The sequence below is a fragment of the Takifugu flavidus genome, chromosome 12, assembly GCF_003711565.1.
Source record: "Takifugu flavidus isolate HTHZ2018 chromosome 12, ASM371156v2, whole genome shotgun sequence".
Lineage (NCBI taxonomy): Eukaryota > Metazoa > Chordata > Actinopteri > Tetraodontiformes > Tetraodontidae > Takifugu > Takifugu flavidus.
This window is the reverse complement of record NC_079531.1, coordinates 6,540,664-7,655,463: the sequence shown is the minus strand read 5'-3', so window position 1 is coordinate 7,655,463 and position 1,114,800 is coordinate 6,540,664. Positions and strand designations below refer to the sequence as shown.

General features: G+C 45.6%; 86 protein-coding genes, 15 long non-coding RNA genes, 2 other non-coding genes and 1 pseudogene across 183 annotated transcripts in view; 43 read left to right on the top strand and 61 right to left on the bottom strand.

Annotated features, from left to right (window-relative positions):
- Positions 1-5,706: 5,706 nt before the first annotated feature.
- Positions 5,707-8,423, bottom strand: il10ra (interleukin 10 receptor, alpha). Its single transcript, XM_057049475.1, has 7 exons — positions 8,139-8,423; positions 7,823-7,943; positions 7,516-7,685; positions 7,276-7,421; positions 6,984-7,140; positions 6,754-6,872; positions 5,707-6,659 (listed from the first exon to the last, which is right to left on the bottom strand). The coding sequence occupies exons 1-7, from the start codon at positions 8,224-8,226 to the stop codon at positions 5,787-5,789; spliced, it is 1,674 nt and encodes a 557-aa protein (XP_056905455.1). The 5' UTR covers positions 8,227-8,423; the 3' UTR covers positions 5,707-5,786.
- A 1,499-nt stretch (positions 8,424-9,922) lies between these two features.
- tmprss13a (transmembrane serine protease 13a) lies at positions 9,923-16,247 on the top strand. 2 transcript variants are annotated; one of them, XM_057049477.1, is made up of 13 exons: positions 9,923-10,158; positions 12,091-12,271; positions 12,342-12,452; positions 12,646-12,807; positions 12,904-13,030; positions 13,136-13,231; positions 13,310-13,353; positions 13,533-13,695; positions 13,768-13,946; positions 14,312-14,410; positions 14,709-14,851; positions 14,938-15,090; positions 15,184-16,247. In XM_057049477.1, exons 1-13 carry the CDS (start codon positions 10,141-10,143, stop codon positions 15,196-15,198), a joined length of 1,491 nt encoding a protein of 496 aa, XP_056905457.1. In that variant the 5' UTR covers positions 9,923-10,140; the 3' UTR covers positions 15,199-16,247. The 2 variants fall into 2 exon arrangements, with proteins under 2 accessions (XP_056905457.1, XP_056905456.1); XM_057049476.1 differs by lacking the exon at positions 9,923-10,158 and adding an exon at positions 10,303-10,495.
- A 55-nt stretch (positions 16,248-16,302) lies between these two features.
- On the top strand, positions 16,303-22,966 carry fxyd6 (FXYD domain containing ion transport regulator 6). 4 transcript variants are annotated; one of them, XM_057049478.1, is made up of 8 exons: positions 16,303-16,523; positions 19,926-19,982; positions 20,280-20,306; positions 20,469-20,504; positions 20,615-20,689; positions 20,795-20,831; positions 20,917-20,966; positions 21,733-22,966. In XM_057049478.1, exons 1-8 carry the CDS (start codon positions 16,424-16,426, stop codon positions 21,765-21,767), a joined length of 417 nt encoding a protein of 138 aa, XP_056905458.1. In that variant the 5' UTR covers positions 16,303-16,423; the 3' UTR covers positions 21,768-22,966. The 4 variants fall into 4 exon arrangements, with proteins under 4 accessions (XP_056905458.1, XP_056905459.1, XP_056905460.1 ...); XM_057049479.1 differs by lacking the exon at positions 16,303-16,523 and adding an exon at positions 16,531-16,865; XM_057049480.1 differs by lacking the exon at positions 16,303-16,523 and adding an exon at positions 16,533-16,888.
- An 8,219-nt stretch (positions 22,967-31,185) lies between these two features.
- Positions 31,186-96,991, top strand: LOC130534758 (cell adhesion molecule DSCAML1). Its single transcript, XM_057049283.1, has 35 exons — positions 31,186-31,494; positions 39,887-40,207; positions 45,333-45,479; positions 71,551-71,697; positions 72,160-72,438; positions 72,955-73,230; positions 73,333-73,632; positions 75,577-75,719; positions 76,079-76,208; positions 76,884-77,162; positions 77,420-77,548; positions 77,662-77,841; positions 78,898-79,103; positions 79,901-79,997; positions 80,124-80,252; positions 80,342-80,509; positions 80,619-80,689; positions 80,797-81,037; positions 83,246-83,392; positions 83,520-83,675; positions 85,088-85,227; positions 87,458-87,611; positions 88,329-88,446; positions 88,540-88,703; positions 88,774-88,872; positions 89,749-89,937; positions 90,145-90,273; positions 90,355-90,513; positions 90,616-90,771; positions 90,890-90,920; positions 91,011-91,129; positions 91,233-91,385; positions 91,919-92,113; positions 92,196-92,504; positions 92,614-96,991. The coding sequence occupies exons 1-35, from the start codon at positions 31,452-31,454 to the stop codon at positions 93,198-93,200; spliced, it is 6,291 nt and encodes a 2,096-aa protein (XP_056905263.1). The 5' UTR covers positions 31,186-31,451; the 3' UTR covers positions 93,201-96,991.
- LOC130534761 (uncharacterized) lies at positions 59,580-61,313 on the bottom strand. The gene is made up of 3 exons (XR_008952965.1): positions 61,168-61,313; positions 60,367-60,440; positions 59,580-60,003 (listed from the first exon to the last, which is right to left on the bottom strand). It is a non-coding gene; the product is annotated as an uncharacterized LOC130534761 (long non-coding RNA).
- Positions 96,992-97,599: 608 nt separating the features above from the next.
- On the bottom strand, positions 97,600-99,873 carry LOC130534760 (uncharacterized). Of its 2 annotated transcripts, none has more exons than XM_057049287.1 (4): positions 99,645-99,873; positions 99,269-99,382; positions 98,433-98,475; positions 97,600-98,278 (listed from the first exon to the last, which is right to left on the bottom strand). In XM_057049287.1, exons 1-4 carry the CDS (start codon positions 99,696-99,698, stop codon positions 98,088-98,090), a joined length of 402 nt encoding a protein of 133 aa, XP_056905267.1. In that variant the 5' UTR covers positions 99,699-99,873; the 3' UTR covers positions 97,600-98,087. The 2 variants fall into 2 exon arrangements, with proteins under 2 accessions (XP_056905267.1, XP_056905268.1); XM_057049288.1 differs by having other exon boundaries at positions 97,600-98,221; positions 99,645-99,854.
- Positions 99,874-101,191: 1,318 nt separating this feature from the next.
- On the top strand, positions 101,192-107,247 carry si:dkey-202l22.6 (interferon-induced very large GTPase 1). Of its 2 annotated transcripts, none has more exons than XM_057049285.1 (5): positions 101,192-101,238; positions 101,450-101,567; positions 101,651-101,748; positions 101,998-106,834; positions 107,016-107,247. In XM_057049285.1, exons 3-5 carry the CDS (start codon positions 101,706-101,708, stop codon positions 107,155-107,157), a joined length of 5,022 nt encoding a protein of 1,673 aa, XP_056905265.1. In that variant the 5' UTR covers positions 101,192-101,238; positions 101,450-101,567; positions 101,651-101,705; the 3' UTR covers positions 107,158-107,247. The 2 variants fall into 2 exon arrangements, with proteins under 2 accessions (XP_056905265.1, XP_056905266.1); XM_057049286.1 differs by lacking the exon at positions 101,192-101,238 and adding an exon at positions 101,319-101,343.
- Positions 107,248-116,922: 9,675 nt separating this feature from the next.
- Positions 116,923-124,538, top strand: si:dkey-202l22.3 (7 transmembrane receptor domain-containing protein). The gene is made up of 4 exons (XM_057050567.1): positions 116,923-117,170; positions 121,217-121,704; positions 121,791-122,188; positions 123,061-124,538. The coding sequence occupies exons 2-4, from the start codon at positions 121,245-121,247 to the stop codon at positions 123,280-123,282; spliced, it is 1,080 nt and encodes a 359-aa protein (XP_056906547.1). The 5' UTR covers positions 116,923-117,170; positions 121,217-121,244; the 3' UTR covers positions 123,283-124,538.
- Positions 124,539-127,722: 3,184 nt separating this feature from the next.
- On the bottom strand, positions 127,723-132,098 carry gpr184 (G protein-coupled receptor 184). Its single transcript, XM_057050568.1, has 2 exons — positions 131,774-132,098; positions 127,723-130,512 (listed from the first exon to the last, which is right to left on the bottom strand). Exon 2 carries the CDS (start codon positions 130,472-130,474, stop codon positions 129,434-129,436), a length of 1,041 nt encoding a protein of 346 aa, XP_056906548.1. The 5' UTR covers positions 130,475-130,512; positions 131,774-132,098; the 3' UTR covers positions 127,723-129,433.
- Positions 132,099-134,842: 2,744 nt separating this feature from the next.
- Positions 134,843-157,356, bottom strand: prkd2 (protein kinase D2). The gene is made up of 20 exons (XM_057050561.1): positions 157,207-157,356; positions 156,271-157,056; positions 144,130-144,268; positions 143,867-143,998; positions 143,581-143,780; positions 143,240-143,423; positions 143,094-143,165; positions 142,880-142,897; positions 142,584-142,743; positions 142,383-142,494; positions 141,115-141,192; positions 140,721-141,039; positions 139,821-139,873; positions 139,667-139,739; positions 139,458-139,564; positions 138,250-138,411; positions 138,033-138,131; positions 136,554-136,821; positions 136,373-136,458; positions 134,843-135,937 (listed from the first exon to the last, which is right to left on the bottom strand). The coding sequence occupies exons 2-20, from the start codon at positions 156,595-156,597 to the stop codon at positions 135,716-135,718; spliced, it is 2,811 nt and encodes a 936-aa protein (XP_056906541.1). The 5' UTR covers positions 156,598-157,056; positions 157,207-157,356; the 3' UTR covers positions 134,843-135,715.
- A 1,053-nt stretch (positions 157,357-158,409) lies between these two features.
- Positions 158,410-170,319, bottom strand: strn4 (striatin, calmodulin binding protein 4). The gene is made up of 18 exons (XM_057050562.1): positions 169,808-170,319; positions 165,160-165,263; positions 164,992-165,068; positions 164,804-164,882; positions 164,504-164,689; positions 164,018-164,195; positions 163,782-163,938; positions 163,172-163,267; positions 162,790-162,908; positions 162,527-162,702; positions 162,400-162,447; positions 162,183-162,304; positions 161,935-162,102; positions 161,722-161,862; positions 161,551-161,649; positions 161,387-161,473; positions 161,102-161,290; positions 158,410-160,828 (listed from the first exon to the last, which is right to left on the bottom strand). Exons 1-17 carry the CDS (start codon positions 170,108-170,110, stop codon positions 161,121-161,123), a joined length of 2,310 nt encoding a protein of 769 aa, XP_056906542.1. The 5' UTR covers positions 170,111-170,319; the 3' UTR covers positions 158,410-160,828; positions 161,102-161,120.
- A 152-nt stretch (positions 170,320-170,471) lies between these two features.
- fkrp (fukutin related protein) lies at positions 170,472-173,577 on the top strand. Of its 2 annotated transcripts, none has more exons than XM_057050566.1 (2): positions 170,472-171,236; positions 171,427-173,577. In XM_057050566.1, exon 2 carries the CDS (start codon positions 171,537-171,539, stop codon positions 173,121-173,123), a length of 1,587 nt encoding a protein of 528 aa, XP_056906546.1. In that variant the 5' UTR covers positions 170,472-171,236; positions 171,427-171,536; the 3' UTR covers positions 173,124-173,577. The 2 variants fall into 2 exon arrangements, with proteins under 2 accessions (XP_056906546.1, XP_056906545.1); XM_057050565.1 differs by having other exon boundaries at positions 170,472-171,240.
- Positions 173,578-174,638: 1,061 nt separating this feature from the next.
- Positions 174,639-179,409, bottom strand: LOC130535501 (neutral amino acid transporter B(0)-like). Its single transcript, XM_057050563.1, has 8 exons — positions 178,757-179,409; positions 176,641-176,683; positions 176,482-176,550; positions 176,245-176,411; positions 175,911-176,144; positions 175,646-175,840; positions 175,118-175,252; positions 174,639-175,043 (listed from the first exon to the last, which is right to left on the bottom strand). The coding sequence occupies exons 1-8, from the start codon at positions 179,275-179,277 to the stop codon at positions 174,812-174,814; spliced, it is 1,596 nt and encodes a 531-aa protein (XP_056906543.1). The 5' UTR covers positions 179,278-179,409; the 3' UTR covers positions 174,639-174,811.
- A 2,190-nt stretch (positions 179,410-181,599) lies between these two features.
- On the bottom strand, positions 181,600-186,037 carry LOC130535502 (neutral amino acid transporter B(0)-like). Its single transcript, XM_057050564.1, is given in 9 exon segments — positions 181,600-182,250; positions 182,327-182,461; positions 183,320-183,514; positions 183,619-183,852; positions 183,953-184,119; positions 184,190-184,258; positions 184,348-184,390; positions 185,402-185,792; positions 185,795-186,037. Coding segments are annotated over 9 exon segments (1,584 nt in total). The 5' UTR covers positions 185,922-186,037; the 3' UTR covers positions 181,600-182,027.
- Positions 186,038-196,761: 10,724 nt separating this feature from the next.
- egln2 (egl-9 family hypoxia-inducible factor 2) lies at positions 196,762-205,925 on the bottom strand. 2 transcript variants are annotated; one of them, XM_057049433.1, is made up of 6 exons: positions 205,643-205,925; positions 203,730-205,149; positions 199,011-199,130; positions 198,779-198,915; positions 198,051-198,118; positions 196,762-197,971 (listed from the first exon to the last, which is right to left on the bottom strand). In XM_057049433.1, the coding sequence occupies exons 2-6, from the start codon at positions 204,954-204,956 to the stop codon at positions 197,919-197,921; spliced, it is 1,605 nt and encodes a 534-aa protein (XP_056905413.1). In that variant the 5' UTR covers positions 204,957-205,149; positions 205,643-205,925; the 3' UTR covers positions 196,762-197,918. The 2 variants fall into 2 exon arrangements, with proteins under 2 accessions (XP_056905413.1, XP_056905414.1); XM_057049434.1 differs by having other exon boundaries at positions 205,446-205,922.
- A 1,036-nt stretch (positions 205,926-206,961) lies between these two features.
- On the top strand, positions 206,962-211,142 carry tmem160 (transmembrane protein 160). The gene is made up of 6 exons (XM_057050324.1): positions 206,962-207,040; positions 209,354-209,432; positions 209,499-209,670; positions 209,810-209,834; positions 210,137-210,229; positions 210,444-211,142. The coding sequence occupies exons 1-6, from the start codon at positions 206,962-206,964 to the stop codon at positions 210,743-210,745; spliced, it is 750 nt and encodes a 249-aa protein (XP_056906304.1). The 3' UTR covers positions 210,746-211,142.
- A 2,013-nt stretch (positions 211,143-213,155) lies between these two features.
- Positions 213,156-241,521, bottom strand: npas1 (neuronal PAS domain protein 1). Of its 5 annotated transcripts, XM_057049952.1 has the most exons (13): positions 241,024-241,521; positions 240,259-240,315; positions 233,386-233,541; positions 231,749-231,987; positions 224,938-225,005; positions 223,179-223,268; positions 218,035-218,209; positions 217,786-217,901; positions 217,361-217,557; positions 217,117-217,223; positions 216,804-216,951; positions 215,992-216,104; positions 213,156-215,827 (listed from the first exon to the last, which is right to left on the bottom strand). In XM_057049952.1, exons 3-13 carry the CDS (start codon positions 233,478-233,480, stop codon positions 214,785-214,787), a joined length of 2,391 nt encoding a protein of 796 aa, XP_056905932.1. In that variant the 5' UTR covers positions 233,481-233,541; positions 240,259-240,315; positions 241,024-241,521; the 3' UTR covers positions 213,156-214,784. The 5 variants fall into 5 exon arrangements, with proteins under 5 accessions (XP_056905932.1, XP_056905931.1, XP_056905933.1 ...); XM_057049951.1 differs by lacking the exon at positions 240,259-240,315; XM_057049953.1 differs by lacking the exon at positions 240,259-240,315 and having other exon boundaries at positions 217,786-217,898.
- Positions 241,522-241,787: 266 nt separating this feature from the next.
- Positions 241,788-261,643, bottom strand: LOC130535579 (uncharacterized). The gene is made up of 8 exons (XR_008953168.1): positions 259,738-261,643; positions 259,467-259,604; positions 243,902-244,025; positions 243,712-243,788; positions 243,062-243,339; positions 242,926-242,965; positions 242,592-242,642; positions 241,788-242,257 (listed from the first exon to the last, which is right to left on the bottom strand). It is a non-coding gene; the product is annotated as an uncharacterized LOC130535579 (long non-coding RNA).
- A 2,607-nt stretch (positions 261,644-264,250) lies between these two features.
- arhgap35a (Rho GTPase activating protein 35a) lies at positions 264,251-307,420 on the bottom strand. 3 transcript variants are annotated; one of them, XM_057050706.1, is made up of 8 exons: positions 306,785-307,420; positions 299,530-299,640; positions 277,569-281,415; positions 274,435-274,576; positions 271,395-271,472; positions 269,562-269,693; positions 268,329-268,434; positions 264,251-267,881 (listed from the first exon to the last, which is right to left on the bottom strand). In XM_057050706.1, exons 3-8 carry the CDS (start codon positions 281,304-281,306, stop codon positions 267,395-267,397), a joined length of 4,683 nt encoding a protein of 1,560 aa, XP_056906686.1. In that variant the 5' UTR covers positions 281,307-281,415; positions 299,530-299,640; positions 306,785-307,420; the 3' UTR covers positions 264,251-267,394. The 3 variants fall into 3 exon arrangements, with proteins under 3 accessions (XP_056906686.1, XP_056906685.1, XP_056906687.1); XM_057050705.1 differs by lacking the exon at positions 299,530-299,640 and having other exon boundaries at positions 306,785-307,419; XM_057050707.1 differs by lacking the exons at positions 299,530-299,640; positions 306,785-307,420 and adding an exon at positions 306,417-306,601.
- A 2,419-nt stretch (positions 307,421-309,839) lies between these two features.
- On the top strand, positions 309,840-314,013 carry ap2s1 (adaptor related protein complex 2 subunit sigma 1). Its single transcript, XM_057050710.1, has 5 exons — positions 309,840-309,999; positions 310,467-310,616; positions 310,873-310,986; positions 312,150-312,209; positions 312,688-314,013. Exons 1-5 carry the CDS (start codon positions 309,997-309,999, stop codon positions 312,787-312,789), a joined length of 429 nt encoding a protein of 142 aa, XP_056906690.1. The 5' UTR covers positions 309,840-309,996; the 3' UTR covers positions 312,790-314,013.
- Positions 314,014-314,607: 594 nt separating this feature from the next.
- Positions 314,608-320,031, bottom strand: rab4b (RAB4B, member RAS oncogene family). The gene is made up of 8 exons (XM_057050708.1): positions 319,841-320,031; positions 317,731-317,811; positions 317,371-317,485; positions 317,225-317,287; positions 316,542-316,696; positions 316,378-316,473; positions 316,125-316,285; positions 314,608-316,027 (listed from the first exon to the last, which is right to left on the bottom strand). The coding sequence occupies exons 1-7, from the start codon at positions 319,854-319,856 to the stop codon at positions 316,170-316,172; spliced, it is 642 nt and encodes a 213-aa protein (XP_056906688.1). The 5' UTR covers positions 319,857-320,031; the 3' UTR covers positions 314,608-316,027; positions 316,125-316,169.
- On the bottom strand, positions 319,047-319,834 carry LOC130535580 (uncharacterized). Its single transcript, XR_008953169.1, has 2 exons — positions 319,584-319,834; positions 319,047-319,330 (listed from the first exon to the last, which is right to left on the bottom strand). It is a non-coding gene; the product is annotated as an uncharacterized LOC130535580 (long non-coding RNA).
- A 983-nt stretch (positions 320,032-321,014) lies between the features above and the next one.
- Positions 321,015-325,410, bottom strand: LOC130535518 (uncharacterized). The gene is made up of 3 exons (XR_008953151.1): positions 322,081-325,410; positions 321,772-321,910; positions 321,015-321,111 (listed from the first exon to the last, which is right to left on the bottom strand). It is a non-coding gene; the product is annotated as an uncharacterized LOC130535518 (long non-coding RNA).
- Positions 325,411-341,629: 16,219 nt separating this feature from the next.
- Positions 341,630-346,302, bottom strand: rhoub (ras homolog family member Ub). Its single transcript, XM_057049186.1, has 3 exons — positions 345,915-346,302; positions 344,373-344,431; positions 341,630-343,310 (listed from the first exon to the last, which is right to left on the bottom strand). Exons 1-3 carry the CDS (start codon positions 346,111-346,113, stop codon positions 342,855-342,857), a joined length of 714 nt encoding a protein of 237 aa, XP_056905166.1. The 5' UTR covers positions 346,114-346,302; the 3' UTR covers positions 341,630-342,854.
- Positions 346,303-347,106: 804 nt separating this feature from the next.
- rtn2a (reticulon 2a) lies at positions 347,107-355,098 on the bottom strand. 3 transcript variants are annotated; one of them, XM_057049181.1, is made up of 10 exons: positions 354,987-355,098; positions 354,281-354,334; positions 353,417-353,974; positions 353,068-353,277; positions 350,427-350,634; positions 350,078-350,216; positions 349,228-349,297; positions 349,114-349,160; positions 348,977-349,035; positions 347,107-348,755 (listed from the first exon to the last, which is right to left on the bottom strand). In XM_057049181.1, exons 1-10 carry the CDS (start codon positions 355,015-355,017, stop codon positions 348,680-348,682), a joined length of 1,452 nt encoding a protein of 483 aa, XP_056905161.1. In that variant the 5' UTR covers positions 355,018-355,098; the 3' UTR covers positions 347,107-348,679. The 3 variants fall into 3 exon arrangements, with proteins under 3 accessions (XP_056905161.1, XP_056905162.1, XP_056905163.1); XM_057049182.1 differs by having other exon boundaries at positions 353,068-353,274; XM_057049183.1 differs by lacking the exons at positions 353,068-353,277; positions 353,417-353,974; positions 354,281-354,334; positions 354,987-355,098 and adding an exon at positions 352,377-352,489.
- Positions 355,099-356,756: 1,658 nt separating this feature from the next.
- On the top strand, positions 356,757-361,351 carry ppm1na (protein phosphatase, Mg2+/Mn2+ dependent, 1Na (putative)). Its single transcript, XM_057049184.1, has 6 exons — positions 356,757-357,459; positions 357,896-358,467; positions 359,301-359,418; positions 359,495-359,609; positions 359,679-359,742; positions 359,903-361,351. The coding sequence occupies exons 1-6, from the start codon at positions 357,054-357,056 to the stop codon at positions 359,930-359,932; spliced, it is 1,305 nt and encodes a 434-aa protein (XP_056905164.1). The 5' UTR covers positions 356,757-357,053; the 3' UTR covers positions 359,933-361,351.
- Positions 361,352-361,390: 39 nt separating this feature from the next.
- si:dkey-202g17.3 (4F2 cell-surface antigen heavy chain) lies at positions 361,391-364,257 on the top strand. 3 transcript variants are annotated; one of them, XM_057049179.1, is made up of 10 exons: positions 361,391-361,545; positions 361,625-361,994; positions 362,455-362,619; positions 362,693-362,769; positions 362,860-362,937; positions 363,008-363,060; positions 363,143-363,320; positions 363,413-363,520; positions 363,592-363,645; positions 363,723-364,257. In XM_057049179.1, the coding sequence occupies exons 2-10, from the start codon at positions 361,634-361,636 to the stop codon at positions 364,098-364,100; spliced, it is 1,452 nt and encodes a 483-aa protein (XP_056905159.1). In that variant the 5' UTR covers positions 361,391-361,545; positions 361,625-361,633; the 3' UTR covers positions 364,101-364,257. The 3 variants fall into 3 exon arrangements, with proteins under 3 accessions (XP_056905159.1, XP_056905157.1, XP_056905158.1); XM_057049177.1 differs by having other exon boundaries at positions 363,717-364,257; XM_057049178.1 differs by having other exon boundaries at positions 361,405-361,545; positions 361,629-361,994; positions 363,717-364,257.
- A 1,087-nt stretch (positions 364,258-365,344) lies between these two features.
- Positions 365,345-378,632, bottom strand: ptgir (prostaglandin I2 receptor). The gene is made up of 3 exons (XM_057049185.1): positions 378,453-378,632; positions 377,243-378,272; positions 365,345-366,998 (listed from the first exon to the last, which is right to left on the bottom strand). Exons 2-3 carry the CDS (start codon positions 378,086-378,088, stop codon positions 366,711-366,713), a joined length of 1,134 nt encoding a protein of 377 aa, XP_056905165.1. The 5' UTR covers positions 378,089-378,272; positions 378,453-378,632; the 3' UTR covers positions 365,345-366,710.
- Positions 378,633-383,501: 4,869 nt separating this feature from the next.
- On the bottom strand, positions 383,502-388,395 carry calm3a (calmodulin 3a (phosphorylase kinase, delta)). The gene is made up of 6 exons (XM_057049832.1): positions 388,144-388,395; positions 386,090-386,120; positions 385,719-385,862; positions 385,525-385,631; positions 385,085-385,220; positions 383,502-385,011 (listed from the first exon to the last, which is right to left on the bottom strand). Exons 1-6 carry the CDS (start codon positions 388,144-388,146, stop codon positions 384,983-384,985), a joined length of 450 nt encoding a protein of 149 aa, XP_056905812.1. The 5' UTR covers positions 388,147-388,395; the 3' UTR covers positions 383,502-384,982.
- Positions 388,396-389,750: 1,355 nt separating this feature from the next.
- On the bottom strand, positions 389,751-392,772 carry si:ch211-261a10.5 (potassium channel subfamily K member 13). Its single transcript, XM_057050323.1, has 2 exons — positions 392,433-392,772; positions 389,751-390,475 (listed from the first exon to the last, which is right to left on the bottom strand). The coding sequence occupies exons 1-2, from the start codon at positions 392,770-392,772 to the stop codon at positions 389,751-389,753; spliced, it is 1,065 nt and encodes a 354-aa protein (XP_056906303.1).
- A 1,975-nt stretch (positions 392,773-394,747) lies between these two features.
- si:ch211-195m9.3 (galaxin) lies at positions 394,748-414,112 on the bottom strand. Of its 6 annotated transcripts, XM_057050119.1 has the most exons (16): positions 414,002-414,106; positions 413,897-413,932; positions 412,522-412,561; positions 408,009-408,169; positions 407,689-407,823; positions 407,508-407,555; positions 406,807-406,968; positions 400,798-400,896; positions 400,546-400,707; positions 399,291-399,337; positions 399,145-399,182; positions 397,894-397,988; positions 397,248-397,339; positions 396,822-396,914; positions 395,669-395,720; positions 394,748-395,335 (listed from the first exon to the last, which is right to left on the bottom strand). In XM_057050119.1, the coding sequence occupies exons 1-15, from the start codon at positions 414,027-414,029 to the stop codon at positions 395,691-395,693; spliced, it is 1,266 nt and encodes a 421-aa protein (XP_056906099.1). In that variant the 5' UTR covers positions 414,030-414,106; the 3' UTR covers positions 394,748-395,335; positions 395,669-395,690. The 6 variants fall into 6 exon arrangements, with proteins under 6 accessions (XP_056906099.1, XP_056906098.1, XP_056906097.1 ...); XM_057050118.1 differs by lacking the exon at positions 394,748-395,335 and having other exon boundaries at positions 395,428-395,720; positions 414,002-414,103; XM_057050117.1 differs by lacking the exons at positions 394,748-395,335; positions 395,669-395,720 and having other exon boundaries at positions 396,776-396,914; positions 414,002-414,104.
- Positions 414,113-423,088: 8,976 nt separating this feature from the next.
- On the top strand, positions 423,089-424,090 carry LOC130535311 (uncharacterized). The gene is made up of 2 exons (XR_008953086.1): positions 423,089-423,645; positions 423,864-424,090. It is a non-coding gene; the product is annotated as an uncharacterized LOC130535311 (long non-coding RNA).
- Positions 424,091-424,425: 335 nt separating this feature from the next.
- Positions 424,426-426,114, top strand: gemin7 (gem (nuclear organelle) associated protein 7). Its single transcript, XM_057050303.1, has 2 exons — positions 424,426-424,540; positions 425,081-426,114. The coding sequence occupies exon 2, from the start codon at positions 425,098-425,100 to the stop codon at positions 425,482-425,484; it is 387 nt and encodes a 128-aa protein (XP_056906283.1). The 5' UTR covers positions 424,426-424,540; positions 425,081-425,097; the 3' UTR covers positions 425,485-426,114.
- A 10,987-nt stretch (positions 426,115-437,101) lies between these two features.
- On the bottom strand, positions 437,102-439,747 carry LOC130535076 (uncharacterized). Its single transcript, XR_008953030.1, has 2 exons — positions 439,294-439,747; positions 437,102-438,765 (listed from the first exon to the last, which is right to left on the bottom strand). It is a non-coding gene; the product is annotated as an uncharacterized LOC130535076 (long non-coding RNA).
- An 856-nt stretch (positions 439,748-440,603) lies between these two features.
- On the top strand, positions 440,604-449,003 carry bmp16 (bone morphogenetic protein 16). 2 transcript variants are annotated; one of them, XM_057049805.1, is made up of 4 exons: positions 440,604-440,712; positions 441,795-441,878; positions 445,517-445,890; positions 446,668-449,003. In XM_057049805.1, exons 1-4 carry the CDS (start codon positions 440,690-440,692, stop codon positions 447,735-447,737), a joined length of 1,551 nt encoding a protein of 516 aa, XP_056905785.1. In that variant the 5' UTR covers positions 440,604-440,689; the 3' UTR covers positions 447,738-449,003. The 2 variants fall into 2 exon arrangements, with proteins under 2 accessions (XP_056905785.1, XP_056905786.1); XM_057049806.1 differs by lacking the exon at positions 440,604-440,712 and adding an exon at positions 441,328-441,691.
- Positions 449,004-459,950: 10,947 nt separating this feature from the next.
- LOC130534736 (late histone H2A.2.2-like) lies at positions 459,951-460,989 on the top strand. The gene is made up of 2 exons (XM_057049237.1): positions 459,951-460,041; positions 460,167-460,989. Exon 2 carries the CDS (start codon positions 460,174-460,176, stop codon positions 460,588-460,590), a length of 417 nt encoding a protein of 138 aa, XP_056905217.1. The 5' UTR covers positions 459,951-460,041; positions 460,167-460,173; the 3' UTR covers positions 460,591-460,989.
- Positions 460,990-461,199: 210 nt separating this feature from the next.
- Positions 461,200-477,180, top strand: ppp1r37 (protein phosphatase 1, regulatory subunit 37). Of its 3 annotated transcripts, none has more exons than XM_057049228.1 (14): positions 461,200-461,882; positions 462,033-462,917; positions 466,421-466,518; positions 469,254-469,299; positions 469,386-469,486; positions 471,868-471,987; positions 472,266-472,416; positions 472,566-472,721; positions 472,892-473,004; positions 473,239-473,380; positions 473,485-473,651; positions 473,873-475,418; positions 475,508-475,589; positions 475,740-477,180. In XM_057049228.1, exons 2-13 carry the CDS (start codon positions 462,176-462,178, stop codon positions 475,582-475,584), a joined length of 3,459 nt encoding a protein of 1,152 aa, XP_056905208.1. In that variant the 5' UTR covers positions 461,200-461,882; positions 462,033-462,175; the 3' UTR covers positions 475,585-475,589; positions 475,740-477,180. The 3 variants fall into 3 exon arrangements, with proteins under 3 accessions (XP_056905208.1, XP_056905210.1, XP_056905209.1); XM_057049230.1 differs by having other exon boundaries at positions 461,201-461,489; positions 462,336-462,917; XM_057049229.1 differs by having other exon boundaries at positions 461,201-461,489.
- Positions 477,181-478,552: 1,372 nt separating this feature from the next.
- On the top strand, positions 478,553-482,794 carry LOC130534735 (uncharacterized). 5 transcript variants are annotated; one of them, XM_057049234.1, is made up of 6 exons: positions 478,555-479,472; positions 479,986-480,552; positions 480,938-481,207; positions 481,337-481,602; positions 481,679-481,866; positions 482,057-482,794. In XM_057049234.1, the coding sequence occupies exons 2-6, from the start codon at positions 480,000-480,002 to the stop codon at positions 482,322-482,324; spliced, it is 1,545 nt and encodes a 514-aa protein (XP_056905214.1). In that variant the 5' UTR covers positions 478,555-479,472; positions 479,986-479,999; the 3' UTR covers positions 482,325-482,794. The 5 variants fall into 5 exon arrangements, with proteins under 5 accessions (XP_056905216.1, XP_056905214.1, XP_056905213.1 ...); XM_057049233.1 differs by having other exon boundaries at positions 478,555-479,609; XM_057049236.1 differs by having other exon boundaries at positions 478,553-480,552; positions 481,679-481,800.
- Positions 482,795-483,708: 914 nt separating this feature from the next.
- Positions 483,709-483,795, top strand: trnastop-uca (transfer RNA opal suppressor (anticodon UCA)). The gene has a single exon. It is a non-coding gene; the product is annotated as a tRNA-Sec (tRNA).
- Positions 483,796-484,101: 306 nt separating this feature from the next.
- On the top strand, positions 484,102-486,360 carry mrpl28 (mitochondrial ribosomal protein L28). The gene is made up of 6 exons (XM_057050467.1): positions 484,102-484,253; positions 484,705-485,014; positions 485,184-485,336; positions 485,421-485,555; positions 485,669-485,755; positions 485,937-486,360. Exons 2-6 carry the CDS (start codon positions 484,730-484,732, stop codon positions 486,030-486,032), a joined length of 756 nt encoding a protein of 251 aa, XP_056906447.1. The 5' UTR covers positions 484,102-484,253; positions 484,705-484,729; the 3' UTR covers positions 486,033-486,360.
- Positions 486,361-488,594: 2,234 nt separating this feature from the next.
- relb (v-rel avian reticuloendotheliosis viral oncogene homolog B) lies at positions 488,595-494,487 on the bottom strand. Of its 3 annotated transcripts, XM_057050464.1 has the most exons (11): positions 494,300-494,487; positions 494,124-494,144; positions 493,316-493,494; positions 491,315-491,647; positions 490,720-490,886; positions 490,550-490,641; positions 490,337-490,468; positions 490,160-490,264; positions 489,863-490,078; positions 489,717-489,788; positions 488,595-489,545 (listed from the first exon to the last, which is right to left on the bottom strand). In XM_057050464.1, the coding sequence occupies exons 1-11, from the start codon at positions 494,331-494,333 to the stop codon at positions 489,124-489,126; spliced, it is 1,773 nt and encodes a 590-aa protein (XP_056906444.1). In that variant the 5' UTR covers positions 494,334-494,487; the 3' UTR covers positions 488,595-489,123. The 3 variants fall into 3 exon arrangements, with proteins under 3 accessions (XP_056906444.1, XP_056906445.1, XP_056906446.1); XM_057050465.1 differs by lacking the exon at positions 494,124-494,144; XM_057050466.1 differs by lacking the exons at positions 493,316-493,494; positions 494,124-494,144; positions 494,300-494,487 and adding an exon at positions 492,235-492,644.
- Positions 494,488-494,510: 23 nt separating this feature from the next.
- Positions 494,511-494,837, top strand: LOC130535444 (uncharacterized). The gene is made up of 2 exons (XR_008953115.1): positions 494,511-494,630; positions 494,694-494,837. It is a non-coding gene; the product is annotated as an uncharacterized LOC130535444 (long non-coding RNA).
- A 564-nt stretch (positions 494,838-495,401) lies between these two features.
- On the bottom strand, positions 495,402-502,302 carry clptm1 (CLPTM1 regulator of GABA type A receptor forward trafficking). 6 transcript variants are annotated; one of them, XM_057050459.1, is made up of 15 exons: positions 502,127-502,255; positions 499,921-500,016; positions 499,820-499,890; positions 499,113-499,236; positions 498,845-499,003; positions 498,608-498,725; positions 498,305-498,390; positions 498,104-498,224; positions 497,772-498,016; positions 497,592-497,685; positions 497,330-497,520; positions 497,157-497,252; positions 496,939-497,074; positions 496,583-496,750; positions 495,402-496,482 (listed from the first exon to the last, which is right to left on the bottom strand). In XM_057050459.1, exons 1-15 carry the CDS (start codon positions 502,238-502,240, stop codon positions 496,301-496,303), a joined length of 2,001 nt encoding a protein of 666 aa, XP_056906439.1. In that variant the 5' UTR covers positions 502,241-502,255; the 3' UTR covers positions 495,402-496,300. The 6 variants fall into 6 exon arrangements, with proteins under 6 accessions (XP_056906439.1, XP_056906440.1, XP_056906442.1 ...); XM_057050460.1 differs by having other exon boundaries at positions 499,820-499,887; XM_057050462.1 differs by having other exon boundaries at positions 502,190-502,255.
- A 356-nt stretch (positions 502,303-502,658) lies between these two features.
- Positions 502,659-509,273, bottom strand: tbcb (tubulin folding cofactor B). Its single transcript, XM_057050468.1, has 8 exons — positions 509,016-509,273; positions 507,698-507,903; positions 506,957-507,112; positions 506,693-506,836; positions 505,348-505,444; positions 504,650-504,841; positions 504,393-504,465; positions 502,659-504,284 (listed from the first exon to the last, which is right to left on the bottom strand). The coding sequence occupies exons 3-8, from the start codon at positions 507,074-507,076 to the stop codon at positions 504,170-504,172; spliced, it is 741 nt and encodes a 246-aa protein (XP_056906448.1). The 5' UTR covers positions 507,077-507,112; positions 507,698-507,903; positions 509,016-509,273; the 3' UTR covers positions 502,659-504,169.
- six5 (SIX homeobox 5) lies at positions 508,595-513,971 on the top strand. Of its 2 annotated transcripts, XM_057050457.1 has the most exons (4): positions 508,595-509,320; positions 510,229-510,538; positions 511,415-511,625; positions 511,702-513,971. In XM_057050457.1, exons 1-4 carry the CDS (start codon positions 508,635-508,637, stop codon positions 512,328-512,330), a joined length of 1,836 nt encoding a protein of 611 aa, XP_056906437.1. In that variant the 5' UTR covers positions 508,595-508,634; the 3' UTR covers positions 512,331-513,971. The 2 variants fall into 2 exon arrangements, with proteins under 2 accessions (XP_056906437.1, XP_056906436.1); XM_057050456.1 differs by having other exon boundaries at positions 510,229-511,625.
- Positions 513,972-514,109: 138 nt separating this feature from the next.
- Positions 514,110-515,740, top strand: six9 (SIX homeobox 9). Its single transcript, XM_057050470.1, is given in 4 exon segments — positions 514,110-514,235; positions 514,237-514,390; positions 514,393-514,517; positions 514,584-515,740. Coding segments are annotated over 4 exon segments (687 nt in total). The 5' UTR covers positions 514,110-514,139; the 3' UTR covers positions 514,896-515,740.
- Positions 515,485-550,008, bottom strand: sipa1l3 (signal-induced proliferation-associated 1 like 3). 2 transcript variants are annotated; one of them, XM_057050454.1, is made up of 24 exons: positions 549,851-549,994; positions 541,430-541,520; positions 531,420-532,130; positions 530,346-531,330; positions 528,720-528,850; positions 526,677-526,865; positions 526,123-526,297; positions 525,683-525,786; positions 524,557-524,714; positions 523,887-524,469; positions 523,369-523,467; positions 523,115-523,290; positions 521,433-521,681; positions 520,797-520,979; positions 520,281-520,405; positions 519,915-520,030; positions 519,412-519,836; positions 519,074-519,280; positions 518,708-518,870; positions 518,457-518,628; positions 518,235-518,384; positions 518,027-518,153; positions 517,843-517,924; positions 515,485-517,725 (listed from the first exon to the last, which is right to left on the bottom strand). In XM_057050454.1, the coding sequence occupies exons 3-24, from the start codon at positions 531,909-531,911 to the stop codon at positions 517,531-517,533; spliced, it is 5,286 nt and encodes a 1,761-aa protein (XP_056906434.1). In that variant the 5' UTR covers positions 531,912-532,130; positions 541,430-541,520; positions 549,851-549,994; the 3' UTR covers positions 515,485-517,530. The 2 variants fall into 2 exon arrangements, with proteins under 2 accessions (XP_056906434.1, XP_056906433.1); XM_057050453.1 differs by lacking the exon at positions 541,430-541,520 and having other exon boundaries at positions 549,851-550,008.
- Positions 550,009-551,493: 1,485 nt separating this feature from the next.
- map3k10 (mitogen-activated protein kinase kinase kinase 10) lies at positions 551,494-569,291 on the top strand. Its single transcript, XM_057049731.1, is given in 12 exon segments — positions 551,494-553,337; positions 553,340-554,266; positions 562,982-563,162; positions 563,712-563,860; positions 564,860-565,035; positions 565,256-565,502; positions 565,823-565,945; positions 566,016-566,154; positions 566,301-566,413; positions 566,490-566,716; positions 566,809-567,343; positions 567,483-569,291. Coding segments are annotated over 12 exon segments (3,441 nt in total). The 5' UTR covers positions 551,494-553,093; the 3' UTR covers positions 567,863-569,291.
- On the bottom strand, positions 563,103-565,310 carry LOC130534982 (uncharacterized). The gene is made up of 3 exons (XR_008953011.1): positions 565,167-565,310; positions 564,842-565,076; positions 563,103-563,242 (listed from the first exon to the last, which is right to left on the bottom strand). It is a non-coding gene; the product is annotated as an uncharacterized LOC130534982 (long non-coding RNA).
- A 1,745-nt stretch (positions 569,292-571,036) lies between the features above and the next one.
- Positions 571,037-583,988, bottom strand: ttc9b (tetratricopeptide repeat domain 9B). Its single transcript, XM_057049996.1, has 3 exons — positions 583,156-583,988; positions 574,310-574,492; positions 571,037-574,215 (listed from the first exon to the last, which is right to left on the bottom strand). Exons 1-3 carry the CDS (start codon positions 583,607-583,609, stop codon positions 574,121-574,123), a joined length of 732 nt encoding a protein of 243 aa, XP_056905976.1. The 5' UTR covers positions 583,610-583,988; the 3' UTR covers positions 571,037-574,120.
- Positions 583,989-584,521: 533 nt separating this feature from the next.
- On the bottom strand, positions 584,522-590,705 carry c12h19orf47 (chromosome 12 C19orf47 homolog). 2 transcript variants are annotated; one of them, XM_057049541.1, is made up of 8 exons: positions 590,643-590,705; positions 589,682-589,769; positions 588,107-588,221; positions 587,930-588,011; positions 587,525-587,650; positions 587,240-587,389; positions 586,635-586,705; positions 584,522-586,558 (listed from the first exon to the last, which is right to left on the bottom strand). In XM_057049541.1, the coding sequence occupies exons 1-8, from the start codon at positions 590,659-590,661 to the stop codon at positions 586,028-586,030; spliced, it is 1,182 nt and encodes a 393-aa protein (XP_056905521.1). In that variant the 5' UTR covers positions 590,662-590,705; the 3' UTR covers positions 584,522-586,027. The 2 variants fall into 2 exon arrangements, with proteins under 2 accessions (XP_056905521.1, XP_056905522.1); XM_057049542.1 differs by having other exon boundaries at positions 587,315-587,389.
- On the top strand, positions 586,367-591,669 carry LOC130534898 (uncharacterized). The gene is made up of 2 exons (XR_008952988.1): positions 586,367-587,083; positions 590,614-591,669. It is a non-coding gene; the product is annotated as an uncharacterized LOC130534898 (long non-coding RNA).
- A 520-nt stretch (positions 591,670-592,189) lies between these two features.
- fosb (FBJ murine osteosarcoma viral oncogene homolog B) lies at positions 592,190-598,688 on the bottom strand. Of its 4 annotated transcripts, none has more exons than XM_057049538.1 (6): positions 598,285-598,665; positions 597,775-597,932; positions 596,299-596,682; positions 595,775-595,882; positions 595,203-595,532; positions 592,190-595,030 (listed from the first exon to the last, which is right to left on the bottom strand). In XM_057049538.1, exons 1-6 carry the CDS (start codon positions 598,343-598,345, stop codon positions 594,965-594,967), a joined length of 1,107 nt encoding a protein of 368 aa, XP_056905518.1. In that variant the 5' UTR covers positions 598,346-598,665; the 3' UTR covers positions 592,190-594,964. The 4 variants fall into 4 exon arrangements, with proteins under 4 accessions (XP_056905518.1, XP_056905520.1, XP_056905517.1 ...); XM_057049540.1 differs by having other exon boundaries at positions 592,190-594,217; XM_057049537.1 differs by having other exon boundaries at positions 592,190-595,532; positions 596,329-596,682; positions 598,285-598,688.
- Positions 596,681-599,927, top strand: LOC130534897 (uncharacterized). Its single transcript, XR_008952987.1, has 3 exons — positions 596,681-597,938; positions 599,066-599,216; positions 599,389-599,927. It is a non-coding gene; the product is annotated as an uncharacterized LOC130534897 (long non-coding RNA).
- Positions 599,928-607,856: 7,929 nt separating this feature from the next.
- On the bottom strand, positions 607,857-615,282 carry capn12 (calpain 12). The gene is made up of 21 exons (XM_057050125.1): positions 614,778-615,282; positions 614,340-614,409; positions 614,119-614,237; positions 612,571-612,704; positions 612,257-612,428; positions 612,103-612,186; positions 611,878-611,963; positions 611,727-611,804; positions 611,365-611,552; positions 610,994-611,298; positions 610,743-610,816; positions 610,499-610,621; positions 610,272-610,308; positions 610,123-610,194; positions 609,998-610,043; positions 609,672-609,733; positions 609,442-609,510; positions 609,271-609,349; positions 609,079-609,195; positions 608,936-608,988; positions 607,857-608,857 (listed from the first exon to the last, which is right to left on the bottom strand). Exons 1-21 carry the CDS (start codon positions 614,979-614,981, stop codon positions 608,831-608,833), a joined length of 2,199 nt encoding a protein of 732 aa, XP_056906105.1. The 5' UTR covers positions 614,982-615,282; the 3' UTR covers positions 607,857-608,830.
- Positions 615,283-619,701: 4,419 nt separating this feature from the next.
- Positions 619,702-628,031, bottom strand: znf296 (zinc finger protein 296). Its single transcript, XM_057049333.1, has 3 exons — positions 627,773-628,031; positions 625,820-626,152; positions 619,702-623,013 (listed from the first exon to the last, which is right to left on the bottom strand). Exons 1-3 carry the CDS (start codon positions 627,822-627,824, stop codon positions 621,245-621,247), a joined length of 2,154 nt encoding a protein of 717 aa, XP_056905313.1. The 5' UTR covers positions 627,825-628,031; the 3' UTR covers positions 619,702-621,244.
- Positions 628,032-628,474: 443 nt separating this feature from the next.
- On the bottom strand, positions 628,475-636,402 carry clasrp (CLK4-associating serine/arginine rich protein). 2 transcript variants are annotated; one of them, XM_057049334.1, is made up of 21 exons: positions 636,282-636,402; positions 635,063-635,202; positions 634,891-634,988; positions 634,696-634,797; positions 634,494-634,573; positions 634,289-634,373; positions 634,061-634,197; positions 633,879-633,975; positions 633,697-633,775; positions 633,550-633,623; positions 633,375-633,416; positions 633,085-633,297; positions 632,479-632,775; positions 632,213-632,398; positions 631,922-631,961; positions 630,989-631,049; positions 630,860-630,918; positions 630,707-630,753; positions 630,532-630,617; positions 629,872-629,896; positions 628,475-629,032 (listed from the first exon to the last, which is right to left on the bottom strand). In XM_057049334.1, the coding sequence occupies exons 2-21, from the start codon at positions 635,159-635,161 to the stop codon at positions 628,960-628,962; spliced, it is 1,980 nt and encodes a 659-aa protein (XP_056905314.1). In that variant the 5' UTR covers positions 635,162-635,202; positions 636,282-636,402; the 3' UTR covers positions 628,475-628,959. The 2 variants fall into 2 exon arrangements, 1 of the variants encoding a protein (XP_056905314.1); XR_008952969.1 differs by lacking the exon at positions 628,475-629,032 and having other exon boundaries at positions 631,918-631,961.
- A 1,836-nt stretch (positions 636,403-638,238) lies between these two features.
- LOC130535202 (protein jagged-1b) lies at positions 638,239-659,428 on the bottom strand. 2 transcript variants are annotated; one of them, XM_057050111.1, is made up of 14 exons: positions 658,507-659,425; positions 655,548-655,877; positions 647,335-647,389; positions 644,487-644,735; positions 643,930-643,990; positions 643,474-643,604; positions 642,658-642,777; positions 642,426-642,539; positions 641,387-641,500; positions 640,370-640,483; positions 640,234-640,280; positions 639,960-640,136; positions 639,556-639,706; positions 638,239-639,489 (listed from the first exon to the last, which is right to left on the bottom strand). In XM_057050111.1, the coding sequence occupies exons 1-14, from the start codon at positions 658,663-658,665 to the stop codon at positions 639,056-639,058; spliced, it is 2,256 nt and encodes a 751-aa protein (XP_056906091.1). In that variant the 5' UTR covers positions 658,666-659,425; the 3' UTR covers positions 638,239-639,055. The 2 variants fall into 2 exon arrangements, with proteins under 2 accessions (XP_056906091.1, XP_056906092.1); XM_057050112.1 differs by lacking the exon at positions 642,426-642,539 and having other exon boundaries at positions 658,507-659,428.
- Positions 659,429-661,740: 2,312 nt separating this feature from the next.
- Positions 661,741-663,704, bottom strand: snrpa (small nuclear ribonucleoprotein polypeptide A). Of its 3 annotated transcripts, none has more exons than XM_057050767.1 (7): positions 663,561-663,704; positions 663,279-663,379; positions 663,036-663,208; positions 662,732-662,905; positions 662,460-662,609; positions 662,271-662,359; positions 661,741-662,195 (listed from the first exon to the last, which is right to left on the bottom strand). In XM_057050767.1, exons 2-7 carry the CDS (start codon positions 663,349-663,351, stop codon positions 662,036-662,038), a joined length of 819 nt encoding a protein of 272 aa, XP_056906747.1. In that variant the 5' UTR covers positions 663,352-663,379; positions 663,561-663,704; the 3' UTR covers positions 661,741-662,035. The 3 variants fall into 3 exon arrangements, with proteins under 3 accessions (XP_056906747.1, XP_056906748.1, XP_056906749.1); XM_057050768.1 differs by having other exon boundaries at positions 663,279-663,365; XM_057050769.1 differs by having other exon boundaries at positions 663,279-663,362; positions 663,561-663,703.
- A 196-nt stretch (positions 663,705-663,900) lies between these two features.
- On the top strand, positions 663,901-666,133 carry actmap (actin maturation protease). Its single transcript, XM_057050763.1, has 7 exons — positions 663,901-664,234; positions 664,393-664,608; positions 664,699-664,767; positions 664,914-665,038; positions 665,157-665,286; positions 665,377-665,447; positions 665,735-666,133. The coding sequence occupies exons 2-7, from the start codon at positions 664,418-664,420 to the stop codon at positions 666,070-666,072; spliced, it is 924 nt and encodes a 307-aa protein (XP_056906743.1). The 5' UTR covers positions 663,901-664,234; positions 664,393-664,417; the 3' UTR covers positions 666,073-666,133.
- Positions 666,134-666,320: 187 nt separating this feature from the next.
- On the bottom strand, positions 666,321-676,600 carry itpkcb (inositol-trisphosphate 3-kinase Cb). The gene is made up of 8 exons (XM_057050756.1): positions 676,462-676,600; positions 674,599-675,845; positions 669,510-669,609; positions 669,205-669,418; positions 668,905-669,109; positions 668,346-668,447; positions 668,156-668,227; positions 666,321-668,083 (listed from the first exon to the last, which is right to left on the bottom strand). Exons 2-8 carry the CDS (start codon positions 675,673-675,675, stop codon positions 667,874-667,876), a joined length of 1,980 nt encoding a protein of 659 aa, XP_056906736.1. The 5' UTR covers positions 675,676-675,845; positions 676,462-676,600; the 3' UTR covers positions 666,321-667,873.
- Positions 676,601-676,762: 162 nt separating this feature from the next.
- On the top strand, positions 676,763-684,734 carry gfm1 (G elongation factor, mitochondrial 1). Its single transcript, XM_057050755.1, has 18 exons — positions 676,763-677,464; positions 677,563-677,715; positions 677,904-678,036; positions 678,200-678,404; positions 678,603-678,719; positions 678,960-679,110; positions 679,567-679,721; positions 679,796-679,880; positions 679,967-680,104; positions 680,305-680,406; positions 680,510-680,566; positions 680,653-680,790; positions 680,944-681,026; positions 683,411-683,573; positions 683,670-683,814; positions 683,905-684,065; positions 684,155-684,208; positions 684,357-684,734. The coding sequence occupies exons 1-18, from the start codon at positions 677,390-677,392 to the stop codon at positions 684,486-684,488; spliced, it is 2,247 nt and encodes a 748-aa protein (XP_056906735.1). The 5' UTR covers positions 676,763-677,389; the 3' UTR covers positions 684,489-684,734.
- lxn (latexin) lies at positions 681,023-685,091 on the bottom strand. Of its 2 annotated transcripts, none has more exons than XM_057050764.1 (7): positions 684,823-685,091; positions 682,599-682,772; positions 682,460-682,522; positions 682,132-682,306; positions 681,910-682,046; positions 681,526-681,588; positions 681,023-681,373 (listed from the first exon to the last, which is right to left on the bottom strand). In XM_057050764.1, exons 1-7 carry the CDS (start codon positions 684,979-684,981, stop codon positions 681,257-681,259), a joined length of 888 nt encoding a protein of 295 aa, XP_056906744.1. In that variant the 5' UTR covers positions 684,982-685,091; the 3' UTR covers positions 681,023-681,256. The 2 variants fall into 2 exon arrangements, with proteins under 2 accessions (XP_056906744.1, XP_056906745.1); XM_057050765.1 differs by lacking the exon at positions 684,823-685,091 and adding an exon at positions 683,125-683,205.
- A 194-nt stretch (positions 685,092-685,285) lies between these two features.
- Positions 685,286-688,092, bottom strand: neu4 (sialidase 4). The gene is given in 4 exon segments (XM_057050757.1): positions 685,286-686,681; positions 686,684-686,877; positions 687,397-687,652; positions 687,748-688,092. Coding segments are annotated over 4 exon segments (1,419 nt in total). The 5' UTR covers positions 687,949-688,092; the 3' UTR covers positions 685,286-685,913.
- Positions 688,093-689,349: 1,257 nt separating this feature from the next.
- On the top strand, positions 689,350-691,638 carry wdr53 (WD repeat domain 53). The gene is made up of 3 exons (XM_057050762.1): positions 689,350-689,494; positions 690,078-690,572; positions 690,651-691,638. Exons 2-3 carry the CDS (start codon positions 690,084-690,086, stop codon positions 691,308-691,310), a joined length of 1,149 nt encoding a protein of 382 aa, XP_056906742.1. The 5' UTR covers positions 689,350-689,494; positions 690,078-690,083; the 3' UTR covers positions 691,311-691,638.
- On the bottom strand, positions 691,579-693,871 carry srprb (SRP receptor subunit beta). The gene is made up of 7 exons (XM_057050766.1): positions 693,509-693,871; positions 693,134-693,228; positions 692,981-693,058; positions 692,825-692,907; positions 692,588-692,724; positions 692,463-692,517; positions 691,579-692,350 (listed from the first exon to the last, which is right to left on the bottom strand). Exons 1-7 carry the CDS (start codon positions 693,675-693,677, stop codon positions 692,140-692,142), a joined length of 828 nt encoding a protein of 275 aa, XP_056906746.1. The 5' UTR covers positions 693,678-693,871; the 3' UTR covers positions 691,579-692,139.
- On the top strand, positions 693,835-706,746 carry LOC130535609 (collagen alpha-1(XXVI) chain). 3 transcript variants are annotated; one of them, XM_057050759.1, is made up of 15 exons: positions 693,835-693,975; positions 694,702-694,946; positions 695,032-695,154; positions 695,326-695,429; positions 702,214-702,275; positions 702,365-702,491; positions 702,587-702,682; positions 702,776-702,904; positions 704,181-704,246; positions 704,451-704,494; positions 704,583-704,645; positions 704,931-704,966; positions 705,034-705,078; positions 705,156-705,240; positions 705,924-706,746. In XM_057050759.1, the coding sequence occupies exons 2-15, from the start codon at positions 694,765-694,767 to the stop codon at positions 706,052-706,054; spliced, it is 1,293 nt and encodes a 430-aa protein (XP_056906739.1). In that variant the 5' UTR covers positions 693,835-693,975; positions 694,702-694,764; the 3' UTR covers positions 706,055-706,746. The 3 variants fall into 3 exon arrangements, with proteins under 3 accessions (XP_056906739.1, XP_056906741.1, XP_056906740.1); XM_057050761.1 differs by lacking the exon at positions 693,835-693,975 and having other exon boundaries at positions 694,069-694,946; positions 702,365-702,431; XM_057050760.1 differs by lacking the exon at positions 693,835-693,975 and having other exon boundaries at positions 694,069-694,946; positions 704,931-704,970; positions 705,038-705,078.
- Positions 706,747-709,482: 2,736 nt separating this feature from the next.
- On the bottom strand, positions 709,483-711,787 carry LOC130535388 (4-galactosyl-N-acetylglucosaminide 3-alpha-L-fucosyltransferase 9-like). Of its 4 annotated transcripts, none has more exons than XM_057050385.1 (3): positions 711,551-711,787; positions 710,913-711,141; positions 709,483-710,837 (listed from the first exon to the last, which is right to left on the bottom strand). In XM_057050385.1, exon 3 carries the CDS (start codon positions 710,775-710,777, stop codon positions 709,530-709,532), a length of 1,248 nt encoding a protein of 415 aa, XP_056906365.1. In that variant the 5' UTR covers positions 710,778-710,837; positions 710,913-711,141; positions 711,551-711,787; the 3' UTR covers positions 709,483-709,529. The 4 variants fall into 4 exon arrangements, with proteins under 4 accessions (XP_056906365.1, XP_056906366.1, XP_056906367.1 ...); XM_057050386.1 differs by having other exon boundaries at positions 711,064-711,141; positions 711,551-711,785; XM_057050387.1 differs by lacking the exon at positions 710,913-711,141 and having other exon boundaries at positions 709,483-710,729.
- Positions 711,788-716,348: 4,561 nt separating this feature from the next.
- On the top strand, positions 716,349-769,225 carry cux1b (cut-like homeobox 1b). 7 transcript variants are annotated; one of them, XM_057048612.1, is made up of 23 exons: positions 716,349-716,518; positions 731,289-731,399; positions 735,096-735,143; positions 738,840-738,918; positions 741,050-741,187; positions 742,710-742,833; positions 744,465-744,541; positions 744,856-744,922; positions 749,083-749,131; positions 750,705-750,809; positions 751,729-751,917; positions 752,069-752,127; positions 752,708-752,750; positions 752,872-752,968; positions 754,123-754,926; positions 755,621-755,697; positions 756,182-756,284; positions 756,397-756,956; positions 757,070-757,211; positions 757,817-758,107; positions 758,211-758,399; positions 760,382-760,655; positions 760,777-766,557. In XM_057048612.1, the coding sequence occupies exons 1-23, from the start codon at positions 716,456-716,458 to the stop codon at positions 761,246-761,248; spliced, it is 4,161 nt and encodes a 1,386-aa protein (XP_056904592.1). In that variant the 5' UTR covers positions 716,349-716,455; the 3' UTR covers positions 761,249-766,557. The 7 variants fall into 7 exon arrangements, with proteins under 7 accessions (XP_056904592.1, XP_056904590.1, XP_056904589.1 ...); XM_057048610.1 differs by having other exon boundaries at positions 755,621-755,704; positions 756,183-756,284; positions 757,820-758,107; XM_057048609.1 differs by having other exon boundaries at positions 755,621-755,704; positions 756,183-756,284.
- A 3,889-nt stretch (positions 769,226-773,114) lies between these two features.
- On the top strand, positions 773,115-785,659 carry LOC130535587 (SH2B adapter protein 2). The gene is given in 10 exon segments (XM_057050718.1): positions 773,115-773,320; positions 777,896-778,577; positions 778,580-778,837; positions 781,466-781,567; positions 781,655-781,746; positions 781,994-782,094; positions 782,173-782,334; positions 782,421-782,623; positions 782,906-783,080; positions 783,831-785,659. Coding segments are annotated over 9 exon segments (2,076 nt in total). The 5' UTR covers positions 773,115-773,320; positions 777,896-777,926; the 3' UTR covers positions 784,163-785,659.
- Positions 781,273-782,183, bottom strand: LOC130535595 (uncharacterized). Its single transcript, XR_008953171.1, has 2 exons — positions 781,976-782,183; positions 781,273-781,776 (listed from the first exon to the last, which is right to left on the bottom strand). It is a non-coding gene; the product is annotated as an uncharacterized LOC130535595 (long non-coding RNA).
- A 30-nt stretch (positions 785,660-785,689) lies between the features above and the next one.
- dnajc30b (DnaJ (Hsp40) homolog, subfamily C, member 30b) lies at positions 785,690-791,455 on the bottom strand. The gene is made up of 2 exons (XM_057050723.1): positions 791,322-791,455; positions 785,690-787,287 (listed from the first exon to the last, which is right to left on the bottom strand). The coding sequence occupies exon 2, from the start codon at positions 787,283-787,285 to the stop codon at positions 786,254-786,256; it is 1,032 nt and encodes a 343-aa protein (XP_056906703.1). The 5' UTR covers positions 787,286-787,287; positions 791,322-791,455; the 3' UTR covers positions 785,690-786,253.
- On the top strand, positions 787,694-790,550 carry bud23 (BUD23 rRNA methyltransferase and ribosome maturation factor). The gene is made up of 12 exons (XM_057050728.1): positions 787,694-787,888; positions 788,108-788,145; positions 788,406-788,501; positions 788,679-788,761; positions 788,939-789,035; positions 789,112-789,208; positions 789,293-789,343; positions 789,421-789,506; positions 789,721-789,766; positions 789,847-789,908; positions 790,182-790,265; positions 790,364-790,550. The coding sequence occupies exons 1-12, from the start codon at positions 787,841-787,843 to the stop codon at positions 790,416-790,418; spliced, it is 843 nt and encodes a 280-aa protein (XP_056906708.1). The 5' UTR covers positions 787,694-787,840; the 3' UTR covers positions 790,419-790,550.
- Positions 791,343-820,998, top strand: stx1a (syntaxin 1A (brain)). Of its 2 annotated transcripts, none has more exons than XM_057050724.1 (10): positions 791,343-791,571; positions 799,721-799,798; positions 803,326-803,425; positions 809,775-809,849; positions 811,325-811,398; positions 811,480-811,588; positions 816,741-816,814; positions 816,889-817,023; positions 817,977-818,087; positions 819,808-820,998. In XM_057050724.1, exons 1-10 carry the CDS (start codon positions 791,542-791,544, stop codon positions 819,883-819,885), a joined length of 864 nt encoding a protein of 287 aa, XP_056906704.1. In that variant the 5' UTR covers positions 791,343-791,541; the 3' UTR covers positions 819,886-820,998. The 2 variants fall into 2 exon arrangements, with proteins under 2 accessions (XP_056906704.1, XP_056906705.1); XM_057050725.1 differs by lacking the exons at positions 817,977-818,087; positions 819,808-820,998 and adding exons at positions 817,679-817,789; positions 818,674-819,313.
- trnar-acg (transfer RNA arginine (anticodon ACG)) lies at positions 802,467-802,539 on the top strand. The gene has a single exon. It is a non-coding gene; the product is annotated as a tRNA-Arg (tRNA).
- A 627-nt stretch (positions 820,999-821,625) lies between the features above and the next one.
- On the bottom strand, positions 821,626-825,111 carry LOC130535589 (caspase a-like). The gene is made up of 8 exons (XM_057050721.1): positions 824,972-825,111; positions 823,794-824,078; positions 823,627-823,709; positions 823,360-823,536; positions 823,036-823,276; positions 822,821-822,961; positions 822,462-822,571; positions 821,626-822,378 (listed from the first exon to the last, which is right to left on the bottom strand). Exons 1-8 carry the CDS (start codon positions 824,976-824,978, stop codon positions 822,271-822,273), a joined length of 1,152 nt encoding a protein of 383 aa, XP_056906701.1. The 5' UTR covers positions 824,979-825,111; the 3' UTR covers positions 821,626-822,270.
- A 726-nt stretch (positions 825,112-825,837) lies between these two features.
- Positions 825,838-836,281, top strand: LOC130535596 (uncharacterized). Of its 3 annotated transcripts, none has more exons than XR_008953173.1 (5): positions 825,838-825,920; positions 831,449-833,748; positions 835,363-835,557; positions 835,713-835,794; positions 835,862-836,281. It is a non-coding gene; the product is annotated as an uncharacterized LOC130535596 (long non-coding RNA). The 3 variants fall into 3 exon arrangements; XR_008953174.1 differs by lacking the exons at positions 825,838-825,920; positions 831,449-833,748 and adding an exon at positions 834,106-834,941 and having other exon boundaries at positions 835,862-835,942; positions 836,015-836,281; XR_008953172.1 differs by lacking the exons at positions 825,838-825,920; positions 831,449-833,748 and adding an exon at positions 834,112-834,941.
- Positions 828,942-833,080, bottom strand: LOC130535590 (caspase a-like). The gene is given in 11 exon segments (XM_057050722.1): positions 828,942-829,248; positions 829,732-830,173; positions 830,255-830,364; positions 830,616-830,756; positions 830,831-830,893; positions 830,896-831,070; positions 831,154-831,330; positions 831,420-831,443; positions 831,445-831,503; positions 831,588-831,869; positions 832,927-833,080. Coding segments are annotated over 10 exon segments (1,146 nt in total). The 5' UTR covers positions 832,934-833,080; the 3' UTR covers positions 828,942-829,248; positions 829,732-830,065.
- Positions 836,280-843,256, bottom strand: si:dkeyp-97b10.3 (uncharacterized). 2 transcript variants are annotated; one of them, XM_057050720.1, is made up of 17 exons: positions 842,861-843,256; positions 841,513-841,544; positions 840,358-840,390; positions 840,187-840,258; positions 840,031-840,060; positions 839,919-839,948; positions 839,029-839,070; positions 838,898-838,947; positions 838,775-838,827; positions 838,481-838,707; positions 838,141-838,400; positions 837,934-838,059; positions 837,712-837,847; positions 837,597-837,644; positions 837,468-837,530; positions 837,103-837,393; positions 836,280-837,005 (listed from the first exon to the last, which is right to left on the bottom strand). In XM_057050720.1, the coding sequence occupies exons 1-17, from the start codon at positions 842,905-842,907 to the stop codon at positions 836,977-836,979; spliced, it is 1,569 nt and encodes a 522-aa protein (XP_056906700.1). In that variant the 5' UTR covers positions 842,908-843,256; the 3' UTR covers positions 836,280-836,976. The 2 variants fall into 2 exon arrangements, with proteins under 2 accessions (XP_056906700.1, XP_056906699.1); XM_057050719.1 differs by having other exon boundaries at positions 838,898-838,950; positions 842,861-843,255.
- LOC130535597 (uncharacterized) lies at positions 837,393-840,019 on the top strand. Its single transcript, XR_008953176.1, has 2 exons — positions 837,393-837,546; positions 837,641-840,019. It is a non-coding gene; the product is annotated as an uncharacterized LOC130535597 (long non-coding RNA).
- A 7,602-nt stretch (positions 843,257-850,858) lies between the features above and the next one.
- Positions 850,859-853,233, top strand: LOC130535424 (uncharacterized membrane protein C3orf80). The gene has a single exon (XM_057050436.1). It carries the CDS (start codon positions 851,075-851,077, stop codon positions 851,726-851,728), a length of 654 nt encoding a protein of 217 aa, XP_056906416.1. The 5' UTR covers positions 850,859-851,074; the 3' UTR covers positions 851,729-853,233.
- A 1,098-nt stretch (positions 853,234-854,331) lies between these two features.
- ift80 (intraflagellar transport 80 homolog (Chlamydomonas)) lies at positions 854,332-878,302 on the bottom strand. The gene is made up of 20 exons (XM_057050428.1): positions 878,098-878,302; positions 877,877-877,933; positions 877,367-877,589; positions 875,592-875,702; positions 875,347-875,415; positions 873,354-873,463; positions 872,421-872,510; positions 872,190-872,327; positions 861,143-861,322; positions 859,476-859,594; positions 859,200-859,274; positions 858,664-858,827; positions 858,514-858,578; positions 856,848-856,983; positions 856,629-856,776; positions 856,381-856,552; positions 855,508-855,597; positions 855,256-855,428; positions 854,868-854,991; positions 854,332-854,655 (listed from the first exon to the last, which is right to left on the bottom strand). The coding sequence occupies exons 2-20, from the start codon at positions 877,910-877,912 to the stop codon at positions 854,551-854,553; spliced, it is 2,328 nt and encodes a 775-aa protein (XP_056906408.1). The 5' UTR covers positions 877,913-877,933; positions 878,098-878,302; the 3' UTR covers positions 854,332-854,550.
- Positions 878,303-878,715: 413 nt separating this feature from the next.
- On the top strand, positions 878,716-892,861 carry smc4 (structural maintenance of chromosomes 4). Of its 2 annotated transcripts, XM_057050426.1 has the most exons (24): positions 878,716-878,920; positions 880,168-880,329; positions 881,330-881,517; positions 881,904-882,095; positions 883,053-883,229; positions 884,692-884,856; positions 884,996-885,123; positions 885,281-885,421; positions 886,992-887,142; positions 887,769-887,933; positions 888,038-888,271; positions 888,366-888,551; positions 888,696-888,857; positions 889,509-889,734; positions 889,835-889,914; positions 890,083-890,235; positions 890,337-890,463; positions 890,841-891,030; positions 891,118-891,262; positions 891,347-891,520; positions 891,614-891,796; positions 891,870-892,102; positions 892,177-892,360; positions 892,444-892,861. In XM_057050426.1, exons 2-24 carry the CDS (start codon positions 880,179-880,181, stop codon positions 892,606-892,608), a joined length of 3,900 nt encoding a protein of 1,299 aa, XP_056906406.1. In that variant the 5' UTR covers positions 878,716-878,920; positions 880,168-880,178; the 3' UTR covers positions 892,609-892,861. The 2 variants fall into 2 exon arrangements, with proteins under 2 accessions (XP_056906406.1, XP_056906407.1); XM_057050427.1 differs by lacking the exons at positions 878,716-878,920; positions 880,168-880,329 and adding an exon at positions 880,384-880,581.
- Positions 892,862-893,881: 1,020 nt separating this feature from the next.
- trim59 (tripartite motif containing 59) lies at positions 893,882-897,406 on the bottom strand. Of its 2 annotated transcripts, XM_057050433.1 has the most exons (6): positions 896,691-896,705; positions 895,985-896,097; positions 895,818-895,890; positions 895,504-895,725; positions 895,217-895,426; positions 893,882-895,120 (listed from the first exon to the last, which is right to left on the bottom strand). In XM_057050433.1, exons 3-6 carry the CDS (start codon positions 895,887-895,889, stop codon positions 894,515-894,517), a joined length of 1,110 nt encoding a protein of 369 aa, XP_056906413.1. In that variant the 5' UTR covers position 895,890; positions 895,985-896,097; positions 896,691-896,705; the 3' UTR covers positions 893,882-894,514. The 2 variants fall into 2 exon arrangements, with proteins under 2 accessions (XP_056906413.1, XP_056906412.1); XM_057050432.1 differs by having other exon boundaries at positions 895,818-896,097; positions 896,691-897,406.
- A 172-nt stretch (positions 897,407-897,578) lies between these two features.
- Positions 897,579-906,325, bottom strand: kpna4 (karyopherin alpha 4 (importin alpha 3)). 2 transcript variants are annotated; one of them, XM_057050429.1, is made up of 16 exons: positions 906,035-906,325; positions 904,560-904,604; positions 904,369-904,458; positions 903,710-903,739; positions 903,434-903,486; positions 902,672-902,767; positions 902,512-902,597; positions 902,034-902,120; positions 901,798-901,967; positions 901,558-901,602; positions 901,337-901,468; positions 901,126-901,254; positions 900,426-900,530; positions 900,106-900,340; positions 899,932-900,026; positions 897,579-899,830 (listed from the first exon to the last, which is right to left on the bottom strand). In XM_057050429.1, the coding sequence occupies exons 1-16, from the start codon at positions 906,101-906,103 to the stop codon at positions 899,735-899,737; spliced, it is 1,563 nt and encodes a 520-aa protein (XP_056906409.1). In that variant the 5' UTR covers positions 906,104-906,325; the 3' UTR covers positions 897,579-899,734. The 2 variants fall into 2 exon arrangements, with proteins under 2 accessions (XP_056906409.1, XP_056906411.1); XM_057050431.1 differs by having other exon boundaries at positions 903,710-903,736.
- Positions 906,326-906,597: 272 nt separating this feature from the next.
- Positions 906,598-908,865, bottom strand: LOC130535425 (ADP-ribosylation factor-like protein 14). Its single transcript, XM_057050437.1, has 2 exons — positions 907,853-908,865; positions 906,598-907,499 (listed from the first exon to the last, which is right to left on the bottom strand). The coding sequence occupies exons 1-2, from the start codon at positions 908,165-908,167 to the stop codon at positions 907,191-907,193; spliced, it is 624 nt and encodes a 207-aa protein (XP_056906417.1). The 5' UTR covers positions 908,168-908,865; the 3' UTR covers positions 906,598-907,190.
- A 721-nt stretch (positions 908,866-909,586) lies between these two features.
- Positions 909,587-930,505, bottom strand: ppm1lb (protein phosphatase, Mg2+/Mn2+ dependent, 1Lb). 2 transcript variants are annotated; one of them, XM_057050434.1, is made up of 5 exons: positions 930,031-930,505; positions 929,614-929,947; positions 915,512-915,728; positions 911,896-912,057; positions 909,587-910,989 (listed from the first exon to the last, which is right to left on the bottom strand). In XM_057050434.1, exons 1-5 carry the CDS (start codon positions 930,108-930,110, stop codon positions 910,649-910,651), a joined length of 1,134 nt encoding a protein of 377 aa, XP_056906414.1. In that variant the 5' UTR covers positions 930,111-930,505; the 3' UTR covers positions 909,587-910,648. The 2 variants fall into 2 exon arrangements, with proteins under 2 accessions (XP_056906414.1, XP_056906415.1); XM_057050435.1 differs by having other exon boundaries at positions 929,614-930,504.
- A 916-nt stretch (positions 930,506-931,421) lies between these two features.
- On the top strand, positions 931,422-937,987 carry nmd3 (NMD3 ribosome export adaptor). Its single transcript, XM_057049973.1, has 16 exons — positions 931,422-931,527; positions 931,849-931,938; positions 932,238-932,372; positions 932,505-932,601; positions 932,869-932,949; positions 933,125-933,253; positions 934,159-934,249; positions 934,909-934,987; positions 935,392-935,488; positions 935,583-935,700; positions 936,333-936,478; positions 936,551-936,663; positions 936,750-936,822; positions 936,921-937,027; positions 937,203-937,273; positions 937,594-937,987. Exons 2-16 carry the CDS (start codon positions 931,895-931,897, stop codon positions 937,725-937,727), a joined length of 1,515 nt encoding a protein of 504 aa, XP_056905953.1. The 5' UTR covers positions 931,422-931,527; positions 931,849-931,894; the 3' UTR covers positions 937,728-937,987.
- A 1,755-nt stretch (positions 937,988-939,742) lies between these two features.
- On the top strand, positions 939,743-942,910 carry sptssb (serine palmitoyltransferase, small subunit B). 3 transcript variants are annotated; one of them, XM_057049974.1, is made up of 2 exons: positions 939,743-940,302; positions 941,462-942,910. In XM_057049974.1, the coding sequence occupies exons 1-2, from the start codon at positions 940,188-940,190 to the stop codon at positions 941,749-941,751; spliced, it is 405 nt and encodes a 134-aa protein (XP_056905954.1). In that variant the 5' UTR covers positions 939,743-940,187; the 3' UTR covers positions 941,752-942,910. The 3 variants fall into 3 exon arrangements, with proteins under 3 accessions (XP_056905954.1, XP_056905955.1, XP_056905956.1); XM_057049975.1 differs by lacking the exon at positions 939,743-940,302 and adding an exon at positions 940,315-940,462; XM_057049976.1 differs by lacking the exon at positions 939,743-940,302 and adding an exon at positions 940,825-940,974.
- Positions 942,911-947,972: 5,062 nt separating this feature from the next.
- otol1b (otolin 1b) lies at positions 947,973-951,086 on the top strand. Its single transcript, XM_057050322.1, has 4 exons — positions 947,973-948,372; positions 948,459-948,548; positions 949,548-949,619; positions 949,699-951,086. The coding sequence occupies exons 1-4, from the start codon at positions 947,973-947,975 to the stop codon at positions 950,583-950,585; spliced, it is 1,449 nt and encodes a 482-aa protein (XP_056906302.1). The 3' UTR covers positions 950,586-951,086.
- Positions 951,087-951,221: 135 nt separating this feature from the next.
- Positions 951,222-953,484, bottom strand: LOC130534991 (sialoadhesin-like). Its single transcript, XM_057049743.1, has 6 exons — positions 953,365-953,484; positions 953,257-953,292; positions 952,865-953,155; positions 952,136-952,408; positions 951,792-952,064; positions 951,222-951,686 (listed from the first exon to the last, which is right to left on the bottom strand). Exons 1-6 carry the CDS (start codon positions 953,387-953,389, stop codon positions 951,385-951,387), a joined length of 1,200 nt encoding a protein of 399 aa, XP_056905723.1. The 5' UTR covers positions 953,390-953,484; the 3' UTR covers positions 951,222-951,384.
- A 533-nt stretch (positions 953,485-954,017) lies between these two features.
- rabgef1l (RAB guanine nucleotide exchange factor (GEF) 1, like) lies at positions 954,018-958,771 on the bottom strand. Its single transcript, XM_057049745.1, is given in 10 exon segments — positions 954,018-955,972; positions 956,180-956,436; positions 956,517-956,608; positions 956,685-956,817; positions 956,888-956,969; positions 957,361-957,539; positions 957,792-957,842; positions 957,845-957,954; positions 958,028-958,223; positions 958,633-958,771. Coding segments are annotated over 9 exon segments (1,500 nt in total). The 5' UTR covers positions 958,201-958,223; positions 958,633-958,771; the 3' UTR covers positions 954,018-955,549.
- Positions 958,772-959,080: 309 nt separating this feature from the next.
- On the top strand, positions 959,081-961,972 carry LOC130534928 (caspase a-like). Its single transcript, XM_057049613.1, has 8 exons — positions 959,081-959,215; positions 959,887-960,168; positions 960,253-960,335; positions 960,426-960,602; positions 960,686-960,941; positions 961,007-961,135; positions 961,388-961,497; positions 961,581-961,972. The coding sequence occupies exons 1-8, from the start codon at positions 959,209-959,211 to the stop codon at positions 961,686-961,688; spliced, it is 1,152 nt and encodes a 383-aa protein (XP_056905593.1). The 5' UTR covers positions 959,081-959,208; the 3' UTR covers positions 961,689-961,972.
- A 383-nt stretch (positions 961,973-962,355) lies between these two features.
- Positions 962,356-966,054, bottom strand: LOC130534926 (ribonucleoside-diphosphate reductase large subunit). Its single transcript, XM_057049610.1, has 4 exons — positions 965,862-966,054; positions 963,095-965,076; positions 962,827-963,015; positions 962,356-962,750 (listed from the first exon to the last, which is right to left on the bottom strand). The coding sequence occupies exons 1-4, from the start codon at positions 965,878-965,880 to the stop codon at positions 962,556-962,558; spliced, it is 2,385 nt and encodes a 794-aa protein (XP_056905590.1). The 5' UTR covers positions 965,881-966,054; the 3' UTR covers positions 962,356-962,555.
- Positions 966,055-966,617: 563 nt separating this feature from the next.
- Positions 966,618-970,230, top strand: qpctla (glutaminyl-peptide cyclotransferase-like a). 2 transcript variants are annotated; one of them, XM_057049611.1, is made up of 7 exons: positions 966,618-967,268; positions 967,566-967,712; positions 967,783-968,076; positions 968,359-968,520; positions 969,103-969,202; positions 969,282-969,398; positions 969,486-970,230. In XM_057049611.1, the coding sequence occupies exons 1-7, from the start codon at positions 967,059-967,061 to the stop codon at positions 969,629-969,631; spliced, it is 1,176 nt and encodes a 391-aa protein (XP_056905591.1). In that variant the 5' UTR covers positions 966,618-967,058; the 3' UTR covers positions 969,632-970,230. The 2 variants fall into 2 exon arrangements, with proteins under 2 accessions (XP_056905591.1, XP_056905592.1); XM_057049612.1 differs by having other exon boundaries at positions 966,621-966,719.
- A 109-nt stretch (positions 970,231-970,339) lies between these two features.
- Positions 970,340-971,473, bottom strand: LOC130535329 (homeobox protein six1a-like; annotated as a pseudogene).
- Positions 971,474-974,718: 3,245 nt separating this feature from the next.
- On the bottom strand, positions 974,719-978,114 carry il12a (interleukin 12a). Of its 3 annotated transcripts, XM_057048821.1 has the most exons (7): positions 976,554-978,114; positions 976,315-976,472; positions 976,152-976,241; positions 975,953-975,994; positions 975,376-975,519; positions 975,214-975,252; positions 974,719-975,113 (listed from the first exon to the last, which is right to left on the bottom strand). In XM_057048821.1, the coding sequence occupies exons 1-7, from the start codon at positions 976,570-976,572 to the stop codon at positions 974,973-974,975; spliced, it is 633 nt and encodes a 210-aa protein (XP_056904801.1). In that variant the 5' UTR covers positions 976,573-978,114; the 3' UTR covers positions 974,719-974,972. The 3 variants fall into 3 exon arrangements, with proteins under 3 accessions (XP_056904801.1, XP_056904799.1, XP_056904800.1); XM_057048819.1 differs by having other exon boundaries at positions 974,719-975,252; XM_057048820.1 differs by having other exon boundaries at positions 974,719-975,252; positions 976,315-978,114.
- A 138-nt stretch (positions 978,115-978,252) lies between these two features.
- schip1 (schwannomin interacting protein 1) lies at positions 978,253-1,092,156 on the bottom strand. 2 transcript variants are annotated; one of them, XM_057048814.1, is made up of 15 exons: positions 1,092,017-1,092,156; positions 1,091,732-1,091,819; positions 1,086,562-1,086,629; positions 1,086,136-1,086,222; positions 1,084,756-1,084,894; positions 1,060,405-1,060,469; positions 1,060,224-1,060,295; positions 1,059,995-1,060,133; positions 1,000,704-1,001,486; positions 983,787-983,905; positions 982,983-983,100; positions 982,536-982,733; positions 980,477-980,600; positions 979,884-979,977; positions 978,253-979,103 (listed from the first exon to the last, which is right to left on the bottom strand). In XM_057048814.1, exons 1-15 carry the CDS (start codon positions 1,092,031-1,092,033, stop codon positions 979,052-979,054), a joined length of 2,163 nt encoding a protein of 720 aa, XP_056904794.1. In that variant the 5' UTR covers positions 1,092,034-1,092,156; the 3' UTR covers positions 978,253-979,051. The 2 variants fall into 2 exon arrangements, with proteins under 2 accessions (XP_056904794.1, XP_056904796.1); XM_057048816.1 differs by having other exon boundaries at positions 1,091,732-1,091,816; positions 1,092,017-1,092,048.
- Positions 996,077-998,514, top strand: LOC130534566 (uncharacterized). The gene is made up of 3 exons (XR_008952921.1): positions 996,077-996,938; positions 997,850-998,012; positions 998,117-998,514. It is a non-coding gene; the product is annotated as an uncharacterized LOC130534566 (long non-coding RNA).
- A 541-nt stretch (positions 1,092,157-1,092,697) lies between the features above and the next one.
- Positions 1,092,698-1,099,446, bottom strand: mfsd1 (major facilitator superfamily domain containing 1). 2 transcript variants are annotated; one of them, XM_057048817.1, is made up of 17 exons: positions 1,099,231-1,099,446; positions 1,099,042-1,099,094; positions 1,098,764-1,098,876; positions 1,098,615-1,098,657; positions 1,098,455-1,098,522; positions 1,098,249-1,098,357; positions 1,098,070-1,098,172; positions 1,097,749-1,097,847; positions 1,097,504-1,097,615; positions 1,096,664-1,096,720; positions 1,096,364-1,096,520; positions 1,096,042-1,096,139; positions 1,095,853-1,095,965; positions 1,095,742-1,095,789; positions 1,095,608-1,095,665; positions 1,093,032-1,093,137; positions 1,092,698-1,092,960 (listed from the first exon to the last, which is right to left on the bottom strand). In XM_057048817.1, exons 1-17 carry the CDS (start codon positions 1,099,370-1,099,372, stop codon positions 1,092,901-1,092,903), a joined length of 1,539 nt encoding a protein of 512 aa, XP_056904797.1. In that variant the 5' UTR covers positions 1,099,373-1,099,446; the 3' UTR covers positions 1,092,698-1,092,900. The 2 variants fall into 2 exon arrangements, with proteins under 2 accessions (XP_056904797.1, XP_056904798.1); XM_057048818.1 differs by lacking the exons at positions 1,092,698-1,092,960; positions 1,093,032-1,093,137 and adding an exon at positions 1,093,229-1,095,180.
- A 1,718-nt stretch (positions 1,099,447-1,101,164) lies between these two features.
- Positions 1,101,165-1,104,441, bottom strand: LOC130535236 (P2Y purinoceptor 13-like). 6 transcript variants are annotated; one of them, XM_057050156.1, is made up of 5 exons: positions 1,104,286-1,104,435; positions 1,104,043-1,104,069; positions 1,103,694-1,103,879; positions 1,103,236-1,103,619; positions 1,101,165-1,102,784 (listed from the first exon to the last, which is right to left on the bottom strand). In XM_057050156.1, exons 3-5 carry the CDS (start codon positions 1,103,874-1,103,876, stop codon positions 1,102,305-1,102,307), a joined length of 1,047 nt encoding a protein of 348 aa, XP_056906136.1. In that variant the 5' UTR covers positions 1,103,877-1,103,879; positions 1,104,043-1,104,069; positions 1,104,286-1,104,435; the 3' UTR covers positions 1,101,165-1,102,304. The 6 variants fall into 6 exon arrangements, with proteins under 6 accessions (XP_056906136.1, XP_056906134.1, XP_056906138.1 ...); XM_057050154.1 differs by having other exon boundaries at positions 1,103,694-1,103,884; positions 1,104,286-1,104,434; XM_057050158.1 differs by having other exon boundaries at positions 1,103,697-1,103,884; positions 1,104,043-1,104,441.
- Positions 1,104,442-1,104,758: 317 nt separating this feature from the next.
- LOC130535237 (P2Y purinoceptor 13-like) lies at positions 1,104,759-1,106,302 on the bottom strand. The gene is made up of 2 exons (XM_057050159.1): positions 1,106,199-1,106,302; positions 1,104,759-1,106,045 (listed from the first exon to the last, which is right to left on the bottom strand). The coding sequence occupies exons 1-2, from the start codon at positions 1,106,209-1,106,211 to the stop codon at positions 1,105,036-1,105,038; spliced, it is 1,023 nt and encodes a 340-aa protein (XP_056906139.1). The 5' UTR covers positions 1,106,212-1,106,302; the 3' UTR covers positions 1,104,759-1,105,035.
- A 1,783-nt stretch (positions 1,106,303-1,108,085) lies between these two features.
- On the bottom strand, positions 1,108,086-1,110,889 carry LOC130535192 (P2Y purinoceptor 12-like). Its single transcript, XM_057050103.1, has 3 exons — positions 1,110,679-1,110,889; positions 1,110,333-1,110,593; positions 1,108,086-1,109,420 (listed from the first exon to the last, which is right to left on the bottom strand). The coding sequence occupies exons 2-3, from the start codon at positions 1,110,579-1,110,581 to the stop codon at positions 1,108,584-1,108,586; spliced, it is 1,086 nt and encodes a 361-aa protein (XP_056906083.1). The 5' UTR covers positions 1,110,582-1,110,593; positions 1,110,679-1,110,889; the 3' UTR covers positions 1,108,086-1,108,583.
- Positions 1,110,890-1,113,424: 2,535 nt separating this feature from the next.
- LOC130535193 (uncharacterized) overlaps positions 1,113,425-1,114,800 on the bottom strand; it is a 2,223-nt gene continuing 847 nt past the window's right edge. The window contains exons 1-4 of one of the 2 annotated variants that reach the window (XR_008953051.1): positions 1,114,790-1,114,800; positions 1,114,605-1,114,711; positions 1,114,080-1,114,315; positions 1,113,425-1,113,860 (exon numbers count right to left, since the gene is read on the bottom strand). The exon at positions 1,114,790-1,114,800 is cut by the window's right edge and continues 840 nt beyond it. This is a non-coding gene — a long non-coding RNA (uncharacterized LOC130535193). Of the gene's footprint in view, positions 1,113,861-1,114,079; positions 1,114,712-1,114,789 lie in introns of both variants that reach the window. The other variant, XR_008953050.1, reaches the window with a different exon arrangement.

Below are 1,114,800 nucleotides of genomic sequence, written 5' to 3'. Positions count from 1 at the left end.
GAACAATATTTCACGTTTGTTTGTGGCTTCCCAGTTCCACATAAAGAGACTAGATGGCAGGAGGAAGTCGTTTTCACTACCTACTCAGAAATGTGAAACTTATCTCAGCCGTGAAACATAATCGGACTAAAACACTATGCATCTGACGTAACCGTTTACGGGAAATTGTTGAATGTATATATGTGCATATGCATGTGTGTTGTGAGCAGTGCTGATAATATCCTGCGTGGCCGCAAAACCTGAAGCACTATGTGTCCACGTCTGTTGGATGTGAGCCGATATGAACATTTGAAGGTGATGTGTTTTTTCTGTGTGGGCATGATGATTGATCACTTCACGTCAGTGGACAACGATCTTCAAAAGGTATGATAACCATGGCACTTGACTGACGGGAAACGCGCATCATTTGTAACTGTCCAGGTCACCCGCCTCCTGTATCCTGAAACCCTTTGGCTTCATCAAGATCAACAAGGAAACGTTGTTGGGTTGTGTTCTGATTCTGACATTGAATACATTGAAATGTGATAAGATCTCCTCAGTTACATTATTACAGGAACCCCCCCGCAAAAAAAAAAAAACCCTCAGCGTGTTGCCACCTAAATTATCCAGCGAAAAATGTTGCCCCAAAAGGAGTAGGACAGATTTCCCAGAATTCTTGAGGAGAACTGTATGCTGTAAACTTCATTTGTACACTGGTGTGTTACGGCCGCACTGAAAACAAGCGAAGAAAACAGAGATTTCAAGAATAAAGTTGCAATGTTATGAGAATAGAATTGAAAACTGTGCTTCAAAAAGAGAGAAATGTTTTCTTATGTTACATCATTTTCAGTCTTGTAATAGTTTGACCTTTGAGACTTTACTCCCATATTTCAACTTCTTGTGACAATAATACTGTACAACTTAAAGTCTCTGATTTCTTTAGATTTCTTTCATACAGCAAACACCAAAGCAAAAAGCTGAAGAAACAGAAGCAAGGTTAGTAGAAGCTGAAGGATCAGGAAAGTTGCAGAGGGTCCAACCACTATTCCACATTCCAGAAGTAATGTCCAGTATCCCCAAGTTTCTAAAGTCCAGGCAATAGAATTTCCTGTTATTAGTGGAAAAGAAGCCATTACAAAAACTCTACTAATGATATAATTAAGGCTAACTGGTGGATTTGCTTTTAAATGGATGGAGGTGTAATAACTGCACCTGCCAACAGGGAGTCCCCATGCACTTCCCGACCCAGGGATCGTTGCTAGTCCGCAGTGATTTCATCTACAAAGATGCTCCTGGTGGTCCAGAAGAATCATGGGAAAAATGGACCTTCTTCAGGAGAAACTTAATAAATGAGCAGCCGTACATACACTATACACTATATTGCCAAAAGTATTTGACCACCCATCCAAATGCTCAGATATTTTGCGGTCGACAATTCCTATAAACACACTCCGCAACCTATGATATTTTATACACCTGTGGCCGGGCCAAGTGGCCACAGTTTAGTGGTAGGCCACGTAAACTGACAGAGAGGGGTCAGCGGATGCTGAAGCGCATAGTGCAAAGAGGTCGCCGACTTTCTGTACAGTCAGTTGCTACAGAGTTCCAAACCTCATGTGACCTTCAAATTAGCCCACGTACAGTACGCAGAGAGCTTCATGGAATGGGTTTCCATGGCCGAGCAGCTGCATCTAAGCCATACATGACCAAGTTCAATGCAAAGCGTCGGATGCAGTGGTGTAAAGCACGTCGCCACTGGACTCTAGTGGAGATGCGTTCTCTGGAGTGATGAATAACGCTTGTCCATCTGGCAATCTGATGGACGAGTCTGGGTTTGGAGGTTGCCAGGAGAACGGTACATTTCGGACTGCATTGTGCCGGGTGTGAAATTTGGTGGAGGAGAAATGCATTTTGGACAATTCCATGCTCCGAACCTTGTGGGAACAGTTTGGAGCAGGACCCTTCCTCTTCCAACATGACTGTGCACCAGTGCACAAAGCAAGGTCCATAAAGACATGGATGACAGAGTCTGGTGTGGATGAACTTGACTAGCCTGTACAGAGTCCTGACCTGAACCTGATAGAACACCTTTGGGATGAATTAGAGTGGAGACTGAGAGCCAGGCCTTCTCGACCAACATCAGTGTGTGACCTCACCAATGCGCTTTTGGAAGAATGGTCGACAATTCCTATAAACACACTCCGCAACCTTGTGGACAGCCTTCCCAGAAGAGTTGAAGCTGTAATAGCTGCAAAAGGTGGGCCGACATCATATTGAACCCTATGGGTTAGGAATGGGATGGCAATTAAGTTCATATGTGAGTCAAGGCAGGTGGCCAAATACTTTTGGAAATATAGTGGTCCTCACAACTCATCTTTATCCTTTATTATTAGGGTATTAACAGGGTTAAGGTCATGGATAATAGCTGACTGAAAACAGGAGAGCCTGATATTTTCTGTTGGATCTTGATGAGAAAAACCTTTAAACTGTTAAACTTCACAGCCAGGCTGAGAACGACCCTTTGTCTGATCCCGAGACTGCCGGGAAAGGTGGAGGACAGGCAAGGCAGGCTGAGAAGATGGACTGGTTTGAAAAGAATGACTGGTATGGGGGTGTGGTCAGACACCTGCTGACGGTGTTAGAACGTAGACAACTTTATTTTTGTTCTTCGCTGCCAGGTGGAATGTTGAGAAGTAAGTCAAACAGCTGAACGTGGTCGGGATCAGAGGTTTTTCTGGATGCTTAAAAATGGGCAACGAAGGTAAGCATGACCTTTTGACCTGAAACCTGTCCTTTCACTAATCTTCTATTTAAGATCTGTATTGTTATTATTAATATTTTATTCTTCTTATCTTTAGTATTATGGCACTTTTACTTTGTTGGTCCAGTTCCTGTGGCTGCAAATTAAAAATGACTGCTATCTAAGTGGCTAAGCTCTTGTTGGTTAGCATTAAACTGCATTTGACAAAGTGGAAGTATAAACATCACAATGAAACTAGTTTCACTGTCTTTTCACACTGTTTGGGAAGGCAGCACCATTTCCAGCCACATTTATCTCAACTCAAACTTATTGATGAGCACATTGATCCAAGTGGGCCCAAGCAGCCAGACAGATTTGGATAGAAATCATTTATTTCAGGAATGAAGTAGGTTTAGGTTTTTACTTGACTTCTCTGTCGTTCTTTAAAGTGAAAGTCATTTAAGTGGCGGTCGTGGTCTCGTTGTCTCTATCTCCAGGTAGCAGGGTCAACTCAACAGCAGTGGGGGTTGCCGTGGGCTTCGGGATCCTGGGAATCCTTTTTGCCATCGCCATCATCCAATTCTGCTGCAAGTACAAATGCAAAAAATGCAAAAAATGCAAAAAGTGCTGCAAGAAGAAGAGTGAGTAGATGCCATACGGTTAAGATTGATTCCAGACCATAATAGAACTCCTTTTCTCATGTGGCCACGTCTGATTTTAGCAGCTACTTTGTGTCTTCTCGCACCTCAAACTCAAAGTGATTCTGACAGTGAAACCATCATTTCTGCCACCACAGTGTTTAAACCTTATTTTCTTTTGTGCCTTTTCCACACGTCACTAAGCTACAAATCTTCTCTGCTTCCTCCACAGAGCCGTCACTCAAAGACAAAGTGCTCAGGTATGTGGCTTTTTTAAAAATTTTGATTGAGGATGTATTTCCGTGTTTAACATTGTCGTTGGTCTAAGCCGGAGCGGGTTGTTTTTCTCCGTCTGCAGCAAAGTTGGCGCTCACAAGTCACCGCCTCCATTCTCCGTCAGTGGTGTCATTAAATGAGCGGAGGCCTCTATCTGTGATGGAACCCACGGCCCCCATCTGACATTTTCCTGTACGTGTGTGCACCTCTGTTCCTGTTTGCTGCTCACCCACACTGAAGTTCTAATCTGAACACGAGAGGGATTTCACCGCATCACCTTTACGATACCTTAAAGTTTCGATTTTTTACAGCCAATGCTCACGTTGTTTTTCAGGCCTTCAGAGAAAGTTTTAACTTGTCATGTTCAATAGAAAGTTTTGCTTTCATGATGTTTAATCTGTGTAAAATAAGTATTTAATTATAACTTGAAATAATAATTTCAATTCTGCTTTGTTGTGGGCATTTTCCCAGGCTCTTTCGTACACACACATTTGTACTATCTTTGTGAGGACTCCCTTTGAAATAATGCATCCCCTGCCCTTTGCCTGAACCCTTATGCAAAAATCAAGTTTAACCCTCAACCCTGCCTCGAGCATTTTCAAATCCCAGCAAATCTCTCCTAAGTTTGCTCATAAAAATATGTCCTCCCTATGTAACATGTACAGAGACACAGACACACACACACATGCACACACACACACACACACACACACACACACACATATAGTGAGTAGGAGGGGAATGCAACGGTTGTGCTGCTGATGGGAGCAGCAGTTTGACATGTTAACCACAATAACCAGACACATCAATTTTCTTGTAAGCTGCAGGAAACTTCCTCTGCTGTCTTATCGTACTTTCTATTGTTGGTGCACTTTTCATTTCTTATTAGGTTTCCCTTCATGGCAGTGAATTAAAAGAAAACACATTATATGTCGAAATGGAAACCAGTAGTTTGGTGTCAATAACCTCTTCCATTTCAAGAATTATATCTCAAAAGGAATATCTCAAAAATATGGATTTCAGATTTTGTATTTTACCAGTGTATTGGAGTTTTAAGTATAATAATACATTTCAGAAAATAAATTGAGGGACTAAATGTCTTGAAGGCACTTTTGGCATTATCAAAGGGTGGATGAGTCCTGACTTGCAAATTCAGTTCAAAATTTGGCAATTTAGGCTACATTTTTGCCAAAAAAAATCCCTGGTGAGGGCCTGGTGGCTAAATAGTCTCAGAAGTCTGTTTTGTCCTGATAAACAGTTCGGTTTGGGGGAGAGGCGTCATATCACAGCCTGTAAACCATCACAATTTCAAGAATTATTTTATGTAAACCTGAGAAATCTGAGTGCAACATTAGCTATCATCAGATGGGGAATTTAGAAGAATGTTTTTCCAATAAAAGTGATTATTTTTAAGCTGGGTAGGCTGAAAGCACTGCTTCTGTTTTCTGTCAGTAATTTGCATACAGGCTTCCTTAAACAGTTAGGTTCTATATTTGGTTATGTAGCAGTTTATTAGTTTGGGACTTTTGCTCGTTTCTGTCATCGACACTGAAAGTTGCCGGCTGGAGGAGTGGAATTTATACAAAATTCAAGAGAGACAGCTTCATTTACTGATACGCATATAATAAATAAACAGAAATACATATAAATACTCCATACAAATGAACATCACCTGCAGGGGAACTGAAGCCATTTTTTTTTTAAGTACAGAAACTTTCTGCCCTTTCACAAGGGATAATTGCATTTTTTGTCTTATTTAATGATCAGCGCTCAAAAGTTGAGAAAAAAAGGAAATAACTACCAAAATGGCCAGGGGTTCTTTGCATGTCATCCACACTGGTTTCACTTCTAGTGTGCAGCATTTTAGCTAGTGATAAAGATAGAAGGCAGGGTTAAACAAGGTCTTTGCCGTTATGTTGTTGGTCCCTGGAGCCTCTCGAAAATCAGCTGCTGTTCGTGAGCCATGTGGTCTAACCTCTGTTTCCTCCCTCTGTTAAAAACAACGTGTGACTCACTCTTCACGTTTCACGAGTGCTGCATATACAGCTGAAGGGGTTTTTTAAAAAAAAAAAAAAAAAACCCAAAACTTTAACACATTAGCAACGACATGGGGGAAAAAGGGGTTTTCTTAAAAATGGTGGCATTGCAGAGGATCAGTCAGCTGCCATCTGTACATCACACAGCGAGAGGGAGAAGTTCATATTAATGTCTTGTGATGCTAATGCTGTTAGCATCGGTAAACTCTCCTGACTGATAAAAGCTGAGATATCTTCCACTGCAAAAGAGTCCATATGTGTTTTTTGAGGATAACTTAAAAATGTCATTTCATTGCAAGAGTCCACAGAGTCCTGTTTGCTGCTGTGCAGTCCGTTATCAGTGCACGTAGCTCTGTACTGTCCAATGACCCCCCTTCCGCTGAGGCCCTGTTTGTGGCACCACGTGCACTGGCCTGCTCCAGAGCAGAGGCACACTTGAAGCGGAGCCCTGTAGCCCGACACTACTTCGGCTAAAATGGGGTGACATAGCGTCGATTCGAACACCTTATCACGGACGTCAATCGTCGCAGCCGAAGGGCTCTGGCTGCGATAGTTCCCGAAGATGACCGTGGCCTTTGGCGACGTGCTGTCCTGTACCTCCAGGTTCATCGATGATAAATGGAGCTGGCAGTCCACGTCCACCCTGCTGTCCATTCCCATTCCAGCGTTGCCGTCGCGAGACCTCCACTCGCTCTGATTGGAGGTGGAGCTGTCTGATCCGCTCAAGCTCCCACACCCGCTGTCGTCATGTCTCCCTGGAGAATTTCCTTGGCCGGTCTCCACAGTGCTGGTTCCCATACTGACTCCGCTGTCCAAGCTTGTCCTCCTCTCCTCCACCTCCGTTTCTTTTGGAGTCTCACTGGTGACTGGAAACTCAACAGGGTTTTTCCCTTCTGGCCTGTAGCTGGAGAGGAACCAGGCTTTGTCTGTCACCACCTCCATAGTCCCTTCTCCGACAGACAGCGGGAGCCAGTTGCTCACAGGCAGTTTCTGCAGAGAGGGAAGAAGAAGAAGACCTTAGTTGTACTATCCTGGTGGATCCTACCTCTTTCAGGATAGACAGGATCTCATTAAATGTTCTCACCAGCACAGCGGGAGTTTTCGCAGGACGTCTCAGGTAACACAGGAAGCTGGCTGCAGTAATGGAGGCACAGACGAGCATAGCCACGATAGAGAGGGATGTCCATTTAATTATGTACCATTCTGCCGGAACACAAAAAAGGAGGACGGACGTGAGACACAGCTGGAGATTAGAACCAATATCTGGTCAACTTTTGGGATCCTATTTCAGAAATGTGGCCATGAACTGGTTACCTTGCTCTGGTAGCACCACACATTGTTTGGGGGACACGCGGCTGATGGCTTTCGATGACTTGTCCTCCACTCTGACACTCACGCAGTATTCAGCCTTCCGGCGCAGCGACCCGAAAGTGGCACTGGTCTGATCATCCACTTTCAGCTCGGACTTATTCTGTTGAAAATCCCATATGGGTCGGGGAACAAGTGTCAGCGCCACAAGCTTTGGTGACGAAGGTGAGCAGAAAAATATTACATTTCCACCGGGATCTTCTGCCGTCTCATATGATTGAATTTTATTTATAATCACCTTTTCGTCTTCACCTCTCTGCTCCAGATTAATGGTGTAGATGACCCCGTAAGGAAAGAGTATGCTTAAAATGGGTTTTTTGTGGACATGAACTGTTAGAGAGCTGGATGTAGGGTATAAAGTGAAGGTGGGGGGCCGCAGGTTGCCTGCAAGATAAATGATGGGTAGAAATAAATAATAATAATAACTCAACCAGCCAAAGTGTCATTGCTCTAGGTGCAGACTTTACACTACACCTACTTTTGTTTAGTAGAATTTTTGTCTTTATCCATATTGATGAGCTTTGCCCCGCCACCAGCTGAACTTGGACCTTATAGCCCACGGTGTAGTCATGTATGAGGCCGCTAAGGTCACAGTAGGTGTGCGTGATCCCCGTGCAATTGACCACCTTTTCCCACGGCTTAGAGTAACTGTGGGCAGAAAACACACGAAGCAGAATAAAGGTCAGCAGCTTTTCTTGCATTATGCCAGTAAGAAGTCAAGATTGCAATTAAAGAGGAAGCACTTAAGAGATCGTGGAGAGAGAAAAAACAATACTCTGACATACATTGCCATTTCGACATTGTAGCGGAAGTCTAAGGGAGCGTTTTTGGGACTGATCCAGACGGCTGTCGCCTCCCCATCCCAAATATCCACCTTCAGATTCTCAGGTGACGGTACAATCAGTCCTACCACAGGAAGAAAGGAAGGAGCAAACTAAAATCAGGCCGTGTGATTCAAAATTAATCCTAGTAACATGCTGAACGTGACCAATTGAGTTTTCAACAGTATTTCACATTGATTCATTTGTCTGGTGCGTTTCTGAGACATCTGTAGAAGAGTCCGTGTCTCCCGAATGATTTTAAAAGTATTGATCAGCCTACCTGAAACACGGCTCACACAAATGGTCAGGAAGACAAAAAACGGTGCCGTGATTCTTGCATTCATTTCTAAAATCCCCAAATGAATCATGAGTCCACAGAATCCAACAAAGTTCGCTTATTCCGGCCCTTGAAGCGGTCTCCGAGGCGATCCGGTCATCTCTCAGTTCTACTGAAGCAACAAGTCCATTGCTCGTGTGTTGACTGGCAGGGCTTGCTGAATTCCCCGATGATTACTTGAACGCTGTTCTCCCCAGAAACCTTCCTCTTTTGTTCAACCCTCCCTCTCAGATGATGCGTTTCCTGCCGCAGGCGCACCGCTGACGCGCTGCTGCGTTCACGTCCCCACTACTGTCTTTTCCCACCACTGCTTCTCTTCCTCTTTTCTCACAAGGAAAGGGAAACAGTCAGAAGTTCTCCCTTCCTTTTCTGAAAGAAGAAATCAGAGATCTAAAAAAGTGTTTGTAGCGTGTTATGTATGTATGTATGTATGTATGTATGTATGTATGTATGTATGTATGTATGTATGTATGTATGTATGTATGTATGTATGTATGTATGTATGTAGTGTGGTCAACTGGTGGTCGTGGTCACCATTTTATGTCATTTATTTCATGTGCGTTCATTAATTTACTTCTATGTCCACTAAATAATCAACATAATATAACAGCGATTGATAAATGATACACTGTGGTAGCCAAAAAACAATCGAAGCCATCAAACCTTTTTCTTGTTTGGTGAATTTTAAATGGACCTTTGCCTTCTTCACGGGAAGCTGGAGGAGTTGTACATCGAACTCATGTTTATCAAATGAAAAGAAAAAGTGCTTCTCTCTGAATAACATTGTAATACCCCAGCTGAGTTTCTGATTTTCTGTTTTTGTCTACTTTGACATGTGATAAGGTTTCATTTACTTAGATCATCGTGGACGTGTTGACCTTTGGTTTCTGTCATGAAGGGGAACTTTTCAGAATCACTCTGAGAAGCAGGAATTATCCAGAAACTTCACACAATATCATATATAATGTCCCCACCTAGTTGTAGCACATGGTAAGGCTTTGTTATCATATAAGGCTTTATTATCCACTCTGAGTAAACCCATAATGACAATTTATAGATTAAGACTAAATTGTCAGTTTCATATTTTTGGCTTTGATTGTCTGTTGTGCATCATTTTAAACATCAAAATACAAACTGTCATATATATAATATCTGATCGGGATGAGAAGGAACACAATGGCCAGTAGTGGGCTCATGTCCACACCTAAAATCGGTTTAGAGTCGTGGATTTACCCCCAAAAGTATGCCTTTAAACTGCGAGAACCATGTTGTTGTGATCCCAATCCAATCCTAATCACCATAATAATAGAAGCTGCATTATCTTTAAAATGCACCACTTTGGTTTTCAATCCCTCATTACATTTGGAGTTTCCCCCTATGTAGGGGGGCTGGTTAATTATTAGAGGAAGGAATCACATGCATAGTTTCTGCTCCAGGAGACAGTAAAGATGCCACCAAGTCACAAAGTAAATGGGTAATAGAACACCTACATGTGTGCACATTCATGCCTGACTTCGTGCTTGGATCATAGTGCCTGGGAGCATAAGGTGATGTTACATTTATGCTCAGGTGATTAATTCTGCTCTCCTGACACTGCACTTCAGTTCAGCCAACAGCATATCAATAGAATAGCGAAATAGGCCCTGACCAACTCTGACTGCCATAAAACTGGTCAGACAGGAATTCAAATGTTTCCTGAACACACCCATCTCTCTTGGGTAGAATCTAAAGGTAGAGGCCGGCCATGGGAGGTATCAGGCAGACCTAGCTGTATTTAGATGGAGGTCAGGAAGAAACAAGACGCACTGAGGAAGAAAAAGAGATGGGAGAGGGGAGGTGTTGAACATGGCACCACCGTGCTCGAAGCGCTAAGTAAACTCCTGCTGAAGTAGCTCCGCCCACCTGCTCTCACCTCCACTATCCACTTTCTGCTGGCCTGAGACCAATGGCAAAGCATGACCCAGTAAGTTGTTCTTTTTGTCTTTGTCTAACAAAGGAAAACCCACTCTTTGTGTCCTCTCTGTCTCTCTCTGACTTTAATGAATTCTCTTAGTTTGTGCTTGATCAATACTTCTTTTGTGTTTATCTAATGTTCTGTATAAGTTTCACTGTGTCAGTTTGGTTTCCTCAAACCTGTGTGGCCCCTTTAGAGTTTAGACAAAAACCTAAACATGGGTTGTTTTGTGACACTGCCTTTTTTTGTGGTTTTTTACCTGAAACTGAACGCTGATAATATTATTTTCCCCTGTCTTTGGAGTGGTGGCTGGAGTTTTGGGGGAGTTACTGCTGGAGTTTCAGAGGTAAACAACCTCACAGACAGATCAAGTCCGATGTTCCGTGTCGCTCCTGTGAGAGTGTAACGCAGACTGGTTTGGTGTTGTCAGAATTACACTTAATCTGGGTCTCAACAGCACAAAGTATAGTTTTAATAACATCTCATATAAAGTTGTCTTCTTTTTTTGGCTGAATGGCTGAACTTTCATTTTTGGACATTGAACCTCCCTTTTAAGGTTTAAAAAAACTATTTGCAGTTGAAATTCAGCTTCGCTCCCCTGTCCAGACCCCAGTTCCAGACTTAACAGCTCTATTCCACCACTTCTGAGGCCGAGTTTTGTATGTGTGTTATTTCCTATGGCTGCCTCAAGTAAAATACTGACTTTTTAAATGTTACACAAGTCTTAATCTGGGATTTACGCCTTCTGAGCTTTACCATAATGACGGATCTTTCCCATTGTAATGGTGGCCCATGAAATATGATCCTTTTGTACACTGATGGGAAATATGATGCACATGTCCTCCGCCTATTACAGATTCCATTTTACTTCAATTAAGTCGGGTGTTTGCTGCCTGAAGTGAAACTCAATCAGCTTGCAATAGAAATGGTCTTTTTGTACCAGATCCACCTGTAGCCTTTACAATTCTTCCTTATGGATTTGGTCCTATGGGATTTTTCTATTCTCTTTGACTGAAAATAATAACATTGCTTCTACTTCTGATAGATAATTCTTATTGTCAAAGTGATATTTACTTCGAACTGAAGCACTAAAATCCATCATGTATGTGTAATGACACCAAGTAAAGAAAATGAATTTCCATATAGTTGGATGACACTGCATGTGATCAGGCCAGAAACAAGTCAAGTGACTCCAGCAACTCATCACACTGCATTCCACAACACGACAAGCAATAGAACACATACAGGAAATACAACTATTATCTTATTTTGCAGAGCCAAAAGGGGGTCGGGGTGTCATAATTTGTGCACAAAACAGTTGAATTTGGTGTTTGACTGATTTTTGGTGTGTCTGTTTACATTGTTCCAAAACAAATATACCAATCTGGATCTCGTAACAATAATTCTAGTTTGATCTACGTCATTCTGGTCAACTGTCAAACACCAGCTCTGTTTAGCGGGGAATTTAAATTGTTTGAGCATGATTATCTATTAAGTTAAAGTTTTCCAGACCAAACATAATGTATTACGAGGCAGCCACCATGAGGTCACGCCAGAGCTGAATAAAAGTATTATCAAAAACCTCGGTCACCTGCATTCCCCTCATATTTCCTCAAACTGAAAAGAAAAACTAGATAACATAAAAACACGGTAGATGTACTATAATTTGTGACTGAATCTGTGAATCATAAAGGTCAGAGGAGAAGACAGTGATCAAAAAACAGGAAGTTAATCTTTAGAAAGTGATCGTTTGGACACGGCAGTTAGATTGAATGAGTCTTTGCTCCCCAGGTGTGAATTTTGCAATAGTGAGAGAACGCGTGGAGGACAATGGGCCACGAGCTCAGCCATGACAACCAGCAACACGCAAATACCTGCTAAAAATAACCCCTCTTGTTTCCAAGTGCAATGCATCTACGGCCTTCTCTGTTCTCCATGCAGGACCAGCTCCCTCCTCCCTACTACTCTGTGGCCGTGCACACTCAGCCCCCCCTCAAGCCCTATGAGGAAGTGGTGTACGGCACAGGTTTGGGCTTGGACTTGAACCCTGCCACCCAGCCACGTTACATCCCCCAGTACCCGCCGCCTGTGGCCGCTCCCCATGTGGCACTGTCGAACACACGTGAGTGTCGCCAACGCCCGGTGTGTTTTCCTCAGAATAAAGCTGATTTTAAATGTGTGTTTGTGTCTAGCTCCCAGCAGGAAAAAGAGGGGCTGTGGTAACAGCAACCCCAGGTGTTATGCAGGGACAGGAGGGGTCTTACTGGTGGCCTGTCTTCTGGGATTGGCTATCTGGCTTGGCGGTATGGCGTGTGTCACTGTAAAGATGTCTGTCATCAATGCAGTTTTTGTAGTTAGAAATGGACTGGATTCCTTATATTATTATAAAAATGGTTATGATGGTGCATAACTCAGCTCCATGCCAGGCATCAATGAAAACAGAATAAGGACAGAGGTCAAACCCTAAAGTCGTATTCATCATATTTCCAACAACAGTACAATTTGGCACGCGGCTGGCAGTGGTGTCTCTCCTGGGCGACGACGACAAGCAAGGGTACGAAAACCCTCCCGTATCCATTGACGACAGCTGCTCCAACAACACTGTGCAGTGCGACGCCGTGAAAGATTGCACGCTGGGCTCAGATGAAACCAACTGCGGTGAGTAGGCACATGTAGGCGCAGGCATGTATGGAAATTTTTGAATTTTCAATTGGGGTGATGTAGCTGATTTTAACGGTGACGCTTTCTCCCCAGTGAGGTTCGCAAAGAACAACAGTCTGCAAGTCAGGACATCTGAGGATGGCCGCTTTCTCCCGGTGTGCTACAGCGGGTGGGACCAGAGCTTGGCCAGAGAGACCTGCGTCGCACTGGGATTCAGAAAGTGAGATTTGAGATTTAATCACCGTAATGCCATCCTTTCAGTAAATGATTTTTGCAAGTATACTTTCACATCATGACTCTTCTAAACCCCTCTCTACCCCCTCAGCTTCTACACTGCCAATCCAATTCAGTCCGAGGCTTCTGTTAGTTTAACCATCGACAGCAAGTCCTCCCAGTTCCTCCAGGGCAGGGTGACTGTCAGGTATGCCATTAATCCTGGCCCATAAACCAAACTCCGGTCATAACACTCAGATTTGTATCTTATTGTGGCCATTCACAGCTCTTCCTGTCCAGACCAGCAGACTGTGTCCCTGCAGTGCTTGGGTAAGAAGCCTCCATCTGTTCCTGCACCTACATATCTGTCACAATCTGAAGCCCTTTTTCCTAAACGAGTGTAATTAATTACAGTTATATCCAGACTAGCCACGTAATTACAGCATTACTCACTGTATTTCTGTCACGTCTGCTCTCTTGTTTAATCTCACGTTGTCACCTGGTTCTAGACTGCGGGCTGCAGCGCTCCACATCCCGGATCATCGGGGGCAGCATGGCTCAGCCGGGTCAGTGGCCATGGCAGTTGACACTTCACTTCATGGGGTCCCACGTCTGCGGGGGGATTCTGATCTCCCCCGATTTTGTCCTGACGGCTGCTCACTGCTTCCCAAAGTGCTGACACATTTTATTTATTCTTTCAACAAATGTGCACATTCCACTGAGCTGCCTCTATCTGCATTCCAGAAGCAACATGTTTTCCCTCTTTGCGGAAAACTGGAAGGTGTACAGCGGAGTGGTGTCGCTGGACAAGCTACCAGAGCCCTACAGCGTCGAGCGGATCCTCCTGAGCGAGAGCTATAACAGCCAAACCAACGACCACGACGTCGCTCTGCTCAAACTGGCCTCTCCTGTTGTTTTTGACAGTCAGTCAGAACTTCGTTACTGTCAAATTTCACTCACACATTCCCACTTTTAAAAACCTCAAGAGTCCTGTACAGTTTCAGTTCTTCGACATTTATCAAGTTTCATGTCAAATCAAATTAAGATCCGAGAGGGGCAGGTCGTAAATCGTTCATCAAACGTTTCTTTCCCTTCAGAAATAATTTTTCAGTCAAATACAAATGAAAAGACAACGCTGTGCTGCAGGACCGATGCTGAGCACGATTGAGTTTTTTTCCTGCTGTTGAGCTTCAGCTGTAATCAGATTTAGCCCATGCTGAGTTCACAGTCCTACTTGGGATCTAATTATATCCCCTCTCATCATCGTCTATCTTTTCCTGTTACGCAGACAATGTTCAACCAGCATGTCTGCCAAACTTTGACCAGAGTTTTCCCCCTGGGACTCATTGCTGGACCTCAGGTTTTGGCGTCACAGAAGAACAATCAAGTAAGCCACAATATGGAACCACATACAATAGCATACATTATGTTGTTTATCTTAACCTTTCCTGACTAGGGTCTTCTTTAGATTTAATGCTCAAATCCAGTCCAAGGGCCTCATCCCAGCCGGAATTTCTGTCCTACCAGACAGGAAACGTGTTCACCTAGGATCAAACTGTCCTTGGACAAAATGTTTTCTGCCTGTGGGAGAAAGAAAGAAAACAGAAAACCTGGCTGGACTGGAGAATGAATTTATTTGGTCACCTGCTGCTTTTGGAAGAATAACTTGTTTTTCTTCAAAACAGGTGACACTTCCAGAAGTCTAATGGAGGTGACTGTGGACATCATTGGTGATCGTGTGTGTAACAGCCCGAGCGTGTACAACAATGCCATCACCAAGAACATGCTCTGTGCTGGACACCTGGGCGGAGGAAAGGACTCCTGTCAGGTGAGTGTCCGGAGCCAGTTTAGCGTTGAAGTGGCCACATTGCCATGGTGACATTCTTAACATTAAGTGGGGGGATGTTTTCTCAGGGGGACAGTGGTGGACCTCTGGTGTGTCAGGAAGGCGATCGCTGGTATGTGGTGGGGATTACTAGCTGGGGGTCTGGCTGCGGCCAAGAAAACAAGCCTGGCGTTTACACCCGAGTCAGTAGTGTTTTATCCTGGATTTACAGCAGGATGCAGGTGAGACCCACTGGAGGGAGATATGACAGCATCTTTGACTCTCTGGTGATGTCCGTGGTTTCATCATTGCCTCTCTGTCTGTCCCTTCTACAGCTAGAGAAGCCCTGACGTCCATTTGTCTATTTGCACAGCCTCCTCAGTGGCCTCTGCACTATGAAGTCTTTGCAGGATGCATTTACACCTTAAATATACATATAGAGATGCTGCAGACAGAGACAGAGGAAGGGCTGTGTGACGACTGCAGGCACCACGCCCACTGCCGGGTTTATTTCCTGAAGCGCAAACACACACACACACACACACACACACACACACACACACACACACACACACACCTCAGTCGATGCACTGGTTTTAGTCCGACACGTGATTCTTTTAATCAATGTTTCTTTACACCAGATTTTGCCAAACATGACACGAACCTCACTACCGGTATTTATAAGCTGACAGGGATCATATACGCTGATGGTCAGGTTGTTTTGCTGTGTTTATGGGTACCTCAATGAAATAGCCAATCTCCGGTTCATTAAATTATCTCTAAATTATAATCTAAATTCCTATAATTTCCCCATTTTCACTCTTGGTTACTTCTAGGTGTAAATGTCAGTTTTAGGACAAAGAAAATACAATTTTTTTCCAATGAAGTTTAAGTGGCCATGCCTCTATTGCCTTTAAAAACAAGAGCACAACAAGCACGCTCTCCTCCAGTGAAGGGTCTACTTCGGACATGCTTGGAGGGGCGGAGGCTCGCACTTCTCTGTTCTGTGCCAAACAAACACAGTTTGCTCTGCAAATCCTTGAATAATTATGTTATATTTTAATAGAATTTATAATAGAAGTGTGTTTCCTGCCCCTCCAGGACCTATCTCAGCTTTTTTAAGCTGTTATTAATGGACACTTTATGTTTATATGAAGGTAAAGACAGTGTGTAGTTCTCAACTCTGTTACTAAACTGTCAATAATCCTCTTCTTAATTCTTAATTACTGTGAATTACTGTTTTCTTTGTAGACCACTATGTCTATTTATTGCCGTGCTGACTTACAGTTTTATAAGCGATATATTTGATTACATTACACATTACTATGATGAAGAATGAGCAAAAAACTCTCCTGTCGAAGTGATTTTGAAATCATGAAATAAATCTAGAGGACAAGGATGCTGGTATTCATACTCTGGTGGTGGTGGTGGTGTGTGTGTGTGTGTGTGTGTGTAAGAGAGAGACACAGAGAGAGAGAGGATGAGGGAGGATAGTCAGTGAGTGTTGGTGCACTGGATAGGTAGGAGATTATCCATCACTATTTATATATTTTTTCTCTATAAGTGCGTCACCAAATGTTGATAGATCATTATATTTGGAACAAGAATTGCGTCAAACTGTTAGATTTATTTTCTCATTTATTTTTCTGTGGCTGGATTTTTAAAGCAAGAACAGGTAAGTTTTGCGCGCCGATAAGAGCCGTTTCACTGTCCTTTCCTCAGGCTGGAATATCAAAGAAAGCGCACAAGGCGCGACGCGTGTGGCGTTTACGCTGCTGGAGACTCACGGCGCACCGTGTTTGTGGGGAACAGATTAAGGGTGTGTCTGGTGACGCTCGTCGCATCAAAACGCAGCGCAAACGCTTTAGAAACAACAAATCCTTTACCCTTTATGACAAAACTGGCTCGACTCATTTCGGTAACCGTGAAGGCGAGTGGAAGAGGCGACCGTCGTGTCTGATGTCACTCCTGCGTTACTACCGGCCCCCCGGCTCCGCTCTGTCCACAGGATCCACAGGTTGATGCACGCAGACAGTCGAGGTTGGGCAAACGTTTACGGGCAAACGTGACGCGCTGAAATGGATCGTGACAGTGGTTTACTGAGTGACGTCTCTGGGGCGTTATGAGAGCGCGTGAGAACTCGGATTGTATAAGCAGGACTTCTTTGGCGCCAACGTATTGAAATAAATATCAAAATGTATCCTTAAAACTGATTTAAAACCATTCATTAGCGTCACGCCTATCTTTCCATTTGTCTCTGTTATATCACATCTCCTGACTATTTTGGAGACGTCACCATGGAGATGCGTGGAGACTACACCTCTACAGTGATGTAGTTTTTTTTTCTTCAAAAGGATTAATTAGACGCTATAGGAGGAATACGGTTATCTATTTTGATATTCTGCTCTTTCAGGAAGAAATCAATTGAAATAAATTTGAAAATATAGCACATCTCGAAGAACACTGCATTAAAAATATGAACTTTATTCAAACACACAATCCATTTTCAAGTTAATTTTAAAACACTGAAAACGGATCTGTAGGACACAATTGGCTATTTGACCCGTCTGCTCATATCACCAAAGTGCTTTTTTCCATTAACAGATCTGCAATCAGCTCGTCCTTCCACATGCATCTTCATTATCCAGGTTAAGATCTGATTGCTCTCCAGCTCTTCCCCGATCAGCAGCAGCAGCAGAGGATTTGAAATGTCAGCTCTCGTTTGGTTGTTCAAAGAGGAGGAAATATTTGCCAAATGCTAATGGGACGGTGACAACATAACTACCATATACATTCTTTAGTGTTCTCCTCATCGTGAAGGTGAAGGTGTTTTTCCCAAAGTCAGCTCATAAATGATGAAACTCATTTGTTTTTGGTTTCTGTAAGCAGGTGACACAGTGAATCACTATCACCTCTGCCGGGAAGTGTTTTTGATTGCAGCACTTTCCACTGGAACCGTCACCATTGCGTGGGCCTTTTCTCCTAAGACGGCACACCTTTCCCCTTGCATTCCCTCCAGGGATAATATCTCTGTTTCTTATATCTCATTCTCTCTGCCTCTCTTTGTCCAAAGTGTTTACAGTCACCCTGGCTGCCCTTTTTATTATCTACTGTTAGAGTCAAGCTTGGCACAGGATCGTCATACCACAGAACAATAGTCCTGCTAAGTCAGGGAAGGGTCAAGTGACACCTGTTGCAGGGAGCGAACGGCTTCAATGAAACATATTCTCCAGAAAGAGAGATTTCTAAAGATTAATTTAAGATTGTAAGATACCAAAGTATGGAATATCTTAAGGGGAATTCACCTGGTTTCTGTGTAGAAGGAAGACTCCAAGGATGCATTTAGAGAATCCAACTTAATGCAACCTTGACGACCATCATAAGACATAGATGCAGGTAGGGCAGACAGAGGAAGTTAGCTCATGGGCAAGCCAAAGATGCAGTTCATCATTCGGTTGTTGTTGCCATCGAGCAGCATACGTGCACAAAAGATCAATATAGCACTTCTACTCAATATTCATGTAGAAAAAGACATATGGGATGGGACAGGGTTTGAAATGGCAACCAGTTCCATAAATAGAAAGGCACTCCCTCTAACGGGGCAGCACATTAAACTGATGAATTCCAAAGAAAGTGGCGCTCCCTTTAAAAAAACACATGCCACTGTGTTTGACCCAGTATGTAAAGTCTGGATAATCACTCGGCTTTCAAACCTAATCTTTGACTCCAGAAGCGATGGAGGTCAGCCAAAGTGGCACTTAGCTGCGAATACAAACATACAAACATCACTTCCCTGCCATTAACGTGTCTCTGTAGAGCAACGCAAACCATTAGCCTCACACTGATAGACTACCTGCCAGCAGACTGCGAAGAGTGGGAAATAGTATTTGGACTTTCTGATTGGCTGAGTACAGTTGGCTTGGCTATATTTCCGCTATTAAATTTTTTATTGTTCCATGTTTCAGCCCTCAAAAGTTTGTTGCCACGTGCTCTTCGATCTGGTCAAGTGACGAGTTCAAGAGCGGATTTCCCCATCAAATAAGTGCAGCGAGATTCCTACAGCCACGGAGGAATGATAAAGCAACAGCTGCAGTGCTCTTTAGAGTGTACTGTTTTCACTGTGACTGATGTGGACGCACAACAGACACACATCCAGATGGATAGTTAGTGCGAAGCATAAAAACACAGAGGGATTCTCAGTCTGAGCTGGTAACGACAGGGTTAAACAGAGCTTCTGGACTATTGAAGGCTTGTTAACAGAGTTATACTACAGCTAATGCATTAGTGTCAAATCTGTATCTGCCTGGCCTGAGAGAGCGCTCTAGAATGATGGCGTATTAGCTGTAGCTGTGTCCTGCATTTGCGGCTAGTACGGCTAGATAATGCAAATATGGGAAACTAAATGTCTGTGTAGATTCTCAATCATCCAGGTCATTGTATCCAAGGTAGTTTTCTATGTCAAATGGACTGGGTTTCTTCTCTTGAAGATGTTTCGCCTTCTATCCGGAAGGCTTCTTCAGTTCTTGCATCACATTATGGGAAACTAAAGCACACACAAGCCTTTCATTAGTTTCTGTCGCCAGAGCTGGACCAGGAAGTTGACCTCACTTGCTGCTATTCCTCATGTGTGCAACTAGGACTTTTTAGAGAGCAATACTTGCGTGTACAAATTAGAAGATCAACTAAATTGAAATTATTTAAAATTATAGGCGAAATAAATATAAAATTTAAAAGTCTGAGGCATCAACCTGAACCTCAACCCATTTTGTCAGACACACACTATAGTCGTGTTTGGAAATAGGCAGAGGCAGAGATGCCCGCAGGGAGGAAGGCGTCTGGAAGGGAACCGGATGACGTGAGCGTGCTGCCAGCATGGATGAAATCCATATCTGCAGGCCTTTTGCAGCAGCTCAATTTCACATCGCATTAAACAGATCAACATGTAAACACATCACGGGGCGTTCGCTGTCATTGTTCATGTACAGACACGCGGGGTCATGAGTAGAGGAGCTCAATAACTCAGAACTCATTTGTATTTTGTGGCCTTTCATTCACTTGTTCTACTCTATATCAACAGTTGCCATGGAAACTATTTTTCTCTTCCTCTCATCTGTCCTGATGGTGTGCGTGGCTGGTAAGTGCCCCAATTACTCATGCACGTACACACATGTACACACATGTACACACATGTACACACAGCAATTATTGCTTCCTGGCTGTGTGAGGTTGTTTGTGAGGTCTGTTTGTAGTGTATGTTTGAAAATGAAACACACTCACAACTCCTCACACACCACACTTTGTAGTCTTGGGTCTGGACGGTCACGCTGACGCTCATGTTAGATCAAACGCGGAGACAAAGACGTCTCATCATCATCTCTGTGTTTTTTCCCCGCTCTGACTGGAAACATTTCTCCCGTCCGTCGCCACTCAGCCGTTGCAGACAAGAGTGATCCCCCGGGTGAGTACTGAACACACATCAGGTCCCCCCACTCAACGCTGACGCCACAGACGCCGGATGACATCATCCTCACTGACGATCGTGATCGCAACCCTGAAAAAAAAATTATTTCGAGGCGAAATGTCAATACTTTGGTTCTGACATTGTGTATTTGTTAAACAGATGGCGAAGAGAAAGAGACCAACCCATTTGTTTATGGTGAGTTAACGCGCCCTTTTCACCCACCTTGAGGTGGCTATGGTGCATCGTTACAATCACGAGGTCAATCAAGGTCACGATCCTCCCTCTCTGCTCGCCAACCTCTGCAGATTACGAGACTCTGCGGATCGGGGGTCTGGGCTTTGCCGTGGTGCTCTTCACTCTGGGCATCCTCCTCATCCTCAGTGAGTTCACATGTCTGTGCTCGTATGTGCTGTTATTTTGCTCACCCACATTTATGGTCATCACCTCCGACTGTGACAGTGATGTCTACTTTGTGGTGCTTTAAGGTCGGCGCTGCAGCTGCAGTATCAAGCAGAAGCCCAGGTTCATCAGTGTCTCTCCACTACTGTTAAATATTTCACTTTAATGTTTCTAACATGTGATTTTTAACAGTGTCTTATCTCCTCAGGGCCCCTGTAGACGAGGAGAAAGAAGAAGAGAACATGATTGTCCCCATGGGTGAGACCCAACCCTTGACATACAGCCGTTTTTAGCTTTTTAGCTTGTTTTTGGAGTTCATGCGCACCAGTGCTTTATGAATGGCACTCTTCCAAAGGAGGTCACTGAGAGTGCAAAGGTCAGCTGACATGACTCATTGAGTGCATTGAGTCTTTGCTGTCCTCAAATTTGATAAGAAACACTCGGAGAGGGAGAGTTGTGTCTGTCAACACGGATTCTGCCTCGTCTCACACCGAAAACCACAAAAAAAACCCATAATACTCATGCTGGACTGGAAATGCTTCACTGGTCTGCCATGAATAACACAATAAGCCATTAGAACATGAAACAATTTTGTTTATTTCTTCCAAAAATCTAGAGGGATCATGTTGTTAATGTTTTTAACTCATCTGCTTGGTATGTGTCCTTTTCACAAATGTTATAAAATATCACAGAAAAATAGTTCCCTCATCATCAAACAGCTGCTGAGAAGCTTGAAAAAGCTCATTTCCAGAACGACAGTTAAAGTCGCATCAATGTGATCGTGATAAGGGACATTTCAGGAACATTCGGGGTTGTTTCCATGAATGATTGGCAGCAGTAATGATGACTGAATCTCCCGACATTTTTAACTGGTCACTTGTTCAAATTGGGTACTAAAATGTCTAAAATGGAGACAAAGATCCCCGATTGAGGCTGAGTGAGAAAGAAGTTGTTGGTGTCCCAACAGGCAGCACGTGTTGCATTTGTGAAATCTTTTACTGACCCTCTTCTTGTCTGTCTGCAGCGGAGGTGGTTGCAGAGACTTCCACAGAGAACTGAGGACTCTCTGGATCGAAGTAGCCTGTCACTTCAGTACTACCCGAATTTGATGTTAAACCACTTTAATGGCGATGGAAATGTTACATTACATTACAACAACTGGCTGAACGCACGGGCTCGGGAGGACATGTGCACAAACGGCTAAAATGTACAGAAATCTCGAGTACCTGAAGACGAGCCTGTCGCGCTCCATTGTGGTGCCGGTCTGCCAGTATTCTCCTGGTTTCCTGTGCTGTCTTGTGATTTGTATGTTCTTGTTTTTGATCTAAGCAGCAGAGCTGATATAACACTGTCTTTCAGGTGAAGCCGTTTTGTCGTGAGTTCCAGTGTTTATTGTCTAGCATCTTTTATTCAGGGTTTCCAGTTGCTAATAATGTGTGGATATGTACCATTTAAAAGCCTTTGTTGATGTGTTTTAAAGGTTGGATGTGTTTGGATATTAGAGATTGTGTACACGTGTCATGAACCTTATAGCAGACAATCTCAGTGGCCAGAGGTTGCAGGTATTTGCGAGAGCTCCTCCGCGGCAAGATTTTAGCACGTGGACACGAGCTCCTGCGTCAGCTGTCTCACTGCCTTCCTCTACATGCATCCACTCCACTTCAGCATCACCGGCTCAACATGGATTAACTGTTTTCACACTTGTCTATTGTTAGCTTGCCCAATCTCACAAATGGTAATCTGAGCTCCTTCTTTTCTCTTGGGTTTCTTAGAATTCTAGCACCGCGTTTTAAACCGTCTGATTTCAGAGAAAGGAATGTTTGATTGCCAGAGTTTGAAGGAATGTATTATGTCTGTGCAATGATCATGGAACGTATCAGAAACTGGACAGATTAATTCTAATCATGTAGAAAAAAACGCTGTTCCTTGTTTGTCCACTAGGTGGAGCGTCAGACCAGAGCAAAATTAAATGAATTTGCCCAACTTTGGTGCAAACCCCCCTAAAACAGTCTGCTTTATAACATTTGTAACATTTGTGAGAATGCTGGTGAACACTGGTTTTCTCACTCAAACTCTATCCAATTCTTATATACAGTCTATGTCAAAATTGTCACAGTAATTTTGTGATGCCCCATCACATTAAAATCACCTTGACACACAATCACACAATGTTTATTCTATGCATGAGGCCTTCGTCGTGTAGCAACCTGTTGAGCTTTTGGCTTAAATTAAAATATATATCTGAATATACATAATAACGTCTCCAAGGATTTTATGGTAAGACAAAGACCCTGGAGAACATCAGATTCCTCCATATTTGAACCCAAGTCAATAGGTGCTAATGTGGTGTCAATGTCAGAGAAGGTTAAATGTTGCAGCCTGGAGTTAACTCCGATGATTCATCCAGCACTCCAAAGGTTAGCAGACCTGGTATTTATTGGTACCAAGGGAACAAACTTCCTCTTATGAGATGATAAATGTGTAACTGAGTAGTTAAAGTATGTGGGTGTAAAAGTGTGTGTGTGTGTGTGGGTGGGTGTGTGGTGAGTGTAAATGGGTGGGAATTGGGTTCTTTCGACACGCCCAGAGCATTGACAGGAGCACCTCCGAGACTCACAAACACAGGTACTGAAGTACTGCAGGAGCCTTCAGCAGCTCAGGTGAGTCAGAACTTGCTTTTCTAAAAATGAATAAATTAAAAAAATCACTCTCATCATCAAAAAAAAAGTTTGGCGATGGCAGAAAGTATGAGCGGAAAGTAATGTGCAAGGGAAGAAGGAGAAGTGAAAGTCTGGGATGTATGAGATTGTATGAAACTTGAATTATTAGTGTTCTTGCTTTGAAACGTTCGAGGGCGAAAACTATAATTATTATGCATTTCGAAAAACATATTGTCAATATAACCGTCACCACATAAGAAAATAGTCAGAAAAAAACTTTGAGGTGTTATTATGCAGTGTCAAAAATCGTGTTATTAACCAATTTTCAGTAGAGCTGGTCTTTGGGAGTCCCGTCTATAACCTTGATTAGGCAGCGCAAGGTCCAAGGTTAATGAATATTGGAGCTGTAATGTATTAATGAGTAACTCTCAGGTATGACCTGCTGCTCAGTGGTGCATTAAAAGACACACAGGACATGGAAGGAAGGCAATAAGTGACAAAGAGGGACATTTTTGCTCTCCATTCATGTGCGTGTGAGAGATGATGGTGAAAAGAGAATCAATATGGCCATTAGCCTCGGTGAAGATCATTTCGCTCTCAAGTCTGCAGCAGGGAAGCAAATGGAGCGATTTGTCAGAACGTTTAGAGCTCAGCCTCCACGAAAGTGAATAAGCTGATTTCAGTGACACAATTAAACTGGAGACACTTTTAAAAACAAATCCACACCTCAAACAACACGATGATCCTGGTGGAGCTATTTAAAGATCACTCGCTGTGTCATCACCCACCTGTTTGACTGTCCCTGCAGTTTAGTCAGCCAAGCCCACGCACGTGCAGACGCGGCATCATGTCTTCAAAAGGTGAGCGGATCAGAAAGGTCCAGCTGTTTTCCAACAAAAGCGCCTTTGATTTAACCTCTAATATCTGTTACTGTCTCTGCAGGGGGACCCATCGACTACGATGCAGATTTCGTGTACGGTACGTGAATTTAGACCTGAAGTATCTGCTCATGTGCACGTGAGAAGAGTTGCAGTAGATGAACGCATCACTGTGGTTTTACAGACTACCACACGCTACGTGTTGGAGGCCTTGTGTTTGCTGGGGTTGTTGTGTTCCTCTCCGTCTTATTGCTAGCAGGTGAGACGCTTAAAATGCACTGAGAAGTTTTTGTGCGCTGTTTCCTTCACAGTCCACAGTTTTAGTTTAAAGAAAGACACGATAGCGATTAGCTTTGGAGGTAAAGTAACTGTTTAACTTTCTTTCTTTCTTAAGGCAACAAAATCTTCAATTGTGGCAAGTCCAAGGTAAAGAGAACAGACGTTATAGCCCCACCTGCTGGCCGAAGTGTTTAACAATTAAACTTTTTCTGCTGAACTTTAAATATCAATATTAGACATCATGGCCGATATGTTTGAAATGCTGCTTTTGTCCTCTACAGCCAAGGCCGGTCCAGGAGGAGTGAAGACAGATCCAAGCAGGAACCACCAGACTGTGCTGACATGCTAGCAGCTGTTTTTGTGCAAAATGTGAGGCTTTTGTAATAATATTAATAAAAATAATAATAAAGATTAATGGTCCATACAGTTGTTGCATGTTTGTGTGTTCAGTCCTTTAGACTGATACAAGTAAATTAAAAGTTCAAGAAACCCATCAACTCAATTCTTACGAAATGCTTACTTAAAAGGGAGAGGATGCGTGATTTAACCTTTGACACCGGCGCGTAAAAGTGTTTTACAATAGATCACCACAAGGTGGCGCCAGAACCTCAGCATGATAAGAGAAAGCGTAGAAACAGAAACAACTTCCGACAGAGGCCGAAGCGGAGCCGCCTGCAGAAGAATAGACACAAACTTTGAGAAATTACGTATTGAATGTTCATTTTTAATAATTAATCTCCTGCGCTATACAACCAGTACTTAAAGGGGAAGCTTCAGTCAACGGTCATTTTGTGGTTTCTGAACCCAGTTTAAGACATCGACAACTTTGTTCCCATGCCTGCAGCAGAGGAATAAAATAAAAATAGTGTTTATGTATCCACGAGTAAATAAGTGTTTACAGGCAGACAGACAGGAGTCCTCTCCTCTCCCCTCCTCTCCTCCTCTCCTCTCCTCTCCTCTCCTCTCCTCTCCTCTCTCCTCTCCTCTCCTCTCCTCTCCTCTCCCCTCCCCTCCCCCCTCTAAAAAAAGAGCTTCTTCATTCAGTTTAAGGTCTTCATTATTCACTGGATTTTGACCAGTAACATCAACGGCTTCTAGTTTTACTGACTTGAATATAATCAAGGAGCTGCCTCATTAGGGAACCCCCCCCCCCCCCTAAAAATAGAAACATGCTATTTATTATACACTTTATACACTCATATGATCATCTTTCATGTTTCCTATTTTTGTTGTGTCTTTTCATACATTGAAAGATTCCAAGCATCACTATAAAATCTAGCAGAGCCCATAAACAGCCAGAGCAGGCAGTTTTACCGGTTGGGCCCCTCTACACCCCCCCGGGGGAGTGGAGTCAGCTGCTTTCCATAAGGGCTCCAGTTGAGGTAAGCATGAGAAGCCATTTATCACACAGTTCACTAGAGCTGATAACATCATACACATGCAGGGACAGACGTGCGGCGTGTTGGACAGGTGTGAGAGGGCGAATCCGTTACTGTTCCCATGAGTGCTGAAAGGTGTTTACCCACTGCTGAGACTGAGAGTAGCAGGCCGGCGGAGGGGAATACACTCGTGGGGGGAGTTTTCCCCGCATGGATGAGTTTGACCAAACATTTGTAAAAGAGAGGTGTTGACAACAGGATGGACAACAGGAGTATGCTGCTATTTCATTAAATAAATAACTGGGAAATCCGCTGGTCTGGTTTTAGGCACATTTGGATGAGGATGTAATTTACACCTGTTATTAAAAATGTGTTTTAGTGCTTCAGTGAGTTTGTGTGTTTGTCACGTGAGCACAATCTTTTGCTTGAAGATGCATATTTTTAGATTTAGCTTTGAAAATCCAAGTAGGCGTTGACTTTTTGTGCCACGAAGAAAGGAGTAAAAGGCTTCTGATTGATGTTTAAAATCAACTAAAAAATATATTAAAAAAGCAAATTAGCAGCTAATAATTAGCTAAATCAATGAATTATATGCAGAAAATATAGAATATTTACTGTGTTGAGTTGCACAAATAGGAAGTAAAGCATGTCTTTTAGGCTTAACTTCAGTACTTTGATAAAAACAAATACATGATAATAGCTGTTGTTGTATGCTGATGTCATCCGAGATCACAATCACACATCTTTCTTGTTGAATCAGTGTTTATTGTCACTTTAAAAATAAAATGGTGTTTTACTCATAGTTGAGGAGGAGCAGCATGCTGGTGCAACAGTGACGGGACGGTTCTGTTTCAGGCCGTTTGTTTGGGGTTTTCATATTCTCTCATTAAAAAACAACCTTTGAATACTGAATGCTGAACAGGAGCTCTTTAAGAGACTGTAAAGGCTCTAAAATCATAAACTTATTATGGTGTGACTGTCTTGAATAAGACGGTCACACCGTTTACCTGAGGTCTTCTCAAAACTCAGCTTGATATTTTTGTACTTGAACCATCTGACGAATATAGCCTGAAGCCTGGAGTGAGAACTGTAACAACATGTTGTGTGTGTGTGTGTGTGTATGTGTGTAAGTGTATGTGTATGTGTGTGTATGTGTGTGTGTGTGTGTGTGTGTGTGTGTGGAGAACAGGTTCACCAGTAAGTCGCAGGTACTGGAGTGTTACAGCGCATGAAAGTGATAAGATCAAAGCACACCGGGTCAAAGATGGAAAACGTGCCCTCCCGCTAAACTCTGCAGCATCCCCTCACACCTGCCAACTGTGTCCCTGAGCTGTTGACTCCACCTGATGTAACAGAGCAGAACTGTAAAGATTTGGGTGTAAACAGCAGGTTTATTTCTGTTTATCCTGCATTTACGCTCCTTCCCTTCCACAGCTGCAGCGAGTCACTCACCGTCAGCATCCTCCTCTGGAATCAACGTACAAATACGTGACGGCAGATGTTATTGATCTGCTGACTTTCAAGATCACTATTAGATGCTCTAATGGTAACAGCTTTGATAGTGACCACTGGGTGTCACTAGATATCTCTGATCGATATCTCTGCACGTCACAGCCGTTTTTTTTTTTTTTGTCTGGCTGCATTCAAAATTCATGCGGTGAACGTTGAACCTTTACTGAGCTATTTAAATTTCTCGCGCCTTATTAGCACTTGGGTAGAGTCGGGAGAGGGTCTTCGCGTGTCACCCGTGGCGGGGGAAAGCGCTGCGGGGCTCTGGGTTGGTCCAGCAGAGGACAACCTCCGGCGGCAGCCATCTTGGAAGCGTTGGTATCGCCCTGGCACCGTGTGTTTTTGTCTGCGGGCATTCTGTCTGCTCAAAACTGCACTGTTCCCTCTTACCCCCCCACCCCCCCACCCCCCCACCCCCCCACCCCCCCCTTCCCTCCCCACCCTCGTTCTTTTTTCATCTCCATTGCCTTCTTCCTTCATCTCCATTGCCTTCCTCCTCCTCTGCCATGCAAATGGTCTCATTTGCGAACGTGAAAAAACAAGTGAGGTGGGGGAAAAAAAGGGAGATGGAGAAGGAGATACACACACATACACACACGCATCAGTGAACTAGCCCTGCTCCCCCACTCCTTCCTCTTGTTATTCTCCCTGGCTCATTTGAATAAATTAACACTTGATATCTGTTGTACTTGTGCGTGCGCCGCCATTCAAACGCCACCCGGGTGCAAGCCTGTACAGATGCAACTGCCAGATCAACGCGTGCGCACGCCCAGATTGTCTTGGCTGTGCTTTGCCGCCATGCAGACGCACGCTGGCGCACATCCTCCGATGCGCTGATGCACCTCCGACACGTCTGCCAACACAATCAGACATGTTTGGATGAAGGGAAATGCGCTCAATTGGTTGAGGAGCGTCAGCATGGTGGCGTGTGACTGGTGTTAGCTTGATGCAGAGGTTAGTGGAGAAATGGCCACATTCAGATGTTAGTTAGGCGGCTCTCGCTCAGGAGATATGTTGCTTGGTTCTGACCAGGTTTAAGCTTAACATTCTAGCCTTCAGGACATAAGCTTCTATTTGACAACATCCACCTTCCCTGCCATCCTGCCCATTTTGGCAGCTCTCTACCTGCACCCACCATTTCAGGTGACCTTGTCAGAGCTAACCAGTAGCACCATGTGCCCTCTGTCTCTCCCACTGCTGACCTTGGTGAGGTTTCACCGGGCCGGAGGCAGTGTAATGATCCCGGGTACATTAGTGTTAATATGACCCTAGTATGAAGTTGGACCCTGAGGGAAGGGTTGATTATCTGAGCATTAACACGAGAAGCCACAATAACTCATCTGCCTCATCACTTTCTCTCGTCGCCCCTCACCCACTCCACTTTGCTTTCCCTGATGCCCCGCTCACCCAGTTTTCCTCCTCAGCCGTCAAATGCTCTACCCGGTTCCCCTACTTTCCCATCTCCCTCCCTATCTCCAGGCAACAAAGCAGCAGCGTGATGGAGATGAGTCACATGGTACTCTGGATTCTTTTCCTCTAGCACTGGTGTTGGCAGCCCGTCCTGTTCCTCAGTGACGGTTGCTCGAGTTGTCTGGGAGCTGCTCGCCTTTTCTCCGTTCTGGCCGGCCCCACTCAGCCTGTCAGCTCCCATGATGCTCATCGGCTGACGTACAGCACAACCTGCTTGGTGCCGTCACGCCGCCTCACATCAGCCACTTCACCAGCTTGCAACGGTTCCTCATCGAAGTCATCCCAGAGACTTTGTCTGCCACCATGTTCTGCCTCTGTGTGCCATCTGTCAGGACACATTTGCTATGTTTTTGATGGCATATCTTACCCCGTTAGTGTAGCAGGTCGTTACAGCGACTCTGCGTAACCCTCAGACTGCAACAACAATGGTTGGTATGGAGTTTTGACAGGGTTGCTTGTCACAGTGAGAAATGACCTTTATGAAGGCAACAGGTTGCTGAAGCCACCAGGAGACTGTGGGAAACCTGTCTTCCTGTTCCTGATCTCAAAAGCAAAATGTGTCGAATGCTTGTTTAATCCGTGCAGCAGCATGCAGCAATGGCCATAAATATATCTCCTCTACTCTTCTTCGTCCCCAAAACATAGGTCAGAGGTCCAAGAATAAGGTTTTTTTAATCTCCATATTTGAAATGAGCAAAATTAAAAATGCAATTTTAGTATAGATGAAGATAACATATTCCTACTCCCAACAACACCTTCCTTTGTGACTGGTTTGGACAAACTGGGCCTTCAACCTATTCTTTCTTCCCCAGGATGTCAGATAGTGATCAGAACTGTAAATAAAAAGTGATGCAAAGGCTTCATTTATGTTTAAAAGGGTTAGGATGACAACTTCTACTCACAATAGGGCAGGATGGGGTTAAGGTTATGGTTCGCCTCATAATCCTCATGGCATTAAGAAGTGAGGAAAAGTGTACTTTTACATAATAATGTGCTTTTTGGGTTGAGAATGGGCTCCTGTAGAGTAAATACAGTGGAAATGCTTCTTGTGCGTACTCCAAAAGTGTCATAGCATTATTGCTTTGTGAATGTTGGAAGGGGGGGCTCTGTTTGAGAAAGAAAGAGATGGAGAGGGTGCGTAGGTGTGTGTTTCCACCTGTTACATAACGGAGAGTGGAGGCAGAGAGTGCTGCCTCGCCTGCCACACTACAGCGGCTCTTCAGTGGGAGTGAGAGAGACGGCGCGCCTCGGCGCTCTTCCGCAACTGTGGACACTTTTAGTTCCAATGCTCAGAACGCCATGCTGCGGTGCCAAGGGCTGTCAGATGTCTGATGAGTGGCATGGCAGAACGAACAATGAGTAAAAGCCCCCTTGGGTGGTCCAAAGAGGAGACATTTTGGAGAAACTTACATTTTTGGCAAAAAGGTTGGGTGGGAAAAATGTGACTAAAAACATGTCAAGTGCTTTATTGTGATTGAATGAAACAACATAATGGGAGACATGTGTTGTAGCTGTAGAGTCCAGTGTGTGGAATTGGATGCTTCACTAGTTTTTGGTTTGAAATGACAAAAATCAAAGGGTGCCATGATGTTATATCTATACACCAACTTAAATGTTTCTGTTTTGTTCATTAAAAGATGCTGTGCTGTAACCAGGCATCACTCTTTCAGGCTTTCGCCTTTCGGTTTTGTGCTGAACTTTTTGAATTGATGGAACAGTTGTTTACTCTCACTCATTTCGTCAGTCAATAACAAAGATGACTCACCCGGTGCGCAATTGCGCGCTCCATCTCACCACATTGGCGGGATGATTTGGTGGTGATAAACAGTGGAATGACGGACTGATTTTATTCACCATCACTAGTCCAGTCCACTTTTTTTTAGGTAAGGCTAATTATACCTCTCTCGGTCTGAATGAAACTGATTAGTTAAGTCGATGCGCACTGCGCAGCGTAGACCGTCCACTTCTCTGCGCACGCACTCCAGCACACATTTGCTGGCTGTTCTTTTTCTGACTTTGCAGTCGGACTCTGTTCATATGGACAACTTTGGTTCACTTCTGTTGCGCAATGACAAATGATTTAAGAAAATTCGCTAGCGGATTCCCTGTGAAATACGCACATGCATCCCCCTGACGACTATTTTGGAATGTATTTGTATAAAAACACAATAGTACTTCTTTGAAGGAACGTTATGGACTTAGGAGTTCCGCCATGCTGTCGGAGAAATCGTCCTTTTGGTGCGCGCATCACGGCGGTCTGACTGGTTTCCGTATGGATTAGTGCGCACGGCTCACCTCTCCATCGGGGCGCATCGTTAGGATACCGGGGGTGTGGCGACAGGCGCCTGTCCCGGTAAGGGGAGGAGAGAACAGGCAGCAGAGGCGGTACTTTCTCCGTGGCTCCTTTCTCGGCACTGGAGAGTGCGGGGACCAGGGCTGGAGAGAACGCCGGGGAGCATCAACAAAACCAGTCCAGAACGGAGCCTCGCCTGGCCGACCGCTGCGCCGTGCACTCTTTTCGGGGGGGGCTGCACACCATTCCTGTGAAATATACCTGCTTTTAATGGCATGTGGCTTGTAACTTTACTTCTGCTGTATTCTTTGCAAGAAGGTAGGTTGGAAATGTGTCTTTTAAAGCCCATCTTATCTCATCAGAGCACAAATTGATGTGTCTTAACTCGTGAAATTGATCTGATGTAATCAGCAGCCGAGATGGAATTCTTTGTATTCTAAAACAAGCGTCAGAATTGTGATACCAAACTTTTTGAACATTTCTTTTGGATGAAAACTGGCAACTTTCTCTTTGAAATGACGCCTTTTCCTGATTAGGGTCGGTGCTCGTCTTACACCACAGCGCGGGGTTCTGCTGCTCTGCCAATTGTCTCGCAATGATTAGCTGATAAAGTCATTAAGAAAAGAAAAGCCCAGAAAAGCCTGCGAGCTGAATAAAAATCAGCACGCACTTCAGCCGAATGTGGAAAGGTGTCCACCTCCGTGTCAAAAGGTGCACGGTGCGTTCGTTAGGACAAAAAAGGACATTTGCATTTTTCATGATGAATATGTGAGGGTCTGCTGAATATGGAGGCTGTTGAGTAGATGGAGATGCTGATAAGGATCTGCAGGCGCGCACACGAACAGGAGCGCGACGGCGAGAGCGCTGTAATTGACCGCAGATGTTGACTCGCAAGAGGTCCGAGAGGTCACCGGAGTTTGATGTTTATTCTGACTTTGATTCCTTCAGGTTCCGACGCATTTTGGGTGATGGTGCGTGCGCGTGTGCGCGCGTAAGAATGGAAAGAGGGGAGGGTCCCGGGGGGCATCAGGACATTAGGACATCGTATATTGGTCATTTTTCTGTAAAGAACACTATAATGGGCGCTTATGCGTGTGTTAATGTGTGCGTGCGCGCGCGCGCGCGAGGCAACAAGGGTCAGTGCGTTTTACGCGAGGTGTGAACTGAGGCTGGGGGATATTGAGCGCTGGCCTTTAATTTGTGTATGATGCGCCCCGGTGGTGTCCTTAAAAGATGAGGCCGTGTGTTATTTCCTTTGATAAAGTGCACGACCGCTTGGTGCACACTCAGTTCTTATCATCCTTGGTCTAATTATTCAGCCACCATTTTCTCTACCACCAGATTCTGCTGATTGGCTTCGCTCTAAATGCTGGAAATGGGAGAGAATGGCTCAGTCGTCAATATTATTTTGAATTTCCTTCACTTATTAGGCAAATATATGGTGTCATCTGTTCTCTTTCTAAGGTTCTGGGATTTCACCCTTGAACATGAGTTTAATCCAATTCCCCCCTGTTCTTAATAAGGGAAAACAAGCTCTCCTCTAGAGATCTGGTAATGGATAAGATTTCAGTTCGTTTAGGATTTTGCAGTAGGATTGTGCATGTGTGCGCGTTCTGGTGTCGCTCTCTGGCCCTGGCGATGCCCTCTGTCAGGGTGCAGCCGCAGCGAGGACTTTGCTGTTTTTCTGGTGTATGTAATTGGATTACAGGGTCTATTTCGATTATACACATTGTACATCGGCCTGTCCCGCGACTAAATGAGCTGTGTGTGCGTGCGTGTGCGTGTGTGTGTTGGATGGGGCATTGGAGCGGAAAGAGTGCTTGAGATGGCAGAGATGTAGATAACGCGGTGGAAAACAAACTTCCATTTTCCGTTGTTTTTCACGGCCATGTTGCGGCCATCGGATCAGCTGCGCTCTCGCATTTTATCGGATTTGCAGATGTTAATAAAGTTCCCATTAAAGGGGGAAATGTGGCGCATATGCATCAGTAGTCTACTGCGTATTTTCTTGGCCGCACCTCCTACAATGGCACACTATTCAGGGGTTGTTTTTTGTTCTAAATTTGTATCGGTACGAGGAAAGATTTTTGATCACAGCACTATATTTATATTCCTTTATATATTTCACTCGTCCTACCTTCTAGTGCCAAACAGTCGTTTTCTTTGATTTGGCTGCATATCAGCACACCTGCATCCATCAGCGCGGAGAGGAGGGGGGCGAGGGAAAGGATGAATAGATGGATGAGAAGGAGGGGCGGAGAGGGTACACTAATTCTTCTTTGTCATGATTTGGGAGGTTGCTTGTCATTTTATGAAAATAAAATCGCGACGGTCTCAGCTGACTGGGTCTCCAGAATCCGATTTAAGGCCCGACAGGCCACAGCACGGCCCGAGAAATCTGGGGAAAGTCTCTAGTGATAACAACATCTAATATATTTCAGACTTCTGCTGTTAAATGGCAGTTCTTTTGGTGAGGGCTCATGTGAATTACAGCCATAAAGATATTTAAATTTGAAAACAGAGACGCAAGCCAGCGAGCCAGACAGAGTGAGAGCTTTTGCTATAATTATTTCATCAATTAATGTGATTCCGGTTTTATCCAGTTTCAGGCGGCCTTCTGCAACACATACTCGGCAGCAGATTGAGCATTACGAGGATCCTGCTTCGATTTAAAGTCTATTTTTAGTATTTGAACTTTAGTTTTATCTCGGGCTTCTGCTCGGTTGAACGCATTGATGCTTTTTGTTCTCCATTGTAAGTATCCGTGAGACTTCTGTGTGATCATTTCAAACTCACTCGCGTAAATGAATGTCACAGTTTTCATTATTTCATCAAATAGTCCGAATGCGCACAGCCGTCCTCCCACATATCGTCTGGGTGTGATTTGCTCTGAGATCACCTCTGTTGGATAGTTCAGAGTGTTTTCTCATTCATTTACTCTCGCATTTTCTTGCCTCTAACATCCACGCACCAGAGGCTGTGCGTAAATTTGGAAACAAAACAGACACCGACTGAAAGAAAAGTGCTCGGAGGGGGGAGCCCAGTAATCGCGGTATGAGTCAGACACTGGTGGCTACACCCGCATGATTCAGTTAGCTCCTCTTGGACCACTCAGGCTTCACTGAATGATAAAACAGATTTGACAGCAACTTGTGCGCCTTTTCCCACAGACTATTTTGCTATATTTATCACGATGTTTACACAGCACACGGGCGCTGTATGCCGCAGATGTGTGAATGAACATTCAGCGGAGTGATTCGTACAAAAGTTGGAGCGGATCAACTATATGTGACTGATATTTATATCATTTTTCATTCGTGTCTCGTAGTGCTGAAATCTTTCAACCACAAAAAAACTGAGCCTTTGCGCACCGATTGCGGACAAGCTTTTACGCAAAATCCCGCATTATAACGGCCTGAAAAGGGTCACCGCATGGCTTATTCGGCTGTCCCCGTGTCCCGCTGTGGCAGCATAACCTGGCAGCGTTGTCGGAAGAGAGAAAGAGGAATGAGGGGGAGCTCCACGGTGTATGTCACTCTCAGGTTAACTCGCCTCCGGAGCCAGTTTTTTGGTGGCTTTCTCTGGAACAATGTGGCACCTCGAGTACTCTTACCTATTCAGTTTCATTCAAAGTCACTTCCAACGTGGTTCTCTCCTACAGATACACTGAATCAAACAGCTGAACTTAGAAGCAGTACGTTCGATTTTTCTTAGGACAAACAAGACTTTATAAGTGAGCAGCTGCACTAAAGGACTGGGGTAAGAAGAGATCACATTACAGCTGTCAGCTATCACGCACTGCCGCTTAAAATAATCTCAATTGTTCAAGTGTTTATCAGATGTAGTCCGTGGCAACAATGCTGTTATCTCACAGAGTCCACAGAAAATTGTTCACGCTCACTCAACAGGTTTTTACACACAGCAGCAGCAGTGCCCGGCCTTCTAGACAAAGCCTGACAAAAGAATCCTACAGTCACACTTTAGGGTCCTTTCTCTCTCCCCTGCTCTATCAAACAATTTCCATCTCTTAGAAAACTGAAAGAGGTAAAAAAAAATTGCAAATGTGACACCGTCTCCACCAGCATCCTTTTCAAGTGGAGCAACTTTCAAAAGCTGAGCTAGACAGCCCGATGTTTTACTGACACTGCATAAATTGTGTATAGGGGCTGTTTACTAGCTCTCCCCTCCCCTCCTACTCAATGAAGTGCAGTGTATTCATATTTCTAACATCATATTCCTTTTGTGTCGACTGCTTACGTCTTATTTCAGACTGGAATGACAGTGGGATGGAAACTGTTCCCCTTTTTGACCACAGTTGCACAATACGCAGCACCATTCACCTGCTCGTCTCAATCCAGACTCATTTAAAATGAGCTCCCCTGTCTAAAACACAATGATATCATTTGCCTTTTATGGTCATTTTTTCTCCCAGTGGCATCACAGCCTGGGCATTATTGCCTCTGACTTCTGCGCTTCTGCAGTTATTGTGCCCAAATGTGTTTATCTGTTATCTTTAGTGCTACATGGCTCGCCACATTGGAAATCTGCTCCCTGTTATGAACGAATGCGTGCAATCTCAAATGTATTTATGTGACTTTGTGTGTTTGAAGGAGACAAAGAGTGCTGGAGTGAGAGGGATTAATAGTCCTGTTTCTCTGCGGGTGTGATGGTATGAATCTCGGTGGGTGCTTGCTGGTGCGCACGCTCGTGTGTGTGTTTGAATGAATGTAGATGAGACAAAAAGCTGCATTATGCATAGCAGTTCACCATAGGCAATATCCTTGTTTCTCTGGCATACATATTCATACTCCATTTTCATATTCTACTGTGAGGATACAAGTGTAAATGCATGAGTTTACAGCAGAGATTTGAGTCAGAAGACAGCCTGAATGGGTCATGCAGAAAACTAAAGGTGCAGGGGACAAATAAGGTCCGAAGCTGTCGTCCCAAATCACACAAATTTTGCATCCTGATCTGGAGAAAGAAATGGAAATGAGGTCTGTGATTGGACGAGTGCGGCTCTTTTGTTCTGAAGAAAGGATGGAAAGGGAGCCCGGGGCTATGAAAGGACTCTGACAGCTATGAGAGGTTAGATGTTGCGCAAATAGAGTCAAAGCTGTTATTGTGCTCCATGTTTGCATGTGCAAGTGCTGGTTCGCTTTGGTCATTGTGTTATTCTAATTTAGGAGACTTTCTGAGTTCAAGTTCCACCCTTAATTGCACTAATTATGACAGCTGCTTTTCAGAGGAGTCAAAGCTCCAGTGACAGATCTGAGTGGTTTAGCATTACCCAGCTCCGCTTACATATCAGGTCGCACGTGTCTGCCGCTGTTTTTCCACATTTATCCATCCATCCTCATCCCGTTTTAACGCTTTGACATCATTTTCTAAATCATTACTGCGATAACACACGTGGTTGGCTCAGTCGTGATGGTCTTTTCTGCTGCAGGCCCTAAACTGTGTAGTATGGACCTTGCTTCTGTGTGTACACATTTATTTTTATGCATGCGCTAAAGTGTGTGTATGTGTGTGCACGTGTGTGTGTGTCTGTGAGAACTCAGTGACCTGAATTTGTACTATAGGAAAAAGCAATTAGCCCTCACATCATAAGCAACTACTTTGTAGAGGTTTTTAGCTGCATAAGGTTGTTGTGTCTGAACTCTCTGGATTTTCTTTAAGGAATTTTTTGCTATTGGAAAAATCTTTTTATCTTGTTTGTAAAAAATCAAAGAATGAATGTCGTACATGATGACATAGAACTGTTTTTCAATGGGACTTTTAAGCTAATTTTCCTCCTAACAAAGGGATTATTTTGCATTGACATGGTCCCAATCCTGTTGAAAGAGGAGCCCCAGTCAGTTGTGGCTTGTTTTTTGTTTTTTTTAGCAAACTAGGGAGGTTTTATTGTTGGCAAGGGTTACCTGCAAACGTTTTATGGTTCAGATAATCTTCCAAAAACACAGATTAAGATTATCTGGAATGCAAAACATGTCATCAAATCTGTGATTAAGGATTGTTGCTTTAACCAAGAGCAGGATGCCGATTAAGCTTATTTAAGCAGTAATTTAAGAGGCTTAAAAAAGTGCTTTGAATTTAGAGCTGAAGCCAGGTTTTGTGATAACTGCATCAACTGTTTCAAGGATATCACCAAAAATGCTGGTTTGTAGGTCTTGGTTGAGAGATGACTGACTGCGCAGAAAAATGTTCCATTTCTGTTCCTTTAAAATGTGTTAATATAATGTTTATGCTCATTGTCTGTCCGTCCGTTAGCCCCTCAGTCTTAGAGCATCTGTCATACTGGATTCACTTCTCCAAACTTTTCTATCATTTTGGTAGAAAACCCTTCATTAGCTTTTTTTTCTTTTAAAGCTTCAACTCTTTAAGCTCCTGAAACTCGAGGTGCTCTGTATAAAATGCCTGTAATTGCCTAAATGGTAAACATTTTGCAAAAGCTTGTACATTAAAGCTGAAAACATGTCATATCCATCTTATTATTGTTTGCTTTCAAATCCATGGTTGTGGCACGTTGAGGCAAAGTGATGGAAAAAAAGATTTGTAGATAATAGAAAGAAAGACAAAAAAGCACACAATGAAGCTCGTCCCATCTGTCATTTCAAACCGAGTCCTAAATCCCTATAGCATACAAGCGTCTTGTGAAAAGTGTGAACTTCTGACAACAAACTCACATATAGCAGTAGTCAGACTTTTTTTAAGGGTCTTTGGTAGTTATTGAGGTTTTTTTCTCCCCCTCAAAACACTCTAAAAATACCATCAATCAACAGAAAAAAGCAGGTCACAGGTATCGCGCTCACAGCTTCCTCCCTGTGCAGAAAACACGTCCTAAGCCTGTGGTGCTCTCCATGGTGCTAAAAGTGCAGATCACTCATGTTCTAGCGGGGTGACTGACGTGGATTCGTACAGTGGGACGATTGAACTTGACCTGATTTCAGAGTTTTGAACACAGAGGATGTGCTCCAATTTAGCAGCGCTCCACCTGCTCAGCGCGACGAAACTGGAGATGGTTAGTGTTAGCCTCACCATCCTGTTGATGCCAAAACTTCGGGTCTTTACGCACACACCTCCTTCTGCTGCACACCCACCCACGGATGTGTACCGAGGATGTTGGACACGGGCCACCCACAGCAGTGTGATTACAGATTACAGAGTGGATCGACTGTGTGTGTCTTCAACGTGAGAGGAGATTATGTGGGTTTAAGTCTCTTTAATGCCTATGCGTCTGGCATACAGAGTCAATATTCCATAGCATCGCCAGGAGGCAGCGCAAAAGGGATCAATAAAATATGGCTGATAGAGAAACAGGGACGCAGGGAAAGCCCGGAGAGATGACACCTTGGTTTGATGCTTAATGTTAATGGTGGAGGGAGTTGTAATCACTTTATGTGAGTTAGGGTTTATCCCTAAACCCTACATTTTATATTGGAACATTGCGCATGTTAATCTCATTTATGTCATACGAATTCAGTCATTATGTCATTGCCTTTTCTATTTATAGTGTCAGATAACTTGTTTTTTGGTATCAAATATTCATCTGGCTCACCAGAAACCGGAAGGCTTTTGTCTGTCCATCAATACTCATTAATTATATCCATTGATGTAGAGGATGCTTTAAAATTACAGCATTAATAACATCTGATGGTGCCATCAAATCTCTATTGATGCGTCTTAGCCAACATCCCATTTGCTTTCGGGGCAAAGAGAGTCTAAGAGCCGGCTCTAATCCAGGAATTGTTGACACAATCCGGGTAAAGGGATTAATTACGTGTCATTGTCGGGGAAGAAACTCAGGGTGTAGCGTCTTCTCCTGGCCTACAGCCCAGCTGAGCTCAGCACTTCCCAACATCCATATTATACAGAAACCGCTCACAACAATGCTCTAAAAGGGCATTCTAGAGAGGTCAATCTCCTCTAGCAAAACTGGCAGCAGCTTTTCATATGCGCAGCATTGTTATTGTTTAACAGCAAGGATCAGCGGTACCCAGCCCCCCCAGGCTTCAGTCGCTTCTGATACAACAAAACTGCTAAATCTGACGGATCGGTCTGGGGCCAACAAAACATTGTTTTCCTGAAGGATGCAGGCCGTCTACTGACAGGAAGCTGGTGATCTGGGGACACTTTGGCCCACACAGAGCATAATAAACCTGGAATATTAGCATTATACATATGAGCCGAGACAACAGTGTTACTCAGCGGGAGTAGTGAATCCAGAATTTACAGTGAATTTTTCAAATTTATTGTCATGAGACAAAGTCACATTTATATAAAACATTATGTTGCAGTTTTTTTTCCATCAATCAGTACTGTTCTGCGTCAAAAATACTGTCTTGAGAGGCTCGATTTGTTTCACATCCTGGCTACAGTGGGACTTTATTTTACAATTAGGAAATACTTGTGATATATTGAAATCATAGCATCATTCTAATTGTTAAGACATACCATTTTGCTTAGAGGAAAAGGTTTGCGTTCTACTCTGCTCGACCAAAATTTGTAAAAGAAGTCTCTGAAAAATAAGTATTCAAATATATGAAAGTGTCCCCTGCATTCATATCATTCAACTGCAGTGATTTTCTTGTATTCCTCTTATCTTCTTCTAATCTTCTTAGGTCACTTTATCAGTCATCCCTTCCTGAATTTTGACACTTTGTCTATTTGACCCCCAAACTAATGCCGACTCCCTTTTTCTGTCACCCAGTCAACAGTGAGGATGTTGTCTCTACGCGGCTGTACTTTGTGAACGCCTCCCTGCAGCGGGTGACCTTCTCCAGCTCAGTGGGGGTGTCCCTGCCCTGCCCCGCGGGCGGCGCCCCCCATGCCGTCCTTCGCTGGTACCTGGCCTCCGGAGACGACATTTACGACGTGCCCCACATCCGCCATGTGCACGCCAACGGCACTCTTCAGCTCTACCCCTTCTCCCCCTCTGCCTATAACAGCATTATACACGACAATGAGTACTTCTGCACTGCTGAGAACCAGGCGGGCAAGATTCGTAGCCCCAGCATCCATGTCAAAGCAGGTAAGGGTCAGCAGCATCCATCCATCCATCCATCCATCCATCCATCCATCCATCCATCATCCATCCATCCATCCATCCATCCATCCATCCATCCATCCATATTGACTCTCACTTAAACATTGCCAGAGACACACACACTATTCCCTCACACACTCACACCTGGGGGGAGTCTCCAATCAAGCTAATGTGCATGTTTTTGGACTGTGCTAAATGACTGCTTTACCAAAAATATCAAAAGTACATCATGGTTGGGCTTTTATGATAAAAGACTAAACGTACCAGAGGTTTAGACTAAATTAAAAAAATTCCTCACTTTGCTGGCAATATTCATATTTTGCTACTCAGTATGTAGCAAGTACAAGAACATAAAAACACACAAATAGACAGTTGTCGTGGTAACCTCTCTGCACTTTTTGGCAAGGTCAAAGCTGGCTGGAGGGATTGGCTACATGGGAGTAAGGTGTAACTTTTCACAGACACACGCACGTACACGCACACATGCACACACACACACACACACACGCGCGCACACACACACACACACACACACACACACACACACACCTACATAAACATCTTGAGCGCACGCCTGTGTCCCTGCATTTAACAGACTTTGACTAATGTCTATTCACATGCACATGCATGAATCCACTCAGAATCCACCATACCTACTTGCACACCAGCCTGTGTGTAGCTCATGCCAGCAAGCCTCCTGTCTCCCAGTCTCTCCATCTGTCCATGGACTGGAAAGTCCCTGAACCACTCACACATACTCACTCACACACACACACACACACACACACACACACAGTAATTTTCTTTTTACAGGCTGTCTCTTGGTCTGTTATTGCCAGTTCTTTGTAAATGTGTTTAGGAAAAGAATTTTGGAGAATCAGCTACACAGAGAGATGTGAGCAGAGAAAGTGAATTTTGAATCTTGTAATAACCAGACAGACTGAAGATCCATCCGGCATGAAGGACTGTTCACAGTTGCCTACTCTGCATATGCAGCAAACCAATTTATTTACCAGTATAATACACACTGTATACTATAATACACACACACACACACACACACACACACACACACACACACACACACACACACACACACACACACACACACACACACACACCTAGCTGAGGACAATCTCTCCAGTGTGAGTGACCTTCTAAACAGCCTCAGTGCCAGGATGACCTTCCCGCCCAAATAATTACAACAATTAATCAATTAAATGCTGAGGCAACCACAACTCCATAACCCAGGCTCACATGTCAGTGTTGGCACCTGATTACTTGCCCCCATTGCCCCCCCCACCCCTTCCCACATACACACACACACACACACACACACACACACACACACACACACACACACACACACCAGAGCCATACGCCATCCTGCAGTTGCCATGGGTGACAGAGGCGTGAGCATTAGGGTGTGGCACGTCCTGTCTCGGGTAGTGCCAGAGAATGATGGCAGCTGACAGCGCGCAGTGTGACACCTTCCCCAAAAGTTGTCCCCCCCCAGCATCCGCCTGATTCCCTCTGTCCCTCTGTTCACATCTTCACATCCATAACTCTGCCTCCCCCGTGCACACTCATCCAGGTCCAATAATAGCTTCAGCACCTGTCTGGATGGCTCTACATTTATGAAAATTACAACGTGGGCTTTTAAAAAAAAGAAAAGAAATTAGTGCTTTTTGTTTTAACTCTGCCTCCCATTGTGCCTCATTAAATCCTGCTTATATATGTTTTTATTTTTTTCTTCATTTTGATGGAATCTTCTTCTTCCAGTCAGCGGCAATGCATTGTAGGTGTAATATGTAATACTATACAAGCTTGCGGAAAACATGACGATTTAAGGAATTAGGCAGTGTCATAAATGCTAATCTGGGGGGGTTCAGGTGCAGCTTTTGTCACAGATGAAGCATCTTAAAGGGTCAACAGCACACATCGTTTTGCTGCTCTACAATGTATGAGACCTGTTCATATAAAAGCCATCTTGGTCAATCTCCATTGTTCATCAGTTTTATCATAATGAAGCCAAAATTCATACTGGTTGACTTTAAAAGACACCTTACTTCTCTGTTTGGGCCCATTTGTCACGATTTCTAAAACAAAATGGTAAAAGCTGTCACCAAGACAACCGGAAACTCAGCCAAATTTCTCTACTCCTACTATAATAGCCTGACCTTGAGTCTAATCAGCCACAGTGATCCAGGAAACACACATTAATCCAAAACAATATGAAGCAAAACCACTCTTATAAGCATGTTTCTGCAAATATGATTTACATCTGCTCGCCACTCCTGTGGTTGAGGTGGTTCAGGGGTCATTATTAGTTCAATCGCAGGTTCCTGCAGCCTAACTGTCAAAGTGACCTTGAGGAAAGTACTGACGCCTCAGTTGCCTCCCGAGCTGCATGTTCAGCATTTAAACCTGCTATTTGTCCAGATGAGCAGGCCACCAGTTTGTAGGTGTGGGTGCCAACTGGTAAAGTATCTTTAAGTTTAATGCACTAAAAGATATGTGATTTTCTATTAGGGAGGCCTTTAAATCATGCTGTGTGCCAGATGACTTCCGCCGGAGCCCAAATGTCTCGGCTTCTGTGATGCCAGCACCTCCAACACAATAGAAGCAAGGGACACCTGCTCTATGAGCTCACCTCCCGGCTCTTTGTCCTGACTTAATCATGCAGAGCTATGTTGGCTCAGGCCAGGGGTCAGGATCCCTTCTCTGCCCTGTTCATCTTTTTCCTCACGCACAAGTCCTCAGGAATACTGTAATGTCCCTGAACCTGACACAGAGGACCTGCTTCCTCTGTTTTTAAAATATAAAACTGATCCATTCAGTTATGAGACACATTCATTTCTCCTGCATTTCATTATTCCCTCCTCGTCTATCTCTCTGCTTCTCTGTGTTTTGCTGCTTGCTTTATGAATAAGTAAATGCAGTATTTGGTTTCCCCCATCGTTAATTATTGAAGCGACAGTGATACAAGACTTGCCTCCCAGTGCGCCCAGCGTACCAGACCCGTGTTTTTGCTCGTTCCTAGGCAACCAGGCTGCTTATAGTCAGGCATCAGTAACATCCTAATGATTCTGCTGCGCATGCGATGAGTGGGAGTGCAATTTACACACAAATCAGCCAGGCTATCCATTTGCATCCTGTCACAAGGCTTAAAAGAATGAATATGTAATTTCTTTTCCCCTCTGTGTCTTTCATATCTTGGGGGAGGAACGTGTGTTAAATGACAATGCTATCACGGTAGATGGCTCTTATTGGAGCTGGTTACGTGGTTGTGTACACGGGCAGGTTGCTGTTCTGGGGTGATTTAGTTGAATTTAATGGGGCAGGGGAGTGGGGCAAACAGTATTTTCTTCAAGGTTAACGTGTACAGGACACAACAGGGTCAGAAGAGAGACATTACAAACCTGAGGTGACGCTCGCTGGTCTCAAGTGTCATCACAGCAAACATTTACAAGCCTTCAAGCGGGCTTCTAATGCTGTGCGCAGGACACTGTGGACCTTGGGGATTTTGCCCAATATTGACCAGAGACAGGAGGGTCACTCAGAGAGTAAATAAAAGATTGAAAGAATTGGCTCGGCCACAACAGCTGAGGCTACTCAGTCGATGTCAGGTATTGATCTGTAGGTAGATAGCATCAATAAGCAGCAGGCGCTGTTTGAGTGAGTGAATTAAAATAAAGTCTTGACTTGGAATTATGTGTCCTTTACAGTTGCTTACCTTGGGTTCATGTTAGCTAATGTCTGTCAGGTGACTAAAGCGACAACTGATTTGTTCCACAGAAGATAGCTTAGAAAGAATGCAGCAATTGTCACACTAAAACTGTCAAAGGAAATCCAATATCAATAAACCTCAGCTGAGTTTTTCCACTCGATCAGATTGATTTATTAGAAATAAAGAGAAAATAAAGCTCATTATGAAAATGTAAACCTGGGCTGAAGCTTAGGATGGATGTCGGAAGTTAATCCTCAGTATTAAGGGGGAAATGCTCCCCCCTCCCCATTTTGAACAAGGGCATCTGCTTTGATTCCACTGGGCCCCAGTGACAGTGGAGGCTGGCATAAAGGATTATTAATGACCAAGGCAACTGGCCTTCAGGCAAGGCGTTAATTATATCACTGGAGAGCAGTGGGAGAGCGTGAACACGAGCAAGGGCGGGGCCACTCCTGTTCTATGTGTGTGTTTTCCATTGTTTAGCCATTACCGTCCTAATTGAGTGAATATCAATGATGAATACATCTCAACTCTGGCTGATTTCTAGTATTTAACTGTACTGGTGGAAATTAATGCGGTGCCTGGGGTTCAATCTGCACAGTTTGGTGTATTTGGGATTAGTAAACACAGTTCAGTGTCCAAGCAGAGAAGCCGGCGTGCCCTTGAACTACCTGTCTCTCCACCTCACCAGACTAATCCATTAATTCAATGTCACTTCCTGAATTTGTTTAATGAACATTTGTGCTCTGATTCAGCACTTCACATTTCTCGCTAATCTGATGGTGACGGAGTTAACTGGAGAGATAATTCGGTTAGCTTCAGGCTGTTGATTTTTTTCGTCAGGCCAGTCCTAATCGCAGCCATCCTTCGCACAGATTCACAAGCTTTTGCTCTACACGCCATGTGCAGGGGCAATGCTTCTGATGCCCGGCGCCTGTATGTGACAGCTGCATCGGCCATGAGGGAACCTCCAGTCCTCGCCGTCTCCCGGCATCTGTGGCTTTGTGTTTTTAAAAGGCCAAAGGGCCACTTGCCGTGCGGACCCTTCAATGCAGCTCCACGTCAGCCCTCCTTGTGTTTATAGTTTGCCTTCAAATGTGCTGCTCAGGACAGGAAAAAAACTGGGTTAATGTGGTTAAACAGAACACTAGACTGGATTAATTGGTAGGCCTTACCCTGCTATTGCTCTGGGTTAAACGGAACTGAATGATACCAGTTGTAGTGTCCTTGTGTGTAGTAATATGTCATATTAATGCAGCACTAAATTTCTTTCTGAAATGATTATTCTCTCAATCTCAGAGCTCTCACTGGTCCATAGTACTTTACCCTCCAACATCCTCCTTCCACTGATTAAAAACCATTCTTTTCTTTCCATGCCAGTGTTCAGGGAGCCTTACACAGTCCGTGTGGCTGACCAGCGCTCCATGCGGGGTAATGTCGCCATCTTCAAGTGCCTCATCCCCTCGGTCGTCCAGGAGTACGTCAGCGTGGTGTCCTGGGAGAAAGACACCGTTTCCATTGTCCCAGGTAAGAAAAGAACATCCCAAAAGCTCCGGTGAGCACCTGCAGGGACAATTAGCCAAAAGTCCATTCAATATGACCTTGCCGGATCTGTTTCTCTGGCTGGTGTTTGACCATGTGAGGCCCATTTGGGCGTTTGTACTCGCAGTGTTTGATCAGATGGTGGAAAATAATGGAAAGCAAATAATCCAGTTTCATCAATAATCCAGTTTTTTTTAAATTTAGTGACTCAGAGCTTTCCCCTGTTATTTTTAGACAGGATCATTTAATGTGTGTGAGTTTGTGTGTGTGTATGTTTTATTTGGTTGCAGTTTCTTAATTTTTCCATATTTCTGCACCCTGCACTAATCATTTTAATTGTCCATCACTTGCTTCCCCACTGAAGGATTTTCAGAAAAAAAACCTTGTGATTAAAAAAAGTGATTAAAAAACACCGCCTCCTCCCGGGTGCTCACACAGGACCTGATGATGCTGTGGTTAATAGTTGCTTTGCAAGGATGGATAAATCCATCATTATTGGGCCTGTGCTGCTTGTGTGTGAGTGTGTGTGCGTGTGTGTGGGCTCAGGGGATCTAATTTGATGAGTGATAGATCTGTTTAGCTGTTCATCACTGTCACCCAAAAGAGAGCGGCCACACCTCCAGGGTGTCTTCTCTGTCGAATTCCTCAGACGTTTAACCAAATGAGGAAAAAGAGGATCACTTTTACAACTCCTGCCTGCTGCATTCGCGTGCACGGGCGCAGGCACAACAGGCCCGTGCGGTGTAGCGTTAACAATGCGCAGCCGTGGCAAATTGCAAGGTGTCAGATGAGACTGTTTAGGTCAGTTGATACGTATCGCTCCCTCTGCCCTTTATTCGGTGCCCTGATGCCGAGCACCCTTTAATCTCCCTCAGTAGTGTGCGTCTGGGTGGAGTGTGAGTGTGTGTGTTTGCATGGCTCTGTCCTTCACTTGGGAGCGCACATTGATCCAGCTCAGCTGTTATGTGTGTATGTGTGTGGCCTGAGGGGGGTTTCCAGTCTGGATCGATAGCGCTTTCTGTTGGATTCCCCTTTCGCTTGTCACAGATCGCTCAGATTGAGAGTAGGAGAGTCTGTTTGAGGGGGAAACATTTACATATCAGCACAAACAAACACATGCACGTGCACAAACACACCATAAAACATGTATTTTGGTTCACCAAAGTTAGTTTTATAAAAAAAAAAAGTGTGATTCTATCCTGACATTTTAGTTTCACCACACAGGAAGTGACCATCATATATAACTGTTTAATGGCATCTAAAAAATATAGAAGACTTTTTTTCAGTTTAATTGTTGTTGATCAATTGTAATTAATTGCATGTTCAGGTCGATCTTCATTGGTCTCAGTGCACCATTTTTAGGTGCAACGATCATTACAATTAGCGATATAATATTTAATTGTTTAAAGAAATGCCTGTAAGAAAATGCCCCTTTTAAACTAAATAACTATATAGATAGATGTAGATATAGATAGATTTTTTGCCATTTAGGGAACCTTTTCACAGTATCGCATGAGACTGTGTATACGCACTTTTTAATAGTGTCTACTGCATATTTAAAGTTATTCATTAATAAAAATCATCACTATAGCTCTGCTTGCAAGGCTTGCTGGTCTTTGTATCTGTCTCTGTTTCTGTCTCTCTCTCTCTTCTCTCTCTCTTTCCCCCTCTCTCACTCATGAATAGGGCCTATTAGAAACACAGTACTCTTCTTCTTCCCTCATTGGCTCATAGCCTCTTCTCTGCCTTCCTGGTACAGACTGGTGGCCTCTGTCAACATGAGGAACATGCGCGTACACACACACACACACACACACACACACACACACACACACAACACACACACACACACACACACACACACACACACAGAGTAATCCACTCCATCATCCATCCATGAATTACGTTATTCCTGTGCCATTTATTAGCGATAGTCTGCACGGAGGGTACTTGACAGGATGACACATGCCACGCAGACGGCCATGTTGGTCAATAAAGCAGAGTTTGAATGGGTTTTGATAAAGAGGCAGGAGGGTGTTTGCTGACAGCTGGCTTCACTGTGAGACGACCCTGCCGCGGTGTCATGTCACTAGTTGACAGCCAAATCTGCGCCGAGGCCTGTTCGTGTATCGGAGGAGGAGGGAGTTGACAGGCAGACAGTAAAACAGAGGAGGGCTTTGTGTGTTGACTGGTTGTGATGCTGTTTTACTCCCCTGTCACACCTCCCTTTCTCCCACAATCTCTCCATCTCACCACATCTCTCCCTCTAATTGATGGTTTGCCAACGTCGCCGCAAAAAGTAACATTTAATCTTTCACAAATGAGAGAGGACGCCGGCGGATGTGTATGGTGGAACTTCACCCGTGTGCGTGTGTACACGTGTGAGCGTGTATGTGTGTCACCCAGCTCATATCTGTCTTCTCCATTTGGAGCTTAAAACAGTGTGAGTTTTATCTGTCACCATGGTAACGGGTGCAAAACGGCAGGCGGGATGAAGAAGGTGTGAGGATGCATCGCTGCCTGATTTTTATTAGTGCATCCGCACGGCTCCACTTCACTACACACACACACACGCACACACACACACACACATACACACACGGTGCACCTGTTCACACCAGCATATACATGAATACACATGTATACATATGCTGTATTAAACTATACTTCAGTGACCAGGAGTAAATCATAATAGTCTGTCTGTCTGCCTGCCTGCCTGCCTGCCTGCCTGCCTGTCTGTCTGTCTGTCTGTCTGTCTGTCTGTCTGTCTGTCTGTCTGTCTGTCTGTCTGTCTGTCTGTCTGTGTTTATCTAATTTGCAGAATTGGAAATTACATTATTACTGACAACAATGTAATAAATGTAATTTAATAATCTAAAACAAAATGAACAACAAACCATTTGTGAGATGTGGTAGTAAGTTTAACCACCCCACTAGGCCATATTTATGTCCTGTCACAACTTGTTACGAATCATCATCTAATTTTAATCCGTTTTTATTCAAAAGCATTTCACAAATTTCTGGCAAGTAATTACTGTGAAACGTTTTAGCTGCTGCGTATGAGAAATACTGTTTTAATGATCTGAGAAGAGATGGCATGGAGATTCTCTCTCTCCCTCTCTCTCTTGTCCCAGTCTCCATTTTGTGGCCACTCTGTTGAAGACCTTTACCTTTTTATGCACTCCTCTCTTAACTCCTCTCCCTGATTCATCCTTTAGCAGAGCCACTTTGGGGCGCGTTAAAGTGACAAAGCATCGTGCGCTTTTTCCACTCCATCAAACCCGCAAGTGAAAAATAATATGTGGAAAAAGGGCAGAATAGGCAAAAAAGGAAAGACAAAGTGGCGAAGAAGTGTGCCATACTGAATTATGCAGATGGGAAAGTGGGCATAGGATGGAGGTAAGACTGCAGATGTATGAGGACACATGAGAGGGTGGGACAGTGACAAGTTAATGTGTGTGTGTTTGTGTGTGTTATATTCTTGCTGTCCCCAGCACCCAAGGGAGGACAAGGGAGCAGAAGCCCTATAATGCCACTGTGTCCCACCATTAAAGATGCATCTGAGTACTAAATGCCCCCACACACACATGCACACGAAACCACATCTCTTCCATCTTCCACGATCCCTTTATTCATTCCTTCTCTGACCATTAAATATCGCACACACACAGGCACACACACACACACACGGACATCACACACACACAATGTGCATGAATCTGTGTTTGTCTTTAGGACAGCAGTTTGAGGTGGGACGGTGGCATAGTAGATGTGAGGGGGAAATAGGTAGCGTTTATTTATTCATGTGTGTCTATGGGCTTAGGTGTGTGTGTGTGTGTGTGTGTGCGTGTGTGTGTGTGTGCGTGTGTGTTTGTGTGTGTCAGAGTGAACCTGGCAGTGGTTTGTTTTAGGTTATTTATTCAGCACTTGTGTTTGGATGTTTTACAGAGAGAACAGGTGCAGAGCGACTCTGAGCCTGCTCTGTTTGAGCTGTGTGTGTGTGTGTGTGTGTGTGTGTGTGTGTGTGTGTGCGTGTGTGCGTGTGTATGTGTGTGTGTGCGCGTATGTGCGTGTGTATGTGTGACAGAGCAGAGACACAGGGGCATTGAGTGCTGCCCAGACATTGATGGGATGGATGGATGGATGGATGGATGGATGGATGGATGGATGGATGGATGGATGGATGGATGGATGGATGGATGGATGGATAGATAGATAGATAGATAGATAGATAGATAGATAGATAGATAGATAGATAGATAGATAGATAGATAGATAGATAGATAGATAGATAGATAGATGCTCTGTGTAGAGATTGAAATGGAGGAAGATTGAAGGAGGGAGGGAGGTAAGTGAGAGAAGACTGTGCATGAGGAGAATTTTAATGGCACTCCAATCATGCAGGCAGTCTCGTTAGCCAAGGGAACATTTGCATAGCACTTCGATGAATTCATTTGGCCTTACTGAGAGAAGATGGCTCCCTTTCCTCTCTGCTAGTTGGTTATTCATTAAAAACACGCAACCAAGGTGCATGGCTGCATGTGAATTTATCTGAAGATTTCTTTTTATCTCTGACCTGCAGGCCAATGTGTTTTTTTAATTTAATGCGGCTTCGCCGTCCTTCATTTGGATCCAGGCTCGTCGTGTTTACAGCCAGGCGCTGGAAACAGGCAGTAAATAGAGACGACAAAATTACTTTCAGGGTTGGGTTTTTTAAAGATGCAGAATTGACATCATCACATTACTCATTACGCCCCCCTGTGATGTTTTTTGCTCAAGCAGTGATGCTGAGCCTCACCTTAGCTCCCTTCTCCTCTTCCTCCTTTTCTTCCTCTTCACCCTTAGCTGGAACTAATGCATGATGTGGGTTCAAAGTATCAGATCTACACTTAAGGCCATGGCTGTTGGTGATTGCATCACATATAGCAGGGAAAGGAATGGGCATGTGTGTGCAAAGGTTGGGGGGTTGGGGAAAAGGGGAGTGTGTGCAGGGGGGTGTCAGGGAGCAGCCATCAACAGTAAGTGAAGATGACACCTATAATGAAGAATACAGTTGATATGTTATTCTAATTATCCCGTTGACACCACCTTGAAATCTAATGTTGTTTGACAGTCCAAAGCAATGGTGGTTCGTGTGTGCTCGTGCGCGTGTGTGTTTGAAGTTGCAAGCAAGCATGTCCTACAGTCTGACAGTGTGTGTGACATCTGGCTGGAGTCGAAATTTGAATATGTTCAATGTGACCTTTTCCAATAACATGTCCTCTTAGCTAGTTTAAACAAAAAAAAAAATGAAGCCCCACTTTTGGCCAGTTCACAACTAACTGCACCACCTGGAAGTTTTGAATGCAATACAATTCACAAATATGACAATTTTAACACACCGAGGAAATAAAATCCAAAACCATGTTTGCATTTTGGTCATGGCTAGGAAATGCATGTATGCATGTGTTTGTGTTTGAGTATCATGAAGGGAGCTGGGAAAATATGAGAGATCTCCTCTTCATGCAGAGCCCCTCTGGAGCCGACTTAATGACCCGTGACCTGAAGATGTACATGCTAGGGAAAGAGAGATGGTGGGAGGGGGGCAAGTAGAGGAGCGGAGCGGAGCAGGAGGTGGAAAAGCACTGGGCCGAATGACTCGCAGAAAAAATGGATAGAAACTGCAGCAAAAAGAAACGGATGCAAACGCGGCCTGTCTGACAAATCTGATTCTTCATCACCGAGATGTGTCCTGACATGACCACGGTTGTGTGTGTGTGTGTGTGGGGGGGGGGTGAGAATAGCAGAGGGAGTGGACACGACAGGTGCATCTGACGAAAACAGGCTTTTTCTGTTTATTCTTTAAGCTTCTTATTCCCCTGATCTTCTATTCAACTCTGCAGCTGCGTTTGCTTGTGCGTGTGTGCATGAGTGTGTGCGTGAGAGCCTTCGCTGACCTCCCCTGTGAGCAATGGCATCTCTATGCTTTATTAATAGCTAATCAATGGGCTCTCTGGGATGTATGGGATGCTCTAAAGGCTCCCACTAGGCATATACTGGTGTGTCAGCACATGCATGAACATTAACCCCACACACACATCAATACCTGCTCTACGTCAGCAGCTGCGCCTCTTTTTCTGCAGGTAGCTTAGAAAAGTTTTATTTAACCGCTGCACCTAAACGCCGCCTCAGAGGTCCCGTATTGGTTCTCCGTGTCACCTCATTTGTCTTGTTTGCATCTTTAACCACCCCCCTCCTCCTGCTGAGCTTCTTTCCCAGCCTGACCTGACATTTATGCCTCTCAAACACTGGTCAGACCCACCTGACCGCTGCTTGTTTTGCATCATTATTTTTCCTTCTTTTTTTTATTTGCTATTTTCAGCTCGCCTGCCCTCTTCAGATTCTTCCCTCACCTGCTTATTTTCTCCTCGGCGCTCCAGCTTTCTCTGCCACTTCTTTGGTATTTTAAAAAGTGCTCTTTTTGGCCCGTGTAGTCAATGTTGTACAACACTGTGGGCGCAGTGAGTTTTCTCTTCCTCCCGCTGGAGAAAAGACAGATGTGTTTCCAATGTCTCTTGCGAGAACTCCCTGAACATGTTTCCTTGTCTCCTTCTCTCTCAACCTTCCCTGAGCTACTGATTTGCTTCCTGTTGTGACATGTTTATTTTGTCTCTCTCTCTCTCACACACACACTCACACACACGCACACACACACACACTCACAGATATCTAATTATCTACACATCAAATCTATTGAAACTACCCAAAACACCTAATACCTAAAAAATTGTCTTATGCAATGTCTATAAATGTATCTAGATATTAAATCTACAATAATAATAGTAGTAGGTGTTATGAAAAGACCAGACAAAATAGCATAAAACAAATCAGAATTTGGATAGAAATCACCTTAGAAAATTGTTCCAGTAAATATAATTGTTTTTTGGCCTTTTTTTTCTTTCCTTACTGTACCTACAATATATTTTAGTATAAAGCTATTTCCATAAATCAGAAGGGTTGGATTTTTTTTTGACAAGTCATTAGCGCTTTTGATATGAGCTCAAAATAAATGGTAGTGTCTGTGTTCACTGAACGTGATAATCAGTTTTAATGGTCTGACTTACAGGGTGCTCAAGTCCTGAGGAGTTATTTGAGATTTCAGTCAGAAACCGGCTGTTGGCGTCCAAAAAGCCATGTAAAACCGCCAGTTGGTTTATTCTTATACTTGACTTTTATGACATTTTCACTTTTGCCACTCTTGGTTCACTTTTATTGAACATAAGCAGGCTGGATGATTCAAGTTTTTATGTTAAATTAGCCTAGCTAGCCTCTGATAAGTAATACGACTGAGAATAGCTGACTATGGCTCCCTCAGGACAGAGAAGCAACACAAGAGTGTTTTCATGGATAAAGGTTCTGTTTAATAAATAACAACAGATCGACTGTGGTGTGCTTGTGCTGCAGCTTTTTGACTACATTTAAGCTGCCAAGTTTTAAAATGGTAACATGCCTCTCGTGTCTGCAACATTAAAAAAAACCTGATATTGTCTTGATATTTTAGGTGGGAGTCACAGTAGTGGAAGAATGGGCTGGGTCAGGTTAGGGATCAGTTACCTTTTTGTTACTGAAATGTAGCGGAAATAATTAGTTACAATGTTGACTTCAACGATGGAAAGATGATGGATGGAACATTTAGGAGATGATCCTACATCTCCAGCATGTGAAAGTCAAGCTAACCTTTTGCTCATGAAACAGCCTGAACCATCCTGGGACTCTCCGTTTCCACTGCCTGAAGCTTCTACTGAAGTTTCATCCAGCTGATTTGTGACTTTTAAAGCAGTTTTTTTCTTACAAATTAAAATCCTGAATTTGCAAGTTTGGCAATACCTAAAGAAGCTAATTTAATTTACTCCAACTCAGCAAATAAACAGCAAGTTTTTGCTTTTGGAGTTGGTGGGTTAAAATGCAGAGTTGCATAGTTGTTCTGATATACAATATTTAACATACCGGTAACATTAACTCAAAACCAAAAATGACAAAATCTCCCCTCAGATGATTGAGGAAACCCACATTTTCATTTGTGAAATGTGGACAAAACCAAACTATGGACTTGTTTATATATTGTGGTGAAAGTGTCAGTTATAGCAATAAAGAAAATCATGTTTCTGCAAAACAGAGACAGTCTTGGGTTACACACACTTCCCTTGGTTAATGTTGCAGCACACTGGTCTGTTGCTCTGCTAAAATTGCTAAATTTAATAGTATTTTTACTGTTTGAAGTTAGTTATCTTTCTTAAAATGATGAAAGATTGTCGTCCAGTTTCTGTAGGTCACGGGAATGTGCAGAGAGGACTAAAACAAAGTGTCCAGGATTTTCTGTTTGAGAAAGGGCAGGTCTTTTATTTCTGTTTCACAAGTGTCCCTGGGACCTCATTTGCATCTCGGAAGCCTCACTTTCCATTTTTGATCTTCCTCCACCAAAAGGAAGCGACCTCATTTTTCAATGAGATAAATTCCTCGGGTGTTGTGGTGATCATTAAAGTCCCACTCGCAGATGTCACCTTAGAGTTTCACTCACGTGACAGTGCGGTGCTCAGCCGGGGTGGCAGGTGGAGGGGTGGGTAATTGTTGATAACCAGTGGATGTGACTGGAGGTTTTCCCTCTCCATAACTCAACAGCGCGTAGCAGCGTTCCACTAATAGGGAGAGCGGCTTTGCATATACGCAATGTGTTGCTGTGCAGGAGAGAAGCACCCGAGCGCCATCAGAGCCCGTGCATATGATCTTTACTGTCCCTGCATTTCAGTTTGTGCATTTCTGGTTGCACGAGCATGGTTTCGTGCTCACCCGTGCGTGCTTGTCTATTGGGTTTGCGTGTGGCTCGTTTGTGTGACGATTATGCGGCGGGGGGTTGACAGGTAGAAGGTACTGTAAGCAAGACAGATGCATGTAAAGAGCAGAAGAGATGGCAGGGATGGAGGGAGGAAAAATCCAGTGGAAAGATAAGAAAGAACAATTGCCGAGGAGGAAAGAGATGGTAGTCTCCAGAGAGATGCACATGTGGAGCGGAGACACATTCTGCCACCATAAGCATGTTTAAAATTTGAACAGGCACTTAAGAGGGACAGCACAGAAATGCATATGGCTGGAAGAGGCTTGGAGACTCCTGTAGGATAAAAAAACACTGATTTTGTGTGTTTGAGGGAGAAAGAGAAGTGTTTAAAAAGAGAGATAGAACTGCAGAGGAAGGAATGGAGGGGAAAGGAGAGATATAGGCTTCCTTAATGGAGGTGTTTTTGCTTCACTAATTTTAGGGCCCATTTAACAGAGTGTGCTCCTCTCTCTCTTTCTCCCTCTTTATTTCTCGCTCTCTCACGCCATTTTCTGTCGTTCTCTCCCCTCCCTCTGCTCACCAATCTCCGATCTCAACGCTGTGTCCCCATCCCTACATCTCCAGTTAATTTAATGAAGGGTTGCCCGATTGCTTTTAGCATTAATATTCCAATACCAAGTGATGTAAATAATTAACGCACCCTCACTTCATTCTCCTCCTCCCTCCCTCTCTCCCTCCCTCTCTGGATGATGTTGAGCCCCATCTGTTGTCTCTGTGGTGGCACAGATCACTCCCTTAGGACCAGAGGGAAGAGTGGGATAAGAGGGCACAGAGAGAGGGAGAGAAGGTGTGTTTGAAGCCATTAGGCATGTTTTGGTTTGGTGTCGGCGCTGGGATTCTGTGGTTGTCGCGTTAAATCCGTCTGAGCGAACTGCTCAGATTTAACTTTCTGCATCTCGTCAGAGTATATACGGCAGGAGGAAGATTGCACTGTAGCTTTTAAAGGTGCATCACCAACCCGACAACCAAACTTGTCAAAATGTCCAGCAGTTCAGGCTTAAAATGGGTCCACGTTCATTAGCACTGTTGTTAGCATCTGACGACCATCCACACCCACTAGAATGTCACTGGCAGAAAGACGCAACGCTGTTCATTAGAGGGTAAAGCATGACCAGAACAATCGAGAATCTCTGGTCTGGTTGCTATGATAAATGCAGAGTAAACAAATGGGCCATATTGGATAAATGCACCTATTGTTCGATACTGTTTTAGTAGACAGAATGCCATTTCCCAACCATTTAACACACTCTTTTCATTTAAATTCATGCACATCCATTTTTTGCCATCATTCACACTCTTAGCTTGTCCATCAGCAGCATTTTTTTTTCTTCTGCAAGTGTGATTTGTCACAGTTGCTCCTCTGCTGTCTTGAGGTGATGTAACCAATTTATACATACAGTAGAGAGTCTCATTTTTCTTGCCATTAAACCCTGCCATGAATACTAAATATATCGTTCCCTTTCCTCTTAAACAAGCTGACTAAAAAGAAAATACATTAGGATGCATAAAAGACTGAAGATGACCAGCTTTGGGTGTCATGGAAAGAGTCTTTTTTGATGTGATGCATCATTTCAGTACATTTGATCAGTGGCCCCAAGCCATCAATAATAAGCCCGCAGACATCAGCACACAGTCCGAGTGGCTGTGTTTTTGTGCCTACCCCTCGGACTGAACTGCAGTTCTGTCTTGTCTCTTTTGGCAAATCTCTGCTCATTAATGAGAACCTCTCAGAATACCATTTGTCAAACCTGAAGTTTTGCTCAAGTTGAAAATACTCTTTAACTTTGGATGTAGCATCCTGATAGATCTGCTGGTGTGTGTTTGGCATATGTGAAGGCCGCTGGATCTTGTCTCCATTCTACACAATGATTTTTGGTTAGCCCATAGAAAAACAGTCAGTTAGAGCAGTTGGCCAGTGAGTCAAGACTCTAGACGACAACATGGCAGCCATCGAAGGACTTTGTCTTCCCACTTGCCTCCAACTTTCTCTTTACTTTGCAGTGAAGTGTCATCTCTCCTGCAGCGCTCATGGTTAGCCTAATCTTGAGCTTGCAGCAGCCCCTGAGGTGAAGTTGCCAGTTTATTAAATTTCACAACCTCAAGGTGGTCGTGTCGCCTTGTAAAAAAGACAAATAGAGAGTTTGTGGATGTTTGTGTTTGTTCTTTCCAGGTTTGTGTTGAAGGACAGGACGAGGCAAATTGAGTAATGGCGGGAAAGGGTGTCCGTGTTAATGGCTGCCTTTTGTCTGCGGCTTTGCTCACTTTTGTAAACACCACTCAGGCATCACGTTGTGACCTCACCCTCCACCTCCTATTCGCAACCAGCACCCACTTACCGTAAATGTCCCCTTTCTTACCATAGTGCCACACAGAAGCCACACACAGCCACTCCGGCGTTTTTGCAACCAAAGCCATTTTTTCAGTTTCCTTGAGTACTTGAGAGGGAAAAAACACATTAAAGTTTAACTGCAGGAGTGGAGAAAGGATGAAAAAATAAAAATAAAAGGGACTTCACTGCACTGGCGCTCACGCTACTATCCCAGCACAGCTCTCGCTCCAGTGTCTGTGCTTTGTTTCACTTCTTGGCCAAATGAAAAGGTCACAGGATGCATAGGGACATGCAAGGCTCTGGAGAAATTAAATTAACAGGGTAGACAATCAGGTATTGGAGAGAATATTGATATTCAATAAGTCCATCACAGCCGTGAAGAGTCATTCTATCACACGTTTCACACCACCGAGTCGGGAGAGCAAGTGACGCTGTATTAATAGGTTATGTCATCGCCTGCTGCAAAGCCTCCTATCAAAGTCAGAAGTCAAAAATTACGATCGTTTATGCGTCCAAACCTTCAGAAGGCGCAGAGACAAAACCGTAAAAAATGAGAAGAGGGAAGAAAGAGAAACACACGCAGAGTCGGGGACAGATGGGGGAGCTGGCACGCACATGGCACACTTTGCATGTGAGTGCGTGCATGTGTGCGACACACAATAGTGGTAATTATCTTAGCCGTTGAGTGCACGCGGAGCTTGGCAGTATAGAGGGTAGAGGGGTGTGCGTCGGGGAGGGGGGGGGGCAGTCAAACAGTAATATAATCATAGTCCTTTGTGTAAGCAAGAGCAGAGGGCAGCTCAGTGTCAGCTGTTATTGAGTGCTTATCCCCTAACGGCCTCCCCTACACAAAATCACTCACACACACGCAGACACTCACAATGTATAGCTGCTTCTATATAAACCGAGCAGATCTCACTTTCAAGCCTCAGATACACCTGAGTTCACCACAAATCTATCAGCTCCGTACCGACAATGCAAATTATTCAAGCCGAACCTCGTGTCTTATTTGATGTGCAGTGGAGTGTTCAGGTGACAGTTTGACCCTGTAACACAATGCCGAATCACTATAGTAACACATCGCAAGGTAACCTAGTCTATGCAATACAAAGCAGTCCTTTGTGGAGAAGCAAGTGTTGCTAGAAATACATGAATACTTGTACTGAGGACAATATGAGGACTTGTTACTGACTTCATAAGGAGAGTAAATATATCGATGCAATAGATGTTATTATTCAATAATGAGATGCCTGAAGTATTACATCTGTTTACAATACCAATATCATTTTTAGGAAGACAAAAGTGATGAAAAACTTTACTGTGTCATTTTTATTGTTACACCCAAAATCAAGACAGAGAAGGTGAAAATGGAAGGAATGGACCTAATCCTGGAATATTAGTTACCGTAATTTCCGGACTATAGAGCGCACCTGATTATAATCCGCATAATCTAATTTTAGAAAGAAAATCAATTTTGTACTTATACAAGCCGCACCGGATTATAAAACGCAGGTATCCCACGTAGTAATATGAAAAATTAGATTGAAAACATTCAGTACCGGTAGATGTTTTTATTACCGTATGAGACGAGTCACTGACGAGTGACACACAGACAGGTAAGAAACAACAGCCACTCTTTTCACTTGTATGTTTATACAGAGACCTTAAATCCAATTTTTATCACGTCAGGATTTTTTAACTTTTCTTTTAATTTAATCCGCTTAGCAACATAAACAAATATATTCTACCGGGAAATGCTTTTTTTTCTAACGGTGTCTGTAGTGCAGCTACCTTGAAATATACGTTTGTATCAGCTACACATAAATTACGTTGTTTATGCTTTTTTACTCAAACAATGAACAATCTAAAACTCCCCGATGGCCCACCTCTAAAATCTTCTATTTTCATTGCGGTGGCGATTGCTTTTGCCTTCCGTCTGATTTGTACAGCGGAAACACCGTGGCCGCCTGCTCTCCGTGTGTTGACCCAGTCTTCCAGAACGTTTTCAAGCTCGGGCCACCTGCGATGTTTACGTCTAAAAGCTTTTGTTGTCTTTTTGCTTTGGATCAGTTCTTCAGGCGGGCGTCTCCACCTTCTCACCATTGATTACCGTAATGCCAAGATTACGTGCGGCAGCTCGATTTCCTTCTTCATCTGCCAGAGCGATCGCTTTTAACTTAAAAGTCGCATCATATGCTTTTCTTCTAGTATTTTCCACATTGATGAGGGTCAGTAAAAATGACTGATTCACAATAGTTGTGATAGTGCGCCACGAAAAAAAAAAACATAAATAAACCGCACCGTAGAATAAGCCGCAGTGTTTAAAGTGTAGGAAAAAAGTAGCGGCTTACAGTCCAGAAATTACGGTAGTCTTCCTGATCCTTTAGCCCGGAGGAAAGTCCACAGCTGACCAGAGAAGACACACATCTTAAACTTGACCTGTGACTGTAAACACACACCCACACGTTCAAGCACACACAAAACTGCCTGCAAGTCTCCTTAGATATAATTCTTTCAACATGGTCTATTGACCCTCACTCGCTTTCTTCCCCTCTGTCAGCTCTGCGGGGATGGGCTTACCATCCACACATTCTTGATGATAAATAAATCGCTTTGTCTCCTTATCAATAATGGATTCTTCTTTGAAGACCAGCTTTGTGGTGGTGGTGGTGTTGTTTTCCATTCTCTGTCTTTACCCCTCCATTGCGCCCTCTTAATTTCTTTTCCATCTGATTCAAGAAAGGAGTCAGTCAGGGAAAACACAGAAAAGCACTCAGAATCTCCTTCAATCTGTTCAGAGCCCACCTGTTGCTCTGGAAATAGAGCAACAGGAAATAGAAAGAATAACCCCAACACCATCGCACATTTGTTTTTATAAATTTTATTGCTGATAAAATTGGGCTTCTTTTGCTGAATATTCAGCCACACAGTGTAAATATTTCAGAAAACACAATGTTATTTGACTTTGACCTGGATGCACATCAGTCCTGATCACATTGAATTAATCAGAGAACAAAGATTAAGGTCACCTATTAAACAAATGTTTATCATTCAGTAATGGGTTATATCAGGCACAATGACATAATGAATAGAGAAGGTGGAAACAGCCATATTTATAGCACCTTCAGTGCATCAGGGATGAAACCAGGTTTTCAGGCTGCACAGATCAGCTACAAATTTCCTTTATACATTTTATTCTGTGCTGCAATCACAAGAAGAGTGTTGTTCCCGGGCTTCTTCAGTGGGTGTGCTCAGTCTTCACACGCAGGTGAGTAATACATCTCAAGGTGAAGGCTGCCCATTCAGGCCTTTATCACAGAAGAAGAAAAAGTTTAAAAAGTACAAGCAGCCCTGGCTGCACGTAAGCCCAAATGTTTTATTTTAATATTACTCGTGTGGGGCCATTTTGTTTTGGTGCTTTCAAGAGTCTGCTTTATTTTATTTTTTTAAAAACAGCCTATATTGTTATCCGTTAAACATTTTATGACGTGTTCTACAGGTTGAAGCTAGAGAGGCACCGCCTGGGCAGCGTCGTCGTCCACTGCCCTGCATCTGATGTGATGTGCAGTGTATGTTGTATGTCAGGGCCAAACAGCTGCTCCTGACACAGAGCCGTTGGGCACCTGTGTGTGTGTGTGTGCCTGTGTGTGCTCTATATCACTGTCACTTACAGAGACGGAGAAAGACACCGATGTTGTTCCAGGCTGACACTTATCTGACGCCACTGTCCTCAGCTCTCACGGTCCTGTAGGCAGATATACATGCTCTCGTGTGTCGTACAGTCACATCACATCAAACCGTGGCTCCTAGATTCTGGCCCAAAGCCCGTACATGTCTTTCCCCAACCCCATCACCCTCTCTCTCTCTCTCCTGTCTCCTTCCTCTGACTTGTCCCTATCTCTTTGCTCTAATTGATTTTTACGTCGCTGCACAGCGACTGTTTGTCTCCTTTGCTACCCATTTCTACAAATATCAATTGTTACTCTGCGAGTAAGTGTCACTGCACAGAACAGACGGACCAGTGTGAGAAGAAACGCTCAACAATTACTGAAGAACACAGCATGTGCTAATTGGTTGAAACCAGACATAGTGCCAACAGTGAATATGGCGGCCAAGAAACTTCTAAGTTCAGCACCAAAGTTAGAGACTTTGACCCGACCCCCCCGCCCCCCCCCAAGTCTAACCAGTCATGTGTGTTCTGGTCATACTTGACATGGGTTGGGTGTGTTTTAGTCCCATTCCTAAATATCTGCCTAAGCCTCAGCACAAGACCGCAGCCCTGCTCCACTTTGCCTTGTGCTCGCTCTAATTACGCTTGAAAGTTATAAAAATAGACCCAAACTTCGTCTGACCTGTTGCGAGAGACAGTTTTAGTGATTCTTGTTCTATATAAAGGACTAGTCTCCTGCCCTCCTGGTCCACTTCCACAATGTTATCCTCAACAGAGTCAAATGGGGGGTTTTGATGTTTACCTGGAGTCGGCGCTGCCGTGCAAGCGTGTTCTTTATTTCCTGCTCCAGTTCTGTAACTGAACAATGTCTCTGATGTCGTTTTGCTCTGAATTCACGTGAGGGCGAGGTCACGGCGCACACACCAACGCACGTGCACGCACCCAGTCGGCAGTCATGTTCTGCCAACACTCCTTGTAATCCCTCTGACAAATTACATCGTCTTCTCCTCCTCCTTTCTGCTCCTCCAACCCCCCTCCCCTCTGCCCTCCCTCTTTCCAGCTGAAATTGGATTTGGATAAAGACGGCTTTTCTTTTTTCTTCTCTATTCTTTGCGGCTTTGGATGAAGAGGGATTTGCTTATGGAGATTACATGCAAACACGTAATATGCATGCTCGCAGACTGCAGCATGGATACGTCACATTTGAGGAAAAACATCTTCACTCATAAACAAGCCCCTTCCTCCCCGATTCACCACTTCTCTTTTCCCCCTGCCTGGACTATAGTGACAGGCTCCATCGCCAGGGGTCAAAAGGCTCTCACTTTCTTTCCCCCTCTCTCATTTGTTTGCCTCCTCTTCTCTCCCACATGCTCACCCTCTAGAGCTCTTCCCCACCACTTTATCTCTCTGTCCCCTCTGTCATCCTTGTTCACTCCCCAGTGCTGTCTCCATTATTCCTCCTCCCCTCTCCTCTCCTCGTTCGTCTTCTCATTATTGTCCTCTCTGCTTCAGCTCAGGTCAGAGGAGCTGGCAGCAGCACAGTGTGATGTTGACTCCAAGGCCTCCTGCGGAGTACAGCTTTCTCAGAAAACATGGTTTGACCTCCTGCCACTTCTTTCTGAGCAGTTAAGCTCGCGTAATGGACGGGCGCTGCGCGTGCTTGAGCATGTGTGTGTGTAGCTTTGAAGCAAAATCATGCAATATCATCAGAGTAAAAGATAACTCGGTCATTTTGCATATCACATTTTGGCGCAAGGTTATTATAAAACACTGGCTTTTGGAATGCACATGCGTGTGTGTGTGTGTATGTGTGTGTGTCAGAATGGAGTAAGTTGTTGGTGGTATGACTGACTGAATAATTGAAATGTGGTGGGAGCTGAAGGTGTTTAACCTTGAACTCCAGACAAGACAATAATCAATATTTAAGCAGAGCAGAAATGATACACAGCAAAAAACATACACATGTGCACACGCATACACTTGGACATAAGCGTACACTCTCATTTTATACATTCTTTCATTTTTAAATGGAAATTTTAAGTGTGGAATTGGGATTGAACAGTGTATTTCTAAACACTGGTACTTTGGATTCTATTGAGTTCTACTGAGAAGAGCATGCGCGTCTCATGTTTTGCATTTCACAGACAGTTGGTAAGAAGACAGTACCCACTGTCTTCCTCCCCCTCCCTCCCTGGACCACCAGTAGTGATAATGGGGAGGGACCTGTCAGCTCACTTAATGCAGTTAATGTTTTTCTCTGCCTGGGGACGCAAGCAAGCAAGCACAAACACACACACACACACACACACACACACACACACACACACATTCATGAAGTCTTGAAATACACCGTCCTCTCCTCTCTCCGTCTGTCACTATCTCTGCTTCATTCCTTCTCTTCTGCATTTCTCGCCAGTCTCCTCACACTCCTTTCTTCCTCCTCTTGCTGCCTCCTCAGTTTCCTGTCAGTTGCACAACGCGCTGCACCAGCCCTCTAAAATATCGCAGATCACAAAAAATGATGTTCAATTTTGGCTCCAATTTCCACACAAGGTTAAAGTTGAATATAACAATATCAACACCATTATTATTCATGCCTCATATCAACGTCAGAGTCAGATCATTTCCTTCACCGTACTGGAACCATCTATGCATTTTATGAATCTATCTATAGGTATACTTCTCTAACAGCACCTACACAAGCGCAGTGCATGAAACAACTAAACAGACAGGTACACCTAATAAAAATAAAAGGCTTATCGACACAAAAAACCGCATGCCTTTCTTCCTCTACACCCCCCCCCCCCCACCATCCTCTTTCTCTGTCCCTCCCTCTTACGCTCTGTTGCTCTGATGACTATTACCCAAGCAAACCAGAGTTGTGGAGGAATCTTCTATTTCTTGCCGCTCTTCGCTGTCTCCTTATCTTTCCCTTCCTCTCCACCCCTTGTGTTTTCACAGCTCCACAATCGCTCTTCTTACTCTCTCTCTCTTTCTGTTCAATTTTTTCTACCTTATCTTCCTTCCCCTTACATATGTGGATCTCATTCTCTCTCATTATAATGATTTTAGGTTCAGCTTTGCTTGCCGGCCATTAAAGCCAGGCAGCAGCAGCAGCAATGCTCCTTCCTTTTAGTTTAAGCAGCCTCACAAGATGGCCTCAATTTTGCAAAGCACGTCATGCATTGAAATACTAAAACAGCTCCTCTGTTGCTTCTGTCCAAATTTAACAAGTAGGAATTCTGTCGTGCAGCAGAGATGCTAGCACGGACATGCTGAATGACCTTGGCAGATGCCACCTCTAGCCAAACTGCCATAATCTCTGTGCCAGCCCTTGATGAGACCTCCCGTTCATCAGGGATCGCTGTTAAGGCCTGTTACAGTTGACAGATGGACAGGATGGTGAAGATGAAGGGGAGGGGGGGTTGTGGTGAAATGTGAGTGTTGGGAGGCGCAGGTAGAGGCCGGGAGGTTACTGTGTCCCTGTTTGAATATGCCCAGAGAATTAATTTTAGTCTTTTAAGGCTTGCAAAACTGGAGGATGCTTAAGAAAGAAAAGGAATTTAAAGTGTTCCATACATAAGACTTCTGGGACTTCTATATGTTGGGTAAGGATCTATGAAGCCTCCAGACAGGTTGATAGTTGATGCTGGGAGATTGATTTTTCTTGTTGTGTGATGAATGAACATAGCTTTTCTCACCAGTCGACCTGTTGTGATCAGAAATAAAATCCACAACTTTGCTTACACCTAGTAAATTGATATATCAGCCTTCTTGTGAAAAATGTGAAAATAAATATCATGGATTTTGCTCGCCACCTTACAGGTCAATCTGGGAGCCCCTTTGTGCAGATCCAGTAAACTGTATGTTTCCAGTCAGGACTTCCTCCTGCGTAGCTCTGCAGTTGCTCCCACTCCTCTGCACCATTAGTGTCCTGAACAATCTTATTCTCTGGAATCTAGTTTACACTCCTTTGTTGAAGTCCAAATGTTGCCATCCTTTCTCCCCCTTCCTCCTCTCTGTTGACTTTCCTCTCCTCCTTTTCCCTTTCTTTTTTATCCCCTCCCCCTTGGTTCGGCAGTGACATTGGGCTAAAGTGGGACAGAGTGCAGGGGGGCAGTGAGGCAGAAGCGACAGAGAGACAGCCAGGCAGGGAGGCAGCGAGAGCTCCTACTTTGTTGTGGCAGCCCCACCCCCCCACCCCAACCTCCCAGCACGTACCTCTGGCACTCCTGGCCCCTCGGGCGCCCTGCGACGTCTGGGGGACCCGCTTTTAGCTTGTCACCACTACTCTGCTGCACTCTGCAACATCTGTCTCCACAGTTCTCTGCCTTTCCTGTCGTCCCTCATTTCTTTAACTCCTCCTTCCTCCTCTTTTGGGTTTCTGTCGCCAAGATGCCCAGCAACAGCGGCAAGGGCGCATCATCACAGCGGCGCAAGCTGTGGTAGGAATGCGTAGGAGATGAATGAGAGTTCCTCCCCCCGATGGCCCACCCTTTCCCTGCTCCGAACATGGGACTGCCACAAAAGGTGCACTCGGCTGCACACAGGCCTCGCTCCCCTGCGACCCCCTCCTCCCCTGATCCTTAAGACTCGGAGTGTATCGCAATGCTGTTTCTTACATGCTGTGACACCGTCGTAGTCTCACAGAGGAAAACATAGATTTACAAAGGCCAAAGTTTTATTGATTTGTGTGAGAGTTTATCACACGGCACTCACTCTCTGTCTCAGCCTCCCTCGGGCTCTCTCTTGTTCGCAGTAGCAAATGTGCACGTATCTGTGTGCGCATGTGTGTTTGTCAACCCCCGTGCTCTCAGAAGACCCGTTATCGGTATTTTCCCTCTCCGCCACATCTTCCTTTTCATAATAGATGACAATCACACAAAATTTTTATTTGGGTTGTTGTAAATCTGTTCACACATTGTTGTTTCTGTGTTCTCCAGCACAGAAATAAGGCCACGCTTTAGTAGACTTCACTCTGGTCGTGTATGTGTGTGTGTCTGTGCGTGTGTTTGCGTGTTTAAAAGGAATTAGCTATGTCCCGTTAGCCTCCTCATGACTGGTGAGCATGTATGTATTTATTATCTATGAGACTGAATAATTCAGGACCAGAGCGGCACAATGCACCACATGTTGACAAATCTCGTGTATGTTTTTGCATGTACGCATCATTGTCTCTGACCGAATGGGATCCGGAATAAATTTAATCGCGGGTTCTTTTGTGCAGAGCATCATAACAACCATGAGAGACGTGCGCATGCTCTTTGTGTTTATTTTCTTAAATTTTTCTAACCATCCAGTGCATCTTCCATTAGGGCTGCTTGCATATTTACTGTTATTCCAAATAAACCAAACCATTATTAGGGGAAGCAGGGATGAAGACGTGGGGAGTGGGCCGCCGATAAAAACAGGACCGGTCATCAGGTTCCATTTCCGTTGGTTTGGATGAGCGCTTTTTCCATTTGCTCTATCTGTTTTTTCCTGCCTCCTCCTTCCTCAGTCTCCAGTATGACTTGTTTATAGCATAAAATGCGTGCGTGGGCATGAGGGGTCCCACCTTCGAACTGATGTAGAAAGAGAGAGCGAGAGACAGGTGGAGACTACAGAAAGCAGTGCAGCAGATAGAAATCTGAACAGGAAATGCAAAGAAAAGAGGAGACATAGCATGGAGGGGAAGGTTTCCACGCGTGCAGATGGACGTGAAGGTCGACGGCTGGAGCTTAAAATCTAAAACCGTTGTGGGGAGATGATATGTAAAATCTGCCCCCGCTCCGCTCCATTAACCTTCTGTTATTTTGACATAACCTTATCCTAGTACCCACACACTTCTCAGCTCTGCCCGAGTCAAGGTGCCGAGACACTGTCCTTGTGGTAGGACTAACTATTATAGACTCCTTTGAACATGACGAGAGAAGAGATAGGAACGAGTGTTGTTCATTTTCCACTCAAGAAAGAGGGGGTGGGGGTGGAGGAGAACCTCTTGTCGTCTGGTGTAGATTTCCCTTTGTCAAACACATGTCAATTCTTCAGTCTCAGCAGAGGAGAGGAGGATGGGAAAATTATAGCTGCAAAGAAAAGGATGAAGGGGGAGAGGGTGGGTGGGACGGAAGAGGGGAGGAGAAGGAGGGGGGTATTGATTTGACACTCGGGGAATCACACCACAGCTCTGTTCATTTTCATTCATCTGGCCTTGTAATGGGGGTGTTAATATGGCAGGTCGGAGGGAGAGGGCAGGAAGGGGATTTAGGAGGATGAGGGTATTTTATTAGAATCCAATCGCTATTATCCTTCACCTCGCACACATCCATCCGTCACATGCACAGCCACAGACGCACGCACACACCGTCGCCTCGCATACACCGTCGCTCAACACACACGGGGGCATGCGAACACACTCGTACCTCTATAAGAGTGAAGGTGGGGGGGGTTTAATTATCTACCAGACTTAAATAGGCTCGTGGGCTGTTTTAGACACGTGTGTGCGTGCGTGTGCATATGCACGCGGTGAGGAGGGCATTTACACACAGCATGAGCAGCTCAAATGAAATAGCTTTTAGTCAGTGCCTCCTTGAAATCATCTATAATGGGCCCTCAGTAATTATCAAATAAATTACATGGGAAAGAGTGGAAGGGGAGAAATCACAACAGTTCCTTTCATTCTCTCTTTGGCAAACATCACCACTTCAATACGCAATAGGTGGCGACGCACAAAAATACAGTGTGAAAAGATTACAAATGTGTTTTTGTGTATGAAATATGTGGTATCACTCAGAGCAACACGAGTACCTCAATGTACATTTTAAAAAGCGGCCTTTTGTCATATTAAAACAAAACCTATGGATACTTCTGGACAGAGGACTGCCTGTGGGGGCCTGTTTAAGTGGAGCTCTCCATGGTACTGAGATGCTGTGGGTCGGTCTTCCAACAGTTCAGTATGGTTATGTTTTAAGCAGTCTTCACCTATTTCTATCATTTAAAATGTTTGCTTTTAATCAAATTGGTGTGTGCACTCATCCATAGTCAACATCTGATACCTCACATAAGCTTGTTGGAGACCACCATCAGTGTTAATGTGAGTGAGCACAAAACTCTAAGTTTTAGGGATCCATACAATAGTCTGGATTTGCGCTGTTTCATAATTACCGGTATGGAGAAAACCTCATTGCATGAGGTATTTTGTAGAGGATTCCATACATCAAATGTGTTGAAGTGTTGAAGAAAAACAAGCCCATGATTTGATATGAACACAGAACACAATAAAACAAGCTTTACAGTTCTTTTTGGGATTGAACAGTAGTACATCTGTGCTCTTCTCCAGTTATATGTTTCAAAATATGATTCCATTTAATACTTTTTCTTCTGATTTCAGGGTCTGAACTAACCAGACATCACAACAATAAATGTGATTTAATCAAATGAGCCATAAAGAACTGGAGGCAATTCTGAGTCAATAATCACGCTAATGAGAAACAGTGGAGAGAACAGAAGTGAAGAAAGAAGAATAATAAGAAGACACATAAGAAACGTGCGCTTGATTGTCATTTTGACATCACAGAGTGACAAAGAGCTGCATACAGATATATGCGTCACCCTACAGTCTCAAACTGTCTCCTAAATCTATGTTTGCAAGTGTGTGTGTGTATGTGGTTGCCTGTATGTGTTGTACTAAAAAGCCTGCGGTCCATTTAGCCTAAAATCTGAAAAGCAAACCTTGACAATAATGTTCCTTTCGCTCCTCAGCACATTTTTGTGAAAAGAGCCCTTGGTAAAAGAATAAAGTGAGAGAGATGTGTTGTGGTCCTCTGTGGCCCATAACCCAGGTCTGTGAATCAATTACACATCCATTCAGCACTTTCTCACCTCTCCTCTGATCAATCGCCATCATTTAAATGGCTGATTCCATTTTTGCCTCTGATGAAGGAGGCACGCACGCAACAAACAGGCGTACACAGGCACTCCTGCGCACGGCGCTGCGTGCCACTGCAGCGCCCCCTACCCAGCTGCTGTCACGTGAGCGCACGGGCCCTAGCAACAGCAAGCAAGCGAGCGAGTGTTCAGGAAAGAGAATCCTAGTGAGAGCAGGGGAGAGATGAATGGGTAAAGAGATGGGAAAGGAGGGGGGAGCATTAATAAGTGATGAGTCCACCAGTGTGAACTGCTGTTAGTTAGCATTGCTGCAGCACCGCCTTCATTTGCATGGCAGAGCAAAGAACAAACCCCCTCTCCTTACCTTCCTATATCTTTTCTTTCGCTCTGATTTCACGTTACTGCGTTTTCCCACAGCGTTTCATTTATTTCTGCTTTAAACATGTCAACACACGCACACAGTCCATTGCCTCTGATCTCCTTATCCAGCTAACTCTGAGCATCATATCCAAACCTGCCCCCCATTCTTCTCGCACCAGTTTTATCAACCCTCAAGTTGCTATTTGTAGCGTTTGATGGTGTCTTGTCTTGCAAAACATGTCAGTTACCTGAGCAACGTTCTTTTTTTACGCCTCCATCTTAACCTCTTCTTGCACCTTACACCTGAAAGTGGGGTGTCCATTCTCAAGGGGGAACTTTGGAGAAAACATTGATGCTTCAGGCTCCCTAATCCGTTTTCATTGTGTGTGTGTGTGTGTGTGTGTGTTGTGTGTGTGTGTGTGTGTGTGTGCGTGTGTGTGTGTGTGTGTGTGTGTGTGTGTGTGTGTGTGTGTGTGTGTGTGTGTGTGTGTAATTGTGTACCAGAAATCCCACAGACAGACACAAACATGCAAATAATGAGACAGAGAGATGGAGAGGGGCGGGAGGAGGACACACACACACACATACACAGATCAAGCAAGAGCTTCACTGTACTTGGCTTGACTTCCCGCCTCAGGCTGATCAGCAGAACTATTACTTACAGACCTCCTTGCAAGAGAAGAGAAAGAAAACGAGTGCAAAGGGAGAAGGGAAACGACAGAAACGGCGAAAGGTAGAGAATGCAGAACAGATGTCATTGCGATGGGAAGCCAAGAGAATGGGGAGAAAGCATTTGGAGGCTTCTTCCCCACCGTTCCTGAACATGGGATAGTCTCATCCTGCCTCCCACAGCAAAAAGCCAGACAGCGAAGTGGAGTGAGCATACAACACCGACAATAACAAACTCCTGGAGGCGTTGACAGACTAGACGAGAATTGATCTCCTCTCCCACGAGCAGAGGTTTCACAAGGGGAAAAACATAGAGGGAGAGGAAGAGAGATGGAGGAACATCTTGAGGGATCATTTTTTACCCTCTCAGGCCTGGAGGCCTCTCATCCCTCTCACTCTCACCCCCTCTTCCGTCACTCCCAACGGCGTGTTTCTCTTTATCTCCCAATCTCTCCCTCCATCAATCTCCATCTGCCGTCCTTCTCCCCGCAGGATCCACCTCTTCCTCTCTCCACCGCTGCCTCTCTTCTTCTTGTCCTCCCTGATCTTCTGGGTGTTGCAAGTTCAGAGTAAAGGGGCAAAGGATCCGCTTTCAAGGAGAGACGAGGTAGAAGAGAGCAGTAGTGAGAAATTAACTCGGGAATATTTCGAGGCACATGCTTCTCATTCATCCTCGATTTTTCATACGTTGTTACAGTCAGCTGTTATTTTCAGGGTTATCTTAGTGTCAGCATCATCTCATGTCAATGGCTGACATACTTCCAGTTCATGAAAGTAGAGCAGAGATAATAGTCCCCAAAAAGCTAAAATTATAAGCAATTAGCATTTTTCAGCTTAAAGTTAACAATTTAAGCGGCTTCTCATTAAACCTTTGTGCAGCGCCGCTCTCTTTTCCCTCCATTCTTAACCTCCTCAGAAATTTACACTCCCACCCAAGCCTTCACTACTCCTTCCATCTTCCTCTCTGCAGGCATGTTGTGACAGGGTGTAGCACTATGTTATACTAGGCTCCACTCGCCAAGTGCATATTATCCTGTAAGGCTTAATACCCAGGTTGAAGCAAAAGGGAACGCTCGCAAATTACAGCTTACGTCTCGTGGTGCTCAACACAACAGTCTGACTCGCATAAAAACACATGCGCACGCGCAGGCTTCTCAAATAACGCATTTAAGTAAAAATGATAATATATTCAAAGAAAATTAATAAAAACATGATACTCTGTAATAAATAGCATGTAGGCTTGTATAGTCAGAGATATATGTGATATTTATTATTTAGTTCCTGTATTTGTCAGTTTTACAGTATTCTCTCATTGTAAAATCAAATATAGAGATATATAGAGATTTTGTGTGTGTGTGTGTGTGTGTGTGTGTGTGTTGGTGAGAGAGGGAGCGAGGTTTTGGGTTTTCTGTATTCAACCGTATAAAGCACCTGTGTGACTCGGAAGTTTTCTTGTCTCCATTACAACAACACGGAAACACCATGTACAGCAACAAACAGCCAGCATGTTAACAGACATACACACACATACACAGACGCACACACATACACACACACGGACACATGCATCCAGTGACTGCATTCACATTACTAAACAATCCTCAGCATATGACAAACTTTGAAGTGCTCGCCGTGGAAAATAACCCTTTGGGGAAAGTGAATACAAAAAGATTCAGAGAAGTGGAAAGAATCAAACAGTGAAATGCACTCTCCTCCCTCTATCCTTCCCTCTCATCCTCCCTCTCTCTTTCTCTCTCTCTCTCACACACACACACACACACACACCACTGTGAAGATAAATCAGAGAAGAAATGAAAATGACTCTAATCTGCTGTTACCATAACACCCAAAAAAGCATCAATAATTAACACTTACAATAACTCTGAGCTTCTCTCTTCCTCCTGATCTGTCTTTCTGTTGTGTATATCTTATGAGATGGATCGGACGGGGTATGTTAAAAGCTCCCATGTGACCTCCTAAGTGCTCTGCATGGACCTTTTGACAGAATAATCCACTCCTGTGGTTCTTTTTATTCTGAAAGTCAGTGATTTTGTGAGAAATGACCACCCCCTTTATTTGTGTTACTTTGTAATAATAATTTCGAACATTTATAAAACAAAAAAGAAATTAAAAAGTCGATTTTACATCTGTGTCGCAAAACAAGCTCTTTTGTAAATGCATCCAGATGGTGGCAGTGTGATACACCCAACATCTGAATCTCTGCTAGTTTGTTACATCATTTACTAATTATCACCTCTGTTTCTTCATCCCTCCCCTGTATTTCTGCCAGGTAACCGTTTCTTCCTGACCTCTTTTGGCACCTTGTATATCTCAGAAGTGCAGAAGGAAGACGCTCTGTCCACCTACCGCTGCATCACAAAGCACAAGTACAGTGGAGAGACTCGCCAGAGCAATGGAGCAAGACTCTCTGTTATGGGTAAGCACCAAGCAAGTGAGTTTACTTCATGTAAAAGTTGTCCAAAGACAAGAAAATCAACAGAGCCATAAGCGAGATAGCTTGACGGTGAGGTGGATGCTGAACACCTTCAAAGGACACGAATGATTGAAGTGTATTTTTTTGTTTCATTTGTACCCACACCAAAGTGTAAAAACAACACATTGCAGATTTGGTGCCAAGCTACGTCCTCGCCACTTCCTGCGCTTGTTTTGTCGCTGCGAGGTTTGCCAGACAACCAGCAAAGTCAGGAATTTGTAACACATGGCAAAGGAAATGTGCTGCAAATTACCCGCTGTCATCTTACACTTTTTTTTTTCTGTGAGCTGACATTTTAGTTGCTCCAGTGCTGTTAGCCATAAAGAGCCGGGCTAGCAATCCCCTCTTCCTGTTTATTAGATACAATAAAATAATTTAAAAAACCTGTAACTGGTGTCACTCCAGACCCTACGGAGTCCACACCATCAGTGCTGGACAGTTTCCAGTCCGGCGAGGTGCAGTTGGGGCACAGTGTTGAGCTGCCCTGCATTGCGTCCGGATACCCAAACCCAACCATCAGATGGCTGAAGGACGGTCGGCCGTTGCCTTCGGATTCCCGCTGGACGCGGCGTATCACCGGCCTCACAATCGCCGACCTGAGAGTTGAGGACAGCGGAAACTACATCTGCGAGGTCACCAACAGCTTTGGATCCAAAGAAGTAACAGGTCATCTCAATGTCATAGGTGGGTTAAAAAAAAAGAAAAGAAATCTGATGGTGTCGGTCAGAGAGGTGATGGACTTGTGGGAGAAATGGAGGGCAAAATGGTGAATGAAGTGGACACTGGGCATTTTATCCAGGGGGCACATCACTGCACGGGCCACAGTCCTCGATGACACAGCATAGATGGTGGCAAACACAACACATGATGCTTTTTTTCCAACTTTCCCCTGCTGGCTGTGAACAATCAAACACATACACACAGCAGCCTCCAGCATTTAACACCAGCTGCCTTATTGCTCACTGACATTTTCTCTCCATTTTGCATTTCCGTCGCTGTTTCCCACACAGCTCGACACACACACACCACACACACACACACACACACACACACACACACACACACACGCCCGAGTTGATGACAAATACCGAATCTCTGGGCATCTTGGTTCAGATTGTTTATGCTCAGAACTAAGACACCAACCTGCCACTGTTGCCTTATATATCACATGCTCCTCTTTGATTATCCTTCCACCTCCAGAGCCACTGCGGGTCACCTTGTCCCCCAAAAACCTAAAGACAGGGATCAGCAGCACAGTCATCCTGTCCTGTGCTGTCCAGGGCTCCCCCCACTTTACCGTCTCCTGGTATCGTAACACTGAACCTATCCTGCCCGACCAGCACTTTTCCATCCAGGGGGCTCACAATGAGACGTTGTTCATTTCAGCTGCACAAAAAAGACACTCTGGAGCTTACCAATGTTTTGCCACCCGCAAGGGCCAGACTGCTCAAGACTTCTCCATAATACTCTTAGAAGGTGAGGTACTATATATTTGAACAAAATATCTTAAGATGGTGCTGATTACGATCCACCGTAAGGATAACTAAAGCAACTGTGTTCCATCCAACCCTACCACAGATGGTACTCCCCGCATTGTTGCCTCCTTCAGCGAGCGAGTCGTGATTCCAGGTGAACCCTTTTCTCTGAAGTGCACCGCCAAAGGAGCGCCGCCTCCTACCATCACCTGGAATCTGGATGACGAGCCGGTGGCCCGGGACCTGTCTCGCGTCAGAACCAGCCAGTACACTCTGTCTGATGGCACCACCGTGAGCCACGTCAACGTCAGCAGCCCCCAGATCCGGGACGGAGGCGTGTATCGGTGCACCGCACGGAATTCGGCCGGAAGTTCCGAGTACCAAGCGCGCATAAACGTAAGAGGTGCCTGTCTTCTTTTCAATATCAGTCATACAGAGGCTTCTACAGCCTGAACCCCAACCCTACCCTGACCCATTTCCTATCCTATATCCTTCTATTTCTCTGCTTCTATCTCTGAACGTAGTCAGACTCTTCAAGTAGATTCTCTGTTGCCCTGACTGTCAGTTTAACATGTTTTTAGATTAATTATCTACAATCCATTAGTGTTCAGTCATGGGTTATACAGTCAAGCACATTCCATATGTCAGCTTATAATACTGACCTGCGGTGAAGATCCACTCGCTCAGTCAGTGTATTGTTGTCAGCATTATGGAGCGAGGGCTGAGGTGAAAAGGTTTAAGATTTAAGATATCATGAAAATGGAGTTGAGAGTAGATTAAATGGGAGAAGCGGGGTGCAAGCTGAGGCTGGACACTGGTGACAGGTTTGTCCTCGCAGACTACAAGGCTAGAAGAGTGACACAAATGGAAAACTCTCTCTCTCTCTTGCTCCCTTTATCTCTCTCTCTCTCTGTGCCCTTTGGTGAGCTCTGTAGATGTGACATGCGTGTCTGCTGGAAGCAGATGTGCCAGAATGATTATTAGACAGAGAATGAGCTCCACTGCCAAAGAGCCTCAATCGCGCACGCTTCTCAAACTGACATCAATCTCACTGATAAAAAAAAAAAAAAAATCCGTCATCCACCAGTATTCTTACCAACTCTGTGAAATGTGAGCCACCCAACTTATCTCCTTCTGCGAGGATCCGGCAGCAGACGGCAAGGCCACACAGACGCAGGCGCGCGCGTCCCGATAACGGGTCTGTGTGTGCGGAGCAACGCGCTCCTGAATAATACATCTTTCACTCGACAGAACTTCAAAGCTCAGCACATGCAGAGGAAGCGGAGATGGTAGGGATGGGAAGAGGTGGGAGCTCGGAGGGCTCGGAGCAGAGACAAAAACAAACGCACACGATGAACAATGGAGGTCAGACGCAGATGGCTGAGTGATGGTTCGCACTCTGTTACGGTGATGGCCAATATGTTTGTTTTTATCTGTCTGCCTGCTCGCAGCTTTCAGTCTGTGTCTTTGGGCAATGACACGTGACCCACATGCTGAAGCCATCAAGCTCTGTTTGCGTCGTGTTTTCTCTGTGTTTTTGTAACTATTGCTTCACCTCGTTCACTCTCCCAGTTGTACGCCATTTAGCACGACCTTCACGGGCTTCTCATCCCAAACATTGATCTCATCATTAGGTGTAGCAAAAAAAACCCTACTTTTACCTTGTGGAGAGGATTACAGTTGCGGCAAAGGAAATGTTGGTGTTGTGTCAGAGTAGAGGTGCTGAGGAGGTTTTCAGACCTGTTCTTAGTTTCTTTTAAAAGATTTGAATCATCAAGGGTGTGTTGAAGGTTTTTTCTTGCCATTGTTGCTTGTAGGGAAATAGCAGAATTCCATCTGGATTGACTCCATCATGAGGAGATTTTTGTTATGAACTGACTTTATGTAGATCAAATTGTGTTGGATTCAATCTTAATTGAACGCTGTTCAGTTGTTAAGGCACCTGAACACACTGACCTCTGACTTCTAACATAAAATCAGAAATGCAATCAGTTCATTTCTGAGTCTGCATCTATGGGTGCATCGAATCCTTCAAGGCATTCACAATGATAAAACATTGGAATCTAAAATTAGAACGGCTATTTTAAACACCTTTAACTAGATCATGTTGAAGCAGGATGAAAATTTGTGCTGAAATTGTGCTACAGCTCATGATAGTGTGCATGAGTGCTCAGTTGCTCCTCTGTAACTGTTTTGGAGGTTCAGACATCCTAGCTTCTTTCTCTTCCTACACTTCTTTCCTTCCCTTCCTCTCCACCCCTCCCCTTGATTCCTAAAATTCCATGTCCCGCTCCTCACAAAGTCGACTGACTTTCGTCTTCTTTTTCTTTCTCCGTCTGCCCACCAGGTCCTCCGAGGATTCGGCCTATGAAGAACGTCACCGCGGTGGCTGGAAGGAACACTTTCATTAACTGCCGAGTGATTGGGTACCCGTATTACTCAATCAACTGGTACAAAGAGGGGCTTCTGCTTCCTGACAACCATCGTCAGGTGAAGTTCATTTTATTCACCTAACTGAAATAGCTGGCTGCACAAACGAGTGCCAAAGTGCCCTCCAAACCCCGAACTTCAACAGCAACCATGTGTAAACTAATAAAAGAAAAGACTGCTACAACTGTGCAACCTTCACAAAAATAAAGTAATATGAAGTTCAGCCAGTTTTCACTTTTTACATTTTGTGTGTCCCACTCCTGAAATTTATGCCGAATTGATATCAAACTTGCAGTGCAGCAGCCTTAGACTGTCCCCCACAGTAGATGTTTTTATCTCTCCTACGGTCTCAGCTACAGTAAATAAAAGAGAAGAAGAAGGTGTTATATTCTTGTCTAATGGTGCTGTCGTCTGTGCAGGTGGTGTTTGAGAACGGAACGCTGAAGCTCAGCGATGTTCAGAAGGGGATGGACGAGGGGGCGTACGTCTGCAGCGTGCTGATCCAGCCGCAGCTCTTCATCACGCAGACCATCTACGTCACTGTCAAAGGTCAGTTTTGAGTGACTGGTGTGAGAGAAACTGGCAAACTGTGCAGGATCTATCTCCGCCCCTCACCTGGTGACCGCTGGGATTGATTCCAGTGAGTGGAAGTAATCGGAGAGTCAGAAAGACAGACACATCATGTACATGTTTAGCAACAGATGTCTGCAAATTCCTGCTTTCTGCTGTGCATGTACATGCGTGGGCATTTTCAATGTGTGGGGGTGTAGGTAGAATATGGGCTAGCATGAATATATGCAAATGTGGACTGGCCAGTACTGGCTGAGCTGGGGAGGTTCTGTGAGCTCCCAGTAGTCTTTTTTTCAAGCTCCTCCAACATCTTTATTGCTAAATTCTCTCTCCTTTTACTGAAACACCTCCATGTCCTTTCTGTGCCCCTGAATGGTAATCTCTGTTTGTCTTCACATCTGAATTCCTCTGTTGTTTTTCTCATTTATGTCTGCTTCAAATACGCATCTTTACCTCTTCCTCACCCTGCACATTTCATAACTCCTCCTTCAAGTGTATTTTTCCCCTTTATTACACTCCCTCTTTGCCTTTTTCTACCTTTTGCTTCTGTGCTTGTTATTTCACTGTTGTATGTCTTTCATATCCACTATTTCCGCTGTTTTGTTAATGTTATTTGAACTCACACACACACTTTCATTCCTTCCCTTGTCACAGTTCCCCCGCTGATCCAGCCATTTGACTTTCCCCCGACTTCCATTGGCAAATTGATGTACATCGCCTGCGTGGTGGCGTCCGGAGACATGCCCATACGCATCACGTGGCGCAAGGATGGCCAGGAGATCGTGCCCTCCTCAGGCATCACCATTGACACGAAGGAGTTCATGAGCTCACTTCAGATATCCAAAGTGTCGCTGAAGCACAATGGCAACTACACCTGCATCGCCAGCAACGATGCCGCCACTGTCAGCACGGAGAGGCAACTCACGGTGACAGGTAAGACCTGTCACAGAATAAGAAATCTGGGTTCTTGATTTATGCTAAAGGCAACTGGCTTTCATATCAAATGAAGTTTGACCCTGTGTTGAAGATTAAGCTATAAATAAAGTCAGACAATTTCCTCTTGGACAGAAGAGAAGCTATAACACTTGAGACTGACGTCAACAGCAGCGACTGAGACGCAGACCTCAACCGTCTCACCTGAGGAATTCACTATTGTATAAAAAGAACGCTCACTTTTCCTCCCTATCTAGTGCCTCCTCGGTTCGTAGTGCAGCCCAACAATCAGGACGGGATCTACGGGAAGGCGGGAATCTTGAACTGTTCCGTTGATGGATATCCTCCCCCTAAGGTTATGTGGAAGCATGCCAAAGGTACACTAGGTATGGGACACACCTTTCATCCTTTAGCTGTGCACACCTCCCTGTCACGGGTCTGATTAACGTGCAGAAATCACCACAACCACAAGATTCATCAATATCTCCTTTTCATCCAGCGGGCATCGGGAATCCGCAGCAGTACCACCCTGTGCCTCTGACGGGCCGCATCCAGCTCATGAGTAATGGCTCCCTTCTTATACGACACGTCCTGGAAGAAGACCGAGGCTTTTACCTCTGCCAGGCCTCCAACGGCGTGGGCTCAGACATCAGCAAGAGCATGGTCCTCACTGTTAAGAGTAAGCTGACACTCCTATCCAAGTGTGACTTATTTCATGGCGTAGACACACCAATGAGACATCACACACTGCTTTCTCTGTCCTCTGTGTATGTGGACATCCACGCAGAGGTGTAAAATGGCAAAATTAGCAAAGGTGAATGTGGACAGAAAAAGAAAGAAGCAAGGGAGACAGAGTCAGCTGAATCACGCGTGGTGCCTGTGCATTGAACAGGCAGTGAGAAAGTGAGCACCTGACCAATTGATCCTGCCACCCTCGGGATCTGTCCAGAGACTATCAAAACACTTTGAGGGCAATCATTGCCTGCTATCAATCTCTTTATCCTAACCTCGTGTCTGCGACAGCGTGTGTGGTGGATATGAAAATACACACAGACTGGAGCCGGGCATGACCTCGCAGGGCACCTCGAACCACTTCGTTTCATGCCGCTCTTCCAGCATGGACGCATCGAAGCGGCTAAATAAAATCACCAGTTTGACCATATTCTGCTATTAGAGAATTGCCCTCCACCTCCTGTTCTGCTGTTAGTGTTATTGATTCAACCGTTCCTCTTCTCTGCCTCCTTCAATTCTGTCTGTTTTGCTCAGTGGAGAGGGAGGTATAAAGAAAAAGAAGAAAAGGGAGAAGGAGGTGAATAAACAATGGAAACCAAGCAGCGGCGCTCTCCTTATATTGGTATTGCGTGTGAAAGTGTTGGCCAGAGAAGATTAAGTGTCTGAGCAGTGACGAGTGTATCGTTTTCACCTCTTCGTTTGCCCAATCCTGGTGTTAACTATTAGATAATCAAAGCAGAGCTTTATTGATTTTACTTCATTGATCATAGTTCTTCAATTACACTACTGCAATGGAACTTGGCTCCCCTGAACTCTACCTTTTCCACTCCCCTCTTCCACTTAAACCCCAATTATTATCTGCTCGCTCTCTCTTTCCCTTCCTTTTCTTCCTCCATTGATCTCTCCACTGATATCTCTGCACTCTCGCCATTTCCTCCTGCTCCAATTTGCTCCCACTATCTCCCTCTATCGTTCTCACGCATCGTTTCTTTTCCCCTTTCAGTCCCAGCGATGATCACCAGTCACCCCAACACCACCATGGCCAAGAAGGGTCACACGAAAGAGCTTAACTGTACAGCCAGGGGAGAATGGCCCATCATCATCCGCTGGGAGAGAGGGGACACTGTCATCGACCCTGACCGTAATCCCCGCTACTCCATTACCACAAGTCCTAATGAGAAGACAGATGAGGTGTTGTCCACGCTCAAGGTAGGTGGTAACAATTAGAATTTTGGTTTTTATGATGCGAAGCCTGCAGAGAGAGTTCAGGCGGGGAAAAAAGTGGTGCAAATTCTGGCCAGCTGACACATCGCATGCTCTCTTCAGTGGGACTGATTAAACCCCCAAATTTAACTGATTGTTCTCAATTTGCTATGTGCTGCCACTGCTGTTTGGAGTATCACCCTCTCTTGGTGCTCTGCACTAATTTATTGCTGAATTATTGCAGCTCTGCCACTTTTATTGATTAAAGTTATTAAATCTAATCCGGAGTTGTCTGACTGAACTCCTTTTCTGTGATGGACTTTATCCAAGTTTCTGCCACCCCCATAAACCTTGTAAAGGAAACCTCCTGCAACAATCCTCTGACCAGGTTTTTGGTTAATGTACAGCCGCAGAGACACTGCAGATACTGTAGAAGGCTCCTCCATGGCTCCGCATGAAATGAAAGTTGAAAAGCGTTCTGTTGTTTCTCAGTTCACTGACTGATGTCTTTCCATCAGAAAGTCCCATGTAATTACAGGAGGGGTGGAAGCTGTAACTTTGAATAAAATAATCATGCAAACATGTCCTTTTCTTGACAACTGTGCTTGCTTCACAACACAGCTGTCCCGGCACACTGTGCCAAAAGTCAGTTGAACACCACCCGGGCAAGGTGGAGGACAGTCTCATTAAGCTGTCTCTTTATGTCTCTTTATGACAAAGCTGTGTTCCGCAGCGTTGGCTTGCACAAAGACAAGGTTCTTCATCTCCTTCATGTTTGACGTTCTTCCCTCTCCACAACACAGCTGAAGCCAGCAGAGCGTGAGGACTCCGTTTTCTTTTCCTGTCACGCCATCAACTCATACGGAGAAGGACGAGGCCTCATCCAGCTCACTGTTCAAGGTAACCGCGCCCATTTACATTTATAAGGTGCCAGCTCCTCCATATATTGACATAAGCGGCTGCATTTCCAGATTCTCTTCTTCATTGTCACACCCTCTCCTCTGTTTGCTCCCTTTGAATCCTCAGAGCCCCCTGACCCTCCTGAGTTGGAAGTACGAGAGGTGAAAGATCGGAGTATGAATCTTCGCTGGACACAGAGATTCGATGGAAACAGTGCCATCACCTCCTACGACATTGAGTACAAGAACAAGACAGGTAAGATTATTTATTACATTACTTTTTTTTCAGAAGTTGACAAAATCTAAATGAAATCATTCTAATTTTACGGTCCACTCTTTCATCAGATACTTGGGAGCTGAAACACGCGACTCGCAACATCTCCCCCACCAACAACCAGGCCAACATAGTGGACCTCCATCCTGCCTCTGTCTACAGCATCCGTATGTTCTCCTACAATTCCATAGGGAAGAGCGAGGCCAGTAAAGAACTTACCATCAGCACAGAGGAAGCACGTACGTCTCATAGGGCCATTTTTGTCTGGAAATAAAACCTCAACTTGGAACGGTTGAAGAGATTTACTGGAACCCACAGAGCTGCTTTAACTCTTGGATCTCTCTGCAGAGCCTGATGGTCCTCCTATGGATGTGATCCTGCAGCCGGTCACTTCTCAGAGTATAAGGGTCACCTGGAAGGTGAGGTTCCAACAGGCCTAAAATGCAATAACCAAAATATCTATTCTTGATCTTACGTATCTCTATGATTGAAAGGGCTGTAATGAGTTATGGTTTATGCGTTTAAGGCTCCCAGGAAGGAGCTTCAGAATGGCGTTATCAGGGGTTACCAGATCGGTTATCGAGAAAACGGCCCAGGCAGTAACGGCCAGTACAGCATTGTGGAGATGAAGGCCACCGGCGATAGCGAAGTCTACACCCTGGACAACCTGAAGAAATTTGCCCAGTACGGTGTGGTCGTCCAGGCATTCAACAGAGCCGGCACAGGGCCCTCGAGCTCCGAGATCAATGCTACAACACTGGAAGATGGTGAGGATGACAATAAAACGCCCATTCCGCACATCATGAAAAGGGATGCATCGCATTGAGTTGACAAGTTAACTGCCAAATACGACTCTCCGCCCACTTCGGCTGTGTCGCACAGTCACTACGCTTCCCCACTCTCCATTGTTCTTTTGGCTTTCTCGTCATCGGATCCGTGTCAAATCACGGCATGCTTTGTAACACAAAAATGAGTACTTTTGTTTGAGTCTTTCACCACAAATGAATGTTGGCTGCTGGAATAAAAATGCTTCGTAGATATCAAGGGCACCCGTGGTCTTGTACACACAACACAGCATTCAGCAGCATTTCAGAGGGTGACTGAAGCAATGTGGAAATGCAGTCATGATCCTGATGGCTACCAAATATAAAGATAAAACCCGTATTATATAATAATAATGTATATCTAACAGTACTCAAATAAAAAAAAAATCTAGTAAATCAACCAAACGGAAGAATATGTGTTGGGAGAACATTTTTTCCCAGTTTCGATTGAAACAGTGTCAGCATTTTTGTTGGCTGCTATGAAATAAAAGAACGAAAACAAATAAATTATTCTTTCAAATAAAAATTGCACCAGGATTTATACATTTACCAACCATCCCTCTGTCTTCACTGTGCACTGCACACACACACACACACACACGCACACACACACACACACACACACACACACACACACACACACACAGAGTTGAACAGTTGGCTGAGTCCAATTGGTCCAGAGCAGTCTCAGAGCCCTCCAGCTTTTCTCTGTGGCTGTCACCGTGGTGACAGTGATATTGATGGCCATTATGATAATAGTGGTAACAACAAGCATACTAAAAATAATTATAATTAGCTTGTCTCTCTGTCTGTCTCTCTCTAGATCCTTCTGCTAGCTTCCTGCTGTAATTATCCACAGCTGAGTGCATTGTCTCACTCTCTCTCTCTCTTTTCATCTTTCTGCCCTTCCCTTGCTCCCCTTTCTTTTAGCTCTTCCTCTGCCCCTCATCCTCCATTTCCTCTCTCGCTGCAGCTCTAGTCCAAAACTCCCTTTGCTTATGCTACAGCCTTGCTAACCTTCCATTTTCTCTCACACACTTAAGTCAAACCTAGAAAGATTTCTGCCTCTTCAGTCTTTGGACTTGGAGCCTAAAGGTTTATTCATGCAAAACCCCTTTTCTTGTGTGTTCCAATCCCCCTTGCTCTCCCTTCCTCTGTCCTCCTCGCCTCCCCTCTTCACCAGCTGCAGAGAAATTCCCTGGTGTTACTTGGCCCAGCCACTCTCTTTCAGGCGACTCTCTTCCTCTCTTCCTGTCTGTCGTTTTCTCACAGGCTGACCTCTGTTCATTATCAACAGTGTGCATTATTCAAAACGTGAAAGGCTAGTGGTCAGCGGTAGCCAATAGAAGAGACACCTGGTGGGACAGGGACAGAAGAGGGCTTGTGGAGAGAGAGATGGTGTTTGTGGGGACGGTCCCATGCATCAACCTGGAAGCTTCAGATCTATGGACAGCCTGTTTATTCACTGAAGTTTGAAGAGTGGGTATTAATTAGCTAGCTAAGGAAAGCTCATTTGAGATGATGGTTTTTGCTCGAAAGAGCAGGTTTACTACTTTTTATCAGCATGGTCTGTCATAGGGGTGACAACAGAGATGTGGGAAAATTGTGGCACGAGTGTCGTTTTACAGCATTTATAAACATCTTTGGTATGCAGCCATTCCTTGCTATGGCAACAACAGGAATCATCATTAGAGCAAGAATATACATTCACCTGTGATATCCATCAACTTATATTCCAGACTTCAATCAGAATAAGGCAAGATATTTCTCGAAGTCTTTGTCTCAGACCGGGTTTTTATTTTGTAGGTTGGTTTATTTGTTTTAAATTTAGCCAGACTGATGACATCAAATTGGTTATACAGCAGCAGTAGATGTGAAAGATCTGCGGGTGTTTGATTTCATACAGCTGCTGGTGTGATCACCTTCAGCTCAAGCTTTCAAACACATAATCTCATTGACCGGCGCGCATGCATCGCATAATTAATCCAATTAATAGTTGGCCCTGGCATCTGTACACCTCCTGAATTCAATTTTCTCTTTTAGCCAATGAAAACTCACAGATTCTAATCATCTCCAGATCTCACCATCTCTTCTCCTGTTGCCCCCTCAGCTCTGTTCAAAGTTCACTTTTCTGGCTGTGTTTATTTTCAGTGCCCAGTCAACCTCCTCAGAACGTCCGAGCCATTTCGGTGACGTCGGATGAGGCAGCAATCACATGGGCTGAACCCCCGAGGATGACGCTCCACGGCGTGCTGAAGGGATATCGTGTGGTGTTCTGGGCTGTCTTCCCAGATGGAGGTAATGTGGACATTTCAAAGGGCAAAGGTCCAGTGTGTAAGCTTTACAAGTCACTGAGTAGAAGCACAACATCGTAAAAATCCACAAACTAGATTTCAACAGGTCCATCTGTCCATTTGCTTCTCAGAATGGGGCGAGATGCAAAACATCACCACCACCAAAGAGCAGGTGGCCCTCAAAGGTTTGGAGAAGTTCACCAACTACAGCATCCAGGTCCTGGCCTACACCCAGGCGGGGGACGGTGTCCGTAGCAACGTCCTGTACATCCAAACCCGCGAAGACTGTGAGTTCTTAGCTCATTTTCTTTCTTTCTTTTTTAGCTCCCTCTACACATCAAGTCCTCACCAAGAACAACGGGTATTTGGTTTGCACATCTTAGGTGGAGTCCAAAGGGTTTTTGTTTCAGGCTGCCGGAGGAAGGAGGAGGAGTTCTTTGTAAGGCTGAGGTTGCTGATTAAAACCTCTTTGTGCTCTAAAGTGCTATTACCAGTACTAATGAGTATTAAGAAGCCAAAAAGCCTGTGTCTGTGTGTGTCAGGGGGGAGAAGGAGCCGGAGGGTGCGCATCCATGCGCGTGAGTCCACGCGGCTGTCTTTGCATCGGTGTGCGGGCGCACACGTGTGTTCGCTGCGTTATTGTTTGTGTGCAAGTCTAGCTCAGCACCCAGGACAAGGAGAGGGATTAATTCTTTGTGGCTTAAAGAGAATTAATTTTGTGCTTACACTGGCGGGTTGTGGATTACATCCGTATCCGCCTCTCTTCTCTGTCCCTGGGGCCAAGCAGAGGAGGAGGAAGGCGTCTAGAGATGGAGAATATGAGGGAGAGAGGTACCACACAAGAAAGAGACAGAGGGAGGGAGGGGGGCACTGTTTCTAAGAAGTGTCATTTTAGAAAAAGGGCTTTTATTCTCTCTTCCTCTCTACATTTTATGAGCCGGCGTTGGTGCAAGGGCTCTTCAAATATGTGTGTTATGTCAGTCTTTGAGTACGCGCGTGTGACTGAGCGCGTCTGTATGTGTGTTTATCAGGGCCGAGCCGATTGCAGCTTTATTTCCTCTCGGGCGGGTTAACACTGTGTTCAAGGGCAGCCTCTTCACACACGTTCGGCGTCCTCTGCCTCCCTCTCTGTTCCAGGCTTCCCTCTGCCCTGGGTTCTGTCTGCAGCATATGGAAAAAGTGTTTAGTTGAATTGTATTGAATTGTGCAAACAGGCAGTTTTCAGCCTGCTCTCCTCCTGCCTCCCTCTCATCAGCACAAAGGCAGCGGACATTAAGTGCAGACGGGAGACAAAACACATCATGTCTCTACTTTATGCTTTTACCAAGAGCCTCCCTTTCAACGTGTGCGTGTGTTCGTCCATAGATGCCTCACCATTGTGTATGTTTTGTATTGTACAACTGTCTCAGGATTTACCTCAAACACACACTTGAACACTGAGCTGATGAACACGACGCTGGAAATAGTCACGACAAGAAGAAATTCAGCTATGAGGTGCAAAGGGACAAGAGGTTCTTTAACAGCTTGAGAACCAATGACATTGCAAATGAAAAATCACCGTCACCAGGCCTTCGAGGTCCAGAAATATATGAATACATGGTCTTATTGTGTAATCTTGGTCACAGAAAACAGAAAATAGCTCAAATGTCATCTGGGCAGAATTAAAATGAGGCTGTCTTTTCCTTCATTTCCATTTTAGACCCTGGACCTCCAGCTGGCATCAAAGCTGTGCCCTCCTCTGCCAGCAGCGTGGTGGTGTCATGGTTACCCCCTCATAAACCGAATGGAATCATCCGCAAGTACACCATCTACTGCTCCAGCCCCGGGTCAGGCCAACCGGTGAGTTATCCTGGGGGTGCAGAGTGTGTGTGTGTGTGTGTGTGTGGGGGGGGGGGGGGTATTCAAATACGACTGGTCATGAAGAGATATCACATTTTCTTTCATATTTCTGGAATGATGAACTTGTATCCAAAGTGAATGCGTGCATGTGTATATGTGTCTATGGTGGGTGAGGGGGGTGTAATGCTGCAGTCTCAGCAGTGTGTGTGCGTGTGCATGTGTGAGAGAGAGCAAACTGAGCTCTCTTTATACCGCAGTGCGTGTTCGTGCAAGCTCACACTCCATCCTCATTTGCATATCTGCGTCTCATCATGTTGCCAGGACAACCTGATCTGTTCATCAACGAGGGCAGAAAACAAACCAATAGCGAAACACACATCACACACACACACACATGCACAACACACACAGAATGTGTCCTGTCTGTCTGTCTGTCTGTCTATCTATCTATCTCTAGAGTTCAGGATGATTACTATGTAAATGATTGTGACTGGAGAGAAAGAAGGAGGGATGGGGAATAAACTCACCACATGAGGAGGACTTTTGTTCCTTTTTTCATTATCTCACTTTCACAATCATTCCCCCATCTCTTCTGTGTCTTAATACCCATTAAATCTACATTGTGGCCCATTCCTTCCTTCCTTCCTTCCTTCCTTCCTTCCTTCCTTCCTTCCTTCCTTCCTTCCTTCCTTCCTTCCTTCCTTCCTTCCTGCCAATATCCATTCATCCACGCAGTCATTTTTGAAACAAATATGGATAGTGGAGGCAATAACACTGATGTGCATGAAAGTGAGGAGGGACGGCAGAGAGGATGTAAAAAAGGGGGGGGGGTCTCACTCGTTAAATGGGAGGAAGACTGCAATCTGTTCACCTTGAATAAACCAGTCTGCAGCAATCACGCTGGGCCATGAGGTCAGAACCATCACTGAGCCTCTGCAGGTTTTTACAAACACAAAATGCTATTTTGTGTGTGTGTGTGTGTGTGTGTGTGTGTGTGTGTGTGTGTGTGTGTGTGTGTGTGTGTGTTGTGTGTGTGTGTGTGTGCGTGCGTGCGTGTATTAACTGGTCTGTTCGTGTAATGTGACTGGCAAGCGGTTAAAACAAAAAAAGAGGCTCTGCTGTGTGTGTGTCCGTGTGTCTGTGTGTCTGTCCGCATGCCAAGGGGACAGTGATGTGTATATGTCTAGACAGCAGACACATGGCTGGGTTAAACACACTGCAATTACACACGCACCTCCAGGTCATGTGTGTCACTTGGCACGTGCGCGTGTGCTTGCACGCGTGCGTGCATCAGTGCTGCTCCCCCCTCCTCTTTGGCCCTCCCCATCACTGCTGATGCCTGCAGTAGATAAGCCTCATTAGTGTATGACTGTTTGTGATATCTGACTCATTCATTTGTCTGTTCCCTCATTGTCTTCCTCCATCTCATATCTCTTTTTCTCCTCCCTGCGGAGGGGAGAGAAGAAGAGGGGAAGGACTCCTCCGTGCTTCTCCTATCCTCCCCCTCCAGCTCATTTATCTGCCCAACTGTTTCAACATATCGTCTTTACAGTACGCCCCAGCATGTCTGCCGCTTCTTTCCTGTCCTATTGTTCCTGTTTTCCTGCCTCGTTCATATTAGAGTGATGTTCAGTCAGTCCCTCACATCATTTCGGACTCTGCGATAGGATAAAAACATGACCTTGGTCTGTCAATTTGACCAGAAAACAACAATCAGGAATTGGGATGTAAAGAATTGGAGGGACAAATACACAGCAGTGGATTTTAAGGGGTAAATTTGTTTTTCTCGAACATTTAATCATCCCTCGTGTTCTTGACCTTGTTAACATTTATGTATGATGTCATGGCTGATATAAGGAATCAATAAAATGGCTGAATAAGTCTGAATTCTGCTACACGCCAGTAACATTCTTGATAAGATGAAGTCAGCCAGCCAGTGACCTTTACGTGAAATTCAATTAACGGTGCAGTTGGTGGAGTGAAAAGTAAGATTGACATTAAATATTCTGGTTTATTCAGTTCTTTTAAGTAGCTTTTACTCATCTTATCAAGCTCTGTAGATCTGCTGAGTCGTAATGACTTTGACGTTGAAAGGCCTAATTAGCATCTTCCAACATAACCACAAACAAAGTTGAGTTGCGGGATTATTAAGAAGCTGCATTTAGGCTGCATAGAAGAAAACCCCAATAAAAATGCATTTTCACTCTTCCTACTTTGTGGTTCTCCTTAGCTCCCCAGCGAGTATGAAGCCAATCCAGAGTTGCTGTTCTACCGAATCACACACCTCAACCACCGGCAGCAGTACCTGATCTGGGCTGCAGCTGTTACCACTGCGGGTAAGGGGAATTTCAGCGACAAGGTCACCGTGGAGCCGGCGGCCAAGGGTGAGTCCCTGAGTATAAAATTAAACTTGCCTATGAGAATCTTTGCATCATATAGCAGCAGGAAGATCAGCAGGAAATAAAGCAGCATTGTAGAACCCACCCTGCTTTGGGAGTTTGGACAGATTACTTGGCCCGAGTCAGAGAAATGTGGACAAAGGAGGCAAAAGATAGGGGGACGGCAGGAGGAGAGCTAATTATTACTTAACAATAGCAGAGCAGAATCTTTAAGAAAATGAAGAAGGGAGCTCAATCAATAGGCTTCAAACTAAGAGACAGGAGGAATAAGTTCACTCTTCCATCGCATTATCCTCTCCTGTATCTATTTGTTCCTTTGACAGCTGCCTGCCAAGGTTTGCCAATGCAGCGTGCACGCGTGTGTATAGATTAGTGCAGCAGCTGATCGCCAGCTGTAGAAGGCAGTGTCCTCAGGCCTGCTCAGTCGATACCTTATTCAACCTTAGCATAAGTGCACTAGAGAAAGCATTAAAATGCTAAGCTTGAAAAAAAAAGTGAGCAGAAGAGGGGTGGTCAGTAAAAGCACCATAAGCCTACATAGATTCTCTACTCTCTACTAGTTTTATGTTATTGCTTGTCCTATTTCTAAAGTGCGCATTTTGAATTATATTGATTCATTATTGTGATTTTATTATTATTGTAATTGTATTTTTGCAGAAAATATTAATATATTTCTTACATTTTCCTACCTTCTATCACCAGCTCCAGCTAAGATTCTTTCATTTGGGGGCACAGTGACCACCCCCTGGATGAAGGAGGTGCGACTACCCTGTAGCTCAGTAGGAGAACCTACACCTACTATAAAGTGGACAAAAGACAGGTAAGAATAACTCAGATCGCCCACTCAAACTTGTTTTGTATGTTTTAAATAGTGAATATATGTAAGACATTCTCCAATTTCTGTTATTGTTAGTGAGAATACAGCCATCCCAGTGTCACAAGATGGGCAACGTCTTATTCTGACCAATGGAACCCTGGTGCTGCGCTCTGTCAAAGCTGAGGATTCTGGTTACTACACCTGTACAGCCACCAACACGCTGGGCTTTGACACCATCATAGTCAACCTTTTAGTGCAAGGTATAAAAGGACTCTTTATGGCGTCTGTTATAAACAATCTGAGTTTTACTGAATACTCTGTGTTCCTCAGTCCCACCAGACCAGCCACGCCTGACCGTCTCCACCACCTCCACCTCCTCCATCACTCTCACATGGATCCCAGGAGACAATGGCGGCAGCTCCATCAGAGGTGAGCAAACACACACCCGATAGTGTCCAGTACACTCACACACCTCTGTTGGAGACTAACATAACTTCACTTGTGGTTTACCCGCCATTATTCTGACAACATATTTGTAATTTTTCTCTCACTCTTTTCAAACATGCGGCTCTCTAACGGATTATTATCTGTCTCCTGAACTGTTGGTGGACAGTTATTACTGGTCTCACAAATAAAAAGCCAATGATGGAAATTTCAATCTATCTACTTTTCTTTTCTAGATTTGAACAATTTATGTCACTAAGAATTGGTAATTGTATACACCAGGTCATGAAACGATGTCTAATCTTTTTTCCTATGCAAAAATGAGGGGGAAAAAACAATCCATCACTGATATTCTCATAGGTATCAGCCAATAAGGTAGTCATCGGTAAGCAGAAGTTACACATTTTGGGGAGGTCAAAGGGTGAGCAGGTTGCACCTTCATATCTTAATAAAGAACAGCAGCATTTCGAATGCATCGCCTATTGTCTCAAACATTCTGACAAGCTCTGACACGTTAAGCAGACATGTCTCGTTCAGCCCATAAATTGCAGAAATAGGAGGATGAAGAGTCTCTTAGGAAGAGGGAGTTGTCTCTGCAAGACAGCTGATTATAAAAACAGTCACCACATTGCATATCTTCATTTACATACATGCCTAGTCAGCGCCTTGCCAGTCTGGGGGGGGGGGGGGGGGGGGGGGGTTGTGTTTAACTAATGGCGGCAGAGACGCCGAGAAACAACCATTCGGGAACGGAGTAGCCAAGCCTGGGCAGAGCAGCCTAACACCGCCATCTACTGGCCAAAGGCGATACTACGCTGAATCTGAGCGCTGAATCTGAACTGTGCGTCTATGTCCGTGCAGGTTTTGTGCTTCAGTACTCTGTAGACAACACAGAGGAGTGGAAAGATGTTTTTATCAGCGCCAGTGATCGATCCTTCAAACTGGACAACCTGCGCTGTGGAACCTGGTACAAGGTCAAGCTTGCTGCCAAGAACAGCGTTGGAGCCGGACGCATCAGTGAGATCATCGAGGCAAAGACTCATGGGCGAGGTGAGGGGCTGAGAGGGGAGCACGTCAAACGTTACACAACAAGCGTGAACAGCATCTATAAAATAACATATTCTGGGGTCTTTTTACCAGTTTATTCAGAAGATGTCCTTAATTTGCAAATTGCTTTAAATCAGTTAGAGACATTTATGCCTTACAGGTTTGACATTCCAGAGTGTTGATATATGCAAGTGTTTGCTCTGTTGACAGAGCCCCAGTTCAACAAGGATCAGCCGGTCTTCACCCACATCAACTCCAGCCACGCACGCCTCAATCTGCAGGGCTGGGCCAACGGAGGATGTCCAATCAGCGCAGTCACACTGGAGTTCAGGCCGAAAGGTCAGTCCGTCATCGTTAGATCCACACTAACTGGCCTCGCTGGGAAAAATAAGAGCAGCCACTCATTAATACCTGTTACAGGAACGTGGTCATGGCAGAACGTGCGCACCAACGTGAGTGCGGATGTGTTCCTGGCAGAGCTGCGTGAGGCCACCTGGTACGAGCTGAAGATGAAGGCTTGTAACAGCGCCGGCTGCGGCAACCAGAGCTCCCAGTTTGCCACACTAGACTATGATGGCAGTGAGTCGTTACATGTATCACACGAAAACCATCATTGTTAATATTTAATATGCATAGAAATAAATAGGAAGGAACTAATCTCTCCCCGTAATTCCCCTGCAGGTACCATCCCACCGATCAAATCCCCCCTGGAAAAGAACGACGATGTCAAGAAACTCTTCTCCATCGGCTCCCCTGTGATTTTGGTCACCGTGGGAGTCGCGTTGCTCTTCATCATCCGCAAGAAGCGCAAAGAGAAGCGGCTGAAACGGCTCAGAGGTGAGGGCGGGAGCGAGGGAAGGGCGCGGTGGAACAAGAGAGCAGACGTCAGCGGGAACATCTGTTGGAAATGATTGATTTGTGTGTCAGTAAAAAATTTGCTCTCCCCCCTCTCCAGATGCCAAAAGCCTGGCAGAGATGCTCATAAGGTAAGACTGCATCTCAAACTTCGATCCCTAAATCCAAATTTTTGCTGCCTGGCTTTAAAAACAAAACATTCTTTTGTGCGTCTGTTGCAGCAAAAACAACCGCAGCTTTGACACCCCAGTGAAGGGACCTCCACAGGGCCCACGGCTGCACATCGACATCCCGAGAGTGCAACTGCTGATCGAGGACAAAGAAGGCATCAAGCAAATTGGTGAGAGGAGGAGAAAGTGACACAAACGGCGGTTGTTTGGTCACAGGTGAACATTGGGAGCTACTGCAACATTTGCCCTTCATACTCGCCCTGTCTGTTACAGGTGAAGACAAAGCCACCCTCCCTGTGACGGACACGGAATTCAACCAAACGGGGAACCCTCAGAGCTTCTGTACAGGCGTGTCCGTCCATCATCAAGCCCTCATCCAGAACACCGGACCTTTGATTGACATGTCCGACATCAGACCAGGAACCAGTGAGTACAGAACCATACATTTAGGAGACATTTTCTGGGATTTGCGCATCATTTCCTAAACCAAGACGAGGTCTTAGCTGCATCCCCGCTTGAAATGATATCATTTCAAAAACAGTTTTTCCACATGGAATGAAAAACTCAAAACTATCTTCACATCCATCCTTGAGATTTCCTTCAAATCTCTGACACTTTTAACAGTATGAGTCACTGTAGATATAATAAGAATGATTTGCTGCAGTAAGTTATGAAACACATTCATTTTATGTCACCTAACAATTGAAATCTTTCCTTTCCTGTAGCAATAAATGACATTAAATCTTTCTTTTGTTTTGATTTTTAAATCATGGCCAGTTTAATTTGCTATGCTCCCTTCATGATAAAAGCTGGTTGCATCAAATGATAAATGAAAATATCATTTTCCAAAAACAAGATCTACCTATTCAACACATTATCTTTGTGACATTGTGTGTTTTTAAACAGAGTTGTTCATTTGCTCTGTTTACAACATTACTTCTTCATCTACTCCCCAACAGACCCGGTGTCGAGGAAAAGTGTCAAGTCAGCCCACAGCATCAGGAACCGTTACTCCAGTCAGTGGACGCTGACGAAGTGTCAGGCCTCCACGCCGTCCCGAACTCTCACCTCAGACTGGCGCACAGTTGGCTCCCAGCACGGCATCACGGTGACCGAGAGTGACAGCTACAGTGCCAGCCTGTCGCAGGACACAGGTCGGTCAGAGCAACGCGACACTTACAGTCACTGGCGCACTCTTTTAAGACACTAACAAATGTGCTTCTTTTGTTTCCAAAGACAAGGGGCGCAACAGCATGGTTTCAACGGAGAGCGCCTCATCCACCTACGAGGAACTGGCGAGGGCGTACGAACACGCCAAGCTGGAGGAGCACCTGCAGCACGCCAAGTTTGAAATTACCGAGTGTTTCATCTCCGATAGCTCTTCCGATCAGATGACCACAGGCACCAACGACAACGCGGACAGCATGACGTCCATGAGCACGCCCTCGGAACCTGGTATCTGCCGCTTCACCGCCTCGCCGCCCAAACCCCAGGATTACAACCGTGGCAAGAATGTAGCCGTGCCCATTCCACACCGCGCCAAAAGTGAGTCTTTGCCAGTTTCTGGGAAAAGGCCAAGCCTATGACTTATTGAGAAAACAGTCCGTTTCATGGTGATATTAGAAATATGTGTTATTTCACTTCCCTCCGCCAGGTGACTACTGCAACCTTCCCCTCTACATGAAGTCAGATCCCTTCTTCCGGAAGCAGTCAGAGCACCACGACCCGTGCCCAGTGGTTCCACCACGCGAGGCCTCCATCCGCGGTCTCGCCCAGCGGTCCTACCACAGCCAGGGCCGTCACGTGACTGTGGACTCTGCAAAGCAGCAGGCCCTAAGCATGGCCCACTCAGGCCTGTCCAATCTCCCCTCCTCTGGGGCTTCGTCCGGAGGGGCCGGAGGCGGCGGTGGAAGCAGCGGGAGTGGAGGGGTTTCTTCTAGCTCCAGCAGCTCCACGCTTCCCCAGAGGACTCTCACCATGCCTGGCTCCTCAGCTGCTGTGGCCCAGGGTGCGGCGGCAGCTTCCGCCGCCACAGCTGCGGCTCCCCCGGCATCCTCCTCTGGTGGCGCAGGCGTAGCAGGGGCCACGGGAGGGACTCCAGGAGGTGCCTCCTCATCCTCCTCCAAGATGGGAGGATCCAGAGACTCTCTCCTGGAGAGCAGCTCCTCAGGCTTAGGCAGACTGCAGAAGCAGAGGGATGGAGGGGCAGGGGCCTACTCCAAGTCATACACACTGGTGTAGCCTCCCATCACTGCAGCCGTCACTATAACTGTTGCCGTAACGCTGGTCCAACCAGCACCGGCCTGGAGCCTCCACGGAAACGAGTGGTGAAGAACATGCACAGCTGCTCGGGTTCCCCAGTGACACTACTGCATTAAGGGGTCAATGTTGGGTCTCCACAGCACAGGGGTTTGCCTTTCTTTCTGCCTGATTGCTTTCTATCATCATTGCGAATCATCTCTCTCTTGATCCATCACCCGCCCAAACATCACTAAATCCAGTCACTTTGCATTCTGTTCCTGGTCAGGACTCGGTACTTATGCACAAATGCTTTTCACCTGTTTCCCAGATGGAGACGGTTGTAAAATGAACCAGGTTTCTTGAGATTTTTAGGTTTTTAAACGTTCCTTGCCTGGTTTGTGATGGGAAAGAGGTCATATCACGGCATCGGGCCACGGCAGGATGCCTTTACTGTATGCATAAACCCGACAACTCTGGTGTTACACCGGCTCTGAGAAGCTCCCCGTCTGTGGGTTCATCCCAGAGTCGGTGGGAGGACTGTCGCCTCAATCCCAGTCTGGAGACGTGGGATATTCCGAAACATGCAAAGAGAGAAACGGCGTGGTGTTCACGGCTGTAGAAAGAGACTGAAACTGGACAAACAAAAGAAGAATCGAACCTTTATTTCCAGTATAATTTTCTTTATTTTCCAGTGATGGAAGTTTATTCTCGTGCACTACGTAAATTGGATTCAAGTAAGAGAAACATCACAAGCCTGAGTTTGTGTGTGTGTGTGTGTGTGTGTGTGTGTGTGTGTGTGTGTGTGTGTGTGTGTGTGTGTGCGTGCGTGCGTGCGTGCGTGCGTGTATGTGTGTGTGTGCGTGTTTGTGTGCGAGAGAGAGAAAGAGGGAGTGTGGGTGTATATGTGTAAATAGATATATGTATTAATGTGGCAGGCACACAACAACACAGTGGACCTTTTTAAAATCAATCTGTATGCTGACCTCTGGGGCAGAAGTTCCGTGTCCAAACTGGATCCCTGCGTTCCTCCCCATTTATTTTGTAAGCGCAAAGAGGGATTCAGGGCCTAACAGATACTGATGATGTAACGCTATAATCTGTTCCAGCATTTAACCCCTCGCTTTAAGTGCAAAAGACAGAATCAGCTTAAAGTGAATGATAAGGGGAAAAAAGGGTTTCAGGTTTTTGGCTCAGAAAACAAGGGGATGGGCCTTTTCTTAAATTCATCATGGTGCCACAGTGGTTATTTCTTAACCTGTACCCATTTTGCCCCTTTCTGTCCTATCGCCCCATCGCTCTGACCCCCCCTTCCCCCTTCATGTCCGTATGGTGTCACTGTGACACACCACTACACAAGCTAATGAAACAGACTGAGAGAAGAGGTCCCACAAAGGCATGTCCAAGAACAGTCTGATTTGTATCAAACGATCCTGGATTTATGAACACGAGTGGGGAGTTGCTGAGAGAGAGGTCAAAGGTTGCAGTGTCAGGAAGGGGTGCACATTTTCAGGAATCAAGCAGTCTTCAAACATGAGAAAAATGTTGCTTTCAAGCCTCTCAGCCTTGCTTAAACTTCTTTTAGCTTTATGCATGGTACTGTATCTGTTAAAGTTTATCTCACCCTCATTTCTTCTTCTAAATCCCCCAACAAAGATTTTTCACCCAAAAAAAGAGAGTTACTTCAAACGTTTTGCAAAGGTACAACCTAACATCAGGGCTCTCACCATAAAAAAGAGAAAAAAAGATATGATTATATGTTTGTTTTCAAAAGTATGTACATATATATTTCTATTCAAATATATAGCAAATATATGGATATTGAAAAAAAGCAGAGAACTATAGTCGTTTGAATTGAAAATATATATACAAGATCACAAGACAATCTTGCTTGAGAGGGGAAAATTGAAAGAAATAAGGAAAATAAAAAGCATAATGGAGAGCTTAAACGGGTAGCACAACCATGGACGGGAGAGATGAACAGAAGCGGAGTGAAAGAAAGTCAAAGCGGAAGTTGGACGAGTGATACAGTGACCACAGTGATTAAGTTTATTATCTTTCTTTTAATTTAATGGGCTGCAGAAATGGAAACTGTATATCTGTGGTCCTCTCCGTGCAGAAAGAGTGGTGTTGTTCAGAAAAATAACCAAGGAAAGCTGATATGTTGTATTGTACTTTTCAAAGCTGCGTTCAAAAGCTCAAGGCCACAACAATAGAAGGAACGACCGCCAGGTCTTTTTGTCCGTGCTCGAGTCCACTTGGGGAGCGGGTATCACACAGATAACTGCTCATTCATGTGTTCATGCCCCAGTCTACAGTACAGTATATTCAACAAGAGGAATCCACTTTTCTTTTCTTTATCGATGATTGTGTTTCATTTCATTAATAAAAGATTTTTATCAAATGAAATCAGGCTTCTTTACTCCAGTTGTCTGGATGCTGGACGGAGTCGTAGGATAAAAATTCACGTCAACACGTCTAAAACAAAGACCTCCTGCCAAGAGCAGGATAAGAACTAAGTCAAGCACCTGTGTCAAGTTACAGTTTCACTCAGACTTCAGGTTTGGCAGAAACGGTCAGAAAATCCTTCTTTTGAATGTATCCAAGGTTTTGTTCTTCAGTTGTTTTCAGCCACACATATAAATCATTTTGCTTACACACACACACACAAAGTCTTGTAATTATGTCTTTGTGAGGAGTTTTGTAGACATAATACATTAGCCAACTCCTCATCCTATCACAACCAACCCCGACCCTACCCAAAACCCAATTGTATACTAAACCTTATAACCACATCCTAACCTTCAAACAGCCTGTTGAGGACCAGCAAAAATGTCCTCACTTCCCAAAAATGTCCTCACTCTACTAGTAGAATGAGGATTGTACAGAACACAAAAAACAACACAAGTGCTTCGGTGAGGCCTTCAAATCTAGCTGCTCTTCGTGCTTTTGAGGCCAATGCGGTTTTCAACAGAGGTCCTCAAGCGCTAACAGAAAATTGCTAACAGCAGCTTCACCACAGCTTTTGAGATTCAGTCTCCTCCAAATTCAGGAGCTTCATTTTCAGGCTCCATCTCATTTTCTAGCTCGTCGTTCATGGTACCCTCCCCTCAAAACCTTCCCATGGTTTCTCCACAACCCCTGGCCCCCACTCTCACGCCCCCCTCCCCCACATAGGACATAATTTCTACTCCATAGAGGACTCGTGTACATAGGAACGTTTTTTTGTAAAAAAGTACTATTTTCAACATTGTCACTAGAAACGAGGGCACAATGTAAACTTTTATGTGAGTTTATTGTAATGAAGAAGAGTTAATTTAAAAAAAAAATAGAATAAAACACTGATTTATCTTCATTTATGAGCCATCCAGGTGGTGTTGGCGTGAACCATTCATTTTTACCATATGGGATTTCTTTTTGGCACATATTTGTGTTGCATTTTCTTTTCATTTTTTAATTTATTTGGGTTTGGTCTCTCTTTTTTAACCCCGTGACAAGGTTGTTTAGTACTTTTCTTTCGATGACATTCTTTTCGAGGCAGAGGACCGCGACCCTGTATGTTCCTAAGTTTTTGCTCGGTAATAAACGAAGAAAAAATGGTGGACTGGGGTTGGTCACTGGAAACCGCTTAAACATGCAGAGGTTGTTCCTTAAACTTTATGGAGAATTGTTGTTTCGATTTGCAATTGCTTGTGTTTAACTCTACATTTTTCCTTTTTTTAACGAAAGAGGAAAAACAACAAAAAAGTAACAGTACTCAACACCTTGTGCAATAAAGCTATCTTTTTATGAAATGTGATTCATTTGCTTTTCTTGAGGTCAAAGTTGTCCTGTAATCTTCAGTTTCAGATGAAACCTGGTGAAGGGAGCGGACATCTGATTCAAAGAATAAAACAGCTGTGCACCAGTAAAGGGAAGGTGATTCCCGTAGATTAAACAAAAATTACAGATTTCACAATCGCTAACTGAGGTCATCTTTGTGGCTGAGCTCACATTTTCCATATCAGCTGGTTTTGATTCTGCAAAGCGGTTTCAACAATTTGACATTTTGAATATGAAAGTGCAACCATATGCTTGAAACAGTTTTTTTAAAAACAAACAAAATCACTCATATGAGGTAGAATTTACTGTATTTTAGCTGTGCTGATTTTGAGGTTGCAGCAAAAGGAAGTAGCTTTTCACTTAAAGCCCCCGTGCAGACAGACCCTGTGCATCAACAAGGCCTTGGTATCTCCTTAATGACAACAACCTCAACTACTGAGTCTCTGCTGCCAGTTTACATGTCTGGATCTCTCCTTCCCCATCTGCATTTGTGCCACAAGCAGTACCAGGAGGCCCCCGTGGACAAGGAGAGAGGAGCCAAGTGGCTCAGTAGTGCAATAAGAATGAATTGAATAAAACATTTACTGTTGGTCAAATGACCTTTAATAGCAATATTTAATACATTATCCATCATGTTCGGCACCGTTTTAAAATGTTTTACCACATTCAGAACCTAATTTGAACAGTAGAGAGCGCTATACTGCAATAAAATGATGTCTGCTTAATGTTTTTTCGAGAAATTAAGAATAATTTATTAACACGTTCCTTATACTTAAAGAACTGGCCATACATAAATTACACTTATTTAATTTACCATACGTATATGTCATAGATATATCAATATGCAATTCAGACATGCACTCACATAAAGATACATAAATTCACAACACATGAAGCACAAATATAGAAAGGTTAATACAAATACCTATTTGGGTGTATTACAGTGTGTCATAGTTTATACTGCGTCACTAACACAGGAGTTTTATAATTAATAATAATAATGATGCCTTCTTATTGAATGTTTTGTGTTTTAGAGTTTGTGCACCTCCCTGTGGTCTCCTCCTCCATCTACTTTCCATTCTTCTGCTTCTTCTGCTGGAACTTCCTGAAGTGGGACTGGATGGTGCTGGCAGCCTTCTCCACTTCAACGGGGCTGAGAGGAGGAACGGGCGAGGCACATGTCCCGTTGCAGGCGTTGGATTCTGAGCAGGACAGGAAACAGGGGATAGCCAGAGAGGCAACAGCCGTGGAGGTAAGGTCTGCAGCAACGATTAAGGTTCAAACACACGCCAAACACTGAAGCTTTTGTTGTTGTTGTCTGTTTTGATCAATTTCAGAGTTGGATTCTACACTCGATGTGATTCAAACCATTTCAGAAACATCATCTGCAGTCACATGGATGAGCATACTTACGCTTTCTGTACACTCCTATGCTGTTCCTCCTTAGGCCATCAAACTGAAAAGGAAGCACAAGAACTGAAATAAACCCACTGGCACTGCAGATTTGGTCACAACTGGTATCTGAATCACCCCAGTTACAGTTTTATCTGGAGTCAATCGCATGCCTGCGGAGGCACAGGAGTCACACAGATGATCAGACAAGCCTTCACCTCTACTGAAACATCCAGTTCTCATCCTCATGCGTGTGTGTGTGTGTGTGTGTGGGTGTGTGTTGTATGCAGTGATGACCTCAAGCACAAATCCTCTTGACTGGGATTACAGCAGCAGGGCCGGAGGACTGGACCAGTTTAGGCAGCTTACATACCAGTTTGGCTGCAGCGAAGCTCCAAACTTGACCGTGACCTCGGCCACAGGCTGATTATTAGGAGGCAAAATGGGAATATAGATATTTATGGCTGCTGCCTTTGTAGGTTGTCAGTGTTTTTTTGTGAAATCAAAATAAATGTGGGTACCTGGAATCAGCATCAGCAGTATTGAATGGACTGAATGGTCATGGAGAGTGAGGGTCCCCTTACATTGTTTACTGATTTAAAGTTATTTATTGCTTCAATTACAGCATTCTGGGAAATATTTTATATTTGTATATTAGGTTCTTCTGCCTCTTATAAAAGTGGGTGTTTAATGTGATACTATAAGAAATTATTTAAAGGTCTTTTTCCTGTTTTTGAAAGATTAATTGAAAATCAGCCACAAGGGGTTCCCCCGTGGAGCTAATCACTTTCCAGAGCATCTATACTAATTAAGCTCCACACTGGCACTGGTGGGATGTGCACGTTGTGAGCACTGACCTCCTCTGCTTTGCTGCTCTTCCGACTGTGTGACACTGAATGAACCTGCCAAGGCAAAGGCTGGGAGACCATGTAAGGCACCGTGTCCTCCTCTCGGGCGAACCGAACCCCTATCTGAAGAACAAAAAAGGCCGGATTTAAATCAGCTTTTGCGCACAGATCAGTAAATACAGAATAGATCTGCAGTATTTTGTGGCGCTGGCGAGACAACCTTCAAGTTGCTCCTTACAATGTTGAACTATCTAAATATGGTAAATATGGTATCGAGCTCAACCTTAAAGTGGTCAAAATGGTCAATAAATGTTGAAAAAAGTGTGCCCCACACAAAAAAGCAGCTTCAGTAACTGATTTTCTATTTCTACTCATGTCTACTTACCGATTCTACAACTTTGACCATCACATACATGGCTGTTAGCATGGTGATCAACATCCTGACCACTCGTCCCTCACGGTCACGACTGATCCTCAGCGTTTCCCTGGAGATTCCAGTTATGCTGCAGGGAAGCTGAAGCCACCCACGGACAGATCTGAGCAATCAGGCACAGGCCGTTTGGGCAGAGGATCATTGAGTGTGCACACACACTTTTCAGAGGTGCGCATGCTCACCAGACGTGCACCTCATTCTCACGGCCTGGGAGACACATGCGCAGGTAAAACTGCTAAAGGGCTTTGCAGGACAGAAATAGCGGAGCAGTAATCTTTTCCTCTGCACAACACTTATCCCTCAGGTGTGTGGCCTTTTTCCTGCCTCTGATATAGATCACCTGCAACTCAGATATGGAAGATTCAAACAGCAGCTGAAGTTTGAAGAGAACTCGATTTATTCTGTGGTGATTTAATGTCCACGTGGATGCGCTTGAGAGGTTGCTGAAGAGATTCAGATTCAATCATTTTATCGAATCATGAAGGAGAACTCAAACGCGATGATCACGGTGAAGTGAACGGGTCAAACCTCTTAATATTCTTCTAAATGCAAAATATGAATCAGGTTTATGAATCAGGCATTCCCAAACATTGATTCGTGTTACTCAATAGTTTATCCGCATCCATTGAATTTAATTTATTTTGCAGACCTTTTAATTATCCACTTCCATTATTGTCAGTTACATGACCGTGTCAGCAGGCCATAATTTCATAACAGTATAAATCTAATCTAACCACCTACACACTGAAATGAATTAGCATTAGCCTGGAATGGACCTCCAATCCAAAGAAAGGAGTACATTTCTCCAGTTAGTGTCTATAATCTAACATTAAATAATACTACATCAAAAAAAGGTGCCTAATCATTCATTTCATTGGATGGTTGTCAATATCAAATGCTGTAAAACTTTGTTGAATTAGCAGCTGTTCTGCCCATTCTTTCATCTTCTGTGCATCTGTTTGATTCAGATTGAATTAATCTTCAAACTGAAATCTTTCTTTCACGTGCCGCATTTTTCTTTTCTCGCTTGGCCTGTGAGCCTGACCTGAACACAGTTCCACGCCTGCATAGCTTTTCAACGATTGCATCATTTTCTAGGAAAGGAGTCCAGACGTGAGGCGGACGGGAGGCTGTGTCGGTATTTATTTCCTAGTAATCAGATAGATCTTTATCTGCTGGATCACTGTAACAAAAGGTTGCTCTGCGTCATTGTCTGGAGCTTCACTCCTCACCCCGATAATCCTTTAGTCTGTGTGTGTGTGTGTGTGTGTGTGTGTGTGTGTGTGTGTGTGTGTGTGTGTGTGTGTGTGTGTGTGTCACACTGATAGACAGACACTACCTGCCATTATCTCTGCAAATGCCCCAAACACACGCAAGCACAAATGTCACATGTTCATTCAGGTGTCCTAATGTGTGCGTAATTGATCCCTAAAGCTATTAGACAGAATCTCAGGAATGTATCTTATCATGAACATGCTGCTATAAGAGCTCTTGTGACAGAGCCGCACATGTGCTAAACTGGAGCCGTTTGTCCAGAGGAAGGCAGGTAAGAATGAAGAAAGCTCTGGTTTCTAAGAGAGCTGTAAAGGCAGAGAGATACTGTTGTGTAAAACTATTATTTCTGTGTCGTCTGCAAGAAATGTCATGAAATGTAGGCTTTTTCTTTAAAAAAGAAAGAAAAATTGTTCTTACTTGCAAATATCTAATTAATGAAGTCACAATAAGGAATTTCTCAATTACTGTGGTTTTCTGTTCAGTATTCCTGACAGGTTAACCGCCACCCGGGGTGGAGCTGCTGTTGGACATTCCTCCTGTCATGTGATCAGAACGGGGGCCATATCTCATGCTCTTTAAGTCCAGGGTTCTCATCTAGCTGTGAGTAGAACAGGAAACTTCACATTTGTGGTGTTGCTTTATCTGCTGCTTTAGTTTTTAAAGTCACAATTGTTTTCTGCAAGGTTCCACCTGTTCCAGCAGTTGGCAGTGTGAGGAGGGGGGAACTGGAGCATCAGCATGTCAATCAAACTTCCGAAAAGGCTGAGCAGCAAAAGAAAAAGTAGGATTCTTTATCTTCCTCATTCTTTATTTACAAATGTTATGGAATTCTCCCATTCTAACATTTGGCAAATGTGGAAATGTTGCTAAATAAATCTCAATATTGTGCTGTAGTTTCATGATTCTTCACATTTATTTCAAGTTTTGCCTCACTAGAACTTTTATTGATGCGGTACTGAAGCATAATCAACTTTGAAAAGTAGATCAGATATGACCCACTGGTGCTAATCCACAACCTGTTTCAACCCAGAGCATCCAGTCAACAATGCCCAGGCAGAGCTTCTACATTCACTGGGTCTGGACACTCTTGGGTCAACACCACTGGATCCAGCTTCTATGTTGAACATCAGCACTTGGACTCTGGAAAACAAAACTCCTCGAAGGGTCAAAGACCTACCAAATGCTTTCCTCCAGCGCCTCTGGCTGCTCAGCCCCACAGCTCGGAGCCCTTGTTGCACACCCGAGCAAGAAGATCCCAGAGATGTGAGTGAATTACAGGAGGACCTGAGTGATGGTGCTGCAGACAACCACTATGGCGTTAACCCCCTGGATCTAGTGACTGCAGTCTTCATGTCTGCCACCCCTTTCCTTCAACAGGAGATGATTACGCACATGCTGAAGTGTCACTTTGCCGTGCCACTTGTGATTCCAAACGTATGTCAGGATGAACCCAGTAATTTCCTACTTTGGCCACAAAGGGGCGCTGTGAGTCGCTGGAGGTCTAACTTTCCAAAGCAAAGCAAAAAGATCTATGAGGGGAATTTAGCGAGCACAAACATGCCGATGGTTTCATGTATGAAGCTTGGCCACTGCAATGTCTCCAAGTCACAGGTGCTAAATAGTGTCATAAGATCAACCGCTGATACCTTCCTCCACAGCGGCTTGGACGGAGGAGAGCTACCCAGGAGACTCTCTAATGGTCTGGTAGAGATTTCATGGTGTCTCCCAACTGGAGACCCCTCCACCGATACGTTCCCCGTCCCTGTGGTCATATCTAACCTGCGGGGTGATGCCGGCTCACATGAAAAATGTGTTAACCTTCTCTGCCAAGCGTCATCAGCTATGGTTGTGTTCTGTGGGGATCTTAAAGAGAAACAGATGGAAATTCTTGCCTCTTGCAAAGCTAAGACAAGCAATTTAATAATCATTGATTTGTCAAATGAAAACCCATTCACAGGGGGTTTTGATCAAAACATTAATCGTGTAATTCAAAGGGGAGATCTGAGCGAGGTGGAGTTAGCTGACAGGCTACGCCAAACCCTGAAAGAACTCTTACCAGATAAAGTGAAATGTGTTACACTGGAGGCTGTAGCAAAGGTAGCAGAGGGATTAGCCTTTCATGTAGATGAGACAACAGTCTGTAAAAAGGCAATGGCCACAGCACAGGATGTTCTCAACGGTTTGGAAGAGGGATCTAGGCAGTATAAGGAGAAACAGCTTCCTTTGCAGGGTCACTTGTGGAGTAAGTTGGCCGAAATTGAAAGGAAGGAGCGAAAACACACCAAAGAGGGAAAAGAAACAGATCCCCATAACAAACGAAAGGATGAAATCTTAGCTGAGTTGAACGGCTACAAAATGACCCAAGCAATGAAGACTTTCAGCCATGCACTTTTAACAGCAGATAAAATGGAGAGAACCTTCTTCCTTCACTGGATGAAGCTGAGGCTTCAGGAGATTCAAAGTGAAAAGAAGACCTTCCCTCAAACCTCGGTCATAAACACTGAAATAGGAACCAATGGTGATGTGAATGAGAATCATCTGGTGGTTGAAAATGGAGAGAATTTTGAACTGGAGGACAGTGACAGTTTCTGCACTGATTCAACAATTGAAGAGGAAGAAACAGAAGAGAAGCTCAGGAATATGGAGCTGGAGGTTCCTGAGAGATCAGCTGAGATAAGCCAAGAGGTCATCTCTACAGAATGGACAGCAGATGATGAGTCTACCTCACACCAGGAGGAGTCCATGTGTGGTCCATGTTTGGTGGAGGAGCTTCACGTTGCCTCAGAGGTTTGCTGTGAGGACGGTACTGACGAAAAAGAGGATTTTGGAGAACAAATGTCAGATCCACAGGAGAATGAAGATTTGAGCTTTGAGAGGGAGCAAGTAGATGAGCAACAGGTACATTCAAATTCTTCAGTCCAGCAAGTTTCATGTCCACAGCCGTGGGAACTTGGTTCTTACTCCATATCCCTTGAGCACTTTCTGTGTGAAATGGGCCTAATTTTTGAGCTAGCGGATGTTAGTCGTGGCAGAAGCAGAGATATTTCGCGTTTCCCAGGTGTAGCTGCAGAACTTCTTCTCTATGGTGTTCCACTTCAACTAATGGATGGAGATACCTCAACCATTCCCATCCGCTGGCTGGGAAGCGTCTTTGCAGAGCTCAAACACCGCCTCCCTCAGGAGAACTGCAGAATGCGAGTTTTGACAAACCTCGGAGCACATCACGCTCGGAATGCTGCGGTCCTCTCTGCCTTATTTGCAGTGACGTTTCCAGGAGGAACATCCACTAAGGGGATCTACATGCTCATCCTGAGTGTGCCCAATAACCTTAAAGAAGACATAGGGTGTGATTTTCTGTTGTTAATAGATGTAGAAGGCCTCTCCTCAGATCAAAACAGAAATATAAGCGACCATGGGCTTGCGACAGTTGCAGCTGGCTTGAGTGATATTTTATTGCTTAACATTTCTCCTCATGCCAGCGATGAGTTAGAAAGTAACGTAGCCCTCATTGTCAATGCTCTTCTGTGCGCCAAAGAATGTGGTTCCATGCCCTTTTGCCAATTTCTGCTCCAGGGTGAAGGGATACACAGTGTCCTACAAGCATCGCAGCTAAAACACGTGTCCGACATCCTTCAGCATAAAACTCTCGACAAAGGCCCTAGTCTTGCTAGTGGCCTTTGTGTGCCAGGCATAAGTGGTGTCCCAGTGGTCAAAGGGCCATGGCACAGTATGTCCCTCTCTGAGGAAGTTGATCTGCATTACAGTAGGGATGTGTTAAAGCTCAAACAGCACCTTTTCGGTGCACTGGGGAAGTGTGCAGCAACAACTGCCGTGACTAGTCCGTCTGAGTTTATGGGTCGTTTGTGTGCGATTTGGGATGCAGTGAGAGCAGAGTCGTTCACTACTCATTTGCAAAACAGAGTAATCGCTTTAGCATTTGCGTCATTGTGCACAGAGTTCTCTCAGTGGCAGGAGAGTTTCCTAGAGCACATGGAAAGTTGGCTCAGTCGAACAAGACAGAAAATATTTGCCACAAAAGCAAACAATGCAATCCACAGTGGCTTTGTAGATGAGGCTGAAGAGGAAGTCAAAACAGAGGCAGAAAAGCTCAAGTCAAAAGTAGAGGTTTATTTCATGAATCAGGACCTTCTCAAAAACACGTCCTTCAAGCCCTTCCTCCTGAGGAATGTTGAACACCTACAAGAACAAGTGACCATAAACCTGAAGGAGAAGTTGATGGCCATCAATGAAAACCACTGTTCTGCCACTCAGCTGCAAACTTTTGAGGCCCTCCTCGAAAAAGAACAGCAATCAAAGCTACAGGCGATGATCGAGAACAGTAAGTCCAACCAGGCTCTGCTACAAGATGCACAACTAGAAAAGGAGTTTGAGGCTATGTGGAGTCACATCCTGTCAAACTTTGACTTCAGGCCTTCTGAAACTGAGGACATTACTGCGAGAGTGAGAAATGTCCTGAGAGAGAATCTGATGAGCCGCGGGCTACAGAAACACCTGAAAAAACTTGATGACATCGGCCAAAACCAGACACCAGACAACCATAACCAGAAGTTCTACATTCACGATGAGCACTTTGGCTACCGAAGCCGACTGAAGCACATGTTCGAGGATAACAACAGACTGCAGAAGCTGGAGGCCCAACAGCTCGCATGTCATATCATCGAACAATGCGAGCAATTCGTTAAGGAAAAGTCTTCGTCCCACGCAGACTTCTCTGACAGCTACATCAAAGACCTGCTGGAAAATGTAGAAAGAGGTCTGAACGACAAATCTATAGAAATCAAGTCTGTGTTTGAAGTCGACCTGAAGATTTTTCTATGCCATGCCGCGTGCCAGGATTTTCAAAAACTGCATGATCGCTATGCCAAGGACAGAGAGCTCCTCCAGCACATTTCTGCAAACAAGAGAGTGTACTTAGCGGAATTCATGTATCAGTATAGGAAGATGGACCAGTGTCACCACACAGCACGAGCTTTCACCTCAACGGTCTTAAGACCTACAGTCTTGAGCTACGTGCATAGAAACTTGGCAATGCTCATTGCAGATGAGGTCAGAGGTCAGGCTCCACAGTATAAGTCCCAGCATGCCTTTCACCAAAGCCTGCTAGAAGAGCTCATAAGTGAAGACGCTTTTGAAAACCTTGTTGATTACCTGCATTCGTTTGATGACTTCAGATTGAGGAGACTCCAGGAGAAGGTGGTGGCCCACCTTTCCCAGTCAAACAACTTGATTACGTGGAGACAACAGCGACTGGGAGAAATCGTTGGGTTAATCGCAACGGCGGTCAGCGAAGCAGCAGAAGGTACAGCTGGAGTACTGAGTGACGCAAAGCCACTGCTGGAGAGGGTGTGCCTCACCTTAGAGCGTGATGGAGATGTGGAGGTCGCCAGGGCTGCTATGGACGGACCCCTCTTTAGCATCACAGTAAAATGGGATTACTTTGTCACGTGTTTACTGGAGCTACTGGCAGCAATGCGACTGGAGCTAGCGCAGGAGTTTACAGAAAATAAAGATGCTGCTCAGTTTCTCCAGAACCTGCCAGTTCAGCCACATGAGTATCTTCTCGAGAGAGTAAAAGGTTGCGAGAAGCGATGTCCGATTTGCGGGACCCCCTGTGAGGTGGAAGAATCGGGACACAGGGTTCACAGGGCCACGCTCCACAGGCCCATCAGCATGTTGCCAAATAAAACCCATCCTCTGTCCAACAAAAGTTCCCCTGAAAGCAGAACCAACCTGGATGCGAGCAATGAGACAGATGGTGCCTCTCTGGCATGTAGTGGTCTACATTACCCTGAGTGGATCCCCTGCTCCGAGGACCCAAACTTACAATTTCCCAGTGCTTACTGGAGGTACTGTTTTCCATCTTCATGCTTTTAATCCTGCTTAAATAGTTAATTGCAATATTTAATTGCAATTCCATGATAATACTGGCTAGTTAATGACTGCAAATTTCTTTATTTAAGAATGGTTGAATTGCTGTAGATTATCATTTTTACATATTTATGATGCTAAATTGACATTTATTTACAGGTATGTCCTGGTGAGGTTCAATGACAGATTTGCCAAAGAATACCAGCAGGATCCAACCAAAATCCCTGAGGAATGGACAAAGATCACTGGGAATGAGGCCTTGGACAGCCTGAAAGAGAGCTTCTCCACTGCCCTCTGCTAAAGGCTATTTACTTTTTCAGAATTAGGGTCGTTTTTTTTAACCTTAAGTATACTTGACAGTCAACACAAATAAATGTTTTCAAATAACAAATGGCTTAATGTTTTATTTCTGTAATTTGTGATGTAAAACTACGGTGGCCGGGAGGTGCAAAACACAAACACAAAGCTTGGCCACCATATAAAACCCTCTAATTGACAACTCTGTGCTAATTCCAACATAAAACACAGGTCTTTTTTCAGTCTCAATTAAACAACAATAGTAATACCGTACTACTACGACTACGACTACGACTACTACTACTACTACTACTAATAATAATAATAATAATAATAATAATAATAAAAATAATGAATGCATGAATAAAACAGATAATTGTATATTTTATAGGATAAAGATTGCAAAATACATTCTAGTTTCCTCTTGTGACTCAATATCCATAGAACCAAACTCGAATTTTCATTAATAACAAAAATAAAATATTTGTGGATTCAGATCCGTCTGGGATGTTGAACAGGTGAAAGTTGTATGTGAATATTCATCTTTGAATACGCGTTTTTTGACAGTCCTATACTGTCAACGTAAAGTAACACTGCCCCCTGTTGGCCACAGCCTCACCTGTCACATTTCTGGTGCAAATTTGCTTTGGTCTTTTGAAATCTTAACCAGAAATAGTATTATTTTCCTGTTCTCAGACTGAATTTGAGGAAGTCGCTCCAGCACTCAGATCTACATGATTTTCCTGTAGAGTTGGGAAACATCGTGGATGCAACTTTTCAAGTTTTGGCCCTCTGCACTTTTAACAAATATGTAAAAATGGAGCTTCAGCGGCTCTCATTTGTCATCTTGACAGCCTAATTGTGGTGTTGTGAGCTGACCGTGCTCCACACGGACCAGTTGGTCTCTGTCCAGAAAAAGGAAGGAACCTCTATAATGGACAGAAAGTGTGGAGGCTTTGTCAGACTAACACACTGTCTGGGCAGTTCTATCAGCAACCAGACGGGCAGTTCTGCATTCTGCTGGAATCACGTCAATGCCAACGGAGGAGTGACAAAGCTGGTTACGCAAGACTAACAAGCATGAAAATCTGATCCGGCTGTTGAAGAATTTCACAATCACCAGGATACAAATGTGTATTTCACCTCACATCTTTTATATTATTAAGATGTACTTTATTCATCCCCGTAGGGAAATTGAATTGTAGTAGCAACCTATACAAAGTACAGAAACAGAATAAATAAATACAGATAAGATTAGAACGTTATAAGCATATATACAGCATATATTATAAGCATATACAGTATATATATATAATATAGACAAAATATAATATATACATATTATAAGCATTATAAGCATATATACATAAATATAGAATAAAATAGAAATAAAATTACAACATAAACATTACACAATTATTGTTATTGGCTGGGTTTGGATGAGTTATACACTTTGATGGCAGACGGCAGGAAGGACTTCCTGTACCGTTCCTTAGAGCAGCGAGGCTGCTGGAGTCTGCTGCTGAAGCTGCTTCTCGGTTTGTCCACTGTGTTATGGAGGGGGTGGGAGGGACTGTCTATGAATGTCAGCAGTTTCAACACCATCCTGACCGTCTAAATTTGCAAGTCTACAGCCAACAACAGACCCTGCCTTTTTAATGGGTTTGTTGAGTCTGTTGGCATCCTTTGCTTTAATGCCTGCTCCCCAGCACACTGCAGCAAAGAAGATGGTACTAGCCATGACAGACTGGTAGAACATGTGGAGCATCCTGCTGCAAACACGGAAGGACCTGAGTATCCTGAGGAAGTAGATTCTGCTCATGGCCTTCTTGTAAACAGCATCGGTGTTTGTGGACCACTCCAGTTTATTGTCCAGCTGAACACCCAGGAACCTGTAAAATGAGACTATTTCCACATCTTTCCCACTAATGCAGACTGGGGAGGGTGGGGACTTGCTTTTACTGAAATCCACCACCATCTCCTTCGTCTTGGTTATTATCATCATTGTACTTCTACCTTTGTGGGACAGATTTTGTGGTTGTTGAGGACCAGAACTAAATGTCCTCACAAAAAAATCCTCACTCTGCTGGTAAAACATAAATTTTTAGCACCTCAATAAGCATCATATATAACAACCACTCACACACACACACACACACACACACACACACAGACACACACACACATACATGCATACATACATACATACGCAGCCCTTTAAGAGTAGACATATGGTAAGCAAAAAGAACAACAAGCCAATGAAATAAAAGGAAGAAGAAAAAATAAAGAAATAAGTAATCCATCGACATGAGAGAATCGAGTATAACGGAGGGATTGGTGTTACCGCCACACCTCTGAGTTGTGTTAGAGAGAGGTCAGGTGGGGGAGGCTAAACCAACCATTACTAATAAGAAACCCATTCCATTCGAGATCAAAGCTATTCTACACTAAAGGTGCTCCAGAGCAGCCAATTTTACGAAAGTGTTATGCCACAAGGAGACTGAGGCCATCGAAGGGGATTTCCACTGAGAAGTGATCATTTTACGTCCCAGCATTAAAGCGGACTGCACACATCTGAGGAGATGAGGGGTGGCCTCGGATAGAATAGCGCCTGATTGAAGCATATGTTGAGCTTTACAGTCTATCGATGTATCCCCCGACCCAAAAAAAACCCCTGAATTCCAGGGCATGTTGGGGAATGTACCCTCTCCCCTGCCACATCTCCAGCAATTTGCAGACTTTGTAAGTTTTGCCCTATATAATTTATAAGGTGTCCAATAAAGGTAGTTAGAATTTTGAAGTGAATAAGTATTGTCTTAAGAATTTTTTTTTGTATTTTGCATAATTCTGACGCACTGAGAGTCTGTAAAGTACAGAGTGGTCAGTCTCCTAGGCTGTTTTTAGGATTGGAGGCCCCTTTTCAGAGCTCTTCAGGAGCATTGAGTAGAAGGTAGAAGCCCTTCAACCTTTTCCAGGGACCTCCAATGCACGAGTAGACCAATCTACATCATGGGGAGCTGAGGCGGGAGATCCAAAGGTACTATTCAGTACATATCATTATTTAATTCCTTTCATTAAACTCTCCTGTCACACCCTAATCTGAGATCTTCCTTCCGTGGTCCCTGCAGGTCACTTCCTCCACTCAGGTCTGTTCTGATAAATGATCGCAGCGGTTGGTCACTCAGCCTTTGCAGCCAGATGAACAAAACAGGCTTTTTCACAGCGGCACATCGCGAGCTGCAGATTAGAAGATGCGCACGAGAGGAAATGTATTCCGTTGTGTCTGCCTGCTGGGATGATCTGATTAGATGATCGAGGACATAAATAAACATATGCATTTACTGAGAGGTTTCTTGGCAATTGGTAATCTTTTAAAGGGCATTACGCAACACTGACCTCCAGAGTTCTGAAGGCAGAAGGTAATTCTGGAGCAACCTGTTAGCCAGCGGAGGATGTGACTAAAATTTTGTGTGAATGGCACAAGCTGGAGACATACATAAGGGAAGAAAGCATAAATCCCACTGTTTAGAATTTAGAATGATGTTACAGCCCAATATTCAGCCCTTCCAGGAATCTCATTTCCATTGTTGTGTTTAAAAATTTCTGCCTGTATTAAAAATCTGGGGTCCATCCAGCTGCTCCTCTGGTATGACTGGTAACAGTTGCTGCAAGGCCCCAGCTCTAGTGAACATCTCCAATGTGTGTTGCCGTGGTAACCCGGGAGCACAATGTCCTGGAATATGAAAGAGATCATAATTTTGTAGAAATTATAGCAAAGTGCCAACACAGCCATGATAAATAAGTTATGACTAATTAACCGTAGCTGTGGCTACACGCTATTTGTCTTCTTTGCATCATTACACTATACTGCATGTTTAAAGAAATGAAGAAGTCATTTTAAAATATTTCTCTTTGTAGCCGCAGCATGCAGCGATTTGATAAGCTGTCATGACCACTTACACACTGGCAATTAATGGTGAGCAGGTGGGAAATCAACAGGTGCTCTGTGTGCGTTGCAACCTTGTCAGTAAAAGCAGAAGTTTGGGGTGTCGTGTTACTGACATTTCACTGCCTCGATGGTTCGGTCAAGTTATTTTATCAAGTTAATTTATTTGGCGCTGCTCCATTATTTATTTATTTACAGGGATTCCAGCGAATCTCCATGGACAGATTGGCTAATCTCATTTAGCAGGTGGTGCCGTTGATTATCTGCCATTAACATTCTTGATTTTGACAAACACACATTAACTTTTGCAGCCACAGAAATACAGCTGGTCCAAGGAGGATGCAGAGAAAGATGATATTTGAATCCAAGAGATATGAAACAAAGTTCTGCTGCTATAGCGATTATCCATTTATTGTGACAGTTTTTATAATGCGTAATACTGGCAGCTGAGGGGCAGCGTGTGTTACTTTCTAAAAGCCCCATGTCAGAGGCTTTTATAGGGACAGAGGCCGTCTTAACACATTCCCAATGTGTGCCATTTGTGCCATTTTCAGCTCCTAGTGCTCCAACATTGCATCAGAATATTAATTTTTAATGTAGCAGAAAAAAATGGTGATAATTCAGCTCCACAGGTGCACGCTGTGGCTGCAACGGTGGCTGCCTCACTACCCCTCAGTCGTCAAACTGTTTCATGTAAAGGCCCGTCGCCATCCTTTTTTAGAATTAGTGATTACTGACTATAACAACAGTGATTATGAAACCCCCCTCTATTACTGGAGCTCACACAGCGCAGTCAGGAATCAAGGAATGTAGGAATGTACAAAGGCTACACAAAGCCAGCAAGTTTGACTTGATGAGACCTTGGTTTGGTGTGAAAATTAAACTAATATTTTTTAAAGATTAAGTATGGATTAAACATTATGTGCTGCATTACTGCCAATAAAATATACTTTTAACTTTTGAACTTTTATCCCATAAACAAAGCTCATCTTGTGTTACTCTGTGCTGGGTCAAGGTTGAAATGGAGAATTTTTCCATCAGGGTTTTCTAAAGGCCAGATAATCTTTAGAAAGTGTAGCTATTATCTGCTGCTTTCATAATTTCCACATAGAAGGTTCTGGCACTGTACTCCGTGAGCAGCAGAATCTAAAGAAGTTGATGCGGCAACATCGATTTTGGCACCAAATTCTCCAAGGGTGTCAAGATCAGACACATTTTCACTCTCTGAGAGTGTCATAAATATAGCCAGCAGCTGTCACCTCAGGTCATTGGTGCGCCACAGCTTCAACCTTTTCTAATGCGGAGTCAAGGGGGAAAGTGATGAGTGGAAGGTTCCACATCTATATTCAGCAGGTCCTCTTCATCAGCGTGACATGATGGAAATAAGGAAAACCCTTGACTTTTTTGTGTGGGGTTGTGTTAAAGTAACACATGAGGCTCATGCCCCACATAGCCTGTGCAGCAGTTTAACCCTGGTGTCATTCAGCAGGTTGAAATTTAAAAGCATTAAAGTTTGCATCTCTGAACAGCTGAATGAAACAGGTGGAAAGCGTCTCTGATAGGCTACAGATTCAAGAATTCAATTAGAAGATTTTTCATCATGGAGGTTTTACTTTAACTGGTACTTCTTCCCCGGCTTGGTGTGATTGTTACTTTCTGAGAGAGTGACTCTTGCAAACATATGACAGACAAAGTGACTCTTTGTGGCAACATATGGAGGTCATAGGCCAGATGGGAATCCAAGCTGAACTATGATGACTGTGGCTAAAGGTGTCCTTAGGGGCCGCTGAATCAAATTTAGACAGACGATGATGCTTAACGAGGCAGACGCGGTGTGGCGCTGCACACTGCTAACATCAGAGGTCAGTGGTAGGCACGATGAAACGTCCCCCGTGCATCTTTTGTTCTGCAACAGCAAAGATGTCAGTTTATTTAGCGGCTCACGCAGACCGCGCATGAGGGTTGTTGCTGGGATTTGCCGTTGCCAGATTTTAGCGTGTAGCCTAGCATCTAACAGAGCCTAACATGCACCGCGCTCATCTCTGTATGTTCTTGTGGAGACTGTCACCTCCCTTCACGTCAGCTCCTCCCTCACTACTAATTCTATGTGTCTCTGTCTCTGTCTGTCATAATTAAATACTGACTGTTGATCTCAAGAAGCAGGAGGGAGGATTTTGTCTGTTGTTATTTGTTGTTTCTGATGTTTCAAGGTCTAAATGTAAAACATGCTACACGACCTGGTGATGGCGATTTTTAATAGATGCAGATAAAAAATTCAGCCCGGCTGCATGGCTACATTTACAGATATTTTTATTCGGTCGAGTATAAATCACACACAACCACTGTTTTATTACCCGGTGGTTCAATCACAGACCCTTACATTACACAAGTGCCCTTGAGCACGGTGCTGAACCCCAAGTAGGTCCTTAAGCTGCACCTTCCATGCACGGATGACCTGGATTGGTTACTTCTCATAATGAGTGGGTATCATTGTGTGGATGTATGAATGCAGATTTGTAATGTAGAGGGGTCAAAGATGACTAGAAAAACACGTTCACAGCTTCCTCATCGTTCATGAATTAATGCTGCTCTTTAATATTCATCAGAAGATCCTTCTTCAGGTTTCGTTTGCATAACTCAAAAACAGGGTACTACTAGTCGGCTAATGCTACCAGTGCCCTGTTCTGCTTGTGCATATTTTTCGTGTTGTTACATGCTAGACTTGAATCAAGTCCATGACTGGCATCAATAATGTTCATTTTGGTTTGAAATTAAAACCCAATTGATTTTGTCCCACTGTAAATTATAAATATCCACATTAGTCATCAGGAGCAATGTGAGCGTAATGCGCAGATAGCAGTAGCATAACTTTATTGTCCCCGAACTACCCTACCCACAATTCCTGCAACCCACAGCAACATCTATAATTGCTAAAGCCCTGACTGGAGTTTGAACCATTTAATACTGCAGGAAGATTATAGTTATAGTAAAAATGAGATTGATATATCCAATAATGGCTTCTTCACGCTCAGGCTGCTCGTGCTAATTCTACACTGAAGAGAGACACAACCCAAGAGGAGAAGTGACACACCGATCACAAGGTCAGGTCAGTGTTGACTCTGTGCTCAGCAGCAGCAGAAGCATAAAAAAAGATGATGAACAATTGTAATTCAGTCCAAGAGGCAAATACAGAGGAACATTTTGTGTCATGGTCAACAAAGACAAAGATCATAAGCTCGCTGATATTTTACAACTGCAGTTGATCTCGTGAGTGTCATATTAAGGATTAGAGATTAGACACATTTATCAAAAATTTGACTTCAAACAACAGAAAATTAGATTCTTCCTGTTCAAGTTTAGCAAAACTTTCCAAATCAGGCTTGATTTAAATCAGTTATTAGACAGGACATCTCTAAAACATGACAACCACAGTGACAGCAGTGTCACAAACAATTTAAATGCCCTTAACTTGGCCTTATATCTGTCCTTTAACTCACACTTTAAAATAGTCTCTAGAAGTGCCTTTTTTCACCTGAGAAACATCGCAAAATCAGGAAACTACTGATGCAGCATGATGCTAAAGAGTTAGTCCATGCATTTGTTACTTCCAGGCTGGACTATTGTAATTCTTTATTATCAGGGTGGCCAAACAATCAATCAATCTTTATTTATAGTGTTTGCTACAATCAAAATTGTTTCTAGGCGCTTTACAGAATTCCAGGGCCTGAGCCCCAACAAGCAACAGTGGCAAAGAAAAACTCCCCTTTAACAGGAAGAAAGCTTGAGCAGGACCAGGCTCATGTGGGGGGACCCTCCTGCTGATGGGGGTGCTGGGTAGAGAGAGAGGAGAAGGGGGAGGAGAAGGGGGGAGGTCAGGTAGAGGAGAGAATAGGCAGAGATCATGGAAATACATTAATAATACAAGCTGCTGTTATAAGAGTAGAGTGGATCAGCAGGGTCGGAGGTCGGCAGGACAGCATATACAGCTATAAAGGCGGCTATACCTGTAGATGGATACGTGGGGAAGCAGAGAAACTACACAAGAAATAACATCATCAATGATCTACTCAGAGAGGAGAGGAGAGGAGAGGAGAGGAGAGGAGAGGAGAGGAGAGGAGAGGAGAGGAGAGGAGAGGAGAGGAGAGGCAGCCATGACCCAGCAGAGTGACAGAGGCCTGTCATGTTTCTGAGCCCCGGCAGCTTCGGCCTATAACAGCATGACAGATATTAACTTAGTATAATAGTGTAATAGACGACCCTCAAAATATGATAATTATGTCTATGATATTAACTGCAACTACAGAATTACTGACAATAAGCTCAAACAACTCCCCTCCTCTCCTCTCCTCTCTCCTCTCCTCTCTCTCCTCTCCTCTCCTCTCCTCTCCTCTCCTCTCCTCTACCTGTCCTCCCCCCTCTCCTCTCTCTACCCAGCACCCCCATCAGCAGGAGGGTCTCCCCACATGAGCCTGGTCCTGCTCAAGGTTTCTTCCTGTTAAAGGGGAGTTTTTCCTTGCCACTGTTGCTTGTCTGGGGTCAGGCCCTGGGATTCTGGAAAGTGCCTAGAAACAATTTTGATTGTAAAAGATGCTACATAAATAAAGATTGATTGATTGATTGATTGATTGATTGATTGATTGATTGATTGATTGATTGATTGATTGATTGATTGATTGATTGATTGATTGATTGATTGATAAGAAGCCTCCAGCTGATCCAAAATGCTGCAGCCAGAGTTCTGACAGGTATTGACAAAAGAGATCACATCACTCCTGTACTGGCGTCTCTTCATTGGCTGCCCGTTAAATTTAGAATCATTTTTAAAATTCTGCTTCTGACCTATAAGGTCCTCAGAGGCTAACCTCCATCCTACCTGGAGGTGACACCTTATCATCCCAATAGACTCTCAGAATGCTGGTTTACTTGTGATCCACAGAGTTTCTAAAAGTAGAATGGTGGGCTGAACATTTAGCCACCAGGCCCCCCTGCTGTGCAACCAGCTCCCTGTCCAGATACGGGAGGCTGACTCCATCTCTACTTTTAAGATTAGACTTAAAACCTTCATCTTTGAAAAAGCTTATTGTCACTAATTCTGTATTTCCAGTTACTATCTTCGACATAATTATCATATTTCGAGCGTCGTCTATTATTAGGTCACTTTTGGGTTCAGTTCAGAGTCTCAAATTACATTACAGTGATAAAGGCAATAAATAATTGAGAAAATAATTTAAGGCTCCTAATATTCTTTTAATTATGAGCCCATGCAAACATCTAAACTGCATTGTCACAGTATTTATGTTTGTCCTGAAGCTCTAAGTCCTCAGTCTGAAAATCATTTTCAAAGTGCTCTGCTGTGTTCTGCGAATCAGTCAAATGTTCTGCCTCATTCAAGAGCAATACATGACTAGCCATGTGCAATTTTTCTGAAAGATATAGCGATCAATACGCAAGCCTTTCTACTGGCTTTGCTAGGCTTCTTTTGTCAGATGGTTTCACTTGGCTGCTATTGAGCGGTCTGCTGCGAAATTGTGGGCCAGAACCCCGGGGAGCCGATATCGGGGGTCAAGTGTCGGACTGTCATCACACATCCAAGGATACTGTACAGAGAAGCCTTTAGCAGTGAGATGTCAAAAACTGCCCAGAGGAGAGCCCAAAACTTAAGCTAATTCAAATGGGGACTGATGGCTGCTGTCAGGAGAGGTTCCTCTGAGAGGGCATTAGTCACACCAGTCACAGTGACAAATGCATGTGTGTGTGTGTGTGTACGAGAGAGAGAGAGAGAGAACAAGATTAGGGGAGAATAGGTGGGAGGGGGCGCAATTTGCAAGGATTTGAGGGAGTTACTTGATGTGGGAGCCCCGTTTGTCTCCCCTCCCTCACACTCAGCGGCAAGTGTGGCGACAGCATCTCTCCTCTGTGTAGGCTTCAAGAGAAGCTGCAGGAGCGCTTATATAAGTGGGGAGAAAAGAGAGGAAGGAGTGGAAAAGGAGAGGAAGGTAATAATTAGAGGCTGAACAGAAGACTGGCGGCTTGGGTATTCTCATTGTTTCTTGTTTTCAACATCTGCACAGGTAAGAGAATCTTGTGTCCTGACCTCTTTTTTTTTAAATTAAATGCATTTAAAAGCATTTGGATGTGTGCAGTTATGCACACAAATTTTGCACATGTATAATCTGTTTTCTTTAGACATTTAATTAAGAAGCGTAGATATAAAAATGGTGCAACTTAAAATTTTGTTAGTTTAACATTGAGACACATTAGTCAGTTTATTCTAAAGTCACTAGATAGCAAATCCTAAATGAAAAGGAAAGGGAAAGAAAAGAAAAATGAATAAGCACTTTATTTTTCAAAAAAGGACTGAACTGGTGCATTTGGCTGAAGATCAACATGTGGTTCTGGGCTGTTGGAGCAGCTGCTCAGCATGCGGTAAAATGCATCACAGAGTGAAGCTGTGCTCCATCACATGCAGCCACTTTAGACAAAGCACACAGAATGCTGCTCTTTATGGTGCTTTGTATACTTTGGCTTTCTGTCTATATCGACACAATGCATCTGCATTATGCAAAATACAGACACACTTGCAGCTCCAGATAGAACCAGTTTAATTTGGGCTATTCGAGTCTGCACTACAAACGCTACTAATCCTATAAGAATAAGAATAGTCATTTGCAGCCACTATGAGTCTAAAACATAAGAGCAAATGCAAAAAAAAATAAAATAAAGACAATTAATGTGTACATGATTCATTCCATCAACAAAATATCTGCAAATCAGAGAAGATGAAGGCATCATTTATAAGAACGCCACAGAGATCGAAAGATCCCCTCCTTCTTGGGGTAAACCGCTCCACAGGTTATTAAAGCTGCAGCAGGAAACTGCATCTGGGTCCATCTTTGTAGTGGGTTTGACGTGGTCCAGCAGGGCTTTTTGGCTGGCTGAACGTTTCTTCCTGTTAAAAGGGATATTTTCTGCCACTGTTGCTTGTTGGGGATCAGACTCAGGGCTTCTGGAAAGCACCTGGAGATAAATTTAATTGTATTATACAGTATAAATTTGGAAGAGGTCTGTTTTTTTAAGACCTTACAGAGGCCAAAGTGTCTCTTATTTACACTGAATGATGACCATGAGTCATAAAAGAGCTGCTATAAACACAGTCAGAACGTATAAGACGCTAATAGTTGCTCGGCTCTACCACCTCTGCCTGGTGCTTGTGGTGTTGGTATGAGATGGCTCCTCTCTCGACACTATCTGGCCTCTCTGTCCAGAATGTGCACATCGGCATTGAAAAAACAAAGAAAACCCTCCTCCTGGGGGGGGGGTTGTTTAGTCTGAGCTCTCAAATCCATCAGACAGACACTGTTCAACTCATGTTTGATCATCTTATTATGGGGACGAGCCACTTTAAGGGTGTTGTTTAGTCTAAAGTACAGAGCAACATGGGCAACTTTTAAACTGTATGGGTGAAAGATCAAGTGAGATGAGCGTCATTTAAATGAGTATCTTTCTGATTTAAGTTGTGTTAAATCTACACTCAGTTTACATTTTAGAGCCTCTTTCATGATCAGGATTGTGTCAGACGAAGCAAAGAAAAGCTTTCTGCGTGCAAGGATGCAGCAGTCGAGACCAGCTCCGCGATATCCCACAAAAAAGCGGAATAAATGGCTGTAGCAATAAAAGCTCTAAAGAAAATAGAATTCTGCCACTAAACAAGAAAAAAAAACTGAGGAAAAAGTCTGGTGAGCTAATAAATCAACAAGCAGCACAGCAGCAGCACTTTATGGAGATATTTAATTGGGTTGGCAAAAATGCACTTTTATTTAAAATGGTTTCATTATTTGTGATTAATGATTGTGTTTTAGTATTTTATTTTCACTATTCATTACCTGTAGAGGGGATCAGCTTTACACAATTTAAAACTTTCTCTAAAGTGATTAAATGGTGCAGAGCAGCCTCTGACAGTCCTGGTCGCTTATGTGCCCCCCTGGTAAAGGTAATTGCCCACCTTTGCCCTAAATGAAACATATTTCCTTTATTCATTTAACTTAATGAGATCTGATCAAACAAGTAGTAATGGTGAATATATATCCAGAATAATCTCCACAAAGGCATAATAAATAAATCATGACCTGTGTGAAGGTGTGTTTAAGTTATGTTTCTGTGAAATGATGTAAATCTTGTTTGATGTTTCTGACATTTACCGGTTAATCACAACACAAAAACAGCTTAAAGCCTTTGCTGTTTTCATTTTGGTATTTCCCTCAGTGGTGTCTTTTCAGCCGGTTTTAACTAACTCCATCTAAAACTTCAACAGTTAATTATTCTGCATTCTTTTCTTTTTTTATTCTTCAAATCACAAGCTATTGACCTGGGCTCAAAAAGCTCCAGCATATGCTTATGAACATTAAGACCCCCACAGATCAAACATGGTAATAAGAGTCTAATTAAATGAATGAGCTATGTCATCAAGTCACCTCATTAGAATTGCACATTGTCATCTTTAACCTCCTACATGGGTTTTACTTGTGGCCGTATTTGACTTCTATTTCCCTCGGAATGTAGGGAGCAGTCTGGAGAATCCGACACATGGTGAGAACATCTCCTTCCTGTTTTGCATTTTGAGGGTTCTCAGTTCTCATCACGCTTCGGAATTTAACTGTGGGGTCTGATGGTTGCGGTAAAGACCATGGCAACAGTGTTACTAAGCAAGGATGAGTGTCATCCAGGCCACAAAAGCATGAGAATGATGGAATCGGCTGACCCAGATGTCCTGTTGAACTTCATCAGATGTTTTCCCGTATCAGATGTTTACCGCATAATCGTTGTTAATTGAGCAAGACTTACAAACATTTCATCATATTTTCCGTATTGAACCATGGGGAGAATCGTGCTTGTGGAGTGTTTATCGAATAATACCTGCTGCATTTTTCCATAGCATTAATAACATTAGCCTGTTAGATGGCGGCAGCTTGTAACCAAAAGAATCACTTTCAAACGAATGTTTACGCCCTCAGGCCCAACCTGACCAGCATGAAAACAGCTCTTTCATTTTCTTATGAGATCAGTTGATATGCAAACTAGGCGACAGCGTGTTGGTCTTATTGCACAGAATACTCGCATGCCAAATATTTTTGATTATATCTCCTCCAAAACATGTGCTTGGGCACAAAAAGATTGCACTGAATTGTTGGACGGCTCAAGCTGTCTTTTACAGCTCTGCCAGGTGAGCTCTGTGCTGATGCTGCCACCTTTTTCAGCTTTCTTTGTGTGGCGGCAGAATATAATTTTGGTTTATGAGGCAATCGTTAAAAACTTGTGTATGGATTTGTGATGATCTCAGGTGTTGAAACACCCACCGTCATATTTCACAAATATACAGAAGCAGTCCACTCCCACAACATCTGCTTTCATGAGACACCTTCTCTCTTTCATCTTAAAACAAACCTTATAGTCTTTTTCATCCACAACTGATTTGAAGAAGGTGAGGCGCTTTTATTTTTGCGTTTATTTCCCCCCTGGTGGTGCACAATTCCACCGCCTGGAGCTTAACAGATATAACCACGTCAATCCCGCACAGGTTTATCTGCAAGGGCTGCTAATCCCATTTTATATCGATTTTGAAAGGTGTTTAAAACATCAGTTGGAAAACAAAGGTGACTAAGCCTTTGGTGTCCATATCCCCAGACTATGAAACTCTCTCACTTTTAACTTCAAACAGGCTTTTATTGTTGCTATTTATCTTTATTTAACCAGGAGATCCCATTGAGATCAGGCACAACTAGACACAGAGCATAATTAATATATAACTGAACATTAAAAGAGTTCATGAAGTGGCCGCACAAGAAAAACAATGGCTTTACAATCATAAAAGGAAATAAATGGTTTTAGTTTAAGGTGTTTTGCAGATTATTCCATGACTGTGATGCATATTAGGGAAACACTACTTGGCCAGTCTTGAAAAAATTGAGGGCAAAGACCCGAGCAGAGAGGAGGGTGCTGAGATGGCTTGGGACATTTACCTAGCGAGGCTTTACAGAAAGAATGCAGTGATGAGTGAGGGATTTTGCTTTTAAATGGTTGTTATTGTTGGGTATTAACATACATTCCTGCTCAATTCAAGCTCTCCCTCAAGTTTGACCAGGGGAAGAATGGATATCGTGGGTGAGAATTTCACTCTGACCAGCAACACCACTGAAGAAATGGGACTGGAAAAACTAGAGCACCTCAAAACCCAAGGAGTCAACCGGAGCGACCCCCTGGACACGTTTGTCGGCATGGAGCTGCTCCTGCGTTTCAAATCGGTCTTCTTGCCTCTCTACTGCCTCATAGTGGTGGTGGCTGGCGTGGGGAACTCCTTCTTGTTGGTTTGCATTCTGGCGGAAAAAAAACTCCACAATGCCACCAACTTTTTCATCGGTAACTTAGCCGCTGGGGACCTGCTGATGTGTTTGAGTTGTGTTCCACTGACGGTGTCTTATGCGTTCGACAGCCATGGCTGGGCTTTTGGGAAGACCATGTGTCACATGGTGCCCCTGCTACAGTGTGCCACGGTGTTTGCCTCAGTGCTTTCACTCACAGCCATTGCCGTGGACCGCTATGTGGTTGTAGGTAGGATATTCAGATGAGAGACTTTTAAACATTTGATGCTAAATAGAATGTGTTTAAAGTAGTCAAATATTTTCTTTCTGTTTCAGCTCACCCTGTGCGGAAAAGAATCACTGCATGGGGTTGTGGCACCGTCGCCCTAGGTATCTGGCTCTTATCTCTTGCCCTGGCTGCACCACCATCCTTTTACACTGTCTACGTGGACCTGAGACCCAGTGGAATTGATCTGGTGGTGTGTGAGGAATTCTGGCCAAAAAACAGCAATTTGAGGCTGCTTTATTCCTGCTTCATACTCATAGCCTCCTACATGGTCCCGCTGTTATCAGCCAGCATATCCTACTGCGCCATTACCATCAGCCTGAAACGCTACTCAGTGCCTGGGGAGCCCTCCAGGAACCAGCAGCAGTGGAGCCAAAAGAGAAAGAGAACCTTCTCTCTGCTAGTTGCCTCCGTGCTGGCGTTTGCCCTTTGCTGGTTACCTCTGCAGGTGAGTCATTTCAGACCAAACTGAAACAAAACGGGCATACAGTATTTTAGCGGAGTTTTACCTGGTTTTCTCTGAACACAGGCAACCACAACATGTTGGCTGTGATGCATCATTATCAGCAGAATCAATTTTTTCCCCCCCTGGCAAAATCAACATTACATCCACAATGAGCCGTGCAAAAGTCTGATAGATGAGGATTTCAGCGCACTCTTAATGGATGTGATAAAGAGCTACATAAAATTAGATATAAATGTCTTCTTGGACACCCTGTGGAAAATAGATTCTGTCTCCAGAGGCCTATTAACCAAGAAAATTGTATGAAGGACAGCATAAAACCAGGTTTTTTTTTGGCAAACACACCACTTGCTTCGCTACTGCAAATTCACTTATCGGCAAATTCAGGAGAGACAGCCGTCAGTGTTGATTTTCTTTCTAATTATATATTACAAAGTAGGCCAATATCACACAGAGGCGTATAATCTTACCATTATTCTTATACATTATTAAACGTAAAGGTCACCAAACCTTGAAAATGCCAGTGCTAAATTACACCATTCATAACCCACTTAAAGAAAATATACCTTAATGAGCACTTTAACTGGGAAAAACATAATTTATGGAGCACTTTTCTGGCAACTCCAAAAGCTTTTGCATGAACATTAGCTGATGTACATTTGATCAAAACGTGTGTGTTTTGAGGAATTCAAGATGTGAATATCCCAGGAGCTTGACATACTTGACTCAGCAGTATGAAGGTTAATAACGAGGATCCAGTTCAGCACATCAAACTCTTGATTGACATAGGATAAGACAAATCAACAAAATAAAAACATTCCGGCGTGTGATGGAGGGTTTTCCATGTTGCCGTGCAGGTGCTGAACCTGTTGCTGGACTTGGACCCAGACTTCCATATGATCGGGAAGCGGTACATCAATGTCCTGCAGGTCTGCTGTCATCTCGTGGCCATGAGCTCGGCATGTTACAACCCCTTCATCTACGCCTCGTTGCACAGCAAGGTGCGCATCCACCTGAAAGGCTACTTCTGTCCCATCTACCGGAGGGCAGTGGTGGACAGAGCATCATCTAGGAGCTAATCTGCAGAACAATGATAATAATGTCCAAAAAGAAAATGACAACTGCACAATAGTTTCCTGTTTATACAATATTTTGTCACTTTAAAGCATTCATTTACTTTACTTTGGTGTTTAGAAGAGTTTTCTGTAGGTTTCTGTTAATCTGCCATATCTGGATTAGAGGCTAAACAGACCGTGATGCTTCAGAACTTGCCCAGAGCAAATAAACTGGACAACACAGAGATTCATACAAGATAGATGGGAATGGGAATGTTAGTTTGAGTTGGGTTGCCAAAATAGAAAGGACATGTGTGTCAGATTTATATTTGGATTGAAATTTTATTTTATTGCATTCTAAAATAAATAAAAAACGACTGGGATTCACCAGCTTCACCAGTGTGAGTCAACTGACAGACTGATGCTGTTATTAAAATCCAGATAGTAGAGGGCTGATGGCACAAACTGGTCTTTTTAGCAACTGCTGTCATGCGTTTATTGGTGTAATCCCATTAGTCTATGATAGATTTTGTAAAGACAATAATTTTACAGTCCATTTTACACTTCCTTCTGTAATAGTATTGTATTTTTTAAGTGTAAAGTTGAGTCTGGATGGTTGATTCCTTAAGAAAAGACAAACACTTCATGCCAGTGCCTTGCCTTTGTGGTTGTAATGATTGTCTTTGAAATGTCAAATTTTAAATGGATGTCAAAAGTTAATTCATAGCCTTGTCACCAACAGCTCTTCGCTAAAACAACATCTGGGCCCTCTGCTTTTCTGTCAGTTGGTTTTGGGAATTTCAAATCCACGGCTTCCATTATGAAAATCGGTGCTGATGTTTTCTGGTCCTCATATAAACAGATCTATGGCCAACTTCATGTGAGAGCCAACATTGGCTCAGGCTATCCTTCCCTTGAGTTCAGGTTGACCAGGTAAATGGCGCCTGTGTCGCAGGCTGGAAGGAAAATCTGATTAAACTTTAGTAACCAATGACTCCAGGAAGATGAACATGAGACCAGCATTCCCAGAAACAGGCAAGAGAGGAGGACGTGCTAAAGACACAGTTTTAAATGTCTGTGTAAAGGACACTATTTATTTTTAGCATACTTCTGTTCCCAGTGTTGTGCAGTGTTCCCTCTCCACACTAAATAACTGTCATCTGTGCAGGAGGATTAATGTGTCTTGTTTCTGTGTAACGTGTACAGTTAATCTGGAACTTCTGTGTCAACATAATCCTCATGAAATAATAAAAAAGAATTAATGCTGAGAATAAAACTCATTAACTCTCAAAAGTTATTTCAAAAGTAAAAAGAATTAATGTTGAGTGTCTCTAAGTTGGTCTAATAGCTCGACCGCAGCGGAGCGTTGGCGCCAACGACGGTCGCCACGTCACGTTTTAAATGTGTCATCTGTGAAGACTCAGCAGAGATAAAGCATAATTTAAGCATGTCATCTGTAAGTGCTGTACAGTGCTGCAGTTGATTCAATTAATAACAAGCCTTCAACGGCCAGTCAACTCAGGAATCAAATATTTCAGAGTAACTTCAGTCCAAACTGATGAGTGCAGGCTCCTGAGGCCCAAATATCACGTTCAACAATCAGATTATTTTGCCTGTTGCTCAGCAACCTGCCCCGATGACTCTCTGTCAGTGAATCTTGAGGCTTCATTCAGCTCGACTGGGTGTTTGCCTTGATTTTGCCCTCAGAAAAGAGTTAAAGTTTCATTTAAACTGATGATGCGGCTTCCTGCACACTCGCTAAAAGGTTCTTCATTTTCCTTCCGTCATACTCAAATCGACGTTCTCTGGTATTTTATCACCAGGCAAATCTAAGTTCAAATTCAGTCGATGAGAAAATAAATAATGATTGCTGCACCCGATTGGTGCAATTTCGCCGAGTGAAATTTCAGACATTCAGCTCCCTGTACTCACTTGAATGTAATTGCAGTGGGTCTCACAGCATGTGTACATTATTATTTCTCTCCTGCTGCAGGTTGCTGCGCCAGCTCTCCTTAGCATTTCATACAATGAAATGTTTTCTTGCATTTTAAAGCTACTAAATGATGTAAACTGAGGTTTGTGCATCAGGAAACTGCATAAACAGGAAATCCTCCATTGGTGAAAAAAGCCACAGTACAGATGTGTTTTCCTGGATCCGATCGCTGTTGAGGGGAACGTCTCAGATTTGATGCAGCCTGATTGTCAGTTGCTTCTCCAATTTGTCCCAAAGGGCAGAAATCCCAAAATGCCTTTGAGTGAATAGATAGTGAAGGATTGATAGTTGGATTTGTTAAATGCTGAGTTAATTATCTTGAGTTAAACCCTCGGTGGAAACTTGGTTTTGACACAAATGTCGAAGGTTGTGTTTTGAGTCTTCCTATGGGCAGCTCTAAATGGAGTTTGTTTGTTCTGTCTGGGGGGGGGGGGGGGGGGGTGGGCAGGAGGAAGTTTGTCTCCTGCAAATGTCTGTTTTCTTCTTCTTCCCCTAGATGTGCTGAACTCATGGAAACTGATTTTATGAGTCAGGCATCTCAGAATGATTTGTGACAGTTTGCAAACCATCGCTGGGGCATTTAGCAGACGCAGACAAGTGTGGTGAGGAATCTTACCGCTTCCACAGGCCAGGACTGTTTGTTTATACAGAACATAATACAGCGTTCCATTAGCCAACAAGGGAGAGAGGGAGAGAAGCTAATTTCTTAAAAAATGGACTGTTTCAAATGTGGAGCCAAAACAAATTATCAGGCAAGACAGTTGTGGCAAGCTTTGACTGCTCAGAGTGCTGGATAATGTGGAGAAAATCCTAAGGGACAAAAGATTCTGCAGAGTGGATCACCTTGAAAGGCTGCCGTCAATCACCAGTTTCTATTTGTCGTTTTGCTGCTTCAGAAGTTCACTGTGTAAATTAATATTTTATTGGTTTCATTAAGACACAAAGAACACAGCGTAATATTTAAACCCTGACAAGAGTGTACATATATTTAGTTTATGATGCATAATTAATTAAAAACAGTAGTTTTTTTAGTATCGTATCTGCTTAATATTATTGTGTTTTGCTGCAACCACCTCAACTTTTTTTTAAAAAGGTAGTTAAAGGAGCCATATGTACACAATGTATTCAAAGTAATGATAGAATGGCCCTGATATGTCACCAGACATTAAGGAATCATGTTAATTTCATATCAACAATAACCCAGGCAGAATATTTTTCATTTTAAAAGCAAAGTGTCAGCCCATAGATTGCGTTGATGCCATTTTGTGTTTTGGCCTGTTGCTCCCCCTCCTCCAATCGATGAAGTCTGTATTGTCCAGGTTTCCAGATACCACTGAGCTTCTACTACAAACATGTTTGGATTAAAAGTGTCGTTGAAGCATCTTGAACGCACTGTGGTACTGCCATTGCAGTACCACTTTTGGCCACAGACATACATATAGAACCTTTAAGCTAAATTTCATATACAATTATTTGTATCCCCTGTATCTTCTCTTGTGTGGTTACACTAAATAAACTAAAACTATTTTAACCCTTTCAGGGGAATGCACAACACATTTATGTGCAAATGCATAGAAGTGTCTTTTTATATGTTGGACCAAGCGACCCTGCTAACCAAACAAATGTGAACAACAGTAACTAAGCGCTTGACAAAGGGTGTCTGGCAAGCGTTGGCTTCTTGAGCTAAATGCATTCACCAGATTTGCAAATCCGATGAAACATATCTACAACATTTGAGTGATGTCTTAATTTCTTTCTTCCCAAAACCGAAAATGCAACATGGAGAAATGACGAATATGGACTATTCAGCACGGAAGATGTCACTTGCAGCTGAATCCACGTTTGCTCCGAGGTTTAATGGTAATGCTAATGAGCATGCAATCCTTATCTACAAGTCAAGCAGATTAATTAAAAGTTACTAATGTTTTAATATCAAGTTAGCATGATAGGTACAACTTCATGCTAAAAAAAATAAAAAAAAAATAAACTACAGTATTTATTCAATGTATTGCTCAAACTGATGGCATGGAAATAATATTGGTACATGATATTTTAGCTCGTCATCCATGTTTAATTGGTCTCCCCGATCTCTTGTCTGCCTGTATTAGCAGATTGTCATTTACTGGACATCTGAGATCTATTTGAGGGCTTCAACTTGGTCAGAATAGCTGTAGCTGTGGAGTATTTGGTAGATGTGCCATGAAGGAAGTCTGGCGTTGCTCGGGTGCCTGGTTTGTATCCTCTTCTATTGATTTAGACAGAGCAGAGAGCCTCACCAAACCAGGCTGAATGTCAGATTATTCTGTTAGCCGTGTGATGCTCCTGCACCCAATTTCTGCACTCCATAGCATTGTTAGTCTGAGCTGTTGGGCGAGATGTCAACCTTCTCTGGCCTAAAACTACAGTTCCTCACTTGACCGCTAGGGAGAGACAAACAAAGACTTTTAAATTGCCCAAAATGACTAAAAAAATTTTTTTAGCGTAAACAATAACTATTTTATTATTTTGTAACATACAGTTTCCATTCCTACACGAATACAGAGATCAAAAACATGAATGTAAGTTTATGCAGTTACCCAATGAAAAGTCATTATTGGGGCAGTTTTAGCGTGGGCCGGGGCTCGGGATTCAGTTCTCTGATGGCTCTTAATGGTTTTCCAGATTGCAGGAGTGCAAAACTGTTAAAAGGGTTCAAAAATGACTTCAGAAATATGTTAATTTTCTTCTACATTTTGTATAATTTGAATGAAAAGTGGACTGATTTGTAATTCTTTACGCTTTAAACTCGAACTCTGCCACTACATGTTTTATGTAACGTGTAAGTCAAAATATACTCAGAGTACATGTTATTTAGAGCTGCACTGATGACAGTTTAATAGTTTGCGGGCTGAGCGATGAAGAGCCAGCTGGCTGAGGCTGTGAAAGCTGCTTGAATACATTTAGAAGTGTGTGTTCAGAGGCAGACTTTGCAATTGCAGCAGTCCTCTATATGCTTGTGCATCTTTAAAGACACGTCACCACAGGTTGCCCACATTTTCTGTTCTTCGAACAACAACTCTCTTGCAGGAGTTTTGTATTCCAGATTCATTCACTCATTCAGAAGCAGCAACCGTCAGAACATTAAATTAAATTCCACATTGAGAAAAAAGTAAAAACAGACACAACATAAACATAAGCTCCAAAAGAGAGAGGAAGTCATACACCTACGTACTTTTTCGCTGCAGAACAAGATACTGAATATCTATTTTAACAACATGCATTTGCTGTTGCTGCTGTTTGCACGCCTTTTTCTTGTTTGTCTCTTCGGTGTAGAGTGTCACCGCTGTCTGTTTATTCATCACACGCTCTGATGTCTTGATGAGATACCATGTCACGTCTCTAATTTTTATGTGCTGGAGGAGGCGAAGATGAATTTCACTTCGGGTTGACAATAAAGTCAGTCTAATTTGCATGCTGCTGAAGAGAAGGGTACACATCTTGGGTCCAGAATCGAGTGTGTTTACACAGATTTGTCAACATCACTTGGGTCCCGCCTCAGGTTTGGATGGTTGGCATGTTTATTACCAGGGTGCGTCTTCCAGGAAATGAATACACACGGTCTAGCTGGAGAGGTTTAACACATACTGGCGTGCAACACTGCACTCATTTATGAAGATTCCTTTTCTATTGTTGGATGTTGGATCTTATCAATTCCCTAATCTTATCCTCCCTATAAACCTACTGTACATCTACTGCCAACTACTAAAAAAAACTGACCATAGTCATTTCTCCATAAATATCCTCATCATGTGGTCAAAACATTACTGTATTTAGATTTACTGACCCTGTCACAATGACAGCGCAGTCATGCTAATGTCATCTTATTTTCATGGCATGCTTTAGAATGATGCACATCAAACCGTACCAAGCTCATACAGCCGCGCATGTGAAGTCTTTGCTTACATTGGCGGGGCGGGAGTGAAAGGGCTTTTCAAGTCTGTCGTACAAAACTCCAACCCAGAAGAGACCACTGGAGGACTGAAGAGTGTGTTTCAATTACAGAATGCCTTCCAGATGCATGTTAAAGAGCCACCCCCTCTATACTGTGCAGGGTGTGCAGGGGGTAATTATTGTCTGTATGTAGAGGGTTAGGGTCGTGTGTGTGTGTCTGTGCACAAGTCCAAACTCAGCCTCTTCATTCACTTAAATAACATTTGCATTTGCTTTTCCTCTTTTAGACACAGTTAAAGTACACTCGGTGTGTGTCTTTGTACTTCTGGGCCACCTGAAAAACTGCTTCACTTCGTCTTGGACGCCATTGCTGACCAACACATACAGGACAGGGTCCACCATGCAGTTCAGACTGGACAGGGCCAGAGTGAATGAGAAGAAAAAGTGTATTTTTTGTTCAAACTGGCAGTAACTTCCATTATGAGACAGGTCATCGCTGTAATAGTAGAAGAAGAGTGAGCGAATGAGGAGGAGGATGTGATACGGCGCGAAGCAAAACGAGAAGATTCCAATTACTCCATAGGACAGCAGACGGACCTTCCTCTTTGTCTGGCTGTTTAGGCCCGGACTCTGGTCCACCGTTGCCAGCACCCTCCAGTAGCTCACGGCCAACACCAGCAGGGGCAGAAAGAAGCCGATGCCCACTCTGACCATGTTGAACAAGGCGATGGGTCTCTTCATCGGGTAGGTCTCGTAACAGCGGTCGTTGTTGTTGAGGTCATCGTGGGCGTCTTTGAGGTTGTCATTGGCCAGCACTAAGATGTGTAGCACCACCACCACAACGTAAACAGCTGAACACTGTATCCAGGTGCAGCGTGTGGAGCGATGGGTCTTCGGGCGGAGCGGGTAGCTGACCACGATGCAGCGGTCCACAGAGATGCAACACAGCAGGTAGATGCTGATGTACATGTTGGAGTAGTAGAAGAAGCCTGCTATGCTACAGGAAAGGACCCCGAGCTGCCACTGGTGGTTCTGAAAGTAGTAGTTGATCCACAGGGGTATGGTGAAGATGAAGAGCATGTCGGAGATGGACAGGTTCAGGAGGAAGATGCCCAGGATGTTCTGCCGCCGCATCTGCTGCCAAATAGGGCCAAGGGTCAGGATGTTGAAAATCAAGCCGAGGACGAAGGCAATGGCGTATACAGAGATCAAGAGGTCGCTGATTGCGCTGTCCCCAATTTGAACACACACAGAAGTGAGGTTGACAGTTGTGGTTGGCAGAGTGACGTTCATGTTTCCGTCTTGTTTTGCGTCAGTATCTGTGCTGAAACCTGTGAGTAAAAGCATCAATGTCAGAGGAAAATAAGCATCATTGGAAACATAAAATACTGAGGGAGCCTGATGTTATTACTAATGTATACCATCGTATTTTCAGAGGCACCCTTCACTGATAAGCCAGATTTAAGTGGTCCCTGAGGAACAGTGAGCGATATGACCTCCATACCTCTAAATGAATTAAACATTTTCATTCCTTCCCTTGTTGCAGTCATGAAAGCCTTTGTCACACAGACAAAACATGTTTGCCATTTTTCAGTTTAAAACATCAGGCGCCTTCTTTTCACTGAAAGTTTCCTTTTGAGTGCTCTGAGTTCTCTGTAAAAAGAAGGAAATCATCCTCTCTGAGCAGATTTTCATTTTTGTTCCCATGTTTTCTTTAATCACTCAGCCCTGGTCCTGGTGTGTTTATGGGCACAGGAAGCAGCTAATGCCATTAGGGTCTGGAGAGCGATTTGTTGTCCCATCCAAACCCAATAATGGAGAAGCCATTTGGAGATCATCTTTGGCGAGGCGTAATGTGTTGCCTTCACTGCTGCCTCTGATTTTACGGGCATCATTTCATGGATTATTGATAAACCATTTCAAGGAATTTTGGTTGGGAAAACACACTAACCGATTTCCCAGAAATCATAAATCAGATTTTTTTTTTTATTATTCATCACCTTCTACTTGATCTCTGTGACCTTCTCTGACCAAATCCGACCAATATTCCCCTCCCTCCTTTTTATAGGTTCCTGTTTTCCACCTGGAATGTAATTAATTCTCTTGCATAACCCCTGATGCAAGCTTCCACAGCTGCTCCAAGTATCTGTCCTGCAGTTCTGAGCCAACTATTAGTTTGACATTATACGCTCAGCTAAGCCCAGCTGTCAGCACAGGCTCGGAGAGAGGGGCGCCGTGTGTAATGTATGTATGATTTCATGTTTGAGCTCCCCATCTTTTCTAAAACTCTTTAGTCCATATTCCCCTTCGTGTTCACATTCCCACTGCTGTTGCTGTGCTCGCCACTTTGAGAAAACACTCAAATCTGGACATAATCAGCACGTCTCTCCTGTTGTTCTGGTAAGGTTGAGTCACACATTTTCTGACTGGTCTTTACTTAAACCATATGCTAGCGGATCACTTCAGTTTAGACTGTGGAGTTAAATAAAGACCCTAAAATAATGTCTTGTTTTTACTTTTACTTATAAATGAGTTACAAATATAAACAAATTGTCCTTTTGTTGATCTATAGCACGGTCATGGTGGCCTCACCTCTGTTGAAGCGTCCTTTGATGTCAAATGTGAACGGTCCGGTGTCCAAAGACTTTCTGACACATTCCAAAGCTGCCAAACATTTGGCAGAGTTCAGTCCGTTAGGCACTCCTCTGAATTGCTGTCATGAGGTGAAGTGACGGCCAAACATGACACCTTCCACGACGAGAGACGATCAGCCGGCGACGTAAGCCCACGGTGCAAAGGTTGTAATGTGTGACTCTTTTTTCCCCCCCCTCTACTTCCCAGCTCAGACAGTTCCCGTCTGGACGGCTGCAGCTGAAATGTCAATAAGGAGTGCGTGAGGACAGGGTGAGGTTAAGTATTACAAGGGGAAGGCACGTGTAGGAGGAGGGAGGTTTGGTTTTTGCACACGGGCACGGAGGAAGTAGGCTTCAGGGGTGGGGAGAGACACTTGAATGTTCATACATGGTTGCTTCAGCAGCTAAGAAATGACATCATGTACTGGACGATCACTTGGATCCTGGCTCAATAAATTTAGGATAAGAGACCTGAGACAGATTTACAATCAATCTGCTTTAACTGCAGTATTTTACTCAGTCTGATATCCTTGACTGTACAGGCTGCGTGATTGATGGTCAGGGCCAATCTGTTAATGTGCTGAGTAAAGGTATGCTTCAGCTGCCCGGGTCGTTTATGGAGGGAGGGTGAATAAATGAGGTCGGTGGCGTCGGATGGAAGGAAGATTGAAAAATGAGACGGTCAATACTTTTCCTTGGGGAGAAGACAATTTACGGCTGGCTCTTTAAGCATTTCAGACATTGACACTCCTAATCAATAATCACATCAAGAAAAAGGTTACAACCAACCAACCATATGAAACATGCAAACTCCCCCTGCGATGAATCAAACGGGGAGTTTCCCAGAGATAAATGGAGCTCAGCTTTTACTTTCAGTATAGGTGTGTGCACACATCCCACAACCTGTATCGCATTTTACAGTGGAGAATAAAAAGCAATAAAAGGTCTTTACCCTCACAGATATTTTCCACTTTTTTGCTTGTGTAAAGTGAGTTAACCTTTTACCCTCCACGTCATCCACTGGACCGGAAAAGATTACAGGAATAAGACACAGGTACATCTGCTTAAAATACCATCCTCACTGACTGGTTGCAGCATCAATCTAGACCAATGCTTCAATGGATGTATTCACATATGATTATACATCTGAATAAATGATATAAGTTAATATGAATTCCCCATGGAGGGGGGACATATCTGGGCATGTGGCGTGTGCTGTTGTAATTCATGTGGCGATCTGCACATCTGGTTTCTAGCCATTTCCAGACACTTATCATCAGATGATTGCTTTTGCTACCCCAGAAGAGCCAGATCTCTTGGTGGTTTGTTCCTTGGTTAATACTGTTGTGTTTGTTTGTAAATATGTTTATAGAGATAGTTATCAGAACTGTTTTAGTTGTGTTCAGATATTAGAGAGAGCCTATATAAAACCTGGTCTTGTTTTGTCAATAATAGTAACAGAACAAATTAAACTCCTGCTTACAGGAAGCTGCATGTTCCTCAACAATCATCTGCCAATTATCACTTTTTACACATGAAATGAAAACCGACAATGAAATCGAGAACTAGGTTGTGATACATGGAACGACTGAATTTTCCCCACAGTCAAATATTTTCTGGAAATAAGATGAATCAAACGTGGACTTTCCCAGAAACACAGGTGAGAGGAAATAACCGAGATTGATATTAAACGCTTTTGTTCTCAGTAATAGCATGTGACACAAACTGTAATGGAGATGTCTCTCCCCCACCCTGTTAACCACATTTTACAGGGGAGATTTGCAACCTTTAGTTCCCAAATGAAAAGAGTAAGACCAACGTCAACAATATCAAACCCAGCCCACCCCAGTAGTTGCTCTAGGTTATTCCATATGTACACCAATTTGTAGTTTTCATATAGTTCCTACTTCTTTTTCAGTGCCAATCCCAGCATGTCCTCACTTCTAACTGTATAAGACGCAATATAAATAAAGATTGATTGATTGATTTGCTGTTTTTATTGGCCGCGAAAGTACAACAAACTAATCTTTATCTAATTAATTGCATAGAGAATGACCGTGCATCATTATATGTTACTTTTGTGTCATTTGGACAAATATAAAGTGTCGGCGGAAGCTTTTCACTGTCTCACATGAGGGTCAGTGCTTTTAGACACCGGGAAGACCAAGAAAGCTGCAGAAAGTGAATACTGCTCCAGAGATGAGTGATGTGAACTCATACATTGGTATTCTGGAAACCCTTAGGTTTAGATTAGCCTGGGAGGCTGCTGCTTAGAGATTATTGGAGTTTATTTACAATGATGCAAACACAAGAATCCTTGACTTTTTGATCACATGAGTTAATGTGATTCAATATATCAAGCGAAAAAGCAGATGATTCAGAAGAGTTTCTAGTCCTACCAAGCCACGTTTTTGAAATCATCAGCAAAGGCCTGCTGCTGTGCCCCCTCCACAGGATCAGCCTGGATAACTCCCTGCTTGACAAAATGATAAATTAGATTTTACTTCCCACTAAGCTATAAATAAAGACTGCGAATCTCTCTGAAGTTTGGCCTATCCCTCATTGCTCCCACACCCTCTTGCTGTGGTGAAGACAGTATGCAGGCCAGCAAAGAGCACCTGATGGAATAGTGACAAAGCTGCCTGCTCTCCAGAGACATAAAAGCTGCCCGAAAGAGCAAATGTAACAACTCTCATTGTTTTCCAGCGATGATGGATGTTATCCAGCAGGACTGAGGATGTACTCTGAGCTGAGTAGCTGGCTTAAGGGCACTTCTCACAGAATGGAACCGTTCTCTCACTTTGCCTCCATAGCCACAGGATCCTCTTGAATACCACTTAGCACAATGAAATAAAGGTCTCTTTTCCTCTGATAATTGAGAATATTTGCTTTTGTGTGAGCACATTATAACACATGTTGCATTAATCAAATATAACTGTCTTGAATTAAAAAAGCATAAAGGGAGAATTTCAGAGGGGTCCATGAATGCATCAGTTACACATTAATAGAAGAAACTTTCAACACAAAATTATTGTTCAAGTTCTGTATTATCTCCTTTACAATGCTAAAGCCATGCTTCGGTTGGCAATTAAAATCTCTACACATATATGACAACTACATAAAGTTTGGATTACATGTATATATTGGACCTTTATACTACAGTATGTTTGACGTCATATCTCCATATACCTACTTCACAGAAACATGCAACATATAAAGTGATCAATAATCAAGCTACCGTACATACAATCTCTGCCCCCACAAAGCGAATCTTTTAGTTGCACATGTGGTACTTCGGACCTCCTGACAGCAGAGATCTGTACTTCTTTCACAACAACGAACGTGGAGTTGTGTAAAATCCTTGAGCAGTAACGACGAAATAAAAACATCATGAATTTTTTAATACTCTCTGGACAGTCCTGCTTTCATTTAAAACCGCAATACATGGCGTTAAGTGCGTGAGTTGTTTTTTTTCTGAGAACCCTTCCGGTGGCTTCGGATGAGTGGCGGATTAGCTGTCACCGCATAAATGCTTTCCCGTACTTCGGTATTCCTTATATCCAACAGAACTGCATTTACAGAAAAGAGTAAGTGCCCGCTGATGGTTTTGACCCCACGCTGACAAATATGATTACCAGCACAAACCTACAGTACACCAGGTTTTCAGGCTGATCACTGGTGCAGTCATGCTATTTCCTGTTTGGCTTGAGAGCAGAAGGACATCTGGAGCAGAGAACTGTAATTTATTGATGGAAAATGAAGTCCTGCCACATTGACCGTGTGCTGTGAAAGTCGCATCATTAGCTTCAGACCCATCCGAGCCCTCCTTCCTTCCATTCCTCAAGCCGAAGCATCACCTGCTTTGTCTCCACATTTCTAAATGCGTCCTGCGGACCTCTGGTCAGAGGATGCTGACTCTCTCCGTGAGGCACTGCACGTCTGCATCCTCCCCTCCCTCATCATCGGAGGCCGGCGCGGGGGGAGGAGGCACCAAGTGGGCGGGGTAAGGCAGCGTGTGCTCCTGGGCGAAGGCCTGCCAGCGGCTGTCGTCGCTCTCGTGGGTGATGTAACGCTCTCCCAGTTTGGTCTCCAGCTCTCGCAGATCCAGCCATGCCTGATAGTCCTGAGCAGTGAGAAGAGGGGATGAAGTTACAGCCGCAGGCGCTTCAGATCATGGCAAATGGGCTTTTATTGCATTTAGAGGGCATCATTCGATATTCAGCTTTTCCGTATATACCGGGAAGAACTTGAACGACCCTTTACTGCTCTACATGTTTCACCCAAATTAGGGAAGCTGCGAGATGGGACACCTGTTTAAAGTTGCAGCGAATCATAAATAATCTGCAATCAGCAGCTCATTTATTTCCAAAAACATATGCCTTTGGAGGCTGCTGGCTTACATCTGTTTAGTACTTACTTTGCTATTTACATTTTCAAGTAACACCACACTCCAAAAGGTTGCCATATTTGGATAGAACATCAGCAAAGATAAACTTTAAACAATGTTCCTGGCGACAGTGCAGGTTTCTGTGAATGTGGCTGGAGTTCGATGCCCCACCTGTAAGTAGACGTGGCTGAGACTCTTGTCCACGCTGTAGCGCTTCCTCATCTTGACCTGCAGCAGGTTGTTGATCAAGTCAATGGCTGAAGGAGATGGAGAGAGATCAGCCATTGATGATGAGTCATACAGATCAACCGTTGATGATAAGTCAAATACATAAATTACTCCCAACTCTTACCATCACTTGAGATCTGTTTCCATGGGTTGGGAGGGTACATGAAGGCAGCATTGTGGATCTGGTCGTTGATGTCTTCATCCTCGTTAAATGGAAATGTCCCGCTCAGGCTGACGTACATGATGACACCAACCGACCACATGTCCAGTGAGCGGTTGTAGCCCTGGTTGAGCAGAACCTCCGGTGCCAGGTAAGCTGGGGTCCCGACCACAGAGCGACGGAAGGACTTTTCGCCGATGATGCGTGCAAATCCGAAGTCACACAGCTTGACCTGGAAAAAAAAGAAGGGAGAATTCATACTTACAAAATAGAGGCTATTTTTACACATCAACTTGGTGGCACAAAAAAATAAGAATTCTATGATTTCCATCACAGGAGCGCTGCCGTTGCTGGCAAAGTTGGGCTCAGCTGTCAATTTCTCCATGTTATTATAACATTAAACACATCATTAAAACCTAATTAGGAAGATGAATAAATAATTTAACATTTATCAGCTTGATGAGAACTACCTAAATAGACCCCCGTTAACCATCACTAATTCCTGATCAAAGTCACAAGTGATGCTTGAGTTCATCCCTGGAGACGTGGGGAGACAGACAGGAATAGAGAGCCCATTAGGCAGGTCGCTAGTGTTTTTCAGAGCACTCAGTTGATTCACTCATGCCAATTTGGAGTTTTTAATTACTGTTGTGGTAATTTCTTTGGATTGTGGGGAGAATGTTCCAAAGAAAAGGCCTAGAAAGACCAATATAATAATAATAATTACTATGAGCATCATTGGGTTCAGTGTTTTGTGGTGTGTTTGCTAGGTATATGCTACTTTTCCATCAGACTAAATGCGTCCTGCAGACTAAGTGACCTCCATCATGCAGTTAGCAATGCAATCTAAGGCAATAAAAGCTCAGAATACTGTGGTGAGCAGATACCATCACCGATACATCATAGCTGATAGTACTGTGATAAAATCCTTCACAGCCTCGTTCGTTATGTTCTTTTATACATGATTTCCTGACTCAGATTAAATTCATAAAATAAGAGTTGTCCAATTTACTCTTTTTGTGAACCTCATCTCATTACCACAAGAAAATGCATCGCTATGATAGGATATCTTGCAAAAATCGCACTGTGTTATGGAATAATAAATTCAAGCCATGTTTATTAATTTGTTTCAAATGATAATTATGTCATATTGTGGAGTGACTAAAAACAATGAAGGGCTTTTAACTGAAACAAATTTGAGAAACTTTACCAGTCTTCAAGGCAAAATCTTGACTACTGGTAACTGCAGGTCCACCCAGACTTGTGGTCCAGACATACGATGGCATGTGGTGAACTGACGAAGGAGGAAGTTTTGGTCCTAAAACTATGTGTAAAATGTCACTGAGCCCCCGCAGCTCAGTGATCTCACTCTAAAGTGTGATGTATGTCAGTATAAGGGTTATGTGGAGCAGAACAAGTGTCAAAACCTTTGCATGTGTGTACCTGTGGGAAGGGATCCGCAGAGGCGAGCAGCACGTTTTCTGGTTTCAGGTCACAGTGAACAATGTTCTTAAAGTGCAGGTGCCTCAATGCTACGAGAATCTAGCCGTGAAAGTACAAAAACAGGATATGAAAGTTTTAAAAAAAAAACATTCAAAAGTGGAGTGGTGACGTGTGGAAACCCAAAGTCTGTTGGCATCTACAAAAACCACCAGCGCACCTGTGTGATGAGGAACTTGGTGAGCCTCTCGGGGAGTCTGCCTTTTTCACTGGAGAGGATCATCTCCAGCATGTCGCCATGGAGCTTCTCCATCACAACAAACACTTTCTCCGGGGTCTCAAACATGCACTCCAGGTTCACGATGCCTAAGTGACGTAAACCCTGGCGGGGGGTTGTGAGGGGGAAAAGAAGAGGGCAGGTCATGTCAAATGTTTGAAAAATGGGGTGAATGAATTTGGTGTGAAAGAAAATACCGCAGAGACATTTAACACAGGGGAAGGATGTCGTGTCAGAGCCATAAAATGTGTTTGGACCGCATCCAAGAGTAAGTGTCTCCACCTGCTGGTCAACTACACTGATTTCTGTTCTCATTAATGCAGCAGTTGTCTTCATTTTGGTCGCACAGTAAAAATGAATAATACTATTAAAGATAATAATAGCAAAAAATGAAGTGAAATAACTCTGATGTAAATGTTGTCCTCTAAAACTATTGGTTCAGTGGCAGCACAGTGGATGTAAGGAAAGTTGCAGATAAAGTAGGAGCATACATGATCATTTAAGCTTTTTTATCTGCCAAACAGGCAGGTGATCATGTTCAAACCAGTTGTTAAACGATAAACAGCAAGCAAAGATTTATAAAACCATTTTGTTGCGAAATAATAGCAATAAATTGAGTGTTGCAACCATTGTTTTCCAGTTTAAAATTCAACTTTCATAAATGCCGTACTGACAGATGATATAAGGCGGGGGGGGGGGGTTAAAAGCAGGAGAGATCCCGTTGGGATGCACCTTAAGACGATCCTTTAATTAAACAGACAGCAAGTTTGCTCTGGTTTTCCTCACCAGAAATATGAAACATACACATGCCCTAATTTTTATTAATCCCATCTATTACATTGGAAGGGTGACCCACATGGCACCATGATGCCTGGTACCACAATAAAAATTTGTCAGGGTTTCATTCAGCGTTATGATTGAGGGAATTACTCTTCTCCACAAAAGGCAAAGGGATTTCTCAGACGCTTAATGAAATAGTTTTCTAGAGAAAAAGTCTCTTACACTTCCTTGGAAAATTGCTTAGTTGATGGTTGTGGTTGTCTGGCATCATGACTCATGTCTACCAACATCACATGTGTCATCATCATTATGTTACAAAATATCTGCTGCTCAGGGCCACCGGCAAACCTGCACTGATGGTGTGTTTTTACCTGCAGTATGGCCACTTCGTTCCTCAGCTGGCTCTCCTGCTTGGTGGGGAAGCGAAGCTTGTCAATGACTTTGACGGCTACATCCCTGCCCGTCATCCTGTGCTTTCCTAATGGACAGTAGAAGTTTGGGTGTTTAATGCACGTGAGATATTTTAATGAAGCTAACATAATGCAGCTAGTATTAGCTCAGACAGCGTCATTACACTTACCTCCATAAACCACTCCAAATTGGCCAGATCCCAGGACTTCATCAGCAAAGATCTGGTAGACTGTACCAATGTCCTATAAGAGAGCGTTCAGAACTCAATCTAATGGATTTTTGAAGCTTGTGAGGAGTTCCAAAGATGAACAAAAAGGTCGTACCACGTTCTCCTGTATTTGACTGTTGGACACAGATATGCTGATGGAAGCTTGTCCTGAAAAATAAATGAGATTGGTTTTACAGTTGCTACCTTTAAAGTGTACAGTAAGTCATTATGTTCTCTAAAGATGTTCCACAAACCTTATGATCAGGTAAAACAAAAGACCAGAAAGTATACCTCCAAAAACTAAAACAGATGGGAGGTGGCCAAAAAACTGCATTTTCACATCTTATTGTTCATCAGGAATTATATAAAAGCCAATATGAATGTAGTTCAAATGTCAGTAATAGTTTATTCAGTGGTGGGCTGTCAGGGCATTCGAGGCCTTCTCTGCTGGCCTAAAAAGTATGCTAATCACATTAATTATATTTTCTTATACTTAAAAAATAATTCAAAATGGTCTGTCTAGTTCTATTTCCTTTTATTGTGTTTCCGATGGTGATGCTGCTTCTGGACATGTATTTTCATATTGGATCATTTAACCAATCACATTTCCGCTATCCTTTGTTGCCAGGCTGGGTCAAAGTCAAAGGCCTTCACTATCCGTTCTGCAGGCCCTCTAAAGTGAAATCAATGTTGTTGCAGAACGAGACTTTGTTTGTTTGTTTATTCAGTTGAGGCGTTTATTGTGGCTACAGAAATGTTCAATATGCAACATAAGGCTCATTTATGCATAATAAACTGGGGTTGTTTTGTCACAAAATGGTTAATGAGGAGTTGAGTGATTCAGACGGAGCACTACTGAAGGCCTAGGTGTGAAATGCACGGTTCGCCACTGAGTTTATTAGTGTTAAAATGTTTACACGGTCCTTCAGTGTAACACTGTTATTTTTTACAATTTTGGTGTGTTTTTGTCCTTGTAAAGTACTTTTATGTTTCTCAACCTTGCAGATTTACTCACTATGAGTTGTGTTTCCTGCAGCCGGCGGCGCATCCTGAAAGCTGACAGGCATGAGGGCTTGGTGGATGGCACTGGCCCACGCCTTGGCCACCTCCCGGCCCACGCCGCTGTTGGGAGCGACCTGGCTCGGGGAGGGAGGGGTCGGGGGCAGAGTCTGTGAGTTGCTGGGGGGCAGAGGAGGGAGGGTGTTGGGGTCCTCCCCGACAAAGTAGCACATGGTGCCAGTAATGAGCTCGAAGCAGTGAGGGTTCGTGCCCGCCGGGACCAGAGCAAAGTTTCTGGCAGGACGCACCTCCAGGATCTCTGACAAAGGAATCTCCTATGGGAGGGATGTAGAGGGTGATGTAGCGGACAGTCGGACAAGTGAAGCAGGCGTGATCATAGCTGTTTTTACCTTGTAGTACTTGTTGGAGTTGTTGTTCTGGAAAAGTATGATGCATTTACAGTCCAGACGCCAGTAGTGCCTCTTTCTCTGTTGAAGTTGGACAAGGACGGGATGAGGACGGGAACTGAAGCTATGGCAGCGCATTTAGAGTTTGCAGAAAGAGGAGGAGAGCGGTGATGTTCAGGGATCACCGAGAAGGCAAAGACGAGGAGGACGAGCAGGAGCTGCAGGTGAGGAGGAGATGGTGGAAACAAAGAAAGGATGGACAAAAGCAGAAGAAAAGACAGCTGTTAGTGAAGCCAGAAAGGACAGATGAGCAGAGAGAGACAGTGGAACGTTTTCTGAGGTCAGACAAGTTAGGAGCCAGAACAGACTTTGGCTGGGTTTCTTTCAGTGCGCAGGAGAGCGCCGTCGCCGATAAATTCAGACTTTCTTTGACAGACGTACACTCACATGTGAAACCAAATCAATTTAGCTGCAAAGCACAGAAAGAACAAGGCAGAAAGGCGGCTGAGGACCTCAAGGCCATTTCTGTATCTACTGCAGCCTCAGAAAACAAACAACAAGCATCAGAATTCTCTATGGCGGCGTTTTATCTTTAAGTGGGATTATTACAACGTTTAGCAAAATGTGGAAGCAAAACAATAATGGGGGAGAATGGCACTGCGGCAGATTTACCACACCAGGATAAAGATTTGTGCATAAGATCTGATGATATGCTGCCAGTTTGTTCCAACTGGAGGAGTTCAAGAGTGACTCATTTGTTCTACAACAATAAATAATGAAATCTGCCCCATAAAACCATGTGTTTGCAGATTACAATGGGCGTTTCTATGCTCCGCTACTAATGAAACCAATTGAAACACACTGGGAAGAAAAGTCCCACTTTTGTTCACTGGAAAGTTCCTAATTATAATGAATGCTCATTGTGATGAAAAATAAACATAAAGCTGATTTTTAAACAGCAAGACTGATTATTGTATGTCCTTTATTGAATATGTGAGATTGACGCTACAAAGATTATTTGTGGTGCCCTCTAGTGGTCACCGTTTAACAGTTCCCCAATAGGCGGGAACAGATTACAGGGTTTAGAATGGGCACAATATTTTGCCCAAAGTGGGCAAATGTACTCTTTTTTTCTTAACCATGCCAAGGAGTCGTCAGCACCACTTTAAATTATGACTAAAATTCACTTCTTGCAGAAATATTCACTTCATTTTCTACATTGACTTTGTCAGAGATTAGAATGCGAATCAACCCAGTGTGAAAGATCTTACCAGTGTGTCTTTATCGCTGTAGTGAACCATCCATCCTTCCTTGATGGCCGTGCTGGACCGGCGTGTTGTCTGTCTCACCGACTGCACCACCCTCATTAGTGGAATGTAAACACTGGGGGGGGAGAACAGACCTCAGGCGATCAGTGGGGGAAACAACCATCCTTGGCTTCCAGGTTTATCTGAAAAGCCAAAACGTCCTACTTTTGATCGCCGCTGACTCCATTCTGGCTGTTGTCAGGAGAGAAGGACCCAGGGATGCTGCAGGCCTCATCAGAATCATCAATCGAAGACTTGTCCGAGGCATCATACTCGGTGCTGTAGTCCATGGGGACCTCAGGGTCTGCACTGGGACTCAACATGTCTGGGGCACATAAACCAGGACAGCAATTATGCACATCGACGTGTAAAATCTGGTGGAAAACGACGCCCTATAATCGCCATGGTGATGACTCAGGTGACCTTCACACGCATGGCTGCTAAGTACAGAGGATACTCACCAGTGTTACTTCTGTTTTCTGAGAAGATAAAAAGATCGAGTTTCAGTCATGTTATATATATAGTCATGATAGTGTTATAATGGTTAAGAAACTAGCTAAATGCACTTTGCATTAAGGAAACATGCATATGAGGAAACAACATTGTTACAATCCATGCAGGGCTAACACGCACTCGCTATCACAATGGAAAAATTGTATCTTTATTATCCCTCACCTCCGATGGTTTCCCCAAGGCAGTCATTGGGAACTTTGTACGCACAGCGTTTATGGCAGTTGAACTTGCAGTCTAATAAAACAAAGCACTTACTATAATTGTGTGACATATGACTGATTAGGTGTCACATTGATATTCTTTGGCACCTTTGCACTGAAGGCCCTGCCGGAACAGCCCCCGCAGGAGCCGCTTGCAGTACTGGCACACGGTCGGGCGTGTGTACGAGTGGACCGCGAACGTGTGGGGCACCTTCACCTTGCTCATCAGGATTTTGTCCAAATGGACGGGCCGACCTGTGTAGAAGCGCCGCGCCTCACTGGGGGTCCGCGGCTAGCAGAGAGAGGCCATGTTGATTATTATAAAGATCAAAAAAATATCAGACCTTTTGTGTATTTACTCTTGCTTTCCACCTGAAAACCTGATAAATTCAGGGACAAACGTAGATTGATGTGATGGCCTGTACAACAATAAATGAATGGATTAGTACCATTTGTGTGTGTGAGCGGATGAGGCTGCTGTCCTCGGTGCAGGTGGAAGTCGTCCCCACACTGTACCCCGAGTCGGTGATGGAGAGACGCAGGGACTGGCTGCTGCCCAGGGAGGTGGTGGACAGGCGCCGCTTGCGAGCTCCACTGCAGTTGTTCGGGATGCTGAATGCACAGCGCTTGTGGTAGTTCAGGCCGCAACCTGCAGGGGGCGGCATGTATCATAGTACGGGCAAGATGGATTCGTCAAAGTCAGAGTTCTTGTTTCACAGTCTTTGGAAGCCTCACCATCACATTTGAGCCCTTGTCTGACGAGTCCAAACAGCATCTCTCCACAGTGGTCACAGAAGGCCGGAGCTCGGTACGAGTGCACGTTGAGTGCATGAGGACGAATCTGGAAATCTTCAAAGGTGGCTGCAGCTGAAAGGAGTTGCAAAGGACGAATGAGGTCACAGTGGGTGGTACAATACAATATACTGGCACAAGGGATTAAAATGATAAATAGTCTTCTACAGGGGTGTGACACACACTGAGAGCAGCAGCTTGCTTACCAGAGAGCACCACCTCCACCAGATCTCCCTCCTGGATATCACCGGCACTTTTGACAAGTTGCAGGATGTTGTTGGTGGATGTGTCGTGTTTGAACAACAAAATCTTGTCATAGATGCCGTAAAAGCCGCACTCAGGAAACTATGAAGACAGAAAAAGAGAAAACTGACAAGTGAGGAGGGTCAACTGACAGATGTTGCACAATCACAAAAGTTTTATACGAGAGAAGTCAGCCAATTCAGTCTGATCGAGAAGTGTTTCAGTTCCCGATGTGACCCCTGTAAACATCAGGAAGTTCAAACGTTGATTACTGAATTTTACACAGTAAAAAGTATTACCGAGAATATGAGGATTTTTGGTGTTATTCAGCAGCAAGCACAACAAAACAGGCAGTAATAGGGAAACTCTGCACTCCTGAATAGTTAACACACACACACACACACACACACACACACACACCTATGGAAAAGCAACTCATCTATCCACTGTTCCTTGTTGTTGTTTTTCTTTTGGAGGATACAAGATTTAGACCAGATTCTAAGAATTTACAGGAAAGGAACCTTGGTCTTCATCTTGGAAACTCACACACACACCTCCTCTTCACAACAGACACACCCAGGAGAATACAACCACGCTCCCCATTTCCTTTCATTTCCGCATGGGTGCGCACACACACACACACACACTCTCCACATTGCCTTTTTCAGAGTCCAGGCCTGGTCTCAGCGCTTGCCAGGCGACACAGTACCATCCGCGCCTCCCAAATGGGCCCCTGAACGCACCATCAACACACACAAAGTGGCCTTTATTCTTTATAACCTGCTAAAGCTTCTCATATGATTTCACAAACATCGAGGACCGGGAGAATTACAAGCTCAGTTAAAAGATCAACCCATTGCAGCATTTCCATATACTGTAAACATGATTCATGCATGATAAAAAAAGGTACAATAATTATTTAGAGAAGTCAGGAGGTTACAAAGGTAACTAAGAGGAACTGTGAATTTGGACTGGTCGGACTTCTGCACGGTTTATGACCTCTGCAACCACACTGACTTATATTTTGATACCAGACTTTAAAACTTTTATCAGATCGATTCTTAGTTCCTGATGTACAGCATTTCTCTTTAAATAAATCAGGGACAGCAAAGCACATGTTAGCCTTGAAAGGATTTTCATCCTCGGGAATGTAAGAATAGGCTGTTTGAGATGCACCCAGCATCTCTTTTAACATGAATAATCCATCAAGTTCAGCATTTAATATTAACAGTTTTGAAAACATCTCCCGTGAACTGAGGCAGCAAGAGAGGATAATATCTAATGAGGAAGTCAAATTCAAATCAAAATGACTATCCCTTCGAATGGCTACCTCAAGTAAGAAAAGTGTGTTCGCTTGTAGGGATTTCTTTCAATTTCTAGCTTGCGAACAAGCTTTTAAACCCACCAGACGCCAACACAAATGTCAGTAAATTAGACAACGCAGACGCTAATGAGAGGAGTCTCCAAGCGTCTCCCAAGTCCAGACTGAAAACCCACAGCTACCATTGCATAATAAGTGCACGCATGGCGGCCCTGCCTCTAACTGCAAACACCATCAAAGCTGGGATCAGCGGCGCACCCCGCCCAGCTCGGGAACGACCCCTCGGCATCGCGCTGGTATTGGTAGACCTCGCTCTTTCCTGGGCATTTCAAAAACAAATGTTATTATCTTGCGTCTCCACAGCAGACCACAAGCGCAGCTGCCACATCTGTGCTGCCCACGAGCCTCCGCAGCTCGGCCCAAAAGCAAAATATGCGCGAAAACTTGTTTGACCTCAGGGAAAATGACCTTTTTTTCCTCCCCGTCTTTCTGTTTTGCAGTGGCAGTGCAGGGTGGGGTGGATGCACGGGTCTTAATGTTCCTGCTGGAAGGAGTGAAAAATGGCACAATTGGCGCCGTGATTTCATCGTCACCTGTGCACGTTCGCTGTAGACGTGGGGAGATGCTTGGAGAGCTGCAAGGGCTGCACAGTGCAGAACCACGTGCGGTTTGCCTGGAGACAGGCCTGTCACAGGCCACTTTCTTTGGTTTACCACAAAACAAGTTGCTCCACATTGGCTGCACTATTCTTGCAGCTCGGTGCAGCCATGATGAATTACAGACTAAACACTTTTCACCCCTCCCTCAACATCCCCTGGTTGTTTTTATCCTTCCCTGCTGTTTTCTTTCAGACGTCAACCTTGGAGATACAGTTTGTTTTATGGCCATGTGAGGAAGAGCACAAAGAGAGAGAGACACAAGAGAGAAAAGTATTCTGTGTAGTTTCTTGAGCTATATTTTCAAAGGTAGCTCATGAAAGGATGAAAGGTGGAAGGTCAGTAAATCCGTGGCCATAATTACATCATGAACAAAGGTGTGATTCAAGGTATTCTGTGTCCTCCCAAACACGTGCATATTAAGTTGAGCTGAGACTCCCAGCTGATGGCGAAACATCTCCTGTTCGTCTTCCTGTTGCTTTCCTGGTGGCTACTGGGAGACACTCCAACATCCCCATTATGGGAACCTGGCCTGTCTCAGTTTATCTTTCATTTTGACCATATTTGGTATTTCCAGTACTTTTTAACATACCAACATTATTGAAAAGATTGCACCTTTTCATGTTTCCAGTTAAATATAATCTGTAGATCTATTCATGTCACTAAATTACCTAAATGAACCAATACTACTAACAAGGGGAGAACTTAATTTACTCCACGTTAGCGAACTACAGCAGCAGAGAAAGATGCAGAAGCCAACTGGCAGGTTTCATATTTATGTAGTTTTGTGCGTGCAAAATTCATGTGTGAAATTCCAACAGTGATATAGAGCTGTGTTATTGACCAGGAGTTTAACACAATAATACTTACCTAATAGAGTAAAACATATCATATTATTTCTAAAAATCTATACAAACACTGCATTATATAAACAAGTGAATGATCCCTACAGTACTGTATCAGAATACTGTATTACCCAGTAATTTGTATATAAAATGAAAATGTATTTTGGGGCCGTTTAAAAATGCATGCATGAAGACTTTTATGTCCTGCAGAGACATACTCTTGCTTCTGCTTTTCATCTTCCCCATCACTTCCCCTGCTCTCTCACAAACACACACGCACACACACACACACACACACCACACACACACACACACACACACACACACAAAATGCTTCGCTGCAATAAGCACAGGCAATAACGGCCTGATTCTTGAGATGTAACCTACGCTCCACCTGCTCTTCTAGCTGTTTTATGACATCATGGCTTTATTGTTTATCCTCACATAAATGAGGGGAAACTCCACAAGTTCTCCAAAACAAAGGAGACATGTTCCCAAGCGCCCTGGGCCACGAGGCCTTCGTTCTCACAACACGGCTGGACTTCTGCATCCTTAAACAGTGTTGACCACAAACCCTTATCTTTGTTTTTCACGTTGAGTTATTACCAATAACCATGTTGCCACAACGACATAGGAAACGGCAACCTGATGCTATAAATGCAGTCTGTGTCTTTTCTAAGAAGTGTGAAGTCACGTGTAAAAACATAAAAGCATAGGTCTGAGGGGAAAGGGCTAAAAAAGGATGCAGAAGACACACATGCATGAACACAGAGGGGAATTCTCTGCATCAAAGTAATACAATTTCTGGTAGCAACAGGAGGAGTGTGAGGATTTACAGGGCGACAGGACCTGGATTCATGTTTACACAGTGGAGGAGGTTATAGAAACACTGCAGGCCTGCTGCAGTTCTTCTGCGTCCAGAACAGGAGGACGTAGCGCGTGATCAGCAGGCGAGAGGCATCATGCGACGCGTGAGACGACTCTGTGACCTCCATAGCCTTACATGGTCGTCCACGCCGAGGTGCATCTGAACAGCACAAGGAACCTAATCCATCCATTTCACACGTCACGTGCCTTTAAACTATAGACGCATGAAAGCATGGTGCACGCCAATCGGCCCCATCTCGACAGAAGGCTCGGGAAGAGCCGAGCACCCTTCTCTGCAAGCGAAGAAGTGTTTAATGAGGGGTTACCTTGGAAACAGGTATGCAAAGACGTCAACACTCTGCCCTCATTAGATCCTGACAACAGCTTTAGGCAACGCAGGAATTTTTTTCCCCCTTCTAGCGCCGACGGTTGGAGATGGAACAAAAGAATTTCCATCCTGACACTATTTTTAACCCCAGTGAGGTCACACGCTGACAACAAGGCGGAACAGATGACAAAAACTGACACCTAAACACCTGTAGAATCTTTGCTACAGGCCATGAGAGGGGAAAAAGAAACACTTTTGTTGTTAAAAGATGAACGTGACGCAGTCGAATGCAGGGGAGACTGACAGCTCTGTGGCAGCGATTAAGAAAAGAGAGCACTTCCGTGACATCATGCGTGAGCTGGGTTTGGCTGCAGGCGGAGGACAACAAGGAGACAGAGTGTATACGCAGGGATGGCCTGAAGAATGAAGTGACGTCAAAGCCAGGTTTTGTAGATCTGAATCATTGATTTGTTGAATCTTTTTAGTCCTGTTAATCTTTCACACATAGACTGACAAAGCACACACAAACACATACACACACACACACACACACACAGGTGGGAAACTAGGTGACTGCACAAAGGTCAGAACTTCTTAATGGTCTGACATACTGACTGAGGAGGAATCACTCTGTGTTCCACTTTGTGCTAATGAGCTAAATTTGTAGCATCTTTTCATTTGTACTTTCATTTTGTGAAAATATGAATCAATACAGATTGATTCAATATTGACCTTTGCGCACTCGGACGTTGTGAAATATTGTAGTCTCATACTTTCATGTTTTCCGTGTGTGAGTGTTTGTGTGCGGGTGTGAGTGAGAGACAGATATATACACAGATATTTAACCCCTCACCTCCTCCAGTCTCACAGGTTTCATGCAATTGTAGCATCTCTGGTATGTTGACAACAAGCAGGTCAGGAATTTAAAGCTTTCTCTCTCTCTATTTTTCTCTCCCTCTCTCTCTCACAAACTTCCCTCCTCTGTCTCTCTCTCCCTCTCTCTCTCTGTCACACGCACACACACAAAGACGCGTGTCCCATCTGTGTAAAAACAGATAAAATCTCCCTGTAACTATTAACAGTATCCACACAGAGCAGTGGAGGGAGCGATTGCAGCTCTGATGCTGGCATTGATTGTTAAACTTTTTTTCCAAGATGATATCACCAGTTTTCAAATTCCTTGCGGTGGATGAAGATGACAAGGTGGAAAATTGGCACACACTCGGTTTTCTAGTCACTCTAAATGTGAATTCACAGGCCTGAAAAAACTGAACGCAATATGTGCAAAATTGTGGTTGTCTAATAGGAAAAATAATCATTCCGACGCTCCAAAGGAATCTGGAACTTTATAGGTGTGTGATGGGATTGAGTGAAAACACACACTCAACCATCCACAACTGATTCTGTGATCTGAATGGTCAAAATAAGAGTAAAGGCTACTTTTTATTTGGGAAATCACAACACTTGAGAACGCTGGGTGGATAAAGTATATAAGTATGTCAAAAAAGTGTCGGTCGTCATGACTTTTGACGACTTTGTGGTTAAAATCAAAGAAAAATAAATCATTTGTATGCGTGTTTATGCACGAACACGGTGGATGACACATGAAATTAGATCAGACCCGTGTGTGTGTGCGTGCGTGTGTGCGTGCGTGTGTGCGTGCAAGCGTGTGTGTGTATTCGAGAGCAGGAGCAGAGAGACAAAGCCTTTCATTCTGCTTGAAGCTTGGAGGAGGAAAGGGAGGTAACACGAGCGCCGTGACCAGGCAGAAGAGAGGGGTTTGGGGATAAAGGAGACATACGCTGCTATTCTAGAGCCAGGCTTTGTTAGTAGACAGACCCCCTCCTCATCTTCCTCCTCCCACTCCTCCTCCCCTCTTTTGGCTTGGTTCTGAGTAGGTAAGTTGATAGGAAACCTTGGACTGGGTCCACTTTGCAAAACGAACAAGCCAGTGATTCGTAACAGGAGAGCGAGACAGAGCACAGGCTTCGTTCGAGAGAGCAGAACTCACGTCCGTACACAAGCAGAACATTCTTTACTAATTACAGAATAAAATAATTTAAATTCGGCATCGTTCTTCTGTTGAACGGTTAAAGGTTTAAGATTTGTTTGCGCTTTTATTTTGAAGAAAACAGAAGCGTTTGTATTCACCTGTGCATTATATTCTATGTTTACAGGAGTTCTATATGTTTATGACTGCGTGTCAATGGTGCGTTTGAGGTTAAGGTGGCTTCTGTACAGGGTTTTGTGTTTGGGGACCTCAAGGCATCCAATAAAATTTGATATTTTCCTGATTATCATTCTGCATATTATACTCAAACAGCCACATTTCTATGAGATGGCACACAAATATCCATAGTTTCAATATGTGTGCGACTACTCTAAGATTTTTATGTGATGGTGGAGCGAAACAGCTGCACAAAAACCAGAAATGTTCAGAAAAGGGAAATAAATGCCATGTTTTTATTTCTTGATTAGAAAAGACTTCCCTTTGTGGTAATATGGCAACATAGTAATAGATCGAGTCATATTTCACTTCTTTCAGACCATTTATCTGACACGCTGCCTGTTGCCTGAGGACAGAAATGACTGTTTTTCATCCTCTGTGGCCTCATGTTGATCCACAGATTCCGTCATTTCATCATATTGCTGCTTCGGACTGAGACACATTAATAACTGCTCAATCTTCTGCTTTAATAGAAAAGATTAAAACTATTATTAGTGTGAACCTACAAAATCACCTAAAGGACATTTCTTTGTTTCACAATTTAAAATATTTGTACATCATTAAGCAAATAAATCTGCATGTTGAGACACACACACACACACACACACACACACACACACACACACACACACACACAGTGGGCACATTGCTGCGCTCTGAGTCATTCCCTCTCTTGTGGACCCCCATTTCTCCCCTGATGTCCTCTTTTCAAATTCAATTCTAACAGAGAACAAACGCTAGAGGCTGAGCTCCAGTCATATGACAAACACGTGGCCGCGTCTGTTTGAAATCCTTTCAAACAGGACTCTTTTATATTGAACAATCTACTCGACTGTGATTTATTGTGTTTTGCTCCATGCAAACACTCCATCCAAACATACAGAGGACACCTGTTTTTCTGTAGTCTGCAGCCGGCTTAGACAAAAAACTGCCGATATGACTTCAAAGTGAAGTGATCTGAGAAGGTGAATTGATCCACTTTAGGAATTTAATGTTAATGTTCTGCAGCTTGGTACATTTAGCCTCACTTACCATCGAATGTTAACATAATAAAATTTTGCTTCATCATTCTAGATAAAGAATGGGGTGGGAGAGGTGTGCAGGTCTGCTGGCATGTTGTTCTGGAGCCTCACGCATGTTTACAACATGCAAACACATTCAGGCTCAAAAGAAAATCCTACAAGAGTTCTTCAAAGCTGTTTTTTGGTTTTTGAAATGTCACTAAACCAAAGTGTAGAGAGGTGATTTCAAGGAAGCAAATGTCCGAACAAGGAGAGCTATGCAATCTGAGTAAATATATAGTCTGTGCGTGTCAGCGTTTGTGATCATCCATTTGCTGCATCTCCCCACTCTCAAAGAGCTCTTTTGTTGGGCCGTTTCTGACATAACCAATCTTTAGCCAACTGGTACAAAGTCTCCACGTGGATACTTCCCACAAATGCTGCTCGCTTGCCACTACTCCGGGCTCTTAGCAGGATTACGGCACAGAACCGTTCGGACCGTCGCTAATCTCCAGATTATGTTATCATGAGGTCTCTTTGCACCGATGCTGGAACCCTAAAAGCACGTGAACTTTGCCAATCAAGCATCTTACAGCAAGTGATTAGCACGCATTTAAATCAAAACACTGCAGACCTACATATTTTTTGGATTATTTTTCTGTCAATACAAACCTTTGGGAACAGTTAAATGGGGGGGGGGGTGGTTAATTAGTATCATTGAATGCAGTATTAGCCTACATATTTAAATCCAGTCTATCCTTCCATCTTTTCTTCCCTCACGCACACACACCTGGCGCTGGGTAGCGTTGTGTTATTTGACTGATCAGGTATCTCTGCGTGCACCCAGCTTCCCAAACAATACAAAGCCAGCGGACAGAAGACACCAGGCATGGTCGATCATGCAAAGCTGTTCAGCTAGCATGCAAATGCACCAGAGGCACACACACACGTACACACCCACACACACACACACACACACACACACACACACAAAGGGCACGGTACATGAAAACTGACACCATTTCCTTTATAGCATTAATATTGTCGCGTGTATTTTCCAACTGAAACCCCACCTGCTAGCGTCTGCCAAATCCAACGGTAAATACTAAATCAAAAGGCTCAGGACAGTGAAAGGACCGTCTTTGAATGGCTGTTGAATGGCTTTTTGATTAATTGATTGATTTTTTTTTTTTAGACATCAGGAATCTCACCGTCTGACTGAAATACAGGGGAATGGAATCAGCATCCACCGCCACCACAGGTTTCACACAAACAATAAAGATACTGGGCCTTTATCTGGAAAGTCAGGGCCAGCTATCGTTTTACAAGGTGTGTATGTGCACATATGTGCACGTACATGGAATTAAAGTGCAAGAGAGTGAGGTAAACAGGAGGTGATGTGTATGATCCCATTCCCAAGGTCAAAGTGCTCCTCTAGGGAAAGAGATAAAGAAAAGGGCCCTTCCAAAACGGAGGTGGAAACAATGGCCAAGGGTGTGTGTGTGTGTGCATGTGCATGTGTGATATTCCTTTGTGTTTCTGTGAACTAATTTGAAAAACCACCTGTTTGACTTGGCTGAAATGCAGTTTTACAGTAAAGCTCAGATGTTTAAACATGTGCCACAGGTTTCAGTATGCTCTCAGGATGTGTGTTTTTTTTCTTTTAGAAAGTCCAGCACCTCCAAAAAGAAGCGGGATGGACTATATTTTACCCTGTGGTGGTTTCATGGGTGACCAGTTCCCAACAGACCAAAAAAGATGTTTGTGTTGGACCCTGCGGGTTCGCTACCGGTGCCAGGAGGTCACTGCAACTTTAAAATAAATAAATAAATACACCTTTCCTACCCTGTTTCTTAGTTCAGCCTACGGGTTGACCGAGGACCTCAAGTGTATTTATACATTCCTGTATAAAAAAATGTGTATTTAAGAGCTTTTTATTCTGTAAGAATGTTCCACGTTGCCCAAATGTGGCACTTTTCTGTCAGTGATGCGAGTTTCTACCCAGGTATTAACTGTTATCATGTAGTTTCCATCCTGGAATCCGACAGCGTTTCGAAAGGATTTTCCGTTCGATTCGCAGCCGTGAGGCTCAGCCGCCCTTTTTAACGCATCCTCCGGACGACACGCGTTTCTCCACAGTCGGGGGTAGGACTGTCAGCCTCACTGGAGCCCATCGAAATGTTAAATATTGCCACAGTTAAACACAAACTGCTCCGGCAAAACCTGCATTCCCACCCACGCCGGCCCAGACTCCCTGATGTTTAGCAGATAGGTACAGCATTAAGATCAGAGCAGGGCTTTAATCTAATCCAAGAATTTCCCACTTTTCTCCTAACTTAGAATTATATTTCAATTCGCAACCAGTGACACATTTTCATGGGTCTGAGCAAGAATTCGATCGCATATTCGGCCATGACAAACGCCGCCGCTGCTACTGAAGCATGACGCCGCTCACGGTCCATTAGATGTGTCGTCAAACCACAGAAATGTTTCCAGTAACGTGACTCGGGCTCGCACCAACGCAGCTCGACAAGTCCGTGCTTGCGTTCGCACATAGGCTGCAACACACCCACTAACGTCACGCCAACAGCCGCCCGTCAACGGTGACTTCAAGTGGCACATTGTCGGAAAAATAGGACTCATTAGACTGACACACCTTCGGGAGTTGGAGCAGAAGACAAAGTAAACGCACCCAAACCTGAGTGTGCTGTTCTGTAAGGTCTGAATTCACTGAGGGAAAGTGGGGATGAACTGGTGGCGGAATGAGAAGGAAGCTGGAGCTCCATTGGCAGGGAGCGGAAGTAAAGAGGCGATAGTAGGTAAAGAGGGAGGGGCAGGACAGGAAGTAGAGGAGGGGGCAGTTTTCCCAATGAGGGTCAGAGGAATCAGATCAAAATTGAAAAGAAAGATAATATTGGGACTGATAGCGACATCCAAATGAGCAGAGGAAGTAGCGACTGTAATGAAGATGTGAGCGGGGCCTAAGCAGCGGGTCGCAGGGAGATGGACCTCTGGTTCTAGGCTAGATTCTGGGATGGGTCATGGCGCAGAGAATGGCCATGTGGACAAAAGGTGCTCCTCAGGGATTTGAAAGGTGGGAGTCAACGCCGAGATCCCAATTCTGCTGAAAATATAAGTCTGGGAGCTGCTCGCTGGCTGAGAATCGGATGGAAAAACGTGTCAGTGGAACACAAGGAGCCCGTGAATAAACAGCAGCGGTGACTCACCCTTTCTGGGACGGGAGGTGACTGGGCGGGGGCGGTGGGGTTCCCAAACGGCTTTCACAGCCCCTCTAAATACACCAATGAAAGCAGTCATGCATGTGCACAGGGTCCAGTTCATGTGTCACATGCAGTCAGCGGGACGGGGACAAGCTGTCTATTGTTCAGTTGTCATACCTAGAAGTTGGACCTCCTCGCTCAGCAGGAGTTCAGCATGGAGGAGATTTGGGGGGAGTTGCGTAGCTTCCTCAATACCCATGAACAGGCCATCAGACTTGGAGCAAACTTTTCTGTCTGGCTCTGGGAGTCTTTATCTTTATGTACAGCAGATGCCGCCGAACACGGCCTGCTAATTTGTGCCGAATGTTTACAAAATAAATACAGAAGACGTTGAGTCTTGATTGGACAGGACATCCATAATAGAGCTGTGACATTGCTTGTTTAGTACTTTCACTCTGCATGTCGAACTGACCTTTCGACTTTCTGCTACCTACCGGCTTCTTTTCCAACATGCTAGCATGTAATAAGAACTACATACGAAACTCTCACGCATGTGAAAAACAGTTTATCTGGGATTATTGGCATAACGACCCTTAGAAACCAACTAAAACTAAAAACGATTTGCTTTCATCTTCAAAAATAAAACTTGGCTACATTAAAATCCATTAATCCCTAAAGTTGGATTCAGCCGGAGTTTGTTTGAGTTCAGCGCGTTTGTCTTTAATCAATCACTGAATATTGTCCAAGCAACAAAGGCCACAGACAAGCTGGCCAAGGGCAGGCGACCAATCATATGAGAGGGACAAACAAAGCCCACGTCAGGGCGAATTAGTAGGGCAGCTAAAGTGGCTGCTGAGGGCGCCGAACGTTTCCCGGATGTGTTGGCGCTGGACAGTTTACCAAAAACCACTCTGAGAATGAAAACTGGTGGCCCATCTCCCATGATGCCATTACTTCCTGTTTTAAAAAGGACATTATCACTTAACTGGTTGATAATGAAGTTCTGTTATAGGTATAAAAAGCATGCACACCAGGGAGTAAAACTGAAATCTTCTGACATAAATGGTTATTCAAATTGGACAGAAGGAATCGCTGGAGCGTAAAAGGCCAAATTCGCCCAGATGTGCGCTTGCGATAAATATGCAAAACAGCCTAAACATCTTGATTTGCAGAGGAGTCACAACCTTCATCTGCATGGCCGACTCCCACCGCACCCATGCCCTGCGTGTCAACTCCCCATAGTGCTGAAATCACCCTGATGCCTTTAAAAACATTTAGCTGCATATCTTTTTGATATTTTTAACCAAATAGAAAAATAAACAACACCAGTGAGGGAAGTCGTGCCACAGGACGATGACTTTGTTGACGTTGGTGTGAGCTGACAACATCCCTATCCTGCTCCGCGCTGCTAGATGTGGCATGACAAAACCAACTGAGCTGCCGTTCTCTGCCCACTGTGTGAATGGGAATAACTAATTGCTGTAATTACAACCAAAAAATGTGGTTTTCATGCGCTTGAGTGCCGCAGCTACTAGGTTCGCTTTTCCTGCTTCGGAGACTAAAACGCTTCCATTCACCTGTAAACAAACGATTTTGTGCCCACTTCCTTTGACACCCAGACCCACACGCACTTTCTACCTTGGTGTCGACGATGGAGCAGGCAATCTGTTTCACATAGGCCAGGTCAGCAGTCAGGGGCATCAGGACCGATTCTCTGGTCAGGCCGATCTGGATGATGAAGGAGACGCCGGCTGGAGTGGGAGGTAAAGATGGCATCACGACGCCGCCGGGACCCTGCCCGGACGACAGGTCCATAGCTGGGAAAGTGCCCTGCACGGGCATAGGAGCCACGGGTATGGGTGTTCCTTGCTGCATCACAGATGAAACGGGCGGCGAGGAGCCCCCGGGAGGAAAGAAGACCTGGGTCATGGCCCCTGAGGACATACAGGGGCTCACGTTAGCCATTCAGAGTCCTGTCTGCAGCTCAACGCGCTCACAAAGACATGCCAGGGTGTAGTCTGGTCACAGTCATTCAAACTGTCTTAGTGGAGCCAGAAACACACAATGACACATGGAAACACACACACACACACAAACAGACACGCTGAGGAACTGGCTGGGGGCTCTTGCGCGTCCTGTGTCCACAAAGAAAGTCTTTTCCTGTACGCTGTGTGAATCCTTTCGAGCTGCTTCTCTTGACTCTTCGGTCCAGTTGCTCCTGTTATTGCAGAGGCATCTCAAGCATGAGCAGCGCGTGAAGGTTCCTGAAGAGACGGATAGTGAGTCTGTGGCGGGGAGGAGGCTCTACCAACCTCCCACCTTCTGCCTTCTCTTGGCTCTCGTGTTCCAAAATGAAAGTTGCCCAGCAGAGGAGAAAGTCCAAAGTTGAAACTCGCCCGGCGAAGGAAGGAGGGGGGAGGGGGGCTGGGGAGAGAGAGAGAGGGAGGGGGTGTTAGCACAAACCAAAACAAACTTAGCTGTGCCTCCAAGCAGAGTTACAAAATGGCTTCCTTAAACAGGAAACAGTAAGAATGAAGGAGAGCAAGAGTGCTGCTCTGCTTTTACAAGACTTACCCTTTTTCAGTTTCAACCCTAGTTCAATGGGGGTTTTTTTATGAAAAAAGAAAAAAGCTCAGAGAGGGCACCTCCCTCTTCCTCCTCCTCCTCCTCTCCGGTGTGCTTTTAGCCAAGGAGGAAGTGAAGCGACCGCCGCAGCCTGAAGCCAATAGGTTCTGATAAAGTCCCTCTGTTTGAGTCCTTTACTACCAGCCTTCTTCCTCCCTCCCCTCATTTCCTCCCTTCCTTGAGTTTTGTTTGCTCTCTCCCTGAGTTGAAGCCATCAAAAGATCCCCTTACACTGCCTGAGGGGCCATTCCAATCCACACACAGGGGAAAAAAGTACTACCTGTCCATCCCTTCCTTATCATCCCATCCTCTTTTTCCTCTTTAACACATTTTCTCTTTGTGTATTTAAGTGGACATGTCTGTGGCAGACTGCAGGCCAAAATCACCCTGTTGGAGCTGGTAGGAACAGAAACAAATCTGGCATATTTATTTACCCACGCAGCAAGATATATAGCATGTTTAACAGGCAAAGCTGAGAATCGGAGATATCATCACCCTGTAATGGAGCCGCTGAAGTTTCAGGTCATTCCCTGAAACAATAAACCCGAGAGGAATAGGGAAATGTTGCCACTAGAGGGAGCTGTTTACAGATTTTGGTTACATGTTTATCAACGACAAATGTACAGAGAGGAAAGGGAAAATGCAGCCTGTGTGTTTGACAAAATCGTAAGAGATCTGCAGTATTTCCTCAAAAAAAGAACCGCACTAAGCTCTACGGTCATCTTATCCAGTGTAAAGGACTTTTTTTAATCAGGGTTTGCCTGACAAGATGGGTTATTCATCAGCCACCTGGAGGCAATGTATTGGCACTGCAATTGCATTTTTAAGCAATTAAGCATTTTAAAGATTTTTTGTCATATTTAAGGAATTTGAGATTCTAATTTCTTCTTTATAGATGTAAATTGTTGTCAAGAAACTAAAGTTGAAGTAATCTCAGACCCTTAGATCATCTGGGCTGTCACCAATATTATTAGAACTTTTATTACAAGGAAAGAAAAGACTCCAATGCCTTGAGTATCATGGTTTAAGGTTTGAATGACTTTCGGTAGAAGTGGTCAAAGACTGCACTGTTCCATTAGGGAATGTGTTTAAATTGCAAGAGATATAGTTTTGTATCCCTTGTTGGGCTGTAAAAAGACTACACACACATCATTCTCCTGTACAAAATCTTTTTTTTCCGTTTCATCCTTAATGACATACAACAGGACCCGTAAACAAAAACAGTCATTTGATACAAGCTAGAATGCAGTTCAAAAATAGATAATAAAACAAAAGTAATAAAAGCAGGTCTCTCATCCCTTGTAGATGCAGGAAATTGTTTGAATACAGCTTAATATGATGTACAAAGTATCACACAGTGATAAATTGCTAATAAAAAAATAAAAACAAAGAAATGAGTCCTTTACCTTGGCCTCTGACTGGTAACATTTTTTTTTAACTTTTCTGATTATTTTTACAAGCTATACATTGCCATTATCAATCACAAGCAAGTTCTATGCCTAAGCAAGGAAGAATGATTCACTTATGATACTACAGCATTCTTACATCTTATTAATCATATTCAAAATTTAAAAAAAAAAAAAAAAAGCAAAAAAAAAATAATTGATGGACACTGACAGCACATAATGGCATCTCTAGTCATCATTTACAAACTGTTTTCTTTTTTTTCCCTCCTTTGCGTCACACTGATTTGTCTTGATCCTTGCAGAGAATGAAGAGCAGCCCAGAGTTTAAGGAGTGCGACAGCTCGGCCGTCTGCAGCTCTGGACAGAATGTTCCCAGAAGGTTCCGTCCTTTTAGGATCGACTACAGGTTGTAGAAGAAATACCTGCAAATGGTTATTTCTGCACCCTGTCTGCAACCGCTCGCCGCTCCTTGTGAGGTGTAGTGCAAAGTGAAGCCAAAACAACATTTAAATGAGATAGCAGGGTGTTACAGCTAGCAGCAGTACAGCGCTCGTGCACTTAACGATGTAGTTGTTCGTTTCAGTTGACCCTGTTTTAGTGGAAACATGAAGGCTAACGACGAGGAACTAAAACAGTGTTTTCTTCTACGCTACTTAGTAGTAAGATCTGACCTCTGACCTCCCACCCTGACCCTGTAAGGAGGGAAACACGGCTTAAATCATCCAACACCAAATTTCCGACAAAGTCATTTGAACTTCAGCCCTCTAAAATGAAATGATCCCACACAACAGACATGAGTGAACACTGTTTTGACTTCAGTCGGGTTGAGAACAGCAGAACCAGAATTGAGCAGTTCAAATCAATCTTTCCTGTTTTCCACCTGGGAGCAGCCTCTTCACAAGAGGTCCCTCCCATCATACGGTGTGACCATGCAACTGATGCACGGCAACGGGCCGCGACACACAACCTGAATAAATAAAAAACGACACGTAACACACACGTATCCAACCCTCCCGACATGATCAGAGCTGTTCTCATCTGGTCACCATCAGACCACCGCGTCTCGCAATTTCACTTTTAAATGTGACCACAATCGAAATGAATCATTGATGAAATGTTGGTATAACTCACGCAGAACTGGTCCCTGATTCTGATGAGGTCTTTCATAGCACCGTGTTTTAACTAGTGCATAAATGCACGCACTCCCTCCTGTACAATAAAAAGCACTAAATGACGGCGCCGTCATTTGCCGAGCGTCGCGCACCTCCGCGGCCTTTAGTGTCTATCTTTAGTCGGTTAATGTGGCGTGAGAGCATTGGTCCACAGACCGGCGCATCTGGAAAAATGGGCCCGTGACGACGTGGGTTCACCCGCCTCGCGTGGAAAGAGAGGACGATTATTGTTACGCTGACAAAACAGGGACGGATTAAAACGCGCACACGCACACACGCCATGAGACCGTAAATTTAAAATTAAAGCTTTTTGTTCCAACACTGGTTAGTGGCTGTCTGGCGCTTCACCACGTCACACATCCCTATGTTCAACATCCTCCAACTGAAAATATAAAACACACGCACACACACACGCTACCCGGAGTCCTTGGAATGTAATACTTTGATTTCCAAGAACGGGAGGTCAGCCGACTGGTGCCAACACTTTCTGGTAAAGGCCACATCAAATCCTGCTGCCTACACATGTATGTCATCCAAACGCAATTAGTTAGTGACTCAAAATATCTGCACGCCGCTGAAAGGACTGGGGTGCGCTATGCAATCCGAGGTTATACTTGGTGAAATGTGAGCAGTGTATCAGCAAGCTCAAGCGCACGAACACACGCGCGGCGCCAAGTTATATTCGGTACACTGAAATTTAAAAAAAAGGTAGAACAGAGAATTGTAGTGTAGGAAAGTGTTGATTCAAAGACGATTATCTGAAAGCAGAGCCACCAGGACTAGAAAAGTTATAAAAAAGCAACATGATTAGTATTACAAGAAGTCACTGAGGCGTCAGACCAGTGAGGGAGAGTGGGGGCAGTTGACGTCCCGCAGCGATGACCCAGCCAGTGGGGCGCAGGACAAATGTGTGCAAGTGCATGTGAAAGCTGGGGATGTTTGTCTGGGGTGGTTCTCTTCAGTCTCTTTTGGCCCAGCTTCTTTTGTAGGACTCTAGAAGCAGAAAGTGACAGTAGAGGCAGAGAATTTAAATAAAACCCAAGGCTTTTGAGGTCAATGTCATGTCTCCATTTTATCAAGAAGCCCTGACAGCCTAACAGTGTCTCATTAATAAATGTAACGCCACTCTTTCAAGTCGGGCTGCTTTGGAAAGATTTAAAAAATGAATTATCAAAATCTGAAGTTCTCAGAGTGCAACTCAAGTTTTAGAAACTCTACAGCACATATTTCTGTCGGCATCTCCTCGTGTGGGTTGCAAGTAATCACCAGAATGACGGGAGCAGTGTCAGACAAAGATTTTGGCGAGTGCATCTGCACCAGCACTGGCGATGAAGGGCTGGGACGGGTGGAACGCCACGTCGTGAATGGCCTCGTCGTGTTTCTTCCGGTGGGCTGTGATCTCCTGCACACAGGTCCTGTTATCCAGCATCCACAGACGCACTGAGCAATCGTGGCCTGCAGGTGGCAGAGTGGGCACAAAAAAAGCTGACTTGAAGCACACTGGGGGGTTTAAATTAGGATCCTAAAGTACAGAGGCTGAGTGCTACTTACTGCCAGAGATGAGGTAAGTGCCTTTAGGGTCGGTGGTGAGACAGGTGACGGCGTCCAGATGAGCCACCATCGAGTGGACAACTTTTCCTGTTTCGATGCGCAACACGAACTTATTTAGCTGCATTCAGTCACCCTGTGCAGATATTTAACCCTGCTGTACACACCTGACTTGTTGTCTAGGAAGCGAATGGTGCGGTTCTCGTGTGCAGTGATGGAGACGGGCTCAGTCGGGTGACTGACCACACGGTTGATCAGCTCGCTGCCTGTAGAGGCAACAGGGAATTCGCTGAACGTCTGATATTATTCGGCTGCCGCAGATTTGGACAGGAACGTACCATCCTTGGTCTGCGTCTCTAGCGCTGTGGCGCTCTGCTCTGTGGTGAGGTCATACAGCACCGTCTCGCCGCCGTCAAAAGACACCACGACCTGATTGGGGTCGGTAGCCACGAAGGCCACCGAAGTGGGCGTGCCGTGCTCTGCGAGAAACAGAAAGTGGTGAAGTGGTAAAAGTTAAAGACGCAAACGTGACCCAGTCACAGATGGTCTACCTCTCTCCTTGTTGAAGACAGAAAGGCAGGGCTCCGAGTTCTGCGGGTCCCAGATGCGAACGGTGCCGTCAGCCGAGCAGGAGGCCAGACGGTGGTGAAACGGCGAGTAAGTCAGACCCCACACGCTGTCCTCGTGACCTGCGAGCACGCTGCTCTCGATGCCGGGATCTGGTTGGAGCGACAGACAGGTTAAGTCACGACTGACAGACGACTTTGAAGGCTAAACTGCGGCGGGAGGGACGGCTAACCGTAGTTATCGTAAGGATCCACGTTGAGATCCGGCATCTTCCAACACCTGACGGACCCATCAAGACCTCCACTGTAGCAGGAGTCTCCGTTTTCACCCATCGTCAGTGACAGAACGGCTCCGCTAAAAACCACATGCAGATTTTAATGGGATTTCTCGCCGAGTTGCTGCTTTTTTTGCACCATGAGGACAAAACAACAAAAAGGTGTGCAACGTACCTGTGTGCTCTAAAAGTGTAAATGGGCTCAACATCCAAAGCAGCATTCCTGAGGAGGGACAGGGATATTTTAAATGCTCTTTGTGGGACTGAAACTTTTCAAGGCTCCCTAAATGATCCCTTCTTACTTCTTAGAGTGCATGGCCTTGTTCAGATTCCAGAGTTTTAGCGTTCCGTCCTCAGAGGCTGTCAGCAACACCGCCTGGCCCGGGTGAAAGGTCAGCGCGCGGATGGCGTCGAAGTGGCTGCGTAGCGTAAAACGGGGGTTCCACGTCTTCTTGAACTCCTCCCTGTTGTCTTGCATCTGATGGGACAAACAAGGTTCACGCATCTGTCAGACTGTGGGATGGAACACATCCTATGCATTATTCCAGAACAGAGGTGTAATTACATCCATGGAGAGGTCGTTGTCATTGGCAACAGTCAGGTCTGCCAGTTCGCCCAGGTTCATATCCCCTCCTCCAACAGCATCCATAATGAAGACTTCAGAGGAGAAACCTAGGGCGCCACCTGCACGTCAGGGAAGGAAACGCAAGAGTTATTGAGGCATCCTGACAAAATACCACACCACCAAAAGAAGCCGAGACCAGTGGAAAAAAATATCCATGACCGTGCGACCTCTCCCGTTTCATTACTCCCACACTGTGTTCCAGAGATTATATTTATAGGCACAGAAACAACTTCACCCCTACGCAGGTTTCATCAGGGAAAACTTGTGATAGCTGGTAAATCTGGGATGCAAGTCTGAATTACAGTCAGTGGAGAAGTCTTACCTTCCCCTGAGCGAGACTGTGCTGATACAGAGGGAGGTTTGGCAGGTTTAGAGGGAAAGTCCGACATCATGCCCTGTAACTTGTTCCTGTGGTTCTCTGAACCCGACAAGGGAGACACAAAACATCCAGTAATGCAGAGATGTAAAGAAGAAAGGGTGAGGCAGGTGACACACAGGGAGGTGACAGACAGGCTTCATTGTTTGGATACAGTACGCTCGGTTTTGGAAAGGCTCTTTGTGGACGGGTAGGAAATCAAAGCAAAGGCACACATGGTAAAGATGATTGGCTATGTAATGTGGACGCTTTGAAAAGAAGGTGGTGGCATGCATGTTGGCAGCGCTGTCACATGACCTTGGGTACACATCACGAGAACATTCACAAGACAGAGATGACGCTACAAAACTGCAGAGATTCACAGAACGACAGCTTGTGAAACAGAACAGAGAGACGGGTGGTTGGGAAAAGACTTTGGTTTTATTCACAGAAGGAGACACAATGAGAAGTAACAGATAAGGTGAGCAGAGGGGAAAGCAAAAAAAACAAAAAACAGATACACTTGTGGCAGTGATTCTAGCAAGGGCTTATGGGTGTCACTATGGCAACAGCGTACCTAGCTCCCGTCCATCCCCTGAGATCCGGGCCTCTCCCGCCCCCTCCCCATCCTCCCCCGAGCCTAGGAAGTCAAACTCTCCGAGGGCGTCCTCGGAGTCGTCTTCGTCTTCCTCGTCTTCGGGGTCCAGGTCTGTGGTCATGGGTTCTGAAGCCATCTGCAAACAAAGCGCGGAATCTGGCATCAGCTAACCCAGCCGCTGGACGCGAGCGCGGCTTAGATTAAACTCTCCCGACCTTTACACGAGACTTCTTGTTTTTACGCGGTCCGTCAATGCAGTCGGTGGCCATGCCCTGGAAGTCGTCTTCTTCATCGCTGTCGTCTTCATCGTCATCCTCACAGCCGTGCAGAAAGGGGATCTTATCGAGCACCGAGCCCCCCAGACGCTCTTTGGTGCTCTCCTTACCCGCGTTCCTACAAATGCAATGCAATGTTATGTGGAATTATTATAAATGTGAACACGCAGCGATCGGTCGGTGGAGGTTTGATAACCCGGATACCCTGTATGTGTAAACAAAGATATTCCTGCCGGCGTGTTTGAATATAGCCGAGCACACAGAGTGTGCAGAGTGCTCTGTTGGCTGTGCATGAGTGGAAAAACACAAATACCCGAGGCTGCAAAAGAGAGAGATATTTACACTATGATAACAAAAGACTTTTTCATCTCGATAGATGAAAAGCTCCCTGAGCTGCAGCGCACACCGATACGTCACCAGCCTCACCTCTTGATTTGCTCCTCTATCTGTCTCACTAACAAAGACTCTCCGCCTGCGTGGGGCTCGGGCTCTTGACACGTTTCTGCGGGTGGTGGGCCGTTGGACTCGGGGCTACTCCTTCCAAGCAGGGACCTGACGCGTTTGGAACGCATGTCCAGGATGGTGTCTGAATAACCGACTTCCTCCAGATATCTACATTGGCAAAAAACAAAATGCTCAGAAATGTAAATTTAGAAAGGGATTGATTCACTCTGACAACCCGCAGAGCATAAAAAAAGAAGAAGCCGATGGCCAAGGGGGTCTTACTTGCGTAATAGCTGGCGTCCCTCCTTCCAGGACATCTGATTGGCTGGTTCGGAGTCTGGCTCGGCTGGTCCATTGGGAACTACAGTAAAACAGATTTATTGATAACAGTGCAACAGAAAACACACTAAATATGTGTTGTATTGAGGAACGCGGCCACCAACGTTCCTCAATACAGTGTTTGAATTTACTTTGGTCCGACTCGGCCTCTGTCTTTTTGTCTCCGGGACTCTGGTCACTTCCTGTCTTGAGCTTCTGGTGCTTGGCCCTGCAACCACGGAAACGACCACAAGAGGGCAGAATGTCAAAGGAACAGAAGAGCGAGGCAGCGAACTGGGTACCAGAGGAGGCGATCTTACCTCTCCTGTTTGAGGGCATATTCTAGCATTTTGATCCGCCTGACCAGGTCCTGTTTCATACTCTCCTGGCCTTTCCTCTCACCCTGCAGGAACGCCACTTGAGCCTGCAAACACACACAGAAGGCTAAGGAACCCAAGTAGAGCAGTTATGGGATGATGACGAGCCGCCATAGCACAACAGTCACAACATAAAGGCCAGAATAAGAGCAGGGTTGTGAAAACTTGGTTCATATTTTTAACTTCTCAGTGAAGTAATAACGCAGGCTGGTCGAATTCAAAAACCCTCTTTGAAAGGCACATCCTTCCTTTGTGTGCTTCCTCTCTACATTTCCAGCAGTTTCCTTCCTCACTTTGCTGATGAAATGACTCTACCTCAAAGAGAGATGCTCATTGCTTATTAGTCCTTGCAATTAAATTTGTTTTGTACGGGGAAAAAAAGTGTTAACGGGGGCGAAATCACAGGTTTTACATCAGGTTATATTCAGACAGCCAGATTTTTGTACCAATTCATTCTTTTTGCATCTCAAAAAACATGGCTGAAGGGATAGAAAAAAATTATCAAACGTGTTTTTAACATATAAAGTTACACCGTAATTCAACCACCAGTTTGTTTCTGGATAGTGTAGATTAAAAACAATCTTTAAAGGTGTAATTGTGGGAACAATGTTTCTCTCTCTTCTCTTCTCGCTCATTTTCTTTCTGGGCTGAAAGGTACTGGAGCATTAATGCTGATTGTTTTCCAGTCCATTTCTCCTCTGCGAATCCCAGTCTGTGTCTGGGAGTCTGCTCCCACACACATACGCCTATACGTCAAACTAGCACAGTCTAAAAACGCTACCTCACGGGGCAGGCGCTTGAACTATGAGAGAAGAGTCACTCATCCAGGAAACTGCACCACATGCACAGAAACATTCATCTAACAAGCTAGGATGGCTAATAGGAATAAACAAATATGATGAGGCTTGCTGTGCTGAATAAACCTGATTAATTAAATGCTTTTGTTAGCGATTATCTGAGATAAACTGGAAGCAGATAGCAGGCTTGAGCTGGCAGCGTGCATTATACATAAAACCTAATTTGCTTTACACATGATGTCAATAGGAGGAGCAATAGTAAAGCTAGCTCAAATAGTAAAATATAACATATTAACTGTTGTTGTGGCTGACACTGCATCTATTTAACAAGCAAGCAGATTTGTAAACCGAAATAAAAGTTCTAACCCTTGTTAAAACCTACTATCAGCAGCAGAGAACAGCTGATTTTATGGCAACAGAACACTGTTTGTTTCTCTTGTTCTCATATTCATATATTATAAAGTTATTTGATTGTGGTGTTGGGAGCTGATGTAACATTTTCTCAATTAAAAAGGAAACAAACCATCCACAATTAACACCAGACAACACTGGTTTAATTAGAGTGAGAAATGCAAATGTATTCCAAATACATTCCTCTCAAGATGCCAACTCATTAGCATCACTGGTGATATTCAGCCCTGCTGCGGCTCCATTTCTATGTAAAAACTCAATGTGTTGGCAGGTAGAGACGTAGCTGTGATCACTGGCTGATGCATAACCGAGCCGGTGTTTATGAATTCTTAAAAAGAATCAAAGTGGTTTATTCGTTTCCTCCTCATCATTCTTCAGGGGTGGGGCACAGATTTCTCCATCTATTCATGTACGGACGAGCTATAACCTGCTCAAACACGCAGATGATATCACATCCTTGTGCTACAGTGTAACACCGTGTCAATACTTCAAAATCCATCTAATTCTATTGCGCCGCTTTGTTAGCAGAGAACAAAACGTGTTTAGACACCTCTAAAGGCTAAAATATAAAGCCCCTAATAGCCATTATGTAACACAAGATTATATGATAGATATGCAATTGTCATTAAACAGGAGAAATTTTAAAAATCTGTATGAATAGAACCCCTAACGACAAGAACAGCCAAAATGGAAGAGTGGGACCAAAAATCATTAGAATATTTCTATTATCATCAAGTGAAATCGAAATTTCCTTCCACGAGGTAAACAAATCTAAGTTTATGGTGTCGTTCTACAACAAAAATGCTGAGGCTATTTTACCAGTTAGGCTGGTAAATTATGAAAACAAGAAGCATCGGTGCGTCTGATCACAGCCTACCGCTCCCAGCCAACCGCTCCCAACCTCTTTGAGCCTGATGGAGAACGGACACGTTTGGACTCTTCTGTCAGCAGCTCTGCGTTTGCTGAAGCATGTATAAGACGAAGAAAAATACACCCGAACACATGACAACATTAGCAGCACTATTTGTTAGATGGAATCTTGGATGGCATTTTAAAAACCATTGTAAGCACACACAACAACAATAAGGCAGTGCAGATGGATGCCACATTTATGGGGATGCATTAATCAGAGCAGGGTAACCAGGGACCACATACTGTACAAGGATGATGTCACGCAGCTCAACGGCGGCCTAGTCTGTCCGACTGTGGATTAACCAAACCTGAAATATTTGAAAATGAGTATAAACCAGTTGGAGATGTGGGTAAAGTCTGCCTCTTAATCATGTTACTGACCTGGCTGTGTATCTTCTACACACTCTGTTTTATTCAAATCTGATGAAGATCTGGCAAAAGATGACTTAACTCCTTTGGTCGTGTTTAGACACACTCCAGGAGCAGTGTTAGGTTTTGTTTGGTTTTTAACAGACTTGGAACTAGTTTAATATGTGTAAGAGCAGGAGGAATAAAGCATGGGACATATTGTGTCTTGTCCACTGGTTGCACTAAGACGTCCCACCTATTCTGGCCCTGTCACTGTGGACATACAACCACAGGTGTCCTTTCATGCTGACATGGAGACAGCACATGTTTCACAGGGTACACACACACACACACACACACACACACACCACACACACACACACACACACACACACACACACACACACACACACACACACACACACACACACACAATTCCCCACTGTCTGGCACAGCGTCGTAACATTTTAGCATTAATTTCTGTGAAGCTTTTCGTGCAACCTTCTGACTCACCTTATGGAGGTGATAAAGGCGTAAACTGCCTCGCGTGGGAGAGGTGAGAGCAGGAAATAACTGCCAACTTTGTTGGACAAGACCAGGAGGAGGACATGCTGACTGGCACGTCGAGAGCCCTGCGAGCAAGCTGGCAACAAAAGCCAGGGCTCTGTGTGGCCCGTGGGTGTGAAAATGTAAGCTAGGTCATTTTTTTCCCAGCCTGACAATCCACTGATCCTTACTTTCACTAAGCACAGGCCGCGGCGCTAATTGTACCCATGAAACTAGATCGTGTCAAACGAAGCACACATGCAAGGCTTCCATAGCGAGGGCTAATGGCATATCGGACGCTGCGGTGCCCTGCTTCTGACTTCCGCTCCCGCTCTTCCCCACATACGACAATAAGCGGGAGGTACGGCGCGTTTGTTGTTGTTCATCCATATTTTATCAGGCTCCTATTTATAACTACATAGGTTTGAGTACTGCAGGAAAAGTGGCGAGCTGGTGTGAAGCTTGTAAACGGTCCACTGTAGTTCAACATAGATGGATCAGAACGTGTAGGAAAGGAGGGAAAACCTGTGAATTTAGGAATGAAATGATTGACTCTTAACTTCAAAAAAGGATTCAAATGTGTTTGTGTCGCAGTGCAACCTCTTATTTAGGTTCTTCTCTGAAGAAATGCAATTATTGGAGGAAGTGGGACTGTCTCAAAGGCATTCCTACAACAGAGCCAGACTTTTCAGGAAGTCAAATGAATGACCTTTAAAAACACACGCCTGCGCCTCCAACACAAAACACTGATTTATACGCTTGCTTGGATATGGGACAGAAATAAATAGCTCAAAATCGACCACAGCGTTCCAGAGACGAGCCGGCCATGTTTTCCCACCACATCCCTGACTCATCAGACTCTGTGACAGGTCACAACATTTCTGTAATTCCCAAATTCCACTCCGACGCTTACAAACATGCATCCAGTAACGCTACACAAGAAAAACTAGCCTTAGATGTAAAAATTGCTTCTGGTTTGACCACGTCTGTCGGGATTATTTTAACATTAGGAAAGTAGTGGAAGAGGTTTGGTAAGAGTCCCATACAGCAGGCATTGCTGCTAAATACAATGATGTCAAAAGGAGATCACGCTTGTCTGCACGGTTGTTGTTTTTTAAAGAACTGCATTGCAAACACGGATCATTTCGATGTATTTCCGAGAACATGAAAACTCTACTACAGCAATGTCTGACATTTATATTCCCACTGGTGTCAAATAGTGGCAGCAAGGTAGCCACACCTAATCCTTGTTTACCTATTTCTTTGTAGGTTAACTTCTTTACTTATAGAATGTCCCCTATATCCCCGCGTGTGTACATTTGATCTCAGTTTATCCTGTTTGCATGAGCATTTGAGGGGCAAAATACCTGTTCTGAGTCAGTGCCGACGGGTCATGATAGAACCTGGTCAAAGGAACGTGATGGAATAATGTTAGCCCCGTTAGCACCGTGTCACCCAGATTTCTTTTTACGGCCAGGGTGCTGCAAAGCTACGCTGAAGCAGCTTCGGTGGTACCCACTCCAGTCTTTATTCAATAGTAACGGTGGAAAACCAGACTAGAATGTGGTCAGATTTACCCTGAGTTCGTCTCTCTCCGCCTCCCAGCGGTATTTCTCGGCCTGGAAGCGTCCCCACTCGTACTGGATGAAGTGCAGGATCCCAGGAAGCGTCATGCCCGAGTCCCCGTCTTGAAGTTCCCGAGTGTGGGACGTTCCGGGCATGGCCCCTGCTGCCGCTGCTGCTGCCATCGGTCCGGTCGCGGTAGCTGATGTCGCCTGGCCCGGTGCTGCTTTGGGCCCGTTAGCGTTGCGCCCTGCTCCGCTGTTACCGCCGCCTCCGGGGTTCGTATTCGGTCCTCCGCCGGATCTGTCCGCCTCCATTTTAGTCGTTTAACCTTTCGCCAGGATAGTGAGGTGGAAACCGGCGATAAGCGAAGGATAATAACAAAAAAGTAGCCCGTGCCCTCCTTTCAATACCGCAGCACTTCAATCCCAGCGACCCTCTTTTCTTCTTTTTCTTACACGATTGGAGCAAAACCCCTATTCAGCTGGTAAAACACTTTACTTCCGCTTTCAAGCTTTCAAGATAAAACGCGGTCTAATGACATCTTTGTGCCGTCGCGGCTTGTTTATTGACTAATAATTTAGGTTACCTACTAAAATTTACATTGATGCGCTCAACGAGGATCGTTATAATTAAAATTAGTACGTGCACGTCACAGTTTTGTTACCCCAAATACGATTTTTTTTCGTTTGCCTCTTATTCTTTACGCCAACGGAAGTGTAATCTTCTCTTGTGTTTGCCTTTAAAGTACAAACTGTGGGTGGCAAATAGAGCGTCGTGTTTTCTGTAATACATATTACCTGTGTCAATAAAAGACTTCATTTCCTGCCATATAATGAGCAAGACTCCTTGAATCCATCGAAGTTGCGATCTTTTTCAATATTTTGCTTCCGGTTTGACGGCTAATGTTTTTTAGGTAGTGTTTTGCGACGAACATCAATGGCGCTAAAATTTACGGAGGACCCTGAGCATATGTAAAAGTTACTACCACTGTAAATATGTAAGTCCTAACTACTATATTCAGGTATGAATTTAATCTCAACAAACCAGACGCTGGATCTTTTATTCTGAAGGACCCAAAGCCGGAAGCTATTTACAACAGAGTACAGTGTCAGCATGTTAGCCAAATGGTACATTTGTGTTGTTGGTTTTCGTGGTCAGTTGTGTTGCAAAGCATTATTGCGCGGGCTGGTATTTTTGAATTTAAATATGCGTAGATGAAGACTGAATATTAAGTCCTGCCTCAAAAAAAAGCGCGGCTCACAACGCAGATGGTTTGTTTTCGTGCGCTTGCTGCAGCGCTACAACAGCTGTCCCGAATGGGGCATGAAAGCAGTACAATGCATGCTTAATTATTTTTGTTAAAGATCCTTTTAACGCACAGTGTGTTGAAATGCACGCTACGATGTGATGGGCGACGATCAAAAGCTGACACATCCAAATGTCGGTGAGTTTGTGTGTTTGCATTGATTTATGTTGCAGCTAACTATTGTCTGTGCATGATAGGAAGCCTTTTTAAAGATAAGACTGCCTCTAGATTTGATGTTAGGTTTTCTGTATTGAAATCGCCTCTTAAAGACCTAATATGCACCCGTTATTTATGCAGCAAAAATCCTGTGATCTCTCTGTGCAGGTCCCTTATAGGTCCTGTTCCCCTGCAGCACCACCGATGGGAACATAAAACCCATCCCTTTTCAACGACAAAGTCTCCCAAGAGCCACAGGAAAGTACCATTTAGCTGCCATGCGGATCAGTCTCTGCCAGGGCCTGTTAACCGGTGCCATCGTCCTTAACCTTCTCATTCTCTACTACGTGTCCCGGGCCCAGCAGCAGATGATGGAGAAGAGGAAAGAACTAGGCAGGGGCACACGGAGGGCTGCACTTCCAGTTCCAGGTCTGGGAGTATTTATTGGAGCTGGAGGTGGTCCTGGAATGGCTGGAGTCGAGGGACATAATCGTGGGCCACGCGTAACTGTTGTCCTCCGGGAATTTGAAACCTTTGAGAATTACGTTAGGGACGTGGCGAATTCCTTCCTGCACCAAAGACCAGAGCTTCCCTTCCTTGCCGTGGCTGACACCACTCCGTATCCTCCACTGGTGCTGCCGGATGGTGCAAGGCTTCTTGTTCTCTCTCCTGCCCCGGACCAACCACCCCAAGCTCACAGGCCCGAGTTCCACATCCAGACAGAATTTGTGCTTTTGGTGCCTGACGGTGTGGAGCTGGAACAACCTCGTTCTATAGAGAGGCTGATTAAGGAATTAGAAGGTGAGGGTGGAGGGCCTGTGAGAGTAGTTGCAGCGCCCGTGTGGGCCCGATCTTCAGTGCAGTGTCTCCACCTACGGGTGAACCTAAAGGAGTGGACAGCCACTTATTCCCCAGCTGCATCTGGAAGTAGTGGAAGTGTGTGTACGGCCTTACAAGGGGACGCAGTTATCCTCATACGCACCGAAGACCTTTTTAATCTCTCAGTTCCTCTGGGACGGCCCCTGTTCTCCTCACTGTTTGTCCAGACATCTTTGAGAGGGTGGAAGGTCAAGCTCCTGGAGAGTCCTTGTTTCGCTGCAGTCCACCGGCCTCTTTTCAGCTCTGCTCATAACCAGTGGAAAGCTGACATGTGCCTAAAGGACACCACGGGGAAGCTCATGAAAAGCTTTGGTCTTAAGCGCCTCCTGCTACCTGATGGGAAGGAACAGTGGTACGGGTGCAGCAAAGAGACACCTCGCTGCTTTGGTACTGTGCAGGATGACACTCCTGATTACTTGTATCTTGACCGCTGGACACCTCCCTGCTGTTTGCGAGCTCTCAGAGAAACCACCAAGTATGTCATCAACATCCTAGAAACTTCAGGTGTGCGCTACTGGCTAGAAGGTGGGACTCTGTTGGGCGCCGTCCGCCATCAGGACATCATCCCATGGGATTACGATGTCGACCTAGGTATTTACTTGGAGGACATACCGAACTGTGATCACTTGAAGAACCTGGACTCAGGCTCCCTTGTGGATGCTAACGGCTATGTGTGGGAACGGGCAGTGGAAGGAGACTTCTACAGAGTCCAGTACAGCGAAGCCAACCACCTGCACGTGGACCTGTGGCCGTTCTATCCACGGAACGGGGTCATGACCAAAGACACATGGACGGAGCACAAACAAGACGTGGAATTCCCTGAGCACTTCCTACAGCCACTAGTGCCCCTGTCCTTTGCTGGCATGACAGCTTATGGACCCAACAACCCCAGAGCGTTCTTGGAGCTTAAGTTTGGAGAGGGCGTTGTTGAGAACCCCCAGTATCCCAACCCTGTAAAGAAGAGGCTGGATCGAAGCAAACTGTAGAAGAAATGTGCAAAATTAATTAGTGGCATGCTGTGTTTTAGAACAAATTGTGCCAGCTGTTAATTTTTTTAAGGAAATGTATAACTTCACATCAAGTGTATTCAACACAACTATTGAGCCAATGGTTGGTTTTCTGTTTATCAAAGCAGAATATTTTCATATAAGCTGCAGCGTTCGTGATGAGTGGTCACAATTATTTAAAAAAAAATGTGGAATGCACGTGTGGTGAATGAGAAATGCCAGTCATTTATCCTGTCTGTGGTGGAATGTACATTTCAAATGCGTATTAATGTGTTACTACTGAACAACAATCAGATTATTTCATATACAAGCAATGTTTTCTAAGAAGTTGCACATAGAATCCATTGCCCATGTGTGTATTGATGTGTTACTTGTGTGTAAATATTGCCTCTCATTTAACTTCATGAGAAGTTTGAATAAAGTTTTTGTCACGTTTTTTTGTTCTAGCAAAGTTCTATGTGGACACTAGGTGGCGCAGCAGTTCTTCATAAATAGGTTTTAAAGGGGAAGATGACGGACTTGTCAGCCTCTCGTCTGCATCACAGAAAGTTGAACACGGGGTCGGTTTAGTTTTTCAAAAAAAGCTTTATTTAAAAAAAAAAATACAGTAAATAACAAACTGCAGAATTTCCTTTGCAGCCTCGCTAACAAAAAAACACACTCATCAAGAAAACAAACAGAACTGGGAGTTTGGAACCTGAACCTGAGGCACTCCAGGCTATGAACAGTACGTAGTAGAGATTGATAAAGTATTGTTTATACATTTTGTATTTAACATGCACTGTTAAAATATTGCCACCATTTGGTAAAGCTTTAAGTAGTTATGACTTCACGCTTGTGTGTTGTTGATGAAAATACATCACTACAGACTTATCCATGGAATGTCTATTCATCAATTGTACACTGCAAAACTAAAAAACACCCATCTGACAACACTTCCTACATGTATGTGTAGATCCTCTCTCATAAAGTATTAAGAGTAATATGACACTAAAAAGAATTGACAACCATTTTTAAAAACCAGCAAGAACAGTCACTAAAATGATAAATAACAGTATTCTTTGTATTGTCTAGGAAAATATATGACATTTGTGTAATATGTGCTGCCACCGTCACATCGTCCAGTTTAGATTATTTAAATCAAACAACATAGATACAAGTAAAAAATAACAGTTACAGGGTCTTAGACGGATTAATGCTATGAACAGTAAGTGGAACAGCGTCACGTTTTCAAAAAGTGAGGTCATTTGGTGTAGTATAACCATCCCATAATGGAGAGAAAAGGTAACAGTCTTAAAGCCTTTGTAAAACCTGAGTTGATGTTCCACTTTCCCAGAATGAATAATTACTTTGAAGTATTTCTAAATTAGAAATGTGCTTTGTGCAACCTGGCAAAAGAAATAAAATTCTATACAACTAATGCTCCTTTCAAAGAGGAAAGCAATCTGTGCTTATCATAGATCTGTAGTTTCCTCATTGTTTTGCATCAGCCCAGAAGACGACTGAGATCTTGGTCTTGAATTGTTTTTGCATTCTATTAACGGATAAATATTTTTTTCTATGTTCCTGTCTTCATGCCAGGGGCAGAAAAGTGGGGCTCAAATGTCAGCTGTCAGTTGTCATGAGAGTCACGTCTGCATAGAAGATCTTTGACAGCAGCAGCTCTATCACATGGCCGACTCGGACAGGTCCACCTTTGCATCATCCGCACCGCTCCGGTCTCTCAAACCCCGTTTTTCTATGAGCGGCGAGCATTCAGGGACGGGTAAGGAATGGTCCGATTTGACGTCTCTCAGCTCGGATGCTTGCTCTTTTTCAGCCGTGCGGTCCACAAAGAACTGCAGGAGGCCGGCCCCAAAGGCGTCTCCCTCTACATTCAGCACCGTGCAGGTGCGGTCACTGAAGAGAGGATGATTTTTACATTAAAAACTGAGCACATTCTGAAATCCTTCAGACAGATTTTCTTTACTTACACAAGCCAGTCAACAGCCAGGACGAGAGAAATGTCGTTGGTGGGCAGGCCCACCGCCTCCAGGATGATGGCGAGAGTCAGAATCCCACCAGCTGGTATCCCCGCTGCTCCAACGCTGGACGCTGTGGCCGTCACACTGACAGAGAAGAATCAAAGTTAGTAAAACTCTTACAACTTTTTACAACAAATGTTGCATCTTTTATCAAAGCGGGCACTGTCCTGCACGGTCCATTAACGTGCTGTCCAGACAGCCTACAGGCCCTCACTCTCTCAATAAGAAAAAAGAAATTTGTTTTCACACTCAAGAGGACAACTTGTTAATTGATATACATATACGAGAGAACAGTAAACAATTTGTTGTTATTGCTCCTGTTGTTGTGACAGAAGGTTTATTTTTATTTTTTGCTAAACTTACTGCTACCTTAGCATGAGATGTTTAGCAACTGTTACTGTTCAGACATAAATGTGAACAGTCTAATGTATAATGTCACTGGACTGTTGCCAGGCAGGTAAATGGGAGGGGACTCACAGGATAGTGATGATCTGGATGAAGTTGAGAGGAAAGTCGTTGAGCTGAGCGATAAAAACTGTGGCCACACACTGGAAAAGAGCCGCGCCGTCCATGTTGACCGTCGCCCCAATGGGCAGGATGAAGCGGCTGATTTGCTTGGAGACGCCGTTCTTTTCCTCCACGCACTTCATCATCAAGGGGAGCGTGGCAGAGCTGAGAAATAATGAGCAGGGCGTGAGTCAGGGTATCCATCACAGCCGAGAACAAACAAGCGTTGGGTTACCTGGAGCTTGTTCCAAACGCGGTTGCGAGAGCCGTGAATATTCCCCAGAGGAAGGTGTACGGGTTCTTCCTCGTAATAACGAAATAAATGGCAGGCAGCACCAGTAAACCATGGATGGCATGACCAATGATGCAGCAGGCTATGTATTTTCCCAGACTGGCGAAGAGCGCACCCACATTTTCCATCTCCACGATCTTGCCAGCAACTAGGAACATGATACCGAGAGGTGCGTACCTGCAAACAAACAGAAGGGATGCGGGTTTATTAAGGCTCTGAATGAAAGGACGTGGTGCCGTGTTTCTAACTGACCCACAGATATGGAGGCCGCTCTTACCACATGATCCAGGACACCAGCACCATGGTGGCTTCATTGAAGCTGTTGAAGAACTTGATGAGTATTTCACCATCCTCCCCCAGCTTCCGTAAAGCTATACCAAACACGATGGCAAACACAACCAGGCCCAGAATGTTCATGCCGTCTTGGTCTGTTCCGACCGGGACCTTCCAGATTTGTCCGTCAGTAACCACAAATATACACTCCTTTATGTTCTGGATGCTTTTGAATGCTCACCTTCTCCTGTGTGATGTTGAAGCTCCCATCAGTGGCATTCCTGAGAATCGTCTTGTAGCTAGTTGCATACTGGACGGAGAAATGGACGCAAACATTTAGCAAAACTACTAAAAATATTAAAATAATACCCTTTTAACTGAAATGAGACACAATACTCACTGACTGAAAGGCAGCAGACACCAGGTTTGATGGGAAAACGTTTCTGTAGGCCAGCGAAGGAAAAGAAGGAAAAGAATTACCATACATCCACTTCCAGGAACAATCAATAACATGTGGAGGGTTGTTATCAATTTATCTCTTGTAAAACCAATCTAAGCTATGTGGAAGAGCACAACTAATTGGCTTAAAACACCACACATAAAATGGGCTAAAGGGAGCACATGGTTGATGTCACATGGTTGATCACATGAGATTAGTTGAGAGAGTTCAACTAATAATCTTCCCTCATTCCATCGACAAACACGCATATAGAATAACTCCAGTTATCTGCACCAATGTGCCGTTTTGTTCAAAATCAGAATATGAACTGTCCACACTACCCCGACCTACTGAGCCCTTCCATTAGACACGGCGTGAATCTAGTTTCATGTGATGCCCCGGCGGCGCTGCGGGCCGCATTCATCCAGATCCGGTGCCTGCGGTCCAAAATAATACTCGTCTTTGGTTTGTTATTTGGCTTAGTTTGATATTTGGTTATCCTGACAGAGTCGGCCAAGCTCAACAAAACTCGTGCACGTGTGCAACGTCAGAGTGACAGTGATGTTCTGGGCGTGGAGATAATAGACTGGAAAAAGAATAGATGCAACGCGTCCAGATATTTACAACCCTGAATCATCAATGAAATGCAAGCAAACCCAGAGCGTACGTAATCCAGCACCGGTCCGGCTTGCTTTCACGGGTGATGTGGCAAAAAATAAACAGAAGATAGAACTATGACAAAGCTCAACAAGGATTTACTGAACCGCCTCCTGTCCGAGTAAGATTCCTATCATTTTTTCTTCAAATAGCGCGTCATCGCTGAACAATGAAAGGGCCACTTTCACACCCTAATGAGCCGCCCTTCAGTGGAATAAAAACATCACGCTGACTTTGTTGTCAAAACTAACTGGGACACCAGCCGAGAGGCCTCGGTCTAATAATGGACTCATGGCCACAACGTGTGTGAGCGCGGCACTGGCTCCAGTCCTGCACGAATTAATCCCCCCCTCTCATATTTTGTTTGCTCATCAAGCCTTTGTGTTTGTAGCTTTTAGAAACTGTTATGTAACATATCAGAGAGAAGCCCCAGAAAATTCCATCTATGGAGTAGGTTGATATACATGTGTCTGTGTGTGTCTGTGTTTGATTCCAGTTTCCAAGCAATGTTAACAGGGCTGGATCCAACTGCTGCTGGCAGAGGAACAAAGTGGGCTGAGGTTTAACCCCCACGTATTAATAATGCACAATTACGCAATTATTCAGAGTTGAACCAATGAATCCCAAACTTTGGGAGCACTGCTCTGCACATACCTGCAGATCACACAAATGCTAACGGTGTAATAACAGCATAGTTAGCAGTGTAGCGGCTGGCAAAAATCAGCGACAACAGAACGAGCTGCCACATGTGCGCAAAGTGCTCAAAGCAGAGCGGGAAACCGGGAAACCAGGAAATGCGTGCGACCAAAACTCGGTAGGCTGCGTCTCGGAAACCAAAACTCGTCTCGGAAGGATGTCATGCCTCCCAACCAAAACTCCCTTCCCACAACTTCTCAAAATACACGAAACTTCCACCTCTATATACTTCCTCAGGGGACCACATTTGGCTTCCCTGGTGCGCTGTTGCACGGCGGAAGTACTGCGCACAAGCTTCCTTTGTACCATAAGCACGTTGGAAGGGTCCATGCGCCCCCCTAAATTACTCTCTCTCCCCAAGCTGCCCACAACGGGGCAGTTGTTACGCAATACGTGTCTTCGCACGGGAACCCGAGGCGCGCCGAATTCGCAAACATTTCAACATTAGTGAGCAGCGGAAGTGGAGTCAAACGCAATATATATACACTGAAGTCTATGCTCTCGGGCGATCCTTGACGGTGGTGCTCGGAAGTGGCGCCAGGCTGAGCTGATGCAACCGGTCCTGCTGGTTACAGCACGCGTAAACGTATAGGACATAATCGGCCTTAGTTTCCGTGAGGGGCTGGCGGGGCTGGATGGAAAATCTTGTGTCAACTGATTTGTGTAAAGAATAAAACTGCCGGTATGTGTACGTTTCAAGCAGCTCGTCAGAGCTGCGACTCACCTGATCAGATCTAAAAACGAGTCGATCACTTCTTTGGGAGCAGGGACGTCGTCATCCAGGCCTTCCACCTTGGGGGTGCTCAGTGACCCCGACCCCGGGGTTAATATGTAGGCCATCACAACTCCGATGGAGGACGCGATTAAGGTGGTCACCAGAAAGAAGAGCATGGCCCAGCCACCAAGTTTGCCCAGGGCTTTAGGGTCGAGGCTGGCGGCGCCGGAGACGAGGCTGCACACCACCAGAGGAATGATGATCATCTTCAGCAGGCGGATCAGCAGCTCACCCGGGAAGGCGATGTAGATGACCTGGGTTCTGGTGAGCGACACGTTGCGGACGCCGAGTCCGATGAAGACCCCGACGATGACTCCGGCCACAGTCAGAATCACCAGCAGGTTGGACATCACGACCCTCTTGACCCGGCGAGACAGCGGCTCCGGTGCGCTCTTTGGGCTGCTCAGTCCATTAGGAAGAGGGTCTCCGTTGGATCCCGTCACTGCCTCCATGTCGATCTTCTCGGCCATTGTGCAGCTTTAAAAGTTACTAAAGATCTACCCTGAAAAAGTATTTAAAAAGCAAAACGACAGTGAAAACGGATGTTACCTATCAGCAGCTACCATGACGCGCCGGCTCTCCTCTGCTACTGCTGCATAATCCTGTTTATCTAGCTCCCACGGCGGTGACGTAGGCAAATTGGGCGTGGTCAGGGCTGTACGTGTATTTTGAACTTTACGTTGCCGCATCGGTTTATATGCGTAAAGCATTGATTAGGATTAGGATTGAAGGTCCTGTTCATAAAGAAAATCTAAAAAATCTGTTTAAATACAGCATTCCTATTCTAACTCTTTTGCTTATACAGAAATAAACGAGCCGGACGCTTTAGTTCCTTGATGTTTTCTTTTTAAGATCAAGATTAAGATGTACTTTATTCATCCCCGTAGGGAAATTCAATTGGAGTAGCAACCTATACAAAGTATAGAAACAGAATAGATAAATACAAATAAGATTTTATATATATATACCGGTATATATTATAAGCATTATAAGCATACATACATAAATATAGAATAAAATAGAAATAGAATTACAGCATGACCTGTCAGGTCGACCACAGGTCAGGTTTTCAAGGTTATACAGGGTATGTTAGTAAAAAACATGGTATGTCTGTAATTGTAATTTTTTTTTTTAATTCTATTTTATCTTATACCGCCTAAAATGTGTCTGCAGGAAGTGGGTAAAAACACCGTGGTTTGCAAAACGAGGATTCAATATGCTGTGTCAGAATTACGCAGGAGCCTGAGCTGCCTAAAGTCCCATAAAGAGAGATACTGTATGAGCTCCCAAAGGCAGTAAAATCATACATCTGTGGAGGTATTTTTACATTTTTCAATGTAATGAGTATTATTTATCTTAATGTGAGCAACAGAAAATAAAGATGTTTGCACCCACTCTGTCACGCGTTCGCGACACTTTAGGCTGCACTTCAGCAGCAAACCATCACGGGGTGCAGTAGAAAATTGCACGTAAACTATGACCACTGGGAGGACGTCCTGGACCTCTCTGTTGCTAAATCACAAAACACCAAGACTAAAAGAAAAAATGAAGTCCAATATTTAAAAACAGAAACATAAAAGAAATGTGCAAAATCTAAAAAATGCAAACACGTTTTAAAGGTTTATGGTCATTGGTCGCCCCCCACATCCCACTGCAACTTGTTTTTAAAAACCTATGTTTGTGGGTCTTTTCTGGGCTGAATTAGGTTCCAGAAGAAACTAAAGGACTCCTATTTGAGTCATCAGTCCAGAGCAACTGCTGCCATTTTTCTGCACCCCAGTTTGGACGTTTTCATGCATATTTTATTAGCAACTCTTCGCTGATGACCACTTCTGACCAGACTTCCCAGGACAGTTGATGGGTCTACCTGGGTCCCACTGGTTTCTACAAGTTCTGAAATGATGGCCTAGCTGGACAACTTCCAATTTTCAAAGGGAAACAAGCTTGATGCATTCTTCTTGGCTGACCACGGCATCTCAACGGTGCCCCTTTTTCAAAAGAGCTTAAACAGCACATTGTAAAACGCCAGCTGGCTTTGAAATGTTTGTCCAATGTTACCTTGTGTCTTGGTGCCATGCTCGTTTCTTTCTTTCCTTTTTCATCCCTGCTTTATTCTATTCGGGGGAGTCATCGGGAGGATACTGGAGACTATCCAGCTGCATATGGGTACATCCCTGAATGAGTCGCCAGCTCACTACACTGCCCCATGTGAGCATTAAGGGTTTGGCCACCTTGCTTAAGGGTACCTCAGCAGCTTTCTGACGGTGTCCTGGCACCGCCCCCCTTCAACAAGAATGCCTCCCAAGTTTTGTTCACTTTTCAGCCCAGTTCTGGGACATGACACTGTTCCACAGCATTAACACACCTGCCTACAACGTTTGTACGGTACTGATACATTGACCGACTGTCGGGCCCCTCTGGGCTCAGGGCCCTAGGCAATTGGGTCGCCTGCTTCATTGCAGCAGCTCTGGACAGCAGAGATCAGAACCATGGACAGCGCAGTTTGGGCGTTGGGATGATGTGTGTCTGTCCTCATACACCAAAACCCTTCAAACCATTTTCACATGATTAGCATTACAAATAGATGCCAGTATTGTTTTACCTCTGTGTTGATATTAACCTTTGACTTGTGTCTGTTACACACTCGTGCACACAGTTGGGATGGACTGCTACCCTGATCTTGAACTTTGACCCTTTTGACCTATTTCTACCTGAGCAGAGGATTATGGGTAAGAACAATAGCCTGCCAGGTTCGTACACTAGAAATACATTTTTTTCACCCATCTGCTTTATGAAAATTACCAATCTGTCTGACACAAATTTTAGAAAGTAAATCTATTGAAAAACAGACATAGTTGGAATAAGATGTATATCAATATAGGGATTCAATCTATGGAATATTTTACAAATGGAAATGAAAATATGTAGCACACAATAAATGTCAAAACTTTAAAAAAAAACAAGTACTGGATTATGAACAACCTGGTGTATATTATTATACACCAGGATTTACAGTATATTATAATGTTTTTCATTAGTTGGTTTTATTGGTGTGTAACCTTGACCTAAATCAACCCACTGAATTAAAAAAACTACAAACAATTTAGGGCAGAAAGGTTAGGAAGAGCTTAAAAAGAAGAGCTTGAATGTCAGATATCAGTTGCCAGGAGGGTTACGCCTGCAGAGGGCATCTTGAACGTCAACGCCTCGATCACGTGACCTACTCAGACAGGTCCACGTTTGAGTCATCCGCAGCGCTCTGGTCAGTCAAACCTTGTTTTTCTCCAAGCGACGAACACTCGGGGGCAGGGATTAAACCGTCCGTTTTGACGTCTCTCAGCTCGGATGCTCGCTCTTTTTCAGCCGTGCGGTCCACAAAGAACTGCAGGAGGCCGGCCCCAAAGGCGTCTCCCTCTACATTCAGCACCGTGTTGATGCGGTCACTGAAGAGAGAGTGAATACAGTATATATTCAAATGTGAGCAATTACGTCATTAATTTTCAGATTTGTCTTACTTACATAAGCCAGTCAACAGCCAGGATAAGAGAAATGTCGTTGGTGGGCAGGCCCACCGCCTCCAGGACGATGGCCAGAGTCAAAATCCCACCAGCTGGTATCCCCGCTGCTCCAACGCTGGATGCTGTTGCCGCCACACTAACAAACAAAAAGGAAAAAGATTATTAATAACCACTGAGTCACTCAGCTAAAGTTTATACTATAGATTAATTCACAGAGACCGATATATTTGAGGCGTTAGTTTGATTGAATTTTGATGATTTAGGCTTACCCCAAATTCATTGTCTCTGAAAATCAGAATTTTCCTCGGCTAAGTAAAGAATTTTATTGAAGAAATGTATAAGTTTGTACATGTTTCATTCATTCTTGGCACTGCTGACGCATTAGCTCATGTTACTATTATGGGGGCCCTCAGCTCTTGTGCATTGTTGGGTTTGATGTCGTCCTCTACAAAACACTCCGTAGAAGCTCTTTCATGTTTAGGTCAGGTGAGTTTGCTGGCCAAGGGTCCCTAAATCAGGTATAGTTTAGGCAGGGTGGTCCTGTCTCTGGTGCTTTTGTAAGTTTTTTATCACGCATTTACTTCTTTTCAACTTCCCACGATGGTGCTGGGAGCCCTCGGAGAACAGCCAGCTTCTTTAACACTGACCTCATGTTGCTCTCCTTATGCAGTGTCAAAACTCCCAGGTCAGGATTCTTCCCCATGATTGTGGAGCCAACTGAAACAGCCTGAGCCTGAATTTCTGTATTTAATTAGCTCTGAGCCATAACCATCAAAATTCAAACAAGCACTTGAAAATTGTCAGTCTGTGTATGTAGTGATTCTACATAATATACAGCTTTTTTAACTTAACTACTAAATTAAATCAGCTTTTTCTTATGGTCGCAAGAAATAACTGCCCTTTAGCAGGAGGAAACCTTGTGCAGGACCATGGTCATGTGGCAACACCCTCCTGGTATACTGTCGAGACTGCAAGTAAATGGGTGGGGACTCACAGGATAGTGATGATCTGGATGAAGTTGAGAGGAAAGTCGTTGAGCTGAGCGATAAAAACTGTAGCCACACACTGGAAAAGAGCCGCGCCGTCCATGTTGACCGTCGCCCCGATGGGCAGGATGAAGCGGCTGATTTGCTTGGAGACGCCGTTCTTTTCCTCCACACATTTCATCATCAAGGGGAGCGTGGCAGAGCTGAGAATTGCAGAAGGCAGAGTTGAGTATGTGTATAATTGATGCGATTCTTTTTGCCTGTTCATATATTTTATCACTGGAGAGAACAAACAAGTGTGTGTAACCTGGAGCCTGTTCCAAATGCAGTTGCAAGAGCCGTGAATATCCCCCAGAGGAAGGGATAAGGGTTCTTCCTTGTAAAAATGAAGTAAATGCCAGGCAGCACCAGTAAACCATGGATGGCATGACCAATGATGCAGCAGGCTATGTATTTTCCCAGACTGGCGAAGAGCGCACCCACATTTTTCATCTCAATGATCTTTCCGGCGACTAGGAACATGATACCGAGAGGTGCATACCTGCAAACAAACAGAAGGGATGCGGGTTTATTAAGGCTCTGAATGAAAGGACGTGGTGCCGTGTTTCTAACTGACCCACAGATATGGAGGCCGCTCTTACCACATGATCCAGGACACCAGCACCATGGTGGCTTCATTGAAGCTGTTGAAGAACTTGATGAGTATTTCACCATCCTCCCCCAGCTTCCGTAAAGCTATACCAAACACGATGGCAAACACGACCAGGCCCAGAATGTTCATGCCTTCTTGGTCTGTTCCGATCGGGACCTTACAGATTTGTCCGTAAGTAACCAAAAGTATACACTCCTTTATGTTCTGGATGCTTTTGAATGCTCACCTTCTCCTGTGTGATGTTGAAGCTCTCATCATTGGCATTCCTGAGAATCGTCTTGTAGCTAGTTGCATACTGGACGGAGAAATGGACGCAAACATTTAGCAAAGCTCATCAAAATATTGACAAATAGGTTTTTAATAGGACTGAGACGCAATACTCACTGACTGAAAGGCAGCAGACACCAAGTTTGATGGAAAAATGTTTCTGTAGGCCAGAGAGAAAGAAAATGAACCAACAGATGACTCTTTGCATATCTAGATTTAAATGTATGTAAAATGACGTTGGCTGCTCTACTTTGGAGTTGTTTCTTTTTTCACTTTTCTGCTGTTATAAAAAAGCGCCTTAAAAAAAAAACTAGCTATAAAAATGTTCCAAAGAAGTTTGTTGTGGTGTGGTTACATTTACACTTCTAAGGGATACAATTAAAAAATTTTAGGTTAGAGGAGTCCTATGTATGAAATGTCTTTTTAGTAATCATTAGATGGCCGGTATGTCAGCAGACATTAAGGAATAACGTTCATTTCAAATACTCATATCACTGACAACAGTAGTCCAGCCAGAAGAGTCTAGTGGCAGCCAAGTAAAAATTGATGTCATTTCATTTTTTGTGTTTCCTGCATGTTGCGCCACCCTCCAGGTTGCCAGTCACCACTGCGCTTCTGCTACAACCCTTTTAAGTCACAAATATCAGGCGTTACTAAACCTAAAAGGCCTCGCTCTGAGTCTTTACACAGCAAATTTCCCCCAGGGCAGATAAGCTTTAGCTAAGTTGAGCTAATTTCATTGTACTTAATGTTGGCAAATTTTAAATTTTCTAGAGACGAATAACATCATGCTCGTTCATTCATAGTACCCTAGCACAATGCTAGTGGGTCAGCGACGTTCTTGATGGATCCTGCAAAGTGACTGGTAATGTTTTCTCTGGGGGATGGGGAGGGATACACTGCAGTACCAGTTTGGTCACATACTTACGTACAACCCCATTAAAAAACTCTCAGTGATATAAGACTCAAAGCTAAAGAGCCAGGAGTGACTCTATGTTGACTGTTGCCATTATGTCCAAAAGCTAAAAAATCTAAGAATTTTGGATGATAATTGGAATTTTATGGTTGTGTAGCATCAGCTTATGATGTCTGGGTACAGAGTGAAAAAAAAACTTGACGTGATCTGGCTCCAAGCCTGTGCAGAGAGGGAAACATCGGAGCTGCGACTCACCTGATAAGATCTAAAAACGAGTCGATCACTTCTTTGGGAGCAGGGACGTCGTCATCCAGGCCTTCCACCTTGGGGGTGCTCAGTGACCCCGACCCCGGGTTTATTATGTAGGCCATCACAACCCCGATGGAAGACGCGATCAAGGTGGTCACCAGAAAGAAGAGCATGGCCCAGCCACCAAGTTTGCCCAGGGCTTTAGGGTCGAGGCTGGCGGCGCCGGAGACGAGGCTGCACACCACCAGAGGAATGATGATCATCTTCAGCAGGCGGATCAGCAGCTCACCCGGGAAGCCGATGTAGATGACCTGGGTCGCCGTGAGAGGCACATTGCGGATACCGAGTCCGATGAAGACCCCGACGATGACTCCGGCCACAGTCAGAATCACCAAGGGTTCGCCATCAATACCTTCTTGACTTTGCCAGACAGCGACTCTGCAGTGCTATCTCGGCTTCTCGATCCATTAGGAAGAGGGTCGCCATTGGCTCCCATCGCTGATTTCATCTCGATCTTCTCGACCATTGTGTGCTTTTAAAGTTTCTGCAGTTATACCCTGGAAACAAGTATTTTAGAGAATCCGTTATCAGCAGCTATCATAATGGGTTGTCGCTCCTCTGCCACTGCTGTCTCTGACACATCCTACTTATCCATCCCCATGGCTCTGTTGCAATCGACTGGGTGTCATTTTGAGTTAGGAATTACTGCATAAGCACATTACAGGCTGAAGTTTTTGTACTGTCTGCTCATGTCAATTATGTTCAAATACATTTTTCTTTGTGTCTCTTCATTTTTTTGACTACTGAGTAAAAGTAAATACTAAAATCTTTGCAAAAATTTACTGATATATTTCGCTCATTTGAAGGAAAAATCTCAAGGGCCAAAATTCAACAGGGTTTTCTGATATACCAGCGAGACAAATCTCACCTGGGTTTCCACAGCCCAGGGGTTTAATTACCGAGGTGTCTTCTTCTTAAAGGAAAATGGAGGGAAACAAACAGGAAAATTACATTTGGGCTGTAAATACTTGAGTTTGTGAGATCAATATTGCCTCAAACAGCAAATTCCATCTCTACCTCTACTGTATAGAGAAGGTTTCACCATGGATTAATTTAATAGAAATGAACCTGATGGTGCCCGATGGTGTTTCTGTCCCGTTTCGTTTACCTGAACCCTCGTGTTGTGCAAAGTTCTTACCACCATGTGATGGAAATGTTTTAAAATCATCTAGAGTTGAACTGCAATGAAATGGCTGATCATCCTAGCAAGTTTAACAAGACACAACTGCAAGTGAATTAATTTGACCCTAAATTTGCAAACAAGAATTATTTTAAAAAATGCAGATACAAGAAAAATAACTGGGGGGACATTGGATGTGACCTCCTTTCTGTCATTCTGGTGAGGATAAAATAACAGGAAAAGAAAAATATACCCTGTTGTTCTTTCATTAAATTACAAAATCGGTTGAGCAAAAAAAAAAAATGAGCAATAAAGAAACTGCGATTCTAATTTTACAAAAACCATTTTTAAGTTCCTTTTTCTATAGGATGTTCACTTGAATCAGGAAGGAGGTCGTGTTGGTTTGTGTTTCCAAGCACTGTCTTTGTTCCCCCCACTGGGTCAATGATTTCAGGGCTTGCAGTTATTCCACGAAACACTGCCTCCCCCTGTGAGAGAGGGCAAGATCAATGGGTGAACCTACGAGTGCAGAAAGTCTGGAGTTTATCTAGAGAAGCCCCACCTATGAAAACACAGACACATGTGCGCCACAGATGCCCCGAAACTAGTCCCAGTGGTTTACTGAACGGCAGTGGGTTTTCAGCTTAATTAGTTCCTCCTTAAATTGTTAAACTAATGTCTTGTCTGTTCTTCAGTCCAGTTAATTTATTGTTATACAGGTTTTGTCCGGCAGACCCTAACTATTATATCTATATACGTCAAATTAGGGCCTATATAAGGATTTTGAACTGGTCTTCAAACTAAAGAAGTTTTTTAAAAACAGGAAGAAAATGTGGACTGGCTGATGAGGTGTTGGGTGGTGGATAACATAACATGAATAATGTTAAGCTGTTTGTTGGATATACTCGCACGGCTGACTTTTCATAGCCATGACAAGGTGGAGGAGGAAGCTGGGTGGAACATGGGAGTCTAGCATAGTAGCCACAACACATTCCGTGCGAAGCAACAACGCAAAGAGAGAGTGAATAGTGCTCAGACTGTAGATCTAACAAAATCTGATTGGACGGTTGTATGAGGTCGTCTCAGGTGTCGTGAGAACAACCAGATGAGAGAAGCCTCGACAAAGAAAGTTGGACAGAGAGAGGAAAGATAATACAGCGCTGCTGTGTGCCAGGGCCTCTACAATCATTACAGTTGTGCTGCTAATTCACAAGATTATAAAGGTGGAAAAAACAGCTTGTCTGATGACTGCATAACAGCCCTGCACACACACACACACACACACACACACACACACACACACACACACACAGACTGCATTTCAGTCTTATGTATTAAAACTTTTTTTTGAAAAAAGCTCTGCTAATATGTCACTACATGTGGTGTGAAACCACCGTGGGTCTACTAAAATGATTGACAGCATAACAGTAAAGCTCACAATCTGTCCCCACCACCATCCATTACTGGTTCAATCCAGCATTTCTTGTACAGAGTTCACCGATCAGTGATTGGGGTGAAATCTAATCACCAACATTGCTTTTATTGTGCAACCTTTAATATTGCATGGTTCAGAACGTGCTGTTCACCAGGAGGAGCTTCCATTACCCTCGCCTCTCCTCTAAGATGCGTTATTACGACACTTGCATGCTGATGACTTCCCTCTTAACTTCCCTCTTATCTGTCACAGCCGAGCTGGGAATTTTTAGATTTAGCAAGTGGTCGTTTAAAGAGAGATGGGTCATGGTGTCATGGTGGCCTCAGTGCGGTGCTTTTCTGATTGTGAGGGCAAAAAAGCAGGCACCGAGTTGAGAGTCGACACGTGTAGTTCATGTCCTGCAGGAATCCAAAATTATGTAACAACCTAAAGATTACTTGGTTTTTGTATGAAAGTCAGAGTGACACATTTACACACTTGCCCTCCTCCCTCTGAGACCTTTGCAGCACCTGGCAACACAACGAAGAGCCCCATGTGTCGGACAGCTGCTTTTGGGCCCCATATTGGGGATGCAGCACAGCGTTTCCTGCACCCGCTGATGTGTGAACAAAATCTTTAAATCCAGACAGGCTTTTCAACATTTCTGCTTGTTTAGTATAATTGTTAATCCATTTTGCCTTTATCTCCATGTCAAATAGTCCCTTCTTTCCTTTTAAACAGCATGTTCCAAATATCTTAGAAAATAATTCCTAAATATTGATTAAAAAATGCGTTAATCTCCTACAGCCTCATAACTCTCTCATTACTGTGCGTCCTCGCCACCTATTCGTGGATTTGGTATCCTTCCTCCTTTTATCAAGGGCTGTAAATGTCAGTGGAATAATGTCACCAGTGTGTGAGAGAATGGAAGAATCCACAGAACAATCACCAGACTATGACAAGGAAAGTTCAGGTCCAAGGGAACCTAATCCCGACTGAGGGAGAGAGTGTTCTTATTGGCTGGGAGAAATAGTCCCTTCTGGTTAAGTCCCACCCCTCCTTTACTTACAGTCCCACTGTGTCATATGATCTAAAGCAGATAAAATCAGAATCTTCTGTTACCCAGCCCACCCCACTACATTCTTCCGACCCTCTTTAATTGGCACAAAGAACGCCAAGATCTGAGGAAAACCTGCAAAATCTCCTTCTGCTGCTGCATTTTATGGCTCCTCTGAAGTCTGAAACTTTAGAAATGGCACAAGTTTCTCGGTCTGAGCGAATCTTAATCAGTTTAGGAGGAACAGTCACTCAGTGCTGGAAGGATTGTGATGAGGACACTTTAACTGTGAGCTGTATTTACAGTGTAAACAGTGTGTGCGTCAAACTGTACACACACTTGCCCTCCGAAGATCCTTCTATGTTTCCTCTTTGAGGGCTGAAGGAAAATGAACAACCAAATAGAATAGTCTGTATCAGGTGGACGCACTCAATGAGATTGTATCATAAGACATAGCTTCCTTTTAATACATGCGTTATATATGTGTGACCATGCAGATGTTGCGATCACAGACGTGCAGCTTTACCAAAAACACATCATACCTATCGGTATTTACCTAAGACTGAGCCGATTGTTGCTCGACCTATAGAGGCAAAGTCTTTCACATCCGCCACCTATGAGTGTTTGAGCTAGATAAGCAGCGCTGAAGGTGTGACCGTCCTGCTGCGTTGTCCTTCGCACAGCCTTGACAACAACATGGTCCCATTAAAGCGATTCGCACAGAGGTGGAAGCCCGTAGAGGATCTTTGTGCAGAAGAAAATCCCATAATCGCCCTGACTGTAACTATTGTGTCAGCTTATCTAAAGGATTCTGCAATAAATGTAATCACGCAGTTGGGGGGGGTCTGTATCCTAAAGTTGCAGGTAATAAACTGTTAATACCTCATTGCCGTGGGAACCCAGTGTTGTGCAGAGACAGGGAGAGCCTGTTCAAATTAAAAACATATCTCTTAATGTCTCATTGCTCAAACTCCAGATTAACCTGCTCATTCCCTGCATTTTTCACATCATCCCCCCCCCCATTCCCCTTCCTTCCCTCCCTCAATCAGCAAATAAACCATTCTAGCTGCTTAATCCTCTCCTGCAGCTGCTAATGCCTGTCGGCTCTGGCTTTTGGCTGCAGTAGTAGATTAAAGTGAGCAGGGTGCAGCCTGCTCTTCTCAGACTGGCCCAGTTCCCTGATCTCAGAAGCCACCGGGAAAGATGTTCACTCCACATATTTGCTGTCAAATTCGACAAATTTGACTCATTTTAGAGCTGACTTTCTGAAGATTTCGTAGCATCCTGTGTGTAAACGTGACCTGGTATTACAATAAATGTTCCTTGAGTCCTTAAAGGGGTTGAACAGAAGCAAATGTTTCATAATCACTACAGCAACATGACATCCCACCAACTGTAGCCACACATGAAAATTGAATTCTGTTAAATTTTGAGGAAGGCTACTAAAAACAAAGAAACACGATCTACAAACAGGAAAATTATGACCGGCCTCCCTCCAGCTTTGTTTGCATGACATTTCGTTACACAACACTGCTACTTTTATTATTCTATTAGCATTTCTATCACATTAACTGATGATTTAGACAGGCCTGGGCTTTTGTCTTGTACAGTGCCCATTTGGCACAGTTTAAGAAGTGGCAAACATAATTTAGCATTCCCTCCTGCTTTATTAAAAAACAAATTTGGACTAATCCAGGAGTCAGGGGGGCTTTAACAGGCACCAGCAAGTGGGGCCCAGTGGAGGGACCCGGCAGAGGTCAGACGGGGGGAGCATTGAGCTGATCTAAGCCTGAGCTGTGTTGGAGATGCCTCTGGGAAAGGTGCTCAAACAGGTCCCATGAGAACCACCACAATGTGAACTCAGGGACGCGGCACGCGTTGGTGTATGAGCGGGACTCAGCCGACCATCCAGGTCTGTCATTTCACTGTCAAAATGGACATTAAAAGCACATGCAGAAAGCGTGACTGTTCACGTGTCCGTGACATGTATGTGACGTCCTTGTGTCTTCATGTACACATGAATACTACCTCACTAGATACTAACGTGAGCAGAAGCCTATTGATTTTTACAGGCTAAACCTGGCCCTTCTATCTATAATAAATCAATTATTCTGACGTATATCATGGGGAAGATCAATTGCCGTGGCAACACCAGGTGTCACCTTCAAGTAGGGGACACGAAGCATGAAGCGTTAAATAAATGATTACATTTTCAAAATCAGAGCAGCATCTCATCATTCCAATGGTTTAAAAACACCTAAAGCACCTCATGTTCAGGGTCTGACGCGGCACCTGACAGGTGGAAGTGTTAGCTTTGTGGTAATTTTCAATTTATATGCTAACTCCATGGACAGTTTAGAGCTTTTTCAGGCTAAACCTTCATTTCTGGTGTCTCCTCCTCTGCAGTCACATCACAGGTTGGTAATTGACAAAGGAAGGCTTTGACCGTCCCACACCTAGTCCCAGGAATCAATCTCATGTGAGGTGTGCCAAGTACCGACTCAATCGCCATGGCAACTAGGTGTGACATGGGACTAGAGGAGAGAGTAGAGGTCATTCTTGCAGATCAGAATGTGATGCACGCCTGGACGAGACAGCAAATCCTCACAGCTACACTGTAACACTGTGCAGGATCCAAAAACCATTGAGTAAAAACTCATCTTTGAGCCATAAAGTTGTCTACAAATAGTGGTTGATTGAAAATACCTGTTGTTGAACAGAAAGATTAAAGATTACTGAAAACAAATAGGGAAGGCACAACAGTAAATTGATATTTCAATGTGCTATTTGGAAGACGTAAAGCAAAAATAAAGTTAGTATTCACAGGAAACAGGAACAAAAACTCCACGTTAATTTTGTTTTATGCTATAACAGCCGAGGGTAGTTGGGTTAACGTGACAAGCTCGTGCCAAGTTTCACTGATGTCTCAACCAGAAACGCTTATAGCCTAAGATATTTTGGATGGTTAGAAATATGGAAGTGTGCGGTTTTGAAGGGAAGCAAAAGTCCAAATCGAAAACTGACCCTGCAAAGACTCAGGTCTGCAGCCTGTTATGAACAAATTCCCCCTTTAATTCGGAGAGAGAGAGAGCATATAAACTACACCTGTGGAGTAGAACAGCCATTCAGTGTCGAGCAAGAGTTTAAAGGATTGCATCATCGCAACCTGAGATCAGTCAAACCCTAAACTGGGTGACCAGGCAACAGAACACCAAACAGGTAGAGACTGTTTCCGTTTCGTAGATGAGGAAGAGTTTAGGTATTTATTAGTATTTATAGCTCTTCTTTTTCGTCAACTCCCCAACTCGTGTGTAATACTCATTAATGATTACTTGATTAATTGATTGGTTGGTAGCATTTCATTACAGTGAGTGGACTGCAAATAATAATTTATAAGACAAAAACAACACTGAAAACACAACACAACAAGGCCGTCATGTCAAATATCCAAACTCGAGTTAAAGCGACTGGGCCGGTGTTGGGTTTCTGCACATACTTTTCTCTGACTGCACCTGCTAATATCACATGCATTGCATTTGTGTGTATGTGTGTGTAGGGGGAGGGGAGGTCTCACCACCCTTTACAGTCCCTCACATGCACATGCGCAAGTGTAAAGAACAACTTGTCTGCATAGTTCCGCAATGGGGCCATTAAAAGTGACACGTGAGTAGTTTTGCTCAGAGCCAACTCCCCATTAAGGAAATACCCTATTGGCTGTCAAACAAAGTCGCTACAAGTGAAGAAGAGTGACTCAGGGGACTCAAAATGTGAGCAAAAAATACCTTAAATATTTTCTGAAGTGCAAAAAGACATCTTATGTGTTGATTCTGTTTGGTGTTTTTCTATTTGACCATTGAAATGGCTCAACTTGACCATTAAAACTTCATATGAGTACATTTTAATTTTTCCTTTTTAACTGAATGATAAATTGATTAAAAAGACTGTGGGGGTGAAATTGCAGATGTTACACACCCAACCATCTCCTTTATCTTGCCTCCCCCACATAGCCAAAACATATATTTGTTCAGGAGCCCTCCAGACATACAGAAGGAGCAAAAACAATTAATAAATATACATTGCTTGCCCTTCGTCCCTGTATTTTAGTAGAGGATAGAACAAGATTATACAAGTTATTTTCACTCAAGTCTTACGATACCTTCCTGTATTCTGAATTTCCGTGGTTACTGACTGTGGTTACCAGCTACCAGTAGATGCCAGTAGTATGAGCAGTGTATTTTTCCTTTGATTAGTGTAGATGTATGACAATGCATAATAGACAAGGATAATAGATGCCATTGGAACTAAATAGTACGTATTATAACGTGGCATATGTCAGAAGCTGACATAAAAACGCCTTCGATCTTTAGACTGTGTTACCTTCAAAATGTTAAACATGATTTATGATTCATGGCTGAGCGGCGGTGTTGCGCATGCGCGGTGCTGGATGCTTCTCCACCCAGACCACGGACTCCTGCGGGAGGCTGCTAGGAGCCTGGAGCCCGGAAGTGCTTTGAAACGGACGAGGAGCTGACTGCAGCACTCGCTGACAGCAACTAACAGCGGAACTATACGTGCTTTTACGTCAGTCTCCAAAAGAGCAGAAAAGTGTCAAACGACACCAGAGAAATTCGCCAGATAAAATTAAGTCACAAAGGCGATTTGTAAGAATCTTAGGTGTCGGCACAAGACGTTCTGGCTTCTACTGCCATCTAGCGGCTAGTCCTAGCACTACAGGAGCAGCCAGGACTCGTGTGCTGTGACCCAAAAGAACAAAATCCTGGGTCTTCACGTTGACTCTCCTGAAAAGAGACCAACCCTAACTTAATTTTGGCAAGGGTACGTCGGTCTCTACAGAGGTTGAGGGATCTCTTAATATACTCGACCCTCCACAGAAAAACACAACTCAAATTTTACTTTAGTATGAATTTTGAACCATATAATCTGTTCAATTACACACATTTTAATCAAATGGGACTATGGATGCCTGTTCAGCGTGACCTCTCCGTCCCTCCTTGTAAAGGAGGTTCAGCATGACCTTTACCACGTCACATTGTTGTCCAGGTTAGTCGATTTGCAGATGACATTTGATTTGTTTTTCCTGATGCACATCATCTGAACCCGACGTCTGACCCGGGGTCAGTGTGTTCTGACATCGCTGTGATAAGATTGATTCCTGGAGCAGGATGATAATGAATATGTTAGGCTGCATTAAATAAAGATTTTAGCATTAAAATATAATATACTGTATATATATATATATATATATGCAGTCGTATATATGCGTCAATGGAGTGCAGCTGACTCCAAACACCAGCTACTGGTCGACAGGGCAATCGCCCAGGACTGTAGGATGCAGCACACCAACCTGTGCACTGCCTGGATTGATTACAAGAAAGCCTATGATTCAATGCCGCACACATGGATACTAGAGTGCCTAAAGCTGTATAACATCAACAGGACACTAAGAGAGTTCATCCAGAACTCCATGAAGCTGTGGAACACGACTCTGGAGGCCAACTCAAAGCCAATTGCGCAGGTGAGCATCGGATGTGGCATATATCAATGCTCTGTCCCATAGGCCTAAACCCCCTCAGCCAGATCATCACCAAGAGTGGTTATGGGTACCAGTTCCGAAGTGGAACAACCGTCAGCCACCTCCTCTACATGGACGACATCAAGCTGTATGCCAAGAACGAGCGTGACATCGACTCCCTGATCCACCTCACTAGGATCTACAGCAAAGACATCGGGATGTCATTCGGGCTAGACAAATGTGGGCGGATGATATCTAGAAGGGGAAAGGTGATCGCAACTGACGGGGTTGAACTACCTGAAGGGAACATCACAGATGTGCAGGACAGCTACAAATACCTGGGGATCCCGCAGGCAAATGGTAACCATGAGGAGGCAGCTAGGAGGTCAGCCACAGCCAAATACCTGCAGAGGTTAAGACAGGTCCTGAAAAGTCAGCTGAATGGTAAGCACAAGATCCAGGCCATAAACACCTACGCCCTGCCAGTAATCAGATACCCTGCTGGCATAATACCCTGGCCACTGGAAGAGATACAAGCCACTGACATAAAGACAAGGAAGCTCCTCACCATGCACGGAGGGTTTCACCGTAAGTCCAGTGTCCTGAGGCTGTACACAAAGCGAAAGGAAGGGGGCCGAGGACTAGTAAGTGTCCGAACTACTGTCCAGGAGGAAACAACAAGCCTCCAAGAATACATCTAGAAGATGGCCCCCACTGACGCACTGCTGAGTGAATGCCTCAGGCAACAAAAGCCCACCAAGGAGGAGGAACCTGAGGGGCTATCATGGAAGGACAAGCCCATGCATGGAATGTACCACCGACAAATTGAGGAAGTGGCTGATATCGAGGAAACATACCAGTGGCTGACAAAGGCCGGGCTGAAAGACAGCACAGAGGCACTAATCATGGCTGCACAAGAACAGGCCCTGAGCACCAGAGCAATAGAGGCCAGGGTCTACCATACCAGACAAGACCCCAGGTGCAGACTGTGGAGATGCCCCTGAGACAGTCCAGCACATCACAGCAGGGTGCAAGATGCTGGCAGGCAAGGCATACATGGAGCGGCATAACCAGGTGGCTGGCATAGTGTACAGGAACATCTGCACTGAGTATGGGCTGGAGGTCCCAGGGACCAGGTGGGAGACACCCCCGAAAGTGGTGGAGAACGAGCAGGCCAAGATCCTGTGGGACTTCCAGATCCAGACTGACAAGATGGTGGTGGCCAACCAGCCTGACATAGTGGTGGTGGATAAACACCAGAAGACAGTGGTGGTGATAGATGTAGCAATCCTGAGTGATAGCAACATCAGGAAGAAGGAACACGAGAAGCTGGAGAAGTACCAAGGGCTGAAGGAGGAGATGGAGAGAATGTGGGGCATGAAGGCAACAGTGGTCCCAGTGGTGATCGGGACACTAGGGGCAGTAACACCCAACCTGAGTAGATGGCTCCAACAGATACCAGGAACCACACCAGAGATCTCTGTCCAGAAGAGCGCAGTCCTAGGAACAGCTAAGATCCTGCACAGAACCCTCAGACTCCCAGGCTTCTGGTAGAGGACCCGAGTCTGAAGGAAGGAGGCACCGCCCAGGAGGGCGAGGAAGAGATATTATATATATATATATATATATATATATATATATATATATATATAAATAAAGGTCACACACACACATATATATATATATATATATATATTACAATAGAGTATTTCAAAGATTAACAACATCATGCCACTTGTGTTTTTGTTTATGTGAAATTAGGGTATTTATATAAATAATCAATACAGGAAGCTTTTGGATATGATCGCTGATATTACTGATCAACTATAATCTAGTAGATTTGTAATATCTAAAACAAAATAGTCTGAATCCTAAATACACTATAAGGTTTTCAGCTCCTGCAATCTATATTCGTGCCACTAGATGGCACTACGTGTTTCTCATTGAGCAGGAATTGAGCGATAACCCGAGACACTAAAAAGTCTCCAGTGACACTTTTTCCGGACAGTAATACTGATTATGTATACTTTGGTATACAGAAGGACCAGGACATCCTGCTAGGCTGCTGCTAAAGGCTTTAAATATTTACCTTAGTTAATGATTAAATGGCTTAAGTTTCTGATTTCATGTTACTACTGAGCCCACAACCCTGCCCCCACCCCCAAAATAAATCAAATGCAAGTTTTGAATGTACAAAACCGATTTTAATTAAATAATCCAAACAAAAAAGAAATAAGGCAGACAATTTTTCATTTGTTCATTGTTTTAGGTTCCGTTTGGGCGACCGTATTATCCACAGTTGAAAAGCAATAATCTACATTTTCACTTAGTTAAACTCTGATTCACACATCACTTCCTAACAATAAAGTGCTTTGCTTCAATGTTCCAAAAAAAAAAACTTCTATTCAATCATATATGCTGGCGAAACATCCGCAGCCCTCGATGAGACGGTGGAAATAGTCACACACAAGCGGCCTACATCGAGTGTGTGTGCTTCATGCTGTAAAGTCCTGCGTGTTTCCATTTCAGACTATTAATCACACACAAGGACACACTCATTTAATCAAACCCTGTGTTGCCGTACAAAGAGGAACCACTTGATGATTTATCTCTGCAGGGGCGGCTCGAAAAAGTTGATTCTCTCACAGAAAAGGACGCCCACGCTGGAACACCTTGTGTTTTCGTTTCCAAGGCCAGACTTCCTGAACTCTGCTGTGTGCTGGACAGACTGAAACCACAGCGTTCCGTTGTCCTAGTGCATGTGTCTAATGACTCCGCGTCCCCGTGAGATTTAGCGCTGGACTGGATTCATACAGAAGCAGCAGCAGCCGTGACGCTTGCTCCGTTTTGATGTCTTTGTCAGTGCGTCCACATGGTGTTAAGATGATAACGAGGACTTCCTGTGAAGATGCATTTGATTTCGGCTCCTCGCGCTTTTCATTTTTTCCCCCTCTTCTCTTGGCGTTGAAATAGAAACCCGAACAGATTTCAGCGTTTTGTAAGCACGCCAACCGACACACAAAAAATCTCCACTCAGATGAAATAAAACTAAATTTGTCTCTTTTTTTTTTCCCAGTTTGACATCTTTTCTAAGCGGGACGTCAGTGTCACTTTCGTTGTGAAGTGTGATCTCAGCGCCGCCGCACATTGTGCTCCATTGTGCTCTTTATGTGCGAAGCTTTGATCACATGGCGGCAAACGCTGCATCGCAAACCCGTGAGATGGATCCAAGATGGACGCCGACAGCTCGCTGGAGTCTCCTACACGCTCCCGACGCTCCTTCACAGCGGAGGAAGGCACTTTATTATTTCTAGGTGTTCTCCAGTCGCTTAATGGGATTTACGTCCTGCTGCTTTGAGTGACAGGCACTTGAACACCTTTCTGCCCTGTTGCTATGGACGAGAGAGAAAATGTCACCATCCTTTAATAAAATATCTGAGACTGATGCACAAATGATTGCGGAGAACTTACCCAGTTTGTACTTCTCCTTAGCTTCAGCTCTCTCTTTGGCATCAAAGTACCAGACGGTGATAGCGTATCTGCAAGACCAGACAAAAACATCTAAATAACTCGCAGATTACAGATAATCTCTGTGGTCAATCATTGAATATTTGCAATGGTGCTATAGGAGAGAAAATTATCCAACGATATATAAGGCTTCAAAATAATAATTAAATACTAATAATTTTCCACTTAAGTCACTGAGCTAGCCTGACAGTTCACCTCTAAAGTCTTGTGCTAACGGCTTACAAATAAAGCTGGATCAAAAATATATATTTGATAAAGTTCAAGTCTGGACTGACCCAGTGATAGAGGTCAGCTGACCTCTATCAACTTTTAGTGGAGAGTTAACTTCCCCTGTTCTGGACGCTCCTGTGGGGCTGCGTTGTTTATTCCTGTCTGCCGTGTCTGCACTTCTCCAGCACGAGTCTTGCAATTGAACCCCCCCCCCTCCCTCCTGCAGAAGCCCTCAGGAAACACATACTTCCTGCTCACGGCTCCACCTCACCCGTGAGCAACGACACGGACGGGAGGAGAGGAAATGCTCTCTGACTTGTCTCATGCATCATCAAGCGATGTAAACCAGCATGGGGGCAAGTGTTCAAGTCAGCGTCACCTCCATGAGTCTTGTATTTCTTTTGACTGAACCTGTTTGTGCGTGTGTGTGATACAGAGTGCGTTCACAAACGCTCGCTCACCGGGTGGCGAAGGCTGGCTTCACTTCATGGGGGTTCCTGCGATCGGACCAGAAGATGAGCAGCCGATCAAACAGAGGCTCGATGCTGGCCACCACATTTTTGCCTTCGGGGTAGATCTGCAACATCCCTCCTTGTGTCTGTGCACATACAGGCGGAGCAAAGAATGTACCAAGTACGGCACGAACGACTGAAGCTTGTGGGGCCGGTTGTCCTCACCGTCTTCTCAACCTACCTTAACATCCCAGTTCTTGTTGAGATAGTAGATACACGTGATGAAGCGTCCGTCGCCGTTAGGGTTATCGACATGCCGCACGTACCCTGCCCCGTTACCCGGGTAACAAGCAACCATAGCCTACCGAAAGACAAAGAATGAGACCTTTAGTGGTGCAAAAATTGACATTGTGATGGTATATGTTGTAGTTTTATGCATTTTTAAAGTAATGACATTAGTTTACGCACTAATTGTTGTTTAATTGTAAAAAAAAAAAGGGTTGGGAATATGTCAGGTCTGCGTTCGGGCAGGTGCACTTGTCACAAAGGCATAGGCTGGCATTTCCTGTGCTCCACATCTAAACGTTGGTGTGAAAGCGGAGACGCTCCCGGGGATTGTGGGAGAGCCCAGGCCTGCTCAGGGCAGCCAGACTGTGCATTTCAATCCAGAACAACAGCAGCAGCACCTGACTACAATCACGCTACGAAACACAGAAATGTGCTCACGTTTTAGCGACAGACGTGACATCAGGCCGCGCTAGCAGAGGATTCTGGGTGAAAGCCAGCGGATATTAAGCTGTAGATCAGCAGTGGGATCGTTCGTGACTAACAGCTGCAGCATCGAAGCGCCCGACGTCGAAGCTCCGTGTGAACATTTCCATCTTGAGGAACTCAAACAGCGCTCGCCTCCGCTCCTAGCAGGATGGCACCTGTTCTCAGGATCCTTCTCATGGAGCCTTTAGAACAAAGCAGCTAATTGTTGTCCTCATTCCTTCCTTGTTCGCGGCCAAGTGTGTGTTGGCTGTGTGTTAGAGGCCAAGCTGTCATCTGTCATTACTGAGCGACGCTCACAGTCGGAACTCATTAACCTTCACCTTTAGCGGCGTGTTCCATCTAACAGGCAGAGCTTCTGCTTCAGGATGAAGAGATGAGACGCACACAGGCACAGTCATGCAGACAGAATCTTCAGAAATACTTTTGAAAACATTTCATTGTCTAAGAGTTGCAAAATATAAATAAAGCAAGCGTTCACTGATATCTAGGATGTATCATGAAGGTGCGGTAGCCCAAGAGCTACATCACGGGCTACCGCTTGACACACTCCTCTAAAATAACAAATTGTGTGTGTGTGTGTGTGCGTGTGTGTGTGTATCAATAACTTAGAGTGGGTAACAGAAAGATCAATATTCAACACTTTATTATTATTAATCTCAGCAATTGTTCAGATGATCACTAGACCCTCTCAACCATAAGAAACTAAACCATTTTAACAATTCATAAACTATGTTGAACCATGTTTTAAAAAGTTATGCAACATTTAAAAAAAATAACTTTCATATTGAATAAATCTTAACTGAACAAATCTACTGCAATTCTGCTCAAAATCTGTTCCATTTTATAAAGACACTTTTTAGCTCCTGGGCCTTCTCTGACTGTAGAATGCTTCCCGGTGGGTCGTTAGCATTAGCATTGTAGCTTTCATGACGCGTAGTGAAGCGTCGCTCCACATTGTGCCGCTTCGCCGTCATCACAGTCGCCCCACAAATGCAACATACACACCTTCCTTTCACAGTAGTAAAAAATTACTCTTCCTCCCATTCACTTTGAAAATGATAAATTTACTGTCTTCTTTTTGCCATGTTTTTGGGGTAGAAAATTGCACTCCACCCACCATCTTCACTTCCCGCTAGTTTATTCTCCACAAGCGCAACGGTTCTTTCATGCGCACAATACTGACATTTGAACTAGGTCAGAGTTCACCTTCACTTTATTTAGATTTTTATTTATTTTTAAGACATTGTCATTTTAAAATCTATGTAAATGCAGGTGTGATTTTAAAAAAAATACCAGGAGAAAAGATTTTCTTAGACGCACCTCACTTGCGAGTTTTGCTATTTTTAGAACAGGCTTGTGGGCGACTCATGTGGTCATTGCGGGCGACTTGGTGCCCACGGGCACTGTGTTGGTGACCCCTGCTTTATACGCAGCAACAAATGTGATTATGGGTGTGTGTTCCAGCTTTCCCCAGCAGCCTAGTATGGCTACGTTTTTTTCGTATTCAACTTTCAAGCAGCCCCAGCAACTGTAATTAACCACATGCCATAGGCCACAGCAGACAGCTCAGCCCTCGCCTGCAACATAAACATCTAAAATACATGCACAAGGATTTTGAGAAAAACAAAGAACATCAGAAGAGAAACATTTACTATGCCGTTGGATCCAAGTTGTAAAACCAACTGCAATAACTTAGCAGTCATTAGCCGTGTGTGAACCACATCCACGAGCTTTCAGGACACCTCTGTCTGTCTTACACTCGCGCACAAAGCATTCAGGCGCACGGCCAGATCCAGGCTGTCGTCTCTGCCGTCCTGGCTCCTCCATCCTTGCCAGAATCGGTAATGTGGTGGGTTAACTTCAGGTGCCTGAGGGGCCTCCACATTAGCAATACTGGGATAGAGTTGACGGCCAGACGGGCAAAAAAAGACCAAACCCTGATCTGGACACAGATCCAAATAAACTCAACTGCTGCAGAGCAACTACAGATAAATTCAAATGTGCAATGTAATCACAGCCTCCTAAAATATACTTTCACTTTGCTAAAATCAAAAAATGTGAAGCTATTGCGACAAAGTACCCGCTGTAATAAAGCCTGAACGTGGTCCAAACAGCTGAGGACAGCATAAGGTCACTGGATGAACCAGGACCGAACCCTAACGTGCACAAACATTAACCGTACGGATGAGCAAAACCAGCTTCTAAATTTGTAACGTGACGTTCCCGAGGCTGCCACCGGTACAGAAACCTGCAATGAAGAGTGAGTCACTGCGGAGGAGTGCGCGGGGGGGGGGACAGGCCCGGGATCCTGCTCGTGGCTCAGCACAACCCTGGAAGGTACAGCAGGGCGACGCATTCAGGCTGAATGTCAAGAACAGTGATCCAACACGTTGGCAGGAACGCGGGCTCAAATATCAGCCCTGCTATGACGACAATGGCCCATATTATGTGTGACTCAGCACAAACACAGCGAGCCGCACGGGCGTGCTTACGTACGTAGGGCTGCGTTTATCAACCCTGTGTCGCAAACGCCGACTCTGACACCTGACAACGCAAATCCAAAGTACAAACAGGGTGGATCACGTTACGTTTCAGGGGACAGTTTGATCAAGCTGCCCGAGTGACTCGTGAAGTCTCGGACGTGTCCGAGGACACAATTGTGCTGCTGGACACACTCTAAAGTCATGTGCTGCTCCGTCCTCCCACCTCCCACCGAATGTCGGCCTCTTCCAGTCAGTTCCCTCCCTCCCATCCTCTTGTAAGTTTCCCTGCACCAAGACAGTTCCCAGTAATAAAAGACGTTACTCCCAGCCATCCCATAATGCCGTTCTGCCGGTAATATGCTAACCTTTCCAGATAAAGTTTAAAAGGAAGTCCGGCCCAGATTCCCTGAATAATCTTTTTTTTTTTCAAATATGTCGTTCTGTTCCTCTGGCTATCATACACCGTTGTTAGCTTTGTATCTGGCCAGTTACCATGGTAACAGCTTTAAACTACTTCCTCTGTGTCATATTAGGCTTCTGGTCAGGTGAAGAAGAGTGTGCGAAAGACAGAAAATTACAAAAAGTCAGTCACAATCGCTTTAGTAGTTTTAAAGGCAAATGAAAATAAGGATAAATAAATAAGGATAACTTTCATTAAAAGAAAGACTGAAGCAAAGTAGTGTCCTTGGACATGTGCCCTTCCTGAGGCCTCCTCTCCACACACCCAGTTGGTAACCTGCCACGATCTTTCATAATGCAGGATTAAACAATATTTATTACCCGGAAGGACAAGATCAGCTACCAAAATGTCATGTGTGTTGCTAATAAAGTGAGCTTGATCTGACTGGAAAAGTAACATTAATTCAGCCACGCTGTCAAGGCAACCAGAGTGGAGACACGTCAGCATAAAGGAAGCAGCTTCCACCTCCTGGATCCACTGGGATAGATCAGTGGAATCACATCGGCTTCCTAAACAGTCCCTCTAGTCCCTCTCTTTATAGATCCAGGCAGCACATCATGTGTCCGCCTGACCGCTGAAACGCTGAGGACCTGTTGGGTAAAAGTCCGCACGCAAATGTAACAGCCGACTCACAGCTGATAGAGCGAGGGACGGCCACGTCGATTCCCTCCGTTCCTCTTGTTTTCTGCACTTTTCATTCATTCAGTCTGAACCGAACATGCGCACAGAGGAAAAATTGCAAGTGCTGAGCCACGACAGGGAACAGAAGGAGGGTTCCACCTTATTCACCACATTGGGGAAAAAACTATAAACGCGAGGAGACGCCGGATGACGTACGGACTAAAAACCTATGTGAGGAACGGCTGAAAGGAAATAAACAAGAGAAGACGTCAATCAATAAGGTTTGCAATATGGTTTGAAAAGCAGGTCTGCATCAAACGTTGCCAATAGGGTTTTTTTTCCAAAGCCAGAGATAAAGCGATGGCAGAGGAGATAGAAGCCGAAATGGGATTTTTTTTCTTCTTCACAAGGAGTAAGAGGTGGTATCAAGCACGGGGCAGGTCTGAACACAGACGGTAAGCCAGTTCAGGAGGACAGCTCAGCCCCTCTTACCGCTCTTCTAAAAACTAGAAACGACTCCTGACTCTGCTGCTTCCTCATGTGTGTGAAGGAGTTCAAGAGACCGATCGCCTTTAACGGACGGAAAACGCGATCCCGGCACCACCTTAAACCCCCCTCTTACCTTGGTGCGCCCGTTGATGACGCAGTCCCCGAGCTGCCCGTTGGCGGCGCTGTACATGACGGCTTCGTCGATGTGAGCCATCAGGGTACCGATGCTCTCGCATCCGGGCTCTCGTCCCTCCACCCAGGCGATCTGGTCCCCGCGGATGTTCCGAGAAGGGATGCTCTTCTGGCTCACCAGCTGCCCGCCCCGGAACTTCCCCGTTTGGTTTAGGACCTCCACCTCCTGCAGGACCCTGTCGCCCAGCTGAGGGCCAAGAAAGCTGTCCTTCACGCAGATGCCGTAGTATTTCATGCAGGGGACGATGTACTGCTGGGCGATGCGCTCCGCCGACCAGCCGGACCCCGCCTGGGGGATGCGGGCGGGGATCATGTCCGCTTCGTCTGAAAATGTCTGGCTGGGGGCCGGTGGCAGGCCCGGCGGTCCCGCTGGATGTCTGTGGTACTGATCACTCAGAGGTGCGGCGGAGGTGAGGGGCGACTGGGAGGTGGCGTAGTGCACGTCATTGATAATCTTCTGAGAATTGTTGAAGGTGACTGAAAGAGGGGCCACTGCTCGATTCATTCTGGCAGCGCTTCCATCAGCCAATCTTCTCCTTTTGGCGTCCAAGCCTCCTGAAGGGAAAACAAGGTCCACAGAATTCACCAACCCTGACATGAGGCCATTAAACTGACCCGAGTCCAGGTCCTGATTCTCTCCATTTCTCCGTTTCTGTGGCTGGACCTGGCGGGCTTTCAGGTCACCGTTGGTCCTCCTCACTACAAAAGGGCACTTCTCGTGCGTTGTCCAGTCCCCGTTCTGCACCAGCCAGCCTCTGCTGGTGAGAGGGTACACGGGATCGACTGTTACACCAGCCATCCCCTTCATTTGTGCTGGATAAGCGTTCGGCGTGTGCGCCAAAACCCCCATTTGACTTCCTTCCACGGTGGCGGACGGAGACACCACACCACCGTTGTAGAGAGGCAAGCCGGTTTTGGACAGCTTTGTCGGCGTGCTGATAGCCGGGGAGTCGGTCTGAGAGGCCAGACCCCCGAGGAGCTCCTCGGCTGTCGGACTCCCGACAGGCGCGGCGCGGAACCCGTTCAGCCCCATGTCGTCCCGGCTAATGTCGGCGGCTCCGGGGGGGAACTGCTGTCCCCCCGTCCCTCCGTCCCACTGAGCTCTGGCGGCCGCGGATCGACGGGATGAGCTTGGGTTTAAAAGGTCCGTGCGTCCCAAGCTCTCCATTTCATATCGTCATCGGCTGGATGCGCACGTAGCTCACGTCCTCGCTTCATTTTCTAGCCGAACCGCTGCTTCCTTTAAAGAAGAGGATTTTTGACAGAACTTTCATCTCCAAGTCTTCTTTTTAGCCGGCCTGTCCACAATCGATGCTTTCATTTGTTTGTTAGGATCCTTCTTTAAAACATGTTGAGGAGATCTGCGAAGGGTAAACGGCACACTTTAGGCCTATTTATAGCACAGTGCAGATCAGTTGTCATGGTTATCCCAAGTTATTACATTTATGCGCTATAAACAAACACATAACGTGTAAAAAAAATGCGGCTAGGGGCAAAACGGTCGACAAATGATAATAAAAAACCCTGAATGAACACATCGTTTAGTCCCCCCCCCCCCCCCACTCAGTCGTTTACAACATTTTAAAACCAAGCTGAAATTCTTACTTAAATGCAACATTTGCCCATTTCTGCATGTTAAAACACTTTAACCCCTCACCTTTATCCGCGATTGATAAGCAACTAAACAGCCTTCACAGGGTCGACTCCCTCAAACATCAAACGCGCGTAATATCAATATTCGTTGGGTTAGAACGTCTATCGGGAAACCAGTCAGCCGTGTGCATGGTAAGATGACATAAACCACTGTTACAAAAGCCACAAAACGCCCTTGAGCGCAGCGCAGCTCCCTCTTACCTCCAGCCCACAGCGGGGTAAATCCACACCGAGCCTACGTGACCGGCTGAGAGTACGCATGTTATTTCCGGGATTGTCTCGCTCGTGCGCGCTCGCGGCGACCCGTCCAATTTTTCTTAGCGGTTATAAATAAAATCCGAAGCCGCCCTCAGCGGGAAGGGGGGGCGTCGGGCACCCATACAAGGCACCTCCAGTCACCCGAAAAAGAGTCCTGCGTCGGGTCGGAGAGCCTCCACGTTCTCCGTGAGTCTGTTTCTCGGCGATGTGCCCCCTCTCCTCCCCCTCCCCCGCTTTTTCCTGTCATTTACATGCACACCGATCACGTGACCAGCTGCTCCGAGACATCGCCAGAAAAGCGTCGTTTATAATAATAAAAATATTATTTTATTATTATTATTATTAGTAGTAGTAGTAGTAGTAGTAGTAGAAGTAGTAGTAGTAGTAGTAGTAGTAGTAGTAGTGTTCTTTGTCCAAATCTTGTGGAACAACCCCCCCACACACACACACACAAACACACACACATAAATTCTATATATTCTAAGACTTCCACACCGACTTTTCCTTCCCACCAATCAGCCAAGGCCCACTTAACTCTTTACATTAGAGCCCAACAACATATTTCTATAGCAGGAGGAAGTGAGATAATGTGCTGTTTTAAAGCCAAGCCAGGGGTTACTGTGTTGGATTAAAGACTCATCCTGGGGGATTAGGGACAGGGTCTATCAACAGAACATTGACATACCACATCCATCAGTGCTGCAGTGCGGGCCACATATAGGCTGAGGCGAACCCACAGAGCAGTGACAAGGGTCCCATTCTAGTATGCTGGCTATGTAAATACAGACCCAGTACAATTACAGGACATGACTAGCATCCAGGGGTCATCATATTTTGCACATGTAAATAACCACAAGGTTACAGACCCCAGGAGACTATGAATATGTCATTCGGAGCTAGGAAACCCTCCAGGCAGAAGACAAAGACATCAGTATGTATTTATTTTATTAATTAGGAAGAGCATTGGGGAGCACAGAGTGAGCTTGCACAGGAAAAAACAGGTTGGAAAAAAGTGTGATACACAGATTACACAGTATAACTGGAAAAACCAACCAAAGTGCAAACTTTGACCTGACGAGCAGGGTCACAGTCTAAGCAGCAGAGTCGGTTCCTCAGCCTCAGGCAGAATGGAAAAGTTCTCAAAGAAGTGAGACCCTCAGGCTGTGGGCCTGGGGGGGCACAGCAGAGTCCCTCAGGTGGGGTCTGAGCATGATGCAGAATGCAGAACTCAAATAGGGATGTAGTCGGGGTATGCTGCAAGGATGGAGATCCCTGAGGGTCTGGACAAGAACTATAAATGCTGCGGAAGTGTCTGCAGCAACAGTTCTGGAGGACAAAGAGGTACAGACTGGAAGGTGATTATACAGAGTGGTAAAAAGGTTGATCACTGGAGGAGCGTAAGGGGGGAAAACACACTTCTCACTGTGTTATTGACCACTTTGTGGACCTTAAACTGTAGACATTGTTTCAGTGAGTTTACCTTTCCTGCCAAAGTGGAATTATTTCAATCCATCTTGGTTTTCAGATGTCAATCAGCCAGAGAATAAGTCATTGTTTGGCATTCACTGTAAAGAATCTGCACCTTGTTCCTGAATCATCAACTATGATGTTGAGCTTGACTTACTTGCATTTTTATGCTTCCAGAGCCCTCCTGTCATAATAAGCACTGAACAGGCAACCTTAACCTTGAATTTGACTTGACAGGCTGAAGATGCAGAAGAAGAAGAAGAAAAAGAAAGAGAAGAAGAGGAGCACCGATGGAAACCTGAACACAATGCACAGTTTGAATTTCAGTGTCAGTGAAAAACATACTTACAGTGTCTGGCATTGTTTTTTTTTATGAGATATTGACATTTAAAAAAATGTAACCATGGCTACAATCCAAGTGCAGATTGAAGAAATTGAGATCCAGATGAATTTACTATATTTTTGTTCGTGTTTTGGGTGAATAAGTTATCAGACACTTTCACAATTCCAAACCTCAAAAAGTGAATCTAAAATATAAAGAACATAATAGGTATTGTGACGCCCAGGCAGACTCCATAGTGATTTAATTAGCAAACTGAAAAGAAAAGGAGATAAATATTTAAATCTCCTAAATGTAGTTGAGTAGAAGCCTGATAAAGGATGTCATACATCGGACGTGGCTCTGTGGAAGCAGTTTTATCGGTGTTTTTCTTCCGATCAGCGGAGGTAAATCATCAATCTGCTGACACGTCTGTCCAACACTTGTTTGTCTGCGAGGCTTAAAAACAGCAAACTTTCTGCCAAGGTCAGTGCTCCCAACACAGCTGGCTGGAATCCCCCAGACTCTGAGCAGAAAAGTGCTGCTCTGCACGTATACAGGCCCCCCCTCTATCCTCTATCTCTCCCTCTCTTTCCTCTTTTCTGAAGAAACACAGATAAAACAACAAAGAGTTAACAGATGTGTGTGTGTGTGTGTGTGAGTGGGTGTGTGTGTGTGTGTGTGTGTGTGTGTGTGTGTGTGTGTTATTACAATAATCACTGAAATTCTCGAGTCACTGAAATGTCTACTTGAATTTGATCATTCCTTATTGTTTACGATATTTACTTGTCGTTATAGAACAAACAGACTTCTCATTACCCACCATTCAATAGACGTTGCTAAGTATAACATTAACAATCTAAAGCCAATTATAATAAAATAATTACATTTAGAAGTGTTTTGTAAAGGCAATTGAATAAGATTAATAATTATTTTGAGCGTGTGTGTGTGTGTGTGTGTGTTTAGATGAGTGTACACTCAAACATCAGCCTCCCATTGTGTTAGGGACAGTAGCGTGAGAGTGACCGCAGGATCAGCTGCATATCACATCAAAGATTTGGCTGTGTGTAAAACACACACACACACACGCACGCTTACGCACACGCACACACACACACACACACACACACACACTCCCTGTAGATGTTTTTGCACTTCTTGATGCTCCTCACACCGAACAATCAGGTATGACAGGTGTGGTCATTTGGAGACCCAGCGGAAAGAACCAGACAAAAGGTCTCAATTCCAGTCCTACACACACACACACACACACACACACTCACACACACACGCACGCACGCACACACACAGAGACAAGCAGAAAGAGAAAAATCAAAAAGCACATTCTGGGTTTACATTTACATGAATTTGCATAAAAAATCTGATACCAGAATGCAGTAGGTATAGGATTTCGGACCCATTTGAGAAGCAACAAATAAAATACATACATTCTTTTTATGCTGCTTTCAATTATTGTCGGTAATGAATCTCATTCTGTTTTCTTTCATTATAGTATTATGATTATTTAAGATGGAGATTTAAGTTTAAAATGATTATTTCCGAGTACTTAGTTGAATTTGGAAAATGAAACGCTTGGATGCCTGACAACATTGTAATATGTCTCCATCTGGTGGACATAAGGAGACAGTGCATGCATTTGCCTGATTTTACAGGAAATAAACGCCGCTAAAAGAAAAGATGGATGAAGTTTGATTACAGGTCCGAGTCACCTGTAACCTTTTTACAACACCCCACAATTAGCTGAATCTAAAGAAACGGATAAATTCAACAAAAATAAGTTGGCTGAGCTGTTTGCTCTTCTTTGCCGCATGATGGCGCTGTGTAAACTGGGCTTTCTTTTTCCGCAGCGTCTTTGAGGGAAGGGCTTCCGGGTTTTCGTCGACCAGGTGAGAGTTCACAGGTCACACAGACAGCCACAAGCCATAGGTATTACTATTAATGTCTCTGGCCACGAGCCCGGGGACTGATGGCTTTCCTTGGTTTCTGTTTTAGGCGACAGCATTTGGTCCCGATAATCAAGTTGTTTCGGCAGGCGTTTCCCGAACCTCCGCTGAGGCGGCTGCACGGCTCTTGGCCGCTCCGGGTCGGGAAGGGACCCTGGGCGAAGAACCATGGTCCGGAAAAGCAGCGTGAGCACCCCGAACTGGACAAGGCGGAAGCTTTGGTAGGTTGAACCCCTTTACGCCAAAAAAATGGTTTCACTTTCACTTCACCATTAGATTAAAGTAGCTTGACAAATTTATACCAGATATTTATAAAGTTGTTGTTGGCCTTTAAAACAGTCTTATTTCTAATTTCTACAGATGCTGAGAAAGTCCCATGAAACAGGTAAACCGATGGAGATGACTGCAGTAAAAGTTATCAGGAACCTTTTGAAAAAACGTTCCACCTTGTCCAACTTTATGTGTTTAATATAAAAAATTGGACATCTTTACGTTTTGTTCGCATGTCAAAGAAAATATTTTCTCAGGCCCAATCCAATTGAAGAGATAGAACATTTTAATGTGATCGATATAGTCAGCCTCTTTGGCTCTGGCTGCTGTTGCTGATTCACATCAGTGAGGTGGAATCTTTCTCTTCTGCAACTTCTTTAGCTGTTTCTCAGCTGACGACTAAACTCTTCCTCACAGGATTCCTCTCGTGGTTCAGAAACGGTCTGCTGGCGACGGGGATCGGAGTCATCTCGTTCGTGCAGAATGATGCGGGACGAGAGGCGGCGTATGGTAGGAACCCTTTCGTATTTACCCAGCACACTGGGAGTTTAAGCTCTGAAGCGGAGCCTTAAGGCATCATAGGTGCCATCTTGACATCCGAATATAAGACAATCAACTAAGTTGATATCTTCTTTTTCCACTTTATGAGTAAAAGTGCGCCGTACTTTGTTTTATTTGTGTCGCTGAGCTCCAGAGTGATGCCAAGGTTCTCTTTTTCTTCCAGCCTTCTTCGTCCTGGGGGGTATTTGCGTGTCGTTTGGCGGGGCTTCATACCTTGGCAGCCTCTTGTCCCTGCGGAGGTTGATGTTGCTGCCTGTGCCCTCTTTGCTGCTCAATTACACCATAGTGGGAAGCGTGGTCAGCTTCTGGCTCTGTGCGGTGTCCCTCTACATCGGCAAGATGGAGGTGGAGATCATACACGAGGAGGAGGAGGACGAGGACCAGTGTCGGGAGTGCAGAAACAGGCGCGAGCAGCAGGCTTTCCGCATCTCCAGCGACGGCAACAGTAAGGGCCCGAGCAAGTAGATGAGTGACAGCGTGTGTGTGTTTGATCGGAGACCTTGGGAAGACTGGATGGTAAATGGAGAAATCAAAACTTCCCTTTTTATAAGATTTTCTATAATTCAACTATTTCAGAGCTGCTAAATCTTCAAAAGGTAAACTCATCTTTGCTGTAGGAGTGAAAGCTCATTTTTTGGTGCACTGGACTGTGTTGGGCTATTTTTTTTAAAATATACTTTTTGGGGGATGTGTTTTCTCAGTGATATTTTATTTTGTTATACAAGATTAGCTTTATTGAAGTTTTGAAATAAAGTTGTGATGTACACACACAGAGTAGACAAACAGATTTATTCTGCTTGTGTGTCTGTTCCTGTCACGTGTAAATAAATCTGGAGTTGTAATAAATGAAGACACGTCCGAATCCATCTGTGTCTTTATTTACAGTCAGCTTTAAACATGACTGATACCTATCAAGCCAATTTTCTTCTGGAGCTCTGGCGCCCTCTAGTGGCCGCTACTGCGAACGTTCTGTTGAGAGAACTTGAAAAGTAGCCTATTACCAAATTATTTTGATTTTCGACTTTCAATCTGAAGCATTTGGAATTTGAAAAAAAAAGAACCTGTGTAGCGATGACCCCTCCAATGTTTTTTTTAAATAGATGATAACGTGACAAAATACAACCAGCATATTTGAAAGACTAAAACATTAGTGCGAGGAATGAAAATGAGATGACAGTTCTGAGATTTTTGAGAGAGATTATTGGCAGGAACAGGTTCTGCTTCTTCTGCGTTATTTGGAGGCATCAAGTCCCATTTTAAGAACTGAAACTCGGGAAAAGAAATAACAGCCTGCTGCATAATTCCAGCACGCGCGGCCCCTTCAGTCCAAATATGAGGAGAGTAAAACTCCCTTAAATGAAGCTGGGTTATGCAAACAAGTCTGGATTTAATGTCAACGCTGTCGGAGCTGGTTCAAAGTCTGAATCCAAAGATGCTCAAGCTGTCCGCACCCGCGGCTACACGGGAATAATTTTTATAATGAGCTCCTCATGTGTGAGCAAGGACCTGCGCCGCGCGCGTGTGTGTGTGTGTGTGCGTGTGGTGATGAGGGGGCTCTGTGATAACTATCACTGTGTGGTTCAGGGCTTAGGTCTGTGGTATCTCCCAGCCATCGACACGTGGGGCTGCTGTCGAGGCTCACCTCAGTCTCCCACTTCCTCACCCCTCCACCTCCACCTCTCCCCCCCCCCCCCCCCCCCCCCCCCGCAGGGTGTGTCTCCGGATGGCTGCTGCTGTGTGAAAAGTCCTCCCTCAGATCCGCGTCCACCCTTCTGCCCTCCAGTCTCTTTCTTTCAGGCGCCCCCCCCCCTCCCCTCCCCTCCCAGCTCTCCTCCTGACTGCACAGGTCTGCTTGACATGCAGGGGGGCTCCTGAGGCCTGGCGCGTCTAAAGGGCAGGGTGCCCAGAGGCAGCGGACGCGCCCGCACTGACAAACACCAGCAGCCGCAGCTCTGGGGTCCGGGTCCGGCCTGAGCGGCGGGACCGCGTCACCCCCCGGATTATTTTGAGGGCTCCTCCGCTCTCATGTGTTAAATACCACACGTATGGATCAAAGGATCTGCTTTTGGGAAGCGCATACAGACTGGCCTTCGGGGGGGGGGGGGGGGGGGGGCAGGTGGGGACGGGGGAGCAGGTGCAAGTGGTCTGCGCCCCTCACATATTATCACTTATATGGTAGGGGGGGGACTATTGCCAAATACGAGAGAGTGGAGATCAGTGTGCAACACACGCAAACACACACACGCGCGCAGAATTTGCGTTTTTTTCCACGCACAATGACGTTTTCTCCCCAACAACTGCTCTTGTTTAGTATGCGCTTCCTTTGGTCCTGAGGAGGAATGATCCTCACTCTAATGAACTCGGGCCTGCCACTTGAATGTAAAACAGGATTTAACCCGTCTTCAATGTCAGAGCCCCTCCCCTGGGCTGCTTCAGACACGGCGCACACTCCAATTCAAAGACGCGCACACCCAGGCGCGCACGGACGCACGCCTGCTTTGTCTACGCTCTTAAATCAGACACGCGTGGCGCTAATGACGGGATCTTCCAAGTCCTGGCGTCGGACAAAGAGGCGCACCCTCGGAACCCAGTCCTGGAGGTTCGAAATCCAGCCGCGTTTTCTGACCCACCAGGTAGAAACTCGTTCACCTAAATTCGTGCCTGGGAAGAGAGAAAACCTGGCAGGATTACGGCCCTCTAGGACTGAGATCTGACGTTAGATGGCTCCCGTCCGATGAAATCTCGCACACCTGAGCAACATCTGGCGCCCCCCATCGCTCATTAACCCTAACCCATTAAAAAATAATCCTACAACAGTCCATCACCGCGGTTGTAGTTCTGGAACAGATCCTGGAGTAAAATGACACAAAGCCTCTCAAACAATATTGTTTATTTGACATCTGATGCAGTGTTAGCATTTTTCCCTTGAACTGTTGATCTCATGTACAGTGAAGGTTCCCGCCCGTCTGGCACGTGCCTGCACCAAAAGTCAACGCCATAATAAAGAAACAAACACAACTTTGAGTTGTGCTCCCCTATTGGGATGTTTTATTATTACTGTATCACAGTTTCTTCTTCTTTACACTTGTTTGTTGTATGTGATGAGCGGGTGGGGCATTCACAAAGATGGGGGTGGGGGTTAGCTTCACAGTGATGGGCAGGCGGTTAGCTTAAGTCAACCAAAGTCTAAAGAGAAAATAAAAAAGAGCAAACACACGCAAGAGACACAGCCGCTCACACACACACATAAAATCATATGCAATTAAACACCCAAGACACACACATACACACGTGTGAGGGTGTGAAGTGCACGTTTTAATCTCCATTTCTGATCAGTTTTGCATCTTTAAGATAACCCTCGAATTTTATTATTTTTAAAGTTTCCATTTCGGAACAGTCAGCGGTCAGGTGGTTCAATGGGGCTGAAACCGCCATAATTTGAGCGCTGACATTATTTTAACAACCATACGTCGGTTCGTTTGGTTCCTGGTCTCTTTAGTTGTGACCTTGTTTCCCCATTTCACAGGAAGGCAGTCGGCCTTAAACGACTTCATTTAAGTGCTGGAGAAAATCTAAATGATAAACTTCTTCACTGGTGTTGGGCTCCCCTTCTGGAACATTTCCTCTTTAAAAAAAATGAACAGTAAAAATGTTTTAAGATGATATTGTACATCCAATAAAATATTGTTATTCTGTCTTTTTCCCCCCCATCTCATTCCATCTTCCTTCCTAATCAATAAAACCTTTTAAAAAGAACAAAAATATGGCTTTTATACACAGACACCACTGCAGCATCATAGACTATAATTAATACTCGGTTAAACAAAAGATCTTCTTTTGATCAAACAATTGCATTTTCTTCCCTTATACATAATGGAATGTCTGGGACTGAGTTATTCACATTGTGTCCCAACAGTGTGCTTTAAGAATGACTGAAGAATCATTTTTAAATTATTGTTATTACTATTATTATTAGGAACCTCAATACAAAACAGCAGAAGCTCGTCTTCTCTCCCTTGCAGAATTCTGAAATACCATTATTTGTCCCAAAGCCACGGCGATTTGTATACAGACACGTCTCTCTCTACTGGTCTGGGGGTTAAGTGGAGGATGTGCGCTGAGGATCTTTATGGTTTCGTTTCTATGTACAATAATATGGCTTCTCTCAGTGGAAGAGACACGGAAATCACAGTCGTGTAGAGAAAGACGCAGGCTTCATTATTGTTATGGAGATGAAAGTCTCGAGCGACAAGCAGTCACAAGTTTCCACGTCCCGTTTTCTGAGCGCCGCTGTCACTTGTCCGTGGTCGGCCGACGGGATAATCCCTCATGGCGCCGGCTTGTCACATGTTTTAGATTGCAGTTATTCAACTCATCGTCCAATTAGTACATCCTTGGAGGCTTAATGTCCTGCCACTTCTGTCTCTGCTGCCCTTTTCAATGTCTCTTTCTGGTGTGTCACTCTGCCTTGTCGCCCCCTCTCCCCCCCCCCCTGCCCTCAGTCTCAGTCCTCTTCCGAGCCTGCGGCCCCCCTCAGTCCGTTCATACAGAAGGGCAGGCTGGAGGAGAAAGGGCTGTCGGATGGGGAGAAACCGCTGAAGGGTGGCAGGCCAGCCAAGCGCTGTAGGTGAGGGAAGAAGGCTGGGGGGGGGCCCTTGTGGTGGTCCGAGCGTAGCTGCAGGCCGTCGCTGTGTCCTGCGCTGTGGTGGTGGGAGGGGGGCAGCTCAGGTGGAGCGTAGCGGATAGTGCTGGGGGCGTAGAGGCTCTGAGGACCTTGGGGGCTGAGGGCCAGGGGGTGGAAGAGGACCCTCCCCGCTGCGCTGCCGGCAGCCAGTCTCTGGAGGAGTTCAAAGTCGGGCCCGCTACCTGCGCCGCCGCCGCCGCGACTGACCACCCCCGACACGGCCCGCTCGTCACGGGGGAGCGGGGACGACACGGACATGGCGGGAGACAAAGCCGGAGAGGGGGGAGTGAACAGGACTTTCGGGGGCGCCTCATTAGTGGAGTCGGGGATGGGCGTGGTGGGGCTGTCGCCGTTCAGGCTGCTGGAGGGCGTGTGCGCGTGCGAGGGCTGGGGTTGAGAGGTCTGTGTGTGTGGCGCCCAGCGCCCGCTGGTGAGGGCGTCATGCTCAGTCTTAATGCCGGGACTCCCCGGCAGGGCGGAGGGCGCGACCACGCTCTTCAGGTGCTGAATCACAGCCCGGCCATTATGCGCCCTGCCCACTCGATCCCCTCGAGTCGGGGCGTCCGCCGCCCTGCTCAGTTTCCCTCCGGCGCCTCCGTCCTCTTGTTTCATCCTGTCGCCGCTGCCCCCCTGCTCCCACTCCGTTTCCTCCTCCTCCTCCCCCTCGCTGTCACTGGCCTGGTCAGAGGACACCGACACGCTCTCCTCCGTGTGGCGGATGTCCTCCAGACGGCGGCGCGTTTCAGCGGGCGCGCCTTCAGGATCGGACCTCAGCTGGCGCTTCCTCCGGTCCTCCGATTGGACGGCGGCGGAGAGGAATTTGTCCCTGCTTTTAACATCGGTGTCACTCTTCCCCCCCGAGCCTGAGGAGAAAGGTTTGATGAAACGTTCAAATTTTACGGTACCAGAACAAATAAAGTTACACTGAAAACCACCAGAAATGTGTCAAAAAGTATCGCAATAGTGGACCAGCAGGTCCTTATTTTCTGTTTATCGGACTGACTGAACGCCATCTGTGGCGTCCTACCTTTGGTCTGCGGGGAGCTACTGGTGGGTGACGAGCTACTCCGCAGCCTCTCTGCCCTGATGCTCTCTGGCAGCTGCAGCAGATCCAGAGGAGTGTCGGCCATTTCGTTTCGACTGCACAGACGGAGGCAAAGACGGATGTGAAAAAGGTAAAAGGCAGCGAGAAAAAGTGGATGTAAACACAAATGGTTGTGCACTTAAAAGCACTTTCACTTTCAAGGAAAAAAAAGAGCACTGCGTTGATTTGCGTGAATACTAAGAGTTGGAAACAACATATAATCAACCTCCTCACAACCTCTAATATTCAAACTGCCTCACACCTTTCTAACCTCTATCAAACACACACGCTCTTTTCCCTTATTGCACCACCTTCTCTCTCTCTCACACACACACACACACGCGCTTTAAGCTGCACTTAGCAGCCCACCTATGCACAGTAAAGCTCCGACAAGGAGGAGGCTGTTGGAGAAGTTAATGAGCTCTTGTAATTACAGCTCTAATTAACTAAAACACCATTCAGCACCAAAATTCTGACATCCATTTGATGTAATTATATAGCTTCAGTCCAATTAGCGCTGTAATCCAGTCTACTCCTCTTGCTTTTGTCTCATCTGTGCACAAATGGTTGGACTGTGTATGTGTGTAAGGAGTATTTAAACTGGCATCTGGGGAGAAAGGTGTGTGTGTGTGTGTACAAGGGAATTATGAGAAATACTCCATTGAGATTCCTGGTGCTGAGTTGCTGAACTGGTAAGTAAAACTAGTTTTGCATTTGCAAGTAAGGTTGCGAAGTAAAACAGTGTTTGTGCTGACCTCAACACATAGTTCACCCAAATGACGTTGCGTTCATGCGGCGCTTTGTGGTTTATGGAGACAGTGGCGGTAGACTGGATCCACAGGTAGCCCCCCCTTCTCTGAAGCCAACGATAGTATCCGGTCACAACTTGACCTTTCCTCAGTACTGAGTGGAAGAGGGAGGAAAGGAATCGAGAACACAGCACAGGAAACGATTGTGTAATTAGGTGTGCAGTTCACAGCCTCGTCAGCAGAGGGCGCCGATCGCAGGAAAGAAGTCGCGTCAGTGACTAAATAGTCACACATGCACGCGCGTATGTCTGCGACTCACAGTCCTCGTGGCTCTGGCGCAGGTTTTCCAGGTCTTCTACATGGATGAAGTGGTAACATGTATGTCCAATGACCTCAGCTGGGGTGAGATCCATATACTCTGAGATCCTGTAGCCATACGTTTACACACAAACGCACACACACACACACACACACACACACTTAAAATGTGATCTTCTCAAGACTCATTAAAAAAACATGAAGGAGAAGCATTTCAGAAGTGAGATAAATAAAAAAAGTGTTACCTGTTCTCACAATATATGACCTGTAGGTCCATGTTCACTCTGAAAACAAACATATGGCTCTCCATGCGGACCTCATTAAGTGTGGATGGCGGGAGCGTGTGTGCCAGCGCAACTAAACCCATCGGTCGGCGCACGGAGCGTGTGGACCCCGGGACGAGAGCAGGGCGGCAGCGGATCCGTCCTGTCACGTGGATCACCTGACCGTCAGAAGACAGGCACGTACGCGATGATTCATAGGTGGCAAACCAGTTTATACAAAAAGACACAAACAAGATTAAATATTGAAACAAAATCTGAAGTGAAGGAAGCAGTAGTGGTGTTGCAGCAGTTATTGCAGAACCCCTTAGCATGAAATAAGATACAGATGTCCCGTCCAACGTGATTACCATAGTGCTGACTGATAAATAGTGGGGGTGCGGCTGTACCTTGTATCCGGACGACTTCACATGCAGGCCTCTTTTAGTGAGTGTGGACTTCATCCGGATGAAGAAGCCACGATCAGGACAATCATCAGTGGTGGAATGAGGACTAGAGGGAGCTGCTGTGAATGAGGACGGATCATAAATGCCATTGTTTTTTTTCTTTGTTTCTCTGTTTTAACTATTCGACGATTCGGTTCGATTTATATAACAGCACTTCTGTACGATGCGTCATGTGTATATTTTAATCAAGACCTGGTTCAGGAGTACCAGACAGGGAGGAGGTGGAAGCCGAACTGGAGGCGCTTTCAGGGGCCGTGTGGCAGCCGGCCTCGGCCCTCAAGTGAGGCCTGATTCCCAGTCGCTCTGCCATTTCCACGTGATCCGCCGGGTGGATGTAGTCGAACACGCTGCTGCCGGTCAGCTCCACCTGAAGCGAAACGCGCGCGCTGATCAACAACAGGGGCTCAGGCATGGAAAAAAAAACTCAAGCAGATGAGACACTTGCAGCCAGCCACACACAGGAAAAATCAATATGTGCTCTGACACAAAAATGAAAGCACTGCTCTGGGTTACAACTCAGTGACGGGTGTGAAGGTTGTAAGACAACCCCCCCCCCCCACACACACACACACACACGCATGTAAATGAATCCTCGGAGGACCGAGAGACTTCAGCCAAACGCAAATAAAACTCAGGGAGATTAAAATCAATTGTATTTGCTGATTAAAAACAGGTGAACTCCAAGTATCTCTAAAGGTCACATTACTATTCTTCTTATTCCCCGTCTTCCTACCTGCTCCTTCATTTAGTTACAGTCTTTCCCAGAAGGCATAAGGAGCGCGACAGCTCATACAGCTCTATACCATCCCATCATCATAATGCATCAAAGCTGCATTTCTAATCATTTAAAGGTAATAGTGGCGCTGCTCCTGCATGGCATCCATAAAAGCTGCACAATTGGAGCTGTGATTCAATCTGAAGCTGTGTAAATGAGCATGTGCGGGCGCGTGTGTGTAGGTATGCTTATCCGCACGCATTCAGCCTCTATTTCATTTGTGAATGAGTGTGCGCATCTGTGCGTGTGTGTGCCAATACCATTCCATCTGATAAAGCCGTGGCTGCAGCAGCCTCACACCCTTGTCTGTAGGACACAGCCATTTATTACCGGATTAGAGCCATTTACTGCAGGCTTTATGGGAGCTTCGGCAAGCCCTCAAGGACATCACAGCCGGGGGAAAGAGGAAGAAGTGGGAATGGGGAAGGAGGGGGGCCAAAGCATGGACGACAAGTGAACAGAGAACAGGGATGATAAGAGGAGAGACTGAGGTTCTCAGCCCCAGAAAGGGGGGATTCTCATAGGGTGCCCTTTTTTTGGTAGCTGTAACCTGTTGTAAAACACACAAACACCTATAAGCCCCGACACTCACCAAATGAAGGAATTCCTCCATACTTTCGTTGATGTATTTTTAGAATCAATAAAATATATGATCAGAAGGCGAAAAATTATGAAGAATTTTTCACTGGCCCTGATTAACTCGATGCTTCCAATCAGAATGTGTAAACTTGTAATTAAGGTCCTGTCCTTTAATGCCCATCGTTGTTAATTTGTATTATACCACCATACGTCCGACCATGGAGTCAGATTAGCCATTACTACTCAATTTAGCATCGCCTTGAAAGAAAAAATGATCAATTTTTTAAGTAGAATTGTATAAAAATTCAGGTTAAACTGGTGAGGAGGCAGCATCTCCCAGCTTTCAGTGATTCTAAAAACTAAAAACAGTCGCTTTTTTGCAGGTAGAACCGCAATAAGCTGTGTAAATGACTTTTAATTTGATATATGTTTGCTTTTAAATGGATGTGTTACAACATTAACTGTATACTGACTATGGAGAGATTTTTTTAAAAAGGACTATATACAGCGTGTAAAAGAATTCTTCTTTTCTCCCTTTAAAGCCTAGACCCACCTCTGTTCATTAAAGACGGATGACAGTGTGAGAGAGACAAAAAAGCAATAGGGGGCTACTGGTCTCAAAACTTATTGGAATTGTATCGTTCCATCAAGAGCAGGAGAGAGATTTTTTTTAAAAAAAAATGAGACGGGAATGATGAGATGAGAAAGAGACGGAACAATTACGGGGATGAGTCGGGCTCAGGCGTGGAAAACAGAAACAGACAGTTGTGTGACCGCAGACGTCATCATTCAAAACCTGGGCCCGGTCGTGCGCGTGTGTGCACGCGAGCGGGCGGCAGATCAGGTGCACCTTTGTTTCTATGCGTATGTGACTAGACTGACTGTTTTTGTGTCGCTGCGTGTCATTGTGTGTCACCGTTTGTGTGAGCGCTTGTCTGTCAGTGCAGCTGTGCAAACCTGCGCGTGCGTGTAGACATACGTGTACACGTGCGTAGGGCTGGGGGGGGGGTGCTGGGGGGGCAGCAGGCGGAGGAGGGAGAGACATGATATAAATAATAGCAGGGGCTTTAATATGTATGAGGCATCCGGGCAGTGGTCCACAACACACTCTCAGCCTCAGCCCTTACTGAGTGATGGGAGAGAGCAGAGGGGGAGGGGGGGGAGGAAGGGGAGCGGGGACTGCATACTAACCGTTCCCAGATCAATTCTCTCTTTCCTTAATCTACCATCCTTCCTCCTCACTCTTTACCCCATTTATCCCCTTTCTTTCCCTCCCCGCTCTTCACTTTTTCCCAATGTCCTCCTCTGCTCTGTTCATCCTTCCACTTCCTGCTATGTGCCCCCCCCCCTCCCGTCACCCCATCTGACACATTCCCTGGTTTATCCCCCTGCTACCAGGCTGGAAACCCAGTGGGAAGGAAAATGATACCTGAAGGCTCCAGGGGAGTGGGCGGCAGGCTGTGCCCTTGGTCAAGGTGTCTGACCTTTGCTAAGCCGGCTAAGCACCTCTCCCCAACCCCTGTCAGGGGAGAGGTCCGGGGTGTGGGCCAGGAAAGAGGGGTCAGACGAGGGGGACAGACGACGGCAGGGTGGGGGCGGTCCGCAGGGGCAACGTGTCCTCAAAAAACAAACCACCGCTTACACGTTTTCACTCCGAATATCATTTGTTTGTCTGTCCTTCCCTTCTCCTCAGTGGCCGTCCTCCCTTTTTCTATGTTTTCACAGCATGCGTCCATGAACACACTATATATTCCCTCTCACACTTCCCCTTCAACTCCTCACTCCATTTGCCCTTTTGGGTTGCCTCTCTTCCTCATCATAAAGCCCCTCTGGCCCCCTGCTCCCTCTCATCTTGTGGGGTAGGTAAACGCTCTGTTGTATGTTGAAGGTTTTGAATGTAATCTTCGATCATAAATAATTTCATTAGAATGCTGATGGCTTAGGCCGTGTTTGAGTTGATGTGATGGGTTAGGCCATCTGCTCAGCTGATAAGAACAGCTCTGTTTTATTAGCATCTCCACCAAAGCCTCAACTGTCTTGTTTACTGAGGCGATCCCAAGGCGAATTTCATTCCTACTGCACATTTAAACTCTATTTACACACTCAGACTCTCCTCCTCTTTACCACTCTCTCCTTTCCTCTCCTCTGTACCTCTCCTTTGTTTTCTTTTTTTCCTCATGTAATTGTCTGTCTACTTCTGTACATTTTTTCTCCCGCTCACGTTCTCACCCCTCTGGCCTCCACTATTTATACTTATAGCTATCTATATTTGCCTTTTTATACCTGCAAGTATTTGTCCTATTTTTGCTCCGTGTCTTTGTCTGGCATTGACTCCCTGACCTCCATATTTGAGTCAGTTTTCTGTGGCTACAAAGTAACATGCTGATGTTACAATAATATTCCAGGCTTTGCCTTTTCTCCACATGTTGTTGCAGGTAGCTAAACCTTCCACTCTGGTTTTTCCTGTTTAATCCTTCACCATATTCGATTTATCTGTACCGGTAGGTCAAATCTTATTCCAGTGGTGGGTTGGTTAACATTAGCAACAGTATTTAAAGAAAATAATAAATGAGTGCGAAATTTGTGTTAAGAAACTAAAATCCAAGTAACAGTACCTAGAGTGGTTCTGGAACCCCTTTTAATGCTGTGGCCGGTCTGCTTGGTCTCTATGTAAATTTTAGAGTGTGAATGAACAATGTGAAAGATTTAAAAAAATATATATATTATTAAAAATAAAGACTGAAATGCACTTACAGTGGGATGCATTTGAGATTCAAATTTAGAGGAGTCCAGAGCCTCATAGTGAGCCACAGCTTATGACGACCCACTTCAAAGAAGTCCTCACCACAAGTGTAAGTAGTCATCATTAGTTTTCTAAAGCCCAGTGACATTTATTAAAAGTGGATTGAAGTATTCAAGCAAGTTGTTTTCCATTCCTCTGTGTGCCAGGATCTACTCTCTTATTTTTAATGGCAACATCCTGGACTCTGCACACAGCTCCAGAAACAGCTTTTATATACGACGTGGTCACGTCAAGCAGTCAGGGCAGGTGTGCAGGCGCACTGTAAATCTAGATGTACACACATGGTCGTCAGGACACGGGCTAACAATCAGGCTTGAAGAGAACAATAATCTCCAGCAAGTAAAGCATGTAAACTCCTTTTTGTCCCCCTGTCTGTCACGCGGCAGCTGCTGCTTCAGTGGCCGGGAAAATCATAAAAAAGTTTACACTGACCAATGACTCTGAATGTAAATACAGCACAAGTGCTCTGGATGGAGCAGAAACTCATCCAGAACCTATTGAGTGTCATCAAGGGTAACCGCTCAATCAGCAGAGCCAGTTTTGTTATTGCAGCACTGACTTCTCTCTTTTTCTCCCCCTGTCTTGCTGTACCGATTGTGCGTACTTGCAAACATCTCTCTTATCACACCTCTCCTCCTTCTCTCCCCCGCTCTTTCTCTTGCCGGCTGTCTCTATCTATCTTCCCATCCCCCTTGGTGTTTTTTTCCCCTCCCTACAATCAATGTGGCTTTTAAGATGCCTATCGATTTGTTCCCCTAGACAGGCCCAGTGCGCTGGGGCGACACTTTGATTGCTGGGCCAGTAATTACTGTTATTATTTATGCATCTGGGCAAAATGGCAGGACTTAACATTCACAGTACAAGAGGCCACAGGCAATCAACAGAGGTGAGCACCTGAAGAGGGGGAGAGAGCTGAGAGAGACGCATTGTCCCCCTGAGAGTTACACTCCAGGGATCTGCGCAAAGAGAGCAGTCAGATATTCACACACACACGGAAAGAGGGAGAGAGAAGAGACACTCAGGTAGGGATTTGAAAGTGTGAGCAGAAGAAGATGGGTTCATGTGGGAAAATGCACTTGTATACAAAGAATACTCAGGCGCGCGGGTATGCGTGCGTGCATGCGTGTGTGTGTGTGTGTCTTTGTGTGATTGTGAGTGCGTGCTTGTGTGTAGTGTTACCTGTGAGAGGCCCAAGTAGATTGAAACTGTCTCTGAGATGTAGAGGAACCGTCCCTCGTGACTGACCACGAACACAAAGCCATCTAGAGACTGTGTGCATGTGCACAGACACATGTGCGCACGTGGACACACGCACACAAAAGGCAAACAGAAACAAGACAGACAAATTAGAGCAATTAGTGGGTATCGAACAAATTACAATGAGCTGGTGAGCAAACAGCCCATCACCCGTTGGCTTCTTCTTTAAATTTCTCACACTCTCCCTCTCTTGCTCACATGCACAGACACATGCACCTTTACAAGTGGGTAGACATGAAAGGACTCCCACAGATCCAAGCTGCATCTACAAACAACTGTCAACAAGAACTGCATCCATAAACAGACAGGAAGCAGCAGCTGATATAAAATATTGCCCACAGACAGACCAGAGCGATGTGACAAAATAGACTGGAGTCGAATCAATCAACTGTAATAAACTCAGAACCGCAGCTTTGTCCTGGATCTCCGTCCGTGTGTGCGCACACTTGCTCACGCACCTACGCAAACACATGTGAGACAGACGGATCCGCAGTCATTACGACCTCCTGTGATTCTAATGAGAAGTGAAAGGTGTACAGATAGACCATTAGAGAGGACTACTTCAGAGAATAATACTAATCGTCATAACAAGCATCCAGGAGTGAGCCGACGGTGCCTCTCACACGCACACACACACACACACACCTGGACCACTTTGCTCTGCAAGAATGATTGCTATTTTGGCAGGCCAGCGCTTAAAGTGGCGGCGGTAATTTATGCAACTGACACATCCAGTATGCAAATGTCTGGCCAGGGTGTGGGGCGTCATGTGTCGTCGTGAGAAACCAGCCGCCTGAATGTCGGGGAACTAAAGTGCAATTATCAGGCTATTATGGCAGGAGGACGGCTGGGAGTGAAGAATCATACAGTTTTTCTGGAACGTTAATTTGATTTCTATCAGCGGCGCTCCCTGAGCATCCGTTCCTCTTTAAAACGCTGGTGGAGAGCTGAGACGTATGTAACCTCTCTTTGTTTCAGCACAACACTTTCACTACCAAGCTCTCAACCTCTTTACTCTCATTCTTTTCTTCACTGCCACATCAACAAGGTGTTTACTTAAATATATATGGCGCCTTTCAACTTCGCAACACATAAAAGCATTTTTCCTCATCCCATTCTACTACAAACTGTCTCCCCTTCCTCCTCCGGTCTAAAGTACAATCTGCAGTGTTACCTTCTTCCTCAGCCTTTGTCTCTACATCCTGCATTTCATTATCCCCGCAGCCCTCCTGCCCCAGAATCCCCCTCAGGCTCCATGCATCTGTCATTGAGAATGGAGGCATTCTCTGGCAGCCGTTGACGCTGTCCATGCATCCGAGGATTCACGCGCAGGCGTCCGTGTGTGAAAAAGTGAGAGCATGTGTTTGGAGTCTGCACTGAAATGTAACTTTAAGAGACAGAGGGCTGGAAATTTTAAACCTGCATAACCAAAACGACCACCTAGGAGATAAAAACGCTTGCTAGTTTGAGGTTTTATGTGCTTTAAGCGGCTTCACTACTGGGATTCTCCTTCAGTCTATCTAGTTATTATTTATTTGACTAAAAATATTACAAATCTGAGCTTGAGAAAAAGGTTTGGAGGCCTTTTTCAACACGCTGGTGACACAGTGTAAATGCTGTTACACAAGATCCCTTTCATCTGGAGAATAAAGGAAGACAGAAAGGTTGCTGTGGCCGTTACCTGCAGGAGATGTGCCCCCAGGTGCTGCTCAAACATGTCAGTCGCCAGCGAATGAGATGATCGTCTTACTGCATAGAGAAAAAAGAGACAGGTCAGTATATTTACCTGTGCTAGATACGTTTATCCAGACGTGATGGGCGAAAGCTGGATCCCACAGTCATTTCTACTTCTCATACATACAATTTCAATGTTTTATACTGTAATACAGACAAAATCCACTTAAAGAATAATGCAAGAAGAAAAACGTATTTATTTAAATTGTAAATGTATGTTAGTCTCAGCTAAATACCCCCAAACGTTCTGCCTGGTTTAATTTTGATTTGAAAAGTGAAAAGTAGAAAAGCGAAAACAAAAAGGCAGCATAAGGATGGAGCTGCCATGTGACGTGCGCTGCCTGGCTGCTGCCAGACACACAAACAAACAAGCATGCTGGCGCACAGACATTCAGTGTCTGCATCGCCACTCTTAATGCATCCCAAACACAAGCTATCAGAGCTGCTTCAGTGCCAAATGGTGCTGTTTACCAAGGCAATTACAATACAAATAGAGTTGGAGGTGGTTAGGAAGGGGAGGGGAGGGGGGGCGAAGATAGGTAGGAAAGGAGTAGAGGGGGTACGGCCTCGAAAATGAGAAAACACTGAGGAAGATGAGAGTGATCTCTTTCCTCCAAGCAAGCCGGGACGTAGGGGACTGCGGTGACGTGGAAGATTAATTCAGCAATCAGCAGTATTTACTGTTTTATGTCAAAACGAGTACGTGAGTATGTGTGTGTGTGTGTGTGTTTGTGTGTACCTGTAAGTGTGTGATGGCAAGAGCAGAGTCCATACCTGAGAACTAATCTCAGTCCAACAGGACTGCCTTTGAACACAGTGTTCCTTATCCGACAGAGACAAACTATGTGTGTGTGTGTGTTTGTGTGCATGAGTATATGAATACGTGTGTGTGCGTGTGTGTGTGTCACTGCAAGGCTGAGGGAAATCAATAAATGTTATGACAGGAAAATGAAAGCACTGCTCTGGGTTACAACTGAACACAGAGGGAGGTTTGGAACACACACACAACAACACACACACACACACACACACACACACCACACACACACACACGCACACACACTGCCCAGTTGCCTGCTTGTGATGTGGGTTGGTGAATAGAGGAGGGAGGCATTCCATTAGAGCTATAGACACACATACAGACACACACTTCAGGAATACACACAGCAATGAATTCTCATGCCCAGACTACATAGGGGTAGCATGCCCTCCGATTAAACAACGCAAATACCCGGGGACGAGCGCAAACACACACACACACAAACACACACATAAATTTAAGTTGCTGGACAAAGCCACAGTGGCATTGTGAGATTGGGGTCCCCCCCGTGTGACAGAGTGTGAATATAAATAAGCAAGTCCATTCAGAGCTGTGAAAAGGGGGTCTGATGCTGGGACCCTTCAGCCCAGCCAGTTGCTGCCTGGAGGGGGATGGGGAACCCATCTCGATCTCTGCTTGGCTCTCAGGCTCCCTTGTGGGGCTGCAACGGTGCTGCCGAACTGGGGGAGTCTGGAGGAAGCAACCCCCATCGAGATAATAAGAGAACGAACCAGAAAGGATACGCGCATGCTGCGATGATAGTCCGAATGATTCACGAATCGAAGGGAAAGATTCGCCGTGTGTGAAGGTGTGTGTGTCGGGTTTCTTGTCACAGAACCCCGGAGGAGTGAAGGTGGCGGTGGGTGATCAGTAGTGCTGAGCTGTGTCAGTGGGGAGGAAACGCTGGATGTGACATGAGGCCAGGAGGGCTGACGGATGAGTCCACACACTCACACACACACGCGCACACACACACACAAATGCACAGAGGGCCATTTATTAAAGGGTAGCAGGGTACAATAGGGCAGCCGGGAAACCAAAACACCGGACCTGGTATGTGTGTGTGTGTTTGTGTATGCACGCGTGCATGTTGGGATGTGCGGGAAAGAGTGCACATGTGAACATTGTGGGTCTTAGTGGTGTTAATACCAAGACCTGAGAACAAAGATCCTTCTGTAATGGTGTTGTGAAACCCTACTTTTGTGTGTCAGAGAGAGAGAGGGGCAGAAAAAAAGAGGAAAAAACCAAAAACAAAGTTGCCCACCTGATAAATAACACAACTAGCCTGGCAATATCAAATACTGAAGACAATTTACCGGTATGCAAAATTCTTCATTCCTCGTAAAAGTGAAGAACAGCAAAAGGCACGAGGTGGAAAAGGGAAGATTGTGAGAAGAGCTGTCAATAACTTGACATATAGGCCATTTGTGGCTGTAGAATGAAGTCAATCAGAAAACAGTTTTAGTGTCCAGCTAAAAATGATGGCCCACCATATAACACTGACTTCTGAACGGCTTTGGCTTAACGGCACGTCCACTTGAAAGACTGTCAGAAGCAGAAAGTGTATTAATGTCAATAAGTCACAGGAGCTGAGCTGATCTTCTTTCTACTGATAAAACATATTAAACATCCAAACTCGGGTAACTAATAGCTGGATTTTGGCTGCTACCATGACTTGTAATGAGAATAAACACCTTTCCAAACATTCCTGTTTATATCAGCATCTTTAAATGACCACTTTAATGGACAAAAAGCTAATAAAACCATTTTGGTTGGTGCTTTTCAGTTTGTCTTCAATAAACCGATGTACCTACGCAGGTGTAGTTCTATGTCTGAGATCTGTGATCAACACTTTCTGTCACACGCGCGTTTCATTAGCTTCCCAGCACGTTACAGAGGCCCCATTCTACTGTGGGAATAAGAGACAGAATGGGAGCGGGTAACATCGGGCGCGTTAATTATGGTCTGACTCGTAGGTCAATTCTCGGGGTCTCCCAAGAGCTCCGCGAGGGGAAAAGATGGGGAATCCATTTGAATGACATTCATTCTAACTGTGACTGATACATAATTCAGTCTCAGATAAGTCCAGGGGTAATCACTCCTACACCCATACAGCACATGGCTTGTCCCTTTCACGCCTACAGGGTGGATCACTGAAGCCAGATTAAGATGGTAGCCAGTCAGGTAGTGGATATAATGGACCCCTCATTCTTCTAATCAATCTGCATCTCTGTTATCTGCTCCTCAAGCCTCGCTCACTTGCTGTGGTTTTACCCTTTTGAATCCTGAGCGCGATCACATGCCAAGCTGTTTACAACAATCCAAATGTGACGGTCAGGCTGTTCAACAGACGGAGGGAGAAAGAGCGAGCCTAATCGTAGCCTCCCTCCCCGGTGCAATTATCTTCTCTCTCTGACATCTATCCCTCCTGCCATCCCTCTCCGTCTCTTCCTCACTTCTTTTGCGGTCGAACATAATTTGAGCGCAATTAACTTCCCTCAAATGCCCAAGCTGCTTTAAACGTCGTGAATTAGAGGCCAGGCAGATGCGGGGACAGCACGAAAGAGTGGGGGAGTGGGGAGGATGAAAGTCAATGTCACTAGTGTTCAGAAGCAGAGAGGTGTGTTTGACCTCACTAACAGACATACTAAAACACTTCAGACCCCGTGGCTGCCGACTGCCATTGTACTGTACCCGATAAAGACTCTTGGGGCTTTTCCAGCAGTGAAGCGGCTGTGATTTAGGCTACAGCTTTTCAGAAAGAACTCAGGCCTCGAGGTGATAGGTGATGGAGACACCTTTGCCTCATAGTGTTCTTACAAAAGCTTCTATGTTCGTTTATGTATTCATTTTCATAACTCATCCCAGGTAAATGCATGAGTAACCATCGCAACTATAGTGGATCATTAAGCAAGTGACTGTATGAACCAGACACTGAAGCATCACTTTATGAGACAGTGTCAGCAGCTTAAGATGGAATCCCCTCTATCCCAGAATTCAGTGCTTTCTTTACAACCTGCAAAAGATAGGTCTTAGCTGATTGCAGCAACTAGTATTGATTAATTCTGTGTGTCCCTGTATTTTCCCAACATGTAAGGGATGCTTCTGAATCTTTCTTCTTTTCATGCCTGGTTTATGATAAACATCTTTCTTTGCTTCATATTGCAACAAAAAAAAAAGATTATTCTGGCCATTGTTGTTATTAAAACATGCTTTAAATGGATTAAAAATGTCGCTGGCTGCAGCACTCGGGAGAAACATTAAAAACGGTAAAATGTTATATAGGATAATATTGAAATAGAACCCAATTCAACAATCTGAACCAGTAGTGAGAATAATAGATAAGAAAAGGACAAAAAAAAACCATTAACTGTGACCATGTGTACTTTTGTATATTTTATCATTTTGCACAGATAAGAGTTTCATCCAAACACAGATATTTAATACTCTTTACACTTCACAGACTCTCAGATTAATGTTTGAGCTACTCAGGTTATACAAGTGTCCTGTCTAATGAGGTGTTTTATCTGTTCACTTTTGGTTTTACAACAATTAAAATACTTTTACCATTCAGACTAAACAATCCATCACACCTTCTGACCACGATAAGACTGATTAATAGCAAACATTTAATTAGTGCCAAAGGAACAATTTCCACCGGGAAAGTTGAATTGTACTTTAATGTCCTTGCGGGTAAACAGGAACACACAAAACTGGGCCTGGGTGTGAAAAAGTGATGGTGATGTGAGGTGTGTTAATAACTATCAGAGGATTTAGAGGAAAAGATTTAATTGTCACCGAGCTGCACAATTAAGAGGAACAAACATTCTTGGTCATTTTACTTCCTCTCCATTGCTTTTTGTTCCTTCCTTTCACGATCTGTTCCTCTCCTTTTTCACCCCCCCCCCCTTCTGCTCTCTCAATCTCTCTTTCTCTCTGTGAAGGTCATGCAATTGATTTTCCTCTGTCTATTCATTTTTCAAGACTGGCTTTGAAACGTGGGAAGCAGACAAAAGCCACACCAGCCCCTCCTTTCCATCCGTCTCCTCCACCCTCCGTTCTTTCCTCTCCTTACTCTTGGCGCTCACCATTTCCCAAAACCCGGTAAACAAGACCCAATGCGGAGGAATGCCACCCCCAAACTCTTTCGCCAGCACTGCCGTCACCCAACACTCCGTGTCCTTCCTCTACACTTCTGTCTCTATTCCTTCTTCATTTGTTCCTTCCCCCCTTCTCTCACCCTCCTCTCCCTTTAAGTTGGCTATCTGACCACATTCCACTAACAGAATTAAAGTCATGCATCACACTTAAAACCCCGCCGATGCATTGTGGGTAGGCTTGTTCATCCAAATTAGCATTTGCAGCCTCCCTTAAACTGCTTGACCTTCTTGTATCAGGAAGGGGGGGCTCAAATTCTAATAATAATACAAATAGTCCCAACAGGTTGATATAATGCTTAGAGTATCAGAATGATGCCCAGAGTTCACATTGAGAATTCCTTGTAATTGATAACTGCACTGAAAATATAGTGCAGTTATCAATTACAAGGAATAACTTGATACATTTATGCACTTACACCTCACACTGCTGTGCAAAGTGCTTCTTATTAAACAACTACTCACTTCCGTCTTTCAACAACTCTTCTTAGCTTTAATGCTGTGAGGCTACAACTGGGTGCAATCATGTTAGCATACGGGTATTGACCAGACATTGTGATGCTGATGGAACCGATGCAATTACAACCCTGTGTACTTTGCTTTTGCCGACATGTGTTCAGAAATTTATTATTAATTTCAGTGCAACTTGGAATGATAATGATTAGATTCATGCTTTGCATACGGTTAACTACTGGCCAGAGTCCAATTAGTACACAAAGGAAATCAATTAACCAATCAATGCGAAGAATGTGTACATGCAACAATAGACGTCAGTGGGCCTTTTACAGCAGAACAGGCTCATTGACATGGAGAGGAAGCACATGTTTAACAAACACAATTAGTGCTGGCAAATTTCCATTGGGTTGTTGGAGTGTTTTAAGTCCTGTTTTTGTACAGTTATAAGTAGTTATTATGAGCAGCATCTGCACTTTCCTGTATCGAAAGGTTAAATGTCAGATGTTAAAAAGGCTCTTGAATCTGAAGAGCCATTTAATTTTCAGAGTGACGGAGGCACAGCTAAAGTTGGAAATGTAATAAAAGTTTTGTTTTTAAATCAATGTGAATTTTAACTAAAAATAGGACATAAATGTCCTTCTTAAGTTACACATATTCTGTGAATCTGGATTTTACATGCAGTGTTCTTAAATGTCTTTATGTGCAAACATTACATGTAGAAGCTGGGGACGCACACAAAAAGTGGGAGCTGTAATTGTACTATACTAATAGTAGCAATTACACAGGCTTCATAATTACACTGTCCTTGCCATTTAGTTAATTTCTCTAATTACAAATCACACCACTCCTCCCCCGTGTATCATCTACTTTGCGTTTCAGTCATGGCAGCACATCAGTTTGTCTTAAATTAATTTATTCTCACTGTACATACATGTGTATCTACACTGGCTTGTCAATGAACATGTGTTCAAGGAAGGAACGAGTAATTACATTTGTGGATGAAGCGCTAAAAAATTGTCCCAAGTGTTTATGGTGTGTATAGAAGGTGTAGGTGTGGAGAAAGGGATACCTGGGGGCAGAGTCTTGCTCTGAGTTCTGTGTGGATTTGAATGCACATAGTTTACTTTTCTGGACAAGAATTCCTTTAAAAATCTCAAAATATTTTTAGCATTTGTGTTGCAGAATATTTATATTTGAGGAGTAATTCTGCAAGACAACTTTTCTCTTGAAGTGATTGTAAGAATTGCAAGAAAATGATATGGTGCTATATTAAAAATGCTAAAAATAAAAAGTATTTAAGAGACTGAGGTGTCACTCGTGCTCACCTTTGCTGCAGTTGCTGTCTCCCTCCATCAGTGGGCTCCAGGGTGGGTCTCCCTGGCTGGCGAAAGTGCGCATGTGCAGGTAGCTGATGGTCAGCCGGATGACTGAGGCCTTGTCCAACTGGCTGGTGATGGCCCCGGGCAGAGGTAACATCTTGGCCAACTCAAAGAACTCGAAATTTTCTTTGCCTCGCCTTGAACGTGCTGCATTTCGTGACTTCTCTTTACGAAGGTTCTGCAGACTGACAGTTGAACATTGAGAAGGCGTAAGACAAGCTGTGGGAGCTTGGCGAGGGAAGAAGACACATTAACGAGAGAAAAATAAACCAAAAACCTGATGAGAAAAATCACGGTGAATGAGTTCTATGTAGGGCCGGAGACACAGGTCATGGGTGTCTCATTCACTGACAACCTGTTGATTGATTCGAGCTCTATAGACAACCTGAGAATCAATCCTGAGAACTCATTTCATAAATATATATGTGGGTAATGGCTCCTGCAACTCAAGAGAAACAATCTCCATTCTTACCCTTTAGAGATTGGCCTGGTAATTACGGACAAACTCCCTCCTTCAGTCTGCCACAGTCCGAAAAATGCCATTTGCTCCAAAATCCATATGTGAACACACATTCGCCTGCTCTTTCTGCCTATCCCTTGCTTTGCACCCTCCCTCTCTCTCATCTGGTCCCGGGCTACTGAGCTGAAGCCGTGATTGAGGGATCAATAGGAGAGGGAGGGGCAGAGTGACAGAGGGAGGCCGGGGGGGGCCCAGGTAGCCTGTCTCTCTGATTGGGTATTGACTCTCCTCAATGGGGGCTGAGTGGTGGAATTATGTTGTCACAGCCACTTCACAATTTGTGTTGGTCGGTGTTGGAATAAAGTAGTGTGTGTGTGTGTGTGTGTGTGTGTGTGTGTTGTGTGTGTGTGTGTGTGTGTGTGTGTGGTGTGTGTGTGTGTGTGTGTGTGTGTGTGCGCGATAGAAGAGAGAACCTGATCTCTGTTGCTGATTCTAAATCCAATAAATAAGTGAGAAAGAGAAAGAGAGAGAGAGAGAGAGAGAAAAGGGACGACAAAAGAAAATAATGAGAAAGAAAGAGAATGTTTTTAAATCATGTGTTTATGTCTTAAGCAGCTGATACAGTTGTATTTAGCCTTTTTGTTCTTCAGTAAGTGCACACTCGTGTGAAAAGTGTGTGTGTGTGTGTGTGTGTGTGTGTGTGTGTGTGTGTGTGTGTGTGTGTGTGTTGCGGACTGCCAACCTCTATAACATCTCATTATTATACTGACTCGACCCCAGCCACCGAGAACAATCGATACACACACATTGATCCTGCTTAGTTTTTATATCCGCCTGTAAATGACTGCCCATTAATAATTCTGGCCAAATTTACTTAATCTCCCACTAAGGGGAGGGGATTCACCACTGACAGGATTGGCAGGAGGGCAACAATGGAAGGGGTCTGTAGCACTGAGGATCACGCTTATACTGTCTGGATTGTGTTTCATTGATAGGAAATTCTTCTTCGGGCTGTCAGTGTGTGCAAGGGTGTTAATGTATAGATTTCACCTTGCTGAGATTAATTCAGGGGCATGCACGTAGGCTTATGTGATTCGTGTGTGTGTGTGTGAATGTGTCTTACCAGGGCAAGGTGGGAGGCTTGGCCAGGAGTCCTTGTAGGAAATCCCACTCCACACTCACGCACTTCCCCTCACCCACAAACGGCATGGTGGCCATCCTACCAATCACACGCCGTTAACGAAGGCTCTGATTGGCTGCGGATGTATCGCACTCAGATCTGGAAGTTCAGAAGCAAAAAACAAAAAGGAAAGAAAGTCTTTTTTAGACAACAATACGCATTTTGTTTCATCACCCTGATGTGGTAATTGTTCTAAAACAGTTGCCCTCCCTGCTGTTTTTCTTAAACCGGCCGAGTTAAGAGCAGGCATCTGTAATTAGACCTCAGTGGCACAAATGGGCATTTATTGTAGGGATTGCACATACTTCTCACATAGTTTTGGTAGGTTTAAAGAGAGTTTCAGGCAGACACCAACAGAAGATGATGCTATACTGTTCTCCAGTGGACATGATGGAGAAGCCAATATTCTTCCTCAAAGAAAGTCCTGCTCCTTACCCATGGCCCCCCCCCCATGCTGTGTTGACATTTAAAGGGCTAGCGTGGCCCCGAGCACCACAGTGTCATGCCCTTGGGCCTGAGCTACCCTCTCCCTCTTTAACTCCATGTCTTTAGCACAGTTTGGTCAGAACAATAATCTCAGAAGAGCTTTACCCTGGCAACTGGAAAATGGATTATGTCTCCAGTTTGAATGTGGCTACGCTGACCTCGGCTAAGAGGGGTCAGCACAAGCCGGGCAGGTTTTGGCAGATATCATTTTACAAATCTTCCCTAAATCAGCCAACATTACATGCGTGCATGCATGCAAACTTCCACAACCAATTTCAGAGGCAGCACAGTTGATGAGGAATAGCTAATGAGAGGGGAGATGGGGTCAGGTACTTATGTTCAGTAGTTTAGATTTATGATTTCTACCGCTAACAGGGTCTCAGGTCAGTGTTAAAGAGGTTGACCTCAGTGGATATTAGAGGACAGGACCATTTTGTCTCACTATATCTCCATCCACAGTGACACGATCAGAGTGGACACATCTGTTTACCAAATTAACGTACAAACCAATTTACTTTGATTTAAATAATTGGTTGTAATGTTTGTTCAAGATGGCAATGACAATCCTGTGATTTATGCATTCACTTACAGAACTGGAGGGTGAGTAATACTCTTTTAATTACTACTTGTCTGGATAAAGTTGTCTGAAATTTGGTCTGGTGCTCACGGATGTGGGGTATCTGTTGTACTGTGGAGCAGAAATAAATAATTATTTATTACGGGTGAAGGGAAAAATGCTGCAAAATACATTTTCTTAAGTAATGCTGATGAAATAGCAGATGACTGTGCATAAAATCCTACCACCATCCTCAGTGTAAACAGACTTTCCCTCGTCGCTCTCAAACCCGAGACCTTGAGGGGTGAAACATCTTCAAGAACCTAAAATAAATTAAGTCCAGTTGTCTTCCAGCACTCAAGACTAGAGACACTCTTCCACCTCAGTATGTTTGTTCTCTGTTGCACATGCCAACACAGTGTGGTCTGAGTTTAGAGTATAGTGTTCTGACAGTCGTACTTTCCCCCCCTGCTGAATCCTGTTGTTCATCATTTTACTGAATACGTCTGAACCTTTGTCCACCCAGTTAAAGCTAAAACAGCCAGATGTTTGTACGGCTGGATGGCTGGAGGGTTAAATGCTGCTGCTGCTGCCTACGTTCCCAGAACATTTTGCCTTGTGGAATTTTAACACTGACAGCAGTCTTTTCTAAGAGTGTGATGAAGAGGAGACGGGGTCGGAGCGAGGGCACTGCACCTCTGTCTAACAACTTAACCTTTGTCACCTTCTCTAGATCACCTCGATAAATGTGCTGCATGCCAAATGATGCTGTATACAGTAGGACAAATAGAGCAGAAAGAAGACCTGGGCGGGAAACAATTTGCTGCCATATTTTCACCTCCTCACAGTCACATGCAGACAGCCCTTGTCCCCCCTCCATACCTGTATGTTTATCTCTTAATTGACCCTATCGGAGCTTATCTAATCTCACCCTCCATCTTTCTGTCTCAAGCTATCTCTCCATCTCTCTCTATCTGGGCGGACACAGGCGTAATGGACAGGGGCCTCCACAGTAATTATTCAATCAGCCTCATAACCTTGTCGCAGGTTGGGCGGCCCATTAATGCACTCATCCAAATGGACCCCCGCCACTTTGACTGCTAATGCTCCGCCTTGCTACCAACACAACAAGCTGAATGTCAGAAGTGTCATCTAGACAGAGAACGTGAAACAATCCACTCAACAGAGCTGAGTCAACACATCCTCTAATGTGGGAAAAATGAAAAAGTGTGACTTCCGATGGTGCGGCAACATACAGTGCACACGCAGTTGTGGCTATTGGCTTGTATCAAATGTGGTCGTAAGAGTTCATAATGTGTTGCTGCAGTGCTGCATATTCATAAATGTGGGCTAACCGTGTATGTGTGTGTTGGAGACCCATGCCCTATAGACCAGGGCTCTCTTGGCACAGTCTCAACAGCAGCAGAGAAGAGAACCGCGGCGAGCATTCTCATCATTTACCGTGTTTTTCTCACTCGCTGCCCATTTTGGCTACTGCTCTGTTTATTTTCAGCGGGGACGTTTAATTAGGGCTTCCAGCTGTCAGAGGTTCGTTAGCATGCCCCTCCTCTCACAGAGCTGCCCCCTCCCTGTAGGGAGCCAGGGGCATCAGGCAAATGAACACATTTAAGTCAAACAGCACGCAGACAAACAATAGCCCCTCTGCCACGCCACCAGCTCCCCTAGGTAGAGACATGGTTGTTTTATGCCTCATCTCCCCGGCCCCTGGGGCCCGATACACAGGCTGGCCAAGGAGGTGGATGTGGAAGCGAGGAGGGCTCATGGCCCACCAGAGACGGTGTGCATGAGTTGATTGTGTGGAGGTGGGGGAAAGGACCCTGCCTAGGTAATGTAGAGAAAGAGAAGTTCAAGCTCTAAAGGTCAAATCTGATCAATTTTCCTATTTTTAAAAAAAAAAAAACAAGAATTCATCTCCATCTATTTTCTGAACCCAGTTGATTAACAGAGATGCATTAAAGAGCTGACATTAGCATTCACTCGACATGCGACCTGTCCAAATCGCATATTTTGGGTTAATTAGTTTTCAGACCTTGTCTGTAGGTGTGAACATGAATGTGTGATGTTGTTTGTCTCTATCTGTCAGCCCTGTGATGGACAGACAACTTGACCACCTTCACCTAATGAATCGGGGATGGGCACTCCTTTGTAAGGAAGCAGTGGTAGAAAAGGCATGATAGATGGCTCGAATGTGTTGATACGCCTGTGTTTTTGGACATTTTCTTGACACGCCCTTACAGCTAATAGTTTTTAGACAGCTCCCTCCCAGCTCTCCAGCCCACCACCATCTTTAATTATCTCCAACACCACATTCAACAGTGATGAATGATTTTTTTCTCTCAATCATATTTTATCAAATAGAGCACCCTTGATATCAGGAAAGATGCAGAAAACATGGTTGGAAATAACACGAACAGAATATTTGATGTAACTAGTTTTCTATCTAGCCTTTCATGTTGTTGAGTAGTTGTAAATGAGTGTCTGGAGTGTCTGGGGAGATGAAGTTTGGTATTCTGGTTGGAGGGCTAAAAACTACTTATCATGCATTACAGCCCTGGTTGGACCTCCGGATTTGGAAGTCAAAAGACTTTTTAATGTACAATTTTTCAAACGCTGATCAATCGACAGCTGCTGGTCATGAAGACCCCCCCCCCCAAACCCATCTCTATATCAGTATTCCATATTCTGACTCGTTCGGCATTCTGCTTCCATATCACAACTCTGGCTGTGGTTGACCTTGACAACTCCTGCTTATTCCCAAGCCAAGGTTCTCTTCAACTCTCAAGGGCCTCTGTGTACCGCTCTCTCCATCCCCACCATCCCCTTTTGGCTTTCCCATCATGCTCAACCCCCACATGTCTCCTAACCCTCTCTTTGCTCCTCCCTTGGCCCCTGCTTGGGTCATTAATTATCTAATGGAATCAATATGGTGTAAGATTGGACCAGAGTGACCCTACCCGCCCCCAGGTAGTTCTGCAGCGATGAGGAGGCAGAGGAGGGCTCAAAAAAGGGTGTAAAGGAATGATGATTACAGCCTGCAAGCGTGAACCAGCAACCCACAGTTGCAGCATTGGCCAAACCTAAACTGCGTGAATACATAATAAAGAGATCAGTGATAAATAAATTATTAGAGGGGGTGGATGGAGTCAGGGATATAGGCAGGGGAAAAGAGGCAAATTAGAGATCAAGTGGGCAAAAAAGGAGTGAAAATGATAGACAGGTAAATAAATGCATTAAAAAGGAGAAAGAAAGAGATTTGCTAATGTTCACCCTCACTAATCAATATCTCTCTCCTCCTCTTTTATTACACAGGGCTCTAGCAAGCGTGCTTTGATGTCCACTCCTCACAGACGTGCAGCCGGGCAAAATCCAATCCATGCCCGTCACACTTAGCGTCAGCTTCAACGTACAAAGACATAGTCATTTTTAGCCTGAACTGTATTAAATTAATGGTGAGGTTTAGAGGTTTTACGTGTACTCGTAATTTTGGGGAAAAAAAATAAAAACATATATTTTTTTAAATTTAAAAACATTAAATAAATACATATGGGAATAGAATTAGCTTTAATTGTAATTGTGGTCCTCTTGGCTGCTGTAAGATAGCGGCCCTGGGGCAAACAGTGTGGGGTTAAAAGATGCCACAACCTAAAGAAATCCAGTTATACAAGAATTTGAGATTACTCTCTAGTAAAGGGAACATTTCCAAACTGTTCCCTATAAAACAGTAGAAAGACAACATAAACTTTTCCCTCTGACTGTGAAATCCTCAGCTAAGTTGATGCAGGTCCTTATAAGGCTGAAGATGATAAATCCACTCCAGCAGGCGGAGACCACATCACCACTGACCTCCAAATAACCAGAGGCCAAAGCACCGCGCACAGGGTCACACTGGCCAACGTGCATGTCTACAGCGTGTATGTTTGTGTGGACTTCAAAGCGCACCGTTTTCCTGCACCACCAGCAGAGATGTGCACATGCTAATTCAAAAAAAACAAAACATCAATTAGCATGGTGCAAATGTCAGAGTTCAGAACGGTGTCAAACTCTTGATAAGAGTTGCACAAGTTGTGTAGGTGTCTTGCAGCACACAGGGGAAACCAGGATACCCGCTGGCTTCTTACTATATTCCCACACACCGCTCATAGCTCAGCGCTTTGTTTCACCATTTAAAGATTTAGTACTGTTAATTTCTGGAGTTTCTGCGGTGCCACACATTGCGGTAAGACAACAAGGCAGAGGGAGAGGGGGAAAAAACTGACAGTGAATGTGACGAAGAGACCGCACTTGATCTGACGTCCAATTCAAAGGAAAAGTGAAAATGAATATACTGTAGATGCCTATACATCTTGTCCACGTCACTGAGTAAGTGCATGTGTGTGGGTGAAGCAGATCCCTTCAGGCCGATGTGTGAATGACAGCAGGGGTTATGTAAGGAGCCACAGTGGGGCCGAAGTGGACAGTCTGACCGGAGATCAGGTCAACAGAGTGTGACACTAAACACATCTCCCTGACACCACGCTGACACCCTCTGTCACAGACCCACACGCTGTCTGTCAATGCTCTTCACACGCACGCACCATGAGAGCAAGGCGCATGTGAGGGGCTGTCTGTCAGGAAGACGCTGACCACTTCAATGTGTGTGTGCGTGTGTGTGTGTGTGTGTGTGTGTGTGTGTGTGTGTGTGAGTGAATGAGTGGGAGTCCATCTTTGGGTAAAATGATACAGAAAATGAAAATAAAAAGTAGATTGTTGACCTCAAAGAGTTTTCAGAAACGTATACAAGCGGATCAAATTTGGATATAAAAGCGCAGCTCTTCTGCCAGCGTTTCAAGGAGCGACGCCAGATACTTTTTATTAAAATCGTTTCAAATTTTTCTGCTGTCTTCCAGCTGCTGACTTTTTTCTCAAGCAATCCAAGTTAGCGTCTGTGACACAGTTGCCTGTTGGCATGAAGCGGAGCTCCTAAAATCCAAAAGCCAAAGGATAAAACCTGGGTCTGCATCAAATCAAAACGGGCCTAGCAGAGGGTCACGACCAGAACGCTCCGCACACGCGAGAAAGTGAAACGGCTGGAGAAGCTTAGTGGCTCACTGGGTTAAGGTATAAACTGAGATGGCATGGTTTCACCCTGCCCCTGTCAGTGTTGCTCTTACTGCTGTGACATGGCTTATTTTCTGAGTGCAAAGCAAAAACATTCCTTTCATTAAACATGGTGAAAATTACCGACGACAACTGACGGCTCCAGTGTGACCTAAGATAAAATTAAATATGAAATTGTTTGATGGATCTGATATATCTGTAGATGTCAGTTTAACTTCTCAGCACCACAGAATGGCAAAAGCACACCACAGATTTGTCTTTTGCTCATTGCATTATAATTGTCCTCACTGACAAGCCTGACATTACATGTCCAAAATCCAATTATACCCCTTAAAAACAGAACACATCCTCAGGTGGAACGTGTCAGTGACACACACTGAGAGACAGAGCTGCACAAAGACAATTAGAACCATATAAATTAAAATTTTCTCTATTAAAAGATAGTTTCCTGATTTTAAAAAGCCTGAGAAAATGGGACAGAATTATAGGATAAACACCAGAGCCAAAAAACCTCAAAATATTCTCATGCTCCACTGACTTCGGGGACTGTAATCCTCCTCTGTAGAATTCTTTTTTGCCTGAGTGAAGCTGCTTTTTTTTGACCTAACGCATCAGTGCAATGTGATGTTAAATTAGGCAAAAATGACAATACCCACCTGTTTGACTATCAGGCCAATGTCGCACTTTGTTTATCGCAAATTTCTGCCAACCGGCTGCAAACAACGTAAAGGTGCCAAGTGTTACCAAACCAGTAAACTGTGACCAATTCTGCATCTGCAGGTGGAGACGGACACAAAGCCGCTGGCTCTCTGCTTCTATATGTAAAACTTTGGCGCGCACACAAGTGTGCACACACAGACACACAGAAAGTGTTTGCTATTAGTGCTATAACTGAGGCTATTCATTGTTGCACATAAACACACACATAAAAGCTTTCAATATTTGCAGCTTGAAAGTCTGAATCAAATAAAGTCGGATACCAAAAGAAACTAAGGAAGAAACCTTTGGTACATTTACCAAATCCTATCAAACTTTCCATTTAAAGGCAATAAAAATATGTGCTTAAATGTGTGTATTTATCTCTGTTATATAAATTGGAGATCAACCATGTTACACTATAAAAAGACTATTCAAAAATAACATAATTCATTCACATTTTAAACCCTGATCTGATCTCAACTAATCACTGGTACAGTTGTGAAATATTTGTTCTGTTGCTTATAGAATAAGAAAAAGTTCCAACTGCGTAGATAGAAAGTAACTTTAAAATAAAATGAAGCAAGTAACAATGAAGCATATTCTCTAAATAATATCATATCAATCAAAACCAAAAAATATATATGACCACAGGTGTAACCAAAATTAACCCGATTGAGAAAGTGTGTGTGATAAAGTTGTCAAGTCTGTTATTTTCCACTTACCTGACAGGCATTTCCAGTTCTCACTCTATCGCTGTGCATCTCATCCACTTTGTCCTCTTTTTCTTCTCTTCCTATTCTCCCGAACTCCTTGTTTCGTCCTGGCGGTGCCCCGCCGCCACCGCCTCCTCCGCCGGCACCTCGGGCTCAAACACAGCAGACAAACACCGTGTGTGTGTGACCAGCGCGGGCTGGAACGGCATCAATCTCCGTCACTTTCAGAAAAGCCTTGACCGTGCAGCTGGACACATTGTGGACTCCTGTTGAGACTCTGCGCGTGTGTGCGCGCCTGTGTGTGTGTGTGTGTGCGCGCGTGTTGGAGAGAGCAGGAGTGTGTGTGTTTATGTGAATGCAACTAGGTGATGCAGCTCTCCCTGACTCTCACACTCACTTCACCAACACTGCTCGGCTGCTTCTCGGAGATGGACTCGGATTAGGACACAGTCACTGTGAGAATCTCTTCCTCCCTCTCCCTCTCTCTCCTGCCGGCATGCTCCCTCCCTCCCTCCCTCCCTTCCTCTCACTCATTCACTCTCTCCGCTGAGCTTCTTTCTTTTCATTTCCTCTTGGGAAAGCCGTGCACACCAGTTGTCTCTGCCTTCAGCTGCTCCCTCTCTCTCGCTCTCTCAGTCACTAGTAAATATAAAAGGCATGCTTGTACAGCCCCTCGCTTCAGTCTCTGGCTCTCCCTCCCTCGCTTGCTCGTTGTGTCTCATGCGTTCGTTTACCCCCACCTCCCTGTGCCCCCCCTCCCTCACTTTCTTTCTCAGTGTCAAAGCTGCCTTTCAAATGCTGATTAGCAGCCAGAGTAAAAGAGAGACGGCAAGAGGAGGGATGACTGAAACAAGTGGGAGATTCCATCACATGCACACATATTGTAAAGTGTGACTCCTGTCCTGTACAAACACACAGCTGCAGAAGAAGACAGCCCCTTCAACATTTTTTCCACAAGTGTATTCACTATTGTCTATAAAATATCGGCATTTTTCAAACTCTACAATCTTACAGCAGATGCACAAAATTAATTCATTCATTTACAAGGTTTAATCAACCAAGACAATCGTGTTCCGTCAGGGCTTTTTTGGACATTACATCGTCCACACAATTTAAATTTTTTCTAATTAAAAACAAAAACCCAAACAAACCAAAAGCAAAATAACTAATAAGGGAACGTGACCTCTTAAAGCCTGATCCACAGGTATCTGATCCACAGGTATCTGATCCGCAGGTGGCAGGACTGGTTGTGAAGAGGTGATTGTTTGGAAATATGGTTAATGCAACAGAAAACGTCATTTTACCTACACTCAAGCCATACACCCCAGAGCACTTACTATGTCTACCCACAAAGTGAAGAAGCAACAATCCAGAGGAATACATTTGACTTCAGCATATGTTCTCTAATCATGGAGGTATTTTAAGAACATAATCTTAGAGAAGGGCAGAGAAGTGGCTGGTGTTTCTGTTCTCAGCCAGCACATTTATTCCTTTTAAACACTAACTTTCTGACATTATCTGAGGGGAATCAATCGATCCATTTAAACCGAGTCAAATGAAATTGGAGCGCAGCTTACCATCTTTCTAACTGCATGATGTCATCAGGAAGGCAGTCTCAGGAATTGATTCTAGAAGCAAGTACATAAACTATAGCGGTATTCCATTAGGTCAATAATCAGAAAACATCCTGGGGACCTTTCCGTCATTACACTGATCAACACAGAGTGCTATGACCTCTTACAGGTCAGCGGTCGGAATGGTCGAAGGTTTAGCCTTTCTTCTACATTACAGCACTTTATCTAGTGCCATTTTATTTATTTCTCAGCACCCAGGATCACCCCTGTGAGGAAAAAATACACTGCTGAATAAGACAAACTGAAACGCTTGCCCCCTGTGCTTATGCATGCTTACCCCACACCAGCGGCTGCTCCTGTCCTGTTGTGCAGAATCACTGCAAAATGACCCCAGAAAAATAAAAAAAACACCGTTGGCAAAAAGCAGCAGATGTAAATTAGTTATTTGCTTGTTTCGACAATTTCTCCCAAACCCGTATTTAAATGGAGCATTTCGTTAAACTCGCTCTCTTCCTGCAGCAGCACTGCTGTGGTGGCTCGGGTTTTGCTCCTCAGCTCTTGCCGTTTTCGGGTTTGAAGAAAGGTGGTTTATGCACTGTGGCAGCTGTATGTTTTTGATTTTGTTGGGTAGTCTGAACACAATAAGTCAGCCGGAGTTTGAGTAGTTGTGTGTTCTACAGGACCATCCCCTAGATGCCATCTGTGGAGTGGTCTGACAGCTGTACCAGGATACCACTGCCTGTTGCTAACACTAAATAATAAAAATAAACACCAGATGTGAATGTAAATGATTATCCAAATATATTTGCTGAGAAACATTTGAAAACAAAACACTAAATCAGCTTCCAAAAAATTACTGTCGCTATGCATGAAGACCCGCAACCACATAAAGAAAAGCAAACAAAACATATGATCACAGATGTGCATGCACACACACATGCTGGTGAGCATATACGTGTACAAATAATCAGTCAAAGACTCACTCAAGTACTCTCTCCCACCAGCCCCCCCCTCCTCCCCACATTCTCCCTCTCCTCTGTTCGTTCCCCTTGCCCTCAAACACTACTCAGAATATTGATACATCACCCCCTCCTTTCTCTCTCTCTCCCTCTCCATCACTCACTTTCTCTACTGAATACTGATAGGCTGTCTACTCCGTGGTCTGAGTTTCAAATCTCTTCTCCTTCAGTCGCTGAACCCCTACAAAAAAACAGCAACATAAAGGAGGAAACTGCAGAAGTTAATTCACTGGGGTAGACATAAATTCACTTAAGGACCATTTCAGATTATGTCAAGCTAAAAATGGGCTTAACATAGTGGGAAAAGGAGGGGGACAGGACGGGGGTGACGGGGGAGGAAAAAGTGGCTGCTTTGGTTGGTTGTCTTGCCAGCGGAAGCTGGCCGGGCCGATCAAAAACACTGTAGTGAAGGAGCAGGCTGCAACAAAAGGGAAAAGACGTGTGAAAAGTTCAGGCAAATGAAGATGCATTCAGAGGTTTCGGTCCCGCTCCCACCCTCCAGTCTCATTGTTGGGCATGTCGACTGTGTCCAGGCCGAAGGCAGTAGCGGGGGGGGGGGGGGGGGATGAATGAGGTCGTCAAAGAGTCCCACTGAGCCTTTTCCACTTCTCACACACGGACACGCACTGAACAGTCTGAAACAGCTGAGAGCAGCAGAGGGCGGCAATAAGCGAAACAATGCAGACAGAAAAAAGTCCCGCTTCTCTCATATGGATGGGAAGGTAGAAGAGCCTTTCAGACTGTTGTGTGTTTAAGCGTGTGCGTGCAAGTGTGTGTCTGGAGGGGAGAGAGTTTGTGTGTGCTGAGTATCTTTGGAGGAGGCTTTCTGTCTGCATTAGAAGAGCAGCGCGTCTGAGACACTGGGAGTGAGTGTGTGATTTTGTCCTCCAAGTCTTCCAGAGTCGTCCTTGAAGGAGACTGGCAGGGAATATGTGACTGTAGTGTGTGCGTGTGTGTATGTGCGTGTGTGTGTGTGTAGGCATGTGTGCACAAACTTAACAGGCTATAGTTCCAGAGGCACAGGTGTTCCTCTTCTAAGACAGGGTGTTTTTTGGGAGGAAAATCAGCTGAAGAATAAGAATAATCAAATTGAGTGGGTTAATAAAAGAGATCCTCACACCTGTATGTGTGTGTCTGTGTGTCTCCGCATTTGAAATAGTGTGTGATAGAGTAAGACAGTCACACCCTCCTCTAGCCTTGTTTCGCAGCCCGTCTACACATGCTCTCAGCTGTGGTCCAGAAGTCCCAACCCCACTGACAGGAAATTTGTTTTTGTCCAAATAGCCGGCGACGGAAAAGAAGTCCAGTCTTCAGAAATCCCCTAAAAGTATTGCTCCGCGTTCAGAAATTCAGTTTTTATGTCTAAAATAAACCAAGCATGCTGAGAATATGGAAAAGTAATGAAGAAATAATTATTCTGTTCAAAAGCACAGTTTGTTCTTGACAGTAAAATAAACTCAAATAGTCACTAAAGAAAACCATCTGCTGACACTTTGAGTCCCACTTTGAACCGTGTGTTCATTCAATCATCTGCAAATGATTTCTGGTTGTGGTCGGGCGCAGTCAGCTCAGCAACATTTCCATTTAAATTCTTGATTAGAGAATTGTCGGAAATATTTACAGTACCACCACAACAATACTGGGGCGCAGTGCACAATATTTTCTTCATTATGACCTCAGCCATTCAGGGCGGGTGATACATTTAAAATGGGTGTTTAACGATAACAGCAGTATAGAGTAAGATAATTTTCCAAATCTATCAGGCAATAATTCTTTGAGGTCATGTAGCCATTAAGAAGCCATTTTTCCTTTTGTTGAGTATGCTCCTCCATATTTCATTGAGATTCATATCTGCCTTTCACACTGTCTGCCTACTCCGCTATTCTCTATTCAACAGTGACCCATTGCTCTCTGCCATACAATCCTTCACCTTTCTGGGCTTAAAAGTAATTACCACTTTAATTTGCTGTCTGCTTTTGTGCATGCCTGAGTGTATCTGCAGCTGACTGAAGTGCTTAGACTGATTGTGTGTGTGTGTGTGTGTGTGTGTGGTGTGTGTGTGTGTGTGTGTGTGTGTGTGTGTGTGTGTGCGCTCATATACACCTGAGCTGAAGTGAAACAATGACTCCAACGTGAGAAGTAACTGATGAAAATCTACTTTTAATTTATCGAGCCACCGTCGTTGCAGTTGTAATTGTAATCATTTGCTTATGTGATCACATGAATTAATCCACTTTACATTGTCAATCAGGTGAAACAGTTAATGTTAAGCAAAACAGTATTTTCTGCCTTTGTCCTACACACATTTTAGAACATTATTGTAAAATGAAACAAATATAATTAGGCAGTTAATGTTTTTTGTATTTACCAGCCATGCGTGTGAAAACATGTAGGAAAATGCACACTTATATAAACATTCTGGTTAAATGTTGAATTTTATGTATGCTCCTCACATCAGTGCATATAAATGTATGCATGTGTCTATTAAAAAGTACATATGACCACGCCAGTGTCTGATTTTTTAATGTGATGTGCGTGTTTGTCTAGCCTCCCATTGGCCCAATTACTCCAGAAACAAACCCCCTCTGCTTCACTGCATCCCCCTAAAATCCCTCACCCCTTTCACCTTCAGGTCCCAGCAGTGGAACCCCTGGACACCCCACCTGCCTTCCCCACCACCCCACAGCTCTTTACAGCCAGAATGTCCATCACAATATACCCCAACCCCACCGTGGGCCTCCACCACCTCCACTGTACCTTCTGCTCCCATTTGCCTGCTGAACTCGCCCCCTAATTCCACCCCTCTCCCCCCACCTCACCTCACTTCTGCATTCTTCCCCCTCTGCCCTCCCCTGTCCCAGGTGAGCTGACGACACAAGGAGAGCAGAAACACTGGGCGAATATTAATGGTTTGATCTGAATATTAATAAAGCATGCATCTTAATGATTAAAAAAGGAAACAAAGAGGCAGAATGAAGCTGGGAAATGTGCACAAAAAGGTCCATGCAATCACACACACACACACAGCTGAACTATCTGTCCTGCACAGTGCAGATTAGTTAAAACAGGGCCTTATCCTCCAACCTGCTGTTTAAATGCTGAGCACCACGTTCAAGACAAATGTGTTGTCTTTTTTCCCTCCCAGTAAATGAAGATACTTCTCCTTTCCCACGTCCTTCTCCTCTATCTCCTCCTGTTGCTCTCCTCATTTTCTTTTTATCTCCTCTTACTCTTTAGCTCTGGAAGGCCGGGCCCCTCCCTTTTCGCCGTTGCCCCATTTCACCCCCCCCTTTCCCGCTTTTACCTACAACCTCCCCATTCTCTCTCCTTCCGACTATCTCACCCTTTCTTGCTAGATCACCCCCGTCTCTCCCCTCTCTCCCACCCTCACCTACTCGATATTCCAACCTTGTTCTCCTGCAGTCTCCAGCACAACTTTCTGACCCACTTCCTCTCCTCTCCCTGGCCCCCTGATCAAAGCCTGCAGGACGGCATTGCCTTGGGCGCAGGAGAGGGAGAGCACGAGATGGGGGGATGAAGGGATCGGAGCTTGAGAGAAGAGAGGAAGAGACAGATAGAGAAGGGATAGAGAGGCACGAGAGAGAGGAAACAGAGAGATCACAAGGACGGGAAGAGGAGCCAGGTGCCCTCTCAGCCCAAGGACAAAAGCTTTTCCTGGATGATCACACTCACACACACACTCACACACTGGCGTGCAGAAAGTGAGTCCTGTCAGCCCCGTCACTGCTGGTCATGTACGTCATGTGCAGACACAGCGCTGACATTAATGTGTTATGATACCAAAACATCACTCTTTTCAACACCTCAAAACAGGCCATCTTTACAAGTGATGGCCATTAAAATTCAACAGGATGTTTAATAAATTACACTTTCAGATTGCATGTTGTCCTAGCTTGTTATTCTGTTTTACATTCAGGCGTTGCACCGGTGAGCATGCTGACAATATGTATCCGTGTCTCAGCAGGTGTCAGTCAGGATGTAAACTCGCCTTAATGCTAAGCTTTTGTCTTGGCTGGATTCTTTCCAAACAAACCCTGAGTGGAGAAAGTTTTTGCGCGCAGGTGTGATTTTGCATGATCAGTTGCAGTGTTCCACTTCCTTTTCAAATACACAATTTAGGCTGTATCACCCAATTTGCACTAAACTGATCAGGAAAATATAAACCTGCACGTACCCAGACATGAGACGGTTAGATGCACTGCAGCGGGCAGGCGCCTTTAGTCTGAATTTTAAGACGCCGTTTGTGTTTGGAAGCTCTGTCCACCCCTGTGGCCACGTCAGTGGGAAGCCGGTGCGTGAAACAGCAGCCCATTTGTACCCAGAGTGAGGTGGCATGTACTTTAACATTCCCCTCGCATCCTTACAAAGAGCACTAATTATAAATAAATTAGGGACACGACACGGTGTGCCACAAGGGGACCAGCCAGAGCATTCGCGGAATAGAGAGACTGATAGAAAAGAGGAGAGCAACAGAGAGAGGGAGGAGAAGACAGGAAAGATTTGGCGATGATATAGAGGAGTAAGTAGGAGACGAATGGAGATAAGAAAATGGAGGAACCGAGCGCAGGGAGGCCTGTGGATTGAGCGAGCGGAGGATGTGTACATGGCTTGAATCAACAAAATAGTGTGAACATAAATCCAAAAAAAAAAAACAACAACTTACTGACAAGACTGAGGTGAGGCAATATGTTCAAAGAGAGATAAAGACGGGCAAATTAACAACTAAAAAGAATCAGGGGACAGCAGACGTGGGACGGAAGTCCAAGGGAAGACAAAATCATTTGCTGCGTGCATGTCAGAAAGTCACTGCTGTTATTTTAGAAGTAAATAATGTATACTTTAATCATACGGTGCCAATATCTACCAGAGTATACTACACACACGGGTAGTCATCACTCTGTACCTGTCACTCAAGCTTATCTGAGATGACTTGTCAACCAAGCAAGTGCATGTCAAGAGACTGTCCCGTGAGTGTGTGTGTGTATGTGTGCGCGTGCCATCTGTTTCTTTGCATCCAGGTTTGTGTGCATGCACGCGTGCTGATGTCTATGTTTGTTTGTTGTTGGTGTGTGTTTTTATCGGATGTGTGCGAGCGGAGAACTTCGCCGTTATCTAAATGGATCACTTCGGAACGTGCTGCCGTTTTTCCGGAGCTGCCATCTCCCAGACAGCCAGCCAGCCAGCCAGCCAGCCAGTCAGCCAGCCTGCCAGACTGACTGACTGTCTGTCTGGGCGGTGACAGTGGTGGGGGGTGCTGAGGGGAACTCAAGGTTATGTGTTGCCTGAAGTTGAGGAGTGATGACCGTCGCCACAGCAAGAAAATGCGCCTGTGTCCAAGAGGAAAAATAACCATTGTCTTTACTCGGGGGCATTCCTGTCTGTGTGATGTGTTGTGAGTGTCTGAAATGATGGAAGTTAACAACCTGCACGGACGATAAAGCCGGGAGACATAAATAGTCCCTAGAACAACTGCTTTGTGTCTCTCTTCTGGGGTGGGGGGGTCAGAGGTCAGCCAAATGCGACACAGACAGAGAAAGGTCGATTGACTGGCCTGCGCTTGGCCCCCTGACATGGAGACCCACCCCCAGCTGACACCGCGGTAGCCATGGCTACTGAGCTCCAGACAAACACAGTTAGTTGGTATAAGGCATGATGTGGGGGTTGAGGTCACACACAACGACTCATCACGGTTCCCCCAAACACACGATACAACTGATCTCCCATCAAAAATCACTATTTTAACATGAGACGGTGCAACATTTTGGAATATTCAACAAATGGTGGCAAAGACTCAAGGGTCTCCATTATCAAAGTCTATGCTTGTGTCTATATAGTCTCTAAACTTTCTGCACAGAGGAGAGCGAAAGAAGAAAGGTAAAGAAGGGAGGGAAGACAAGAGAGGAGCAGCTTGTTGCATTAGCATTCCGGCAGCAGAGAGGCTGTCTGTTTGCCTCTGGCAGCAGCCGAGAGAGGGGGACACTCTCTGCATCCTCATACAGCTCGTCTGTCTCTCCCTCTGTCACTGTCTATCTCTCGCCCTGCCTGTCTCTCTCGCTCTGCCAGCCTGTCTGATACATTTCCTCCCGCACCTCGCTGCTGTCTCGCGCTCTTTTCTCCGCTCCCGATGATTTTCTTTGTGGGTTTTGTCTATGTCTTTATCACAGTGTTGGGTAATTATTATAATCTATCAACTATTTTTCTAAATGCTCACTACTGCTCACGGCTCAAGGCCTTAGAAAGAATCCCAATGCTAGCGGGGTGTTACATGCCCATTCATCTGAAATTATTAAATAAATGTATGAAAGATAGAGCTCATTTCCCAGACAAACATGTTGCAGATAAACAGTCACTCAGGTACGACCCTGAGATGCTAGCTGAGTACAAACACCTCCTTTGTTGCCATGGAGATTTTAACAAACACAAGTTCTGACCATTCCAGACATGCTAAAACATAAAATAATTCCTGTTAAATAGAATCGTGTTCATTTTCAATTATTCATTGGATGTATTAAAGATTGTATTTTGCATTACTGATTTAATGCTGAAATTCCGTCTTTAAATTACAAGAGAAAAAGAAGTTAGTAGCCAAAACCAAAATTTATGTCCTCTTTCCTCATGCAGGGAAGGGTTAGGGTCAACAACACATGTTGCATAAAAGAGCCCTGTTTTTAAAAAAAACCAGGCCCTGTGGGGCTAATGCTAACACCTTGGGTCAACCAAAGACCTGCTGCAAATAAATGACAAAACACCCACATTAAAATGTAAAAGCAAAACCTTGAACAGCTAAAAAAAGTGTCTCTATCTAGATACTTGTGGACTGTGCTGTTTGTGCACTTGTTTGAGTGAAAGTGTCTGAAAGTGACTTTGACTTGTCAAAACGCCTCCTGTATTCTCTGCAGTCAAAGAACAAACATTGAGAGAATTTCAACTTTTGTCAGCGGATTTCGCTTGTGTGCACGTGCGGAAGGGCGCTCCGTTGCGACTGTTTACCGTCTTTCTCTTCCTGAAAGCATCAAGCATCAGCTTTGCCCTGAACCGTGCTCGAGGAGAGAGGCGACTGAGCGCCGTACTCTGACACAAACGCGGGGGAAAAAGATCTTTTAATGAAAGTATTTAATCATATCAGTGTGAGTGCTTGCTATAATCCTGGGATGATTACTCTGCTTTATCAAATTTAATTAGATTATAAGGGATTAGCCTCCAAATAAGCGTGAGTAAGCGTCCAGGATGCTGAACTACACCCGGTCTGACTCTGCAGCCACAGACACAAAACAGATTTGAACAAATTAATAGTCCATTAAATAAAAGAAAAACTCTGCTAGCCTCCCTTAAAAGCATATTAGCATAAGACTGGGATAGTGGCTCATTTGTCTGGGAGCAGAGTGAGAAACCAGCAGCCTTGTGACTCTTTCTTTACATGTGACATCTTGTGGAGGACTTTATCCCTACTGTGCTGTGAGCGATGCTCTAACCTGCCCCCCGCATAATCAATTCTCTATTTTTTCCCCCTTTTCTTTCCTTTTCCTCTGTTGTCACTGAAACTCATTCTTCTCATTTAAAAGCTACTGTATCTGCCTTGTCTCAATTAATCTCACTCGTTCACTCCACTTGCCTTTCCGCTTTTCCAATCCCCCGCATCCTTGCATCCATCTTGTTGCCCTCCCCCCAACCAATACCATCACCAGCAACACCGCCGCTGCCGCCCCTGCCCCCCAGGCCCAGCCACCACTCTGGTATTCCCAAAGTCATCTGCAATCAGACATCTTCAATGGATTAATTACACTGTCCTCGCACGGCTTGATTGAGCATCTAACATCTGCACCCCACCCTGCCAGACCCCCGGCGCTCCCTCTTCACCTCCACCCACTTACAGACCTTAAATGCCTAATGCTTTCTTCTCATCTTTCCTCCCTTCCAGAGCCTCTTGCTCCCTCCATTTTCTCATCTCGCCTCCGCTAAAGCTCTGCCTTCAACTCCGGACCCCACCCTGACCTCCTGTTTGCCAGGATGACCACAGCGGTCGTCCCCTCGTTCTCTCAGCAACGGAGCTTCACTAATTGGACATCGATTGGCAGGATGCTCTCCATGATCTCTCCTGAATATCGGGATCACTCTAATTGAAGAATTAACTTAAATGCAACTTGGGCCCGGAGAAGGGGAAGACAGACAAAATGCTTCAGCTTAGAGAAATACAATACCGTCCGCAAAGGAGTTGCATTAAATCAGGAAAATACTGTGTGAATGAATGAGTATAGACATTTTGCCACATGCTAGGATTCATACATTAATCATTAATATCTGATTTAGAGTCACCAAGCAGTTAAGATCCCATTAAATCCCTTAATATAGCAAGGAATGAGCAAGAGGGAAATTAAACAAAGTTCCCCGTAGGAAGAGTTTGATTCCAATCTTTATTTGTGCACGTAAACGCGCCTCTTCCTCGCTGCTCTCTTCAACAAACGCATGCACCTCGCATCAATCACGGATCCCAGACCATAACCCCAAAAGCAGAGTGCTGCTTTTGACTCATTCTAAAATCGTGATGGATGACATCTTCCTCAAGCAATCCCTCTGCGTGCCAGCACCATTTAACTAAAGGCATCAACCTGGCCCAGCCAATACCACTTTTCCCCGGCCTGAGAGCGCAGGACCCACCGCTCTTTAAAAGAGGGGGAAAAAAGACGGTCCTGAGGAGACATATGAAGGCTGGCATGGAAAAGAATGAGCTTCGCCCAAGTTTCTGATTGTGAATCTGTGTCCCCCCCCCACCCGACTCCTCTGCAAGCGGCGCAGATGATGAGAGACAAGATTGTGAGGAGGTTAAGTCGACCTCGGGCTCGCGCTCTGGAGATGCCTACCCTGCAGTGCGAGATGACAAAACATTTAGGCCGATCTCGCTTGCAGCTCGCTGACAGGCTGAAACAAAAGAACGGCCTCGGAGGAATTTAAAATCATTGAATGAATGTCAATTAATTTCACAGGACAGAGTTGAATTGATTAGAATATAAAACAATCTTTCTTGAAAGCAGAGGGGAATTGATGTCCGAGGCCTTCAAACAATCAGACTGAGGAGACGAAAAAAGAGAAAAAGGAAGGAAGATGGAGGTTTTTGTGTTTAGCGGCAGGTGTGTGTGTGTGTGTGTGTGTGGTGTGTGTGTGTGTGTGTGTGTGTGTGTGTGTGTGTGTGTGAGCTCAGCAGTTGTGTTGCATGCTTGGCTGGCAGGGTGTGTGTAAAGTAATTAACATGATAGCCTTCCTCTCAGCCTGATAGCCCGTTCCCTGCAGCGAGGTCGTTCCACAGACACCAACCGACACCTGAGCTGCATCTCAGACACGAGCCTCTAACGCAAACAGAAACGCACATGCACAACCACCTTCATGATACCAACAAGTAATACAAACCAGAAAAAAAAAGCAACGCATTTCACAGAATAAATCAGTGGCACGGTCGTGTTTACTAATTTACCTTCGTCCAAATAATTAAATAATACCAAACTAAATTATATTTTGATAACTTCCTTTTTTAAATATTCAGCAAAAGACATTTCTAATTAAAACATACCAGAGATGATGTGAGGAAACGGTGACGCGATGTTATTTGTGATGCTACAAAGACTTCTTATTAAATTTGTGTTTTAGGTTTCCTGCTCATTGTTTTGCTCTTCGGCTCGCAGAAGCAAAAGAGACATATTTCCCTAAAGGGTTGATTATGAATAAAACACAGCTACAAATCTGAGTGTGTCCAGACACACAACTGAAAGGAATAACAATTTGGCTCCGATCAAGCCCATCTACACAGTTTCCCCAGGATCTGTAACCTTGAGGAAAAGTGCTCCTTGTTTTGTACCCACACCACACGCCAGCTGTTTTATTTGTAAAATACGAGCTACAGCAACTATCAAAAATATTTTCAGCCTTGCGGTTGCTCCTATCAGCTTTAAGATGTCTCAAAGTGCTAGTTCAGATTAGCATACTTTTAGCAAATCATACGGTCATATCAACCTGTCACTGAGACTTTGATGTGTGTATGTAGATAATCATCCATTCTTAGGAGGTAATGTCTCAAACTTAAATTAAAATTGGGCAAAACAAGGTGAGTTTTGTCAGGTAACTCTGGTTTTGTTCAACACAAAGACAGATTTAAGCAGAAATAAATAAGACGAAGGTAACAAGACATTTGTCAGCGATCACTTTTGGTCGACTAAACTGCTGACAATATCCTTCCTTTTTCTTTCGGTCCAATCTTTTCTTTACCCCCCTTCTTCATCTTTTATATCCCCGAGACCTTCGATCTGGTCCTCTAATCCTAAGACACTGGCCTGCTGCAGACCCCCAAACGACCCCCTTCAACACTGCACAAGTCTCATTTGCTGAAGGATTAGAGAGAGGGCATAGAGGTCAAAGCAGGGCCACCACCAGAGAGCCTCCATGAGGAGAAATGCAGGTGCGTGCGCACACACACAAAAACCCAGGCACGCACACAGAAAACAGTATTATGTATTCACATATTGTAGGTGTGCAGGACACTCAACTGTGGAAGCACAGAGACACATTTGCATGAGTATATGCAACAAAATAAGTTGACCTTAACTCTCTGAGATTCCTATTTGCACAACTACTGGGGGGAGCTACTGATAAATCACAGCAGCTGAAAAATGCCATGAACACATCGAAAGAAGTCTGAGAGACGATGATGGGAGGGAGAGTCAGCGAAAGAAGAAAAGTGATTGTCAGGGAGAGAAGAAACATCACTCTGAAAACTTCTAAAGGCCTGATCTGGGTTTTAAATGCTCTCCTCCCTCGATCACTCCCTCTCTCTTCGCATTTTCCTCTCATCCCTTTCATGAATTAAAAGCACAGCCAGTCTGTGGGGAAAGGCATAGTTAATTCTGATCAGATCTCCCCCTCCCCTTCTGCTCTCCTCCCAGGGCGATGGTTTCCATGCAGTCTGACAGACGGAGATGGGATCTGACGGTAAACAGGCGTGTGGATGCCCAGTGTGTGATTGACACGTAGGCAGGTTGGCGGGGGCCCGCCCCCCTCCTAATCCTGCCCTGTCAGCTCTAATTGGGGAGGTGGGGCTCAGTGTCACCAAGGTGACTGATTGACAGGACCCCAGCTTTGCATAGATATGGGGGAAAGGTGGGGAGGTTCACGCATGGGATAACACTGTTAACACTATTATACTGCTAATAGAGGTGTGTTGTGTGTGTGTGTGTGTATGTTTGTGTGTGTGTGTGTGTGTGTACATTCGCAAATGCCCAAATGCATGTGAACACAGTCGTGAACATGACCAAGCACACAAATAAACCAACAACAAAACTGACACGCATACCCAATGACTGAACAAAAGCATAACAATAACACGCACGCGCGCGCGCGCTCAGGCGCGCACGGGCACGGCGCCATGACGTGCTGTGATGAGGAGCAGAGGTTGGTGCGCGCTGAGATACGGGAGTCAAAGAGGAGCAATGGGGAGGGCGCCATCACATCGAGGTCAGCGGGTAGCATGGCAGAGGTTAGACAACCTGCAGACGCAAGGATGTTGGGTCTGTGCTAACATGTTAACTAGAACTGTCTTTGTGAACACATGTGATCTTGAGGGTCAGGAACGGTGAGTTCGGAAGCAACAAAAAGAACCTTCACATCTATGAGTGAGGACCAACCACCGCGTGGACCAGCCTCGAGTAAAGAATGAGAACAAACTTTGCAGACCGATTAATTGGTCCATTCATCCAACTTCAACCGGTTTATCCTAACGGGGTGGAGATGGGGGGGCTGGAGCCAATTCCTCTGCCTTCAGGTGAGAGACAGGTACATCCTGAACAAGTTGGCAGCTCATCACAGAGCTGCCATTTAGAACAAACAACCATTAATACTCACATTCACACCTAAGGTCACTTAGCGTAGCCAGCCTGTTCATCCCCCAATGTGTGTCTTTGGACTGTGGGAGGAACCTGGAGTACCGGGACAGAACCCACACAGGGAAGGGAAGAACAGGCAAACTCCACAAAGAAAAGCCCCGGGCCCACAGGGAGATTGAAACCTGTGACCTTCTGGCTTCACTTCACTGTAAATCAGTTCAGCGCGTAAAATCTTTAATCTCTTCAAATAACGCAAACAAATGAAGCTCCTCGACATCTCTGCAATAAATTTCTGCTTTTAGATGGCCGCTAATGTCCTAGAAAGGTGTTATCCCAAAATTGACTCAGTTGCGGATGCTAAACCAAATTAGGTATTGTTTATCTGCATTTCGAGAGAAATAATTATTACTTTTCTCCTGTGAACTTCTGGTCATTTTAATTAAATCCAAACGTCATGCTGTGCGGTGCAGAATTCTAATAGCCGCCAAAATAAGTAGGATATAAAAATATACTGTTATAACAGGATAGAAAGAAGCACTCTGCCAGCAAGCACTTTATTCTGTCTTCCTAATTATAAAGTGTTAATTGTAAGAGAGCACAGCTCTGAATTATGAGTATGAATTTATTTTAGTATTACAGTAGTGTATGTGAATGCCTGTGCAGTTGTTTTGATTGACAGCTGCCACTGACCTGTGCCAGTCAGAGTGCCATGCTGCGGGGCGGTGGGGTCGATCGCTACAGAGATGACCTTCGCCCTCATCTGCATCCTGCCTTCATTAGCAGAGCCAGGCAAGGAGAATAACAACCCAATAAATTAATAAAGAGAAAAGGGGAGCGAGGACAGGAGGAGCGAGGGAGGAAGCGAACAAGAGGGGAGCGAGGGTAAAACGGGAGGAAAAAGGGAGGGAAGGAAGGAAGCAGGAGGGAGGAAAGGGCAGGGAGGGAGAGGTATGAGAGGAAAGAGCAATGCACTCAAGTATAGAGAGCAGGGATATGGAAAATAGTGTGTGTGTGTGTGTGTGTGTGTGTGTGTGTGTGTGTGTGTGTGTGTGTGTTGTGTGTGTGTGTGTGTGTGAGTGAGTGAGAGAGAGAGGTTAACTCAGCTAGAAAAAAGCTAATAAATGAGGAAAAAGGCGAGGAAGATGGGTTGAAGAAGTGAAGGCTCCATAACTACAGTTTATCCTAAGAACTAACATCCAAATGCAAAACAAACAGCCCAAAAACAGATGGATCTGCATTTTATCGTGACACAATGAACAGAATTAATCATTTTCAGGCACTGGACTAAATCGGTGGTTAAAAATACTGAGACATTAGTGTCTGCTGGTTCTTAAACACCAGTTAAGCACAGATATGCTAACTGGTGCGGGGAAGAACTCTAAGGTCTGACCATCGACCGCTATAATTCATGTCTGACGTGCTCTCTGCAGTGAATAAAGCTTCAGGTTTACTCATCCGCTATTATATCAAACACTTTTTCTCACTGGTTCGGGTTCCTGAGCAGACAGATATTGAGGAATACCTCCCGAATACTCCCATATGTTCAGTAATGCACAGCAAAGTCCAGCAGAAAATGTATTATGAATAAATAATGGACGACTATGATGCGTACGGTAGACCGCCGGTTGGGAGCGATCTCAGGAGGATTCTAATGATGCTTTCTCATTCTCCAGCAGAGTTGCACAGCATACACACCCTTCCATATCTCCATCTTCCTCAGTGGGATGGATGGAAATATGACCTCTTTTCAAGCCAGGAGAACTACAGTTTTGGAAGAAAGTCTCTTTGAACTTCCTCTATCTCATCCTCCTAGTTTCCTTCTCACGGCGAGTCTAACCGCTGCACCACCATCTAGCAAAGGTGAAAATGACCATTTTAACCAAACACAAGCCTGTGTTTAACACCTCTTTACAGCTCTCCACTCAAATATGGCTGTTCTGCAAAGTACCAGAGCGATTGCACCACGAGGCCTGTCGATGACACGGCCGTCTGATTCAGACTCCATGAGGACGGCTCTCTCAACACCTCGCCTCTCCATTGGAGGAGAAGCGGTTGAGCTGGAGATCACCACTAAACGCGTCTGTTTGAGAAGGCTCACCAGTGCCTGTAGGAAGCTAACGCCGGCCAGCCTGGGTGCTGCTGACATATTTATGGGTTTCTAGTAGACAGCGACCTTTTCTGTAACTGTCTGGTGCGGCAACCGCTCTGGAGCTAACACACAAATCTTGCTAGGAGTGCTTTAAAAAAAAAAAAAGTTAAAGTACAGTAGAAATATAGCACAACCAGAGCAAAGAAAATGATGGACCCCAACTAGCCAACCAGACCAATTTTCCACCCTCCTCCCCTCAGGCTGAAGGCTGCACAGCATCAGAACTCTGACAATAAGGTTGAGGTGCAACCTCTTCCCCGAGGCTCATGAACTCTCTCTCTCCACCTTTACTTCTTTGTCGCCGAATGTGCGAAAGATGATTAATGTAGGAATACCTGGCTTCGGGATATGATGCAGTTTACTTAACTGTGTATGTATTCTGGAGATGTAAATAGGTAACATAACAACACAGCTATTTTATGCAACACAAATGTCAGAGACTGTCAGAAGATCTGTTTCAGGGTTACCCACACAGAGAAATCCAAGGAATAGAGGACAACCGAATGGAGAATATTAAAAAAATGCTAATGTTCTAAGACGAGAGACAACAAAGGACTTTTATTGGTTAACACCATGTTTGGCTGGTGAGCCCTGATCATATTGCTGGACAAAAAAGAAAGAAAAACTTCCAAAAACAAAGGGGAACCGGTGCTTTAGAACCCAATAGGAGCAACCAAAGAGCGGAGAGAAGGTCAGAGATCTGGAAATCTGTCCAAGCAATAAAATAAAGACACAAGTTTGAGCACCACAAATTTGAAGTAAGACTGAGGTTTATACAGCAGAATCATTTTAGGGAGGAAAAAGAACACAATCGGTCCTAGTTAGAAATAACTTGGCCTTAAATTCATTTTGAAAAACAACTCTGTTGATGGACTGCAGGAGTGAAAACAGGTAGGCAAACAAATTTGACATTCCAACAAGTTGGAGTTTGTGTCTGGAGAATGTGCAAATAAGAATGCAATAGTTTGGCTCGCACAGCCCAGTCTGGCTCTAAATGGTGTCCCCTGGACAAAGCTGTAGTTTGCCAGGAATATCCAGGACTAGGAGTCTGTCCCATCAATCAGCCACGAAGTTGAAACCACAGACATGAACACCCACCAAAACGTTACTGCACATTAATACAACTCATGAATTCAATACCAATCTTCTGGGTCCGTCTGCCGAGGAGCATGACAAAATGAAACCTGGGGCATTGATCTTACTTTGGAACTCAGAGGCCCCCAATTCTATTAATCTGAAACACGGACAGAAGTGAGCCTCAACCCCCACCCATCCCACTCCACCCTAATATCCACTGCTATGGTCCTGGATGCAGGTATCAGAGGGCATGCCCAGAGGTCACCTATCTATTTCCTTACAGGTGAAGGACTGATGCAATAGGGGAAACCATCAAGCACAGTTCTAGACCAGCAACCTGTATTCTATCAACATGTCAAAAGCAAGCTTAATGCAGTTTATAAAGTTTAGGTGAGGTAAAAGCCGCAATGTTGCCTCTCTCATCAGCATCTGCCTCCTGCAAAGATTTAATTGCACACATCCCACCAACGAGACCCATCTAGAGAAGACAGGTAATTTGCCTGACCCTATCGTTTCTGTCTAAGTGAGAAGAGCCAGCTCTTCAGGGTCATGGAGTGTGTGTGCTCAGGAACCCGCTGTGCCGGTGAGGAAATTCTCAGGGCGATCGATGAGGAGGATTAGGGCTGGCTTTGGGGCTCAGAGGCCGGGATCTGAGCGGTATTCTCAGTGGGGCCCCTGGGAGAGCTGAAGAGGAAAGTTAGGGGAAAGAGGAGAGGAGGGCCAGGGAAGAGAGGGGTTGAACGCTAACCTGGAACTGTCAGGAGGCTGACAGGGGGCTGCCCAGGCTGGGAATAGCAGGCCAGCCATGGTCCCACTTCACATTATGGCTGATGTTGTAACTCTGCCTCAGACACAACGGTCACTTGGATTGGCCGGAGCTGCGGCTCTAATATAACAAGAAAAAAAAACACAGCTGAAGCCGATCATGTTTGTTTCCTCACACACGTCTTTTAATTTTCTTTAGGCCAAATGGGAAGTTGTCTTGTAAGTCGATGAGTGCAGCGCAACAAAAGGCTCACTTCGTTTGTGCGTCTGCCTCTGAAGCTCGTGATTGGTCAGCCCGTCCGCCAGCTTGCCGCTCTCCCCCGGGTAAAGACGGTTGGATCCATGATTCATTTTGCAATGAAGGGGGGGAAAAAAAAGAAGAGCGCATGTGAGAGAAGAAACACCCCGGACCACTGGGAAATTATACGGTGGAACGGCGTGGTGGATGTGGAATTAAACGGCATAATTAATCAAGCAAAAAAACAAGCACGTTGCTCATACATTTATTATTTGCATGTTTTCCACTTCAAGAGATGTAATAAGCAGATATACGTAGGGGCCGCTGATCTGTGTTACAGGCACCTGGAGGCCGGGATCCCATTTCTGACCACTGACCCAAAAAGCGCCAAGTGGGATCAGACCTGCTCAGCGCTTTTTTCTCTCCCGCACCGACTATCATCTCTGCACAATGCTCTCTGCCTCCAAAGTAATCTACACAACAAGCAGAACAAGTCCCACAGAATCACGTTGTTTTCTGCCCGTCCTTTAAATTAGGGTCTCGGCAAAATTGGGTTCACGACTCATCGTCTCTCTGTGGAACTGATCCGCATTACGGACCGCGTGCACTCGCCCTGATTAGGAAGGACTTGGCCATTTTCAGAAATTCAGTCTGGAAATATGCACAAAAAAATTAGGATGGGAAACAAACATATGAATGTATATTTTAGACTCTTATACAAAGATCTTCGCTGTAACAAAGCAACCACTCTGCACTTCCTTTTTTAATCACGAGATAATATCCAGGCATCGCAATGCTGCTCCGCATCCTGCCAATGCAAACAAGTGCAGCCCCGGAGTCAGCTGAGATGTCCTCAAATGTGTCACTGGCAACAGCACTTTGTAAACAATGCAATAACATGAGAATAAAAACCAATTACATAAAGTGGATGCTCCCAAAACACGGTTTGTCTCTACAGTTTGTGAAGGTTGGCAACAGTGATTCCTCTCGGGGTTTGCTGATAAATGCTAAATGCTGCTCCCAACCTCTCAGCAACAGTAACAGACCAATATTGCCTGTACAGGCTGCCTCCTGGCAATTTTTGTTGTGATCAAAATACCATAACCTTTATATTTTCATCAATAGTTGGTAAAGGGAAGGCTGGAATCTACCCACTGTTGCTATGTATGGTCTGCCATTTGCACCTAAAGTCTTGCTCCATAGTAAAAAGGCTTTCTGACGTGCCCATATGGGGTTTTATGTGTACTACATATATCGCAGCCATAATGAGGACACAGCATTCCGGCTAAAAAAATGTCATCTTCTTTCTGAAATGCAACAACGGCGTCAGATGGTGAGGTCAAACAGCCACCACTGATGGTGTCCAGTATACGTGAGGTCACTGACGCCTCGTCGTGTACAATTAGCTCTACTTTATAGCTGTAAGGTCAAATCTAGACATGCGATAGCACATAAAGGAGTCAAAAATAGATCTACAAAAAGTGCAACAGTTCTCAATATTACTATTTGATATGACAAAAAGCATTTAAAAAAAGCATTAAAATTTGTTTTGTTTTCTTTGTTGTACAATTAGAGCATCTTCCCTGTTCTCGTACACTGAATTACATCTTAGTCCAGTCTCAACCCCTTCTTACAGAGTAGCCTCACACATTGGTGTGCAATAATTCTTGATGAAACTAAAGACATCAAGAATGTATACATAGGTTTTTTGTTCTTATATAAAATCGCCTTTGTCCTTGCCCTCCACCTAAAAATGTGGTTTTCTTAAATAAAATGCAACAAATGACTGTTGAATTAAAACAAGCACATCCTCTTCTCGATAGCTTTTTAGACTTGTTTACTCTCATACGGATGCTAAACTTGGTCAAAAGCACACACCCTTGATATTCTTTAAACAAACTGGATTTGATCTCTTATTCTGTGTGTGCATTACCTTGTTCATCATCTCATAATCCCTCTGAATTAAACTGCAGGGGTCTTCTTCAGGGGCCCAATTTTGGCAATGAGCTTAAAGCTGCAAAAATAATGACGTTTATCAGTTAATATTAAAGGACTTGTCAAAATTCATGCGGATAGTCTTGGAATATGCGTCGACTAAAAACAGGGCACATAAAATGCCATCACACCTCTCCTGTCTTTACTGTTGACTGGAATACATTGCTGGCCCAATACAACACGTCCTAACAGGATATTTCATGAGTTTTCCCCACACGAATCAGAGCATAAGCTCCATCTTTCGCCGACACCACATGTACCTAAATCATCCTTTCCCCTTAAACAGAACCCCTTAAAAACATGGGCCTCTCACTAGCTGGTCAATGCGACTTGTTCCTGCAGCGCCGTCATCAATCGAGGTATCAATATGGAAATACCACCATGACCCAGACATTAATCAATTGGCTCCTCGGGGAGGGGAATGGAGGGCAGGGGGGCCCTAAAATCATCAATGAGACGGATCAGCACGTACTCTGACTCGGACAGTCCGTATTGATAAGAGCATTTCCACCTGTGGCGGCCGGAACTGAGAGACGGGCCGCATCTAAATTCAATACCCGCCACCGCAGCTGCGAGCTCGAAGCCAAGAAAGACACGCTTGAGCGGAGATACGTGCCTCGACTCATCATAAGAGCAGCCTCCTTGTCTCCATAGGCTATATATGTCCCCCTCCTCCTTTGTCTGTGCACAACTTATTTTTTCCCAGTTCCCCCAGTAAAGACACAGAGCGACAACGACTTCCAATTAACTTCTTTGTCTTCGTTCCGCGGCTTAATAGCACTTTCCCGCCTTATTCTCCCCCTCTCAGGACTTTATGAGCTCTTTTCCTCCTCTAACTTGGGTGGAGGAGAGGCTCCTGAGTGAGAAAGGCTATCGGATGCGTCTCTCACGCATTCATTTCACACTGAGTGCGGGATTAACGCGTCGGCTCACACGCTTCCAATCAATTCCGTCCGCGCGCTGCGCCGCTCTTCTTCGGCGGAAGGCCAGAATGGGACACGCCCGCCGCCTAGTGGTGAGCCGCGACATGTGCAAGGGAAGCCTGCCGTGTGGCTGCACGGCCCAAGTGTGAAGCTGAAAACACAACAAACACTGGAACTAAGATGTTGAGTAAATATTTAATGCCACAAAAAATAACCAGTTTGTGTTCACATCGATTTTACGGTTGACTCACAAGGATTTGTTTGATTATCATGGCTTGACTTTTAATGTATTTGAGTCTTCATGATTGCTCTACTTTTAATTGAGCTAAAACGTGTAATTCTAAAACTTTTCTGTTCACCTAATAAATATCCTGTATAATGGAAGGGGTATTTTTATATGGATCTGTCCACATACTGAAATTATGTCCTGTCCATGAGACATGTATACCTCCTAGACAGTTTTATTTAAAAAGCATTTTCAGAAATAAACTATTTAATTTTGAATTCATGAAGCAATCTGCAGTCTTCTTTTAATGTTCTCTGAGGTATGAAAACAGATTAAAAAACCAAAACCGTTTTTCATTTGCTGTATTTTTGAAAAAGAGTAATTATTTAAATTTTCGACTTTACACTCTCACCGTGAACAGAAAAAGTAATGGCAAACTTAATTTTAACACGGTAGTAAGTAAACGCACAAGACAGGACCACAAATCTTTAAAAGCAACTATAAATGGAGGCATAGATGGCTCTGTTTTGTTTACTTGGCAACATATTCCCATCATCAGCATATTTATGTAAACCAAGCTTCTTTGACAGTATTGACCATGCCTGAACGCGTCCTCCAATCAAATCCCACAGCATCTCTCCCTCATGACATACTGTAAAGGTTAGAGTTCAAGGGTCACGTGTCCTGTGTGCACACCGCTGTGCCCTTTTCATTCCCAATCCCACTTTTTTTTTCTTACTGTGCCAGAATGGAGAGAAGCACCACAAAGGTCATGGACATGGATTTCCTTTGGTTTGACTCCATGAAAAGGTCAGAGGAGGGCACCATGAAATGGCAGTGAGGCCTTCACGTCGCCCTCACAGGGACCGCAGTTGTTACACCAACCCTGAAATGGCAGGGGCTGAAAACATTCCAGGGACACACTCACCAGAACCAGGAAGGTTCCCCTGAGCTTCATGTGACCTCATCTTGTCCCTAATTGGCCTAAATGCCTGTTCAAAAGCGTGCACAGAGTACAGCAACAGTCTGGGCTAAATCACCATGTTTAAGGGAAAAGTTACTGCTCATTCCCCTCCTCCACCCTCAAATTAAATTACTCATAAATCACAAGGTTTGTCAAGATCTCATTCTTTCTGATGAATGTACCATAGCACAATAAAGTGCTCAGCAGTCTATAGAAAACATCTGGAACATCCAACCATGATGTAATGCCTCTCTTAAGGAACCTTGTGAGTTTAAGCGATTATGGAAAAACACAAACGTCTCCATTGTTTTACCTTTGTTATTGTGTTTTCACTTATAACCCTTTACTGTACAACATTCCTACTTTCACCCTGCGGCTTGAACACATGATAAAAGTTTAAAAAAAGACAAGAACAAGACCATTTACAAGATTTGATTTATTAACTATGATACAGATCACATAAGGCCTTGCTGTACGCACCGTTCCCGTTGAGACAAATTTCCATACATACATAGTTACACTAATGACTTTTTTTTCTTTTTTCTAGTATACAGTACTTCATTTTATTTTAATGTTTTCTCCCCATTGTTATTTTTTTTTATCTCTTAAATAGTGAGAGTGGTGGAGCCCCCTTCCTTGCTCAGGAAGAAATCATGCACTATACTGGGCGAGTCTCTCAATCGTTCACAAAGAAACTGGTTTTTAAAAAAAGCTTTGCATTTTTTTTTTTTTAATTAAAATAAAACATTAAAAAGAAACATTTTTCTATCACCACTGACTAAAGGGCAAAGTGTTAGACCCCCAACATACCAATAAACAACCATTTTTAATATAGTTTTGCTTGTATTTCACTTTAACTTAAACATTTGTCACCATTTTGGAGAAAAAGAAAAGAAAAAAGCAATGCAGCCACTTATTTTTAATAAACCAGTCACATTTTGAAGTCAATGTTCTTCTGTTCTGTCACTTTGCTTTTTTATTTCTCTCTCAACTGTTTTCCAGTCTTTGGCTGCCTCACAGTCAGCTTAGTATTAACACATTGATATACACAGAGAACGCCGCTGGCTGGCGTCCACACACAAGTACCAGTGGTCCTTCCTCCCTCCGTCTCCCAAATAAAGATCCCATTCACCCACTTCTGTCCATCTTCCCCAGCCTCTCCCCATCTGTCTCACACTTTCTGGAAGGTCAGTGTGTGTAATCCGGATGAACTAACAGGGTTGCACAGCGGGAACATAACTGCCAGGAGAACCACATTCCTCTCCTTCACGTCTGTTTGGATCACGTTGTCTGGCTGCCTGCCAATCACAGCCCGCTAGCACGTTAGCTCCAAACCGTCCATCCACCCGAACACACAATTAATTCCTGTATCCACCCAGTCATGGTAAATAGGTAGCCTAGGCTGACAAAAGCTCTTTTAAGGGTTCAGTGATTAGTAAAAATGACCATTTTTCTATCTTGTGGCCAGTCTGGACAGATGTGCGCAGTCAAACAGAAGTGAACCTCAGTGAGCATCTGCTTAAGCTTAACACGCATAAGTTCACTCATGATTGATAAAACTCATGCATTCATGTGTGCACAGACACGCGTCAAAAGCTGCTTATGTCGATGCTCAGTGGTTCTGCTCAGGCCCGGTCTCGCTGGGTTCTAAGGTAACAGCAGGGTGAGCTGAGGAATTCTGTGATGCTTCTCTCCAGTCATGCAGACTGATGAATGAACTGTCTGTTCAGGCTGCCGTCTCTCTCAGATCCAATCATCCCTCTTGGACAGGGAATGAGGGGGACTGGTGTTATGGCACCGGCAGCAGGGGGAGACTGGTATAGTGTTTACACTCTTCTGAAAAATACAGCGAGTGCCGTGGTCTCGAGCAGTGGCAACTACTTATTTCAGATGATAGAAAAGCATCCCGACCGTCAGATCTTACCAATTCTCGGCCTTGAGAGGCTACACGTGATGGCCTAAAGTTGCCCAAATCAAAAAATGTAGTATCCAAAAGTTAGGCTGTACTAATATCGGAAGATTTGAGAGCTCTAACAAAAATATAAACTAAGACAGAATTACTGCATGTCTGATCTACTGCGACGTAACCATTTCCTGGTTGCTCTGAAACAATGTAATCTCAATTTGTACCAGATTAAAAGCAGCTATTGGTCTCAGTTAATTTGAACTGGCACGATATTTTAAAAATAAAATAAACTTGACGGATCACCTCTGAGTGTTTGTGACATAGCAGAACAAAACAAGGAAAATGGTGCTACGCCCATGCAGTAAAGCAGGAAGCTATGGCCGCAATACACATTTCTTCCTCCAGATGTCAGTGGTGTGCTCCCAGTGGAGAGAGAAAGAGCGAGAGATACAAATAAAGTGAACTGTAGCTGTCATGTCGTGGCAGCACCGATTTTAAATGTGCCTCAAAGTGCTCAGGAAAGTGCTTTTTGAAAAAGGTCCTTACTGAGGAAAAACGCAAAGCCAACCCGCTTGTAAAACCACCAAAGCAGGAAACAAGTTACATGACAGGTGAGGGCCCAACCCTGGAGGAGCTGCACACACCGTCTATCCCAGGAAACCTTAGGTAACAGCAAAAAGGCTATGGATACATGCGCATACAGTCGTGCAAACACTCTTCTAATGATAGGTCTGGCTTGGTCTGAGCTTTTAGACTTTGTAGGATGAAAACTGGAGTTTAAAAATAACCATGAGGACACAGTAAATGTAGAAACAAGATTTGGGAGCAATAAAAATATAAATTTAAAGATGATGTATCGCTTAAAAAAAAAAAAATGGGTGAGACTGGGTGAACCCTGCCCAGAATACCAAGGGTGTGAGAGTTAGGCAATTATTAGCTCCATTTTGCAGCCTAGCTAATCCAGTCAGTTGAGTTTCTTTCCCATGGTTGGCATACTCCCCGGACTAAACCAAAATTAGTCTGCATCTCTGTGATGAGTTGACAGATAGGAATGTCTTCATTGGGAAGAACAGAACATCCTCTCAGGTAAGTAGTTTTAGCGCGCAGGTGAGCTAATCAAACGTGATCAGGACACATTGAACTCCTGTCTCGGAGAAGATCTCCGGGACAGGGTTGGTGGATCGGCCACCACACTGCCCAGCAGCCAGTGACACTCCCAACACTGTGAATCTTTTTCACGTCGTGTGTCTGTGTTTTAAGCAACCTCACAAAACAGAGTTTGTGTCCCCTAGACTGAGTCCCTCGCTGTCCCCAGACCGAGTCCCTTGCTGTCTTCACTGTGTGGAGATTCTCCATAAGGCAAGGAGGATGTGTCTAGCTGAAGTGAGACTAAAAGTTAAAGTGGCCATGAAGGAGAAATATCTTAATAATTCACAGGCTCTTCGATGTTTTCCATCCGTGGGTCCATTTTTCCAAAAGCAAAGCGGACTAAAATGTCCCCTTCTCTCCCAAAGATGTCAGTTTCTCCCTGTAGAAACTGCATCCCAAAGACTTGTCGACGTACTGTACTTATTTCATCTTTCATTTTCTCCAGACTTCTTCTTAAATCTCTCATTAATTGGTAGTCTTCTTTATTCCCTGTTTCCCTTGATGTCGTGTTCACAGTGTATGCTGTTCTGCAGGGGGGTGATGAGGGTGCAGGGAAGGTGGAAGCAGGACCGGGATGGGTGACTGAGGAAGGGGAGGTGGCGAGCGGGGTGGGGACTGGTGATGATGATGATGGTGCTGATGGTGTTGATGGTGAATGGGAGGCCCGTAATGTGGGATGACGGGAGGGGTGGCGGGGAGGACATAGGGAGCTGGGGACGGAGCTGGTGAGGACGAGTAGCCCCCGGTCATGCATGAGTAGGCGGAGGTTCCTCCACTGGAGAAGGTGGAGGTGGGCGAGCCAGGGAGGCCGTCGGCCAGAGGCTGATTGTAGAAGAAGTACATGCACTGGTGGATGAAGCTCTCGATGATTGTCTGGTATGTGCGGGTGGCGGTCAGGGCGTCCATGGTGGTGAAGTCTGGTCTCATCAGCGTTGGCCAGAAGCAGATTGACAGATTCTCGCTGGTCATCAGGTTTAACTTGTTGTTCTGACTCACCCTGAAGAACAAAACATAAGTGCATTTTTTTCCTACTGAAATGTACAGTAAAAATCTTCAAGGTATGTCTGGTTTTCTCAAAGTCTACCGATAAAATGTTGGTGCACACCTGTAACCAAGGTCAAGTTGTGAATACAAGATTAAAAGGGAGGGAGTTATATTGCATTGAAAAGGCAACCTTATCTCCTTATTGCCTTTCCTTAAGGTGTTACAAATAATGATTTGTAGACTGACTCATCATTCTTTGCATATGTCACCGTCATGTGAATATATTAAATGTTTTTCATTACACACAGGGGGAAAAAAGAGTTTCAATAAAAGCAACCCAACCATGACTCAGCCTGAGGAACACTGTCCTGTCACTCTTTTTGGTGACGTTACTGGCAGATCTCTGGACGACCCTGTGGTGTCGTCAGCATAGATGTCGCAGGCCGTCTCAATCACTCACTTGTTCAAGTGGCTGATGACATATTTGAAGACCTCGTAGTTGTCCTTAGGGAAGCGCCGTAGGATGTCCTTCATCGTCTGGAAGCGCTGTTCCCTATCGTTGATCTCTGAATGGAGGTGAGGGAAGAAAGGAGAATAGAGGAAAGAGTAAGGCAGCTGAAATGGGCCTGGGAGCAGAGAGAGTACAGGATTCAACAAAACAAGGATATGGTTTCAGTGACGGAAGACTTTAGCAGACGGAGACCGCACACATTCACATAAACCCATCATCCCGACCCACAACGCGCGCACACGTACACAGACGCACACACACTGGTTGTGCGAACCCCCAACGGCAGCAGCGAGTGAGTCACAAATGCTGACGTCACTGCCCGACTCGGTCCTGCCTGTGAATGTGAGCGAGCAGCCCTGAGAGCAGCAGATGTTCTCGACCACTAAACATGATTTACAGTCAATCGAAGTATCGTTTCACCTAAGTTGGGTCAGCGTGGATCAAAACCAGGCTTGGGGCAAAGACTAGCCATGGATTAAAACGCAGCTAACGCTAACGAAAGCTTCTCCGACGGGACGCCGCCGTCCTCTGAATATTTCCTCAACCTCCTTTCCCCTTTTTCGCCACCTCCCAGTTACAGAAATGTCAGCTGAATTGAATCGCTCTTCACACTTTTTCCTCTATTGTTGTGCAGACTGCTGGAGCGCTATCAGGTCTCTGTCATGGCTGAAGGCTCTCGCTGGGCCGTAAAAACGCAGCCTCGCACACATGCGGCGTTAGATGAGTGACAGCAGCCCCGCAGCCCTGCGAGCAAATCTCTCTGGCGCGATACTAAACTAAGCCATGTCTTAAATCTCTATTCTGGCAGATTACAGAAGACAAAGAGAAAGAGAGGGGCTGTAGGAAGCATGGGAGCACTCTCCTAGATCTAAAATATGGCTGTTTTCTCAGGACTTTACCCCAGCCTTGCTATGCTTAGTGCTGCTGCATCCCTCCATCATGTGCAATCATCCCCACATCCTCTTCCTGAGGCTTTACATATTCTCTCCTCTGTCCACATTTCCTCTTCTCCCTGGCTCATGGCCAAGGACGGCAAATCCAATTTTCCCCATGGATTTGGACTGCTTGAGTTTTGCATGGTTAAAGAAAAGTTACAATAAAAGGAAATGGGATTTCAGGCAAAATCCAGCACATCCCCTCCCCTCTACCCCCGGACACCCTCAGACAACAGCGGGGACTTACTGAAAGCCTCCACCAGCTCTCCCTGCATGTTGTATGGCACCAAAGGCTCGGGTAGCTCGGAGAAGAAGGCCTTCATGGCTCCAGCCACTGTGTTCATGGTAAAGTCCTTCTCCACCAGGTCCAAATTGTGATCTGTTGAAAACATGTTCAGGCAAAGAGAAGGCTGTTAAAGACTGAAATCAAGAACGATGCAAGGGCACATTCTACCTGGGGGATTCATTACTGAAGACATGTTCTCTTGTATTTTTGCACCATGTTGATTTTTCTGGATAAATAAACCGACAAAAACGAGGAGAAAGTTCACGTAGCGCAACAGTGACACTGTCTTCAAAGCAGCAACGGGCTCCAGGGACAACCGTTTTATAACTTTCACCTGCTGTTGGGTCCAAAACTAAAAAAAATAGGCCAGAAATCACCAAACAGCAAACCTGTCATCAAGGACAAGCTGCTGAAATTTAGGTCAGGATCCACAGTTCAGCAGATTTTCTTAAATCATCAGGCTCCAAGAGGCTGCTGGCCAAGCAGAAAATTCCTGATCCAGATGCAGACACTTAAAGTTCTTCGGTTGGGTGTTCCTCTGGGCACTGATCTTAATTGAGTTACTGAAAATTAAAGGCCAAAAAAGTCCTGATCAGAAACTTATGTGAACTGAAAAAAACCAGCAGATTTACGTTTATTATTATTACTTAAAATTGGCCGTGTAATGGGATAATCACCTTCAGAACCGGGTTGTTTTTAAAGACAGTGCATTTACAATTTTGTTATTGCAAAATTAAACCAAATCATTGGCTAATTTGGTAAAAGCAGAACAGACACACTGAAAGTTCATTTAAATAAACAGTTCAGGCACCAAAACTGCTGAAATGTAGCTTTTATATCCGAGAAGCTTGATATTAAAAAAGAAAGAGGCCATCGTGCCAGACTCGTGACTTTTTAATTGAAAAACTTGGGGAAAAATGAGTTGAAAGGATCCGGATCTTTCATTTTAACTTTTCAACTGAGATGATCCTCTTGATGCTGTCCTTTCCTAGAAGGAGCGAGTGGAATCTGTAGTGAGCTGATTAAATGTCATCCTCAGTATGGCTGTGAGACATCCGTGCTGTAGTTTGGAGTGTAATTGTCTTGTCCCATCGGCCTCGGGCTCTGAATGATTCAATGTGGGTTTCAACTCTGATTACCTGTGTTGGATTTTAACCTCAACCAGGCGTTGATGCCCACGCGCACACACACACACTCACAGTCCATCTTGCTCCACTATCCATCTTGGCAGCGACATGCTTCATTAACCAAACCAATCTCGAGGTAATTAACTGCCTACACCAAAGACACACGCGTGGCGACATACATCGAACGCGCTCCTGCGGTACGTGCACAAGTGTGCAGGAGCAGGTAGAAGATTGAGGAGGTAGCTCTGCAGTCTAAAAAGAAGCCAAGGGTAAGTCCTGCATTAGAATTAATGCCCCCAGGTTAATTAAGTGGACCCAGATTTATTATAAATAGAGCCCAACATGCACACAAATAGGGCCGGCTGAAGGTACTGAACTCATGTAGGAATAACAGAGGAATCGGTCACAGAAATGTGAAGGTGAGGTGTTTTCCCCTAAAAACAGGTGTGCCTTGCCAGCACTTTCTTAGAATTAAGAAATATTGGGTGAAGGCTGCAGAGCTTGATTGTTGCTGATTTCCCAAACACACTCAGCAGCTGCAGTTTCTGGTTTGTGATTGGAGACTCTTTGTTCCCAAGGCGATTCTGATTCTTGGCAGATAAGTTCCAGGGACTAAAGTTAAAGATACTGGTGGGGAAAACAGCTGAAGCTCAAAAAGAGAGGCAACCTTGTTCAAACTGCCGCTGCATGCTCTCCATCTCTGCCTTGTTTCCGCTGACCCTGTAGATTCCCTCTGTGTTCAACCCTGTTGGTGAGGGAGGCAAAAGGAACATCATTAGCTCAGCGTTATTTCTATGGGTTTTATTTGTTAGCAGTATTTACATTAGCTAGTGAATAACCTCAATGTATCCCCACTGTGTAACATCTTGTGGTCCAGATGCACTCAAAAGCACCAAAAGGCTGAAAACCATCTAATGGCTTCTCCCAGTGTCCCACTGCATCTCAACACACTATTAGCACTATTTATTAAACTCATAAAGCACTCCTACAGGCCCACTTACAGCCCACTGGTGCATTGTGACAGTCCAAGCACCACACACTTTGAAATGAATCAGAGAACAGCAAATTACTTTTTTCCCCCCACATAACTTCAGGATATGTATTTAAGGATTTGCAACTTTTTTAAGGTCAGTCAAATTTAACCCCTGGACAGATTAAACATTATTTTTAACTACAATAATTAAAAAAAGAAATATATGTTTTGCAAATGTGAAAGCAAAACTTCTGGTAATAATGAATAATCCAAATGGGGAACTTTTTGTTTGGTTGCCATATTTGCTCACACAATTCATCTGAACTTTATGTGATTTAATTTCATCTAAACACAAACAGATAAGGTTCTGACCCCCACCCTCTCAGCCCATCCACACTTTGGTGGTGAGATGGGAAGACGGAGATCAATCCAGGGGGAGTGAGGGAGATAGGGAGTGGCAGAAAAATAAGGCGAGATTAGAGAGAGTGAGGGAGGAAATGAGAGCGCTCTCAGTCTAGGCATAGCCCGCATTGATCGCCTCCTACCAATCAATTATCCACAAAAGCTTTTCTCGCCAGATGCTAGCAACACAGGGATGGTGCAGCGATAGGGAGAAGGCACCGGTGCGGGAGTGGTGGGGAGAGATGGTGAGAGAGGGTGTGTGAGATAGGGGCAAAATAGGACAATCATCCAAGTATGAGGGAAAATAGAGGAAAGGAAAGCAACGACACACTGGTGAAAGTGAAAAGAAGAGAGTGACTAAGATAAGGAAGGTTATCTAGAACAGGAGGTCTGATTGGAAAAAAAACCCCACAAAAGATGGAAGCAACATATAAAGAATGGAGTAAGAGCCCAATAACACATAAGACATAGACAGCATTTAAGAAATGGAATTGCTTTAAAAATTACCAAGCCTAAGCTAATAAAAATAGGTTAGAATAAAAAATTAAGTTATGTGTATTTTAAGTATCTATATGGGACATATATTGAATACTAAAAATCATTCACAGTTGCCTCCTCTTCCATAAGTGCAACCGCCACATTGAGAGGAGATATCACACATCATTGTGGATTGACTGATTATGTGGATTGAAAGTTTTTTACAACAAAAAACTGGAAATAACCATGTCCAGCAACATAATTACAGTCCAAAACACAGAAGCATGCGGTGACTGTAATGTGGAGTTGTACTACATAAAATAGGGTTTTCAGAATGAATTCTCACAGTATAGCTCATGCTAAATCTGATTTGTTATGAAAAATGGAAAAGAGAAGGATGTAGGTCAGATCTTCAGGTCAGCCTCACAATGTCAGTCATTATCAGCTCAGACAGTGATCAACATAACGCTGGCATTGTTCCGCAATTTCCTGTAAGTGCTTTTACAGAAAGAGATTCTCGCCAGCGATAGAGATTGAGGGAGGCCTGACTTACAGCAACTAAAATCAAACCTCAATGACACATTGTGAACCATTTCCGCTTCCATCCATGCTGACTTTCTGCTGGCCTCCGCTACACGTGTTCATATAATAAACTGTTCCTTATAAGAGCATTTGCACCCAAAACAAAAAAAAGCTACATTAATTTGATATTGATTGGACAAAGAAAGTAATGGAGTGAATATTAGCCGTTGTGACCAAACCCCCCTCCCTCAACAGGAAGAGCAAATGTAAACACAGGGAGAGAAAAGGAAGAATGCGTAGCATGAGGGGGAAGAGTGAGAGGGCAACGACAGGAACGGGAGAGGTAGAAATATAGGTGACCAAGAAGAAAGACAGGAATGAAACCTGACAAGTGAAGGTAGAGAGGCTAAATGCATCCCTACACTGGCACAGAAGAGGACAAACCGAAGATCTCAGGTGGGAAACACTCAGCATCTATGTGCGCTATACCGTTTTTCTCATTCGTGTAGAAGCAACAATAAATACGGCAGGCGATGTCTGAGCGGAGAGGCGCTGTATCTAGCATGGTGTTTGTTGTCCACAGCTCTCCCCTATCCTCCAACAGGGAGGAAAACACTCGGTGTCTTGTGTTTGCCGTCATCCTCAGAGTCAGAGAGATTACAGTGGAATGATCGGGCATGTTGGGAAGAAAGCGATAAGCTCACACACTACCGAGGACCTGCTCAACAAAGTATGTCAGGAATGTGTTTATTGAATATTAAATGACTTTATAAACCTTCCTAAGAGAGAATTCCTATTCAACCTATTCAATAAATATTCAAGGTAGAAATAACACTTTCTGTGACATTCTATTTCACTACATATTAAACAGCCAGTCTGCTGGTGACAAAGTAAAAAAAAAAGGTGGAGGGAAAGAATGGTGTGTGGCTCACATGATGTGCCAAACCTGTGCAATAAACACACTGTGTGGCATAAAATAATGTCATTTTGTTTTGGAAGGTGTTGCTGGAGCTCAACCAGACACTACCGTTTATCACACACAGCGCAAGAGGCACAATAGAAAGCAAAACCGGACAGAAGACACAAAAGCTGTGATTTCAGGACCAGAGAACAGCCTTGGTGGCAAAAGACCAGAGTATGCAATGATTCCGCCGAGGAAGAGGATTAAGATAATGGAGAAATGCAAGGAAAAAGGAGAGATTAAAGCAGGTAGGTAGAGGCTGAATGGATCCACTGAAGTCACTTTAAAACTAAGTTAACCCTTGAATGACTGAAGTCCGTCTGTGCTGCTCCACACTTTGCAGCACAAAGCGGCGGTCACGTAGCTTCTTACCTGTTGTTTCAATGAAACGGATGCACTTCTCAATAAAGACTGGGATGGGCCTCTCAGGAGAAACCACCGATGACAGCGGCATGCCAAAGTAGTTGCTTTCAATTGGCTTGGAGATGGAATGCCTGGGTTTGGAGCGTGGTTTCTAGGAAACAAATATTGATTGTTGAAAACCCTGCTCATGTTGGAACTCTCAAGGCATAATTCTCGAAAACACTTAACATAGTAGGATAATACCAAACATACAGATCATGTTTCTGCATAGACAGATACAGTAGAAAACTCAAAAAACACCCACCCGGACATTCCTTCAAACCTCGAACTGATAGTCATTCATTCCTGCCTTTATTTACCGGCAACTCTATTCCGTGCAAAGCCAGATACACATCAGCTCTTTTGTCACTCCAGCCTTGTCATGTCTTTCTTTGTAATCTGCAGTTCTTCTTTCTCTACGAGACTCCAGCTCTCAAACAAATCAAACTCTATTACACGTAGTTTAATTACACTCCCTCTCCTTCTTCTCTTTTAAACAGATCTATAACGCACTCCGGCACTGCTCCTTGCATGGCAGAGGTAGCGAGAGTAATTGTACGGCACTTTAATAGCGTTCATCGGGGCTGCTGTGAATGGCCCCCGAGGCCTGGATCTCGAGTAAGGCGTCGAGACCCCCCCCGAGGCTCTTCCCTGGCAGGCGGGGTGGTGAAGCAGGGATGTATGGTTGGCTGGGCACATACACCACAGCCCTGACAGACAGACGCAAGGAAGCAGCAGAGGATGCTCATTAGAGAGGAGCCCGGCGAGGCCTCTGCTCCAGATATCGGGCTCGCTGCACTTCAAACATTTTCAATACCACAAATACACACTTACTCACAGGGGCACACTGAAACACTAATTAAGAGAAGATCAGCAAAGAATCACCTGGACCTTTTCTGCACCACCTGCCATTTGAACAGTTAGTGAATTGAATCAAGTGTTCTTCTACACTGAGTTTAATTTGACTCAAAAGGTCTTAAGTGGGTTTTTTTTTGTTGAATATGATCAATATATCTGCAGGCTGCCATTTAGCCTTTACAGATGAAAAGACTACGGTCATGCAAGAAAGGAGGAAACTGCACAATTTTTCTTAAACTGTATTTTAAACTGCTCATGACCCATATCTAAAGACAATTTTCATTCAATGTCTAAATATCTTATGACCTATTCCCGAGTCTAATCTATTAAAAGGCTTTTTAAATACAGACATAGCTGTTGACATAGATTAGCCATCATTCAAGCTCTTCTGTCGAGGGTGTTTTCAAAATAAACTCCGTCTGTCAACTCAACTGTCAGGAAAATAAAATGTCAAAGATAACTCCACAATGTTGACTGGCATACTGGGGAAACTGTCTCAGGCGAACAGGCTACTTTAAATCATTTCCCTACCAGGTCAGTAACTTTTGCCCGCTTATCTGTAACATAAGCCAAGTCCTAACTGGAATTCCTTAACTTATCACTGCCTCCTACGCTCTCCCCTGTAATGTTCCGCAATGAGGAACTAAACCTGGGGTTATTTTGCACATAAACAGAAAGTGTGTATTCAGGCATTAGCATGTGTACACAAGAGCCACGACAAGCCAAACTGAACAAAGGGAGAAATAATAAACAGTCACTGTTGTAGCAGAGACATGGTGCGTCATGACTCAATGTCAGACTGGGCTTTGCAGATTCCAGCTGCACATCATAATTTATGTCCAAGCACAGGGACTGCTGTCGCGTCTGTGCCCTATCGTAGCATTGCAGACAACAACATGGAGCACTTTTCACTTGTTTCTCATCCCGCAGTTTTGCCTCCTGGCCAGCCCTTTAATTGTTACGCGAGTGGGGATATGGGGCCAGCCCTGAGAAGATAAGTGACCTCTGCTAATAAAGAGGAACAAAACATCTTTAACAACAACATACACCATGGGGAGCATTTACATGCTGAAAATGGCATAACGCAAAGCCAAACACACACACACACAAAAAAAATTAGTCTATTGTCGTCTTATTTCTCTTTGGCTCATTTTCTTTCTGCGGCTGAGTGGAATTAGAAGCACATTCTTCTTGAGGGTAGAAAAAAGCTTTGGCGAGGAGAAGGGAAATGTTTCGGGCTGAGGGATGGTTGGCTGGGCAGAGACGCAGTTGATCGCTGCCTGGGGTAAGGTGTGTAGTAAAAAAAAAGAGATAAGAGCCTGGTCTCAATTATTTTTACTTATTACATGACTCAAATTTGTATAATGGCCCCTGAGGCTCCAACAAGGGAAAAAGGTGTTTACGCTGCAGATATCCACACCTTCGTCCTAAACTTAAGTGGAATTCTGAGGTTGTATTAACCCTGACGAGCCTGTAACAGAAGCATATCCCGATGCTACATCATTAAGTGAGCACATAAAGACAAACACTCAATAAGCAGTTTGACTGCTTGGTTCATTACAAATCTGTGTGATTCAAAACCTCTTGTAGGAGTTACTGAAGCAGGCATACTTGCTACCCCCCCTTAAATTTGCAAATCATCCCAACAGCTGGTGCCTCATTCCAAACTTTGTAAAGGACAAATGGCAAGGAGCATATTGACATGATGAGACAACAGACTTTACAGATAAATAAATCTAAGTGTGGAAGGTCAAAAATATCGTCATAACATCTGAGACATAACAGAAATGAACAGATTGGGGGGGAGGGGGGAGCTGAGGAAGGAAATGTAGAATGTGTTTTAAAAACTTGAATTACTACCTTGTGTTTAACCACACTTGTGTCATTCTGGACGTGAGGGTAATGCTACAGCGTGACTGTTGCACATCACGTCATTCAAAGAGCTTTTTTAAACATAGTACACATTAAAATAGAGTTTACAGTGTCATGCATACACATTAATGTTCCTGGCATCTTTGTACACAGAGCAGAGGATCTAATAACCCAGCCCTTCCAAAATTAGTGCTAATTTGTGTTTAAATTTGAAGTTACAATGCAAAATTGAGATCTGCATAACAGGAATGGAGGAAAATAATCACCATCAAAGGATTGCTAGTATTTGGTTATGCTGGTTTTTCTATTTATAAAGCATTCAGCTATACCTGTGACATCACTCATATTAAAAAAACAAAACAAAAAAAACTCACCTTTGTATTTCTCCGCAGGCTCTTAAGGATATTTCTCCTTTTGGGGTCCTCATTTTCCTCGATTGAACTGTCCTTTTGGGCTCCTCCCTCATCCTGGCTGGCTTTTGGTGGGCCTCCCATTTCATCATCGCTGCCGATGGAGAAGCTCGTCCTAAAGCTGCTGAACTTCCCGAGCCGTTTGGATCGGTCTCTGTAAAGTTTAGGCTTCACCCCAATGGCAGACAACTTTCTCCTCCGTTCCAGTGAGCTGCTGTCAGCCTCACTGTCTGAACCATTTCCTCCCGCGCTCCCATTGGCGTGACCTTTGCTTGCATTACGAATGGTGATTATCTTGCCCTGTGTGCTGTCATGAGGGACAGAGTAGATATTTTCCTCTTCAGTAAGTCGAGGTTTGCTCACAGCATCCATGGGCTCTGCGTAGTCTGAGGGGTCATAGCCACCATCACTACCTGGTGCCCAAGTGACAGCTTGCGGCAAAGAGCGGCGGTTGGTGCCACCCTGCTGGTCCATATAGGTGTTAAGGTGTACCTTCAGAACAGGCTTGGGCTTCACTTGTGGTGGAACCTTATTGTTCAACTTGCTTTCAAAGGTACTAAGCTCAGAAATGACAGACAAGGTGTCACTTGAATCCAGGTCTTGTGGCTTAAAGGTTACCAGGGGACTACTCAGACTGCTGTCCTCTCTGTAACTATGGTAAGGTGGTGATGGGTCTATATCATCCTCTGAGTCCAAACAAATGTTGACTGGACTTGGAGAGCCACAGCGAGAGCTGATGCTCTCATTATTACACGCCTCTGCAACATTGTCATACATGTGCGTCGCTTCAACAATTGTGCGCTTCTCTACCACCTCTTTGAGAAAAGGCTGGAAAAGGTCCATTTTGTGAAGCCCACCTACGACCCCACCATGTCCACATATGACTGTGTTAAATCTGGCCTCTATTTCATGTGCCAGATCTTCTCCCTGACTAAGCTGCTCCTTAGCTGAATCCGAGTCTGACAGTTCCATCTGACTTTCCCCCACTGCTACCAACTGGATTGGGATAATGTCTTGGACCTCACAAAGAAAAGCACATAATGTCTCCATAGAGGCTTTTCGACGAGCAGAATACACCAGAATGAAGCCATGGACCAGTTTGGTCTTGCGGAGGGCGAAGGAAGAATGGAATGACAGCACTGAAAGGTCAATATTTTGCTTCTGGCCTCCTATTGTTAGATCTAAGAAAACAGATGTGCCACTGCTGAGGCTGGACGCAGGGCGGCAATATTGGGGTAGCAGAAAAGGAGCAAGAAGCTGGTCTAAATCATATGTGTCTCCACACATTAGGCACATGACAATCCTTAGGTCTGCCTCTAGAATTTGCTGGGATTGAGAGTCTCTGAAGGCGGAGGAAGTAGAGTGCAAGGGAGGAGAGCTGGTCCCTATGCTTCTCTTCGACTCCAAGAGGCCCTTTAGCATGGCATTGATCTGCTTTTCATTCACATTGCGCCCATAACCCATACCTGGAGATGCAGGGTCTAAGTAAACACACTGCAGCTTTGCAGCCACCTGCAGCCCTTGTTGGATAAGAGTCTGAGCCGTCTCTCCCCCAATATCACCTATGGACCCCACACCCCTCTTAGTGACCAATAGTAGAGACAATGGGAGTTGGGCTAAGCTGCTTTCCCTTTCCCTCCTGCTAATTGTTGATTCCCTGAGCTTCTCTAAACTCTCAACAACGTAGGAGAGGGATTCTTTTGAGTTGTACAGACATAAGCAACCATGAGGTGCAAAGGTTGGTGTCTGGAAAGAATTGACTGGCAGACGCACATTTCCCTCTATTGGGCGTAGAGCTAACTCATATATTTTGCCGTCCAACACGTATCGGTCATCACTAGAACACAAGGCTCTTATCTCATTTGCCATCTCTCTCGCAAGCCCATCTTTTCCTAAAATGACAATATTTATCCGCTCAGCCCTCCCACCTTCTGTTCGCGAGCTTTCTGACGATGAATAGCGTGTAGGGAATCTCGAAGCCAGTATCTGTTCAATCTTGCTGTCAACACAGTGGGGGCTGTTGGGACAGGTGTCCTTTGTAGGGTGGTAAACAAAGTGGATATGTTTGAGTACTAGAGCATCCCTCTCTGCCTGCAGCTTCTGAAGGGCTTTAAACCTTTGCTCCTCACCCAACAACTCCTGAATGGCTCCCATTTTCTCTTTGCTTGGTTTTGCATCTACTTCTAGTTCATAGAAGAGTTCAGAGTATTCAAGAAGCAGCTCCTGAAAGTCTTCTTTGGCTCGGTCAATGATTTCTTTCTGGTGTTTGTTGTAGATATCCAAATACTCTGCCTCTTCCAGCCACTGGTAGAACTCTTCATTCATGATGAAGCTTCGGGCCTCTTCCCAAGGCTTCCCAGGGGTGATGAAAGGTGAGACACTTAGCTTTTCCTTGAGTTCCCACCTCATCTCAGCCCGTTTGCGGTCATTCCTCAACTGTTCTAGGTGTGTCTCGTAGATCATCTCAGCTGGGGGTGTCTCCAAGAGGTCCTGGGGGATTCGATCATCTTCCATGTTATCGATGTGCGGTGTGATCTCCCAAGGGGTGTCATCGAGCACTACAAACCACTGACAGAAATCTCTTTTTGTCTCCAAGACTTTCTGAACTCCAGACCAGCTGAGGTGGTCAATCTCATCTAATTCAGGTAAAAGTACAGACAGAACCTGTGGCAGTTTACTTAGATAGGCCTTCCTACGTTTTTCTATATGCTCTTGTTTTAGTCTATGCACATGCTGCTGGAAGAGCTTCTTGGCTTTAGGCGTCCCCTCGAGGAAGACATAGCCCTTGTATTCAGGGGCAGACTTCATTCTGTGACTGACAGCGGGCCATGTCTCATTGTGGTTCTTCACAATTCTGTTAACTAGCCATTCGTAACGATCTTTGGCTGTGGCAATCTGCTGACTCTGCTGTTTCAGCGCCTCAAAGTACGGGATGATTTTGGGCTTTCCCCTACTCTTGTCTATTAGCTGAACCAATGTAAGAAAAGCTAGTTCAACATTGACATTGGAGCGTGCCGATGTCTCTACCACCTGTAGATTCTTCTTTGTTAGGGCAAAGGTGTGCGAGTCTTTTATATAGCGCTCAACTCCTTCATCGCATTTGCTGAGAACCACCACCACGGGTTTCTTCGTTTTAGCTAACTGGTTGTACAGGTTGGTAACAAACTTCATTTGATCCTCAAAGCTACGGTTCATGCCCCTGCTTACATCTATACACAGTAAGAAGCCATCAACCATTAACTTCCCCTCAGGCATCTGTTTCTGCTCAAAGTCCTGTTCGAGTCCCAGTTGATCCGTGCAAAAGTACATGAGCTTCTCGGCCGAAGCCAACTTGGTGGAAGCTGCCCTCTTGATGTAAGGCTGCAATGCCGTGCTTCGATGTGGTTGGAATGTCTGATCATCAATAAATTCAGTCTGTTCCACCACATTTATACGGCATTCCTGCCCCTCCTCTGTGGTCCGCCCAGCCTCGCCCCAGAAGAGAAAGTGGTCATTGTTCACCACACGGCCTCCAAAGTCACTAGTACTAAGAACAGAGGTGTGGTCAAGGTAGAAGTCGTCCGCGCTTGGTCGGACAAAGCGGTTACACAGGCAGGACTTGCCCACACCACACTGGCCTTTTTCCTTCTCTGTGCCGGACAGCCCAACCACGACCAGGTTGTAGGTGGGCGCCCGGACATCTTGCTTTTTGGCCATCATCATCGCTGGCGGAGCATCATTCTGCCTTGTTGGCTGCTTGCTCTATGGAGAGAATATTCCCAAGGAAGAAGGGCTTCTGCACAAGAGGAGCTCACTGTGCTGGGGTCTTGCACTGCGGAAGAGAGGGTAAGGGATAGAGGGCATTAGTAATGCAGAGGTATAACAGCTTCCCGCTAACAGGCTTATGATTTAAGAATATCATTATGCTTCTAATCTAAATCTAAACTGTTAATGATGTTTAATCTAATCTGTGATCCTATTTCTCTGCTTAGTGTTTCCTGAAACGATTGAGGTCAATGGAAAAGCTGCTGAAATGTGTACAGTATTTAACCCAGCTATGGTTCAGTTAACTGTATCTTTTTTCCCTCCAAAGAATTGAATACATTAATGTTTTATACTAATGGGGAGCGCTAAGAGTGGTGTCTGCCTTTAGCATCTATCCCAATGGCCACTGTGGTACGGTATAATGCATGTTTCCGATTGTGGTGGGTTAGCTCACTGCCGGCAGCGTTGGAAGCACGACGTGCGTGATTTTGTTACTGCAAAAACAGACATGGAGCTATGCCCGCTGCACTTTGAACTAAAGACAAACATACCGAGATAAAAAAGAAAGTTTTCCCAGAGTTAAGTTACTAATTGGCCAACTAGGGAAAGCCATTCGCATTTTAAAGGGCTGCAGTGACTGTTGGCTCACCAGTGCTGATTAAATAAAACATGTTCCTTGCCCAGCTTGGTGCAAGTAGATCAAAGATAACTGATCCATTATGAGTTATTTGTCAACATATCTAATTCAGTGAATGCAAGAAATGTGCAGAGTAGTGTCTAGGTGGTATATCTAAAATACCTCAACTAACCATAACGACTAATATGACTTGATCATAGGAACATCAGATTTTAAAATGAGCAAACAAGGAAAAAAATATGTCTTCTCAGACAGGCAGAACACACACTTGGAGTGTCTTCAACCCCCTCAATGCTACAACTGAGATAATAATGCAGTAAAACAGTCATTAAATCCTCAATTAAATGAGTGGCTGTTTGATAAGGCGCACACTGCTCTTGACTCGGGTTTGTCAGAGAGCATAGCCTGTGAATAAACACAAAGTTGAATTTTAAAGACCGGCAGTTCCGCACCAGAGGGGAAAGCCATAAAAAGGAAGGAGGAAGAGAAGGAAACACACTTCTAAGGAAAACAGCGAAGATGTAAAGAAGCCTCACACCTGCAGCTGCTAGTCTGACTTCTATTTCAGAGTTTTATTAAAAAAGCAGTGGCTATTATTCCAAGTGAAGTCCTACAGTTAAGACAAACCTTTAAAACAAAGCAATTCACCTGGTATATTAACCTTAGCAAACTAAACAAGGTCTCCTGATTTGATTTTGGAGTGGAATAAAAGATCCGAGGATGGATGTAACAAACAAAATATCTATTTGTTTTTTGGGTAAGTTACTCCTATTCACAGCAAACGCATGCAGGCACGACTTTGTGGGTTGAAATGAAACTGGAAATTGAAGAAAAACTATTGGTATATACTAAAGAGACAGTAAGTTATGTGCATTTCTAATGGTATCACATTCACAGTGCAATGCGGGTACCTTCAGCTGGATAACACATCACCTGCTACTTCTCAATATGACCCGCTGGCAAGTATTGAGCATAGTAATGCCCATTTTATACTGTATTTTATTTCCACATGATTATTTTAATTGTCCTTTTTTGTGACCGGCCAATTACAGCGAGAACAAGTTAAACAGTTATCAGAGTACAGCTGCTAACAAATACTTCAATTTTAAATGTTTGTGCCTGCTATTTTTATGAAAGGTAAAAACCTCATGTTCAAGCAAAATCATATTTAGTTGTGAGTGCGCATGAAAGCTTGTGGTTTCTTACACTACATGACATCATACTTGTGGTTCCATGTGTGAAATGGGAGGTGTTTGTGAGTGCTTGTTTTGTAGGGGTGTCTGGATTAAAAAAGGCAACCACTCCTAAGGATTCTATAGACCTGGAGGCTATCCAGACTCGATGCATACAGATGCACTTGCCAACATCTGCTTTACTGACCCCACCTTCCCCCGAATGTAGTATAGTTTCTCAGCTAGTTACTTGAATCTTTTGTTCACACAATAAAAAAAATTATAGGATTTTTTTTTTTTTTAATGGATCCTAAATGGGAGGAAAAGAAAGGGAGAAAGAAGTAGAAGATAACCTATTACCTTGAGGTGATAAGTTTGCACGGGTGGAGAGGATGAGAACAGACAAGAATGAGCTGGGGGAAGGGGAAAGAGGTCAGCGGACCGGGTCATGTGAGCTGCACACTGGAATCCTCCAGTGCAGAGGGGCTAGGGTGTGGCATGGATTGGATGAGTTAAGTCATGGTCTGAACATGAACACAGCCATCTCTGAAACATTATCCTCCCAATCTATTGTAATTGGACTATTTGCCAGCACTGAAAACATTCACGGGGCAAAAAAATGATCATTAATGTTAAAAGCAGTACACATCTACAATTGTTGAGTGTAATGAAGCACATGCATCAAAGTCGAGTATGAGGAGAGATCGTGTAGACTCCTCGGGGTGGATACATTCTTTTCGTTGCAAGTTTGGCTAAGCAGCATCACCGAGGGTGAAGTAATTGTTAGTCAGGCAAGTTTCAGTGCAAAAAAGGATGAGATTAGATGAATTCCATTCAGATGAAGATGAAGATTAGATGAATTCCATTCATCTAATCTCCATTTCGATTTCTAATCGTTCTGCAAGACCGAGTTAAACTGTTGGATTTTTCTTGAATTCAATGTGGCTTATATGTCCAACAGGAAAAGAAAGAGAAAGGAGACGGTGCGCTTGTATGGTTTCCCAGCAAGCCCTCCGGTTGTACAGTATTACACACTCAGGAAGGCTGGGAGCAGACCGAAACAAAGGTCATGAAATAGTCATGAGGCAGTGCGATGGCAGCGATTATGATGACAAAGATGCAGCAGGGAAACCGTCGTCCTCTCTTTTATTCGCCGAAAAGTGAGAATGACGGACCAATCCAATCCTCTCTTTGACCAACACCTTCTTTTATTTTCTTTGTCTGCACGATTAAGACTTGTGCTTCTATCCAGCTCCGCCTTTATTTTCGGTCTGGTGTTCTCAGCGCCGACATTATCCACATCGTACAGATATTCTCCCTCAGATTTGAACTCTTCTGTCTCCATCGCTCTCTCCGTCAAACGCTTCCCCTCCCTTCTCTGGAGACTTGTCGTCCATTAGAAAGAAAGTAGGGTTGTGGACAGAGAATGGGGCTGTAGGAGGGTGGGGCACTACTTAGGCTGTTAACAGTGCTCAGACAGGCTAATACATACGACGACCAAAAGGCAGACGGCTCAAATGTACAGCGCACTATCGTCGTTGCACAGCCTCGAAAGTTAAATAATTACTCCCAAATGTAAATGTAGGATAATCTGCCTCGACATGCTACATTTAACACAGTTCAGTACAAATTGTTCCATGGTGCAACACTCTCAGTGTCATTTATCTCTCTCCATACATGCGATGCATCCATCTATCATTTACAAAAGAGCGGGAAAGGTAGATGGAAGAGTGGGGAAATGTGTGCACACGCCAACCAAAAGCACAAACACTCGCAATCACATTCCCGCTAATGCATTTCACATCTGGTCACATGGACGCACAGAGCAAACCGCAGCAGAAAATCCAACAGCAACACGTTATTCCGACCAGAAAGCACTTACGTTTACCCGCAAATGTCTGCACATCCTGAATCTACTGAGTGGTCTTATGAACATATTACACTGCAACATAAACATTTCATCCCAAAGGCTCATGTCATATTCAGGTCCTGATCCTGGAGAACTGCAGGGATTATGGGTAGTGGATTAGCTGCGGCTATTTTCATCTTTCCATTTGTAGGATCACAAGCCATGTCATGATTAGAGTAGGGCGATATAACCGCATCTGAGGACTAAACATACAGATAAACATATAAATGTGCATGGAATTATGCAGAAACTTATCTGACCTCAGGTCAGTTGTGTACTAGAATCTTGAGCAAGTTTAACTGCAGCAAATACATTATGTAGGCAGACTAGAAGCTATACGTTGGCTTCGACTTCCTCTCTGTGCCTGGCATTGCAGAGATAGAGCAGTCAGACACCCTGAGGACAGCGGTGGACAGGGGGAGGAAGGATGCAGGATAAGAGCAGAAAAAAAGAGAAGAAGAGGAAGACTATAAGCAAACACGTTATCAACAGTTAAGAATGCAGGGTGGCAGGGAATGAGACAGGAGCGAGAGGGCAGGAAATGATATACGCAGATTCTGTTCTAACAGTCAAAATTATAAATTCTAAAGGCGGAGATGGAGAAAAGTTCAACCCAGATAAAGAAAGGCGCGTGAAACAGGGATGACTTATTTAGAATGTGGAAGAAGACTGTGTTACACCAAGGTCTGACCTCTTCAACCGCATCAGGAAGATTTGCTGATAGATTAGTGGAATAAAATGTGCTGGAAACAAACAAAGTGCCATAAATCTCAGGGGCTGGTAGAAACACAGATTCTGGCATAAATAAAAACACACACGCTAGGCTTTGGCATGTCTGCTATGCAGCTACATTCAGGGTGATCTTTAAGTAAAATAAATGTTGATTAACATCATTTGTCTCAATAAATGATGTACATTTCCCATGAAATGCCAGAACAGTGATGAATTTTGAACCTTTCATAGTTTTTTCCCTGTGTACGGGCTTAGACCCAATGAAAAAACACTGGCTGAAGCCTATCAAATATTTAAAATGCACTTTTATAGAGAGAAAGGTTTCAGAGGAAGGGAAACAGGGAAAAGATACTAACCAAAAATGTCAACAACCACTGCTTTAAATGCATGATCAGAGAGACAACTAAGCCTGTGATTCACTTAAGGACAAAAGCTCCTCTGTGAGACTCCAATTTCCTCCTGCCAGGCAGGAACTGCCTTGCTCTTCATTCCTGTCCGTGTATTATTGTATTCCACATATTCTCTCTGCTCTTCCTCTCGTCAGCTGCGTCTTATCCAGCACTACGACCTAACGTGTCCATGTCTGACTAGTGGACGTGCGTTATTATCATAGATCTGATCCCTGCTTCTCAGCCTCACTACAACTGGACATCCAATATAGGTGCCGACTCATCTTAGAGAAACTCACCGCACCAGCGCAAACAAACCATGGCAGCACCACACGGTAAATACGTCCAATACACTCGTCAGGAGACAGAATTCGCTCAGATAAACAGCTATGTTATGTCTGTTTCAGTCAGTGTTCTGTCCATACCACAGAGCCAAGAAATGATCTAATCTTTTCCCCGATGAGCCTTTAGTTTGGACAGCTAGTCTAATTATGGTGGTGTTGTTGTTTTTGTTTGGTTTTACAAATAAGTACAAACTGCACCTTTCATTTTCAGGGATCTATCTATCTATCTGACTTTGTGTTGCCATTTTATAGATCTTTAATTACTAACAGAGAAGGTTGCATTCCACGTGGTGACTCAAACAAAAATGAGCGATCGGGGCAACGTTGCCGCCCCGACACTTTTAATACCGCCAATTTCAACAGATTTGGAATAAATACTTGTTTCGCCTTGTTCATAAAACCATTTTGAATTGTGCAACAGATGCCTTTTATTTACCCGAGACATATCTAATAAAGATCCACAATAAACCAGTGCTTGCTAAAAGCCATTAGCCCAGTTGCATTATAGCATTTATAGCTACATTCAAGCTACTGGATAATAATAATTTGCTTCTGATTATTACTGACAATACAAGAATAATGTTGTTAAATCCTTTCCATCTGGACATGCAACCTGCAGGCTTTGAATATAATCAGGTCTTATGATCCCTTCAGGGAGATCTTACATCATCCAGAGATCACCCAAACTGTTTCTAAGTGACAGATGGTCATCTCACACACACAGTAATCCTACACCTACACCATATGCTCCAACATAGATACGGCACGTTCTCCATTCACAGTGAACAACTGTCCTTTATGTTGCTTCCTTTCTCTGGTGTTTTTTAGACATATAAACAGCTAGTTTTGTTTTTTTTAATGTTCTGCTTTCAGCTGAAATGTTGCGGCGATACTAAATGGCGGCACCAATTAAAGTTGAAAAAGGGACAAGGAGACCGTGAGGCAAATGACAGAAGATTCAACATACCAATTTACAATCTGCAGGAACTCTGACAAAAGGTGATGCTGGTTGTGAATGTGTTACGCTTAGTTACAGCGCATCAACATAAACTAGGATGTCAAAGCCTCGCCATATGAGATCTGTTCCTGTCATGTTCTCACGTGTGGAGCCAAGGTGCTAATGGGCTGGCATATACAACAGAGCTGTTGCAGCATCTTCACAACCTGTCAGTGGCACGAGATAAATAAGTCAATAGATGCACTTCCACCCACACGGCCAGTCAATCCTCTCAATCCTCCTCTATACAGCCGAATGTAGCAATAAAAAAAACATTACAGTAGCTGCACGGCCATCTGGTTCGAACAAACTTAAGGCAAACAAAGAAAAACCCACATATTCAAACAAAAGCTGCAGACATTTTTGGTGGATGAACAGTGAAATGTGTGAAGTCATAAAAATGATTAGGAGAAAGCAAAAATAGTTAAAGTGACTTTCAGGGGAGGAACAGCACTGGTTAAAACTGAAAGCAAACACTGCAGCTCACAATAACAGCTAAACTTTCCAGCCTCGCCGTGACACGCTTCAACATGCAGAGTCAATAAATAGACCACTACTTTCCCCACTTTTTTTGTCTTCTGTTCTCCTGGCAGTTATTTCCCAAACGCTCCCATTGATTTCACCAAAGTAATTCCCATCATTCTTGGCTCGTCCAATTTCTTCCATCAACAGTGCATCTAAAAGCACTGTGGAAACGTGCTACATGACCTGGGGACAGGATTAACTCACAAGTACCTCAGACACGCTTGTACAAAAGCATGCACAAGCAGTGAGGCGCCCAACAGACGGCAGATATGAACACGGCCGCAGAGACATGAAGGGTTAAAAAAACAACTCAAGAAGCCAAGGATGAAGTGGAAGATGGCTGCCAAATATGGATGAGTCACCTCGGAGAGAAAAACAGCAATTGACATAGTTGAAAACACCTGAACCTGCCTCAGCGTAAATTGAAGCTAATGACTTTTTACCGGTTGCCACAGTAACCTACTGTTGGCGCAAAGGCACATGGTTAGACAAGCTTTTTTCCACATGATTCACCAATCTCTTCTCCTCTTCTTCTGTCAATTTCAGCCCCCCAGAGAGCTTCAGTCTCTTTCTAGCATAAACTCTGCCAAAGTGCAGCTCATGCGGAATTAATTGCAAACAGTTTAAATGGCCCTCAATTTTAGACTGAGCGTTTGTTTGGTGTTTCTGTAAGATTAAACCTACTTTTCCATCCTTAAAGTCATTAAAATACAAAATGAAATGTAATGCATAGGCTGTAAAACAGTATGAATATTAAAAAGACATTTTTAAGGCGGATTGTCTCGAGTTCATAAGGGTCATTCGGTGCCTTCAATTAAAAATCTGCCTCTAGACACTTGTTGGAGCACCGTTACAGCTCACGACCCAGCTGCTTTGCTGCCTACAGCAAAATTATTGTGCAAAAACAGATCTGCTGACTGTTGCTCCCTTACTGGCCAGAAACAGACAGACAGAAGATCAACAGGTCAGCAGAGTTTTTTTATAGATGTGTATAATTAAGAGGAAGATGTTCGCATAATTAAAAAAATGTAGTGTCAGGGATATCAATCGTGACCCATGGTGACCTCTTCCACCTACTTCCTTCAAGTCAAATGTCTAACATGTAATTTTCCCCCAAAGGTGTTTGTTTCTCTGTATCCTCCTTTTCTAGGCCAAGAGGAAGAGAAGTGTGTCAGGAAACACAGAGCAGGGAATTAAACCATTTGCCGAAACAGAAAAGGAATCGGGTTGGATTTTAAAGCAGCTCTATTGGCTCTAATCCCAGCCTTAACCCCCACCCCATGTGCACACACTATTAAATTCCTCTAGTCACTAGTGATGCCAAGACTCCTTTCCTTTTTCCCTCCCTTCCCCTCCACCCATCCCTCGTTTCACCTCTGACTGGCACTGTTGCTGCGAATCCCATGGGCCTCATATGAAGCCACTTCAGAGCAGATAAGTGCAGTCTTTGCTGTGGTTAGTGTTCTTTAACCGCCCCAAAAAATAATATCTACATCAAATTACATGTCAATACAATATGGTTTTCTGCATAAACACAGCATGACTGCTGGACGTATACTCTGGATTCTACAGTCTGATGTTTGGACACCTTCAACCAACCAAAAAGTGCGAAAATGAAAAGCCTTTAACCATTTTAATGTAGGAGGAACTTTCTCTTTGAGTACTTGGGCGATGTAGTCATAATAACCTCACAAAAACATTTGCAGCTAGAGGTACCATCTTTGTCTTTATAATCCTTGATTTCAGACAAAAGGGAGGGGTCTGAAAGGGTGGTGCATGCCCCTCCCACCCCCCCTGTAAAAAATACAGAGGTCCATCCATGGAGGATGCTCGCGAAGGTCGTTGCTATCCTGAGAAGGTAAGGAGGGATTACTGTGCCGGTGACCAGGCGACACACATAAGGGCTTACGGTTCTCTGCCTTGTCTCTTATCTCTCTCTCTAGCTTCCTCTGAACATCTCTCCGGCTTGCTTTGTTTTTGTTCTCTCCTATCTCCTTGAGGATTTGAACTGAAAGCGAGGGAGGGGGCGTGAGTCAGCCAGTGTCTCATCCACCCCCCCCCCCACACAACAATGATGAGATAAAGAAGCTATGCGTGACCCGGGCTGTGAGTGCAAGGCCTCGACACACTGACCAAATGACCTTGGAGAGGCTCATTCAGAGCGCTTTAACACCCTGCAGCAGGGCACAATCACAAATACGAACACAACAGGACCCACTGAGGGAGGAAGGATATGAAAAACAAATGACTTAAGCCAGATAAAGCCCGGGTCCCCTCGCTCTGACTTGCTGCCACGGTGGAAAAGAAAGTGAGAGACTTTAAAAGGTAGTGTAATAAAAGAAGGGAGGAAAGCTGAGTCATCCTCTGAAATATGCCCCTGCAGTTATTACAGAGGGGATTCGTTTACAAACGCCTTAACACAAACCAGTAAAAAACAACTTTTTACTTCATAATTGGCGTAAGCAATCTACCGACAGTACATGACAGGAATTAATACCCTTTTGGTGACTGTGGCGGCTCCTGGCTTCTATCCCATAATCCATTCTGACATTTCAGTCCTCAAGTGAGGCTTCTGTTTCAGCAGCAATGCTCAATCAAAGTCTTGGCACAGTAAAGGCATAACGAACAAGTAGAATTGAAGAAGACACATTTAAAGACAAACCACACTGGGAAAGAAAAGCAAGGATAATTTAAAGGCAATCTAATACTGCCCCGATGGGTAAATATTGTCCCGTTTAACACAGGCAGGTCTTTCTCCACCGCCTATTAAACCCTATCCCATCATCTCCCCATTAACTGGCCTGTCAGGTTTGCTGTTTGCTGGGCTGCTCAACACGGTGACATGTTTACCTCCAGTCAGATTCCCATTTAGATCGCTGAAGAAACGCAGAGAGGCGTCTGTGTGGTGGTGTCCAAGAGTCACGCGGCTCGCTGAGATTTGGTTATTGTTGCCTTTGTCACCATAAACGCTTTGAAAAATAAACAGCGCAGCCAGATTAGTCTGGGGGAAAAGCTCAGCAGCTATTTATTACTAATTAGCAGATGCATTTAAAATCAAGCGCATTAAGCTTCAAACTGGTAGGTCAGTACCCTGCATTAACACACATTAATAGCTTGGATTCTAAAAATAAAATATGCACATATGTATATATATCATCTATAATGTCAAAGAGTACTGGACTGGGCAGGAAAACTGGATTGCTACTTAAGGAGCGTTTAGTTTGGCCACTTTTTGTCTAGCAGCATGACGGAAAGTGATTGTTTTTGCAGAAAGTATGTGGGGGAATGGGAATTTTACTCCCAGACCAGAAACCCAAACCTGTAGCATTGTAAAGTTTCATGATATTCTTGGGCTCTCCTTCAAACTAGAATGCATTAGCACAACAGTGGGTAACACACTGCCACCGGTAAATGTAAGCTGCTGAAGAGCTTCAAAGAAAAGACAGCGAGTTGTGTTTTATACATCTGTCATCCGATTCGGAATGATTTGGCTTCAGTGCCGTCATGTTACTGCAGGAATACAGAAACATAATAAGCCGGGATGATGCTGTCAGAGACCCCATCATCCCAGTCATATCCACCTCAACGTGCACTTGGAGCTGTACCAGTTTGCCTTTAAAACTGCCTGACAAATGGCAACAAACCAAAAATGATATAAAACAGTGGGTTTGTTTCAGACTCTGCTTGAGACTACAGGATAAGGCATGAGCAGACTTACAATCATCACAAAGACACAATTACTTTGTCTCTGTTTGTGTTATGCAGCGCACAATTACAATCTTTACGGCACAAATGGAAATACAGGAAACTGCTGTTGTGACTAGGATTACAGAGAAAAACCAGAAAATGAACAGAAAGCAAGGATGACACAAAAAGTGGGGAAAAATACAATGCCCCTCTGCTCCTGCTGCAATTAATGTACAGCCCTGTGCAAGCAGCTGCAGCTCTGATTTACAGACACATTTAAGTCCACTACAGGGCTATTAGCCTTTTTAAAACAATCCCCGGCAGCACAAAAGGCTCTAATTTGTAGCCTCTAGCATAAAATAGTCAGTCTATCCTGTTCGCCTCATGATTAGGAGTGATTAATAAAACTTACTTTTTGCCACTACATGCTGCGATAGCATCTAGTTTGTCTGTAATTATGGGCCACATCAGATACACACTCATGATGAAGTAAAATGTATATAATACAATTGGAACATTAATTTGGAAGGTTTTAGCTTATCTCACTGTATGATTAATCTATTCAACTAATGTGGAACAAAGTTAATCCTGCCAACAATCTGTATGGGATGCGGGTTGCTATCTAAATCCCCAAGGACCTGAATATTTTTATCTTGACCACCAGCTCTTCCCTGCAGTAGGTGTAAGACCGAGGGACCACTCATCTCATGAGTTTTTTTCTACTCGTGTGTAAATTGGAGGGGGAGGGGGGCATCCATGACTGTTACATGTGCAAACAGTGATTATACACGTGTAACCTGTGAACATCTCGTGTCGCCCAACAGTTTTATTTCACGCAGACTTGCATGACGCACTGTCACACCAAGAGTTCTTGCTGTAAAGACAATGCAGCTGGACCAGAGTGGTGACAACACTGCCATTCATCACTGTGCCCCCGAGACTCTGTGTCCTTCCACAGTGACAGCGAGGCATGCAAGCTCACACAAACACACAGAGTTGTGGTACAGAGAGTACAGATGTGCAGTAGAGGAACCCATGAGAGCGTTGCTATCAAATGGTTACTTGTCCGTGTTGGGGCTAAAGGATTTATTGCATCTGCAATAGTGTTGTAATGTCTTAAAACCGAGGCTTTCAAACGAACTGCCAAGGCTGCAATTACACTTAGGGCACGTGATATACAAGTGAGAGTAAAGCAGTCGGTTCGACGCTGCAGTCTATAATTACTGGTATCTAAAACGAGAACACAAAGGTATATATTTGTTTTGAGTGTTAACTCATTCTCATGAAATCGTAGTAAAAAAGCAACTTACACAGTCACAAGAAGCACACCTCAATACAATATTTCCCAAATCACTGAGCCTTGGTGTCTGTGTTCATGGTTGTATTCATATATTATTCATGTGCATGCAAGTGCAGGAATAAAGCGACTCTGCTATTAGAGATAAGGGGCTCCTTTATTTTGGTCTTGTGTGTCAGTGAAAGCGTGCAAGTGCGAGTTCCTCCAAATTGTCTATCAAACAAACTGTTTGTTACAGGCGAAGGACACGTGCAGTTTCCAGTAAAAAGAAATAATGAAAGAGGGTTTCTAAAATGAGGAAAAATAGAGCTGTAGGAAGCTCTGCTTTCAGAACTCGATAATAAAAGCTATTAAACATGCATGAATTATTATGGTGCAGTGCAGACATCCCGGGATTTGTTGTTTCAGCGTCGAGTCCAGGACTGCTGTGGCCTGCGACAAAAATGGTACGCTAATAATGTGCGTGTTGTTACACACGTGCGTGTCGACAGGCGGGAGGCGCGCGCGAAAGCCCACAATGGAAAAGTCGGTCAATGAATGGGAGGGGGCTGACCGAGTAGCAGGTGCTGTGGTGGCGGAAGATATGGCTTCTGTCCACCTCAGCATTTCTAAACACTCACAGTTATCTTCCCTCTTCACTGGAGGAGAGGTCAATCCATTTTTCTTTTCTCCTCCTGCTCCCCTTCCTCTTTCCCTCTCTCTGCCCCAGCTGCTTCTCCAGACTCATTTATCTAGTTGCCACCTCTCCTTTTATACTTCCCTCTCTCATTTTGCAGTTTTTTTTCCCAGGAGTCTCTGGTGTGTTTTTTCCCTTCCACTCTACCCTTCGCCTCACTATCCCCTCCTTCCTCTTTTACTCTCAATGGAACAGCGCATTCAGCAACAAAACAAAGCTGCCTGGAGCATCACACGCCGGCTAATCAAGCAGGGCCAGAATTCAGCAGCCTTCAGAACCACTCTAACATCAGGATACCAGGCAGAGCTGGAGTGGAGCGGTGGAGGAGAGTCACCAGAGGAAAGAAGGAAGGATAAAAATACAAGGAGCAATGATGTCTATTAAAGACGATGCAGGTGATGACCAGCAAGTGTTTTAATTTCAATTGCTCTATCTGTGTCTCCATTTGGGGTGTTTAAAAATGGATGCGTTCGCACAGGAGGGAGAACGAGTCTGCCACTGTATAGCCGAGTGCTTTATTCTTTGAGATGCCATCGCCCAAAAGGAGGTGCAGGTATGATCATGAGGAAACCCAACGACAGTCAGCTGCAATGTCCTCCCAGGCAGAGGAAGAACATCTACAGTTTAGGTTTGCCAAACACTCCTGTTCAGTTGGGGGAAAAAACAACACCGTTCGGCTTCAGGGAGAATTCAAAACAACAAAAGACGCTGGTCCTGAAAGATGCAGAGATAGGAAGAATATGTAAACATGCCAGAGCAACAACTGGAGGGCTGCTTCAGAAATCCTGCATGAACAATGAATTTCAGCAGCAAACCTGAGCTGGGAACAGAAATTTGTGTTGCAAAAACACGAGGAAGTCGGGCCCCTTTCACTCCAGAAGGAATCTGCAGGTATAGACGCTATCCCCAAAGTTCCAACACTCGTGCTGTACACCTTCTTTAAATGTAATTATAGTAACAGACATGTTTTTCAAACCACAGAAGACCCTCATTGTGCTCCATACATGCCTCGCTCTGAAGGAAATCTGCCATATAAACTCTACGTGTACATGATTCCCCCTCTTACTGACATAGAGTAACAATGGAGACCAAAAACGGATGGAACCGGGCTTTTCCTCTGTGTTGGCCTCTGCTTATACATCTATAGAGCTGTGTAAATATCCTGGAATCTTTTAGGTCAAAGTGACTCACCAGATGATCAGCGGGGCGTCCAGGAAGTCACTATACCAAGTCACGCTATACAGGCTGTGGGAGTATTTGTGCCTCAAAACTAACCCACATTCAAACGTTCAAATCTTCCCACATCTTATTAACCGCGTCGCTTTTCCCGGGCATAATTTAGCATTCGCGCTACAGGATACAGAGGTAAACTGGTAGTCTTAGAACATTTTATGTTGTGCACAGCAATGTCTCAGAGTGTGGCTGGGCCAGAAACACTAATGATGTTAATAGAAAAGCAGGAATGGTGTATGTACGGGTAATGGTGGCAGGCAACAGAGGGGAGAGCAGTGATGAAACTGAGCGGCGCAAGTGATGGTGTGGGGGAAGAGGGTGTGATGGTAGGATGGGATTTGAGTCTTTTAACTTCATTAGTTCCGCCTCAGTCTGGGGTCTGTAGATTATGTCTAATTAAGCAGCTTAACATGGCTTAAAAAGCACCACACAGAAAGCACAAGCGCTTTATCTGTCAACCTGCTCAAATGATTCCTCGCTTCTCCTTTTATTCCTGTGGCAGGCTAACAGAAATTCCCTTTGCATGGCCTTTATGCTCAGGAGATTAGAGGCTCCGACATTGTAGCATGAGCCGGATAGCTAGCAGCTGTGGCGATAGCGGTGTGGGCTGCATGGAGAGAAGGGTAGACGGCATGTGTGGCGAGTAGGGAAAGGCAGAAGGGGAGCCAGATGCTTCCTCGGCTGCAGGGGACAGAGACCATAAAGAAGGGTGGGGCCCACCTAACTCGATTTCTCCAGCCATTCCAATCAGAATTGGCAGACCAACCGGAATCAGTCACGATGGTCTGCTCACCGTCACAGGGTATTAACTCCATTACCAACCAAGTAATAGCATAACCACACAGAGCAGGGGCAAATTTCAAATTATGGCATCGTCAGTAAGATAAACATTTTTAAAAAAAACCCTCCAATGGAAGAGATTAGTAAATAATAATACTATTGAAAGGAAAATTTCAGCTTGGATTTGAGAAACCTCTCAGGACTAATTTTCAAGGCCAGACAATTCTATAAAGTCACATCGCTCAAAGAAATTATTTTAATCTTTCAAAAAAGTGCTAACCTTCAGTCCTTCCACTTCTTCCTTTAGAGGTTTTGGTGGTTTCATAGCCACAGCCACAGCATTAGTAACAGCAGTAAAATTAGTAGTAGTATGTGTTTTTACTGTTTATTTTACCACTTAACATTACTTTAATTTTCCATTTTAAAGTGTTCAAATAAAAGATTTTAGAAAAGCAGCAACCATATATTTACATGCTCAAAGTTACTATCATAACACTTTTATGCATCCGACTGATGTAATGACCACTATATCGCCAAATTTTACTGAAGAAATGCTACAATTAAATGCATATTTAATTGCCTAAAACTAATATATAGTAAGGTTAGGGGGATATAATTAACTTTTTAAACGTTTCTCAGCTCTTTTATGAGACATTAATGCTAAAAGCAGTGCAATAAAAAAAGAAAATGCTGACTTCCTGTGTATCACTGGCATATCGCAGCCTTGTTGAGCAACATATGTCAAAAACGTGATCCACTGAGGTCAGCTCTCATACACACGTGCACACAACCTTGATAACATAAAAACTCTGCACCTCAAGCTCGATAACCTGGTTTGGAAAAGAGCTCAGTGTGGATGATCTGTCAACAGTAGACATCTCTGAGGAGTCCAGCTTATATCAGCTTGCAAAATTAGAAGATTTTTCAGTATCGCTCTGGTTGTGTCATTTGCGACTGGCCCAATTTCTGCACCCAAAACTGGTACAGACTGTTAAAATACACACACATACTCGCAGTCGTAAACAGATTGTAATGGGCTAATGCGTCATAAACTTGTGTCATCCATTCTAGGAGCAATGGCTCTTAGCGGAGAGAGCCGGGTTTATTGCACACAGAAAAACTCTGAATTGGAAATTAAAGGAGAGACAACAAAAGTTGCAAAGCAGCAACTAATACAGCACTGAGGGGAGGAGAGGAGAGGAGAGGAGAGGAGAGGAGGGAGAGGAGAGGAGAGGAGAGGAGAGGAGAGGAGAGGAGAGGAGAGAGAGGAGAGGAGAGGGGAGGGGAGGGGAGAGGAGAGGAGAGGAGAGGGAGGGGAGGGGAGGGGAGGGGAGGGCTAGGTAGCCATAAGATAATAATTCAAAGCTGGAGAGAAAAAGTGGAGGGCTAACAATAGAGGGACATGAAGACTGAGCTGCAATCTGATAGAAGGGATTTGTCCATCCCTGGAAGAGTAATTTACTAAAGCCATTCTACAGAGGCCCATCATGGCGATCTGCTGGCAGATTAGGAGACAAAACCTCATCCCTCGCTTTCTCCCAGCCAATCAACACCCGTCAAACAGCCCAGTGCAGAGGATGGAGGGAGGACGGTGAGGGGAGGAGCAAATTTCCTGTCTCCGTCAACTAAATTTGGGGAGCTCCATAGACACAAGCAGTCAAGCACAAGTGTGAAAAATGCATACATAGGAGAAGATTGGACTGGAGTGGGAGCCGTTTCTGTTGCATTTCCCCACCCTCAGGATACGGCAGAACAGGCTGCTTTGATGCGAGAGCTGTCGTTCTGTCATTGGGAACGCATTAACGGCTTGTTTCCTCCACACTTGCTTGTCCTCTTTTTAACAGTTTGTGTCCTGCCCCGGAGCCCTCGCTACATTCCTCTGTTGTGTCAGCCCCTTTTCCCCCCCCTCTGCCGCCTACCCGGCTCATTTCTGCATGCGCTGCAGAGGCAAGTGTTTCCCAGCTGTGCAGGCAGCAAGACATATTTACCACGATGCATCGTTAGGCAGCCTCAGGAGCGCCGCCAACATTACCATCAAGCCCTAGCAACCTTCATCATACCGCTTCAAAAGAACTCAATGGGTCAGCGTAAGAGCCGTGACCGAGTTATATCAATAATTTATGTTGATGTCACCCAAAATAACCCTGTAATTGTTTTGGGACTACTGACCAACCTCACAACAACCCCAAGGACGCCCAGATCCCCCAAGGATTATGGCCAACACCATCCACCCATATCTCCTGTCAACTTTGACCTCTGGGTGGAGAAAAAAGGAGAAGTGAAAGTATGGCGCGACGGTCAATCATTTAGAGACCACACTCAGCCAAAAATAGTGTGGATTCCCACCTTGTGTGGTGGTTACAGGACAGGTTAAACTCCTCCCAAAGACCAGTTTGCTTGTATTAAGGAGAAAGAAGCGAGTTCACTACAGTCAACACAGCATGTCACAAATTAGCCCACATGTTTACAGCAACACCTACTCCGACAGCTCCGACACAGACCTACTTTCCCATCATTTCCTTTGCCATTCTTTTGTTTGTCTCGGTGACTGTTGAAAACCCTGTCACACATACACATGTTTTACACAGTATGCACAGCAGGAGGTAAAAATAATGAAAGCATCAACTTCTCTTTCTGGCAGGAACTCCAAATAAGCAAAGTAATTGCCAATTACTGGTATCGTGGTGACTTTTATCCCTGTTCATTTTTCCAGGGGTGTATGACACGTTTCAAACATTTCCATGACATGACAGAGCTGCGACTTCATCTGAAAACAATATCTTAAAACCCTTCATATGCTGCACAACTGGGGGTCTCATTCATTACCCGCGACACAAGAAAGATGTCACTCAGTCAACATGTGCGTTTCAATCGTGTCAGAATACAAAAAAGAAAAACTGACACATACCAGAACACTTTTGATTTAATGGAAAGCAAAAACATATTTATGATTGTAAAGAAAACATCAAATCAAACAAAGCAAACATGGGATCTAACGTTCTTAAAAAAAAATCCAAAAATTTGCATGGTGGGAAATAACAGCTGGCATGAAGGATTACCAAAACAGTAGCCGTTTCTTGGAATAACTCCCTCCTCGACTGATTTAAAGCTGTGAATGTATGAACATTTTATCACCATGGTGAAAAATAGCGCCAACATGGGCAGTACCCACAGTGCCCTTTGACACCGCTAAGCCCGCTAACATCCTTCTACCCAGCAGCTGTTTCCTATACACAACACAATTTTCCCTCCGAGTTGCACAACTGCATACCGAGCATCTGCACTTCCCTGAAAATGGGTTTCTCTCTGGCGATGCCAAGACTGGGAGAACACTTGCTATCTGCTAGCTGCATTATTATTCTGCTGTGCTGACACAGTGAGCCAGCTGCTTAGCCTGGGTGCTAAGCTAACTAAATGGGGTCATTGAATGGGAAGTTGAAGAAGGCCAAAAGCCAATATCTTCGGCTGCTGTTCAGTCTGGTCTGGAGCTCACACTTGCGTTAAATTATGAAAATTGACAAAGTTTCTGTACTTAAGTCATTGCATTTTACAAGATCCATGGATTATGGAAGAGATCAAATTTCAGCTGGGGGGGAGTAACCCTTGTGGTGCATGTTGTGATTGCCTGTTTCTAAATAAGTGTGTTTCATTGTGAGGAAAGGAGGAATATAAGTTTCAACTAAAAATTGAAATTATGCCTGTTGAGCAACCATTTGGATTTGAGGTTAGCCTTAAAAGAACAGCCAGGACAACCTGTAAACACTGCCAGGCATGAAATAAATAAAACCCAAACTGCCCCTCACCTGCCAGAGGATCTGGGTGGGGCCTATTGTTACACAGGTGGCAGCCACAATGAAAGGGTCACGTCCGAGAGGTGGAAAGACCGGCGAGAAGGACCAAGTGCTTTAACACAACTGGAAAAGAAAAAACCTTTTTATCAGGGGTTTTCCCTCTAAAACTGATGTAATCGAGTTACGTCATGTATGAGGAATGGAGTAGGTTCTGATCTCAGTGCCGTTACCGTCAGTTATGACGGACGCATCGTCATGCATTACTGGGATTCCTGAAAATAATTAAAGCAGAGTGAAGGTGTGTTAGCAGACCAGTGTCACCGACTGCACATCTCATCCTGCTCAAAGCTCAGCTTGTGAGGACCAATGGAACAAATCCTCCCATCCTGGATTAATAGTTCTGCCCCTTTTTATTACCAGTGTCTAACTGGTAGAATGGATTAAATGATTGTCTTAAACCAGTGCTAACCAACACTGCTTAAAGTTTGATGTTACAAATATCATAAAAATATGATAAAATGTTAATGATTCTATCCAGGCTTGCAGATTTCAGCACTCACAAATGCGCACACACAGACACACACACGCGCACACACACAGATTAACTGGTGGTTGAGAGAAGATGAATGATAACTTACATAAAATTGAATTAACAAGTCATGGGGGGACGAGACAGCCGGTAAAAACAGTTGAGGTTTTCTGTGGCTTGTGTGGCATTTTGTCAAGTCTGACACAATAATTGAAGCGGGCTTGGACACAGCTGCATTGTGGGCAATGTAAGATCAACTGTTTTGGGAGTTTGACCTATACTGGGAACAAAAACCTCAGTGGCTCTCCTCAGCAGATTTTGAGCAGTGGCCTCTCGCAGCTCCTTGAGGTTTACGGGAAAAAGGGATGTGAATCATTTCTTGACTGGTTGGCAGAGGAGATATTTGACGCTTCATTTTCAAAGATCACATCTACCTATACAAATGGCAAATCTGAAATGGTAATCCCAAAGTAAAGAGACAAAGCATGGTTCCCCAACTTGGATCCTCCGCTCCTCCGGCAGGTCACAGAAATGATCCCAGTCCGGCTTATCGGTGAAAATATAAAACCAATCATAGCTTACGCCAATTAAAAAAAACCTCAAACATGTTGACAAAAAAGCCAACGAGAATGTTCAGTGGCAGTTATGATATTTATGTCCAGTCGAGGTTTACCTTTCTCATCGTTATGCTCCATCTAGTCATGTAGATTTAAGCCATGACAGGTCTGGCTCGCCCTGACCTGACAAACTGCATTCCCAACGACCTTTTCTCTCATTGGGCAAAAAGTTCTGCACTCCTCTTCCCTCCAATGACTGTGACTAATGCAAGCCGTGGTGCAGCGAGGCTGTCCGCTCTCTGAACAACCGAAAACAACTCCAAGAACTGTTTACATTCCTCGCCCGTGTTTCCCTTACTTTTATCTTAAAACATACTACATGTATAGCAGGAGTCTTGGCAACGCAACAGAATGAAGGATTCAGGTCTACGATTTCTGATTGTTCATAACCAATATGTGGGTGTTTCAAGTATTGTTATAAATGAAAACTTTATTTCCCTCACATGCTGTAAATTGCGACACATTTCCACAGTCCATAACGGGAATTTAACAAAATGGTGGATCCTCAGGAGCCGAGCGCTACAACAGGAAATGAACTCTGACTTAAGAGCTGTGGACCTCGGGGCCCCCGCTGCATCCTGGGAAATTACTGAACTAAGAGAAATGACCCATGTCACCCCCAAGAAAACACAAATAGGAGCAAAATTCATTTACGAAAAACTAATGGACAAGAGTGATATTTGCATCCATACAAGCATGTGCCTCTAAACAAGCCTTCCGGCGCAGTTATCGAGTGTTTATTTAGTAGAGCAGACAACAACAACTGCCAGTAACAAGGTCAAAGCCTTGCCGATCCAGAAACTCGCTGCTCTGTTTTCTGTCATGCAGATGGACAAACAACTAAGACATCTAACATGCAGGAAGGCAACGCGGCAGAGACAGTATGGTGGCGGTCATAAAAAGAATGCTGGCAGATGGCGGGACGCTCCACCAACTGGCCTCCTGTGCGGAGGGGAAACATCTTTACTTCAGATGCCACAGCAAGATTCTGCTTTCTGCCTGATGACCGTGTTCCAGCCATGAAACAATAATGTGGATATCATTAGCTAAGTGGTGGCTGGATGACAGGCGACCGATCGATAATGGCAGGTCCAGGCGTCCGCAAGCCAAGCCTATGCTTACTCATCCCCCGTGGGGCTGGACGCAGCCGGGCCTGGGCCGGGAAGCCGGGACGAGACCAGATAAGTGAAGCGCAGGTGTCAGAGGCTTGCTGCCTGCGATACATATGGCAATGAAGGCCCACTTTATCCTCTCACCTTAAAGAGAATGTGATGGCAGCTGTCAAAAAGCTGCCAAATGACCAAAACTGCCCCGGCGCTGATGTTATGAGGACAGGGAGAGGCCAGCCATTAGCTCCCTTTACCAGCATGCTCTCCACCGCACGGCCAAATTCTGATTTCAGAGAATAGGAGTTTTACAATTAAAAAGTGGCAAAACAGAAAAGGGCAATAGCAACAAAGTTAATTACAAGCAGTGCTGTGAAAGCAAACGATAGAGTGATATCATATCGTATGTTCACAATGCGTTTTGCATACCAGCGTTTCCAGCTGTTGCCCTCTGAGCGGGTTGCTTACAGCTCTTAGCTGCTTTCAAATCTCCCTGTTGTATGTCAGACTCAATAAAACATCAGCGCCTTGTCAAGTCATTCTGGGACACCAGATTACCAATTCAAACAGCTGGCCACTTCGCCGCTGTTACTACAGTGCTGTATCAAGCATGAAATCACTTGGAAGCACCCCAATTATGCTCCTGATGTCAACACGCAGAATCAAGGTACGGCAGAGATTTAACAGGCCCGTTGCACGTTGTAAAACGTTCCATCGCTCTTTCTTTTCTTTGTCTTTCTGCGCGTGGATGAGGCGTGGACACATGTTCGCCAGGGCGATGCCAAAGGCCACCACGGTGCAGACCAGATCTCCCTGAAGTGCCATCTGAAACAAACATCTAGTGACAAGGTGATGCCTTTTCTGTGTCCTTCACCCTTGCTGAAAATAACACTGTGCTGTGGAGCAAAGGCGGACGTGAAGACTGACAGCACGCCTATGTGAAGCAGGCACGATAATGAAGACTGCAAACCGGAGCGGAGGCAAGAGGAACGAACTGGAGGCCGCTGTCTGGGCCTGCAGGTCATGCAGGAAACGTGTGCAACAAATACTAACCCAGCAGGTATTAAACAGGAGTGCCGACTTCCATGTTTCATGAAGCACATACTGAAGCCAACTGACAGATAAATGCCTAGCATAGCTGCTAACTGTTTTCACTCGCTTTTTCACTAATTTTCCAAACCCAGCTCTTCGTCTCTAGGCACGTGCACGAGGAAAAGCAGTAGGACTTCCTCAAGGAAACACGGGGGCGCCGCAAGGGAGAATCTCCAAAGACAAACAATGTCACACAGGGACTTCATCCCGATTTAGGCAATGAAGTGTGGAAATTTTCAAATGGGACGTTTGGAGGTCGGCGAGACAGGTTACGGACGTGTATGGGTGGGAAATGTGCGAGCGCGTGATGTCCACAGACTACAAATATGCCCACAGTTATCCTTTAATATGTGTGTGGGTGGATTTCAGGGCAGTCTCGCCTTGTTTCTGTCTAAATCCTGAGTAGAGTCAGCATAAACAGTGACTCACTCAGAAACAGCCAGAGCCTATTGAACACTTAAGTTAGAAATGTAACAGGATACAGCAACCATCGTTCTGCGGCCTTTTCCTAGAAGAAATCTGTAAAACTTGAGCATTTAAAACAACTCTTGACACTGTTTGGAGGTGGCTTAAACTTTCGGTGCACAAGTCCAACCTATTGAACTCCAGGCAGTGGCCTCATTTTGCTGGCAGCGACTCAATCATAACATCTTATCGGTGGACACGCTGAGTCATGGAATTTGGCTGTGACCAACAGCTAAGCAGCAGGGTTACTTATGGCTGTCATTGATTGGTTGATCCCCAAGCACAAAGCTGAAAGGGCACATACCAGTAACACAGCCTGAAGCGAAAACGGCCAGCAGTATGTTTGTGCTTAGCTTCACACTCACCCGTTTCTTGGAGACTATTTTTTTTTCCTCACCTAGTTTTGTGGTGTCCTTTCCAACTGCTGCTCCTGTTCCTGTACAGACCTTTTTAAATTGACCATTGCCCCCCTGACCCTTGTCCCTCTGTTGTGTAATTCTATCCGAAAAGCAAAGCCAGGCTGCTCGTGTCCAGGGGTCACCATTCCACTGTTGCTTACATCCTGGTTCTGTGTCTCCATGGCAATAGTCTTTTTTTTTTCTTAAAATCAATCATCGAGGGCGAGCCACAATCATAGCGAAAAACCCTTCTCCGTATAGCTCATTTGTATTGGAAATGCAATGTGAACATCTGACGCAGCACAAATCCATTCTTTATTACTGATGGCTTTCATTAAACATCAACTTTTAAGGTTCAGGATGAACTATTTGTAGACAAATGCTGACTGTGTTTGTCATTCTGGTAAGAAAAAGGCCACCCAGGATTACTGGTTCCATGTCATGTCCTCTAATAACTCATACATAATTTGTCCATTTAGGTTACATATTGAAAGTGGCTGGGAAACAGAGCGGGGGCACACTACACAGGGCTTTAGATCAAGGCATGCCCATCTGTGAAATCTGTAATGAGCACAGGAGCTAGAGCCATTGGGAGAGAAGAGACCCTCAGTTCAACCGAAGCAGGCACACTTTCTAATGGAAATTCAGATACAATCATCCCAGAATGCACTTCTCTCTGCCTAATAAATCGGCCACTAGAACAAGGCTGCCATTGAGAGAGGAGTGACTGTAATCTGGCCCACCGAACTCCAAAGCTGCCCGGTCGGCTATAATTAGCTCCTTTCTCCATCAAACACTGCCTGACAAGCAAACTGCTCCTGTAATACAAGAGACAGGAGGAGATTTAGCCAAATCTTCAGAGGAGCTGATGTAAATTTCCCATCTGTGGTGCAGGACTTACCCTGCTCTGACAGGTCCACCGCCTGTGAAATCTGAAGGCCACCGTTTCGCTAAATAATGCAGAGGTTGGCGAAAATAAACACCCGAGTTGACATGATGTAAAAACCTTGTTATGCAGCATGATTCCAAGCTTAATGTTGTTGTAGACACTGATTCTTCACAACAGCTGGGCTTACTGCTTAAGAGCATATTTCACACAAAAACAGTCATTTTACCAGTTAACATCTTCTTTTTTTAGAAATCCCTTAGTCTTGAGAAACCAAAGGTTGATGACAGCAACTTTTTCCACCAACACAAACTTTCACTCTTGAATTTCCAGAGGACTAAAGTTCAGCAAATTGTGCAAATCAGGGAGACAAGGTTGTTCGTCATCGGACCTGGAATTCTTTTTTTTACAATTTCGCTACCTCGGATTTCCCTACACTTGTTTCCAAGTAGGCCGAGTGTTCTGCTCAGCCAGCTGTGCCGATATCCTAGATTAGAGTCAGTCACCTTGAGACATCGTCCACCATCTATAATCTTATCGGCGCCATAACCGCACGCTCAGTCTACCACAGCTTTTTAAACCATCTCACAGAAAAACCATTGCCAATCCATGGGTAATAATAATGCCCAATTTCCTAGACCCAGGTTGGAAAAGTACAGATTTCTGCTGAAAGTTCTAGCAATTGTCCATTGGAGACATTCCTAAATGCAGCAGCAATGTGTGTTAAACGCCGTTTTGTATTTGTTAGCATTAAGTGGGATGTGAGACTGAATCCCTCTGCCATGCCGCCTTCAACAAAGGATGAATCTGCATTTCTGGCCTGCATCCTGGCGAACAAAGCCTTCACTCCTCTAATCCCAGGAACACGTTCTAGCCGAGGGAATCACAACGCGATCCGGGGCCCACAGGCGAGCTGGGCTAAAGCTGGTAACTGCCCTTCTGTCAGGACAAGCGGTACAAGCTATCATAGGGAGAAGGGACTTCCAAATTCAGACTGGCACCACTGCCATGAGCCCAACCCAGCAGAAAACAGAAGTTCTGACAGCTGCTCGTGCATTTACCTGAACACAAATGGAGCAACCTCATCAAAGAACATCCGTTTGGGCTTATATGGAATATATGGTGGCGTTCCAAGTCAACTAGTCCCTCTCTTTCAGCACCACCCCTGGAAAAGCCCAGAATCACCCCAGCATTAAGGCACTCTTTCAGTCATCTAACATTCACCCACAAATCACACATCCTACCCAGAATCACAACCGATAAAGCAGAGACAAGTCATTTTAAAAAGGAAAGGAGCCATTAAAAAGGTCCCTGTGAAAAGGGGAGCGGCATTAACCACTTAGCTAAGGCAAAGACACACCATTGACTAATTCTAGCACACAAATATGCTGATGGATCAGGTATTGGGGGTCAATCAAATCAGACCATCTGTCCTTACCTACAACAGACAGAGGCACATTAAATATCACCACCTGAGAGACTGAAGTGGTGGAAAAATAACTCACTTAAAACCTGTGAAGTTACAGTTCCTGGCAGGGTGTGCAGACCTCAGCTAAGCAGGGCACCGAGATGCCCTTGGACAGGCAGTGTTGGAGTTTACAAAAGTTACTGGAGAATTTAATATGAAGGGGAAACTAATTACTGGGCAGAAAGCCTTTTCCTGTCATATCAAGACCCAGATCTGATGTGCAAGACAGATAAAACTTCCACATCCTTTAACTACATCTCTTCACTTATACCACGCAGGCCAATAATTAATAAAGGCGGTTTGACAGTCGCTGTAGATAAAGCCAACATTACTATTACCTTTCTATTCAAATCCAAGACAAGTTATCCAGGCCTGACAAGCCCCAATGCGTTCCAGGTGTCGAGTGTTTAAATCCGAGATTCCATTTTAACGCTCTTCCCTCTCGCCTCTCTAAACTTCCCATTCACGCACGCCGAGGCTTTAATCTCTGAGATTCTGATTATTTCTTCGGATCACTGCTAAATGAAGGGTTTCAAACCACACCAACCCTCGGGGGGGGACCGAGGTTCACTCCCAGTTTTGGCTTCTTCGCAGCACTTCGAGTGTCGCTACGGCGTAAAGAAGTAAACGCCTCAAATGGGCTTTTTTTTAACAAACCAAAAACGCGATGCAAGGTATTTTTGACGATTTAATTTGATGTACTTACCATAACATTCCTCCTCTCCGGCTCCTGTCTTCCTCTGCGACTCACTGCCGGTGTTAGACTTTTGAAAATGAGACAAAAACACTGTGAACGCTCACGACGATGGTCTCTTTTCTGTCCGCTGCTCCCATTAAGAGCTGGCTTCGGCCAGTCTGAAGTTTTCAGAAAGACACCATGATCTCTTTCTTTCCCCCTCCTGACCGGAGGAGAGGAACGAAACAACTAAAGGACGAAAAAGAAAACGTTGTTGAAACTCCGGTCTTCTCACTACGACTGGAAACGGAAAGTGGGAGGCGTTGGAGAGCACTGTTTTCGGTGTGAGTGTGTGCGTTTTCTCCTCCGTGCTCCAGCCACCACGTTGTTTTTGACCAATTATTATTTCCTTTGTTGTGTCATTAAAAAAAATAAGAGTCCGCAGAAAACGCGAGTTGAAGCCGCGTCACTGTGACGGGGGGAAAAAACGACGCTTTTGGGGGACAAACGGCTCGACCCCGGGCGCTGTGTTGCCTGCTAATGTTAAGTTCCGTACATGCTAAATGTGTGACGGTGTGTTTAAGTCTGGTTTTTTCAGCTTCCCCAATAATGGCGGACCTTCTCTCGAATCCAGCATCAACCCTCCTGTTGGGAGAGAGAGAGAGAGTCCCAGGGAGAGAGAGAGACTCACCCAGTGGCTCGTGGATACAATTGCAACACACACTATTGATAAATTTAGAGAATATTACCGTCCTCCCTGTCTGCGCTCCCATTATAAAGCAAACATGCTACAGCGGATGCAAAAGTTGTGCAATTATAGGTTTTGTTTTCAGTGGTAAATTGGTTCATTAGGTTTGTAGCTGCGCTGTGCGAACCATAAGAGAGCCATACCAAAGTGCGGTGTTCCTAAACGCACCACGGACAACAACACAAAGAGCATATGGCAAATCGAGTCACATTTTTGTTTGTATGTTTGTTATTTGTATTCTATGAGAGGGAATAGTAGTTTTAAGAGCTACTACATTTTGGTTACAAGTCTTCACATTTTGGTATTTTTTAGGTGTAGTGAAATAAAGAGATTTAGAGCTAATTTCCCATTTGTTTACTTCACTCTTCTGCTTTATGTCATTTTGTGAGGAAACATTTTCTGTATGATCTGTTTTGATGTTTTCTAATGTAGATTCATTTGGTAGGTCACAAGATTAAAACCAGGTACACTTAAACATCATATTTCTCTGTATCATCTTTAATCTTAAAGCGCTATTGTGGTGACCTGAAAATACACCTGAAATATTTTTCACGATCGAATACTAAATAGGATGAGATACGTGCATTGCTGTGATGATGACATGCTGTCTAGACATTTTTACTTTAAAGTGCTCTGTATGTGATATAAAAAAAAACATTCTTGTTGCAACTATACGTATTCACAAGCGAAGGGGAAGCAAGAACTATTTGGTCTCACCTCCAGCAGATCTGAAAGCTCTATGACATAATACATACAGTAGGTGATTTCACCTACTGATTCCTTCTTTAAGCCTTAGACAGCAAAGCAGAAGGAAGCTAATGATCACAAAGGTTAGTCCTTGTGCTCTGAGCAGTTGCCGTCCTTTGAAGACTGTAGTAAATTACACTAAATGAAAGAATTACATAAACTTTAAAGTAGATTTCTAACTTTTATGAATCCAGCAATGTAACATTGACATTCTAGGAACTGTCTGTAATATGTAATGCAAATGTAATACAAGACTACAGTTGCACAAACAACCCAAACATATGTTTAGTGTAGTCTACAGCAACTGAAATTCTGCTCTCTCCCTCTTGTTCTTCCCTGAAACCTAAAACATGCATTCCCAATCTTGCAGTATTTTCTATTTGGGGTATTGCATTAGTAGAGGTAGTAGATTATTCTTTTTTTAAAATTAAATAAATAAAAATGCAATACTGTAGGTATAGCAAAAACTACATTCTCTATAAAGAAAAAACACTGTTCTCTTGAGGTTGAACTGTTCTATTATTGCGAGTTATAATATAGTACAACGCTTCAAAAACTGCTAAAAAAAATTGTGACCCACTGTCAGCTACGGTTGTCCCGAGGTGCATCGACCCCATGATTACAGATGGTTATTTGTGCATGTAAATTCTTATATATATTTTGGTTACTGTAAGCCCTATACAGGGTGGAAAAACACCCTTTATTGTATAATTTCATCTTCTTCATGGCTCCATCCTACCAAAAGCTTTATTTGTAGCTGAAATGTTTCTGGGTCCTAGGGGTAAGCACATTCCTCTACTAGCAATTGTGCAATTTCTGACAATTGCACTTTCCCCATCCCCCCTCTGACTCCCTAAATGCTCCGAACACTCGCTGAGGCAAGCTGTCCAGGCTGTCTATGCAATGTTCTTTAGTGAACTGGTGGCCCATTCAAATTGGATTGAACAGTAAACAAACTGTGGCCTGGCACTGCAAGAGACCACCACATGATGTAACCTCAAGAATCTACCATATATTGCAATTTATTGTTTAGCCTGGAAACATTCCAGTATATTCAGTCCATTGTAAGGATACGCAACGAAACATCTTCCAAAAAACGACAACAAAAAGATTCTTCAAACTACAATTAAACTTTTTGCCATTAAACTGCATAAAGATATTTTTTCTTATGCTTTGTCACTATTATATATGTTTATGTTTAATAAATTACTGAAAGGTGCAACCTTAACAAATCCTATTGAACACAGAACAAGTATGTGATCAGGGGTTAACGATATTATTAATTTTAAAACAGTGATAAAATAACATCAAACTAAAGACTGCTCGGCGCATGTTACACACAATACACAAAATTAGTAGTAGTATATTAGTACCATCAGTATATAGCATATAATATACATTAGTACATTGTAACATGGAAAATGTTTTGCATTATTATACATCTTGAAGAATATACATACTGAAGAATACAATTAGTCGTCAACGTTTCCGTACGCGTTCTCATGTGACTCGAAGAACAAGAATTCGCAGAGGGACGCTGGTTCTTGTAGTGCATAAGAATATTTTTCTGTGTTCAGAATATGAGCAGGACTACATTACCCAGCAGTCGTGTGCACTTCCGATTAGCTCTAAAAAGATAGCGGACGGACGATTCAAGATCCTACTGATGTATCTATGAAAACCATACAATAACATAGTAGCAACGTTAAATTCTGGAGCCCCCGACGTCCCTACTTATCCGAAGACAATGGTAATTTTATCGCAAATGGGCAGTTTTAATTTTCGCTTGTAATAGCAGCGTTTTACCTTAAAGTTGTTAGCATTGGGGCTTCGCTAGGGGTAACCTTTTCATTCAGCCAGTAGGCAACGTTAGCTGGATACCTAATTCATCGTCTACATTTGACATGTTTAACACAACACCAGCTAGACCTTAATTAAACTCGTCGTTTGACGATGACTTGAACTTTGTTAATAATTTTACACAATGCAGATGTCAAAGTATTGGGTGGGGTTCAATCAACGTTATCATAGCAATGAGCTAAAGCTAATGCTACCCTTTTTTTTAAAAAAAAATCACAGTTTTATATTGGCAGGTATATTTGAATATAATTGACGGTAACTTTCAAGAATATCCACGTTTAAATATGATGCACATTTCTGACAGTTTCCGCAATATTGATTTCGGATTCATCGCGATGTAATTTTTTCTTTACGTAGATCCGCTTCATTCTCATCCAAAACCGAGCCGGGAAAACACGACTGGCCAAATGGTACATGCAGTTTGATGATGATGAAAAGCAGAAGTTGATCGAGGAAGTTCATGCAGTAGTAACAGTCAGAGATGCCAAACACACCAACTTTGTGGAGGTATGAGTGAGTAATATACAGTGTAATTATTGCATGTCCACTGTACCATTTGAGACAATGCATATTTGTATTAAAGGTGTCTTTAAAGAATGTTTAAACCCATGTGACGCAATAATTGGAATAATCAAAATGCACGTGGATAAATAACAATAATGTTGATGTTTTACATTGAGCTGAGCTAAATTCCAGATTGTGAGTTGTTGATGTCTAACTATGAAACTCAGTGGTTAAAAGACTGTGTATGTTGTTTCCACAGTTCAGGAACTTTAAGATCATCTACCGGCGTTATGCTGGTCTGTACTTCTGCATTTGTGTGGACGTGACTGATAACAATTTGGCATACCTCGAGGGAATCCACAACTTTGTAGAGGTAACGGACACGAGCAGCACATGACATAAGCCAAGGACTTACATCTCGTGGTCTGATTTGTTTTCAGGAATGTCAGGAAGAAAATTGCTTCTGCGCTTGAAGATTAATTTCAAACTAGCATTTTTGTTGATGTATGGTCTTTCAAATGACCTTGTAATATTCTAAACTTCACTGCAGTTCTGCAAGATTTACACAAAAATAATTTTATTAGTGAAATGGAATTATATAGGATGCCTATGTTTATTCTTTGACCTGTACGTAATATACTAAGAATCTTTAGTCATTGGTATTGGTCCAAATTTAAAATCCTAGACTTGCACTTTAGTCAGTTTTCCAGGTGAGCAACGCACTAGGTTTCCACGTTAATCACATATTTCCAGGTGGATAATGGATGACTTTGGTTACAATGTTAAATTATGCCACTAAAGTCCTCTGGAAATGAGCCTCATCTGTGAATTTACAATTTAATTGCATCTACTGATGGCTGCCTGCACGGACAAGTGACTAAAATAATGCAACAAACTTTGACAGAGAACAATTTGATTGACTTTAAAATACCTCATTTTTTGTCGTTTATCTGGAGGCAATAGAGTCAACACCATTCATTTAGTTTATGTAAATTTCTGTTGGGTAACTTTTTATGTGTCCTCATTTGGTTTTATTATTTATATGATCCTCTGAACAGCAGGCGTAAAGTACAATTTAATGTTTGTTTTTGGCAAAGACAAACAGAATATGTTCCGTTCAGAGCTCTCAGGAGTGAAGGTCATTTCAGCTAATGCTTTACTACAATGGAATGTGCGTAAGTGCCTTTTGAATCCACAGTTGTGATTTGGACAATAAGAAAAAGCATTGAAAATCCCGAATGTTGACGTGCATCCCGGAAAATCAATTCTGTCGCTGCAAATAAGATTTTCTGTGCTTGAAAATAGGTTCTGATGAACATCACTCAGGAGAAGTTTATAAATATTAATTTGTCATGGTTTGAAAAGAGGTCTTTATAGTGGAAATCACATAATTACTCACCAGTGTAACCTTGCCATTTTATTTCTGCAGTGATGCATCACTTCAAGATGTAATTACCAGCGTCTATTCAGAGAAAGAGTGCAGTTTTCTCCCTGACAGTATCAGAGTGAACTCCAATTTCTTTTGTTCTACTTCAGGTGCTGAATGAGTACTTCCACAACGTGTGTGAATTGGATCTGGTGTTTAACTTCTACAAGGTAAGATTATTTTTCCCAAAATATTCAAGGCTTTGGTTTTTGATCGTCCTAGATGACCAGCACAGTTCTGAAGCCCGCCTCTGAAGTGCTGCTTGATTCTTGGACCAAAATTATTCAGACACTAGTTTTCCACATGGACGAAGGCACAAATCTCGTTGCTGTGTGGCTAAGAAAACATTCCATCATGGATGTCCCGCAGATGAATGTGGTAACATTAGCTCTTATATTGAGTCAGTCACTGGATATTTTTAGATTGCAATGACCTAGAGGTGGGGTTGAGTAACCACAGGCTGGATGATGATGCCATTGTGTTGGGACAATTTTCCAGGAAATGCAATCCTTTCAGCCTCCTGCACATAAGAGAAAACAATGCTGGTGTATGTTCTACCATGCTACTCTTTTTCTTGTTTTAACTCTTGACCTGGTTTAATCCTCTCATTTCCTGCCTCGCATGTGCTTCCCGCATCTGCAATTAAAGGTGTACACGGTGGTGGATGAGATGTTCCTGGCAGGGGAGATCAGGGAGACCAGTCAGACCAAGGTCCTCAAGCAGCTCCTCATGCTCCAGTCGCTCGAGTAGACAGCGGTGATCTATCCTTCCCAGCTGCCCCTTAATCCGCCCTGGCACCCAAACCAAACCCCAGCTGAAAAGACCCTGGAATCATTTGCCCACATCTGCAGAAAAAGACTCCTCACAGAACTTGATTTTTCTTTTTTTTTAAAAAATGGAAATCACACTATTGTTTACCTTTATGCATATATATGGAATATGTTAGCTTAATCAGTTGGTCAGCAGCTAATAAAGTCAGACAGAAAGGTGAACATTTCAAACCAAGTAAAGTGCTCATATACTATTTGCTTTACTCAAAGCCAGTGGCTGTAGAACATCAGTTATTTAATATAATGTAACTATTTGGTATCTACATTTTATCTCTGCAGTGTGGAACCACTGAAGTGGATTCTGGCCTTCCTCTTTATTCCCTTCTTACTTCCCTCAACATTCAATCAGTGGCACTACTGTAACTAACAAGCACCACACACATACACACACCCACAGAGCGTCTGTAATGAAAATGGAGCACTTACACCAGCGTCATTGCCGGTTCTATAAATCCACATAAAGGTCGCGCCTGTGAAGTGGCTGCGGACCGGTCACGCCTTCTGCTCTGAACAGCAGCGCAAGCAGAATACCAGAGTTCTTCAGAGCTATTGAACCACTTTGGCAGGTTCCTTAATGAGGAGCGTGATTTTGACAATGTATCGGCAGCCTGCGCCGTGCCTGACGTCCTCGTGGCTCAGTAGATAAACACGTCGGCTCAGACGTCGGCTCGGCTGGATAATGGCTATGTGACGTACGTGTACGATGGTGCTTGTTGGTCACACCTAAACTATGTGAGGCAGAAAAATTCCTGGATGTTTTACAGAAAGCAGTACTGTGACGTTTTTCGTGTGTAGTGTGTACATACGGTGTCTTGCGTGTTGAGTATTGTGAAATTAACGCATTCATTCCAGAGGGGGGGTTATGGTGCTTTGTGGTCTGACCAGTGTTTGCTTAAATTCTTTGGCATTCTATAAAACAAAATGGCTTTTGCAGTCGAAACAAGCCTTGTGCATTGGAGTGGGGGAAATACTCCTCACAAAAGGATCAAACTCTAATTGTGATTAATGAGAGTCATCAAAAGTGGATTGAAAGGTTATTTTTTTAAATAAGGCCATTTAAATGTACTGAAGTTGTCCACCTGTTTATTTCTGTCTCCTCACATATAAACATCATATATATGTAAATAAACAAAATAACTCACCAGATCTGTTTTACTGTTGTTTAATAGTTTGTAAAACGATACTTGGGTTCTTCGTGACATCTGGAATTAAATACTCCTGGTCGTTTCTACGCCCAACGAGCGGAGTCGTGTACTTTAGCACCATCTAGTGGTAAAACACCGTCACTTTTTATGAGGTCATTCTGGCTCACTGAAGGATCGATAAATCAGTCAATATATCCACTTCGGCTCTATTAAAGTTCTCTAGCGCAGCTCCATTGAGCAGAGAACATTAATCGAGGCGATAGAACAGAGAGGGCGTGTGCCCTCCCCTCTGATATCCTAACCCCATCTTGGCTGCCTTTAAGAGAAATGATGTGACTGAAAAATGGACGAAACAGCTAATAAATCCTGTACATGGGTTTGGCCGTTAGAGTTTCAGGGTCTGTTGAGCCTATAAACCTGATGTGACGCCTGTTGCTTACAAGGAGAAAAAAACCCTCTGCTCTATAGCATGGAAAGGAGAGCACATGCACACGATGCCCAGAAGATCAACTAAAAAAAAAAGCCTTTTAGTGGGAATTGCATAATCATTACAATCAATGAGCACCAGGGACTCTCACCTGACAACAGGCAACTCTGATTTACAGCAAAACTTTATTTAACGTCAGTTACTAAGCAACAACTGAGTTGGATTGCACCAGCGCGATTGAATCTGGAAACATATGGCTTTAATATTTATTATGGACTTAACTCAGACACGTTCAGCTGAATAGGAGGTACGACAGCTTGTTGACGGGGGTTGGGTCAGCCGCTGGAGTCGTGGCACCAGTGCGCAACAAAGGGGTCAACGCTCGCTTCAAGACAGTAAGTTAGAAATCAACTTCAGAAGCTCAGTTGTTATTTAGTAAGAAACGACGGCCACTACAGTTCATTATTACACTCTGCTACTCAAGATAAATACTTACATCTGCAGCATATTTACAAAAAACATGAATATTCTAAAGTAAAAGTGCACTTGCAAAAGGAGACAAACTGTCACATGATGTCCGCATTTTTATTTTTTTTCTTTTACCCATCTGACATCCTACATAACCTCCCCACCCCCTCCCTCGAGTGTGCTCACAGGAGGACATTTGTTTGAGCGGATGAAAGAAATCACGTCTGGAGGCAGTTTGTCTGGATCTTCTCCTGCCAGGGTCGGAACAACCAGCAATCCGAGGTGGGTTGTTTACCTTGTTGACAGCTCAGACCGTGATACTCGCCACAAAACCCCCGCGGCTCTGAGGTTACGCACGGAGAGGCGGGAAAACTACCTGAATAAAGAGAAGTCGGATTTTTACGGGCACACCGACACGCTTGACCGTAAAGTGCGTCTTTGAGGGGAAAATGAAAGGGTTGCGTGAAAGCCTCCCAGTGTTGCGAAAGCCTTTGCGGTCGGTATAACCTACAATGGGAATTATCAGAGAAAAACTTTGTGCTTTTAACCCAGAAATGCTGGGAAAGACTCTTTGTCGGCGCCAGGTGACTCACAGGAAAAGAACAAGGCTCCAACCTCCGCCAGAAACCATCAACAAGCTCCTTTCCTTCGACGTATTTACAGGTTTACACTCTTTCCATTTGGTTAATTGAGACCACTTCGGATAACAGATAAAACAGACGTGATTATGAACATTAAAAAGCCAAAAACACTAACCAACAATGATGAATCACGTTCTGACAGCTTCACTGAGTATGCACGAAACAGCATACCGATAATCACTCGAAGGAACCATGTGCAAATATAGAATAACGTAATAAACAGAGCACGTAGAAGGAAAACAGGTGCACGACAGCCCGTACACACGACCCTTGAGTCGTCCCCGTGTGTCAAGGACCCGAGAAACCACTTCTGGTATTTTCCTCTTCTCTGATCCCAGCGTGATCACGCCGAGGGTTCCAGTGCCCGTATGGAAAGCTAAAGGGGTTGCGGTGAGCTCCGCGACTGCTCTTCCAGGTGGTCAGAGGTGTGTGAGACTGCAGCGAAGACGGTTCACGCACACCAAAAAACACCTGGAGCTGAGATGTGGGGTGACAAAGGAGACAGCGGGGACGACCGCTTTCAGTATGCTGCGTTCGCTGATGTAGGTTGTGTTGTGTCATACCAGTGACTTACCTGTAGGGGGCGTCCTGTCCTGTCTGGATTAGAGCGAGTCGGTCCCTAGCAACTGCACTGCTGTTTATTCTGTGCGGTGGAGCCTCTCGGCTGTCGTAGCTGCCTCAATGATGCGTCTCCATACTGAATCCCAGAGCCCATCCTCTCTGGGTCCAACTCACCTGTCAAACACAACCCAAATCAGAACATCCCACACCAGGGAGCTGACTCGCACGCACAGGCGGGCTGCTGGTACTGAATAAACCATGTTCACCGGAGTCTATCTTGTTGAGGATGGTGCGAGCGCATTTCAGGAACCCTTCCTCGACGTTTTCCCCAGTCAGAGCGCTGGTCTCCAGGAACATTAGCTCTGCAACAGAGGAGACATAAGCGTGGAGGGGGGCAGGCAAGCAGGACAAAGCCTCGAAGAGGACTTACCGTTCTCCTGAGCAAAGCGCGACGCCTCCAGGAAGGTCACCTCTCTGTCGGCATCCAGGTCTTTCTTGTTGCCACAGAGGATAATGACAATATTGGGGCTGGCCAAGGTCCTCGCGTCTGTCAGCCAGTTCGTGAGGGCGTTATACGTCTCCCGACTGTGATAGAAAACAAACTAAATCCTTTGCTGTTAAACGCAACTACTCATGTAATGTCAAACTTTTGCTGCTCAGCCTACTCAATTATTATGAAGACACGTCCTTTAGTCAATAAAAATGTTAATATGCGAGAAGATAGGGAGGCTGGCCTTTGTGTCCATGGTAACAGGAGGGAGTTGGGGAAGAGTAAAATGGTTAACAGCTGCTTCCAGGAACAGCCGAAGGATGACATCACTGTTGAGTCATGGCTGTGATTTGCACCGCCCGGCGCACTAACCTGCACTCCTGTTTCACTCTCAGTCTTAATTTAAATAAACAAGTTAGTTCTGCTTTCACGTGTTGTGGGGACTTTCACTACCTGTTAGCAAACCACTCTGCTACAATCCAGAACACCAGTAAAATATGCACTCTGATGAGCGCATGTGTGTCTTTGAGGGCAGAAATATTGGTGATAATAATCAATCAATCGGTACATTTACCTTTAAACTACAACGCGAAGCTGGGGGAGATCTTAAATGAGTGTTTTACCTGGTGATGTCATAGACGAGGAGCGCTCCAGCGGCTCCTCTGTAGTAGCTGCGTGTTACAGATCTGTGGAGAAAAGGCAGGATTTCAAGGTCTCCACAGCCTCCACGTACGACAGTAATAATTGTTGAAATCGGGGAGGTTCTTACCGAAACCGTTCCTGGCCGGCGGTGTCCCAGATCTGCAGTTTGACCGTCTTCCCACCTACGTTGACCACTCGGGAGCCGAACTCCACGCCGATGGTGTGGTTGGAGTCTTGTTTGACTGTGTGGCGGTGAGAGAGACCTTACCAACGGTTTCATCGCGGATATTGTGATTAACAGGACGAGCAAATGTCTCTGGCACTCATCCGAGTGGTAGAGAAAGAAAAGATAAGAAAAGATTTTGTGACTGATGATTCAGCAGCAGGTTGAAGTGAAGAAAACAATGACTGGAAATGCTTCACGGTCTCGTTCATGACAAAACTGCTTTCCTTGTGAGGCCAACAGGACATCGAGGGGAAAACTTACACTTGTTTTCGATAAACTGGTGCAGGAGGCAAGATTTCCCCGTCCCGGCGCTGCCGATCACCAGAAACTTGAACAGGAAGTCTGAAAGAAAAGGAGAGGGAGCGAGAATGAAGCTACTGCAGGGTAGACGTTCCCGGGACAACACTCAGATCACCCTTAATCCTGTTTACCTCCTACTTTATATAACCTGCCACTGTGATTCTAATTCTGCCTCGCTGGATGTGGCAGGAAGGACACCAGCATTTATGCACCATATGTCATTAATGACATTTGGGGTCACTGAATGAGGGTCAGGCCAAGCGGGCCAAGGATTGGACAAGGCTTGGATATCCGTTGACATCTGGGTGTGCAGATGTTGTCTGAACAGTACAATGCCGCCTGTTCTGGGGAGGACAAAGGTAAACAAGGCAGGGACGAGCATCGTCCACAGAGATGACCCTTTCGTGGTTAAAAACAGCAACTGCGATCACAGACGAGGGGACGGTCGACGGATACTAAACTCGATCCTCTCCAGCGCCGTCTCGCTTAGCTGAAATATGACACCGTGACAATTTTAGCGTGCGCGCCGTCCAACATGCTGGTACAACAAACGATTGGCGACTTGTGTCGAGACGAACAGCTTGGTGACCAGGCGGTGTTTGTTCGGCGCCACGCGAGCTCAACGGAAACGGGTTTGGCAACGCAGCGCAGATTCATACGGTCACCGTGTGACTTGTAAAGTTATTAGACGATCTCTCCGAGCCGTCTCCGTCGGATGTCACGCCACATTACACCTTTGTTTGTCGAGGCGGGTGTTGTTGGATGAGACCGGTTAGAGGTCAGCTTCACGGTATCATCAAAGCAAACAGGTAGTTGAGCTAACATTTTTCTTTAGGCACACTAGATCCGTCACAGACTGGATCACCGAGAGCTGTGATGACGGTATCAGAAGCCGCTGGCTCCTGTTTGAGAGCCTGCCTCAGCGTTTCAACAGCTTCCCAGACGACCCTTCCCAGAGAAGGGCAGCGCAACATCACTACAACAGCATCTCAGGCTGTAATATCATCACACATCAATATTAAATAACCCCAGGGAGCAAACCACTGTTATCTGAATTCTCATACAGCGCGGAGACCCTTAACACAAATCCAGGGATACCCAAGGTTAAAGTCTGCACAGGTGTTTGCACTGTGAGAGAAAATTGCTTTTTTCCACATACAGATGGAGGCATCCTGGGAAAAAAAACACCCGGAGAGATTACCGGTAGATATGGTGATGCATTATAATATCTGTGACCAATCGACTGAAATGGAACACATCTAAGTCAAACACACATGTGCTTCTTGTGTTCTGAATTCATTTAGCCAGTTTTGCTGCTGCAGAGAAGAATTAAGACAAATCAATGAAAGGTTCTTACAGCGGCCATTAGACCTGGTGCTTGTGCATCGAAACTGGCTGCTGGGATACGGTTACATACAAGAAATGGAGAAATCTGGGTGAGCAGTGAACAGGATATGATGATGGTGTCTCATTTCAAAGAGCTGGATCGAAGGTCAGGGTCACTGTGCATTCTTATGTTAAACAGGGACTCGTGCGAAGTTGAATTCTCATGCAAGTTCATCTGAAATACAGATGGGGACGATTGAAAGAGCTGTTCTTCAAGTAACCAGTGAGTTACAAGCTGTTTGAACTCCCTCCTTACAGGCCTGGTGGATGAAGGACTCACCAACACCATACACCAACACCCCACACGTAATATACTGCAGGAAATGCAACTTTAACTGTTCAGCAGGGCACATTTGACATGTAAAACCACGCCATCGTGCATCTGCATCCCCAGGTTGAGGCAACTATAACCAGGAAATAAAACCTACCTGTTTGCCTAGGTTCATATTGACGTAAAGCTAAGGCTTTAATCGCGGTAACACAAGCATCGCAGTGGGCAGAAGATGCAAATCTTCTAAATGCGTTCCTCCGAATAGGATACGAGCATTCAGCGACAGATAATCAACAGTAGAAGCCCACAGGGAGGCGGCAGCTAAACTAAGCTAACGATGCTAGCGACGCTGCTAAGAGTCACATCACAGCAGTCTGTAACGAGTTTAAAGCGTGTCCCTCGACGGGATCATACCGTATGTCTCAGACATGTTGACCCTCGCTGCGTGAAGGGCTCAGTCTGACGTTTATTCACTGTTCTTTGGGTGTTGTCACAGCTGTAGGGTCGCGTTGTTCACACCTCTTTTGGGTGTTTATCTTCAATGCTAGCGGTTTCCTGATCCTTCCGAGCATTCGCACCGACCGCAACCAAACGCGGCAGCTGCGCGTTACGTCAATGCGTCATCGTGTGGTGCGTTCAGGTGACAAGGGAAAAGTATGAATTTTAAACGCTTGGCAGCCGTTGATATTTTATTGTGGTATTAATTTATTTTAAACTACAAACGGTGTTTTATTCCTTCAAATGGTTTCAGTTTTGCATGGAATGTCCAATTTTTATAGAGGAGGAAGATTATCACAGTGAGGGTCATCAGAAAAGCCACACTTGGAAAATTTCGGAAATTAATGTAAAACACAGAGTGATATGATGACGTGATTATCTATAAAATTGATTGTTTTGTCATATCTGAGATGCAGCCTCGATAAAATATATTAAAATAATTAGGAGACAGTGAACCAGCATCGGATCAATAGTCTTGTGTCTTTGACCTAAAATTGAGCAGTGTTCAACAGCCAGCCGCAAGGGGGCAACCAAAGACAAAGTAACGCAGTAACGACCTCGCCAACGTTCTGGTGAGGTCGTCTATGTATTGAAGCCTTAACATGAGAGGATATCGCAATCTTATTTCCAGTCTTAGGGTTTGCCGTGCTAAGCTGATTTAATAGAGTGAATATAGAATATGAAATGATACTTGTCATGATCACTGCTGAGGAATAGAATGTAGAAATTCTCTGCAGAATATGTAATGAAACATCTGTTCTCTTCTATTATAATAAACTTGCCCATACAGACATGAGGCCATTCTGTAGACTGCAGGGCTACTCAAGGGCAACAGGTGCGTCTTACAGCACCTTCCACCCTCCAACTATCCCCTCCAGGCCTTTGTATGGCTTTGGCAGATCCTCTCATCCTCCCTCTTCTTGTTAACAGCCCTTTTCACTAAGATTAAAGACAGAAGGAAACACAGGGCTCAGCGTCGTGTGGGGGCACGGATGTTTTCCTAAGGTGGGCTGCAAGAAAGACCTCAAAGGTGTGCAGCAGGCGTAAAGAAAAGACTGATGTTTCTGCTTCCGTTGGGCGCTCTGCTTACCTTTAAGGGCGTCCCTGTGCTCATTGTGTCTTTGTCCTCATTCCTGCCCTCTCATCCATTGCCGGTGTCCTCAACACAGGATATATTTGTGTGGACCCTAAGTAGACAAAGTGCACATGTGTATCTGTGTGAGGGTTAACCAAGAGATCAAGATCAAGAGATTTGACTGTGGATTCTCCTGTTATTAATGGTTAGGACAAACGTTCAAGGCACATGCATTTAGCATCAGCAAATCAAGCACAAAATGGCGAAAACAATGAAAGGAGGATGGCAGGAATTACATCAGACCGGCTCGATCTGAGATCAAAACCAATGTGTTCATCATTAGCATGCCAGGGAAGTCCCCCATAAAACCTTAGCAACACGCCGATGTTCAGGACAAACTGAGTCATTTTGCAGAGTGCAGTTTATGTGAATCATATCTTGAGTCAGCCAAGCTGAGCTGTTGCCTGGCATCACCCGGGAGGATTGTACATCGTTTGTCCTCCAATGAAAACAAAGGGATGCGTAACAACGTGCAATTCAAGGAGCACAACGGCGTTCCGTGAAGGCCTGGTGGGTGTGACTGAAAACATGAGCCCATTAATGAGCCTCACAAACAATCTCACAGTCTTTCACTCCAGTTGATCGACGCTGGGAATAAAAGCTGAAAACTTCAGTTGAAAACTGAAAGAGTCTTTGGTGTTTAGGTGCGTTGGAATGGGGAGAGAACAGTGCGGCTCTGATTCAGAGCGAGGGGGCGTATTTATGTACATACCTCTGCGCAGCAACAATTGTACGACTGTTTGTTTGCACACCACGCGTCCTCTCCACTTCAGCGCAGCACTGGAGCCTGCGAGGCATGAATCAGTCCGGCTCAGTGGGCCACCTCATGTCAGAGCGGAAAACGCACGTTCCTGAGGGTAAGAGAGGATAAATGCAGGCTGAGATATGAGATAGAATCTCTTAGGAGTGTCATGGACAATAAGAGCGGTTTGTTTCATCACCGTTATGGTGTAAAGATACTAAGTTCATGATGACATTATTTAGATTTTGCGATGAACTGACCCAGATTGGAAGCGCTCACCTGTTGAAAAGACTGTAGAACTGGATCTGGATTGTGCTCGAAGAAGACGCCATTTCCCTCTAAAGTTACAGGCCCAAGGCCAAAGGAGACGGGGGTTGGAATGGAGAGATGGTCTAAAATAGACTGAAGGCATCGCAGACTACCAAGACACGCGCCAACATGTGCTCATTTCTGCTCCCTTATTATTGCAACTCCAAAAAACACAAATTCATATCATATGGTGAGAGTTTAAACAAACAAACCAGCAAACTTTGAGATGAAATCAGGACATGGACAGATGTTGAGTGCTGAGAGTGAAGAATGGACCGACTGTCAGGCTGTCCGGCCAACTGATCGCTATCTAAAGGAGCCTTCTTCTCTGTAAATCTTCCTCATCTTCAGGTCACAGTTCTGCCCTAGATCCACCTTTCACGCTGTCATCACAACACAGCCTGGAGGAGGAAAAAGGAGGGCGGCCAAAGGTTGAACTTTGGTGTGGCAGCGCTTAGCTCCACGGCTACTTTTTCCATTTTAAAAGAAAAGGGAAATCAATGACCGGCAACTGAAGTCCCCACCATACTCCTCTCTAAATGCAGCACTGTCCTCCCCCGGGTCCTTTTTGGTAGAAGCTCCCTGATGTTCAGGTGCTTCATTCAGATTTTATTCAACGCCTAATTGTTATTTTCCAATGTTGAAAGCTCTGTTGCGTAAAAGGTACGAACCCATCAGTCATCGCTGTTTGATACTTGGATCAAACATGCCCTGATGCGTGCCTCGTCTTCTCGCCGGTCCCATTCCCCTGTGTCGTAATCGACATGTGGAAGGTCTTATCGCCCGCTTTCCCTTCACGCTGGATGTAGCTTGTTTAGGAATCTTTGTGTGATGTCATTCGCTCTGCTTGGAATTCAAGAAATATCTGCTGCAAAGCTCATTTCCTCCATTCCCCTCCTGGGGTTTAAAAAAGAGAGGGTGGGGGGGAGTGGTAGCCAGCCAGAGGCGCGATATCTCCCTCCTTCTGTCAGTGTCGGTTTCGACTTTTGAGCCTCAGAAGTGCAAATAACATAAACTTATATTTCATTATTTGGTAGCATTCTGCCACTGTGATTGTCAGCTCTTTCATCGGGCGCTTAACTGAAAAAATCCCCTCCAGAAAGCATCAAGAATCACGCCAGGCTGCACCTACACAAAAGGTGATGTTTGCTGCAAGTAAAGCCTCTTTGCTTCCCATTGTGTCTCTTTGTATGCATGTGCGTCGATATGAGGGAGGGAAAAATTCCTGCTGCCCACAAAAGCCTCAAGACCTACAATCTGTCTCTCATGAACGCATAAATGGTATCTATACATACAAAGAAGACATCATAGCCTAATTATTAGTTCTTCTATCCGTAATCTGCCTTTGATTTCCTCCGCTGAATCGCTTTCTTTGTTGCCGATTCCTGCTCAGAGGTTATCTCATCTTCTCATATGTCTCCCTCAGGTGCGCGCTTGTAAAGTTTCCCACTGGAAACTTTTCAGGACAGCTTGAATCAGTCTTTCCATGATCTTCTGCATGATTTTGAAGTCACATCATCAGGTTGCTTCCTAAATATGCCTGAAACAGCCTCCCTTTTTTATTTAAATGTGCAGCTTTTTTTTAAGACCAGTAAAATAAATCAAAAGTCTATATTTGAAGAGGAGCCCATGTATGAAGAGGAGCACTCATGCAAGTTCAGGCGAGTGTCAGTGAAACACAACAGTCGTCCCCTAAGGAGGATGTCAGGGGCCATGATGGATGACATCATTGACCAGAACGCCCATGTAAATCACAGGGAGGCCCGTGCACATCCTCTTTGTGTCTCCAAGAGTGGGATAATTGCGCCTGGATCAGGCAGCCTTGATTCAGCTCCAGCTTCTCTTTTTCAGCGTCATTCTAAACCGCAGCGTAAATTAAGCAGAACTGTGATTCTTTAATCAACCAGATAAACCAAACATATAAATGAAAGTTTGATTAACTTCATATGAAAAGCATCTGGATGTGTCTGGTTGTTTTCTTCATTTAATCCAGATTGTGTTTGCTTTTCTCTAGAGAAATCAATCAAATCCTGCCTTGCTTTCTGCTCCTCTGTGAACTTTAAAGACCTACTGTCCAAACTTTGAACCCGCTAATGTGTCCTAATTCCACCCCACAAAACCCAGTTTGTTTGTAACAGAAGAGACGGCCACTGACCCCAGTCAGGCAGGCTAACGTCTGCCTAATGTGGACCCCCAGGGCCCAGGTGTGCAACACCTGTGCTGGCGCAGGTGTGTGTCATCCCCTGACCCCCCCCCCCCTCAGTCTCCTCTAATTTGTGTTTGTTGTCTCACATCCCCTCCATAAGCTCCAAAAACAGTCTGGGCCCGGCGGGGCGCTTCAGTTCCAATCGTTCTGTGATTAACTGACTCTAAACATCGCTCATTTTAGCTAGTTATGCAAAAAAGCCTTCATGGGTGTACATTATTGACGCGTTTTCTGGATGTCCACAACAGTTCAAAGTGTTCGATTGTGTCTTCAAAGGGCCTCGGAAGATAAGAACCTCTCATTGTGGCGAGGCGGTTGCGAGTCCAGCTGCAGTTCTGCCCACACGTCCTCTCACTTTTACCACAAATGATGAGGCGTTCACAAACAAAGCCGCCTCTCATTTCCAGCCGCAGTGCACCTCTGTCGGCTTCTCCTCTCTGACCACCTTCTCATTATCTCTCTCACAGCCTCGTGCCCTCTCTACAAACACTGACATTATTACAGACTTGTCATCTTGTCTTAATTTAGCACCCCCCCAACCGTCTTTAGCCACAATGTCACAATTTCCTTGGGTAATTTCATCATTTCCTTGAGGGGTCAGGCTTGACTTGACTACCTCAAAGGGTTCTCTGTTAATAAAGTTAAATCCTGGCCCACCTCTAGGCCTTTAGAAGCCTGGGGTTAGATTAGCTGGCCTCTCCGCTCTGAGTGGCTCACCCCTGAGGTCCTGAATAGAGGCTGAGCAGGACACAATGGTGCTCAGGGATTAGCTTTTGTGGAAGTGACAAGTTCTGTGGCTGAGTTAGAGGGTCAGGAGTCCTTTTGAGTTCACATGGGAAAGTGGTAATTTAACCTTAGCTTTATCCACACACACACACACACACACACACACACACACACACACACACACACACACGTACAGTGTAAGCACATTATAGTGCACTCTATTTTATCACTGTGCCTCCTTCATCTGCTCTGACTTCCGAGTTCCTTCATTTTTGATTGACCTGCACCTCCTTTGAAACAAAAGTAGACCTTTATGCCACATCAGCCTGTCTGCAGTCCCCTTCCCACGCACACACACACACACCACACACACACACACACACACACACTTCACCCCTCTTTTCTTCAAGACAGAAAACAAATAACCTCCCTGGAGATTTCTCAGTAGGAGTCTTCCGCGGTGCAGAGCTCCTGATCATGTTCCCGTGTCCAGCAGCTACAGAGATGAATACCTCTTTTGGGGTGTGTGTTTCTCTGCTTTAAGCTTTAACTTTATCTGCCGTCAACATTTTTGAGAACATGTGGGCAGCATGTGAGCGTGAGAGTACCTGACAGAGGACTCGCCTCCTTCGCCTAGAGTGTAAATTTTAAAAGAAAAAGTCCTTTTTTTCACGTTTAAGGTTCGTCTTTGATGAGATGCCAAGAAAAAAAATATTGCCTCCTTGATGGGATTGCAGGGGGGAAAAACTAGGTGTTTATCTCTAATGGTTTCCTAGGTAACTAATAGCAACCAGGTACACCCGTGCATATGCATTTATCCTGAATGAAGCGGGGGACGCCTGATGTAAATGGTGGCCACATGGATGTAGGAGAAGGTTTATTTGGTTGGTTTTTCTTCAGTTCTTGAGTCAGAGCTTCTCATTCATCCTCTATGACCTCACTTCTGGACACAGGGAGTCGCCCGGCCCGACTTTACACTGTGAGAGCCATGCATACATTCAAGGGCTGGAGCAGAAATTGCTTCTGCGGATGCATGTGTGCGCTAAGCTTTTTCATTTCCCCGATAATCTCTTAATCACACAGCCTACCTGGGGGTGGGGGTGGGGGGTGCAGGTTTCCATGATGTCACTTCCCCACCACATAACCAGTTCTCAACACTGACTGCATATAGAAGCTTAAAAGTCAAAAGCTCAGCATCTGGCTGACATACTTACAGATATTAAATAGAGGAAAGTCATTTGTCGGATGAAAGTCATTAATTTATCCATTTAATGTAATCCTATTTCATGCATATGTTTTAATTTTCCTCAAATGGAATTATTGATAAATCTCCTAAACCTGATGGATCTTCCTGTTCGGAAGACGTGACGGCATGTGTGTGCATGTGTGTGTAAATAAAAGCACAAATCTGTCAGCGCACTGGGGTTTTTTTTGACTTCATGCAGGTGTTTTCCAAGACTAATTATATGTTTTGGCATTTAGAGATGATGAGACTCACAGTAGGAACATTATTGTCCGGTTTAATACTAGTATAATAAAAACACATGGGAGCTCCTGTGCTGTGAGCACGATGCCTGAAAATAACTCCAAAGCAATTTAAACGCTGCTGAAAGCACGGTGGAGCTGAATAGAGCTGTAATTTTTGTTTGGATAAAAGGTTCATGTAGTTTATATATGAAATTTTACTGCATTTACATCATAAGTAATTACATCACACTTGTATGCTTACGGAATTCATAGTTTCAGTCTGTGTCTCTCTTATAAGCATATTTTAGTCTCATATCATTGGTCGAGCTGTCTGACGCCGTTATTAAAAGCGCCTCCCAGCCACGCTGGTCATTTTACCTGTGTCTAAAAGATACAGGTAAAATAACCTTCTCCCACTGGCCATTCAAATAAATCGCTGTAAGTCCTCCTGACATAGCAACGGCTAGACAGTCCCTAATAAATGCCTGAAGTTAAGACACACTCGGCTGAGGATCCTTCCCGGCACATATACAGACATCAGACATATTTATGCACGTGTGAGTGCGAGTACACACGCAATCTTTTGCCGTCATCCTGCTCGGCGTCTCTCTTGATCCCCCCCATCCTGAGCTAGTCTGCTGCGCCTCCCCTCAACCCAAACAAGCTCTAGTTTGGAGAAGAAATTGGTCCAATAAATCACAACTGTAGGCAACGCCAGCAGTGTGACGGCGTTCCTCTGACCTTCCGGAACGCCTTCCTCCCTCGCCCGCTCGGTTTAGTGAAGCAGCTCAGCGCAGCACGTTTCCCACACACTGTCTGGGTTGACCTCTGACATTTCACCCTGCTGGAGAGGGGGGAGGACCACCCAGTTGGAGTCTTAGGGGGGCCCCCCGGGGATGGGACAGCCGAGGGGTGTGGGGCTAAGCTCTGCGGGGACATCATTATGGTAGGTTAAAGAGGGGGAAGATCAGAAAAGGTATATTTTGTGAGGATGGGGAAAACAGAGGAGGGGTTAAAAGGGCTTTAAACTTTGTGAATGGGTGTTGAGGTCACTAAGTGCCTCTCTAAAAGGAGCAGGAAACACAGCGACATCCCGGAAAACTCCTCTTCGGAAAGTTGTCACCCTCTTGCCTCACCTGAGACTGTCCTGCTCTGCTTCTAAGACAAACACAGAGCGAAGTCGCTGCAGGGCGAAGCGATAACTCCAGAGCTGGAGAGGAGCGATCGAGTGAAGATAGACTGATTCTGTCACGGCGTTGTAAATCTTTCTTTATCACCAACAAATAACCACAGGGCATTCGCTCAGGCAGGAAGCCCCCCTCCCCAATAAAGCTGCCACTTTGTCTGAACACATCATCGGGCTGGTTACTGTAGCTGCGGCCATTCACGCCTGACTTTTAAGGTGTGAAACATATGTTTGTTTTTCTTTTCGTGGGATCAGACAATAGAATTAATACTTTTCAGTATAAGTATATCAGTTTATAAGTTTATGACTCTCCACCAGATAGTCTACAACTTATCATCCATGGAAAGATGGAACTAAACATCCAAATTGTTGTGTGGTGCAGACAAACCAGTGACACAAACAAACAACCATCTAAACTCATTAGTGCCTATATCAAGAACTTCTGTAGTTATCTTTGACCAATCAGGGCACATTAAAAGTGTGTATCCACCCACCCACTCTCTCACACACACACACACACGCACACAAAGCTTCAGAAGTTATTATGAGGTTCAGTGTCTTGATCCAGAACACTCTGACATATATGCAGCGTTCCAGGATTGAACCAATGACCTTTCAATCAAAGAAACTGACACTGGAATCAAAGAAACAAAGCATCAGAACACAGAGATTTGACAGAACAGCAGCAAGAATGTGCTGGTAGGTAGCGCAGGGGCCCATGCAGGAGGCCAACATGGGAAAATATGGAGGTGTGCGCACGTGGTGTGTGTGTGTCAGTTGTTGAAGGTGTGGTGCAGCAGGAGCAGATCAGTTTACCTGCTCGGCGCGTCTCTCACACCAGCATTGGGGGCCCCAAAGGTAAACGCATCAATGGTTGCCATTCACATCAGTGCACAAACGTGCGTGTTTGTGCATGTCCGCGACAGACGCGAGCGGCTGATTAATTGACGCAGAGATAAAGCGGGAAGGAAATCTTCCAGACTTTTGTCACCGTGTTAAATAAATACTGATGTTTGAATTATACCCCTGTGGTTTTCTTTCATCTTCGTAGTTTGGCCAAAAAATTAAAAAAAAGGGGGGGGGGGATTTCTCTTCTGCTGCTCTGTAATTATACTAAGTAATACTGGGTATTAACACAAAACAAAGATCAACGCGGCTGTACGCACAGTAGAACTATTTTAGATAATAACAACAGCGATGATTTACTGACACAATTATCATAAATAAAAATTTGATTTACAGGCTGGAAAGATGGGAGGGGGGTGAGCTTGGTGTGGGGTTTCCTGACAAGAAAATAAATTTAAAAAGCCTTATGTTGTTATAAACACTTTATCCCTTGTGAAGGTCGAGTCTCATTTATTATGGAAACTGGTCTGTTCAGTACTGGGTGCTTTCCTGTTTAATAACTAGCTAATACAGAGATAAGTATGAATACATTAGTACTAAATGAATTGTAAAAGAAATATCAGGTTCTTGGTTTCTGTGCCATCTGGGGTAACATTTACTTTTAGAGACATATAATTGGAAATATTTTGTTCATTTGTACCAAAAAGGATGCCAAAATGTAAAAACTAGCATGAACGCTTCCTATTACAAACGCATCATTTTGCTTTTTGCAACAGTCATGAAATGTAGTTCAGTAACAAATCAGAACTATAATAACTACTTTATTACACTGCCTTTACTCCACTATAGAGAGAGCGAGAGAGGGAGGGGAGGTGAGTCGAGTCTGGCAGATGTTGGCCTGTAACACAATCCGAGCTGTGGTTTTCTCCAGGACGACATGGGTCACACTGACAAACACAAGTGGGCCGATACGGCAGCTGTGAGTTTGTGTGTGCTGTTCCACGTACATGCGCATGTTATGTAGGTTGCTTGGACGCGGGACACATGATAGCGGCCGGGCCAGATGCCTGAGTCAGAGATAGCCAGTTGTCAGGAGATTCCCAGGCTAAATCTGCGAATCAAGAACAAGAACCCCTCTAACAAATAATCCACATAATCATAAAGGAAGAATAAACCGCTTTTTGTTTTTGTAAGACTTAAAGACTCGGCTGTTTGTTGGACTCGACAATTAGCCACAGATTAGAAACAAAAACATTGTTTTAGTCGGAAAGTTAAACAAAACCATGTGTAGCTTTTGGGTTGTTGTGCGACTGAGTTTTTCTCTGTTGACTCAGTTAAGTATCGTTATTGTCAACTTGTAGGAGTTTATTACTCATCACTATTATTATTTCACTCATGTCTACGCATGTCCTGGATTAATTTCCTGTCCGTGAACAGCTTTCCACATTCAGCAATAAGTTAGCTAAGGCTAGCAACTGTTTTAGCGACGGCAGGTGTGTTCTCAGGTATCAAAGTTTGTTGGATTTTATCTGTTTGATTTCGGAAAATGTTGTTTTGTATTTGGAGTTTGGAAATCACAAACTGCACAAGCCTCCTACAGGGTGTCACTTGTGGCCCGTTCTGTGATGGCAGTAACCAAAAAAAGAGGGTCGATGATGTAAAGTAATTACCTGATGTGGAGGAGGTGGTCGCCGAGCTCAGACGACAAAGCTGAGTCAGGAGAGCACCTTTTGACTACAAACATGAAATTACACGGCAGCGTCTTGTCCGTGTGCTCATACATCCTCCAGGAGAGGTCGAGGCGCAGACGGAGAGATGCTGACGACATCTTTGTTTTCTAAACACAGGAAGCAATGCAGCTTTTTTGACGACAGAGGTGGGGAAGAGACGAGAAACCAAATAAGCGTGGCCATTGATTCTGGAAAACATGAGTGGCATCATAAATGATGGGTCAAACCAATTTTGGGTGGTTCTACAAACTGATTTCGATGAACTCAGGCTGTAACTGAACAGAACTGTTTGTTTGCTTTAGCTCTATCAGACATGCGTAAGTGTTTATCAGAAACACCCAGACTCAAGGCCATGTAGGACAGGTTATCGTGCTATTCATTTTTAAAAAAAAGAAAAATAAGAGCGTTCTCCACTTTGGGATCATATTAATCTGGATTATGTGACATCTTGCAAAAACTGTGTGTTCAGTAATAGAGCATGTTTGTCCTACATTGAATTAAATCGGACTTTTGGCGTCGAGACCAATCAGTGGTTTTTAAAGCCCTGAGCTGTGGGATAAAACCCTGATATCGGGCTTAAAGGGTCTCTGCTCTCAGCAGCGTTACATGCCCTTTGTTCGGCCTTACTGCCCTGGCAGGGGTTTATAATCTCCCGCGGTCCCCAAACCCACCCCCCCCGGGGGCCCAGGAACAAATGCGAAAGAGTGATCTTTATAAGGTTTTGCATGGAAGCCTAAATCCAGAGTGGATGGTCACACTCCAAACCCAAACATTATCCCTGTGGTGTTTTCATGGCAGAAAGCTCCGACAGGCTCTGAGGATGAACTTTGAAAATCAACAGTTTGGGCCAGAGGCAAAGTTCAGAAGACTTTAACATCCAACCCGTAAAGTTATCATTACAAATAAACACCAGGATCAGGAGGCACAACAGCCTCTTTGTGTTTCAGCCGTGATATAATTGGCCTAAATTACTCAGATTACTTATTTATTATCCTGACAGGAGACAACTGATAAACAGTTTGACCTTTGTTCTCCCCAAAACAGCAAAAAAAAAGCAGAACTCGGCTCAAGATTCATGCAAATTTACATCAAATATTTCCTATTTCACCACCGTTGTTTTACTGCGATATATTTTTAATGCTGTTGTGTCCGTTTATAACAGGAACAAAAGCACATATGCACTGTTCAAGAGTGTGAACACACATCACAGCACACCAGCTCTGCTTTTAGTCCTCACTCACATGACGTGACTGACGAAAGCCACTTTGTTCTTATCTGCTCAGAGGGGCTCCCACTGTTCTCGCGGGGAACAAAGTCCACCAGTTTCACTATAACCACCCATTAAAGTGCGTGTGTGTGTGCGTGTGTGCATGTGTGACGGAGTGAGAGAGGGAGAGATTGTGTTTGACTTTCAGTAAATGCCCTTGCAGACATTTGCTGCGGCCGTCGGGGTAAGCAGGTGCGCTTTGTTAAGGCCTAATCCTCACAAACCTGCTTCCAAACTGACCTGATGTTTACTTTTCTCCCCCCCGGCTGAGCCTCTCTGACGTCAGCGCTGCTGAGGAACTGACAGGCCTGAAGTGTGGGGACATTTTATAACCAGTATCTTTCACTGAGGACAGAGGATTTATTACAACCAGCTCTGCGCCGCTTGACTCCACTCATTTTTCAAAATAAAACAAGAAAGAAAAAAAAACACACCTCTCTCCTCCCACCTCCTGATCCATCTGCTTCCCTCCCCTGTGTTCCCCTTATCTGTCCTCCTTTTTTTCCCTGGAGCTCAGGTTGTGTTGCCTGAAGTTGCACCGGTGTGTCCATCATTTATTTTTCCTACCCCCCCCCCCCTTTTGTCATACACTATGTATGTTGACCCCTCGAACCAATAGAACCACTTCCCATCAAACCAGTGCTGCTGTGGTTCCCAATAGGCCTTGCACCTCTGATCCCAGCGAGGTGACCGTTCTAACCAGCGTGTCCCAAATGGGCCTTTATGTAACACAGCAGAGTCATCCAGCAGGTTGTCAGGCCTGTTTATCTTGTCGTATTTATGTTCCGCTGCGCTTCTGCAGACCGATTTGCTCAGCGGTTTGTGGGGTCAGGCGGCAGCTGCGAGCGCCTTTATTAGATAAATGTTTGTGGAATCATGCGCTCACGCCGCCTGGGAGTCTGCAGGAGGTTGCGTCCCCGACTTCCCGCCTCGTGTTTATCATAAAAGTGTGTCAAGATTGTGTGAGTCCACCTCTGATATTCAGGGTGGGTCGTATGATGGCGGGAGGAGGGGGGGAACTGTGTCACCCAAGAGGTCGGACACACGCCGTGCTCCGACACGTCGCGATACAAGAATGCCTTGTCTTGTTTATCCGTGTCTATGTGCCGCCACTAATCAAATCGAGCTCGCACACGGCGGTGCTGATAAACCGTCATCCGTCAGCTCGGTGTCGAGGACAACCAGCTGACCTAAAAACTCCCTGACAGCCTCCTCTGAGCAGCTTTTTTATAAACTAAACAGACCCAAAGTGCCTTTTTCAGGCCTTTACAATACAGTGGGGTAGGGTCCTAGAGGAGGGGGTGTTATTTTGTTGATGTTTTTTTGGGTGGGGGGACACGCCTTGTCAGATTTTCAGCTATGAGATCATGCAACAAAAATGGTAAATAGTAATTACAAACAAGACTAGATGTCAGCGTTGTGCCGCTGTTGTTTTCCTGTGTATAAAAAAGCACGGCAGGTACATTCGAGGGTCTGTAATTACCAAATTAAAAACACGCACAAACATATTTTTCTACGCTCATTATCTCCACCCAATGGATAAGAGTTTGCAGGGGTGGGACAGCACACCTCCAACCCCGACACCGACAAAAACAGATGTCGGCTGTCACCTGGAGTCAGATTTTCCACCGTCGGCTCCCCTGTAACTCGCTCACAGCCGGCATGATACTGATGACGTCAACCAGATTAGCGCATTCGTGCTGCGTAGCTCTGAGCTGGTGCAGTTGTTTCGTGCGTGTTTGAGTGTTATTATAACCGGGACTCCTTCGGGGACTTGTTCCATTCACCAGCTGGCAGCTCGTGAAGGCAGTTTTTCTTACTGAGAGAGGAGGCGGGGGGGGGGGGTGTCTGGACTCAGTCCTACAGTATGATGCACCATCACGTCCCTACACACAGTTAAAACTACAGGGCAGCTTTGACAGAGGACAGCTCTCTCACTAATCCCTGTAAAACAGCGTACACAGGCAGAGGTTGTTGCTATAAACTCACCCCAGATAAACCTGTAATGATGGAACCTAGCACGATAAAAAGTGAATATAAGAACGAGGATGTAATAGAATTAGAGAGCAGTTGTTTATCCCAAGCCGAGGAGGTTGCGTAAGAGCTGCGAAGTGGCCGGAGGGACGTTTGTCTTACTCTTCCACAGCTATCAACACTCATTGTGTGCGACGGCAGAGAGGAGAAAAACATCCTGACTGTGTCCGCATCCAGAAACTGGGTGAAGGATACAAACTGCTGCGGCTGGCTGTCCGATCCAGCGGCAGCATGGAAGCGGACATACTGTGTCCCTGCAGATTTGCATTGGATGCGAACAAACCTCGGACGCACAACCCTCCCCAGCACACACACAGACACAAACTCTGAGCGTGCCCTGACCGACAGAGAGAGCGCTTGTTCCTCCAAGTTCAGTCGGCAGCTTTAAGAAGCCGTGGTTCTATATTTCAAAGGCCAAGGTCACAGCGGCCCGCATTCACCAGGAAGTTACACTGTAATGAGACCAATTAGGAGGCTGCTGCAAGGAGGTATTCAATCGCTTTCTCTGTCTCCAGCCATCTTTCCCAAATCCCACCAGGAATAAAAGCCTCGCTTTGTCCTCAAAAACATTTTTTTTACCCAAACCTTGAAAAGAAGGAGAAGAGAAAAAAAATCCCCATGCTTAAATTGACTGACTCTTTTCCCACAGCGCGCGCTGCTTTCGCTTCGCCATCTCGTTTCCACTCAGATCACACTCCCCCGCTGTCCTCTGTCCTCCATCCTTACCTCCCTCTGTCTCTCCCAGACCATCTCTATCTCATTTCGCCCTCCCTGCATGTCTCTGCGCAGCTCACTCCCGTTAGCCCAGTGGCCCAAGTGAGATCACACACACACACACACACACATACACACACAGACACACACATTCCCACAGTGTTCATTAACGATCTGTTCAACCTTGACTGAGACAATGAACCACTGTGGTCTCATTTGGTGAGAAAAGTGGAACAAAATATTCTGTGAAAAATATTCTTATCATAGTCATCATGCGTTTGTCATGTATTGCAACATTAGTATATTAATTCCGGTAAAGTTTTCAGTTTGGCTCTACTTATCTGATCAGGGCGACAAAAAAAGACATCTGCGGCTGCTCCACAGTTATTAGATCATTCTAATATAGTATAGTTGAAGCCCACATAACAGGCCAAATCTGTTAATTCAATGGTTTCCCCTCCCCAAAGGCACAGAGGTCATGGGTCAAAGGTCAGACAGGGGTCAAAATAAGATAAAGAAATTCCCAAACTAAAAAGAAACACAAAAAAATAAAAAATCCAAAGAAACAATGTTGCAAATGTCAGTTTTGAGACCGGGAACTTGTGAGCAGAGCACACACACACCTGCGGGTGGAGTAGCAGGTGTGTCACCGTGGACACAAAACAGGAAAATGAGGAATCAAAAGAGGAGAAAAACAGGACAGAGCTGAATGTACAGATGCAAATCTATTCAAACAAATGACATATGGAATGAGAAGTGCAATTTTGTTTGCCCTTTTTTTAAACTGTCAATAGCAAAATCGTCAAGGCTGCACTAATGTGATCTTTTCTATACTTATGAGGACAATAATAACCACAGCCATCGTGGCAGCAGAGAAAACTATGCAGGATATTGAGAAGCTTTCACAACGTTGCAGTAACCTGGTAACTGGAAGCGCTTAAAGATTCAGTAAGTTCCCATGGCCGGTCTTTGGTCGCATTCCTGTAGCGGTGAAAGCGGCTTTGCTGCTGACACACACCAGACATCACGTCCCCGTCTCGACATCTCCGACCCTGTTTGTAACCGTTCAGCTCCTCCTGACGATTTGCTGGTTGACACTCCTCAGATCAACAATGACAACAACAGTGACGACGACAGGAAGTATCTACAGTCCAAACTTAAAGGAATTAAAGACACAAAATGCATGAAAGCATCAAAGCAGAATAGAAACGTTTAGACAGCAGTTTCACTACCTTTCATGGAGCATTCAAGGAAAAGCCCTCTGTAAATACTGCCAGAAAGGCGAACGGATGTGCTTTCTAAGACTGAATAAGACAAACAACATGCTGAACAAACAAGTCTTAAGTATAAACTCTTAAAACAACAGTTCCATAAAAGTGAATACTCAACTTTATATGACTTCAATGCTTGACGTCAGTAATTTAGCATCATCAGTGTGATGTTAAGCATATTGTACTGTTCACAAACACCCCTTTGAAGATCCCAAAGTAAAATGAAACAAAACCTGCAAAAGGTTGTGACGGAGGGAGAATAAAACATTTCATCTAACACGAGATGTTCTTGTGTCTTGTCAGTTTTGTCCAGATCAGGTTTATCCAGACAGTTAGTCTGGACAGTGTCTGGGGTCACGGCCCTCCTGTGGAGCTCCTCTCATGGGTCACATCCTGTCCGATGGGGGAGAAAGAGGGGGCTGCTTATGCCGTGGGAGGTGAGAGGCTGGAGGTTAAGGGGTCGGGAGCGCTTTCTCAGGTTTCAAAGCTTGCTGGAGGCTGAGGTCGCGGGGGTCACAGCGGGTGGTTCGGCTCTAGCTGAGGCTGCCGTGCTGTTGTGGATGGCAGTAATGGCTTCCGCAATTAAACACTAAAAATGGAAGCATTTATATCCTCTGGTGAAGGGGGGAGATTCACCAGGGGGACTCCTGTTTCAGCCAATGGTGTGATCCTTCCCTGGGAGCCAGATACCAGTTGGGCGGTGGAGCCCACCCCAAAACTGTGATTTCAGTGAGCGCTGTTAGCATTTCTTAGCCATCAATCATTGATGACGGGCCAGCGTTTGACCCCGCTGGACAAACACAGGCTCAGCATGAGCTCTCAGGCACAAATAATAAAGACTAATAGCTGATTCAGTCACTTGCATGTTTATGTGAGCGCATGCGTGTGTTTGTGGTTTTGGAGGACACTGTGTGTAGTTTATGGACCCCAGATGTTCTCAGAGTAAAACAGCCGGAGGGGAAATGACGTCTGTTTAAAGACGATCCATCTATCCGTACATCCATCCTAATTAGGCTCACTGGGGTGCTGGAGCCTCTCCCAGCAGTCAGGAAGAGGCAGGAATACACCCTGGACAGGACACCAGTCCATCACAACAAACCTAGAGGCAAATAAGAGCTCCAGTTGCCCCGATGTGCTGGAAAACCTGAGCAACACTCACATGGAGAGGATCCAAACTCCACACAAAAGTGCTTCAAGATGTAATCAAACCATCCAGCTCTGAGGCGACGGCGTTGTCCTACTCAGGAGCGACTCTTCATTGGACAGGGGACGGGGTCACCAAGGTCCCCCTGCAGCGTCAAGCCTCCAGGTTCAGTTCCAGTCTCCGCGCCTTTTCCTGTCTAAATGCGTCCTTTCAAATCTAAACGGAGATGGCGAGAGTTCAAACTGTAACACTGACGCTCGAGGACGAGCACACTCTGTTTTAATTTAAGCGTTACACAATGTCCCAGTTTCTTGGAACCACTGTGGCAGAAAAATTTAACTGTCACCATGAAATTTACTTAGAGCAGAAAATGGAGGGTGGGGGTTAATTTCATCCCCCAGGCCAAACTCGCCACGGTGGAATAAAACAGAGGGGAGTGCAAAGAAGGTAAAGGTCATTCTGATGGAGAACAATTCGAAGTAACAGCAAAAGTGTTTGCAGACACTCAGATAGGGATTAGAGAGCTGAGAGGGCAGCAGAGAGGGGAAATGGGAGGAAGTACGTGTTCGGTCTGAAAAGTGTGAGCTGAAGAGCTTTGAAGAGGATCTACATGAGCAGACACCAGAGGAACCTGCAACAAAGCCAAGAAAAAGAAGCAAAGAAGAACTACAGAAGTACGTGTCACGCCCAGATGTTTGCCAGCCGGCTCTAAAGCTGCTCTTTTGCACGGGGAACAGGGAAGTGGAGCGTTTCTGCAGGTGTTATCTCCGTTACTGATAAGGAGCTTTACATGCAACATGGCGTGAGGCAATGAGCTGGGATTCACAGGCGGAGAGGGACACGTTATGTAACCGGCCCTGTAACTACCAGCAGCTGGCTCCTCAGTGGCTTTCAGAGTTCAAACCTCCCTGGGTCCTTTTCCAGATCTCATGTTTGTACCGGCCAGTACTTAAGAGCCCAGCAGAGCTCTCAGTAGAACAGATGTATTGGTGTGTGCCAGGAGCTGGTCCAGCAGAGACTTTAGCGCAGTGATCCACTTCTTTTCTGCTTCACACCAAAAGAAATGGCCAGAGGAAGTGACTGGTTCTTCAGGAGAAGGTGGATATCTTCAGTGGGCAGGAAGCTAATGGCAAGAAGAGACCAAGGATCCCTTTAGATATCTAATAAAATCCGTTCAAACGGGCTTGAATCTGCAACATCTCACTTCCTTCATGAGCTCGTCCAAGTGGATCATGTTTGAGCCACAGTCAAAGACTAATTTAGCTCCCCTCATGTTAGCAACTAGCTAACTTTGTAAAAGCTTACATGCAAACAAGTTTGGGTTGGCCCAGCGGTAGGGCGGTCCTGCTTTGCTCTCTTGTTAGTAAGACTTTCTTTGAATGTCTCTGTGAAAGTGAAAAAAAAAGCCCGTTTGCTTCTATGAGGAGGAACCCTTCGGTCCGTCGGTCCTGCTCAGCTGGTCAGGCCACCAATGAGTCACAGGGTTGGTCAATAATCAGCCATCACCTTGGACATTATCAGTTACCATGAAAGTTGGGGAGAGGGGGGCTTTTTGTAAACATATCGATGCGTTAGCGTAGAAACTGATCCGAAACTGGCTTCTCTCTCAGGTGTCTCGCAGCAGTGAAAACAGCGGTAAGCCACAAGGTGACATCAAGGGAAAACCTTTAGTCATATAGGGGTGTGTGTATATAGCAACATGCACACACAAACACACACACATGCCCTTATCTGTGCCGCACGATCAAAGCAACTTAAGCTGTCACTAATCAAACAGAGAATGATGGAATGCCGAGAAAATAGACTGATAATAAAAGAGCTGGCACAAAGGGAGCGAGGAAGCAGAAGGTTAGCGGCTCCAGACAACGCAGAGGGACAGAGACACCTATGTGTCCTTGCTACCTGGTGATGTGTCTCAAGTGTTTGAGCAGCTCGAGATACTCCACACGCAACAGATGCTGACCGGGTGGTGGGGCGCCCGGCGTCTGCTAAAGGTCTCAGATATGAACCGTAAGTAGTCACAGCTGAAACTCGCAGGCAATATGTAACATTCTGACACAAGTCGAGTCAGTTATTAACTCCAGATCTCTGCTGAGGCGACCTTCTATTGTGCCTCTCAGCTGCAGATAAGGAGCAGGAATGGAAACGCTGTCATCGCCGCGTCGGGCAGGTTAATTATCTTTTCAGCTGCGCTTCGACATGAAGGTGAATTGCCCAACGTTCCTGCAAACAATAAATGCCCAGACATGCGATAGGGGCCTGTGTGTTCACTGGTTGCTACGAGAACTGGTGGCTAATGCTAATGCTGGACGAAAAAGAACATCAATGTGAACCATGAATGCATTTTCTGACTTCCTAGGTATGAGGAATGTGCTACAGGGACTGTGACAAGATGGATTTAATCTCCCTTTTTTTAAGGTTCTTCTGTGTAGCTCAAACCTAGTTGAGCTGCGATCTTCCCTTGAAAAGTTGTGAAACATTGGTTTGCCAAAATGGATTTGATGGAGAATGCTTCACAATTGCAACCTCCTGAGACAAGGTTGTATATTCTCTCCAGAAATAATTGAAATTGTTGAAAAGTTGTATCACTTTAATGTGCGCTGAGTACAATTTAGCACGACAAAACTCAATAACCTAACAGTGTTTCTCTGCCAAAAAGAGTGCAAGTGCAAAAAGACAAACATGTGAACATCCAAACAAAGTGCTTGAGGAAACACAGATGCTCTGAAAACCCACAGGACAGATGTTTCTGGAGGGAGAGAAACGGGCCTCTTTCAGGGCAAAACACCGAGTTGTTCAAAGAGGCCCAGACGACCTCAGGACAGAGTGACTCAATTAGCTTCCCATAATGAGCCCACAAGGTGGGGGGGATGTTTATATAAGCTTATTAAACATAATCCTGCTAGCAATGCCATAGTGTAGCATGGCAGAGGGCGGCGCGGCTGCTTTGTTAGTTAGCAGCAGGTCGGTGACTGCAGAGGGCCACTTGTTCTACCTTTGAAGGGACAAAACAAGGCTTAATCCTTCTGAAATGTTTTGAATTACAGTGTTGAAAGATATTGGAAGCTGCTTTTTTGGACTCGTCATGTTCCCCATAGGCGTAAACACAGCAGAGTCGGACTTACCTGCAGGTCCGGCTGACGTGTGGGCCAAGTTTTGCCTGTTTGTGAGCCAGCCAGACGCAGCTTTTTATTCGCTCTTAATTTGAGCTTGGGTCTAAGCCGCTTTAACACGGCCCGTTCAGCGAGAGCCAGTCGCGCCTCAGTTGTCTCTCAACGGTCTGCATAAACAATATGAAGGCGTGATTAAGGCCAGTGCTGATCCATGTCAGACCAGAATCAGCGATGTAGGGTCAACAAACACAGACCTTTGAGGCTAGTGACCTCAGTCCGTCATCATTTTTTATGCTAACGATTAACGATAACGAGTAGGACGTAGCGAGACACGCTCCGAGTTTAGCATAAAGCTCGTTGTATGTCTCTGACCTTCCTTCTATCCCTCAACTGACAGGATTATTGTCTGAGTTTGATTTCCATAAGTTTAGAACAGAGTAGGCAGTCAAAAATGGACGACCCGCCTCTGCACCACCTACAGTTGATTTAGCATGTCAGGCATTACCCAGTATAGGGCATGATGATGGGGGATAAAATATGGCAGAAATGCATTCAGATCAAGTTCTATGTTTCGTTTTCAGTAATAAAAGACACTTTGTTTGGTACGAGTGTGTAGGAGTCTCTTAATCGTGACCCAGACGTATTGCATCACATTACCAGAGCTTGGGAAACAGTTAATCCTGAAGACAATGTACAAAGTGGACCAGACTAAGAGCTGGATCTCCTCCCACCATATAGACCCGATCAACATTGTTCATGTAGCTCGGTAATCCCGAGGAGGGGGGAGGGAGGGGGCATCATGCTGGCAATTATCCATGAGCAGTGAGGGTGGGATTTAGGGTTAAGAGTGTAGTTGGTGGGTGGAAAGAGAAGGAAAAAAAGTGCCTCCATCCAAACTGAAGCCATCAAAACTGATTTTAGAGCTGCTCTTTCAGGAGGAGTCAAAAGTTCAGCTGTTACCTAAAAGATTCGGAAGTTATGCAAGAAGGTGCGTTTGCACGACTGAAAAGTTGAGTGGGTCACCCAGTTTGGGCCATTAGCTCAGCCAGTACAAAAACCCTTTGAGCATCATTTCTGGAAATTTGAGCACTACTATAATGTAGAGTTCACACACATGCACAAGCTACACCCTAGTTAGTTATTATAAACTTAAACTAGCTTTACTTTAACATTTTCAGGAGAAAGAGTTGTCCAAAACAGTAGAAACTGTGATATTACCTCAGAATAATATGGTTTTACCTCGTTTACAACGACTTACGCTAAGCTGGATGTTGTCTCTCCGTTTCTGATGTGTCCAATTCAAGTTTTTGAGTATTTTCTCAATTTTTAAAAGTGAAAAGCTTAAATGTACATACAGAGATATTTTGACATCTGTGTTGATTTTTATATGGCTTGATTGAGACCTCAGGACTCAACTAAAAACCACCTTTTATCAGACAGGCATTATCCTCAGACGAGCCGCGAGGCTTAATCACAGGGCATTTTGCAAGATTGCTGCCTTGTAAGGGCACACCAGTGCGTCCTCCAGCCAAAACACTGGTAGAAAATGGAACCAGTTAGAACACGTGGCGTCCGTTCACTCAGTCTGTACAGCTCAGACTGCCAGACAAACTCTGTTTTAGCTTCTCCCTCCTTTAATTAGCAGTTCTAAACCAGCTAACTGTTGCTGTGGCGCAGACGTGTAGCTTCGAATAGAGGTTAAAACTATTTCGGGAGGTTGTAATCAGCTCAAAATGGAAGCGTGGACAAAACGGTGGTACACTTTTAGACCATTTCAACATTTGAGTTCAGGAATCAGACAGATCCACAACCAGAAATGGTGAAAGATTTCACATTTTATTTGTGCTCCGCTACGACAGCCCAACAAACTGATCTCAGGCACAAACTCAAACACCTCGCGCACCATTCGGAGCCGCGCAGCGCTCACAGGGTTGCCCCCGGCGACGCGGCACGGTTCATAAACCGTGACTGCGCACCACGCGTAGAGACAGACGGTAATCTTTGATCAGTGTTTGGCCCAGAAGCAACAGATAAACGCACAGAGCTGCAGGCTTCTGAAAAATAAGAAGCAACAATAGAATCAGTCTCTTGCTTGATTTCACCTCATTTTACTCACAAAAGTGTATTTAAGGCCTCGGCAACAACGACCACGAGAGACCGTGCGATTATCCGAGCGGGCAGCGCGTAAACTCGCACCCTGACCGATTCGGCTTCGGCGACACGAACACTATATTTAATTCCGGTCCTCGGTCAAAAGGCCGTCGCGTTGCAACGTGTGGCGATTGTGCGTGATAAGTGCAACAACCAGCGACACCACCAAACGCGTTCTTTCTGGCGCAGCGAAGCTCTCCGCTCGGCCAGTTTAGCGGATTCACTCGGGGTTTGGCACATTTCGCTGTTGGATGCGTCCTGTAAGGAGCTTAGAGAGCTCTGAATGCAAACTGTCGCCACCATCGGTACCAACAGTCAGTCCCATCTGAGGCTGGAGAACGAGCATTACAGTCTTATTGTTGTTAATGGTCCAACGTGACTAAATCTGCTGCGTATTTATGTGATTGCATGTTTGATTGGGCTTCTGCCTCTACCTTTAGTGGCATTAAAAGGACGGTTTTGGTGCGTTTGGTGCTAAAATACAGTGTACAACATCATATATTTGTGACAGAAAGGGAAAATCGGACTCTTTTACCACACAGCGTCGCCACATTCCCTCTCAGTTATCTCACATTTTATTTGGATAATCCAGTATAATGTGCTGCCTATGTGGCATTAATCTAAGTAGCTCCGTGTGTTTTTGGTTAAATGCTGTTCACAGTCATTTTTAACAGTTCAGAAAGGGCGGGCAGCGGCTGCACCCCCCCCCCCGCTCTTATTTTGGCAGCAACAAGAGGATCTCTTCAGGTGAAAGCAAAGGAAAAAAAAAATCCTGGCCGACGATGAGTCACTCTGGGCACCGCGTCTTACGTAATCCAGGGAAATATGCAAAAAAAACCCGCTGGCGTCCTGTTCTCTGCCAATCAGCACTTCTGGTTTTATCAGCAGTCTACTGCGCGCACACGTACTTCTTCCACCAGGACTTGGAGAGCATTTTCATCTTATCAGCGGTGCTGCGGACCTTCCTCTCCCTCCTCGCCCGTCTGTCAGAGTGCCTCAGCCCCACGGCGATGGCGGCGTCGAACACCTCCTTCAGGTTCTTCTGCGTCAGCGCCGAGCACTCCATGTACATCACCGCGCCCACTTTTTCCGACAGCGCCCTGGCGTCCTCCTCCGGCACCGGCCTCTCCCGCCGCCGGGCCAGCTCGATCAGCACCTTGACGTCCTGCCGCAGGTCGCACTGCGTGCCCACCAGGAGGATGGGGGTCAGGGGGCAGCGGCGGCGGATTTCGGGGACCCACTTCTCCCAGACGTTCTGGAAGGAGGCGGGGCTGACCACGCTGAAGCAGAGCAGCAAGGCGTCGGCTCGGCTGTAGCAGAAGTGGCGAAGTTTGTCGAACTCGTCCTGGTGGAAACACCAGAAACAGACACGATTCAGAACAAACAAATCATGGTTGAAACTCCACTGCTGCTGCTTCTGACCTTTCAAATTAAAAGCATAATTACTGTTCATGCCAGGCTAATGCAAAGTACGTACAAAGAAGCCCCGCCCTCTCATTACGTAATCTACCTCTCTGATTAATCCGCTGGAGCCATTCGAAAAAAGCCTCCCTCCTTTTAACGGTTTCTCACACACGACCTCTGACCCCACCTCCTTTAAAATGCTCTGCTGAGCTAAAAAACCCAAAAAACTTTATCTGCGGTCATTACTCTTCTGACTGTCTTCTTCTTTCCCCCCTCCACCTATATTAAATTGCATAAGTGAACAAGCTGACTCTTCTTGCGCCCTCGCGTTGCTCCCGCAGGGCTTGAGTGTCCGCGTGCTGCTTCCTGCCCTGCGTTTCGTGATGCGTGTTCCGAAATTCCCGAAGCGACGTGGCCGCCGAGTCGATTCCGCTCGGCACTTTGTGGGTGTCAGAGCGTGCACGCACGCGGCTCCCGGGGCAGAGCTCCATTAAGCTGCATTACGAAACAACGGCGCTCGTTCCAAAGGGGGGGAAAAAAGCCTCTTTCACAACTGTTCCTTTCAGTGCCAAATTATTAACTGGTCCATAACATTTGCAACCATTTACCACACATGTGGTGAGCAGCAGAGAAGGAATGACTTTTCAGGGTAGCCTGGCGCCTCACCCACAGACCCTCTCTTCTCTGTCAACACCCTGTTACAACGCGCTGTCTCACATGGAACGACGTCCTTATCATTTTTGATCAAACCTGACAGGTAGCTGAGAGCAGCATTATGTAATCCCTATACAGAGGAGCCGGTGGAAGCCTGCAGGAAGGATATCAGGCAGAAAACCAACTAAGTCTATCTGTTAATTTCGCCTAAATGCTTAACGTGAATCTGAAGCCAAATAGGCCTGACCTTTTGTGTCTGAAATAACCTCATCCGAGGGTCCATGTGATTCAACGGAATCGTGCTGATTTGGAGGGCGGTTTGGTGTTTTTCGGCGCGAAGGAGACTCACCTGTCCGGCCGTGTCGCACAGCTGTAACCTGACCGGGCTTCCGTCCACCTGAACCACGGCTGCAGACACAGAAAAGGAGAAAATAATGCAGCTGTCAACATTACACTCTGAAGTCTCCCCCCCACACACAAAAAAGCAGCTAGTTAAGGAGCACAAAGACCCCCAGAAGCAGCTTTTCCTCCGCCCACCCACTGGGCCGGTTACTGTCCCAGGTTAGATTTTACTGAGCCCATCCTGAAACCCAGAACAAGCTGTTTATTCTCTCGTTTGCGCCCTGTCATTTTACAGCCGGGTTATTGTATCGTCTTTTACTTTTTTTATATATGAGCGAACACAATGAAGAGCAGCGGGCGCATGGAAACATTTATAACCGTGTGTGGTCGCCTGTACCACCTGATCAAAGGCCCGACTGGATCCATTCTAAGAAGAGGACAGGCATCATGGTGGAGCAAAGGAGATGGAGCTGCCATTGTGTAATCATTTCCTAATCCCTGACATATGACCCTCCTTTTGATTCCCACCCCCAGTACCAAAACTCTCCCTAATAGTCCCCACGGCCTCACGCTCCCCTGCGTCGCCGCCACCTGTGGCCATTGCGTAACCGCCAGGCCTCGGAGAGCGAGGGAGTCTCGGCAACAGAGGGATGACATCACCGTCAAGGGCCCCCGACTGCACAATCGCTCTCTGTCAGGCGGCGGCGAAAGACAATCTCTGCTGTGAGACGCTGCAACAGATGTGACGGAGGAGAGGGCTTGTGGGTCAGGGCCCACAACAATAGGCAGAGTTGTGCAACCCAAAACCCCTGAAGCGCTCTGCGCCGCGCTCACAGAAGTGCCGTGATTTTTCAGTGTCCATGGGGCATTTGTTTGTACTTTGTACTGTTTGTACTTTAACTGCTGGATGGTAAAACAGTTGAAATTTATAATGAAGTCACTTAAGTTCAAAGAGAACAATGTAGGAGGTTGGTTGTTTAACCCTAAAGAAGCAGAGATCCGTGTTCCGTTGCATTTGAGCCGCAGGTGTTAAGATTTCCCTGAAGAGAAGCTGTAAACTACAGATGTCTGACATATTTACTTTTTTAATCCCACACTTTACAACATGTTCCTCCTGGATGGATCCTGCACTCGCTGCTTATTTTGCGGTAAACAACGCCTGCTGGGACTTGGTAAGACGGTTCGGAAAGAGGAACTGTGCCAAATGGAAAAAGGGCATGTGCTTTAGTGCTGATGAAAGACAGATAAGAGGGGGGAAACATACACATCAATCAGAACAATGGAACAGCAGGTCAAAACATGCAAAGGTGAAGGAGAACACAGTGGAAATTACAGGAGAAAGTCTTCCAGTGAAGCCATCATAAAGCCTGATTTGGGTCAGCAACTGATAACACACTAAACCAGAGTGGAAGAGTTAAACATGGATACAAGCGTTCAGAATCTCTGATTTTACTATGAAGGTTTGAAACTTTTCCGTTTTCTTGCGTTAAATCAATGAAACCCCATCATCATCATCATCATCATGTTTGATCTAGTTGTCTTTGCTCACCAGAAAAGTCATCAAAAGCGGTGGGGACGTATTTGGTGGGGTATCCATTCGTCGTGTAGCTGACAACCAGGCTGGTTTTACCCACCGCTCCGTCCCCGAGAAGGATGCACTTCAGAAGTCGCTCCTGCGGCTGCCCCGGCCCCGCGGCCACGGGATTGTGTGGGGGCACCGGGGGGGCCGTGGTGCGTCCGTAATCCATGGTGGGGGGGCAGTTCAGTCTAACTAGATGAAGGAGCTCGCATGGGAACGGGGGTCCGTCCGACTGCGACGATCGCGGCTGCCACTGGTGCGTAAAACAACTACCGTCCTGCGCTTTACGCGCTGCCAGATCCAATGTGACCCACCGATCCAACTACTCACACTACGACCCTGCAGTTCAGAAGGCGAGGGCGGGGCCAACGCGCCTTTATATCGCCGAGTGATTTGCATAACCCCGCCTACTTCACCTCGGAAGACTGACCAGTCTCAGGTCTGCAGCTTTTACTGCAAAACCCTCAGTATTATGAAGATTCCTGTTAGGAATAAAAGATAATATTAAATATAATCATAGCTGTCGTTAGAATTTGAGCCAGTGAAACCGGCTCTGTAGGCCTCTTAGTGTGACTGACTGGTGACTTTTAGCCTGCAGGGGCACGTCTAAACTTGTCCTCATGCACCAAAAAAGTAATCGCCAATATCCATTTTGGACGTGACACAGAAGAAATGATATTTCAGGCTCACCCAGGCACCAGTGGTCAGACGCAGAGACCAGTTACGTCAGCCCGAGGCCAACCAGTGGCCCCAGAGCTCCTGAGAAATGGAGCTCAAAATGAAGCGCAGGATTTAAACAGACGTGGATGGAAAACGAGGGGTTCACTGCTGACTGCTCCCAAACTTGGGTGATATTCTTTCACCAAACTTTGAAGGGAGTCAAAACTAAAACAGTGTCGCCCCCTTGTGGAAAAAATTAATTTCGAGCGCCACAACCTTCAACTGTAAGTGTGATAAAATCAGAAATAAAGGTTGCATGCAGAATTGATTCAAATATATTTACGGTTAAAGTACGCCATAGAGTGACAAAGCTAACATCCTGTAACATTAACTTGAGGTTGGGGTCATTTTCATGAAGACACCAATACAATTTCCTAAAAGTCACAGCTTGGCCGCAGAACGTTAAATGAAAGAGAAGATGGATCTGAAGAACATCCAGAGCTAATTTTTGTCCAGCATTTTTATTTTTTCAAGAGTTAAAATCCTAGATCCGATACAAAATTATCCGTGTACTACCATAACGAAACTAACAACTAGCTCTGTTCATTAACACAGCAAATTTAAAAGCCTCAGCGGTGCCGCGTACATTTTCTAGTACAGTTCATTTTATACATGAAATGAGATTAAGGTTTATTCCCCCCTTGCTGCTAATGCAGAGGTCCTTGGTTGCAGGGATACAACAAAAATAAGAGGCAGCAGTAAAGATAAACTGCTACAGAAGGACAGAGTGCAACAGTCTTAAAACTGAAACCATCGGGGACGTCTGGAATAAGCAGCACGAACATGCATTCGAGGCTGACTGCAAAATAATCGCAAAATGGAGTCAGGAGACTCTCATCTACTGCAGCAGTAATGCAGAATTGACTGAAAATGGCCTAAGATTAGTTCATGTGATTTCAACATAATGGGGACACGTCATAATGCATATATTATTACATATCGTAATAGATCCTCCAAAATCCCACATGTGAAGTTTAGCAACGGCACTAGCAGTTTCACGGCAGCACACGAAGCCAATTATGCTGCGATAAGGCAAAGAAATGGACAGGTTTTGGTGAAAGCTTTAAATGTAAATGGTGAAGATGGTCATCAAAACCGGTCCAGACTAATTCTAATTCATTGGTGGGTTTTTTTTTGTCAGATGAACTTCAGTCACCAGCGATCTGCAGAAGGTCGTGGCTGGGGACAGCTAGAGACGTGGGACATGGTGAGGTCATGCTCTATTTTAAAGGCACCTGCTATAAAATTTCACGCCCCCCCTCCCAGCTCCGAGAGATTCCCCGTCCGATTCATGATGAAGCCTTGTGACATTTCGCCTGATCCGTTTCAGCGAGACGTGAAGAGCAGCAGCACATGATGAGGATACTTTCAGAAATTTGAACAACTCAGGCCAAGAACAAAGGCGATCTGCCTGGTGAAGAAGTGGCAGAACATTTTGGACACTTTAATTGCTTTTACATTTTCCAGCATGATTGTATGTCAGGAATCACACACACACACACAGATTCACACACACTCGCTCTTCTCTACACACAGGTAAACACATGCATCCATCACTGCCTGCTTTATCCTGCCATGGATAATGATGTCACAACCCCCACCCCCCCCCCACCCCCACCCCACCCCTTTACATATGTCATTTGAGCAGCTGCTGGTGTGGGCACTTCCTGTTCCTGGTCTTGGTGACCTTATTTGGACTGCAGCTCCAACCCGTCGCCGTTTCTCTGTTACACATTACAAAAAGTGCACGATTCCAAGGATGCTCTGTGACGTCGGCAGCATCATATTGGTTGCGGTTGACTTCCACCCCCCCAAACTATTTTCCATCCCATAACTTAGATACAGTTAGAGTATAAAGTACCATGCGTGATTCCTCATTATTGTCCTTTGTGAGAACCTCCCTTCTATCCTCCAGCCTCCGGAGCTCCGGTTCTCTGGAGCACAGGCTGCAGGCTAAGACGTCTGAGTGTCGGCTTTGAACTCTGTGAGCTCTGCTGCTTCACGTCCAACGGGGTTTACTGATTTTTGGGTTTGGCGCCACCGGGAGTTGAGTCTGGAGGGGGGCCACCTCCCTGGGCAAGTCTCTGAAAGCTGCGAATGAAAAATAGGAGTTAGTAGTCATGCAATCGAAGCAACAAGAGATGTTAAAGTCAAGACCCCACAAATAACGTTCCTTATTCAAACACCAGAACAGACTTCTTATGAGAACTGTTTGAGAAATCTAAAAATGCTAAATGTTCTCCTATGAGCTGTGATTACTTCTGTTCAGGAAACCGATATTTTAATGTGCCAGTAGATGGCGCCACACTTACATGTCCTTAATGTTGTCAACATGGGCCTGGATCTTTGCAAAAAAGCCATCCACCTTCTCCTGTGAAATCAAAAAATGGGAATGTTTATGCAGGAATCTCATAAATTCACAGCATAACCAGCTGAAGAGGGCCGTTACCTGATGGCGCTTGTAGAAAAGTGGCAGGGAAAACACAGCGATCACACCTGGAGCAGAAACAAACGTTCATCTGCTAGAAAAGCCAGGCGCTGTGTGTTTTTTTTTCTGTCTTACCAATGATGAGCACAGTCAGACCATTGCAAAGGCGTCCCAGGTACGTCACCAGGTACATCAGAACCAGTAACTGAGAGCAGGAGAAGAACATCAGAAACTGGGCAGGTACAATTTTTTCTTCAATAAGCAAAAAAAGGAGCCAAAATCCTAATAAGGGTTTCGGGGTTTCCCCTTTCCTCTTATTGGACACAGCGGAGCCTTGACACGGGACACCCCCAACTGACCCATTAGGAAAGGAATCGGAGAGTCCCGGCGTACCTCATCCCGTGTGTCATGTCACATACCAGCAAGGTCAGGGTTGACACTGTGCGGTCTATAGGTTTGAGGGACAAACTGCCTGTTAATCAATGCACATTTCATGGCACCTGTCTTTTCATGGCAGTGACAGACTTATCAAAATAGATACATTTAATGATTTACCTGATTTATTTCTCCTTGTACAACATTATTTACATTTTATACATTACTATAAATGCCCTAAAGTAATTATGTTTTATGTGGATTACTGTATTATATCACTTTATTTTTACTTTTTTAAAGAAAAGATTTAAAGATTGTATAGCAGGATTCCAAATAATAACACTGAGGCTCTTTTTATTTAGGTTGGCAGCGACTGCCACGAGTTTCTAAAGAGACTTTTAGCTTGATTAGCTCAAATATGTCACTGCAGCTGACAGCTGCCTTACTGAAGAGCCCTGATTTAGCAGCCGAGCCTTCAGCCCAATTACCATAATGACAGAGATGGCAGCCGCGCACGGAGCCGGGGCGATGGGGCTGGAGGATGTTAGTGATGATGGAGGGGGTGAGGAAGAGGAGGTCGCACAAGAACCAACGCTTGGAAGTGACTCACCTTGAGCGATTCAAACAGGCTTTTGACAAAGAAGAGCCCTTTCAGACTGTCGATGGCTGACAGGAACATGACGATGGCTTTCTGCGTGCAGCGCTCGGCTTCCTCTCCGCTGAAGGAGATGTCCAGGTCCAAGTACGTCCTGGGGGCCAGTTAAATAAGACATGAAGTGCAAAAAAAATAAAAAAAATTCAAAGGTCCAGAAACTATTTTTGTTCTATAAAACCACCTCTCAGCACCAGGTGCTCAGATATTTGAAAAACCGACGTGCACCAGCCCTGACAGGTGCTTCCTGCTGGATCCCAAAGCCAAAGTGATTTCACCTAAGAAATGTCATTTACTTCCTACTTACTTAAAAGGGTGCTCTCCGTCGCCCCACTTGAGAGCGTGGATGAGGCCATAGTAGATCCGCACGGAGATGGTGCAGCAGACGATAGCCAGGGAGACTGTGGAGACCACGGTGATGATGCTCAGCTGGAACAGGGACAGCAGGCCCACCACCAGCCCCGTCAGCACCATGCCTGTTCGCTCCGTGTCCTTCCAGTAGATCAGGTCCACCACTGGAGAAGAGGAAAAAGTGAGAGAGAAACCGTTGATATAGTTATAATAGTTTGAACAAATGCCGAGCAGTCCCAGAGAGCCAGCTGTAAAAATCCGAAATAGCTTTAATCCCCCACGATCTCCAGTTGAGGAGAGAGAAGACCGACAGGAAGAGAGCATTTCTGACGCGGTTCCGCAGGAAGAGGATCTGAGGTCAGATGAAGTGAGGGATGGGCAGGGGGATATCCAGCCTCAGGATGACAGGACGCGTAAAGCAGCTATGGGGACACATCGGCCCCCCAGCTCGGCTAAGTTTAGCCCTCGGATGAAAAAGGGAGGCCAGCAGTGCAGCCGAATTCAATCAGCAGCTGTTAACAGGCGTCAGGCTGTCAGAGGAGCTTTCCACAGCCTGTCGGAGTCCCTCGGTGTCACCCAGCAACAGCTGCTGTGGAGACTGAAGCATCCATGGAGTCCTGGATTAATACAAAACAATGTGACATTCTTTTATGGCGCGGACGACCCATCCTCGTCCAACAAACGTAGCAGCAGTGGTGCTACTGCGCCCTGCTGGTTCAGATGCGTGAAATGATGCAGAACAGTTCGTTTTTCCTGCTCCATCACAAAAAAACAGCTGGTTGACAGCAGGTGAGTGAATGTCACTGCGCACAGCAACCCAGGATGAGCACGCAGGTGTGTGTGTGTGATGTAAGGATGCACGTAAGGATGCACCTGAAGTGTGCGTGCAGACAGGACAACTTCCTGGTGTCTTCGCTGGCGGTCACATCATATTAGAACTTCAGAAAGCTCACAATACAAAGATGATGATGAAGAAGCACTAAGGATTCAGTCAAAAATATCATTGTGTGTGTGTGTGTGTGTGGGGGGTCCCAGTATAAATACACGCAGCCACAAAGGTTGCATGTTATTAGTGTTTGTTACTATGACAATGCTGCAATATATATACCTCCCATCATGCCAAAATAAGACTGGACCGGACTGTTTTAGTGCCAATATTATTATGCCTGCTTCAATAAAATAACTCCTTCAGTGTAGGCTGCTATGGAGACGAGTCATGGATGCCACAAGTCTAATGTATGAATTACAAAACATGGTTGTAATATGTACATTTTACCTCACTACAACCTCCAAGTGCTTTCACCCCCACGATGTAAACATTTCACCTACTGCTGCAATAATGCATATTCATTATTGATTAGAACATAGCGTAAAGTCCCTTTCTTTAGCCCTCATGTCCCCTGTGCATCACAACCCTCTGCTGATAACAACAAGCAAGCAATATGCAAATATCACCCAAGTGAGATCAGTCTACAGAGAGATGATGAGGTTATTCTGCAATCAACTCAAGCGACTTCAGTCCACGTCGGCCTCATCCCGTGAGGCAGCAGCAGCAGTCTGGCATGACAGACCAGCAGAAACTTGATCGAACCCAACTGGCGGAGTTATTTCACACTGTATCGTCACCACATCGGGACAGTTTAGACCCGTTTCAGGGGCTGATGGTATCTGAACACTCGTCGACTGCTCGGAACAGTTGATCTTTGCTGAGATGCAATAATTTCGGTGCCATGACAACGCGACACCAAAGTAACGGAGTAAAACATGTAGCACAGAACATGAGATGAACCTCGTCACGCTCGACTGTAAACTTCTCTGCACTCATTTTTCTCACTTGGATAAAACACAACGCAGCCTAAACTTGATTAATGCGAATAAAAGATCCCTGTTTTGTTGAAACTCTCACCTTTACTGGCCATTTTAGTTGCTTCTCCGGTGTTTCCCCCCTCAGGCTCTGTCCTGCTGTGCTCCCCTCACCCCTCTGAGGCTGTTTTTGGCCACCCCCCCCCCCCCCCCCTGCTCGCTCAGCAGTCCAACAACCCGATGGCCCAAAATAATCTTTTTGGCGGCGCCGCCCCCTCGGATTGAAAAAGAGCAACTCAATCACACTTCAAATGAAGAGATCTCCTTCCTCAGGAGTCTTTTGAGACAGTGTGATACTTTTTTTTATTTTTTTGGTTGCAGATTTCCTAAACAGGATCACCAAAACTTTGACCAGAATAATACTGTAATATGAACGTAAGTTGACCCCATAATTCTCCAGCCATCACACCCAATAAACTTGTGGAAAATACGATGCTCTGAGAGATCCGAGTGTGCTATTTATTCAGGACACCCTAAACTCTGTCGTCGGCCCGGAGCAGCCATTCATCAGCGGTCCGAGGCTTCAGTCTGTCCACTAAAATAGGACGGAGCTCCAGCCTGACTGAGGGTCCACTTAAAATGCCACCGTGTTGGACAACAGGCAGTTATCTGCGCTTTTGGTGTGTGTGAGACAGAAAAATACACTCTGAGCGGCTCTGGTGACACAGTTGATTAAATGGTCCATTTCTGAAGAGAAATCTGATATTTCCCTTTGGTATTGAGTGGGCCGGTACCTGCTACGAGTTTGCGTGCCATGGGGTCCTCTGACAGGTTCGGCGCCGAACACCAGTGACCTCCAGCCGCCTGTTCCTGAGAATGTGGGCCGACGGCGGCGGCCAGTGAAGACGTCGCGCTTTTGGGTGGCACGGATGTGAGCAGCTTGACCGAGTTGGTTTCCCTGGAGACGGGGGCATCCAACACGGGGGCTGGTGAGGACTCTGCTGCTGGAAGACAGAAGATGATGTCATGATCTGGGTGATGTCAGCACCGACTCAGTCGGCTTGTGTCCGGCTGAGTCGGTGCTGGTTTGTGGTTAATCGGCCATCACAAACCTCCATTTCAAAGTAAACTGCTTCCTCTCACCTTGATGTGCGTGCGAGGTGCTCTGAGTCTGCGAGGACGTGGATGGAGGGGGAGCCTGGATAGTCCTTCCACTCACCAACTCCTCTCTTTGGACCCCTGCGTCCCTCTGACTGTCTGGGGTTGGACTCTGGGGAGACGGCTGAACGGTAACAGTCTCGCTGTCTTTGTGCTCCCCACTCGTCTCCTCTGCGCTCACGCCGCTGGCCTCCGCACACCCCCACGCTACCTCCTCTTCCTCCTGGGCAAGGAAAGAATTAGGGTCCCACTCCACGTCGGGGGAATCCAGCAGCGGTTCCATGGTGTCGGTGCAGATCACGGAGGCGCGGCTTCCCCGGGAGCCGGCCCTGCCGCGCCGGTCGCGGTGCTGCCTGGCAGCCCCCGTCGCTTCGGCAATGGCGATGTAAGAGAAGGTCTGCTCGAAGGAATTCTGACGTGGCGTGCCCCAGATGGAAGGAGAAGACGCCAGCCCGTCGTCTTCATCTGGACCTGCGCCGTCCTCATCGTCAGACCATTCCCTGGCTGTCTGAAGCTCACACAATTCAGACTCCTCATTTCCTCCTGAGTGCAAACAAAAGAGAATCACAGGTGGCCTCCCCAAGAACACCTAAAACACTTAGCAACAGTCCAATTACAGAGGCTGTTGCTAGGGTACGAGTGTGTGAGCGGAACCATTTAGCTTTGAAACAACTCTGCCAGATGAAGCAGCCGGGATATGCGACTGAAGTCCGAGCAAAACAAGGCTGAAGGAAATCCTCTTTGATACGCAGAAGAAAAAGCTTCGGCGGCATTTTAGAAGACACGTTACAACGTTTGGCTCAGAATCAGGCTTTCAAATGAGAGGATTTCACGGCGGTGTTGCTTTACCGTCAGTGCAGGGAGGCGTCGAGTCTGGAGTGGACACCACGGAGCCATATTCCTCTGGAAGAAGACAACATTTCAGTCAAAACGTAAACACTCGCCGACTCAACCGACGGGTGTCAGAATTACAAATGTCCTGAGTCATTCCCCTCATAATCTCACGTGAGCTTCCAAATACTTTCTCTGACGCCGGCACTCATGTGAAATGATTACAGTGACAGCATGAAAAGCAACGGTCCCCACCGCGGTGACTTGTTGTGAGTCATTCTTCAGCCCTAAAACACCAATTAGCAAATATCAACCTTAATAGTAAATGTCAATATGAATATTCTGTAAGACTATGAAGAGAGATGTGCAGCAGCAATGGCCTCCATTACATTAGAGCGCTAATAACCCTGCAAATCATATATATATATACATATATATACATATAAAAGTGGAAATATGACATATGATAATAACATTTGGACGTGTTTTCTTCAAAACCACGTCAAACATCTGCAAATCTGTAAGAGGCCAACGGGATCTGATTCCTCTCTGCGCTGCATCGTCCACTCAGACGCGTGTTTGTTAAAGGTGGGAGCAGAGGAGAGCCACGAAGAGTAGACAGGGAGTGGGGGGGGGGAGCTGGAACATGACCACGGCCTACAGAGATCCACACACGTAAACCTCCCACGTCAAAGTGGAAAAGATAGAATAGAAACAGACTCACGGCAGTGAGAGAATCCTAAAACCTGGCCCATGCTCCATCAAGGCATCGCTGGGAACCATCCAGTCTGAAAGACCCCCTCCCTCCCACCCGCCAGCACTCACGCCCAGTGGGTATCCTCCTTCACACCGTCCCTCTGCCTCTGCTTCTTGGTTGAGCCACTGGGTTGTTCTCCTGCTGCCACTGGTACTCAGCAGCCCCGCCCTGCCAGCATCAGTCCACCCTCCATCCTCCCTCCTCTCCTCATCTCCGCTTGCATCCGGGCTGCAGTGGAGCTAGCATGCACTTTCACAGCCTCGTGTCGTCTCTTTTTCAGGGCCAATCCGTCTCTTTCTTCCCTGTCATGTGACCTTGTCTCAGCCATATATAGGGGCATCCTGTAAGAGGAGTAGCAAGCTATTAATAATTAAACAAGCACCAAGGAGAAGGTGTTGAAAGGTGGTAAGAAATTCAGGGTCATAACAATATGTTAGGTTTGTAAGCTTTACGTTTTAATTTTATGTATTTATTTATTTTACAGTGAGGTGAAGGTCGTGCAATGGACAGCAGGGGGCAGTGTTGTAAAATATATAAAGTAATTATACATGATTTTAAATAAGCCTCAAGCGCAAAACACATATTTGCAGGTGAAATTTGATAAATAAAACATTTTCAGGGGTGATTAAATTCTGGAATTAGATGCTGGAACCTTTCAGCATGCTTTCCCTCAAGGTTGTTGTTTTTTAGTCATTTCCTGATTGACTTTCGTACCCTCTCTACTCATGTTCCACTTCCTGTTTCAGATTAGAGGATATCTAGTCATCCAATATATGTTGTACAGATAGTACAAATAGATGTAAGTAAAATGAACAATAGATAGGGTGAAAAATATTCAACATTCATCATCTATTTAATACACTGTACTATGGGATTTAAAATAAATTGCGGATATTTTAGGTCATATCTGCCAGCAGTTTTGTTACATAAATGTCCAATATTGAATACAAAAGTTTTGTGGAGGTTGTCAGTGCAATTATGTCTCTGTTTTATTATATTTTATTATCTCATAGCATAGAAGGTGAAACCATCCTTCTTAGGGCTTATATGAACTCACCGCATGGTTGTAAATACGCATTGTACATGTATCCGATGAAAGGTTTAATCCCATTTGTAGCTGGAGAATGGCACATGCAGAACTTCTACAGAGGTTTGTTTAATTCATAAAAACCTCAAGAGTTCAGTGGTGTAAACCGGACCAAGAGATTCAAGTAGTAAATGTGATTTACAGTGTTGGTAACGGTTTGGGTTTTTGTTAATCTACAGAATGTTTGAGATTACATCTACTCTTATGATACCTAATCTAAATCAAAATTAAATAAAACCTGCCCTTTTTTAGGTTTGATCTTTAAGATTTAAGCCTACAATTATATATTTAATTTCAGTCTAAGTTGACTTTTTACTGTACAAATTTTCTATACAAATAATACAGAGATCAGACTGGACCTGTGTAGTGGTGTGTTTTATTTCAAAGTGGGCCTTCCTATCACTGTTTTTGCTACTCTATAAGAGTAGCATGTTAATTTTAACACCAAAAAAATGTACAAAAGTGTCAACATTTCGCTTTTTGTTATACCGTAACACTATATGTGAGACTGTAAATACAGTTGAACACACTGATAAAGGTCATGCACATAATCCTTATGTGTAGAGGCAGTCCAGGTGATTAACTGGCTGTGTTACAGGGATGGAACAGAGAGGCAGCAGGTAGGACGGAGGGATAAATGACAGAAATAGACTGTCCAATGGACGCCCGGGGTGGATGCAGGGGGGCTAAACAGGAGCAGGAAGAGTCAGAAACAGAGCCAGTGAAGAGGACAGGAGATGAATCCTTTCGTTCATGCAAAGTGATGGAAAGATTTTTAGGGGAAACAGATTTGAATTGAAATTAGAGAGAATAACTGACTATTCACCTTCTTGTTGGGCCACAGCTGAACTGCTGCCCTGGACCTGCTGAGGAAAACGAAGGGCCGCAATAGGGGCACCAGGAGGAGACGGTCAAGCAGGAAACTAGAACGCAGACTCCAGAAGGTGATGAGGACAGCTCGACGCGCCAGTAATGTGGAGGTGCCGTCCTTCCTCCGTCATCTGGTGAAAGAGACGGAGAAGATGGTCACCTTCTTCTTTAAGGGAGGCACCAGGGAGGCAACTCCTGGGGAGGAGGACAACTCGGACGAGGATGACTTGATGCCGAGCCCCTACCTGGAGCATCCCATTTTGGAGAAGCGTGTGTCAGAGGGCGGTTCTGAGTTGGGAGTGAGCTACGCTGTGGCGAGCATGCAAGGTTGGAGGGCTCAGATGGAGGATGCCCACGCCTGCATTCCCCAGCTGAAGGGAGAGCTGAAAGAGTGGGGTTACTACGCTGTGTTTGATGGACATGCAGGCACCACAGTAGCACAGTACTGCTCTAAAAACCTGCTGGATCATATCCTTGCAACAGGTAATCTGGAAATATATTCACTTTACAATAGAAAGAAGTTGTGTTTCATGCTACTAATTTATAATCTGATCCTAAAAATTACATTTTTTTCATACCTTCTGCAAACTCCTGACTCAGCAGTCTCACAGAATTAGAGATAAAGCAGAGATTCTCGTGGAATAAACATCACCGGGAAATTATAAATTAGCCAAAAAAATAATAGGGATGGGTATTATTGCACTCTAAATGTGTTGTTTCTAAAAGTTTAACATTTTTTCCTGCAGATGCTAGTAAACAACAGCATTTGTGAGATTATATGGGAACGAAATTCCCTTTGAACATAATATTGCTCTCTGCAACCTCAAGAACAGAGTCAACCTTTCAACCGGTCATAATTCAGCAGAGAACAGTTCATTGGGGATCAATATTGAATATCTCCTCTCACATTTCAAAACAGGTGGAATTCAAATAAATGATGATCCCAATCAGGTGAAACAGGGAGTCCGCGAAGGCTTCCTGGACATCGATCGCCACATGCACAAAATGGCTCGCCAGGATAACTGGGATCGCAGTGGCTCCACGGCTGCAGCGGTGATGATTTCACCCCGTTACATTTATTTCATCAACTGTGGGGACTCCCGCACCCTGCTCTGCCACGACGGCCAGGTGGCCTTCTACACGGAGGACCACAAGCCGTTTAACCCCAGAGAAAAGGAGCGGATCCAGAACGCTGGTGGCTCTGTGACCCTGCAGCGGGTCAACGGCTCGCTGGCCGTCTCGAGAGCACTGGGGGACTTTGACTTTAAGGAGGTGGACTGGAGGCCTCAGACAGAGCAGCTGGTGTCACCGGAGCCAGAGGTGTACGAGCTGGAGCGAACGCCGGAGGACGAGTTCCTCATCCTGGCGTGTGACGGTGTGTGGGATGCCATAGGTAACGAAGAACTTTGTGCCTTTGTGAGAAGCCGTCTGAAGGTGTGCAACGACCTGAGAGAAATCTGCGCCCAGGTCATCGACCTCTGTCTCTACAAGGTGAGCAGTTAATGATTCTTTGCAAGGCCTGCTAAAACCGTCTCAAAGGAATTTTAAAAAGATGTCTACAGAGCCTGTAGTAGACCCCACTCTAGTGAGTCCCATCAACTTTCAAAATAAAACACCTTGAATAAAACCGTCATTAAAAACCCACAAAAACATTGAGAGGTGATAAAAAAAACAAATTATTAAATAAACAAACATTAAAGTGCTGCCGGTACATAAAGGCAGCCTGTGTAATGGCACAAATCTGCTGCGCACGTGTGACGTCTCAAAGCTGCATCTGATTCCACTTCAGGGCGGCTTAACGCCAACTTAGATAGTGAGAGATGACTAAAGTTGCAAGATGCAACCCCAAATAATATGAATGGAACCCGGCTATAAACTGTACAACCCACAGCTGGTGTATTTATGAATGGAAGAGTTTACAGTAAGGCTGTTGCCCAGGTAACCGGCTGCACCCAGGGTCCATCTGTCATTGATAATTAAGCTGACTTTGTTATGCAAGTAGATTTCTCCTGCAGGTCTTCTTAATACTTGAATGGAACACTGACCAGCATTAGCCCGTCCTATAAATAACTGCATTAAGGTGACAAACGGGCTACACATGGCTCAGATTAAGTTTGAGTGTGAGTCTGTTGGCCAGCAGCTCAGAGGTTTTATCCTGATGAGGCAGGGACGCTATTTATTTCAGCTAAAAAGACTTACTGTACTGTAAAAAGACTCTGGTATGACACAAATGGATTAATCTGGGTGGCTTATGATAAAAGACAGAGAGCAACACGTCAGAGGAAGCTAATTTCAACCTGATTCCAAAGCGTCTCTCTCTACAGGGTAGTTTGGACAACATCAGCGTCATTATCATCTGCTTCGCTGGCGCCCCCGAGCTGTCGCAGGAGGCACTGCAGGAGGAGGCAGAGCTGGAGCAGCGGATTGATTTGAAAGTGGAAGGTGACATTTTCTTCCTTAACAAACTGAAGGACCGACAGCCCCGCTATTTCTAACCAAGCCGGATGCAATTTGACAGAGATCATTCAAATGATGAGGTCAAGAGAGGAGGATCCAGACCTGTTGTACGTGATCAAGTTTCTGGCTGCGGAGGAGTTGCCTGGCCTTCCTCCAGGAGGGGGCATCACCAGCAAGTGGGTAACATCCACTCGCTCGCTTTGCTTTTAAAACAGTCCGTAACACAACTGTTTATGTCTTCTCAGGCGGGACTGCATCATGTCTTCATACCAGAAACATGTTATGAATCTCAGATCTCAGGAGCCAATGGTAGGACGGACCCCAAGGTCATGTGACGCTGAAATTAGATTTAAGTTAAACCTAACATTTCCCGTAATATACATATTAGAAAACAACAACTAATTCCACTGCCCATGACAATCCAGTTACATTTTCTTGCCAATAATTCAGTTGTGTTTTGATGTTTCAGGATATCGAAGGATCTGAAGAGTCAAACTAGACCTTCATCATCCTCATCATCCTCACAGAGAACAGTTTCACTGAGTTTTAGATCCAAAAAATCCAAGAGGACAACAAAAACACCCTGTCTCACATCTTCTGCTTATGTTTTTATGGTGAAAAGTGAATTTTGACTCCATATCCACCGAGTCAACAAACTGCCCGCGTGTAAACACAAGACTAATTCTCCTTATGAGCCCCCCCCCCCCGTGACCTCTGGGGGCACGTGCGTGTCAGTGAGTCTCATGAGGAAGGTGACAAATCAGCATGCACAGTGAGGGCAGGTTACAAACACTGATGCTAAACAGTTGAGGGGGCTGAAGGTGGGATGTTCCAGGACATCACATACTGTACATCACATCCCTCGGTGAACACGAGCCTCGTTTGGGAGCTTTAGAGCAGACGTGTCACTGCAATACCTCCCAGAGTGGTTTAGCATTTTAGGAAATACATTTTAAACTATAATTCATTGTGAAATGATTTTACATTCTAGAGATTTCAGCGCTTGTTTGACCAACGTCCACTGTTGATGCATTTTCTCAGGTATTAGCTAAAAGATCAAATGTTTTAAGCCCAGACATGATATTGTTGACTGAGGGTCTTCAGGGGCACTTTTCTGTCACCATGGTGTGGAGGCTTAACACCTCTGTATTAATTGACTGGGTCCTGCTTTTATTGGATGGCATGTCCTTCTCGCCTGCTCATTCCTGATGAGTTCAGGCTCCCAAGGACTCAGCCAAAAGCTCACCTGGGAACACTTTTGGATAGAGACAAAAGACGTGGAAGGAAAAGAACCCAGAACGAAGGGAGGGAACACTGCACAGGAGCGAGTGAGTGATTTTAATCAGTCTGCAAGCGGCCGATGACGACACGGTGGTTAAAGTTTGCCATCCTGGAATTGAAGCTGAAAAACCATCAAACGCTGCCAGGTGCTGCTTCGTATTATTAGTTTAAAAAAAACAAACAACATCAGTGTGTTTGTTGTGTCATTAAAGCTTTTATAATTTAGAATTTAAAGCTGCATACTTGCATTAAATACATAAAAACCCATCACAAATGAATGTAATTATGGCGTATATCCCATGATGTCTTGATATGATATGAAATACGTGACCTATGATAACCTGTATTATATAACATAGATTTTGACAAGAGGTCACTGTAAAAACTGTAATTATATACAATCTGAGCACTGCACTATTCATTTGGTTAAATGAACATGAACGTTAATATATATATATATTGTATAACGTAATAAGTTTATGTTTTCTCAGACCAAAAATCTGCCCTGTTTGATTCATCGGTGACGTTTATCTTTCTGACTTTATTTAACGGATCTTTCTCTCGCGCACTCGTGCCGCTTTGATTATTGGCTGTTAAATCAAGTTTATTATTAAAGTGATAATAACTATTTATGGAACTCGAACTATTTTTCCTCCACAAAAGCCTTTTCCTGGCTCGCACAGTCTTCACGGGTGCGCGTGACTGATTAATTGACACACCTGGGTGAAACCGGAAGAGGGGTCGTGGTAAAAGTTTGTCTCTGCTCGTCTTACCCGAGCACCACCTGGGGGGCTTAAGCGTCACCTCTGGGTTAATCTCTCTTCGCAAACGGTATGAAAATGCTCGGTCAAACATTGTTTGCTTATGTTAAAATCGGTTTAATTAACCTGTTTGGGTGGCCGCCCCTCAGACAGGCAGGATGCCGCTTAACGCGGGAGACGGAGGGTATGGTGCCGCACCGGGGGCCAGGTTAGTGGCCGGTGAGGATTCGGAGTCGGCCCCACTGCTCGTCGCCCGAGACCCTTACCAATGGAAGCCCCTGACCTCGGAGGAGCTGGAGGTCGCCGCTGGGGGTCCGGGCTGGAAGAAGATGCGCTGTTACCTGATAGCAGTGTTCTGGTTTGTCTGGTTGGCCATGCTTGCCGGGTCCGTGACCGTCGTGGTGATGACCCCCCGTCCGGTGGTGACCTCGCTGACCTGGTGGCAGAAGTCGCTGTTCTACCAGGTGCAGCCCAGCCGCTTCATGGTGAAGGATGCTGATGAGTCCAGCGGCTTCAGAGGTGAGTGAAAGTCTTATGTCTCCTATAAATTAAATTTGTATTTTTTTCCCCCAGCCCCGCTTCCTAAAAAAGTTTTCTCTTGGATTTAAAAGAACAGTGCCTGCCACCTAGCGGTGTCTTGGAAGTACGACACGGATAAATGAGCGTGCCTTGGCAGATTACACGAAAAAATGGGAAATAAAAATGTGATTTTGTTTATTCTGTCAATTAACATCAAATTGATCCTTTCAACTTTGCACGATAGCCAGTATGAATTCACCTATTCAGAATGTGTTTTTTAATACAATATTCACGCTATATTCTGTTGCTAGAAAACAAATCGGTGCACAATCGCACAATATTAACGTGCGTGTCATGAGAGTCTTGTCTTAAATGCACATTATCTTCATCAGCGTTGCACTAATCTGGAGAGCAGATCGGCGTAGCTGCAGGATATTGAATTTATTCCCTTGTTCTCGAGCTTTGTGTGAGCAGCTAGCCGACTTTAAGGCCCTGAGTGCGGGGGCTCTGATCCTGCAGGGTGTGTTTGGTGACACGCTCTCTCCTTTCCGCCCCACCCCGACCGATAAGTTCCGGGCCAGCGTCGCTCAGATCCAGCATCTGCTCACAGATAGCAACAAGTTGGGTGAGTGAGGGAAGACCGACGCAGATTCCCTGCAAGGTTCTTCCAAATAAGCAGATTTATTTTGTTCCTGCAGGTCTAAAAGTGGTCTTGGACATCTGTGACGTGAATGTAACAGGAGATGCAGATGAGCCGTACAACCGCTCCACCTCGGTACACACATTTCTCTGTTCTCTGTGGTAGGTCACGTTTAAATCGCCACCTGGTCCAGAGTTTCTCAAGCATGCAAACATTTTTCAACAGCACGCTCTCCAGTTCTGGCTGGAGCAGGGCGTCGCTGGCTTCGCCATCTGCGACACAGATGCAGCGTATTCAGAGGAGGTGAAATGTTGCCCGCTAATTTGTATCCTAACACTCTTCACAACCTCCTCACAAGGTGTGTCCTTCACAGACCCTGTTGGAGTGGAGAAGCCTCTTAAAGAAGTTCAGTGATGAGGAGGAGAGGTGGCGTTCGCTTTCAGAGACACTTTGATTCTTCAAGTGAAACAGGAGGGCAGTTATTTAAAAGAAATCCATCTGATTTTAGGATCCTGGTGGTGCGGCAGACGGGCCGGATTCGGTCTCCGCTCAACGCCACCCTCGTGGATGTGGTCATGAGGTCGATTCTGCCTTCTTCCCCTCAACACCTGTCTGCCTCTGATGTCAGGGATGCCATAGAGACACATCTGCAGACGAGAGAAGAGGACATCTGGATCGGATGGACAGTAAGAACTAATTGAAGAATATTCCAGAAGTTGTGTTTAGGTTCAACTGCTCAGGTGAGTTTAAATGTTATAAATGTGGACGATGTCGGCAGGCTGGACGTAAAGTACCCCAGGAGTTGGAAAAGCTTCTCCTGGTGTTGATGATGACTCTTCCCGGCTCTCCTGCCGTCCAGTATAATGGAGACATCGATCAAACACAGGTGACCGTCATCTCCTTTCAAGACAGTTTTTAAGTTCGGGTCGTGCCAACCAGAAATCATTTCCCCTCCAGAGCATCGACATCAGTTCATCATCACATGGAATGAATGAAACGGGCTCTCCTCCGGTGAGTAATCGGCCAAGATCTTCAGAAATGGGTGGTAAGGTTTTAACGTGCTGGTCGTCTCTCTCTCTCAGGGGAAGGCGAGAAGATCATCTCTGGCACTCTTGACATCTCTCAGTAACTCCAGGTCCAGAGAAGAGGCTCTCCTGTTTGGAAGTTTCTTTTCCCTTTCCTTCAGTTCTTTGTCTAACTCCTCGTTCAACTCTTCTTCTTCTCCTCCTCCTCCTCCTCCCATCTTGGCCTTCCTGCGCTCTTGGAGCTGCGTCCAATTCGCTGTCCTGCTGAACGTTGGACCAGAGCTTCGTGCCGTGGACCCTGCTTGGGCCTCCAGCTTACCAGATACAGGCATGTTTGTGGCCAGCACAGAGATGGACCGTCTGGGTTCCACCACGCTGAACGAGCTGCACCTTCGGCCCTACGAAGCCGTCATCATCAAGCTGTTGGAGACGAGAAGCTAGAGAATCAGTGTTTTTTGCTATTGTACCACCCCCCCGCCCCCCTTTTTACTGTAGATTCTCTACATGTTTGATGAAATGAGTCCAGTTTTACAAGTTCTTTTCAGTGATTCTTTTCATTAACATTGACAAAAGATTAATAAACTTGATAGACAAATGATTTGGTTTAAGGAATAAATCCCAGAGTGAACTGGGGGGAAAAAAGTACATGGTATTGTGCCGAAGAGGTTCTTAAATTCTAGTTTTCACGCTGCTTCAGAAGATAATTTTTTATTGTAAATTAAAAGGATTCATTCAATGGATTTTTGTAATGGCTGTTCCAACTTCCTCCTTAACATGGAGGCTGTGTTGTGAACACGGTGAAACGTTTGTAGCAATGTTGCAATTAAATGAAACCGCACTGAGCCTCGATTTAAATTACTGTTGCTCAACCGCAAACCACGAGCGCCAACTAGTGCTGAGGAGCTGTTCAGCATGTGGCCACACGGTGGTGCTGTAGGACTTCTGCTAGTGTAAAATTGGGAAATGCAATATTTATTCAAAAATTGCAGATTTTATTGACTTTTTATATTGAGGATTTGACTCGTTATACTGCTTAAATTATGTAGTTAAATTAGCTCCCAGTGAATAAAATATTCCAGTGGGAAAAAAAATTAAAGGGTGATGGGAACCACAAAAGTCAAGCCACAGTGGACTGGATTCTGAATCAAAGGGTAAGATCAAATCAGAAGTTGCTCCAAATTCTCTGAAAATTACCCTTTTTACAGTGTGGAGTGATGTGGCAGTGGTGAATTCAGCAATACACAGAGGTGCTCGATAATGGTGTATCAGACAATAACTGCGATGCCTTTGTCATACGGGAAGTTTTCCAGCCACATGAAGCAGGACATCATCATGCACAAAAATGAACCCAGGGCCCACCGCTGGTGAGGGTCAAGTTGAAAGTTTTAAGCATATCACATCTATCTATGTGCCTCTGCTTTTCGGCTCTCCGGCGTTTCCATTTAATCAGTGTTGATGTTACTGTTAAAACAAGATTAAGAGCAAAGGATTATTTAAATTTATACACAATCATCTTCTGTTTATCTTGCCAGTGTCTACGTTACGTCTACTGTGACCGCATAGAAGTTGCAGAGACGTCTCTGAAATGCAGACCAGCGAGCTTTTGCACTGCAGAAAGAATGTTAAACACATAAAACCAGTAAAAGGCAAACAAAACAAAAGGCGACGCAGTAACATACACAAGGTTGTTTTTTTGTTTTTTTAATTAATACTAAATTTCACATAAACAACATACCGTTTAACCTTTTAAAACTAAAATCTAGTCTTTCAAGTAGTCGTATCCTCAATGTTCTGGTGATAATGTGACTGATCATGCATGGCTGGGGGACAGTAAAAGCCAACAGTGGATGTACAACACAACAACAGGGAGGAAAAACAAAAGAAAAGCCCTGAAATCATCAATCACAGTGCAAACCAAGCTGCCATTATTGTACAGATACTCAACAACAGAGTCGCGCTTGGAGTCTGAGCAGTCAGAGGCATATCTGAGAGAATTAAAGATGCAGCAGCAGCAGGAAACGCTGTCTCACAGTTTTCCTCCCCAACCGCTCAGGAACAATCACAATAGGTAGCTTAGAGATTAGTGAGGGAGACAGACGAGTAAAACCAAGCGCTCCTGACAAACCGCCGAGGATTTAAGACAAAACCAACACCAAAGTGGCTTTTAGAGGCCAACCTGACTGGTTTGTCCTAGGGGGGAGTCATTTCTCAGCAGAAGGGAGAACAGTTTCAGAGTGCAGGGAAATCAAAATAAACACTGTTTTCTTTGTTTTGCTGCGTTTGCTGAACACACCAGTGACAGGAATTGTCACTCCCGCTGCATTCACGTTCTGGTTTCTATTGTGTGAATCCCCCGTTGTACAACAGACATAATGTCTGAGTTATGGCAAATAAACCAAAAAATCCCAAACATGCAGTCAATTGCAAAAATGTTGCTAACGATACTCAACTAAATAGATGCAACCAAACATGAGAGGGGTGAAGGCAGGGAAGGGGTTAGGCTGCAAGAATTTGCCTGCCGGGACATTGTTTGACAGTTAATCATGACACCACAATAGTCAACAGCTCCACCGAATTGTCCTTTGCTAGTTTTGGACTCAGCGTGGTCTTTTCACCGGAACAGCAGGAGTGACCTCGTCTAGAGGCCTGATGTCTCGTTCAATATATATATTGGTACAGATTTTCCAATACTTCTCATCAGCTGTAAACTGCATCTAAGGGGGATGGGAGCAGACAAAAAAGACATTCATGCAAGTATAACTATACTGGAGTGCATATATGGTGATTTTTTTAAAGATATGAGTTCATAGACATGGGATGCTCGGACCCATGCCCTAATGCTACATTACAGTGCCGTCTGTTTATGGCACCAGCTTAAAACTGTTCCCATCAGACAATTAGTGCGTTTTTGTAGATCACATGGAAAGAATCGGTTTCCATGGCGACGTGCCTTGAAATGATCGGCATTAAGTCCCAGATGAACGTGGTCCAAAAATCCCCCAAGTCAGTGCTGAGCCGCCCCGACTGGGAGAAGGGAGCGCATCTGCAGGGTCAAGGAGGTAAATTGGGATACAAGCTGGTCTGCTGGACCGTCCCGTTGGGAGGGCTGGACTGTGCTTGGATGTCCAGAGGCAAAGACAGGGCGCAGTGTGCCGTGTTCTTCACCGCCCGTCTGCTGAAGTGGCAGCTGAGCAGGGAGCGGAAGTGCTGGAGGACCGACTTGCGGCAGATGATGAAGACCCAAGGGTCCACGATGGGGTTGAGGGCGTAGAAGCGGAAGGCCGTCAGGTTCTCCTTGTCGCCGCAGAAGGGGCGGACAGAGTTGATAAAGCCAGCAATCTAAGAAAAGGAGGAGTAAACGTTCAATAAGAGTCAGACTCTTCAACTCGTCTGCATTAACAGCTTATTTGGCAGCAGGCTGAAGATGAATCTGGCAGCTCAGCAGATGACTTTAATTTGCACTGACACGCAGACTGCTGGGACTCTGAATTAGAGACTGGAGGAGGATGGTTGCGGTTTCACTGAGTAGTTGCTTTTCGACATTAAATCTGTCACGAAAAAATTCAAAGTTTGGCTTTGGGACTCCCGGCTCACGCAGAAAAATAAACAAACGGTTATTTTTTGTGGTTCTTCAATAATAAAACATATTTCAAGTTGGCAATAACAGTTTCCTTCATGTTTCACAGACCTGGAGCAAGAGCAACTAGAATAAAGCACATAAATAATTTCCAAACCCAATAAGATGCTATTCTGTGAAAAAGAGCCTGGATTATTTGAATCAAATCACACAGGTCATCCATGCTTTATTTTAAAATGGCAAATAATTAAATTGTGGATTAATAAACATTCAGTCAAAGCAGACTGTGTCTCCTCCAACAGCACACAACAACCTGTCAACGCCGCCGTGAAAACCCGGAGAGAATGTGATTGTGTTTAGCATCAGCGCCTGTGGTCCATCTTGCTATGAAACCTTTTAACAACAAACATCAACCACGCATCTCCTGGTACCCATAAAACACACGCCTGGAGCGGGTCTCTCCATTTCTGAGAATGCAGACGGGGAAAATTTTTAAAAAGTCCGATCGTTTATAGACATTTCTGATAGGTGGCACTCAGGCGGCCGGAAGAGCTGCTCATTGGTCGTGGCAGCAGCTGGTCTGTGAGGCTCGTGCGTCACCCCCATTTCCTCGATTAAATATTGGACGAACAGCGGAATAATTAAATGATTGTGGTGACTGAGTGTTTCGGTGCCATAAATGTGTTCCTGTTGACAGAATGGAGACAAACTGATGTCCCGGATGGATGACTGGGACGCTAGAAGCTCACACAGATGTGGCTTCTGACATAGTGATGTACAAATATGCTAGGGAAGAGGCTACTGATGTTCCAGCCAAAAACACCAGCAATTATCTGGCAGGGCTACCAGTAGAGCCGACCCAGCAGGAACAGTGCTGTCACCATCCACGTGTCAGATGCGGTCCAACCCAAAATGGAGCAAAACAACGCCCACATGCTCTAGATTTTTTAAAGTATTTGAGGTTTGTGGAAGTTCTCGGATTGCAAAACTGGTGTTGCCTGAATTAGCCCCCGGTTTCACTGATTTTCCCTCACGCATAGCAGGATTTGCGAGTACCGTTGCATGGTTTTTCTACGAGTTCTCGGCATTTTATCCTTTGTTTCCCCCCATTGTTGACACAAGCTCGTGTCACATTCAGGACATTTTTGAATTCTAATGATGCCAAACCCTGTCAGCTCATCCACGCTGTCCTTTTTCTGTGACCTCTAGCTTGACCTCTCAAGTGTAGTTCTATTACCTGTACTGGCTCAGGTACACGTGTACACACCCACTCAAAGTTTGGACAAAGTGCATCCGGCAGATCAAAATCCAGGTTTTTTTTATTTGTGATAACAGCAAATGCAGCTGTTAAAAGCCTTGGTGGTGATGGGGCCTGCTTATCTTTTACCTCTAAAATGTCCATTTCAGTTGAATCAATACGATGCATAAAAGGGAAGATTTGGGCAAAACACACACAGGGAAATCTCTGCACCAGTATCATCACCCTCACCCACGTCGTGTCAGCATTATCACCGAAGCGCTGCTTCGGTTCAAGGATGCCACCCTGCCTCTTATGGTACTCTCAGAGGGCCTTGAACGCAGCACAGAAGGGCATACAAATCATGCGCTGTCTGCCCCCGGCGCTCCAAGCTGTGGGGCCAAAGACGAGGAGGTGTCACGCTCTCCTTAAGCTCCTCCAGGAGCGTATTAATGTATCGCTCTGTGGATGAAGAGCAGGCCGGGGAGTGATCGCAGTCGGCCAAGAGCCGGAGGAATATTTAGGAGAGCGGAGAGTCACGAGAACGTACTGTTAGCGGAGCCTATCGATATATCAGTCTGGCAAAATTGTTCACGCGAACAACATAAACAGATGTTGAACACTGACATGCTGCTGCTCAGGCACGATGGCATTTATCACCCACAACATTAAAACCGTCAGCAAGTAAGGTAAATGTTAGCATTGATGTAGCAACAATGCAGCACTCTCTGTGGAAACTTCAGATCCTGGAATGCTAAGCTAAGCACATCCTGCCCATGACCCCCAGGCGCCCTGACCAAGCATGTTGTCCTTGAGCAGCATGTGCAAATACACGACATTGTGTCATCACGACTCGGCAGAGTCCGCACATCCAATATCTGTCATTTCAATGATCCGGAAACGTTTTGGCTCCTGATCGGCGGATTGATCGGCCGCTGAGGTTCTTTGTCTGGACGCTCTGATGATGGCGCGTCTACCTGGACGCTGCTCTAAGTGAGCACATCCTGTCTCAGACACATAAGATGCTATTTGGGGACGATGTCCACGGCCTCTTTCAGGAAACAGACCGCATAATGGATGTCTATGTCGTCACGGCCCATTATTTTCCATCTTGCCGGTCCTGGAGGAGTCTTTACTGCTTCTTCTTCCTAATCCATGCTGGCTACAGAACCATTATGCGGGAAGGGAGGGAAGGAGCAGCGTGGACATTATGGGCCTTTTACAGAGGAGTGTTTATAACAGAGGAGCAAGGAGATGGAGAGAAATGCTGCAGCGGTACATAAATCCCCGAAGGAGCAGCCTGACATGTGTATAAATATACTTAACTGCTCCTCCAACAAGAGTAATGATAATGATATATTGTTTTTGTCTGTTTGTTGGCAAACAGCTGATTGTTTACACGTCATGAGGATGAGTGATGTATCGATACTGACTCGGCTTTGACACGTTTTGTCCTATCCGGGGGGGGGAAACTGACATATTCTCTTCAGAGCGTCAGTGGAAACAAAGCAGACTTCAAAAAGCGCCGCAGATTCTTCTCCTGCCCCTCGCTGCCTTTCACACAGGGAGATCTTCACAGGCTGAATTTAACTGCCTTCTGTCTGGATTTCCGAGGCCAATTAACAATTACTGTGGGTAATGATATCAGCCTAATGATGTCTGCAGACCAGAGAACTCCAGGTCTTGGGAGAGCTGACCAAAGCCTTCCTGCGTGTTCATTGTAGTTATTTTCTACGTGCTCCTCTAAACAATTTCACCAGCCAAAGTTTCAGGTGCAGCCTTGTTATCGATCAAACATCCACTCGCGTCGATTTCATTTTCAACCACAGGGGATAACGTTTCCCCTGTTTCGATACAGAAAACACAGGTCTGTTTGTCAGGTGTGTAAACAACGCTTCCATTCAGAGGCCGTCTAAAAGTAAATGTGTTCCAGGAGCAACAACATGAGACAATGACGTCAGCATGTTTATCTTAAGACGAGTTACTTCAGGGAATATCCACTGTCTGTAGGTCCATTAGTGAGCCTCCTCTTGTAAGAGGTGCTTAAAGCCAGTTACCTGGAGCCATTAGCGCCTCTCAAGCCGACCGTTGTGCATAAAAAAGGGGGCAAAAATGAAAATTCTCAGAGCATTGCTCACACTGACTCATTCACCCGAGTGCGGAGGGAGAAGTAACCACAAAAAAGCTAGAAGCGCTATTTTCCATATGTAAACACAATCTGGCTGCTACAAATGAGGCGTTTATCCTCTTCCCATGGTGATGGGAAGTTGGAAGTTTAACAGCAAAGCAAAAAACAGGCTTTTTGAAACCAAATTTAGGACAACGTGTAGAAAACTACCTCCTCTGTCTTCCGCATGTGTGATGAGAGTAGGTTTGAGTTTCTGTCAGGCTGGCAACAGGAAACATACACACATCTATATTAATACTCTATCGTAAAGAAATAATCCCCAAATCATGTTGCAACAGGCAGATTTAGCTTCAGTTCCTCAGGTTTGAGCCTGTTATTGCTTGGCAACGTCATTGAGGTGCGATGGTGCGTGGCATCGGCAATGCAAGGGTGAAAAGAAGGACGGAAAAAAGGCGTCTACACTGCAAACGAGCTCAGGTGAACCCGGGTTTACTCAGAGTTAGTCTCACCAAACATAGTCTGATTATTCTCTTCCCCCTTTGTTTAAGAAGAACAAATGGTATAAACTAAAGAGTGACGTTTCCCTCTGGGTAAAAGGACAGTAAACACTTTAAGAGGTCAAAATGAACTCAGAAGAAAACCTCTGGCCATTGTTTCGGATTAATCCCCAACATAATTTCAGTAGTTGGTTCTGTGAAAAAGTTCAACCCTCCAAACTCAGCCTACAGCCTCGCAGCCTTGGTGGTCTGGTTGCAATCACACGGTCTGTTTGGTCCCCTGCATTCCTGGATCAGGATCTGTTTAAAGGCAGCACCTAAATTCACTAGAAAATTATTTTGGGAAGTTGACTTTTAAAGTTTCATGGATACATCTAAACAAATAAAAAAAATCACCAAACATCACGATCTTTGCTGCATTCAAACGCACTAAAACAGCGCAGATGTTTTCAACAGCCAACAGCTCACTGCATCACAGCTCAAAGAAAACAAGTGCAACTTTAAGAAGGAACCGAACTATTGGAAAGAGCACACAGAGCAACGGTGGCAGTTGTGGCCCTCAGGCCTCAACTAAAGTACATACATTGTCCTATTACGAGATCGGCCATATACATTTCAGCATAGACCAGCTGTTTCCCTTTTTTTTAAAACATGTCAGTCGGCAGATGATCGTCGCTTGACTTTATTTGTCGTGAGGGTGTTTCATTTCTATGCCGCCGCTCACTTTTATTGGATTATAAAACACCTGAGAAGCATCTCTGTCAGTTTATTATGTCACCAGGGACGAGTTCGTACAACTCTTTGAACCTACTTCCCATTCTGGAAAACATCCGGATTTGCTCAGCTCGCTCAATTCATTGAGGACTCAAACACATCTTCTATGTTTGCACAGAACAATACCAGAACTACAGAGGACAAACAAATCAATAAGCCAATTAAACCAGATATACAGACAATGCTAAGTAAACAAGCTTGCATACAGATGGCCTATACAGTATTCCAATTTGATCAGGTTACAAACAGAATTTCTCTGTTCTCCAGGTTTTAGTAGTTTTCTATAGAATTTAATCTAAATGTGAAATAATGACTACATGAAGGGATTAAATAAAACAAAGATAAAAAAAGAAATAACACATTCTTCAGAATTCTGACAGCTTCTCGTCTTCCTGTCCTCCTGCCCTCATTTCAGCTCTCTCAAGGTTCCACCAGCGAGGTGTCGTGCCATGATCGCTGCCATCGCTGTCCGGAGGAAGCGCACCTCAAACTAAACTACTACTACTACTTCCTGTGATGAGCAGTGTCTCGTCACCCGCTCTGACTGCTAAGACAAGCTGCGACGTGTCGGCCAGGTGATCCACTTAAGATGAACCCAGACAGGAAAAACTGACTCAACTTTACACACAACTATAAACGGTTTTCTGTGCATGTGTGCGTCTATATTAAAAGTCCACAGGCAATGCTTTATGTTATACAAGAAGCTGAATTCTTTGGATAGACAGAAAATGGTTTGATTTTTTATTTGTGTTCAGATTGAGAGCACAGTGCTGCTCTAAAACGGCTCCCTTCGTGCTGCAATGTTAAAATGTTACTTTAAAAATAGATTTTTGCTCCTAGAGACTGCTACAAAAGGGCAGCATATCCACCATAAAAGCACCAATAAATAAACAAAAAGTCTGAAGGCACTTATTTACCAGGGAAGTGGTCCCTTCTCTCTCCATCCATAAAATCTCCTAATACCCTCTGTGGAAATCAATGTGAGCGATCATGATTTTGTCACTGAGCCGCCTGAGTGCCACCTATCCATAGCTCCAAAGCTACCTGCTGACTCTTAAACCTCCAGGAGCAATTGAGTCAAAGCAGGTCTAGGGTGGTTCTTCTGGCAAAGCTGTGGCAAAATATCTGAGTTTAAACTGTATAAAAGTTGATTGTTTTGTGATTGCATTGAACTGTGCGAGCATGGTTTCCGGCTGCGCTCATTCATGCACTCTCTTTGCCCAGTGGTGTCGGGACATAAAGATTAAAGAGCTCACTATCGTCTGCGGACTCATTCGTCATCCTGCCACCATATAGACATTCTCGAGATCGTTCTGATGTGACCTTTGATCTCCATCTAACCTTTTATATTCGCAAAGGTATAGAATACGTGCAGGGTTTAGTTCTACCACCATTTCAAGCCACAGGAAGACCACAGGCTGGCTAACAGGAACTCATTTATGTAAAAACAATCTTAAAGTGAAACTATCGCGCTATGAGACCATTAAAAGGTTGGGGAGAGTGTGATTTTAATGTGCAAATATTAAGGAAATGCTTCTAGTGTTCAATTCATAACACAGCCGAGATGATCTACACATAACAGTCTGGGACAGCAGACGCCACCACTTTATCTGCTCTCTCTATCTTCTCTGCCCGGCCACTTTACTGCGAGTCAACCATCCAAAAACTCCCTGTCACTCGCCAACCTCATTTCTTTCCACTCATGCCTGAAGCCTGACGGTAGCCAACACACCCAACAGTCACTCCAGCGGTTTAGAAGCATCGATGCTGCCAATGCTCATCATCCCCATGTTGCTCAAATCTGGTTACCTGCAGCAAAGCCACACAAAACAAGAGCAACAGGTATAGCTAATCCCCAATGTCTGCACATGCTTTGAAGGCAGGATAAACTGTCTATTAAAAATGTAGCACAACCCTCATTGTGTCCCTGACAAAGCTGTGAAGCGATTGCGGAGCATCACCTTTCCTGACTGCAGATCATCCCGCTGGACACAAAGCAGCATCTTTTATTCCGTCACCATTGTGAAACACAATGGGGGAGGCAGGTTTCCATGCTGAGGGTAGAGTAACCGTTCCACACTGGCATGACCAACATCTCAATCTCACACCAACATCAGACAGACGTCATCTGGAATATCAGGAGCCTCCTCCTCTTCCTTCTCCTTTGCCGTTTCCTCATCAGTTTGAGTTTGTGAGCCTCAGAGTATCATCCTGTCTTTGAACATGTTTGCAATGGAATCTGAGTCTGGGATTTGCCCAGACCTGTCAGGACACCTACAGTTAGAGCTTCTGGTTATTTTTGTAAAAGATTTCTGTTGTTTATTTAGCCGTATGCACAAGGTAAAAACCCGCAGGTTGTCAACTAAACACATTTATCCTAATGTTTTGAAACAGGAGCTAGAATTTGTCTAGACCTGAAAAGTCTTGGAGTCCCTGCCCAAATTATTAAAATTGTTTTATTTTCAGCCGCTTTGTTTAATTCACAGTGGCTCCCCATTCAGACTGATTTAAAACCAGACCTACAACATTATTAACTGCATTGACTCATGATTGCCTGAAGCCTTGCAGCATTCTCAAATGTGTCAGAGTGGTTGTTCTTAACAGTTATGGTTTCATGATGACTTCCATCTTTAATCAGACCACAGAATGTGCTCTGCTCTCGCGAAAGCCCCCCCCTCCCCTCCGTCCCTTGGGGACATTAAAGACAATTCAATTCATTTTAATTCAGCTCAATCCTTTGGCAAATGGAGAAGAAACAGATGAAAAGCAAGGGGATTTACACAACACAGGTTTCCATTGTACTGAAAAGCAAAGTGGCCAAAGCCAGCTTGATATGTACTGTAGTTTAACTGACATGTGATCCGCCCACAAAGGTCACAACTCTGTGATCGTAATCTGTTTCAGGCGGCTGTGCGGTTCACGTTTGCAGTTTTTATCTAAAGCAAAATCTCCCTTGCTGCTCTTGAAAGTTTCCCTCTGTGTCTCCTGATCACATTACTGATTCTGCCCATAATGTGTCATATTTTGAGCTTCATATGGCAATCTTTAATGCATTAATTGATCTTTAATGCGCACATTGATCGGGGTCATGACCGAAAACGCGGGAGCTCCCGTGTGACTTCTGTGATACGCGGCGGTTGAGCACTGGAGATTGATTCATCAGTTAGTGCCGATAGTGAAAATAGTTTGTAGTACTTGAGAAAGACGGGCTGGTGAAGAAAGACAGGCTGGTGGCCAAGTTCCCTTTATAAGAGAAAAAAAAAACATCAACTGAAAGGGGAAGTCCATTTGCTGGCCTCACATGCATTCACCATTATGGGAGAATAACTTAAAAAAACAACAATTATTCACCTTTTTTTCATGTAGCAGGTCCCCAATCACATATTCCATAATTAAAGATTGATTAAAGCCGCACACAAAAAACTGACAGGGGGGCCATCGGGAGGTCAAACCCAGGTTTGACTGCAAGTATATTAATGTCCAGAAAATAGCAGGAACTTTATGATCTGTTTCCGTTGATTGGAGGACAGACCCCAGATCAGCACGCCATCCAGTAATACCAAAAAATGCTGAAAATCGGATAAAGAATGAATAAGGGACCGAATAAGAGCCAGAGCTCATAATCACTGACATAATCATTCTCACCTAAGCAGCGGCGTCCACAGAGGTGCTATATTTTGTTATGCCTTTAAGCAATGGTGACCTCATCCTGCCTCCTAAGAGTCGATTCTAAGTGGGTTGAGTATATTTGAGTGCAGATTATGTATGTTAGCCTATCAATTTTAAAAGATTTACCCAGCATTAAGCTTTGTACATCATGTGTCTCTTGCCTGGTTCACGCCACATCAAACAAATCAAACGTTCTTACGGAGAACAGCTGTGGCGAAATCGTTCATCACACCACTACAATTTAATGACCCCCCTTATCGTCTCCAACCGCCTCCTGTTGGGCTAACGCGACCAGAGGTGATATATAACATGTGCAGAAGCTGGTGAAGTTCTCATAAGATAAACATTCGCAAACAAAGGCTTAGTCATGCTTGTCACCACACACACTCACACACAAACACACACTCATTGCTCCAAAAGAGGAATCAAAATTTCTGAGAAATTGTGAGCACAACTTTCCCCACTTTTCTGATGACAAAACACAATCACAGGGATTCTTTTTAAAAGCCAGAGGTCACTGAAAAACTCTGTTTTCACATCTGGAAACCAACTGCTTTCCGTTTCATCACCCAGAAAGACCGTGGCGAACGGGGAGGTGCTGATGATAGTTCTTCACAGCTTTGAAAGCATCATCCTCTGAGGTATATTCAGTTACATGAAAGCACTTTCGGTAATTTAGGAGTAACTGGATACTTATGTTGGTGCTGTTACGCCTGGTTTGTTGGCACATTGTCTACATGTGAGAACGAGGACGGCTCGCTGTGTGGGCGAGGGCCTGAGCTGCCGGAGCCAACTAATACAGGAAAACACTCTTCATAAAGGGCACAAGGCATTTAGGTATCCGGCAGAAAAACCCCCCAAACAGTCTGGAAAATAGGCAAGCAGAATTTCAAAATGACACAACTGTATCTGCTGTTTGCAGATCTGACTGGTGCAGGCATGGCGGGGGTTTCAGCTTCCTGAGGTCTGATGTCAAACGCTCTCTTGTCTAGCCTCGGCGCAAAAACTGCTGCGTGCGCCATTATGTTGCAACCGTCAGGCCTCATGCTGCCACAAATCACTCAGATGCAGACAACAGGTGAGCACAATGCAGCATCCTGTAAACAACTGATCTAAGAACTTTCTCATAAAAAGCTGATTTGGGGGGAATAAACATTCATTGCAGACTAAAGAAGGGTTTCACTTCCTAAATCTTCCCCAGGACATATTATATCAACGTTTGTCCCAGAACTTCTGCTTATGAAGCCCGTGCACCATAGATTCCCAACAGGGTGCTTTCAACTGTGGGAACGGCAGAAGCAGTCCAGTCCTCCGGGGTTGTAAAGGCTTGGCACACGCCTCTCAAACACTACAGATATGGAGCGAAATGAAAAGGCTAAATCCAAGTGCAATTATACACAGAGTGACAGCAAGTCTTGCGTGGCAAAGGCCACCATCAGGCACGCCTTTTATTAGAGGAACCAGTAGAGCAAAGTAGGATAGTTGAGGAGAATCCAAGATGCTGAACCAACACAAACAAACACCACGGCAACAAAACTTCCAACTGTCCGTTTCATTAGATTAGCAGAAAACTGAAAGTTTCCACAGATTAAATTGCCTATTTACATGCCTGCAGAAGGGGGGCAGAGGGGACAGTTATGCTCCAAATAAATACCAAATTCTCTCCGTCAAACACACGCGCTCAAACGCACGAGTACTTACAGTGAGCGGCAAAGAACAGACGGCAAAGATGACAGTGATGAGCGCCAGCAGCACCAGGTGGTCCATCTCCTCTTCTCCCTGTCCGAAAAAGGCCAGGCTCATCCTCCTCCTCCTGCCCGTCGACACGACGGAACCGCGGCGCACCACCTGGCTCCGGTGCATCTGACACAGGCTGACGATCACCGAACCGTTGCACACGAATACAGCCAGGATCAGCAGGGCCATAAGCGATGAGTAGGACAGGGAGAAAGCGCGTACCAAGTTGGCGCGCTCATCCCCCGTCGCATCCATGTCAATAAAGCACCACGTCCCAGGACAGTACTGCCGAAACTGACCGTATCCGGCGAACGGCAGGAGGCAGAAGCCCAGAGAAAAGAGATAAATCAAGAAAAGGGCTATTTTGGCGAAGCTGCGACGGATGTGCACGGAGTAGAAATAAGGGTGGCTGATGGCCAGACATCTCTCCACGGCCATGGCGCACAGGATGAGCATGGGCGCGAGTCCGAAGAAACTCATGGCGAAGCCAAAGAGTTTGCACAGTCTCTCCCCACCCAGGGTGATCAGGGAAACGTTTCTAGCGTAGCAGGTAAACACGGTCGGGCTGAGGATGCAGGTGCCCAGCAGGTCGGTGAGCGCCAGGCCGGTCACAAGGATGCAGAAGACCGAAGACCTGGAGCGGTGTTCTTTCTGATGGACCCCGAGGATGAAGAGGGCTAGGAGGTTCCCCACCACACCGGCCAGAAACATGATGATGCTGGGCGCGGGTTTGCTCTGCCCGTTGACGGTGAGGGTGTCGTTGCAGGCGCTGTCGGTGCAGGACGCGTTCAACAGCATGTTTCTGTTCATGTTTGGCGCGACAAAGACGTGGAATCAGTGTGGAATTGATGAAAAATCCCCCGAAATCTGAAGGAAGTCCTCACTTCTCGACTCGATCATTTGGTAACACAGAAGGCAGCACTCACGACACATACTGGTGCGCCCCATGTGCGTGTCTCCGGCTCCTTCGCAAACACCTTAAATCATGTCGTCGCTGTGAAAAGGGGATCAAAATACAAACATCAGCGCCGCATCCTGTCGCAGTTATTATTTGTTAGATGTGCGTGAAAGTTTTCGTCTGTAAAATGATCGAACGCTCTTTAGGAGCGTTCGATCATTTTACTCTTTATCATTTACTCTTTATCATTTTTTCTCTTTAATAAACTCCACGCACCTTATCTGCCAACTTGATTGTTTAAGTTCCCTCGTTTGCTGATAGTTGTTCTTCATCCACACATGGTAAAAACATGTAGTGAGCAGAATCTCATGCGGGGGTTTTAACAGTTCACGGACGCGGACGGTGCACGACTGAAACGCTTTCTGTCTGTCTGTCTGTCTTATTTTTCTCCTCCCACTGTCAATTTCCAGTCTATAGATTCGCCCCTCCCACCTCCTCTCCTGAGGAACGTTGCAATTTTAAAAAGCTACAAGGCGATGTTTCCATTATTGGTAATCGATGGTTTAAAGATTTACACCAAAAATCTCATATCATTTGTGTCTACCTGTGTATGGAAAGTATTTTCAGAATAGGTGGAGCTTTGTTGTTCCGCCAGTTTGTACAAATCTTTAAAACCGGCTGCGCGCAGAATTCGGTTGATGAGATTTGGCTGAACTCGGTTAATTGATATTTGTGTTTGTATTTTAGGCTTGGCAGCGACTGCTGTTGGTTTTTAAAGAGGTGTTTGGAGAACCTCAATCTCATACGATAAAGCCCTGGCTCGGTTTGGTATGGTTTGGTTGGAGGAGCTCTGCGCGCAGGTGGAAGCGCAGACGAGCTGCAGGCAGAATACAATTAGCGCTCATTCAAAACTAAACAAATGACATTAAAATCCCGACCTGGACAACAAGCTCTCCAAATAAAGTTGTCTTGGCAACAGAGCAATATTCTAAATCTCGTTTTCCAGCATCACTGGCAGCACCGGCAGCCTTCTAATGCGATTCGGGAAATTGGATGCAGCCGATTCTGTGGTCAGTGGCACGGACCAGTGGTTGGTACCCCTACGGGTGATAAACACACCGTGGGTTTGAGTTGGATTTGGGATTTGGATTTCCGTGTTTATTCAACTGTTGCTGCGACCTGTCGGTGTGTTGTCAGGCTAAAGTGTGTGACCCAGGATTCACCCTGCACCGAAGTCTTAATTAGTGACAGTGACTTAGCAGCCCCCCGCCCCCTTCCCTTCAGTGTCCAAGCTGACTCTGAACGCTCGATAAATGTCTTTAAAGTAATTCACTGTGAAACTCAAGGAGAGTGAAAAAAGAGCACTGCTTTTCTGGTTGAACAGGAATTCGATTTGATTAATCATTAAAGCTCATTCATAAATCTTGTTTGCAAACTCAAAATTAAGTTATAACTTTATTTTGTCCAATTCCCCTCGTAAAACACCCTTATCTCAACTGTTAAATCACCCCTAAATCTGGTTGAAAACATTGACGGGTTGGAGGGGTTAATCAGCATAATGTTGCACACTACAAATTAGCATATAGCCATTGACCTCAATCAAAATGGTCAGATTAGTTAAAAATGTCATCCGCGCATCTAAAACGTCATTTCCTGTTTCAGTCTTATCACAACACTTGACATGACATTTGTTAGATTTCTCACATGTTTAAGCAGCCAGTTAGTCATGACTGGTCTGTTACTGGTCTGTTTGAAGGTGTTGGACAAATGGAAAGTTTTTTGGAAAATCTGTTTGTTTTTTCTTGCAACTTCACTGGGAGGTGGGGGTGTAATAGTCATAACAGCAGTGCATCCTTATAATGTTGTGAAAAAGGACCACCAACATCATCCCAGGTGGGGAAATAGTGATGCAGATCCCCTGCACTTCCTGGTGCTGTGTCTTTAATTGACGCAGCATCATCACGATAAGAGCTGAGTGTTTAATTGTAGATGCTGTAATGGAGATTATGGAGGGTTTCTTCCTGTTTCATGCACAGCTGATGATTTCCCAACACTGTGACACCGTTGAGCCCAAAAACAAACAGCCATTGCTTTTGTCCTTCCCGTCACCTCTACAGGATCAAAAACAACATGGATTATATTATTTACCGACTGCCGCAAAACTCTGCTGTGTTTGGGAGGGGATTTTTACAGTTGTAGTGCTAATAAAACAAACCAGGCAGGCACCTTTATATAAACATATGTTAAAATGAATGCCAGATGTATTTGGCCACTTTCTGTAAACCAGCGGATGAGTTTGTGTACATAGCAACTGAGATGAGATTATGACAGCCAGTTGTTGACAACAAGAGTGATCCAAGACTACAGGATGGATGGATCCAGTTTAGTGGCTGAAAACAACAGGACTTTTCCAGATTGACCTCTGACATAGGACATTTGTTGTTTTCTAAATCGTCCTGGGTGTCTGATTACACCTTCCTGTAATTCGCAACATGTGTTTTCTGGCTGAAGTGCACAAGGAACATCTACGTTCTGGGTTAATATCATTTCCAGACCAGAACTGGCGCCTATTCGATGACTGAGGCGCCATCTGCATCTGCATGTGCGAGCGGTGAGCAAGGGACGATGAAAGGCTGACCAGAAATATGTGGAGTCCCGGGAATTCGGTTTGTGACTCATTCATTCTCTTAAAAGCAGGCCGTCACAATCAAAAGGCAATTAAAGCAAATTTATGGTCAAAGATTGTGTTGAAGCCAACATTTGTATTTGTGTGTGAAAAATGAGCATATGTTTACAGTTTCTCTCATTTATACAGACTACTAATTTAACCCTTCGTTCTCTGGTATGTTAATTCCTTATATTGCCATCAAAATTTGATTTCCCTCTGTGAGTTTGGTTTTACCAGAAACAAACAGAATGGTTTCGAGACGTACCAATGTCCCCTAACCCACAATGATGTGAAATAGAGGCAGTGAGACAGAAACCCACAACACCTGATTCACACTTTATATAGTATAAATGAAATTTCTATAGTTGTGGGGACAGAAAACAGAGCTTTTCAGGAAACACTAATAGAAGTTGGGCTTCCCCAGGCCTGCAGACAGGAAGCTGGCACCAGCAATACAGAAAGAAGAGCCCAGGCTGCTAATGCACCTTCGTCCTTTACGGCATAATGGAGTTTAAATGATGCTATTTATTCTCACCCGCAACAGACCTCCGCTGGATGTCAGCTAACATTATGATTACATCTGTTTCCAAATGAATCTGCCAACATCTTTCAGCAATACACAAATTAGGGATTTTGTCCCCCGAGCATGTAATTTGTATTTAAATTTTGTGCTGTAAATATAAGTGCCCTGCTATCTGTTAACATGAGCACTTTAGATGGTAAATGTTGCCAGAACTTTTCTTTTGAGGGATCAAAACCGTAAAAACTGCAGAAAACTCCCGGATTCTGAATAGAGGCTTCACACAACGAAACGCAGAACACAAGGGAAACCATCGCTCCACTTCTCCTCCGTCAGCAGGAAATCAAAAGTCACAGTAATTCAAGTTCTCTTTTCTGTTTGCGCCTAAAATAATCTTCCTCTTCGTCTTTCTTGTCTGATTCTGTACGACCATAATAGCTGAACTTCAAAGAGTTGCAGTCATCTGTTCTCAGTCACTCTTGTCACTCACGGGGAAAGACCATCTAACAGCTTAACATGGTTATCATACACTATAGAAAGTGTATCTATGTAGTTCTGGGATTCTTTAAACGTTTAGGAGACCTTTACCTGTGATATTATGCTATCCTTGCCCTTTTTGATTTATTCTACCACAGTTAGATATTAATTAGGATATGAAGCATCATAATTTATTTATGAGTCATTCTTTCAGGAATGTACTTCCTCACGTTGATGTATTTCCAAGATGGACAATTTCCTTCTTTGTAATTAGGTTTAAACCTCCTTTGCATCCACGTTTTGTTGTTTATGCAAGCTCCTGTTCATTTACGAATGAGCACTAATCTGATTTTCAATGCCATCTCCATCTCAACAGAGGCCTCCACCGTTTTAATAATCCATACTGATTGCACTTGTGAAAATTGATTGAGAATGTTTATTAGTCAAGCACAAGAGAACATACATGCAATCATCAACTTATTCATAGAAAGAATTTAAAATGTTTTAAGCCTAAATAACAGACAACGATGTGCAAATATGCTTTCTGTGGACTCAAAATAATAAACTGGCAAAATTCTTTTGTGGTCATAATGGACTGTGCACATAAATAATTCTAAAAATAGTTGCATTGTTGAGGAGCCTGGGTGGTTTACTTTCGTCCCCCCGGATGTAATGAAGGACTCCGCAAACATTTGGTGAGGCAACAATACAAAGTGTACACAATAAAGTGAAGGAAATGAGGGCGTGGTGCAGCAGAGCAAACCGTAAAATGGAAGATCAGATCGAATTTCCTCTTTTTAAAGCTCGACAGCTGCACAGCAAGCTCTTCTTTCTAGTGACATTTCCGTAAAACACAGAAAAGTCTGGCTCCCTGAGCGAGTTTCATTTTTTCCATCCACTTCCTTACTATGGGCGCGCGCCACTTGACCTATTTTTGCCGGAGGTATATTTAAGCGCAGCGCCACCGAGTGTTAGGACGGAGTCATTACAACATAAAATGATTATTTAATCAAGTAATTATTTAAGATCCACAAATGTGATAGTAGTTTGGAGTCCACCCTTGGCATGAGCAAATGTTTGTTATTTTTTAAAATTTCTATAGATGTATATACATCACAAAAATTTTGAATAAATCCTTTTACTTACTGCTGGCTTGTGTGGGAATTCTGTTATAATCCAACAGTGGAAACTGCAGCACTGAGCCTCTATCCAACCGCAGAGATAATCACACCTTCCTGTCCAGCACTTATTGTGCTGCAGTTTCCTAATTCTTTTAGCTGCAGAATTTAGTATCTGTACAATGCACCTGTCCCAGATTACTGCTCGCCTCATTGGCTATTACATTTTTCCTGCCAAGAGATTGGAGCTTCTTTAGTATATGAGGGCAAGAGGTCGTGACCTGTGCTGACCTGGATTACCACAGGCTCCCGGAATGATCTCAGGAGGCTCTAAATATAGCCTGTGCCTGGTATCGCTTCTCCACCAATGGAGGACTGGATACAACCTAATCTGAGAACGTCTCGGTTAATTCTCCTTTTTGGCAGAGGGACGGCGAGGAAAAAATAGTGCAACATGAGCGTTGTCTGTAGGTGTGTGAAAGGCAGCACAGCACCGTGGGCAGCAGAGGTTTAGTCAGACAAAACACGCACGGACGTTCAGGTGAAATAAAGCTCAGTCAATTTAATGATGTATGGAAAATAAGTCACAACTTTTCAGTTCTCAAATCCTTTTTGGTTGTCAACAGTCTGAATTATCGTCTCCTTCCAACGTCTGGTTCAAAACAATTAAAACCTTAAGCAGCAAAGTATTTACAGTTCATAGTTGTAGGAGAGCGGGCGAATCCTCAACTGGCCTTCGTAAACTACTCAAAAACCTGAACCCCATCTCATGAGCTGAGTGGAATCTCTCATCTCCGAGCCCTGCTGTAAAAGTCCAAATAAAACAAATCACACCCGCAGTGTATGTGAATGTAAAGTAAATGTAATCCTCTACAATAAAGCAACAAAGGGAGATTCGGATCACCGGGCTACAGGCAGACGAGACAAGAGATGAGCAGAACGTAGGAACTGTTGTAGCAGCAACAGGTGACATTTAATAACGGTAATATCCACGTTGTTTATATCAAAGTGCAACTATGGTCAGATGCATGTTCATATGAATCTATTATGCACGTTTCGTTGAGTCTAATGACCTACGCCTCATGCAAGAGGCATGTTTAGAGTATTATGGCACATTTAAAAAGCCAAGAGAATACATGTCACAGGTTACTACAACAAAATGCAAAGTTTACGACACTAATAGATATATATTTTCTTGATATATTTGGTGACTTGGGTTTTGTTGTCAACACATGAATATCTGAGAACACATTTATAAAGCATTACATCAATGTTATATTAAGATAACATTTTGCGGAGCGAAAGTATCAAACGCAGTCCTCGTGGGTTTGTACAATACTCGACATGACTCCTCAGCGTCTTCACTCTGGTTTGCAGCAACTTACAGCCAGCAAAACGACCATCGGCACGTTTGAGTCTCTCTTTCTTGTCCAAACTCTCCTGGTATAAGAATGCTCACCTGGAACTGAGCACCAATGGACACCCGACACTGGAACTATTTCAAAAGTGACACAGATTTTACAGATATATAGCTATATGGTTATGTATATACCTCCAATGTGTACACGGTTTGACCACTACTGCTGACAGGATCAGAGCCTCCTTGTCGTGACAAGACTACCACACAGGTGGTACATGCAGGAAGGGTTGGTTACATTTTTTTGGTGCTTAAACTTTGGAACTAATTTAAGAGCCAACATCTGTAAATTAGCACGAGATCCTCCTGATCTTTCAGTGTTGCTCTTGTCTCGGAACCAATCGTGATCTGGGTGGCTCAGCAGAACCTGGGTCAGCGGTAGGGGGCTTAGGCCCCCTTAAAATTTGGTCCGCAACTGCTCTAGGGGCGATTCTGTTGGCGTTCGCTACAGATACCTCAGAAATACTTGGATATAACAAAGCACTGGTTGCAAATTAATATTTAAAGGGGAATTTCGTTGATCATCAGATAACCGTTGTTTTTGGTTCTGAAAGACAATGATCTTAGGAGGACAAGCAACATCAACTTCAATATTCAGTGTTTTCTTCACTTGGCAGTCATCATCTGGACAAACTCTGCGGAAACAGAAAACGAGGCTTCAAAAGGTGAAGAGTGCAACATTAGCAAGCGTGCTACGCAGCTTCTTACCCTCGTAGTTGACCTGACCGTCACCATCGATGTCGGCTTCACGGATCATTTCATCCACTTCCTCGTCAGTCAGCTTCTCCCCTAAATTTGTCATGACGTGCCGGAGCTCCGCCGCGCTGATGTAGCCGTTGCCGTCCTGCGCACCACAGCACAATCACCCTTTCTAATCATTGACTGAATGGGATTTGGACAGTTTCTTTCCTGTGTTTCTTTCATTTGGTTTGAAAAGTCCTGTTCAAATTATGTTGAGCTGAACTGATTCATAGTCGTGCGTCCTTCAGCAACTGTAACGTCGCCTGTCAAATTTTGAAGAGATTTTGTGGGAGGTGACAACATGTTGGCGAGTCTCGTCGAGGCCCAAGCGCACAAACGCACACAGCGAGTAGCAGCTACGCACCAAATATTTTGTTAGCCAGCTCTGAAGACTGAGCAGAAGGTACCTTGTCGAAGACTCTGAAAGCCTCTCTGATCTCCTCCTCGCTGTCGGTGTCTTTCATCTTCCTGGCCATCATGGTCAGGAACTCAGGAAAGTCGATGGTTCCATTGCCTTTGTGGACACGCAATCAGAAACTTGTCACTTCCAAAAAAAGAACTGCGCTCCTGTTTAGAATCTCCCTTCGATTCGGATTCTCACCGTCGGCGTCGACCTCGTTGATCATGTCCTGAAGTTCGGCCTCGGTGGGATTCTGGCCCAGGGAGCGCATCACGGTCCCGAGCTCTTTGGTAGTAATGGTGCCATCGCCGTCTTTATCAAACAGCGAGAATGCCTCCTTGAACTCTGCAAAGCGAAGAATTCAAGGAACATTCCCTCAAACACGTGCTTACAGACACGTAAGAAAATATAAAACTGTGAGATTTAAAATAGGGTTCCACAGATGCGCCATACGCTCGGACTGGGAAGGCCGTATGTAACCTGTAATTAGCTCAATCCTTAACTAGACCAGGATCTGTAACCACTCTCATTCAATTGTTGCAAAACTAAACAGGATTAAAGCAACAACTCACCAGCAATCTGCTCCTCGGTCAGCTGATCAGCCTGTGCAAGCAGGGAAAGACATCGTCCATTACACCTCATCTCATTACAAATTTGGCCAGGATGCACCAAAGTCAGGGCTCGGTGTGTTTTTCACTTTGAAATACTTTTAAAAAATCAGCTCACTCATCAATTATTGTGAATCCGCCTTTAATTTCAACCATGAAACAGAATTTAACCAAGATCTTAATGTTTTTAGTTCCCCCCCCCCCTTCTTTTGAAAGTCAAATATTCCTTTTGAAACTGATACATAAGAGAATTCTATTAGGTTCTTTAAATCACCTTTAATTTATCCGACTGTGATCAGTGGATGCGCTCATCTGAGTGTACCTTAACCAAACAGTGAACCGTTTCAACCTTTCTATGCAATCATTTAGAAAAAAAGAAAATAACTCGAAGGTGCAGGACACTTTAGGGGTAACGTTAATGTTCCTTATGAGTATTAAGACAGATTAACTTTCCACCTGTCGGTGGACCAGCCGCACCACAGGCGTCAGTCACTCCACTCAGTTTAAACTGAGAAAGTAATGAGGGACGGGTATAAATACCTGGCAGCCCAAAATACACACGCCTGCTATAATTAGTGAGGCACGAACAGGGTCGCCGATGTAGCACACTGCTCATCCCGGTAACGGACCACCTGTGTATCGCCTTACCAGAGTAGAAAACTGATGAATTATCACATAACACCTCTGACAACTGTTGCCCACCGGCGCTATAGCCGCCGTGTGCCGTCCATCACGTCTAATCACTGATAACTAACTAATAATGCATCATTTGTGGGAAATTAACCATTAATTACATGTAATCGCTGGGCTGCTAATGCATGATGCAACACTTCTCTCCTTTGTTTAACACATGCAGACTAATGAATAATAATACCTCGTTTCCTAATGAGGAAGAGAATAAATCTAAGGAGATTATCTTTCCTTTTGCTGCTAGACCACAAACCAATAAAGTACTGGAAGATTTGCACTGTCACTTAAAACCAACCCACCCAGCAGTGACATAGTGAATGCAAAAGCCTCCAGAGGCTGCAGATGAGTGTTCAAGCACACTCTAAAGACACTACAATTTCCTCCCTGACAATGTTGCATGATTCAAGGTTGGAACTAAATGATCTGTCACAGCCCGCACGGCCTTTCCCCGCACGCCGAGGTCAAATAGACGTCAGGTGACGCACCAAACCGGGGCTCCTTTGGATGCTTTCGGTGCTGAAATTATAGGGTGCACTGCGGGTCCCGAAAGCCTACTGCACCAAGCAGAGTTTGGTTCAATGCGGGAGGAAGAGAGGGGGGGTGAGGGAGGTGGATCACTCCACAAGAGCAGGCTCCGGTTCAGCGTTGTGGCGCAATACGTTGCAGGATGTCAGCTGGATCATATAGCACAAAATGGTCGGGGTGTTATGCAACAAATCCAACCATTGCTGGCATCATTCGGCAACAGGCCCGTGGGCTTTAATTCATTTAATCCAAGTTTCATACGCGCTTGTTGCGCACGTCAGATCACATTCAACGCGTACCACCGTGCTGCAGCAACTTCTGCGGCGTCCCAAAAGGCAGTTAGTAGCGCAGTCGGTAGACTTTTGCTACCCATCTTGGAAGATTAGCAGGGTTGCTTTCAAGATCACGTCGGCACCGAAGGGTCTATTTTTACGCAGCTCCCACCACCACCGCTACGCCCACTATCGGCTCAAAACGAAGGAAGGAGCTTCTGGGCTGGAGCAGAACGGGGGGTGGGGGGTAGAAACCTTTTCACCAAGCAAATTAACCACAGACACAATATTAAAGCAGGAAAGATGCCGCATATACACCGACGTGTAGCGTCGGGTTGCGTAACTTTAGCCACACTCGCCAATAACGTAAATTCATATTGCGGGACATTAATATGTGAAAAGCACCGGCCTATATTGTTGGGGTAATCGACCAACGTTATTTTTGAACACCGCGGAAAACAGGAGTACAAAAGATTTCGACCTGGCACTGATGGATTGATTGGAAGACGCCGAGAACCATAAGATGCTCACCATCGTCCCCTCGACTTTTAACGCTCCGTGAGGATGACAAAGCAACCCGGTTGAAGTGATGTGTTCGGGATGCAATTATTCCAGTTCACTTATAGCCTTCCAAAACGTTGCCGAGGAAGCTAAGCCTGGAAAACCTGTGCACACCAACCCCCGCTGGACCGTCATTGACCGGTGTCGCAGCAGAGTTGCCCGGAAACTCAACGCGTGCGTGATACGCCTGCTGGTATCCCTCCGCCAGCCTTAAACCATGCGTGGCTGTGCAGAGGCGTAGAAACGTCTGGGCCCCCTTGGTGACACCCCCAACGGTGTAAGCAATATTCCTGCATCCGTTTGGTTTTGTACAATTTTAGAGTGAAAAGAGACCAGATTCTCAGACCTTAAGCAGCCTGGGTCACGGCTTGTTTAAGAAAGGCTGCAATAGGCAACGGTTTGTTTGGAGAACAAAGGTCACAGCGGAAATGGAAAACATCGATGCATAGACCCGAAAAGAACAGTATGTATGCCATGGACCAGGAATCAGGTCTTCATGGCACTAAATGAAAGTAACGGTCAATTCTACAGTAGAATTTAAAGAGATGTCATTTTTATTAACAGTAGACTCTTATTCAATCCCTCAAACAAGAAGGGGAAAACAGCTGAATGGCTGCCAAAACTGTTTACGAGCTGTTAAAACCTACTCAGTGCCTATAAATGATGCTAAGTACTAAGTGTGCAAGGTGCCCAAACCACTGCGGTCGGCTCTTTAAAAAAAAAAGTGTTTCGAATTATAAAGGAATTGTGAGACCTGTAACTTTATTCATTTCAACTTCAACTTTCTTAATGATACACATCTGGTTTTGGCTACGCGAAGACAGCAAAAACCCTAATTATTAGACGGTCACGTAAGGACATCGCAACAGAGCGTGCGATAAATGTATGAAACACGTATTAAACATTCCAAATAATTAAACCACTCTGTTACTTCAGCGTTCAGCAACATTTGACCCGTCCGAAAATAAAAGATGAGTTGTAGGAAAATGTGAGTTAACTCGTCCAGCAGAGGGAGTCGTTGCTCCAGTTATCACTTCAAACGTTGAACTCGCCCAGATGATCAAAAAATTCACCACGATCAGCAGATTCTTTTCTGTGTGGAATGTTGAGTTACTTCCAAACCTCTAGGGCCTGTGTTTTGACACTGGTTCATGTCTTGACATTAATCTACAGCTTATTGTTGGTATTAATAGCTTCATTCAAAAACAAACCAAAAAAGACAGGAAAATAATGATTTTGTTCTTTGAGGACATACTTTTTTGGGAAGGCTCCCCCAAATCTCCAAGGTAGTTTTCTCTGTCAACTGGACTGGGTTTCTTCTCTTGAAGACGTTTCGCCTTCTATCCAGAAGGCTTCTTCAGTTCTCTTCAGAACAGTTGACAGAGAAAACTACCTTGGATACAATGACCTGGATGACTGAGAATTTACACAGACACCTCCCCCAAATCCTTGAAGACTGCATTGAAATTATTGTTGTATTAGCTGAAATCGTGAATTCTGTTTTATCTGGAATAAACAATTACAACACCGTATTTTATGGCTGCTAATCTTGAAGGTCTAAAGTGTTTTGTTGGCATTCACGTCATGTTTCGGTTGCTAATGGTCACTATATGAGCTTTACCATATGTGCCATGGTCAGAACTGTAGACAGCAATTGTGTGCTTCTTATTAGGGCTTTTGTCATCACAGTAACATGTGTTTGACTCGGGGATACAGAATTTAAACAGTGGTCGGAGCTGCCGCCTGCAGTCGCCTATGGTGTTGTATAAGCGCTCCAGAGTCCCCAGCAACCAGCTCAGGGCTTGTTTTATGATCACAGCGATGGAGTTGAAGAGCGAATACATGCAACACACACCCAGGAGCATCAGGAGACAGTTTGCCACCTGGTAAGCCCGGGTTTCCCCGTGCTGCGCTCTCTGCCCGCTCACCAAGTCTCCAAATCCAACAGTGCTGAATGCCACAAAACAAAAATAAAGGGATTCTAGGTAGGTCCATCCTTCCATGGCTGAGTACAGAGAAGCAGCCGCACATGCAACCAGCATGACTACCACAAAGAGGATGAGCGACAGTTGATAAATAGATGGTTTCAGTGGTTTGTTTCCCTCAGCTGGGCCGTCTCTCTTCTCCTGAACCTGGGCCGCAGGTCCATTTCTGCGGCACCGCAGCAGGATGTTTGTGAGCAAGGTTATCACTCTTTCCAAAAAGAGGTTGAAGAAGAGTATGGAGGCAGAGCAGCCAAGCAAGCCGTAGAAAACCAGCAGGATCTTCCCCGCAACTGTCGATGGCGCCGACACTCCAAATCCTGTAAAGGAGGCCACCTGTTAAAGATCAGGTTTGGATAGTGATGTCGCCTCACCATGTAAGGCCAAAAGAGCTTTTACAGAAGTGGTTCCTGAAATAATGCATAATAACTCAGACAAACACAGTCTGGTTTCAATTGGGCATGTTCTTAATGATTTAAGAGTTGGTCCAGGCCTTTGAGATTCCCTGTTCAAGGTCTAGCCACAGATTTTTTTAAATCAGGAAACTGATCATGAAAAAACCTTGATTGATGTTCTCCATCACAGATTTTTGAGGTGTGTTCAGGCTGATTAATTGTTTGTAGAAGGCATCATCTTTTCATGTTGAGTTGAGCCCAAACTACTGCAGATAAACATCAAGTTTAAACTTGTCTCCCGGCATTCTCTGGCTAACGTGGCGCCCGTCCAGCAACTGTTCGGGAGAGAGAGACAGAGACAGAGACAGAGACAGAGACAGAGACAGAGGAGCGGCGAGTGCTCAGACAGGTCAGCACAGCAGCCCAGTGACAGAACATCTGTGAGAATATTTATCCAAGTGTTTTGGGAAGCAACACATCAAAGTGCCCATCGGGCGCCTGGATTTAGACCAACCCATATACCAAAGACATGGATCATGGCTGCTATAGCATGGGGATGATTCACTCAAGAAATTAACCCTTGGTTGTTTACTTTCTTGCATCTGGATTAATCATTTCCTGAGAAACTTCACACAAAACGGATCTTGGTTCACCACACATCCACACTGATGGTTGAGTCATCTCTGCTTGACCTCTCAGGGACTGAGAACATGCTTTTCCTTCCACAGGGTGTTTAAACGGCAATCGGTTACCTGGGGTGAAAAAGTGCTCCTTCACGTTTGGCTTTTGCTGCAGAAAGTTTGATGACCTACTGAATTACAGACGGGACAACTCGGACAACAAACCCCCAAAAAGCAAACCAAAAAACGCGACCAAAAGACCAAATGTCCAGCGTTTTGACTCAAGTTGATCCAATTGGAACAGAATCAGAAAAACACTAAAACTCTCACCGACTACGAATGACAAACATCCCTTTCCCGGAGGTCTTGGCTTCCCTCCTGTCTCTTTCAATGCTTCACTATTAATATAGAAGGACTTTTTAAAATTAGAGATTGAACTTTGACCTTCCACATAATGGCTGTGAGGATGTTGGGTGACTCACATGGATAAAGAACGGCAGAGCACACAGATGCCCCACGGCGATGTACAGTATGTGCACATCTGCAGATACGTTGTTCGTAGAGCAGCAATAAATGTTCTAAATCAATTTCTCTGTCTCTGTTACACTCCGAGGGATGTCTGGCCATTACTCATCCTTTAGATTAGCCCTATGGTTTCTACTGTATGTTTAAGACCGTCGACTAACTGGCCATAAAAATCATTTAATCAATTCCCATAATGCTTTGCTGTTTGGGTGTGTGTGTTGACAGAGCGCCAGTATATCTGACCATCAGGCATGCTAGCATTTAACCAGGATGATAGAATCATCCATTCCAACTAAAACATCAACACAGAACAGGTGGAGACGTCATTTTATTTGTTGTGTCTGGATGTGACTTTTTTGTGGCGCAGCATCTGGAGAGCAGACCCAGACCTGCACATGATTTATTTTAAGGTCATCAACTAATGCATCTGCAAATAAACAACAAGCTTGGACAAGTTAAGCCAAAAATCACAATGAAAGGAAGTCATTCCTTAAGAGGAAAAACCGAGTTTGAAACAATGTGCATAACATTTAATGATGTAGATGATGCTGAGAAACCTGTTGCTGAGAAACATCACAAGGCAAACCGCAAACACAGAGGTTGTTGTAAAAACTGAAACAGATTAGGCAGCGCCATTAAAATCACTGAAGGAGAGACTTGAAAATGATAAGGTTAAATTTTAACAACAGCAGACACGTTTAATAACGAGAAGCCCAAGCACGGTGTCCTCAACTTACCAATGGTGGATACCACCGTCCCCACAAAGTAGAAGGCACCCGGGAGGTCCCACAACGCTCTGCCTTGTTCTGTGCGCACCCCAGAAATTCTGGCTTCTTCATAGTGGCGCAGCAGAGACTTCAGCTCTCCCAAACTGATTCCATGTTTGTGAGCAAAGTCCTCAGACCTCTTTTCCCACAGCCGATGGGCCTGCAGCTCTGCCGGTCTCTCCAGGGAAGAAAAGACCAGCGCGCCGACCAGCATGTAAAGGGCAATAAGCAGAAACAGCAGGTAGAACTGAGCAGTGTTTCTGCTTGGCTTTAGGGACGGGCAGCGGCAGCAGGGGCCACTTTTCTTCATGGTCTCTCATGCAGTAAACAGGGCGTACTGTTGATGAGCTGCTGGTGGCGTTAACACAGATTTTAATGATCTGTGTACGGACGCTGCTTATCTCCAGCTCAATAATCCATCTTTGCCTTCCATTTATGAGCCTTGAACATTGTGGCTGTGTCTTGTGTGACAGGGTTTTATCAAAAATGAAGACTGCGGGGAGCATATGTTTGAGCAGGTTTAAGTCTTTTTCTGTTACACAGAGCCTAAAGTCCATTACAGTTATTAAGTAGTGTCCATGTCCTGTTGTTATTGCAGACCAAATCTGCAAGGATGTTAGTCATCCAGTGTTTTACTCTTTATTCCTTCCTTGCCGTAATACATTTAATGTGTTCTTTATCCTGTGTGTGGCCAGAATGCAACAGTGGAAGACTCAGCAGACAGGAGCCAGTGAGGCAACGAGCCAAATACAGTTGCAGCTTACCGGTCTGCAAAGGCCTAAAATGAGCAAGTCTTGAGGGATCTGAGTGTAGAAGACTGGGCTGAGAAGTGGAAGGTTCTGGGTTCAAGAACAAAACATGGTAAAATTATGGAAGGTGTCCCGGTAGTAGGCGGAGGTGCCAGGACACCTATAGAGCTCATGGTACCCTCGAGCACAGTATGAAACCCCCAAATGTTCAGGTGGAGGCCTGCAATGAGCTGGCAACTCATTCCGCCTTTCCACCTGGGCTCCCTCAGGCGGAAAGGGAAATGTAAATAAAGCTTGTTTGACCATTTTACCACTGTGTCCTGGCCTGCGTTCGGGTCCTGATCACCCCGTCCGTGACAGATGGTCCAGTTGTTGGGATGGCCTGGTTAGCTTTTTCTCTGATAGCTAGAACTTTATCAGTGAAGAAGCTCATGAAGTCTTCACCACTAAGGGAAGAAGGGATACGTGGATCTAAAACACTGTGACTCTTGGTTAATTTGGCCACAGTGCTGAAAAGAAACCTGGGGGGGGTTCTTGTTTTCTTCAGTTAAAGAAGAAAAATAAGCTGTTCTAGCCTTACGAAGGGCCTTTTTGTAAACTGCTAGACAGTCTTTCCAGGCTACATGATAGCTGTCTATTTTACAGGAATACCACTTTCTTTCTACTCTTCGCACTTTCTGCTTGAGGGTCCTAATATGTGAATTATACCAGGGGGCACACCTCCTCTGATTTACTATTTTCTTTTTCAGGGGGGCAACAGAATCAAGCGTGATTCTCAGTGAGGTTGCTGCACCTTCAGCAATAGAGTCAACCTCAGCAGGGCTAAGATTATAATGATTGATCCCTGGGGAAACGCACAGTGGTCCTGGGATTAGCACAGGGATCGCTTCTTTAAACTTAGCTACAGCATTATCTGAAAGACATCTGCTATAGTAAGACGGTGCTCTGAGCTTAAAAGAATCCTTAAGCATAAATGTAAAAGTGATCAAGGAATGATCTGACAGGATGGGGGAGTTCTATCAACAGAATCAGAAGCAGATTTATTGCCATTGTTCATGTAATACACAGTATTACACAAACTAGTAATTTGTCTTGGTGAGACGCTGCGACATTCAACATAAACACAGACATCTCACCATCATTCCTGGGGTAAGAAAGTCCTCAGAAGCAGCAGTTGAAGATTGTGAGTTTGGCCAAAATATTTTGCACCAATAGCCAAACCCACAATCTTCGACAGCTCACACCCTTCTGAAGACTTTCCATGTGTGAGTGAGTCAGACTGACGCAAGTCATGTCTCTGCAGTGGTGGAAAGTCATGTCTCTCAAATGTTCAACAGGCCTGTTTGGCAAAGGCTTAATTTGCAAATCGCTGCACCGTGCATTTTGGATACAAAATTACCAAATGTCTTCAGTTTTATTTATTGAACCACCCCCCCAGCCCAATTAAAATAATTACAGACAGAAGCCTGCATTTCTTTATGCAAGCTTGGGGGAGGACAAAACAACCACAAAACAGCTTTTTACATGTACAAACTTTAATTCAAGCTCTTTGGATAGTTTACAGCATCTTATTATATATCTATCTACACACATAGATAGATATATAGATACACACATATAGATATATATAAATAAAAAACAGCTTAAAATACACAGACTTGACCTGGTGTGAGCTAAGAAAGCACACAAAAAATACTGACATGTAAAGTACAAATGGACCCCTCCATTCCATAATGACTCTATATCAAGATCAGTTTATGTTCTACTCGTTTTTTTCCTTAGCTGGTTAAAAAGATGGTAGTTATTAAATATCAACAAATGTTATGTAAATTGGATAAATATATTACTTAATACAGTGCATATAAGATATTAGTTTCATCCTCATCAGAGTATGAGGAAAGGTATCATTGCTGGTGATTAGCGGAGATGTTTCCTGAGCTTCTTCATCTAAAAGCACCAAAAGAATTTTTGACATGCAGAAACATACAGTAACTATCGATAAGAATGATAATAACACTCAAAACATGAAGGTTACCAACATACAGTTATTGTTAGAGAACAACAGTCTTGATTGAAATTAGTGTCAGAAGAATGTTGGGCTTCTTTGTTCTTTGGTTATGAATTCTGTAAAAACAACACACATACCATTTTTATTGAATTGTAACCACTGTATGTAAAGAGTATGTAGAACCCATGTCACCAATTAACAGCTAGGGTCAAGAGAGAGTGCTGGGCTTTTACTGAGAGAATTAGAAAGACAAATGGTCATTTCTAGTTTTGTCCTTGTTATTTCTGGATGTGAACTTCCTGCCATATATTGATAGTTGTAAGTTATTATGGCCTTGAGTATGGCCTTGTCCTGTCTGTTGGGGTCATTGGGTCAGTGCCCTTTGACCTAGTTAAAACTGGTAAAAGAAAAAAAAATAGTTTGAAATCATCACACGTAGTGGTCCACACCATGTCCAAGTATGTCAAGTTTTCACACTGTCCCTTGGCGCCGCTGGATTATCTGTGAAGAAATATCGATGGTAATGATAAAGAGACAGAAACTGTTAACAACATCTCATTCTCAGTCTTTATTTTTAATTCATTTAACATGTACTGTCCCTCTGATGACACGCTTTCCTGATCTTTCCCACCCTGTCCCGCCCAAAGCGAACCTCAACATTTTTATCTGTGTCTCCTTTCTTCTCTTCAATGCTACTTCTGTTACTCCTCACACCCTTTTTCACCCATTTCAACCTGCGTGCACTTCTTCATCTCTTGTCCACATCCACTATTTCCCTGGACCATTGAATCCTCCACCTTCTCCATCTCCCTATCAACAGCCTCCAATCCAGTACTTTCTACCTCGACTACTGCAAGAGCCTCTCCTGTGCTCTGCCTTTAAAACTTTACTGCTAAATGCCCCTCCATCCTCCAGAACCTCAACTATCAATTTCCAGATCCTTCTTCTCACACCTTAAAAACCTTCTCCCTCACTAGGGCCCTCTTCCACCTTCCAACCATCTTCCTCACTTTGACTTAGAACTAAGCACCAAACATGTGAGTAAAGACTTTTTACATTGGAGAGACTAAAAAAACCTAATCAAGTACAAGTGCATGACTCAACACTTCTTGACTGCAGAAGCTTGAAAACATCTCATTTCACAACACCCCGTCCTTCATAGGTCCCGATCTATCAGTCGCACTGTTCACTGCACAGTTTCAAAATCCTCCATCTCACACACAAAATCCTCCACATCTTGGTGCCTTCCTATCTCAGAGACATTACCAGGGCCCCGCCTGCAGCCTCCAGAAACACAGCTTGCCACATGTTCATGAAAAATGATCAATTCAGCAATCCAACCAATCGCAGAGAAGAACATAGTCGTACAAAACAGACAAGCCGAGTGAGACACAGTCTGAACATTCTGCTACAGTTGGAAAAAACCGAAGAGCTAGACACCATGAACTAGATTTACGCAACGCTCCTGTCTGGAGCTGCACATACTTTCCTGTAACTCCTGTAATTTCCTAAAGCAAACCCCCCTCCCCCCAAACACAAATGCACCCAACAGAGAATGAAAGAATTGCATTAGTCCTTTAATGAAATTGTGTAAAAACGCACTGAGGTAGCATCACCGCTTCCAGTGCAGCAGATCTCAGGTTGGGACTGATATACATCTTCCCCACAGCAGATTGTTCCAAGTGAGCCAAAAATCTGAAAAAGAGAAAAACAAAAACAGCAAAGAGGCCGTCTTCATCATGTCATTGAGCTTATCTGTATCACCGAAGCAGTTTGTTTAGCCAAGCAAAAAAAAGAAAGAACGGCAGCACAGGAGCAGACACTTCAGAAATAGACCTTTGTTTAACAGACTTGCTTAAAATCTTTTAAAATCTAACTCTTTTTTCTCAATTTCCTACTTTTTGCACATTTGCAAGTTTTTATGGGTTTCTGAAAGAAAAAGGAAAACCCAAAAAACTAACTAGCCTGATATATAAACTGTACTATAAGCTGAGCAGATAGCAGCAGAAAAGGCCATAAATTATTTACTGGATTCTTTCCAGGCCTCCGTTTAGATAGACGGCCATCGCAGCAGGTGTGTGTTTTTGGATTGTAGACAGTGGGAACAATGTCGCTCCGGCCTAAAGACAGCAAAATAAAGGGGAAATTAAGGGTTGGGAGAGAATGGGATGGGGAGAGGCAGCTATGAAAAAAGAAATCAGCGTTAGGAAAAAAAAATGCTTTAGTTTTATTGCAACCACATTAAATAATTGATGGGTTTACACCTACTGAGAATCTTTATCTCGTGCAAGAACTAAAAACACTTTCAGAGCGTAGAATTTTCTGTCAAACCATAGGTAGCCTCTGTAATTTCCCAGGGGTAGATCCAAAATGTGTCAGTGCAAACTGGTCATGGAGGTTCTCATTTGTCCAGGTCAAAGTAATCTATTAAGGTCTAGTGGAGAGACCAAACATCTTCCAGTTAAACGAATCCATTGATTTTTAATTTTTTACTAAGACCAGAAGGAATGAGAACCCATATGGACAATCCCGCAGACATTTCTCACTGTTACTACCAGTGCTAGTTAAACTGGGATTTACTTGGTGTTCGTGGTTTTAAGTATTTGTTAATATGATTTACTGGCTCACAGATTGAAAACAATATTGAATTCTAAATATTTCTAGAGGAACAAACCTCTGGTACCTGTGTTTGTTTGTGTTCCCTCACAACAGCAGAACAGACGAGGGTCGTAACACGTTGGTCCACAAAGGCTTCTTTCTGTCTCAGAGCTGAGGAAGAGTAAAGTGAAAATAAGCACTGAGTGAGCCCATGACCACATAAAAAATACTCCGCATATCTAAACAGGAGGCATGGCTGGTTTCTTGTTGGGATTTCTGGTTTGTGTCTGTCTTTGGCCTGCAGGGTGTGGTGTTGAGCACAATTGGGTGCAGCTGGCACTGCAGGTGGGCGCACCTGTAGGCAATTTACATCTTGCTGCCTATTTAAGCAGGTTGTGCCTGCCTGTCAGTGCCGGGGTGTCTGTTCGTTTAGGGAGTGTGTTTGTTGGTCTAGTGTGGGAGCTTGGTTGGGTTCCTTGGTGTTGGCTCCTGTTCCTGTTGCCCTGGAGGGCCGCTCCTATTCCCGTGCTCCCAGTTTTCCTGGAGGGCCGTTCCTGTTCTGTGTCTCCTGGAGGACCGCTCCTGCTCCCCTTGCAGTCTAGGAGGACTGCCTCTGCCCTCAGTGTCTCGGGGCACGTTCGTGTTGCGCCGGACTCCCGAGTCCTCGCCGGTCCAGGAGGACTGCAGCGTGTTGAGGACTCACCGGTGTTCCGAGTTCCCGGCAGTCCAGGGGGACTGCGTCTGGTTTGGAGACTCGCCAATGGACCTGGGACGGGCGGACGCTGCCTCCCGATCCCCATACGGTCCAGGAGGACTGTTTCTGTTAATGTGTGCTCCCCTTCCCTGTAAATAAAGCCTTTGACCTCCCCACCACTGTGTCCTGGCCTGCGTTCGGGTCCGTTACCACCATGTATCGTAACATTTCTTCTCCTAAATAGTGGCAGAATTAACAGTAAGTGGGTGGAAGTCAATGATTTCCTGTGGGAAGCAACAAGCCCTGGGGAGTACTATAATTATCATACAATTGCGTGGACCTTTGGATTTAATGACTGGTTGACTCCTCCTTTGGCAGCAATAACCTGAGGCAACATTTCCTGTAGTTGCACTTCAGACGTGCACAGCATGACCTCAAGAGAGCAATTTTGATTAAGGCAAAAATCTTCAATTTTCTTCAAACATATTTAGCATTCAATATCCTACACAATTCAAAAATCCTACACAAAAATGTGTAGGATTAGTTTAAGCAGACTGTTTGTCTGTTGCTGTGACTAGAGGATGCATTTTGTGACCAAAAGTTCACGTAATTTTTCTTACAACTGTCACTCACCAAATGATTTGCAGTTTGTTGAGGGTTGGAAGGGATCCCTTAAAGAAAAGAAAATAGTAAATAAATACAAGAACACTTAAACTGGAAATAAACTGCAAACTAAAAATGCACAAAGGAATAAATCATGAAAATTTTAAAAAAGGAACCTGCGTTAGGTGGTTGTAAATAATGTCAGTGGAGGTTTTTGGCAAACCTGTCAACAAAAGACACAAAATATGTAAGGTGCACGCACAAGAACAGGAAATTCCCAAAAAATATCAACCAGCCAATGCAGAGGAATGCAGAATTAGGAGCATTGTTATTAAAATTAGGTGGTTTACTGGGCGTGACTTTGTTTTGGAGTAATTTTCAACTGACAATCGTAACTCATCAGCATGTACTGTCTGTAATTGAAATTGTTGAGACCTGAGATGTTATACTGACCTCAAGTTGCTTTTGTTCACCACAAAAGTCAGAAAATTCACACAGTTTATGGTTACTGTGTGGTTCAAATGCTCACTATGTTCCTATTACACAGTTAATACACAGCTCAACTTCTCTGTGAAAGTTTACTCTGAGGTGCATTAATGAACTGGAGCAGCAGGTGTTACGGAACGGTTAAGGAGGCCAGGACCCAGACGCAGAGTGCAAACAAAAGGTTCTTTATTAACGAAGTATCCAAGGCCATCGAACAAAGTAACAACAAAACTCCGAGAAAGTAACAACTGAAAGGGCGAACAAAAAATCACCTTAAAAAATGGGAAAAACTGACGGGAAAAGAAACAACAGAAAGAAGTGACGAAGCACTAAAGAAACTCACTCAGCGAAGGAATAAACGATGCGAAGGGCTAGCAATCACGGGGAGCTGGAGCTTGGTTCAAAAGACACTAACAACAATCCGGCACCGGCTGCTAGGAGGGGCGGCCTTAAGTATGTTCTTGTTAATGCGTAACAACAGCGCTCTTTAGAGATCGGCCTGCCCCTGGATGCCGTCCAGAAACCGAACCACAACAGCAGGGGCTGAATTATGCTTTGTTTTATCCTACTGTTGTGACACTGACAACTCCAGGATAGCAAAACAGTATTTCTCCAAAACCGGTTGCTACGGTAACAGTATCAGGGCCTCCCGTTAGGAAAAAAATGAGAGGAGCTAGATTTTTCCATCATGCACTTTGAGAAAAAGTCAAAATTAACCAGAATAAAGTCAAAATATGAGAGGGGGGGGGGGTATTTAAATGTTCCTTTCATGATTTCAACATGTCGACTTTATTCTCAACGTTATATTTTGACTTTATTCTTGGAGCGCATGGTTAAAGAAAAGCGTTCTCCTCATTTTTTTTCATGGGTTGCCCAATACTCTTCTTCAAGTTGCTGCAACCTGTAAGAGTTCAGACTCACGCGACTCATTCAAACTGCACCTACCTGATATCTTAGCTGATATCTCAAGACTGCCATTAATCTCATCACATGTGTGAGTCTGATTGTTGTACTGCTTATGTCCACAGCAGAGGTGATGACTGGAGGTTCTGTTCAGGATGGTGCTGTTGGGACCACAACACAGCTGCAGGTCTGCATCAATGGCCTCTGAGGGAAAGAGAGGTGCTTAATATGAGACAAGAATCATTTTCAGCCTTCAATTAACCTTCAATGTTGAGTTGCCTTTGTCTGACTCACTGTTGCCGCAGCATTTAGCCCTCGCTGGAGGCTTGGCCACAACAGTCGACTGACAGCAGAGTTGACTGTGTGTGTTGTAGGTCTTTGTTCCACAGCGAGCTGTTGTGAGAAGGATTATTGTTGTTGTTATTAGTATTATCTTTAAATGCTATTGTATGTAGACTTTGAGTGTTTGAGGAATGTTGATAGGAAAAGAAGAACATGAGAGTGTCGTAAAAGTGCTGAAGCTGCTTACAATCAAGCTCAGCAACCAGATGTATCCTGTTGGTCAAGATTAGAGAAGTTTGTAAAGATGTCAGAAGACAATGAATTACGAGATCCTGTTTAGACACTCATTCTGTTTGCACCAATAAAAGAGGTGAGCGAGCAGCAGACGAACGGAGTTGACAGAGGAAGCTTGAACTGCTACTCGACTCTCCCTTGCAAGGCACTCTTGTTGTTTGCGTGGTTACTCTGAGTCTAGTGAACGAACAGCGCGGGTGATCAAAACTTCATCCTCACAAAATTTGGTCCTTCGAGCCGGATCCCAAGACCTGGAGAGGAGCGCCGTGGGACGACCGAACGCCGAAGTCTGTGCACAGCCGGAGTCAAAAGACGTCCGAATCGAAAGACCTTTCATCACGAGTTGACGGAAGGCCGGTCTTCGTCCCTCCCAGGGCGACCATCTCCAGTGATGGGAAGAAGGCACCAAAACAACTCAGAGAGAAACCATAGAAGCAACGGAGTGAGTATAAGACACGAAAAGCGCTACACGGAAAATACCGCGGTATTACCTGCCTGGTCATCAGGAGAGAAGCAGAGGCAAGATACACCCGCCTCCTCGGAGGTAGAAACTTGGTGTATACTCTCCTGATTAAAAAAGAGGGGTTATAAGGCCACGGCAGGGGGGCTGAACTAGATATCCTGTAGGGATTGAGGGTTGTTCAGTCGGGAGATCAGGCGTCTCCACCCAAATACATAAAAACTGATAAATAAAGTGCAAACATGGGCAACCAACATTCCACAAAAGGTGCTAAATTCGAAATTCCAGCATCATGTAAACACATGGAAGACAAATATCCAGGTTCATGCCCATATGTTCAGCTGTGGATGACTAAGTTCGATTGGGATGGTAACTTAGACAAGCCAGGCAATATTATAAAATTAAAAGAAGTTACCATACTAACGGTACTGAAACCCAGCAAGTCCTCATGTGTGTTAATGGAAAAAAAAAATGGGGCACTGTTAGAGGAGATTGGGTCCCAGTGGATCCAGCCACTCAACAACCATGGCAGCCTGGCAGCCAAGAACTAAATGACAGACTTGACAGACTGTACGAGCACATGCGAACTACTTTTACCAGACGAGCTGACTACAGCGCCATTACGGCCACAAGACAAAAGACTGACGAAAGTTTTGAAGACTATAGTATGAGAATGAAAGATGTGTTCCGGAAAAATAGTGGAATTCCGTATGCGGAAGAACCAGAAGGTCCCTACCAACAGCAGTTAAAGCAAGCTATACATGGGGGATCGAAATCAGAGATAAAAACCTGGGTAGAGAGACAGTTAGTTGATTTCGGAACTTGTAACCTAGGCCGCTATGAACAACATGCTATGCATGCTGAAAGACAATGCCAAAAAAGTAAGAATCAGTTAACAGGCATGTTTTTCAATGCCAATCCTTTCCCAAGCCGAGGCCGAGGGCGTGGGCGAGGCCGAGGCGGAAGGGGAGGAGGAGGCAATTCCCGTGAAAATGATCAGTGTCATTATTGTAAAAATTATGGACACTGGGAACGTGACTGCAGAAAGAAACAACGTGACCAGAGATATAATAGAGGACAGCAGCAAGGTTCTAATACACCTCAACAATGACTAGAACTGGAGAAAGATGTCACAAAAATTAAAACAAATCAGGGCACAAAATTTGATCAATTTGAAAAAGAAGACTTAGAAGATGTTTTAGACTTAGAAACCATCTTCCTGTTTGCTGAAGGCAAACCAGAAATACAACTGACCGTGTTAGGCAATTCTTTAACATTCTTAGTAGATACGGGTGCAGGTAAATCAGTAATTAGAGATCCAATAGCCCTAAAGCCAACTTCTACACAGATTTTTGTGAGATCAGCAAATGGTCTCGTAACTAAAGAAAGAATGTCAGTTCCTGTAGATGTTTGTGACCCTGTGAGTGGAATCACAATTAAAGCTCCTTTTGTGATCTCCACCACATGTCCCGTAAATCTGTTAGGAAGAGATCTTATCCCTCAGCTTCAGTTGATGATTCGCACCACAGCCGAAGGGATGTGTCTATAGATAGAATGGTTAATCTGTGGGTAAGAGAAGGAGGGACGTGCAGTAAATACTGGTCACTCAGCATTCCTGAAAAACAGCCCCCTCCATTCTCTGACCCAATCACTATGTTATATGGTAAAGCTTTGTCATACTTACAGCCCGAAGCCCAGCTCCACAATCAAGCTGACTTGCATGTAACCATGCCCGTGGAGCGCACTAGTGAGATCTGTAAATCAGACTCACACGGCACATCAAGCTATGCAGAGCAGTTTACTAAACTTAAAGATCCACAAATGATTGTAATTATGCACCTATATGTGTGTGGTCAGACAGCTGTCTGCACGGCAGGAAGTTTTTCCGCCGAAGCAGCAGCGCTATTCAAAGTGTCAGGTTCTGTACCACATGTTTCTATTGCTAAACCGCTTAAGAAAAGATGGCAAGACTTGGGATGTGACGTAAAACACTGGAGCAGCCTTCCCTACAGGCCTAAGGGTGAGGTTGATTTTAATGATCAGTTCCAGGTGTGGCGCATTCCCCTTAAAACATGGTTGCTGACACATCCAGCAACGCATCTCACAGACCAGAGTTCATGAGAAGAAAACATCTTCCTCACGCAGGAGGAAGAGGAGAAGCTGAAAGAGCTTCCCCCTGAATTATGGTCGGAAGGACCTGCAGATGTAGGTCTTATAAAAGGAGCAGAACCTGTAAAAATAATCCCTAAATCAGATTATAGACCATTTCAGAGGCAATATCCCCTTAAGACTGATGCACAGGAGGGTATTGTTCCGATATTTAACTCACTGCTTAAAGCAGGAGTCATCAGAGAGTGTCCTGAGTCTCCTGTAAATACACCCCTATTTCCAGTAAGGAAGTCACCACCATCTACCGGCTGGCGGATGGTGCAAGACCTGCAAGCTGTAAACGCTGCAGTGGTCCCTAGGTCTCCTTTAGTCGCAGATCCATACACTCTGCTGAATGACTTAAACCCTGAACATCAGTGGTACACGGTGATCGATGTTTCCAATGCATCTTTCTCTGTACCAGTACATCCAGACAGCCAGTTTTGGTTTGCATTTACGTTTCAAGGACGGAGGTACACCTGGACAAGGTTACTTCAGGGCTACTGTGAGAGTCCCACAATCTTCTCTCAAGTAATGATGTCATCATTAGCTAAGTTTAAACCTCCGTGTGGAAGTCAAATCCTCGTCTACGTGGATGACATCCTCATGGCGTCAAAAACAGAGGGAGATTGTTGGTCAGACACGCTAGCATTGCTACACTGGCTAGCCTCTCAAGGCCATAAATTAAGCAAAAGCAAACTGCAACTGGTGAAGCAGAAAGTGATTTATCTGGGACATGTTTTGACACATAATGGAAGAGCTATTCTTGAGTCGAGGAAAACAGCAGTACTTGATGCTCCAAAACCAAAAACAAAGAAGCAGATGATGTCATTCTTAGGACTAGTGAATTTTTGCAGATCATGGATCTTAGATTATGCGAAAATAACTGCCCCTTTACAAGCATTGATGTATGATAATCCCTTAGCAATGACTGATGTGTTAACATGGACCCCTGAAGCTGAAGAAGCATTTATGTACATAAAACAGGCCCTTGTAAGTGCTGGAGTGTTAAAGCTGCCAGACTATCAGAAGCCTTTTGAGCAGGTCATGGATTGCAAGGGTGACTTTATGACTTCAGTTTTGTTGCAAAAGCACGGAGATAAGAGGCAGCCAGTGGCCTACTACTCCCACAAGCTAGATCCCGTAGTTTGTGCACTCCCGCCATGCGTTAAAGCAGTGGTGGCAGCGTCTGAGGCAGTAAAAGCCTCCGCAGGAGTGGTGCTATATCATGAGCTAACTTTGCTAGTTCCACATGCAGTGTCAATACTGCTGCTACAAAGTAAGATAGCATTCCTGTCGCCCGCACGTCATCTTTCCTGTATGGCAGTGGTGCTGTCTCAGCCGAATCTGACGATTCGTTGCTGCACGACCTTAAACCCAGCAACGCTGCTACCCACCGCAGAAGAGGGACACCAGCACAACTGCCTGGATGAGGTCTCCATTACGGTCCTGCCGCGACCAGATCTTAGTGATGTTGCGTTGACTACAGGACAGACACTCTTTGTGGATGGATCATCGAGAAAGGATGACTGTGGACGCACTAGAACCGCATATGCAGTAGTTACAGCAACTGAGGTGGTGGAGGCGAAACCACTTCCCTCCTCCTATTCTGCTCAAGCAGCAGAACTCGTCGCACTCACACGTGCTTGTGAATTAAGCAAAGGACAAGATGTTACCATTTACACAGATAGTCAATATGCATTTTCCACGCTGTTTGTGTTTGCTCAACAATGGAATTTGAGAGGGATGAAAACTTCGACGGGCAAACCAGTCATGCATGCAGAACTGTTAAAAAAGTTATTGGCAGCAGTACAGCAGCCACGTAAAATAGCTGTATGTAAATGCGCTGCACACACTAACAACACAGACGCAGTCTCACAAGGCAATGCCTTTGCTGACAGAGCCGCAAAGGCTGCAGCAAATAACAACACACTTCTTGATAATGATGAGGAATCATTTAGCCCAGAACCTGCAGGTAATGATATTCTAAAAGAAATGCAACAAAGTGCTCCAGAAAAGGAAAAGGCCACGTGGAAGAAGCGAGGAGCCAAACTGGATGATAAAGGACTATTAACCATAGGAAACAAGCCAATCCTTCCCCGGAATATGCATAAATGGGCAGCATTAGTGAGCCATGGGCCATGCCATGTCTCAACAGGAGGGATGGTACAGATGGTTAATGAACATTATTACACTATAGGACTTCATACATACTTAAAAAAAATTTGTTCACGATGTGCTATCTGTGTAAAACACAGCCCACAGGGAGCCCTTAAGGCCCCTGCAGGCACTACACCATTGCCAAATCATCCATTTCACACAGTTTTTCTAGATTTTATTCAGCTAACACCATGTGAAGGTAAACAACAGCGCGGGTGATCAAAACTTCATCCTCACACTGTCAAGTGTCAACGTACAGTCATCAAGCACAAAATCAGCACAGTTGTGTTAGTTTTTGCTCACATGTTCACAAGCAGTCACAGTTTCACAGTTGATGGTCAACAGCACTTACATATTTATGAATGTGGAAGCTTTACACACGATTACACTCTACCTACTGTGTGGTTCCTGTTTCAACACTGCAGACTAATAACTGTTCAATAGTGAATGCTCACTGTGTTCCTATTACACAGGTATTACACAGGTATTACACAGCTCAGCCTCTCTGGGAAAGTTTACTCTGAGGTGCATTAATGAACTGGAGCAGCAGGGGCTGTATTATGCTTTGTTTTATCCTACTGTTGTGACACTGACAACTCCAGGAAAGCCAAACAGTATTTCTCCAAAACCGGTTGCTACGGTAACAGTATCAGGGCCTCCCATTAGGAAAAAAATGAGAGGAGCTAGATTTTTCCATCATGCACTTTGAGAAAAAGTCAAAATTAACCAGAATAAAGTCAAAATATGAGGGGGGGGGGGGGGTTATTTAAATGTTCCTTTCATGATTTCAACATGTCGACTTTATTCTCAACGTTATATTTTGACTTTCTTCTTGGAGCGCATGGTTAAAGAAAAGCGTTCTCCTCATTGTTTTCTTCATGGGTTGCCCAATACTCTTCTTCAAGTTGCTGCAACCTGTAAGAGTTCAGACTCACGCGACTCATTCAAACTGCACCTACCTGATATCTTAGCTGATATCTCAAGACTGCCATTAATCTCATCACATGTGTGAGTCTGATTGTTGTACTGCTTATGTCCACAGCAGAGGTGATGACTGGAGGTTCTGTTCAGGATGGTGCTGTTGGGACCACAACACAGCTGCAGGTCTGCATCAATGGCCTCTGAGGGAAAGAGAGGTGCTTAATATGAGACAAGAATCATTTTCAGCCTTCAATTAACTTTCAATGTTGAGTTGCCTTTGTCTGACTCACTGTTGCCGCAGCATTTAGCCCTCGCTGAAGGCTTGGCCACAACAGTCGACTGACAGCAGAGTTGACTGTGCATTATCATCACATTTTGCATAGCAGATAAAAGCTCTTAGCAAATGCTATTTTCCCCAACTTCAAACTTGAAGAATATTGCAATTACTTCCATAAGGTTGCTGCAAACTGGGTATTATATGAGAAAATGAAAGTGGTCATGATTCCATTCCAAACAGTTGTGTTAGTTTTTGCTCACATGTTCACAAGCAGTCACAGTTTCACAGTTGATGGTCAACAGCATTTACATATTTATGAATGTGGAAGCTTTACACACGATTCCACTCTACCTACTGTGTGGTTCCTGTTTCAACACTGCAGACTAATAACTGTTCAATAGTGAATGCTCACTGTGTTCCTATTACACAGTTTATATGCTGACTCATCCAAACTGCACCTACCTGATATCTTGAAGAATATTGAAATTACTTCCATAAGGTTGCTGCAAACTGGGTATTATATGGGAAAATGAAAGTGGTCATGATTCCATTCCAAACTGCAAAGGGAAGTTCTTCTAGTCTGATTTAATCTAATGTAATCTAATGTAATCTAATCTAATCAATGACATCAAGACCTACTAACCTTTGCCACAACATCTGGCTTTCATGGCAGGTTTGGTTACAACAGTTCCCTCACAGCAGATTTCACTGAGAGTGTGATAGGCCTGTAAACCACAGCAAGATGATGTGATCTGGCTGAGACCTTCCGTCAGATTTGCTGTCAAACAAAAAAGACATAGACCAGGGAAGACTTTAGAAGAGTAGATGTAACTTCTCAAAATCCATTCGCTCAGCGGAGGTGATTATCACAAATCAACCATAAATCAGTAGTCAGTGATTTGGTCTTTTGCTTTCTTCCCCTTTTCATTTCCTTTAGGAAACCTTGAAAACAAATCCTGGTACCTCTAACGTCGTTCCCAAGGTCCACTTTACAACAGGTGGCAGCTGTAGGATCGAAAGCTCGCAGTCCACAACATGACAGCTCTGCCCCACCATGAAGACCATCCTCACAGCACACAAGCGCTCCATGGTCAGACTGTGACTGTATACACGTCTCCAGCCTGCAGGGAGTCAGATAATCCAGTTATGCCTATTGCATACAGAATCTACTCAATATGGTAGTTCTACAGATACAGTACATACACAAGAAGCATGTCAAATTTGCAAAATGGCGCTGTCTCAGGCGGCAGCCAGTAGTAGCAGCTCCCTAAACTTAATTGTTCTTCTTTAAACTTTCGTAGTGTTTTCTATACTTGTTTACATTCTTTTCTATTTGGATTTTCTTTCTTTCTTTCCATTTTCAACTGGAGTATTCAGACACCATGTTCTGGAGGCTCGAATACTTTTTTCTCTGTTTTGCGGTGCTTGGGTTATTCGCGGCCCCCATCAGCTGTGCCGGGAAGCGGAGCGGTATTGTTTACACACGAGACCAGCTGATGGCTCTAAGACCACCATCCTTCGTGGTCGGAGAGAAGCCCCAAATCCCTAAGGAGGTGAGGAGGAAACAACGAGGGAGTAAGGCTGGAGTTAAACAGAGGATGAAGAGGCGACGTTTTAAACCCTGCGTCCCCGCGGTCATAACGGGGAATGTCAGGTCCCTGGCGAATAAGATGGACGAGCTGGAGGCGCTCACACGGACCCAGCGGGAGTCCAGAGAGGCCAGTATCATGTGTTTCACGGAGACATGGCTCCATGGACTGATACCGGACTCTAATGTGACGATCGCTGGTTTCACCACCGTGCGAGCGGACCGAGACACCACCGCGGCCGGTAAGAAGAAAGGAGGGGGACTGGCCCTGTTCGTTAGCAACAGGTGGTGCAACCCGGAGCATATTCACGTCAAGGAGCGCGTGCGCAGTCCCGACGTGGAACTTGTTGCTATCGGACTCCGTCCATACTATTTGCCACGGGAGTTTACTAACGTCATCGCCATCACCGTTTATATTCCTCCGACCGGTAAAGCGGACACGGCCTGTGACGTCATTCACTCTGTCACGGCTGACCTGCAGACTAAACATCCCGGAGCCTTTATCCTCATCACAGGTGACTTCAATCATGCCTCCCTTAAGTCCACTCTCCCCACATTCCACCAGTATGTCCAGTGCAGCACGAGAGACAGGAAGACTTTGGATTTACTGTATGCTAATATCACCAATGCATACACTTCCACTGCACTCCCTCCGCTAGGCAAGTCTGATCATAATCTCGTGCTGCTCTCCCCATCATACACACCTGTGGTTCAGCAGCAATCGGTCACTGTGAGGACTGTTATGAAATGGTCTGATGGTGCCATGGACTGTCTGCGGGATGCCCTGGAGACCACCAACTGGTCTGCTCTCTGTGAACCACATGGTGAGGACCTGGATGGACTGACAGACTGTGTTTCCGACTACATCAAGTTCTGCACTGAGAACTCCGTCCCCATGAAGAAGGTACCCTGTTACCCAAACAACAAACCATGGGTGACAAGTGACCTGAAGGCCCTTTTGAATAAGAAGAAGAGGGCCTTCACTGCTGGGGACCCGGCTGAGCTCAGGAGTGTTCAGAAGGAACTGAAATGCAGTCTGAAGGAGAGCAAGGACGCCTACAGGAAGAAGCTGGAGGAGAGACTGGAGAGGAACCAGACCAGGGATGTTTGGAGTGGGATGAGAACAATCACTGGCTTCCAGAAGAAAGGAATACGCTCAGCTGATGGGAACGTGGACCAAGCTAATGAGTTGAACCAGTTTTTCAACAGGTTTGATTCTAGCTCCCCCCCCCCAGCTGTCCCAATATTCCTCTGGATAACAATGGGTCCCCTTCACACCTCCCAGAGCCCCTAACACCTCTGCCAACTTCTTCCCCCTCCCCCCTGCTGACACCCTACATGGATCCCAGCATGTCACCCATCCCCCCGACAGGACTATCCTTCACGTCTGGCCAGGTGAGGAGAGAGCTGGAGAGGCTCAACCAGAGGAAGGCTGCCGGACCGGACGGCATCAGCCCACGAGTGCTGAGGAACTGCTCCAGGCAGCTGTGTGGAATACTGCAGCACCTGTTTAACCAGAGCCTTCATCTTCAGAGGATCCCAGTGCTTTGGAAGACATCCTGCCTGGTCCCGGTGCCAAAGAAGACCCACCCTGTGGCACCGAGTGATTACAGGCCAATAGCACTGACCTCCCGCATTATGAAGGTCATGGAGCGGCTGGTGCTGTCACACCTCAGACCTCTGGTGAGCCCCTTTCAGGACCCTCTGCAGTTTGCCTATCAGCCCAAGGTGGGGGTTGATGACGCAGTGATATACCTGCTGCAGAGGGCTTACTCCTCCTTGGACAGACTAAACACCACAGTGCGGGTCATGTTCTTCGACTTCTCTTCTGCCTTCAACACCATTCAGCCAAGACTGCTGAGGGCGAAGTTGGAGAAGATGCAGATGGATGCTCCCCTTGTTTCTTGGATCGAGGACTACCTGACAGGTCGGCCACAGTTTGTGAGACTGCGGAGCTGTGTGTCCGACCCCCTGATGAGCAACACAGGAGCTCCTCAAGGAACTGTGCTCTCCCCATTCCTGTTCACCACCTACACAGCTGACTTCCAGTACCACTCTGAGACATGTCATCTCCAGAAGTACTCGGATGACACAGTCATAGTCGGGTGTGTGGAGAATGGACAGGAGGATGAATACAGGGACCTTGTGGAGAGTTTTGTCAGGTGGAGCAGGGAGAACCTTCTGCAGCTCAACGTGACCAAGACGAAGGAGATGGTGGTGGACTTCAGAAAAAGCAAGTCCCCACCCTCCCCAGTCTGCATTAGTGGGAAAGATGTGGAAATAGTCCCATCTTACAGGTTCCTGGGTGTCCAGCTGGACAATAAACTGGAGTGGTCCACAAACACCGATGCTGTTTACAAGAAGGCCATGAGCAGACTCTATTTCCTCAGGAGACTCAGGTCCTTCCGTGTTTGCAGCAGGATGCTCCACATGTTCTACCAGTCTGTCATGGCTAGCACCATCTTCTTTGCTGCAGTGTGCTGGGGTGCAGGCATTAAAGCAAAGGATGCTAACAGACTCAACAAACCCATTAGAAAGGCAGGGTCTGTTGTTGGCTGTAGACTTGATAACTTGGACGAGGTGGTGAGGGACAGGATGGTGTTGAAACTGCTGACAATCATGGACAGTCCCTCCCACCCCCTCCATAACACAGTGGACAAACTGAGAAGCAGCTTCAGCAGCAGACTCCTGCAGCCTCGCTGCTCTAAGGAACGGTACAGGAAGTCATTCCTGCCGTCTGCCATCAAACTGTATAACTCATCCAAACCCAGCCAATAACAATAACTGTGTAATGTTCGTGTTGTAATTTTATTTCTAATGTATTCTATATTTATGTATATATGCTTATAATGCCTATAATATGTATATATTATATTATGTATATATTATATATATATATGCTTATAATATATGCTGTATATATGCTTATAACATTCTAATCTTATCTGTATTTATTTATTTTTCTGTCTCTTTACTCTGCATACGCTGCTACTATAATTCAATTTCCCCACGGGGATGAATAAAGTTCATCTTAAGCTTAATCTTAATGACTTATCTTTTGCAATACTGCCCTCTGATGGACTTTATCCACTCTTGAACTTAAGCGAGACAAGGTTTGACACAAAGATCAAAAGGTACTGTACAGTACATGTTTTAAACATTTTGTACGTTTTTTGTTAAAAAAAAGTCTCCCATATATTTAAATCACTGGCCTTCTGTATGCTTGAGCTGAGCATGTTCAACACATTTTTGGTTTGTCACAGATACAGGTAATGTGTAAACTGCGACAAGTCATATCGTCTTTGGCACAAAATGTTTGATAGGAGAAAATCCTAAAACAGTGACCTGTTTTTAGATCCAAACAATCACGCTCATTTACACCAAAGGTCTTGAATATTGGAGGAAACTAGAATAGCCTGCAGTCCCCAGGGACTAAAAGGTATGTAGGCATAATCAGCTGCGGGACAGCAGATGTGACACATGAAGGTTTCCCTTAACGATGAGAATGATCCGTGCACTTACACAAACTCAATCACACTGAATCATTCACACACACACATCACAGGCTGCGCAAAAAGGCCCTGATGCAATCCAGCACAGGAGAATGTAATATGAAAGTGAGTAAAGTTGGCCTGGTTACAACAAAGCAGCTGACATAGTCTTTAGGAACATCTTTGATAAGTTTGGAGACTGAGGTCAAAGTGGAAAGTGGAAAAACTGTCCTAAGACCCTGTAGGACTTCCAGACAGACAGTATGTGTGTGGGTGTGTTAATACTATATATACAAATCCACACATGCACATATGTAGATAAAAGGAAAATTCCTTCTTTCCTGAGTGATGCATCAGCAGCCATTAAAAAATGAAAGTTTGAAGTGTTACTCATCTGTGTTGTGATCCAGTATGCACGCTTCTGCCCTGGGCCGGCACTGCAAACATGACAGATGGGAGTACTGACCAAAAAGACCAAACATGGAGAAGGAGACATATAATTGACGAGTAGTAGAATAGATCGACCTTATTGTCCCGCTGGGAAATTAGTCTTTGACTTTAGTATCAGTTTATAAATATGTCAAACATTTAAAAAACAAGCAAGCAAGCAAACAAACAAAAACCTTCAGTGATATGATTCTCAACCGTCTGTCATTAACCTATCATTAAAATTAAAAAGCAGTCTTTATTGAAGTTTTTTTTTTAAAGCTATGCCGAATAAACGTCCATCCTAGGCGGCCTATTTTGGACAACATTATAACTGGTTGTGTGAGTTCAGTGGAATTCTGAAACGTCTGCCTGGGACAGGAGACAACATTCAAGGTGGAGTCTATGAGTCAGATCATTTTTTTGTGTTTATCTACTTGCAGTTTACTGGAAAGTATGGAAATGGGGCGACCAAGATTTTTACGAGTTGGTTGATTTGGGCCTTAGACTGGACTCTCCATGTTTCCATCTCCACGTCCGCTCTCCACACCATGCAGCCAGAGCACTGATATGAGTGATTGAACAGACACCTCGTTCTACCTACAGTGCAAGAGGAACTGTGGCCTCTGCGACACTTTGGGACAGATTGCTCCTACCTTGTTTTCCACATCAGCTTATTATCCAGATGTATGCTCAGATATTTGTAGGAGCTGTGCTACGGTCTGGTGATGGCAATATCACCATTTAGTCACACCAAACCATCATACAAAGAAGCCATTTGTAGACTAGATGGACAGGCGGGCAGGCAGGCAGGCAGGCAGGCAGCAGGCAGGCAGGCAGGCAGGCAGGCGGGCGGGCGGGCGGCGGGCGGGCGGGCAGGCGGGCAGGCGGGCGGGCGGGCGGGCGGGCGGGCAGGCAGGCAGGCAGCAGACAGACAGGCAGCAGACAGACAGGCAGGCAGGCAGGCGGGCAGGCAGGCAGGCAGGCAGCAGACAGACAGGCAGCAGACAGACAGGCAGGCAGGCAGGCGGGCAGGCAGGCAGCAGGCAGGCAGGCGGGCGGGCGGCGGGCAGGCAGGCAGCAGACAGACGGGCGGGTGGGCGGGTGGCAGGCGGGCGGGCGGGCGGGCAGGCAGCAGACAGACAGGCAGGCGGGCAGGCGGGCGGGCGGGCAGGCGGGCGGGCAGGCGGGCAGGCAGGCGGCGGGCGGGCGGGCGGGCGGGCAGCAGACAGATAAGCAGGCGGGCGGGCAGGCGGGCGGGCGGGCGGGCGGGCAGGCGGGCAGCAGACAGACGGGCAGGCAGGCGGGCGGGCAGGCAGCAGACAGACAGATTAAAACCTACTTACCAGATAGTGCACCCAGTAGTGTGGAAACCAGCCCAACTAAAAATACAATGAAATTATCATGGTGTCATCAATAAAGTAATTCCAATCAATCCATCCATCCCGTACCGAATCCCAGCGCGCACCGTGCAGACATCAGAGCAACTTCTCGCTTCAGTCAAGATGAGACTTCTATTTCAAGGGAAAAAAATCCAGCGTTTTACACCCGCCCCATCTCTCTCCTCTCTCCCCATTCCCCGGAATAAAAGATCATCCTTGTGGTCGCGCCGGGGCGCTGTGGTGACATGTATTATCTCATATCGGGCGAACGAAAACCCTTTTGAACTTTTTTAGTGAATAAAATAAGATGTTCTGCATGGGGTAGGGTTAACCCTATTAACGCTGTACATGGAGGGAAAAGCAAACAAAAGTATCTTTCCGCATTGTGTTTACCACTGTGTTGAAGAAGCGAAATCCAGCAGACAGACGTGCTTTAAAGATGTCACGGTGCTTAATATTGAACACATACCAGGTCGGAGACAGAGCTATAGCAAGATACATATTATGACACGTTTAGAAAAACGAATCTGCTTCATTTATTGTTCATAAAAGTTCTCTGTCATTCCAATATGAAAGGAATTTCGGTTAACCAGAACTATTCTTTCAGCCAGATGTCTGAACACCCTGATTAGTTGGGTAAGAGTATTCGTCAGAGGTGTTTATGACCCCAAAGTTCTGAATGAGCTGCACAGATCCTGTGTGGGGGTGGTGACTTTATGTCGGTTTGGGCCAATGGGGGATCATCTTCAGGGAAATACAGGAAGAGGCTGCATAGAGAAGCTCCCATCCTGGTAGTCTTAGTCACAGTTTATTTATAATATATATTCTTGATGCTTGCAAATCTGCACAGAAATTAGTCTTTTCATTGCAATATCAGCGTAGTTTTTCTTATTTAGCTCACTTTATTCTTTATGCTGTGTAGTTAATCTCTGCTGATACTTATAGTAATAGTACACTCTTCACATTTCATTTCAGTTATTCCAGGCTCCCGTTTAAGCTCCCAGATTCCTGGACAAGTGGTGGAGAGAGCTGGCCCTGAGAGCACAAAAAGGATGCCTCTGACATCATAGCAGCTGCTCTCGGGAGCAAGATTCACACCCTCGTGTTCATTACTCACCTGCAGGGAGAAAAACAATCCCAGCATTTCTGCAGCTCAAAAGTCTATTACACCGTTTCACCAGAAGCTCTGCATCGTGTTGGTGAAGGGAGGTTTGGAAATGGCCAAGGAAACCAGTTCTACAGCTCTCTACAGAGTTTTCTGGAACTAACATGAGGGTCACGTGAATTTTGGAGGTGTGTAGCAATCGACCCTGCAGGGTTTTGGCACCCTCTGTGGAACAGGCAACTCAGCATCTGCTGACAGCAAACAGTTGACTGTGGAAGATTTAGTAGCGAGGATATTTCACACCTGGACTTATTGCAACCTTATTGTACTTATTCCTATGGCAGTACCTCCCTTTAATTCACAGTCCGGAAAATAACCTGGGTTTAACGGCTTGTTTTGTCATAACAGAGCAGCACGGAATGGGAAATTTCTGGTTGTGTGACCGTTAATGCATTGTCACAGCTGTCAGGGAGTCCCTGTAGATTCTTAATCACCCACGTCATCGTTATCCAAGGTAGTTTTCTCTGTTAACTGGACTGTGTTTCTTCTCTTAAAGACGTTTCGCCTTCTATCCAGAAGGCTTCTTCTGTTCTGGGGACCGAGCTTGAAAATATAGCCCTATATGCCAATGGTCCACAAGGGCTATATTTTCAAGCTCGGTCCCCAGTGTCACAGCTCCATTTCCCCAGTTCCCTCCTGTCCCTCTGCCTCAGTAATTTTCCACTCTCCCCTGCCTCTGCTTCACTCTACCTGCCAGCCACTCCCACCCTGTCAGCCCAACTCCACGCACCTGCAAGCACAGCTGCAGCCGATTCCCAATCAGCCCTGCTTATAAGCCTCCCCTGCACTCTCACTATTTGCCAGATTGTTCTTCTGTGTTTCCATGCAAGACTCACCAGCACTTCTTACCTGCCTGACCTCCTGTTGCTGAACCTGTTTGCCTCTGACCTGCCTGTCCCCCGGTAAACTCACCAGCCTTCTGTCCCTGACCACAACTTCTGCCTCAGTGTTTCTGGTTCCCGTCTGCTCACCTGGTCCTGACCTGGCTACTGCTCATCCCCAGTCTGCTCTGCTGCATTGTCGGCCTCATCTCCTGCAAGCCCCTTTCTGTCACTCCTGCCTGTTGTGACTCCTACTCTGGCCCCACCTCCTCCTGGGCAATCAGCTCAACCACCACCACCTGGGCCCTCTCCTTCAGCTGCACCCAATCCGTCCAAACGACTCTGCACTCATAAAAGGCCCCTATGCACTCAGGCCAGTGCTTGATCTTACTGATGTTTTTTGGCAACTCTTCCCGTCGACCCAGCATCTCTCCAGGCTCCCCAGCGCCTCCCTGTGTCTCCCTGCATCTTCCAGCGACTCCCTGCGACTCCCAGCGTTCTCCAGCGTCTCCCCCGGCTCCTCTGCAACCTTCCTAGCCCCTCTTCCTCTGACCTCTTCCCCTTCCTCGGACGGATTTCTCCTGGCCTCTGGACACTTGGACTCCCCCACGGACTCTCGCCCCTGGATCTCGGACTTGGTTCGTCTGCCGCATCACGCACCTATAGTTTGTCTCGGCCTCTCTCCTCATTTAGTTTCTTCCCTCCTGTTTTTTTGCTTCATTAAACCGTCTGGGTTTACTTTTAATTCCTGTGTCTGTCTGCCTTCTTTGGGGTTCCGCCACACTTGACCGCCAGTCCTCTCGAGCTTAACAGAAAGATCAAGCCAAGATGAGTCAAGGTGGAACCCCGGGGCAGCCGGGCGGCCCTAGGACCCCCACGTTACCCTCCCCCCTCGAATGAAGAGTGGAGGCCCACTCTGCCCAGCTCTCCTCCCTTCAGTCGGAGCTAACCAAGGCCTTCCCCACAATCCAAGGGGAGATTTCCGAGCTCCTCCCAGACCACCTCCAGTACCCTTTCCGCCCTCTCCAACCAGATGTCCGCCATGGCAACCGTTTTGGCTTCCATTCTGCAGAAGCTAGGCAGCGACCCCGGCGGGGCGGGGCTGCCATCAGAACCATCTCTCCCGCTTTCTCCCCGAGCCGAGCCCAACCTTGCCTGCCCCCGTGTGTTCGGCGGGGATTCCGACCTGGGCAAGGGGTTCCTCCACCAATGTGAGCTGCTCTTCCGCCATCAGCCCTCCAGATTTGTTTCCGACGAGGCCAAGGTTGGATTTATAACCTCCCTCCTGGCCGACAAGGCATTGAGCTGGGCCATAGCTGCCGTCGACCTGGACCCCCGCCTCTCCTCAGACTACAGCGCCTTTCGATGGGAGTTCAAGGCCGTGTTCGAGCACCCCACCTACGGTGAAGACGCCGCAAGTCGTCTGCTCGCTCTCCAGCAGGGGTCACGGTCAGTTGCGGAGTACACCCTTGAGTTCCGCATCCTGGCTGCAGAGAGCCGCTGGGGCGAGACCGCGCTCCGTAGCGCCTATCGACGGGGCCTGAGTGAGGCAATCAAGGACCTGATTGTGAGGGACCGCCCCTCGTCACTCAACGAGCTGATCACCCTCTCGCTCCAGATGGATGAACGACTACGGGAGCGCCGCCAGGAGCGCGCCCAATGTGCGGGCGGTTCTACCTGCCAACTCTCCCACCGCACTTCCTCTGCCCCTGACTTCTCCCCTACCAGCACTGCCGCCCCACCTCCTCACATCCCCTTGCAATCCCCAGCTCACTCCTCCCCCAGAGCCGGAGAGGAACCCATGCAGATCGGCCGGTCCCGTCTCTCACGGCAGGAGCGGGAGCAAAGACTCCGAGACCAGTTGTGCCTGTACTGCGGAAACAACGGCCACTTCATCCAAGCCTGCCCCGTCCGACCAAAAGGGCCTGCTCACCAGTAGGGGGAGTACTGGTGAGCCGAGCTGTGATTCCCCAACCCACCGAGCAACACAACCGCCTCTTCCCCGCAACCCTCTCCTGGGATAAGGAGTCTATTCCGGTGAGTGTTCTCATTGACTCTGGGGCTGATGAGTCCCTGATGGACTTTTCTCTCGCGCGTCAAGCTGGCATTCCCCTGGTTCCTCTCGATCGCTCCCTGTCCCCCCAGGTGATCGATGGCCGCTCTCTGGGTAACATCACGCATCGCACCATCCCACTCACCCTAACACTCTCGGGTAATCACATAGAGAGTACACGTTTCCTGGTTTTGCATGCCCCCACCGCTCCACTCGTGTTAGGAAGACCGTGGTTGGAAAGGCACGACCCCCACATCTCATGGGCTTCGGGTCGGATCCTGGGGTGGAGCGTGGCCTGTCACGCCAACTGCCTTCGCTCCGCCCCCTCTCCATCCAGTAATCCCAGGCCCGCGCTCACTCCCCCGGATCTCACTGGTGTTCCCCCTATCTACCATGATTTAGCCCCAGTGTTCAGTAAGGACAATGCTCTGTCCCTTCCCCCTCACCGGCCCTATGATTGCCCCATCGACCTCCTCCCCGGGGCTCCCTACCCCACGGGTCGACTTTACAATCTCTCCATCCCAGAGAAGGAGGTGATGCGCAATTACATCACAGAATCCCTTGCCTCTGGTATCATAAGACCATCTTCATCCCCCTTAGCAGCAGGTTTCTTCTTTGTAGCCAAGAAGGATGGCGGCCTGAGGCCCTGCATCGACTTCCGCAAACTTAACAACATCACCGTTAAGAATAAGTACCCTCTTCCCCTGAGTTCCACGTTCGAGCCTCTCACTCATGCCGGGTGTTCACCAAGTTAGACCTCCGCAACGCTTACCACTTGGTGCGGATCAGGAAAGGGGACGAATGGAAGACCGCCTTCAACACTCACCTCGGGCACTTTGAATACCTGGTCATGCCCTTCGGCCTCTCCAACGCCCCCGCCGTCTTCCAGGAGTTGGTCAACGATGTGCTCCGAGACATGATCAACGTCTTTGTGGTGGTCTACTTGGACGACATCTTGATCTTCTCCCGCACCATGGAGGAGCACCACCAGCATGTTCGCCTGGTCCTCCAACGGCTTTTGGAGAACCGACTCTTCATCAAAGCCGAGAAGTGCGTCTTCCACTCCGCCTCAGTGGGGTACCTCGGCTACATCGTGGAGGAGGGGCGGGTGCGCGCAGATCCGGCCAAGATCCAGGCTGTGGTGGAGTGGCCACGCCCCACCGACCGCACTCAGCTTCGCCGTTCCTTGGGTTCGCCGGGTTCATCCGGCGGTTCATCAAAGGATTCAGCCAAGTGGCTGCCCCTCTCTCCGCTCTCACCTCCACCTCGCGCCCTTTCACCTGGACACCAGAGGCTGAGACCGCCTTCTCGGCCCTCAAGGACAGGTTCACGACGGCTCCGGTGCTCGCCCATCCAGACCCCACTCGGCAGTTCATTGTCGAGGTCGATGCTTCGGACGCGGGCATCGGGGCAGTCCTCTCCCAGCGGTCCGAGGCAGACCAGAAGATTCACCCATGTGCCTACTTTTCCCGCCGTTTTGATCCGGCTGAACGAAATTACGATGTGGGCAACAGGGAACTTCTGGCGGTCTATGGAGCCTTGGTGGAGTGGCGACACTGGCTGGAGGGAGCAAGACACCCGTTCCTTGTGTGGTCGGACCATAAGAACTTGACTTATGTGAGAACGGCCAAGAGACTCAATCCCAGACAGGGCCGCTGGGCTCTCTTCAGTCGGTTTGACTTCACCCTCACTTTCCGTCCAGGTTCCAAGAATATCCGGGCTGATGCCCTCTCCCGCCAGTTTCCGGAGGAATCCCCGGCGCCCCCAGGGACCCTGACACCATCGTTCCCCCGGCCGGGTCATAGGGGTCATCTCCTGGCCGATCGAGACGGCCGTCGAGCAAGCCCAGAGAGACGAGCCAGATCCTGGGAACGGGCCTCAGGACCGAATGTTCGTGCCTTCCTCCGTCCGGCCGCAGGTGCTAGAGTGGGGCCACTCCAGTTGTTTCGCCTGCCATCCTGGCGTGCGTCGGACGGTGGAGTTTGTGCAGCGGCGCTTCTGGTGCCCAACCTCCAAGAGGATGTTCGGGAGTTTGTGGCCGCCTGCACGGTCTGTGCCCGCAGCAAGGCCTCCATCGCTCGCCAGCAGGCCTTCTGCACCCCCTTCCCGTCCCCAGTCGACCCTGGTCTCACATAGCCCTGGATTTTGTGACGGGCCTCCCCGTCTCGCAGGGGAACGACACCATCCTGACCATTGTGGACCGCTTCTCCAAGGGGGTCCACTTTGTCGCTCTCCCCAAACTCCCTTCTGCTGCAGAAACTGCTGAACTCCTGGTCTCCCACGTCGTACGTCTCCACGGGATCCCCCTTGACGTGGTCTCTGACCGTGGCCCCCAATTCACTTCTAGGGTGTGGCAGGCCTTCTGCAAGGGGATTGGGGCCACGGTCAGCCTGTCCTCTGGGTACCACCCCCAGTCCAACGGACAAGCCGAACGGGCCAACCAGGCTTTGGAGGCGGCCCTGCGCTGCGTGACCACCAGCAATCCTGCCTCCTGGTCCAAGTTCCTGCCGTGGGTGGAATACTCCCTCAACGCCATGGAGAGCTCTGCTACTGGTATGTCCCCCTTTCAATGTTTCCTGGGCTACCAACCCCCTCTGTTCCCCCAGCAGGAGCTGGAGATCGCAGTGCCGTCTACCAGGGCCCATCTCCGCCGATGTCGGCGCATCTGGAAGACTGCCCGCAAAGCCATCTTGCGGGCCACTGAGCAGTCCCGGCGTTCGGCCAACCGGCGAAGGAGGCCGGCCCCTGCTTACCGGCCTGGCCAGAAGGTCTGGCTGTTGGCCCGGGACCTCCCCCTCCAGACCTCGCAGACTTCCTCCAGAAAACTGAACCCCCGCTACATCGGTCCCTACACCATCTGCAGCATCATCAACCCCTCTGCAGTCCGTTTGGATCTCCCTGCCGCCCTCAAGGTTCACCCGGTCTTCCACGTCTCGCTCATTAAACCCTTCTCCACCAGCCCCCTGTCCCCTCCTGCTCCGACTCCACCTCCCCCACAGGTCCTGTCGGACGGAGAGCCGGTGTGGAGCGTTAACAAGCTGCTGGCGGTCCGCCGACGGGGAAGGGGCTTCCAGTACCTGGTGGATTGGGTGGGTTACGGCCCTGAAGACCGGAGCTGGGTGCCCCCATCCTATCTCGCTGACCCCTCCCTCCTCGAAGACTTCTACCGAGACCACCCGGATGCTCCTGGGCGGTCGTCCGGTGCCTCCCGTAAGGGGGGGGGGGGTACTGTTGTGACTCCTACTCTGGCCCCACCTCCTCCTGGGCAATCAGCTCAACCACCACCACCTGGGCCCTCTCCTTCAGCTGCACCCAATCCGTCCAAACGACTCTGCACTCATAAAAGGCTCCTATGCACTCAGGCCAGTGCTTGATCTTACTGATGTTTTTTGGCAACACTTCCCGTCGACCCAGCATCTCTCCAGGCTCCCCAGCGACCCCCAGCGCCTCCCTGTGTCTTCCAGCGTTCTCCAGCGTCTCCCCCGGCTCCTCTGCAACCTTCCTAGCCCCTCTTCCTCTTCCCCCTTCCTCGGACGGATTTCTCCTGGCCTCTGGACACTTGGACTCCCCCACGGACTCTCGCCCCTGGATCTCGGACTTGGTTCGTCTGCCGCATCACGCACCTATAGTTTGTCTCGGCCTCTCTCCTCATTTAGTTTCTTCCCTCCTGTTTTTTTGCTTCATTAAACCGTCTGAGTTTACTTGTAATTCCCGTGTCTGTCTGCCTTCTTTGGGGTTCTGCCACACTTGACCGCCAGTCCTCTCGAGCTTAACACTGCCCGCTGTAAACGGAACTGTACGGTTCCGAGGGTTCACGTCCTCCCCCTTGGTTCTGCATTCTGGCTCTGCTCAACCCAATCCCCGAGTCTGAAACCCATAGACTTTTTTTGGGCCCGGAGCCTGAAGAATAAACTGTTTCCTTGTCTGCCTGAGTTCCTGTTTGCCCATGCACTAATAAAGGTCACTACCAACGGTCCCAGCTTTCCAGAGTGCTGCTTTTGGGTCCAAATTGTACCCAACACACCCAGCGGGCTCAGAACTGAAGAAGCCTTCTGGATAGAAGGCAAAACGTCTTCAATAGAAGAAACACTGTCCAGTTGACAAAGAAAACTACCTTGGATGGCTATGAGGGGGAACCCAAAAGTTTCACTCATGCTTAGTTGGCCCAACTCCTGCATTGGCCTTAAAAGGATCTGACCAGATGGGATTTGGTATTTTACAAGGGTGGGTGGATTTTTTTCCTCATTCTTTAGTTGTGTGACACTTTACAACACACACACAGAGAAAGAAAAATAGACAGTGGCACAGGGAGAGGATGAAAAAGTTCCTTTTTTGGTTTTAGCCAGTTCCGGTCTTTTAGACTTTTCTCAGCCTGCTGTTTGTCATTTAAATTCACATGTGCGTCCATAAGAAGGTTAGTTGAATCAGACAGACATTCAGCACGGCATATTTGCTGTTACAGTGTGGTATTAAGATCAGTGTGTGTTGTGCCATTGAAGTTATTTAGTTATATATTATCAATTGTTGCAAATCCGCACAGAAATGAGTCTTTCTATTGAAATACCAGCCTGGTTTTTCTTATTTACCTCAGTTTATCCTTTATGCTGTGTAGTTCTCTGCTGATAGTCATTTTATGTTATTCGTACATTTAATTTCTGTTGTTTCCACTGCTGAAACTACACACGTGTCATAAATAAGTGAGACCTTCATGACATTTCAATTTTGTTAACTGTGGCCTCAAATATGGGGCGTGTAATGTTTGACATCAATGTCCCAGTTCATTGTAGATCTGTCACAATTGATGCCTTTTTTTTTGCATTTTAATAGTTTTTGCATTTTCAATATTTTTTTAACTGTAAATATTAGTATTTTAACTCAACAGCTCCCAAATCCAGTGGTCAATTGAGTCAAAATCAGTGTTGGATGATAGTGATCTGTGCACAAGTTACACCTCCTCTTTTTCCATTTTACTTTTTTTTTTTTTTTTTGTTGCATTTTTAACATTTTTTTGTTTTGAGTAAATGTAACTGGTGGAACTCTGCGTGAACTCTTGGTGAACTCTTGAAAAAAAAGATGACCCACTGACGATCAAAAACAGTACAGTTCACTCCATGGAGAATCCCGTGACAGTACACAGTTGGCGCAGCCAGAGTCCGGACGGGTCGAACGGCACCAAGTGTAACTGGTGGAACTCTGCGTTGTGTTTTAATGAGACTCTCGTGTCCAGGATTCTCTTTTTATTCTGGCAGCAACAAATAAAAATACGAACAAACAGTTAACAGCCCGCTTCCGTTCCTCTCCCATGAGAGTATATTGCAAAAGGGGAGAGGCGGAAGGATCACCATCACTTTTATAGGGGACACCACAGAAGAATAAATGCAGGACACCGGAAATTCTGTATAGACCATATTTTGTGTAATTAAACGCCCCATAACATATTATGACACAAAGGCCCTGTTACATAAATATTAGCAGTTTAGCTCAATATCTCCCTTGGTCAAGCGTATTCCAGCCGTCTGTAATGTTTGCAATACGGGAGTTCTTATAAAGTTCTCTAAATGAGTTGCACTCTACCGAGAGCGAAGGAGAGGTCTACCCGGAGACATACACGGAGACAATATCTGTCTCTTCACCGCGGTGGACATTTTTCCCTCTTCTCATAACTACGTGGAAGGTATTTTTGGATTTCATTTTTTAAATACGTGGAATATATGGAAATGACTTCACCGTATCACTACATTTTAATCAGCCTTTATGTTCATTACAATTTTTACCTGTGTTTTCATGTTTTTGTGTTGTATATTTATGTGTTAATTTATATTTTACAACTCTGGAAGCAAATGCAAATACATTTGTTTCCAAATTTCATTGTCTTTAATATCATTGTGCAAGGACAATAAAAGAAGTCCAAGTCTACTCCTAAGGTGGTACGCGTTAAGGCGAGAGATGCCACCTGTCATGAGGGCTGCCAGGAATTGCTGATAACCGAATGAGAACCACCACCCGAGCAAATACGAGACGACAGCACTGACACTCTCAACAAATTTCATTTGTTACTTTGAGGAGTTCTGTTGGCAAACTAGATTGGAATATGAAAATTAAAAAAGTATGAGGAAGTATTCATCCCTGAATTTTTGCTTCTACCATCCAACAACACAGCATTCACTTTTATCTGCATTTAATTTTTCAGATCATAAAATGAGTTTTCACCATGGACAAAAGAATTTGGCAAAGATTTATCTGAGATCTTGCAGGCCTCTTGCAGGAGTTGTTACATTTGAAATGTATATGGCATCTGTTTAACTCATTTTACTCTTTTAATAATATAAATTCTAAATCTTCATATATTTATTTTTTTACAGCGCGCAGTGAGTTCTTTACTGTATCAAAGCTTGTATTTCTCGAATTCGAATTCAGAATGAAGTTGACCCCCACATTTCATGTTACACTCCAGTCCACAGGGGGCGATATTGTGTGCATCAGTCCACCAATTATATCCAGCGAAGAAGAAGAGGAAGACCTTACTGCTAACTGCTGTTGTACACTGGAGGGAAACGTTGGTAAAATCGGTCAGTATATAAAAAAATATATATATTATTCTTATTTTTACAAATGGCAGTTATTTTTAAATGAATAGATCTTGCTGAGTTGTAAAACATGGATATAGTGTGTTATTGCTAACACGCACACAGTGCTCAACGATTAGAGGAATGAGTGTAGCTTCATCAATTTTTTTATTTATCATTTAATGTTGCGTTTTATTAAAAAGCATCACTGATTTCCAATCGTATCACTATCATTTAATGAGTTGGAAAAAATCATTGTCGCAATCTTTTGGTACTCACGCTAAAACATTCTAAACCCCTGAAACAACAATGCTAAATTGGAACCAAGTTTTTTTTTTTTTAACGATTATTGAATTATAAGTCCTTCATTTAACAATTGTTTGTTTCAAATGACCTGTATATTCATCTCATGCAGCTATTTAGTATGAAATTAACATCTTTTCACATCTTAAAAAGTGATAGCATGCATTCAAATTTGTCATGCTTAACATCTTGAATGTTTCAATAATGCATTAATTGATGCTTTTGAAAAAACTCTTTCAGAAATATAAAACTTCAGCATGGCAGTGCCAGTGTCGGTGATCCGCCTCCCAAAAGGTCCCGACCCCAACAGTCGTGGATTTGACCCCAACTCGCCCCGCTTCATCGCTCTGTGCCGCACCAGCATCCCCACTTCCATCCCTTCAGATGCTGACGCCGAGCAGCTGCAGAGAGAACAAAAAGCCCGTTCACAGCTGAGGGAGAATTTCCTCCGATGTCTCCTCTCCATGACCGGCAAGAAGGTTGAGTTTGACATGCATGAGAACGTAAAAGTGGAAGCCACGTTTGGAGCATCGGACATTGATGTGCTGAACTTCCAGGTTTCAGACCTGCACACTCCAATCGGGGTGCAAAAAGAGGCCTTGATAAGATGCCAGGATGTGATTTCATACACGTTTGAAATTTGAGTGTCACTGCTCTCAAGCAGAAAGTTTCTAAAAGTTATTTTTGAACTTTGTGACTACCCAATTCTTGGCCTTCAGCACAAGAGGGCGTTGTTTCACCACTAAATCTGCCCTGACAAAGTCTTCTGAAGAACAAATTATATTATGATTTTTTTCTAAAGATTGCCAGTATTTTCAGAAGATGAGTACCAACAGCAACATTTATTGAAATCATTTTCTAATGCAACAGTAATTTGGTCAGAAGTTATTGCAGATTTGATAGACTGGTGTAGGCCACAATAGATATCGATACATTGTCTGTTTCTTTTGTAATATCAGTTAGGTGAAAAGTTGCACTTTGTAGTCTTTTCTTTTTTTCTGTTTTTGTATCTGCACAACCAATTTGGGTTTTATTTGCGGAGGGAATATAAAAAAAAGAAAGAAAGATCTTTACTGTTGTGGTGTTGCTTTGTAATTTAACCTAACCAAAAATGGGGATTTAGAATATTTTAAGGTTATTCAAGGAAAAATCATTTGTTTGGTAGCTCTGGTCCTGGAGATCCAGAACAATCTTCTCTGAGTGAGTACGTGACAAAAACTACCAGTGTGACTTGACTAAGAATGGAAAATAAATTCTGACTGATTCACCTCCAATTTCTCTGTAATGCTCCCACCCCCAAGACTGAGCCCCGATCTGGCAGAGACACATGTTTGGTTCTTCGTCATGGTTGTAACGGTCGGAAGCGGGACTGGTCATCGATTAGCACCGGCCTCTCAGGAAGAAGGGGGAGGACAAAGCATCAATAATATTTAATCTTACTAAAAGGTGTATTTTGCGAGTTCTCAATAAGTCATTTTATTTGAGTGCCATTAGACGGTCGCTCGGTGCCCGTGTCTGGTTTTGTACCTGAATTATCTGACCACTCAGTGGAGGCACTCATCAGTGACTCATCCAGCTCCCTCCTCTCCCCGTCACTCCAGATCGCCCTCCCTAATCCAAAACATGACTTAAAGATCGCGTGACGTCACCGAGCCTTTGTGATTTAATCAGGAAGCCCTCAAGGACGAGCAATGATAATTTCATATACACGGCGGGGTTGTGCAAGCAGCTGCTCGCTCACTTCTCGCCCCTGCGATGATCCTCTGTCACATCGGTTTGAGCTTTCTCTCTACGTCTTCTCGCAGACGTATATTCTTCGCCGCACTGACGTGGAATTGTCAGCATCATCATCATCAACAACTAGGCTTTGGATTTGTGTTGAGCTGCTTTATATATGATAGGATGTTGTTTTCATGCATTTTCTTTAGGAATGATTTATTTATTTATTTTAAATTAAGACCACTCACTGTTGACTGATTTAAAGGTAAAAGAGGACTTTGTCCTAACTCGTGTTGTCCTTGGCAGCTTCTGACTCCTCATGATCTTCGTGTTTGCTGCCTTTATTGTTGATTTTGTATGGATGATCTGGGGCTTGTGTCCCGGTGAATGAGTCTAGAATTCTGTCATATGTTCAGAATGCACCGGTGAAGGAAACAAAGCGTTCCCCTCGAGACCACAAGATCCTTTGAAAGCTGGATTTGGATTAATGCGTTGTCGTCAGGAGAACACACTGTCATAATGTTATCTACTCTTATGGCTTTTGTCTTTCCTGACAGTCTGCTGCTGCAAGATTCCAGTGGAAAAACATTCCTGCCACTCACCGTGTGTGTGTGAGAGACTTGTAGGAATCTGCCCAGTATAACACTGCTGGCCAACAGGAAGCACATTCTGCTACTTCCTGTTTGTGGCCCTGTCGCACTTCCTGGTAGGTGTCTGATAACTTAGAAAACCACTTAATCACCCCCGAACCTTTGCCAGTAGACAAAAATAATCGGACAATGACCTAATGGTTGTGTATTTTTAGGAGGAGCAGACGATCCCAATGACATTTGAGCAAATTGCGCGTCTGCTCAGGTAGCCGCGGGAAGGGGAGGGTCCTGAAGGGAACACCAGAGGTGTCGTGACTGCGCTAATGAACACTCATTAAGGGAGAGTACCGGTAAATGTTGGGAGCGGCAGCATTGCCTGCACTGCATTAGCAAAACACTTCTGAGCTCAGGACTTCAGGCATCTGCCAGAACTCTCACACGATGGATGTGGCACTGCCGTATGAACCCGGGCCTGAACACAACTCCCTTGGCTTATTTATCACGGCGGATGGTTGTCTTATTGAGCTGCGACGAATGGTCGTCATTGAGTCATTAACCCCTGGACTGCTGTGGTTAACCAGTGTTGCTGGGGCAACCTTGTGACCTCTGACCCAGCCACCCTGCAGTCTTGAGTCTAAATCTGTAGGACATAATTGTGTGTCGAAGGCATTCGTGTTTTTGACGTATGTGTCTGTTCTCCTCTTCCTGCCCTGCCTCATCCCGTCTTGTCCTCCTTTACCCGGCTACTCCTCCACAGGAGGGTCCCCCATATGAGCCCGGCCCAGTTCACAGTTTCTCCCTGCTAAAAGGTCGTTTTTCCTGCCACGGCTGCTTGCTCGGTGTTTCTCGAAAGCACTTCTAGAGTCAATCTTGACTGAATTATCGAACACATTCATTTATTGTCCCAGCACAAATGTCCGGGTGACTAGTGTATAAGTGCAGGACTCTGGATTCCAGCAGGCAGCTAACATTGCTGTTGAAATTCCACTTCCTTTCATTTGTGCAAATACCAGTCCCGGACAGCCTCAACAGCCGGTCAACATTGCTGCTGTTTAGGACGTTTCTATGGCAACCCAACGTGTTGCTGCGGCGATTATTGGTGATGTTTTCCTCCAAACATCAGCCAGACGGGCTCCCACTGTCTGAGTCACCTTCGTTTCCCAGGTTTGCCTTAATTTCTGCTGCTGGAGGGTGCTGGAGGAGCTCCAGTGATTGTTCAGGTGGCAGCCTCACTTCCCCAACTCGAAAGGACAAAGAGATAAAGCAGGCTGGCCCGGCAGCATGGCAGAACCAACATCAGCCCCCCGCACAAACATACCACAGAACCTGCCAGAATTTTCTATTATTTATGTACGTATTTACTGCACATCTGCAACAGTATGGCCCATGTTCCCGCAAAGGCTGTGAAAGGTGCAAATATTCGATAAATTGGGGGGGCACAGTGGTGTTTAGGATGCCACATGTTTGCGAGGACACACATGCAGAACTGGAGTCTAGACAGGAAGACATAGGAGAAGGTGGGAGGAAAGGGAAGTGCTCATTAGAATGAAGATTAAAGTTATCTGCATTTATCTATAGAAGCTTGTAAATGCTAGCATGGCCCACTCCCTGTCCCACAGGAGTAAACACAGGAAGATGCTGCTAATTAGTGTCTGCGATGGCAAAGCCCCGCCGAAATCAGTCATGCCATCATCTGCTCGGCACGGGCGGCCTGTGGAGCTCGCTGTGAGAAAATGGAGCTTTGAGATTTAGCTGAAGGACTTTTTGCCCATGATTTGATGTCACAACTGCCTCTATTTATCCCCCCTCCGAAAATACTGCTTAGTACTGTATATACAAAAAAGTCGTTTTTCAAAAAGAAAAACTGCTTCACACGCACGTGATTCCCATTATATTTTAAGTTTTGAAGTACTTTTTAAGGCAAATATTTACCCTGATACCATGTTTATAATCCTTGGGAATAGACCTCCTGCCAGTCATTACCTATACATGTTGTCCCATTCTTTTAATTAAGTCTAATTCGATGTTAGAGTAATTGTGCTTACCTATAGTGTCAGATTCAATGAAATATTAAAGCATAAATCCTGCCAACGCAATAATTCCTCAACAATTCCATCCCCAGTGAAGCCGCTGAGCCAAAAGTCTTTATCCAAACTGTCCCTGCAGTTTGGAGACATTATGACTCAAACCATCTCTGGGTAAAATTTATTTGACGCTCGCTTTGAGACTTAATTCTGTTCCATCTGATGACATTGAGAAATGGGATTTATGGCCTGTAGTCCAGCCTGCCACCAGAGGGCTAATTGAGATGTTCTGGCTTCAATTTAGGCTAGCTCTGATGTCATTTGACTTTAAATTCCACGCATGTCCTGAGCGGCTGTCTTTATTCTCCTTCTATCACTACTTTTGAAACATCAGAGGACAACTTGATTGATTGATTGTTTTATCAATAGCCTTGTTGACGTGCAGACTTACAGGCTTCTGACATTTTTATATTGATATTTAAAGGACTGTGACTAAAAGACAGCAAGCAGATTTTAGCAACCGGACGTTCTCAGGAAAAGATGGAGAAATAATCATATATAGGCCAGCTAAACTTCAAAATGCTAGCATTGAACTTTTTCTCAGGGTTACTGACACAAGGGTGCATCATTTGTATGTTTACTCCTTGTGATTATTTATGGATTCAATTTATATTTAGCCTCAAACGCACGTGGATTTGTCTGAGCGTAGCTACTGGTCAGTAGCCACACACAGACACCGTAGTTGGTATCATGTCCGACTGTTATCGGGCTCATTTTAACCTCATCCTTCAAAGGCTGCGCAAATTGCTGGTTTCCCCCCAGAGTGGTCAGCCCCACGCTGTTGAAGCAGTTTCCATTTCAGTGCTACAATCCTTTAATTAGACTAAAATAGGAAGTGGTGTCCCGTTAGAGCTGTCCACATGCCCAGTCCCAGTCCTGACTTCCACTGGCTGTGCCCACTCTTGCAGCAAATCATTACTATCCACATCTTTGGTGGGGGAAAGATGTGCTGCTGTGTGCAGAGAGTATTGCATTAAAAGATATGCATGTTTGGGAGGAGAGACGGCTGCATTTAGTGGGGAAGCTGCCCCAGAGTGTTTGGGACGGGGGGAGGTGAGGGATGCAGTCTGCAATCCAATCTGGAAGAATATCGCATTCTTGTGAAAGTTTATCTTCCTGTGGCCATTAGGTGAGTCTGCAGGGTAGAACAACGTTAGCTGGTGCCGACAGCGAGGCAGGTTTAGGACCAGCAGTATGGAATGTACCAGTTTTTGAGTTTATTCCGCCATTGTTACCAAACAGAAATTATTACCTCAGGGATGGCGGCGTTAAGGGCCTGAGTCTTGTTTTGCTCTTGGTTGGGTCCAGAGAAGGTGTGACTGGAGACAACGAATAAATTCAAGGACCAGTTTAGGTGTCCCGGGCCCTTGGGAAGGGCTCTTAGCGATCACCTGGGGACCAGACATTAATCCAAGATGTGGATGTGGGTATGTCCACTAAAGTCTCAGAGCAGTCCCCCCTCCCCAACTCCCATCACCTGCTTCCCACTGTGGACACAACCCGGCCCACAAACACTTTAAACTTCCATCCAGTAGTGGCTGGAACTACCGCTTTATTTATTATTTTCATAAATTCAAACCAACTCCCCACATATACAGATGTCAATCTGCGCCTTGCTTATTTCCTTCTGTCCTCCTCTTCCTTCCTTTTATTCTCCGTCAGCAGAGATGATTTACTAGAATCAGGGACAAGGACATCTGCCTATTAGCAAGTACCACTGACGTAGGCATTACCATCCCCACCTCCTTATTATCCCTCCTTCCTCATCCGCCTTCTCCTCCTCCTGCCTTACTCAAATTGGGGTCGTCACCCTTTCATCGCGCAGGCTGGTGAATCATCACTGGGACTCGCGCTGCCTAGGATGCTTCCGTCCTCCATCCCAAATTACCAGGGTAACCCGACATTGTCTGCTCTCTACTGTCACATCACTCTGTCTCACAAAGAGAGGAGCGAAGGAATTAGAGGTGTGTGTGGGGGGGTGGAGGAAGACAGAAGTGTTGCTTGATGGCCTCCACTAACGTCGCCGCTCCGTGCCTCCTCTGTGCTTCATCAAACAGCCATTCTAGTGTTATAATCTCCTCACCTCACCCCTGCTCCTCACTTGTCTGCATTAAGAGGAGGGACAGGAAGTGGAGGAAAATGTGTGAATTCCTGGAGGCCTGGATGACGTCTAATTTCTTTACTGCTGTTGACCTCAAAGGAGCTGCTGACACTGAGACGGGCTATTTTAGCTCTAATCAAAGTAAAATAAAAATACAGATGCGGGCAGAAGATCGACATGCTGATCTAGTGTACCTCTGCTGAGAGAGGGCTGGATCAACTGGTCAGCATGTGTGAATACAGATAAGGCTCCAATCCACATACATCAACTCTGGAGGGACATATGCAAGTGGGGGTGATATTGGGAAGAAATGATCAAATTTACAGTATAAGGACCAAAAGGATGACACACACACGTCAGAGTCAACAGAGGTTAACCAGCGGTCGGTTTATGTCATGACCGGCTTGATAGGAGCCTAAAAAATAGGTGATTTTCATGCCTTCTCTGCTACCTACACCACATAAGCTCTAAAATTCCATGTTGTTGCTACATGTTTCAAGTTATTGACCTACTAAGCTTTTTTCATAACTTTGGGCAAGAAACTGGCCTGCAGCCCTTTTTGTTGAAATATTGTCCTCACCTGTGCAAACACAGAAAACTGTTCCAGTTTAAGGATTTACTGGTCAAAGGCAAACACACACAGGCGCTCAGGCAGATGAGGGCCGTACTCAAAACCACCTTATCCATCCAAAATAGGCCAGTGCACATATCCAAGGGTACAGGAGGCAGAAACTCTAGATCGAAAGAGCAGGACGTGTTGAGTAAACAAGTTTTATAGCAACATTCGGAAAGACACAGCAATGCGCTGGGCCTCGCAAGACTAGAAAAGCCAACACAGGAGACTGAATTATACAGAACCACCTTTTGAAATCAGGTGTTCCGGCTTCACATGTATTTCTGCAAAGATAAACCTTCTCAAAATCTGATTACCAGAATTAAAACTGTAGCGGCAACGTTTATGTTTCTTGCCTGTACTAGCCTGACTGAGAACCCCCCCTTGTGTTTGACCCCAGGGCGGTCGGTGGTGCTTACAGAAGGACAGAACGGAGGGAACAGCGGGATTGTATTTGTGTATATTACGTGTCTGCGTGTGTGTTCGCAGATGCAAAAGATAGGTTGCAGCTCGGTCCCTCCTCACTTTGCTTATTTACTGATCGTGTCTTGATTGATAGCGAGATCTTCGGTGTCTATATCTGTTCAGCCACTCAAACCTCTATAAAGAGGAGACCCTCCTCATCTCTTCTCCTCTGCCAATAGTTTTAAAATGAAGACTCTTCAGTTAATTTTTCCATTTCTTTTCCCTCCCCTGGTGCCAGAGAATGTAAGGCTCGTGTGCCCTTTTCCTGATGTAAACTTGCCAGTTCTGTGTCCTGAAAGTGAAGTCTTGTTCGCTCTCCTCAAGATATCAACGGACACAGCTGCTCTTTCTGGAAAGATAGCTGCATCCTGCCAGAGATAGCGACACTGAGATAAATCACCCGATTCCTCTCTTTGAACCCGCGTTTTTCACATCATACGACCGACTGGCGGCGTCCTCCATCTTCAACCGAGGCGCTAACTCGCGCTTGTGCACGTAAACAAAATAAATGATGGCGCAAAATCCCCTAACAGGCCTGCAGACAGAGCAAACCAATAAACTACGACTGGAGCTGGAAACGCGATGCCCGCAAATGTACTCTAACCATTAGGGAGGCTAAAGAAACATTCCTCCTCCAACCAACCACCCGTAGGAAAAAGAAACACGCAAAAGGATGAGTGGAACATCCTATTTAGCATGAATTTTGTGGTCACGGCTGGGGGAAATGTTACTGAAATAGTAGCGAAAATGAAACATATCCTTGCGATGCTCCAGCTTGTACAGTAAGTTAGGAAAATATGGGAAAATATTACATCCAACGTCAGGTCACACTGGATTGTTTCTGAAACTAAATAACAAATCAAAACATGTGACTTTATAAACAGAAATCAGCTTTAGGGGTCAGGACTGTTTCAGTGGACAAGCACATGGCAGAGCTGTTCATGCAGCTGCTGATGGGGAAAAAACCTTCAAAACTATGTTTTTTTCCACATTTTGTTCCTCCCAAACATCCAGAGTATGTGGAAATGTGTTTGACCAGATGACCTGCTTCGGGATCCAAGGAGGTTCTGAGCGGCGTGCGTGCACTGCAGGCTGCACCTGGACACATCTGGATCGGGGAGTATAGCCCCGCGCTGACCCCGGCACATCTGGAGCCTTCACGCGGGAAGATGAGCGGCTACTTCTTCAACGCACAGGCCAGCAGAGAGAAGCAAGCGCACCGCGCAACTGTACATTTGTTATTTATGTGTATTTAAATGCCGGGTTTGTTGTGAAGGTCGGACCCCTTTTATCGAGCCGCCGCGGGTAGAAATACGATCAGGTGCAGCTGTTCGCGGTACATTTTATCCCCGCTGAAGAATCCACCGGCGGTGCCAAATGAGACGTCTCCACAGCGAAGCCGGAGCCTTGCACACACTCGTGTACCGGCGTTTGCAGATGTTTTCTGAGGCTGGTTCCCTCCTCCTACAGCTGAACTCAATCCCGTCCACCTGACCCGGTTTAGGCTCCCACAGCCGAGCCAGAGGTCCCTCACAGACACACGCTCGCTCCCCCCGGGAGACGATCAACCTCGGATCCATGTTTATGGACTGCGTAGGTCCAAGCCCGGACCTTATTTGCCCTCTTTCACTCTTCCCCCACCAGAACATGTCAAGAATTGTCCTCCTGATGTGTGTAATAACTTCTTGCACCCATTTTGAGTCATTGTTCCGCGGCTCCACTGTCCAACTAGATGGAAACTCAAACCCATTCAGTCACTCCTCTCCTTTAATCTGCCATCAGTCCTCACCCATTGTGATTATACACCTACCTCCCGTGTCCTCCGGTGTAATCGCTCCCCTTCGCCGCTGCTCCTCAAGGAGCCTCGTGGCATCTGTGAGATATTTCCCGCCCGCCTTACAGTAAACTGTTTGCACGCATTGTAATTGTCGGCCATGATGAGAGGGCGAGCTGCAGGTGTTCCTGTTTGGGTTCGAGCACCCGGCGTGTCTTATTTTTGGGAGAAGTCGTGCAGATCGTGGGACGTGTGGGCTCAATCGCTTGCTTGTTTATTTATTTCACGTGGCCAATCACCAGAGCAGGTTAGTGTCAACATGCACGGCCTTCTTCCTGTTATGACTGACCACACACATATATGCATACACAAGCCTGTAACGTACAGATCTGCATGTACGGCAGTGGCGTTGGGTAAACATCAAGGCTGTCACTTTGCTTTGTGTCATCAATGTAGTGTTGGACGCAGAGCAGCCATTTCAGAGCAGCAGTCTTAACCAACAAGGTTGTTTTTGTCTCTTGTCATCATAGACAGATAATCGTGTTAGTCTGCCTGTGTGCGCGTGACAGAGAGAGTGTGTGTGCGCGTGTGATGGCGTGTCCATTCATCAACTCACTCAAGGACATTTAAACAGGGATGGACCTGTCTTTCATTCAGCCTCCCACCCACACACTCCACAAACCACTCCAGCTGCTGAACAAATTCATTCAGTGATTCAGCGACCGCAGGGAGCACACACACATGCACACACACGAACATGCACTCACCATCTGCCAATATGATATAACTGCGTGTGTGTATTGGATGTTTTAATTTTCAGCCTTTTTTTGGTTTATATGTATGTCTGTTTATGCATACATATACCTGTATGTGTGTGTGTGTGTGTGTGTGTGTGGGGGGGGGGTCTGTTCTCAAAGATCTTTCTACATTTTCATCATTCGGCAGCTGCGCGTGTCCATGTGGTCCCAGCGTGCGTTGAACCCCCTCATCAGGAATGGGACATCTTTATTTTAGTGGGCAATTAGGAGTCCTGAAGTGAAATAAATGATCACTCTGCAGAGACCACCGGCGAGTCTCGGCTCGCCAAGCCAAAGAGCTTCCATCCTCTCTGCTTCCACGTGTCAAGGAATCTCCCGCGTCCTCTGTTTATCCCCGACCGCCATCTGCTCCGGCCCATCCTTGCTGTGATGTATTTATTTCTACACCCGGGAAGTTTGAGTCCGGGCCCAAAGGCTTCTTCCCTATTACAGTATCTGAGTAGTAGCTGGCTAGGTGCATAATATAAACTGTCAGAAATAGCTTTTATGATGGGGTTTCTCTCTGCTAAAGCGTCTTTCCCAGCTGCCGCTGGTCTCCCGTTACTGCGGATCTTCTTACAGGCTTTCCCCCTCTGTCTGGAGGTAACACCACTGTTCTAACCATCTGACCACATTTCCATGCTGCGCTTGTCATTATTCTCCCCGAGTTGCCATCAGGCATTGGACCTGTCTTTTTTCTTTTTTTTTAGGCTGTGTTTTTATTCTCCATGACATCCGCACCTGTTCCTGTCCACAGGCCACATGTTCTCCTTCCAGCTCCAGCAGCTACAGTGCATCTCGGCTTGCAGGCGTCTGCCATCCATCCTCCCAGAGGTCACACTTAGCCGGAATGGAAAACACTCCCAAGTCCTCCATCAGGGTCCCTTTGAGGTTTTGCTCGCTCCTTTTCTCTTCAGATCAGAGATGATGAAAGACAGAGATGTTTCCATCAGGGGGCTGGTGGTGTGCAGCTTGGAGGAAGTGTGTTATTTCCTTTTTTTGATTTTCTGATTCAGTTGGCTTTTTTAACACTGGTCCGACACTGCGGGGCCAAGGCACAGGACACAGATGGTAATTTCATGTCAAATGGATACAGCCAGGGAGAGATTTGCTACATAAAAACAGGATTAAAAAGAAGGTCGTTGGAATACATAAATACGCTTTATTCCTGGTGGATAGGGAACCTAATTACCTTAGGAACCTTGATTTAGGCATTCATCTAAAGTGGCAAAGCACTTTCCCTGTCCCGGTCTGGACGTGCACAAATATTCTCCAAAAACAGTGACATCAGGGTGAAGGAATGAAATCTTATCGCTGGAAAAGCTGTCTGAAATTCCTGACTGGTGAATGAGAAAACGACCAACTTTGTTTGTGTTAGTGTCTCTCGGCTGTGTGTGTTTGCCTTTCTACAGAGATCACACACACACACACACACACACACACACACACACACACACACACACACACAGGGTCTATAGTAAACTGTCTTTACAGGCGGAAGGCAGAAGTTCGGAAGGCGGAAGTTGCTTGTGGTTTAAGGTCGGTTAGCTTTTTTTGCTGCATGTGAGCTGAGCAGGTGCATGTGTGCATTTAATTCATGCACTCAGTAGCAGCAGAATAAGCAGAAGCAAATGTAAAGTTTGCAGCCACCTGGTGGTCTTTCTAATGCTTGGTGACGAGCCATCACATGTCAGCTCTTTCTGATGATGTCAGGCGTGTTGTTGCCGTTAACGTGTGTGCAGCCTTTTAGCTGGACGCCTCATCATGAACATTCACCCTCCTCTCATCAGTCTGTCATCGCTTTGTCCTTCTCTCCATACAGCATGCCTTCATTTCTGTTTCTCCCAATTTTCTGCCTTGTCATTCCCTTTGAAAGCCAAGTCTGTCTCTACAAGAAGAAACAGAGTGACTCATTTATTATCAAATTTAGCCACTGATAAAAATCCTTTTTACGGAGGAGATGGAGGAATCCCCCCCCCCCCCTTCACACACACACCCCCCAAAAAAAAGCTTTTAAATCTCTACGGGCTGCTAAATCTCTACGGGCTGCTTCTAAATGTCAAAAACTGGGGTTGCATTGGACATGGATGCAGGGGCCGAGAGAACCCGTCCGATCGATTTGGTTAGCAAGAGGATTTATTTAGGTAATCCTCAGCAGATGGATCAATAGAGTTTGACAGACTCGGCTAATATATGATGCAAAATTCAAAATAGAATTAATGTCTGTAACGTTCCTCAAAGACAGACGTCACGGCCACAACAATGTAATTTCATTATCCGCTCATTGAAGGTAAGCGTAAGGGCATCGCATTAATAACTCCACAGCTCTCCGTGTTTGTCATTCAGGATGTTTCCCAATGAGGCATCCTCCGCGTTCATCGCCTCCACATCAATCTTCCCGGTCGTGCTCTCTTGTCCGGAGGCGACGCTTCACCGCCGTGACTCACGCTGAGGCCCGACACGCTCTTCCCGAGAAAATTTGATTCTGGAAGAAGATGGCAGACATCCAGAGTCGTTAAGCCTCATTGTTTCCATAAATTCCAGAACATTCCAAACGATGTTGAGGTTTGGCTGATCACTCTGCTGCTTCTACCCTATTAACGGACGTCTTCCCCGTTCTCCATCTTGTTTGACAGAAGTTGCAGTTTGGACTCACTTGCAGCGTTGACTCCTACGGTAAACCGGTGTCCCTTGATCGTCATCCCCTCCAGGTTTAACAGAGATTTGGGGCTTCAGGCCCAGTTTACGTTAAATGATTTAATGTTGATTACTTGCTGGATTTACAGCAAGTCCCCGCTGCAGTAAATATGGCCTCATTCATTTAAACTGTTTTAAACCTTTTATACTTCGGTTGCGCAGAGGGAAATATATGCTGGGTTTCAAGGTTGCAGGCCAATTTTCATGCCAGTGCGAATTCATATTGTCCAGCCACTCTTCTCTTTGGAGGACAAACTCACTTGCCAAGTTTCCATCAGCCTATTTTTATGTGTATTTATCAAGTATCAGACTAGACCAAGTTGACGGAACCCCTTTTCCTGAACAAATTGAAGAGAGGCAATGCTTTAATGTAGGACATAAGTGTTTATTATTCCAGAATATTGGATGATTCCTATTGTTGTCCTTGTTGCTGCCTTTCTTCCTGGTCTTCTGTCTTCAGATGAGTCAATTGTCAATTCAAATTTCTTTTATTATTTTCCATCATTGTGTGATGTGAATTTTTGAATGTTTGGGCTGCTTGGTTGCACTCAGAGGGATAAACGTTCCAAAAATGAATTGAAATAATCTTAAATAATCAATATCAGGGCATGTAAATGACTTTTTAGCATCTGTTTAGCATGAACTTGTTTACTTGGAGATTAATTCTGAAGAACATGGCTGAAATGGTCCTTGTAACACCAAGGATGTGCAGCACCACAGACGTACTCTGTATAATGCATTAATAACTGAAGTACTGTGAGACGCACTGGCGGCCAAGTTTAAAACTTATTACACGTGATGTGCGTTTGGCAAAATGTTTCATTCTAATTTAATCGATTTAATTGTTTAAGTGCGTATTTTGAAATATGAGATGAAAATCCTTAGATAGCCCATTGAATTAAAAATGACCTTTGACCTCCAAACTTAAAATTCATACTGGAGTTCAAGGTGATGTCTGTACCAAATTCAGCGAAACTAAGTTTCAATCTAAAACTGTGGGCAGTGACCTTTGACCGAGGACCTACAGGCAAAACAATTTTGACCTGTGGAGTTTTCAGATGGGCTCAGCGATCCAAACCTTTGACCTAAACGCAAAAAGAGAATAAAAGTCTAAATTAGGAGATTAAAGCAACCATTCAATAAGTTTCACAAATGAGGTTATCAGAACCATTAAGGGGACTGTCCTTGTGAAGGAGCCTGAAAATTACGAGTCACGATAATTGGGATAATTACTAGTTTAAAGTACGAAGGCAAGGAGTTGGAACGACCTCTAAAGTAGACATTTGTGTAAAAGTTTGAGGAAAAACAACCAGAAGCCTTTTTTGTGGTATCGAGTTGACCACAACGGCGGACTGACGGACAACCCTGAAACACGTCGGCCCTGACTGCCGCTGGCAGGGAGGCGCAGAATTCCTGGCACTGGTTTAGCACTTACATAGATAATGTAGCCTGTTGGGCCATTTATTGAAGGGATAAAGAGCCTCATAAATCCCCATATTATCACCTTGGTGATATTTACTTCACATACAAACACACGCTTCTGCAGACACGCTGCTGATCTTACGAGAAGGATAATTTACTTTGTTAATCAAATTTACAGCCTTCCGTCTCACCAGCATCCCGATGACTTATGGCCATGTTGATCAGCGAGAGACGAGATCCTGGAAGAGGGAAGAGAAAACTAAAGTGGAATAAGGAATGCACTCTCCTCCATCTTCTCCTCGCGTGTCCGCATCTGCGCCTGTGACAGATGGAGCGGTGTACGGAGGTGGGAACTCTGAGACGCTGGATGGATGGATGACTTGTTAAGAGGGCGGGTGAGGTATTACTTTAAAAGTTTCTCTCCGCCCCCGTCGGAAGTCAGCGGGACAGGCGGCCGAAGGCTTTTCCAGAGGATGGGAAACCTGGAGGCTGGAATTACTGCTCATTTAAAGCAGCCGCTTGACAAAACCAGAGCCCGAGCCATAAGGTTTTAACCCTAAAACCTCACAGGCCTTTTGTCCTGTAACACACATACGCACCTTATTCTGAAGGAATTTTAAGAATAAGGTAGTTTATTTTGAAGGATAAAGCTCGTAAGTCCACCCTGCATTAACAATGCTGATAAGAATGAACATACCACACATTTAAAATAAAGGGACCCATACTGGATTTACATATCCTGCACACCTGCAGAGGGGTGTGTGTGTGTGTGTGTGTGGGGGGGGGGGGGGCGTTTCCAATTCCAAAATAATCCACATTTTATTGGCTCAAAGGGAGCTGTTTCAGCTCATTCTACAGGAACAACTAATTTAAGTTAAACATTACAATAGCAGCACTTATTCCACCTTCAGTCGGGGTTAATTAAGTGTGCGAAAAGCAAATGGAGGGGGAGAGAATTAAATTTATTATTTTATTGTTACGCGTGTGGAAAAACCAGGTTCATTTTTTTGTCTCTGGGGGAAAAAAAGTGCAGATTTTACAAGCACAGCCGGTTTGTGTGTAGAGTCGTCCCTTACTCGGGATGAATGAGGCCTGTGAATGAAGGCGTTTGCACGCGCGTGCGTGCGCTTTTGGTACGACGGTGGACGTGAAGAGCAAGTGGAGGGGACAGGGAGGAGGAGCTGGTGTGGGGGGGGGGGACGTGAGCAAGTGATTTTCCAGATGAGATCCAATATGTGAGACGATGCATTCTAAAGAGACATTTTCTCATGGGCCCACCACATGAATACAAATTCCCCCCACCGCCCCTCTCTGAGCTGGAAGGACGGACGCACCTTGCTTCAACCCATTGTGGAGAAGTACAGAGATTTCTCTTTTTTTATCACAACATTTATTTCCATCCAATCACAGAAAAGAAGTGAGGTGACTTCACGGCAGCGCCTTATGAGTCATCCATTCATACCTTTGTTTAGTAGCTGGATCTTTAATTTTGCTCAGTGTGTGTGTGTGTGCACGGGCGCGTGTGTGTCATGGACTATTCCATTTATAATAAGCGAGTTTCTGTGAGCATGTTGGTCAAAACTTTACATGGCGGCGGCGAAAAGCAGCAGGTGAGTTTGTTGAAGGAGGACCCGTGAAAAATTAGCATTCTGCTTTTGTGTGCTGACCTCGAGGTTATCTAGGACAAGGTTGCGCTTGTGTTCTACCTGTTGACCTCACAGTCACCGAGTCGGGATAGATTTTGGGAGTGCGGCCGGTCCGATTGAGGTGTAAAGTCTTTTACTTATGTACTGGGAATGAGGTCAGGCTAAGGTCAGAGTTGGCCCGGAAACGGTTGCGTTAAGGCTGAAGGTGTTAGCTGTTGACAATGAATTGAAATCAGTTCAATGTTGTAATAAAGATATCTGCAAACCTGGGTGTATATCTGCGTGTGTGTGTGTGTGTGTGTGTGTGAGAGAGAGAGAGAGAGAGAGAGAGAGCGAGAGAGATAACAGACTGTGTTAAAGGACTAAGGCTGGCTGCAGTGACATCACTGCTTGGGAGGATCTGAATGGTGAGGAAAGTCAATTAGAGTTAAACTGAGTTTACCAACTGGACTCTTAGTGTTAAAAAAAGTGTGTGTGTGTGTGTGTGTGTGAGAGAGAGAGAGAGAGAGAGAGAGAGAGAGAGGGAGAGAGACCATAAAGGGAGGGAGGAAATGGGGAGGAGATACAAAAGGGAGGACCAGGGTAGAGAGGAAAAGAAAGGAGAAGCACAGCCGGGAGGTTTAGGAGCAACGGGGACTTGCTGGTCGTGTTACAGTAGAGCCAGACAAACACATGCGGTTGAACGTCCTCCTGCATCTTCCATGCTCACTGGGGTTTTAAACAACCGGGTTGGAAGTACAGGCGGCAGCGAGCAGGCGGGCGGGAGGGAGGGAGGTGCCTTCTTGAGGAGGTCAGGCAGGCTGGCAGGCAGGAGAGGGGAAGCCGGTGGATGTTTTTAAGAGTTTTGCTTATCTGACGCTGACAACAGGATGACAAGTTGAGAGAGGGGGCAGAGAGGGGTGAAAAACCATGGAGAGAGAAGCAACACATACAGTCCATCCACGTAAGAGACACAGATGGGGAAAACACCGGTTGCCTTAATGTTAGAGAAGTAAAAATACCCCAAAAAACAGAGGTAGAGTTCATTTTGTCCGTTTTGTCACAAGGAGAGGGAGCAAGAGCCGAGGGATCGTAACGCTGGAGCTCAAGGATAAACCATGGACTCTTCGTACATCTCACCACACCTGGACGTAAGTATGACGCCCCTCCAGCGTGCACACACTCACACACACTCTCACACACAGGGATACGCACACATACGCATCTGTCTGTCTGTCAAGCATGAGCAGTGGGCCACAGGAACTGTGCTGCTGAAACCATTAGTCACTCCTGGGAACGCCACACACGCACGCCACACACTTTCACACATGCCGACGCCACTGGCAACTTGTTGAGTAGCTCAGTCAGAATCACGTCCGGTGGGCAAACTTCTTTCAGAACAACGGGCCCATTACGAGTTCAAAGAGCGCGGCAGGATTCGGCGCCGCTGCAGCGAATGAATCGGCCCTCAGTGTTTGACAGCTTTAATGTCAAAAGCAGAGGTGTGTTTTTGTCCTGTGTTTCACATCTGCTGGGCTGTCGGGCTCACGACCAGGGCAGCCTCCGAGCTTCTCGGCGGTCCCTCTCGGATTTGTCAGTCCTTCCGCGGATGCCCGCTTGCATCAGGTGGGCCTCCTGCGAGACGGAGACCGCCGAGCGTCCCGAGACGAGACGCGTGAGGATACCTGATATCCTGAGGACGAAAACAGAGGGAAGATACAGGCTGGAGAGACCTGGCAACCTGCCCAGAGCCACCCGCCAGCGAACCGCCGAATCGCACGCGTTCCTGCGCGGACGTTTGCACAACTGTGTACAGATGTGCGTGTGCATGTGTGTCACATGTCATTAGCTGCCTAATCAGGCCAGCTGTTTTGGGTTAGAGAGCTGGTCCAATAGAAGGCAATAAACGCAGTCAGCAGCCTACCTGGAGGAATCCTCTCATGAGTTCCTCTGTTATTAAGTCTGCAAGAGCAGAACCGCGGCTGCACCGGCGGACTTTTTGGGTCATTTTTCAACTTTCTCCTTGTCTTTATTATACAGTTCAGTTATATATAAACTCAGAGGCAGGCATTAATGACTAGTTCAGCATGTGGCAGTATTGTGAAGTCATAACCTCACGGTTAATTATATAGCTGATGGCGCGCTTGGTTTATGAACAGAGCTGCTCCAGAATTTTTTAAATAAATAAATGAAGCAGCAGTGATTGCAGATGTATCCTCTGAAGTTTTTTCAGGTGCACACATGTTCTGTGTATTGCGTTGCAGCTCATGGGGCCGCGCTAAATGACATGTTTTCAAGTGTTCCAGCCAGCTCGGAGCGAGGAAACGCCGGGGCATGTATCGTGTTCTGAAGAATGCCTGGATAGAAAAATGAGAATCGAAGGGAGAGGGGACGAGGGAGAACCGGAGGAGGAATTTGGGAACAGAAACACGGGAAGAACAACAGGAAGGGAAAGTTGAGGGACCAGGCGTAACATGAAGACAGTGGCGGTGGATAAATCAGCCAGCTGAGGTGACACTCCAGCCCTCTGGCCCGGCAACGGTCCGCTACACTCTTCCGCAAAAACACCATTCATTCAGGGGGAAAAGAGCAACGACGCTGGGAGAGAAGGGAAGCCAGAGCTGGAGGTTAGGGAACGGCGAGGTGCTGTAGACGCCTGAAAAAAAGAGTGAGGAAAACTGGAATAGGATTAATGATAAAGGGATTGGGTGAAAGGAGGGAGAAAACTGATAACATTCATTACGAACAGAGAAACCACAGAGCAAAAACAAAACGTCCGAGGAATGCAAAGAGGAAAGAGGAAGGGGAAGGAGAGCGGGGCTTGAAATAAACAGATAAAGAGAAGGGCAGAGAGAGAAACGGCGGGGAGGCAGACATCGGAGGTCAGAGGTTTTAATCAACGGGTTCAAGAAGGCACGGGCTTACGCCGGCACGTGCCGGGGTCATGCTGTGTGGAGGAGGGGGGTCGGGTCAACTCTAATACATCTAACAGGCTGAGGCACACGTACCCACACTGGGAAAACAGACAGACTGCAGAGGTCTGAACTGTTCACTCACCCAGTCCAAGGCCCATCAATCACAACCTCTCCGCCTGCAGTCCCTGGGGAATATGTACATACCAGAGAACGTGTAAAATGTGTTTGGGGAAGTGAGCAGAGACGTACGAGACTGGGTTTAATTTAATCAAAAAGGGAGTCCAGATTTAAAGCGCAGGGTGGCACCCTGACGCCTGTGACATGGTGCTAAATCAGACACAGAGCTTTTAAACACAACACAGAGGCTGTTTGTGTGTCAGGGTAAAGTGGGGCCACGCTGGCTTCTGCTCACAAAACCTCCAACTTTCCTCGCCTCGCACAGATTGCAACACACCCTCTTGAGAGACAGCCCAACCTTTGAACCTCGGAGTCACCTGGCTGGTTTTTGTAGGTGAGGAAAGTACAGTCAAACACTAGCGGTGTTGTCCTCAATCAGCTTTACAAGCCTCAGAAGCGCGTGGGAGAGGCTGTCCAGTGTGGGTGTCTAATCTGTAACTGTCCCCTGCTGCAAGGCCCCAGGTGGAACGGTCCTGGGTGGGGCCGCAAAAACTTAATGTATAGCTAGCAACTATCCCCTTTAGATCTGGGTTTTGGGTTTTTTTCCCAAGGCTTGCCCTTTGACATGTCAGTTGAACGCCACACACAAACACTCATGAAAATAAATGCAAACCTGTGCCCTCTTTTTCAGCATTTTTTTCTGAGAGTCGTGAGATTAGCAGTCATTATAGTGTCATTATGTGTTTGCACAGCCATAAACACCTCTGTTATCTCACCATAATCAATTCTCTGACCCTTGGAGAGACGAGATAAAGACAGAGGAGAGCTGGGTGCGAGCTCAGACGAGGAATTGGGCACAGCCTCTTTCCCCATAACCTCTTTTCTTTTAATTTTCACTGTTTTATTTCATTTAATCTGCCTCATACATTGTCACGTCCAACAGGTTTTGCTGTTCCGACCCTTTTCCCACCTCGTTTCAACTCCTGCAGGGTCATTACTTTCAAGTTTCTAATTAGTAGCCCTGTTATTAACACCTGTGGCCCTGCGGTGGTCCCGTGACCCCCAGCTCTGGTCACGTTCCCGTACTCCAACAGCTCATTTAAGTTTAACTAAAACTTCATGAATTTAGTTGAACTTTTCCTCAGGCCAGAATTCATTCATGCCTGTTTTTAGAATTCTGAATGAAACTGTTGCTGACGTATTCATGCAGACTTGATGTCTCCAGAATGATTAATGGAGTGATCAAAAACAAATAGTTAGCTAAAGAAAATGCCATATCTGTTACTCTAGTAGTTAATGTGATTAATGTGAAATCCTTATCATAAATTGCACTGTGATTTCCCTCACAATCAAACATGCAGCATGATTTAATTGCAGATAAAGTATGTTTAATTACTCTGACTTAGTTGTCTGTGCAGATATATGGGCCTCAAGGCCACAGCGCAGATCACCATAAATTAACAGGAGCTGTTTTCACAGCACTGATATGTTAACTGTAAATTTTTGGAATGCACAGATATGTGACGGCTGCAGGCTAATGAGAAACTAGAGTGTCCAGGAAGAGGAAGACAGACGTATGATAAGCATTATAATAATATAATATAATATCTGCTGTAATATAATATATAAAATATTATTTTGAACGTGCCTCTGAAACATGCTGTCCCACCTGTGGACATAAGATTGTCTCCTCATGTTTAGGCTTCTTCTCTTTTATTTCACTTTTTTCCTTCCACCATCATGTCCCCCTCCCCCAGGTCCACCATGCTCCCTGCTAACCTCCTGCTCCTCATGGTCCTGCTGCTACCTCAAGTCTCGTCTGGTCATCAGGGTGGAGACGCCAGCCAAACTGACCATGGCAGAGTGTCCCCCGTGCCACCGTCCCTTCTGACTCCATCAGCCGCTCCCCAACTGAAACCCAGCCTGGCCGAGACCATCCAGAGTCTCCTCCTGAGCCGCCTGGGCCTGCAGGCGCAGTCAGACCCTCGGCCCGGAGTACCGGTGCCACAGTACCTCCTGGACTTGTACAGATTCCATCAGCAGCAGTACCACCTAGTGGAGGACCCTTTATTTAACTTCCCCAGGCAGCACATCCAGCAGGCCAACACCGTGCGCAGCTTTCACCACAACGGTGAGCTCAGTCCCTTATGACACGGCAATATGTATTACTGATTAAATTCATTATTTTCATTAGATTATTGGATAATGACAAGTCACAGAGGCTATTTTTGCAATGTTGTTACATAGATTAGCTTTGCATAAGTGTAAAGATCCCCTTTATGGCTGACGGCTCACCATTTGCTAATCTTCGGGCTGTAAAGAGATTTATCTCTGCACACTTAGATAAGACGTACAGTCACAACTGGAAGGCTTCCTTCAAATAACATGTCTGACAGTATGTTTGCATACTGTAAATCCTGCACTGACGTTCCAACTCCTGACGCCCACCCATGCCAAATGTGAAGTTGATTATGGGATAACAATCTGTTTTCTAATTTGCGACAAATAAGTCAATGGACGTGCTATATTAAAACTCTTCTGAGGCAGAATTCCTCAAGCTTACTTTGAACCACTGAAGGTTTGAGGCTAACGTCCCCAAACTGGACATTTCCTACACCTTTGGGGGGGCTTGTATGACATTCTTGTAACTGTGCAAACTGAATTTTAAAATGTTTACTTGAATTTGAGACATTAGACCAGTCAGAAAAGATCTGACAGCAAATTTAAAACACATTTAACCTTGATGTATTAAGCAATTTGTTTTGTTTTATCTATGGAAGGCACATTTTTGGTGGCATTAAACCAGTCAAAAGTGTTTTCTTATCACTTTACCCCATGCTATTGTAGCTGTACCATGCTCATGTGTTTAGCTAAAAAAAAAGTTTTCCCTTTTGCTTCTGTCTGGCAGAGCGTCCTGATGACAGTTCCTTAACTGGTGATTCTCAGAGGTTGCACATCTCCTTTAACATCTCATCTATCCCTGAAGACGAGAGGGTTCTCTCCGCTGAGCTTCGGCTCCTGCGAAGCAGCAGAGCCTTTTTGGGCCCCGGGGTCCACAGACTGAACATTTACCTTGTTGACCATCACGAAGACCCTGAGCCCACCCTGCTGGAGACACGATTATTCACCACTAGCGTTGACACTGATGAGTCGAGAAGTCTCTGGGAGGCTTTTCCCCTAAATTCAGACACCCTCCATAAAGTTCTTGATGCATCTGGAACCTTGGGCTTCCTGCTGGAGATCAGACCTGAGAACAGCTCTTCCTCAGGCCTGGACCACAACATCAGTTCTGCAGCAGGTAATGAGGACACTGAGACAGAGGGACACCTGAGGGTACGTAGGTCTGTGGGTCAGGATGAGCACAGCTGGACCCAGGAGAGACCTCTCTTGGTGACCTATAGCCATGATGGGCGTGGAGAACCTTTAGTCAACCACGGCAGGAGGACCCCCACCGGGGGTCAGAGGATTAGGGGGAGAAAAAAGACTAAAGACAGAGAAGCCAGGAACAACAAGAAAAGCCACAGTAGAGATCAAAGCAGAAGGAAGGACAAAAAAGGATATTCTGTATCTGGATGGGGTCGCGATAAAGGAGAGCTCATTTGGAAGGAGAACGGAAGGGTGAAAAGAAACGGCGGCCGTGCCGCAAAACTAAAACGCCTCTCCCGTAACAGATGCCGCCGCCATCCCCTGTATGTAGACTTCAATGACGTGGGCTGGCACAAGTGGATCATTGCGCCCAGCGGCTACGATGCCTTCTTCTGCCTGGGAGAGTGCCGCTTTCCCCTGGCTGACCACATGAACTCCTCCAGCCATGCCATGGTGCAGACTCTGGTCAACTCTGTCAACCGAGCGGTTCCACGGGCTTGCTGCGTCCCGACCTCCCTCAGCCCCATCGCCCTGCTCTACCTGGACCCGCAAGACAGAGTAGTGCTGAAGAACTACGCGGACATGGTGGTGGAGGGATGTGGCTGCCGGTAGTGGGCCACAGAATGTCTGAGAGAATTAGATGTGGATGGAGGACAGGGGAAGGTCAGGCGGTGTGAAGGAGGGACAGTGGAGGTTAGTTAACCTGGACCTGACCCCGGAACTGTGGTAGCAGCTTGTCCAGGGTGGACGGAAAGCTAAATCTTCATTATCAAAGGTTTAGAGGGAGAAGCAGCGAGAGGAAAACAGGCACGATCTGCTACAAGACTTGAATGAGAAGCAATATAAATATGGTCAGCAGATGTCAAGTGTTAGCGGTCGCTTCTCATTTTTTCCCCTTTTAGCAGTAACGCAGCCACGTGTTCTCATGACACGTCCGCGCTTAGGGTCTCCTCTCCGTCCCGCTGTCGGTTTTACATTTCGCCGCCACTGCAATCGGCTTTAAAGCAGGCAGCCGCGGATCTCGGCCGACGATTAGCAATATGACAAGGACAACAACACGGTATGTGCGCCAAGCTTGAGTGTTGTTTCTGCAGTAGTTGACCAAAAAGCCAGGATTAACCTGCGTTAGACATTATTTGTGGTCATGTACGTCCCCCTGCATCACAGGCTACACGGATGACTCTGAGGATCAATCAAGCTCTTGTTTAAATGTGCTAGTATCACTATTATTATTTAATAAAACGGAGACCTTCTTTGTAAGTGTTTTTTTGCAGGATTTTTAAAAAAAAATATATAATTTTTGCCTTGTGATTATACATACTTTCACTGAATTCTAACTTAAGAGACACATTATGTATTTAAATGGCAGCAATATGGTGTATTTAATCTTGAAGATATTTAAGATCCCTGCACTCAGCAGAGCAAACTGTCAGCCTGTTGTCCACATTGAGTAAGTTATGGTAGCTTTTTTGGGGGGGGCGGGTTAATCGTGAAAATGTCCAGTGTCTTGAATTAACAACCGTGTTCCCCCTTAATGTCATTTCCTCACACTTTTGGGTGTCCAACACGCGACGGCAGGCATAACCGGCGTCGCCTCCGGCTCAACTAACAAGTCCAAGAGCTCTGTGTAACGTAGCGACTGACATGTGTAACAACAGGTAACTTTGCTATTTGTGTCTGCATGTGTCAAGAATTTAAAAAAAAAAAAAAAAAGAAAAGAAAACTGGGACTTCAGTGCCTTCAAAAGTGTTCTCTGCCAAGCTTAATAACTGTTTTTCAGTGTTGCATTTTTCTCTCTGAATGGAAATATTTAAGCAACAGCTTGTAAAACATTTGTCAATATACCTCTATTAAATAAAGACAAAAAGCAAACGGTCATTTTTTTTCCTGTTTCCTTTCCCCCCCTCTGCCTCATGTTTACATTTGTTCTCAGTTTTAGAAAAGAAAATAGAGGGTCTCACGCAGACGTGTGTTTGATACTGTCGCTAAGGAAACAGCTGCAATTTATGATGTAAGGTTCAAATGCAGGGCAAAGGTCAAACCTCCACCCCACATCCTTGCCTCAAAAATGTGGTGCCTCACATGTGGTGAGCGTGCACATGTGCTTCAGCCCCGGGTGGGTGACTCCCCACAGCTGGGGTGCAACGCAAAATATTATATTGACCTAATAAGCAAAAATCCCAGTCTTAAGAGGCCATCTTTAATATAAATACTGCAGATATTTGACCTTTGGGAATCAAATGAAATGATCCACAGGAACACTTTCAGAATAAAAGGATTGGAAGCTCGCTCTCATTTGTTTTATGTCATGTATCTGGACCCTGACACTTTTCGAACGCTTCCTTCCAAAGGTGTGAGAAGACAGATGAAGGAAAAAAGACCAGAAGAAGATAAAGTTGTGAGCATGTGCTGCCTCTTTAGATAACACGGTGTTTTAGGGTCTTGTCTGCTTCACAAAACGGCCTGAATTGCATCATATCAGTCCATTCAGCAGAGAAACCGATAACCTTTGGCCCATTTTACTCCCTGACCCCAAACTCAACTGCAGTCCATTAGACGTCTCTTCCATCCTGCAGCATCCACTTTTCAAATCTCAGCGTCTTTATCTGGGCAGTTTGTCAAGGACCTACCATTCTGGCACATGGCTTTGGCTCCCAATCATCTTTTAGCTTCTCCCACAGACACCCCCTTTGCTCTGATCGTAATGATGTCGTAAACGCCTATCTCTCGTGGAACAAGGTTTAAAATCTGACATTAAATCCACTGCAACACTTTGACCTTCTGTCCATCAGTATCTAAGACAAACACTCTTGCTCTCACTTCTTCACTGGCGATTCCTCTGCAGCAAGCGCACAAAGACGAGATCTGTCTGGCTTTGTCGGACAGGTGTGGAGGTCGTTTGGGGCCCGGCTACAACAGCCTTGACCCAGTTAGCCCTGAAGTGTGAACAGTCCACTTCAGTCTGCTTAATTACACTGCGATCTACGGAGGAGCTGCGAACGAAGCCTCATGTTCTTAGGTTATCTGTGATTTATGCCAGATAAGCAAGGGGAGAGCAGGAGGGAGTACAAATACCTGACATTACAGAGAACTCTTCACACCAGGATTTTGTGTGATTACAACCAGAAAACAGCGGTGTTGTTGAGACAGCAGAGCCAGAGCTGGATGTTCGGGTCATCTCGTAGGTTTCTGACCTGTGTAAATGCTCTGAAGTCTCTAATGAATCCAAATGAATAAGTCTCTTCCGCTATTTTTATTTGTTGGCTGTGTCGAAGATACCCGTAATCATAATTAATCACAGAGGGCTCGGCGCTGTGCCTCTGTAGCACATCCAAATGTTGGAAGTGGCTTTTTCCTTCACCAGCTGGTGGATAAAACTCCCTTCGTGTCCTTTACTGACATGAAACATTGGACACTCAAGCAACAGTTTGGGTTTCATTAAAAGTTTAAAGTAATGTTTAAAGTCGAAGCCAAAGGACACAGAACGGCCACATACCCAATATGCTGCGTTGTTAATCCCTTTTCTTCCTTCCAAATGAGGGTTATTTAAATGGTAAAAAATGTTAAACTTATCTCCTGGAACAGAGAAATCGTTTTATTTCTTTATTCACAACTTTATTATTGATCTGGTTTTTTCCGCCGCTCTTTGCCTTGCAGCACGAAGGTCAAGGGTTTGACTCTCGACCTTTCTTTGGCAACGACTGGACTTCCGCGTGTCAGAGGCCACGCAGGTCTGGTTAATTTGTTACTTTACATTAACCAGGCGTGAATATGAGGATGTGGGCTGAAGAAGTGCACTCCAATTGTGCTTTATGAGACAATGACTATGTTGCCTGTGTATATTTCTACTTACGAAGCATGACTTAGCAGGAAATGTGTGACTGATTAGGTCATGTGATGCAGACCTATAAATAGTTCTGTGAACAGTGTGGAATGGTAGGATAGGATACAATAGTTTTGGGTTTATACATAACTGACCGACTTTCTTTACACATCTTCATAGAGGAAAACGAACTTATCAATTTAGATTCTGGTAGTTGAATCATAGCAACTGGACTGTCTGAGTTCCATGAAGACGTTTCACCTCTTATCCAAGATCAATTTAGAGATTATCTCTCGTTTGTAAAAGTCCTGATGTGTATAAAAAAAAGAAACTGGAAAAGTGATGAAAAACAACAGAGGCAGCAGCAGCAGAACTGGACTCTGCAGTTTCAGACTCTGCAGACCAAAAAAAGGACATCAGAAGCGATTTTCAATCACGCCCTTAAAGTGCACTAAACTGCTGTTTGATACAACCGGCTTGTCAAACAATAATATCATAACATCCCAAATCACTGGAGCAGATGTGGCTGTATCCCCCTGTTGCTAGCTGCTGCTGCCGCTGCTGCTGACTCTGGCGTTTCAGTCTGGAACTCACACATAAGACAGCAAAGATTCCCGATTCCTGAGCTTAAACTGCAGGCGCGGGGGAGCAGAACTGGATGTCTGGGGGGCCGAGTGATGCAGGTGCAGCACGTCTAAACACGTGCCAATTGGAAGCGCGGAACGTCATGAGCCGGAACCCTGACCGCTGAGGTCACAGTGGAGTGCTGTGTGCGTGCGTGTGTGTGTGTATGTGTGGTCTCCAGCTCCGCGTGTGTAGCAATACCGAGGTTACATAACAAACAGCTGCTCTCTTATATTCAGCTGCCTGACAACACATAATCTATTAACAGACGTGTTTTTACTGAAAATGATGTCAGTTTGAGTGAGCTGACACACACACATCTCGCTCCTTAGTGTTTACATTTGGTCAGAAACAAAAACGTGCAGAATGAAATCACCCAGAAATCAAATCGTGACTAGAGAAATGGTTTCACTACAGTTGAATCTCAGCTACCTGAGGACGTAACCTACATATAAAATAAGCTGCAAAACCGAAGTAAAAACAGTTTCTGTTTCACTCAGATTAGCCATCCTCATTTTTAGTCACGTTTTATCCCATCACCATGTCACCAGCAGCAGTGGATTAGAGCCAATAATGACGCCTATCCTCTATATAGTCAACTAATTAGGGTGTAAACCATTTTCTGGTGTTTTTGAAATGTTAAGTGAGGATCGTCGTTCCCTATTTGATGCACTCAATGTATCAATATGCTTTGTGAAAAGTAGTGTGCAACCAATGGTTCATGACCTGTGCGACAGAAAGCATCCTAACAAACTGTGTGACAGTCCGGTATGGAAGCTGCACTATGGCTGAGCATGAGGCTCTGCAGCGGGTGGTGAAAACTGCCCAAGGCATCACAGCGACTCCACTACCAGCCATCGAGGCTGTCCAGAAGAAGCACGCAGCATCCGTAAGGACTCCTCCCACCCCGCCCATAGTCTGTTCTGCCTTCAGAACCCTCAAGACAAGGACCAGCAGACTGAGGAACAGCTTCTTCCCCAGAGCTGACCCCCCCATACACCACTTCACATCTCACTGCACTACATTTACACAATGCACTAATATCCTACATAGTCTAAATTTATTTATGCAAATGTATGCACCTTAGTTTAACTTATCATCTGTACATTCCTAATTTATCATTTGCACATTTCTTCTAGCTTTATGTAAATAGTCTCTGCACTTATAGTCTAAGACATTTAATGCACATACCCATCTGTGAAATATGTTCATACGACATTATTATATCTGCACTTGCTGCTCTTTTTGCACTTCTGTTTAAACTGTATTTTGTTGCTTTGTACTGTATATGTGCAATACCAATAAAGTTGAATCTAATCTAATCAAGCAATATATCCCATCATCCTTTGCAGTCACACATGAGAAGCTAGATATGATACTGCTTTTGCTACTTTAACTAAGCAGATAGTGGGCTTTTGTTGTAATGAGTTATTATGACTTAATTGTGTAATGTGTATGTTTATTGATGAAGACTGAATTGGTCTGGATGAAGAAGAACAGCAAACATGATGTCGCAAATGTTAAATTAGCTTCAGTTATTAGATTAAAATGGGATTTTCACAGGAAAATTATTTTAAAAAAATAACCAAAATATACTGTGACTCTTGCAATCATACAGCGAGAGTGTACGTTTATCATCAAAAGTCTATTTCACATTAAATGTAGCAGGATGTGTGTGGTCAGCGTATTTTTCTAAATGATATTTTTGCTTTTCTTTATTAGTTTTGGGCACTTACTGCAGCAGCGGTGGAGCAAAATGATACAGAGGAAACGAGTGATGAAGAGAGAGATGGAGATGGAAATGGCAGTATCTGGTGGACAGCTGTTGCTCTGTTTACTTTGAGGGGAACTCTTCTCCAGATGTTCAGAGGCAAAGCCGGGAAGGGCTGGAGGAGAATAGGGCAGAAGGATGTGAGTGACTGGAGGTTTGGTGGTTTGTTACCAGGCCTTCGTTTGGATTTTGATGAGTTGCACACGTCAGATGTGTTCGGCAGCAGGACGGCCATATCGTAGGACACAATGGGGAGACACCTGATGTGGTGTCTGATGTGGACCCGAACGCTCGATGGCCTCAGGTTGTGAAAAAAAACAATAGATAGTGGAAACTACAGCCTGCATATGTGATTATCTGATGCTGATTATGTCCTCATGCGTAAAAATGATTCAGTGTTAACTTTCACACATTTCCACATGCACTGTCAACCTCTGCTTATATTTCCAGGTGTGATGACCTGGGGGACTTCCTTAGCTGGACCCCTTCTTGTTTCTTTTCTCACCCGTGAGGAGGAAGAGGAGGAGGATGATGAGGAAGGGGAGGAGGCTGGTTAAATCGCAGGATTTGGGTTTGCTGCTACTTTCTGAGTGGTTAAATTAACTTCTCGAAAGACCTATTAACCACATTCCGACACAAGGGACAATGAGGATGAGGATGGATGAGTGGGTTGGAAAACTGGAGGAGACGTTACCTGAGGCAGAGAGTTTTTTTTATAATAAATCGCCTAGATTTCAGTGATGAGGTGAAAAATGGCTCAAATTCCACAGCTGTGCGCATGTCCCCTCTGCAGCATTTTCTTGTCCACGTTATCTTCTGGAAGGGTTGAGGCAACTTCTGTCGACAGCCTGTGTTGCCAAGACACATTGAGCTGCTTTTTCAAAATAGCAACAACTCGCGTTGAGCTCCTGTGCTGCCGCCAGCACAAACACAAACCAGAGCCTATGCTGGGAATAACAGGTAATGTCGGTGGACCAACAAAGTGTCAGAGGAGGTGATTGAATCTGATGAATAATCTCCATGGGTGATATTCTTTACCACGCTGTCATCCATTGGCAGATGTTTGTCGTCGCCTGTTTACATTTCAGGACAACGTTGCGGCTTCACAAACATCTGACGAAGATCACCCTGAAGCGGCGGCACATGCCCCCGAGGCGTGGTGGCCTTTCCAAGCCCCTTCGAAAACAGCTCGAGGAGAAGGGAAAAACGAGACATGGAGAGTGGAGGGAGAAGGCCTGGCATAGAGATTAGCGCATTAAAACATCTGTGATCTCCTCCAGCCACAGCTACTGACTCCCTCAACATTTCCGCCAGGTCTCGCTTTTTCGTTCCTCCACCTCACCTTCCTCTGCTCTTCAACCCCACCTTTCTACTTTCTCTCTCCGTGTTTTGCTCTACTGGTTCTTTCAGCTTCAATCAGAAGCTTCTTTTGTACCATCTGAGCAGTTTATCATCTATGTGAACGTTTATAATGATGAAAGAAGCTCTTGGCCGACCGAGGAAAAGTAGTGTTTAATGCTATAACACCTCAGTTTGAGGGCTGAGGAGTTGGGACTGAGGCAGGAGGCAGAGTTTAGTCATCTGAAAGAACATGCTAAAGATGCCAGACACGTGCCACTTTCATAACAATTGCTATTTGCTCAGCTGTCACTGTGCTTCATCATCAAACCACAACGAGATCTTCATGATAATATTTAATGGGCTCAAGGTTTAATGTGAGGTGAGCTCCCTTGTTTAAGTTGTAAATATCTCACCTGAACCCTTATAAAGTAGAATTGTAACCATGCTGCAATAAACCTACATTCCCAAATAGAAGTTTCCACTCTCTGCTTTTTTGGGACGACAGTTCTCATAACTGAGTTCACAAAATTGAGCCATTTTTACTGATTATGAAAGAGGAAAATAAATGGTTTCCTTCATTCCTTTCCCCTTTAAGTACGAGTTTGATTCCAACGGCTCTGAGCTGTGACTCCAAAGAAAGGAAGGGTGGGATCAGTATGAGGACAAAGCGATGGAAAGAGTGATAATGCAGTTTGCCCTCTAATCTGCACTGGTGGAGGCTGAAACGAAGAGGATGAGCAGAGCCTCCTGAGGGAGTGGAAGAATGCCAGAAATGTGGGCTAAATGCTGTCCATGCTCTTAAATAAACAGCACCAGCTCTGGCCATTAATGATCATTTCCACTAAATAAACTGCTAAGTAACTTTCCTTTTCAATCTAAAGGGTTGTAAGAATCAAACAGCATAAAAGTGAAAGCAAATTCAATTTCTCCATTATGTTTTTCAATCAAATCTCTAAGTTTAGCTTATCGTGTTATAGTCAGCATTAACTGTAAAATCTAAAAAGCGTGAGCGAAAGCTACGGGTCCTGTGATCAACTCCTGCTCTGGCTTGAGTGTCTTAGCTTTTGAACAGTAAGAGGATATAGATAATATTTGAATTTCTTTAACTTTGGTATTCCTTCTCAGTTTTTCAGTCCTCAGAGGACAAACCCAAAATATCCAGCTCTTATAAACAATTTAATCATCAAGCAGATGTCCAGTAGCTTACTGGAAACACTCTTTCACAAATACCAACAAGCTGCCACATGATCGTGCAGATTGTGTGTGTGTGTGTGTGTGTGTGCGCGCGCTTGCACACCAACTCTGTGTTTGGCAGATTATGACAGCAGCTATTAGGAAGGAAGAGAGGGGAGGCCAACATGAGCCCATGGAGTATTTATCTCCGGGTACTTGCAGGACATCAGCAGACTGTTGGAATAACAATGAGTGCTATAGCAGGTGTCCTTGTAATACTGGCTTTGAAGATGTCTGGAAGAGGGAGAAAAAAACATCTTATATGGAACACAGCAACATCCTGACAACACTAAACACTGACTCAGCAGATTTGTGTTTACAGTGCAGCGCAGACATACTGACACACTGTGCACAAATGATAGCAACAAAACATGAAAAAGGCTGTCAGACAAGAGTGAATGTCTGTAAAGCATTTGACCTCCCTGATTTCACTTCTCTACAGTTTCCGTTCTTGCCATGTTTCTTTTTATTTATCCGGTAATAGTGGAGACCGATCACAACAGCGTTTGGCACTAACTCCCATTTCAAAAGTTTCTCTCCATCTGCATCTCACAGCCGATGTCCTGACATTGAAGCATCATTGGAACCTCTTTCCCTCGTCCCTCTCAAGGTCCTGTTTGATCAGAATGAAGCAGCATTTTCAAAAAAAGGTCTCTGCCAAAACTCTGCACCACGGCAACCGCTTTTATTTACTCTCGTCTCTGGAAGCGGAAGGAGTTGGAGACAGTAATGACACAGGAAATTATAATGGTACTGGCGTTTGCGACCAGGCTAACAAATGTTTTCTCTTTGGATCGGCCCAGTGCAACCTCAGACCTGGGAAACAGGGGCTGAGTGTGAGTTCAGGATAAAGGACCCTCAGTCCGCATCGCAGCGCAGGCGCTTTGCAGTGAGATGATCCCCGCAAACGCTCAAACAAACGTCTGCAGCACCGTTTTAATGCCACCACCTGAGACAAGTTCAACAAGAAGACTGGAACTAGAAAACAAACAGCTGCCAAATCCCAACATTTATAAAAACTATTGGCCAAAGTTTTTGCCTCTTCCAGCAAAAATCTTGAGCTCTAAGACATTTCATATATAAGTGAAGATGATTCAGCGCAATAATCCAGTAACACGAGCTTGTTTTGCTGAGACGCAGATGCTTTTCACAGCGTTGCTCTCTTGTGTGGTCGAGCTGTAAAACCCAGTTGGATCAGTCACGAACTCCTGCTGTTCCCGCTCTTCTCTGACCTCACGGTGGGACATTGTCTGCTCCGCGTCACCATCACGTGATCTAGAAAATTAATAGCAACCAAACTTTTTTCTTCAAAAACAGAACAAATATTTTCCAGCCTGCGAGTTTTGCCTGTTTATTTTGGGGAAAACACGCTGTACCGTGACTTCATAAGTGACGCATGGGAATCATTTCTGTCAAAAGAATTAGAGGGAAAGCTCCAGCTGTGAAATAGAGTAATATGCTTACTTTATTAGCATGCAGGGCTGTGCGGGCTGACCAGGAAAGACAGTAATTTTGCCTGGAAAAAAGTTTTTTTCGCAACAACACTTTTTGTAACAGAAACCAGTCACGTTTCATGGTCGGGAACCTCTGTGGCAAGGCGCCACTGGCCTTTCTCAGTACCTTTTTTTTTTGCTCTTTCCACCTCTGCAGATTGGAGGTTGGGTTGGACCCAGCTTTGGTGTTGGGGAGGGGGCTCTTACGAGGTGCAGATATGTCAGTTCTCAGAGAAGTAAGAAGGCGGAGAAGAGGAAGTGTCCCACACCATGATGCAGATAACCGGAAAGTGAATGTTTAAAGATGTATGTGGGTGCTTACATATGCGTGCGTGTAAAGAAGGTAGGAAGTGAGTAAAGAAAAATTCAAATGAGAGCCAAAAACAAGTTGAAAGAGAAGGACAGAAAGAGAGAAAAAACAGATGGAGGAATCAAAAAATGGGGAGGGAGGTTATGCACAGGTGGGACAGATGGACGGATGAGGACGGGGTGGACGGTGGAAAACAGCCCTTTCTTCTTCCCCCTCCTCCTAAGGACGTGGCATTGACCGGAGCACTTGTCTTTGTCTGGCTCACACACAGGTGCTCGGGGGCCAAATTGAATTCTGTCCTGGTTCAATGCCTGACGAGTTCCACCCCGTGTTTTTACAACATTAAAAAAAACAAAAAAAAAACAGGATGTGTTTCTTTCCACATGTGCTGTGGACATATGGTAGCTATCACAGCACATTCAGGTCGCGGGGAGGATAAAAGATGCATCAGATGATGTCAAAGATGATGTCTTGTGCTTGACCATAGCAGCAGATCTTCGCATCATTTGGCGAAGCAGTTCTTTTAATACTACTTAATACATGGAGTTTTCATTAAATACAAGAAGTGGCTCAGTATTATAAAGGAATTTATGAATGAAGGGAAGGTTGCTACCCATCAGGACAGGGACAATTATGACCTTTGACCCCTAGTTTGCTTCATGCGGATGATAAAATATTAAAGATTCAAAAGAAGGAGAAGGGAAGCAAAAGGCACAGTGTGAGGCCGAGTTACACCGCTTCATGCGCTCCCGTCTGTCTTGACAGACGTCGGTGTTCGTAGCTACTGTTGCTAATAAATACAGAAACCTGACTTCAGCCGACGGCTCCTATGAGAACGGAGCAGGAACAAGTGGTTGGCTTCAATAAGGAAACCACAGAAGTGCAGCTCACAGCCTCATTCATCGGCTTGTTGAGCGGAGATAAATTGTCTTCGGGATCGCTTCGGCGTGTTTACACTCTAAATATGTGAAATTCATGACTACGGAAACATGTATCCAGCACTCACTTGCTTTGAGAAACCTTTTGAGTCCTGTCCTGTCCTCTGTTTGAGGTATAATCACATCCAGCCTCCCCAAGGACGACCTGCTGGGACGGTCTGGGCTTAATATGTCTTCCCTCTGCTTTGCAATTGGCCCGTTGCCACGGTGTAAAGTGAATAGGAGCTGTCAAAATGTCCCCGCATCTCTTTTATCTCTCGCTGGTGCACGTTGGGAAAAAGGATTGCCTTCAAATTTGGAAATTAAAATGCCCGAAGAAGAAGAGCCACGGGTGATTACATTAAAGCTAGAGAGGGTAGAAGCGGAAGAAACTTGGATACTTGAAAGGGAGAAGTCATCTTCGTCCATTTTGTTCCATTCACGTGCACCACTGACGGTTTATATTTGATTTTGCTACCGTGGAAACTGAGCTACGATGTCCTGACAGCTGCAACAGTGCCTTTAGATGGGAAATGCTATACACGCTGCGGGCCGCAAGACATTCGATTTTGTATTGCGCAAATTAATCTAAAATGTATTGTCAAAGAAAGGAATCTGGATTTATGTCTCGCCTAATCAATTTCAACCACAACAAAATGTCATGTACGATCCAAAAATGGTGCAATGCTTTGTTTTGGGTTTTAAAAAAATGGACAACCAAGTTTGTCATTGACTACTTTTGAAACTTTTAAAGATTAGACATGGGTCATTGCTCTCCCAGGAAGTTAACTACATCAGGAACCCAAGGAGACAGACAGTTAATCATCTGACTATAATGAAAGGGGTCAAGACATCAAGTGTGTTTTTTTAAGTGCACTGTCAGGTGCAGTAACTTATTTTTGTGTTAAAAGGAAAAAAGAACATTGAAAGAAAATTCAAAAGAAAGCTACGGAACGTACAAATCCTGTTTCAGGCATGTGCTGCCATCTACTGTTGGCGACGGTTAACGCATTTGGCCCGTGATTATTAAAAAAAACAATGAACAATTTTTACCGGAATAAACGATTAAAGTGCGCATCTTTTTTTAAATGGACACATCTTACTTTATTCCTTTTTAGGTACTTTTAACCTAGAAATTAACACAGTGGCTGTTTTGATCTTCACTATCATTGAGTCTTCTAAAATACTTACTAAAACCAAGAGGGCAATGCTTTTGTATGAACTTTAGCAGCCAAACGTATGCTCACAGTGCTGCCTGGGTCAATGCAAATGAGAGGATCTACCTAGCTGAATGGCTAAAGGTGAGGATCAGTCAGGTGTGAACAATCAACAGGTCAGCTGCTATAAAAGCTGAAGCCTGAGGGGGAGTGTTTAGCTGCCCCTGAAGTGACCTACAGAATATTGGTGAGTGTCTAGTGTGACATGTTTAAATCTGGATGACCTTGACAGTTGTAAGTTTAAGAGTGTTTTAGTTGATTTAATGCCCTCCTTCTTGTAATCTGTATTAACTTTTTCCCCCCCACCAATAGACTGAAAATGTCTGGCCGTGGAAAAAAAGATGTTCCCAAGCCAAAATCCGCACAGTCCCGGTCTTCGAGAGCAGGGATAACCTTCCCCGTGGGCCGCATCCACAGGCTGCTGAGGAAAGGCCACTATGCTGACAGGATTGGCAACGGCTCTGCGGTGTACCTGTCTGCTGTCCTGGAGTACCTCTGCGCTGAAATCCTGGAACTCGCCGGAAACGCCAGCCGCGACAACAAGAAAATGCGCATCTCTCCCCGCCACATCCTGCTGGCTGTGAAGAATGATGAAGAGCTTAACAAACTACTGGCAGGGGTCACCATTTCAGATGGTGGTGTCATCCCAAATATCCAGGCGAGCCTCCTCCCAAAGAGAACCAAAATGCCGAGGGACGACAGTTTGGCTAAAGATGTCGAGTCTCAAGAGTTTTAAGTGAATTTTAAATTTTGCAATTGTATTAAATTTCTTTTTTAAATTAAGTGTTTTACTGCCCAATGCACCCCGCGCTCTTCTCTTTTTGGGAAACTGCTACAGCGTTAAACTTTCTTACCAGTATTGGGGCAAAGATGTGCTGGTCTGGGGAAACTGTCAAATGGGGAAGGTTGTCCTCATCCCTTTTCCAGAGTAGGACAACATGTTTGTTTATATTGTGTGCTGTCTTGGCTGGTCAAGCTGGTTAAAGAACTGATCATGTGCTAATGCATGTTGACTATAAAACCTGTACAGCCAAGAAACACTGTTGGACCTCTGCAGTAGCCAAACTAGTATTTTTGGGTTTCTGGCTTAAAAACACTTGGTTCTTAACTTGTGACTGTTGCCACTTAAATTTTTCAACGAAACTTGAAATATCTCCATTGTTTTGTGCTACATGTACTTGCACCCCTAGTGGGGGGAAGGGGGGGGGGGGGACTAACTTGAAGTGCAACATGTTTTATTAAAATAAATGTAGGTCTATTTCGCGTCGAACCGATCAAGCGCTTGCAACGTTTTGCAACGCTGTATTTGTTGAACGCGCCCCTGTGCGCAACGACGTGCTGACGTCAGACGCGTGAACAACAAACAGTTGTTGGACTTCAACAAGCTAGCGAAGGGTAACCCCGGACAAAAACAGCGGACCTGTCCTCGGCGAGGGACACCCCTTTCAAAACGGCACGGTCGGGATACCGTCCCAATCTCACGTTCACGGCTTTTTACGCCGAAAGGTTCGTCTGCGGAGCGGTTCCGTGAGCTGTTAACCAGTGGGACGCGCTGAGTCGCGGTTCGTGTGACGCCTGTTTTTTGTGGCTGCCGCTGGTCGAGGGCTGCGATGTGAAGCAGCAGCACCATAGTGGGTAAGACGAGCGTCACAGCCGGGAAATCGTTTTTTGGCGGAGGAGAATGAACTTTGCTGGGAAGAAAGAGACAGACGCGCTGAAAGAAGGCATGCGACCGTACGCTGGCCTCCACGTCATTGTTGGGCAACAACTTTAGCACGCTAGCTAGTATTAGCTAAATGAATCGCTTTGATGTCAGGCTGTAAACTCACGGACTCAAACGTAATGGAGGCACCCTGAGTCACTTTACTTTGCCTCCTCAGTGCTCCAGGGCTTCTTTTTTTTTGCAATGTACTGACGACCAGAGAGCCTTGTTCGCTCCTCTAATTCCGATTTTTGCTCGCATTTTGTAGACATTTAGTACCGGTTGGCTGCCTGATCAAAGGTGGCTACAGTCTCCGTTTGTTACAGGTGACGCACATTTCATGCATTGATATTTATACACAGTTGCACTTTAATTGCTCGTGGTTAAGGTTAGGCCAAAGTCACCTGTGGTGGGTTAAATATCATACATTTAATAGCCATAATACAGGTGTAACTGTCTCCTTTCCATTCATACAGGACCAGGATAGGTGCGTAACTACTTATCTTAGGAAAGAGGAGCTCCACAAGCTGACCCGTGTATATTGGGTTCTGGTTACTGTTTAACTTAATATCTAGGCTGTGTGGAACGGTTAGAGGCCGAGTTTCATTGAAATGAAAACATGAATATTGAGGAGCCCGGCCTAGATCTGTGTCATGTCAAAACCAAGAACAATGTGAATGTTGACCAGAACCCCACCAGCAATACAGAAGCCGTCACCCCCAGGATCCCGGTTTTGATGATGGACACTAACAGTGACAAACAACACCTTGTTCCCATAGAGGCCTCTGAAACCTACCTGATGCCTGAGCTCACTGACAACCTTCAGGTGGCCGAGGAGGCAAACCACCAGGAGCCAAATACACTGGAAATTGATGAGCTCAATGGAAATCAAAAAGGCGACATCCAAGCCTCCTCTGAGGTGGTAAAATCTACTGATTTGATCATCTCTAATGATGAGCAGCACAAGGATAATATTGTAATCGAGAAAATAAAGGATGACACTGAACCTGCTGTGGACGAGGGAGAAGACGGCGGGGATATGGACATAGGTGTGGATCTGAGCCTGGACGAGAGCGGAGTGTTGGAGACCGAATCCACAAACGTCACGACCTCGGCGTCGGGCGACGATTTGACCCAGGAGCCCACGTCTCGGGACGCCCCTTCGGCCGCCGTGACTGATCAGCTTCCAGACCCGAGCCCGGCGGGCAGCACGGAAGCTTCTGCCCCAGACCAGGCTGGTCTGTACCCCGTGGTGGAGGAGAGCGGGGACAAACACAAACCAAGTGGCAAAAGGGTGACGTTCCCTTCTGATGAGGATATTGTCTCTGGGGCAGTGGAGCCCAAGGACCCCTGGAGACACGGTAATATGTGTGTTTGTCTCGTCATGTCCTATCATGGCAGTCAGTCGTCTTCTCTCCCGAGTGGCCTGTATGGGCATGTCTCGTATCAGAAAGATTCGCCATTTGGTCATCGCTTGCATAATCTACGCATTAGAATGTATCCCACTCAAATATTTTCCTCTTTCTTAATTCTTGTCATCCGATAACTGTCGTTCCCTCTGAACTTTACCACCATGAGAGCGTGCATGTGTGTCTGTGAGGGTGCTCAAACCTATGCTATATGCCACAATGTGAGTGGATCCCAATACCACTCCTTAAGGTGTGCCATTTTACTGTTGGGTTCCTGTTTGTTCAGCGACAACACGTGTAAAGGAAGCTCAAGCAGGATAGGGTGTGCTGATCTGAGGAGCCCGGTCTTTAACGTTGCACCAAAATGAGAAATCGCTTTTTCCCTGGCAGTAAATAGCGTGTAACGCGTTCACTCGGCAGCAGAGGTGAACGTCTTCAATTCGAGATGTCCGGCTCTATTTGAAAGGGAATCTTCCTCGCTTGCTCTCGTATGCAGCCTGCTTTGAAATGTCCTGTACGCTGCTGATGCTATAGTCTCAGTTTCTCTGACCTGTGGGGCTTTAAGGGTAAGCCAGCTATAGGCTTATTTTTTTTCTTAATGTATAACACTGTAAATGTAGGTCAGGGTCATTAATGCCAAATGCCTGGAAAGGGGGAGGGGGGTTAAAAAATGCATTAATAACCTCTGAAATAGTTTAGAAAGTCACTTTCCGAAGCTTGCGCACACTCCTCCCTGCTCGTCAACGCCAAAGAGTAAATTGATTTTAAATATCGCAGGTTCAAAGTTCACAGGAGCCCAGTTAGGCAAGAACCACAGCAGCAGAAGGACCTTATGAAACACCAAGCTCTGGAAACAGTGTGGGTAGTGATTATTCATCACGGCAGATCTAGTTAAGGTCCTTTTGTGGGCCATGAGATCCAAGAGATTAACTGTAGGCAATGTAAATTAACCTGAGGGAAATAACCTGTTTATTGGCAATTTTGTTTTCATTTTGCCCCAAACAACAACAGCAAACTGCAGTCGATGCGTAGGGAAACGGGGGTTATATTTTTCAGTGGGCAGAGTCTTGGATTCCCCTTTTTCAAACACAAACATTCACAGAAAAAAGAATGCTGTTAATTTATTAAGAACCAGCGTAAATGTTTTACAGGTGACAGGAAGTATATCCTTGCTGTGATTGGTCCACCCCTTTCCTGTTGGCCTTCCCTGTTAAGGTTGAATCCATTATTCCACCTCAATATCCAGCTTTAGTAATTAAATGAGATACCTGTAGCTTTCCACGGACTATTCTGGGCCTTTTTCTGGTGGTTTATCGCCACTGGTAGGAACTGAAAATAAATATTAATGTGAACAGGTCCCCCTGAATGACATCACAACTATATTTAATTATGAGCCGCATTTACGCCATTAGTGAAATTACTGTGGAAAGCTAGTCAATGTGAGGATGGTGGATGTTCAGTTGAACGCGCCTCTTCACGCCCTCAATGTTGCATAAAATCCACAATCTAACCCAGGCCTTTATTTAATGAACTAGCGTCATGTTTCTGATGGATGATCCTGGATAGTTTAGGGTCCTTACGCAGGTATGGGAGCAATGTCTGGTTTAAGTCTTGACAGAAATAATCAAATGTTGCAGATACAGTTGTGGAGATGCAAACTTCACCATTCGGAGTAAACCCTGGAGGGAACAAGGACAATAGAAGGCAGCCGGGGTGTCGCGTTTCCCTTTCTTCAGTGGCCGTCTCAGTTTTCTACTCCAGAAGCTGACCAGTTTAGTCGTATCACCTATCATACAATGTGGTGCCACCAACAAAAGCCATTACCTTCATTATTTATAATGAATTAACTTGGTTTGAGCCCACAGAGTCACTGATTTACCTATTCTGCTTTTGAATTTTTCGCCACAGACTTGCTTTTAAAACAGATGCCCAATCCATTATAAAAAGATTAATAATGGATCGATCATCCTTCTATAACTACTAGCAGACTTTTTCAAACATGCTAACATTTCCAGCTGGCCCGGGCCTGAGAGTAAATCTAGTCAGAGACATTTCTTACAATAATAACAAAGTGATTAAAGAAATAATTTGGCACCCATATGGGCGGAAACATCTTACAGCAGTGTTCCTGCTGACCATCCCGGCAGCCAGTTGTCATGTGTGAATGACTCTGCTGTCACCACCCGCAGCACCGCAGTGTGAAATGGCGAGTGGAGGGGGGCATGGGGGGGATGACGTTTATTTTGAACAGTGGCACTTGCATGTTAGGTTGGAACCAGCAGTTTTTCCTTGGCGATCGCCGTCCTCTGCACCCGTTTCTGTGCGCTCCCCTTGGTTATGACATTTCCTCCATCCAGTCTGTTATTCCACACCAGCCGCCACAATGAATGTAACACGTCCTGATTATTGCGTCTCCACCAGCAGGATGGAGCAAATAAAGCCACGCTCGTTCGCGTATGAGACGGCGTAACCTGATCTTCCCTGACTCTTATGCTAATGCCAGTGTGGCAATAATTGTCACACAGCATAAATGGAGCTGAGTTTGTTTTTGTGTGCAGGCCGTTGATAAATAAAAATGGCCAGACTGGGCTATTTTGGATCATAGTCCAGCCTTGTGGATAGTGGCGTGTCACATGGTTAGTTGGGAATCCTGTGGCGCCTTTGCAGATCACCACTTCTCTGCTTTCTTAACCTGAAATTATGGTCTATGCACTCTACGCGGAGACCGATGTCGTGCTGCTCATTTATTAATGCGTCGAGTATTTGTAGTCATTTTCTGCCACTGTTTATTCCTAAAGCAGTAGGAATTGCATAGCAAGCATGGGACCATCAACACCTACAGCACCCACCCGAGAACCCCACCTTTCCCTCAGGAAGTGTTTACACGCACTCACGCCACCAGTGACTACACAGTATCGCTGTTCCAGGAACACAGTGTTCGCTTTAATGTCTGAACTGTTCCATTTGACCTCACACGTTTGGGGACAGTAGGATTAGGATTTCCCAATGAGCTGCATCCACCAATACACTGGTCATTCCATACTGTCTACCGGACCTTTACTGGGTTTCCGTCATTTTGAATCTGTTCCTTAATCTGTCTTTTCTTTGCCTGCCTCACCTTCTCACACTCTCTCAACCAGAAAGCTTGATCCTGAATGCTGCCCAGTCATCTGACTGGAGTTAGTCCCCAATAACAATCTTTGAAGGCAGCAGCCTGACCCGCACATGCCAGGAACAATACCTCCTTTTTGCAGCAATAAACATTGCCTTTTTTTTTCCAAGCAACTTTTAGATTGTGTCCTGTATAGAAATAGGACTGATTAAACTTTCCTGTTGTTTTTTCTTCATGTTTGCAGACAGAGCCCATCTCTCATTTGTTGTCATATTTGTGTGTGAACATGTAACGATGTGCTCAGCGAAATCACTTTATTTAACTTCTCCTTTTTATTTTGTAGCTCACAATGTGACCATAGAGGAGATCCTCTCTTCCTACAAACAGGCCTGTCAGAAACTCAACTGTAAACCCATCCCTAAAGTGCTCAAACAGATACAGGTGAGCTTCACTTACACACAGATTCACTCAACATGGCAGATCTGAAACTGGAATATATGTGGAAGCATAACATTTGAAGCTGCAATAAGTAAATGAAAGGGACTTTTCTTAACTTGGTTCATCAGAATAACAAAGTGCAGGTTCCAAATGATTGTGGGGCTGAATGTACTTCCAGTCCCTCACCTCACGGACCACTGTACCACAGTCCTTAAATCACTTGACAGGGTGGGAAGCCATCAAAACCACAGCTCTGCTGCCTTTCATCCCTTTTCTCTCCAATATGCGACTGTGGTTGCCTGGGAGAGGTTTGAATGTCCTCCTTGAGCGGCTGAAAGAGTTCTTTCAAAGTTCCTCTAGAGCACCTTGTGCATACTTTGAAGACATCTTTATTTTATTTTTTGCTTCCAACAGAATCTTTTTTGCTAGCAGCACCGTCATGTGTCCTGTAATCTCTCTGCATAAGCAGTTCCTCAAATCCAGCGAGAGAAGCCAGGCGAATTTTTTTTAGTAAACTTGTGCTCTGGCACGTGAATTGGTGCACATGCTTGATCTGCGGCATTTTACAGTGGGATAATGTGTCGAAATAGACCCGAATGATTTAATTCCAGATCAAATTTTGCCCAGTCAAAGATGATTATCCAGACGGCACAAAAATGTGATATAGTCCTTATATTTGTAGTGTATGGCTCATTGTTCTAGAATGCTGTGGGGGTTGGGAGCAGTGTAGATCAGTCACAGACCATCAGTCATCACTCAAGGGTGACTTACAGATTGTGTTTTCACACACAATCAGTTTGTACTGTGCACACAAGAGTTCAGCCTGATGGGTGATCACAGAGGTTAATGTATGTGTATAATCCACCACACGGAGCCGCTTCATGAATCAGAGACTTGTTCTTAAGTGTCAGTGTCTTTATTTCATGGCTGTATTATCACTGAAGCGCCGTTTGGCACAAAGCGAGTCATTTGCATTATAATAAGCTCATCAAAAGCCATGAATAAGGGCTCCTGCTTGCTCTTCATCCCCTCTGTGGTTGGATTGATTTGCCATTGATTGCTGATCAGTGGCCTGACCACCGCCTCCTCCCCAGTGCGGTCGTCGGTCGGTGATATCCCGGGCATCCCAGATGAATGACTTGAGATAATTTAACTGCTACCTGTGAAAATGCGCATCTGTGTCCCAGTCTGCTGCTGTGATCTCATCGCTCTGTGTTAATTTTTATCATGACTCAGCACAAAGCTACCAGGCCGCCGCAAACACCATCTGTAAAGTCTTCTGCGCATAATTAAAATGGGCGAGAGCAAGTACTTGATTAATGAAAGGCAGGTTTGCAGGTAGATTTTGGCCGTTGCTGTTTTTTCCTTTGCCCTAAATGATCTCTTTATTCAGCTGAACTGTACATGTGGCAGCGTTCCAGAGGCGCTGCAGTTGTTTATTTGCGCCATGTTGTCTGTTCCCTTGTGTTTATAAGGCTCACTATTTAGCAGCTGCGTGTTGAATGCCTGCTCTAAGTCCCACCGAACTCTCAAGACTTGGACACTCGGGGAGGTTTGGGCCGTATTTTTGCTGCCGTGTCCTGAGGGTCAAATGGTTTTATATCACACATTAACTCACATGCAGACAGAGAGCTCACAAGATGCTTTCATATCTTAAGAATATCGAGTGTTTTTTTTTTCTTTTCTTTTTTTTTAGAGGAAAAGGGAATCGGTGCCTTGGTGTAGTCCACCCACAGCACACACGCCCATAACAGTCAAGCGAAGGCACCTCAGGCACTATTTTTGCTTCTGGCAGCTCTCTCACAAGTTGAATTTCGACTGATATTCATCCTCACTCGCATACGACTATTTATGTGTTTAAAATTCCAGTTGTCTTGTAAAACAGTTGCGCAAGTATTTATGCGCTTTAACTTTCTGTCAGTGAAAACGGCTTGTCATCTTTTGATCGTAATTGAGGCATAGCGTGTTGAGGCATTTACAGGCCTGCAAAACCTAAATAAAAGTGGAGAAGCATAACTGGTTTTAAACAGGCCAACTGATACCGGTGTTGTATGGGGCAGAGGTTATCCAGTTCATGCTGACTGGGACAAGCAATCAAATAGAGTGAGGGATTTGCTGCTACATAGTTTTAAGGCAGCGCTGTTTTTGTTTTGGGGATTGTAGGTTGTTTCTCTGGAGCTGGAGGTGAAATACCCTTTCCACAGTCTGTTTAGTGGTCGTGTGGTATCAGGTTACCTGACAGGACAGATGACAACACGGGCTATGTTTTCCATAAACGTATCCTGCTCTAAAGGTGCTGTGCCTACGTGACCTAAACACGCGGCGCTACAGCACGTATGGTTGTCGTGCTGACCTAAAAAGAGACGTTACTTCTGATGTTGACCAAATATTTCCTGCTGCTCCCTTGTTTCCCACCAGCAGCCAAGAGCTTTTTATAATGGAGCAACTGTAGGGAACGTGAGAAAACTTTCAGTGTTGGGTTTGATGCAAGGACTATTTCATATTCAGTCACGTGGTCCGCCTGAATAATGCAAAGAAACCTCTACAGGAAACACAGAAACAGATGCCTGTTTAAAGATAAATAACCTGCACCCACCAGGACTAAAGGAGGTTAATTTAATGTCAAGGATTCATTATTAATGTATTTATCTTAGGGCCAGGATTTGAAGAGTAAAGTTTGCCATGATTCATAAAACAAGATAAGCTTATTATAAAACCATTTCTTTTTGGTTGTTTAGGATCTGAACGACCTCACACAGCGAAACGAATGCTTAGATCTGAAGGGTAAGAGCCACACAGCAGCACAATGGTAACTGGTGGAAACGAAGCGGCCTGCTGACTGATAGTATCATTTCTGTGATTTTCTGCAGGTGAAAAGCTGGATTACAAAGCATGCGAGTCTCTGGAAGAGATCCTGAAGAGGGTCCAGTTTAAAGTGATCGACCTGGAGCAGACCAATCTGGATGAAGATGTAAGATACCTCTTGTCCATTTTGTCACCCACTTAATCTTGCGTTCTCCTCTCAGGTACACCATTACCCTCTTTGGCACTGGTGTGATGTGTGCTGCTAACTGGGTTTGTTGATTACACCAGATGTCTGCTTGTGTAAACACAGTTTTGGACTCGGGCTGCAAGAATGCACAGATAGATGATGTTACAGTGTGCAGCAGAGGGGACTTGGGCTTTGGCCACTTCCTGTTGCTAAGAACTTAAAATAGACTCCCCAACACATAATTTACAAATGTATATATGGTGACTGAGGATGGATAAATTACTACTTTTCTCGTCATCTTATTTAAGGATTTCCTAATTCAGAATACAGACCTTCTGGTTTTAAGGTGTTTGTGGTGTTGACAATTATTTTGTGTATATGATGCTGAAATAAAGGATAAGGATCTTGGTAAAAGGCAGGTCCAAGAACCCAAGGGTCACTCTGGTTGAGCTCCAGTAATCCTGTGTGGAGATGGGAGAAACATGTTTGTTGGGGGTTCAGCTACTGGGGCAGGGAGCCAGGTCAGGGTTGAGGGATTGATGAACAGAGCAAAGTCCTTAATGAAAACCTGATCCAGAGCCTTCAGGACCTCAGACTGGGCTGAAAGTTTACTTTCCAACAAGACGGTAATCCTCAACACACAGCTAAGACATCAGCTTATGGACAACTCTGTGGATGTCCTGGAGTGGCCCAGCAGCCTGAACCCAACCCTTGACTCAACCCTAATTAAACATCTCTGTAAAGACCTGAGAATGTCTGACCTTCAACAGTCCCCACCCAGCCAGAGCTTGGCAGGATCTGCAGAAAGGAACATCCCCAAATCTGTGTGTGCAAAGCTTCTGGCGTCTTACCCAAGAGAAGTGAAATACATGAAAATTAAAAAGTAATAAGTCTAAAAGTTTTGAAAGGGTGTGATAGATGGTCTAATAGATGGAACAGATGAAGCTCTGGGAAATTACAATGTCACTTACTAGCTGTAAAAATCTCTTTCTATTTCTTACCTGAGCAGTTTTGTTCATGCTTGTCATATTTTAAGCTCATGCTCAGGATACAAACACAGAGGCTCACAGAAGCCAGAGCTTGACTCAATCCAAACAAATTCAAAGCGTCATTCCTTCTTTCCTCACCCAGAATATAATACTTAAAACTAACCAAGCCGTGTAATTGGCCGAGTCACCAGAGAGCATCATGAGTCTGAGTCAAACTTTCGAGGAAAGTGAGACGGTGATGGAAAAATACTGAGGCAGTTTGTATAACAACGGAAACTCACAAAAGGACTGTGAGCATCGCTGTTGAAGGCTGGCGCCAGGTTGTAGGTTTACAAGATGGTTCATAGAGGTTCTGTTCTGTGTTCATTGGAAAACTTGGGAGGATGAAAGGAGGAAAAAGGTGTTTTGGGGGAATGTGGAACTGTAATGTAGAATGTTTTTTTTGGACCTGATGTGACTCATCCTGCCTACCCTGTAGATAAACACACTTGTATGCTCAGTAGCATCTCCCTTTATACACCCAGAGAGAAAAGGCTTGAGAGACTCTATAATCAACTGTCTGACTCATTTGGCACCATTTGTTTTGTTAAATATGCGTACGAGTTATTTGTAAAAGATATCAAGCCCTTCTGTCTCCTCCTACGAGACCGTTTCAGGCCGATCCTGAAATTTTGGCCCAGTAAAGGCTCTAGTCCTGAATAAATACCAGAGAATGATATGACAGACATTCCACCTGCTCTTTGATGGGTCGTCCAGATTCAGGCGTATCAGCGACTGATGAAAGAGATGCGCCCAGAGAGCACCCACGAAGCCAAAAGGAGATTAAAGGCTCTGATCACATGATTGCACTATATCCTTGGCCTGCATCATGTGACACATTATTACAGTCATGTGATTGGTATAAAACAAAGCCTGTTTTTGAATTTTCTTTCCTCTTAGTTTTCCTTATTTGTTTGTTTTACCTAGACGTATAAGTTATAATTGACTTTTAACATTATGAATATGGCCTGACAATCGTTTCTCTTTGGCATCAACGCTGTTTTTAGCTAAAATTCAGTAGTATAATTTACGATCCTCATCGTGGTTTTCGCTAACTCCTGTCACAGTTTAAAAGATCTGTGGGACGTTTTTGGACGTCTTTGCAACAACAATTACAGGTGTAGGAATGTGCCGTCAGACATGTCATCAGTGGTATTGTTGTATTGAATTTTTAGGTGAATGTCTCTGTCACTGCAGACAGGTTCCTCCTGAATTACAGCTCTGACAGGTTTTGACACCATGAAATGTATATTTATTTTTGAAACAGTTTTAATTGCTCACTCCTCAACGGTTGTCCTCACACTCTCCTTTGTCTGGTTCTGTGTTACTCAGGGTGCATCTGCTCTGTTTGACATGATTGAGTATTATGAGTCGGCCACGCATCTCAACATCTCCTTCAATAAGCACATCGGCGCGCGAGGATGGCAGGCCGCCGCTCATATGATGAGGAAGGTGAGAATATCAAATGCCTTCAACTGCTATTGTGTTTTTCAAATTTTTTATATATATATATCTGAGTATAAAAAAGGAATCAGTCTGAGTGCATGATTTAAACCAGTGTCCAGTCATTTATAAAGATTTATAAACATCATTGTAGTTTACCACAGCAGCTGTAATCATGAATAATTAAAGGTTACTCAGTGGAGAACAATGACAGGAACAGCTTAAAGGCATATGTGACTCAATAAGAGAATTGCTTAACATTTGTATTTCTGCTTTATCCCCTGTAGACGAGCTCTCTGCAGTGTCTCGATGCACGGAACACTCCCTTGTTGGACCACTCGGCACCTTTTGTAGCACGAGCGCTCAGGATCAGTGGCAGCCTGGCAGTCCTCCATCTGGAGAATGCTGGTCTTTCTGGCAGACCGCTCATGCTACTGGGTAAGATTGGCAGAGCGCCATGGGAATTAGCAGGGATAGTGGTACTAAAGGAGCGTTCTCTGCAGAATTAACGGGTTCTTGGTGACTCTGACCTCTACGGTTTAGCAGTTGTCTCCCTAAGTTGCAACCCCCAATTCTGCCATTTACAGCCACAGCTCTGAAGATGAATATGAACCTGCGAGAGCTGTACCTGGCAGACAACAAGCTCAACGGTCTGCAGGACTCGGCCCAACTCGGCAACTTGCTGAAGTTCAACTACAACATTCAGACCCTCGACCTGCGCAACAATCATATCCTCGACTCTGGTATGCCGCAGCGATACAGCAACAGTTTGCAGTCTTACGGACACAGTCTTAATTCTGTGATTTCTCAATGGTCTTTGTAAGCCAGCTTTTTCCCCAAAGACTCGCACAAGTCTTTTGATTTCTTAGAAATGTTATCGATTGAATATTACAAATGTTATTTTTCTCCACAGGGCTGGCGTATGTGTGTGAGGGCTTAAAGGAGCAGAGGAAAGGCCTGGTTACTCTGGTGCTCTGGAACAACCAGCTCACGCACAACGGCATGGGCTCTCTTGCTGCTGCACTGGTATGAAGGCGCCATGCATTTCAAATGTGCATTCTCGATAGAGAAACTTAGAACAACGGCTAACATGGTCATCTCGGATATGTTCATAGCTGCTTTTGCACCGAGCTAGTTTACAAGTAGGTAATGAACAGCCGTAGTAGAGCGAAAACACAAAATAGAGAGGTGACTATGCTTAGTATAGATTAGTTAGTATAGGTTTTCGTGATTGAATCTTTTTCTTATCCTGTGACCCAGCCATGCACCCAGAGCTTGGAGACTCTGAACCTCGGACATAACTCAGTGGGCAATGAAGGAGTCCATAAACTGAAAGATGGACTCATTTCCAATCGCTCTGTTCTCAGACTGGGACTCGCCTCAACTAAACTGTCCTGTGAAGGTAGGCAAGGCGTCTGCGTGCCGCTGCTTATTTTTCATGTTGTGAAATTACCCTGCCTTTTTTTTTAAGCCTTTCATTTATGCACTCTGTCATCGGTGCTGCAGGAGCTGTGGCTGTGGCCGAATTTATTGCTGACAGTCCCAGACTGCTGCGTCTTGACCTTCGAGAGAACGAGATCAAGACAGGAGGGCTGATGGCTCTGTCGCTGGCCCTGAAAGTCAACACATCTCTGCTGCGTCTTGACCTGGACAGAGAGCCCAAGAAAGAAACAGTGAGCATGGGAAAAAGAGATTCAAAATGTCTATATAAGCCTCTTTAATTATAGCCTCAATCAGAGCTGCAAATGAAGAAAATATATAAAAAGTGAATGCGTCATGTAATTGTTTATGGACAAGAAAATGAAGGTCGTCTGTGGCTCTAAACAAAGTTCAGGGGTCATGTTGAGTGAATTTGTAGTGATACTGTGGATTTTGAGATTCTCCTATCTCTTAGGTAAAGAGCTTCATTGAGACACAGCGCACCCTGCTGACTGAAATTCAGAATGGCTGTAAGAGGAATTTCATCCTGGCTAAAGAGAAAGAGGAAACTGAGCAGAAGATGAGACTGTCGGCTTCTATGGCTGAAATTGCTACAGAAGACGGTACCAGAGAAGAGGAGGAAGAGCCGGTAGCAGAGGAGAACAAGGAGAACAAACAGGAAGAGGATGAAGGACAGTCAACCTGTAAGTCAGAATCAAGTGAAGAAACGAGCGTAAGTCCAACAAACCTAGAGTCGGACTCAGACACCGAGGAAGAGGAGGAGGAGGTGGTAACAAATTCCTCTGCCCCAGCCAGTGCATCTGCTGACTTGAAACAGACACCTCCAGAAATTCAGAAAGGGGTTACGCAGCCCCTCCTTAGTGCCTCACACACATCCTCATCCCCGTCCGTCTTATCAGCCAAGGGACTGACCGTCATTCCTGGGATCACCGTGACTGAAACCACACCTCCTCCCGGAACTCCTCCATCTCCCGGTCGCTGTATATCCGTCTCCAGTCCAGGACGGGGTCGTAAGATCTTCATGGTAACTCGGGTGGAGAGCCCGCCGGAGCAGCAGCAGCTACAGCAGCAGGCGAGTGTGTCTGCGCCTCCCAGTCAGACCACAGAGGATTCAAAGACACCTGTGGAGGTGAAGACACCCACAACACAGCAGACAGAGTCAGAACACTTGTCTCAAACCCCCACCCAAGCGCAACAGATACAGGAGGGCGTGATGGAGAACTCGCCTGCCCCCTCATCAGACTCTCAAGCAAGGGCACACGGTCCTTCACGCACCCACACACTACAGCCGCAGTCAGCAGATCAACCCATGGTGGACGTGGAAACCAGCACTTTAGACCCAAACGAGCCAAATCCAAGCCAACAAGCACCAAGCCAGCCTTCAGATTCTTCACCAACGCAGCTCACTGAGGAGGCGACAGAGCGCGAGGAGAATCTCAAAGATACCGAACAGATATCTGCAGATGGCACAGAAGGAGCCGAAATACTGAGTCAGGACCAGGGTCATATCCACGATGTAGAGGCGCAGCAGCAGCCATTCAGATCTGCTCATGAAGGGCTGCAAAGTGAGCTAGTACCTACTGCAGAGGAGATCCTGACAGCAAACCAGACAGAGGAAGAGACAGAGGTGCAGGGGGGGGCACAGGACAGGCTCTCAGAAACTGCACAATGCCGTTTAATAAAAACCAGTCAGGAGAAAATCTGTCAAAATCAGCAGAATGGGATAAATAAAGAAGCAGTAGGTGCAGTTATGACTCAGCAGCAAACATCGCCCACAGCTCCCAGCACGGCCCAGGAGTCCAATCCTTCAGAGGGAGAGGACTCAACGATGGCGGATCTGGAGGATTCTCCTTCCAGCTCCGCTGATGAGTGCGAGTGTTCATCCGAGGCGTTGGAGGGCGTCATCGGATCTCCTCTGCCTAACGGGCTGAAGGCCGAGTTTTCTCTCCATCTTCTGGAAACCGAGAGCCCCAAGTCTGGCAGCTGCGTGATGGATCACGGTGAGTTGGTGCCTCCGCCGTGCTCTCACCATTAAAGTTCAGCTGGCTTTTGGTGGCCCCTGAAGTGTGGCTTCCTGTCGCCTGTGCAGTGAGCGTCAGCTGCGGCCAGGACTTGGAGGAGCTGCTGCTGGATGCCAGTTTGGAGATGGGGAAAGATGCACCCTGAAGCAGGTACAACTTCTTTAACTTTGACTTCACGATGAAGAAGAATTTGGGTGAAAGAAAAGTAATTTTGCTCATTTAAAGATCAAAATTTGCCTCAGATAACCAGGATATTTTGCTGCAGATGTCCAACAAACTGATTTACTTTATTTCTCACAGGAACTTTGAGGACAGGAACCAAACCTGGAATACTTTGTCTCCCTGACTGGTTGACCTCTAATTTCTTCTTGTTTTTTTGGCCACCACTACAACTGCTCTACGACAGACCGAGGACCTTACGGCCGAATCTCTTCAGTGAAATAACAAATGAAAAGAACTTTATCAAGCTATCTCTCTCCATCCACACTACATCGACAGATGAAACGCGCGCACACAGTACACGTGCACTTTGATCATGAGAACGGAAGCGGGGCGGAACATCGGCATCGCTATGTTTGCGGCGTTGACCGATGGCAGCCTGCTGCCGCGAGGACAGACAAAGGAGACGGACTGAAACACTAACCAAAGACAAACACTGGCTGTTTTCATGCTAACACTCTGGTGTGTAGACTCCAACTGTAGCTGGGGGAACATGTGACGGCGTCGTGTGACGGCGACGGAGGAGCAACGCGGATTCTGGATGAATGACTTGAAGGCACCTGCTGGCTCTGAACACTGACTTAGACCCAAGGAGGCTGAGGCCTGTGTGTTTTGTGCGTGTCCCCGCTGTCACAGCCACTCTATCTTCCTCGTGTGTTTGGTTTTTTTTCCCCAGCGTCACTCGGATGTGGAGGTGCCGCGGCCCTCGGCCCTTGCCTGCCCCCCCCCCCTCCCCCAGAGTCACAGGTCTGCTTCACTGAATGTCAAAGAGCAAAACATCTGTTTCAGTTGTGATTTACAGTCAAACCTGTCATCGTTGACGCTCCGCAGCTTCGTTTGGGCCATCATGTCAGACTCTCTGTCGTTGTGTCCCTCTTCATCCTCCCCCACCTTCAGTCTTCCACTGGTACCACTGGTACTTTGTGCCATCTCATCTGTCACTACAGCTTCTTATTTTTTTTCCAGCTGCTTCAAAAACAATTCTGTCATTCTGTATTTATTTCATAGACACATGACCCGGTTGTCCCCCACTCCCTCCTTTTATCGCTTCTTTTCCTTTCATGGTTTCTTTTAAGATTATCTCAGAATTTTTATGTATATTTCAGATTCAAACTACAGATATTATTTAGCTTTTTTTGTTTTGTTTTTTGGGGGGGGTAACCACGATTGAAGGGTTAACAATGACAGCAGTCCGGGGTGCAGTAACCACAGCAAACCCAAATAAAGCGTAACCATAGCAGCCCTGGCCAGAATCTGCCAGGTGGTGCAGCGGCTCACCTGATGGGCGGCGCCATCAACTCTTAATGTGCAAAGAAGGAAACCTTCTGCTTTTCATCCTTCTCCCAACACAGCAGCAATCTGGGTCCTGCCCACCCAACAGAGGACCTGCCCCCACTGTTTGTTATGCTTTCATTTTTAGACATTTTTAATAATTTGTTAACTTAATTGGAATGTGCTGGTAATCACAAAGATATGTATGGCAAAATTTGTTCCTCTGAAATAAATGCATGTAATAACTAAAGCTGTGGAGAGTTTCTGCCTGTGCTCCAGCTGCTTGTGGAAATTCTGCACCTGGAACTGACCCCGGGACACTCGCGTTGAAGCAAGGTTGCAGCTTTCCTGCGCGTCCATTCCCTCAAGACATGCGTTATGCACAATCTCTGTCATTAAAAAGCCATTTAGTACACACGTTCTATAAAATCCACCCAATTTTTGCGCCACTTTTTCCTGCAGCAATCAGCAAACCACTCATTTTTTTATTGGGAAGAATTGTGCCACTGGGACCGATGGAGCAATAAGACATAACACTTTTTTTGATGATACTTGGATGAAAATCGCTCCCAAATGGCTGAAACCCAAATGAGCCGAGCCACTTTCTGTTCCCTCTGCTCAGTTGAGATCAGGGCCGTTTCTATCTTTGTGGGGGCCCTCGGCAAACTGCTGTTTGGGGGCCTCTGGTTTGTCAAACTGAAGAGATTCCTAACCCTTTAGATGGTCTACGAAGATGCCACAATCTATTACACTTCATGAGCGAAACAGGCTACAGGCAAAATTAAACATCTTAAGTTGAGCCACTCAGGCAAGTTAAACTAAAAAGCACCCGTATTATAATCCTCTATGTGTCACTAAATCCAACAGATTGAGTATTTATTAAAAATGGGTAGGTGTCCATGAGCTTTGGCTTTGAGAAGCTCGTCCACTTGCAGGCAGAGCACAGACTGGGATGCAGTTCCTGCTTTTTGTGGATGAAAGTGAGGAGCTGACGAGCAGGCATGTCATCATAAGTCAAGCTTGGCAAGTCTTTGACCTCCACAGCCAGCTCCTTTCCATCAATGTCACTTTCATCTCATGTCCTGTAGGTGTTGTCACAATTCCTGATCATCCTGTTTTGGGAAATTGAGCAGCACTCTGAGGCTTCATAGGCAAAGTGCTTTTTTGTGCTTCTTAGCCTTTTCCCTTTGATTACAGCCTCCTTATTTATTTCCTCATATACTCACTAAGCTTAGTCAATTAATCCTAAGTAAGGCTAAAATAACATTAATTGTCAAATACACAACTTCCACTAAACAATGACAACACCAAGATGCCCTCCTCTCCTCTGAAGAGGCTGAACAACTTTGAGGCCCCCTGATGGCTTGGGACACGTCCACAGCTTCCTGTCAACTGACTGCGGGAAGAAAGCCATTCCATCCAAAAGGCCTGTCTGTCAGATGCAGGTGTATCCCTGATGCATCCCTTCAGGTAGAGGAGGCAGCAAAGCTCACACCTGTATCCGAAGAATCAGGTAAAATGAGAATGCTTAATGCGTGACATATTTGCTGCATACAATCTGCCCAAAGCACCAAAATCCAAGTGACATTTTCGTTCAAGCAGGTGGCCCCGTAGGATCTCTATCAGACACAGGTGTCCATCCTCTCAACAGGAGAGAGAAGCTCCTTGGGAAGGAACGCTTGGATTACATTCTTTAAAACCAAGTCTTGGCCCTTTCCACGCCTGACCAGTGTTAGTCTGCGACAGAAATCCGCATTAACAAGCTATTAGATGTGCAGAAGATTGTGCTTTTTAAATGCTAAAGACTCATCTGAGCTGATCAAATGCTTCCTCACCAGGTCTTTACCCGGGCTTAGCTGAGCCTCTGGAATATTCCGGGTATGCTGGAAGAACAGAGGGGATTTATCCACTGTGTCAGTCCCTATCTGGGATGTTGGTTTGCACTCCACTGGACTGCAACGAGCTCTGGACTATGTTCACAAACGAGCAGCGGCGGATGGGGCCACACAGGCGGGGAAGGGGCCAGAGGGGCTGCACAACCTGGATATCTCCATATCATCCTGGGAAAAGCAACCTGGGGTTCCACTGCTCTGTGCAACATATGTATCTTTATTATCTCGTGTACATTCCAAATGTACTGTATATAATAATACACTTGTCTTCTGTGTTAGAAAGGGGCAGGGCCTCATATCCAAATAAGATGTCTAGACCAGTTCTCTGAATTAGTCCGGTGAATTAGAGGGTCGGATCCATCCCAAATCTAAATGCCTTTAAACAGTATTGTGCTATGATTAACATTTTTGATAAATAACTGAATGACAACCTGCTGCTTGGAGTCCGTGTGATGGGAAAGGCCTGTGTGGAAGGACAGACCACCCCCATCCCTGCTCACATGACAGGCATTAGAGCAGAGGAGGAGGGTGTTAGGACAGAGGAGTAAACTTGATTTTCCTAAAAAATAAAAAGGATCGGAGCACCAGTTTCATTTTTGAGCCCAGCGTCACCTCTGATTGAGTCAAAGGTTTTTTTTCCACTTTTTGAGGTAGGAGAGTTGCAGGTCTGACTTCCTGCAGATGTGTCTTCTATTTGAATCTAAAGCGAGCTGGACAGAGCAGCGCCGGGAGCGATCGCAACTGGAGTTTAAACACTGAAAACTTGCGTACTTAGGAGGAACTCCTGGTTAAGTTTTTATTTTATTTTATTTTTTAAGTTTTATTAAAACGACTAAATTATGATTTGTGGGGAATCATAGTTGTGAATGAGTTGCAAGTTAAAGTTAAAGAAAAGTGGTGGTGCTTGGTCATTAGATTTTATTGCTTTGTGTTTTATTAAAAGCAGGTTCCCACTAACATATGTTGCATTATAAGCAACAGATGTTCTTCAGTATATTTCTTTTTCATTTAATCAATTTTTATTTCCCGTTTTTAAATGTTTTCGGAGTCAAAAATCCAAAGCTTGCCTCTAGAGCTTAATAAAAGAAATGCAAAATAATAGCTTCACAATCTTCCCCTTTTAACTGTCAATAAAATTTGATGCCGATATTTCGGAAAAACAGCTGTTTGTGCAGGGATGAAGGTGCTGAAGTGGTCCTTGACGGGGGCCACCATGCTGCTGCTGGTCTGCCAGGTCGCCATCAGCCAGCTGTGCAAGTCCAACACCGTCCTGATGGATGGCTTCCACACACTCTTCCTTCTCATCAGCATCGCTCTGACTGCTGACACCAGGAGCAGAACCCCTCCGGACTCCCCTCTGGAGTTCTTTGCATCACCAATACACAATTCTAACCTCTCTGCTGAGTCCCCCGTCGAACCCCACCTTGGCACCCGGCCATTCCCTCCTGGGAAGAACCTAAGGCAGATCTCACCGCCGGCTCTCGGGTGTGGTCTGAATTACAAACAGTGCAGGATTCCCATCGTGAGGAGCTTCATCTCCGCTCTGGTCTTGGCCTCTCTGTCTCTGTCTTCCACCATTGACATCATTGGCCTCTTCTTGGAGCCCAAACTGGTCTGGCTTCCTCTGCTGCTCGTGGTAATCAGCTCTTGCAGCGTCCTCCTGAAGATGCTGTTTCTCTGGTTTTACTGGGATCGGTTCTCAGACGCTTCCCTGCACCTGAGCAGAGGCGGTACGGTACCGGAATGGACCACACCTTCTTACATAAATTCCTATGTTACTTCTTATCAGAGCATACCGAAGGCATGTGTTGGCCGCACTGAATAAAATTGTCAGTGTGTAAATATCCAAGGTCTGACACGCAAGGACATTGAGGAAACAAACGGTATAAAACGGCACCGATGAGGCGTTTTAATCATGTTTTAGTTAGCTTCTGTGGTCCACATTTGAAGTCATTGCGGCAGCTAAAGGTGTTTGATGTAATCACTCTGTAGAAAGACACAGGTAATGATCCAATCCTGTCAAATTTCACTTTGACGTGGCTACAAAAGTGTGTATTCAGCTGCGAGGGATTAAACATGTGTGTTTGTTTTTTCATTTTTCTGTGACTTCTGAAGAAAGAGCCAAAGGCCGAGCTGAGCCAGGGCGAGTCCTGTGTGATGTTAGCCGGCTCCAATCCGCCGCTGATGACTCCCTCCTCAATGGGGCCCTAGTCCTCTGTAACCCGGCAACCTCTGGCCCCTCAGACAGCGACGCCCGAAACCCCGGCCCACAGGGAGGGCACCACCTGCCAGCTGCAGCTCCACAGCAGTGCGGGGACGAAGACCAGAGCCACTCAAAGGGAGTCACCTCGCAGATGTCGGAAGAATGTTGCACTGCAAATGTTGGTGAGACAGTTTACATTTTAGCTGTGGAAATCCATGGAGTGTTTTGGGACATGCGATGTTTTCCCATCATTGAATGCGGACAGCAGTCAATCTGGTCACGTGTCACCTTTGACTGTTTGTATCTCTCAGGTCCAACCAGTTCAGACGATTCCCCGAGCAGCAATTCCCCACACCACATGGAGGAAGCTCTCCAGACGCCGCTCTGCCTCCTGCTGTCTGTCTGTGGCATTCAGGTTCTCGGAGCGGCCGTCCTGGCTCTGATCCACAGCTTGGCCCTGCTGGTGCACAACCCACAGTGCCTGCGTGGCTCTGGGACCTGCAGCCCCCTGGTTTACCTGGATCCTTGCTTCTCTCTACTGGCCATGGTTATATTGTTTGCCATATGCATTCCACAGGTGAGGTCTCCTGCATCCATTACTGATGTGAGCTCTGGCTGCATTTTACCTGCTTTGACCCGATGGTGCTCTCCAGGTGTCCAGACATGGAATGTTGCTGCTGGAAGCCACACCTCTAGGCATATCCGTTTCGGACCTCCAGCAGAAGATTGAGAGCGTCCCCGGCGTGCAGTCCGCGCACGATCTACATATCTGGGAGTTAAGCGAATTGTTCCTGGTGGCTTCTGTTCACGTGCACTGCCATTCTGACTTTAAGACAGACAGGTGATGAGTTTTTAACATGGCATACCATGGAAACTAGGTGGTTAATTCTATTAGTGTTATTAGCTTTATTATTTCCGTCTTGTAATTTGACTCCCTTTCTCTTTCCTTCTCGTTTCACATCAGTCAAAAATATGTCGATCATTTAGATTTTACAGGTAATTCTGACTCTAATCTACATTTTTCTCCACAGGTGTGCTGATCTGTTGTCCGAGGTCTTAAAGGTGCTGCAGAGTGTTGGAGTGAGTTGCTGTACAATTCAGCCGGAGTTTGCCTCCTGCTCTGGCCCCTCCATCACCCAGAGCGAGGACGTGTCCCGTCCACACCGCCCGACCTGCAGCCTGGCCTGCGCAGAGGCCTGCGCCGCCAGCATTTGCTGTTCGCCATCAGAAGTGGAGACAATTCCACCACCAGCTGCAGCAGCACTTCAGGAATCTCAGCTGACTGACTTGGGCAACTGAGGGGTGGCCTCAGATTGTGTGTCATATGAAGCCTCACCAAAGATTTTACATCAACCTCATTATTACAACTGCAGTAGAAGCACTTATGAAAATTAGGCTCTAATAGACTGATGGACCTTCTGCTGATTGACCTCAAGTAGGAAGCGTTAGAGATTTTCCCACTGTAATTAAAGTTATACTTGAATTACTGGAATGTTTTAGCATCTCTGTGCAAGTTTTTGAACTTTGGAGAGCCTCACATCCAGAGGAGGTTTTTACAGTACTTGCTTTGACCATGGACATTTGACTTTAATTGTTTTGAATTTTAACACCTGGATTTACTGGTTTGTTCTTGTCTCTTCAGCACAGAAGTGTGACATGGAAACTTGAAGCCGCTTATGCACAATTGCTGATCAATCTGTCACTAATGTCAAACTAGATGAAGCCTAAAATGTATTATTACTTGGTGAATAAATACAGGATGTTTGTCACATGATTGTGCTTAGTTATATTATATAACATTATTATTAGGATTAAACGGTGTCATATATAATTTAGATATGACATTTTGGTACCCTAAAAAAGTTTTATTAGTCCTGTCCTAATTTTCAAGAATGTCTACATTTGTCTACATGATATATTTCTTGGAGAGATAAATTTTTTGTCTCATATTTGTGTCTACATTAAATAAAGAAGAAAGATTACTTTTGGAATAGGATAAACCTGATCGTTGTTGACCAAAAAACTACTCTGGATATTTTTTTTCTCTGGTAAGATCCAGTGTTATGCACAATATGGTTTTGCAGAGGCATTGAACCAGTCTGTAAAAGTGATAAATTAAAGAGACTTTTATCTTCAGTATAAACCACTGCAAACCTGCAAATACTACAGCATTGCAGCAATAACAAAATGCACGTTCAGGCTAAAGAAATGTAGTTTGGGAAATACAATTTAACAAAACCTGGGAAATTTAATTTGTATGGTAGTTGTGTTCGGGTTACAATAAAACAAAGTGATATCATATTGGGACCAGTAAGTATATGTGGTGCATTAGAGTAAATAGGATATAGTCTTTATCAAATGCATCCGTTTTTTAACCGACGTTGCCCGAGAAAGATTTTTTTATAAACACAAAATGTGACGACACATATCCAAAGTTTAGTTTCTTAGGAGCCAATCACATTCTCGGTGCCTTGCATAATACAGCCCGAACTTCAAACTGTGTTGTTGTATTGGGTTTATTTTACAAAAACACATTGTTCAATGGCGAACCCTGGAATTTAATTTGTCATTTCTCTACAGTGACCTAAATAAATAATCAGCTGAAATCATTGAAGTGATACCATGACCAAAATAGTTGTTGGTAAAATGCTCTTTATATACTGACTTCCTCCTCAGAGAAAGTGCCCGGATGAGCCTCGGTGGTCCGGGGTGCAGGCTTCAAACCTGTAGCTGCTTAGCGGCAGAGTGGTTCAATTCCACCTTTCGGGCGATGACCTTCGCCATCTTTTAAAATGTGGGTTTAAATTATTTGGGTATTCTGTTAATTTATATCGATATATGGTTTCTCATAAACGAAAGAAAGTCAGTTTAAATGTCTTATAATATTAACTCTTATGAGTGTTTATTTAAAACGACTTATAAATAATACTAGCTGATTAATGTTTTAACAACAACAACAGAATTTTTTTGAGACTGAAAGAAAAAGGAAAAAGTGAGAGGAAACGTTTATTCGATTGATTGACAGCCCATGAAACCCAATCCAACGTAACTTCCGGTTAGTGGTCCAATTACCTCCTTTAGTTGTGTAGGCGGGTCTTTTAATGCGGAAGTAGGTCCGAGCATCCGTTCGGTGGGTGCGTGATGTCCTTGCCTGCTAAAATCGATTGGATCGTGTATTAAATAAAACAAAGGTTTACTATTTTGAAAAGATCGCTGTGAATATAAAAGGTAAGATTATTGTATTAAGTCGTCACAGAGCTCAGAGGCTGTTTACTTTCATTCACGCAAGGAACGTTCGGTCTGACGCGTTATCCGAATTACATTATAAAGGTCTTCTCTAAATCTCAATCACTAACATAACGATATATTGAAATAAAAAGTCATATTGTGTTGAAGGCTGTTCTGTACTTGCGCCATGTTAATAACGTTACTTTGTGAGTATAATATCAGAATGGAGTGATAAATAAGAATATAACTATTCTATACGTGCTATGGCCCGCAACACATACACACACGTTTTTTTCCCTTTATCATTAGTTTATCACTAGTTTATCACTACCTTTTTAGCAGTAGACACATATGTTCTTCAGTTTAAAAATCTTTTTTGTATGTGAAGGAAAGTTCCATGTAGTATTTGTTCTATTTGTAATCTCCACATTTACCATATTCTTATTTTCAGGTTTGTGTTGTAAACACACTTCGTTATGCCTCTTCACAAGTTCCCCCCCAAACTATGGGATGCCTTGAAACTGAAGCAAGGCATCTATAGCCGTCTGCCGCGGCACTACCTCAAGTCCCTTGAGTATAAAGAGCCCACCCCGGTCCATTGGAGGCCTCTGGGGGTTCAGCACCGAGTCAACAAAGACACGGGGCAGAAGGAACGGGTGCAGGATGTCCCCGTTCCAATCTACTACCCTCCAGAATCCCAGGATGGTCTGTGGGGAGGAGAAGGTTGGATAAGTGGCTACCGATATGCCAACAATGACAAAGTGAGTCACTGTCTAGTGAAGTTACGACAAGAGTGTTCTCTCTATTTGAAACCAAATAATCTAAAATGACTTGAATGATACATTTGATATATATATTTTTTAAATATGTTAAAAGGTAAAATGAGCTGCATCATCTTATGATGATCCTCTGGCTCACTTGATTTTGTAGATGTCCAACCGTCTGCCGAAGACCTGGAAGCCACAGTTGTTCAAGAGGGAGTTGTACAGCGAGATCCTGGACCACAAGTTCACCATCACGGTCTCGGCCCGGGCACTGGACCTCATCGATGCTGCCTACGGATTTGATTTTTACATTCTCAAAGTAAGAAAGAGCCACCTTCGCTGTGACCAAATGGACCTCTTCACAGCGCCGCCATTTCTCTACATTTGACTCTTATTTTCCCAGACACCAAAAGAAGACTTGAACTCCAAGTTAGGTATGGACCTAAAGAGAGCCATGTTACTTCGCCTGTCCCGCAGGAACACAGAGCTTTACCCCGATGACCCTGTCAAGAGGGAGAAGGTCTACAACAAATATAAGGTGGGAGGAATGTGCTCGCTGAGCAGATTTATTGGGACAGGCCTTCCTCATTTTTGCTTATTTATATTTCCCAATGGATGTGTTTCTTTTTCTTTTTCTGTCCGCTTGAGCAGCAGTTTGAGATTCCAGAGGAGGAGGCAGAATGGGTGGGACTGAATCTGGAGGAAGCTGTAGAGAAACAAAGACAGCTGGAACACAAGGTCACACACACGTGCACACGCAAGCAGTCTTAAAGGCTTAAAGCTGCACAGCTGTAAAAAGAAATAATAAAGAATAAATTAAGAAATCATATATTTCTTTAGAATATTTGGGAGAGATGTAAATAACTGTGCTGACTAAATGTCCATCTTAATGTCAAGATGTTTGTCCTCCCCACTGCAGGAGCCGGATCCTCTGTTCAAGGTCTACGTGGACAAGCTGGTGGAGGAGCTGCGCCTCCAAAAACTCTCAGAGCCGCATGTGATAGAGAGGAAATGAGCAGGAGGCAGAATCTGGCTGATTGATGAAGTAGGTGCAGCCCTCACGCTTCACCAGAAGGTGGCGTAAGTCTGCAGTTCCTGAAGCGCATCTGAACATTGAGAGCCTCCTCATGCTGCTCGACCTTGGAAGTTTTTTGCTGGAACAATGAGATTGTGGAGCAGACATGAATAACAGTCACAGTAAAGGTATTTATTGTTCCATGTGTTTGGGATCCATAACACAGGCCAGGAATGAGGGGAAGACTCCCAGCAATGTCAAGACTCCCTGAGAAGTTGTGATATTGGTCCCAAAGCTTGTATACAAGAATAAAGTTAATTTTTCTGAAGCTTGTTTGCTTTGTTGAAAGGAGCAATTTGGCACCACATGGGTGTCTTGGGATGGGGGAGATGCTGAGTTGGCTTTCCCTGGCTTGTTGTGGGGCAGTGTGTGGGCATTTGTGGGTGCCTCCAGGGCACCTTGGCCCCTTCCCCTGCAGCCATGGAGCCATCTTTATCATTAATATGAAGCTTCATTCCTCCTGCTTTAGGCTCCACAGCTTAATTAAATCGAAGGTTTTACCTTCTGTTTATTTTATACTGAGTTCAACCTCCACATGATAATCCCATAATAAACATTGATTTATAGGGTCAACAGAATTCATATAGCTTTGAGCCACGCCAGGAAACGTGCTTCTGTTGTCTACTTCCCCAACAGATTGAGCCACAATGTTCAACATTGAAATCCTCACAGCAGAACCTCTTGATTTGAGAATTACATTTACTGTAAAATCAGCACTATTAATAATATCACCTATTTTAAAAAAACGAGTCTGATTGCATTTAAAGGTTTAGCTGTGATGATAACACAGTTTAAATAATTGAAACACATTCTTGTTGTCCGATTTTGCTTTCACTTTGTCTTCCTGCTCTGTGACAGTTGAATTAATGTGGTCGGGCTTTGTGGTTGAGCATTCTATTATGGAAATATGGGGAGTACCAATGTGCTGGGGGGACTCCCGTGGGTGTGTTAAAATGGTAACGGAAAAATTGAACAGTTATGAAAAAACCTCATCAGTGCAATGAGGGTTTTTTATGTTATTCACTCTTTACGGCAAATGTGTAGCAGAAATAACTCTTCCTTTTTTCTCCTTCCATTTTTCCATTGTGACACCTTCATTACCTGATCCAAAACCAGATCTGAGGTGCATTTGACCAACGTTGCACCCGTGTCCCTGATCCATCTTGGGCTTGTTATAACGTGGGAACTTCTAACAGTCGCCAGAGCAGCAGTTAAGTGGTGTAAATCAGTCCTGGTGAAGTTTCCACCTGTTCCCTGCAGCCAGACGGTGAAGTGAAAGCAGGTGAACTCTGTCTCTAATATCTTTATATTTCTTTGCCTCCGACACGGATGAAACCGTCGATGATCCCTGGAGGCCTCATAAAGCATCACACAATGATGCAAACGGCAGAGCTGAAACTTCAGCCTGAAACTAGGATGTGTTTTGCTAAGAAAAAAAAATCCCCGTTTCGAATTTGATCTCTGATCTAGGACTGTGGGATCCTGAGGTTTCTGCCTTTGGACAGTCCATAACCAGCCCGGTGTGCGAACAGATAAAGAAATTGTTGCTTTCTAAGCTGTTAGTAACTTCAAGAGATGTGACCGACTTGAAAATAACTTTTTTTAAATTTTTAAAACCCGCACAATTGTTATGCTTTAGAAAGGGCATCGTGTAAAACAAAGAATCCCATTCTCCTTTAAGACTCAGAACCCAGCATGTGTGAAGTCTCCAAAACATCTGGGGCACTTTAAGGTTACACAGTAAATGAATAACAAACCTGTGTTTGCTCGTTTGGCCGCTGTCACCGGTGTTTCACCGGTCGACCCTGAATGCACCTCCTGCCAAGAGAAGCTGCTGAATTCACCTGAAACCTGTGAAGCAGCGAGAATGACCACGAAAAACTATGGAGACGTGTCCGGACACGTCCAATGAGCAGGAACTCGCAGGTATTAAGGTGCATTGGACCCGTCTCCAAGTCAGACCACGGAAATCAGCCCAGTCTGGAGTTACCCAGCAGCTGTGGTTCATGTGTGTATCTAACACCGAGGACACCTGCTAGAACGACACGTTTGATCGATGACGTGCACAGAATGCTAACAGATGACGCATCTGCTGCTGTGTTTACTTTGGGGATGGCTTTGTTTGAGATGTGCCCGGGACAATGGACGGCAGAGGAGGGAGGAGCAGCCATTTGAAGGGCAAAAATCATTAGGTTTTAAAAGCTTCTGCTGTGCGGTCACATGACTTTGGCTTCATCAGGACTCATAAATCAGGAGGTTCGTCTTCCGCCCTGGCTCCACATGCAGCCATGTTGCAGTCACATGACTCTGCCGTCGCTCATGCACGCACGAATGAATCCGTGTCTGCAGCCGTCGCTTATTCATCGTTCCTGTGAGCAAGCAGGTCAGGAATGTGTGTGGGCAGGCGGCTCCGAGCGCTGGAAAACTTTTTTGTTCTCACATCACCAAACTGGATCCTTGTTCTTTGGGACTGAGGGTGCGCGACAAAAGGGACCGACACAGTTTATGTGGACGGTTGGTTTCTATTGCAGTTTAGTAGATCAAACATTAAACAAAGCCAGGAAGCGCAGCAAGAGTGTCACAGCAACGGTGATAACAGATGACAAGAGCAGATCAGAGGCTACGCTGAGATTTGAGTTATAAATCAATCACGGACTTTGGTCACTGCGATTTAATTACGATAAAGGCGACCGCAGGAGCGTCACAAAGACACTCGTACAACCATTTATTGCAGTCGATGACAATTCGTGGAGGCTCCAAGTTAAATATGTTGTTGTTGTGAGAATAATCTTGTCATTCATGCTAGCAGCATTTCATATTTAGGAGGCCAAAACTGGTTGCTGTGCCTCGACCAGCGAGGCTTTGGAACGGGGGTCAAAGTTCATCACCGGGGGGAATATGCTTAGTCGCTACTCTAACATGCAAGCTATGAATTGGAAGGTAGCAGCTGAGTGGTAAGACTGGAAATGACTTCAAAAGGGCTAAACGTTGGTCCCAAAAGGCATGATTGGGTGGTGAAGGACCTGACCCATCACTGCTCCTCCTCTGTCTTCACCTGAACGGCTCCGCCGGAGAGGCCGTCCTGCGCCTCCGGCTGCGGGGTGTGGTTCTCGTTGACCAGCATGTTGAACTGCAGGTCGTTGTAATGGGCAAAGTCCTGAGTGTAGGCGCCGAAGTTGTGGTTCGTGTCCATGTTGACGAAGGAGGCATTGGCGTCCGGCCCCTGCTCGAAGCCCAAGGGCACAGGGGTGGCGAGGTTTTGCTCGGAAATCATTTCCCAGATTCCGGGAATTTCTAGCAAACGGTTCAAGATAGCTGCGTCCTCCGTGTTGCTGTTTGAGTCCACGAGCTCGCCGTAGCCGACCTCTGGCAGAGCGGGGGCCGCGGGCTGAGTGGAGTGAAGCCTTTCGTCTGGGAAATGGAAGGGCTGCTCTACCGGAGGCGCGCTGTCTGCTGCAAGGAAACAAAACAAACCGAGTCATTGAAATGAATAACGCCGTGTCATGCTAACAGGGAAGAAAAGATCAAAGCTCCTGCCCCATTTGTGTTTGATTAATTATACGACAATTAGTACCAAAGTGGATTTCCCACCTCTATTGTTTTTAAGTGGCAGTCACATCTTACCCGTCACGCAAGGTTTTTCCCTGAAGCCAACGTCTGACTTTATTTTCCTCTTCCGCTTCACTTCGTACGGGTCTAAGGTGAGGACAGACACACGCATGTTAGTCTTCCGTAACAGCGCCGCCGTTCAGTGGGCTTTCCGCACTCACCCGGGTTGTGCGGCAGGTACGTGAATTTGATGGGTTCGCTCTCCATCTGGTCCGAGATGCGGCGCAGGAGGACGCTGACTTCCACCTCCTCCGTGATGTCCTGGTCCTGGTAGGGCGGGGTCTTGAAGACAATGGCGATCTGCCGGTGCACATCCGTCTGGGCGAACTCGCCGTTTGCCTTCCAGGAATCTTGCCGGAAGATGATCTCTATGTCATCTGCAGAGCAGCGGGAAAAAGACGGCCACGTTGGTCATCGGGTGACATTACAAAAAACTGGCGTGCGGGGGCACGAATGACCTTTCTGCACTTTGTCACACAGCATGTAGATCTCCGTCTTCCCAGCGCAGGAACCTCTGTACTGGTTCAAGCAAGTGATCTTCAGCTGTGACGTCGTGGTGGCTTCTAATGAGTGAACGAGAAGAATAATTAAGGGTGTTTAATGTGAGACTAGTCCAGGCTGATGCTTTGTCTCACTCTTGTCGTAGATGGGACTGGACACCACGGGACTGAGAGAGTCATTCCTGCCATCGTCCCACTCCAGCTCACACTGGAAACACAGACGCACGGCATTCATGTCCATGTCCTCGATGCCCCTCGAGTCGCCGGCTGAGGAGGAAGACACGAAAAGAGGTTGGTGATCCGGTAGATCTGCGGCTCTCGAGACAGTTGGAGTGTTTATTCACTCACTCTGAAAGGGGTCGATGTTTTGGCTTCGCCTCTTTTGCAGGGACATGTCCAGTTCTTTCCTCCGCACGCACTGAATTCCAAGATTGTTGAAGCTGCAGAGACAGAAAACGGACGAGTGTGAAACGGCGTCCGACATCAGCCGGAGCCTCGTGGAAGACATCGGACAGCACCTGTGGCGACGGTTGCTGTGAGGGTTGATGATGACCAGGCAGATTCCTGAGCCTTCGGGACAGTCTTTACCCACAAGGCAGTGGGGGTGAGGCCTGTGCGGCGGGTCTTTGGTCACCAAGGACACGGTAATGGTGACCTTCTTCAAATGGTCAATGGGGCCTTGGATCTGAGAGACAAGACAGGAGAAGGCAAGATCCTGACAGGTTAACTGATTTGTCAGGTGGTTTCAGCGTGAAAAAGGCAAATGAATCCTGAGAAAGGTGCTAAAAACCATTGTTGTTTGGGGGGAAAGTGTGAGCTGGCTCATCTGTGGTTCTGACTGTGGTCGGGTGTTGTTTATGAGCTGTAGGAGTGTTGGTGTCGAGCAACCGTTGGACAAAAGCACCCGCGTTTGACATGGCCTTACCAAGGGCTTACGGGTACTTTCTAATTCACTCACCCCAACCGACCCACATGCTTCACCACCCCCGCCTCGAGAGTGCAACCTTGTACACTGGGCGTGAAAACAACTGTGGTTAGAAGCTCTGTAGGGGGTAAACCCCCCCCCCCCCCATCCCCGGTAAAGCTCGGTATTAAAAACGGTGTGAAGTCTACCTCCACCGCAGGCTGCGTCTTGTTGGTTTCGGTGCTGGAGGCCCCCAGGATGCTGCCGGCTGAGCGCCCCTCGCACTCGTAGCGGAACCTCATGCCTCTCTCCTTGGGCTCCTCCACCACCACCAGTTTGGGCTTCTGAAGAATCCGCTCTAGCATCTCGGTGTCGGCGCCCCGGCTCTGCGAGGGGACGCCGCGCGGGCTTCGACCTGGGAAAACATGGAGCTCCTTGATGGCAGTGTGAGGAGTTGAGTGGAGAGCCGGCTCCCCGGAGGGACGGGCCATTTGTCTCAATGTGGACGAGTGAGGAGCGAGCTGGGGGAAGGTGCAGGTTGGCTGTGGGGGGGGGAGAAATTATTCGGTTAATTACAAAGGAGCCAGGAGACGGAGTTAAAGATAATAACTGCAAGATGTAACACTTATTAACAAACAGTAACACTAGTAAGAGAACTACTCCAGACACAGGGGCCAGTTTATTCACTATTTGCCCTTTATTACACGTCTTTTGGCTTTTCAGAAACAAACACTGACAGCGAAACCTCCACGCATGTGCGTTCCATCAGCAGGCCGGGTTAACTGGGCCGGGCTGACTCCTCCTCTCCGGCTTTAATGTCTTTTTAAAATGAGCCCAGCTTCTTCTGAACACACTCAAACCTGTCCTCGCTCTCTCTTTTGTTTGATTGCTCTGTATCATAAAAGACGACGCGCAGCCAAAACGAAAGACAGACCTGCTTTGAGATCACGCTGAAAAATCAACCCTGGGGTAAACACGGGAGTTACAATGTTGCAGCGGTGATTCATACGCTTGTTAAACTGTGTCTGAGGAGGCGAGGATGAATCCTCCATGATTAACGCTACTAAACCACATATGTGTGTGTGTGTGTGTGTGTGTGTGTGTGTGTGTGTGCGAGTGAGCGTCATACCTCTGAAAACAGCAGATTTAAACAAAAGCTCGGTTGACTGAGCCAAACAACAAGAAACAGGAAGTGCCCTTAACCTGCCGCGGACCCGAGAACTGGAGAAGCACCCCCTGGTCGAAGAATGTGACCTATAACCCCTCTACCCGCCGTGCACTTGGCTAGCAAACAGAAAAGACCTCAAACTGAAGCCCGGAGTCGGGTTACAGTTCCTCTCCTCCTCCTCCTTCCTCTGTCGCAGCCTCCTCCCACAGGAAAACGTGCTGGGGAGGCGTGTCACCCTCCGACACCCGCCGCAAAAAAGTCATCTACAACCAAACGGTTTATAAAAGTCGCACGTCAAAGTCTCCCGATGTCGCGCGGAGCACTTTCTACTTCCCCACGGCTCCGTTGCTGCGCAGGCTACAAAGTCACCACCTCCTCTGAGGTTGCGCCGTTTCTAATCTGCTGGCTGGAAACCACGTGCTTTCTAGCAACAGCACCCGCCCGCCTTCCTACCTGCACAACAGCGCTACCGATGCGGTAACAGTCAGAGATTGTGCCCCGCCCACACTGTTTAGACTCAGGACGATGAGGTAACTTCTATAGCCTGACTGTTGCCGGGTGGAAGGAGGCAACGCCGCGGCAGCTTCACATGCAGCAATAAATCCGATACAGCCACAATATCCTCCCTTGTTTCTAAATTACTGATTAATCACAGGTTGAACAACACGATGTCATCACGAACATCTGACAGTCTCTGAGAAAAACTACTATGTCTCCGTTATTATTCCTCATCTTTGTCCCCGGCCAGCGTCGCTTTCAGATTTAAACTGCAAGTAGAAACCCTGTCTGATATTAAGGCCGGAGAGGTAAGAGGGAACCGGACAGACCTTGACCTTCGACCTCCCGCTAGGGTGAATATCTGTGCGAAATACATTCTGTCGAAGGGGCCCTGAAAGCTATTGTGACTGTTGTATTTTGATACTACACAATTACATTATTAGTCTGTAATAAACAGAAAATGTCGATGATGAACGTGCTGATTAGAAACGCTGCCGGTAAACATCCGCCACAATCATCATCGTCGTCACGGCGTCACACCCACCTGACACGCGGTGCCCCTGGCCACCAGCAGCGGCTGGGATGGCGGCGAGGAGTTCTGCCTGGGCCTCCTGTGGCTCCCATCGCCCGACTCGCAGAGAAGCTCAGCGGGAGGGGGCGGGGGCCTGGGGAGGGGGGCGGCCGACCGCTGCTCATCCTCCTCGATGAGCTCCTCGATGAGGTCTGTGGGCGAACGTCCCGTCAACATGGCGGGAAAACCAAACTTGTCATCATCCACAGAGGATTTGTTGCTATGGCTACCAGTCATTTACCACAAACTTTCAAAATTTTATATACTAGGTCGATCAACCGCATTTGGGAAACCAAAGCACCTATTCTGGCCTCTTACAGGTAAAAATAATTCGATTGTCATAAATACTGATTGTCTAGTAGAAAGTCTAGAGTATAAACTCGTGTGCACATTCAAAATTCTTTCGGCTGACATTTTATTATTGTATCAACTGTGAAGCAGTATTTTAATATGACACGGGGTGTGTTATTTCAGTTTCACTATTTACATATTTGATATCTTCAGCTTAATCTTTCTTCCTTTTGGAGGGTTCAAGAAGTAGTCGTTTGATGTGAGACCTGTGCTCAATTTGTATTTTATTTTTTTTAATTAAGGGAGAAACAAGCAATTTACCCTCACTGACGGGCGACCTTAGAATAAATATAAACACGCGTCATTTAGAAATGCTCTTAAACCTATCCAATATTTTGACTATGAGGAAGTGAAAACAGGTTTGAGGTCAATCCAGGTCTGTCTCTCCTGCACGCGCACGGGCACAGTACAAGAATAAACCCATACTCACCAAAATCATTGTGGCCTCGCTCTGCAGGAAACACACAGAATTACAGAAAACTTCAGTAAACCCGGAGTTTATGTTGGTGGCTGCTGACTCCTAAATCACGTGCTTTTACACACACACACACGCACGCACGCACACGCACGCACACACACACACGAAGACGAAGTGTTGTGACGCACCACATGTCCCCCTGAAGATGTCCATGTCTTTCATGGCGCTCCTTAACTGTCCGAGAGGGAGAATTTCCGGAGTCGGTTCACTTCGCCAAAATCTGTCCTTTCCTCTCAACAAACCCAGCCGGGGGGGATCCTCAGTCTCCCGACCTGTTCATGCCGCCGGGGCCACTCGGACCGAAATGCGCCGCGTCGAACGCTGTTTGGCGTTGACGCTCCGGGCTACGTCAACACGCGTTTCCGCAACAGGTTCGCTCTGATTGGCTGCATCGAGGTCTGGAAATCCCCGCAGCGTCGCGTCACCTCTCGGACGGGAAAGCACCCTCTTTGACGAAAGGTACGGCAGCCTCATTTAAAAACAAATATGATAATTAACTTATTTAAATATTCGTCACCACAGACCGATGGCGCACAGCGACTTAACATGGACAGCTCCCCCCCGCCCCAGTTTGTGACAGTATTTCCCATTTGAAAAAGCTTTGCTGATGTTATTAATGCTGATTAAAGCTGTAATAAAGCCTGCGGACATCTGTAACAAACCCGATACTGCTTTACACGTTTAAACCCGTTTGCTGCTGTGGGGTATTGGCGACACCGTGTGGACAGAAGAGGAAAAACAGCTTGAATGAAATGGAAAATGGAAGTTGAGCCATTTAAAGGAAATAGCTCTCATCCCAACAACAAGAGTTAAGAGAAACAAACTACTAGAGGGAAATGCAACAACGCCTTTCAAAGGTATATACGCCCAGTGTATTTTGCACATCAAAATGACTGCAGCTTGGTTTTTAGATCTGTTATTGCAACCGCTTCGCAAAGACACACCTACAATCATTGTAAACAATGCTATTTGGGGGCCCAGACTCATTTTGTTAGACTTCACCATATCAAAATCTTCAAGGGTCTTGAAGAGACGTGATCAAGAACCCAGCAGGAATTCAGGCTGAGCTCCAGAGATCGTGTCTGCAGACAGGAGGCAACGCTCCACCAATCTGACCTTGAAGGCAGAGAAAGAAATGTGGAGAATGTGAAAGAGACTAAAAACTTTTGAGTGCACAGTACTTCGACATGGAAGTGTTGAAGACTTCATATAGAAAATAGAACATGGCCATTTTTAGTCACAATGAGGTTTTACTATAAACATGAATCAACCAAATTTAATATTCACCAACATGGAGCCTCTTCCTTATACAGCACTTAAAATAAAATCGGATGAGGTCATTCATTTGTCACGCACTCTCCCTTTGGAGGCGAAACCATCAGAAAACCAAACATCTTGGCAGGGGGGCAGATTAAAATTAGATGCAAATTAGCAAATTAAATCCAAGACAGCATTGACATCAGGAGCGTAACAAGATGAGAGTTTAGTTTGACAACATACAACTGAAAAACAATTTATTAAATATTAATACCAACAAGGCTGTTAATATTTTAATTCTCAAGTTCAGAAGGTCATTTATTTAAAATTGGGCGCAGTGGTCGATGTCAGGCGGGCAATGTTTTGCAGGGATGTCACCATCTCTCAGTCACTCCTGTCTTTTCCAGTTTCCTCCAGTATAACTCACCAGTTTCAGAGTGACGAGAAACAGGATGCACACACGGAATGAAGAAAAAAATCATATGCACACAGAATCTTTACAAAGAACAAAAGTTGCATTTGGCCTCTTTCTTCCCTGTGTAATAATAATAATAAAAAATGTAATTGCAACACGTTCCCCTCTCAACCTCTCCTACCATCCCAGAATTAGAGAATACAGTACATCACATTTGTTTTACTTCACTTGAACTGCAAAAAACGAGAGGGGGGACAGAAATTTGAATTTACCAAGTCTACACTGAGAGAACAGTTAAACTGTCGTTTGTTTTTTTTCCTTTCTTTTTTTGTATTGGCGTCCACCTAAACTTCCTTCCCAGCTTATTTTCACAAGTCCTCGTGCCCTCAGTGGTGAGGTCAGGGGTGTGGGTGGGGTGGGGGGGGGGGGATGGTCGGAGATGAAAGCCGGCTCTCGCTTAATCATTCTTCTTCTCCCCTTCTGGTTTGTCTGTGATGCTGGCGGCTGTGCTGGGGGCAGCGGTGACTGCCGCTGTGCCGTCCTGCATCTGGTCCACGCCACTGGTGCCGTACTCGTTGACCCTGTTGGGATCGACCCGGTAGATCCAGCGCTGGTAAAGGTAGATGAAGAACACCACATCTGGAGCGCAGGGGAAAAAAAAAAAAAAGTTTCAGATGGTCATCGGCTTACCAACCAACGAGCATGTCAGGTGACACGCTTGTTGCCATAGGAGACGCACCATCTCTGAGACAGCCTATTCTGTACATCATGGGCATCTTGATGACGAAGGCAAACAGGTCATCGATAAACGTGTTGAGAGCTTTGTAGGTGAGCATCCTCCAGGGCAGGTGGGCCACAGACTTCAGTTTATAGTTGATGAACAGCTGCGGCGTCATAGTGATGAAACCTAAACCCCCCGGAAAGAAGGAAAAAAACAAAAAAAACAAAAAAAAAGGTGATGCAAAATGTCATTTCTCCATGCAGGAATTTAACGAGGTAAGAACATTATCAGAGATCTACATGTTACAGGTCTGGCATGTAAATACGAGACGGGACATCTCCAAACATCAACAGGAACCAAAGCTAGGGACTCACCGAAGGTTAACAAGAACCCGTAGAGCATGCTGAGGACCCACGAGTACCAGCCTTTGTGCTCCACGTACAACAAGCTGTAGACAGCGTAGCAGCCTAACAAAGGGTAGAGCAGCCACGACAGGTACTTGAAGGCCATCTGTCAGGAAGCAGAAGACAGAAGGTCAAAAGCCATCTCTGCTGCAGGGTCGGCGACACCATCACGTATCCGTCTCGCTTACGTCGTCATAGACTTTAGTTGAAGACTGCACATATGTGGACTTGTCTTTGAATACCAGTCTTGGAATTATTCCTGCAATTTTGTTTTCTCTGTCCAACTGCAGACACAAAAATGTGTTAGATTTGACTTTTTTTTTTTTAAAAAGAACCCAACAAGGAACCTGCAGGCACTTACTTTGACATCCATGACCTTGGTGATCTTCCACAAGTCAATGAGAAGTCCGATGAAGACGCTGACTTGAACTACAAAGTTGGTCTCGTTGTCCAGAATGTAGAGCAGCACCACCAACGACTGGAACACTCCAAATATGATGGAGCGCACGGACAGGCCTTCTAAAGACTGCCTGCTGTTCCAGAACTGGATGTCTGAGGGAGAGACGGCGGTGAGCCGAGGGAACGGCGTCCTTCTGACGTGAAACGTGGCGCTGCGTTCTTACCGTTCTTGAAGGCCAGGAACTCAAAGATGCTGTGCACGATGGAGACGACGATTGTGAGACCCAACAGGTAGGGGTTGGTTTCCAAAAGGGCCACCTGGCAAAGAAGCATTTCAGGCAACAGCGCGATTAACTGCCTGGCTCAGTCCAAGAAGATCCAGCAAACGGCGCGCGTCCTCTCACCTTGACAGAGTCCTGGTCTTCGTCAGACTGCTCATACGTGTCGTCGGGTAGGAAATTCCACGGCGAGCGAGCGTTCTGGGCGGCATAGAGCTGCCACCTCCACAAGGAAATTGGACAGTAAGAGAGGCGGAGCGGGAGTGTCGTCAGCGTGTCATTGATAGGATAATAGTCCTTCTGCAGGTTCCAATAATCATTGAAGTACACAATAGGATAGTAATCGCCACTTACAGCATCAAACTTAACATCTGAGGGGAGACAGGAGGACAGAAATGTCACAACCCATTCGGCTGTAGCACAGATGTAAAGAAAATGTACTGAAACGGGTAGCATACGCTGATCAAGAGGAGGGGGGACAGAGCCCTTGACCCAGGCAGTGTGGTCGTCCACCATGTTGATGGTGAGGTTAGGGTGCCAGTGAGAGATGATCTCCACTGGACCGTGGCTCTCCGCGCGCTGTGAGGACATTTAAGCCGTTAGAACACCACAACAGCAGCAGCACGGAAACATCCAGAATATAAGACAGTTGTAACGACCTTGATTATTTCAGGATCTGCTTCCGTCTCTCCGGTGAGCAGGTTCTTTGTCTTCTGAAACTTTCTCCGCTTAAATTTATTCAACACTGTAAATGGAAAACACGTGAAGGTTAATGGAGCAAGGGTTTTTTATAGATAGATTTCAGAAATGACAAATAAAACTGCCATTTTCTCGTTAGCTTTCAAAAGTCTCCCTCCAAAATAAAGACAATTCTGATAATAGACATCCTCTCCTGGTTATTTTTGAGCCCCCACCCCATTAAATGGGACACACGTTGGGATGCCTGAAGGTCTCCGACTTACTTCGCGTGGCGTGGACTGTCGCCAGTCTGCGATACTGCCCCTTGCGCTTGGGGTCGGGGTGAAATCCACTTTTAGTGAAATAGATGTGCATGTAAAGGGAACCGTTCTGCTGCACCTTCTGTAAGCACATAAATCAAAGAGCAAATAGTTTAACACAGGTGTCATCTACCAAACCCCATCCCAGGCCTGTTTTCATGTTCACCCCCCCCCCCCCCCAACATCCCAAGTAATGCACACCTCTGGGATCTCCATTTCTTGATAGTGCTCATAACAGCCATCCACGTTCTCCCCAGTGGTCCAGTCTCCATAAACCAGGTCCCTGTGAAACCAGAACAGGGCTTCTGTGTTGTTGAAGTCAGAGAAGACCTCCTCCTGGGACACGTACACGTAAAGGTCCTGATGGAGCCATGAAAAAACAAAGGATGACCACGTTTAAGAAAGTGTTAAGGAATTAATGATATTTAAAAAAGTAATGACTAAAAGGAGGGGAGGTGCGTTACGTTACCATGAGGGTGTCTTTGGGGAACAGGTTTCTGCTTGGCACTCTGGGGGCCCCAGCTGGCGTGCTTGGGTCAGGCGTAGAGGGCCCTCGGCGGAACCAGCTGCTGATAGCCCAAATTATGAAGATTCTGAAATGATGAAAGAAGAAGAGATTATAGATAATAATGAAAGCAGCTCCAAGGTTAAGAAATATGACACCTAACTTAGTGGTGACCGTTAAAGGGGAGTTTTTTCCTGTTAAAGGGGAGTTTTTCCTTGCCACTGTTGCTTGTCTGGGGTCAGGCCCTGGGATTCTGGAAAGCGCCTTGAAACAATTTTGATTGTATAAGACGCTATATAAATAAAGATTGATTTGATGACAGAACCCCATGCTGGGAAAATAAAAGGCCTGGCTAATAAAGAGTGACACTATCATTAGGCTTTTCAATCGATAATTAGCTTTTAGGTTAGCCGCCATAGAAAAATTAATAAACTGCTGAGGCGGTTGCCTGAATTTTAAGGGACTGGGACGATGGATCGGTTCATCCTTCCGGGGATGCTTTAACATTCGTCTGAACCTCTTTCTCAGCCTCTGCTTTCGCTGGTGTGATCGATGGATGCTGACAATTACGGAAGTGCCTTGCACGATGAGGACGGTTTGTGCTGGACTGCGACGCTGACGATTCCAACTGTTTCCTTGTTTCTTTTGTGCCACAGAAAGAAAAAACGAACCTGAAGAGGACGCCTTTAATGACCTGCCACGCATTGGGTGCCTGCTGCTGCTGCTGCTGCTGCTGCTGCTGCTGCTGCTGCTGCTGCTGCTGCTGCTGCTGAGGGTCCTGGGCGTCCCCGGCCGTCTGCACAGACTGGCTGTCTGCCGTCTGCACAGACTGGCTGTCTGCCGTGGCCGCAGTCCCATTGCTGCTCACCTACGACCAGAGAGGAACGAGATCAACCACAGAACAGACAGCTGGGGGCAAACTGCTGATCTGACACACTCCAAAGGCCCCATACGCAGCAAGGTTGTAGAATTACCATTTAAAATTAGGCGCTAGTTGCTTGCGGGTGATTATGGATTATGATTCTGTTAGTGAACAAAGGTGCTTGGAGAAAGAGGCCCCAGCTCGCCTGATTCACAGGATCCAGGGGGGGACGTCAGACTGGATGCAACAAGCCAATGGGTGTGTGTTTTATTCCCAACTCTGAGTTGGGCAGGAAGCTTAACGTTGCGATTACAGGATATTCAGGAGATAATGGTCTGAAGGTCAAGCTGTAGTACAATACAACAATACAGTAGCAACCCAAGGTTACACAGTATGATGGGCTGCAGCTTCTCTGATCGTCAGGTCGCCTTTGGTCGCATCGCTGCAGGGACCTGGCTTGTTCAGGCGGTGTTGTCTGTCAACCGTAGGGCTTTCTCACACCAGCGTCTTTGCGCGTTTAGACACGAAAAGGTCGCCAATTTCCTGGCGTGTCCAGCAAGAGTCCGTAAAAATAAAAGCCATTTCAGTGCACAGCAGCACTACTTACAGAGAATCTGTCTATTTTAGGCGCACAATAGAACAAGCACAGGCCAAGTCACGAGACATTATCTAAACGTCTCATCTAAATCTATTGTCACCAACACAAAGACCAGAGCGGTGGCTTCTAGACCCACATTATGACCAGTACAGGGACAAGAAATAAAGCTTTGTCATGCCCTGCTCCATTAAAACCCAGGCTTTTTGGAGACATCTTATCATTAACATCTATAATATCTGACATTATAAGGAACAGAGACTCAGTCATTTAGAGGATTATTGTGAGATGAACATGGATCTCAGTCTCCAGAAGAAATCAGTGACAAAGGAGATGAATCCCAAATGTATGAACCAAAGGAAGCAGCTTATTTATTGAAGCAAGGTAATAATTTACAATTGACACACCTAACAAGCTTAACAATTAACCACCTGTAGTAAGCACACACACACACACACACACACACACACACACACACACACACACACAGCACCAGGAGATCTAACACCTGACAGTCAAACATTAATACTAAGGGTTATGAGGCAGTTTTCATTATCAAGGCATGAATGGCTCTCATCAGGCCTTCATCGATACAGCTGAGGTTTCTTAAGTAGCACATGTGAAGGTTATCCTTAAATAAAGGTCAAAAAGGTCAGATTATAACCTTGTTAAGGCTGCTAGAAGAATCAAATGGCCTTTTATCCCCGCTATTCTATAAGAACATGAGATATGCTTGACATTCCAATCTTTAATCTCTCATTTTACTACTTCAAAAAGCATCTGTGTACATTTTAATCAGAGTATTGTACAGAAAAACTATAATTTCATAATTTAAAGATGGATTTTCACATCTCGAAAATTGGTGTGGAAAAACTCTGGGATGGCCAAAAACTATAAGGTTGGGATTTGAGTGCTGGTCTGTGCTGGTCTTTGCACTGGGTGGCCTTTTCAAGGTTCTGATTAAACATGAGGAGGCTCCTGGATCGTTTAGATCCACTCTGACCTCCAGTAACTTGTGACTATTACTGGCTGCCTGCTCGCTGCCTTGGTAACCAGAAATATGACGTTCCAAATTTGAAGACAGCGTCGCCCGAGTACAGTTCAAGGACTAAAACTGCTTCATTTAAGGAAACCAGTGAAAGTTAGACTGTCAGGATCCGTAAACGAAATTAACCCTTCATTCATGGCGGTTTAACCTGACGTGGGAGCTGCTGCCGGCCTCAGCGAGCTGCGCCGCTCAGGTTCAGGCCTTTACCGGCCAGACAAACTGACAAGCTCCGCTAGTCAAAGTGGCGAACGCGGTTACAACTGCCATTAAATTCTATGGTTTTAGTCATACGTCCTGTGACGGTGCGGAGGTATGTCCTCGCTGCTAGCTGGCAGTGATCGTTTCCCAGCACACCGTGGACGGCAGAAGGGGGTCGTTTTAAACCCAGCCGGCACTGACAACGTCACTGGAGCTCGTGTAACGATCGGTAACATGTCTCAACCGTCAGTGTCCCACACCCCACCCAGAAATACCCAAGGATTTGGCTTCCCTTTGTCTTGACGTGTACACCAGAGTGTCGGTCGCGGTTGTTTTACCTCGCCGTTGCTCAGGGTAGCTTTAGTTGCTTCGCTCTCCTGCGTCGCCATCTTTCCTTGTCTCTATCGCTCACACGCCACACCACAGCGACGGCGATCGCGCTCCCTCTCGCGAGAAGTAGCGCGAATGTCGTCAATCAAGTGACGTAGTTGGGGCGTTTTGCATAAAAACGATATATTTCGACGACGCTCTGTCAGGATTAGACACTTATTTAAATACTTTAATTAACCTATTTAAACGTTTTGGATTTTTATCAAATGTCATTGATAAAAACTTTGGATTACAGTCATTTTATGGTTGGCGGTGTATGAAATCTTTAGTTACTAATTACAAAGATAAACTATCTTCATCAAACTTTTATCCCTAAATAGGAAAAAAAACGTCAGGACAACCTAAAATTTAGCATGTCGATCTAAATGTTTCCGGAAGAACCAATGAATACTAATATAAATAAGAAATAAATACTACTTCAGCATGTGGAATAACATTTAATTGACAGAGAAAAGCAGAAATACATTCAATATTTATACCCATGTTAACAGAGCAAAAACATCGTTCTTTGCACTACTGTAATTAAAAACAAGAGCAAATGAAAGCACCTATATTGATTTCAACTCAGCAGAATAGCGCCATAAGAAAAGAAACCCTCTTGTTTACAGAACAGAGCTGGACTATGACCCCAAAGGAAAGATGATAGAAACAGGGAAGAAATTATCAGCCAAAGATGCTGACAGTTAATTTAAGTCATGTGTTGCAAATCACAAATTAATCTTTACATCCTTGAATGTAATTTAACAGTTTGTAAAAGTCATTCTGATTTATATCTCCCATTTATTGTAATGTCAAATAATAATAACTCTTGAATCGATGGTTCATTTCTCGATGTCAAGACATTTATTTTTATTTCAAAGTCAACTTTATGTGTACTTTTACAGGTAGCAGCTATCTTACATTACAATTGGGGGAGGCAACAAGCAGAACATACTGTCCAAACCTAATTTTCAGAACAGCACCTGTGAGTGCCGGAGGAGTCCCCATCCAGCAGTGAACAGTCCAGAATATCAAGCACAGCTTCATTTGTTTTGTGTGGATGAATTCATGCCTTAAGCTTTAACCCCCCCCATTCTGATGTAATTGGCAGAGAGGTGAAGACAGACAGGTTTGAGCAGGCATCACTTCCTGGAGAACATTTACTAAAATCAAAACAATGTTGGTTTGTTTGCACGGAAATACCAAAGCTATCGTATGTCTGGCCTTAAAATAATAATTTGTAATGTTTAAATACAACAATTATTCCCATCTAGCAACACTGGCCCACTGGCATAGTGTCCCACACTACTCAGGCAAGTGAAAGGGAGATCTTAATTAGGCTGCAAAAATAGGGTGATGACAAAGTGTGAACCAATGCAGCTGTTTATGGTAACGATGGTGAAAACAAATGCACGGCTGTTTTCATCTTCTATAAAGGGAGTCTTAGGTTTTCAGAAAACAACTGCTTTATTCCCAACAATTACAGTATAAAAGATAGCATGCACAAGAAATTGAACTATATTTCATTGACGAGAAGTGCACAATGTTCAGGACGATGTTTTCACATTCATTATGATGCCAATGAATCAGTTTAATTAGCTTCCTGTGTGTGGTCATACCAGTGGATGAAGAGATGTTAGAGAAAACAGGTTCAGACAGGAAGTAAAAGCAGTCCACACTCTTTTACAAACTTTTCCCATCCATTGCTGCTGTCTCTTTTTCTTACAGTTTCTCCAAGATAATCATTCAGGACAGAAATATGACATGCTATTGATCTTCTGTCTGAATCTGCTTGACGATTCTTATGGTAATGCCTCCCACACAGAAACAATCAAACAAAATATCTCTTTTTCTAGCATTAAGTTACTTTTTATCTATCTCTGGTTAGTGACAAGCTTGAAGAGCACTCATGTTTTTGGGGAGAAACACACTATCCCATTATTAAACTCCTACATCTCATCTAAACCGTAATCTTCTTCAGGAAAGTCCCCGACAGTCACATTCAGAGGCTTCACAAATGCACCGTACTTATTCTCACACTCAAAGTACTGCTTCCCATCAACACTGTGAAGACAAAATATGTGATGAAATGGAATTACCAGTAAATACACCCTCAAACCAAGATTACAAATGTGCACAAATTAAAGGAAAAAAGACACGTTACGAACTTACGTTCCATTGTTCTTCCCCAGGGGCTCATCGTACTTTACACCAACCCAGTAGCCTGGCTTGAAAAGTGTCGTACCTACAAAGAACACCAATGCACTGGTCTTTATAGGAAGATTTATAAAGCTCCAACAACAACAAAGCTAAAACAACATTTATTTTCTTTCATAAACCTGTATCTAGGGCAACAAGTGATAAAATGAGCTACAACTCCAGCACATACGCCTTCACCCAAGCCAAAAGAGGTGAGTTTTTCCACTTACCGACATACATGACCGTGCCGAGCTTTGAGGGCTGTCCCACGACCTGCACTTTACATCTGCTGCCAACCGAAATGGCATCAGCAGCAGCTTTCTGCTCTTCTGTCTGAGCAGCGAGCTCGGCCTTCTTCTTGGCCATGTCTTCCTCATTAAAATGACCCAGTTTGTGTGTCTTCATGAACGATCTTGCCGAATCTGTATGATGTTGGATTATAGGAGCAAAATAATCACAAGGACAATAAAACTGCTCAGCATTTAAGAGATAAGTTTGAATAATATATAGGGAATGTTTAGTAAAAGTAAACAATATATTTTTTATGGAAATTCCACCAGAAGTGAGACATCGATCCATCTTCTACCTCTCTATCACCTGAGCCTATCCCAGCTCAGATGCAAGACATGATGTATATATAAATACCTTTACTATTTCCCCCAGTATTTTTGTGAAAAAGAAAAAAATAATATTTTGATAATTGACTGAAATAGTAAACTACACAACCACTCCCAGTCTACATCTAGTAGGCACAAGGGTTTTACTGCATGGAATAAAAAACATTAAAACTTATTACACATTTGTAGCGATATTAATTATTAAGAGTGCCACACCTCTCGCCTGAAGGCTGGTGAGGCATCAGCTAGGAGTGAACACAGTGGTAGGAAACGGATGGACAGACATATTCTTTGAGGATATCAGGCTCTACCTGTTCTCTTCTCATATGCGTCATCTGATATTTCAACCTTCTGAACTTTGGAAACATCATTGTACTCGTCCACCTGCTGTCCACTTGTGTCAGTGACCTGAAAATCAGAACGACAGATTTAACAAACTACACCGGCATTTATGTTTGTTAGCAATTTCAGCCAATAAGTGTTCTGTTCATCAAGTGTATCTTCACATTACAGACTACCGTAATTTCCGGACTATAAGCTACTACTTTTTTTCTACACTTTAAACACTGCGGCTTATTCTACGGTGCGGCTTATTTATGTTTTTTTCGTGGCGCACTATCACAACTATTGTGAATCAGTCCTTTTTACTAACTCTCATCAACGTGGAAAATACTAGAAGAAAAGCATATGATGTGACTTTTAAGTTAAAAGCGATCACTCTGGCGGTTGAAGAAGGAAATCGAGCTGCCGCGTGTAATCTTGGCATTACGGTAATCAATGGCGAGAAGGTGGAGACGCCCGCCTGAAGAACTGATCGAAAGCAAAAAGACGACAAAAGCTCTTAGACGTAAACATCGCAGGTGGCCCGAGCTTCAGAACGTTCTGGAAGACTGGGTCAACACACAGAGAGCAGGCGGCCACGGTGTTTCCGCTGTACAAATCAGACGGAAGGCAAAAGCAATCGCCACCGCGACGAAAATAGAAGATTTTAGAGGTGGGCCATCGGGGAGTTTTAGATTGTTCATTGTTTGAGTAAAAAAGCATAAACAACATAATTTGTGTGTAGCTGATACAAACGTATATTTCAAGGTAGCTGCATTACAGACACCGTTAGAAAAAAAAGCATTTACCAGTAGAATATATTTGTTTATGTTGCTAAGCGGATTAAATTAAATGAAAAGTTAAAAAATCCTGATGTGATAAAAATTGGATTTAAGGTCTCTGTATAAACATACAAGTGAAAAGAGTGGCTGTTGTTTCTTACCTGTCTGTCACTCGTCAGTGACTCGTCTCATACGGTAATAAAAACATATACCGGTACTGAATGTTTTCGATCTAATTTTTCATATTACTACGTGGGATACCTGCGGCTTATAATCCGGTGTGGCTTGTATAAGTACAAAATTGATTTTCTTTCTAAAATTAGATAATGCGGCTTATAATCAGGTGCGCTCTATAGTCCGGAAATTACGGTACTACACCTGCTCAAACTATAAAAAGTGAACATAAATGCCCATTTTACTCCCGATTTGTACACATTTTTAGCCATCATCCTTAACAGCATAAATCAACTTTTCACACATATATATATAGAGCTCGGGCCGACAACAATTTGACAATAATGTTAACTGTGCTTGGAAGGGACCAAATACTTACATGTATTTTGCAATAATTGTCTACATGATAAGATCCCAACAAAGCGTCGTTGTCATCCATTTTCTGTAGGAACTTGTCATCGGTACTAAACAACTCCAGGTTCATGCAGGAGGCAGGCGAGCCCACGATTATCTCCAGCTTCCCCTGATCACAATGTACAAAAATAAAATATTAACAAGTATTTTTTTTAAATACGAGACGTGATGAGGCCATGGCCAGTTTGTGCATTCTGTCAGACATGGGATAGATGATGAGTAGGCTCACCTTAAACTCTGCTATAGTGATGCTTCTCATAAATCTCTTCTCTGTTTCAAAGGGGGAGATGGTGCTTGTTATTCTTAGAGTAACAACAGGATCACTAACTACTGTTAATCCGCTGTCCATTGTGCTGACGGTTTCGATGCAACCTAAATAGGAATCCTGAAACGAAATAAAACAAGACATTTTGAGGACAGTCCCTATATCAGTGATCCATCCATCGTACCATATATATAAACAAGCAGGACGATCCCCCCACATGTTCTGACTTATATGTCTAGAATAGTATGTGAATATTCAGGAATTATTACAAGTTCACATTACAAAGTTGGTTGCTTTTCAAAGCCAAGGGGCTTTGACCTTTGGAAGATCATATATCCTTCAGCAAATGTAATCATCTATTCCTAAATTGGCCCATTATCAACGTTTCCTGAAAATGTAATCAAAATCCGTTTAAAACGCTGACTCATTTAGCTAGGAACCAAACAAACGTTGACTGTCACATGACCTCCTTGGCGGAAGTAAAAAGAATATGTGCCAAATCAGAGCAAATACGTCCATTGTTAATGTATCAGCTTTGTCTTAGCTGGTTTCTGCGTTAAAGCTAATACGTTAGCTAGTCGATTCAGCTACCATGACAACACATTGTAATGAGTTTAGTTTCGAAATCAGGCTTACAAATAATTATTCACAAATGCGTATGTGATATGTGAATGTTTGATACGAGGTATTGGCAGCAGCACCCACCTTTTAAAATAACAATGTGTTGGGATGTTCCGAAGAGGTGTGTTCCAACAACTACCGTGGCGCAACACGAATTTGACTTCCTGATACGCCCAGCTATGGGCCATTGTCCCCACCCCCAAACTGGAAATCCACCAGTCACGAAGCAAAGCGCTTTGCCTGAGCCAATGGCGTGCGGGTGTAGAGGAGAGGCGGCTGCGATTGGTCGACTGTGGAAATGATTGGCAGGAAAACGAACCAATCAGTACCCCCAAACCGAGCTCTTTAGATAACCACAGAAATGCTACGGTCAGGCATATTTTTTTAAAATACAATTCGGGCATCTGGAAAATCCATTAGAAAATCTCGGCAAGAAATATTTTACGCTGCCATGTGCAGTATATATTTGCACATAGTAAATATTTGTTTAATTAGTTAAAAGTCTAGGTTGCTTGTAACGTATTATCCTTTTCAAAGACTTCGACCCGAACCTAAGTGTAAAACACAAAGTTGTCTTGTGTGCAGTGTGGATGCAATAGCCAGTGAATGTGTCTGGCAGTGTTTGCATAAGAAATCCACCTCAAACACGGAACAGTCATAGCAAATACTGAAATAATATGGCAATTACACATATTAGATAAAGACGTAGCTAAAAAAATAAATAAAGGCGAATATTCAAGACAACGCATTCAATACAGCAACAATAACAAGGTTACTACTACTACTACTACTACCACCACTAATAATAACAACAACAATAATGTTAATAATAGGAGAGGGACCGAAAACAAAAGCATATTAGGTCATTCTTATGCTATGGAGGGGGCGTGGTCACCGGTGCCATACAGTCACATACATCGACGGTCTGGTCGACGTCGGGAAGTGGGAGAGAGCAGAGGGAGGGAGAGAGCAGAGGGAGGGAGGGAGGAGGAACCACTGGAGGAAAAAAGTTTAAGTAAAAATGGCTTCCTTGTCTTTGGAGTCTACGGAACAATCCAAAAACAGCCCAGAGGAGCCAGCGGGAACGGACTGCAAAAAGGAGAAGGATCCGCTCGAAATTTCGAAACAGCTGCTTCAAAGTTTCCAAAAGTCGGCTCTGACTTTCTCCACTGACCAAATATCATGTCTGTGCGAGGCCCTCCTGCAGGCGGGCAATGTGGAGCGCCTGTGGAGATTTCTCTCCACCATACCTCTGTCGTCCGAGCTGCTACGTGGCAACGAGACCCTGCTGAAGGCCCAGGCTCTGGTGGCTTTCCACCGGGAGGAATTCAAAGAGTTGTACGCCATCCTGGAGAGCTACGCGTTTCACCCGTCTAACCATGGGTTCCTGCAGGACCTTTACCTGAAAGCCCGCTACAAGGAGGCGGAGAGGTCGCGGGGCCGCAGCTTAGGCGCAGTGGACAAGTACCGGCTCCGGAAGAAGTTCCCCTTACCCAAGACCATCTGGGACGGGGAGGAGACCGTGTACTGCTTCAAGGAGAAGTCCCGGAACGCACTGAAGGAGTGTTATAAGAGAAACAGGTACCCCACTCCCGACGAGAAGAAAAACCTGACCAAAGTCACCGGACTGTCCCTCACTCAGGTCAGCAACTGGTTCAAGAACCGCAGGCAGAGGGACCGAACTCCGTCCGGAACCCACAGCAAAAGGCAAGAGCCCCGCACCAACACCCTGACCACTCCGCGCTCGTGGATCCGGTTTACATTTAGACGAAGTCTGTCCTCAACTTTTCTTTGTTTGCTTGTGCGCGAGTGGTTTCAGTCTTTTCTCGGTCTCTCTCTCACACACGCACACGCGCGCGCACCGTGCGTCAAACTTCCAAACCCTAACGCAAAACAAAGGCGCCGGCGAGAAAGATACAAAACTAACCAAAAAGAGAGCAATAAACCCGGTGCGTGGGACGGGACACGGTCGACGGACACGGAAGGTTCGGTTTGACAGCGGCGAAGTCCCGCAGGTCCGAGAGCAGGAGCATGTTGCTTTGTTATGAAATGTGAGATCCAGGCGCCCACCGGGGCTCACGTTTCCCGAAAACCCTGCACTGCTGCCCAAGGCCTGCAGGGCGACTGGAGCCGGAGTGGGGAAAAGCAAAAACGAGTAATCTAATAAGGGTTGTGGGGGTGGGGAACACGCAGGAGGGAAGAACATCAAAGCAGTTGCTTTGAAGCCCAGAGGGCCGGAGATTTACAGCCAGCGGTTACCAGGCAGCAGAGGAGATAAGGAGAAGAATGGCAGATTTATCTTATCAGACCTGAGGTCTGTGGTTATCCAGGCCGCTGACACACATTAACCTGCACAGACTGAAGGCATCGGCGCCAATAAGAGCCAAATAACCAACAAAGGGATGGTTTATATTACACGCCCATGCGGATCGAGCAGAAAATCTGGGCAAACCACAGGAAAAAACCACCGTCCTTCAATATTCATCCACTCCTCTGCTAAAAAAAGTGGCTTGAATCTGGTTTTAAAAATTCTTTAGTGTATTTTTGAGCTCTTGGAAATTTCACCTTTTTTTTAACTGTCTAAGTTTTAAAAAGCCGTTTGTTTTCTGTCCCAGCGAGTCTGATGGGAACCACAGCACCGAGGACGAGGCCAGCCCCATGGACGACGTCCCCGACAAAGCGGAGGGGCCCGCCGGGCTGAGCGCGCCCATCATCTCGCTGACCACGGGGGCCGGCGGTCACCTCATCCTCAACGAGTCCGGGAATCTTCTCGCCGGCGCCCAGTCCCTGCTCCTCAACGGAAACTCCCTCATCTCCAACGCGGGCGCCGGCGTCATCATCAACGGGCTCAGCATGGCGGACTGCCAGACGGTCACGCTGAATCCGGTGGCGACCAACTCGCCTTTGATACTGAACGGCGCTCAGGTGATCACCAAACCTAGCATCAACGCGCAGCCGCATGCGGTCCCCGCGCCGCAGGGAGAGGGAGCGTCCATGGAGGACAAGTCCAGTCGTCTTCCGGCGGTGGTTCTGAGCACCGACCCCACGCCGGCGTCCGCCGCTTCGTCTAAGGCGGAGAGTAGCGTGGAGATGGAGTTCATCCGCGTCCCCGATTCTGAAAGCAGCAGCCAGACGCTATCGTCCTCGTCCTTGTCTCTGTCCCCCCCGTCGCCGGCTCTGGCCTCCCCGCTCGCTCTCCCTCGCTCTGCCGGCGTGGTGATGTCCACGTCTTCCGTGTCCTTCGCCAGTCAGCCGGTTGAGTACGTCGTCTTCGCCACCGCCGGCTCCCAGTTAAACCATAGCAGCTCCGTGGTCACCTCCACCACCTCCATCCCTCAGGTCTTTTCCCTCCCCCAGGTTGTCCCTTCCATTCAGGGGGTGCCAGTATCCCAACCGGTCCAGCAGCCTTCAGGAGCCCAGCTGTCCCAGTGTCCCCAGCTGGTCCCAGTAGCCCCCCTCACCTCCACAGCTTCTCAGTTCCAGAATCAGACATTGAACATAATTAAAAAACCGGTGCAGCAGCAGCAGAACGCCCCCCCCAGTCTGCCCACGGGCACCACCACCATCGTCTCTGTCTCCCAGCTGGGTAATATTCAACTCCCCCAGCAGAGGGATCCGACCAGCGTGTCCGCCCGTAGCAAAATCCAGGTCCCGCAGGTTATTTCGATCTCCCCCCCGACGCAAGTCGTCCCAGCCCCCCAACCCAAAGCCGCCGTGTCCCCGCAGATTGTCCCCGTCTCCATGCCGCAGCTGGTGCCCGTCTCCCCTCTTCAGACCTCTTCAAGCATCTCTTTCCCGCAGGTCGTCCCCGCCAGCCCGTCTCTGTCCATCCCGTCCGCCGGGGTGCCTCTGCAGATCCTGACGTCGGCTCCGGCGGCGCGACCGGCCGCGCCGGCCCCTCTGAAGATAAACCCGCTCAGGCCCCATCAGAGCGTGGGCTCGCCGAGCGGCGTGGCCCCTGGGGTGCAGCTCCTGAACTCTGGGATCATCCAGCTGCCCTCCACTCCTCCAGGTACGCTGAGATCACGACTGTTGTCTTTTTCCTTTAGCCTGAGCCCTGTTTTTACCGTTTCCTGTGTCTCGGGCAGGTAACCTTCTCCTCAGCGGGAGCCCCTACCTGAGCGTCCAGCAGGGGAAGCTGATCTTGACCATCCCGGCAGGTATTCAGCTCACCAGTCTGCCCCTGAAACCCGCCCCCGAGGCCCCGCCCGCCTCTAACGGAGCGAGTCTGGCTCTCACCCCGTCCGCCCCCGTCGTGACCTCTTGCCCGAGCGGCCTCGCGTCGCCTCCACTGAACTTCATCAGTCAGTCTCCCCCCTACGGCACCCCAGAGACCGGCGCCATCCCGTCCCCCCACACGCTGGACCATTCCGTGGGTCCTGCCACGCCCACTGCGCTGACCCCGGAGAGCATGCTCACCCTCAGTCCCATGTACAGCGGCGTGACCTCCAACACCCAGTCGCCGCAGCCGGTCTGGAGCCCCCTGCCGCTCTCCTCTTCGGCCGGTCTGACTTTGTTTGACGTCCGGGGGAAGGCGGACCTGCCCGTGGACCCTGGTTTGTTGGGCCTGCCTGGGGGGGAGTCGCTGCTGCTGGGGAGCCCCTCGCCGGAGCAGGACACCAGCTCGGCTTTAGACAACCCAGAGGAGATGGACGGGGACGCCAAGATTCTCACTCAGCTCCAGTCCGTCCCTGTGGACGACGAGCTGGGCTTGTAGCGAAAGGTTCAGCACAGACGTTCCTGTCGACCTGAACAACTTAGGGAGGACTTTTTTTTTTTAAAAAGGCTTCTTTTCGGACCACCTCCCTCTCCCTCTGGGCTGGAAAAGGCAGGATGGTCCCCGTCATATTCCAGGATTCCCCCTTTACAAATGTAGCGACTCCTGCCGTCGGTGCCTTTCTTGATTTTTCACAAATCCAGGAAAGCGGAAATCATCAGCTTGGCCACGATAGAGTTCCTAAAAAGGAAAGGAAACACAACATAAGCTCTTTTTTTTTTTTTTGCAGCGTCTCTGAATCTCAAAAAATCTCGAGGTGACTCTTTACACCGCTTCACTACAACAAAAACACTCCGGGAACAGTCGGGATTGGATTTTCTACTGACGCAACTCTTCACGACACAGTTTCTCCTTCAGGTATTCCCGTGTCGGTGATTTCTCCAGGCACGTAAAACAGTATTTCATGACACGTTACTGAGGTCTGGCGCCGGGCTTCACGTCTGTCGGTGAACTGCGTTGGAACGTGGCGGCCGCCCTCAAAGATGGGGGACAAGGGTTCGTGCTCTATGCAACGTGCGTCGGCCCGTTTCCGGGCACCGAGTGGTGCATTTAGAGGAGAAGCGCATTTAAATGAAATTCTTTTATGTTTGTCTGAGATGCCGAGCGTTGAAATCGTGTGTCGGTTTCAAGATGATCACTAATGAGTGCCTTATTTGAATGATTGATGTTTTTGGACTGTTGTTATCACGTTTTGGGACGCACGTGTCCGTGCTCGTGTGTCGGTGTGAAACATCGTCGCACCTCCAGTCTCTGTATATTTTGCACCTTTGTCTCTCATGATGTTTACGCTGCGTCGCTACGACGACGGTCCTCTGTTGCTGTAGTGGGAACCTGGAAGACCTGGTGGAGCATCTGTAAAGTAAACCAGAGAATCCTGGGCTCAAACTTCAGGAAAAGCTCCTTTATTTTGGGGGGGCTGATGTTCCCTCCACCAGCAGAGCTCACTGCTGTCGTTAGCAGTCAAACTTTGGCCATTTTGGTACATAAACACACACTTCAGTGTCCGATTTAGGAAAAAAAAACCTATACGTGTTTGTATGTCCTTTTTTTGTGCATCTATTTAAAGCATGTATCAATCTGTTTGTAGTTTGTACTTGAAAGATGTTTTGGAGAAAAGAAAACCCATAGGAAATGAGTTTTCGTTTTAATTTGAAAGGTCACGCTGAGGTTTTGGAGGGCTTTCGGACGGCGGGAAGGTCAACACGCTAGGTCCCCCGTGATGTCAGAAGGGATTCCAGTGGCGTTCGGGGTGATAAAAAACGTCTTGTTTTGGTTCAGATTAGAATCAGGGTTGAAAGGGAAACGTCCTGTATGTAAAACAAGAGCCTTTTTTTTTTAACCAAAGTAAGTAGAGATTAAAGCCTCTGTGGGCTTCTGCACATTACTAGCATGTTTTCACTCTCCTACCTGACATATAAACTTCAGATGTAACCAAAGATAATGTATTTTGAATTGTTTTTAATAGTTTTATAAGGGATGATGTGCCTGTCCTGTTGTTGGTTGTTGTTTTTTCTGTTTTATATCCAAATGCATTCTATTTTTTATATTATGTGACATTGTAATAAACATTTACAGAAAGGTCTGAGGTTTCTTTTTCCAGACGCCAGGATTTGTTTTGTGCGTTTTCTGTATTTGCCTACTGCTTTGATTCCTGATTTGTTAAGAAAAACCTATTCAAATGTGATTTTTGTGTGTGTGTGTGTGTGCGTTTACAGATGAGCGGCCGTGCTCCTCAGACGATGTGCAGCCATGATCTTCACAGCAGAGCAGGTTGTCTGCGTGTGTGAGGTCCTCCTGCAGAACCAGCATCTCATGGGCTTCCTCCACAGCCTCCCCCTTCTTTCCCCCCTCCTGCGCTCACCCCAGGGAGCTGGAGAGTGGGTTGAAGGCCAAGGCCTCCATCGCCTTCCACCAGGGCCGCTTCGCTGACCTGTACGCGCTGCTGGGGTGCTTCCCCTCCTCCCCCCACAGCCGGCCGCTCCCGCAGCAACTGTGGCTCAGAGCTACACGGAGGCTGAGAGGCAGAGGGGTCGGCCCCTGGGAGCTGTGGGGAAGTACCATGTGAGGAGGAAGTTCCCTCTTCCAGGAACTATCAGGGACGGCAAGGAGACCAGCTACTGTCCCAAGGTTTCAGCAGCACTATCGATCCATTGGTTTGTTTACATTTTTGTTACATTGTTTCTTTTTAATTAGGAAAAGTCGCGGAGTATTCTCCAGGAGTGGTACCAGACTAAACCATAGCCGTCCACCCGGGACAAGCAGGAGCTCACAGCAGCTTTCAGCCTCACAACCGCACAGGTCAGCAACTATTTCAAGAAACACCAGCAGAGGCAGAAGGGCCAGACCACAGAGGTCAGTGTGCGGCCCTCAGCACAGCCAGCAGGGCCCAGATCCTCAGTTTTATCTAACTTTTTAAAATATCTGTGCAATGTTCGTCTTCATCAAAAACTAGACGAAAATGTAAAAAAAAAGAAAAGGTTCTTATATTTTGTATTAAAAAGCTGAGATAATATTTAATTTGTCAAATTTGCAATTTTTAAAAGCATTTTTGAGTGCAGACATAATTAAAATGGTTAAACTGGGATTAATCGTTTCGTCCAAGGTTCGTTTGTGCAGCGACAGCGCCCTCTTGCGGCCACATTTACACACTACACAAAATCAACCCGGTTAAATCTGTTGGCTGCTTCTTCTGGACAGATCTTCTCTTCACCATCACTTTGACCCTCCACCTCTTCATCACATCCTCTGATTGTCTGTTTTACAATTTCTCTGTTTTTCTTTCACTTGGAGTTCTGCTGTGGAAATTATTACATTATTTGTAACATTAACAGGCGATTTATCCCGACTCCTTGACTATGAGACCCTGCCCTCTTGCTCCTCAGAATCTTGTATGGCACGCCTTTGACAGCTCACCCCACCTATGTAAAGCCCAGTGTCAACGGAGGAAGGAGGACGAGTCCCTCCTTGGGTGCTTGGACGATGCTTTTAGGGAGACAAAGGACAACAGAGGCAGAAGGCAAAAGACACAATCTGCCTGTGGCTTTTCCCTTGAAAGGCCCATCTAGAATACAGCAGCACGACGCTGGCAACGCACTTGTATAATTACTTTTTTATTTTTTATAAAATAATGAAAACATAATTTACACTTTTAAAATGTACAAGTTATTACAACCCAAAGGAAACACTGAAAAGTAAACTTGCAGAGCACAGATGGCCAGAAAATCAAAGAGCTTTTGTACAGAGATCAGGAATAAACAAAACAACGGTACCCTCTCATCTTCACCTTTGTCCTCAACAGTGGGAATGCGTTAAAAAATAAATTATCAACATATTTATCAACTAAAAACAAACCTACTTGTACAAGTTTACTGTTAATTATAATGCGTTATTGATTTGTTCAACAGGAAGCTGTTTTTAATGTTATAAATACCTTACAATTATACAAAAAAATGATATAAAGAATCACAAATATGTAAGCAAAACAGACAGAAATGACAGCATGTGTGAAGCTGCATGAGAGGTTTCTGATCTTGAATAAGGAGTGTTGCCGGAGTCTCAACTCAACACCAGATTGATCCAGAACAATGTGATTGGCGTCAGAAGTGACGTTTCAAAAACTGCTTCAAATTATTTTTTCTGTATGTGGGTGAGAACGATCAGGGCTGAGGAACAGTGTGAGCAGACAAGGTGCCTTCAACAGTGAGAGCGGCCCATTCAGAACAACCCAACATCTGGGATGTGAGGTGTTTAGGAATATTAAAGGGACCTGCAAAGCTCTAAAGCAGTTCAATGCCCTCAACAGCATCTGGGGGAGGGGGGGGACCTGAGCGAGTTGGGTATTAAAGTTTAACAGTTCCAGTCAGACCAGGAAGAAGGTTTACAAAGAGGACCAGAGATGATATTGGTCAGATTAACTAGTTCAGCCGTATCACAAGCATCTCCACTGATGCAGGAAGATAAGACTCATCTGAGCAGCACCAGCCTCCAGAAGACATCGGTTTTGTACGAAAAATAGATATCGTAGGCAAGGTAGTAGCATAAATAGTCTGTCGAGTTCGTTTAGGCCGTCGCAAAACACAGATGACAATTGATATGATAGAGTTTCAGTGTTGTACCGTTACTGTTTTTGGATGAGGTCAAATGCAGCCTGTAATCATCCATCCAGCGCCTCCACACCCTTTCAGTTCTCACTTAAATCAGAATTTAGTTTTCTTTAACTAGTTTCGCCCCAAATCTGGAACTGCTGAAGATGGAATGTCTCATCTTTCGCAATTAGCTTGTGTTAGCTTGTGGCTGCGAGTGTTAAATTGGTGTCTCACTCTGCCGTCACACATCATTTAGGAATGTCCACATACGAAAACAGTAACGTGGCGTGGAAGGTCAGTTCTGAGATGATGGCGCACTGCTCAAGCAAAACATATGGATTCCATTCCATACTTTTATATCGCTGAGCTTCAGACAGGCGTACGGTCAGCTCGCTGATGGCTTGTTTTACAGGGCAGCTCATCCAGGTAAAGGATTCAAAAGTTTCACGATACAGTAAACTAGTTTGTTCATCTCACACACGCACACACACACGCACGATCACACACTCTTTAGTACAACAATATCAGTACAGTAAAGATATCGATACATGAGAATTGTACCTCAGGCTTCTATAGTACCATGTCTGTAGAGCCTCGCTTACTTGTAGCGCATTATGGGATGTGCAGTCTGTGATGACTTTTTGGCTGACTGGCTGCAGGAACAGTATTAGGCCTCTCGGGGTGATGTCCTGTTTCTCTGAAACAGTCGGGTCTCCTCTGGTTTTAGCATAGTAGCGCGTGTGTTTTAGATAGGACAGGTATATAAGACATTTGGATCGGCGTTTATAAAAATAAACAGGCTCAGAGAACACCAAGGGAAGGTCTCTTCTCCGTCTCAACACACCACGTTGTGAAGATTTCCTGGGAGTGCTGCATTGTTTGGAAAAATAAATGGCATCTTTTGTTGTCCTCTAGAGTTTAAGGCAGTCCAGTGGACGTCGAGTGAGACAATGTCATCTGCCACCCTGTGTGTGCAAAGAATCATGGGTACTGAGCTCATTCCCCTCGCAGTAGCCCTCCCTCCGGGGCCCCGATGGTGCGCTTTTCTTGCATGATCACTCCCTCTTTGAGTCAGCTCCGTGCGTGAGGGAGTGGGCCTCGTGGTTGCTCTCCGCCTTGTCGAGGTTGGAAAAGAGTCTGCTGAACTTGCGCAGCTGCTCGGTGGTGGTCAGACTCTCCTCCTGCAGGCGCTGGTTGTTCTGTCTCAGGTTGGCCATCTCTGCCAGCAGAACCACTTTATCCTGCTTCTCCTGGGAGACCGGAGACAAAGGAGAGCAAGCGTGGGCATAGGGACGTTTGAAATACACCCACCTTTCCCTAAAACCTTTAAAAAACAGCAGAAAAGCGGGAAAAACCATCGTCCTCACCCTCTCTAAATCGGTGTTGAGCTGCTGCAACATCACCTCCAGGTGGTGAAGCCGAGAAGACAGTTCGTTGGGCACCTCGTCCCTGCAAACCACAGCAGAAGAGACACGTTGGAGACGCGTTTGACTTGGATGAGATCACAGAACCTGCGACTCGCTCGTCCGTGCCACAGCGAAGGCGTCGCACCCGCTGAATGTCGGTGTGGTCCGAGGCGTCTGAGGGGTGTGAAACTGGACCGGACTGGTGACCGGTCTCACGTCTGCAGCTCCGGTCTGCGGCTCCGTCAGCGAGAAGAGAGAAACGGCTCTTTGTGCTGCGGCAGGAGCACAGTCACAGGGAATTACAGCAGCAGAAGATCTGAGGACTTTCTTTCCTGGCTTCAGAACAGCCTTACCTTCATAGGCTTTAGCGGCGCTGACCAGGCTGGACCACTCCAGTCCGCCGGCTGTGTCAGGGAGCGGCATCAGCCCGGGATCCAGCCTCCTCAGTGGGGGGACTTTATCTCGGACTTCGGCGAGAGACAGCTCGGAGGCTGAGAGAGGCACTGAGAGGAAAAGGGCTGCGATCAAACACCTACAGATATAAAGAATCGGTCACGTCTCGCGGGTCAACTCACTCTTTTTGGCTTGAATCTGGTTGGAGACGCCGTGTCTGCGTGTGGGCAGCGTGGACGTGAAGAGGACGTCATTGGGGGCTCCCTGGTCATCAGAGTTGGCGAAGCTGGCCTCTCGGCGCCCGCTGCACAGAGACTCGTCAGAAAAGGTGCGCTGCAGCGGTCGCCGTGGAGACTAGAAAGAGAGGAGTGAAGAAAATGGGTTCATGGTGGCCAAACTGGCAACGCCCGGGTTTGCCTGACAGGTTCCTCACTGGATCTCTTTGTGGCGTCTCTCCCGGACTGTCCATAATGATCAGTTTCTTGAGGTCGTCTTCAATCGTGCTCTTGTACGTCCGGCGTGGGGAACGCAGGTCCCTCAGCGACGCCCGTAGACGAGGCTGCCCAAAAACGTTCTTGGAATTTGTGTCCACGTGCCTGCAGGCGGCAGAAACAGAAAGTTTTGGCGGCTTGGATTTTTTTAAATTAACATCTTAATTAACATCTTCAAACATCATGTGTTGTTTACGGTGTTTTGTCCTGAAGAAAGAATCATTAATACCGATTAAAACTTTGAACTTGTCGGTCCTAATTAAAGTATTTGTGTTGGCCGTGGGCTCTCGGATCAGCTGCCAACATACTTCTTGTCTTTTTTGTCAGAACCTTTGGCGGCACTCAAAGGCGACGAGCCGACGTCGTCAGTGAGCCACGTGGTCTGCCTGCTCTTCCCGTACAAGGCCTTGGGAGCGGAGCTGCTGAGCTGAGCCGAGGTGGGCGTCGTCGTAGCGGCACGGACGGGCCGCGCTTTCTCAGCGGAGGGGGTCTTGTATCCCTGTGGCGTGTACGCTCTTGACAGGACAAGATAAACATTGGTACGCGTGCTTTTCCATCAAGCTAGGTGCTAAAATGCAAGATTCATGAAAGTAGCGCAGCCACCTCTTTACCGAGCTGCCGTCCCATTGGCGCCGATGTCGCTTACCGAGGTTTGAATGCATCCATTTTATCAGCGCTGGAGCCAGGAGGAGGGAACGTCCTCGTCCGGTAGCCTTTATTCTGATTGGTTGCTGCTGCTACGATGGGCGAGGACTCTCTTCTCCTTGGGTCTCCCCCGCCGCTGCTGCGTCCCACCGACAGCTCCTGCACGCCGCTATAGCCAGCAAAGCAGTGCATGGTCTTGTTGGGCATGTTCCCGTGGCGAGCGTTGTTATAAGGTGCGGAGGCATCGATGCCGCTGTCGTTTGAGCCCCCCTTGTTGAGGGGGTCGGGGTCGGGGTCAGCCGAGTCCCCCGCGCAACCCCCGGCCCCTCGCTCTCCTCCGTCAAACCAGCGCTCGTCGCTGTGGTTGCTGGAAGCGTTGCTGGATAGCGTGTTGCTGCTGGAGTGGCTGGAGTACTGAGTCTCCCCCTGATGAGGACAAAAACGGACCATTCAGGCCTGGAAATGAAGAAGCAAGAGGTTGAGCAATCTGATGACGATTCTGACCTTCGAGTGTCTGACTGGGGACTCCTTCCCGGGGACGTCCTGTCTGGGTATTCTCCTCTGCCCCCCTCCACCAACTGGCCCCCTAGACGACGAGACTGGGACGTGCCAGAGAGGTTCTAGACAGAAAACAGACACTCGCAGGATTAAAGCCAATAATACTCAACCTCCTTCATGGAAAAGGAGATGAACTACTTTTGACACATTTGAACACTGACCTCCTCCCACACAAAAATACACAATCTGTCATCTCTGAATCACACCAGAAATATCTACTGGTCCTGGAATGTGGAGGTTTGACCAAAATCCACCCTTATATGCAGAGAAAAATGGAGCTACTGCGTACAGTGATGCAGAAAGGGGGGGTACCTGTTTTGCAGCGCTCCATGGTGCTGTCCTGACTGGTGAAGCCCGAGGAAGATTCACCACTGGAGGTCATGTCCACACCAAGATGGGGTTCATTTGGCAGCAGGGGGCGCTGACCTGTTCCATACCTTCACAAGCAGAACACAGGGCAGAAAGTATATTTGCTTAGTTCACATATTCATGCAAATGTCATTTTTGTTTAAAACAACCATCTATGAATAAAGTTGCTAACAAACGCAGAGGAAAAAGAATGTGTGGAGAAATTTGGGTTTTTCGTTTGACAGTTTGTTGGTGATTAAAAAAAATTCTGGCAGGGAGAGATGTGATCAAGCACCATGCTGTGGGGAAGAGCCACCCACACAACAGATCTTCCCTCTGGAAGACAGTGTGTTCCTTCAGGCCCGACGGCAGATCTGAACACACCACATTATTGAGCCTGATTAAAGAGCGGCGTTCAGACGCCAGCACGAAAATCATTCAGGGGAAAACGGACTAACACACACAGCCCCAACAACACACCTGTCAGGTGAGGGTTTGTAGCGAATAAATGGGCCCGGTGTGACTCCAGGTGGCCCCATTGGGGAGAGGCTGATCAAGCCCGGGGAAGGTGAAGAGAAGCTGGCTGAGGGGTTTCTGTAGGGTAGCATTCTGTCGCCCCCTGCAGGAGACAGAGTGAAGTGGTTCTCCGGGTAACTCACAGGCCTGAAGGAGACAGAGAGGATAATGTTTAGGTGAAATAAACCAATAAAACACCATAAAAAACATCTACTTATGCTCAGCCTGTTATATTATTGCTTCTTATTTTCAAAAGCACACATGTGTTATGCTTTTCACCATGTAAAACAATCTAAATATGAAGAAATTGAATAATCTTGAAGGTTGACAGGTAGGAAAAGAAAACAGAAAAAAAAATGCCAAAAATGTCTTTGCTAAGCCTAAGCTATCTGTCAAAGGATAATTCCACTGAAAATCATCCTTAAAAGAAGGCTCCGTCCTTAAGAGTTACATAATCAAACCTTTTTTGAGGTGAAAACATCAAATCTTATCTGGTTTATGGAGTGACAGTATACCGTCTAATAACAGTGGTATAAATATCCCAGTCTGTTCTTTTCTCTATTCTGATGCGAGTGACTTCACTGACGCTCAGAATCTCACCTCTTGTTGACGTGCTGGGGCTCCCTGTAAGGAACCGGCACCAGGGTTTTGTGTGAGCGCGGCAGCTGAGGAGGGGGGGGCCCCATGGGTGTCCAGCGCTGGGGGGTGGGAGCACTGTGGAGCCCTGCAGGGATGGGTGGGCTGTCCCACCGCCATGGAGGGCGAGACGAGGCTCGGTAAGTGGCTGCCAAAGGCTCCGGCTCCGGTTTGTGCTCCATAGTCTTCATCTCATACTCCTCCGTGCAGCCCCTGATGAGATGCAGAAGGATGAGAAATGATCATTATACCTCTGCCTTCCCAAGAAAAACAGCTAAACTAATGATCATTTTCAGTGAGCCTGGGAAATGACCGAACAAGAGAACATGTGTGCTGCAGCACACATCAGTTACATCATCAACAAGAGACGGACGATAGAAGAGAAAGTTGATATTTTGAAAATGCTATGAGAATATAAACATTACACTCATAAATACCAATGCAGTGGCAGCATATTTAGCAAGACCTAGCAAGAAATACAATAACAGCAAACAAACATGGTACATAAATAAAAGGAGTACATCAAACTTGAGTTGTATCCCTATCGTTGCATAAGAACAAACCTCAGGGAACGAAGACATGTTGAAATGCAAAGTTGTCTTCATCAGTGTCAGGTGAGACAGCTGGAGTTCCACGTCAAACACAAACGCACCACAGCAGCATTTTTCCTCTGCTGCATGTGTACGCCAGTCAGAGCAGCGAAACGGGATCACTTCCCTCTCCCTCTCTCTCCTCCACCCACTTCTCTCATCTCACTGGTGCTGAAAAATGTCCTCTTCTCCCAACGCCTCTCCAGTTCCGTACGCTCGGTCCTGCCTCTCTCTCTTTCTCCCTTCATCCCTCCCTCCTCCTGTCCTTTTCATTTAAACGGGACAGCTTTCAGTTTCAATCAACCATTGCAACCAAATTCATTATTCTGCGGCCTCCTTTTGTTCTCGTCGTATTTCTGGTCATAATCTCACGCAATCTGTTTGCTTGGCACACGAGTGAAAAACGGAGAGAGTGAAATCAAGACTAATTACCAGGGAGGGGGAGGGGGAGAGAGCGCGTCTGTGTGCATGTTAAAGGGATGTAACTTGGTGCAATTAAACTGCCTCTGTGCTGACTGCAATAGTATCGCACAGTCAGCCACAATTACTGTATTTAAGAGATGATTTTAGCTTCCTGGTTATTTGTTCGTGTTTGCAACGGCGAGAGCCCTCCATTAACATCTCCCCGGTGTTTAGTGCTCTCTCAAGGCTTTGAGCGTAGATGAAAGGTTGAAAAATATGGCAAGAGGGGAAAAAAAGGGAGTGTGGGAGGAGGGGAAACAAAAATGACAGTATGCTGAGTGAGTTCTCAGGATGTGAAGGACAGAGAAACAGATACGGTCAATTCACATTTGAACTAATTATTTCCCTTTAGGCATCTCTTCCTCAGCCAAATGCAGTTCTGCCTCTTCCCTTGCTTCATATTTTCACCAACTCCCACACAAAATCCTTTCGGCACATTGGAGTCCAGCCACAACCTCACTTGGGCTTGGACGGTTATCTGTGATCCACTACAGCCTGCAAACGTCCTCCTGTCTAATGTCTCAACACACATTCTGTGTTTACCGCCGCTGCCGTTAGCCTATAAAAATAGACAGCATACAGATATTAACACACCTGCGAGGTCCGCCTTCTTCATATGGTGGAATGATGACCACTTTGACGGTGACCGACGTCCTCAGCAGGTCGATCATCTGCTCGTGGGTCAGTGTCACAGCCGCCACCTTGCAAATCTCCACTAATCGACTCCCCTGTCTGAGACCTGCCTGCCAAGCGAAGCCGTACTCTTCCACCTGAAACGGCCGGAAAAAATAAGGGTTTGGAACAACCGCGTTTGTGACCAAGATCTTGGATGGGCCATCTGACAGTACCTCAGCCACAGTGCCGTCCAGCCGAACATGGAAGCCCAGCTGTCCCAGTCCGTTTCTCCTTAGAGTCATATCGACAGTCTCACAGCCCATGGTCAGTGACTGGCAGGAAGGGCACGATAGAGAAACAAAAATATTTACTGTGTAGCAACATATTGCTACTATCAATGCAGGATCGATTCCTTAAGAAGCTTTTAGCTTTAACATCCAGTGTTTTTATTTGGAAAAATTATCCCATTTATAAACTATATCTACTTTTTCCAGGAGGTTATTGTATTTTCCACAGATTATCGTGACATAAACACAGTCCTTCTAGCATTTAGCATAATTCAAAATAACATCACCATGACAGCAAATTCGCATAATTACATCTGCAACCCACTGCTTGGTTTTGAATCTAAAGAGGGAGGAAAATCTGGAATACAAAGCATTCTCTCAAGATGCTCGGCCCCCGCCTTTACAGAACAATTTTAAAATATCCCAAAACTCTGAATGTGAGCTTCCACCTGCCACTCTCTTACCTTTAACCTCTGCACCATCTCCCTGATGTCCTGAGCGCAGCCCTCTGGTACTCGCACGGCGATGTGATCTCCTCTGCCATAGAAGATCTTTAGTGCCAGCCGCTCGGGTGTCCAGCCAATCACGTCGGCACAGAAACAGTTAAACACCACCTCTTTTGTGGAACAGTCTATCAGGAGGATAAACTCCGCTGAAACGCCCAAAGCACAGGGGAGCTCTGTTCCACCACCACTGAAGTCCTGGGCCTGGACCCTCCAGGCCACGGCCCCCGAGGCTCCCAGCTCCGCTCCCTCCCTCGCCTTGCAGCGCTCGCGCTTTTTGGAAGCCAGGGAGATGAGGTTGTTGAGCTTGCCGGCCGAATCGAGCGGCGTGCTGCTGACGTAGTTCTCGGCGAGGTCGCGTAGGTATTCCTGTCTTGTACGAGTTGCCATGGTGTGGAACTTCTCCGACTTGTGCGCTGCGTTTTCTGCGTTGATGACTTTGGCTAGGAGGAAGTTACGAAAAGTCTCTGGGTCACGAAAGGTAACGCCATTGGGGATGAGCGGGCCGAAGGGGGGCACGTCTTTCATCCTCGTTACAGCAACGCTAAAGGACAAGACGAGAGAGGAAGGACTTAAAATGTGACAGTCATTTCTATGATTGTTATGTGCTGGTTCTGCGCTCAATATTTACCTGTAACAGGTATTTTCAGAGCAAGGGTTGTGCACGCGGACAATAACGAACACGTGCTGGAAGTGCGAGCGTATATTTTGTGGGGTGAAAGGCAACGCTCCCGGCTCCTGAAAGATAATGGTGACGATGTCGTTCCCGATGTGTCTCTTTCTCAAGAGCTGAGGGAAGAGAAGGGAAGCAAATATATATTGAACTGCGCATAGCTCTCATTGTTACAACTGAATTAAGTCAAAGACAGGAAAATAGAAATGAATCCAGAATCACAGTTCTCTGTGCCGTTTGATATTATCGCGCTCTTTTGTTACACACCAATACTCTCATTGTCTTGAGACGTTGGAAAATAACCCTGATGGTTGAAAACTCGGATTATATACGAAGGAAAAATTAATAAACTCATTTTAGCAAATTTCCCACCGTAATAAACACAACCGAGCTGTGTTCAGACACTGAAGGAACTGCTGCTGCTCTTTGCAGTTATTTATTTATCTTATTTTTTACTAGTGCCTGTCGCCACCTATAGGCTAATCTGAGCAGTGCATCTACAAACATAGAACTACTTCAGCCTCTCATCCTCTGGATGGAGTTATTGTGCCATTTATACAATGAAACGGACGTTGAGGGTTAATACTGTTGAACAAACTTCTCGTTTTACTCGTCAATAAAGCTGGGTGTAATAATGACGGTACAAGTCTACATGTAAAGAAAAATAATTTGGTGAGGATGAAGAAAAATGTCTATTATACTGTAGATATTCTACTTGAATGTTCACATCTGGAAGTCTCACACATAAATACTTCAAGAAACTTAAATATACACACATTGCAAATGCGATCTTAGACAAAGGTCAACAATCAAGGGTTATAAACATGCTGTAAACACACAATAACAAGAGAAACTCTAGGAAGTCAACAAGGGAAGGGCTGAAGAAGCAGCAAGAGAGACACGACCCAGAATAACTGACTGATCTAAGTCAGATCCAGTCTCTTTACCATTTCCTGGAACAAACAACCGCAACTAATCGAAGATCATTTCACCAATCATGTGTACAGTATTTCAATTTTAAATGCATAAACACAGAGACCTCCAGTTCTAGGCGACAGTGCTGGTTAGGTTTTAAAGCTCTCACCTGCTGAGGGTTGCTGGGCATGTACGGCAGCATGGTGGAGACGTGGAACATGACCTCGTAGCCTTGGTAGGTGGTGTACAGGGAGTGGGTGCCTGTAGAATCGGCTAGAGAACAGAGGTAATGGATTTAAATTCACAACAGTTACAAAGACTAAACACTGGTGGCTTTTCTAAATCCCAAAGGGGATTTTTGTATTTGAGCATGACTGGTTTGAGGCTTTCTGTCTATTCACTCCTTTATTCTTTGACCTTTCTGATGATATTCACTGGCTCGTCTGCTTTATCTAAATTATTCCGATACAGCAACCTGGATGATTTTCAGAAGTGAGGTAACAACGGTGCTTTGCAACCAGCTTGGGTGACATTTCCAACTTCCAACAACCGTAAAAGCAACATAAAAGAGAAAAAAAGATTTATGTGTATGTTCTTAGCATGACTCACTCTTCGTGTCGAGCTGTGCAGCATATTTGGTGAATCCTTTCAGCAGCACCTGCTCCCCCAGCAGCTCCAGGAAGGCAGAGAAGGCAGGCGACGCCTCCTCATTGTTGTACATCTCCTCCTCTGTGCTCTGGCCTGCACGGCAGAGCAGAACACCCACCTTGTGCTTCTGACTCAACTGTAAAGAAGCAGTGATAACAGTATTTCACAGTTAATAAGCCACTTCAAAACCCATAAAATATTCTGTAACACATTGGAAACCGTTCTTTCTGTGCAAACAACCCAGCCAAGGATGGGGTCGCTGAGGTACGCATTAAACAAATAACAAGGCTAAACATTAAAACTTTTACAGTTCAAAAGCACCACGCCCCGCTCAAATGGCCTTTCCCTGAATGGACTGAATCACACATTACACAGATTCTGGCATGTTTGTACAAACTATCTGGGGAGCCGCATCTGTTCAAATTCGTAGACAGATGAAACCACAATGAAGGCTCTGTCGCTACAGCGATAAACATCTGAATTTCAGAGCTATAAAATACAAATGCAGAACTCACCCCCTGTTCATCCAGTTTGAGGAGCTGTTCAGTGACTTTGGGTGTGCTGAGCGCCAGCCTCAAACAGGAGATGCTGAGCTCAGGGACGACTTGTTCTAGAACCTCCTTGAGTGGAAGACCCCGCACGGTGCCGTGCCTTCCTGTGGACGCCACTGCATCCTCTAAAATAGTGCCTCGCAGTGTCACGAGCTAAAGGTGGGCAGGAGCATATGTGTGATATCAGAACACAGAGGAAAGCAGTAATAGGCCAGGTTTGGATTAAGAACACTTTGCAACACATGCACACATTAGTATCTTTCTGAGGACACCCACGGACATTCCCGTCATAACTAAATTCATAACCACACCCACAAGTTGCTTGCTAAAAAAACACTGTCAACCATAAAATAAAGAACCACTGGGTTTCCATACATTCGTTTATTTGTGTCAAGCCTCCGGGATGTAAACAATGTCTACCATAAATTAATTTTTCAATTTGGAGCTGTTAGTCTGGCTCCACAAGTCTATTATACCATAATATATGTATTCCCTAAGGCAGAGTGTTCCAGAAATAGCAGATAAGTACAGTGTGTTTTTCTTCTCAGTCGAGTCTGTGTTGTTTGGTTTCAGCAGCATCCAGGAGGATTTATCACCATTATTTGTCTATTCATTTGGAAGTGTTTATTGCATCTTCAATTATTTGGAGTCCTTCAAAGACCTCCCAACAGGAACAGAAAAATACTCAGGTCAAGTCAAAACATGCATCTAACAGCATCAAAATTTATGTGCAGAGGCTTTTAACTCATCCTGTCTTGTGACATAAATCTACTATAGTTCCAACAACAGTAAAGCGCATATCTGTTTCTGACTAATGCTCCAGGCTGAGTGGACACCGACCCCTGAGGAGTGGGGTGCTTTTTCCCACTCAACACATCTACAGACACCGATGTGATTCATTAAAAATGCATGCCAAAAACTCTGGAGCCGGCAGGAGGTAGACAGACATTCCAACCTCAGAAACACCGCTTAGAAATAAAAACCTGACTGACACAATATAGCTGTTTCAGAGGTGTCACCACGGTGTGTGCGCCACAGCGAGCGATGCTTAGCAGCCCTGCCAGAGGGCCGAATTTATAAATGTGTGATGGAGGAGGCAGAGGAAGTCTTCCTCACCTTGCTTTGTCAGCGCTGCAACAGAATTAAATGGCAGACTTTATGGTGAAGGATATTTGAGAGCAGCTGAGGGTTGAGTGGGAGAGAATAATGGCTGCAATCAATCTCGGGTTTTTTTTTTTTTTCTTTCTGTGTGGGAACAGGTCTGAGTGCGCTGGTTGTGTTTGTTAGCCGAGTTCTGTGTGTTTAGATGGTGGAGAGGTTCTTTTGTTGAAACAGCTAAGGTGATGAGGCCAGGCAGCCATGTAATCCGGCTAAAAACAACAGATAGAGGCAGCGCACAAAAACTGATCAGAAGAAAATGCTGCGGTTTAAAGAGCTTAACAAGCTTCTATCGAGATTGAAAGACCACTTTAATTCAGCTCATCAGGGGCTGAAATGGAGAAAATTATTCTGCTTTGTTTCCAGAAAAACAAGTAATTGTGTCTAATTATATTCTAGTTTCATGTGAATTGTAGCCCAAATGATTATTGGACCCCCTGTAAAGAATCTCTTAACTTGATGTAAAGTAGACATTACTGGATCAAAGTCACACCCTTCGATCAATCCCCATCCTGTCACTAAACGCATTACAAGTGTTTAACTCATCCATCAGTGCACAGACGTGGTTGGGTGCGCTACCTCTGAGAGGGGGCCAGAACAGAATGATGTTTGGTTTGGCTTTATGCTGAGGATGGGCAGGTGGAATTTTCCTCTCGCAAAACGGAGAAAGTGGGGCGAAGGGGGTAGGAGGGGTGGTGTAAACCAACAGAAAGGCTGAGGAGGATCACCAGTAGGAGCCTAACTGGATGGCTTCATTAGAGTAATGTAGATTAGGGATTAAGTTAAACCTGCACACACGTGTCATTACTCATTGTCAAGGAAACCCACCATCGGCAGATCAGTGCATACCTCTCTTGTTCTGACAATGAGGCGGTACTGGTACTGGTCTTTTAGGTCTTTGGTGTCTTCCAGTTTCTCTCTGCGGATGCTCACCGCCACGGCGCCAAGTTTATCGTCAGTCCCAAAGTAGTTGGAGTGCTCTGGTGGTAGACGAAGAAAAAAATGCTTTCGTATGAGATGCACATACCTAAAGTTTACGTTTTTTTTATAAGTCCAAATCAAGAAATAAAAGTCAAAAATTACAATTTCTTTGCATCAGTTTCTTAAGCCTATCAGACAAACGAGTACCGTAATACGTTATGATATATAAACTTCAAGATCTTCTGATAAGACCGATAAGAGGTGGCTGACAACATGACTGATGGGACTGACTAAGATAGTCAGTAGTCTTTAAAGGGGACATTAAGTCAAGGACATGACTCAGATAATGACATGTTATCTAGTAATCAATACCCCTGTGATTAAAAAAATAAAATAATCAATTTAACTAACACAGAGCATTACTCAAAGGATAAATGGAGGGAGTAAGATAAAGAGTTTTCTTCTGTTTTATAAACATGGCGAATGACCAAATATGCTTTCATACGTCTCCAATGAATCCAAAAAAATTAACCGTGAAGCCATCAACGCGGTTGAGGAGCCTTTGCAATATTCTCCTCTCAAAGCTCTGTGGCTAAGCTGTGGTAATGCCAACACCACAGGCCGTTTGGAGTGAAAAGACAAATTCCTCAGACACACAAGGAGGACTCGGGCTTTAGAAGGACTCCTCCTCCATCCCCCCCCCGACTGCAAAGAACCGGGACAACATTCATGTTAGGAGACTCGGGCTGGCTAAGCCTGCATGCCATGTCCTGTGGTGAGAATGTCAGGCCTTAGATGAGGCTTTCTGACGCGTCATGTCACAGCTCACGCACACATACAATCACAGTTGCATTCTGGGGGAGGAACGTAGAAGGAAATGAGTCAGCAGATGGACATATTTTTGGAATGATAACCTTTATCTGTGTGGCTGCAGGCCTCTCTCCATCTCATGCGCATATTGACACGCTTGCTTGCACACATGTGCTCCTAACAGAATCTGTCACTAATTAGGGTGCAGCCAGATGATGCTAGCCGAGGGGAAGTTTCACATGCAGCTCTGAAGGCGTGAGACCAGCAATGTCTAACTCAAACACATGCGCTGAAATCAGATTTAAAACAGAGTTAAATTAAATGATTGTGTAGAAGATGACCCAGTGACGCTTCTATGCATAATATTAGTAGTTGAGCTTGATTCCCCAAACAGCTGGTAGGGGAATTACAATTTACTAATTGCTTTGTTTACAAAATACCTAAAGACGTAACATGTTTTTAAAATTAGACCATTGGTTTGGGATTAAGACTATCTATCCTATTATCCTATCTATCTATTCTTTTCTCTGAACAGTCGCAATCACAATCACACTGCTAATCCAGATCACGGGGTTGGATCCTATCCAACAGGTGAGATGCAAGAATCCACCCTGGATGGGTCACCATTAGTGGGTATTCACCTCCGCCTAGGGGCAATGTGGCCTCTCTACTAACGTCAACATCCAGAAGCAATTACGATTTAACATGTGAATCTAAAGTAATGCAAATGTATCTCAAAAGTACCTTTGCTGAGAAAGTAGTCCCTGTAGTACCTGGCCCCAAGGTCTACATGCTCTATGCTGTAGAGCTTTAGCTTCTCGAGTCTTGAAAATTGCTGCTGTTCAGTCGGCACCTCTAGCACAGACAGACTAGAATTGCTTTTCCTCAACCAGCTCCTGGTTCCGTCTCCTCCTCTATCTCCTCCTCTCTCTGCTGAAGAGCTGAGAAAGCTGATATTGCGCTCCCCATCTCCACCCGTCTCGTTGAGGAAGTGGGGACAGCAGAGGAGCAGTGGGTTTTGGTTATGTGTTCCATTAGGCCGATCCAGGGGGTCCATGCTCATAGAGGGGTTTGAGGAGCTCGTCTCAGGGTTCAGGGTCAGATCCTCTATGCTGGAGTAAACTGGCTCATTCACACTGGCGGCTGAGGATCTGGAGATGGTCAGGGACACTGAGGCTGCTGAAGCCCCGGTGGCAGTGTTCCTCCTCTGTGCTGCGTATGCCCGCTGCGCTGCTGCCTCATGGAGGTCAAACAGGATGCTCTGAGCATCAAAGTGGACGAAGCTTTTGGAGCACACCCACGGTTTATAGGCGTCTCCAGAATTCCGCCCTATTCCATCATCGGCCTCTCCTTTTCCTCCATCAAGTTCAGTGCGACTAGCGCTTCTCAGTTTCCGGAACAAAGAGGACGTGCCCAGCGACGACTCCGTCCCTCCGCTTTTCTTCCTCACCCTCTCGGCTCCATCCTTCTTTCCTGCCCCCCTGTCATCTCCACCTGTGTGACCAGGTGAGAGAGCAGAAGGAAGGGACGCGCTCGGTGTGGAGCCGGGGGCGCGCAGTAGTTCCCCGAGGTGCACGGGGGCCGAGCTGCGCTGATCGGGCCTCTCCTGGTGGAACTGACTGAGCATGTCGAAGAAGCTCTGCTCAGGGATGCCCTGGATGTCAATGGAGGAGGTGCTGCCATACTCTCTGAACAGGTTGCCCATTCCTCCAACGCCACGACTCTCCACCTTGGAGCAGAGAGGGACAGGATATAAAATTTAAAGTTGTATTCAAACCATTTGGGACTTTGGGACTACACACCCAAACGAGAACTTACCTCATTTTCATCCTGTTCGCTCAGCGTCATTTCACTGTTTGAGCGCTGTCTTAATGGCGGGAGCACTCTCAGACTCAAAGGCGAACCTCTATCCCCTCCGAACCCTGCTGCACGGAACTCCACATCCTTAGACCGCCGACGTGGCAACCTGGCGACTCCGCCTCTCACCAATCCGGTATCAGACGATAGAAGAGTTGAGGAAACCGATGTGGAGCAGTCGTCCCCATAGTGGCTGCTGCCATTGCCGATCTGCCCGTTTTCAAGCAGGGACTCCCTGGACTGAGCACGGCGTGGGGGCCATTCTGCAATCCGTGCCCGGACGCCCATTTTTGGACGCACAGAAACACGTGAAGGGGTGCCCTGATCTGGGAGCCCAGAAGCAGGGTGCCCATTCGCAGTGTGGTGAAACTGACCGTGCTGGGGCAAACCTCCTCCTCCATCCAGGAGGTCTGAGGAAGTGCATGTGACCCCTCTGTCTCTGTAGCTACTCATGGCACCCCAGGAGAGCTCAGGACAGGGAGGTAGAAGACTGGCAGCCCATGTCAGGAGGGGTGATGGCACAGAGGGTCAGGACAGGCCCTCTACACTCTCAGGTGATGATAACAGCGCCTCTAACTCTCAGAAGCATTGGTCCATTTCACCTCCCTTTGAGGACCAGCTTGACGCAGGACCAGTCCCTTCTTCTGAACTCTGGACAAGTCAAAGGCAGACCTGTAGAGGAAGGAACCAAAGATCAATAACACAAACCAACACTTGATAAGCAGCAGAAAATCAGATCAATGGGATGGTGCTTCACTGCTGCTGAATATCTACCTGCTCTTGACATATCTATGTTAAAGAAACACCCAATGTTCCAAAGACCATTATTTTTTTTTAAAGCCATAATTAGCACAACTCTTGAGTTTTTAATAAAAAGGCAAGTGAATGTTTCTGATGCATTTGGAAAGAACGACTGATGTTTCGTGAAAATGAAATGAACAGAACATTCAATAAGATTGGTTTCAGTATATTAGTCCAGCAGAAGACAACGTCATTGAAACCATAAATGCTGCACAATTACACAATGAATAACACATTAGCAACACCTAAATATTCACACAAGCTCATATTCCTACATCATGACTCTAGATCATGCACCCATTTCTCTGCACTACATTGTACGTTTAGCATGCATTATGATAAATCATGACGTTTACTCAGATAACCCTTCTTTGCTCCTCAAATAAGAGCCTCAACAAAGAGAATGATAGGAAACAGAAACACACCATTAACCCAAACAAGCTTGATAAAGTCTCTACAGCTTCCTCAGTGGTGAAGTATGGTTTCTCATTGTTGTTAAAGCAGCTCTGGGTGTTGTGTAAAGACCCCCCCCCCTTTATTAGTCCTTGCTGAATTCGATTCTGGCCCTGAGATTACATTACTGATTCACTTTTCCAGTACAAGACAACAGAGGCCATGAATAGAACTCATTCATGGCGAACACAAACTGTCTTTAGTTCTACAACCGCACAAATGTATCATTTCTTCATTTCAGGAGAACCACGGGCAGCTTCGGCCAAAGTCTCCGGCTCGGATTGTGCTTCCTGACAGAGTCCCTCTTCATTCAGATAACCGTCATGTGATCGGGCTCCATCTGAGATTATCCAACCCAGCTGCAGGAGCTGCAGAATGGCTTCATTATACATCTGACGGGCCCGATGAGAGAGTCAATGGAAAGTGTGTGTACAGATCTTTACGAGCGAGTTCGTTCAGACTCTGTAGCCGGTAGACTACAAATGCTTAACAGAAGTCCACACCGCCAATGGGAATCTGGACCCAATTTTGTCTGATCGTGTAAATCCATTATGTTACGCTGTCTGGGTGTAAAACAAAAGACTAAACTCAATGTCTGACCTGGTGTATGTGGAAGGTCAGCGGATGGTGACCCCTCGGATAATCGTGTGTGACAAAAATGTCACAAGGTTTTGCTCACTAAAACAGAACTGACACTTAAAAATGGAAAAGAGGCTGTTAAAATATCCAATACACATTTTTTACTAGACTTCAAAGAACAGAATTTAATTCCTCTTAATTACAGATCAATCGTAATCGTTTTTTGGCACGAACCTCCCTCTTTTTACTTTCCCATCTCTCCCAACCATGCTCTCCCTCTCCCTACACACCCATTTTGAGTCGATGGCTTGGCTCTGGCACCGCAAACACACACCAAGACTGGTAATTACACTATTTAGATGTAGTAATGACAGAGTTAGCAGAGGAACATGGCTTCCAGAGGAATGAGCGCTCCCTGTGTGGAGGAGCTGCAGCAGTGTGAGAAAAGAGGTCGGCAGACTGCTCAAGTCATAACAAGGATGATGCTGTGCAAATAAAGGTTTTTTAAGTAGGCACAAGCAAATTAGTCCGAAACTGCTGAAAGGGAAACACCAGTTTTTACCGTTGAGGATTCATATTCTTTAGAAATTAACATGTGATCTTGAAGAGATTAAATACCATAATTTTATTACCAATATTAACATTGACATGACATGACTATTTTATCTTGGATTGAGGCTAAATGTTGGTTTCAGTTGATTAAAGTTCCCCTTGATCATCAAAACAATCCCAATCCCTTCAGGCAAATGACTTGAGACGCACGATCTCAAACGCAGCAGCATAAAATATCAGTCTTAGTTAATGTAATTCTTTCCATCAAGTAAACAACGCAGCAGCGTTGGCTAGATTATAGGCTGTATGGGGAACAGATGGCAGTACATATGACTGGCAGATGGCAGAGATGTGATAAAAAGAAGCGTGGCGCTGTGTTAAAACCCAATCCAGCACAGGCGAGAGCGGCATATCCAGCGTTCGTGCCCCCACAGCTGAAATAGCTCAGACTCCAGAAGGGGCTGAGAGATCTGGGATGACCTTGACTTCAACCTGGGTGACCTATCCATAAGAAAAGTGTTGAGGCCATTTAAAACAGGTTTTAGAAAAGCATTTTAGTACCTAATGGCTTCAAATCTCTCTTCAAAACAAAATTGAACAGTCTGACGTGGTGAAAGACTGACAAGCCAATGGAGCTGTAGAGCACTGATGATATATGAAATGCTTAAATATTGAATGCTAACCACAGCTAGTCCACAAGGATCCCGTCTCCCACATTCAAAATTGGGCTTGTTTGTCTTATCTGGAGGCCAGGTCTCTCCTCCTCAGCTTTACCAACAGCAGCACTCTCCTTGTCACATCCTTTCCTTTCTACTCACTCTCCCCAAGTCACCCTTGACCCCGCCGTCACTGTCTCCGCTGATTCCCATCTATCCGGCTGAATCCCACTAATGTCACCGATGTCACTTCGATCTCCCCGTCTGCCCAGCATGAAATAAGACCTCTGGTGAGGAAGTTAGACTAAGGTTGCGTTTGACCATGATTATCAACATAAACATTTTTATGAGCATTTCAAATTCAGTTAAGGGAGCAAAAAGTGCCCAGTGAAAAACTGTGTCATGACTTTTACACCCCCGGGTTGCCTATTTTTGTAACAAACTGCAGCTTTGCCTAATCCAGGAAGTGAGACACAGAAATAGCAAAGAAAAAGCCAATTTTTTAAAACATTCTGTGCAGATTCCAGATCCCCAGATATGACGCTGCAAGAGATGGAATTCAAAATCTGACGGAGTAAATAATTATTACAACGGCCGTTTTGGTGAATGACATATTCATAATTTCTTGTTTTGAGTCCTTATTTGTTGTGGCTTTCCAACAGTAACGGTACTGGCCACACACACACACACACTCTTTAACGGTCTGTTCTGCATTAATTGAGGTTATGTTTGCGTGTTTCCACGGAGCAGCTGTAATCAGTTCCACGCTCCTCATCAGGTCATCCGTACAGACGTGTCTATTGTTCGAGGGGTCTGGGCAGAAAATGCCCTCGGCAGTGTCTCCGTGTTGAATCTATACTGTTAATACCTTAGCACGGGCAAAGGCTAGCTTAGATATCAAGAGGAATAAACACCACTGAATTTTTTTGTTCTTTTAGTCAGATTTTATGATATTCTGCAGTGCTGGAACAGCCCAACCTTATTACAATTAAGCAAACTTTCCTGAAAATTCACCGTTCCTCAATATTATGGACTGCACGCAACCTCATCTTCTTTAATCCTCACACAATATTTTAAAATAATGTTTCAAATATTATTCATAAAGGAGCATAAAGAAGGAGTGAGGGGCACAGAGATAGAGGCACACATGTTAGAGTTCATGAGCACAAAGGCAGAGGACTGTAAGTACAACTGGGACATGAAGAAAAAGGGCTGAATGGGGCCAGGGAGGGGCCGCAGACATATTGTCCTGAGGGGGGTGGGGGGCGTTACACTCAGATTCACCCCTAAGCATTACTGATCAATCAGGATCAGCTCAGTACGGTGGAGTGAGCATAAAAACACTATCATTAGCAAGAGAAACACGCTGCGCTGCTGTAGAAGTGAGAGCTAATCGAATTAGCATTTGGCCTGTCTGTGCAGTTAAGTAGCAATTAATAGAACTTAATATAGACCTCGGTTCTCAGTGTGGAAATGCAAACAGAAAACTGCATTTCAGGACAGTTTTTCCCGCTTCTGTAATATGTATAGGTAACAGCATCAATGTGTTGGGCTTTGTTTCAACATTTAAAACTCACGCTTAAGATGATTTAAGATAAAAAAGATAGATGTCGATAGAGATAGCTAGGGTGACGGTAAAAATAGTGAGCGTTCCTTTCACTCAAACCCACTCAGATATCCATTTGATTGCTGGTGCTGGTTGCCATAGGAACTTAAGTGCACCAGCCAAAAGATGGATGATGTAGGCAGCAGGCCTGAGGCTACCAGGACCGGGCCTGAGCCAGCAGAACTGCAAATAACACATAAAGCAGTAATTGACGCAACACGAGCAACTTAGCGAAGCAACCCCCCCTCCCCAAAAGACAGAATTCTTTGTATTTGGCATAAAAATTGAGCGATCTTTGCCATTTTGTGGTGCTGTAATTGCCCTTCAAGGCTCTCAGCTGAAGTCTTACTCCAGCCTTACCTGTCTGACCACATGCCGCGCAGCCATCGGTGCACGTTCAGTAGGTTCTAAACTCTTAAAACACAGAATGCTTGTGGTTGACAAAGTATGCTAATCAACAGACCTGTCAGCGTCTGTTGCCTGTTGTTGGCACAGCTGGCAAATTCCATACATTTTCTAAATCTGGTCAATCTAGACTCCATCTCCGATTACATAAAATGTCATAAAAAGGGAGCCGCATTAGACCCAAACAGAACGAAAAGCAAAGTCATTTCTTCAACGCGCAGCTATTCATCGGGTGCATTTGGGCATATCTGCTGGCGTCAGGTGGCTGTCGGGGGGGGCGATTATCATCTACATTTTGCGGGGCGCCAGATTCACGTTTTATCTGCCCAACTGTGGGACACATTCCAGTGCAGCGATGTGCAGGTCAGACTACGCCAATTGATTTCTTTCTGTCTGTTGAATACGAACACACGGGAATCCCGGATCTTTGATGTAAACGCGGGCCAGAAGAGCACATTCCAGATGAAAACACGCATATTTGGCCACTGTAAAAGCAAGGGACCACATGCTTAACGCGAGGGTCGAACCCAAGTGAAATCCAGTTATACTAATTGTTCATTACCGTCTGACCTTTGGGATGTTGAAGCATTTCGGGACAGAGCTGCTCCACAACAATGAATTAACATCAGGAGAGCTGCATGTTTACGACTGCACTCAGGATATTACAGCTTAATGTTAAAATTCAATCAATAATTCAGCAGCACTTCCTGGGAATTCTTTGTGAGGTTTTAACACATCTTTTTTTCTTAAATTATTCACCATCAAAATACATAATTAATTAGCTCATCGCATTGTTTGGCGGGCTCGTCGGCCAGTATGTAATATTGTTTTTCAATTGGTTTTTCCTGGAATAAACACAAATTCAAAATCTTTGTGTGCCTCCTGTCTAATGATATTAAATAGTTCCGTTACGTATCCTAAAACCTCACATGACTATGATTAGAACAGACCATTACACTAACAAACACTGCAGAAAGTCGAGTGTCCTAACGTGCAGTTGCTCCACATGCTGAGCTCGCGCTCGCAGCGTCGGTGACAGGTGGTTTACAATCGGGAATATGTTTGCTCACTCAAGAGCTAACAGCTCGCCGGACAGATTGTAAGAGGAACTCAGCTACAGCAAATACATCTGTCAAATTCAGTTTGTTTAGCACAACGGCCATTAACTGCCGCCTCGCGTGTGAGTGAAGCTCGGCAGAGCTGCCGAACGACTCCACGCTTTGGCAGCAGTGGCGGGTGAGCCATTGCCGCTTCGGCGTCTCCGGGCTCAAACGTGGGTTAACGGGCCGTGTGGGGGGACCTGGAAAGTGGCGTGTTTACAGATTGTCACTTCTTTTGGCTTGACTTGGTTGGTGAAGATCTGCTTTCAGTCAAGAGGCTTGTTCAACTTGCTCTCCAAGTCTTACCACCATTATTTTGGACATCGGGAGCGATACTGGCCTTGCAGTGTGGTCAAAAGGGAGACTTCCGACTCAAAACCAAACTCAAGGTATTGCGTGGGCGACCAGTTAGTGACTTCAGACAGGAAGCAGGCTGAAAGTATATCCTGTGTGTACATCTGTATAAGAGGATATTTCCCGGTTCCTCCTGCTACTGAATCGCAGCAGTGACAGAATAATTAGACCTAATGATGACGAGCAGTCGGGACAGACGCGGCAGGAAGCAGAGAAGTGTCAAACAAGTGGGAGAGATTCAAGGCAGGTTCTCCGGAAGCTCGTGCTTTCAAAAATAATGCCATAGAAACAAAAGAGTCTCATCATTAGCGATTTGCACTGGACCCCACAGACGAGTCCGGTAGAGAGCGCGTAAAGGTCACATAAATCATTTGTACTCTTAATGATCCTCATCCTCAAATGAAAGTTCAAAGGTCAGGGTTAACAGCTCCTACTCACGTTCTTCAATAGCACTCCGGTTTCCGAGTGTGCTAATGTTCTCTACTCCATTTAGTAGCCTGTGCTCCTGCAGCCTCCTGACCATAAACAGATGTGCGCTCTCTCTCAGCAGCAGTCTGACCGGACAGCCAGCCAAGCAACAGACTTAAAGAGTTCCTCTCGCCACTTCCAGTGACCGGATCAGGGAGGTTCACACATGGGGTGAACCTCAATCCAAAAATTCCTAAAGTACATTCCTCAATGCACTTGACTGAAACAGATTATTTAATCACTGAAGGCACAAAAATGCCAAATGAGGGTCTTTTTTTAAACAACAGATTTTAAACCTTGGATGTAGCAACATTTGCTGGAAAAGAAAATGGGGGGAAAAAAACTTCTTGCTTTTTAAGAACAGAGTTGTCTAATAGAAGATCTGGACTCTTAAATATTATAATAGCTTCATTCTCATGATCCTCGTCCCCCCTCCCGGTATTTGATTACCCCCTAAATGATGCTACTGAAGAAAAGACAGTTGGAAGCTCATTGAAGGAGGACAATGGGAGCGCCCACAGGAACCAACGCCACAAAAGGATGATGGGTCGATCCCCAAAGAGAGATTCAATGCTGCCCTCAATGGTGTCATTAATGTCTTTACCCCGACTTTGGGCGTTGGGTAAAAAACATGGCATCCAGCTCCATTAAGGAGGAGTTTAGCTACGGGTCGCGTAGACCCTCTCAGCTGGTCCAGCCAGCGTGGCTCAGAGATATCGGCAGAGGTGGATAAGAGGTGCCAGTAGTTTCTCGGATGAAACGATGGGCTCATTTGGGGTTTTCTACAGACGGTTTTCATTAAAACTGGCTTTGTATCAGAGTGGCCCATTAGGCTGAGCCAAAGTTTGGGAAAAGCCTGGTAGTCGTAGTCGGCGTGGGTGGAAGGGTGCAAAATCAAGTTACTCTCAGAATAAGAGAGCATCAAATGTGGAAAAGGTTATCAAGTGTTAGAAAAGAAGCACCAGGTTCCAGGTCTAAGATCAGAGAATACGCTTGAAAATGGATGTGATTCAGCATTTGTATTCCTCGTAAAGCCATTCTTGAACAGCGGAATAAATCCAGCGATAACACGGCAAACTCAACCAATCCAAACCGATTGCACACAAGTGCGGACAAGTTCTTTATTCAGTTGGGACTTCAAAAATGGCGGGATCCTACGACAAATACCTCCAGGCAGAAAAATGTTAGAGGCCCCGCCTATCACACCGTTATAGGGATGACGCCACATTCATTAAGCCATATTTGATTTTACTCTTCAGTGAAATGGTGTTAGGTTTTTAATAATACACGATTATGATGTGTATTGCCCTCTTGGAAGTAATACAAAGAAAACATCACTGACATCACTTTCATGTTCACCCCCCCACCCAAGATAAACTGTTTTTTATAACCTTTTATTTCTGTCTCTGTTCCTATCGCTTTCACAGAAGAGTAAACACGTTCAAACAGCCCAAAACCCACAACCCCCAAAACAAAGCAGCCATTTGCTGAAGCTCCTGGCATAACAGGAAATACAACTTCATGGCAGCAGCGCGCAGACGGGATGACTTGGAGAAAACCAGGCCATCGGGTTTCGCTCCACCGTGAGTCACTCGCACGCCTTCGTGCCAGTGTGACTTCACTGGAACACGGGACAAACCCAAACTGAAGAGGGACTTTTGCTTTAGTCTCGTTCAAGGCAGAACGCTGCAGATCAGTATTGATTTGTTTCAGCGTGATTAATGTGCCGGTACGAGACGACAGCTTCCTGTATGTTCCAGTTATTATGTATAATTGTAGTTTAATGAAGTTAAACATCTGGAGTGGTGTGGCTCCTTCTGAAGCTTCCGACAAAGGTGTGGGTAATGGCTCAAGCTGGCTGTTTTATGTGCCACGTGTGTTTACCAGACACACACACACACACACACCACACACACACACAGGTTTTATCCTTACTGTCACACTGTTATTCGTTTTTTGCTAACAGTCATGTACCGGTGTGGAAATACTTCTATTCCAGCCTGTGGTGGGAGCACCAAGTAAGTGACAAACAAAAGAACATCCATTTCTGCCCAAGTGGCCTTTGTCCACCGTGTTTTCAGCAACAGCTCTCAGTGCAAATATAAAGCCAAATAAAGTGCTGGAGTAGCGTGCACACAGAGACATACTCGTGTATAATGAACCTTCTGCTGTAGCCACCCACTAATCACTTAGTGCTGTGGTTCGTCTCTGGTGCTTTTTATAAACACAGACCTGGAGAACATGGGGAACAGGTGTCGCACATATTCGGTGGCAGCTGTAGGAGGTTTAACATTGGAGCTTAAAGGCCCGCCACTTAAAGAGACTCATGCTCCCCAGCCCTTTGTTTGTCCTACAGCCAGTGCCCGGGCACTTGCTGAGGCAAATATTGACCATGGGCTGCCCAAGCACCGGTTCCCTACCACATTACCTTGGCCTGAAGTTCAGACTGCGGCAGTTTATGGCCAAAGCCGCACGGCCCACTTCACTCTGCAACCCACTCTGCAGACTGCAACCATTATGTTACGTTTTTGGACACCGTGTGTAAAATTAAACTGCACAAGCTACTAAATTCTATAATTAGAGGCGCCATGTGCACATGCAAATATAACCCAACTTTTCTGTTATACAGGAGACACCGGAGAGTTCAGAGCAGATCGCCGTCCCTCTCTGGATGTACAATAGTACATCGCAAAAGCTCTAATTACAATGTGGTCTTTTGGGGGCAAAGATATTTCATGAAATGGTAATGAGTTTCCATGGCTGCCTGAGCTCATCAGAGCACTACGCACAGCACCGCCAGACAACATACCACAGTGCTGCTTGCTTCTAAAATGGACTTCTGCCATGAGTTAGGAGCCTGTGCCCGGCCAACACGAACATTTTTGGTTTTTTAAGAAAAATCAGCACAATGTATTATGTCACAACACTCATTGTGATTTGCCACGCCGATTTATTTTATGTTATGCATAAAAGCCCCAATTTGTTCTCCATCGTTACCTTCCGCTTCTCTCCGCGTGGTCTTCAGGCAGCTCTCTTTTCAGGCACTGAAGCAGCCTTTGTTGAGTTTAAATCTGGCCAGGCCGTTCCCCTAACAAGCATAAAGCAGGGAATTACCCAGAGAGTACGTGTTAGACGAAGTACGAGAGCTTTGCGGAGAAGAGGTGAGCGTGAAGGAAGAGGTTGGTTGACAGGGGACTCGGAGAATGGTGAGACTGATTTTTTTTTCCCGGGAAGTGGAGATGAAGCAAGGAGTGACTGGCCGCTGATGAAGCGTAGCTGACCCCGATTTTGCCATGACGCGCAGGGAGGATGAGACGAAAACCTACACTGACAGTGGTGCTGTAGCATCTCCAGCCACCCCCACCTCTGAATCGGGATCTCTTCTCACCCCTGCACCGTCTCCTCACATCATTAAGCTCCACCTAAAATACTCTTCAAATGTAATACGCTGTGATCTATAATGTGACTATGAGGGGGACTCTGCAACATTTCCACACATGTGTGAAAAGGAAGACCGCGCACAAAGAATGCAAGGAATGTGACATTATGAGCCCTTTTTATTAAGAGGGAGACCCAAGCACAGCACAAGAAAAGCTGGTGTTTGATGGCAGCACTGAACTGAGAGGAGGTGAATGATCTAGTCGGCAGTTTGACCCCCCGAGGCAGAGACCATCCCAGAACAAACCAGTGCACTGGGGGGAAAATAAACATGCCCGCCTCTCTGACTGAGGGAGCTGAAAAGGAGGCCCACGTCAAACCACAGCCAGAATATTTAGTTGGCTGGAGTGTTTTTTTACCTGGACACTGACAAAACACGCAAACACACACCCCTGTGTGCCAGGATCAAACCTTACTGTAAAAACTTAAGATATACAAACAATTAAAAATGAAGGAAAGGATAAAAAAGAATCAAGAGAGCAGCTGCAGGCAACAAACTATCAGCTCCATCTGGAAAGAGGATTAAAAGCACTAAGCTCACCGTTTTGGCAGGAGACCTTGAGATGGTGTGGTAAGTGGGTTAAAGCACACCCCTAGTCTCATAATCACCCCCACCCCACACACACTTCTTCATCATCCCCTCTGTCTGCCAAACCAGACAGTAAGTCCCGCCGAACAGGGAGCCAAGGTCGACAGAGTTCAAATTAATAACGCGCGCAACAAAATCTTAGCGCGCATCAGGCAAACTCGCACCTTGAAACGTGGGTGATTTGTGGTTGACGCGTGCGTGCCCTGCGTGATGATCGACGCCGAACACTCAGACCCACGGATCTCGCACAAAGGCCTCAACCAGACACCGCGGTAACATGAGTCAAGTGAAACTGTAGTGTTCAAACGGGCCGGGCCTGGGTTCGCTGCAGCGCGATCCAAAACCCCCACAGAGACGAGTCGGCGTTTGCCTGTAGGACTCGGACTGGTGAGAGCAAACAAAAGTACAGGGAGTCCATTAAGTGTGGGCTGCAGAAACTACCGTGCACGCTGAGGAGGTAAAAATAGAGGCACAGAATGCAGTCGGTGAAGAAGTATCGCCGACTTAAATCTCTGGCACCCAAATGCTCGCCACTAATAAAAACAACCGCAACCATATAATGATCTTCATTTTGCAGGCAGAATTTCTAAACACCTCAATTTCAAAGTCATTATAACACATATCCTCTTACACTCCTGATACACTGGCACGGCTCGCGTTGCTTCAAACAAGGCCACACACCAAATTCCAGTGGATAATTGATGCGATACAAGTTATAATCTCTCTCGCAGCCGTTCGCCACAAACGCTGGACAAAAACAAACATGGAGAAACGCGCACTTCTGCAAAAGAGAAGCAGGTGGGGAGCGCAGGTAGTCTATTCAGAAGACTTCATAAAGAAGGGTCTGTCTCGACTAGAAAAGGATTAGAGGAGAAAGGTGTGGCTTCTTTCAACTCACACCAGCACTGGGTGTGTGTGTGTGTGGTGTGTGTGTGTGTGTGTGTGTGTGTGTGTGTGTGGCAGGATCCCAAACATATGCTTGGTTATGGACAGTTGTAGAGCCAAAATCAGAATTTTCCACATTGATTGAGATCTCAAACCTCAGACATCAGAACCTTTAAGTGGATTCTCTGCCAGAAATAACAGCCTAATTGAAGGTAATTCTGTTACAGCCAGGCACAAATTAAACTCCGGCAGATGGACTGTTGCACTGCATCATCGTCACTTTATTACTCCGACTTTTGCTTGGCAACGGGAGCGAGAATAGCTTGAAGGACTGCGCGCTTGACACTTTGCTCGTTTTCACCCTGCGAGCCACAGGCTTCTCAGCCCCGGTTAACTAGTTCAGAGCATTGTCGCAACAGGCTAAATCCCTCTACAAATCTGCCCTCTTTCTTTCTCTGTTTTCCTAAAAGCATGGTGTGAGCCCAGGGTGTGGTTCTGCCATGTGTGCGCTCACGCCGAAGATCACACGGTGCTTCTTGTTTTCCAGGCCAAGAGCAGCCAAAGTGAGAAATGAAAATATATGACGATATGTACATTTCTATATATCCAAGGCTTCTATATATCCTTCGTCATTTAGATATCTAGCTTCAGCAAAGACGACAGCTTGAATGGATGGATTGAAGGGACCCATACGTGGGTTCTTCACACACATGAAAAGATCTACACAATTACAATGGTGAAATAGCCATGTGAGATAGGTCACTTGAATCTTGACCTTTGCTACCCAGAAGCGTAGCGGTTCAGGAGTAACAGCCTGAGCCGAGGCAACGTGAACAGACAGATCGAGGTGAAACAAAATGGGTGAGGTGAGTTCTACAACTGCTGCTTCAAAGCAGACAAGAGCATATTCGCGGAAGCGGGGCGTGTTCTGCGTTCTGGGCACCACTGAAGAGAAGAAGTGGGTCAATTGAGTTCCTCTCAGGGTGTGGTGACGAATGCAATGACCTTCAGCACGTTCCCACACACCTGTAGCTGCAGCACGACAACAAACCGCTCGGCCTCGTTTATGGTGTCTCACAGAGAGATTCTCTTCAGCGACGTGCACACAACAGACCACTTCTGCCCATTCACACCTCCTACATCAGCTCTCTGGGGGGAAACTGAAGAGTCACATTGTCTTTCATTGTGACTTCCTTTGTGGTTTTTTGGACGGTCTTTTCTCGTTTCCCCCTCGGGTGGAGTCTCACCTGCCACTGTTATCTCGGACCTCTGCCGCGTGGGTCGTGGGGAAGTCGGACAAGAAATACCGGGACAAATCGAGGCCGTGAAAGTGGAGACGAAGGGCATTGCCTCAGCTTTATCTGCGTAACAAGCGACTCTTTTACTCGCTCCTACAAACGTCCTTCTATCCCTTCTCCCATGTGAAGGCGAATCACTCCCCGAAACATTATCAGCTCATCCGTCCCCTCCTCTCCCACGATGATAACAGGCTTTACAGCTGAGCGGAGAAACACCCAAACCTCTGTGGCTTCCATGGGACGCCTCACAAGGCTCTCCCTGCTGCATATGCATTCTTGGCATTAAGGGGCGGGAAACCCAGCACTGGCGCCGATGTCGTTCGGCTCAAATATTCACCAAAAACAAATGTTGGCTGTAATCATTCCCAGCCAGGCAGAGCGTCATCTGCAAGCACCAAAGTTCAGGCCACATGCGGAGAGTGGAAAACATTAACCAGAGATTTCAAACAATCAAAGACACGGTCATAACATCACTGTTGAGATTGTACAAGCGGCGCAAACACCGAGAACAAATTACATTACTGGGCTGAAATGATCCAAAGCGGATTTTCTTTACCCTGAAATGACAAATTTGATTTTATTGCCTTGTTAAACACACACATTTATGTATGGATCCGAGACACTTACATAGTTGGACCTAGCTTGGGTATTTCTTACAATCACGCGACAACAGAGAACCTGAACCGGGATTTTTGGGCACTGATGTCATCCTTTTTCTGGACCGCATCACAAGCAAGAGCAGAATCTCAAGCGTATCTTCTCTAAAATCTCATTCCATGTCAACTGTTCCCACGAGGATGCTGGGAACAAAGAAAATGGGAATGCCCGGGTTTGCGCAAGTTTTGCATGAAACACGTTGAATATTAAAATAAGCTCCTTGGCGGTTTTAACGATGCGCGGTGATCGACACCAGCTAAATGTTGTCCTCCTCACACTGCAGAGGTGAAGGACGGGTATAATTTGCCAGAAAAGAGCAAAAGAAGATCTATATTTGAGAGGAATTACTCCACAAGCTGCAAGTGTTTAAACAGTAAGATGAAAACAGTGGGGCAAGAAGCATTTGTAGGATGGTCACAGCATGCAATTATGGACAAAGCCATGGTTTTTCGGTAAGATTTGTCGTCAGCGTGTTCTCTAACGATGAGCAACCGGAGCGGGACAGACGTGTCTACGTGCAAGCATGGCTACACAGGAAATAGGCAAAGCAGATGCTGAGTTTTGATGTCGTTTCCCAAAACATCCAACAATGAGACACAAGAATTGAAAACAACCGAAAGCTCTCCCAAACCCACCCATTACCGAGACCGCACATGCATGAGAAAGTGTGTGTTTAGCTGTTTGTGAATTAAAAGGGACAAACGGGCTGCAAAAAGCACAACATCCTGAAAGATAAGGGAAGCGGGGAACCATTTAAATCCATCTATGCTTCCCAAAGGTTCCCAATGCACACGTGGGTAGAAATAGTTCCTAGATGCAGACAACAATGAGACAACTCTGAAGTATTCCCGAACAAGCTGTGTGAAGTGGTCATTTCACAGGAAGTGACTCGATGTCCCCTCAAAAATGTGAGACTCATATGTGAGACTGCTCATAAACGTGGAACATTTTTGTCAGCGCTTGGTAATAACCCAACAAGTCCAAACTATTCAAGCGTGTCCCTGATCTCATAAGTTTTTATAAAGTGGATTTAATGAGGGTTAAAATCAAATTCAATAAGGCAATAACTACAGTTACCTTCACGTGTTTTCTAAGCTCAAATGGAATAAGTGAGAGGATTTGTATGGTGGTGTGTACAGATGGAGGCACAGTGATATCAGGCAGGCATGACTGCTTCAGGAGGCCTGGAAGGATTCCAGGATGGGGGCCTGGAAGGAAAATGTATTAAAACCACAGTTTCAACGATTTATCTCCAGGAAATTCTGTTTTTTTGTTGTGTACTTACTATTCTACTTGGTCATTTATTTTATTTTGTTCACATTACTAGAGCCAAGAGTCCATTAATGAGTCTGATGTGCCTTTTCAAAACAGTTCCAGTGATCATTTCAGGCCATTTTCTCTGATTAGGACCGCTGTGGATGAGCTTATGACCACAAACCAGAGAAAATCTCTTCTTTTTTTCACGTTTTGCAGGTTGCATAGCTCTGAAACGGCACTAACAAAAATGTCAGGGTCAAAACCAGATCCTGCAGCAGGTAAGGAGACCCCAGCAGGGTTCAGTTAGGGGTCGGGGTTATGGGTTTAATTTCAACAGGAACGGGTGGGTGTTGGTATCCAAAGCTGGACCCAGCACTCAGAGTTAATTTACTCATCTTCACTGCATAAAACACAAGAATGGGAAGTGTTTCCCGGGCCAGCTATGCAGGATTTCCTCTTTCCTGACCATTACTGCTGTGTGTGTGTTTCAGTGTCTTGGATTCATAGCGCTCACACAGACACACACACACACACCAAGGGCACACCTGTGCATAAAGCTTCAGCTGTGACATGCATGAAGCAGGTGTAGCGACATGCTTCTTCCCGCTTCAAAAAGCAGGCAAACTCAATCCCCGGGACAGGAAAAATAAAGGGAAAAAAGAGACATTTATGAAGTGAATGTTGGCTGCTGCTCTCCCTCTCATCCGTTTAAACAATTCACATTAACACATGTGTCTGAAGAACAAAGAAGACAGCAGAGAACCACCGTTTAATATGAATCTCTTTGGAAAGAGGCATATAGGTGGGAGGGACGCCTTTCAAAGGAGCCAGTTACCAGATAAGTGCTTAATGTTATGAAAATGATTATATTCAGTAGAGCTCAGGAATGAAGCAGGCCTTAGGCCAGTTATCGCAGCAATTTCCTCTCCCTCGTGGCCTTGTTCTCCGTGTGAGAACCGAGAAATAACCCAAACAGTTAAGTCTGGCTTTCTCAAAGTCCCGGCTCTGTAAATCCTTAGGTCTGTGCTTGGGGAGTTTGGCCCATACACCATTGCAACTCTCTCCCTCGTGCACCAGCATTAACCACGAGGAGGACGCAGGCAAACATGTGGCAAAAAAATAAAAAAATAAAAAAAACCCTCTGCAACATCTGTGTTTATGCTCAAGTTAAAACCAACAAGCTATATTTACCCCAGTCAAATATGTCCAGCAGAGAGGCAGGAGCAGCAAAATGCTGTCTGGGACCGCGATGACCCAGGAGAGGAACTCTCTTCCACCTAAACCGATAAGCTTGTAGCCGCTGTCAAAGGTGCAGCTGCACGGCGTCCACCCGCCTGCAGGTTTTAAACATTTGTGCACAGGGGTGTTTCTGACTCACGCTCTTCCCTCAGCAGACACAGATTGGTAAACAACACCTTGAGGCAATCTGACTGATGAGGAAGAGGGGAGCGGGGGGGGGGAGATGGCTCAAGAGCCTCCCTTGCAAATGTTTTATGGCTGCACAGTAGGCAATAAAGCAAAGAGTCGTTTTAAGAAACATGCTGGGCTTCCCTTTCAGTAAATCTCTGAGCTCCTGACACAGTCATATATGCTGATTTATCAGCGTGATCCTCAAAGGATGGCCTTAAAATAGAGCGGTCTGGGGGTCTCGCATTCCTGCTGGTGGTCTAATATATTTCATTTTCATTTGCAGCCTCAATTATATCAATAATTGTCCCCCACGGGACACACCAAAGTGTTTACTGCCACATGGATATTAGGAATAATTGGGTTGAATTCTGGTGTCTGCCTGTAATCAACACTCATCTTCAGAAACATCCATTGTCTTTGTAAATGAGCTGTTTGACGTGAATGAGTGTTGGTACTGATCATGTTTTGTTGCACTCTGAAATACCCGTTGGTCCAGTTCCCCATTGACACACGTCACAAAAAACAAAAACAGGACTAAGTAAGCAATTACAGTAAAAGTACTCAGCGAGCAAATACCTCCGCTGACTTTTGTCCTGCTTTCTTTATAAAGAACACAGACACTGATTTAAGTTGATGACCCAAACGGCATTACTGTCTAAAGATTACTGCGGCTTGGCAACATCCAAATGTTAAAATATTCCCTCTGGAGTTCAGTGCAGTAGCAACAGCATGTGAATAAAAGCTGCAGGTGCCATTGCCTGTAGCCAGGTTTGACCTTATGTATGACCTGAGCACGAAACCACATCTCAAGAGTCAGTGCACGATTAACACCGCAGATTGGGAAACACACAGTGTCAGGGTTTGTTTTTAATGCAATGGCGATGCAGATCGGTGCATAAAAGATGGGTTGTGCGTGAACGATGCTATGATCGTGCACTACTTTGCTGCGCTTCTCCTGCGCGACAGATCCAGCATCCCGATACGCGACGTGTCGTTTCCTGGGGAAGACGAAGGCAACACGGGGGGACACCTTCATAAATGGAGGCGACCCGCAGAGGCGTCATCACCTCTGCAAACATAGCTGACATTTTGGCTTCGCGCACGAATACCGCACACGCGTGCACACGCATCTCAACGGCAAGCGGGGGAGAACCCCCAATTTACTCCTGTAAATGCTGCAATTATAAGAACGTGTTGCGCGATCAATCAAACTGTTGCTATGCGCAAATGCGGAGACCCCCCCCCCCCCCCATCCGAAAGAGCAGCAAACTAATACCCCCCCCCCCCCCAACCGAAAGAGCAGCAAACTAATTCCCCCCCACTGCAGCTCATTCAAAACCCCTCTCTGGCCACGGCAACTTCCGATATGCAACACAAACTACTCAAAATTCAAAGCTCGTACTGGCTAACTGACTGGCTAGCGCCGCTCCTAAACAAAGCTCCCATTGTCTGGAACTTGTAGTCTTGGTAGTTTTCTCTTTAGCCCCGCAACTGTGATTAACTCAGGTACGAAAAACTACAAGCCCAAAGTCTACGCATCGCTGCGCGCATGCGCAGTAGGACCACTACGACCGAGACGGTTGTAGATTTTGAAGCTAGTAATTTTATCGGATGTCGGCGTTTTTACGGCCATGTGCCTATTCTGATAAATGGTCGGTGGTCGAGGTGAACAGCCGAGTCGCTACTCGACGTTTGAGACCGCGCTCAAAGCAAATACCGAGCCGTAGTAAGGAGCCCGCTACCCACATTCACTGAAGTTAGTCGGCTCGGGTGTCTCTCGCTGTTTCCCAGCCTTCCCAGAGCTTAGTTCAGTTTTTGCGCTCCCGCACTATCTATCCCCAAAACTCTTGTGAAAATCAACGGAAAAACGCGCACACGCCTCACCTCGCTCTGCTCCCGTGGTCCCGCTGGGCGCGTATTCCGTTAAAACAACTCTCCGGGCATAGTGGGGAGGTCGGGGACAGACGGCCGCCTGTTCGCGGAGTGAGACGTTTGGAAGAATGCTCCACCGAAACCACGGCGGAGCTGCGCCCGCACGCTCGGCGCGCATGCGCAGACGCGGCTGGCGCAGCCTAATGATAGCAACAAACTGGGTGGAAACGCCGCTGCTACTGGGAGAATGCTCATGGCCTCAACTGGTATATTTTCTCTCCATATAGCACACCAAATCTGAGCCCGACTATAAACCCCAGGAAGGCATTTTTTTTAGAATTGTGTGGTGTTTCTTTACATTCCAGTATGATCCAATTTCGATGTTCCACGCTCAGAGCAGCCGACAGCGCCGCCCTGTGGCCAAAAACACTCGAAGGCGCGTATTGAGTGTGCACTGTATAGATTGCATGCACGATACTGCACGTATAAGTGTTTTTAAGGGCTGACCTTGATTGACTCGCCTTAATAAGTCCTTAAGATACGTTTATTCATTATCTCTATGGTTCAATAATGTTTGCGTGTGGAGTTGTCACACATTAAAAAACCTTTGTAGTGAAAGAGCAGATTCTGATGGAAAATTCAGAAGCAATAAAGCAGTGATATTTTTAAACTGAAAATGAAAATGTCCTTCCCCCCATAGGTCATCAATTTACTTTATATTGCATGTGCTAACATGTTTTTAAAGGATTTTAAATTCCAATGCTGTTCCAAAACCTTAGTAACCAACTTTAACAAATTTCTCCCCTGGTTTAATAAAGGAAAGTTAGGAAAATCTGAGAATGAGAGTCAGGGTCTTTGAATGTAATACAGTGTTCTTGTATTCTAGACTACGTATATATAAACTACTACTCAGTGCTAATGCTGTTTATCACTGCAGTAAATGGCAGCTATACAATCTGTTTATGAACTGTGTGTTGTATGGAATGAATGGGATGATCCTGTGGGACGACAGTAAAATTATCTTTTAGCAGAAAGTGTAAATACTGAAAGAAGTCAATTAAAGGTTATGACGAAATCCACAACACAAAATAAGTTTCACTTCATGAACACTAGATGTCAGTATAGGTCAATACTTTATGTGCGTTGAACGTAAATATTGTAATATTTTACCGTAAAAATAAAGGAAAGTGATTCGAATAAACGTGTGTTTAAAGGATACCCTTTTAAATCAAAATGATACCCAGAGCATTCAAGCAAAACGCTTAAATCCTCAACGAGTTTATGTCCCGATATTCTATTTTCTAGTGATATGCATTAAAACATAAATGTTTTCGTTTTAAATGGTTACTGCTAGTCTTTATTAGATTTTTTTTAAGTTTAACCAGTGAATGTAAACCTAAATGGGGAATCTGCCCTTCAAAACACCCTGCATCTCTCTTTTATTCAATATGTGATTGGATTATTGGTATTATAATTGCTAGACTACCGGATGCTGTCTAGATTCACTGTCTTGAGGTTCCCTCAATAACCTTGTTGTCGCGATACTGCTAATTAAAGAATATGAGCTGTCACGAAGATGTAGGTCAGCTGGAGATTTTCCCTTAAACTCCATTGCCCATAATGCAACAGCGTGTCCTCGCCACCAGCATAGTCTGCCTTGTTCCAACAGACCGAAGCGTCCTCCTCTCCGCCCTGCGGGATGAGCTGCGCCCCGATCTGCACACATGTGAGGCGGCGTGTGCACACAGGAAGCGCGCACGGCTCCGCCATCCCCATGTTCTGTGGATCAGCGACAGAGGAAACGGGCGTTTGGGAGCGACACCCCGGTGTGTTTGGATGCGAAGTCAGCGCAGCTCTGCGCTCCAAATGTCGCGTCGTTTTGGAAACGGAGCCCGTTTGAGCGCAACACGGCGTCGGACAGCTGGATGAGCGGAACCGAAATTTGGGTTATTGACCTGGATGTTTCCTCTTGCTCGGATGCAACTACACGCCCATGCATCGCTAGATGTTGCTGCTGTCGGTCTCTGGTTTATGTTACAGTAAACGCTAATTATTTACGCGTTGAAACAAAGCTCAGTGAGGCGGAAGACGCAAGCCTGGACTAGGAGGATTTTCCGCACATAATTTAATATAATAATTATTATAATTATTTCCGTTATTATTATCATTGCTAATGCGCCTTGTCCTTATATAGGCGAAAGAACCATGGAGCCGAAAAGGATATATTTATTGCTCTATTTAATCTGTAACGCTACGAGCGCAGACCTTTGTTGATTATTGTTCCCAGGATGTTGTTACCGTGTGGAGGCTGTTTTCCATAAAGAATTTTGGACATTTTAAAGAGGACCGACGATTGATGTGGAGCTGCTACTCCCGGATGATGAGAATTACAGACACCCCTTCACTATTTAACTATTCCCTCCACTATAAAAAGAGTGTCTTTACCGGAAGAGGACTCGAACCCATCACGGATGGAGACGAACCGAGCCCACTGACCCAGACCGCTGCACCGAGACGGAGGCGAGTTCGTTACGCGCAGACGCGCGTGGATGCTGATCATGGTGTCTATGTTGCAGACCCACCGACCGTGTTTGTGATCGCTCACCTGTCCTAAAATGGACGGGATGTTTGTAATAAAGGCTGGTGTGATCGTGCGTGTGGGAGCGCGCTCGGGCCGGCCTGTGCGGCTGTAGGGCGAGCAGGGGAGCAGAGATAACACGGAGATGGCTGCCGGGGGAAGTGCGTCTAAACTGAGCTGGATGAGAAATAACGAGGAGCGAGGCTCAGCGGAGTTCACGCATGTCTCATACAGACGGTCGTTTTTGATTGACCACCAAAACAATCGATATTAGACATTGATCCGTTGTGTTTTGACCCATGAGAGTCCCCCAGCTACACGGGACCAGACGCTACTCGTAAATGGGCTGATATCACCTCACCTCTCAAGAGATATTTATCAAGGTAGAATTTTCGGAATCCTGACAATGGAATAAACTCTATATGAGGTCGTAGTTAAGAGATATTAATTGTTTTTATTTGTTGTAGCAGAGGTGGAGAGAAACAATGTCTAGGTTGAAGCTCCAAACAGAGTCCGACTGTTGGCTGGTTCTATATAATACATAAATATGTCTTCTGGTCTCTTGTGGGACTGTGTGGCAGCTTTCTAGAAGGCACAGTTGTGTTTTTATTTTGCCCCCCCCCCCCCCTTCGTCTGTGGAAGCTTTCCCTTTCTGACCTGGTCGACGTCATCCCTCGATGAACTTGCCTTTGGGACTTGATGTAACCTGCACAGTCCATAGCAACAACGCAGCAACCGGGGACAGAGCTTGGCACGGATCAGCAGGGAGACGTGGTGATGGGGCAGAACAGTCGCAGCTCCCTCATTTGCTGATCCCCCCCCCCCCCCCCACCGCCGGTGGTGGAGGGCACCTCGTCTCCGTCGATGGGCCCCGTATGGATTTTGCGCCTGAGTTGACGGAGGGCAGACCTACAGCGTCACACCCATGAACCCGTACGGCAGAGCAAGCAGCACGGCGCCCCCCCTGTCCTGCACCAGCTGTGGGGGCTGCTGCTCGCCGCCTCCCCCTTGCTTAATCCCACCAGGGCCCCCATCTACTACCTCCTCTTCCTCAATGCCACCGAATATTACCCCTCCGCCGCCGATGTTCCCGGCCCCCGTGGTGCAGGTGGAGAACGGCAGCAGCTGGAACTCTTCGTCCGGTTCCCCGGACTCCCACCCAGGTCGCCGCTGTGGGGTCACCAACCCCAACCCTTACTGGACAGCAGTGTTTGACTATGAGGCCACAGCGGACGAGGAGTTAACCCTGCGGCGCGGGGACCTCCTGGAGGTCCTCTCCAAAGACTCAAAGGTGTCCGGGGATGAGGGTTGGTGGACAGGCAAGATCCAGGACAAGGTGGGCATCTTCCCCAGCAACTATGTGACCAAGGGGGACGCGGCCAACTACAAGCAGCTCGCTGCTGGAGGTCTGGTGGCGGGCGGGCTAGGCGAGTGTCCTCTGGAGATAGACTTCCTAGAACTGTACCTGGAAGAGGTGATCGGAGCGGGCGGGTTTGGGAAAGTGTACAAAGGAATGTGGAGGAACGAAGAGGTAGCGGTGAAGGCCGCCAGGCAAGACCCCGACGAGGACATCAGCGCCACGGCGGAGAGCGTGCGCCAGGAGGCCAGGCTGTTCTGGATGCTCCAACATCGCAACATAATCGCCCTGCGCGGGGTGTGCCTGCGCGAGCCCAACCTGTGCTTGGTGATGGAGTACGCCAGAGGGGGGGCGCTGAACCGAGCACTCGCTGGAAAGAAGGTGCCCCCAAAGGTTCTGGTGAACTGGGCGGTCCAGATCGCTGCGGGGATGGACTACCTGCACAACCAGGCGTTCGTGCCCATCATTCACAGGGACCTCAAGTCCAGCAATAGTAAGTAGTGAGACCACAATCGATCGGTAACTGTTGCCATGGAAATATTGACCACCACAACAAACTCATAAACACAAACCAACACTAGACTGGTTGTTTTACAGTGCTGCTGTGGCGCTAAAATACAGTCAAATGTAGACGGAAGCGAGCTAAAGCATCATTTGTTGGGACCTTTGTATGTTTTACATTAATTCTGGGATGTATCCTAACTGTTAGTCACGGCCAACATTGGACCTTGAGCCTTATTTATCGTTGTATTATCTAAACTGCAGCACGGAGCCTCAGTAAAGAGAGGCGGCGGCAGGTAGACGTCAAGTCTTTATGAGGGGAAATGCAACAAGCTACAGACTTAAGTAGGTTACACAGCGTTATTACAAGTGACGTGTTATTACAGTTGTAGTAGGACCCCACAGTGAGCCTTTGGTGGGCCTACTACAACTGCATTAAAGCTCTTCCTGAAAGGTATCTGGTACTTGTACTTGGTGCTCCAAGAGTGTTAAAAACTGAACGCATAGCTGAGTAGATAGATGAGTTGGTTTAATTCGGTTTTCTATACTAAATGCAGCTGATTTATATGGCTCGATGTGCTAACGCGAGGTGTTAGCATGCTAATCCGAACACGAACGTCTGTTTTTACAAAACGATAATTAGGTCAGTGTGGAAATAGTGAGATAAAGACACAGTTTTAAGGTCCAAACAGTCCCAATCATTTCACAGTGGTGCAGACACGATCCTCTCAATGGGAAGGCCTGGCGTCCTGGAGCGCCGGTTAGCGCTTGGCCATCTTCTCCCTGTCATCGCGGCCTGCACCTCCTCCTGCTCTTCATCCTCTTCCTCTGTCTCTGCAAGGAGAGCAGTTCTGCTCCGCAACCCACTGTGCTATTTTTGGTTCTTTGTGCTACTTACAGTTTAAAGACGCAGTTGTAGTTTGTCGGTGCATCAAAGAAAAAGCATGCAACGACCATCTAAGTGCATCTGTGTGTGTGTGTGTGTGTGTGTGTTTATCCCAACTGACTTGGGAGTGGGGGTGTACAAATATGGGTGGAGTGTGCTGGATGCTGACTAAAGGTCTTTAAAGGAGCGAGACAACAGAAGTAGCCCAGCTCCTCTGATCCTCTGTAATGTTCTTTGATCTTCCATCGCTGCTTAACTCTCCCACTTCTTTGCGACATGTCGCTTTTAAACACGCGCCCACCTCGAGCTGCAGGAGGTGCTCATTGGACAACAGAGCCCTGGCAACAACGCCACGACGCCGCCTTCACCATGGCGACACGGGCGCCGCTGCCTCTGCGCGTCTGAGTCATGTGCTGGCTGCACAAAACGTCAAGTCAGAGTAGGCCGCCATCCACGTGGAATTAGTAAGACCTGAATGCGTGAAGGCATCGTGGGGCTCAATCCGTTCTGGATTATTGTTCTTGCTGAAACTGCGTGGTTGCTGACTCACCGCAACGGCGGTCAGGATCTCGCCGAAGCGCTTACCTATTAGCATGCATGCGTCTCGTAAGAAAAAGGAGGTCATCAGTTACTGAAGCGACTTGATATTTTGCTTTTAATGATCAAACAGAGCGTTACTGTAGGACTGTGGGAGAGGAGACGGAGGGAAAAGAGATGGAGAGCGAGGGATAAACAGCGCCGCTCAGTTTAGGGTTACACCTCCACTCATTGTCCAGGGGCGCTGATCTCAGGTGTCCCCTTCAAACACGGCATCGCGGGGGTTGCAGAGCGGAGCGGAGCGGGCGCCCTGGGCCCCCGCCTCTGTCGGCAACATCCTCAAACTCCTCCACAGAAGAAGAATACGGCGAGACAGAACCCGATGAGCGCGTTTGAAGCATTTCAAACAACCGCGGTAGCTTTATTTTTAGCTAGTTTCCTCTAATTTTAACCCAGAATGGTTTTCAAAGGCGTCCGGCTGCACGCGTGCACGTGCCCGTGGTGCGTTTTAACCTGCGTCGTCGAGGCAGCCGAGGCCGCGGGGATAATCTGATTACCGTGACCTCCTTAGAGTGCACGGCGGTTTGTTGGCAGGTCATCCTCTCCAACGGTCAGGTTTAACCTGTGGGTCTGATCCGAGTTCAGCCTCCAGTTTCATGCCGGGCCTCCGCTCCTCGGGGACCGGTGCGATCGCCAGATTAAAGTGGAAACAATGAAAGTGCTCAGTGTTTTCAGCTCTCAGCTTGGTCCCTCATCCTGCCAGCTTTCTGTGTAACTCATCTGGTGTAATCTGGTTACCAAAGCAACCAGGAATGAAAGATAGATATTGAAAACCCCAGAGTGAATCACCCAACCCTCACGGCCCGTAATCACTTTAGTAACGCAATGAACATTTCATTTAATACATATATAACATGTAAAACTACATAACAGGCTGTGTGGCATGCGCACCTTTAAGAACCACTTTGGGAGGAGATTGTGAAGCTTCTGTAGGGAAGACGGCATATGCTGGTCGCACCTGAAGAGAAACTGAACCTGCACCTGCAGCCACACGGTGCCTACAGGCGACCTTGAACCTCCTCCAGCTAATATTTGTGCGCCTCGTCCGTACCTGTACCTTCGATGACGCTTCATTGTTCGACTTGTACCAAGGAGACACAAGCGAAAGAGCGCTGTTGACATTAGCTTGCTGTTTTGAGTACCGTAGCGTCCAACGGCAAAGGTGTTTGCACGGTAAACAATCGTCTGAGCGTGTGTCGCGCCACCATTTTCCCCCTCAGCGTGGGAGTAGGTTATTAGCAGCGGACATCAACCAGGGCGCAACGATCCATCAGCCAGTGGAGGGATTAGTTGGGTGAGATGTGGCAGAAGTGTTTCAAATGTCTGGCTGGGTATATGCGACAATTTAAGAGCGGTTCTGCTAAGGAAAGGATTAGACTGGTGGCCAGTCCCGGCTGCTAATCCAACAGAGACAGAACGGTGGCGGCCCAGACTGTGACTCACTGGAGTGTCAGTTTGCAATATGGCTGCAGCACAAAACAGAGAGGAACGGGGCCGCCGTCATATGTCTGTCAGCGCGAGGCGTGCGAGGCCGCGTGGCGGAGGACTGAACTGGCGTTGTACACAGGGTGATGCAGAGGCTCCGCCTCCTTGAACCTGATGACGGCGCCCGGCTGTCAATGATTGATTCTGATGTCACGGGCCGATTTCAAGCGTTTAAAAAGAAGCGAGAGGCTCGACGAGAACGGCGACAGGCAACAGATGCAACAAGAGGAGGCGTGGATGCAGGGAAGGGATGTGACCCATAACCGGGCTGAATAATTTAGAGCTACAATCCACCAGGTTCTGCTGAAGACAGGAAGCAAAACACGCCCGCGGTCTCACATTTATTCACATTTTCGTATTCGCAGCCCTTCACGCCTCACTATTCCTGAGCTCTGCATGTTATAGCATCATCATGTTATAGCATCATCATGTTATAGCATCATCATGTTATAGCATCATCATGTTATAGCATCATCAAAAACTGGAGTCACTGACTCAAGTCCTTCCCAGTATATCCTGATACGCTCAAGTGGACGTGCACAGTTCCGGCTGCAGCCACCTCAGCTTCATAGAAGCTCCGGTTCCACCACGTTCAAGGACCTGGGGACAGGCACGGAGTCATGGTTTGACTTTGCACGGTGGATGTGTAATTTACAGCCTTTTGGGGTTTAAACCTGCGTCACGGAATGGGGGGGGGGGGGGATCTTGTGGCGGTGGGATCGCGCTGGACACGGTGGCGCTAGGGCAGAGCGCCCACCCTCCATCTACGGACACACAGGCCCGTGTACGCGCCGCAAAGGCCAACAATGACCCCATTGTCCCACCGCGACCCAAGACGGAGCGAGAGCGAGGCCGACAATGACAGGAGTCTCTGTTGGGGGGGGGGGGGGTAGTGAGGCAGCGAGGGACAACCGTAGGCCGTGAATAGCAGAAAGGAGAGATGGATAAGGGGGTGGGGGGGCAGAGCGGCGTTGCAGTGGCTGTAGGAAGCCCCTGGAGGCTTGGTGGAGAATGGGACTAGAGCAGGATGGGGGAGGGACAGGGATGCGAGTGTGGGGGGGGGAGTGCAAGGCTGCTGAGAGGAGGTCGACCATCTCCCCCCTCCCAGAAAGCTGCAGATTAGTGAGCAACGTGCTGTCGGTGTCCACAGATGTCGGCCTGAGCACGAGTGCACGTCTCAGACTTTATAGTGAGTCGGGACCGGCTGCACCTCCTCCCAGCTCTGCTTCGGAATTTAGACTCATTCCAATCATCAACAAAACGAGCCGAACCCTAAAATCCGTCTTCTCCGATATTGTTGACGTCCTCCACTGCAGCCAGATCTTTCCCCGTTTCCGTCCCTGCGTGACTGACAGAGTTCCGGTGACACAGTTAAACCCAGCCAGCGACCTTTCACCCCGCTCGTGCCTGAACGCTCACAAATGTTTTTCTCCACTGATCGATGTGGAGTCGATGAGAAGCTGGTTGACAGCGGCGACTCCCCGATGCTCCGTTTTCACTGCCTGCATGATGGGTTTGGCCCCGTGTGACACATTTAAACCTCCTCCTGAACCAGGACAAAGGCTGACGGGACGGTTTAAAGGTCACGCCTAAAGTGTGTCCGAGTTTAACCAGGAGGGGGGAAAAGTTGAAGTGTGGCGGGGTGAGGCGTCGCTCCTGGGGTCAAGTGGACAAGCCTTCGGTCGTGGTTCAGAGCGTTTGCACGACCCCTCCGAGGGTTTTTTTGCTCGTTTCTTTTTTTAGCTCCACTTTTCCGAAAACTAAGGAGAAGAAAAGAACATGCAAATGAACAACCAAGTTACGCTGCATGAACTGGAACAAGGAGCGCTACGCTATCCCACACAACATAGCTTTAGCAGAACTCCTTAACCTCCGCCCCCCATGTGTGGATTCCAGAGAACGCCAACTCGTTTACCAGCTCGCCCTTTTCCGGGAGACAGAGGAGCTCCGGTCGCGCGCATCCGGCAGCTCCAGATGGAAGCCGGGGACGAGGAAGTGTCCTGGCACTCGCAGGAGGGACGAGAGGATGGGGAAAAGTTTAAAAAATCCCAAATGTGGGAATCTGCCAGGTCGGTTATTTGCGTTTTAGACGTGATGTGAAACGGAGAGCTCCTGAGTCACAAAGACCTCTGGTATGTGCTGCCAGGAGACTGACAAAGACTCCCCCTCCAGTCATCTCTCTTTACCTCCACTAGCCTGCATCTTTTTCATGCTTTTCTTTATTCTATCTATCTTGCCCCCCCTCCTCCATCTCTGTTTCTATTACTTTCTCTGCTCCGCTGCCTCTCCTGATCCCTTTTCAGCTGCCTCTGCCCGATTCCTCCTCCCCTGGCCTCGTTTCCTCTCCTCCTCTCCTCCCTCCTGTCATTTTTCGTCTCTTTTGCCCCTCGTCTCGTCCTCTGCTCCCCCTCCCCCGCTCCTCATCGGCTGACCTCCGCCGCGCCTTCGTCTCCTTACCTCTCCAAACCAATGCCGATGCTGGGCGGCCGCTCAGGCCAGGCCCCGTCGTGCTCGTACAGTTCGCTTTAATTCAATCATTTTACGTTTCTGTTTCTTCCCTCGAGACTCGCTGACCTGTTTGAGGGAACCGCCCAGGCTAGCTGTCATTAAAAGTGCTGCCAGAGAGCCACAAACGAGGGCAAATAACTATCCACACACATTGTTTGCTCATCATCGAGCTCACAAAGTAAATGCAGAGTGAGACCTCCCCAGCGGACGAGCATAGCGCTGATTCACTGCCATAAAAATCAGTGTGAGAGAGAAGGGGGGGGGGGTGAATGAGAAGTCATAGAGTAGAGAAACACCCTTTTATAAACGCTGTCTGTTGTGCGTGTTCAAAAAAGTGAGATAGAGTCAGTGGACAAAAGGACAACATGAGTATAACCAAAGAACAGGAGCAGTAGCCTGTCGTTAGCTCCCACATCAGGACAGCTCATGCTAACAGGAAGTGGTGCTATGCTCAACAACAGAAGGCCAGATAGTTTAAAAACTACCAGGAAGTTCGAGATGGACTACGTACTCTGACAGAAATCCAATAAATGGACTGTAAATGTGTTGAAATGACATGATTGATAGAATCCATCTCTCAGGCGCTCACAGGGGGAAGGGTAAACAAACGCACCTCATAGGGGCATGAGGGCCGCCTCATCTTTCCCACCCTAGCAATCACACTCTGTGACCTCTGCTCTTGTTGCTATAGTAACAAGTTAATGACAGCAACGCGCTGAAACATCACAAAATAATGACCCCCCCCGTCATCTTTTATGGCTTCTTCTCTGGTCTTTGATTTGTAAACTTCCGTCTGCTTCTGTTGCGCCGAGCTTCCCCTGAAAGCTGGAAACACCACAACAGCTGCCAGCAGCATCTGGCCCGACAGGTCGCCCCACCTGCGGATCAGCTGATCGGGAGTCGGAACGGCGTCAGCTGACTGAAGGCTCCCGTTTATTGAAGGCGAGGCCGCGCAGGGAGCCCGTGCTCAGAGTCCTTCTGTGCTTTAACAAGCCTTGAAGAGTAAACAGAGGCTTCTGGGATTTCACATATTCCAAATATGCCTCTCCGCTCGCGGCGGTGCGGATGTTGGGTGTGTGGCCGTCTTTCAGTTGTCACCGTTGTCACGTAAACCTGTCGCCAACGCGTTTCCGAGCGAGCACACGTCCGGCCTGTTGCGCTGCTTGTTCTTGCGCTCGGATCTTGGCTGCCAGCGACTGACGGGAATGCCATCGCTCGCAAAGGCCTCGGATCACATTCCTGGGTGGTTAGATAGCCACTGTGGGCTAATGTGTCACCTGTGCGCTGAGTAAATACCTCAGACCGTAAAGCCAGGCCCTATCAGTGTTTGGTTAGCTCGTAGGTGGGATTTCTCAACGCTCTTATCCAGGGCCAGGGTCCAAGGATGGACGGGAGAACAGCTGGGGTTCAAAGGTCAAATTGTCCTTCTGGAGAGACCGCCGTTGTGATGCCGTTTGCTGGCTGGGAATATCTGCACGTAGCAGGTGTTCTTGACAGCTGATCACTAATCAATGACTCCGATACAGCATTCCTGGCTGTAGCGATGGCGCCAAGTCCACAGTTGATAATGAACCCTTTGATAGGGCATTAGAACAAAGTTTGGCTCTGTTCCTTATTATTTTTTTTGTTGTAACAACCCGTCGGGTTTCTAGCTCAGATTACAGCGCGGTCGCTAGCACACATAGCAAACAACAATCCTGCCAAACGAGATCCCTGTAGCTTAATCAGCATGAGGATTGTTTTAACTTTTGCTCCGCACCGTAAAAAGAAAAAAAACAACCTGAGGTGAGAGCGTTAGCAGCCTCGCGGAGCTGCTGCTGTGACTCACGCCGGTTATTGATTAGCTTCCTCTAGATTAGGAGGTTGTTGATTAACCTAAATTTCACGGTGAAAATGTTTCTTTCAACAGAGAAGATGTATTCTCCTGAATAAATGAAGCTTTCTTCCCAACAGAGCTTTGCCAGAGCGTCTCTTGTATTCGTAGCGTGCGATTGTGTGCTTCACGCTATTTTGGGTTCACATTTCTGCCAGTGTCGGTGCGGCAGCGTGTAAAAAGTCACATTGTCCTTAAGGCCTTGTTTACGTCAGCGTGATGAAATGCGCCGTGATGTTTTGACGGCCTCGCGGCTGCCGGTTGGTGCACGTTGGGCCCACGAATCGATGAAATACAGATGACTTAAAAGGTGCAGGTGAAAGAGCTCCTGAGCTTCCTGGTGCCTTTATTTCCCACCGTCCCACCTCCCTGCAGGCCTCCTGTCCCCCGTCCTCTGGCCCTCCAGGTTGTCTCTCTGAGTCTGTCCTGACTCCATCTGCTCTTCAGAGACAGAAGATGGTCCTCGAGGAGACAGCTGTCTCTCACAGAGGCGGCAGCATCAAAATAGAAGAGACACCCAGAGCTTTTTCTCTTTTTTTTCTTTTTTTTTTTAATTCAGTCTCTTCTGCATTGTCATTTTTACTCTCAGCTATTTGACAACTTGTGTGCGTTGGGAATGCTTAAAGTGGATAATTGCAATTAGCATTTAATTGTTTTGTTTGAATGCCTTTTGGGCATCAATGGTTATTCATTGAATAACCTCCTGTTGTCGCCGTGGAAACTCTGGGGACAGAGAGGAGCAGACACACCTTTATTGCACAATAACAAAGTCACTGCTGTGCCTGTGTGTGTGTGTGCGGCTGCTCCCTCTCTTTGCATACACCTGTAGATCAGTGAGAGGGAGAAAGCAGTCTCCACCTGGCTCCTGCTGACTGAACTGTGTACACTCCAAATATTTCCATAGCAGCCTTCACACGGAAACAGAGGAGGAAGCAGAGAGAGAGAGAGAGAGAGAGAATGAGAGAGAGACTGAGAGAATGAGAGAGAGACTGAGAGAATGAGAGAGCGGATGTAAACACGGACATTAATGAAGGCGTTCCAATTAAAATGGCTGCTGCTGCGTGATAAATTGCCAGTTTCCTCACGCTGAAGGAAGTGAGGTGTTAACCACACCTCTACTGTAAACGTGCTCGTCTTTGGGGGGGGGGGGGGGGGGGGGAGTCTTTTCCTGACCCGGTCTCACAGCTTTCACAGCAAATCATGATAAATCCGCTTATTATCACCTCTGTGCATCCAGCCCTCAACAACGACTGACACAGTGTCCGTATTCCCATGGAAAAATGCAACATTAAATGATTAAATGTGTTTTTGGGGTCTAACAGTTTTTGTCTCCGCTTCTTCTCCCTCCTCTTCATCAGTTCTCATCCTGGAGCCTCTGGAGAGGCTCAGCTTGGGCAGTAAAACCTTGAAGATCACAGACTTCGGTCTGGCCAGGGAGTGGCATCAGACCACCAAGATGAGCGCGGCGGGGACGTACGCCTGGATGGCCCCCGAGGTCATCAAACTGTCCCTCTTCTCCAAAAGCAGCGACGTGTGGAGGTGCGTCGCTCGTCCCGCCAAAATCGGAATTTCATTTGAACTCTTGAGCTTCTTCCAGGGCGTTTTCTCCTGTTTTAAACCTTCCAAATGTTAAATGTTAGCCTTCAAATGTACTGGTTTAAAACTGCTGATGAGATAAACATGGAAAAAGACATGACTGTTCAGTGTTGGGTGGAATAAGGTGACATTGTTATCATTTGCATGTTCGCCTTGATAAACAGCGCTACGTGTTTAGTAAAGCAGCATTTAGCCATTTTCATCCACAAGTAGGATAAAACTGTCACCCACAGCTCTGAAATCTTACCTATTATGGAGATACCATGAAGGTTTTCAGCATTGTCTGTCACTAAGATTGGCTATAGGTGGCGTTTTTATTTGATTAGCACGAGACAGGTCATCAAAAAGATACAACTGTTGATTTTTAGGATACACTGTTGCAATTTTAACATTTACTTGATTAGTTTGTGTATTGTATCATTAAAACGGATGATGTGGTAGAAGCACCTGAGGTTTGGATCAAAAGGTTCCTTGTCTTTTATGTCTGCGCAGTTTTGGGGTGCTACTGTGGGAGCTGCTGACCGGCGAGGTCCCCTACCGAGAGATCGACGCTCTGGCGGTAGCATACGGCGTCGCCATGAACAAACTAACCCTCCCCATCCCGTCAACGTGCCCCGAGCCCTTCGCTCAGCTGCTGGAAGGTGAGAAGCTGCAGGGGCCACGTTTTTAGTAGCCAACCCAGACCAGATTTTGTGAAGAGTAACGATGCGTTAACCAGCTCTGTATTCACTGTTAATCATTGCTGTTTAAATATGATGCTTTGGTTCATCCGAAATTCCCCAAAGCGCTTGTGTTTCCATGGCTGGGTGAGCCGCAGGCCAGGTTTTATGTCAAGTAATTAAAAATTAAAAGGTTTTCTGAAACACCGAGCCCACGAACCTCCCCGACTCCTCCTCGCCGTATCCATATTCATCCGTTAATCTCTCCTCTTTTATCCCTCGCCACTCAGTGCACGCTTTAGCCCCCTCATTGTCTCGCTTTCATCGCCCTCCCCACCCCATTTCCCCACCTCCACTCTTTAGGTTAGCCTCTTAAGTGGATTCTATCGCCTCTAAACAGATTTTTGGATGCTAAAACACCAACTCTTGTTGATGCTTCGCTCAGCACGTTTCGATTATTGGAGGTGTGTTTCTGCAGCGCTGTCAGTCAGGGTTTGGCTCACCATGGCTGCCATATGCTGCACCATCTTGCTCAGTTTCACTACTCGTATTGTAAAAAAAATAGCCAAACAAACCATAAACTACACTATTTTGATAACCTGGGATCATGTTTTTCTTTATAGAAAGTTGTATCATAAAATCACATGAAAAATATCATGAAGGAAAGAGAAATTTCCAATGTTTGTGCCTGTCCAAGCCTCATAGTTTCCTGATTTTTTTCTGTATTCGTTTTTGTAGAATTTGCCAGAACTGTTCAAATACGTATCAATCCGCCACAGAAAATAGTTCCAAGAAAGCTGAATATTTTCAAGCAGAAATTAAAGAGGGTTTTAGACAAATATAGATTGTTTTTGTTGTGAAAGACTTAAAAATTCACGTTTGTGTAACCCTTGATGCAAGCGTGCCCATTGTGTCACCGTGAATTAAAACAATGTGTTAAATGGATTTAAAGTAATTACTCACTTGTGCTTTCGTGGTCAGAGTGTTGGAGCCCAAACCCCCACAGCAGACCCTCCTTCACCAGCATCCTGAGGCAGCTGTTGGCCATCGAGCAGTCGGCCATGTTTCAGATGCCTCTGGAGTCGTTCCACTCTTTACAAGAGGACTGGAGGCTGGAGATCCAGCAGATGTTTGATGAACTCAGGGCCAAAGAGAAGGTGACATTCCAGCTCCCCACCAAACCATGCCGCTGTCGGTCCTTTTTTAATGCATATATGCTGTGAATTAGTTTCACACTAAAGCCGGTATTTCACTTTGCTTTGAGAGTGATTCTGCGAGTTAATGTTACCGTAGCAACAAGCATTTCAGAAGAAGTGTTAGAAGAGAGGCTGCTGGGTTAATCTCATCCTGTCATCATCCCCCTCATCCCTTCTGCAGGAACTAAGATCATGGGAGGAGGCGCTGGCAAGGGCGGCCGAGGAGCAGCGGGAGCAGGAGGAGCAGCTGCGGAGGCGGGAGCAGGAGCTGGCGGAGAGGGAGATCGATATCGTGGAACGAGAGCTGAACATCATCATCCACCAGGTGTACCAGGAGAAACCCAGCGTGAAGAAAAGGAAAGGCCACTTTAAAAAGAGCAGACTGCTGAAGCTGGGCCGCGACAGCAACTGCATCAGTCTGCCATCTGGTGGGTGGAAGGCGCAACTGCAGCCTGCGGGGGGACTCACTTTTTAATGTATGTTTTGCAAGGAAAAAAGGGATATCCTGCAAGCGTTTGGCAGCTTCATGTGTTTGCAGTCTTGAAGACATGAAGGCGTTTATATAAGAATTTAATGCACGTATTGAGGTCTTTTTTTAAAGAATCTGGGGGGGAGGCGAGAGGCAGGAGAGCTCTGACAAGATAGGAAGCTTTTCTCTAATACAATTCTCTTCCTAGTTTTGTGCCTCACCTGTTTGAATGTCAAATGAATTAAAACTAACTGTCATGTAAAACACACTTTTCTCTAGGCTTCGAGCATAAGATCACCGTCCAGGCATCTCCCAAGGTGGACAAGAGGAAGCCTCAGGGCAGCGAGAGCACCACCCCACCCGCCAGTCCAGGGGTCATTCCCCGATTGAGAGCCATCAGATGTAAGCGCAAACATTTAGCACGATCACCATCTGCAGTGATATGCAGCTCATGGGGCTTTTTGCCCCCCAGTGACGCCGACCGACGGCAGCAAGACGTGGGGGCGCAGCGCCGTGTGCAAGAAGGAGGACCTGTCGAGCAGCAAGAAGAAAGGACGCACCTGGGGGCCCAGCTCCACGCACCAGAAAGAAAGAGTTGGTGGAGAAGACAAGTATGTGTGCACCCTACATACAGATGTGCTGCAGATGTGACCAGAAATCTGATTTAAAGGAACTGAAGGGGGCAGCGTGATCAATTACCTGTGTGTGTGAAGGCGGTCCTCACTTGTGTTTCCCTCCCGTTCCCTCATCCCTGCAGGCTGAAGTCTCTGGGCGAGGGATGCAAAGTGTGGTCGTCCAGTGCTCCAAATCTGGGCAAGTCCCCCAAACATGCCCCCATGACCGCCGGCTTCTCCAGCCTTAACGAAATGGGTGAGTTCCTCCATCCATGTCTGACAGGCCAGAATCCTCTCTCCCAGTTCTCACCCTCTTTCCTTCCTCTCCTCAGAGGAGTGCTGTGACCCGGAGGAGTCACCCGGCTCCCTGCAGCCGTCGGAGACCAGCAGCAACGGCGCTGTGGACGATTCGGGGTGTCAGGGATCGGGGGCGAACTACCAGGAGTCTGCGCGGCGCTGCAGCCAGAGGAAGAAAAGCGACATGTTGCTGCTGGGGTGTGCCTCTCTGCTGGCCTCCGTCGCCCTGGGACAGGACCTCCTGCAGCTGGGAAAACTACAGGTGAGGCCAGAGGGAAAGTGGGAATCATCATCTCAGCACTAAATGGTGTGGATCGAATATCTGAGCTGATTAATGTGGCCTGATGTGGGCAGGTCCTTCAGGATGAGCAGGACCTCAGAGACGAGCAGCGTAAGAAGAAAGACGGCCTTTTCCAGAGGGCGGGGCGCTTCCGCCGGAGCACCTCCCCGCCCAGCCGGAACCTCTCCCTCTCCCTCTCCCGACACCATGAGTCCATGCTCCCCAGCACGGACCCCTCGCCCTCTGTCACCCTCCTCTCCTTGTCCTCTCTGTCTGACTGCAACTCCACCAAGTCCCTCCTTCCCTCTGACCCGGAGGAGTACCCCCTGACCCCCATGATGGGGGCGAAAACCCCAGCGGCCCCGCCGGCTCACGCCCTCAACCCTCTGCTGGACCTGCGGGCAGAGAGCTTTAAGAAGGAGCCCAACCAGTCTCTGACACCCACCCACGTGTCTGCAGCCATGGCCATGAACAGAGGGCACAGACGCACCCCCTCAGACGGGGCCATACGGCCCCGGGCTCAGACTCTGGGACATCGCAGGACTCCGTCAGACGGAAGCATGCCCATGCCCCCCCCACCTGGAGGACTGAACAAACCTGCAAACAAAGGTAAACGTCTAACACCAACATTCTACATCAATTTTGCCGCATGTTAAAAAAATTCAGATCCACTGGGGGGATAAATGTAGATGTTGAGTTTGTCTCCCCCTACTGGTGGTACATAAAAACAACCTTCTCTTGTATTCAGGGACCTCCGTCTTCCCCGTCCCCCACCGACGCAAAGCTCCCGCCCCGCCGGTCCCCAACCCCGACGCCTTCTGCCTCATCAGCCCCCTGGAGAGGCCTAAAACGCTGGAATTCGCACCCCGGCCTCGGCCCACGCCGGCCCGCGTGAGGCCGTCCGACGCCTGGAAGCTGAGCTCGCTGTCGCGCACCCTCAGCTCGTCCCCGGGCAGCAGCTGTGACAGCCCCCAGGGTTTAGGGGACGGCGGGGACGGCGGGGACGGCGCTAGTGCGGCGGCGCAGCAAAACCTGATGGACATGGACGTGGAGGGTCAGAGCTTAGACCAGACGGTCCCTCTGTGTGGACAGCAGCACCCCACTGCGCTCTGTGGACAACAACTGTAGTGAACTCTTGGTTTTTTTTGTTTTTTTACCGCTTTCAGGTTTGTTTAAGGACACCGTCATGGACGCCTACTTACCTCTGAGCCAAGCAAAGTGCACTCACTGGACGTTTGACTCCAAACCTTTCGTCACGTTTCGGGCACTTACTGGATACGGTTCCTCCTGTGTGTCCTTTCAGTGTCCTAATAAGGTGTAAAGTCCTCACTGCAGCCTCCTGCTAGTGCTCTCTACCCTGCATGACACTGTAGCTCCCGGAGGGCTTTGAAAAGCTCCCCCACCTGCTCCACCCAGCACTTCTACTCCACCTGCTTATAAAAGCCACGTGAAAAGGTTAAAAAGTCCTGAGAAGACTCATCAAAAGCCATCCAGACACTTAATAAAAGCCACTTTTCTAAACTTCACTCTCGACCCGTCTGCGTTTTCACATCTAGTCTGTCTACAAAGCCTGGAAGACACAAAAAAAGGATTAGAAATCCTTAAAAGCGTCTTTGTCTCAATTGCACGTCGCTTCGTCTGCTAGTGCTCAGATGTCCTCACGCGTCCCGTCTGCATGGGGGTCTCCGTCACCTCATCCCTCTGACGCCGAGACAGGAAGACAGTTGCACTGGTGGACACCTCATTCCTGTCATGTACAACTAAAAAAAGAGTTTATTTTCTCAGTGCATCCCTACAGGAATCTTGCGACAACGTTTTTTTCTATTGGTCTGGCAGACGTGTTTAAGTGTCTCGCTGTGGAAGAACAAAATTCCGTCCTGAGTGCTGGTGCTTTTTATTTTTATTTTTATTTTTTTTAAACCGCATGTTATCTGGCGTGCGTGAATGGCTGCCTCTCTTCCGAGTCTGATCACCAGCCGACGCGTCCTTGTGCTCCTCACACATCTTGGTCTTGGCTAGCAGGCGGTAGCGCCCCCGCGTGGCTGGAGGAGGAAGCGCTTCATGTTTCTGCTCAGCTGTGATTGAACATCTTTAGGAGACAGGCTGGACAACTCCACCGTCTCCAGCTTGAGTCTCGGCTGACAATTCAAATTTATTTGTGGACAGGTGGTATTGACTCGACACTGCAGATTTTTTTTGCCAGTGTGAACGTTGAGCTGTGTGTGTGTGTGTGTGTGTGTGTGGTGTGTGATTTGTATGGAGTATCAGTAAACCCACTGATAGAAGAGTGAGACTCATCAGCTTGTGTGATGAACAGCGAGTATTTATTATTAAATTTATTGTTATTATTGCAATTGATCATTGTTATTACTACAATTCTCTTCCTGGGATATCTGTAAATATTTGTTATTATGCAGGAAAAAAAAAAATCAAGGAAACCCTGGAAAAGGCTTACTGAAACTGTTGTCTCCTGTCTCAACCTGTGACATTTCTGGGTTTACTAAGGACATATTGTGAAATGTGATGAATGACAGATGAATTAAATATATAAAAAATATGTTTGCGTCACTTCTACATCATTTGTCATGTAACATATGGCTTATGAATTATTCAGTATTGTATATTTTATTGGTGTATTGCCATACGATATTGACTCTAAATAATCATAAATGGTTTAATAAAACCATTTAAAATGTTTTCAAGAACATTCATTGGGGTTTGTATTCTGTATGTTTACTTCAAAATTCACTTTATTAAGAGACTTGTTTGGTTAAGCAAGAGTAAATTAATAGGAAAACTAAAAAAAATCCCAAAAATTTACAAGATCAAAGTATAAAACAAGATCTTTTTTAAGATCAAAGTATAAAACAAGATTTTTTTAAGCTCAAAGAATAAAACAAAATCTTTTTTACAAGATCAAAGTATAAAATAAGATCTTTTAAGATCAAAGAATAAAACAAGATCTTTTTTAGATCAAAGTATAAAACAAGATCTTTTTTAAGATTAAAGTATAAAACAAGATTCTTTTTAGATCAATGTGTAAAACAAGATCTTTTTACAAGATCAAAGTATAAAACAAGATCTTATTTAGACCATAGTATAAAACAAGATCTTTTTAGATCAACATATAAAAACAAGATCTTTTAAGATCAAAGTATAAAACAAGATCTTTCTTAGATTAAAGTATAAAACAAGATCTTTTTTAGATTAAAGTATAAAACAAGATCTTTCTTAGATCAACATATAAAGCAAGATATTTTTTAAGATCAACGAATAAGATCTTATTTACATCTATGACGCCAGTTTCATCCAGTAAATGCTGTCGACAGTGAATCCGTGCTGTTTACCTGCACTCCGGCAGACAAAGGCGGCTGCAGTAACGCGCCCGGTCCTCTAGGTGTCGCCGCGGTGCCCTATGATGTCATATAAGAGACGTCTGCTGTTTTTCTCCATGTGATGAATTCCTGCTGTCTCTCCACGACTCTGCCGCAGCCGTGAGAAACAGTTGAGGGTTCAATCACACCTTCAGAGAACAGACGTATGCTTTCAAACGTCAGAATTCTTGAAAACGTCAAACGAAATGTGCAATTTCGTCGCTGAAATCCGTTACTTGTGAAGAGGCTTGCATGTGCACGATAAACAACAGCAAAACAACAACATGCTAATACGCTCAGCTATTGTGTCTGTCAGCGTGACCGCCGATTAAACACCTTTCCAGACGCCAGCCAGTTACCTAGCAACCCTTCTTCACCTCATGGCGCCGCTATTAAAAGCAGTAACAGTCCAAAAAAGGTAAAAATGGATGATTTTTAGCAGCCACTAGAAACATTTACAACTCGCACATATGTCGTGCTCGCCTTTACTTTAATAAAGATTCATATCTGCCCTTAATTTCCCCTAATTTGTGTCTTTTTTCTTTGACTCAACAAATATGTTATAGAGTAAACTGGCCCGAGTGTGTGCGTGGTTAATATCCATCCGTCATTTATCTTTTTATTCCTCTGAGGTGTCACGGGAGGGTAATACTAAATCCTTGAGTTTAATTATACATCACTTAGTTCCGACCAAGTAATTTGATTAGACGAGACATTCCATGAGCACTAATATATATATAGAGAGAGAGCGCTGGAACGTTTTACAGACGATATCACTCCGCTGTACAGGTGTTCTAATTAAGTAACTGATTAGCAACAGCCTGTCTCCCTTCCAATTGTGGAACTATTTGTGTCGGCAGAGCCAAATAAATGATTGTTCCTTAGTAAGTAAATTGTTCTTTAAAGGAAAACATCAACTGCAATGAAGCCAGAGATAATCTGCTTTTATTCAAGCGTTTCTTTTTAAATGTTGTGCCTACATTACCCACAATGCAAGGTTGACTGCTCATATTCAGATGTTTTATGCAAGTAAGTGACATCATTTTCCTTTTGATGCAACAAGACTTTTTTTTTTCTTTCTGAGCAATGACATCATCATTCCTTTGTTCGAAAATGGATTCCCAACCTTCCGGAGGATTTCTCAGGCGATCAGTCCAGTAAAACCAGTGATGGAGGACTGTGATGTTGGGATTTCAAATGCAAAAGAAAGGCCTCTTGGGAGCGAGGTGAGACGAAAAACTGTTTCAGTTACTCAACCTCAGCTCCATTTTTCCCCCCCTCAGTCTTCAGCTCCACATAAGCACATTTGTTGACGGTGAACCGGCTGGAAGGAGCAGCTCCGGGTCCTCGGAGTTTCTCTGCGTTGCTGATGGTCTTACAGTGCAGTTGAGTCAGGAGAGAGGTCACCCAGAGAGGGGCCCCCAGTCTGAACCGGCTCCGTGTGACACACGTCAACAGAAGTACCAACAAATACAGACACAGGCACAAAGCCGCTGTGTCGCTCTATAATAAAATTCTCTCCTTGATCGCTTGCTTGTCTTTCCCTTCCATAAATTAACTCAGTAAAGCTTTTCACAACCATAAAACTTTTCATTTTTCTCTTTTTTTTGTACATTTGTATCATATATTCACAAAAAAGTACTCTGACATTTGACAAACATTTACTTCAAATGACATCGAAGCGGAAATAAAAGCAAAAACAACACGGCCACTGTCTTTTTTTTCTTGTGCTTTTGCTGTTTGTTTTCAGAGCTACGCTAACACAGAGATCGGATAACTCTCCCTGCACAGACAGTGTTGTCAGCTTCTGCTTCCAGTAACAGTGACTCGGCTTCGCCGGTAATCACCTCCTGATTGGGCAGAGATGAACCGCCTTTGTGTGCAGCCGGCTAGCGTCGAGATGGCGGCAGTGCACGTCGAGTTAGCACAGAAAGACAAAAACAAGGTGGCAGATCGGCGCCATGGGGAGAGGACCATGGGAGGAGACCGTTCCCTGAGGGGCTCGTGGGTGAGCAGGCTCAGCCTAGGCAGCCATGGAGACGAAGCCTTCAGGTACCTTCTCCCTGTTGTTGTTTACGGCAACTTGTTTCCCCCGGGACCCCAGTAGGAAGCATTTAGAGAAGGGCAGCAGGAGCCCAGCAAGAGTGAGGATGAAATGATCTGAAGGGTTAGCATTCTGAGATAGCAACATTAGCAGGTCATAGGTGGAAAGCACCAAGTGGAGGGTGGAATAATAGGTAACAGCGAGAGATATTTCACATCTAGCTCAGAGTATAGCCAAATATATGTGAACTTGTTTTGCTCATTTTATGTGATTACTGCTTGTCAACCTTTATCTTTTGCTTTCTGGAGGACTGACATTCCGTCCACTGCAGCTTCTCTGAATCTTGCCGGTCTCCTCGGCTCAGGGGGTCCGTCTCCCCAGAGCTCCTCTGACACATTTACAACAAGTCCTCAAAACCTGCAAAAACTGCAGGAACCCCCCCTCCCTATTTGCAATAATAGTATAGCCTGCTGCTGCCGTACATTCTGTCACAAGCTCCTGTGTTCTCAAGCAGAAGGTAGAAGATGGAGGTATGAGCAACGGTGTGGCAGCTCACCATGGCAGTAAGCAACGGGGCAGATAAAACCCCCCTTCCGTGTATCTGGAGTAACTCCGCAGTAGCGCGACACGACTAAGAGGTTACACTAGCACACAGGCAGGGAGTTTTAAGGAATCGGAGCGAGCCTGGGGTGTCTAAGAGAGGCAGAGACCCTCCGTCTAGGCCACGTCTGGCTCATGCTAACGCTAATGACATCTGTTTGGTACACTTCTCAAAACTGAAATAGAACCAAATCCCAACTGGCACGCTCCTCTGGAAGCGCCCTATTAACAGATGTGGGTGACTCTTTTCCCTGCATTAAAGCGGCGTCTCCCCAGCATGTTAACAATGGCCGGGGACGCCTCTGCACCAGGGAGACACACATATATGTATATATTCTATACTTCTTTTTATTGTTTCTTACTATCAAACCTTGGGTTATACCTCCATCCAGCCATTGATGATTGAAGGGACTCCCGATCCTTATTTCACTGGCTATTTTGCACAGTGACATCATTAACAGGAGACTGGAGAGGGGTTTTGACAGTTTAAACACCAACACGTGACCCAAGGAGGTTTGGGGAGGGGGGGTCCTCACAATAGATCCAAACGACAGCAGTTACCACGACAACTCACCTGTAAAATCTGATCTGTTTGATGCACACACGGACGCTACTAAATCCACAGGTGATTATGATGGACACCAGAAGCAAATTAAAACCAGAGAACGGATTACAAACGTTTGAATTAGCCCTTGCTTTTAAAGTGAAGTCCAGAAACTGATACAAAGTCCAGAAACCGATTCAAAGTCCAGAAACCGATACAAAGTCCAGGAACCGATTCAAAGTCCAGAAACCGATACATGGCATCTAAGACAGGAATGTGAGACGCATGAGTGATGGATTCCTTCTTTATGTCTCCTCGGGTTAAATAATTTCTCGTTAGTAGTCTGTTGGGGCAGGAAGTACAATCGACTGCGCCCCTCACAGAAATCCTTCCTCTAACCGGTCCTCCTCCTGGAGGGGGAAGTCCTCTCTCAACGCCCCATGTTCTCCTCAATGTTCCAAAATTAACAAAGACAAAGAGGGCAGGAAGAAAAAGAGAGAGCAAGATGCATCTTAAAATGTGCCTTCACCTGTGTTTTTAAGCTCTTTTCATTCCGCCTGTTTCTGATGAGTATAATACAGCGTCTTTGCTCAACTGCTTCTGGGGGGGGGGCACCACAGCACCTGAGGGAGAAAAATGATGAAGAAACAGGGGAGGAGTAGGAAAATGGGTCAGGTTGCAGACAGCGTTTGATATGTGTCCCTCGTGACTGGGTCTGTCTCTGTCTGGGGGCTGCGCTGCTGTCAGGAGTCGGCATGGGGACGGTGGATGCACGGGGCAGTTTCCGGGGTTAAAGGTCGAGGCGTAGGGTGAAGGGTGGAAGGTTAGCCCTGGGTCTCTTTGCCGCTCTCCCGTTCCCGCTGGCTGCTCTTGCTCATCTTCATTTCTGTCAGCTGGATGTACCGCAGGACATTTGTGTCTGAGACAAAGTGGACAGGCGGCGAAAGGGCTCGTTACTCCGGCCAATGACGACTTACAGCAGCGTTTGTTAGAAACACGGGGGTGAGCCTCACCTGTGGGCTCGCGGTTCTTGGCGTCGCGCAGGTAGCGCAGGGCACATTCGTAGTCGCCCAGGTGATAGAAGGCGATGCCTGCTCGGTACATGGCCTTGAAGTGGTCCCTCTGGTGGCTCAGCACCTTCAGACAGTACTCCTTCACTCGCTCGTAGTTGACCAGCTCCGACTGCAGCAGGCACGCTGGAACGATAAGATTTTCTCAGATTGAATACAAAAACAAGACGAGCGTTTACCAGAGATGAGGAGATTCTCATCTGTTTTTATAGCGTGGGTAAATCTGGTCGCCACAGAGCCTCCTCAGGACGGCTGTGAGCTGACTATAAATAGCTAATAATGGCTCACAGCGAGAAGACTCAAAACATGGCGCGAGCGGTTTAAGCTCCGGGGCGAGAGCGTAAATGTCTCATTTCCAGTTTGTCATGGCAAACAGCAAAATGGGAGATAATTCTGCAGGCGGAAGCCGGATGCTGTTGTGTGTAACTCGACTCGGCCGACATCTTGTGCCTTTTTAAGTGGGAGCAAACCAGAAAACTTACTCTTTTCTCGTGAAATGCGCTAATTTATTCCCACAATGGTGTCCTTAAGCGGCACTATGAGATCTACGGTCACAGCTATGGTCACAATAACTTTGTTAGTAGCGACTTGCGCACAAACGCCTGAGCTTTTAGCGCGGCGAAGCTTTTAGAGGCCTGCTGATGCTCTGATATCTGATCGCTCAAACACTATTCCTCTGCTGATCACAAGCACTCCACTTTAATTCCTCCTATGAACGCATCAGAAATCCGTCCCATTGACCTCTCTGTTGTTTCAATGTCACCCCTCCATCAGTGTCTCCGTCCCTGCGCCCTGCGTCCGCCCTTGACGGCTCGCTCTGCGCATGGCATGAGTCAGGCGCCATTAGCTGGGAGGCAGGGTGAGTCAGGACTGAGAGACAGAGCGGAGGGAGAGGCAGGCGTGACGGACAGTAGGGGGCGTGTAGAGAAGAGTGGCGGAGCTGAGACCCCCGGGAGACAACAGGGAAAGTGTGTGTTAAAAGCTGCCAGTGATCGTCTCCCTGTCTCCCCCCGGGGACGCCGCGGAGGGGTGCGGCCTCGCCCGTCAGCAAGTGCAAAACACTAAATAATTCACCGTGGACATCGGGGGGACGGACAATCGATGTGTTTTGGTATTTCATGGTTAAAGTTGAGGCGTTGGGTTGCTGCTCGCAGCCTGGCGGCCACAAACATCGGCCCCGCCGCGTGACACGCGTTGCCGCATGGTTTTTGTCGTACATCTTATCAACCTTGTCTATCAGCGCTCATTCTAAAACCCCGGTGTGCATGTGAACATACTCAGAGGTGTGAAAAAAACTCTACCAGGGTTAAAAAAGCGTGACCGTATAACCGGATTTGCCTCCCCGTCCACTCGGGGATGGATTTTTAGATCGACGGCCCCGGCTTGTCAATCGGATGCTCCTGGCTGTTCTTGGAACGGACGGAGGCTGTTTTCATTTCTACGCCAACAAAGTCCAGCTTTGATGGCGTCCTCCACAATCGAGTTTGAAAATCGTGTTTTTTCTCCACAATTCAGATGGAGCAACGGCCGTTCAGCTGCCGGGTCAGAGCGGTGAAACTGAAGCTGCTTCCCATGGTCTGGAGGACAGGTCACCGTGGCCCAGTAGGGCTCGCCTCAGATGGCCTCTGTCCGTCTGCACGCCGCTCTCAAGATTCCACTCCTCCGCTTGTTTGGAGCATTTTCACCATGAATACGCACCCATCCATCAACATCCTCCAGCAGTGGATGAGGGCGAAGCCTGCCGAGGATTCGGTTACAGTCCATAATGGACTAATGGCCGAAGCAGTAGGAGAATTCACTGCCGCGCACGCACGAGCGTGCTCGGGTTGCACGTAGACACACGCAAACACGAATCTGCCCCGATGACAGGTATACGTCAAACAGATGAGGCGATTAAGTGTTGTCCTGGTTGGAAATATTGCTGATAGGTGAATACACGAATAGACACAAACACACGCATAAAAGCAGAGTGCACGAGTGATGACTGGCCGGCCGCACCCTTCTGGCCCATTAAGCAAATGGATGCCGGCGCAACGACGGAGTGTGGTGAGATGCATTAGGGGTGCGATAACGACGGGATGATTAGAGCCGCACGGGGACACAGAAAGAGTCCCCATAAAACTCATAAACCACCATTACTAGAGCCAGGCAGCCACAGCAGGGCCAGGGACGGGGGGTGGGTCCAACAAGCCCCCGGAAGACAGGAGTCCGTCCCAGGGTTTGTACCGTAACGTGATGCCAGAGGAGAACAACAGAAGACAAAGACGAACTTAATCTGACCGGGATAAACATCACCCCGGATCTAGAGGGGGTGGATCACTTACTCTATAGTGGCACAAGAGTTCCTTCAGCTAACATTGACAAACTCGTCTTTTTAATTAATGTTACAATGCTGAATGCGTGCTTTTCTAATTTGGGAATTTTGTAAAATAACGACAAGTGACAGCTGGTTGCTTACTTAGTGTCAAAGATCTGACAATCTGGAACCCATAGATATGCCAGAAGAGCGGTCCCCTCTCTCTCTCTTGCTCTCTACCTCTCTCTCTCGCTGTGATTAGACTGAATAGTAAATGAGAGATGCCTTGAGCGGAAGTGGTTAACACATGCTCAGCAGCCCCGCTGCTTTGCCTGAAGCGTGTCTGGAAAAGAAAAACAAGATCCGGCACAGAAAGATTACGTTCCGGAGCTGAAAAAGTACCAAGTGTAGAGGATGGATGGAGAGAGAGAGAGGGAGAGAGAGAGAGAGGAGACGCGATGAAGGACGGGAACGCAGCTGAGGGAAAATGACCACAGACTTTGTGTCCAAACAGCACAGAGAGCCAGGGGGGGCTTCTTTTGCCTAACTGTCAATTTCATTTATCCTCCTCCTCTCTCCTTCACCTCCATCTCTCCCCCTCCTTCCTCTCCCTCCTGTCCATCTCCATCACTCCAGATGCGACACCGCCGTCCGGCTAATTTAAAGCCACTAGTGGCCCCGGTGATTAGTCTGCTGTCCATCACCTGGTAATTAGTTCTGCAGGAAGATAATGGCAGCTGGAGAGGGCCATCACTCTCGCTCCATCCCTGACCTTTGAGATTCACTCCTTCACACTTCCTCTGCTTCTCCTTTAGATTCTGGAAAAGAGCCTCTTTACATTTACAAATATGTGAAACCTTCTGTGATTGGGCGTCGCTGCCTCAAAGCAGCTCCTCATTACTCCGGCTAATTTCTGTTTCTCTGATGTGGGCTTTTAGATCAGGCCGACTCACTACTTTCAAAGAACGGAGGTTGAGGACTGGTTGTAGCTGTGGTTCTGAATGAAATAAAGCAAAAATCGCATCCACATACAGCACATTGCCCCTTTACCCTAAGCTCTAACGCTAAGCTAATTAGCATCATAGATTGAGGGTGGGATCTCGGTCATAACTTCAATGTTTTGTTCAAAAGAGGTGAAATATCCCTTTAAAAGCTAAAGAATATTTTCCATTCATCTTTGCGACGCTAGCCCACCAATGTTTTCTTTGCATATTCCTCTTAGCATTGACCCCACCGTGCATGGAACCTGCTGGTGATTCAAAATTAGCCAGGATTAGCTGTATTGATCCATTACCTTCCGCTATCGAGGTGCCTCGCTCTAACTTCTCTCCTCACTCCTACATTGTTCTGTTCTCCTAAAATAGTGGCTGAGTCAGGATTAATGCTCATCTGATTAAATATTTATCTCAGGAGGAAGCTATCTATTCATGCATTCATCTAAGATGAAATCATTTAAAGGTCTCTCCAGAGCACTTCGTGGCTCACAGAACTGGAGTGGTGCTGCGACTACGAGAGCATAAAAAGTTCTAGAAGTCGTGGTTTTTATTTCATTACCGATGCCGTACTTTTTATGAGGAAAGACGGAGAAGTTTCTATTACTCTCCCGAGTAAAAACAGACACCGAACAGCGGATAAGTGAAGTTTAATAAAGCATAAAAAGAGCTTTATTGAGGCTCTGACTGCAGTTAAACTGCCTGGCATTATTCTGTGGCCCTTAGCAACGCTATAATCTGATTGATGATGTCATCCGTGGACACTGGCCAGACTCTTTGCCGTCAGCATTGCAGATTATGGATGTGGCTGCTGTCAGACTTTATGTTTCCATCAAATTTAACTGCTCTCGAGTACATTTGTTTCTTCGGAGACAGAAACTCAAAGGTCGGCAGGAGATTCAAACTTGTGAAAATGACCATTAAGCACCCGGAGTAGAGGGCGACTGAATAAGATCAAAGAGAGGATCTTATAATTGGGTGATTGATCTTTGGTGTCTACTGTTTAAGGTCCAACTCGCTCTGTTTGATCCATTCAAATGTCAGTTTTCAAAAGCTTTGCTCTCCCTCTTCATCCAGACTTCCCGGCACTGACCTCCAGCTTTGGATGTACTGACGTGTCCAGTGTCAGGCAGAGCAGACCACGCACGGCAACCTCAGATACCGCCCAGCAGGTCTGAGGATAAATCTAAATAGCCCTTTGGTTTACTCTGCAGTGATATGTGCAAAGAGCTACAGCAAGCTCTCATTACTGACGGCTTACAGGCAGATCTCCTCTATCTTGTGGCTGCACTCGCGCTCTCCCAGGGTGTTAGAAAAGGCCATCGTTCTCAGCCTCCTCCCAGCCGCTGCCACCACTTCTAACCGTTGGCCCAAAATAGGTCTGATGGACACTTTCAATTTATTCAGTTCTTCTCGCAGATGTCACAACTGTCGCTCACGAGAAAATAACGCAACAATCACATGTACACCGTGTTTTAAAATAGACCCCTGAGCAGCATCGGTTCTGACAGGAGCTGTTTAAATACAAATATCTGTCCTTCAGCCCCTGGATGGATGGATGGATGATGGATGAGTGGAGGGATGGATGGATGGATGGATGAGTGGATGAGTGGAGGGATGGATGGATGGATGGATGAGTGGATGAGTGGAGGGATGGATGGATGGATGGATGGGCGAGTGGATGGATGGATGGATAGATGGATGGATGGACGAGTGGATGGATGGATGGATGGATGGATGAGTGGCTGGATGGACGAGTGGATGGATAGATGGATGGATGAAGGATGGGTGGATGGATGGATGATGGATGAGTGGATGGATGAGTGGATGGATGCATGGATGGATGAGTGGATGGATGAGTGGAGGGATGAGTGGATGGATGGATGGATGGATGGATGGATGGATGAGTGGATGGATGAGTGGATGGATGAGTGGATGGATGGATGGATGGATGAATGAGTGGATGGATGGATGGATGGATGGATGAGTGGATGGATGGATGAGTGGATGGATGGATGGATGGATGAGTGGATAGATGAGTGGATGGATGGATGAGTGAATGATGGATTGATGGATGGATGAGTGGATGGATGAGTGGATGGATGAGTGGATGGATGGATGGATGGATGGATGGATGGATGGATCCATCAGTGTCTCTCCCTTTAAATTCCCCATACCAGTCGTAATTCATTCCCATGCAATTTCTCTTCCTAATAACGATTATCTATTGTAATCAGAATGTTTTCAACCACCCGACCGAACTGACGCCCCCCCCACACACACACACATGCACACACACACATACACACACACATACACACCCACTCCTCGTGACCAAGCCGTCATTCATAATTTAACATATAGACAGTGATAAAGCTCTGATGTCACACAACAATTAACTCCGACCCTCCGTGCTAGCGCTAATGCTAAACCTCTAAGGCCCCCCCTCGGCCGTTCCCCGCCTCCCCGCTCTTTTCTCCGCTTTCTGACAGATGGCTGAAGCTTCCTTTCGACAGGGCTCGTCGGGAACAGCCGGAGCTCGGAGACCCATCGCTTGGGTCGGGGTTGGGTTTCTCAGAACGGTTCTGCTGCCTCCCCCGTTCCCCCCAGTCTCCCCGTTTCTCCCGCTCTCCATGGCTCTGCCTTCATTCGGAGCGCGGTACAGTACAGAGAAGGTACAGTGAGTGCTACAGTAGGGAAGGCGCCAGTCGCACCCGTGACAAAAACGCCATCTGCAGCCCTGGCACGCGCACGCCGCAGCTCAGTCCGTCCCACTGATGGCGGGCGGACAGGAAAAACACCGCCTCAACAGCCCTCTTCACTCCCCCCCTCGCCCTCTCTTTCACTCCTACACCCTCCTTCAAGCACATTTCATTTCCAACCTCTTGCTTCCACAGCCCCGCTCTCTCCCCATCTCAACCTTGCTCCAACCTTTCCTTCCCCTCTTCTCACCTCATCCTCCCTTCCTCCTCCTTTATCTCGCAGTGCCACGTCTCCCCGGCGACAGAACCGGCTCCAGGTGGAGTTCTCTGCTCTTTTCTGCTTCTGTGAGCGCCCACGGCGACGGGCGAGGTGGACAGGTAGACTCCATTAAACTATAACACGCGCTTCAAAGACGGGCGGCAAACGTGCCGACGACCGCCTCTAATTGCGGGTCAAAGGTCAACGCTGAACAAGATTAGGCAAATTTCAGGCGGGACAGCTGAGCTCTGGCATCAAAGCTGCTTCCAACCCCCCCACCCCTCCTACAACAGTTGCTGGGTGGAATCCGTCGGCTCATGTTGCTCGTGTCGCACAAAAAGGTGGCCGGTGTTTGTGAATCACACCGTTGCGCCCATCACCTCCCGATGGCGCCGACTTATCTCTCATTCACAGATTGAGGCCAGCCGAGAGGAACAAAGGAGATTTCTGTCAGAGATCAGAGGAAGTTAATGAAGAGTCAGACTGACGGATCAGGACTGTCTCCGTGTTTTATGTCCCCTCCGGGACCGAAGGGAGGCGAGAAAGTTACGCATATCCGAGTTATGGAGCCGTGTGATGCTATGCTATGCTATTTAGCTATATCATATCTACACAGTCAGCACAATACAAACGTAACCTCTGTTGCTGTGTTGCTACGCGAAGGCAGAGACTGACCAATCAACTGGCAGCTCCCCACAGTAACCGGCGCCTGTGCTAACTGGACAGGACCGCAGGAATACACCCCCATCACTGCTGGATAATGAGGATTGATTCTGCTGCTCGGCAGCTCTTTTCTACCTTTGCCCTTTAAAAAAAAGGGGGCTCCGGGTCCACTTTTCCTCATTTTGACATGGACAGTGGGTCAGATGATGGAAGTCTCCCCTTCTCCTGTTAAACCAGAGCGAGACAGCAGAACCATGACGTGTTACCGTTGATTGTGTTTTCAGTTTTGATGTGAGGAAACTCAAAAGTCCTGGCGACTGATCCCATCACGTCCAGCGTGACACGGCACACTGATCCAGAGAATCATGGGACTTGTTGGGACAATGTCTCCAGTCCGCAAAGCATGCTGGAAACTATGCTGTTGCAACAATAGGGAAAAGGCCCAGCTATGGTTGCCATGGCAAAGTTGGCCCCCTGCTGTGATCTAGCACCCCCTGCCCCCCAGCTCTCTCTACAATCCATTTCCACGTCTCTCCTTTACCGCTCTGTCTTTCTGTCCGTCCATCTGTCTCTCCACGCACGGGCCACTGCGTCTCCTTTCCCAATTTTTTTTGTCACGTTTCCTGCCTCCTCTTATTCTTCCCTCCCCCATCTCTCCTTCATGCCACAGTGGCCTCCCCACAGGCTACAGACACGGCCTGAACGCCACGCGACCTTCCAAGCATCATGGCAGGATGACTGGGCAGAGGCTGGGGGCACCAGGAGACTCATCGTCACCACCCAACATCCTGACATACATGTAAAGCATAGTTTGCACCATTGGTCACACACTGCTGGATGTTAATAAATAGGTGTATAACTGACAGAAATCAATGAATAGCTAATCCTAAAGTCAATGCGTCCCCCTGCTATATAAAACAATGATGGAAGCTTGAGTCATCAGCGCTACACTAATGACTGTAGCAGCGCTACAACCTGCTATAATCACAATAAAGGCACAATCGTGACTTATAGAGCTCATTTAGTACGTTTGAAGCTGCATTTTTACATCGAGCCCTAACGTCGGATGTTCATTTCATTTGGTAAAATTGGACAAAAACATATTAAAGTGAATTTTTTTCTTATTGACGGGATGTTTGGTTTTGGATTCTTACAGTTCCACATTGTTTGACTGGAATATTAGCGGGATGCTAGAAGACAATCATATCCGCTTATGTAGGAAAATAGATGTTATTTCCCAGCACTTTTACATTTTAACAGCCAGATGTCTCATTAAAATAACAATAAATCAAACTAATTGGATATGTTTTGTGCTGCTTAGATGCAGCTCTAATGAAAGGTCTGTTCGCACATGAGCACAAAGTGGCTGTAATTACTACAATAATATAACAGTGGGCTCTAATGAGTTCATGTTTTCCGGCCTCCAGGAGCTCCGTTAACCCCTTAATGAAGTCACTGCTGCCATGAGACCAAGCTTTAGATCTTCTCACCGTCAGACCCACCTGGTGAAACGTTACAGCAGCTTGATGAGCTTATCTCAGCCACACAAAGAGAAGCTCATGTGACATCATGTAATACCTGTTTTTTGGGTTTTTTTGTTTTAAAAAAAATAGAAATACTGAAATTGGCACATAAACGATAATGACGGCAGCAGTAGATGGTTTAATTATGATGCTGGGATGCATTTGCCATATTTTTCCTTGGCATCTCCAGCAGATGTATCCATTTTCCTTGTTATTAGAAGCAGCATTGTTTCGCCTGCCTCAGCACTAAAACCCAGGGGTTGCAGAATTGGATTACTATAGTGTTAACCCGATGAACTGGAACCAACCCTGTGGCTGTGCAGTGGGGGGGTGCATCCTGCCGGCGCGGCTCACCTGTCAGGCTGTCGTAGCACTCGATCTCGGTGCTCTCCACCGCCCTCCGCTGCTCTTCTGTCAGCTTGGACGCGGCTTGGTTCAGCAGGTTGACCTCCGAGCCCGTCGTCCCGTCGACAACTTGCATCCCTTTGAGCTGCAGCAGCGCCCGATGGTACTTGCCGATCGCCTCCCGGAATTTCTTCTCCTTATAACATCGGTGGCCTTCCGCCTTGAAGTCGATGGCTTTCTGGATTTTCGCCTCCATCTCCATTTCAGCCGAGCCGGCCCGATACCCGCAGCTGTCAGTTCCGGTGGCCGTTGTGAGGCTCCGTCCAACAGTCTCCGGGTAGCTTTTGAGACTCTTCAGCTGCTTGGCTTCCATGTCTCTCAATGAAAGCGGCTGAAGCGGGCCATGGTGCTCGGACACGAAGGTGTGTTTTGTCGGGGAGGACTGGAGCAGCGTGCTGTGCATAAAGAATGCGGGATGGAGAGCGAGGAAGGCTGGATAGGCGGCGGCGAGACTTCTCGATAAACAACCCAGAAAAACTGGTCCGGACTCGTCACCAGAGGCTACAAATGCTTTCAATCGAAATTCAAAGGACGCGTTCAGTTACGAAGAAGAAAATAAAGCTTAAAACCACAGACACACACGTTCTAAATAAAAGGTGCAAATCGAAAAAGAAAAAAACCCCATAAACAAAACCGTTCTTTTCCTCGCGGACGGAAGGATTTCTATAGCAGCCTCCGATGCACGCGCAGCATCAGCACCACGAACAGCGCACGCGACAGCGTCCTGCCGCACAGCATTGTGGGAGAAAAAAAGCGAAGTCGTGAGGCGTTGCAGCAGTCCATCTTTTTACATGACAAATGAAGGAAGACGCGAAATATCGATTATTTGTCGCGACCTGTTATGTAGAAGCCAAACTTACAAACTAACTCTGAGTACATTGACTCGTGTTTTTCATCTCAACAGATACAAGTCCGCCGCATTTATTTGCACTGTCAGTCACCCCGAGTTTGGTGATATTTAAGTATCTCGGCCCGAAGGACTTGCCGATGACGTCACTCTTATTGTTAGGAATTGGGTGGGTGGATGTCACAAATTAAAATTTGATTGAAGTCGATAATTAGGCTCTTACTTCCAATTGATTTCCTTCAATAAACATTAGATTGTGGCCAAAGTGAGATGGTTCGATGGGTTCGGCTGATAAGGTTTTCAGGGAGGTGAAGACGGACAATAGGAAGCTTCAGGCGCAATGATGACAGTGACCCCCAGTGGCCGCGGTGTGAATTGAAGCAATCTTTAGAGAGGTTAAAGCAGGTTTCTGGAATCTTATTAACGACCTTCAGCGAAAATTCTTGTTATGGATGGATCACAAACATCTTATTTGTGTGAGGGTGTTTTTTTTTATTATTATTTTCATTTTAAAGTGGCCAGAATCACTGCAGTACATGCATATTTATTATATGAGGGAGCAGGTTTACAAGACTAAAAATGTAAACTTTGGCCGAATGGAAACCTTCAACACCAATACAAAAGTTTTCAAAATCCTAAAGGCAAATACAATTATTATTTAAATGAACAACCTGCAATAAATATCTCTGCACTCTTTATAAACAGTTCCACTTCATGACAATATCAAAATCTGTGCTGCCTTGGCTTGAGTCATTTCAAATGTCCAATAGTGCCAAGAAATACCAAAAAATGAGTTTTCCAGTTACAAAAATCAGATGCAGCCTGTAGATCAGCCCGCAAATGATTCAGAATTGTGGCAGTCACATAATTCCCTCATTAGTAATTAAATTGAATAAGTCAGTGATGTCCGAAGCAAATAGAGTAAACAGGAGCAGCATTAGCAGAGGTCATTATGCAACAGCAGGCCCACAATGAGGAGGGGGAGTTTAACTGGTTTATTGATGAATGATCAGCTAAATCTGCTCAAGGGAATAAAAAATATTGACTGAAAGTGTTTGACATGCACAGTAAATGTCTCTAAGCGGAGTTCAACTAGCCCCCGCCGTGACATTTCATTTTCTCTGGTCTAAACAGTTTTGCAAGCGTGGGTTAAAAACCTTTGATATATTTACAGTGTAACAAAGTCATGGCATTAATCTGTGATGGCTACCCACAGGTCCTCTGACACCAGGTTTAATGGGCATCTACATAGAAAAATATACGAGTGCAGGTACCTTTGTCATGGAGTGAAACACATCTACACATCACTTTTCAAAATAAAAAAGAATCCTCATCCATCCTTCAAGTAGGTGGTTATAAAAAAGGATCATGATAGAAAGGTTGGTGTTCAGTGGTGCAAACGTCTACGCCACAGAGTGTATATATAGATGAGGTGCACTGGTTTTGATTGATTCAAGTGTTCAAAGAGGTGGTTCTGTTTTTCCTTTTGAATTTACTTTATACATATTTACAACCGGAAACGGGACTTTAGGATTCTGGTAATAAAAGCAGAAAAATGTTAACATTTCTTTTAAACTTCAATTTCCTAAGTGGTGATTTGTGAATCATGTTGAGTGACATTAAAATAAAACTGTCATTAACTGAATAGTAGCCACTAAATTATAAAAAAAAACATCTTCATGGTGATCATGCTCATGCAAATAAAGCTGATGCACATATTTCTTTAAGAATAAGAAATCCTATAATAAATAGATAATTCCTGTATAAAATCATCCTGTGTTAAAAGCTGAAACATTAAAGATGACTTAATGGTAATGTGACCTAAAGAATCTAAAGCTACAACAGCAAAAATGATCTGCACAAACCGAAAGGTTGAAAATCAGTCACTTCAATCTTGGATGAAGGTAAAAACACGTTACAAAGATTCATATTCTTCATACACAAAAGGTTCATTTTTAGGATTTACAGTATCCATTAGGGCTTCTTGCTGCCCAATCTGTTAAAAACACTGACAGCTTTCACATCCATGCGGGCACCGGCAGGTTCTCCAGCACCTCCTGCCCCGGTGCTGCTGCTGACCTTGGGGCTGGCTATGGCCAGTCTCTGCTGAGCCCTGGGCTTGGTGCTGGTGGTCACCCTGTTGTCTTGCGTGTCGGCGGGGGTGGGCGACGCTCCTTTGACTGGCTTGGAGGCAGGGATCTTGCCCAATCTCTGGAGCACGCTGCGCTTGGCAGGGACGACGCCGTTGGAGGAAGAGGAGGTAGGAGTGTCGGGAGGAGGTAATTTAAACTTTCCCCCCAGCCGCCGCAGGGTGGTGGGGGCTGGTTTTCTGGCTGACTCTTTCTTCTGAGAGGGAGGTGGTCTCTTGAGAACGCCCGCATATTGGAGGACCGAGCCGTCTTCGTCGCTGTCGTCATCTACATCCACGGTTCCGGAGATTTTGCCTGAGGTCTGTTTGATTTCCCCTTTCAACTCTCTGTCCAGACGACTGAACACACCGGTGGGCTGTAGAAAAACAACATTCCAATTATCAACTAACATTTTATAGAGAGCAAATAGGACCACAAGATACTGATCTTACCTCAGCGCTGTTTGCTGCATCTGCCTTTGATTCAGCCCCAAGCCTTTCAAACACTGACGTGCGTTTTAAACCTTTTTTTCAAAAGCACAACAAAGACAAAGAGGGGAAGATGATCAGTGACTGACGCACCGCTACGCTGAACACTCACTCGCTCACACACATTCACAGCCCAAGCCAAGGGTTCGTTTTCACACTTCAGACTTCGACTCTAGCAGGATTTAGTCCTGCTGGTCCCGGAGTGCCAACTCCACGTGAGCCTCGTGTGCGAGGACAGCAGGAGAGCCTCTGGAGCAGCAGGCAGAGCAGCGAGGGGGCATGTTAAAAATACAAATACCCAGGAGTGAAGATCCGCTACACAGGGACAAGATCTCTTCCTGCTATTGAGATTAAAGGATCCATTGATTGACTGATCCTTCAGACCCTGGGAGAATTGTTGTGTCAAGTGAAAGGTACGTGGTTCAAATATGCATGAAAGGAGGTTAGATAGGGGTTCTTTGTTAGAGGGCAGAAAAATCTGGTGTTAGCTGTAGTGTCATGAAATCATTAGTGGTGTTAAGAGCTTTAGTCGAGCGGGTTGCCGGTCGAGGCCACTGGGTCAGGCCTACCTTTCTTGGCCTGCTGGGCCAGGATGCGGCGTGTGCGAGGGGTGGTGCCTTTGGGCATGTTGACGATGTACTTGCCTTCCATTTCAGCTGTCACCCGTCGCCGCTTCACTGTTGCCATGCCAGTTCCTTCATCAGCTGGCTGACTCACAACTGACAAACAAGGCGGGAAGACCAAGAGGGTCAAACAAGGGTTCCAGAAAAAGGGAAGACACACACGTGTTACTACAGAGGGAAAGGGAAACGGGATCGGTGGGAGTGTGAAATGAAAGTTTCCGATATGTTTACCTGTTTTGCCACTGGGTTTTCCTTGCGTGTTGGACACTGTGATTGACAGGCGGTTGTCAGATCGGCGGGCAGGGGTGGATGGAGGGGAGTCGTGGCTCAGAGCATTGGCAATCATACGAGTGGCGGCTGAGACACAGAGATAAAAAAGGAGAGTTGGTAGATGTAGATTTAGTGTGACTCATTTCTCCTCTTGTTCCTCTGAATGGATGAGAGTATTTGGGAAAAGTCAGCTTCTCTGAAACTGAAAAGATGTAGAAACATCTTGAAAAGATGATGCGTCACAACTGAACAAAACGCTATGTCATACAAGTATTCAAAGAGATTATCTTCAGCTTTAGTTGATTTGAGCATAAATAGGCCTATGAACTTGACAGCCAATCAAAAGACAGAAGCGTAAACACTCACGAGTGTTGGCAGTTCTTCTAAGCTCGGCTTTAACGCTGGTCTGTCCTGAGGAAATGGCTTCCGTTGCCATTTTGCACATGTCCTACAAAAACAAAGGTCATGACCAATTAAAATCAGCCATTCAGAATTAGAAATAAATATATGCACATAAAGACTTATAAGAATAGCTGATCCCACCTGCCTGTAGACCTGCTTGGCATGCCGAAGAATTGCAATGATGTCCCCTATGACGGTAATGCCAAGGTCCATCATGATGTCTTTACTGAGGTCCATCAGCATGTTCTTGTGAATTCTGTTATACAGATATATACATATACATATAAATGTCAGGGTATTTCTAGCAACTTTTAAAGTCTGTAAATTAAGCTCCAGAATTGAACAACTTTGAAAATGCTGAAGAGATTTGTGCTGAATTTGCTGCAGGGGTGAGACGAACATATTAAGGTGGGGCTGCAACCCTTCCTCGAGTAACACGATATGAGAAGATGATATGAAGCGATGTAAATTCAACATAAAATGTCAATTTGGTCCAAAGAACATTTTTGTTATTAATTATGACTAAGATTAAGCAGTGATGGGAAGTAACCAAGTACACCTAAGTACAATTTTAGGTATGTTTACTTGAGTATTTCCAATTTTTAATACTACTCCACTCCATCTCAGAGGCCAATATTGTGCTTTTACTGCACCACAATTATTTGATAACTTACCAGTTACTTAAGCTCACAATGGAAAATATTACACGTTGTGAGCATGGAAACCTGCTATTAACAGCGTAACCTTACCACATGTTTATTAACTTTAGTTTTCAGAATAGTGGGTGTGTAAAGCTTATTGTGGGATTAACATTTAGCTTTTAAAATACCTATTAAGTAATTATTCTTACGGACAAGTTTCTGCCAAAAGCACCAGTCTGCAGTGCTACACAAGCAGCTGTACTGAGAAACAGCAGTCTAAATATGCTGGTCACAGATATGCGCCTGCTGAGCATGGTGGAGGACGGAGGCTTTGAGGCGATGATTTCCACTTTCCATCCCAATTACGAACTTCCATCAAGGACCTTCTTCACGAAAAAAGTTGTACAAAAAGTAGGAAGACATCAAAGAGGAGATGCAGAAAGCCCTGCAAGAGACTGACAGCATGGTGCTCACAATAGAGGCTTATATGGGGGTGATGTGGCGCCATCTGAATTATTGGAAAATGGTGTCCCGCTGCCTGACAACAATGCTCTTGGAAGAGAGACACATAGCTGCAAATATTGCAGAATGGATTGAGGTAATTGCCAAATTCAACATTCCACCGCAGAAACTCAAGGCCATCGCCCACAACAATGGCGCTAATGTTGTAGCAGCAGTGAAGATTTTGCATGAAAAGTATGGATGGGCATCTGTGAAATGAGCAGGACACACCCTCAAACTTGGCTGTGCAAAACTCTGAGAATCCAATTGGCTATCCCCAAGTGTGTGGCTGCTGCGAGAACCCTTGTTGAACACTTCAAGAAGAGGGACGTGGCATGCAAAAAGTTGGGGGTCAAAAAGAAGCAAATGGGAACCAAGGAGAACATACTGGTGCAAGATGTTTTCTATTTTTATAATTGGGCTTTAATTAAGCAAAAGTATGTTTTATCCGATTACTCAATCAACTGAATATTTGATATAATACTTGATTACTAAGCTGGAGGCCGAATTGAAAGGCTCTATGGGATTCGGGGGGACACAAAACCACAGTATAGAGTCCAAGAATCTTAATTACCTGTTGTCCACGAAGGAGACTGCATAATTGACCGCAAGGCCAGCTGGGATCCCCGCATCTTTAAAAAACTGGATCCACTCTGAAGTGGCTAAAGACAAGAACACGTGATTAGAGCCTCCTTCAAAAACCATCCCGTTCACTTAATTCCAAGGTTATTGAAGCCATAGTAACACGCAACTAACTGATTAATGGGTTGCAAACACACAACGGAATAAAGGGATACTGGGAAGTTCTCTGACTGGGAGCACAGCCAGGCCGAACCGCTAGTGGGAGTCAAACAAGAGTGGACGGCAGAAAACTAAGATCTAACGCCTGCTGACCACAGCCAGCTGGAGGATATTTATATCCTCAATTATAAACGTCCTGTGGCTGCAGTAACACACACAGGGTGATCGGTGCACAACAGCTGCCTCGACAATTAGCCCATCCGGGCTGCGGTGCTATTATTATAGAGCCATACAGGCGAAGCTAGCACAGTGAACAAAAATCAGCTTTTTCACCATCAAATGCTACTGTAAACGACGGCTGAACGTTTAGTAGTGGCATTACGTCATGGTGTACAATGAAACAACACCGGAAGTTAACTTTACTGCAATTTCTTAAAATCAAAATCAAAGCAGATTAGCTTGAGACCAAGAAAAGTGGACAGATAGCTTAAAGGCCTGTAACAGCACAGTCTGATGTCTGGTTTAGATTGATATAAATACATAGGACATCGTTGTGACTGAAGCTAGTGTTTTAATAAAACAGCTCTGGTGATTTTTCGCCATTGTATTAGCAAAAGCGGCCATTCAAAAGGCGGTAACAAACGCCGGCGACATCCGAGAGAGAACCTGCTAAAAAAATCAAGCTCGCAGTAAACGTTCCATCCTAGCGTACTAGGTGTCTGCTTTTCTCAGAAAGCCCTTAACTATTTTAATTTCTGATCTCAGGTCGCTTCAGCGGGCCTTGCCGCTCTCACCTGTCGCGTCAGACGCCATGTTGACGACAGATTCCGGGGACGTAATTTACGCAGGACACTGACGTCACTTCCGCCACTACCCATCAACCCAACGGAAACCGAACACATACTTGCTGACGCTAGAGAGCAGCATAGACCGTGAAGACGATTTCTCTGCGGCATCAATGCATGTTGTGACTTTTATACGTATTTTAGATTTTCTTTTGTCATTTCAAGCTTTTGCTACAGTGTGTTCAGCCTTTGATATACGAGACAATTAATCACACTGCATAGAGGAAAATGTTTGTTAACCACCTCTGTAGGTGACACTGAAAAGAGAAACGGGTTTTAAGATATATACTTTATTTATTTCTGTATTTCTTCACAAAATCGGAGTGGACTTTTGTCAAAAAAATGAACAAAATGAACATACTAAAACAACATCAAAAAAAGAGTGGAATGCAGTCAAATAAATTCAACAAATGTAACACACAGCGGTCCCCTTCCAAAATAAAAGCAAATCAATCTAAAAATGAGTAAACAGTACTTTTTAGATGTGCAGAAAGCATATCAGAGCACCTTCTTGAGCTAGTCCTTCATTATCTACCGTCTATTGATTAAAACTTGGACTGTCACATCCAAAATGAAGTCTCTTTGGGTTTTTGGGATTGATTTACCTCAAAATGTGATAAACTGCTTCATGTTGTTTGTGATCCTGATATTTGTACATGCAAAAAAAATAGAAATGGAGGCTTGTTTTGTTTTTTCATAAACGACAAACAGGATGCATTAGAAAAACATTGTTCGTAATGAAGGGTACCCAAGTGAAAAGTGAATAGGTTTTAGGCATGACGTCACACATTCAAACAATGTACAGTACGTAATAAAGATACATTTTAATAAGAAGCAAATATTGATAATAAAAGCAATACATTCACACTTGACATAGTAGCGGTCAGTTTAAACACTGCAGGTTTTGCTACATGATGTCTTTTCCAGAGGATGTGTATTGCAGTTCAACATGATGAAATGTGGGAAATAAGAAAAATCAAGATTTTCCTTAATATAAAAAAATAGGATATCTCTTGTTCATTTAATGCTTACGTATTCACCGTACAGTAGAGGTGGGAGTAGACTTATATTGGTGTCAGATCTTCTTTTTACACTGCTTTTTTCCAAACCATTACTAATCCCTCTGCAAACACATGTGGAACCTTACTCAACACACTTATTGAATGCACATCAGATAAAAAAGAACTCTGAATCTGACCAGGGCCGTAAGCTGAGAGTGCGGGTACAGTACAAGGGCCCTGTGAGATTTCCCTCCAAATCACACTTTAATATCCATCGTGCTGCTAAAGCATGATGTGAATAAAGATTTCTGAGTACTGCAAGCTTCAACTGCTGGAAATTCACTGTGCTAATGGCTTCCATAAATGCAAACTCCCCACCAGACAGGACGCACATCCGTCTGGCTGGAGCCCCCAGCAACTGCAACACGTCACCCTCCACCATTCACTGTAAACTGCTTTGTCATTATAATATAAGTAGCACCACAAAAACGTATGTACATGAGAACTATTGAATATGTTTTATGCTCATTCTGATATATTCTCATCACATTTGCATTTTTTGAGACAAAAAAAAGAAAAGGCATCTCCAACATCTGTACAAAAATTAAAAACCATGAGGTCTGCCCATTCTCTAAACACCCAGAGCCATAGTTGCAGCAACCAAACCATTGCTTTGAATAGACGTGTTTATTTAATGAAAATAAAGCTTCTCATCCAGCAAATACAATCACATTTTTTTTACACCAATCGATCAACATGTTGGCTTGAGTAAAAGAATAGATTTTGTCATTGATATATTGTTATTGTCTCAGTGGAGAGCAAAATGTTCTATGTGATATGTTTGTAATACTTTCTTCTTCTTTTTTTCTTTTCTCCCGGACAATACAGTTAAGTCATGATGTTGCAGTCTAAACACTTTAATACGTGTACTGACAGTCAACCACACTCTTTTTTTTTCCCTAAATATTTTGTGGATTTGCATCTGTTGAAGATCAAGAGGCATTAAGGTGTCAGTAGCATTGGGACAGACCTCACATAGAAAAGAACAAACGGAACAAAGGCGTCACCACAGCCTTTAAACATCAGCATTAGAAACATACATACAATGTAGCTTGAATAGTGCTTTTATATTGTTTATAAAACATAAATACTTATTAACAGAGGCAATGACATCGTGCTTCATGTTTTAAGGGTAGGGCGTTAAATTTGTTATAAGGTCTTTTTTTCCCATTTAGAAAAATATGATATTTAAAACTAAACCTCAGTAACATTTCATCTTCATTGACAAAAATATCCCATTTATATCTGCAGACATTCATACTTCAAATCTTGGTAAACGTTTATACATACATGTTGCCTGTATATATGTCAATGCATATAGACGTGTGTCGGTTTTTTTTAAGTGCACAACATGCCTCCACAGTTGCCAAATGAAAATACAGTAAAAGAACGATACGATTGTTATGATGCCTTAATAACAATAACAACTGTAAGAAATGTCAAGATTAAAAAAAAACAGCAAAATAACATACAAAAACCAGAAAAGGCAACATTACGAATGAAAGCAGAGGCCAACGAAAACAAATACACAAATGGACATTAAAATATATCACAATTCTCACTCAAACAGAACAGGAGAAACAAATTGTACAAATTCACAGGCAAAGAAATGGCGCCCGTACTGCGGCGCCACCCTACACGTCCTCCAATTTTGCTTCCGGGTCTTTGCTTTTGTGCTCCGTCGCCACGTCAACCTCAATAAAGAAAGAAATAAATGGGCCAGGTGCCTCTGAGTGGACACATCGCGGTAAATGCACCGCCGCCTCGTCTCGGCTAAGAGAAGTGCGCAAAGAGGCCGCTGGACCCAGCATTTAGAGGTTGTCTGAATCCCTACAAATCCTTTCCTCTAAATAAAGGCATCACTTTACATGATTGGTTCGAGATGCTGGTGCTCAAAAAACATCTGCATCTTCTTTTCAGAGGCTCCAAAGCGGCGCTTGATGTGGGCCACGGATGGTATGATGGCAGTGGACAAGAGCTGGACAAGAACGAGATGGCCTTTTTTTTCTTCTCTCCTTGTTTATTTTTTCATCACTTTGCTCTTTCTTTGTTTTTAACATGTGGTTCAAAAACAAATGAATGGTTAGGATGGGAGTAATCCTCCTTTTCTCCACCATGACTGCATTTGAGCTGAGTAGAACTTCCTGTCCAAACCGAACCTCTCTTTCCTCGCAACAATGGACGCGTCACGTTGTTACTCAAACACGGGGAAAATGGCTCAGCAGAAGAGGGACAGATCCGCCTCACGTATAAAGTAAAAGGCGTGTGCGAAAGTATATAGCTGCTGTTCACTCTAAGGGTGCTTTTTTTTCTGAGCAAAGTGCTCCACGACAAATGTTCTTCACTATGAAGGTTGCGTCCATGTCCTTGTGTGAGGGGGGTGTAAAAGGGTGTTAGTTGGGCCATCATTCACTCAAGGTCCCAAGGGCTGCTGGGGGTCTTCGGGCTCTCAGGGGTCGAAGACTTCAGAGAGAGGGAGAAACAGAAGAGGAGAAACAGAGATGGGCAGAGATAGGTTGCACGGCAGGTGGGCAGGCGGAAGAAGGAAAAAAATGAGAAGGAAAAAAAACAAGAGAACAAATCACAAGGGTTTAGTCTAAGTTGTGACACGCATCCCAAAAGTCCAAGCAGCGAAAATGAAGAAGCCGATGATGAAGAGTTAGAGGTGAGCAAGAACGCCAGCTGACTCCCGCAAGAGAAGGCCAATGAACATCGTGTCCTTCGTCCCTATTTCACATTTGAACAAATACATTCAGCGAGAGAAGGTAGAGGATGGAAGAGGATGAGAGCAAGAGCACTGGAAAAGGGGGGCAACCGACAGAGGGAACAAGTTGGGGACACTTGTGCTTTTTAAGTGCAGCGCTTGTAAGTGACACCTCATACTGGGTGCCAATGACTTCAAAATTCTTTTACACTGTCGTCGTCCTGCTGCAGATGTTCCGATAATGCAAACCCAGACAGGAATTGGCGTTTTAATCGTAAACCTGATCGGGTGTAATTCTCGCACAATTGTTCCGACTTTACCGACGAAAAGCCAATCTGAAAATAACGGATTAATCGATTCTCGTTTCTCCTAATCGAACGGTGAGACTGGAAGGGACTGTGCTTGTACTTGCCTCAGCCTCTAACTCCAGCGAGTGTAATATGTTTCTGTGTTATGTGTGCACGTTTGTCTGTCGGTCAGTCAGAGTGCCAGCAGTGAAGGCGAGTTCAGGGAATCGGACGACTGCTCGCTACTGCTGTTCCGCTGGTTGGCACTGACCCCGCAGGCTCCCTCTGGGTAGGTGAACACAAATGAAGATGTGTATGAGGTGTTGTAGCTGCCAATGACTGCACCGTCATTGATACCACCACCACCACCACCACCACCACCACTGTCGCTGGCCATGAGGCAAGGCCCGCCCGGCGCCGGCTCGCTCGAGCCATAGAAAGAACGAGAAAACTCTACCTCCTGCACAATCCCTGGCTGAGGCTGCTGCGGCGGGACCGGGGGCTGAGCCTGTGCAGAAGCTGGATGGGCTGTGTAGGCAGGTGGCAGATAGAAAGTGTCCTCCTTCACAGCCAAGCCCACGCCGGAGACCGGTTGCAAGGTCTGGGGAGGGAGCTGGGACTGGACTGGAAGGAGCTGCGAGGTGCCCTGCTGGGGCTGGTCCTGGTAGGGGATCTTGCAGTTCGGCTGGTGGGCCACCAAAACGAACTCCAGGCGCTCCTTCTCCTTGTGAAGCTCGGAGATCTCAGCTTCAAGCTCCGCCTTCTCCTCCTCCAGTATGTCCGTCTCCTGTGGGCAGGGGAGCAAGACAAAGGTTGAATGTTGTTCAGAACTACTGGTGTGTGTTCAGTTATGTAAAGCAGCCTTAACTCATCCTCTTGAAACAGATTGGAAACAGGTATTAAGAATCATAAAGCCCACAATTATCTCCGCTTATTATCTCAGCTCAGAGCTGTAATCATCCTAATTACGCACACATTTACTACAAGGTAATGTTAACCGCGACTCAGCTGATTACGGGCCACACTCACCGTCTGCAGCCTGTCTGTCAGCTCTCGCCGGCGGTTTCTACATTTGGCTGCAGCCAGTTTGTTCCGCTCCCGTCGAACGCGACGCTTCTCCTCCTCTTCCGGTGTTAGCTGGGATGAAGATTAGAACGCCAATTAGTACAAGGAAAGACTGACATGTCTTATAATGTGTATCATGCAGCAGGAATGGGAATGTCTGGAAGCCAGGGGAAGCGATGCCTTAGAGGACATCGTTTTCTTCATTTTAAAAATAACATCCATGTCATGGGTCAAGAACCCCTTTGTTGACATGATCTGCTCCTCTCTCTGCTCTGTTTGGTAGGTTTATTGTAACAAATGTACAGTATATATTTTGGGGCCCCTTGTTATTGTTTACCCCGGCCTCTAACTCATTTTATGTACACCACTGCCTAACAGTAGAGTCTAATACGACTGTTATGGTACTAACATTAACACTATACCATACCTGCACTGGTTATGTAAAATGCAAGGGTCAACAAGCACACTGTTCAAGCACACACACTTACTAACACACCAACATCTCCATCTTCACTCACAGACTCTTCTCGTGTACGACGACTACGATTCCTGGAGTGGCGGATAGGGCCCAGTGCTGGACCTTGGGGATCTGAGCTCGGAGGAGTGAATCCAGAGCCAGAGGAATAACTGGGGCCTGGCATGTCATAAGGGTCAACTAGTGACACCGGCTGGGTCATGGTCGTGGTGCCAGTGGACCCACTCTGTCCAGAGGCCTGAGAGGAGACGAGGGTCGGTTGTACCATCCACTGCAGGTCCTGACTGGTCGTGATGGCGGTGACAGTTGGCACAAATGAACCGGGCATCTCCCCTCCAGCACTGGCCCCAGGCCCACTATCCACAATGGCCAATCCAGCTCCCACTGACACACACTCCTTCGAAGGAGAAAGTAACAAGCAACGTTTTACAATTTAAGTGTAAACTTAGTCAGCTCATTTTAAATTAGAAAAAATAGGGCGATGTACAATCTTTTTAGGAGCTTCTAAAGGACACTTGAAGATTGATATATAAATTGTCTTCATCACAAGGAGAAGGAAGAAAAATTACTGTGGCTCTTGAAAAAATCATTCAGAATAACAGCTGGTATGAAAAACTTATCTTTATGAACTAATATTGAAAGCAGCACACAGAAATTGGACTCACATAAACAGTATTATATCTCCAGGCATGTGAATAAATAGGGAGGCTGGTATTAAAGACAATAGATGAACAGTTATTTGGTCAAACAAAGTAAATATTTGACGTTTTTTGTAAACATATGCGGGTTAATAAGACGTAACAAGTTCAAAACGATGTATTATTCTACTTCAGAACTTGTGTGATATTCACTCTGAAGCGTCTGAAAGAGCGAAACCGGCGGCTCTCGAATGGACCAATCATATCCCTCGGAGGCAGCTCTCCGCCTCTTTCCTCATTATAGTCACGCCCCCGGTGTTCCCCCTAGCAACGCAACGTCGAGGACCAAAATAGAACAAGCATGCGTGTGTTGGGAGCGTAGCGCGTGGAAGGAGAAAAGTTGAGCCGGGGCGGAGCTTCCGTGCTGACGTAGCAGATTTCCAGGATTGTGTCATCCGCTCTGCAGCGTGCTGTACGCCGAGGACGTACTCGCAAAGTACAGCGAGAAGGTAAATCTAGGCATATTTGTCCTTCTACATCATAAATATCTCATATCCGGGGGCCGTAACAAAACGCCAATGTGTCGTTTTATGTACATCTTACGGAATTAATAACTAACACCTGATTTGGTACTCAATAAAGAACGTTGGCTAAATTAACAGCCTGCTTTGAAAATATGTAGATTATGTATAACTCATTTTTGTAATTAATTCACTTTGGTCATGTATATAACTCCTTTTTTTGGTACTTCGAACACTTCTCTCGGCGTTTCCTATTTGATGTAGTTTGATTTTGGAGATGCGTCTTGTGTTCTTCCAACATGCGATACATAGCTCATCACTTTGGCCTACCTGCGGAGCACTAGTGGTCGGCGGGCTCCCGAAGGAGTCCACGGAGGAAAGGTACTGGGACTCTATGGATGGAGACGAGCTTCCACGTGATCCGTTGTCTGGATCACCGGGGAACCCTTGGTACATTTCCCCGGAGGGATCGAAATATAAGTTGACACCTACAGGTACCAAAGAGAACGCGGGGTCATCTGCAGTGAAGGGGAGCGAATGAAGAGACTATCCTGGAGGGGGAAACTTGCTTATGTTGTGATCATGCTAACCGGCTAATCCTTTGAAACAAAGTCCTGGACCAAACAGAACTCGTGGCGCCAATATGAGTAATTCTGCATGCGTGTAGTTTACTTGATCTTTAACGATAACATTATCAGCTGTGGTTTACACAACAGCGCAGTCTGTGTTTTCAGGATTTAAAGTAATCGGAAGAGAAAACGGTGCATGGGATTCCGAGCTCCTCTCATCTGAGCGATCTTAAAGAAAACCTGTATGGGGAAAACATCTAAATTCACTTACAGTTGTTGATCTTGTTGTTAATGGGCGAGATGCTCTTGGTTTGTTTCCAAAAAAGTTGCATGAAGAACCGTAATCCAGCTCCCCGCGGAGGGGAAAGTGTTCCAATTCGAATGAAAAAAAGAAGGAAGTCCGCTGTTTGATATTAAATCCTCTCCGACCTGGCCGTCATCCTGGTAAAATATGCGACCGTAAACACATAAAGTCCGCTCGCGAAACACTTTATAGCTTGTTTTAGAACTGCACGGTAGCAGATCTTGTCTTTTGAATGAACCCATCCTCATCGGCTACAACCGAGGCATCTCTGGACCCGCCCCGGAGTTCCGATGACGTACATGCCCATATTTGTCCTTGTTGTGTTTGGTATCCTTGGTGACGTTGAGGGAATCCCTCTCCCACTGAAACGGACCAGAGGCTCACCTCGCCGGCGGATAATAATAGCACGATCATTAAAAAAAACCCAAAAACACTGAAGTCACACGATTTTCTCACCGTCTGATAATTCGAGAGGAAGTTTATAACCGAGAGTCATAAACAAAAAATGTGTATGTTTTCGAGAGAGAATTCTTAAGTCGTGATTTCATACTAGGATGACCAGCGCGGTTATCACCCGCGCGTCTCTACACATCTAACTCACGACTATAGCTTTTATTTATGTGACATAAAGCAACAGATCAACACGGACAGTCTAAAAACATCATTTTGAAAGGAGGATTGGGAACAGCCTATAAAGTGTGTTGTAACAGCGAATGTTTCTGTGTCACTGTCGCGGAATCCCGAGAAGCTACGCATGGGAAATCCTCCAGGAAACTTTCTCTAGACACGCCCTGGGGTGTCCTCCAAAGTCTCGACGACTCATCAGAAAGCTCCCTGAACCTGAACCCACGCACGGTGCTGATGGATGAGGATGAACGACAGGTCCATACAGATCCTCGGTAAGACACACCCTGACAATCCATAAGTACACGTCTTGAGCTTTGATTAATGCCTATTTGTGTGCGTCGTTTGAGATACCAGCTTATTTTAACGTTATGTATTTATTATATTTTAACAAAAAACGTGAGAAAAAAATCGTCTAAACCAGCCGTGTAATTTTATCTTCGACAGTGGGCAGCATGCAGTGACGGAATTGAGCGCCTGTCATCGCCAACATCACCCGATCGAACAGAAAGTGATTCATTATTACAGCCAGCATGAGGACACCAGTGGGAACGTTGCTGGTGGGAGGATGGATCGGGTTGGGAGGGGAGAGAGGGGTGTAGCTGGAGGCAGGAGACCGTGTGACAAAGGACGAGTGAGAATCAAAAGTGGATTTAAATGAGGAAGGGTGAAAAAAACAGCTTTTTTTTCTTTCCTAAGTCAAACAATGCTACTGGGCGTGTGTGCTCCTGTGCGAGCCCCTGTTTGTGTGAAAAAGGCGTGAGCAAGAAGAGACTTAGGGATAACAAGTTGGCCTATTAGTCAGCGCTCCAACGTCAGAGGCGAGGATGCGCGGAGGATGTTGTGTCCCATCCGGGCTGCCGTAACTGCTGCTGACTAACTCTGTCAACGAGACCTTAAAATCCTCGGACAGCCGCGGCGTTTTTTATTAGAGTCCTCTCAGGGAACAGCGGAGAAATCAATCTGATTAAATGTCACTAAATTTTCTCTTTTTATGTTCTTTCTTCTCAAAGTTCACCAACCAACATATTAAATCACACAAACGAGCCTGTAAATGCTAAAACAAGGGGCCATGTGCGACCCACGGGTTCGCTACACGTGTGTATATGTGTGTAGCGTTCTGTCGCTATAGATACGCCGTTGCCGGTGACGTAAGGACGTTTGTTATGCTGCCTAGCAACCGGTTTCCTTGGTAACCGGCTCCCGTTGAAGACAATATGGCTTCCGGATTCTTTGTGCGTAGAGAGAGTGGCAGAGAAACGACACTCCTCAGCGAGTTGTCGTTTCAGCGCTTCGCCGTCGGTCGACAGGTGTTGACAACCGTCAGGTTGTCACGTCAGGCGTCGAGCGCGATCGTTTGTTTAACGTGGCCGCCGTTTGCAATGCGCGCGAACTTGTTTGTTCAAGCGTTTCGCCTGTGTGTTTTGACTTTCCACTTAGCTGTAGGCTAAAAACGCGGTCACATGGCTCGGTCGGGCCACAAGTCCACTGCGCGATCTATTAATAATTGTTTCGAAAGGATGCTGTTAGCGGCCTAAAAAAGATCGCGTTGCCATGTTTTCTATCAACAAGTTAGCGTTGGGTTTAATCCAAGTGTCAGTCAACGCCGTGACCATTTAATCCTAGTGGTTCCGCTTGGGTTGTTTTTATTTTGCAAGTTTTGGGGTTTTTATTTTTTATTATTATTATTATTATTATTATTATTTTTAGCTGAATTTGATTTAACCCAATTTCGAGATTTTATTCTGATTCCCTACAGCCATTAAAGCAAGCCCTTAAAATTGATTTCATACAAAGAATAACACTTTTAAACATCAAACTGCTGTAAGGTGACAGTGATCTCAAGGTGACAGTAAAGCTGTTATATTGCACCATCACTATAAAAAATACACCTTAATATATATTTTTTTATAATATTCCATAACTCTCTGAGTGTATGTAACCTGTAAATGCTGTATTTCTTTGACATCCAGTTACTCAAATGGCTGTCTTGGTTTTAGATTTCGTGTTTTTGAGCCTTTGTTTACTACTCAAGGACCTCCAGACTCTAGACAAAAAAATGAAAGAAAGAAAAAAGCAGCTCTGTCTGGGGGCTGTAATGTGCTTTGTTTTGATTTTCCCTGTCTCTTAGCATATTTTCGGGAAGCCACTAACATTTTGCCCATGCTCACATGGCCAAACCCTGTATTTCCTGTCTCGGTGCCCAAAATATTTATTACCAGGCAACGACAAGGCCTGTCCCACTTCAGAGCAGTTGTGTTTACACCCCTTCTGGCTGTGTGTCCACACAACATTGCATAACTCTCCCCACCTCACTGAAATATGATCCCTCTTTCTCGCTCTTGGGCCAACCAGAATGGCTCATAACCTCAGCTTTTTCCCTAACCACCCAAGAATGTCCTCCACTTTTCACTGTCTTCAACAGGAGCCTTGTGTGAGAGACAAACTCAAGCTGCACTTGCTTGGACTGGTTGTGTGTTTCGGAATTCTTGTGACTTTATGCAACTTTTGGCTGGAATCCTTAACTGTGTTATCTATTGCTTCTTCATCCACGTGACTGTTTAATAACACAACTTCTCGTCTAAACCCAGTAATTCCACTTTTGGCAGAGCTGCCCTACATGTGTGGACTGTGGACTTCATAATGAAACTGAGGTGAATTTAAAGCAAAAACTGGGCTCTCCGTCCAGATCGACCCTAGCCTTGAACTCAGGACACCCCCTTTACTTAGTTACAAGTCACACAGAGGGCCTCGTGACTCGCCACATTGATTGATGGCATCTGCACTTAATCTGGTTGACAAATCAAGAACTTTATTCGCCCCACGTGGAAGGTTGCTGGTGCCAGGCGTGGAAAGGAGATGTAGCCAGATGTAGCGCTCAGCAACACTAATTAATAAGGCGTGAGAAGACAATAACAGAATAAAAGAAAAGTTCAACTCAGCAGTTGGAGGCCACATGGGGAATCCCAGCACATCTGGCCACGTGCACGTTTTCAAGCCTGTATCTGTCTGTATTTATGTAACGCTTGGTGATGATAGAACAGAAACAGAGGGCAGCGGGTCCAATTTTTCTTTTTCTTTTCTTGCGGGTTGGGGGCTAAAAAAGAACTCCTTTGAAAGAAGAGCCAGGGAAGTAAACAGTCAGGATACAAACCTCATCCATTTTTCTCTGTGAAGCTTTGTCCTGACAGGATGGTGGAGTTACAGCTCAGGTGTGTAAATGTCATTATCAGTCCGTCCTGATGTAACGGATCACCTCCTCACGTTGTCCCGGCGGAGGAGCCAAGGAACCTCATCGTCTCACCCCCGCAGTTTCTAAGAATCTATCTCATGAGCCATTAATCAACATGGTCTTGGCCAAGGAAACGTTGCATGGAAGCCAGAGAAGTGTGTGGTAATGCAGTCTACATACAAGCCACAAACTCGCAAGAGGTTCCTGCCTGCAGGGGGCGCCTGTTCAAAAGATGATGCATCTCCTTGATCCAAGAAATCCAAGCGTGAACATAATTCACATCTAGTCAAGTTATATCAGCACATTTGAATCTACCCAGTGTTTAAGTAGTTACGTTGTAATAATTGTCAAATGGAAGTAAAGGGGTTGAGTTATAAATGCCTCTTGGGTCATCAATGAGCTTTAAACTGAACTGGTTAAAAGAATGCAATCACCTGAACTGTGTGCCAAAAAGAATTCAAAGAATGACGCCGCATATTCTTCCTTTTAGTGGCTACTCAGATGCTGTGACCATATAGTTCTGACCATATTTCGTGTCAGCCTCACACAACGACCGCACAAAACATTTCCTGGAAGGATTAGATGGCCTGGATGCTCCGAGTCCTACTTCAAGACATTCCAGTTTTCTTGTTCCTTGATTCCACATGCTTTTTCTCTTGTTTATTCTAATGCTCTCATGTTTATGTGGTAGAATTCTTGTGGCACTCCAGTTGAATAGCAAGCTTGTGTTTAGACAGGAGCGCTCTCTCTCTCTCTCTGAATCACAACACACACACACACACACACACACACACACACGCAAACACAAAGATAAGAATTTACTGTGAAGAAGGAAACCCATTCATGCATGCACATTCAAATGTGCATGCGTCACGGCATCAGTTGTGAGCTTTTGTGAAACTAAAAAAAAATCCTCTCACGTCATCCGGTTTCAGAACGGAGCTGCATCAGGCCTCTTACACTAATTCCATCTGGAGTTAAGTGAGGCTACGGTTGACCGTGACATACCTGACCCATTGCAAATGAGCTATTATGGCATTAAAGTGCAAACTGTGTAGACCAGTTTGTGTGGCAGAGGTGCGTGGTGCTGGTTTGAAACTGCAATTAGGGATAATCTAATTTACATTTTTGGGCTCTTACACAGCATGTGGCCAACTTTGCTTGTCCCTAAATAACCGTGTTGGCGCTCACTCACAGCTCCGGGAGCATCCGCCTTTATTTCTGTTGCAAGCGCAGCCATAAACGTCAGCATCGGGGTGCAGAGAGCCCTTTTGTATCATGCACTGCATGGGAGTCGGATGCCTAAAGTTAAATGGAATCAGTGGGTTTGGTTGCTCCACAGCTCACCGTGACTCAGTCACAAGCAGCGCGTCAAACCTAGCCTACTTTTAACAGGCTCCCTGCCAGTCACAGAGGCAAGGTGCCAGAAAGAGGAAGAGGCTGAGGGCGAGGAAGATGAGGGGCTCTTTAGTTACAGGCGGTTATGAAACAAGAGTTTGAAGCACCGACTGATTCTCTGAACTCCAACATTTCCTCCCCACGCTCACAGACTTTAATTAGGTATTGACGGCATGAACAGATGCCATGTGCCGTACATCCTTTCAGTGATGAACATGCACAACCAACCAAAAACCCAGTCTTTAAAGGCTGGAATCCATCTGGGTTTTCTGTCCTACCGGGTAGATAACACGTTCACCTGAGACCCCTCTTCCATTGGTAAGTGGTTTCTGCCTGGTAGGAAGGAAACCCGGTTGGAGCAGCGCCATTGAGGACTGGGTTTGGACATGTTAGCGGCCCCTGAAAGTGTTGACAGAATCGATACATCGGTAAAGGTCACAATACAAAAGGGTTTTTTACTGATTTGTGACATATCATCTTATATAATATTAAAGGAATAAAGAAAGGATTAAATAACGTGGGGAAAAAGTCCAAATTAAGGTGAAAATAAAAGGACGTACTCACGAAATCTGAGGTCGAAGAGTTCGGTAGCCGTGGCCAGTCATGATCCCACATGTTGGAACAACGCAGAAGTAACATCAATCGTGCAGAAGTGTAATGATCAAACAAAGACATGAACAGCTTCATTTTTAAATATATGTGTTTTTAAAACGTACGGTCACTTGCACCTGTTTTCCTGCCGGTAGTAGGTGGTGTGGAAGTGGAGCTGCTTCAACCCTCCTTCAACTCAGGCGGATCTTGAAGTCGCTCCTGGTTGATGTGACGCTTGTTCCCATAAACCCATTTTATGAAGCTCTCAAGACATAACGCCTGAGCTATTGCTGCTCCCGAACTACTTACGTCTCGCGATAATTGCATTGTACTCGGCTGTTGAGTTCATCGGGAAACATTTACGCCGGTAATTCTCAGTTGGTCTGGCCTTTAGACTTAAAATGCCTTTCAAGGGTTTGTGTTCCTCAATCGCTGCAGACTTGTATGTCCACAACATGATGAACAAACATTTTTGAGTTAGAAATGCATAAATGTCTTGTGACAGTTGGAGCATAGAACTGCTACAGTCTGTAAAATGTAAAATATTATTGAGAAATGGCTGCACTATTTATCTACTTAGTCATCTTCCACCTGGACGAGGAGAGCCTGCCAACTTCATTATTCCCCCACTCGTTCCTCACCCTCCGCTTCTCTCTGGGAGGCTTTGTTTCAGCTTCTTTTCCTCGGCACCCCCCCGACCCCCCCTCCTCTCTTCCTTACATAAAGGCTGTCCTATTTTTCAGGGACCAGCAAGTAAGAGGAATAAAGGGAGTGAGTGGGCTTGGAAAAGGGGACTGATGGAGGGTTGGAGCCAATGAAGAGAAAGGGAGAAACAAAAAAATGGATGAGCAGGTAGAGGGCTATGAGTGTGCATCCCCGTCATCACCCCCCCCCCCCCCACACACACACACACACCTTGCAGACCTTATGTGCCCACACAACAATCTCAAGCCCTCGCTCTCTCGTCACACCGTCCACCTGTGCACGGCCGCGGCCATGTGCGCTTCTGTGCGACTCTTTGATGTCATTTCCTCTGAGGTTCGGCCGTCTGATCTCGCTGCTCTCCGACACTCCCTCAATGATGAGAGCATCTTTCTGAGCCTTCAGGGACGCTCCTTGCTTTATCCCAGATCATGCTCGCGCGCTAATCCCCATCCTCCCTCTCTGTGTTGATCAACGGTTGGGATATCTCAACATTAACACACCCTGGCGACGGTCTGGTGGATTCTGACGTACTTGGCGTTGCACAGCCGCTCGGCTCCTTGAAGGATAAGAAGGGATTTTGTGATCATTTCTGACTGGGGAAAAAAAGGAAAACTAGAATATTACACTGAGAAGTATTCAGCCCAATAGACACTTGGAGCCTTTGACATGTCTCTAGACCTTGATTGTCCCTTTGTGGTCATGGTCTGGACAGATACTCTCTCACTGGTCAAAAAGACGGCCTCCACCAAGGCAGGTTGGCATTGCGGCCTGGGGGAGAAGGTCTGGGTAAAAAAATGTGACCAAGAACCCTGTGGTCACCAAGGCTGAGCTCCAGAGGTCATAAGTGTTTTAGAAGGTCAAACGTCAGCACATCACCAGTCTGAGATTTATTTTTAGCAAGTCTCAACACAAAATTCAGCCACTTGCAGGTTTATAGTGACCCCCCATCAGCTCTGGAATATGGTTTCGTCAGTCTTTGAATCAAACGATGTTTTTGGGTTTTGTTTACGTACAATATATTCTGTCGCTTGCAGCCACATATTATGTTAAAAGTGAAAAATAAAACGAACCACACTGCGAGGTAACTGCTGCCTGACTCATGAGTAGGACACTGGTGCTCGGGGCAGTCGAGTTACCACCACCACCGTCTGACGGCATCGGTTTGACGTTCGCGCTTGCTCAGGTTCCCGCGGGATTTGCGCCACTTATTAGCTGGACTAATGGCGAGCGCGTTTTGGTGCGCAAAGGTCGTTTTTACGAGTTTATAATGTGTTTATATATACGAGTTTATATTTTTAACGACTTGATGGTTCAGGTGGCCTTCTGAGGTCTCGACCAGCTCTCCTGCCTGACCGGGTGCAACCGGAAAGAATTTTTGCATTGTTAAAGCGTGTTTTGCCGCCTCCAGCCATACGCACGCAATGAGTTTATTTAGAGAAAAGCAACAGTGGTGTCACATTAAACTAAAGTGCATTTTTTATGTTAGAGTATGAGACACACTGACAGTTACAGTCGGGGGTGTCAGTGAGGTGACACTGTCCTTCACCTCGCCACAACAGAGCTGTTGTTTTTTTTAATAGCCCCCACGGTGCTGCACCGATGATTAAATGGGAGAAATTTAACACCGATCTAAATCCTGCTGCTTCCCTGTCAAATCATCCACCGTCAGTCAGGACGTGTTAATAAATAAGCACAATAAATACACCCCACGTCCCACGACAACGCACACTCCCATCTTTAAATATCCCAGCTCTGACGACTGAGACGGCGCTGCTCATCAAATTTATGCGTGAGCAAGCCCGGGCTAAATCTGCAGGCAGAGCGCTGACTTACGCAACCCTCCTGGTCCCCTTCTGTCTGCACAATGGCTTCAAATCTCACTGATCTCCAACCAGCCCAGCCCTCCCCAGATCTCCCACTCCCACACTAAATACTACAACTCCGCTGCTATTCTTGGACCAGCCCCCGCCTCTGTGCCACTGAAATACCAGCACCTCCAAGAACAGACGCCGAGCTGTCAGAGCATCATCGCGTCCCACCGGACAGCTGGGGAGGGGCTGGGGGGAAGGGGGGTGCAGCAGGAGGATGGATGAGCAGAGCCTCTGTGGACGACAGAGACAGAAGAGAGTCATGGACCAAAGTTCCTGGATCAGTTACAAAGCGCTTTCCTTGCCTCTTATCTGATGGTGTTTGTTGACGTGTGCTGTTGATCCACACCTTTTACGCAACGACAGATTTAATCCGCTTTATTTATGAAGCTATAAAAAAAATCACACCGTTGTCGTGAATATGAGGCTTTCCAAAAGAGCAGGAAACCTGTAAAAAGGAAAGAACTGCCATTTAAAGATAAGCAGGTCAGGTGTCGGGTCAGGTCTCTCCTGCATTGAATGTAACAGATATACGAATGGTGAACAGCTGCCCCATTTGTGTGCCTTCAGAAATGATTTCAAACCAAAATTAGGTGGATTTTTATCTTATTTGCTCTTTCCCTCTTGGTCTTTCAGAAGGGTCAATATTTTCTACTTTATTAGAACGTTTGTTCAACGCAACCACACGGATCATGATTGTTCCACTGCTAATGATTTAAACCCAAAGGATAGAAAAAAGATTTTATCCGACCCAATATTCCTTAAACATGTTTTTCCTCCTAAAGTGACTCCAAATTATTTAATATTCCGACCTTCAGGATCATGCTGTTCGCCCTCTAGCGGCGTGTAGCAGTAACACATTTCCCCCCTCAACCTTTGATGCTCCTTTAGACTTGGGACAAATTATACTGGGATATTTCATTTAAAATTGTTATTGATGTTTTACTTCATATATGCTGCTATGTTTCTTTCAGGGACAGTTTTAAAATTACAGCAGGTAAGATTTTTAATAGTTTAGATGAGGCAGTGTCCACAGACGGTGTCGTATTTCCATCATTACCCTTTGCTTTCATTCACATCAGAAGTTCATTTATCTTTATATTGAGAACACACCAATATGATTCAAGATGGAAAGTAACATGCATTTTATTGTGAATGTGACACTAGGTGAGCATCCAATTACACCAGTGTCCAGTGAGACACAGACATTAAATGATAGATGATGATGATGATGATGATGATGATGATGATGAGAGCTGAGAGGAAGATGAGGGCCATCTCTTCACTGTCCCTCCTCTTCACTCTATCACAATATAGATCTAACCAGTTGCCGGGGACAACCTGTGTGTAGCCTACTCACCTAACACCGGAGGAAGTGCTATTATTAGTCCCATGTGTACAAAGGGTGCGTGTGTGCACATGTGTGTCTATGCATGTGTGTGCATGCACGGGTGCCAAGCATACAAGCATCTGTGTGCAGCCTTAGTGCAATAAAAAGGAGGTGGATGCAGATTGGGAGACTTTTTCTGGAGAGAACAAGGAGGGGGAGTCAGAGAGAGGGATGGAGGGATGGAGGGAACGTAGTGGTGGAGGGGGCGAGCGAGTTGACGCTGCGCATGGCGTCACTGCGATAAGAATAGAGATGGTACATGTAGCGATGCTGAGACATCAGCCTCACACCCTCAGTGGGGCAGGCAGCACTCACTCTGTGTGTGTGTGTGTGTGCATTTGTGTGTGTATTTGTGTGTGTTCCAATATTACACATGGTCTGCCGTATGATGAAATTTCAATACCTTAAAAAGAAATTCTGAGAAATTAAATGAAGTTTGAGCATATAGAATCCCTTTGAGAAGGTGAGTAAGTAAAATAAACTTTGACCTTTCAGTAAAAACACATTTAAACTATCACACATTGCATTATGTGGTCATCATTTATAGGATTCTATATATAATGAGAGTGTGTCAGAATTCATAAGGGGCACTTTGCAGCCACAGAGCATTAAAATGTTAATGCAGCCCAAAGATAAAAGACTAAAACAAAGAGGAACTGGTGCGGACAGTTTACATTTCCAGCAGCAGAAAGTCAGGAAGCATCTTCACACTGTGAGGAACTGATGCAGCCACTGGACAGAGACAGAAAAAGAAGGAAAGAGTCAAAAACCTGACACCACGAAGTGAGTGAGTGAGTGAGTGGAACTTACAAAGTTGATCCCTCTGTCTTTCACCTCCCGACTGGTCTCTGATTCATACAGAGCTAGAGTGCAGAGGTGAGAAAATGACTACAAAAGTTGCAGATAGCTTTAGATTTTAATCATTCTAAGGAGCGCAGCAGTGCGCAGGTTACCAAAGAGTCTGCGCAGCCGGGTGACACATGAGACAAAGCTGTGGAAGGGCGCGTGCAGGGCTCCAGAAGCAAAGCGCTCAGACAACAGCTCAACTATCTTCCTGTCGCACTGCATCCCTGGACAGGCAGAAGGACAGATGGAGGTCAGAGGTCAACCGGGCAGCAGGTAACCCGTGCAGGACGCGTGCGTACCGACGGCTTCAAGGGCTGCGCTGAGCTCAAAGGGGCTCATGGTGCCCGACGAGTCCTCGTCAAACTGGAAGAAAATGGCCTGGGAAAGGACGATATGTTAGAATAAGACAGTGAAAGGTGAACTTTAATTTCATGTTGATCCAAATCATTTCCCCCGCTGCCTTCTCCTACCTGCAGTTGGCGCAGGGTGGTCAGCAAGGTTTCTGCTTGTTTACGGCTCAGACTGGCGCGTCCTTTCGTCTGCCAGCACAAGTTAAGGAATTCCAAAGAACAGGATAAAACATGTATCTCCACCTCTGCCAGTTAAATTAACTCGACTCATGTGACTCTAGAACTTTAAATCAAAACAAGTCAATCAATTTTAAAAAAAAAAAAGAAAAAAAAAGAGGACAAATGGATACATCCTCGCCAAAGATGAGCTGTCGGCAGGTCTCCAGTGGCAGATGGTAATCTTTGTCCAGAGCTGTGATGACACATACAGTGACATGCTGATGCAAAGATCTCTCGAGACATTTAAGTTGAGGGCAAAGACAAAGATTAGACGTTTTTATTAAAACAGCAGAAGAGTCTCTGACTGTTGACCTCTTGGCTCCTCCGTTCCAACCTTTCAGGCTCTAAGTTTGCTCTGCTTCCCCCTAGTGGTAAATGTGGTTACCGCAAGCTAGAGTTGACTGGATGATTCTTCTTTTATTTCCACATAAAATATGAAATGTTTAATGAAAAGAACCTGAGTTGAACAGCTCCATGAGCTCCTTAGCATTCACTCTATCATCCTGCGAGGGAAGCAAAAGACATTTTGTTTCAATTCAGACTTCAAATATACACTTTTAGGAGAAGATGAGAAATTCTTACCGGACCGGCCGCCTCATCAAACGTCTTTTGAACTCTCATTTGATCATCAGGTGAGACAGGAGCTGCCATAACCTATTTGACACCCAAACCAATATGGTTTTTAATTGCTCCTGGGGTCATTAAAAAAAACATTTCTGAACTGAACTCACTGGCAGGAAGTCAAAGGAGCAGCTAAAGTCATTTTTCCTGAAACACAAAGCTCACATTATATCTGAAATGATAGAGTTTAAGTCCTAAACATGCATCTCAAACATGTGAATCTGAAGGAAGGGCATGATGTGGGGAGATTCTACACTTAAACTTTAGACATAATCGCTCATCCATCGGGGGTAAAATTGTTCACTCTCACTCCCGGGCCTTGGAAAAAGACTCTTACCCCAAAGTGTTTCCAGTCTTGGAAAAAATGCGGACAAAGAATTCCCCGGACTGATTGGGTCTGTAGGTGGAGGCCACCACGATGTATCTCCCTGGGTCCAGAAGCAGCTTCCGCCAAACACCTCTGAGAATTAGATCATTCGTCATCAAATTTATAAACATTCAAAATCAGTTTTATCCTTCCCAAAATAAAAATTCTGCAGAAAATTCATTGAAAAAGCACATGAGTGTAAAATGCCTTTTACCTCTGAGCTCTATACTTCCCAGATCGGCCCACGGGACTATTTTTCATGAAGAAGCTGCGAGTCAGACACGCACTCTGGAACTGAACGCACGGCAACATGGTCCAAATTTAAGAAATGCGCTTTCTATAACATAAAAGGTAGGAAGCTGCTGATGAGCTGACACTCACGTCAGAAGGAACCTGTAAAAAAGGGGTGACACAAGTGTACAGTAGGTGAGAGTCTGTTCGGAACCAAAGTGATCTTGTTCTGACAGCGAGGGGGGGCGGAGCGGCGACCTTGTAGACGTGGAAGGCTATGTAGAGGAAGTGGACCTTGTCCCTCTGCCGGCGGTTCTTCTGCAGCAGCTCCACCAGCACGGTGCAGCGTTTGGACTTCTGCTTCCGTTTCTCGGCTCTCTCCTCCTTTGCAGTCTCCTCGTCGCTGTCGTCTCCGTCGACCTCCTCGTCCTCCTCGTCCTCCTCGTCCTCCTCGTCCTCCTCGTCTTCTTCATCGCCGTCATCCGGTTGGTCCCCCTCTCTGAGCACCAGCTGGAACTGGGGGTTCTTCCAAAATGACCCTAAAGCAAAGGAGAGAGTGAGGCACAGGTCGAGCTTGAATGCGGAGTAGAGAGTCTGAAACGCACGTTTGTATTTGCGGCTGCCGCCGGCGGAGCTCCCCGGGACCCAGAATCCTTCATGTTCGCTGATAGTCCAGGTGGAGGAGGGGGGAGGGACGGGAGAGGCCGGCGGATTTTCCTCTGTCAGAGTGTCGGGATTCACGCTGCAGAGCTCCACCACGTCAAAGAGCCTGGAGAGATCCTCAACGCTGATCCTAGCAGAGACAGCAGGGGCCAGAAAGCCCACACAGGTGATCTGCTGTCAGTGCAGATGTGGGAGAAGCTTTGGAGCACCACCAAAACAACCAAATTATAAGAACTGGCATTTGTTTCCTTTAATTGCATGTCGTGTACAACATAGCAACCAGATGAAATGAAGGCTCTCTCACCAGAACTCTCCATCTTCTTTCTTTATTAGTTCAATCTTTTCCTTCTCGGCTTCGTCCACATCGTCCCACTCTTTGGCTCTGCGCGCACACACCCACATCTTCGTCAGTCAGCTTGTTCTTACAGCGTTGCATTAGCAACAGGCTTCCTCACTTGTCGCTCCATGGTCCTCTGTACTCCACAAAGCCCCAGGGGTTCCTCAGCCTCAGCAGCAAAGTCTCAACCGAAGCGTTCAGCACCTGAAATGCAAAGACGGCAAAAACGATGGCAAAATCCTGCGCCTGCGAATCACCACCAGAATTAAACCCTTTCATGGGAGAGACAACGGCTGCCGAGTTGAAATCATCTGGTCGCCGTTTGCTGCGCTATAGCACTGACCTTTACGGTGTCGGTGATGGCGTAAGCGTGGCCCTTTATCAGACCCTCTCCTGTCACTTTACCCACCTCCTGGTAGCTGCCAGCCTGTGACGACAGAGAAACATGGCAATCAACCTCTACTGGCATCTGTGTGTGTGTGTGTGTGTGTTTGTACCTCTATGAAACAGCTCAGCAGGCTGCCTCGAGTCAGGGCGGCTGTCAGAGACCTCCACAGGACCCGTGGCGTGCGAGAAGACACCCTGGTGGAGTAGGCGATGCCTCCTGTGAAATCCTCCATCCCCTCCGATATGTTCCCTCCCTTCAGGCTGCCGTAGCATCCGATTAACCTACATAGGAGCGCTGCAGTAAATCCTCTCCCGTAACGGTGGATTATTCGCGACATCCATGTAAATGCGCACGGCCGTAAGAAAGCAGTGGGCGTCCTCAGACATTACAACCTAGAAACATATGCTAATAGTGGCGACTGACTTGGCATAGGCCTTCTCCACCAGGGCGCTCCAGTACTCGTTGCAAGTGTGAGAGTAGCTGAAGAGCAGACGTCCTCCGCGTACTGGCAGCCTGTCATCGACAACCACCTCCACCCACTCACCATACTGCCAGAACTGTACAGACGACACCCAGGGAGAGAGAGACAAAGATGGACAGAGAGAGAGAGGAAGAAACATACCACAGAGGAAGAGATAAAGCACTTCACCTAACCAGGGAAATCTAAAATTCACTTTATCCTGACTGTGAGCCCAAATATATGTTTCTTAAGGTCATGAGGTCATCACATGCACATACATCCTCTTGCAGAATGAAGGTTGAATACTTTATATGCTCTATTTAGTTCAGTCCATGTTTTCTGTAATGTTTTTATTTCCTCTAGCGACCTTCTTGAAAAGAGCTCAGGAAACATTACAATGTTTAAGCCAGAATTGGCGAGTGTTGCACAAACCGCTGCGCTTGCCGAGGCTACAGTCCCGTTAGTTATGTAGAGTCGCTAACAGAGGCACTGAAACAAAGTCGAAGGTGCTGGAACAACAATATTAACAAGTACAAAGAGAAAATATAGAAGCTCACATTAGCATGAATGCTATCGCCATAGCGATCAAATCCCTCCTCATCTCCACTTAAATCATTTAAAAGAACAAATAAAGAGTGGATTTGTTTATTAAGTGCATTAATACATTCAAATGAAAGTACAAATAGCCACAGGTCTACATTTATGAATTTAAATCGACAGTCAGGTGATTTAAAACGGGATTTTTCTGAGGCGACAAGCAGCTGTTTAAATACATTACTACATTGCAGAAAGCCTACAGCTAGTGGCCAAGAACAGGCCAGAACTGGCCTTTCATACCAGCACCGTGTGCCTGTTGAGGTTTGTCCCAGTGGGAGTCACTACCTGCGTGTCTGGGCCGCTCTCCCATGCTAACATCAGCCTGACGGAGCAGCATCAGCTGCCTCTCGTCCGCCCCGCCTGCCGACTCCTGTCACAGCTCGCAAGAGGTCAAATCCCACGGGTGGAAAAAAAATTAATTACAGTCGTGTAAAATGACCTCCGTGTCCGCTTCAACCTGGTTTATGTGCGCACTAATCCATCGATCCGGGTGTCAGAGGTAAAGAAACAGGCTCACGTTGACACCGAAGAGAAAGACCACCTGATGTTGCGAGTGGAAATACAATATCCTCTGGGCCTAAAGTAGCTTATACTGTAATAAAAATGAATAAAAATTAATAAAAGCAACTTGTTTTCTCCCGCCTTCCCCCTGTCTGCGGTTTCAAATTATTGACAATTCCAATAAACATGGTGGCCTGTAATGAGTACAGGACGTGACCCGACTGCTTGGCCCACCCTAAAGCGCAGGGCAAGAATCAGAATCCTCCCCTAGGAGAGGTATCCTGACTGAGGTTAGTTTTAGGGCCTTTGCACGAATCGGCTCCGGCTGGAGGCTTCTTGATCAGTTCTTGTGGTCCCAAACCTGCTGCAGCAACGCCTTCAATAAGGAACCCATCTCAGCCACAGAGACTCACCCGAAAATAAAAGATGCCAGCATACGACTGGGACAGGCTCTGGCCCGGCGGCACCACCTTCACAAACAGGGTGGGGTGCATGGTCAGGCAGGACAGGGCGGCCAGCAGCCAACAGTTGCCTGACCGAGACACAAAAAGCCAATATGGTTCGAGTTTATTGAGGAATGTAGCTGGTTGCCAAGCCGGATAAAGGGGGGGGGGGGGGGGGGGGGGGGACTCACCCAGTTGGCCCTGGCAGATGTCAGTGGTTCCAGTGGTTCCCTCCACGAACACAGCGTTCTTACCGATTTCCTGCAGAAACGGGACAAGACATACATAATGCTTTTTATTGATTTAATGCCAAAGAAAAATGACCAAAAGAAACCAAAAGATCACAGTGGGATCCTTTTGAAATTTGAGTCACATGCAGGTGACCTTAAAGGAGGGATTAGACAACACATTGTTCCTGATCTGGGGATGTGGCCCTCAGTCCAGCTCCTCAGGTGAGCCACACCTGCGTGAATCACCGTCAAACCCGCAGAGTTGTCAGAAAACATCGCACCTTTGTCACGTTGTTTCCAAAGTCAAACCGGAAGTGACTCATCTCACCTTAAACGACGCCGCCTGGTCCACATGACAAACTTTTCTCGACAGTTCTAAGTGCATGATGGGGAACCAACCTTGGGGCGCAGCCACTTTATGGCGTTCTTTGGATCCGGATCCTCCGGCATGCCGATGGACTTCTGCTCAGCTGGAAAAGCCGGATCATCGAACAGCTCTCCTGACTTCACACACGCTTCCAGGAGCTTCTTGAAGTCCTGATCTTTAAACCTGACAGGGTTCTCGATGGAACCCAGTCCAGGGGTCTCCTCGCCGGTCCCCATTGCGTCGATGGGCGAATGTCTCACCCCAGACAACAACGTGCGCACAGCCGATGCTTAAATAGGCTAATACACGCACACACCCACCCCGTTTGGCAGTAGCCCCGCAGGGAGCGCCTCCCCGGTTCTGCAGCCCGAAAAAGGCGTGTGGAGCGCCGGGAGGGCCACGCAGAACCGGAGTTCAACTAATGACACGGTGCCACCAGCAACTTTGATCTTGACATATTTACTGCCCATTAAACGCCATAATCGCGCAGAAAAAGGTCATGAAGTGATGATAATTGGCCATTTCTGCAGCCATGGCCGCAAACACTGCAGCAAATTTTAGGTCAGCTTCCGTCTTTTAAGTCTGTTTGAAATATGAGCTCGTGTAACCATCTGATCAATGGCTAAACACATTTTGTGTTGTCTGATGCCCCATCATGTCCAGACACAAACAGCAAACATATTTGCAAACTTCGTGATCAATTGAACAGATTTGGTGAGCGTGTAGAAGAGGGGGTGTAATTCACCAAATTGGGCACTAGGGGGTATCACAACTTCACAGTGCGCGCACCAGTGCAGGTGGCCCAACTGGATCTGGAACCGCCAGTTCTATTAATATTTGCCAGCAGAGCTATAAAATGTCTGATCTGGTGTTTTATGATATTTATTACTGTAACAATCCAGCCTTTATAATAGGTCAAAGTTAGTACAAACATGGCAATCAAAAAAGTTAAAGTGTAATGGTCAACTATATCAGTGTTTTGCGTTGAACATGAGCCCCCCCAATTAAAGACCAACAAATGGGACGTTACTGGAGGTGTATTAATAGTGCAATAAACAGTTTAACTGCAACATGTCTCCAGCTTGGAGATGTCCTGCAGTCCACAGCCTCAGGTTTCCTCAAGAGATGATTTATTAACAATTACTCCTTAATAAAAATTTGGAGCAAGATCCACAACCGGATTTAACAGCTGCAAAAATACTTATCTTGAAATTAAATTCCTAAAAAAAATTCAGTTGAAGCTCAGCAGAAATTAATTTTCCCGAGATCCGACTAAAAAAACCAAAAAACATAAAAAATACAGGGAAAAGTACTAAGTGTCCAAAAAAGTTCCTTCAGATCTTTTTTTTTTTTTTTTAAATCTTTGCCTCGCATTTATAAATGTTTTAAATGAAAGTGAAAGTCTTAACTAGCCCTATAGAAGCTACTTTTACCAATATAAGGTGCTATTAGAGGTTATTCATGACTGAACTCTCTTAAAGTTGGCCTCCTTCTATGTCAACATCGTGTGAACCCAATAATTTGAAGTGGACACCCAATTACTGTCCCCTTCCTCTGCCTGAGTCTGCTCCCTTATGTCAGGCCCTTCATTCAATGGAGCTGGATATCCATCTCCAGTGTACGGTTGCCCCGCTGTGCTCACTCCAGGCCTCTTCAGGCGTCTCCAGCCTTACCTCCATCACACGCCTGATTACACTGAAAATGTGAGCCTGACCGGGACTAAACAAACAAGAAGAATAGCGACACAGATCCACCTAATGGTCACCATTTAATTCCATTCAGGCACTCTCTATTATGCCCGTATGGTCTTTGAGGAGTGGATTAGAGGAAGCCTCAATGACAAAGGTCAGAGGGCCGAGCAGACACTCCCACACCTCGGTGACCTGCTCTGATCCCACGACCCCGCCATCAGCCGCCCCTGGCTCCGCTCTCGCTCTCCCCGCTGGTTAACTGGCTTTGTCCCGGCTCGTTTTCTGCCGCATCACTCAGACCCACGTCGGCCAGGAGAGCAGAAGCCCAGGGGGTGATCCAGATATGACACCTTTAATAAAAAATAACAAGCTTTACAGCTTAAAAAGATGAGTGCTGTTGTAAAACTCCACAGGAACTAAGGTATTCAGGTTAATATCAAAATTACTGGTCTCACATGGTCTTTAAGCTTGTTTGTATTTTAAATAAATTAAATCATATATTTCAGCATTACCGACAGCACCAACAGGCTCAGTAAGCATTGTGATTATTATGATTATTATTTTGATCATTAGGATTATTAGGATTGCTATGATTATTAGGATTGTGGTTATTATTGTAAATTATTTAAATCAGGCCATGTTAACAAAACATACAGCAACTATTTTTTCACATTTTCTGATGATTTTTCTGCATCTTACTTCAACCTGATCAACAGATCAGATTCTTTTAAAAAAACAGTTGTAATAAACTCTAGCCATCCATCCATCCATCCATCCATCCATCATCCATCCATCCATCCATCCATCTGAATGTGTTAGCATTCATTAGCTTAGCACTTAAATAACGTGATGAGATGAGAAACAACCGGGCGTCGCTGCACACAGAAGAGGGGATTTTAAACCAGACGGCCTCCAATCTGATCCGTGAGGCTCGGTGATTTCACACGGGCCCTCCTGGTTTGGATTTTACATCTTTGTATTGTCCAAAGGTGTTGAATGACAAACGCAGACACGGCATTGATGCATGGCCGTACGCCCCCCCCCCCATCCTCTCACACTCACACTATTGGAGGGGGGGTCGAAGTATAATTCCAGAGTTCAGGTTTCACTCTGCGGTCATTGCGGGAGGAGGGAAGGGCGAGGGAAGGTGGGGATTGTGGGAACCGTGTGAGGATAAAGAGCAGAGAGGGAATCCTGTGGTTTAGCCCTGATCACTCCCAAATGCATCTTTCTCTTTCTTGTTATCCCGTGTCTGTCTGCCCTGCTCTGACGGTTTAATCCGCCGCCTCCTCCTCGACGATCCTGGTACAGGGAGAAAGCCAGCAGGACGGGGACGGCGGATGATTGGAGGCTCAGCGCCCTACACCGGCAGAAATGTAATTAAAAACTCACGGCTAATTGGCTTTTTCCATGATAAAGCACAATCTTCTCATACATAAGTGAGAGTCCCTCGTTGCCACGGGCCTGCCCCACAGGAAAGCAAACATAGGAGCTCACGCATTCCCTTTGTTGTGCGCGTTTTGGGGAGCTAATCATCTTAAGTTTAATCTGAATTCGCAACTGTGCCATTGTTGCCAGGATGGCCGCACTTCAGTCTTTGAGGACAGCCAATGAGGCTCGAGCCGCCGACAAATAGAGTATTTTTGGCTTTTTTGGTTGTTTTTTTGGCACCATATGGGTTCTTGTTCCATTGTGGCGTTCCCCAAAGCCCTGACATATCACTTCATTAGTTTGCCAGTTTTCCTATGTTACTTCAATGCTGCTATAGGTTGGCCCACCTGTGCTAACAGCGACGGAGGATCAATCTTAATTCGCCAACCTTTCCTGCTTCTATTGATTGGACCTGCGTAGCCTAGATTCTCTATTCTCTGGACAGAAGTGGAGGGAACTTGGAAAAGGTCACTCGAGCGGAGTGAGATCCTCTGTTGTCTGACGGGTGTGTCTCCGTGGTGACCTCTCCCAGCTACCAACAAAAGTCCCTGCTCGCAGCTCAGACGTCACCATTAGAGCTCAAAGTCCACATTACTGCCCTCGGGCGCAATCACTGGCCAGACAGCTCACTGGCCTGCACACAAAGCGCCGGCCGCGCCCTCGTGGCGGCAGACGTCCGGCGCTGGGATTGGTCGACCCGGTCGCCGACGGTGGCCTGCGCCGGGTCTGACAGCAGAGAGGTGTGGACTTCAACAGAGACAAAGGGCACTCTGGGACGTGGAACAGATATCCAGCCGCTGGAGGGACTACAGCGCAGTGTTCTGCCATGTATCACCTTACCTTGTATAATTGGGCCCATACGAGCACCAAATGGCGCTTGCTGCGGCGCCAAAGGCAGAGTTTGCTGGGACGGGAGGGGGTGGGGGGGGACGTTGCTCGTCACCTGTACCGTCGTTCTTTTTGTTTGGACTCTCTCTGGAGTAAAACGGACAAACCGACTCATCTGTGCTGGAGCGGCTTCTGTCTTCACTTCCTCCTTATTGCCTGTAACACAATGGTAATTGGTCGGGGTGGGCGTATGTGCATCTGGCGCTACACCCCTCCACCGTAGCCACCACCCCCCGCTCCACCTCTTCATCTCCCCAGCCCCCCACCCTGTTGAAAGCTCATTAAAAGACCTGCTGTTAATGAGCTAGAGGGATCACGGAGCATCGTTGTCATTGGGGGGGGCAAAGATGCTGTTGCAGAGGTTTGAGGCCCTTAAAATGGAGTCAGCAATTATCCCACCCCCTCGACACTCCCACCCCTGCCTCGAAACATGCCCGCCAACAACAACCAAACCGCCACTCCCCCCAAATTTGTATCCTGAGAAACTTTTTGCATCCCGCGTCCCATCATGGTAGACGGGACTGGTGTGACAACAGGCTGGATGAGCTGGAGCTACACTCGGAATGCACACACACACACACACACACACACACACACACACACACACACACACACACACACACACACACACACACACACACACACACACACACACACACACACACACTCTGCTGGAATGGCGCACAGCGGGTAACATCACAAGGATGTAAACAAGGAGCGAGGGTCCCTCATCCAAACGCTGGCATTAAATATTAATAACTTGGCACCGATTGTGGTCCTCAGAGGAACGACCCGTGAGGAACGTCCTCCTGGTGAGAACGGGTACTGAAAATAGTTCCCAAAGCTTTGTTGTGCCTTTGAAAAAGAAGAAACAAAACATGCACGGAGAAGCGGCTGCAGCCAGGAAGTGCACAGGGGGGGAGGGAATGAACACGCCACACAGAAACAATTTCACCTCACTTGTTTATTGAGGCACCTCAATTACAAAACGGTGTCATGTTTACAAAGACGGCAAAGCGGTACAGCTCCACGATAGCCAGTGTTCAGCGCCAAGGAGACAATGCTACAGAAACCAAAGGCAGTTCATATCAACAACAACGACGACAACAACAACAAGCAGAGCAACAGCCAGAATGTCAATGTACAGATTATTATTATCCCTGAACGGTCAGACGGCGCTCGTTCCTCACACACGTGGAAATTTCCCTGACAAAGTAGAAAACTTAGAGCGACACAGAGTTGGAGCTTCACCCGACACCTCGATCCCACCGGGAGACAAAATAACGGACTTTTTAAAAACAAAACAAAAAAATCCTAACGCAATGGCCTGCTTTATGATGCACAAATTGAGGGTCAAAAGGTTGGGAGTGGTGGGGGGACCTGAGCGCGCTCACGCCAGAAACTCACCCAAGTGCTTGTTTCCGATGGCTAGCTACAGCAGCGGAACGGCATTTTTTTCCTTTTTTTTCTGTTTTACAGCCACCGACATGCAGCATTCATAAATTAGAATAATTCAAATATAGTCGAGGAAAAACAACAAAAGGAGCGGCTGCATAAAACATGCATGAGCTCGGAGCAGTCGGCTACTTTACAAATGTAAACAGTGAAAGAGAAGAATCACCATCACAATAGATACAAATAGAGAACATATTCATATACACCCGTTTCACGTAAGGTAAAACCGCCGTTTTATGCATAGAAAAAAAACAGAACTGAAGCAGAACCTGAAAGTCTTATTCACAATAATTAAAAACAAAATAATTAAAAAAAAACCCACGTCCATACATACATACTGTCACAAAGTCAGGAGCACAACCTGGGCTGGCCACGTGAGCCTTGTAAACATTATTGTTAAGTGACAAGTGTTGTGAAAACCAAGCGCCCTTAAAACGAGGAGTCTGAGAAACTGCAGACGGACAATGTTTGGAATGGTTTCACCCTCGTGTCTTTAGTCTTTAAAAGGTCTTCTGGGAAAGAAAACCGGCAACGGCTCCTCAGGACGGGGACTTTTGTCCGTCTGCCGAGGCTGAAAATACAACAACACTCTTCTCCTCTGAGGCTTTTTTTCGGGGTGGGGGTAATCCTCTCTTTATGCTGCCTGACAGTTAGTGCCTGCCTCCACCTGGCCGCCGGGTCACCAGAGCGATAAATCACTCGTCTTTCGCACTCTGCAGCACGGTGATCGGTTTCCTATGTCGGCTGTGGACTGTGGCAGTTCACTTCCTGTTCACGAGCTCTGGTAATCTCCCTGCTGAATGTCACGGCCTTGTTTTGCTCTGCGGTGTGACGAAAAAAAAAAAAAAAAAAAAAAACCTGTAGGAACTTAGTTTCAGCCGGTGGCTTTTGCAGGCGACCAGCCAACGGCTGCTTCAGCAAACTAAATTCCAGTTTAACTTGACTGTCAGTTTGTGCGAAGGGGCAAGTTGGTGAATTTGAAAAGGGCTATATGGATCCTACAGCGCCACCATACGACGAGCCTCTCGGGTCGTTCACGGCGCAGTCGTCAAAGTTGAGGCCGGCTCGCCGCCGCTCGCCTCTGCAACGTCCCCCGCCGTCGCCGACCCCGGAGGCTCCCCCGCAGCCTGGCTTCGGCTGCCCTCCACCTCCAGGGTCTTCACCGCGTCGCTCTGCATTTGGTTTCCCATCCCCGTCTGGCCCAAACCGGCCTCGTCCTCCTCCATTTTCACCACCACGGCTGCCGCTTCCTCCTCGGCTTTGACGGCGGCCAGGGCGGCGACGGCGCCGGTCTGCACGTACGTGCCGATGCTGGCGTGGCTCAAGCTGTGAACCTTTTTGAGGTGCTTCTCCAGAGTGGCGTAGACGGTGAAGGGCACCGCGCACAGCTGGCACAGGAAGGAGGCCTTCCCTCCCTGGGCGCCGTGGGTCTTCATGTGGCGAGTCAGCTTTGAGCTCTGCGCGCAGGCGTAGTTGCAGAGCCCGCAGCGGTACGGCCTCTCGCCCGTGTGACTGCGGCGGTGCACCGTCAGGTTGCTGCTGTTGCGGAACTGCTTGCCGCAGAACTCGCAAGCTTCGTCTTTCTTCTTTTTCCCGGTCGACCCGGTGGCGGGCACGGCGAGCCCCGCACTCCCTCCCGCGCTCCTCCTCTCGTTCTCTCGCTGCCACTCCTGCACGGCCTCGCTGAGCGTGGCGGAGCTCCACTCCGTTTCCCTCTCCATCATCTCGCCCCTGTCGTTCTCCCACTCTCCCGCTCCTCTCGCCCTGTCGCCCATCTCCGGACGCTTGGGGGTGCAGTTGCCGCTGGCGATGCCGCTCTCGCCGGTCTCGCCGCTTTCCAGCGAGCCCTCCGAAGGGCTGGCACAGGGCGAGGTGTGCTGCGGGTCCCCGTGCCCCTCCGTCTCCTCCTCCCCCCCACCCTCTCTCTGCCGCTGGAACATCCTCAGCAGCTCCTGGTCTGACAGTCTAACCTGGGGAGTCCGCAGCATCAGGCCTGAAGCGATGGACGGGTGTTTGGGGAGGCTCAGGTCCAGCTCAGGAGGGCCCTGGCCTCTCACTTCCACCTCACCCATTTCCTTCCCCACCATCCCAAGTGGCTGCATTTGAAGCCGTCCTCTCATCCCCTGTCTCACATTGTCCTCCACTGCCAACGTCTCCATCACCTCGTAGCCATCTCCTCCCCCTCCTGGGACTTTATGATGGCCCCGTATGTGACGGGCCAGCTGGCCGCTTTGGGCGAAGGCCTGCCCGCACACGCCGCAGTGATAGGGCCTATCGCAGGTGTGAGTCCGGCGGTGGGCGGACAAGGCGCGCAAGGACTGAAAGGTCTGGTCGCACAGCTCGCAGTGGAAGTTGGCCGGGACCGCGGTGGCCTGAGGGAACGTCAGGGCTGCGGGTGGAGACGAGGATGGGGACGGCATTACGCCTCCGGGGGAGCTTCCCGTTTGGCTGCCGCTGCCCTCGGCCAGCTCCCTGAGCCGCAGGGAAAAGTTTAACGCCTGCATGGAGGAGGAGGAGGAGGAGGAGGCCGTGGTAGTGGTCTGTGATTGTCGGGATCGACCGGGGTGCAGGGGAGAGGGCTGAAAGGCTGAGGCAAGAGCTTGGCTCAGGTGGCGAGGGTCCAGAATGGCGGCGGCGGGCTTCTGCCCCTTAAGTCCTCCTCTCCTACCTCTCCTGTCGACCCCGGCATCCTCTTGGTAGATGCTGAGCTCGTGAGCATGCTGCGCGTGCTGCAAGAGCACCCAGGCAGAGGGAAACACGGCTTCGCACTGTTGGCAGGCGAAATGGGAGGGCTCCCTGGTGGCTGGAAGACAAGACGGACAAAAGTGAGCAGTTCCGATCAAAACAGATGCCGATAAAAAGTATCTTCACAGAGTCAGGTGATGCGTCCGCGAGCAACTTTGGTCAATTCCCGTGTTGCCATCTGTCAAGACTTTGTCTTCGTTAAGTGCTAAATATGCCCAACAAACCTCAATCTTTACCTCGAATGGAGCGTTTGGAGCAGAATAAAAAAAAAATCAAAAACTCAGAGGTTTAAAGCAAATGTTTGTTTGTTTTTTACTCTGAAGGCCGATGAACATCCCATCATGGATGCAGGATGAGACGGAGACGTAACGAAAAACAAAACATGTAAAGTGCACCGAAAAGTGTGGTGCAAAGCAGGACAGTGTAGGGGGGGGGTTGGGGGTGTCGTGTCATAAAGTACATCTGGAGATATTTTTATACCAGGATAGCTTTGTCTCCTAACCGAGAGCCGCTCTCCAATTAAGCTGCAAATTGCTAATTAGCAGAACGTAGAAAATGAACACTTTATGCAAATGAGGCTCTGACTCAGCCTGCTTGACAAATGAGGCCTTTCTGCATAAATCAAAATTGGAGAGAAGATCCCCAAATTGAGGGTGAAAACAGTTCTTTTTCAGAGAGGTTCAAAGCCCACTGCTATAAGCCTCTTTCATGTTTCCTCAAGTCAAATCCTTCTGTATTTTACTTTTGGGGGGGGGGGGGGTTGAAGATGAAAACGAGAGCAACTGTTACTCTCTCTCCCTCCCCGACTATCTCCGTCTGGAGAGGAGCTGCAGCGTTCCGTCCTTTAACCTAGCCTGAGGAAAAACCCGGGAGAAGTTGAGACACTCCTTTATTTTTGGTTTTTGTTTTAAAAAGTGGGCGACAAGCGTGGGGGTGGGAGAGAGAGAATGTGTGGGTGAGAAGAGATAGGTAGGTCACAGCTCAGGAGATAAAAGGAAAGCGAGATACGAAGATTATAATGTAGAACGATTGGCGGGGGGGGGAGCAAATATGTGTCGCCCCTTTGGATTTGTACTTGAGACCCATCCTCCAACCTCGACTCTCACCCCCAAAAAAGACCTTCCAAATCTTTCCCTGAGGGGGGGTGGATGAGTCGAGAGGGCTGGGGTGGGGGGGCTTTGTCTCAGGGTCCTGGAGTGAAACACAATACCCAGCCGGTTTCTCTTTCCTCCCCTCTCTCTCTCCCTGCTTTTTTTTTGTGTGTGTGTGTGTGTGTGTGTGCAAGGATTCCCATTTGGCCTGGGGTAGCACTTGAATATTAAGCAGAAGCAATAACTACTAATTAAAAATGCAGATTGGCTGGGAGCACTAACGAGCAGCAGGCAGAATCTCTTTTCCCTTGGGAGGCAGAGGGAGGGGAGAAGAGAGGAGAAGGAGGCTGTGCGTGGTGGTGGGGGGGGGATTGAAAGAGGGCAAAGTGAAAGTGTGTTGAAGATGGGGGAAGAAAGAGGGGGCTGGTGGGGGGGGCTGTAGATGAGGAGAAAAAAAACAAACAAGGAGAATAAATAAAAAGGAATGAGACAGATGCACGCGGCACTTCAGTAATCCATCCCGCTCCCCTTCCTACCCCCATTTTCATGCCGCTTCTCTCCCCAATAGAGAGCAGAGGCGGAGGGCCTTTCTGTTGTGGGATAACTGCTCTCTCACTTTCAGTCATCTCAGAAGCTCCAACCCCCCCCCTGAAAATCACCACTCAAGTAAAACAGGACTTCCTTTTGCTCGCACGGCTGCAGGGTGTCCAATTAAAACTGGCCCCTTTTTTTGCTTCTTTAACAACGAACTATGTCAGAAACGACCAAACCTGGGCAGACGACCGACCCTGGTGCAGCAATAAAAATACACCCCATCCAAGCCTTTCTTTGTAACCCTTTAAATTCAGCGCATATGCTCGCGCCTTTGGCTTATCGACAACACAGTAAAAAGAGACCGACGAGCGGGTGTGCGGACGAACGGAAATGGCTCGCGCGCGTCTCCCCCTCCTTCGCGAGCGTTACCAGAGGAAGGAACTGCTAAAGTGTGAGGGAGAGTTTCTAGAGGTGCAAAAAAATGAAACGCTGGTGGCGCTTTGAGTGTGAGCGGAGATGCTCGAGATCTAAAAACGGATAGAAATAACCCTCCTGCTGTTCAGCTTGGGTGTCCTGTAGGCAGGCTGACAAACAGGAGGATGTTGGAGACAGAAAATATGAATGTGTGGGGAATAAGCCGCCACAGCAAGAGAGTCCCGGGAGCTGGGACAGACTGGCCCTGGGCAGAACAGTGGGAGACGGCGGAGGAGCCGCGCATGATGCAACGTCCTCCTTCGCAGCGCCATGGCAGCGAGATGCATAAACACGGCTCCTCAGACCGTTTCACGCCGCCTGGTTTCGACCAGCCCCGCCCACCCCTTGGAAAAGGCCGTCGCTGTATCTCCCGCCCTGGGTTTTAGAAATCTCCATTGTCCAGGCCTGGGTGGGTGACGGAAGGGAGAAACATGTTTACTGGCCCCTTCCACCTCTGAGACTGACAGGCAGGGAGGGCAGAAGCAGCTCTGGAGCTCAGTTGCTCGGCGGGGGCCCTCGGGGACCCCCCGGTGCCCTCCAAATGCTCCTGACACCTATCCTTTCCACACAATTAACCTGTGCGTCACTAACTCGCGCAGGTCTGCTAATGGCAACGGCTAGCTAATGAGCAGCACTCAGGGGTGGGGAAGGGGGGAAAGTGTGGGGGGTTGTTAAATTAAGACGATGGTGGTTGAAAAAAAAAATAAAAACAAAAAACAGAGTCACTAATTAGCAACCTGCCCTCTTTATTCTCTCTCTGCTCACCTGTTCGACAGAGCTCTGCCTTCGTGCCGGGCTCCTCCCCCCATCCCCCCCTCCTCAGCTCGATGAAGCCCGGCACCGGCTCGGCGTCGGGGACACCCTCGGCGTGGTTGGCAGGTGAGGGCGGGGTGGCACTGGCGTGGCGGGCTCGGTTGTGAGCGCGGCAGTCGCCTTGTTTGTGCTGGATGAAAGCCAGGATGTGGGCAAGGGGGAAGGACTGGCTGCACTGCCCGCAGGTCAGAAGGTCGCGGTCCTCGCCGAGCGCCGGGACCGGCGGCGGAGCCGGGGGAAGAGGAGGAGGAGCAGGAGGGAGAAGAGTCTGGTCATCTTCGGTGCCTGGTGAAAGGAAAATGGAGCGTCACACACAAGATCATATCTGAAGATATTAATCACTTTGAAAACACTAAGGTCAACAGGTTGTGGAAATAAAAGGCCAAAAAGGAGTGCAGCCGAAACGGATACAACTTTAATGGCACAGATGGGTCACATCTCCCTCAAACACGTCAACGCCCGCTCACAGGATGAGCGAAGTGACCTCAGATCTGCTCGAGGCGTTAAACAGGACAGTCAGACAGAAAAAAACGTTGCACCTCCGACAGCACAACAGCCAGACGCGGAGTCAAAGTGTCAGTTTCGCTTGTGCGTTCTAATGATGCCAAACGACTCAGTCAAAACTGACCACTTCCTTTACCCAACCCAGATACAACCTGCCACGCTCTGCTGGAGAGGGGGGGGGGGCAAACGCCGACGCTCCGACTGGAGTGCCTTCATCTGCAGTTACAAATTGCCGTAGAAGCCACAAGTTTCTCAACAGGAAGTGGATTGCAAGAAAAAAAGAAGAGAGAAAGCTAAAGGTGTCTGAGATAAGAGCAGGGTATTGTGAGTGTTTACAGGAAGCCTCGTCCGATGGTAACTTGACAGGTCCTCGGTGGCTGCTGAAAGAGGTGGACAGCACGACCCGGCCTATTTTTCTAATGGAACTTTCCTCAGGTATAAAAAGAAGGGAGGGAGGGGGGAGGAGGGTCACTGGGTTGTTGCTCAACGCGGTCACAGGCACACCTTGATGCCTGTACATGATCCACCTGCCCAGACTAGGCCGGCTACCATACAGGACAGGTAGAGACAACAACAGTCTGAAGTCGGATCGCACCAGTTGTTTCTGGGAAAAAAAAAATGCCACCTTTCCTGTTTCAGGCTGCGTAATTTGTGCAGACTTGCAAGGCGCGGTCGGACACACACGCGCGCACACACACACACACACACACAAAGATTGACTCAAGGCCTGTGGTCACAGGGGCAGACACGCACTACTGGTCCCACGATGAGAACTTCAACAAAACAAGCTCAATTGTCTTATTTTAGTTCCTTTTTCACACTGTCCCTATTCTGTTTTAAATTTCACCTCCATCTGCTGCAATTTGCTCTTACTCAACTGACCATGACAATTAAAAACATTCACTCCCTCCCCCCACCACCATACGCAGCGGACCCCTGTCGTGGCACCCCCATCCCAGACGCACAGGTAAACCGTCCCATAGAAACCACTGAGGAACTTTAGTGTTAAGCTGGAAACCTTAATCATCGTGTTCGGACCTGTAGCCTCCGAGCACAGCGTGCCAGTAAACCGGTCCTTCACCACTGTAGTTAAGAGCACACATCAGGACAAACATGACAGGGAAACGATGATCCCTTTTATAAATATTTGCCTTTGCATTAGGCAGAAAGGAATTTAAAAGAGCATCCCTGTGAGCGGGGTCAGCGAGTCTAAAAAAGGACTCGTCGCTGTGTTACGCTTTACGCGCGCTTGTAAATAAGAAGAATCGTCATACACGATCGGACAATTAGCGCCGGTGCGCCTCCAGTCCATGGGAGGACCGGGTACAGCAACTGAGCTGCGACTTTCACACAATCACGGCCGTCAGTTAAGACAGAAGTCTCCCGCACATCGCGCCTTACCTTGAATTGCACTCAGGTGCTGCGGTCTGCTTCCAAGTTTGCGCCTGGACATCGCGCTTGGCACCGTCCTCGGTCCCAAACAGCTTTCAGGAAACCTTTGGATGCAAACGTGGGCCCAGCTGCTCCTTCTCCACTAAGTTGACTGACGCGAGCGGACTAGGAAGACTGGCAGCAGGCCCCTTGCCTGGACTCGCACTGACGGCTGCGTTCAAGTTCACGCTTCTTCCCCCGCAGAGGGCAGAACGGGGCATGGACGTCTATAGGCGCCGCCCGCCCCTCTCCCGCGACCCTGACCCCGCCCTCAGAACGTTACACGCTCTAGTCACACATTTATCATTAAAAACATGTTCAGAAAGCTTTAAACCCGTTTCGACCAATAATATCATTAACCACAAATCAATTACCGCGGTCCTCCCGCTGCTCGGGAGCGCAGTGCAGCTAAGGTTTATTTTCCATGGCGAGCCTTGAAAACCACGCGGCAGCTGACAAAGATTATGATTCTCCAGTGCTGACTCATATAGCCACAAAGAGACAACGAAACAAAGAAAATAATAAACTTAATTAAGAGCAAAGTTCTCCGACGCGCCAGCTGACCACTCCTTTGTCGCCACCTGCTGTTGGAAACTGAGAACTGCACCGACGACCAACAGGGGCGATTCAGATTTAGTAAAGGCGCCATAAAATCAAGACCGCGAGAAAACATATTTTCAAATTTCGTTTTATTTGGTTTGCATTTGATCATTCACATTAACGAGAACAAAAATGTTGGCAGAGTACGGTACAAAAGAGTCAGTCTATACAATTAATGTGCTGTTAGCTTCCCAAAAGCCACAAGGATGCGAGTAAATGAGCTGTCCATAACGGATGATTTCGAGACAGACTGTGATAACAGGTGAGTTTTGATGTTATTCGCTCCAGATTTTAGTGACGACTTCATGCACAGGAAACCGGAGACTTATTTACAGTTCCTTTGCGTGATAAAGCAGAAATGAAAACGGCAGATCAAACGCTCCTGGGCTGAATCAATCAGCTGTGTAGTTAGTCAAACTAGTATCTGTCAGAAGATGCTATTCTGCTGAGAATGAGGGGAAAAAAGAAAACCAGATGTGTTTCAGACAGCCAGTCACTTCATACACCCACAGAACCTTTAGTACTGCGGCGAGGAACACGTCCAGGTCTTCTGCAGCTCAGTACCGAGAGTACGGACTCCGTGACCGCGATCGAGATCGAGATCGAGACCGAGATCTAGATCGAGATCTCCTGCAAAATAGGGAAAATACATTAGGACGCGAGCACAGATCAGAGAATCGAGTGTCCATTTCTTCCCGAAACTTCAGTTTTCTAAAAGCAACGTTTCACTTCAGGTTTAAACTTCTGTATTTAAAGACATCGTGTGCAGCCAGTCCACACTTAGAATATCCAACTTCTCTTCAAACAAGAGGCTCGTTGAGTCGCCTATGGCGCCTCCAAAGCAAATAACCCCATCTGCTGCTGTTCTTGATTAAACCGAGCGATCAAATAGGTTTGAGTGAGTTTATTTCAAAATCCTGGTGACAAACTACTGAAGTTAAGGGCTGCAGCTGTTGTGCTCCCAAAGCTCTGCAGCTGTAACCATATCGCTGGTGTTGTAACCAAATAGGCCGACTGACGACGTCCTGCTCTGCTCCTCCAGGCTGAAGGCGCCTAATTAACCAACGGTCAGATCCAACCGGTTAGCAAAATGACAGCAATATATTTAAATCGCCATCAAACAATCCAAAGTTGACAAATGGCTGCCCTCACTGGTACCAGTGCCTTTAGGCCGACTCTTAACTGATTGGCAACGGCAGCTAATTAAGTTTATTTGGGCCTCAGGCGTTCTTTGTCTTGTCCATGTTCCTCCAACAAGAGAGTCCTCTGACGCTACCTAAACCAGCCGGGCTGGTTCACTTTTACTTAACTCAACTGTCGCATCTTCAATCAATAAAGAGTCTCAAAAGAAATGTGATTTATCTCTGTACGATTTCCCAGGAACGTATCGACAGCAGCAGATGTGTGTTGCGCCTGGTGTTAGAAGGTGCGCTCGTGTGTCGGGGCTGCGTGGATTCTCTCTCACGTACCTCCGGGAAGAGCTGCGTTCTCGGCCTGAGGGATGGAGAGCAGAGGAGCGAGTCAACAGCGTGTCAGGACACCTCAAACTGCTACAGCACCAACTGAAGCCGGTAACTGACGGAGGGGCCTCCGATCCCAGTCCTCCAGGGCCCATTCCAGCCGGGTTTTCCATCCTACTGGGCAGAAAACCGTTTCCCCCCGAGGACAGCGGCCTACGCTCACCCAGGAGGAGAGAAACCTGGCTGGATCCGGCCCTCGGGGACTGGGTTCGGACACCCCTACAGTAAACGAACGCCGCGTTTCCACGGGTACCAACTCCAGCACAAATCGACAGAGGCTCTCCACAAAGGGGCACCGAGCCGGCACCGTTATGCTAATGTTGGTCGGTTAATGGTCCGATTGGCCAGGGGATCGACAGCAAACTAGCTTAAAAGGATGTTTTTGCCTCTCTTTTGTGCCGTGTGTGTACTTGAGTGTGTGTTTCCAGTAAAGGCAGCTTGGATTTTGCACGTTGTAAAGAATCTGCATTTGACCTGTGTGAGAGTTTCAGGCCTCTGTCGCCGCGGTGTCATGGAAGACCCACTGTGTTGAGGCAAACCGATACTATACAGTGGAAAGGCGCCTCTAACGAGAAACCGATGAGTCGTTTTATGATCGTAAAGATTTACCGTATTTGGAAGGAGAAGGTGAAGAACTCTGGCGGCCATATTGTCTTTCCCATTCGTCTCTCTCTTTTTCACGTCTCTCACGCTCCCTAAACAAAGTTTGTGGGTGAAATGATGGGACAATGGTTGACGTGGCGTGCCCACACACACACACACACACACACACACAGATTCTTACTTCATGCGCATTTTGCGTGCCATGGCCCGTAGCTCTCCTTCGCGCTCCTGTAAAATAAATACAGTTTTGAGAGGAAATAGGGCCCCAGAGGTAACATTTCTATCTGGACAAAACATCGGGGAGGGGGGGGGGGGGGCTACACTACAATCACACCTGTCGTTTGTGTTCCTGTTGTTGGATCTTTGCCTGGGCTGCCTTTTTATCCGCCTTGCCTGCAAAATAAAGGCTTATTCAGAGATCCGTATTCTGCTAAGGCCAAAACGAGGTTTCATTATAACTCACACTGCTTGTTGAGCGCCTTCTGCATTCGTAACTTGAGCCGCTCCTGTGGGGTCATCTTGGACTGCAGGCGACACATTTGAATTAGCGCATACTTTCGCTGAATGCCAAGCATGTGTGTGTGCGAGTGCGTGTGCGTGTGTGTGTAAAGGAAGAGAAAAAGGCTGAAAACGAGGAACAAAAAAAGTCTGTGTTGCTGTATATTCTGTCAACCTCACCCTTACATCAAGTTAGCTAAAGAAAGAAAGATTAGGTGTGTGATGTCGCGGTGGGATCAGGGCTGTCAAAAACAGGAGGAGACTGAAATAAGGACAAGTTCAGGTCCGGTTAGTTTAGAAAGAGCCCAGGGCTTTTTGTGACTGACACGCCCCATCGCTGGGCCGTTTAAACCTGGTCAGGCAAGAAAAACTGCAGGTCACAACACTGAAGGCAGTTTTAACAGAAGATAACAAAATCTTCGCCATTTGCCTACTAGGACACATGCAAATCCTCCCTAGTTTATGTCAGCCATTTGCTGAAAATATGGTCTGGTTTAAAACAGCAACGAGCCTGAAATACCATACACGGGCCATCTCAGGTTTCTGTCTCTAAAAACAAAACATTTATGGAAATGTGTCATCAATACGACACGGACGTAACCGACAAAAACGAAGCCCAGTTATTGTAACCGTCGACCTACAAAAGAAAATCCCCAAATGTCCAGCATGTCTGTGCATATGTAGAGATACAAGCACGACCCGAACACAAGGCCTCTAAATGTCCACAGATTCGTTCGTCGTAAGTCCAGTTTTATCCGTTTTTTCCCTTAAACGCTTCAGAACTCAAAACAACAATGGCTTCTACATCCCAGCGTGTTGGACAACGCTGTCAGCCTGTCAGGGATGAGGGAGGCGTAGACTTTAGCAAGAAACCCAGCGAGAACAAATTCTTACTGACTTTGGCAGCTCCCGTCTCTTTACCACCCGCAGTTTCAGGCCTGGATCAAAGAAAAAGGAAAGGTGATTAGTTCTGTCACAAATTACACCGGAAGACAAAAGGTCACTATTTCCTTCATTTGGTTGCAACACCGCTGTAAGGATGCTAGCATTAGCAACACAGTGATCCGTGTGTAGTTTACACTGCAGGCCTGCTAAATACTTTGGAATTGTGAGGACTAAAAATCTCAAGAGCTAAAAAAGAAAAACAGAATTATCTATCGGGTTATTCTGTCCCACGCGGGCGTCGTACTTTCTCAGCTTGTCACAGACGGTGATGGCAGAGGGCTGGGCTCCTCTGTGAGGAGGGGAGGGACTGTGGTTAGCACGATTCAGGGACTGTGGGGGGCTGCGGCTGCGGCTGTCGCTGTCTCCGCGCCTGTGGCTTCCACTGCTTCGACCCCTTCGCCGTGTCCCCTGTCGTGAGCTGGAACGTGATCTGCCAGTGAAAAAAATAAAGAGTCTAAAAAGTATAAATAAGGAAAAAAAAAACCTCCCAACAGAGGCTGAAGAGTAAACCTTGTTCTCCGGTGTGATGAGTATCGTCTCCTGTCTCGGTCCCGGTCTCTGGTCCTGCCTCGGTCGCTGGACCGGGACCGAGACCGTGTCCGGTCACGTCTCCTCCGCGATGCAGCCCCGCCCCTTCCACCAGAGTAAGACCTGGAGCGTCGCCTCGACCGCGAGCGCGTCCTCGACCGCCGGCCGTCCCTCCCTCCACGTCCGTGTCGGTTATGGCGGGACCGCGAGGACAAGCGAGAAGAGGACCGAGATGAGGAACTGGAGGAGGAGGAACGGCTGGAGGACGACCTCCGTCTCCTGGAGAAACCAGAACAAGCACATTTAGTAACGAGGCTAACCCAGCTCCTATCCTGCCTTTATACCCTGTTTTCAGGACTCTCACGCCACATTTATTAAGAGATAAGGTTATTATTTATCAATTCACATTGTGTTTATGTACATGAGGAGTGTGAAATCCCTCAGAACCACCTAGATTATAAAACGTAGGTCACCTCACCCACCAGAACAGTCTGAATTCATCAGTATTCTTCCTGCCTGCCACTGACATCAAACTGACTAAGAGAAAAGCAACTAACAGAAAAGCCAGAAAGATGGAAAGTTACCGACCGGGAGCCCCTGCTATGACCTGCAGAGTGCTGCAAGGTGGAGGAGGTGTGGCCAGAGTGAGCAGCAGAGGTTTGCGCCACCGCGGCCGCCGCCGCCGCCGCCGCCGCTGCAGCTTCATCATCGCTGCCTCCGAAACTGGTGATGAAGGTGATCTTCTCTGGACCGGGAGACCGAGACCGCGACCTTGAATCAGAGCTGGACTCCGACTCCGGGCTGAAAGAAACCAGGAAGACAGAATTGTAGTGCGGACACAGACGCAACATAACCGGACTGTGACGTGATCAGCTCACCGCTTGTAGGGATCGTACGTTGGGCTGTCTCTCCTCGCATAGCTGAAATATAAAGAGGCCATCATGAGTTGGAGTTACCCCAGTAACGGCAGCAAAAAGAGTCGTTTGATTCCTGGAAGAGAAGCTTGTGCAGCGAGGAACACGCGGTGGTCGTAGCAGAAAAGTGACGTCTCACCTCGGCGGGCTGATCTGTCTCCCTTTTAACCGCTTCTCTCGGAATTCTCTCCGTTGTCGGCGAGAGCGCCGGCCCTGCGGACATCAGACCTCAGTAAACACGCTCAGGACAGCGACGCCACACACTGATGGAGGGATGTGCCCTTACAGAATACATGGCCTTCTCTGCCTCCAGAGCCTTGGCGTGCTTGATGGCCTCCACCTCCTCCTTGTCTTTCCTCAGCATCCTGATCAACAAGAACTTTGCCATCATATTCTTACAAACTTGAATGCGACTTTATTTTAAAATACACCTCTAAGACCGGGAAAACCACTCAAACACAGTTTTACCTCACAAAATCTCCTTCGGCCATCCCGTATGAGGTTGCCATTTTGTTCACATCCAAGACCTGTTCCTGGTTCAGCTCATCCACATCCACCTCCACATCTGGGCATAAAACCAACATTGAACCGTCTACACGGCCCAGTTGTTGACCGAGGTCGACAATGTCCGGACAAAAGCACATTCTCACCGATATCTGGGATGCCCTCGTCCTCTTCGGACTCGCTGTTCTCCGAGTTGTCTTCATCTTTGTCTGACTGAGGTTCGGGTTCAGGCACAATCCCGTCTTCATAAGTGTAACCAATAGCGGCTCTTTTTTCAGCCAGTCTGCAGAGAAACAAGAAATAAGATGAACCAAAAACAAACCAGCGGAACCTTGTTGTGCGGGGAGGACAACAAAACAAGAAGGAAGGCGTACTTTTTCTTTTCTTCCTCGTTGGGCTTCTGAAGGCCACCGTAAAGTTCATCCAGGTAGATCTGGTATAAGCACTGCTCCTCCGAGACTGTGGAGGGACAACAGGGAGGAATATGGGAACAGTGCATTGATTCAAGCATAAACTGCTGCTGCGGATCCCGACAGATGTTTGTGTGAAATCGGCACCAGCGACAGCTGTCGTACTCACTGTTGGCAAAGTCATTCTGCACGAGGCCCCTGTAGCGCTCGTAATTGCACTTCCTCTCCTCCATGTCCTGCTCTGGGTTGCTGCATATGACAAAGCGTTGTTTAGGATTCACGAGAGCTCTTCCCATTGTTCTGAGCAAGTTCAAACACACAATCGCCCGCACAAGCTCTCCGATGTGGAATTAGCCAGATTTAGGACTCACGGCGTGTTGAGCAGCGGGGGCGTGTAGGTAGGGATGTAGTCCAGATGAGCCCTCACGTCGAACCTGTCAATCATGTTGTTGACATCTCCCTGCCACGGCATCCTTTTTGACAAAATAAAAAGCTCCAGTCTAACCAGCGCGCTCCCACAAACTCAGCTGTGTGTTAATACGTGCGTGTGCGTGTTCCCCCCTCACATGTTAATGGGGCTCTCTGCAGCCAGCGCCACAGCGGGGTCCAGATGTATTTTATAGGCTCGCCCATGAACCTGGAGGAACTGAGCAGGATCTTTTTTCTATTGGAAACAAAGAAAAAACAAAGGGATCAATGGGAACATCTACATTATATAGTTGAACCAGGGTCTCTTACAATCTTTTCGTAGTACTCCCGCCGACGCTCGCCTCGACGTTTGTAGTCTACCATCATGCCACGGAGCTTGCGCTCGTGTTTGCGGGCCTCCTGCCACATGACGGCTCCGCTTGGGGTGGGCGCACGGCGAGGCACGGCTGCTGTAAGCAGAAAAGGAGACAAGATCTTAATCAGAAAGAATCAAATGTAAGCACATGATGAAGATCTAACAGGCAACAGCTATAAAAAGGAGAGTCTGCAGTGTCTTTGTTCTACCCTTAACACATAGAATATCAGCAATTTTCTTTTCAGGCATGACTCTAAAAAGCCTTTTAACTAAAAGAAAACACAATAAAGCTGGCAAACTACTAACAGATCACAGACCAAGAGTATTTTTGATCAGATCTCAGTGACCAAAAAGAATATCAGGAGAACAGATATCAAGTTACAAAAAATATCTCTTGCTAGTACCAAAGCCTGTATGTTGTTGCAATGATTTACTCCTGATTTTAAATAGCATTAATTCCTTTTAGCATCACTTTCACCATTTTCATTAAGGTGCTACACAGCAGGAACCAGTCAGCGCACAGAAAGGGCGCTTTAACTATATTTGAATTGAATTGTTAAGAACGAACACTGACGCCTTGTCTTATTGTGTAAACACCTTGAAAATATAATTAAAAGAGGGTAATAAACTGGCAATTAATGGCATTGCTGCTCTGGTCACATGCACTTGTGTTTGATTACATGCTAACAAGTTGGAATAAAAAAAAATCGATTCTGTTTACTTTTGATGACCCGACACGCACGTTTGCCGTCGTGTCTTATGCCATCATGCTTCTTGTCATTTTAAATACCTAATAACGACATTATTAAGTTATTTGACATGACTCCAGCAAGTAATGGGGCTGCTGCGAGAGCTACGTTAGCATTGCTAATGCTAATCAACCGTTATCGCCAATTTCAACACTTTATCAAAATTAAAATTAGTGACCCGAGTTGTTTTCTTAGGAATAAGAATACTTTGTCAATTGTCGTGCAAAATAAATAATGCAGAAGTTACAAATGAGTTTCTTGCGGTTAGGTCTGGTAGCGCCTGCCCCACAGGCCTGCTGTTAGCCTGTTAGCGGACATTAGCTTGGTTGGGACAGAAACACGTACATGCCGCAGCCTTATAAACACCCACAAGTTAATGGGGCTGCACAAATGTTTTAACGCCAAGAACATTTCTCTACTATACCTGTTTTATTGTCACTCCACACACACTTGAGTTGGTTTTTGAACGACGTTACCGTCACACACCTCCTACCCGGTGTACATGTGTCGGTGCAACACCGGTCTCGACCTGCGGTGGCGCCATAGAGCTTCCCTGGTCTCACACACGCACGCTTACGCGCACACACGATCAAGTCGATCGCAAAGTCTGTCTGACTGAGTGACTGGCGGACAGCAAAACAACCTGTAAAGGTGTGAAGAGATTTTTCATGAAATGTCGAGCAATGTTGATCACGGGCAAATGAAGAGGTGATCCAATTTGGGTGATTCCGAAGGGCCTTCGACCCTTGATATTTGATCACTGATCATAACAGACCAATTTGTCATATAGCCCTGTTACTTTGTCACGCTGATTTCTGCGTTTGACATTTTTCATCATAATGTTATTCTTAAATCAACTCGGGATTTGTAATAAGGATGATGTGTAGCAATTTGGCCACAAGGTGTCGCTGTTTACTGTCCGAACACATTCGAGCATCTTGGAGTCCTGACACGCCTCATCCACAGCAATAGCAATCTTTAGAATGGTAATTATATCCTTATATCTGTGCTGCGTGTATTATGCATGTGGTAACATGATTACATATGAGTTATGTTCAGCATGAAGATTGAGTGGAGTGCAAACAGGCTGGAGAAGAGGCTGTGGATGACTCCTGTGGGGTATTTAAGGAGTCTGAAGGTGACAGCGAGCAGTGCGGCTGCCTGAGGCCGGTCCTGAGGCTGCTGCTCGGCTGTCCACACACCTGTGGAGGGGTGGGAGCTGTGGTCCCAGGTCACTGGGTGGAACACTCTCACAACTAGTCTTTCTTCTCTTTGAAGACGTTTCGCCTCCAGAAGGCTTCTTCAGTTCTGAACTCGCTGGGGGCAGAGGGTCCGTGTTTAGGAGGATCCTCCAGAAACACGACATACCAGTTCAGTTTAAACCCAAACTCTCAGACAGAGGCTGTTACACCTGAAGGACAAGACACCAAGACAAAGTAATGTTGTTTATGCTGTAAAGTGCCAGGAGGAATGCAAGGAACTGTACATTGGTGAAGCCAAACAACCTCTCCACAGAAGAACGGCACAACACAGACGCGCCACCTCTTCAGGTCAGGACTCAGCAGTCCACCTTCACTTATAGGAGAGCGGGCACTCCTCAGCCAAGTACGGGTACTGGCCAGAGACCGCTGGTTTGAGAGGGCTGTCAAGGAAGCCATCCTTAAACAGAGGTGGTGGGCTGAGGCACTTCCTATCGCCCACGTACAATGCAGTCCTCCACTCCCTCTAATAACAAACCGAACATTCACACCATTCCAGGAGACCCAGTGACTCACCACCATGTGAGCCAGCAGACAAAGGGGAGACACCTCAACCGAAACTAGGTGAACGACCCGACCAACGACCCTGCCAACGACTCTCAGGTGACCCCCCCGGATCATTAGCGTGCTAATTGTCCCCAGCGAGTTCAGAACTGAAGAAGCCTTCTGGATCGAAGGCGAAACGTCTTCAAAGAGAAGAAATACAGTCCAGTTGACAAAGAAAACTACCTTGGACATTTCTTTGAAGACAATCAGTGGCAATGCTTTCATCGCTGGAGATGCAACATTTAAATTCCATTGCAGCAAATGATCATTCAAGGGTTAAGCTTTTTTAAATTTTTAATCAGGCAGGTGTGCAAAAGCCCCGTAAATATGACGTCATGGGTGTTTGTGTGTCTGTGTTTCTACCATCTATTTCCTACATTTCCTTTTGACCAGGGTGGTGACAGGAAGCCAGTGTTCATTTCCAGGCTGTGGCTGATTGTACGGGCCAAAGGTCACATTTTCCACATCATCTGGCCCATTAACCGCTACCGCTGTGACCCCGCCATCGTGGTCCGTCGCCCCTACGCGCACGGCCCGTCCCAACAACGCGTGTTTCATCATAGTTTACATTCGCTGTTTTCGGATATCAAATGTTTATTTGTTTTCAAATTTCTTTCTGTGACATCAGACACATTTCTTGCTGAAAACGTCACACCGAACAATCGTTTGGGTGCAGATTCCACACGACGGAGCTGCTAATTCAACCTTTGAATCCCACATTCATGTCACAAATAAGTTAGCAAACGTCTCTTTAAATTAATACAGTAGAGCCGGGATATGCTTTTTTATTACCGTGCACACGTACTGGTCGCTCCACACGGAGAGGAAAGCGAGACAAACACAGCAAAGCGATGCGAAGTGATGCACTCTCAGACCAAAGCACGGTACAAAAGAGCAATATGTACAATATACAGTGTAACCATGTACAAAAGCTATTTTACACACAGGTATTAAAAAAATGTACAGCTTTGACAAAATGACAGGCAACGGTGTAGAGTTCTCCAAAAAGTATTCATGTAGACTCATAAAACACAGTCTTTATTTCCAATCCCGACACACGCACACACACACACACGCACACCGTTAAACACAGCGTCCATTCAACGATCTGCAGGAGTCTCATCTAAAGTTGGAATTCCGTTCCGATGGGTAGTCAAGAGCGACGCCTGCGGATGATCGGTGGACAAACATTCCAGGCACACGAGATGAATTTGCTGTGGACAAAAGAAACGTCTCCGTGCCTCAGGTGTCTGCCGAGAGCACATAAGGGTCAAAGGTCATTTACACAACTGCAGCATTGACACCGTGCAAGACAGTGGAAACTGGTGCCAGTGGTCAAGAAAGTGCTAAGAACTCAAAGTTTCACCCCAGAGGCCCGAAAAAAGTTCCCAGCTCAGGCCTCCACTTCCTGGTTCTCTGTGTAGTGGAAGCGGTTCAGTTTCTCCCGCTCCTGGTTCGAAATGTCCAGTTTGGGCGCGTGGGCTGTTTTCAGCGCTGGAGAGGGGTGCGAAGGCGCCGGAGACGGCGGGAGGGTCAGCTCGATCTCCTCGTAGCAGCGCGCAGGGGCAGGGGCGGCGGGGTGAGCGAGCGGGGCGGCGTTCGGCAGGAGGGGCGCGGGACGGTCCACGTTTCGGATGAGGTTGACAAATTCCCTTTGGTTGTTGATGCCCTCCTCCTGCGGGACGGCCTGCTGCTTTTTCCGCTTCCGATGGAGGTGGGAGAGGATGAAGGCGCAGGCAGCGCAACCACAGACCGTCACCAAAGCCAGGACGCCCACGAGGATAATGTAGAAGCTGAGCGTCCCGTGTTTGGTGTCTGACACGGCACCTGCAGACATTAGAGGTCAGAGGTTGGACGACACGCCAACGTGGCTGTTAAACACTCATTTCCTACCTGAACAGTGCTGACCAGTGCAGGGGGTTTTCAGGCTTATGCACTCGTTACTGTAGTAACCGTCAGGACAGACGCACACATATCTGCCCTCTGTGCTGTGGCACGTCGCCCCCTGCTGGCACGGGTTGGGATTGCACATATCCAAGGCTTGCTGGAGAGACGTAAAGAACAAACCCTAAAGATGGTTAATAAATGATTGCACTATTTCAAACATCTTCCAGCCTATTAGTTTTTATTTATTACACCTACTTGTGATTGAGGCTAAAAGTTCCCCTAGGACAATCAATATGCACACTATACATACACATTTCATTTTTTACAAATGATTTAAGCCCATTAAAGTTAAAGATAATAACAAGATTTTATTGATATTTCAACATTAACATATATGAAAAGTTTCCAACCTCACATAAGTTTCCCGAATATCCAGTGGGGCAGATGCAGGAGATGGTCCTCCCATCCGTCTCCACACACTGTCCTCCATGCAGACAGGGGGCGCTATCACAAGGACTGCGGGTATTTTGGCAATACGTCCCAGAGAAACCAGGGGGACACATGCATCTGGATCCTGACACCAGGTCCTTCAGGAAAAGGTAGAAAACAGAAAGAGAGGGAGCTAAAATCCTCTAAAATGGACAAAATGAGGGTTATATCAACGCAATAGATGCTTACAATTACCTCACATTGTCCATTGTTCTGACACAGATCCTGACAGCTGCTGTTCCCTAAACAACGTAAAGCACAGACGTTCTGTCTTTAAAAAGATGGAGATGTAAAGGAGAAAGTCAGTAATAGAAGTTCCTTAGCTACTCACTGATGTCACAGTTCGGTCCCACCCATCCAGGAAGGCAGTCGCACAGGTATCCACCGATCAGGTTGTGACAGGAGCGAGCGTGGACGCAAATGTTCATTTCACACTCATTGGTGTCTACAGGAAAGTCAAAGTGTCACACTGACAGTCTGAACCCACGGGATTGATCAATTTGATCTACTATCTAGTTTAAGCGTATTAGTTTAGCTCTGATCTGATGCTTTTATGCCACAGTAAATGAATGTGTGCAGAAAATGCCCCAGGACTGATCTGTTATGGGATAAAAAATGGGTCCAGAGGTCATTGAATGAAAGAGTGAAACTGATAGAAACTGTAATTGCTTTTCAGAGACTAAGCTGCCGCTGACGCCGTGCCTGTCGGCTCAGAGATGAAGACCTTCATCACTTATCCTGAGACAGCGCAAACCTGCGTTCTACACGGGGCCAGCGACCGATGAGGTAGAACTGGGGGGGGATTATCAAGTGTCAGGGTGACGTATCATAGTAGCAGAGAGGAGCAGGAGAGGCTGTCATGCTGAAATATCTCTCCGTTTCTGTTCCATCACCCTTTAGCTCTCCGTATTTGTCCCTGTGTTTGTGTACAACCCAATCCATACAGTCTCGCCTCTGCTCAGCTATAAAACACATGGACCCTCCAGCAGAAGTTGTCTTAAAGAGTGAGTGGTGGGCAGAGCAGTGTGTCATGCACATGGACAATGCTACTTCGCACTTATGCTAAGATGACAATCCTCTAAAGTTGCACATCAGGTCTTTTGTCTCATAAATGTGCATTGGATACGTATATTTTAATACCAGAGCCTGATATAATGTTGGTCACCAAAGCTTCAAAAAGGAAATGAAAGATATAACCAAATATCTCCATCTAAGATTTAACTATCAATCATTTAATTAGATTTTTGTCGGCACGAGGAGGTCAGAGCCAACTTGGGCTGGTGGGTTTATTGTTAAGAGTCATCTGTCATTTTGAATTCTTAAATTTGAACTGTTGGTTCCCACTGACCCAGTTGGCAGGTCCTGCCGGTCCATCCGGGTGGGCAGAGGCATCGGAAACCTCCTGGAATCTCCTGACACGTCGCTCCATGTCCACAAGGTCTCCGATCGCACTGTCTCACGGCTGAATGACACAGAAAATCCACATGAGCTATTGTTCTGTGAAATAGGAATGTGTGTGTGTCTGTATGTGTGTGTCTGTGTGTGTGTGTGTGTGTGTGCGCATATGCCATGGTGTCTGCGAGATGCCACCAAATGGATGATCTGAACCGCAGCATTGGTATGCAGCAATGAAGCTCAGGCAGCTCGTGTTTTCACTCTCTTTTCTACTGCTCCTGTTTCTGTGCAAACAGTGATAAAATATAATCATCTGCAGCGCGACGGACACCCCAGCTCCCTACCAGAGAGGAGGGACGGAGGAGCGATTGAAATGAAGGACGACAAGAGGTGAAAAAGGAGAAATGTGGAGCAGCTACACAGTAATGCTCAAAAAAGGATTAATTTTGGATAAAGAATCATGCAGGAGTGAACAAAGACACACATAAACACGAGCGTTTAATGCTCTTTCTTGCTCTCCCTTCCTCTTGCTGGAGCTCCATTTCCGCCTCGTCCAGACTCTGAATTCATCTCTGCGAAACAACAACCCAGGCGAAGCAAAAGGAACTCCCAGAACTAAACAAAGAGCCCACCACGGCGAGGCTTTTAATTAATATCAGTTAGTCTGTGTGGTTTAAGGCAGATCTGTGTTGCCTGTGTATTCCTCAGGGACCCCCCCCCCCAGTACAGACAGAGACAGCCCCCCCCCCCCCCCCCCACCCACTGCCTCTTCATCAAGCAGCAACAAACACAGCAGTGAAAATAAACCTTTCCTGCTTCCTCCAACGAGCCTCCCTTTTCTCTCGCTCTGCTTACATGCCAGCGGGATGAGGAACGCCGCCTGCTGACGCGCGTCAACCCGGAACGATCCCATCGCACCCGCAACACGTCCTGTTTTGTCTCGCCTCAAAACTGACCGATCAAACGGAGCAAAAGTCTGGGATTACTGTCACCATCGGTGCAGGAGGGTCCGGTCCAGCCGCTGCCGCAGATGCAGGTGAAGCCCGCCGGGTTTTCCACACAGGTGGCTCCATTCATACACGGGGACGACAAACACGCATGTTCCACTGATGAGGGGGACACAGAATGTGGGAGAGATGACACCGACGCACAGGGATGGAGGTCCAGCTGAGGACAGTTGGAGAGGGAGCGGGACGTCATCGACAAACGCGGGTCAGAACTCACCGATGTCGCAGTTGCGCCCTCTGAAACCGTCCTGACACTCGCACTGGTACTCGTTTGGCTCGGTGTTGGTACAGGTGCCACCGTTCTTACAGGGTTGGTGGTTGCCACAGTAATTCAGATCTGCAGGTATTAAAAAAAAATCAGATTGAGAGATTCCAGATGGATTGTGGGTATTTTCACTGGTAAATGAGGCGGACACATTCACAGGTGCCGCACGCCGGCTGAAGTGTGTCCAGGTCGGCGCGCGGTGCTGAGTGTGCAGGCCGTCCGCTGCAGGCCCTGTTGTCTCCAGCGTTAAGGCTGATTAAAGCTCTGCTTTCTCTAATGATCTCTGTGCTCACAAGCTCTTTGTGCGATTGCAGCCCTTTGCAGAGCTTTTCTGAATACACAGACAAACGCTCAGGACCCCACCTAGCTAGGAGAGCCCGGCCCGACCCGGCTCACGTTCGCTGTACCCAAGGCTATCACCTTTCCTTTGCACAAAGCCGGATCCCGTGGGCGTGTGTTTGACTCCCAGATCCCAGCGTTGGGAAAAGCAGGATGTCGCACACTAGAATGGTAAAGGAAGTTTGAGGCGTGCGGTGGGAAAAGTTAAGGAGGCAGAAGCCCCGAGGGAGCTGTGTCGACTCTCACACAGATCTGGATGCTGCCCGGCACCTGGGGAGATGTGTAGGTGCCACACCTGATGCCATTGTTTCCCCCTGGAAGAGCAGCACCAGTGGAACTACTTGAATATCCTGCTCTCTACTGATGAGGAAGAGCCAAAGGGTTGATGCATGGCTTAATGTGGGCCCGGGTGTGTTCTTCATGTCTGACCTTTGTCACACAGCAGGCCTCCCCAGTTGACATCGCACACACACTTCCAGGGCTCGGCGCAGCTTCCGTACACACACCCAGGGAACGTCACACACTGATCACAGAGGGGGCCCGTCCACCCGTAATGGCACCTAATAGGGAACAGTTTAAATCACACCACCCAGATGCTCTTGTGCTTTTATGTGCAAACTATATAGAACATTATTAGCGTTAATAGACCTAATGGAGGCTTTTATGTGACTGAATATCACTGAATCTGCTTTAGAGACGATCCCCACCCCCCCTTGTTGCACTAATTGTATCTAACTCTGGAGAGTTCCGTTAGAGTTGGACTATGGAATCATACATCAGTGCAGAGAAACTTCCTACTAAAAAAACCCCAGTAAATTCTTGATTTAATCCTACATCCTTGGAGTTGATAGGGAATAAATTGTGCCCACGTGTGTTTTGACTCACTTGCACTCTCCAGGCTCGGAGCAGAAGCCGTGGCTCTGATGACACCCCTGCTTGCAAACAGCTGGAAAAACACACACACAAACAGGAGACAAACAGTGGGTAAATACTCTGAGTTAAAGTCTGCGATCTGGTGGTCACCGAAGGAACGCTGGCTAAGTTTCAGACCTCCTGCTCCTCATGGGTCCAATCAACACACCGGGGAGGAAGTGGGAAGAAGCCCGGATGTCCAAAACCTAGCCGTGCGTCCTTCACCTACGGTTTCCATTCTAGTTTCCTGCGTTCACTTCTAACCACCAGAACACGCTGGCAGATCACACAGTGAGGTCATCCAGCTGAGTCACCCACAGACCAGGAGTAATCCAGCAGCGAGCACAGACCCACAATAACCACCGGAGCAGCTTACGTTAGAATGGTTAGAATTTACAATGCTACACTCGTCAGGCTAATTATTGATCAAATGTGTGTTATATGGATCATATTGAAAGCTCGGGAAACGGTGGATCACAGAAGACCTCAGGTCTGAGGTCTCACATGGCAAAAACTTTGAATTGTTCTACCTTCTTTGCACTCCGGTCCGGTCCAGCCCTCCATGCAGACCTTGGACCCACTCGAGTCACAGTTGAAATGGCCAAAGAAGTCATCCCGGCCCCTGCAGAACTTGTTGCACAAGGGTCCGTAGTAGTTCGAATCACAACGGAAGCGAAGCCGGTATTCCAGACTCAGGGGTCGTCCGTGGTGACGGTACGTCTGCCACTGTTCTCCGGGGTTCAACATGGAGGAGAGGAGGACCCGCTCGATCAACTGACCTGGGGGAGAACGCAAGGGGACCAGTCAAACCTGAAGGGTCATTTCAAAGAACCATGTGTAGGAGGACGCCTGAACACCAGAGAGGGCGAAAAAAATAAAAAAATAAAATATCAGGCAACATCCAGAGAAGCAGCCCTAGAGGGGGAACCCCCAGAGGCTTCTTCGCACCCCCAGCTTTTAATCTCCTCTGACAGGATATTACCCCCCCCCCCAACACACACACCGAGCACGGATCTGTCAGCGTGTACCGAAGACCATCAAGGACGAAGAGAAAGTTAAGAGATAGTAATGGTGGTTATGAACATCAGTGATAGTCTGAGTGTGTGTGTGTGTGTGTGTGTGTGTGTGTGAGGGAGAGAGAGAATAAGAGAAAGAGAGCTGGACAGGCAGAGATGAGCGGAGCCAAGAGGAAGGGTGGCAGCTACAGCATGCGCTCATGCACGTTGCCAAAAGGCTGATGAGATCACCACGGGTTGACACAAAGGAATGAAAACAGGAACACACACTCGCCAGTGTGTGTGTTTAAGAGAGTAAATGCTCCCCGTCGGGTCGGCTGTTGCCCCGCTTCACCACCAGACTCCATTAGTAGGCAAATAACGGGTCTGAACACTCATTTAACCTTTGGCACTGGTGTTTTTGGAGTTATTACACCCTTAATAAGGGGGTTACGCGGACAAAACAGGGACGGCAATAAAAAGGGAGACACTTATTGTCTCTGGACAGACTCAGGACACAAAAATGTTTACTCTGCTCCTCTGGCTTCATGTGATTGTGTGATACACAGCTGAGAAAAGCTGTGCTGCAGAGATATGGAATATATGGAAATCATGAGATTAGCTGGATGGTGCTTCTGTAATCACTGTTGACACGTATATCCCTTATAAAAACATCATCTGCACAAGTCTTCCAGGATACACAAGCCGTGCCGTGTGGGTGTTGTTTGCTAGTACTTACATTGCTAGCTTGACATGTAGCATTTTGTTCTTTGGTGTATTTCCTGTGAAGTTGCTGTCTAGCAGCCAAAATCGGGATGCAGATTTAAGAGTCACTGGGATGGGAACAAAATAAAAACTCTTCCTCTATTTTTAGCTAATACTTGTTCATAATAACACACTTGATTTTTAAGTCTAAAATGAATTAGACCAAATCGGTCTTCAATAACCAGAATTAAGGATTTTGTTGTGAGACGTTGAAAGGCCTCTCATATGAACAGGAATGTTTTAAAACAATATTACTAAGCAGCATGGCGGGAAGAATATTGCATCCATTTTTGGCTTAGATTTATCATCTTCCCCATCACGCTTGGCAAAAGGTTGGACCTGAGCTATGGGAATAAGACCCATGTCAGAATAAATTGGATTAAATAGAGCAATAAAATAACCCTCATTATAATTTATTTCCAAAGAGCAAAATGAAGGTCAGACTGAGGAAAGGACTTCATCTTTTCAGACTATGTTCTGGGACTGTTTCACAAGGTACAGTCGCGCTGGGTAAATCCTGCCTGATTAGCAGCGGGGCCCAGTAAGTCCATTCAGACCACTACAGAGCGAATGTGTTTGGGCTCCGCTAAGCCATCAGCCTACAGACGGGCTTTAGACCCGATGTGAGTGCTGTCAGGAGCTCGGACGAAAATGACACATGATGCAAACAAGATGTAAAAGCAGCGCTGGAGGGCAGGCGGAGGAGAGGTAAAGGAAGAGACGACGGATGAAGGTTTCCAGTTTCTCATTACTGCTGTCATCTTCTGGATACAGCAGGGGGTTAGCGAGAGGAAGAGGATGACCCGGGAATGACGGGAATGAATCGGGCGAAGGAACGCCTGTCTTCACCCCCGTACGCACTTTTTATAGCTGGAACTCCCCGACGTGGGGCTTTACCTGATTACACGGAGAAACAGCAGGTGGACAAACAGGAAATTAAACGCTCTGGATAAAAGACTTTTTAGCCCAGCCTGATTAGGCCCGTAAGGAGCACGATGAAAGGCACATGCTCATGAGCAGCCGTCTGTGTTTGGTTGTTGCTGACAGCGTCATACAATCGGGATAATGTTGGCTTTTTAATAATACTGACAGTTTGGGACAGTCTGAGCTTTGTGACATTTAAATGATACTTGATTTGTACCAGATATTCCAAGTAAAATACCATGCCCCCGACCATTATACCAGTAAGAGCACCATCCTGACAAAGACAGAGGTTTTTCCTGTATTCTCTTATCCTATTTTGAGGAGCCGGCGTACAATTTAGGATCCATTTATTGTATCTAGCTGACTGCAGTGTCACCAGGTGCGCTCTGCTACTGCTGGAAGATCATAAATATCCTGCTGTCATTGTTTGGAACAGGGATGCAACACTCAATGGCTATTTTCTCTTTTTCTTCCATCAAGCCTGGAGATGGTGGTGGATAGAAACCCCAGCATGTCAACATTTCGTGAATGTTTCTGGATCAAACCATCCAGATCCAACAAGCAGGCACATTCAAAGACAGCCAACCAGCCGTCATGACACAAAGATGTCTGGTTACGACTAAACGTTGTTAAGGAAGTACAATATTCTGGTATAAATCCTCATTTTTATTGTTTAGAAGCTGCTTTTTTTTACCTGTTTCTGATGAGTTATCGTGATCCAGAGCTTCCAGCACCAGAGAGAAGGATTTCTGTGGAAAAACACACAAAAAAAACCAGCCCAGTGAAGCGTTTCCATAAACATCCTGGCTGTTTTTCACCATTCAGACGTGAAATGAGACGAAGACAGAAGTGGATGAATGTCGGTGAATTCTTTTTTGTTTTAACCATTTCATGTCATTTCAGAGCCAGACAGATCTCATATTACGGTATATAAAAGAAAATATGAAGAAAAGAGATTTTAAAATGAGCTACAACCACAGTCTTATTATTATTTACAGTTTGTATCACACAGCAGATCCTGAGACTAATGTAACTATAATTTTGTTATATATTTCCGATGATGGTCCACAGGGAGAATAGGAATTCCTCCCTAACGTGCAGATTAACATAAGTGGATTCAAATTAGAGACCTTTCCCTGAAACGGTGATGTCAATCCCGGTAAAATATTCAACCGCAAGTCAAAATTATTCACCAAAATACGAATATGTGCATTTAAAAAAAGGCTCCTGATTCTAAGTTGTGCCGTTCGGGGGATGAGGATATAATGCCTGAGCGGATTTATGTCATGACGCTAAAACAGATTTTCATATTTAAATGCCAGGAGTTGAAGGAGAAATCCTGCAAATGCACCGACTGGGCGTGAGAGTCGAGGAGCAAAATAAAGGAAGCGGAGAAGAATCAAGCAGCGCCGAATGGAAACACATCAAAAACTGACATCAAAACTGTCCTTAAGTAACAGCAGTCACCAGTGTGTGTGCCTGTGTGTGTGTGTGTGCGTTTGAGAACACTGCATCCAAACTGCATCATGAATAATTCAAACATTCTCTCCCATGTCTCTCACTGTCTATCATCCGTCCCCCCTGCTGTGATGTGACACAAGCAAGCAGGAGAGGAGGAGGGTGATGAAGAAGATGAAGGGTCGCGGGGAAAATTGGTGTGGATGAAAAACGCTGAGTCGGGCAGAGACACGCGCAGTTGGTGCATGGGGGGTAAAGCAGAGGAGGAAGAAAGGAAAAAGGAAAGGATGGTTCCTTAAAAGGATGGGAAGAGAAAAAGAGGCACACGGGACGGAGGGCGGAGGGAGGTGAGACCAAGGAGCGAGATGGTGAGGGGATGCGATTTGAAAATAGAACCCTGGCAGCAGTCAGGAGTCGGCGTTAATGAGACGGGCTGGGTCACAAAGGCTCCGAGTCAGTTCATTAACCAGAGCAGACCAGCGGGTCGCCAGCAGCCGGAACAGCCGGAGCAGGTTTAGGACGGGGAGATTCGGTTTTTAAACCACACCAATGCCACATTTCCAGTACAGCAGCTCTGTACGGAAGCTGTGAGGCTGGATCTTATTCCACATTCTTTTGATCTTATCGTTGTATCGTTCTCTTCCATTAAGGGGTTGAAACCCGGGCGAGGTCCCCTCTATTTCCGTTAGTTTTCCGCAGCCATGTGTTCACAGCATCAAGGTAAGTTGGGATGTCGTGATCGATACAGGAAGGGAGTAAAGGTGGCGACCCCGTGGGGTCGGGGTTCCTGTCGTCATGGTAACCGTGGTCCCGGGGGCAAAAACACATCGACTGATAAGATTCAGGACACGGTCCTAAAAACACAACAAAAAAGTACCTGCAATAACTTCCTGGTGCCCTTTCTGACGCACACGCGCACACATGCAAACGCACACCAGAGTGATTTGTTTTAGCCGCTGTAACATCAGGAGATAGCGGAGGTCAGGCCTCATCACGGGTTAGAAACACAAACATGACACGCAGACAGAAGAACAATAACGCCAAATTCGAAGTTTAGGCCCCAGAAGATCAGACCTAATCATGGAAGGATATTTTTACCCTTTCTTAAGAGTTCCTCTGCAATTTTGTGTAAATAATGGAAGAAGTGATGACAGCCAGGAAATGACATAATGGGAGAGAGGTGTGTGTGAGTGTCTGTGCGAGTGTGTGTAGGGAGGGAAACTGAAGAAGAAGCATTAACAGCCAGTGTACTTAGCACAAAAAGGCACGTTGGAGGTTCCAACAATTAATGGATTTTGTATTAGCGAGACGCAGTAACATGTTTTCCTTTTACATTTTGGATCCACGTCCATTTATCAAATGTTGTGGGCGACAACGCTGGTTCAGTTTGCCTTCAAACTCACTCGACAAGTGAGAAAACGCATTTTCCAGTCGATGGGACGCTTCCCAGGACCGCACGTCTCCATCTAAACGCTCCGATTTGGAGCAAATTCTCTGGAACGTGAGACACGGAAAACCAAAGACATTAATCCTGACGATCAAGCCTTCCCGCTCCGTCTGGTTGTCTGGCTCCGTCCCTTCGCCCCCAGCATCATGCAGAAAACGACTCTAATTGAAACAGAAATTTGTCAGCGAGAACATCCTCCTTTCTCTGTCTCAGCCCGATCCCTGATTCCCAGTCCCCGTATCGATGCCCCCACCGTCACCCCGGCTGTCTCTCCCTCACCAGCCCTCTCTCAGACATGGGCCGGGTAGGATATCCCGACAAAGCCGGGCTGTACAAACACAGCTCTACGACAGGAAGAGCCTACAGCCCTGAGAGAGGAATTTCCCCTCAGAGCTAACACATTAATGCATACATACTCACACACTAAACACACAGCCAGACATCACACACTCACACACACACACTGATGCACAGAAGGCTCAGTTTTAACCAGGTCTTTATTATTTCTATGTATACAATGCTTCCATTCACCCTTGAAAACATTTGTCTAAAGGCCACAATGGAGAGTGCAGGGCGGACAAACTGTGTCATTAATCATATCAGACAACAGGAATCGATGCTTTAATCATGGGACAATGAAGTCCACTTACGAGGGCCTGAAAACCTTCACACTAATCTATTTTATGGAACTTCAGTTTCCTCACTGTTGGCAAAAACTGGGGAAAAAAACCTTGAACCTCCAATGAAACAGACCAGCACTGAAACACGTCCCGTGGTGGCGAAAATCAGCGCCTATAAACATCTGTCACGTCAGATGAGCGTGACCGTGGGTGCAGCCGGGGCCACGGTGGATTTCAGATGGTCTCAATCAGCACGTGCCCGTGAAGGTGCATCTGGAACGCGTCCACAAGCTGCTACAGTAATGGCCTTCGTGACATGAGCAGCTGTGCTGGAGTCAGAGTGGACGGAGCGCTGCCCGTGATTCGTCGTGGAGGTAACCACAGTAACGATGGCATTATTATTCCAGCGGTGAAGCGTCTGATGTTTTGAGTGCTTATATTGTAAATGTGGAAGCGGAACGGTGCTGGAGAAGCGGCTCGACTCCATTTTCACCGCGTCGCCGTAGCAGATATCGCTTTTGTGTAACGTGGAAATAGAAATGGATGCAGGCCCTGCAGAAACGCTCCATGGAACCGTTTTCTTCGACATATTTCATCACAGTGACCCTTCAGTGACATGAGCAGGGAGATAAAAGGCGCTCCTAGCAGCATCATAATAGCCTTTAAGGAACTTTAAGGAATTTATGGTTAATCCTAACCCTCAACTTCAGTTGTCTTGGTGGATAATTTAAGACATTTTATAGCCGCTGTGCACATTATTACTACACACACTCACCCACACACTCACACACACCTCATCTGGCAGTGATGACCCCATCCACATAATTAAAAATCTCCGCTCTTGCATTTATGTTCCCTCTTCTGGTCCCACACTCCTGCTATAATTAACATCAGAATTCATCTTTCCTTCTCCCTTCTCACTCCATCCTCTCCGCCTTCCTCTGCTGATGCTGTTAAAGGAAACGTCCATTCCTTTACTAGTTATAGCCCCCACTCTCTAATGCTCTGCCCATCCTTACCACCCCTCTGCTCATATCTCCTGTGCAACAATTACCCCAGATGGGGTGAATAAGCCACCGAGACACAAGTATTCCCCACTCAGAGTACCGGTGCTCCACACTGACATCATCCCCAGAATGCCTCGAACCCTCCCTCACCTCATCAAAACATATTCTACCTCTCTGCTGCACTTCAATCCACTTTACCCTCTTGCCCCTCCCCACCCACACCAACTATCGCACCACCAGCAGCACCCCCACAGTCTTCCGCAGGAAATTACCTCGTCTAGCCACTGGACACATCCACAGCGCTCAGATGGAGGCATTAGTGGTGAGAAAACCCCTGAATGGGTGTGTGTGTTTGTGTGTGTGTGTGTGTGTGTGTGAGAATGTGTGTGTGTGTGTGTCTGTGTGTGTGTGTGTGTGTGTATGTGTGTGTGTGTGTTCTGGAAAGTTCTCCACAGCCTCAAACATTGACTGTTGTAAAAAAAAAACACTCTTGCTACACTTTTATTTTTTTTAAATCCTTAACAAATGGCAACGCTGCATGAGCACAGCAAATAAAGGGATCACTTCAGACGGCGGTTTTGACATGAAACACATCAGCTGTCGTCTGCCAAGTTTGGAAAAAAACAACAGAACAACATGATGACAGCTGCTTTTTGTTTTGCCGTTAGCTACCAGACAATTTTCTCTCTCTCCCTAGTTTATAAGCTGTGTTGTGCATCCATCCATTATGTCGTTCGCCGCTGTGGAGCTGCCAACCGGCGCTAGCTTCTTTAAATTTAGAATTACCCCATTATGTCTTTGCGACGGTGAAAAATGAGAGGTGATAAAGGGGTAATATTCCCATCTTCAAGTGGATATTCTCAAGCCACAATGCTGAATTTCTGAGCCAGCACCGCATTAGTATGACCCAGTAAACCACAGTGTTGACAGGCCATGCATTCTCATGTGTTTTAGATGTACTGCATTTTCTGAGTAGATCAGAATGAAGAGGTTTAGTTGTATGAAATTCTAGTGGAACAAGGAAGCAGCTGAAGAGGTTTTCAACAACAGCTGGCAGTGTGGCGGACATTATGGCAGGTAGGCAGGTGTTAGGGTGGCGTCTGGAGCGGAGAGGAAGGAAAGAAGTGGTAGAGTCAGTCCAATGTTTGCTGTAATTTCAGTTCTCTGTCTCTCTCTCACACACACACACACACACCCACACCCACACCTACACACACACAGACCCAGAGTCTATAATTTCAGTGATCGCGTAAATGCCTCTTTTCTCTTGCACTATAGCGACTCCCTCTCTCCATCCAATTTGCACACAAATGAAATCATTAAAACACGCTTCCCTTGAGATGTTTACCCCCCTCGAGTCGTCAACTTATCTCTAAAAAACACAAGCTTCAGATCCTGATGGAATTAACCGCTTCTTTTGGGTGCAGCTCTCGCAACAGAAACGTGTGTGCGCTGTCATCGTGCTGGCGAGCCGGATTAAATGTAAATGGCGCGCACAACAGTATCAGCGTACACGGCAGGTATGCAAGGCCGCAACCGAGAGTCAATTAGGGGACAAAAGAGTGCGGCGGACAAAGAATCGGGATCGAGTGAAAGGGAGACTGAGGAGAGAAGAGAAAGCTCCCTCTGACTGTGCTCCTCGCTGTTCGTTTCTCTTCGCTGACCAGCTCCCACGCTGAGTGAACACACTGGGTGTGTGTGTGTGTGGTGTGTGTGTGTGTGTGTGTGTGTGCCTAAGTTTACAGTTGTAGGCTCATAGGAGTGCAGACACGTTCACATACTGTATGTAGCAGCAGGTATTTATAGGAACTCTGCTGCTTCCCATCTTTGCCACTGGGGTCGTCGGGAGAGAACGCGCCACAAGAAGGTTATAAAAAATGGTCCAGCAGAACAAGAAAGGTACCTAGAGGATTAATTTGTCGTTTATAAATCAATATTGGTTTCAACTGGATTGTTTGCACTGCAGATGCTTTTTTTAAATGTAGCTAGGGGTCATTAACTTGGCAATTAAATGCCTTGTAACTCCTATTTTGGCTCATTACAGTACATGAAATGTTAAAACTGCTTCCATTGCAGCCATATACTCATATATATGTTGGCATGTGGTGATTCTCTGGTATCTACAGTCCAGTAGAGAGAAACTGGCAATGCAATATCTCCACCTTTAAATATTTGCATGGAATGCTCTTTGCATATTAAACTCTTTTCCAAACTGTCGTTCGAGGAAGGAGCGTTTGGGTCAATGCAAGTAGAATCAAAAAATGGCAATATTTAAGATGTTTTGCGGTAAAAATGTACAAAATATTTTTGTTAATCTTTATCACCAGCTCTACGTGAATTATGGCCTCGCTGGAATTCTCTTGTTCAGAGTTCTTTTCAAAATAAAAATGGGATCCATATCTAATCTAGGGGGCACAATGTATGTATGTACCAGGAAAAGATAAGGTGACAGAACAAAGATGGCGTGAGCTGAAACAGTCTAACACACACATTTGCACGTATGCGTTGGGCTCAGTGTGAGTTTTTTCCCAGGAGCAGCCAGCGATGGCCTCAGGTAGGGAACCTGACCGTGACATTAGTGTTATAACCCCCCCATTCTCTCCACAGGGAGCGTTCCTATAGAGCACAATCACAGCATCATTTGTCACAGGTCATTTTTGAGCTCGGTGTCAGGAAATATAGGGGATTTAGGACATACATAGGGATATAGGACAATACGCTGATTAGATGAGAACCTAAAAATGAGAGAGCAAACTGTCTTCATCCAGCTGTTAGTGCTGGACTCCTTTCTTTATTCATTTATTTTTACATTTTCCAGCAAGAGACACAAACGGCTCCCAACTCTGAATCACTTTGTGTTTATTAAGGGCGCTACTTCCAACGTGCACATTTATTAATCCGCTGGAGGTGTTTGTGAAGTTTGGGAATCCACAAAACACTTCTGGGCTCAGAGGCAAACAACCCTGCGGCTAAATCCAAGAGAGCTCCTGACACTCGAACACGGCTCAGAACAGTTGACATTTGAAAAGTCAACGGGGAAAGAGGGCAGGGCTGAACAACACTGCCTGTAAACACACACACACACACACACACACACACACACACACACACACACACACACACACACATTTCTTCTTTCTTCTGTGAAGCAGGGCAAAGGCAGAGCTCACCTTTCCTCATTATGACATGCTCACCTGTTCACCGCCTCACCCGCGGCAGGGGAATCAACCCCCCTCCCACCCGTTCCTCTGCCCCCCCCCCCCCCCCTCCAATTCCACGAGCTGGCCAGATAAACCCAGCTACTGTATCCCACCCTTCTTTTTTTTCCCTCCTCGCCGTCCTGAAACCGATCCAGCCGTCCTCACCGAGACATTTCTCACACCCCCGCATCGAACAGGGGGGAGGGTGATGATTCCCCTGCCGGGGGTGGCGGGGGGGAGAGGACCAAACGTGGCGCTGGCGTGCATAAAGCACAAAGGGCCCACAAAAACCAACTATAGTCAGATAAGGGGAGATAATTGGCTCTGGGACTGAGAGTCTCACAGGTAAATGATTCGATACTAATGAAAAGGATGGAATCCAAGTGGGCGCTGCTGCGTTTGTTTGGAGCTCCAACGGGGGTTTATGTCACATTAGAAACAAAGTGATAACACAGTATTAATAGAATCGTAGTCACAAGGTCAGTTTTTGCTCATTCTGAAATGTTTTCCTTACGAGCCGGCCTATGCTGGGAAAGTAAAACTGCAAAATAAAATAAAAATAAACAAAGGAAGTTAAGACCAAAGCTTTTCTGCCCCCCCTTAGCAAAAAAGAAAAATAACCGTAAACTGTGAGAGCTGACAAAACAGGATTTTTTTCCTCCGTGTCCTGGCCAAATCCTTTACTCCTAAGATTTACGGTCTCCAATTCAAAGGCTTTAAAGGCCCCATGTGTTGGATTTAAGGGAGGGTTTAAGGGAAGACACGGAACATTGTATTAAAAATACATATAATCACCTAAAGATGAAAATAATTGTGCTTCAGCTAATATGGAATTTGCTCATCAAGTTTGCTCAAATTCCGAGAACCCTCCAGGGTTTACACAAGGATGTCATTTACCAAATACCAAATAGAATAAATATTCTCTGTTTGGCCACGTTTGTGGTGCAGAAGCATGTTGCAGAAATCCTGACAGAAATTATTAAATTTGGGACGAGGATTTTAAAAAAAATACATTTAGAAGATTTATCTACAAGTATATTCAGAGAGAATGTGTGAAGAAACCAGCGGGTGTGGACCATCATTGTTATTCTAACATTTGCATGAATTGTTGTAAATGAAGCTTAGCCTGTTACCTTGGTAACTACCGGTACATAGATAACCAGCATTCTACTTACTGGCCAGGCGTATTTGAAGGGAATGACAATGTGTCCATTGGTCCCTTCCTCTCCTCCTCCCCCTTCATTGTGTCCTCGGTGGCGGAGCGACAAGGAGTTCCCACCTAGGATTCCGGTGGTCCCCGAGCCGAAGGTGCAGGCTCCTCTCGGAACGACTCGGGCCTGGTACTCCTTGAGACAGGCGTGAAAGAAGGTGTCACATTGGTCTCTGGCCGAACAGTGCTGCCCTCCACTGGCCTGGAGGTCGCAGCAGTCTCCGGACTCCAGCAGTCCGTGAGGGTTCTGGAAGTGCCGGATCTGGAGCTCGAACATGCCGACAGCACAAACAGCCTGAGGAAGAGAGGATGGGGGGGCGACATTACATTGTTATTACTTATAAACTTTATCGGTGGAGGACAGATGCATTCTCATCAGCATGAAGTGATGCAATAACACTGAAGAGTCGAGGTGGCCTCTCTAACATGTCCCTCTGGGAGAAATTCCTGTTTCTATCCACTTCCCCCCCTTCCCCCCCAGTGGATGATGAGGTGGTGTGATCCCACCTCTTCGCTGTCCTTTTTTCCCCCTGATCTGTAACACTCCCGCCAGCTCGGTGGCCATAAGCATCTCTTTGTGTTGTTGCCATTCTCTCTTACATCTGCTGCTTTTTCACACCCTCTGTGCTGCCTCCTTGTTTCGAAAGATGGGTGGAGAACACACACCCAAACCGCCACACACATACTAGAATTAACAAGACCCCCTGAGAGTCTTGGAGCAGCGGGGTCAGCTATGTTCGTGAGTGCACGCGCATGCATCACTGTAGCAGGAAAAGAAGCCACTATTATCTCTATTTGCTCCTCTGATGAACACGTCAGAATAATTGCAGCTTTGTTGCTTCTAGGAACTTAATGATCACTCATTAAGTCAAAAAATCAGATTAATGTATTCCCGCCGGTGTCGCAGGCTCGCGCGTGACCAGAAATCATCATCGCCCCCCTGCGCGAGCTGACGCGCGCCAAAGCCAGAATCAGTCCCCCCATTGTGTTTGACGGCGTGTCCCTCCGCTGCCCCTGTACCCAGGAGGAGGTAAGGAGGGAGGGGTCGGGGAGGATAAAGAGGGAGGGCGGGGGGGTGAACTTGTCCACTTCAAAAGGTTTGTGGAGATACAGTGGCGCTCATCACTCTGCATCCTCCTTTCTTCCTGTCCTCCTCTCACTGCCTGAGCCATTCCCTGCATACCTGCATGTCAGCGCTCTGACCGGGGAGAGACAGAGACAGAGACAGAGACAGAGACAGAGACAGAGACAGAGACAGAGACAGAGACACAGAAGACAGTGACAGAGACACAGACAGAGACAGTGACAGAGACAGAGACAGAGACAGAGACACAGACAGTGACAGAGACACAGACAGAGACAGAGACAGAGACAGAGACACAGACAGTGACAGAGACAGACAGAGACAGAGACAGAGACAGAGACACAGACACAGACAGAGACACAGACAGTGACAGAGACAGAGACAGAGACACAGACACAGACAGAGACACAGACAGAGACACAGACACAGACAGAGACAGAGACAGAGACAGAGACACAGACACAGACAGAGACACAGACAGAGACACAGACAGAGACACAGACACAGACAGAGACACAGAGAAAGAGACAGAACGAGAATGTCTCCCGGAGAGGCGTCACCCAATATTCAATGGGATGCACAACAAACTGTCTCCATCTCCGGACTTCAGGACATTTGGGAGTCACTTCCTGACCTTTACTGGGGGCAGATGAGACACGACTGAGCCAGTCCAGCTGTTTAAACAGTAAACTATTGAAGCTTCTTAAAATCATCTGTTTTGCTGACAGACAGATATGAATGAGCACTCTGCCTGTAGTCAGCCAGTCAAACTTCATGGATGGTAAGTAGTAACCAAAGGAAACAGTTGTCTCCGAATGTCCTGGTCTCCTGTACTGGAAGAGGATGCTATACTGTAGGTGCACGTTTCCCACTGCAGCGGCGTGCGGCAGAATGGAGGGTGTGGAGCGTGTTGTTCTTCAGCTGCGAACCGAGGCACAGAGGTGCCCCCGTGTTCAGCATTCACACGCCCCGGAGTTTAAACAGAGACGGGCCCGTCCACACACACCCTAACACAGATGCTGGATGTGAGTTCAAGTTCACATCCAGAGGATTCGCACACCCACATGCACACACACACACACAGCACCCATTGTTGCTATTACACATCCTGATTGGTCAAATCTGCCTACATCCTCCAAGGACAAAGAGGCTGATTTAATTTGAGCTTCATTTTTATGGAAAATCCAAACTCTCCCATCTACCGAAAGAGTGACAACACTATGGTAACACCTTGTCTACACCATTAATGCCAGTTCCTCTGATCTCTCATGTAGAACTACCAAAATAAAGGTCTAACATAACAGCAAGCTTGATTTTTTTCTAAAAAATTAGATCCAATTCTGAAAAACCAGTGGGTGTGTGCTGCAATGTCAAGAACATTACATTCATAACAAAAGAATACATCAGTTTGTCTCTCGAACCCCCCCCCCCCCACACACACACACACACACACACAAATGGTAGCATCAATGTTCATTATGCTTAATGAGCCAAAGTTTACTTTGAAAAAAAAATGTGTGACTTAATTTTAATGCCTTATAATTCAACGTTCCAATGGTGGTTTTTGCGGTGATGTTTGCATTCCACGCGTCTAAAACGGGATTAGAGCAGTTCTGCGTTGTGCGGGATAAAAGGGAGCAGTGGGCTGAAACAACAGGTGGGCGCAGCGCCATACATGCACGAGCAGAAGAGAGCACAGCGGCGAGGGGAGAGACGGTGCCCGCCGGCTTCTTTAGGGGTCTTTTGGCACAGACGAGGAACAAACAAACGCAAACATCACAGATAAAGTGGTTGTTTTAAAGCGCATGCCGCCGGAAATAGAACTTAATCGGTGGCTTACCTGCGGTTGTATCGTGAGCGCCACCAGAAAAATCACAGCTCGCTGCAGGTGGAGGTGTCCCCGGTGGCGTGCACTCATCGCGCCCGCGTTTCCACTGATCCGCAAGCGTCCGTTTGCCTGACAGAGCCGAGCTGCCCCGTCCGCTCTTGGGCTCTCCATCCCTGGCTCCGGGGACTGGGGGCCGTTCGGTGCGCTTTGGAGGTGACGGTGATGTCCCCCTCCCCTCCCCCTCTCTCCGCGCGTTCCTCCCAGCTCTTCTCTCGGTTTCAAATCCTAAAAGTCTTGCAGAACCTCTTCATCGCGTCCAGATAAGAAGAAACATAACTACCTCTGCCTCGGCATGGATTTGATCCCCACCTACCGACGCACCTGATAAAACCCTCGGCGTGGTGTCCAGGGTGGATTTCCACTGAGAGTGATCAACACACGCACACATAAACACACTGCCTTTGTGCTGTATTCCTCTGACGTTAAGAGGCTTTAAATGTCCAGTCTGCCAGCTCACTTGACTTGAACTCTCATCCCAATTAGCGGAGACTCTCTCTTCTCCTCCCTCACTTCAAGGTTGACGCACGCACAAAACTGTGTCGCAAAAATATTCCAAATATCACTTCTAATTCGGGATACGCGCGTCAACGGAGGGGTTCGTCGAAGTTGCTTTTCTTTTCCGGGATTATTTGCCTTTGCTTTGCGCTCTTCTGGGCAGTTGGTTGTTAACCCGATACGAAGCCCGGCGGCGAGTCGACACAGTCAGTGTGGGAAACAATGAGAGACAGATGGGGGGAGAGGGAGAGCGTGGAGGGTGTGTCCTGGGGCAGGGAATATCCGTCTATCAGCTCTTGTCCGGAGGGCTCCTAGCGCGCAGCAGTGTTCCCATCTCGTTTCTCTTTCTTTCGCGCTTTGTAGAAGTTTCTCATTTTCGGAAGTCACATTTACGCACGGAACCACCCTGGATGTGTCCGCCCTGTTTTGTTCAAGTAACATCTCGCACGGTTCAACCACAGTTTCAGACCTGGAATCAAAGCGCCGCTCCGACAATGAAATTAATATTTAAAAAAAAAAAAAATCAAAGTGGCTTCTGAATTGGACTGTGTTTTTTTTATTTTTATTTAAAGCTGCATGTTGCCTTGAGTAAAATGCCAGAATTTCTACGTATAGACTACAGTCTATAATGCGGGGATGCAGGCAGAGGGCCATTTCTGGTGCCATTTCTGTGCGCACTGCTGGCAAAGACGCAGCTGGTGGGCCCTACTGGCATCAGACGTGTTCGGACAGCTGATGGCTTCTATACTGTGCACATATACATCATTGGTTGCAAATACTGACCCGCGGAGTGCATTAATAAAGAGATTTGTGGGTCAGAGTGCGCGGGCACCCTTCATATTTTCCACATCTGTCTTTCCGGGCTCGTCTTGTTGGTTCCAAGCCCCCCACACAATGCGCTGTCTTCATCCTCCAGGCCGTTTAATTAGATGCAGCATCCCTCCTCCTCATATTAAAGTCGAACGCTGGCTGGAGAGCTTCCCTGACAACCACTGGTGTTTCCGCGGCCCGGCGCTCGGCGGTGACCCGGGATCAGAACAGAGAGCTCTTGAGGAGAAGGGACTGGATTTGCATAAGGGAGCAGTGACCCCCCTCACACGGGCTGAATTCTAACCAACCACACATGGAGCCTGGCATCTCTACACCGAGGATCAGTTGAACAAGTCGCCAAACACGGGCAGGTCGTGCCAGAATTGTATTTGGCACCATCTGATGGTCACATGCATGTCTGACGTGCCCAAATTATCGCCTGGAAAAACCAAAATCACCAGCGTGTTCACCCCAACAGGAAAACACCTTTGAGTCTCGACTAGCATCCACACAGGTGTGGCATTATTTTATGGGCAAAAGTCGCATGTACTCTTACTTGTGTAACGGGAAATTTAAGGCGGTCTCTTTGCAGTTAATTTACGGTAAATTAATTTGCATTCACACGAGCAACCCATGTGGAGCCGTCAGATATTCACACAGCTGATGTTGTCTTCGGGTCGACTGTTGATTTGACAGATGAACTCCCACGCCTCGCCCACTGGAGCTGCCTTTCAGTGGCTGCAACTGAAAGATCACTGTGCTGGTGAATGGGGAAGGCGCAAGGCATGTTGCCAAGAGCACCCCCCCCCCCCCCCCCCCCCCCCACACACACACACACACACACACACACACACACACACTTCTCTCTTCCACATGGCGCCCTGGCGGCTAAGGTCAGTGCTTTCTCAAGGCAAAATAAGGGAGTGTGGAAAGGCTTGGGAAACTACAGAGGAATGCGCATTTCTGTGTACACTGTTGAACTGACCTGAAGACAATTATGGAGGGCACCGTTTAAGTCCACAACAGGGAGGCCCCTGTGTGCGCCGGGCACAGTTGATAGCGCAAAGTCCAAATTGAGCTTTTGAGGGCGAATTCACACATCAGCCCACGGTTGGCTCACGAAGCCAGGCTGTTAGAGGCCGACGCGGTCTTTGTTGGCATGTAATTATTCCGCAGCTCATGTGAGGGTCTGGAAGGGACTCTGGGGGAACCGCTGCCAAATACACAGCGTAGGCATTTACTAATTGGCAAAGCTGAGACAATTGTCAACATGCGAGATATTTTCCAAGCAGCATTCATTAAAACATCATTGTGGCCGAAAGCAATTGTTCCCAGAGGTTAACAAATCACTATTTACAGTTTCATGCCAAGTTATATATTTACTTGACAGGGTTTGCACTTGTTTTTAAACTAGCATTCATTTACAAACACATTTGTGTGAACTGCCGTTGCACAAATAGGAACTAATACTTTGAATATCAAATTTGGGCATTTTTCTTATTTACAGTCAAATTATACATTCTAGGACTTAAAATTATTGGCATGGCTATATTTCTTGAATTAGAAAAACCCCAGTCTTCATATGAATGAATGGATTTAAAGCTTGAGATGATAAATGTCTAATATAAGACTAGTATTTCCAGCTTGGTCCCTCCACAACACTGCTGGGGAATTTAAAAAGAGCAACACTGACTAAATTATTTAAAAATAAATTCTGATTAAGGTTGATGTAGTCAACTTTACTATCCCAAACTAAACTAAACTCCCACCTTTCTGTGATTTCTATGAATTATCCTTCAACCACAACGTAAACACCTCGAAAGTGGCTTTATAGCACCACCTATCGGTCACACATTGTATTACAATATAATACACTAAGAATTGTTTTCAAATAACGTTTTAATATAAAGAGAAAAAGCTCCAGGTACAATGTCTGGCAAACCAGATTCTGGGTGCAATGCTTTGTGACTAACAGTGAAAAATAAATGCATAAAAATTGGCCATTCTGTAAATTTACCTGAGGTGGTTGACAGAATGACCAGTCACCTGCTTGGAGAAAATGTATACTTACAGGTAATTCTGGGAGGCTTCATTGAGCAAATAGTCTTCATATTTAAAAAAAGTAAATGAACACATGTCACAGCTGCACTCAAAAGATCCTGGATCTGATTTGGTCTTATTTCTTAGCAAACGAGATCTTCATTGCATTTGACTGTGTGATTTTGAAGCCCTGTAGAGCGTCTCGTGCAGCGCCAGCCTGCACCTCGTTGTCAAACTCCACGAAGGCGATGTCGTGGCGACCAGGAACCAGACGCACCTCCTTGAAACCAGGGAACCTGAATGCGACACTGCGATTAGACTCTGTCTCGACAAACAAAAAAACTCCAATGAACTTTAGAGCAGTTACTGACTGGTTGAACAGCATGGACAGCATGAGCTCGTTTGTCTCTTCTGGGAGATTGGTGAGGAAGAGGATGTGATTGGGGGGATTTTCTGAAACCTGTGAAGATAAAGACCAAATTAATACAAAACACCAATCAGGCCTTCAATGCCAGTTCCTTAGATTTTGTTTTTCCAATGACAACAAGAAGACAACACACCTGCTGAGGCATTTGCCCAGGCATCATGGCACCAGGAGGCATCTGACCAGGCGCCATGCCCGGGGGCGGCATCATACCAGGCGGGGGCATATAAGGTGGCTGACCTGGCATGTGCATCATACGAGGGGCCTGGCTCATAGGAGGCATTCCCTAGGAGGTGAAAGACATCATAAATGTTTGGCCTCTATTTTAATGCTAACAATGAGGCCTTTGTACAGTTGCCACTACTTCAAACGACCCATATCCAACACAGTGTCTACAGCTCAACTTACAGCCATACCACCAGGGACCCCAGCAACCATGGATGCGGCTGCTTGTGCATTCTTCTTGCTCCCTGAGGAGTCAGGGGCCTTGACCTTCTTCTTCTCCTTTTTACGGTCCCGTTCCACATAAGTTCCCTTCATTTTGGCTATAATGTCCGAGTCTTGCTTAGCATACTGGATACGCTATAGGGCGATAAATAAATAAGAAACAAGTATTCAGCAATCATTGCATTTATGCAGTTTAACATTTGGTTTTTACACACAAAGGCAGAAGCGTTTCATTATGAGGTTAGATGTTCGTGGAGGAATTTACCATGGGTTTGTCGTAAAAAGGAAATCCCTGCATGGATCTCAAGGCATTGGAGGCACTATTAACCTCTTTAAAAATAACAAAGGCCTGTCCCTTCATCTTCATGGTCCGTGCAACCAAAATGTCCAGAATCTGTCCGAATTGGGAGAATATAGCGTACAGCGACTTCTTCAGCTCTGTTGAAACATCAAACCAGTCAAGACATGGATCTGCAAGCTATGCTAACAAGAGCGGAGGCATATTTACCATCTTTTTTGATTTTCTCATTCAAGTTGTTGATGTATATTGTATGATTTAGACGAACCTCGGGAGTGGTCATCTTCTACAAAGCTGCTAAGGGGAAAAAACTTCAAAAAATAATTAAACTAAAAACAGAGCTAAAGGCTAACACGGGCAAACAATTATCCACCGAAAATAACATGAGGCGTACGATTGCCTAACTGCTAACCCGCGTTAGCAGTCAAAATACTTAGCTTATTGAATGTATTTACTGACTCCAACATCATTTAAGAGAATAACCATACATACCAATGTCCAGAGAGGATTATAAACTGTCTTGGAAGCAACAAAAATGACCCAATTGTTGAGCAAAATGTAGCACGCTCACTGTTCGATGAATGAAACCCCGCTGTTTGGTAATCTCGTGCAGTTCTCGCGATAACCGGAAACCGTTTCCGGGTTAAATTCAGGACAAATTATTTCGCTTTTTATTGGACGTCTTTCATAATGTGTTTGATTAATGGAATCAGTGTTCATCTGTTCGATCCATGCCAATATTCTAGCTGTACTGTTAATATTAAAGTGATTCAAGCCCTTTAAATACTTTCAATTATCAATCGCGTCCTTTACGGAGGGAAAAATGGAATTTCACACTGAAGTGCCTGTAAACCTCCACAGCTAATCTGACAGTGCAAGCAGGAATCTTTTATTTTAACACGACTATGTCGACTTTCTTTATGGGGGACACCTCTGAGCAATACCCATATTAACCACTGCGAGGAAGACAAGTTGCAGTGAGGGATCCGGGCCGCCAATAAACGGCAAGGGAAGAAGAACAGCCTAAATATGGCTCTTTAGAAAGTTGGAGCTTTCGGCTGTTAGGCTGGAAAACGCTCTGGATCATTTGGAGGACCACGTAATAAAGAATATTTGTTCTATGATTGGGATGATCATTAACAGACAGAAGACTGTGGCATATCAGAGTAAGCAGAAGGTTTAACGTGTTGAAATGACAACTAAAATCACCAGTAGAGTGAAGCTAGCTAGCTAGCTAGCTAACTAGTGAAAAGTAGAAATGCTTGTTTGTACAGGTTTTTTTTTTAATGTACAGAGTAATAACTGCCACTTATGCTTATTACAGTCTATACAACCGGGGCTGGGCAAAGATGTCAGCGGAGTCTGGTGACTTATGCAGCCCCACAGTTCCACCACCTCCACCTCCACCTGTTTTAGGGGCCCCGGGCCTCTCGGCTTCGGAGTCTAAAAAGAAGCTGTATCAAACCATCGCCAGCAGCAGGAGTGCTGTGGAGGGGGACCACACAGAAGCCTGCTTGCTACTCAGGCAGAGAGAAAGCAGGTGAATCTAACAATCAAACCCAGCAGATTTTCAACATTTCATCCCCAAATATGCTAGAATTCTTTCCTTGTGTGGGATTTCCACCTTCAGCTTTAGAAAGGACCTGCAGTGGGTGCTAGTAAATGCTTACGTGCCTTCCCTCATCCAAGATGGTCCCCAGTAAGTTCAGAAGCTGCACGCTGATGTTTTCATTCGCACCTTCATGCACATTTGAACAAAAAACAGCCTACACAGCAGATCACCTTTAAGTCATTGGCCATCATATTTCTATCCCAATTTAAATCTGTTCTTCTTTTGACTGCCAGATGCGGTTTGGTGGCCCTGTGGATGTCCGCTCACCTCCGGCAGCCGCAGCTCAGCATTGAAATGGAAACCATTGTTCAGACGGCGGTCACCAGGGGCTACACAGCACAGGGTGAAATGTTCTCAGGTAACATCAGTGGGACAGTTTGGAGAATTTGGACATTGTTCAATGTGAAGGGTTTCTTTCTCGGTGTAGAGAAAGCAGAGCTACTCTGAGGCTTTAAATTGTGTTTTCTTTTCTTCAGCTGGAGACATGGCCCTACTAGCAGAGGAGGTTTGTGACTGTAGAGTCCAGCTTCTGTCAGGAGGTCTGAGTGGCAACAACGCTGCTGCCATTGTCACACACCTGTGGCACAAACAGCCTGTTCTCATCCCGAATCCTCCATGGCAAAAAAAAGAATCTCAGCGTTGTTTTTAATCATCTCGGGATTTGAGGACGATAGAGTTCCTTAATGGCACGTACAGATATGATGAAGACTTCAACCATGAGCCGTGCCGGCGTGGGGGTCACAGGGCGCACTGGGCGGTGGCTTCAGGTGAGTCGTGCTCATTTATTCACCAGAGGTTTGTTATGAGTGGTACCTCAGCTCTGAATGTCTCAAATGAGTGCTCATGTGACTGGTCAGTCATAAATGATGACAAACCTGAAACCAGAGAAACATCAGATTACGGGTGTATTCAGGTTTGGACAGTGATTTATTTTTTTTTTTTTTACAGTCCTCCGTTCGCCATTATAATGGATCTGGGGAAAACAGTCAAAATAAAATGTTTTTGGTGAAGAATAATACAGAAACCTCACTGTCATAATGTGCTCCCTGTTCAGGTGTCCTTCTTGGTCTGGAGAAAGGTAGCCTAAGCGACGAGCGCACTCTACCTGACCCCACTCTACCCTGGCTCTCCTCAGTCGCCGACGGTAACCGTGCTTGTCCCATTGATGGCGCCGCGGTTAAAGAGATCTACATCCTGGCGAAGCAGGGTAAAAGCCTTCGCTACCAGCTGTGGACTCTGGACAGCATCATTGAGAGCAACGAGCAGCTAAAGACAATGGATCCACAGAGGGCTCACGATGGGAGCCGGTACGTGGTCCCCGAGGGAGGGGTGGAAGCCGGACTGGCCGGACAGGCAGTGCTGGTCCACACAAGGACACAAAAGCAGAAATGAGTGTACTCGCACTCTTGGGTTTAGCTGTTTCAGAAAAACATTTATAAAATGGTTTCTTGCATTGCTGTTGTGTCTGTTTTTGTGTTTTGTTAAGTTAGAGGTGTACAGCAACATTCTTCTTCCACAATATCACTTAGAACCACACACCCAAGGAGCACTTCTCTGTTCAGTGTCAACGTCTGAGTTTCCCCTGGTGATGGACAACAGCAAGGACAGCAAAGCTTATGATGACATGGTCCAGACCCAAGTTGTAACATAGTTTGAATTTATTGAGTTTGCAGGAAATAAAAGAACAGCCCCTTATAACTCTTACCAGTTTATTACAATCCATGACTAACAAAGCAGTAATCAATATTCCATTTCATTCTGTTTGTCATTCTAATAGAAAACCTAAACTTTAATTAAGAATACAAAAAGGAATCCAGTTTTCTTACTTATAAAACAATAGTATGAAAACCTATTTGTCCCCCCCACCCAGAGGATCGGTGGGTTAAGGTACATAATGCTTTGTAAACATTTTTTTTCTCCCAGTATGTCTTAATTTCCTTTTCTAAATGAATGCTTGAAACACGTGTCAACAGAACTCGTGTAAAAGAAAAAAAAAAAAAAGTAACCACGCACGTGCCTCAACAGTGGTGCTCGACACCGTTCAAAGATGCCTGGAAGATTCAAGGTGGCGTTCAAGCCGATGGAAATCTGGTTATAACGACTAATAAACTAAGGCAGGATTTTTCTTTTTTGCAAACTGCTCTTTGGAAAAAAACAAACCAAAACTGTAGATCAGGGGGAGACTGTCTATCCACGTGATTCTTGCGTGTGACTACTTGCATAAAACACATTAAAAACTTCCAGTTTTGATACAATTGCAGGAAAGTGACACCCCAGAAAAGCCTTAACAGACTGATTTCAGAAGGTAACTCCAGTTTCCTTTAAGCCACAGTGTCGATCATAAAAAAAAATTCAGGTATAAATTCAGAGGAAGATCTCAGACATCTGCATCTGTAAACCTGCAGTTTCCACCCTTTACATACTCCCAGGATCCTCTTCTTTTGTTCAGCGGCTGAGTGAGGACCAGTAGTGCAATAAATTTAAGAAAACATGGCTGCCAAAGCTGCGAACCCTATAGTAAAAATGAAAAAAAATAACAGTAATAATTGCATTATGATACAAAAAAAACCCAATTTGGAATACTTTGTATTACACTTTGGAATTAGGGTGGAACTTTACACTTGGATGGATTCTTTGGAAGAAAAATCAGAAGTCCACTAGGGTGGAATGATTAAACTCTTTAAATAGGCGAGGCACACACTGTAGACCGGGTGAGGCCAAAACAAATAAGCTGAATCAGATAACACCGAGTCTAACGATTGTTTTAGTGTTGTTGAACATTAAAGCTTTAAAGCTTTAAAATTGATAATAACCTCCAAACAATATCTCCCATTACCTAATGCTCCTTTCAGGCTCTATAAAAGGCTTTCAAACCTGTGACTCCAGTTTATCACGGTAAGCATGCTGTGTGCAAGTCTCACCAACAGAGGGAGACATTGCTGAGGAACACGAACGAGGTTAGAGGTCACGGCATGCAGATCCATCGGACCAGACCAGCGGCGATTGTCCATGCGTAACTGCTGTGCACTCAGTTCTCCTTCTCTCCGTCACAACCCCAGCATTGTTCCTTTACAGAACTCCAGTCTCGTTCTGCAAAGTGATTGTTTTCTTCCTGAACAGACACAAGGTCGTCACCAGAAGTCTACAAATGTGTCAGTTTCAGCTCATCTCCCAGCCAGGTTGAGTCTGCCCCTCAAGGCGTCTTTGGGAGCATGCTGCTGAAGATGTCTATGAGGTTGTCCAGTCCCCACAGGTAGCCGTCCTCCCTGTTGCCTTCCACCCAGGCTGTCCTGTGGTCCAAAGTCTGAGGCTCTGGCAGCGGGACCGTCTTCCCAAAGTCGATCATCCACACTCTGGCCTTCCCGGAGGCGTCGTGCACGAAGAGCAAGGAGCTGCCCACGACCTGCGGCGAATGGCATCAACCTTCAGCTCGGCAAGCGGATTTCTTCAGAAATGCTCAAAAACTGCGTCTCACCTCGTGCGTTCTGAAGAACTGTGACTGCTCCAGAACCAAGCGAATTTCCTCAAGCCGCTGCAGGTAGAGTTTCTAAAAAAGACGTTAAAAGTTTCCAGTGGGTAAATACACAGAATATAAATATCTATCTATATCTAACACGGCAAAAATACTTCCTTTTTCCAGTTTCGAAAAATGACCTGAAACTCACCAGAATCTGAGTGTTGCCGCCTACGAAATCTTCCAAAGCCTGCATCACCTGTTCCCTGTTCTTGGTCTTTTTAAAGTTGGTGTTACAAGTTCCATCAGCCTTCTGTAGGAAAGAACAAAATGTCTTACGCTAGTTTAGTTTTCACAGCTCCCTGGAGACAATTATGTCTTTTCCATGGAGGCAGCAGCTGCAGGACGGTCCCTGCTGCTTTCAGCTACATAGAAGTGTATATCAGCTAAATAGCTAATGTGCTATCGCAGCGCGAGTGACCCTCATTCTGCTAAAATAACTGCAGCTGCTTTAAATGTTTCCAGGGCACCATCAGATTTTTCCGGCCATGACTGACGAGCATGCAAATGTGCAGCTCCTGGCAGGAGCTGACCGCCACGCTTGTTTTCATTCCTTAAAAGAACAAACAGTCTCCATTTTGGCTGCACATCTGGATGAAGATTTAAACCGTCTTTAGCGTTTGCACTCCGCTGTTTGGTCTCTCCAGTGGTGGGCAGATAAATATTTACTCGGCGTCGCACGGCGACGGAAAACAGACGCGCCCCCTGACCTTGATGCCTTCGATGCGGAAGCCCAGGGTGGCCGTGGAGCTGAGCGTCTCCCTCCACTGCATGTATCTGGGCTTGAGGATTCCCTGCTGGGCCCGTTCCTCCTCCGTGGGGGCTCCGGGGTCCACCGCCACCATCTTGTCATACATGTCCTTACGCAAGCGTGGACGCTCTCGGGCTTTTTTCAGTTCCTCCTCCAAGTATGTCCTGGAAGTTACGGGCGGAGAGTTTTACATCACTGAACATGGATTTAGTTTCTTTAAACTTGTAATGTCGTTGCATTTCTTAAAACACATGTCTACCTGCTTCCCATCTTGCAGTCCATGATCGAAGGCGAGTCAAACTCGGCCAGCAGGTCATCCATCAGATTATAATCCTGCTCGTCTCTCTGCACGACGCCATAGTAACCGGGCACATAGGGACGCAGCATGTCCTTCATCAGCTTCTCCAGACACTGCTGCTCGCTCTCGCAGTATCGCTTCAGCAGGCGTCCGTACTCGCCGGCCTGGAAGTTGCCTTGAATACCAGGACATGAGACAACATTCACGACGTTAGAACAATGAAACAACCCCGTGAAGATTTTCCGTAACTGTTGTTCACTGCGTACCGGCATGGCCCGCTAGCTGCACCCACGGATAACGCTTCTTGAAGGACACGACAAAGGGGGAGAAGTGGACCATCGTCTTCAACTTGTGCCAGGATTTATTCTGGGAAAGGCACAAAGGCAGAGGAGTCGGCACACAATCGGCACCACAATCATGTGTCTTTTTTAAACCGCTGGGCTTTAATGCAGTCACCATTTGTCAGAATAACACATCCATTAATGTGCACACGTGGACACATACGCACACAAGTGCACACACACCTCAGTAGGCATTGAAGCAAAGCCAGGTGCTCAATGTACATGACAGAAAGCCCATTCATAAAACATTTACCAACCCAGTGGCACGGTGTTAGAATGCAGAACGTGTGTGTGTGTGTGTGATAGTTATCTCTATTGGGAAACACCTGTGCAAGGACAGTGTGAACAGGGACTTTGACGCAAGCATTCTGAGAGGAACACAACATCTATTGATCTATTTGATTTGAACTCTGTGTGGGTGTGTCTCTGTGTGTGACCGTGTGGTTATCACATTGTTGCATCACAGAAAACAGGGTCATGGAAAAATAAAATGTACATTACGATCGAGCAACCCTTTAAAAAAGTGTTCAAATCAGTGTTCAACAGTAACAAAAAGATACAAACAGGAAAAATGGGAGCAATAAAATGTACAAGGACAAGAGGCTATAACAATAAAACTAATCTTTTTATAAGCCGGCGCTGTTTGCCTGCGCTACAGTACCTGGGCCCTGTTTACATGCAGGACTATTATCGGTTCTCTCATCACAGGCATTCTTTCCACAGCTGCTCTGGTGAAACTCTGTCACAATAAAACAGTCTCCGTGAGCGCGCACACGCACACACACGCGCGCGTGTGCGTAACACACCTCTAACGGAAACTGTGGGTTTGTGTTTAACTTGGAAGATAAAAACATGATGTATTTGAGTTTAAGGGGCGCTGCTTTGTTGAAGATAATCTTTGCGACTGTCTTTGTGGGCAAAGGGTCGAGGTGCGAATACACGAGGTAGAATGCAACACTATTTGCACTAACATGAACAATGCATCTTTTTTTCCATCCATTTTTTTTAGCCAGGACACCACCACTGGACAGCAACAGTCCTGCTGCGCCTGCTCTCAAATAACACCAATTCAAAGCAGGAAAAACAGGAAATTTGTCTAGATCTTGCATTAGAACATGTTCGCACCGCTGAGCTGCGATGGGGTTTTAGGATTCCTATTAACAGCTCCGGGGAACAAAGAAATCCCAACTTTCTTAAGCTCCCCCGAGACTTGTGCCACTTTCATGACCCTGACGCGACCTCTGTTTCAGAACAGCGAACAATTACGGAAAAAAGATGGGCAGCATGTCCACAGACTTACAACAGGACTCAGCAACTTGCAACGTGAGACAATTTCCTGTTACGCAGCTTCTGGTTGCAGATGTTGAACCCTCTGCACAATCGGCCACTTCAGACCTTTCTTCTTTTCCAACTATTGGCTGTGAATCGGCTTTAAACATCCCGCCTCCGCCCTCCAATATCCTTATTCATGCACACTTGCATACCTTCTCAGTCATCTGCACCTCTTTAAATCATCCTCATGAGAGATAACCGTCCCCTTTTAGAACGGCTGTCAAAGTGCAGCAGTAAAGGCTAAGAGTCTGAAGTTCAACACAGATAAGACCGTATGAAACACCGGTTAGGACCCAGCATCAGCTTTTAATTTTATTCTATGCAAATGAGCTGTTTTTCCACAATCAGACAACAGAATTGGACACCCCATGTCCTGTCCTCATGGCTCCGGGCCCTCTCTCACCTGAATAAAGTGTCCTGTCACAGCCAGAGGTTCTGCTAGATGTGAATCAGGAAACGCAGAGAACCACCTATGTTAAAACAGCCATTTCATCGTCTCTCCGCGGCCCACGCGCCGAGGATTCACCTCTGACAGCCTTCGCCTTCAGCCTCGCTGCTGCCTTTTAAATAACTCTTATACAGCAACCAGAACGGGTCCGCTGGGTTTTCCCAGTTTAGTTTCAGCCTCTACATTCTAATCCTGCCAATGTTGACGGCTCCACTGTTCTCCGAATCAAACATGGGTGGTTTCTGCATCCCACCAATGAAAGAGACCATGTGAGCGATGTAAATCTGGATAATCAAGTACGCCAGTCTTATTAAATACTTTCTCTAAAACAGTGAAAGCAGTTTATTGGTGGTGCAGCGTCGCTGCCTTTCACCGAGCAAACTTATTTAACTCCACATCTTACCTGGTGAACTGAGCCACGGCGGAAGAGGAGGGAGGTGCGAATAAGAGCACTGGAAACTAGCGGGACCACCCGGTACCATCAGTGTGGGAGACCCTCTGTTGGACGTGCGTGTCCCTCTGTAGATCATACCTCCATAATCATCTATTCACTTCCTCAACAGACTCCACTGTTAGCTCTTAGCTTCGCTCTGTCAACTGGGATTTGTGTTGCTTGGTAAATAATCCCCTCCGGTCATAAGCTCATACCGTTTTCTACGGGGAAGGGAAGGGGGGGTGCTCTGACCCATATCCATCATTCCAATTGTTAATAAAGTCATCGTGCACCAGGTGACCCCGCTTGAACCAACTCCCTTGTGGCTTCATCACCTAAAAGTCGCCTCCTCTACCCCCCACCCCCACTTCAAGCCTTCATACTTCTCCATCTCTCATCCATCTAATTCTCAAAAGGCCAATCCACAGCTCCAAAAACAAGCCAATCTGCTTCCAGACTGGAAGCGTGGGGTTGGGATGACAGGGCTTCCCGTAGCATATGAGTACTCCCCTTTTGTCTGCATGATAAATTCCTCATAGCTTCCAAAGGTGTGTGTGTGTGTGTGTGTGTGTGTGTGAGTGAGTGAGAGAGAAAGTGAACCTGTTGGACGACTATCTACAGGATAAGCTACAGGAGTGACTACACGCTGTATTTGCACATTAAAATGCAGATGTTTTATCATATTTGTAGGAAAGCCTTCGTAATTGGTGGCCTTTTTGGGTTTGTTCCACGTTGGATTGTCAAAAACCAGCAATCTATGTCAAAGGTGATCTCTGTGCATACACGCCACTTAACATTGAAACAGCTGACACTGTAGGTTTACATTGTATTTTGATTTAAAAACTCCAGCGGTGAGGAATAAGAGAGAAGTGCGCGGCTAAAGAAGCGAGCGTGCAACGTGGGAGGGATGTGTGGGCCTCTGTGTAACCGTTGCCACAGATGACAAGTGAGCAGCTGGGGCACGCGTGGCGCCTACATTTGCTCTGAGAAGCGACAGTAATGGTCACAATTTGGCTTCACGTTTAAAGCCGCCGACGCCTCGCCCCCTCGGGCAAAATCTCTTCTCTGCCCTTCGAGGCTGCTGGCTGAGCTCAATTTATAAGATGTTGTACGAGGTATTTTTTGGAGACATTCCACAGCAGCCAAAAATTTAATTTAAAAAACTTCATTTATATAATGCACGACTGGGGAAAGAGAACAAGACGAGGAAGAAGAAGAAGAGAAAAAAAAGGCACCATATATGGCAAAGAAGTCGCCTAGCAACTGGCTCTGCCCGCAGCCCAATTTTCCATGACACACTCAGAGCTGCGTATGCAAGGTGGCATAGCAAGCGCGTGTGTGTGAGACTGTAAGTATGCATGTTTGAGCAAGTATCTGCTCACGTCACAGTGCACAAATTGTACCTGGACTGACTGGGAGCGGAGAGTACAGCCACAACAGAGCCAGCGAGAAACAAACACACCCTGGAGCTTATGACTGAAATGTTTTCACAGCGAGGAGAAAGAACGCTCATTAGACACATTTCATATCAGAGAGCACACAACAGGTTCTCACACACACACAAAACAGCAGCAAGTGCAACTCAAGTTGCTTTTTGCACATGAAAGCCTGGAAATTGCAATATCCAATAGAAGACACGATAATGGGATGAGTGAGTGTATATTTTCAGCGTTGAAGCGCCAACTACATCAGAAGTAACTAATTTTTATCTACAAAGGCAACTGCTACTATAGAAACACTACACGTGTCCACCCGAGACAAAAAAGTTGCTAATTTATGCATTTATCGAGTGTAACTTGGCTTTTACTGTACTGAGTTAGGTAAACACAGAACTGGCTAATGCTAAATTAGCTCATAATGAAGCAAAAGACTGCTGAAAAGCTGTATTATGAAATTATCCTTACAAATCATTATTAGTTTCACTTCTGTTCCAAAAATTGTTTATAATAAGCACCAAATAAGATGATGATAAGGGTTGATTGGGAGGATCGATGTCGAAACGCAGGCCTCAAGGGCTGCGATCCATCTGGGTTTTTGACCCACCAGGTTGACAACATTCACCTGGGATCCCAGTTGCTGGGGTAAAAAGCCACTGGGGGGGGGCGGAAAAACCAGCACACCCGTTTTTGACCAGCTCCATGTCCAGCGGAGACATCCTGTTTTTAAGACGTGTCATTCCAGGCGTTTACAGGGGGGAGGACGGTGCCTCAAAGCCTCCTGACTGGAGGGGAGGACGCTTCCTCCATGGAAACTAATACTGGAGAGGAAAAATTGACATCCTAGGGGTGGAAACAGACCTTCTGCGACGTCTTCAGCACAGGAACTTTACACAGCCGGAGCTGTAAATGTAATGGGATGACGAATATTTCAACCATTTGTTTGAAATGCGTGTACATTGGGCTACGTGGGGCCACGTGATCATGAGTCACGGCGCTAAAAAGCAAAGATTGAGGGAGGGGAGGGAAACAAAAAGCTCTATTGTTTCCTAATTATTGTTCATTGTATTTTAGTGGTGTCAACCTTGAAGGCTTTCAACACTAATATCCATTTCCAAATGAGCCCACTTTGTAAGCCTTTATAATGCACCATTTTGGCAATGAACTGGCTTTATCATTTCCACGTTTCTAACTAATGTTACCAGTTGCTCAAACTCTGCCGCCAGACTGGGTGATGTGGACTGGTGTGTTATTTTCATGATTTTTCATTTACTTTGCATGTCAGTGTGATGTCCTAATGTGTCCCCAACAGGATTAACCAAAACAACATTTCAACCGTGATGTTGTGAAATTAAATGCACTCACCCCTGACCCTTCGTCCGGGCTACACAGGGACCTGGCCGGGGACAGGCTGGACTCGATGTCGCTCCCGGTGAAGTCGTCTTCGGATTCCTCGAAGGACGATGCGGAGGACAGGCCGATGGAGGAGGAGTTGGACAGCTTCCTCGGGGAGCGCATCAGCGCCGGGGACCCCCCGCAGCCGCTGTCCGAACACGGGGACTCGTCATCCCCGTGAGAGTCCAGGCACGACCCGGTGGTGAGCTCCGTTCGGGCGCCCAGCAGAATCGGAGGCTCCTGGGAGGGGGTCGGGCTTGGATCCCGAGTTATGATGAGTTTCGGGATAGTTCCGGGGAAACTTTGACCCGTTGCGGGTCCGCCACCGGCCTGATCGGTGCGCTCCGGTCCCTCGCAGGAGTCGTCCGGGGAGAGGGAAACGCCGCCGCCGCACTCGATCTTTGTCATTTTAGCTTCGGCTCGACCATCCGCCAACAAGTTTTCGCTGTTGTCCTGATCCGGGGCCGAGCTAGCCGAACTCGGGGCAGTCCCTGTTACTCCTCCAGAGTCAGGCACAACAGGATCCCGGCTGTCCCCCCCCAGTGGCTGGTCTTCCATGGCAGGAGGGTCCGATGCATTGTCCTCTCTCGCGTGTCCGGGCTCCTCACAGCCCGCAGCGCTGACTTCAGCGGTCAGTGTCTCCAAACCGGCCGCATCGGACGGACCGGCCGCGGTCCGTGGGCTCACAGTGGGACCGATCTCTTCGGTTTCGGGCTCGGGCGGTACCTCCGAACGGACCGCCGATACCGCGAACGTCGATACAACCTCGTCCCTCGGCAACTTTCCTGTTCTGGGGTCGCGGGGCGTCGTTGGACCGCCGGCGTCGCTCTCACAACCCGCTTCTGCGCCACTCGACTCTCGCTTTCTTCGTCCCAAACACGACAGCACGTTGTTTTTCATCGGATTCCTTTTCCTATCCTGGCCGCGACGTTTCTCTTTGCTCCCGCGTCTGCCGATGCGGAGCCTCTTAGCTCTCTCGCCCGCTTTCCATTTCGCTCTGACGGAGGCGTCGGCGGTGTGCGACAGCTCCGATGGAGATTGGCCCATCCCGCATTCCGTAGTAGTAAACCTTCGTCTACCAGTGACCCAGACACACCCTCAAATACTGCTTTTGAAACAGCATTTACTGTGACTTACAGTGTACAGTAAGGCATTAATCACGCATCCTCCACTTCTGGGAAATCATTCGTTTGTCCATTTTTATCCCACGTCGGAATCTGCGAGAACAAACACTCCCGTCAACAATGGTGCCAGATCACACGCGTAAAGCACCTACAGTTTCACTAACGGGGCCACTTTAAGGGCCAACGCGAGTTTACGAGGCCATGCAAGTCATTAGAGGAATTGATTCAATCAAGCCGAGGCGAAATTCAGGTGCAATGAAACGAATTCACGTGAAAGAAAGAAAAAGAAGGTATTTGACTGGTTTTAGGTAGTTTGTCAATGTAATACTGCCCCTCTGTGGCTGGACGGTAAGCACACTCTTGCCCCATTTAAACAGCGGTCTCCACATTCATTCGGTTCAGAACAAACACAAAAATATACATATAAACAGACCACACTTTTGTGTAACTCAATAAGTCCAACTGATGCTCTAGAAGACCAGATTTCAATCAGAGTTTCTTATTAAGGAATCTGATTATTTTACAAGTCATTTAGCGTTGATTTTAGAACTAAAATTAAAGCAAGACAAAATTAAAAGTAAAATCCGGTCGGAATAAAATCATAAATGGAAAAGCTGATAAATTCAAAGGTTATTTGTGAACAAAATCAAGCCCAGTGCAAGGCATGCAAATAGCCACCATTTCAATGTCAAATAAATAAGTTTCCTACCATAAATGGGCTTTTGAACCATGGGCTTATGAACAAGATGTTCAGGCGCATTCCTGTCGCTTTTGTTCTCTAAACTGAGTGTCTTCACTGTCGCAGCGCCCAGTCATCGTGCTGCAATGAAAGAAGTGCTCACATTGAGGAAACGAGACAGGAAGGACAACAATGGAAAAAAACAGCTAACACCGCACCAGACACATCATACTCCGTTTCATGCTTGAGTAAATAAAACCATCAGTAGTCATTAATTATGACTCATAACGGGGTAAAATATTGACAATCGACTGCCGAAATGGGTAACTTTAAACACCTGCACAGTTTGTGACACGTGCTTAATGGAAATGTGTCGAATGTTTTGCATTTGCATTCTCCATTTAGAAACGGTCCGTTTTCGCTAAAATTTGTCCATATAAACAGAGCAGGTGCTGACGAAGCTGCTGATGAAAGTAATAAGCAAAGAGAACTTTTAAATTTGAAATATTCCAGTCAAAAAGGATGAGTGCCTTCACATGTGCGCGGAAACTTAACGTCACGAATTGTTTGACTACTGAAAGTAGACCACACAATTCTTCCTTTATTTGACATTTTATTCTACTTGACATTTATTCAATTATTTCTCTTATGACAGCCATAAAATGACGCTTTTAAAACGTGTAATCCTTGTCCCATTGGAATTTCAGTGGTAAATTAAAAAAAATGCAAATAAGGATGCAATGAGACATCATAAATAGTGTTTTTTTTCTCTCTGTGTTTAAATATTGTAGCACTTTACGAAACGCGCTCAGTATTAATTTTGGAACAGCTGGCTCTCCGTAGATACGGAAGTACCGCTAATGAACGACCAAGGACCGGCGTGACATTCAGCGGGTTGTCAGTGGTTGGGTAAAAGGAGTATCTTGACCACCCTGTTTCCTACGCAACCATCGTCAAAATGAGAGTGCTGAAAACCGGCTTGTCTTTAGCAAAAATACCTCTTTTGTCAACACGGAGCGTCACGAGTAAAAAGGTAATGTGAGGTAACATGAAGGGTCTGTGGTATTGCACAATCGGTAAACAAGAGCAATATTAATGAGAAGATCGTTTCTCTCCCGTTGAATCTGACAGGTGCTCATCAACAGTTGCCGGACATGCTCCTCTGGCATCGTCCCTAATGAGAGGATCCGCAACATCGGGATTTCAGCCCACATCGACTCGGGGAAGACCACCCTGACCGAGCGCATCCTCTACTACACCGGCAGAATAGCACAGATTCACGAGGTGACCCTTCTGATCATGCCTGCTTCATCTGGGTTCTCGAAACCGTTGCACATGAAGTCCAAATCCTTTAACTTCTAGCTCTTCAGACGGCTGTGATCTGACTGAATGAGAGCCTGCACAGACAACTTGCAGTCAAGTTTGCACAGTTGTGCAAGCATTCATGGGCCGTTGTGCTCTGTGACTTGTAGGTGAAAGGAAAGGATGGTGTTGGAGCCACTATGGACTCCATGGAGCTGGAGAGACAGAGAGGCATCACCATCCAGTCGGCTGCTACCTACACCATGTGGAAAAATCACAATATCAACATCATTGACACACCAGGTACCAAACCTTGTTCTCAACATTGAGCTGTTGGGAACCATAAGGTCCTTGATTATGGTTTGTGTTCTTTTAGGTCAGAAAATGAATGGATCTATAATGAAAATGAAACCATGACATTAAAATATCCGCTTTTGTTGTCCTAATGTTTACCTTTGGCGTACAGGTCACGTGGACTTCACCATCGAGGTGGAGCGAGCGCTGCGCGTCTTGGACGGGGCTGTGCTGGTTCTGTGCGCGGTGGGAGGAGTCCAGTGTCAGACCATGACGGTGAACAGGCAGATGAAGCGCTACAATGTCCCGTTCCTCACCTTCATCAACAAGCTGGACCGCATGGGTTCCAACCCCAATCGAGCCTTGCAACAGATGAGGTTTGGCACCCTGACAGCAGACGACATTCTATAGATTGACACTGACGGCACTCTTTACTTGAACCTCACACTCTGAAATTTCTGTGCAGTACGAGAACAGCTTTTAATACCTTCAGAAATTTGGATTTTGAAGTGCATTTTCTGACTATTGCCGCTGCAGAATGAAGTTTTCTCCTTCCTATATTTTGTTCACTTCAGAACTAAACTGAACCACAACGCAGCGTTTGTGAGCATCCCCATGGGCCTGGAGTCAAAAATGCGCGGCATCATTGACCTTGTAGAGGAGCGGAGCTTGTACTTTGAAGGGACCTTTGGGTAAGGATTCTTATATGGAGCAAAATCACAGTGACAAACCCACTTTCTGACATCGTGAAAGTGAGTTACTGTCTTCACTTGCCATCCTAATAGATTTGAATTCCTGTGTATTTAATGCGGTCATTCTTAAGCAGCAACAAGAGAGAAATATCACTGAAGTCATCAAATTAAACAAACAGCCATTTTAAAAAAAAATAAAAAAAATGTGTCACTAGTTCAAAGACATCTTCCTCTCCTCAGTCAGAATCTCCGCTATGATGAGATCCCGGCAGATTTCCGTGCCGAGGCTGCAGACCGGAGGCAGGAGTTGGTGGAGTGTGTGGCTAATGCTGATGAAGCCCTGGGAGAGATGTTCTTGGAGGAAAAGGTTCCAACTATTGCCGACTTAAAGGTTTGTTTCTTCAATACACAATATGTGGGTGAGCCGTCCTATCAAAATTCAATTGAAGTGTCACCCAGCTTGGATTTACAATACCACTGGTTCGTAATAACGTTACATCACAAGCTAACTAAAGCTCACGCAGCCACTATCAGCGTCTGTATCTACGCATCAGTCATAAACTACAGTAAAGTACAATTAATGCAGGATTGGAAGATGCTGATCTGTGCTTCAGTGTTCAGGTAATCTTCAACATAATTGAAGCTTTGTTACCTTCTCTCCTCCCTTTGTTGTGTTTTCATCCACATTCTGAGCTTGGATGGAGGTGAAATGCCCACTGTGTGGGTGGGACATAGACAGGATGCTTGATATTCCTAAAAGTTTGACTATCAAGCCTTAAATTCAAACAGACGTGTGTGTTTCTGAAGAACATGATCAGCTTCTCACCTACACCCGCCCTGTTGCCAGGCTGCCATTCGTCGGGCTACAGTACAGAGGCTCTTCACGCCAGTGTTGGTGGGCACGGCGCTGAAGAACAAAGGGGTGCAGCCTCTCTTGGACGCTGCCCTGGATTATCTGCCGAATCCCACGGAAGTCAAAAACTACGCTATACTCAACAAAGTGTGAGTGTGAAATTCCGTTTTGGACTTAATCCACAGACAGTAGTGGGATGTAAACGTCTCTGTAACTGTGACAGTGAGGACAAAGAAAGCTCAAAGATTTTAATGGATCCTACACGGGACGCTACGAACCCCTTTGTTGGCCTTGCCTTCAAGCTGGAGGTAATGTTCTTTTACATTTTGCAATGTTCCTTGCCAGGGTGATAGATTAGTCATGCTGCACTGTTTCCTGTGGCTTTTTTTAACAGGCTGGGCGTTTTGGCCAGTTGACGTACGTGCGGGTCTACCAGGGGTGTCTAAAGAAAGGAGAATACATCTACAACACACGCACAAGCAAGAAAGTGCGCATTCAGAGGCTCGTGCGTCTCCACGCCGACCAGATGGAGGTGAGAATAAACTGACAAAGACATCAGAGCTCACAAGTTGTCATCTTTGGTTTGCAGCTCAAATGTCAGATGACGGAGCCAAATGAGGTTTTAAAGTTCCTGTTTAGAACCGGTCAAGTGTAAAAAGCCACACCACATCCTCTGTGAAAGCAGAATAGTTATGCTTCCAATCAAAAACATGAAACTTTTTTCCATTTTAGGATGTAGAAGAGGTTTATTCAGGAGATATTTGCGCTCTTTTTGGGGTCGACTGCGCGAGCGGAGACACTTTTACATCCAAGACCAACTCCGACCTCTCCATGGTGAGCAGATAGTCAGGAATCATGCTCATTTCAACATGTTTTGGAATCATTTGTCCACATCTCTGAGAGGGAAGAATAATCCTGCCGTATATTCATCCAACAGGAGTCAATTCATGTCCCCGAGCCTGTCATTTCCATGGCGATCAAACCTTCCAACAAGGTTCTAACATACTTCAGTTTATACCGTAGATAAAAAGCCGACCTTCCTCTACTAAGTCCAAGATTTATTACTTTGCCTCTTGCCAGAATGATCAAGATAAATTCTCCAAAGGAATTAACCGATTCACCAAAGAAGATCCGACCTTTAGAGTGCACTTTGACACAGAGAGCAGAGAAACCATCATCTCGGGCATGGGCGAACTCCACCTGGAAATCTACTCTCAGGTGAGTCGCTTCAGCACGAGCTCGTCACTTCCTGTTGTTTGAACCAGAGCCTCTTCTCTTTGACATGGCTGGCCAGCTATAAACGTCTCGGATATGATCTAACGGGCATGTCCTGTTTTTTTTCTGCCCCCTGCATGTTTTGTGTCATCTCAGAGGATGGAGAGAGAATACAACTGTCCTTGTGAGATGGGGAAGCCGAAAGTGGCGTTCAGAGAGACGATCACCAGTCCTGTACCGTAAGTGTTGATGTTTACACCTTTTATTTTAGCTTAAACACACAATGTGTTACAAAAGAAGCATAGAGTCATATATTAGTGCATTTATAAACACGTTTCCATTATATGAGTTTGGTTTCTGGTGAATAATAGCCCGTCGGATCATTGCCGTGAAGATATATTGGTCCTCCTGGAACTGAACATAAGTTGTGAGAATCACAACATTGTTTTGTGACGGACGGCAGCGGGTTTTAGTCTGTTTTCAGAGGTTTTTCACACTCGTGACAGTGTGGCAGCTGCTCCATCTGCAGCACTTTAACTCCCTCTGAAGGAGACCAGGTGAAGAGCAGCTTCCAGCGAGGGATTTCCTGTCAGAAAAACTGCGTCACACTTACTGGATTTAGAGTTAATCGTAATGTACAGCTGCAATTCTTGTAAGGCGTATGAGAAGATCAGTGATTTTAATTATTTAGGGTGAAAATAAGGCTCTGTTTTCAAGTAGAATTTAAAAACTGGTTACCTGGGACACCATGTCGTGCAGCAGGACGAGACTTTCAAACTTGATAACATCGTCGTCACTCTGCTGCAGGAGGGGAAAAGCAAAGAAGGAAATTAGAATCTCTTTTATCAGGCTGTAAATATTTCTTTTTTTAATCCATCAGTGCGACATAAAGTGAATAAATCAAGTAAAGCATTCGCCAGCACTATTATTATACTAGCATAATCAGTACTGCAAACATCTGTTCTACAGTTTTAGAGCTCATTTTGAGGATTTTTTGGGGGGGTCTGGATGAAATTGAAAGAAGTGATTTTTCTGTTTTTCGTGTGAAAACTGTGCACTTGACTGGATTGAAAAGCATTTATTTGGTTACCGTGCCCCTGCTATTGAGCGCAGGTGACCTACCAGCTGTGTGATATTAGCCACTTGAGCCATGTTGTACAGTGTGTCTTCTGTGGATTCGTTCAGCATGACGAAGCTGGAGGCCACAATGCCCAGGTGCCACAGTGGCTTCGTGTCAGGCTCCATGTGACCGTATCGATCTGTCAGCGTGTTATAGGGGGTTTTATCCATCGCCGTCACATTGTTTAGATAAAAACAGCACAGACGCGTTTTAATCCCACCTACCAGGCAGGTCGTGGGCCGACAGCAGGCTTTGGTTTGTCTTGTACTGCTGAAAAAGGGCCTCCTCTTGGTCTAGAGTGTTGTTTTTGATCAGCTCCTTGCAGGATACCTCAACCTGGGCCGGTGTACGTTCCTCTCCTTTAGCAAAGAATACCTCTGCAGAACAGTTCTCTGTGGCCTGTGTTGGGTACACAGAGCAAAGGTGTTTCTTTTTTATTTGGATAAAGGTCCTCAGACCTGTTCGGCCTTAACCAGAAACTATTCATCTACATGAGTGAAATGTGTGTTTGAAAGCTGCTTTTGTTCCTTGATGTGAGCCTTTTTTTCTTACGTTGCTGATCAGCTCGTGTACCAAGAGCTCCAGCTGGTATTTTCTCCCAGAGTCAGCTGTATCCTTAAAAAAAAGAAAATTATTAAATGCCAATAATGTTTAATAATTTCTTTGCCTGGAATGGGACAAAATAACAGACCTGTGCATTGCCACTGAAGACCTTCTGCAGCCCAAACAGCCTGTAGGGGGAGCCGTAGTGGGCAGTGAGGTAGTGTTGGACCACTTTGGCTGCCCTCTGTGCAGGGTAGTGATTAGGATTCAGCTCGCCGGATGCCATCAGATGCTCTTCCGCCTCTTCTTCCTTTAAGACTTTCTGGCACACCAGACACAAGAGCAGGAATGGTGAAAAGAACGGGACTAACCGTCGCGAACAGGGATTGGTTCAACCTAAAAGCTCCTGGAGGACTTTGAACCACAGGTGTCTGCAGTGTGGGGCGGTTTCTCAACCGGAACGACTTGGTTTATCTGGAAAAGTGCGACCTTTCCACTTACATGCTTCCCTTCCCACTTTTGTCAAGTTGATTTTTTTCTTCCTGTTTAAACAAACGCTTTGGAGGTTGTGCAAACCCCGACATTGATGGGTCATTAGCTAATCTGCTCTTGCTGGTAACCCGAAACCTCAAACACCCCCCACCCACCCACCACCCACCCAGGTAGAAACTGACCTGACGTTCAGTCTCGGCTCCACTTCATGCAACAGGCAGATTACTTCCCTCTTCCTCTGACAACTCTGCTCTTTGAGGACTGCCCCTTTTACTCTTAAAGACACAGAACTCTCTTCTGTGAATTCCCACCCCAGTGTTTGAGTCCGCTTTCCAAAAACAGCTGTTCAGGTGTCAGATATGCTGTTATTCTTCATCTGACAGCGCTGGAATTTGTCTCTTGTATCCCTCATTCCAACATGTTTAAATAAAAAATGGGACTGTTACTTATTTTTATTTATTTTTTTAGGTTTAACTTCACTCATAAGAAACAGACAGGTGGCTCTGGCCAGTACGGGAAGGTCATCGGAGTTCTTGAGCCTCTTGATGCGGAGCATTGCACCAAGCTGGAGTTTGAAGACCAGACCGTTGGAACAAACATCCCCAAGCAGTTCATACCAGCTATTGAAAAGGTTTGTTTTCCCAACCCCGGAAAAACAACATTATAATGCTCTGTGCAGACTACTAGACTGTCTTTCTTCATTTTATTTCTTCCCATCATGCCGCAGGGTTTCTTGGAGGCCTGTGAGAAAGGACCCCTTTGTGGCCACAGGATCTCAGGGGTCAGATTCCTCCTGGAAGACGGAGCCCACCACATGGTGGATTCCAATGAAATCGCCTTCGTCCGTGCGGGGGAAGGTGCCGTCAAACAAGGTGTGGTGGTCTCTACCATCCCTGACCGCTGGTGGCTTCACTTTATATTTGCGACGGATTTATTTAATTTCTGGCGCTCTGTGTTCTCAGCCATGGAAAAGGCCAGCAGCATCATCCTGGAGCCAATTATGTCCGTGGAGATTGTGGCTCCTCAGGAATTTCAGGGGACGGTGATCGCTGGCGTGAACCGCCGACACGGCATCATCACAGGACAAGATGGTGCGGAGGGATACTTCACGCTGTACGCTGATGTGAGTCCAGCTGCCGCTTTGATGGAGCTCATGAACGCACTCTTCTGGGTTGCGTCATTTCTCACTCTTCATCTTCGTTTGTTTGGCAGATTCCACTAAATGACATGTTCGGCTACTCCACAGAGCTGCGCTCCTGTACTGAGGTAACGTTCATTTGGATCAAATTGTGCAACGATCGGATGATTTCAGCTTTTTTTTTGCTGAGCATCTGTTTCTTACGTCAGGAAGAGGGACTTAAAGTTCTGCTGGAAAGTGTTCTGATCTCCATCTCTTCTGGCACTCTGTTTTCAGGGAAAGGGGGAGTACACCATGGAATACAGCAGGTATCAGCCCTGCCTGCCAGCCACGCAGGAGGAACTCATCCACAAGTATTTGGAAGCTACAGGTCAGCTGCCCGCAAAGAAGAACAAGTGGAAGAGCTGAGGAGTTTCACCATCCCTTCGCCCTTTTATGTTGTCAACTGGATTAATCTGTGGAGCTGTTACCGAAGTTCAATACTGACTTTTATCATAGCCCATCTGAAATATATTTATTACCTTAATTTTATCACAATTTGACCTTTTGGTGTTTCAGCTAAACTGCGGCCGGTGTGGAAAGCTCAGATTTACTTGAGCTTGAGCTTTTGTACTATGTACAGATCAGAAATAATGATTGCAACCAAGACCCACATTTTAGAAGCAGGCTCTTTTTTTCAATTTTTTTCAGTCAACTCTACTGTTCGTCAACCGGTAGAATCACTTGCAAAACCCATTCTTACCTCTCCAGACACATGCGTTTTCTCTGCACTTCCAAGGAGACTGTCGGGCTGAGACGGCCCGTCCGCCGCATCGGTCGGGGTGGTGGTGGTCACATTATTGTCCCCAGTTACCCCACTGATCACAACCAGAGCAAAGATGATCCTTAGACTCATCGTCATGTGCTTTAAAACTCCGATGTCAGTCAAATAAAAGAAGAGCGTTGTGCCAAAGAGCACATGGAGGGTAATGGCCTTCCTGCCTGCAGTTACGTAAGAGAGAGGGGAGGAGAAGCAGATAGGAGAGAATGTCCAGATCCCGTCTTCCTGTTTACTTTTGGTCCTTTTATCTAAACAAACTGATTAGTTTTATCTGGCTCTGCTTTTTGTAAGAGATCGCGCCACCTGTCAGCGCCTGAATATTTGCAGTGGTTCTCGAAGTAGTTCGTGTTTGTGAAGTGGCTAAAGAAAGGGGAGTAAATCAGTGTTCAGGATTCAGAGGCAGCACACGGATCCTCGGATCCTGGTTAAGACCTCGGGTATGTTTATTGTTGGTTGTGTCACAGAGGTTTTTCCATGATTACGTGAGAATTACAATTTTCCAAGTTGACATAAACATCCACAGTAAAACATCCAGTGATTTCCTGTTAGACGGTTTATTCCTAATCAGGGAGGTTCTGGCGTTGAACCTGTCATCAGGACTATAACCTGGACAGGTCACTGGTCCATATGGAAACAGCCAAGAAGTGGAAAGAAGCCTGAACGCACCAAGAAAACCCATGAAGATGATTTCCTCAACTATCATTTCCTTGTTAAAGACAGTCTGACGGAAGGGAGAGAGATTTAAAAATACACACAGAAGTGAAATGTACAAGTAACAAATCTCTTAACGACGTGTGTTTTTCTGAACTACACAATCTCGTCAACAGTTGTGCAACCTCAACAATTGTCTCTCAAACTCTCCAACGTTGAATATCTCTAGATTTGATGACGTAAATTGTTAATGGGAAAGGTGTGGCTACAGATTAGGTCTCCAAAACAGTCTGGGGAAAATACCAGCTCAATGGAGGTTATGGGCCTTCGAAACTCCCCTTTAAAACAAGTAAAAACTACATTTAACACACAGAGCACCTCTCACGCAGCTTGCTCTTCTTTTTCACCCGACGACCAACTGATGCCCTTTGAGCATCTCTGCTTCCTGAGCTCCGGCTCTGGCTTGTCCTGGCACCGTCGCAGTTTCTCTGCTGCCCATTTTGCGGCAGGTTGTCGATCAGTTCGTACAGGGTGAAAATGCAGAAGCAGATTTCGTCGTAGGCTGTTTTCGGGCCGCACTCGAACAGGCAGGCGAAAGCCACGACTGGCGGGGAGCCGGTGGAGGTCGGCAGCTCGAGGTAGGCCAGGTCAGAATAGGCACTGGGGCCCTCGTATATCACCCACGGGCCGCGCCAACTGTCAGGATCACGTGGAAATAGGCTGAGAAAAACACCCAGATCCATGCGTGAGGCACTCCATGTCGGGTGAGAGTATACCACCCATGTAGGGGTGAGGAAGTCTGGAGAGACCCTGTGATTGGTTGAAACGGTGCTTGAGTATGTAGGAAAGTCGGGGTGATTCAAAGTTAAGAAGGAAGTCCAGTGTCTGCACTGAGGTGCCCCTTCTGGATTCTGCAGCAGATGTACCGGGGCAGGAAATCCAATAATGCTACCATGGCAACCATTTCTGGGCTCCACCAGCCGCTGCACCAATTGCCCCTCCTGAAAGACCGCTCCATCGTCCAGGCTGAGGGCCTGCACCCTGTATCCAAGAGGGCTGCGGGCGTTGCAGTACAACACATTGGTCCCATCTTCTTCATCCACAGACACCACCTGGCACTCCACGCTCTCCGGCCCGGCACCGCCTCCCCGAAACGCCAGGTGCGCCCGTGGTTGTCACTGTGAAAGCAGAAAGCGTGGGGCGTGGTCAGGCAGAGCTGGCCGAAACACTCTCTGCAGTCGATGTGGTAGGAGTAGGCTGGAATCAAGAGGCGTCCGGACTTGAGCTGGATGCCGTGACCTGGTCCGAGCGCAAAGGTGGCCCATTCTGCACGGACGAGAGGGAAAAGTATTAGAATTTAGAGGGTTGAAATATCTCTTATATTTGAGCAGCAGCAAACAGAACAGACCCCTTTTAACTGCACACGAGTCCAGATAAAAGCATGTAGGATTCAAGCTAGAGATCTCAATTACCAATAGCATTTCTACACAAAACAATAACAAAAAAACGTTTTGACCTCAAAACTGCTACAGATGAACCAGGGGATTGAACCACAAGCATTATTCCTGAATAAAACTGGACATGGCTGCCAATAATGGCTACATTCTGCAACGCTTTGCTTTGCGTCACAGAGCCTTATGAGGAAGCTCCATCATTCGTCTCTATTTGTGTGACGAGCTCAGGGCGACACTACTACCACCTGCATTAAACATGAACCCCGAGTAAATGTAAGACGCTTTCCTTTAGAAATGCTAAAACCAAGAACCTCAGTGTGTGGACAACCACACATGAGTGTTTGGTCCGTCAGTAGCTCAACTGTACGCTATAGAATTGAGTCCAACACACCTTTGATGGTGTCACCTATGACCTTCTTAGTGAGGTCTGTGACTGGACTCCAGGTTTCTCCCTCGTCAGTGCTGCAGATGAAGCAAAGATGGCTCAGATTCTTCCCTGTTCTCAGCTGGTATGACTCTGAGGTGTGGCCCAGAATGGCGATGAAGAACAGGAACAGAGTACCTGTGAACTCGTCGTACACCGGGCATGGGTTCATGGACCGGTGACCCGGCAGGAGGGCAGTGCTCAGAACACGCACGTCGCCCCACTGCAGCACCAGCATTAATGACAGAAAAGTGGAGGATCAAACATGGAAAATTTGAAATTGAGGTTTCCAAAGATCCACGTGAAGAGTTCACCAACCTCAACATAGTTCCTGTAGAACGTGCCTTTCCTCATAACCAGCAGGTGAGCCTGAGAGTCCGAGGGGCTGAGTCTCTGCTCACAGAAAGCCAGGAAGCATCTGGACCGGGACAAGTAGAGCAGCGCTGGGACCCTGTAGGTCACTCCATTGGGCTCCTTGTGGAAAAGCACAGTCCTCGCGGGGAAGTATGGCGACCGCATGATCTCAGCTACGTCCAACCAGGATTAGCTGCTGTAACCACGGTCACAATAGACAAAGATGTCGATATTCAGGAGTGGGACTCGAGGGTTATGGACTATGATTCCGGTCAGAGAAGCAAGGACGTTCTGAAGGAAGGTACGGATGGATCCGGCTGGGTTTTATATATTTTATTTGGAGTTGATATATCGGGTAGGAAGCTTCTGCGTTACAGATTACAGAGATGGTGAATTCATAGCTGCTAAGGTTGCTTACATACAGATATGCACAGAAGTTAGAGTCGCATGCTAGCTGAGACTAAGGTAAGATACAGTCAGAAACAGTAGTTAAACAAAGGGAAGATGTGGCTTGGGGATCAAAGGCTCCCTTTCTCCCTCTCTTTGTTCCCTTTCATTCCCCCCCTTTTGTACAGATGCAAAATGATCATTGATGAGAATTATTATTACTTAGATATGATTGTTGTTTCACTAATATGTGATATTCATTGAAAGGAATGTTACAAAATATCTGAGTTCCTAACTCCATGTTGTGAAAATAATATCACAAAATGTGTAAATATACATTATATGGTGCATCTGCCTCATGTGTCCTGTTTATTCCATTTGCAGTTTCAAAGATTTTACATGTTTAGTATTACTGCTAAATACTGCATAAAGTCAAACAACTGTTGAAGCATTTGATGTATACTTAAAAGTATACAGACTATCCTGTATACATGGCAACATACATACCTTAGATTACACTTTCCAGGCAATTCAATGACCTTCAAAATGAAGAAAATAATCACCGACCTTCTCAGGCTGCAGTCCGACTGAGAAAATAAGTTCAAACACTTCCCTCTGTTAACTGAAACGCATCCGTTTTGCCACATTAGAGTGGAAGTAACACGTTTCACAAGTCGTGTTTAAAACACTGCAGAGTACTACTCACCCAAAACTGCTGCTTCGTTGTGAGGATGCATAGTTTGTGTCAGCATTTCAAAGCTGTATTGACCCTGTTTGTGTGTTTGTTGGGTAAGGATGCGAAAGCTGTGGCCTCTCCTCTCTGAGCCCTATTCAGAGCAGCGGTATGATGTTCACTGACCCAGAAATGGACCACACTCATCACATCTACTACGGCTTTGGATGAATCAGCACAGAGCAGCTATTGTGGAAAAGGAGTCCAGGTCTCGCAGAACAACGATTTAATGATCTACCACCTCATTTATTTTTCCTCTTCCTCTTTCTGCAGATTGTACATTTTTGTAACGTAATGCCTTTGCAAAGTTAAACTTTATCCACAATATACCTGGAGTGATGTTCACAATCTGTCCATGCAACAGTAGCCTACACATTATTTAAATGCAAAGTAAAATGTAATCTATAGGAAAACAATACATTTTGTGTAGTGACACTGTAAAAACATACTCTCGCTCCAATGTGTAGAAAATGCAAATAAATAAATAACTACATCCAAAGACATTTAAAAATATGTACATCTTGGTGATGTCATCAAAAAGCGACCAAGGTCCGCATGGCAACCCGCTGAAGTTTCACGGCCCTTGCTAAGGTACTGTTTTCTGTTAATTAAGGACTCTGATGTCGTGCCGCTTAATAAGAGAGCTACTTGAAAGAACAGTTTAACAGGATCATTTTTATTGTCAAAGCCACGCTGTCAGCTAAACTGGAAGTTAGCCACAGTAGCCTGTATGCGACCACATTAGCGGAGCTAACGTTAGCTTCTGACTAGTTCAGATTCGACGCTGTCAATTGTTCTGGTTTGGAAATTTAATTCTGGCGTTAAAGTACCACCAAAATCTCTCTCCCTCCCTCTTCTTTTTAGAGTGATCCAAATAAAGTGTAAAATCCAGAAAAAAACAACTGATTAACGTCAATCAATATACTGTGGATCTGGTTAATAATCAGTACGACTGTTCACTGCTACTTACAAACCTAAATTTTTATACAAATTATTCTTTTTTTTTCTAGCTTGCATGATGTGGCTCTATTATGCACTACATGCATTGTGTTCATGAGGGTTTGAATGTTTAATCTATCCATTAGGAAGAATGAGAAGTTGCTTTGAAATTCCAAGATCCCATTTAATTTAATTTTATCTGTTTTTTGTCATTTGCTTGTGATATCTTACGTAGGTCAGTATGGCCAGGCAGTGGTCTGAAGGCCACTCTACATCAATCCTGTGCATCGGGGCTTCTCCTGGATCCGATGGTCTCCTCGCTTCAGGTTCCGAGGGTGGAGAGGTCGCAGTGTGGAGCCAAGATGGGACCATCATCGGCCGCCTCGTTCTCCCAGGGGAAGAGGACAGCACGAGCGTTGTCTTTTCCCCTGCTGCTCCAGGCCACTTCTACGTATCCCATGGAGACAAAGTGAGCCTTCTCGATCCCCGAAATCTGAAGAGCCCCGTCGAGGAGTTTGGGGGAGCAGCAGAGGAAGAGATCAACGCTTTGGCGCTGAACGAGACGGGTTCTGCTCTGGCCGTGGCTGATGACTCTGGGGCAGTCCGGGTGCTGGAGCTCCCAGGTGGGAAGGTGTGCAGGACTCTACGTAGACACACCAACATCTGCTCCTCGGTGGCTTTCCGGCCCCACAGACCCAATAACCTGCTGTCTGCTGGACTTGATATGCAGGTAAGATTAGTAGACTTTGTCGTCCGTCCGTACGTGTCGCCTCACGGGGGGGCAAAAATGAATGTGTTTTTCCTGTAGGTGATGCTCTGGGGGCTGCAGAAGACGCGTCCCCTTTGGATCGTCAACCTCCAGGACGCAGCAGACGAAGAGGACAGCCATCAGCGGCATCCCGGGCAGCTCTTCAATCCACCGCTGGTGCACTGTGTTTCAGTGGCGAGCTGTGGAAACATCCTGGGTTGCGCGGCAGAAGATGGGCGGGTCCATCTGATGCGGATCGGCAGCGGATCTAAACTGGAGCAGCAGGGATCAGTCAAGGCTCACAGTCAGGGGGCCTCACAGGCCAGCTTTCTCAGGTCTCTGTCGCACCCGTATTGGCTCGTGACAGGAGGAAACGATGGTCAGGTGACCCTGTGGGACCTCAGCAGGCACCCAGTGGTGTCTCCAGAGACAAAGTCCAAACCTCAAGGAGGAGGTAGGAGAGGTAAGATCAAGGCTAAAAGAAAAGTCCAGGATGCTTCCAAAAACCCCTCAGAGGCAGGAGCAGAGAGAGGAGAAGCTGAGGAGGAAGGAAGACCGACGGAGGAGGAAGAGGAGCAGCAGCAGCTGCCGGGGCCAAAACTGAGCATCAGTCATGGGGACAAGATAAACTGGTTGTGTCCTGCTGTGCTGAGTGGAGAACCCAGTGTGGTTGTGGCAGACCAGAGCTCCAGTCTGACCATCTACCCACTGACGCTGTGATCGCAGCTGTTCTGATCCGAACCACAACCAGTAAACCGTTGATCTCACCCCAGTTTCTAACAGGCCCAGTTTGATCATGTGACAGTGTATTGATTCATAATCAAGCCTTAATTATTTTCTGTTCAAACTGTGTTGACGTCTTTTTGAACGCAGCATTCATGCACCCCAATATATTATTTTAATATCTATATGGGTTTTGTATATGAATTGATAGTGTGAAGAGAAATTAGATGTTTGAGTTAAACAAAGTGCAGAGTGGGTTGCTTGTTTGTTTTTTTATTATAGATGCACTTAAATTAAAACCAGAAGCTAAAAAGGAAAAAAAAAATTGTCTAGCTTTTTTTTCGTCCACCAGCATCAAACACTTGAGACAACTACAAACATAAAAATCCATACATTCAATGCAGATGGTCTGAATTCAGAAAACCATTTTAATTACTCTAATTCTTAAACATTCACACACACACAAAAAAAAATGGCACACGACTGAGTGGGGGAGGAGTTGTCAGCCTGTCTAAATTGAGAGGGGGGCACTAAATTCTTTCAAATAAGTTCCAAACCAGACAAAACGCTTCAATGCAGAAGTTCACAGTAAGATTTACACTCAGGCACATGGATTTTCCAGCAGACGCAACGCTACGTCAGTCTTTACGGCGTGTTTGGGTCGAGCTCCTCAGAAACGTTCATCCACCTCTGGTGTCGGTTGGCGGCAACAGTGCAGAAATGTGACCCCCACCAGCTCAAATCCTCCAGAACCGCCTCTGTGGTGACCCGAGCTCCGCACCGCCGCCGCTGCAGGTCCTGCGGCGACACCGTCCGGTCGGAGGTGCTACAGCTTGGCCAGGCTCCTCTCCAGGTTTCCTATGTCGGCGTCGCCGTCGTCGCCCCCGGTGCCGCGGGCGCTGCACTCCAGGAACTCCACCTTCATCTGCAGCTGGCTGAACTCAAAGTCCCTGCCCTTCTTCCCCAGGTACACGCTGCCGCCCACGGAACCGTCCTGCGAGCTGAGGGCCGCCGAGCGGGTCACCCGCAGGGTGTTTCTAAGAGAGGACGCAAAACGCTGATTTCAAGACAGATACGGAACGTTTCTCGGCCTCCACATAGAGAAATCTGATGTTTCGGTACTGAAATAAAAGGGGAAATATCACTCACAATTCCTTTTCCAGCTGCTGCTGAATCAGTTTTGCCGATTTTGCCATTGTGACATCTGCAGGGCAAACACACCTGTGAATAATGATGGCCGCCGGCACGTAGGGCAGGTAAAGGGGCAGGGTTACCTTGTTTGTTGCACGCCACAATGAGAGCCGGAGCATTCCTGGCGATCACGGCGTCGGTCAACAGCACGTACAGGAATTCTGCCACGTCCCGCACTTCCTTCTGGAAGATGGCGCTGTCCACCACAAACACGATCCCTCTGGAGCAACAGAGAAAGGAGAGATGGATCATTCTCACCCTTGTGATCACAGTAGTCACAGTAGCGAAAGGGACCCTCCAACAGGTGGTCTGGGTCTCACCTGGCAGCAGATTTGAACTTCTCCAGGTACTGGTGACGGAGGCTGTCGTGTCCTGGCAGATCTATCAGAGTCCAGGTGTTGCTCTGAACACACAGGAAGGTACACTAAAACATGCCCACGCTGAGGGGGGGACTAGAAAACAGGAGGTAGACCTACCCGGTCATTCTTCACTTTATATGGAGCACTGCTGTCAGTGATGGAGGTCTGTGTGCGCTTGAACTTCCCCGACAACAGCTGCATCAAACGCATCACATCAGGTCAGCGGAGGTCGCATTCGGTCCGTTTACACCGTGATAAACGTCTACTCACCCGGCTAAACAGGAGGGTTTTCCCAGAGTCACACAGCCCGACCAGAAGTACGGCGCTTCTGACAGTTTTGCTGGTGAGGAAGTACTTCAGAAACACTGAAAAAGAGACGCAGTTCTTAACATCTGCTGCAGCTGATGACGTTAGCCACAGCTTTGAGTACACCTAGCTTCTCGGCTAGCTTAATTCGTTGAGTATTCCTGAATGGTAACTTTCCAAATCACGCCAAACTTAGACTGCACTGTAACATTAAGTGTCCTGCCGACATGAACCCCTTTCAAAACCCTTTTTGTAACTTATCTGTGCAGAGCTGGGCGCCAGGCCTTAGCGGGCTAAGCTAACTGTTAGCATGCTAACCCGAACAACGGCAAATCTTACCACAGGTGATTACAACAACAGCTAAAGCGACGACGACTCCGATCACAAAGACGGGATCTTGGTCTTCCAGTTGCTTGCGCAGAAATTCGATGTAAGGTTCGAACGCGTTCTCCTGCATTTCCACGTTGGTCTTTTCCTCCATGTTGCCGCCGGTGCTGCCTGCGAGCATCAGACCAGATGTCTGTGAGGGACACGTCTCCGTTCGTCCACGTCCTTAACCGAGCTTTAAATGTCAGCAGGGGCCGCTGCAGACCGCAGCAAGAGCCAGATATTAGCACCCACAGTCCTCAAATACAGCAGAAAACAAGACAAGATGCATGTCATTTGTTGTCTATTAATGCGACATTTTCTGTTCATCCGTCTTTGTGTCAATACTTTTATCTTTAGCTTATTGTCTTTAACACAAATAGCCACGATTACACATTAGCACAAAGAGAGCTGTCAAATCCCAACTAATACGCACGGAGGTAAGTTTTCACTGGGTTTTCCCCGATTTTACATTAAAAAGCAAGTCGATAAATCCATTTTGAGGCAAACTAGGCTGATTTGTAACTCCATGAGTCTCATAACTCTGAGGGGGGGCAGCATTAAGTGCACGCTGACGTCCACATTTCTTTTTCGAGCCTACCTTAAAAAGTAATGTTTGCATTTTGCAGTCTGCCTCGTATTTTACGAGTATTTCGCTCTCTTAGATTTATGACGTGTGTCAGTGGCATTTAATTAAAAAAAAGAAAGCTGCAACTTGATGTCAAAGACCGCAGTAGAGGTCCCGCACAGGCTTATGTTGTTAAAGAACTCAGAGAACACGATTTAAAAAGGGAAAAAAACAACTTAACGCTTATTGCATTAAAGTTAATTGAGTGTGAATTCACCCCCCGTCACATTCACATCACTGGATCCTTTTGAGATGTGGAGGCTCATGGTTTTTCGATCAGGACCAGATGCGCTTTTACGCATTCCGTCTGCAGCCCGCATACGCGGCGCGCCTTTACGCACGCTGTACATTCGACTCCTCAGCGTCGATGTCAAACGTCAGGAAAACCACAATATTCTATAGGAAGGAGAGGGAGTGAGCCTTTTGTCTTGAGCTCCCGGGGAGGATAGATCGTTTCTCGTCGCGGGACGACGACATGTCCAACTCAGCGAAGGTCTCGGTGGGGTTTGTTTAGATTTATTTCGCCATTCCGTCGCAGACGCTGCAGCTCTGACAAAGGCGATTTAAGCATATTCGGGATAGAAATTCCAGGACAAATCCAATGGAGATGGGGAGTCTATCGCTGCTGTGCGCCGTGTGCATGTGGCTGAGCTTGGTCTGCCCCTCGCGTGGAACCGGCTTCGTTTATCACTTCCCGGGAATCACCGTGCAGCGGCAGCGCATCAAATCGGAGCAGAGCGGCAGCGCAGGTCCGCCAGGTACCGGCTCACATTCCCAACTCAGGTGAGCACTTGCGCACAAGCCACGCTTTTATTTTGCGTTCCACCACTCCTGACGCCTCTATTTTTGATTTCTACCTGCAATTCAGGAACTGGTGTCAGTATACTGTCACCAAAACAGTGTCTTGTCATGTGCAAAACGGAACAGAGACCACGGTGCAACGAGTTTTGCAGGGCTGCCGATGGCCCGGACCCTGTCCCAAAGTCATCAGGTACTCAAGCAGCCCCCATTCCCCCCCAAAATGAGGGCTGAATGTGGGTCTGTGCCGTTTGCTGTCATTTGTCTCATACACGTGTTTACACTGACTCTGGAAAACCTCTGAGACAATGGGGGGAAATGTGGTTTTCGCTCACTAATCAGTAGATTGTGCTGGTTTTGACAGTTACCGGACCCTGATGAGACCCTCTTTCAAGGTGGCGTACAAACTGGTCACTGCACTGGAATGGAGATGCTGCCCAGGATTTACAGGACAAGAGTGTCGTCAAGGTGAGCTCCGCGCCGTGTGACCTTCCCGACCCGCGGTTGTGTCGCTGAAGTGGGGGTTTGTCCACATATGTGCCTTTTTAGCAGTTTCAACCACATCTGGGCCTTTTTTATGTGCAGGGCGTGTGTGCAATTTGTTCTTCTTTGCAGGAGTTTGCCTTTGAAATCACTGTAAACTCTTTGAATTTGCCTGGTTCGGATCATTTTAAGCAACTCAGACTGGGGTAGAACGGCACTTGAAAGGGATCATGTGGTCTGCGGTTGTGTACCTTTTTCTTTAAAGTGTATCATTCAAGGCTCTGCATCTCTTTGATCTTTTTTCTTTGTAATATGATTTGGGCCACTTCTTCGAAAAAGCTTTTACGTTCAGCGCGTCTCCAAACCCCCTCCTGAATGACAAATGAATGAAAACGCTCAGAGGGAACGTGATTCCGAGCTTCTTGTAAAGTGGGAGGTAGTCTTGCTAATGCTGGAGACCACAAACCGCAGACACTGGGCCCCGGGGGGACCAAACCGGGCAACCCACCACAGCTGTCCTGGCAAAGAAATGGAAAGGGAGGACGGACAGAGGGCCACTATCAGATTACTGGAACTGTACTGTTACGATTTAATTCTGCCCACCGAGCCGTTGGCGGCGAAGGTCAGAGCTGCTGAGCCGTCTGTCGGGGACGCTCGGTTTTCAGTGGAACCCTAAACGCATCGCGAGGAAAGTTCCCATCTTCACTCCACCTCTCCCAGGTGGGCGTCTCAACACCAATGAGCCACCTGTGCGTCAGTGACTGGGATCCTCTCGTCTCGCCCTGACTGTGCCGACTAACTTCCCCTGACCTTCCCAGATCTGGGTCTCCACTCTTGCCGAGCCTGGCGGGCTCCGCCAAGCATCGCCGCAGCTGTCTTTCCCCCGCATAGCTCGGTTGTCTTCCCATGTTGAGAGTCTCGACCTCCAGCTGTGATAGTAGTTTCCATTTGTTGACGTTTCCGGCGTAGGGCAGGCCGCCCAACACCCGGGCGGTGGGGGGGTGGGGGGGGTGGGGGTTCTTCCTTGAGCCTCTCAAGCCTCTCAGCTGCACAATACAGCCGCACGTGCAGCAGCTACAGCTTCAATTGTGTGCAATTTTTAAAAAACCCAGCAGTTTCCCCTCACGTCCAAGATACACAGTTACTTCAACAAGTGTGTTTTGCTAACGGCACCTTGTTCCATTTTGCAAAATTATTCACTGTTGCACTTGGAGGGTCGGGATTTACCGCAAAGTTAGGAAAGCACTCATTAATATGAGATGGAATAAACACAGACATTAGTACAAAGCCTTTGGAAACCGTTCTTGGTCCAGCCACGGCTGTTATTCCACAGGTTAGCACGTAGCCGTATCCCCTCCTCCTGCAGCGCCAGAGGTGACGCTGCGCTTGAGAGCAAAGCGGTTAAAGGAGTGTAAAGACATAATCGCCCTGTTTATTTAACTTTTGCTGAAATGTATTTGCAAATTCGAGTGGGAAATGGTCTCCATATGCAGGCGACGGGGCTGGTTTAGGAGGCCTGACGGAGAGAGGCTGATGTCATGGTCGATGGCGTGGAGAGGAGCGGGTCTGGGTTCAGCTCCTGAGGGAACGTGGCCTCACCGACACCGATTTTACAGATCAGCTATATTTTGATATGTTTTCCTTCTGAATTCCAAGCGACCTTTAGTGGAAGCTTTGTATTTACACATGTGGTATAGATCTTCACACCTGCCTCTCACCAGGAGAGGAAAATGGGCCAACTTCCTAAAAATATCAAAGCATCCCTTTAAGTGCAGACAGCTTTGGTTGGTAACACCGTGGTTGTGTGTTTAAGTCGCTGCACTTTTATCAACCTGGAGAAAAGATGACATCACCCGGGTCATCTGGCTCCACTTCAGAGGCCTCCGGAGCCTCCGGAGCTGGAGACGGAGGTAGGGAAAGAGCGTTAGAGCGGTGCGTTCCCCACTTTTGTAGCCTGTCACCGATTCTGTCACCACAACATTAACCATCAGCAGTTGATATTTGGACCTGTGATCCGGCCAAACTAGGACAAGAGGAGTTCTGCTCGGAGCCGTTAAACCTTTCAGTCGTTTCAAATGCACAGCGACAGCCAGAATTCCCAGTTTGAGGGCCCCAGCTGGTGGAAAACACTGAATTTTTAATTCATTAAATATTTTATCCAGGGTTTTTTTTTTTCAGAGTCTGGTTGTGCTGGCTGTTCTGTTTCAGAAGGGCTGGGCTAACACGTGACAGTGTGGAACACATTAGGAAAAAAGTCTGTAAGTAATTTAGCCTTTTAACCCCCCCACCGGTCTGCCCTCAGCGCCCCGGCACCTACAGTATCGGCAACCATCATATTACCAGTGAGCCTTATCTTAAAAACAAAAAGGACCCAAGAACCCCTCCCTGATGAGCACCGTTCTCTTTAATCTCCCACGAAAGCTGCGAAACACAAGGTAACAGGGTTCAGTACCCAGCGCGGGATTTATTCCGGTGAACTTTGGGGGGAATTTAATTAAAGCAGAAGTGTTAAGGTGATTGAAAGCTCCGGGTGCCGAACGTGTTGAAATGTTCGCGCTGCAGCAGCCATACAGTCACTTTTTCCCCCTCTGCAGCTGTGTAAAGAGGGGAAGAGGAGGGCCGGCGCCTTCACACCCTTTGTTGGGGGATTATCTACAACGGCAGCTATAATATATCATTCGACAATACCTTTCCTCCATCTTTCCACATTGTCTCTGGGTTTTCTTTGCCGCCGCAGTTCCTCTTTATCTTCCATAGGCTCGGCTTCTTTCCGTTAAGTGGCTGCCCGCGTTCTTTACATCTGACCCGCCGCTCTCCTCGCAGGAAAGTTGAAAAGCAGATCCATATTCCGGCGTGTACATATGAGCGATATCTGTGGAACATCCCCAGCCGGGCCCTAATGTGGCTCAGCTGCCACCTTTTGACCTGCCAAGAGCTGGGCCTGGTCTGCCTGATGGCTGATGATCCAACCGGCTTCTTCTTAATTTCTTTCATCAGCTTATCTCCCCGCCCCCCCACCCCCCCACCACCTTTGTTCCTCGCCGTCTGCAACTCAATATGTCTGTTTTGTGCAGCGTTAAGAGAGTTTAGTTCCTGAGTTCCTAAAGAGGCTGGAAAGGTTTCTGGTGTTGATAAGAACCACGTGTGTTCAAAGCGGATGCTGTCCGTTTTTCGGTGTCACGGGGGTCGCGTGATGACGTGCGCGGGGAAGGGGGTGTCGCCTTTTATCTGTTGCCGAGGTCGTGTTGCGTCCCTGGGCCAGTTGTTTGGCACCAATAATCATCCACAGTAGATTTTAAGGTTTCCATTATCATTAATAAAGCTGGAACGGTTCGCTGTAGCCTGCTGGGGTATTTATTTTTGGAAATAATGAATATTGAGCTGTATCTGGAGGCCTAACTGGAACTGGTAACTGAGTTTAACACTCACATCACCTCCTAGCATGAGGATGAACAGTGGCAATCGGAATATTTCAGCACCGGTGGATCCTTTTGACCAAAAGTTGCAGTTTAGAGGTCCGTTTTAACGATAAGTGCCATTAAATTTGGTGGATTTAATGCAAAACATCAGTTTAACCCCAGAACACTAAAGTCCCAGTCAGCAGGTCCATCAGCACCACAGGCCCGTGGATGTAAATCACCCGACGTTAGCGTTCCTGGGCTGAATAAAGAGCATGTGTGGCTTTGTCGCTGGCATCATGGGGAAAATGCTTAATGGCCTCTTTGTGGGCTTCTAGACATCTCGTTTTTTTCCAAAAAGTCTCCGCTAACTGTCCTCTGCTGTCTCATTTACTTACTCAGGATTCTCAAGAGCGCATGTGTGTGTGCGTGTGTGTGTGCGTGTGTGTGTGTGTGCGTGTGTGCGCGCGTGTGTGTGTGTGTGTACGTGTGTGTGTTCAGTGCCAGCTGTTGGCCACGCCAGCAATAGCCGACCACTTGCTGGGCAAGGACTGAAACACAGCAAGTTCCTGGGACAGATCCAGCTCTTGGAGACTGACACACACACACACACACACACACACACACACACACACAGGGGATGCATTTGTTGTCATTCTGTCCTGCTCACGGACACACAGCAAGTATTTAGAAGCAATAAAAATGGCTCTTGGTGCCATGTGTGTCAGTTTGTTCTGTGGTTTGCCTTGTCTGCGTGTGTGTGTCAGTAAAAGGAAAAAGGAAAAGATGAGGATCCCTTTGATCCCTATTCAAGTCTAATACAGGAAGCGTAAATGTCTCCACCGACGTCACTCCCAGTCACACTTAGCATGTTGCCAAAACAGCAGGTTGTCTTTGACTTCAGATCCTCCCAATAAAGGATGTGATGATTTATTCAACTTCTGCTGTTTCTGTAGTGGGATGCGCTGCGGACAGATTCCTCTGAGGGGTTTGATAAAGATCTGTCGGCTGAAAACGTCTTATTTACAGTCTTTGCTCCTGGCCCCGGAGGGAGCTGGATCCAAGGAGTGAAGCTGCTTTAGTCTGTCACTTGTCATCACAGCCGTTGGCACAAAGCACCGCTCTCATCATTTTGTCTCTTTCAGGCTATTTTTTGAACGTTAATTGTATTTTAGACACTAACGGTGATATGTTGTCACACCAGACCTGTTTTGTTGGCAGCGTTTTTATGGAATCAATAGGAAATTATAGATCATCTGAGAAAGCGCTCACACAGTGGAGGAGAAACTCGCGTCTCATCTCTTTGGAGCAGAAAATGTCCTCCTCTTTTGTTTGTTTGGCTCCCACTAAAAGCAACACTATTCTGATTCTTTCCCATAAACTGAGCCTCAGCCAAGAAAAATAACCCTGTCCGACGTTGCCATGGTGTAATTACGGATCCAAACAGACTCGATAGCTGCGGTGCGGTTCTAAACTTCGGCCCTAGCGCGGCTGAAGTTTGGTTTTCCTAACCCGACATAATTAAATTCCAAATGCAGGAGCGGAAATCCCGCCCAGCGCCTTTGGAAAAAAATAAAACGAGGAAGGAGAAAAGCAGGCGTTTCGCTCTGGTTAACGTTTATGACATTTAGCCCCTTCTGGTGTTTTCCTGTGGTGGGTTTTTATGGCACAATGAGATGGGGGGAGGGGTTGTATCTGACTGTTTCAGGACAATGGCTGAGGTCTGAGTCGAGCTGAACTCACCACACTGTAATCTGAGGAACAAAATCCAACCTTCGGAACTTCTCGCCGCTAACATGCTGGGACGAGAAGACGTGTCACAAGTCGACGCGTCAGAAAGTCTCACTTTGACTTCGAGCTCGGCCAACAGGAATCATCTCCCTGATGCTGTCAGGATTCTTGGGATTGCGTAGGAGATCCGCACGTTTTCCTCTTCCAAAGCAGGAATAAATGGGATAACAATCTCCAACAGGGTCACACACAACGTTTGTGATGTGTATGGGGGGTGTCTGGGTACTGAACAACTCTGGGTTGATGAACCCTGAGGAATTTGTTTTGGCTGAGCTGCTGCTTGTCTCCATCTCTGGCCGCGCTCCAGCGCGAGATCCGAGATTTGGAAATGGAGCATTGAGGGACCCCACCCGTGCTGTCCACCGCACCGCCAGCCCGGACAGGCTGGAAGCGCCGGCGGTACCGGCGTTGACCCTGTTCTGATCCGAGCAGAGGCACTAACCTCTCTGCTGTGACCGCGCCGCGCGATGCCGCCAAAGACAGCCATCCGGGCCAAGTGATGTTATCCGTTTTCCTTATTTTGTTATTTATGAGCACCAGTTGTTCCCGGTTCTAAGCATCCCGGCTATGACCACAATGTGGGTGGGTTCCGTCTGTGGGACTGACAGCTGACATTCCAGACTTCTCATGAGCCGTAGACCAGATCCCGGCTCGCATTTAGAACAAACATTGGGTTTTGCTCTGCTGCTTTTTTGCGTTCTGTGTTACAGCTCATGTAAAGCTTCCAAAATTACGCTATGAGGAATGTTATCTGTGGTCTCGGGCAGCTGGGCTGGTCTGACTTCGTGTTCATGTTCAAAACAGATCGAAGCAGAAAGCAGAAACTCTGGCGAAGAAACCAAAGAAGGCAAATGCAGAGAAATATATGTGGAGGACTTCTTGTTCTTTAGGAAAAAACAAACCAAAACTTGATATTCTACCTGCACAATATCAAACCACACCCAGATGGAGCGACACACCACCTGCTGACACAAAAACACTGGCAGGGATCTATTTTCTGGGGCCAAACAACGGTCAGAGGTCGTTCTTAGATATAGTGCACAGCCAGAAGCACAGCAGCTTAACACTGCAAGAGAACGTGTCAGTGACATAACTGGATTCCCTGACCCACCCTAACCAACCCTGACCCGCCCCGACCCGCCCTGACCCAAACGTCACGCCAAAACACCCAACACTCACTTAATCCTGACATTAACAGTAACCAGGTCTAACCTGAACTTTTGGTCTTTAGCCTCAAACTACTTTTTAAAGATGAAATAGGTATTTTGGTTTTCAATATTGGATTAGCAAGAACCCCCCCCCCCTCTCTCTCTCACACACACACACACACACACACACACAGTTAATGGTTTTGGTATCTGGAGCAGGATATGGGAATGTAGGTGGAAAACATGCAGTCAGGAAGTAAACTCCTGTGTGTGTGTGTGTGTGTGTGTGTGTGTGTGTGTGATTTGATCGACGGCGTTCTCCTACATCTCGGTTTGACCTGCTGAACACAGAAAACAGTCAGATGAAAATAGAAGAAAGGTGCATTTTCCCTGATGTAGTACCAAACTAAACTTGGATTTTTCTCTCCTCAGAGTGTCTGAACTGCACCAGCTTCACTGACATGAGCAGCAGAATAGATGCCGTCGAATCGAAGGTAAAGATCCTGGTCTCCATCAGGCCCAAAAACTTAAAAAAAAAAAAACAAAGAAAAAACTCTGACCCCCTCATTTTTCCTCCTTTCAGATCAAACTTTTGGAAGAAAGACGTGTGTCCCCGCCAGCAGTCGGCAGCTTCCCGCAGAGCTCCACAGGTAATGAGGTGGACGTGGTCCGGCCCACTCCTGCTGCACCTCGCTCACACCAGCCTGCAGGTGCCAGCACACGGCAACGCTCACCACTCATGCTAACTTCTCATGCGGAGCTGCTCCTTTAATCAGGAAGTCCTTGAAATCTGCTTTTTGTGCAGGCAGGGGTCCTCCAGGGCCCACGGGGTCACCGGGACTCCCCGGTTCTGCTGGACCCCCTGGTCCGGTTGGAAGAGAAGGACAGCCCGGACCAGTTGGTAAAACATAACGAGGAGAACTTCTAATCTCCTCTGACGATGCTTTAAAGACAGTTGACAAGATGCTTATTTACCCCATTTTGATCTGTTTAGGACCAAAGGGCGACAGAGGTGAGCCGGGAAACACAGGTCTGCCTGGCCCACCGGGCCTGCCGGGCCCTCCGGGGCCGGGCTCTTCCCTGAACCAACGGCGGGGTGACGTTTTTCTTGTGGACAATCAGGGTGAGGGGACAAACTTAGCTTCAACTCAAACTGTGCTGTCAACAAAGGCTTTAAACAACTACTGTGGAAACTTTATGGTCCCCGTTCACACACCTGCCTCCTTCCTTCTCCTCCTCCGGTTCAGCCTCAGAGGAGCAATTTTAACAGCAATGAGCCAAAAACCCAAATCCCAAAGTTGATCCGGACTGTTTCAGAGAGGCTTCCTCCAACGGTCTAAATAAAATAATACTGAGGTCTGCAAAAAAGAGTCACTCTGCTATTTTCTCCTTTAAAAAACCCATCAGACATAAATGTGCCAGGGTTCAGACCCAGCTTCCACCACAGGGAGGCAGCAAACGTCCACCTTCGAGGCAGCGCCCCATGACGCCCAGGCTGCTGGCTCTGATTAGGCTTTTGGCTGCGTCTGCTGTTCTGAACCCAGGACTGTGTCTGCGGGTCTCAAGCTATGCAGATTTAGGTCTGTGGGACCATGTAAGCTGAGGGGGTCCAGCTGGCTGTAAATCAGGCCTAATTTGTTAGCTGTCAGCACAACAGTCTGTGTTTGGAGGAACAGGCTGAGGCCCGGAGCCAAAATCTGGCCCCGCTACAAACGGAGGGAGGGAGGGAGATAGACTGCCACTCATGTGGAGTTTCTTAGAGAGTCAAGCCAGAGTGAAGGAGACTGTAACATTAGAAAATGAGTTCCAGAGGGAAATCTGCTCCTTCTACAGCCGTTCTGTGGAGCGGAGCCATCGTCTAGCGGTGCTGGCTGAAGCGTATGCTACAGCAGAGGAAGCAGAAGTGTGGCTGCAAACAAAATCCATACTTCCAGGTGCACTTTGAAATCTCCGACATGCTGAGAACAAGGGCGACTTCCACCTCCCGAGCGGATCCGCCAAGAAAGATCATGTGTGAGCATTTACTGGCCCATTAAACGAGACCTCTTTTACATGGAGCAGCTGTTGTCGGCGGTCACACCGTATTTAATCCTGCTGCTGACGGACGATGAAACGCTGCATCCCGACGGTTGAAGCCCTAAATCTTCTCCCATGCAGGAAAAAGGAAACAACCCCCCGAAGTTCAGGGTGTTTGGGAGCCCCGGGTAGTTTTTCAATACTGGGAAATTCACAGAGGCCGAGATGTGAAAAACACAGCCCCGAACTCAGGATGCTCCTCCGTGTTTAGCTTGTGCGTAGCTCCAACACGAGAAAAGGTCTTTTCTGTCCTCGTATCCCCTGTCACCGCAACCAGACGAACCTTTTGTTTGTTTTGATGTGTTATTTTTTTGTTTTCCCAGAGGAGACACCGGAGCACAAAGTCCAGGTGGGGCCTCCTGGTCCAGCTGGTCCGACCGGCTCCTCCGGTAAAACATTTGTTGTTGTGATTGACGCTCAGACGAAGTGTAGTCAAAATATATAATGGAGCTCCGTGATTACACACATCTGTAGTTTAGCGATATGCTTTATACACTTTATGACAACAACTTGTTATTTTGAAATATTCTGCTGTATAATGCATCTGAGGCCGTCTTTAAAGACTTTTATGTATGTGTCTTCCATGATTCCAGGTCCTCCAGGGCCTCCAGGTACTCCAGGCCTTCCAGGGCTGGACGTGAGTATCTGTCGATGTCTAAAAAGAAACACATTACTGAGTCCACCGAGCCTGAAATCACAACTATCCTTTCCTCTGCTGATATAAGGGCACGGACGGACTCCCGGGCAAGCCGGGGGAAGCTGGAGCCAAAGGAGACGCAGGAGAAAGGGTGAGGGATCGTAAATCTATTCTGAACTTATTCTCTGGTTTTAACTGTCGTGCAAAGCAAAGTGAGCCAACTGTTCTTCAAAAGCCACGACTAATCCCCCCCTCCCGCGTATCTCTCACTAATCTCGTTCCCCTCGTTTGTTCTGACTCTCTCCAGCGGGCCTCTGTCTTTAAACCTGATCTCTTTCCGTTGTGGAAGTGATTTCCAATTTGAGATCCGGTGAGGAGTCACATTAGCACAGAGGCTAAAGTATGTGCGTCTCTCTCCTTTTCTTCCTTCTACCAGGGGCTTCCAGGTCTGAGAGGAGAGCAGGGCCTACCTGTAAGTATGATAATGGTGCTGCTGCATGAAAAATGTACCCAGGATGTCACCTTAACTGTTTTCACAGGGAGCACCGGGTCCAAAAGGAGAGCCAGGAGAGGGATTGAACGAGGTAATAGGCGTCTTCGATCTGATTTTTTTCGGAATATTTGAAAGACAGCCTGAATTCCTCCTGTTTGTGGTGTGCAGGGGGAAGCCGTGCAGCAGCTCCGGGAGGCCTTGAAGATCCTGGCTGAGAGGGTCTTGATCCTTGAGCACATGATTGGCATTCACGGTAGGAACAAAAACAGAGGCGGTGGAAATCGCTTTTCCAGGCCCTCCGGAACGTAAAAGAGGAAAGTTGACATTTTGGGGATGTGCGCTCGACGGCCCTTCAGGGGGCAGTTAGATGACTGACACAGCTTTTAAATTTAAAGCAGCAGCTGCAGCTAGCTTAGCCAGGATACATCCTGGATGGCCTTCAAGGACCTGCGACCCAAATTCAAGGTTTGTTGGCAAAACAGCCCAGTTGTTGACGGGCTGAATTAGGAAAAATGGGACAGTGAAGTTTTCACTACAACAGCAGGTGTGCGCTGGCCAGGCCAAACCCTCTACTGAGTGTTGTGATGTAATTGTGATGTTAAAAATCATGTTTGTGGCCTCCTGCGTGTTTAAATAAAGATGGGGAACCAGCTCGGGCTCACCTCAAAGGCTGCAAATAGACACTGGGCCATCCTGGTGCTGATGATATCCACCACTGTTGAACCTGTGCAACAGCAATTTGGTCTTTTATAACTCTTTTATGACAGAATATGAGGAGATATGAGGCGTTAATTGTGCTAAGACGCGCTTGTGTCCACAGCTTCCCGCCTCTTTGCTCCACATCACAACTTTGTGGTTTTATTCATCTATCGTAGACGCAGTAAATGTCCGAATACATGAAGCTGTGTATAAAAAGACATCTTTTCCATCTGACAGACAACTCCGAGGGATCTGGATTCGGCGGCGTTTCAGACATCACGCCCTTTTCCACTGCCAAGATCAAACGCCTTCTTCCGGTTCAGAACAGCCCATTAAGACACGAGAGAGAAAGACGTTCTCTCCTTTAAGGGAATGGCATCTTTTTGAGTTGTATGTGTATAATTGTGACGGATGTGGTAGATTTGTGTTCATACCTTGCTTTTATGGTTATACTTCTTTTATTATTGACCTTTATTTGCCAAGAACGAGATGTAAATGTAGCTCTTTGCAGATGTGAGATGTTGAGCATTTCATGGAGAGGACCTTAAATAACCTCAGCAGCAGCAGCAGCAGCAGCAGCAGCCGGGCTGAAATATAATCTCATAAAGTGTTATGTTAAAGCTCCGGGCATCCTTCTCCGCTCCGATAGAGGGCCGATTCCTAAAGACATCAGTTTCTCCGGCTGACGCCTCAGAGCACCCGGGGATGCGGCGCGAACCAAAATATTCTGTTTATTGTCAAACGCAAAACAATGACCTTGGGGTTCATCTTGTGTTATTCTGCCTCTGCTTGTCTCTTCTTCCTCCCTCGTTACTCTGCCTTGTTAAAAAAATGAGGTAAGACACATAAAGGCTGCCAAGATGAGCTGCTTAAAATAAAGTCAGATGGAAAGGAACATCTGGAGACCACACAAATCACAGACGCTAACCCTGGCGGGATCCCGCTGACTTCTCCACAAATCGCCCCTGAGATCTTTCCAAACCAATATGATCGTTACGTAATGAGTCTCTGAGAGACGATGCTTTTTGGGTGTCTGAATAAAGCTTCAGCGTGTCTGGTCCCATTTTTGTTTTCTCGATTTGTCCGACGGTCGAAACGGCGTTGGGGATTGACTCTTTGAACGTCCACAGGGTTTGATGACAACGTTAAACACCGGAGCCAGCAGCTCCGTTTAGCACAAGGAAACTGCTGAAATGGTTTTTTAGTGAGTGGGGGGAGATTTGTTGGCACTGAAAACTAGCTTTCACCACACCACCTTTGATTAGAGCCTTAAACAGTCTATTTTAAAACAAACAGCCAATTTCTTTTAAATCATGTGTTTGGATTCTTGACAAAACACACGAAGCTAATATGCTAACCGGAGAGATAACAGGCGGTAACAGCCCTTCCAATCCAAAACCCTGCCGAGCAGCCAGGCTCATTTTCACTGTGGCTTTTCCTCATTAAAAAACAAACAAACGTGTCATAATGTCGAGTGTGTCTTTATCTGTAAAACCTCACAGAGGGTTGGGTCTTCTGATGTAGGCTGGCGTTTAAAATGCAGCTGTTTTGTTGCTCTTCCGTCCTTTATTACACCGCTCAGGTATGCTTTGTTGTATCAGCCAGACGTTACCCTCGGCAGGATGTCAGGGTTAATTATTGACGCGTAGCAGTAAAGTCGCACCAACAAAGGCAGCCATTTTGGAATATTTCATTCCAAAGGCAAGAATTCGGAGCGGTGTGCCTCTTTTTTTGGGTCTGTTCCTCCAGTCAAAGTTACCAGCGACATCCAGCGGGGGAGTTTTCACATATCTGATTAACCCGCAACCAAACACTTTTGTATCCTGTGTTGTTGTCGTCGCTGTTTAATCCGCAGTGGTGAAAGCTGTCAGGATCACACGACTGCACGTGCCGCTACATCGGCGAGGAGACGCCGCGCTGACTCCTGCCAGACAATTAGCTCATCAGAACAGGCAGCTAATCGTGTTTTTTTAAAATATTTTTTGTATCCTTGTCATGTGTTCCACACTGGCCTCTTTGTGCACTCTTTCATCTACACTTCGTCTGCCTGTTTCTGTGTTCCTCCTGATGCACCCCCCATCCCTCCCCGTCCCCCTCCCCCGCCGCCTGTTTCTCCCCTCTTGTTTTTCCTGTCTACTGAACAGAGACGTGTTGATATGAGGCCTCCTCGCACAGGCCACAAGGGAACGAGTCTCTGGTGCTTTTGATCAGCTGCAGGATCAGACGTGTCCGCCGCTCCCCCGTGCACACTCCAGTGACTGATCATGCAGCATAATGGGCAGGCACAGACAGCCAAAGATGCACACCCACGCATGTTCTCTCTGTAGATCATATAAGCATGAGCACACGCAAATGCAGACACACACACACAACGCGGAGGGACTGAGGTCTGTGTGTTGGCACGACACAGTGGGGTGGCTTGTTTGTTGGACACGAGGGAGTGGGAGAGAGAGAGATGGCGTGCGTGATTTCCCCTTCCTTGCCCTTTTTTTTGCCTCTGACAGTAAGATGGATGATTGCAATCACAGGAACCATCAGTGAGACAAAATGGAGGTCTATGGGGCAGCGAGACACAGCCATGGGAATCCACCCGTCAGATTACTGCGCCGCACTGCCATGGGAACGCCGCGCTGCTTATTTGTCTGGGGGTTTTGTTGTTTCATATGCATTTTCCTTTTCTCTTCCATCCCTGCCAACATAAAAGCGTCCTCGTGGAAAGGAAAAAACAGCGCAGACTGTGTGAAAGGGACGTAGAAGGCCAGTGTTTATGTCTCGCAGCATGGCGAGCTTACTGTAAGTCAACCCGCCTCCAGAAGAACCCGTCCAAATGTGACAGACCCAGACCGGCCGCTCTGATCCCCTGAGAGAAGAAGCGGGAGATTTTTCGCTCCCCAGTCGACGGATGTTTTTAAGAGAAACATCTGTTGCTGCACAAATGAGATTACTGTGTCTCTCGCCAGGAGCCACGGAGGTTATGAATGGCACCGTTGAGCGCGTCTGGACGAGGCCTGAGAAGGATCTTTGTAATAAGCTGCAACTGCTTGTTAACGGGCTTAAATCACATTAAACTGCCTTTGATTTGGGGCATTCATCAGAAATCACCTTCCACTTCTCCTACGTTACCCCCTACATCTTGGAGTGCCATATCTTATAGTGATACAGCAAATATTTCAGCCCGTTGCCAAGCAACAACTCCCCCAGCCCTCTGCAAACTTGGCAGCCTTTGACATAAGGTGATATTTTATCTTGCAGGGGAAAACGGGGTGACATAATTACTATTTTCGTCTCTTTGACCGATAAAACTCCGATTTAACAACATTCATGACTTGCAGGGCCGACTACTATTACTTTTCCATTCTAAGACCTTTTTAGCGCTGGACATCAGCTTCAGTGTCCTGCACAGAGGTGTAAATTTACCTTTTCCACACTGCAGCCTCTCCTAAAGGCTATTTTCAAAATATGCTACACGTTTCTTTCCGCTTCAGCCAAGAATCTACTCGGTATTTGACCCAAGGGAATGTAAGAATGTAAGGAAAATGGGCATGCTGAGTAAACATAAACACAGGAGGATGTGTTAGGACTAGTTCTGATATCCAACACCTTTAGGGTCAAACAGGCAGTGATGCCGGCATGCGTGAGACACCCTTAGAGAGCAAAGGCCACATCACGTGCAGGTGCACTTTGAGGGTCGCCTTCCTTACTTCACAGAAGCTTGTAACGTGTTACCGTGTTGATTATATGAGGGTATTTTAGCGTGTTTCAAATGTCTTCAAATGACAGGAGCGGAGTCAATCACTTCTAAAAATTCAGTGGTTTATTTTAATGTTATGCGTTTATTTGATTTCACGATTTAAACCAGTGTGCCAAGTCTTTGACCACATTAGTTCTGCCTCTGGTCCTCCTCACCACCTCGCAGGCCTTGCAGTAGTGCTCAGTCCAGAAGGTGGGCCGGTGTGTCCGGTAGCCTCCTCTCCAGCTGAGATGAGACATGAGCAGGTCCGGCCTGTGCCAGAGCCTCAGCAGGTACTGCGCCAGCTCACGCACTGTCGCAAAGTCATCCACGTGGATGAAGGCCTCTGGGGGCAGTAAGCGCTCGTAGTTCTCCCTGGATGGACCCAGGACCACTGGAATTGCCCCGGCCTCGATGGAGCTCCAGAGCTTTTCTGTTATGTAGTCGGTGTGCTGAGAGTTTTCCAGCGCAAGGTAGAACTGGTAGTCGCGGACCAGGTCCACCACGTCCCCAAAGAACGCTTGTCCAGCGCGCCCATACACATCCACCCTGAGGAACCGCTGGAGCTGCTTGTAGAAGACCACCCGGGCGTGGGACTCACTCCAGTTGCTGACGACCCAGGCCAGGAGGCGCGGTCGGATCAGTTCATGGGGCGCAGGCGTCCTCAGATACTGATCAGAGTTATAGGGGATGCTTCTGAGCGTATTGGGTATCAGAAAACCGTACGGCAGGAATATATCGGAACCCCTCCGGTAGGTCAGGGTGAGATTAAAAATACCCTCAAAAAGCTCCAAACCCGGTGAGTGGGTGGGGGATTCATAATTCATCCAAATCCACTTTTGCGCAGCTGGTCGGAGTTCCTGTGGAAGGGCGGTGCCCGTGATGATGTCCCGGTGGTGGATGATCACAGCATCTGCCTCTCCGTACGCACGCCTGTCATCGGTGATCCTGCACCCTCTAATCTGATAGCGCTCCAGGCAGTCCCCGAATTTGCTGTAGCGTCCGAACGGGTGGGACCAGAGGAGTATTGTCACCACGCTGTTGTCCTCGGGGATCTGGCTGCGGGAGGTGAGGTCAATCGGTCCCTCCATGTCGAGGAGGGACATAGCAACGAAGCCCATGACGCAGAGGACAGCCAGGGAGGGAAAGATGTACCTCTGCCTGGGATGGAAGCATGGAAATGTTCTCCGCACTCTGTATCTGACCCAGGAACAGTGATGGATGGAAAAACCCATCAATGTCGCCAAAGACTCAAACGTTGGACTAGTGATGAACGTCCTGGCTGTGGACAATCCAGGACACGCCAGATGCAGCTGTGGATGATTCACAACAATGAGCCGGTCGGCAGCAAAATTAAACATCCGGGCCCGGTGCTAGTTTTCCTTTATTGTCACATCATGTCATGCATGTCACAGTTGAATCTGAAAACAAAACACAAGGTTAAAAATTCACTTCCTTTCCAGCACATGAGCTCATACGCGAAAGGTTTCTACCACCTCATCCTGCTGGAACATATGACTCATCGTTTATCAGGTATTAAAAGACTTTTAATCATTATGGGTCAGACACTGTCATGGACGGGAATTTAAGCCCTGCAGAGGAGGCCGGCAGCCATTGTCATCTACGGTAACCGCAGTGGCGAGAGACCTGAAGGATGTGTAGAGGGGAAACGATGGCCGCTCACTTCCTGTTAGACGTTTAGTTTCAGTAATTGAGGGATGCGCTCTGTTGGGATGACATTGCAATTACAGGTTATATTTTGTAAACAGCAACACCATCAGTCAACATCAGCACCTCCGAGCTCCGAGTGCAGATCCTTTCCTCTCTCATCACATGTTTGTGCATATGTATGATTATTATAAACAACGTTTTCAAGACACCAAATGTAACATTTCCAAGTCCTGCTTACTTTGACAGCAGAGCCTGCCATATTAATTTAAAATGAGGTTTACCAGAAGGGCCTTTTCATCCCTTAATGCCTTATGCATTTTTCAGTCTAATGACTCTTTTAGGCTTTTGGAGGTCAAAAGAGACCTTTTTTTAAAAGGAGAAAAAAACTGATTTTTGATTGTTATTTAATGAGATATTCGTTCTAAAGTCCGATGGAACATTTTGTTTTTTCCCAGGAACTCACCGTGAACTTTGGCGCCTCGATCATGTGTTCGGATCAATTAATAAGTGACAGCGTAAAACTGATCCCAGCTGGTGTCTCCTCCACGGTGGCGTGGAATCACGACGTCCTGTTCATCCAGACGCGCGGAAAAGAGAGCTTTCTGCAGCTGCACCGCTCAGATCTATATTTTTATGCGTGTGAGGTGAAAGGAGCTGTTGTGAGGCCCTTCGGCTTCTCAGGCACTTTCAGCTTGAGTAAACACCTATATATTGGACGCGGTGTTCTTCAAGCCGGGGCGAGGCAGAGGTAACGTAGAGAAACCAAACTGGTTTTGTCAGCTTGAGCCTGTGTAAATACATTTCTTCATATAGTAGAGGAGCTGGGCGTGAATTAAATACTGGAATAATGTCGCTTTTTTGCAGATTGACATTAAAACTGATGCCCTACAAGTTTCCAAACTCCAAAACAAATTACGCTCTCCTACGTGTCAAGATGATAAAGACTGCATTGTAGCCTCTGTTTACCTCAGCCGAAAAGGGTTACACTTCCTTCACCACTGGGTGTCTCTCTACACAAACACAAACCCGGTTAGTGTGACGCGTTCAGGGCCCTGCAAATAGAGTGACGCGGGGCTTTTTCTCCAGACATGCATGTTTAATTTGGCCACTGAATAAACATTTCACTTGGAAATTAGTCAAGCAGAAGCCGGCCTTTAAAAAGGTTTGTCTCAAATGTTTTATTTATTAAACATGACCCAGCATTTCCACACTCTTAATATGAGTCATTGCTTTGATTTGGTGATCTAACAGTGACAGATTGCTCTTTGTGTAGTTGTGTCAGCCATCTTTTGTTATTATTATTACTTTTATAATCAAATCCAGATAAACAAACTTGAGATGGGAAATCACCCAATCTTTCGTGGGCAGGGCAAAACAAGGCAAGACTGGGAAAACATCATTCCTCCTCACAGACACGGATGCGTCATGAATGTAAGCAGGTAAAAAAAAAGGAGACTATGAAGAGTGGGAGGAGACGAAGCAACCAGCGTGCGCATCTGTGTTGGATCCTCCTTTTCTTGGTGACACACAATGACTTTTATACACCGTGGTACCAAAAAAAAGAAGAAGAAAGAAATCTAAGTGTGTGTGTGTACATGTGTGTGTATGTGTGCGACTAGTTATCCCCATAAGAGGTTGTGTATTCTTTCTGCATTATTTATCCTCCCTTTCATCTCAACAGTTCTATTTTCAGACCATTATTTAATGTCCTGCCTGAGGTTATCTCCAGTTAGGAAGATGAGCACAGCAAACTCATAAGTTATAGATGCCTGGTGTGGCTGGGCTCTATAAACACATATATGTCTTTTCTGCAGAAGCAGAGGCAACTGGGGTCAGGATATGACACACAACTGGGGTTTGTTTATCTTTGTCAGAGCTGTTTTATTTATTTGAACCTGGGCAGCAATAACCTTGTATGTGTTGTTGTTATGTGTTGAGAGCCGGCGATGCTGCATTTAGCTCGAGTTACAGTCTGGAAGATGCTCCATGCGTTGTAACTACGTTGGTCTCATTTGCCCTCTTCTCTGCGACAGCATCTGACATCTTACCCTGCTTAAAATTGTTCCGAGAAGCCTCCAAACACGTCTCACTTAGTGGCTCAACCGTCTCCATTTGTAAGCGATCTGGTCTGAGAGAAGCATTTACTTTTTGGATGGGACTCAGGGATCTTCCCTATTGATTTCCTTGTTTCCTTTTTCACACACCGAGGAGAAGGGATGACTCAATTGGGCCCGAATGGTGAAGATGAGTATGCGGGACAGACAGACACAGAGATGATGAGGAAAATAAAAGAATGGGGGGAAAAAACAGGGTAAAATACAGATTAGATGAGGAAGTGGCAGGAGGGGCTGCATGCGCTGGCTGATCAGAGGGGCCCTCCCTGACCCCTGACCTTGATAATGACCTCAGAGGGCACCGATCAGGTCAGAGGTTGTGTGAAAGTGCCAGTGCGGCGATTCACTCCACTGTTGGGTGATGATGATCTTATGCAGCCTCCCCAGACTGTCTGACATGATCAGTGTTGGTCTCTGCCTGTAGCTCCCAAAGGGCCACGCATCTATCTCCACCACGGCACCACAAGGCCCACTAAAAGCACCTTGCAGGCACAGTCAATGAGGAGGAAAAGGGACACAAACAGAGAAGAGCTGGAACGCTGAAGGACAGAGAGGCCGCTTCAAGTTTGTTCCTCTACCACTGTTAAAACTTTTAATTTCACCATTGACGGCAATAAAAAGGCAAGCAAGGACACGCTTGAACCTACAGGTGCAAGGAGCACAGTCGTCTGTGCGAATGGATCAGTGGCTTCCTCCGCTCTGACTAGCACTGTACCACCTCTCCTGCTTCACATGAGCGACCACTGAAACCCATTTTGCCATATGGTGTACAGCGGAAAGTCCCTGGAAGAACCAATACCGTTAAAAACAATCATGCAGCAATACTCCCAGGGTTAGGATGCAGTCACTCATTGGCAAAGCCTGATGTGAGACAAAGTTCATACGACGTCAAACACCCCCGCGAGCGGTTACGGGCCAGCCTTAAGAAGAGAGTTATGTGTTTAAAGTTAAAGCTAAAATTGTCAATGTTTTATTAAGCACGGATGTGCCGGTAAAAATGCAATACAGTTTATCAAGTAGAGCAGAAGGATAAGTGAGGCCAACGTCATTCATCCAGCGATGTAATGGTTTTTCTTGATACAAAATTCATGTCCAGAATTGCAACAGCAATATCATTTTGACATCCTTTGGTGTTGCTATTTGTATAGTAATGACATATAAAGAGCACACGACAAATATAATTAAGGTCACATCACAGTAGCAGCATAGTGTTATTATTCAGTTACTGAAATAAAACTTGTTTATTTGATAAAAACGAGTGTTATATGATAGTGCAGGGTTATATTGTGTCATTTTCTGGTGAGAGCAAATGAAAGAAATTAGGCAGCCTGGACACCAGGGTCAGTAGTGACCTACAACACAGATCGAACGAGACCTGTATTTCTGGTTTACCTCGGAGACAAGTTAAACAAGTCATCGATGATCCTGGAACAAAAGAAGAGGTTTGAATTTAGGATTCATCACTACATGTGCAGCCTCACAAGCAGTCATTGTGCCTCACAGTGCCGACCATTTGCTGTTTTTACAGACCATAAGAATTAATTGACACTGGCAGGAACAGAATTCATGCTGATTTTATCACGGCAAATCTCATGAATCAGCTCCTCTGTTGCATATTGTGTGTGACTTTAGAAACAGCATGCGAGTGGGTCTTATGGTCAAATGAATGAATCAGCCTTTAATTTACGGCATTGGCGCCCAGTTGTATGAGTGATTGTCTATCCTTGGAGTACAAAATAAAGCAAAGCTTCTCAGGACAAATATCAGTTGATGACTATGAGCACTATTCATAGCCTGCAGGGGTGCAGTCCCAAAATGGATTCAAATCAAGTACTGACCAGAAAGTTAAGCTAATTGCAAGCTTTAAAATGGTCACCTTTGTATCACACCACGACAGTGAAAGAGGTGTCATTATTTATGGCAAATTTCTGGGTTATTTTTACTAACTGCAATGAAAGTGCAGAGGCTGTAAAGAAATCCGCATTACTGGGGAGGAAAAAAATGACTAACAAATATTATTGTTAGAAGCTTTTATAACCTTCAAAATGTGAATATGGGCCACATGACACCAAATTATATAGAGGAAGTGATGAAAGAAAAGGAAAAGAAAACGACATATAAAACATGAAGGGCATATGCAATAGAGTAAATGGAAGGCACATTCTGAGTCTGGATGAGAATAATTAGAGCTTATTTACACATTTTCAAGCTTGGATTGGGGGGGGGGGTCATAGGCAGACGGTCAGTTGCCCTGCTGCCTCAGCAGTGGCGCTCAAGGTCACAGCAACCACAGTTAAACTTGGCCATATACCTGCAGATCAGTGGGGGTGGGCTGGCACAAGCACACTTGGTCTAGGAGTTTTTTCAGTTTTATAGATTTTACAATAATTAATGCAGAGATCTTTTTTTTTTAAATTAAATCGTTGTAAATAACTCCCCCCCCCCATTTGAAAAAGCTATTTAGAGATGTCCAAATGACTTGCAAAATATTTCGTTGTTTGATGTTGATTTTGTTTGTATATATCAAGTTATTTTCCACAATGGAAAACAATGAGCGAAAGCTCAGCACACACAAAAATATCATCTTCACAAATTCAAGATTGTAAAATAAGTTTAATTTAAAAAAACACCATCTTGAGCCCAGAAAACAAGTAAATGGAAAATTAAAAATGAAATACACATACTCTGGATATTTTTTGTATTTATGGCGGGGGGACTCCCTAAATTTCACTGTTATATTAGAGAATCACTGATTATTGATCCGCATTGAATGAAACATTCGAAGATGTGAATTGCTGTCACGTCTCAGAGGACACATTGGGGCTAAATGCTCCTGGCGGAGTTGTTGTTGTTGTTGTTTAGCTATGGCTTCCAAGTAACCTCCTGCTATTATTTTGGTGTGATCTTTAGACTCCAAAACATAACGACCATCCAAACCACGGCATAACGCAGAGGCTTGTTCGGCGCACAGGAATGCGTTTATTTTTTACCGAATTTAAAGAAACAGCAATTTGACGAGGGCTCGGTTATTTACCTGTAATATTTGTATGTTGATAAAAGGCTATTTAAGCAATTATAATGGCGTTATTAAGGCGACACTCCTTTACAGTGAATCCGTTCCGTATATCAGTGGTTGCCAGGGTGAGCGGCGCGAGCCATCCAGTCCGGGTATTCCGGCCAGCCGGTCCTCTCCACTGAACTCCAACCCTCGCGCTCTCTATCAGCATCTCATTCCCGTCTCAATATGTCTCAAGATGGCGGCCAATGCAGGATCGATGTTTCAATATTGGAAGCGCTTTGACTTACAACAACTACAGGTCAGTTCTCCCTCCGTCCCTTTCCACCGGCCCCCGCTCGCTTTCGCCGCGTCTCGCCCGTCGGCGGCGATGTTTTGTGTTTTTCGGCGGCCGCCTCGTAGGTGTTTGGGAAGAGAATTCAAGACCTCTTCCTCACATTGATGAAAGTGGCTCTCTCGCTGATCAGAAATTGATCCTCTTTGTTCAATTCAGCATCGATCGGACACCGCAACTGGGCAAGCCGGGGCGACGCCGCGGGGATGCGCCCGCATAAAAACAGAATAGCCGTGCTTTAGCGGAAAGCTTTAGCTTAGCTATCTTTATTGCGTGTTGAAGAACTTTTACCGGAGCGAGTAGCCGTAGTTAGCCCGACGCTTTAGCCGCTGTAAGGTTGGATAATTTGGGGGAGAGGAAGAAAAAAAAAATAAGTGCGACTCATTATACGGTGGCGCTGTGGTGACACCGACCGTTGAGACGAGCAGCTCGGCCAGACAACAGCTCTTTGCTCGCGTCTTTATGCTTTTTTAAGTGTCACATCGGGAAGTTTTATTCCTATATAAAAACACGTTAGCAACACGGTCGGCTAGCGGTTTTGGTGCAGTTTTTGAAGTCCGCTCGGTGAATGGTGTTTGATCAACTCGGTCGGGTTTCCTATTTTGTTTTATTTATTTTTTAATTCACCCCCCCCCCCCCCCCCCGACGGCAGTGAAAAAGGGTTTTCACCGAGGTTGCGACGCCTGGGTGAAGTGGATGTGACGGGACGTTGTTTGCTGACGCGATTCATTAAAACGGACTGGAAGCACGGAATACCTTTTCGATCGCGACCAACTCCAGAAACGTGTCCGTCTCACGCACGCCTCGGATCGTCGGCGTGCGCCGGGAGAGATCCACCGGAGAGGTGGCGAACAAAAATATTGGGGCCTGTTCAGTGTAAGAAGGAGGGTTGTGGATGTCGGAGCGTGTTTGACCCGTCACAAGACGCGCAGACAATGGCTCTGTTGTGTTTCCCCCTGGCATTTAACGCGCATTTCTGCATTTCAAATCGCAATTTATGAATATTGGCAGCCCGCTCGTCCTTGGTGATTAACATAAGATCGCAGGCTATGTAGGCTAGCCTAATTGCTCATACATGTTGTAAACTGCACAGGCTCGGGATTTAAACTTTTATTTAGGTCACTGTAGCCCCTGAAAGGCGAAGACAAAAGGACAGTGAGCAAGTCTTCCCAGCTGGCTTTGTCTTACTTATGCCACATCATCAAGGCTTCACTTCTTCTATTTATTTGATCATGTTTGGTCCTCCTCCTCATGCCCTCTTGTTCATGCATTATGTAAAAAAAATTGAAACTGTTTCTCCCCCCCTACACACACACACACACACACACACACTATCTATCACTCCCTCCTTCCTACTTCCCCTCATCCATCTCTCCCTCACCTCCCCCCCAAATGCGCTTTTAATTTTTTTTCCTCCCCTTTCTCTCCCTTGGCCCTTCACCCTGCTTTTACCCATTTCACCCTGTTAAAGTGTGTGTGTGTGAGAGAGAGAGAGAGGAAGGAGAGAATTTGTCTGAGTTCTGTCTTTTTCATGGATTGACTGCCAGCACGGACAGTGAAGGCACTGCCAGCAGCCAGGACATGAAAAATGCATCGCATAAGTTTGTGATAAGGCCCTGGGTAATTATGGCAAAGGCCCCTATCACAAGCGATTAGTCAGGACAGTGAATCTGAGCGTGTGCAAAAAGCCTGGCGGTTGGCAGGCCTGTCTGCAGGATAGGAAGCGTGTGTGCGTGTGTGTGTGCACGCAGGACTGCTCAGAACATTCACTGTCTATTATTGATGACATCTTATTTACTCTGCCTCCCACTGAGAGGCTCCTAGAGGAGAGCCTTCAGAGAGGAACCTTTTTTTTTTTGTCCTGCGCACGTTTTGATAATCGTGTGGGGTTTGTTTGATATCACGGTCCGCATGCGGCCTTGTCAACCAATTTGGTTCTCCTTTGCTTGGTTCTCGCAGTTGATCGGACCGCGCGTCCTTAGTTTTGTAGTTTTGAGACGCATCTGTAAGGAAATGTGTTTTTTTTTAAATGTTCTTTTGATGAAAATCTAACCAAACCTAGACGTCGGTAGCTTTAAGCCGTCGTAGCATCTATTCCTCAGGCTCTAGCTGCTGATGTTCATTAAAATCCTGTTTGATCAGCGTGTCCCTTTCCTGTGTGGGAAACCAGCGAGCTAGGTGGTTGTTACAGGACAGAGAGTGCTTTGAAACGGCACGGCAAGCTGTTAACTTGTCTTCTCTGCATGCCCCCCCCGCCGCCGCCGCCAATACGAGCACAAATGGGTGCAACAGTGATGCTTTTAGCAAGGTCTCGCACACTTGCAAAATGGATCAGTGATTCAGAGATGATGGCTGGGTGACAGTGAATTACAGATGGAGGAGGGTTTTAACGTCTGTAATCCCCGTCCGTCCATTACAGAGTTGAGTTTCTTTAGAGGGGATCATCACTCTTGTCTCCTGTTGTTGGGTTTTTCTGTTTTCTCCCTTTTTTTAGACCCATTCTAGCAGTTTGCCGGGAACATCGTGTTTCTGCTTGAGAGCGGCGAGAGGTGGCGCTTCATTATGAAACCATAAACAGCCAAAAAGCAACTAAACCTATAGTTTCTATTTGCTGTGTAAGCTGTGTAAATGAAGAACAGACCTTCTCCACTGGATGCTGCTCTATATTTGGGCATAATTGCCCGCTTCTCACCTCATAACCCTCTGGAACTCTGTGCCCAACAGCCATTTTGAAAAATAGTTTGGAATGTTGGTCTACTGCTTAGGAAAATTGATCTGTAGCTTGTCCCTGTTCCTTGCCGCCTAATGGGTAAATTTAGGAAAAGAGTTTGGTAAGTTGATCCCACTGCTATGGTCACGGGCAACCTGAGTGGTTTAAATCTCTCAGCGACCGGCCTGCTGTTGTCTGTCGGAGTTTTAGTGTTAATTTATGAGCGGCTTGTCTAAACTCACTGGTGGGATATTTTTACCCCTCTGTTGCTGCACAGGCTGGGGGAGCGCAGAGGAAGGGGCATCACGTCATGCTTTTACTCCAGCCAACCGCTTCTCTGCCCAGTGACAAAACCTGGCGTTGGGACTGAGGTCTCACTGTGTGGCGGTGGGCGGTGGGCGGCGAGCAGCTCGGCGTGACTCGCAGCGAGGGGCGAGTGCACGTCAGGACTTTGGGCTGCCCTCCGTTACTTCGTCCGGACTGTGTCATCATGTCGTCTGAGAGCTCATAGCACAGCCTTAGGAACACGACACCACGTAGGCCTGAGAAGAATGTGCAGTTCTTGGAAAATTGGGGGAGAAAAAAAAAACTGCAGGTCCTTCTTATCAGTAGCTGATTCTCAGCAGAGGCCCATACTCCCCAAATCATAAGTTATTTAGTGTACGTCGAACTCAAGGTCTGCTTTCTTTCCTTTCGTCTTCTTCAGTAGTTCACTTGTTTAGCGAAGACTCGGCCTACAAGTCAATAATTGATCATTGAGAGCGGAATTTTGACTGAAAGATTTAAAGCAGACAATACCCGTCTGTAAACGGCAAATAAAATGAAATCAGGTTGGTTTTTAGGGGAGCTTTATGCAAACGTGTGTGAAAATTGCATTTGTTAATATAATCATTTCTGATAACCATCCTAATATTCAAAAGTTTTAATGACAAGAAATACCTGTTTTGGCCGTGATGATAATGATAGCAGGAGGTTACTTGGTAAATTATACATCCAGCATGCATATTATAATTCACCCAAATTATTGAGATGAGGAACGAAGAAAATGGGTCAAGTCTGTTCGCTCAAGTCTTGCCTTTTGTTGCGCTAACCTTTATGCATTCTTGCACTTTGACTTAAAGCACCGCTGATTACATAAAGGATTAAGTTGCATTAAAGGTCTGGAACTAAATGGAGCCCCTATAATAAGATCAGTTAATTAATCGGTATTGTTTGGGTGTTTTAACTCGACGTTTTTAAAATGTAGCTTCAAAGGTGGCTCATTCAGACTCATGATCATCAACCATTGGGAGAAACTCACACCCCTAATATGTTTGGTCACTATTAGACTTTCTCTATTTTGTGTTGAATAATTACTTTGAGATTTATACATAATTAATTTGGCCAATTTATTTTCTGACGTCAAAAAGAGCGCTACCAAAATAGCATCCATTTTCATAATTTAAATGGCTTTTACGATTCTGTGGCCTCTTCATTTACGTTAGGTTAACTCAAGGGAGGTTCCAGGAAAACTCTAAACTGAATGGATCTTGCAGATTCAGCCAAAAGCTGCCCAATGTTACACAGTGAGGATAGAATTACGAAGGAAAACATATTGGAAAAGTATCCTCGGCGTTTCTACACGCAGGGAGGTGGACTTTTTAAAGGCCGGGCCGGTCACCTGATCCCGACCTGGAGAAGCAGCTTTACAGTCGCTGGAGAAAAATAAAGGTGGAATTTGGGGATATTCTTGGGCTCCAGACCATGGTCATTACTTTCAAATAGCTTTCATCCAAGCTAATAAAACCTCCTATTAATTAACACTTTTCTTTGTCCAAATGGACAGAATCCATCCTCATAAAGTGAAGCTAAATGTCTCCACCTTATTTCCACCACGTTTGTGCTACTTTATATCTAGTGTGGTGCAGGTAACGCCAAAATATAAAACTTTAAAACTTGGTTTCCCGCCTCTTTGGCTGCACCAGGGCAGCATCGAGTGTCTGGTGTCGTTGCATCGAACGGTACGAACCAACCGCTCAGCTATAGTCATCACCGACCAAACTTTAGATGTGATACGAAACCTCTGTCAAAACGCTTTGTCGCTAACCAGGCCGAGGTTTCCTGCCAACGACCACGAAGCACAGCGAACACTTCGGTGAGACCTGCTTTCAAGTGGGAGGCATTATTTACAGACCCACTCGGAGTCTCTCACCTACAGCACCACAGAGGTTCGCCATATCTCATGACAGAAGGCTCCATTATTCCGCTGCTCTGTATTCCAGTAACGGGAGCTCAGTCTTCAGAGCTGAGTCTCCCGGAGCTCGCTTTGGAAGTTTTATTTGCAGTTTTCATTAGCTTAATTAAGTGCTTATTAAAAAAAAAGAAGAAATTCAGCTGTGAAAAAGCAAAGGAGAATGTGTGTTTTTCCCCCTGCAGACCAGCAGCAGGATAAAATGTCTGAAATATGGTTTTATACTGATTTATGTGTTCACCAAATCTTTTCCATGGAAGTGGTCTAATTAGGGCATTGCACATATCGACACGTCATCTTACTGAGAATTTATCTACACGATGCACCGAGTATCTCGTGCAGCGAATAAAGCTTTTCTGAATCTCCTAGACTTAAAGAGAAGCAGCTGAGAGAATCAAAAGTTCCTCCATTTGTTGATTTTCTGATGAAGCAGCAGGCCAAGCATGGGTAAGAGTCCCAGCAGTTTGACTTTAGGTTTGAAGATGTTAGCCTGGAACTATAAACAGAGGCAACCGACCAAAAAATATGTGGTCTCATTTCCACACGTTACCACAAGGTCATCATTTAGACCAACTGAATAAGGTTGCAGGTTTGGAGCCAGCATTTCTGACAAAGTTGGCTAACGACAGCGCCGTGGTTGTTAATCAGTGTGTTTTTCGCCATAAAACCTGGTAACGTGGGGTTTTTTTTCCCCATCACATGAACTGTTGCTGTAAATGATTTATATAACCGAGGTATTCAGCGAACACCTCACCCTACCTAATTTTAGGGTTGTTTATCTCAGTTATTAAAGACTCTGCTCTAAATAAGGCAGGAGCCTCTTTATGCACCCGATCCCATGTCAACCCATGACTCCAGTATCGGTGTCTTTTTTAGATCATTGATCATTCGGTATTGAATTTTAATGTCTGTTGGTGTGTCCTAATGCTTTAGGTATTGAATTATGATATTGGCATGGGCTGGTGGCCTCAGGATGGAATTATGATATTGGTGCACTGCGGGCTAATGGTTCTGAGTATTGAATTATGATATTGGTGCAATTTGATGGCAGGGGGATTGAATTATGATACGGCTTGCTATCTGCTAATAGCTCGCTCTGTGTAATTTCTCTGTCCATCAAAGCGCTGGATCCATAGCTGGCCGAACAGTCACGTCAGATGAGAGCAGCCTTCAAAAATCGAGCCTCTCTCATTTGTGTTGTGCATTTATTGAAGGTGCCAACAGAATTGAACGAATGGAGATTTTTGCTAATGCTATTGTAGTGCAGCTAGCTCACTTGGCAACCCCCCCGTGTTACTTTAAAGAAAAAAGGGGTGGATCAAAGCTCGCCTGTAGGATGATGATACGTGTAATGGCTTCATCGCGCGGGCTCGGAATTGACGTGTTTACAAAGATGTTAAAGTTAAGTAATGGAATTGAATTAGCTGTCAATCTGAGCTAACTCCATTGCTGTCAGGGTCCACACCTTTGCGGTGTTTATGTCAACTTAGCTTATTCCCATTTTGGTAATTTAAAGAAACCAGAGCCGCGATGGTCGCTCTGCCAACTCGCAGAGTAAATGGACGACCTGCTTCTGTGTCAGCCCTCTAAAAATAACACAGACTGCCGGCTGGGCTCAGCAGAAAACTACCAGCGATTATGATGATTCAACTACCCTGTATTTGCAGGTGGGTGTGTGTTGGATAGAAAGGTCGGAGAGTTTTTTTCTGGATAAATTGCTGCTGCTTGTGCCACTATACAGTCGTTACCCATTTGATGAATTATGAACGGGAGACGGGTCTATTTGTGATGATTCACGTGCGGTATATTATACCTGCACTCAAACTCTGAAAATTTATAATCCCTGGCCATCCTCAAATGGAATTACGACCTGTCGGTGGTATTTTGACCCGAGCAGCTGTCAGGCTGGAGCCAAAGTTCAGAGGTGGTCTGACCCCTGAGTTGACTCTGTGACCCGTCCTTTCTGAATGGCCAAACAGATGATGACTTTACCATCTGTCTTGCCTTACATGGCGCCAGACTCCTTGAACTTGAACTTGTTGTGTGCAAAATACTCTCCATAATTAAAGGTATTCTCCTCTGCTCATGCACTGCAGCAAAATGTCAGTACGAAGCCTCCAGTTTACTGTACCTTACTCAGCCCAGCAGCCGGCCAGCTCGTCTTTAAAAGCGAGAGTTGTTCTCCTGAGAAAGGGGGAAGGGGGCTTGTGTTTAGTAGACACTGGCTCATCCGCTGACTGCTGTCTGACCCTGAGTTCAGCAGCACGGTTATTAATAGGCCCAGAGGCCTCCACTCGTAGGAGGCCCTCTGATCAGATCCAGATGTGCGGGATGAGAGAGGACAATTCAAAGTTGGACTGTCTGCGTTTCACACGAAGGGGAAGGTGGGGCGACGGCGTTTGTGGCGACCGATAAAGGGTGGAGGAGGGGTCGGGGAGGGACGAGAGACTTTTCCCCAGCAGGAGTGTGTGTGTTTTGTGAGCCTTTGTCTTCTTGTCTGTGTGGTTTTTTCCCCCCCTTTTATTGCACCCTCTGCCCTAAGAACAAAATACCATTAAAACGTATGGCATCACCATGGCGACCGTAATAACTACCTATAAAACAGCGTGTAAACTGTGAAATAAGACAAACAGAGCAGAACAACCCTGGCTGGCCGGCTGGCTGGCTGGCTGAATGACTGCCTTCCGCCATAAAACTATTTGAGAGCAGACTGAAGGAATGCCTCGGAGGCTGCTGTGGCTGTCACGACACATGAAAGGATTAGGCTCTGTGTTTTATCTCCTCTTTATCTGATGGTAATGGATAAGCTGAGTGTAGCCTATCATCTGACGCTTGGGCTGGGGGGTTTTGATGTTTTAGTAGGGTGACGGTTTGTTGAGTTGACCGCTTTGGTCTATTGATTGCTGTTTGATGGTTTTGATATGTAGGCTGTGTGGAACAGGTCAAGTCTTTTATGCAGTGAAGGCTCCAAATAGCTTTTAGCTGTCCTTCACTCCCCTCCATTACTCAAGTGGTTCGTTTGATGTTTGTATGAATCAATAGACAGAGCCTGAGCTTTTACACATGCCCTATCCTACTTTTCACAAAACTCGCCTCTTCCTTCATCGTGTTGGCTTTATATAATATTCTCTCAGTGCAGAATAAACGATATAATTACCCTCCATTACATAGCCTACTGCCAGCTAATTATTCAGTCATTACTGTAAGGATTAGCTATGCCCATTCTCTCTCCCGCTGTTTGTCTTTTCCTCTTTTAAAGTGGCGTAAGCAGAGCAGAAAACTCGTTCCCATAAAGGCTGAGTAAGACTTGGCCACAGGACACGCTACGTTGACAACCACAAGTGTCAGAATCGGACAGAAAGCGAGGGCGCGCTGGATGACGACGACAGTATAAAATGGAAATATTAATTTCCAGATTATGTTAATGTAATTGGGCACTTGGATGCTTGGCTTTGATTCCGAGGTCAAACAAACATGTTACTTTAATCTTCCAGATGTGTCATGTCGAGAAAATGACCAAATGTGATGCGAAGGGAAAAGAGCGGCGAAAAAAATCATTCTACGTTACAGGGCCTGAAAGTCGTGCATTTACCGTAGCGTGACGGGGAGGACGGTGGAATGTAGGTGTCTGCAGCGGAGCAGTATTAGAGCCTAGCAGAACATGAGATCCTGTCACTAGCAATGATGCTACCTGTATGTTCAGTCATGTAAGCTAGCGATGTTTAGCATTACCGGGGTCTTTGGGATCCAGTCTTGTAATGCCTGGAGATCCCCACTCTCCTCTTAGACTTGATTAATCCCTATCACCCCTCTCCGCGACCACAGTTTCCATTTTTTAGTCCATATCTGCGCCCTCATCCCCCCCCAATCTCCTCTTTCTGGCACAGAATGGCTTCCTTGCAGAATGGAGGCATTAATTCAGGGATGAGAGGTGTGATATTCTCTCTCTCATTCTCTCTATCGGTGCTCTGTTTGTAATGCGTGGCCTTTATCGTAGCTGAAACAGCTCACTACCCTCTGATCCTATCTCGGATCTCAATATCCGAGCCGTTCCACCCTGTAAACGCAGGGATGAAAAATCTTGCCCTTTCACCACTGCGTTGCACCCTAGCATATCGCCATACTGCTTTCCTCCTATTGCAGCCTCCTCACCATCGCTGTGCGACACAGGCCTGCAGCTAAATTCTAACTCTGCCAAGCAATACCAAGCGAGTGTCACCTCTTTTATGCCCGAAACCATCTTAGGCTCATTAAATGTGTGTTTAGGCTCAGCCTTGGCCTCTCTGGCCCCTTATCCAACCTGAAGTTGGCTTGAAAGGGGGAAAAAAATAATGACGAGCTCTTCAGTAAGCTTCAAGAGAGTTCAGGCGCGGATGTTGGGGAGATAAAACAACAGCCGGTCTCTCAGTAGAGAAACGAGGATCAATACAAACGAGGCTGTGGTGTAAAAAGGCTGTTTTTGATCCAGGATTGCGTCAGCCTTACTGAGGTGAGTCTTGACAGCTCCTGTGCTGTTGGTAGATATGGATCTGTGTTTAAAAAAAGGAGCAAAATGCTCAGGGACCACAAGCGTCTTGTTAGACTTTAGAGGGTTGTAGGCTTACCCCCTGCCCCTCAACTGTTGTGCACACAAACACAGATGTACACAGTTGCATAACACCCCCCCCACCACCACCCCACACATTCACACACGCGCTTTGGTTGTCAGTTAAACTATTGAGCTCGATAGCGGTTAAGTAAATTTGGAGGATAAGCAAAAACAGAGATTCGGGAGGAAGTAACTCGTGTGCTCAAACTGTATGTGGCTTTAGAGCGCGGGTTGTGCTGGCACGTTGAAAGTTGTGCGCTGTGCTATGTCGGCGTAGGAAGGTAGACGGGCAGCCTGCGTCGTAGTCTCTTATCTGTGCTGCTGTTGTGTTTTGAGGGGGCGTGCCTGTGATCTGCCATCGTGTACTCTGTTGGTGGAGCGAGCGCGGCTGTCGCTTCCCAACTGAGCTGCCACCCCATGACGCCGACCCCGCACCGTAGGTCTGGCACGCCGAACACTCGGGCGCACAGCACGCTAGAGACTGCAAAGGGATGCGAGGGTGGAGTTTTTAAACCGTGGCTCTCGCTTCCCGACTGAGCTGCCACCCCACGACGCCAAAACCCCCCACATGGTAGGTTTGGCACGCCGAACACTCGGGTGCGTAGAGTTTCAAAACCTGTATGGGGATGTGAGGGCGGAGTTTGCTGATTTTAGATAAGACGTCTACCCAGACACCTTTACTGTTTACTATTATATCCGTATAGCGTATTTAAATATGTCAGCAGGATGAAAGCAAAGACATTGTCTATGTCAGTGTAAGGAAATACAGCCTAGCTTTAGCCCATTTTCATTTTATGGTGCCTGCTTGACAAGGTGGATACAATTTTGTGTTTTTCTACAGCCTTGTTAGCTTAATACGCAGGTAGTGGCTGGGCTAAAGTGTGTGTCACAATTGAGCTAGCGAGCGTGCTATTTGAAGTAAATCCCGCCCGTTGTTCGCTGCTCCTCCTCTCCCGATCACCGTGGCGGCGCAGACGGCAGCTGCAGCCGGATTGACTTCATAGTGTGTACATAACAATAACTTTGTTGTCATTCCAGCAGCCTATCTGTCTCGGCATCGTCGGAGCGTGAGGGCATTAGGAATTCCATGAAGTTTTGATACCTCAATTAAAGTGCGTCTGTCTCCTGTTATCTCATTTAGCCGGTAGTCGATATGATTGGCGTAATCAGACATGCCTGATTGGAGCCTCCCATTTAATTAATCAGCCTCACTGTATCATCACCTGTGGCTCATTAGAGTAATTAGAGTGAATTAGCCAGATAGAAGGCTCTCTCTGCCTGCAAATGAATGGAAGGAATTTCATTAAGAGAGAGAGAAACACACACACACACCTTGGGTCAGATGACCAGTTGTAATAGGATTTGTTTATCCGTGACCGTCATCTGTGAATAGTGTTATTTCCACAGGAGCAGGATGGAGTGAGTCTTAGCTCCTAGCTGCAAACATCGCTCGGCCTGCCAAAATCCGCCGGGCAAACTCGTTACCCGACTTTTTCTTTTGAAAGCAGGCTCAGAAGTCTTGCGGAAAGCTCAGGCTCCCCGAGATACTTCAGCAGTGCCCACGTGCATTCATGTGAGAGCGCACGCATGCGGAGCCGTGTGCGGGAGGCTTCTTGGCCAAGTCGGTGTTGAAGTCTCTCTAGGGAGTGTTGGCAATCTGTTCCAATCGTCTTTACAGCTGACCAGACGACCGAATGAACCGGGACAGGGGCCGCTGCTGTGGGCCCATCCAGCCAAGCCAAGCAAGGCTGTTGGAGCAATCACACAGACATTACGGCTCACTTAATGCTTCCCTGCACTCACCATATTCTCTCGGCCGCTAACAGCGCACAGCTAACCAGCCTTAGCCGAGCGTAACAGTGCCGCTGAAGTTAATGTGAACGGTTTAATAAATTAACCTACCGGTAGATTTGGCTTTTTGGAAAGCCCACCATACCAAACTCAGGCCAGGTCGTGCTGTTCATGTCAGAAACCTGAAAGAGAGGACTCGAACTTACATACTCACCCATGTGGTTTAGGCTTCTGCAGGCAAACATCAAGACAAGAACTGACGCGCTTTCTGTGCCGTCACTTATATTTCTTTGATTACATTTAATGAGTCTTTTACTGGAAAGTTACATTAGTTTGCTTTAAAGACTTTGACAGACATTTTAAACTGATTGGTTTATGACGACAGTCAGTGATGTTACACATGCCAGATGGTCCATTTCCCTGCAGATTAGTCTTTCTTAATTTAATGTTTCGAGCGTTCATCTCTGTCTTTTAATGTAATGAAGCTGGTAACGTGGTTGCGTTTGTTTGATTCTTTTCGAGACTTTGAAAATCAAATGGTTGCAGATGAGTATTTTTCAAACAGTTAGCATATTGCTAATTTTGTTGTCCCACAACACATCCAGAAACGACGCAGTTCAGTCTAGTTTATGTCACTTTTGGGGCTTAAATATGTCAACTGTGTGTGGCTGACGTGCACTTCTTAGGTAACGGGTAGAAGTGGTCTTTGGTGGCCTGTAAGGTTTGATGCGTGTGAACAAACGGTCGCCAGCAGGGATTGTGGATTTGCGGTTGCTACGCTCCATCAGCACGATGGGCACAGAGGCCAACCCCAGCGTCTGCTGACGGGGGCAAAGGGTACGGTCCATTGTCCAAAACCGACTGTGTCATTTTGGGGACACTGCCCACAATTAATTACCCATTTGGCGTCCGATCAGTCATCTCCCGTTGTGGTGTTCATTTAGTTTTGGAGTATTTTTTGGAGAAAGAGATTGGGCAGGATCTAGTGGCCGGGGATCTATAGGGTATGTTTGGAGACGCCTATTTAATATGCAAGACTATTATGTCCTCAGAATCTGTCCATGTCGTTGTCTGCTCTTCATTTAAAGGGAGCCATATGTCCTCTACTTTGATGATGATTTTGGAAAGAAGCTTAAAAATACCCCTGATTTTTAGTCTTTAAAAGATTGTGCAAAGTAAGCCTTAAGGCAGACTGTATTTAGATTAAAATCTGCCAGCGACTAATATATGTTGTTAATATCATTAAACGGCTCGGCCTTCAATTCTTGTTCCTGTATCTAATCTCTACCAATATAATAATTACACCTCTGTTCGTGATCTAGAGCATTCATCTCGACAATTAATTTAACCTGATTAAAATGTATTAGGTTGGTTCTTTCATCAAGCGGTGCACAAGCCTCTGCACACGCTCGAATTGACTAACAGATAGTGCAGCTGCTCCATGGCCACGGGCAGACCCTGCTGCCACATTAACTGCTCCACGGCCAGACAGCGCCAGCAAATCAGCTTTACTTATTTAGTTTTACATTTTAGAGTCCTGAGCTACTGCAGAAAAATCCATAACAGAGGACAGTTAGCCATCTTTAATGGTTTATGTTTAAAAGAAGATCTTGGCTGGCCGGGGAATTCAACTAAACAGTGTTTGGGGTGCCTCCTAATTAGTACTCGATCACATTGTGTCTGTAGAGGGTTGCGTTGGGTGTGTTGGGGGGGGGGGGGCGATTTAGGTTGGTGGGCTGCTGTGTGCGTGAGTGTGTTTTGGGACCTTGTCAGCAGCCTGAGCCACAAGGGCCCCCGTGGAAATGTGTGTATTAAATGATTAGTGTGTTAGTTAGCATAACGGCCCTTCAGCAGCGTTTAATCACTCTCGGGGGTGGGCGGCCTCACAGGAGGTGGATGGGGCGGGTGGCGCCGGAGTAAGGGGAAAAGAGATTTAAATGGTGGTGAAGTGCTGCTGGATGGATGTGTCCGTAGACGATCCGCGCTAGCACGGCGGGGAAAAGGATGGTACGGAAAGGAGGGGGGGGGGGGGCGAGTGTGACAGAAGGCAAGAATCCAACAGAAACATAATTCAGCAGCACTTAGCAATGAGCAATGAGAGATAGTATCTGAACAAGGTGTGAACAACTGGTTAAAGTCAGCGTCTGGCCCATCACCATAAATAAATGAGCTATTAATACGAATGCAGCATAAAGTCGGCCCAGGCTGAGCCAACAACGCCGCTGCTGTTGATAATTGTGCTGCCGTTTGTCCTGAGCATTGTGAATGTGCTTCTCCCGTCTCCTCGTGCTGCTGCTGCACACTGGCAATGTTAATGTTTAACTTTCAGTAAAAATTTAGTAATTATCTCCTCACCGCTGTGCCACTGTATGGGGGCCTGGAATGTTTGAGTGTTGCAAGTCTCCTAGCCCAGAACCACTTTTCTATTCTCCAAACCTTTTGATGACTGCACACATCTGCATGCTGATATTGCAAGTTCCTGATCTCGTACAAATGTGAACTCTGCACAATGAGAAAAGCCCACATTTTGACAAAAAAAATTTATACATAAGAAATAACAAAACTGCACGATAAGGATTTTTCCCCCTTGCTGCCACTATAAACGGGTAATTAGTTGCTCCAGGTGGTTGAGACTGATAAGATTTGCCTTTTACTCGCACGTTGGATCCGGGATCATAATCAAAACTTTGACAAACCTTCACTGCGTGTCATAATAAAGATTTTAAGGGGACGTAAGACATTAACTGCACTGAAACCTCAGGTCTTATCACCGCGCTCTGAACAGTTTGGGCCCATGGTTTTTAAAGAGGGTTTAGCCACTTTGACTCCCTTTGCGGTTTGCAAGATGTGTCTTCCTGGTGTCTTGGCTAAATAAATGAAAGCTATTATGGGATAAAATTGTGTTATCATGCATCCCTTAAGAAACAAACTTGAATATGGTGCTCAAGGGCACCACAGGAGCGGTATGGATTTTTAAACATTCAAATGGTTGACCTTCATTTACTTGTGTAGAACTGCACGGAGTGGCTAAAAGCTCTGCTCCTCAGCGTTGGGACTGGGTCCCACCTGATAGGCATGTTTACTCTTTAAATACAGACTAAATATTCACATATTTAGGTCAGATTACTCCATTTATCAACAGATGCTCCTCTCTGACTTAACATCATTTAATGTAATATCTTTATTCTTATTTTCTTGCATTCCTTTCTTCCCCTGTTTTTGTTTTTGTAGTCACTGTCTGTGACTAAGATTATTATGACATTTAGCTGTGACAGTGATCAGGTTCAGTGTTTATTGTTTATTGAGCTGAGTAACTGTACTATACATTTTTTGCTGAGCATCTGAAATAAAGTGTGGTCTAATGATCAAACATGCTGAACTTTTCTGAGCAGGTTACAACTGTCTGTTTGTGTTGTAGAAAGAACTCGATGCCACCGCCACACAGCTTGCCAACAGACAGGACGAGAGCGAACAGACCAGGAAGAAGCTAATTGACCTGAGCCGCGAATTCAAGAAAAACACACCAGAGGTGAGGAAATAAGATTTCTGTGGGCACATAAGAGCGAAAAGCCACGCGCATGTTGTAATCCTTTTGACAGCCGAACCGCGCCTGTGACTTCTCCACGCATCTCTTCATAAATGTAGCAGTGATTATTTACTGAGAAAGCAGGGGAGTAGACAACGCACAGATGCACGCTTGGCTCCCAAAATAGTCCCTCCATTAGTTTCCCTGAAATCCTAAAGAGACAAAACAGAAACCCCCTCAGGAGTTTGTATTATCTGACCTAGTTTTTTTTATGCGTGCAAAAAAGTGTGGTCTGTGAATGTGTGTGAGAGAGAGAAGGAGAGAGAAAGAGGGAGAGTGAGCAGGAGGGGAAAAAAAGAGTGTGATAACACTACTAAGTGGGATCAGGAGGGAATTCTGTCCTGTTCCTGTGTTCCCATCACTTCTCCTGGGAATGTTTGTTTCATCTCTGTTACCAAGGCAACACTTCTTAAACCACACAGTGAAAACAAAGTATTGTTGTTATTATTGGTAATGTCACCACAGTGAATTATTGATGGCGGTATGAATTATTTATGAACGGTGTAGACAGTGGGTAGAAAATCGTCAACTCTCGGCGGAGTCGACGGTGGGTCTGTTATAGTTACCACAGGATGAGAACTGTGACTGTTGACTTAAGCGTGCACGTGAAGGGGAATATATAACGGAGGGAACAACCTGCATACAAAAGACGCTGATTTCACACTCGTCTTTCATTTCATCGTCAAGTAAAATGACAAAGCCGGCAGAACGCATACGGAATCAAAGACATTCTCCCAAATAAAGCGTGCAGAAGTGTGCAGCCAGCAGAGGAAGACAGGCTAGATCACAGAGCGGGACACACATTCATCAGTGTAACAAGGCTGTGATTTAGGAAGGCTCCTCTGGCGTCTGTGTGGCCCCTGGCATCTCCCTGGTATGTGGAGGAGGAATCTGAGCCAGACCAAGTGAGCGACAGGATTCATTACAAGGTTATAACACACTGAATAGGAGTCGGCTCTTAAACATTTACATTTTCTATGCATCAGGGCAGCGTAACAAACAAGGTGGTTCCTTATGATCACCTTGTTCACCTTAGCAGATCTTTTTTTTTCTGTCTTGTGTGTTGGTGTGTGAGGGCGAACATGCATGTGGCATCGGTGTGTAAGGCAGCGCTGTCAGGTCTCTGTGGTCTGCACCAGTCAGTGGAGATCACAGTCACATCAGATCAGGCTGCATTAGGCTGAGCCGGAGTCCTTCTCTGATCCATTATTCAGCAACCGGGAGACTGGCCCACGTTGACTGAGTCTAGTCTGCTGTGCTGTACTCGGCATGAACTGCACTCACGGGCTGCATAATCACACACACGCGCACGCACACATTCAGGCTTTTGTAGCATTTTGAAAATAGCGCAAAGAAATGCAGCGTGAAAACAAAGTTTTCATAATTCATTTGGACTGACACACTGAGTTCCTTTTGAGACTACATTTTGCCGTCCTTCCTAAAGTTGTGTGAATTATTCATCCACTTCTTAATTTCTTTTTAGTCAGTCAAGTCTTTTCCACCATGCTGTGATAAAGATGAGGGTGGGAATGGTTGTAAAATGCCCCAAAGATTGCTAGCCAGAGGCTGTGGTAGTAAACTAACTTTTGTGTGTGTGTGTGTGAGCATGCGCGTGCGTGCGCGCTCGTGCACTTCCACATATATATACACGGTTTTGGCTGCAGGGCAGACAGACAGCGAATGGGAGTTCCATACTCCCTGGAGGATTCCTCTGGCTGGTCTGTCTGCTGTCTGCCGGCAGCTCACACACCAGTCATCCATCTCCCGCTGCCTGGCCCCCTCCGCTTCTCTCACTACACACATAGGCACGCACGTACACACACACACACGTACACAAATGGACCACGGTGTCTGTGTGCATTGTTTTGTTATGTGGTCATAAATCTTTGGGAGTTGAAAGGGCGGGGGAGTGGGGTCATCAGAGAGTTGACCAGTGGGGGTAAATGCTCAGGTTTTCAGTGAAAAGTAGTGAATTTTTGGTTTGTGCTTGTTGTTGCAGCATGCACGCGCACACGTCCATGCTTATCAAGTTACACCTGCAAAAGTTACAACTAGACAGCGTACTTGAACTCAATAACAATTTTTTAAAAAAGATGGCTGTGTGTGTGGGGGGGGGGGGGGGGTTCTTGCACGTGTGGTTTCCACCATTGCTAAACAGGGTGATTTAAAGGTAGCCTTGACTGCAGTCCTGTTTGTCTATACTGAAGTAAGTTATACTTCCTGGCTCACGGTGGATACTTCAATGTTTACATGCAGTTTCAGCTCTGCTACTTGAACACATTGAGGAAAACAGGGACCTAATATCCAGATTATGATAAAAACTAAAAATCCTCTATTACAAAGAAGAATGTATGGAGGTCCTCTGTCCATGAATGAAAATTGATCACTAATTAGAAAATGTATAGAAGAATATAGTCAAAATCAATTGCAAGGCACAGAAGTGGCTCTTAATTTGCATTTACAAAAAAGTAGAGGATTTCATTCCAGAATTGTAAACCCTGATTCGGCTTGGACTTTGGATCAGTCGCCCTCCCTTCCTCGCTACAAGATTGCCAAAAATTGGAATGGCACAAATCTGTTTGCTGCTTTTGACAATGGAAATGCTAATAGCTGCACACTCTGTCATCCTGAATTGATCACTGCGGCTTGCAGGAAACTCTGAATGGGGGGGTTGGAGCAGGGAGAGAATCAGGGGAGCATGACTGGAGCAGAGGTCATCATCCCCACCAGGAGAATATTGAAACGGCCCAGACAAACGGCAACAATGACCCTTGATGAGGTAACAACGGGGAAGGGTCACCGGGGTCATGACTTGTCCTCGACCCCAGTCAAGCAGGCTGTCTCGCTCCACTTGGGATTAGCCCAGTCCCAGACACTGGTCCCAGGTCAAATAGGGACACAGTCTCCTGAGCCTGCTAGCACGGGTCAAAGCTTTTACGTGCAGGTTTGTAAATGGCCGAGCCTCTGGAGCACTCGCATCTGTTGTTGCCCTACTTCACCTCTTCATCGGGCAGTTTTGTGAGTGTGCGGCTGCAAACTGCGCATTGAAACGTTGCTGTACAGAATGTCCTATTCTGCTGTGCTTTTTACTGTACGCTCCAGTTCAGTTTGTCAGGATGTAGGCTCAGCTAACAGCATGGTGATTTGCATGTTCCCCAGATACATACTCGACTGGCTATCTAATCTGAAACCGCTGAGTCGTACTGGAAAGTCATGCAATGGGACTTGTGGGAGGAAAAGTATTTGCTTTATAGTAAAAATTTGGTGTGCAGAGCCCATTTGCATTAACGGTAGGCTTTCTCTGTGACTTGTGCGCTCTTTGTCTCGCATGCACTAGTGCCTCTGGCTGGCCCAGGTGGTGCTGCACCTGTTCTGATGAGACATGCAGTCCACCAGAACACTTCAGTGTGCAAACGTGGCATCCTCCCTAATGTCGGGTTCATCGTTCACTGGCAAATGAGTCATTATTTATTGAGTTCAGCAAGGGTCGATTGCAATTCGATCGCAAGTAATTGCAAATAATTATGAAGTCATCTGTGTGGATTTAAACAATGTAGGCCTGTGCGGCAATAGGACGACACAAGAGTGCGTTGCAGTAATTTAACTTTGGTCTTTATTTTTTACATTTTTATTTTTCAGGAGTTGCGGAAACAGGTTGCCCCTTTGCTCAAGAGCTTCCAAGGAGAGGTGAGTAATGATAAAATACATGCAAACACCTGATATTGTAACAATGTAATAATATATCATATAATCAATAATCTGACGCTCTCAAGCATGACATTTTAACAATGTACGTTGCTAAGCCAATTCAACATTCGTTCAGATTCTTGCTCCCTCTGTTGTTTTCCTTTTCCATTTTCTCCTTAAATCATCTATTCTCACTTCCCCCATCTCCTTTTCTTTCTCTCGCCACTATCTCATTTCCCCTTGTTCCCCTCTCCCTCTTTTCTTCGCTCAGCTCTGCTCTTGATTTTCTGTCCTACTCATGAAGTCCTGTAGCCTAAGGGTGTGTTTAAATTGCATCCTGCAAAAAAAAGAGGCACCACACAACCTCTGCTCCAGCCAGTCACAACTCAGCGAATGCCATTTCCTCAGACTTTTATTTGCATGATTTTGCACTGTTATTTATTTATTTCCCTTATCTACGAACATTTTTGTTCAGTACGCTTTATTTATTTCCAGCGTAATGTTGCATCCCAGAGTTTTGTGTAATCTAACCTATATGAGGTAAATTTTGCGTTTGCTCTATATCACACTCCCACCGTTCCCTGTTATCTCCTCCTCCATCATTTTGGCCTATTTCCATCATGACTCCTCCTTTCTGGCGGCCAAGCATTTCCAGTTCACTCCCATATGTGAAAGTCGGAGGGGAGGAGTGTGGGCGGTTGGTTTTGACTGGAGCATTATTTGGGGTTGCAGTGGGTGGACATTCAGTCCAACAGTATCTTTTTTCAAACACACACATGCGAATAAATTGCACACAAACACAAACAAAATCATCTCAATGGGTAGTGACAGTGCTGCTATGCTACTGGCCATAAAACATTACAGTTTAACACTGGGTAACTTTCCATATTCTTGTGTTAGAGCAGTGACCACAGCCAGTGGTTATGTAAAAATGCTGTAATTTAAAGTGGTTTCACCATGTTTTGCTGATGAGCTGCAGTCTATTTTAAAGAATAAAAAGAGGGCAATATAATTAAGGCTTTGTCAGCTGTTTTCCACCACCCTTATGTTGACACACCTCAGTAGCTTGCACACCAGAATGCACCAAGGCTTAGTGGGTGGTCGTAGAACTGAGAAAGGCATTATCTTATGATTATTGAGATAATACTATACAACCACGCCAGCCTTACAGCAGGCCATCAATCAGTTGACTATTCAACTCTTGTGCATGCCACGACATGAGTAGATCTTAGAATGTGTAATTTTAGCCTGGCTTTGTTTGCTTACCCCCTGAGTCCTTTGATCAAGGCCAAGACACCAGCAGAAACCAGTGGGTTTTCCTTTTGGAAGTCTTACAGTAATCTATGCTCAAGTCCTTCACCTAGGAGCCCAAATCTTTACTAACTGAATGTTGGTCTTGGAACAATAAAAACTTTTAGCCCTGGAACTTCAAGGTCCTGATACTCTGCTTAATCTTTGTCATTGAAAGGTGGCTGCCCGTGGGTCATAATTATTACCAATAACAGTACTATTTCTACAAGGCCTTCATTTGGTAAACAGGGTTTGTGCGTGCGTGCGTGTGTGTGTGTTGCATACTCACTGTTTCTTGTTGGTCCATCGATCAGATAAGCTTTTCCATTATCCAAGGCTTCAGTCTCTGCTTCCCATAGCCTGCCCTTATCAGCCTCCACTGGGGCCATACATGCACGCACACACGTGCACACATATTCACAGGTCAACTTGATGCCCTTCACACACTGTGGGTTAGATAGGGGATTGAGGCGGTGCTGAGTGATGGTGGCACAAGTTGCTGACGTACGTACATAAGTGTTTGTCTGTATGGACGTGTCCAGGATACCTTTTGCGATTGCAAGCACTTTTCATCAGTAACCCACTGATAGTGGTGAGGTATCATTTGTGTCACTTCATTTATTTTGCTCGCTCTTTGTGTGTAGTGTGTGTGTGTGTGTGTGGGATTGGGGGAGGGGAGCATGTAAGAACAGATGTCAATGGGATTGGTTGAAAGAGCCTCAGTTTGGAAACAGCAGGGTTGTACAGTATTTGCAAATCCTGGGTGGTCTTCTAATGGCTCTGGTCCTGCAGTTAACCTGCCTCTAACTGTAGGGTGTGTCCTACATTAAATGTCTATTTCCTGCCTCCCATGTTGAGCTATATAAAGCTGCTGTACCACTGACCTTGGCCTAGTCATCATACAGTCCCAGTGTCCTCCTACAGCATCAACAGATGATTTCTATACATTAGGTTCTGAACAATTCTTTTTATGAATTCAGGTTGGGATCTACTGAGGCTCTGATCTCATTAATAAATGCATATACACTACATTTTAACACTGAACAGGTTTGACGCTAGTGTGCGAGAGGCATTAGTGGGCAGCATCTGTAATTTCCCATTAGTGGTCTTACGTTTGATGATCCTGATACCTCGATACACAACACATGAAACAGGTATTGGATGATGGCGGAATGATGTGAGAATGCGATTATCTGTGGTGTAAGAGGGGGAGAGAGAGAGAGCCACCGACATACAGTTACACACAACTGGATGACACACAAAACGTGAGAAAGACTGACACTGGAAAACATTGGGGGTGAAGGGGAAAAGAATGACTCACTGTACATTTAGAGAAACTCAAAGTAGAACTTCATAGGAGAGAGAGAGACAGAGAAATAAAGGGGGTAAAGAGGGAGGGGTGCTGGCACCAGCCTACACAGGGCCAGATGTTTTGCGGCTAAAAAACTAGAGATGAATCAAAGCCATGTGAGGAGATTTATTAGGTTCCCATAGGAGCCCAGGCAGTATTACATGTAGCCTGCTCTGTTTACAGTGGCAAGAACCCTTAAACCACCCATCAACTACACTACTGGCTTGGCTGGGAATGTGAAGACTTTATATTTGGACTTATATAGGCCTTTGTCTTTATTCCCTTTTCTCTGAGTGTGGTGGAGGAGCTGGAAGGGAAACACACGGCTGTTTAGTCTGAGTGTGTGATCCAGAGTAGTCAGCTGTAGCTCTGCCCAGTACAGTAGCACCCTCAGAATGTCTTTATTTAGCTTGTGTTTCCCTTGATTTAGACTTGAATTCAGATGGGTTTCACCCACTCTGTCTGCTTCTCATATTGCCCTGTGATATACTAGAGCGCGCTGCCTCCATTTCAGCATTGACTGCAGTGCAAAAGTCATCCTCTGGAATGATTTTGGAATTAATCTCTTATGGATCTGTTTTAATGCCGTCCATTTCAATAATATCAGTGATGGAATGCACGCCGTGTCCTCTCGCGTTAATGGCTGCGTCGGTAATGGATCCACACTGTATTGCTGCTAAGAGCTGACTGAATAATCTTCCCCCGCTGTGGCTGGAAAGACTGAGCCAGCTGTTTAATGATGTCAGCATGCTAGAGGGGAGAGGAACACACAGATTCACACACACACGTACGATTGACAGACTTAGACCCGCTCTCTTAAGGACAGGCTGACGAGGACACGCACGAGCACGCGGCAAACGAAACGCGTCCGTCATCAGTCGAACAGCTGAAGTGACTCCACAGGAAGGAAACACCAACACGCCACTGTCAAAACAAACGTGATTGCATGCAACATGCTGATGTCTAGTGAGGATTGACTGTAACTGTATGTTGACTAGTTCTGTATTTTGTCATGGGACTGTCGGTTAATCATTATTTTCCAACTTTTCTTGCAGATTGATGCATTGAGTAAGAGAAGTAAAGAAGCAGAGAATGCTTTTTTGAATGTGTACAAGAAAATCATCGATGTACCAGGTAAGTCCGTGCTCCATGCAGTGGTCTGTGCCACAGCTTAAATGTATGTTTTGTACTCTTTCTGATTCCGAAGCGTCACAACCAGTTGAGACTCATTTCATCACGGAAACAGTACCCCCAGCGGAGGTTGAAGGAGCATAACACAATGTCTCTGTTGCTGTGTAACTGTGCATTCAGGCCTGTGCAATGCCTTAATATGTCCCCACAAGATTACATCCCACTGGTGAAACCTTCAGAGGGTTTTAACAGAAGACACATCCTGATATGGATGACAAGTACGCTCACAATTGTACGCCTTAAGAAAACACACAGGAGCAGCGAGTCGGGCCACATACAGCCCAGAGAATTAGACAACAAAGACCAAGTGTGAGAGCTACCGATTGGATATTTTCAGCTGTATGGGAACCCTGCAGGGGCTGTGCATGTAGAAATAAGAGAGGAGTTGAGTTCATCTATAGCGTAAGGAGGTCATTGTATTCCCACATGGATAGACCTACAGTAATATCTTTGGATTGTACTGTTCCCAATAAGTCAGCGCCAGCTCTGACGGGGCTATTCTTAACTTGCTGCGAGACAATGATGTAATGCCTGATGCACACATGCACATAGACATAGACCAGCCTGACTAATGCTGCAGACTTGAAAGAGGAAGCAGTGTGTTTTGTTCTGTCTTCTATCAGCTGAAAGCCTGGTTACTCAGTCCAGTGTGTTCTGCTTTAGATTAAAAGTGTCTGGCAGGAACGCTCAGCACCAGTGTCCCACAAGTCAAACAGCTATTAACAGTCTGTGTACTATATTTTAAGTTGGAAGAGGCAGGCAATTAGAAGGACCTCGTATGATAAGAGTGAGGGAAAGCTGATACTTCAAGGTTGGGATGACACGTAAGAGCAGAAGGACTAACGTTGGGTCCAGTTTGTTCGTACTTGTGTGTATTTGTGTGCAGCTGGTCAAGAGCAGACTGCATGCGTGTCAGACTTAAGAACTGCTCAGCGTGTCACCTTGGCAGTGCAGAATCAGCATGAAATTCCACAATTGTTCTCTGCCGATCTCTCATTAGCATTGTTAAGATATCCAAGTACGACAGAAATGACACACAAACAGACAGGCACACACACAGCCCTCACCCCCTACCCCCAGCTGTAAGCTGTCAGTTCCTCTTATCTGTACAGCGCACACAAACACGCATACACACAAGCTGCTCTTTTAGCTGGCATGCTGATGAGCGTCGCCTGCGTCTCTTGGCTGCCTGTCACCAGTCTGCCACCCATGAGCACCAATCAGATGTGATTGCCTTGACTGACAGGGCTCTCTTCATCACGCTGACAGTTAACCCTGCTGTGTGTTGACAAAGATGTTGGTAAAATGCCTCCAGAAAGTTGTCTTTCCCCTTTCCTGTGATCCTTTAATCTTTCATTTACCTTTTGCATTGTCTGTTTAGCATTTCCACTTTGTCCATCTGTCTGCTCCCATTTTGTTTTGTTTTTTTGTTGTTTTCAAGATAGAAAAATATAATTGTAACCCAGTAATTTCTGGTGTTAATTTGTCTCATCTCCGTGTCTCAGTATGATCTTCCGTATCTAGCTCTTTGTCAGCGGTAAATTTTTAAACGTGTTCCTGCAGTTTTTCCAGCTATACTTTTATATAGTATGGGTATCCTATCATTGCAATATGAACTGCAGTCAGGTCTGTCAACCATCCACCTGGTTGATTAGGCTACAGTTTGTTTTTAAGGATGTTTTTAGACCATTTATTAATAACTATCTTTTTAATTCATTATCCCTGTACCTTTGTTTAATTTCTGTCAATATAGTCAAGCTCTGATCACTGTGAACGCATGCATGGAACACACTGTATAACCGATAATATCCTTTGCAATTTGTTTTAATTTTTTGTCCTTGCATGCACTAATAATTCACTAAAGGGAATACGGAGGTCAGGGTCAACTCCGGGACAGTTTTCCTGGAGCTGTTAAAGATTCATTGCCTTGCTGAAGGACACTCCAGCAGGGCAAACTCTTGCCTCCCATGGGGCCTTGATTGTAGTTATTCGTGGCTCCTGATGCCATCTTACTGCCCTTGTTTGTGTACTGTACTTTGCATTGCGTAAACTTGGAATTTGTTGTCTCTGCCAGATCCTGTACCTGTGTTGGAGCTGGCTCAGCAGCTACAGCTGAAGCTCCAGAGGATGCATGACATTGAGACAGAGAACGCCAAACTTCGAGAGACACTGGAGGACTACAACAAAGAGTTTGCAGAGGTCAAAAATCAAGGTTAGACACACCACGCACGCAGAGGCCATTTTCTAACAGAAGGGGCACAGGTGTAGGCTGCAAAAATATCCAAACCTAGTCATGAATGAAAGAATCTGTCCGAGTGCCTGACAAAGATCTAACGGTCAAAAATCACATTCATCAATGGTCATTGTCAGCTGTGACCAAAAAGAAATAGGTACTTAAAAGCAAACAAAAAAAAGTTGTTTGTTTCATGAAAGAAAATAAATTCAAATCTGAACGAGGCAAATATCGGGTCAAAGAAGTCATTTCTCGAGCAAAAAGCCATATTTCAACATATTTTAATGCCTCATAAAATTTTTAGTGATGCTTAAAAAATTGTACAAGGTTTTACAATTTGAAGTAGGTTTTCAGGGAGGAAAAACACGAGGCGCCGTTTCATGAATAAGAAAAGGACAGGCTACCTCAGGGTAAAGAAAGATGGACAAACTGACAAAGGAAGAGAGATGAGTGAGGAGCAGTAATAAAAGCCGTGTAATTTCAGTCAAAAAGGGGGAGTGAGTGAGCAGGCAGGGAATGTTTTGGAATCCCCCTTTCCTCAGCGAGAGTTAATTGGAACAGCTCGATAACGGCAGGGTTCCATTCTGGCATTGATTTTTCTGTTCCCTCATCCTTTATCCCTCCTTCCCGCCTCAATAGATGGGGGATATTTAAACCCCAAAACACACTGTGGAACTCCCACCCCTGTTAAACACGCACGGACCTGCCGGTGCACTTTTACATGCATGTACACACACAAGCGGGTACTAAGAGTGCTGGGGCCATTGATCCCTGCAACCTAAATGTTTAAAGTTCAGTTAAGCAGTTAAGGGGTAAGAGGGCTCTGAGGGGACTCTCCTCTATTGATTATGTGTCAGAGTGGTGAGACTGGAGTTTAAATCACACACACGTACACATGCACACACAGTGCTAAGAGCCTTCAGTCAAAGGCAGCATCAGCAATGCTCTTTATCATTGTCTCACTCACTTATATCTTTGTCTCACAAACACGCACACATACACAAACACGCACGCTCCTATTTATTACCCCAGTTATGTGCTAGATTTATTTCAGGCTGGCCCATACAAAACCCAGCCGTCAGCAGGTTATGGGGTTTCAGCACTAATGCAGCCCTAATGAATACAGCATATCTCCTGTTAGTGAATGTTGAATATATTATACCATTCATGGATGTAAAGATTAGTCCGGAGTCGTAGGGGTCACGTAGGGGTGGTGACAGAGAAAAATGCAGGATATGAAACTCTGTTCTTTAAGCACAGATACCAGCCCTCCACTCCCCAATTCAAAAGCTGTGCTGTCATCACCGCCATTTGTCACAATTAGCTCACCATTGTTGTTTAGTGTAAAAAGGTTGTAAAATGTTTCCACTGATAGTGGGCTGGTCTCCTCCCCGCTCTTCTTGAATATTTACTTGTGACACCGTTGTAAAATGTATTTTTGTGTGTTCTCAAATGATATAAATAAGTTTCTGACAATATTCTGCTTTATCTCCTTTTCCAGAGGTGACAATTAAGGCCTTGAAAGAAAAGATCCGCGAGTACGAGCAGTCTCTGAAGAATCAAGCTGAAAACCTGGCCCAAGAAAAGCAACTCCAGCTACACAACGACTATGCAGAGAAAGAGAGGTGTGTGGGTGTGTGTGTGTGTGTGTGTGTGTGCGTGCGTGTGCGTGTGTGAGAGAGCATGCTTGCATGCCAGTCTTACATTAGCTGTGCCCTAAGTAGAAGCCTCTGCTCTACTTTTCCATTAAACTCCTTCAGGTCATGGTGCCCTCAGACAGAGCTGCTATGATTCAGATATTTGTGTGATAGTTAAAGATATCTGACCTTGTTTAGCCAATCTATTTTGGACATAATTTCTTTAAGCTTGGGCCTTTTAAATTGCAAGTTTAATCGACAATTTGTTGCTTATTGCTTCCTGGCATTACCTTCCTATTGCAGCTAAATACTGGAAAAGAAATAACCTACTAAAGAATGCTACCGATACGGTAGCTACGTGGTACTTGCATTCTTGTGGTTTTTACAGTCACAAATGCATTTTTTTTCTTAATTACCAAACATTTGTCGAGAATGATTGTGGCCAAAGCTTTTGAGTGCGCCTGAAAATACATTTGAACACTAAATAATTATACTGGGAAGTCTAGAGCGTTACTCTTTCAAAATGTCACAAAGGTTTTTATTGTAATTTAATAGTTCATGTAATAGTTTCCTGCTGTTAAAGTGCGTAATAGTCAGATACCAAAGAAAACTTTAAATTTGACTCAAAAAACTTGATTTAATCACTCTTGTTTTTTCAATAAAGCGGTACTTTCGTATGGTCATTTAATGTAATTAAAAAGAACACAGACACTAGCCAGTTAATTTGATCATATGAAGATACTTTCTATTTTTTTTTAAATACTAGTCTCAGTGTTATTTTCTTAAGGAAATAGTTACTTTAATTTTATTGATTACATACAGAAACGTGGGGAAAATGACCAATCATGTTATTAGCTGTCAGGGTTTTGAGGCTTAAAGAGAAAATGCACTTTTATCACATTTTATTTAGTCTGTGACTAGATTCATATTTTATTTAGTCTGTGACTAGATTCTGACCTAATGCCGTCCCGTCATGTCAGTCATGTTTGCTATGAAACTGTGCAAAGGTTACTCTACCGATGTTGAGTATAAGATCAATTGTCCAACTGTATTTCCTCTACGTCAGTGTTTTATAGGCCCCTTCCTGTCTGCAGAGAGCTGACTTCCTGTGTCTGAGAGGGGTAGTAAATGGATGGCACCTCTGATGCACTTTATCCTCCAAGAAATGAGGGATGAAGAGAAAGAAACAGATGAAAGAATAAAGGAAGGAAAATAGAAATGACAGGAGAGACAGATTGGTCGAGAATGAGGGTCATCGGGGGGGTGTAAAGACTGTCTTTGAGTTTGATCATTAATGTTTTCACACAGTTACAGATTTCAGCAGAGGCCAACTTCTTACAGTACTGTATACATAAAGAATGAATCTATTTTATCCTTGTGGTTTATGTTGCACCCTCCCCCTCCCAACTCAACCCCCCACCCTTGTTGCCCCAGTGGCCAGACATTCCTGCCTAATAGGTCTGCTTAATGAGGAGTGGGTTATATTTGGAGGATTTTGGTGGTGAAAACACTTCAGATATGGTGGGAAAATAGAGAATAGTTTACCACAACGTGTGAACCAATTTACTGACTCAGTATCTCTGTCCCTGACTTTCTGCTCTTTGTTTTTGTCTCTGTAGAAAACTCCAGGAAAATCAGGAATCTATGACCTCAAGGTTGGAGGAGGCTGAACACAAGGCCAAGTCCCTACAGACAGGTACCAGCCAATTCAGGCTTTTGTATTGAATGTCAAATGAAATGTGATGAGGCTTGTATATGCATAGAAAACATGTTGATTTTTATCTCTTTACCATTGTATGTTTTTTTTTCCAAGCATACTTGATGTAATATTGCACAGTGAAAAATTGCTTCACAGGTTACCTCAGACCAGCAAGCAAAGCATAAGCAATTAACAACTGAACTTGTTAAAATGAGGATTCATTTTTTGGTTCAAACACTTTTGTGGCTGTGTAAGAAAATGCAATTCTTCTGTTTTAATAAATAGACTGAGAATTGACTCTGTCTTTACAGCACTTGAAAAAACTCAGGCTGAGCTCTTTGATTTGAAGACCAAGTATGACGAGGAATCCACAGCAAAGTATGTGTCTATTTCTGGGTGACTTCTTCCTTCCGGCCGTCCTATATTCTGTTGTCTGACATAGTCATTCTGTTTACTGCATCTTTCTGCCTGGAACCTCCCTTTCTATCTTTCCCAACCGCTGGATTGTGTCAGAATACTCCGCAGTCCCTGAGCACTTCCCTCAGTCTAAGTACTGGCAGAATGCACTCCGATGCTGGAACGTTAAGGACTGAAAAATGATTTTTGTGTAGGTGTCACGAAAGAGAGGCAGGGCTGACAGGGGTCACTTCAAAACGTAGTGGTGCACATGTCTATAGCAGTACCGTAACATGCTAACATTGCTTACTATATTTGTCGGCATCTAACAAGTCTAACTGAATAGTGATGGTTGGGATCAGGACTGGTAGAGGTAACCAGAAAGAACTGTACAGAAGTTTAGAATTTGAATCTTTAAATTTAAGTCTTTGTAACAGATTTCTTTGAAAGATACAGATATGAAAAAAGATCAAATGCATCCAGGATCTAAAAACCATCAGTATCAACAAAAAAAGCAGCATATTAACTTAACTTGAGGTTTCCCCCATATGCCATTTATTCTGTCCCAAACTCACCGTGTCTCTCCATTAACAGAGTTGTTAAATTGATTGGCTGTTAAAAACAGATCGATCTCTCCTCTCCCTTGCTCACGACAGTTTTCTCTGTCTCTACCTCCCTCACTCCAAGGCTTTCCCTTGTATCTTTTATACAGTATTCTGTACATTAAGTGTTTGGTGACGGGCTGCAGGACCATAGTACGTCAGTAATCATTAGGTTTCATAGTCAATGTCTGTCCTATTTTATTTATTCTGTTTTATAAGATGCGCCATATGTTTGTTCATTTACTTATGAAAGCTAATAAACACATGCTGGACCACATCCGCACACAGACTCACAGACACACAAAGTCGTGCACACTTATTCGTGAGCCTGAGGCAGTCCGGGTCCTTGACTATGTGGCGTGCTGTGATCTGAAATTTTAATGCAACGCTTTAAAGCACACACAAACCCTCTCTAACCCTGCACCCTCCCAGTCCTTGGAGTCCTTCCTCCGTTTACTGCTTGGCTGAGCAAATCACCAGTGTTTGGCTGAACACAACTTTTAACCCTTTGACTGCATATTTTAGGCAATGTAAAAGACAAATATTATACATATCATGCACATCTTTCCACACATACACAGAAATGTACATTCACACACATTGAACTTTCCTCTAAAGAGGACATTACGTGACAAATCCCCCAGCTTCTTGCTGCATTCGGGTAATCTTCCTCTTAAAACGCACACCAACACACACAGATGTACGCACACTCTCTTAAAATGTGGTCAATGTTGCAGTGCCCAGAGTGTGAGGCTTCAGCAGGAGGTGGGCTTGCAAATGTAGCATAGCCTGCCCTCTCTGTTAGCACTGTGAGGGTCTAACTAGCCCCGTTTTACCCATTTAGCCCCTGTTAAAGATTAATGATATATTGATTCCAAGCCTCACAGGATTGTGTGTGTGTGTGTGTGTGTGTGTGTGTGTGTGAGAATGTTAGTCTTCTCCTCTGCTTCTATCTTTCTCTTGGTCCAAATGTTGGCTAGTATATTTGAGTAAACCTTTAATTAAATTTTGGGTGATCCAGTAGTACTTTATTGGGTTTTACAATGTCCAGCTGAAGCCCTCAATGATACAGACACTTTTACACAGCTAGTGTCATTTTAAGCCTCCTTGAAATCCCCAATGTAACACTCGGTAAAAATCCAATGTGGGTAAATACGGCGAGAAATGTGATGGAGTGATGAAAGCTAGAGGGCAAAAAGTAAGATGGGCTTCAGGCTATACTGAGGAAGAGTGGATAAGACCAAGATAGAGGGGGGGAAATGAAAATCTAAATCAGGGGAATATCCTGCTGGCACAGAGGACAGAGGCCTCGAAAGAGAGGGCCAAAGATGAGAGAGGAGGTGGAAGGGGAGTGAAAGATGAAAGGAGAAAGAGTGGAGGGCAATGGGGAAGAGAAGAGGGTTGAGGGGGAAGGATGGAGGCAGAAAAGGGGCTTGTTTAGCGAGGAGCAAGAGAGGAAAGATAAGAGATGAAAAGGCCTGTCTGGGATGGAGGAAGTACAGTAGAGGCTTAGAGGCTCAAGGCCCGTCTCAGAAGTCCTGCAGTACTCACTGATGTCACTGGGTGCACCCATTGGCTTTCATGCTACAAAAGAGTGTGTGAATGTGTGTTCTGTCTACGTGTTTTAAAGCGCAGCTGCTCTACAGCTCCCCCCCGTGGCTGCTACTTGGAGCTTTTAGATAAGTTTTTTTGTTCACTGTTACATGAATTAATTCCACTGGGTGCATTGACTGGTCATGGACAGCTCCCTGCCCAGCCCAGCAACTGACTGTATCAGGATATGCAGAAAATCCCTTCCCTGTGATCTGCTTTGGCTCTCAGCCTCTAGCTTTGCCTTTATAATTCCCAAATACAGCCAAATCCAAAGGTTATTTAAGAAGACTTTGTGCATCTGTACTTTGATTAAACGATCACATTTGGAGCAGGAATGGTGCTGTATTTGGGTTGCATTACTACCCATAAACGCTCTCCATTACAAGCTTTTCTGGCTTGTTGGCTCTCTGACCTGACATTTGTGTGTGTGTGTGTGTGTGTGGCGCGATTGAGCTCGCACATGAGTCCTGGTCACTATAGCTTAAGACTGGATAAAAGCTGGTGAGGTAGTGTACTATTATATTGCTTAAATGCGTACTGGATCCTTTTAACTGTTAGGAAAATAATAAAAGCTGAGAGTGAAAAGCTCTCCCACCCACATGTGATTCTTTTTGCTGCATTGCCTGTGGCACAATGTTGACCTAATATCAACTGTGTCTGTTTTGTTAAACACATTCAAATCAGTAGTACTCAAGCCTATGGGACATAACGCAGTTTCTCATACTGTGACACACAAATACAAAAGCTCCATGGGTTGTTAGGTTCACTATCAAAAGATTGCTTTGAAATCACAAGGTCTTAATGCACGCAGCAATTCACGTTCACTCCAACCACATTGCATTGAACGTGGACCGAGTATTATCTCAGCAAGTCGTGTCTGGAAACACCCAGGCAGAAATCTCTTTATTACTTCTCTGCGGTAAACATGCTTAAGATTTTATTCAATCTTTTTTTTCAGAATTCATGTTTGAAAATCTTGAAATATGTGTGAGGTTTCATGGCCGTCTCGTATAGGGTAGACCCCCTGTGAATGGCTGTGTCATTTAAGGTCATGCATCAGGGCAGAGCAAATTCATTCATACCGTGGAACAAAGTTTGTTGTTCTGCCATCTTAGCCACCAGAGGATGGTGGTCCTTAGTGTTTGAGAGGAAGACAAGTGTAGCTTTTTGCCTAAGTGCCTGCTAGTCTCCATCTTTCAGAAATGGACATTTGGAGACACAAGGAACCATAAGAGAGAAGGATTTTTTGAAATTCAGAAACCAATTTAATGGAAGTGATTGAATCTTAGAGCAAGAACCCACCTTCTCATTCTCATACTGAGTGCACTTGGTCCTCCCCCCCCAACAGAACACAAAATTCAACACAACATAAAATTCTTCTTTCATGATTGGTACTGGTGTTTCCAAATCATCTGTTGAAGAAATTAAAGATTAAACATCATTTAGACACATCAAGCAATATCCTCTCTCCAGCCGTATTGGTAGTTTAATGAGTACTTGCTAAAGTATTTCTCCCAATTCCATGATGGGACTGTATTCCTGCTTTTTGACCTCTAGCATGAGTGAACTGATCCATGGGTCCTAACCAGACCATTAGTCAGACACAATCACACAGCTTCATAGCAGATTAGTCTGCTGTATTAAGATTTAGAACTCTATTAATGTAATCCCTCTGTTTTAGTGTGCCTGGGTTTAGGGGCTTACATGTGCACGCCCACACACAAACACATGCACTTAATACATGTATGCACGCACACATACAAGCTGTTTGGGTTATGGAGTTCACAATCAATGGATTAAGGTGACATTTAGACAGTAGCTTAATGGTCATGTTGTGTATGTGCATACACACGTACATCACACCTGTTTACGTGTGTTGATGAAGCATTTATTTTTGTCTTATTTCTCTTATCTTCGACCATTGGTGATGATTATTATCTTCCTTAGGGCTGACGAGATTGAGATGGTAATGACGGATCTGGAGAGAGCCAATCAGGTAAGGCGCTTTTAATCCGATGGCACATTCTTACTCAAAGTTATCCGAAATTGGCCGTCACAGCAACAGAGAGAGACAAAAATGTATTATTTATTTGTTTATTTTAATTTGAAATGGCTTTGGTGGGTGTAAGCTGTAGGTAGGCAACAATAGTAATGAATAGGTAAAAAATAAAATATTGGAAAAAGCACTCACAAATTGAAGGAATTATTAATTTATTTGTCATAAAAGCACATTTGATTCAGTAGATCTGAGTTGACCATCTTTTTTTAGAGGTGATGCTGGATGTAGTGCTAAAGTGGGCGGATGATGCAACACCTTTTGTGTATCAGTAGTATTGTTGTGGGCGGGAGATTTATTAAAATGCATATTTTTGAATGAAATAACCTTAGTAACATAATGTCACAAGCTGAATATAAAAGATTATTGCCAAGTAAAAGTTGTTGCATATTTGTTGGATCAGTTGCAGCCCTAACCATCAGACTGACCTAGGTAGATAATAGCTACCGATGCATCAAAAATGTGGCAGTTATTGCACTGTATTTGTATTAATAAAGACATTTTATGCTTTACTCTTGGATTAGGTGATCCTAATGGAGAGCGTTGAAAAATAGGATACATCATCTCCAGAATCGCCCCTGAAATCTGTGCAGAATCTACCAAAAGTTGCATTAACGCACCTTGACTTGCCGCTGCAGAGGCTGCTGTTTGTTTTACATGTTAATTATACACCTACAAATCCAGCTGAAATCAGCCCTCCAGCCTCCCCTCTGCCCTTGTGATACAAATATTCCTGTGGTATCTGTTAATGTCATTGTTGTTAACTTTCATTACTAGCCCAGGAGTATGATCTGTGGCTAAAGGGGAAGCATAGGCATGTAATGTTAATATTAGCCCGAAGCCGAGCACTTAGACTATAATGCCACAAATAAACACACATGTGCATGCACTCTATTCACACTTCTGATGTGAGCTTTATAGATGATGACAGCATGGCTTCCAGCTCAGTCACAGACTTTTAATACGCATTTATAAGGAGAAAATGGAAAACAGAATTTTACTTTTGCAGCTAACGGTTCAACTCCCACCCAGTCAATAACAGCCTTCAGTATGTTTGCAATTAGGGGTGGTGTAGAACAGGCTCCCTGTTACTTCTAATGATGCAAGTTTGGAGCCAGTTGTATGTGGCTCCTAACCAGAGCATGGCAGCTTATCCATAAATCTTATACTCAGTATAATCGTAGTTCTCTGGAATCATTCAAGACTTTCAGTTAAGGGAAATCTGGCTCTTGCCATCATTTAATACCCCCCCCCCCTTAACATCCACCCTAATATATTGGATATACATTGTGCAGGAAGGAAGTGGCCATTCTGTCTTTCCTGACATGCAGTTAGCTTGTCAAAGAGGACGGTAAATGGGTCTTTGTACATTTTAAAAGCGCTGACACTCTTAACTCACGAACAGAAAGAACTTTTGCTTTCCTGTTCTAAGTATTTCTGTAGTGAACAGTGACCAATGTGTGAATTTTAAAATCCAAACCAGTACAACCTTGAACATTTTGTCTCTTTTCAGAGAGCAGAATCAGCGCAGAGAGAGGCGGAGTCACTGAGAGAGCGGCTGTCCTCGAGTAACCAGTCGCAGCCACTCGGCAGCCCAACCAAGGCTGACCCTGATACGGTATCAAATTTCTCCCTCATTCACTTGACGACTGACAGAGGTATTGATAGGCTAAATAGTTGTCTGACTTCTTATTCTGGAGGCAGTCAGGCGATTCACGTTTCAGTTTATGAAGGTGAGACTGGATTTAATGGATTGATATGCAGCTGCTGTATTGATTAACCAAGGCCTGCTAAACAGACTGTTGAAATGACTTTTTCTGAACTTTGGTTAGTTTAGACCTTTCCAAAATTAAATCAATAATGGAAATGGAAGGTAATGTGTTGTTTTTATCAGCCACAGTGCTGTTTTCAGCAGTCATTTTCTTAGTGTTACAAACCTCTTCACTACGTGTTGGACCAGGTTTCTCCTGGTCGTCCCATCAGGTTTAGGCAGATCTCAGTCGTCAGTTAGGCTGTGTACCTTTTCACAGTATTTTCCCTGTTTTATATTGTTTCTGTGTTCACAGTTCTGCCTTATATTGTTTTTGTAACCTTTTCCTGACTGATGTTTCAACACTGAGATCAGTCATTTGCTATTCAAGTTGAATATTATCAAGATGATGTTAGAAAAATCCCCTATGAACAACAATACCTAATTTGGAGTGAATCTTTTTATTTGATATCGTGTTTACACAAAGTAGCATGCAGTGTTTTGGACTTTAAAGGTGGTTGGTTGGTTGATTCTGAGCCCTGCCAAGGATTTTACACGAATAGTTATTTATATTTTTCCCGAAGATGATTTTTTATTTTCTAAAATCAATTTCTCACCACCTTCTCTTCGTCCTAAGGGTTCTGAGACAACGTGCCTTAGTTTTATAATTGCAAAATCATTTACAGGGGTCGATTCACGGTATTTTCCAAGCAGGACAGGCTTGCATTTTCTTGTATACATTTTTGTTGAGATTTAGATTAATCTGGAATTTAATTTTGGTTTCTAGGAACAACTGGTAGGGGAGACTTCTCCGTCCAATTTAGAGGCGGAGCTCAGGGCCAAAGAAAGAGAGACTGCCCAGCTGGTGGAGGATGTCCAGAGACTGCAGGCCAGCCTGTCCAAACTCCGTGAGACTACCAGCTCCCAGATCACACAGTTAGAGGAGCAGCTCAGCACCAAAACAGCCACTCTCAAGGTAGTGATACACACAGAGGTACCATTATTATATCAGTATATACACATACCTTTGTGGCCTGTTACCTACAGAGTAAGAATATCTGAAAATAAATGTGCAAAGATTTGGGTTTTGTCTTGATATACAGTCATTATTTATATCAACTACACAGGAACTGGAGGAGAAACTGCAGAAGCAGGCTGACTATGAGGAGTTGAAGAAGGAATTGAGGTACGAAAGGTCTTAGATGTGTGTGTTGAACCTTGCATTTGATCTCTTTAATACCCGTGTCCTCGTTTAAGACGTGAGGACTATCTGAGTCGAGTGCCCATTTGCTGTGTGTTCACCTGTAGGTTAATGTGCTTCTATGGACGTAGAAATGATCCATCAAGGCAACAACCCCCCCCCCTTCCCTTTTTATACTTGTAGTTCCTTCCCAATGAGCTTGCTGACAGTGACATTGTGTAAATGTGACCTACAGCAACATCAGCCAGTAGAAAAATGTCATGACTGGGGTTCATTTTTGTTTGGTTTTGTTGTGATACCTCCATAAACTGTCATCGTGGTATAAAGAATTAAGTCCTGGTACTTAATGCAACATGTTTAGCCAATTATACATATACCACTTATATAGTCCTGGTAGTCCTTTTTGTAGTTTTTAGACCAGAAATTGGAGTTCATTTTTCACCAAAAAAATAAGTTTAGGTACAATTTTTTTTAGTAATGCAAAGTGAGTCCTAGTGACAAGAAACGGTGACCTGGATTGTTCTTCCATGGTATTGAAGTTTTAATCTTGTGTTTCTTACTCTAGTATACTCAAATCTATGGAATTTGGAGCATCTGACTCTGTGCAGGTAAAATAGTATCACACTTGCATATCCAAATATTATGATAACAGTAGTTGTAAGGATACAGTTTCAGTTAATATATTTATTATTTAAAAATGTCTTATTTTTACTTGGTTCTCTTGGTCAGGACTCCTCCAAACCGTTGGAGGTGCTGTTGTTGGAGAGAAATCGTAGTCTTCAGTCTGAAAGTGCGGCTCTACGCATCGCTAACAATGAGCTCAGTGGTAAGTTTGGCCCAATTTTTAAACTTTTAAAATTAAATTAAACTATTTTTACAAACCCTTCACCACAAAAAGTAGAATAAATTATGCTAGTAAGAAGCGCACGGTTTAAGGTACGCAATCTTTTTCTCTGAGAATACTTATTTATTAGTCCTTAATTATTTCTGTTTTTCCACATTTGATGCAGAAATATTTCTGCTCTTGTTATAAAGAAAATCTGCAACTGGTGTCTTTAAATATTGTGACAAGAGGTCAGATTTAACAGAAATAAACTTGCACCACACAAATGAGGACACGTACTATCTTCCTACATCAGGACTTGCCCTCTACAACAGTGTTTGTGGTTTTGAAATGTCATGGCTTTAGGCTTGAATAGTTGAATAGCTTTGAATTGATTAACATTCGCAGTAAGGGGAGCTTACTGTCTTACTCGATCATGTTAAGTTTCAATGGTTGTGCATTAGAATAATGTGACTTCCAGCATTCATAATCAAGAAGGATTTATAGTTACACGTCTGAAAATGTTGCTTATTTCGCTCTGTGTTTAGGTTGTGAAAAATTATCATCTTACCTATAAAGGCAAAAGTAAATATGTCGGCCGAGCTATGCAGTCTTGCTTTTGTTGTTTGTGCATCTCTTTCCTGTTCAGTCATGAAAAAAACTTTCTCCAAAGATTTCATTTGCTCCATTATTTTTATGGATGAACTGTAAAAGACTTTGACACTCCCTCTGCACAGAATGGATTTTACCAGTGTTTAAAATTGCATTGATGTAGCCTGGAAAAGGACGTGCATGGCGTATCGGCTATCTAAGGACATCTTTTTACCCTGTCCTGTTATTTCCACTTTGCCTGCAAGAGATACAGGGAGAACACGACTGAGCCCGGGCCAAGCTAATCTGCCTAAGTGGCACAGTGTAAATTGTTTTGTTTGTCCTTTTTTCTTCCAGGCTGTGGCTTACAAGAAAGGTTGAAATCACAAATGCATGGGCACTTTGTCTGGGGGCTTGGCAAAAAAGGAAAATAAAGTTCACTAATTTGAACAAAAATAAACCCCTTGAAATAACTCCACTTTTTGTTAATAATTTTCTCTCTCTTTTTGGACCCCCTTTTTTGTTGACTCCCCCATAATGCATGGTGTGTTTGACCTTTCTTGTAGGGTCAGCCGGGCGAAAAGGGACAGAAGAGTCCACACCGAAGGAGGAGACCATGCCCAGCGATCCCTCTTCTTCTACCCCTCCTTCCCCACCTTCTCTTCCATCGTCCTCACAACTTTCCCTCTCTCGCACTCACACGGAAACCCTCAACACTGCCACCAGCAGCAGCAGCAGCAGTGAAACACACCCTTTTGCTCCTACCGGCATTGGACAGGACTTCTACTCCCCTGTGTTCCCTCTGGTGGGCAGTAAGCTGGCTTTGAATCCTCTGATTCAACGACAGCTCCTCCAGACCTTCTACTCCAAAGCTTTGCATGAATCATCTGGAATCCCCAGTGGGGCTTTACTGTTCACTCCCTTCACCCCGACCCTCAGCTCCATTCCTACCTCCAACCCTGGTTCTGGATCTGCTGCAGTCCCATTAGCTGCCAGCAGCCCACAGCCACCTCCAGCCAGCCCAGACATGGCTCCTGTAAATGGAAGCAGCACAGCTGGCAGCGCCCCATCCCCGTCACCCAGCCACTCTGATGCCACCACAGGAAGTATTTTGGATGGGGAGGACATGGACACGGCAGAGATTGCCCGTCAGGTTAAAGAGCAGCTGATCAAACACAATATCGGTCAGCGCGTATTTGGCCACTATGTGCTGGGACTGTCCCAAGGTTCAGTCAGCGAGATCCTGGCCCGACCAAAGCCGTGGAACAAGCTCACCATTCGGGGGAAGGAGCCCTTCCATAAGATGAGGCAGTTCCTCGCTGATGAGCAAAACATCCTTGCACTGCGCAGCATCCAGGGACGACAGCGAGGTGAGTTTTTGTGTCTTTCGAATTTCAGCACTTGCGTGTTGTTTTGTGTTTAGGCGTCTTGTGTGTATGTGTGTATGTATATTGTGTAGCCCTGCACAGTGGTATTGATTAGGTTGTCGATATGGACTTTCCCCCCCCTCTCTCTCTCGCTTTTCAAACTCTTGTCATGTGCCACACCTGTGTGTTTTGAATGAGTTCCCAGTCACGCACTGATCCCAAGAGCCTCTTCCTGCTATTGCAGTCAATAAGGAAACCTTTCACACATCAATATTATAGAACGGCAGGAACTAGGAGGAAAGCAGAGGTACTGTTAACTACGGCTAGTTTCGATTGGTTTGGACTTGCTTTTGTTAATGCATCAGGAAATCTCTGATTGAAGGTGGTTTTAGTGGTAAAAAACAGAACAAGTCTTGCCTCCTAGTTCTAGATATTGTGAAGTTTTGAACAAAAACAAGGCTCATTTTATGCCGCGTTTCATACTATCAAACGTCAAATCCATCCTCAATGTGCTTTTGAGCTTGAGGTGCAGTTCTTTCATAGACAAAGCTTGGATATGTACCATGGCCACAGATAGGGAAATTCAAGATGTTCATTGGATTGGTGTCTACAGCTCTTGGAGCTCATATAGTCTAGCAGTAAAAGAAGGAAAACACACAGTTTTGTAACATAGTGTGTGGTATATTGTTTTTAACAGAGGGCTCTGGCCAGCCCCAGCTTAGCCGAGTGTTTCAGGATGTTCCGAAGCGGAGAACCATCTCCAATACAGCTTCACACACAGGTCTGTCCCCTTCACACACAGAGATTGTAGCACGTTTCTGTCTGTGTGGCATGTTTGTGGTGGCGTGAACGTTTTCTATTGCGTGCGTGTGAGAGATTTTGTTTATTAATTTATGGGCAGGCCCACTTCTATACTCTGTCTCGAAGATAATCACACAGTTGAAGTTACTTGCGTCAAAGGAAAAGCCAGTATGTGAATTTAGGGATTTTTTCGGTTGTTGTTATTCTGAGGGGAGCATTTATTGTATGATCTCAGTGGCACGCGTGCATGTGTGTGCTTCCAGAGGGGCTAAAGAATCATGACAGTCCCTCCAGTGTAGTTGCCTTGTAGCTCAGTGGTGGGAATGTTGTCCTTTGTGCTGTGCCATGGTGAAATTTGGTGTCCTCATAAGCTCTATTGTTGGTTTTCTCTGCTTTTTTACTGTGATTTTTTTTCTTAATCTTTTTCCATTTCATCTTTTTTTTTCTCCCCCATCTAGGTAATATCACTGCCCGTGTTCGCACTCCAGAAGCAGGTTCAGATGAGGCCATCAAGTCGATTCTGGAGCAGGCCAAAAGAGAGCTGCAGGTGCAGAAAGCAGGTGAGAATCTTCTTTTTCTCTTAAATCTCCACAGGATACAAACATTAGAATAGTAGCTTGTGGCTTTGAATGTTGGTGTCAGTTGTAAAAGCCCTTTGTCTTCTCCCAACAGACTTGTCCCATGCTCAGCCTTCCTATGCAGGACTGAAAGGAGGTGGTGGAGGTGGTACAGGAGGAGGAGGAGGGGGGAGCGGATCAGATGAGGCTATTCGCTCCATTTTAGAGCAGGCTCGCAGAGAGATGGAGGCCCAGCAGGCTGCACTGGAGCCCATCCTCAAAGCCTCATCTTCCTGTTCCTCCTCTACAGCATCGCTATCTCAGAGGGACCTCATGAGCTCCCCGCTTACTGCCCCCCTACCTCCTTACAACCCTTTGGCACTGTCACTCAAGAAGACCCCCATCTCCCTCTTGTCATCCCCATCATCACCCTCAACCATCCTGGACTTTAGCTCTAGTGTGAAGAGGGAGGGCAGGAGTTCTACAGGGATTGACTTGTCACTCGATGGAGCTCTCAGGTTGGGTCGGAGCTCAGAAGGATCAGGCCGCTCTGGAAGTTCTGGAGGATTGGGTTATTGGAGAGAGCAGTGGTGGAGCAACATGCCTACAGACCATCGCAGGGTGTTGTCCACACAGACTGGAGAGGATAACCACCACCAAGAGGACTCTAAAGAGGTAAAGGGAGGCAAAAACGGGAGCGATTAGCATTTGTGTCAGTCAGTCTGTCTGTCTGTCTGTCTGTCTGTGTTAGACGCACGTCTAATCCAACCTCTGATCGTATTTTTCAGGGAATACTGAGTGACGGCCAGTCTAGACTCAAACCATGGAACAAGCTGAACCAGAAGAGCAGGGACCCATACCTCCGCATGCAGTCGTGGCTCAATGGAGACCAGGGACAAAACGCACACATCCAGCAAGCTCAAAACCAAGGTAAACAGGTCCCATGTACATACCAGTGCATATGTGTATGGATTCACACAACCCGGCTCCTTAGGCTAGCACATTACTCATAAAGCCTGATTAGACCTAGTGGCTAGTTGTTGCTGTCAGCCTGTCAGTCACCCCCCATCCTCCCTCCTTCTCCTCCTCCCACCATCCCCCCATCTTCAGTGCTGTGGCAGTGTCAGCCAGCAAGCTGCTGGTTTGTCATGTCATAGACAAGTTAGTGTTGCAGCGCCAGATGGCAGCTCTGTATGTGTGTGTGTGTGTGTCTCTTTCTCTCTGGGGGTGTAAACAGCAGCTAATGTACACTGACAGCTCCTCATGACTGCTCTCTTCCAGCCTGCTGAGCTGCACAGCAGTACTACAGAGACAGAGACGGGGAGATGAAGGAATAGGATGAGGAAGCCAAAAAGCTTCAAACTGAAAACTTAAGCACCTTTTGCTGTTTGTTCAACAGGAATTAAATTAACTGATCTAGTGTGACTGAAGTTTCTCCCAGACCCAGCTGGGGAAGGCGATGAAAGTCTTGTTCCTATGTTGTTGCATGTCTTCTAACTTGCGTGATCTCTCTCTCCCTGTCTGGTCTGTTCAAGCAGAGGGTACTCCCAAAACGTCTGCCAGCTGCAGCCCCGCTCCAGAGTCACCCCTCAGTTCTGCTGAGGAGTCCGTCAACGGCCTGGCAGGGGATGCGATGGCCTCGCAGTTGTCTGGTATGAAACCTTTGTCTGAGGACCCTTCAGCTGCCGAATCTGCGCTAAGCACTTCTCTGCCCGTACCTGGCCATTCGGGCCTCAGCATCCAGGAAATGGTTGCAATGTCCCCTGAGCTTGATACGTACGCCATCACCAAGAAGGTTAAGGAGGTGCTCACTGACAATAACCTCGGTAAGAGTTGGCTCCGTTCATCCCTTTCGTCTACGTTGATGAATCATCGTGCTTTTGGATTGGTTCATTGAAATGTCGCTTCCGCTCTCTGTTGCCTAACCAGGTCAGCGTCTGTTTGGCGAAACTATCCTAGGTCTGACTCAGGGTTCTGTCTCAGACCTGCTAGCTAGACCCAAACCGTGGCACAAGCTCAGTCTGAAGGGCAGGGAGCCCTTCGTCCGAATGCAGCTCTGGCTCCAGGATCCACACAGCGTGGAGAAACTGATGGACATGAAACGATTGGAAAAGAAAGGTTTGTATTAATAGGCTTAGATAATGGAAGAAAAACCAACTGTTTTCTCTATACTGCATCATGACATCTGAAAAATACACAGCATTTTTGTTCTGTGCTTTACTTACTCATACCTTTTAAAATAACTTTGCCAGAAACATGTAATAGCCTTTGAATTATTTGTGCACATCTGCACAATATCTTTTGTGCAGGACAGCAGCGCATGTTGTGCAGATCATAGTCATCTTGGTGTGATGTCAGTACCAATCAGCACTGCAGACATCACATACTGTATTAGATATGACAGCTAAGGGACTGCCAGGGGCCTGCTTACCCACAGTCATCGGCACTCCTCTTCATCATTGTCATCATTATAAAAATCATCAGTGTCCATACGCTTATATTTTTATCATTCAATAGTCCATAGCCGGTTCTGTCAGTTGATCTTTTCTTTTTTTTTTTTTTAATTCCCTTGTGTTAAGAATGTGTTCAAGAAATGATCAGGGCCAAGAAGCTTCATCTTCCTAGCTGCCTCACACCGACCTCTGACACCGACCTCTGACACACCAGGCTACCTATTAACGCAAACATTTATTCATCATTTTAACCTCCTTTTCAAATTACACACAATTGCAAAATAAAGGCCTTATACCAGCGTGTTTGAAGCTGCACTGTGTAAGGTTACCATGAATTCCACTTTGTTTGAGGTTATTGACCCCAAAATAAAAGAGCATCCAGAAAGCATTGGGGGGAACGTCCTGCCTGTCAGCACAGCCCGGGGAAAAGACATGGCCCGACCCTAATGTAACTGCATTTGACCTCTCACCCTTTTGATACAAGCCTGTAAGGCAGCACCAAACTTTCTGAGTGGTCTAACCTTGCTTTGAGGGTTTCTCTATTGTGGTGCTATCACAGCCACTATAAAAAGCATTCATCTTTCATTAGCTGTCAATGTTTGAGGCCCTTTAAATCCATTTGGATTTTATTTAATTTTTTTGCCATTGTTGGATTAACATTTTGAGGAATTGAGTGTGTCATATTATTTTCTGCAGTTTCGCGACATGCTTTTCAAAACTACTCAGTCTCCTTCAATTTTTTTGAGTCCACCAACAAATTATCTGAGTCATTTCACCTTTTTGCCTGTGAATTTGTGTCTTTCCTATGGATGCTTCAGATCATTCTATTTAACTCAATGATCTCCAAAGTTGCAGCTCAATGCTGTGTTCATTTTTAAACAACCCCCCATCCCGCGTCTCCACAGCGTGATGTTGCCAGCACCAGCATGGATCACAATCAGCAGGATGTGTTTGTGTTTGTAACCTGGAAGATTTGGTGCCCCTGAAACACAGCATCCAGCCTTGTTGCCAAAAAAGCTCCAGTTTGGTCTCATTAGATTATAAAGCCTCTTCTGGTTAACCATGTAGAATCCCAGGTGGGCCTGGGTCATTGTTAGTGTCTCTTGTTTTACAATATATTACAAATAATTAATTCAATGCAGACTCCTGAGCCAGTTCATAGCAACCAAAATATTATTCCCACACTTGATTATGTTGCGTCACCGCTGCAAATCTGTCAGTTCTGAAAGTGAACATCATGAAACGCTGCCATGAACTGTTCATTTTCACCTGCCAGTGCCCGAAGTACATGATGCTGCGTCTTTGCTATAAAATGGATGCAACTCTTCATTATTTTTTTTTGCATTCCTGTGAAAATAGCTCCACCTAGTGGAATATAAAGACGATGGCACATTATTACAATGGCTTTGAACATTTTCCTCATCATTTAACAACGTAGTCTTGAAAGATTCACTACTTGGAGTCTGCTGGGATCTTAAAGTCCATGACAGAATCTTTTCTGCAGTCCCACAAGATCCCTCATTTTGACCCAAGCAATAGATATCCTAATATATGAAATTTGTTTTTAGTATATTTTAACTAATCTGAATGTACAGTTTTCTAGTGACTAACATGAGTCTCTTCTAATCTTTTTGTGCTGTCATTTAGCTTACATGAAGAGGCGACTGAGTTCCTTAAGTGACGGGCATTCTGGGCATTCTGTGGATGGAGCACTCGTGGGGCCAGATTACATCCAGGGTTCCCAGAGCCCAGGACAACAGCAACTGAAGAAGCCCAGGGTGGTGCTGGGGCCTGAGGAGAAGGAAGCCCTGAAAAAGGCCTACCAGCAGAAACCCTACCCCTCCCCTAAAACCATTGAAGAGCTGGCCACCCAGCTCAACCTCAAGACCAGTACTGTCATCAACTGGTTCCATAATTACAGGTCAGCTCAGAAAAGAGTCTAAATATTCTGTCCTCTTTCTCTCAAACCTTCTATTACCATTGCTCTTAGCTGTTGTTTTGTAGCAAACCTGATTTGTAAGCCTTTCATGTGTCTTTACTAGGTCACGTATCAGACGAGAACTCTTCATAGAGGAGATTCAAGCAGCCGGAGGAGTAGGGCCTGGAAATGAGGGGGGCTCCCCTTCCCTCCATGGGTCCAAATCAGGAGAAGGGGACAGCTGTGATGGGACAGAGTCTGAGGGCACAGTGGAGACACGCCCGGGGCTTGGAATGGGCCTAGAGGATCACAGAGGAGCATGCAAAGACCAAGACATGGAGGCCGAGTCTGAGGCAGGGGGCTCCAATAACTCTCCTGCTGAATTAGACTTAGCCGGGCCAGGATCCAGCTGTGGTCTGGGGCTCTTCAGCCTCACAGAAGCGTCCTCTTGTAGTTCAGCTTCTAGTACTAATATCCCAGCCAGAAACCCCAGGGACAACAATCTGCGCAAGAAGAAAGCAGCCAATCTCAATAATATCATCCACAGGCTAGAGAAGGCTGCCAGCAAAGAGGATCCCTCGGAGTGGGAGTTCTAGCTCCCCCTGACCATCTTTCACCCCTCTTGTCTTATAACCTCACGACCTCTAACCTTGGACCCCTCCTGCTCTGTTCCAGTTGGAGAGTGGACACAGCCAAAGTCAAGCTCAGCAGCCATTTTATCACACAAAAGCTTTCCCGAAAAGAGGAAAGAAACAAAGAGTGGTTGGCAAAACCCGTAAAAAATAAGATTTAATGAACACCTAGAAGAACAAAAATAAGAGACGGCGTGTGTCTCTCGTTTTTTTTTGTTTTTTTTTTGTTTTTTAAACTGAGTTTTGTTTTTGTACTGACAAAAGCACTTAGCCGTCCTGCTGGCCTCTGGCCCTGCTGTACCTCCCCCTATCACCAGCCAGTGGTGCACCAGACTGGTTAGTCCTGAGCTGGGGTCTGACCCACAGCTGTGGTCCAAACCTGGACTAAATGAAACAGGCAAGGCCTGACACAGCAGCTGTCACAGTGATAGACACTGATAGTTGATAGATAGAGACAGGAACTCTCTTACAACAGCTCTCACTTTCGTAAAGGAGATTTTTTTCCTCTCTTCTTCTCACCTCCCAAGTGTCCACAAACCTCCCCTCACTCAGTGAGATGCCTCATTTTTCACACTGTAGAGTGACTGTTACAAACCCTTTGCCTTTTTCACTCACTGCGTGCGTGCGTGCGCGTGTTTGTGTGTTGTATGTAGGGATTGTGTCAGTGCGTGTGTCTGTTTATGTTTATACACACCAAAAAAAAAGAAGGTGTGCATGTGTGTGTGTTTTCTCTCAATGGCAGCATGTTTTCTTTTTTATGTCACTCCTACACTCTTAAGAGGGTAGTGGAAAGCCTGCCGGCTGAGCTGCCATGGTTACTGATGTAAGAAAGATGAACTTTGAACTGTTGTGTCCCATATCCGATCCTACTGACAGCCATGTGATGGCCAGAAGGATTTCTTAATTCCTCACAAACTCACGCACTCATCAGAAGAGGAAGAAAGGAAGGAACTCTCTTTTCGCCTCCTTAAACCTTTCTCCTAATGATGAGGGATGATCTCTTTTTTTAAATATTGCAATTTGGTTGCCAATAAGAGATTGCACAGTCTATTGACTCTAAAGAGTACAAAATAGGGAATTTTAGGAGACATTTTTTTAATTAGTACAAAAAAAAACCAAACAAAATAAAGTAACAAGCTACCGTTTTTTAACAAAAAGAAGAAAAAACAATTAGAATGGAATAATGTTGCGTTGTTGATATACAATACGATGAATTTAAGTAGTACTGTAGCTGTCTGACATGGTGATACTTTACGTGTCTTGTTGTTTTTAGGTTTTGCACGTCACAGCTTTACCCAGCACTGGACCTGTTGGGTATTTGTGTGTCTGTGTCTGCACCATGTACAAAAAAAAATTTCTCTTTTCACAAACACACACCTTTTTATAGGCCAAATCAGGAAGAGCGTATGCGTGCGGGTGTGCGTGTGAGCCCTGTGTGCATTTGTATTTGCCTGCATGATGTAAGTCGGGGTCGAGGTCAATTCACTTCAGTCGAAATGTGAGAAGTATCTTATCAATATGGGGAAGAATGACTGAATAAGAAAAAGGATTTTAGTGAATAAATTTCAATGTACAGTCGGGATCGATCTGTATTTTTGGCAGGTTGGCCTTTCAGTGAATTAACCCCAACCCTGGTGTGAGTAGTTACACTCTCCTCCAGTCTATCCTGTATCCAGGGATGTAAGTCTTTTGCATTGAATTCTACTGTAAACACTATAAATTATAAGGCATATCACCTCTTCCCTGTCCCACACAAGCCCTCAGTGCCTGTCAGCCTACTGCCTCCCCTTTGTGTGTGTGAGTGTGTGTGTGTGTGTGTGTGTGGGGTGTGAGAACACACACCTAGCGTGTGCACTTATGTGTGCATGACTGAGGAGCGTACATTGTTTCCAATGGGTTGGGTCATATTTCGTATTTACTTGCACACACTACTAGTGCACAACTGACACCCTTCTTTAAGCTGTTTGATGCATTACCATTACATTAATCTTTTCACAAAGTAGTGTAATACTATGATTTACTGTAGCTTGGTTTTATTGCTATTTTTGCATTTATAGTTTGGTTTTTATTCTGCTTATTTATAGGTGCTGTATTTTTCATTTAATGTCTTATCATTTGAGTTGTTTATTTTTTAAGGGATTATACTGTTCCTGAGGGCAAATAACATTTTTATTAGACGTATAGACTGCCGGCAGTATTGGTTAATATTTACAAAGATGTACTAGTTCTCATTTGTTTGTATATTCCTGAATCCTAAAGTTTAGTGTCATTTTATTAGCTTTGAAAAAATGTGTTTCCTACAGTTCATGCTCCCATAAGCATAAGGCTTTCACCACATTTACGCTCTTAAATTGCTAGCTAGCATGTCTAAAAACATATCAAGATCAACGGGGGGGAAAAGATTATGACGGCATATCCCGTTACCAGATTTCTATTCTCTGGTTTTTTTAACTCTTCCCATCTCCTGCAAGCCCAACACTAATGCGCAGCAGGGCACGCAGCCTCTTCAGATGGACATCAGCCAATCATTAATACCATTAAAATACACCCCCACATGTTCACGCTTTGTCTAATAGGCAAAGAGAAAACCTTGAGAACATGTGGTACCTGAAAGGTCGTCATATCTGCCAAATTGAGATTAGAGAATTCTACCAGCTCGTAGGTGTGCTAGGCCAGATTGAACAGGTAGCCAGCTCGTGATTATGCAGAATTTCTATTGCAGTCTGAAACAAAGCACTTATTGGGATCTTACCTTGGACAGGGTCTGTTAACACTACAGCAGAGTACGATCCCAGGATCCTGGGAAGTGTATGCCTTTTCTTTCTTTTAAAAAAAAAAACAAAAAACAAAACAAAATGGTTTCCAACCAAGCACAGGCTCCATATCCGAACACTAAAACGACAATAAAAACATATCTGCGCCCGAGGTTTCCTCACCGGAGAGACGGAGAGTAGCCCCCAAATTCAAACTAGCGGTGCATTTTTGGCATTAGGGTCGTCGTCCTGTACAGTTGTAGATATCAAGTTGGTTTCTGTCCCGATCCTCTTCAGTTTCTCCTTCGGTCCGTCCCCCTCCCCTCCTCTAAATGTATGTCCACTTACATTCTCAGTCTCTTAGTAGACAGATAACCTTGTTGCACTGCATTAAGCTGCGTTGGCTCAAATTGGATTTTGTAAAGTATCTAATAATTGTAAAGGTGTCCAACCATTGGCTCTTCCTGTCGACGACCGATGTGAAACATCCGTCGGGGCTCGTTGCCTTCTGAGCGGGCCGCTCGGGCCGGGCAACCGCTGTGGTTTATGGTGATGAAAAGCTACTGTAAAGAAGAAGCACTTAACCCGTTCACCATTTTTCTAGCTCCATGTGTCCGACTTCCACCCGCGTGAGATCATCAGATTTGTGCCTTCAACTGCCAAGCAGGGCACCAAACTTGTGATGTCATCAGACGACTTCATCTTCTCATCTGTCCTGCGTCTCCATCCCAGTTTATTTCGTATCGGTACTCTAAAGTCGGCCCGATCCCAGCCCTCGGGAGGGTCGCGTGTGATAGCGTTAAGAGAAGTTTTCTCCTGACTGACACCCCCCCCCCCCCCATCTCCCGGGACACATTTCAGTCCAGCTCTCATTTCCGACAGTCGTTCTCCCACAATCCTTTTCTTACGTTGTACATAATCTAAGTAGTTACAGGCCAGAGGATTGAATGAAGGAGGAAGCATGCAGAACAGCGTACACTGTAATAACACTGAATTTCTTCATAGGGCATTTTGTATTTTTTCTGTTTGTGTCAGGTTTGCTGTGACCTTAATAATGGCACTACAGGTATTCCTAACGACGTGTGCCAATCCTAGCGGTTATTTGGAAGAGACGTGTAAATACAGTCGCTCAAGTAGCTGTTGGTTCACTATTGTCACGGTTTGCTTTTGTTCGAAGGCAGAAGGAGAGAAGGGACGATTCAGGACTTTTCCATGATCCACAGATATTTTTCTACAAATTTTAATCAGATGATTCTATACACTGTTGAATAACATTGTAAAGGTGTAACAGATGCTGTATATCCTATCATGTTTTCTGAAGTTGTAAAGCTTTACTGTATGATCTGTTGAAGTAGTGGTTATTCATTGACATGTTAGTTGTAATGGAAGCCTGAACAGCAGCACTGGTCACCATTATTCAGGAAGAGGGAAAAAAAACCATGAAAGAAAGAAAAAAAAATGAAAACCCAACCTCAGATGTTTTTTGTAATATTTTAGAATATATGGTATGAAGTGGGCTTTTGTAAGGAAACACTTTCTGAATCAGCGGTGCTGTGTAAAGAGCACACTCAGTAATACATACACACGTAATGCAGCACAACACACTCATCCTCTCAACTCCTCCCCCACTCCTGTGCTTATCTGTGTGTTGCGCTTCTTTCTTTCTTTCTTTTTCTTTTTTTTTTTAAGTGTCCTAGGCGCTCGCGTCGGCTCCGGCTCCTCTCCAGTCGCGCCGCATTTCCTCTCGGCTGCTTCGACGCACAGCTTTAGCACTCGGACGCAAAACGTTTCAGCAAACGCTCGCAGCACTTGAGCGAGGAGCCGAGCAGCTTTTCGCCTCTGTTAAAAAAAGTTACTGACAGTTTTCTTTCCCCTAAATGTCGCCATCGTTCGCCGTCGCTGGAGTTCATCCGTAGTTTAAATCGCAGTGTAGTCTGACAACCAAATGACCCGGGGACAGCTTCACCCCCCCCACCCCCCCTTATGGAAAGCTTTAAGATGCTTGTCGAGGCTTTAGGGAGTCAAGAGTGTTTTTAAAAGATGACCTGTCCCTCCTGTCGCCAACAACATGGAAGTGATACTTCTCCTAACTTATCCCACTGCTGTTTTCATGTTTGACTTTTATTTGAGATTTCCGAGCGTCTGCGTGCGTGTACGTGTGTGTTGTAGTACAAACGGCTGCATGACTGTAAAGGGATGGTTAAGATGTTTTTTCGAAAGTGGTTTCCTAGCACTTCTGTCACTCCTGAGATGCTTTCTTTTCTCCTTAAGGGGTCTTCCCCCTCAGTCCCTTTGTTTTTCCTTATGTATCATCGTTTCTTTATCTATTTACTAAACGTATCATGTTGTTCGTTCTCAGCACTGTAAAACAGTCCCTTCTACAACATTGAAAAGCAATATCACTGTATGAAACGTTCACAATGTATTTGTTATGATTGACATTTGATTCATCATCATTATTATTCACATGCACCCTAGGTGTGATAATTGAAGTAAATCTCTTTTATACAAATACTAAAAGTGTGCTGTTGTAGTTTGTTCTTTATGGAAATGGTGTAATAAGTATTCTCAGAGAAAAACAGGGAAATATGAGGCAGTGTGAAGGGTCACTGGGGTTTCATGAGCACACAGCTACCGCAGGTGAGTCCATTTTCCACCAAGATGGCAACAAAAGTGAGAATAAATCCGCCCTCATCACTTTTTTCTTCCACCCCGCTCTGCTCAGGTCGTTACGGCGAGCTGCAGTCGGAGTTCGCCTCCGCCGTCCAGACCAGCGTGGAGCAGAAGGCGCTCATCCTGAAGCTGGAGCACGACCTGGGCACCATCCAGGCCATGTCCTCCCTGCCGCGCCCCGATGCAGAAGGGTCAGAGGTCGGCACCATGGACATCCCGGAGCCCATCAAGGAGGCCACCGCCATGTTTGCAGGTGTGACGGCGAGAAATCGGACCAGAGAACGCCACAACACAATATTTAGTGTGGCGTTTGTGTGGTTTCTTAAAGCGGCTGTGCGCGTGTGTTCTTGGCAGGTCACAGCACCGAGCTCCCGCAGGGCCAGATGGACTCGCTGCTCTCAATCATCTCCAGCCAACGGGAGAGATTCCGCTCTCGCAACCAGGAGCTGGAAGTGGTGAGTGGCCCCCTGGGTCTGGTTCCTCCGCCTGGTCTCTGCGGTGACGTGAACCCTCGGCTGTTTGTTTGCTCCGTCTCCACCTGCAGGAGAATCGCTCCATGCAGCAGACGATGCAGGCCCTGCAGAATGAGCTGGACAGCCTGCGGGCGGACAACATCAAGCTGTACGAGAAGATCAAGTTCCTGCAGAGCTACCCCGGCCGAGTACGTCGGTTGTTGAGTTCCACTCATTATCGCAGACGCTGATTCAAACAAGGGCTTCTGTGTGCCGTAGGCTGGAGGCAGTGACGACACGGTGATGCGCTACTCTTCCCAGTATGAGGAGAGATTGGACCCATTTACCTCCTTCAGCAGGAAGGTAAAGAACACATCAACCCAGTCCCGCGTGGATGGTAATCCAGCCGGGTTTTCTTTCCTACCAGGTAGAAAACTGCTTTCAAAGAAAAGAGGGATCCCAGGTGAAGGGTAGGGCAGAAAACCCGGCTGGATCACAGAACTTGTAGGACTGGGTTGCTGACCAGTTTGTTATATACTGTAATGGTATAAATTTAGGATTTTAAGGGTCTTCTAAGTCACATCTTTATCCTATAGATACAAAGTGGCGCAGGTGTGTGTTGACAAAATGAAAGCTAATCGATTTTCCTGTAAACATGTGAAATTCCCCCCTAAAAACAGCCGGTGGGAGTGATGTAGGCTTGAATTCTCCTCGCTGTATATTTTGACTGCAGGGTGACTCAAAAGGTTGCGGTTCCTATTGATGTCACGCTGCAGTGACTCATTTTGGAGCAACTTGGGCTGACGTCATTCTGGGAAATGTTGACTTTAATTAGGCTTGGCAGCCCTAAACTGTTGCATGTCATTACTCAAAATAACCTAAATACTTCAACAAGAGTGCAGTGTTTTTGCCGCTGAAGGCCGATGTGTTTTCGCAGGAGCGCCAGCGCCGTTACCTGAGCCTCAGCCCCTGGGATAAAGCAACTCTCAGCCTTGTGCGTCTCAAACTCACATTCCTCTGTCTGCTCCACCCGCACCGCCGTCGTGCCTCATCTTCCTGTTTATGTCTCTCAGGGTCGTGTGATTCTCTCCAACAAGATGGCGAGGACTGTTGCGTTCTTCTACACCCTGTTCCTGCACTGCTTGGTGTTCCTGGTACGTGGGCAGGAGTCTGCTGCTGTATCGTCTCTAGTCCACAATCTCACCTGTGGTCTGGTTTCAGGTGTTATACAAGACTGCGTGGAGCGAGAGCATCGGCAGAGACTGCACCGCTTTCTGTGCTAAAAAGTGAGACCCTCTATCCTCGGGCTCTGTTCGGCTCTTTCTGCAGACTCGGCAAGTTTCCCATTCTCCGTGGTTTCTGTTCCCACCAGGTACGCCGACCACCTCCACCAGTTCCACGAGAACGACCCGAACCTCTAAGCCAGTCAGCCCACCCTGGTGAGCAGAGGCTGGTCTGGATGCTTGCATGTCCTGCAGAAGAGATTTAGAAGAGTTGACGCCTATGCTCCATGTCCTTGCAGTAACATTTATCCCCGCTAGGTGGCGGTTTATTGCTATAAATCATTGCCAGATTGATTCAAATGTTTCCGTCTCTGAAATATAATAATTTAGATTCCAATCAGAGCTAAATAACACAATCTACTCTTAAATTACCCAATTTAGCTTTTATGATTCTGTAGCACACCAAAGGGACCATAATAGTTATTTTAAGGTTAAGTTTTTTGGGGGAGGGTTATGCTGGGAGTTATTAAGATTAACATGAAGATTAAATCGACATAACAGAATAATAGAGTTAGCATGATAATTATGACTGACTGGGAGGTTAACTGTATTTAATTGGGTAAAAGAGCTACTATGATGGTGGGGGTAGTTGATTAACAGGTTCACTCCTGTTTTCATATTTTGATGTTTGATCTAAGCTAACTATGTGTGAGAGTTCACGTGTTCCTCAGCCGATAGATGACAGCAGTTAGCCCGCTAATAGTTGAGGTAGATTGTTAAGAAATCCAGATTTTCCTGTTTTCCTTTTCTGCTTTGTTCCAAATAAAGTCTATGCATCCATTTCTTTTTGTTGCGTCATTCCCAGGAAATCTTTCGGATGTTTGACATTCTGAAGTCATTTGCCGGTCAGACGGGTGTCTGCCGTCTTTACAAATCCAACTTTGGATGTTTACGTCTTCTGTGATGCTTTTAGGCTGCATTTTCTTTGGATATAAGATGTCTAAGAGTTAAATCTGTGGCTCCCATGGCGAGCACTTAGTGAGGAAGGCCCTGTTAAACAGCTGAACCAACAGGGAGGTGGGGGCTCTCTAATGTCTGGGATGCGGGAGGAATAATTGGGCTGATCAGTGATTAGCCCTCGACAGCCTCACTGATGGCCGCCTGACTGAATAATGGTGCATTATTCATGAAAGGTCTCTTAAAAAGCACCCAGCAAGCAGCCATTAATGACTAACGAGACTGGCAGAAGCAGTCAGACGTCGGCTTTCTCATCTTTTTTTTCCTAATGCCCCATCTTAAACCTCCCCCTTTGCTTATCAGCCGTAGCAGACTGACCTCGGCTCACCTTTAACCCTGTCACACACGTCTCGGCTCTGCTTCTCATCGAAGGCCTATTAATATTTACAACCTTCAGCTGCAGGATAACAAAAATCTCAAGTTGCCTTTAATGCCCCTGAGGTAATATTTTTGTTTGTTTTTGGCGTTTTACAGGTGTGATTTTTACATGGACTCTGATGTCGGCACACTGATGGGTCAGCAGTTTAGAATCTGCTCAGTCTGTTTATTTTAAGGCTGTTTGAGGGAGAAAATGTCACCCTGCAGCGACTGAAATAAGCTGCTCCGCGGGGGGTTTAAAGAGCAGAGATTGGATTGTCTTCACCGTCTTCCAGCCGCTGGATATCACACTTCCACCAAGCTGCCAGCAGAGGGCAGTGAAGTCCCAATTTACCCGCCCGGCCTTGCTTTCTAAATCTTTTCTTCCTTTTCTTTAACAGTCTTGAGGTAGCTGTCTAATAGTGCCCCCTGTCGTCTTTCTTATTTATTCAACCACATTAATGTATAGGCAATTAATTATCCAGTGGGTATAGTGGAGTGCACCTTCCTCTAAGATCTCCAACAGTCGCGTCTCCGTCATTCACTTATTCATTCATCTATTCAATCATTCACTGAGTTGACTCACAAGGTGTCTATTTTTTAGACTGTAGAGTGCGGAGGATGGTTGCATGGACACTAAGTGTGTCTGTGTGTCATTAATTTTTATTATGCGTAAATCATTCAGAGACACATTTTGTTCTCCTAATGCCCTTTTGGAAATCTCTCCATTCCTCCTCCTCTATCCCATTCCTGTGTGAGTGTAGTCAGTTTACCCCCACTACCCTCTGCTGTTGCTATGGAAACAGGCCTCTGTCAGGTGGCTCCTCAAGCCCTCTGATTTACTCTGACATCGTCTGGCTGATTCACTCGACCACGTGATCCAGGATCAGCAAGTCTGGGTGCTAGAGGCAGATCAGGCCCCTCACTCTCCTATGCCCCCTTCTCTCTCTCTCTTACACACACACACACACAAAAACCCTATAAGGATCCTCTTGCCTTCTCTCACTTCATCTGGGGGAAGCAAAGGAGACAATAGGTCATTTCAGATCGTGTCATACAGCAACCTGTGGAGTTGTTTTGCACCACTGAGGGCATTTTAGTGTTCCCGTCATGTTATTGGAATATTGTAGTGCCTTGATAATCTAAATGTGTTATAAGATTCCAGGTATATAAAATACAGTATGGATGTTGTACAAAGCCTCTAATTAGGTGTCACGTGTGTCTCGTCCTCCCTTGACGCTCCCTAATTGTTTAAGGTGTCGCTGATGGTGTGGGCGACGCTGCTCCCAAGAGGCTCCGATGACATCATCACACCACACACACGTGCGCGCGCACACCTTTCAGCAGCAGCAGGGTGTTTGTGAATAATTACTGAAACGCCTCATTATTCAGCTCATATTTCATTTAGTCCTTTTATAATAAGCTACAGGCTTTTCCCATTAAGGCTACTTAGTATAAATATTATTAGTAGGAGCCTTTTAGCCTTCCTGGCTTTATTAAACCTACAGTATGGATGGATGGGGGTCTCTGGCTGACTCTGGAAACCGCCCGGAGAACAGGGAGTAAAGTTTTGTGCATCACTGGCGTGTTTTCCTGGTCAGGAAATGGCGAGGGGCACTTTCTTATTACAGCTCGCTGACACATTGATCCTCAAACGGCCTCAGGAGGCCAATCTCCATCTGAGCCACTTCAGATGCTTTCACAGGAAATCAGCTCAAAAGCCTCCTCTCCCCAACACACAAACACACGCAGACACACACACACAACCTCACCCTCCCGGAAGCCTAAACTAGGTATATATTTGAGCTTTGGATCGATGGCCACCGAGGGGGCCGTCTGTTGTGTGTTGTGGCCGTCCTAGTGAGCACAGAGGAGAGGCTCTTCTGAAGGGCTGAAAACGATGACCTTTATGTCTGGATGGGCAGAATGAGGGCGGGGGGAGGCGCGACACACTGGTGGGAAAACTGCTGCAGGAGCGACGGTGACGGGTCTGTGAGGAGGTTGACGTGGCTCCCCAGAGGCTCCCCGTCAATTCATCCTTCCGGCAGGAAGTGAGCGACGATCAATAAGGCGCTCGGGTCTCCGGAGAGACAGTGGACGTAAAGAGAGACCTCACAACACTTTATCTTTATCTTTGCCGTTCACCTTAATCACTCCGTCTACTAACACATAACTTTGTTCATCTGTGCAGAGGTTTATTCCTCTTTTTTTGTTTTAGGCTTTGGAGTTTTTGGTAAAGAGGAAGAGGCTGTTTTCTGAGATGTTGGTGAGTATGGACGGTTTAATGACATCAGCCAGTTTCACAATTACACATGTGACCTGGTGACAATAATGAGGAAAATAGGTCTAATTCTGTCTGATTTCAGAATTCTGACTTAAAACACTGGAAGAGAGAAATATAATAATCATGTTGGTCTAAATTGTTCAAAAAATTTATGTATATGTTATATTTATAGTGTTTTTACTGTTGAACTATCAGAATAACAATATGCTATAGTTGACTTATTTTGTAACAAAAAATAAATGGATGCATGGATGATCTAGTATTCCAAACTGGAAATTTCTGTCACAATAAAAGACAGAATTTGAAATATTTTAATTAAAAACAAAAAAATGGAGTTTGAATTATTAGAGTTGGGAAATACTGTAAAATATATGAAACTAGTGGAGTAATAAACATGTGCAGGAATGTGTGAATGTTCAAAAAAGTGATGTGTGAAATAAATCTGAAACGAAAGTTAAAGACAAGCACATTTCGTACACGCACGCACACGAACACACGCTGGACCAGTGACGAGTCATGCAACAATAAAAGGGCGTGGCTCCTTTAAGGGCATCAATGGTCGTTAAATAAAACACACGCATGCACGTACACACATGTACACGCACAAACGCCCCCAATAAAGGAACCTGCAGTCAGTTCATTCAGAGAGACACCGGAAAACACCATGTTTGCGCCTGCCTTCAAAGTAAAAGTATCGAACATTTCGAAAGGACGTCTGGGCAGATGTAAATATTGTGAAGTTTTCTTTATTCGCCTTGTTGTCTACTCTTGTGTTGGTCCTTGGTAGTTTTAATGCTGTACGTCTTGGAAATGAGCTTTTCTAAATCAGCAACCTCATTCTTTTACTTCATACATGTTAAAGATGTAAAGGATCAAATCCAAAATTGAACACAACAATATGCTCAATGTTTACAAAAAAAAGACAGCTTGTAGTCTCAGTTTTCGCTATCTTATTTTCTACACATTCACCCCAAAATTAACAATTTAAAAACTTCCTCCGCGCCTCGCGTGGCCTTGTTCTGAAAGTGCTTTCCGGAAGTGGCCACGTCTCGCGACTGACTGTGACTTTGCGGTGCTGTTTGGAGAGTCGGAGTCAAAGGTACGGCAACACAGTGCGGAGAGATGGACGCAGAGCGGGCCAGCTGTGAGCGCGTTTAAAGCGGCCAGAGAAAGACCTGACAGAAGGAGAACAACGATGTTTGATCCGGAATAGCTCACATCTCCCGCGCTCCACCGCACGCGCGCGACCAGCGTCATGACACCGGTCCTGCATTGAGGTGAGACCCGATGGTGATGCGTTTAATGTCTCATTCTGCGCGTCTGGAACATCCCGACGCGTCTGATTAGATATCTTGCGGAGGGGGGGGGGCGAGAATCTGGAAAAGAAACAGCGATCCTTCAGTTGCTGAGGAGGGGGGAGGATGAGGATGGTGTGTTTTGGTGTAAAATCGTGATTCATCCTTGTTGGCCGTAAAGAATGGGGGGGGTTGACGGAAGAGGGGTGCGATCAGCTGATGATATCTGCTCGTTATGATTTTTTTTTTCCTTTGGGAGGTGTCGTGGTGTAAAATTGGCTTTAAGGATAATCTGCCCTGCAGCCAGGGTCTGATACGCAGGCCTGTTGGAGCGGATCCAGAACCAGCCGCTCATTCATGCGATCCGTCCTGGAGTCGGAGCTGTCAGCCATTCAGCTGCCGAGTCCCATTCATGAAGTCCATTAGGCTGCAGCGGTCCGGCGCGGCTCTGCGGGCCCGCACCAGGCCCGCTCCGTTCCTGCTATCGACTTTCTCTCATGTGTCGCCCAGTTCTTATGAGCACGATCAGTTTTACAGGATCATGTCGCCGAAATAAACCTTCATTTAGGTAAAGTTATTGCAACGTGCTGGTGCCTTCAACGCACCGAGAGGGTCGTTATTTACAAAAGAAATCTTCCATTTTTGCTTCTGCCTGATGCGTTTGCCCCGTTTCTGTAGAGTAGTATTCCTCTTTTTGTTGCTGTTTTTAATACATAGCTCAGGTTATGAGCTCGGAACTCAAGTTTTTAGTTTTTATTGATCTTTAGTTTCATTTAAAGTGTATTATCTTTAATGAACTGCACAAAATCCGCTGAAATGTCATGTTTCGGGTCACTGACCTCAAAGAAACTGCTGCTGTCCACCTCAAACCGACGGTTCCTGGTCCGTTCCAGGGCCCGACCCACGTGACGCTCCTCAGCAAGAGGCCTCTGGTCATCTGTGAAATTAGTTAGAGCGGGCGGGTTGAGAAACAGGAAATGAAAGTCAGTGGCAGACTGTGCGTCTCCCACGCGCCGCGTCCTTTATCACCGGCCGCCACTCGGACGCCCGCGCCACACGTGGAAATCCCTCATTTCGTGGTGTTTACAGAACCTCTGGATGGTGCTCCTCACATCTGAGGGGGAGGTGGTTATCAGGGGTCAGATGTCACCGATCTGGGCCGACCCTGACTCCTGCTCGCCATCCCGCCTGGCGTCTCACCACCTCGACAGCCATTTTTGTGAAATCACTCGTCCGCGTGTCTTCTGCTTCCACTTCCTGCACGAGCTCGCCGCACGCTGTCACCTGAGGAACTTCACATTTCTCGGCGTGCCATGTCGCCCACGTGGGGGCCGGCGGGCGCCATCCCGACCCACGTCTCGAGATCCCGGAAACTCGCTGGTGTGAGAAATAATGGAAACAAAGACAGAAGGGAAACCACTTTCACGTTCCTCCAGAATGGGCAACACACGACTGTTGTTGGTTCTTATACGATTAAAGTCGTACGGCAGGCAGCAGGAATGGGGGGGGGACTAAAATAGACCACCACATGAAGCAGAGGTGTAGAATTACCTCTGTGCCATTTTAAGGTTAAGTATAATTCATGAAGTGGGCTGTGTTGTCTGGCCCGAAGCAAACTGGGCTGTCCACGCTTCGATGAAGGGTGGGACCAGTTGTGGACCCCCGTGGTCCCACGGCGGCGTGCCTGGGGGGCCTCGCCGGGCTACAACCAGTGCCTGAGGTGCATCCACGAGGTTCCGAGACGAAACACAATCTAATCAAAGTAAGCTCTCACTGGATCCAATCAATGAGCTGAGCTTTAATGATGCGTTACCAAGGCAACTGCTCCGTTTTAGACCCTGAAATTACTCATAATCACTCAAAAGGAGTAAATATTAAGTTTTACATTGAGTTTTGCTTTATTTAGACTGGTGAAAGTCAGAAATGCTGTATTTATTTAGGATCAGGGAGGAAATTGACCCAGCATCTGTTTTATGGAACCCTCAAATGTCTCCCGCGGGATTTCCATCTTATATAAGGGCGACATCAGTAATGAATTCACGTATTGAAGACGGCGTGTACTCGCCGGACGGGCTGTGCTGCGAGCTGTGTGCTGTGCTGTGGAGCGGGCTAATCTTAGAAAACATGGCCCCAACTCCCCGGGGTGGGAGCACAGCATCAACAATCATCTTCGTCAGCCAATCACTGAGGGTGGTGCTGCCGGCACGAAGCTCCACACACACACACACACACACACACACACACACACACACACACACACACACACACACACACACACGGGTTGTTCACGTGCGTGCTGTATATATAGTGTTTATCTGTGTAAATACACGCAGGCATGTGTACACACAGCTCTAAAAACATAAATCCCTACATCCGTTATACTTGGCGAGGGCGTTACTTCCTCTGCAGCGTGATCGGGGCACATGTAGCGGCGTCCTGAGCGGAGCCCCGCCAGGAGCGTCTCCTGCAGGATGCGTTCCGCAGGCCTGCAACGCCTCCGCCCCCCCCCCCCCCCCACCGGTCAGTTTACTGTTACAGAATGGACTCCCAACCATCTGACAGAGATATCAACCCTGCTCCCCTGGGCAAACAAACAGCGGGAGGAAGGGGGGGGGCATGGGCGGTGGGAGATCCTGACAACAGATAGATGGAGGGGTTGTAAGAGGGGTGGTGCTGGGGGGGGGGAGCAGATCTTTTCAGATTCCTCTCCACTCCCTTCAGGAGTGCGTGTTCCTCCCTCCTCCAAGGGGAGCCACAGGGGTGTGAAGACTCCCCCCCCCCCCCCCGCTCCTGCACTGTGTCTCCTGTACTTTATGCTCCCCCGTCACCTCCACCTCCACACTCTCCTGATTGTTTTAGCAGCTGTCCGCTGGAGTCAAACGTGACCCCCTCCAGTGGGTGAGGAAGTACTCCGGTTGTACTTTAACAGTGGATGTATATTTTATTACAAGTTAATGTTTTAACAGCACAAGATTTTTCTTTTTTTTCTTTTTTTTTTTGGAAGGGGGGGTAAAAGGTTTCGAAGCCCACCAAGGAAATCCTGAAACACTGAGGTCCTCTGACCTCTGACCTTTGACCACCTCCAGCATCCAGAGGTGATCAGACTTGTGCAAAAACTTGCGTTTTGTTTTAAAATGTGGGGGAATTTCAGCACTTTTCGGCTTCAAAAATGTAACAGAGGAGAAGGAATGACGAGAAGGTGCAGCTGCCAATAGTGACCGCTCGTTATCCTCCTGTTTTTATTAAATTGACCTCTTTGGTAATTTCGCTTTTGCTGAAATGTAATCTTTGCACGGCTGCTGATCCTTAGAAATACTGTCCACTTCCTCTGGTGTGGCTTCAGTTTCATGCTGACTGTGGGTGTGGGCGAGTGTGTGTGTGCTCCATAGCTCCATCCTTATCTTTGCACTAAAGGAGAAGTTTTCTAAAATGCTTCCCACTGCATTTTGTTATTTTCTGCTGAATTAGTGGAAAGTGCAGGTTTTAAATAGCTGAATGGGCGTTGACCCTCACACTCTCCTCTCTCTCTCTCTCTCCGACACACACACACACACACACACACACAAATTATTTATTTACTTCAGTTCTGCACCAGTAAAAATAAAACACAGTTAGAGAGATGGTTAATACTGTAGAGCCTATTAGGTATTAATAATTAATTACTGGATCATACAAAGTCTCGGTGGCCTTTATATGAGAGCAAGAGAAGATCTTTGATATCTGGAGTTGCGACTGTCTCCTAGCAAACTTGCTTATCTGGTTTCAGAGGGTCTTCCTGGATGTTAACTACCATCTCCGCTGAATAGGGTGACACTTGAATCGAGATAACTGGATCATGTGACCTTTTTTCCGGCATTTTGAAGCCTTTGTTAGACAAACCCCAGTATTGATGTTTCTGATCCGTTTGGGACAGTCTGGAGGATGAGGGAGACATTTGTTTAGTCTAATCAGCGTCGTCTGTGCTGTCAAATGTCTTATCTGACACTAGGTTGCAGGATCCCAGGGTTCTCCTCTGTTAGCCAGACAGATCAGAGATGCCCTCCTCTGCTCTCTTATCATATCTTCCCTCTCATCTGGCATTTTTGGTTGTTTCAGGGAAGGGTTTGTTGTGGAGTCTGTTCCACTTCCAGCACATTTTTAGTTGATGGGGGGAGCCAGCGTCTGTGTTCTGAGAAGGAGTTACTGCTTCTGTCACCCATTTGAGCGGAGTCATAATTAACAATGATTAAAGCAACACGTGCGAGTGTGTGACGCCGTTGAGTGATGCTGCCTTTAGTCACGCATGTGGTGGTGAAGGGAGGGTGTGTGTGTGTGTGTGTGTGTGTTGGGGGGCATGAAGAACAGGCCTGGAATGTTGGTTCTGACAGTGAATTGATGCTGCGACTTGTGTTGGATCCTCAGAAGGGATGTGATGTGGTTTGGTACTGCTGCAGACTGAGTCTCTCTCTCTCACACACACACACACACACACACACACACATGCAGAGGGTGGTGTATAGACATGTCAGGAATGCTGCACATTAACATCCAGGCTAACGCTCCGCTCCTCTCCCCCAGCCTCTCCGTGGTGGGTTGGCATGGCCCAGTGATGAACGGAGCCGCGGTGCCCGGTAGCCCGGAGCTCTCCTCCTCATGTCCGCTGCCTGACTGGCGAGAGTTCTGCGAGCTCCACGCTCGAGCCTCCGCTGCCGACTTCGCCGACAAGTTCCAGCGCTTCCTGTCGGAGAACCCCTGCTACGACTTCCCTGGTGCCGACGTGAGCTTCTCGCAGCACTTTGCCCATCACTTCCTGGAGTGTTTCACCTCAGCTCTGACCCAGGCCAGGGACAACCGGGCCTCCTCGCCAGGGGAGGACGGACTCAACATAGCGCCGAAGTACAGCATCGTTCCTTTCCTGGGAATCCAGGGCTGCCCGCTCTCCTACAGCCACGACCTCTACCAGAGGCGCAAGGACGCTGGGGCGTCGAGTGAATCCTTGGACAGCATGGACAGCGGGGGGGGGGGCATCGATGGGGGAGGCAGCACCCCCAGAGGTCCCCAGCCGGCGCATAAGGTGTCCGCTCTGGGACAGTCCCGCAGCTCGGAGGACGTGTCCGTCAGTCACCCGAAGGCTCGTTTCAAGAAGGGCTTCTCCCTGCGGAACATGAGCCTGTGTGTGGTGGACGGGGTGAAGGAGATGTGGCATCGACGGGCCTCCCCCGAGCCCGACGGCCCCTCTGGAGCCAGGAAGACCAACGGGGGGGGGGAGGAGCGGCCGGCGTAGGAGATGCTGTGGGGGGAGAAAAGTGGTCCCAAAAACTTCGGCTTCCGAGGAGTTCCCAGAGCCACAAGGCGGAGATGCTGGAAATCCAGAGGGAGGGGGCACTAAGATACATGGTGGCAGACGACACAAACTGTATGGGGGCTGCACAGTGGCAGAAGTGTCGGCTGCTGCTGAGGAAGACGAAGAAGGATGAAGGCGGAGAGAGGTTCCTGCTGGAGTTCTTCGTTCCACCCAAGGTACACACACACACACACACACATCTATCTTTGTGAGGACTTTCGTAGACATAATGCATTCCCCAGCTCCTAAACCCCAACATCCCAAATAACCCCCGCACCCTTACCCCGACTGTAACTGTAACCTAAACCCATCATCTTTAAAACCGTCCATCAGATTACTGAGGTCCAGACAAAATGTCCTGTCTTATCAAAAATGTCCTCACTTTGCTAGGAGAATGAGTATTTTGGTACTCAGGAAGTAGGAAGTACAAACACACACACACACACACACACGCACACACACAGAGTAAATAGATTCATTTTATTTATGGATGATTTTTTTTTAAGTTTCCAGCACACTGCATGAAACATGACACTCTTTCATGCCCCCCCCCCACACACACACACATCACAACAGCCAAATATCAAAAACATACCCAGATGTGAGAAAGTCACTTGTGCAACTGTTTGAAAGGCCGTTAGAGTTTTTCAAAGCAGATTAGGAGATCAATTGATTTTAAAACTAAAAAAAAAAACCAAACAGAAACGAATGCCTCAATAATTCACAGCATTAATCTTCCATTGGGGCCCTTTAGTGACCCAGTTAGAACTTCAGCTCCTGTGTGAAGCTGAAAAACACAGCCGCGTACGCGCGCACGTGCACGCGCGCACGCGCGCTCCAGTGCGAGGCTTGCGGGTCGCTGCCTCTGACCTTAAGAAGGCTGCGAGGCTCTGCAGCTGAGCGTGTGTAAATCTGCCACTGTCCTTTCATCTCGGCTGGTGGGAATGCGGGGGTGAGGACGACGGGGGCAAGGACAGGTGGGAGGCAGGGACGGGAGCTGTGGAGGCACTGGGAGAGACGGCCGGAGCCAGAGAGGAAGCTGTTGCATTGATTTCTCTAAGCTGCTGCAGATCGCAAAGATTCCCTTTCATCTGCAAAGAAATAAACATCGACCGCCTCTTGTTCTTTGACAAACGGCTGGGAAAATAAAGAGAATCAGAACAGGAACCCGACGTTGAGTCGTTAAAAAGCCACATGGAAAATAAATAAAGCGAATTCTAATAATAGCGCTCAGCTTCATGTCTCGGCCTTTCTGATGAACATCCCCAACACGGCAGATGGTCGTCAGCTGCGGAGGTTAATTAAACAACCCTAACCCGGACTCTGTTTTTATGTACATTTTACCACCACAGTGCTGATGGGATGTTGACAAATTCATAAAAACATCTGGCGGCTTTTGGCGCCAGACCGTGTTCGGAGCATTGTTCTGGTCTGCTGCTGGATGGGGCAGAGGAGGCATGCTAACGGCTAACAGCTAGGACACAGCGGCTGGTCCTAATAGAGCTGCTAAAAGGCTGGTTAAAGATAATGAGTGATTATCAGAGCAAATACTTAGAATAATTATCTCTGCTCTGCAAACTCTTGCTGGCTGTGAAGCGGGAGCTTAAAATGAGGATTCAGTTTCGGATCTGTTTGATCTCATGTTTCCACAAGGACAAAGATAGCCGGCAATGTCGCCGTTTCCTCATATCTACCTTAAAAGCAGTGAAGCCCTGATTCTGGCGCCTGCATCTTTGATGCTAACATGATTTGCAGCCCGTGTCTCTGCGGTGGCGGCTAGGAAACGAAGGGCTGGTGTTGAAGACTGCCCTGGAAGAGGCAGAAACGAAACTGATCCCAGCAGTCGGCAGCCGTGCTGGGGTACAGGAAACGTACAAATACAGGAAGTGGTCAAATAGTTGACTACAGGAAGCTGATGCTTGACATCTGATCCAGAGAAAGGAATTGTGGGTGTGGATGGCTGCCAGCTGCACAGGCAGATAAAGATGAGAGGAGTGTTGCTCCAGACAGATCAGCTGATAAGCCTCCGCCAGACCATCAGTCAGCCTGCGTCGCCCAGACGCATCCACCCGCACACCTACACACACACGTGAAACACTCCCGCAACACGCTCGCAGGATCTGTCAAGATTAGCAGAGGGTGAAAAAAAGCCCAGGACGTCTCTGTGTTCACAGTCTTGTCACATCTCCGTTTCATGTTTGCAGCTGGAATATCAGCAGAGGAATGAATAAAAGATTAAACGCTTTTTTTATTTTCAGTGTTTGCTTTTCAGTTGATATCAGGTGTTCCTGGTTGCTCGGGAACCGTTGAATAACGCATCATGAGCATGTTGAGATGGGTGTATGTCACAGTAGAGGCGGCGGGTGGGAGCGGCCCTGTTTACCGTCAACATATACCGCTAATTTAAAGCTAAGTGCAGTTCAGCTGCCACTTTAAGGACATAATGAAGGGCTTAATTGCACGTTTCGCCGCTCGTGCAGCATGTGGTGTCTGTTGGGTCGGTGCCGGTGAGAACCACCCAGGCAGCAGGAAAGAAAATTATGACGCTTTCATGTTTTAACGTCTTAATTCAACGCGGGCATTCATTTAAATAAAAACAAAATTACTCGCATTTTAGGAGGAATAAACAAGTTTTTCTTGAAATTCCAGGCGCAGAGCGTTCCAAATTTAATTTTTTTTGCTGGATTGCACTGCTACTGTCCCTATATTTTTAAGTAAATAGGATAAAACTGGTGCTGATGCAGAGGTGTTTACTGGACCAGGATATTCAAATGTACCAAGCAGTTGTGATTTTATCGCTTCAGTCCTCAAAGGCCAAAGTGAGCATCCCTCTGTCAGCCATCGTGGAGGTTCGGACCACCATGCCGCTGGAGATGCCCGACAAGGACAACACGTTTGTGCTCAAGGTAGGAAACCGACGCCGGCTCCGTGCCTCCACACGGTGCTTTGTGCAGACCTCAGTGCGCATTCTGAGTGCTCGGCTGCTCCTGCAGGTGGAGAACGGGGGCGAGTACATCCTGGAAACCATCGACTCGCTGCAGAAGAACTCCTGGGTTGCCGACATCCAGGACTGCATAGACCCGGGGTGAGCTGCCAGATAAATGTTTGCCGCTGCCTGACGATGGAGGGGTAGAAGGGATGGGGGGGGGGGCATTAGACATGTATGAATGTAGGTGCTCACATCGCCTGCTCATGTTAGCGGATGTGTGCACGCGGCTCAGGACATAAACAGAAAGATTATTAGTCTTTGTGTTTGTTGGACATGTGTGTGTGTGTGTGTGTATGTGTGTGTGTGTTCCTGTGACTGTCCTGACCTGCCGCCTTGTGTACAGCGACAGCGGGGACGACATCGAGCTGGCGTCGTGTCCTCACGGCCAGGCCTCCAAAGACTGCTCCGTGGTGGCGCCGTGCAGCTGCGAGCTGCTATCCGAGGGTGAGAGGAAACGCGCCGCTCCGCTCTGGCGAATATTTTGGGAGAAATTCAAAACATTTAAAGATCCCACATGTTTAGGTGCGTACCGCGCCCCGGAGAGGCCGTGTCCGACCGCGGCGGAGCATTACAGCACCCCCTCGGTCCGCTGCAGGGAACCTCCGTTCACCCAGCACCCATCCCACATGCCTTTAGAGCGCTTCCTCCAGTCCCCCGAGGCGCAAAGCTCCGCCTCCTCCGCAGGTGACGCCAACATTTGATTCCCCCCACAGACGCCTGAACGTGCCAGAACAGCCAGAGATCACCGATACGATCTTGTTTTGACTCAGGTGGCGGCGAAGGGGCGAAGGAGTCCGAGGGCGATGCCAGCCTGGCGGGTTACCCATGGTTCCACGGGACACTGTCACGTGTGCGTGCGGCTCAGCTGGTGCTCGCGGGCGGGGCCAGGAGCCACGGGCTCTTTGTGATCCGTCAAAGTGAGACCAGACCTGGGGAATACGTGCTGACCTTCAACTTTCAAGGCAAAGCCAAGGTGAGACGTTCAAGAGGAGAATGTTGAGCATAATAACACACACACACACACACACACACACGTGTTGGACAGCAGTTCTTCACGTCCTGGAAATGATTACACAACATTATTCCTGCACATCACGTCCTGCCAGTGTTGAGGAAAACTCCGCCCCCGCCATTTCCTCTGGTTCCAGTCTTTGCCGTCATGTCCCTCACCCCCCCGAACTGTCCCGTCAGTTTCAGGTGTCTTCCTTCTCGCCCCGCCCTGACCCTTGCCCTCTGTCTCCCCCCCCCCTCGCAGCATTTACGATTATCAGTGAACGAGAACGGGCAGTGCCACGTCCACCACCTGTGGTTTCACACCGTGTCGGACATGTTGAGGCACTTCCACGCTCACCCGATCCCCCTGGAGTCTGGAGGCTCCGCTGACATCACGCTGCGCTCCTACGTACAGGTGCAGCGCAGCGCCGCCGCAGGTACAAACACGCGCACCTCAACACCTTTCTAAGGTTCAGACGTGTTTTCTGTCTCTTTTGATTGCGCAATTTTATGTTGAAACATTCTAAAACCCTGTCAAACCTTTTAAAAAGGTCCTGGATTCAAATATAAACCTCTAATGTGGATCCAGGAGTCCATTTTTTTTAAACGTCTTTATTCAATTCGGCGTAAATCGGCCTAAGAATGAGCAGCCATGTGCGGTACGATTAAATCCGTAATTCGTTCGGTCCGAACCGTTAAACACTAAGAGAGTTGAAACTCGCCCACCTTCCTCCTCATCATCGCACCAGCCCCGCCCTCCGCTCCCCTGGCGTGGGATGAATGCCCTCCTGTACGGTAGAGTGAGGGGGCGATTATGCTGCGGCGGTTTTGTATGCAGGCCGCGACTCGAGGCTCCAGACCGCCCTGTTGGTTCACAAAGAGGCCCTCTGTTTCCTTTAAAGGCAGGACCCACACACACTCTCCTGCCCTCGCTCCCACACACACTCCTGCATAGAACGAGGGTTTGATTCGGGGTGTAAAAGGCCTCACTGATACGAGCGCCGTGGCGCCTGAGGCACCAGCGCTGAAGAAAGGGCGATAAAAGAGGCTCACAACGCCTGCGTTTACTCGCCGCCCTGTGAACGAGCCTTTTGCAACCCGCTTTCTGCCCCGACGACGCAGAATCCTCGATCTCCTAATCCCGCGCTCAAATGATTAATTTCATAATCCCCCCCCCCACCCCGCAGATGCGGCCATGTCGCCGGTCCTCACCCAAACCAGGGACGCGGGCTGCCGGACGGAGGCGGCCCCGCCAGCCCTCCACCCTCAGGGTGCGGCGGCGAGTGCGGCGCCCCCTCCAGACGCCCAGCACTCCTCCAGCACCTCGTCCTCACCCACCGCCCTTCCCTCGCTGTCCCGCAGTGACCCAGGTACGGGTGGGGGAGGAGGGGGGTTACAGAGCCGGAGCAACAGCTCGGAGCGCCTGCTGGAGGCCACCAGTGGAACGTCGGAGGACTATCACGACGCCGATGGGACTCGGAGGGCCCGCGCCGTGGAGAACCAGTACTCCTTCTACTGAGGGACCCGGTGTTCGGCGGTGTGTTTTTATGGGGAAAACTTGATCACATGTTTGTTTTTTTAAGATCAGGTCAAGGCCAAATCACGTGGGAGATCGGTACTGTTAAAATTGTTGTATCCATTTGGGTCATTCGGCTTCGATTCCTGTTCTCTGGCCTCTTCCTCCTTTGATCCTTTGATCCTTTGGTCCCAGAGATCCCCGTGAGCAGACCCTGGAGACAACCCCCAGAGACCCACTTCCACTTTGTCCAGGACTCCCTCGCCGTCCCCCACAGCGCCAACATCTGTACAGCGATCACCGCGGCATTAGCACGCGTTAGGTGTGCAGCCCAAAGGTTCTCAGTGCCCGACACCTCCCGGGACACAAGCGGAGCGCTGGGACGGGGGCGTCAGTGCACTGAAGGTGTTGCAGTGTCAATTTCACGGCGAGGGACGCACACGTTGTGTTTCCAATAGCACCACGGCTGAAGCTTTTGCTGCCGTAGCAGATTATTTCTATGGGTTTGTGTCCAGCCTCCGTGTTTCTATAAAAGCAACGTTGTTACCGGAGCTGGTTCTGTAATGGCCTAGATTAGATATGCTGTTCATGTATGGTTACAGGATGAAACAACGGCTTTACGATGCTGCACCCTCCGTTTGGCCGGGGGCTTGAACTAAGAGAACAAAGTACTGCTGCTTTCAGTCATGCAGGGTAACGAGTTTGTGCTTTTTTTTGGCGAGCCAATCCAATAGAAGCTAAATTTTGTAAAATATTTGCTAAGATACAATTTACATGACTCCGAGGAGCCATCATATTCCTGCCACATCTGCAAAACTGCCAGAGGAGGCGAGACAGGCAGAAAATCCCACTTTAGCCCGACTAAAAACAGCTCAGGGAAGCAGCCGTGCGTTGCTCACAAATGCCGGCGTCACCTGTACGAAGCTAAAGGAAGCTCCCAGGCTGATTCTGACCACCTGTTAACCCCCCTCCCCGTCATGAGGACCCACAATGCAGCGCTCGGTTGCTGAGGGTGTGTTTTGGTACTTGAGGAGTGAGATGTTCCCATTTTCATTGCTGCTAATGGTAGCCTGGTGTTTCCCTCCCCTAAAGGTTTGGATCTCCCAAACCATTAAACAGACACCTTTCCAGGACAGGCAACCGTTCAGTTCAGCTAGACTTTTTTGATCAAGGAGGGTCAGGAAGTTTAAAAAAGAGCGAATCTTGAGTTGAGAGAGCGGGCGTTACTGTTCACGTGCCAATTTGAATCCTATTTTTGAAGCATACTTATTCCTCGGTCACTGTAAAATACACTTTTCCTATTGAGACTTATTAATGTCTTTCTCCATTTCAAGAGCCCCGTCTCACATATCACAGAGCGCTCGCGCCTCCCGGTTATTTTCTTATCACAGCTGGATGGTTCCCTTGTCTGGCTGAGTTTGGAAGAGTCTGTGCAATTTTGTACAAAGTGATGTTCTTGACATACTACTTTATATTTCTGTGAATAAAATGTGAACAAATCGTCGTGTTTCCTGTTTTCCTGTTGACCAATAACACGATATTTCACACAGATTCCCAAATGAGAGAATCTTGTGCCGTTTATTAAAACAATTCATCTGTGTCCCATATTTAGGTGCAGAGATGAAGGTACCACAACATTCATTGTTTTAATTATTAGATCTGTTTTCAGATTGTTTTTAGAGGTCAGCCAGGCTGAGCTTTCCATATATCATTTACATAAACCATCTCATTTGTACAATAGATACAAATTTACAGACATTTACAGACATGTTTTGATTTCCGTGCTAAAAGAGAGGATAAGCTGTGCGTTGTTTTGGGCTTCACGCAGCTAAATAGCAAAATAAAATAGTAGCTTTGAGAGTCTTTATGCAGGTGCTTCACAAAGGACTTTTTTGAGAGTTGTTGGATGATTCCGACGTAACCGAAACAGTGTTAAATGATGAGTGCTTTACAGTGTTCAACGTGTTTAACCTGTTTGTAATTTTTAAAGGAAACAGTTTAAACTGTTCTATCGATTTCTGTGACCAAAAATCGTAATGAAAGTGCAACACTTGAGTCAGACCTTCCCTTTCAGACCTTCCCTTTCAGTCTACTTCAGGGCTTACTGACACTGACAAAAAGGAGGCCAGCCGTGGTTAACAACAAGGCAGCCGCAATCTCCATCATTTTGTCCTTCTTCCAACTCAGGCGGGCCTTGTCCTGCTGCTCCTGCATCTGCTTCCTCCTGGCTCTCAGGGCCTTCTCCCGCTGCAGCTGTTCTCCGTAGTGAGCCTGATAGAACGCGTCAAAGTCAAAGTGGACCTTCCCCCTAGTCTGGGAGAACTGCTGCGCTCTGTGCTGCTGTTTGAAGCCTGGTGATCCCACTGTGGACTCCTTGGAGAAGGGCCTCCCAGGGCTCTGGAGGTCCGACGGGCCCAGAATCCCACGGTCATACTTCCTCCTCAGGGTGACGTTGCCCAGCACCGCGTAGGCTTCGCTGACCTCAGAGAAGCGCTGCACGGCGGCCTTGTTGCCGGGGTTTTTGTCAGGATGGTAAATGAAGGACTGTTTGTAGTAGGCAGTTTTGATCTGGGACTGTGTGGCCCCGGGGGACACTCTGAGGATGTCGTAATAGGATGTCCTGCTTCTGTACAGCGGACCAGCATCATTATTCTTTCCACTGTAGCTTCTACAAGGTGCAAACAATGCACGGTGCCTTCTCAGTATATGTGACCCCTGATCTGTCAGAAGAAATATAACCGTGCTGAAGAGTCTGTCCTGGTGAGGGTACCTGAAGGCGTCAAGGTTGACCGACACTGCCCTTCTGGACCACAAAGTCTTCCTCCTAGCAAGCAGCTGCTGGTGGAGGAGAAGCTGTTGTCCTGCTGATTCGTGCACGACACAACACAAACCCGCCAGCCAGTGTTCACTTTGAGTTCTGTCTCTCCAAAGTGTCGTTGTTTTGTTTTGTGTTGCTCGTCTGTCAGTCACCGACAGAGATTCACGTCTTTCCGGGGTTGTTTCCTCTCTTACCCGAAGGTCGGAAGAACCGGGGCTGTCGCCGCTGCACGCCGGTAAAGCATGGCTGTTTCTGACAGCGGTGAATCGGTATGCTCCACTCAGCAGCCGGTGTCCGACCTCTGCCATTTCTACCATGAATGGGTCGGGGTTAGGGATGACAACACCGGAAGACAACACGCCGCATCCGGCAACGTCACACGAAAAGGCGCCAATAAGAGTCGATGTTTACGGAAAGAAAATGTAGTTCTCGGTCATTTGGATCGAAATAAGATTAATACAATAACACAATTCGATGCTTTGATTTTTTTTAAATTTTATAATAGGTTTCTTTTTCCTGTTAAAATAAAAAATAAAATCAATATCATTGGAAAATGACAATTGTACCCAAATATGAGTAAAATTATATCGTGTTTTTACAGACTGTTTCGTATTATGCAAGCGTTTTTAGGTCTGTAGATGGTGGCAAAATGTTGCACCAAATGTAGTTTATTGTTTTACAGTAGATGGCGGTATTATGGCGTGTATAAACCTACTTTTATTAAATGGAACGAAGAAGTCGTTCTGCGTCGCTTGTTTGTGACGTCTTCGCTTCACATGTGGGACCTCTGTTGTTAAACTTAATTTGCAGATATATTATAGATTTCTTACTGGACACCGGATAAATGTGTAGATAAAACAAATATGGCTTCTAGTTGTCGACGTCCTGAACACTCAGCTCCTCCAGAAGTGGTCAGTACCTAAGCTTGTTAAAAGTTGAATCTGCTAACCGATGCTAAAGCTAATGTTGTATGTTTTTTCGGTGTAAAATGGCCTTTAAAACCATTTTTCGAGATATGCCACCGGTGTTTCTGAAGTATTTACAGTCAAATTAATCAACTTCAACCTGATGGTGGCAAGCAATTTTGTTGTGTTTGCTTTATTTGATCATATATGTTCTCGTCTCCACAGTTCTACAATGAACAGGAGGCTAAGAAATATTCTCAGAAGTGAGTTATTTTCTTATAAAGTCAGTTTCAGTGTTGAATGTTATGACAATGAAATCTTTTTCTGCATAGTTATTTGGATCTTTGTTCCTTTTAGATCTACTACCAGCTGCTTTGTGCAAGCTCCTAATGTTTAGCTCTTTAGTTATTTGGAATAATGTGGCTCTAATTTGCTTTCAATTCAATATTCAGTTTAATCTGAGTTCGTGTCCGTGTGTGTCTTTGCAATAATTCAAATTTCTGTGCTTCGTGATATTTCTCAGCTCTCGAATGATTGAGATTCAGACCCAGATGTCAGAGAGAGCTGTAGAGCTGTTAAACCTGCCAGAGGGGCAGTCATGCTACCTGTTAGACGTTGGGTGAGTGTATTTCTAAATGTAACAACACATTCTGAACCTCCTCTCACCAATATTGGCAGCTCTACTTTAATCAAATACAATGGTTTGATTTTGAATTGTATAAACAGGATTCTGTATTGTTTTATCATCCAAGTCATTTCAGTATACTGTAAACACTATTTTATTGTGCTCCGTCAGCTGTGGGTCTGGTCTCAGTGGAGACTACCTGTCAGAGGAGGGACATTACTGGGTCGGGATGGACATAAGCACCGCAATGCTGGGTTAGTTTGACAATTAAATGTTGCTTTTTTTTCCCAATAACTGAGCAAAAATGAACCGTGGGGGAATAAGTGGGTTTGTTTTTGTTTGGTTTGGTTTTTCTTTTGTAAAATCAGGCATTGTTTAACATGAAATTAAATGAAATATCTTCCCCTTGTTTAACTATTGTTCTGTGTCAGATGTTGCATTGGACAGAGAGGTAGAGGGGGGCCTTTTATTGGGGGACATGGGACAAGGTGTTCCTTTTCGACCTGGTACTTTTGACGGCTGCGTCAGGTGAAGAACATAGTCCCTCTTGATTTTTGTTCCATTCTACCTCATTTTAACTAAAGATTTCTTTCACCTCCTGCAGTATTTCTGCCCTGCAGTGGCTCTGTAATGCTGACAAGAGGACACACAGTCCTCCAAAGAGACTCTACAGATTCTTCAGTACTCTGTATTCATCTCTGGTGATCACATTTTACTCTGCTAGACCACAAACATCAATATGTGTTATTAAATAATATAGCAACTTCTTTTTTTTTGTCTTTCAGTCAAGAGGCTCACGTGCTGTTTTTCAGCTCTATCCAGAGAACTCAGAACAGGTGACACACCTGCGATAATAAAAGCACATTTTAATTAATATTCTTTTACTTACAGTCACTTTTCCTCCCCTCTCAAGTTGGAGCTGATCACAACACAGGCCATGAAAGCGGGCTTCAGCGGAGGCATGGTGGTAGATTACCCCAACAGCAGTAAGGCGAAAAAGTCAGTGGCCACTGGAAGCTTTTACCATCCCACCTTTATCTGTACATAACTGCAATTGATTGCATCCTAATTGACTGTGAAATCGGCACCAGTGTGGCTGAAAGCTGCCTAATTAGAACAAGATGACATTCATATCGACTCAAGTGTCGCGGTAGCTGTGATAAATCATCGCACCTTGAAATGGATGTTCACACGCCCTGATTGTTTCTTTTAGGTTCTTCTTGTGTCTGTTTGCTGGAGTAACAGGAGTCCTTCCTAAAGTAAGAAGCAAACACCAGATTTCGCTGGATTCTCCTTTTTCCCCATTTGATAATTTCTTGAATTTCTTTACAAATTCCAGGGGTTAGGATCCGAAACGTCAGAGAGAACAGTTCAAAACCAAGTCCAGTTTTCAGGACAAAGGTAACAATAGTTTGATGCTTTTGTTGCTGTTCATTTGGTCTGGGCCTTGATTGATGCAGGTTGAGGCATACCTGCCTTAATGACGCCAGACGACCAACAGGAAACGAGAGGTTGTCGTGTTGTCTGACTTGAAATCTTGTCAGACAGCTTTTCCTGCCTTCGACAAATTCATGTTGTTCCTCCTTAATAATGTCGGACACGTAAACTGGAGTTCTCTAACAACGGCCATTTTAAGCATGTTAATAAACCATATTTTTAATTTTACACATCCAGATTCAGAAACATGAAGGGGAAATCGGCCAAGAAAGGTAAAGATTGGATCTTGGAGAAGAAGGAGCGGAGGAGGCGACAAGGACGGTACGAACATGATTGTGTGGAAATATTAAGACTTCATTTTGAATATTGGCTGTGTTGCGTAATGTGCTGACACCTGCTCTCTGTCTGTTGGCCTGCAGGAACGTTCGACCCGACACAAAATATACTGGACGTCAGAGGAGACCTCATTTTTAGCTATGACTCGTGCAGCTGTAGCCACATTGACATGCACAGGGTCACCCCTGAAACTTCAAACTGGAGTTTAATTTGCATCTCTTTGCTGCCCAAAGATGAGATTAAATTAAAACATCGTGGAAGACAGTTGCATTACTATCTGGGTGTGGCAATTTGTTTCTAAAGTGAAGGTCACAGTCTTCATATATTTGGCTGGTAGACAGATGGTCTGCAAAGAAGCTAGATTTTAAATCACCAGCATTGTCAGAAATAAACTAAGAAATTAATAAGGGGAGCTGGTTATTATATAATCTGCAGCATTTACACAAATACACATATGCAGAGATCAGTTTGTTGTTTGTTGTTTATGCAGGACACAGAATCAACCTTGCAAAATAATACAATCCATTTTAGCCCATAACGTCTTAAAATGTTTAGATTTTGTGTGTTTTGTTCTCAAATGGGCGACTCAATAGCCAAATTAAACAGGACGATAAGAAAGTCTAAACTAAGCATAAAACCTTAGCCATTAATATATTTATATTTAATATATTTAAGCTCCAGGCGGGCTTGTATGAGAATACACAAATATAAAAATTCGTTTAATTGACGCAATTTGATGATAATTGCTTTTTAGTCTGAGGTCGTTAACGCTTAAATTGGTTCAATGCCACATTTGACCACAAGGGGTCACTGCACGGCGCTTTGCGAGCCACCTGGGCGTTATCCCCGAACCTGCTCGATCGATTCTCAAATTCTAAAGTGTTTTTATAGTGGCAAAACAAGTCGTTATCCCGTCGAGCTGACCGGACTCAAACAAAATAAGACCTATCGATGGAGAACAGTTTCAAACCAAAAAGATCCGTTGGTTGAGAAGGAAGTCGTCGGCGTGTAATGGGTTAACGGCGGAAGGCCTCGCCTCACCTTTGGTGCGCGTCACTCGGCTCCGTCAAAAGTGGTTCCACCATCCGAGCGTCTGAAGAGGGGGGAGTGGGGGAGAGAAAAAACAATCACCGCCGATCAGCGCGCATCCTCTCCCCGCTCGCTCTCACTCCATCGCGTCGGCCTCCGCCCCGCTCCATCACCACCTCTCCCATCCACGAGACGAGGAGGACGGCAGGGAACAGCAGGGATTTCCGCAGCCATGAAGGACCGCATGCAAGAACTTCGACATGTAAGTTGGTGTTTGATTGTTGCCGCCACCTGTTCGGAGGGATTCGGGCTCTCCAAAAGCCCCAGAAAAGCAAAGCAGAGCTCAGTTTTGCTGCTGGAGCAACAGTTGTGGTTTCTGAGCGACGCGGTCCGCGTCAGCGCTCCGTGCGCGTCAGTCGGCACCAAATCCCGCCGCTGATTAATGACCGCACATCTGTAATCCCGGCTAAAACCCTTTTATTCTCTCTGGCAGCGAGGGAAATCACTTTAATCCTCGTCTTCAGCGTTTTCTCGCACTGGTCCCACGTCTCGTCTGAGAGAGAGTTTGAAAGGTGAAAGAAAGGAAAATCATTTTTGTTTTTGCTTCATTCACTTTAAAAGCCACCGTCTGTACTTGAGCAATTTAAAGGGATATAGACCTGTTACGGGGCGACAGGTGTTGAGATCTACATGTGATTGGTTTGATCGATTAGGCCATCTATGGGCGCGTGACTCCGATATAAATTGGTCCCAGTGAGCCAATGTTTAGTTGTTAAATGTCCTCCAGCCGCACAGGTGTCTTCTAAATACCGAGGTGTGTGGGTTTTAGGAGTTTAGTCCACATCTGTGATCATTTTGTTCCTATTTGCAAGAAAATCTTCAAGTTTGAGCAGCCTTTTGGGTCAGAACAATTACTATATATGAAAATCATCCTTCCTGGAGACTGATGCTTGTGCGCGTGTGTTTGCGCGCGCGCGCGCGCGCGTGGTTAAGTGTCCATTGTCAGAGCTCCGTAGTGGGTAGCTAGGCTGAAAAGATAGGCAAACAATTTACAGCTCCTCAGATGTCAGGAAAGATCTTGCCATCAATTGGCCTCGAGGAAAAAACGACCCAGCCATTGTGTGTGTGTGTGTGTGTGTGTGTGTGTGTGTGTGTGTGTGTGACAAAGACAGGGAGGGGTGGAGAGATGAAAAATGAGCCAGACTGGCTGGTCAGGCTGTTGGTGGGTTATCAGAATGGTCATTGCTGACAGATTTATTGTCCTGGTTCATTCTTGATCGCGTCTCTGATTCCGGCTGGGACATTTCCAGTAGAACCGATTTCCAGCGTTCTGGTCCAGATCTAAAGACAACGGATGGATTTTCCCTTCTAGCAACAGATAATTGTAAAGGATGCCGCACATTATTGCATAAAAGCTCCAAATTAATGATGACTAATAGTGATGAGTTATTTATGGCTATTTAATGACTATTGATCAGTTTATTGGACTGTTGCCTGGAATACAGAAGGAGGAATCTATTATTACAAAAAAGTCATTCGAGTTCTTACACTTGAGTGCTTTGAGCGTTGTTTGTTTCTATAAATCAAAGATGGGGCTCAAATTGGATCTTAATTTGCAGCCAGCTGATCTCAATAGGAGGTTTTTGAGGTTACTCCAGGATCGATCTCCGTGTCCTTCCGGGCGTATTTTAAGGTGAACTCTGGCGGTGGGACTCACAGGCGCGGCAGCAAAGAATAAAAGTAGCTTTTCTTTCCGGAATCTTGTCAGTGTCAACATAATCTTCTTTCCTCACGGCCACGGGCAGATGTGTAACATTCCTCTTGTGCCCGAGGCAGCAGAACAGCATCGTGTTCCGCCGCTGTGGGAACGTGTTCCCAAACAGCTCTGCTGAAATCCCATCAGACCAGAGACCAGACTGGAAGTCTTGCTCTGGGAATAATGGTGATGTTCCAGAGAGGATTGAGTTCAGAGTCATCCTTTTGAAGTCCGGTCCCAAAGAGGCCGCTGCAGTCCACACACACACACACACACACACACAACACACACACACACACACACACACACACACACACACACACACACACACACATCAAAGGACATGACAGTGGTGTTCATTCGCAGTGGTCCAGGTGTAGACCCTAATGTGACCACAGCCATGTTTGTAGTCCTGTGAAAGGGGAGAAGCAGCTGGGTGGAGTGATACCAAAGACTGTGTTGACTACAACACCCAGCTGGGGGCTTGTTTCTTTTAATGGTTTATAGAGCTAAGCGGCAAACCTCAATCTCATCTCTAAAAGTATACGACTAACTCTTAGAACTTTCTTTAAACTTTTACGAGTATTGCAAATACTGGACAGTTTATGAAATGAATGTGTCATAAGCTCATTCATCTTAGCCCATTATTGGATTTGCTCAGTTTAATATGATTTTGGGAGCTTTGTCTTCTGTAGTGTAAACAAATGTATAATATACTTTTATTCTAGCTGCTTCAGTGCTTATAAATCAGACAGTCCTTAAAGTACTCGTTGGAACCTGTGAATATAACGCAGGCAAAAGGGAGGAGTTGTGTGGATCCTGTAGCTTCTGTGTGTGTGTTTTTGTTGAGTCACACTGAGTTTGCTCTTCCATGTGCGTGTTTGTCATTTTGGCAGGAAATTGCATTTCGCTCATATGTGCTTGAGGCCCACAACTCTGACGGCTTCAACGTCTCTTTTATGCACATAAAGGTGCTTTATGAGCCCAACACCTGCCTGAACGCCGGCTCCTCCATTAGCGCGTTAGCCGCTCTCCCAAAAAAGAAAACCCCAGACAGACTCGGCAACCGAGGCGGCCAGACAGCCTGTCCCGCTCACCTGGTCCCATCGCTCCCAGTTGGCCGAGTGTTTTAGTGACAGATGGCGCAGATAAGCTTTGTTTATCGGCCCTCGTCGCGCTCTGAAATCTACAGGGAGAAAATATGCTGATGAAGTTATTAGGGATTTTTATTTACTCTCCACTGAGAGTCCGTTCAATGAGTCAGTCCCCTGATTCTTCTTTTCTGATGTGTCTCAGCTCTTTATTATGACCGTATCTTGACCCCCCCCCCCCCCACCCCCCCCCCCACCCCCAGTCTCTCCTTAATGACGGCCTTTTCCTTGTGCGCATCCTCTCGGTAATGATAAGATCCTGCCATTATTGTGCTTTGCTCGTTCCTGATCAGCGATATATCACGAAGACTTCCTGTCCTCTTTTTTATCTTCTTTTCTCTCCTCCTGTCTGCTCAGTGCAGCCATGTTCAGACAGCTGTGTGAGTGTGTGTGTATTTGCGTGTTTGGCTTTAGAGTGACACATTAACTAATGGCATGGATGTGGGGCTCTGACACGGGCCGTGCGTCGTTGACTCTTTTGTTTCTTTTGATTACCGCCCCCCCCCCAGGAAATGCTAACATCTAACCCCTCCCTTTCACCCTTTCTAAGTCTATTTCCTCTCGTGTCTTGTCCTGATCCTCACGTATATGACGAGAGTGGAGGTCAAAGGCTTTGATTTGTTCTGCCTCAGATCTTTGAAAGCATCAGGAGGCGGCGGCGGCGGCGGCGCTCACAGCCACAAACAAGCCTTCGTCCTCCACAATCAGCGCCGGCACGTGAGAGAAATGAGGAAGGGCTGCACGCTGAAGCTCCCCATTCAGCTCATGTCTTTCTGGTGCCGCTCTAATCTTCAGCTCAAACATTGGGAGACCTCCCAGGCCGATGGAGAAATTAAAGCAATAATCACGAACATTAAAACACACACATACACACAGACACGTTGTGTTGTACCAGGACTCCTGATATCCTACAGATGGATGACTGGTGATAAGTGTTCTGAAAGGAAATAATGGCTTATCCATGTACAAAATGGATCTTTATTAGGGAAATACAGATATGATATGTTAAAATGTTTGAATTATGTAGTGTGGTTTAATAGAACATTAATAAGACCTCAAAGTCACCAGAGCCTCTGCTGCCCTCTGGTAGCCGGATGCAGTAAAACAATAAGTCCCTCCTCCGGTCTTATTTAGATGAGTGGCGTCCAGCTCTCAAAGAATCTTTAAATGATGCCGAGGTCCTGTTTTGGGCATTTGAGACGTAGAGGACCGGCTCGTCCTATATGTAATGCCGGTTGACTGTAAACCTGCAGCTACCTCTTTCTTTTTCGATGTTGTCACTGCTTAGCATGAGGCGTACTCGACACCCTCAAAAACACATTATTCGTCAGCACAGAGAGGCTGAATAATTGCATTAATGAGCCACGAAATGAGTATGACTGGTCTGGCATTTCACCAGGAACATATCTGTCTTTGCAAATGAGATCGGGGTCACAGCGGTCCGATGTCTGCCGGCTGCTAATGCCGCAGGTAGTTTCAGTATCAATGGCCCGATGTTGAGCAGTGCTGCTGGAACACACCAAAATTGAATAGGATTTCTTTATTTCAGCTGTTTTGAGCTGTTTGAACTGCGCGTCTGGCAGTTATGGAAGCATCTTTTAAATCTAGATTTTGAAAAAATAAAACTATTGGCTGCTTTGGTGCAGAAGAATTCGACAGCAGGTGCGACAGAGTGACCAGCACACGACAACCTCCTACAAAAGGGTCGCCTTCTGTTCTTCCTGACTCACTGGTGTCCAGTTTTGTTTGGTGCCATCAGGTATCTTGGCTCCTCTTGATGGTTGACCGTGTATCTCCAGATGTTGCTTTCTCCCCCCCCCCCCCCCCCACAATTCCTCGTGGTCAGGAAGTTGCAGGCTGAGGCCTCTAAGAAGACCGCTGTGGTGTAAGAACATATTACTTCTGTTTTCCCTGCCTGCGATCAAATCCAGGCTCTTCTCTTCTCGTTCCTGCAATGCCAAAAGGCACGTCGACAGCCCACGCTTCCGTACGTGCACGCCATTGACGGGGTCCCCGGCACAGATGGGAGTAAGCAACCACTGTCGTGCACGAAAGGTCACTCATCTCGTCTGCGTCTCCTTGGCAGAAATAAGTTGCCTCTATGAGAATCGGCAGACATTTAAATAGCTTGAAATGGATTTTTATTGATTTTTCTGGATCCCATTTAGAGGTTATTATGTCGCCGGGTTATTTATAAATGCCTTCAGATCCATTTTAATGGCACATCTTCTGTGATAACGCTCCGAAAAGTTACGAAGTTGTGAGCGAGGCAGAAGGATGAAAGAAAATGGAGATTAACCGGAAGAGATAGGAAGTAAACCGTTTATCGGCTAAATGAATGTTCGCACGCCTCTGACTAAGAATAAAAAGAGATATAAAAGAAAAGATGAAGGCGTGAGGGAGGGAGCCGGAGATGAAGGTAGCAGTGATGTGTGGGCCAGCTGCTGCTCCGAAGCTGAAGTCTGGAGGAAGGAGAGCGTGAGAGAAGGAGGTGATAGATGGCAGGCAGGGAGGGAGAGGGAGAAAGGAAGACGTCGAAAAGGGGGAGGACATTGAAGAGGATTGTTCGGAAATTGTTGGACTGTGTGGTGGCGCCGCTGTGCCTGTGCTTCATCTCCTCTCCCACCCACATTCTTCTTCTGCCGCACGCATATGCTGAACTCGCTTGTGTTAACCTGGCTCTGGTTTTTAAAAGCACCGTCTTTACAAATGTCGGCAACGTGGCCTGACCAGATAACTGCTGCAAACAAAATGCATGTGTTGAATTCAAGTCTGTTGGCTTTTGTCATTTAAATTTATGGGAATGACACTGTGATGGATGGATGTCTTTTGGACAAGGAGCTGTAATTAAAACAATGTGCATTTGACCTTTAACAATGGCAGGTGTTGCTTTGTGCCTTCGGCTAGTAAACATACACTTATGTCATGGTTAATTCCTGTTATTTTAGAGGTAGGAGTTTAATTATCCCTCCAAAACTGTTCTTAAAACTACAGTTTCTACATATTAACACTCCAGGAAGATGGGTTTTTTTTGGGTTTTTTTGCAAAATAGAACAGCAGAACAGTTTGTTGTGTCACTTCCTGTGAACTCCCAGTTTGAGTTGCCCGTCTTATTAAAGGACATCAAATGATCAGATAGATCGATCTGAGTCTGGTCCTTGATGCTGGTTTCAAGTGCAGTTTGAGTGAGGCTCTCTGGCAGTAAGTGCTGGTGGATCGGTCCCTCTTGTGAAGTTTCATCAGAGCCTTCGACAATAAGCATCTGCAGATGGCAATGGTGAGAGTGTCAATAGCGGCATCTGGATCTGATCGTGTGCCTCGAGTGCAGCGCACGCCTGAAAGCGCTAACCTTGGATGGGCCCTTAAAGCATCGGCAGCCAATGCTAAGCTAATACCTTCCCTCTTCAAAGCACACGCACCCAAAGTCAAAGGAAGCACGTTAATGACTCCTCCCATCTATGCAACAGGAACAAACACCAATATTACCACTGACCAGCGTGATCAATGAAATCGCCGTGCAAACAACGTCACAACAGAAAGGGGCGTGTAACAGAGCCAGTTGGTCGCTGCGCAGCTGCAACGGTACTGAGGAGAGCTTTCCACAAAAACGAGGGACGCATCATCCTTTGTCGGCTAAAGTGCTCCCCGTCACAGGCGGAAGCATTAGAAAAGTTAATGGTTCATTGATCATTTAATATCACATTTGTCCGTTCTAAAAAGCACAGAAGCTGTCATAAAAACGTGTGCGGGCGACCGTTGTAGATGTTACCAGGCTGCGTGGTATGATAATGAACCTGGTTATATGTTCAGTATTGCTCTGTGCAGTTGACACAGATTTTTATGAGTCATTTCTGATGGGACCGCAGGAAACCGCTCGGAAACTCGTCTGCTTTAATATTAAAAACACAAAAGCACAATAATAAAGTGCCGCTCCGCCGTCTCCCTCCATGCTTGACCTGAATGTCGGTGTAATTTTTTTATGACGCTTCCCGTGTTCAGCATAATCGGTCCAAAAGAAAGAAGGAACTGAGCGGAAAGGTTAGACATCAGCAATATGAAAGCGCGTAGCAGAGGCTCAGACGCCCTCAGCAGCCTGGCAACGCTGCTATGAATTAGATCTAAAGAAAATGACATTCCAATAAAACGTCCAATGCTTCTATCTTGATGGATACTTTCTGCCGTCAGTGGAGTCCAGAGAACATGAATTGTGGTTCAGACCGTTTATTTCTTATGTGGACTCGATCAAGGGGTCAAAGAGAATCATGAGTCACAGGTTTAACACAAGAGCAGCTGGATTTTCACAGCTTTCAGTAGCCGTCCCTCTGCCCCTCTTATTCTGCCGTGCACGACAGTAGATGTTGCTCCCATCCTCATCATCCTCATGCTCCTCCTCCTCTTCCTGCTGCTTCTCCTCTCGCTCCTCTTCCTCCTCCTGCTCTTCTCCAGATGTGCAGGCACCACCTTTCATTTTCACGTGCTCACAACAACTCTCAAATCTAATAAGCCGTATAATAAGGCCGGCACTCCTGCTCGGGTGTCTCGCTCCAGAGGCGGGGACGCTCAGAGGTCGCGGCCTCAGATGGGCTTTTTTCCAGGTCTTCTTTCTCCTGTGTGTTAAACGTCCACTCTGTGTTGGTGTGTTTCTGGCTCAGAGGAAGTCTGAGCAAGCCTCTCAGCCTCCCTGTTGCCAGCGGGGGGGGGCTACATGCTGGGGGGGGCTACATGCTGGAGAGGGCTGCGGGTTCAGCCTTCTCCCCTACTGACCACTCGAACCGAGTCCCCTCCTCTCTGCTGGAGACACTGCATCCCTCTGAGGAGGCAGAACACAGCACCAGTGCTTTCAGAGATCATTCTGACTCCCCGCCTGCCCTCTTCCTCCTCCTCCTCCTCCTCCTCTGCCTCCTGCTGCCACAACTTCTTCTCTCAGCTTCTTTTTCCTTATAGTTTCACCAGCCACCATTGTCAAATGTTTCTAAAGGCCACGATGCGAACACTCGTCCTCCGAAAGAATCCCCGAGGACATCTGTCAGGACACGTTAGCTATCGTGTTGTAAATTGGATTATATCTTATTTTATCAGATAGCCCGAGCGTGTTTAGATGAACGGAAGGCCATCCCATCTTTCTCTGCACATTTCACACTTTACATGGGTGGATGTGTTTTTTCTCAGGGTTCTATTGTCAAGCAGAGGCACTAAATTGTCCCTCAGGTCTTTGTAAAAAGAAGTATCTGAAGACAACTGATACAATATTGGTAGATATTTTTTATGTTATAGATTATAGAGTATTTTCACCGACTTCCAGCTGGGTTGTATAAAAATGAAGGTTTCCACCTCCTCCCCCCCCCCTCCCCCCCTCAGTCAATACATTTCTGTTTCTTCCAGTTGCTTTGAGTGTTAGTAAGATTTTAGAGAAGAAACAGGAATTTTTTTTTACCAAATGTGGATCTTATGTGTTGCTGCTCTCACTTGTGTCTTGATTCCCATTTGTGTCTGTTTTCCTCAAGGGGAAGGAGATGGCAGAGGAGGAGGATGAAGTCGCCGTGGGGATGGAGAAAGGTTTTATGGACGAGTTCTTTGAACAGGTGGGTTCCTTCAACGCTCCTGGCCCGTCCATCCATCAACGGGCTGATGGAATTTACTCATCACATGTCAAAATAAAACCCCACGTGTATGTGTTTTATTTCCGACCACTTTCATTGAGTAAAATGACGCCGCCGATGGCGTCACCATCACGGCTTTACTGTCCCTGTGAAGGGTGACGTATAGGTCTGGCAAAAGCTGCATTAATGCATGCATTTTTGAGTGTGTTTCCCTGTTGGTGCCGTTCAAATATGCTGGGAACACAAAGCGAGCGAGGTTGCAGCTGTCAGCGGGGCTGCTCTGCTCCTCTCCCACTGCGATTGAGTTAGTTTTTAAAATGCTGAATAATTCAGCTGCGAGCGGATGAAGAATGTGGGAGGTGCCGTCCATATGGAACGGTTTTTCAGATTTTTGCCTCAGTGCTGCATTTACGGCAGGTCGTAACACTTTACTTCTGTTTTTTTGCTTTCTTTAAATGCAAGCGGGGGAATTAACTTTGAAGTCCCGGCATCACCATTGCAAATGCTGCTGTGGAGACGGAGCAGCTGCGCTTGAACGCATCACCAGTCCAGCTATGAAAGAGCTCTGACTGTCCGCGCTTTGATGTCATTTTTCAAAGCAACACGAGACGACCGCTTAAATAATCTGTGTCCGAGCTGTCGCCGCACCGTGCGCTGATAAGCAATCACGATTAAAAAAAAAAAAATAAACGCCTGTGACGCGCAGCAACGTTCCCGTAGTAACTAAGCAACAGAGGTGATTGTCGCTGCGAAATGACTCCACAGGCCTGTTGAGACGTTTTGGTTTTTTTAAAATCTACCTATAGGCAGCATGTCAGTGTGTCTGAGCTCACAGTTGTGACGTGATGAATAGACGCAGGGCTCCTTTATTCTATCACCTCCTGCTCTTCTGCCCGTGTTTGGACAGCTCTGCAGTCCCGAGTAGCTTTGCCAGAACCCGCTCTGCTCTTCCCACAGCCTAAAAGTCCATGTCTGTCAGGTATCACCACCTCAGCCCAGGGGAAATTTGGCCGCAGCTCCCAGCATTTGTGACAGAGGTTTTCAAGGAAGTTCATCCAGATTTGAGATGGAAACCAAAAAATACTTGGATGCTAATTAAACAGCTTTAATCCACTTTCTCTAGTTTGTATGAAAATCCTTCCTACATCTTTTGGACTTTCTGTTCCGTCAGCGCTCGTCAGGATCTGTCAGAGACTATCAGACACTGTCTCTTTTGTCCAGAACATGACATGTTCACATTTGTCTGAAATGAGAAAGCGAGGAAAGGGATGGCTATAAATGCAGACGCAGGCTGATAGCACGTGACAGAAGGACGCGGGGAAGGTAATTGCACTCTCGCCCCAACTGGGCGCGTTAATTAAGCTTTCATCAGTGAACTGGACAGATAGCAGGTGGTGGAGACAGACGGCCGCTGCCTTGGACCCTCACAGCAGAGGCACCAGTCTGGGTGCGGATTCTGAATTCAGGGATTTTCTTTGTGTCTATTTACTGTTGCAATTTCTAGAAAAATTCAAGTATTTCTCCTGGTTGAATAATGTACTGAGTGCGTTGCGATGTAAAAAGTTTAGATTAGAGTGTAGATTAGATAGATGTAGCTTGTTGGTCCTTGTTTACCATATCAATTAGTGGCGGATCGCACAGAATCTTTTGTCAGGATTCTGAGCGATCTTCTCTTTTTGTGGTGCGGATTCTTCACCATATGATGAGAAATGAAGGCAAGAGGGCTCACCACTGCCTCTAGCCTTTCTTATCTTTACCAAGAGGATCCCGTCCAGAAATGCTCGGCAGGTCGCGCGCAGAAATATGTTCCTGCGAGTGTGTATGCAAATGTCAGGTTCACAAAGAAATGCCTCTGTTTCTGCATCGTTGCTGGAATTGGTTTATCTGCCACAGCAATAAGATTTTCCTGATGTTTTATGAGACCTGAGAGACACGCTGTGACTCACTAACATGGTTTCTAAGTGATTTCATCTCTTGCTCACTTACCTTCCTCACTTTCTCCCCTCTTTCTTTTCCTGCTCACTCCTGATTAATAACTTTTCCATCCCTCTAAACCCAAGTGGGGATTTATTTCAGCCTACCTCGGTGTGCCCGGACTCTCCCTGGTGGATTTTCAGAGCTAATTATTTTGTTTTTTCCCCAGTAAAACAGATACCCAATTAAAGTGATAACGACAGAGTAATAAGCAAAGAGTTGGAAAAGAAAGTAGGGGAGCCAGGAAGACGGGAGCGCAGAGGTGGTAGAGGTGAAAGGTGAGTGGGAAATGTCAAAACCAAGAGGGAGCGCCCGCAGACAGATGTGTGGCAGTGCAGGCGGAGAGGAGGGGAGGGTGACCAGGAATGGATGACAGTCTGGTGAAGTCGACGACAGCTGTGACCTGCTGTTATCCAGCTGCTGACTGAATCAGAGGAGGAGGAGAGACCTCGGTCAGAATGTCAGACCCAAAGCAGGTGACAGGTGATGATGTGAAGCGCACATCCGGGGTCAGTTTCCTGTGATGTGTTTAGGATTCGTGAAAGAACAGTTCATGCTTTTGGTGAAAGCTGCTCACAGCCTGTAGGAACCTGAAGTGAGTGGGTTTAAAGGAGCGACAGGCCTGAAATCAGCTAGAATCTACTCATATTTAGAGGTGCAGTTGCATTGATTTTGTGGGCCAGTGGCGCAATGGATAACGCGTCTGACTACGGATCAGAAGATTCTAGGTTCGACTCCTGGCTGGCTCGTAACATTTTAATCATTAGGAGCAGCAATGACACATGTTCTTTGTATGCATCCTCTTGTTTTTTACATAATGGGATTGGAACATATCACAGCTGTCTTTGAGCAGGAGGCACGGTCTCCTTTCCTGGGGTTAAAGATTCTTCTGTTGCACATTCAGCTGAGGGTCCAGCTGAGCTTTATTTATTTTAACTCCTGACTCCATTATCCGGGTGGGGAATTTGATCTGGCACTTTTTTGTCGGACCACTGCTGTGGTGCACAGAAGCTAACCGACCTGCCCCGACCATCATAAAACACCACTGATATCAACCAGAACCCGAGTCATCATCCTTGATTTCACTACTGCTGCTATGGGAGCAAATCTTTACAGGTCTGAACTGCTAATGGAGACGTTTCCAGGAAGCGCTCAGGCTGTTAACATAGCGGCATAATGCCTAGATGCTTTTGTAATCAGATCTTCTACCATTAGATGTAGATATAACGTTTGAACCACTTATATCACATGTGCCGGGATAAAGTTTTTCTCCTCTCAGTCCTGGTTAAATGCTAATTTACACATTCACACCTTGGATGCATAACAGGGAGCGAAGAGTCAAGTGAGGCTCCCTGTCGAGACTGAAATACTTAAAAAAAGGGATACAGCTAAAGCACCTCTTATCTATTTTCAGTAGGTAATGTGCAGTAAAAAATGGTGTTTTTCTTCCATTTTTAACGTGATAATGATACAAATTTCTATTTCTTGATTGAAAGTGATCTCGCTTTCACCTCTCGCTCTCCTTCTTTACAAAGGTGGAGGAGATTCGGGGGTTTATCGAGTCTCTGGCGGAAAAAGTGGAGGAAGTGAAGAGGAAGCACAGCGCCATCCTCGCCTCGCCCAATCCTGATGAGAGTAAGGCCATCTCTTATCTTCTTGTCTCAGGATCGTCGCACCTCTCAGTGTTCCCAAAAGCAGGTGGTGATTTCAGCGCCACAGCTTTAGCTGACAAGTCTTAAGTGAAAGAGATTCGGAATAAATCATTAAATAACCCAATATCGTGGCAAATGCAACTAGAAATGGTACATTTTGTTTTGAGCCTGTCACATTGCTGGCAAGCTGCATAATTTATCTCAGGAAAGAGGGCAAGTTGCACAAAATGGTGGCTAAAAGCATGTTTTTCCTGCCAGTAATGAGTACATAGATCTTTTTTTGTAATTCTGGTGTCACAATTACCCCCTAACCAGCTGAAATCTTTAGCACTATTCCTCAGAATGATGCAGTTCTTCATGGTTTTGTTTATTGAATTTGACCAGGCCAGCAGTTGCTCTCTCACGCACGCACTTTAATGACTGCATTAATATATAATCATCTGTAACAGTGACACAGACAAAATCCAGTTGGGCGGAAGGGGGAAAAAAAAGGTTCAGGGCGGCAGATTTTATGTCTTCTCATACGACGTGAGCAAAGAAGAAAATCAGATAGATAAACTGGCCCAATTTCCTGAAAGTAATCAACTATGACCTGTAAAGGACCATTTCTGAAAGAGCGACAAAGCCAGACTGCTAATGGAGGATATGGCGAGCCCTTCCACCGGTCACTCCCCACTGTACCGCCGCAGTGCTTCAGCTCTCACTCTTTAGCTCGAGACTATTTTTCTCCACTTTTCTGCTCTTTCTCACTCGCGCTCCACGTCTTGGCCTGCTTTTAAACCACCTGCCGCGTTTCTTGTGCCCGTTTCAGCCACTTTTCTCTGTACTTCAGTTCAGCTGGTGCAGGAATCGGCTGAGTTTCCCACTCCTACGTCTCTCCCGCCTCGTCCTCTCTCATGTATACCGCTTCATCGATCTGGACCCTTGCCCTCGAGTCCGAACCCGCCCTCCTCAGCCGTTTCCCTGTCTCCCACAGACTCACTGTGACGTCAGATGAGCTCCCACTTTAATATGAAACGTGTGCATCCGTCAGCGCACAGATGTGTTTGTCCTTGATAACTGCACATCAGTCAGACGCTGCCGTAAAGGTCAGGGTCATCCATCACAGGAGGGGCTGCTGGTGTGAGAACGAGCTGCCCAGCACCAGCAACACCTACAGGGCAAATACAGATGACGTCCTTGTTGGTATTCTGGTGGTTTTCATGCTCCAGTTTGCTAATTTTCAGGAAAGCCTTCACTTGTTGTGGAGGATTTTCTTTTAGTTCTCTGTAACCTTCGTCCGATTCTCGTCAGAATGAGTCAACACCATTTTTCCTCTCCTGGCATCAGGTGCCGATCGTTTCCCGTCTCTTCCCTTCGTCTCTCCCTGTCATTAAAACAGATATCACGCCCCCCTCCTCTCCACAGAGCCGGCTTCTCCGGGTTTTAAGGCTGCATTGTTGAAGCAGATGATTACAATCTTCCTTTGCGTATTTCATTCCCTCTTCTGCTGCTTCACTCAGGACAATGTGTGACGTTAAACGCTCCTCTGCCGTCACCGTGGATCAGTTTGCTAATTGCATCGCATCGAAACGGCCCCAGCCAACACCCACCATCATGACCTCTCGCCCCCCTCTGCTCCTCTGCTTCCTTCCTGTGCAGGGGGAGCGCTAATGTTCGATGACTGCTCCGCTTCTGGAGCCTCTTAACACGCAAACACACACGCACACACAGCCTTTGTGTTGTTACCTTTAGCCCTGCATTACACATTATCCCAGTTTACCCTCTCAGCACAGCAGATGTACACCGGGGACGTGCATTATGCGGCGTGCATACGTGTGAGCCTGGGTGGTGTTTATGCTTGTGCGTGGGCTCTACACTCCTGCGTTCGATAACCCTGATGGATTATGACATCAGGTCCTAGCAGACATCGAACCTGCGTTTCCTCCTGAGCGCCTCCCTCTAACGCTGGAAGGAACCACCCAGAGGCATTTTATATTTAGAAGCATAATCGAATCTACACCGTCCCTTAAATGATTGCATTATTTGTTCTGTTGGCCGGGGTTGTTTGTTAACTCTGCATCGCCTGGACTTCCGGAACACGAAGTCAGAAGTCACAGAGGACCTTCGAGGGGTCAACCATCTCCGCACGTCTTCGGATATCTGGGAGCGCTGCAAACTCCGAGACTGCCTGTCTGATAGCTGAACTGTCGGTTTATGGCCTTACATAATCTGATTTATTATGCATTTATCCTCTTAATGACCTGACCAGCAGGGGGTTCGTGCATCTTGTGAATCTGCAACCACGAACGGGGGAAAATAAAAGAATGCTGCGAAAGGTTTTTAGATTCATTGACATAATAACGAGCTACCTCTGTGGGAAACGCGGTGATAGCGCGTGGAATGTTTAATTTGTACACTGTGATTGCCCACATATGGCTGCAATTATGCCGTAGCACGATTAGATCAGCCTCAGGTGAACTCTGTTATCAATGCGAGTGTCATAAACCCGACGGAGGGTTGGTGAAAACGAGGAAACCTTTTTGATTCAGTCGAACAGTTTTCAGCTCTGCAGTTTTTACACACAAGCTGTTTAACCAGGAAAGAGTCACAGCCGATAAAATCTCTGAGGAGGAGAGGGTGTGTAAACCAGACCACCGGCTGCTCCTGGGGGGAGGGGAGGGGGTCGGGGTTAGATTTGTGTTTTCTCTCAGATTTGGATCAATTGAAGCAGCAAAGTTCAACTGCTGCCAGAGAATAGATTTTAAAAAAAAGAAAAAAAAAGAGCTGGTTGTATGTCTGCTAGCAAATCTGTGCTGCCAGTGATGAGCCACCATAAAGTTTAGCGTAAATCTTGTGCTGAACATCCAACAGATTTTGAAGGGGCTCGCTCTTTGCCCCCTCCAAATAACCCAGCCTCCAGGTTTCTTTGCTGAGCGTGGTCCTGCTGACTCCTGAAAGTCCTCACGCTGCAGCCCTTGAGATGCTTGTTTTAATTACAGCCTGTTAGCGCTGCTATTTCTGTGTCAGGTTTTGGCTGAGTGTGCTCCGTCCCTCATTGTGCTCTTCTCCAGAGCTCGTCCACCCTCAGACAAATTTTAAAAGTCTTATGTAAGGACCTCCCTCTATTCTCTTGTCTTCTCCCTCTGCCCTTTCTTCCCTTCTGCCATTTTCTTCTAAATTCACATCATGACATCCAGGCAAATTTAGCACTTCAGTAATGGAAGACATTGATGTCGTTATCCTGTGTAGTAATAACACTCCTATTGAAGTGACGGGGAGAGGTCACCATGGTCTGCATGAGCAAAGTCAAAGCTGAGGACGCACATAATGAGGTCAGACCGGCGAGACAACTATTCCTGTATCCATAAATCGGTGTAACCGCTGTCTGTCCCCTTCCGCGTTGAACCGGTGGCCACTCAGAGGCGTGCACAGCGGCGTTATGTCATCCACAGTTTGACACTAAATGCCGGAGGAGGCACAGCAACAGCAGCCGCCTGGGCGCTGCAGTCAGGAGAGGCTGCTTTAGATCTGCATGTGATTTGAGGTGTCCTGTAATCGGTGTCTGATGTTAAGGTTCCCTAAATTCTCTGCTTTTTACTCTCCGCAAAGACTCTATTTATTCATGGATTTGTTTGACTTGTTCCCGCGGTGTCTCCAAACTCTTTAATTTTTCATTTCCCGCCATGCTCGGCAAATATTAGTGAATTTGGAGGAATGAGGCCAGGCTTTGTTTTCGCGAAACGTCCAACAACTCCGGACTCTAGACGATCGATGAACCGCGTGAACACACAAAGGACTGGTAACACATTTACAGAGCGAGCGGAGCCAAACAGAGCGGTTCTGTGTAGCTGTAGAGGGGAAAATGAAAAGAAAAGATAAACGGCCAAGAGTCAGATACCAGCAGTTGACCCCATGTTAAGGCAGAGGAAACTGATTAGGCCCGATATCTGGTCGGTGTGGCCCTGGCCTGATATCTGGGTATCGTTATCTGTGCCAGAGATGGCCTGCAGAGGAAGAACCTGGATGGCATTCCCATGTGTGGGCACGTGCCCCTGCGGATTATTCAGATTCCTTATGTGGTTTCATTAATGTGTAACAGTCTTTGGCCAATTTATCTGCTGCTCTTGGCTGCCAGCTGAAGATTATTGCCCCATTATGCTCTAATGGGAGCTGGGCCGGTAATTAAAGGCTGGCAGTAACCCACCAGGGTCCTGTTGATGTGACTTCATCAATACTTCTGCTGACACTTTCATGAGTGATCCAAGCATGTAGGATCTGTTTGTTGCTCCAAAATTGAATTTATTTCCCAATTATGGGAATTAAGATGTTTGGCATGGCTTGAGGATTTGATGGCCGACATCAAGAAGCTGGCCAACAAAATACGCTCCATAAGAAGGGGGAGCCCACAGAGGCATCAGTTAGTCCCAGCTTCTAATTCCTCCTTCCTCCCATCATCTCGCGCTCTTCTTCCCGTTTTGTTTCTCTCTGTCACTTTGAAACTATCCGAAGCTGGTGAGAGGACCAACTGCACACATTGCCATAGCAACCCAGTCTTAATGATGGCAACAAGCGTGACCTGGAGATTCGATTGGAGAGTGTCTGGGAGAGGGATGGGGTGTGAAGCCACAGCTCAATTGACTTCTCAGTTTTGCCCTCTAATTTGCTTCCCTCTCACTTCTCCCTCGACTTATTCATCAGCGTCTGCACTCTTCCTCTTCTCAGGCAGCCAATAATGAGGCTGAAGACACTTGATCAAGCCAGTTGGCCCCACTGTTTGGTAACCACAAGGGGAAATACTGAGTCCATCTCACACACACGCTCTCCTAAAAGTAAAGGCGGTTTTATGTTGTCATCCCTGTGATGGTTTTCCAGATCAGCTCCTTTTTTTCCTTGAGCTGGTCACGCTAGCTAGAGCTGCTGTTCTTACGGTCCTCCAGAAAACCTCCACGCAGCTCCTGTTTGGACTTAATCAGTCAATACAGTTACAGCTAAGCTCTGTTATTATCTTCAGTGAAGGTGGATGACTGGATTTTACTGGTCTGATCCCAGTACGCCAGCAGAGGAGCTGCTTTACAGGTTGTGCACACAGGTTGTGACCTTCCACCTCATATTTGCTCACATGTACAGCATTTCAAATCTTAACTTCTGTTCTTTTCTACGGTGGCTCAGAAGAGACACGCTAAATTAGATTGTCATCAGAAAGTAGATATATTTAAAATCTTCAGCGTTTGATGGAAATAAGCTAACTTTTTTCATCTGTTCTGGATAATTCCCCATGAGTTTTTATAAAATAGACAGCTTCTGTTTATTAACATAATTGGTTGTTTATTTTCTGCATCATACATGGTTGTTGTCGCCTGTTTTGCGCTGATGTGATGACACTGATTGCTGTAATATTTGGCTCGTCGCTGATTGTAATGACCGATTAATTCCACGAGGGATGCTCACGTAAAGGAGCCGTCCAAAAAAGTGCCGCTCTGGTTCATTCATTGGTGCCATTTAAACATTAAAGCTTCACGTTATAAACCTTCTGTCTGGTATCAGCGCTCCGCTTGTTCAGCTCCGGCCGGCTCAGCACAGGCTGAATTTCACTGATTTGTCCCTTCGGGCAGATTAAACCTCTGTAATACGTTTCTGTGAGCTGTTAGACGTCACATAATCACACGGGGTGTTTAGAGAACTCAACCCAGCGAGTCTGTTAGCCTGATTAGCTAATGTTAGTGTAATCTGTGCAAATATTTTCTAAACTGTTTCACACAATGTGGACTTGCACGTTGCTAAGTTTTTTTCTCCGATAAAGTCAGATAAGGTGTAAAAATGTTGCATACGGACTTGAGCTAGGATCCGAGCTGCTCCCCTGCCCTGCTTGAGCGTGGAAACTTATGCAGATTTGTCGCGGCATGTTGGTGATAAACAGCGACTTCTTTTTATTGGAGTCTGCTAAAAATGGACTCTGCTAAAGCTAAAACTCCAGGGTAAAGCATGTGAACGCCACGCCGTTTTTTTCCTCTGTTTCTCTTTATGGAACAAACTAAATATGGTGCCTCTCTGAGATGAATAGATGCTGCAATAACACTGTTTTTAAACTGTAACACACAACTGTATGTCTGTAGATATTAGAAGCTAAAGAACTAAGGAGCGCTTTTTATCTAATTAAGAGGAAGAGTCAACGGTTAGTCTTTGTAGTGAAGCTGATAAAATGTTTGTTGCTGTCGTAGATGACACCTGCAATCATTTGGAGTGTGTGTGTATTGATCCCGTCTCTGACGCTTGCCGGGTTTGTGGAAACGGGAGATTAACTGCAGCGCACAAACCTGGACCCTCTAATCTTCTCTCTCCTCTTCTGCCAGAAACGAAGGCCGAGCTTGAGGATTTGATGGCCGACATCAAGAAGCTGGCCAACAAAATACGCTCCAAGTTAAAGAGTGAGTACGCGTCCTCGTTCGCTTTCAGCTCAGGTTGAGCATAAAATCAGAACTCAGTTGCGGATGCAGGAGATGTGATGCACCTTGTTCAAATATCAGCTATCTAAAAATGTCGACTTGTGACGGTGCTTCGATGATCATTTCTTAATTTTGGACTCAGAGTTGAGAAACAAAACTGAAAATGGCAAATTGAGATCTTACGTGGCAGCAAGTGACATTTCAATAAGTAAAATCTGTCGTTAGCCGTGGCTGGAATATTTTAGCATTACCAGCATATCTAGGATCAGCGTGTAGAGCTGTTTATCTCTTATAAGCTGGGACTGGTGCTTTTCTCCAGTGGATCAAACAGATGGTGAACTTTGCAACCTGTGGCAGCTAAGGGACACTCGTAGGTTCTGCACTGTGGTGCAAAGATTAGCGCCATTCCAGTCGTCCCTGAGGCAATTTTATCAGCGTTACATACAAACTGGACTGAAATGTTCCATCAGTACCGTGTGCAGCTATAAACCGGCTGTGCATGTGTCATCTTTCATATAATCCGCACCCTCCCGTCCGCGGCACTTTTCCTGCCCCTCCACAGGACTCAGGCGATGATAAAATATCTGTTTACAGTATCCTGCACTAAAGTGGAGCACAGATTCAGTGCAGAGAGCTCCAAGATAATAGCCCCCATCCCTCATCCTCCAGGCAGCATGAGCTTTGTGCACGTGCCACGTTAGGAGCTCGTGCGTGCTCGGCAATACGCACGCACGACACAAATGCTATCAGGCTGAACAGGCTTTGGATCACAGAATCTCTCTGTGTCCAACTGGTTCACATCAGTTGTTCCTTGTGGGTTTGTGTGTGTGTGTGTTTTCTTGTACAAAGAAAGTACCCAAACCTGCAGTTTACTAGGAAAGTGAGGACCCAAAAAGTCCCCAAAAAGATAGAACCACCAGACTGTGAACTTGTGTCTTTGCCTGTAAAGATTTATAACGAGGGGTATTATTGATGTTTGAAATGTTTTTCTTACTTTTATTATTGTTCACAATAATATTTTCCATAAGTGGAAGCAGCTGCAGATGCAAATTTTATAAATGTGTGTGCTTCTCTTCTGTTTTGGTGGTGGAAGACTTTCTGTGTCATTTCTGTGCAATTCCATAAATGTTTCTACCTCATTTGGTCTCACATTTAATTCAGATTTGTGCTCTTACAGTTGCCGTTTGGGGTATCTTCTCTTCATTTTATATCTAAAGTACAATTCAAGTGAATTTATACATGTCCTTGTAGAAGAAATATGATTATTATTTTTCTCCCTGTGTTGGTTGGGTGCAAATTATTCTTGACAGTTGCCACAGATGTCCTTGATTTTACTGTGAATATTCATGGCCACCAAATTGTGAGGGTTGTGACCATATGTCCAGGTTCTATTGAACAGAGTTTGGTATTTTAATGCATTTTGGAGCAAAAACTCTTTCTTTTTAAACCCTCGGTAGGTATTCAAAACACCATCGAGCAAGAGGAGGGACAGAACCGGTCATCAGCTGACCTGAGGATACGCAAGACGCAGGTACGGCTCAAAGATGTGATTAGCTGAACAATCATCTGTTGTCGGCGCTGACCTCTTCGCTTGCTGTCTGTTTCCCTCCAGCACTCCACGCTGTCGCGCAAATTCGTGGAGGTGATGTCGGAATACAACACCACCCAGTCGGACTACAGGGAGCGCTGCAAGGGCCGCATCCAGAGGCAGCTGGAAATTAGTGAGTGCGGCTGAATCCCCCGCTCGTCAATGCTCGCGTGGTGAACCACAATACGCCCATCGCGCTGGCAGTGCGTGGTTAAACACCGGCCACGCGCTTCAGGACCAGGCGGATGTCTGTGCACACGCTGCCACAGGGTTCCCACTTCCTCTTTGGGTTATGTGTCAAAGTAAAACGCAACTAAACCATCACCTCTCCCCAGGAAAACAAATGTGTCAATGGAAATGTAATGTATTTTTCCATTGACATGCTAACGCAATTAGCACCGCGGCTAGGAAAAAGAAATAATTTGACCTTGCTTTGTGGACTGAAGATGACAGTATGTCTTTAGTGTGGATGTATATTTAAGATGCTTCTTACTAGTGACTGATTTGGGCAATCTGTTGCTACTGCTGAGCACCTACAGCAGCCTCAGGGAGTCAAAATACCCCCCAAACACCAGATTTGATCAGTACTCATATGTACAACGACCAATTCCCGACGATTTAATCCCAGTTCTTTAATTTCAGCCATTGTGATTTGACGATAGTCTTCTGTTTACCCCATCAGCGCTTTTGTTTTGAATCCCTCTGGAATATTGTACCCAAACAACCACGTTCACACGTTCAAAAACACATGCATCACCCACACGTACAACACCTACATGCTCGATGATGCGTGACGCTGCTCATGTCTGATGTGGCTGACATGATGTGTCAGGTATTAGCTGCAGGCACCTGGGGCTCCTGGTTAAACGCGCCTTATTCACACACGGCAACGCCATGCATACACACAGAATAGGTGTACACCTGTAGCAGGTTTGTGCGTCTGAATGCCCCCCAGAATGTGTTCCTGTGAAAGGAACAATTGACACAGCACAAGCTGCTCAGCTAATCCAGGTATGAAAACAAACAGACGCACACACGTCACACATGAGTCATCTTTTCCACGCGGTCCAGACCCGCTTGGATTTGAAGTTGTCAGCCGGTGAAGTCATGGGAGGCCATCGCTGATATCACCTGTTGTCAAGGAAGGGATTAGACATGGAGAATGAGCAGGAAGGAGGAATAAGGAAGAGAAAGGAGGCAAAATTACAATCTTCTGTCAATAAAAGCTGTCCTGAGTTTCCTTTTTCAGAACGTCACCGTCGCAGCAAGCACTCAGTTCCCAAGATTGCACAGCAGCATTTGTTTAGAAAGGTGTGTTGTTAAAAAGGTGATTTTTAAATAAGCAACAGTGGCTTGAACTGATATTCAGTTGCACCTTAAAGGCCTTCGCAGTTTAAGAAGAACAATACTTACAAAAAAATATTACATTCTCATTTGCAGTAGGTTATATTTGGCTGCATGGCTGTGTTGACTAAGCCCACATGCTGGAAGAGGGTGAGCAGCCACAGTGAGACCCCCTGGGGGGCAGAGCAGAGTGGATAGAGAGAGTATTGACACAGCATTAAACCCAGGAGCCAGCGGAGGGTTAAAGCCTGAGGACCTGAGAGAGAGCAGTCAGAGCAACAGCCCTGTCCATCCCTCCATCCCTCCATCCATCCATCCCTCCATCCCTCCATCCATCCATCCATCCCTCCATCCATCCATCCATCCATCCATCATCCATCCATCCATCCATCCACACATCCATCCATCCATCCATCCATCCCTCCATCCCTCCATCCATCCATCCCTCCATCCCTCCATCCATCCATCCATCCATCCTCCATCCATCATCCATCATCCATCCATCCCCATCCATCCATCCATCCATCCATCCATCCATGCATCCATCCATCCATGCATCCATGCATGCATCCATCCATCCATCCATCCATCCATCCCTCCATCCATGCATGCATGCATGCATCCATCCATCCATCCCCCATCCATCCATCCCTCCATCCATCCATCCATCCACTCATCCATCCATCCATCCATCCACCCATCCATCCATCCATCCACCCATCCATCCATCCATCCCTCCATCCATGCATCCATCCATCCATCCATCCCTCCATCCATCCATCCATCCACACATCCATCCATCCATCCATCCACTCATCCATCCACACATCCATCCATCCATCCACACATCCATCCATCCATCCTTCCACCCACCCATCCACTCATCCATCCATCCATCCATGCATCCATCCATGCATCCATCCATCCCTCCATCCATCCATCCATCCCTCCATCCATCCATCCATCCATCCGTCCATCCATCCATCCATCCATCCACCCATCATCCATCCATCCCCATCCATCCATCCATCCATCCATCCCTCCATCCATCCATCCATCCATCCATCTATCCCTCCATCCATCTATCCCTCCACCCATCCATCCATCCATCATCCATCCATCCATCCATCCATCCACACATCCATCCATCCACCCATCCATCCATCCATCCATCCATCCATCCATCTATCCCTCCATCCATCTATCCCTCCACCCATCCATCCATCCACTCATCCATCCATCCATCCATCCATCCACACATCCATCCATCCACCCATCCATCCATCCACACATCCATCCATCCATCCCTCCACCCATCCATCCATCCACTCATCCATCCATCCCTCCATCCATCCATCCACCCATCCATCCATCCATCCATCATCCATCCCTCCATCCATCCATCCCTCCATCCATCCATCCATCCATCCATCCATCCATCCATCCATCCATCCACACATCCATCCATCCCCCATCCATCCATCCACTCATCCATCCATCCCTCCATCCATCATCCACCCATCCATCCATCCATCCATCCATCCATCCATCATCATCCATCCATCCATCCATCCATCCATCCTCCATCCATCCACCCATCCATCATCCATCCACCCATCCATCCATCCATCCATCCACTCATCCATCCCTCCATCCATCCATCCATCCATCCATCCATCCCTCCATCCATCCATCCACCCATCCATCCATCCATCCACTCATCCATCCCTCCATCCATCCATCCATCCATCCACCCTGCCAGTACAGCTGCTGGTAACCATCATTTTGTCTATATTATGCATATACATCAGTGCGTCTGAGAATGGAAACAGCATCTTATTGAAAGCTGTTGCTCTGATAATTGCAGCTACCTGCAGTCATTTCACATCAGGGAACACGGCTGTGTTTTATGTAGCATTTTTCAGGCCTGTCCCAGATTGAGGCTGCAGAACATACGGCATCTTCTGGGGGGGTGGTCTATAAGTAGACAGGCAAGCCTGGGCGGGGTGCTCATTTTTGTTGCAGGCCCTGTTTGATTGTGATATTTCCCTCTGGACGCGCACAATGCCCGAGAAAGAAATATGGCAATGTACGCCAACGCATTCTTTTAACAACAAAAAACCACCACAGACCGACGTATAGAATGTGCAGAGAAGGTGTTTTGTGCATGTCTTTGTTTTCATCTCCCTGCTTTGAGACAGAAGTGAGCAGCTTAAAAGAAATCCCTCAAGTTGCACATATGTGTCGTACCTTTCGACTCCTTCCCATGGAGGTCTGCCTTCTTTTGTGTTGCATAACAGCGGAGATGAAATAACATTGTTAGCGGTAGCGCTAGCAATGTAGTATGAATGATTTAATAGTCCATCAATGCTAGAGGCAAAGTGAGACTTCTTGGATTCATATTAGGCTTCTCAGGGTTTGGGTCTCCATGGTAACAAATAAGAGCCTCCCTAGGAGCCTGTCAGGGCTGAGGAGTGTGTGTGTGTGTGTGTGTGTGTGTGTGTGTGTAGGAAGTGAGAAAAACAGGGTAAGGGAGAACAGCGTGCCTTCACTTTTTTTTCTTCACAATTATCCATGACTCATTGTTTCTCTGTTATGTCCCTCAACTTTAAACTCTAGAAAAAAAGAATATCTATTGGAAGAGTAGCCTGTAGAATATCGGGAAAATGCGTACCATGATAGCGTGGCCTCTCGTCTTCCTCTGGCTGGATTTATAGGCAAATATCAGCAGAACCTGGTGAGAAGTAAATGAAATTCAGATTGTATTGCTGCTCTGAGGTGACTGTGACTTTTGGGTGATATTTGTTTTGAAACAAGGGCCAAAAAAAGGTCTAAAAATGCCCCGTTGCCCCAGCAGCCTCATCAGTATTCATCCCATGAAGGCAATCATTGGCTCTGACTCTCGACCATCGTTACTCACCATCAACCTGCCTGCACTGCCGCTGGTGCTCGTGCACCGACCATCAGTCTCCATCACACATACAAACACCACTCACACAATACTCTGATCACGGATAAAGGTTTAAATCTCCCAGGACTCTCCACGGTGCTAACAGTTGATCCTGCGGGGGTTCGTATTCGTGGCAGCAAATACTTCGTGGCATTTTAGGAAGAGGCTGAAATGCACCATTTAAAACACACCTTTCATGCATCACACACACACATCTTCTGACTGTGGGAAGTGTAAACAGTCAGATGCTGCGTTGACAGGCCCTGAACTCAACAATGCCGTTTGAGATGTTCTCTGCTTCTGGAGAGTGTTCCTGTGAATCCTTGCTGCAGATAATCTGATCACGTTAACGACATTTTAAAGCCTTCCTCGCGTGCTGGAGTAGGACAGGTTACTGCAGAATTTAGCCACATCATAAAAGCAAAACAATGAGGTTGCCTTCAGTTGCTATGGGCACAACTGAGCACCAACAGAGATTTTGTTCTCGCCCACTTGTGAAACGTCACCTGTCGCCGCCCAACAACTGCTCCAAATCCAAGTTCCCAGCCTGCCTGTTTTCCTGCTCTGCCCACTTTAGTAGATTTTTGCCCATCTTTCACTTACCTAAAGTTTGTGTAGCGGGACTTGTATTGCTTTAACTGGTGGTAGATTTTAGTCTGCAGAGCAAAAACCTGATGGTGCTGAATGTGACTTTAAGCCCAGAAAGAGCAGCTCTGTAGACCCAGTCAGCACTCGGAGGGTGCACAGCGTAATAATATTAATAAAGTTTGGGAGGAGCTTGAAGTAGGTCAATTCTGCTGGGGAACATAAAGACAGATGCACTGTAAGCAGGATGAGGCACTGGGATACGTGGTCAGTGGAAACTTGAGTTTGATATTTAAACTTTAGAAGAGAGTGAAGAACACTTTTCAGATTAAAAGGCAGTGCTTGTTCAATATTCATGCCGTTCACAGGACAAAAGTTACAAATATGATCTACTGTTGACTTTTAGCTGGGAGAAACACGACAAACGAGGAGCTGGAGAGCATGCTGGAGAGTGACAACCCGGCCATCTTCACCTCGGGGGTAAGTGACGGCGGCTCCACCGTTCTGCCTGCGAGGTCCGTCTCACGACTCCCCTTTTTGCTGCGTACCGCCAGATCATCATGGACAACATCACCGAGCAGGCCATGAACGAGATCGAAACGCGGCACAACGAGATCATCAAGCTGGAAAACAGCATCAGAGAGCTTCACGACATGTTCATGGACATGGCCATGCTGGTGGAGAGCCAGGTGAAAACACAGAGACACAAAGACAGATGCTGAGCTGAGGCAGCCTGACATAACGCACGGAGCTTCTCACCTTCACCTCTGGGCTTCTCGGCCCAGTTTTGGGCTTCAGATCAATCCTGCCTGAAAGTACATGTAGGCTGAGCCAAAATATTCAATCCTACTGAGCACATTCCTGCTGGTAGGGAGATGAAGTTCAACATGTGAGTGACGCGAATCACAAATAGAGCGCCGTGCAGCAGCAGGCCGCCCCTCAGATGCTTTTGGCATGATAACGCAATGTCAAATAATTCAGTTGTACTGGTTAGTGCGTTTCTCCTAATGTATGATTCAGTTAATTGCTCTCAGTGTGAACTTATTTAATTGACTAACCCTCGCTTCATGAAATTACAGCCTCTGCACAGGAGTCTTTTAATATTGCTTTTCTCAGCGTTGCTCTCCTCTCGCTCTCCTTTCTTTCCCGCAACACAATGCTGTCGCCGCCACAATGACTCTAAGCTCTAGAGAACAGAGAACGGCGCCCCAGCAAGGTAATTTGCCTGTGACTAAAATGACATCGCAGACAAGGCACCAAAGCCTGTCTTTCACTCTTTTGGTTTTTGGCTTCTTTTTTTTTTTAAAACATCACAGCAGAATGAGTCTTTTCGCATTCTTGCAGGGGGGACTGGTGAACAACATAGAGCACAGGGTGCAGGAGGCTCAGGAGTATGTGGAGCAGGCGAAGGAGAGCGTCCCCAAATGCAAAAAGTTCAAAAAGACCAGCAAACGGGTGAGAGATGAGATGCACACCTTCCTCGGACTGACCTGTTATCTCTTTTCCCCCCCTCTCTTCCTTTTCTTCTCCCCTACTTCCCACTCTGCAACCCCCCCCCCCACACACACACACACACACACCCCACCCCGTCCCACCCACCATGCCCCACTCCCTCTCCTCCCCTGCAACTGGCCTCTCCTAGGGGGAGATGATAGACCGTATAGAGTATAATGTGGAGCACTCGGTAGACTATGTGGAGAGGGCGGTGTCTGATACCAAGAAGGCCGTTAAATACCAGAGTAAAGCCAGAAGGGTGAGTCCCATGCGTGGGGAAAACGATGCATGTGTGCCGCCGTGCTCGCACGTGAACCTCCAGGAGCTCCGCATGTAAGCTGCAGCCCTGTCTCAGCGGGGCCTGTGCATGCTCGTGGGTCGGTGTCGTGACAACACGTAGTACAGTGTGTGAGTAACGTGTGTGTGCAGACAGGACAGTCGCTGCTGCTGAGGGAGAGTTTGTGGAATCTGCTGAAGTAGCGTATTGATATATGACAGATATCCTTATTTATATCTTCATTTAAAAAATTACATGTGTGGGTTTTTTTTTTTTTTAAATAAATTTTATCTAATGGCATTGCTATTTTGAAGTGCTGAGAAAGTTTTAGATACCACTTTTTGGAGCTTTGGATGACCTGAGGGGAAAAAAAGAACCTTCACCACCCTGGAGCAACTGCGCCACCTCCTGGTGAGCGTCAACAAAAGCGCACTAATGCAGGAATGGCACACGAGTGCATAATTCTTCTCCTTCCCCTGATTCTCGCCCTTCTTTCCGACTCTCTCTTATTTTCGCCACATCCATTGAGTACTGTCTAACATACGTCCCTCCTTCCTCCCCCATCCAGAAGGTGATCCTTATAGGAGCCTGTGTTGCAGTGTCTCTGCTCGTCCTGGTTGTTTGCCTTACGGTTGGACTTAACTGAGATGAGCAGATGGACTTAAACATATCAGCAGCAGAAGACCTGGTTTCTGTGCTGCATTACATATTCTTGTCGTGTGCACGTCAGGCTGTATTTTGAGGAGCTTTGGATATTTTTCGTACTGTGCTGTTGTGACTGTGATCAGTGTTGTGTTTGTGCAGCTTCTCATATCCATGGCAGACGTATCGACCATTGAAAACCCTGATTTTTAAGCAGACATTTGTGGTTTTATTGAGGCCGTATTCACTAAATTATGGAATTCTTCTACTACTCTCAGCTGTTCTCCTCGCCTCCTTTCCAAACTTTATGTTCCCTTTCTCAACCTCCATAAATCTCCACTTTGGTCTTCTTCATTTCTGACCTCTTCACTTTGGTCTTCCGCTCTTCACTGGTCTCCTCTAAAGGGATTATTGGTCATTTATTCCAAAGTCTTGTCTATCTATTCCTTAAATATTTACAGGGCTTCAGTGCTGGATATTGACCTGTCATGTGGAGAACTTAAATTGCTTTCATTTAGAGTCACAATGTTGGTTTTTATAATAAAATGAAAAGATCTTTAAATCCAGATGCAGCCCAAATGCTCATCAAGCTTTTCTGCATGATTGGTCTTCCTCAACATGGCAAATATTTATGGGAGAACACATGACAGAAGCCGGGTGTGCCTTCCACACCTCCGTTTTCAAACATCCTAAAAATAAAACAGGCATCATTTCGTGCCAAGGATTTATAATTATAATTAATCATGTAAGAATTCTCCCACTGTACCTTCTTTGGCTCTGCAAACAGGCTTAAATTAATCGTTTTCCCATTCGCACACACATGCTTTGAACTTTAAGTGATTTGTCTGCATTTGCATGCGTGAGCAGCAAAATGCAGCAGCGGGAGACTCCAAATGGTTCCCCCCAGAACCAGTAAAACCGTTTCAGTCGTTCCCAGCTGTATTTTGCGCTGATCGCTTCAAGCGCACAAACAAAGCCGGACTCATTGCTCTAATGTGTTTTCCTCTGTTCCTCTGCTGCGTCGGACGACCGTCTGCCCCTCGTGGTAAACACTCCACAGAAGAAGATAATGATCATAATATGCTGCGTGATTCTGGGTGTTGTAATCGCTTCCATCGTTGGGGGGACGCTGTCCTGAACCTCCGCCATGGTCACATGGGAACGGGGGAGAAAAAGAGAAAAAAAAAGAAAAAAGAAGTCACCGTTTCCGGTTTTCTTGAATGCAGTGATTCCATGTTTAGCGCCCAGCTGCGTTACGCACTGTACGAAACGTTCTACGTGGGGCTGGGGGTGGGGGGATAGACGGAGGTGTTTTTAGCATGAGTTGCTCTTCTGTGAATGTGTGGTACTGCAAAAAATGAGTGTCGTCGATGAAATGATATTTCCAAAAGTGAATGAAAACATTCCCACATGACCTGTAAAAACCCGCCCTGCTCCATTCCAGCTTCCAGTTAGAACATTATCCTGCTGTAATGTCCATTTTGTGCTGTACAGGCAGATCTCTAGTGTTTTTAAACCCATTTATTTAACTTCTCTCTGGAACAATCTCTCCGCTGTGTCTCCCATCCCCCCGGCCTCCTTCCCAAAGCCCTGCATGACTTATTGTCTGTAAAGAATTGTTTGTTTCCTTTTGGGAGGTCTGAAGGAGACGCGCAGAGTCCTCATTCCCTCTCCAGTGCTGCTCATTTGGCCTGATGGCGAGATACCTGATTCTGGCCGCGTGCCGTGGCGCGTGCATGCCTACATACATGTTTGTAGCTACTGTACACGACCGAATGTGTCAAGCGCCAGTCAGCGGGTGGGAATGTGAGTGCTCGTCTGTTGTGTTTTGTATAAAGTGTAAACTGATATAAAGCTCTCTAACACTGCCAGTATGTTCAAATAAGCTGTTAAACTGGAGTCCAGTCTGGTGGGATTGGTAATTCTGCTCTGTAAGTGACACGTTACTGTTGTTTTATGTCTTCTTTTTTTTTTACATATATATAATCTCTTGAGCTTTAAAATGGATCATTTCCTTTTGACGAGCGAGTTACAGTATCAGCATGAACTCGAAACGCCTGGGAGACCATCGGAGCTGCTGTCTGACGTGCACAGACTGCAACCATGTCACGGTGTTGCCTCAACTTGTCTTTGTGTTGTACTGTAGTTTTACGGGGACTTTTTTCTTTGTGTAATTGGAGGAGATTTTTTTGGGGGGGGGAGGAGGTGGGGTTGGTTTTTAAGTAAAGTTTGTCTGACAAAAACAGAAAAACACTGTGCATGTCTGTTTCTTTGTTAGGCAGCTCTCCTGTAATGACTCTGCCACTCATAAAGGCTCATTTCTTGTTGCACAACTTTGCAGAATCTTACATTTAAGAACGTCATTGTCCTTGTTGACATTTTAATTTCCCCTTTTTCAGACTCAAACTCTGCCTCCTCCAGTCTCGCGGCTCGCTTCTGACCCCGATTCTGTCCTGACAAACTTATCAGGACATCTCAGTCTAATTTCTAAAAGCCAGATTAAAGTTTTGAAATTAATTAAAAGCAAATTTGAAGCCCCCTGTGTAGCGAGGGTCGAGCAGCGCTCCTGCGGCACCTGGCTGCAGTCTGGAGGGATCAGAGCCAGCAGTTTCCAGGCCTCGAGGGCACATATCTCAATTATCCGACACTGGTAAGGCCCCTAATTGAATAACTGTCTGGTCATGTAGTAATTTCCACAAATTAATTAGCTGAGGAGGCCTCCCACATCCATTCATTTACTCTGGACTTATTGATTAGTTTCTCCAGTTTGCAGCACCAGAGAACATGATGTAGCTTATTAAAGGTTTGGGTTGACCCAAACCTCAAAAACTAGACATTCCTACCATCAGTGCAAAAGAAAAAGAATGAAGAGACATCGTCCTCCACAGCAGACAGCATTTATTTCATCACAGTCCAATAAAATCTGTCATCTTTATAGCTAATTTTAATTTTACTTTTTCTCTGCATTTTGTTTATCTTTCTGAGGCGTTGACTCAAATGTTGATGACGTCAGTCAGGAAAAGATGATTTGGACAGTTCGCTAAAGTGTATATAGACTAATGCATCATATATCTGATTGTTTTGACTTGTTAATATCCATTTAAAACACTCAGGACTAACTCCTGTATTTCTGTGTCAGCAAATTATTGACGTCATCACACAATCTCCTCAAACAGCAGCGACACCGTTCTGGTGTTTAGCTGAAACTTGTTGAGAAGTTTGAGCTGAAACCAACAAATGCAGTCACCAGCATTTTAAATGTCATCAAGGCATTTCTGTAAAAATGGCTCACGGTTTACTCTCTACTTTACTCATCTTTCAGGGAACGTTTGCAGCACTAAATGTGACAGTTTCCTGTTTGTTTCTGCCTTTTTCACCACAACCATAAAGATTTCTCGGGTTCAGCTGTCGGCTACGGACAAGGGACCAAAAAATGTAAAATAATTCAGAGCAGTCAAGCTACTGTGGGCATGTGAAACATGTTATTTCCTTTAAAATGATTCCCGGTGATACAGTCCTGACATCAGATGAGGCCTGGGTAGAAGTAGAAGCGCTTGGTCAGGGTGCACCTGTCCCTGGTCGGCATCTGCCTCCTGTTGCCAATGGGAAAGTCTTCGAAGCGATGCTGCACCTGCATTTGGGTCAGACGGTCCACAAAGCAAAAATATGAGCGTCGTTTCATCGGCACGGCCGACATTCAGCTGGGAAACATACTTTTCTGAACAGCTCTTCCAGGTCGTCTCTTTCCGCCGAGGCGTTAAACACGTCCACGAGGAACTGGACCAGAAGCGACCCTTTGGTGGGAGATCGATGCGAAACGGTATCTGGACGGAGACGTTAGCAGAGAATGTCCAAAAATAATAAACAGTTAATATTTTGAGTTGTTCTTTACTAACCGACACACCCTAAAATAATTGAATATTAACGTTTATTTTTGCTTCAGTTTATTGCTGTGAAACTTTTCTAACTTCAGTATTTGGCGCCATTGATGATGAAGAGCTCCTTTATCGGCCTTTTTAATGATTTATATACTTTTACTTCCACCTGTACTGATGTCCTTCACACTAACTCACCTGGAGTGCAGCTGAGAAGCCAAATAAAGTCTTTTTCCTTGTGTTCGATCCGTATCGCGTCTTCCTGGATGTTCGCATCATCACTCACAGGAGGGTTCTCGGGCGGGTGCTGGTCATTAAAAATGATTGCTCCCCTTTCATCTGAAGCACAAGCGAGTCATTTTTAAAGTTAGGAGCAGCACCGTCGGGTTACCGTGAGCTGAGAGGGTCATCACCTCCTCTGCAGGCCTGGATGATGATGATCTTGGGTTTGTTGAGCAGCGCCGGACAGTCCTCTGGGCCCAGATGCCTGTAGATTTTGTCCAGGGAGAAGTGGTCATCTTCAAACGTCTGGCTCCGGGTGCTGACCCCAGCAACAACTCCCAGTCTCCCATGAGACATGATCACCACCACCACGCTGTCCGTGTCTTTGAGTTTGGGGCGTTTTGAGAAATCAATGACGGCGTCTTCAATCGCCTGTGATGACACCAGTACGATCAGACGTGGAAACAGACGTGGAAACAGACACGAAGATGCTTAATCTCATTTGCACCACCTACCCGTCCTGTGAGGTTTCTGTATTTCACCACCTCGTACCCGAGACCTTTGAGCAGCGTCTCCATGTTCTCCTCGTCTTTCTCGGCACCTTCTCGGTTCAAACACTGATTCATGAAGGTGATGTTAGTAATTACCAGAGCCACCCGATTGTTGATGGCCTCTCTGGTCCCAGGGTAGACCTGAAATGATTGTAAAAGAAGAGAGTGATTGCCAGGTGAAACTTTTGTAATTTTGTGGGGTTAAATCTTGTTTTTTTAGAGCTCGCTCACGCCTTTGTCGCTCTGTTTCTCCTTCCAGAACACATCGATTGATGGGGGAGTTGAAGATGACCCTTGACCTTCCATCTGGGGCTCTGCGGTTGAAAACGGAAGGAAACGATTCTGTCAGTTTGAAATAAGGTGTCATGCGGGGCTCTCCAGCTGACCCCTGAGCTCACCTGGTGGAGCAGGATGACCACAGGACAGACCCAGCACTGCAGAAAGCTCAGGGTCTCTGCTCTGAATGTGAGAGATCATTTTCTTGCAGGCTGTCTCCAACCCCTTTTTCCTCACCGAGTCGATGAGCCGTCGTGCCTTATCGGATCTGATGTTACTCTCCTCAGTGATGGCCTCTTTCTCCATCTCGCTGACAATGCCGTCCATAAAGACGTCATCCAGGAGCTGGTTGATCATCTGGGTGGAGACCTTCTCCACAAACATGGGCCTAATGCTGTTCAGCTGGCCTGGAAGAGGGAATTCAGATTATTCTACACCTTTTGGCTCAAACCTTAAACAAGCACCTCACATACGTGACTATGATGGCAGCAAAAATCAGTAATCACCTCCTTTGGAGTTAAACCAAATTTGAAATGTAGCCAATGCATTTTTTTAATGTATCAATGGCCTCTCATTTACTTAAAGTAAAACCTTTATATATTTCTGAAACAGAGTTAAACCTGTTGCATCACTTCATTTCCTGGAAAAAATAAAGGGGTGTTTTCCCCTTTTATTTTGCATATAATTGAGCTTTGGAGCTCTTAGATGTGACTGTTATTTTATGGCCTCGCATCAGATAAAATAGCAAATAAATTAATTCCTTCCGAAGTGATGGCGAATCATTATTGTATGAAAGGCATGTGGCTTTATCTCCACGCTGGACTCATCCAGTTATGTGATCAAACAACGGCGTTGAGGCCTCTATAAATGATTAAAGGAGCTTTGCAACTCTTACATTATACGACATTTTACCTTCGTCCTTCTGGTATCCACCTCAACCACAGTCAGCATATTGAAATCCAAAATCCAACGAGATCAGAGTGTTGTGAATAAATAGCGATGTTTTCTAAATCCTGCTTGTCCGTTCCAGTTTCTACGGTATTCAAAGCTTCTGGTCGAAATAACCGCATTTTATAAACGAAAGTGAAACTCAACACGTCTTGGGAGAAAACGCGGTAAAAGTCACATTTTATTCATACTTTTAAACAAAACACCAACTTTTTTGTTGAAATGATCGTATCACTCTCTTCAGTACATTCATGATAGGGACCCTTTACAGTGACAGTTAAGAGATTTCAGCAGGATTCTTAATCTGGATTAAGATTAAAGTTTTCACATATCGCGACCTGCCATCACCTACCTGACATTTCTCAGAAATCAGTGGATCCGTGAATCTCCACGATAAAAATCAAATCTTAAAGCGTTTGGGGCTGTTGTTGATTATTCTGCCAGTGGAAAAGTTTCTGGACAACTTCTCCTGTTTCTGCCGCTTTACAGATGTTGGGTTCCACAGCAGCTTCCGGGTAATGTATCAGTGACCTTTACGCCTGTTCTTACATGAAATATGTCTCATGCGTTAAGTCACATATTTATTATTTCTTAAACTTGCTAATTTCCCTGATGGACACCCCCTAAAGGGATCAATAAAGTACTCTTTGTAATATTCTCAGGGAATATCTTATATATGTGTGTGTGCTATGCTGTAGTGCCGCCTAGAGGCATTTGTTGACAGTCGTCACTTGGTAACAAGGAGTGTGTCTTTTTTTTTATTGTACATATTGTGCAATACAAGACACTCTTGAACTTCTGTATGTGTTTAATTCATTAATTTTGGGTAAACTGTTCTTTTCCTGTCAATTGTATTATGAAAATTATATTATTATTAAAATAAATCGGCATTTTTATTAATTTATTTAATTAAAATTGTATTATTAAAAATTGTGTTTCATGGATGGAGAATTGTTATATATGCGCGCACAAGAAGTCACTGATATGTACTCCAAGTATCATTTTGTGCATAAAACAAAATCAGAAATAATCAGAACAGATAGGGTTGTCTCTAGAAACACGTCCCTACCAACATTTGTTTAATCAAGCGTTATGGCACACAAAGGGTTAACAGTCGGTCTCTGCTGGACGTCACGCCCCTAACCGAAATATCGCCCTCTGATTGGCTCTGCTAGGTTCTCGCTAACGCCAATGTGATTGGCTCCCTCTGCTGTCACTCCATCCGATTGTTCAAGCTAATTGCAATTAGATGCACATGTTGGGCAAAGAGACAGGTCGTGTATGTTCCTGCACCAGCGCGTGTAAGTTGTTTGTCGTCTTTATTCTGACTGGTTCACATCAATTAGACTGATTTTAAGATCACTAGTATCATTTACATTTGTATTTGTGTCTGCGTGCGTACATGTGTGCTTGTCTGGAGGATATCGAGGGAAATAAAACTCGACAAAAGACGTCTTTAGCAGTCAAAGTCTAAGTTACTCCATGGTCATATAACTGGTAGCTCAACAATAAATATTGAATATATTTAAAAACTATATAATGACGAAGAGATACTTTTAAAGGTTATGTACTTGTTGATTTTTTTTCCATTAAATGTATTGGCGTGGAACTGTTTTGTTTGTTTTTAAAAAAAAAAAAAGAAAATCCGAGGGGGTGAAATGCCATAAAACCTCAGATTCGAGACGCTCATGGGATTTTATACATCCATAATAAATTATATGTAATAATTGTGTGTGAAAATATGCTTTTTGGCTCAGACAATAACTGTGCGATCAAAACCTATGATCATTGAATTTGTTGTTCATATGCATCAGCACATTGACCGATGTTATTGTTGACAATATGACGGACATTTGTACTACAGCGCCGCAAAGACAAGAACTTTTTGAAGTTGCCCCCATGTTTTTCATTAGTTTCTTTAACGATGCACATTGCGTTCAATTCTGGTTTTCTTTTTAGATCAGGTATGTCCAAACACAGTCCTTATGGGCCACAATCCATCGGGGTTATCTATTCCATTGAATGCAACCTGGTAGAACAGAAAGATTGTGGTCGTTGAGGACTTGGTTGTGACATGCTTGATTTAGATATTCAGATATGCATTACAAATATGCAGTTACTGATTCTTTAAATTTTTTTTTTTTTTTTTGCTTGGGTTTGCTCGTTTGGTCAGCTCTACATGATGTGAAATTATGATTTCATATGAAAAACACCATCACATTCCAGGAGTGCTGCCTTGGAAGACTTTTTGTGTCGTCGCCAAATGTCAAAATCAGACCTAATCTACTGGTGGAGAATAGAATTTATAGTTGAAGTACTGTAGGTTGTTGCAACAAGTGGCCGCTAGTCGGCGCCAAACGACTATCTAACCAGAGGGGAACCACAGAAATGGCGGTGGGGCAAAGTTAGCTGCCTGGCTAAAGAGTTAAATTCACTGCATATGAGCTGGGCGGTTAATTGGGTTAATGAGTGTTGGTATACACTACAGCGAGTAAAAATGTATGTTCACACAAATCCGCGCTGGTTAACTGGACATTTTCATGACCATAACGATAATTTAGCTTGTGACATTTTCTAGCTGGGATTAGCTCTGAAACTATCTTAGGTAAACATTTACTGCTAACTGTAAGACAGCGCGCTCTTGAGGATTTTGCACTGTGTAAATACTCTTACGGTATTTGCTTTAACGTTTTGAAATGGTTGGGTTTTAAAGTTTAAAGGGACATGCTTGTGTTGTATTTTTTTATATTCCGATGTAGGTAGCTGGTAATTATCTATTACTCAGTAATAATTTAGCCAGCAATATATCAGTCTTTTTCCTTGATACAGTTTAAATGAGCCAGAATCGAGACGGTGTAATTATTCACACAATATAATGTCTTGGTTAAGTTCTGACCGCTCTCTTCTCGGCTCAAACAGACAATCTCCTTAACCCGATAGAGATCCAGCTGTTCTCCTCGCCTCCTTTCCAAACTTTATGTTCCCTTTCTCAACCTCCATAAATCTCCACTTTGGTCTTCTTTATTTCTGACCTCTTCACTTTGGTCTTCCTCTCTTCACTGGTCTCCTCTAAAGGGATTATTGGTCATTTATTCCAAAGTCTTGTCTATCTATTCCTTAAATATTTACAGGGCTTCAATGCTGGATATTGATCTGTCATGTGGAGAACTTAAATTGCTTTCATTTAGAGTCACTATGTTGGTTTTCATAATAAAATGAAAAGATCTTTAAACCCAGATGCAGCCCAAATGCTCATCAAGCTTTTCTGCATGATTGGTCTTCCTCAACATGGCAAATATTTATGGGAGAACACATGACAGAAGCCGGGTGTGCCTTCCACACCTCCGTTTTCAAACATCCTAAAAATAAAACAGGCATCATTTCGTGCCAAGGATTTATAATTATAATTAATCATGTAAGAATTCTCCCACTGTACCTTCTTTGGCTCTGCAAACAGGCTTAAATTAATCGTTTTCCCATTCGCACGCACATGCTTTGAACTTTAAGTGATTTGTCTGCTTTTGCATGCGTGAGCAGCAAAATGCAGCAGCGGGAGACTCCAAATGGTTCCCCCCAGAACCAGTAAAACCGTTTCAGTCGTTCCCAGCTGTATTTTGCGCTGATCGCTTCAAGCGCACAAACAAAGCCGGACTCATTGCTCTAATGTGTTTTCCTCTGTTCCTCTGCTGCGTCGGACGACCGTCTGCCCCTCGTGGTAAACACTCCACAGAAGAAGATAATGATCATAATATGCTGCGTGATTCTGGGTGTTGTAATCGCTTCCATCGTTGGGGGGACGCTGTCCTGAACCTCCGCCATGGTCACATGGGAACGGGGGAGAAAAAGAGAAAAAAAAGAAAAAAGTCACCGTTTCCGGTTTCTTGAATGCAGTGATTCCATGTTTAGCGCCCAGCTGCGTTACGCACTGTACGAAACGTTCTACGTGGGGCTGGGGGTGGGGGGATAGACGGAGGTGTTTTTAGCATGAGTTGCTCTTCTGTGAATGTGTGGTGCTGCAAAAAATGAGTGTCGTCGATGAAATGATATTTCCAAAAGTGAATGAAAACATTCCCACATGACCTGTAAAAACCCGCCCTGCTCCATTCCAGCTTCCAGTTAGAACATTATCCTGCTGTAATGTCCATTTTGTGCTGTACAGGCAGATCTCTAGTGTTTTTAAACCCATTTATTTAACTTCTCTCTGGAACAATTTGCAGCACCAGAGAACATGATGTAGCTTATTAAAGGTTTGGGTTGACCCAAACCTCAAAAACTAGACATTCCTACCATCAGTGCAAAAGAAAAAGAATGAAGAGACATCGTCCTCCACAGCAGACAGCATTTATTTCATCACAGTCCAATAAAATCTGTCATCTTTATAGCTAATTTTAATTTTACTTTTTCTCTGCATTTTGTTTATCTTTCTGAGGCGTTGACTCAAATGTTGATGATGTCAGTCAGGAAAAGATGATTTGGACAGTTCGCTAAAGTGTATATAGACTAATGCATCATATATCTGATCGTTTTGACTTGTTAATATCCATTTAAAACACTCAGGACTAACTCCTGTATTTCTGTGTCAGCAAATTATTGACGTCATCACACAATCTCCTCAAACAGCAGCGACACCTGTTGTGAATCTTCTCCTGGTGGTAGCCGAGATGTGTTGATGAGGAAGGAAACTTCGCAGACACCGACTTGGTTATCAAAGATGTTTATTGGAGAGAACAGTCAGGCATCAATCGAACACTGCAGATTGTCCGAGGGAGGTCTCGAGGTCCCGATGGTGAAGAACTCCGGGGAGTCTACCTCGATACCTCCTTCTTATAGAGTCGAGTAAACACATTCTTTTCTGATGACCTCACGCTATACCGTATGGTCAACTCAATGGTGAATTGTTCAGTTATGACCAAAAAAGGGAATAGTGGAGATGCTTCATGATATACATCCTCCTAGTGAGAGGTACCAGGGGCCCACAGGCTCCTGTAGAAGGAAGTAGGACACCGGACACACATGTGGAGGATGTCCTGATATTGTGCTTAGGTTGGCAGTTAAACACATTGCGGCCTTACAGACGTAAAGCCTGCATAGAACGGGTCAGATACTACACACCGTTCTGGTGTTTAGCTGAAACTTGTTGAGAAGTTTGAGCTGAAACCAACAGATGCGGTCACCAGCATTTTAAATGTCATCAAGGCATTTCTGTAAAAATGGCTCACAGTTTACTCTCTACTCATCTTTCTGGGAACGTTTGCAGCACTAAATGTGACAGTTTCCTGTTTGTTTCTGCCTTTTTCACCACAACCATAAAGATTTTTCAGGTTCAGCTGTCGGCTACAGACAAGGGACCAAAAAAATGTAAAATAATTCAGAGCAGTCAAGCTACTGTGGGCATGTGAAACATGTTATTTCCTTTAAAATGATTCCCGGTGATGCCGTCCTGACATCAGATGAGGCCTGGGTAGAAGTAGAAGCGCTTGGTCAGGGTGCACCTGTCCCTGGTCGGCATCTGCCTCCTGTTGCCAATGGGAAAGTCTTCGAAGCGATGCTGCACCTGCGTTTGGGTCAGACGGTCCACAAAGCAAAAATGAGCGTCGTTTCATCGGCACGGCCGACATTCAGCTGGGAAACATACTTTTCTGAACAGCTCTTCCAGGTCGTCTCTTTCCGCCGAGGCCTTAAACACGTCCACGAGGACCTGGACCAGGAACGACCCTTTGGCGAGAGCTCGATACGAAACGGTATCTGGACGGAGACGTTAGCAGAGAATGTCCAAAAATAATAATCAACAGTTAATATTTTGAGTTGTTCTTTACTAACCGACACACCCTAAAATAATTGAATATTAACGTTTATTTTTGCTTCAGTTTATTGCTGTGAAACTTTTCTAACTTCAGTATTTGGCGCCATTGATGATGAAGAGCTCCTTTATCGGCCTTTTAATGATTTATATACTTTTACTTCCACCTGTACTGATGTCCTTCACACTAACTCACCTGGAGTGCAGCTGAGAAGCCAAATAAAGTCTTTTTCCTTGTGTTCGATCCGTATCGCGTCTTCCTGGATGTTCGCATCATCACTCACAGGAGGGTTCTCGGGCGGGTGCTGGTCATTAAAAATGATTTCTCCGCTTTCATCTGAAGCACAAGCGAGTCATTTTTAAAGTTAGGAGCAGCACCGTCGGGTTACCGTGAGCTGAGAGGGTCATCACCTCCTCTGCAGGCCTGGATGATGATGATCTTGGGTTTGTTGAGCAGCGCCGGACAGTCCTCTGGGCCAGATGCCTGTAGATTTTGTCCAGGGAGAAGTGGTCATCTTCAAACGTCTCGCTCTGGGTGCTGACCCCCGCAACAACTCCCAGTCTCCCATGAGACATGATCACCACCACCACGCTGTCCGTGTCTTTGAGTTTGGGGCGTTTCGAGAAATCAATGACGGCGTCTTCAATCGCCTGTGATGACACCAGTACGATCAGACGTGGAAACAGACGTGGAAACAGACACGAAGATGCTTAATCTCATTTGCACCACCTACCTGTCCTGTGAGGTTTCTGTATTTCACCACCTCGTACCCGAGACCTTTGAGCAGCGTCTCCATGTTCTCCTCGTCTTTCTTGGCACCTTCTCGGTTCAAACGCTGATTCATGAAGGTGATGTTAGTAATTACCAGAGCCACCCGATTGTTGATGGCCTCTCTGGTCCCAGGGTAGACCTGAAATGATTGTAAAAGAAGAGAGTGATTGCCAGGTGAAACTTTTGTAATTTTGTGGGGTTAAATCTTGTTTTTTAGAGCTCGCTCACGCTTTTGTCGCTCTGTTTCTCTCGTCCAGAACACATCGATTGATGGGGGACTTGAAGATGACCCTTGACCTTCCATCTGGGGCTCTGCGGTTGAAAACGGAAGGAAACGATTCTGTCAGTTTGAAATAAGGTGTCATGCGGGGCTCTCCAGCTGACCTCTGAGCTCACCTGGTGGAGCAGGATGACCACAGGACAGACCCAGCACTGCAGAAAGCTCAGGGTCTCTGCTCTGAATGTGAGAGATCATTTTCTTGCAGGCTCTCTCCCCCTTTTTCCTCACCGAGTCGATGAGCCGTCGTGCCTTATCGGATCTGATGTTACTCTCCTCAGTGATGGCCTCTTTCTCGGTCTCGCTGACGATGCCGTCCATAAAGATGTCATCCAGGAGCTGGTTGATCATCTGGGTGGAGACCTTCTCCACAAACATGGGCCTGATGCTGTTCAGCTGGCCTGGAAGAGGGAATTCAGATTATTCTACACTTTTTGGCTCAAACCTTAAACAAGCACCTCACATACGTGACTATGATGGCAGCAAAAATCAGTAATCACCTCCTTTGGAGTTAAACCAAATTTGAAATGTAGCCAATGCATTTTTTAATGTATCAATGGCCTCTCATTTACTTAAAGTAAAACCTTTATATATTTCTGAAACAGAGTTAAACCTGTTGCATCGCTTCATTTCCTGGAAAAAATAAAGGGGTGTTTTTCCCCCTTTTATTTTGCATATAATTGAGCTTTGGAGCTCTTAGATGTGACTGTTATTTTATGGCCTCGCATCAGATAAAATAGCAAATAAATTAATTCCTTCCGAAGTGATGGCGAATCATTATTGTATGAAAGGCATGTGGCATTATCTCCACGCTGGACTCATCCAGTTATGTGATCAAACAACGGCGTTGAGGCCTCTATAAATGATTAAAGGAGCTTTGCAACTCTTACATTATACGACATTTTCCCTTCGTCCTTCTGGTATCCACCTCAACCACAGTCAGCATATTGAAATCCAAAATCCAACGAGATCAGAGTGTTGTGAATAAATAGCGATGTTTTCTAAATCCTGCTTGTCCGTTCCAGTTGCTACGGTATTCAAAGCTTCTGGTCGAAATTGTAGGAATATTGGTAGGAACCAATAAGGGGAACCAATGTGCCGATGTTTTACGTGCTTGGGAAGTACTTGCGTGTGTGGATTAAATCAATATAAAGGATACACTCGTCTCGTCTCTCTTAGAGATATACTGTATACAAGGCATAGAGAATTGCTACAGAAATAACCGAATTTTATAAACGAAAGTGAAACTCAACACGTCTTGGGAGAAAACGCGGTAAAAGTCACATTTTATTCATACTTTTAAACAAAACACCAACTTTTTTGTTGAAATGATCGTATCACTCTCTTCAGTACATTCATGATAGGGACCCTTTACAGTGACAGTTAAGAGATTTCAGCAGGATTCTTAATCTGGATTAAGATTAAAGTTTTCGCATATCGCGACCTGCCATCACCTACCTTCCATTTCTCAGAAATCAGTGGATCCGTGAATCTCCACGATAAAATTTCAAATCTTAAAGCGTTTGGGGCTGTTGTTGATTATTCTGCCAGTGGAAAAGTTTCTGCACAACTTCTCCTTTTTTCTGCCGCTTTACAGATGTTGGGTTCCACAGCAGCTTCCGGGTAATGTAGGAGTGACCTTTACGCCTGTTCTTACATGAAATATGTCTCATGGGTTAAGTCACATATTTATTATTTCTTAAACTTGCTAATTTCCCTGATGGACACCCCCTAAAGGGATCAATAAAGTACTCTTGAACTTCTGTATGTGTTTAATTCATTAATCTTGGGTAAACTGTTCTTTATTCCTGTCAATTGTATTATTAAAATTATATTATTATTAAAATAAATCGGCATTTTATTAATTTATTTCATTAAAATTGTATTATTAAAAATTGTGTTTCATGGATGGAGAATTGTTATATATGCGCGCACAAGAAGTCACTGATATGTACTCCAAGTATCATTTTGTGCATAAAACAAAATCAGAAATAATCAGAACAGATGCGTAGGATTGAGTAGGGTTGTCTCTAGAGACACGTCCCTACCAACATTTGTTTAATCAAGCTTAATGGCACACAAAGGGTTAACAGTCGGTTTCTGCTGGACGTCCCGCCCCTAACCGAAATATCGCCCTCTGATTGGCTCTGCTAGGTTCTCGCTAACGCCAATGTGATTGGCTCCCTCTGCTGTCACTCCATCCGATTGTTCAAGCTAATTGCAATTAGATGCACATGTTGGGCAAAGAGACAGGTCGTGTATGTTCCTGCAACAGCGCGTGTAAGTTGTTTGTCGTCTTTATTCTGACTGGTTCACATCAATTAGACTGATTTTAAGATCACTAGTATCATTTACATTTGTATTTGTGTCTGCGTGCGTACATGTGTGCTTGTCTGGAGGATATCGAGGGAAATAAAACTCGACAAAAGACGTCTTTAGCAGTCAAAGTCTAAGTTACTCCATGGTCATATAACTGGTAGCTCAACAATAAATATTGAATATATTTAAAAACTATATAATGACGAAGAGATACTTTTAAAGGTTATGTACTTGTTGATTTTTTTTCATTAAATGTATTGGTGTGGAACTGTTTTTTTTAAAAAAAAAACACACACAAAGAAAATCCGAGGGGGTGAAATGCCATAAAACCTCAGATTCGAGACGCTCATAGGATTTTATACATCCATAATAAATTATATGTAATAATTGTGTGAAAATGATATGTTTTTTGGCTCAGACAATAACTGTGCGATCAAAACCTATGATCATTGTATTTGCTGTTCATATGCATCAGCACATTGACCGATGTTATTGTTGACAATATGACGGACATTTGTACTACAGCGCCGCAAAGACAAGAACTTTTTGAAGTTGCCCCCATGTTTTTCATTAGTTTCTTTAACGATGCACATTGCGTTCAATTCTGGTTTTCTTTTTAGATCAGGTATGTCCAAACACAGTCCTTATGGGCCACAATCCATCTGGATTATCTATTCCATTGAATGCAACCTGGTAGAACAGAAAGATTGTGGTCGTTGAGGACTTGGTTGTGACATGCTTGATTTAGATATTCAGATATGCATTACAAATATGCAGTTACTGATTTTTATTTTTTTATTTTTTGCTTGGGTTTGCTCGTTTGGTCAGCTCTACATGATGTGAAATTATGATTTCATATGAAAAACACCATCACATTACAGGAGTGCTGCCTTGGAAGACTTTTTGTGTCGTCGCCAAATGTCAAAATCAGACCCAATCTACTGGTGGAGAATAGAATTTATAGTTGAAGTACTGTAGGTTGTTGCAACAAGTGGCCGCTAGTCGGCGCCAAACGACTATCTAACCAGAGGGGAACCACAGAAATGGCGGTGGGGCAAAGTTAGCTGCCTGGCTAAAGAGTTAAATTCACTGCATATGAGCTGGGCGGTTAATTGGGTTAATGAGTGTTGGTATACACTACAGCGAGTAAAAATGTATGTTCACACAAATCCGCGCTGGTTAACTGGACATTTTCATGACCATAACGATAATTTAGCTCGTGACATTTTCTAGCTGGGATTAGCTCTGAAACTAGCTTAGGTAAACATGTACTGCTAACTGTAAGACAGCACGCTCTTGAGGATTTTGCACTGTGTAAATACTCTTACGGTATTTGCTTTAACGTTTTGAAATGGTTGGGTATTAAAGTTTAAAGGGACATGCTTGTGTTGTATTATTTTTATATTCCGATGTAGGTAGCTGGTAATTATCTATTACTCAGTAATAATTTAGCCAGCAATATATCAGTCTTTTTCCTTGATACAGTTTAAATGAGCCAGAATCGAGACGGTGTAATTGTTCACACAATATAATGTCTTGGTTAAGTTCTGACCGCTCTCTTCTCGGCTCAAACAGACAATCTCCTTAACCCGATAGAGATGATAAATCAGCGGCGTGCGATCCATGTGGACCAATCAGAGCTGCTCTGCACGAAAGGATGTGGGTTTATGGCAACCAGGCTTGGCGAGGCCTGTGCTCAAAGTGCTGGAGAGAGGAGAATCAACGAGAGAAACAAAAGCAGATTCAAGAAGACTGGGCACTTGCTGAGAGGTGAGTCAATCTGCCACCAGTGTCCCCCTTCTGTCTGTCTGCCAGATGTTACAGCTGTCATTTACCTTTCCAGACTGCAGAGAGAGGAAGATGTGCGAACAATATATTTACATTTTTAAAATGATACATAAAGCTGATCCAATTGTCTTTCTCAGGACACGGTGGCTGATGAATTGTGAGTGTGTGTGCAGGATTTTTACCACAACCTCTCAGAACGCCTTCAGACCCAGTTCAAAGGTACTGCTGAAGGTGCAGACATTAAATATTAGACATTTATTACACGTCTCTGTTGCTCTACTTTTAGGTTTGTTAGAACAAGTGGAGAATAGTACATGAGTCGCCTTTACAAGGAAGGGAGACCAGGGGCGATGAGAAGAAAGATCAGGTCAGCACACAAAGAAGCCAAAAATAGGCCTGTTGTCCCTAAAATAAACTACATCTGAGGGTTTTGCTTCAGTTCCAGAGAGCTGCATTGGGTCACCATTGATAGGCTGTGTGTGCCGGTAGATGAGGAGATCCCTGAAGTGTCAAAGTCATCGCAGGTAACAGCCATCACACCTTCCCTGATCCTCCACTACCGTCACTAAGCAATTAAGTACAGTGCAACTTACCAGTGATCAGGTCTAAGCTTCTGCAGGCTGTACCCACTTATGTAACACAATTATTACATGTATTTAATGTGATAATTGTGGTTTTGACAAGGGTTAAAGAAATAAGCAATCAAGGGTTTTTTTCCTTTATTTAAATAAAAAAACAGGCCTGAGCAAGTGCAAAAAAGGACACAACAAAAAGCTGCAAAAACAAAGAAAAGGCAGCATTCCAGATGCCATCTTGGCCATTTCCTGAATAGTGTTCTGGATGCATGGCAGAATTTTACCAAAGGCTGTCAGCAGCCCTGAAAATTCAGCCGTGGATCCAATTCTGATGCTGCAGAAGAAGCTTGTACCAAACACATCTGTTTTAACTGAGGTCAGAGTCATTAACATGATTATGAAACTCTGTTAGCTTAGACAAAATAAGACTCATGAGTTTTTTCTTTTGAAAGCTTATCTACAAAACTGTGCACAAGGACGTGAAAATCGGTCCTTTATTTGGAATGTAATGGCAAATGAGTTTTTAAAACTTTTTTTTTTTTTTTGCAGTTTCAACACTGCAGCACCTACAACAGCTACATAATTAGCTACTGGGTATGTTTCTGACCTCCAGTTTGGCTCTTTTGGTCATTTTAGACCAGGGTGAGGCGGAATGCTATCAATCTCCCAGAAGCTTCAAGTTCTGAAATGAGTAAAATTCCAATAAATGGATCAGGAATCATGTCCACAGGATAAAAGTTGACTGGCTAAACTTTAGATTCCTGAGATTTAATCTTCTTCCCCATCATGGAAGCAACAGTTTCCCCATCCATCAGTTTAAGTGGACTCACTTAAATGTTTGGGCTTTTATAAAGTCTGTAAAGAGAACAAAAGAATTCTTAAATTGTTACGCAGTTTGTACATGTGGGCCCCATTTTAACTCTTTATGGCCAGTATAAATGAGGTTCATTACCTTCAAGTGTTTGATGGACCTCATTTGGAAGGTCATCCAGTTCCCTCACGCTCTGCCACAGGTAAAACGCAGTTGCCTTCCCCGGCGGCTGCCTTCCCTTCCACTTCACCAACATCTGCAGCTTCTGCATGGTCACATCTTTCTCCGCTGCCTGAATGGTGTCCAGATCCTTGGAGTCCAAGTCCAGGTAGATGGCCACCTGCTTCCACTCCTTCCCGAGCCGCTTGGCCAGCTGCAGGAGCTGCTTGTCAGTCATATCCTGGCTCTGACTCATTGCCGTCTTTGAACCGTCTACAAACCACACAGGTACATCATTCTGACGCCGCTCGGGCTTTGATCGATACCATCGAGGTGCAGAGAGTTACCCGTCTGGTCCGACCATCGAGGTCTTTTGTGATCCTCCGAGGGACTGTTGCTCCTCTGCCGGGCTTCAGAGAGACAAATGTGAGGCGAATCAGTCAGAAAATGAGTTTAAAAAATGCCAAGAAACTCACACGCAGGCCTTTTCCTCTGCCTCCTTTCTGTGTTGTCCACACAGTCTCCTGAAAGGGAAGCAAACAACACCTTCAGAGCCCTGTTGCCAGGGAAGGCGAGCATAGACAGCCGTACCGTCTCTGATGGTGGCCGACCACACCGTCTCCTCAGTGCACGTGTCCACCAGGGACAGTTTGAAAGGCGGGGCCTGCTCGAAGAAGGCCTCGAAGTACCCCTTCATCTTCGTCACCGCCAGGGTGAATTTCAGCTCCTGCAGGCGAAAAGCAAACGTGCGAATGTTGGGAAAACGAGGGCAAGTCGACCGGCGGTTTAATGAAATTCCGCGAGGAGCCGCACCTGAGGTCTGATCTCACCCTCCGGCTCGCTTATGAGGCGGTACGCCCCCTCATCCAGTTTACAGGTGGGCGGCTTCTCGATCAGAATGTAGCGGTTCTTGTAGCCTCGAACCTGTTTGCTGACGTCCTGGTTCACAGGACGAGATGAGACCCGAGTCAATAACGTAACGAGCAGATTTTAGGACTTCCTCACTGGTCTCGCTTCTACCTTGATGTCGGACGAGCTGTTGGTCGCCAGGTAGACATGAAAGCTGTGGTGGTGGTTGTTGCCGTTGCCACCCAGCTGCTTGTAGACCAGAACCACCCCGTGATGTTCTACGGAACGGCTGGCCTGGACGATCGGGCCCACGGGCGACAGGGAGGTCACGTTCCACTTGACGTGGCTGCCCGAGTGGTCCGCCGTGGGCTCGATGAGCGGTTGGCTGTTCTTCACGTGCAGGACGCTGAATTTCATCTCATTTTCAGGATCTGTGCAGCAGCAAAGAGGAAAAACCAAGATTTGCCTTCTGAGCAGCAGACACAGGACGGGGGGGGGGGGGGAGACTCACCTGCGAGGCAGATGGAGTGAGGAAACTGGATGGACTTCAGGACGGACGCGTCCTTGTTCACCGTCTCCACGTTAAAGATGGGCCCGGCGAATTTCCACGAGTCCTGAAGAAACGTGCTGAACCTGGACCAAGACAAGACCGAGTAGCGCACGAGGACCGGCTCGGCCGCTTCAAACACCAAACCGGTGACGGAACACTCATACGTCCCCTCTCCTTCCAGCTGCACCCTAAAACACACACACAGTCACTGACGCTGCACGTGCACCACCAACATGCACACAGGTGTCCACCCACTGTAGCTGTCCTTTAGAGGTCCTCCTCGGGGTGACGAGCTCACTGCCATGACTCTGCCGTGGCAAAGAAGAGCAAAACGTCAGATTTAAAAATATCAGAGCCAGCTGGAGGTTCTGAGCTCACCTGCTGGACGGATTTGCATTTTTCACAGCATAATCTGAAGTGCATCTCATCTGCTGGAGTTTCAAACAATCAAACCATGAGTGACAGGATATAACCTGAATTGTTTGTTTTAATTTCAAACTTTAGCTAACCTTTCCCATTTGAAGTTTGTGCCTCAGGTCCAGGAGGAGGTGCTGAAAGATAGAAGACATTTTTAAAATATTGTATATTGACCTCTGGCACCAGCAGACATTTGGGGAATTAATGAGGAAATACATTAAATGGTGCTGAAGCTCTAAGCCATAGGTGTCAAACTCTGGCCCATGGGCCAAATTTGGCCCGCAAAACCATACCAACTGACTGTTAGAGCTGGCCCACCGCTATTATCGCTTAAAGCGCATGTGCCAATACTACAAATACAGAATTCTCCGCTGGGGTTTTAGAGTGAAAATCCACATCAGTGGGTGGTGGTAATGCACCTGTTTGTGGCTTGCCAGCCGCCAAGAGAGGAAGTAGTCATAGCGACCTTATTTGCTCATGCTAATTCTACCCCTCTGAATGGTTAAAGGAAAGGCAGAAAATAGGACCTTTCTGAACAGGTAGGAGGCGGAATATCTGTTTAGATATGTAAAAGACGGACCTGTCTGTCTGGTATGTGGAGCCAACGAGCATTACAAGGAGAACAACATGACACTAAAACACCAAGACGAGCACAAACGCCTGGAAATGACTCAAAGGCGCCAGAAAGAAGAGATGAAAAGGCATTAGATTAACTTACAATGGCAAAAGAGAAGAAATGAATGCCAGTGATGTGTTTTAATTAGAATTTTGATTTTGCATGTGTGCAATAATAAATTATATATTGTATATAAGCTGTATACAAGCTTTGCTTGTTCCATGTTCAGTTGTTGAGCAAAACTAGTTTGGGTCCATATCAAAAGGTTTTGAGTTCGACACCTCTGCTCTAAGCTAACAAAGCTGTTCCTTTCGAGATCAACAAGTTGCTTCAGTTGGTTTTACACCTCACCCGTCTCGAACTCACCATGATGAGCCTCCTCTGCACTGGCCTCGTCTGCCAAGGACACAAAGTAAAACAATTAAACTGTTATAAAACCATAAATGGTGATTAAAAAGCAACACTGAGGCTTTGATACCTTCATCTTCTCCCTTCACAGCAGAAGGATCTGAGGAAGAAGGTGAGAACGTAAAAATGCTGCTACCAGTTAGCTTATGAGCATATAAAATGGAAGGTTCAGTTAAAGATCTGCGTATAAACTACTGACATCTATGCTAAGATTCTCTTTCCTCACCATAATCATCATCCTCCTCCTCCTCCTCCTCCTCCTCCCCTGAGCTGTCATCAGTGGACGGTCCCGCATTCTCTGGTGAATCCAAATAAAGATGCACGAAGTAAATCAGCCGTTTTTCAGCAGATTAACATAACACACAAACGGCCATTTTGACACGTGGCTGCTTCTTACCTGAGCTGCTGCTTTCGCTTTCAGTCGGATTATCTGAAACAAACAGGTCGTGCAGAGTTTAGTGCATTTCCTCCTTTTCTTACTACTGCATCTCTAACTCGTGCTCGTCTGCATAAACTCGGCTGAGCCGACAGCGTCGCTGAGCCTTCGATGCGGTCGCGAAGTTCCACGTCTGAGTCTCCCGAGCAGGAAGAGCTCAGATCCCAAGTATCAGTCCTTCTAAACTCATCTAGCAGAGTTTCTGACCTCTGTCCCCAGTGTTTACACCCTTATGGGGCCCACGTCCAAACTCCAGGGGAGCCTCTTCTCCTCTGGGCTCCCTGGCCGAGCGTCCGGCTGTCTAATGGCTGCAGCTCATCTTCTGTGGCCCACAGTTTAATCTCAGACAAACAAGCAGATGCTGCTGTCCTGCACCTCCCTCATCAATCTCTCCCCTCCATTTTTCTCTCCCTCCTCGTCCACGCAGGCCTCCCGTGGCCAATATCTCTGTCTGCCGCTGCCAGCAGGCCTCCCTCTTCTGTCTGGCATGGCTGCTTCCTTTCATCAGGATGACAAACAAGCTGGAGAGCAAACACACCAACACACAGGCACAAACATAAGTTTGTGGTTTGAACGAATTGATGAGATGGACGTTTGTGGCCCGCCATCTGCTGGTGTCGACACACCATAAAGTCAAGAGAATAAAGAGGCAAAAACAGCTTTTTGGCACCAAAAGGGCTGTTCTGCAGGCCTTTCATTGATATTCCCTTTTCTACCTTTACAATCCTGCCAGGACCTGCAGCAGAGGAGCATCCTCACACGAGATGCTGACGCCACTGTGACACACACTGGTGTGTTTGGGTCCATCCAGAGGTCAAAAGCCTCTTATTCTGTCCTCTCTTGAAGACTTATCTCCCACCACTAAAGATTAAACTGCTGCTCTGACTGCACAAACACATTTAATAGCGTTGAGTTGTTGCACAAGAAACATCCCAAAAATGGAAAAAAGTAGAAATCAGATGTGATTTTGTTGCATTATGACCATCTATGCAATTAAGGCAGATATTTGTATTGATAAAAGATAAATAGAGCTGCAAAAAGAGCAGCTGAGATGAAAGAGGAATTTAAAGTCAGGATGTGTGATGGGCTGCAGGAGTGAAAGCAGGCTGGGGTTACCTTTGTGTTCTGGAGCGGGGACGTCTCCGTCTCTGCAGAGGAGAGAAGGCAATAAACAATATGCGCTTCACAGGTTCTGAGGCCATAAAACACAGATTAGTGAGGAGAGCAGCTGTGATCCGCTGCTTTTTTATAATCCAAAAACCCCCTAAAGAAAGCAGGAAAGGTGGATGAGCCTGGCTTCCTTCCACCTCCAGCACCTACGCATGGTGCTGAAGGACGAGGAAGAACACAGCGACGCGGGTTTACAGCTAGACAAAACAGGTCAAATCCAGGATCCAACCAGAACTGGGCGGTTTCTAGTCATACTAAAGCAAAAACATCAAAATAAGGATCCAGGTGTCGTTTCCCATCTCCTGTATCAGGAGCCTTTTATTAAGTGAAAGATATGAACCCAAATTCAGACAGACCGTCTAATTCTGCACATATTTACACGCCTGGCTCTCCAGGAACGTGTGTATCCAACAAACAGTGACTCACATCCAAGAATAGTTTGTGTCAGACCTGAGCAACCAGTCTGAGCCTGGACGTGAGGGAACACGACTGAGCTATCAGCTCATCGCCTGGAGAACTAGGGCACAGCCGATTGGTGGATCCTCCTCAATAAAAGAGCCACAACTTTCACTTCCTTCAACAGAAAGTTTCAAATGTTCACACTGAAACCGAAGAGACAATAAATCTCCCTTCCGGGTCTCATAAGTCCACATTTGCATGTTCTCTATCATGAACGTCATTCATGTGACTCCATGGTGGGGAATAAAGAACACGGTTCACAGAAGTCAGAGACAAAATATTGCATACCACAGTTCAATTCATGGGTGCCGGGACCATCCTCAGCGTTGATCTGCCTCAGAATTGTCTTTAATTCAACATAAACAAGGAAAATCGAGAAATTGACGAAGTTTCCCATGTGAAGCCAACACAGCGACTTGTTTTTAACTGCACGTTTTACACGGTCGGCTCTTTATTGCGCGGGTTCACACACACACACACACACACCACACACACACACACACACACACACACGTGCGTCGTTGAGGGTGACTCATCAGATAAACAAAAGACGCGCACCTTTGTGCATATCTGCGCCGTGTTTTCTTGGGTTTTGCGCACTGGCCGCATCCTAAACGTGTTCGTCCAAGACCGCGCAAGCAGAAGCGTTGGATGAGCCCGAAAACGGCAGCAACAAAGGGGCGCACTTCCTGTGCGGACGCACAGCATCCGGGGAAATTTCAACAAACTCATCACCGCCAAAAAAGCGCCGAATGCAACAAAAGGCGGCCTCGTCGACGGGTTTCGGTCGGAAATTGTGTTTTTAAGGATGTAAACAAAGAAAGGAGCGCCTTACCCGTCCTCCAGGTGACAGGCTGCCCCGCAGATCGCCATGGCCACCATCCCTTCAGGAAACGCGCTCCGTTACACTCTCTGTTTGGCCACCTGTGCAAGAGAAGCACCTGAATACGATCCAATCAAAGCGCCAGGAGGGGCGGTAATCGGATCCCTCGTGGCTGAACTTGACGCCACTTCAGATCCTTCCAAAATATCTGGGTTCCCAAACAAAAGCGCGATATTAAAGTGTGTCGAGGGGGCGGCGGGCAGCGGCGCCGCGGCTTAAATGCAGCTGTAGCATTTCAGATATCGCTCCTGCGTCGTGGGGCAGCAAAGAAGAGGTTTTAAAAAGCTGCTGGAGGCTCCACGCTCGCTGTTGATGGCATCGACACTTTTGGCGCAACTAATGCGCTCTAATGCGCAGCCGCGTGTGGGCGGGAGGAGCACCCGTCCTTTGGTTCAGCGTTGAGGACTGATGCGTTTCCTCACATTGTGTTTATTAATCGCACCTGGATTCTTTCCGTTTTGCCTCGCGTGATGAGTTTGTTTGTTTGTTTGTTTGTTTTTGCAAGCATGAAATAAAATAAGACGAGGCCTCCACCTCCCGCACACCACCTCGACAGTATGAAATATGTGACTCCCAGGAAGACTTCTCATTTAAACTATAATCACTATAAATTGGTATTCGTCAACGAAAATGTGGTTTTGGGTGCAGGGCCAGTTTGTGCGTTTTCTGCACCATCCAATCCAACTTTATTAAAGCCCTTTTGAAAGGGCCTCAGCCAACAAAGGGCTGATATCTCCGCTCGTAAAACACTAAAACAAACAAGATAAGGGATATTTTAAAGAATCGATAAAATGACAAACAATAAAAACATGAAACTGGGTCATTTCTGATATGACCGCAGTACCTCAGAGTCGCCACCAGATGTCGGCAAAGACAATAAAACCTGCAGAATCCGCAACAGCAGCGAGAGCGAAGCGGAAGATGCGTTCAAGTGCTTTCGATTCGAATCTGTGCATCTCTTGATTTGATGATTTGATGTCCATAAGATATTCTTAATATTTGTATCATCTGAACTGCTCCTTTCCCCTGCTTTCGGTTTATAAAATGTGATCCTCAGTTTAAGTTTAACCCCTTTCACAGATCTTACTCATCATCACATCTCACACGATGAAACGTACAAAATTTAAGATCCTATTTGGTTAAATCGCTTACTTCCGTGTTTGAATACATATTAAAAACAAGAGGAACATTTTTAATACTTCGTATTTTAATTCAAACGTGTTTGAACAGAGTAAAACATACTAATACAGCAAGTAAAGTTAAGGAAACCTGGTCGAGAGCAAAAGAAAAGTGATTTCTATTAGTATGTTTGATAATTGCTTGGCTTTTCTTTTCTATAATTATTTATTTTCCAATAACCCAAATCCTCTTGTGCCAAATAAGCTCTTTGAAGGGAGAGATGGGCTCCTTGATGAAACAGCTCAGGGGGATGATGAGTGGCGGGATGATCCACCCAAACCTCAAGAAATTAGAGGAGAAAAGTGGGAGAAGTGGCGGAGGGGGGTGGGGAGAGGAGGACAGGGAAGGTCAAATGAGAAGAGGAGTGAGAGGTGCAGCGGTATCAGAGAATAGAAGCTGAAAGCAGCAAAGCATCATGGAACTGAGACCTGAGAGTGGAAACTGTGTCCAGAGTGGACCTGAGAGAAAAAACAGAGGAGATCTGATCCCAGATCAATATTCACACCAGCAGCTTTGTGAGCTAACAGGGTTTTATATCTGTCCCATTTGATAACCCTGCAATTAAACTGGAGATCTGCAGAGCCCCGGATCCATGGCTCTGCAGGGACGGCGAGAAATGGCGGGGCAGCCCCAACACATCAGGGATCAGCAGACCGTTTTGGTGCGACTGTGATGGTGTGAAGAAGAGTCCAAGGTGAAAGAGGAGGAGTTCTGGGTTACACACAGAACCGCAGATGGGAGCAGGACAGCGGAAAAGTGATCAGAACCACCACTGGGACGCATCAGGGCCTCAGCAAGAGCTCAACCTTTGCAGGCGTACATAAAGTTGGGCTGGTAAAATTGTGTGTGTAAGTGTCTGTGTGTGTGTGTGTGTGTGTGTGTCATAGAGAGAGAGAGAGTGAGAGAGTGTGTGTTTGTGGGCACTTTTAACAGATCGACCAATCTGTTTGGAAACGATGATGTCACACCCCCTGGAGGGTTAACATGAGCTCTCTTTGTGCAGACTCATTATCCTGTTCACACACACACACACCCACACCCACCCACACACACACACACCACACACACACACACACACACACACACACACTCAAAATAGCACAAAGAAAAACACAGTCACTCATATCCATGGCAGGAGAGCTCCTGTAGTCCCACTTAAAAACATTTTTCTTAATTCCCACATGTACATCTTGCAGAAACCTGAAGATAAGGAGTTTATTGTTTGTTTGTTTTTCTGGAAAAAGTTCTGACAACGCTGCCACATTAAAAAGCCATTTGGCATTGAGAAAAGACTGGAGATTATCAATGAAACCAATAGAGTTTCAGTAATTGTGGTTTGCTGCGCTGACGGCACCGCCCTCGTCTCCATCATCTGAGGCTCATGTTTGTATTTTTGGATATTTTTCCTGTTTATTCAGCCCACTTTTACTGTTGCCAGTATGCTTTCCTCCTCCGGGTTGAGATATTTTATGGGCCTCGTGGGGTCTTTTCCCTCTTACTCTGTTTACATTTTTTGTTCTTTATTTTCAGTAAGTTGAAATTTAAAAAACAACAACTCACCAATTAAAACAGAAAGATTGATTTTAACTTAAGAAATTCCATTAAGAAAATGCCCTTTCCCAAATTTAGAAACTTGTGCTGGTCAAAGGTGTAATATTAATCCTAAATTTGGGATAATGGATCATCTGACGCAACATTTTTTCTAAATTTTTGATATTATATTTCACTCCATCGGTTCTACGCGTTCCCTCTTTTATTCTGAGCTGCTCGTGTTTTGCTGATGGTGGAAAAACACCAATTTGCACCCATCTCACCCTGAATTTCTTCATGGGTAATTTGATCGTGCTGGCGCGCGGAACTGGAAATAAAGCTCGGTGAGTTTGAGCAACTTCCTACGCGCAGTTTGTGATCCCACAGCCTCCACGTGGGGCTGAACTGGTGAAACCGTACAATGGCCTGGTGGTTAGACTGGTCAGGGCTGCTTGTTCCCAAAAATCCGGTTTGAAACTCTGCATTGTTTCGGCTTTCCTCGGAGGTTGGGAACATCTGTCCTCGGCGCGTTTTGACACCTACACACTTTGAATGCTCACTCCGGGGAATCTGCCCCCACCCCCCACAACAAGGGGGAGGGAGATCGGCCCTAATTCCCCTGCATTCTCACATATTTACACTTCTTGTCTCTGCACATCCGTGAGGCTGGATGGAGGGAAGAAAGAGAGGAAGGAAATCCATCATTTTCTGGCATCAGAGGGATTTGTGTGCTTGGTCTCCGAGCTGAATACCCCGCTTTCTTTCCTCCTGTTAGCTTACACCCCCTCATCGCTGCACAAACCTTCCACTTACTCTCCAATTTTACACTACTGTCAGCATTCGTGTACATTATGTGTGGCGCTATGACCTCTTTCTCCCCGTTATGCCCCCCAGGCCACTCTGGGGGCCACAGAAGGATGAATCCTCGGTTGTGATGTGGGCGTTTGGTGGGAAGGTCGCAAGTGAAGGCCTCCACCTCCCGCACACCACCTCGCTGTTTAAGCGTGACTCAGCGCAGCGAGGTGGGGGCGAGGGGTCAAAAATCACCCTGCCCTCCACCCCCGCTCTGAACATGGGAGAATGGGAAAGTTTTATCCTATACTTAACCTCCAGGTGCCTGTCTGGTTTCTGGGTTGAGTCATCACCAGCTGGTTACGGCGCACAGCCCGACTTATGGAGTCAAACGCCGTCGCTTTTGTCCTCAGATCATGAGAAAAGAGGCAGAAGACTATGAAATGGGATCTGAAGAACATTTTTAGGAGCAGAATAGTGATACATTAGTGTGCAGACTGTATAAATCAGCATTTCTCAACATATTGACAGGATTTTCTCCAACATACAAATAAAAGCTATATTTCCTTTTTTTCTAAGTAAAGACAAATGACAGTAATTTGGATTTGAGTTACAAGTTCTGGAGAAATGAAAACAGTTTTTATCATCTCTGGGTTGTGTTTGGCATTTAGGAGCTACATTCACAACATGGAATCATGTTTTATAGTTTTTCTTTATTTTAAAGTAGGCTTTGCTTTAAGGCCAACAAAGATCATACAGGAATAAACTAGTGCCATCGGCATATTGACAGACTTTGAAATGTTGCTTTTATTCCCTGTATATTCTCTTTCTGGACACACTAAGAGGACACGGAGGGCGTGAAGGGAAGAATTTCCAAAAAGGCTGGTTTTAAAAGCTGATCTATACAAGTGTCAATCTTTCCTGGCAACGCCACGTTCCCTTTTGAATTGAAAGCAGTCATGCTGAGTCAAATCACTTAGTGCTTTTACCCATCAAACCTGTCTAAATGATAGCAGAGTATTATGGCCTGTATGTATTGAGTAACCTCATAAGGTTATTCACTGTAAAGTTTGAATAAAAAACACACAGCTCAGCAGAAATCTCCCGACGCATCACATTTATTGGGGGTCGTTTTAGAGCCTCAGAGGAAGTCACGATTGGGAGTCTTCTCAGGCCGGAAAAGCGGCTGAATCTGCGTGAGGGCTGCACCCTCTGAGAGAAGCTGATGCGTACCGACTTGCCTGATGGTTTATACTGCAGTGATTTAGAGGAAACCTGTCCCACGAGGGCGTCATGCACACGCACGCAACCCCGAACTCTTAAAGACCTCTGGGCCAGCTGAGCGATAAGATGAGAGGAAGTACGTGGGTGTGAAATAGCTGCGGTGTGGGACTTTTCTGCATTCACACAACCTAAGTGCAGACCCTGGTTTGTATTAGAGCTGTTCGGGCTGGTGGGAATACGCAGACGCCGATGACACCCACACACGTCACGGACGTCTGCGTGGACACGGCATTCCCACAAACACGCAATCTGCAAGTAAACACCCCTGTGACACGCCCGCGGCGATGCATCCCATCATGCAAGGGGCGCACTTCCTGAAATAGAATCTACAGAGGCTGAATTTACCCGCGGCGCAGTAAAACTTGAACCCCAGGAGCATCACTGGGATCATTAACAAACCCAGAGGGCCCCACAAGACTCCCTTTGTTTCTTAATTAATGCAAACACAAAACCCGTGATGACATTGACAGTTGGGCGGTCCATATATCAACGTCTGTGACACATGAACTTTCCCTGTTTATCACCACAAAGGCCTAATGGTCCCCATAAGACTGCGTTTTCGAGCACAGCACAAGAGACTTTTGTGGCAGATTCGTGGAAGCACACAGTGCGTTTACGCCAACAGTGGCCAGTGTGTTAATTGATAGCCGTGCATGTGAAAGCAACTTCATTTCACTCTTCATGTAAGGGTGTGTGGGTGTGTGTAAGGCGCCCATGGGTGTGCTGGAGGCACCAGATGCCGACAGTCCTCGCCCTCTGTGCACGGGGGGCTCAAGGGCCTCCTGAGAAGCGTGAAAGCACATCATCTTTCCCTTTTCTGCAGATAAACCCAGCAATGGAGACTTGTTCTCTCCAACTTCCTGTGGGACGGCCACTCGGTTTGATGTTTGTCAAAAAAAAACAGACGCACACACAAAAAAACACCCACTCCGAGACAGAGACACAAATCACGTTTAATTAGCCTGACACAAAAACGGCACTTTGTGTTGGATTTCGGGAAGGATTGAGAGGGGGAGCGATTATGAGACGCTGCAATCAAACGTCGGTCATCAAGAGAAAACATAAAGATCCTGGGGTGTTTTTTTTTACTGTCATAATTGCCAACTTTGGTTTTTGTGGCTGCTATTAAGGAGGAAATGGAGCTGCAAACAGCATTTTCAACTTTCCACTCAGCCAGAGCCGGGATCAGAAATAGCATTTGTCCCTCCCCGTACGTCGATATGTCCAGGGAAGAGCAGAATTGCTGGGAAAGCCCTTGAAACAAAGGGAGCGGTAGGGGTGGCTCCTCTCAGAGCCCCCATCCACAGGCTATTGATTGTGTATTTGTTTATTTGGTTAGAAAGGAGCGCGGCGATCATGTTTCCCCCGATCAGAGCGGATTAGAGGAGAAAAACGAGGCTGCATGAATCAGGGTGTGAGATGTGACCTTTCTACTGGATCTCATGTCATTATGCTGCCGCCATTAGATCAGCTCGAGCAGCATCAAGCCTCTTTGGAAAAGAAACAAATACAATATATTTTTTTTTAAGTGTAACTTAAGGACAGGAGGGTCAAATACTCCTGGTTTTTTGAAGGCATTGCTGGTGTTCGCTATAAACAAATAGCACTTGAGGCAAAGTTGAATCACCAAGATTCTTTTTATATAAAACGCGCATACAGGTTAGAGACTCCTGCGGTCTGTTTCGTAGGCATAAACCTTCCCTCTGAGCGGAGGAGCCAGTTGTCCTTTTAAATCGAATGAGCACAGAAAGATCTGCGCGACTGTAGCCACTGTGGACGACCGCGGCTCAGCTCCAGTCGCAGTCACGGTTTTTACTGCACTAGATGCCCCTAATTCATGTAATTGGGTAATATCGAGCTCCCCCGGAACATCTGTTATTCCTGGATGAGCTCCAGAAGCTCATCTTTGGTGTAAATTAACACATTGGGGCAGAGGAGACTGTTGTTTAAACTGGAGATTGAGTTTAATGGTTATGCTCCTGAACGATGCAGACACATGGTCCTCTCGGGTAATGCTGGACTAATGTGAATCCAAACACTCCTCTAATGGGGGCCATTAAAGCCCACATTTGCAAGAACTATTCATTTTTTATGAGGAGGGGTAGATCTGTCGGCGCCTCGTATTGGGGGCATTCACCCTCACTGGTTGCATCTCTCACAGTGTCTGCTGGATTTAAGCGTCAGGGGGGCAATTTTGGGGTAGAGGAGCGTAGATTTGGGGGTCTGGATATGTCCTTGAGATGGTTTTGAATGGATCAGATTATATTTTAAAGGAAGACGTTTAACATAGTTGGTTTTTGCCTTTTTTAATTCAAATTAAAGGGGGGGAAGCCCTTAAAGTGCAAAACTACAAAATCCACAAAAAAGTGGTTACTACTCTGTAGCTTATAAAATAAAGGGGAAAAAATGCTATTGGCAAAAGAATGTATTCTGTGGAATTGGTTTTTGAAAGCTTGTGAAAGTTTACTGTCAAACGGAACAAAGGAGATTAGCGAGGAGCTCAGGAAGAGGCTTGTTGCTGCTCATCAGACTGGAAAATATTACAAAAGCATCTGTAAAGTGTTTGGACTCCAGTGATCCCCATTTGGACACTGTGTACAAATGGAGGAAATTCAAGATGATTGCTCTCCTTTCAGGAGTGATTGAACAACAAAGCTCACAAAGATCCATGACAAAGAGCCAGAAAGATCACAGGAGAACTTCCATGTATCCGACTGCCTTACAGTTACTGGCTAAAGGTAAAAAAAATCCTAATTCCAGCACAACCTTCTGGGAAATGCCGTGGTGACGTGTCAGAATTCAGACTTCCTCAGCTGGGTGGGGGAAAAAATCATTCTAAATTACCAGAGAATTTTCAAGATGAATACCAGGACTTTGAAATGAATCCCAGGACAGCATGAGATGTCATTAAAATACAGTCAAAGAGGAGCACAAACGTCAAAGTCCAACTCAATGACGTGTTGGGACTTGAACCATGAGTCCAATATCTTTATTGTTCTTTTTTCATAATATGATGTTAGATTCTGATGAATGTGCGTGCGTGTGTGTGTGTGTGTGTGCGTGTGGGGGGGGGCTGAGATGCAGTAATGATGTAACTCAATCGATGTTTCTCCTCCGGCAGGCTGATGTTGCTCCTCACTGACAGACAGGTCATCTTCTGCGGAGGCACCTGCTGTCCCGCTGCGCTGCCGAAGCTCTGGGAGGCGGGGGGGGGAGAGAGAGAGACATAGAGAGAGAGAGAAGAGAGAGAGAGAGGGAGAGGGGGGAGGTTGTTGCACAGCTGGATTGAAATGCGGGCCCGTTAACACCTGAACGGACCCCGAACGTCAGCGCACCACCCGCGGAGCCCCGCGCCTGCGTTGGACTTCCAGAGATCCGGAGATGGTGCCGCGTGTGCCGGGCGGCGGCGGCGGCGGCGGCGCGGCGTGCGGGACCACCGGCACCCTTCTGTCGGCGTGTCTGCTCTCCGCGTGTCAGGCGCTCCGGAGCTGCGGGGAGGTCCAGTGCGGCGACGGTCAGCAGTGCTGTCCTCCCATCGTCGCCGGGAACGGCAGCGTGAGCTCGGCGGTGCGCTGCTGCAAGCTCCCCATCCACATCTTCTTCGACAACGTCGGCTGGTTTACGCGGAAGCTGTCGGGCATCCTGATCCTCTTGCTCCTCTTCGCCATGGGATACTTCATCCAGCGGATCATCTGCCCGCGGCCTCGGCGGCACCAGCAGCATGACCGCAGCGAGGAGCCCTCCCTCTTCCACGGGCACGCGTCTGCGTCCCAGGACTCCCTGCTGGACCGGTACCCCGAGTACAGCGTCGGAGGCTTCGCCTCCCCGAACCTGCCCGCCTACGACGAAGTGAAATATCTGCCCACGTACGAGGAGAGCATGCAGGAGATGCACAGGGACCGATCCGACGATAACCTTCTGCTGGAGGACGAGAGGGACTGTCCGGGCAGGACGGGAGCGGGGGAGCCGAGGCGGGATGTCCTGGAGGGGTCGGACCCGCAGCACAGCCCGAGGACAGCCCGGAACTCTGTCTGAGCAGAGACAATCCAGCATAATCAGGCTCATTATCCTGTAGATGTAAACTCAAGTGCAATTATAATCCTGCAGGAGGCTGAGAGGACGCACCTGTTCGGTAAATCTGTGAGGGATTACGCTCTTTTGTACACTAAGGAGATTATGAAGTAGGAGAAGGCGGCTGAGATTCACACTTTTGCTGATACAAGGACAGCTCATTTGGTCCCGGAACAATCGCATTAAGATTCACCCTAATTTCAAGTGGCAGCATGAAAAAGAAAAGAAATAAGCTTTTCTTACCCCTTTATTTCCTTTTATTGTTGAGTATTCTGCTGGACTCGAATGACCCCCGTTTCTATTATATTATTTTAAGAATTTGCATACAAAGGAAGTTTTTTCTTTCTCTTATTCACCTGAAATAGAGAGTGATGGGCTTGGATATCATTAGACGCTTCTTTAAATCAGCCAGAGCAATATTCATCACACACACACACACACACACACACACAGATAAGTGTTTTATCAGTGATCTGAGCCACTTTAAACAACCCTCCTGTCTTGAGGACACATGTATCAGCGTCTCCCAGATTTCAAACTCAGGGAGATTAATGCTGGCACACAGATCGAGCTGAGCTGCCAAAGACAAAAAAAAGACAGATCAAAAGTGTTCAGACAAAGGAAGAAAAAAACACGGACGGATGTCTCAACATTACAATAAGGGCGAGACAGACAGAATGACATCATGTCTTCGTTGAGACACGGATGCCTCTTTTTTCTCTCCGACATTAAATTTGTAAATGTTTGTCTTTAATTTGCATTAAGGGGGGGGGAGGGGGGGTGCAAAATGCAGGCTGGGAGTTAATCTGCAGGTATATCTGCCAGTTACCCTCTATTTAAAAGTATTTGTCGTTGCTTCGGGGTTAATATTGTAGGAAATCATGAATAGGGGCAGTTTTGGGTGCAAATTCATCTTGAAGCCTGTCCAGAATGGCTGTTCTGTGATTATTAAACATGTATCAATGAATGATGATGCTGTTTTTGTGGGGGCCGCACCTAAAGAGATCCATAACAAATCCTCGCTGTTCAAATGTTTGGCCGTATAAACGTGGAAGGTGGTGCCATTAAAGCATTTGTGCCTGCAGTATCCAGCCCCAACAGTTGGAAGAGCTCCTCTTAAGCTTGCGTCACTAAAAGTCTGAGTGAGATTGTGGTTGGTTGGTGTAATCCAATATGGACTGACCCTGATGGCCGAGTCCCCTCTGAACACTGATGGCTTTTCATCGTGGGTGGAGCCTGGACTTTAAAAGCATCAAATCTGCGCGTCAAACCCAATGATGGACGGTAGAGGTGGAATCCGTGACCCCATGGAAGTGCGAGTGTTCACCGCAAGAGCTGGGACTTTGGCGTTTCACTCCCTTCTCCACGGTCATGTGACATTTTTGTGAACAATATCCCATATTTGAAGCGAAGCTGTGTATCTGAGAACACATACTGTATAAGCACTCCAAATAAATCAAACAAAGCTATGGTGGTTGTGTCCATTAGACACAGGCATACTAGTACTAGTATACATGCGAGGACTCTCAATACCCCGTACGTTAATCTGAAACATTAAAATGAAATGCCTAAAACCAAACCCAAGTTGACTAATCATCTTAAACTTAAAATAAGCCTCCAAAAGCCATTTTAACATGTGAGGACCAGCCAAAATGTCCTCACTTTGCAGGTGAAATGTGGCTTCTAGTCCTCACTATTTTGCATGTACAAAAACAAGCACACACACACACACTTGTCCCAAAATTGATTTAGTGAAATCAACAATGGAATCTGTGCCAGCAATCCTCTTTTGCTCAGTGGACCAAAGAACAGAAACTTTAAAGGTCAAATTGATGAGCACCACTCCCCTACTGAAAAAGGCTGCATTATAAAGCTACCAATCTATCTGCCTCCCCAGTTATGGGGGGGGGTTAGCAATTTGGTAGATACAATGACTGTATGTTTTTCCCCATCATAATGTTTGAAATGCTACAATAAAACGAAAAGCCACGTGATTAACATCGGTATGTTTTACACGCTTCAAGTCGCTCAATAAGCACTTTAATCTATTTCAGTCCCGTTTGAGCGCGCAGGGGCCACTCTGTGTTTACGCACGTGAAACCCGACTCCTCGCTGATAAGTCTTAGCATGGATTAATGGTGTCGGGCCCATACGAGGACGCTTGTTCACACAGTGTGGAAGAGAAAGAGAGAAACCAGATGGAAGGAAAGAGTCACGGGGGGAGGAACGGAGCGACAGCAAAAGTCAGTGAACCCATCGATCCGTTTCCTCTTACGGTTTTGGCGTTCACGGAGCGCCAGTGCCTGCACGGGTCGCTCTCTAGCGCCTCCCTCCTGTTGTTTCATCCCTCCCGGGCTGGTGCGGGAGATGGATGGGCTGAAGAGGCGCGGTGCTGCGTGTCGAGCGGGTAGTTCTTAGTTTTACTCCTCAGTAGAAAAGGACACAGGAGAAGTCAAAAAGAAAGATTTTGTATACTGGGTGGATGCTCTGAGCTAAAATAAGGCAAAAACAGTTTGAAAAACTGTGTGAATCAGTTAGAGCATTCAAGGAAATCAAAAGGGAAAAAAGAAAGTACAGTATCTGTTTATTTACTGATATTATGAATATACAAACTATAAAATCTATACAAAGTACACATCTCACTATTTAGTCTGAGTAAAAGAATTTGCAGCATGTATTTACAACCATGTAGCATCATAGAAGCTCCAGAATGTCAAAAATAAAACATATAGGACTTAATTTCTGTAGGATTGATATTTAAGGACCGAGAACATGTCCCCTGAGCTTTAACGCCACAAGGCGGAGCTGCTCTTAGCGTTAGCATCTCTCTCCCTCTCTTTAGACAATTCCACTTCTATCTTTGCCTGGATTTTATCCCAGTCCACCTCAACCTAAAGAGAGAAAACACAAAAATGAAAAGTCAGACACGGTGTTGTTTTGACACGATTGAGAAGCAAACTGTGTTTTTGAGTAACTAGCACATCTAGAGGACAGGACTGTCTTTCGGCTCGGAGATCAACTTCTCTCAACAGTCTCGAAAAAGACGCCGTCCCAGCGGGATGCATCTATTAATGCGGTGCAGCAGACAGTGTCTATAACTCACCCCTTCAGCGTAGTGCATGAATCTCTTATTGTTCTCCTTCCTGCCAAATTTCTGCAGGAACTTCTCCCTGTAGGCCAGCACAGTGTCCACGTGAGTCTTGTGTTTGACTGCCAGCTCCAGCGCTCTGGAAAGAAAACCACGAGTTCAAGATATACATCCATCCAGCATGGAAAAACTTCACCGTAACTCACAACCAAACCCTTTTTTAATGGTGCTTTAATGCAAACAAACTCGAGCCTGTTTGTTTAAATATTCCATCTCATCTGGGCTGGTGGAAAATTACAGCCCGGGGTCCTTCTTTTGTGGTGTATTAGGCCAACAAGCGAACCAGAGGATTTAGCGGGTGTTTTCTTTGGTTGCAACATGTGTTCCCGCAGGTATTCTGTACCTGTCCCAGTTGAAGAGGTCGATGTTGACTTGTATGGCCTGATAGATGAGTCCGGCCTGAAGAAGAACAGCCTCGGCCTCCTGAATCTGGCCACTGAACAGCAGCAGGCGAGCTAAGTGCGACTCCTTGGACGGCTGCTCCTTTATGAATTTGATGTTTTGCACCTTGGGTAACTGAAAAATGAATTAGAGAGGATACGTTGGGCAAAACAATAATGTTTCTGACCACCTTTCATCTTTTTTCAACACTTACCTCCCCAATGGCGGCATACGCGATCTCGGCTGTGTTCAGCTCCCTGTTTGCCATGGCCATACCAGCAAGACACGCCCACAAAGAAGGGCTCTGTGACGGATTCATGGAGAGGCTTTCAGTCACAATGCAGAGTTCAAGGCATTCTAGATTTAGAATCGAAATTCTATTTCACATCATCGAAGGATTTAAGCTTCTCGGAAAGTGGCAGGATATAATTGAATGTATGATAGGACGCGGGTTTGTCCCCAGGGATGTGGTGTGGCGTTGTTGCTACATCCTGCTCAAAGCTACACAGGATGTACAGTCGTCCTTCTGTGTACCATTAAAAAAAAGGACAAGCTAAACCCAGAAAAGCAGATATTTGCATAGGTGACATCACTCAACAAATGAGTCACTGCTTTGTTTTGTGTGGCCTCACACAGCTCCCTGTAATCGGCGCCTGTCACTAGGACAAACAGACGCTCAGACGCTCAATATAAGAGGTGGGCGGCCTATCACGAAGGCTGGAGAGGTGCTTCAGTATTCAGGTGTCGACAAACGCCGCATCTCTGCATACAACCATGACGCTTGATGGTGCGTCACACTGCTCTCAGGTGAGGACAGGGGACAAGAGGAGTCCAGGAAGAGCGGTTGGTTGTCGCATTGCCTGGCACAAATCCTGGTATGTGCGTTTATGAGTAAGGTCTACGGGGGGCTACATCTGGTAAAGGGTGTCACCAGGCTAAGCGAAGGTAAATAACACCTGCTGACGTGTGCTCATAAACTGGTCTGCTACCTTTGCATTTGGGTCCCACTAAGGAAATATTAAATGCTAAAGCTGGGCAAACGAATCTTTTCCTCGCCGTGCCACACAGAGCTCCGGAGGGGTCTTACATTGGCAAAGCGGCAGAGCTGCACGGCGTCCTCCCAGCGTGCGGAGGCGCCGTATTCGTGCAGCATGGCCGGGTAGTGAGGCACGCTGCTGGGAACCAGTGAGCCGTCCCACTGGCGCAATGTCACTGTGGTGCCAACGAAGCTCAGAATCTGCGGTGTACGTCCAAATTCCCTGTAAACAACACACTGTGTTAAAAATATAAATCAGATCCACCTGCGATAAGGCGGACCATGGTGTGTGTGTTCACCCGCCATCCTTCAGGTGCAGCGTTTTGGGTATCAGGTCCTTGTCTGTAAAGACGATGCTTGGGTAGTACCACACGGTTAGTTGGCTGTCTTGGATACCACAGAGGATATTGGCGCCATCGTTCCAGGCGATACTGTGAACCATGCTGCCTACAGGTCAGAGAACACACATGTGTGTGGAAGGATGTTCACATGCCTGATTTCCCTCCTTCCCGTCTTACCGATTTTGCAAATTTTGGGCTCCTGACTGAGATGACGCACGAAGGCCAAGTGAAGGTCCCGGTTCTTGTCTATAAAGGCAATCTTTCGCTCCGCGGACGGTCCACACTGATCCAGAGCGATCTCCAGCATCTCCAGCTACATGTGAATAACGACAGGCAGAAGAGCAGAGGAGTGAACGATGGAGGGATGACAAAAAACGTGACCTAGCAGTCTCTTTCTGACAAGTGTATTCAGACAGTGTCCAGAGGGGAGAGATGTGTGTGAGCATGTGTGTGTTTGGCCAGAGCCAGCTGGCTCCGGTGCAGTGTCTGGGAGCTGTGGAGTGCTGGCAGAGAGCGCCACGCTGACAAACACTGAATACTGCTGAAACGCTACCTTCATGTATTTCCTTCCTCTCAACTTTTCTTTAACTCTCGGACTCCAAAGCACTTCCTGTTTTCTTTCTGATGTGTGTATTTAACACAAGCGCTGCGAGGGACCAACATTGAACGTTAGGCCGGACTCATCGCTCCGATTTTGTACATTGTTGTTGCTCAACATGTTTTTTCCACCTGATCCTGTGCGTGTAATGTGATGGGGGCTTGATGCCTCAGCTCCAGTTCAAGAGAATTTCCTATGAAGGATTACTCTGAGCCAACAAGATGGAAGTCCAAGTTTTCAGCTCCCAAAGGGAAAAAGAAGAAGAAAAGTGTGCTAAATGAAAATAAAAGATTCAAAGAATTGGATTTTATTACATTCACCATTTAGCTAAAAAGAAATCACAAAAAAAGCTGACTGAAGTGGGCTGAAAATGTGGCAGGATGGTGCAGGCTGTCTTAAAAACAATGGAGGAAGATGTTAATTCTGCCTGTTGAAATGACAGAGGATGTATATATAAGCGAATGTGTGTAACTTCTTTGGTTGAATAGCCTTGATGTTGATAAAACAAGTGAAATTAGATGCACAGAAGAGTGAAAAACAAATGTTTATCACTAGTAACAAAGCAGGAAGGCAACCGTCACTAGCCTGTCCAGATATCATTAGTAGAATACAGAATTCTACTCGATAAAGTAAAAACTGTCTGTCTCATGCAAAAGCACAGTCACAGATGTCTCTCCATCAACCTGTACTGATTTTTTATTTTTATTTTGCAAAGATCATTTAACCGTTTGGTCTACACAGGCCAAGAGGATGATTTGAGTTCCTGCAGCCAGCTAATAGTTGTTGGAGGTTATTACTAAACTGTTCAGTAGATGTAACTCAGTCCAACACTGTAACTGATCATGCAAAGGCTCTATCGGTGCAGCCCACAGTCTTTAAATTATCCTGTAGATTGAGTCCCCACATAGGCAACTCAAAAGGTCAACTGAAACATTTAGCACAACATAAGAGATATACAAGGACTATAGACCGTGAAACATGTGGATGTTTGAATATCTGCTGACACGTGTCCATGTTGCAGAGCTACATGACTGAAAGGTTGTTGCACCAAGTGCCGGAATCCTCAGTATCACAGAGGGATGACTGCGGCGATTGCCTGATGCTAATCAGCAGTGACTGCATAAACAGTGGCTAAATTGGATTTATTCAAGATGTTTACAGCCCTTTAGATCATTGATAGTAGAACCTAACTCAGTTTAAACTAAGGGCTAAAATAAGATTCCCCAGTGAATAACGATCACCCACCTTGTGAGTTAAAGGCTTCCCATCGCCGAGCGGTTTGCCAGTTAGGGCATCAAAGAGAAGGATGACTGAGAGGAAAAGAAATAGAATTGAATAAAAACAAATAGCAATTTTACTTTAAGGTTTCAGCAGAGACGATGGTTGTCCCTTCACCTTTTTCGTCACTCTTGTCCCGGATGGCAACGGTGTCGTTGCTCAGGGAGACGCCCTGAGCGTTGATGATGTCCACCCTCAGACCCAGGAACTTGGGGGCAGAGATCAGCTGACCCTCGTAGGAGAACACATACAGCCCAGCACCATCCACCAGCAGAAAATGTCTGTGGGAGAACGGAGGGAGGACGGAGAGAGGACGAGGGATAAGTGCACGGATACAGCAGAGCAGAAAGGGATGATGAGAAACCGAGTGGAGTCCATCGACTGAGGTGGACATTATAAAAGGAACGACTTACTTAACAGGGGTCATCAAACTCAACTGTGATTTCAGAGCGGCCTGCAATTGATCCACTGCAGCTCTATACCGTATCAGGGTCACTGCGCTGGAGCGCTGTACAAGAGCTCCTCCATACTAATCTAATTTCTGCAAATGGTTGCACTCGACCTTACTCTATGATAGAGCAGGATGGTGCAGACCGCAGCCGGGTCTGTGCGGTAATGAAGCACTAAAACGCCGACAGATGATCCAGACTCACTTCTGTGCCTGTAGGATGAGGCTCACTGGTCCCTCCTTCAGGTCAAAGATGAGGGGGGTGTTCCAGTTATTTGATCTGTGGTTAATAGAGGAAAAGCATATCGAGTAAAAAAAAATAAATAAAGAGGTAAAAAAACTCACAAAAATAAAAGCAGAACAAGAGATAAACAACTAAATAAAAGAAGAGAGAATTATGATGTGAATTGTGGCAAAAAAAGACAAAAACAACAGGGAGGTGGTAAAGGAAATAACAAAGAAAAGAAAACAGGCTACTGACTTGTAGACGTAGCACTGGAGGGAAGTGGCAACCACAAGGTGACCATGTGCAAAAGAGGCTTTGATGACTCGGTCTCTAAACTCCAGCACGTCCACGGCATCGTTCATCACGTTCTGCACCTGAGAAAATAAGGTCAACTATATTGCAGACATTAAACAATTCACTCGCAGAGGCTAACTGGCGCTAACAGTGGCGAACACTGTGGCGCAGACACTAACGTGTATTCATTCGCACCATGCAGAGGAAGCAGTTCACAGCATGCTCATATATACTGTAGTCTGGTCTGAGAAAGCATCCCTCCTCCCAGGTTTTAAGTGTGTGCATGCACAGATAAATACATCCCTCCAGCTCTCTGTGAATGAATGAAAAGGCCTTCTTTTCCCCAGCACCAGGTGAAAGGTGTGGGTATTTTTACAGCTTTACAAATCTTCCTCCCCAGCTCCCTCCAGCAAGCCAAATTTACATGCAACACAACCAGGAATAAAAAACACTGGACCGCAAGGTGGTAAATTTAGCCGGCTGATTCAGAAACCACAGGCAGATGTGTACTTTTAAAAAGGACTGTGAGGGGGGGGTAAAAGTGCCAGCAGGACTGAACAGAAATGGCTGATGAGCCGACTTTTGTCCGGTTTGCATAAAATCCACTTGCTTAAGATGACCGTGGCGAAGAAAGGTGCGTCTTGGCACAGACACGTTTGTAACCTTGCCGGCGTGCGCATCAGAAAATACACAAGCTTGCGCCCGAGTATGTATATTTGGGCGTGTTAGCCACATGTAAATGCTACCTTGTGGTCAGAACGAGTTTAAACAGCAGAGAATGGTGGAGTGAGAGAGGCAGCAGGACAGACTGCTCATTGTCACAGCGGGGCTGCACACTGGCACGCTGGGAGGGTCGTACTTTAATATACGGCCACAACCAGGCGAGGCTTTGGAAGCCTCGGCCCCTCTGCAGAGCATGTTGACTCACCCAGCACTGTATTTTTCAATTATCCTGTTGTGCTGACCAGACAGAGGTTGGCTGTGTTCATTTTTGTTTTGGTCAAATGGTTTTCCTCATGTAAGGACACTGATTCTTTACGTATGTATGTGGACTTGCATGTTGATGAGTACAAAGGTAAATACATACGATGGTATTCTCTCAGAACACGGGGGGAAAGAAGAATGTGGCCAAAAGACATTTAAACCAATATGTTTTATATGTACGAACATGGAAATCTGTTATTTTAAATGCAGCTTTTCCATTACAAATGAGGAATAAAACCCAAGTGTGACAAGAGTCGCCGAGTGGGATTTAACCACTGCTCGGGCCGCGCATGAGAATGCTGCAGGAGCACAATCCATTTGGACAACTGGGACATGTAATGTTTTGATTTCTCTCACACAGCCCTCAATGTTGTGTTTTTTTTGCTTCTGAGGTTTAATGTCAAAAAAACAAAAGACTTATGCCAAATGCGACTTGAAAAAAGCGCACCCCTGAACAAATGTTTAAGATCAAACCGAACCCCTAATTTTCCCACGAGATCTTGCTGTTATTTCTCTTTAAATCGTAGGTTTTGTTAGTAAAACTGCTGCTGAATCCAATGAAAGGCTAAACCGCTAACTACACACACGCTACAAAAATCAAACACTTTAGACCTGATCAAATAAGACTGGAAACCCTGCCACACCTGCATGGATCTTCTCTTGGTGAGGGTGATCTCGAAGTTCTTCCACTGCCAGTGCTGATCCACCACATGGGCAAAAATGACATGGCCGTTGCTGCAGGCCCCCGCCAGCTGGGTGCCATCTGCAGACCAGGCGAGGTGAAAGATACTCAGCGTGTTGGTTTTTTCCACGGCGTAGGACCACTGGACGACAGGGACAAAGGAGGGAAAAGGAACAGCAGTTAACAAACCCGTCCTATTGGGTGGCCGTGTACGCTCGCGCACGTGTCAACTCTTGACAGGCTGAGAGCAGCCAGTCGTTGAACCGTGATGAACTGAGGCACAGCCGATGGAGGCCACATCCAACATCAGGCTTGTACATAAAACACTCTGCTATCCTCATCCATTAGACACGGGGGGGGGGGGGGGGGGGTTGAGGGGCACAAGTAGATAATATACGATTCACCAAACTGCAGACAAACACTGATGAATACGCTGAACAGACACGGAGCATTAAAGTGCCCTTAATGACGGCCGGTGATGCTAAAAGACATAACAGAGATATGAAACCCTTTGTAGTATCTGGGGCAGCCGGCGCTGTATTATTTTCCCTCTCTTCCACTTCTACAACAAGAAGAAAAAAAGAAAAATCCTGATTCAGCTTGAATCTGAGCCGGTTCAGGTCCAACAGCGGCTCAAAGTTTTCCATTTTGTTGTGTTTCCAGGACATTCTCTCGTAAGTCACGGCAGTTGCAGAGCAAGCGTCTGTCGCTCCCAATTATCATTTGTTGGTGTCTGCGCTGCACACCTGGGATCCCTCTGCTGTAATTACCACTGGCTTTCCCACGCGACTTCCCGCCAGCGTCACCTCTGCTTATCCTCCCTGACCTTGTCCTTGGCGCACCCATCTCAGAATGTGCCGGAGCGACATTTAGACTAGATTCATGCTGTAAAAGCTGCTTAGCAATGAGGAAGCGTGGGATGGTTAACCTCTCCTAAGAGACAGTGACCTGCAGATAGGCCGACCTTCCAACCTTTCCATCTCTCCTGGCTTCCCTGAACCTTTTCATATCAATACTCCCCTCACACGCATGCTCCTGGCTCACCCTGGCCGGCCCAGCCTTCAGAATAGGAGAGATCTCCTCCGCTTAGATCTAAAGATTCTGCGTTCAAGCGGCAAATGATGAATGAGAAGTGGAGGTGGGGGGGGGGGCTCTGGGTAGACGAAAGGTCGGTGATGCAGCTGAATGTATGCAGCAGATTGCGATGAAGCAAGACATTTGATATCGTCCCGTAGAGCGTTGCTGGATCAGCGCGCACCTAATGCCTTTAACACACCGAGCCATTGGACTCGTCCCGGAGTCGGTCTGATGATCGGCGAGCGAAAATAAGCGTTTGGCGTCAGATAGTTTAGCGCTACGTGTTTCCGTGTGTGTGGTTTGTGACAGTGAAACAAACGACAATTAGGATGCATGTGTAAATACTGCATGTGTGAGTGTGGAGGAAGAGTACGATAAGGCCACAACAGATGGGTCAGAAATGTTAGTCAGCGCATGACTAAGAAGGGCGGTGGGGGATTTCCAGTTTTTCCATAGAGTCTTGGAAAAAATGGAGGCACTCTGAATAAAATGGCCATAATTTCTGAACAATAGATGCAAAATTTTGGTGGCCAGTGGCTAAAAAGGGATGCATGGCTGAGACGTGCGCCTGAAGAATGCGGCCACTCTCGTAATTTTTCCACATATTATTTTTGTACGTTTGGGAACGAATCACAATCGTCATGTTTCAGAAGCTGCGCTGCTAAATTTCAGGACATGAAAAAGTGCAACCGAGGCAAGAGAGGAACTGATCCCGGCACGAACTGCATGGAAAAGTTCGGCTCTCACCAAGAAGACCTTTGGATTTTCAGGCCTAAACACAAAACAGGTCAACATCGGCACCACCTCTTATAAAAACAAACAAAGAGCTTAAATGTGCCTCACAACAATCTATTAGTTCAGGCTTTGTTTGCTGAAATGACTTGTTGCAGCGCTGCAATTGCAACCCAGATCAATATTAACGCACAGACAATGACATAATGGCCAAAATGAAGATTCGGGGAGGACAAATGAGTGACAGAAGATGGGTTGTTCCACCAGTCCCTGCAGCAGTCATTCACGCTATGGTCAGTGGACCTTGCCTGTCACAATGGGCGGCTTTGTGGCCAGGGACGAGGTGGCAGACATGACGTACGGTTTACAGCTTGGCTCTGGGGGGAGCAGACCTATAATGAGCTTATAGAGTGCGTACAGCATGTTGTTGTAGGTCGGTACATGTGCGGCGGAAGAGCACCACACACAACATCCCCACGTCAATCCTGTATATGTTGACATGCCTATGCAAACAATTGTTTGCATATTTTATTACTTGAGGTCACATTTAATATAGATTATTGGCTGAACAGGATTGAACAGCTGTCTGAAATGGCAGCACCTTCCGCCGGCATGTGCATGCACCTTGCGCATGTACCAACACCAAACTTCTGAAGAGCCTCTGTGAGCGGCGTGCCTGGCCTCTCCCTCCTCCCTTTGCCGTGCACGCTCTCTCTGGGCTTCTTGACATGTGTTTAACATTAAGACTGGCAGGTGTTGTGGGCCTGCCCCTTTCTCTTTATTGTTGCCCTGCAGCCGCGGCCAGCATGGGGAGGCCTGTGAAAAGGTTACGCTAGCTTCAAGTATGCCCTGTATTTCTTTTTTAGAATAGCAAATATGTTGAATAACATTACAGGGCCCTTTAACAGCATTTCAACAAATATTAAAAAACTTTGGTTAGAACTTCCTGACCAGAGAAGATAAGCCCCGCATGGTGAATTAACTTTTTAAACAAGCTTTAGTGGTTTAGCTTAGCTCAATCTAAAATTGGCTTCTGAGAGAAAAGAAAAAAAGAGCAACAGAGGAAAAGGAGAGATGCAAGAAGAGAACCAAAGAGCGAATAAATGCGAGTGCTTCACCCATCCCCCTGCGTTCTATCTGCGCCACCTGAAACAGCGATCCCGTCTCTGCAGCCAGCTAAAGAGGAGTGGGGGTGGGTGGGGTTCCAGCTCAGGCCAGGGAAAGGGTTAATGACACGTGTCTGGACTAATGGCTCCCAGTGGAGCTATCTGCTGATTCAGCCCCAATACTTCAGAAGCATTAAATATGTCTGCCTTGACCGCTCGCTGCCTCCCTCCTCCTCCTCCTCTTCCTCCTGCCCCCCTGACATGGAAACATGATGGGCTGCCAGTATTTACCTGCGACAAAGAAGCGAACATTGGGAGTCAGTTAGAAATGATCCCACGGAGAAACTGGACAGAAAAAGAGAAGATAAAGGAGTAGTTATGATAAGGCATCCCCATAAACTGGTTACTACAAGTAAATCCCCCCACCAGATCATTTGATTTCAGCACTGAAGGATGCCTTATTACTTAATCACCGCGCTCGTGGTACTCATTGTAAGACAACCCAATTCAGAGTAAAAAGTCTTACATAAATCAGAACAGATGGCAGACTTTCAGCAGAGCCAGCTGGCTTTAGTTAGCCAGTGTGCAGGACAGGACCTGGCAGTGCAGGTACTGAGCGTAACCTGCCGCGCACGGAGGGGGGGTTACACCGGCTAGTGTCGAACAGTCAAAGTGCGATGCGAAAACACCGACACCTGATGAAAACCATCTCCGTTTATGCTAAGAGATGAGGAGGAGCGAAGAGTGAGAGTGAAAGAGTGAAAAAGTTTCGGAGTGAAACTTTGGTTAAACATTAGTTAGGAGGGAGGAGTGGAGGTGGTTGCGGTGGAGGTGGGTGTGTGTGTGTGTGGGGGGGGACTCATCAGTTTCTCTGCAAATGTCAGATTGACCCCATGGGGGATGGGTTGACCGTACGACTGAGGACGATGTGGACGTGTATCTGCAGCTCCTCTCATAGTTTGAGTGATCCACACAAAAATACCTGACTGTGATAGTTGTGATTGATTACAAATATTGCTTTACACTCTATTAAAGCTTTTACTTTATTATTGAACTGAAAACACACAGTTGTCAGTAGATACTGCACTGGTGGACGTGTCTGTCCATCTATTTAAATCAAACCACAAAGCTAGAACACGTATGTCAATAAAACAGGGGATTAGCACCGAAGCTAGTAGCATTTAATACTTACTAATAATTACAATCAGCATTAAAAGAACATCAGATTTTCCAGCATTATGGGACAGCTTCTGTGGCACTCAGGACCACAAGTTGAGTTAAAATGTCACAGTAATTAGCTTTAAAAGTAAAGAGGTTGAGTCCCTTTATTTACTTTTTATAAGCTTGGCTTCAACTGGAATCCCACCACTACTTTAAGAATAGTCTACATGCTCACATTTGTTATTATGTGATTAAGTATACACTTAATCAGTTTATATTGACTTGGTTTTATCCACGCAACACTTGTTGAATGTGCATGTATTTTTTTTAAAAATACATTACGGCCTGCAACACAACATCACGACCATTTACAAGTCGTAAAACGCCCATTATAGACCAAGTGAGCTTAAGAGCACTTAAAATGTTTTCTTTGCCTGCTGCATAAAACAGCACTTGCATTGCCCGAGCCTGCAGTAACGCGCAATCGCTATAGATATAATATAAGCCAATTTCTAAACATAGGCCTGGAAGAGGAGTTCTGTAAATCACTGAACTGAAAAACCCACTTGGCTAAGCTAATAAGATACAGAGCCCGTGCCTGAGTGATTGTAGAGTGGCACCAGTTGGGCTTTGGCAGCGTAAGAGGGGAAACAGAGAGCGGGAGAAGGATGGATGAGGGGAGGGAATGAGCGAGAGAAAGAGAGAGAGAGAAACTAAGATCTACACATGGTTTCATGCTGGAGCCTCAGCATGGTAACCATAGACATATGCTGGGCCCTCCTGGGACTCATCAGCAGGACACAGCTGTGAGCCGGGCAGCAGAATTCTATTAGCACCTTCTAAGCACACATGCCTTTGCAAACATACATCGCCACAAAGGTAATTTGGATATTTGACTGCTTTAGCATGCTATAAACGACATAAACACGGCCCGTTCGATGACCTGCTGCACTACCCATGGTTGCTCATAACGCGCAGGATCACACAGAGTCCACCATCTCGCGGTCTACACACAGGTTAAAGGGTTTGAGAAGGTAAACACTAATAAGATGGAATGAGTTTTTATGAGATGCCCTTTGGACAAGCGCCTGTGAAGCGTTATGTAATAGCTGGTGAAAGCAGCTACTTTAAAAAAGTGAATTAACCTCACGTACAGCAGCACCTATTCTACCACTTATAGCATAAAAAGAAGGGAGCAGTGGCTGCAAGTAAAGCAAAACCATTTTAAATAATCTTTTTTTTTGGACCTTTGCCCTCTGACTCCAAAAGTGGCCCCAGTCTTCAAGAACAGCCCTTAATGAAGTCTGGACTGACAATATAGCCTGAAGTGATACCCCGGTTCAACATGTGCTCTCCTTTTTTGCCTGTTTGCGCGCGCCGCCGCAGCCTTTGTTTGCCTCCCTTTCGTCACTCAGTGTAACTCTGTTCCCCCGTCGGCGTTTTATTCCTCCCTCTCCCTTTGACATGTTTGTCTAGCGAGTGGAGGTGCTGATCTAGTGCCACGGAGAATGATGACTCTGGCAGAGGAGCTGGCAGGGCACTGTCTCGCTGTCGTACACCCGCTCCAGCCGTGCAGGGAGGGAAGGATGAAGAGAGGGAGAAAAAAAAGAGAGTGAGGGGAAAAAGGAGAAAGAGAGAAACAACGGGGAAGGAGAAACCGCCGTTTTTTATGGAGACCGGGCCTCGCTAGGCCAACTTTACGGGATATATTGGATGGTTACTCATTACCCCTGCACCGGCTGACTTTTCCAGCTCCACTTCTTACTGGTTTTCAATGCAGCGAGGCTTTTGCTCAACTCTAGAGGGGCGTAAAAGCCAACACGTGCCATTTCTTCTTACCCAGTTCACACACCGGCACCGACGCCAACGCTCCAAACCCAGTCCCACACTTTTTTCCAAAACCTTCTTTGCAGCAGTTGGTTGTTGGAAGGGAGTGAGCTCATGACAGAGAGAAGGGAGAGGAAGTGCAGAGAGCAAAAAATAGCTTGCAATAGCCCAGATTTGTAAGGAGAAGGAGGGAGAGCACACACATGTGTGCAAGGAGGGGGGAGAGAGCATATGGGTGAGCAAGAGTGAGAAACCCAGAGAGAAGGGAGGGAGGGAGGAAGGGAGGGAGGGAGTGAGAGAGAAGTGGCCCTGCCCAGTTGCCTGGGGAGAAAACTGCTCTGGTGCTGACTCAGGACTCTCTTTGTCTGACAGTGCTCCCCAGCTCTCTCTGACACAATCACAACTGAAGAAGTTTCTTTAAACTTGCCATCTTTTCTCACATGCACGCACTCCTCATCCTGATCTGATGCACGGTTACTGCGCGTCTGCTGCTTCTCCAGAGGCTGCAGCACTGATGAAAACAGATACCGTCTTGCAGTCCAATAAATCTATGCTAGCTTTTTTTTTTTTTGGCCCTTTCATGCTAACGGTGGTTCACAATCAGGACCAGAACTCTGGGCCATTTTATTATCTTCTAGCTGCGGTAATTTCCAGATGTTGGCTGACTAATAACTGGCAGCAAACTGCCAGCACTGACTCAGGTATATCAGCCTGAAACTGGTTGGAGCTGGAAATTTAGGAGAAGGGCACAGCGTATGGGACGGGAGGGAGGAAAACTATAACGTGCCACTACCAGTGGAGTGGCAGAATAATTGACACTTAGTGGCTTTTCAAATGGACATGCGAAAGACAGCTGTGGCTCCGCAGACGAGGAGCCGTTCTGTTCACAGTCTGCTCCGAGGACACATTCCACTCGTGCTCAGACGCCAGGCGCTGTGGCGTACTGGACCGAAGGTGCACTGACCCCCACCCGGAGCCCAGGCATAAAACCCTGGGATGAAATCTGTGTCACACAGGCCCCCTCATGCAAAAACTTTACGTGTAAACCTTAGAGTGAAGGAAGGAAGGAAAGAAAGAAAACGCTACGGTGATTCCAACTGGAAGCGGGCCCATTCCCAGAACACTGGTGCTGAGCACGGCTCATAAAGGCCCTGAGGGGATTCCAGGGCCTCACCCAAAAAAAAAAAAAAAAGTGGTAAAAGGAGCCTGGGGGTTATTGGCAAGCCCAACACACCCTGACAGAGAGAGGAGGGAGGCAGGAACAAGTGAGGAGAGAGATTTATACTTATCTACTAAATGGAATTCTCCTGACTAAAGATGCTGAATATGAATATTTCTTCACTTGATACAAGTTTCTGATAACTTTGCAATGTGAAAACAAAACATCAGTTTGTTCTGCATATCTGCAAGTTTAGCCTTTCTGTTAAGGTTGCCTGAAATATCTACTTAAGCAGCACATTATGTCTTTTAGACTACATTTCATGGCGTTTATTGCAATTATCAGTAGGTGTCTATAATATACAACATATAATTACTGTTTTTACCTACATTAATCCTAATTTAAAGTTGCTATCCAACTATATTAATCAGCATCCACGCTTTTCTCTCTCCAACATTTCACACATCCCTTGTTAGCTGTAAAAGAAATGATTTCATGTGACACAACTACTTGTATAATTTATTAATTAGTATCGAAAGCTCACAGAAACTCTATTGTATAAGGGCCAGTAAGGGCTGTTAAAGTACAGGGAACAGTAAAGCTAAATGAGGCCTGTGCTGATATTCAGATTTGAACGAGGCCAGACTGACACAGCCTGATCCAGATCACACTTTACCACATTCTACTGTGATGCAACATGCAACAGATACATGTAATATTTTACCACACGGCTCTCGAGCCTGGTGAGATTTTACCGAAAAAGCTGCAATTTATTAGCAATGAATTTTGGCCTGAAAGCTGCAGTCGTCAATTTCAGCAAAAATTAAACGTCTCGGGGGGCTTCACGGCCGACCTTGTGGTGCAGCGTATAAATAACACCAATCCCAAGAGCTATCATATTTATATTATGTTAGCATGGGTATACAGAAGCATGGGCAAAAACAAGCAGAGAAAAAAACAAGGCCAGTGCGAAGGGGCGGGGGGAGCGAGGCGAGAGGGTGCGGGTCGTGGCACAATAAGCACTACTTGTTAGCCACTGACAGTGTCAGGGATCGTGACAGGGTCCAGACGCTAGACACCAGCTGCAGTGCCTCGTAAAATAGACTGCTGTCTCGCAGGCACACTTGCACGGTGATGGCCGCGCTCACACATGCGCACACGCAGGCATGTGGGCACATGCATCCAGCACGGCGGGCACACAGACAGACACTGACTTATTGTCTCCAGTAGATCTTGTAAAAAGGACAGTGGAACTCTTTGTGCATTCTATCCTGGTGAACATCCTGTAAAGAAGAAATGCGGCCCGGCACACAAGAGGGGCGCGCGGACCGTAAAGGCGAAGTGAAGCAAGTCGGCGTCTTGCGATAATTTGATAATAAATCCACGTTAATGTCCAGTGGAAAAACAAGTTTGGTTTTCAGAGCACAGCTGGTCTGCTGGACATGCGCGGCTGGTCTTTCCTGGGACGTTTGGCCTGTATAATGTCCGTCTATGCATGTCTGCGTGTGAGTGTCCCTCAGTGGTGATAAGACCAGGGAGGGGGGATTGAGAGTTGAAGGAGTTAAACATGCTGGACCGATCGTGCTGAGCCAGCAGCATTATGTTAAAGTGCAAGGTTTCATTGCAGCAGATACAGAATGACCCCCCCATTAGTTACACCAGTAACTTAAAGACTCTTTGCACTTCTTAGCCTTAACGTTGTAATCCACAAACCACATTAACCGCGCAGGTTTCCAGGGCTTCTGTGTTTGTGTGCTACCTGACATGGACAATAACTTTACATTTTGGCGCAAAGACCCAAAATCCTGTCAGAGGAAAGTGGAATTTCTTTAAATCCAGTACCTGAATGGACACAGAGCCAGGGATTTTCTTTTTCTCAACTCTTTCTGAGCTTCCCTTCCCCCATCCGCTTCTTGAGCAAGCCTCCCACACTATACAGCACGCGCCATCTCTGAGGGGCTTAGGGAGATGAAGACAAGCATACCCTTTCTCCGGTTGGAGCAGAGTGGAACAATAATTGTCATCATTATCATCCTGATTGCACTCTGTCAACTAAGACGCTCGCCACAGTGCAATGGCGAAACAATGGAAGAGGCCGTCTACCTAAACAAACACATAACGGGCGAAATAAACTGGTGCTTTTTATTAAACGTCATAAAATTGGACTCTTACTGTGTCACATAAACTATTTCTAGTTTAAGTTCTAATAATCTAATTGTACTATTGCAAGAAAAAAAGACACAAAAGCTGACAAGGTTTCATCAGCTAACAGCTATAATCTGGAAATGTTTACAAAAACTCATAAAATTCCTGGCTTAGTCTCAGAAAACCAATAGAGTTGAAGAAGAACAGGACATTTCACCAGTCTCCTTTTGGACCAATATTAATGTGATCTTTCAAAAAGATAAAACACACACACACATACGCTTTGGCTTCGTGTTTTCTAGAGCCATATGGGGGGGAAATGATCCCAATTAAAACTATTTTATATTCATTAATAGGCTGCAAACAAACACAAACACTACACACAATAGGCCCATTTACAGGACCATAAAGAACTGATCCCCCTTTTTGTTGACTAACCAGATTATCCAAATAACCTTATCACCACAGTCATGTGATCTGCTTTATCAGGTAACAGCAGTTATCTAGTTATGAGAAATCAGATTAGGACTGCTAAAATTTTCCCTTATATTATATATATTATACAGTTTCCCTTATATTATATATAGCCAATATTCCGATGACTTTGTGCATGTGTCCGTTAATCTGAGTTATATTGCTCTTTTACATCTGTGTAAAAACAATGGTAGACCTGGAAGTGAAGTAGTAACTGTGAGCACAGGAGAAAAAATAACGAATATGGTGTGGAGAAAGTCAAGGGAGAACCAGTTCTGGCTCTTCGACTCTCTTCTGTCACAGGCATATTTACTCTGAAAGAAATACGATTAATGGACTGAAACATTTTTGGGATTTTAACATTTCTAAACTGCATGTTTACGCATTGGATTGATGGTCTCAATCTGATGGCCTTTTTCAGTGCAACTGCTTTATTATTTGGAAGTTATAAGTTATTTAAGCAATTTATTGGTGATTTTGACTGATTATATATTTATAAACTAATGGTTGATGTCTGTAATATAACAGTTCTAGCTAAATAATGGCACAAATGCATATTACACCACATGTAATCACGCAATGTAAAAACGAACTCGTTCATAAATACACAAATAAGAGAAGTCATCACATTACTATTCAAAGTCCTGAATATCGTCTCAGTGTTGTTTCTTTGTTTAATCAGCTGTGTTAGAAAAATGTTGGTTTCTTACTATTTCAATGTGTTTTCCATTAAAAGAAGGGATCCTGGGGGAAGCTCAGGCATCAGGTCCAATCAGAGATCAGGATGCTGATGGAGCCAGTATCCATTACAAACTGTCCAGAGTGATCCCCTCTTCATTATAATTGTTCATATTGTGTGTGAATGAATGTAATGGGGAAGACAAATGGAAGTACTGGCCTTCATGGGCCACCAGGATGCTGGGGCCCAGAAGGTTCTCACGTGTTATGCAAAAACATGCTTGTTTTTTTTCCAGAGAAAACAGACTTTGGGAAGACGGTGGGAAACTTCGATGAAAGAATATTGATTTAGTTCAATCCGTAGTGAAATCATTTGGAAAACAGACTGGTGTGGTCCAAATGTAGGGATGCCAGAGTAAAAATTGAGCACTTTTCAGTAATTTGACTGGATTAATGCTCAAATATATTGAATAGTAGAAAAAGGAAAACATCCCAATCCAAGCTCTGTTTACTAAACTTCTTAAGAATCTTTGATTGTCTCCTTTTTTGCAACAGTTTTCTCTTCTATCTAAACTAAACCATTTTCTACCACTATTATGGGACATATTCATTATAAACAGTTCTAGAGAAGAAAAAATGGATTTTCTTACCCCAGTCTTGTCACAGAGATGCAGCATGTTAAAGGAACCCACAGAAAACACCTCACCATCTGGTGCCCAGGCCAAGGAGGTGATTGGGTAGTCGTGGGGTGACGAGGAAAAGAGCAGCCGGCCAAAGCTGTCCCATACCTATTTTGGTAGGATGTGGTTTGTTTGGTGAAAAATAAAAAAGATCCAACACACCCAGAGGACATCTACGACGGCAGACAAAAACATTCCCACCTTATATTTACAGTCCTCTCCACCTGAAAGAATGAGGTCATTTACTGAATTCCAGTCGATCTTCATAACGAATCCATCGTGGGCCTTCCACTGAGGCAGGAGGAAAGAGAAGAACATGTATAGAACTATCCTGGAGTCCAATTAAAGCAGGAAACTCATACACAAGCACGATATTAAAGTGGCTATAAGAAGCATTTGATCTTATTCATGATTCACTGACTTCTAATTTCTGTTTGGAGTTGCATATCTGCAGCAAGGTTCTGAGGGAAAGTAGAACTTTAAATTATCCAGCAAACAGGGACACAGTTTCCTGGCTCCGCGAGATGTAGGCAACGTACCAAATCGTTTAAGAGTGGGGCAGATATGTTTAAACACGACAATTAGTTTTAGCTTTTGTTGTTATTGGAGGCCAAGTTTGTATGAGGGGGAAGTACAAATTAGCTCTTGGCGAGGAAACGCGGCTTAATTCATCTCTCTGACTGGTGAACTGCAAATAGCCGCGGCGAAGTAAAAGCCGGCGAGAGGAGAGGGACTTCAGTAAAAATATTTGCAAACATAAAGCTGCTGCGGCGTACGGGTTTGCTACACCTGATAACAAATTCAATATTTGTATAACTTCCTTCTTGGGAATTATGGACGTGGGTGGGAGGAAGAGAGCGGGTGAGGGGTGACCTGAGCAGCTCACCTTCACTGCAGCGCTAACAGGGAATGAATCACATGATGGAGTGGTAGCTGGCTACAGAGCCCACAAATTGAGGGATAAAAGACTATGCTAATTGTAAAATGACTAATACACAGTTTTCTGTATTTTTATTATTGTACCATTTTCATTGACAGCTAAAGGTCATGTAATTATTGTTTATGTAATCTCTGCCAGACGATGGAGACAGAAAATTTTACTTTAAAAAGAAGGGTGCACACACATAAACACACCTGGGTAACTTTTGCACTGGGCTGTAAAGGCTTGATGACGAGCTGGCGTCCCGATGTGTAAATGATTCTGTCGGAGTTTGGACCCCAGGCCACAGAAAACACAGGAGACCCTGGAAGATGTGTAAAAACAAAGGTGATGAGTCAAAACCAACAGCTATTCATGAGGGCACGAGGGTGCATTTGAGTTCTGATTTGAAATTTGAAAAAAAATAATGCTCATAATAACAATTTTGTCTACTTGAATTGATCACCTTTTCTGTACATTTAACCAAGAACACTGGCTCTGGGATAGAACACGGCTAATGTCTCCTCTCTGAAGGTGTCAGGTTTCCCCTAACCTCATTCAGCCTATGGAGCAGCGCTTAAGTTTGGAGGCAGCTGGGAAAGCTTTCAAGGAAAATGTGTGTGTGCGTGTGTGGTTGTGTGTGTGTATGTGTGTGAGAGCGAGAGTTGGATTGGCAGGTACGCGCGTGTGGAGGGCAAAGGCCTTGACGTTTAACCCCGCTCCAGGTGCATGTGGTTTCTCACAAATGCCAAATGGTCACATGATCGAAATCTGACAAAGGAGATGAGGTTGAAAGGTTGAAGCAAGTTCATCCCTCCCTCCCTGCCTCCTCTCCTATCCCTCCCTCTACCAACAGCTCGCGCACTCTCGTGGGTCATATTATACAAGGAAAATACTGCGCCGCTCTGTGAGTGACTCTGTTGTGGGAGTAATCTGACCTGCTGTGGTGCGGGTGTTATTTGGTGTAAGGTATATATCAGACATTTGAAAGTGCTACTGCTGCACGTGCAGGTGTTCTCCAAATCTTTGGAGCCAAAAAACATCCAACAGCTCATTCTCCAAACAGCCAGCTTACTAAGATGTGTCTACAAACTCGGTCTGAACATCACCATGCCAGGTTTTCCACAGCTTCCAGTCATTCTGCCATCTGTTTTTACTGTAATGTCCAATTAAATAAGTTAAATGGTGTAATGAATGAGTAATACAAAAGTGATGTTCATTGTGAATAGAGAGATAAATAAATTAATTAATTAATTAATTTGACTTGGCAGGCTCTCGGAAAGGCTTCCCTGGCCTTTAGAACACAATTTGTAATGAGTCTCAATCTGGGACTCAAGACCAATACCAAATACACATGTACATAGTTGTACAGTCATACAACCACCATAAGAATAAAAAAAACACATTTTTGCATTGACCAACATCATTGTCCAAGAAAAAGAGCCAGTTTCAACACGAGAGGAATATTTCACTTCTGAAATAAGTAACTCCCACCCTAGGAAAAGGCTCCGTTCACGTTACGCAATCAGTGTCAGAAAAGTACACAAACAAAAAGTACTTTTACTTTAGAGGGCTAACAATCCTGAACAATTTATTCCATCACCTCAAAAAAAAAAATTTTTTTTTATACTGCGGTGGGCAGAGCCAAGCAATCAACATCTGGCAACACCACACTGATGTGAACCAATCAGACAAGTTGTCAGAAAGGAGCCAGATGTGATGATGACAGGTTGGTAATAAAGATGGATGACATGAAAGCGCCGCAAAATGGACCAAAGCACAACTGACTGTCATCTGGTAGGCTGCGGGGCAAGAATAAGGTCTAAAACAAAATTCTTCCAAAGGATGGTTTCTGTCATAATTTTAGTTACATCAACATCCATTCTGGTTTAATTAAACTATTTTATGCCCTTATATCAAGTGATTGCTGACTACTTGTCTGATGAGGAGCACACATCTGTCTTTTACTACAAACTTTGGAATGGAAAGAAACATATGCTTCAATGTTGCTTATGGTGTAGCTAACAATACTGGTAAGGTGTTCATACTGAGGACAGTGAGAAGTGTTTCATATTGATCATCATTGAAGCACTGTTCTTAGTGGACTTACTTGTTCAAATATTGTACATAAATATGTGTATGCACATTAAATGCGCATTTCTTAAAACAACTATCTTCTTTTTACTCATTTCCACCCTCTCGCCTCACCTTGGCTGGCCAGCGTTGAGCGCAACATCCCACTTTTTGACCAGATCTTGATTTGCCCATCTTCTCCAGCTAGACGTGATCAGAAATAGAGACAAAATGATCAACACACACAGACACACACATATTGTTCAAGGTGAAAATGGAGATGTTCTAAGGTACAAATTAGATATTCTCTTATGTCTACTGCAAACTCAGTAAAGTACAGTAACTGTCAAATATAATAGAAGCCCTTCCGTCGCCTTTACCTGTTACAAGAGCAGTCCCGTCAAAGTTCCACCTTCCAGCCAAGACCGCTCCTTTGTGGGCTTCTACACTCTTTTCGATGCGTCCTGCCTTAGAAGCCAGGTGAAACTTACCTGTTAAAAGAGTCAAAAAGGTTTTACTCTATAGCTAAAACTGGCTGAAGCCCAGAGACTCTGATGATCTGGATAGGTTTTCAAAAAAATACGGCTTAATTATGGTCCATCATCTAATACACAGTTAGCGACAAAGCTATGGTTTCTCCACCCCACAAAAGGAATGGGGCTAAAATCAATTTCGCATTTACGATAAATTAAGGGTGATCAGGCCTGGAGGCAGTTCAAGAAGACTGTAGCCTAACATATACTTTGTGGTGGCCTGTATCAAAAAATCTGAATGCACTATGTAATTTCTGGTGGTCTACAACTGCAAGCCAGCATGATGCTGCATTCTGAACACGCTATATTTAAACATGCTAAGGAGACTGGGTTATATTGGTGCAGCAGGTAGTGAGCATGATACAAAAGGAAAATATGATTATTCTTCTGTTACATGTTTGTGTGTAATCTTTTTGTCTGCCTTAACTTTATTTTCTTTCATATAACTGAAAGCTTTGCCCTGTTATTATTATTTTACTTTTACACAAGAGGCCACATCAGACAGTAATAATGATACATTGTGAAAAGAGCAATAAAATATCCTATGCTTAATGGTCTACATTTAATATAGTATTGAGTTGATAGATATATAATTTGTGCTATGAAGACCACGGTCAACAAAATTACAAAAAGTGATATTTGTCATATGATATTCCTAAAAATGAAATAAAGGATGACTGCTTCACTACTGTGTTTTTTTAAAACTAAGTCTTTCAACGAATAAAAATTTGTAAATGTGTGACAAGACCATTAAGTGCAAATCGATGTGGTTTTGAAAAAAAAAATGCTACAGTCAGTTTTTTGCTCAGCTATATTTAACTCTAACAAGGCAAGAAATGGAGGGCAAAAGCAGGGAATATCGTGACAGAGATTTCAGTACTCTTGGGTCCAGACAAAATTGCTGCTTCAGTTTGTGGGTGTGTTTCTGCAACCCTACACTGCCATTAGTTTGTGACCACACATCGCCTGCCATAACATTGCATCTATATTCGGTGTGTACATATCTAATACACCCTGAAAACAGACGTTATGAAAGCAGAATGTTGGAGAGTTAAATATTAAAGATGTTTGCAAAGCACAAAAATTAAACAAACTGATTTTAAAAGCCTGATAAAAAGCAGAGGATGCACGCACGCACACGTCATTCTTGTGCAATAGTGTAAATAAGTATACACGCCATGACTGGTGTGATGTGACTTCTCAACACCTTCACGAAATAGACAGGCTGTGGTTGGACAGTCATCAATTACCAGGAGAAACCCGTGTATGATCCAGGCAATGTGTATCTGACAATGATTGATGTATATAAAACACGATGCAGATTTCTCAGGTTTGGATCTAAACTAACATAAAATCACGTAGCCGTTGTCTTGGGGATAACAGCCCCCATCATCAACAAGCAGAGCATCAATTGGAAAATAAGCCTCTTGGACAGCCACGTGAATTACTCTTTTTTTGGTTTATCAAGTGATATCTGGCATCACATCAGTGGTCCTTTTTTGTCATAAAATAAATGAGAAAAATCAAGTAAAGAAGGAGCAATATATTTCGCAGCGTGATTTAAAATGACTCAACTACGGAGAACAGTCATGCATCATGTTTTGAATAATATAGAAACTTACCATCACTGCTGGTAAGAACAAATATCTCTGCCTGGTTCTGTTTCTTGCCCCCAACAGTTTTGGGTAACCAGTGGAGGTCAAGGGGGTAAATGTCTTCGGGCAATTTGACAACAAGCGTGGTCTCATTGGTCAGAAGGTTCCATTTGAGGATCTGATGATCCTCACTGCAGGAGTACACTTCATCTGCTGTAGTCCAGCCAACACAGCTCACAAGATCCTGATGTGATCTGCTATTAAGGAAAGATATCTTTGACGGCATTTAAATGATTGCCTAACTTAATTTGCAAAATGGGTGTCATCTGTAAACATGAAATAGAACGTCATAAGTTTATAACAGGTCACGTCAAGAGGTAGTAACCTGGGAAGGCTATAAGAGCAATGTTAATAGTGTTCATGAAAATGACCTAAGTAATAATAGAAGAACTTGAAATGCGCTTCGTTTAACAATAACTTGAGCAGTTCTGTGGCATAAATATAGGTGAAAGTAGCTAATATAATGGAAAGGATATGCTTGGGTTCCTGCAGCAGCGACGTTTTCAATCTCATGGTTTTGTGCTCTGCAGATTCCTTAAAAGACAGAAATGAGAGGTGACAAGTCTGTTGCAATCGTCTTAAACAAATCCACAAAATTAAATCAGAACCACAAATGCGACCACTGACTTCACAAACTGTGAGTTAGCAGCTCTGTTAGCAGTAAACAGTGATGCAAGCGTCTGCTGTTGCTACGGTACCTGCACCCGTTGCTATGTCCACGTTTTGAGACTGTGACCTCGCTGCTCACTTTAGCTTGGTTGTCTGGATAAAGCAAACATTATTGACGCAAAAAAAAGCCCCCCGGAATTGTTATTATCCTCCACGAAGGGACAATTTAACGCTGACGTTCACAACTATACCCAGTAGTGGCGATTTGAAATGGATCAGACCAACTTCGAAGGCTATCGCGAGAGTTCAAAGTCTCGTTACCTTAACACCCCCCCCCCCCCCACACACACACACACACACGTTATAGAGGAATTATAACGCATTTATTCGAAATGAACTGATCACACGAAAAAGCGTCGGATCAATCGTATGATTTCCCTCCTGAAATATAGCCCGATATATTCCGCTTGACACTTCATCCTGTCGCCAGGAGAGAATCGATCACATTACATTATTGCGAAAATGTAAGTCTTTAAACACGGCATCGAGCATAATTCGCAGACATATGTGTACAATATTCTTCACCGAACGTTTTGCCCATCAAATTTTGTCGCCATTGGGGATTGTTTCGACAGAGGCGGAGTTGGCTTGCTCCCCTTTTTTGAATTTCGTGTTTTTCCCCGAACCCTTTGAATGTTCCATGGTGCCTTGCGTCAGTTGTAACGAATTTGGTTCGACGGCGCAGTTTAGGCGCCATTTACAAGTTAGAGTTTTCGAGTCCGACAGTGTCTCGGGATGACAAGGAAGTGATTTTTTCCCCCGGATTGTGTTTGGATTAACGGATACTTTCGCCCAAACGTGATTTTGGACGGGTAGCGCAATTCTTGAGAGTTCGTGTCTATATCGTGGGAGGTAAATAATAGACGCTTGAGCCGGGAGGGATGATTCGGATCCGACTATTTGCTGAAAGCCGCAACGTTAATTCGAAACAGTGCTGCACTTTACAGCGGCTTTACTTGAGTTAGAACTTAACTTACTAGAACACATTAGTTAGCAGACTTGACGTTCTCTCCCAGTTAGTCCAGGCCGTCCCTTTTTAATTGCGTTTAATTTAAAAGTAGCTTTCGCACACTTGCACTTAAAAGTGATGTGGAACTTCACCGAAGGTACAAGCTAAACAGCTAATATTGTTAGCCATTAATGGGTACAGGTCAGCCCATAAAGCTGCTATATTAGCTTTGGCTTTTCTCTCCCCTATTACATCCACTGGTTAGCTACAGATGCTAACCTAGTATCAGAGGCGTAAACGATATCAAAATAGGCGCTTTGCGTCCACCGGTGATGCACCTGGTTAAACAAGTTAGTGCACATGTGTGACAGTCGTTACCTCCACATTGCGTTCATAAGAAAGCTACTTTTAGCCCGAGTTACAGCTAAGTTGGACGTGTACAGAAGGCGAGTTGGGTTGCGCTGTCTCGACCACCGCCCCCGACATAGAAGTCGAAGGAATAAAGTTACCTTTCGCTAACATTGTCACTTGGAGACCTTGTTCTATTTAGGGGGCTGCATCTTAGCGTAAATGGAAAGCAAGTTTTGGGGGGTTTATTTGCACATTAACCGTGCTGCATCGCGCTAGGCTGTAGCAGGATAACCATTGTGCGCATTAGGGGAAATATGTTTTCTATCTGACGTTACTTTAGGCTTATTTTTCCTTTCTCCCCCAACCAAACATGGCAAGGGTCATTGGCCGTCCAGCTTGTGACGCCCAAAATCAAACGCGAAATTCTGCAGGCGCAGAATGGTGCCAGAACCTTTTACTCTTGCAGGAACTTTAGGATTGATGCGAGGAGAGCAGCTAATTCGCTGTAACCATCCAACAGATTGACAGCCGCGGTCGCTGCCTCCGTCGGGCTTTTTACGAGCTCTGCAGAACGAAAATATTCTTTTTGATTTGGTTACTTTAGCGTGTGTTTTAAACCTGATCATTGCCATGTGTAAATATACCAGCTAACAGATGGGCGGCAGTGAGATCTGACTGGCCATGAGTTAAGCCTGACAACAGCAAGCTTCGTGTAACCGACTAAAAGTGGACCCGGTAGATTAACTACACCAACCCCAATCACGGATGTTCTTTTTTTGTGGTGGGGGGGCAACTTTAGATTTTTGAATCATGCCATCGAGGACGACTAAAGCCTCGACCGCCGCCGCCAAGCCAGGGGGGAAAGGGTCGCAGCCCCGGGATGACTCCGAGGACGAGCTGGATGTACCCCCCCCCAAGAAACCAACTCCAACGGCCCAGGAGGAGGCACCACCGACAACTGGCAAGTAACAAAGGCTGTTTTGGTGTCTGTGAATCTAAATAAGTTGTGTTCTCTCAATGGCGCCGCTCGTACTCCTTTAATGGTGGCGGCCAATTGAAACAGCTGGGAATCTTAATTTCTTACTTGAACCCTCGACGCGTTTGCAGAACCGCTTTTGTGTCGTGCGTGCCAGTCATCAATAAACGTCCTGTGCTTTTTGAGATGTTTTTGACACCGTCGAGTGCACTTCTTCGGATCTTCTCGTCAAACGAGGTAATTTGGACGAGCTAATGACGCGATTTCTTGATGCTAGACCCCCCCCCCCCCCAAAAAAAAGAAAAGAAATGTTGCTTGTGTTCATTCTCCTGACTTATTTATTCTCATTTCAAATTTTGTGGCTTATGGATGGACACAGATGAGCGCAGTGTCCTTTCTTTCTCGGGGAAATCGTCTTGTTCTTCCCGGGGAAACCTTTGCTGCAATAGCAAACAATCAGAATGATCATTTCCAAACAGCGACCGTTTAGTTTCTTAGCTCATGTGAGCACAATAGAATTATCGGATTTTTTTATTTATTTATTTGCACGCTGTGGTTGCATTGTGGGGCAACTATCTCGTTGGGATAAACATTATTGGCATTAAACGAGGGTGTTTTTTTTCTAGCCGCTTAGTGTGAAGTTTGCGATCGAAATGTCCGCTTTGGTTATTTCTCATCGACGTAGTGAATGTGGCGCATCTAGCGACGCTTCTCGGAGCCTTTAGAATAACGTGGGCTTGCGCACAAGCGGCCATAGTCTGTTTTTCAATTGACTCCCCTTGTCAGAACAAAGAAAAATAACGCCTGTCAACTTGGGTTGGCCGTTTTAACTCGCTGCCCGGGTTTTTGTTTGTTTGTTTGGGTTTTTTTTTTTCCTCCTCCCGCTCCTCTACCCCTCCCCCAACCCACCACCGACTGTCCCCAACCTGAAACGACTCGCTCGGAGGAATTAAAAAAGAAAGTTGTGCTTCTCTCTGTGCCACAGATGCGTCTCAGGGGCAAGCCGCCGAGGTCGATAGTCGAAGTTTGGAGGAGATTCTGGGCAGCATCCCTGCACCCCCGCCCCCAGCGATGACCAACGAAGCAGGCGCTCCCCGCTTGATGATCACACATTTAGTCAATCGCAACTTTAAATCTTATGCTGGGGAGCAGATTCTGGGGCCTTTTCACAAGGTACGACCAAACATGGTTACAAACCCTGGCTGGCAAATACTTTAGGCTGTTGTGTTCTACTCACACTTTCTGACTTTGGTTTTATTTCTGCTTTTATAACTTTTTAATTTTTTTTGGTGCAAATGTGTGGCCTGGTGCAGTGGTGTCACAAGCTACAAAACTGTGTACAATGTTTTTTTAATTAATTTATTTATATTTTTAAATAAGGGGGGAAGCTCTCATCAGTCTTTTGAATTTTTGTGCCACTTATCTAGTGGTGTGTTTTTACCCTTTTCATGTCTTTTTCTTTTTTTAATAAATACACGTTACACGTACAGGGAATACATTTGCTTTTGTGTTGTTTATATTTTCTGTAATTTATATTTCTGTTTTTTCCTCTTTCCCAGCGCTTTTCTTGCATCATTGGTCCGAATGGAAGCGGAAAGTCCAATGTCATAGATTCAATGCTCTTTGTGTTTGGATACAGAGCTCAAAAGATAAGATCGAAAAAGCTCTCGGTTTTGATTCACAGTTCCGATAAACACAAAGATGTGGAAAGCTGTACCGTGGAAGTGCATTTTCAAAAGATTATTGATAAGGTATAAGTGTATATGTCTTTATTTTGTCACAGCAGTTCACTCCACACACACCACATCTGTAGTAAAGTAATCAATGTGGAGGGCAGCTAAAGAGAGATTTCTCTCAGGGGAAGTTGAAGTTTAAAAACTTATATTTTACCTTGTTTATGAGATGATATTGGTCTTATCTGATTGATGATATAGCTGAATCAGGCATTGACGGAATTCAAGGAAAATTAGTCAGAAAAACTAACAACACCCACTTACATGTGAAACTGTTGACTCGTGTGCTCAAATTCGAACCCTCTATTTAAAAATATTTTCTAAATGAGCCATTTAGTGACAGACTATTATGACTATTATCTGATTCTAGTGTGTGTGAGCAGTGAGATGAATACGATTTATGAGATGGTATTTACACACAATGCTTTTGTATTTGTTATATTTTTTTAAAGGAGATATTAGTTTGCACATAGCATATGTGAACTTGTTTTATTATTTTTTTAAATAACAAAATCAAGTTGGTAAAGTATTTATCAAAGTCTTTAAAATACACCAAGTTTTTGTCTAGATGTTTTTAAAAATTTGAAAAATAATTTCAGAGGGGTGGTGTACTCAGCATAGAATTACACAAGAATTATTTTCAACATTGGTTAATTTCTATGTTGACCTCATCATAACATTTTTCTTATCTAATTTTATCTAGCATGATTTCATTTAGTATGCATGAATTAAAAATAGATCCAGCTATTGACAGTGTTTATTAAAAGTGTGGGTTGAGGCCTCTGTGGTGTACTTTTGAGCAACAGGTCTGTCCTTTTAAACAACAGAGGAGACTTTTTCTTAAATTTACCGTGTGCTCTGCTTATCTTGTTTTATCCAAATGATCCTCTGAACATGAGAAATATTTTGGGTTTCTCCTGAACTGTTCTGCTCTAAGCTCCTGTGTGTTTTCTGCCCCTCCCCCCTCTGAATCAGGAAGGAGATGACTACGAAGTCATCCCCAACAGCAAATTCTGTGTTTCCAGGACTGCCAACAAAGACAATTCCTCAGCCTACTATATCAATGGCAAGAAAGCCACGTTCAAAGAAGTGGGGGTTTTGCTGCGAAGCCATGGCATTGACCTGGACCACAACAGATTTCTGATCTTGCAGGTAATGGTGAATTTTCCTTGTTTTTTTCTTTTTTTTCCCCCTCTACTTCTTACTCGGCTGCAGCTTGTGTGGGTGTGTGTTTGTGAATATTCCTCAAAGTGCAATAAAAAAAAAAGTGATGTCTTACTTGAGTTAAATCCAATCTGTCTGTGAGATTAACCTGTTACACTGGCAGTGATGAGTCCCTTAGACTGCTATAGCAGCGCATCATGGTTTGTAACGATGTAGAAAAGGGTGCAAGCCATAATCTGCTGCTTTAGAATTTTAAGGAAAAAGGCGATCCATATAAAGTCCAGGCTGCAGCTGCTGTATTAGATTCTGTAGAGCTGGAAGCTGTTTGATAGGGTTGACCTGGTGATGGTGAGTGTTTGGACCTCCCTTCCTCTCCACCTCTCATGTACCTGCCACGCTTTAGCAGCACGTAAATATTGGTGTGTAATGTCAGACCTCAACCCCAATATTAGCAGTGCTGCTTCACTGTGGCTGGAACAAACACCTTCATTTCATGGCTTGTGTTTTTGCTTTTCTTCTGGGTTCCTGGGTATTTTTATTTATCTTTTTAAGATCCTCTTGATTTTATTCATCTTGTATTTTATTTATTTATTTTTATTAGGACTCATACACCATATTGAGCTGACTGTTTTTTGGAGTTACACCCCTCCCTCATCCGAGTGTATGACATGTGTGACTTCTACATTATTGATGATTTGCAATGATAACTCATCTAAAGGCAGCTGCACAAAATGGCTGATGCATTTCATTATTTTTACAGTATCTGCTGGTTTCCAACTCACACTGTGGTTTGTGGTTAGATGGGTGATTACATGTGTCCTGCATTTTTGTACGTGTGGATGACCTTTCTCACTATGGCTGGAGACTTTCATTTCAGCTATCTGCTCAGGACATGGCTGCATGACTAAAGAAGAGACTTTTCTAGAGCCATTAAAGGGCTTATGGGTCCGAATAAAACAGCCGGTTTAGTGAATTATTGAACACAGTAGAGAATAACATGGCTATGCTCCCACCCAGGCACTCATGTCTGATATGCAATAGTTGTTTTCCTAATATGAATTAAAGTAGGTGCATGTGAAGACAAATATAGTTACACTTTTTTTTAATTCTCTCATATCCACGTGCACTGTCAATTTAAGGTTTTACACTATTATATATTTTATTGGAATATCCGGCAAAGTGTACCGCACCTGGTTAAAAAAGAAGCTTTTGTCAGATTGAATTCTATTTATAACTTAAAGAATGGCCAGAATCTTACATAATGTTGTCTTTAATGTTTCTCTGCAACGCCAAGTATCCATATCAGTCTGCATGCCTGTATCAACAATATTTTTAGCATATTAGCGGCCACATACCTCACACAGGTCTGATAATGTTATCACACATTATGAATTGTGTTGTGTTTTTAACCGATTCCATGTCTCTTTATGTTGTTTTGGACTGTATGTAGGGCGAGGTGGAGCAGATCGCTATGATGAAACCTAAAGGTCAGACTGAACACGATGAGGGTATGCTGGAGTACCTCGAGGACATTATAGGCTCTTGTCGCCTTAAGGAGCCCATCCAAACGCTGTCCCGACGCATCGAACTACTGAATGAACAGAGAGGAGAGAAGGTGAGATGCTTTCATACATGATGGGTTACCAACTTTAGCACATGTCCTGAGTTCTTTTTTGATTTTATATTTAAATCTGAAAGATAAAAGGTTTTCCTGAAGGTGCGTTGTCTGATATGAAGTTTGGTGTGATTTCCAGCTCAACCGAGTGAAGCTGGTGGAAAAGGAGAAGAATGCTTTAGAAGGAGAAAAGAACAAAGCTGTGGATTTCCTCACTCTGGAGAACGACATCTTCAGACACAAGAGTCGGCTCTGCCAGTATCACGTGTGAGTGCACCAGCACCTCTTTAAGACATGAAACCATATTATTTCTTTCCATTTCTGTGGACACTCGACAGGAGAGGTTGTGGCTTTTATATGCTATTCATGGTGTTTTGTGACAGGATTATGAGGGGGTTTTGTTTTTTTTCAATATTTTCCTCAGTCACGATCTACAGAAACGTGTGGTGGACAAAGAGGAAGAGAAGATGATGATTGTGGAGGACACAAAGGAACTGACAGAGAAAAACACAAAGATATCACAGGAAATCGAGAAAATGAACCAGGAGTTGAAAAACGTTGAGAAGTAAGGCATTTTGTCTCTTCTATTGATCAATTTAATGTGCGTTGGAAGTCTATTTGTATTTGAATGCAGTAATTTTGTGGTTGCCTGAAGAGTCAAAATAGTAGCTTAATTGTAGTTTAGGTTTGGAAAAGTGCTCTATAAAAGCAGCTGTGTTAATGTGTTTAAAAATTTAAAAAGTTACAAAAAGGACAGAAATACAAAATGGCAATAAGTATTTTTTGTCATTTTTTGTATGTATTAGATTTAGGAATATGCAAATATTTAAATCATAACTGAACTTTTCCTTTCATGATTCCCCGGTAATGAAAAGGCAATTCCCAACCACAAGATGTCTTTATTAGCCCCGTTGAGGATGCAGGGGCTTTATTGAAATAATTTTTCAGAACTTAATACAGGAACAAATTTGGGCTTGTTTTGAGTTTGCCACGGTGTAGCAGAATGCCCTCTTTGTGCCCCCAGAACTGCATCATCTGAGGCTAATTTAGGCAACACGGGAAGACAAATAAAAATGATATTTTAAGCTTTGGCAAACCCTCCTCGCTGTATGGTCATTTTTAACCTAACATCCTATTTTAAAGACGTACTGAACCCACACAAATGTACTACTTACTTTTTTTTTTTTTTCTTTTTTTTTTTTAAAGAAAAAGCCAACCTCAACTTGTTTAAAAGCTGTTTTTGTGCACATTTCAAGCATACGTTTAAAATTACACCATGGCAATCTAATCAGTTATGACTGGAGGAATGCTATAAAACCATTTAGCAAGCTGATGGTACATAGTGCACACAATGCACCTCTATATATGTGACTGGATAGGTCAGTGGTTTACGCCACTGACTTTGGTGCAAAAGGTTATCAGTTTGAATCCAGGCGAGCAGGATTCGGCAAGGTTCAGTGTTCCTGGTGTCATACCGGCTCGGATGTGGCTGGGTCAACAAGGTCTGCGTCAGGAAACCAGGGTCAAATTGATGTAATATAAGTATATATATATATACACTTTAAGTAGCCTTGATGTAGAGGGTTAATGTCTGAGCATTCCCCCCCCCCCCCCTTCATCAATTGGCCACTGTACTTTGCTCAATCTATTTTAGTGCTGCTGCTGTTTGTACTCCCGTTGCATTAAATGCCAGTTCTGTGTGTGATAAAAGCTTTTACAGCACGGTCTAACATGAACTGACACAGTTGGTCTCGACAGTGGTGCGATGTGCTGAAGTGATTAGTCAAACATTTGTCTTCCACTACAGCTATTTTACTTTGGCATTCTATATTCTATGATGTCACTGTGGTGCTTAGTCAGCCTTCCCAGTCATTTGTTCTACAGAGAAAGAAAGAGAAATACTTTCCCATAGACTTGAGTCAGAGTTCCACATGTTCTACATCAGACTGTTTCAACATTTTCAGGTGCATTGAGATCTACACATTTATTACCGTTTATATTGAGACAAGGGCTCGGATGGTGTCCACAAGACCCTTTTTGAGTACCACAGTTGCCTCCTGTTTCTAGTTTAGCTCTGTTTATTTTTAATTTGAACATTATTTATTAAGTTTGAAATAAAAATGTCTTTTAACCAGAAAACAAAATAAGCTGAACAAGTACATTGAGACCCAGAAAGAGAAGTTCACTCAGCTGGATCTGCAGGATGTTGAAGTGCGGGAAAAGATTAAACACTGCAAGAGCAAGAACAAAAAGCTGCAGAAGCAACTGGAGAAGGACAAAGAAAAGGTGTGTAGGCCTTTCAGCCGTCACCCACTCTCACACGATTGAGTTGCACCGACGTTTGTCAAGATTTTACACAAACTCCTTTATTAATTGTTATTGAATTATAGAATCACACATTTTACTTTATCAGTACAGTTAGATTTGGTGTCATTTGACTTTTTTAAAACCTTACATTCACGTTTAATAAAGGTTTAAATGTAGCTAATGATAACATCCCTTTGTTTTGGCATGAATACAGTTCCATTCTTTAACTGGCATATTGAAACATGGTCTTTAAAGCTAATGTTGACTTTTCTTGTAAATGTAGGTATTTTCCATCATTCTCTTCTTAAAACCATATTGGCTCCACCTATAGTGACGCTCTAGAAACGCCTTTGTCAGGGCCTCTGGGGAGCACTGTTCTGCTCTTTGGTTGGCAACAGTCAAATCCATATTTCTCAGTTGTGCCAATAGACTTGACTGTACACACAGCTGACTTGTTCCAGCCTTGACAAAATCTTTCCAATTAAATATTATATATTTTTAAATCATTAACTAACACGTGATGGGGTCTTCTCCATGTTGCCTGTAACAAGCAGCTTTGTGGCATTTGGTGTGATGCTCAGTTATGTGTCTGGTGCTTCTGTCAGTTAGAAGAGGTGAGAGGTGTTCCTGCCAGTAGCGAGAAGGCCATTGCTGATGCAGCGGCTCGCAAGGAGGAGATGGAGAAGCAGAAAGTCAAAGAAGAGGAGAAACTGAAGGATGTGATGGAGAGTCTCAAAGAAGAGACCAGTGGATTGCAGCAGGACAAAGAGGTGTGTCTGATCTTTCTGCCTTGATTTGTCCGTCTCTGGATCTTCTACAGTTATTCTTCCCTCCTCACCTCCCAGTCTCAACTCTCCTCTTGCATTTTGTCCAGACCAGAGAGAAAGAGCTGATGGAGCTGAGCAAGGCCGTCAACGAGACACGCTCTCGTATGGATCTGGCTCAGTCGGAGCTCGACATCTATCTCAGTCGTCACAATAAGGCTGTGACACAGCTCAACTCTGCCAAGCAGACGCTTGAAACGACGTCCAACACGCTGCGCGAACGCCGCGCTGCCATCAAGGACCTGCAAGTCAAAATACCCGAGATGGAAAAAGAGCTCAAGAAGGTAAAAACCTGCTGGGCTTGAAATGATCCTTTCTGCACGGTTGTGTCATGTTTCAACTTTGCCTGAGATGTTGTGTCTTTTTTTTCCTGAACAGGATGAGGATGAGCTTGGACAACTAGTGAAGTTAGATAATGAGACTCAGGAAGTTGTAAGGGAAATGAGGCAAAAAGTGGATGAGGCCAAGAGCTCTCTGTCTTCCAACCGCAGTCGAGGGAAGGTCCTGGATGCTCTGATGCAACAGAAGAAAACGGGCAGAATCCCTGGCATTTTGGGACGATTGGTAAAGACTAGTGTTATTAATATACACACACAGCAGTTGAGCAGCTGATTATTTTGCTGTGAAATGTATTTTATTTTTAGTCCAAAGTGGCCTCCAGGAGAGTCCATATTAAAGGTATCCTTGAATAAATTGTTGCCCTTGTAGGGAGACCTCGGAGCCATAGATGAGAAGTATGATGTAGCCATCTCCTCGAGTTGTGGTGCACTGGACAACATTGTGGTGGACACCATTGACACAGCTCAGAAATGTGTTACCTTCCTCAAAGAACAGAACATCGGCGTTGCCACCTTCATCGGACTGGACAAGGTACACACCCTCTGAGTTGTCATTAACTGGTATTTCTTTTCCAGCGCCACCTCATAAAACTAGACGCAGTATGAATTGTGCTCTATGTTTTACTCTGTTATGCTCCTAATTGTGTTTGCACACCGAGTTAACTCACAGGATGAAGCAGCTCCGCTGGGTTATCAAACTAACCTCAAACACAGGCCAGGCATATTTCCACATTGACTTACTGTCTGAGTCTGTACTGGAGACAGTGGACTTAACCTCCCACTGAGTCATGATAAAATCATGACTTTTCCCTTCTCTTAAAAATCTGCACCACAGCCTAATTAAAAGTAGCAAAAAAGTTTACATCTGCATGGCTGGGTTAAATGTGGTTTTCAAGTCTGCCTTAACACTATCGTGACTGTAGGTGGCACTGTTCCTGTTGAGAATATAGAATAAATTCCCCGGTGATGCCATGCTGGCTGGTGTTGGATTGCTTGATTTATTTATTTAATTTCCAGCTTTTGCCAGAGTTCATGTATGTGGATTAGAGATGTCGGTTATTCATCACGTGCTCACAGAATCTAAATAGTTACGGAACTGAGTTTATTCAAACTCGCTGTCGTTGTAGTAAAGATAAATACAAGATTTAGTTCTTTGTGATTGTGATTTCCTTCCTCTGCTCAGATGAAAGTGTGGGAGAAGAACACGGCCCCTATCCACACCCCAGAGGAGAGTCCTCGCCTCTTTGACATGGTGCGAGTCAAGGATGAGAGCGTGCGACCAGCGTTCTACTTCGCTCTGCGGGACACTCTGGTGGCCCAGGACATGGAGCAGGCGACGAGGATCGCCTTCCAGAAGGACAGGCGCTGGAGAGTGGTCACGCTGAAGGGACAGATTATTGAAATGGCTGGTAGGAACCTCCATTGGTCTCATGCTTACCTAACATTTTTCCCCTCTGCCTATTTATTCCTCTAAAATATAAACCTGTTTTTTTTTTTTCTGAACCCCAGGAACTATGACAGGAGGTGGAAGAGTGATGAAGGGCAGGATGGGCTCCTCCATTGCTGCTTCCCAAATCTCCCAGGCAGAGGTGAGAGCTGAATTAGTGTCTAAATGCTTCCAAAGAAAAGTTTCCAGACTAAATCACTGTCAATTTGTTTCTGAACTCGCGTATCAGATTCCATTTAGAACCATTTAAAATAATCTAAATTGTATCCGTGTGATTGCCAACACTAAAATCTTACTCTGCTGTATCTAGCTTGACAGCATGGAGAAAAGGCTGAATGAGAAAGTGTCAAAGCTGCAGGGCTGCCATGAGAAGAAGCTGCAGCTAGAGGAGACCGTCCAGCGTCTGCAGCCACAGATGCGCGACATGAGGAACACCCTGGAAAAATACACCAAGAGCATGACTGTACAGCACATGTCTCCTTTCATCTTAACTGGTTTTGTGATGTAAAGCACATATCATCTATTATCCAGAGCCAGCAACAAAACATGAGCCTTTTCTTCCAGAGTCTAGCTGACCAGGAGACTCACTTGAAACTTCAAATCAAAGAACTTGAGGCCAACGTTTTGGCCTCAGCCCCAGACAAGAGCAAACAGAAACAGATGGAAAAAAGCCTGGAGGCTTTTAAAAAAGGTAGGGTCCTCCGATCAGTGGCGAGGACAACGGCTGTCGCAGCTTTGTATCAGTACAGCGTGAGCGGTTGTGGGAGTGGACACTGGTTTCAGAGAGAAACGAGAGAAGGGCAACCCTAACCCTAACCCTAGCTCTTAACTATTTCTGCCTGAAAAATCAGGTTTTAGTGGCCTATAAAGAAACAAGACAACATTTCTGACAAGAATTCAGTCACCACACTGTCCTGTAAGCTGTGCTAATCAAACAGTAACTTTCTAAAGATAATCTATAAGAACTAAACAGAATTTAATGTTTTAGAGTTGCAGGTTGTATTAAAACTTGTTTGCATAAATAATGTTACACGTGATGAAATGGTGTCGTGTTTGGCTTCTTTTCAGACTATGAGGCTGCATCCAGTAAAGCGGGGAAGGTGGAAAATGAGGTGAAAAGGCTCCACAACCTGATTGTGGACATCAACAGTTGCAAACTAAAGGCTCAGCAGGACAAGCTGGACAAAATCAACAAGGCCCTAGACGAATGTTCTTCTGTCATAACGAAGGCACAAGTGGCCATAAAGACAGCTGACCGGTGAGGACATGATGCATTTGTAACCTATGTTTTCTCCCACTCTTGCACAAATGAGGCCCAACGACCGTGTGTCTCTTGTCTGTGCAGCAACCTGAAGAAGTGTGAGGAGAGCGTGACCCGTGTGCAGGCTGAGCTGGAGGAGAACCAGAAGTCCATGGCAGAGCTCACAGAACAGCTGAAGAAGCTGGAAGATGAAGCAGGAGAAGTCATGCAGGCCTGCCAAGAGTCTGAGGTTGGCTCCTCCTTCTGATATTCCTACTAATTTTGATTGGTTTTCCTCAATTTTCCCTAATGCTGTGTATTTTGTCATCCGTAGGCCTCCCTTCCTGAGGTGCAGGAGCAGTATCAAGGGGTGCTGAAGGAGATAAAGGCTCTCCAGCAGCAGGAGCACGCGCTGCAGGAGGAGTCCCTCAGTGTCCGGCTGCGGGTCGAGCAGATCGAGACCACCATAACGGAACACAAAAACAAGATTAAACACTGGCAGAAGGAGGTTTGTCTCGTACCACACGCCCGCTGATGCAGCTGGCTCATTTGAGAGGTGCTGTCAACGGATGTTACATTTATTCTTGTTGGTGTTCTTCAGGCCAGTAAGCTCTCCCTTCACACCATCGAGGACAATCCAGCAGAGGAGCTTCCTGTGCTGACGCCTGCGGAACTGGACCAAATCAAAGATGCCAACGTGATCATCAACAAGATGATCACGTTGGAGACCCAGAGTTCCCAGATGAACCCCAACCTGGGGGCCATTGCCGAGTACAGGAAGAAGGTGCGTGATTATAAACAAGCCTGCGGTTTCAAAAGGGTTGCAAGCCTAAATCTGGGGCGTGGGGTGCGTTCAGGAGGAGCTGTACCTGCAGAGGGTGGCTCAGCTGGACCAGATCACCACCGAGAGGGACAAGTTTAAATGTGCCTACGAGGACCTGCGCAAACAGCGTCTCAATGAGTTCATGACGGGCTTCAACATGATCACCAACAAACTGAAGGAGAACTACCAGATGCTCACCCTGGGTGGTGATGCAGAGTTGGAGCTGGTGGACAGTTTGGACCCCTTCTCTGAGGGCATCATGTTCAGGTTTGAGGCAGCGCCATAGACCTGTTGGGTTCGTCGCTCCTTGGCCTGAGCTCAGAACTTCTGTTCATTTTTAGTGTCCGTCCCCCAAAGAAGAGCTGGAAAAAGATCTTCAACCTGTCGGGAGGAGAGAAGACCCTCAGCTCCCTGGCTCTGGTGTTTGCTCTGCACCACTACAAACCCACGCCGCTCTACTTCATGGACGAGATCGATGCTGCACTAGACTTCAAAAATGTCTCCATTGTCGCTTGTTACATCTACGTGAGTGTGCTGAGGCTTCAAGACGGGGTGAGATGATCTGAAGACGGGGTGTTAAACGTCTCTGGGTATGTTTGTCTCTGCAGGAACAAACGAAGAATGCTCAGTTCATCATCATCTCGCTGAGGAACAACATGTTTGAGATCGCTGATCGTCTCATCGGCATCTACAAAACTCACAACACCACCAAGAGCGTTGGGATCAACCCCAAGACCATCGTGTTCAAGGAGCACGATGCCATCACCGCCTGAGCTCAGTCTCGGCTAAACCTGCCCGGCTCCTTCTGCATCCAGCTCTTTTCACATTATAAATATTTTTTTAATCATTCTTCAGAAGAAAATGCTGCTATCCATTTTATCAAAAAAAAAAAATCCAAATCAATAAATATTTTTTTGGAAAAGACTGACACATCTGTCACTTCCAATCCGCGGCTCTTTAGCGCCGCCCTAGTGGCTCCCTGGAGCTTTTTCAAAAATATTAAAATGGGAAAAGATGGCGTGAATATATTTTTTGTTTTAATATAATTTCTGTAGGAGGAAAAAGCACCATCGTGCAGCACAGTACGTGGTGCGTCATTCTCTCCATGATGCACTGCAGGGAAAATAAACATTTCATCCTGAATGCTCATTATGGATTTGTTGCCTACTTATCATTTTGAAAGTAGGCTAATATAGACACTTATAGCATACGTTGCCTTCATAATAAGGCTTATGTAAAGCTTTTAATTTTTTGTGCCTCCAGACAGATTTGTTTCTTGGTCCAATATGGCTCTTTCAACATTTTGGGTTGCCGACCCGTTTTAGTGTATTAGGTGGGGGGAAAGGTAAATTAATTCTATAAATGTTAAATTCTAAAAAAAATAAAAATTTAAATCTAAAGAATTATATATAGGGATGGTGACCAGAACTCCAGGAAATCTCACTGAATGATGATTAATACCGAGTTGAAATGTCCTTAAACAAGTTTGAATTGCATTTACATGCTGTCAAGTGCTTATTTTATTAATTTGACCCAACAATGTCCTAAGCGGAGCTGCCATGGTAAACATTACCTGATGTGGGCGGGGACTCACTGTTGAGACCACGCCCGTTCGACCAACCTCCGAGGCAGGTTGACGCCATGCCTCCGTGGTTTTCCGCCGCCCCTGGACCACTTACTGGGTCACTAATGAAATAAGTCCTCACACAATAACGAGACATTACGTTTTACATTCACATCTCATTTGCCGCCATTGAATGTAAGGTCACTAGATTTGCATGACCGTTGATCACTCCATTATAAGGTGAGAGAAATTGGTGGACATGCTTTTATTAATAATTTTACCCCCTCTTCAGGTTTAGGTTTTCCATAATCCTTTAGTACAAAGAAATAGTTGAATTAACAGTGACTAGTTTATCTAATGGATGGACAGTAATCTTATTACCTTATGGAAAACAGTCTGGTTTGAAGATGTGTTTGAAGTACTGTGATTCGTGTTAGCCACACTCAAACTGGCACAAATTGGAATTATAAATCCTACAAGAATTCTAAGCATAAGAAATTTATTTATTAAAAAAAACACAATTTTAGAAAAATTGCAACCATTTAAAGTCCTCTGGTATGTACAGACATGTATCCAAACAACATTCTTTTCACACTTTAATTCCAGAAATTGGATTTTCTTCGCACTCAGAACCAATATCCTTAGAAAGGCTTCGGACTCCGTGTTCCCTTGAAAATAAAACACTGTCAGCCTACTTGATCACGCTAGAATTGATAGTTGCGGCGTGCTGGTTAGAGAAGCAGCCGGAGAGAAACCTGATCTCTGGAGTCAGAGCGCCCTTCACAGACCTCTGTAAGGAGATCCACGTGCACGTGCACGTGCACGCGCGCCGCTGAAAACTGACCGCTAACTAAAAGGTCAACTGCAGGTTCAGACTTGAATATTTCAAAACTCAACACACACCTTTTAAATATGAAAGAGTTCCGTAACGCCCAATGAATGAACAGCTTCCTTAAAAAGGCAGTTGGAGATTCACAGCTACGTAATCTGTGATTTTCTATTCTTACTCAACCGTTAATAAATCGTTCTTTCGCCTTTTGTTCTTTCGGGAACTCCTTCGACAGACGTCACCTTCCTGAAACAAAGTCCGTTTCAGCAAAAGAGGCGAGGAAGCATCATGTCGGAGTCAGAGAATCCAATAAAAGAGCCAGGTGCTGGATGCTTTTTTGGCCCACGGCGGACAGATAAGAGCCCCATATTTCTACGTGGGACCCGATGGTGGCGTACAGGGCCTGAGCCGTGCCACAGAGGCACGCCATGGTCTCGCCGCTCAGGCTGTGCACCAGCTGAGGAAACCAAGTGAAATCCAGTGAAATCCTCCCGTCCAGGTTGGCCCACAGCAGCCCCAGCAGCAGCAGCCCCAGTAAAGGCACAGCCCACAGCTTGCTGTGCTGGTCCTGGTCCTGGTCCTGGCCCTGGCCGTCGGGCTCACCCCCGCCTGTTTCAGCTTCCACAGCAGCGCCGATGCTGCCACATCTGGCACAGCAGCACACTTTAGGGACAGGAGCGTCCTCCAGACCCTGGATGCTGACGGAGGCCCAATGCTGCTGCAGGAAGTCGGCTGCTCGCGGCGTCAGGGACATATTTACCACTGAGGGCAGGGGGCAGGCGGTGAACTCCTCCACCCTCTCTCTGAACAGATGCACCTTCTCCAGGAAGACCAGGGGAGATTCTTCCTCCTCTACTAATGACCCAAAGGACACCAAGTCCAGCTGTTCTTCCTGTGGAAAATAGTGTCATGTGGTCCATCGACAGCAAAGTTCAGCCAAGATACACGATAGAAAACACACCCAGAGCTTAAACATGATTACACACACCTGGAGCTCCTTCACTTTGTGGATGAGAGGATCATAGGCCCGGCACACTTCCCCAGCAGCTTTATCCAGCGCATCCAAGCAGGCCCGTCTCTTCTTGGCCAGCACCACTTCCAGGGAATGAAAGTACTGACTGACGTTGTGTCGGTCCTGCCTCAGCAGATCCTCACAACGGGCCTTCTCCTGTTCCAGCTGTTCCCCGAGCTCACATACCTGAACACAGCACGAGGAGGGTTTGTTCTCCGGGAACACTGTTTTTCCACAGCTGCCACATTAACGCGCTTCTCCACCTGTGCCCATCTGCTCTCAGAGAGTTTGGCCAGCAGTAGCGACGGGGTCCGTTTTTCTCGGGTGAATGCCGCCTGCAGGTCATCTATGGGGTGTCCCTGGTGCTGCCCGACAGTCAGACACAGGCCACAAATGAGCTGTCGATCCTGGATACAATACATGTTGAGGGGCTGCCTGTGATGCTCCTGGCAGGAAGGAGGCCGTGGCTCGTTGTCACTCTGGTACTGAGACAAAAGGTCAAAAGGTGGAAGGACCAGCATCCATGGAAACAAAGAATCAATAAGCAAAGGGTGGAAATTCTGAGACTCGTCCCTACTTTCTCAATGATGGCTCGCAGGGACACGTTAGAGGGCAGAGCTTCCACACCCGTCGGAGGCAGTTCCACCATGCTGCGACAGTTGGGGCATTTCAGAGGCAGGCGGAGAGGACGCCAGATGGAATAGTTGTTGGACACTTGGAGCAAGTTGTCCAGGCAAGTCTTACAGAAGGTGTGCGAGCAGGGCAGGACTCGCGGGTCCGAGAAGAGAGAGTAGCACACGGAGCAGGTCAGGTCCTCCTCCAGGGTTTCCATGGTGGAGAGGGCGTCTACGGAAGATCTGTCACAACAGGATGGATAAAAAAGGTAATGTTGCAACTGCTAGAGGTCGATTTTAACCTCTTCATGATGGGATCTCAATACACAACAATCGTGACAGATTTAGGTAAGAGAAGTCCGATTCTTTTATTATGATTATTTTGGGGAATGGTTGGACCAGATCTCGTCCACCCCTGAGACAATAGAAACCAGCTTGCACGATCAGTCAACCGATTGTTCACCATTTAAATCAATGATCAAAGATCAAAGGTCGAAGACGCCAAATGTGCATTGATAATTGTCTCAGTAAAAACAGCAACTAAGCTGTAGTTCTTCAAGTTAATGCAAACACGGTTTGCAAGAGTTTTGAAGGCTTTGTTAGTTTGATTTTTTTTTTAAAGAAAATTTAAATGCTGGATTACATCTTGACGTGGTAGTAAAAAACACTTAGCGGACTTTTCAATTTATTGTTTAGACTCAAGTTCAAAGGCCCAATCCCGCGCGCAGTTACGCCACTGCTACATTTTTGGTAGATCCACGCGCGTTTTGGCTTTAACTTTTACACGTTTTAGGTTAACGTTTTAGTAATCCTTCATGGGAAACGGTTTAACTTACCGACTCTGCTCAGTCAGACGTTGTTTTTGCCAAAGCTGCTCCCATTTCCTTATACACTTCGTGCTGCGTTCACTGTCTTCTGTATAAACCGAATGTCGTTGCGGTGAAAGAAATGCACAATAAGGGCGACGTGTAATAGACTGGATAGAATTACACCATTCAAATACTTGGAAATTTTCACATTTATAATACCCTGCTCGCAACTTTATTTGAAATTAATATTACTTTGGCTTTATTAATTGTGAATTTTCTGATAGTCATGAATGTCGCGCATGTCCTGAAGTGCGCATGCCCTGAAGTGCGCATGCGTATAAACGGCCCAGCTCGCGCCTCGATTTGAATTCGCCTTAGGAAAATACATCGATTATTCTGGAAGACAAAAGGAACATTTTAAGTTTAAATCATATAAACAAAGTCATGACCATAACCATTTATCAGTTTCAATCACTGCTTGAAATGCCAAGAAAAGATTCACTGAGCTTTTTTTCATTCAATTCCAAATCAGCCAAAATACAGTTCTACGTGATAATACTATTTATTAGCACTTGGGGCAAATATTCTCTATTTTAAAGCTTGTAGGATTTCGCAATTTAATGTAGATCTGTAGAGCACATTATCGATTATGATCTGGTGATGCGCTGCAACCATTTCTGAATATATTTGAACATCCTGCCTGAAAACCATTGTTAGAAAGTTACTGGCTTTTAAACGAGATGGGTCAAACTGTTTAACCAAGATGAGATGTCAAAACAAAAAGTTACCATACCATAATTCATGAACTCTGAGCAAGAAAATTAAGTTTCACTCGCAGTACTCACAAACAGACGCCCCCCCCCCCCCCCCCCCCCCCCAACCTTCCCCGACACACACACGCACACACACTCCTGATTTTGGGTTTCACTATTTATTTTTCGCAAAGACAACCTATCATGTAGCCTATCGCCCAAAAAACATTTTGGGTGAACCAACTTTTTTGTCCTTTCATGTGAAAATTTTTTAGATTTGAAACCACATTTGCTAACAAGGAATGCTGCAAAAAAAAAAAAAAAAAGGGAAAAAAAACCCAGAAAAACCTATGTTTAACAGAAGGTGTGTAAGCACAAATGGTTATCACTTTCTACAGTGTTTGAAGTTAACACAAAGGTGGAAATGGGTCAGCAAGATTACTTACACCTAAGGAGGAGAGGGTTTGAGGATTCTGCAAAGTACTGAAGGTACAGCAAACTTGTTCATGGGTTTATTTAATATTTAGAAGAACTCACTTAGGGTTGAATCCAGCCCGACACCTGGAACTCCCTTTGCCCTTGAGAAAAGGGAGATTTAATCCCCTGTAAAGTCTTGAGATTCATTAAATTTCTTACGGCTGTTCCTGAAACAAAGTCTTTTCTCAATAACCACTAAAAAAAGTCTCCACAAAGACACCAAAGACTGTAGTTGATCTATTGATGCATAATGGAGGCTGCTGGCGGGTCAAAACCTATGAAACCCACCGATGCACCTTCAGAGAGACGTCCGGTCTCACTTTGCAATATGTGTGCAAAACCATAGATTATTAAGCAAAACCGACAACGGTGGGGGGGAGGGGGGCGGGGGAGAGGGACACATGTAACATTTAAGCACAGTTTTACTTAAAATAAAAATTACACTGTATCCACAGTCTAAGGAACTAATATACCCTAAAAATTAACTGTGCTATTGCTTAGTACATGCAAAGGTTATGCTTCACAATCCTACGTGTAATAGCCATTGTTCTCTCCTTTGATAATTGAAGCTATGGCAACAATACTGCAAAGCAGTTTGCTGAAAATCAAAGACAAAATTAAATATCACAAGGGCCACAGTTCATTCTTTTGATTATTGTGATGGAATTGGAATTCATCCAGCCCGTGTCTGGTGCGTAGGTTAGAGTGGAAATTGATAGTCGTTGTTCACCTTTACAGAAGCAATCGAACTAAAAGCTGAAAATTAAAAAAAAAAAAAAAAAAAAATCATAAAAAGTAACACACTGGAGAAAAAAGCCCAAAAGCCATCGAACGCATCTTATTACAATGCACTGATTCTTCACACCTGCCCATAGCATCATCCAGTGTCAATTAATACTAACATAACAATAAATCAAAACATCTTTCCCACGTTCATCTTCTTTTTCAGGGAGGATCAGCCTCGTTCGAAGGCAAAACGTCGCCCCAGAAGCCTTCAACATTAATTTTGCTTCTCTTCAGGTGTTGCACTTGTGTTTTTTTCCCTCGCCGTCTCTGCATGCGTTCTTACTCGGACTCGCACACACCCAGTCACGCGCACAGCCAAGCACACACAACCCATCCACCCACTCTCGCGCACATGCGATACGCCAGCTGGACTCCAGGCCCCGCCCACCAGGGGGAGAAGGTGGCGCCCTGTTGGGGGCGTTTTTGTTGGAGGAGATGAACCTGGCTCCTCAGCAGAGTCCAGCCATTCATATACAATGGGTCCATTCACACACATTTCTGATAGCGTGGCCGATTCAGGGAGGGGCACGTTGAGGGTGGCGCCCTCTAGAGTCGGAGGACCGGAGAATTGCGATCGTTTCTGATTCACCTCAGTTCATAATTATGTTTGAGTTCTGCATTTTGACGTGTTGTTGTATTTCAAGACCTCTTGATTTGTTAATTTGGGATGTCCTCGGTGATCTCCAGGCAGACATCTTGGTTTTCCTTTGTAATTTGAAGTTGTTTTCTGAAGGCGTCAGCTCCAATAACGCAAGTTACGTCGCCATGTCTCTCAACTGTTCGATGTAGATGTTTGCTTTTTTGCAACATGTAGCCATTCATTCTCACTCGCACCCACTCGCCATCTCAAACTTCATTTGGGCTGGTTCCCCTGGAATGCCAAATGAAATCCACACTTTTCTCTCAGATATGATGCAGCCATGGATCCCAAGAGCCAAGCACAATGTATATCGAATTTCTCACACTCTCGCTCTCTCTCGTTCTTTCGCTCCTAATTTTTTATGTTGAACAGAGTGCTGCATCGTGAACAAAACTCCAGAACACGCCAGATGCCATCTAGAACTGGAATCCCTTGGCTGGCACGTTGGCTGAGTTAAAGCCGTAAGTTCCGCCCTGGAAGGCCTCTGGGACCAAGCTGGCGTCTTCATCAATCTGTGTGAAAAACAAATCAACACCAAGTTTTAAAATTTCAGATGAAGCCTATTCAAAAAGCGCAACCCATGGATGAAGTCAGATTTTAGTAGCTAGCTTACATCGTCTGATGAGAAGTACTGATCAATAATTTCGTAGGCCAGCTTGTAGATGTCTTCATTCTCATGGTTCTGCAGTAGCTCCACTTTCTCCAACCCTGAGAAACAAATTAGACAATTTCAGACTTTCAGGTCAAAACCAAAACCCGACTAAATAACGTCGATGGCAGAACTTGCCTCCGCAATCCTCAATCAGGTTAGCGATCATTTCTGCCTTGTCGTCCGCCATCTTTAGGATATTGCTGAGGCCGTCGAGAACGACTTGGACCACCTGGGCATCCTTCACCATCAGCAGGTTACAAAATGGTGGAATCACTTCCTTGTCAATCAGGTAAGCCACCTGATCTTTTCTTCCACTTATTGTCAGGTTGCTGATGGCCCAGGCTGCTTCCTTCTGAGTTCCAAAGTCGCCCTAGAAAGACAGGCATTCAAGGTATTAAAGATTTTTAGTGTCCCAAAATTCTTTGCCAATGCATCAAATAAGGTCGTATCCACACCTTGTCAAGCAGGTGAATGATCATGGGGACGAGTTTGGCATCGATGACAGCCTGCACCTGCTGCTGGTTGCCTGCTGTGATGTTGGACAGGAACCACACTGCCTCCTACAGGGAAGAAAATGCAACTACAAGTCAACATCACAGCAAGTCAATATAACTTTGACTCTGAGGAAGTCAGGTGATTTTACTGTGTTCAAGTGAGAATATCAGGTCATTTGGTCAGGACCCGAAAGCACTTTAACACTGCCGTAAATGTAAGTGTGGGAAGTGGATCAGAATACTGAGGACAACTTGGAGTTTGACCTCTGGTAGAGACGGAGCGCTTTGGATCGGGACAAGGGTGGTGCTGAGGCTTTAATCATCGCCCAGGTCACTAATGAGGGGCCTCGTTTACGAAGTGCCTGAGCTCAGATGCACTCCTTTGTCAGCAAAGACACGAGGTCATCAGCACCCTTTGTCCTCCACCTCACATTCACACACACACACACACACACACAATTTAACACCCCATGAGCTAGACCTAACTTTTTAAAACCATCCTCTTCGTCTTCTTCCTCCTGTAGATTCTTGGCGTGGTGTTGTCAACTATCTATCCCACCTGAACCCTTTACACGACAGTCACACAAGTCTCTGATTTCATCATTTCCAGGGACAACAATTCCCAGCTCTGAGTATAGGTCATATGTAAGAAAATATATACCTTGTTGATTTTCTCCTTTGTGTGTGTGAGGAGTGCTGTGAAGTGGCTGAGGGCATCGCAGTTGAGCACCACCTGGGTCTGTTCGTCTGTGCCGGTCACTATGTTCCCAACAGCCCTGAGGGCAGCAGTCTGGATGTAGAGAAGGAACATAAATATATACTCAAATACACCTCCTGGCATTTAAGCATGTACAGTCGGAGCCTCTTGATACCTGAACTTTGACCTCCTGATGACTGAGCAGAGGTACCAGATGAGGGACGATGCCAGAGTCGATGACCATTTGTATCTGTTCGTTACCGGCGTCGGTCAAATAAGACAGAGCCCACACGGTGTCGACCAGGATCTACAGGAAACAAAGAACAGCCCTTTATTTTCTCCCGCAGAGATTTATACCAAACTGTCTTGAAAACCCAAATCAGAAGGTTTACTCACGCTGACGTCAGTGTGATTTATCAGCACACAGAGCGCAGGCAGGATCTGAGGAAAGAACACAAGTAAAATGATTCTACCAAAACAAAAGTCCCATTTAATCATTATTCCATCAAAAGATGCCTTAAAGTTCTTGAGTTTCAGACAAGAATCAAAAGGATGGTTATTGTTCAACACTAAAATGTTGCTTTTTCCCATTCACGCAGCTACCAGTGCTAATGCTCTCCTCCCCTACTCACGCACCTCCTGGATTGTTTCCATGGGTGGGGGAGGGTCCTTGTGGCGGCACAGGTTGACCATGACCCAAGTGACATTGCGTAGGAAGGTGATGGGAATGGAGGGACTGATGAAAGACAGCAGGGGCTTAACAACGCCCAAACTGATCACGTAGTCTCTGCACCGAGGGCCGTCGCCTGGAGAGAACACAGCGTCACCTCAACGCCCTTTTTTCCAGCATCAATGCCTTTACAATGCGTCACCTATGATGTTGCCGAGAGCCCAGACTGCCTGTTCACACACGTTCTGGTGAGGAGATCGAAGTAGTCGCAGGAAGAGTGGCACAGCATCTACACAATATCAGAGACGAGCATGAGCTGAGTGCATATAGCATTTAAAAGCACGGTTTCATAACCTGCACAAATGCCCATAACAGAACGCAAAAAATGCATTATATCCACCTGGAAGGATGTCGCTCACTTTGTTGACATATTTGACCACAGAAGTATGATAATACCACCAAAAAGAACAGCGCTACCGACTCACATCAGGTTCTGGTTAAATATTCTGAATAACAGCTCATCATGCTTTGAGCGGAACGCGACCAACGAGCCCACGTTCAAAATTCTGCTTTACAGCTCCGAGGGTGATTCACAGCAACTGCAAAGGTCACAGTTGCAAACCTCCAAAACAGAAGAATCAAAAGAATCCAGAGGAAAAGTGAGGCAGAATGACACATACTGGAGTGGACCACGGCTTGGGTTTGCTCCGAGGTGCCAGACGCAATGTTGGTCAGAGCCCAGGCTGCCTCAAACTGGAGAGAAGGACTGCAGGAGAGAGACACGGATGAAGCAGGAGCCCTCAAAGGTTCTCCGACCACCCCTTTAAATGTGGCGTTTACCTGTCATCTCTGTCCAGGCAGTTCACCAGCTTAGGTAGGATGCCAGATTTGATGAGATCATCTATAGGGGGGTTGCGGTCACTTGACAGCAGCTTCCTAGAAAAAATATTGAAACGAAAGCATCTTAGTCATATGCATACCAGAACTGCCAAGATTATACAAACAATCAACCTCGCATGTAATAAAATGACATGCGGTGACATTAAGAGCTCTTTTGCACTATATACAAAACCCTTTTGAGAGTGAATAAAGGGAGACTTCTCAGATGTCTGCAGCTGTTAGCTGTACAGATGGCACGGCGCTTTTAAATGACACATCCATCGCAGCAGCACCTTATGTCTGGGATATAAACGTAGGAGGTCCAAATTGTACAAAACATCAACCCAGAAACTCAGGCGACGCGATACCAAAACAGTTAAAAAGTAAAATACAGCAGCAACTTTTAGTTCGAGGGCCAACAAATGTTATCTTTAGCAAGATCGACATAATCCTCCCAGGAGTTCAAGGTCCGAAGGAAACACAGACAACAATGGGAACAGTTCCGGGTAGAGAATTTCCAGGAACTGAAATAAGCTTTTGGCTCAGAAGTACTTGTTACAGTGATTTCAGGGTTCTCAAGAGTCCCAGAATCAAGAGGTGATGCTGAAGTGAAACCTCGAGGCAGACGCTAAATACTACCGATCCAACAAGAAGCCATCACATGGAGACAGTTTCAATGAGATGAAAAGATGATGGAAGACAAAGAATGTGAGAAATCCATACCGGGCAGACTGGACAGCACTCAGCTGGATGCCCTGGTTATCACTTGTGGCATTCTAAAAAAAAAATAAACAACTTCATCAACGTAATAACCAACAGTTAGCATTCCTATGCTAATGCTAGAAAACACACAAATTGTTTTCTGTGGCACAGATGGAGCCGTTTGTTTTAGATAACACACAACAGAAATAATGATGACTTTACAGGACAGTGGGTTTGTCTTTTAATCACCTGTGGATCTGCTAAACAATGAAACACATTAATCAATGTTTTACTTACTTGGACGATGTCTTCAAGGGACGCCTTCTGCTGAAAAAGAGTCATTCGCCCATTACTCACTTGTACCACATCCAGTAGAAACTGTTGCACAGCTCTGCACTCGGTGGCTGCAGCAGCTCAATATTGTGAGGACTCACAGTCAACAACTGTAATGTCAGTCAAATTCTGCGTCATGCTAAAAAAGGTCGATTTGAGATCAACATATTTTGCATGGACGGCGCCACAAACGCGCGTGTGAATGCTTTATCTGGTTAAACCTTATTTAGAAGCCAGCGCTCAAAGGTTTGCTGAGTGATTGAAGTAGACTGGCTGGGGCTTTTCTCCTCAGATGTGGGGAAAAGCTGTATATCTTTGGTGACGTGCAGGTAAAGCGGCCCACTTCAAGTCAGTGTTATTGATAAATGCTGCCGTGCTGTTACTCTGATTAAATGTAGGAATTGCTGACGGGCCGTTTTACTGCAGCTATGCCATCTCACAACCAGTCCTCTGGGGACAGGAGGACTCTCAAATTTCCAGAATAAGGTGGTAGAAATGAGTTTTTAAGCATCAACTGGCGTGACCAGATAAAGCAAAAGGTGTCCAAATTCCCCAGACCCACTATGGAGTCCTCTCTAATTGACCTTTCAGAGCAGACCGAGAGGAGAAAGGCGCAATCATACCACTCTGAAGTCTCCGTCCCCGTCGTAGTCCTCACAGATGTACTCATAAGGCACATTTCTCCTCTTCAGAAGGTGCTCGTCTCTTTTGTTCTGTAGCGACACAACCGAAACAAAAAGGTCATATGTGCAAACATGTTTTTGGGGGATGTTTCTAAAGACAAAAATGCAATTTTAATGCCAAAGCTACTTACCTTTCTGAGTTCCACCACTACCTCAGTCCTCTGTCTTCTCATAGTCTGTGGGAAAGATAATATATAAACATCACACAGCACGAACCTTTAATCCCAACATTCCTTTCACCCCCCCAGGAGTAGCAACAGCTCTGAGATCAGAATCCAGTGTCTGCAACACATCTAACCAAGACATCTCGGTACTACGTAGAAGATGCCAGCACTTCGTATCCAACGCTCAACCTGAGAAGAGACCTCATCGGCCCAAAATGTACCAAACGTTCCATATGTGTTGGACTGAGGATCATGGCTTCTGCTTTGCTTTACATTGACTCCATAAAATACTGATAAAAGTCGACGAGGTTGATGGAATTATGTCCAAAACGACCGTAAAAGCGGTTCAACGCCCTGCCTTCAAAGAGCATCTATAGTTATGTAACGGGCGTTCCGGGTCCAGCTGTTTTGATCGTGGCCTAACCCAGATGTGCTAGCGTGATAAACGGGGATGCCATCGCGTTTTGACGGGAAGGCTGCGGGGCATTATCGCCGTCTTTATGCCCCTGAGTGACGATGATGAGGCAATTCATCGACAGGTTGCACGTTGATCGTGGAGGGGCCTACCGAAGCCGCTGGTCCGGCGTGAACCGTGTCATGCACCCCGGCCGTCGCGGTTACCGCAACCGCCAGCCCTCGATTGTGGTGAAGCCCTGGAATGCCGGTGCTCACGTTTACGTATGGATCCAGGGGTTAGCGAGCGTCAGCGTGTAGCCAGGCTCCATCGGTCATGTGATCCCGTTAACTAGCCACCCCGGACCGATTGCAACCTTAGCAATTTACACGTGATGGACGTTCGGTCGCGGTTACCCCCTCCGTTGAAAATGCAACGGGTCGACCGGTCGGTCAGCCGGTTTCCCCCCCTATTGTCTGGACGATAAAAACGGGGGATGGGTGGAACTGCAGCCACCAGCACCACCAAGCCCAAACGCCGAGCTTGACGGGAGCTAACAAGCGCGCAAGTTAGCCGACCGCAGTATCAAAATAATTCCAATCATCCGCCCAATGTCACAAATTTACCCGGGCCGATTTATATATATGTTGATGTGTGCTAGTTTCTATGGAATTAAGTCGTTTTCACTTGCTAACACATCGAGTTAAACCGATTCCTGATGTGCGCTGTGCTGTCGTTAAGCTAGCATGCTGCCCGTGGGCCTGAGCACATCCAGCGGATTCGATTAACTCTCATATTTTCGAACGTGTTTCACAACTAAGGTGGCCTCACGGTTCCACCACGGCGGGGAAACCAAACATCCACCCCGCTGAGGCCAACAATGTCAAAGTGGCGACCCGCGAAGGCCGCGGCAGAGGATTTGAGTGCAAAGTTCCCGTGGAAATTAGAAACGACGTCACAAGGAAGCCAGGGGGCGAAGCTAGCCGCGAACGGGGCGAAGCTAGCCGCTGAAGCGGCGCCGAGGAGAAGCGATCCGCGGAACTTTTACCTCCAAATCGCGGCCCTTGTTCTTGAAGTTCTTCAGCCGCTGGTTGTCCAGTTTCTCGCTGTCAGCCATGTTAGCTTCTTGTGTTGGCGGTGGGTGCGATCAGACGGGGCGATGAGGCTAGTTTCTAGTTCCCTTTTCTCCGCGCTGCGTTCGCCGACTATTTTCTGCTGCCGAGTCCGCGGTGCATACTGGGAATGCCGGTGGCGGAGGGCAGCCTGTCTGCGTAGAGGAAGGGTGGGGAAACCCCCTCGACTCCCATTGGTTCCGCTCACACCAGCCAGGCCGCGGGCGCGCATCCTAAAACATATGTTTTAATACGCAGAGTTCCCATTTTTAGATCGATTTGGATATTTACCGAGGGAGCTGAGGGGTTACTTCTATCTAGGCCATGTTTTGTGCAGTAAAACTCGACTTAGGCTGGTGAAAAGGTGTCATTTACCATTATTAGAGCTGATATATATAATAAAATTGATGACTCAACTTACTTTAGATTACCAGCCGATAAAGACCGACCATTGTGGTCATGATTGGAAAACTTTATGTCCTCAAAAGAATATGCAAACTGTCAGTGTGAATTTTATTTTGATTATTTTAAAGCGACAATAACGGCAGATCACAGATGAACAAAGACACTTATGTCTTACACAGTTAAAATCTGAACATCACAATGGTTTTTTCCCATGCTTTGTTTAAAATCATCCATTCAAACGCTTGAAGGAACCTGTAAAAGTAAAAAATAACCAAACAACGACATTGTGCTACCAGAACATCCAAAAGGCAAGTTGTAGCACAAGGGCTGACAAATTTCACCATTTTATTTTATTGTTTCTGGCCTGTTGTACTACAGGCAACAATCCCCTGCATCCAAAATATTGCTATATTTAAACAAAGGCATTGTTAGTTTGATGATTTTTTCCCTCTGTATACTGTCTATGATGATTTCTTTTTTTGACCTTCTACATGTTCTTGTTCCTCAGGTTTTATCTGTACACTTTGTTCTCACTGGAATTGAGCAGGTCCCACTATCGCTGTGATTAAAGGCCTGAGGTCGCCATCCTTTTTGTTTTATCCTCCTCTCGCTGCTGCTGGCTCCACACAGCAACGTGAGATAAGGAATCCACCACGCTGAGCAGCCTTCTGGAGAGGTTTCCATCCATCACCTGCTGCAGAGCAAAGCTTGTTTCACCGCGGTGACGCTCAGTCCCTTTGACCTCATCTTCAGCTTGATGTCCTCTTGCGTCTGTTTCAGTGGAGTCTTCATCAGGTAGATCATTCTCCTGAACCCTTCCTCCAGTCCTGTGCCGGTCGTGGCCGAGCAGGGCTGGATGAACCAGGCCCTGCCCTCGCATATTATCCTCAAATCCAGTTTCAGGCAGAGATCTTCTGGATTAAGAGCACCTCGAAGATCTTGTTTGTTGGCGAGGACCACGAGAGGAACTCCCCGGAGACTCTCGTACCGCAGGATCTATATTAAACAGAAACGTCAGAGGCAAAAACAGGAAATACCAGAGGCACTTGACATAGCTCTCAACGTGGAACCATTTGTTTTCATCATCCGATTTAGTGATATCCTTCAGGGATACAATTAACCAGGCTAGTTTTCAGATGATTTATGTTTTTTCTAAAGACAAATATGGGCTCAACTTCCTTCATATTCAGAAATCTATATTCCTTAAACTTTATCTTCGTAATAATCAGTTTTCTACATTAAACCCACAGGTCTGATGCAGTATCATCCTCCCCATTTGCTACTGGGAAACATTTTTCTCTGCCTGGTGTACAAACTAACATTAAGGTGCTGAATTTGGACTCCTTTACCCGATGCAGTTCTTTACGGGCCTCGTCCATCCTCTTCTGATCGCAGCTGTCCACCACAAATAGAAGCCCCGCCGTGTCCGCGTAATAATGCCTCCAGTGGGGCCTCATCTTCTTCTGGCCCCCCACGTCCCACACCGTCAGGCCCAGGCTGCTCCTGTCCGTGTCAAGGGTCTCCACATTGAACCCCACCGTTGGCACGGTCATCACGCTCTCGTTGTACTTCAGCCTGTAGAGCATGGTGGTCTTCCCTGACCCATCCAGGCCCAGCAGTAACACCTGGGCTTGTTTCTGAGGCTTAGATCCACGCACACCCATGTCCCAAAACTTCAGGATTACTCCAGTAAAGTTTACTAAGCCCTCTTCTGTGTGTGCACCTCCTTATCTGGCTAAAGTCCCCTGTCTCCTTTATGTACACACAGGCTGAGTGAGCCCACCCCCCCTGTTGGGGTGAGATTCCTCCTGTGTGTGTCCCAGCAAAGCTATTTATATCCAAGGCGAGAGAGCAGCTAACTTCTCTGGTTACCACTGGTGGAGTCACATCACACCTGCATGGGATCATTACACACACACACACACACACACACACACACACACACACACACACACACACACACACACACACACACACACACCAGAGGGACCGGAAGTTTCGTTCCACAAGATCATGTTTCTTCCTTCCTGGCTGCGTATGACGTCATAGGAGCATTTTGGTGCAGTTCATGTCCTGACTGTCAGCCTGAGATGCGACGTTCCACCAACTCTCCAAGATTATTGGTGAAGATGTCAACTTAAAATGCAAACATTGTCGATGCACATTCTCGATTTAAAACTGTCGGACGAGAACAGTCTGTTAAAAGCGGAAGTCAGTGGCAAAATCGATTGCTTGGGACTGAGCAGTGTTAACTGCTGCGACATATATTAATATTTTTACACGGTATATAATGTGTTGCTTACATTATTTAAATCATTTAGTTTGTTAACATTCCGATGGCTAGCTAATTTAAACTTGAATTTCATTCCAATATGCACCAATTAGCGTTAGAAATAAAGTGTCTACTCTATGCCGCTGCGCTGAACTTTCAGTATTCAGCCAGTAGGTGGCAGAATTGGACTAAACTCAAAGTAAATTTCACATTCTCTAAACACACTCTCTCTCTCTCACACACACACTGAAAGTCCTCTCAAAGATAGAACTTTCAGTGACACAATGTATACTCAAGACACATACCCTAAGCCCAACCTTAACCTTAAACCCAAGTCTTAACCCTCAGAAAGCCCTTTGAGGTTTGTTTAGACCTGCCAAAATGCCCTTATTTTGCAGATAAGATGCTTAGTTTTGTTTGTTTAAACATGGTTACACGGCTTGTATTTAGCTTCACTGACCATTTAAACAGCTATGTGAACAACACATAACCGTTAAAACAAAGTTAAGTAGATGGATATGGCAAATATCCTAGTCTCCACCGTCAAATATTCAGTTTTTTCTTCTGGTTTTTACAACCCTGAAGAGACTGTAGATTATAATACTGTCACCATAAAAGAAACAGTAGAATATTTACATGATTAAAGGGATAAATTCTGAAGAATTGGCTGTGGCACCATCCTCATCCTCCCTCTAAATATAAACAACAGTAAATGGATAATTATTTATTAGCACACAATAATAAATCCCTGTTCATATGAATTAAAAAAAATGGTAAAGAAGGAATTTTAAAAATACAAGCAAAACTGTGCCACGGTTCTCCTTTTAATATTCATTTTCAGATTTACATTTTAAAACTGCATTGTCTTTACAGTATAATAAAGTCAAGAAAAAACAAATACAAATGCTTAATAAGTATTTTCTGACATCTATTACAAGGACAAATATGAACTAAAAAAGACACTGAGAAGGGGGGAGGGTATTCTCAAAAGGACAGTTCTGTACATACATATTCCTCTTTAAATGTCCCTCGGAGACCTCCACAAATAATCTAAAATTAAAATGGCAGATTTTCTGAAAATAAAAAGGCAGCATTTAAGTGCGAGGCCTGTTCTGTTTGGAGTTACAGTTCAGAGAAATGTGACATCCTGGATCAGGATGAGGGAATTTCTGGGACGGAGACGCATTCAGACCATTGCTAATTAAAAAGAAAACCCGAGAGGTTGGCGTGAAATGGCTGTTGATGAACAGTCACCGCTTCTACATCAGGTGACTCGACACTATGTCACGTCGTCCGAGAGGATATTGCTTTAAGAACACGTATCGCACCGTAAATTTACCCAGAGAACGACTCCTTTTAACTCATTATCCCTCCTCACGTTTGAAAACTTATCAAAAAAGCAGCAAATATGGAACATTTAGAGAAGTCGAGCAGAAATCTGTCTCACGCCGCTTATAGATTGATCTAAAGCTGTACATCATGTAACAATTCATCAAGCACATGTTAATGGCAAGAAATGATTTGATAACATCATGATTTGGGATTACAAAAAAATAAAATCTAAAGTTAGTGGTTACACACATTTTGAGATGAAGCCCATGCTTGTAAAAATATGGAACTTTTGCACCAGATTGAGACGAGCGTTAACTTGACACACGGCTAATACTCCGGGATTGACTGTACATAATTCTTTATTGGTGTTGAGGACTAACTCTGTTTATTTGCATAACAATCAAGCTTGCATTACGGTGTCTGAACGACATGACTGATGTGTGGATGTAGTTACAGTCAGTGTACAGCACGGTGTGACGTTTGATGCACCGGGGGGATGGGGGGGCATTTTCTACTTTCTCTGACCCAAACCCGCCGCTATCTAGTGCTCGCCGGCCTTGCCTTTGAATTTGACCACCATGACGGTGATGTTGTCGGGGCAACCGCGGTAGAAGGACTGGAGGACGATGCTCTTGGCGCCGAAATGCGGCTCGTCCAGGCGCTCCCTGATGTAGCGGACGGCCTCTTCGTTGCTGAAGGTGTCCCACAGCCCGTCCGACGCCAGGATCATGAACTGAGGCTGCAGCTTGTCCAGGTCAAAGGACATGATGTCGGGATCGGGGATGACCACGTTAAGGTTTTTCAGGGGGTAGTCGCCAAGAGAGCGTGACATGGCCAAGATGCCTTGGACTCGCCAGGAACCGTTGAAACTGATGAAGCCTCCTGAGCATTGAGACGGAATGTAAGATGAAGACATTCAATACAAACAGTAGATCAAAGACGCTGGTTTTCTGCTTTAGTGGTTCCCTTTTCCTGCTACCTTCCATACAATTCTAATCATAACACATTATGATGCTAGAAAAACTTGAGATTCGCATCATATCCTGTCACTGCAGCTGAGATTTCTCTTGCAACTCCAGCAGGGAATTGTGCCGGATAAGAGGAAGACTTCCATACTAGGTCAAGTTGCATTTATAGCTCCACTGAGCGAGGCCATAGCCATTTTAAAAAGATTCCGAGGTTAAGAGTTCATCCCTCTAAAATCCCATTATGTGCAACTCTTGATAATAAACCGAGAGTTTTTGAGGGTTTCGTTTTATTTTTCACTGAGGAAAACTGTTCCCCTCATTAATATGATAATGTATGCCCGAAGGTACTGAAAATCAGATAAAGCTAATCGGATAATCGGCTCTTCCCCAGGTTTCTATCAGGATTTCTACTGCAGACTTCAGTATCAGGATAATGAACCTGGTGACAGAAACTGTTTAAAAAAAAAAAAAAAAGTTTATGCCTGTTCTGTAGACTTGAGTCAAACACACGGTGTTTTTTTTTTTAATGGTCAAATCAAACAGGCGATTTCAGGATCGCTTTTACTTTTCAGTACTCAGAAAGACCACTAGGTGGCGATAGGGGGTTGCCGTGAGTGCGACCACCGCAGACTGACTCATCCATCAACCTGCAGCAGTGTGTGTGTGTGTGCAAGAATTGTGAGTTATTGTCAACTATGACTGCAAATACATCTTAAATACCGCAGTCCTTTGGCTGCTTTAGGCGCAGAGTGTTGTACCAACTGTTGAGGAAATCAGCAAGGCAGGAAATGGAGAAAAGTACGGCGGTCGGTTTTCTCACCGGCTTTCTTGATCCTCTTGCGTTCTTTCAGCTGGTAAGGTTTGTGGTCGTGTGATAAGGGAACAGCGTTGCCGTTTTTATCACAGAGGACGCCCCGCGAGTCTCCCACGTTGGCCACGGTCAGCTCCTTATCAGACAGGAGGGCCACCAGACAGGTAGTACCTGGAATAGATGGAGGAGAGACAGGGAGTGTGAGGGGCCCACTGGGTGGTGTTTGGAGCAGAAAAAAGGGCAGGAAAGTTGTAATATTTTAAATTCTTTGGTAAAAGTACTAAAACTTGTAATAAAACAGATTGCGATCACAGACTTAGTCTCTCCTCCTGTGCTCTCCGCCATCAAGCAAACCATCAAGCAGACTTTTTCCTTCTTGCGCTCTCAGAATCATTATAATTTTGTCTTCCTCTTTCCTCCCTTTGTTTTACCCCCCAGCGAGGGCTCCAAATCTGAGACCTATTGTGTGTGATCCAAATTCCTTTAGAGAAGGAACAAATCTGCTTGTTTAGCCATCTGTTCACACAGAGAGGAAGACGAAACTGTGGAGAGGGTGGACCGAAAAGGGAGGAGGACAGGGAAAGGAGAAGATGGGCAGACCACCAGGATACCGACACATGTGAAACGGTGACGTTACACAGAAAGAAATGGGAAGAGTCTTGTGAAAACTGTCCCAAAGCAAAGCAAGTTCCCCTGAAAGGATCCACCCTGCATGACCGCTTTGGATGAACAAAACGAGCAACTGGACCAAAATTAACATCCACAATGACAGACGACATCACAATTGACACTGCTTTGACTATAAATGTCTTCTTAAATCCAAGGAACTACACAAAACATATATATCGGAAGTGAGTCATTGTGTGCTATCCAACCCTCACTCCGTGCTGTCCGGCTAATTAGCCTCATCTCGTTCCCATGGCAATAGAGATAAGAAACGGAGGTGCATTACTGGCCCACCCATCTCCAATTACCCCAGCCACTGTCAGCTTGTGTTCAGTGTTCCCCATTAAAAACAGCAGCCAATGTTCACGCTAATTACTGACTGACGTTGCCCAGAAACATTCAGTCTCACAGCTTAGTTGCAGTTATTTTTTAAGAAAATCACTGCACTGATCTCTCTCCCAGTTTGGAGAGACGTTGCCCTTTGCTCCGACTAAATTTAGCAAAGCAAACCATAAACTTCTGCTCTTTCTTGAGCAGCTTCGCGTTCAGGTGGAAAATAAACTGTTTTCTGCTGGCTCACGGCGTCCTTCAGAGCTTTTCAACTCGCCGCCATTGGTCAACATGAACCATGCGATTGTTGCATAAAGAAGTGTGTGTGTGTGTGTGTGGGGGGGGAATTATTCATTTAATTGATCAACGCAAAATTAGACACCAACTGTTGTGGCATGGAAAACATCTGTTGGTTCCAGATACTTAAGCAGGAATAGTTTACAGCTAGACAAATATGGAGTTTGGCACAAAGGCAAAAAGCTTTGAAATCTTTTGTGTTAAAAAAACCCAAACAGGTTTAACAATATTCCAAGAGCTGCGATTACCCTTTGTCCCTCTACCTCTTGTGCAAAAACAAATTTGTTACAGGTATTAACACAATACAATGCAAAACCACTGAAACAACAGAACTGACAAAATGTTGCATCTGGCGGCGTTTCAGTGCCACGAGGACAGACTGTCACAGGCAGTTCTTAATAAATGTGGTGAAACGGGCACTCCAAGAATTGTGCGGCTGAACAATGTGGAGTCCAAAGGTGGAAAAACACCGGAAGGTTGGAGCACGCCCACGACCAAATGTGTGGCGTTGGGAAACATCAGTTAAAGGGAGTGGAGCATAAACCACAGTGACACACTTCAAAGAGGAAAAACTGGAATATTTCAAAGCACGACTGACACAAGCTGAGGCAGAAAGGCAAAAAAGGTCCAGGAGAACAAACTCAAATATCAATATGATCATTTTGAGTTTAGGAACACGTACTGAAAATGATTGTAGTGCAGTCTTTCCCTTCTTTCTCAGCTGTTTAACGGGTTAAAGGTAAAGTCATTTGACTCTTCAACATGCCAAACCACATCATTTAAAACAGGGAACTGAGATACTGTAGACAGGCTGCACAAGACACTGTGTAACTGGGTTTTCCTCTCTATATTTGCGTTCATATATTCCTCAAAAACCCCTCCAGTATCTTCAGATTGTCTGGCCTCTCCAGACTATTGACGCATGTTGGAAGTACTGCAAATAACATGTCAAAACAGAGCAGCACACCACAGCATGGAAGCTGTTAAAATAGCAGAGCTCAACCTCATTGCCATCCCATCAAAGTTTCATCTCACTTATCTTCCTTTTGTCCACTGATTAAGAGCAGTGAGATAAACACCGTATTGAATCTGATAGTGTTGTCATTAGGACGCCGTTATCCCGCGTCTTCCATCACTTCACTTAATTTAGAGTCCACGTGAGGGACCTGGAGTTCCGTAGGGATCAGGAGAGGAGATTTGTGCCGGTTGTTTTGAGACCAACACCAGTTTGGTAAGCTGGCGTTTCATCTGCAACCATGTAAACAAAGGCGGAGGAGAGGATGCCACAACAGAGGCTGCAGGGTCGAGAGGAGGCGGGGATGACTACACACAGCTGCAGCGTCGCCACCCTCTCTGTTCCGTGGTCATAACCAGCTCTCGTCCGAGGATCGGAAGCTCCGGCTCAAAAGCTCCCAATTTTTCTCTCCAGCAATCCAAGTATCATGTGACCCCATCATATGATCCTCTCGAAGGCTCCTTAATTCCTGTCAGCCCCTCTCCACCATGTATGCAAGTCACATGTTGCTCTATCTGATTATGAGCGGCTGGATCCTCTTTCCTGTACTCATTTTTCTCAACGTGATAATTTTGTGGATTCCATTAAATGGGAGACCCCTTGCGTTGAACAGAATAACTTCTGGTCCAGAGATGAATTTCTGAATGAAGAATCTCTCTTTTCTCCTTTCAGATAGCACCATGTTCTCTCCATCCCTCTGGTCACTGTACCCCTCTCTTTTGTGCGGCCTTCCCCAGCTCGCTCTCCTGCTTCCCTGTACACATCCTCGCCTCTGACCCCTCTCCCACATCTCCTCATCCATCACGCTCCCTCTGGTGTCACACCCCCACTTCCCTCCCCTCCTCCCTCAAGAGATAATTACAACTAGTCTTGTGAAGATGGGCTTGTATTCAAACAGCTGAATAAGCACGGCCCCGGGGCTGCTGACGGCCCCGGTTCGACAACTCTCTGGGAGAAACAGTGAAGACAGAAACAAATGGGTGCGACGCTGTAGAAGAGGAATATAAACAGTGCTGGTGCTGACCCGACATGTACCTAGCCATGAGGAACACTAATGGGTGAAACCTGTGAGCGGCCCAGGCTGTACATTATATTTGTCGCAGTTCCGGCACCAGGAATCAGCAGATCCTGATGCAGGTGGAGGGCACACCACCATTCCCCTGGTTCTAAGCCTCCACCTAATATGCCTGTTGAGACTGCCAGGGTCACTACCCACAATAACCTGGCTCTGAGGGTCATCGGAGCGTCCGCAGCCCTCCTCTGGACGCTCCCAGAGGAGTAAAAACTGGATTGTACCACTGTCAAACACACACGTACCTGCTTCGTTGTAGGAGGCAGAGAGCTTGTCCAGCATTTCTCTATCCACATTCAGGATCTGTTGCTCCAAGATGGAGGGATAAGAGAGGCCGCTCCGCTCCTTTCTATCAGCTTTCTCCCTGTCTTTCTCTCTATCTCGCTCCCTCTCCCGTTCGTAGATCAGCAGCTGCTGGCGTAGGGCCTCGGGCAGACGAGTCTTGGCAAAGTCAGCAGCAGCCTGGAAAAGCAGAGGCAGAAGCAGATAGTAATATGGATGCAGATAAAAATATAGGAGGCGTATCTGTAAAATAAATACCAATCTAAGGGCGCGACAGATTCAATTCTGACCGATAAGTCCCAGGAAACGAATCTAACATGACCAAAGTGTTCATGACGAGAGCAATAAGCAAACCAACAGCTTCCCAAAGCTTTCCGGCTCAAATTCCTCCCTCTTCTGTGTAGGATGTGGCAGCTTTTAAACTCAAAGCGTGGTTGCACCTTCATTAAGGTCACATAATTGAAACCCATGTCTGAACCCTATATCTCGATGCGGAGCGTCTAAATATAGCTCTCTCAGAACTATGGCGACCTATTTCCTCCTGCTCCTGCAAATAAACACAGAAACCATCTCAGCCACTCATCCCTCGCTGTAGCGTGTCATTGCCCTCATAGGTTTTCCATTTCCAGAAAAGCCTCTTCAGGATCTTTCTGGAAACATTGACACACCTCTGTTAATGGAAGAGGAAACTTTTATTCGGCTTACAAAATACCCGCAGCATCTTTTGGTTCAGCTTCCGTTCCTATATGTCCTCTCCCATATTGTCGAACAATGTGAAAGAGCGAGTGTCTCTGGATGAGGAAGACAATCCCATAACAATCCTACTTCTGGCAAACCCGAGCGCCGCAAAAGCAGCTTCCACGGCAGCTTTGAAGGTTGGGATAGCAGGGATGGAGAGAAATGGGAAAGACTTGGGGATCAAGAAGGAATGCCGGAAGAGCCCAAGGATGAACTGCGATTAATGAGATTTGTTGTAGCAGAAAGAAAGAGGAATCTGAAAAATAGTGTAGGGCTAGAGATTCTATTTAATGGTACTCAGTTGTGTGTTCAATCTACAGGCTGGTATTTATTTAATTCCCTCCAGTTTCACAACCAGCCAAATCCTCTGCAATGATTTCTCTTGAACCGGGAGACTGTTAGCGAGTCTAAAAATAACATTCCGATGCTGATGACAACCTAGGCGGGAGAAATCCGCAATAACAGCAGGTAGAACATCAGAATGAGCTGGAACTGCTAAATTGGAAGATAATTACCTGTTGAACTATTGTTATCCAACCCATACTGTTAATCCTTTTACACAAAGACAGCATTCACTTATCTATATATTATTCTGTTTGGGTCTCCTGAATACCCGAGTTCACTTAAACAACACAGACACGTACATCATTGACTAAAACTCTCCCCCTGGATTCTGCTCCACTCAGGGGCAACAGTCCAGCAGAAAAGAGTCAGACTTTATAACGCGATCATTTTTCAGGAAAGAAAATCAGTAAAGTCATCTCAACCTTCATTCAGAACAATTCCCCCCCACTGTTGCTCTGACAGATCAGGAGGGGAGAGAAAAGAGAAGGGCATTCAAATTATTAATGGCCATCACTCCAGTACTTTATTAATGAAGGAAAAGATGAAAAAAGATCCTCTTCAGTATAAAACAGAGTGTGAATAAATGACAGATAAAAGCTTCAAAGCAATGAAAAACAGCGAGAAGAGAATGTTATTTAACCACAAGCCAGTGCACATGCATGAAGCCTTATGCACCATCAATAAAACACTGCTTGCATCTTTTCCGTCCCACAGCACGAGCAGATGCAACTTTACACATTTTCTTCATGGTGCAACACACAATTTCTGCTAAAACTTCAGCACAAGTGACTTGAACACTTGACTTATTAGCATCATTAGCTGTGTGTGAGGACCTATGTGCTTTAGCTAGCGCTGGTATATTTGATTGTAAATGTTAATGAATATGTGTCATGCTTATTTAAAATACATATAAGAAGAAACCCCAGAAAAGAAGGAATATTTGAACGTTTTCGAGCAGTATTATATACCAGAGGGGGTCGGGCTAGAGGCCCGGTTAAACCTGCAGGAAAACTGGTTAAATGGTAATATCTTGGATTAAATGGTCAAAAGAATTAACAGTGCCAAGCAGGAACAGGTGAGTTGTTTTAAAGCTGAGAGGTAGAGGTCCCAACTCTACTGAATGCTGATTTCTGGAAGGTTCCTGTGCTGAATGATTACTTGTAGATCAGCTGAAATTCTCTTTGGGTCTCCTTGATAAATACTCTCTCGCACCCAAGCACAGCTTTTAACCAGCACAAATAACTCTCATTCCTACCCTTTCAAAATTACCCCTGAACCACATCAAATGTTGTTTATTTTTTTGTTTTTTTGAGAGCAGATGGGCTCTCAATGGCCGACCAGAACTTCAACACGCACGCCATCAGATTGGCACGCAAGCTACTCTTGACCTTATTTGGGTTTTTAAGTTTCACAGAAGCCAATGTCATGGTGTCAAAGTGTGCAAAATGACAGAAATTGAATATTTCTAGAGGCAAAGGAGGTATAATTAAGGCAAATCTGAAGCGGTAAGTGGAACAGAAGTAAAATTTGAATGGCAGGAAAGGCCTCAATGCCCTCACCCTTCATGTAATCTAAGCTACGCTGCTCTTTGCTACACACGCCAGCTTTTTTGTCGCTCTGCGGAAGGAATTAAGGTCTTATCCAGGTATGATAAGAACATATGGTAACCATTGTTACCGCTGCCAAAGAACCTGATTATCTGAACATCTGTTCCACTTCTGCTGACCTCTCGCGTGACTCCTGACTTGACGCAAAGAGCTTCCCTCAAGGAATCCCGCCACGAGACTAGGTTTGGTGGTAAAAGAGGGCAGGCGACCTTTGCAGAACCTCAGACCCAGACAGACGGATCTCGCTGTTAGCGGTGAAAAAGCAATTGCAGATGTGATTCATATTCCAGCAGAGTACAGACAGGAATCATCAGTCTGCTGCTTCGCTTCCAATACACACAACTCCGCCCATGTCCTTCCTGTGACAGGAGGCTCCATTAGAGGAGGTGAAAACTCATATTAACCCCGAACAGCGAAGGAGTCCATCTGATTGATCCACGGCTTAACCCTCGACAGTGTCAGCGTCTGTGGCCTGACCTAGACACCGACTCTGTGTAACAGACAGATGTTTAGTTCATAGAAGAGAGACTTTGCATTTCCCAGATTGTGTAAAGCCAGAACAGATTCAGGATCCCCCAAAATGATAGAATCAACTCAACGTTATTGATTTATACTGATTTCTGGGAATCCATGTAGAAAGTAGAGTGGCTGCTGCTCATACATCCCTAGCATAACAGGAAATAACATACTGGCTTTCATCTTGGACACACACACGCACACGCACACACACACACACACACACACACACACACACACACACACACACACACACACACAGAGTGTAAATGGGGCTCTCATGAGATGTAATCCCAGTCATTAAGCGCTGCAGCTCTGTAATTTCCTGTGAAATAATCTACGCTGGATGAAGGCAGCAGTTTTAAAATGGATGACTGCTCTGCTGTGTGCACGCGTGTGCAAGTGGCCATCATTATCACACGTGGTTTTAGGTTTGGGTTTTACCTGGAAACAAATCAGCAAGAGGAAAGGAAGGACTATTAATGCTCTTTCATAGACATGCTATATTCCACAGCCTGAACCCTAACCATCAAAACTCCTAACTCTAAACATAAGTCTTGAATCGATTGAAAGTATCTTTCATAAAGCGAGCCGCTTCTCTTCTGGCTTGATATCAAACAGTCTGTGATAGGTTTTCTCCAGAGCAGCATTTGGGCTGTGATGAGGGCTCGACGTGCCGGAACATGATGTTCCTGTGAAGGTGGTGTTTGCGTGTTGTGAATGTCAGAGCAGCCGTTGCTTTGACTGATTCCTCATCATCCACCTCTAGCGAGTCTATTATTATCAACAGCTACCAGCATCAGCCCACCTTCTGCTGCTGTAGGGAAACAAAGATAAGACTGGGTAAATATTACACATTCCGCACTTCTTTGGTATAAAAGAGGAAGACCAGTTCACACGTCTCCTCTTCCAAACAGAAAAACAGGCCGATCGTTCCGCAGGATGAGGAGATACGTGAAGGTGACACACAAAACATCACGCAGGCCTGCAAAATGACAAGAAACCTGTAATTTATGAACATATTAATGCTGTATAAAGGGACTAAAATAAAAGAAGAACAGCGAGAGGTATATCAAATATAGACACTTCCTGTCTCCGAGGGCTTGTTCTTTGCCATCCATTAGAATTCCACTTGTCCTTCAGACCTCAACACTTGACTCCACTCTATTTATACACGCTCCGAGTAGCATTCCTGTGTTTGGAGGGCACCCCTGGCATGCATCTGATCTCAATCTGGCTTTACAGGAAAATAAACCGCAGGGAAGTTTATTTATATGACAGTAATAAGCTGATCGGGAGTTTAGTCACACGTTGCACCAACAATTACCTGAGGCGCAGAAGCAAAGAGCTGGTTTGTACGAGTGGTAATATTCAAATTTATGCACTTCCGTCCCTTCTATCTCCAAAGAGACTATCAGAACTTAAGACAGGATCTTGCATATGCACAAAAATACATCCAAACCTTTAGCGAGTTAACAGGACAGATGTTGCAGTGCTCACATCACCTGCTATTTTTAGCATCTCCCCAGTGTTTCCCTCTGATATTCTGTAATAAATGATTACATATGATATGCTGATGCCACTGTTGTTATAACACTGCGGAGCGGCAAATCATTCCTTTAAAAAAAGAACACGTCTATTGATGATTTATTCATGATCACTGCAGAGTTTAGTCATCTATCCCTTAGACTCTAAGAGAACACTGCCTGACATTTAACACCTACTCTATATTGCTTTTTGTCAGTCTTCACCGCGGACGACTGTCAGCCTCTCCTCTCTTATTTTATTGTGTTGTCCTGCGTTGCACTCGCAGCGATGGAGAGCTGCGGAAACAAAAGTTCCGGCACACAAGTGTGAGGGTTGCCCTCAATCTTTTGAATGTGACGCAAAAAGAGTTTGGAAATGTCAGTTGGGCCTGTTTTTCTCTCTCTCTACACACATCTATGGCGCTCACACACACTAATGGAGTCCTGGAGAAGCATGTGTAAAGGTGATTTAAGTCAGTAAAATGTGCAGATAGATTTTCCGCCATCTGCACAAAGAGGTCAAAGGTCATCGCTTTTCCAGGCCACATATGTGTACCAACCCTTAGAACACTGGAAATGTTGCATCAGTCCAGGCATGCAGTTTAGAACCGTCACTGTTCAAGTTATAACAGAATTAATTCAGAAAGATGCTTCTAATAACCGTATTAAATTATTATAATATTAAAGTTAAATCGTCATTGTATATAGACGTATCACACGGATTATTTTTCAGGAGCTTGCACGCAGATGGACCCAGAGGAGCCGGTTATCAGTCCTTCCCTGCTTGATGAATTACTCCTGATACATTAATCCCACCTTATTATGCAGGATCACCGGGAGGGACGGCATCTCCGTTCCAGCCAGACTGATCCAGAAGGTTCCCTCTAACGTGTCAAGTTTACCACAGCCAGCCCCCAGTACCTCCAGCTTCTCCTAAAATCCTCCCTCCCTGCTGGATCTGAACGCTGGCTGGTTACGGCGACAGTTTCATTATTATGTGGGAAGGTGAATCGCGCATTTGTGGGACGCAGCAATTAAACTGTCAGCGGAGGAGAGACAAATCACGTGCATTTGTCATCTCCACAGACCAAATTTCTCTCCTATATCTTTATGGCCCATTGCTCCCTCGCTTTGTCTCCGTCTCTCCGTTACTCCCCCACGCGCGTGTGGGCTGGAGCCGTGCGTTCGCAGAGCTTCTCTGATCTGAAATATCAAGTTTCTTCCCTCTCCACTCGGCTGCAGGCGCACTGCAACGTCGACGCAGCCGAGCGTATCGACCTCTTGGCAAAACTTGTCCTTCCGTAATGCTCGTGTTGAAGTCCTCTTTCTCCTCTCAGGTGGACAAAGCGTCTCCCGTCAGTGACGGAAGCCCATGGGAGCAGAATGAGGGACATAAATATTGAATGCAAGTCCGAAGGCGGAGGAGATTCAGAAACTATCAATATTTATGCCTCAGGATACTGTAGGTATTTACTGAAAGACACAACAACAATGTTTGACAGGGAGGAAAAGGAAGTTTATACAGCTGCTTCAGTCTGGAATAAAAAGATGTTGTCCCGTACTGTGGTGCGCTAAATCATGCCATTTCATTTGTCAGCGGCCGCGTCTTTGTCTGTTCTGATGCACCTCGCCACTTTTGACATAAAGTGAACAAGGACGACGCGTCTAAACGTCCCTCCAGAGCAGAAAAATGGTGTTCTGAAGAGTACAGAAGCACCTCTAAATATTCCACTGGTGGTAAAAGCACCGACACCTGGCCGTTATTAAAATGCAGACTGAGATGTCAGGCGGTGACTTTTGAAAAAGAGCCCCCCCCCCGCCGCCGTATTGCAGCGGGCGCTGCCAAGTGGCACCATCCGGAGTGAAAAGCTTCCTGGACTCCTTTCATTCCTTCCTGTGTCTGTCCATTCACTGTCGCTCTCATCTCCATACAGCTGGCCTATCTGGCGTGAAATGACTGTAAACAGCACGCCGCCTGTAAAAAACCAACCTGACTCCACGGTTCGGATGCGTATGCAGCGACGGTTTCCTGACGGCATCTTGGGCGGCAGGCCTATAATTAGGCCCTCCGTAAATACAGAACGGTGATGTCTGATTTGTGCCGATCTGGTTTGGATGAGATGTGCGCATAAATTAATGGATTATCATTTCGCTAATGCCGCACTCTGCTCCAGTCCTTTTGATTACGCTTGTTTCTCTCCTCCTTGGCTGCTTTTTCCTCGCCTGTCGCCGTGGAGACAGATTTATGCGTATGAATTAAAACCCTGACAGGCCCCTCTCTGGCGCCGACTTAAAATAAACAAAACTAATGCAGGTACGGTAAGACTTTGTCAATACGTCAGCCCAGATTCTGTTTTATACTCTCATTATATCCCCATTGCTCAAAGGTGAAACCTCACACAGATCGATGAAACGCCTGTCTGTATTGTGACGTAAAGCAAATTAAGCAGATAAACATAAAGACTTTGATGAATAATATCAGCACCAGCCACTGAAGGCTGCTGCTGCAGCTTTTATTAATCCTAACGTAAACCAAGAGTTCTGCGTGTGTAGACGAGGAGTGACCAGATCGATCCGTGTGGATTTAAGCAGCTGATGACGCGGCGATGATGTGGTGGCATTAAGCTCAGTGTATTATAATAATATTAACTAGCCATTGCAGGCAGAACAACCCAACTTGCCCATCCTAGGCTACAATCCTGAACGGTGACTGGTAACACTGGTAGGACGGCCCGTGTTCTCCCGGGTACGCTTCCAGTCACGGGCTGACTAACCTAAACAAAGCCGTGACGACAGGCCGGCCCACAGCACAGCAAGACTTTCAGATTAAAATTGGCAATCGGCATTTATTTCAGTTGACCTTCCGGACATTTGCTGTCGCTCCCATATGAAGGAGGAGGGCAGCAGGTCCGAGCGGCAGCCAGGGGGTGCCAGGCCACAGCGGCGCCGCCGCGGCCTTGTTTCCACAATAGGTGAAATGGAGGCACAGCCACTATTTCAGATTTTATACTCCACGGGGTGCTTTTCAACAGGAGGACGAATGAGCGGAAGATCTTGTATGTGCGTCTCCTTCCACCATTGACCTTTCCCTTCAGCTCCATGGTTGTCGGGACTCACAGCGCCAGAACGTCTAACCCGATACTTTAGTTGCTCGACTTGTACCACTAATCATCTCTGACCTTTCAGGACTTTGCAGATTTGTTTCAGACGCTGGCGACTTATTACAGCTGATGATGTGTTCGAAGGACTGACAGGAAAAGCAAGAGTGTGTGCGCACCTGTGTGTGTGTGTCTGACATACAAATTTGCGCCTGTGTTGTAGCTAAAGTTGTGGACTCCCCTCAGGACTGGAGCCAGCAGACTGTTTAATATTTCAGCGCGGTGATAAATAAGTCAGACAGACTGCCGAGAGATAAGGTGACTGACTGAGGGTGAGGGGAGCGGGAGACACACAGGTGGGGGGAGAAGGAGGAAGTGGGTAAAGTGAGGTGAAGAGAGAGAGAGAAGGTACTGGAGCAAAAGGTCAAAGAAGACACGACGAAGGGGAATCGAGAAACACAGAAACGGGGCCTCACACCACTGTCAGGGAGAGATAAGTGACATATAAGCAGGTCCGCGCCACAATCAGGATCCAGGCTGAATGACTGTTTTATCCAAATGGAGAATGGTTTTGGGTTTCAAAGTCCCTGTTTCTCAAACGCCCGCTCCACTTTGACAATGCTCCTCCAAAGACGCGGCGTCAGAACGGCCGATTTCGATTCTGCCAGACAAAAGAGATCAGAGGGGGACCAGGAGGAGGAGGAGAAAGAGAGAGAGAGAGAGAGGGCTGGAGGCAGAGCGGAGGAGAGGGATGAGAAATGGGGGAGAGAAAACAGACGGCTACTGTAGTCGAAAAAGGTCAGGGAGCGGGAGCGAGGGAGGAGATTAAAAACAGAGGGGAAGGGGTGGAAAGTTATGCTCTTTCATGGAGGCCCCATGGAGCCGCTGCTTTCAGTTTGACACAGATGATCAAAAGGTGCTGCTGACATCTCACGTATGATCTATTTATTGCTAATATCTCGCGCAGTTAGGCTACATTTATCGCTCAGAGGCGACAGCTCCAAGTGTTGCTTCCTGCAACCTGTGGACACCACTTCTCAGCATCGACGCCAGATCTTCCTCTCTTTTCATCCCTCCAGCGCTGAAGTGAAGAATTCCACCACAAAACACTGTATAGTTAGCACATGAGATTAGTTCAGGAACCAGATATCTTATTATTATAAAAAAATCAAGCAGGTATTAAAAGTGTAATAGTCATGGTGGAAATTAAGGAGATTAATGGGGGTACAGTCCCAATCACCCTGATGGGATTAGTGTAAAACTAATCTTCCCTGCTGTCTCCTCAACTCGTTTTAGCCTCGACTTAGAGGCATTTCCAGAAATAAAGTAGGGCTCTTCGGAGTGCTGATCTGTTAGCATGAGCTCAGATCCGCGTAAGCTTCTTCCGCGCCGCCACACTAATCAATTACTGACCTCAGGTGCCACCAAGCTGCGCTGGAATAAGACTCATCATCATCAGCGTTCGCATCGCTGCAATCAAATCCACCCGATTGTTAAATTCTTAGGAACTGCTCGAGCACAGCGAGGGACTCGCTGGGAACCTGACGTCATTGCATCACCCTTCAAATTAAATAACAAATGGCTGGGAAAAAATCAAGGTGGCGGACAAAAAAAAGGCAACGGAGTTTCAATTCTCCGGAGACCATAATCAGCAGAGCATGGCAGAGATCCAGGGAGGCCCCTGGTATACAAACAATCACACATACCCACATTCTGCCCAAGAACACACACACATGAAAAGAGGAACAAAGAGGTGGTCTCCATGAATTAATAATCCAGAGTTAGATCAGCTGCATTCCTTGAGGTAACAGAGCTCAGGGGTTTTTCCACTAAAGGCTGGATCTGAAACTTGGTCAATTGAAACAATGTGCAAATACTTCAGCTGTCGTCCTCCTAGATCGCCTGGAAATCAGGACAGCGCACGTATGCAGGCGTGGATAGAGAGAGAGGACGCGAGGAAACGGAGCCGTGTGTGTATGTTTGCAATAGGCCTGCGCTCATTTCCCAGGATGCACCTGCCCCAACTGGAAGCCTAACTAAGAAAGCCACAGGTGCGAAGGCCGTCGAGAGCACAACGCCCAGTTTATCTGCGCACAATCGCGCCAATGTCAGCGGCTCCGAACAGCTGCGGGTCGCGTCCCGGCCAGCGCTCATCTGACGCCGCGTCAACTTTTTCAGCTGCTTGCAAATGGAAAAAATACTCAGAAGGTGCTTGCAGGAACAAGAAGTGACCTCCATCATGAAGACCCTCCCCGTCTGTTAAACAAAGCAGCTCAAATTCGGTCATGTGATCAGATTTAGAGGCCATTAACCAGGGAAACACGTGGAGCGGAGACCTCTTCCTGGTCCTCTGACCAATCCGGCCAGTTAACAACAAAACAAAATTAGTCTCGCAATTCATTTATGCTAGCGATGACAAATATTTGCTCATTTGTGGGGCCTCACAGTAAAAAGGCTCATTCATACGCAAAGCTGCCGTGTTTCTCTCCACTCCTGAATACCTGCCCTGACAGTTCCGATCCTGCGAGGAAGGAAAAAACCTCAGGCACAAATTACCAAAAAGGTCAGGAGACTTTTAGCGCTAGATCCGTGGCGCTCTGCCAGCTGAACGACGCTCGGATCTGTTTTATACTGTGACAACAAGAGAAAAGAGAAAAAGTTTCCACCATGACACGCGGCAATTGGATGTTTAACAATCCGTCCTTTGACTCGGTCGTATTTATTATTGCCTACGACCCGCGGAGGGAAAATTAGAGCATCCATAAATCCAGTTCCACACTCCAGGACGTCAACAGCGACAGCTTCTCTTTATCAGTCGCGTCATATTTGTATAATATAATAAACAATCCAGTCATAAAAACATCAAAAGCAGTCTTGAACCTGTCAAAGGCTGATTTGTTGACCAGTCAGGAGGAGCAGGAAAACAATGAGTGCACATATCATTTCAATTCATTTAGCTTTAGCATAAATTTGGAGTTTAGAGGTAATCTGTAGACCGGTGCGATGTATGTTCACCGGCACGTCTATGACCTTTATCTCGCCCTGCTTTTCCCTGCAGCATACAGTGGATATTTTAGAAATGTTCCTGCGAAAACAGCTGCTCGCCATGGCAACAAGCGAAGTGCGAGAGCCTTAAACCAAACAAGCACGGAAACTTAAAGTCTCCAGACATGAAGGGAAATTCAGATAGGATAAATCTGCTCCGGTCTCAGAAAGTGATTTCAGTTTAACTGCTGACCTTTGTGGATTCCTCAAATGCGCTTGTGACATAAACTGGCCCGACACATGGCACAAAGCAGGTGTCCTTTGTCTCTTTCAGCGTGAATTCATCCCTCGCTCAAGCGTGCACACTCGCGCACACACGGCCCTCCTCGGCCTTCACACCCTCTTTCTTCATCGGCGCTCTGAACCTTTAATGCCGACTGTGCAAATTAGTCACATGCTGACTTTCTTTCATGGAACAGAAGCTAACGTGGTGGTCCGCAAACGCTTCAACCCTAAATGGCGCTGTCCGCCACGCACCCAACGCTGGCCCGCAAAATAACTTACAACGCTTAAACCTTAAAAAGAAACCCTCCGCCTTCTCCGTGCACATCCAATTTAGAACAAGCAAATTCATTAATTGATAGTTCAGCCCAAAATTTAAATGTACTAGTTTTATTTAGACAACGAAGACGAAGCTTCTGAGTCCGTGCAGAAACATTTGGCGTCAAATAAATGCAGCTAATTTCTATATAACTGAACGTGGTGAGCGAGTGAGCCCGCAGGTAGAGGTCAAAGGTTACCGCCGATCACCTGAGCAGAATTTACATATTTTGTTTAATGAGGTAAAGGAATCAAAGGGGTTCTTTCCTCCAAGTCGCTCCCCCCGCCTCACAAACAAAACGCTGCTGCATGACAGAGGAATCAACACAAGCGCTGGGAGGATGTCAACACCGCGAAGAGCAGCAACACACACACGTTTGGGGGGACCGGGCTGACTGTTTTTCCCTCTGTAGTCACATATTTACAATAATTCTGCACCGCCTGAAGGAGGGAGGGAGGAGGAGAACAGGCCCAGCTCTCTGCACAAGGCAGACAGGGACAAACAGCTGATGATGATGTATAAGGAAGGAGAGCCCAGGGTCACCGCTTTCATGCCGTTTATCCCTATAAATCGGGAATAAAAATCAATCTCTTAAAAGCTAAAGTCTCCTCTGAGCCACCGTCTGTTCTGAGTCTGACCTCCGACGGCTAATTTTAATCTAAAATACTGACTTTTCCGACTTGGCGCCGGTGTTGTTGGAGTGGGGGAGAAAGGGAAACATTTCTGGATATTTCTCAGCAGTTTCACCGGCCCGGGAGCTGCATCGCTAATGAGAAAAGCCCCAAAATTCTCCCGTTTAATGCAAGACCGCAGGGTTAGTGAGGTGCGAGGGTAACGCCGGTGGAATGTATGCCAAGCGGGGTTTTTTTGGGTCCTGTGCGTGTGTTTTCAGGGTGTTAATCAGGGTTACACAAAGGATGTGGCACGGATCTCCATCTGTGACTGTAAAAGGGAGACGTGGTGTAATGTTGAGTTGTAGCGACGAGCCACAGAGTTAAAGCTAGATGTTCTGCTGCACAGCTCTAATGGGCTGTATGTTTTATCCCTGTCCATTCCTGACTCTAAACAGCATCAAGGACCTGCTGATGTAACAGTCTGGGTGCTAAATAGGTGTTGACACTCGTCCAACGATGCTTTAATGATGGGGAATGAGCTGAGCGGGCGTGTAAAGAAACCTAAGAAGGGCCGACACTCCGCTCAGGCGCTGGGTGTTGGTGATGGTGCCACACGGCATCCGTACGCCTATTTTCAATGTCCCATAGCTCTGAGGAAATCTGCCTTCACAGGAGAGGGAGCGGATTCTGCCACCTGGCATCCATCTCAAACACTCGGGAATGGAACTTCTTGGCTCCCACTCTTTCTTGAAAACAGATCAACCTCCTGTTTACTATTTATTTCACCAAGTCTCTTAAATATACGGATGGTAGCCACAGCAGGAGCCGCGGGACGGCCCGCCGGGCTTTTCTGGCTCCTTGGGAGGGAGAAGAAAACAATCCTATGACCAATTTTGGTCAAAGTGAGCACCTCCCTGTGCACCAGTTCTGGAATTTAATTTCCCACCAAAGTATGCCTTTAGCAGCCTATTTCTGGCACGTCATCCTTCAGCCTCCATCAGACCAAAACAGACAGGCCTCCTACAGCCCCGGTGGGATTCGACCCGGGCTGTTACAGAAAGTGATCAATCACTGAACCCAGTTTGTTGTGGTAAATATTTCAGGCGATCAATGAATATTTGAGCAGGTGAAAATCCCTCTAGCGCGCAGCAGCTACACACTGATGAGCGGCGGTAAAAGGCAGGAAAATAAAACACCTGTCGCTTCTTTTTACGTGCATCAGTGGGATCATTGCTGAGCCTTTGCTCTTTTCTCCCTTTCTTGTTGCCAGGCTGGGCTTTGCACCTTTTCGTCACTTGTTGAATGGCAGAGGTGCCACAGAGCCCAGATCCTTTGCTCGCCGTGGTGTCAGGGCCCGGTATTTTGCCTCCCTGTGTGGAGCCCGCTCCCGAGGGTTCCTCCCTCCTCTAATAATCATGTTAGAGCCACGGGTCTGGCACAGATTTTCTCCCATATTCTCAGAGGCAAAGCTGCGTATAATCTACATTATTGCCTTTCGGGGGCCAGAGCCGGGTGGTTATTTTTCTTCCCAAAATTAGTTTCAGAGGACCCACCACTGACAGACATGAACCTTTGTCATTTTGTGTCCACTTGGTTCAGTTTTTGGGGGGATTGAGTTAATTTGAACTTCAGCAAATTAAAGTCTGTTTCCTATAGCGAAGAGATCCAGAGTATTTCTATCCTCTGTTATCCCTATAACACTGAGAGACTTCCTTTTTAGGAAGATTCTAAATAATATGAGTAATACGGATATGAAAAGAATATCAGAAGTCGCTCATTTACATACCTACTTTGATTTTTTTTTTCCTGTTTGACTTTGTTTTGCAATACTTAATGCTAGTAAAGATTTGTTTCTAGACAGACTGGATATAGAACAAACATACACTTGAGCAGTTTTATATGCAGGACACTCTCAAAGTCTCCCAACCTGTGTCCCAGCAGCACAACTGGAGTCCCAGACAGTCCTTTACTGTTGGGAAAAGTAGGCCAGTAAACATCCGATTACCGACTGATCCGTCTTTACGCATCCACTTACCTCTCCTCCGTGGCCATCAAAGACCCCAAATATGGACGGGTGAGTCTTGTTGACGGTGTCGGCGAGCACCTCGAACCTGTCCTCCATGTGGTCTCGCCGGCCCTGGATCGAGTAAACGGCCACGTTGTGGGTCTTGAACTCCCAAGTCTTGGAGAACTCCGCGTCCAGGACGTCCAGCCCTCCGAAGCGCTCGTTCTGCATCATCTCGGCCACTTTCCCCTTGACCATTTTGACCGCGTCTCGGCTGGACTTCACGATGGTCTTCACTTCGTCCGTGTGGAAGAAGTAACTCCAGAGAGCCAGACTGATGCATAGCAGGAACAGGGTCTCCGGTCTGAGCAGAAAGTAACGCATGATCCGACCTAACAGAGATAGCAGGGTCATTGTATCCTCTATCATTTATTTAATTACACGCACGAGATCTCGGCAGGTTGGGGGTCGCTCGCACCCGCTACACACTTCAAACCATCGTCGTCTGGTCGTGGGAAGAGGCGCATTTAACCGTGCGTTTCACACTGGAGCGCAATAAAAAAACAGCTAGAATTAACAATCGGGCGACACCTCACGGCGCTGGGGCTCGCACAAGGAGTTGGCGCACGTATGCGCGTTCTTAACTCGGTGGTCCGTCAGCTCTCTAGCATGCAGCCCCGCAGTGAGCCACCGGCGGCGGTCCAGTGACCGTCCGATGCAGTCCGAGCAGCCGCGGGCAGAAAACGCACGCCTGCTGGTGTCAGTGCCGGTGCGTTGGCCTGAGCCGTGGGCTGAACCGATCCGGGCCGGCCTCTCTGCTGCTCCCAGGGTCTGAAAATAGCGGAGCGCGTCGGAACTCTCACATTCCCAGCTGCCACCAGCACCACACTGGCTGCCACTCCGCTGGTGCCTCAGCAAACACTGGTGCTGTGTTCACGGACAGCTCGTAATATTCCGCTACATGGGTGCGTGCAGGCGTGCGAATAAACCAGTGCTAATCAGATAATTAAACAAGATTAAAGTTGTATTTGATAATTACTCTTTGCTGAGAGTTGGGAAGTTTCATTCCTTTTTTGTGGACTGCTTTACATGATCGAGATTTACTATCGCTTATTAATATATAAAAACAATATTTATGATAGGTGATGTGATGTAAAAACCTATGCAAAGACTAACAACATAAAATTTCATGTAACGGGAATCATAATTCTCTGGCTATATATGAAGACTTTTAACCTGACTTTGCATTCGGTAAAACCATAAAAAATAAAATCAATTCAAACATGGCATGACAGAAAATCCCCTTATAATCCCCTTATATCATAACTAAATAACCATTACTCCCCCCCCCCCCCCCCCCAAATATAGCAAATAGATTGGACAAAGCATGTTCAATTAAACACTATGACACAAGTTAAAGCCAGGGTATGTATGTTGTGCGGTGTCTTCTGTCGGCTCTGAAAGTTTCTGTAGAGATGCCACATCCCATCTGTTCAGATACATTAATTGATCACAAGTTAGTTTCAATATCAGCTGGTTATCAACTGCATAGCTGTGATGAAGCATTTATTATTTATTTATTATATATTTATTATTAAGCATTTATTATATAATAATTAACTTGCTATGAGAGTGAAAATATTTAATGTTATTGTTTAGTGTAGATAGTTCCATCTGTTGTCCATTTAAGTAGTCTGGATTTTGTGGATTGTGTGCAAAAACTTTACTGAGTGCAAAACCTTGTAAAATTAGATGGTCATTTGTTTCAATCCTTTTTGCCATATATCTTCTCTGTAAAGCAAAATAACAAATTAACAATGTGTGAAATATTTTGTTACATTTTATTCAGGCGCTCTGAGACAGTTTCGGGGTCCTTTTAGCGTCGCTGACGTCACCAAGCTTGCCGTGGACCTCTGCGGAAAACGTGGGAGATTTTCCTACATGGTACCACATGTTTTTTCTATTTAAAAGAACTATATAGTTTGTCAACATACGTTTTAACGTTTATATTTGTCGAGTAATTACAGTCGGCTCTTCAAGTTTATTTCGTTGTAAATATCCTTAAAAATTACAGAAGAAAACTAGCAAAATAGCCTCCGTGCTAACTGTCAATGTTGGTTTAGCAAACTACATTTGAGTAGGCTACATCGGCGGCTATGTTTTCTTTACAGTGTTTTACTGGTGCGAGTGTATCCTAGGCACGGTTTGCACTTCACATTCTGTTTTTAAACTATTACAGTCAATTTTATCATATTCTGCCCACAGAGATCTTTGTCTGAAAAAAGTTCCACGGACTATTAAGTCTGCAGGCATGGAGTACATTCAAGCACCTACCACAAGCAGCCAAGGGAATATGTAAGTGTGGTTTTGTAGGGCCTAATGTTTCACGACAGTGACCTAGAATTTATATATTGTCAAATAAGAGATCATTGAAAAGGTCGAAGCTGTCCACCATAAAAAGTTTTGTGTGTAATTCCCCATTGGCCTCAGCATGCATCTAAAGGTGCCATTCAAAACGATTTTATACGTATCCTAAACTAACTCTTAAAGTTTTAATCAAACCCTGACTACTTTAAATCAAACCTGGAAGATGTTCTTTTTGCAGTTGACACTGTTAGCAGCATTTGTATGATTGTTGCTTCTCATTTCTCCAGACTTTGCTGTACATGTGGTGTACCTATTCCTCCCAACCCAGCCAACATGTGCGTAGCCTGCTTGCGTACTCAGGTGGACATCTCTGAGGGGATCCCCAAGCAAGTTACTGTTCACTTCTGCAAACAATGTGAAAGGTTTGTTCCAACCAAAGAACTAGAATATTATTTTGCTCTGTGATACTTAAGTAAAACCATTGGTTTCATGTTGAAAATTTCATTATTCCTCGATATTCTTAGGTTTCATCATCTTTTTTTGCCTCTATATAGATATTTACAGCCTCCAGCCACCTGGATGCAGTGTGCTCTGGAGTCCCGGGAACTGCTGTCCCTCTGCCTGAAAAAAATCAAGAGCTCCATGTCTAAAGTAAATGGGATTCTTACTAACTCCTACAGTTTTAGATTTTTCAATAGACCAAGGAATTATTCTCAATGTCTCTTTATGTTCTTTGATTTGGTCTGTTCTTCAGTTAAAGTGTTATTACATGCTTTAAGAAAAAAAAAGTTTTTTATATGTGTGATGCTGCAGTACACTTAAATGCAACAATGAAATTGTAGTTGAGCTGACACCCAGATTATAGGTACAGCTTCTTTAGTTTGTTTTCTGTGTGTCACACCCAACCTCTCTTCACAGGTCCGTCTCATTGAAGCTGGCTTTTTGTGGACGGAGCCACACTCTAAAAGGATTAAGGTGAAAGTGACCATTCAGAAAGAGGTACGAAAGCAGGAACTGTGAGAAATCCACATGTGCACAGATGGAGGGGGACAATGCCTAGAAATGGTTACCCTTTAGTTTATATCGTGTCCTCCAAACACCCTGGTTAATCATAGAATTTTTTTATCTCATTGTTGCTGTTTGTCATGGATTCTTGATAACGGGGTCTCTGCAGGTGTTGAACGGCGCCATCTTACAGCAGGTGTTTGTGGTGGAGTATGTCGTCCAGTACCAGATGTGTGACGACTGTCATCGCGTGGAAGCCAAGGACTTCTGGAAAGCTGTGGTTCAAGTCAGACAGAAGGTGGGAACACTGGCTTTAAAGATGTCTGTGTAAATTCTGGCTTTAAAACAATTTGAACCTCGTTTTCATTAGTTTTGCTGTCGTGAACTCTACTCACACGAACTAACTAGTATGTATTTTTAACATTGTATTATGCATATGTTTCACATTAAGAGTAGTTCATCACCTAAAATTTTAGTAATTCTATAGAAAAGTGTAGGTTGGAAATGTGACTGCAAGAGGTTGTAAACTCTGTTTTTCATGTTAAACAACTGCACAGTATACAGTGTAGAGCATTATTATTCATTTAACATGGTTTTGCTCTGTGTCATTTAATTATTAACGTTTATTGTATGTATTTTTGTTCCGCACTTTCCTTGCTTTGCCAGTCACTTTAGTTAAGTCTGTAACTGGAAGATATTGAATGGCTAAATGGTCAAAAACAACATGGTGTTGCGTTATTGCAGAAGAAAGTCGACCTGACTGAAGCTAACTGATTAGCAGACCCAAGACGATATTTAATTTCCCAGTAATCCATCTTTTGTCACACATTTGTAGAGGAGGTCGGTAGTGGGCTGGTATTGGACATTTGGAGACTCTTTTTGCTGTTCTGACACAATGATCCAGGCTGCACATTAGCCCATGCTTTCACATATCTCTCACAGTATGAAGCTGTTTTTGTCAAAGAATGTGACCCAATGATATCACATGTTAGCATCTCTATAGCAACAAACATGATGACTTTCACTTTATACTGTATGTACACGACTGACTAGTGAAACATACGGTAATCTGCTAAACTTGTGTGCAAAAAGATGAATATTTTGGGCACATTTACAGTATCTTCGGTGATGGTGGTGATCTTTATAATGCAAATTCATAAAGAAATGTCTGATAACTGTCAGATGCTAAAATACTTTTTGCAGACTGCCCATAAAAAGACATTCTACTACCTGGAGCAGCTTATCCTCAAGCATAAACTTCACTCGAATGCCCTCAACATCAAAGAAATTCATGGTATGTCATCGACACGCCATTAACACTTTCCTCGTATAATAGCGTAGACGTCTTTAACAGAAGTGCTCTCCTACTCTGGGCCTCTAATAAAACACAGGTTAAAGTCAGTGGTGTAGCTAATGAGGATTAGAAGCAGAATATGACGTGTTGCCTTAATTACCTTCTCCCATACCAGGCAGCAAGCCAGGCGGCATGTGTCGGTGGCACCAATCAGGCTGCACAGCTGTCCTCGCGTGGGCCTCGGAGGGGCCTGCGTTTGGCATGTAATCAGAGCTGGCATTGCAGACAAGATTCCATTTTAGAGAATCTTACAGTTACTGTTTGATACTTAGAGACTCCCTGTGACCACTCAGCAGCTCTTGTGAAGTAAAATTACGACCCAAAAGTGTGACCATAAGCACCCTTATCAGCATGGTGTCGAGGCTATATGTAGGCTGCAGCTTGTGGCAGTCAGATTTTGTGGGTTCACGTTTCTATTTTTGGTAATATTATGCATTCTTAATTGAGCCGTCTGCGGAAAATGAGAGCAAAATTATTCTAAGCGAATCACAAATATGTGCGAGTATTCATGTTGCATTTATATATGTTATGAAATAGTAATGGTGTGAAGTACTCCTTTGATGACTCCATGGATGAAGGCTATTTCTCTTCTCTCTCAGACGGGATTGATTTCTATTATGGCTTGAAGCAGCATGCTCAGAAGATGGTAGATTTCCTCCAGTGCACCGTGCCCTGCAGGTGAGCGCCGCCTCAGTCTGCACTCATAAATACAAATCATCCTCGGCGTTGCAGTGGCACAACATTGCCTTTTGAATCTTAAAGGCGTCGTACTTTCAAATGATTATCAGCCCATATGTTGTAGTTATTTTACATTCGCTACTGTGAGGAGATTCAAAGCGGGTTGTGATAAATAATTGAGAGATTTCAGATGAATTCAGATGTTTCTGAAGTTAGTGGGACTGTGCAGCACAGTGGGAGTTTGGCCTCTTTGGCCTATTTCCAGCAGTTTACAGATTGGTCTTAACTAGTTGAATAGACTAATCTATTCGCATATCTGCAATGCCTGACGTGTGCTGTTACTTTTAATCATTGTACTCCTTCCATGTCTAATAAATGATGTTTTTCTTCCCCCATCATTCAAGGTCAAAGACCTCCCAGCGCCTCATCTCTCATGACATCCATTCAAACACGTACAACTACAAGAGCACCTTTTCTGTGGAGATTGTACCCGTCTGCAAGGTACCCGGCTCACGGTTGATCATTTCTGTTGGGACTTTAATTCCATACCATGTTTTACTTTAACCCCTGCTTTCCTGGTTCTTCTGGTTACCAGGACAACGTAGTGTGCCTTTCACCTCGGCTGGCGCAGAGCCTGGGGAACATGGGGCAAGTGTGCGTGTGTGTCCGAGTGACGAGCACCATCCATCTCATTGACCCCAGGACCCTGCAGAGTGAGTGTTTCTACTCCATAACAGACTGGATGTCCTCACCGTCCCCTGTTATTAATAAAGGCTGCTTCAGCTTTTTAATTGTTTAAAGGTTAGTCTTTGCACATATGCAGTGCTGAAGGGTTTCTGTGTTTAAGCTCTTGAGATCTAAAAACAAAGATCAAAAACATTTGCCCTGGTGGCTACGGAAACATTTCTCGAATCCTTCGTCTGATCTTCGTCTGCTCGACACATGTTCAGCCATCTCATGGCAGGTCTGTTCCCACTCACGGCCCAGCACGACACCGGCTCATAAGAGTAGGCGGCAAACAGCACGTGTCTTCAGTTTGCATTCGGTTTGATGTCTGCTGCACTGAACGGGGGGCGGATTTTCAGGAAAACACGCATGATGGCAATAATTCCGAAATGTTTCCTCTGTGTCAGAAACAATCGTTCAAAATGTCACAGAAGTCTGACATTTGAAGGCAGCATATGTTTTTGATTTTGCTCAAAGAGCCTTCTGTGGGGCAGGTTTTTTCAGCCGAGTGAACAGCAGAAAACAGCACAAACGTGCTGCAGGAGGTAGCAACGTCCAGAATGGATTGCTTTTCTGTCGTAAATGAGCTGAATTAACAACATCAGTCACCTCTCACCAGTTGCTGAGGTGGACGGAAACACTTACTGGCGTAACCCATTCAACAGTCTGTGTAACCCGCGGCAACTGGAGGAGTTTATTGTTATGGACATCGACATCATCAGGGACCAGAAGCTGGGTGCTGGAGCGGGCATGAGGTCCAGTAGGGTGTGTATGTCAGCAAAGAGTCATGTTTCAGTTTATCCTCTGTTAAACTGGCTAGTCTGCTGTGTGTTCCAGCACACCCTGGCTGAGGTGTGGGTTCAGAAGACATCCGAGATGGACACCAGTCAACAGTATCACTGCCGTACCTTCCTGGGTCACCTGCTCAACATCGGAGACCTGGTGCTGGGGTGAGAACCAGCGCCATTACTGCATCGGTCAAATCCTTCTTCTCGTAGCTTCGCACTTAATGGCACATTTAATCTTTCTTCAACAGGTTCGACTTCGCCAACTCTAACATCAATGATGAGTATCTGAATAAGATGAACCCTCACCACATTCCAGATGTGGTAAGAATCATCTCGCAGCCATCAACGTCTATACTGACCTCTAGTGGCAGGAAACGCTGATTGCAGCTCCACTCTCATTAAAAAAAATACTCCCAAAGGTGCTGATCAAGAAAGGTTACGATCGCGTCAGGAGGGTGAAGCGCAGGAACTGGAAACTACAGGAAATGGCACGAGACCGTGAGGGCATGGACACAGATGATGAGAGGTAGGACTGTATGTCCAGTGAAAGAATTTGTTTCTTGCCTCTCCTAGTCAGGTGATGATGGTACTAATCTGGTATTGTCATAATAAACTATATTCTCTATCTTCTTTTTATCCAGGAAGCCATGACAAACTCTACTATGTCAAATTAATTGTTCTATGAATTGTTATTTCTTTAGACAATACCAGGACTTCCTGGAGGACCTGGAGGAGGATGAGGCTCTGAGGAAGAATATTAATATCTTCAGAGGTGAGCAGGAGGATATTTACACTCATTGCTTACCACCTCTCAGAGCAGATATACGTTCCTATTGATGTGAAGCTCAGCTCTGTGTTCATATATGCGAGTGGTTTTCTGGTCTTTATGACCCCTGAGTATTTCAGAACAATGGTGGCCATGAATAGTCATGTAGTGACAGACTGGTCAGAGGCAGCAAAGGGAGGCATTTCCAGATGCTTTTAGGAATGCGGATGCACAGTTTTGAATAATGGCCACAGTCCCTCCAAAACTTTCAAGGGCCTCCTGTTCCAACCACCGTAGGCAAGTCAATGCTGATTTTTGGTTTTCAGATGCGTCAAAGATCCCAGTGGAGAGCGACACGGATGACGACGGCGCACCTCAGATCTCTCTGGCCGAGATGTTGGAAGAGCTCAGCCTGATGGATGCCACAGGTGGAGAGGGTGCCGACATGATGACGGACTAACTTGGTGCTCTCTGTTTACGGTGGTGACTGCAGACCTGGGTAGATGGTTAGAACTGAACCAAAAGGCAACGAAAACAGTTTATTTTTAAAAAGCGCAGTTGCGTCACACTACTGTGAAGTACCGTAACTGAGATTTTTGTGGAATTCTTTGTCCACATTGGGCTTTAAAATATTAAGTATTCTTTTCCCATTTCTTATTTACAGTTTTTTGACATGGTTAAGTGAATCTGGATTGCCATAAAATAAATATTATACACACATGCCTTTAATGCTTTCTGCTTGGGGGGATGTAAGAGACATTACTACATTTTACAATGAAGTCTATCCTAATTAGATATAATGACTATAAGAATTATATCTTATAGTACATTACAATCTTAGCATTTATTTCCTAAACACAGTTTCATCATGAATAATCAACAACGATTTTGGCACATTGACAGGGATTAAATGATGTAATACTCCAGATGCCCAGCAGGGGGTGCGTTGCGTTATTTAGGAAAGGGAAGTAAATTGAATGGCGACCACATGACAACTCACTGCTATGGGGAACTATTCAAACACTGACTGGCACTATTTATTTTTAATTCAGAGAGGGATATGTATACTTTGATATTGTTTGTAATAGTGTGGCTCCTTGGGAACCAGGACCTGGTGTGGGGCACTTTAAAATCATAGCTCCCACTTATCACATTGTAGCAGGGAAACGAGAGGAGGCGAATCTGTTCTGAATATGGGGGATCTTTATTATTATTATTGTTTTTGTTTACTATCTGCTCAATACAGTCTGGACTGGCTCGCCGCCTGCCCTTTGGCACAGCCTGACTCCCTGTGATCTGAAGGCCTTAGGGCTGCAACATCTACCCACTGTTATATTTTTTTGTATGCGTTTCCATGCTGGATTCCAGTAAAGATGGGTCCCGGTTGAAACAATCCTGAACATTACAAGTAGCACGCGTCCTTGAAATTGCATCCATGCGTAAACGTGGCGCTGCCCATGTTTACACGTCATTAACAAAGAGCTGGAGACAAACGTGCAGGAGGTTAGCCACATCTGTGTGGTCAGAATATAAAAGGTAAGGTGTCGGAAGTGAGTTTGAGTTTATTTAAAATAGGGACACCACACATTAATGAACACATACATGCACTGTAATATCAAAGCAACAGTAACAAGGGAAAGTCTGTCCTCAAAACCACAATAGGACAGAAAATAGGGAAGGAAAAACAAGAACCGTTAAATATATATAAGCAAAAATATTAATGAGGAAGAGGGAGTAGTTGCAATAATAGTAAGACAGTGACATGCATTTATTTAAGTACTCTTTAGAAATTGTAGATGGTACCTCAACAGCTAGCATTAAACAAATTACAGGGTTAGGCACTGTTGTGGCAACAGCATTGTTCTTTCAATAACCAAGCTTTAAGATGTTTGGTAAAGGGCCAGAGAGTTCACTATTGTATTTGTTATCGAATTCCTGGTATAGGATGCATGAACAGAGAAGGAGGCTTGACTAAAGGCACTCTTTCTAAAGGCAACTACTCTCTAGAACCAGCTCCTGTTGAGCTGTTTGTGTTTTTTCCCACAAATTCTTGCAATGGAGATGGAAGATTCTGTAAATCTAGATGGCGTCGGTCTATTTAACAGTGTTTTCCCAGTTTAAGCGCTCATGTTTTTTTAATATCTGACAGTGATGCTACATTTTTGTTTTTTTATCGAGCGCTTTTGGAGCGTGTTTAAAAACCATGTAGTGTCATCTCACAGTCCGATGCCCAACTTGTTACGCAATAGGACATCTATGACCGGATCATAGTTTCAAAATATAATTTTGCTGACTTGAGAGTTAGATTGTTTCCAGTTGGACAAGTTAAACTTAATTGTATTTAGTGTTTTTTGTCTGTCGTTTAAAGAGTCTAGTCAAGAGTGATTCCCAAGTATTTTAACACTTGTACCACTCCATTGTATTTTCTTGTATAAAAACTCGCACCTTCCTCCAGAAGCGCAGTCATGGTTCATAACCTACCACCACTCCTCACATCCTGCGCTCTTACAACAATCTTAACACTTTATTACCGATTCAAAATCTAGGAAATTACGTTTTTATATAAACACAGTTGCTGTACACTAAAACGCTGTGGCGAAAAGGAGCACAAAATCATGATTGTGAAGAAATCCCGTCCGAATACTGAGGAAGCTTTGACATTCGGTGCAAAAACTGTTACGTTAACAGGATTTTCTGCAAAATATTTTGGAAACTGTTTTTTTTGTTTGGGGTTTAAGTTGATGGGTACCGCCTAAAAACCCCGTCGTGTCTGTAAAATGCCTCTCTGTCAGCTGCTGGACATCTTTAAGATGCTGCTGTCACGGACCGAAGAAAGTTTAAATAGCTTCAGAGCAGAGGAATTCACCGCGCAGAGGACCCAGAACAGCAAACAGCTCACAGGCTGCTTTTACCACCTTCAATGCATCTCCCCCGTCTCCCCCGTCGCCTGCGTCAGCATTCCGCGCAGCACCCAGCCGCCGCTGGCTGGTGCGCCACAGCCGCTGACCTCCCCACCTGCACCATCTCCGCGCCAGGTGAGTTGCGAGTGTAAGCACGAGTGGTGGGTGTGGTGGTGTTCACACACACTGTGACCTACAACTCCGAGGCTAGTAAAAAACTAGTGAGGCAGCTTTTCGCCTGCTCAGAGCAGCGGGGCGCAGGCTGAGGTCTGGAGCTCGTCCTGTCACTGCAAAGGTGAGTCAAAAATGGTTTTGTTGAGACTGGAAGCAGAGTGTATACTGGTGCGTTTTCTTTAATATTTAATGTTTATTGTGAGTTTCATCCTGCTTCTTGTGCAGCAGCTTATCGCCTGTAAATAGTGAATATTTCCCCACTGGTTATTTAGATTTAGTCTTAAGTTGTTGGCTGACAGCTGTTATTATCATTTAATAATGCAATCATCATATAAATATAACATTTTATTTGAGATGATTTTTTTGTATAATTTCACTATTTCCAATTTTAAAAAGTTTTAAAACTTTTAAATAGAATAATTAAATACATTTTAAAAATAAAAAAAAATGGGGAAAAAAAGCTTTTTGTCATTTGTTGCTGAAGTACATTCTAGAACCTCAGGTGAGTGCACCTGCACATGTCGCACACCTGTTGGCTCCACCCCCAGCTCTGTTGAAGCCTGCGGCTATGTAAAGAGACACATCATGATGTTGGCGAGAAGAAAATAAAAGCTCCCCGGTCTGCAGACAATAGTGAGCGGAGATCTGCCTGTTTCGCCCTGTGGGGGCGGAAAACACACTTGTTATGGTCGTTAGTCAGTGGTAAGAGTCTCGAGTAGGGAGCTGGGGGTGGGGGGAGATAATTAACCACCCCGGAGCATTTGCACTGTTTCATATCCACGTGAGAGTAACGGGTGACGCTTCTGTACACACACTCAACTCCCATCGGGCCTGTTCGATCGGCCCCCTTTGGGGCGCCGGGCAGGTGGAGCCCTCACAATTTGGTTTCACATCTCATTAAGAGACAAAGGCTTTTTTTTCAGTTTTAATTTAAATGTTCCGCTGGGTTCACTGATGACTCCAGGGTAATTGGTAACATTAGGAAGAGCAAAACCACACAGAGAGGATCAGTTTTTTTTAGATTGCTCAATAAACAGAAAATGTGTTGCGTATTTATAATAATCGAATGAATTTATTGGGATGAGTCCTAAACTTTCTCCTCTATTTTTGTCCTCTCCAGGCACCCGTGGTTTTCACAGCGTCTCTGGCTTTAGTCCAGGTTGCAAGATGAGCTTTAAAAACTTGAGGGAGTACCTGGCCTGGCTTTACTACCAGTACCTGCTCATCACTGGCATCTACGTGCTGGAGCCCTGGGAGAAGTCCATATTCAACTCAGTCCTCTTCTCCGCCATCGCCATGGTGATCTACACCTCCTACGTCTTTGTGCCCATACACCTGTATCTGGCGCTGGAGTTTTTCTCTGGCATCTTTGGCGACCAGCCCAAGAGCACCATGGCGCTCATGAACTAAGGTAGCAGAAGCTGGAGAGGATGTGAAGCTTCCTTCCCAAAATCAAAAATAATATTAATAATAATAAATCAACTTGTTTCTGAGTTGTTGAAGCTGTGCCTCTACGCCCTGATCAGCCGTCAATCACTCCCTCTAACCAAGACTGGAAACGTAAAGAGCATCATGGAGCCTTAGTAACTTCTTTACATCCCTCTGGTCCCCAACCCTCGGTGTTGAACACATGCCACCTCCCATTCCTCACTGTGAAATGCTGCTGCTCCTCCTGAGCTTTGTTTCTCCAACCACACGACCTGTGTGATTGCAACGATTTCCTGGTTTTGCATGATGGGGTCGTGTGCGGGTGACGCATTTGCATGCTCGTCTCACTACCAGACCTTTTTACCTGGCGGTCCACCAAAACCTCCAAAACCTGGTGTGGATTTGAATGTGGAAGCTGTTATCGCGCAGCTGCAGAGGAGCCGTGCGGGCTGCTGCAGCGCGCGTCCGTGATTAGGTTTTATTAGAGAAAAGTGAATAATTGACTGGAGATTTTGTCTCACAGTTCTGATTTTCGGTGCCCAGTTGAGCAAAGTTCAGCAGAGCCTGACGTTCTCCGATTCATGGGTCAGATACCGTAAAAGCCAACGGTGCAGCTATGTTCCCAGACCTCCATCTCCTGGTTTCTGAGGGGTTGGTATGTCTGCGAGCTGTGTGCCGCACTGAGCATGAACAAATATTGATATAACACTCCTTTAGGTTCCAGGTTTGGTTTTGCTGAACTTAATTGACGTGTTTTAAACTCAAAGTATCGACTCGACACCAGAGAAATGTGGATAAATGAGCCCAAATCAGAGTGTGGTAGCTGTGACGAGCATCGCAGATGGTAATCACCCCAGCTCATTACTGTTTCTATGGATTGACTTTATTTATATGGAGTTTTATATTTATGTACACAGGTAAATGCTTGGCTGGTTACAATGTCAATTACCAAACCCCTTTGAGTACATATGTGCATTTTTATCCACACAAATGTCCTTTTATATTGTTTCCAGTTCATTTCAGGTTTGTCCCAGATGTTTCCTGCAACTGTGCTTCATTTCATACATGATTGATCTTATATTTATACACAATGGCATCGCTGAAATATTAATAAAAATAAAGATGTGGAGATCCTCTGACAGATTTCTCGTCCGGATCTGATTTTGAGCGCACGTCTCCTCCGCCACAAAGAGCTCATTACTCTGAAACAGGAGATTGTTGGAAGACAAAAGGTCACAGGGCGCCGCGCTTTCTCAACACAAAGAGACTGTAAAGTGAAAATAACAAAAAGAACAAAAAAAAAAAATACAAGAGGCAGAGCCACCAAACCGGTTCTGCTCCGGCAGTGCAGGAATGAGCATCCTGCTGCTCTGGTCATCCAGCCGCAGACTAAAGCTCCGAACTGACGCTGCCACACAGCATCAAGCCCACTTTGTACCTTATGTGAACTTTTCCCGAGACGTCCAGGTGACGTCGTCGGCGAGCAGCATGTGCAGCTTCAGCGGTGGAAAGAATGGAGGGACAACGTATGTTTACGATTGTAACTGGACACCTCCAGCTTTTTTTCCACCTGTGGGAACACAATATCTGCAACACCCTCATTCTCCACCTGCACATTTAAGCTTTCTGCAAGACTCTGGAGCTGTCCCCCCCCCCCCCCCACCTCTTTTGTTTACACTGAACATGCTAATGTAAACACACGGGGGGGCAGAGGTTATCTCCTGAACGACATGGAGCAAACAAAGCTATCTGCTGACAGAGCTTTGGATCTGTTGCGTTTACATGCAGGTAAAGATGGGGTGGGAAGGTGGTGCTAGTGTTGTTGGGGGGTGCTCCTAGCAACTGACAGCCTCTCGCGCAGCGACAGTGGCACAGAGCATAAACACTGTATTGGGTTTCATTTTACAAGGAAACCCCAGAAAGTATTTAAATATTGATATGATTGCCAGCTTCTGTTCCACAAATCTGTGCCAGCCTTCTTCCAGTTTAGGGTCTTACAGGCAGCCGCACCATTACAGCGATTCATGCTGTTGTAACAGACGTACAGTACTTAACCTGGTACTGAAAATGAATTTAACCTCTGGTGAACTGATACTAGTGTTTATTGACCAGATTTGCATGTCGTCTGACAAATAAAGAACATCATTTTGACCTTGTTGTCCTTGAGCTCATTGATCCTTCCTGGATTCTTTGGATTCTCTGGAGTGACGTATATTCCCCTATCTGGTGTTTTATTGTTGTGGCAGACCAGAGTATAGAAAACAGTCATAAATAATTCATATGTTCCAGTTTTGAGGTGATCAGCTGGTTAACAAACTTCTTTTCCATGAATTGTTCATTGTGGATTTCAGTAGGAATAGGTCAGATACCTGCCTAATCTGGATGCTGTAAAGTTGTTATCAGTTGCTTTCGACCGCTTTTGAGCCACCTCTCTTAAATCCTGCTATCATAATGTATTATTGTCTTGAATAACTGGCTTGTTTTGAGGGAACGGTGTTTGCACTGTTGGGTGTGTTTGTGTGGGTGAGTGTGTCTGTGTTTGCATGGCTGTTGAACAGTGTTTTGGGTGGGGGCCTGGTCAAACATGCCCCAAATATAATTTCCAAAAAGCCTCTTTCACGTCATTTTTAATGGGTTTAAACTAAAAGAAAAGTGGGTTAATTTGAGAGTGTTCAAAGACAGATCTCAAAAGAAATTCACACAGAAGTTACATCTTTTAAAGTTGCTGATCATTTGTCAAGAAAGAGGAACATCCCTGAGATAAGGAAGGGCTCATTATCAAAGTCCACAGTAGAGAGGTGCCTCCTTGAATGTAAATACGGAAAATTTACAAGATACGAACAACATTCAAGATAAGATCAGATGGGAGGGGGTCTGAAAATGATTAAAAGAAACTTTTAGGCAGATAAAACTGGGATGATGGATGGAAAAAAGCACCTCACTTTCCTCTTCCATCAGCAGTACGTGATCCAAATCAAACCACATTAGGTGTTGAGTGTGCTAAAGTTCAAACTTGAATATTCAGCAAAGGCTTCAAAACAGACAGACTGACACTTCAAGGGACAGATGGACAACCCTGACAATGAGTGGTGGCCATCCGTGGATGGAAACTCACATGTTTCTGTCCTGGATATGGATTTACCCTGAAACTACTTTCCTTCCAAAGAACGCCCATGGTGTATTTATGTCACAGTTGTTCTGTGAAATTTATGTTGAGTGTACAAGGAAGCCAGTCTTTATTGATCAAAACTGTAGAAATTAACCCCATGACACTCCTGCCAGATTCTCACCTGCAGTATTTCCCGTTTATGAATCAGGTGTTCCTCCCGGAGGCCTTGAAACTGTATATTTAGTCAAACACTTGCATTGTTACGAGTGCATTTTTAAGTACATTTTTGATTTGCTATTAATAAAACACTATCTTCTAATCTTATAATAATATCTTGGTATGAGGGTGAATATTTAGACGCAAACTAAAATGCAAAATTGCAAACTTCAGTCATTTATGGCACGATTCTTCCATAAATATTGCACATCAGTGCCACCGGGTGGTCAAACTAAAAAATACACATAACGTGTTTATTTATTTCTTTTTAATCTCTTGATTTACAAAAACAAAACAAAACAAAAAACTTTTGAACCAACAGTTTCCATTCACTTAACTTGATCAAAATGTGACCGACATGATGAAGGTAGATGCACTCATTATAGAACCCATATTTATACGAATGTTATAATTCATTGTTATATAATATAGTATCCTAAATCCTACATCCTGTGTGGGCTGATCCTGTTTGCAGGAGGCTATCACAGACTTTTTTTCTTATCTATTTTTTCCCATTCAGTCAGCAAACTGGAATAACAGACACCTGTGTGCACGGTAAACATATCAACAGTGTTCTTCCAAGCATTTTTCCAGTACGACCAGAAAACAACCATATTGTCATGACAACTGAAAGAAATATCACTAATAAATGAAATACAAAACTTATTCATCTCTAGGGGCCTTTTGTAATCACTTTTAGTCTATGATAGTTGTGTTATTTGTGGTGCAATGACCTGGAGGGATTGGCCATACGCGCTGAAGGCGTGTTTTCAGCATTCAAAGGTATAGTTTGCCACGATTGGTAAAAGCAACAAGAAAGAAGTAGTGCCAACAGGAATCATACTCAGGCATGGACAGATCATACAAACATCACATGGAAATCCTTGTTGCGAGGTGATTGTCAGAACCACTGTTGTGAAAAATCCCTCCTGTCTCCCTCCACACAGGAGGGGAATTGCACTGCAGCTCCTGCCAGGCAGCAGATTCCAGACTGGAGTTGACAGGAGAGTGGACATCTGACACTAAGTGGCGGAGGGGGGCCCTACATGAAACATGACCGGATTAATTCCCACATATAATCCAATACTTGTGAGCACCACGGGGGAACAGTTACACAGTAATTAGTTGTTTGTGGTTAAACACGCCTGTGTTATTACATCACTCTCAAACATTTGGCGCTTTAACAAGGCGAAAAGGGTGAATGTAAAGCGACGCGTCTCCATCCGTGCTCGTCATCTGAGGTCCTCTCTTTGCTTGGCTGCACCTGCTGAGTAAATTAAGTTTTCCTTTTCCTCCCCTCTGCAGTCCTTGATTTGGATGGGGCCTGTGGGGGGTGGGTCACTGCCGGTGGTAAATAAATGGACGGGTGAGAGGCGCCTTGGTCCTCGGTGACCAGCTGGCAGCTGTAAGTTGACCAAGCTGTTGTGTGTGTGGTCTGAATGGAGCGAGACGATGGGGCTGGGCGTAGAGAACCCCTCCCTAGCTCGGTGTCTTACATTTAAATGACACTCTACCTGATGGAAGAAGATCAGTTCAAAGGGGATGAGAAGAAAAATGTGCGTTACCAAACAATGTTTGACACAGTCCTCTCCCCCGTCCCTCTTTCCCAGCTTTCATTTCACTTCCTGCTCACTTGTAGCCCGCCATCGATCCCTCTGAGGCCATGAAGTCTTTCACAACTGAAGCATGACCACTGCTCAAGCCTTCATTGTCACTGGCAAGTTGAGAGGAGCAACTAGACGGCCACCAGAAAATCACTTTTCTACAAAAAAAAAATCCAACGTTATCTTGTTACAACTCAAGAATGAATCATTGTTGGGCTGCGAATGGCGGGGAGCAGAAAGTTGGTCCTGCACACTGCAGTTGCTGGTGAGGCAGATTGGTTCCTTTGACAAACAGCTCAGGTTTAGTAACTGCTGAGCGAGGAGATTATCAGTGCGCCGAGGACTGAACCTCTCTCGCCGACCTCCCCGCGCAGTGGTTCAATTCGCAGTTCAAGGAGTCGTGTGAGTCTTGGAGATCTGGTGGTTTGTGTCTTTTATAAAACTACGCAAACTTTTTTTTCTCAAACTACATAAAAATAATTGACCTGTATGGAAACCAAAAGCTTGAGAAAAAGCTGTCGTTGTGCTCATTGGCCTCAATCACAGAACCCTCTTTGCTTGGCTTTGTCCATACTGGGAGCCCGGGTAGCACGCTAGCTGTTGGAGTAATGCCTCCCATATCGGGTGACCCAATGCCCCACGGCCTTTGCTCCTCGCCTACCTTGCAGTGGGGGAGTGCTCCTCACGGTTGCTGTATCCCGTGTCACAAAAGCACCTTTCTACACAACAGAGGTACAGAAAAATGGTCCGTGCCCAGCGGTTCCCGTTGGGTTGGCTGCGGCTCCGTCATAGTTGAATTTCAGACCACCCCCAGCGCTTCCAGCAAACATCCTTATTGGTGGAGATGTTGTTTCCCCGAGGCTGTCTGAGATATCAGAGACCCGGAGCTCCTGGCGCTGCCTCCAAGAGACCGCTAGAGAGGATAAATGACCATACCACGTATGCATACCTGGGTAAGTCCAAAGGATTGTTTTTACTCATCCTATACTGGATATTTTATCAATAGGCAGTAACTTGAAAACATTTAAATAAGTTGAGAAGCATTCCGGACTTAAACATTCTTCATTAATCACAAAGTTGCAGATATTTATTGCATTTTTCAGCTTGAACTTGAGTTTCGAAATGTCAAAATTGCAGACTCATCATATTTGTGTGATATCAAAATGTGTAGGGTTGAGGACGTGGCTAGTGTAGCGTCGCTGTTATTTATCCGTATTACCTGTCAAAATGCACATAAAAACTATGGCGCCTTTGTTCCCAGATCCCAGTGAACCATGAGGAACACCCGTCAGTTGATACTTGTGGTTGTTGCCGTGGTTGCACTCAACACTGGGCACTGCGTTGAAGCCAAGACCACGCAGAAGCCAAAGTACCAGTACACCAAAAAACCCGTCCCACAGGTCACCGTGCAGAGCCCTCTGACCACCAGCGCGGGCAAGACTCACAAGCTAGTGCCGACTGCCAAATCGGTGCAACCTCATCCTCCTCCAGCCACCGAGAAACCCACGTACGCAAGTCACGGCTTTCAGAATGACTACCCGCCGAGCACCGAAGCCCCTGGTGGTGGCCTAGAGAACTACACACTGGATTATAATGAGTGTTACTTTAACTTCTGCGAGTGCTGTCCACCTGAGAGGGGCCCAAGGGGGCCAAAGGGAGACAGGGGCTTGGAAGGTACGACACAACCAAATAACCCCTGCTGATATAAATACTGTTGGCCCATTAGATCAGTGAGGTTATATATGTTATTGTGTGTTCAGGGCCACCAGGGGAAAGAGGGCCTAGTGGGCCTGCTGGATTACCAGGACCGACCGGAATGAGCGGACCCCTTGGGTTAAAAGGAGACAAAGGTATATATAATATAGTTGAATGTATGCAGATTAAATGTGTGTTATCACATATCGGATGAAGTTATAATGCAACACAAACACATCACTAGAATATATTTTTAAAGGTCTGTAAATGGCCTTGTACACAACTCTGACCATAGAAATTAAACCCAGGCAGGTGATGCGAGGTCATGACAGCCACTTTATCGTGTTCACCAGAGGATTTCTCGACATGAGGGTTTTTTAAAGAGCACTGTCCTCTGGATTTTATATGCCAGGCATCCACTGGTATAAATAGAAGCTCTTGGGTTTCTTCCTGTTTCCATCTGTGTCTTGTTTAGAACCAATTTCTCTCTTTTCTCTCTCCTGCTGTATTCTCAATAGACCGCTGTTTGTATAAGACAATCAAAAACATTTACATAGGTTTTGCTTTGAATCCTAGGAAGCGAAACACTTATGTGGAAATGTTGGATTAGGGCAGGTCGGCCTTGTTTGCTCAGGCTGTGTTGATGTGAGATGTCACACAAGCCGGTTGTGTACTATAACTTCACATCCTGTGATCTGTCTTAGCCAAATTACTAAAATGAAAACCATTCAGAAAATCTAAGGTGCCTTTGTGTCACATTCAAATACACCTAATTTAAGGAAAAAATGAAAACAAAGCAGACCCTGAGCTAATGTTAAGTGGACTTTATAATCTGAATTTGGTCTTTAACTCACATCTAAACACATGTCTTTAATGAAACACTGGCAAAATGGAGCATGTAAAATTACCCTGAAGTCCATGCCTTTGTTACTTTCATTTGCCCAATCAGCCATCAGCAGCAGTGCCTCAGAGCCTGGTTCTCCTCCAGGTTTCCTCCTGTTAATGTCTATCCTTGTCATTCTTCCTAAGGCTCTGGGTTTCTGCAATATACAGTAATCTAATAAGATGCCAAAATATTCCAGGTCATGGTGAAGTTATCATTAAGTGTATATTTCTTTATATATTTTTTGAAGAATGCTGTATTATTTCTTTAGGGGAAAGAGGTGAGAGGGGAGGCAGTGGTTCTGCTGGACAAACAGGGTTGCCTGGAAAACCTGGAGAAAAAGGTACCAGATAGACAGCTCGGATACACTTAACATTGCTGCTGGATACAACATGTCTGACACAGCTTTGTTCAACTTGCAGGAGATGCTGGTTCCAAAGGTGAGAAAGGAGTAATGGGGTTGCAAGGCCTCCAAGGTGATAACGGGGAAAAAGGGGAACCTGGCCAAAATGGAACTACTGGTGAGAAAGGAGAACCAGGAAAAGAGGGCCCAGTTGGACCCCCTGTGATGGGCCCCAAGGGTGAAAAGGGAGACAAAGGGGAGTGTAGTACATTCGGAGAAAGAGGGCAGAAAGGTGAGCAAGGAGATCCTGGTCCTCCTGGTATCCCTGGAGCGATGGGGATTCCAGGATTAAATGGAAAACATGGCTCACCAGGTCCAGGAGGTGTCCGCGGGGATCCGGGTCCTGCTGGACAAAGAGGGGAACCAGGGGTTAGAGGAGCCGAAGGACTGCAGGGTGTAAGAGGTTTATTCGGGCCAAAAGGGGATAGAGGTTACCCAGGGAAGAAAGGTGAGCGTGGATTCCGTGGACTGAAAGGAGCGAAAGGTGCGCAGATCACCCAGAAACGTTCAGCCTTCAGCGTCGGTATTTCTCCCCGAAAGTCCTTCCCGCCGTCGGGCTTCCCAATCCGGTTTGACAAAATATTCTACAACGAAGAGAATCACTACAATTTCACTTCCAACAGCTTCATGTGCGTTCACGCCGGGGTTTACGTCTTCTCCTTCCACATCACCGTCCGCAATCAGCCGCTCCGAGCCACGCTGGTGGTGAACGGGTCCCGAAAGGTGAGGACGCGGGACTCTCTGTATGGTCAGGACATCGACCAGGCATCCACCCTGGTGGTGCTGCGGCTGGTCGTGGGGGACCAGGTGTGGTTGGAGACGTTCAGAGACTGGAACGGAGTGTATGCCAGCAGCGAGGACGACAGCATCTTCTCTGGATTCCTGCTGTACTCCGAGGAAGCCTGATGGGTTACTGAAACATTCCGTGTCTCCTGAACTGTCCATGTGATTATATCTGTAAAAAGGTTATTATTTCCATGTATGTGGCTGCCCCGTCTCCTCTTCTCCTCCTCCTTTACCGGGCCACCCATCAACAGGAGGGTCCCCTCAGCCTGGTCCTGCTCAAGGTTTGTTCCTATTAAAAAGATGTTTTTCTCTCCACTGTTGCTTGTTGTGGGGGTCAGACTCTGGATTCCCATCAAGCACCTACAGCCCAATATTGATTGGTGAAGGTGAAGTGAACTGCTCCTAAGCTTAGATACAGTATATGAATGTATATTTGTATATATCTTAAAATGTAGAAAACTAAGGAATAAACATGTATCGGTGAAACAAATTGGTATTTTATGCATTTCCTGTTTTTTCTTACACTTGTATACCATATTTAATGTCTTCTTCCCTCAACATTGTATGAATGCTCTTTCCCCCATTTTATCTCTAATTTACCATCACAAATCATGTGTATTAGATTTCTACTTTCAGTGCAAACTATACTTAGACATTTTGTTTGCTGTAAACCCACCATTGACATTTTGATACCAACATTTCTAATATCCTGTACAATCGGGATAATAAAAAAATTATAAAATCCAGTACGGCTGATTATTTGTGGAATGCTTTATTTGCTTTATCCGCAGTTTATACATTGCAGCTTAAAATAAAGGTCACACTAAATAAAGGTCACATAAAGCCCAGGTCACACCGAATGAATGATGGGTAAGAACGTGGTCTCCTGGTTTAGTGGTCTGAGGGGTATGCTATCATCTTAGGGTGAGTCGTCGTCTGTAAAGTCACCGGATTCTCCGGACATGTCGCCAGAGGCTTCGGGGATGTTGATGGTTTGTGGGGCGGCGGTGGTTTGGTTGAGAGACTGGACTTCGGGGGGCAGAGTGCTGGCCTCTGTGTGTTCTACAGACCGCTGGGTGGCCACATCACGAGGATGAACTAAGACAGGGGTCACAGGGACTTTCTGAAGAGGGGCCCGGGTTGGCGGGATTGGGATTAAAGCTGGAGGTTGTGGTGTCCACGGTCTGGGGGCAGTAAATGAAGGCTTCTGTACCCGCGGTCCTATTGGGTCAGAGACATTTCAGCCTTAGAGTGTTTGTAACTGCTCTGCAACATTTGACATGATTAAAAGTTTAAATCTCAATGCACCGTAGAGGCTCTAAATACCTGGCACTTGTCCGAAGCCTTTGTGCTCACTCCACCGGACGAGGTTCAACTCAGGAACCCTGACCTTGCAGCTGTACAGGCCCGGCTTCTGATTGACTGACAACCGGTTCTCAGATGTTGCTGGTCCCAGGAGGTTATCGTTCTTGTAGAAATAAAAGTGCACCGGAGGGGCGGGAGCAGGAAGGTTGTATTCGTGGTGGCAAATGAGCTTCATCCTGTTGGGAATCTGGTTATTGTTGACATCGATCTCCAGAACTGGTTTGGTCAGAATCTCTGTGAGAAAAGAACATAGTTTTTTGACCGGTTGAAATTGGATGTTAGTATTGGGGGGACAAGAAACTCACCTACAACCCTCCCTAGAGTCTCAACTGACATTACAGAGTGTGTCAGCCCGCGTACATCCCAGGAGGCCCTGCAGGAGTACATCCCTTGGTCTTCAGTGGTCAGGTTGGACAGGATAAACTGTAGGTCTTTGCCTCGTTTTCTCATAACCTCCACTCCATCTCTGTATAAAATCACCTCAGTATGTGGCCGGTTCCCTCGGACAAGACAGGTGACCTCCAGGGTGTGTCCCACGAGGGCAGGCTGAGGCGTCACACGGGTGAGCGCCCAACCTCCTGAACAAAGGGGAAGGAGAGAGTTAGCATCCTTTGAAGTCAAAGTTTAGCTGAAACACTGGCTTTCAACTCCTGCTTCAATGAAGCTGGCGGATCTTGACGTGATGGTTTTCTGGAATCATGACAAATACTTGTAGATGCCATCTTTTGTGTCCACACCCAGACTATCTACCCGAGTCATTTTTTTTGCCCAGAGCTTGATAGAATTTAAGTTGTAGCTCTTTGACTAAATCACAATGTTCTCTGGGACGTTTAGTTTACTGCCTCCATTTTCTTCTAACGCTACAATCCTTCCAGGAGCTGCAACAACGGAGGCATCCTGGCAGCATGATGGTGCCACCACCATTCTCAGCCTGAGTCTGATGCTGGAAAACCTCTCATTCAAGTGACCCCAGGTGGAGATTTAGAGCATAATGGGATGGAGCCAATGGGTATTAATTATGACATTGATCTTACCATCTACAACGATCTCCACAGGCAGACTTTGGTTGGTGTGTAGCTGTCCCACCGCTGTGTCTCTCACTCCCTGGCAGTAAAATTTCCCACTGTCGATAATTCGGGCTCTCCATATAATTAATTCATTTCCGTGCTGCTGAAGCTCCTCAGATCCCTTAAACCACAGGTAACGCCAGGTGGATGGGTAGGGATCAGGTATGTTGCATTTGAGCTTCACATCATCCCCTGAGAAGATCCTGGAATGTCCCGACACCATCTCCAGCACGGCTCTGAACGGGGCCCCCAAGGGTGCTTCGGGGAAGAGGGAGGACTCGATCAGCAGGTCAAAGATGGATTTTAAAGCATCTGGATCAACATTGTTCTGTATGTTAGAGGTTATTTTAAATACATACCCTGAGGTTCTGCGAGCTGTGGAAGTGTTGACAGAGCTGAAAACATTCAGACAAAAACATGAAAAAAACCCCAGTAAATTTTGTAAATCTACCAGTGAAAATACTCACCCAAGAGGAAAACAACCACCTCCATCTTTCTTTGTTCCCTTAATGACAAACTGAGACTAGCAGAGTTTTTACTTCTAATAGAGGGAAGTGAAAATGTTTTTTTATTTGGTTTTTCCAACTAGAGCACATCAGAGAGGATATCCCTTTTTTCTGAAAATAACTATCACATACCAGGAATCAAAACGGCAAGCATTAAAACAGCCTTCCCACCTAAGTTCATCAAGTTCTGGATAAGCAAAAATGTAATTGGGAATAAATAATTTAATATTTAAATACAATTTGAGCATGTGCAACTTTCTTAGTGGTTTTTTTTTTGCTCTTGGAGCAGGGGTTTTAAAAATTGGGGTTTGTGGTACATAACCCAAAAATAATTCAAACCCATTACATTGATATTACATTACATTCAAACTAATTACATTGGTTTATTTACATCCCATTCATACAGCTTTGTTTTCATTATGCCAGTGTCATTGAAATGGATTTTATCCAGATTGTGAAACAATTAAAAGTGTATTGAAGTGCGTGAGGGTTGTGTTTCATTATCGCTGCGCTTTTTTTTTTGCAAATACTGCAATAAAAAATTGCGTTAACTCCCAGCTTGCAAAACCTGAGTCATGGGAAATATGAACAGAAACTCCACAGGATTGCACAAGTGCTTCCAATTTTTTTTAATTTCTCGTCGTCATCATCACGATGGCAGATGAACAAATCCTGCCTCAATAAGTTAGTTTTAAATAAAAGACAGTGGTGACTGACTTTCTCTCAAGAGTAACAATAACAAACCTATAAGGTTACACAGACAGTGTTTTAAAACTCATTAAAATACCTGTTAAATGGTTTCTGCCGACAGGAATGAAGCGCCGGTCTGCTTCAAACGCCCCCCTCAAATGAAACCCACAGCGGCTTAACAACCACGAGTGGGGTGAAGCAAATTAGCCCACGAGCAAAAGAAAACACCTGAATATTCTCCACAGCTAAAAACAAAAGAAACCACAGTGAGTTAAGCGTTTATCCTTCGAGCTTTGCAGCCGTGTACTCAAACTGAATGGACAAAAAAAAAAAAAAGCTTTTAAATCAAACCAAAAGGTGCTTCAACATAAATACAATCAGGACTTGTGCGCAACAACCCGGCAGTCTTGCGTTGTTGTATTTGCCTTCAAAAGAGAGTTTTAACACGTCGGTCCCCGCAAGGATGGTAAATAACGATGGCAGGGGAGCGTGGTCAGTATCTGAGCGTGTGGCAATGACACTCCATCAACAAATACATCACATAGGATCAATTCAGACATACAACTCTCAAAATAAAATAAAATATATATAACATGCTCAGCCCACGAAGCAATAATTGTTAGAATTCATGTAACACAATAAATGTTATGTCTTACTGTAAATATTACAGGAATAATCTGTCCGACTGCACCCAAAGGACTCGACCTGCTGCTATATAGAAAAATAAAAGGACTTCTGTGCATCCAGCTAATGGATGGAGGAGACATCGGGTACAGAGACTAAAATAAGCCACTGACCCACCTGGATGACAGAGGGATTGTTCCATGTTGATGGATTAACACACGTTCCCTTCCAGATGCGTCTGTCTGCATGCAAAAACCAACAAACACACGCGGCTTTCTCTCTGGAAATTAAAAAAACCAGCAAACTACACAGTTGCTATTACTGCAGATTGGGAGTGTTGGAGGGTTTTGACTCCACGTTTCACAGGTTCCTCGACTGCCTTTGCTAGAAACGTCCCTGCTTTTAAAATTCAGCTATTGGAGTTCAGGGACTCTAACACGGAGGAACGAGTGTGTAATGGTGCTTTACACAATGTATGTGGTCAAAAGAGTTGTCAGTGGAACAGAGGTGTGAAGACCACACCGAATGCTTTATTGCTTTTGCATAAATGTAACAATGAGGTAACGATGATGTCATTATGGACCAACACCAGGGTTGTTTCTCAAGTACTGAGTTGGGTCAACAAGAGGGTGAAATCTGCCTTCGCACCTCAGAGATTAATTATGATTAAGTCCGGCCTCTACGCCACAAACGTGTCGCGGCAGTAAAGATTTTACGGACGTGCTGGTCGGTGCAGTTTGAAGGAACTCTGACAATGAAATCTATCTGCATGGAAATGGAGGACAGTGGAATTAAGTCTCTAGCAGACTGCTCGCGTCAAGGTCTGCCTACATCAACCGGCGAACACTTGCGGTTGCATCGGGGGGGGCAGAAGCTCGCTCTCGATGTTGTCGGCGTCGATGGCGGACGCAGCCGCAGGCGTGGTCGCGCTGGTGGCGGGGGTTTGTGTCTCTGTGGGAAAACTCTCAAGGATGCTCTGCACCTTCTGCTCCACGTCATCCGTCCAGTCGATGAGGTCGCTCTCCAGCTGGCGGGCCTTCTCTATGACCTGCTCCTGCCTTTCCCCGAGCCCAGTCAGCACCTCCAGGCGTTTGTGGACCTGCGTCAGAGCAGCGCTGCTCGAAGAGCAGGACGACGGTCCGCAAGCTTGGGGCCAGTGTGGGGATGCTTGGCCTGACATGTAGAGCTCAAACTCCTCTGAACTGAGGTTCAAGGACTGGCCATCTAGCTTCTCGATGAAGGCCACTGCACAGCACTGGAGAGGGACGAAGAGATGTTTACAACAATACACCTCAACAGGTTATGACATCAACTATACAAAGATTCACATTCCCCATTTTGAATTATTTGTGCTGGCCTGACGCAGCAGCACAAACAAAATAACAACCATGAAAATCCTCAGCTCGGTGACATCCAGCAAACACCTTTGCAGATGTCAGAGAGAGTGGAGTCGCTTTCTCACCAGATTGGTGAAATAGTAACCGTCCTCGCCGGTCATGAGCCTGCTCGGGTTGCAGAAGCGAGTAATGTACTGGATGTTGGACTGCAGCCTGGGAGGGTTTGCTTTCAGCACGATGTAGATGAGGGTAGGGAGGAAGTCATCGGCAGACGCAGCCTCTTTCTTGCTGACTTTGATGGCGTTGAAGATGTGCTTGCTGCAGCGAGTGATGCACGCCAGCTTTTCCTTGGGCACGCGCTTAGAATCCATCTCAATCACATCTGTCGAGAGGCAGTGATTTAAGCACCAACTAATAACACGTTAAAGGAGGACTATAGGAACACAAACCAAGGGCGCCTACCTGTGATGGCTTTGACGACACTGTCAGACACTTCAGGGATCTCCTCATCTACCGGCACACACAGCATCTCAATGGTGACCCAATGCAGCTCTCTGGAACCGAAGCAAAACCCTCAGATAGTTTATTTTAGGGGCAATGGGCCTGTTTTTGTCTTCTTTGTGTGCTGACCTGATTCTCTTCTGAATAGCCAGATCTTTCTTCTCATCGTCTGTGGTCTCGGGACAGAACACTTCCTTGTAAAGGCGACTCATCATGTACTTTTCTACTTCATCCATTACGGCCTCCACTTGTTCTAAGGAACCTAAAAGTAGTAGAGCAACAGAGACGTGTAAGAAATGTCTAATATTCAATGTCTGCACCTTCAGCAGTACCTTTGAACTGGGTCTGAAGGCGTTCGGAGAGGTTGTGGTAAAAATCCTGCACACACTCAGACAGTTCATCAGCCGCCATGTCCTGAGAAAGACAATTGGATTAGAATCATGCTTTTCAAAAGTGTGACCATGAAGTAGTCAAATAGAAATAATAGCCTGACATACTGTAATTAATCCAGATTCTAAGAGAATTCGCTGTTGTTTTTAGAATTCGTTGTTTTGTGGCAACTATGACTATAACTTCAACAACTGGCAGTGATTTAATTAACATGCAACAGAACAGCATAATGATAAAAAATAACTCTTTATTTTCATATTTTTGTAAGTAAAAGGTCTGTAACAATAATTTCCATTTGAAGCCCATAAAAATTTCAGATGTCAGATTGATACTTAAAACAAAGTTCTTCTAAATTAGACCTTAAATCTTAAGCTCAATTTGAAAAAAAAAAGAGCGCAATATCATTTCCACTCACCCGCTTATAGACCATGCTCTCTGTAAAGGCCCGGCACTGTTTAAAGATCTCCCTCCCAAACTTCAGAGGCTTCAGAAAATCAATGAACTCTCGTGTCGCATGGTCGCTCTCCACAGCAGAATGATGGCTTGCAGAGGAGCTTGGACTTGGGCTGGCCTGCACATTCTGGGGAGCAACATCTAGGAGACAACATCACAAGCGTGTTGATTACACACTACAGTTATATTAATCCACGTTAGGCTGCTACTACAATTCAATTTTTCTACGGGGATGAATAAAGTACATCTTGAATCTTGATTGCCAATTGGTCAACACTTGCATTGATGCCCAAATACAGCACAAGGGAATAGCATTAATCAGGGCTGTGCTGCACAGTCTGTGGAAGCTATTAAGGTGGAAACCTGGTAAACCGGTTAAATAATATGCCATACCTTTTTTTGGTGGAGTTTTTGCTGAAGGAGTGAAGAATTTTGTCACTGTATGGATTTTTCTTTACTTTTTCTTTCCTCAAACTTGCTGAAACGTGTTATGCTTGGCTGTGGTTGGGCCTTTTGCTGTCTGCTGGCATATGCTTCTTCTTCCTCTCTCTGCAGTCTGGAAAGGTAAATGACAGCTGTAACATCTGGCAGACGGACAGAAGGGGGACACTGGTGGCAGATTGACTCACCTCTCAGCAAGTGCCCAGTCTTCTTGAATCTGCTTTTGTTTCTCTCGTTGATTCTCCTCTCTCCAGCACTTTGAGCACAGGCCTCGCCAAGCCTGGTTGCCATAAAACCCACATCCTTTCGTGCAGAGCAGCTCTGATTGGTCCACATGGATCGCACGCCGCTGATTTATCATCTCTATCGGGTTAAGGAGATTGTCTGTTTGAGCCGAGAAGAGAGCGGTCAGAACTTAACCAAGACATTATATTGTGTGAACAATTACACCGTCTCGATTCTGGCTCATTTAAACTGTATCAAGGAAAAAGACTGATATATTGCTGGCTAAATTATTACTGAGTAATAGATAATTACCAGCTACCGACATCGGAATATAAAAAAATACAACACAAGCATGTCCCTTTAATACCCAACCATTTCAAAACGTTAAAGCAAATACCGTAAGAGTAGTTACACAGTGCAAAATCCTCAAGAGCGCGCTGTCTTACAGTTAGCAGTAAATGTTTACCTAAGCTAGTTTCAGAGCTAATCCCAGCTAGAAAATGTCACGAGCTCAATTATCGTTATGGTCATTAAAATGTCCAGTTAACCAGCGCGGATTTGTGTGAACATACGCTTTTACTCGCTGTGTCGCAACACTCATTAACTCGATCGTTGCTCCAGCTCCAGCTTATTTGTAGCGAATTTAATTCTTTAGCCAGGCAGCTAACTTTGCCCCACCGCCATTTTGTAAATTTCTTTCTCTGTGGTTCCCCCTCTGGTTGGATAGTTGTTTGGCGCCGACTTGCGGTCACTTTACTTCACTTCAACTATAAATAGGACAACTGTTCTCAATATGTTCTCTTTCTGGTTTAAATAAAATATGACAATTCTCGAAGTAAATGTCAGAGACTTCTTGTGCGCAAAATGACTGTATAAATTATAACATGTAGATTATAAAATAATAAATATTAAGACCTAACGCATGAGACATATTTCATGTCAGAAGACTAGTATTATTGTGACGTTATTGGACTTTCATAGCGTAAAGGTCACTGCTACATTAACCGGAAGCTGCTGTGGTACCCAACATCTGTCAAGCTGTGCAGTTGTGCAGAAACTTTTCCACTGACAGAAGAACAGCCCCAAACGCTTTAAGATTTGAGATTCTATCGCGGAGATTCACGGATCCACTGATTTCTGAGAAATGGCAGGTAGGTGATGGCGATATGTGAAAACTTTAATCTTAATCCAGATTAAGAATCCTGTAGAAATCTCTTAAATATCGCTGTAAATGATGAGAGTGATACCATCACTTCAACCAAAAAGTTGGTCTTTCTTTAAAATTAAGACTTTTTTTTTTAGTTTTACATTTGCTCATTAGACCAGAAGTGTTGAGTTTAGATACTGGAACGCACCTATTTAGGATTTAGAAGGATGCCTCTATACGTATTCACAACATTCCAATCTTGGGTTTAGCATTTATTTCAAGAGTTGCTGACCAGCAATAATTGCCACATGCCTTTCATACAAAAATGACTCGCCATCACATCGGAAGGAATTCATTTATTTGCTATTGTATCTGATATGGTCCCATCTAAGAGCTCAATTATATGCAAAATAAAAGGGGGAAAAAAAACACCCCTTTATTTTTTCCAGGAAATGAAGTGATGCAACAGATTTAACTCTGTTTCAGAAATATATAAAGGTTTTACGTAAATGAGAGGCCATTTATACATTAAAAATGCATTGGCTACATTTCAAATTTGGTTTAACTCCAAAGGAGGTGATTACTGATTTTTGCTGCCATCATAGTCACGTATGTGAGGTGCTTGTTTAAGGTTTGAGCCAAAAAGTGTAGAATAATCTGAATTCCCTCTTCCAGGCCAGCTGGACAGCATCAGGCTCATGTTTGTGGAGAAGGTCTCCACCCAGATGATCAACCAGCTCCTGGATGACGTCTTTATGGACGGCATCGTCAGCGAGATGGAGAAAGAGTCCATCACTGAGAAGAGTAACATCAGATCCGATAAGGCACGACGGCTCATCGACTTGGTGAGGAAAAAGGGGGAGAGAGCCTGCAAGAAAATGATCTCTCACATTCAGAGCAGAGACCCTGAGCTTTCTGCAGTGCTGGGTCTGTCCTGTGGTCATCCTGCTCCACCAGGTGAGCTCAGAGGTCAGCTGGAGAGCCCCGCATGACACCTTATTTCAAACTGACAGAATCGTTTCCTTCCGTTTTCAACCGCAGAGCCCCAGATGGAAGGTCAAGGGTCATCTTCAAGTCCCCCATCAATCGATGTGTTCTGGAAGGAGAAACAGAGCGACAAAGCCGTGAGCGAGCTCTAAAAAAACCAGATTTAACCCCACAAAATTACAAAAGTTTCATCTAACAATCACTCTCTTCTTTTACAATCATTTCAGGTCTACCCTGGGACCAGAGAGGCCATCAACAATCGGGTGGCTCTGGTAATTACTAACATCACCTTCATGAATCAGTGTTTGAACCGAAAAGGTGCCGAGAAAGACGAGGAGAACATGGAGACGCTGCTCAAAGGTCTCGGGTACGAGGTGGTGAAATACAGAAACCTCACAGGACGGGTAGGTGGTGCAAATGAGATTAAGCATCTTCGTGTCTGTTTCCACGTCTGTTTCCACGTCTGATCGTACTGGTGTCATCACAGGCGATTGAAGACGCCGTCATTGATTTCTCAAAACGCCCCAAACTCAAAGACACGGACAGCGTGGTGGTGGTGATCATGTCTCATGGGAGACTGGGAGTTGTTGCGGGGGTCAGCACCCAGAGCAAGACGTATGAAGATGACCACTTCTCCCTGGACAAAATCTACAGGCGTCTGGGCCCAGAGGACTGTCCGGCGCTGCTCAACAAACCCAAGATCATCATCATCCAGGCCTGCAGAGGAGGTGATGACCCTCTCAGCTCACGGTAACCCGACGGTGCTGCTCCTAACTTTAAAAATGACTCATGCTTCAGATGAAGGGAGAAATCATTTTTAATGACCAGCACCCGCCCGAGAACCCTCCTGTGAGTGATGATGCGAACATCCAGGAAGACGCGATACGGATCGAACACAAGGAAAAAGACTTTATTTGCCTTCTCAGCTGCACTCCAGGTGAGTTAGTGTGAAGGACATCAGTACAGGTGGAAGTAAAAGTATATAAATCATTAAAAAGGCCGATAAAGGAGCACTTCATCATCAATGGCGCCAAATACTGAAGTTAGAAAAGTTTCACAGCAATAAACTGAAGCAAAAATAAACGTTAATATTCAATTATTTTAGGGTGTGTCGGTTAGTAAAGAACAACTCAAAATATTAACTGTTGATTATTATTTTTGGACATTCTCTGCTAACGTCTCCGTCCAGATACCGTTTCGCATCGATCTCTCGCCAAAGGGTCGTTCCTGGTCCAGGTCCTCGTGGACGTGTTTAACGCCTCGGCGGAAAGAGACGACCTGGAAGAGCTGTTCAGAAAAGTATGTTTCCCAGCTGAATGTCGGCCGTGCCGATGAAACGACGCTCATATTTTTGCTTTGTGGACCGTCTGACCCAAACGCAGGTGCAGCATCGCTTCGAAGACTTTCCCATTGGCAACAGGAGGCAGATGCCGACCAGGGACAGGTGCACCCTGACCAAGCGCTTCTACTTCTACCCAGGCCTCATCTGATGTCAGGACTGTATCACCGGGAATCATTTTAAAGGAAATAACATGTTTCACATGCCCGCAGTAGCTTGACTGCTCTGAATTATTTTACATTTTTTTGGTCCCTTGTCTGTAGCCGACAGCTGAACCCGAGAAATCTTTATGGTTGTGGTGAAAAAGGCAGAAACCAACAGGAAACTGTTACATGTAGTGCTGCAAACGTTCCCAGAAAGATGAGTAGAGAGTAAACTGTGAGCCATTTTTACAGAAATGCCTTGATGACATTTAAAATGCTGGTGACCGCATCTGTTGGTTTCAGCTCAAACTTCTAAAGTCAGTGACAACTTTAGGAATGTCTAGTTATTTTTTTAATGAACCAGGCCTTTAATAAGTTGGTATATTTAAAAGTAAATTATATTTCAGTGTTTTTTAAATTGGGATTTACGAGCATAATGATGTAAGTGTGCTGAAATTTATTCCCAAGAGGGTTTTTAGACCTGATTCTCAATTATGGATGTAAATTGCAACTTATCTCTAAGAATTCTACTCTTCTCTTCGGGTTAAAATAGGTTGAGAGCTTTTCAGATATAGAATTAAGGAAAACCTAATTACTGGTAAGTATTTTTCTGATGCATTTTCTTTTTTCTAAACCACAGAATACAAAGCGACATCGTGTTCCATGACTCAAACAGACTGTATGTAATTCATTTATTTACTGTATTAACAATTATATTGCAAACATTAAATATATTCTGTGTCTTCCTTAGTGCAGTTGAACAGAATATCTCATTATATTGCCAAAGATCATTCTGTGAAGTCAAACAGTGCACTGCTGCACAGAGTGGGGGAAATCTGAAGTGTATGAGTTGTTAAGACCATTCTAAGATGCGTTTATGACCCACACATCAGGCACTCGTCCCTGTTCTGCAGAGAGCACACCATCGCGGCCATGTTGCGTTCTTTGACCTCCTCCTCGGAGGCCTTGACCGGGTCCTGTGTCTCTTTCAGCTTCTCCTTGTTCAGAGTGAACTGGATGGGGTTGGCAGCAGGCTTCGTCCTCAGATAGTACATCCCCGTCTTCAGACCCTGACGGAAGCAAAAGTTCATTTTAACACGCGGTTGCAGCATTTAAACGCCTTATTCTGGTCTCTGAACGACTTACTTGTTTCCAGCCGTAGAAGTGCATGCTGGTTAGTTTGCCATAGTTGGGCTCTGCGATGTGGATGTTCAGAGACTGGCTCTGGTCGATGAAGGCGCCGCGGTCGGCTGCCATCTTGATGACGGTTTTCTGGGAGATTTCCCACACAGTTTTATACAGCTGCTTCACGTCGTTTGGAATGCCGTCGATATTCTGTAAAACCGAGGGGAAGAAAAGTTAGTTTCCACTAGTTGCAGAGAAAACAACACGAGATGTTCAATTTCAAGATTACCTGAATGGATCCGTTGTGAGCGATGAGCTTATTTTTCATGTCCTCGTTCCACAACCCCCTCTCCGTCAGGTCTTTGAGGAGGTGAGGGTTGACAATCTGGAACTCCCCGGACAGGACCCTGCGGGTGTAGATGTTGCTGGTGTAGGCTTCGATAGACTCGTTGTTGCCCAGGATCTGGGCGGTTGAGGCGGTGGGCATCGGGGCTAAGAGCAGACTGTTCCTCACGCCGTGCTTGGCGATTTTTTCCTTTAGCAGCTTCCAGTCCAACAGGTCGGTGGGCGTCTTCTCCCACATGTCGTACTGAAGGATGCCCTTGCTGACCGGGGAGCCTTCGTAGGTTTCGTACGGCCCGAGCTCGGCAGCCAGCTCGCAGCTCGCCTCGAGGGCTGCGTAGTAGATGGTCTCGAAGATCTGGGTGTTCAGAAGCTGAGCTTCGGGGCTTTCGAACGGGTAACGCATGAGGATGAATGCGTCGGCCAAACCCTGGACACCGATTCCTATTGGCCTGTGGCGCTTGTTGGACTTCTCAGCTTCGGGCACTGGATAGTAATTAATATCTATGATCTTGTTCAAGTTTTTGACAACTACCTTGGTCACAGCAGCTAGTTTTTGAAAGTCAAAAGTCCGCTCAGCGGTGACGTACATGTTGAGTGCGACGGAGGCCAGATTACAAACCGCTACCTCGTCGCTGCTGGTGTATTCCACAATTTCTGTGCATAGATTGCTGCTCTTGATGGTGCCCAGATTCTGCTGGTTGCTCTTCCTATTGCAGGCATCTTTGTAGAGCATGTATGGAGTGCCGGTTTCAGTCTGGGACTCTATGATGGCATGCCAAACCTGCTGGGCCTTCACCACACGCTTGACGCGGCCTTCTTTCTCGTATTTGGTGTAGAGCTTCTCGAACTCCTCCCCCCAGCACTCGTTCAGCCCGGGACATTCGTCTGGACACATTAGAGACCAGTCCTGGTTACTCTCCACCCTCTCCATGAACAAGTCAGGGATCCACATAGCGTAGAAAAGGTCTCTGGCTCTCTGCTCCTCTTTTCCAGTGTTCTTCTTCAACTCCAGGAAGTCAAATATATCGGAATGCCAGGGTTCCAGGTACATGGCGAAAGCCCCAGGCCTCTTGTTTCCACCCTGGTCCACATAGCGTGCAGTGTTGTTGTAAACTCTCAGCATGGGGACAAGCCCATTGGAGTTGCCATTGGTGCCAGCGATGTAACTTCCCGTAGATCTGATGCAGCTGACGGCCACACCGATTCCTCCAGCCGACTTGGAGATGAGCGCGCACTGTTTCAGCGTGTCATAAATGCCCTCGATGCTGTCATCCTTCATGGCGAGCAGGAAGCAGCTGGACAGCTGTGGCCTGTTGGTACCTGCATTAAAGAGTGTCGGGGAGGCATGGGTGAACCACTTCTCTGACAGCAGGTTGTAGGTTTCAATCGCTGCATCAATATCTGTTTGATGGATCCCCACAGAAACCCTCATGAGCATGTGCTGCGGTCGCTCGGCCACTTTGCCGTTGATCTTCAACAGGTAGGACCGCTCCAGGGTTTTAAAGCCGAAGAAATTGTACGAAAAATCGCGGTCATATATTATGGCCGAGTTCAGGCGGTCTTTGTTCTGCAGGACGATGTCAAGCGTCTCCTTGGAGACCATGGGAGAGTGACGCTTATTTAGTGGGTTTATGTAGTTGTACAGGTCCTCCATCACGTCACTGAACACCTTCTTTGTCTCCTTGTGCAGGTTTGAGACGGCGATCCGTGCAGCGAGGATGGCGTAGTCAGGGTGTTTGGTGGTCAGAGTAGCAGAGATCTCTGCTGCCAAGGTGTCGAGCTCCACCGTGGTGACTCCATTGTACAAACCCTGGATCACCTTCATGGTAATCTGGGCTGGGTCCACAAAGTCAGCGTTTAGGCCGTAGCACAGCTTCTGGATGCGAGAGGTGATTTTATCGAACATGACGCGCTCCTGGCGTCCATCTGTGTAAAAGACACATGACACAAGTTCAATAATGTCCCTTAAATCGCCTTAATCTCTAGCTAAATCAGATCTGAGCATGAACCGGTTAATCTCATTCAAATACAAATACATTCACAAAAGAATCTGAGCTGTAAAATTGATTTAAGATCCAAGTATATAAAGATGTCGCTCTCAAATGACTATGTAATACTTTATGTACATTTATCGTTTGACTCGATCCATTTATCCACAACAGCAAAAAAACCCAAAAACCAATGTTGAGTATCACGAAAAAAGAAATCGAAGTGATTCACTGTAATAAATGTAGAATTTTGTCATTTATTCTAACTTAAAGCTGAGCTTTAATCTGTTCTGCTGGGACTTCCAGAGAGAAAATTCAAGTTGGTCTTTTGGCGCCAACGAAGACAAAGACGTTTGTCCAGCCACAGCAGCTGTATTTATCTAAAGTCTTTGGGCTGTATCGACACAATCACTGCCAACCTAAATGTCGGACACCGTTTCACCGTTTAAGAGAAGTTTACTGGGTGAATGAGACAATCTGTGGAGCCCGTTTATGAGGATGACGTAAGAACTTAAGAGCTAGCGAAATCCGCAAGTTTATTTCACTTTATCGACACAAGTGATAGCGTATGATTCAGTTGTGGGGTATGACGTCAATCTTAATAATAATAATTTTAAAAAAACCTGCATTCTGATAAGTTATGATGGACACTTTCTCTGGAGTTTAGCTCTGTGCTAATCAAGGCCTTTCAGTTAGTCACATTAAATCAAGAGGAAAACCTACCTCGCTTTACCACATGCATCCTGGCGAAATATGATGTTTCTCAGCACCAAAGAAAAGAGCAGGTGTCCGACTTAAAGGCTCACCTTTATCCTGGTGACAATAAAAACGAGAAAGTAAACACGTACAAGGAGAAGGAAGCGCGAAATACTCCCGAATAGCCCGCTAAGATCATATTTGTAAGGAAGGCGTGACTTACAGGGGTAGAGATTGACAGGTCTGTAGACCAATCAGGATAGAAAAGCGCATCGCTTCCTCCAGAAGAACGAATCAAAAGTGTGGATTTTATTTTATATTTTCCTGATTTCCGTTTCCTTGAAGCAAATCTGGCGGGACTGGAGGGAGGAAAACATACATAACTAGGTCATTAATAAAGCGTTCAACAAAGCTTGGAGTTCTGAATGACAGAGGCGAAACACATATTTTTTTTGGAGATGCTAATTTCCCTAATGGACAACCCCTAAAGGGATCAATAAAGTACTCTGATTAAAAAGACAATAGAAGCCAAATCCCCCTGTACTGAAGTGCTGAGATAATTTGCGAAAGTGTGAACATTGTCACAAAAAGGAACATGTTATTTACATTATATTATACGTAAAGCTGACATCTGGGTGTTATTATTACAGCTACAAATGTCAAACATGTTGATAAAATAGTAAGATGTGCAGTTCAGAGTGCAGGTCACACTCCACATCAGTTGGGGGCGGTAATGTCGCACATCGTCCCCAAAATAAAGAACCAAAGAAGAAGAAAGATGGGACGAAGAAGACCATTACCGACGTCAATAACCTGAAAAAAATGGACGTATGAAATGGATTTTGCTGCAAAACTATTTGAATGCTACAAAGCAAGCTTTCTTTGGTACGTTAAAGAAAGTTTTATATCATTATGCAGAACCAAAATCACGAAACCATTAGTTCTCGCACACCGGTTTTTAGTTATTCATAAAGCATAAATTAAATATGTCTTCGATAGACATCGCTGCGAGGATCGCGGCTGGTACAGGGATAGAAAAGGATACGAAAGCGACGTTACAAGCCCACTGGTGGACCATGGTCTTCCCACTTTAATTCAGCTTTTTGACCGTGTTTGTGGTTCAGAACAACCTTCCTCTACTTCCTGCTTGGACATCCCTCCTCCAATGGATGTACACGTCGCTCTTTCGACCGATTGAGCAGCTACAGAGACTTTTCCAGAGACATGTCCAGACCTACTCGTAGAAACAAGTTCCTGAACCAGGGCTACGGTGTCCCTGGCTGTGACCGGGTGCGAATGCCCAGAGCCCGGTCACTTTTGTTCTGTCTCCTCGCGGTTTTGGTGCTGACGCTGATGCTGGGCGTCTACCTGTCCAACGACACCACGGGTGGACATGTGGACCGCATGCCTACCTTAGATCTGGCCAGAGACCGGGTAAGAGATGTGAGAGCTAACACCAGATGGTGTTGCATTGGCCGGACAGGACTGTGTTCCCAAATGTGCTAACGTCCAAAATGTGTTCAAAGGACCTCAAGGGAAAATAAATATATATAAGCCATATTTTTGGATTATAAACAAAAACTCTCCAACATCACCAAAGTATAATCACACATTTTCCATACATGTGGTGTCTGAACTGGATTGACTATTATTATTACTGTTAATACTATTGCAACTATTTTCTTCATGTTTTCTATCAATGAATTAATCATTTATCTCCCACTCCTAAAGTTGTCCCACAAGCCCAGTAAGTACTCCACATCCCAGATTCACCGTCTGGCCTCTCAGGTGGATGGCGCACGTCTGTGGGAGACTCTCCTGAGGCCCATCCTGATAGAGAGGCTCCCCGGTACACAAGGCAGTTTGGCCGTGCAGCAGGTGAGTTACGGCTTTGTTGAACGTTGGATCTCAGTTTCCTGTGTAATTCGGCCTCTCTGCTCTCCTCCAGCACATTTCCTCGACTCTCTCCTCGCTGTCGGCTGACTGGGTTGTGGATCTAGGCTCCTTTCACTCACCAACACCTCGTGGCCAAGTGAAGTTCACTAACATCATCGCCACTCTGGACCCATCTGCCCCTCGCAGGCTGCTTCTGGCCTGCCACTATGACTCCAAGGCTCTTCCCCCAGACCCTGTAGCCCCAGAGAGGGTGTTCCTGGGGGCCAGTGATTCAGCAGTACCCTGTGCTATGATTTTGGAAATTGTATCCTCTCTAGACATCAAGCTGAGGGATCTCAAGAAGCAGGTTTGGCTCTATTTAACTCATTATTGTTAGATCCCATTTACAACCAGGCAATAAGCACTAAACCATTTTTAGAGTGCAATTAAAGTGGCAATCATGGTAATAAATGTTGCAGCTGGGTGATAAAGAGCGTTTTAAAACTGAAGAGCAGAGGAATTCATTTGAGTTACATATTCCTAATCCAAAATGAACGGGAGGAAAAACTATGTACAATGCGAGTCCAGCATCACGACTCCATCAGACCAGACAGGGGATCTCCTGTGATCTCATTTCATGTCCTCCCAGAAACCTCCGGTGACCCTGCAGCTGGTCTTTTTTGATGGGGAGGAGTCGTTCGAGGAGTGGACCGACACAGACTCGCTCTACGGCTCTCGTCACCTGGCCGAGCGCATGGCCAACACGCCCCACCCTGCAGGCTTGGCGCGTGCCAACATGCTTCAAGCTGTGGTGAGGAATAAATATTTGGCCATCATAGTAATACAACTGGATACACACAGTCTTTTAATGCCTGACCTAGGCAGATTAAGCTGCTCAACCTCTAAACAAACTCATAATTGTCAACCTGAGCATGTCTGTGAGATGGCTCATGATAACTGGATATAAATATAAACGCAGACTTACTAATTCAGACCATTGTTTCTATCAGAATTGGCAAAATTCAAAGATGGGCTGGTTAAATGTGCAGAGTTTAACAAAGAAAGATGGAGTCAATCAAATTTAAGTAATGGACTCCGGTGTCTGGAATTGCAATGTTTTTGTATAAACGTGTTCTTGCATTAGCACGTATTAAGCTTAAATCAATTCCATCTCTATGAGTATCTGTATTTTCTTTTCTTAATGCTGACTTTATTTCAGAGGGATGGACATTAATTCTGGTTAGATGTGCCACCGCTGTGCAGCCCGGTTGTTTCTCAGGGTGGTTGATAGTGCGCCCAACAGCATTAACGCTATTATTTCCTGTGAGTTCCTGTGACATGTTAAAGTTAACATTATCAGTCATCAGCTGCATCTATAACCTTTTGCTTCCAGGACCTCTTTGTGCTGCTGGATTTGCTCGGCGGTCCTGATCCACTGATTGTAAATCACTTTCAGAACACTGAACGCTGGTTTGACCGCCTGATTGCTGCAGGTATGCATCAAATGTCCCCTCACCTGAGCATGTTGAGAGTTTCTCTTCCCTAATTATGCTCTCTACTCCTCGGGTCCAGAGAAAAGACTCCATCGACAGGGTCTTTTCACATCTCACCCCTCAGAACAAACATATTTCAGGAAGGACTTCTACCTTGGGCCTGTACAGGACGACCACATTCCCTTCCTTCACAAAGGTTAGTAGAGAGTCCAAACTCAACCAGAGCTGCAAGTTGAAGGTTTTAAATCTATCTTCTTCCTCCCTCTTCTTCACATGTACCAAGGTGTCCCTGTGTTGCACCTCATCAGCACACCCTTCCCAAAGTTCTGGCACACATTGGATGACACGGAAGAGAACATGCATCGCCCCACCGTGCTGAACCTGACCAAGATCCTGGCTTTGTTTGTGGCTGAATATCTGGGCCTGTAAACACCAAACCCCAGCTGTGTGTTCTGGGCAGCCAGCACGGTTTGGACCCGAGGCCTGGTTGTGTGGCACAGTGGTGCACGTCCCATTTTACCAAAGACTATGAATGAGTGCTCTCTTTGTTTTTTATAAGAACAGAAAGACAAAAGTCTTAATTTCAGTATTAATAATTTGACGTCATCATAGTCAGGGAGGCAGGGTAAAAACACACATTGTGTATTGTGTGTGTTAATTCCTGTGGAAAACAGGAGGAAACAGCCATAGCATTTATTTATTAATCAACCCCGTTAATATGATGGAGATGCACTAATGTCTGCCTAAAAAGAGACTTTAGTGGTCTCTCTGAGGAGCTGTGAATGATGTTCATACAGACAGCTACGGTGTTCTACAGCCACTTCAGAACTGTGAATGAATCTGTTGAAAATGCCTTGACCTCTGTGTGAATCCCCTTTGCCTTACTTGATGTTGCTGCCTGTAATTATTGGCTATATTGCACTTTCTGTGGCAGTGCAATAATTTTATTAGAAAGTTTTTAAAATCTACTTTTACACTTCGGTGTATTGAAATGGTTATCTGTAATAAAATCTTTCTCTTTCTTTCTGTTTATGACTTAAATAAGGTGATCATTTCCATTTAACACAGCAGAACTCCAATTGAAAGGAAAAAATAACACAAACAGAACAGAGAAATTATAAAACTTTTAAAGGACAATCAGAGGATGGTGATGAAGAGGAGATGGTGGGCCAAAGTGATGGTGAGCTGGAGGAGATTGGCCTGGAGAACAAAGGTCAAGAGAAGACCTGTCCAAAACATGCTGCAAACAGATTTAAACTGTTTGTTTTGTTTATGTAGTGTGAATATGTCGCCACAGGAGGGCGCTGTCTACGCAAGCGAACCCAGGACGAAACTATTAATTCCAGTTTGACCAGTCACACCAACATATCTTCACTTATGTCTCCTCGCAATGATGCAAAGTGGACAAGTTGTGTGGCGTCACCCGGCCTATGATAAAAAATATCGTAATAAAATCTTGTCATAATTGCAGTCCTTGTTATCACGATAACTGCCTTTTAAATGCTTAAAGTAAAGCATTTCTTTATGTTTTTAAAATCAATGACTTGAAATTGATTCAACCTTTAAAGCTTTGATGCTCTTTAAGTTACAATATGTGTCATAAAGATTATTGAAAAAGTAGTATATTCACTTAAATTAGAAACACCTGTTATTTCAAAGTGACTGGACTATTTAGCTAGATGACTATGGCATAGATTAAAAAGAATAATACAGTAAACTGAGGATCTGGGCCCTGCTGGCTGAGCTGGTGTTTCTTGAAACAGTTGCTGACCTGTGTGGTTGTGAGGCTGATAGCTGTTGCGAGCTCCTGCTTGTCCCAGGTGGAGAATGCTGGGCGACTCCGTGACTTTTCCTAATTAAAAAGAAACAATGGATCCATAGTGCTGCTGAAACCTTGGGACAGTAGCTGGTCTCTTTGCCGCCCCTGATAGTTCCTGGAAGAGGGAACTTCCTCCTCACATGGTACTTCCCCACAGCTCCCAGGGGCCGACCCCTCTGCCTCTCAGCCTCCGTGTAGCTCTGAGCCACAGTTGCTGCGGGAGCGGCCGGCTGTGGGGGGAGAAGGGGAAGCACCCCAGCAGCGTGTACAGGTCAGCGAAGCGGCCCTGGTGGAAGGCGATGGAGGCCTTGGCCTTCAACCCACTCTCCAGCTCCCTGGGGTGAGCGCAGGAGGGGGGAAAGAAGGGGGAGGCTGTGGAGGAAGCCCATGAGATGCTGGTTCTGCAGGAGGACCTCACACACGCAGACAACCTGCTCTGCTGTGAAGATCATGGCTGCACATCTGTAAACTTAGTTCAGTCATGCATGAGACAATCCTATTAAAACAACACACACACACACACACACACCACACACACACACCACACACACACACACAACACACACACACACACACACACACACACACACACACACAAACACCTTTGAATACCATGAATGTACAATCCAAATCCTGGCAGATGGGAAGAGAAGAATCTGAACTTTCGTGAAAGGCTTATTAAAATAACATAATATATAAAATCGAAGATATTTGTCTCTACAGTGAGTAAGATGAGGGGCCAAACACGTTTTCCAGATGTAATTAAAAATGTCAATGACAAATCATTCAAGAAATGAATTGTTAGCTATAATGACAGATAGTCTGATAGAAATGTTTATTCATCCGTCTTCCATCTGGATGTAATCGGATATAAATGACATCAATGAATCATAGTCTCTCCTGAATGGGGAAAAATCACATTTGATACTTGTTTATTGTTGATCAAGTGGGCACGTCCTCTGTAACGAATCTTGATATCAGCGGATATCGGCTGATGTCATCCAAAAACTGTGAAATGCTTCCTTATTATTGTTTAATTAGTTGTATTTTGTATTACTTTCTTTTCTCTTTCTCTGCTTTCTCTTTGGTAGGAGATAAGTCTTCAAGAGAGGACAGAATAAGAGGCTTTTGACCTCTGGATGGACCCAAACACACCAGTGTGTGTCACAGTGGCGTCAGCATCTCGTGTGAGGATGCTCCTCTGCTGCAGGTCCTGGCAGGATTGTAAAGGTAGAAAAGGGAATATCAATGAAAGGCCTGCAGAACAGCCCTTTTGGTGCCAAAAAGCTGTTTTTGTCTCTTTATTCTCTTGACTTTATGGTGTGTCGACACCAGCAGATGGCGGGCCACAAACGTCCATCTCATCAATTCGTTCAAACCACAAACTTACGTTTGTGCCTGTGTGTTGGTGTGTTTGCTCTCCAGCTTGTTTGTCATCCTGATGAAAGGAAGCAGCCATGCCAGACAGAAGAGGGAGGCCTGCTGGCAGCGGCAGACAGAGATATTGGCCACGGGAGGCCTGCGTGGACGAGGAGGGAGAGAAAAATGGAGGGGAGAGATTGATGAGGGAGGTGCAGGACAGCAGCATCTGCTTGTTTGTCTGAGATTAAACTGTGGGCCACAGAAGATGAGCTGCAGCCGTTAGACAGCCGGACGCTCGGCCAGGGAGCCCAGAGGAGAAGAGGCTCCCCTGAAGTTTGGACGTGGGCCCCATAAGGGTGTAAACACTGGGGACAGAGGTCAGAAACTCTGCTAGATGAGTTTAGAAGGGCTGATAGTTGGGATCTGAGATCTTCCTGCTCGGGAGACTCAGACGTGGAACGTCGCGACCGCATCGAAGGCTCAGCGACGCTGTCGGCTCAGCCGAGTTTATGCAGACAAGCACGAGTTAAAAATGCAGTAGTAAGAAAAGGAGGAGATGCACTAAACTCTGCACGACCTGTTTGTTTCAGATAATCCGACTGAAAGCGAAAGCAGCAGCTCAGGTAAGAAGCAGCCACGTGTCAAAATGGCTGTTTGTGCGTTTTTTATGTTAATCTGCTGAAAAACGGCTGTGATTTACTTGGTGCATCTTTATTTGGATTCACCAAACAGAATGCGGAACCGTACACTGATGACAGCTCAGGGGAGGAGGAGGAGGATTACGGTGAGAAGCGTCCCATTACGGCTCTTAAAATAATCTGAATATTTCCAGTCCGCTGCCACACACCAGTCTGTGCGTGAAATCAAGAGTTTAATCTTCATCAGGAACTTGACAAGAGACAATGGCAGCTAAACAGGAGCATTCTCAGCCATTTGAGGCAGTACAAGCACTCCTGGCCTTATTTACCAAGGTGAAGATGCTGACTCTCTCCACAGCGGTCCCATAAATCCTGAGAGGAGTGTAACGGCTCCTCTGACTCTCCCATCGGCAATCGACCACCACTACTACCACTGGATCAGGCCCAAACTTCACAATGGTGGTGAGTAGCTCGGCAGTCATGGTTGTAGAGGGAGTAGAACAGATTGGATTGGATGCTGAGGATTTGGGGGCTGGAGGTGTAGTTCCTAATCCTCACCCCTTGAGGTCTCTCCGTCATAAAGCTCATAATTCAGAAGCAGAGCGTGGAGACTTCCAGGTCTCTGAGGTTTGGCACGAATTTGTGAGGAAACAAAGTATTGAATGCTGAGCAATGACAATGTGATGTAATACATATCTTGTCCACTAGATGGTGCTAAACGCTAAATGTTCACATGCACAAACTGCACAAAAAAGTAAAAGCAAAACTGGCTTCCGGCTGAAACACAAAGTTGTGTATCAAGGTCCAAAATTAAGCTTCCTGCCCGCCAAGTCACGCACATTAGCAGTTTTGGAATTTTCGAACATCGTGTCTCTGTATGCAACTGTAGCAAAGGATACTGGGTAAAAATAAAAGAGCAACGGTCCGAAGCCATCTGGGACTGTGTATTTTTTTTTAAACAATCTTTTTACATACTAATTCTGAACTCTTTTTCTTTCTTTTTTTAAAGGCTGTAGGAACTAAAATTAGGACACATCTCACAAACAGAGCAGCGACAGTCTAAAGATGCATTCACATCTGCAGCCTGATTTAGACCATTCTACCAGGCAGGAAGGTGAAAAGTTAAAACAGCCTCCAGAGGAGGTGTTAAAGAATAGCTAATAATGTATCTGTTATAAGTACTGCAGTGGTGAAACTGCAAAAAAATAATTAAAAAAAAGTTTTAAACCTCACTGGCTGTTACATTCCAACTGAAATACCCATCTGTTCTTTTGCACAGTTTTGGTCATACACCTCCCAAAAAAAACCAAAACAACAAAACAAAACAAAAAAAAAAAAAAATCCCAAAAACCCAGATGTTTCATATTCTTATTTCAATAATGCCTCTGGCCTGTATTAAAACATAGATGTCTGTCTGGTACAAGCGTATTCTGCAGCATTAAAAGTGCTTTAGACCCTTGGCCAAACGTCCCAGCTGGTTTCCAGGACTGCCAACAGCCTCTGGAAACATTCCACCGCCATGAATCAGCACTTGGTCTCTATGATTCCCACCCATGGGCGATGGCCTTTCCATGAAACTCCACGCTAGTCAGGAAAAGGCTGAAGTGGCATCCGGAATGCTGACTTTTTTTTATTTTCTCTATTTTGCACTGGTGCTCAGGCCCGAAAAAAAAACTCCCTATTTTCTTCCATCAACCTTTGTTGCCAAAAATGTGTTTATTAAATAACATCACATTAAATAAATAAATAAATACAGTAATAAATACATTTTAGATAAATAGGTGGAGTTGGGTTCTTCTTTTCTTCTTTTAGTTTGATCACATGGAGGGGAGATGCCGGAGTACTTGCCAGCGGTAGCTTATGCCTGATCAGCGATCACTTGCAGTGTGACACTTTACTTGGTTGCTAAGTGACGGTAGTGGACGATCAGGGATGGTTGTCTGAACACGGCTTACTTCCTGTGCTCTCCGGAGGCGATGTAGCCCACGGCTCTGTTGATGGTGATGGCCCGGGTGTAGAAGCCCCTCATCATCTTCCACATCTTCTGCCTGTTGCTGAAGGAGTTGCTGCCCCACAGGCTGGCAACGCTGTCCTGGAAGAAGCCACAGAAGGATCACAGCCTGTTTCATGCTTTTAAAGTGAGTACCTTCCCCCTGAAGAGGAGACACCAGAGTGAAAACCAAAACCAGTACCTGTGAGGAGGAGTCCTCTTCCTCTGACTGGGAGCAGCACTGTACAAACCAAGGAAGATTTGGTGAGGTGACACCACAACGTTATTTCCCTGGACTTTCTCTCTCTCTCTTGAATCCTCACTCCTCTCTGTCTCTCTCTCATGCACATATTAAGACACGCACCTTCCTCAGGTCCTGGATCATCTCCACAGTAGGGCTGAGGAGCTTCTCCTCACGCTCGGAAGATCTAATCGGAGCTTTCAGGTACGACCGGATTGCGGCAGCGTAGTGATCCAGGTCCTTCATGATGTTTCTCATACACTCAGTCTGCCGAGACCCGAGAAAAGACAAAACAGAACTTTGAAGCCAGTTTCAGTGGCTTAAAAGTGGTTTGTGTCCTGATTTCATCACCTCTTCATGAAGAAAAAAAGATTAAACCTTGAACACCAAAAGGAGGGTGTGATTGTTTCAAAAATAAATAGGGACCTTCCCAAAACCCACCAGCCTTTAAAATTAAAGCATTTGAACACACAGGTATTAAATCTTCCTGCCTCTCGGCTCTAAATGCTCAGCATAATTTTACAGTTATATTATGATGTTACAGAATTGAACGGCCTTAATTTATAAAACCCCCGCATTTATAGTGAAGCCTATAAGATGAACACTGACAGTCTGCCCTCAGAATAGTTTTATTTCAGATTAAACGCTGTTTGTGAATAATTTAATAATGTGTTTTTAGAGTATTTGGAAAGGAACAAACCTCACTGAAAGATGAGTTTCTCTGTATCAGGCAGTTTGTGTTCTGTTGGATAAAACACATTTTTCAACAAATTTACATTAAAAAAAACATTACAGGCGACATCTGGCAAAACATCCGGGGAAAAAAAATCTATATACATTGCGGGGAAAAAAAAATGTTATTCTACTATTGTAGCATTTTTTCCATCATCAAAAGTCACCTGGGTCGGTGTGGGCGTGCACGCCAGGAGAGTGTTACTCTTGCTGCTCATCACCACACTGCTGGACGTGATGCCGAAACGCAGATCTTCCTGTCAGGAGGAAAATCTGAGCATAAACGCAGGGTGGATCTGATGCAAATAAAGAACGGAAAATGAAACTCACGCTTTTCAGCAGCTCCCTGATGTTCCCCAGGAGGTTCCTGAAGAGAGAGGGGCACCCCTGGCACCGTTCCGCGTTCGAAGCGCGCACCGGACCAGCGGAGGATGCGCGCCAGGTCACCATCAGCATCATCATCATCAGCAGCAGAGAGCTGGACACATCTGCACGTTGAGAGAAGGTTAATTATCGGGGAGAACCTGAGCTGCACTTCACAAAATGGTTCAGGACGGGAAGGTTCTCACATGAAGGAACAATCGCCATGGTCGCTGCTTCGGGAAATCTGAACTCTCATGCACGCCGCGGTGGGTTTATATACACTGTTGGCCTTTTCGACTCGGGGATTCCCTCCGCAGGCCCGCAGGGGCGCCAGCAAAAAGAAAACTAAAACGTCATGTGTAATTTCCTTGTTGGTTGAAAGAATAAAATGGGAAGTGCTCGGTTGAGAGAGGCTGCAACTGCAGAGGGGAGAAAGACGAGTAATAGTGCGAAGTATTGGTGAAGTTGCCTAAATTTAGGATTTTTTTGAAAGGCAATTATTGCTCTGGGGCAGATCATCTCTTTTCCCCGTAGCAATAATGATTTTTATTAATGACACGCATTCATAGTTAAATATTGAGGGGGTTAAAGAGGAAATTAATTAGCTGAAAATGAATTCAGTAATTGCTACATTGATGAGTTTTTCACAAGAACACAGGGACATCTTATAAAATAAACTTTCTTTTATTTTCAGCTATGACATCATGTTCCTGGGTTCCCCTCGTCTTTGCATGTTTACACGGAATCATGAGATCAAGTGGTGTCACTGGCTTAGCACAACAATGCACAGCATTTTGCATTTTAATTAAACAACAAAGCAACAAAAAAAATATCCATCAAAACAGGTGATTCGGATTGGCTCACTGTATCATTTTTGTAATATTTGTAAATGTGGGAATGTTTTCTATGAAACAAGAAAATGTCTTTTGAGTTGAATAATCAACATCAAGGTCTGTTTATGATTGTTAGTATTATTAACTGTTTGATTAAAAGGATGAGGTTTTAATTTACAGTGGACTGTTCCTTTAAATTAGCGTGACGTGAATGTGGCATTCAGTGCAGGTATTTTCAGGACAGGAGAGTACTTTTGTTTTGCGCATCATCTCGATTCAATAAAAGATGCTTGGTCACACCAATCCTCCATGAACTTTCTCTTTTTAAATGTGGATTTTAAAGACTAACTTCAATACTTTGTGGTACCTTTTAAAAATATATTTTGACACATTAAGCGAGAGACGCGGTAGTTGATGGGGAAAATCTACGATGACCCGTAAAGGCAACAATGATGACAGCTCTTAAAACTACAATTAACGTCATTTCAAAGTTTCTGGCTTTTCAATCATCATCTCAACGGTTCCCAGAATAGATCAGACGGGGTGATTCGGAGCTAGGGCCACGTAAGTCTCATTCTTATAAACGAGAAGGTTTCTGGGAGCTGCGTGAAGGGTCGAAATGCCAGCGCTGTCAAGATTTCATCGGTGGTATGACCTCATCCTGTCCCACTTCCGGGTTTCCAGGCCAATTTGTGCAGAAACACTTAAGTGGGTGTTGAAACTCTCTCTCGCACACACACACACACACACTCACGCACATACACACACACACACAGATACAACTAAGGATGGAACATTCCGAGACACTTGTTTATATCATTATAGATTTTAAATATCACAGCCTGTCATCATTTCCTGTCCATTTTGACCTCAAACCCTGATTAACTGCCACCTTCAGTGTGTTTCTCACTGCCGACTCCCCAAAAAGATCAGCCTGAGGACCAATGACAAACACAGGTTGAGCTCAGGTGTTATTGAGTCACGCTGTGATGTGGTCGCGCGTTCTCATTGCACTTCCCAAGTTCACTCGAAAGAGGAAACCCAGCTGAAAGAGCAGCAAAAGCAGCCCGACAAGTGTATGAAACAAAGTTTATTCTTTATTTTACATATCTGTACATAAACATCTCTTCCCTCCAATAAAGTCTTCTGAGTACAATGAAAAAAACCCAAACAATATGGACACATGTATTCATTTTAAATGACTCGTGTCGGCGGATCAACATTCACAAAATGTTGAGGAGTGAACATATTTTAAAATAAAATAAAAAGGTACAACTCCACTACAAGGCAGGCATGTTTCCTTTACACTCTTTTAGCACCTTCAAATCAACATCTCTCAGTTTAAAACTACTGTGTTGTGCAGAATAAAACGGATCGAAATACTTCCAAATTGCCAACTTAAAATAGTTTGGAGTAAGTTTCCATCCGTTTAGTTTTTTTTCTTTTTTATTAAATACAATGTTTCTTTTATCCTCATGACTCACTTTCTACTAAAATTTTCACTAGCATTTTTTTTTAAAATTTTATTTTTTTTTCCCCCCTCGATTTTTTTTGTTGTTGCAACAGTTATAATTTAGTGGCGAATGTACTGTAGAAAGTCAGAAAGAAACAGTTGCAAAGCAAGGCCGATCACTGCACAGGAAGCTTGGGAGGGAGGGGGAGGGGAGGGGGGGGGACAGAATCCATGACAACACACGATCCATTTCCTCTTCTACCAGGAAGCAGGAAGTGCTCCCCTGTCCTCAGGACGGGGAAATGAGAACCACAGAAGCCAATGAAGAGGGGGGGTACTTCTCTATGCCAGGGATGGGTGAGGAGTTGGGGGGGGGGGGGGGGGGGGGGGGGAGAAGGCGGCGATCGGAGGTGGCGTCTCATTTGGATACGGTCCGCTCGGCCAAGTGTTTCTGCTGGCTCTCAGCGTGCCTGGACAACAGACAAATAAAAGTCATTTTCTTCTTCTGTTTTCCTCCTACAAGCTCATGTGCACCAACAGTTTCCTGTTGTTATTTTATTTATCTACCTCAAAAACAACATTTAAAACCTGCACCATGAAAAATCCTGCTCATGAAGGCCTCGTTGTCTTAGCTCAGTTAGCCGCAGCTAGCATAGTGTATGAAGGAAGTGAGATTTAGGGTGATGCTGATTTAAAATCAAAAGAGTTTCCATGGAAACCATCACATTCATTTATGAATATAAATTTGAGTCTATTTTCTTTCCTTTCTCACTTGCAGCAGCATTGGTGACAAAAAAGCTGCTATTTATCATTTCTAGGAAACAGCCTCAACAGTCCATCAGTTCAATAAAGCTGATTTATGACTCGCAACAAGAAGTTGTGCAGTTTTAATGATCTTTCAGGCGGCAAGAAACTAAAATAAAATCATCAAATGTCAGACGTCTGTGATAACAAATCAGCCCAATTGATGCACATTTATAAGGCTTTTCCATCGTCGTTATTATATTATATCTTGAAGACATTTTTGTTATTTCTTTTAATGTTCTTTGGTAAAATATGCGTCAATAACTGAAACATAATGAACCACACGGTTTATTTTGTAGACTTAATTCTGCTTATTTACTTATTCAGCAGGAACGAATGGTCGGAAGGTCGGAAAATCTTAAAGCACTCATCCGATGTGCATCTTTCCACATTTGTTTTTAGCAGCGACCAAATACAAACGCATTCACGGTGGAGCGCCTGGTCACCTGGTGAGGTCCTCTATGTCAACCAACATGGCATCTTGCTCCATGTGGAGCTCGTCTCGGATCAGCAGCAACTGGACCAGCTCCTCATTCAGACCTGGACAGAGCAGAGAGACAGAGACGCTGGTGTGAGGCTGCGACCACATCGTCGCCGCAGGGCCTTTTTGATTTTTTGGTGTGTGTTTGTTTGACGTGTTGCCTTTCAGGGATTCTTCCTTCAGCTTGTCCCAACAACACAAAGGTCTGACTGTGGCAAACGTTGAGGAGGGGAATCCGCTGAGTTCAAAACAAGCTTTATGGGCTCTTGGGGATTTCTGGAACTGGTTCATGTAAGATGAGAGGTTATTCATCCCTGAGCACCGAGCTGGCTGATGCGTGCCGGCCACTAACAGTAAATACTCAGGGGAAGCTGCTGACAGTAAAGGTCTTTGAACTAACATATAGAAAAGTACTTTCACATCCACTGAAAAGTGTAGGGGTCAGTAGGGTGAGTGTGCGTTTTTCCCCCATTTGCTCTCTTGCTCATTTCTGCTATTTGAGGTCAAAGTTAGAGAGTTTTCTGTGTGTGTGTGTGTGTGTGTGTGTGTTGAACTCACTTTCAATTTGGGAGTGAAGGTCATTGACAATAACCTGAAGCTGCCCCAGCGTCATGTCTCTCAGGTCGGTGGGCTTCAGGCTCCTCTTCATGAGACACTCGCTGATGTGCGGCATGTGAGGCAGCTGAACACAGAACGAGAAGCCCAAAAGATTGGAAATGTTGTGGCGTTGGTGGTCATTTGGCAGAAATAAAGCCCGTCATTCAGGTGAGAACATGGGCCGAGTTAATATCAATAAGGTACAACAAAGAAGGCTGCGCTTTCATCCCTCCATTTTTCTTGCATTTGCTCGGACATATTGGTGTTTAAGGGTAAAGTCGCCTAAAAAAGGTATTTTTTGGACGTGTTAAGTTGAGTTTTATTTCTGTTTAGCAAAACCTCCCTCTCTGAGCGATCGTCCCAGAGCGGTTTGGAGGTCTCTCTCATTCCATCCATCATCCACTTTCTCCTCTCTTTTATTTGCGTTGGGCAAACGTGCGCTCACCTCTGCTTTCACTTTCGCTCCAAGGCTGTGTGTCACTGTCAGCTGAGAGTGACTTACTACAGCGCGGCGGGCTGAGAGTCAAGCGTGGTACAGAGAGAGAGAGAGAAACTATATCGGGGGTGGTGCGTGGGGCCCGTGCGCTGGTGTGACGAGTGGCAGATCTGTCATATTACTGAATTAAAAAACGAGGGTCTGATCCTTGGACAGCGGTGAGATCTCACTGATAATCTCCACACATGAGGTTTGCAGAGATTTAGGGAAATATTTGCTTACGGGATTACGGATGAAATCCCGTAAGCCTGCCTTGGAAAAGAGGCGGGACGTCTCAGTTTAACTGGAAGTGATTCACACCGACTGAAGTGAGATTTCTCCCAGCATTGGCCGAGCTGGAGCGTCCCTCCTCCAAAAGGACCTGTTATCGTGCTGCTTTGATGAGGAGACCCGGAGACGAATTCTGATTTAAAATGTGCTGTTTATCATCGGTCCCACAAAACTCAGATGACTGGGATTCATCCGATTAGCTCATACACACACTGAGACACGCTGCTGCTGTCCTTCGGTTACACTCGAGGTGGTTTGGGACAACATCATGTTTCTAGGATTTCGTTTTTGAGCAGATGCGAAAGAAGGAAACAGAAGAGCTTCATGCCAGAAGACATTAGTGTTGGGGACAAATCTGGGTGGGTTAATCTGATTTCTCACTTAAACAGTCTGATTACTCCGGAACTCAGATAATGATCGGATTTCACGGTCAAATAAACAGACCTGTCCACTTTTCATACACACCCTTTGGTGGGTTGGACCTCACACTTTTACATTTTCTCTCAACTCTTTAATCTGGTTTATGGTCACATGTCCATCCGATCTCATGTTAGTCCTCCGTGCTTCCACGGCAGCAGCAGCAGCGTCCAGCGGTCAGAATGCCGAGTTAGCATTTAGCGCACGTACGCGCAGCAATTTCCTATATTTTGTGTTTGGGACACGACGGACAGGCAGCTTAACATTCAGCGCGTACCTCGGCACGGATGCGACGGTGATGTCTTTTGACTGCTGAGCAGCGCCACGTCCCCAAACACTGAAGTCGATGCTTTCTAGCACATGAATTATAGATGGCCCCGGCCGAGCTGCCCCGCTCCACTCTGAATAAGTAAAGCGGTTCTGCCTGCAGGTCCGGGTGGAAAGCGTGACCGTGTGAGCGCGTGTGTGAGTGCGTGTGTGCACGCGCAGTGAAGCAGATAAAAAAACGCATGAAATAATGATGAGAGGGGTCGTCGCCACCTCCCTCCCTCTAAATGGGGGCAGAAGATGGGGTGCAAATAATGGTTGGGACACACACACACACACACACACACACACACACACACACACACACACACACACACTCTTCCTTTGAGCTATGCTGGGTTGCGCAGGACGCCTCAATGGCAATGGTTGTGCTTCCCATTGACTGCTGGGATAGACTCCCCCAGCAGGAATGAAAGGCGGGTAACAGGAAGTGGATGGATAAAGGAAACAGCCCGCTTTTGTCACACGACTGACCAACGCACGGATCTTTAAGGTCACGGTGCCACTAACCAGGTCGGCCACAGGCGACTTCTTGCGGTTCTGTTTCTCCACCTCCACCTGCATCTTGGCCATAGGCTTGGCCATCGCTAGGGCCAGTTTAGCCTCCGCCTGTAGCTTCTTCTGTCGACTCAGGAAGTCCATGTCCTCCAGAGACTCCGAGTCGTCCTCGGTCGTGTCCCTGTCCGAGTAAGAAGAGCTCTGCTTCGACTGCGGGGAGGAGAGGGAAGGCCATCAGGATTTCAGCACAAAAGGGTTAAAATAATGGTAATTTATGGCTCATTTACATCTACGAGCTTTGTGGGAGTGCGTTCGTGTGAATTTAAGAACACATGAGAAAGAAATTTAGTCATCTCGCTCCATTTCGCTTTTTCCTCACTCTCGCTTTAACTCAGCTGGACTTGGCTGCCCCCCCCGCATGTGTATCAGGGATTCATTTCTCTGACTCTGAGGCCGTACCATCGGGGACAGAGGGGTGTCTAGGCTGGTCTCCGTCTTGCTGTCATCGGCGTCACTGTCCTTGTCGCTGCCACTGTCGTTGACGAAGCAGATCTGGAGGTTCATCCCGCTCTGCAGCCTGCAGAGAAGTCCAGGAGACCGTAAGATAAGACTAGGGTGGTAATTGGCTTGGAGCAGAGCCAGATGGATCCATCTGAACTTGGTAGACGGGTTGAGGATGGGGGCGTTTTTGACCAAAACAACACTGATATAGAACTAAGAGCTTTTGCCACTACTCGGTTAAAAGGAATATCGGGTGTTTTTTGGGTCACATCAAAGACGGTAATGCTGTGTTTGACATGTGATTATTAAAATTTTTTCATGATGCTGTCCTTTTGTCATTTCCCTGGAATTGTCAAAAATGCATCACACAGCACAGCCCGTCATCAACGCACTGTGCTGAGAAATCACTGGAATACAAAGAGCGAGTGTTAAGAGAACATCTAGTTCCAGTAAGGTAGTGTAGGAGGTGACAGTCCTCTGGTGTGTATGTGTGCGGGAAGTGAGAACGGCTTCATGCGGCTGATTGCGCTACTCTTATTCCTGCTCACTTTCCTGTCATTTTCTGCCTCCCTCATTGTTCTTTCTTTAGCGATGCCCATGACAGTAAATCAGCTCCACTTTCAGATTTATTGGGCTTCTGGAATTTTTTTTTTTTAAAAACCATTGCTGACAGCCATTCCTATCCTAGTGTGTGTGTGTGTGTGTATGTGGAGTTCCCTTTCTGAAAATAATAAGACATTACAGTATTAGAAAAGTTGTCACCGTGAGGAAAGGCTGGGTTTGCCGCTTTTGCTGCAGCTGGTGTAGATGCCAGGCCCATCGTCAAAGAAGCTGCCCAAGGCCAGCTTCTGCCGGATGGACTCCCTCTCATTCTTCTGGGCCTGCAGGAGATAAACAAAAGAAAAGAAAGTTTCTTTTGTGATGAAGTGAGTTTTAGATACAATCCCTGAAACTTCTGATCACAAGTAAAAGACAAAAATAGAGGCCTTTTAATGCTAATTTACGGTCAATCACAAATGAACAAACTCGACAGAAAGCGTGGAGTCAGCTGAAGTTCTGAAATAACTGATCTGAACAGGCCGAGTTTCAGGAGATACCAGTCGTTACCAGCCTTCACCAGCAGGGGGTACTGTTACCTCAGAGATCAACGAGTGAAGGCGCTGACCGCCGCACACGGAGCGCAGGGTTGCGTTCATGTGGGGTAAACTCCAGGAGGAGAAGAGCTGTTTAAATGTGTCATATTCCAATATTACATGAACTCAGAGTCTTTGGTAACACACAAGCACCGGCACATACAGGCATATTTTCTGCCAATTCTCAGTTTCACCAGTCATTCTTTCTGCTCTCTCCTCCTCGTTATCTACTCTTCCACTCATCTCCATCCATCCTTCCATCCCCTCCTCCTCCTCCCTTTCAGCCCCTGTACCACTTTTTTTCTGCTGCCAAGCTCTTCCACTCCATCCCTTCCTATCTGTTCCACCTCCGACTGCACACAGGGTTGCTGGGTGCACCTCCACCAAGGACAAATCAGCATAATCCCACTCCACACAAGAGCCCCCCCCCACACACACACACATGCAACCTGGCACTGCCGTCGTGCATGCTGGCAGAGAGCGACCCTCAGCTTTGATCGGCGACAAAGTCGAGATGAGCATCCTTGAGTTTTGAAATGAATTGCTTCAGAGAATTGTGGATCAGAACGCATTCAAATGGAGTTTTAAAAGGACGTGCACTGACCCAGACGTGTTTGGCTGATATCGGTCAGAACACTGAGCGTGTGCACGTTGACATGTTGCCACTGCAGCTGAACTGAAATGCAACGTATCTTAGCGCAAATATTTAAGCATGTGCTTCATCTTTGACTAAACACCTATTAAATGGCATATGTGTGTGTGTGTGTGTGTGCGCGTGAGATTGGGTGGGCTGTCATCACTGCAGCTCCGTAAACCCTTTACAAATCTGTGAGGCCACTGAGAGGTGGAGGTGCGAACCGGGCAGTAAACACACGCTCCTCCAAAGACCTTGTGCTCAGACGTGCTCTGAGACTCTCAAAACGCACTTCTGTCATTAGAAATGGGAGGAAAAAAGAGTTGTCTCAGCATCAAAAGGCTCTGAACCTGCAATTTTCTGCTTTTTTATGGCCTCTTTTGCTCGAGTCACCCTGAACGTCAGGTCGGTTTGTCGGCGTCCATTAAAATAACATGTTGAGCGGCCTGTTATAGTGAGAGAGCCTGACGGTGACTTACAGCAAGGACCTCCCTCCCTCCTTCAGCGTCAAAGCTGCCGGTGCTCAAATTAGATTGGGAGGAACTAAATTGGGCTAATTTGTGTTTTTCCTCAAATTACGCAAAGCCAACCCCTTCAATAAAAAGCCCTCATTGACCGAGAGATTTTCTCCCGCAGCCATTCAGCCGCGGGCCTGGAGTAGGATTTGGCCTTGGCTGCGGAGGAGCGTCTGCTTTGAGTCCTCTAATCGTCCCTTAAAATCTATACTGGAGGAAGGAGGTGAATCTAATTATCTGTGCTAACAAAAAGCCCCCCCCACCCTCCCACTCCCTGAGCATCTGGCTCGTGTGTGGCTCGGATTTGAGGCGTGTTCATGGATTTGTGCCCGCTGCTGATTACCCTCATTTTAATCATTCCTCGGAAATGTAACAGCACAAAAAAGTGAAATAAATGGGCCAATCAAAACACCCCTACTAACAGTTTTCCACTCGTTCTTCCACTCCCCTCCACTCCTCAATAGGTGCTCTCCTGTTTTCAAAGAATGGAGCGTTTCCAAGGGCTGCTGCCTGACTCCTCCATCAGGGGCGGAAGAGACCGGCGTTGGTCGCGGTACACAAAAACACACCCGGCCTTTTGAGGAGAAGACAACAGCTTCAATCTGTCTGTTTGTATTTAGAGATCTACCGCTGAGCTTTGCAGGCAGATCCAAGGTCGCCACTGTGCCCCTTCACATCACCATTATGTCGATTTGAGCAACACTACAGGGGGAAAAGAACACCCTTTTAATATGTGTATGCAATTGATTTGTGCTCAGTTTAACAAAAACAGATCATCTCAAGCTTGTTTTCTAAAAAGTATAAAGAAAAAAAACGGGGCCCTAGAGTTATACACATGTGACATTTAGCAGTTCAGTGCGCTTCATAATGACAATAAAGCACAGTCGCAGCATATATACAGCAGCACAACTGTTCCCTTGAGAAATAGTTCCCATTTCTGGCTGTGTTTGCACATTGAGAGGCTAATGTGACAGTACGGGACCTGGCCCGAAGGTAAGCGAGAAAAAAACTCTTCTTTAAGTTAGCCGCTAACTGCAGTTAGCTGCTTTTAAATATCTGCAAACCACTTCGCCCTTGCGCCTCTATGGTATTTACACAGAACGGGGAATAGGCGGCGTTGTGACACACCTGTGTGAGACTCAGGGAACCAGGTGAGAGCCGTCCCCCCTCTAAGCAAACACCATATCTGAGAGTCAAACAAACGACTTGGCCTTTATCGAGGAAAAAGAACAAAAGCCTTTCCCAAAATGCAGGTGGTAAAGCACGCGGTTGCCGTGGTTTTGGTCTAAATGCAGACTATTGTACGTCAAAGACCCGCGACTGTTTGTCCGCTATCTGAGACCTGTGTGTCTGTGCAGAGCAGCATTCCAGCCCAGATAAGAACCCTGATCTATGACCCCTCCAACAGTTCAGCCTCAGGCCAGTGCAAGGCTGCTCCTGTCACTCAGACTGGGGGAAAACAAGTCACTGGTGGAGGGCTGTGTGTGTGAGTGTGTGTGTGTGAGAGAGAGAGAGAGAGAGAAAGAGAGAGAGAGATGATAGAAGGAGAGGGGGAGGGTTATATTGGGATCAGAGGAAAGTAAGGAGAAGGCTTTGGAATGACAAAAGGAGAAGTGGGAGCATGAAGCAGGTTCAGACGGGACAATGGGCCTCCCGGCGACGTCGGAGATTTCACTCTGTGAGAAGCCCAAACTACTGAATTGTGGGAAAAAAATGTTTAAATCTGTTTTCTTCACCCAAAGAAACAGATTTGTGGTTAAAAGTCGAGATCCTCACGCGCTTATGTCACAGCCTTGCCCCAAATATCCGAGCCCTTTAATACCCGGAGCGTTACATCAGCTGCACTCTTTGGGTTTGACTCACATAGCAGCACGCAGAATTCCTTTAAAGGAACGCTGACAAACGCTCTGCTGCGCTTTGGTAACAAGAGCCAGAACCACTCTCGCACACGCAGGTAGACGAAGAACAGTTGGAAACAGCATATTAGCGGCTAATGCGTTATTACTACCAGGCTCCAAAAGTTACCTCTTTGTAGTCATCACTGAGGAAGAGGCTGGTAGTTTGTTCCATGACATCATCCGCCCCATCCATATTATCCAGAGCCTCCCTCATCCTTCCCTCGCTCCCCTCGGTCTGTTAGCCCACATCCACGTTCATCCGCAGACACGATACTTCCAGCCGGCTTGCCCTTTCCCGATCCTGAAACCTAAGAGCTGTGTCTCCCTCCTCTCCGTGTCTCCCCCTCACATGTTGTGACGGACCCTCTTCTGTCAGCTGCAGGTTGGGAGCCTGAATGCACAGTGGTCAGAGGTAAGGCCCCCCCGGACCTCCCCGCCCTTGGGCCAGGACGGCCTCTTTGCAGCCAGACAGAGCAGCTAAGAGCGAGGAAACTCACTCTGCTGGGTTTTCTTTTTCTGTTTTCACGCCCTGCCGTGAGGACGGCAGCTGCTCGCTGCCAGTCTGGTAAGAGTGTGTGTCTGAGAGCTCGTACTCCTCGCCTATATAACCTTTTACTAAATTCTTCCTTTACTTTAGGCTTCTGAACCCACGTATATATAGTCAACTTTAAAATGTTCCAGTCTACATACTTGTGGTGAAGTAACTGTGAAAGTGTTTATGTAACGCTGGAGGCACGGCGCTCCCCTTCCTGCTATGATAAAAATAGTGCCCTGTCTGGACTCCGCAGCACCCGGGCCAACAAAACAAACCCTGACAGACCACAATGGCCCATTAGCCGAGCACACGAACACGCGAGCACTGCAAGAGGCGCGAGCGGTGTACACGGATCACCCCGCGCCTCCGCCAGCGACTTACTTTTTAATCCGAGCGCCCCGCGCGGCGTAATGATCTCATTTTAGCTGGACGCCATCGATCCGTGACTCATATATTTGTCATAGCCGCCCAGACAGAAAATGATGCCCATGCAGCTGCAGAATCACACCACGGGGAGCCATGAACCATCAGCTGGTTACTCATAACTTTACTTGCAGACGCTCGTGCTGTAATTACACGGAAGAGACATTAGCAATTTTTTGATTCATTAACCAGTTGATTGTGTTTGGGCTCATTGTTTTTCGGCGAGTTAGAGACTCTAAAATCCTTTGATGTTTCTGTTAAACGCGTCAAACTGTTGATCTGGTGGCTGCAGTAGCAGGAAGGTAAATGCATCTAGCTTATATCTGAAAAACAATAAAAATGAGTGATTGATCTCAGACGTTCCATCTAAACTAACTGGACATTCGACTGTGTATGTCTAAACACAGCTGGAGGGAAGTACACAAAACTCTGTGTAAACGTTTTCCCTAACGTTCTGCCCTCATTTTTGATGCGTCAGACCCAGAGATGGAGTCAAAAGATGAATAGATTCAGTGTCTGCGCCAGGTCGGGACGATCAGATAAGAAATAAACAGTCAGCCAAGGACAAAGAGGTAGACGGGAAAGATGAGAGAAGAAAGACGAGAGGGAGGAGAGCGGCGACTGATACTGAAGCACGTGAGTCACATTCAGTCTACAGAGATGGAGGGGGGAGGGAGAGGAGGGGAGAGGGAGGGAGGGGGGAGAGATGGAGGGAGCAGGGGGGAGAGAGGGAGGGAGCGGGGGGAGAGATGGAGGGAGGGGGGAGAGAGGGAGGGAGCAGGGGGGGAGATGGAGGGAGCAGGGGGAGCAGGGAGGGAGCGGGGGGGGAGAGAGGGAGAGATGGAGGGAGCGGGGGGAGAGAGGGAGGGAGCAAGGGGGGAGAGGGGAGAGAGAGAAGAAGAAAGAGAGCGCTTGATGACAACAACATGAGGAATGAAAATCAAAGATGAAGACGGGACGGGAAGAATGCATTTGCATGATAACATCAAAGAGCCATTTGAAGCGATGAAAGCACACACACACACACACACACACACACACACACACACACACACACACACACAAAGTTAAATGGGAAAAATAGGAAGTAGGTCTGCGTTGGTGTGAATCCCTAAGGATTATGGGTAGAGTACAATAAATTATCTGGCGGTTTCCCGAATCCACCCACATTGGACTGCAATCGGGCACGCGCACACACCACACCACACACACACACACACGCACACACACACAGGGTGGGGCCCTGATGGGTCTTCTGCTTCATTACTGAGGCTGACTTCATGCTGAAGGTGAAGTCAGAGTGGATTTAAGTAGGATAGGAAGCTCAGAGGGAGGCGGCTACCTGAGGGATTCATGCAGGAGGAGTGTGCCAAGACACACACACACACACACACCACACACACACACACACAGAAAGACAAACACACAAACAGACACAGATGCACACATACACACACTTAAGTACTAAAACCGCAGTCCACCTTAGTTCAAGTACAAGGAGTAGACTTCCATATTAATACCCCCACAGGTTAATAACTCTCAACTGGGGTCAGCAGACAGAGAACGCAAATGGATCTCTCACACACACACACACACGCACACACACACACACACGCACGCACCAACACAAAAAGAGAAGGAGGGAGAGAAATACTGGCTTATTGTGCCAAGTGAACAGAGGGTGACTGTGGGAGAGAAGGTTCCTGGCACTTCTCTCCTATGAGCCCGAGATCCAAAGCCAATAGCAACGTGTGTGTGTGTGTGTGTGTGTGTGTGTATGTGTGTGTGCGCGCCACATTCTGCATATGCACTCCCTCTTTTTGTGATTCGAATGTTTTGCAATTTATCATAAGAGAAACTCATCCACACATTTAAAATAATGCCTAATCATCATCATCATCATCACCATCATCATCATCATCATCATCATCATCATCACAATCTTTAAAAAATTGCTTTTATCCGTCTCATGTGCATGTTTGGCTTCTTACAGCCCCTCTTTTGTGCTCTGTACGTTGTTTGTGGAGCTTTGAGAGCACAGAAATCTGGCCTGATCTTATTTTGGAATCAGGCAGAACAGAACAGAACAGGCCCCCGCTACCATAGCAACTTGGTGAGCACTTCTCCATGGCGATGATCTGTGCTCCAAACAAATTGGACTGCAATAGCAGCACAAGGCAGGCTCCTCAGGAGCCACAGGGAAGACCACTGACTGAGGTCAGGAATGGCTGCCGCGGATGTTCGGTCAAACGCTGCTGTGATTGGCTGACGGCTTCGGCACAGGGTCGCCTCAAATGTCAGGAGGTGACATCTAAATGTCTCTGTTCCAGGACGACGCAGGAATCACGCTTCAGTGGCCCGACAGAGGTGTCACATCTGTGGACACATGAAGAGACGCAGGCACGTCCCCCTGCCTGCTTTAACCCCTTCTCCTCGCCGCCTCTCCTCCCCTCTCCCTCTGTCCTCCCCATCCCTGAATGTGTGCGTGAGGGCCACTGTCTGCGTGCTGGTTGCCAGGATACCGGTCTAATTGAGAGGTCTCCAGAGAGTTGCTGCCACAGTAGCCTGAACCCTCTGCTCTTATTCCTCCCCTCTTTGCTCCATCTCTCATTTCCAACACAATCGAACATCCTTTGATTTCGGATTCACGTGGTTCCATTTCCTGTTTCTCCTCTCCCTCCCTTTCATGTGTTGTCAGCGTCTCCCTGGCTGCCTTTTCATCTCTTAGCTTCACTTTTTCTCAGCCCGTCAGCTTTTTCTTCCCCCCAGACCTTCCCGCTCTATCTAGCTTTTATCAAACACAGAGCATGGCAGGAAATCCTTATCCCATTACACAACCGGTGCCTCACCCACAGAACCACGAGTCCACCCATGCAAATGCCAAGTATTTCAGCCCAACTCTTGCAGACTGACATTATCCTCTTTTATCTTATTTGAAAAAGCTAAAACAGCAACGAGTCACAAGAAACAGCCGCTGCTCCTGAGATCAATTATCTGTCTTCAACGCCCTCAACAGTGATCACACTTCAGGGGCCTCTGGATTTCCTGGTGCTCTTCAAGTTCTCCCAGGAGGCCACTCCATTTCTCCATCAGACCCCTCTTCTTCTCATCACCTCCTCTGCAGTTTTCCACTCTTCTGCGCTTCTCTCCATCCCTCCGCCCCCATCCGTGCCTCCCCACCGGCACATCCAGCTCATCTGTTTTGCCTTTCATCCGCCTCTCACTTTGTGGACTCGCGCTCGCGCACGGAAAAGCAGATGTTCCTCTTGAATCCCAACCATTCCATCTCCTCTGCAGGTCTTTGGAACTGAGCCAGGCAGCAGCGTTTCACATTTAGATTGGTTCGTTAGTGATGTGCCCGCTGACACACATTCCATACCCAAACAACATAATTGCGCACATGCAGGGTTCGGAGTGCACATCCCACGCCTCCTTCGCACGGACCGATGTTGCCAGGGAGGCTGCACATTGTTCATGTGAGTCAAGCGTTCTCTTAGCAACCGGCCTTCAGTCAGATCCGAAGCAAAGGAGTCGAATGCGGCAACCCGCTTTCGCAAAAGTCTGAGCGTTGAGTCAAACGTGCGCAGCAATTTGAGGCTTCTACGCTGCCTTCTAGCTCGTTTGAGAAGACGCAACAATCGGAGGAGATAGGATGGCATCATCTAGCTGCTAAAAATGACGCAAAGACTTTGAGAAGTACCTGGTAGGAACAGTTTTCCTGGTGGACCATCCTTCACAGCATCCTACAGCAGGACTGGTTGAGCTGGGGAGGGTAACAGGAGCGGGACTGGGACGAGATTCCCAGCCCAAGGCGGTATTCCAGCAGAGGGGTGGGAGGGATCGCTCCCTGGAACCTCAACCTTAACTAAAGATCGCAAAAAAAACCCAACCGACGCCTGACAGCTCGGTCTTCACGTCTAGCTCTGTTTTTAAAAACTGTCTGCTTGCTGAGAGAGAAGGGCAGGGTCTGATCGTGCCTTCCCAAAGCCCAAAAAAGGGAGGGGAGCGAGGATCAGTGTGAGAACATCAACGAGAGAGAGAGAGGGAGAGAGAGGAGGGAGGGGAAAACAGAGAACACACTCCCACTTGCCTTTCTCTGCCTGGTATGGCCTGAAACGAGGGAGGGGTTGCTGCTGGCTGAGTGTGTGCGGTGGAAAAAGGGAGGGAGGTGCGGAGGGCGAGGTCGGCTGGTGTCAGGGCTGGGATGTCGTTTGTGTAGAGTCACGCCAGACTCCCGCAGCAGAGAGAACTTTCTCCCTCATCTGTCTTCATAATCTGTCAGTTTTCACCCATCGGTGCTGACACCGAGCGGCGTTCCCTCACCGATCTGCCATCTTTACCTCCGCTGTTGTAGCATAAACACGCCAGGGCACGCGCAGCCCCCATTCTCCATTTGTCTCTCGGTGGGATTATAATCTGATGGTGGCAGATGGCCATCCCATAATCCACACCGAGGCTGACCTCTCGCATAATCTCTTCCTCCTCCATCCATTCTGCTACACTAACCTATTTAACATTAAACATCCATCCCCAACGATTATCAGTCACTTCTTCAGGCCGTGTTTTCTATTTGTCAAGCAGATCATCACCCAAATCCGTCCTCTCAAATAATTTAAAGCGGTGGAACAGCTTTGCACCAGAATGTGTGGAATGATACCGCCAAACATACATCTGTTTCACATCAGACTTCCCCCTCTCCTTTTTTTGGAGAGCTACACGCATTTCCTGTTATCTTGCCCCCTCCTCGGGCCAAATCTCTCAATCCAGTTATTGATCTATGTTGGGTGACGCTGTTTTTCCCTCCGATAAGACCACTCTGGGGTGTAATGACCTGGAAGTGGATCGATGAGCTCCCTGCTCTGATCCCTCTGCTCAAGCCTGGACATTACCGGCTCTGATATGGCCTTCTGTGTGCTGCCCGTCTGAGGCAGACGGACACAGCAGCCCTCCCGGAACACTAATTATCCGTGCACGACCAGCGCTAAGGTTGTTTTTCTTACAGTAAACCCTGTCAGGTGGCATTAGCTAACGTGTTACATAGCAGCATCTGATATAACAATGGAGCCTCTGAGCCTTTTGGGATTATGGAAGAATCAATGATTATTTCGATATGTAGTTATTCCTTAAGTATATATTGAATAAGCATTACAAAAACCACATCTATAGAGCCAATAAACCAAGACAATTGGTCAGTAGGTTTTTGTGAGTGAATTATTGCATTAGTGCAACTAAAGGTGGACTTTAAAAGTGCCAGTAAACATGCTAACTGGATTGAATATTTACGTTTTAAAAGCGTAGCTAAACCAGCTTTTTGAGTTTTAAGAGCTCACTATTGACGACTGTTACAGTTTGTGACTTGATTATAGTCCCGTCCATATATGTTCATTCGCGGACTGAATTCCACTGAATTATGTGTCAGCCTCCCGCAGCATCCATCTCTGTGAGTGTATTCTGTAAATGTCTAATAAGCACATTCAACCAGTGAAACTCCAGTGACATAACCAGTCCTGGCAACCCCCCTCTGTTACCGTTGCAGTGGCAATTTTCCATCGACCCCCACCTGCTGACCTTCCCGTGGCTATAAAGGTTAGAGTTTGAGTCATATTGCAGGTGCCTGTGAAGACAACACCGCTTTACTCAAAGACAACAGCAGCTAATGCAGGATATGACGTGCTCGTTAGCAATTTGCAGTGCTGAATGATGTCGGACGTGTGATGGTGTGAGGAGTCTAAAGAAGATCTCTGACAAAGATTCTTTACTGGAGACAACAGACAGGCTGCATTTCAACCTCCCACACACCGGCTGCAAATCTAAGGGCTTTGTACTGATATACACAGATCTTAAAGCTAAAACACACTAATTTATGCTGGAGCACAAGACAGACAAGCTCGCAATCTGAGCCTCATCCTGGCCCGCCACTGTGTGTTTAACTCTGCAACACGGGGATATTAATAGATGTAAACAGAAATAATGAACCCCTCATCATAATTCCCCAGTAACACAGTGGTTCCGCTAATGGCGTACAGAGAAAAAGATGGAAATGATGTAACTAATGACCCGTCCCGCTCTGCGTAGTCACGGAACAAACATCACGCTACACTGCCTCCTCCGTCTCTCTGACAAACGGTGTTGGGGGGGGGTTCTCCCTCTGCACCCCTCTCTATTCCCCTCTCTTTCACCTCCCGTGTCTTGTAGTTCTCGGCGGGGTGACGGGGGCACAGATGACTTCAGCGGCGCCGCATAGCAAAGCAGGTTGGCCCAGCGTGAGGGCCAGATCCTGGCAGTAATGAGCCGACTCTGACAGGGAAGAAGTGATGTGGAAGGCAATGGAGTGAAAGTGTGTGTATGTGTGTGTCCTCTGTCTTGTGATCAGCCGCCGGAGGTTGCTCCAAATGAGGCCTGCTGTGACCACAAGGCTGTGTTAGTATTTGTTTCACATTTTTGAATGTGTCAACAAATTTGCTCATCGACTATTTACATCTGCTGAAAAAGAATACGTCTGGAGACGCGAGTGTTTCAAATCGCAGTCACAGTGAATAATAAGCAAATAGTAACACAATATATTTATATAAAAAGGTTTATTGGGGGTCTCCCTCCTTGGAATGTTGCACTGTCACGTTTCTACAGTAGCCCAGAAGGGACAAATTATAATCATTTAAGTGGAACAAAAATAAAAAACATTAAAATTGCCAATGCTAATTTCTAAACACATCAACACCATTAACCACTGACGTGAATATTTTTGGAAGTAATTTGTTTCCTGCCACTTAAGGATCTCTGACACTCGTGTAATAACCAGCCTTGCCACTAGATGCCGCCAACATTTACTGGACCGATTAAATTCGAGACTGTCGACAGTTTTCAGAGGTTTGCACGGGCTGACACACAGGGTTCTTAAATTAAGCATTGAGAAAGAAGGTTACTTCAGGTGCTGTTTTAACTGAAAATCCAATCAAATCAAAGCGTAGACATCTGGGTGACATGCAAAGTCTGGAACATTTCATTACTGCTCCGACTGTGCGTCTCTCTTTTGCTCTGCAGTCAACAGGAAGTCACAGGTGTCTGTGAAACTACAACAAGCTTTTATTTGCTTCCTGTCCTTGAACAAAGAGCCGCTGTCAACCTCCTGTCCTTGTAATCACCGAGGCCTGAAATGCAACAAATCATGTAGAAGACAATAAAAGCTAGCTGGCAGTTATTTTGAGGGGAGCCATTGCATTGCTTTGAACTCATTTATCCTAGAATTTGTCATCTGTGTGTATTCCAGGCTGACGCTAACGGTTTGTGGTTTAAATCTAAATCACCCTTTATGCTCCGTAGCTGTCTTGGTGTGTGTGTGGGGTTGTATTCTTAGCATTTACCCAGATGTAAAATTATTCTAAATGTCTAGCCAACCGACACGCACGCGTACACACACACACACACACACGTGAGCGAGGTAATTATGGCCTACCGATTCATATTTCAGCTCCACTGCATTAGCAGATGTACATAGAAGCTCAAAATGGGGCCAGTGCTCGTGTGTGTGCATGTGTGTGTCTTGTGAACTCATGGATAGTTTAGAATTCTTCACTGCTCTGAGGACATAAACACTTTCTGTACCTCCAGCTCTGATTTAGTTTCCTTCTCACAATAAACCTTGTGTTTATTTTTATTTCTGTCTAGTCAGCGCACGTGTGTGTGTGTGTGCGTGTGTGTTTGGCGACTGTGCCCCATGCCACAGTTTAACACAAGTTACAGCATTAGAGGCCTCCTCGCCGCTGCCATGTAAATCCTTATTTCCTCCCCAGCACGCTCTGCCACTCACGGCCCGCTCCTCTCTGATAGTTTTTATAAGTTGAAGGTGGGGGGAGGGAGAGCGAGGACGGGGGAATGGGGGGGGGATCTCCTGCTGGATTTTGGCTGTGTGAACACGCGGCTGTAATGCTTCCTGACAGCTTGAGGAAGGCGCCAATTAGGAGGGAACAAGACGGTTGTTGGAAAACAGAAGAAAGAAAAGCAGAAGAACGTGACTTTATAACGTAGAGGCCTCGTCTGGGATCGACCTCATCCGTAGATACTTCAGGCGGAGGGTGTGTTTGTTTGAATCTTGACACACCGCTGGGGCTAATCAGGCAATGAGTGTATCTGTGTCTGATAAACCCCAGCTGATATGACTCAAGTCATGCCTGGCCAATGTAACCGTATATATTATTGCGATATAGGGCCAAAGAGTCAGCTATTGCGCAAACAGGTGATTGGGCTTCTGTAACCTTCCACCACAACTTCAGGTTCATGTTTTTGAGCTGATTGACCTGTACTTTAACACCAGATAAGCCAGTTTCAAACTCAACATGCATGTCAGCACATGCACAGGTGCACGAACGCGCATGCACGCAGGTGTGTTCCCCCTCCAGACTCAACAGAGAAGAGATTGACCCGCTCCGGAGGCCGCCGTGGGCCCCTCCCCCCTCTGAACTTGCGACAAACCCCAAGCGGACCGAAGCGCATTTGGCTGGTCTGATGGTGCTGAATCACCGCCTGAGAGAGCGAGAGGGAGGGATGGCCGCCCGCTCGGCTCCGCAAAAGCAATTTTACCCATTTAAGGCAGTCACTGCCGGTGTTTTTCCTACCCTGCTCTTTTCTTCCTCTGCCAACAGACCATCACTGACAAGGTCACTGAAAACTCGAACAGCTGCTGCCCGTCTTTATTCTGTTTCTGCTGGCATCATGAGGTGTGTTTAGCTCTGGCCGGCACAGACACGGGAATGCGTGCAGGACCTATGCAAATCTGGCGGTGAGTGGCAGGAGAGGCGATTTAAAAGGGAAAACGTTTGTTTAAAGCACAGAGGGGAGTTCTGTGAGGTTTTTAAGGTCCGTCAGCGCTTTCTCGTTTCGCACAGGCTAAATCAAAGGCGTGCGCTGCGAATATTTCGTGTTATCTTTGATTTGCCAGACGAGAACCAGACGCTGCCGACAGGCATGAACCTGCTCTCTATGCTCATCCGTAGAACGTCAAGTCAAACAAGATAATTGGAGCTTCGAAAGGCTTGGTTTGGCATGCAGGCGTTAGACAGGAGCGTGGTTTACCTGAGTCAAGTGCCCGGCTTGCTGTGAGGACTCCAAGGTTGAGGTTAATACTCCACTGAGGATAAAAATATATCTGCCAACAGTGGCAGACTGTCAGGATACCATCAGAGAACAAAAACAAGAGCTATCCTCTGGGAGCTGCTGGTGTGAACGTGCATACCACTTGACTCTAAAGCAGAAAGAGTCCAGTGTGTGTGTGAGCTGTGAGGGCCGGGCGTGTTCCAGCCGGTACCGCTGCATGTACACACTCCCTCTGCGGCTGAGCCTGGGGGGCTGAACCAGTCGCCAAAGTGCTCTCCACACCTGGCAGAACGCCTCCCCCGGCGTCTCTGGAGCCTCCTCCCACTTGTTGGTCTCCTCTCCTGGTCTCCTCTCACCCCCACTCCCCTCCTTGAATCCACCCTGTGATCGATGTCCCCCTCGCAGGTTTGCCCCTCCGTAACTTCCCTTATTTCCTCCATCTCTTTGCTCCTCCTCTCCCACAAGAAGAAGAAGGTAGTAGTTAGGTTGTTTGCGGAGGGATGAGCTCAGTTCACACAGCTGAACTTGTACATAATCACAGTGTCGAGAGAAATCTCTCTGCTAACCTCTCTTTTTTCCCTTATCCTAGCATTACAGCCCCTGAGTGCTATTCTGGGACAGAGTACTTCTCTACTTCTATAATTTGGATCAGCTCTTGGCCTTTCAACTGCTCATATCATGGTGTGCGTGGCAGCGCTTTGTAAGGAGAAGTTCATTGACCTTTACGGCTGGAAACAGATGAGGAATCTGTTACATCTCGGTGAATATGCACTTAAAACCTCATTATTTTTAATCTCATGATGTCTCAAATGCTGATTTGGCTCCCAAAATAAAGATCTCCCATGATTCCACTTTTTTCCTCAGCTACACACGAAGCCAAAGAGTGATTTTACCACGTTGGAGCGCCCTCGAATCCCCGCTGCGATTGGAAAACATGGACAGAGAGCACAGCGGGTTCTCCTCCCCTCGTATGGCGGCGTATGAATATGTATGTTATTGGTTTAGCAGATGCCGGCATTAGTGAGTCAGCATGTGTGGCGGCTGCCTCGGCGGCGTGATGGATCTCGTTGTGGCGCGGCAGGTCTCAGCAGTGCCCTGACATCTGGGATTATTATATATTTTTTATGTATTATGTATTTATTATTACTTATTGTTCTATTTTTATCCTTGCAATCCTGAATGCCTTTTCCTCTGTGTGTTTTCGCAGCTGTTGCGCCATAAATTTCCCCGTTGTGGGACAAATAAAGGAAATCTGAATCGCTGCCTGCTGGTGGGCCTGTTTTTAAAGGACGTGACTAATTCTGGGTGTGTGCGCTCCAGGTATTAGTTTCATATTATTTTGGGGATCAGGTGAGCCAATCCATACCACCCGGCTCTGCCTTTGGATCGGAAGAAAAATGTTGTTGTTGACTTTTCAGGGGTGTGCCGGCAATTTAAAGGTCAGCGGTGGTGTTCCTCAGGTCCCTCCGGGGCCCCTCTCTACCACATGGCTCCGGAGTTCATTAGGAGCAAATGAGGAACGGGTCAACGCGGCCCTCATTCCTGGGAAACCTGTTGACCCGACAGCTGGCGGGCAGATGCTGATTACAGCAGCTGGACGCCACACCCTGACCGATATGGCTCTATGGCGCAGTCCTAATCTACTGGTTTTGTGTTGCAGTAACGGGAGGAAGGTGGATTACCTGTTGACTGGGAGGATGACATCACCTACATATGGACCTGGCAGCCGTTTGTGTGCCGCGTCCCTCCTGCCATGAGGGCGGCACGACCGGTCCCCAGGCGCCTGGCGACCGCCAGCAGATTATTCGCTCTGAGCTTCGATGTGTTCTGTCTTTCTGGAAGCACAGATGCTTTTGAAGCTCTGCTGAAGCGTGAATATCTCAGTCCCTCCGGAACGCGGCAAACATCCCAGACAGACAGACCCTTCCACACACCAGCACACTCACTGGTGGGTCCTGCCTGAGTGCATGACTAAATATTTAACATTTTAAAAGGACCAGACTCTTTTTTTCCCCCGCAGCGGCCCTCTTAATTCTGGAATACTGAGATTAAAGTCCTGAGATGCCCTTGGATGGGGAAATACAACAAATATCTATACTGCAGCTGTTCTAGTTCCGTGATTAAAGCTTAAACAGGACTATAAAGGCTCAATTATGCTGATAGGAACCATGCTACGTTTTTAAAGCCTATGGGAGTGGGATTGTTGAGGATATGAGCTTCTGTATTTTTTTTTTGTTTTGCTATCTTCTGCTTGCAGCTAAAGTGGGATTACACAGCTAATTCCAATTTCTTATCTTTGTCTGAACATCAAAATCGGAAGCTCAGCACAAAGCTCAGGGCAGGAGGGAAAAACGACACCAGCAGAGGACTTACATGCTCTCAGGAGGGAGACACCAGCAGAGACCAGACAGGACTGTATAATGGTGCAGAGCATGTGTGTGTCTGTGTGTGGAATTGTGTGTGCAGATGACAGAGGGACCCTTTCTAGAGAGTTTCCTCCACCCAGGTCAATTATAACACAGCCCACTGCCTGGGGATGGGTAGGGGGCAGAGAGAGAGACCGAGAGACACAGAGAGAGACCGAGGGAATAAAATGAACTGTGGCATGGAGTCAGCAGGTAATGAACACTGACACCCATGAGCCATGTGGCCCCTGAGCTGAAAGATACCGTCTCCCCTGTCCTTTCCGCTCACTTTCCTTCCCGCTTATCCCCCTCCGCCTCTCCTGCCGCATTCCTGACATGCCTCAGGGAGACGGAGGGGGCCTCCGGGACACACAAACAAAAGCACACAACGCACACAACAAACTCACAATGGCCCTGGCTGCAGCCATTGTCTGTGTGCACTGAGGAAAAGGTCTTGGTGCTCGCATACCGAAGGAGGACGGTGGTGTTGGTACACGTTGTCCTTAGTGACACATGAACTGCAAAAAAAACCTTTGTGCATTTAAAGACCAACTATTCATATTATTTAAACTGATTGACGTTATAAGATTGTGGGTTAATCCTAAATTTATCACTGAGTGAAGGTAAAGGCCAAAGAAGAGACTTCTGTCTATGCAGCACTGCCCTCTACTGGTTGAACAGCGCATGTCAACAATATTGAACTTGCAGACAAGTGAATACAAATGATGCTGAAAAACACCCAAGAAATGATTCCTTCGTTACTTCTGTTTTCAGTGATTTTTCTGATTTCTGAAAGTGCCTATGTCTGGTTTCCTCATGGGTATTTTCTGAAGCAGTGCACCTCTGTTGGCCGGACATTGGCCATAATGGCCACATAGCTTAGCGCCACATTAACCAACTAATCCCTCTTTCTTATTCCAGCTAACCTAACCTCGGGTTTCCAAGGTCCATCTGACACAGATAACAGCTGGTTTATTACTGCCCAAAGAGCTTTTCATTGAGGGAGAAGGAACACGCAAATACACTCTGAAAAGGCGGAAACTCACCGAAGTATAGTGGTTCTTGCCCATGTTGTGATTCTGGTTCTGGTTGAGGTTCTGGTTCTCCCGCTCTCTGCACTGCAGCCCAGCCAGGTGTCTCTCCAGGGCTGCCCAGTCCATGGTGGGCAGAGGCTCCTCCTCTACGCACTCCTCCTCCCTGTATCCCCCAATCCTTCCCCCGGTCCCTCCACTGCTCCCTCCATCACCTCCTCCGCCTCCACTGGTGCCGAAGCTGCGACCACCTCTGCCTCGGCTGTAACTGCGGTTGCTGGGCCTGTGGGTCCCTGTGCCCTCCTGCAGCGTACCTGGCGAGTGGAGTCGGTTGGTCCCAGGCAAAATCAGATTGCCGTTCTGTTTCAGTTCCTCTGGTGCAACCTCCACCGAGGTGGCAGTGCTTCCTCTGGAGGCTGGGAGGGTTGGGACAGTCTTCACTTCCTGGAACTCTTCAGCAAGGCTACGACTGCTCAGTGTCTTCCCGTAGCCCTCTTCAGGATTGTCGATCCCAACGCCTCCCCCACCATCCTCCCCAGGAAGAGGTTGTGGAGAGGTGTAGTCCTCACCATACTCACTCTCCCACTCCTCTATCACCTTCTTCTTGTACTCTTGGTAGTCCTCATCCTCCTCGTAGTCCTCTAAGGTGACCAGGTCTAGAGATGGGGAGGATTTGTAGACTTCCAAAGCGGCAAGGTCAAGAGATGGGGAACAAGGGGTAACCTTGTTGGAGTTGGACTCCGAGCTGGAGCGACTGGATGCATCGCTCCCCAGGTCCATGCCATCCTCCCGGTAATCCTGGAACAAGAAAGGAGAGAGGGGGGGTGTGAAGTGGAGAAATACACAGACCAGCAAAACAGAAGCAAGAAGGATGTAGAGAAGGAAAATGAAAGACAATTTAAGGAAGCGTGTAGACCTAGATTAGTGAAGCCAGTGCACTTCCTGTCCCAAAGGAACTTTTTTAGACCACAGGATTATTATAGATACAGATTCAGAGTTTTAGACTTCGGGTCCACGGTCTCTTACAGGGTTACAGTTACAGAGTTAGAGGGTGCAGGGTTTGGGTTTCCCATCGCTTCTGCACAGCCAATCAATGAGAAACCGAGTTGAGCAACTCCGGCATGTGAATACACATCGCTCTAGCTGTGACATGTATAAATGAACCCAACCTTAACTGCCACAAGGGCCCCATTGTACCTGACGGATCAGTTCACGCTTCGTGAAAGTATTCACATTGTTGACGACGGTCAACAAATCCACACCTGAATGGAAACACTCTCCTCTGGAATCATTACGTTTATTCCTCCACTGAGATGCATGAGGGTCCACACAGCCAACACAAGCTGGAAATGAAATATAAACTTGCAATAACAAGCATGAGGCAAGGCTACTGGACCACACCTGTGCACACCAGTATGACTCAGCATCCTGGATACTGGTTCCAAACACTGTTGTTGCACTGCGTAGACACAGGAGGATGAGGACTTGTATTGTTAGCAAGTCATCAGCCCGTCATCATGTGATTCATGTTGAAAGATATAAATACCATTAGCTTTTAGGCTGTCCCGACTATTACTTTCTTGATCAGTTACGTCAATGCCAGAATAAATTGTGGATTATCCTGCTGTTTGTGTGTTTACCCTCAATCCCGAGGTCCTGGCTCAACACCAGGAGTTCCTAAAGGCTTCCATGCGAAGTGTGAGAGAGCTTAAGGGCGCGCACGAAGCATTACCAGCCTACTTATGGCCTAATGCTGGAAAATCGCTGAGAGCGCCGGTGTTTTACAGCGCAAGATCCCGGCCATAATTACGGCAGCCTGCAAAGGGAGCGCGCCGCAAATACCTGGTTGGGTTTACTGGAAATGTGCGTTAATGTATCCAAGGAAGCGGTAGACGTTCTTACCGCCGTGCTCATCAAACGCGCCCCGATCACTGCGCGAACACCGGTCCCTGTGGCGGAGCTGCGAGCCAGCCCGTCATCCCGGCTTCGTCGCCCCTAACTGGTTGAAATAAATTCACGGAGGATCCGGCTGGATTTCCCCGTCTGACGTAGTAAAAGCACCAAGTGCCGCGATCTCGTTTCCAAATATCGGGCCGGCTTCGTCAGCCTCCGCGCTGCTATCCGAGATACATGGACACATTAAAAAAATGCAATCATGTTAAGTGTTTCACTGCCGGAGAGGGAGAGGGAGAGTGGGGGAAGAGAGGCGACGCTAGACTGGAGCTGGAGAGCTGATCCGCTGTGGGATTAACCGAAGCGCAGGCACACCGGGGGGACTGGATCACAAGAATACATGCAAATTGACAGCTGCGCCGATCCCCACCCCGCAGCCGGCCGGGTGTTTGGGGTTAGTCGGGCGGGAGGATGTTTTTATCTATGTCAAAGACCCCTTATCCCCACCCCTCACCCATATCTAACTCTGCTTGCAATGGTTCTGTGCGCGATCGCACACGCCCAGTCTGAGCCCGCATCGAGCGCACTCCACTTCTGCATGCGTGACAGTTGCGTGATCCGATCTGGCAGCCCGATTTGGGCAGCGGGTGACATTTAAGACTGGGTGCTGATAATATGAAAGGGTTCCTTTAATCTGTCATATGATGTAATGTTCTTCAAAACTCCCAGGAGGAACCTGAAAACCCCGGCAACCAGAAACGCCCAGCATCCCGCTGCCAGGGGAGCGCGGAGGCAAATGAAGCCACAAAGCCCCAGACAGACCTGTTATTATTAACCTAAATTATCTTTGCTCGCTTTGGTGGAGCTGAAGAAGAATGAGTCGGCGCCGTTTGAGCGAAACCCGTACTCACTGTCATCATGGTTGTAGCTTCCAAGTCGCGTCAGGAAGAGTCAAGACATTGTAAAGTGTAAATCCCAGCTGGAGGACGCCGGCGGTGCTGGTCTGTTCCCCGGCAGCTTTATTTTAAGGTGTGGGTGGCGGTGACGGAAGGGTTGACTAAGGAGAAATGACAGAGTGCCGGGGGATAATTCAGTCCAGTCATCGTGATGTGGACTGTCCAGCGATGAATAGAGAGGGGGGGGAGAAAAGGAGCAGACGTCTCACAATCCCGTCAGACCTGCGCCGCTCCTCTGCCTCGATGCGAGGATGAGCCAACCAGCAGTTCGGTCTCTCGCTGTCCTCCGTCAGCGGGTAAATAAATCGAGTCTGGAAAAGTGCGTCCTCTTCCACTGACGCGCCTGTGCGGAGCCCCAGCGCCCCCGACGGCCGGGTCCTATCGCTCTGGTGTTACCGAGGAGCGGCGTTCGGAAGCGGGCGCGCTACGCGCTGCCTGGCGCACATTCAGCGAGTGTGGCGGCTCCCTGCGCGCACGGCGGCCGGCCTCATCCTCTAGTGCAGCGCGCAGCTCTGAAAGCGACGACGACAGAACACACAACTAAAGCCCACCCTTCTGCACCCACTGACCTTGCAAAGCGTCAGGAAGAGAGTGGAGGATGGAGAGAGAGAGAGAGAGCGCGGGGGGGAGAGGGAGAGAGAACTGGGTGAATTATTAAAAATAACCTGGGTGTTCTCAAGAACCTGTCACAGATCGGAAGTCTGGCTGCGGGGAGTTGTCTTGTGGTCAAAAAATTTGCAAAAAGACAAACTTTGTTAAAGTCAGACTGGCTAATTTGGATGGCCGATATAGAAGCAAGTGTCCAAACACTGAAAATAGATCTCTGAGCTGGGACCTCTTGCCGGTCTGTGCTGATATAATCTGAATAATGTTCTATTTTTCTCGTTGAATTCACAGCTGAGTGAGCTTTTAGTGTAGGTGCAGTTTGACACTTGTGTGAACGGTGTGAATGGGAGCAATTCGGCAGCCGTAAGGTCCCACCTTCCCCTGAACTGGCACATCATTAGGCAGCCAATCAGATCTTAAGGGTGAGCAACCCCAAACTGAGCAGGGTGACCTCTGGCACACACTCGCTCAACAGCCCATTATTAGAGCGCCCAATCTGCCCACGATTGTTATCTAAGCGGTAACCTCAGTAACCCCGAAATGCTCGCAACCCTCATCAACAATTCTTGTCAACATCATGTAAACAGACATTTAATTTGACTATATTTCCGTCTCAATTTTGTTTAATGCCGTTTAGCGAAAACAGATGGCAGCCACGATGTGGCGAGATGGCTTCGCGTTGCAACAGCTGGCAGTTTAGGCATTTTGAGAGGCGGATTATGTTAAAAGTTAACTGAGCTGGAGTGACATTTGAATAACAAGCGTCGTGATTACAGGGATGTTGTGACGACCTCCGCATCATTCTGCACGCCTCGCTGGGTGCCGCGTAGCTTGTAGATGAATGGAGGATGGGTACCATCTCTCCTCACCGATTACATTGATTGGAGTTGAATCCCACTGGATTCATCCATGTGAGAAAGTAGTACCTTCCGATTCCAGGCAGCCGAGCTTGACTGGAGGAGGGATCTATTGAGGGTCTCAGCGAGGGTTCCACCTGTTATTATCACCTCTTGCTCTTGTTTTGAGGGCCTGTTCCGTTTGTTGCCCCACCAATATGGTCCAAGGAACCAGGACATCATTGTCCATTCACTTCAGATAGCTTCTCTTATCTCTTTTCCAAATGGTCAAAACACAAATATTGTCATATTCAGGCCCACATCTAAAAAAAATGAAACAGAAATTTTGAGAATAAAGTCGTAATGTTATAAGAAAAAAGGCAAAATATCACAAGAAAGCAAAATGCTTTTTCTCATAATGATGTGACCTTCCCCCCCTTTATTTCATTTTTTCAGGTTGGGCCTAATGCAGTTAAAGTGAAGCGTAATAAATGCTGCATGTTCCACCAATCAGTGATTCCACATAAGCCCTCATGTTATTATGTTGGGTTCATTTTGGTGGAGATGCGCCGAGGTTTTCCAAAAATCCCGGTTATTTAACAAAAGCACCGGTGTTAGAAAAGAGGCTCACATCCAAATTTGAGCCAGTTCCTTAGCCACCTCCAGACAACAAGCGTTCCGTTCTGTTTTTCCTGCCTCGCTTCATTGAGGAAGAGGTGACGATCGAGGTGGCGTTCTGTGGGATTTACTGATCACCAACGGACAGAAGCAGGTCAAGATCTACATCCCTGTCTTCCTGTTTGGGTCTGTCTGCAGCAGCCGCAGGAATCACTAAACCCTATCTCTGACAGGGAGATAACGGCGAGAAAGAACAGCCCTCAGATAACGCCGTAAAACCAGAAAACATCTTCCTCTGCTCACATCCGTCTCGGAGGCATTTAAAAACAGGGCGCCGTTGACAGTTGGTGAGAAATTGAAACTGCCTCCGCCATGTCAGAAACGCACTGACTCTAACGGAGAGACACTAAAAGTGACCTTGGAGGCTTAACTACCCGCATTCCCCCCCCCCCCCCGTACTCAGTCTTCAGGGGCCAGTGTGGGGAGCTCACCTCGGAGTGGACCTAAATGACCAGACAGAACACAAGGCGTCGGAAACAAGGAGGTTAAAAAGCAGGCAGAACATCTGCTCTTGTATCTTCACGTCCTCCTCTGATTAAAAAGACCGAATCATCTCTTTCCTTTTGAAAAATAGTAACATAAATAAATATGAGCCACAAATAGCAGACTCTAGCGGCTTCAACAGTCAGGTTAGCTAGTAGCATCAATTCAACTTAATCACAGTTGAATATTCATGTCGATTTTGTGGCACATTTTGTAAAACCAGCTATTTCCAATCACAGGAGCCACTAGAGGATGCTCTGGAGCCCATTAAGCCCTGTGCTGAGCCTGGATATCGCTGCTGTTTCTACTTTATCCTAATATACATTCTAATGACACACAAATTACAATTTAGCTGCTTTTAAAAACTTTCTCCAAAGCTCATTAAAAGTGCACAAGCTAACAATTATTGCTTAGATGGAGACACTTTTTATGGGAATATTTTTTGATATATTGACAGCGTCTATTAATGGTTGAAAATAAAACAAGTGATGGAGGAAAGGTCTTTCAGACTTCTGGCGCAGAGATGTTGTACCAAATCAATCACGAATCAGAACAGCGCAATTAGAGGATGAAAGATGTTTGGAATATTCTAACAAATAGATGTTAATGTCCAACTGGGCCACACAAAGCAGCCCGTGCACCGAGGCAGCGGCGGCAGGATGCAGACTTCTACATGATGAATAGAGACGTCAGGCGGCCACAATAGAGGTCGGAGCCTTAACCGTGCCGATTGACCCGGCGTTCCGGAGAGAAAGGGTGGTCGAACCACCGGGAGCAGCCATCAATCACCCCCTGAAACGGTGATTATTTACTCCATTCAAATCAGAGAGCAAAGCAATGTGGAGCAAAGGTGTGTGTGTGTGGGTTTGAGCGCCTCTGCGTGATTTCCAAGGCAACAACAGGCACGTGCGAATGAGCACATGTGTGAAACGATGTGCGTGCTCATATGCCGCGAAGGCTATCGTGGTTTGGAAATTGCACCCAGTTGCACGCCAGCGCCTGTCTGGGATTGAACTGCTAATATCTTGTTGTTTTATGATATCGATCGTCCATACGAGGCAACAATTTCGCTTGCTAACGAAGTGTGAAATGAATGGTGGGAGTATTTTATCATGTGTTTATGCAGCGTTCACACATACCGTATACTGTCTTCAGAAAGTCATGTAAAAAGGACACAAATCAGGAGCCAACTTGTCGAATTTCCTTATTAAGATGATTATGATGTACAGGATATGGCGCTAATCTAAAATAATAGCTTCAAAGAGGACGACGTACAGGAATCAGAACAAATATGGTGGACGAGCTGAGGATGCGTGATTGTGATGCAGACTCCTCAGGGGTGGGGAGGGGTGACTAGAATGGGGGCAGTGGAACATTCGGAACCATTTGGACCCATCGGAACATTTTGCCAATTGGAGGAGAGAAATTTGAAAATCCGTGGAACTGGTCCAAATTGGAGAGGATTCCATCGGGCCTGCAGGAAGATCCATGCAAGACTCCATTGTTACTGCTGCAGGGGCGTCACGTAACGTTTGGAATTATACGTAGAAACAGTGAGATGCAGATGCTAATTAATCAAATCCACTCTGAAAAACACAGTTGTTTGTAATGTTTTGGCTAAATCTTGGTTTAACTCTAGTTACAAGTTTAGTAACAATACTGGAATTTAATTTGTAATTTGCTTATGATGATATTTATAAGCCCATTCAAGAACTCTCACATGTCCTTGAGGAAAGACTAACATTCTTAAGATTATTCTCTCTTTCCTGGTGGTATCAGCTGCTCGTGTGTAATAAGATCTTCCTGTTGTCCCCCTGATTCCTGCTGCCAGATACAAAGTTCATCATATTGTTGGATTATGAAATAAATAAAAAAACACTAAAATACTGACAAGTTTTCAAGGACCTTAGAAAGGAGGACAAAACTCTGGTCAAGAAACTGCACATGAAGCCTCCTGCATGTGTGGAGAGGATCAGGGCCCAGTCCAGAGACGTACTGCTGCCTGCCTGGCATCCGCCACGGCCTCGCCAGCGCCACAGACGGGCAAGTCTACACAGCCATCCTGCTCTCTGCTCCACTCCAAGCCTTCACCGTGCACAGATGTCCATGCAATTTACTGCCCACTCTAAATTGGACCACTCCTCTGGTGTTTTGTTCAGCCCTGGCACCTGCTATTTTTCACCTTCTCTCTTTAAAAAAAAAAATCAAACAAAAAAAAAGAAAGCGGTAGAGTAGGCGGCCGGGCTGATTTAAGAAGCAAATTACAGGACGAGGAGTGGGAGGAAAGGATAACATTTGAGGAAGAGGTGCAATCGAATGGAGAGGCTGTGCTTTATGCGCAGGCATGAAGCAGCGAGTGGCGCTTCTCTGTGTCACCCTCAGAACTCAGGTGCCACAGAAACACCAGCGCAACAACTAGCATATCTAGCTTAATCCAACGCCTTTGAAAGCAGAATAAAATGAGGAGACTCACCAGTATTCATTATCTGCTACAGTTGTCACTGAATGAATGTAAAAAATGACCCCAAGCAGGTAGAATTTACTTATGACGTATTAGAAATGCAAATAATGGAAAGATAAAAGACAGAGATTAGCAAAAAAGATCAGATTATAACATTTAAAATGATAATCGTCTTCCTTTCATGCGGATTATGAAAGACAGCAGTGATGATTAGAGCTAATCCGTGACCGCAGAGCTCCGATAATAGAAAAACGAGGTAATAAACGGCCAGAGTTTGTGTGAAATGATAGTTTCTGCAATTAACATCTGTCATTTGATAATGAATCCATTCCATGGAGACTGCCAACCAGGTGGGCCCGCCAGCGCTGGCTACGTGGGGGTGGTGAAGCATGCTAATTTGGGGGGTAGCACAGGTAATACAGGGCTGGTTTGTTATTTTAAAAAGAAGAAAAGAAGATCGCTGAATGCCGCGTGGAGAGAACTTTCAAACGCTCCGACGCTTTTGACACTTTCGCTTCTCCGAGGCCACAACACACAAACCGGGGATCCGGGCTGAACCATTAAGAAGCCATAAAAGTAACCGGCATCTGTTTCAGAAAAGAATGGCCTGTCAGACATGCTCCCAAAAGCCGGTGGAACTTAAAAGGGAAAATGTCACCTCTGCCATTCTGGGCGCGGAGCACACCTGGAGGAGCCATTATCGCCTTCCTCGCGATGACTACTCGCCCTTTCATCCACCCCTCCTTCATCGGAGCGTCTCAAAGAAACCCTCTCCACATCTTCACCGGCCCTGTGCTCCATTTCTCCTCGTCAGTATTCCACAGCGTCCCGCTCTCCTCCAGGATATATGCGCATTTCTGACGCAGAAATCCAATGTCTGCCGCGAGGGCACCGAGCCCGCAGGCGGGAAAGGTGTGTGTGTGTGTGTGTGGGGGGGGGGGGGGGGGGGGGGATCATTAGCAGAATATTGAGAGAGCTAACCTGACAGAAAGAATCAGGAAGCAAATGGACTTGGCAATATTGCTGACTCATGCAAAGGCCCCGCACGGTTACACGCAGGGACAGCTGATAAAACACGCGCACGTCCGGGTTCAAGTGCACGTATGACTTTGCAGCATTGTGCTGCAGCTAATGCAAACACTTTCCCATTTTGCAGCACTTAAATAGATCCAGATGACTTTAAATCAGGGGAGAGGCTACTCCCAGTGAGAGCACATCCTGTTCAGTGTGACCGGAACGGAGGATAAATCCCTTAAAACCGAGCATTCCGTTTGAAAGCACCACTTGTTCAGCGGCAAATTAGCTGAATTACAGCGCGTGGATGTCACAGGCAGGTGAGGACGGAGGTAAAAACAGCAGGAAGTTGCGGTGCATTTATGTAAACATGCAGCGTGTTTAATGGACACTAACATCCTCAGCCGGCAAGGGCGGCGGTGGAGTCGGAGGTGGGGGGTGGGGGTGTGGACGTGGGAGGCTTTCAGACCACTTTGCTCCTTTCAAACTGTCAATTCTGCTCTGCTTTTTTCCCCCATCCTGCCATCTTCCTCCACCTAGGGTCTATTCATGCATGTTATCGCTAAGCTGGCAGCAGTGCGAGGCTACAGACAGATCCTTACGCCACATCCAGTCCGTCTCCATTTTTACCCCGACTGCTCCACAGCTGTCCCAGCTCCTCGCTTGCCGCCACTGCCATTACACCATTATCCCCTTCCTGCTCCCGATGTGTTGGCCATAACTAATGATCTCTGCTCTCCTCTCCGTCTGCGAGCTGAAAAACTCGATGATAAGCAGGTGACTTCTAACAGGGGACTTCCTGCCCCTACAGAGGAATCGACAGCACCGGGGCTAAATCCCCAAAATGAGGAAACGCTAGCTTGTTGCAGCAGAAATGCATTCCAGACGGCTCTGATGCATTCAGGTTCATATCCAGGGACACTGGAGCTGAATACTAATTGCAACAGTCAGGTGAAAAGAGTAATCCCTGTCTTCCAAATTGATGGCCTCCCACCAGCGGCATGGAGCCATTGAGCTAAAGATTAGCATATTAGCATGATAGCACATAAATCATGGACTTTTACTTTTACACAATTGTGGTTTAGTGACACATTTCAATAACATATTCTAGCACAAGGCACAGCCTATTTGATAAGACTGAGCAAACAAGTGTTGATCTAACTTAATTTGTGACCATTTAAAGAAATTCTCCACCTTTGTTAGGTATCAGTAAGTTACCATTTATTCTGATTTTCCAGCTAAATGAATCCAACTGGGTCACACAGATGCAACCTGTCCTACCTGATTAGCACAGTTGATGTGTGTGTTCACATCATTGGGTGCAATGTTGTGTTTTTGTGCAAAAACATGCTAGATATTAAACCTTGATATATATTAGACATTAAATTCACAAATGGTGAGAATTATTGCTGCTGTGATCTGATTCGGGGCAGCTGACTTTCCCGTTTCTGCACCAGACAAAGACTCGCATTAATGATAAATCCACAGAGGAGCGCAAACACTAATAACATCAACGTGCAAACACACACACACACACACAACACACACACACACAGGTGTGCACAGCTGTGGATGCAGGAAAATCATACTGACACTACTAGTGTGAGAGTCAGTCTCCACACACACACACACACACACACACACACACACACACACACACACACACACACACACACACACACACACACACACACACGTCTAAAACAGCTTAGACAGCACTGGATGTGAAGTCTTGTGGTGAGAAAGAAAAAGTGCAGCGATGCTTAAAACGCCGAGCTCATTTACATCACCTCCATCTACATTTCCTGTTCTGAGACAAACTCGGAGGCAGGTTAGTTTTGCGCGTGGGTGACTTTGTCCCGTAGCTCCGCCCGGTCACATGTCGCTCCCCAGTGTCCGTCTGCTGCGGGGCGCTATTACGACGCCAAAAGAAGAGTTTTGTAACAGTGGGTGGGTGCAGTGGTGGATGAAAAGAAGAAGGATGTGGGGATGGATGGACAGATGGGTAATTAGAGGAAATAGGGAAGCGCAGCATATGTGGACATGTGCAATCTGCAAACCATAATTTTACCCCAGTTGGCTTCGCACAGCTTCATAAATGTGCAGATTTATCTCAGATTTTGGTTCTGAAACTTGTTGCAAATTAGTGAACTTTATCTGTTTCCCATTTAAGTGTAAAGGCTGATAATTGTAAACAATCTGGTTGCCGAATCAGATTAAATGTAATCTCCCACCACGGCTTCACTGGTATATTGATTTATTTACCAGAAATCAGGGAATCTGTGCTGTGATTTCCACTCTCAAGATAATGATGCTGCTCACCTTAACCTTTGGCTCTTTCTCTTATTTCTTTCTCTACTTTTCTACTCTGGAGCACGTTTCCACCCCTGAGATCTGTAACTGTGCATCGATGGATCAGCATTATTTTCTAAGTCAATTAACTTTTCCATCCAATTACACGTGCGCAGGTAGTCTCATGTGAGGACGGGCCAATAAAAAGCCTTTAACTCAACTGAGATGAATGAGAACTCCGTGTCCTCGTGCATTTTCATGGTGGTTTGTTAGTGAGGGCCTCGGGGAGGAGACCTCAGGACCTGCAAGGTGGCTCATACTGATTCAGGATTACAGGAAAGCAGGTGTATCTGCAGCTCGCTAACCAGAGCAACCGGTTATTTCAGGATCAGATCCATGCTGGGAAGAATCCGACGTGGGTCGGGTTAAACGGCGAGCTCAGCCCAATAGTTCTGGATGACCTCCCACAGTGAGATTTGCAACTATGCAGACCTGGAAACAGCATTTCTCTTGGTATGCGTGCACTTTACGTGTGTGCACGGACACACGCCTTATCCCCAACTCTCTTCCAGTTCCCTCCTGAGGCATACAGCATATGTGTCTCTCCTCTCCCAGCCTCCTGTGGCACCCCGAACCCCCCCAGGGGACAACAGACTGCCGGGCTGACAGAATATAGAACCCCTCAGACAGGACGGGTGACAAAGTGTGTCCCCTTAGGGACCATCCGGGGCCGGGAAGATGGAGAGGAGAGCAGAATGGAAGGACAAGAGAAGTGGAGGAAGAGACGAGGGATCTGAAGTGAGAGGTCGTGGGATTTAACCCTTCAGAGGGAAAATATAGACAGGAAAGGAAAAGTTCTATCAGTCCTCCTTCCCTTGATGTGGAGGACATCCAAGCTATGTTGCCCACTTCAATGCTCTCTATGGAAATACCCCCCCAAAGGAAAATGGAAACTTTTATGGCGCAAAAAGAAAAGACGTCTGAGTGACGCGCTGTCACGATGTTGTTCAGAAGCAGAAAATCCCCCCAAAATGGCTGAAACATTGAAAATTGATCAGACACGATGAATCATTGTTGACACTAATCTTCTTGTTTAGGATTTATCTTAAATCTGATGTTAAAGTCTGCGGTCTATCGCCTAAAAATCCCAACTAAGACTCTCATTCATAAATTCTGAGGGGAAAAAACAGTTGAGACAACAAACATTTGCCTCTGCTCCAAGAGTGTGTGTGTGTGTGTGTGTGTGTGTGTGTGTGTGTGTGTGTGTGTGTGTGTGTGTGTTCTCTTCCTGGTCTCTCTGGGGCCCATCTGTGTAACCATAGTGATTGAGCAGTTCTCATCTCTGTGTATTAATCTAGTCTTCCCTGTGGGATGTGTGTGTGTTTCTCTAGGTGCGCGTGTGTGTCCCGTTGGCAACAGCACACAGGATATTGAAACACACAGCACCCCTGACATCATTTCTTGCTCCTGCTGGGGGGGGGGGGGGGGGTGCTGGGTGTGGCAAACGCGACGTGGGTTCACTGCAGCATGAGTGTGTTTAATATTGATGATAAGAACTCGACTAGGCCTCGATCTGATCGGGGATCAGAGTGTCGGGACAGTTTGGATGGATTCAAAAGGAAACCCAGAGGTAAAACGCAGCCACACAGTTGGGTCAAACTGGCCAGATCTAAAGGCGGTGTGTGTAGTCAGGGGTCAACGGCCAAGGTCAGCAGCCATATCTGCATCACACACACAGCACGCTATCAAAGCTAAGCTACATATTCTGATTGTTGACAAAGCACTACCTAGAAGGTGTCTACTGGGACCAGTCCACTTTTTGTCCACTCGCATTGGAGCGTAACATTTAAGAGGCTCTGATAACCAGGAAGCTAAACAGCTAGCTCAATGCCACACTCTTTCTTGTATTGAAGTGTAATGATCTAAACAGGGAAACCAGCCACGCCATTCGAGCTCAAACCCCTTGACTTTAATTCTGTAGATAAGAAGTAATTCTGGATATCCCGCCTTCATCTTCAGCTCTCGGAGGCCGTTCTGCCTGCGCCGCATCTTCAGAGCCCTCAGCTGTGTTTGAATCTATGCCGTGATTTCTATTCTCAAGATAATGATGCTGCTCACCTTAAACTGTGGCACTTTCTCTCTTTTCTTATTGCATTTTTCTACTCTGGAGCACGTTTCCACCCCTGAAACCTGTAACTGTGCGTTGACGGAGCAGCATTATTTCTAAGTAAATTATCTTTTCCATCCAATTACACGTGCGCAGGTAGTTTTGTGCAAGAACGGGCCAATAAAAAGCCTTTAACTTAACTGAGATGAATGACAACTACCTGTCCTCGTGCATTTTCACGGCAAGTACATCAACAAAACAGGGAGGAGACCTGAGGACCTGCAAGATGACAAATTCTGATTCAGAATTATGGAAAACCTGTGTGAGCCAAAACAATTTTATCCATCAGTAAGAATCAAGAGAGAAACATTCAGAGACAGGTGGAAGACACACAACCACACGGACGCTTCATGTGAGCACTTAAGAGCAGGAAACTATACAATGCTGCCATCTTTTAGCAAAACGCACCCAAAGGAAATTATCAGTAATTTCACATCTCGTAATAGCACTTTTAAGATGGCGGTGCATTTATGACAGTGAAAACAGAAACACGCTAATAAAGAAAGGGAAAAAAATGGACGAAGGTGTACTCTCTGAGTAAATATTAGCGTGTATTCCATTAGCAGATGGGCTGGCTGGAGTGTGGGGTGTACACATTTACATAATCCACGGCCAATTTATAAATGAGAGCGTCCCAGGCTGGTGAACAGAGCATCTGTTTGAAGATACAACAAAAACTAGCCATATCTCAGACAGCTTGCTTGAGTTGCTCCTGCAGTTCTTGTCGCATGAAGATTCCCAGAGAGACTCTTGTTACCATGAAAAAGAACACGGCACAGAACGACAGACTGTCCCATTTTCCAGACACACTTGTTGCGATCATAATACAAATGAGCAGCCTCATTGATTTATTCGCCTTTTTGATGTGACAGACAGAGGGAGGGGTGCCAGAAGGATTACGGCTCGGTAACAGGCTGACGCCGTGGCTCCTTGGTCACCACCCACACACGGATTAGTTAGGTGGGGATGGAAGCACACATTAGCCATCACATAGAGAGGCATTTAATGGCGATGAAGAGCAAAGAGTGACTGCAGAATGCTTTCAAATGGAAGCGATACATCATGGTGACAGAGCATCCGCTGGATGGAGTTTTAGGTTTTACTGTTTTCAGGCCAGTATGTACCAGTACCAGAATGTACTGAGCTTTATTTTTTGCGACAGCAGAAACATTTATGGATGGTACTGGCTGCAGGATAACAGGTGTGATGCTAAGACGGAGGTGGCAGCGATTATTGCACTTTACAGCTAATTTACTGGATGATAACCAAATGTGAGGAGAATTTTGGGTCACTGCTTTTTTAAACACAGGTAAATGTGTTAATAATATGCAAAATGTGCCAGAAAACAAGGTAGTAAAGATTGGAAAGCCACGAGGAAGGCATTGTGGAAGCTAAAGCTAGCGTTGCCGCTCTGTACTTGATTTTCTGATCATTTTCTGATCGACGTCATCCGTCATCACCAGAAACGTTGTGCAAACTCTCATGTCCTACTGCGGGGTCATTTGACCCGGGAGTGAATGGCGATTCTCTCATTCCCACCAACTGTACAAGCTGGATATTAGTGGGTGCTTTTTGGGTCCGCGGGTTTGGGGTATCAAGCTCTTCATGTGGTTTCAGCTAAATGAAGCTAAATGTGAACATGGATATGTTAATACCAATACTGTCGGGCTCACCCACTATCACTGTCAATAAGTTCTTAGTAGGGCTGATGTCAATGAACAACATCAGTTTGTCCGCGCTGCCGGGTGGAGTTTGTGTTCTACTGTGGCATTTCTGGCCACTGTTTAACAACACAAAGGAATTTTAGTCAGAGATTCCTCTGCAAACACATCAGCAATGCTTGGCCTGCGCTAGTCCACCCTCAAAATGTAGTCATGAAAAAGTAATAATGTCCTTTTGATATCTGGAGGCCATATCAACACATCGCCTTCTGTCATGGGCTCTCTGCCTCAACAGACTGGAACACATCCAATGATGAATGGGAATTCATCATGATTAATCTGAGCTAATCTGCAGAGATGGTTCATCCAGAGTCAAGAAGGAACTAAAAATGTTAGTGCATGTTCCAGCGCAGGTGCTGGTCAACATTTCACTCAGTTCTTTCAGGATAGATCCTTAAAACACTGGATGAGAGACAAATCCACAAAGTGGTCATATCTGTGGCAGAGAGAAACGGACAGTGATAAGTGTGGTTTGGTGGCGTTAATAGTCCAGTGCTGCCTGGCCATCTCTCCACGCCATGCCAAGCCTCGGTGATTTATGGCCTATTTGGAGATTACACGTGCGTCTGAGAGGACGAGAACGAGCACGATGGAAATGCGCAGATCCCTCACCCGAGCTGTGAGCGTGGAGAAAACAGAGAGATTTCAGGGGTTCGGAAAGGAGGGCAGGAGGGAAGCCTGCAGGAAGAAAAATGGATGGAGAGGAGAGAGGAGCAAAAGGAGGAGGGATTAAAGGAATGAAGAGAAACAAAGGATAGAACTTGGATGCGGAGCGCACGCACTCATTCATAAAGACACCCCTCCCCCGATCACGTTCCAGATTATTATCTTCTATATTACCAGTTGGTATTGATGGGTCCACAAACACCAACAGCTGCTTGCTTCCTTATCATTGGCGCGCTGCTGTAATCGCCTCTCCGAGGCCACGTGGCGAGCTGCTGAATGCAGCTGTGCGGTGACACTTGGAAAGAAAAAATGCAAATCGGAATTCTTGTAAAGATTACCTGATAAAGCCGCACTCCAGCTCTGCGCCAGAAACGACATTTTCTTTTCGCTTTCTCTCATGTCGCAGGTCTCTGTCGTGACATGTATGTCCGCCGCGTCCTGAATGTAACACGTGTGAGTACTTTTTCACTATCGGCTCCGCTGCGGCGTGTCGCTCCCTCCCTGGATTATATTGTACAGAGCGCATTCAGCAACAACAATTACAGGAATAATTGGGGTTGTCATGGTTTCGGCCACAGTTGACTTTCATCCTCCATTTGCCTTTTTGCCAAAACACTTTCATCTGCGCTCCGGCTCACCTCAGCACACCTTCAGCTCTCGTCAAGACAATGACACTCCGGCACGGGCGTCTTTCTTCCACATTTGCACCCTGCTGTGTTCTGCAAAACACAGGACGGCCGAGGCCTTTGTTTCAAATGCATAACTGGGCCGTCGTTTCACGAGCGAACAGCCCGGAATCAAAACGTTGTTTGTGTCAAGAAAACAATCGGCAGCGGTCCTCTTGCTCTGCTCTATCTCCAAGCCCAGCTGCTTGCGGGTAGTCCATCAAATGTGGTGTGCAAAGAGGTTTGCTCTCTGTTCGCCAGCCAAGACTTTGACAGAAAAGAACATTAACAACAAAGCGGCAGAATAAATAACGCTTGCTGACCACAACAGGGTGAGGAAAAAGAACGGCCTCAATAGATTTTTCCTGAATGCAGCACGAGTGATATCACTTCCTGGATTCACCGTGCTTTACTGTCAAGTTGGCTTCCATTAAGCTAGAAAATGTAACACAGGCTGACCTCACTCTCGCCGCAAACAAAGAACTGCGACGTTGGAGCAGGCTGTATTTTATGGACGGTCCTACTTCTGCTCCCAGTTAACACGTTCTCTACGTCTCTTCAGGTAAAAACAGGCAAAATGGGGGTGTGCAGACGCCAATGAATGGATGGAAGCAAGGATGTTGTCAAGCAACACATTGAACTGACGCCGTAGCTACGCTGCCAGTGGCCCCTGACTCTGCATTAACTTGTTCTGAGTTGTTTTGCTTGAACTATTGATCAGACTATCCTCGCGCCCCCTAAAGGTTCCTGGTAGTACTGCAGCATTTGGATCTCAAACGTAAGCTTGTTAAAACAAGCAGACATGGCAATAAAAGATATGAGGGGGATGCTGCACCTTTCACACACACACACACACACACACACACACACACACACACACACACACACACACACACAAGGATAAATACATCAGTTTGAGTGTGTGTTGACGTGTGGGGGCTAGTGACAGTAAGGATAAAGTAAGCCTGTTCTGTTCCTTAGTTACACAGTCACACACTCACACGTGCACATCAGTCTACCAAGATAAAGGAGATTGCAGCTAGAACCAATTACACAGTGAGATTAACATAATTGAACTGCTGTATATAAAAAGATTCAGATGAACATGTTTATATTTGGATATCTCATGGCTTACAGGGTGCACATAATATGTCATGGATGAGTGGGGCCTTCGGGGTTGGGGGTTTCACTGGCTTCTGCGGTGATCTCACTCAATGAGATTTGAAATAAAAACTCAATGACAGAACATAATGAAGTTGAAAGGTTCTGTCCCCATCGATGGTGTTTACCCAGAGTGGATTTATGTTGCGGCGAGCTCAACCTCTTGACTCTTGATTCTGCTCCCGCTCTCTCTCCCTCTGTAAACACTTGAGGCTAGATGCTAATGAACTGTCCAAACAACTCAAATAAATGATTGCCCGTCTTTTTTCTCCACTGGGTGCCTGCTATTCTGATCAAATCGCTGTTTTGTTTTGACTCTGAGGCTGTTTTCCACCTCGTACGAAGGCGCGTACGCCATTCGATGTTTGCCGTTTTATTGTTTTTTACCCAAAGGGACGATCACACCACCATGTCCTCTCCTGTCTATAAATAATAATATTTTCCAAGTGTTCTCGTGAATGATTGAATATTTACTACTCAAAGTTTTGCATATAAAAGCGGGTCTGCCTCAAGAAAAGCCCGTCGACTTTTTAGAGGTGCTCATGGGAAATTCATCGGTGCGCTGAATCGATGCAGCCCGTTTCCTCGAGGACCGCGGAGACGGGTGAACTTTTCTCACAGTCTGGCAGGGAGAATACCGAATGCATTATTACGCCTTAAACGTTGAGTTTAAGCAGCTGGGGATATAAATTGGTAAAAGAAACCCAGAGAATTACCCCCCTCGGACCCACTGCTCTGAGATTCACCTGCATCTCTCTATGCCATCTCTTACTTTTGCATCGGCCCCTGAGAATCTTTCTGGTAAGTCAAGATTCATTAGAAGACAGAAGGACGGCAGTGAACTGGAATCTCATTGGTTTGCTGTGTATCACCCGCCATATGCACCTGACCCTTCACCTGACATGGTTTTTAACAACAAACTATAAATCTGACCTAGCCCCATCCTACTACATCTTGGGCAGAGCACTGCCAATCAAAATATAGTCCCCCTAATTACTTTTCTCAAAGCAGTAGCAAAGGAGATCTTGAGATCTAAAAGGCGTCCACTGTGTCCCTCTAGAAAAGGTCACGACCCTTCATCCTTTACCTCTGCAACCAGAGATGCATCAATAACTTGATGCTATATTGCATAAACATACCCCGAACGCCGTCTCTCCTCACACGTACTGTATGCCAGTGGGCTTGCAGTACAGTATGTGCATGCTTATGTTCCACGTTGCTGAGATTGATGGAGCTGAGGGCCGCCGGGCTGTGCAGCCGTGTGGGTGTAAAGAGCCAGCAGCCCCTCTGTCAGCCTGTCAAAACCAAGACATGCCAGCGAATGTGTGTGTGTGTGCTGTGTGAGGGGTATTTGTGAGTAAGCGCAGGATGAACGTGTCGGTGTGTGTGTTTTAGGGGGGGGGGGGGGGGGGGATGTGGACGACCTGGTCAGCTGCCAATAGCTCAACACGAGCCGAGTCCACTGTTGATGTGACACCTGCTGGCCACAAGAAAAACGGGGGACCAGGTGTGTGCGTACGTGTGTGTATGTGTGTGTGTGCACATGTGGGGCACAGTTTCTTTGTTCGCTGGTGTCATTCATGTGAGGACAAATCTATCACACATGTACAGCTCCACACTGTGAATTTATGAGTCCTTTAGCAGACATCTGTGTACGGCCGCAACTGTTTAACAGCAATGAGCATGTTGGATCCCAAGAAGAATTAACCAACCCCTTTTTCATATGGCATGGAAGAGAGAGAGAAAGAGGGAGAGAGAGAGAGAGATGGGGAGGAGGGAGAAGCCCCAGGCACTTTGACTGCTGCCTCACAGATAAGTGAGCCTAAATCTGAAGCCTTTAATGGTTTTCATCTGTCCATCTCTCTCGCTCTCTCTCTTCTCTCTCTCACTCTCTTACACACACACACACACACACACACACACACACACACACACACACACACACACACATTCAGTGGTTTAAATCCCTGCTTGGATTCCTCGTAAGTGTCTTGTGGTCCTTAATTCCATCTTCAAACTTTCCCTCACCTCATTTGTGTTGATCTTCCTCTTTAACACCTCCCTCTCCAGATCATCTGGCCTCTTTCCCCCTCCGCTGTACGTCCATTTTACGGCATCTCTCGCCTCTCGTGGTTCCATCGTCTCGAAACACGCCCATTGTTTTTCACTCTCAGCACTAATCTGCTGGTGGCAGACATCGCTGTGCGCGAGCTCCCTCACTGTATGCATTTACACGCACGCAAGTGTCTGCACACACGCACATGTAAACATGTACACAAAGCATGCACGGGCCCCAGACATGAGGGCTTTAGACTGAAGTTAATCCGCCAGCTCTGTCTTCCAAATGGTGTCGGGCTGGGTGCCATCATACAGATCAGTGTGCTTTCACCTCCCTCCCTGCCACGCCAACCCCTCTCCGAGGGTGTGTGACAGTCACGGGTCACTGGAGGACAGGGTGAAAGACAAAAAGTAGTTGAGATATAACAGTTCAAAGGAATGTGGCAGCCTTGTTGGGTTTAGGAGCAGTAAAGGGCAGTACAGGGGTGCAAAAGAGAACTAAGAAAAGAAACAAAAATAAGAGTGTTTGAGCCAACACAACTTCCGTTAAGAAGGTTTCAACAAAGCAAATCCACCCCAAAAGAAAAACCTAAAAAATGAAGCGTGAGAGAGAGAGACAGAAAGAGAGAGAGCGGGAGAGAATGAGAGTATGTATATATGGGTCTTTGCAGTTTTGGCCAGGACAACAGATTGGCTCCACATCAGAAACACAGCACATGAAAAGAGGAAATCTGAACAATTTCTCCATTTTCCACAGAGGAGGTCTGCACCGTTGAAACTCTTGCCTATGTGCTCTCTCAGAAGCTCCCAGGATTCCTCCCTCCCCCCTGCTGTCATGGCATCCTTTGCGCCGGCTCCTCGCTCCAGTCCATCCCCTCCACCTCCAGCTGTAACTCGGTGCGTCGGCCTCACACCTGGGTCTCCGCTGTGCCTCTTTTCTCTGCTTTGTATGTTAATCTCTCCTTTTCTCTATTTCATTACCGCTATCTCAGACTTGACTTTTCCCTCTCTGTCACGGCAGCGGCCGTCTTTTCATTTGGCAGTTTGGTGGGAGGATGAGGCGCGTTAACGAGTCTATTCTTTGGTATTCATTAGAGGGTGGACAGTGACTGATGCAGGTAGGAGGTGAGCACCGGGCTAGCTGCGCGAAGACGCTTGCCTCGCTACATCTGACAAACACGGTCACTCTGCCAGGACCTGCTGGGAAGAACAGTTGGTAATAATCGACTGGCAAACACATCCCAGGGAGTGTAAGCAAACAGCATGAACGTGGAAGCAGATCGGCTCCGTTGCCCCGCCAAGAACCCCTCCGGGCCGTCCCGCCTTCTCCACCAGAATGCTTGACTCCAAAGGAGCAAAGGGGCAACCTCAGCGTGACATTTCACATTCCCATCGGCCACACACACATACAGCACTCATGCATGGTTTTGATGAGCCAATCAGTGCTGGGCCGTGCTGGGTGAGGAGATAATTACAAAGAGCTAATTGGATGTCATTATTATTAACCCCGGCTGAGGGCAAGAAGTGGATGGGGACCCACGGGAGGGGGACAAATCCAAAGGCCCGGACACGTGAGGAACTCTATGTCCATGTCTAAGAGGAAGACTGTTGAGAAATAATACAACTACGGTCTGACTGATTCTGGATTTGGTGTCAAAATTAAAAATGGAAGATAAAACAAAGATGTTAGAGCGAGCAATGTGAGAGTCATAGAGGGAGCTGAGTTTATGTCTAGCATCAATCATGGCGATGAGAGGAGAGAGGAGAAACAATGACAGCCAAAAACATCAGGGAGTTGTTTGATGAGTTCATGCGAGTCACATCCTGGGCGGCCTGAACTTAGAGATTAAATGTTGAGCAGAAGGCTAAAAGCTCAATATTGATTGACACCTTGAATTTATAGACGTGCGGTCCTGCTCTGCATGCCCAAGACACAGCGCTGCCCGCCTGAAGATCTTTAGAGAAAAGCTCGAATCGATTTGCTTTTGTTCAATTCGTAGCTGTGCGCATGGAACCCCAAAAACCCTGAACCTGATGCTGATGCAACGCGTGGCTTAAGGTCTGTCTCCAAACAAACCCTTAATCCTTTAAGAAACACAATTTTCCCATGTTTGGGTTAAATGCGTGAAAGAAAACAAAGGTTTTGCGTCTCATCTCATTTTCGAGGCTGCAGAGAACAAACAAGTTGTTGTCAACAAAGAGAGAAAATTGTCAAAAATACCGGTACTCACCAAAAATTACAAAGATGTCAAACTCTTGACTTTTGAGATCCGGCTATGTTCAAACTCCTAGGAGAAAAAACTACAGACAAAAAAACAACAACTCAAGAATATTGTGCAGACTGCTAAAATGGCTAGCAACTAGTCTGTGCTGCTATACAGGCAGCAGACTATGTCATTAGTCTCGTTTTAAACTAGTCTAGGTGTTTATACCTAACCTTAAATATATTATAATTGTTGTATTATGTAACTTCTGGTCCCAAAAACACCTAAAATGTACTTAAGAACTAATATACACAATGACAACTGGTGCTACTTACTGTTGCAGTCACAAAAAAGGTCTGGATGAGTCACAAAGAGCCTTTTTTAACCTAAAAAATACTGACTGTTCCCCTCATGAGTACATGATTCATCATTTGAAGGTTAAAACAGTGACTGAAACCTTTCAGCCACCGTAATCAATCACTGGAGCCGATCAATAGCTCTGGTCAGCCAGCACATCGAAGGTGCTGCAGGTAGCTGCGTGTATGTAAGTGTGTGTATGTGTGTGTGTAAGTTTGTGTGTGTGTATGTGTGTCTTATGGGAAGGGAGCAGCAGCGGCTTTTTAATTCCCGCCTCTGGATCATATGAGCAAACCATCCGTCAATTTCAGCCTCCTTTGTAGCACTGCTCCACTTCCAATCTGACATATTTATATGATTTCTGGCTGAATCTTTGGGGGGGCACAATTGATTGTAAGTAAAAAGAATCATCTAAAACCAGCTCCTACACTCTTTCTGCCCTACTTTGCGGTTTTACCGTGCACAGTTTAATGGAGACAGCTGGGCTGTCATGCACCTATGGAGCTGGTGCCTTTGTGGATTGTGTCGCTTAATCAGCGAAAAAATGCTTTGGGCATCACTTCAGTGCGCTTGTTTTATGCTAAACGAGGCTCAAATATATTCCGGAACACAGTACAGAATGTTTAACAGTGTGATATTGGAACCAGCAGGGCGGCGCTGTCTCAGGACTCTGAGTCTATGTAGAGGGTAAGTATGACGTTAAATCGATACGTATAAACAGAAGACAGAGCTAGCCAAGCTTCCAAATTCATCAAAAATTCAGAGGCTATCAAAGGTGTTTTCACAGCCCAACTTTCTCGTGCTTCCGCTGGGTCTCTATCTGAGGAAGAGGCGCGCGGGATTGATCTGGCCCTGACACATCCCCGATGACTCACTAAAGGGGGAGAAAGGAAGCAAATTTGTGTGTCGATGAGAGACGAATGTGAGTCTTCAGAGTGATCCCCGCAGTCCAGCGCTGTCCTTCCAACAGGGGTCCTCAGGGATGGTTTCCAGTCTCTATTAACTGGTTCGAATGTGACGTTTAAAGAATGCAGGAATCAAATATAACTTAATCATGACTCTCGGAGCTACATTCTCCAGCCACCGTCTTCACCTCTGTCGGCATCTGTATTGCCAGTGTCACGGCCCAACGCCAGACCTCGACTTGCTAGATGAGTCATTGCACCGGGGGGAGCGAGGGAGCGAAATAAAAGAGACAGAAAGGTCGATGCCAACATGTATTTGCTTTCGGCAATACCGTGAAATGGCCGTTGTTGTTTTTGTTTCTATCGCACCGGCCTTGAGAGGGTCAAAACAATATTAGAAAAGTGCACAGACAAATAAAACAGTTACCTTCGGCAGGAAGCGAGCGATTCTTTTGCTTTAATAAAGCCAGGTTGTATTTCAGAGGCAGTCTGCACCCTCATTACCGCTATCGGACAAACAGTAAATATTCTCCTAATTGAACTCCGCAGATAACAGCCACAGCTCGGCTTCGTGAGGGTGTTTGTGTTTATTAATCCGTGTCTGCGCGACTGTGCGGGGGTGAAAGTGGGGGTCTGCGAGATGAACAGGCTGCCACAGAAAGAAAAACAAAGTCACAAAATAACAATTATTGACTATAAAACTATTGTTAACAGTACTGAACATTTCACGAGTCCTGTTGTCTCCCCACCGTCCCACCTTTCACCTCGTGACGGGCGACGCTGTTATATTGTTCTACAGGGGGCCAATATTGGGCTCCCTTGTGGGGGCCAGCAGGTTATCTCAACCACAAAGCATGTTAGCAAGAGAGACGACTAAAGTCAAGGGAAGACAAGAGAGCCCCACCCCCTTCGCTTTTGACACCTGGTGTCCGAGAGTCTCGGTGCCTGGACGGGTAGGTGGGAAAAAAGGAAGGAAGGTCCCCCCCTCCAAAAAAGGAGCAGAATAGTTAGGATGGCCTGATATGCGAGTGTGCCTGATTTCCACTCAGGCCACCTCATGTACAAATCTGGACACCCATCGGGGAGGATTAGTGGATAACCTGGCAAATATTAGCAACCCCCTCACCAACCCCCCCACCTGTGGCTTTCACGCTGGGTTGATCCTTTTATTGAGACGACACCAGACAACTCTGTCAGCCTAATGATCAGAAATGTTACAGCACTTATAAACATTTTACAAGGGTTTCAGCTGTTTCAGTCTTCAAGCCTGAAAGAGTTTATACAGAAGTCAGTGAAATTCTGGGGCCATGAAGCCTCTTAAAAACAAGAGTACCTGAGATCCTCTGAGGAAAATTAGCGATCATCATAAACAGTAACATTACAATGTCTAGTTTATACCACTGCTAGGCTAGCATGTTAGCACTGAGGAATTTTAGAAACAATTGGACAAGGGTGCAGAAAGGTGGGTTATGAGGGGTCTGCAGCACCCCCAGTTGGCAGAAGGTGGTGCTGACCTTTCAAATTCACCTAGAATCTGCACAAGCAAACGAATGTGACGTGTTAATTGAATTAGCTGAACAACTGTGCCGGGACCAAAAATGCTGCTGCTCAACGTGCCTGCTCGTCCTCACTTGTGGTATGGCGTACTTGTGAAACATCGCCGCCCAAGTATAGTTCCTCATTAGTTATGCAGAAATGCAAAAGAAGGACTACATTTAGTGGCCTCATTAGTACTCAGGAACATTTAAAGGACCATTTTGTGTTAATGAGGTGCTGTGGGTCACTGGTCAGAGATTTTAATGTGGATGATGATAATAATAGTCATGTACTTTTAATAATAGGTGCACAACATTTGATTTTGAGAGGTTATTAAAGAGAAAGAAAGAAAATTGAAACATCTCAGCTGCATCAATATCTGTGGCTAAGACCCAACATTTGCTGTAGCCAAACTAATCCAGATAAAGTCAAACTATTGACTTTGGTGGGAGTCACACACATTCAAATTTTACAAATGTTGTCTGTGGTGGCACACTCAGGTCTCAATATTGCATATCTGCCTATAATTTGCGGCCGTGTTGGCTCTGTAATTGAAGCGGCGGTTGAGGAATCTAGATATCTGAGCGGTTGAGCTTCTGGGGAGATGCATAATGTGAAATTTGAAAGATATATTATTTCTTGGGTGTGGGGGTGTGTTTGTGTGTAGAGCTTTATGGGCTCTGGGGAGTATTGCAAATATGGGAAGAAGACAAATTGGTGTGCTGAACTGATAGTTCAGTTCCATCTCACCTCATACTCTCTCTCTCTCTCTTTCTTCTCTCATTGTTGGAGCTGTCTGGGTTGTGAGGCCCTGAGGTGTGATGGTAAATGTGCTGTAAAAGCTTCACACGCAGAACGTCAGAGAGGCTGACACACACAGAAAGATTGAAAAAATAATGCCAACATATTTTACAGTGACTGCTCTCTGCATACTGCTCTTCGACCAAAGAGAGTTTTTGGAATTAAAAACTGAAACCTTTACACGCACAGTTTACTCGAGCTACAGCTGTGGCCGTTTAATTGGACTATTATCTCTGTTCCTGTGTACCTGTGTAATCATGGATTTGGATTTAAAGACTTTAGGTCGAGCTAACATGTTGACGAAGTCCAAGTTTGACAATAATTCATTTTTAAGGGAGGTTCCAAGTCAAGTCAAGTCTTATTACCACCAGCAGATACATTCATCTGTGGATCATGTTGATGTTTCATAAATACTGTGTATGTCGTTATATGAAGCAAGTGACGGTGAGGAAATGTCAGTGCTGGTGAGATTTGAGTGAAAAACTACAGGTAGAACTGAGGAGAAACACGATTTGCCTCAGGTGAGCGTGAATATTTAGGCTTCAGCTGTATGATGTTAAAAAAACCCACATCAGGAGGGCGGGCGGGCGGGCGGGGGGGTGTTGCAGCTAATACTGGCTAAATGTCAACATTCCTTTGGTGTTGTTTAGACAGGAGATGAAGTGACCAAGAAATTACATCTATGTAAACTATAATTACATCTGAATTCACATCCTGATTAGGCAGACAAAAGACGGGTGGAAAATGGGTCACTCTCCTAGAGATAAGAATGCGTTTTTTTCTTTCTCTCAGGCGCGCGGACGTCATCACGGAAGATTGCAGCGGGTTACTGAGTACATCCGTGCACTTGTCGCTGATTAGTTTTGGCAAGAATCGTGGATTCTAGATTTCGCAGTGAGGCAATCTGCCACTCATAAAAGGGCGTCGAGCTCGACCCCGAGAATGCAGTGAAGGCGTAAATGTTTAACTTCAGCACATCTCAGATGATTTGGGATATTGATTTACAGAGTGAATATGATAATAGCTGCACACACATTAAAATTGATGCTACTCTTTCCCAAAAGAGACAGATATTCCTTATTAATAATGTGAGTACTTAAAAGGACATGAACAAAACCAAAAACTGAGAATTCCCGCTCTAAGCATTTTCCTCTGATCAGGAATTTGGCAAGATGCAAATGCAAACAGCCATTTTAATTGGGCCTAATGAGCATATTCCTGTTAATTCCCACCCTTAAGCAGAACATTCATTTTTCATTTTGAAAGCATCCTCCTGTGCTGTGTTTACGGTCTAAGTCAATCCTCTTATGTTTTATCGGAGATCTTGATCGCTTTACTTTGTTTTTAACGCCGCTGCACCTCTGACCGAGCTCTTGACTGCGGTTTGAACTCTGGAGCGGGTTCGGCTCATTACCGAAGAGGTGGGGAAGGAATCAGATACGGAATTCAATCTGCATAAAGTAACCTTGCGGTGAAATGTAGCCGCTGACGGTATTAGTCAGCAAATTAAAGCAACACCTTGGCGTTCCTTTATTCTCCCCGTCTCCTCCCCCTCTGCTGCATCTCTGCGGCCCACCAAGAGGATCAATAAACCCGGTGTCAACATTTTAACTGCAATGTATAAATTCTGTCAGCCTGCTGATCGTTACCACGGAGACAGGCGAACGGCGTATCAGTTTGGGCAGAGGTGGCGATCTGATTGGCAGAAGCCAGCATTGATTTACAGACAACAAGTGTGCTTATCACACCCTTGATGTGCTGCCAGGAAGCAGCCGGGGCCAGCAGCTGTGTGTGTGTGTGTGTGTGTGTGTGTGTGTGTCTAGGCTGATGATGGTATATTTTACGTACATGATCTGGAGGTGGGTGTGGATTTGTGATCTTTCTGGGGATGAACGTTTTCAATGAAATGGCACCGAGGGAGCAGAAGGAAAGTTTCAAGGTCGCACTGATGAATGCGTCTCCACACAAAATGACAGCAATGGTGGTCAAAGTTGTCCAACAGCCTGCAAAATTCGGACATATTTATTCTGCACTGACGCAAAAAAAAAAGAAAAGGGAGATTGAGATTTATTGGCCGTGACTTAGTTTCATTTTCTTTTTGCTGTTTATATTTTAAAATGGGCATTTTTCATGTGGTTAAGTGCTGTCTCGTGTCTATATGCAACAACCTGAGGATCGCACTCCCTGACGCCACTGTGTTAGGGGCAATTCCCTGCTGCCTACAGGGGACAGCAATCAATAAGCTCATCCCCTGGTCACTGGATGAACAATTATACCTCCCACAACACGTCCCCAGTGAAATCATAACCATGTTCTGTAATTCATTGTGGAGAGTTTTGGAGCGTGCCCTCTCTCCCATTCCATGAACTATGTCTGTTTGACTCCACTTAAGCCGGCGCTGCGCTCAGACCTCTGCGACAGGGGAGCAAGTCAATGAGTCATTAGATAACTGGAGCATGATTAAGACTAAATAGTTCCATATTTAGAGCACCCAATATTCACAGCGCAGCGGACGAAATCGGACTCTAGAGTTATTTGAAGATGGATCAAGATGCATTTAAGCCACTAAAATGTACATGTCACAATCTTCAACAGACCAAAATATCCAACAAAATTGTACCAAAAAGGTCTATCTATAGTGATGGAGGAGGGTAAAATTAAACACTTCATTTCTGTTTGATTTAGCTTTGCAGTCTTATCAGCCATGCACACACACAGATCTTTATTCCAACAGATAAAACAAACTCTTGTGAGAGCGCGTGAGAGTGAATGAAAGAGCAGCAGGCTGACGTGTGCAGGTGCTAACCTCAGTGTGGATGAGGGCGAGCGCCTGGCTGCAGTACCAAGGTCCACCACAAGGTTGTGCAATCACCTGCCACTCATTTCTTAACCACGTTCCTGCCTTGTGTCTTGGCATCTCTGGACATTTTACCTCATGGACAGTTGCTGCTGTTTATTTTTAACGCTACAACTCCACATTTGCAGTTATGTAGATAAGCAATCATAATTTTGCGTAGAAAAACAGCAAAACCATTCGCACCCTCATCAGAACGTACGAGCGGTCCCGTGGTCACTGCTGCTATAAATATGCAGCTTTGTTAACTTGATTTATGTAATTAACGGCTGTAGACTCTTACGGTGGCTTTAGTAGATGCTGGGGCCTCCAGGGTCCTGGCCTGAAAGACGGCCAACAGGAATCTTCCATTACAGTTAGAGATGCTCGGCATCGCAGAGGAATTGTCTGCAGGAGTGCTTTTAAAGGAGGCAGCGGCGTTCCTGACACCGGCTCGCCGTCTATTCGGGTTACATCACATACATCTTTCAGACCCATTAACAGCCAGACTGGGAAGAAAGAAGGAGGAGCAGGCAGAGATAGAAAAGTGAAGAATGGACACAAAGGAGGAAGGAAAAAAGGCCCATGGGTGCTACAGAGTACTACAGAGGGAGAGAGGGTGGAGGGGTTGAGGTGAGGGGGCAGTGCGCGGCTTATTTGCACCTCTTTTCTTTGAGAGACGGCCCAGGAGTGAATGAAGGTGTGAAATATTCAGCGGAGGGACTGGAAACGAGTACACTCAGTGATGTAAAGCAGCTGCAACGTTGGGACGCTAACCCGGAACCGAGCGCCTTCTAAAGAACGCCATCCCTCCGCCGGCTTTGATATTCATTTGAAGCTGTGGAACACTGACGTTCCTGAGGACCTCGTGCCGAAATCGCCCACCTCTGATGTCCCCGTGATGCAAATTTTGCATCACCGCTTGATGACTTGTAACATTTCGCCCTCCATTCGCGCCTTTCCAGATCTCTTCCCGCTCTTGACTCCCTTCTGTCCCCAGACATTCGTTCAAATGTTAATTAAACTCCACCCGTCTGTTTGGATCTGCTGCCATTTCAAGGTCGCTCGTTGGGTTATTTCTCATTTTATCCAGTGAAATTTACCTTTTCCTCCCGACGGACCCTGGTCCCGGTTTGCCCTGGGAGCAGTCAGGTGTGAGTGTGTGTCTGTGTGTGTCCTTGTATTTGCTAATATCGAGGACCAAGGGTTTAGGGTGGTTAGGGTTAGGGTGGGTAGCTGGGTAATGTATTATGTGTATGCCTGAAAGTCCCCACAAAGGTAGAAATGTGAGGTAGGGTGTGTGTCATAAAGGGCTTGCAACATTATGGATGACTTCATTTAGGGGGGCTATTAGCACAGCATGTCCCTCGGCTGTGCAACCTTCATAAGAGTCCTCCCCTGGGAGAAACAATGAAAACAGGAAAGAAAGACTCTGGGGGGCACGAGGGGTAAAGGGTTGTGCCACTCAGTGTTGGTAGACAGTTTTTCTAACCGTGCCCTGAATAAACTTCCCTCATATGTACAAATGCGCCGTAAAAGCTCGAAGGCTGTGATAGAATACAGGATCAGCCCTCTGGCTTGTGTACATATGCATGCACGGCTCTCCCGCGTAACCTTGTACGTGCACACGTCCACATGAGGAACATTGCTAATATCGCCGCATTATTCTGACATTTCCTGTCAGTTCGGCTGCGTGACTGATGATCCTCATAACAACTCCGATGTGCCGTGGCCATCAGTCACTTCAGCACATCAGGAGGGAAAAACAGAGTGAGACAAATGAGCTGGGAGAGTCGTTGGCACCGCTCCCTCATCTCAACCAGCAAACTTGGCTGTTATATTTCATTAGCGCTGATCCGAGCGCTTATTTACTGATTGATGAACGCCCCCCGAGTCGAACCGCTTTTCCCTGGTTTTTCTTTTGCAGTTTTGCTGCTGTAGAACGTCAGCGGAGAGTCGTAGCGCCTCCCTCGTACCAACACCAATTAGAACGTGGCGGTTTCTGCCGGCGTGCTGCTGATAAATTACAAACGGAGTGATGTCGGCGCAGCAACTTTTCATTCCTGCAACATTTGAAGCAGTAACGCTGGAGATGCCAGCTCGGTGGAGGAGTTGAACGGGAGAAAAGATGGCGTGCGGTGAAGAAGAAGGAGGAGGGCTCCAGGTGAAACAAAGTACACGCTTTCGCCTGCTGTTTCCTGGTCTCCAGCTGTGCAGAACCCGGCGCGTGGGTTCACCCCAAGTGGAGCTTCAGATGCATCTGGGGTGAAATGAGGGGAATGGATGGAGCTGACAAACCGTCAAACACCAAAAAAGCCAAAATAATTAGAAGTGAATTCCTGTTACCGGCTCGCAGACGTATGCGCGCACGTTTTTCCTCATCTTTCCAGGGACCGGGCGGACAGATGAAGGTAAATGAGAATCAATAGCCCCAAGGAAAATGAAGGATGCGTCTCTCCCTCTGCATTGATTCCCAGCTCCTTGGGGTAATGGCCCTAATGTTGTAGGCTCTGACCTCACACACAGAACAGCTTTAATTAAGACCTCTGAAGCCCACCACTCCCCTTTTACATATTAAAAAGAATTCTTTAATCCATCCTGGACGGAATGCACATGGAATAGAAAATGCTGGCGGCTTGTTTATATTGGCTTCATAGATGATACATTGTCCTCTCAAACGACTCTTAATTTCTTCTGCAAACCGGGGTGGCCTCATCTTAAACAGCTGCAGTTTATTTACGTGCACACCAAATATTAATGTTGAAACAGCGGAGTTAAAGGTCTCTGGTGAATTACGATACTTGATCGTTTTCACGGGCAAAATCACTTCAGACTGTTTAATTTCTCCGCTCTGACCGGCGCTGTTCAGGCTGTATCGCCACCAGCGCAGGCAATTACAGGCCGCTTTATTTATGAATCAATGGACCCTTGCGGTCGCTCACTTCCACTGCTGACCTTTGACCCCCCCTGCTGCCGCAGAGTCCGGCGGGGAGAAAGAGAGCGAGTGAACGTGAAAGAATCTGGCACGCGGCGAGCCCACGACCCTTCCCTCCAGACCGGCAATCAAACACACCATATTTCTGGCTCCTCTAATGACAGCCTTTCTTTAGGCTGGGGGTGGCAAATGTCAAACTAATTAAAGGGGTGACAAGCGGCGAGAAAGTTTGGAGGGAAAAAGAGGGGAGAGGTGTGAAGCGAGGAAATAATGTTTCGAGGCCTTGATAATTTACTGGTTTCCCCACCAGCAACTGCATCGCTGCCGTTCCCCCGATGTTCAAAGCCGCCGGTGCGCAGCTGCAGCGGCGGGAATAAATAAAGACGCAAATAGGAAGACAAACTAATGTTGGCACAGCGGTGCCATAATTCACATTTTCTTCCTCTCCAGCAGGTTCTCTCTCAGACAGTAAATTGATGGAAACGAAAATCGATGATCGGATGAGATGAAATCATTTTCAGAGGCACTGCATTTATTTTCCCGCCACCTCCCTCATTAAACGCTGTTTGTCTTTGTTGATGAGGGGGCAACGCTCGGACCCGCTGGCGTGCACGTGGACAGAGACAGAGACAGAGAGGGGATGGATTGTGTTTAAATGATGCGTGGTGCAAAGGCGCGTCCATTTCCTTTGGTGTCTATGAGGGTGCAGCGTGATGCTAAACAACCATTTTTAATGTCTTCCCTGCAGTTGATTACAGGGTGGCGCTCTAGCCAGCAGGTATTAATATGTTAACATATCTCCCTGACACTTTATAATCACTCCTAAAGTGATAAAGCTCTAACTTTTAGGTCACCTGTACCCTTTTACTAAAACTGCCTGCTTGCAACAGGCCTAACAGCTTTGAATTGGTTCCAGGCTGGTGGTTCTGAAAGCTCCATGTTGAACGCCGAAGGAACAAAGAGAAGAGTAACAAATCAACTCAGAGTCTGAGGCGAAATAATGAAAATTTAAAGGAAACAAATGTGTGACAAATTGAGCACACCGCGAGAGCAGACATCGGATCATTTACAGTAACAAGCTTTGATTAGATCTGCACCATCATTAGCATCAGAGAAGCGATATTAAAGTTTTGTACTGATTAAAGTCTGCTCTGGTAAAGGGAAAAGCCGCTCTTCCTCATCTCCTCCCTTGTGTACGGTCCAATGTGTGTAAATGATGAAACAACATCATCATCATTTTACACTTTACAGAACGCCCAGAGTGGTAAATTGCAGCTACATTGGAAGTCAATGCCGGTGACAGGGCTCACTGGCCAGTTTAACAAGGAGCATCTGCAGGAGGCTTAAACGGGACCATCGATCTCAATCGCGATATTTAGTTTGTGCCATCGTGTGTGCAATATTATTTGCATCCCTCATGTTTTCCTCACAACAGATGAGTGTTGGGGCATAAAATCTTCTCTAACTCATGGGAATATTTTCTCCTGGCCAGGTTTAAAGTTGGACCATGATACCAGTAGCTGCCTGCTAGTGTCCGGTCAGTGAAAGAGCCTCCTGAGCTAACTTGTTAGCTGTCTGCCTGCAGGTTTTACAGAACATCAAACCTCAATCACGTCTATTTAGATTACTGCATTTGACTAATTGAACTCAGGCAAACTTTCATGCTCACTCATCTTTTTTGACCTTACAGATGGAATTTAAAACCATTCCTGAGGTCTCAGAGAAACAATTATCCTTCTTTCTGACAGACAAAGAAATCAGATACACATTTATCTCATCTATAGTGTGATAGCATGTGTGTGTTAGCATATTGTACTGCTGAAATCATCTGTGCATCTGTTTTCATTGGCAAAAAGCACTTCATTATGGAATTGAGCCGTCGCTCGACATCGGCCTGTTTCCACGGTGGAGTTAGCGTATGGCGTGCTTTACTGCATATTTAGTGGCTCTAACATGGCCGCTGTGCACCGGTGGGTACGGTAAAGTGAGCTCAGGAGAGCCGTGAGGGCTTTTCCTCCAAGAGAAGTTAAAGCAAAATGAAACTTTAATGATTCCTGGGAGAAAGTGGGTCATCGCAGCAGCAAAGCCTGAAATCTATAAGATTGCGGACGCACCGGGAAACAATAGCATCTCCGGTGTACTAATGGACTGCTGATCTGATCTCAGAATGAAAAGCTTAAAGTCAGAATTATTTTCTGTGCTCTTAATTAAAGGCAATTAGCAAACGTAATTCCAGCTGGTAGTTAGGAGTAAATGGGCTCTGACATCTAAATCTAAATGATTTTTTCCAGCAGCTACTGTGAAAACTGATGATTTTCTCTGGTCCGGAGAATAGTTAGAGTATAGTCTCCTGCTTTTAATATTATGGGGGAGAGGATATTTGGTTCTGTTCATGCTTGTATGCTCAGAATTTAATTAATTTACAGTCTAAAATGTCCCAAACCACAGAGTGAAAAGTAATTGACTGCCCACCACAGAGCCTGGATTACTCTGAGCATTAAAGCCCGCAATGTGACAACCGGTTTTAATTAGGCTGTCAAGATTAAGATTAAGCTGAAGACCACAATAATGGAGTTATTGTTTAACTAAACGAGTCGAGCAAGCGAAGGGAACACGACGCCCACTTCCCTCCTCAGGCCTTTCCCTTTTATCAGGGATGTCAGAGAATCTACGGTGGCTGTGGGGGCACAAAAGGCAAGTATTTCCAGTGCAAACATCTTACCCTGTTGTAAGGTTACGCTGGGCTAATGTAGAAAGGATATTCTGACTCCTATACGGGGGTGTGAGTGAACATGCAACACTGAAAAAAACAGCACGTCTTTGTACACTATATCTGATTTATGAGGTCAGATTATTATGACACACTGGACCTTCCAAAGGTAGTAAAACAACATAGGATGAAAACAATGATGCGCTGAAGGGAGTTTCATTCTATAAAAAGTAAATCAAAATGATTGGACCTGAAATAAGGCGTGACACACGAGTGGATTCTGTTATGAGGTAATATAAAATGGTGTAAATTATTGTCTCTATAGTTACCATTAACTTGTAGTTATCTTTGAACTCTAGAACTGCCGACTCCAAAGTTCCTCCCTCCTGGTTCTAAATCTATATCATCGGGGTACCAAACCATGATTTATGTTTATGATGTATGTGTCTGTTCTTCTCCTCTTTCTGCCCCCCCGGAGAACTATCCCTCTTTCTCCTCCTTCACTTGTCCAGCCATCAGCAGGGTTATAGGAGTCTGGTCATGCTTTAAGGTTTCTTCCTGTTCAAAGGAAGCGCTTCCTGTTGCTGCTGCTAGGCTCTGGGTTTCTGTGAAAGTCCCCAGAACATTACGATCGTAACAGCCGCTATAAAAAAGATGAATTGAATTTAGTTTTAAAACAAGAAGAAACCAACATGATCTATAAGGGCAAGTGTGAGGCTGCGTCCTCCTGTCTCAGGTTGTAACTCCTCATCCCGACTGTTGTTCTGCAGGGGATGATGAAGCAGTAGCAGAGAGGATTGTGTGTGTATAAGGGAGATGATTCCGGCGAAGCGTGGGCGGCAGTCATGTGTTAAATCACCGCTTCAGTCTTCTCTGAATGGGCTGAACACAAGACAGACAGCAGCGGGCAGACAATTCTCTTCTCCTCTTCACCTGAAAGGATGCTTCTCCCCTCCTCCATCCACCTCCAGGAAACAATCTGACACCGCGATAGTTTGGTGAAATCTTTGTAAATAGAGAGTCTTTTAACTCCCCTCTCCCTTTCCATGCAGTTTTATCCTAGCCGAGTGACCACCGAGCTCATTCCGCCGCCACAAAGCCCTGGCTCATTTGCATAATCTCATTTTTTTCTTCTCCTTCTTGCAATAACAGAATAGGAACTTTCTTCCTCATTAATTTCCTTTTGTCAACACCATTCAGGCACCTGCCTCTGTCTTGGCTCTGTGTGTGTGTGTGTGTGTGTGTGTGTGTGTGTGCACAGAGCAAGAGTGTAGCCAGACATTAAAAAAAGCCGAATGAGCGAGTAGGACGGAGGCAGAAATAGGCCATATGCAGCAGGTTCCCACAATTACTCCTTAAAGTTGGAGGAGACGCCATTGTCCTGGTGTGTGTTGGGTATCGGCGTGTTTCTTCTATTTTTCTGCTCGGGTGCACTTTCTAATCAGTAAGGGTAAAAAAATATCTGCAGGCATTTATAAAGTCCCTCACACTGTACACAGCCACCCCCCCCCCATACCATTACTCATCCGTATTGCATTTATATATATTCCTGATTCCAGTCCTTCATCATGTTAATGACCTGTGGTAGCAAATGGGAGGGAGTCGTGTTAATGAATTGATTACATGATCAATTACACGCGAGGCCGGTCCGGCGTTATTAAGGCCTGACATGACCAAATCCCTCACGGAGATTCCTTGTCGCCGCCGTGCAGATCGCCGTTTATTTGGGAGTGTAATTACACTCACAGCTGTGGTAGCTCATTTTTCTGTTTACATGTCTCATTATTGCTTTTTTAAGGAAGGGGTGCCCGTAATTATATGCACGTGTCCTTTTCTTGTCTAGTGATGTATATAGGGGCCCCTCTGAGATTGTTTGTTTGTTTGTTTATGACCTTCTCGCCCGCCCCCTCGGGCCCGCACTGCATGTAAAGGTCGGGTGTTGCCTGTCCCGGTAATTAGCCCAGAGCGAAGTCGGAGGATCAGACGCTGTCAGAGTGGCGAGATAAACGCGCTTTGAGTCTCGAAAGATAAAAGTTGCAGCAAAATTCGGGATAATTTGAGTTCAGTCGCACAAGTGATGTGCAGGCGGTTTGCCCGCCGCCTCGCCTGAGCACAGAGCTGCCTGGAGCCTGGATTCAGCTACAATGCAGAGGGCTTTAGGCCATCCTGATCAATATGTTAGCCAGCAGGGCGAGGCACGGCAATGCAGCAAGGGCACCGCCGCACCGATGAGGATGGATATGAGAGAGGGGCCGTCAAGGTCAGCACGACCAGGCGGAATGGGCCGATATCGTGGGAAAAGTCTCACGGCTTTAATTACAGATACTGAGTGCCGGGGAAGTTTGAACGCTTCTACTTTGGCTCCATCGGTTCTTTCTCTCCCGCGGATCTGCATGTTCCCACTGTGGGTGGTGCGTGAGGTTCTTTCAAATTCCTTCCAATTGTCTGCCTGTGATCTGCTCTAATAATCCTCCTCTGTGAGCGGCGGCGGCGGCGTCTGTAGTCGTGGCGCCGATTACCGTCTCATACAAAATGCATGTGACGAAATCCTCTTATGGTCAAAAACACGCTGATCTAATTAAATCAAACCAAGTATGAATTATCTGATACGGAGGATGAGAACTGAGACTTAATCTGATATTAGGAACGTGCAACGCTCCGGAGACCAGGGAAGCTCTAAATCCGAGGATGAACATACATGTACACATGCCGGAGTGCCATGACAGCGTCGCTGTGGAGGAAGCTCAAAATACCCCCGAATACCCCGAGTTAAATCCCTCCCATCTCCTCCCCCTCCCCTCCCACCCTCTATCCAATTCCATACAGCATCCCTGATCCGATCACCAGTCTCCTCCGGAGCTTCAAAGCTAGGTGGCGAAGAAAGCCGAATCCCAAATTCGGATCTGCCTCCTTCCTCTTTACCCCGTGTTTATCATTCCCCCGCCTTTGACGCGCAGTCAAGGCATCACAAGCGTGAGAAGAAAGGCACGTACGCGCGCATGTGGAGCGCGGCCTTCAACAAAGGCGTGTTGATAATAGGCTCGCCTTCTCTGAATGTGGTCCCCGTGCGCTTGTGTGGAACTAACCGAATCGCCCCAGACTTCTGAAATTCGCAACCAAGTCCCGAGCCGGATCTTTAATGTACAGAAGACCGATCCTCCGGCGGTTCTAGCATGTCGACCGACAAACTCATTGCCTCTATCACATGTGAGGGGCAGAAAAATTCAGCGTTGTGGAACCAGATATTATCAGATTGTTCGATATTGAACTGAAAGCGACCCCGGGGTCTTGAAAAGTTTGTGTCGCCCTGACTTGATCTGCTGGGATCTCCAAGGACAGAAGTTGGGGAGATGCTCCAGCACACCCTGACAGCTCTCCGGCAGCTCCTTGTCATCCTGCTTCATAATCAGAGCCTCACTGTGCCCAATTAAACCTGGTAATCACTATCACGGCTAACGAACGCAAAGAATTACACAAACCCAGCGGGAGCCTTGGGATATCAACCTGTCAATTCCAGGAATCAAATATACAACCAGAAGTTGGCATCCATGAACGCAGTCTATTGTCATGTGAGCGTGCACGTGCGGTGGTGGATTAACTCTCATGAGCTGGCATGAAATGACGATTATTGACCGCCACGGTGGAGCCGCAGGATGAATTTTTGTGCTCCAGTTTCATCACCAGGCAGGAGCAAAAGCCAGAGCCTTCTGGGAAGCTCCTGCGGGAGCAGGACTGATGAACGTGGCCTGTAATCCATCACGCTAGTGCTTGTGTCCACAGCGGCGGAGACCGATAAACCATTAGCTCCGCAATTAGCTGGACGCTAGCACAGAGAAGTAGGCAACGGGTTAAAAAAAAAACAGTGAGAGAGGGAAAAAAAACCTCTGCCACAATTAGCCACTAAACTTTAATTAGCATTGTGATTAAAGAGAGAGAGGCAGAAAATCCTTTAGCTAATGCCTGTGCGTCCCCGACCAACTCTGACGAGAGCGTGTGGGTTGAGCTGCATCTGCGTTTTTCCTAAATAAATAAGCACACAGGCTTTTTGGTCTATCTGGTCTTAAACCAACACAGCTCAGCATTTACAGGCGCGGAGGATGAGGACGCGGCAGACGACAAGCACAACAGATACGGGGACGAGCCGGCTGCGTCGCAACAGAAGAGAGTAGTTTTCAGAAACGCACACTAAGCTGGATCATTTGCATTGAACGTAGCAGCAAAAGACCATCTGACCGAGCTTTTTCTCGGCTTGTTAGATGGTGCAGATGGGATTTAAACTCGCAGCAGTCTAATGATGCAGGGTGTTTGGGAGTTTATTCACATTGTACTTTAGCTCCACATAGGTTACAGTGTGCTAAATAACAAATCCTACGGGCCAAAAAAAGAAGTGGCACTGCCCCGTCTGCCTTCTACACTGCAGGTGCAATGATTCATGGGAGAATTCATCTCAGATTGAGCTATAAATCAGCCACACCGCATTTGCTTAAAACACAGTCGGCTTTCTGTGCGCTTGGAAAAATGTGTGAAGGCCCTTAATGTGTGTGTGTGTGTGTGTGCAGACAATAACGCAATAAATCATTATCTATTCATCTGTCAATGCCACTGAGGGTTTGCTTGTTGACGTGTGGACTGAGCAGAGATAAATATTCAAAACAGCGGCGGGACCCGCTGAGGTTTCCCCCGCTCGCTGCGTGCCTGACAGCCAGCGTGCGCCATTAGCGCGTAGTTTGGTGAAAGTTTCTGCCGAGCCCTGCTCCGTCTCCCTCCTCCACTCCTCTGCACTGCGGACTGACTCTTTAAAGCAACATATTTGTCTCTGCATCAATGACATCACCACCGAACGGAAGGGCACAGTGGGGGAAAAAAAAGAGGAGAGGATATCCGGCAAAGAAGCAGCACCCAGTGGAGCCAAGATGAGGAGGATGCTGTGTTGTTTATACAGCTAATTTGACCTTTTAGTTGTTTGGAGTGGCTTTGGTATTATATAGTCATTATTAATATTCACACATCCAGATCCTCTCCAGGACATTTCCATTTCATGCTCGGTCGACCACGACACGTCAATGGCTATAATATTGTAGGAGAGACTAAGATGTCCTCTGAGGGGACGCTAATGGGTCCACTAGCATCTAAACAGCCAAATTCATTGTAAAATCATGGGCCGTTTGCACAGGAGATCAACAGCTGTGGTCCACGGCGGCTGAAGACCACAACAAGACGACATGTGAGACTGAAGTAACACAGTCACAGCATGAGGTGGGAAACTGGTGGTGAATATTTCCTAGAAAATCAGTTCTGTCTCAACCAAGCCCCCCCAGGTCCAGGGAAAAGGCTGGAACTCTGCCCAGACAAGGCTTCATGTGTGAACGGAGCCAATGTTTGTCTAGCTGTGTGTTTTCTTTTGTTGCCTCTTATTTCCAAGTCTTGTTTATTTTCTCTCCTAAAAATTCTTATCCCTCTTATCCCCCCATTGAGACAGAGAGAAAGAAGGGGGGCGGAGAGAGGGAGAGCGAGAGAGAGGGAGAGCGAGCTTTGGCTAAACTCATGTAAACGCTGCATTGCAGCATTCGCGTGTCTCAGAAAGCAAAAGTTTAGGATTAACATAATATGAAGGAATCTGAAGATGTTTTAATTGCTCTGATTGGTTCTTTTTTACTAGCTGCTCTCTCATTGGACCATCCGACGTCAGTGCCAGCGTTTAGCTCTCAGTGATGTTTCAGCAAACAACTGCCTACCTACACCTGTACCAAAATGTTCCATCCTGATTTATTGGGTTTCTGTCATCCAACGCACTGCAAAACTCTGAAAGTGTTCGGCATCGTGACACCGATGCAGCAAAAGATTTGAATTTCAGAGTTGCCATGGCAGTAAAACAAACATGAGCTACAGGAGCCAAAGCTGTTACTCATCCTTCCTGCTGCAGCTCACAGGTTCTTTGGCAAAAAGAACTAATTTAGGTATAAAAAGACAAATTCCAAAGTGTAATATTGGCGCATTTGTTGCGTCTAGTCAAGCAAAATCACATCTGCTCAGTTAAAACATGAGAATATAGAACAAGCTGTCCGGTTATGAACGCCGGGGGACTTGAGGTCGCAGAAATTGAGGGGGGAAAAGTATGTAACGGTATAAGATTGTGGAATGAAAGAACGGGAGAGGAGAGACTGGACATGGAAGCGAGGTGTGAAATTAACAAATTCATACAAGCTGCAGCAGTGACCACCGTCCTCACGGCCTCTTTACCGCGCCCTTCATCGCTCCACTCATTGTCCCTCTCATCAAATCTGTTCAGCTCCAACCAGCAGGTCCCATCGGTCTGAATGTTCAGTAAATTGCAGGAAAAGTATTTGAATATTAAATCTTTATTGACTCTCCCTGCTGGAATGCCTCAATCCAACACCAAGCCCCGCTCTAAAAGAGCCAAAGCTAACTTCCCTGTAGCCTCTGGCTGTACTTCCACTGAGCACAGATGATCAATTGTCTGGTGGCTCTGACGGCATCTGGGCTGTTGCTTTCCCCTTCATCTCTATCAGAAATACTGTATTGATTTCTTCAGCCGGAGCATTTAGATGGTGGCCGAAAGGAGAACAGAGCGTAATTTATGACTTGCCAGAGATCCTCTATTGACCTGAATTTTCCATCTTTTGTGTTCCCCTGCCCCCCACTCTCAACATTAATTATGTTCTTGGTGACATTAAACTAAGGTTCCTGTGTTGTACCTGTTGCTGTGCTCTTTTGTTATGCACTTCTGTTTAAACTGCTGTGATTTGCTACCATTTGTGGAGCGAGTGAACTGCAAACCTGCAAATGGCTCACTGTTCTACACTAACATATCATTAAAATGTCCTGTAACAACTCATTCATTATCCCTTAAAGGAAATGGATGGGTCTTAAACCACAGACCAAGAGGAACAGAAAAATGCTTCTGAGTTTATATTAAAGCTTTGGAACTGTTAATGGGTTTTAAAGTTAGCTATCAAAAACAGGATATGGAGAATTAGCTGCTTCCTTCACATTTGTATGCAAATTATGCCACCATGTTGGAGAAATCACTTCCTGTACAGTCACATGATCACCACAACAGGACTGAATGACTTAAGGTCAAAAAGTGACCTAGATAGGGTAGAAAGGGCGTTCAAGTGGCTTGCAAGACTTGTAATTACATGAGTTTTTACCAAAAATAGATAGTTGTACTTGAACTTTTGTTGACTTTCTGATGGTGAGATACACAGAGACTCATTGTATTATACAGAATGCATCCAGGAAAACAAAAATGAGCTTTTTTGTCTCGTTATACCTGAAGAATGCCTCAGTTAACTGAGGTTCATTGTGTAAAAGTCTTCAGCCCACAAGGAATTCAAAAGGCCCGAATGTCTACTGCAATATTTCTGTCTGGTTTTTGTCCAATTAGCTGAACTAAACCTCACGCAGTTGATCTCCACCTTTTACTTGCCGTGCTCAGACACCACGGGACTGGACGTAAGTGCCCATGTGGTCAGAATTACAAAAAGTAAGACATCTGCAGGGCACCATCCTTTCAGTCTCCATTAAACCACAAATCGTCTTTACCCGGTCGTGCGCCAGTGATCATCATCCATCAGTGGCCGACCTAAGCAGCCGTACAGACCCAGTGTTCTGTCTCCCACCCAATTAAGTAGCCGTTATGAGTCCAGGACCGTGGCTCTGGTGGGAAATATGACAAATAATCAGACACAGTGTCCAAAATGAGCCCGGCCGTAATTGGCGGACATTAGCGCGGGCATGCTGACGGTACGTCAGGCCAGTTAAAAGCCTGGAACAGCGGGAGCAAGAGGCGATTCTACGTGGCACCTAACTAAGCTAGAATATTGCTTTCCATTTTTCCTGCTCACTTCCACCTTACTCGTCTTCCTCTTTCAGATTCGTGTTTAGATTTCAAACCATGAAGTGAACCAGGCTGGAGAGCGAGGAACACCGGCGGCGGGGGTGGGGGGGCTGAGCAGTCAAGGGGACGAGAGGGGGGACTGAACAGGTTGCAACATTTTCTCATCAAAACTGCAACAAGCAGCTTTTCAGAAGAGGAAAAAAAAAAAGAGGAACGGAGCCGCGAAACGCGTCGATTTGTTTCGGAGGGTGAAAAGTCGGCAGTGAGATCAAACAAGCTTTGATATTCCTGTCGTATAGAAAAAGAACCGTCCTCTGGAGCTGATATGTCGGTGAACGGATTCACTGTTTATCTTGAACTCTCTGATGCACACGCCGTCCTTAGAGAGAGTTGTCTCAAAGTAAGGGAGACGAGCATCCGCTCCTCGAACTCGTGTACACAGACAGCATCGAGAGCAGCATCCTGATAAAAGAAACGACTAATCGGATAATAGAAACCACCACAGGCAAAAGTCATCAAAATGACCTGTTTCATGGGAACGCCAGGCTGTCTGCCACGTTTCAGCCACTTAAAAGAGAAAAAAAGGGTCAAACAAACAGTTGTGTTATCACCCTCGCACCCAGTTGAGATAAATTACAATTTTAGATAAACTCACAAGACGAGAAATCATTTTTTGAAGACATCGGGGGGGCTGTCTGGCATTCAGATCCATTCTGTTGTGATTAAATAACTTTGTTGCTTAAACTGAGCTAATTGCGTTAGCGCGTGGGCGTTTGCTCCTGATATTTTCCCTCTGTTCTGCACATTTAAACAGGCACCTTCGGTAAAAGTGAGGTATAAATAGAACCCATGAAATCTTAGCAATAGGACTGATAACAGTTCTTTGTTCCTGCATGTTTCTGGGTTCAGGGTGGCCCCCTGCTGGGATGGAATCCATATTTCATGTCGTTAATCCAGCACATGTGTGAACATCATATGTTAGCCGCACCGTTAGGATATCGGCCCTGACCCAAGCTAGCCCGGCGCCCTGCATACTGAAGGCGCACGAACGGACTCTGATCACTGCTGATGTTCAGCCACATTGGAATTCATCTAGGAGTTCCTAAAGATTGAAAGAGTTTCAAATATCCCACAGGGAGCCGGTGATTACCACGTTCCTTTAAGGTTGGCAATTCACGAGCGCAGCCTCCGGATGAAAGTAAAGAAGGTTTTGGCGGCGGGGGGATGATTGTGTGTCCTCGACAAAGAGCGAAGCCACTGATGAGTTTGCACCATGAGAGAATTCATTATGCGAGACAGGGAAACGCTGCTCTGAATGCAGAAGAGCGCGAGGCTGCTTGGCGTCGTTATATAACGTACAAGGTTATCGGCGCATATTCAGCTAAAATAAGCACACTATATGGACTCTATAAGTTGGGTCGCGGTTGTTCCCAGCAGGTCGACTCTTTAATTCTGGTTAGAGACGCCTCCTCCTCTACATGTGAAGAACAAAAGGGAAATCTTCCATTACTGGCCTGAGCCTGCTACTTTATCCAGGTAAACTGGACCAGAGGGAGACATTGGGGGTCTCTTCCTCCTGTCTACATAGATCTGAAGTTGAGGGGTTTAATTGGAACGTACAGGAAGGACACTGTGGCGAGACTTAATGATCCTTTCTGTCACCCTTCTCCACCAGCTATTCTCGCTGTTACTTTATTGTCTTTCCTCCCTTCATTAGGCCTTTGTGAGCCCCGAGGTAAAACTCCCCAGTTTCTATAGGTATTTGCTGTCTTGCACTTTGGCTTTTTACTTTTAAAAGCGCCCCCAGTTTACAGTTTCATACAACTACACTGAGATCAGAACCTACTTTATTTTCCAGTTAGCAACATTGTTTAAAATTATACTATATAAGTAAGAACTGGAGTCTGAATGACTCACTGGTTATTGTGGTTTTAGTGGGAAGTTCTCATTTATTGTGGCAATGACAAGTTCATTTTGAGTCCTGTTCTGTACAGTAAAAACATATACATTCATCTTGATTCAAATAAAGGATCTATTTGATAGAACATTAATGTGAGGATTGGTGCTCATTTGGCAGAGGCAACTTGATGGGCAACTGTAAGCCATGTGTATCCATCTAATTGCCCCCCCAGCTGGGCAATTAGATGGATACATATCAAGTACAGAGGCTCAGGCAAAATTAAGCATGTTGCATCTCAAAATGGATGATTACTTTTCTAATCCTTGATATCTGGCCTCCATATCTGTTTGATAGTTTAAATATGAAAGATAATACCTGTATATCCCCTTGTGTCATGAGTCTTTTGCCTCAAAATCAAACTCATCATTTAAAGAAATTAATGGAATTTCATCCAAATTAATCTATAACGGCCTTGCAATTAATCTGATTTTTTTTTTAAAATTTGGCTTCCCTTAAAAAAATACGTATATACATTCTTTTGCACCAGACTGTATACATTTTTTACATTTTCGCGCCAAGATTGGCCATTATAAAACTTCTGCCATGCTTCGCCATCCAAGAACAAAATGATTAATGGCGCCAACAGTGCAAAGGTCCTGAAATATCACTGACTGAACCCAGACAAGGTAGACGACAGAACAGAGGCACGGAAAAACACATCAAGCAGCCCCCCCCCTCTCTGCAGAGTTGATGCATAATTGCTTCAGGCACTGAGCCAACAATATTGTATTTGAATGCAGAATATTTATATTTGCGCCTGAAGTTTGTCCAAATTACCATATTATTCACACCAGTCTAATGGCTCCTCCTCATGAAGGGAAAAGTGCTGAAATGATTCCTTCCCCAGCTAATAACGGCGTCTACCGAGGCCCCTCAGCAGCTGGGTGACTGGATTAAATGAATAAATGGGAGGAGGGGGGGTGGGTTAAAATGGAAATTAATAAAGATGAAGTAATTACCTCTGGATTATCTCTAAATGGTAATTAAATTGCACATTATTGACAGTGATCAGCTTGCGGACTTGCAGACTTCCTGATGTGGATGAAACAATACACTGACTGATGGACTGAGGTGGGGGAGAGTCAACATGCTAAATTAGCGTGTTGTAGCTCTATAGCCCTGGCAGGGACGCTTTACTCTGATCCTGGCGATGTAATGAAGCATCCAAAATAGATTTGTGCTCAATCTAGAGAACTGACTTCACAGGCAGGAAATTAAAATGACCCTTTCTCGATTATCCTGTTACAGTCGTGATTGACAGGCACGATTGGAACAGTCCTCGCTGCTGTCAGAGCTGTTTTATTACTGCCATTCGGGTGGACACACAGCCCAACCCTAATCATCTTTGCATAATTACACATGCAGCCTGTTAAATATACCACAGGGCTGCGTCACATGAGCGGTACGGACACACCCGACCTCTCCGACGCCGAGTCTGAAATGAAACGTTTTTAACCCAAGTTATGCTAAAGTAGCAACAATCTTCTCCGCAGGCTTGACAAGGAAAATGACTGAGTATCGGCTCTGCATGCTCAGACAAGAAGACGGACTGAGGAAGAAGGACAGACATGACATGTCTCTTCTCAGCCACTCCCCAAGGGGGCGCGCATCAGGCTTTATTAGAGATGAGAGGTTCACCTTCGTGCGCTTTGGGTGTAATCATAATGAAAGGAACCGAAAGCACCGATCGACCGCGCTCAGCGAACGCAGACACCCGGCGCACGCACACACGCATCGACACACGCATCCACCACAACCGCATGCCTGAGTGCGCATGAGCACACGCTCACAAAGGGAAACCAATCCATGACTATTGGCAGCTGTCACTTTCGCCAACGTCAGGTGGGAGAGGAGTGTTCATCAAACAGGGTTCCATGAGGTGAAAACCTTCTCCTTTTCCCAGGTTCCGACGCTGCTGTTCAGACCAATTCCAAGTTGACTCAGGGATGAATGCCCTCAGATAGATCTAAGCTAGTACACATGAACACATGTTTACAATATCAGCATACTTCAAACAAATGTGCACATCCGAGGACAAAAACATGGTGGAACCTTGACAGGGATGATCCGTGTGCAGATAGCATGTTGGAAGCCTGTAAGTTTTAATTACCAATAGTAATTTAATCAAAATCAAAATGGAGGTGTGTTAGAATCGGGCTAATGAGCTAAATTAATATTTCATGTGGGCTGTTGTCTTCACTGATAAGGGTTATTATATTTGCACGCAGGCCTATAGAACTGAGTGTTTGTACACTGACCTGTCTGTAACTCAATTATTTTTCTGCCTGCAGTCAAAAGGATTAGTACTTTTTCTTATAGCTGTAGGGAGGGAAAAAAGGACTTAATTCATTTGCTGGAAATATGACAATACAAAAAGAAATTGGTTTTGTTCAGACAAAAAGAAAAAGTTGTGAAAATATTTTCCGCCCCTCGATGACATTTTTCGGCTTAGAGAAGCTTTTTGAGCCTTTATTTCCAGTTAATATCACTTTGAAAGAAGGAGATTAAAGCAGAGTCTTTGCCTTGAAGACGTGACTGTCAACAGGACGCATTGAGGCTGGACAGACCGTCCAGCGGGGCTGTGAAGCAGCTAACCTAACATAAATCCATGTCCCTGATTAAAACGCTGCCCCGGAGGTTCCTGACATCGGAGGAAACACCGCTGAGGTGAAGGTCAAAGGCCAAACAACTTCACAACATCTTACTGTGCTGTCTGAAATGCAAATCAAAGAATTCAAGCAAAAAAAATGACTGTCCCCTCCCCTGCTGAGGGGGTAAATGAGTTGTGGGGTTCAGAGTCTTTTCTATTCTCAGGTGAGGCAAAACATTATGGCGCCGTGAATAAATGTCTCTTCATCCTCTTCACCTGGGATATATAAGTTGAAGTGTTCGACGTAGAAAAAGGGGGCAAGCATAAGAACTTGGGCTTAAGCAGGGCTGTAAGCACCAATGATGGGCATGTGGACCACAGAGCGATGGAAGACGTGGACTCATGTCAACTGTTTTCTTTTATATCATCTAGATGGCAGGTGCACATGCATGAAATGGCACCAGGATGCATTATGGGAAGAAGGTAAGCCGGCAGAGATTGCATGATTTTGGGCAATGTTTTGCTGGGAAAGTGTGCGTTCCGTCATCCACAGGGGCTGCGTTGACACGTGCGGCCTGTTCACCCTTTCACCATAAAACAGGATATTCTCCGATCCGACTGGTCTTAATTTGGCAAAACGATGTTTCCTGTCACCAAGCAAAAAACGGTGTTGTGTTATGCCTGGTCAGTGTACGTGCACATCACAGCAGAGACATCACAGAGTTTGGAATGTGGAAGTTGTTAGAAGATGTATTGGGTGTGTGTGTGTCTGTGTGTATATACACTGGCATGTATCATGTATCACTCATTAAAAAAGCACAAAGAAACAGAAAGAACAGCAGAGACAGAAAGGAGAGAGTGTGTTTGTTTATGTGCATGTGTGCATGTGTGTGTATGTAGGTGTACGTGTTTGTTTTGTTTGAGTGTATATATATATATATATATATATATATATATACACATAGGGGTTTGTGTGTGTGTTCGTGTATGTTTGTTTGTGTGTGTGCATGTAGGTGTATGCTTGTTTGCGTGTGTGTGCGAGTGTATGTGGGTGTATGTGTGTGTTTGTTTGTGTATATGCTGCCGTGTCATGTATCACTCATTAAAGAAAAGCACTAAGAGAGAAAACAACAGATAGAAAGGAGTGTGTGTATATGTGTGTGTGTGTGTGTGTGTGTGCGAAGAAAAGAGCAGGAACTACCTCAAATAACCCCGACGCTATTTTGCCCGTGTGTATCAAAATAATATATCAGCGTAATTATTTGTCCCCATGGTGAACATTTAAGATGAAAAGCTTGGTCGCCTATCGATCAGGCCGACTCCATTCCTCCGTCTCTCCTCGGCCGTAATTGGCTGCTGTTTATCATCCTCCCGGTTTCTCCCTAACAAATAAACAAACGCTGCCCCGTTCGTCCCCTGATTGATCGCTCGGCACGGCTTCAACATCTGTCTCACATTAATGCGTCTGAGCTGAGGTGTTTTGATGCGGGCTGACGGGGAGGATGGTGGGGGGGGGGGGGGGGGACTCAGAAAAGGAGATGGAGCCCAGTGAAATTTCCCTCACGTTAATCGGATAACAACTGGCCATCGGGGGTGAGGTCATTTAGCTGAGATGCTATTTGCTGACTCGGCACCGCAGGCTAATCCTCAAGATTGCCGTAGATCTGTAGTTTAACACCTGTGGGGGCGACACAAGGGAAAGGAAACGTGGAACCTTTTCTCCTCCCAGACCTAAAGAGCAGCCGGGCAAAGAAACAGCCATGAAGCATCAGACCATGTTTCTGTTTGCCTCACGTTGTTGGGTTACAACCTGATCCATGATTGAGGCTCCATATGGAGAACAGGGCGTAATTATCTCATCCTGTACAGGAGGAGGGGGTCCGCCAGGGATCGTAACGCTGCCTGTTCCTCTCAGGCTCAGTTTTTTATGAAGTCAGCCGTTCAGCTGGAGGGCTAATCATATTTTAAATTGAAGTCACAACAGTCCTCGCCATACGGACTCATCCACGCAGTCGGGATGCGTTTACGATGAATCTAAACCTGCGGGAACTAGAAGGGAGCAGTTTAAACAGGCACTGGAATAACATCCGGCAGGGATGAACAGGAGCAGCACAGCGAGGCGTGGGGGTATCTGAGGACAGTAAATGATCAACAGAACTGGTATTTATGTCTGGCCACTGTCTAATAGCCCGCGGCCGCTGATCGGGCCATTCTCAGGTGCCGCCACTAACCGGCCTCCGTCCCGTAATCCTTTTATCCCAGTTGATGGAGCGAAAAGCTAACGCTCGCTATGAAACCATGTGTGTCCGAGGCACCAGGCATCTTCAGCCCAGGAGTCAGGGGGCAATGGGGCAGATGGAGGTGGGGAGGTCCGGTAAAAAGACCTCGACTGGCCGGCTCGACTATTAAGATCAGACGAGCCTTTATTTATCACCAGTCATAAGGACACCTGTGATCAAGGACACCTTTTCACTAAAGCCTCGTGCACATTATTGAAAAGGTCGCACGGTTCCACTCAAAGGACGCTGGGAGCCGTTTCCTGCTGGCCTGAAGAGAGGAGCTCCGCTGCCCAGCTGATGGGCGCCGCAGGGCCGCTCGATCCAGACCTCCGTGTCCTTACACACGCACGGCCACTGAAAATGGAATAAGCCTGATTAGTTCAAGTGTCTGTCGGGATGGGGGGTGGGGGTGGGGGGGTATGCCGTGCACGCCCATGCAAAGCGAGACGCAGTTACAGTGATCATTTGATCTTATAAACTAACCATCGGCGTAGCCCCGAAACTCATCAGCTCATCAAAGCGCAACATCACACAAGTCATTTTATTCCGACCATTTCACCAATTAAAAGTGACCTTGTTGGACTGGGAGTAATGGTAACGTCTTTTCTTTTTCTCTTTCCAGCATCTCCATGTGCCTCAGAGGAAAAGAGCCTGAATCGTCTCACGCACGGACAACTGTGGGCTCTGGTTAATTATTCATTCTTTAATTATCATATGATTTATTTAGTCTCTGCTCCAATCCAGATTATTTCAGTGTGAGAATAAGAATCGACATGTGTCCAGATGCCCGCCAGCCCGGTTTCATATCTGTTTAAGGAGTCCATCAAAAGGAGATCAAAAATGGAGAGATGCAGAGATCTTAACCACGCTTTGTCTCTCATTCACCGAGATCAGGGGTCGCCGCATGCGGCTCTTTAGCGCCGCCCTAGTGGCTCCCTGCAGCTTTTTCAAAAATATGAAAATGGAAAAAGATGGTGTGAATATATTTTTGGTTTTAATATAATTTCTGTAGGAGGAAAAACATGACAAACATTCTTAAATTTTTCCATTGCTGTAAACATGTGGATAATACATATTTAATTTCAACATTTCATTATAATGGAAGTTAAACTTAAAGCACCATCGTACAGCAGAGTGGCCACGTGGTGCATCATTCTCTCCAGGACGCACTGCAGGGAACATAAACATTTAATCCTGAATGCTCATTATGTATTTATAGCCTACTTATCATTTTGAAAGAAGGCTAATATGGCTAATATAGACACTTACAGCATGTGTTGCCTTCATTATAAACCCTATATGAGGCTTTTAATTTTTTGCGGCACCAGACAGATTTGTTTTTTGTTTTTTTGGTCCAATATGGCTCTTTTAACATTTTGGGTTGCCGACCCCTGACCTAGATGATGGCGATCTCGCTCGTCTTATGCTAAATGGCGGCCACACTCAGAAGAGAGGGTAGCAGGAGGGCAGGAAGCTACTGTATCGTTATGAGACTGGGGGCTGAAAATGAAGAGAGTGGCAGAGATTTTCATTTTTCAGCTGCAGGGGATGGTTTCAAAAACGCCCATTTGGTGATGGATTCGTTTTAACTATGCGAACTGGCAGCTACTGGTGTCATGGAGACCATTCATCACAGATTGCATCGCTCAGATTCCCCACCCGCTTCCCTCAACTGGAGTTAATAGGCAGAGTGAGCGTCGCAGGGAACGCCGCCGCCTGCGGGTTCATACGCCGCTCGCTGCCACGTGGGTCAGAACATCTGCGTTATTAAACCATCCAGCGAGGAGAAGCCGAGGGCAGCCGGCCCGCGACGATAGTGAATCTGCGGGGATCAGACGTCTGCTTCCTCCCTGCGGTAGAGCCATCTGTCTTCTGTTGGAGATGGAAGGCGAATCGGCTCAGATGGAGGACGCGGGCTCGTCTCATTCAGAGTAATTAAACATCACAGATGATCAAAGGGACGCGTCCAATTCCTGAGGAGGGCCGGGAATCGCAAAAACAAGCAGGAGACTCAAACCTTCAGAAGTGATTGCGAGGTTGTTCTGTGAGATGAACACACCGCTGGTGCAAGCCTTGTGGTGGGTTCCAGTCCCCACCGAGGACATTTGAAGGCATCACTGATACCGAGCCAAACAGCCTCGCTGTGCGGCCTCTCCTGCTGCGTAATTAGCCATGCAGAGTTGAATACCTGTTCGCTGGGGTGACTGTTGTTTATAGAAACTCCCTTGCAGGGACAGTTTCAAACTGTTAGGACACCTGTTTTAATTTTGTGCCGGTGCTTTGTAACACAGAAACTTACCCAGAGTGCTTCAGTGCAGGGTAGTCTTTTACATAAAAACCTGAAGCTAACAGGTGCGTGTCACTAAATCACATAAATTAAAGGTCCAATGTGTATAATTTTTTACAAATGTATAATTTGGAAGGAGACATAATGCACACCAACATGCTTTTTATCCTCTATAATAACCCCAACATAATAATCTACTGTATAGGTTAGTGGGACCATATGCTACAATGTTGCTCTATTATCTTTCTACAGAATCCCGGAAGAGACAAACCTGCAGACAGGAGCTTCGGTATTTATTATTAATAGTCTGTGCTTCCCTCCACTGTTGCTGCTGCTGGCTGAGGTCAAAGGCATTGTGGGATACCGAGCCTCAAGTCACGTCTAAACATGATATGTGATAAAATGGGCAGAGCAAGTACACATGCGGGCCCGCGGAGTGTACCCAGAAATGGTGCGACCCGAAACCGCGTGGACAAGAACACATATTGACAAGAGGCCCATAATTTAGAAAACTAACACACAGCCTGAAACCTTCTAAAGTTCTAAACGCACCAAAGGGGCACTCTAAAGGAGGCGTTAAGGACAGATCACGGCACACTGGCTTCTCACCGCGAGCCGCCTCAAACAGCTTTAAGCTGAAGATGAGAAGATGAGGTCACAAACAGACATTAATCACCCTCGAAGATGTGTTAGGTCATGATTTCCCTTTTTTAAATAGCGCATTACGCATGCGGACGGTGTTCAAAAAGGCTCTTGTAAGGACATCACAATGAATCTGTAAAAGACCGAAACACATGCAAATAAGGTTCGAGGGCACGCGTGCAGATTGTAATTGATGTCGGGATCGGATGGATCCACGGAGGCTCCGGACATTTCCATATTCCAGCCGTTATGGCAGGATGACAGCTGCCTCCTGCAGAATGGAAATCATCATGAAATATTCATCCACGTGGCAGAACAACACAGCTGGCGTGCGCAGGAGACGGCACATTAATAAAACGCCTGACGCCTGGTCACGTTTTCATGCAGGCGGTTGAACCTCAACCGTCGCTTCTCCTCGTACCTCTTGAACTTTATACCTGCGCTGGCTCCGAATAAAGCGCGCCAACTACAAAGCCGTGAAAGCGGCTTCATCGGAATCGCATCACGATTCCCTTTCTCAGCAAAACGTTCATTCAGAGGAAAGAGGAGTCAGCGAAGTGTCGTGTAATATTCAAAGAGTTCTTGGAATGACTTCCTGTTGTCCGCTTCTTCTTTCATGCGTGTTGCTAGCAACTTACAGCCTCCCCTCCCTCCGCCTTCGTTCCTGGGAGTTCGTGAACTCAGCGGATGAATGAAGGTTACGCAGCCGTACGTGAGCAGGAAAGAAAGTTTGTATCAAAGCTGTCAGGCTTTCTCCGATTGCTCTGGGAACCCTGCTGTGTTGGAGGCAGGCGAAGGAAGTATGCAGACAGGGTTAGCTGGAGCGCTGAGGAAGGGGCGAGAGGAGGCGCCGACAGTTTATGACGGCGGCGTGACTGGATGTGGGAAAAGGTGAAGCAGGAGTTAACATCCATAGTCACCGTCTTCCATCTTTGGCAGCCCTGGTTCCTCTTTCCATTCAGCCCAGCGGGTAAATAAAGGGACCTAAGCGATGCTCTGTGACATCAACAGTGGCGGAGGCAGCGGCGGCGGCGGTGGAGGAGAAGATAGGAACGGCACAGCTGATATCAGATTACCCGCTTAATGAGACGTGAAGGGGCTCGGTGCTGTTGAGGATTTTCCTCTCATCTGTGTGTATCAGCTGCCTTAAAACCACTTCAGAATGAAAATGAACGCGAACATTAGCGTCAGGAGCTGCGCGAGGCCCGTGTTTCCTGAGAGGCCGAGTGTTTACTCCTTGATAGCGCGTTATCTCCCTTCTGCCGAGTGGCTGTGCCGTGATACCACTCCGTTTCTCCATTTATCTCTCCCGTAATCGTTGCCCCGGTGCAGACGTCGTCACTGTCGTTTGGAGAGTGTGTGGCTGCCTGTGTGTGTGTGTGTGTGTGTGTGTGTGGGGGGACTCTTTTCATTAATCAGAAATCAGTATACGTCTCTGGAGAGCAGGCCTCTCAGCAGGGAAGGGGAACTGGCTTTTCATCCCTCCTTTTTATCCCCCTCCGTTCCAAACGATCCCCCTCTTCTCTTCTCCTTCACAGGATTCCATCCATCCCTAAATGCCAAACCAATAAACCGCGACACTGAATCCCTCTTCCGCCCTCCTGAAACAGACTGTGCGTTCAGCGCAGCAATAAAAAGCACATTCAGATGGTTCCAAACGAGGGGGCATGGCACACACACACACACACACACGCACACACACACACACACACACACACACACACACACACCAGCGCACATGCCCTGTGTCATATGTGCAGCGTCTGCTCTGCGTAACCGAGTGCTCGGCGGCCCAGCAGCCACTGCGGTTATTAGTGGGATCTCCCAGGGCTGAATAAGCGGTGGGATTGTTCAAGTTGAATAACAAACCGCTCGACGTCGGGCCGAGGGAGGGAAACGACTGTCAATTTGACGAGAAGTGAAGTGATGCAGGACTGCGCACAATCAAAGAAAGAAAGAAGCACAACTGGGAGGAAAACCACTACTTCTCCTCGTTTTGGGGACTCCTGTTATGTGCACCGCCTCACACAGACAAATGTGCGCATTCATGGGCACATGTGTCATGTGTCAGAGTGTGAGACACACTCCCATGAAGGACGAGCCGTGAAGACATGAAGGAGCGAAGCTGAAGCTGTACATAGAGCAGGCATGCAAAACCTAACATGCTAACCTCATTTTGTGAGAGCCTGCAAATGCCACAGGAATGCTTTACACACTTCACACAGGCCTACACACAACTGTCCAATACTGTATGTGTTAGAAAAAAGTCTTCCCGGTGTGTGTTTTTGGTGTATGTGTGTGTGTCAGGAGGGAGAGAGAAAAAGGAGCTGCACCCTATCAAGGAAAAGAATCTTGCAAATGAAGCAGGATATGCAAAATCCTGCAGGCTGCTCTGTCACACACACACACACACACGCACGCACACGCACGCACGCACACGCACGCGCGCGCGCACACACACACGCACACACACACAGACGCACCCTTACTCTAACGAATCCAAACCTCAACCTTAACCATGCCTACCTGTATCCCTCCAATTAGCACACACACACACACACACACACACACACACACACACTTGCAAATGAAGATACTGACTTTCGAACCCACAGCCGTGTATTTGACAGTGGCTTCTGTCTGCACATTCACGAACACGGTGATTTACTTGGAAATAAAATGCTGTCACCACCGCTGGCACCACTGCTGCTTGTCTGCTGCAGAATAGAGAGAATGTTTAGGCTCTGGGTGATAAAGTGCACGTTCTGTTCCAAACTGAGATATCCGCCGCTGTTGGACAAAATGTAAGCAGCAGCTTTTGCATACAAAACGACAAACGACGACAACGGAAATGTGCGCTCCGGAGATTACAAAGCCGCAAAAACAACAGCTACGGAAAAAAAAAAAATCTAATTTTAAAAAAGGCTTTTGTGTGCGCCGCCATATTTACGTTCGGCGTTGATGCAAATATTGCTGAAACAAATAACTGGGCCTAATGTAATCATGTGGGCTCTGTCTCCTATACAAAGCAAAGGATCTGCAAAGATGAAGTCAATAGATTCTGGAGCTGGAAAGAATCACCATTAACCATTTCCTATACTCTAAAACGGCACAGTCCAAGATCAGACATTAATAATCGATCACAGAGGTGACGCGGCCCATGCAGCGATCAATCACGATCAATTCTTCACTTCTGTCTTCAGAAGTGCTTGGAGTAGGAAAAAGAAGAGAACGAATGTTGTCTAAAGAAGGTGGAAATCCTCACAGCTTGTTCACAAGTCTGATGTCATCCTAAAACACTTAAATATTTAATTGGAGCGTTGTGAAATTAAAGGGCTCCAGGAGAAGAGGAAGAGATAAGAGAGAGCGAGAGAGAAAGAAAGGGAGAGAGAGAGAGAGAGAGGGAGGGGGAGGGAGGAAGACATCACTCACCTCTTGGTTTGATGACAGTTATGTTGATAATAGGGTGTTAGATCTGTAAGGAGAGGCCCTTGACTGGCTCTCCACCACATCAAGAGGATCTGCCTTTGCAGCGATTTGCAGCAGGAGTGATTCTGCTTTTCAGTGAGACCCTTTCAGTGGGGAATATTCTCAACAGACTGGACTCATTTTGGCTGGGTGCTTTTGGTGGACGAGGACAACTCCCTCTTAGTTGTCCAGTCAATCTCCACAAAAGTAGAACAGCGACTCCCTGTGGATTTGACCGGGTACTACATGTGGAGCATGACGTCAGCGTGAAGAGAGGGAAAAAAGGCTGGTCGTGTTTGCAAACAGCAGGCCCGCAGTGAGGAAGTTGTGCAGAAGTCAGTGCAAAGAGGGACGAAGTGGCATTCAATTCCAATTGGCCTTTTTCGTGAAGGTCCTTGCCTTCCGGCTTTGGCTAATTACTACGTGGCGTGAAATTCCACCTCTGTCCTCTGCGTCACGTACACACAGTATGGGAGTGATGTGGACAGAGCACTTCAAAGTGTGTGTGACACACGACATGTCCCAGGTGTGAAAGGCCTCGTGCATGACTTGACATGCTGCTGGCAGGTGATTAGTAGAGTGCCTGAACCCCCCCACCCCCTCAGACATCATCACAAAGACAGCACCTTCCTACTAATACATAATTAGAAAAGTCATATGAATGTCCTTCACATGACTGGAGGGGTGTTCGGGAAATTGCGTACAAACCTAGATCTTGAATGCACAGGCGGCGGCGGCGGCTTGGAATGGGGTCGCTATGTCGTAGTCCCCCGCGCTAGCTGCTGACGGAGTGGTTGGAGGCCTTTAATGATGCTGTCAGTCAGTACCTGGTTGCGTCCCAGCAGGGTCCCCGCCGGCCTCAGGTCCTCCCGCCCGCCCGTACCTGTGTCGCTACCGTACGTCTTATCTCGGCCAGAGTTTATGAAAAAGAAGGATGGTGTCAATTGTCCCGGCAGCCCTTCACACGCGGCGTGACTCCTGAAGGGAGGCTATGAATCAATATTTCGGCTGCCTCTTCAATCAATTTCAGCCTCGCAAGCGAAGCGCAGAGATTAAAAGTGCGAATTGCCTCCACAAGGCTCCAATAGACCCAAACTCATTGAAAGGAAGCCTTAATCGCCTGACCTAGGCTCTTTCCATTGTCCCCGGTATTACGGTAACAGGATTGTAAAAGCGCCGGCTCCGGTTACTACTGTCCTCCAGCGGCGGAGGCTCTGGAGGGGGTTAGCATTAATTTCCAAAGCCTTATGTTGCATTTGCATAATTACCATAAATCATCAGAGGGATGTTCTGGTCCAGGGTAGAGGTGGAGTGGAAAAGGCTTCAGGGACATAAAACTGTTTGGAATGGTGACAGTGTGGAGTGGACCGCTCACTGTTAATGAACGTGTTAATAAGTCATGAGCTCTTGAAATAGCTGCACAGCGAGGCCACATCCTGGCTACGAATCAGGAGGTAGACACGTGGACGCTCGTGCATGGGGCTGCTTCAACACACAATGTGGCTTTACAGGAAGACGGGATGAGGGAACGGTGACTAGAAACAGAAGTAAGAACAGATTATGGTTCCACCCACGTCTGTCCTTCCGTCCGCCCGCCTGCCCGCCTGTCTGTCAGGGACTAGTACATGGTCCTTTTAATATACAGTAAATACATCAGGGTGCCTGAGGGAGAGTCATTCGGGGCAACAAGGCTGAGGCCTTAATGTAATAATCTCTGCAGGTGTTACACTAACCGTGACCTTTCCTGCCTCCCTCATATATGGAGCCAGAAAAGGTCACTTTCACTGGGAGGAGAGAACAAAAGACACTAGAGTGGATAGCAGAAGGCGACAGCGAGCGGTTAAATGCTCTAAAAGCTGCAGACTGATGATGAATTTGAGACAGCCACGGAGGGAAAAGGAGGAGGGGGTGATGTCAGGATGAATTATGGCAGACCTAGATGTCTGGTACAGTTGAATGCCTCGCTCCTGTGAAGTTCTACCTTCATTGGACTGCACATGCTATAAGGTGAACAGGAACTTTGCCTGAAATTTTCCCTGACCTTTCTTTTTTATTTCTCTAATCACTTTCCTGCCTGGTCTCTGCAGATGCACTCGCCTGACCTGATAAAGCAGAGAGAACAGCAGGTGAGTGTGGTGAGATAGAGGGAGGGAGGGGGTGGGGAGACCAAAAAAAGAGGCATTAAATATGAAACAGAAAAGGCAAAAATAAATATGGAAGGAAGTGAAGGGGGGGGTGGGAGGGAGGCACTTATGGAGAGGGCAGAAAGGAAATGACTCTTCATTGGCTCTTAGCAGTGAGAGTTTTGTAATGAAAATATGAAGTACATTAAAAGGAAATAACAAAACTGATGAGGTCAAATTAGAATTTTCTTCAATTGAATTCGCACACACACACACACACACACACACACACACACACACACACACACACACACACACGCACACGCACACACACACACTGAGAAACTGGGACTGAAAAGTCCACACTTAGGGGAAACACTGTGATGCAACACCTCCCTCCAGTGTCCAAATATGGGAACTACATCCCAGCAGTCAATTCAGCACCAGGGCCGTGAACAGCTCCTAACCAGCACAGGAGAGAAGGATTTCACCAGCTTGTTTGTCTTCCATTCACGTTTATTGAATCATTTAACTCAGCTAGGGATCAACAAACATCTAAGCAGGTCACAAATGGCATTGACGGATATGTGGTTATAAAAGAACACATCTAGGCAGGATGAAATTACAGCAGCGTGAAGGTGCCAGAGGGAGGGGTGGGTATGTGTTGATACAGTACAGTATTATGACGCAATAAAATGAAGACAGCTGATTCATATCAGGGCATAAAAGCTAAGTTTTGTTAGGTTTCCATTTAATGAAACCTATAACTTCAGCCTCCCTCAGTGGTGTTGTTACGGAGCGGATCATAAAAATGGATATCCTGAGCAGGTCTCTTTTAAAACGCCAGCGTTTCTTTGAGCGATCTCAGCATGGACGGCGGTGTTAGATGGCGTCATGTGACGAGGTTTCCGTGCCACGCCGCTCTGAGCGTCCCCCTCAGCCTGAGAGCAAACGGAGAAGACAAATAGCCCAACGTGCCGTCCCCAGGCCCGCTGCAGAGTTGCGCCGCCAAATCTGCCGAAGACAGATGCTACAGGCCCAAAGGTTACAGATTCAATCACTCTAGAGATGCCGGCGCAACACCGTGGGGCTTACGGCGCGCATGAATTCACAGACCCTGCCGCGCATGAAGTAGTTGCCGCTGGGTCAACGGGGTAAAAATCCAACTAGAGTGCGAGCTGTCGCCTTCGCCAAGCACTTTGTGCTGAAGAGAGGGTAATGAAATCATGGGAGAAGGAGCGACGGAGAGACAAAGCCCGGGACGCAGGCCGGAGTTAAAACAGCAGATATCCAGATGGCGGCGATCAGTCAGGTTGAGAAAGCACTCGAGAACCTATTTTCTGCAGGGGGAGTGAAGATCTACAGTATCAGCACATTCAATTGAGAGCTAACATTTGTCTTTCATCCTGCTCTGCTCTGTTGACCTTCGTAAGCACACACGCACACTTCTATGTGGGAGGACTTTGTGAATACATTCCCCAGCCTCTTTCCATAACCAAAACCCAATTCTACCCAATTCCCTCCAGCCTAAAACCACACTTTGACCCTCAAACAGCCCCCAAAATGTCCCCACTTCCCAAAAATGGCCTTACTTTGCTAGTAGAATGAGTATTTTGGTAGTCGGTGTGTAGCAAATACAAGAACAGACACACACCCGCACCCATGCGTGCCAAACACACACACACGCACACACACACACACACACAGAAGCCTACCCAGCTTTTGTCCAAGCCCGATTAACTGAGCAAAGCATTTCCCATCGTCCCAAAGGGCCTCGAGGAAAAACAGTATCTACTCCTCCGACGTATCCGCCGACTCCTCACCGGTGCAGCAAAGCGGGCTCTGAATTCTCCGCATTCTCTCTCCCTCATGAGAATTCAGATCAAACAGCGTATCAAAGCTTTCCCGCGTAGCCGCTGAGAGGACATGTAGCCGCTAACTCTCGCAGCCATCTCTCAGATTTAACCTGCCTGTTGACTCGGGGCTCAGGGATTAACGGAGAAGTGTACACACACTTGGTATTCGGCCCGAAGGTGGGGCGGCGCTGCCAGCGTGGAATAATAATGACCAGGACAGAAGCAGAGGGGAAACCTGGGGGATTGACCCGGGTTCGGACTCATGTAGGCGCATTCTTATACACACAGAGGCCGTGACTTACTGGGGTGCTGCCATCCGACAGGGTCATCATGCTGATGGACGTGCTCATCTTATCGGAGGAGGAGGAGAGGGAGGGTGGGGAGGGGCTCCTCTTCTCCACTTCCTGTCTCTGGAGGAAGTCACGCCAGGCCCGTTGGATGCTGCAGACATGAAGCAACGGCGCGTGAATGCCAAGAAGCGCCACAGCTTCCACAGAAGAGGAGGAGGAGCTGCAGCAACACAATACTCACGTCGACACCTGGCTCTCAAAGGCAGGCAGGTTGATATTGGGCTCGTTGTCCAGCTCCACGCTCAGGTGGTGGCTGCACCCAGAGAAATGAAAGAAGCGTGAGGACGCTGCTCACGTACGCACCTCTGATCTCAGTCTGGATCCTCATTGATTAAGCGCTGAAAGTTTCCACACGAACCCACCTCTGCAGCTGGAAGCCGCCACCATCGATGCACTTAAAGTCATTCTGGAGTTTCTTCAGCAGCTCCTGGAGGAGAGAGCAGAGGAAAACTCACTTTGGCGAGCGGGAGAGGAAGGATCCGTTCACAGTAAGAGCACAGCGGGATCATAGTAAGAGTTCTGCCTCGCGTTCTCAGTGGAGACCCAGCAGGTTCTGAACTGCGACACTGCGATGATGCGTCGGAGCTTCGGCTAAAACAGGTCTCGGCTGCTCCGCACCGGCGCCCCTCCCTCCCCTCCTCTCCTCTCCTCAGCCCTGCGCCAGAGCTTTAATGGGGGCTGTCTGCCTCCACATAATTGAGCAGGCTAATTCAATTACAAGGGAGCAACAATGTTTAAGTGGAGCAGTTCTGGCTGATGAGCCAGGAGAGTCACATCAGGGCAACCGAGCAGCTCCGTGAATGCTCACAGAATATGAAAAGTCCACTTTTACTTTGGTTTCACCTAATAGGCGGACGACTGACCCGTAAAGAGACGAGGGCGTTCTATTAGACAGGCTCCCTCATTAAGGTGGTGCGGTCCTAGGTGCTGATTACACTGCGATGTAGATGCTTAATGTCAAGATGAGATCTTCTCAAGAGGAAATGGGCACATCAGTATATATCAAACTAACAATGTCTTCCTAAATTCTAGCTTAGCACAACGGCGCTGTCAAAACAGTAACGTTGCTGTTTTTTCCCTCCGTCCTCGTCCTCCCAGGAGGAACAAGCAGCTCATTAGCGGGAATCAAGCACTGTGAGTAGTGATCAGTGAGAGGTTTTTTCTTTTTTCACACTGTTTTCCGTGGGTTTGTCTTTCCTGCTTCAACGTGAAGCCTGTACAGCTCAGATCTCCGTTTGCTTTGGGGACCGGCATCGCCTCCAGGCCCACAGAGAGACGCCCAGTTACTGATGATTAAAAGTGTGGAACAATATGCTCAACCCATTTACTGATCAGTTAAAACCTTATTTTGCAGCATGAGAACCACATCTGGGCTGGAAATACTGTAGATACCATCACAGAATCATTATTGAATTCCATTGCTGTAATCTCACCAATAGGGGCCGCCAAATTTCAAACACTGGCTCTGGAGTTAAAACCTTTAACTCCAGATTTAAATGTCGACTGTGGAAAAGACCTGTCCAATGTCTGGACTAGGGACCCATCTGTCTATTTTCTACTGTTTTTCTAAAGGCCAAAGACAAAGAACCCTTCACGCTCACATATTCACACTCACATTCATAGCTACCCGCTAGGAACAGTGAGTTTCACCAAGGTAGAAGTGACTGAATCAAGTTTTTTTAAGGAAAAATATTTTTTTAAAGGAACTTTCCTTAGAACTGTTTTCACATCAGCCTTTAACTTCATGATGCATCTGCCCCGTGATACTTGCTAAAGCCATACTTGTGTACTAATATTGCTATTGATTCAATCTACCTCTAATAGCTGGGCAGAGACTTTCTTCTGCTGATTGCTTTTATATTGTTTGTACAATATTATCGCCTATATCGATTCTGTTATTGTTCATGCACATCGCATTTCTCCCATAATAGGACCATCAAGAACCTGGTTTGACTTGATGGCAAAGAAAATATTGTCTCTCAGTACGATCAACTTGGGGATCGTGAGGAAAGCAAATGAAAAAAAGAGTGGTGAGAAGCCAAGACACAGAGGAGAGAGGCTGGGGGGTAGGGGAGATGATTGATGCTGCGGAAGGTTCCATCTCTCAGCTGCAGGGAGGCGAGGACGGAGGAAAGACAAAGACTTTTCAGGGAGGCAGGAAGTGATTGGGTTGAAAGTCGGCGAGGGACTCGAAGAGGATGAAAATATAAAAGACGGCTCCCCGCTGGCTTACAGTAGAAGGGATGTGGGGGAAAGCCGACCAGCCTGTGGGCTCGAAAGGAAATTAAACTGGACCGACACCAGGATCACAGGGAGGAGAAACTGGCCTGTTGGACTTGGGGACGGCCTCCATCGCTCCTGTAGACCTGGTGTAAATCTGTCCCGGGGACCCTCGACTAATCTGGACACACTAGCTAACACTTACACTGTGATTTAATCCTCCAAATGCCCTCAGCACACACACACACGCACACACACACACACACACACACACACACACACACACACACACACACACACACACGAAGAGCTAGTCCCTCCGAGCTCCATGGAAACGCAGCCTGTGTTTGTTTTCCCGACAAACTCAATTAAGTCGAGCAGAAACACTACATGAGCGCGCACGCACCTCAGAACACGTGCATTTAATCGGCAAATAATCAAACAAGGCTAATTGATTTACATATTAATGCAACACTAACACGTCACCTTATTAAACTAAGCTAAATTAAAAGAAAATGCAGTTAAACAATTAAAATTAAGTGGAGAGAAACAACTTTTGCTCTGCTGTGGATCTTCCTTTCTGGCTTTTTATTGTCGTGACTGATGTTAGTTGACGATTTTTCTCATAATAGGTAACGTTCCGATGGGTTTTCCCGGCTCCGTGACATTGTGGTAACTCCCCATCGCTCTGACCTTCAGAGTCTGAGCTCTTCCAGTCACCTTTCAGAATAAATGGGAAAAAAAACCTGTCATGACACGGTCCTCCGTGGATGATACTGTTTTAAACATCACACCATCTGGCACGCCGCACCAGCTCTCCACCCCCGTCCACAAGATTGTGTACACACACAGCCAGGCACACACACAAACACACACAGACAATTTCGAGGTCTGGTAGGCCGCCTGTATCAGTCAAGCTTCCCTGGAGTCTGCTGGGCCTGCCAGCGAGCGCCATTGCTGCCATCACTCTCACATCCCCCTCCTGCAGCCACGGGGCCACAGAACCTGTCACTACCCTCGTGTGTGTGTGTGTGTGTCTGTGTGTGTTAGTGACGCTGGGCGAGGACAGGTGCTGTTAATTGCAGCCATTGCCAGGAAAGCGGGACATCTGGCACGTACGCCTTTTTGTCTGGAACATGCCATCAGAGCTGCGGCTCTCTCTCCTGTGCTTTCTGCTCTGGAACGGCTCAATTAATAATGGGATGGGGGGGAGGGGGTCCCCGAACGCAGTCATCGAGGACAGGAAGTGGAATGTCCACAGTGTTCTGAGTGGAGTGAATTGTTGGTTTCTCCATCACGGACCTTAACGGAGACACAGGAAGTGGCAGATGTCGGGGCAGACCGCCAGGTTATTCAGCTTCTCACGCAAAGAATGAGCAGATGTGCGATGTCAGAAACTCTTCCAGCATAATATTTTGTGCTCATTAATAGCACGAATGAATTCTGTATGTCACTCATGCCACTTGATGATGTCATTAAAGGTAGCCGAACTTCCGATCTAAACCTGCTGATGGTGCAGTGCAGCATCAGCAGGCTCCGAAGGCTCGCCCTCCCCAAACTAAGATGGATTAACACCTGACCTTTGAGCCTGCGGCACTTTTGCCATGTCGTTAGCACCACCCGCCTCCCCTGTGGGCCGTGATTGGAACTATAAAGTCAGCCATTAGCGCTGCGGAGTAAACCCGCAGCTTCTGTTGCGGCACAGCTCAATTTCACCTGTATGACGAGCAATAGAGGCGAGCCGCATGCATCCATAAAGCAGAGTTTATTAGACATTAGGGTGAAAATAATGCATATGCACGGCTGTATGATGAACCTGCAGACAATACGATGCATTCAGGCAGTTTTGTTTTCTTTTAACATCGATGAAAACAGCCAAAACACACACAAAAATTGGGTTGTTTTTTACTTAGTTCATCGTCACAACCATGTTTGTGTTGTCTGCAGTATGTTTAAAGGCAGACCAGAGACTTCCCTTTCCTTTCTGAGCGTTTACTTTGAAAATCTGATGACTCTGGCAGCGTCGTTGGCAGTCATTAAACACTGTGTCTTTTAATGCAAGGAGATTTTATGCCAGTGGGACGAGTCAAAATTAGCTGTTAACTGGTCGTGATTATCCGACTTTAACTTTATTTAACAGCAGTGGAGGATAAATCAGAGGATGATTAATTATTTTCCTAAAATGTGTCTTAAGGAATGAATCTAAATTACATTCCTGTGCAACAACTGAAGCCGCTACTGTCCATTAGCTGTTGGGTTTTTGGCCTTAATTACACAAAAAAGGGAAAAACTCCTCCAGTAATGATTCAAGAGAGAAAAGGAAGAGAGGATGAAGACCAAGAAGGGAAGAGTTGAAAAGAGAAAATGCGTGGCAAGAAAATACAGATCAGTGGTGGAGAACTGCAGGGAGGCAGATTGGCCTTGGTTTTGAATTGATCCGGTAAAGCCGATGCATGGAGAGCATTAACCCAGGATTAACTCCTCCCACCTCCCGACTAAACGCTCCGGCTTCCCTCCTCTCTCAGCCATCGCTCCATCACTTTCCCTCCCTTTGAAAGCTCTTCCTGGCACCGGCTGTGACTTAACACCGGCTCGCCTCACTTCATCTCGCTGGGAAGCGATTAAAGTCACGGTCCGGTTAGCCGCCGCGGGCTTCTTGTGGAACCGCCCATCGGGGCAGTGGAATCAGCCACCTGTGCAGGGCCGTGCAGAGAGCGCTGGGGGCCTCGGCTGAAGCCCTGGCAGCAGCGGGAGGGGCGCGGCGGGCCGCCTGAGTGTTCATTAAAGCAGCCAGCACCGTTCACGGGGGCCATAAAAGCAATTAATCTACACATAAACAAGCCACCGTGGCTGACGAACACAGCCACGGGCACGCAGGCATGGCAGTGGCGGTGGGGGTTGGTGGGGAGGTGCATCTCATCCCTCCCGGCTCTCTTTCTCATTATCTGATGCTGCTGCTCTGAACTGCTCAGATAAATCCAAAGATCTTAAGGTCTTTCCATCTGAAAAATCTATTGCAATCCTGCAGCTCCCAATCCTACAGACGGCTTCAATAGAAGGTCGGTAGGAATTAAAAAAAAAAAAAAGCCTGACATCAAGCTGCCAGATCAGCAACGCACAAAGGTTTACTGGAAGCCTCAGTGATGCCATCTCACAGGGTTTTCTCTTACACTTTGATGGCTGCCATTTAGGAGCATCAGTTATGTTCATCACAATGTTCAAGGAATACCAATGAGAGCGTTCCGCTAATAATGCTCTTAAGGATTAAGAACCATCTTAGTGTTTAAAGGAAAACTTGGACAGCACACTTAAAAAAAACCCTACACAGATAAACAGAAATGATGTGAAATCTAGTCAATTATGTAAGGATTAGCTCAAAATGGGATTTTAATCTACAACGATGATTTTTGGAGTAATAGGATCAAGAAGTGATCACGTAAACAGCATCAGGTGACCTGCTTCATGAAGGAGAAATCAGATTCCATTCATACTAAACCCAGTGAAGCAGTTAATCCAAGTTTGAGAAGACTTCCTCATTTAGCTACTGGCCTCCAGTGCTGAACTTTTCTGCTACCTGGGACAGTTCGTGGTGCATCTGCATTTAAAGCCCGAAGCAGAGCAGATGACAGGAGATCACGAGTCGCACGCCTTCACGCTTCTGAGTAATAATGAGACAGCTGCGATTGCCTGAGCTAAAAATAGGAGGGAGCCAGTAGATTTAATAGCAGCCATTGTTTCTCTGTGATCCAGCCTCACGGCTACACTGTAACTGGATTTTCCTCTGCGGGAGAAGCTGTAACCTTGCGGAAAATGAGCGCCCGTGTGAGCCCGCGCTGCGAAGGAAGGCTGAGGAGAGGGTGGAGGACGCAGGAAACGGAGGACGATCCACGTGCCGAAGTGGGATAATTGGAGGAATAAAACACAGAAAGTCACATCTGGATACTATGTCCCTGCCTCTCATTCTACTTCCTGTTGGCTTCTTCTTTTTAACTATAAAGTTCTTGTCTCTTTCTGAATCATAGCTATTCAACATGATGGGATGGCTTTTGCTGCCCGAATCTATTCTACAAATAATAATGCCACCTAAACTTTATTACAAATTTAGGCTTTTATGCTCATCTTTTATGCCCTATCAAAAAATAGGGGGAATAGAGCAGAAATGTTGCATGTCCTGCAGGGTCAACTAGGCCAGCAGCAACTTAAGATAATGTAAATATCCACAAGAGCACTTGGGGTAAATTTGTGTTAAGTAAATGAGGTCAAAGGGTTTTGTCCTGACACTCATTATCATTAGCATGCGAATGGAATTTCCTTTTGAATTAGCATTCTGCTAACAAAGGTGATCTATTTTCTGTTCAGACCTCTAAACATGTCACATTTAGATGTTCTGTCTCTTGTTGGAGCGAGCGGCCATCAGCTGCAGCCAATCTTGTGGAAAATAAAATGAAAACTCTGAATATTCTCGGGAGCTGTGCAGCAGTTGTGGACTCTCCAGGGCCCATTTCACCTGCCGTGTTTACGGCTCCGTGCTGAGCTATTATCTGAATTGTCTTGCCGGGCTGGCTGGCAGAGGTGTGATGAAGATGAAATTTGTTCCAGGGACGGATGTGAGCACGTTTGTGCACGCGTGTGTGTGTGATTCGGATGCATAAAGGTACTCGTGCAGAGGTTCACAACACAAACACGCGGGCAGCAAGTGGGTTCAATCAGTTTCCAGGCGTGAGAGATAAGTCATGTTTAGTGCACGTGTCTCCTCCAGCAGGACCTGTCTGACAATTAAAGCGGAGAGATCAGGAGCACGGCCATGAAGGCGTCAACTGGAGGTCATAAACACACAGAGGAAAAAAGAGGAAAAGCGGAGGGGGACGAAGGGGGGGGGGGGGGGGTCTGGGTGCCTTCCAGGATTTAAATCAACAGCCCCAGGACCACATTAATAAAAACTCAACCATAGTTCTGTAAATGTGAATGCAATTTTAGCATAAAAGCAACCTAAAAAATGAATTAATCTCACAAGAGAAGGTGTGGGCGTGTGTGTGGTGCATCCACCTGAGACTGTGACTGACAGGTACAGGCGTAACTTTCTCTAGTACTTGGTTAATGAATATTCACACAGTTTTTCTCACCGTATTTTTGATTCCAGCGTGAGTTCTCCTGCATACACCCCCACAAAGACAAAGCACACACACACACACACATACACACACACACTGAAAACTCTCACTTCCACTTGCTTGAATCGACAAATTTGGGAGCAGAGAGTTAAAAAAGGAAAAGTGAGCCGTTAGATGGAAGAATTTCCTCCTCGTGTGGGCTGACAGATGGGAGATAGCGCAGCCCGCTGGGGTGACCTTGACTAGAAACACACACTCACTCGCAGTTAACTCGCCCCAACTACAGAAATGATTCCAGTGCATTTAAAATCTTTTAGGCCCGTCACTCTGTCCATCTCCCTCAGCCAGTCAGAGAGGAAAGAGAGAAAGGAAAGGAGTGGAGGCGCATGAAAAACGAGAGTTAAGCAGGTGGTAACAAAGCAGGTTGAAGACGGCGGTCAGTCTCAGAGGCTCTGTTTGGTTGGAATCCTCTTTGCAGCCGGCACGACCGTTTTCATGCTTGTGTCTCTGAAAAACATCCTTTTTTCCTCTCTTCAAAGAACAAAATAAACAGCTTGTAATGTTTGAGATAACAGCAATGAAAACTGCACACGCGAACTATTAAAGGTTCGTCTTCCGGGAGGGAACCGTTGCCAAACGCGGTCCGTTCCTTTAGCCGCGCTCATGTGCGCGCTAGTTCAGACGGAGGTTGACTTTCATCGCCCTTCTCTTCTGACATGAAACGACGAGGAGAGGACGGGAGGAGGGGAGGAGGCGGCGTTCGAAGGGGGGTCAGAACTGCCTTCAACCCTTCCTGTACGGAGGCTTAATTCATCTTTTAGTATTTACTGCTTCCTGACTTATATACAGGTATATTCTCATTTACACATAATATATACCGCATATAACCTGTATTTGGAGTAACTGGGAAGCAAAGGTGAAGGCATGATCGAGAGAAAAAGCCCGCAGGCTGGTGTTGTGTTCTGCCGTAACTGCTTTAATGAAAGCTCCCTCACACACAGAGGGAAACAAACACACAACAGAGGTACGTTGTGGAGGTAATGGACTTGGTAATTGCTTAGCAACAGGCAATGGCAGCACCACCTGTCTACCAAGGTACCCACTGAAGGTCAGCATGTGTGCAGGCGTCTGTGTCCTTTTGCTACATATTGAGTACCATAATACTCGGTCTACTAGCAAAGTGAGGACATTTTTGCAAAGTGGGGCCATTTTGGCGGGTCCCTACAACTTCAACGAACTGTTTCAGGATCAAAACCTGGTTTTATTGTTGGGATTAGGGTCAGGGTTAGTTAGTTGGGTTGACACATGGGAAATGTATTATATCTGTGAAAGTCCCTACAAAGTCTCCTCTTCCTCTTCTACTTCATCTTAGTTAGCGAGCATAGTGAAGCATGCCTCGGAGTGATGGTTGCCCTCGGCAAAGATGCTTCACTTTACCGTCCTCTTTTTTCGCCCCCAGCTCTCATCCCTCCTTTATTGTCCTCCTGCTCTGATGCCCCTGAGTTATGTCACATGACACGCTGTGATCCCTCTATATCACCCTCTGACAAACCTCCCCACACAGGTTTGTAGGTCCATGCGTGTCAGTGAGAGACCTTGAGGGTGGACTTGATTTTCAGTCCTGGAAGACGGTCGAGAGAAAGACGGAATTACGAAATGCCCACGGGACGACGGACAAGATTTTGATTTTTCCATCAAAAAACGGGAGTGGGACTAAAAAAAGCCAGGAAGAAATGAGAGAAAGGACGAGATCACAGTCGGAGTAAATAATACATGCGTTTCGTTTATGAATCCCCTCCAGGATGACGGGACTGTTCAGGGTTACGACCGCCGCGAACGGCACAGAAGTAAATGGAGGTGAGAGGCACTGGGCTCTAGCGCACCTGCTCATGCCGCGCCGTCATCGCCGCTGTAATGAGAAAACTGCATCTGACAGCACTGACGTGAACGCGTCCCGGCCTCTGGTCGGCGTGGATGAGCCGAGCGGATGCATGTGACCACAGAGGTCTGCAATTAATGCCTGACGGCTGTCTGAAGTGTCTCGCTTTCCTTCTTGTTTAATCAATTCGAGGTGAGAAATAATTGCCTCGAACTGTTCCCGGAGCTGTCGATTAGGTCCTTAAAAACAATTTCAAGTTAAGTAAACTGTTCAGAGCCTCAAAATAGTCTGCATCCAATGTGATACAGTCCTTCCCTTCACCCAAACTGGCAAATCCACGACCGATTTAGCAAAGATCTACTCAGTGGAAGAGAATCGAGGGGTGACGAAGGTCATTGGTTCCATCCCACGCCCCTGCTGTCCACTGTCAAAACTGCTTCCAAAGTTGCCTCTCTTGCGAATGCAGGCGCCATCGACTGTTTTTCATGGTGAATAGCTGACAATGTAGCAATCTTACCTCAATTTACACAATTTAACGAGGTAACCACCAGCCAAATAACAGAATAGAAAAAAGGGGTGATGTTCTAACAAAAACACGGTGGTTGGGCAATAAAATAAGCAGTGGTTCGCTCTTTGAGACAGACTGCCTCATCCTCTCCACCAGTCATTTCTATGGAAACATTCTGTCTACGGTTCCCCTCATCCTCTTCTTCCCCCTCCTCCTCCTCTTTCTCCTCCTCCTCCTCCTCCTCCTCCTCCTCCTCCACTTCCCCTACACCTTGACACTGCCAGGTTTCTCTGGAGACATTTCGGTTTTCATTGTTTGCCTATTTTTTTGACGCTGACACGACAGGAGTCTGGAACCGACCCCGGGGGAATACTAATAGAGGAGAGCCGGTCCGGGAAACAGAGAGAGGTCAGAGCGGCGCCGGGAGATGGAGACGGGGTGAGACAAAAGGGAGAGTTCACCATCAGTGAACGATGGAGGCGGGGGGAGCAAAGCGAGATGAAAATCTAAATTAAACACAGAGAGGTGAGATATCGACAGCGGTGGCACCAGAGGGAGAACAAAAAAGAGACAAATGAGAAGTGTGTGCACTTTAGAGATAACAATCATATTCACACATGGACAGTTCTGGGATCTGATGTCTTGATCCAGGACATCCAAGCAGACCATGATTCCACCTATAAGATCAGTTTTCCAGCATGTAAAGGTCTTTTAAAACAGTGACGTGTTCTAAGGGGATCTGGGTTGGCTCAGCTGACATTTGAGGGAATTTTGCAGCTCTCGACATTTTGGCTAAAGTGGTTTTAATCCCAACAGCCCATCACCACTAAACCTATCAGTTAAATGTCCAATTAGCATACGAGTCATTCAAAGGAGGCGAGTGTAGAAGGGCTCTAATTCATCCTAGAAGGTTAACAAAACACTCCAATTAAACCATGAAATAAAACCAAACGTCTGCATTTTAATTCCATTTCTTGCTAAATTTGTGCAAAGAGAGAACCTGAAATCATGGCCAAATACTTCTGCAAGCAGTACGAGTGTGTGTGTGTGTGTGTGTGTGTGTGTGTGTGTGTGGTGCTTAAACAGTGTGTTAAGCTTAGTCAAACTGAAAGGGCAGGAGAGACAGAGGTGGGATTGGACAGAGAGGGATGAAAGTGTTTTCCTGCCTGAATGAATAATTCAATTGCAGCGGAAGCGTCAGCAGAACAAAGCCTCTCTGCTCTTTACGCCCCAAACATAAGCGCCCATACGGGACCCTTATGCACGTCAAACAAGGCCTGCCGAGCACCCGATTCTTTTGGTGGAACATGGCTGGACTATGAGCAGCGGCTCCTCGTGCACGTCTCTCCGTCCAGGAAGGGCAAGCGTCATTACACCTCGAGGGGAGGAGTCGTGAAATGGATTCTTCTGTCAAAGGTGCGGCGTCAAATTCTAAAGACTCCGGCTCACAGTCATCCGTATTGATGCTTCTGTAACGCTTGGAAGTGCTGACCCTCTCTTTCTGCCATTTCTCTCCTCGCTGGTCTTGTCTGCTACAAACCAATTTTCAGGCTCATTAATCCCATAATGTAAATTCCCTCACAAACAACTCCAGTCCCACCAAACTACTGAATATAACCTTCCACACGTGCAGATGTCGCATATATTAACATTCTTTCTATTTACCCACTCCTACAGCTGGGATTTCCCATCGTCCCTCTCCAAACCCCCCTGCCTCATCCTACCCAAGCTTTCCTTCCTCTCCCCGTCCTTTTCTTTGTCTTTGCCGTCTCCTCTCAAATGGCCTTGCGGTCTTTCCATCTTTCCCAACCCAGTGCAGCTCCCTCCCTCGTTTTTCGTCTTCGACACATTTACCCATCAGTCTTTGCACCTCCAACAGCTCGTCTTGTCTCCGTCCTCTGACGGATAGCTTTTTAGCTGTTAGCATCTCATTGGCCTCATTTTGCACTGAAGTTCATAGCAACTATTCAGCCCTGAAGCGGGACAGAAGCAGAGGATGGGGAGAAAGACGGAGGAGGATGAAGGAGCAGTCGAAGGGAGAGTGTTCCGCGGTGCGTCGAGGGAAATGGAGACAGGTGGCAGGTTGGATAGCTGCTGACTGACTGATGTTCAGGGCAGAAGGAGATTAAAGCAGAGCCAAGAGAAAACGGAGGGAGAGTAAACAAAGACGAAGAGGGGAGCAGAGATTGAACATTTTAGGAAGAAGAGGAAGCAACATGAATGATGGCTTTCCAAAGCCGCCATAAATGGCATGAACATGGTAGCGGCCCTGGTTGGCCTTTCTCTAAAGTCCTAAGAAATTGAGACAGCAGGTCCTGCACTGAGCCGCTCCACGTGGGAAAGACAAAGAGCTGGAAAATCCAATGCCTGTTGTTGGACTTTAAGAGGAAGGTGGAGAGAAACCTCGCAGACAAGGAGACAGAAGGATTTGAACCTACAACCTTCAGGCTGGGGTGCAGCAGTGCCAATGTGAACATGTGCATCCCAACTGAGAACGTTCATAATCTCTCTATTGGCGACCATCAATACCGCATAGGCTGACGGCGTCGCCGAGGAGAGCCGAAGCCAATAAAGACCCTCTGGAACATCTGTCCAAGTCATTTAGATAAATGTTGAACAGGGAGATGAATGTAGAATGGAGACGTATCTCTGCCTGTGTCACTCAATGGCTCATTATTCAAATCCAGCGCGCTTGATTAAACTGCACCAGCTTCATTGTGTTGGCGGTGAAGGGCGCGCACGTCTGGGGTGGGGGGTGGTCCTCAGCTGCCATGTCCTCACCCGTGCTCCTCGCTGATAAGCTCCACTGCTTATCTGTGGAATGTGAATGACTGAGTGCGACAGGTGGTGTGTGTGTGTGTGTGTGTGTGAGAGAGAGAGAGTGAGTGTGTGTGTGTCCACTCCGCAAACGAAAAGAGCAATTTCATAAAACCCCAATTTAAATGTATACATTTGCCATCCCATCCATCTGTGTGTGAGTGTGTGTGTGTGTGTGTGTGTGTGGGGGGGGTCTCATGTGTCTAGAAAATATCTAACAGTTCTTAAAAAATGTCTGTGGGAATATTCTGACCTAAAATATAAGCATTTTCACACACACACACACACACACCACACACACACACACACACACACACACACACACACACACACACACACACACACACACACACACACACTTCCCTCCACACCTCTGGGGGTAGAGAGCCTCCAATCAACTCAATGTTCTAGTTTTTGGAACCAGAAGAGTGAAGAACATGAACCTCTCCACACAGAGAAGCTCCAACCTGGAACCAAACTCAGAACCTTCTTGTTAGGAAGCAGCAGTTTTAACAGACCTCAACTGTTAAAGTTTATTTTCTGTTCTGCTCCAACAGATGATATAAATAGCGGCAGGTCACACCTGACATCCACCTAAAGTGACAGTCGTAGAACTTGTTAATCTAATAAGTAATTGCAGACACATTTAACGGAGGTTTTCCTACGTGTTATCAGTTCAGGACACACTGGCTGTGGTAATATGGGTGGAAATTGCCTCGCACAATTACAAACTGGATCGTTATCGGTGTTTTATAGGTATATTAGTCACGCGACCTGATGGTGGAGTTAATGAGCCGGTGGCGATGGCGTTAGCTGCTGCTTATCAGTCGGTAAACTGGTGAAGAGGTAAGACCTAATTAAAATCAGTGTGGCCGTTGCCTCAGTTAATAAAAATAAAAACGAAACATGCTGTAACCGGTTCCCAGCAACAGGAGGCAGCGAATCTCCAGATGGGCGTTTTGGACACGCACACGCAAAAGTTTTCAGACTATCCAAGTTTGACATGAATACTGCAGATAAGATTTTCTCATCTTTTAATCTTCCTCCCTCATGGAAAAGAGTCGGGAAAAACTGCCCTGAAACGTGAAAGTGGCCCTCCCTTCTGAAGCGAGCTGCCACAGCAGCGCCCCTCTTTGAAGTTCCCAGGTCGGCTTTTATTCATCACAATATAGAAATATAGTGAAATATCCGGTCCCGTTTTTGACCAGTGAAGTTGTCGGGATGATGTCACATTGGAGCAACATGGAGAAAATCCAATTTGATGGGATTCAGCTTTTTATGCCTCTGATGATAATTCTGGTTTGGAATGTTTTGATGTAGAATTGGTATAAAAATAATCACAAACTCCAGAGACTAAAAGTTTTTGACAAGAACATCTCGGAAGGCAGCGTTCGGGTTTATTTTCAACTCCACGGGAACATAAATGAACTCGGTCCATCTCTGCTGGAGGAAAACTGGAGAAACTGTTTCCCAGGTAACCGCAGGACAGGATGGACGTGAGGGTCAGACTGTGGGAGGAGGAGGGGAACTCAGGGTACAGCAGGATGGAGACAGATGAGAAGAAACTGCCATAATCAAACCGGGGGGGCTCACGAGGACATTTGGAGGATAAGGAGAAAATTGACAAGGTTTAAAGTAAATCTAGCAGGCGAGGGTAGAGACGGAGACAGTCGGCGTCACCTTGTGAAGGTAGATTTACATATTTAGCAGAACAGTTCACTAAAGCGAACGTGATCTTTTTATTTCTCTAGGTGTAGAGAGCATCCAAGAAAAGCAGCAGGAGGGGCAGCGAGTTCTGCACCCACCCTATAAAAGTCACACCAATTAAAACCTTTTTTAAAAATATCATTTTGCCACCTTCATCTTCACTTTAAAGTGATCCTCCTGTTTAGAAGAACATCTTTATTTGTTTGGCACCACCGTTACCAAAAATGCACTTTGTCATTCACACACGCCATGAACAGAAGGGTGTTGGTTCAAGGCTGATCAGCTTTTAACAGACTGTTGCAATGTTTTGTTGTGACTAGAACTGTCTGATGTGAGCAGCTTCAAAGAAAATGACTTTTGGTCAGCGTGTTTAAAGCAGAGATAGATTAAAACAAAGGGACATGTATGTGATACATGACATATAAACCAAAGATGTAGAGCAAGAGGCACTAATGTTAGCATAGCATTAGCCTCCTGTAATAAACGTGTCATTTTTTTTAAGGATTAAGTAGATTTTTTCAACATGATGAAAATAAAATTGTAATTGTATATACAGTTATATACAAAATACAAATAGTAAAAAGGGAAAATGGTTATGCATGTAGATGTTACAAAATCCATATTGAAGTTGTGCTTAAACAACTTTAAGTGTAAAAATGCAGCCTAAATTGTGATCAACAGTTTGGAAGCTGATGATATTGAATTTAATTTTGTCCTATTGGCTTTTTTAAAATTGATTCATAAATTGATAACATAGCAAAGGTTTCCTCCAGCGTCATAAATGTGTGGTCTGATGTCACTTTCATTTACTTAAATAAATCTTCTCGGAGAAATTAAACACTCTGTGTTTAACTGGGGATTTATTATCCTGACGTCTATATTTAAGCTCCTTTTTTTTTTAAAACAAAGACTGGCTCATCCACTTCCAAAAGACGTTAAGATGGAGGAGGCGGGGGCCACGGGAACACCTGGAGCTGCTTTGGCTCTTTAACAAAAAAAAAAAATCAACCCACTTTGACGTAAAACTCCAATTACACACGCTCATAAACGCCCGCTGCACTAAATCAACATCCTTAAAGGGGCGGAGAGGTGGGCATGTGTTGAAAGAGCGAGGGCCTCCATGAAAGAGAATGCATCAACTTTTGGCCCCCCAGCGGTTCCGGGCTTCTTCTAATTCGAAGGGAAAATGAATGTGCTGCTAATGACCATCTGTACACACACACACGTATGTGCACACACGTACTCGTGCAACGTCAGATTTATGTTGAGCAATAAGGAATGCTTGGGGGTCATAAAGCCAACGTCAGCACATATACGCACGCAACACACCCGTGTGCACAACACGCTTGCGTCCTTGTCAGCTTGACCTGTTTTACATACGTGTCTTTTCAACCGACCGGACGCCATTTAAATCATCCACCGTTACTGTACGCAGATGCCAAATTTACACCTCTGCTTTGAAAGCACGCCTGCCAAGGGAGGGGTCGACCCTGCAGGCAACCGCTGCAGAAAAGTGTGTGTGGCGTATGCGAGTGTGTGTAAAGGCAGATAGGAAATCAAGAGATGGTGAAGAACAGGAAATGTACTGTAGTGAGGGATGAAAGACAAAGATAGCCCAGAGACAGGAGCTTCCTGCAGAGCTTGGTGCTGATAAACCCGTCCTGAGTCTGTCCATGATGTAAACGAAGCCGCGACGGCATCGCTGCTTTGTCCCGTCTTTACACTCGCTCGAGGTTGTCTGGATGGTTCCTCTGCTGCAGAGAAATGCTAAGCTATGCAGGAGAGGCAGCGGTAGGAGTGATCAGGTGAGGGCTCAGGGACAGAGGCGGTGATATCGGACTGTTGGGTCAAGGTGGAAGCACAGAGGTTCTGCGGAAGGGCAAAGGTACAGATAAACATGGGCCGATAGCGTAGATGTTAGCACTGAATCCAAGTCCTTCCGCAACTAAACCACAAAATGGGTGCTGCGAAGAAATGTTACTGGATATATCTCACATGTTTAGCAGCTTTACCGTCCTTCTATATATCCGTCGCCTTTAAAACGGAGCTCAGGCTGCAACACCAAAAGCTGCTGACTCGGCACAAACCCGTCCATGCATCTCCTGCTCCTCTGTAACATCACTTAAGAAAAAAAAAGGGCAACAAAAATCAGCTCCTACTGAAATAAACTCATCCACCATCTTCTGACAGTGCTGTGGCCTCAGACATGGAGGCGCGGACCTTTATTCCCGAATTCAGCAGGATATAAAATCGGAGCAAGGCCACAGCCTCGGAGATTCTGACAGGTCCATCCGTTTTCCCCTAATTTATGTTTGGCCTCAGCTTGGATAATAATTTAGTCTCTGTTGCTCTGACCCATCTGACATTGCACGCCTACATCAACACTTCAGCTTGTTTTGACACATGACTCTAGACCTCTACAGAATCCAACTTCAAATTCATTTATTTCCCCATCTTTGGAAAAGATGATGCATGTTTTCCTCCAATCCGTCAGGCTTGGGGAGTTAGATACGAGCCTTCTGTTGACATTAGACGTTAGAAGTCAGCGCAAAAACTACCCAAAAAGGCAGCTTTTCGCCTACGCGCGACACCTAAGACCACCCTGGTCTGGAGGTGCGCTTCATATCTGTGGTGATAAATGTCAGTCAGTGACCTTCTATTGCTGGATAGACTGGTGGAGGAGTGTGGGGAGGTCTGACCTGTGTCTGGCTGTCCCTGCGGAGGCCACATTGAGAAGCATCATAAGCAGAGGAACGGCAGCAAGGGGGGTGCTGACAGACCAATAAATCAATTCTCAGTGACATTCAGCGACATGAGGCTGGGTGAATAGGTTTTCCAGGACAGGGAGAGGTACCGACTCCACAAACCTTACGGTTCATTTAGGGAGTGGGGGCAAAGTCTCGGACCTCCTGGGGGTCAGGTAACATGTTCTCAGTCAGCATACATGACTATTTATGGTCAGAATAAAATAGAAATAATCAAAAGTTGATCCGTTTACCTTATTTTTATGTCTAGATTTTATCATTTGCCCCCCCTTTGAGTACCACAAGCCTCTCCTCCAGGCACCGTCTGCAAATTTGCCCTCGAGAGATAGCCTACAGCTGCATGTAAAGGTCACTCATTAATCCCAAACACCAGCATCTGTGGCTCCATTCCACCCATTTAGCACAATTACCCAGTCCATAAGGCAACAAAATATTGTTTGGATGATATGTGCATAAAACCCCCCACCACACACTGGCAGTAGAACTACAGCTAGTTGGCAGGTAGCAACAGCAACCACAATTATACAGCACTCCTGACTTAAATTAGAAGGCAAACGAGCTGTGTGTGGCCTCCTCATCTATAATGCAGCAGTGGAAGCTCGGGTATATCGGCAGCAGCGGAATATTCTGGGATCATCGGCTCACACATTGGGAAGTGTGCATGAATACATTCATGCATAAGTGTCAGAGCGTACGCAGGTATAGGAGCTCATGTAAATACTGTTCATACGTGTAAACAAGACCCGGGAAAATCAATATCACTGCTCTCACACACAGATGACAGAGGGAGCTTTGGAGAGAGAACAGGATGTGATGATGCTTTAGACAGGGGTCGGAGGAAACGGCAAAGCTGAAGATGTCCTGTTGGGGAACAGAGGTGAGAGGAGACCAGAATGTTGGTAAATACGTAGTTCCTTTACAGTTCTTGACATTTCCCTTTGCAGCAAAGATTGCAGGCATATTGAGATTCTTCGAAGTTTATGTTATTGTTCCTGTTATAAATCATGACCCATGGCGCATCTAATATCTAATTCATTTTTCCTGCCCCACAATCACTCTGTCAGGTCTGAGATTGGACCAGATTACAGCTTGTTTGGTGTTATTATGTGCGCGCAGACGTCACCTTTGTCAACCCTTTTCGGTTTGTCTAATTTTAGCAAAGTTAAATTAAGAACCTCTAAAACAACGTTGGTATTTTTATGCCTCTCACATGCAAAGAGAGAGGATGGGAGGACTTTAGAAAGAGGGGCTGGGGGGGGGGGGGTAATTGAGTCGATAAAATCTATGGTTTCTTCTTTTCCTTTATTAAATTTGACTATATCAAATGTAAAATCTAAGATATTAAAAACTGCCTTGAGAAGAAACTTGCCTATATATTGAATTCTGCACTTTCAATATGCAAATGTGTGTAGTCGCACATACGTTTGCATTAATGAGGCTGAACACACGCTCAGCAGCAGAGACGCGTGGTGATTTAAACAGCGTTATTAAAAGCAATATCCGCCCTTTCTACAGTGTTATTGGCTTCATTATGGAAAAGTTGCCAGTGTTCCGACATCCTTCAGTCCCTAGTTTTCTAGTTTTCTGGGCTTTTACGCTGCTCTACATTGTTATTGCTCCTATATGACAACCACTGAGAGACTGTAGGAGGAGCAGCAGAAGCTAATATATGACATCATCCTACAGAATAAATGTTTAACTGTAAAGCCACTCCCAAACCTCTCTCTCATACACACACCATTATGATCACACAGCTATAACAGTAACTCATGAGCGGTCATTAAATGCAACACAGTGGCTACACTGTACTTCCTGTTAGCTGTGACTAATCGGGCAACTTGAAATTGCTTCCGAGATATTTGTGCAGATTTGTCACATTCCCTCTGCAAAATAATCCAAAATGTCATCTGGGCCATCAGCGCTCTTGTGTCTTTAGGGCAATTATTTGTGATCCTGTGTTGGGTCGATCTTGGCGTCTGTACGATAACTGTACCAGTAAAACCCGTCAGCTCTTTGGATAACAAAGTTGTCTTGGACATCGTTTTTAGTTGGTTGCTCAGAAAAACTGATCTGGTTCCTTCAAAATAAAGTTTTCCGTGATATTGGATCTGAACCGCCATTAAAATGTTGGCACATCTGCCTATTTTATTGCTTTGTAATGGACTTAAGACTAGTATAAAATACTTCCGTGATGCTACTTTAGCTATTATGGTCTGTGCATTTTGGGATAAAACTCCGTGATGCATACAGTTCATGTTACGTGGTTCAGTTTGTGCCGGTCTTCTTTTTATAGCCAATATTACCACATCCTGGCAGCAAACCAGTTGCTCAAAACACGAGGTGGGTGACCCTTGTCCTCGAATCAGTCGTGGAAACAGACAAGCAAAACTAGGCAAAAAAGTAAACTTCAGTGTCCACAAGGTCAAAAACTTCTCAAAGATCTCACAGTCCACGTTCGAACTGGGAATCATGACATTCCCACTGAAAGAGATAGTACCATTTGAGTCAAGGTTGCGTTGATGGATTCATCAAAGACAAAAGGTGGGGCTTCAAAGCAAAAGACCTTGGGTGGGATGATTCCACAATGCTGTAGAAGTCTGGCTTTAGTGTAACACCTTTATCATCCTGCCTTTCTCCACTTTGATCTTTCTTTTAAGAACAAATTCCCATCGGGCACATAAAAGTCAAGGACAAAATCTCCCGCCTTCATCCCACAATGACCCACGGATCAAAGCAAGTTGGCAAGGACCAGCCAGGAATCAAACGTCCCATCTATAAATCCACCCACAGGAGAACTCTTGACGCACATGTCTGGTATCATGATGACATGCTTGCACGCTCACAAAAATTGGAGGCTGGTTAGTTAAAGGTTAGCGTTGCAGAAAGTGACCTTGATTCCACAGCCCACGGGTTCTTCGCCTCGGAAGTATCGATCGGACATGAAAGAAGCCCCGTGGTCGCAGACCTGGGGTGGTGATGGAAATGAGATGGAAATTCAGCCTGGAGCACATCTTGTGATTTGTGCTCATAGCTCGATTAAGAGCCCACTGGAATTAAACCAGGCACGCCTTTGCTGTCTCATATATTTAGGAAAAAACAGGAAACTGGGCGGATTGGCTGGAAAACATAGTGGAGGATAAAACAAGCTGTTCCAGAAGAAACTGCTGTTGTTGAAGTTGTTATCTGCATGCTTGACTGTTAAATGCACCAAACTGGAGAGCCTGGAGAAGGAGAATAGGGAACATGGATGAACTACAGCAGCATAGCTTAATTTCTAAGGTGCCCTTTGTTGGAGTGGAGGGACAGTTCTTCTTCACTCTTCTTCATTTCATCAAAGTTGTAACCACAGACACTCCTGTCATCGCCCGCAGCTCCACTCCGAGTGTGCGTGTCCATGCGAGGGACGTCATGTTCTCCACAGTGTAAAAAGAATCGCTTCATCGTGAGATCCTGGTGGGAGCACTTACAGGGTGTCTTCGCAGTTTAGGTAATAAGGGGAAAAAATGCAGCTTTTGAGTTCCCCCAACAGTGTAGATCCCACCCTCCGCTCTGGATTGCTACACTCTGACCACCTGCTCTCCACCAGCCCAGTACACACAGCAGGAACACTGTAGGGGTGGATTATGGAGCCTCTGATCTGGCTAACAGACAGTAAACGCTGGAAGGACAAGGGGATCCATGTGTGTGTGTGTGTGTGTGTGTGGTGTGTGTGTGTGTGTGTGTGTGTGTGTGTGTGTGTGTGTGTATGTGTGTATGTGTGTGCGTGTGTGTGTGACAGAGAAGGGCTGAGGGAAAGGCGGGGACTACTCCACAGGTTTCATATCCTAGCAGGTCGGAAAGGCGATCCACCCTGAACCCACTTCTGCCCTTTTCTATCTCTTTCTTCTCCAGGGAGCTCATTACAGAAGGTGGGCACTGAGTTCTGGGGGATGGGGGGGGGGGGGGTGTCAAACCCTGAGGAGGGAGGGGGCAAATGATGGCAAGGGAAGCAGCAGATGAACACAGTGGATGTGTGCGTGTTTTTGTTCACGTCATGTCAGCTAAATGCCACATTGTGTGGATAATCCACCAATAAACTAACAATCGGAAGCTTGGATGGGTGTGTGTGTGTGTGTGTGTGTGTGTGTGGGGGGGGGGGGTCGCTGGGAGTTATGGCATGAAATACCTCAGTAACCCTTCGGAGCCTTGATCTGTCCATACAGGACAAATATCACACTTCAGCTGAGTATAGCTCACTCTGCTGAATGAGTCTCTGATCTGGAGTTATTATCAACCTCATAATCACTTTAAAATCCACCTTTTCACTTCTGAGCGATCCCCAAACTCCCCCTTGCAGCAGCCGTTCTGCACCGTCTCCTCCTCATGGGAAATCAGCTCGCTCCTTTACTCATTTCTTCACACAGATATGATAAATCTCAAAGATATCGTCCCAACCGGCTGTTTTTTTTCCTTTTTTTAACAGAATCAATGGCTATTTCACAGTCTTTTTTCATCGGTGGACTGCCTGAATGCGAGGGTGTGGAAACTGTGTTCAGCATATTAGGATACTTTTAATTAAAATCAGAATCCAAGGTATACAAATTCATTCTAATACTGGATTCATGAATTACAGGCTGTGAACAGGATTATAAAATTATTATATAAATCAATCATTGTAGGGTTACTTTAGCTCTTGGAATAAACTATCCTATTTTTAAGTTACAATTCCCATATAGGTTTATATTTGTACTAGCAATAATATTAATAAAAGACATAGATTCAAATATTACTGACTTAAGGAAATAGTGTGTTTACCTAGAAATCGGACTACACCTGGTGCTCAATTGGTGGAGCTTCCATCTACAAGCTACACTAGGACTACTACTTTCCATATACGTTTTCTGAAATTAACCAACCACAGGAATTCAGTTTCCCTGTAAATGCACTTAATAAGAGCCAGGGCCTCTTTTGGCAGTAAATAGCTAATGTAATGCTATGCTATTAGATCAATTAAGCTCGTTTGATGTCAACAGCTCTATTGTACAAATGTATTTGAAAACAAATGATGCCTGACACCAATAAAGAAAGCAATCTGTTAGCATCTAGTCAGAAGCAGGAAGTGGTGTGTGTGTGAGAGTCTACAGCCCTTACATTAACATATTCTTCTGCACATGAGCGAGAAAAGAGAGAAATAAAAGTGCAAATGTGTCCCAAGGATGCCCGACAGCAAAATGTCCGCTAACATTGTTAGCAAACAGAGCCGCCACAACCAAACTTAGGTTGCCACAGCAGAGGCGAGTTCTCTCTGTCTGTATCTCTTTCTGGGTACTCTCTGTTCTCACTGACAAGCTTTTCCTCATCTATCCATCACAGCAATGGCCTCATTAGCGACGGGGCCACCCAACCGCAGCGTCGGTTTCTCTCTAATGAGAGGCGCTGCGCTACAAGTGTTTCGTTTTCGTTTTTCTTTTAAGCACTTCAGCTTTGATCACAGCTTTGTGCCCCTGAATAGAACTCAACCTGTCCCTGAGGTTCACCGTCAGCAGCCAATCCAGAGATGTACGGACGTGCTGACAACGTGCGGACACTCAAATGCAAATGGACCATTAGACACACGCTCATGTTTGCACTAAAAAACGAAAAACAAACACAACACTAGTTGTCGATAGTTATTATGACCGGGTTGCTTGCAAACCACCCATGCTTCGTAAATAAAAATGCACCCAGAGGTGCGCAAAGTCAGCTCACAAATTAGTGGTGCGTTCACAAGAGTTCGCCTGATTGATTTACTATCAGGCGTGACCAAGGCTGGACATGTAGCGCCTGATCCCTGCATGGATAAATAATTCATGGCTGGGTCCAGAAGGCTCCGGTCCACCGTTGCCACAAAAACAGCACTGGAAGGCGAGCTTTGAGAGACACTATCTGACACTGACGCCACGCCAGAGAGTTGAATTTTGGGAGCGGATGTCCGAGCAAAAACCTGGATCGGAAATTCTTCCTATCCAGGAAGAGATGAGGGAGGAAACTGCAGCATCTGTACATCCTGTGCGTGTAGGTGTGCACGAGTGTGCTCAATATCAGAGTTTCATGAAATATGCATGAGGGCGTTTGAACCCCCACCCTCACACCAGCACCGCTCCGGTTCCCTACAGGCCAGCAGCAAGGTTCTTCAAATCTGCACGGACACAGATGAGCGCGAGCGAAAACCAGCGGATCTAACGTGGCGCCCTGGCCTCTGCGCTGATGTATGCATGTCCTACAGAGGGCACGGCGGCCGCAGAGAGTGATACGGAGTGGACAAAGAGATGGGGGTGGGGGTGTGGGGTGGTGGCGTCTGAGGTGGAGGTGAAGGTGAGAAGAGAGACGTGAAGCTGCAGCCGTTCGTACCATCAGCCTGCTGTCAGGATGTTTTCTAAGGCTGTGTTTGGGTCTTAGAGGACCTGGAGGGACATATGGAGAATGGATATTTTGATGTAGCATTGACAGAAATATGCACCGTTCATGCAGAGCAGCACCGAAGCATAAGATATATAAAAACGGCATGTTGATAGGATGCAAATGCAGCCTTCGTAATGGTCTCTGTTTCAGAAAATGGCTCCTAAACAAAACTCATACATAAATCCAGGCTCGCATAGAAATGCAAAATGTCTACGAACCATAAATTCTTGGTCATGTGATGGTGTCTGTCACGTTGGTCGCTAATGTAGAGGTGGTTCATTTGGATCAGCGTTTGTGACCCAGTTCATCAGAGAACATTAAAAACATTATTTCAAATACTAAAACCAGAAACAGCTCATTTACCTTATCCCAAGATATAATTTACATATATATCAGCCCTAGACCACAACAAAAGATGCCAATAAATCATTTTATACATCCAATAATGTAAAAAAAAAAGATTAAAGAGATCATGGCGGTCTTTTTCTCGAAGTTATTAAAGTATTTTGTGTAATTAGGAAGACGTTTGCTGCTAATGCTAATGAACAACAAACTCTTTCAAGCAGAACAAACAACCTAAAAAACCAAGAATACACACCAGGACGTCGGCCCATCTGTTCGCTAAGGGACTCTCGCTCCCCACAAGCACGTCTGATACACAGACACACACTCACACACACACAGACACGTGTGCAAAGCAGCACAGACATGACATCACAGAGTTCATACCGGGCCTCGGCAAGAAGAAAGCGTGGGCAGGTGTTAATACAGTGTGTGTGTCTGTGTGTGTGGGGGTGTGTGTGTGTTTGTCTGTTCCATAGAACTCAGGCAGATCGCTTTCAGCCCTCCACATTCATCTCCTTATCTCTGCCTCCTGCACCACGGACGCCCACCCTCCTCTTCCTCCTCCTCCTCCTTGGTGGCTTTCTTTTAAACACTTTTCTTTGAGGGCCATGCCCCCCTGAGCACTGTTTACTCTCCCCTCTGTGCTCCCTCAGAGGGAAAAAACCAAACTGAGGGGTGGGCAGGGTGAGGGAGAGGACAAGGGCAGAGGCACTCCATTAATCAATCAACCAGCTTTGAAAATGTACCTAATTAATGGCTAATTACAGATCTGGGCCCCGTGCCAGCTGGCATCCAATCCACCTACAATAATAAAGACCCCGTAGACCCGTTGACGACACAGGAGGTAAACACCCCTCCCTTCCCTGTCTTCTCTATTAGTGTTCCCACACATCCCATCAGCAAACGCAGGAGGTGTGGGACCAGCCGTTCCCGCCTCTTACCGGAGGTATATCGGCGGTCATGGCGGGGGCCCGCAGGTCCTCGCAGAGGAGCATCTCATCCAGACCTTCGCTGCCGTTCTTCTCCTGTCCCTGCCAGCTCGCCCGGCGGGAAGCGCTGGCACGCCAGGCCCGCTGGATCCTGAGGAGGTTCAATGAAGCGCGTTGATTTCACACTCGGGGGGATAAAAGCACAGACTGCACAAAAACTGCTTTTGACAGCGTCCAAAGGTCTCCGATGGAGGCTTGACCAGTTACTGCAAAGGTCATGAAGGTCAGCTCCATGACCTTTCATCACCTGGGAAGAGAGCTTAACCAAAATAATTTTCAGTATTTTGTAATCAATCATTAAATGTTGTATCATTCATTTGGGAATTCTAAGCTCAATAATGCACGCTGGAGTACACGCAGGTGTTCACTGTCTTTGAACAACCTTTAATTGTCCTCATTCTCTGAGCTCAACAGGAGACGGTCTCAGCCAACGTGCTTTACTTTAGAACTCAGGAGCCTTTTAACAAGCTGCTCCTTTGTGATTTTCCATGCTGTCAGTGAGCAGGCCTGTCTCTGCTCTTGGAGCTATTTAGCAGAAATATTCTCCTCTCCATGTGTTCGCACCACAGGAACCTGGAGCGCCAACATCACACTCACAGGAACATCTAATGTAGCTCCGACTTTATTGGGTTTCAACAAGAGGAAGCAACAGTGACCCAGCCTTCCACAACCTCACCTCTATCAGGCTCTGTTCAAACATCTTATTCTCCGGTGTTTTCTTTCTCCTCCCTCTTATTTCTCCCCTTTAAACATTAATAAGCCAAACAAAATGACCGTGTTCCAGCTATGGCATTCCCTCTCATCTCCTTCATCCCTCCCTCCGCAGCGGACCCGGGTCTGGGATGGAGGATCAATTACTCAATAGAGAAACACATTCACCTCCAGTGGAGCAGAGAGGCAGCTGCCGAGTGGAACAAACTGAATTAATCCAAAACTCCCAGCTCTAAAAACCCACCGCTGCCATCTTCATTCACATTTACTCCACATTTACTCCTCTTTTATGCTCCCTAAAACTTTGATTTCTCCAATCCTCCCTTCTGTGGTTCCGTTTTTCCCCTTCTCACCTCTTTACACCCCACTCATGTCCACAGAGGAGCTCTGGATTCAGCTTCTCCATCATGAGAGTGAAAGCCACGGGAGAGGGCTGACCTTCTGCTTATTAAGAGCCGAGTAAAATGGAGCTAGATGTGAGCGAGAGAAGCGCACGCTCTGAAACCTAATCAGGGAAAAATTGACTCGCAGCCTCGCGCAAATCGACCTCTTCCGTTTACACTTATCAAAACGCACAAAAATGTATTCAAACCACAGACTTTAAAGGAAGGCGGTACTCACACGATGGCGTTGACCTCGAGGTGCCGCCGTTGTTCCACACGCAGCGGGCTGTTGTCGTCTTCGTCCTCGCTCCTCCAAGGATGGCACCTGCCAAGGATAAACCAAAAATGGAAATGACGGGGTTTCCTTTCTCCCACAATTCACAAACAGACTCATTAGGTTGCTTGGAAACTCTAAATTTGCCCCTGGATGCCAGAGAGTGAATGAACGGTGTGTGTGGGGCCTGTTCAGGGGGTATTCCTGGGATCGGCTCCAGCTCGCCACACGACCCTGATTAGAATTAAGTGGTGGTTAAAAGAAGATGGATGGATGTCTGGATCTCCGAGTACCAGCTCAGATTTTTAGAGGAGTCATGCTCTCAGAGGAGGTGAGAGTAATGGTTGCGTTTGCTAGTGCAGGGCTTTAACGTACGGTCCCGTCTCTCACCTCTCCACCCCAGGAGCTGCTTGCCCTCCCCCGTGGCTGCAGTAGTGGTGATACCTCTTCACTTCATCCTGCAGGGGGAAAACATGATGATAAATACTTTAAATTCCTGCTTTTTAAAGGCAATCTGCTTGGTTTATCCCAGCGGTTCCTGGTCTCTGAAGCCTGAAATTTTATTGTCAGGGCTTCAGTTGGCTGCTGTTTCCTGTGAAAGGTCCTAATAAAGCCACTTCACACTAGCTGCTCATCATTAAAGAGCAAAAAAGACAAAACTCAGTGACCATCTTGTGCAGAGAAGCGTAAAGTCTGCTCTCAGTACGAGCTAATCTGGACTCATAATGAGTTCAGGGCAGCTCAGAGTCAGAAACACACCCAGCAGGTCTCAGGGAGTCACACTGCTAATTGGACAATTATCCCATGATGACAGTAAACACATGAGATATTTGTAAAATAATCAGAATCCTGGTGGTCAGAGATGAATTTCTTAGCATTTGACACCACAATCACAATAATGGACCTGATTTATGGTTTGTATAAGGAATTCTATATAAAAATGTAGAGTGCTTAGAGGACAAGAATTCAATTTTCCAGTAATTCGACAGTAAATAAGAGTACATAGAAGTGGAGGCGGGAATGGTTGGGCCAATCTTCTTCCAGATTGTTCAAATTCTTCTTGTCCATCTGCTTCTTCATCTGTTCCACTCTCTGAACTGCTGAAAATAATAACCTCAGATCTTTCAGGCTTCACTTCCACACCCGAGAAGCCTTGTCAACATTCCTGAAGTTGTGATGTTTTCCTGTGTACAAGCTCCCCAGCATCTCCTCCAGCTCTCCTTCTTCCCGGGCCCACTCCTGAGCTGGGGCCTCCCACAGCTCGCAGAGCTCACGCAGCTGTTGGCTGAAGCTGTCTTGGTCCTTCGTGAAACTCCTGTCTGACTGACAGCTCTTGTTTGTGAGCTCCTTCCTGAACATCTTCTCTTTCTCCTGCTACTCTTTCCTCGGATGTTTGCGGATTTTTCCCTCCTCACATCTCTCTTCCCGGTCCTCCAGCGCAGCCCATGTTTTCATTGGCCTCAGTTTTCATTGGCCTCTTGTGACCCCCAGTGCTGAGCTGCTGATGTCTATCCGCTAGCCCCTCTTTAAGGTCAGCGACTCCATGCTTCACTAGCATAAAACATGTGTCAAAGGTTTACTGAAATTCATTCACAAAGTACAAAATAAAACCCTTTCTTGGTCAACAAATGTTACAGCAACAACACCGAGTTTCTGTTGTTAAAGTTTGAAAAAGCTTTTTACAAAAAAAGGCTCTATTTAAACTCATTAGTTTATGATTGAGAACCGATTTTTTTAGTGTGAACAGTTTCCACACTTTAAACAAGAGACGCTGACAGATTTTTGTCAAAAGGAGCATCTTCTCTCCCTGAACGCTTTGATCTGTGTAGCTACTTCACCCATCCCAACTGGTATTTCACCAACCTTTATCAAAAACAGCTATTTCAGGTGGTCTATGCTAACTGCTACATTGGCACGGCAATAGCTTAGCAACAAGAGGAGCCAGATGACTCGGACATCTGCTCAGGATGGCTCCTGGACAACTCCATGCTGAGGTTTTCCAAGCATGTCCCCCGGAGTGGAGGCCCTGGGGAAGACCTGGGGGGGTTGCCAGCTGGCCTGGGAACACCTGGGGATCCTACATCTGGACAAAGTGGCCGAGGAGAGGCAAGACTGGGCCTCTTTGCTCAGGCATCTGCCCTGGTTGAATGGATGACTGGATGAATGGAGGTAAGCAACTGTCAGGTGTTGTAATGATACTTTTCCTTTGAGGCCAAGCTCGAAATGTATGTAGAAGAAAAGGCACCATTTTGACTGATTCTGTAATGCAAAGTAATTATAGAAAGAAGAAAACAATGTCTGTCATTTCAGATAGTTGCTGGTGAATAAACTTTAGAACGTCTGAAAGAATGATAAATGTTCTGATCACATTTGTGTCTTTTCCTATAGATTTCACCATAAAATGATGCAGATCAGAGGTATGGCGTATGCAAGAGGTCCAAATACGCTCATGGCTGCTGAGGACACTGTTGTTTTCTGCTAAATTACATTTGACGCATGTCAAAAATCAATTCCTGCAGGACTGCGTGGACACCAGGAAAACAAAGTCGGTGTGTTATCCTAGCAAAAAGGCTGCTGGCTTCTAATTTACGAGAGATTAAAATGATCATTTCTCATATTTCTGGTGCCTTGCAAGCAGATCGAATGGCCACATTCACACATGCAGGAGGAGGAGGCAGGAGATGAAGGTGACCCCCCCCCAGGTACACACATACACCTGACTTCACACACGCCAACATCAGCACGATCCCAGAGGGTTCGATTCAACTGCGTGCAGGGAAACATCTGCATCAGACAACTGGCTGCTTTATCAGAGGGGGGAAACGTCCAATCAGGAGACGAGCTGCACCCGGGGACGCCCGTTAAGCCACGATCGGAAATCAATTCACGTGCTCGTTGTGCACGGGAGGTGAGCGTTCACGCTAAGATCTGAGTGGCAAAAAAAAAAGAAAAAGGCTGAGAGACGTTTTTGATGTTATCTCACAATTCTACGATTTCTATCAGAGTGGGGGGGCACATTTGTGTGAGATGGCCTAAGGAAAGAGTGGAGATAAGAGGAAGAGGAGAGGGGGTTTAAAGGAAAAATGAGAGGAATGGTAAACTTTTATTGACTGAAGCGCAGAAAATGGTTGCCAGAGATGCACCAACAGCTGTTGTGAGTGTGTTCATGCTGACAGGCTGGAGCAGAAGCTGTAAACAGAGCCGGGAGGCGGCGATAAGAAACCAGGCCTGAATTATGTGCACATAAATATGTAGAGCTAATTTAATATCTCATCAAAACCTGGCAGACCCGTTTCTCTTGGTTTTACAAGGGCATTATTCATTATTTACTCCAGAGGAAACATTTAAACGCATTAATGGTTCACAAGTGATTATTTTTTATTAACTACTTTGAAGATGACAGCTTCCAAACGAGCCTTGTACTCAAATCCCTGGTTTCAGAAGCTGAACCATGCTAACATGTGGCATTCCTGCTTGATGAATGAGAATTGATCTGTCGGCTGAAGCGTCCGCAGATTAATGTTCTGCTGGATTTAGCTCGCTGATAAATCAAATCAGCGTTAACGCATACGTAGCAGATAATAAAAGGTGTTCTGAGGTCTGCTGAGATGATTCTTATCTGGGATTCACAATAAGAGGAGTCCATCAATACAGCACCAGGAGAAGAACGCGGTACCCTTATGTTAGCCTCAACCTTGAAACCAACATCCTCCAACAGACCTCTGACAACAGGATCAGAGATCAGAGGAAAACACACACACGCGCACACACACGGTGAATAGGGTTCTATTCAGAGAGCAAAGTATTAGCTCACTCATTTAGACCAAACCCATCAGTCGAGGAAAGGTACTGGGATACAATAGAAAACATGAGATGCAGCGTGTGTATGAGAGAGAGAGACAGAGAGAGAGACAGAGAGAGAGAGAGACAGAGACAGAGAGAGAGACAGAGAGAGAGAAGAGAGAGAGACAGAGGAGAGAGAGAGAGACAGAGAGAGACAGAGAGAGCGAGAGACCTTTCATTTCAAGCTGTTAATGACAGCATTTTAGCAGAAATGTCTCTCTCTCCTCTCTTCTTTCTTTCTTTCGTTACAGAACAGAAGACCCAAGAACAATCACAGCGCACAAAAGAAAAAAAAATTTATTTTTGGGCAAACTAGCGCTGTTATTCTGTGCCACACACGCACGCGCAACACCCCCCCCCCCCCCCCCCTGCATCCCGTGACCACGGCGAGTTGACAGACACCTATCTCCCACTCTCTCTCTCTCTCTCTCTCTCTCTCTCCCGGGTTCTTGTGACTCAATCGTGCACCGTTTGCGAGCGCGCCGGCGCAAATAGCACTCAGCGCAGCCCCGTCCCCGTGGGAGTGGGAGAGGGAGATGATAATGTACTTCTGAAATATGACACCCTTCCCTGGCGCTGCGCTCCTGTGTGCATACATCTCTATATTACGACGCCGGCGTCTGACTCCCACGCTCCGCGCTGCATCAGCTGCTGCAGCGGAAGCTGAGGTCTCACTCCATCCCCAAAAGGCGCCACGTTGCTTCTTTGCTTTGATTCAATTAGGAGCATCACGCGACCCCTGTGAATGATTTCCCGATTCGGGCCGCGCATGCTGTATCAACAACATCACCTATACTATTTCACGCCTTTAGACTGCTGCTTAAATAAGCTCTGCGCGAAATGGTTAACAACTCGGGGGCCCCTGACCGTAACAGCCAGCTCTCCTATTGATTAGGGAGTAATAGCCGGACAGATTAATGCGTTTCTTGGCGGGGTTCACGCCTCGACAATGAATCTGAATCAGTCACACGGACACAGCCTCCACATCCAATCACCTGCATATCCATCCGCACACATATTTCATACGGCGATTACTGGTTAAACCTTCGGCGGGCCTCCTCCGACCTCTCTCTGGAGTTTGGAAGGATCTGTGGGGAAATGGCATATTTACGCTGTAATCAACTGTTTAAGCGGTGCACTGACTGGTCTGGAGCAAAACTGAAATGAGAGTGGTTTTGGGGGGGAGCCACTGAAGACGGTGGAGTTAGTGTGTCCGCTGGTGGGCTGCTTCATCACCCTACACTGCAGAACGACTCAAAAGCTGTGATTGAAGTGTGCTTTCAGAGCTGCAAGCCCCCAGGTGCCGATAATACGAACACTACATCTCTGGCATTAAATATTCAGAGGTGCAATACAACCAGGTAAAACTGTGCGCCCTCGCTGAACCTGAACACACACAGACACACAAATACACGAAAACTCAAAAGAGACCCTTAAAACTGCACACTGCCATCATCTTACTCTGTCAGTAATAAAGAAGGGGACATATTTCCATAATAATAATAATTAGGATCAATCAATGACCTCAAGCCGCCTCGGAAAAGGGGTTTCCTGAGCTCACGCTGCCATTTTTGCACATCGCCTATTTCTCTCCGAGCCCCACTAACTTATCCACAATGAGCATTACATCATTATCACCTCCACCCCACCCACAGAGCACCGCCAGCTCTCCCTCGGTAACTTTTCCCACATTACAGAAGCAGAAAGGCAGCCGCACCTGGTTGTTAATGCACAGAGCGAGGTGTCTCCTCTCCCGGGCCAGACCCCCGCCGCGCAGCCTCGCCTCCTCTCCCCGGTGCATGCTTCTGGAAGGAGACAGCGCTCAAGTTAAGACGCACTTGCAGATAAGAGCAGCGCGTGGTGGTCTGCGTGCAGCTGCAGGAGGGGGGCGGCTGCAGTCATGCGGGATTTTTCCTTTTTTTATCATCGCCGCATATCGCAGCAGGGTGCCACCGTTCATGTGCGCATGCATGCGCGCCTCCCAGGCTGACGTGACACTGACCTGTACGCGTCGTTCATCAGCGCGGCGAGCTCTTCTCACTCTCTCCCTCCCTCCCTCGGTGTGTGTGCCGCCCGGCAGAGATGAAGTGAACACTCGGAGCCGCGATCAGGCGGAGAGAGACCAGACTTCTCAGGATCCACGCAGCCAATGGAACGCCGAGCGAGGGCGCGTCTTTTTTTAAACCGCGCCCCGCCGCGCACGCTGCTCGCGCCGTCCGACCTGTCAGCATGCACGGCCCCGTGCGGCTGCGCCAGGAGCTGTCAGTCAGCCTCACCTGCAGGCGGCTGGTCCGGGTGGTCGGGTGAGGGGCAAGATTCGGCATGATAATGCGAAGCTGCATTAAGGTGTCAGACAAATCGGAAGTACCCCCCCCCCCCCCACACACACACACACACATACACCCTCCCCCCATTCAGCAAACAATATCCACAGTTAAGACAAATCCAAACAGGAGGCCTGGGAGATCACATGTATGTGATTTGGCGACACCTAGTGGCGAAGATAGAAGTAGCAATGATTAAACGCCTGCAGCCTATTTTCAAGTTATTTGCTGTTTTATACTGTTGTATACCAAACAATGTTAACATCCCCACTTTTTTATATAAAATGCACCAGATCATCCACTGGTTTTAATGTCAGACAAATCTTTATTATTTAAAAAAATTACAAAAAATATTTCAGTTTGCTTTCATAAATCATGCTTTTTTAGTTTTATTCAAACATACAAGTCATATAAATGATTGACAGGTGAAAATAAGTGAAACCTATCAAATACTGACTGGATTTATATATACATATATGTTTGTCCACAAGGGGGCACATTTATTAGTGTTTAGTTTGTAGTGCTGGCTTGACGGAGCGCAGGAGGCGCCGGCGGAGCGGCATCACTTCAGAACGCTCCTGTGGGCGAGTGATGACAGATGGGTGGAGCAGTGGTGTGGAAGCTGAGTGGAGGAGAAACAATATGGGCACAAATCCCTGAAAAGAAACGTGTTTGAGCTTCGCCCGTGCTTACCTGCGCGCCCAATCTGGAGAGGTACCGGTTGCGTAGCCCGAAGGCAGACATGGGCGTCAATTTGGCAGAATCGACCTCGGTGACCTGGCTCTGTCGCCTTTTACTCCTGCGGGAACATTAATGGTCATCAGAGGTCAAGTCAAATCAAGCAACAGGTTGCTTTCAATGGCCAGAATGCAAGAAGGAGAAAGCTCAAATGTTTCCAAAGGTTTTGTTTAATTTAAGAATAGTAGTTTTTCTTCCCACAGTTTTGATTGTACTTTGTCATTTCTAAAATTAGGATTTACACATCTGGATTACTGTCAGTCTGTATAACATTATTTTCATGTCATTTGGCCAACAGAGGTACTTTTGGACACCAGAATACATAAAATGCACAAGTTAATTACCTGAGCTCGACACGCGTATTGATTGATCAGACACGAGAACATGGAAACGATTCATTAAAACTGTGATTGTTAAACGGCTAAAAAGGGATAAGAATGTGCCGGGCTTTAAAATTTAACATCATTTGATGAGTTGCAAAAATAAAGTGATTCTACGCCATTACAAAGGTCAAAAATTCCAGTGAGTGCAACTGTAAAGGCACAGATAAAGTGCTGAGCTGTCACAATTTCTAAAGCATAAAATAAAAAAGCAACCCCATATACACTCATCGGCCACTTTATTAGATCCACCTTGCAAGTAAGAGGTTGATCCCTTACTCTCTGCCTTCAGGATTGCTTTAATCCTTTGCGGCAGACTTTCAACAAGGGTTTGGAAAGATTCCTGAGATTTTGGTCCACACATGACAGCATCACGCAGTTGCTGCACATCTGTCAACTGCACATCTGTGATGTGAAGCTCCTGTTCCACCGCATCTTAAACTTGCTGTTGGATTGAGATCTGGTGACTATGGAGGTCACTGGAGTCCAGTGAACTCATTTTCATGGTTCCAGAAACCAGTTTGAGATGATCTGAGCTTAGTGATATGGTGCCTTATCCGGCTGGAAGCAGCCATCAGAAGATGGTCCACTGTGGTCACAAAGGGATGGAGATGGTCAGCAACAATACTGAGGTAGGCTGTGGCTTTTAAATGAAGCCCAACTAGTACGAAGCAGCAGCCTGAACCTTTGATACAAGGCAGGGTGGATCTGTGCTGACATGTTTACACCAAAATTCTGACCAACCATGTGAATGATGCAGCTGAAATCAAGACTTGTCTCAGCAGGCAATGTTTTGTAAGCTTGTGCCAATTGCAGTCTCACTTTCCTGCTCTTAGCTGTCAGGAGTGACCCAGTCTGGTCTTCTACTGCTGTAATCCATCTTCTTTAAGATTCCACATGTCGTGTGTTCAGAGATGCTATTCTACACTCCTGGGATGTACCTGGTGCTTATTTGAGTTACTGTTGCCTCTCTATCATCTGGAACCGGTCTGCCCATTCTCCGATTCCTCGCATCAACAAGGCCTTTTCCTGTACACAACTGCTGCTCACTGGAAATCTTCTCCTTTCGGGACTAAACCCTAGAGATGGTTGGATGTGAACATCCCTGTAGATCAGCAGTTTCTGAAATACTCGGAGCAGCCCATCTGGCACCAACAACCAGCCACATTCGACACTTAAATCTCATTTCTTCCCCGTTCCTGGGCTCGGTGATGAACCTCAGAAAGTCATCTTGACCACATCTAAATCGATTCAGATGTAGCCGATAAGCTATTTGCATTTGAGCAGGTGGAGCTCATGAAGTGGCCAGTTGCGTGTATATACATATAAAACCATACAAGAGTCCAAGAATAAGAGTCCCGTGCTCAGCTGCACGTTTCCAGTTCAGAACAAGCTTAGGAGGCATCTTCTTTTTTATCTGTAGTTTCCAGCGTCTGACTTGTACAAAAGTCAGCGGAGGATATGGCGTCAGTGCGAAAGGTCAGAGGTCGGTTGATCGTTTGTCAGCGTCCCAATACGGGTGTAACACGTTACGAACACAAAGCGGTAAAAACAAGGTCCAGACAGTCAGTTCTGCTGGGGAGAGCCACAGGTGAGAGTACTGGGCGGAGTCAGTGGTGCAGTCCTGCCCCCGTTGCAGTTGATTGACAGCTCTGGGGTGGACAGTGCAGCCCTCTGGCTCTGAAGCCCAGAACCATGTGATCCCTCCTCCTCATCATCATCATCTGGAAAATATCAGTTAAAGCACGAACCGTGAGGCATTAGAAAACTCAAACTATGGATATGACTTTAAATGTACATTTTTGCTCTTTTAAAGCTAAATGGAGCTAAGATGAACGACTGGTATATGTCTTGATCCCTTTGAGCTCGTGCCTCTTGTTAAAAAAGATATACCCATAAAATATGGGTAATGATTCTACAACTGTGGATAGGAGTCATGCGGTCAGAGAACACCTTTGTAAAAAGGACACATGATGAGGAAGATGTCAAAGTCGAGATCTGAAATCAGGTTCAAACTGTTGCACAGTCTATTTTTAATCTAGACTGAAATGGAGAATATAAACAAATGCTAAGATTAAGTTTGAACTGACAATTAAGTAGTGATTTTTGTGAAACTGAGATTAACTGTGAGAAAAGCCAGAAGCTACTTACTCCTCTGCTTCCTTCAGGAGGCTCGCTCTGGATGAGGCTGACCGGTTCAAATCTCCTCCTGCAGTGAGAGACAAGGAGCAATTAAAAAAAATAAGGGAGGAAGATGAGCGCGTGATGTAGAGTCCTCCTCTTACCTCTGAGATAGTCCACAAAGTACAGCGACACCACCGCCATCAAAGCAACTAAGACAGAAAAACTGTTTTGATTGAGTCCCAAAAGAAGAACAGAAAGACAAAATAACTCACTGCAGACACAGGTGCAGAAGAAGACTTCCAAAAGCAGGTAGCCTCTGGTGTCCAGGATGGTTCCCGCTACCATGGAGATGAGGGCCAGTCCCAGGTTCTGGATGGACTGCATGCTGACGGACAAATAACACCACTGACACCACTCAAATGTGTGTCTGCCCTCTGAATGTCAGGGGGTCAGGTACTTACAAGCCATAGGCCGTCCCCAGTTGATGCTCAGGAACCACAAAGGCCACCATTGGCCAGAGAGCACAGGCCAGTAAGGAGTAGGAGGCACCCAGTACAGACTGGAGAATGAGTGGGAATATGCTCAGTTACAGAAACGCAGGGAAATCCTCGATTCTGATACACTAACACCCAAGATGGAGGAATATTGCTTCAGATGACAACATTCATGTGCATGTCACCGGATGAATACTTCCAATATTTACCGATGTACTGACGATTGTAATAAGTTAGATTTGTGTGTAGTTAAAAGGAGGACAGTAAACAAAGAGGCCAGGTCCATTACCATGGCGATCCATGGGTTCCAGAAGGTGAAGGCCAGCATCATGTGAGCGGCGAGTGTGGTGACCACAGCTATGAGCACCCAGATCACGTTCCTCCCGGTTTTATCAACCAAGAATCCCAAAACTGGAGAGGCTGGGGCCGAGATGATGTACACAATGCTGGCAGAGATAGAAAGGAAGGAAAACAATCGCCTTGAAGCAATGAAACGCCAGGTCAGCGAGCTTATCTGGCCTGTTCCGCATTTAACCAAGAAGCGGAACAGAAAAGGAGCGACCTCAATGGTGGCCCACGTTCGAGGTACCTGTTCACAGCTCTGGCTTCAGCTGGGGAGAAGTTGAATTTCTCAATGAAGAACACCCTAAAAGAGAGACCACAGGCGGACACATTCTGTCAGTCTTAATATCCAGCTGACCTTGAGAGGACAAGCAATACGAGAAGATGCTCAGGAGAACATGTCTTGTTCTCTGCCCAGTATGCATAACAATTCCTGGAACTGTGCAGAAACAAGAATCCGTTGCTAAGTGACCTGAGAGGATGTTTCAGCGAAGGACAAGACCTTCAACGTGGCTTACTTTGTTCAAAGCGGACCGAGATGGGACTGCTTCTCCTTTCTCTCCTAAATTTACCAGCAGAGCAGCGTCCAGCTGCACTGTTGCATCTGGCGGCGTTCCAGTTTGATCAGCTGACACATTTAAGGCTAATTGGAGTGAACCGCATTTAAAAAAAAAATCAACTCACGAATGAGCACCGATATCGCCATCATAGACGCAATTCAAATTGCTGTTCCAAACTGCCAGGAAACAAACATTTGAATTTATGATTACAGCAGGTTTGGAAATCAGAATTCAAATAGTGCTGCTGGAAAGGATTTACTTCCCATTATTGTCTGAAAATCCTAAACTCCTTGATCATTTGACATGGATCCTCCTGTACAAACACCACTAACCTAGTAGAGGCTAATTATTCTTTATTATAAAAGACTTTATTGACTATATGGTTTTATGGGTTTGGTTCATTTCCCTTTAAATAAAGTGACAGACTGCATCCAACAGCCCAGTTCAGAGGAACACGACACAGGACCAGAATATCAGCGTGGCAAAAACATAAGCAAAAACTGCGTGCGTATGACTGCAACACTCACTGTCCGAGTCCAATAAATGGGAAAATAGCCACATAGTAGCCCACGCAAATGATGAAGATGAGCCAAAGAGGAAAGGGGAAGTCTTTCACATCGGTCAGCTTGATCACTTCACCTAAAATAAATAAAAACAACAAATCAGCGTGAATATGGGAGAATAAACTGCCTCAAATACACAAATAAAGGGTTAAGGTGTAACCGGTGCATAATAACTCAGCTGGATTAAAAGATAATATTTATCCTGATACCTGTTTTTCCTTCTTCCTTATGAAGGATCCTCTCAGCTCTTTTGTCGAGGAAGCCCAACACCAGGGCGCAGAATAGAGAGAAGAGGCAGGTTACACCAGCTGTAAGATTCAAAAAAAAAAGGGAAAATGAGAACATTTTATGTGGTAAAACAGGAGGCAGAAGTGAAAGTGGAACCACGCTGCTGAGCACAGACAGACCAGAGACACTTCAGTTGCGATCAATCTGCAGCAGCAGCTTGTAACTTGATGGCTAATGTCTACCATTTGCAAATGTCACGGCTCATCTTTGGGTTTCACACACAGGGAAAAGTGTTCTTTTACCTATCATGAGCGAGATGCCGAGTGTGAAGTGCCCTGGGGAGCCAACGAGGTCAGCCACTTTGCTGTACACCCAGCCCATGATGTTCATGTTGACCGTGCTGCCCTTCAGACAAGCTCGAGGGAGTTAGAAACGCATCTTCACAATGCACCTAAAGCAGATATTGTCTGAATATTCCTACCAGCCGAGCCATGCTGAGCTGAAGGCCAAACACCAGGTTTAGCTCCTTGCCTTTGAACCAGTTGACTGCGTATGTGTTCTGGGCGACAGCCAAGGACTCTCCTCCGATGCTGTTCATGCACGGAAACATGAGAGGAGGGTGAGGGCAGGTCAGAGAAAGGTCAAAAACACTCCAAGATTAAATTCTATTACTGTGTAACCGCTTACCCAAAAACAAAACGGCCAACTTCACACAGCCAAAACCGATTAACCAAAGCTCCTGTTGCAAAAATGACCTTAGTTGGGTTGAGGGGGGGGGGGGGGGAAAGGGTGATTTTCATTTATTCCCATATTGTGATTCCCAGAACTCTGATCAAGGTGAATTCACCTGTCCGACACAGACAAAGAGGGAAAAGATGATGGTCCCCAGCCTATGGGAAAAGGACAAAATGGATCACTCACTATAGCGACAAGCACAAAAAGGTAGAGCATCTCTTCTTTTTGATATAACACAACATGCCGCATTTTTCCTTGTACCTGATTCCAAAAACCCTGTCGAGCAGGAAGCCACCAAAAAAGCAGAGTACAACATTGGGCCAGGAGTACCAGGCGTACAGCTGCATGAACCCTGCAGTATTCTGGTCCAGATCCTGGAAAACATCAGAGTAGGTTGATTAAAGTATACTAATTTTACAGCCTACAAATATTGAAACATTACTGTTAGAAAATCAATAATTCCATCTGGGATTTAAAAAAAAGAGCTGTGTTTATGTCACTATATGCTGGTCTAACATTCTGCACTTGCAGGGTTCTACCTTGATGACTTGAGTTTGTAGAGAAGCTGGGTTGTCAAAACAAAAGTAGCTGCCTGGAAGGAATAAAGTACATCAAAGACACAACGGCACAGGTTTAGAACCAAAGCAACGATGTCAACTCGTTTTCGGGTCACATTCTGAAGTGGCTCTCCAGTAGCTAGTGGAGTCTGTGAAGAACTTTTAGCTCACCGAATCCTAGAAAGCACATGAATACGAGGACCACCACACGGTGGAGGAGGTGGTTCGGGTCGCATATGGCCGGCAGCGGCTTATCGGCTCTCCTCGGTGCCGGTGTTGGGCCGGACGACGCCTCGCCCTCGTAGTCCGCCATGTCCGCTGGTTTGTTTGGAGACGTTGAGGAGGGTGGGAATTTTTTTCTTGACGGCAGCAGGAAAAAGGAAGTTCGGTCACATGACCCGGATTGGATGTCACGTGGCATACTGGCGCGCGAACATGACCGCTACGTCATTTGGGAAGCGACGCGTCGATCTGTTGAATATTAAGCGCCCCGTTCATTCACTGCGCACATAACACTTTCATAGAAACCACACTGTTTATACCAGTGATCCCCAACCCCCGGGACCGGGCCGTGGGTCATTTGGTACCGGGCCGCACAGAAAGAAAAAAAATTTCCTTTTTTTTTTAAAATCGAAAATGATGTTTTATTTTGAAAAGTGGCCGGATTCTCTCTGTTACATCCGTCTCACTTGACGCACCTCAAGGCCGCAAAACCACAAGTCACCCGATACATCTTGCTAAATTAAATCCCAAGATAGCAACATGAGCAAAAATAAACTTCTTTAGAAAACTTCTTTGCGAAGGGGAAACGGCCCGATGAAGGGACAGAAGAGGAAGCTGCACCCTGGTGCTGGTGCACGAACATCTTTCCTTGTCCACGTCTGTTCGAGACATCACCTCTGCCGTTGTTCTGGATTAAAGTCTTGGCAGAATACCCCGAGATCGCCACAAAAACACTGAAAACCCTGTTGCCATTTCCGACATCGTGTCTGTGGGAAGCAGGGTTTTCTGCAGTGACGGCAGCCAAAACCAAATTACGGAGCAGACTGGACCTAAGTAGCACCATAAACCCAAGATGGGACCGTCTCAGGGCTCCTGCTGATTCAGTGATGCTGTGACTAGCGAGGATTTTCATGCACTTTGTCATAATTTGAAGGTATGTTTAAACGTTACCATAGCGACCAGAGTGCGTTGCATTGTGTTGGGGCAGGAAGGATGTTGCTGTAATAAACTGTTGATGGTGCAACGTTACGAGGACGCCGCTAATAAAGTTGCACATCATTACATAGTGGATTTACGTTCATTATTATTGTTATTATTATTATTATTATTATTATTATTATTATTATTATTATTGAGAAAATACCACCGTTTTTAATGCCAATCTTGTCATTTTATTTTGTTTTTATCTGCTACACCTTAAGATTGGGCCGTGAAAATATTGTCAGACATTAAACCGGTCCGTGGTACAGAAAAGGTTGGGGACCACTGGTTTATACCATAAAAATGATTGTCAAAACTTTTGTTAAGTTTGCAGTCTCACTAAAACATGTAAACATATGTAGACTTTTGTCATGAAAAAGTAATTGGTTGTAGGTCAGGTCAGGTTTTAGGTGAATTCCACTTACAAGACTGGATCGTTAATAGATTTAATTTCTGGCACATAAAATGAGTTTTAGCCTCATAAAAGCTTTTATTTACTGCGTAAGGACTCAAAGCTAGAGTAATTACAGATATAATGACCCTTAAGTTAGACTGTTTAGTTAGAAATGCCTATTTCCTCCCACATAAGCAGTCTGTTTTGAGAGAGGAACAAACTAATTTTAAACATTTCAGAACTTAGTGCAAAACTCAGTTCATTCCTGACAGCTACATGACAGAACACTGTATGAACTTGGAAAATGGGTTTCGCATGAAAATGATAGAGACCAGTCAGGGAAACGGAAAAGGCTGTAAGTGAAGATAAAGATTTCCTTTGCTTTGAAAAAATGTCCATCCTCTATATATTAGAATTATTCATAGACTGATGTCTCAGCACAATTAAGACATTACCTCTTTAATTTCAAAACATTTTACAGAGAGAAAACAAAAACAAAATTACAAAGTGCCTTCACAAAAGCAACCTTTTATTAGAAACTTGTGTTTTGTGGTTACGTTTGCCAGATGCACAACAGGAAACAGCATCAGAAACAAGGTCATGCTGGTTAAGTTATCTTGTAAATTTCTGTTGTACCGCATTAGTAGGATGAATTTGATCCATTTCTTGTGACATTTATTTTGCTGAGAACCTTTAACATAACACAGAGGCACATAAATAAATATCTTTGTAAAGGGACAATTCATCACTAATGAACATTGATGGTGGTTTTTCTTTTTAGCCCACACGTGTAAAAAAGCAAGAGGTGAAACTGGGCATCTTTTCATTTTTTTGTTCTTTTTAATTTGCCCTTTTTCAAAATGAATTTTTTTCAGAGCCTAAAGCTCTAACAAACTTCCTATAACATCTCAAGTTATGCCTGAGACTAAGCATTGGCTGCTTGACATCAGACACATCTGGACTTGCCAGGCTTCTTTAACATGTGAGCTGCACCTCCTTGTTTAAGGATTTTTCTTTTCTCCAATTGTGGTCCAGTAATGTGAACCTGTCAGTTTACACCTCTCCGTTTCTCTGCAACCTGAGTATCTTATTCAATTTTCTATAAATGTCACTAAGCATTTCTCATAATGTGGTTCAAGTCTGGTGGTAACAAACAGCTGTACCAGCGCCCCCATAGCTCATCAATTTCCTGACCAAAATAGGCCAAAGCCAGCAGAGGGTGAGAGCAGTGCAGATCATATTTCATTATTGCATTAATCTGACCTAAACTTATCATTATATATTAGGTATGAAGGGGGCATTAATCCTGTTAAATCACTTTTTGAATATTCAGGAGAGTCTTACATTTCTATTCTGTATATTTACTCCTCCTGCTTTTAAAATTGTGTGCAATTGTTGCTTTATCAGCTGGGATCGAGAGTAAAAGTGCCATTGATACTGAGAAATGAACAGAAATATACAAATTACAAAAGGCTCAATAACAAGGAAGCAAAATATACTGTGATGGTATTTACACAACAGGTGGTGGCTGACATGTTGACCCCCCCCCCCCCCCCCCCCACACTTTGAGGTACCCCCATGCATTCACTTCACGCCACGTCCTTTTATTGAGATAAAAAACAAATGCTCATGACAGACCAGGATTCCTTCAGACTGTTTTGCAGACCGCCCCGGGTGGCTCACCCACACTCTGGACCATCTGCGACATCTCTACCTGAGAACAGGTCTCCACGCGGGATTCGGTGGCACTGCTGGGGACAGACCTGCGGCACAGCGCGGCTGCGAGTCTTTTTCTGAACATCCCGCACAGGAAGACATAGATAAGAGGATCCAGACACACATTAGCTGCTGACAGCCATAGTGTGGTCTTCTTGGTGACATAGAGAGCATTCTGAGTCCAGCAGTCGCTCACCATGCTGCCGGTTTGCGACAGGGTGTAAGGTACCCGGGTGAAGTGATAAGGGGCAAAGCAGACAGAAAAAACTGCCAGCACTATGAACACCTTGGCTTTGGTCTTGCGACTGGCAGCCTGAGAACTGCTCTTTGAAGATTTGTATGACTCATAGACCTTTTTGCTGATCAAAGTGTAGCACACTGTCATCAAAGCCAAGGTCCCCCAGAAAATCACCTGCAAGGAAACGCAACACTGTTAAAAAGGGCATAAAGCTGCTCAAATGGAGTTAATCTTTTTTCATGTTCCTACATTAGGGAACAAAAGCGTAGTTATAAAATAAATAAATAAAATCGGGCAAAACATGCAATCAATAAATGTCATAGTGTGTTTTAGTAGCATTTTATCATATCTTTTATGCATTTGTGTGCTTTTATTACAGGCCTTTTATTAGGGAACTGGGGAACACATGTTTACATTTAACTGCCTCTTTACTAATCTGTGTACTACAAACATGCTGATGCTTTATTCCTAATAAAAAAGCACTTGTGAGTTTTGCACAATACTCTGGTTCTCATTGCAAAAGCTGAAATCCTATTTCAGACGTTCCTCATTGTGGCAAACCCAGCCAGAATAAAACTGACCCCCAGCCACACATTTCCGCTCATCGCTTTCAGCGCTGCTCTACCTGACAAAAGTAGTTGAATCCTTCGTGCCAGGCCATGCCGGCGGCGCTCTTCATGGCGGTGCACTTGCCGTTGTGCGCCTGCATTGGCTGATTGCTCAGCAGGGCGTTGGGAAGCGCCAGCGACAGCATCACCACCCAGATGGTCCCGCTCAAGATCTGCCCCACTCGAACCTGCTGCAGGGCACACTTCCCGAACGGCCGAACTATTTTCAGGTAGCGGTCGAGGCTGATGGCGCCCATCAGGAGGATGCTGATGTACATGGTCATGTAGAAGAGGACTGCTGAGTAGCGGCAATGGAAGGCGCGGAGTTGCCGCGAGCCGATGCCCGCGTCACTGATCACCCTCACAGGGATGGTCAGAGTCATCAACATGTCAGCCACCACCTGGTTATATGTCAAAAGTCAGTGGCCTATGCAGTGCTTTAATGCCCCAAATGCCCAATAAAACATTATATTACCACATTTTTTAGAAAGACCACAAAGGTTGAGCTGTTGGGAATCTTGAAGAAGACCCAGGCAGCGAGGGAATTCAGGATCAGCGCCACCACGAACAGGACGCTGTACAGACAAGGGAAAATCACGGTCGCCAGGCCGGCGTCCCGATCACACTTGACAGAGGCGTTGGAAACGGTGCGGTTCATCTTCTGGGCTTTTAGGGGGGTGGGGTGCAGACAGCAAACAGTAGGAGAAAAACTTAGTTCACGTGCAGCTTTAGGACTATTTTTAATATTGGTATTTTATTGCAATTTTGAAGTGCTTGAAAGCAAAAATGATATAAAAGATATTATTTTAAAAGGCTTTCCTTACCTCCTCCGCTTTCAACTGTGACTGATGCTTGGGGCACGAAAATAATTGTAAATGAAGGGATGTAAAATTCAGTGTTTCAGAAAAAAGGAAAACCCTCTGATCTTCCCACTACTGCTTTCTCAAAAGAAGGAAATGAAACCAAAAAAAACATTTTTGTAAGCAAGTTACGCTTCATTTTCCCCATCAGTCCGGCAAAGAACTCTCAGTGAAGAAGTTCAAGAATAATAGATAAGGTAATCTTACTCTGGAGCTATTGTGCGAATGTCTGGTCACAATCCCAGTGAAATTTCCAGGCTTCCTTTGGGTGAAAAGACCTCCTTCCTTCCTTCCTTCCTTCCGCCCTCTCTTCCTGTTCCTGTTGTCCAACAGTTGTTTGTCCTACCCTGTGCCAGTCCTCCAGTCCCTCTGTCTCTCTTGCCTGTGCTGGCTGTCTCCTTTGAGGGGCACGCTCCTCCCTCCACAGCTTTTTCACACAGTTCTCACCACAGAGCAGATTAATGAGAATTGTGATGTTCTTCTGAACTGGTGCCGCTGGCTTCATGTTATGATTCTTTTCCCTCCAAACGCTGTGCCCTAAATGCAACACAGTTCTACAAAAATCTTGTTTGACACTTTTGGCTTTATTGCTGAGTTGATCACACACTTTTATTTTACAGCTTCAATGCAAATTTTGGGGAAGTCAAAACCTTTAAGCCAGCCCAGCATCTATATTACAGTTAAAAAAAACCCCAGATGTTTGTAAGGGTATTTCCTGTGCTGTTCTTTCAAAATAAAACACTTTCCGTTAAGATGAGTACAAAAACATTGAATTACACGGACACATAGACTTGCTAAAGTGCTGAAAATACAAAATATGTAAACTACTGCACTGTAGAAGGAGGAGCTAACTGAAAGATAATTAGTTTAATAATTATATGTTGTCGGGATCAGTTCTGAGCAGCTGAAGTTGCTTTTAGAAAACGTCCATTAGCAGCATGGAGGACCTCCTTGACTCTACACCAATTTGAGTCGACACTGTCCTGACGTGCACTGCGGGGCTAATCGCCAAGACACATACAGCTTTTCCATCATAGCCATCAGCTTCTCCTTGAACTCGTGGCACAGGAAGATGTAGAGCAGGGGGTTCATGCAGATGTTGGTGGTGGCGAACCACAGGCTGAACTCTTTAATGAATTTGCTGAGAACATAGGTGCAGTAGCTGTCTGCCATGGAGTTGACCTGCATAAAGGTGTAGGGTATCCTGATCAGGTGGTATGGGCCGAATGACAGGAAAAACACGACGACCACCAGGAAAACACGCAGTTTGATCTTTTGGTTCCCTTGGTTGTTTTTGCTGCCTGAGTTCCGATAAGACTGGATGACTTTCTTTGCAATGCAGATGTAGCAAACAGTGATGACCACGCTCACAAGCCAGAAGTAACCGTTTAGGTAAATTATGACATTTTCGTGGAACTCCAGTCCGGGTGCCTCTTTCAGGTGCATGCACGAGGTGATCTCTTCCAAATTAACTATGGGTTTGTTGCTCAAAATCATATTGGGAAGAGCCGTGACACAAAAGAGTGTTACCCAGACTGAGCCTGACAGCACTTTGCTAAAGGTCAGGTTCTGAGCGAGCAGCAGGCTCCCGGGCATCACGATCTTAAAGAAGCGGTCCAGACTTATTAACCCCAGCAGGGTGATGCAGGTGTACTGCGTGCTGTAGAAAATAGGACTGACGTAGCAAGACAGAACCAGAATTATTTTGGAGTGCTCGGTCATTTCGCTGGTCGCGTCAATGGGCATGATCAGGGTCATGAGCACGTCAGCGGCAATGATGTTTTTCTGGTACACCATGAAGGTGGAGGTGGATTTCAGGTGCAGGGAGACCCAGGCTGCCACGCCGTTCAGCAGCAGTGACACGGGGAACATCAAAAAGTAGAGAATCGGGACTATGTTCTGTTGGTAAAGGAAACTTCTGCAATCAGGATCGCTGGCAGATGTTTGGTTGGGTAGCAGCCTGGTTCCTTAAGGAAAATTATATGTTATAGGACCCTCATGTCAGACAATGTCCTCATACATTTAGGAAAGGGTCGTGGGTATTCAGTCTAATAGTCTAAATAAAAAGAGTCAGCAGAACAAATAAAGCTTTAATTTGATGATTGGTCAAACTGACTCACCATTATTGTCCATGTTTAGGAGTGGGTTGACGAGTTGGGTCAGAATTTCATGCTAAAAGAAGCAAAAGCACTTTTTATACACAACATCTTTTATGTAAAAAGTAACACAATCCAACATGAAACATACCTGCTAACAAAGTTAATTAATAACTTACAGATGACGACCCACAACACTGGTCTGGACCCTGCTGGATGGGGGCGCGTGCCTCTGACCTTAAAGCTTCTTATGAAACTCTGCTGATTTTCCTACAAAACATATCAACTTTTCATCAGCGCTAAGACCAGCATGTTATCCGGACATATGCAAAAATAGGAAAAACACCGGCAATAACGTGTGATACCAAAAGTGCATTTACCTTTTTTTTGCATCATTTACAGGTTTGTAATTCACCAATTTGCATAAAGCTCTGCAGGAGATCCTTTGACAAACTTAATAAACAAATGAGTTCACAGGAAAATCTCTTCTGACGGTTGGATTTCATCAACAGTCTGAAGATCGATTTGAATGAGAAAATTTACCTGTTTGGTGCTTAGAATAACTAAAGTCAGTCAACCCATCTCAGACCAAATGACCTTAATAATGTAGAAAGTTTATGACAAGAGATTATTAGAGAAACTACAAACTCTATCTCAATGACTGTGATTAAAAATATTTGCTCATTGCTTATTTAGGTGTTGTTAGAAATGAATCTGAGTTTCATTTATGACTCTATTTGGCCACTAGAGGGCGGTACAATGCAGGCTGCAAATTAATGAGCTCAAATTTGAGTTGCACAATTCATGCAGAATCGGGCAAAGCACTCAAAACATAACAAATCAAAAACAAGAGGGATCTAGAAGAATCGCTCTCTCTCTCTCTCCTCTCTCTCTCTCTCTCTCTCTCTCTCTCTCTCTCTCTCTCTCTCTCTCTCTCTCTCTCTCTCTCTCTCTCTCTCTCTCTCTCTCTCTCTCTCTCTCTGTTTCTAAAATACCTGTAATTGCTCCCGGAGTTTCAAGCCTTAGTCGGCTTTCCAGGGTGACACAGACCTCTTTAATTTAATTTAATTTAACAGCTGGGTTTTACCAAGAGAATCATAAAATATTTGGTGCTCTGGCAAAAAAAGAGGTCTCCTCTTTTTCTCTCAGATCCGTGTGTGATTACTGTGTTCAGCAGATACAGCATAAAAGCAGTAATTTGTTGCAGAGCACACCCCCAATCAGATCTTAACAACCCAACATATTTGTGAATCATTGGATTAACTGCAGCCAGATTTTGCTGGAAATTGGGCTGTAGTTAGTGACTCGGTCTGCAATTTAACAGCCAGCTTTAAACCTAAGCCACGGGGTCGTTTGCATTTGTCATTAGTTTTGAAAACACACAATGCTGCGATTTGCTTTTAAATGCCCCACCAGGGCATTTGAATGCACCCTGACCATAAACACACAGACGTTGTGAACTTTGTAGTTTTTATGCAACTGTTCCCAAGAAATGTTCAGACAAGTTGAGTAGTGACAATGAATCACTGGTAAATTCACGGAACCCATTCAAGGACCCAGGACACTGGCTAGCATCACAAAGACATTTAAATTACATTTTTACATTATTGTATGACTGTTGTCGCCATATCCTTTTGTTTTTATGGGCAGAAACAGAAACACAATTGGTCAAAGCGAGACCTCATCTCAGGAGGATGGTTGTTGTGCTCCAGAGGTTCCTGGTCATTGAGCCACTTAGCTTTTCATGGTCACCACATTTTTTTAACCTTTCTTAATGACTGCTGAGGCTGTTGGAGGGTGAGCCTCGTCAGATCGACTGCTGGTCGAGGTGGCAGATTATGAACTATGATTCAGGGTAGAGAAGGTGGACTAACAGAAGAAAAGTTGGGCAGAATGCATAAACAAGGCCAATGGGTTTTCATGTTTTATTCACAACTCTGAGGTGGTAGAAAAAGATTAAGGTTCAGATAAGTAAGGAGATACAGTAGCAATCTTGAGGTTAGGCGATAGTTGATACAGCAGTACAAGACAGTCAGCAGTCATACAAGGTGACACAGTGATAAGTTGCTTTATGATCAATGCCGCTTGGCCTTGAGCCAAGGTGGCAGCTGAACTGTAATATCCATCTGTTCCTCAAAAATGGTGCATTTCTGCACAAAAACTGCAGATGGGACTGAGGTTTCCATTTCATTTCTTATTAAATGCACCGCAATTACTTTGATGTGATCTTGGAAAAGGAACTTCAGATGGTACTTCTCTGTACTGGAGAACAGAAAGAGAAACAATCTATAAAGTATATTCACACAGTATATCCATGTGTTCTTTTCCCCGGACTGGCACAAACTGGTCATTTATTATCATCACATTAGGAACATCAGCCTAATTCTGGTCATATACCACACAGAGTCTTCATTTGCAGACAGAAGTGTTTCTCATAGGGCTGATGCTGTCAGACTCACTGCTAATGAACCAGCCGCAGGTACCAGGAGTCAGCCGCAGGGCCTTGAACAAAGAGGTCCTGAAAGACTTGCACAGAAAAAAGTAGATGAGGGGATCCAGGAGGGAGTTTAAGGAGGTCAGAAAAAGTGTGCTTTCCTTCAGCTGAAAGAAGAAAAGCTTAAGTTTACAGTCAAACAGGAGCCCTCGGGTCTGGCTCATGGTGTACGGCACACGGGCAAAGTGAAAGGGGACGAAGCACACGAAGAACACCGCCAGGACCAGGAACACATTGGCGTTCATCGTACTTCTGGCCTGCTGAGGGCGCCGGGCTGTCCCTCTGTCTTGAGCCCGACAGGTAGCTGTGCTGGTGATGCGGGACTTAGTTCGGGCGTAAGACCTGTACAGCTCTTTGGTGATCAGGGTGTAGCAGACAATCACCGTCACCAGGTTGCCCCAGAAAACAACCTGACACACGTGGTTGACCACCTCGTGCCAGCGCAGCCCGGCGTCCGTCTTCAGGTCGCTGCATTTGAAATAGGGGGAGGTTGGGATCTTGCTTGTGAGGATCACGTTGGGCAGGCACAGGGCTAGTAGGAAGATCCAGACGGCGGCTGAGAGGAGCTTACGCCGGGCCAGACGGGCCGAGTTGGTCCCTTTGAAGGGCTGGAGGGTCTTCCTGCAGCGGTCGATGCTGATCAGGCCAAAGAAGAGGATGCTGATGTACATGGTGAGGTAGAAGAGCACAGAGGAGACCCGACACACCAGCACGCGCAGCGGAGTGGAAGCCATGTTGGAGTCAGACAGAACCTGCAGAAACACTCTTTAATTTAACTGGTCGGTCGGTCTGTCCGTCTGTCTGTGTGTCTGTCCGTCTGTCTGTCTGTCTGTCTGTTGGTCTGTCTGTTGGAGTCAGAGAGATCCTGCAGAAACACTCTTTAATTTATCTGGTCGGTCGGTCTGTCTGTCTGTCTGTCTGTCTGTCTGTCTGTCTGTCGTCCGTCCGTCCGTCCGTCGTCCGTCCGTCCTTCCGTCCGTCCGTCCTCCGTCCGTCCGTCCGTCGTCGGTCGGTCGGTCGTCGGTCGGTCGGTCTGTCTGTCCGTCCATCCATTGGTCGGTCGGTCTGTGTGTCTGTGTGTCTGTGTGTCTGTGTGTCTGTGTGTCCATCGGTCTGTCTGTCTGTCTGTCTGTCTGTCTGTCTGTCTGTGTGTCCGTCCGTCCGTCCGTCCGTCGGTCGGTCGGTCGGTCGGTCGGTCGGTCTGTGTGTCTGTCTGTGTGTCTGTGTGTCTGTCTGTGTGTCCATCGGTCTGTCTGTCTGTCTGTCTGTCTGTCTGTCTGTCTGTGTGTCCGTCGTCCGTCCGTCCGTCGGTCGGTCGGTCGGTCGGTCGGTCTGTCTGTGTGTCTGTCTGTGTGTCTGTGTGTCTGTGTGTCTGTGTCTGTGTGTCTGTCCGTCTGTCTGTCTGTCGTCTGTCTGTCTGTCTGTGTCTGTCTGTCTGTGTGTCTGTCTGTGTGTCCATCGTCTGTCTGTCTGTCTGTCTGTCTGTCTGTCTGTCTGTCTGTCTGTCTGTCTGTCTGTGTCTGTCTGTGTGTCCGTCCGTCCGTCGTCCGTCCGTCCGTCCGTCCGTCGTCGGTCGGTCGGTCAGTCTGTGTGTCTGTGTGTCTGTCTGTCTGTGTGTCTGTCTGTCTGTCTGTCTGTCTGAATGGTTCCAGGGAAGATCAAACCTTGAAAGGGAAGGTGAGCGTCATGACGATGTCGGCGATGACGATATTCTTCAGGTATATGATGAAGTGGGATTTGGAGGGGATGCTGAAGAAGACCCACGCAGCCACAGCGTTGAGGGACAGGCTCAGCAGGAAGAGGACAGAGTAGAGAACAGGAAAAACCACCGTCTTCAGCACGTTGTCGCGGGAGCAGTTGTTAGTGTGGCTGTGATTGGCAGAGAGCGAGGGGAAAGTGGTGTTTCCCTCCATTGTTGTTGTCTCCTGCGTGCACAGGAAGATGAAAAGTGTCACAACAAATAAGAAGTTTTGTATCCTCATTTATGATGTGTGCATGATTTGAACTGACCTTTAAAACTTCCTGTGGAGTCACATCAAAGCCCTCGTTGGGTTCGCACGTCGTCTGGCCGAGGTTTGTATTCAGTGGTCTTGTGTGAAGTTGACAATGTCCTGTACTGCTCAAAGTCCACCCCGTGCACTTTCACTCTTTCTTCTCCTTTCTTTTTCCTGTCATGAGGATAGGCTGCAGACACCATTATTGGGTTTATTTTGAGAGCTGTGTCACGGATCGTCTCTTTTAAGATTGTATCCAAGGCTCTCATAACAATGCAAAGCCCATCCCATCATGCATTGCACCAAAAATGCAAGAGCTCGTGATAGAGATCATTTAAGACAACTTTTGCAGCCTCTCTAAATATCTTCACATTTCAGAGGCGATGCAGGGTCTGAGGATCCAGTCAGCGAACAAACATGCAGCCATTCAGCAGATGTTTCGGTGTTATGAGTTTCCCATAAACTGATATTTCAGATTGTTTTCCCTCCAGAGCTCATGACATTTCCAGGCTGTAATGTTTTTAGCGGCTGTCTCTGGGCCACTCTTCAGCATGTAGCATAGTTTTCTGTCTGCTGAAGTTTGTTCTCTAGCCTCCACCTCCTGCTCTCAACCAACTTGATGACTTTGACATTGCAAAGCATCAGTGTGGACACGAGCTTGGACCAGGTCATCAGTACTCCCAAACTGTCCTGAGGGTGACATTAAGCCCACTATAAAACAATATACTGTATATTTCTCCCCTTGTCTTTTGATATAGTTTACTGCTGTTTAAATGAATTTGATGATGTGTTTTGCATAAATAGTAGTGAAACTTCTCCACTGTGAATCTTGAAAAGCCATTTCCTCAAAATAGTTCCAAACGCTGAGCCAGAATTCTCCACTTCACAAAGACTAACACTAAGACGTCAAACTTCATATTTTCTATACATATCTGTGTTGTACAATGGCTCCTTCTCATAACCCCAAATTTGCATATTTGTCTTGATATTCTAATCAGCTGTGAAGGTTTTGTGGTTATATCTTCATGCTTTCCCCCTTATTTGCATGTGTTACCTTAAAACCTAACAAAACCATAAAATTGATTTAAAAAGCAGTGTGTTTTGAGATTAATGTTGAGGTCTGAATTGGTCTTTATCACATGAGCTGGCTGCCATCCTTCCCTCTGGTTTAGTTTGGACTTCCTGTCTGTGACCTGACTGCCAGTGTCAGCAGCATTCACTTCCCAAACAAAGGTTTGTCTGAATCTCTCTGCATTGCTGATGTGTGTAATACGGCGTGAATGTGGTTAAAACACAAAGCCACTTACCTCCCCATCAAGCCCACAATTCTCACAGCACAATTCTCACAACTCTGCACATCTGGATTTGATCATTGTTATGCTGCGCATAATTTCTCAGAGCGAACTCGACAGCGAACCGTTCTGCGTTTCTGTTTAACGCCTTCCAGTTTGCATCTCACTCTCTCATCTTTGTACTTCCTGTCCTTTCTCTCTGTTCGCTGCTAAACCTCCATCAGCTTTTAAGGTCTTTTAAGGTCAGAGTGGCTCTTCTGCTAATCTGCTAAATCTGCTAATAAAGTAAATATAAATGAAATACCCAACTGTCTTCTTGTTATTACATGAAATCTGCAGTATGTGGACAGATGTTCCTGAAGGAAACCTGTTTGTGGGGTGGCAGCATGAAAGTCTGAAGTGGCCCTTTTATTTTTAAGCAATAATGGAAGAATACTCAGCTAACTGTGTCCCCTCCCCACCCCGCACACACACACACACGAGTGCATGTGCACGTGCACGCGCCTGGACAAACTGCAAGGTACTCTAATCATAAACACAGTCATCCTCATCAGTTTCCTTTCAGACAGACAGGAAGACGGGAATGAGAGACGGGAGCAAAGAAAGTAACTTAATATTTGACTGATTTCCCTATTTAAATCCCAGCAAGCTCCCTCAACTTACACACATACACACACGGTTGACACACTCCCGTGCGTGCTTTCCTCATCCGGTGCCTCACCTTGTGACCTTTGAATCAGCAATCATCACTTTCACTTTTTTCTGTGATAATAATAGACCGGCAGATTGGAAATTCCGAAACATGATCATGGAGTGCGTCCTGTGCTCTAACCATGCTCCCCATGCAAGAATTCTTCACTAAAGCAAGGACGAAGCTAGCAAAGCTAAATTTGTCTAAATAGTATTTCGTCAGGAACGTGTAGTCTGGCGAGGGCTTGGTGTGATGGAGTGGTGACCTCTGACCCTCACAGTCAGTCAGTGACAGGTAGAAAGGAAAAAGGACCTCAGTGGTTTGTTTGCGGCTGTCACTGTCATTATTTACAGGCGTGCTTTTCTTTGTTTTCACAGTGTTGAGTTTCTTTCCCCACTGGTGCCCTCTTGTGTGCAGTTCAGGGTGAGATCTGACAAAAGTGTATTCCGTATGTCGAATCTTTAAACATTCAACAACTTAAACCCTCCAAAAGTGTGTTAATCACACTAAATCACACTAGCTCTCTTCCTAGACACACGGCAACTGCTGATGCAAGGACAATTTTTTTGTCCAATAGCCCTGTTTCTGCTGGTGAAAGATGTACGTGAATCTGTGCTTTGTTAATGCTCAGAACTAAATTTGCATTGTTGTTTCACTTGACACAGACTAACAAATCCATAGTGGCTAGAACTGGTAGCTCCATCACTGTCACGTGTATCAAGTTTGAAAATAATGGGAAAATCTGTAGTTAAATCTCATTTAAGGTTTATATATACCTCATAGAAGGTTTATATATTGTAATATTGATAATGACTTCCTGTGTCATCAAAGTTCATCTGCTTTTAATTTTAGGGCAATATTTAGATTCAGATCCTTTATTTGCCCCACATGGGGGAAATTTACTGCACAACAGCAAAATAATGCAGAAAAAGAAAATAAAATTGGGATAGAATAGAGAAAATACAAAAAAGGATGTATATATATATACACAATAATCCAAGAGTAATAAAAAGTAGAAGTGTACTTAAAGTTAGAAAAGGGTAATAGATTAGGATCAGCCGTTTGTCAACTAGAAAACTGTAATTGGTCGTCTTTCAGAGCGACGTTCTAAAAGTTGTACAGATGTTGTGGAATCCTGGACACGTTGCTCCGTCTGCTGTTCCAGTCTATACTGTGGGAACCTTGCGTTTGTCAGCTCATCATGTCAGCTTCCATCTAGAATTAGGACCAGTACCAGAAGTTCAAGAATTCGCTCATGGAGCCCAGGAGGGATTATCAATATCACAGTCATTCACACCAACTGAGGTTTAAAGCTGTATTGTCAGTCATTAACAAACAAGACAGTGACAATGCAATTATAACATTCAATAAGAAAAATAATAAAATGCAAAGAAAAAAAAAAAAAATATAGTGTTTGCTTCCCTTTGTACTGACCTCAGTTTTATTTCGTTGGGGCCCTTTAATTTCCACGTTGCTCCGGTCCTACCACAGCTGCTCTTTCTCCTCAGCTCTGGCTCGCCTCCTTGTCTGGATCCCTTTCCTAGCAGTTGTCTGATAGCTGCCTGGTGGCTACGCGCTGCCAGTCATCACTCTCCAAGGTCAAAGGTTGGTGCATTGATGTCTCTCTTGACATCACATGGCACAAATCAAATCCATCCAAAAAACTTGACCTATGGAACAGGCCACATTCGATTGGTTCCAGAAAATCAAATGAACACAGGCCATAAATCCTTTGTTAAACAACAAACAATGACACAAATACGGCCTACATGAATCTAGTGCAAAAATAACTTTAAAAACTGTTGTTATCAATCATCTTGACTGTAAAATTAAATAATCTAAGTTTTTTTTTCACACACACACACGGTACACGAAGGGCACACCCACGTGTGTGTGAATTCCCACCACTCGCTCGGTTTTCAATAACTTTTATGACAGTTTTTTGGCAACGCCACTCACTCCCGTGCAGCCAGTCGGAGCGGTCTCTCGTATCTGCGTGGGCTGTACGTCACTGCTCCCAGGTTGGCTGAGACGTCATGACGCACCGGCCAGACAGGCAATTGACCCTGTGATTGCCGAATATCTTTTAATGAGGAATCATGCATATTGTAAACACAACTTCAAATTTCAAAATATTTATTTACCTTTTATTCTG

Bases quoted from the DNA above. Each gene is read 5' to 3' on its own strand.
- LOC130535202 (XM_057050111.1), bottom strand. From the start codon at position 658,665: ATGGAGAGCCCAAGAGCGGACGGGGCAGCTCGGCTCTGTCAGGCAAAC. The intron at 643,605-643,929 runs GTGAGTCAAAAC...GTTCCCTATTAG, and splicing joins TCCGAGCCTGGAGAGTGCAA to GTGCCATTACGGGTGGACGG. The intron at 640,137-640,233 runs GTAATTGTAAGC...CTTTTCCTGAAG, and splicing joins AGAACAATGGACAATGTGAG to GACCTGGTGTCAGGATCCAG.
- LOC130534926 (XM_057049610.1), bottom strand. The intron at 963,016-963,094 runs GTAATCTTGAAA...TCGGTTTTACAG, and splicing joins CTCACAACGGATCCATTCAG to AATATCGACGGCATTCCAAA. The intron at 962,751-962,826 runs GTAAGTCGTTCA...TGCTTCCGTCAG, and splicing joins ACTTCTACGGCTGGAAACAA to GGTCTGAAGACGGGGATGTA.
- schip1 (XM_057048814.1), bottom strand. The intron at 1,086,223-1,086,561 runs GTGAGAGACGGG...TATCCTTGGCAG, and splicing joins GCAGCTCCTGGGGTGGAGAG to GTGCCATCCTTGGAGGAGCG. The intron at 979,978-980,476 runs GTGAGTTCAACA...TGCTCTGTCCAG, and splicing joins CCTTCACTCCCAAATTGAAA to GTCTGAATGAGGAGCTGGTC.
- ppm1lb (XM_057050434.1), bottom strand. From the start codon at position 930,110: ATGCGCCTCTTCCCACGACCAGACGACGATGGTTTGAAGTGTGTAGCG. The intron at 915,729-929,613 runs GTAAGTGGATGC...CTGCTTTTCCAG, and splicing joins TTGATGGCCACGGAGGAGAG to GCTGCTGCTGACTTTGCCAA. The intron at 910,990-911,895 runs GTGAGAAAACCG...CTCAATGCTCAG, and splicing joins CAAGAGGATCAAGAAAGCCG to GAGGCTTCATCAGTTTCAAC.
- sptssb (XM_057049974.1), top strand. From the start codon at position 940,188: ATGCATCTCCCCCGTCTCCCCCGTCGCCTGCGTCAGCATTCCGCGCAG. The intron at 940,303-941,461 runs GTGAGTTGCGAG...TGTCCTCTCCAG, and splicing joins CTGCACCATCTCCGCGCCAG to GCACCCGTGGTTTTCACAGC.
- gemin7 (XM_057050303.1), top strand. From the start codon at position 425,098: ATGGCAGTGCCAGTGTCGGTGATCCGCCTCCCAAAAGGTCCCGACCCC.
- tmem160 (XM_057050324.1), top strand. From the start codon at position 206,962: ATGGAGATCCCTGAGGGTCTGGACAAGAACTATAAATGCTGCGGAAGT. The intron at 209,671-209,809 runs GTAGGTTGAACC...TAATTTCTACAG, and splicing joins TGGACAAGGCGGAAGCTTTG to ATGCTGAGAAAGTCCCATGA. The intron at 209,835-210,136 runs GTAAACCGATGG...TCTTCCTCACAG, and splicing joins GAGAAAGTCCCATGAAACAG to GATTCCTCTCGTGGTTCAGA.
- gpr184 (XM_057050568.1), bottom strand. From the start codon at position 130,474: ATGAACGTCACTCTGCCAACCACAACTGTCAACCTCACTTCTGTGTGT.
- fosb (XM_057049536.1), bottom strand. From the start codon at position 598,345: ATGCAACTTTTTTGGAAACAAACCAAGAGCATCTCGCCCATTAACAAC. The intron at 596,683-597,774 runs GTAGGCCAAAGT...TCTCCTTCGAAG, and splicing joins CGACCACTAGTGCTCCGCAG to GAGTGTGTGTCAGTGGGAGC. The intron at 595,533-595,774 runs GTGAGTGTGGCC...CCCTGCCCACAG, and splicing joins TGACAGACAGGCTGCAGACG to GAGACGGACATACTGGAGGA.
- LOC130534736 (XM_057049237.1), top strand. From the start codon at position 460,174: ATGTCTGGCCGTGGAAAAAAAGATGTTCCCAAGCCAAAATCCGCACAG.
- LOC130534758 (XM_057049283.1), top strand. From the start codon at position 31,452: ATGTGGCTTGTAACTTTACTTCTGCTGTATTCTTTGCAAGAAG. The intron at 83,676-85,087 runs GTGAGTTCTTAG...TTTCCATTTTAG, and splicing joins CATCCAAACCCGCGAAGACT to ACCCTGGACCTCCAGCTGGC. The intron at 90,274-90,354 runs GTCAGTCCGTCA...TACCTGTTACAG, and splicing joins ACTGGAGTTCAGGCCGAAAG to GAACGTGGTCATGGCAGAAC.
- si:dkey-202l22.6 (XM_057049285.1), top strand. From the start codon at position 101,706: ATGTCAATCAAACTTCCGAAAAGGCTGAGCAGCAAAAGAAAAA. The intron at 101,749-101,997 runs GTAGGATTCTTT...GTTTCAACCCAG, and splicing joins GCTGAGCAGCAAAAGAAAAA to AGCATCCAGTCAACAATGCC. The intron at 106,835-107,015 runs GTACTGTTTTCC...ATTTATTTACAG, and splicing joins TTTCCCAGTGCTTACTGGAG to GTATGTCCTGGTGAGGTTCA.
- LOC130535501 (XM_057050563.1), bottom strand. From the start codon at position 179,277: ATGGCCGAGAAGATCGACATGGAGGCAGTGACGGGATCCAACGGAGAC. The intron at 176,551-176,640 runs GTGAGTATTGTG...TTCTCCGTCCAG, and splicing joins TGTCTGCTGCCTTTCAGTCA to TATGCAACTAGCTACAAGAC. The intron at 176,412-176,481 runs GTGAGCATTCAA...CAAATCTGGAAG, and splicing joins TCAACATCACACAGGAGAAG to GTCCCGGTCGGAACAGACCA.
- lxn (XM_057050764.1), bottom strand. From the start codon at position 684,981: ATGACGATGAGTCTAAGGATCATCTTTGCTCTGGTTGTGATCAGTGGG. The intron at 682,047-682,131 runs GTAGGTGGGATT...ACACGCTGACAG, and splicing joins GTCGGCCCACGACCTGCCTG to ATCGATACGGTCACATGGAG. The intron at 681,374-681,525 runs GTAACCAGTTTT...TTTTTCTGACAG, and splicing joins TGCACGACATGGTGTCCCAG to GAAATCCCTCGCTGGAAGCT.
- tbcb (XM_057050468.1), bottom strand. From the start codon at position 507,076: ATGGACAGCGGATTAACAGTAGTTAGTGATCCTGTTGTTACTCTAAGA. The intron at 506,837-506,956 runs GTGAGCCTACTC...CATTGTGATCAG, and splicing joins TCACTATAGCAGAGTTTAAG to GGGAAGCTGGAGATAATCGT. The intron at 504,842-505,347 runs GTAGAGCCTGAT...AACATCATACAG, and splicing joins CGCATATGAGAAGAGAACAG to ATTCGGCAAGATCGTTCATG.
- egln2 (XM_057049433.1), bottom strand. From the start codon at position 204,956: ATGGAGAGCTTGGGACGCACGGACCTTTTAAACCCAAGCTCATCCCGT. The intron at 198,916-199,010 runs GTAGGTTGAGAA...GTATGTGCACAG, and splicing joins ACAAGAACTGGGATGTTAAG to ACACAAGGAGGGATGTTGCA. The intron at 198,119-198,778 runs GTGAGCGAGCGT...CTGGTCTTGCAG, and splicing joins AAGCCAGCCTTCGCCACCCG to ATACGCTATCACCGTCTGGT.
- LOC130534735 (XM_057049234.1), top strand. From the start codon at position 480,000: ATGAAGGTGCTGAAGTGGTCCTTGACGGGGGCCACCATGCTGCTGCTG. The intron at 481,208-481,336 runs GTGAGACAGTTT...TGTATCTCTCAG, and splicing joins ATGTTGCACTGCAAATGTTG to GTCCAACCAGTTCAGACGAT. The intron at 481,867-482,056 runs GTGATGAGTTTT...TTTTCTCCACAG, and splicing joins TCTGACTTTAAGACAGACAG to GTGTGCTGATCTGTTGTCCG.
- LOC130534991 (XM_057049743.1), bottom strand. From the start codon at position 953,389: ATGGAGGTGGTTGTTTTCCTCTTGG. The intron at 953,293-953,364 runs GTGAGTATTTTC...GAATGTTTTCAG, and splicing joins GGTGGTTGTTTTCCTCTTGG to CTCTGTCAACACTTCCACAG. The intron at 952,409-952,864 runs GTAAGATCAATG...CCCTTTGTTCAG, and splicing joins TGTGGAGATCGTTGTAGATG to GAGGTTGGGCGCTCACCCGT.
- si:dkeyp-97b10.3 (XM_057050719.1), bottom strand. From the start codon at position 842,907: ATGGTGGCCATGGCGATCTGCGGGGCAGCCTGTCACCTGGAGGACGG. The intron at 838,828-838,897 runs GTGAGCTCAGAA...TTGCCACGGCAG, and splicing joins AATGCAAATCCGTCCAGCAG to AGTCATGGCAGTGAGCTCGT. The intron at 837,394-837,467 runs GTAACTCTCTGC...TGTGGTTTGTAG, and splicing joins TCGATGGTCGGACCAGACGG to ACGGTTCAAAGACGGCAATG.
- clasrp (XM_057049334.1), bottom strand. From the start codon at position 635,161: ATGTGGCAGGAGGCCCGCAAACACGAGCGCAAGCTCCGTGGCATGATG. The intron at 630,618-630,706 runs GTAAGAATCTGT...AACTTTGTTTAG, and splicing joins GCACGCAAAATGCGCATGAA to GGAGCGTGAGAGACGTGAAA. The intron at 629,897-630,531 runs GTAAATCTTTAC...TCCATCCCTCAG, and splicing joins ACCTTCTCCTTCCAAATACG to GCCGAGAACGCAGCTCTTCC.
- itpkcb (XM_057050756.1), bottom strand. From the start codon at position 675,675: ATGGGCCAATCTCCATCGGAGCTGTCGCACACCGCCGACGCCTCCGTC. The intron at 669,610-674,598 runs GTGAGTGCATTT...TGCCTTTCCCAG, and splicing joins GCCCGGACGAAGGGTCAGGG to AATAAATCCTGGCACAAGTT. The intron at 669,110-669,204 runs GTAGACATGTGT...CGTAACTTCCAG, and splicing joins GACTGCAAGATGGGAAGCAG to GACATACTTGGAGGAGGAAC.
- ppm1na (XM_057049184.1), top strand. From the start codon at position 357,054: ATGAGGACAGCTCGACGCGCCAGTAATGTGGAGGTGCCGTCCTTCCTC. The intron at 359,419-359,494 runs GTGACATTTTCT...GCAATTTGACAG, and splicing joins GATTGATTTGAAAGTGGAAG to AGATCATTCAAATGATGAGG. The intron at 359,610-359,678 runs GTGGGTAACATC...ATGTCTTCTCAG, and splicing joins GGAGGGGGCATCACCAGCAA to GCGGGACTGCATCATGTCTT.
- si:ch211-261a10.5 (XM_057050323.1), bottom strand. From the start codon at position 392,772: ATGAAGAAAAGTGGCCCCTGCTGCCGCTGCCCGTCCCTAAAGCCAAGC. The intron at 390,476-392,432 runs GTAAGTTGAGGA...CCTCCTTTACAG, and splicing joins GACGGTGGTATCCACCATTG to GATTTGGAGTGTCGGCGCCA.
- rhoub (XM_057049186.1), bottom strand. From the start codon at position 346,113: ATGGATTACGGACGCACCACGGCCCCCCCGGTGCCCCCACACAATCCC. The intron at 344,432-345,914 runs GTGAGCAAAGAC...CTGTGTCTGCAG, and splicing joins CGCTTTTGATGACTTTTCTG to CCGTGGTTCAGGTGGACGGA. The intron at 343,311-344,372 runs GTGAGTCTCCTT...TGTTTCCACCAG, and splicing joins TGTGCGACACGGCCGGACAG to GACGAGTTCGACAAACTTCG.
- actmap (XM_057050763.1), top strand. From the start codon at position 664,418: ATGTCAGCGGAGTCTGGTGACTTATGCAGCCCCACAGTTCCACCACCT. The intron at 664,609-664,698 runs GTGAATCTAACA...TTCCACCTTCAG, and splicing joins CTCAGGCAGAGAGAAAGCAG to CTTTAGAAAGGACCTGCAGT. The intron at 665,287-665,376 runs GAATCCTCCATG...TGGCACGTACAG, and splicing joins AAACAGCCTGTTCTCATCCC to ATATGATGAAGACTTCAACC.
- mfsd1 (XM_057048817.1), bottom strand. From the start codon at position 1,099,372: ATGGCGGACTACGAGGGCGAGGCGTCGTCCGGCCCAACACCGGCACCG. The intron at 1,097,848-1,098,069 runs GTAAAAGAACAC...TGAATCTTACAG, and splicing joins CGGCATCTCGCTCATGATAG to CTGGTGTAACCTGCCTCTTC. The intron at 1,095,666-1,095,741 runs GTAAGAGGAGGA...CTCTCACTGCAG, and splicing joins CTTTGTGGACTATCTCAGAG to GAGGAGATTTGAACCGGTCA.
- six5 (XM_057050456.1), top strand. From the start codon at position 508,635: ATGGCTTCCTTGTCTTTGGAGTCTACGGAACAATCCAAAAACAGCCCA. The intron at 509,321-510,228 runs GCAAGAGCCCCG...TTTCTGTCCCAG, and splicing joins TCCGGAACCCACAGCAAAAG to CGAGTCTGATGGGAACCACA. The intron at 511,626-511,701 runs GTACGCTGAGAT...TGTCTCGGGCAG, and splicing joins GCTGCCCTCCACTCCTCCAG to GTAACCTTCTCCTCAGCGGG.
- prkd2 (XM_057050561.1), bottom strand. From the start codon at position 156,597: ATGGCTAACGTGAGCCCCTGTATGTCCTCAGGGGCCATGACCCAGGTC. The intron at 143,424-143,580 runs GTACTAATCCAT...TCTCTCTGCTAG, and splicing joins TCCGCTCACACACACAAATG to CCGCGGACCCCCAGTGAGGC. The intron at 135,938-136,372 runs GTGGGGCATCGA...CTCACTGCTCAG, and splicing joins TCAGCCACGTCTACTTACAG to GACTATCAGGCATGGCTGGA.
- LOC130534928 (XM_057049613.1), top strand. The intron at 960,169-960,252 runs GTGAGCTCAGAG...TTTCAACCGCAG, and splicing joins TGGTCATCCTGCTCCACCAG to AGCCCCAGATGGAAGGTCAA. The intron at 961,498-961,580 runs GTATGTTTCCCA...ACCCAAACGCAG, and splicing joins TGGAAGAGCTGTTCAGAAAA to GTGCAGCATCGCTTCGAAGA.
- clptm1 (XM_057050458.1), bottom strand. From the start codon at position 502,240: ATGGCGACGCAGGAGAGCGAAGCAACTAAAGCTACCCTGAGCAACGGC. The intron at 497,253-497,329 runs GTAAGTGCCTGC...TTGTGTCTGCAG, and splicing joins CCAAGGTCATGGATGTCAAA to TTGGACAGAGAAAACAAAAT. The intron at 496,483-496,582 runs GTGCGTCTCCTA...CCTGCGCTCCAG, and splicing joins AATAGGCTGTCTCAGAGATG to ATGTGGTGTTCTTCATCTAC.
- il10ra (XM_057049475.1), bottom strand. From the start codon at position 8,226: ATGATTCATTTGGGGATTTTAGAAATGAATGCAAGAATCACGGCACCG. The intron at 6,873-6,983 runs GTAACCAGTTCA...GTGTTCCGGCAG, and splicing joins TGTGGTGCTACCAGAGCAAG to AATGGTACATAATTAAATGG. The intron at 6,660-6,753 runs GTGAGAACATTT...CCCTCTCTGCAG, and splicing joins CGAAAACTCCCGCTGTGCTG to AAACTGCCTGTGAGCAACTG.
- ptgir (XM_057049185.1), bottom strand. From the start codon at position 378,088: ATGAACAGAAACATGCTGTTGAACGCGTCCTGCACCGACAGCGCCTGC. The intron at 366,999-377,242 runs GTAAGTACTCGT...TCCTTTTCTTAG, and splicing joins TCTGTTCTTTGCCGCTCACT to ATTGCTGGCTTTATCAACTC.
- strn4 (XM_057050562.1), bottom strand. From the start codon at position 170,110: ATGGAGGCGGACAGATCCGGCGGAGGACCGAATACGAACCCCGGAGGC. The intron at 164,196-164,503 runs GTGAGGCTGGTG...TTGCATTTGTAG, and splicing joins ATAGAGGAGCAAATCAAGAG to GAACGCGGGTAAGGAGAGCA. The intron at 161,474-161,550 runs GTGTGTACAGCA...GCATCGAAACAG, and splicing joins CTTCCTAGACAACAAGTCAG to GAAAAGTTGTCCACTCGATG.
- dnajc30b (XM_057050723.1), bottom strand. From the start codon at position 787,285: ATGGCAGAGGTCGGACACCGGCTGCTGAGTGGAGCATACCGATTCACC.
- arhgap35a (XM_057050706.1), bottom strand. From the start codon at position 281,306: ATGATGATGGCCAAAAAGCAAGATGTCCGGGCGCCCACCTACAACCTG. The intron at 274,577-277,568 runs GTGAGTTTTTTT...TTTGTTTCCTAG, and splicing joins GCCTGCGGAGAAATACAAAG to AAACCACGCTCCAAACCCAG. The intron at 267,882-268,328 runs GTGAGTGATTGA...TTTGTTCTTCAG, and splicing joins GTCATCAGCCACTTGAACAA to GGTGAGTCAGAACAACAAGT.
- LOC130535609 (XM_057050759.1), top strand. From the start codon at position 694,765: ATGGAGATGGGGAGTCTATCGCTGCTGTGCGCCGTGTGCATGTGGCTG. The intron at 702,683-702,775 runs GTAAAACATAAC...TGATCTGTTTAG, and splicing joins AGGACAGCCCGGACCAGTTG to GACCAAAGGGCGACAGAGGT. The intron at 702,905-704,180 runs GTGAGGGGACAA...TTGTTTTCCCAG, and splicing joins TTTTCTTGTGGACAATCAGG to AGGAGACACCGGAGCACAAA.
- mrpl28 (XM_057050467.1), top strand. From the start codon at position 484,730: ATGCCTCTTCACAAGTTCCCCCCCAAACTATGGGATGCCTTGAAACTG. The intron at 485,556-485,668 runs GTGGGAGGAATG...CCGCTTGAGCAG, and splicing joins AGGTCTACAACAAATATAAG to CAGTTTGAGATTCCAGAGGA. The intron at 485,756-485,936 runs GTCACACACACG...TCCCCACTGCAG, and splicing joins AAAGACAGCTGGAACACAAG to GAGCCGGATCCTCTGTTCAA.
- LOC130535589 (XM_057050721.1), bottom strand. The intron at 822,572-822,820 runs GTGAGTTAGTGT...GTCTCCGTCCAG, and splicing joins GCTTCTCAGCTGCACTCCAG to ATACCGTTTCGCATCGATCT. The intron at 822,379-822,461 runs GTATGTTTCCCA...ACCCAAATGCAG, and splicing joins TGGAAGAGCTGTTCAGAAAA to GTGCAGCATCGCTTCGAAGA.
- si:dkey-202g17.3 (XM_057049177.1), top strand. From the start codon at position 361,634: ATGCCGCTTAACGCGGGAGACGGAGGGTATGGTGCCGCACCGGGGGCC. The intron at 363,061-363,142 runs GTGGCGTTCGCT...ATCTGATTTTAG, and splicing joins TTCAGTGATGAGGAGGAGAG to GATCCTGGTGGTGCGGCAGA. The intron at 363,521-363,591 runs GTGACCGTCATC...TTTCCCCTCCAG, and splicing joins GAGACATCGATCAAACACAG to AGCATCGACATCAGTTCATC.
- znf296 (XM_057049333.1), bottom strand. From the start codon at position 627,824: ATGTCCAGGCGCAAACTTGGAAGCAGACCGCAGCACCTGAGTGCAATT. The intron at 626,153-627,772 runs GTAAGGCGCGAT...TCCTTTCACCAG, and splicing joins GCACCTGAGTGCAATTCAAG to GCACCGAAGATGACCAGACT. The intron at 623,014-625,819 runs GTGAGCAGAGAG...CTTGTCTTCCAG, and splicing joins GGCAGAGCTCTGTCGAACAG to CCACCAGGGAGCCCTCCCAT.
- ppp1r37 (XM_057049228.1), top strand. From the start codon at position 462,176: ATGAATATTGAGGAGCCCGGCCTAGATCTGTGTCATGTCAAAACCAAG. The intron at 473,381-473,484 runs GTAGGCAAGGCG...TCGGTGCTGCAG, and splicing joins AACTAAACTGTCCTGTGAAG to GAGCTGTGGCTGTGGCCGAA. The intron at 475,419-475,507 runs GTGAGTTGGTGC...TCGCCTGTGCAG, and splicing joins CAGCTGCGTGATGGATCACG to TGAGCGTCAGCTGCGGCCAG.
- LOC130535236 (XM_057050153.1), bottom strand. From the start codon at position 1,103,876: ATGAACCGCACCGTTTCCAACGCCTCTGTCAAGTGTGATCGGGACGCC. The intron at 1,103,620-1,103,693 runs GTAATATAATGT...ACATATAACCAG, and splicing joins TGGTCTTTCTAAAAAATGTG to GTGGTGGCTGACATGTTGAT. The intron at 1,102,785-1,103,235 runs GTAGAGCAGCGC...GTTTCCTTGCAG, and splicing joins GATTCAACTACTTTTGTCAG to GTGATTTTCTGGGGGACCTT.
- trim59 (XM_057050432.1), bottom strand. From the start codon at position 896,072: ATGGAAACCCTGGAGGAGGACCTGACCTGCTCCGTGTGCTACTCTCTC. The intron at 895,726-895,817 runs GTAGGGACGAGT...CTTTTGTCTCAG, and splicing joins TGCGAGCCATCATTGAGAAA to TACCAGAGTGACAACGAGCC. The intron at 895,121-895,216 runs GTGTGTGTAATC...TATTTTCCACAG, and splicing joins ACAAAGTGAAGGAGCTCCAG to GAAGAACAGCTGGACTTGGT.
- kpna4 (XM_057050429.1), bottom strand. From the start codon at position 906,103: ATGGCTGACAGCGAGAAACTGGACAACCAGCGGCTGAAGAACTTCAAG. The intron at 903,740-904,368 runs GTATGATTGCGC...ACTCTTTTTCAG, and splicing joins GGGACGGAGACTTCAGAGTG to CAGAAGGCGTCCCTTGAAGA. The intron at 899,831-899,931 runs GTAAGCTAGCTA...TTTTTCACACAG, and splicing joins AGTACTTCTCATCAGACGAT to ATTGATGAAGACGCCAGCTT.
- rtn2a (XM_057049181.1), bottom strand. From the start codon at position 355,017: ATGGGCCAGGTTTTAGGATTCTCTCACTGCC. The intron at 353,975-354,280 runs GTAAAGCAACAC...GTTTGCACTCAG, and splicing joins GACGCCTCCCTGCACTGACG to GAGGAAATGAGGAGTCTGAA. The intron at 349,036-349,113 runs GTAACGGCCCTC...TTGATTTCACAG, and splicing joins TTTTCTACAAGCGCCATCAG to GAGAAGGTGGATGGCTTTTT.
- srprb (XM_057050766.1), bottom strand. From the start codon at position 693,677: ATGCTCGCAGGCAGCACCGGCGGCAACATGGAGGAAAAGACCAACGTG. The intron at 693,229-693,508 runs GTAAGATTTGCC...TCTCTTTTTCAG, and splicing joins TGTTGTTGTAATCACCTGTG to TGTTTCTGAAGTACTTCCTC. The intron at 692,351-692,462 runs GTGAGTGATATT...GTCCTCTCTTAG, and splicing joins CAGCAGCTGGAAAAGGAATT to AAACACCCTGCGGGTGACCC.
- stx1a (XM_057050724.1), top strand. From the start codon at position 791,542: ATGAAGGACCGCATGCAAGAACTTCGACAT. The intron at 811,399-811,479 runs GTACGGCTCAAA...GTTTCCCTCCAG, and splicing joins TGAGGATACGCAAGACGCAG to CACTCCACGCTGTCGCGCAA. The intron at 817,024-817,976 runs GTGAAAACACAG...GGCCTCTCCTAG, and splicing joins CCATGCTGGTGGAGAGCCAG to GGGGAGATGATAGACCGTAT.
- LOC130535192 (XM_057050103.1), bottom strand. From the start codon at position 1,110,581: ATGGAGGGAAACACCACTTTCCCCTCGCTCTCTGCCAATCACAGCCAC. The intron at 1,109,421-1,110,332 runs GTTTGATCTTCC...GTGTTTCTGCAG, and splicing joins CGCTCACCTTCCCTTTCAAG to GTTCTGTCTGACTCCAACAT.
- si:dkey-202l22.3 (XM_057050567.1), top strand. From the start codon at position 121,245: ATGGATATCGTGGGTGAGAATTTCACTCTGACCAGCAACACCACTGAA. The intron at 121,705-121,790 runs GTAGGATATTCA...TTTCTGTTTCAG, and splicing joins GGACCGCTATGTGGTTGTAG to CTCACCCTGTGCGGAAAAGA. The intron at 122,189-123,060 runs GTGAGTCATTTC...GTTGCCGTGCAG, and splicing joins TTTGCTGGTTACCTCTGCAG to GTGCTGAACCTGTTGCTGGA.
- smc4 (XM_057050426.1), top strand. From the start codon at position 880,179: ATGCCATCGAGGACGACTAAAGCCTCGACCGCCGCCGCCAAGCCAGGG. The intron at 881,518-881,903 runs GTACGACCAAAC...CCTCTTTCCCAG, and splicing joins TTCTGGGGCCTTTTCACAAG to CGCTTTTCTTGCATCATTGG. The intron at 891,031-891,117 runs GTGAGGACATGA...TTGTCTGTGCAG, and splicing joins GCCATAAAGACAGCTGACCG to CAACCTGAAGAAGTGTGAGG.
- nmd3 (XM_057049973.1), top strand. From the start codon at position 931,895: ATGGAGTACATTCAAGCACCTACCACAAGCAGCCAAGGGAATAT. The intron at 932,950-933,124 runs GTACGAAAGCAG...GGGTCTCTGCAG, and splicing joins AAGTGACCATTCAGAAAGAG to GTGTTGAACGGCGCCATCTT. The intron at 936,823-936,920 runs GTAAGAATCATC...ATACTCCCAAAG, and splicing joins CTCACCACATTCCAGATGTG to GTGCTGATCAAGAAAGGTTA.
- LOC130534760 (XM_057049287.1), bottom strand. From the start codon at position 99,698: ATGTTGATCACCATGCTAACAGCCATGTATGTGATGGTCAAAGTTGTA. The intron at 99,383-99,644 runs GTAAGTAGACAT...TTTGTTCTTCAG, and splicing joins TGGTCAAAGTTGTAGAATCG to ATAGGGGTTCGGTTCGCCCG. The intron at 98,279-98,432 runs GTAAGTATGCTC...TCGTTGCTGCAG, and splicing joins CATAGGAGTGTACAGAAAGC to ACCTTACCTCCACGGCTGTT.
- ap2s1 (XM_057050710.1), top strand. The intron at 310,617-310,872 runs GTATGAGTGAGT...TTGTTTCCACAG, and splicing joins AACACACCAACTTTGTGGAG to TTCAGGAACTTTAAGATCAT. The intron at 312,210-312,687 runs GTAAGATTATTT...CTGCAATTAAAG, and splicing joins TGGTGTTTAACTTCTACAAG to GTGTACACGGTGGTGGATGA.
- npas1 (XM_057049952.1), bottom strand. From the start codon at position 233,480: ATGGCCACCATGCCGTTTGTGGGTGAGGGGAAGTGCGTGAGTGTGGAG. The intron at 231,988-233,385 runs GTAAGACACATT...TTCAACTGTCAG, and splicing joins AAGCCTCCCACCTTGCCCTG to TCTGCAGAACCTTCGTAAAG. The intron at 223,269-224,937 runs GTAACGGCCACA...ACATGCACACAG, and splicing joins TGGGGGCACATCTCCTGCAG to TCTCTAGATGGCTTTGTGTT.
- calm3a (XM_057049832.1), bottom strand. The intron at 385,632-385,718 runs GTGAGAATCCGA...GTGTCCACAAAG, and splicing joins CAACGAGGTCGACGCCGACG to GCAATGGAACCATCGACTTT. The intron at 385,012-385,084 runs GTAAGAAGCTGC...CTGTTTCCGCAG, and splicing joins CGGTCAGGTCAACTACGAGG to AGTTTGTCCAGATGATGACT.
- sipa1l3 (XM_057050453.1), bottom strand. From the start codon at position 531,911: ATGAGTAGCTACAGAGACAGAGGGGTCACATGCACTTCCTCAGACCTC. The intron at 526,298-526,676 runs GTGAGTTCTGCA...GCTTCTTTACAG, and splicing joins TCAAACTGGATGAACAGGGG to TTGAGTCAGAAGCACAAGGT. The intron at 523,291-523,368 runs GTACTGTCAGAT...CGGCCGTTTCAG, and splicing joins TGGACGGCACTGTGGCTGAG to GTGGAAGAGTACGGCTTCGC.
- capn12 (XM_057050125.1), bottom strand. From the start codon at position 614,981: ATGGGGACCGGCGAGGAGACCCCTGGACTGGGTTCCATCGAGAACCCT. The intron at 614,410-614,777 runs GTTGGTTCCCCA...CCGTTTCTGCAG, and splicing joins TAAAGTGGCTGCGCCCCAAG to GAAATCGGTAAGAACGCTGT. The intron at 610,044-610,122 runs GTAAGAATTTCT...CTTCCCTCGCAG, and splicing joins TTGATGAGGCGGCCGGTCCG to GATGATAGAGTGAATGCTAA.
- wdr53 (XM_057050762.1), top strand. From the start codon at position 690,084: ATGGCCAGGCAGTGGTCTGAAGGCCACTCTACATCAATCCTGTGCATC. The intron at 690,573-690,650 runs GTAAGATTAGTA...TTTTTCCTGTAG, and splicing joins CTGCTGGACTTGATATGCAG to GTGATGCTCTGGGGGCTGCA.
- LOC130535424 (XM_057050436.1), top strand. From the start codon at position 851,075: ATGGTGCCGCGTGTGCCGGGCGGCGGCGGCGGCGGCGGCGCGGCGTGC.
- cux1b (XM_057048609.1), top strand. From the start codon at position 716,456: ATGGCGGCCAATGCAGGATCGATGTTTCAATATTGGAAGCGCTTTGAC. The intron at 731,400-735,095 runs GTGAGGAAATAA...TTTATTTTTCAG, and splicing joins TCAAGAAAAACACACCAGAG to GAGTTGCGGAAACAGGTTGC. The intron at 744,923-749,082 runs GTATGTGTCTAT...TATCTTCCTTAG, and splicing joins GACGAGGAATCCACAGCAAA to GGCTGACGAGATTGAGATGG.
- bmp16 (XM_057049805.1), top strand. From the start codon at position 440,690: ATGGCGGCGGCGAAAAGCAGCAG. The intron at 440,713-441,794 runs GTGAGTTTGTTG...TTTTGTCACAAG, and splicing joins GCGGCGGCGAAAAGCAGCAG to GAGAGGGAGCAAGAGCCGAG. The intron at 445,891-446,667 runs GTGAGCTCAGTC...TCTGTCTGGCAG, and splicing joins GCGCAGCTTTCACCACAACG to AGCGTCCTGATGACAGTTCC.
- ift80 (XM_057050428.1), bottom strand. From the start codon at position 877,912: ATGAGATTGAAAACGTCGCTGCTGCAGGAACCCAAG. The intron at 872,511-873,353 runs GTGTGTTTATGT...CTCCTGCCTCAG, and splicing joins CCAGTGCAAAAGTTACCCAG to TGGAAGGCCCACGATGGATT. The intron at 856,984-858,513 runs GTGGGTGATCGT...ATTCACATGTAG, and splicing joins GGAAGCCTTTAACTCACAAG to CTGGAGATGCTGGAGATCGC.
- tmprss13a (XM_057049476.1), top strand. From the start codon at position 10,367: ATGGGTTGTTTTGTGACACTGCCTTTTTTTGTGGTTTTTTACCTGAAA. The intron at 12,272-12,341 runs GTGAGTGTCGCC...GTTTGTGTCTAG, and splicing joins TGTGGCACTGTCGAACACAC to CTCCCAGCAGGAAAAAGAGG. The intron at 13,031-13,135 runs GTGAGATTTGAG...CTACCCCCTCAG, and splicing joins GTCGCACTGGGATTCAGAAA to CTTCTACACTGCCAATCCAA.
- c12h19orf47 (XM_057049541.1), bottom strand. The intron at 587,390-587,524 runs GTAAACATATCG...CTTGTTTGTCAG, and splicing joins AAAACCCAGTGGCAAAACAG to TTGTGAGTCAGCCAGCTGAT. The intron at 586,559-586,634 runs GTAAGATCAGTA...GTTTTTCTACAG, and splicing joins ATGCAGCAAACAGCGCTGAG to CCCACCGGTGTGTTCAGTCG.
- fxyd6 (XM_057049478.1), top strand. From the start codon at position 16,424: ATGTTGATAGATCATTATATTTGGAACAAGAATTGCGTCAAACTGTTA. The intron at 20,307-20,468 runs GTGAGTACTGAA...TTTGTTAAACAG, and splicing joins AGACAAGAGTGATCCCCCGG to ATGGCGAAGAGAAAGAGACC. The intron at 20,690-20,794 runs GTGAGTTCACAT...TGGTGCTTTAAG, and splicing joins GGGCATCCTCCTCATCCTCA to GTCGGCGCTGCAGCTGCAGT.
- gfm1 (XM_057050755.1), top strand. From the start codon at position 677,390: ATGAGAGTGCTGAAAACCGGCTTGTCTTTAGCAAAAATACCTCTTTTG. The intron at 677,716-677,903 runs GTGACCCTTCTG...TGTGACTTGTAG, and splicing joins GAATAGCACAGATTCACGAG to GTGAAAGGAAAGGATGGTGT. The intron at 680,407-680,509 runs GTGAGCAGATAG...TTCATCCAACAG, and splicing joins CCAACTCCGACCTCTCCATG to GAGTCAATTCATGTCCCCGA.
- qpctla (XM_057049611.1), top strand. From the start codon at position 967,059: ATGTCCAGACCTACTCGTAGAAACAAGTTCCTGAACCAGGGCTACGGT. The intron at 968,077-968,358 runs GTTTGGCTCTAT...ATGTCCTCCCAG, and splicing joins TGAGGGATCTCAAGAAGCAG to AAACCTCCGGTGACCCTGCA. The intron at 969,399-969,485 runs GTTAGTAGAGAG...ACATGTACCAAG, and splicing joins CATTCCCTTCCTTCACAAAG to GTGTCCCTGTGTTGCACCTC.
- relb (XM_057050464.1), bottom strand. From the start codon at position 494,333: ATGAAAGACATGGACATCTTCAGGGGGACATGTG. The intron at 493,495-494,123 runs GTGAGTATGGGT...GTTCGCCCACAG, and splicing joins GCGAGGCCACAATGATTTTG to ACCTCATCGAGGAGCTCATC. The intron at 490,469-490,549 runs GTGAGTGAATAA...CTTCCTCCTCAG, and splicing joins AAACATCGACCCCTTTCAGA to CCGGCGACTCGAGGGGCATC.
- bud23 (XM_057050728.1), top strand. From the start codon at position 787,841: ATGGCTTCTAGTTGTCGACGTCCTGAACACTCAGCTCCTCCAGAAGTG. The intron at 788,502-788,678 runs GTGAGTGTATTT...GTGCTCCGTCAG, and splicing joins TGCTACCTGTTAGACGTTGG to CTGTGGGTCTGGTCTCAGTG. The intron at 789,767-789,846 runs GTAAGAAGCAAA...TACAAATTCCAG, and splicing joins TAACAGGAGTCCTTCCTAAA to GGGTTAGGATCCGAAACGTC.
- snrpa (XM_057050767.1), bottom strand. From the start codon at position 663,351: ATGACCACTCCCGAGGTTCGTCTAAATCATACAATATACATCAACAAC. The intron at 662,906-663,035 runs GTAAATTCCTCC...ATCGCCCTATAG, and splicing joins CTTTTTACGACAAACCCATG to CGTATCCAGTATGCTAAGCA. The intron at 662,196-662,270 runs GTCAGTAACTGC...TGTCGCATTCAG, and splicing joins CTGTCCATGCTGTTCAACCA to GTTCCCTGGTTTCAAGGAGG.
- LOC130535388 (XM_057050385.1), bottom strand. From the start codon at position 710,777: ATGTTTAATTTTGCTGCCGACCGGCTCATTGTTGTGAATCATCCACAG.
- otol1b (XM_057050322.1), top strand. From the start codon at position 947,973: ATGAGGAACACCCGTCAGTTGATACTTGTGGTTGTTGCCGTGGTTGCA. The intron at 948,549-949,547 runs GTATATATAATA...TTATTTCTTTAG, and splicing joins TGGGTTAAAAGGAGACAAAG to GGGAAAGAGGTGAGAGGGGA. The intron at 949,620-949,698 runs GTACCAGATAGA...TTCAACTTGCAG, and splicing joins TGGAAAACCTGGAGAAAAAG to GAGATGCTGGTTCCAAAGGT.
- ttc9b (XM_057049996.1), bottom strand. From the start codon at position 583,609: ATGCACAGCACGCTGCTCCAGTCCTCCCCGACAAAACACACCTTCGTG. The intron at 574,493-583,155 runs GTGAGCCGCGCC...TTATCGTTCCAG, and splicing joins GTGCTACGACAGCCTGACAG to CGTGCCTGCTGCAGTCGGAG. The intron at 574,216-574,309 runs GTGAGGCTCACC...ACTTTGTCTCAG, and splicing joins CAAGAACCGCGAGCCCACAG to ACACAAATGTCCTGCGGTAC.
- fkrp (XM_057050566.1), top strand. From the start codon at position 171,537: ATGCGGATCAGTCTCTGCCAGGGCCTGTTAACCGGTGCCATCGTCCTT.
- LOC130535425 (XM_057050437.1), bottom strand. From the start codon at position 908,167: ATGGGTGTGCGTGGATCTAAGCCTCAGAAACAAGCCCAGGTGTTACTG. The intron at 907,500-907,852 runs GTAAAGGAGTCC...TGTTTAATATAG, and splicing joins CCCGTAAAGAACTGCATCGG to ATCCTGCGGTACGAGAGTCT.
- si:ch211-195m9.3 (XM_057050117.1), bottom strand. From the start codon at position 414,029: ATGTCTGCACGGTGCGCGCTGGGATTCG. The intron at 413,933-414,001 runs GTACGGGATGGA...TTGTATTTTTAG, and splicing joins ACGGTGCGCGCTGGGATTCG to TTGGGCTGGTTTCCACACTA. The intron at 408,170-412,521 runs CAGATGAGTAAC...TCTGACTCCCTG, and splicing joins GTGCATACTGGATCACAACA to CAGGCTGGAGACGTGTATAC.
- il12a (XM_057048819.1), bottom strand. The intron at 976,242-976,314 runs GTGAGTTTCATT...TCCTCCTGACAG, and splicing joins TCAGGGAGCTGCTGAAAAGC to GAAGATCTGCGTTTCGGCAT. The intron at 975,995-976,151 runs GTGACTTTTGAT...TTTATCCAACAG, and splicing joins GCACGCCCACACCGACCCAG to AACACAAACTGCCTGATACA.
- rab4b (XM_057050708.1), bottom strand. The intron at 317,288-317,370 runs GTAAGAACCTCC...TTTTCTCCACAG, and splicing joins GCCGGCCAGGAACGGTTTCG to ATCTGTAACACGCAGCTACT. The intron at 316,474-316,541 runs GTAAGTCCTCTT...CCTCTGTTGCAG, and splicing joins GCGCTTTGCTCAGGAGAACG to AGCTAATGTTCCTGGAGACC.